This window comes from Delphinapterus leucas, chromosome 2 (assembly GCF_059928025.1).
Source record: "Delphinapterus leucas isolate spDelLeu-1000000601 "Yukka" chromosome 2, BTC_Dleu_Yukka2, whole genome shotgun sequence".
Classification (NCBI taxonomy): domain Eukaryota; kingdom Metazoa; phylum Chordata; class Mammalia; order Artiodactyla; family Monodontidae; genus Delphinapterus; species Delphinapterus leucas.
Window position 1 is genome coordinate 114080507 of NC_143130.1, and position 880426 is coordinate 114960932.

The following is an 880426-nucleotide window of genomic DNA, read 5'->3' on the forward strand; positions in this document are numbered from 1 at the left end:
GGACAGGAGTAGGAGGGAGTAGGGGAGCTATTTGTTGCTCCCCTTGCATAGCCTCCAAAAGAAGTACTTTTTTGTAAGGCAGTATATTGACATTAGACTTAAGTCTATAATGATACAGTAAAAGATATTGAAGAAAGATGTGTGAAAGCAAAAGTGGGAAACATAAAAGTGTTTTTACATGTTTGCTCACTTCCTCAACATCTACCAACAGCCCCCTCCCCGGCCCCCTCCCCCCTCCCAACACACACCCACACTCCATTTCTAGGTCAAGTATCATGAGAACCTGACTAGGCTGCTAATTAGACTTTTTGAATGCTTCCTTTTATTTTATTTATTTATTTATTTATTTATTTATTTTCCGGATGCGCAGGCTCAGTGGCCATGGCTCACGGGCCCAGCGGCTCCGCGGCATGTGGGATCTTAAGATCTTAAAAGTTCTTAAGTCTGGATTTACTCAGGCTCCTTGAAATAGTCAGTGGGTATTTATTGAAGATCTTCTTTGTTCATGAAATACTGTAACATTACTTGAATACTGATTGTATTCAAATTCACCTGCACTCTCAGTAAAAAAGGGAATAACAGTTTAAATATGCAAATAACTTGATATTCCATTCAATAAACACTAGCCCTAGGCAATTTATACATTAAGCCTGACCAGTCCTACGAGAAAAATATGTCAATGACTTTAAGGCGCTCTCTATTGCTGAGGAGAAATTAATCTCATTAGACTGACTGATGGCAGGGCTGCTGGGTGATGATAACTTTGTCAACATTTTGGTGGAAGAAACTAAAGAATTCATTAAGGATCCTAAAGAAGGACTGACTTAAAAAAAAAGAGGACAAACATTAAAACAAAACAAAACAAAACCTGCTTATATAGTCATATTTTAAAACTCATATACCTAGGGCTTCCCTGGTGGCACAGTGGTTAAGAATCCGCCTGCCAAGGCAGGGCACATGGGTTCGAGCCCTGGGCAGGGAAGATCCCACATGCTGTGGAGCAACAAAGCCCGTGCGCCACAACTACTGAGTCTGTGCTCTAGAGCCCGCGAGCCACAATTACTGAGCCCACGTGCCACAACTACTGAAGCCACCGCGCCTAGAGCCCGTGCTCCACAACAAGAGAAGCCACCGCATGAGAAGCCCGCGCACCACAATGAAGAGTAGCCTCCGCTTGCTGCAACCAGAGGAAAGCCCGTGCGCAGCAACAAAGACCCAACACAGCCAAAAATAAAATAAATAAAAATTAAAAAAAAATCATGTATCTATCTATTCTATCTATATATACTATATATATTTTTATGATTGGGGAGTTTTTCAAGGGCAATTTGAGTACATTTAACTTTTTTTTTTTTTTGGCTGCACTGTGCAGCTTGCAGGATGTTAGTTCCCCGACCAGGGATTGAACCCTGGCCATGGCAGTGAAAGCTCCCAGTCTTACCTACTGGACCACCAGGGAATTCTCTGAGTACATTTAACTTTTTTTTGTTTTGTTTTGTTTTTGCGGTACGCGGGCCTCTCACTGTTGTGGCCTCTCCCGTTGCGGAGCACAGGCTCCGGATGCGCAGGCTCAGCGGCCATGGCTCACGGGCCCAGCCGCTCTGCGGCATGTGGGGTCCTCCTGGACCGGGGCACGAAGCCGTGTCCCCTGTATCGGCAGGCGGACTCTCAACCACTGCGCCACCAGGGAAGCCCACATTTAACTTTTGCTTGCAGATTAACTTGAGAATTTATTTCCTGTGAAGGATGGAACTTAATGGTGGGAAAGTACCAAGAATTATGAAAAATATATGACATAGTTTCTGCATTCAAGGAACTTGAAACAGCAATATATTTAATGGGGCAGTATTAAAAATGTGGGACATTAAATAATACAGCATATTATGAACGACAAAATGTGTGGTCAAACCATTACTATATAACTGCTGAATGAATTGATGAATGAATGAATGGACACAGATTATTCAAACATTATACATTTATTAAACCTGATTCTTCATCTAGAATATACTCAATTTCTAGCAATCTTCTTTTAAAAGCAATTAAAATTGCAAGAGTAAAACATGCTTATTTTAAAAATTCAGCTGGTTATAAAGCAAAAGTTTCTTCCCATCCCCATTCACCAATCTGACTCCCACAGGTAACATTTTACAGTTTATGTATCCAAATTTTGTATGCCATACACATACACATACTTTAAAAGGATGCTCTCTCTCTCTCTCTCTCTCCTCTCTCTCTCTCTCTATATATATGTAGTCTTTCTGAAGCTGATTTTCAATTGAGTACCTACTGATCTACATCATTATTTTTAGTGCCTGCAGTGTCAGTATATCAGCTACTAAATTATCATAACTTACAGTATTTAATCATTTCCTTATTGGTAAACACGTATGTTATTTTCTACTTTCCACTGTTAAAAACAGTACATCACTTAATAGCTTTACACACCCTTATGTCAGATTATCTATAAAATAAATTCCCAGAAATCTAGTGAATCTTTCAAATTTCAGTTTGATAGAGCCTGAAGATGTTCTGTTATGGCTTGGTTTGAACTGATCAGTTTAGGTCAATCAATGCTTTTAGATGTGAGGATGATCTGGTGGTAACGTCAAGATCAGGGTTAGAGAGGGTTTTTTTGTTTGTTTGTTTTTGCCTAACAACATGTCCTTCCTTTCCTTTCTGTAGACTTTTCGGATCAAGGATACATTGTGTGGTCCTTGGCAAAGGAAAATGACACTGTTGTCCCAAGAATCTCATAGGACAACCACATAGTAATCTTGTAAAATGGTCTGTCAGAGGGGGAAAAAAATTTGTCGCTTTCTAACACTTATCCTCAAAAATGTTATTTGGGACCAGGAACTTTTCCGACCACTCCATTTTCAATCTGTTGCTGGAATAAGGTGATTGGCGCACTTGGCTTTTTGTCTCCCTCAAACAGGGGAAGGAAAGAGGTTAAAAGTCCTAACTGTGCCGCCACAGGTCTCTGAAGACCCAAAGAAACCCCGTACTAAGTATGCGGAGGGTTCGTTTCTTCCTTCCGGCTGTAGCTCGTGTTTAGGCGACGGCGGAGGGGTAAAAACGTCCGGGCTCGGTTAGTGCTTTTTATTCTCTCGTTTCCTGGAAGTGAAGAAAATTCAGCATGTCTCGATCCATTTAAGAAACAAGAGGCTCCTCTCCCGAGCCACCCAGCAGCAACACCAACCCCGCTCCCGCACTTCTCTCTGGACCTAAGTAGGGAGAGAGACAAAAGAAACTGAACGGAAAGAGACCGAGCAGAGAGGAGGACACCGCGGAATAAAAGCGCTGGGGCGCCTCGCCCTTCCCCAACTCCCGCGTCGCCGCGGGCCCCGCCTTTCAGGGGGCGGAGCTGAGCCCTCCTTCCGGGTTGCAGGCGGAAGTGGACGAATTTGAATTGTGTGGGCCGTTGGATGGAGCAGCTCCCGGATGGCGTGTGGCGCGGCGCGAGAAGGGAAAAGTGACACTGCCGCTCTGGAACTTCTGCCCAGCGCGCCTCGGTGAGTGGATGGCGGACGGGAAGGAACTGAGTATTCCAGGGGGAGAAGCGGAACTGTCGGATGGCACAGGGGGTCGGGAGGCGGGACAGTATAGCGGGGGCCTCGGAGTGCCTTTGGGGGTGTCGGGTGGTGGGGCCGGACGTGGGGACTTTGGGAAGTCGGGGCAGACGGTTGGCGCATATATGCCAACCCTATAGAGTACTGAGGATTCAGAAGCCAGACCGCCCCCGAGATTAAACCTTGTTTAATCTCTGACTTTCTGGTAATCGCAGTTCAATATTTCCGCTAATTCGTTTCGAACGCTGAAGCTTCAAAAGTAATTATTGCGAAAGCTTTACCGTAAGCTAAAGAATCTTTCTTTATTAAAGATGGAAGGTTGGGGGCAGGTTTAGAATGAAGAGATGCTCTGTGGGGATCCGAGTTCCTCCTAAGAGGAGTAGTCTGTTACTCTGGACCGCAGGGAATTGACACTCTTTGAAATGCCTGGTGGGGATTTAAACTGAAATCTGAGTATCCTTTGTGTTCAAAACCCGGGTATTTTTCTTTCACGGTTGACATTTTTCAGGTAACGCAAAAATCCGAGACTCTTGCTCATTTAAACTGGACATGTTGTAACAGCGGTGATTAACAGGGGTCTTAGTTTGCTAAAAATAGGGATGAGGTTTAGTTCCACAGACCTGCCTTTTCACCCTTCATTCATTGTCCAGCTGGGTTATTGGGGAGTCATTTTGAAAGTACTCTACTAATGTTTCCAGCATCGGGTTTTCTCTGTTTCGGTTTTTTGTTTTATTTGTTTTTAATGACTAACTACCTCAGATATCAAACTCTAACCTTCTAACAAAGTCATGCTTTCTGGAATAATTTAAATGTGTACCCTACATGTAAACTATAAGTGAGCATTTAAGTGTGTAGAAATTTTATATCTTGCCTTATTGAAAACTGTCAGAGTAATTTTGTTGCTTTATAGGATCAGATATTTTATGCTTCTTTTAAGATTTTAACACCAGGGTATCTTACCATATAAATGTATAAATTTCTTTTAAAAAGTAGGACTTAATAATATTCAGAATAAACGTTCCTTCATCCATGCTGGCTACTCCTACTCTCCCATCCCTGGCAATGAACTTTTGTTTCGTTATTAGCCAGGAAAAATAAATTTAAATATTCGGTAGTTATCGTTAAAATTTAAACATTTTGTGTAGGACTGCAGTAAAGATATAAGCTATACTTTGTTAAGCTTTGCTTATTCAAACCTTAAGGTTCTGTTTATTTCATATAAGCTACCAGCAAATGGTAATTTCCAAAAAAAGTTAGTCTCTACATTTTAATCTGTTCCTTTTCCTTACCTGGACTCTTTTCTTTGGATTTTTGCTCTGTCTACCTAAGTCAGTGAGTTTCAACTTTTATTGTGTACACATTACCTTGAAGGTTTGTCAAGTGCTGATTCCTGTATTTCCAGTCTCAGAGATTCTGATCCCATAGGTCTGGAGGATGGGGTTCTGTAAATTTAACTTGAAGGTTAGAAAACTTGACCAGAATTTTTAAAACACTGACTTGATCTTTCCTAGAGAGGCATTGTAATATGTTGGTTAAGGGCATGAAACTGGACCCAGATTGCTTGCATTTGAATTTCATCTCCACAACTTGGTAGTTGCCTGACCCTGAGGAAGCTGCTTAACCTTTCAGTGCTTCCGATTCCCTCAACTATAGTGGAGATAATAACAATACCTATCTTGTAGGGCTGTTGGGAGAATCAAATGAATCAGTACATATTAAAATGTTAGAATAGTGTGTGACACATAGTAAATGATACATATATCTCCTATTATATTGAGTAACTAAGCATTGTGCAGTATTTACATACATTATCTCATTAATCTTCACAAATAACACTGAGATATGTGCTGGAATTTTCACATAAGAAAACTGAGGCTAAGAGGGGTTCTGTAATTTGTTCTCACACAACTAGTAAAATGTTTGAACTGGGGTCAAAAACTAGATTTAGTTAGAAAATTTATAACTCTTACTGATTGATTGATTGTAATGCTTCCTGCCTCTGTCTGCAATCTCTCCTTCCAAATATTCCTCTATAAAAATCTCTGATGGCTTCCCATTGTCTACCATATATATTTCAAATTTTTTTTTTTTACAAAGCCCTTCTCAGTCTGGTTCCAACCTCTGTTTTTAAGAATCATCTTCATGGGGGCTTCCCTGGTGGTGCAGTGGTTGAGAGTCCGCCTGCCGATGCAGGGGACACGGGTTCGTGTCCCGGTCCGGGAAGATCCCACATGCCGCGGAGCAGCTAGGCCCCTGAGCCATGTCCACTGAGCCTGCGCGTCTGGAGCCTGGGCTCCGCAACGGGAGAGGCCACAGCAGTGAGAGGCCCGCATACCGCAAAAAAAAAAAGAATCATCTTCATAATATTCCACCATTTTTTTTCCAAGCTGTGATGTTCTGTCATACTACCACAGTTCTCCAAATCTATCCTCTATCATGTTTATGCATATTTAGCCATTGACCTTTTTTATTTCTCCTTAAAATTTTATCCAGTGGGTTTCACATACTTTCCTAGACTTCCCCCAGTAGAGTGCTTTTTCCTCAGTGCAGTTTAGTTGTAAACAAAATAGCACTTGACTGAGAGCTCCCATCTTCTTTGTCTCTGTATCTGCAATTCTAGGTGCAGAACAGTAAGTATCCTTACAGTCTGAAACTGTGTGTGTTCAGGGAGTGTAACAGTTTTAACACATTGTATCTCATTAAGTGGAAAAAGTTAAAAATTAAAAGATGACAATATAATTGTGTAGGTTAGTAGAGGGATTTTAGTGATAGCATATAGTTTGTAAATTTCACAACTATGGAAAAATAAGTATTGAAATTGTAGGCTCAGAAGACATGTCATGTGGGAAAAAATTTAGAGCAGTATTTGCTAATATTCACAGAACTCCAAATGCTTTATACATATTTCTCACTTCGCCTTTACAGCCGTTTTATTATTATCCCTATATTAAGGTGAAGAAACTGAAGCACTGAAAGGTTTAGTAACTTTAAAAAAAAAAGCTTTTTTTTTTGTCTGTTTGTTTTTGGGGTTTTTTTGCATTTAATTTCCTGTGCAGGATTTTTTTTTTTATTATAAGAATGATATATGTTAAGTGTAATTTAAGAATTAACTTTATAACAGAGAATTAGCCTCATTTGTCCATGAGTGTTCACTTCTACAGTAATTCAATTCTCTCTCTCTCTCTCTCTCTCTCTCTCTCTCTCTATATATATATATATATATATATATATATTTTTTTTTTTTTTGGCCACATCACACAGCATGTGGGATCTTAGTTCCCTGACCAGGGGTCGAACCCGCAGCCCCTGCAGTGGAAGTATGGAGTCTTAACCACTGGACTGTCAGGGAAGTCCCAACATTAATTCAATTCTAAATTAAGGAAATATTGGGAAATTAAAACTAGAAAAGTTTGCCTTTCCTTTTCAGTTGCAACAATTAAGACGGTTACCTGACCTCCTTGCCCACAACCTTTTCTTTAAAAACCTGTGAACGTTGTAGGCACATCATTCTAAGGACCAGTGGGCAGTGAGTAAGGGGTTGGACTAAGGAGCAGATGATCCTAATATGCTCTCATCCCACATACCTTCTCCAGCCAAAGTAGCACCATGTATTTGAATCAGAGCTGAATCTGATGCAGGCTAAACCATTCACATTGTTTCTTCTTGAATTTGGAATTTTGATACCAAGAAACTATTGGTAACCAAGCTGGAAAGGTCTTTATGTGCTGAGATGACAGCGGAATGATGAAGAAACATGAATAGTGGGCATAGGGAGCCAATATATAGAGAGGGAGGGAGGGAAAACCTATTTCTGGAGGACTAGCTATAAAGTAAGTCAAAATAAACTTATAACTATTGCTTTTCCTTTTTCTTAAGACTATATTTTTATTTTTTAAGACAAAACATATAACTTTTGAATATTTTTTTGTAAACACATTTTACATGAAGCAAAAAAGTTTAGGGCTTCCCTGGTGGCGCAGTGGTTGAAAGTCCGCCTGCTGATGCAGGGGACACAGGTTTGTGCCCCGGTCCAGGAGGACACTGCATGCCACGGAGCGGCTGGGCCCATGAGCCATGGCTGCTGAGCCTGCGCGTCCGGAGCCTGTGCCCCGCAACGGGAGAGGCCACAACAGTGAGAGGCCCGCGTACCGCAAAAAAAAAAAAAAAATAGTGGTGAGAGTGGGCAACCTTGTCTTGTTCCTGATCTTAGTGGAAATGCTTTCAGTTTTTCACCATTGAGGATGATGTTGGCCGTGGGTTTGTCATATATGGCCTTTATCATGTTGAGGAAAGTTCGCTCTATGCCTACTTCCTGGAGGGTTTTTTTCGTAAATGGGTGTTGAATTTTGCTTTCTGTGCATCTATTGAGATGATCATATGGTTTTTCTCCTTCAATTTGTTGATATGGTGTATCACGTTGATTGATTTGCGTATCTTGAAGAATCCTTGCATTCCTGGAATAAACCCCACTTGATCATGGTGTATGATCCTTTTAATGTGCTGTTGGATTCTGTTTGCTAGTATTTTGTTGAGGATTTTTGCATCTATGTTCATCAGTGATATTGGCCTGTAGTTTTCTTTCTTAGTGACATCTTTGTCTGGTTTTGGTATCAGGATGATGGTGGCCTCGTAGAATGAGTTTGGGAGTGTTCCTCCCTCTGCGATATTTTGGAAGAGTTTGAGAAGGATAGGTGTTAGCTCTTCTCTAAATGTTTCATAGAATTCGCCTGTGAAGCCATCTGGTCCTGGGCTTTTGTTTGTTGGAAGATTTTTAATCACAGTTTCAATTTCAGTGCTTATTATTGGTCTGTTCATATATTCTATTTCTTCCTGATTCAGTCTTGGCAGGTTGTGCATTTCTAAGAATTTGTCCATTTCTTCCAGGTTGTCCATTTTATTGCATAGAGTTGCTTGTAGTAATCTCTCATGATCTTTCGTATTTCTGCAGTGTCAGTTGTTACTTCTCCTTTTTCATTTCTAATTCTATTGATTTGAGTCTTCTCCCTCTTTTTCTTGATGAGTCTGGCTAATGGTTTATCAATTTTGTTTATCTTCTCAAAGAACCAGCTTTTAGTTTCCTTGATCTTTGCTATTGTTTCCTTTATTTCTTTTTCATTTATTTCTGATCTGATTTTTATGATTTCTTTCCTTCTGCTAACTTTGGGGTTTTTTTGTTCTTCTTTCTCTAATTGCTTTAGGTGCAAGGTTAGGTTGTTTATTCGAGATGTTTCCTGTTTCTTAAGATAGGATTGTATTGCTATAAACTTCCCTATTAGAACTGCTTTTCCTGCATCCCATAGATTTTGGGTCGTCGTGTCTCCATTGTCATTTGTTTCTAGGTATTTTTTGATTTCCTCTTTGATTTCTTCAGTGATCACTTCGTTATTAAGTAGTGTATTGTTTAGCCTCCATGTGTTTGTAGTTTTTACAGATCTTTTCCTGTAATTGATATCTAGTCTCATAGTGTTGTGGTCAGAAAAGATACTTGAAACAATTTCAATTTTCTTAAATTTACCAAGGCTTGACTTGTGACCCAAGATATGATCTGTCCTGGAGAATGTTCCATGAGCACTTGAGAAGAAAGTGTATTCTGTTGTTTTTGGATGGAATGCCCTATAAATATCAATTAAGTCCATCTTGTGTAATGTATCATTTAAAGCTTGTGTTTCCTTATTTATATGGTATCTTTTGATGAGTGGAAGCTTTTAGTTTTGATGAAGTATAATGCATTACTTTTTCTTTTAGAACTTTTATAGTTTTAGCTTTTACAGTAAGGTCCATGATTCACTTGAAATTAATTTTTATTTATGGTGTAAAGTGTGAATCTCAAGGTTCATTTGTTTTCCATTTGGAGATACATTTTTTCCATCATCATTTGTTGAAAAGACTTTTCTTTCTCTCACTGAATTGCTTTGGTACCTTTGTTAAAAATCAAGTGGCTGGAAAAAGTCTGGGTCTGTTTCTAGGCTCTTTATTTTTGTTCCATTGGTCTATGTAGAATACTGTATATTAGTACACTTTGCAAAACTATATAGAGTACTTATTAGATTGGTACAAATAGGAAAAACCTTTCCCGTTCATGTTTTGATAGCACTGGAGAGCTTTCATATGATCATCCTGTAGTCGGTGATATTTGGAGCCTTTTCAGCATGGTACTTTATATTCCTATGCTACTTTTTTTGTGACATGCGAGATTGTTGTTCACTTTTACTCTCTTCTGTTGTAAAGATGAGAAAGCACTTGTATAGTACAGAGTTTTGAGGCTAGTAAGAAAGAAACTTCAGGTACCTTTCTTTAAATAGCATAGGTGTCTATACATATATTATAAAGGTCTAGACAGAACTTCATTTCACTGTGCAACCAAGAGAGATGCCTTGGGTCCTTGTATCGATAGTTTGAAAGGAAAGAGGAGAAGACAGAGCCCCATAGAAATTGTGATTTCCTTATAAAGCAAAATTAGTCTATAACCGTGTAAGTTACCTATATTTTGGAACTCAATCATTATTCTGAATTACAGTAAACTTAAAAGTAAGCAGTAGTTGCAATTCATCTGCACAGGGGAGAGGGGTTAAGAAATTAGAAGCTGGAGAGATTGGATCTCAAATACAAATCTGTGTTGTTGGGATACTAACTAAATATTATTTATAAGTTAAAATGTTTATGTTTACTCTAGGTGAAGGACTGTTATCGTGTGTTTATGGAAGTTTCTTCAATAGATTTGTGAAACTGCTAGAAATTAGAAAGTGTAGGTCTCTGTTCCTGGTATGTCCTGCAGTCCTGGCTCCTTTCCAATATAAATGCCAGTAGTCATCTTAATCTTTTTGATAACTAAAAAACATTCCCTCCAATTTTAACACTGTCCCCAGAATTTACCACCCTTGTTGAGAATTACTGGTCTTAGATTTGGAAAGGTGAGGAAATTAAGTACTAGAGTAAGAAATGATGCAACGTATTTGTAATCATACACTGCCTAAATCTAATTAAAATGGGTAATTTGAGAATTTTAAAATTAAAATGGCTGATTGTATATTCTTATTTTTCCTAGTAAAATGAATGAAAGTAAAACTGGAGGCTCACAGAATCCCAGTAAGTAACCATATTTAAAATATTTTCAAATTTAATTTAAAATGTTAAGATATTTTACTCTTGCTTTTTTATTACAATAAATCTTTTTAGACTGGTACTCAAACAATAGGAATGAATTTCCTGATATTTTTAGTTCATGTTTCTGTATACTAAAATAAAATGTTGTGTGTATTCATTTCAACAAAAATCTGCTAGAAAAGGATAATTTGCCAAATATTATTTGTATTCTCTATGTGTATTTATCAAGTATGGTTTGTATCTGAATAAAACAGTATTACTTATTTAATAAATATGATTTTTTTTACCTTTTTGTGTGATTTTTTCTTACAAAAGATAAAATGCAGATGAGAACAGTTTAAACAACATATGAAAGTTTAACATGAAAAGGAAAACTTGCCTATTAGCACTCAAAACAGTCTTCTCAAACAGATGTAGACCTTTGCTTTTAGTTGCTTTCATTTATTAGTTATAAACAGCACATATTGATTAGCTACTATGGAAGATGGAAATTTTAAATTGTTACTTTATACTCCTTTGCCACTACTTCTCCCTGATCTACCCTTTATAAAATTTATTTTTTGATTCCCTCTCAAAGTATTACACTTAAAACTCTGTATCTTGACTCTCACTTATAGAGTATCTGATAACTCCATATCATGTTGGATACAGAAATTTGTGCTCTTAAACCTCCTCTACTTTGCTTTCCTGCTTTTACCTACAGACTTCTGTCAACTGTGCTAATAGTTCTGAAGCTTAGTAATTCATGGGCTACCTTCACATATTTGCCAAATGGAAATACTACCTATTACTGTTATTTACTTAATATTTTTCTTAAGATTGACTCAGTTTTTTACTTACATGAATGTGTTCATTTTATTATTGTAACAACCAGTATCATTTGCTGGAGTATAATAGAAGATGGTCTTAATAAATATAATGAAGTCAGAACAATTTTACTGAATTTTAAACATTAAAATTAAACAACAGCAAAGTACAAATAAAAGAAAGGTAACCTACTTATAAAAATGCATGCCTGAAACCTAGTCTGTTCTGTGTCCAAGGGTCTCGGTACTGGGCAAAGGGAGGAGGAGAACAGATGGAAAGCACAGGTCCACAGCATATAGCAGATGCAGCTCCATCCAGCATTCACCTTAAGGACTCCTCTTACATAATCTCAGCTAATTCCTTGTATTCCTCTTCCTCTTGATAGCTGCATGCACACTTACAACTGAAAGTATAGGCACTGGGGATGAAGAAGTTAAGGCAGGAGCTGCTGGTGTAAGAGGTCCAATAAACAAATGGCAATTTGCTGCAATTAATGTGGTCAGGTACTCTGTATGGGGGAGGAAAGGGATCCGAAACCTTTCAAAAGATTGAGGGAAGGGCCTTTCAGTTACTGCTTATTAAGCTGGAGTGAGGGAGGACAAATATGGGGGGATGTTTCACAATACTAAGTATTAGCTCATGCTGTTTCTTTCCAGTCCTGCAATCTATTTTCTGAGTAGCCTATTAACAGATACAGTATATTTTCAACACATAACATCCATTCTTGATTACATGTATTAGTCAAGGTAAATATGATTAGCTGCTGTAATAGGTAAACCCTGAAGTTTTAATGGTTAATACAGTAAACGTTTATTACTTGGTCAAGTTACAGTTCAACGTGGATTGGTTAGGGGAGATTGGACAGATAAGGGAGTTTCTGCTCCATGCAGTCACTTAGATTCATGTTCATTTCATCTTGTATTGGTTTGCCGCCTTGAGATGCTCAGTCTTTGCAGCTAGTGATTTTCTTATTGTTTTATTAGTATGGTATTAGAAATTTGCTGAACAGGTAAATATCATAAGATAGAAAGGATTGGTAATTATAGTACTAACATTCAGTTCTATCTGTGTGCCATACCCTTTTAATTATATTGCTGTATACTCTCTCATTTAATCCTCATTAAGGCATAGTTTGAGGTAGGTGCTGTTGTTGTCCTTATTTTTTTTTTTGCGGTACGTGGGCCTCTCACTGTTGTGGCCTCTCCCATTGTGGAGCACAGGCCCTGGACATGCAGGCTCAGCGGCCATGGCTCACGGGCCCAGCCATTCCGCGGCATGTGGGTTCTTCCCGGACCGGGGCACGAACCCGTGTCCCCTGCATCGGCAGGCGGACTCTCAACCACTGCGCCACCAGGGAAGCCCCGTATTATTTTTAAGATGAGGAACTGGAACGATAAAGTGTTTACGTGACTTGTTCAAGGTTACACAGCAAGAGTGTGGAGCCGAGTCTTAACTCAGATCTCCCTGACTCTACAATTTGCCTTAAAAAAATTTTTTTTATTATTGTGGTAAAATACATATAACATATCAATAGAATTCATCATCTTAACTATTTTGAAGGGTACAATTTGATGGCACTTCATACATTCACAGTGTTGTGCAACCGTTACCACTATCTAGTTCCAAAACATTATCATCCCCCCAAAAGAAAACTCTGTCCATTAGGCAATCACTTCTCATTTCCCCTGTCCTCAACCCGTGGAGACTACCAGCCTGCTTTTCGTCTGTCTCTGTGGATTTACCTATTTTGGATAATGCAATCTGTTGTATAAATGGGATCATATAATATGTGACCTTTTGTACTTGTATTCTTTGATTTAGCATAATGTTTCTAGGCTCATCCGTGTTGTAGCATGTATCGGTATTTCATTGCTTTTTATAGCTGAAAGATACTCCATTGTATGGATATGGTATATTTTGTTTACCCATTCATCCATCCATTGATGGAAATTTGATTTGTTTTCCTTTTTGGCTATTGTGAACAGTGCTACTGTGAACATCAGTGTACAAGTATTTGAACATCTGTTTTTAATTCTTTGGTATTATATATACTCAGGAATGGAATTGTTATATCACATGGTAACTGTGTTTAACTTTTTGAGGAACTGCTGACTATTTTCCAAAGTGGCCGTACCATTTTACATTTCAGCTAGCAGTATATGAGGGTTCTGATTTCACCAGCTCCTTGCCAGCATTTGTTATTATCTGACATTTTTATTGTAGCCATCTTAGTGGGTGTGAAATGGTATCTCATTGTGGGATTTGCATTTCCCTGATGACTGATGATATTAAGCATCTTTTAATGTGCTTATTGGCTATTTTATATCTTCTTTGGAGAAATGTTTATTGAGATCCTTTGTCCTGTTTTAAAATTGAGTTGTGTGTTTATTGTTGGGTTGTAATACTTATATATTCTGGAAACTAGACCCTTAAAAGGTATATGATTTCCAAGTATATTTAACCATTCTGTAGATTGTCTTTTCACTTTGTTGATAGTGTTCTTTGATGCACAAAAATTTTAAACTTTGATGAAGTCCAATTTATCTATTATTACTTTTGCTTTTGGTGTCATGTGATATCTGAAAAACCATTCCCAAACCAGGGTTTTGAAGATTTACCCCTGCATTTTCTTCTAAGAAAGAGTTTTATAGCTTCGGCTCTTATGTTTAAGTCTTTGATCTATTTTGAATTAATTTTTGTATAATTTTTGTATGAGATAGGGATTTAATTTATTATCTTGCATGTGGCTATCCAATTGTCCCAGCCCCATTTGTTAAAGAGACTATTCTTTCCACATGGAATGATCTTGGAATACTTGTTCAAAATTAATTGACCATAGATGTATGGTCATTCTGGATTCTTTTCCATTGATCTATATGTCTAGCTGTATGTCATTACCACACTTTTGATTTCTGTAGCTTTGTTATAAGTTTTGAGTCTTCTCTCTTTGTCTAGCTGAAGGTTTGCCAGTTTTGTTGACCTTTTCAAAGAACCAACTTTGTTTATATTTATTCTATTGTTTTCCTATTCTCTATGTCATTTATCTCTATTCTAATCTCTATTATTTCCTTTCTTCTGCTAGTTTTGGGTTTAGTTTGTTCTTTTTCTGGTTCTTTAAGGTTAAAATAAAGTCATTGATTTGGGATCTTTCCTTTTTCATATAGGCTTGCTATATGAGTCTACAAGCCTAAAGATCAGCCAGAGGTGAAAGCTTGGAGTTTCTAGGGTCATTTCTGAGTATGCATCCAGTCCTAGGCATGTGGTGTCCTTCTAGATTCCCTGATATATTTGGGAGCTTTTCAAAGCCCTTATTTTCCCATGTATCTTCCTTTTCCAGACTCTTCTTTCCTAGCCTTTTTGGTCTGTGACCTGCTTACCCTGTCTGTTATCCTTTGCTTCAAGCTGCTGCCTCTAGTATATTTGTCTTAAATGTTTTTGACAGTCAGACTCCAGCCCTGAGAAATTTCTGAGGCAGGTGAAACAAGGGCAGGCATCTGAGCCGGTCCCTTGGGGAGCCACCATACAGGTCAGAACACACAATCACATTTCTTTGACAAGGTCCATATTACCTCCTCTTAGACAATCCACACCAGGAACATGGGCCTAAGGAACAATACACATTGAACATGGGCCTAAGGCCATTGCCCAGCTGGAGAGTGGGGGATGGTTGGCAGGTAAGTTAAAATGCCACAAATCTCTCATCAAATTTTGGCAGCTTGTTTCTTTATGAAGCATTCTTCTGATTATTTTAAGTTTTTAAATCAGATTTCAGATTTTCTGAAAAGTTGATTCTGATGGTTTTGGCAGCATAACCAAATGCACAACCAGCATTTGGCAGGTTTTATTGCTTTAGAGAGATGGAGTTTCAGAGTTTCCTAATCTGTTGTTTTCAATGAGTTGCCATTTTAACAACACACTGGGATTCATCATTAAAGATTAATGAAAAAATGTAAAGTCACATTATTGTTTTAGAAGTACGTATTGGAAGTTTTAATTTACTGATAACAATATAAAGTGATTTGCTCTCTCAAAAAGACTTGAACACATCAATTGAGAGAAGCACCAATTCCATAGGGGTTTTTTTTGTTTTTGTTTAAAATTTTTTTATATCTATTACTTTTTTCACTGTTAGCTTGTGTTTTCTGTCGAAAAAATGATGACTGTCCTATTAAATATGGAGAAAAGAAAACTAATGAGAAATGGAATCTCACTGTACATTACTATTGTTTGGTGAGTATAATTTTTAATTAAATCCTAGCAATCTGATATTCTTCTAAAGAAGAGAATTCGATCCTGATGGCTGGTTTCTGAGAAATGGATAAGTCATTTAACTTTTCTGGATCTCCTTTTGCTTATATGTAAAAATAAGATTTTTCATTTATCAAATTCTAAGATTCTGAAATTACTTGGTACGTAGAAATACCTGTCATCATTACCTGCTTATTTTTGTCTAACCCTTTAGGGCCTCAGTGGAAAAAAGGAGAAAATGGTTAGGTCTCTAAGGGAGTTGTTCATTTTAGTACTTTGTTTTCATTGTTGCTAGTGATAAGTCTCAGAAAAGACTTGTTTGAAGGTTTAAGAAGTAAAATTAAAAGTATTTTATTTCACAGAGAACCTGGAAAGAAAAGTTCTGACTAAAGGTAATAAATATTTGTGTAAAAGGAAATAGGTTAATTTATGTGTCACTCAGAAGAAAGAAAAAATGATGTCATATTGAGAATTAGTCTCTCATTTGTTCCGCATTCCCTCCACCAACTTCTCACCTCACTGAATCTGCCTTAAGATATTAGTGGCACCATCACTGCCTTAGCATGCTAAGGTTGCATGAGCACATGCAGCATTTCTTGGCACTTGTATTAGTTATATATTGCTGCTTAACTATTTATCCTGAAATTTAGCAGCTTAAGCAACATTTATTATCTCAAATGGTTTCTTTTTTTTAATTAATTTTTATTGGAGTATAGTTGATTTACAATGTTGTGTTAGTTTCTGCTGTACAGCAAAGTGAATCAGTTATACAGTGAATACATATATTCACTCTTTTTTAGATTCTTTTCCCATATAGGTCATTACAGATTATTGAGTAGAGTTCTCTGTGCTATGTGGTAGGTTCTTATTATCTATTTTATATATAGTAGTGTGTATGTGTCAATCCCAATCTCCCAATTTATCGCTCCCTCCCCCCCACTTCCCCCTTGGTAACCATAAGTTTGTTTTCTACATCTGTGACTATTTCTGTTCTCAAATGGTTTCTGAAGGATAGGAATCTGGTATTGGGTGAGCTGGGTGGTTCTGGCTCAGGGTCTCTCATGAGGATGCAATTGAGATGTCAGCCATGGTTCAGTCATCTGAAAGCTTGACTGGGCTGGAGTATCCATCTCCAATGGCTCACTCACGTGGCTTTTGGCCTCAGTTCCTCCTAACTGTTGGCAGAAGGTCTCAGTTCCGTACTTCCTGGGCTATAGGGCTGCTCACAGCATGACATCTGCCTTCTCCCAGAGGAAGTGATGAAAGAGAGAGACAGAGGGATAGATATACATCAAGATGGAACCATATGACCTAGTTTTTACAGTCACATACCACTGTTTTGCTTTATTCTGTTAGAGGTGAGTCATTAATCCTAACCCACACTTAAGGGGAAGGAATTAGTTCCCACCACTTTAAGGAAGGAATATCAACAAATTTGAGGACATATTTTTATACCCACAACAGCATCCATGTTAAAACTCTTTAGATGCTTCCTTGAGAAATCATCTAACATAAATTCTTGGTGTTTCTCTAAAATTTGTAGACTGGTCTAGGAACCTACCTACTTTGTACCAAGATTTAAGGGACCATGAAGTTGACATTCCAAACATATTTGTAAGTTAGAGCCTTATAGTTTGCATCACAAAAGAAAACCTTTTCATTTTTCTAAAGAGTGTATTTTACTTTTTATGTAGTAGAGTTAGGACAACTATTTTATTAGTCAGTGGGTTATTTTTTCATAATTCTTAAGTAACATATATCACTTTTGGGTTTTTTTAAGGATATATTATACTGATTAAAATAAAACTGATCACAAATCTGAAGTATGTTGGAGTTATTTAATATGCTTAAGTTGGTCATATCAAAATTTCCCTTATATTCTTTCTTATTTTATTAATGAGTATAGTAATCCTGAAACATACTGACCCTAGGCTCAACACTTAAAAGATTCTATTTCATTGTGAACACGAAAGTATAGTAATGTTATAAATGGTAATGGAATGTTAGAGCTGAAAGAGACTTGGAAACAACCTAGTCTATTGTTTTTATTTTTGTGTTTAATGTCAGAAACATTAAATTACTTGCCTAGGCTTTCAGAAAGTTGGACACAGAGCCTGGTTTGCAAAGTCAGGATTTCTTATTCACAGTCTCATGCTTTTTCTTGATTCATGTTCCTTTAACATGTTTAAATTGAAGTTAAAACAGATTTTTTAAATTCATTTGCGTTAACTGCAATTCAGTAGATTCCCTATAAATATGCCTTCTATGATTCAGAATCCAGTGAGATTTAAAGTTAACCTAAAATATCACTGATAATTATCTCCATAGTATTCATTATTATTACATATACGCCTTTAAGTATTTGCCACTTTTTTTTCCCCTAAAGCTTGATTATAAGTGTTTTTTGTTGTTTTTCTTCCTTTCTTTTTCTGTTATTTTCTGTAATACTTTTTAGAAACCAGTTTGGTTACATGAACTGTTAATATACAGTGTCTTCCAAATCAAAGAATGTGAGTAGCCTCTTACTTTGACCATGAAAAATAACTATTATAGGTAAGAGATTCTTAAAATTTGAATTGTTTTATGCCCATTTTTTATTGGAATATTATAGGTATATATTTTTTATTCCAAACTAGTTTCTTAGAGTTTATTTTCTAATTGAGAATATATTCATAGTTGATGTCAAGTGGAATTTGGCAGAGGGGTAAAGAAGAAGAAGGAGTTTATGGTTTTCTAATAGAAGATATCAGGAAAGAAGTGACTAGGGCTTCAAAACTGGTAAGTAAATTATTTTACTCATTACACCTAATACCATAAATATTGTCAATACTAAGGAAGTCTATTCTATCACTTTCTCTACTAGAAATCTGTAAGATATTGTTTTTATGTTCCAATGCTTATTTTTGTCAAATACAGTAAATTTTAGAAGAACATTTTGCTAAACCAACCCTGGATAAGATATGTGACAATACTGATTTCACTTCCTTATCCTCTTCCGACTTACCCATCATTTCATCCACTCTTACCGTCAGAATTATGACCATACTTCCACTCAGCTGTTCTTCAGACCTTCAATCCTGAGGCAACCCAACTATTGACTTTTCATTCTTATACCTCATTTGTTGGGTTGGAATGAAAGATTGACATGGAAATTACACAACTATACAGACTAATAATTTATGATCTCCACATCTCTTGTGGCTCTTCTGTGACATGGTGTTCTTGTGTTCCATGCCTTTTGTTCTCCAAGATAGATATTCTAAACCTTAACTCCTTATTCATTCAGTTATAATTTGTGAATCTTTTGTGTGATAGCTTACTATATTATGTGCAATGAACAGACTGTAGGTCTCCATGTGGCCTGAGTAGAAATAATGAGAGTTAAGAGAATGAGAAGATTGGAAGTACAGGGGTTTCTAGAGAGTGTGATAATGGAATTGATGATTTCCATGGTGGAGCAGTTTGGGGTGATGAGAAGATTCTTCATTACACTGGAGTGGTGATGAAGTGCATTGACACATTTTAGTTGAGGAAGTCAAAGAAAGGTTGTCCCATCAGTGCAGAAGTCATTTAGAATGACAGCAAGAATTAAAATACAGAGAAAGGTGCCAAAGCCTGGAGGTGGAGAACTGACCAGGAAATTATTAGATGGCAGAGAGTAGATGTCATTAGGTTCAAAGGACCATATCTTTTTAAGTCTGATAGAGTAGTGGCCTACAATCTGCCACACAGAACTAAAATAATGTTCTGCTTGTCCTCCTTCCTGCCTCTATCCATATCCCACTCCCACTCCTTGCCAAGTCTGGAAATTAAGGAGGCTGGAAAAATAAGCAGCTTCATTCAAGAGATTCTATAAGGGAAGCATGCAGAGACCTTTCTTTTAGTTGAGACAAAGAAATGGAAGCAATTATTTTTAAAGATGTTGAAGATGCAGAGGAGTTAACGGTAAAATAGAGGTTCTAAGGCACAAGGGAAAACCTTGGGAAAAGGTTAACAGTGGCATTTATCTAAGGGCCATGTGGGAGTATTAGTATCAAAATTTCTCAATCTTATGGTGATAGTGAACTTGTCATGAAACATGACCTGTATAGGTCCCCTTGCAGTTTGGAAATGTTTTCTTAAGACATCTGTAACCTCTCTGAGTATATTGTGAACCTTTGAGAATATCTCGATACTGAAGAGGTGTCTCTATTTGTGACCTTACAGTAGAATTCCATACGTCAGTTTACAGGGAGAGCCTCAGGTTGGCAAAGTATACAACCTGGTGTTGTTTGACGGGTCAGCAGTATAATCTCTCCATCAGTGGCCATTATAGTTGTCATCTCAAGGGTTCCAAGATGTTTTAGGTACTGTTCTGTATTTTACTAATGATTGATTCATCTAATAGTCTTCCTGTTTATATACCACCGTTATATTTAAGTTAGTGGCAGTGGTATTGTATTTGTTTGCTAGGGCTGCTGTAATAGATTACCACAAACTGGGTTGCTTGAAACAGAAATTTATTCTCTCACAATTCTGGAGACTGAACGTTCCAAATCAAGCTGTTAAAGGGATTGATTCTTTCTGGAAGCTCTGAGGGATAATCTGTTCCATGCTTCTCTTCGATCTTCTGATGCCTGCTTGGCAACCTTTGGCATTCCTTGGTTTGTGGCAGCATAACTCCAATCTCTGCTTCCATCTTCATGTGGCCTCCCCCTGTGTGTGTCTCTTAAATCTCCCTCTCCTTTTACTTATAAGGACACCAGCCTTTTGATTGAGGGACCACTCTAAATCCAAGATGAACTCATCTTGAAATCTTTAGCTTTCAAGATACTTGTAAGCTAAAGATAGCTTTGTAGATACTTGTAAATCAAGTATCTACAAAGACCTTGTTTCCAAATAAGGTCACATTCAAAGGTACCAGGAATTAGGACTTGAACATATCTTTTGAGGGAATCACTACTTAACCTACTGTGGGTATCTAACACTTTTTCATTTGGTTAGGATAGAGTGATCCTAGCCAATATTTTACAGATTGGTTTTTAGTATTGTTTTGCTGTTGTCCTTAATAAATATTTCCTAACTATGTGTTTTCTATTGAAATTTGAATGGCACTTCCATGTATAACCATTATGCTTACAAACCCTTCAGTTTAAAATATTTTAGCAGATACGAAGGAAATGAAGCTTCTCTGGTTAGAGGTGTTTCCTTTACCAGAAATTGTTATGGGAGTGAGTCTTTAGTCCCTTTAGATTGTTTCTGGGTAGAACAGGTTTCTTCAGGAAATTTCTTTAATATACTATCTTCACAGCTGTTGTATGATGAAAATAATTTTCAGACTCTCCACAAAGAATATTCATTTATACCTCGGTCTTATCTATAGTACTCAAGTTTTGTATGTGTTATAACTCCTATTTTTATACTTTCTTTTAGAAATGCTGTATTTGCAAGAAAACCGGTGCTTCAATTGGATGTGTCACGCCCCGATGTAAACGAAGTTATCATTTCCCATGCGGACTTCAGAGAGAATGTATTTTCCAGTTCACTGGCAATTTTGCGTGAGTTAATTAACTGTTGAATATGAAAGAAAATGGAAAATGGATATGGATCTCCCAATTATATAATTCCTTTGTCAAATTTCTTTTCAAAGCTGCATTGAGGTTATATGTATACTTTAGATATGTGTGTGTGGGTGTGTGTACATATATATATATAATTTCTCTCCCCTTCCTTTATGATCATTTCTATTTGCAGAGTCTGGAGAATTGCAATATCTGTAATGGACTTAATGATTAATATTCACCTCTAGCTTTCAGCTCTAGAATATAATATGGAACTGTTAATATACTCATATTCAGTGAAAATTTCCAGCTTACATAATTCTAGATTTTATGTCATTCTTTAGATTTAATAGTTTACTTTTTTTTCACAGGGACATATGTGTTTCTCATTGAGTAAAGTGAAGGCATGTAAATTTGGTGGAGTCCAAAAAATAAACATTATGCCCTGGGATGCCCCTAAAAATATTTGCTTCTTGACTTTAGCTCTAAACATCAAGATTTTATGAATTTTGGTATCATGAGTGATTTATTTCTTTTAGTCTTTGTGCTCTTGACCACTTTAATGGATTGTTATATGAGAATTGCAGTTTAGAAAATACAAATGGAAATACATTTAGTGGGTTAAGAATAAGTTATTATTTGCATTTTATTTGTTATATTATTAATATATTATTTTTAAGTTTAAGTTCCTTCCTTTGAATTTGTGCAAGGTTGAGTACAATGGTGTGTATATTCTGTTGCTAACAGTGTTACGTAGGATTCTCAACATAATATTAGTTACTGAAATTCTGTGAAGTAAATCTCACCAGCAAAAGGTTCACATTTTGAAAATTCAGCTCTCCTTAGTTATAGATTATGAGACTGATTTATAGTGCCGTTGTTCCAGTCTGTTGTAGGTTAATTACGAGAGAGACGAACGAATTTTCTCATATAAATATGAATTGTAAAGCTAGTCTAGTTGTGTTGTATAATTTATTAGATGTTTTAAAATAATATACGTTTTTAGGTCATTTTGTTGGAACCATCGACCTGTTCAGATAATTACATCTAATAATTATAGAGACTCCTTACCATGCACCATTTGCTTGGAATTTATTGAGCCTATTCCAACTTACAGCATATTACGAAGTCCTTGTTGTAAGAATGCTTGGTTCCATAGAGACTGTTTACAGGTAAGATGTTTTGTCAGCTTTTTCTGGTATAAAATTTGTTGCTTGCTGATTTGAATTTTAAATTAGAAAAAATTGATGTGTATTTTAGCTCTTACTACTTGTAACTTTTTAAAACAGCTTTATTGAATCAAATTTTACATATAAAATTCACCCTATTGAAGTGTACAATTAATGTTTGTTTGTTTTATTTTTTTGCGGTACGCGGGCCTCTCACTTCTGTGGCCTCTCCCGCCGCGGAGCAACAGGCTCCGGACGCGGAGGCTCAGCGGCCAATGGCCCACGGGCGCAGCCGCTCCGCAGCACGCGGGACCCTCCCGGACCGGGGCACAAACCTGTGTCCCCTGCATTGGCAGGCGGACTCCCAACCACTGCTGCGCCACCAGGGAAGCCCTACAATTAATGTTTTAATAAAAGTTTACATACTACCTTTTAATGTATATTTACACTTTTAAAATTTTGTTGTTTTTACCCAAGGATTTTGTTTGTATTTCACAATGAATAATACACAGATTTTAAATTCCCAAGTTCATTTATATATTTAAGCTTAGAAAACCAAGATATGTGAAATAATTAACTGTAAGCTAATTTAATGTTAAGAGGTCTATTTTTTTTAGCTGTAGTAAACACTTTATCATAACTTTTTGACAGTAAACTGGTTACTATCTAATGAATTGATATTAATATTAGTTCTTTGAGAGCCACCTTGTATGTCAAACCTGACGACAAGTTTTCAAGTAAATGAAATATCATAAAACACACATTAAACAATTTAGTTTCTTCAATTCAGAAGATAATTTAAAATTTAAAAAAAATCCCAGTTATTAATAATGTCCAATATATAGTATAAATGTGTGAAAGTGCCAATTGTTAGACAGTTATAGTTGATAGAATGCCAAGTGACACAGGGTTTACTTAAGTTTATACTGTTTTTTAAAGCTTGGCTTTTATTTTTGTTTAGTAAAATGAAATGTTATTATTGTTTACAAATTAACTACAAAAGTTCTCTTTTTTAAGTTAGGAGATGTAAATCCTCTTATATTTCAACAAAATCTTAAAAGTACTAACAGTAGTCAAAATAGTAAAGCTTGATTACTTCCTGTTTTTTTTCGTATGAGCCTTGAACTCTTATTCTTAGTATTAGTTAGTTATTATTAGTTATCAGTTAAAAGTGGCAGGATGGAGCCTGTTTTGTTGGGTAAATATTAGAAATCCTGTTCATTCTTACAAAGAAGTGTTTGTAAAGGGATCTAGAGAGTGCAGTTCATAAACATCATGAAGTGCTATCTTTACCTATTGAGGAAGAAGTTCACATTATGTGAGAATCTTTAAAAGGTAATTTATCTTAATTCAGGGTTTGTATTTGAATGAATTGAATGTAATTGCTGCCAAATGTATCATCTTGTTAACTTTGTATAATTTGTAATAGTATGTTATTTTTCAGGACAAATAAGATTTGCCTCATTATGCATTAATAATGAAACAGACAGAGGTTCTCAAATTTGACCTAGTATTCATAGGACTTTTTGTGAACTCTGAAAATACCAAGTTTCTAATTCTGTCATTAAAAACTAGAAGTAGTACTACTAACAAAAATGTAGGTCTACTTTATGCAGATATAAGGTCATGGCCCCATGGACACCTGTCTGTGATATAAATATTAACAAGCAAGCAATTATTACTTGGTTAGAGCACACCAGGACAGAGCTCATTCTTGAGTCATGTTCCTTAAAGGAACTCCAGTGGCTTTTCCACTCTGATACAAGTCTTAACTGAAATAGTAAATGGAGTCTACCCTGTTTAGGTAGCTATAATAATACCCAAATAGTTTTTTTTTAATCTCTGAACTCCATTAATATAAAAGAGTTGAAGGAAGAACAAACCTATGCAGTAGGATGAGAATTGTATGTGATTAAGCAAATTTCATTTGTGACCACTACAAATGCTATATACATTGGGATTTTGTGAGGAGAGACTATAGATTAATATCAAAGAAATTGACTTTTCACTCTGTATGCAGAGAATTGTCACTATTCTTGTTCAGTTTGGATTTCTCACATCATTGCTGTGGTCTTGTTGGTATCTTCCATATGTCCTATGCTGTTTTTCTTTTCTCCATTCTAGACAGTTCCTTGTATCATATCCTATACTTAGTAAGATCTTGGTATCTGTGTACAATTGCTCAAAGATCCTTTAGGTTCAACAGAGATTTCATTAACTTGTTGCTTCCCTCTCACATGTTGTGTGTGTGCTACCTGCTAGTTGTTTGAACCTGGATTCCTCTTTGTCCACTTCTTTCTTCACCATCCACAAATCATTCTCCAAGTCTGTCAGATCTGCTTAATATTTTTGGTGTATCTTTTTTTGTTGCTACCCTCTACCTTAAACCCTTTGTGATTTCACTTCAGACACTTTTTTTTTTTTAACTAGACTTTTGCCGGAGGCCACTAACTCCTGCATGCCTTATTCTCTGTCAATTCTTCACACTACTGACTTTGATTTACCTGTCTATTTTAATTACTTAGTTCAGTATGATCAGCATGTAATTTCTAAGTATATTATTATTATTTCCCCAATCACATGTACTCTTTTGCCACTGAGACTTGATATATGCTATTCCCTCTCCTTGTATTGTCTTTTGTCCTATTTTCCTGGCAAACGCCTACTTCTTTCATACTTAACTTTGACCGTACCATCCCTGTGACATTTTTGTCAGGCTCTTACATAAACTTCAGTACTTCTTCCTTTCTCTTCCGTATATACTTTTTATTTGTTTGTTTAGTTATTTTTAAATAAATTTATTTATTTATTTTTGGCTGCGTTGGGTCTTCATTGCTGCGCACGGGCTTTCTCTGGTTGCAGTGCGCAGGGCCTACTCTTCTTTGCAGTGCGCGGGCTTCTCATTGTGGTGGCTTCTCTTGTTGCAGAGCATGGGCTCTAGGCACGCAGGCTTCTGTAGTTGTGGCACACGGGCTCAGTAGTTGTGACTCGTGGGCTCTAGAGCACAGGCTCAGTAGTTGTGGCACACGGGCTTAGTTCTGCGGCATGTGGGATCTTCCCGGACCAGGGCTCGAACCCGTGTCCCCTGCATTGGCAGGCGGATTCTTAACCCCTGCGCCACCAGGGAAGTCCTAAAAGTATTTTTTAAAAAGTATCTATGGAAGAGAGGGAAGATCCCACATGCCGCGGAGCAACTAAGCCCATGTGCCACAACTACTCAAGCCCACACGCCTAGAGCCCATGCTCCACAACGAAGAGTAGCCCCCACTCACTGTAACTAGAGAAAGCCTGCGTGCAGCAGCGAAGACCCAACGCAGCCATAAATAAATAAATGTATTAAAAAATAATAATACTTTTATAGTATATGCCTACTCACAAGAATTCCTTGAAATAGGATCTAAGTCATTTTATGTTTCTATTTTTGGTACTAGCATAGTGTTTGGCGCCTATATAGTAGGGATTAAATATTTATTAAATGAGTGTGTGCTACTAGCTTTTTAAACTGGTGATTGGCTACGCTTTCTCTCTCTTTCTGCTGCTTCTGTATTTTTATTTGCTGAAGCAGTGAGAATAGGTTTTATGCTTCTCCCCCTTAGGAAGAAAACTTACAGAAATTGAGTTAAAAACAGAACCAACGATGCTTTATATGTAACATTTATTTAAACATCCTTCCTAGACGAAGTAACTGAAGATGTTTACTGTTTTATTCACAGAGAGTGATGGACAACACAATATTTGGGAACAGAAATGACATTAGATACAAAGGGTTGAGAAACACATATTGGTGATAGATGTTAAAGAACAGTCAATTCATTAGCTTTATTTTTTTTCCCATTGGGAGAAATATTCCCAAGTTTTAGCTGTAGGGTAACTTAGTTTATCAAAGTTCATGAACCACAAACATAAAAAATAAGTTTCCATAATATATATGTGAAAAGTAGCACACATGTTCTATTAGCTATCTTATTCATAACCTGATAACCTGTTAAATTATTAATCATATATTTTCTATTTTCCACTATAGGTTCAAGCAATAAATGCAGGAGTGTTTTTCTTTAGGTGCACAATATGCAATAATAGTGATATATTTCAGAAAGAGATGTTGAGAATGGGAATTCATATTCCTGAAAAGTGAGTAACGTTTAGCCTTTTGATGAAAAGAGGTTTTAAATATAGGATTTAATAACAATGGAAATAATCATTGATGTCTGATTAATTACTCATGGACAAGCAGCCATTTCAGAGAAATGTAAAACCGTCCCCACCACCTTTCCTCCTCCTCCCCAGATTGCTAGTTCTTGAGAACCAGGTACTGACTTAGATGTCTCATTAGTTGTTTATAGTCTCTTAATAATTGTACACCTCACTTGTGTACAATATTGATTGGTTGCTTGATACACAAGTATAATAGGCTTCAAAATGGTATGTATAAATTATTTGAGAGAATCAAGTTGTGGTTTAAAATGTATAAGAAGAATTTTCTTAATACTTAAAGGTGAGAGGAATCCAGAAATATGGTACTAAACTTGAAATTCAAAAAATTGGAAGTGAAATATTAGGAAAAATGTAAGTTTCAGAAAATTTCTACTTAATTTTTCATTTAGCATTTGAAATTCACTGTGAGACTAATTAACTGTAGGATAAAATGACACTAAGGGATTTATATCTTGAAGTGAATGATTAATCGTAAAAAGAACAAGTTCCATCCTTGTTCCTAAGTTTGTGACGAGTTTATAGTTTTAGATTCATTTTCAATCCTTTTATGTAACATTTTAGGCGAAAGTATATTTTATATCTTGCTTCATTTACAGAGATGCATCTTGGGAATTAGAGGAAAATGCTTATCAAGAGCTTCTGCAGCACTATGAGCATTGTGATGTCCGAAGATGTCGTTGCAAAGAAGGGCGAGACTATAATGTGCCTGACAGGTATATGGGGAAGTTCAGTTGTGCTTAGGGTCCTTTTTTTTTTTTGCGATACGCGGGCCTCTCACCGTCGTGGCCTCTCCCACTGCGGAGCACAGGCTCAGCGGCCATGGCTCACAGGCCCAGCCGCTCCGCGGCATGTGGGATCCTCCCGGACCGGGGCACGAACCCGCCTCCCCTGCATCGGCAGGCGGACTCTCAACCACTGCGCCACCAGGGAAGTCCCAGTGTCCTTTTTTTTTTTTAACATCTTTATTGGAGTATAATTGCTTTACAATGGTGCGTTATTTTCTGCTTTATAACAAAGTGAATCAGTTATACATATACGTATGTTCCCATATCTCTTCCCTCTTGTGTCTCCCTCTCTCCCACCCTCCCTATCCCACCCCTCTAGGTGGTCACAAAGCACTGAGCTGATCTCTCTGTGCTATGTGGCTGCTTCCCACTAGCTATCTAGCTTCCCACTAGCTATTTTACGTTTGGTAGTGTGTATATGTCCATGCCACTCTCTCACTTTGTCACAGCTTACCCTTCCACCTCCCCATATCCTCAAGTCCATTCTCTAGTAGGTCTGTGTCTTTATTCCCATCTTACCCCTAGGTTCTTCATGACATTTTCTTTTTTTCTTAGATTCCATATATATGTGTTAGCATATGGTATTTGTCTTTCTCTTTCTGACTTACTTCACTCTGTATGACAGACTCTAGGTCTATCCACCTCATTACAAATAGCTCAATTTCGTTTCTTTTTATGGATGAGTAATATTCCATTGTATATATGTGCCACATCTTCTTTATCCATTCATCCGATGATGGACACTTAGGTTGCATCCATCTCCTGGCTATTGTAAATAGAGCTGCAATGAACATTTTGGTACATGATTCTTTTTGAACTATGGTTTTCTCAGGGTATATGCCCAGTAGTGGGATTGCTGGGTCATATGGTAATTCTATTTGTAGTTTTTTAAGGAACCTCCATACTGTTCTCCATAGTGGCTGTACCAATTCACATTACCAGCAGTGCAAGAGTGTTCCCTTTTCTCCACACCCTCTCCAGCATTTATTGTTTCTAGATTTTTGTTTTGTTTTGTTTTCTTGGTACACGGGCCTCTCACTGTTGTGGCCTCTCCCATTGCAGAGCACAGGCTCGGGACACACAGGCTCAGCGGCCATGGCTCACGGGCCCAGCCGCTCCACAGCATGTGGGATCTTCCCGGACCGGGGCACGAACCCGCATCCCCTGCATTGGCAGGTGGACTCTCAACCATTGTGCCACCAGGGAAGCCCTGTTTCTAGATGTTTTGATGATGGCCATTCTGACTGGTGTGAGATGATATCTCACTGTAGTTTTGATTTGCATTTCTCTAGTGATTAATGATGTTGAGCATTCTTTATGTGTTTGTTGGCAATCTGTATATCTTCTTTGGAGAAATGTCTTTGTAGGTCTTCTGCGCATTTTTGGATTGGGTTGTTTGTTTTTTTGTTATTGAGCTGCATGAGCTGCTTGTAAATTTTGGAGATTAATTGTTTGTCAGTTGCTTCATTTGCAAATATTTTCTCCCATTCCGAGGGTTGTCTTTTGTTCTTGTTTATGGTTTCCTTTGCTGTGCAAAAGCTTTTAAGGTTCATTAGGTCCCATTTGTTTATTTTTGTTTTTATTTCCATTTCTTTAGGAGGTGGGTCAAAAAGGATCTTGCTGTGATTTATGTCATAGAGTGTTCTGCCTGTGTTTTCCTCTAAGAGTTTGATAGCTTCTGGCCTTACATTTAGGTCTTTAATCCATTTTGAGCTTATTTTTGTGTATGGTGTTAGGGAGTGTTCAAATCTCGTACTTTTACATGTACCTGTCCAGTTTTCCCAGCACCACTTATTGAAGAGGCTGTCCTTTCTCCACTGTACATTCCTGCCTCCTTTATCAAAGATAAGGTGACCATATGTGCGTGGGTTTATCTCTGGGCTTTCTATCCTGTTCCATTGATCTTTCTGTTTTTGTGCCAGTACCATACTGTCTTGATTACTATAGCTTTGTAGTATAGTCTGAAGTCAGGGAGCCTGATTCCTCCAGCTCCGTTTTTCGTTCTCAAGATTGCTTTGGCTATTCGGGGTCTTTTGTGTTTTCATACAAATTGTGAAATTTTTTGTTCTAGTTCTGTGAAAAATACCAGTGGTTGTTTAACAGGGATTGCATTGAATCTGTAGATTGCTTTGCGGAGTAGAGTCATTTTCACAATGTTGATTCTTCCAATCCAAGAACGTAGTATATCTCTCCATCTATTTGTATCATCTTTAATTTCTTTCATCAGGGTCTTATAATTTTCTGCATACATGTCTTTCGTCTCCTTAGGTAGGTTTATTCCTAGATATTTTATTCTTTTTGTTGCAGTGGTAAATAGGAGTTTTTTCTTGATTTCACTTTCAGATTTTTCATCATTAGTATATAAGAATGCCATAGATTTCTGTGCATTAATTTTGTATCCTGCTACTTGACCAAATTCATTGATTAGCTCTAGTAGTTTTCTGGTAGCATCTTTAGGATTCTCTATGTATAGTATCATGTCATCTGCAAACAGTGACAGCTTTACTTCTTCTTTTCTGAGTTGGATTCCTTTTTTCTCCTTTTCTTCTCTGATTTCTGTGGCTAAAACTTCCAAAACTATGTTGAATAAGAGTGGTGAGAGTGGGCAGCCTTGTCTTGTTCCTGATCTTAGTGGAAATGGTTTCAGTTTTTCACTATTGAGGACGATGTTGGCTGTGGGTTTGTCATATATGGCCTTTATTATGTTGAGGAAAGTTCCCTCTATGCCTACTTTCTGCAGGGTTTTTATCATAAATGGGTGTTGAATTTTGTTGAAAGCTTTCTCTGCATCTATTGAGATGATCATATGGTTTTTCTTCTTCAATTTGTTAATATGGTTTATCACATTGATTGTTTTGCGTATATTGAAGAATCCTTGCGTTCCTGGAATAAACCCCACTTGATCATGGTGTATGAATCGTTTAATGTGCTGTTGGATTCTGTCTGCTAGTATTTTGATGAGGATTTTTGCATCTATGTTCATCAGTGATATTGGCCTGTAGTTTTCTTTCTTAGTGACATCTTTGTCTGGTTTTGGTATCAGGGTGATGGTGGCCTTATAGAATGAGTCTGGGAGTGTTCCTCCTGGTGGCCTTATAGAATGAGTCTGGGAGTGTTCCTCCCTCTGCTATATTTTGGAAGAGTTTGAGAAGGATAGGTGTTAGCTCTTCTCTAAATGTTTCATAGAATTCGCCTGTGAAGCCATCTGGTCCCGGGCTTTTGTTTGTTGGAAGATTTTTAATCACAGTTTCAATTTCAGTGCTTGTGATTGGTCTGTTAATATTTTCTATTTCTTCCTGATTTAGTTTTGGCAGTTTGTGCATTTCTAAGAATTTGTCCATTTCTTCCAGGTTGTCCGTTTTATTGGCATAGAGTTGCTTGTAGTAATCTCTCATGATCTTTTGTATTTCTACTAGTGCCCTTCAGCTTGAGAAAGTAGGTTTTCTAGTTAGTGAAATGTACTTTTGCTCTTAGGATGTTTGAAATTTTAACTTGAGATGAGGTATATTTATTAAATGCATATTTACATCTGTGTACAGAAATTATTGCACTTGGCATAATTGTTACTTTTGTGGTGTGTTTTCATGAGGCTCTGTTTTCTAGAGCTCTACTGTGGTAGCCAGTAACCACAGGTGGCTATTGAGCACTTGAAATGTGGCTATTCCAAATTGAGAGGTGTCGTAAGTGTAAAATACACACCGAAGACTCATATGTATCTTAGTTTACTAGGACTGCCATAACAAAATACCACAAACCAGGTGGCTTAAGCAACAGAAATTTTTCTTCTCAGAAACCTAGAGGCCAGACGTCCAAGATAAAGGCATTGGCAGGTTTGATTTCTCTTGAAGCCTCTCTCCTTGGCTTGCACATGGCTCCCTTCCAGCTGTGTCCTTCTGTCTGTGCCTTAATCTTTTTTTCTTATTAGGATACCAGTCATATTGGATTAGGACCCACGCATATGGCCTCAGTTTATCTTAATTATCGCTTTAAAGGCCCTATCTCCAACTACAGTCACCTTGTGAGGTACTGGGTGTTAGGTCTTCAACATATGAATTCTGGACGTGACAGAATTCAGCCCATAACAGTAAGAAAAGACCTTAAAATATCTTGTTAATAATTTTTTAAATTGATTACCTGCCAAACAAAATGACTGTGTTTTGGAAATACTCAAATTTATTTCACCTGTTCCTTTTACCTTTTTAAATCTGGTTACTAGGAAAGTTTAAATTACATATATGATTTACATTATATTTCTATTGGATGACACTGTTCTAGAGGTTAAGAAACTAGGTTAATCTATCAGTGTTTGTTTTGGATCACTATAAGGAGGATTTGGCATTTGAAATTTATTGATTACTCTTTTGTAATATCCGTAGATGTTGACTATAATGTTAACAATCGTTTTTTGCCTTCTCTGTACACTATACTGTATGGGGTATTAGAAATCAAGAGTATCTTTATTTTTTAAGATGCAGGATAAAAAGTAACAAATCTAATTTTGTTGAAATTTTGATAAATTTTTATCCCTGTTATGTGGTCTTAATTAATATGACAAACTGAAACTTAAAGTGCAGAGCAGAATATTGGGAGCCTTATCTCTTATGGAAAGTGATTTGGCTAGGTGAGCTACTACTTATTTTGGAAGACTCAGCTGAAGTCTTGCAAGCTTTGGAAAGTTTCCCCTAAGAAGTTCTTACTATTCCTGATTCCCTGTTCTGGCTGGATTTTCTCTTCATTGTGCTTGTTACAATAGAGTTGACAATATTTAAATTTGTCTTTGCCATTAGACTAAAGATTCATTAAGGGTGGAGGTCTCATTGAAGATGTCAAGTAATGTGTATTCTTGCCTAAGTTACTTGATCTGGTGACCCTGATTATTCATCTGTAAATACTAATAATACCCTGCTCAAGGGTTGTGCTGAGGTAGAGATGAAATTAATGTATATAAAGTGCTTTGTAGACAGTAAAGCACTTTACAGTTCTAAGAAGCAATATATTCATTAATAATGATATTTTCTAAATTCATTTTAGGCTATTTTGATTAACTAATATACATATTCCTTGTATACCTCTGGTCACCTAATCATTTGCTACCAAACTCCCTTTTCTTTCTGGCAGCTACTTTGCCTTTTCTCCTAGGACACAGAGTCCTGCTATCTGAATGCTTTCTTTGCAGTCTCACTCCCTCTCATCCTAGTGATAGGAAGGTAATTTGCTGAAAGGCAGCATGGTGGAGTGGTTAGGAGCATGGGTCTGAAGCCAGGTAAACTGGATTGGAAGCCTCACTCTGAGACTTACTAACAGTGTGAACTTGTTTGGGCAAGCAATTTACCCGTCTATGCTTTGATTTCCTCTTCTTCAAAATGGAGGTAACTGGTTTTTCCAACCTTCTGAAATTTTTCCAACCTTCTGAAACTTTACATGTAAAGAGTGAGAACTGGGCCTGGTGTATAAGCACTCGTTAGCTGTCATCTTTCTTCCTCTTCATCATCAGTTGGCAGAACTATCTGGGGAAGAGAGGGAGACACAGAGAGGACATACCCCTACACACCCATGTCCACACAGAGGGAGATTCGCCCACACCTACAAGAGGTGAAGTTACGCAGCTAAGTCTCTTATCACCCACATATCCACACACTCAGGGGGTGTATCCATTCTGTACAGACGGACGTATTCATAACCAAACAAAGAGGAGGCTGCACGCTATAACCCACCCCCGTACAGAAAATGTGAATGCTGACTGGCACATGTCACACAAGACAGTGGGGAAACATTGGGAGTGGGGGATTGAGGGGAAAAGATGAGAGAGAAAATAAATGCGGATCAGGTAGTAAGTCTGGATCCTGTTGAGCTGCACAGTACTTGGGGTGTCTGAGCAAGCTTATTATAGGAAATAATTCCTCACCTTGAATGGGCAAGATAGTATTTTAGGTAAGATAATGTATTTACTGAATGCTTCTTCCACATCAGACATACTTTGGGTATATGTGCATGTACATGCTGATATTTAGTTTAGTATTTTAAGATAGAGAATATTTAAAGAAGGAAGTTACAAACATAATAAATGAAATGGGGGGAAAAAACAACTTTAGGAAAAAGTAATGCAGTATCAAAGCAGATAATTTATTTTCCTTCCTTGGGTAAAAGGGTTGGCTGTGTGTGTGAGGTGGACAGTGAGGTGTGCAGTGGTGCTGATGGTCGGAATTAGACTAAGTTAATACCACATGGAAATAATCTGCTTCTCTTTATGTCCTCAGCAAATGGGAAATAAAGCGCTGTCAGTGTTGTGGTTCTCGCGGAACACATCTAGCCTGTTCCTCACTACAATCATGGGAAGAAAATTGGGAATGTTTGGAATGTAGAGGTATTCTTTACAATTCAGGTAATATTTTGTGATTTTGAATAAGGATGTTTTTACTTAAATGCATATTATTCAAAAGTTTCTACCTGTATTCCTATTATACTAACATTGGGTTTTAAATCTGTAGGCGATTTCCAAAAAGCCAAAAAACACACATTACCCAACACTAATGTGGGAATAACTGATTGTTTGTTGGAGGAATCTTCACCTAAATTACCCAGACAGTCTCCTGGAGCCCAGCGTGAAGACCTGCTGAGGTGTGTATTTTGAATTGGAGAAAAATATAAAACTCTGTTTTGAGAAAATTAGAACAGGAAGTAGCTATATACATTTAGAGTATTAGCTGTTCTCAGAGTAGTTTGGAAGGGTATTTTTCAAACTGCAGTCCCTAATTTGATGTAGAAAGAGGATCCTTGGACATTGCCCCTAACAGGATTATTTTGAGTACATTAATTCCAATTACAGATGGAGAAACTGAGGCAGGGAACAATTGAGTTAGTCCAGGTCTTGTTAGGGCACTGGTTGCCTGGCCTCATGCTCAGAGGTTCTGACTCTGTTTATCTGCTGCGGGGCTTAAGAAGCTGCGTTTCTAACAAGTTTCCAGGTGCGGCAGCTGCTGCTGTTGCTGGTCTGGGGCCACACTTTGAGAATTAATAGTGTAAACTGAAAAGTACTATTTAAAGGAGTGTGAATTCTGCTTAAAATATGTAATCTCTTAAAAATATAGTTCTCTCATACAGTGAGCAGAGATTACATTTGCTCTATCTTTAAAGGATCTAGTGAACATGAAATAAGATGCAGTTAAAAGCAGAAACTAACACACCATTGTAAAGCAATTATACTCCAATAAAGATGTTAGAAAAAAAAAAAAAAGATGCAGTTAAGCAAGTATGTCCAGGGAGGTAAGAGTTTGAGCTTTTGACTCTTATACCTAAATCCAGTGAATTGTATAACATTAGGTGATTTTAATTTGGTAAAACATTGGGTAGAGGGAATCAAGAATTTAGAACCAAGGTTATCAAATAACTTTTTGGTTCCACTGGCGGCCATTGTTTGCTTTTGGGTGGGAGTTGGGGAAGAACTTCTTTCTATTCTTTTTTTATTTGGCTGTGTAACTGCTGTGACACGTAAAGTACTTTAGAGTACTTACCTCTATGTTTAAATTCATGTTTTATAGGCAAGGCAGCAAATTTAGAAGAGATATTTCAACTCTAATAATAGAGCTAGGATTCCAAATTAAAAAAAAAGCTAAAAGATTATTTATCAACAAAGCCAATATCTGGAATAGTGCCTTAGATGGATTCAGAAATCAAAACTTTAATCCTTCATATACAATTGAAATAGCATATGTTAATGAAAATGATCATTTTGGAAAAGAGCAGCCTGGATCAAAGCAAGAATTCCTAAGTCTCTTAATGCAGCAACTTGAGAACTCACCATTGTTTGAAGGGTCCTTGTCAAAGAACTTGTCTCTCAATTCTCAAGGTAACTATTTTCTTTATTATTGTACATACTGAATATACCATGTATTAAGAAAGAGATAGCAGGTTAGAATTGATACTCAATACCTGTCAAAATGTATAATCACTTTGTTACTAAAATACTGATAGAATCACAGAAAAGGGGGGAAGTGATGTTTTTTAAAATAAATTTTGTAGTGAAACATTTTTTATTTTAGAATATCCTTAATTTCTTTATAGCAAAATCCTCCTTAAAGTGATTCTATAATTAAGTATAACCTCTTAAAAATGTACTTAATTTTAATTCATTTGAATAGAGTGGCCAAATGGGATGAATGAGTTTTTGAGCTCTTCTTGTTCATATATTTGAAATTTGCAGTTGGCATGTTTCTTCACAACCTAGGATTTTTATAACATAATTTTTTGGTTCACATATAACAGATTTTTAGCACACTTTTGCTTTCAAGAGTTTTTTTTTTATTTAACAGAATTATATATATGACACTTTTCTGTCTTTACTTCTGGTAAGGAATTAATGTGATTAAAACAGGCATCTCAAAACACTGGTTAATTCTAGCATTCTTTTTTTAGGAGCTTTTATAACCGCTTTTGCTGTAATAGGAATTTGAGAGAGAGTGAGAAGACATATCATCCCATTTGACTTCCTTCTATGTTTTCTTTAGAACTTCCTCACCATTGCCTGAAGTATCATTGAAATAATTGAGAAACTACCAAGGATCATTAGTACTACTATGTATAGTACACACAGTTTAATTCTAAACTCCCTTTAAAAAAAAACAAAAACGCTCCAAGTAATCAGTATGTTATTAATTCGTGGCAGTTTTGGTACAGTGGAGAGAGTACATGGAATTTAAGTCACAAAATCTGAGTTCAGTTTGTACACATCTACTTCAGTAGCTTTATTTCCCTAGATTAATTGCATAGCCCCTCTGGATCTCAATTTCTTCATCTGTAAGATGTGACTACTAATATGTGGTATATAAGGTTATTGTTGAGGAGATTTTATTATTATTTCAGGTATTGTTAATGTTACTTATTAATAAATTACTTTTAATTTTTAGGAAAAATAAAGGAAAATTTACATGATATCTTTTTGAGTTATCGAAGTAGCTAAAACATTTTTAATGACACATTGAAAAATATTGTGACGATATGGTAAGATAGCATATAGTGTTGAGAGTTAATTTGTACCATTTTGTATATCAACAACCTTAAAATTGTTCATATCCTTTGAACCACTAATACTGTATGTAGGAATCTATCCTAATAATCAAAGATATATAAACAAGAATGTGTCAATAGATGTTGACTGTAACATTGTGTCTCATGTAGTTGAAACTGGGCTAGCCAGTAATAAGGGGGTGGTTTACATTGCAGCACATCTGTAAATTAGTTTGAATGCATTCATTAACTGTATATTTGAATAATTTCAAGTAATATTTTAAAAATTTACAATACAGTAAGTGGAAAAAGACAGAAGTCAAGCTATTTATGTATATGTTTATATGCACATGAGACATATTATAAATACACCAAAGTGTGTACACTGGTTATTATGGTGGTAGGATTATAGGTGATTTTATAAAAAGACTTTCTGTATTTACATATTTTTCTATAATAGATTGTTACTTTGAATTCAGAAAAAAAATTTGTAAAATTGTATATTTTGGTTGAAATTTATATTTTATACATTATTATACCTTCTGTGAATTAGGTTATTTTACATTCGTCTAAAGCTTGGATTTTTTAATTTTTAATTTATTATATATGTATTAATTACATATGATGGTTATATAATAATAAAAGAGGTGTATTTGATATATTTTATCTGTATTTACAGCTCTGAAAGAGAATCTTTACTATGAAGCTGGCAAAATGCTTGCCATTTCTTTGGTTCATGGTGGTCCTTCACCTGGTTTCTTTTCTAAAACCTTATTTAACTGCCTTGTTTATGGACCAGAAAGTACCCAACCAATTTTAGACGATGTCTCAGACTTTGATGTGGCACAGATTATAATCAGGGTAAGAAATGTACCTGTTTGTTCAGATGTAGACTATGTTCTAGGTGTATTTGAATATAAATGATGGATCTGCAATAGAATAATACTCTTTGTGGAGTAGTTAAGGGGTGTCATTATTTTTGTTTACCAACAAAGTTAACAACCATTTAAGAGACAGATGTAAAGGGCAGGCAGCTAGAGATCAAAGTGCCATGTTTAATGTTGATAAAACCAGTTGGATAATGTGACTTAGATCTGTGGTCAGAATGGCTTGCTAACACTCCTCAGAACTAGATGGATTTATCTGCCCTGCCAGGGACAACATAAGGCAGGTTCTTTGTTGCATGCTCAAGAGCAGATGAAAGTGCACTTTCCTGTCGTCAGGTGGAGCTGAAGAAAGGATGGTTACCAGCAGAAAATTTATCCTTCCTCCTACAGGGAGATATGAGTGATGGGTGGAGAGAAAGACCAGGCTGAATTTCTTCTCTTTGGAAACAGTTGGGGAGACTCAGTGTTCCTCCCCTCAAAATAGTTACCATGGGCTTCCCTGGTGGCGCAGTGGTTGAGAGTCCGCCTGCTAATGCAGGGGACACGGGATCGTGCCCCGGGTCCGGGAAGATCCCACATGCCGCGGAGCGGCTGGGCCCGTGAGCTGTGGCCGCTGAGCCTGCGCGTCCGGAGCCTGTGCTCCGCAACGGGAGAGGCCACAACAGTGAGAGGCCCGCGTACCGCAAAAAAAAAAAAAATAGTTACCATTTATTAAGCCCTGTACTACACATGTTATCTGTACAAACTCAGTTTACTTATCATAAGTAACATTGCCCAAGTGTTACTGATTTAGAAAGTAATGAAACAGTTGAGACAATGAAATCCAATTCAACTTTTCCTCCCTTAACTTGTCCCATACTTAAGCCTACTCTATCCATTGTCTCAGTTAATAGGCAGTATAGTTTAATGGTTAAAAACAAATGCTCAGAAGTCAGATTTTAGTTTGAAATAACTGATATAAGCTATGTGACCTTGGGCATGTTGGGTTAATCTTGTTAAGCTTCAAGTTTCTAAACCAGAAAGTAAGAAACCTGGAAATGTGTATTTTGCCCAAGACTCCTCATTCTAAAATGGTATTTTAAACTGACCCTTTAACCCTTCAGTTTATTTTTTCTTTTCTCCTCTTTACGAGAAAAAATGTACTTTAACTTCATTGTTTCCACTTCCTCTTTCCTACTCATTTAACTTACAGTCAGACTTCTGTTCCCACCACTACTCTTCTGAGTTAGCTAGTTCATTGCTGATATGCAGGGATCTAAATCTCCACATGCAAAGGCCTTTTCTAATTCCTCATCTCCTCTGACTTCTGCAACCACCACTGTATTTGAATTCATCTCTATTGTTTTCTTTAATATCTACTCCCTCCTACTTTTGACTATTACTGTCTTTTTTAATGCTTCTTCTTCCTACCCCTAAAACTTAGGTAATTTTCAGTGTTGTCTTAACAGTCCTCCTATACTATTTGGAAAGAGTCTCCTCATCTATAACCTTTCTGATGATTTCCAGACCTGTATTTTTGAGCCCCTAGAGGTTTATATCCAGATAAGATCTGGGTCTTCCTACCAAATTGAGCACAGCATGTTTAGGACAGAAATAATTTTTTTCCCAGAATTTGGTTTTTTGCCTGATTTTCCTTTTCTTTTCAAGAGATTTCTTATTTCCAAGTTATTCTGGAGACAGGGTTGTTTTCATTCTTCCATACTCCATTTATCAGTTTGTGTCAAGTCATATGTCTCTAACAGTGGCCTTTCCTTCTTATTTCTAGTATGTTTACTATACCAAACTCAGGTTATATCTAAGTTTAAACAATTAAGATATTATTCTAATCATCTTCTTCAGGATGATTCTTTCACAAGTACAGGTTTGACCACATTGCTTTCTTCCTCAGGAATCCTAATGGATTCTCATTGCCTATTGAATGGAGTTCGAGTTCTTCATTAGGGCACTTGGAGCTCTCCTCATGGCTTTACTAACTCCAGTTTTTGTACTCCTAGCCAGTGTTCCTTCACTGATTTAGTCAACAGATATATATATATCTACAAGGTGCTATGTACCCCATATGGTTTTTTGTTTGTTTTTATTATTTATTTGGTTCTCCCAGGTCTTAGTTGTGGCAGGTGGGCTCCTTAGTTGCAGCTGGTGGGCTCCTTAGTTGTGGCATGTGAACTCTTAGTTGCGACACGCATGTGGGATCTAGTTCCCTGACCAGGGATCGAACCCGGACCCCCTGCACTGGGAACGCGGAATCTTAACTACTGTGCCACCAGGGAAGTCCCTGTATCCCATACTGTTTTATCACTGAAGATAAAGTAGTGAACCAAACAAAGCCCCTGCCTTCTTGGAATTTACATATTAGAGGAACGACAAGATAAATAAATATATAATATACTGTCATGTAGTAAAATATATTATAAAAATAGAACAGAATAAGAGGAAGGATATCTTTTCCAAGATAATGCTTGGGGTATAGTAAGTTAAAGCATAGGCTAAGCTTCTGTAACAAAGAGACCCAAAAGACAATGGCTCAAAAAAGGCAGATATTTATTTTTTTCTAAAATCTAGATTTTAGAGTAGGAGTTGGCAAACTATAGCTGTAGGCCAAGTCTTGCCTGCTGCCTTTTTAAAGTTGTATTGGAACACAAACACACCCATTTGTTACGTGTCTGTGACTGCTTTTACACTACAGTGGTGGAGTTTAGTAGTTGTGACAAGCACCGTATGGCCCACAAAGCATAAAATGCTATCTGGCCTTTACAGAAATGGCTCCTGTTTTAAGGTACAATTGTGATACACCAAGTCACCCAGAGAATTGGATTCCTTCCTCTTGTTGTGTAATCATTTAGGATATTGTCTTCATAGCTGAAGCTTGCTGTACAGGGAGAAAGTGGAAGTAGAGTGCAGGGAAATTTGACACATTTTCACTCATGTCCCATTGGACAGCCCTTAGTCACATAAGGCCACACTAGCTTTAAGGTAAGTTTGGCTATATGCCCAGCTAAAACTTAGGGTGATGGGTTTGGAAGGATGAGAACATATATGCAACTATTAGAGTGTGAAGGTAGTTTGAACAGGGTAGTCAGGAAAAACTTCTGAGGTCACAGGAGAGATCTGAAATAAATGAGGGAATCATGTAAATACCTGGAAGAAGAGTTTTTTGGAAGAAAGAAATAGCAAGGAGATTTTCCATTCAAATGGACTTTGCCTCCTAATTTTATCTTTCTCCCTCTGTAACTTTGTTCAAGAGCTAACCTATGTGAAAGTGTCTGGCACATAAATGGTTAAGTATATCTTTGTTTATGTTGTTCCCTCAAATACTCTTGAGTGTATCCATTTTTTAAAATCTCAGCTATTCTTTCTTTCATGAAATCTCTGCAGGTCTTCTTTCTTGCCTCTCTAGTGCTATGTAACTGTTCTATACCAGTTACCACCTTTTATGGAAGTAATTTCCTATATTAAAGTGGCATTATAGTCTAGATTTCTTGAAACCTAGGTTTTGGCAGAAATATACAGTATTTATTAAACTGGATTATCAGACATTTATTCTAGGAAAATAATTCTTAGTATACTTTCACTTCACCCAGGTGTACTCAAGAACTGAGTATAAAGTAATGTGTCATTTGAAATGTAAATATCTTTCACAAGTAAATGAGTGAACTGGGTGTATTTTCTTCTTCATTACAGATAAATACTGCAGCAACTGTGGCTGACTTAAACTCTTTAATAAATGAATATTATAACTACCTAGAGCTTATTGGATGCCTAAGACTTATAACATCATTAAGTGATAAATATATGTTGGCAAAAGACATACTTGTTTATCATGTAATTAAGAGAGTCCAAGCACCTTTTGAAAGGTAAGTTGTTCATATGTTAAGGATTCTCTCAAATTACATGTTTAAAGTGGTTAATTGTCTTACAATGTGAGATATATTTGATAAAATGTAAATGCTATTTTAAACTAATGCTTTAAGACTAACCTCTTAAGGATGAATACTGTTCTTAACATTCTACACAGAATTGCTTAAATGTATACTGTTTAGGTAGGAAAAGTAATCGTTATCTCAATTTATAATTAATTTTTCTAAATAAAAATTATTTTTATGTTCTCACATGCTGCTGTTCTTTTAATAGTGGGAAACCTAAAATATATATGAAAGTAGGCAGAGTGATACACCATGTAATCACCACCCAGATCTAACAGTTATCAACCAACCAGTGGCCAGTCTCGTTTAGCTAGCCTTCCCTTGTTACTGACTCCAGTTTTATTTTCAAGCAAATTAAAAAATTTCAGTATCATTAATCTATGTATTTAATGTATTCAAAACTGTTATAGTTGGTTATCCTTACTGAAGTTCAGATTGTCTCATCTTTAACCAGTATAAACCTCTTTATGTTGTTTCTTCTGAGTTCTTTTGATGTTGACCCTTAATGGTCTTTGATAGCCTTCTTGCTATATGGTATGACAAGGTGTTTCATGCTCCTTTTGTACATTCTGGCCTAATGAGCTTTGTTTCTTTGAATGGGAAATGGTATTTCAAATCCACAATCTGGATGCTAGGGATGCTTGTTTTTGCCACGTTGGTCATAGTTTCTAGGCCTTTTCAGTGGACTAAAAGAAGAAATATAGGGGTTTTTTGTTGGTTTTTTTTTATTTTTTTAAGATAAAATACATCATAGGTTTCTACTGATACTTCAGATTCACTACTACAAGATTTTTGACTTTTTCTTTGTCCCATGTTCATAATCCCAGTTCTCAAAGACATTGATGAATTAGAGTATGAGTAATTCCTTGATTTAATCCACATTTCGTAAATTATAGTCACAGAATGATAATGCCAACATTATCATCAGTAACATAACATTATTGAAAATAGGTTAAACTTGTTTTTCTATTTCTTTTTGTTCTAGGGCTATGCAGTCAAATTACTGTGTTTTAAAGTCATTTGGCATAGTTATTTTCTTTGTTGTTATATTACTAACTGGGTATACATTTTATTTTCATTTTTTATCTTATTTTTTCTTTTTATTGACTTTTATTAAAGTTTGATTTTATTTTAAAATTATATAAAATGTTTGCATGATTCCAAAGTCAAATCTATGATGACAGTACATTGAAAGGACTCAGCTCTGTCATACAAATTATATTAAGATAAGGATAGCTTTCATCCTTATCACACCTACCTTCCATCCCCTATGAAGTAATTATTTTAGTGGCTTTTACTGTTTATCCTTCCATTATTTTTTTTAACTGATAGCAGATAAATATATGAGTATATGTGTGTGTGTATATTCATTTCTTTTATTAGATAAATAGTAACATACTATCCACCCTTTTTCCTCCTCATTTTTTACTTGACAGTATATGGTCCTCATTCCTTTTTTAGAGCTCTACAGAACTTAAGCACTCTTCCAAATTAAAATTTAATATGACATCATAAGCTTAAACAGTTGTAAAGGATATAATTTCCAATATATATATTTTTTTTTAATTTATTTATTTATTTTTGGCTGCATTGGGTCCTCATTGCTGCACGCGGGCTTTCTCTGGCTGTGGCAAACGGGGGCTACTCTTCATTGCAGTGTGCGGGCCTGTCATTGCGGTGGCTTCTCTTGTTGTGGAGCATGGGCTCTAGGCTCGCGGGCCTCAGCAGTTGCTGCTCACAGGCTCAGCAGTTGTAGCTCGCAGGCTCTAGAACACAGGCTCAGCAGTTGTAGCACACAGGCCCAGCTACTCCACAGCAATGTGGGATCTTCCCAGACCAGGGCTCGAACCCATGTCCCCTGCATTGGCAGGTGGACTCTTAACCACTGAGCCACCAGGGAAGCACTCCAATGTATTTTTAATACTGTAATTAAAGTAACACTGTTACATAACTGTTTAAAATGTATCCAAGTGTCTCTGACTATAAGACTCTTACATAGCAAAATTTTCTTACAGTTAAGAATTACCATTCATAATTATGATTAATACATAGAATAATCCAAATATATTATAAATTTTGATACAGTTATTTAAAAACTTATTTGAAATGTATCTCTTAATGACATAGATGTACAAAATATTTTTTTCCCAAGGAATTCATATGTCTACAGATGGATTTTTTCTCATTGCTAAGTTAGATAATTCATTGCTGTTTGTTTATTTTGTGTGTGTGTGTGTGTGTTTATAGGTATGAGTAGTCTAGTTGTCAGGAAAGGCTTCCCTATCTGTATAAGTGGTGTTTAAATTAAACCCTGATTTATAAATAGGAGTTAGGCAGATCAAGATGAAGAGGGCAAGAGAAAAGAAGCTGAAGACTGATCCCTCCTTTTATGTGAAAGATAAATCATATAACAAAAAACAATATTTTAAAGCTCAAGAGTCCTGTAGATGTCAGAAATAACAAGGAAATCAAAAGCCATAGTACCTCTTTATTCCTGCCCTGCAACTAGGTTCATCATGGGGTAGGAGGGCGAAGCTGGGGGGAAGTGAGAGTAGCATCCACATATATACACTACCGAATGTAAAGTAGTTGGCTGGTGGGAAGCTGCAGCATAGTACAGGGAGATTAGCTCAGTGCTTTGTGATGACCTAGAGGGGTGGGATAGGGAGGGTGGGAGGGAGGCTCAAGAGGGAGGGGATATGGGGACATGTATATGCATATGGCTGATTCATTTTGTTGTGCAACAGAAACTAACATAGTATTGTGAAGTAATTATGCTCCCGTAAAGATCTATTAAAAACAAAAAAGCCATGGTACCCTAAATGTCATATGAAATCAGAACCCTCAGTTTGCCCCAAACTTGGGTTTGGCATTCTGAATGGACCCCAATCTGAACCAAAGACATTAACAAAGTAATTGGTCTTAGGATTCGTAGTACTTACAGAGTGCCAGGCAAAAGCAAATACGTAACAGTGTTTAGGGAAATTTCTACAGCCTGAGCCTGATGGGAATGCTAAAGTTACATTGCTAAAGAAGAGGAGGTTCCAATAAAAGACAAAACACAACCATCCTAAACAGCAAGTATTGGGAATAGCACATCAAGGATTTAAATAACAGGACAAACTGAGACATAAAAAGTTATTACAGTGATTTAAAAGAAAAAAAAAAAACCAAACATAAAATGTGAAATGAATCAAATAGTGCTTCTAAGTTGAAAAATGATCATAGACTTCCAGTTGTGGATAACGTGGAATAGACACTCTTCTCTCTATTCTTCCTGATAAGCACACTTAAAAACCCTGAACAGTGTTTATAAAACAAACTTAAGAAGACTTTTGAAAGGTAGAGAGATGAAAGCAGACCAGCTGGGGATCTCAGCAAGGACACAGCTGAGAGAAGTCTAGACATTCTTATTTGAAGGAAAACTAAACGATTTGTCACCAGCAGACCTACCCTAAAAGAATGCCTATGGGAATTTTTTGAAATAGAAAGCAAATTATTAAAGGTGGAATCTTGTAACATCAGGAAGGAAGAAAGAATAATGAAAAGAATAAAAGCATGTCTCCTCTTGTGTCTACTAAATTATGTTTGATGGCTGAGGCAAAAATGATAACATTCTCTAATGTGGTTCACAATGTATATAAAAGAAATACTTAGGAAATTATAAACAGCAAAAGGCAAAGGGACATGAAGGGAAGTAATGTTTCTATACTTGAACTGATAAAATGTTGGCAGCAGTAAATTATTACATTTTTTAAAAATCTGCACATAGAAATACACTCAAAACACTATAGATAAAAATGGAATCCAAAAAAATAATCAAGCAACCAACAGAAAAACAAGGAAAACGAAACAGAAACAAAAATGATCATGGAAATGAAACTTGGTGGTTGTTAAATGCTAGGCCATTGAAGAGAAAAAGAGAGAAAAGGACTGAAACAAGAAATGTCATGAAAGTTAGAATAAGAGCACCCACACATATATTTGACAAAAGAGACGGAGGCTGGGCAATATTATAGAAAATGCTGCTTGAGAAGTTCTTCAGGTTCACAGGGCTTAACATGCTGAAGTGTAGTGTACTTTGTGATGAAATTGTGTTCTGAGCAAAAAGACATTATTGTAAAAATGAGCATCAATTATATTGGACGCCTTTTTTTCAGTGACATCAACGTTGAAAACAGACAGCCAAGATAGTAACTTCACAGAGCTAGTTACGTTATCATTCAAGAGAGAGGAGGAAATAAAGACATTTTGAGACAGGTTTACTTCTTTCCTGGAGAGATTAATAAAATACCTACTTAAGGAAGAAAGAAATTGAACCCAGAAGGAAAAAGTAAGATACAAGCACCAGGAGTAAGCAAAGAAATGAAAAGACCTGAATAAATAAAAACAAGCATTGGCCATTTAAAAGACAACTAAATTTTGGTAAGAAATGGTTAAAATAATTAAAATACTAGCTAAAGGTTCATCTGTAAGAAGAGAATGGATATTGTATTTATTGTTTTAAGGAACTTGTATTCTTGAGGTAGTAGTGGGGAAGCATTAATTACCTTAAGATTGTTAAGCCAAGTATATATATTTTAAGGGAAAACTCTAAAATAACAGGAATAGAGTGTGTAACTTCCAAACCAGTTTGATGGGGCTGGGGGTAGAAATAAAGAAAACATATTTAATCATATAGTGAACAGAAAAAGAGGGATGAAAACAAGCAAGGGAAAACACATGCTCAAAGAAAACATAAGATAGAAAACATATAGGTAATTATATTACATGTAAATAGCTTAGATTCATATTTAAAAAACAGAGGATCTTAAATTGCATTGCAAATAAATGATTTTAAAGCAAAAAAAGAGAGAAATTCTAATAATCTTTTTAAAAAGCCTTGTCCTTAAATGACCCTAATAGTGTTAAAAAGAACAAATTCTTTAGGATTCAGCAGTCTTGAATATATTTGTATCTAGCAACATGGCCTCAAAATTTACTAACAATTCTGAGGACTGTTTATAAAAGGAAGCAAGGCAGGTAGAACATCAAAAAAAAAAAAATCTTGCTTTAGTGCACTCCACTAATAGATTAAAAGAGAAAAATCAAACAACCTTCATACAGTTATACATGCAAAAAAAGCAATTGCTGCATTTAAACATTTATACATAATTTTAAGCTAACAATTTGAAATATCCTTATAAAGATTAGTTAGTAAAGATTCAGCAAACATTATCCTTAATGAAGTGTGATAGACGTTCCTCTTAAGGCCATGACAAGCCTGAGATACATATAATTACCCCCTTCATTTCTACAATATGCTGGAGGTCCTAGTAGAGCAACAAGACTAAATGAATAAGTGAATGTTATTAATTATTCGAAGAATTAAAATTATCATTGGTAGTCTAGATGACTGTCCAACTAAAATAATCTTAGAACTGCTTCTGTAAAGAGTGTAGCAAGGTTACAAGAGGTAAAGGACACTAACAGGGAGGTGTACACGTGAGAAGGAATGGTAACGAAAGAAATTTGTTAATTTTAGAGTAACTAAACACTGATTGTACACAAAATTAATGTTTACTTTGGGGATTTATGATACAAGGTGGAACAAAATGTTTAAGTAGCATAGGAAGAGAGAGCTACCAGAGTTGCAAGTGTTCTAAGGTCTTTGTATTGTTCAGGAAGAGGGTAAATACCTGATTCACTTTAGATTTCAAATATGCCGATTAAAATTTTGAGGTAAGCATTTAAAAAATAAGAATTAGTATAACTTTTTAAATAGAAGGTAAATTGGAATTTTGTTTTAAAAATACAAAAATCGGCAGGAAGGAATAAAAAATTTTTTTGTAATTCAGTACAGTTGCCCAAAATAAAGTGACAGAACTAGTTTCCTAAATGTAGTAATAACTATTACTATATAACAATTAGAAAAAATTACTCTCAAAAAAGCAAATTGCAGAAAAATAAGCATACAGTATGGTACCATTATTGGAAAGTTTCAAAACAAGCAAACCAATACTAGTTATTTTTTAGGGATACATATATAGTGAAACTAAAATGAAATGCAGGCTATAGTAAAAATTTCAGAATAGGTAAATAGCAGTTTCAGATAGTTTTCTTTGTAAAAGGAGAGAAGGGAAACTGATGAATGGGCAGATTTAGTTGAGTGAATAGAATATTTTCTTAAAAATAATCTGAGCAAACATAAAATGTTAATGTCTTTCAAAATCAAGTTACAGTCATGGTTTTCTGTTATTTCCTGGATTTTTATATAAGCTTGAAATATTTCATTTTAATTAAAAGTAAAATTATAAAGGTGAATTTAAGTTTGGCTGAAATTTGCTTCAAAGGTAGGTGTAAGGTGAAAGTTAAAAGCAAGCAAAAAAGGCAGCAATTGTATTGTGGAGGACCTTAAAAGCCATGTTAAGGAGTTTGGACTTTATTTCATGTGCAGAGTGTGTATTATTAGTTTCCTATGGCAGTTGTAAAAAATTATCACAAACTGAGTGGCTCAAAACAAAAGAAATTTATTCTCCCATATTTTTGGAGGCTAGAAGTCCAAAGTCTCAGTGTTGGCAGGGCTTCATTCTTTCTGGGAATTTAGGAAGAGAATCCATTCTTTGCTTCTTTTAGCTTCTGGTGGCTTGTGGTTGCATAACTCCAATCTCTGAATCTATATCACATGGCCTTTTCCTCTCTATCTTTTATAAAGACAGTTGTCATTGGACTTAGGGTGAGCCCAGATAACCTAGGTAGAATGATTTCAAGATCGTTAACTTAATTACATCTGCCTGGACCCTTTTTCCAACTAAGATCACATTCACAGGTTCCAGGGAATAGGATGTGGACATATCTTTTGGGGGCCTCCATCCAACATACCTAAGGATGAATGACAGTATGGGGGTTTACATGGAAAATCAACTTGGAAGCTTACATACCTGGTACAACAGTTCCACTGGTATATGGAGAAATGAGCAGATAAAAGGGATTTCAAAAAAGGAAATTCATGGGATTTGTAATTAGGAGTGGCAGAGGGAAGAGTTAAGAATGACTTTCAGATTTAGCTATACTAATAGGGTGAATAATGGAGGCATTTGTTGTCACTTACGGTTCTGATTTTGGTAGTAAGATAATTAACTTTCTTTTGGACTTAATAGGTTTGGGTGCTTGGAATATGTGGTACCCAGCAGTCTGTTGGGTATATATTCTGGGCTGGAAATAACAGATTTTATAGTTAATGAACATAAACCTGCTTAAATAAAGCCATGGGATATGGTAAGAAAAAAGAGAAATTTGCCTTGTTACAGATCCATGAGGGACAAACAGTAGCATTTAAGGCAAAGCAAAGAAAGAATAAGCTTTGTAAGAGACTCGGAAGGTTTGGCCAGAGATATAAGGGGAAACCAGGAGACTGATCCCATACATCATTCATGCACTTAGGGCAGTTATTCCTGAGATGTAGAAAGGAGTGGAGGGAAAGTGAATAGGAAATTAAGAAAAGGAGACAGTAAATGTAGGTAAGTCTTTCACATAGGTTGTCTCAAAGGAAAGCAGATGGGATTGAGTGAATTTTTTCCCTTATTCAAAGATGGGAAAGATAAGCATATTTTTGTGCTCTTGAGGAAGAGCTAATAGAAGGGAAGATGAGTCAGTGTAGCAGGGTACCTGAGGACGTGGATAGGGAATCCAGAGCCACAGTTAGGGTTAGTCAGTCTGGTAGGCAAAAATGGTATCTTCTTCATTCTTTGCTTATTAGTGAGAATGTGCATTTTTAAAAATTCATTTGTTACTTGTATTTTCTTAATGATGCATTCATATTTTGTATTTCCTATTGAGTTCTTTTAGAAAATGATTTGTATTTTTGTTATATTAGAGAAATTAGTGTTCTATCATGTATCAATATTTTCCCACTTTGTTTTGTATTTGTTAATTTCTTTTTAGCAATACATAAGTTTACAATTTTTATGTGGCTCAAGTTTATGCTTCTTTTTCTTTGCAGTCTTTCATTTTATACTAACTAGCTTTGAAGCGTAAAATTTTAGATATCTACTTTTTTCCTTTTAATAAAAAATTGTTAGCTTAATTTTAAAACTATTCCATAAAGCCAAATAATGTAGGCATGGAAAATATTCATTTTATATTAATACATTTGCTTGTTATTGATTTGAAAATACCATATCACATAAAGTGTATCCATATTTTTCTTTGTTTTTCCTCACCTTTTTTTTCCCACATCTTTTTTTTTTCTGTCTTTTTCACACATATATGTGATAGTAAATTAGCTAGAAATGTTCATTCCAAACACATGTGTATGAATGTTGGCTCATTGTTTTTCTTCTCTTAAGTTTTAAACAGGGTCTGAGAACTCTTGGTGTTTTGGAGAAAATTCAGACTTATCCAGAAGCATTTTGTAACATCTTCTGTCATAAACCTGAGAATCTTTCCACAAAAATTCTTAGTGATCTTTTTACAGTACACACATTATCTGACGTACAGGCTTTGGGGTTTTGGAACAGTTACTTACAGGCTATTGAGGGTATGTAGATGTTTTATTTTTATTTAACTGTCATAGAAATTTTGTTTTGGGATATTTATTTCTTGGAGTTTTTGCTTTTTATAGTAAGACTTTAATCTAACTATTTACAAAACTTGTTTCAAAACAAGTTTATATGACTGAGTTGAAAGTGATAGGAAAGGTTACATAGTAAAGTTATATTTTTTGGTTGTTTTCCTCTAGGTAATTTGAAGTGAGAGGCATTCTTCCTAGAAAACTTTAAATATACGGGTGATTGCCACAGCACAGGATAGTCTCAAAGCTAGTCACTTACTTCACCTTTTTAAATTTTAAGTTAAATTGAATTATTCCTCATCCATTGGTCAGAGCATGGTAATGATATTTATCATTGAGCCTTAACAGTGTAAATTCATTCTGTTTAATATGGTGTAAAACAATTTAACTTTTAGTTGAAAATTTTTTAGCTAGGTTGTTTGGATGTTTTATACCATCTTAGTTTTTCCTTTGTTGAAATAGTTTATCAAATAGCAATGGTCTAGAATTGGTTTAAAATTGTTTGTAGGATCATATCCCCGAAAGATGGAGTTTCAAAACCTACTGAACCTCTTGGACTATATGATAATTTTATATTAAGGAAGACATTTAAATATACAGTGAGTAGGTCAACCAAATTATTGTATGAGTCCTACTTTGAAATTCAAATAAACATGTATTCAATATACCATTTTCCTATTACTACACTTAGTGATTTAGTTTTCCTCTTATGCATCTCTGTTAATGTGGGTGTCTCTGCTTTTCAACATGTCTAGTCTAGTTGGGGAAGAGTCTATGATGGTAGCAATATATAACATGGATTTTTTTTTCTTTTTTTCCTTTTTTGGTATTCTTTTCAGATGGTAAATCTACAGTAACAATGGAAGACATTCTTATTTTTGCTACTGGTTGCAGTTCCATTCCACCTGCTGGATTTAAACCCACTCCATCAATTGAGTGCCTTCATATGGATTTTCCTGTTGGAAACAAGTGTAATAACTGCTTAGCTCTTCCTATCACCAGTACCTATAAAGAATTTCAAGAAAATATGGACTTTGCCATAAAAAACACTCTAAGATTAGAAAAGGAAGAAAATTCTCACTTCATTGGACATTAACTGTTTTGAACAAAGAGATGCTTCTTTAAAAGCTGCTGTTGATACTTTTTGTTTCAGAAATCTGTCCATCATCACTTTTGAGCAAACTTGGCCCAATAAAATATATGATATGAACATAAAGGAATATTTTGGCCACTTAAGCTAAAAAGTTTTTTTGTTAAGGTGTACCAAAGTTGATACTTTTCTATTTTCTTAATATACATGCTTCATAAACCTCAATATAAATACTTTTAGAATGGCTGTACAGACTTTCTTCAACTATAGTAGCATGCTATATATAATAAGAAAACTTGTACTCACTGTTTTTGTAAATTGGGATTAGCTATAGGATGCCACAGTGATTTTTCTAGTTTTATGCAATTTTCAAATTATTACTTATTTTATTTTAAAGCATTAAATAGGAAAGCTAAATGATAAATCTTCTTATATAAATCAAAGTCATATTTTGGGGTATGTGTTATATGTATCCTTTTCTAGGATGGCACTAAATTAGTTAAAAATGTTTTTAGATTATTAAGTTATGTTAAAATAGATCCACACTGCAATTAGATTATGCCTAAAGGGAAGTATTATATTAAAAAGCAGAATTGCACAAATATTCTAGAATCTATGGACATTCCATAGTCTTAAAACACTTCTGAGGTGGATTAAAATACAGTTGAAAATCCCTAAGTAAGTGTCTTCTTTAAAGCCTTTGGCTTTAATCATAGGATTTTTTTTTTTTCCTGTATCCCACGTGTGGTATTAGACCACATTATGTCTGATCCACATTTTAGGTTATCTGAATAGAATGATCTCTGTGGATTGCCATTTGGTAGGTTTGGCTATGTGACAGTTATTTATTATCAAGATGGTTGTATGAAAGGTAAGCTGGCACCATTGCATTATATAGTTATCTTCTTTGCTTTTGAAAGGTACCTGTTATACAAACAATGTAGAAATGTGTAAGAAAGAATTACAAATAGAATGAAAAACCCACTCTAATCTCAACCATGCAGAATTAACTGTTATCCTTCTATAAACTCTTCCATTTCCTTTTTTAAACTTTATTAATGCTACTAAAAGTCAAAGAATACCTAGAAGTAACAAGAGATTATGTAATAAACATTTGAAGATACCTAATCCCATAGTTGTGTCACCATATTTGTACTCTTGCAAAAGAAGAAACTGGAAAAGTCTAATGTTCCTAATCTGTTATCAAATATAAATGGGTTTTTCACCAGAATAAATCATATGAGAGGTAAAATGCTTGGTTTTAAGCACATTTTTCTTGCTACATAAAGCAGGTATCAGCCATATTCTCATCCTTTCCAAGAAGCATCCTTAAATTATTGATATTTTTAAAGACAAATGACAGGATTGGTTTGATACTGGTAATAAATCTGTTATTAATACCAAAGGAAAACTAAAACATGATCCTAGTAAAATTTTGTTACATTTTCTAACAGACCCAGCAAATTAACGTTTAACTTTAACATGAAGGTTTTAAAACATTAAACAAGGCATTTCTTTGTCTTGTGTTGAATTCTGTTAAATTTTCAAAAGTAATTAAAGGAGCAATTATCAAAAAAGAGGTTTAACCTCACCATACAGCTTTTATTCCAAATGTGTTGATAAACTGGATATTTTATTTCTTAACCTACCTAGTTTTTATAAAATTTTAAAAGCCATTAAACCAATACAAACCAGAAAACCTAATTAAAGCTATTTTCTGGTTATTTGTAGTTTGAATTCATTTAATTACAGTGGTAATTAAAGCTGTTAAAGCTCACATGCTTTTTGGGTGGGGAGGGCTGGTGGGGAGGCAGTGTGCTTGGGTTAGCTACAATTAAAAACAGTGTTTCAATTCTTTTATGTGTAGACAGGGCCTTAGGGATAAAGTGATGTAAATAACTTAGTATATTCACTTTTTAAAGTGAAGTATAAATATTCATATTGCAAAATATTTTCTGGCTTTAAGGATGTTCCATCAGTATGATTTTAGATTAATCTTTACAGTCAAGATATGTCAGAGAAACCTGACATAGGTTATTTTCTGCATTGTTACTATGTCAAATGGTTGGTATTATGTTTGTTCTTTTTCTGTTCATTGTTATAGCCAATGCATAGTTCCTACTGACATTGATTTTAAAAAGGAATTATGCTATAAACCTTTATAAATGTGTATATGTATTTCTTAAATATTTCAATCGTCTAAATGCCATATATTTCAAGTTTGTTTTCTGTTACTCTCATTATCAAGAAAAAGCATAAATTCGCCTTGTATGCATCTACTGTTAATGGTCTTAGGTTAGTTTTATATTCATTTTTTTTTAATAATTTTAAATTTTTTGGTGAGAACTTCATCTGAAGGCATTTATACAATTCTCTACTATTCTTGTACTTAGTCATTTTACTATTTTAGTATTTAAGGTAAAGATTCTTTAAAATATCAGAAACTAGCTCATGACTTTATACTTTGTAATATTTAATTTCCATATTATAAATTAGTCATTATTTGGGTGAAGTAAAAAGCTTTCATTTGATTACTAACTTGAGAATTTACTTTGGCTTCTGCTTTATTCCAAACTTCTTATAATTTTTTCCCCTAATTATATGGAAGCTCTTGGAACTTTTGTACTCAATGCTAAATGTGCAGTAAAGGAGAGTGTAATATAATAGGTAAGTTTTCTCCGTGACTTTGCCTTTTACATTCAGTCATTATAAGAAAATGATTAGAACAAGATTCTATTTATAAGTGTGTAATTCTTATATATAGTGCTTATCACAGCTTTGTTGCTAATTTTACAATAAGCTATTAAACTAGTTTTATGCTCTGCGTGATGCAATGTAAAGCATAAAAACACATTGATGGATTACTTGAATGTGTATTACATATAGTTTAGGAAAATTTGCATTGCTTTGAAGAAATCCTATTTTAAAGTTCTCATTTTGACTGTTATCTTTTAAAATTGCCAAACATATTCCAATATCTACTGTATGCCAGGTATTATGTTAGGTGATAGTTTATGTCGGCCTAGTTTCCCTTTTTTTAAAGACTTCAGATGCAACAAAAAAAATGACACTTAAAATGAAGTTTTCTAAATAAATGTGTTTCTGCTACTAAATGTGAAGTGCTTATATAAACTAAATCAAGTAACTTGTTAGGATTTAACAAGGTTAAGATTATGACAATACTGTGTAGATAATAGATCCTTTCCCCATTTGAGAGATCCTGCAAGCAATTATCGGCTGACAGGTAGGAACCTCTCTTGAATGAGCTGTTCTGAGGTATTCTCTGTTAAAACTATCTATCCCCTAATGTAAAATAATAGTTTGCCAGAATAATTATATTATTTTAGCCCAACATCTGGATAGGTAGAGTCAGTTAAACCGCTAAAAAAGTTAGGTTAACTAACACTCTAACAGCCATAGTTTAATTCTTTCCTTATTCTAAAGACACATTACAAATACCTTACTCAGTCTTAGCATTACAGGGACTGTTTGTTTACTGCCACTGTTCTGTGGGACATATATTTCCTATACATTTGTTTGCCCACACTGTGTGCACTCCTTGGTCAGGACAGTTTTTATCATTTCAAATGTATATACTGTACACAAATGTTAAACATGCCTTAGTGTTCTATGTCATATGAGTCATATATTTTGGGAGGTCTATGCTGGAGCTCTGAAATGGTTAGGTAGATTTGCATTTGAAAGTAGAAGTAAACAAATGAACAAGATTGGGCTCTCAGATGTTGACAGTGGGAAAGCCTGTTTATTTTATATTCCATGAAGACAAAAAATTAAGTAGAACTTTCCCATAGGGCAGGAACTGTCATTTCTGTTTAATTTCAACACACCTAGTTCATTGGTGATTCCAGTTTTCTTTTTTTTATTCCACATATAGGAAGCAGTAAAAAGTCAGCTATAAGATGAGTATGGTCTGAGGATCTAATATATAACGTGACTGTAGTTAACTGTACTGTATAATTGAAATATGCTAAGAGAGTAGAACTCAAAAGTTTTCACCAAAAAATAAAAAAATATATATATATATGTGAGATGATAGATGTGGTAAATAACTAAGTGGGGGGAATTCTTTCACAATGTATACATATATATCATATCATCACAATGTACGTTTCAGATATGTTGCCAAATTTATCAATTATACCCTCAAAAAAGGTGAAAAAAATTTACACAAGGAAAAAAAATGTAGGTCCAGTTCTAGGGTGTTCCCTAATGGCATTAAGAATGAGATAACCTGTCAGGTTTCATAAAAATAAACTTTTGTGTTTTGTTTAAAAAATTTACTCTTTATGTAATCGTTGGGGTAACTTAATTTCTCATAAATTCGAAAAGTTAAGTTTTCAAACCAGTTTTTGAGGCACAGGGTCTCTCATTTCAGAATTTGGTGAAGCTTCAGAATGAACATATTCAATAACTAACGCAATATCCTAAGTGAACTCTGTTGACCATACGGGAAATGAGTTGTGTCCATTTTTGACATCCAGTAAAAAAAAATCTATGGATTAAATTAGAAATCATTAATATTGGATACATTTTGTCATATGGCTTTAAGTGTACATTAAGACACCTGCACTATCCACTTACACCCCCTGCCAAAGTAATGTTTTGTGATTTTGCAGTTACTAAAAGGAGGAAAATACGAACTGCCATTTTGCGCCTTCCTGGCTTCTGTGTCCATGTAGGCAAAACAACCCCATGCAGCTAGACCATTTTGCCTAACAGATGAGATTAAGAAACCTGCCTGATTAGAGCAATGCTCCGAAGCTGCCTGTTTCCCAGAAAAGGAGCAAACGGAGACCCCTCCTGCTGCACTGGGGAAACAGAAAAGGGAGCTAGCATTGAAGTGCCAATTTTGTTCCAGGAGCTTCATTTACTTTAGTCCTGTGATCCTTAAGCTCCTAGATTATTATCACCACAAGAGATCTGTAGACGACCAAACTAACAGTTCAGTATTTAGGTTCTTAGCACTACAACACGCTCCTGCCCTAAAGAGCTCACTTTAAAGCAGCTACCCTTTGAGAAGCTGTGGCTTGATTAGACAGGATAAAAATTCCTACTATTACGCCGCTGGAAAGTAAACACTGCCAGGTGTTCGGGTATTATTCCCACGTTGGGTCTCTTAAGTTTTGTGGAGAGAGCTGAGAGAATGGGAGGGTCACCCTGGAAGAGGCGGGGTTCGGCTTTCTATGGTCCCGCCCCTCCGATCTTTGCTTCCGGGGCGGTCGGGGCGGCCACGTCATGATCGGGCTCCGCTCTCCAGCCGGGCAGTGTATGGTGGGAGCCAAGATGGCGGCGGCCGCAGCAGCCAGTATTCGAGAGAGACAAACAGGTACCGGCTTATTCCCTTCTCTTCCCTGCGGTTTTGTGCTTGCCGTGAGGACATATTCCTCTTCTTGTCGCCCTCACTCGGTCGCGGTGCGTGCAGTTCGGAGACGGACCTCCAATAGCTTAATCCCGTTCTCAGACCATCGAGAGCCCTTCCCCTTTTGAGTTTTTAGGGAAGAGATGCCATTAGCTTGAGAACTCGGCTCTCAGATGTGCCGGAGAAGGGGCTTCAGGGGTGAGCGGGTTGCTGCGGTCCTGCTCTTGTCTCTTTCCTACTGGGCCTCAAAAGGCCATGGCGACTAGATCTGGCACCTGGCATTTCCAGCCCTTGCCACTTACGAGGTCTTCGGGTTTGTTTCTGCGCGTGGTTAAGTTCTCTCCCATTTTAATGTTGAGAGTTTCATTTTCCGGCACTTACACCACAGTTACAAATTTAGATGCTCTTTTCAGAGCAGATTACATTCTGCCATTTCTCTCCTGTGGACCAGTCTTTGGGGGTACCTGAAGAGAAACGCCTTGTGATAAAGATTTCCGTCTTCAGCATGCAGGAATGGGATATAAGAATGGCAAAACGAATGAATTATACCTTTCCCATTTTAATTATTTGGCAAATTAGTGTTTTTAAACTACGCCTTATTAGTTTCATGTTTAACAGAGTATGGTTATATAGCTTCCATTTATACCGTGAAGTATGGTTTTAAAAAATACATATTCTTTCCCTTGAGCTTTGATATTTTTTCCACCTTAGATAATTTTAGTTTTGCCTTATTTTTTGGAAACTTCTGATGGCAATTGGTTTATACCTGTTAGCTAATTGTCTTGAAAGTTGGCATACTGTTAATTCTGAGAAGCTAATAGAGATAAGCCATTAAGAATTTGCATATTTGGAAGTTCTGTCTCTTTTAATTATGTTCTTTTGCATATAAATCGGAATAGGAATATAACTGGTTATAATTAATATGAACTACAGAAAGGATTTTGGCTGTACTTGATTCTTTCCTTTGCAATTCAAAGAAAAATTAATGATAGACTTCAATCTACTAACGACACAGTGCATAATGAGTTGTGTTCTGCATTTCCCCAATAGATAATGTAGTGTAAGCTATCAGATGAAGTCAGGTGTAACTTAAAAATATGAAAGTCCAAATAAAATTTGGGAAATAACTGCCATTCATTTTATCTGTGTAAGCAAATAGAAGCCCCACTTGTCTTTGCAGTATGGTTCTGACAGCTTAATGAACCTCAATGAATTAGGTCATACTACATATTAAAATAAAAAATAACATGTTAAGGGAGACTCTGTACCAATACAAAGGAGCTTTCTGAAAAATGAAATTTGGATGGTAATTTTTATATGCAGAAACTTTGTAGAACGTTAAAGTCTAGTAGTATAATATGGATTTCTGCAGAAATAAACTGCATTGTAGCAAGATTTCACATCATTACTCCATAGGTTATGCCAGGTTTATCAAATTAGTACTCCAGTTGAGTTCTGTCTTTGAGAGAAAGGTAAACTATGTGCTATAGTAGGACAAGTAAACATTTCCCTGATGCCTATTGAGAATGTTTTGGGAAATAAATCACAATTGAGTCTTAGGCCATGTACTTTATTAACAAATCCATTGTGTCAGAATCCCTGTTAACAAGTTAGCCAAGGCTCAGAAATGGGGAAATTCACCAAGATGGAGCTGAGAAGGCAAACGTGGGAATATCTGCTGATATGGGCTTCTTTCAGTTAGCGAAGCTCTGGAGAGCACCATGTACCTGGAACTCATATGCACCACAGGCTGTGATTCTTCCTAGGTGTCCTCTGTGAACTATTGTAACATCTGTGAGCTTCTGAAGTAGGTCTAAATTATGGGCGATGTGTATATATATATATATTTTTTTTTTTTTTTTTTGCGGTACGCAGGCCTCTCACTGTTGTGGCCTCTCCCGTTGCGGAGCACAGGCTCTGGATGCGCAGGCTCAGCGGCCATGGCTCACGGGCCCAGCCGCTCCGCGGAATGTGGGATCTTCCCGGACCCAGGCACAAATCCGTATCCCCTGCATCGGCAGGCGGACTCTCAACCACTGCGCCACCAGGGAAGCCCTGGGCGATGTATATAATTGGCTGGACATTAGGTACTAACATTTTACCAACAAATCACCTCCGTATCTCTATGCATATATAAATATATTACTGATGTGCAATCTCTTATTATTTTAATCTGCTTCAAGAAATAAGCATTTAATAGAAGTTTTTCTAGTGAGTGAATATGCTGTAAATTGATACGCAGGTGATTTGAGTATTATAATCTTCTCTGGTAGGTGTTTATCTTGTAGATTATTCTGTATTACTTAATAAAACCTAATCCAAATGCTTTTTAAAAATCAACCAAGGGGGCTTCCCTGGTGGCGCAGTGGTTGCTAGTCCGCCTGCCAATGCAGGGGACACGGGTTCGTGCCCCGGTCCGGGAGGATCACACATGCCGCGGAGCGGCTGGGCCCGTGAGCCATGGCCACTGAGCCTGCGCGTCCGGAGCCTGTGCTCCGCAACGGGAGAGACCACAGCAGTGAGAGGCCCGCATAACGCAAAAAAAAAAAAATCAACCAAGTAGCTTTTTGGATTACCAATCATTTAAACATTTAATCAGATAACTACTACCCTCCCTTGAATATTTGGCCATCTCAACTTCACATAAAAGTGTATCAAGATTTTTATTTCCCTTAGAAAATATTTCTGAGTCTTCTGTAACACATGAACAGATGAGCAGTAAAAACCACAAAATACTATAAGACGTAGAGCGTAACTGCTATGATTATAGAATTGTATATTTTTTAAGCAGGAGTTATCAGTTACGTACCACATCTATAGGAAAGTCTCACTAGTGAATCTGACAGGATAATTGGCCGTAGAATGCACTCCAGGATAACTAAAAAATAGATCTGCTGTATTTAGGTTTTAAACCATTTAAATATGAGCCAATTAAATATATCATAGAGGATTTTTGTTTTTAGAAAAACTTATCTTAATCTATGCTTTCAGCCACACAGTAGATAGACAACAGCACCAGTTATCTATTGAGGCCACTGCAAGGTCGTGATTGACAATTTCTTTTTCCATCTATATAAAACGTAGTGTGGTATCATCAGGAGACATGGAAAAGGCTTCTTCCTGAACATTTTTCACATTTTAATCTGGGCAAAGATGCTTAAATTAGAAAATCTCCCAGACAATATCCCTTTAGTTGTTGATGAAACCGTCTTACAAAGTCTGACCCTACTTCTACATATGCATTAATATTGATTAATCAGTTTTACTAGAGTGATTTGTGCATTTTGTTTTGAGGTAATAAGTGTGGTGGAAAAGTGAAATCCTAAAAACATTGATAATATTTAATAAGACTGTTTTCATTTCCAGTGGCTTTGAAACGTATGTTGAATTTTAATGTGCCTCATATTAAAAACAGCACTGGAGAACCAGTATGGAAGGTAAGAGACTTTAAGTTAATGGGGATTATTTTCTTTCTCTCGGCCCTTATTGGTGGTGATTGGAGGGAATTTCTTGTTAATACTGAACAGTAGCACATTTTAGTTGTAATGCCTGAATATTTTACTTTTACTTAGCATGGCTTATTAATGTGAATCTTTTTTTTTTAAACTGAAGTATAGTTGATGTACAATATTGTGTTCGTTTCAGGTGTACAGCAAAGTGATTCAGTTATACATATAGAATTTTTTCAGATTGTTTTCCATTATAGGTTATTACAAGATATTGAATGTATTTCCATACGTTATATAGTAAATGCTTGTTGTGTATCTATTTTACATACAGTAGTTTGTTAATCTGTACTCCTGATTTATCCCTCACCCCCTTCCCTTTCCCATTTGGTAACCATAAGTTTGTTTCCTATGTCTGTGAGTCTGTTTCTATTTTTTATATAGATTCATTTCTATTATTTTTTAGATTCCACATATAAGTGATATAATATTTGTCTTTCTCTCTCTGACTTACTTAACTTAGTGTGATATTCTCTAGATCCATCCATCTTGCTGCAAATAGCAATATTTCATTCTTTTTTATGACTGACTAATATTCCATTGTATATATATACCACATCCTCTTTTTTTTCCCCAGTATTGGGAAAAATTTTATTTTATTTTTGAATTTAATTTTATTTATTTGTTTTTTATATAGCAGGTTCTTATTAGTTCTCTGTTTTATACATATTAGTGTATATATGTCAATCCCAATCTTCCAATTCATCCCACCACCACGACCACCCCCCTCCCCACCCCGCTCTCCCCCCTTGGTGTCCATACATTGGTTCTCTACATCTGTGTCTCTATTTCTGCCTTGCAAACCGGTTCATCGGTGCCATTTTTCTAGATTCCATATATATGCATTAATATACGGTATTTGTCTTTCCCTTTCTGTCTTGCTTCACTCCCTGTGACACTCTCTAGGTCCATCCATGTCTCTACAAATGACCCAATTTCGTTCCTTTTTATGGCTGAGTAATATTCCATTGTATATATGTACCACATCTGCTTTATCCATTCGTCTGTCGATGGGCATTTAGGTTGCTTCCATGACCTGGGTGTTGTAAATAGTGCTGCAATGAACATTGGGGTACATGACTCTTTTTGAATTATGGTTTTCTCTGGGTATATGCCCAGTAGTGGGATTGCTGGGTCATATGGTAATTCTGCTTTTAGTTTTTTAAGGCTGTCCTCCATAGGGGCTGTATCAGTTTACATTCCCACCAACAGTGCAAGAGGGTTCCCTTTTCTCCACACCGTCTCCAGCATTTGTTGTTTGTAGATTTTCTGATGATGCCCTTTGTAACGGGTGTGAGGTGATAACTCGTTGTAGTTTTGATTTGCATTTCTCTAATAATTAGTGATGTTGCACAGCTTTTCATGTGCCTGTGGCCATTTGTATGTCTTCTTTGGAGAATTGTCTATTTAGGTCTTCTGCCCATTTTTTGATTGGGTTGTTTGTTTGTTTTTTATATTGAGCTGCATGAGCTGTTTATATAGTTTGGAGATTAATCCTTTGTCCATTGATTTGTTTACAAATATTTTCTCCCATTCTGAGGGCTGTCTTTTTGTCTTACTTATAGTTTCCTTTGCTGTGCAAAAGCTTTTAAGTTTCATTAGGTCCCATTTGTTTATTTTTGTTTTTATTTCCATTACTCTAGGAGGTGGGTCAAAAGGATCTTGCTGTGATTTATGTCAGAGAGTGTTCTTCGTATGTTTTCCTCTAAGAGTTTTATGGTGTCCAGTCTTACACTTAGGTCTTTAATCCATTTTGAGTTTATTTTTGTATATGGTGTTAGGGAATGTTCTAATTTCATTTTACATGAAGCTGTCCAGTTTTCCCAGCACCACTTATTGAAGAGACTGTCTTTTCTCCACTGTATATTCTTGCCTCTTTTATCACAGCTTAATTGACCATAGGTGCATGGGTTTATTTCTGGGCTTTCTGTCCTGTTCCATTGATCTATATTTCTGTTTTTTGTGCCAGTACCATACTGTCTTGATGACTGTAGCTTTGTGGTATAGTCTGAAGTCAGGGACCCTGATTCCTCCAGCTATGTTTTTTCCCCTCAAGTCTGCATTGGCTATTCAGGGTCTTTTGTGTCTCCATACAAATTTTAACACTTTTTGTTCTAGTTCTTTAAAAAATGCCATTGGTAATTTGATAGGGATTGCATTGAATCTGTAGACTGCTTTGGGTAGTATAGTCTTTTTCACAATGTTGATTCTTCCAGTCCAAGAACATGGTATATCTGTCCATCTGTTTGTGTCATCTTTGATTTCTTTCATCAGTGTCTTATAGTTTTCTGAGTACAGGTCTTTTACCTCCTTAAGGTTTATTCCTAGGTATTTTATTCTTTTTGTTACAGTGGTGAATGGGATCTTTTCCTTAATTTCTATTTCTGTTCTTTTGTTGTTAGTGTATAGAAATGCAAGAGATTTCTGTACATTAATTTTGTATCCTGCAACTTTACCAGATTCATTGATTAGCTCTATTAGTTTTCTGGTGGCATCTTTAGGATTATCTATGTGTAGTGTCATGTCATCTGCAAACAGTGACAGTTTTACTTTTGCTTTTCCAATTTGTATTCCTTTTAATTCTTTTTCTTCTCTGATTGCCATGGCTAGGACTTCCAAAACTATGTTGAATAATGGTGGCAAGAGTGGACATCCTTGTCTATTTCCTGATCTTAGAGGAAATGCTTTCAGTTTTTCATCATTGAGAATGATATTTGCTGTGGGTTTGTCACATATGGCTTCTATTATGTTGAGGTAGCTTCCCTCTGTGCCCACTTTCTGGAGAGTTTTTATCAGAAATGGGTGTTGTTTTTTGTCACAAGCTTTTTCTGCATCTATTGAGAAGACCACATGGTTTTTATTCTTCAATTTGTTAATATGGTGTATCACATTGATTGATTTGCATATGTTGAAGAATCCTTGCATCCCTGGGCTAAATCCTATTTGATCATGGTGTGTGATCCTTTTAATGTGTTGTTGGATTTTGTTTGCTAGTATTTTGTTGAGGATTTTTGCGTCTATATTCATCACTGATATTGGTCTGTAATTTTCTCTTTTTGTGGTATCTTTGTCTGGTTTTGCTATCAGGGTGATGATGACCTCATAGAATGAGTTTCGTAGTGTTCCTTCCTCTGCAGTTTTTTGAAGAGTTTGAGAAGGATAGGTGTTAGCTCTTCTCTAAATGTTTGATAGAATTCCCCTGTGAAGCCATCTGGTCCTGGACTTTTTGTTGGAAGATTTTAAATCACAGTTTCAATTTCATTACTTGTGATTGGTCTGTTCATGTTTTCTATTTCTTCCTGCTTCAGTCTTGGAAGGTTACCTTTCTAAGAATTGGGCCATTTCTTTCAGGTTGTCCATTATATTGGCATAGAGTTCCTTGTAGTAGTCTCCTACGATGCTTTGTATTTCTGCGGTGTCCATTGTAATTTCTCCCTTTTCATTTCTAATTTTATTGATTTGAGTCCTCTCTCTCTTTTTCTTGATGAGTTTGGCTAAAGATTTATCAATTTTGTTTATCTTCTCAAAGAACCAGCTTTTAATTTTATTGATCTTTGATATTGTTTTCTTTGTTTCTATTCCATTTATTTCTGCTTTGATCTTTATGATTTCTTTCCTTCTACTAACTTTGAGTTTTGTTTGTTTTTCTTTCTATAGTTCCTTTAGGTGTAAGGTTAGATTGTTTATTTGAGATTTTTCTTGTTTCTTGAGGTAGGATTGTATTGCTATAAACTTCCCTCTTAGAACTGCTCTTGCTACTTCCCATAGGTTTTGGATCGTCATGTTTTTGCTGTCATTTGTCTCTAGGTATTTCTTGATTTCCTCTTTGATTTCTTCAGTGATATCTTGGTTATTTAGTAATGTATTGTTTAGCCTCCATGTGTTTTTGATTTTTACAGGGTTTTTTTTTCCCCTGTAATTCATTTCTAATCTCATAGCGTTGTGGTCAGAAAAGATGCTTGATATGATTTCAATTTTCTTAAATTTACCAAGGCTTGATTTGTGAACCAAGATGTGATCTATCCTGGAGAATGTTCCATGTGCACTTGAGAAGAAAGTGCAGTCTGCTGTTTTCTGATGGAATGTCCTACAGATATCAATTAAGTCTATGTGGTCTATTGTGTTATTTAAAGCTTTGTGTTTCCTTATTAATTTTCTGTCTGGATGATCTGTTCATTGGTGTAAGTGAGGTATTGAAGTCCCCCACTATTATTGTGTTACTGTTGATTTCCTCTTGTATAGCTGTTAGCATTTGCCTTATGTATTGAGGTGCTCCTATGTTGGGTGCATATGTATTTCTAATTGTTATCTCTTCTTGATCCCTTGATCATTATGTAGTATCCTTCCTTGTCTCTTGTAACATTTTTTTTTTTTTTTTTTTTTTTTTTTTTTACGGTACGCGGGCCTCTCACTGTTGTTGCCTCTCCCGTTGCGGAGCACAGGCTCCGGACACGCAGGCTCAGCGGCCATGGCTCACGGGCCCAGCCGCTCCGCGGCATGTGGGATCTTCCGGGACCGGGGCACGAACCTGTGTCCCTGCATCGGCAGGCGGACTCTGAACCACTGCCCCACTAGGGAAGCCCCAACATTCTCTATTTTAAAGTCTATTTTGTCTGATATGAGTATTGCTACTCTAGCTTTCTTTTGATCTCCATTTGTATGGGATATCGTTTTCCATCCCCTCACTTTCAGTCTATATGTGTCCCTAGGTCTGAAGTGGGTCTCTTGTAGATAGCATACATATGGGTCTTGTTTTTGTATCCATTCAGCAAACCTGTGTCTTTTGGCTCGAATATTTAATCCATTCACATTTAAGGTAATTATCGATACATATGTTCCTATTACTCTTTTCTTAATTGTTTTGGGTTATTTTGTAGGTCCTTTTCTTCTCTTGTGTTTCCCACTCAGAGAAGTTCCTTTAGCATTTGTTGTAGAGCTGGTTTTGTGGTGCTGAATTCTTGTAGGTTTTGCTTGTCTGTAGAGCTTTTTTTTTTTTTTTAACATCTTTATTGGGATATAATTGCTTTACAATGGTGTGTTAGTTTCTGCTTTATAACAAAGTGAATCAGTTATACATATACATATGTTCCCATATCTCTTCCCTCTTGCATCTCCCTCCCTCCCACCCTCCCTATCCCACCCCTCCAGGCGGTCACAAAGCACCGAGCCAATATCCCTGTGCCATGCGGCTGCTTCCCACTAGCTATCTACCTTACGTTTGTTAGTGTATATATGTCCATGCCTCTCTCTCGCCCTGTCACAGCTTCCCTGGTGGCGCAGTGGTTGGGAGTCCGCCTGCCGATGCAGGGGACGTGGGTTTGAGCCCCGGTCCGGGAGGATCCCACATGCCGCGGGGCGGCTGGGCCCATGAGCGATGGCCGCTGTAGAGCTTTTGATTTCTCCTTCGAATCTGAATGAGATCCTTGCTGGGTTGAGTAATCTTGGTTGTAGGTTCTTCCCTTTCATCACTTTAAATATATCGTGCCACTCCCTTCTGGCTTGTAGAATTTCTGCTAAGAAATCAGCTGTTAACCTTATGGGAGTTCCCTTGTATGTTATTTGTCGTTTTTCCCTTGTTGCTTTCAATAATTTTTCTTTGCCTTTAATTTTTGCCAATTTGATTACTATGTGTCTCAGCATGTTTCTTCTTGGGTTTGTCCTGCCTGGGACTCTCTGTGCTTCCTGGACTTGGGTGGCTATTTCCTTTCCCATGTTAGGGAATGTTTTTGACTATAATCTCTTCAAATATTTTCTCGGGTCCTTTCTTTCTCTCTTCTCCTTCTGGAACCCCTATAATGTGAATGTTGTTGTGTTCAGTGTTGTCCCAGAGGTCTCTTATGCTGTCTTCATTTCTTTTCATTCGTTTTCTTAATTTTGTTCTGTGGCTGTGAATTCCACCATTCTTTCAGGTCACTTATCCATTCTTCTGCCTCAGTTATTCTGCTTGATTCCTTCTAGTGTATTTTTCATTTCAATTATCATATTGTTCATCTCTGTTTGTTCTTTAATTCTTCTAGGTCTTTGTTAAACATTTTTTGCATCATCTTGATCTTTGCCTCCATTCTTTTTCCGAGGTCCTAGATCATCTTCACTATCATTCTGAATTCTTTTTCTGGCAGGTTGCCTATCTCCACTTCATTTATTGTTTTTCTGGGGTTTTATCTTGTTCCTTCATCTGGTACATAGCCCTCTGCCTTTTCATTTTGTCTGTCTTTCTGTGAATGTGGTTTTTGTTCCACAGGCTGCAGGATTGTAGTTCTTCTTGTTTCTCCTCATACCACATCCTCTTAAACCAGTCATCTGTTCATGGGCACTTGGGTTTTTTCCACATCTTGGCTATTGTAAATAGTGCTGCTATGAACATTGGGGTACATATATCTTTTCAAATTAGAGTTTTCATCTTTTCCAGATATACACCCAGGAGTGGGAATCCTGGATCATATTGTAGCCCTATTTTTAGTTTTTTAAGGAACCTCTGTACTGTTTTCCATAGTGGCTGTACCAGTTTACATTACCACCAGCAGTGTAAGAGGGTTCCGTTTTCTCCACACTCTGCAGCATTTATTTGTCGACTTTATGATGATAGGCATTCTGACCAATGTGAGGTGATACATCATTGTAGTTTTGATATGCATTTCTCTAATGATTAGTGGTGTTGAGCATCTTTTCATGTGCCTGTTTGCCATCTGTATGTCTTCTTTGGAGAGATGTCTATTTAGATCTTTTGCCCATTTTTTGATTGAGTTGTTGGTGTTTTTGATATTGAGTTGTATAAGCTGTTAGTATATTTTGGATATTAACCCATTGGTCGCATTATTTGCAAATATTTTCTCTCATAACATTTTTCACAGAACTAATAATCCTAAAATTTATATGGAACCACAAAAGACCCAGAATTGCCAAAGCAATCCTGAGAAGAAAGAACAGAGCTGGAGGTGTAACCCTCCCAGACTTCAGACAATACTACAAAGTTACAGTAATCTAACAGCATGGTATTGGCACAAAAACAGACAAATAGATCAATGGATCAGAATAGAGAGCCCAGAAAGAGACCCACACACCTACGGTCAATTAATCTGTGACAAAGAAGGCAAGAACATACAATGGAGAAAAGACAGTGTCTTCAACAAGTGATGGACAGGTACATGTAAATCAGTGAAATTATAACATTCCCTCATACCATATACAAAAATAAGTTCAAAATGGTTTAAAGACCTAAATGTAAGACATGACACCATAAAACTCCTAGAAGAGAATATAAGCAAAACATTCTCTGACATAAATCATAGCAGTATTTTCTTATCAATCTCCCAAGGCAAAGGAAATTAAAAAATTACCAAATGGGACCTAATCAAACTTAAAAGCTTTTGCACAGCCAAGGAAACCATCAACAAAATGAAAAGACAACCTGCAGAATGGGAGAAAATATGAATCCTCTTTGATAAATATTTTATGGAATGACACAGGCAGTGATAATAATATTTATCTAGAGAATTCAGCTGATTTCTTAGGTGGGGCCTCACTGATAGGTCTTCACTCCAGTTGAAGTTTTGTTCCTTAGCTTTACAAATCCAGAATTTTGATCTTGCAAGCTTTCTTAAGGTTACTCAGACTTAGGGATACTGGTCCATTTTAACCAACTAATGAGAGAGTGATCTGTAACCCAGAATGCCATTTCATTAATTTATGATATATAAAACTGTCAGTAAAAATGTTAATTGGACCAGAAAGCAATCTATAATCTTTTTCCTTTGAGAAATGCTGGAGAATCTTTTAAAATTCCTATTCTTTGAGCTCCTTCATTCTAAACCTCATGCTCACTGTTTCTTTTTCTTCAAAGAGATTATAATACAGTTGATTAGGTCTAAACTTGTTAGATTATAGTCAGTTTATACTTCTCTCTTTGTAAGAATCAAGAACAGACCAACTTGGTTACAGTTTGGGATGTTTTGAAAACTCTCATGAGTCCTGGTAAGTCCTTTGGGTTAACTCTAAAGGTGATTAAAGTCATCTGAAAAATGATTTATAATTTAAGCTTTAGTGTGTCCCCTCATTTTCCTCTTCCTTCCTGTTTACTTGTAGTCATCTTCTTATTGCCCTTTGCATAAGCTATACTTGTTTATTCTTTCTAGTGCCTATGTTCAGCATTTGAATTAAATAACTTGAGGATTTCTGGGGTGTAGATTTGTGTCAGATTCTTTCCCTACCCATCACTTCTCTATCACAAGATTAATAATACAGATATTTTGAGATGTAAGGAAGGAAGATTTTTGAAGGATATAACATCCAGCCTTTTGTAACTGGAGCAGGAAGATTTTTAGCTTTTCTAAAGGAAATGCTGGCATTCAAACAAACCATGTTTTTGTATGACAGCATGTTTCATCCTCTCATTAGCAATTTCTTACTCCATTAAGAATTATTGATGTAGTAGTGGAAAACACCTATTAGTTGAAGTGTCTCTTTTATTTGCCTTAACTCTAAAACTAATTCTGAGTTAGAAGACCCAGTTGGAATACTTACTACTCATCAGAGGTGTCAGTTTTAACTTTCACAATGTGAGGAAATGCATGAGATACTTAAATTACTAAATTTTCTTTACAGTCTTGGAACTTGTTAAGCATTAGTTTTGAGAGTGACTAATTTTTACTTCTCTTTTTAGAAAGGATATATGTGAATGGGATAGGGGAGTGTAAGTGAGTCTGCTGTATGTTCCAAGTCCTTTATTATAACCTGGGATAGGGGAGTGTAAGTGAGTCTGCTGTATGTTCCAAGTCCTTTATTATAACCTAAGATGAAGATTTTATAGTCTCTGGTATGTTTTTTAACTTAGAAAAAGTATTTTATAAGAAAAAATTTATGTAATAATTTATTTTAGCCCAAGTAATAATGCTTTTAAGAATGGATTACTAGATGAATGGACATTTTGGTAAATAATTATGGAAAATATTAAATTGAGGTAAGTATAAGAATTCAGTATATTAAAATAAAATGTACTTGAACATTATCTTAATATTGGGTTCTCTGTTGACTGTTCACTGATAATAATGTTTAAACAAACGCATGACTTTTGTTTTGCTTCTGCTAGGTGCTCATTTATGACAGATTTGGCCAAGATATCATCTCTCCTCTGCTATCTGTGAAGGAGCTGAGAGACATGGGAATCACTCTGCATCTGTGAGTTTTAACGTGTTTCTAGTAATGGCATCTGTTTTCAAATACATTGTTTTCTTTTGTTTTAATCAATTTATTTGTATCTTATTTATTTTTGGCTGCATTGGGTCTTTGTTGCTGCGCACAGGCTTTCTCTAGTTCTGGCAAGCGGGGGCTACTCTTTGTTGCAGTGCACGGGCTTCTCACTGCGTTGGCTTCTCTTGTTGCGAAGCACAGGCTCTAGGTGCGTGGCTTTCAGTAGTTGTGGCGCATGGACTCTAGAGCGCAGGCTCAGTAGTTGTGACGCACGGGCTTAGTTGCTCTGAGGCATGTGGGATCTTCCCGGACCAGGGCTCGAACCCATGTCCCCTGCATTGGCAGGCGGATTCTTAAGTATTACGCCACCAGGGAAGTCCCTCAAATACATTTTAAAAAATGTCTTTAGCCACCCTGAAATCAAATTACTAAGGGACATTTATCAAGAAAATAGTATTAGGTTATAGTACTTGCATATAGAGAACATTTTTTCCGTTATCTTGTTTTATTCAACCCTTTATTTCTGAAGTTAAAAATAATCCTCAGTCTTAGAATTTAAAATTTCATAATTTAAATTTTCTCTTTTGTGTCTTTTCCTACAGACTGGTTTACTCTCTTATGTAAAGAAAAAGAACTGGTTGTTTCAAGGTCTCTTTCAGCTCTGAAAATTTTTTATTTCTTTAATTCAAATACACTTTTTAAAAAGAGGAATATCTAAATTAGTATATCATTAATATGAAAAATTTAAGTAAGTAGGAAGTAATGACTTAATCACCATAGGGAGCTATCTATGTTGTCTTCTTAACTACTAAATTTATTTGATTATATTCCTTATGATATGTCTGATGAATAAAACAAATTGCATTACTTTGTAGACTTGGCCTAATAGAACAATAGAACATTTAAAGAGGGGCTGTATACATGAATAGCTACTAATACTTTTATGTACTGAAGGAGTCCAGTTTTACAGTGTTCTAACTTAGTTGCATGTTGTTCTTTGATGATGTTATAATCAGTTTTCATTCTGTGATATTTTAATATATTGAATTATAGTGTGCTCTTTTATTGGGAATGTGGTTTTAGATTTCCAGTGAGTAGCGTATTAGAATCTTGTTAAACTCTTAAATTTTATATTGAATATTTGTTTTAAATTAATAGAATATTGCATTAATTCTAAAATATACTTTTTAATTTAGTATTTCTGAAATTAAGGTCTATCTCCTTAATAATGCCATGACATAGTTTAATTGGCAGCATCTTCTGCCTGTTTTAATAATATGTTTTAAAATTGATAGCACCTTAGGTTTGATGAAACGTGGTATTTGGCAGGTTCTTCCTCTCGTTTTTGTGTCAGACTTAATCTACACATTTGTTGGTGGTGACATGTTAATGCTTATGACCTAAACTGGAGTTACCCTTGATGCCATCCTTGAAAATGATGGTTTATTATAAGCATTGGTTACTATTGCTACCTTACTCTTTAACTCCTTTATTTTATTTTACTAATAAAAAGACTAAAGTTTGTAGAGTTCGAGTGATTGTCCCATGATTGTACAGGTAATTAATAACAGAGTCGTGGCCAGATTGCTTGACCACTGTTTCTGGGCTGTTTGTCTACTGAACCATAGTGGCTCAGAAACAGTGACTAATAAAAGTGAGGCCTCAGTACTTCCTTAAGGAGTGACAAGATATTCTGCCAGTTTGAGAGTTGTGCATTCTTGCTGCCCACCTGTTGCTATTGCCATCAGAGCATGAAAGGATTACACAGCTATTCTGGTAAATTCCTATGCACCTTGCCTCTGACTATTCTTCCTTTTTTGCTGGAGAATACTTCATCAGTTACTTTATATTCTGCAAGCTGGTTTAGGCTGATTTGTAGGAAACAATAATTACAGGTTTCCAGAACATGAAATGGTGGTTGTAGCCCTTTAGGTAGTTGGACAGCCAGTGTAAGAAGACAACAAACAATGGCTGCCAGCACATTATAATCCTTCTGGTGTTAGCAGCAGCCAAACAGAGGGAAAAAAGTTATCAAATGCAGACTCACTGGCAGCATGTGCCTCTTTGACTCTCTCCTTTATAAGGATGACTGAAATAATTGTATGTATAGAAGGATGTATGTAGATTGTTTATGGAATATTGCGTATAGAAGGATGACTAGAATGTTGTAGAAATAGAACATTTCTCATATTTCCTGATATAAGCATGGTGAAATCTTACAATGGAGCATAAAGATATTTTCTCAGTTGATATTGGGATATTTGAATGAATATACTTTCTGAATTGTAAAAGAGAAAACTATCAAGTGGTACAATCAATAAGATGCTTAGCTGATCCCTTATGCGTTCTCTTATGAAGCAACAGGTAGAACAATATAGATGGTCTTAAAGTTTTAAGGAAGCATTCATATACCTTTCATTTAAAAAATATATTTTATTTTATTTATGGTTAAATATTTTCATTGTTTCTAAAGATAGTTCCAGCTTTCTGTTTTCCCTCTCAGAGAACTGTACTTTCCTCCCACTTACCTCCCCCCACCATATTTCTATGAAAAATGGGAATAAAATTGATTTTGAATGTGCTTTAGTTCTCATTCAAGGAGAATATTGGTAGAAGAGACTGACCATAAGAGGTATGAGAAATAAGGTGATTGGAGTAGAGGAAATGAAGACTGAGATTAGGATCTTACTAATAAATAATATTAACATTGATATAAGGAGAAAGCTGGTTAAATAATTAATTGTAGCAAGAACTTTTAGAGTACTGGTCACTGTCCTTGAACTGGTGAACTAGTTTGAGAAATACTGTAAAATTTTAGCTATCTTTTTAGATAAGTGACTAAGAAAAAAGTGAGTTTTATATACTTTATGTGTCCTAGGCTTTTGCACTCTGATCGAGATCCTATTCCAGATGTTCCTGCAGTGTACTTCGTAATGCCAACTGAAGAAAATATTGACAGAATGTGTCAGGTAATATGAGTTCTTATTTTCCTTATTCTTGAAGGTGGAAACAGATTTTTTTTCAAAAAAAAAAATCTTAGATGTCCAGTGTGAAAAATCAGAAATTTTCTTAACCCAATTTCCCACTTCGATTTTTGAGACTATCTTTGAATTTTAAATAGACTGAAAGATTTAAAATTTTTTGGCTGAGGAAGTATTATTTTGATTGAGACTGAGTCTGGCTTTAAAAAACAGAAAACCTAATAACTATATGAGCTTTTAAAAATAAAGTTTTATTTTTCTAAGATAATAGAAAGTCTGAATAGGAAGTCCAGCTTGGTATAGCAGCTCTTTAAAGTAATCAAAGATCCAAGCCCCCTCTGTCTTTTTGAGCTGTCATCTTTAGTTTGTTGTTGTTCACTGTCTTGCTCCTTGCTTCACGGATGCAAGATGGCAGCTGCAACTTTAGACATCACAATATATGTTCAGGGTAAGAAGAAGGGAGAAATTAACTATGCCAGCCCTGACTGTTGATTTTGGTCAGGAAAGCTAAGCTTTCCCAGAAGCTCCCAGAAGACTTTCATTTATGTCTCACTGGATAGAATTAGCGTCAGGGGAGGCCACAAAAGTTAATATTTAGATGAGTGTATTGTCACCCCCAAATAAAATCTGTATTCTTTTAGCAAGGAAGAAGGGGAAAATAGATATTGGATAGGTAGCTAACGGTGTCTGCTGTTAAGTCACAAGCATCTTTACTTGTTATTGACCGTTGAATCAAATTACTTTGTTTGTTAGTGAAGGTCACATATTTTGTGTCCTATAGAGCTAATAACGCCCAGCTTTCTCTTTTACCCTGCATAAACCCAACAACTATGCCATTTTTAAAAGAAGTACGATTTACCAATCCCTTCTTCTTTCCTTGTTTTAAAACATCTTTATTGACATATAATTTACATACCGTACAATTTACCCAAAGTGTACAAAGTATGCAATTCATTGGTTTTTAATATATTCGCACAAGTGTGCAACCATCACCATAATGAATTAAAGAGCATTTTCATCACCTTTACTATTACATCCCCAACCCCTGAACCCCCATCCCTAAGGTACTATTTGTTTCTGTATATTTGCCTGTTCAGCATATTGCATATGAATGGAATCATATACATGGTCTGTTGTATCTGGCTTCTTTTTCTTAGTATAATGTTTTCAAAATTCATCCATACTGTAGATGCTATCAGTACTTCTTTGCTTTTTATTGCTGAATAATATTCCATTGTATGGATATACCAAATTTTGTTTATCCATTTATCATTTGGGTTGTTTCCACCTTTTGGCTGTTGTACGTAATGCTACTATAAACATTTGTGTACAAATTTCTGTGTAGGCATATGTTTTCATTTCTCCTGTGTCCATGAACACCTAGGAATGGAATTGCTACATGAAATGATAACACCATGGTTAACCTTTTGAGGAATTGCCAGACTATTTTCCGAGGTGGTTGCATCATTTTGTATTCCCTCCAGCAGCGTTTGAGTGTTCCAGTTCCTCCAGATCCTTGCCAATACTTCTTATTATCTGACATTTTGATTGTAGTCATCCTACTGGGTGTAAAATGGTATCTCGCTGTGGTTTTGATTTGCATTTCCCTGATGACTAATGACATTAAGCATCTTTTCATGTGTTTATTGGCAGTTTGTATCTTTGGAGAAATGTCAGTTCAGATCCCTTGTCCAGTTTTAAATTGGGTTGTCTTTTTATTGTTGTTAGAGTACTTTATATATTTTGAATACTGGACCTTTATCAAGTATATTATTTGCAGATGTTTTCTCCCATCCTGTGGGTTATCTTTTCACTTTCTTAATAGTATCCTGTGGAGCACAAAAATTTTTAATTTTGGTTTTAAACTTAATTTCATTTTTTCTTTAGTTGCCTGTGCTTTTGGTGTCATATTTAAGAAACCATTGCCAGCTCATAATTGCTACTGAACTTGTGGTATTGAAAATACAACTAAATGTGTATTTCTTAGAAAAAGAAACCATTGCTAAATCTCTGTTTTATTTGAAGATTTTTATAGTTTGGGGGCTTGTATTTAGGCATTTGATACTTTTTGAATTAATTTTTATATGTGCTATAAGGTAGGTATCCAACTTCATTCTTTTGCATGTGGCTATCCAGTTCTCCCAGCATCCTTTTTTTTTTTTTTTTTTTGATGCTGGGGGTAGGAGTTTGTTAATTAATTTATTTATTTTTGCTGTGTTGGGTCTTCGTTCCTGTGCGAGGGCTTTCTCTAGTTGTGGCAAGCGAGGACCGCTCTTCATCGCAGTATACGGGCCACTCTTCATCACGGTGCACAGGCCTCTCACTATCGCGGCCTCTCTTGTTGTGGAGCACAGGCTCCAGACGTGCAGGCTCAGTAGTTGTGGCTCACAGGCCTAGTTGCTCCGCGGCATGTGGGATCCTCCCAGACCAAGGCTCGAACCCATCTCCCCTGCATTAGCAGGCAGACTCTCAACCACTGTGCCACCAGGGAAGCCCCTCCCAGCATCCTTTTTTGAAGAGACTGTTCTTTCCCCAATGAACAGTCTTGGCAGCCTTGTCAGAAATTAATTAAGAATAGATAAATTGGTTTATTTCTGGACTGTCAGTTCTTTTCCATTGATTTCTGTGTCTGTCCTTATGCCAGTACCACCCTGTCTTGCTTTGTGGCAAGTTTTTTATTTTTTTGTTTTTGTTTTTTTTAGTGTGAGAGAAAACAGATGGAAATAGAAAATCAGAGGTTAAGAAATAACCCTATACTCTTAAACTTGAATTGGAAATAATATCAGTATGAACTCATGATATATTATCTCCTTAAAAAAAAAAAAAAAAGGATTTCCTTACTCTGCCCACTGCAAAAGCATAGAAACAGTGACCAACCCATTAGCAGTGCACATGCTAGCACATAGACTGCTGTTGACCTGAGACAAAAACACTGCCAAATATTTCTCCAGCAAAGATGGGTTTATTCAGTATTAGCAGAGAATTGCAATTTGGGGTCTGCAACCATGCCAAACCACATGCAAGTCTCGGCATGGCAAAGGAAGGAGAACACTTATATAGAGAGGAAAAGGACTTGTCAAAGCACCTGGCCAGTAAGATGGGTACTTCAGAGTTCTAGAGGAGTTCCCCAGGTAAGGATAACCTTTTCTAGAAAGACTTTAGCCACAAAAGAGGTAGTCTGTCTTCAAGGAAAGTCATCAGCCCAGTGTGAAAATATACAGACCATAACTAAAACAAAGAGCTCATGGCTTTGCATTGGCTGAGTCCTTGCCAGGCAAGGAGTCTTTCTTCTTCCTGTTAGGTTCTGTCATCAGAGGGTATGAGAGCTCACCCTTCTGGTCTCCCAGCTCTGTTGAGATTTTTGTTTATTAATGTATTACATTTTCCTTTTTTTAAATTAAATTTAATTTATGTTTTATACAGCAGATTCTTATTAGCTATGTATTTTATACATATTAGTTTATATATGTCAATCCCAATCTCCCAATTCATCCCACCAGCACCACCCCCCACCCCACCCCCACTTGCCCCGCTTGGTGTCCAAAAGTTCTCTACATCTGTGTCTCTTACTTCTGCCTTGCAAACCGAATCATCTGTACCATTTTTCTAGATTCCACATACATGTGTTAATGTACGATATTTGTTTTTCTCTTTCTGGCTTACTTCACTCTATATGATGGTCTATAGGTCCATCCAAGTCTCTACAAATGACCCAATTTCGTTCCTTTTTATGGCTGAGTAATATTCCGTTGTATATATGTACCACATCTGCTTTATCCATTCGTCTGTCAGTGGCCATTTAGGTTGCTGCCATGACCTGGGTATTGTAAAAAGTGCTGCAGTGAACATTGGGGTGCATGTGTCTTTTTGAATTATGGTTTTATCTGAGTATATGCCCAATAGTGGGATTGCTGGGTCATATGGTAATTCTGTTTTTAGTTTTTTAAGGCTGTTCTCTATAGGGGCTGTATCAGTTTACATTCCCGCCAACAGTGCAAGAGGGTTCCCTTTTCTCCACACCCTCTCCAGCATTTGTTGTTTGTAGATTTTCTGATGATGCCCTTTGTAACGGGTGTGAGGTGATACCTCATTGTAGTTTTGATTTGCACTTCTCTAATAATTAGTGATGTTGCACAGCTTTTCATGTGCCTGTGGCCATTTGTATGTCTTCTTTGGAGAATTGTCTATTTAGGTCTTCTGCCCATTTTTGGATTGGGTTGTTTGTTTTTTTCATATTGAGCTGCATGAGCTGTTTATATATTTCAGAGATAATCCTTTGTCCATTGATTTGTTTGCAAATATTTTCTCCCATTCTGAGGGCTGTCTTTTTGTCTTATTTGTAGTTTCCTTTGCTGTGCAAAAGCTTTTAAGTTTCATTAGGTCCCATTTGTTTATTTTTGTTTTTATTTCTATTACTCTAGGAGGTGGGTCAAAAAAGATCTTGCTCTGATTTATGTCAGAGAGCGTTCTTCCTATGTTTTCCTCTGAGAGTTTTAGAGTGTCCAGTCTTAATTTAGGTCTTTAATCCAGTTTGAGTTTATTTTTCTGTATCGTGTTAGGGAGTGTTCTAATTTCATTCTTTTACATGTAGCTGTCCAGTTTTCCCAGCACCACTTATTGAAGAGACTGTCTTTTCTCCACTGTATATTCTTGCCTCTTTTATCACAGCTTAATTGACCATAGGTGTGTGGATTTATCTCTGGGCTTTCTATCCTGTTCCATTGATCTATATTTCTGTTTTTTGTGCCAGTACTATACTGTCTTGATGACTGTAGCTATGTGGTATAGTCTGAAGTCAGGGACCCTGATTCCTCCAGCTATGTTTTTTTCCCTCATGATTGCTTTGGCTATTCAGGGTCTTTTGTGTCTCCATACAAATTTTAACATTTTTTGTTCTAGTTCTGTAAAACATGCCATTGGTAATTTGATAGGGATTACATTGAATCTGTAGATTGCTTTGGGTAATATAGTCATTTTCACAATGTTGATTCTTCCAATCCAAGAACATGGTATATCTGTCCATCTGTTTGTGTCATCTTTGATTTCTTTCATCAGTGTCCTATAGTTTTCTGAGTACAGGTCTTTTAGGTAGGTTTATTCCTAGATATTTTATTCTTCTTGTTACAGTGGTGAATGGGATTGTTTGCTTAATTTCTCTTTCTGATCTTTCGTTGTTAGTGTATAGCAATGCAAGAGATTTCTGTGCATTAATTTTGTATCCTGCAACTTTACCAAATTCGCTGATTAACTCTAGTAGTTTTCTGGTGGCATTTTTAGGATTATCTATGTGTAGTGTCATGTCATCTGCAAACAGTGACAGTTTTACTTCTTCTTTTCCCATTTGTATTCCTTTTATTTCTTTTTCTTCTCTGATTGCCATGGCTAGGACTTCCAAAACTATGTTGAGTAATGGTGGTGAGAGTGGACATCCTTGTCTATTTCCTGATCTTAGAGGAAATGCTTTCAGTTTTTCACCATTGAGAATGATGTTTGCTGTGGGTTTGTTGTATATGGCCTTTATTATGTTGAGGTAGGTTCCCTCTGTGCTCACTTTCTGGAGAGTTTTTATCATAAATGGGTGTTGTTTTTTGTCACAAGCTTTTTCTGCATCTATTGAGAAGACCACATGGTTTTTATTCTTCAGTTTGTTAATATGGTGTATCACGTTGATTGATTTGCGTATGTTGAATCCTTGCATCCCTGGGCTAAATCCCACTTGATCATGGTGTGTGATCCTTTTAATGTGTTGTTGGATTCTGTTTGCTAGTATTTTGTTGAGGATTTTTGCGTCTATATTCATCACTGATATTGGTCTGTAATTTTCTTTTTTTGTGGTATCTTTGTCTGGTTTTGATATCAGGGTGATGATGGCCTTGTAGAATGAGTTTGGGAGTGTTCCTTCCTCTGCAATTTTTTGGAAGAGTTTGAGAAGGATAGGTGTTAGCTCTTCTCTAAATGTTTGATAGAATTCACCTGTGAAGCCATCTGGTCCTGGACTTTAGTTTGTTGGAAGATTTTTAATCACAGTTTCAATTTCATTACTTGTGATTGGACTGTTCATGTTTTCTGTTTCTTCCTGGTTCAGTCTTGCAAGCTTATACCTTTCTAAGAATTTGTCCATTTCTTCCAGGTTGTCCATTTTATTGTAATAGAGTTCCTTGTAGTAGTCTCTTATGATGTTTTATATTTCTCCGGTGTCTGTTGTAACTTCTCCCTTTTCATTTCTAATTTTATTGATATGAGTGCTCTCCCTCTTTTTCTTGATGACTGGCTAAAGGTTATCAATTTTGTTTATCTTCTCAAAGAACCAGCTTTTAGTTTTATTGATCTTTGCTATTGTTTTCCTTGTTTCTATTCCATTTATATCTGCTTTAATCTTTATGATTTCTTTCCTTCTACTAACTTTGGGTTTTGTTTGTTCTTCTTTCTCTAGTTCCTTTAGGTGTAAGGTTAGATTGTTTATTTGAGATTTTTCTTGTTTCTTGAGGTAGGATTGTATTGCTATAAACTTCCCTCTTAGAACTGCTCTTGCTACATCCCATAGGTTTTGGATCGTCATGTTTTCATTGTCATTTTTCTCTAGGTATTTTTGATTTCCTCTTTGATTTCTTTAGTGATCTCTTGGTTTTTTAGTAATGTACTGTTTAGCCTACATGTGTTTCTGATTTTTATGTGGTTTTTTCCCCTGTAATTTATTTCTAATCTCATAGCGTTGTGGTCAGAAAAGATGCTTGATATGATTTCAATTTTCTTAAATTTACTGAAGCTTGATTTGTGACCCAAGATGTGATCTACCCTGGAGAATGTTCCGTTCGCACTTGAGAAGAAAGTGTAATCTGCTGTTTTTGGATGGAATGTCCTATAAATATCAATAAATCTGTCTGGTCTATTATATCATTTAAAGCTTGTGTTTCCTTGTTAATTTTCTGTCTGGGTGATCTGTTCATTGGTGTAAGTGAGGTGTTAAAGTCCCTCACTATTATTCTGTTACTGTTGATTTCCTCTTTTATAGCTGTTAGCAGTTGCCTTATGTATTGAGGTGCTCCTATGTTGGGTGCATATGTATTTCTAATTGTTATTTCTTCTTGATCCCTTGATCATTATGTAGTATCCTTCCTTGTCTCTTGTAACATTCTCTATTTTAAAGCTATTTTGTCTGATATGAGTATTGCTACTCCAGCTTTCTTTTGATTTCCATTTGCATGGAATATCTTTTTCAGTCCCCTCACTTTCACTCTGTATGTGTCGATAGGTCTGAAGTGGGTCTCTTGTACATAGCATATATATGGGTCTTGTTTTTGATTCCATTCAGTGAGCCTGTGTCTTTTTGGTTGGAGCATTTAATCTATTCACATTTAAGGTAATTATCGCTACGTATGTTCCTTTTACCATTTTCTTAATTGTTTTGAGGTTGTTTTTGTAAGTCCTTTTCTTCTCTTGTGTTTCCCACTCAGAGAAGTTCCTTTAGCATTTGTTGTAGAGCTGTTTTGTGGTGCTGAATTCTCTTACGTTTTGCTTGTCTGTAAAGCTTTTGATTTCTTCATCGAATCTGAATGCAATCCTTGCCAGGTAGAGTAATCTTGGTTGTAGGTTCTTCCCTTTCATCAGTTTAAGTATATCATGCCACTCCCTTCTGGCTTGTAGAGTTTCTGCTGAGAAATCAGCTGTTAACCTTATGGGAGTTCCCTTGTATGTTATTTGTCGTTTTTCCCTTTTTGTTTTCAATAATTTTTCTTTGCCTTTCATTTTTGTCAATTTCATTAATACGTGTCTCAGCGTTTATCCTGCCTGGGACTCACTGCGCTTGGGTTTATCCTGCCTGGGACTCTCTGTGCTTCTTGGACTTGGGTGGCTATTTCCTTTCCCATGTTAGGGAAGTTTTTGACTATAATCTCTTCAAATATTTTCTCAGGTCGTTTCTCTCTTTTCCTACTGGGACCCCTATAATGCGAATGTTGTTGCATTTAATATTGTTCCAGAGGTCTCTTAGGCTGTCTTCATTTCTTTTCATTCTTTTTTCTTAATTGTATTCCGTGGCAGCGAATTCCACCATTCTGTCCTCCAGGTCACTTATCCGTTCTTCTGCCTCAGTTATTCTGCTATTGATTCCTTCTAGTGTAGTTTTCATTTCAGTTACTGTATTGTTCATCTCTGTTTGTTCTTTAATTCTTCTAAGTCTTTGTTAAACATTTCTTGCATCTTCTCGATCTTTGCCTCCATTTTTTTCCGAGGTCCTAGATCTTCTTCACTATCATTATTCTGAATTCTTTTTCTGGAAGGTTGCCTATCTCCACTTCATTTATTGTTTTTCTGGGGTTTTATCTTGTTCCTTCATCTGGTACATAGTGCTCTGCCTTTTCATCTTGTCTGTCTTTCTGTGAAAGCGGTTTTTGTTCCACAGGCTGCAGGATTGTAGTTCTTGCTTCTGCTGTCTGCCCTCTGGTGGATGTCGCCATCTAAGAGGCTTGTGTGAGTTTCCTGATGGGAGGGACTGGTGGTGGGTAGAGCTGGCTGTTGCTCTGGTGGGCAGAGCTCAGTAAAACTTTAATCCACTTGACTGCAGATGGGTGGGGCTGGGTTCCCTCCCTGTTGGTTTTTTGGCCTGATGCAACCCAAAACTGGAGCTCACCTGGGCTCTTTGGTGGGGCTAATGTTGGACTCTGGGAGGGCTCATGCCAAGGAGTACTTCCCAGAACTTCTGCCAGTGTCCTTGTCCCCATGGTGAGCCACAGCCACCGCCCGCCTTTGCAGGAGACCCTCCAACACTAGCAGGTAGGTCTGGTTCAGTCTCCTATGGGGTCACTGCTCCTTCCCCTGGGTCCCAGTGCGCACACTACTTTGTGTGTGCCCTCCAAGAGTGGAGTCTCTGTTTCCCCCAGTCCTGTCGAAGTCCTGCAATCAAATCCCACTAGCCTTCAAAGTCTGATTCTCTAGGAATTGCTCCTCCCGTTGCCAGACCCCCAGGTTGGGAACCTGACATGGGGCTCAGAACCTTCACTCCAGTGGGTGGACTTCTGTGGTATAAGTGTTCTCCAGTCTCTGAGTCACCCACCCAGCAGGTATGGGATTTGATTTTACTGTGATTGTGCCCTTCCTACTGTTCCATTGTGGCTTCTCTTTTGTCTTTGGATGTGGGGTATCTTTTTTGGTGAGTTCCAGTGTCTTCCTATTGATGATTGTCAGCCATCTTAACAATATTAAATTTTCTGATCCGTGAGCATGGGATATCTTTCTATTTATTTCAGTCTTTTAATAATATTTTGTACTGTGCAGAATGTAAGTTTTACACTTCTTTTGCTAAATTTATTCCTTTGTTTCTTTTTAATGCTATTGTGAATGGAATCGTTTTCTTAATTTCATTTTTAGGGTTACTCATTGCAAGTGTGTAGATACCCAGTTGACTTTTATGTATTGATCTTACATCCTGCAACATTGCTCAACTTCTTTTGAAATGTCTCCCACATTCTTTGATCACTTCCTTACTTTTTTCCATAATAAGATATTCCAGTCTCATCTTGTACTTTCTCTGTCCAAGCCCAAGATTCAGCCATTTGTCTAAGGAGCCCTGGTTGCTTTTTGTGGAGAATGGTGTTTAGAAATCAGTGTCTGAGCATTAGGTACTCATTGTTGCTAGGATGTCACAGTTCTTGGGTCCTCTGAATGGACAGAACTAAGAAATACATGTATATCAATATTTATACCAATATTTAATGCTATAAATCTTCCTGCTTATCTCTCTATTTAGACAAAGATAGATAACCTCTGAAATTGTTTCAATTCAGAAATATAGGATTCATTCTAGCTTTTCCTTCTCCCTTTACAAATTTATAATTTCTTTCGCTGACAGTGAGAAACATGGCTCCCAACATCCTCAACATAATTACTTATTTATCAATTCTCAATTCCTTAACCAATCTCCCAGTCTTTGTTGAAACAATGCTCTGCTCAGCCACCTTCCTCACACAGGCTCCAGACCCTCAGTTTTTCACATTTCAGCATTTTTGAAATCATATGTATTTTAAAATTGATGGTGTGTTATAGAATTTTATTGGCAGCATTCATTCTTCCTTAGTGCTACATAAAATAGCAGTGCCTGTTATAATGACATCATCTTAGATTTGAAGAAATATGCTTATTTAGATATCTATTTGCCTAGAGTCTAAGAAGCTAAGTAAATTTGGTTTAAGAATTAACATAAGTTTAAATGACACTGTTTTTGGGTGATTGAGAAGGAATAGTTCTAGAATTTGTCATTTGAATTATAACATGTCTGTTTACACTGAAGGAAATATATGTTGTATCATCACATGACTACAAACAGTATAAGGCAGTGTCTGCCCAATATAGTAAGCATTTAAGCTATATAAGAGAGCCACTTCTGGATTTTTTTTTTAACATCTTTATTGGAGTATACTTACTTTACAATGGTGTGTTAGTTTCTGCTTTATAACAAAATGAATCAGTTATACATATACATATGTTCCCATATCTCTTCCCTCTTGCGTCTCCCTCCCTCCCACCCTCCCTATCGCACCCCTCTAGGTGGTCACAAAGCACCGAGCTGATCTCCCTGTGCCATGCGGCTGCTTCCCACTAGCTATCTATTTTACGTTTGGTAGTGTATATATGTCCATGACACTCTCTCACTTTGTCACAGCTTACCCTTCCTCCTCCCCATATCCTCAAGTCCATTCTCTAGTAGGTCTGTGTCTTTATTCCCGTCTTACCCCTAGGTTCTTCATGACCTTTTTTTTTTTCCCTTAGATTCCATATATATGTGTTAGCATACAGTATTTGTTTTTCTTTCTGACTTACTTCACTCTGTATGGCAGACTCTAGGTCCATCCACCTCACTACAAATAACTCAATTTCATTTCTTTTTTATGGGTGAGTAATATTCCATTGTATATATGTGTCACATCTTCTTTATCCATTCATCCAATGATGGACACTTAGGTTGCTTCCATGTCCTGGCTATTGCAAATAGAGCTGCAGTGAACACTGTGGTACATGACTCTTTTTGAATTATGGTTTTCTCAGGGTATATGCGCAGTAGTGGGATTGCTGGGTCGTATGGTAGTTCTATTTGTAGTTTTTTAAGGAACCTCCATACTATTTTCCATAGTGGCTGTATCAATTTACATTCCCACCAGCACTGCAAGAGTGTTCGCTTTTCTCCAAAGCATCTCCAGCATTTATTGTTTGTAGATTATTTGATGATGGCCATTCTGACCGGTGAGATGATATCTCATTGTAGTTTTGATTTGCATTTCTCTAATGATTAATGATGTTGAGCATTCTTTCATGTGTTTGTTGGCAATCTGTATATCTTCTTTGGAGAAATGTCTATGTAGGTCTTCTGCCCATTTTTGGATTGGGTTGTTTGTTCTTTTTGTTATTCAGCTGCATGAGCTGCTTGTAAATTTTGGAGATTAATTGTTTGTCACTTGCTTCGTTTGAAAATATTTTCTCCCATTCTGAGTGTTGTCTTTTGGCTTGTTCATGGTTTCCTTTGCTGTGCAAAAGCTTTTAAGGTTCATTAGGTCCCATTTGTTTAGTTTTGGTTTTATTTCCATTTCTCTAGGAGGTGGGTCAAAAAGGATCTTGCTGTGATTTGTGTCATAGAGTGTTCTGCCTATGTTTTCCTCTAAGAGTTTGATAGTTTCTGACCTTACATTTAGGTCTTTAATCCATTTTGAGCTTATTTTTGTGTATGGTGTTAGGGAGTGTTCTAATCACATACTTTTACGTGTACCTGTCCAGTTTTCCCAGCACCACTTATTGAAGAGGCTGTCTTTTCTCCACTGTATATTCTTGCCTCCTTTATCAAAGATAAGGTGACCATATGTGTGTGGGTTTACCTCTGAGCTTTCTATCCTGTTCCATTGATCTATATTTCTCTTTTTGTGCCAGTACCATACTGTCTTAATTACTGTAGCTTTGTAGTATAGTCTGAAGTCAGGGAGCTGGATTCCTCCAGCTCCATTTTTCTTTCTCAAGATTGCTTTGGCTATTTGGGTTCTTTTTTGTTTCCATACAAATTGTGAAATTTTTTGTTCTAGTTCTGTGAAAACTGCCAGTGGTAGTTTGATAGGGATTGCATTGAATCTGTAGATTGCTTTGGGTAGTAGAGTCATTTACACAATGTTAATTCTTCCAATCCAAGAACATGGTATATCTCTCCATCTATTTGTATCATCTTTAATTTCTTTCATCAGGGTCTTATAATTTTCTGCATACAGATCTTTTGTCTCCTTAGGTAGGTTTATTCCTAGATATTTTATTCTTTTTGTTCAATGGTAAATGGGAGTGCTTTCTTAATTTCATTTTCAGATTTTTCATCATTAGTGTATAGGAATGCCAGAGATTTCTGTGCAATAATTTTGTATCCTGCTACTTTACCAAATTCATTGATTATCTCTAGTATTTTTCTGGTAGCATCTTTGGGATTCTCTATGTATAGTATCATGTCATCTGCAAACAGTGACAGCTTTACTTCTTCCTTTCCGACTTGGTTTCCTTTTATTTCTTTTTCTTCTCTGATTGCTATAGCTAAAACTTCCAAAACTATGTTGAATAATAGTGGTGACAGTGGGCAACCTTGTCTTGTTCCTGATCGTAGTGGAAATGGTTTCAGTTTTTCACCATTGAGGACGATGTTGGCTGTGGGTTTGTCATATATGGCCTTTATTATGTTGAGGAAAGTTCCCTCTATGCCTACTTTCTGCAGGGTTTTTATCATAAATGGGTGTTGAATTTTGTCAAAAGCTTTCTCTGCGTCTATTGAGATGATCATATGGTTTTTCTCCTTCAGTTTGTTAATATGGTATATCACGTTGATTGATTTGCGTATATTGAAGAATCCTTGCATTCCTCGGATAAACCCCACTTGATCATGATGTATGATCCTTTTAATGTGCTGTTGGATTCTGTTTGCTAGTATTTTGTTGAGGATTTTTGCATCTATGTTCATCAGTGATATTGGCCTGTAGTTTTCTTTCTTAGTGACATCTTTGATTTTCATATCAGGGTAATGGTGGCCTCATAGAATGAGTTTGGGAGTGTTCCTCCCTCTGCTATATTTTGGAAGAGTTTGAGAAGGATAGGTGTTAGCTCTTCTCTAAATATTTCATAGAATTCACCTGTGAAGCCGTGTGGTCCTGGGCTTTTGTTTGCTGGAAGATTTTTAATCACAGTCTCAATTTCAATGCTTGTGATTGGTCTGTTCATATTTTCTATTTCTTCCTGGTTCAGTCTTGGCAGGTTGTGCATTTCTAAGAATTTGTCCATTTCTTCCAAGTTGTCCATTTTATTGCCATAGATTTGCTTGTAGTAATCTCTCATGATCTTTTGTATTTCTGCAGTGTCTGTTGTTACTCTCCTTTTTAATTTCTAATTCTATTGATTTGAGCCTTGTCCCTTTTTTGCTTGTTGAGTCTGGCTAATGGTTTATCAATTTTGTTTATCTTCTCAAAGAACCAGCTTTTAGTTTTATTGATCTTTGCTATCGTTTCCTTCATTTCTTTCTGATCTGAATTTTATGATTTGTTTCCTTCTGCTAACTTTGGGGTTTTTTTGTTCTTCTTTCTCTAATTGCTTTAGGTGCAAGGTTAGGTTGTTTATTTGAGATGTTTCCTGTTTCTTAAGGTAGGATTGTATTGCTATAAACTTCCCTCTTAGAACTACTTTTCCTGCATCCTGCAGGCATGGGTCGTCATGCCTCCATTGTCATTTGTTTCTAGGTATGTGTTTGTTTGTTTGTTTGTTTGCAGTATGCGGGCCTCTCACTGTTGTGGCCTCTCTCGTTGCGGAGCACAGGCTCTGGACTTACAGGCTTAATGACCATGGCTCACGGGCCCAGCCCATCCGCAGCATGTGGGATCTTCCCAGAACAGGGCACGAATCCGTGTCCCTGCATCGGCAGGCGGACTCTCAGCCACTGTGCTACCAGGGATGCCCTGTTTCTAGGTATTTTTTGATTTCCTTTTTGATTTCTTCAGTGATCAATTCATTATTAAGTAGTGTATTGTTTAGCCTCCATGTTTTTGTATTTTTTACAGATCTTTTCCTGTAATTGATATCTAGTCTCATAGCATTGTGGTGGAAAAGATACTTGATACAATTTCAATTTTCTTAAATTTATCAAGGCTTGATTTGTGACCCAAGATATGATCTATCCTGGAGAATGTTCCATGAGCACTTGAGAAAAATGTGTATTGTGTTGTTTTTGGATGGCATGTCCTATAAATGTCAATTAAGTTCATCTTGTTTAATGTATCATTTAAAGCTTGTGTTTCCTTATTTATTTACATTTTGGATGATCTCTCCATTGGTGAAAGAGGGGTGTTAAAAGTCCCCTACTATGAATATGTTACTGTTGATTTCCCCTTTTATGGCTGTTAGTATTTGCCTTATGTGTTGAGGTGTTCCTATGTTGGGTGCATAAATATTTACAATTGTTATATCTTCTTTGATCGATCCCTTGATCATTATGTAGTGTCCTTCTTTGTCTCTTGTAATAGTCTTTATTTTAAAGTCTATTTTGTCTGGTATGAGAATTACTACTCCCGCTTTCTTTTGATTTCCATTTCCTTGGAGTATCTTTTTCGGTCCCCTCACTTTCAGTCTGTGTGTGTCCCTACGTCTGAAGTGGGTCTCTTGTAGACAGCATATATATGGGTCTTGTTTTTGTATCCATTCAGCCAGTCTGTGTCTTTTGATGGGAGCATTTTATCCATTTACATTTAAGGTAATTATTGATATGTATGTTCCTATTACTATTTTCTTAATTGTTTTGGGTTTGTTATTGTAGGTCTTTTCCTTCTCTTGTGTTTCTTGCGTAGAGAAGTTCCTTTAGCATTTGTTGTAAAGCTGGTTTGGAGATGCTGAGCTCTCTCAGCTTTTGATTGTCTGTAAAGATTTTAATTTCTCCATCAAATCTGAATGAGATCCTTGCTGGGTAGAGTAATCTTGGTTGTAGGTTTTTTTCCTTCATCACTTTAAATATGTCCTGCCACTCCCTTCTGGCTTGCAGAGTTTCTGCTGATAGATCAGCTGTTAACCTTATGGGTATTCCCTTGTGTGTTGTTATTTTTCCCTTGCTGCTTTTAATATGTTTTCTTTGTATTTTATTTTTGACCCTTTGATTAATATGTGTCTTGGCGTGTTTCTCCTTGGATTTATCCTGTATGGGACTCTCTGTGCTTCCTGGACTTGATTAACTATTTCCTTTCCCATATTAGGGAAGGTTTCAACTATAATCTCTTCAAATATTTTCTCAGTCCCTTTCTTTTTCTGTTCTTCTTCTGGGACCCCTATAATTCGAATGTTGGTGCGTTTAATGTTGTCCCAGAGGTCTCTGAGACTGTCCTCAGTTCTTTTCATTCTTTTTTCGTTATTCTGCTCTGCAGTAGTTATTTCCACTATTTTATCTTCCAGGTCACTTATCCGTTCTTCTGCCTCAGTTATTCTGCTATTGATCCCTTCTAGAGTATTTTTAATTGCATTTATTGTGTTGTTCATCGTTGCTTGTTTCCTCTTTAGTTCTTCTAGGTCCTTGTTAAATGTTTTTTGCATTTTCTCTTTTCTATTTCCAAGATTTTGGATCATCTTTACTATCATTATTCTGAATTCTTTTTCAGGTAGACTGCCTATTTCCTCTTCATTTGTTAGGTCTGGTGGGTTTTTATCTTGCTCCTTCATGTGCTGTGTGTTTTTCTGTCTTCTCATTTTGCTTACTGTGTTTGGGGTCTCCTTTTTGCAGGCTGCAGGTTCGTAGTTCCCGTTGTTTTTGGTGTCTGTCCCCAGTGTCTAAAGTTGGTTCAGTGGGTTGTGTAGGCTTCCTGGTGGACGGGACTAGTGCCTGTGTTTTGGTGGATGAGGCTGGATCTTGTCTTTCTGATGGGCAGGTCCATGTCTGGTGGTGTGTTTTGGGGTGTCTGTGACCTTATTATGATTTTAGGCAGCCTGTCTGCTAATGGGTGGGGTTGTGTTCCTGTCTTTCTAGTTGTTTGGCATAGGGTGTCCAGCACTGTAGCTTGCTGGTCATTGAGTGAAGCTGGGTGTTGGTGTTGAGATGGAGATCTCTGGGAGATTTTTGCCATTTGATATTATGTGGAGCTGGGAGGTCTCTTGTGGACCAGTGTCCTGAAGTTGGCTCTCCCACCTCAGAGGCACAGCACTGACTCCTGGCTGCAGCACCAAAAGCCTTTCATCCACACAGCTCAGAACAAGAGGGAGAAAAAGTAGAAAGGAAGGAAGGAAGGAAGGAAGGACAGAGGTAAGATAAAGTAAGATAAAATAAAGTTATTAAAATAAAAAATAATTATTAAGAAAAAATTTTTCCTTTTAAGTAAAAAAACAAAACAAAAAACAACAAGAAGGACGGATAGAACCCTAGGACAAATGGTGAAAGCAAAGCTATACAGACAAAATCTCACACAGACACATACACACTTAGAAAAAGAGGAAAAGGGGAAAAAATAATATATCTTGCTCTCAAAGTCCACTGCCTCAATTTGGGATGATTCGTTGTCTATTCAGGCATTCCACAGATGCAGGGTGCATCAAGTTGATTGTGGAGATTTAATCCGCTGCTTCTGAGGCTGCTGGGAGAAATTTCCCTTTCTCTTCTTTGTTCGCACAGCTCCCGGGGTTCAAATTTGGATTTGGCCCTGCCTCTGTGTGTAGGTCACCGGAGGGCGTCTGTTGTTAGCTGAGACAGGACGGGGTCAAAGGAGCCACTGATTCAGGGGCTCTGGCTCACTGAGGCCGGTGGGAGGGAGGGGCACGGTGTGCGGGGCGAACCTGCGGCGGCAGAGGCCAGCGTGACGTTGCAGCAGCCTGGGGTGCGCTGTGTGTTCTCCCAAGGAAGTTGTCCCTGGATCCCGGGGCCCTGGCAGTGGCGGGCTGCACAGGCTCCTGGGAGGGGAGGTGTGGATAGTGACCTGTGCTCGCACACAGGCTTCTTGGTGGCGGCAGCAGCGGCCTTAGCGTCTCATGCCCATCTCTGGGGTCCACGCTGATAGCCGCAGCTGGCTCCCGTCTCTGGAACTCCTTTAAGCGGCTCTCTTAATCCCCTCTCCTCGTGCACCAGGAAACAAAGAGGGAAGAAAATGTATCTTGCCTCCTCGGCAGGTCCCGACTTTTTCCCCGGACTCCCTCCTGCTAGCCGTGGTGCACTAACCCCTTCAGGCTGTGTTCACGCCGCCAGTCCTCTCCCAGTCCTCTCCCTGCGATCCCACCAAAGCCGAGCCTTAGCTCCCAGCCCCGCCCACCCCGGCGGGTGAGCAGACAAGCCTCTCGGGCTGGTGAGTGCTGGTTGGCACCGATCCTCTATGCGGGAATCTCCCCGCTTTGCCTTCCGCTCCCCTGTTGCTGTGCACACCTCCGCGGTTCCGAAGCTCCCCCCTCCGCCTCCTGCAGTCTCCGCCCGCGAAGGGGCTTCCTAGTGTGTGGAAACCTTTCCTTCTTCACAGCTCTCTCCCACTGGTGCAGGTCCTGCCCCTATTCCTTTGTCTCTGTTTATTCTTTTTTCTTTTGCCCTATCCAGGTACGTGGGGAGTTTCTTGCCTTTTGGGAGGTCTGAGGTCTTCTGCCAGTGTTCAGTGGTTGTTCTGTAGGAGTTGTTCCACGTGTAGATGTATTTCTGATGTATCTGTGGGGAGGAAGGTGATCTCCGCGTCTTACTCTTCCACCATCTTTCCCCTCTCCTGGATTTTTTTAAGAAGTATGCTAATATACAAGTATGCTAATTCAAAGCAGTTTTGTACACTACTGTAATTAATAGGGTTTTATTGATAATATAATTATAGTATCATAACTTTAATTATTAAAATACATGTCAGTTATATCTGGTAACCAAGTAACCAGTACCTCTTCATAACTTTATTCTCCTGGGATACTTTTTTTGTATCATTTGTATAACCTGTCTTTTAAATATGCATATTATCCTCTAAAACCTTGCTCTTATAGCATCTAAAAGATTTGCATTGGTCATTATCCTTTATACTATCCTATAAGAATGAAGTATTCATTGTATTCATAGGATCTTCGAAATCAACTCTATGAATCATATTATTTAAATTTTATTTCTGCTATTTCAAGAAGTAAACTGGAAGATATTGCAAATGCAGCATTAGCAGCTAGTGCAGTAACACAAGTAGCCAAGGTAAGAGGTTTTGGTTGGCTGATAACATTTTGTTAAATGTAAAATTTAGTAATATTCTGAAACCTATAAATAGACATTGGTGTCTAATTTACAAAGGACTGGAACAACCTAAGAAATATTTAGACCCAGTACTTCTAGAAAGAGTTCTGATAGTGTAAATTATCTTCAACTTGGACTAGGCAAAATAAACCAAACTAAAGGAACTTATTACTCAGTTAATTTGAAAGACAAAAATAAGAAGCTGAATCTATTTTTGTTTTGGGCTGGGATTTGTATAATTTTTTTAGCTCAGCTTAGAAATAGTTTGACAGTTGTATTGTCATAAATTATACCCAGAATATTTTGACATTGTTTTATCAGTGACCACTATAGTCACCATACTATCTTCAGGTATTTTTTTAGTTAGGAGAGAGTATCCAAGGGGGCTATATTGCATATTATAAGAAAGAAGGCCAGCAACTCTATATCATAGTCACTTTTAGTCATGTTTGGCTTAATTATAAATAAATCTATAAAATATATTCTTGGTTGTAGCCCTGTTTTGCCCTTTGTTTCTTGAATTTGGACAAGATATAACTGAAAATTCTACAGAATGATATAGGGCGAATAAAAGACTAAACAACCATGCATTTAATTCCCATTCTTTCATACTAATAGATTTTTCATTCTTAGATTTAGATAGTCCACTACTACTTCTGATTAGTTTTTAAGGCTTATGTCTTATTCTTTCTCTTCCAAAATTTATCATTAGTTTTACATGAAATAATGTGAACAGTTTTCAATTTAACTACATTTAACATATCTCAGATAGTTTTCTTCATTTTTCTCCTGTTTTACACTTCTAAAGAACTAGTGTAACTTTTCCCCACCTATAAATATAGTTCACAGTGTAAAAACAGTTACTATGACTTTCTTAGAGAAGTATGATTAAAATGAATATAAAAATTAAAATTGTGGTTTTTCTTCATATTTGATATCCATTCCCATCCCAACCACAATTTGTTTTAAAATTTTATATCTTCTTAAATTTTGTTTTCTGAAACTGTTACTCTCCTTGATAATTTATTGCCCAGAGTCTTGTTTTTTTTTATTGCTTTTTAATGTTACTTTCTCATTCTTGTCCAATTTGGCAATCTACATGCTACATGGTATAATTTTTAGTTATTGAATATAATTATAATTTTATTCATTTTATCATTAGTAGATTAAATCAAACTAAAAGTGCATTCAATATTGTAAAATTGATTTGAAAACCTTTTCTTTTGTTTCTAGGTTTTCGATCAGTATCTCAATTTTATTACTTTGGAAGATGATATGTTTGTATTATGTAATCAAAATAAGGAGCTTGTTTCATATCGTGGTATGTAAAAATAGGAATTTTATAATTCATTGTTAACAAAATGAACAGTGTACTGTAGAAAAACAATAGTAAACATGTTTAGTGCACTCCAGAACCAGCTTTGTTTACAGCCCATAAAGAAAACAAGTCTCAGAGACTTGAGTTCTGTCACATGTAGACAACACTTACTAAATCTGTTTTGTAAGCTCAGTGAAGGACCAATTATCTGACCTTTTAGTTACCCCACAGCAACTTGCACGAGTGGTTCACTCATGGTGTGTAAGACAGTATTTTAGTAGTAAGATTCAGTTAATCTTTTAGTACTTTGATCCTTGGACAAGAACAAGTTTACTTTGCTTCTCTGTGCTTTAGTTTCCAAATCTGTAAAACGGGAATAATAGTACTATCTACCTCAGAGTTTTTAATGGGAGTTAAATGCATTCGTGTATGTAAAATGCTTGGAAAAGTTACTGGCATATCCTAAGCACTCAGAAAAGGTTGGTTAATGTTGCTATTTGTCAAGATCAGACAACAACAAAGAGTCAGCGGCTACTAATGTCCTATTATGGAATGAAGTATTGATATAAGTACCATTCTCAAATATAGGTTGTTAGACACCCTTGATTCTTACACCCTGTTCATGCAGTGGTAGGTTTGAGTATTGGTATTTGATCAAATGCTATCTAACCACCTCTGAAGTTTGTATTCCCAGCTTTGATAAACTGACCATTCCTTGGATGTAGATTAAACTTAACAGACGCACACGCATACACACAGTTAACAGACACACATGCATACACACACACACATGCACACAGGCACATGGACACCCACACCGTGTTTTATTGTCTATGCTGATTCTTTTTCTTTGTAAAAACACTTAACATGAGATCTACTCTCTTAACATTTTTAAGTATATAATACAGTATTGTTAATTTAGGTACAATGTTGTATGGCAGATCTCTAGAACTTATTCATCTTGCCTAACTGAAACTTTGTGCCCATTGATTAGTTATGTCAAATATTTTAAAGAGAATTGCAGACTACAAAAGATGTGATTAGCCAATTCATAGAAATAATTATTAATTTGATACCTAAGGATTGAGATGTTTGGGGATGACTAGAGTTTCAGAGGTTCTAAAGTAGGGGCCTCCCATGGGGGCATTTGGAAATGTGTAAGGACATTTTTGATTGTCACAATTAGCACTAGCATTTAGTGAGCAGGGACTAGGGATGCTAAATCTTCTGCAGTGTGTAAACCATACTCACACAGAAAATCGTTCTGCTCAAAATACTAGTGGTATTCTATCATAACACACTGGACCAGGTGGTAAGCTCCCAAGAGAAGAGAGCATGAATCTTTTGGTTTCACTGAGCTCCATAGTATGCCTTCTTGCTGAAATTAAGCAACATCTCTAAATGGGTGTAAGTATTTGCTGAATTGCCCGTGTAAGAGATTTTTGACAGTACTGTAGTTATTTACAGAAGTCTGTTTACATTTAATTGACCTTTAACTTAATTAGCTACCTAAGTTACATGTTTAAAACCTAGTTTCCCTTAAGCCTTTAAGCTAAACTTGTAAATTTTGTTTATAAGTCTGTTTATTTGAAAACAAGCACCTTTACTTTTTCTTTGATTAACTCAGATTGAACTGACTAAATTATAATCAGTCTCATTTAACAAACTTAGTCAACAAACTTAGTTTGTTAAATTTCCTTAAACAGTTTAAGTTGCGTTTATAAGTTCAGCCTATTCATTTTTTAATTATTTGTTTTTTAATTGATGTATAGTCAATGTACAATATTATATAAGCTACAGGTGTATAATATAGTGATTCACAATTTTTAAAGGTTATATTCCATTTATAGTTATTATAAAATATTGGCTGTATTCCCTATGCTGTACAATGTATTCTTGTAGCTTATTTTATACATAATAATTTGCACCTCTTAATCCCTACCCCTAGGTTGTCCCCCCTTCCCTCTCCCCACTGGTAACCACTTATCTGTTATCTATAGCTGTGAGTCTGCTTCTTTTCTGTTACATTCACTAGTTTGTTGCATTTTTTAGATTCCACTTATAAGTGATACCATGCAGTATTTGTCTTTCTGACTTGTTTCACTTAACATAATACTCTGCAAGTCCATCCATGTTGCTGCAAACAGCAAAATTTCATGATTTTTTATGGCTGAGTAGTTTTAAGTACTTCAAATACCAGACCAGGCAACTTTATAAATCTAACAAAAAAAATCTGCCCAAATATTTAAATAATTATTAAAAATAATTAAATTTATAGGGAGTCTAAATTCATTAAACATTCAAGTGTTTATAAATTTGTTTTCTTATATCTCTCAACTTAAAAATCACAAGTCAGAAATTAATAATTATTGAATTAAAAGTATAAATTTAATTTATTAATTTTAAAGTATAATCACATGCTTAATCACCCAGATTCTCAATAGTATAATTATAGTATAATAATAGTAGTAGATTGCCCTATACATATTTTAAAATATAAGCTCATTTACTCCTCAGAATAACTTAATGAAGTAGGAATTAATATTATTTTTGTTTTCTAGATGAAAAAACTGAGGCACAGATACTAAGTAACTTGATAAGGAAATGGCAAAACTGGGTTACTAAATCCAGGCACTCACTCCAGAGTTAGTGCTCTTAATTATTATGTAATTATGTGGCAAATCCTCTCAAACATTACAAGTGCTTTAATTAATAATCTTAAACAGATTATTCAAAACATAAATCAACCATATTGATACCATGGATTCAATTTTTATCACCTGTTTTCCACGGATTGGGAATTTATCCAATAAAGGACACAGACTTGTCACCTTAGTTAGACTTAGGCTAATGTCTCAGACAAACCAAGTTGTTGTTGAAAGCGAGTGGAAGTTAGTGATGGACAGTGTTTTGACTGTTGAGGTCAGTTGTTTCAGAGGTGTGGGACTGAAGGGTATGGACCTGAAGGGTGGAGGCTTCATATAGATTTTACCTGAACCAGTGATTGGCAGAATGAGCTGAGTATTTCACTGGATTGGTATCCCCTGAATTTACATAATTCACGTTGTATCCTTATGCCATTTCTGTCATCTGATTTGGATAGATGGCAGTCTGCAATACTGAATAGCAGCATGTTTCCTCATCCAGATTATGGTTAAAGTCTTTGTTATTTTTATGTTCTCTGCATGTACCATACTTTCTTTGAACACTTTGTTGTATCCAGTTGGATTCTGATTTCCTCTTATGCTGATCACAAGTTGTATTGAATTTTATATTTGTTTTCACATTCAAGATGCTGGGAAATTAAACGTATTATATAGATAATATTTTAGTCCAGCCAGTCTTTTAACAAACAGTTACTGAGCATCTACTTGTCAGACACTGAGCCTAGGTACTCTGAGAGATAGGAAGATGCATAAGGCAAGGTCTTTGTCAAGAAAAGTCTTCACAGCAATGTTTCTTAAAGTGTAGCCCCAACAACCTGTTTTTCAAATGTGGAAGCCATCGCGTAGTAGAGCAGCCAGGATAGCAAAGTCACTGGTTGTCAACCTAGTGAGTAGGCTTGCCACCTCTCCATTTATTCTTCCCTCCTGGCTAGGGACCATTATTACTCTTACCTTTTAAAAACATTTGACATGTTGGTTCTTAAACTTCCAAGAAAGAAATGGGACAGAAAAGAAAAAAATGTGTAGCCCCAAGTATCACCTGAGGTGTTTGTCAGAATTGCAGATTACCTAGAATTATCCCAAATCTATTGAATTGAATCCCTGAGGGAAAGGGCTAATAGTCTTTCATTTTTAATAGCTTCCAGAGAAACTTCTTTCTCTTCTCTCCTATTCTTAGAATGAGTCTTATGTCCAATGGAGTTTGAGAACCACTTAAGTACAGTCTAGTAGATCAGAAAAGAAATTTATATGATTTGTTATAATACAAAGAAAATGTATGTGATGTTGGTCTTGCCGTAATTGATTTATTGATACATTGTCCTTTTCTGGCAGTATTTGGATAGTAAGATCAGTAGTTTCTTGAGGCCATTTAATGTTTGTGAATAAAATTATGGAAGTCGGTATTTCCTATTTGCTCTGGCAAAAATTTTGTATAATTTATGTGGTGGGTTTTTTCATATTATTACTGCTCTAATATTGATACTACTCATTACTACTACTGATATTGGGGTGGTATTTTTTTTGAAGTATAATTTTTGTGGATACTTGTTCACTTAAAATTTAAAGCATAAAAAATTTTGCTTCTTTAACTATTACAAGTATTATCAAACTGAATATTGATAGGTGTTGAGTAATAATTTGAATAAAAATAAGGGATAAATTTTGGTCACTTTCTTCTCCTTTATCTTTGTCATTTTAGCCATTAACAGACCAGATATCACAGACACAGAAATGGAAACTGTTATGGACACTATTGTTGACAGCCTCTTTTGCTTTTTTGTTACACTGGGTAAGTTTTCAAACCTTTGTTTATTTCTTGAAAGTAAGTTATTTAACAGCTCATTTTAACTTATTACACTGCAATATGATCCTTTATTATCTATCTGGATCTCTACAATCCCTCTCTCCAGAGTTGAGATAAAATATACATTCTGTACTATATAAAACCACAATTCTTCTAATAATTTGATGAAGTTAGCATTTAGCAGCTCTCTTGAGTTGTCACCTTAGATGTCTTTGGTAATTGTAACTTCCTAATATATTGTTTGAATGTTTGCTGGTGGCTTCACCTATGTGCCTGCTAATTTTCTTTTAATATTTCATTTTGAAAAATTTCAAATGCACTTCTAATTAGAGAGATATATGCCTGGTAAGTATTAAGGCAAACTCCCAAGGCTCCAGAAAACAGTAACTTTACGTAAAACACTTATCCAACATACTCTCAAAATTTTAAACATTTCTTTGGAGTATCTAAATTTACTTACAGCTACATTGTGTTTAATGTCTAATGTATGATTTTATTCGTTACTATTAATAATGGGTATGTTTAGAAATCCTCTAATGGCGATTTTAATTTTGCAGACACTGAAAACTTTTCAGTTAAAATGATCCTCACACTACATTAATAAAATTTCTCTCTTTTTCACAAATGAGAAAATTGAGAGATACATGCATAGTTTAGGATATAGACAAAAGCTTGAGGAGAATTTGCATACAGATTTTGCGGGTCCCTCCTTTCAGGGATTTTTCCCTTTAATTTCCAGCCCTGAACTCCAGGCTTTGATTTCCCAGCTCAGTGAGTCTTCTGCTTTCTGCTTGAGCTCTTTCTCCTCTGTGCCATGCAAACTGGAAAGTACCCTCAAGAGGAAAGCTGGTTAAAAGTATCTCTCACTGTTCAAGTATTTCTCTTCTTTCAAGAGTTTTACCCTCCTCCACTTTCTGCTTGCTTTCGATTGCTCTCAGTACCTTCAAATGTAGTTGTTGTTGGGTCTTTTTTTGTTTGTTTGTTTGTTAAAGAATGCACATGTATACCACTTTTAGTCATTAAACGGACATAATTAATCTTTCTATTTTTGCACACAGTCTCCAGAATTTTGCTGAATGCTAGAGTTATTGTGGACATTAAGGTTATTTTTGCTTGATGATAACTATATTTTCAAGGTTAAGGTAGATTGAAAAAGAAGTGTACAGACCACTGAAGTGTTAGAGCCACTTTTATTATGTAGAGTATCAGAAAGTGATTTTTCTTAAAGGAAAAGTTGAAATTACTGCCAACCTGACATAGAAAGATATCAATAATAAATTAAGTGGAAAAAAAGCAAATTTAAGGATGGTATGCAAAATATCCTATTTTTGTTTTTTATGCATTCCACACACACACTTATTTAGACTATATGTAGAATATAACCTGGAAACATTCATATCTAATTCTTAATGGGGTTATTTTGGGATGCTTGAATCAAGAGGATTAACTTTGTACATTTCTAATATTATTTGGATTTTCTTAGGACAGACATGTATAGCTTGCCATCAGAAGAAAACAAAGTTTTAAAAAATGTACTAATATTTCACGTTTTTACTTTTACAAGTGACTGAGCATGCTTTGTATAGAATCTAAAATGTAAGAATTTCAGCATATAAGTATTACAATGTTCTTTGTTTTATGAGATTTTCAGTGCAGTTTAATTTTTTTTTCTCATTTTAGGATTTCAGCCTTCAATAAAACTTCGAATAATAGAGAGAAATTAAGAAGTCTAAAATGAGTTGATTTGATAATAAACTGAGGCCAACTTTTAGGAGCATTTTACATTGTGCAAAGAATGTGTTTTCTATTGATACTATCTTTTAAATTAGTCAAAGTGCTGATTTAGTCAGTCCATTGAAAAAATATGGTCACACTGATTGACCCACACAATATAAAAATCATGTTTTTCTGACTCCCTTCATGTTGTCTTTATAAATGGTAAGGTCTATTTCTGAACCTTGCTTTTATTTTCAAGATTATAAATCCTTTTATGTTTGTAGCCTGAAATTGTATATATCTATTATATGTTATTATTTGAGGCTGATGTATTTTATAAGTATCCATTTTAATTATTAAGAGCTGAAATCATTGCTAACATCTGTTGTTAAAATAGGTGCTGTCCCTATAATCAGATGTTCAAGAGGAACAGCAGCAGAAATGGTAGCAGTGGTGAGTTCATGCAAATATCCATTGGGGATAAATAACGTGTCAGTTGTTTTCCCTAAATACCTCAAGTATTTTTGTTAATATTAAGTATGTATACAGTTGTTATGGGTTATATATTAAGTGCCAAAGGCAAATATTTTTATTTTATAACATTGGGATTACACCAAAAATAAAAAGTAATCATTGTGATCATGTGATGGAGTAAAATGATTTATTCCAATGTGAATGTGCTATTCCAGCCCTGTTTCTTTTTTACTCAAATAAATATTCCTCATTTAGCTTTGTCTCTCTAAGTAGTATTTTACACTTATTTGATTCCTCAAATCATTTAATATTTAACTTCATTTAGCAAACATTTATTAACAATTATAATCATTTTTAACATGATGAAGTGTATTTTGCTTTCCCATAATACTGGAGTAGAACATTCTGTGTAAAATGAGCATTCAAGAATTTGCTTTAAAGATTAAAAAATAAGATATTAGAGAAATTACAGAGTTACTGAAAAGAAGGTAAATGGTATGGAAAGATGGAGGAAGATACACTAACATTTTTGAGTTTTAGTAGCCCAAATGAGTCATTGACAGATAGAGGGCTAGTTTCTTTCACATATTCCATTTCTATTCTGGAGCCTCTTGCAACCACCACTATTGAGATAGCTTCCTCGGTGCAGCAAGTTATGCTTTGGGAGAGAGTGTGGGTTATTACTGCAAAACGTTTCCTATACCTAAAGTAAAAATAGTCCAAAAAAAGTGATTATTAGTGAAATCAGGTCTGAGTCACAATAGAAAAAGCATTGGTCTTTTCAAGTCCAAGTTAGGATAATATTGAATAGTAAAGAAGCTAAAATGTGAGAATTGCTGTTTTGTAAAGGAATTCTAAATTTCTTAGTTCCAAAATTAAGAATACAATGTGTATTACCCTATGCAAAGTTGTCTGAAACTGTTCTTCAAGAGTTAATGTAGCACAGGGAACTCTACTCAATATTCTGTGATAACCTATATAAGAAAAGAATCTAAAAAAAGATGAATATATGTATATGTATAACTGAATCATTTTGCTGTACACCTGAAACTAACACAGCATTGTAAATCAACTATGCTTCAATAAAATTAAATATTTTTTTAAAAAGAGTTAATGTAAAATTTCATTTTTCAGAAACTAGATAAGAAACTTCGGGAAAATCTGAGAGATGCAAGAAACAGTCTTTTTACAGGTGACACCCTTGGAGCTGGCCAGTTCAGGTATTATGTTAGTTAATACACCTTATATGCTTGAAAATGAAACATTTGTAGAGTTTTTTGGGTTGTTTTTCCTTGTCTGATAGAATACCCTTATACTGGAAAGTCTAGATCAGGGTTTTGATTCAAATCGTTCTTAAAAATACAAATGGAATATTTTATTTAATTTACCTTCTTTTGTTAGAATTTTTTGTTTTTCATTTTTATCATCTGTAGGATAAATTTTTCTGTTTATACGGCTTTTTTTTTTTTTTTTTTTGCGGTACGCGGGCCTCTCACTGTTGTGGCCTCTCCCGTTGCGGAGCACAGGCTCTGGACGCGCAGGCTCAGCAGCCATGGCTCATGGGCCTAGCCGCTCCACGGCATGTGGGATCTTCCCGGACCGAGGCACGAACCCGTGTCCTCTGCATCAGCAGGCGGACTCTCAACCACTGCGCCACCAGGGAAGCCCTGTTTATACGGCTTTTGCAGTAAGAAGCCACTTCCTTTTAATTATCATTAAGCCTCTTGGTAATGAAAAAAAGTAAGTTGAATAACTTGTGATGCCTATGTCTATTTCTACCTGTCTATTAACTGGTTTCCATTTTTACATTAAAATACCGGCAAAGTATTTTTGTCTTTTTTACCATGTCTAATATAAATAGATAATGCCAAAGTTACTGACTGCTCAATTATTATTGAATAGAAATTTTTTTAAAAAAACTGTCCATTATAGTGTATTTAACTTTTCTTTATTAAAAATAATGGACAGGGCTTCCCTGGTGGTGCAGTGGTTGAGAGTCCACCTGCCGATGCAGGGGACGCGGGTTCATGCCCCGGTCCGGGAAGATCCCACATGCCACGGAGTGGCTGGGCCCGTGAGCCATGGCCGCTGAGCCTGCGTGTCCAGAGCCTGTGCTCCACAATGGGAGAGGCCACAACAGTGAGAGGCCCGCGTACCACACACACACACACACACACACACACACACAAAAATAATAATGATAATAATGGATAGTATTGGGGTGAGGAAGTAAAGAAACCCACACCAATGGCTGAAAATTATTTCAAGGGGAATAGACAGTATTTTGGAAAATTAATTATTATCCGTAGTTTTAGGTGAATTAATAAATAAAGCCTGTGAAAATAAACTGATACTCAGTATAACTGCCTTCCAGGAATTATACTCTTATGGTAGACTTCATTTTAAGTCAGTTTGATGGCTCTTACAGTTTTATATACTATTCCTATAATTTGCAGTTGATACTAACATTGTGTTTCAATTGTTTGTTCAACTGTTTCACCTCCCATGTTACTTTAAACTGTTTTGCAATTTCATCGCTGGTCTAAATATTCTTCTAAATAATGATATTTCTTATTAAGTAGAGCAGAGATATCAAATTCTCATCTGATTTTCTTTTCAACAGAAGCAACCACTATGTCATACCTTACTGAACAGTTCCTTTTTTATTGTGCTCTTGTATAGGCCTTAGAAACCAATATAAAGGCACTGTTTTATTTAGATAAATTTTTTTTAGTGTATTCACATGATCATAATATAGTTGTCTTACTTTTAGTTTGTTGTATGCATTTCTAAATTATTTGAATTAGGGGTCAGCAGCCTTGTCAGACTATTTATTGTTAAATGTATTTGAATCCAATTGTAGGCTAATGATTCTCAACGAGAATTTGGTAATGTCTAGAGACATGTCAGTTGTCACAACTGGGTAGTTGCTACTGGAATCTAATGGGGTGCATTATGGGATGCTGCTACACATCCTACACTTCACAGGACAACTTCCCATAATAAGAACTTATCCAGCCACAGATGTCAGTAGTGCTGAGTTAAGAAACCCTGCCGTAGGCTATCCTCCCTACCTTCCACCTAGCTGTGGAATAATGAACGATGGTAGAAGGTGGTAAGCGTGCCACTCCTACCTTTTTATCGCCAAGTCTTATAATTAATGCAGTTGGGAGTTCACTGTCTTACACCCAGTAGGGTGTAATGAGTTACTGAAATTGTCAGAGGTCTTTCAGGAGAAAATACATATAGTAAATAAAATCAGGTAGCAATGCCTATTGAAAATTGACGTGTACTCTTGATACAGTAGTGCCTCTAAAGTGAAATCTCTATGCCTTCTGGAGACACGTGGTAACCAGATGACTTTGTGCCTCAATTTGCTTTAAATGTAGTTTATTTCATATCTAAATGATAGTGATGGAGTTAAACAATATATGACATGTCTGGTAAGTGAGTAATTATATAATTAGTTACTGTTGTAGTATAATGTTTTGGTTTCATATATTATAATGGGATAGGGTTTTGTGAGCCTCTTCTCTTGAGTCTGCTTTTTTGAATTTGTGTTTTCAGGAAAAAATTGGAATTTGTAATTTATGAAACGATTGAACATTTGTATAAATTTGTAAGATCCTACTCTCTGTAATTGTTCTCCCTGAACCTGACAATGGGTTTTCTTTTTTTCCTTTTATTCAAAAATGTAAAATATAAATCTGAGCAAAAGCAACTTATTCTTACTTTGATAACTATGAAAATTATTCTGTAGGGCTTCCCTGGTGGCGCAGTGGTTGAGAGTCTGCCTGCTGATGCAGGGGACACGGGTTCGTGCCCCGGTCCGGGAAGATCCCACATGCCGTGGAGCGGCTAGGCCTGTGAGCCATGGCCGCTGAGCCTGCGCGTCTGGAGCCTGTGCTCCGCAAGAGGAGAGGCCATACCAGTGAGAGGCCCACATACCGCTAAAAAAAAAAAAAAAAAAAAAAATATTATTCTGTAGAAGTATTTGTATAGATTTTTTCCTTTAAGAAAGTTCCCTAAGTAAGACTTATAATCTAGCCTCATACACAGGCTCTAGGTAGTACAAAGCATTGCTTTACTTGATTGTACTAGAAAATATTTTAGAAAGCAAAGTATTATGGAATGTCAATATTAGTATACTTACTGTTCATATGAAAATGACATATACTGAAAGTAGTAGAAGAATGTAGATGTATACACAGGTATTAAGAGTTACATAACTTTTTTTTAAATATATTTACAGCTTCCAAAGGCCTTTATTAGTCCTTGTTGACAGAAACATAGATTTGGCAACTCCTTTACACCATACTTGGACATATCAAGCCTTGGTGCATGATGTACTGGTAAGAGGCTAAATATACCACTTTTTGCTAAAATGTAGTAACATTCAATGGTCTTAATTTAAAATTAACATCATGGCTACAGAAATGCAGATGAGAAGGATGGAGCTGTGAAATAGAAACAAAAAAGGTGATGGAATTTGGTATCACTAGATGTGGATGCTGGAGAATAGTGAAGCCTTGAGGTTTAAAGTTCCAAATTTATGGTCTTTAAATTACAGGATAAATCAGTAGTATTGTTGGAATGATGGGGAACAAAAGAATGGAGGAAAATGAGTGGCTGGTTTTTTTTTAATTTTTCATACTGAGTAAGTAAATAAATTTGTTCTCCTTGGGGAGAAAAGATGTAATTTCTCCTTTTTTTCCTGGGAATCTGTTAAGCCTCATTTTATGGTAAAAATAAATAGTATTTTTTATATTACATCATATGTTTTTTGAAGTAATTCCACATAGGTAATTTCATGCTTAAAACTAAAATCTGTTTTATCCATGCATATATTGATCTACTAAACATTGTAAATAGCATGTGATATACACAGATAAATAAAAACAGCCCCAATCTTCAAAGGCAATGGAAAGAAAAGATGTATACAAATAATTTCTATAAGACACTATGTAAAAGGGCCAGAATAGTCCCCATTTGTAAGATAGAAAAATTGAGACACAGAAGTTAAAGGATATGAACCTAAATTACTGGCTTTGCCAAGACCAGCACTCTAATTTACTAAATCTTAGCCCAAGCCTCTAGGGATTATAGTATATAATAGCATCATTATTGCAAAGATTGCCTGAAATGTCATACAGAAAGGAAATGAAAGACATGCAATAGATGGTTTTGGTTTAATGGTTTATTTCTTTAAAACACAGACTCTAACTGTAAAGTATCTTTTAATAAATCAGATTTTAGGATTACTGATGGAAATTGGCAGTTCTGCACACTTCTCTATCCGAGAGCCCTCTGTGATTCTGGACTCGAAGTTAAGTGTCAATGATAGTAGTCAACTCTGATTCAGTAGAGAGAGTGAGAAGAATCAAAGGGACACTGGAGAGTGAGAAGAATCAAAGGGACAATGGATCCAACCCTGAGTAACAGAACATGGAAAGTAGTTTTCATAGGTCAGTAGAGGCTGAAGAACCACTATTGGAGTGCCTACTCTTTGACAGAACATTCTAGACCCTGGTTTTAGCAATAAATAAAGCAAGTGAAAATATTCCTTTCTTCCTGTATCTTACATTCTAGTAGGAGAGACAGGCAATAAATAAAATAAAATATGTAATATTTCATAAGGTGAAAAATACTCTGGAGAAAAGTAAAGTAAGTAATGGTGAACAGGATTGCAGTTTTAAAATAGGGAAGACCTCACTGAAAAAGAGACATTTGAGAAAGATCTAATGGAGAGAACGTAGTGAATTATGTAGCTATTTGGGAGAATAGCATTCCAGGCAGAAGGATGCCTGATATGTTTAAAAGATGGCAAGGCAGCCAAAGTGGCCAGAGCAAGTAAGGCAGGGAAAAGTAGCAGGAGATGAAGTTAAATAGAACACGGGATGCAATGTAGCATAGGACATTAAAGGCCACTGTAAGGATTTTGATTTTTAATTTGAGGGAAGCAGAGAGCCTCACATAGTTTTGAGTAAAGGAATGACATCTGATACACATTTTAAGAGTATCATCCTAGCTACTATATTGAAAAAGACTCTTTGGGGGCATAGGAAGAGTCAAGGAGACCAGTTAGGAGTTGCAGTTATCTTAGCAAGAGATGATGGTGTTTTACACCAGGATGGAAATGGTGAGGGTTGTGATAATCTGTTGAATGTAGGGTATAGGATTGACTGATGAATTGGATGTGAGATGTAAGAGAGAGGAGCCAAAGATGACTCCAAAGTTTTGGCCTTTGCAAATGGACGGATGTTCTTTATTGAGATGGGAAAGACGTGGGAGAAGCAGTTTTCGGGGGAAAACCAGAGGTTGAGTTTTGGACATGTTAAATGTGAGATGCCCATTAAGATATTCAAGCATATAGATATCATTAGATAGTTAGATATATGAGCCTGGAGTTAAGGAGAAACATCTAGTCTAGAGAAGTAAATTTAGAAGTAGTTCATATATAGATGGTATTTAAAGCCAAGAGGTAAGATGAGATCACCAAGAGAGTGAGTATAGATAGAAGAGAGAAGAGGTCTGAGAACTGATCTCTGAGGAATTTCACCATTTAGATATTGAGGTAGTGAGTAGGAATGAACAATATAATATAGGAAGTAGCAGCCAGTGAGGTATGAGAACTAGATCTGTGTTGTTTTGGAAGCCAGTGAATTAAATGTTTCAAACAGGAGGCAGTAATTAACTTGTACAAATGCTGAGGACTAAGAAGTCACCATTGCATGTGGCAGTGTCACGGTTATTAGTGAATTTCGTAAGAGTGGCTTCTGATCACTCTGATACCAAAACCAGACAAAGATGTCACAAAGAAAGAAAACTACAGGCCAATATCACTGATGAACATAGAAGCAAAAATCCTCAACAAAATACTAGCAAACAGAATCCAACTGCACATTAAAAGGATCATACACCATGATCAAGTGGGGTTTATCCCAGGAATGCAAGGATTCTTCGATATACACAAATCAATCTACGGGATACACCATATTAACAAATTGAAAGAGAAAAATCATATTATCATCTCAATAGATGCAGAGAATGCTTTCGACAAAATTCAACACCTATTTATGATAAATACCCTCCAGAAAGTAGGCATAGAGGGAACTTTCCTCAACATAATAAAGGCCATATATGACAAACCCACAGCAAACATCGTCCTCAGTGGTGAAAAACTGAAACCAATTCCACTAAGATGAGGAACAAGCCAAGGTTGCCCACTCTCACCACTATTATTCAACATAGTTTTGGAAGTTTTAGCCATAGCAATCAGAGAAGAAAAAGAAATAAAAGGAATCCAAATTGGAAAAGAAGAAGTAAAGCTGTCACTATTTGCAAATGACATGATACTATACATAGAGAATCCTAAAGATGCTACCAGAAAACTGCTAGAGCTAATCAGTGAATTTGGTAAAGTAGCAGGATACAAAATTAATGCACAGAAATCTCTTGCATTCCTACACACTAATGATGAAAAATCTGAAAGTGAAATTAAGAAAACACTCCCCCCAAAAAAAAAACACACAAAGAAAACACTCCCATGTACCGTTGCAACAAAAAGAATAAAATATCTAGGAATAAACCCCCCTAAGGTGACAAAAGACCTGTATGCAGAAAATTATAAGACACTGATGAAAGAAATTAAAGATGATACAAATAGATAGAGAGATATACCATGTTCTTGGGTTGGAAGAATCAACATTGTGAAAATGACTCTACTCCCCAAAGCAATCTACAGATTCAATGCAATCCCTGTCAAACTACCACTGGCAATTTTCACAGAACTAGAACAAAAAATTTCACAATTTGTATGGAAACACAAAAGACCCCGAATAGCCAAAGCAATCTTGAGAACGAAAAATGGAGCTGGAGGAATCAGGCTCCCTGACTTCAGATTATACTACAAAGCTACAATAATCAAGAGAGTATGGTACTGGCACAAAAACAGAAATATAGATCAATGGAACAGGATAGAAAGCCCAGAGATAAACCCACGCACATATGGTCACCTTATCTTTGATAAAGGAGGCAAGAATATACAGTGGAGAAAAGACAGCCTCTTCAATAAGTGGTGCTGGGAAAACTGGACAGCTACATGTAAAAGAATGAAATTAGAACCGTCCCTAACACCATACACAAAAATAAACTCAAAATGGATTAAAAACCTAAATGTAAGACCAGGCACCATCAAACTCTTAGAGGAAAACATAGGCAGAACACTCTATGACATAAATCACAGCAAGATCCTTTTTGACCCACGTCCTAGAGAAATGGAAATAAAAACCAAAATAAATGGGACCTAATGAAACTTTAAAGCTTTTGCACAGTAAAGGAAACCATAAACAAGCCGAAAAGACAGCCCTCAGAATGGGAGAAAATATTTGCAAATGAAGCAACTGACAAAGGATTAATTTCCAAAACATACAAGCAACTCATGCAGCTCAATATCAAAAAAACAAACAACCCAATCCAAAAATGGGCAGAAGACCTAAATAGACATTTCTCCAAAGAAGATATACGGATTGCCAGCAAACACATGAAAGAATGCTCAAAATCATTAATCATTAGAGAAATGCAAATCAAAACTACAATGAGATATCATCTCACACCGGTCAGAATGGCCATCATGAAAAAATCTACAAACAATAAATGCTGGAGAGGGTGTGGAGGAAAGGGAACCCTCTTGCACTGTTTGTGGGAATGTAAATTGATACAGCCACTATGGAGAACAGTTGGAGGTTCCTTAAAAAACTAAATATGGAACTACCATAGGACCCAGCAATCCCACTATTGGGCATATACCCTGAGAAAACCGTAATTCAGAAAGAGTCATGTACCAAAATGTTCATTGCAGCTCTATTACAATAGCCAGGACATGGAAGCAGCCTAAGTGTCCATCAGCAGATGAATGGATAAAGAAGATGTGGCATATATATATATAATGGAATATTACTCAGCCATAAAAAGGAACAAAACTGAGTTATTTGTAGTGAGGTGGATGGACCTAGAGACTGTCATACAGAGTAAGTCAGAAAGACAAAAACAAATACCATATGCTAACACATATATATATGGAATCTAAAAAAAAAAAAAAAGGGTCAGAAGAACCTAGGGGCAAGACGGGAATAAAGATGCAGACCTACTAGAGAATAGACTAGAGGATATGGGGAGGAGGAAGGGTAAGCTGTGACAAAGTGAGAGAGTGGCGTGACCATATATTCACTTCCAAACGTAAAATAGATAGCTAGTGGGAAGCAGCCGCATAGCACAGGGAGATCAGCTCGGTGCTTTGTGACCACCTAGAGGGGTGGGATAGGGAGGGTGGGAGGGAGATGTAAGAGGGAAGAGATGTGGGGACATATGTATATGTATAACTGATTCACTTTGTTATAAAGCAGAAACTGACACACCATTGTAAAGCAATTATACTCTACTAAAGATGTTAATAAATAAATAAATAAAAGAGTCATGTACCAAAATGTTTGTTGCAGCTCTCTTTACCATAGCTAGGACATGGAAGCAACCTAAGTGTCCATCAACATATGAATGGGTAAAGAAGATGTGGCACATATATGCAATGGAATATTACTCAGTAGAAAAAGGAACGAAACTGAGTTATTTGTTGTGAGGTGGATGGACCTAGAGACTGTCATACAGAGTGAAGTAAGTCAGAAAAAGAAAAACAAATACCATATACTAGCACATATATATGGAATCTAAAAAAAAAAAGAAAGAAAACGGTCAGAAGAACCGAGGGGCAGTATGGGAATAAAGATGCAGACCTACTAGAGAATGGACTTGAGGATATGGGGAGGGGGAAGGGTAAGCTGGGACAAAGTGAGACAGTGGCATGGACATATATACACTACCAAACGTAAAATAGATAGCTAGTGGGAAGCAGCCGCATAGCACAGGGAGATCAGCTCCGTGCTTTGTGACCACCTGGAGGGGTGGGATAGGGAGAGTGGGAGAGAGGGAGATGCAACAGGGAAGAGATATGGGGGCATATGTATATGTATAATTGATTCACTTTGTTATAAAGCAGAAACTGACACACCATTGTAAAGCAATTGTACTCTAATAAAGATAAATATTATAAATATTTTATAATATAAAATATATTAAAAATATAAATATATATTTTATAATTATAAAAATATATTATAAATATATTATATTATAAATATAAATAAAAAAGTGGCTTCTGTAGTGTAGGGGTTAAACACTGAAGTAGGTATAAGATAGATTGGAAGAAGTGGCATAGGTGAGAGAATATAGACAAACCTTGAAAGAGTTTTGCTGTATAGGAGAGCTGAGAAAAGGGGTGACTGCTGGAAGGGGATGTGAAATCAAAAAAAGATTTTTAAATGAGAAAAAGTACAGCATGTTTGTGTATTCCCTATTGGGGAATGATCAAAAGAGAAGAGTTGGTTGTGGAGATAAGAGTGTCCTGCAGGTCTGTATGAGGCATTAGTGACCAGGATGACTACAGACCAGGATTTCTCAACCTTGGCATTATTGACATTTTGGGCCTGATAATTCTTTGCTGTAGGGAGCTGTCCTGTGTATTGTAGGATGTTTAGCAGCATCCCTGACCTCTACTCTCTAGATACCAGTAGCAATCCTTAGTTCTGGACAACCAAAATGTCTTCATTGCCAAATATTCCCATGGGGTAGAGAGGGGTAAAATTGTCTCTGATTAAGAATTACGGTTATAGGCTGATGATGGGAGTTTCAAAGCTGGAGTTGTTTTAGGGAAGAGGACAAGTGAAGAGTCTGGGAGTAACAAGGAAGACACCTAGCCCAATCCTGGGTCCAGTGGTTTGAGATGTGTGTAAAAAAAAAAAAAAAAAAGAGGTTGTGGTCTGAGAAGGCTACAGGAGATAGCCAGTTGGTGTTCAACTAGAGCAAGAAAGTGTTCAGTGGAAGTTGAGAGTAGATGTTCAGAATAGGAGATTTTGCTGAGTACGAGTTCCAGAGGGTAGGCAGAATGGTTTCAGGAGTCCAGTAAGAAAGAGAGATGGAATCTGAAAAGGGGTGGCATGATGAGTTAGTTTTGATAGTCTCAAATTAGATTTGGTTGGTGGGTCCCTGCCTGTTGGGTGGGAGCAAGGGTCTTAGTAAGAGCGTACAGATCAGGGGTCACCTCTTCACTCCTGCCAGTGGTGTGTGGAGGCCATATAGCGCATCGAGATACCGGGATCCTTTCTAATTCCTAAACTTGAAGGGTTCCTAGAGGAAATTAAAGTACATGATGCTTTGAGTGCAGGCGATAAGATGTGTGTACAGGTAATTGCAATGTAAAGGAATATGCTGAGTCCCCATTGTCAGAAGAGAAATTGGGAAACACAAGTTATGGCAGACATTCCCCAAAACTAGACAAGGCTAATACTGATTTTGAGGTTTTTACTATTGCAGAGTGAAATGAGAATAATAAGTAATATGAAATGAGTTTTTACAACTGACCTTGCATCCTTGTGAGATATACTAATTTTTATTTTCTACTATTTGAAGTTAAAATATTATTTTAAAAATACAAGACAGTAAAAGTATATGGTAGGGGTTTGGGGGGCTTTGTTCTAATCATCTTCACTTCCCAGAATAAAAAGTTGGAAACCATGTGTTTCCAAGGAATTCAATTCAACAAATATTTATTAAGTGCCTCCTCTGCACCAGACACTGCTGGTCACTGGGATACAAGGTAAACAAAGGAGACATGATCCCTGCTTGCATGGAGGTTACAATAGTGGATTCCTGTGGACATTTGGGTTATTGTTGTTTTTATTTTTTGTTATAAATAATAGAGCAATGCACATCTCTAGTTAACTTTCTTTCTTAGGCGAGGTTCTCAGATTCCGTATTACCCTTTAAGCCGTCTTTTCTCAGTAACATTATTATTAAAATATTTACGTCTTGTGAAAATAGTCTCTGAGAAAATTGGTTATAACAACCTATACAGCTTATATTGAGTTAATCCTGTTCATTAATTTTAATACACTTTCTAGATGTGAAAAAACTACAACTGAGATATCATAACCAACTGTAAGCAAGCCATTTTTTGTTGATTGTTAAAACTGCAGCTTTTGAGGTTTCTTCCGAGCTTTCAAAATTCTTAATAGTTATACCCTCCACCTCCACAAGATGGAGTAAAAGTTGTAGATGGGAGTTTCAAGTTTAACTTGAAATTGGAGCTTGCTTTTTGTATTAAATATCTTTGCCTGAAAATCCAGAACATTGATAATATTTATATATCAGGCCCTGGAAACTGCTGTGAAAATTCACACAGCCTCTCTGTGTGTCAGAAAGGTGATTGTTGTCCTTTAACATGGCAGATACACTCTTCTGATGAAAAACTTTGCAGTGTCCCTTTCCTTTTCTCAGGATATAAGAAGCAAAATTAGTAATTAGAAAGTCATGATTCCTTTTTGTCGTGTCTTGGCTGCAGGGGCTGTAGATTTGATTGTTCAACTGCAATGAGTAGTTTTAGGCAAAGGGTGGACATTATTTCATTGCCGTGTCTTGTCCTTTAGTTGGCCTTTGTTTTTTGAATCTTAGGTGCCCTTGTTTGTGCCTTTGGCCCTCTGCTACTGACTCTCATTATTTAAAATATTAAATCAGAATTTGTACTAATTACATAAGGACTTTAGTAAAGTTTATTTTGTTCTTGCCACTCAAGAAGAGAAAAGGAGGTCATTTCCAAGTTAATATATACTTTTAAAAGGTTATTAGAAAAACATTTTAGAAGAACTCGTTTTCTTAAAGATATATGACATTTCTGCATTTGTTTGATTGTATCTTTGTGGGGTACAATTTGACATTATTTCTCTTTTTCCAGTATTTCCTGTAAACTGATAGATCTAGAGACTTAATTAGATTTGGCGCAATTCCTTGCCAAAATAAAAGTTACTTTTACTTTGCTTGGCTTTTTTTCTCATGTGAATATAAATCTTAGCTCTGCATAAATAGGTGTTAACCTATATTACCCAAATGTAACTTTGTTAATATTAGCTCTGTCTGCCTCCCCTGGTCTGCTTTAACTCATGGAAGGCAAACAAGACTGCTGAAGACTTACCCATGTTTTCCCAGTGGGATTTACTTATATCTGGTGATTTGGCACACCGTTGTCCAGTTTTCTAAGTCAGGAAAGTGTGAATATCAGTGGAAATAGATTAGACTTTACCATGTGAAAACTAATTCTGTTGTCTTCTATACCCATGTCTTCAGTTCCTTTAACATGATTGAGTACAGCACAGAATGTTCTGATTTCCCAATTTTCAAAACTGAAATTACTTTTCCTTATTTGCCTGGCTATTAGTGCAAACAAGGGGAATGTTTCTTGCCGCTATTATGTTATTTCTGAAAACTCTTAACATCTTTGATTCCTTTATCATTTTGTGTTTTAAGTATTCCATCAATACTTAGGTATTAGCATGCTGTCCTATTTTTAGAGCAGTAATTTTGCTAACAAGTTACTTGTGTTTTGAATGAGCTGTGTGTCATCACCACGGAAATAGTACTTCACTAGAAATTCTAGTTAATAAAGCTTAACTATTTAAAAATGTTTCTTTTATTCAGTATCTTTGTTTTGTTAGATAACTTTTAAAAACAAAGGTTCTTCTCAGATGTAGCTGTTAACACCTGTTTATTGTACTTTCTTCCTATATGGATGATTTGCTGTGCCAAGGTGAGGTTAAGGTATGGGATGGGAAAAGGGATTAAATAGGGTTATGTTATGTTATGTTTATCCTATGATAATATAAGGAGCCCATAGGAAAGACATAATACTAACAGGTTGAAATACAATATAGTACACTCTTCTTTGTCAAGAGGCTTGTTATTCTACTGGCAGTTAGACATCTATATATTTTGCACTCTTTTTTTTTATGTCATGGGGGAAAATGACAAGGAAGTAAGCTATTGTAAAGGATTTATTTGAGAAAGTTACAGGGTATGGTCTAAGGATCCAATCTCAGTATTAATGACCTTTTCCTGTCAAGAGGAAATTAAATTATATTCAGTACATTTAATTTGCTAAGACCTAGAAGTTTAATCATTAAGAACTTATATCTTTGAATGAAGATGATTGTATCACAGTCATGCTAGATAATTTCTCCATATAATTTCTTTTGCTCATCATTCATTTGCTTATTGATAGCCATATTTTATCTCTAGCTCACTATTCTTCAGAGTAGAGTTGAACCATAAAATACTGCTATTACATAAAGGAACCCACAAGTCTAATGCAAGAAGGAGGGAGAAAGAATAGAAAAGATAGCTCACTTTTGTTTTTTTGTATGTTTGTTTTTTGAGAAAGGGCAAAAAAATCAAGCCTCACGTGAGTAAAATTATGTCTACGCAGAAAAGCTTAGCAGTTATTAGTATGACTGGCTCTTAGCATTTATTTGAAAGGGAGTGCTATTATTATTGTAGCTTCTGTTGTAATTTTTTTTTTAATGCAATCCATCAAGTAACAGGTCAGACTGTTAAGACTCTCTAAGAGTTTAAAAATTACATTTAAGGTTATGTTTGTTACCGGAAACAATTAAGCATCAAGAGACGTGGTCAAATAAATGTAGCCAAATATTTGTCTACTATGTAGACATGATAAAAATGAGGTAGATATGCATATTCAAATACAGGAAGAGCTCAAAATATTGATACTTTATTAAATGAGAAGAGTAAAGTAAAAAGTATGTATAATGTAATCCCATTCTTTAAAATTTAAAGGATATGTTTGCTGACATATACAAAAATATTTTTGTAGAAGGATACACAAGAACCTAAACATGGTTTTATGGGCTTTTTGAAATTGTAATCATATGTATCTACTACTAAATTAAAATACATAAACAATTAAAGGTACCTTTATGTAACGAAACATTGGAAGGAGGTCTTTTAGTTTCAGATCTGTATTTTGTCCTTGGAAATAGTAGAAAAGGCAGTAAGAATCTGTGTTATATTTCTTATTGTAGGCAATGTTCTTAAATTCAGAAAACTGTTATTTAAAACAGAATTACTTTTTCCTAGGATTTCCACTTGAACAGAGTTAATTTGGAAGAGTCTTCAGGAGTGGAGAATTCCCCAGCTGGTGCTAGACCAAAGAGAAAAAACAAGAAGTCTTATGATTTAACTCCAGTTGATAAATTTTGGCAGAAACATAAAGGAAGGTAAATAAGAAAAACAATAAGTAAAAGATTCACCCCCTAAAAAGATATGCAGATGTCATATGACTTAATGGGTTTATAAAAAAAAAAATCAAAACAGGTCACAGTGGTTCATCTACACCATGAATAAGAACTGTAATTAAATAGTCTATGGAGCTCTGTCTTTATTGTTTAATTTCCTAGTTCTTATGTTGCTTTTGTTGTTTTGTGGGAGCCACTTCCCTTTTCAATAAGTTCACACCATATGATTTTATAGATTTTACAGATAGTCTTTCTGAATTTCATTTCTATCCCCATTGACCCTCTGCAGCACCATTTCTACCTTTCATTAAAATTGGTTTTTGTGATAGGAAAACATGAAGGTGTGATTTTCCTTTTTTGTTCCATGTTTGCCTTCATACAAACCCAATTTTAGATATCTGTGGAGAAAATACCTAAGCCTGAAAACAAGATTTATTCAAAGTACATTAGAAATAATAGGTGAAAAAATTTTAACAATTTGCCATGCTATTATAGGTAGATATGCAGATCCCATGTGTTGCTATGACCCCTTAAAGTTGAGGTACTTCATGAGCTTAGTAACTGCTATAAAAGTTGTCTAGTGGTCATTATGGCTAGAGGAATCATTCTAAAAAACAAACAAAAAAATCATTCCTCTGAGAGAAAAAGAATGTTGCTCATCAACAATTATGGAAATACAATGTTATTTATTATAATCTAGACTATTTCAACAGTTACTGTATCTATCTGTCTATATATATATATGTATATCTCCCTGATATGGCTGTTCTTTTTGGTCTCATTTATGTTTAAAGAGAAGTAGGATATAGACTTGGTTCAATACAATTGGTTTTTTTGTATGCTTTATCTTTTTTTATTTATAACCTTTTTTTTTAAACACTGGAAAATCACATTGCTATAACAAAGAATTGTAGTTTCTCTGCAATGAAAAGTCACTATCTTTCTCTCTCTGACTAATGCAATTTTGGGTACTGTTATAATTTATTTTAAATTATTTTCTTCTCTTTGGAATGCTATATATAGTCTACATTTCCTTTTAGAATGGTAAAGTATAAGAATTTACATTATTTATAGAGGATGCAGGATATTTTAAAGTTAATTTTAAATTTCACATTCCCTAATAGAAAAACAAAAGCTTAAGAAAACAATTTCTTTATTCATATATGGAAATTTTGAATATTTTCTTTAGACCATATGTTTAGGAACAACTTAAGAGGTCAGTTGAATAGTAAGAACTTTAATTTTTTGTTTGTTAGGTAGGAATAGCCCTCACTCTGAATGTCATGCTACAGTAGCAATGTGGGCACAGATGCTGGGAGACAGCATAGAGTTAAACAAGCTACTTAAATCTCTCTGAGCTTCATTTTCCTCATCAGTGAAATGTGGGATGATACTTCTACCTATTGTCCTATTTCAGGTTGTTGTGAAGATTGACATAATGTAAAGTAACTTGCCCCAAATCATCCAGCTTTCATTGGTAAAACTAGGTATAAAAACCAGTTCTGGCAGATTCTAAAGTCCCTGGTCTTAGCTGTCAGTAGTGTATATGTACCCCACCAAGACTGTGGTCAGAATTAAATGAGACAATAGAGACAGATTCTTAGCATAGTGTTTGTCATACAGTCAGCACTCAATAAATACAAGCAGTTATTATCGTCTGTTAGTCCTGAGACCTAAAGACACTAGAGATTTTAAGGATCATTTAGTTCAACCAGCACATTTTACCTGCTCACTGCTGTTTTCTGACAACATAGACTCTGCTGGACCTCTGTTAGGGCCTGCAGTTGTCATGTAAAACTGGACTGTGTTTCTCAAAATCCTTTCAGGAGCTTTTTCATTTCTGTGCTGATCATTAGTGAAGTGTTATCAAGTGTCAGCGTGGAGGAAGGGGGACATGACCATTTTTTTCTTAAAGGAGAAAAAGCTGGCCTCCCCTAAGGCTGTAGATGAAAAATACTCATGTTATAGCACAGGGAGATCAGCTCGGTGCTTTGTGACCACCTAGAGGGGTGGGATAGGGAGGGTGGGAGGGAGATGCAAGAGGAAGGGGATATGGGGATATATGTATACATATAGCTGATTCACTTTGTTATGCAGCAGAAACCAACACAACATTGTAAAGCAACTATACTCCAGTAAAAATTAATAAAAACGAAACAAACAAAAACTGGGCCCATGTTCTATTTTTACCAGTGGTGGTCTAGATATTGAATTTACAGAATTAAAAGATTTTTTTCACAGTTACAGTTTTTTTCACAGCATGTAATATTTTTTAGTACATCTTTGTAGTTACATGGACCCTTTGACACTATATGTTAATTTGCCTGGTAATATTTGATTGATGTTTGATATACTGTGGTTTCTCTTACTTTGTTTTTCAGTCACTTAAATATCTTTTTATTTTTTCTAACAGTGTATAGGTGAAAGAAAATGATACAGTTAATGAAAAGAATAGAAATAAAATTTAAATTTGTTTATATATATAAGTATTACACATTTTAAAGAAATAGTATTTACAATGTAAATAGATATCACAAGGATATATAGTAGTATTTATCCTAAATGTTTTCTGCCTGTGTTATATATAATATACATTCAAATCTAAATGAATACATTTGAAATAATAATAAATCCTCATTGTATATATTTCAAAATTCACACAAAAATCAATCTTCTAATCTCATACTTATAGTTCCTCTTGTGCAATACTGTTTCAGTCCATTCCCAGAAGTTGCAGAATCAGTTCAGCAAGAACTAGAGTCTTACAGAGCACAGGAAGATGAGGTTAAACGACTTAAAAGCATTATGGTAAGATTCTGTTTACTTTCTTGGAAATATAGGGAAGCAGAAGGACATCTGGAGGGGGAAAGAGGTTAACTTTTTTTCCTTACAAAAATTCAAGGCCATTCATTGCTTTAATAACAAAAAAATATATTCCCAACTTACATAAAAGATCTTTTTTAAAAAGAAATCTAAGTTCTAAGGAGAAGAGTGGACTCTTTAAAAAAAATAATATGAATTTATGATTTGAAAAAATATATAATGTGAGTATATTTTAGAGATATATGTTCCAGTGCTGCTCATTTTACTATATTTTTGATCTAGCTTCAAATTTCAGCTGTACTGTTCATTACTGTGTGACCTGTGGCAAGTCTCTGGGCCTACTTCTCTTTTCTTTTTTCTTTTTTTTAATAAATTTATTTATTTTTGGCTGTGCATGGGCTTTCTCTAGTTACGGCGAGCAGGGACTACTCTGTTGCGGTGCACGGGCTTCTCATTGTGGTGGCTTCTCTTGTTATGGAACACGGGCTCTAGGTGCATGGGCTTCAGTAGTCATGGCACGTGGGTTCAGTAGTTGTGGCTCGCGGGCTCTAGAGCACAGGCTCAGTAGTTGTGGCGCATGGGCTTAGTTGCTCCACGGCATGTGGGATCTTCCTGGACCAGGGCTCGAACCTGTGTCCCCTGCATAGGCAGGTGGATTCTTAACCACTGTGCCACCAGGGAAGTCTCTGGGCCTATTTCTTTATCTGAAAATGCCAGCTGGTCCTTTTTTTAGTCATCCAACCATTCATTAGATTGGTGGTGACTAGAACTTTTCTATAACTGTCAAAAATGCAGATGCTTGCTCCTTAGAAGGGAAGAATTATTATCCTGGGTGACCAGAATCTTACTGTTTATCAGTGATCTTAGGAATATATTGATTTTCATGCTTGGGCTTGGGATTTCTGAGTAGTTACTGGGATCTTTTTTTCCTTCCAGGGACTAGAAGGGGAAGATGAAGGAGCCATAAGTATGCTCTCTGACAATACTGCTAAGTTAACATCAGCCGTTAGGTAAGTAGGCAGTTTATCCTCTTTGAAATCTTTCTGTTGATAAGAATTTATTTTGGAGGTTAAAAAATTGATTAATATTTTTCATGATAGGAAATAATAGTAATAGCATATACCTTTAGACTAAAGAACTAAATTGTGTTTTTAATATGTTCAAGCTGATTTAAGTTCCCTCCTTTTCATATAGCAGATCATTTGTTCCTTTTACTAGTTAGAATTGTATAATGGGGGTAATTTTGCCACCGAGATAGTATCGCTGATAAAGTAAGGTGAGTTATTGTTAATTTTATCATTGCTGCTATTACTTTATTAGCTAAAGTTTAAGCAGTATCTTTTTCATACTTTAAATGCCATCAAGGAGAGAGAGTTTCGTGTTTTAGAAATTTCACATTAATCTGATTTTATTCTAAACCTCCAAATTTTGGAATCAGAAAGTTAAATGGTAGAATAATGATATTTGGGAGGCAGGTTATTTTAAAATAAGAAGCATTTCAACTGTATTAAAGTGGTAAATACTGTATGTGTTCAAGCCTAGAGATTAAGTTCAGTTGATAGTTTAACATGTAATTTTGTCCGTTTTACTGTTCCAAGTATCCTCAGAGGAAGCAACCAGGTGTGTGTTTTATTAAAATTTATGTCATTTCCTTAGAGAATTTAATGGTTAATTTTCAATTTTTTGATACTTGTAGTTCTTTGCCAGAACTCCTTGAAAAAAAAAGACTTATTGATCTCCATACAAATGTTGCCACTGCTGTTTTAGAACATATAAAGGTAAATTTAGCTTTTCCTTCCCCACAATATAGCTACTATTTTTGTAGGGTTTTAGACTTTGCAAGATTCTTTCATATTCATTATCTTGTTGAGCCCTCACTGTAATGTTAAGAGATATAATTATTGAAGGCAGCATTATTACCTTCATTTTTGCAAGTGAGGAAACCCATCCAGGAAGATTAGTGATTTGTCCAAGGTTACATGTTCAGTAAGGAGAAGTTAGCATCTGTGATATTTTTATTACGTTTTATTGTATTACTTTGTTAATAGTAGACCTGTATCTAAACATCAGTAATACAGATTTAGACATCCCTTTTACTGTAGTACTATCTAAAATATCTATTCATTATGTAACTTGGTTCTGAACTTTTTAGTTTTAGATTAGTCTGTTAGCATTATTGCTTCTTACTGTTACCTGCTATACTGTGATTTTGAAACAAATGTATTGGATATTCTGTATGTTGTTATCATAGTTCTTTTTTCTCATTACTTCATTCATGGTAACTCTGTATCAGCTGGACTTAATCCATTCTTCAGTATTCTACTGTCATTTATTCTCTGGACATGGAACTGAATTCCAGTGACAGATTGATGATATACTAGAATGTGGCTATTACTGACCCCTACTTTCCATTTGAGATGATACATTTGAAAAAGCAATGTAAAAAAGCTGAATATGCTTGCTTCCTGTCCAAAGTATTGAAAACAACTTGGATTTATGGAAAAGGGGATTAAACATTTTTCTTTCTTAATGATTTAAAAAGCATTAGAAAGGAGCTAATATAGATAGATAATGGACATTGTACAGCATAGAATTTAAACCTGCATAATTTCTGTTAAGCTGACAACCCGATTTTTTTTTCCCCCACATCTTGATAGTGATGCTTGCTATTTTCATGTACCTACAGGAATAGAAACATAATTGAGCAGTCTATAGATGATTTCTGCTGCTGATATTTTCACTTCCATATGTTGCATCTCTGTAAAGTGGGAAAATGCTGATCAAATTTTTTAACCTGAGATCATTGTCTCCTGTGGAGATAATATATATAACCAGTAAAATGCAACAAAGAGCTATATTGAGAATTTACTTCACTAGGAAAGTAAAGGCTTTGCTTACAAGGCTAAATATGAAGACTGTGAATCTAATATAAAAAGTTAAACAAAAATGTATTGCATTAAAACAAAATATAGGTTCTGCTTTACATCTACTGAACTATAATTATGTAATCAAGATCTTATGATCCATTAAACAAATGTTTCTTGATTACATGCTGTTTATGACAGTTGTTAATAGCCCTGTATGTACCTTGAGATTTAAACTGTTCCGTGGATTTTTTTGACATATAGTTTTTTCATTAATTTTTATCATTATTAAATGTTTATTAATACTTATATTTTACTTTCTGACTTCAGTTCTCACAGTTGTAAAACCAGGAAAGTGCCAAGCTTAGCTTCTACTTCCAGACTGAATTGTGTAACCCAAAGTAACTAATTATCATACCAATGGAAAGTGCAGTTTCATCTTATTCATAAAACTTTACAAACAGTATCCTGCCACAAATTTATATGAATATACTCTAGGTCAGAGACTAGAGCTTATGGTTTGAGAAAATTCTGGTTAAAGTAATTTACTTACTCAATTATATTAAGTGGCTCTGTAGGTGTTGTGCTGGGCCCTAGAGATTCTGTAATAAACAGGACAGACAAGTTCTTTGTTCTCTTGGAGCTAATATAGTAGTGACAACAAACAAAGTAAGCAAATTAGAAAACGGGATAATGTCAGGCATTTAGGTGATATGAAAACACCAAATTAGGGTGATGTGATATGATAGACACTGGCTCAGAGGGCTGTTCTAGAGTAAGTGAAATCACCATCAAAGGAAATCACCTTTGATAAGGTGATGTTTTAATTGAGACCCGAATCACACGAAGGAGCCAGTTAGTGAAAATTTCAGAGCCACGTATTCCAGGCAGAGTGACTAATATGTGCTGCAAAGGCCTTAAGGCAGGAACAAATTGTTTTGGAGGACCTAGAAGAAGTCTAATGTACTTATAGTGAGGAGAGAAAGAGTGATAGACTATGGGGTCAAGAGAAATAGGGATTTAAGTATGATGAGGTTAATGCCATGATCTGATTTATGTTTTAACAAGAGAATGGTCTGAGCTGTGTGAGGGATGGGTGAGTTCTGGAAGTAAGTGGAGAACTGGAAGATGGCTAGTATACGTGACTAGGTGAAAAATGGTGTTTTTTAAGGCAAAATTTGCCCACGAAGTTCTTTATGATGCTTATTTATAATTGTATATGAGTTTTTGAGAATCACTTTGTCCTAATAGATGCCGTCTGTCTGAGATACTTTAATAAGCCACCATGCCTGACCCAAAAATTCTCCTTTAAGACCTGGTTGCTTGGCTCTCTTTATAAAGGAACTTGTTTCTTCCAGGGCTGCTAATTGTCTGGCAGAGCATCTTATGCTAAGAAACTAATTTGTCATTCAGGGTGTTAAATACTTGTATATAAAATCTACATATTTTGGAATAATTTTTGTGCTGTAACTCAAGGAAGACACCATATTCCTAGTAGGATCTGATATAAAGAAACTATAAAGGACATTATATATAAGGTCATTCACTTGCAGAGGGAAAATAATGTCATGTATAGAACACAATATTCCTGATTGGATCATTCTAGGAAACCCAATTAATAGTAGAAGTTTTTAAATCATAGATAAAGGAGCATATTTATTTTAACTATTTACATATAAATTATAGTTGTATTTAATAAGCCACATACTCTGAGTTATTCTGATATAAGAAATTCTGTTAGGGCTTCCCTGGTGGCGCAGTGGTTAGGAATCCGCCTGCCAATGCAGGGGACACAGGTTCGAGCCCTGGTCCGGGAAGATCCCACATGCCGTGGAGCAACTAAACCCGTGCGCCACAACTACTGACCCTGCTCTCTAGAGCCCGCAAGCCACAGCTACTGAGCCCGCGTGCCTAGATCCCGTGCTCTGCAACAAGGGAAGCCACCCAATGAGAAGCCTGTGCACCACAACGAAGAGTAGCCCCTACTCACTGCAACTGCAGAAAAGCCCGCGGGCAGCAACAAAAGACCCAATGCAGCCAAAAATTAAATAAATAAATAAATAATAAAAAAGAAATTTTATTAGTATAGAAAAATTGGGATGTCTTCTGTGAAGAGTCCTGTTTTAATGTTAACCATCTTTCTTAAGTTATTCTCCCTTGTCAAAACTAGCACGTAGGGGCTTCCCTGGTGGCGCAGTGGTTGAGAGTCCGCCTGCCGATGCAGGGGACACGGGTTCGTGCCCCGGTCCGGGAAGATCCCACGTGCCGCAGAGCGGCTGGGCCCGTGAGCCATGGCCGCTGAGCCTGCGCGTCCGGAGCCTGTGCTCCGCAACGGGAGAGGCCACAACAGTGAGAGGCCCGCGTACCGCAAAAAAAAAAAAACTAGCACGTAAATGCTATTGTTTCCATTTTTTCTCATTACTTCTAGTTATAACATTTTTTCTTACAGTTTTTCATAATTATTAAATTTCCAGTTTTAAAATATTTACTTTTAAGTGGCATGTTTATTTGTGCCATTATTATGTTACACCATCTGCCCCTGGCTATATAATGTTAATAATAATTAAAGAAGTATTTTTCTCCATTATCTCTTTTTTTTATTTTTAATTTTTATTGGAGTATAGTTGCTTAACAACGTTGTGTTAGTTTCTTGCTGTACAGCAAAGTGAATCAGTCGTATGTATACATATATCCCCTCTTTTTTGGTTTTCCTTCCCATTTAGGTCACTACAGAGCACTGAGTAAAGTTCCCTGTGCTATACAGTATGTTCTCATTAGTTATCTATTTTATACATAGTATCAATAGTGTATATATGTCAATCCCAATCTCCCAATTCATCCCACTCCCCCATCATCTCTTACTCTTTTCATTAGAATTTGTTGACCACCTCTTTGTAAACATTTATTCACCTGAGTAGTTATTAGTTATTATTAGCAAGAATATTATGACTTTTAATGCAGAGATCTCAGAACACTTCTCTTCGTATTTGTCTTTATTGCAATTTTGCATATTCTTTTGGGGTGTTTAGATTATAGCTGCTTCTTACATTTCTTTAGATTGTTTTCTGAAGCAGAATACTAGAAGAGAAGTCCTGGCAGTTATCCAGTAGTTGATGTTTCAGTGGAAAGATAGAAGGAGCACAGCAGTTTGCAACAAGTTTGGCAAATATTATCATGTAAATGTATTGATGTTCTAAGGATTTTAGTGGCTTGGGTAGTTAACGTTGGTCTAATAGATTAAATTGTTGAATCCTCACTTATTTAAAGTAAACCTTATCTTTTGAAACCTTTAGCAATTTTTTCATTTCTAATACAAATAAGCTTTTCCCCCACTTGCTGGTTGTTACAGAATGGATTCTGAGATTACTTAAATAATTTGTAGACAAATTTTAATTTATTTTAATTATTGTTGTCTCACCTGCATAATCACACTGAATTAATTACTCTCTAGCGTCAGAAACCTAAGAAAAGGAAAAGTTAGCTAGCTGTAAGTCATAGTAGATGAGAGAGAGAAATGGCCTTATATGCTCTTTCCCCTAATGCTCTTACATCTGAATGCTCCTTCCTGAGGCAGCCGGCAAAGAATTAGCTATTAATAAGCTGTTGTGGATCAAGGCTTCATTGGTGCTGAATATTAATTTTTGTTCTTCTTGTGGAGAAAGTTAAGAGGTACTGAATTAGATCTAAAGACATCATCTGGTCAAGCAAACATGTACTGCCTTAGGTCTACACTCTGAACAAGGTTTAGCCCTTGCTAGCGATGCTAGCTTTTAACTGGAGCCCCTCCTTCAGGGGACTAATTTTTCTTTGGTTCAACTTCACTATCTTTCTTAGGGGAAAATAAGCTTTCAAAATAAAGTAGAAACTGAACTGATCTTCACTAGTCAACACATCAAATTAGCTGATACCCTTTATTCCCTTGGTAAAACAGTGGTTGCTGGCCACATTATTGACATGCTGACATTTGACAGCTAGTATGTTTGCAAGTTGAATTTTTTGCTTACCAAAGAGTTACTTGTATTTGATTCCAATCTGTTTATGTCAATGGTATGAGTAGGAAAAGAGGATTGTTTCTATAAAACTAAGTTACATGCCTTAGACTCAATGAAGATGGTGATTTAATTATTGCTTAATTTAGTAGCAGGTAAAAAAAAACACAAAAACTGTAAGACATTAGAAAATCTTGAAAAACACTAAACTTGCTTTGTAAATGTTTATAATTTTTTTTATTTCACTTCAAAGAAACAAACTAGAAGTTGTAGGTTAGGTGATCCCTTATAGGTATGCATTATGCAAGAAAGAAAAAAATTTCAGTCAGTGAACCTCGGTACTCAAGGGAAAGGTCTTGGATCTACGTCAAGATTGACAGACAATTATACATTTTAGACCTTAAGTTAAAAGGTAGTGCTTAAAATGTTTATATACAACACAAGTCCTTTTTTATTCTTTACATTAACTGACTTTGATTAACTGATCACTACTCTCCTGATCACAGTAGGGAAGAAATTTTACTGTACTATAAATCAGAACATTTCTCTGGCTGGATTTTGACTGATCTCTTTTAAATGATCTCTTGTCCAGTACACATACCAAGTGAATGTTCATATGACCTTGGTGTCTTTTCTTCAAGGCAGGGAATAATATATCTTGTAGCAGGAAGTCCCCAATGGACATACTGTCACTATCTTCTACCTCTTTTCATCCCAATTATGATTAGTCACTATAAGAACTTAAAGTTTTCTTTACTCCAGGTATGACCAAAGACAGCTCTTGAATGAGTGAAATATCCTTCAGTTTCTTACTCACTATGAATTTCTGGAGGCTACTTCCACATCCTCAAAAAACATAGTGTGAAATTACCTTTTCCTAGCTTTTTGCTCTCACTTTTCTGCCATGTTTTCATGAAGATGAAGCATTGTCATTTAGCAAGACTCAGTTTAATAGATTCATAAATGTTAAATTCATAGAAATAAAGACTTCTCAAAACTCAATAAAGGGGGCTTCCCTGGTGGCACAGTGGTTGAGAGTCCACCTGCCGATGCAGGGGACATGGGTTCGTGCCCCGGTCCCGGAAGATCCCACATGCCGCGGAGCGGCTGGGCCCGTGAGCCATGGCCGCTGAGCCTGCGCATCCAGAGCCTGTGCTCCGCAACGGGAGGGGCCAGAACAGTGAGATGCCCGCGTACCGCAAAAAAAAAAAAAAAAAACTCAATAAAGGGAAAATGAACAACCCAATTTTTAAAAGGGTAAAAGATTTGAACAAAGATTTGACTAAAAAAGACACACGGGTGACAAATAAGTTCAGTGTCAACAATCATTAGAAAAATACAACTAAAACCATAGTGAGATACCTCTATACATCTATTAAAATGTCTAAAATTTAAAATATTGATCCTGCCAACCTTTGGCAAGGATGCAGAAGAACTAGAACTCTCATATATTGCTGGTAGGAATGTAAAATGGTACACCCACTTTGGAAAACAGTATCTCTGTTCCTTAAAATGTTAAACACAAACCCATTATATACTCCAGCCATTCTAGTCCTAGGTGTTTACTGAAGATAAATGAAAGCATATACGTTTATTGTACATGAATATTTATAGCAGCTCTTTGTCATAGCCCAAAACTGGAAACAATCCAAATGTCTATCAACAGGTGAATTGAATGAACAAATTATGGTATATCTATACAATGGAATATTCTACAATTAAAAGGAAGGTACTATTAATACATACAGTATGTATTGTTGGATGAATCTCATAGTAATTGCACTGAGTGAAAGATGAATAGATGAATCTCAGAGTAATTACACTGAGTGAAAGAAGCCACACACACAAAAAAAGTACATAATCTAATTGCATTTACATAAAATTCATAAAAATGCAAGCTAATCTATAGTGACAGAAAGCAGGACATAGAGAAGGGTGTTGGAGGGCCAAAAGGAAAGAAGTACATTGAGAAAATTTCCTTGGGTGATGAATGATATGTTCAGTGTTTGGATTGTGTTCATGGTTTCATGGGTATACACATATGTTAAAACTTAACAAATTCTGTGTATTGTATGTCATTATACATCAATAAAAGTGAAAAATTCAAACAAGGCTTAGTGTTCATCTATTTCAGGTCATTTACAGATAAGAAAACAGATTTTAATTAAGTCATTGAGAAAGCCAAAGACTAATTTTGGTAATGTGGATTTTTGGCATTGTGTTTTAAGTGACATAGAATATTAAGAAACAGAATATGCTACGTAATTTGTGAGTGGGTAAACCCAGGAGTTTTTTACAGACTTTTCCCTTATAGGAATATGCAGTAGGTTAAATGCAGAGGGTAGAAGCAAAATTGAGATGAACAGTCAAATGTTTAAAATAAAAGGAGAGGACAGATGCATTCCTTACTTTTTAAAATAGATTTCTCACATTTTATTTATTTATTTATACCTTGACTTGCTCTACAGAATTTGAGGTCACTTACAATGACAACACATAGACTAGCAGACTAGCACCAGGGATATACAAATCAAAGTAGAAAGTAAAAAATCAAACATAGCCCTTATAATTCCTCAGTCCTGTAGCACCCACTTTCCAAAGTCCTTCACGAACCTCCTGTGGAACTAGGATTTTCAAGATAGAAGGAACCGTGGGACAGAGTTTTTAGTAGATTCCACAAATTAGTGAGGTTTCTTCCTTGGTGAAATAAGGTTAAAAATAAAATTTACTGTATCCCCCTCTTGGAAATTCATAATGCAGTATAATATACACATTTTATTTTTTAAAATTTATTTATTTATTTATTTTTGGCTGCATTGGGTCTTCGTTGCTGCACGCGAGCTTTCTCTAGTTGCAGCGAGCGGGGACTACTCTTCGTTGCATAGCATGGGCTTCTTATTGTGGTGGCTTCTCTTGTTGCGCAGCATGGGCTCTAGACGCACGGACTTCAGTAGTTGTGGCTCACGGGCTCTAGAGCACAGGCTCAGTAGTTATGGCACACGGGCTTAGTTGCTCCACGGCGCGTAGGATCTTCCCAGACCAGGGCTCAAGCCCATGTCCCCTGCATTGGCAGGTGGATTCTTAACCACTGCGCCACCAGGGAAGCCCAATATATGCATTTTAAAAACTTATTTAGCCAATATTTCTCAAACTCCATTGACTTTGGAACACCTCTAGCGATTATTTCTTACAACCAGCTCTGAGAACTAGCATTCTGCAGAACATGTTTTGTGAAATATTCTTCATTTAGTCAGTGGAGGAAATAAGAAAAGAAAAGGTTAAATGTTCCCTAGTTAATGGCAGAGTTGGAACTCAAACCTGGAACTTTTTGTATTTTGTCTTGTTATCTCTTTACCATACCATTTATCATTGTTACTCAGTTTCAGTCCGGTTCAGTTTATCAAGTAAAGTCAAGAAATGTTTCATTTAAAGAAATGCCTTAAAGAATTTTGCATTCTTTTACCTGACTCCTTCTGATACTGCCATTTTTGCTTTCTTTTCTCTATATTTATTGATCACCTACAATGTACAGTTCTGTAGATGGTTCTTATTTTAATCGAGTGAAAATATTTACACCCTGATTGTTATGTGAGTACTAGAGTACCTTTAAAAAACATGTATTTTAAGATACTATGTAAATGAACGTGTTTTTACTACAGTGCCTTATAGAGTGCTTTACACTTTACAGATATTTTATTATCAAACGTAGCATCCTCAGATCATGATTGTTGGCTGAAAAATATGAACATATGATGTATTTTTTTCCTTTTAAAGAGAACAAACTTCTTTTGTGCCCTTGTATATCAGATAATTTAACATAATAGATATGTTCTCTCATTCTACAGAGGAAAAGGAATCTCAGAGGTACTGAGTACATGACTTGAGACCAACTGCCAGAGCCTGAACTTGAACTTTGGCTTTTGACTTTTAAATCCCGTACTCTGTCTACCCTGCTGTAATTCCTTAAAACATAATCACCAAAAGTGTAATGAGAATGGTTTTGCTCTTTTATAATCCCTTTAGAGTAACCATGGGTTCAAAGTAATGTAAACAAGCAAAAATTAGAAGTAGGGAACCCCAGTTGTCTTATTAAAATATTTGACCATTCAGTGTGTTTATTCATTCATTTTAAAAATACTCAGTTGGCCTAGTCTTTTATGTCCATGAATGCTTAAATAGGAAATGAAAATTTAGTGAACTTTTAAATTGTTTCATAAAACAAATATACTTTTTAAAATAATGGATTTGTTTTAAAGGTCAGTTATGTTGAAATACCAATAAATACCTCAAGAAAAATTCCATGCTAGGGTTACTTCTTGACTAGTAGCGAACATGAATACATGCAAATATATGTATGTATTATATACTTTGTGTATTCGTTGTCAATGTTAGACTACACTCCTAAAGCTATCTTTTTTTTGAAGCACATGCAAAATCATATCTCTGTTGTTTTCCTTTGGTTTGAGTTATTTTATATAATATCTATGGAGAAGTAAAAGTGAAAGGTGTTATTATTCAAAGCTACACAAATCTTCCCAAGGTATTGCAAACACTCTTTATTAAATGTGCCCCTTTCTTTTGTTTTACATTAGATGCATGTCTTTTTTGGCTTTAGTTTTTTTTTAATTAATAGACTATTTTTTTAGAGCAGTTTTATGTTTGCAGGAAAATGAGTGAAAAGTACAGAGGATTTCCATGTATCTTCTTACCCACCTGTCCCCAGTTTCCCGTGTTATTAATCTCTTGCATTAATGTGGTACATTTGTTACAATTGATAAGCCAATATTAATACATTATTAACACCAACTAAAGTCTGTAGTTACATTAGGGTTCACTCTTTGTGTTGTACATTCTGTGGGTTTTGACAAATGTATAATGACATGTATCCATCATTACAATATCATACTGTTCAACTGCTCTAAAATCCCCTGTGCTCCACCTATGTATCCGTTCTTCCCTCCCCCCAAATCCCTGACAACCACTGATTTTTTACTGTCTCCACAGTATTGTTTTCCAGAATATCAGATAGTTGGAATCATACAGTATGTAACTTTTTCAGAGTAGTTTCTTTTATTTAGTAAAATGCATTTAAGACCCTTCTGTGTCTTTTCATGACTTAATAGCTCATTTCTTTTTATTGCTAATTAATATTCCATTGTCTGGATGTACCATAGTTTATTCATTCATTCAGTTATTGAAGGACATCTTGGTTGCTCCCAACTCTTGGCATTTTTGAATAAAGCTGCTATAAACATCCATGTGATGGTTTTGGGGTGGACATAAATTTTCAGCTCCTTCCGGTAAATATCTAAGAGCATGATTGCTGGATCATATGGCCAGAGTATGTTTAGAATTGTAAAAAACTGCCAACTGCCAAACTGTCTTCCAAGGTGGCTGTACCATTTTGCATTCCCATCAGCAGTGAATGAGAGTTCCTGTTGCTTCATATCTTCACCAGCATCTGGTGTTGCCAGTGTTGGATTTTAGTCATTCTGATAGGTATGTAGTGTGTCTTTTTTTTATATATGATGTCCTGTTTTTTGTACATACTTTATTTTTATTGAAGTATAGTTGATTTATATACAATGTCGTTTTAGTTCCATGTGTACAGCACAGTGATTCAGTTATATACACACTATTTTTCAGATTCTTTTTCCTTATAGGTTATTACATGTACATACTTTTATTATTTATTTTATTTTATTTATTTATTTATTTTATTTTTGGCCGCTCTGCAGCAGCATGCGGGATCTTAGTTCCCCAACCAGGGATCGAACCCACGCCCCCTGCATTGGAAGGGTGGGGTCTTAACCACTGGACTGCCAGGGAAGTCCCAAGTGTGTCTTATTTTAATTTGCATTTTTCTGATGTCATACAGTGTGAAGCATCTTTTCATACACTTACTTGCCATCTGCCTATCTTCTTTCGTGAAACGTCTGTTCAGGTCTTTGGCCCATTTTTAAATTGTATTTTGTTTTCTTAGTGCTGAATTTTAAGAGTTCTTTGTATTTGTTGGGGGGGCGATTAGAATCCCTTAATGGATGTGTCTTTGCAATTATCTTATCCCAGTCTATGGCTTGTCTTCTCATTCTCTTGGTAATATCTTTCACAGAACAGAGGCCTCTAATTTTAATCAAGTCCACCTTTTTAATTATTTCTTTCATGGATCATGCCTTTGGTGTTCTATCTAAAAAGTCATCACTATACCCAGGTCATCTAAATTTTCTCCTGGTATCTTGTAGGAGTTTTAGTTTTGAATTTACATTTAGGTCTGTGATCCATTTTGAGTCAATTTTTCTGAAAGGTGTTGGGTATGTCATATTCTTTTTGCATGTGGATGTCCAGTTGTTCCTTCACCATTTGTTGAAAAGACTTTCCTCCTCCATTGAATTGCATTTGCGCTTCTGTCAAAGATTAGTCAACTGTATTTGTGTGAGTCTGTTTCTGTACTATCATTGATATATTTGTCTGGGTTTTTTTCGCAAACACCACACTGTCTTAATTATTGCAGCTTTTAAGTTAAGTATTGAAATCAGGTGTTGTCAGTCCTCCATCCTTTTTTTTCTCCTCCTTCAATAATGTGTTGACTATTCTGGGTCTTTCCTGTCTCCATATAAACCTTAGAATGAGTTTGCCAATATCCACCAAATAACCTGCTGAGATTTTGACTGGAATTGTGTTGAATCTATAGATCAAGTGGGAAGAACTGACATCTTGACAATAATGAGTCTTCCTATTCATAAATAAGAACTATCTCTTCATTTATTTTTTGAGTACTAATGAAAATGGTATTTCCTTTAATTTCAAAGTTCAATTGTCCATTGCTAGTATATTGGAAACTGGTTGACTTTTGTATATTAACCCTGTGTCCTACAATCTTGCTATAATCACTTATTAGTTCCAGGAGATTTTTTGGTGTTTCTTTGGGATTTTCTACATAGACAGTAGTGTCATCTGCAAACAAAGACAGCTTTATTCTTCCTTCCCAATCTGTATGCTTTTTATTTCCTTTTTTTGTTTATTGCATTAGCTAGGACTTCTAGTACAAGGTTGAGTAGGAGTGTGAGAGGGAACATCTTTACCTTGTTCCTGATCTTAGCAAGAAAACATCTAGTTCGTTTGCATTCTATTTTCTGAAAGAGATTGTAGAGATTTGGAATGATTTCTTTCTTAAATATTTGGTAGAATTCACTAGTAACTCACCTAGACCTGATGCTTTCTATTTTGGAAAGCTATTCATTAGTGATCAATTTCTTTAATAATATAGGCCTATTCATTCCATAAGTGAGTTTTGATAGATTGTGTCTTTCAAGGAATTGGTTCATTTCATCTAGGTTATCAAATTTATGGGCACAGAGTTGTTTAAAATGTTTTTATTATCCTTTTAATGTCATGGGATCAGTAATGATGGCCCCTCTTTCATTTCTGATACTATTTATGTCTTCTCTTCTTTATTCTTAGTTAACCTGGCTAGAAGTTTTACCAATTTGATTGATCATTTCAAAGAACCAGCTTTTGGTTCCAGTGATTTTTCTCTAGTGATTTCTTGTTTTTAATTTCATTGATTTCTGCTCTGATTTTTATCATTTCTTTTCTTCTGTTTACTTGGATTTAATTTGCTGTTCTTTTCCTGGGTATATCTTTTGAGAGTTCAACACATTAGTGAGATAAAACTAAATGCTTCTGAGAGTTATGATAAGATAAGACATAATAGTTTACAGGTGCCATATAAACCTCTGTTTTCTCCAGAAATATTATAGATAAAGCACATTTTGTATTTCATTATAATAAGGTTGCTAATATTAGTATTTTAATATTTGTCATCTATAAAGATCATTTCATATACATTTAAAATTTCTTATTACATAGATCATTTTTGTTAGAATTTAAATATTTTTAGTAGGAGTCAATATATAAGATAAATTTATAGATTAAATAAACTTGTTTTCTTATTCTAAAACAGATTTAAGTCAGCTTCCACGAATAGCACATACAGCAAAAATCTTGAAATAGAAACTCACAATAGTTTCTATATAGTTATAATTGTAATTCTCAAATTTGGCTTTGAATTTTCTGGCAACCACAGTAAAGAGATACGATTAAATTCTTGAAAAATTTCTCAGAAAGAATTTGTTTTTTATTCTAAGCAAAGTGTTCCTTAGTGTTATGTTACAAAAGACATTGTTCATATTGGCCATTATCTAGAGTAAATTCAGTGATGTAACAATGCAATATTTTAATATCAGTTACTGTCATGGATTTTACATGGCAACTTAATGAACGTTAAGGGCATAATATTAAAATATAATTCATTGAGGGCAGTTTTATGAGTGACCAATGTAATAAAGTCTAAGTTTATACCATTCTAGTGTTTTTTTTCTTACACTAAGAATAGAATTTTTAGTATCTAAAGTGGAAATATTTTGCATTCTTTAAATAATATAATAATATCACTTTTTTAAATTGGCTGGATTTAGATAGCAGAGAAGTTGAGGTTACACCTTCTGATTTGGGCCCGGAATGCTAGAAAGTCAGTGTTCTTGGTAGAGAGAAAAATGCATGTATTTGGAAATGAGATAACTAACTAGTAAGGTTGACAACCTGTTGTAGAAATTGAAGATCCTAATCAATTCCTCACCTTGACAGTATACTGTCCCATCTCTGCACAGAAGTGAGGTAGAAGTATAATGATGAATTTTATTCAAGATTTCTAAGTCACTGTGGCATATGAGCAAATGCTCCAGAATAAATATTTTCAGCCAGCTGTGCTATAGAACACCTTAAATATTTTCATGGAACATCCAGTTTTAGTGCAACATAATTTTTCACATTAGCAAACCCATATAAACCCACTGGCATGAAATGCAGCAAAAAATACACCTAAATAACTAAAAATATATTAACATGCTATTGTGTTATATTATGAAAGGCAATTGAGTTTTAGAGAATTCCAGTCATCTTGTGGGGCACAAGCCATAAAATAATGAACAAATAGCTTAGTATAATCTAGACTTTATACTCTAGTGACATACAGACCACAGACTATTATATACAGCCTACAGAGGCCACTCACCTGGAGGAAGAATTATCCAAAACAGCCTTGAATGATGATAGGAACTGCACATTTAAAAAAGAAAGTAAAAACAAGAAAAGGCTAGAGTATAAAGGATCTTCAACTTAAGATTAGGTTATATCCTAAAAGTATAGTTCTAAGTTCATTTTAGCTTAAGGATATACTTTCCTATAGACATTAACATGGCAGATAGGTCCCTGTCCTACAAACCCTATTTAATTCATAATCTGGAATGTTTCAAATGTTGTGTTGCAGCAAAGAAGGGTTTACCATCCCCTCTCTCTCCTGTAAGAAGTACTGGTAGAAGAATATTGGGATTCTTAGTAGTGAAAGGAAGTAATAACTGTCTAATCCCTTCTTGTCTTTACTTTTACTGCTGACTAGGGAATAGAATTGGGGCTTGGAGAAGAAGGAAGGCCAAGAAATACCACTCTAGTCTTTGTCATCACCTCAGTCTATGACTGAGGCTGTAGCTAGCAGTGAATAGGGAGTCCCAGGATGGTGGTGCCTGTAGCTAGGATAAACAGAGGAATGGTAAAAGAGAAGGAAAAAAATCCCCCACAGTTGTAGGAAGGAAAAAGGAATTCCTTTCATGTCCTGTATGGGTCATCAATAAATCTTCCTACGTAATGGGTTCTCAAAAGGCAAGAAATGCATACTACTTACACATCCGGAATGACTTGAGGGTTTTTAGAAGTGTCCCTTCTTTTGTTCTTTTTAAACCCAGTAGACTATTGGCTGTCACCAGTCAAAAAATGCCATACCCACAGACATATATATAACACTTTACACTTTATTTCAAATTAACAAAATTATAAACAGTTACAGGTAAATGACAATTCAGTAATTTAGTTGGATAATATATATAAAATGCATATATATGTGGTTAATTTGATGTGAATGTTGACACAGTGCACTGAGAAATGAAAAATATCACGCTGATTGTCCACTGATAACTCTGAAATTGGGAGAAAAACACTAGAATTTTTTTTTTTAATCAGATTCTTCTCTTAGCTCTTCTAAAGAGATTTTTAGGAAATTCATAGCTCTCAGTTTATATTCACTAGATATAATTTGTATTCCATATATAGTCCTTTATTTTTCTGTAATATTCCCTCTCGATAATTTATTCTTGATATTTATTGAAGCTACCAAAAATCTGTTTATTATCTTGACCTTGTTATTTTGTTTTATAATTTTAATTTGTCTATTTTCCCTGTAACTCTTGTTATCCAATTTTTGTCCTCTGAATCCATATTGTAGAAGAATAATCAATCTTTGGGACAGAAGTTGTTTCTCTTAGTATTTTCCCTTATTTCAAGAAAGTGAAAAAGGACCGACCTATAGATATTATGTCTCTGGACAAAGTAACCTTTTACCACATATATGTAAATTATGTGTATTACCAAAAAAAACCCAAATATATACTAATTGACACATATACTTTCTTCCATAAAGCATATACAAAGGAAGCAATAAGTTGTTCTTGAGGAAAATGTAATTTTCCCTACTCTTTATCTGTGGTGTACATTGGAGTCTGACCTGGATTTGAATCTCAACTCTCTACTACTTCCACTCTGGTAACCTTGAATAAATTTATGTTTCTTTGTGTCTGTTTCTTCGTCTTTAAAACGGGACTAATAATTCCTAGCTCATAGTGTTATCTGGAGAATTAAATGAGATAGTCTAAGTTTGTAGTTTTTAAACACTGTTCTCTGGTACCCTAGAGCTCAATAGAGACATTTAATGGGTCACTTGTATCTTTATGTTTAGGGTTCTGCAGAAGATTTGGTTTGAGAAAGAGGGTCCTAAGGTTCTCTGTTTAAAAACATTTGAGGGCTTCCCTGGTGGCACGGTGGTTGAGAGTCTGCCTGCCGATGCAGGGGACACAGGTTCGTGCCCCGGTCCGGGAAGATCCCACATGCCGTGGAGCGACTAGGCCGGTGAGCCATGGCCGCTGAGCCTGCGCGTCCGGAGCCTGTGTTCCACAACAGGAGAGGCCACAAAAGTGAGAGGCCCGCGTACCGCAAAAAAAAAAAAAAATGTTTGAAAGCCATAGCTGTAAGTAAAGTGCCTTGCATATAATAGATACTGAACAGATACTAGTTCTTTCATGCAGGTTAGAAAATCTCCACTCCTTTCTCTCCCACATGAGGCTCCCTTCCAATCAGTATATTGAAATGCTATGTTGTTTTTCCTTAACTCCTTTATTGAGATATAATTCACATACCATACAATTCACCTATTTAAAGTGTACAGTGGTTTTTAGTATATTCACAGAGTTATGCAACCATAATCACAATGCAATTTTAAACATTATCATCACCTTCAAAAGAAACTCTACCCATTAGCAGTCGAATTAACTTGTTTTTGAATTCTTTCCATTGTTAATTAGAAGTTAAACTAGGGGTAAGTTAACACATCAAGAAGAGCAAAATGAATCTAATGTCTGTACCTCCATAAGTCAGTGAACCATGTTTTCTTCATTGATTTATGTTAGGTACAGACATTAGATTCCATTATGGCATTTAGCCTACTTAATTTTATGTATTAAGTCACTAAAGACTTGATTCTTTACATTTTTCACTTCTAGAAGTTCATTTATCTACTTTTATAACTTTTAAAGATGACTACTTGATCTGTATATGTCCTGCTCTTAGCTTAGACATTCAACAAATATTTTATCAAGTACTTGTTATGAGCCAGGTGCTGTGTTAGGCTCCTAGGGTTAAACAATTAATTAGACACACTTTAAGGAGTTCACAGTTTTAGAAGGGTAACAGGTAAACCAAAGACAGTAATGTGGTGTGATTATTATTATGGAGAAGTGTACAAAGTGCTGTCAGTACACACTTAAGGGATTAATAAATTCTCCCAGTGAAGAAGATTGGGGGAGAGGCAGGAACGGGAAAGAGCAGAGACTGAAGAGTTACAGAGACGCTGCAAAGAGGCTGGACCTTGAAAAATGAGTAGAATTCACTGGGGAGGTGATGGAGGAGAAATACATTCTAAAAAAGCCAAGAGTATATAACCCAAGCCTAATCCTTGAGGATTAAAAGCATACATTACGTTTAATGAAAGTCAGTGAGTTAATTGATGTGACTAGAGGGAACTGAACCTAGTGAATAGTGATAAAACAGAAAAGTTGGCTGGAGCAGATTGTGAGGGCCCGAAAGTCAGCCTAACACCTTATTTTATCACTTTCCCCCTTCCATTCCTAGCTTTACTCTACAGATAATTAGCCTTTCCCAATCTAATATTTATGTTAACATAGTTCCTACTACTATTATCCTAGTTCCCCAGGAGTTATCTTTGACTTTTTTCACTAGCTTCCTTCCCATATACATTCTCATGTTAATTATTAAGTATCTGTCTCTTCCTTTCCATTCACACAGTCACCACCATTTTCTCTTTCCTAGGATCTCCTTTCTATTTTGTTCATTTTTGATATTACATTTTTCCATTCCTAGGACTTTACCTCTCATCTACTTTGTTATTCAAAGTAGCTTTATACAGTAGTTAAAATGGTTCCTGTATCAGGGAATCTGAAGAATATGAAGAGCCATTTATAAAAAGGAAAACTCTGACAGAGTTTATTAACTCTTACCTAGACTTCACTAATAAGGAAGTTCTCCATGTACTGGTTATATTGAGTGAAAACAAGGGACAGAAGAGTATAGTATATTACCTTTTGTGGCAGAAAGCAGAGGGATCTTAGGGTATAGATACTATTTGCATAGAGAAAGTGAAAAACTATAGGAGAAATAAAGAATATCCAAAGAAGCAGGTGGAAATTGGGTGGAAAAGGACAGGAGTGAAGACAAGTCTCAATGTATTTACCTTTTCATGTTGTTTGGATTTTCAAATGGAATATTTCATCTGTTTAAAGCTCTGGCCTTGTATGCCACTGCAGGGGAGTGGGATTGAGGGACTCTGGTTGATTGCCTGTTGCCTCATATATGAAATCACTCCTGAGTCTGCCACTCAGATCTGTCCACTCTGATTATGCCTTGGTATGATCCCTTTAACTGAAATGAACTCTGTCTATCCATGTCCCCAAATCACTTTCAAAACAATTCAAAACTCATCGCTTCCTTCTCCACAATTGGTTAATTATTTCATTCTATCATCTGAACTTAATATATTTATTTATATTCTATATTTACATTTTGGTTCTTTGTTGGTATCTCATAAGTATTCTCATTTATTTCATGAATGGTTTCTACTTAGATTGGTAATACCTTCAGTAGTAAAACATGTTCTTTTCTCTCTTGTCTTATTTGAAGCATAATTTAATAGATACTCGGTAATTTTTATTTACCTCGGATTATCCTAACATGTTAATTTCATTTGGATAATTTTAATCAACGAATTTTAAATTAGAAAAGCTGCCATACAGAAAAACTAAGTTTGACTACTTTTCCATTATCTAAACTTCAAAGTATTAAGTAGGAAAATATTTTATTTAAAAACCATTGAAAATAATTAGGGTAACTTTCCAGTTAAGATGAAAATATCTGAATTTACTCACTAAAAAAGTAAACATAACACGACCACTTGACATTAATTTGCATGGAATACAGTGTTATTTGTATGCTAGTTACTAATTAATACAATAATTGAGATTTGTGTGATTTTTTTTGTCTTTGCTAATATATGACATGCAGAGTTAATTCTGAATTTATAAGTAAAATATGATAAATATAATAGTCAATCTATCATTTTTTTATATTAACAATGTCAAAAGTAAGAAACTTTAAATTCTACTAGGAGATGAACATTTGTTTTTCAAATTGATCATAGAAACTTGTAAGCTGAGAGTCCTTTAGTATGTTTTTATTACTTGATGTATTCTAATCAGACACTTATTTTGAAACAGGCAAGAAAATTGGATGTATATTTTGAATATGAAGAAAAAATAATGAGCAAAACTACTCTGGATAAATCGCTTCTAGATATAATATCAGACCCTGATGGTATGTACCATGAATTTGAGGTTAATGTAAGTTTTACTTCTGATGAATCCAGCATTTTCAATTTGAGTAAAATCTGAATAGAATCATTGTTTTTCTCACAAGCTTTGCTATTAATGAAATAATTAAATGAGCTATTTCCTGTTGAGAAATTTGTAGCATAGCAGTTACTAAGGTAGAAAAATGATTTACATTTTATTTTATTGAACTTTTCTTTGATGGTATGTAAGTGCTTTTTTGGGGGGAAGGAGGTATTTAAGCACTTTTTATATTCATTTGTTTAAAGTGATACATTTAAAGCTCAATTTCTGCTGGCTCCAGGAAGATTTGAAGGTAAAGTATTCAAAGCCAGCATCTCTAAGTGATGCAGTTTCTAATTACTTTGGTTTCACCCTAAAGAGTTTCCTAAAACGATGTATCTAAAACTGAGTTTTGTTTTAAATATTTACGGAATTCACTTTTTTTAAAACACCTTTATTGGAGTATAATTGCTTTACAATGGTGTGTTAGTTTCTGCTTTATAACAAAATGAATCAGCTATACATATACATATATCCCCGTATCTCCTCCCCCTTGCGTCTCCCTCCCACCCTCCCTATCCCACCCCTCTAGGTGGTCACAAGCACCCAGCTGATCTCCCTGTGCTATGCGGCTGCTTCCCAATAACTATCTACTTTACATTGGTTAGTATACATAAGTCCATGCCACTCTCTCACTTTCTCCCAGCTTACCCTTCCCCCACCCCGTGTCCTCAAGTCCATTCTCTACGTCTGCGTCTTTATTCCTGTCCTGCCTCTAGGTTCTTCAGAACCTTTTTTTTTTTTAGATTCCATATATATGTGTTAGCATACAGTATTTATTTTTCTCTTTCTAACTTACTTCACTCTGTATGACAGTCTCTAGGTCCCTCCACCTCACTACAGATAACTCAGTTTCATTTCTTTTTATGGCTAATATTCCGTTGTGTATATGTGCCACATCTTCTTTATCCATTCATCTGTTTATGGACACTTAGGTTGCTTCCACATCCTGGCTATTGTAAATAGAGCTGCAATGAACATGGTGGTACATGACTTTTTTTTTTTTTTCATATATGGCCTTTATTATGTTGAGGTAGTTTCCCTCTATGCCCACTTTCTGGAGAGTTTTTATCATAAATGGGTGTTGAATTTTGTCAAAAGCTTTTTCTGCATCTATTGAGATGATCATATGGTTTTTCATCCTCAATTTGTTAATATGGTGTATCACATTGATGATTTGCATATATTGAAGAATCTTTGCATCCCTGGGATAAATCCCACTTGATCATGTTGTATGATCCTTTTAATGTGTTGTTGGATTCTGTTTGCTAGTATTTGGTTGAGGATTTTTGCATCTGTATTCATCAGTGATATTGGTCTGTAATTTTCTTTTTTTGTAGTATCTTTGTCTGGTTTTGGTATTAGGGTGATGGTGGCCTTGTAGAATGAGTTTGGGAGTATTCCTTCCTCTGCAATTTTTTGGAAGAGTTTGAGAAGGATGGGTGTTAGCTCTTCTCTAAATGTTTGATAGAATTCACCTGTGAAGCCATCTGGTCCTGGGCTTTTGTTTCTTGGATGATTTCTTGCATCTTCTCGATCTTTGCCTCCATTCTTTTTCTGAGGTCCTGGATCATCTTCACTGTCATTATTCTGAATTCTTTTCCTGGAAGATTGCCTATCTCCATTTCATTTAGTTGTTTTTCTGGTGTTTTATCTTGTTCCTTCATCTGGTACATAGCCCTCTGCCTTTTCATCTTGCCTATCTTTCTGTGAATGTGGTTTTTGTTCCACAGGCTGCAAAATTGTAGTTCTTCTTGCTTCTGCTGTCTGCCCTCTGGTGGATGAGGATATATAAGAGGCTTGTCCATGACTCTTTTTGAATTATGGTTTTCCCAGGGTATGTGTCCAGTAGTGGGATTGCTGGGTCGTATAGTAGTTCTGTTTTTAGTTTTTTAAGGAACCACCATACTGTTCTCCATAGTGGCTGTATCAATTTACATTCCCACCAACAGTGCAAGAGGGTTCCCTTTTTTCCACACCCTCTCCAGCATTTATTGTTTGTAGATTTTTTGATGATGGCCATTCTGACTGGTGTGAGGTGATACCTCATTGTAGTTTTGACTTTCATTTCTCTAATGATTAGTAATGTTAAGCAGCCTTTCATGTGTTTGTTGGCTATCTGTATACCTTCTTTGGAGAAATGTCTATATAGGTCTTCTGCCCATTTTTGGATTGGGTTGTTTGTGTTTTTGATACTGACCTGCTTGTAAATTTTGGAGATTAATCGTTTGTCAGTTGCTTCAATTGCAAATATTTTCTCCCATTCTGAGGGTTGTCTTTTGGTCTTGTTTATGGTTTCCTTTGCTGTGCAAAAGGTTTTAAGGTTCATTAGGTCCCATTTGGGTTTTTTTTGTTTTCATTTCCATTCCTCTAGGAGGTGGGTCAAAAAAGATCTTGCTGTGATTTATCTAATAGAGCGTTCTGCCTATGTTTTTTTCTCTAGGAGTTTTATAGTACCTGGTCTTACATTTAGGGTTTTAATCCATTTTAAGTTTATTTTTGTGTATGGTGTTAGGGAGTGTTCTAATTTCATTTTTTTACATGTAGCTGTCCAGGTTTCCCAGCACCACTTATTGAAGACGCTGTCTTTTCTCCATTGTATATTCTTGCCTCCTTTATCAAAAATAAGGTGACCAGGGCTTCCCTGGTGGCACAGTGGTTGAGAGTCTGCCTGCCGATGCAGGGGACACGGGTTCGTGCCCCGGTCCGGGAAGATCCCACATGCCGCGGAGCGGCTAGGCCCATGAGCCATGGCCGCTGAGCCTGTGCATCTGGAGCCTGTGCTCCGCAACGGGAGAGGCCACAACAGTGAGATGCCCGCGTACCACAAAAAAAAAAAAGAAACAAAGAAGGTGACCATAGGAGCGTGGGTTTATCTCTGTGCTTTCTATCCTGTTCCGCTGATCTATATTTCTCTTTTTGTGCCAGTACCATATTGTCTTGATTACTGTACCTTTGTATTGTAGTCTGAAGTCTGGGAGCCTGATTACTCCAGCTCTGTTTTTCTTTCTCAAGGTTGCTTTGGCTATTCAGGGTCTTTTGTGTTTCCAAACAAATTGTGCAACTTTTTGTTGTAGTTCTGTGAAAAATGCCATTGGTAGTTTAATAGGGATTGCATTGAATCTGTAGATTGCTGTGGGTAGTACACTCATTTTCACAATGTTGATTCTTCCAATCCAAGAACATGGTATATCTTTCTCTCTGTTTGTATCATCTTTAATTTCTTTCATCAGTGTCTCATAGTTTTCTGCATACAGGTCTTTTGTCTCCTTAAGTAGGTTTATTCCTGGATGTTTTATTCTTTTTGTTGCAATGGTAAATGAAAGTGTTTCCTTAATTTCTCTTTCAGATGTTTCATCACTAGTGTGTAGGAATGCAAGAGATTTCTGTGCATTAATTTTGTATCCTGCTACTTTACCAAATTCATTGGTGAGCTCTAGTAGTTTTTTGGTAGCATCTTTAGGATTCTCTATGTATAGTATCATGTCATCTGTAACCAGTGACAGCTTTACTTCTTTTCCGATTTGGATTCCTTTTATTTCTTTTTCTTCTCTGATTGCCATGGCTAAAACTTCCAAAACTATGTTGAATAATAGTGGTGAGAGTGGACAACCTTGTCTTGTTCCTGATCTTAGAGGAAATGGTTTCAATTTTTCATCATTGCGAACGATGTTTGCTGTGGGTTTGTCATATATGGCCTTTATTATGTTGAGGTAAGTTCCCTCTATGCCTACTACCTGGAGGGTTTTTATCATAAATGGGTGTTGAATTTTGTTGAAAGCTTTTTCTGCATCTATTGAGATGATCATATGGTTTTTATTCTTCAATTTGTTATTATGGTATATCACATTGATTGATTTGCATATATTGAAGAATCTTTGCATTCCTGGAATAAACCCCACTTGATCATGGTATATGATCCTGTTAATGTGCTGTTGGATTCTGTTTGCTAGTATTTTGTTGAGGATTTTTGCATCTATGTTCATCAGTGATATTGGCCTGTATTTTTCTTTCTTTGTGACATCTTTGTCTGGTTTTGGTATCAGCATTATGGTGGCCTTGTAGAGTGAGTTTGGGAGTGTTCCTCCCTCTGCTATATTTTGGAAGAGTTTGAGAAGGATAGGTGTTAGCTCTTCTCTAAATGTTTGATAGAATTTGCCTGTGAATCCATCTGGTCCTGGGCTTTTGTTTTTTGGAAGATATTTAATCACAGTCTCAATTTCAGTGCTTGTGATTGGTCTGTTTACATTTTCTACTTCTTCGTGGTTCAGTCTCGGAAGGTTGTGCTTTTCTAAGAATTTGTCCATTTTTCCACGTTGTTCATTTTATTGGCATAGAGTTGCTTGTAGTAATCTCTTGTGATCCTTTGTATTTCTGCAATGTCAGTTATAACCTCTCCTTTTTCATTTCTAACTGTACTGATATGAGTTCTCTCCCTTTTTTTCTTGATGAGTCTGACTAATGGTTTGTCAACTTTATCTTCTCAAAGAACCAGCTTTTAGTTTTATTGATCTTTGGTATCGTTTCCTTCATTTCTTTTTCATTTATTTCTGATCTCATCTTTATGATTTCTTTCCTTCTGCTAACTTTGGGGGTTTTTTTGTTCTTCTTTCTCTAATTGCTTTAGGTGTAAGGTTAGGTTGTTTATTTGAGATGTTTCTTGTTTCTGGAGGTAGGATTGTATTGCTATAAACTTCCCTCTTAGAACTGCTTTTGCTGCATCCCATAGATTTTGGATCATTGTGTTTTCATTGTCATTTGTTTCTAGGTATTTTTTGATTTCCTCTTTGATTTCTTCAGCGACCTCTTGGTTATTTACTAATGTATTGTTTAGCCTGATGTGTTTATGTTTTTTACAGTTTTTTTCCTGTAATTGATATCTAGTCTCATAGCATTGTGGTCGGAAAAGATACTTGAGACAATTTCAGTTTTCTTAAATTTACCAAGCCTTGATTTGTGACCCAAGATATGATCTATCCTGGAGAATGTTCCATGAGCACTAGAGAAGAAAGTGTATTGTGTTGTTTTTCTGGATGGAATGTCCTATAAATATCAATGAAGTCCATTTTGTTTAATATATCACTTAAAGCTTGTGTTTCCTTATTTATTTTCATTTTGGATGATCTGTCCATTGGAGAAAGTGGGGTGTTAAAGTCCCCTACTGTGATTGTGTTACTGTTGATTTCCCCTTTTATGGCTATTAGCATTTGCCTTAGGTATTGAGGTTCTCCTATGTTGGGTGCATAAATATTTCCAATTCTTATACCTTCTTCTTGGATTGATCCCTTGATCATTATATAGTGTCCTTCTTTGTCTCTTCTAATAGTCTTTATTTTAAAGTCTATTTTGTCTGATATGAGAATTGCTACTCCAGCTTTCTTTTGATTTCCATTTGCATGGAATATCTTTTTCCATCCCCTCACTTTCAGTCTGTATGTGTCCCTAGGTCTGAAGTGGGTCTCTTGTAGACAGCATATATATGGGTCTTGTTTTTGTATCCATTCTGCCAGTTGTATCTTTTGGTTGGAGCATTTAATCTATTTACATTTAAGGTAGTTATCAATATTTATGTTCCTATTACCATTTTCTTAATAGTTTTTGGTTTGTTATTGTAGGTCTTTTCCTTCTCTTATGTTTCCTGCCTAGAGAAGTTCCTTTAGCATTTGTTGTACAGCTGGTTTGGTGGTGCAGAATTCTCTTATCTTTTGCTTGTCTGTAAAGGTTTTAATTTCTCCGTCGAACCTGAATGAGATCCTTGCTTGGTAGAGTAATCTTGGTTGTAGGTTTTTCCCATTCTTTGCTTTAAATATGTCCTGCCACTCCCTTCTGCCTTGCAGAGTTTCTGCTGAAAATTCAGCTGTTAACCTTATGGGGATTCCCTTGTATGTTATTTGTTGCTTTTCCCTTGCTGCTTTTAATATTTTTTCTTTGTACTTAATTTTTGATAGTTTGACTAATATGTGTCTTAGCCTGTTTCTCCTTGGGTTTATCCTGTATGGGACTCTCTGTGCTTCCTGGACTTCATTGACTATTTACTTTCCCATATTAGGGAAGTTTTCAACTATAATCTCTTCAAATATTTTCTCAGTCCCTTTGTTTTTCTTTTCTTCTTCTGGGACCCCTATAATTCAAATGTTGGTGCATTTAATATTGTCCCAGAGGTCTCTGAGAGTGTCCTCAATTCTTTTCATTCTTTTTTCTTTATTCTGTTTTACAATAGTTATTTCCACTATTTTGTCTTCCAGGTCACTTATCTGTTCTTCTGCCTCAGTTATTCTGCTATTGATTCCTTCTAGAGAATTTTTAATTGTATTTGTTGTGTTGTTTATCTTGTTTGTTTGCGCTTTAGTTTTTCCAGGTCCTTGTTAAACATTTCTTGTAATTTCTCCATTCTATTTCTGAGATTTTGGATCATCTTTACAGTCATTATTCTGAATTCTTTTTCATGTAGACTGCCTATTTCCTCTTCATTTGTTTGGTGTGGTGGGTTTTTACCTTGCTCCTTCATGTGCTGTGTGTTTCTCTGTCTTCTCATTTTGCTTAACTTACTGTGTTTGGGGTCTCCTTTTCGCAGGCTGTAGGTTCGTAGTTCCCGTTGTTTTTGGTGTCTGCCCTCAGTGTCTAAAGTTGGTTCAGTGGGTTGTGTAGCTTTCCTGGTGGAGCGGACTAGTGCCTGTGTTCTGGTGGATGAAGCTGGATCTTGTCTTTCTAGTCAGCAGGACCACGTCCGGTGATGTGTTTTGGGGTATCTGTGACCTTATTATGATTTTAGGCAGCCTCTCTGCTAATGGATGGGGTTGTGTTCCTGTCTTGCTAGTTGTTTGGCACAGGGTGTCCAGCACTGTAGCTTGCTGGTCGTTGAGTGGAGCTGGGTCTTTGTGTTGAGATGGAGATCTCTGGGAGAGCTTTCGCCGTTTGATATTACATGGAGCTGAGAGGTCTCTGGTGGACCAGTGTCCTGAACTCAGCTCTCCCACCTCACAGGCACAGGCCTGACACCCCACCAGAGCACCAAGCACACGGCATGTGGCAGGCAAAGTAATGGTCCTCCAAAGACACGGACATCCACATCCCTGGAACTGCCTGGCTGGTGTGCAGCCATGGGGACCTGGAGCTGCCGGAGGGACAGGGCGGTGGCCTGAGGTGCACAGGGTGACCTAGTGTCCTCGGGGTCAGAGCCAGGCCATCTGCACCACCCGCACTGCCCAGCACACCAGGGATTCCGCCTGGGCTTGACAGGTGTCTGCACCCCAGATTCATGTCTGAGGCCCCTGGGAATTCACTTTTAGAGAAACTCTGTAGACAATCCCTTTATATTTATCTAAATATATGTTTGTTAGATTTTCTTAAAACAAGATATAACTATTTGTACTTAGAAAATATAACCTAATCATTGTTTTCAATCATAATGATCATAAGATCTTCACAGGATTTTAGCCACTAAAATTCTCTAAACTTTACAGGCTTAATAATTTCAGAAGAGTTTTCAATTCAAATCTCAGCTCTTTTGAAAAATGAACAAAAAGCATATAAGCTCTTTAGCTTATATTTTACATACAAGCTCTTCGAGTAAATAGTAGTGTTTTTTGAGTTATAGTTTTGGTGTGACTTTTAGATTTTATATCACGTTGGAAAGTAAGTTTAAAATTTTTTTTACTTGTTTGTAATTAAAGGGTTCTATTCATAAAAGCTTCTGAGAAGGCATAGTATTTCTCACACTTTTAAAAAGTTAGATTTGTGGGGAGAACATAACATTTTGAAGATATGTGTACTTTACAATTAAAAATATGAAAGATACATCTAAGTCCATCACTTCAGAGCTATTCCTTGTTATTTACAATAAGTTTTGAGTAAAGTTGAAGCAATTAAGTGTGTTGATTAAAAAAAGCAATGAGAACCTTTCTTTTTCCTTTCCCTTACTTTCTCAAACCATTTATTATTAAAGACATTAAGTAGAGCAGAGCAAGGTAGGCATTCATGCAAAGTAGCAGTGTAGTACCACTTCAGCCCAGAACAAGATGTCAGAACCTGAGCAGGATGAGAAGGGCATCCACATATCCGGTAGAGGGAGGGTTGGTAATCCAGCATGAAGTGTCAAAGTCCAAGTGAAGTGAGTGGAGTGTCCACATGTAGGAACAGTTATAAGGGTATAAGACTCCTATCAGATTAAGGGGGGTGACCCTGCATAGGACAAACCAAACATTGGCTCAGGTGGGGTGAGAATCATAGCCAGGCATGTGGGTGGGTCCATTGTAGAGAATCAGAGCCCAAGTGGAGGAGATAATGTCCATGCAGGCAAGGGGACAGTGGCAGAGATAAGATATTTGTTACATACAGGGGACTGGATAAATAAGTAAATATATCGGGTAATAAAAAGGGAGCCAGGTTTCCCACTGTCAGAAATGGAAGTTATAACTATGGAAATGAAGAAAACTACAATGAACCGTAGTAATATTGGATTGGAATTGGAGGTACTGATGTAGACTTGGTGTTTTTGTTAAATACTTGCCAAATAGAGAAATAAATATAGATATGCGTGTGTGTGTGTGTGTGTACACATATATATGTATTCCCTAACTCTGCCAACTGAGCAGGGCTAGGAGCCACAGCTCCCCAGTAGTAAAAATTTTAGCCTTATATATTCCACTTTCCACTAGGACTCATTGGAGTATGGTTGATTCCAGGGAGAGAAAGTACAAAATGAGCCTGAAACATTTTCTTGGGTCAGAAAGCAAGAAAAATACTTAAAACATGATGGAACATGTCCAGAGGACCCAGACGTCAGCTTGAAGAGGCTATGCTCTCTGCTGCGGATATTAAAAGCACCAGCAGGAACCCACAGGCCCCTAAAACTCTGAGGGAGGAGAACCTGTCTCTCGTATCTTAGGAGCCATTGTTCCAAGAGCCTACAGCAAGCCCCGTTCCTCTTTTTCTTTTTGTCCTCTAACTGCTTCGTCATAATTGCAGGAAATACACAATGGAGCAGGGTACCTAAAGCCAAAGCTTTCTGGCTGGAGCACTAAAAAGGGAAGAAACTGGAAAGTACCAGGGAGATTGCAGAAGGAAGGAGCTCAGGAAGGCAACCCCATAAAGTTGTTTATGAATTCCTGGGCTCACCTCTGAGTTGTACGTGCATGAATCTGATCCTAAACAGCATTCCAAACACTGAGAGGTGAAGGACTAGATGACCTCCAAGTTCGCGTACTGGCTGCTGGGCAGTGGGACAGATCCCAGTAGCACTGCAAACATTTTAAAAATAGAATCCATGATGGAAACGGCTCACAGAGGCTGGTAGGAGCTTTGGCCTGAACCCGTCAAGGCTAATTACCTGCTAAAACAAAAATATCAGCTTTCTCCTAGTATTTAAACAAAACCCTGAATCCAGTAACCTACTTCAGTATATCTAAAATACAATATTTATTTGTAAGCATGAGAATGTTGGAGAACCTGTCATTGATCTTTATTACCAGTCTTTGTCCTATTTAGGGAGTAAGGATAATTTGAAGATAGAAAATCAATGGGTTATCAGTCAATATGTTTTGAAAAAATTATTCTTGTTTTTATTCTATAATAAAGTATAACAATTCTGAGTTCTTACGTATTGGGACACACTTTGAAGTGAGAGTACATATTGGTATTTGTTGAAAAGTGAAACTGAGTTACCCATGACCCAGTACTGAGGGGAAAATAAAAGGATTCTCTGGACAGTCTCGGGCTTTGGATAATAGAAGTAGTAGCTCAAAGGATGCACTGCAAGCAAGAAATTTCTCTGAAATCTTTTGTTTTGTGTTAAAATTTCAGGCAGATATAATCTGCATAATACAATGGTGTTTATTATACTATAGACATATCGTTTTTCCAAATCTTCATAGACCCTTCAGAAAGGGGAGAAATGTATATTTAGTGGCTCCAATTTCAAAAGTATGACCTTAGGCTCAGTTAGATGATTTTAGCCAGCAGGTTTTCATAACCCAGTACCTAACGGGACCATGCAACTGGTTTCCCAGGATAGTCCCATTTATATACCAGTTGTCCTTACATACTTATTACTAGCATCCCCCTTTACATCTCAAAAGTGTACTGTTTCAGAATTGTATGATTATCCTACCTATACCTTTTTGAGTTTAGATCTGAAACATAAATCACAACACTATAGACAGTTTGGAAGATAGAATAGAGGTGCTTCCATAGCTTATCCCTGTAATCCCATAGTATTTAATCTTTTTCCATATCTGTGTTTTACATGGTTGTAATTTAGTGCCTATAACGTTAAATGATTTGAATCAAGAACCTTAGTTTGTCTTGTCACATTTATGTATGCCTTGAGATTATAGTGTTGACTATAATACATAACAACCAGAATTATGAAAGTCTTTTTTTCCTTATCTATTTCCCCTTTGTAGCAGGAACTCCAGAAGATAAAATGAGGCTGTTTCTTATCTATTACATAAGTGCACAGCAAGCACCTTCTGAGGTATGTCCTCTGTATTCAGTTATTGGGAGGAAGGGAGAATACTCGCTTGTTTCAGAAAATAGAAGTAAAAATCACTGTAACCAAGTAATTACTTCATTCCTTCCTTTAAAAGAAAAACAATTTTGTAAGGCTAGTTCTATTTACCGCTGAATATTATAGCAGTATTTATTGTCACCAAGAGAACTATTTACTCATGAAATATCTCACCACTTTTAAGTTGTTAGAATATGAACTGAATTCATGACCAAAATTCTTATTTCTGGAAAATAACTATTCTAAACTAAGTTAACCAAGTTTGCTCTGCCTTTTGAAAGATTGATCTTATCATTTCTCATGATGTGATGATCCTAGAAGTTCCATTTCTTTGAGCTATAGCCACTAATACTTATTTTCCTTACAAGGAATTTCGCTTTAACCTAAAGTAAAAGTTTGGTAATATTTTGCTGTTGTTTTAAAACTAATGTCGAGGGACTTCCCTGGTGGTGTAGTGGTTAAGAATCCGCCTGCCAGTGCAGGGGGATATGGGTTTGATTCCTGGCCCAGGAAGATCCCACGTGCTGCAGAGCAACTAAGCCCGTGCGCCACAACTACTGAGCCTACGCTCTAGAGCCTGCGAGCCACAACTACTGAGCCCTCAACTACTGAAGCCCGTGTGCCTATAGCCTGTGCTTCACAACAAGAGAAGCCACCACAGTGAGAAGCGCCCGCACCGCAATGAAGAGTAGCCCCCCTCACCACAACTAGAGAAAGCCCACGTGCAGCAACGAAGACCCAACACAGCCAAAAATAAACAAACAAATTAAAAAACAAAAACAAAAAAACTAATGTCCATTATAGAATATAGAGAAGTCACTTGGAGGAAAATATCTAAATTTCCAAAAGTTATATAAATATTGTATCAATAATTTCCTAAGATTAAACTTCAGATTCACATCTATCATTTGATCCATATAAAAATAAAGTTGAGAGACTGTATTGCAGTAAAAAAGCTACTTTTTATATCAGAATAAATTTCTAAGAATGATTGGAAAATCTATCTTCCTTTCTAGATTTTTTTCTCACTGGAAGAGTAGATTGTGGGATATTTTGTTGTTTTCTTTTTCTGTAATAAGCCATCAATTGCTTTTGAGGAAAAAAATTTTTTTAAGTATGTAGAGGTAATACTGTGAAGGAAAACAGTGATTTTGCTATCAGTCTTGTTGCTGGGTTAGAGACCTGTTAACTCTTTCTAATGTTAACTTCGTATAATTTTACTGGATGAGCAACTAGCATAAGGAACTTGGGAATGACACCTAGAATGATATGGCTGTTGTAAACTCCTTTCCTTTGCTGGTAGCAATTATTTTTCTAATGTCGGTAGATTGTAAGGCTTCTTTTTGTTTGGCATGTTAAAGCAGCAAAGTAAACCCAATATTTGCTTTAGATCAATTCTGCTTTATCCTAAGAATACATTTCTTGACTTTTAATTCAGTAAGGAAGTTCAGTAGTCCCCCCTTATCCAAGGGAGATATGTTCCAGGACCCCCAGTGGATGCCTGAAACCATGGAGAGTACCAAACTTTCCCCCCCCCACTACCATATATACTGTTTTTTTCTATACATACATACATACATACCTATGATAAAGTTTAATTTATAAATTAGGCACAGTAAGAGATTAACAACAACTAATAATAAATTAGAATAATTATAACAATATGCTATAATAAAAGTTATGTGAATGTGGACTCTCTCTCTCTCAAAATATATTGTACTGTAGTCATCCTTCCTATGATGATGATGTGAGCTCATAAAATGCCTGCATGATGAGATGAAGTGAGGTGAATGACACAGGCATGGTGATGTAGCATTAGGCTACTGTTGACCTTCTGACTGAAGGAGAATCATCTACTTCAGATGATCCTGTGTCATCAAGCCATGATGGTGTCGATTGTTAGATGTCAGGAGCAGATGATGTCAATGGTTGGGGCAGGACTGATCAGGAAAGCACAAGTTTTCATCACACTACTCAAAACGGCACACAATATGAATTGTTTATTTCTGGGAATTTCCATTTAGTATTTTCAGACCTCAGTTGACCACAGCAGCTGAAACCATGGAAAGCAAAACTGCTGAAGGGAGGGGATTACTGTATAGTTTTCTTTCTAGAAACATCTCTGTCATTAATGGGGGTGTTCCTTTAAGGGATTCTAATAGCCTATTTATATTTTCTTAGGAATATATGATTTTAAAACTTAATGCAGTTTCCCTTCATTTGACCACATTATTTTATTTCATTTATTTTTGGTAAGAATTATGTCTTTTCATAAGTTTAAGTGGTCATTAAGTGGCTTGACACAAATTTTGACTACTGATGTAATAGCCCCCAAAATGCAAAGTAGTGAACATCTCTGATTTGATGGTGAGCTTAAAAGTTTCTTTCTTTTAAATTTTTATAATGGAGTCACTGTGATGATAGGCTCCCGTGATATATCCGAATTCAACTAGACTTTACTCATCAGGAAATAAAAAAAGAAAAAGAAAGAAAACTACTTAAAAAGTGTAGGACACCTGCTGTTCAGTTAATAAATTTGGACCTCTGCAGTGAATATGAGATGGGATAACCTGAATCTGCAGGTCCCCTAAGTCAACGTCATTCCCCTCATGTTTCCAGTTTTGGAATATTCTTGATCAAGCCAGATCTTTCATTTAATGCTTATCCTAAGGACAAGCAATCTGTGTCAACAGTGGAGGAAAAACTGTGTTAGGCTTACTGAGGGATGACAAAATACTGTACTTTATAGGTGATTTGGGAGCCTATCAAAGGTAATTTTCATTATACGTGATTTTTATCTCATGCTCATTTGGGTACTCCCTTAAGATACCACGCCACTCTACTTAGGTGCTCATGCCTTTAGTCTAACTTTCTGATTAATCCAATGATAACAAACAAAATGGTCTCTTTCATGAAAGTAAAAGTTTTTGTCATATGATTCTTTTCTTATTTCAGGCTGATTTGGAGCAATACAAAAAAGCTTTAACTGATGCTGGATGCAACCTTAATCCCTTACAATATATCAAACAGTGGAAGTAAGTTTTATTTTATTCTTCAGTTCTTACCATTTAAGAGAGTACAATGGAAGTTGAGTTCCCAAGAAAATGGGAATGTTACTAAGAAAACTGAACAGTGCCTTGGTATTTTTTTTTATTCAATGGCATAAATATTTCCTTATCTCCCCCACCCTTTCCACAACTTTATATAAAATAGTGATGCCTTTCTTTCCTAGACATATTTTTTCCTATATTTTCTTCAAAGATGTGAGATGAGAAAGTCAAAGACTGAAATGTTGTGGGTCAAATGTCTCAAAAACATTTTTTAAATGTTTTAATTTCACTAATAATCAGAGAAATGCAGATTAATATAATGCAGAGATTTCGAAAATATTGTGCCAAGGATCCAGGAAAATTAACTGATGCATTTATACTCTACTATTAGAAATATAAATTGTCAAAATTTTGCTGGCTGGTATAAAAAGTTTTTTAAAAGAATAGCTTTGACCTAGCACTTCTCTTAAGAATTAATCTCGAAGAAGAAATTGGAGTTGTAAAATCTTAGAAGCGATTGTAATAATCGAATTTTGAAAATCAACCTGAATGTCAAGGATTGAAATTATGTCATTTCCACAGGAATGCAACTGAGTCATTAAAAATCATGTTGTGGACGACTTACCCTAATGACCATTGAGAAATGGCCATGTTATGTTACAAAGTGAAGTATAGTTTACTATTCAATGATTTGTTTGATAAATAACTTCCTTTGTCTCAGTGACTAGGGACTCTTCTAGACATTAAGAATACAATAGTGGAGGGCTTCCCTGGTGGCGCAGTGGTTGAGAGTCCGCCTGCCAATGCAGGGGACACTGGTTCGTGCCCCAGTCCGGGAAGATGCCGTGGAGCGGCTGCGCCCGTGAGCCATGGCCACTGAGCCTGCGCGTCTGGAGCCTGTTGCTCTGCAACAGGAGAGGCCACAACAGTGAGAGGCCTGCGTACCGCAAAAAAAAAAAAAAAAAAGAACACAATAGTGGAGCTTCTCTGGCGTCGCAGTGGTTAAGAATCCGCCTGCCAATGCATGGGACACGGGTTCGAGCCCTGGCCCGGGAAGATCCCACATGCTGCGGAGCAACTAAACCCATGCGCCACAACTACTGAGCCTGTGCCCTAGAGCTCACGTGCCACAACTACTGAGCCCATGTGCCACAACTACTGAAGCCCGTGTGCCTAGAGCCCGTGCTCTGCAACAAGAGAAGCCACTGCAATGAGCAGCCCGTGCCCCGCAACAAAGAGTATCCCCTGCTCGCCACAACCAGAGAAAGCCCATGCACAGCAACAAAGACCCAACACAGCCAAAAATAAAAATAAATAAAATTTATTTTTAAAAGAATACAATAGTAAACATGCTATGGAAGGCTCCTACTTTCACTGAATTTACATTTGTGTTGAGGGAACAATAAGTCAATAAGCAAACAAATGAACAGAGTTCTGTTAAACCATATTCACCATATTAAGTGATATAAAGAAAATAAAACTAAGTGATAAGATCTTAATTTGTTGAGGTATTAGCTAAATTTGTTGAGGAGATCAGGGTAAGCCTCTGGGTAGGTAACACTTGAGCCAAAACTTAGATGACATTTTTTACATTACGATCCCTATTATCTAACCATTTATCCATCCATTTGTGTGTGTGTGTGTGTATGGACATACACATATATACATATAAGTGCATAGCTAAAATTCTGTTCACTTAAATGCTAATAGTGGGTAACTCTGAGTAGTAGAATTTCTTTCCTTTTGGGTTCTTTATTTCCAAATTTTCTACAACAGTATCTTCAGATTATTTCTTAAAATAATTTTTTTTTAAGACTAGAGGATGGAATATGCTTCTGATCTCAAGTGTATCAAAAAAAGATGCATAGAAGAGAAATATACCAAGTTGTTAACAGCTATATCGCTGAGTTATGATTGCATTTTATTATCTATATTTCTGTTTGGTTTTTTTCCAATTTGCTTTTATTTCACTGTTTTCTTTTTTTTGGAATTTTATTTTTTATACAGCAGGTCCTTATTAGTTATCTATTTTTTACATATTAGTATATATATGTCAATCCCAATCTCCCAATTCATCCCACCACCACCACAACCCCCCACCACTTTCCCCCTTTGGTGTCCATACGTTTGTTCTTTACATCTGTGTCTCTGTTTCTACCCTGCAAACCAGTTCATCTGTACCATTTTTCTAGGTTCCATATATGCGTTAATACATGATATTTGTTTTTCTCTTTCTGACTTCACTCTGTATGACAGTCTCTAGATCCCTCCACGTCTCTGCAAATAACTCAATTTCGTTCCTTTTTATGGCTGAGTAATATTACATTGTATATATGAACCACATCTTTATCCATTCGTCTGTCAGTGGACATGTAGGTTGCTTCCATGACCTGGCTATTGTAAATAGTGCTGCAGTGAACATTGGGGTGCATGTGTCTTTTTGAATTATGGTTTTATCTGGGTATATGCCCAGTAGTGGGATTGCTGGGCCATATGGTAATTCTATTTTTATTATTTTTATTTATTTATTTTTGCTTTTTTTTTTCTTTTTGCGGTACGTGGGCCTGTCACTGTTGTGGCCTCTCCTGTTGCGGAGCACAGGCTCCGGACGCGCAGGCTCAGCGGCCATGGCTCACACTCCTAGCCACTCCGCGGCATGTGGGATCTTCCTGGACCAGGGCACGAACCTGTGTCCCCTGCATTGGCAGGCAGACTCTCAACCACTGCGCCACCAGGGAAGCCCCTATTTTTAGTTTTTTAAAGAACCTCCATACTGTTCTCCATAGTGGCTGTATCAATTTACATTCCCACCAACAGTGCAGGAGGGCTCCCTTTTCTCCACACCCTCTCCAGCATTTATTGTTTGTAGACTTTTTGATGATGGCCATTCTAAATGGTGTGAGGTGATACCTCATTGTAGTTTTGATTTGCATTTCTCTAATAGTGATGTTGACCAGCTTTTCATGTGCTTCTGGCAATCTCTATGTCTTCTCTGGAGAAATGTCTGTTTAGGTCTTATGCCCATTTTTTGATTGGGTTGTTTGTTTTTTTTAATATTGAGCTGCATGAGCTGTTTATATATTTTAGAGATTAATCCATTGTCTGTTGATTCTTTTGCAAATATTTTCTCCCATTCTGAGGGTTGTCTTTTCGTCTTGTTTGTAGTTTCCTTTGCTTTGCAAAAGCTTTTAAGTTTCATTAGGTCCCATTTTTTTATTTTTGTTTTTATTTCCATTACTCTAGGAGGTGGATCTGAAAAGATCTTGCTGTGATTTATGTCACAGAGTGTTCTTCTTCTTCCTATGTTTTCCTCTAAGAGTTTTATAGTGTCCGGTCTTACATTTAGGTCTCTAATCATTTTGAGTTTATTTTTGTGTATGGTGTTAGGGAGTGTTCTAATTTCATTATTTTACATGTAGCTGTCCATTTTTCCCAGCACCACTTATTGAAGAGACTGTCTTTTCTACATTGTATATCCTTGCCTCCTTTGTCATAGATTAGTTGACCATAGGTGCATGGGTTTACCTCTGTTTTTGTGCCAGTACCATATTGTCTTGATTACTGTAGCTTTGTAGTATAGTCTGAAGTCAGGGAGTCGGATTTCTCCAGCTCCGTTTTTTTCCCTCAGGACTGCTTTGGCTATTTGGGGTCTTTTGTGTCTCCATACAAATTTTAAGATTTTTTGTTCTAGTTCTGTAAAAAATGCCACTGGTAATTTGATAGGGACTGCTTTGAATCTGTAGATTGCTTTAGGTAGTATAGTCATTTTCACAGTATTGATTATTCTAATCCAAGAACATGGTATATCTCCATCTGATTGTGTCATCTTTCATTTCTTTCATCAGTGTCTTATGGTCTTCTGAGTACAGGTCTTTTACCTCCTTAGGTAGGTTTATTCCTAGGTATTTTATTCTTTTTGTTGCAGTGGTGAATGGGATTGTTTCCTTATTTCTCTTTATGATCTTTCGTTGTTAGTGCATAGGAATGCAAGAGATTTCTGTGCATTAATTTTGTATCCTGCAACTTTACCAGATTCATTGATTAGCTCCCATAGTTTTCTTGTGCCATCTTTAGGATTCTCTATGTATAGTATCATGTCATCTGCAAACAGTGACAGTTTTACTTCTTCTTTTCCAATTTATATTCCTTTTATTTCTTTTTCTTCTTTGATTGCCATGGCTAAAACTTCCTAAATTATGTTGAATAATAGTGGTGAGAGTGGGCACCCTTGTCTTGTTCCTGATCTTAGAGGAAATGCTTTCAGTTTCTCACCATTGAGAATGATGTTGGCTGTGGGTTTGTCATATATGGCTTTTATTATGTTGAGGTAGATTCCCTCTATGTCCACTTTCTGGAGTGTTTTTATCATAAATCAGTGTTGAATTTTGTCAAAAGCTTTTCTGCATCTCTTGAGATCATATGGTTTTCCTCCTTCAATTTGTTAATATGTTGTATCACATTGATTGATTTGCATATATTGAAGAATCCTTGCATCCTTGGAATAAATCCCACTTGACCATGGTGTATGATCCTTTTAATGTGTTGTTGGATTCTGTTTGCTAGTATTTTGTTGAGGATTTTTGTGTCTATATTCATCAGTGATATAGGTCTGTAATTTTCTTTTTTGTAGTATCTTTGTCTGGTTTTGGTATCAGGTTGATGGTGGCCTCATAGAATGAGTTTGGGAGTGTTCCCTCCTCTGCAATTTTTGGAAAGTTTGAGAAGGATGGGTGTTAGCTCTTCTCTGAATGTTTGATAGAATTCCCTGTGAAGCCATCTGGTCCTGGACTTTCGTTTGTTGGAAGATTTTTAATCACAGTTTCAATTTCATAACTTGTGATTGGTCTGTTCATATTTTCTGTTTCTTCCTGGCTCAGTCTTGGAAGGTTATACCTTTCTAAGAATTTGTCCATTTCTTCCAGGTTGTCCATTTTATTGTAATAGAGTTGCTTGTAGTAGTCTCTTATGATGCTTTGTATTTCTGCAGTGTCCATTGTAACTTCTCCTTTTTCATTTCTAATTTTATTGATTTGAGTCCTCTCCCTCTTTTTCTTGATGAGTGGCTAAAGGTTTATCAATTTTGTTTATCTTCTCAAAGAACCAGCTTTTAGTTTTCTTGATTTTTGCTCTTGTTTTCTTTGTTTCTATTTATTTCTGCTTTGATCTTTATGATTTCTTTCCTTCTACTAACTTTGGGTTTTGTTTGTTCTTTCTCTAGTTCCTTTAAGTATAAGGTTAGATTATGTATTTGAGATTTTTCTTGTTTTTTGAGGTAGGCTTGTATTGCTATAAACTTCCCTCTTAGAACTGCTTTTGTTGCAGCCCATAGGTTTTTCATCATCGTGTTTTTGTTGTAATTTGTCTCTAGGTATTTTTTGATTTCCTTTTTGATATCTTCAGTGATCTCCTGGTTATTTAATAGCATACTGTTTAGCCTCCATGTGTTTGTGTTTTTTATGGTTTTTTCCCTGTAATTGATTTCTAATCTCATAGCATTGTGGTCAGAAAAGATGCTTTATATTATTTCAATTTTCTTATATTTACCGAGGCTTGATTTGTGACCCAAGAGGTTATCTGTCTTGTCGAATGTTCCATGTGCCCTTGAGAAGAAAGTGTAATCTGCTGTTTTTGGATGGAATGTTCTATAAATATCAATTAAATCTATGTGGTCTATTGTGTCATTTAAAGCTTGTGTTTCCTTATTAATTTTCTGTCTGGATGATCTGTCCATTGGTGTAAGTGAGCTATTAAAGTCCCCCAATATTATTGTGTTACTATCAGTTTCCTCTTTTATAGCTGTCAGCAGTTGTCTTATGTATTGAGGTGCTCCTGTGTTGGGTGCATATATATTTATAATTGTTATATCTTCTTCTTGGATTGATCCCTTGATCACTATGTAGTGTCCTTCTTTGCTTCTTGTAATAGTCTTTATTTTAAAGTCTGTTTTATCTGATATGAGAATTGCTACTCCAGCTTTCTTTTGATTTCCATTTGCATAGAATATCTTTTTCTATCCCCTCACTTTCAGTCTGTTATGTGTCCCTAGGTCTGAAGTGGGTCTCTTGTAGATACCATATATATGGGTCTTGTTTTTGTATCCATTCAGCAAGCCTGTGTCTTTTGGTTGGAGCATTTAATCCATTCACGTTTAAGGTAATTATCAATATGTATGTTCCTATTACCATTTTCTTAATTTTAATGGGTTTGTTTTTGTAGGTTCTTTTCTTCTCTTGTGTTTCCCACTTAGAGAAGTTCCTTCAGCATTTGTTATAGAGCTGGTTTGGTGGTGCAGAATTCTCTTACCTTTTGCTTGTCTGTAAAGCTTTTGATTTCTCCGTTGAATCTGAATGAGATCCTTGCTGGGTAGAGTAATCTTGGTTGTAGGTTCTTCTCTTTCATCACTTTAAATATATCATGCTACTCCCTTCTTGCTTGTAGAGTTTCTGCTGAGAAATCAGCTCTTAACCGTATGGGAGTTCCCTTGTATGTTATTTGTCATTTTTCCCTTGTTGCTTTCAATAATTTTTCTTTGTCTTTAATTTTTGTCAATTTGATTACTGTGTGTCTCGGCATGTTTCTCCTTGGGTTTATCCTGTATGGGACTCTCTGCGCTTCCTGGACTTGGGTGGCTATTTCCTTTCCCATGTTACGGAAGTTTTTGACTATAATCTCTTCAAATATTTTCTCGGGTCCTTTCTCTCTTCTTCTCCTTCTGGGACCCCTATAATATGAAAGTTGTTACGTTTAATGTTGTATCAGAGGTCTCTTAGGCTGTCTTCATTTCTTTTCATTCTTTTTTCTTTATTCTGTTCCACAGCAGTGAATTCCACCATTCTGTCTTCCAGGTCACTTATCCGTTCTTCTGCCTCAGTTATTCTGCTATTGATTCCTTCTAGTGTATTTTTCATTTCAGTTATTGTGTTGTTCATCTCTGTTTGTTTTTTAATTCTTCTAGGTCTTTGTTCTTTAATTCTTCTAGGTCTTTGTTAAACATTTCTTGCATCTTCTTGATCTTTGCCTCCATTCTTTTCCTGAGGTCCTGGATCATCTTCACTATCATTATTCTGAATTTTTTTTCCGGAAGGTTGCCTATCTCCACTTCATTTAGTTGTTTTTCTGGGGTTTTATCTTGTTCTTTCATCTGGTACATTGTCCTCTGTGTTTTCATTTTGTCTGTCTTTCTGTGAATGTGGTTTTCATTCCACAGGCTGCAGAATTGTAGTTCTTCTTGCTTCTGCTGTCTGCCCTCTTCACTGTGTTCTTATGATAAGAAAAAAGTAGACAACAAACCTTAGTTTAACAAAAGAAACCGAAAACTGTCTTTTCTAATTTTTATAACATATACACTTAAATATTTGGCTGTGTCGTATATGTCATTGTGTTTTACATTATGACTTATGTGGAACTCCCTAATCAAATATTTGGTGTTAAAAGAGGAAAGGCAGTCTTGGGCATCATTTTACATGGTTACAAAGTATTCAATATATAATTTCTAATTTGTAACATTCTTTCTAATTATAAGGGTTATATCAGTTTATTGAAGAAAATTTTAGGAAACTCAGAAAGGTATAAGGAAAGTAAAAATTTACCTGTAGTCTCCCCATTCAGAGTCTACCATAAACCGTATTGTTTATCCTTCTATATGCATATTACATATTTATATTTTTAATCAGGAAATCATTGTTATAGATGCAGTTTGTATTCTAGAGTTCCAATTACTTTCATTATGCCAGTTTTTCATCGTCTTAAATACAGCTGACCCTAGAACTACTTGGGGGTTAGGGACGCCAACCCTCTGCACAGTTACAAATTGAAGTATTACTTTACAGTGGGCTGGCCCTCTGTATCCCTGGTTCCACATCCATGGATTCAACCAACCACAGATCATGTAGTACTGTAGTATTTATTGATACAAATATGAGTATAAGTGGACCTGCATAGTTCAAACCCATGTTGCTCAAGGTTCCAGCTGTAGTCTCCAATGGTAGTACTTAGTGTTTCCATGATATTCAGCCATATAAATGTAATATTCTTTATTTAACCCTTTATTACTTAGAGATAGTTAGATACATATTATTTATATTTAGATATTGCTATTTCTGGTGAAAAATAAATTTTTGTTAAAGACAGAAATTCCAGCCTACTGCTGAAAACAGCTGATTCAAATTCTCCTTTCAGAACAAAATTGTGATTTTTGTGTTTGGGATTTCTCTAATGGTATCAGCAAATTTTGTCCAGGTTGAAATAGAATATTTAAGCATTTCATCTTCCACATCTTAGTGATTCCCATTCTTTTTTTACTCTCATAATGTTTTCTTGTATTTAGGTAGGGTTTTTTTTCCATTTACAAAAGCATTTGAAATGATAAGGAATTATAAAAGAATATTGATTCACATAAAAATGTTTATGGCATGCTATTATTAAAATGTTATAGAACAGTATGTACTATATGATACTAATTTTGTTTTTAAAGTATATATGTTGTGTATGCATATGTTCAAAGATTAGAAGAATATATGCCGAAATCCTAACAGTGGTTACTTCTTAGTGGTAGGGTTCTTCTGGGAGCATTCTGTTTTCTGGATTCTCTACAGTGAACATATTCCCAGAAGGAAAATATTTTTTAAAACATAGCTAAGTGCCATATTTTTGCAGAGCCATCAAGAATTCTATAGTTTAGTTAAAGACATTCTAGACATTCATTTAGAAAGATTTGAAAATAAATGACTATATGCAATTCAGTATAAAAGTGTATATGTAACTAAAAGGAAATATCATTGAGTAGTAGCATTAGAATAGTGTTAATGAAGAAAGTGGTGGTTTTGAGCTGAATCTTAAAAGGAAATGTACAGTTTTTTATTGGAGAAGACAGTGAGTTTATACCCTCAAAGGACAGCATCCCAAAGACATGTGTCTGGGAATGAGAGAGTAAAGAATGTGGAGAATAGTAAAGAGACTAAACTTAATCAGTATGTGATTGTTCTTTTAAAACAGAAAGTCTCTGTTTCATGTTAATGATCAGATATTTAAAAAAGAAAAGAGAAATCCTGAAGTTTGGGGAACTAAAGCATTTGTGTTTTTTAAAGAATTTCACTGTTTTAGTACCAGTTGCTCTCTACTTGAACATTATTTTTCATGGTTACAAATTATATAGTCAATGTTTATATAATTGTTTCAGTGTTAATTTTACTGAAACACTGTATTAGTTGAAAAATTTCTTTTCAGAAACTGCATAGTAAAACTTATGGTTAGTCAGTAGATATTTTAATGCCATGATACTAAATGTTAGCTCAAATAATCAGTGTTTAAATACAACTTTCTTATGTCATAGGGCTTTTGCCAAGATGGCTTCAGCTCCTACCAGCTATGGCAACACTACCACTAAACCAATGGGGTAAGTATTTTTAATAATTCTGATTGAATAAGTCTAGTACTCCAGACCATAATTGGACTTTTGTGCCTTAAAAACACAGTGTGACACTTTGGATACAGAAAGTTTTCATTGTGATACAGAAGAAATGTCAGCATGCCTTTAGCTTCCATACGTAGTTTAAATTCTGTATTTTACCTGGTATGGCTTTGTATGCTTCCTTGTTCTTAAAACATTATGTTTGGGCTTCCCTGGTGGCGCAGTGGTTGAGAGTCTGCCTGCCGATGCAGGGGACATTGGTTCATGCCCCGGTCCGGGAAGGTCCCACATGCCGCGGAGCGGCTAGGCCCGTGAGCCATGGCCGCTGAGCCTGCGTGTCCGGAGCCTGTGCTCCGCAACGGGAGAGGCCACAACAGTGAGAGGCCCACGTACCGCAAAAAAAAAAAAAAAAATTATGTTTTTCATTTTCAGAAGATACATGAAGTTTAAAAACTGTTTTTATATCAATGTTGATAATATAGACTTGAAGCTAGACACTCAAGACCTAGCTTCAAGATGGAACCAGGCATACTGCTAAATGATAGAGAGGAAATCCTCAGGGCTGGGTATGACTTCTGACTTCAGAAAATCCTGTACAGTATGTGTGGTTTTCAGAGGAGCTGAACAAAGTGATTCTAACTGCTCTTTTCCATACCATACTAGCTTCAAATTCTTAGCTTATTTTTTGGAGCTTAGAACAAAAGCATGAAACTGGAGGAAAACCGGTTTACCTACCCCGAGCTGCCAGTTTTAATGAAACAGTTTCCAAAAAGTAAAAGTACTTGGCCTAAGGCAGGGCCTTGTAAGCGCTTGGCAAAATGAATCCATCTGGCCTCACCTTCAGACAGTGCTGTGCAGGTGAGCCCACTAACTCCCTGAGAGTTACCTGGTACCTGGGAATTGCCTCAGAACTGTCCACTCCAACAGAGATTACTTTCTTTTGTTTTTGTTAAAGAAATGATTTCCATCCTGTCCATCTCTTCATTTCAGAGGGGAGTAGGACAAGATAGGAAAAATGAAAATATATTTGGAAAATTACTCTCATGCATTTAATGAAACAGACTTTCCAGTTCTTTGTCTTAAGATTTGTCTTAAGATTCTTGCTGAATCTTAAAAGCCTATTAGATTTCTTATGGATTTTGTAGTTGAGGATTTTAATAAAATGTGTTATAAGAAAACCTTGGATGATTTGAAGGCTTTCCCTAGCCTTCTTTTTTTTTAATTAATTTTTATTGGAATATAGTGCTTTACAATGTGTTAGTTTCTGCTGTGTAGCAAAGTGAATCAACTATACATATATCCTCTCTTTTTTGGATCTCCTTCCAATTTAGATCACCACAGAGCATTGAGTAGAGTTCCCTGTGCTAAACAGTAGGTTCTCTTTAGTTATCTCCCTAGCCTTCTAATATCAAAATGCAAGATTACCATTCTGTCCCACAAAGCATCCTTTGATTCCATGTGAGAGACTTTTTGAACCACAAATATAAAACCAATATGGCAAGTCATTTGTGTTATTTTTGTTGTTAAAAACTCAGACACTAAACAGTCTTCTGAGTTGAGGTAGAATTCATCAAGTATGTTGTGCTTCACATTTTTATATGATAGGTTTTGTGTATGAGGGGAGAAAGTATACAATTGCAGGATTAGGTCTAGCAGCTATGATATAGAGAACACAGTAACTTTTGACCTATTCGTAATACTTATAGACATATATGTTTTGAATATGTCAGTGTGTTTTGAACTCCTAAAGTGAGTCATCTGAATTACTATCTTTTTTTAATTGAAGTATCGTTGATTTACAATGCTGTGTTAATTTTTTCTGTACAGCAAAGTGATTCAGTTATACATACATACACATTTTTTAATATTCTAGATTACTGCCTTTAATTTATTGTTTTAACATTAAGACAATCAGGAAAGCAAGGAATTCTCTTCAGTTAATAATTTGCTTAAATACTATAGCTAAGGCTTAGCAATTAAAATGTTTATATTGAGGGCAGCTCTCAATTTTTATATTTTATTAATATCGACTAGTCAGAAAGTTTTATTACTATTTTATTGTTAAATAAAATTGTGGCAGTGATGTCCATGGAAGCAGAAATTCTCAGGTCACTTCTGTTCAGGTCACTTCTGTTTAGTAAAAACAAAGGTGGTAGGCACAGAGAGCATCAGCATATATTGTGTAATCAGACAAGTATTTTGTCTGTAACTGGAGAGATAATTTGTACTTAGTGCAGTCCTCTTCTTTTGCACCTAGTCTCTTATCACGAGTCATGAATACAGGATCACAATTTGTGATGGAAGGAGTGAAGAACCTGGTATTGAAACAGCAAGTAAGTACAATTGTTAGAAAACACACTGGTAACTTTTGAATATAAATGTTGGCAGGTTGATTGCTCAGAAAGAGCAGCTTCTACATATATTCAAGTACAAATATTAGGAATAAAATAAAATCAAGGGGTCCTTTACTGGTATATTTAAGGATGTGAGGGTGTTTTACAGGTATAGTTCACAACTCTGTAATTTTATGCTTTTTTTTTTTTTAATTTGCTAATTGGACTTTACTGACATTTTGATTTCCTTTAACTATTATCAGGTCTGTGAAAGTATATTAATTGAAAATAAATGAACTTAACCTTAGAATAATGAACTGTTACAAAAATGCATATCATTTAAGTTTTAACATATATTAGAGAATATTAATAAACTAATAGCCTTAATAGTTTAAAAGCCTGTGTAAATTAAAATAAAAATATTTTAAGTAGAATATATGTTTTGAAATAATGTAACTATAGCTTGATTTCATACTTCATTTTGGAATAACAGTCTTAGTTTTAAACATAAGACTTTTTTTAATGACTTTTGTATTTTTGTTGTTTTCCTGTTATTCTTATATATCGATATTTCTGCTTCAGAGTCATCATTAATTGATTTGGTTTCAAACTGGACTTGTTTTTAACTTTTTGTTATGGAAATTTTCAAATACACGTTAGTATGTCAAATACTCCTGAGCCCTTCACCAAGCTTCAATACTTAACATCGTGCCATTCTTGCTTCATCTTCCCCACTTATATTTTTTTATTTGATTTATTTTTAACTGGGATATTTTAAGGCAAATCTGAGATATAATATTTCACACATAAATACTACAGTTTGTAGTGAGAAGGATTTTAAAGGCCAAATTAAGAAAAGAAACAGAGTTAATTATCTGTTATTCAGATCTGAATATTAAGTGTTTACTTACTTGTTTTCAGAATAAACTAGATCTTTTGTTTCTCTGAACTTCTTCCACACTTTTTATCTTTCTTATGATGTTTACCTGTGGTATTTTGTATTAACATTATTTATATTTTACTTCTTTTTTTTCCAGTTTTATTGAGATACAATTGATATATATTGTTTTACTTATTGATGGCAAAGAATTTTTTCCCCCATCTTTGAATTTTCCATAGCAGTTTGCAGAAAGTAGGTATTCAATTTTTGTTTGAATAAGTGAATAAGATTTTATTGTAAAAAAACATGTAGTGTTAATAAAGAACAGTGAAAAATCCTAATTTGCTGTCTTTAACTAAAAGGCTGATTACTTCCTAACTTTCCTTCAGAGAGATTCCAGATTGCTTTATTTCCTAAGTACTTGGGAAGACTTTTTAGCTTCATTATCACTCTTAGGAATTATTTTCAGTCCTTCCCATTCTGTCTCTCTTCTGGTAAGAGGCTACTACTAAATACTTAATCCTCTTTTTTACTGGTTCACAGTACTTCCCTGAGTCAGTTTATCTTTACTCTCTTAGACTACTGAAGGTGAAGAGACATAAAAATAGGAGGTTGGGCACATTAGTGACCAACATACTGTACTTACAGTTTAACCTAGCATCTGTTAAAGAAAAAATTACTCATGACACTCATTAAAGTACAGTAAGGCAGACTTTATTGAAGGGGACCATTGAGAAAGATGTTGGGACCATCACAATGGAGTTTTGAAGTCTGGGAGAGAGATTGGGCTTAAGTACAAATACAAAAGTGGGAATTTATAGCCAAGGAGCAGGGTGTAGGGAATCAGTGGTTGGAAAATTACCAAGAGGAAATATCAGGGATAAAGGGGGATCCTGGCTAAACCAACCTAACAGGATTCTTGCTGAAGGCAGGCTAGTGTGATTAGACATCACCTGGGAGGTGGTAGAAGATGAGGAACCCGATGAGATACCGAGGGTGGTTAGATACCGAGGATGGAGGTGCTGGCTATAAACTGACTTTAGCAGGATTCTTTCTAAAATTGGACAATGCAGAGATGGACACAGAAGTCCACAGGTCGAGGCCCAGTTGAAAAAGTTCAAAGAGCCTGAGTAGAATCTCGTCTAGTAGAGAATCTTTGTCATAGCACTCTATTGATTATCAACTATGGACAAGATGATTTCATATGTGAGACAAAGGGGGAACCATCAGTTTCTAAGACTACGTCTGCCTTTTGCTAGATAGACTGGCTATTGTATAACTACGTATAGTTAAATTTAGTTTTAAGGAAAAGTACATATTTTACTTAACATGTCACTGTTAGAAGGAAATCCCAGTAGTAAGATTCCCTAAACAAAGGAATCCTTGTCACAAATAACTGATAGCATTGAGCAATTACAGGCTTTAATCTTTATTTATTTATGACTGCGTTGGGTCTCCGTTGCTGCGTGCAGGCTTTCTCTAGTTGTGGCGAGCGGGGGCTACTCTTCGTTGTGGTGCGCGGGCTCCTCATTGCGGTGACTTCTCTTTGTTGCAGAGCACAGGCTCTAGGCACACGGGCTTCAGTAGTCGTGGCACGTGGGCTCAGTAGTTGTGGCACACAGGCCCTAGAGCACAGGCCCAGTAGTTGTGGCGCATGGACTTAGTTGCTCCACGGCATGTGGGATCTTCCTGGACCAGAGCTCGAACCCATGTCCCCTGCATTAGCAGGCGGATTCTTAACCACTGTGCCACCAGGGAAGTCCTTGTAATCTTTTAAATGATCAAATTTACTTTTTGAACTTATTACCTTAGCGTCACATGATATACATCCCCAAATGATGCCTGTAAGAAGGGTCTAAAGTGATCGACTTAAATATTTTACTGTGCTAACACAACAGTATGTTTTATTTAAAGTTAAGTTTATAAAATATAAAAACAGATTATCCTCTGTGACCTCAAATCCTTTTGCTTTTCTTAACATTGCAAATAACATACTGCTTTGATATAGGCAGTTTCTCACTTACAGAAGTAAAATTTGAAATGACTGGTGGTTACCTCTTTCTATATCACATTTCTATCACCACTGCTAAGAGAGCCAGGCCAGTTTTTTAAATAGATGTTAATAAGACTTTTTAGGAAATATTTATTGATTTGGGGGACACTGGTTATTGATTGGGGGATAGTGGTTCATTATATATTGTGAAGTAAAAATAAAAGTCATTATAAAACAGTAAATTCAATATGGTCTTTTTGTTTTTGTTTAAAAAAAGAAAAAAATAGAAGATACTCAAGGATATATAACTAGGTTTTAAATGTTAGTTTTTCTAGGTGGGAGTGTTCACCTCTGATTAATTCCATATGATAAATTATTAGACTTCAATTATGGAATCAAAAGAATGAACATTTCTAATTGTTCTTAGTAAATGTTACCAAATTGCTGTCCAGAAAAGTTGTACCAATTTGCAGTGATTTACAGCACCTGTTTCTCTATATCCCGCCCAGACTTGGACCTGTGTGCATGTGTATGTGTGTAATCTTTGTAAATTTAATACTTTTAAAAAGTCTCTTGTTCTAGAAATATTTAAACTCATAGAAAGCCATTTTTAAAGTTACACAGTCCTAACGTTCTAAAATTTAGAGGAACTGCTACAGGTAGATATAGGGCAGGTTGGGAACTGAAAAAAATGTCAGAGAAGAGACTGGAAAAGATGAATTCTTTGTTTCACACTTGTAAAATTCTGTTTAATTCATGCCTCTTAAGTCTCTAAGTATTTGTTTCGATTTTTTATCTGAATAAACATTTTAAGCTATAAAAACATTAGATAGAATAAGATGTCTTGTCATGTCCAGTTTTCTAGGTCACTTATAAGAGCCTTTTATACTTTTTTGTTTCTTGGGCAGCATAAGTTTTATGTATCACAAGTATTAGCTATCACATAAAACCGTTTGAATGATATTCGCAGATTTGAAATATACTTATGTGAGGATAATTGTACAAGAACGTGATGATGAATAATGTAGTACTGTGTTGCATATTTCACTTTCTTTGGCTTGTTTGCTTAAATAATCACTCTTTTAAAAATGAATTAACAACAAATAAATTGCAAGCAGTGGAATTCAGTAGATTAAAAAAGACTTAAAAGATATATCACCTAATTGCAATGTATAGCCCTTATTAACATTATAATTTGAACAGTGAAACTGTAAGAAATAAATTTATGGAGCAGGAAAATTTTGATACTGACTAGATATTGAGCTGTATTAAAAATATTTGCTGATTATTTTAGGTGCGATAGTAGTGTTATAGGGGTTTTTTTTTCTTTTAGGAGTTCTTATATTGTGGAGATATATATACTGAAATATTTATTGCTAAAATGATTTGATACTGGGAACTTGTTTTAAAACAGCCTAGGGAGTGGGGAGTGAGAGTATAGATAAAATAAGAATTTGCCATGAGTTGATAATTGTTGAAACTGAATGATGGAAATTGATGTGTTTTATTGGGTCCAGGTAATCCTGTTTCTTGATTTTATTGCCATTAATATGCTATGGTTTTGGGAAAAAATACCACTTTATATATTTTATTCTTTCCTCATCTGTAAGATGTGGATGTTGGATTCACTCTGTAGATCCCTTCTGATTTATAATTTTTAAATTTTGGAAATAGATGATCCATCCTATTCCCCTTCCTCCTATCTACTTCACTGACAACTTTCCAATATCCGCATACTCCATCTTATTCTTTACTTGGCTAATACAGTCTTCCAGATAAGTGTTCTCTTCAAGAAGGTACACATACTGCTTTTCATTCTTCAGGACTTTGATAATCAAGACAGCAGCGACTCTTGTCCCAACTTCACTGCCTAGTTCATCGTCAGAGTATCATCCCAAATCCAAGGCTACCCGGGGTGGGGCAGGGGCGGCGGGGGGCGGGGGGGAGTTGGAAATAGTCACCATAGACCAGATGGCAATATAGGGCAACAAGTGGCTAATCCTAGGAGAATTAGAGGGGAAAAATGTTTTTAACTGTTTTGGATATAGGGCTGTATTATGTTTTTTAGATTGTCTGTTTTTTAATTTCTTTGCATATTTTATTTTAATTTTGTTTTTAAGCAATTATGCCATCAGAGACAAAAATTAACATTGTTTTTATTTAAACTTTTCCAGTGACTAAAATCATAAAACGTGACTATGGTCATAAAACTATTAAGGATTTTTAGAAATTAATTTCTCACTGTATTTTTTTTCTCCCAGTAATATTTCTAGTTCATATATTTGAAATTTGAACATCTTGGAAATAGTGATCCTTAATTTAGGATATTCACATGTATGGGATTCTGTCTCTCAAATCTAAATAGATATAGAGGCTTTCTACTAATAAAAATTTAGTTAGTAACCTAGACAATAATATTTTTCATTTTATTTCTGAAACAGTTTCTAAAAACAATGAAATATATGCTTGGGAATTTTTAAAATAATGGGCTTTCATTTGATTAAATTTCATTTATACCTCTGTTATTGAGGTACACAATTTTTTTGTGTCTTTAAAGATGAGTGAACAGACCGTTTGTTGAGCGAAGAAAATTGTATGGTTTTGTTCTGCTGTTTTCTCTCTGTTAGCTGCCACAGTTCAGTTTTTTCAATTAGTAGAACTTAGTTATCTTAGATATTATCAATATAAAATTCATTTTAAAATGATTAACTTAAGTCTTCATATAGGCCAGATAGAGCATTAGTTGATGACAGAGCTCTCAGAAGTTGTTTCCTGAAGTACTCTTTCTTAGGCCTTTAAAGACATTATGTATTTCCTTTATCATTCTCTACACTGCAAGTTTTCCTTAATGTGTGACAGTGTGTGAATTATTGTGTGGTGTGGCAGTGGTAGATGACTCTTTTGGTGTTATCTGTTTGTAAAGACCAAACAAAAACATAAAGAATCGTCTCTGGGCTCTTAAACTTCTGAACTGTACTGCTAGAAAGAAATTTTTCTTGTGTTATTTAATGACCTATTCACTAGCAGGCTTATCTTCAGATACAGCAGAGATATGAAATGCCAAGTAAAATTTAACTGTACCTTTTAGAAAAATCTTACTTTTATACTAAATGAAATATTCAAATTTCCAGTTATTTTCACAAATACAATAAAAGTAATATGACTCATATGGCTTTATCAATTATATAAAATCTTTTCTGAACTTTTCTCCATTGCACATATCTAATACCATAGTACAATTCAGAGAGCTAAACGGAGAATTCAAAGTAAATAGAGGGGCTTCCCTGGTGGCGCAGTGGTTTAGAGTCCGCCTGCTGATGCAGGGGATACGGGTTCGTGCCCCGGTCCGGAAAGATCCCACATGCCGCGGAGCGGCTAGGCCCGTGAGCCATGGCCGCTGAGCCTGCGCGTCCGGAGCCTGTGCTCCGCAACGGGAGAGGCCACAACAGTGAGAGGGCCGCGTACCGCAAAAAAAAAAAAAACGTAAATAGAGAAATGGATATAAAATTAATTTTAGTAAAATGTTATAATTTATAATGTTGCCTTGCTCCAGAATTCTTTTTATTGTTCCTGTTATGTTGCAAAGTACTTCATCTTTTGTTGGTGTTACTTAGAACAAATTTGTAACTGTAGTATTTTCTTTTGAAAGCATTTTTATAGATTTAAATCTGTACCCAGTTATTCTTTAGAGAAAGTTATGGTTTAGACTTACATTCTTAAGTGAACAAACTCAAGTTTATTTGAAACAAAACTTAAAAGGTAAAATTTTGAGCTCTCTTTTTCAAATTCTAAATAGAATTCAGGAAGTACATTCAGTCAGCTTGAACATTTGGTGCTTGTGTTTATATTAAGAAGTTCCTGGCCAACAAAAATATCAGAGAATAATGAAATAGCTTTAATTTTACTTGCCTAAGATTATCTTGAAAGATTTTTACTTGCCAATCTAAAGAAAGGAAAAGGAAAAAGAAATGCGTATTTTCTGCCTGGGCAAAGCAGCATTTTCCTTAGTGATGGTCCATTTTAGTAACAATAAAATGTTTTATGACCTACAGAAAGTAAAACTTGTAAAATAGTAATGTGTTATCTACAGTTATTTAAATAATGAGATTTAATGTTGCCTCTGTTGTATGAAATCTCTAAGATACAAAACTATTCTTTCCAGAATATTCTGTACAGTTCACAAAGGAAATATCAGTTCAAAGTGGGCAGAATACCATCCCAGTAGGAAGGTACTTTGAATAGGCATAATAATCACTTAGTAAATTTTCTGTACCCAATGTGTTGTTATGTTCAAAATAATGGTTAAAATGGTCAGATTGAAACATAGCAATAGTATTTCATATCCCCATGCATGTAAGCATGTCAAGGGGCAATCTTCTGTCAACACCAGTGTTATACATTTTATGTTCAAAGTGGAATGTGTTTTGTAAGAAGATAATATAGTATGTCATTGAAAATTTGGAATTTATCCCAGGCAAAATTAAAGCGGTCAATAAAGTTGTGTGTGCATCCATTTCCCCATTTTTTCAAAGAACACAAGTATCTTATTGGCTAGAAGAATATACATTAAAAATGAAAAAACTCTGTTAGGTCATTTAATCTCATATATTTCTGCAAACTTAAAGTACTATTTTTTAAATAAACAAATCTGCAGAAAGGAAATGAAAAAAAGGGGGTGGGGATTCTTACTCAATTAAAAGCTTACAATTACGGGTGTTAAAAAGCAGACATCCAACAAAGTAAAAAGCCCAAATATGTATTTGTACTAAAACCTGGATACACCTACACATTTTTAAAAATTACGTTTTTTCTATGGAACCTTGAATAATGCCAAGGGTATTTACAACTATGACACCATTCACAGAATACTTAATCTTAGAATGTGTTTAATTGAAAGGTAAGCATACTGAACTATAGAATGATTAGGTTGTTTTGCTACTAGAGAAGAATTTTGGTTTGTTATTTCTTCTGATATTTAACAAAATACTCACTGATCTCTTCCACAGAATCTACCTGTTACTCGTATTTTAGACAATCTCATGGAGATGAAGTCAAACCCTGTGAGTAACATATAACACTGTACTTGTAAGTTCTTGAACATACCAGACTATATACAAAAAGTGATAAACTCAGAGTTTGTTGTGGGCTTAATCACAGCAGACTACATGCTGGAAAGGAAAGAGTCCATGTTCTCAAACAGCCTTTTTTAACCATTATCACAGATAAATGGGAATTGGTTTCTCAGCTGCTACATCACTCTGGCCAGCTTTCATCCAAAGTAAATGTAGATTATATCCTATATATGTCCTAAGGAGCAAGTTTCTATAAATAAAAAAGAACTAGTGAGCATCAGTTGGTGTACTATAAAGAGTACCAGGTCAGTTTAATTTTATGAAATTAAATTAGGAGAGGAGTGCATAGTAAAAATTTTAAGCGCATGTATTCAGATGGCACCAAGTTCTTTGGGGCTGAAAGGTAAATTGAGAGAGAAATTGATGAAGAGATAAATGGGTAAATAAATATGAGCATTTACTTAAAGAATGGGTTTTCAAGCTATCTGTTTATAATTCAAGAAAGGAATGTAAAAATCATCACAATCTGTTTCATAAAAGAGCCCATCCTGTTACTGTGGCAACTAGAAATAGAGTGGTTATCTGGAATAGAGAAAAGCCGCATGATCAAAACCCTCATTTGGGCTGATCTGGATCACTATAGACTTGGCATCAAGACTTAGGATACCAGGCTGAGAGAGAGAGTGAGAACAGAATCTTCAGTTAAATATGTCATTATTTTGTAATTGTTAAAACATTATTATAACATTAAAGGAAATTAACAAAAACAAATTTAAAAATCTGTCCATGTGAAAACAAAGATATAGTGTTATAAAAAAGCCCAAAAAGGGGCAATTACAGTTATGAAAGGAATGAGAGAATTGTCTATAATGATAAGCTAAAAAGGATTGGATTCTTCTATCTGGGAATCAATATAGAGAAAGTGGTATACAATGTAGTAAAAATAGATTTATTACTACATCCTAGAATATATGAAGAAGGAATGCTTCTTGAAAAGCCTGAGAGAAGTATGATTTATGATTAATTGTCTTATAGACTACTACTTCATAATAGGCAGTAAATTTCTGGAAGATATTATCCCAAACAATAGTAAAGATTAAAAATATAAACAAATGCAAAACTTTAGACACCATATCCACAAGGGGTTAGGCAAGTTCAGGATATTTTGTTGCTGTCCCTAATCTCGAAGTCGAGATGATGGATAAGGACAATAATAATGATAATAGCTAACATTTATTGTGCATTTCTTTAGCCAGGAACCAGTCAAAACATTTTTCATATAGCTCATTTAATCCTCATTCGAACCTTCTAAGAAAAATACTATTTTTTTAAATTATTCTCATTTTATAGACGAAGAAACTGTGGCACAATTAACTTGCCCAAGGACACACAGCTAATAAATGGCAGAGCTGAACAGGCCACATTTTTCACCACTGTGCTATATTGATTAGGGCAAGAGCCATGCCCTTCGTAGAATCATAGAACTTTAGAGTTTAATGAAACTGTAGAATCTTAACTGTGAAGGAGAGGAAACCAAGAGATATTGTGACGTTTCCCAAGGCACACTATTTTTAATAACAGAATTGGAACCAAAAACCCACTACTTCTGAATTCCTGCCTACTACTCATTCCAACATATACACACCTTCCACATATCTGTCATAGACATACAGATGGCTAAATTATGGGTCTTATTCAGATGTTTCTCCAAGTTCTGTAAGTTCATTTATCAGTTCTATTGACTTTGACTTTATAACTGAAGGCACATTACTACAGATATTTTTTAATTAATTAGAAAAAGTAAAATTTTTCAGCTTTGAAAGCATTTTTTCATCCATCTGCTGGATGAGACAGATGCCTGCTCCCTCTCTTATCCCTGTCTTTTTCCCATATTGACAAATTGATTTGGAGGCTTTGAAGAGATTAACAAAGTGTACTAAGTTAGACCTGACTAGTCATCTTGAATATATCGTATCTCAAAGGCTTTAAAATGCTATAAACTAATTCTAGATGAATTCTTATCACTAACGTTTATTAAGTGTTCTTTGATTTGTCTTGATTGGATATAATGAAAGAAAGGGATTAGGCAAGATATCAGGTAAATTTCATCTTCCCTTGTACATCTGGCTAGTAGTAGTTTCCTAGAGCAAAGTGTTGAAGGATTATGGCACTGCCTTTGGGTTCAGGGAGAGTTCTGTGATTGATTAGCATCGTCCACCATTGAATGCAGGACTAGGTAGTGGCAACAATGCATGGTTTGTCATTGATCACGTTTGGGTAGGTTCATCCAGAAAAGAACCAGATAACATTTCAGAAAAGAATGAGTTCCTTTGGCTGATTGTACCATGGAGGGCAAAGTAGGCAGAGATTAGGAAGTGACTACATTATAAACAGTAAAGCAGTACTTTCCAGCTCCTTTAATATCAAGAAGCTAGTTTCCAATATAGTATGGAGGTCAGCAACCCCTTATCCACAACTTCTGAACTCCAAAGAGTTCTGAAAACTAAGAGATTTTATATAACTCATTTGGTGACAAAACCTAACCTTAACTCAAGTTGAGGTTCTTCGTACTTTTGATTTATCCTACTTTATGTTAATATTCATCTATTTAGCTCCAGAAATATTAACGTGTTAGATGATGGGGTGCTGCCCTCTAGGAATATTATATTATATATAGTTTATGCATATTATCTATATGCAATTTTTTAAATTCAAAATTCCAAAATACATCTAACTGCAGAGGTTTCAATTATGAGAGATTGTGAACCTGTTTTAGGTATTCTGGACATTCAGTAAAATCATAGACATATAATAATAATATAATAAATTCTAAAAGCAAGAATAAGTACATTAGGTTATAAAACAGGTATATTATTTTTCTTACTTTTTTTTGAAGTATAGTTGATTTTACAGTGTTGTGTTAGTTTCAGGTATACAGCAAAGTGATTCAGTTATATATATATATTCTTTTTCAGATTCTTTTCCCTTATAGATTATTGCAGAATATTGAATATAGTTCCCTGTGCTATACAGTAGGTCCTTGTTAGTTATCTATTTTATATATAGTAGTATTCTTTTGTTAATCCTAAACTCCTAATTTATCCCTCTGCCCCTTCCCCCCCTTGGTAACCATAAATTTGTTTTCTATGTCAAAACAGGTGTATTTTTGAGAAGCAATACGCATAGTGGTTAAGAACTGGGGCATTGAAACTAGACTACCTGGGTTCAAATCCTAGAGTTCCCACACTTACTTGTCATGTGACTTTAGGAAAGTTAAAATAACTTCTCTATACCCCAACTTGCCCATCTGAAAAATAGGGATAATAATAACTACCTCATAGGTGATAGGGGATTATGTAATTTTACTTAGAACAACGTTTAACACATAGTAATTGCTCGGTAAATGTTGATGGTGGTTACCCACTCTACCAAATTAATAGATTCATTAGTAGATTCATCAGGTATTCTTAAAATAAGCCAAACTTGAACTTTCTAAAGAAAAATTCCATAGTCATGGTAAAGTTCTCTTTTTTTTTTTAATAGGAAACTGATGACTATAGATATTTTGATCCCAAAATGCTGCGGGGCAATGACAGGTAAGCAGCTCTTGTCTTGTATAATTTGTTGTAGGTTTCCCCACCCCCACCAAGAACGGAAATAACTTTACTGATTTTTTGTTATAAATCAGTAACTGCTTATTATTAAAAATTCAAACTATATAGAAAACTGGTAAGTAAACAGTATGTATAATCTCTTTACCCAGAAGTAATCACTGGTAATTACACCTGACACTTTGATGCTTTTCCTTCCAAGTGTAACATGCAAAAAAATACATTTAGATGTTTGTTGTTTTTAATGAAATGATGAGGGTATTACATACTGTGTGTGGGTGAAGAGAATTTGGATAATCTGTGTGTTTTTAAATGAATATTCTTATTGACCAAATGAAAAGATGGGAGCTTTATGTTGGATACCAGTTGTTGGCTTTTTATTTAACTGGTCCATAAAATCTAAGCCCCTGGGAATCATTGCTGTGAATACTTCCTTATAGCAATGAAACATTCTGCAAATAATTTATATACTTTATGACAAACATGGTATGGTAAGGTATTTGTTAACTTTATTTTGGATATTATTTTTTAAGATTTAATCCATGGTGGTATGAAGAATAGCCTACAAGATACAGAAAAAGAATAGGCAGAATTAGGAGGGAAAAACCTTCCTGGAGGGATGGTCTTTAGCACCAAAACTTGGGTGAAGCTTCTTTATTGCCTATACCCTATGTTTGGGATCTTTAGAACTTTGTCTTTGCTCTATCCCAAGTTTTCACATCTTTGTAGGTAGTCAGAACAGATAATCTAGTCACTAGAAAGTTGATTATTAGATTGTTTTGGTAACCTAAAAGATTCTTTTTTGTGAACTTATCAGAAGCACTACCAAAGTTACAAAAGAAGCTGCTGGTAGCAACTGCAGCTGGCAAGAAAGAATTTGACAAAGAATAAATTATAGAAGGGAGAGAATGAGGAGTGACAACTAATGGGTATGGGGCTTCTTTGGCGGGTGATTAAAATGTTCTGAAATTAGACAGTGGTGATGGTTGTACAACTCTGCAAATATTCTAAAAACCAGATTGTACACTTTAAAATGGTGGATTTGCAACTCTTGATGTTCTCGAGCTTACAATTTTTCCTTCCTTGTATTTGCATCAGTAGATATATTTTGCATTTTAGAAACTTCTGAGAAATTCTTTTAATCTTCCCTATAGTTTATGCATGATAATGAGGAGGAATATTAGCATTGATAAGACAGTGAAACACAGTTTCATTTTTTAATAGACTCAGCCTTCTCTTGAGCTGTCTCATCACAATTAGATCTTGGTTTTTAATAACTAGTAATGCTGTGCTATTTAAGTCTTACTTCTCCTCATCTCATGTCTACTCTTAGAGGAACTTAAAGCACTCTAGAAGGAAGTTTGTGAGGCATTTCTGTCAGGGCAGCTACTGGCTCCTTCTATGGAATATTGACACAGGCCACAGAAATGAGGAAAAGATGGAACTGTGGAATCAGCCTGTGAATAATTGAGAGGTTATAATAGCTCTCTCCCCTTGGTTGAGATTTTCAAAAATGGCTTGTGAGGAAAACCTAAGTTATCTTTGTAAAGCCTATTTTAGCACTCAAAACAAATATATATTTGACTCACAAAAGCTTTGAAAATTGTGTTTATTAAAAGATCTCTTTGACACCAAGAAAGTATTTTTGAAATATGTTACAAATATATAAATATGTAATTAATATATAAGTATTAAAAAGCTATAGCAAAATACACATCCCTTCTTCCATCCCCTCTTTGCTTCCTAAATTGTTATCCTTCCCATACATGTGTTTGCATAGTTTTTTCACAAATGTAGATACCCACAAACTGTAATCTGTTGAGTATGGTAAAAATTTTACATAATTTACCGCTAAAGTATATATTTTATTAATTCACCTTATACCCAGATTTCCACTCCTCGTGGGAACTGTTGCTCAGTCTTTCCTTTTCCCTCTCAGTCTTCTCCTAGAATTTTATTTTGAAGTCAACAAGTTGTCCCATTCCCTTTTAGACACTGAGATATGTACTTCATCTAGCTGTTCCTCTGAATCCCACTTCACTGCCTGGCTCAAAGAAGGTGAAGGAAGAAGAATTGTAAATACATAGCTAATAGTGCGTGCGTGTGTCTGTGTGTTTCCCATGCCTATTTTATCCTTAAGTGAAGCTTTGGGTGAAATTTTCGTGTGTGTTTTTTGTTGTTCTTACAGCTCAGTTCCAAGGAACAAAAATCCATTTCAAGAGGTAAGTTCATATAAAAATCCTCTGTCCCTGAAATGGAAGGATGAAAGGTAACCAAGCAGTCTTGAAGAATATCTTTGTCCTAAACATAGCTTTATGATGGTTACTGTATGGCAGTCTTGATAAATCCAATTCCATGTACTTAAGATTCTTTATAAATGACAAATTCAAAAATAACTTTTGGAAAAAGCCCTTTGGATTTATTTGGTATTGTTTAATTGAAGGATGAAGTTTATTTTCTTCAGAATTGTTTCTGAAAAATCTCCACTTCATTTTACTACTCAATAGAAATTAGAAATTTATAAATTTATAGACTTTTCTAAGAAATAAATTTCTTTATAATTGAAGTAGCATCAGGCACTTAGGTAAAAAAAATACTAGCTAGCAAGGGATCACATCCTAAGTTGTGGAATGGGCTCCAGACTAAACCTCATGTTTGAGAGTTAAAATACTGTTTTAACTATTTCTTTTAACTTACCTATTTTTTTTCTGTTTGCATTTTTAGGCAATTGTTTTTGTGGTGGGAGGAGGCAACTACATTGAATATCAAAATCTTATTGACTACATAAAGGTACATTTGACCTTTATATTCTTTTATCATTTGAGGTTTCACAGTTGTTCCATGTCTTTAACATACTAACATTCTCTGGTGGCTCCCCTGATTCTTACATAACCCCTTTTCTAGAGGTAGTTTAAAAATCCAGCAGATAGGGAAAAATGCCCATATGTTCATTGTTTTCCTGTCACATTTCTGGCCTAAAATTTTACTTGATTTGGAAAATAATGTACCTTATTGATGTAATGTACTTTGCAGCTATCTTATTTTGACTTTAAATGTTTAGATACCTCAAATAAGCCCCTGTTCTAAAAATGTCTCCCTTGGTGAGATGATTTACTGAACCCCATTTACCTGAATAACAAGCACTTTTCTCTCATCTTATTGACCTAAGTCAGCAACATACTTCAAACAAACCTGGAATGTCTGCTTTTTCAGCAAACAGGTTCTTTAGAGGTAGGACGTTAGAAGTGGTGTGCTCTTCAAAACTGACAGCAGCAGGGAGTGACAGACAACTAAGCAAAAGAATATGAAGGGAAGGGTATAACTTGAAGAGCAAAAACACCATTTAAAAGGTAGAGGCAACAGAACTAGTGATTGTTGCAATGACATTTTGTAATCTTCATTTAATTCACTTAATATTGAATAATGATTATTCCTTATGTCCTGTATTACATAAGACTTCAATAAAGGTAGAGGTTTTGGTACAGCAGGAGAAAAAAATACATAGGCAGATGTCACAGAGCTTCAAAACCACCAGGTACCTCCAAGGATCCTAGCTCAGTTGCACATAACATGCTTCAGAATGTGAACCACCACTAAGATCTATACCTTGGTCTCAGGGGAGCATCCATCTTATACTAGGAGAGGTCTTTTATACCCCTCTCTGTTCATATAGCCAGAATCAGGCTGCATGACTAGGCTCAAAGGCAAAAACCAAGGGAACATAACAGAAACCAGGTGTAAACCATCAATCTGTACAATTTTTAAACAGTGCTGACAAACTAGTGCAAGTTGTCCCTTGGTCTATCTGTGAACCTTGGGCAGGACTATATTAATCTATTCCATTCGGATTTGGCCAAGGGTCAACAACATGATTGGTTCCAGGTGTGTTCCCAAGGATAAACACAGGGTTACAACAGACCAGCTGAAATTAATCCTGTACTTATACCCCATCCTTGGTTAAGCTTTCTTAATTACATTTGTCAGCATTCTTTCTGCTTTTTTCTTTTACATTATAGGACAGAAAAACAGGAAGGATAAAAACCAAAATACTAACAAATACTAACCATTTGTTATACCTGAAATGCAGGTATAACTTTAAAGAAACATTGCAGTTTACCAGATATTCCAGTGCAAACTTGTTTTTAATCATGTATAGGCCTCACAACTCTTACCTCTCTCCACCACAGAAATTTTAATTTTGTGAAATGTATTAATAAGTTGAATCAATGTAACAATTAATTGTTTATTAACTAAGTCTAGTTCTTTCTTTGATCAATCACCTCCATCAGAACAACATCAGGGTTATCAGTGGTAGATATGTAAGCCCACCAAGTTATTCTTTACTTGGTTTCAGGTTACAAAATATTTTTTTTACCTTGATTATTACCCTCCACCCACCAAAACATGGTGTATAGGTAGTAGGGCACATGATACTGTGACTCATCAGGCATGTAACAGGTATTTTATGTCCCTGTATCCAGCCACCTTTCATAACAGATCATCACTCAGGTTCATATTTACACAATGGTCTTTGGCTCTTTTGTTGAACAGATTCTTTTGTACGCCTTTGAGCAGCACCAATATCCTAATTTTGCCTCCCAAAAGGGGTCCTCTGGAATATACAAAACCTGTAAAATGAGAATACGTAAAACAAAAGGAAGCATTAGAATTATTCTAGGTGTTTATCCCCTAGATGTTATTGGCATCATCAAAACATAGCACGTGAATAAGCCCAGATTAAATCCTTCATAAACCTTCCAGAACCCATCTTGGACCTTCAGCTTCAAATAAAGGAGGCTATTTCTGCAGGTGTTATGGGCATCTATAAATATAGGTAAGAGTATTATTCTCTTGCTCTCAGCCTCTTGCAAGGTACCAAGATAATATTAGCTTTTTTTTTTCTTTTTTTGGTATTATTTACTTATTGGTTACATTCCTGAGAATCAAGACTTCTCCATCGTCCATGTGTCATTAATTCTTACCCAGAATTTGGCCCTTGGTTTAGAAGACGATCAGATTCAGCAAGACGCCTGATCCATAGAGCTGGCAACAGTATGAGATTGGCCAGTACTTTCCCCTTTCTTCATTCCCAGTCATAGGAGGCAGGTTGGATAAGTGTGAGCTTATAGGACTGTGTTATCCACTGGTTAGTACAGATGCAGAAACTATTAATCCCAGTTTACACAGATGAAAAGAAGAAACATCACATTCCATCATTCCTCAGACAGATTTAGAGGTATTGTCTTGATGTCTTGTTTGCAGTTAATCCTTTCTTCAGACCTTATAAATGTGATTCATGTCCCTGTACTACAGGATCAGGCAGAGACAAAGAAACATTTTTAGAAATGCAGGAGAAATTTTTAGTGGTTTCTGTGTTACTACCCCACTTCCTCCCTCCCCTGTTTCTCCTACAGTATCTCAACAGCCTCTTCGCTGTTGATTCCCCCTTTAATTAAATGCCTGTTATGTTTTAACACACATTCTGTCATGCAAGCCACTCTTTCTGTCTCTTATTAGAAAGAGATGTGCCTAATTTAGAAAGTAGATGTTTCAAGTTTCAGTTTTCAGTCAGTCCACTACTTTGTGTTTGGTAAGGTATATGATGTCGGTCTATTGTGTATGCTTCTTAGCATGCTGTTGAACTGCACCTGCAGCAAAATGGGTTTCTTTGTCAAGTGATGTATATAAAGGAAGTCCAAATTGAAACAGTTTCTGCTGTGATGTTAAAGGTGTTAAAGGTATTTGCTTTAGTCACCAGGTGTATAAGTCCAAATCCAAAATGAGTGTCTATTCTGGGTAAAACCTATTGCTGTCCACCTGGAACCATAGGTAATAGGCCAGTGTAATTCTATGTAAACATGTATTTGGAATTGCTGGGTCATAATAACTGTGTTTAACCATGTGAGGAACTGCCAGATTGTTTCCAAAAATAATGTAAAATGCACCATTTTACATTCCCACCAGCAGTGTATGAGGGTTCTGATTTCTCCACATCACTGCCAGGACTTATCTGACTTTTTTTTGTGGTACGCGGGCCTCTCACTGCTGCGGCCTCTCCCGTTGCGGAGCACAGGCTCCGGACGCGCAGGCTCAGCGGCCATGGCTCACGGGCCCGGCTGCTCCACGGCATGTGGGATCTTCCCGGACTAGGGCACGAACCCGTGTCCCCTGCATCGGCAGGCAGACTCCCAACCACTGCGCCACCAGGGAAGCCCTATCTGACTTTTTGATTTTGGCTGTACTAGTGGGTGTGAAGTGGTGTCTCATTGTGGTTTTGATTGCATTTCCATGATGACTTAAATGATGTCAAGCATCTTTTCATGTGCTTATTGGCCATTTATATATCTTCTTTGGAGAAATGTTTATTGAGATCCTTTGCCCATTTTTAATTGGGTTATTTTGCCTTTTTACTACTGACTTGTAAGAGTTCTTTATATAATCTAGATACAAGTCCCTTATCTTGATATATGATTGCAAATATTTTCTCCCATTCTTTGATCTTTTCACCTTCTACCTGGTGTCCTTTAAAGTACAAACCTTCATTTTTTTCTTTTGTTGCGTGTGCTTTTGGTGTCATATGTAAGAATTCTTTGTCAAAGCCAAGGTCATGAAAATTTACTCCTGTGTTTTCTTCTATAGGTTTTATAGTTTTTGCTCTTACATTTAGGTCTTTGATCCATTTTGAGTTAATTTTTGTATATAGAAAAAAGTCCAGTTCATTCTTTTACATATGGCTATCCAGGTTGTCCTAGCACCATTTATTGAAAAGACTATTTTTCCCCGCTGAGTGGTCTTGTAATAGAGGGAGGCAGTATGCAGCCCTTAGCACGAAGCCTTTGCTGGGTGCCGTTACTGGGCAACCCATTACCAGGCAACAGTTACTGAGAGACCACTAACTAGAGCCGGGGTTAGGAGGTCCCGCTCAGTCATTGGTCGGCAGAGTGGTGGTCAGGCGGAGCGAGGTAAGAGGCGGATCCTGGCCTCCTCCCTGGGGCCCTCCAGCTCACCTAGCCTCAGGCCAGAGGATGAGCTGGAGGGCCCCAGGGAACAGGCTGGGGGCTGTGTCCTGCAGGGCTCTAGAGCCCTCGCCAAGGCCATCCACTGGCCAGGTACAGGCCTTGAGGTGGCAGTGAACCTCTCCCCCATCCCTACCTCCATGACCTGATGGCGGTGGCAGTCTGCATGGGACACAGTCTGTGGGACCTGGCCCCTGCCATATGGGCGGCCTGAGGAGCCTGAGGGCCAGTTGAGTCCTGGGTGCCTGGCTCCCTCAGTGATGACAGCTGGGCAGGGTCTGGGGACCTGGCCCTGAGGGAGCCACCAACTGAGATCTGCCTCCTCTTAGCCAGGACCTGGACCTTGGAAGGTGAAAGTTGTGCCTTGGGACCTTGCCCTTTCTTGTCAGAACAGAGAATAACATTTGTTTGGTGGAGATTTACAGGAACATGGTTACCTAACCATGACCTGACCTCAAGAACAAAGGATCTGACACCAAGAAGTTTGCAACAACTAACCAAGCCCTCCCTCACTTCTCCTATAAAAAGGTCTTTGCTGAAAGCTTTCAGGGAGTTTGGGGTTTTAAAGGCATGAGCCACCCATCTCCTTGCATGGCCCTGCAATAAACCTTTCTCTGTTCCAAACTTCGACGTTTTGGTATTGTTTGGCCTCACTGTGCGTCAGGCACATGGACTTGTGGTTTGGTAACAGTCTTGGCAGGCTTGTTGAAAATCAGTTGACCATACATGTATGGGTTTATTTCTGGACTCTCAACTCTATCCCATTGATCCATAGGTCTGTCCTTGAGCCGGTACTACACTGTAGTGAGTTTTGAAATCAGGATATATGAGTCTTCCTACTTTATCCTTTTTCAAGATTTTGGATTTTCTGGGTTCCTTGCAATTCCGTATGAATTTGAGGATCAGCTGTTAATGGCAGTTGGATTCTGATAGGGATTGCGTTGAATCTGTAGATAAGATGAAAATACTCCCCCAAACTTAACACTATTAAGTCTTCTAATCCACGACGTGGAATGTTTTTCCATTTATTTAGATCTTTTTCTTTCAACATTTTTTGGTTCCTTTGCAGTTTGTTGTTATTTTCAGAGTTTAAGCTTTGTATTTCTTTGAGGTTTACTCCTATGTATTTTTTTATGCTATTATGGATGGAATTGTTTTCATTTCATTTTTGCAACTGTATAGAAATCTGATTGTTATATATTGATCTTGTGTCCGGCAACCCTATTGAACTCATTTATTAGTTCTGATGGTTTGGGTTTTTTTTTGGATTTTTAGGATTTTCTATATACAAGATCATGTTATCTCTGAAAAGAATTAGTTTAACTTCTTCCTTAACCTATCTGGAATGTTTTTCTTGCCTAACTACCCTGGCTAGAACCTCCAGTACAATATTTAAGAGTCTGGAGCAGACCTCTTTATCTTCTTCCTGATCTTAGGGACAAAGCATCCAATCTTTCACCATTAAGTTTGCTGTTACCTATGGGTTTTTCATACAGCCATTAATGTTTAGTAGCTGCTAAGCCATGTAGTTTAATTATCCTGAGAATTCTTTGTTTTTTAATCCCGTTTGGTCTTACTGTTTCCTTTGTTCTGAGTCATCTTCATCTTCATCTTCTTCCTGTCATTCAGCCCCATTCAGGGGAAACTGAGCTAGTAGGTCTATGACAGCCTCCCTCATGACATCGGAAACCCATGTTAGTGCAACCTTGTAGTATGAAACGAAACTTACGGCTTATGCCTACAAGAGACTTGTAATTGAGAATGTATCTAACATGGCACTTGATTTATACCAGTTCACAAAACAACGGGCGAGTGCCATTTTTGTTGGGAAGGCAAAGAAAATACTGTAATGATTCTAGGTGATTTATTTAGTAATGATGTTAGTCTAACTTACAATGTAACTGCTATTTGGTATAACACTGATGTATTTGATAAAAATTAAATGGATTGATTTTTAACAAGACATTTGATAATACTGATATCAATGACCAAATGTATTGGGAATTTTACTTAAAGCCACCACAAGTTGTTCTTCTGATGGAAGGTGATTGGCTAGAGAATTAACTAGATTTAGTTAATAATTAATTGTCACATTGAATCAAGGTATTAGTACATTAGTTCAATTTTTAATGGAAGGAAGAAATATCAAATTTGTGCATAATTAAGAATAAATTTACACTGAAATATTACTAAACTGAGGTGTTAAAAATTAAAGCTATACTTACTGGATGATCAAAAGATTAGAATTTTTGTGTTTATCTTTGTTTTTGTATTCTATAAATGCTATAAAAGATGAAAAATGATGACAAATAATTAGAATTAAGCAAGCTTGTCAAGGGTGGAGAGGGAATGTACTTATATAAGCACAAGATTAATCTCAACTAGTTAATATACCCTGTGCTAATGTTAGGCCAACCCTGAATGAAATGTATTAACTAGTGTTTAAAATAGGCCTGTGCTAGGGTCCAAGATAGACTAGGGGGCAACTTGCACTAGCTTGTCAACATTCTTTAATGGAAAATGTAAAGATTGATTTGCACCTGGTTTCTGTCATGTTTTCTTGTTTCTGCTGTTAAGCCTATTCACGCAGCCTGATTCTGGCTATGTGATCAGAGAGGTATAAAAAACCCTTCCTTGGACAAGACTGGGGCTCCACTGAGACCAGGGTATCTCCACTGTATCTTGGTGGTTCACAGCTGAAAATGAAATGTGTCATATTACTGAGATGGGGTCCTGGGAGCTGTGCCTAGAAGTTTTGGACCCCTCTAATGTTTCCCTATGTACTGTGACCTCTACCCTTTTGTGAGTATAACCCCAAGAATCCCAATTATATGACCCTATTTTATGGCTGCACATACCGTCTCATTTTGAAGAAAAGGAGAGTGAGGTGTGACTCTCGTTTTACTTGTTCTCAGAGAAGGTCAGCTATAACATTTATTCAGCCAGCGATGTTATTCGGCTCATACATCACAGAGAAATGTCCTTATCTTGTATTACAAAGCTGTAATTCTTTTTGTTCCTGATTAATTAATCATATTTGCTTTGTTGTGCAATAAACTTTTTACTTTACAAAAAAAATCTTACAAATTTACATTCAAGTTCACAATACATGTAAGAATTTCAGCATTAAGAACCTACCAAAATTCTCTAGTCAAAAAGTTTGACTGCTTGTAATTGGGTTCCAACATTCTGTCAAAATTCAGAATGAAATTCATAGAGTTACAGAATGGAATAGGGTATATTAAGACATAAATACTGTATTATCACAAATAAGTCTGAAATGACAGTCCATGCTACTCACACCATATCCTACTTTCAGCGTAACAAAACTTGAAGAATGTTTTCTTCAAGTAGTTACAGATCTTACATTGGAAGAATGTTGGCCTAAGATTTTATAAATAATTGTGGCTCTCATGAAATGTGTCAGTAATCACATTCCTTCTATTTTCAGTGTAAATGGCACTAGAAGTGTACCTACCACCTATATTTTGAAGAAAAAAAAAAACTATGCCCATCTCACTCCTTTATTCCATGTAATTTTAGGATAGACATGTGTACACTAAAATCCAATACTCCCCCCCAAAAAATTAAAACTTTTAAGAATAACCAAAAGTCTTATTAGGTTTAACCCCTCTTCTTGGGAATATTGAAAATATTACTTGTTACTTGTATCTGAGTTCTGTATCTGATTTTTTTCAGGGGAAACAAGGCAAGCACATCTTATATGGCTGCAGTGAACTTTTTAATGCTACACAGTTCATAAAACAGGTAAAGTGTACTTTTTAGTTTGTTTCTGCTAACATACCCTAAGTTGCTGTTGATATTTTTCAGAAGAGAGCAAGATAATCATGTTCATCTGAACCAGCTGAAACTAAAAGCCATAGAGCTAAAAGAATGTAAGGTTGTACCATGGACAACTATAAAGGAAACTCTTATAAGTAACATTATTTCCATTATCCCAAATCTATGAAAAGGTAAATTTAATTCAGAAAATTTTTAATTGGAGTAGTGTTACTCACTTAGGCTAAATTCATTTCAGCATTTCCTTGACATACTGTCCACATTTCTGACTTTGCCGAGCTGAGAAATTAAGTAACCTTATTAAGGGGTTGTATGTGCTCAGTTGATACAGCAGAATTACATTCACCTTGAAAGTTAATGACAGCAGTAGCTGAGGTGTACAGAATCTTTACATTCTTTTACTATTGTTTCCATGACTGTTCTCAGTAATTACATTAACTTCAACTTTTTAAAGCTTAAACTACCTGAGAGGCTCAATAGGCTGACCAATAATATCCATTCACCCTTACCTTGGCTGCCATAAAAATCATAACTGTACCCTGTGCTCGTTTCCAGCAACTCTTCCTAGCATCTTTTTCTAGCACAAGTTTCTTACCCACATTATATGGTTCTTGTATTTTTAACCTTAATGAGGTGGCCCAGTGGTATTGTGAGAATTTCAGACATACAGAAAAACTGAAGAGAATTTGCACTGAACACGTGCATACTCTCCATTAACATTTTATTGTACTTGCTTTATAAGATACCTGTCCATCTTTCCATTCTTCATTCTATTCCTTGCTCCACCTGTATTAATTTCAAAGTAAATTGTAGCTATCAGTACACTTCCCCCTTAATACTTCATTGCCAATATCATTAACTAGATTTCATTATTTGTTTAGTTTGTTGTTGTTGTTGTTTTACCTTTGGAGATAAAATTTACAGTAGTGAAATACACGTATCTTAAGTGTACATTCCTAACTTTGTCAGATGTTTCGTTCACCTGAGTATAACCCAAACCCCTATCAAGATACAGAACCATTACACCACAGAGTTCCTTTATGGCCTTTGCCAGTCAATCCTTGCTCCTAGTCAAAGCCTGCTCCCAAAACACTGTCTTGATGTTTTTCCACCATAGATTAGTCTTGTCTATTTTAGAACATCATGTAAATGGAATTTTTCTTCGTTAGATTAACTAGAAGATTCTCAATTTTATTAATTCTTTTAATGAAGCAGATGATGTTAATGCTAATTTTCTCTATTTGTTTTCTTTTTTTTAACCCTTGAATTTTATTTTATTTTTTTTGAATTTTATTTTTTTTTTACACTGGAGGTTCTTATTATCAATTTTATACTCTATTTGTTTTCTGTTCCTTGGTTTCTACTTTTTATTGTTTCCTTTGTGTTGATTACTTTGGGTTTACATTGTTCTTCTTTTACTAGCTTCTGATATTGGATAATCATTAAGTCATTAACTTTAGCTTTTCTTTTCTAAAATAAACATTGAAAATCATAAAATTTAAACTCTTGCCAAACACTGCTTTAGCCACATTCTACAAATGTTGATGTTATGTTTTTATTACCATTGTTGGAAATATTTTTAATTTACCTGGTAGTTTATTCTTTAGCCCATGTATAGAGATCTATTGTTGTTTCAAGTATTTGTGGGTTTCTAGATATCTCACTCTTACTGATTTCTAATTTAATTCCCTTTTTGTCATAGAACATTCTATACATAAGTTCATTATTTCAGAATTTATTTAAATTCCTTTTCTGGCCCAACATATGATCTATCTTGTTAAGCACTCCATATGCACCTAAAAAAGAACATGCATTATGCAGAAGTTGAAGGAAGGGTTCTATAAACATTAATTTGGTCAAGGTAGTTGATAGCATTACTTAGATCCTCTGTGTCTTTATTTTTATTTTTTTTGGTCTAGTTCTATCAGGTATTGAAAGATTGGTTTTAAAATCTCTGACTGTGATTGTGGAATTGTCTCTTCCTTTAGTTCTGTCAATTTCTGCTTTTTGTGTTTTTAAGTTCTGTTATTAGGTACATAAAGACTAATTATTGTATATTCCTGATGAATGGATTCTTTTATATGCAGTATTCCTCTGCATATCTGGTAATGCTCTTTGTCTTGAGGTCTGCTTTATCTGACATTAATATAACCACCCTAGCATTCTTACACTTAGTTTGCATCTTATAACTTTTCCGTCTGTTTACTTTCAACTTGTCTATGCATTTATATTTAAAGCATATATCTTGTAGGTAGAATATAAGTGGATCTTGTGTTGTTTTTTTTAAAACCATTATACAGTCTCTTTTAATTGGAGTCTATTGGTCTATTAACATCTAATGTAATTATTAATATGATTAGATTTAGGTCTAGCACTTTACTGTTTCCTCTGTTCCTCTTTCCTACCTTCCTTTGTATTATTTGAACACTTTTTAGAATTCCACTTTAATTCATCCACAGATTTTTTTTTTAGCTATATCTCTGCATTACAAATTTAGGGTTGCTCTGTTATGCCACTTGCGTTAAATGTAGAAACCTTGCAACCATACATACCCTCAACACTTATGCTGTGATTGTCATATTTTACATCTACATACATCATTAACCTCACAAGACAGTGGACAGTGTTACCATTTGTGCTTCAGTCATGTTTATAACAAAGACATAAATCTTTGCATTTATATGGATATAAATTCCAGTGCTCTTCATCCCTACTTATAGCTTCTTTTTTCTTTTTTTTTTGGCTGCATTGGGTCTGCATTGCTGCATGTGGGCTTTCTCTAGTTGCTGCGAGTGGGGTCTACTCATTGTTGCGATGCACGGAAATTCTCATTGCAGTGGCTTCTCTTGTTGCGGAACACGGGTTCTAGGTGCGTGGGCTTCAGTAGTTCTGGCACGCAGGATCTAGTGCACAGGCTCAGTAGTTGTGGTGCACGGGCTTAGTTGCTCCGCAGCATGTAGGATGTTCCTGGACCAGGGCTTGAACCTGTGTCCCCTATATTGGCAGGCAGATTCTTAACCACTGTGCCACCAGGGAAGTCCCCCTACTTATAGATTTTAATTTCCATCTGTTGACTGAAAAACTGTTAGCATTCACTGTAGCTCTGGTATGCTAGCAGTGAGTTCTCTTAATTTTTTATTAGATGAAAATGTCTTTATTTCACCTTTATTCTTAAATAATTTTATATATATATATATACACACACACACACACACACACATCTGTACATATGTACATATATATAAATATTTTTTCTAGATACAAAGTTCTGGTAGACAGTTTTTCAGCACTTTAAAGATGTCAGTCCACTGTCTTCTGTGTTTCATTGTTTCTTATAGGAAGTCAGCAGCCATTCAGATCAGTGTAAATTTTTTTTTAACATCTTTATTGGAGTATAATTGCTTTATAACAAAGTGAATCAGTTATAATATACCTACATCCCAGTATCTCTTCCCTCTTGCATGTCCCTCTCTCCCACCCCTCTAGGTGGTCACAAAGCACCTAGCTGATCTCCCTGTGCTATGAGGCTGCTTCCCACTAGCTATCTATTTTACGTTTGGTAGTGTATATATGTCCATGCCACTCTCTCACTTTGTCACAGCTTACCCTTCCCCCTCCCCATATCCTCAAGTCCGTTCTCTAGTAGGTCCGTGTCTTTATTCCAATCTTGCCCCTAGGTTCTTCATGACCTTTTTTTTTAGATTCCATATATATGTGTTAGCATACAGTATTTGTTTTTCTCTTTCTGACTTACTTCACTCTGTATGACAGTCTCTAGGTCCATCCACCTCACTACAAATAACTCAATTTCGTTTCTTTTTATGGCTGAATAATATTCCATTGTATGTATGTGCCACATCTTTATCCATTCATCTGTTGATGGACACTTAGGTTGCTTCCATGTCCTGGCTATTGTAAATAGAGCTGCAGTGAACATTTTGGTACATGACTCTTTTTGAAGAGTTTTCTCAGGGTCAGATCAGTGTAAATTTATATGTAATGCGTAATCTCTCTCTGCTGCTTTCAAGATTTTATCATTATCTTTGGTTTTCAGCAATTTAATTATAATGTATCTATGCATGACTTCTGTGTATCTTGCTTGGGGATCACTGAGCTTCCTGAGTCTATAAATTTATACCTTCACCAAATTTAGGGAATTTTCAGCTGTTAGTTCTTCAAGAATTTTTATGCCCACTTTTGTCTCTCCTTTTGGGACTCCATTTACATTTATGTTTAATTGTTTATAGTCTCCCACAAATCCCTGAGGATTCTGTTTAACGTCTATAAGTTGCTCTGTCTTCAGATTCAATAAGTCTTTCTTCTGCTATCTCCATTCTGCTGTTTGATATATTTACCAGTTCTTTAATTTTCACTTGGATTTTTTTAAAATGTAGTTTATATTTTTATGTTGAGATTTCCTTTTTTCATTCATTGTGAGCCTATTTTTCATTATTTCATTGAGGATATTGTCCTAGCTGCTTTTAAAACGTGGTCTACTATGGGCCCACCCTTGGGGTCCAGTGGTTAAGACACTGCACTTCCAATGCAAGGGGCACAGGTTCGATCCCTGGTCAGGGAAGTAGGATCCCATATGCCATGCAGCATGGCCAAAAAAAACTCCTGGTCTATTAATTACTACACATGGATCATCTCACTGTTGGTTTCCATTGTCTTTCCCCCTAGAGAATGGCTCCATTTTCCTGTTTCTTCATATATTTACTAATTTTAGATTGTATCCTTTACATTTTGAATGTTGTATTTTGGAAACTGAATTCTATTTCTCTGAAGAGTGTTGGTCAGACCCAAAGTTCAAACTCTGTCTCTTGGGCAGCAGTTCAAATCTCACCTGTTTGTTAGTCTGTACAGTCTGTTGCCCCCAAACTCTTTCCTCTGGTTTTTCAGTCCAGAAAGACTGCAGGTTTTCTGTCAGTTTTAGCTGCCAGTATAGCACCAACTGTGGCCTGCCTTCAGGCTAAGAGCCACAGAACCAGAGAACTCAGTCCGGGCTATTCCCTCCTTCCAAGTGTTGATTCTGTTCCAGAAGCCACCTGCTTTCAGTTGCTCCCCATTGCCTACAGGTAGTTGGTTTTTGTATTTGTTTAAAGTTTATAGTTTCTGTCTCTCTGTCATAGACTTGGTGCAATAGTTTACCCAGCCTTCCAGAATTGAAAGCCTTTTCCCTTCCTTTTAATGATCTTTAGAAATATATTAAATATATTTCTAATTTCTTTTAGAAATAAAATATATAGAAAAGTGAACTGTCAGCAGTAAAGTCACACATTATGTTGTTTTTCTTTACATTTTCATAGTGAATTAATATTAATTTTTTTTTCTCAGATTTTTGTTTTCCATTACTTGAATTTACTCCTATATAATGCTTACACATCTTTTTGCCATGACAGTTTTTAAATATCTACGAATCTTAAACATTTGAGTTAGTGGTGAATATTGAATGAAAATGTATTATTCTAGAAATGCAGTGCATGAAATAGAAAGCCTGGATTTTACCATGATAAAAGTGTGCATTTAAGGTGTTTACAAATATAATTCAAGCCCAAGTTTCTTTTGTGATTAAAAACAGTAATATTTATGATTTTATGTTTTGTTTTAGCTGTCACAACTTGGACAAAAATAACACAGAAGAACCTTAACATGAGAATCTGTTTAGAATTTGGATAAACGTAAAAAGTCAAAAGAGCCAGATGTTTCCTTTCTTCATATCAATGTCCTAACAGTGAAACTTAGAGTTATTTGTTAATTTTTAAGGAAATTCTATACTTAATATAATGTGTACTGATTAAAACAATAAAGCATTTCAGAAATAAATTTTAACATTGTACATTATCTTTCCTGTTATGTTTGACAAATGAGAAAGAAAGTACTTTGGAAGGAAGGAAAGCTCTGTCTGAATATAATGTTAAAATATTAATATAATAACCAATATATTATGATTGAAGCTAGTAAAAGTTTAAGAATGTAATATACAAGTGTTATTTCATTGGTTAATGAATCTCCTACATCTCCTAAATTGTATGCATTTTAATTGTAAAATTACCTTCCCATGGTTTGTTTCCCATGTTGCCTCTAGACTTTATAGCCACTTTAATGTCTCTTCTCTGTCTGGCACAGCTACGTACATTTTATCACATAAAATCCCTCCTTTATATAATGTCAAAAGTCAAACATTAACAACATCTGGAACAGGCAAATACAAAACATTTATCCTGTAAAGTTCTAAATAATATGTAAAAGTAAGTGTTAAATTTGATTCTAACCTTCCTATCTGCCTGGCACGCAGCACTAAAAAGGAATGTTGATCAGTCATATATCTCAAGGCAGTCATAAGATAAAAGCAAACCAATCGCTCCAGAGAAAAGAACTGTTCCTATTATAAAGGCCAGGGAGCTTTTCCTTCTAATGAGCCTCATCAAGAGAAATCTGTAGTGTTACAGACAACATCCTGATAATAGATAAAACAACAGATTAATTAACAGAACTGCTTCTTTCCACACCCCCACCTACCATGAGTCAATGCTATCGTACCAAAGCACAGGTCAAGAAAAATAATTCTAGGTGGCTAGTGGTTGGCTAATGTGACTTATTCCTGGGATGAAATTTAAAGCATGTTTGGACTGCTATAACAAATTACCATAGGCTGGGTGGCTTATACAACAAAATACTTCTCACAGTTCTGGATGCTGGGAATTCTAAGATCAAGGTACCAGCAGATCCACTGTCTGGTGAGAACCTTCTTCCTGATTTGCAGACAGCCATGTGTCCTCACATGGTGGAGAGTACAGAGCAAGCTCTGGTCCCTCCATCCCCTTTTAAAGGCACTAATCCCATTGTGGGGACTCCACCCCATGACCTCATCCAAACCCAGTTACCTCCCAAAGACCCTACCTCCAAATACCATTACATTGGGGAAAAGACAGTCTCTTCAATATATGGTGCTGGGAAAACTGGACAGCTACATGTAAAAGAATGAAATTAGAAGATTCTTTAACACCATACACAAAAACAAACTCAAAATGGATTAAAGACCTAAATGTAAGACCAGACACCATAAAACTCTTAGAGGAAAACAGAGGCACAACACTATATGACAAATCACAGCAAGATCTTTTTTGACCCACCTCCTAGAGTAATGGAAATAAAAAATAAATGAATGGGACCTAATGAAACTTAAAAGCTTTTGCAAAGGAAACCATAAACAAGACGAAAAGACAACCCTCAGAATGGGAGAAAATATTTGCAAATGAAGCAACTGACAAAGAATTAATCTCCAAAATATACAAGCAGCTCATGCAGCTCAATATCAAAAAAAAAAAAACAACCCAATCCAAAAATGGGTGGAAGACCTAAATAGACAGTTCTCCAAAGAAGACATAAAGATTGCCAACAAACACATGAAAAGATGCTCAGCATCACTAATCATTAGAGAAATGCAAATCAAAAGTACAATGAGGGATCCCTCACACTGGTCAGAATGGCCATCATCAAAACATCTACAAACAATAAATGCTGGAGAGGGTGTGGAGAAAATGGAGCCCTCTTGCACTGTTGGTGGGAATGTAAATTGATACAGCCACTATGGAGAACAGTATGAAGGTTCCTTAAAAATCTAAAAATACAACTACCATATGACCCAGCAATCCTACTACTGGGCATATACCCTGAGAAAAACATAATTCAAAAAGAGTCATGTACCACAATGTTCATTGCAGCACTATTTACAATAGCCAGGACATGGAAGCAACCTAGATGTCCCTTGACAGATGAATGGATAAAGAAGAAGTGGGGCTTCCCTGGTGGCACAGCAGTTGAGAGTCCGCCTGTCGATGCAGGGGACACAGATTCGTGCCCCGGACCGGGAGGATCCCACATGCCGCGGAGCGGCTGGGCCCATGAGCCATGGCCGCTGAGCCTGTGCGTCCGGAGCCTGTGCTCCGCAACGGGAGAGGCCACAACAGTGAGAGGCCTGCATACCGCAAAAAAAAATAAGTGGCACATATATACAATGGAATATTACTCATCCATAAAAAGGAACGAAATTGATTTATTTGTAATGAGGTGGATGGACCTACAGTCTGTCACACAGAGTGAAGTAAGAAAGAAAAAAACAAATACTGTATGCTAACACACATATATGGAATCTAAAAAAATGGTACTGATGAACCTAGTGGCAGGGCAGGAATAAAAACACAGACGTAGAGAAGGGGCTTGAGGACATGGGGAAGGGGAAGCTGGGACAAAGTGAGAGAGTAGCATTGACATATATAATATGTCAAATATAATACGGATGGCTAGTGGGAAGCTGTTGCATAGCACAGGGAGATCAGCTCGACGCTTTGTGACCACCTAGAGGGGTGGGATAGGGAGGGTGGGAGGGAGGCTCAAGAGAGGGGATATGGGGATATATGTATACATATAGCTGATTCATTTTGTTGTGTGGCAGAAACTAACACAACATTGTAAAGCAATTATACTCCCATAAAGATTAAAAAAACTAAACAACAAAAAAACGTAATCCGCTGTTTGAAGCAAATATAAAACAGTATATTAAAAAAAACCAAAAAAGCAAAAAGATACATGCACCCCTGTGTTCATAGTAGCACTAGTCACAATAGCCAAAACATGGAAACAACCTAAATGTCCATCAACTGATGAATGGATAAAGAAGATGTGGTACATATACAAAATGGCCATTAAAAAAGAATGAAATAATGCTATTTGCAGCAACATGGATGCAGCTAGGGATTATCATACTAAGTGAAATAAGTCAGAAAGAGAAAGACAAATACCATACGATATCACTTATATGTGGAATCTAAAATATGGCACAATGAACCTATCTACAAAACAGAAACAGACTCACAGACAGAGAACAGAATTGTGGTTGCCAAGGGGGAGTGGGGGAGGGAGAGGGATGGACTGGGAGTTTGGGGTTGGTAGATGCAAGCTATTACATTTAGAATGGGTAAACAGCAAGGTCCTACTGTATAGCACAGGGAACTATATTCAATATCCTGTGATAAACCATAATGGAAACGAATATAAAAATATATAAGTATGTGTATAACTGAGTCACTTTGCTGTACAGCAGAGATTACCACAACACTGTAAATCAACTCTACTTCAGTTTTTAAAATTGAAGAAAAAAATGAGTTAGGAAAATAGTCTTGTCAATGAATGTAAAATAATTTCTTTCAAGCTTGCCTTAAATTCATATAAAATATTCTGATACAGAAACCTTTTTGTGGGACTATAAAGGTTTTGGGCCTTTTAAAGAAATCTCTGGGGAAACTTTGGCCTTTCTCAAACTATCCAAGCTTAGTCCCATCTGTCCTGGTTTGCATTACCTAGCATGGTCATCCACAATATTGCCAGGGTCACAGTTGCTGGTATCTTGGGCTAGGGAGCCCAGCAAGTCTGAACCAGCAAGGCCAGAGCTTGACTGATTCAGAAACCAGTTTCATTTGTCTCCACAAGGGTTATTCTCTTCAGAGGAATTGATTCCTGCCCCGAGAAAGCTCAGATGAGAGGCAAAGATCAATAGGAAAGGGAACTGCTCTGCCAGGTGATTTACAAAAGTTGCATGCATCAATTAATCCTCACAACAGCACTGTCAAGTAGGTGGTACAGCTCCAATTTTATAGATGGAAACAAAACTCAGAGGGTTAAATACCCTGCTCAAAGTCATGGCTGGTACATGGTGGAGCCAAAGACAGCATGCACACCTCTCTGCTCCAAGTCCCACTGCTGAAAATCTCCTGGCTGAGGAAGCAGGAAGCTTGGAGTGTTGCCTAGCCACTCCTCACCGATCAATCTGAGTCAGTCACTTTACCCCTCTTTTTCCTCCTGTGCATAATGAGTGGTACAGAGCAGGGGCATCTAACATGGGGCCCTCCAGGCAATGCAGCTCACCTGAACCAGCCAGCTCAGGATGTTCAACAAAACAAACACCTTACCAATGAGCTCACACACAGGAACCGGCAGGCTCAGCCGCCTGTCTGAAAGAATTTGAGTAGTTTGGCATAAACATGGGAAAGGTCAGATGGGGCTCTACAATGAAAGGGAAAGGCAAAATTATAAAGGACTGAGAGGAAATTCAAGTCAAGACGGAAGTTTGCCCTGAAACGGAAGCTTCTGTTTCCTCACCATTGGGTACTTTTGTGCTGTGACAAACTGCAAGACAGACCCCATCGCAGTGTGATCTAAACTGTGAATTTTCAACTCATGCTCTTAAAATTCACAATTTTTAGGTAATATTCAAAAGAAGGTGAATAGAAGTTGTGTGAAGACTTTTAAACTTACTTAAATAGACCCAGATCATCGCACCATAGACATTTGGAGAATTTTTTTCACGATTTTTTAAGATAGCAAGGCACAGAGCAACCTGACTCCAGGGGCTGATGAAACTGTACCGAGGTGACATGTGACTAAAGAAAACTGGAAACTGAATTTCTGATTTGTTATAGTGACCACATCAAAATAGACATAGACTTAGCAGAGAGAACTAGGGACTATTCAACTTCACTTTGTTGAATTGCCCTGGGTTCAACAGAATCATAAATCTCAAAAGTTTATATCCAGCGTTATTTACAATAGCCAAGACAAGGAAGCAACCCAAGTGTCCATCAACAGGCGAATGGACAAAGAAGATGTGGTACATATATACAACAGAATATTACTCAGCCATAAAAAAGGATGGAATTTTGCCATTTGCAGCAACAGGGATGGACTTGAAGGTTATTATGCTAAGTGAAATAAGTCAGACAGAGCAAGACAATACAGTATGATATCACTTATATGTGGAATCTAAAAATAAACTAGTGAATATAACAAAAAAGTCACAGACTCACAGATATAGAGAACAAACCAGTGGTTACCAGTGGGGAGAGTGAAGGGGAGAGGGGCAATATAGAGGTAGGGGATTAAGAGGTACAAACTATTAAACTATTATGCATAAAATAAGCTACATGGATATATTTTACAATGCAGGGAATATAGCAAATATTTTATAATAACTATAATGGAGTATAACCTTTAGAAATTGTGAATCACTATACTGTACACGTGTAACATATAATATTATACATCAACTATACTTCAATTTTAAAAAGTTTATATCCAAAGAAGTTTCTGGATGTTGATGAGTGTGTACCAGGCTTTAAATGTTTGTAGCTGCTTTTATCATGGAAACCTCAGGATGATTCTAAATTATCAATCATCAACCCCATCAATGTGGCTCAGTTTCAAGAGGAACAGCAGATTTTGCTAAAAGCAAGCTCTATGTATGAAGATGACACAGTATCCTAAGAATCCAGAGACAGCTACATCAACTCCAGGACTCTCCTGAAGGACCATGGCTAAGTGGCTGTAATAACATGTTGACTTTTCTGCCAGTATCCTTTTCCCTGATTTTTGTCACCCCAATCTTTTCTTCCTCTTCTTTCACCATGTGACTCAGGTGGAGCTGACACCATTCCTGACAAGTAAATGGTTAAGGGATAGATAAGTAAACAAATCCAGCCAAGGAGAGGCAATTAGATTCCTGCTGAGACAAAGCAGGGCCACTCTCTTTTCTGCTGGACTTAAACAGGAGGGCCTTAAATATGAGGTTGTCGATATTGCCACAAGATGCATGAGAATGAAACCAATGCAGAGCCCAGAGATGTCCTAATGACATCATTTGAACCTGCTGGGTTCAAATCTGAGTGTTGGAGCCAGAGGCAGACACAGTAAAATGCAACGGATGATTGCAACATCCTTTGAAAGCCAAAGAAATGTAAACCAGACAAAACATAAGAAACAGTGATTTTTCAGACAATGGATGTCGGGAAGCACAGGACAGGGATCCCTAAGAGAAGAAAACAAACAAGATGAGCCCTACAATTGCACCAGCTTACTTCCTGGAGAGACTTTTTTCAGGGTGCAGCACAGGCAGAGCTGGTCCAGAGGAGACAGAGTTGGACATCTGGGAAGGTTGAGGCAGCTTGAGGTCTTAGGGTAGAATAATGGAAAGAAGAAAGCTACACAGGTAGAGAGTTCTAGAGGTCTTCAGAGGGTCAGATGAATACTGATCAGTACCTGTGTGTGAAGAAACTACCCAAGGTAGGGAAAGAACTACCTAAAAGAGTTATACAGGGAGCAGGAACAATTGTCTTTGCTCATGTGGGGTCAGAAATAGTATCTGGTCAACCAATTACCTCATAAATCATGCAGGGATTGGCAAAGTACTCAAAAGGGTTTTGCCTCAGTAGCGGGGAAAGTTAGCCTGACTAAATGCTATTGTGGTCCCATCTAACAAACCTTAAAAGCAAAATTCAAAAGGATTGTTTCTAAGGAACTTAACCTTGTGCAAAAAAGCTCAAGAATAGAGAAATACAAACATATCTAAGCCACCAACAAGATAAAAGTTACAGCATCTAATAAATCATACTAATGTTCTCTTAGGTCAGTCTACCAAAGCAATAGAAATAAAAGCAAAAATAAATAAATGGGACCTAATCAAACTTAGAAGCTTTTGCACAGCAAAGGAAAGCATAAAAAAAATGAAAAGAACCTACGGACCGGGAGAAAATATTTGCAAATGATGTGACCAATAAGGAGTTAATTTCCAAAATATACCAACACCTCATACAACTCAACAACAAAAAACAAACAACCCAATCAAAAATGGGCAGAAGACCTAAATAGACATTTCTCCAAAGAAGACATACAGATGGCCAACAGGAATATGAAAAGATGCTCAACATCACTAATTATTAATGAAAATCAAAACTACAGTGAGGTATCACCTAACACCTGTCAGAATGGCCATTATTAAAGAGTCTAAAAATAAATGCTGGAGAGGGTGAGGAGAAAAGGGAACCCTCCTACATTGTTGGTGAGAATGTAAATTGGTGCAGACACTATGGAGAACAGTATGGAGGTTCCTCAAAAAACTAAAAATAGAGTTGCCATGTGATCCAGCAATCCCACTCCTTGGTATATATCTGAAGAACACTCTAACTTGAAAAGATACATGCACCCCAATGTTCATAGCAGCACTATTACAATAGCCAAGACATGGAAACAACCTAAATGTCCATCGACAGATGAATGGATAAAGAAGATGTGGTGCATATACACAATGGCTTACTACTCAGCCATAAAAAAGAAATAATGCCATTTGCAGCAACATGGATGAATCTAGAGATTATCATACCAAGCAAAGTAAGCCAGACAGAGAAAGACAAATATCATATGATATCATTTATATGTGGAATCTAAAATATGACACAAATGAACTTATCTACGAAACAGACTCACAGACATAGAAGAACAGACTTGCCAAGAGGGAGGGGAGTGGGGAAAGGTTGGATTGGGCGTTTGGGACTAGCAGATGCAAGCTACTGCATATAGAATAGATAAACAACAAGATCCTATTGTATAGCATGGGGAACTATATTCAATATCCTGTAATAAACCATAATGGAAAAGAATATGAAAAAGAATATATATATATATATATATATATATAACTGAATCACTTTGCTGTACACCAGAAACTAACACAACACTGTAAATCAACTATACTTCAATAAAAAATAATTAGTATCTAAAATCCAATCAAAACTTATCAGATAAGATTATAGGACAGTAAAGCACACAATGAAGAGAAAAATTCTCAATAGAAACCTATCCAGAAATGCCAGCGCTGACAGAATTAATAGACAAAGACATTAAAACAATTATTATACTACATTCCATATATTCAAGAAGGTAGAAGAAAGTTTAAGCATTTTCAAGTAGCGATGTAGAGGATATTTTTTTAAAAGACCCCAATTGAACTTAATAGAAATAAAAAATTCAATGTCTCGATTAAAAATTTGCTAGATATATTTGTAGAATAATCATATTCATAAATTGAACTTAAAGCTTAAGAAGACCTGGGCTTTTTCAGTTTGGGGTTTAATAAACCAAAAGTCAACTTTTTAAACAAAAGTGTTTTCTATGACCAAAAACTTACGGTGACAGCCTTAAGACATACCTGAAGCTCTTTTATGCCAATTACCTGAGTCAATAAATTCACTTTTTGGCTTAAGACAGTTTGAGAGGACTTGCTGCCATTTGCAAAACAAAACGAAAAACAAACAAACAAGTCATGAAATAGTTGCCAAATTCTGGAAATTATATCAGTCTAACTGATTCTGGGAAAACACATTCTCTTTCACAGAACTGCTAAAACCAATGCTGACACCTACTATCAACAGAAACGTGGATGTGGATTCAGAATTGAGATGTGTCTGCAGAATACAAGCCATAAATCAAGAACTCCCTAGTCTGTTAGATATAAGAATTCTCATTGATTTTCTTTTTTTTTTTCTCTCATTGATTTTCATATTTGACCAGTTACTTACACTAGGCCTAAAACTATGAACCTTTGTGAGAATAAAATTGATTAAACTGTTTATGGACTACTTTCTGTTTGTGCTGCTAAAATGTTTTTAAATGTTAATTCTGTGAGTCATTTTTTACATTATGCAGTTTACACATAAACAAATTTCTGATCATGTATCCTCTACTTAAAAAACAACTTGGATTAGACAATTCTCAAGTGCCCTACCATAATTAATGTTCTAAGATTACAACCAGACTTACAGAAAACTGATTTATAAACCTGTATTCCAATTTATTGATAAGTTAACACACTAAAAATCAGCAGTGGTCAATTGCATGGGTCATACCTTATGAGAGGCAGAAGACCAAAGAAGAGGAAATTAACAGCTTTAAACTTCTGTTATCAGACAAGGACTTTCTTAGGTGTTTTAAATATTAGCTCATTTAATCCTCATAAAACCCCTAAGAAAATAGGTAATACCATTCCTGCTTTGCAGATGAGGAAATATAAGTTCAGAATTCAGCCACCATACAAGGTTGCTCAGTTAGTAAGTGGTGGAATTTGTACTGCTCAGATCTGAGTCTAGAGCCTTTTCTTTTGAAATGAGGAATTAGAGGATATTAGGAAAATTAGGATATTAGAAATTAGAGGACATAGAGGTTAGAGATACTTCTACGAAGTTATTTCAGCCTGATGACTTGTCTAAGTATAGTTGTCCCTCGGTATCCATGGGGATGGGTTCCAGGACCCCCATAGATACCAAAATCCATGAATCCTTAAGTCCCTTATATAAAATGGTATAGTATCTGCATATAACCTAAGCACATGCTCCTCTATACTTTAAATCATCTCTAGATTACTTATAATACCTTATACCATGTAAGCGCTATGTAAATAGTTGCCAGTTTGCAGCAAATTCAAGTTTTGCTTTCTAGAACTTTCTGGAATTTTTTTAAAAAATACTTTTGATCCACAGCTGGTTGAATTCACAGATGCAGAACCAGAGGATATGGAGGGCCAAATGCATATGTTTGCTTAATAACCAGGACTGACTAGCAGAGGCTGGTACTTACAGTAAATGTTTGATGGGAGGTTAGATGATAGATGAATGAAAATTCTAGCCACAAACCCTCATTCACTGACTCTGTTTCAGAAATCCAGTGTGGCCATGTGCCCTCATTCATTCATTCAAGTAAACAAACATTTATTAAAAGCCTCTTATGTGTAAAATACTCTGGGGATGCTAGAGTTACAAAGTCAAAAAGACACAATTATAACTTCCCTCATTTCCCAAAAGATTGGAGACAGTATCTTGACTTCTTCTAGCCAGTGTATAAGGAGTTACACCATTTTCAGAAATGAAGTTTCTAAATCATAGTGCAGGGTGGTAGGTTGTAAGAAAACCCTTGAGCAATAAGCTAGTTCTTGCTGGGTTCAATTAGACCTGGTACAGGCAACCCTTAGCACGTGAATGGTCCTCAGCTCTAACTACTTCCTTCAGATAGTTGCCTTTCTGTCCTTGAAAGAGAAAGTCCTTTCCAGTATCTTTCCTAGATGTTGGTGCTTTTTCAGGGCAAGCTGAAAACATATCTTCATTAAATAAATGAGAACACATCCACACCGTGGAACCCTGTGCAGCTGCAAAAAGTAATAAAGAAACTCTTGCTGTACTATTATGGGATAGTCTACAAGACTACAGATATATCGTTAAGTTAAAAAAAAAAAAGATGCAGAACACTGCATATAGTATAATATTCTATGTGTAAAAAAAGAGAAAAGAAAGTATGTATACTTATTATATGTCTATAGAGTAGCTCAGGAAGGATACACAAGAAATTGGTAAGTGTTTGCTTCCTGGAAAGGGTGCCTGAGGTACAGGTATGTGAGGGAGGCCTAGAGCTTTTCATTGCCTACCTTTTATATATTTTGAATTTAGTACCATATGTGCATTATGTATTTCATTAAAATTGAGTGGGGGGAGAGACCCTTTGTGGTATACCAGGAGACAATAGATTGTTTCAGCTCACAAAATCTAATCGCAAATCTGATAGGATCTCTTAAGTTCCCATTTTACTTTCTCTCTCCATAGCATTTAACATTGTTGTCTACTCCCTTTTTAAAATTCTCCTTCTTTAGCCTCTATGACTTAAAAGTACCATTTGATTTGCCGTCTGTTCCTGTCATTCCTGAGATTCAGACACCTTGGATAAGAATCAAGGGAAGAAAGTATCATTGGCTTTGTCATAGAATACTTTGTATAGGAACAGCTGGCTTTACCACATCTTGCCATTTGTGAAAAATCAAGAACAGCTATGCAACACTACACAGGTTGATATTAACATCTATATTAAAAAATACTAATCTACAAATGAGCACCGGAGCCAGACTGCCTGAATTCAACCCCAGCCTTATCTCCTCTTACCTGTGTGGCCCCAGGCAAGCTCCTTAATTTCTGAAAGCTTCAACCTCCTCACCTCTACAAAGGGGAAATAATTTTACAATGTCATAAAATTGTTGTGCAGATTAAATGACATAATCCATGAAAGTGCTAGTTACAAGGTCTGAAGCTCGGTCCGTGTCAGCTATGACTAAGTCCCACGATGTAAGTTTCTCGAGGGCAGGACTCTGTGATCCACTCGGGACAGCTAACTGGTCCAGCAGAGACCTTTCCTGCCACAAGGTGCTATGAACCTGCCACAAGAACCCAGGAGCCACGCCCTCAACACTGCAACCTTTGGGCTCCACGTGGCTACATCAGGGACGTGCCCGAGACCTTCCTAAAGACTCTGGTGTCACTCTGTTGTTCAAGAAGCCTGCTGTGGCCAAGACACAAGCTCTCGGGCATAGGAGCAAGATTATATAGACAGCAAAGCAAATTTCTCTGCCCCATTCTACACTTCTCTCAGCTACTAAAAGTTGGTGTCAAAGGTGCAGCCCTCCTCTGTGTACACAATCCTATTCCTCCAGTCAGGAAGGCAAGACCCTCACCAGCCTCTCTGTAGGCATCTGTTCAAATATCTCCTCTTGGAGAACCACAAAATGTCCCAAGTTGTCCCCCATGCTGTAGTAACAGGAAGGAAAGGAAATAAATCAACCAATCTTCTCATTCCTCAGATGTCATCTGTGATTTGCTCTGCCTCTTTCCTGGCACTGTGTCTAACGGTGACACCAACATGACACCAAGAGGCTGCTCCTGCATCTCAACAAAGACCAGGATTCAGCCTCACGATCCCCGGCATTCAGACGCCCTGAATTCAGAGAAATGTTTGATGGCCCAAGACCCTGATGCTGACATCAGAATCCAGCCCTGGAAACAATCCTTTGGCTCCAGAGTGCTTGGTACTCAGGTTTCTAATAAACTGCTTGTGTTTAGAAGGAAAGCTGTCCAAAGGCGAGAGTGAAAGAGACCAGTTTGATTTTGAAGTTGGTAAAAATAAGGATAATAGTTTACAAAATGTAGAAATAAGCTCCCACTTCAAGGAGACCTTTGTCCGCTTTAGGCAAACGCCCTTCTCAGCTGATGTGTTCTTTCCTTCTTCCACCTCCTCACAAACCCCACCTTTCATATCAATAGGGAACTCCAAGGTTGATAGATTTAGCCCAAATATATCCAGAAAATAGATGCCCAAGGATAAGAAAAATTAAAGAAGGTTTTCCCAACTGCTTTTAAATATTCCAATTTAATTTACCTTCTAACTCCCATGTCCCTGTGCATGCTTACTAAGGAGCCAGAGCATTGTATCATCTGACCTCATGCTATGTCCTCATCTCTGCCCATGGGGACTGGATGTCTTGTTTTCAAAAATTATAATGAAATTATTTCATTTTAACAGAAGGAAAAAGAGAGGATGGGTAATAAGTGAATAGAGAGCATTGGGGTTTGGGAACCATTGCCTTATTCTCTCAAATGAAAACTTCTGGCACTGTAAGGCAGAAGAAGCTCAGGATTGAAGGTGCCTCCAAGTGGCCCAGTCTAACTGTTCAAATTCCCTCTATTACACCTGCACCAACATGGCCCCCACCCAGCCCAGCAGTCCTTCAGGGTCAGGGCTGTACCTTCTTTCTGAGGCAACCAGACACATCCTTGGACAGCTGAGCCAGACTATAGAAAAGCTCAGGAAATTCCACCTTCACACATGCACGAGCAGGTCAAACTTCCGACACCATGCTTCTTTTCATCACCTGATTATAAAGGTACCAACCTGTCTTGAAGGAAATGCTTATCAACAGCCATCAGAGAGCAGGCAATCTGAGAACTGCTGGTGCACACATAAGCAGAAGTCTTCTTAAAGAGAGAAGCCTCACTAATTCTCCAAAAGTCTTCACTTTCAAAGCCATCCTAGATCCTGACACAGTGTTTATGAGTCCCACTTACTAAAAGCCTCTCTTCTGAAGAGTAACACGGGTATACCCAAAGAATAGCATCCACCATATTCATATAATAAATAGGTCTGCTGGCATCCTCCCAGATGAAAGGCATTCACCACGAGGAGGCAAACACTAGGAAGGCTTTGTCAGCACAGTAAAACTCAGGCATCAGATTGAAGCCAACCTTCCTTTTGCCTGTCTTTTGTTTTCTGTGGTGCACCATGTACCTAAAGAAATGGGCCTTGTGAGGGGCTTCCCTGGTGGCACAGTGGTTGAGAGTCTGCCTGCCGATGCAGGGGACACGGGTTCGTGCCCCGGTTCAGGAAGATCCCACATGCTGCGGAGTGGCTGGGCCCGTGAGCCGTGGCCGCTGAGCCTGTGTGTCTGGAGCCTGTGCTCCACAACAGGAGAGGCCACAACAGTGAGAGGCCCACATACCGCAAAAAAAAAAAAAAGAAATGGGCCTTTTGGTCATCAGCAGGCAAAGACCACAGGAGGCTCAGCATTTCACTCACTTTCAGTTTCAGTGGAGATGTTCAGTGGTGTATAAAGGAGAAAAGAAAGAGGAAAATCCAAATACCCTGGAAAAGTTCTGCCTATTCTAAACTCTAAGGTTTCTGTCACAAGAAATTATATCAGCTAGATACACATACACACACAAAATAAATGATGAAGATCTTTCACTTAATTCCTCCTTAACAAATTTATGCCTCATATAAGAGTTGCTAAAGTAATAAAAGCTTAATATAGACCACCTACAAAGCCATGAAATACACCAATGGACAGATCATTGAGACAGAAAATAAATCAGGAAATACAGGCCTTAAATGACACATTAGAACAGATGGACTTAATTGACACTTATAGAACATTCCATCCAAAAGCAGCAGAATACACTTTCTTCTCAATCACACACAGAACATTCTCCAGGATAGATCACATCTTGGGCCACAGATTAAGCCTTAGTAAATTTTTTAAAAACCTGAAATCATATTAAGCATCTTTTCCAATGACAACGCTATGAGATTAGAAATAATTTACAGGGAAAAAACCACAAACACTTGGAAGCTAAACAATATGTTACTAAGCAACAAATGGATCACTGAATAAATCAAAGAGGAAATTAAAAAACGCCTAGAAACAAATGAAAATGAAAGCATAATGATCCAAAACCTATGGGATGCAGCAAAAGCAGTTCTAAGAGGGAAGTTTCTAGCAATACAATCTTACCTCAGGAAACAAGAAAAATCTCAAATAAACAACCTAACCTTACACCTAAAGCAACTAGAGAAAGAAGAACAAACAAAACCCAGAGGTAGTAGAAGGAAATAAATCATAAAGTTCAAAGCAGAAATAAGTAGAGATGAAGAAAACAATAGAAAAAATCCATGAAATTAAAAGCTAGTTCTTTGAAAAGATAAACAAAGTTGATGAACCTTTAGCCAGACTGATCAGGAAAAAAAGGGAGACGGCTCAAACCTGTAAAATTAGAAAAGAAAAAGGAGAAGTTACAACTGACACCACAGAAATACAGAGGATCATAAGAGATTACTGCAAGCAACTATACGCCAATAAAATGGACAACCTAGAAGAAATGGACAAATACGTAGAAAGGTACAACCTTCCAAGAATGAACCAGGAAGAAACAGAAAATATGAACAGACCAACCATTTGAAGCTGTGATTTTAAAAATTCCAACAGGAGAAAGACCTTCAAGATGGCAGAGGAGTAAGACATGGAGATCACCTTCCTCCCCACAAATACATCAGAAATACATCTACATGTGGAACAACTCCTACAGAACACCTACTGAAGGCTGGCAGAAGACCTCAGACCTCCCAAAAGGAAAGAAACTCCCCACGTACCTGGGTAGGGCAAAAGAAAAAACAGGAACAAAAGAATAGGGACAGGACCTGCACCTCGGGGAGGGAGCTGTGAAGGAGGAAAAGTTTCCACACACTAAGAAGCCCCTTCACTGGTGGAGATGGCAGGTGGGCGGGGGGGAAGCTTCAGAGCAATGGAGGAGAGCACAGCAACAGGGGTGCAGAGGGCAAAGCAGAGAGATTCCCACACAGAGGATCACTGCCGACAAGCACTCACTAGCCTGAGAGGCTTGTCTTCTCACCCTCTGAGGTGGGGCGGGGCTGGGAGCTGAGGCTTCGGAGGTCAGATCCCAGGGAGAAGACTGGGGTTGGCTGCGTGAAAACAGCCTGAAGGGGGCTAGTGTGCCAGCAGTAGCTAGCAGGGAGGGAGTCCGGGAAAAAACCTGGACCTGCCTAAGAGGCAAGACACCATTGTTTCAGGGTGCGTGGGGAGAGGGCATTCAGAGCACCGCCTAAACAAGCTCTACAGACGGGTGTGAGCCACAGCTATCAGCGCGGACACCAGAGACAGGCATGAAATGCTAAGGCTGCTGCTGCAGCCACCAAGAAGCCTTTGTGCAACCACAGGTCACTTTCCACAACTCCCCTCCCAGGATCCTGTACAGCCTGCCACTGCCAGGGTCCCGTGCTCCAGGGACAACTTCCCTGGAAGAACACATGGCGTGCCTCAGGCTATTGCAACATCATGCTGGCCTCTGCCACCGCAGGCTCGCCCCGCATTCCCTCCCTCCCCACGGCCTGAGTGAGCCAGAGCCACCTAATCAGCTGCTACTTTAACCCCGTCCTGTTTGAGCGAAGAACAGACACTCTAAGGCTACCTACATGCAGAGGCGGGTCTAAATCCAAAGGTGAACCCCAGGAGCTGTGCGAACAAAGAAGAGGAAGGGAAATCTCACCCAGGAGCAGCAGGTGAAATCTCCAGAATTGACTTGATGTACCCTGCATCTCTGAAATACCTGAATAGACAACAAGTCATCCCAAAATTGAGATGGTGGACTTTGGGAGCACCTATAAACTTGGGATTTTCTTTCTGCATCTAATTTGTTTCTGGTTTTATGTTTATCTTAGTTTAGTATTTAGAGTTTATTCATTGGTAGATTTGTTTATTGATTTGGTTGATCTCTTTTTTTTTAATATATAGATATGTATGTTTTTTTCTTTTTTTGAGTGTGTATGTGTATGCTTCTTTGTGAGAGTTTGTCTGTATATCTTTACTTTTACCATTTGTCCTAGGGTTCTGTCCATTTTGTTTTGTTTGTAGTATACTTTTTAGCACTTGTTATCATTGGTGGATTTGTTTTTTGGCTTGGTTGCTCTCCTCTTTCCTTCTTTTATTACTTTTTAATTTTTTTATTTTTAATAATTATTTTTTTATTTTAATAACTTTCTTTTCTTTCTTTCTTTCTTTCTTTCTTTCTATCTTTCTTTCTATCTTTCTTTCTTTCTTCCTGCCTTCCTGCCTTCCTGCCTTCCTTCCTTCCTTCCGTCCTTCATTCCTTCCTTTCTTTCTTTCCTTCTATCCTTCTTTCTTTCCTTCTCCCTTTTCTTCTTAGCCATGTGGCTGACAGGGTCTTGGTGACCTGGCTGCGTGTCAGGCCTGTGCTCTGAGGTGGGAGAGCCAAGTTCAAGACCTTGGTCCACAAGACACCTCCTGGCTCCACATAATATCAAATGGCAAAAGCTTTCCCAGAGATCTCCATTTCAATGCTAAGACCCAGCTCCACTCAACAACCAGCAAGCTACAGTGCTGGACACCCTATGCCAAACAACTAGCAAGACAGGAACACAATGCCACCCATTAGCAGAGAGGCTGCCCAAAATCATAATAAGGTCACAGACACACCAAAACATACCACCAGACACGGTCCTGCCCACCAGAAAGACAAGATCCAGCCTCATCTACCAAAACAGAGGCACCAGTCCCCTCCAACAGGAAGCCTACACAACCCACTGAAAAAACCTTAGCCACTGGGAGGAGACACCAAAAACAATGGGAACTACTAACCTGCAGCCTGGGAAAAGGAGACCCCAAACACAGTAAGTTAAGCAAAATGAGAAGACAGAGAAACACACAGCAGATGAAGAATGCAAAAACCCACCAGACCAACAAAGAAGAGGAGATATGCAGTCTACCTGAAAAAGAATTCAGAGTAATGATAGTAAAGATGATCCAAAATCGTGGAAATACAATGGAGAAAATAAAAGAAATGTTTAACAAGGACCTAGAAGAACTAAAGACCAAACAAACAATGATAAACAACACAATAAATGAAATTTAAAATTCTCTAGAACAAATCAATAGCAGAATAACTGAGACAGAGGAACGGATAAGCGACCTGGAAAATAAAACAGTGGAAATAACTATCACAGAGCAGAATAAAGAAAAAAGAATGAAAAGAATTGAGGACAGTCTCAGAGACCTCTGGGACAACATTAAATGCACCAACATTCAAATTATAGGGGTCTCAGAAGAAGAAGAGAAAAAGGACTGAGAAAATGTTTGAAGAGATTATAGTTGAAAACTTCCCTAATATTGGAAAGGAAATAGTCAATCAAGTCCAGGAAGAACAGAGAGTCCGATACAGGATAAATCCAAGGAGAAACATGCCAAGACACATATTAATCAAGCTACCAAAAATTAAATACAAAGAAAAAATATTCAAAGCAACAAGGGAAAAACAACAAATAACATACAAGGGAATCCCCATAAGGTTAACAGCAGATCTTTCAGCAGGAACTCTGCAAGTCAGAAGGGAGTAGCAGCACATATTTAAAGTGATGAAAGGGAAGAACCTAAAGCCAAGATTACTCTACCCAGCAAGGGTTTCATTCAGATTCAACGGATAAATTAAAAGTGTTACAGGCAAGCAAAAGCTAAGAGATTTCAGCACCACGAAACCAGCTTTACAACAAATGCTAAAGGAATATCGCTAGGCAGGAAACACAAGAGAAGGAAAAGACCTACAATAACAAACCCCAAACAATTAAGAAAATGGTAACAGAAACATACATATCGATAACTACCTTAAATGTAAATGGATTAAATGCTCCCACCAAAAGACATAGACTGGCTGAATGGATACAAAAACAAGACCTGTATATCTGCATCTAAAAGAGACCCACTTCAGACGTAGGGACACATACAGACTGAAAGTGAGGGGATGAAAAAAGATATTCCAGCAAATAGAAATAAGCTGGAGTACCAATTCTTATATCAAAGTAGACTTTAAAATAAAGACTATTACAAGAGACAAAGATGGAGACTACATAATGATGAAGGGATCAATCCAAAAAGAAGATATAACAATTGTAAATATTTATGCACCCAACATAGGAGCACCTCAATACATAAGGCAAATGCTAATAGCCATAAATGGGGAAATCGACAGTAACACAATCATAGCGGGGAAAATTAACACCCCACTTTCACCAATGAAAGATCATCCAAAATGAAAATAAAAATGGAGACACAAGCTTTAAATGATACATTAAAAAAGATGGACTTAGTTGATATTTATAGGACATTCCATCCAAACACAACAGAATACACTTTCTTCTCAAGTGCTAATGGAACATTCTCAAGGATGGATCATATCCTGGGTCAAAAATCAGGCCTTGGTAAATTTAAGAAAATTGAAATTGTATCAAGTATCTTTTCTGACCACAACGCAATGAGACTAGTTATCAATTACAGGAAAAAATCTGTAAAAAATAGAAACACATGGAGGCTAAACAATACACTACTTAATAACAAAGAGATCATTGAATAAACCAAAGAGGAAAACACAAAATACCTAGAAGAAAGTGACAATGAACACAAGACAATCCAAAACGTATGGGATGCAGCAAAAGTAGTTCTAAGAGGGAAGTTTATAGCAGTAAAATCCTACCTCAAGAAACATCTCAAATAAACAACGTAACCTTACACCTAAAGCAATGAGAAAGAACAAATAAACCCCAAAGTTAGCAGAAGGACAGAAATCAAAAAGATCAGATCAGAAATAAATGAAAAAGAAATAAAGGGAACAATAGAAAAGATCAATAAAACTAAAAGCTGGCTCTTTGAGAAGATAAACAAAACTGATAAACCATTAACCAGACTCATCAAGAAAAAAAGGGAGAAGACTCAAATCAATAGAATTAGAAATGAAAAAGGAGAAGTAACAAATGACACTGCAGAGATACAAAGGATCATGAGAGATTACTACAAGCAACTGTATGCCAATAAAATAGACAACCTGGAAGAAATGGATAAATTCTTAGAAAAGCACAAACTTCAGAGACTGAACCAGGAAGAAACAGAAAATATAAACAGACCAATCACAAGCACTGAAATTGAGACTATGATTAAAAATCTTCAACAAACAAAAGCCCAGGACCACACGGCTTCACAGGTGAATTCTATGAAATATTTAGAGAAGAGCTAACACCTATCCTTCTCAAACTCTTCCAAAATATAGCAGAGTGAGGAACACTCCCAAAGTCATTCTATGAGGCCACCATCACCCTGATACCAAAATCAGAAAAAGATGGCACACAGAAAGAAAATTAGAGGCCAATATCACTGATGAACATAGATGCAAAAATCCTCAACAAAATACTGGCAAACAGAATCCAACAACACATTAAAAGGATTATACGTTATGATCAAGTGGGGTTTATTCCAGGAATGCAAGGATTCTTCAATATAGGCAAATCAATCAACGTGATACACCATATTAACAAATTGAAGAAGAAAAACCAAATGATCATCTCAATAGATGCAGAAAAAGCTTTTGACAAAATTCAACACCCATTTATATAAAAACCCTCCAGAAAGTAGGAATAGAAGGAACTTACGTCAACATAATAAAGGCCATATATGACAAACCCACAGCCAACATCATCCTCAATGGTGAAAAACTGAAACCATTTCCTCTAAGATAAGGAACAAGACAAGGTTGTCCACTCTCACCACTATTATTCAAAATAGCTTTGGAAGTTTTAGCCAGAGCAATCACAGAAGAAAAAGAAATAAAAAGAATCCAAATTGGAAAAGAGGAAGTAAAGTTGTCACTGTTTGCAGATAACATGATACTATACATAGAGAATCCTAAATACGCTACCAGAAAACTACTAGAGCTAATCAAGGAATTTGGAAAAGTAGCAATATACAAAATTAAGGCACAGAAATCTCTTGAATTCCTATACGGTAATGATGAAAAATCTGAAAGAGAAATTATGGAAACACTCCCATTTACCATTGCAACAAAAAGAATACCTAGGAATAAACCTATCTAAGGAGACAAAAGACCTGCATGTAGAAAACTATGAGACACTGATGAAAGAAATTAAAGATGATACAAACAGATGGAGATATATACCATGTTCTTGGATTGGAAGAATTAACATTGTGAAAATGACTATACTACCCAAAGCAATCTACAGATTCACTGCAATACCTGTCAAACTACCAATGGCATTTTCACAGAACTGGAACAAAAAATTATTCAATTTGTATGGAAACACAAAAGACCCCAAATAGCCAAAGCAATCTTGAGAAAGAAAAACAGAGCTGAAGGAATCAGACCCCCCCCCAGACTATACTACAAAGCTACAGTAATCAAGACAGTATGGTACTGGCACAAAAACAGAAATATAGATCAATGGAACAAGAAAGCCCAGATATAAAACCACACACATATGGTCACCTTATTTTTGATAAAGGAGGCAAGAATATACAATGGAGAAAAGACAGCCTCTTCAATAAGTAGTGCTGGGATAACAGGATAGTTATATGTAAAAGAATGAAATTGGAACACTCCTTAACACCATACACAAAAATAAACTCAAAATGGATTAACGACCTAAATGAAAGGCCAGACATGATAAAACTCTTAGAGGAAAACATAGGCAGAACATTCTATGACATAAATCATAGCATGATCCTTTTTGACCCACCTCCTAGAGAAATGGAAATAAAAACAAAAATAAACATATGGGACCTAATGAAACTTAAAAGCTTTTGCACAGCAAGGAAACCATAGACAAGATGAAAAGACAAACCACAGAATGGGAGAAAATATTTGCAAATGAAGCAACTGACAAATGATTAATCTCCAAAATTTGTATGCCACTCATGCAGTTCAATATCAAAAAAACAAACAACCCAATCCAAAAATGGGCAGAAGTCCTAAATAAACGTTTCTCCAAAGAACATATACAGACTGCCAACAAACACAAGAAACGATGCTCAACATCACTAATCATTAGAGAAATGCAAATCAAAACTACAATGAGGTATCACCTCACACCAGTAAGAATGGCCATCATGAAAAAATCTACAAACAGGGCTTCCCTGGTGGCACAGTGGTTGGGAGTCTGCCTGCTGATTCAGGGGATGCAGGTTCGTGCCCTGATCCGGGAGGATCCCACGTGCTGCGGAGTGGCTGGGCCCATGGGCCATGGCCACTGAGCCTGCGCGTCTGGAGCCTGTGCTCCACAACAGGAGAGGCCACAGCAGTGGGAGGCCCGTGTACCGCAAAAAAAAAAAAAAAAAAAAATCTACAAACAATTAATGCTGGAGAGGCTTTGGAGAAAAGGGAACCCTCCTGAACTGTTGGTAGGAATGTAAATTGAGACAGCCACTATGGAGAACAGTACGGAGGTTCCTTAAAAAACTAAAAATACAACTACCATATGACCCAGCAATCGCACTGCTAGGCATATGCCCTGAGAAAGCCATAATTCAAAAAGTGTAATGTTCCACAATGTTCATTGCAGCTCTATTTACAATAGTCAGGATATGGAAGCAACCTAAGTGCCCATCAACAGATGAATGGATAAAGATGTGGCACATATACACAATGGAATATTACTCAGCCATAAAAAGCAACGAAATTGAGTTATTTGTAGTGAGGTGGATGGACCTAGAGTCTGTCATACAGAGTGAAGTAAGTCAAGAAGAGAAAAACAAATACCGTATGCTAACACATATGTATGGGATCTTAAAGAAAAAAAAAAAAGGTTCTGAAGAACCTAGGGGCAGGACAGGAATAAAGCCGCAGATATACAGAATAGACTTTAGGACACTGGGATGGGGAAGGGTAAGCTGGGATGAAGTGAGAGAGTGGCATGGACATATACATACTACCAAATGTAAAATAGATAGCTAGTGGGAAGCAGCCACATAGCACAAGGAGATCAGGTCGTTGCTTTGTGACCACCTAGAGGGGTGGGATAAGGAGGGTGGCAGGGAGACGTAAGAGGGTGGAGATATGGGGATACATGTATATGTATAGCTGATTCAGTTTGTTATAAAGCAGAAACTAACACACCACTGTAAAGCAATTATACTGCAATAAAGATGTTAAAAAAAATAAATGAATAAGTAAAAACTTCCAAGAAACAAAAGTCTAGGATCAGATGGATTCACATGCGAATTCTAACAAATATCAAGAGAAGAGTTAACACCTATCCTTCTGAAACTATTTCAAAAAATTTCAGAGAAAGGAATACTCCCAAGCTCATTCCTCAAGGCCACGATCATCCTGATACCAAAACCAGAAAAAAGATACCACAGAAAAAAGAAAAGCACAGGCCAAAATCACTGATGAACACAGACGCAAAACTCCTCAACGGAATACTAGCAAACTGAATCCAACACATTAAAAGGATCATACACCATGATCAAGTGGGATTTATCTAAGGGATGCAAGGATTCTTTAATATAAGCAAATCAATCAACATAATATACCATATTAACAAACTGAAGAATAAAAACCATATGATAACCTCAATAGATGCAGAAAAATATTTTGACAAAATTCAACACCCATTTATGATAAAAACTCTCCAGAAAGTGGGTAGAGGGAACATACCTCAACATAATAAAGGCCATATATGACAAACCCACAGCTAACATCATTCTTTATGGTGAAAAACTTAAAGCATTTCCTCTAAGATCAGGAACAAGACAAGGATCTCCACTCTCACCACTATTATTCAAAATAGTTTTGGAAGTCCTAGCCACAGCAATCAGAGAAGAAAAAGAAATTAAAGGAATACGAACTAGAAAAGAGAAGTAAAACTGTCACTGTTTGCAGATGACATGATACTATACATAGAGAATCCTAAAGATGCTACCAGAAAACTGCTAGAGCTAAGTAATCAATTTGGTAAAGTTGCAGGATACAAAATTAATACACAGAAATCTCTTGAATTCCTATCCACTAAGAAAAGATCAGAAGGAGAAATTAAGGAAACAATCCCATTTACCATCGCATCAATAAGAATAAAATACCTAGGAACAAACCTTCCTAAGGAGGCAAAAGACCTGTACTCAGAAAACCATAAGATGCTGATGAAAGAAATCAAAGATGACACAAACAGATGGAGAGATATATCATATTCTTAGACTGAAAGAATCAAGATTGTGAAAATGACTATACTACCCAAAGCAATCTACAGATTCAATGCAATCCCTATCAAATTACCAATGGCATTTTTCACAGAACTAGAACAAAAAATTTCACAGTTCGTATGGAAACACAAAAAGACCCTGAAGAGCCAAAGCAATCTTGAGAAAGAAAAACGGAGCAGGAGGAATCAGGCTTCCTGACTTCAGACTATGCTACAAAGCTACAGTCATCAAAGCAGTGTGGTACTGGCACAAAAAGAGAAATATGGATCTATGGAACAGGACAGAAAGTCCAGAGATTACACCCAAGCACCTATGGTCAGCTAATCTATGACAAAGAGGCAATAATATACAATGGATTAAAGACAGTCTCTTCAAAATAAGTGGTGCTGGGAAAAGTGGACAGCTACATGTAAAAGAATGAAATTAGAACACTCCTTGACCCCATACAAAAATAAACTCAAAATGAATTAAAGACCTAAATATAAGGCCACATACAATAAAACTCTTAGAGGAAACCATAAGCAGAACACTCTTTGATATAAATCACAGCAATAACTTTTTTGATCCTCCTACTAGAGTTATGAAAACAAAAACAAAAATAAACAAATCAAACTTAAAAACTCTTGCACAGCAAAGGAAACCATAAACAAAACGAAAAGATAACACACAGACTGGGAGAAAATATTTGCAAACAAAGCAACCAACAGGGGGATTAATCTCCAAAATATACAAACACCTCATGCAGCTCAATATCAAAAAAACAAACAATCCAATCAAAAAATGGGCAGAAGACCTAATGTTTAAATAGACATTTCTCCAAAGAAGACATACAGAGGGCCAGAAAGTACATGAAAAACTGCTCAACATCACTAATTATTAGAGAAATGCAAATGAAAACTATAATCAGGTGTCACCACACAAAAACCAGTCAGAATGGCCATCATCAAAAAATCTACAAAGAATAAATGCTGGTGAAAGTGTGGAGAAAAGGAACCCTCCTACATTGTTGGTGGGAATGTAAGTTGGTACAATTATAGAGAAGAGTATGGAGGTTCCTTAAACAACTAAATATAGGAGATCTAGGGAAGATGGCGGAAGAGTAAGACGCGGAGATCACCTTCCTCCCCACAGATACATCAGAAATACATCTACATGTGGAACAACTCCTACAGAACACCTACTGAACGCTGGCAGAAGACCGCAGACCTCCCAAAAGGTAAGAAACTCCCCCACGTACCTGGGTAGGGCAAAAGAAAAAACAGAGACAAAAGATTACGGACGGGACCTGCACCAGTGGGAGGGAGCTGTGAAGGAGGAAAGGTTTCCACACACTAGAAGCCCCTTCACGGGCGGACACTGTGGGTGGTGGACGGGAAACCTTTGGAGCCGCGGAGGAGAGCACAGCAACAGGGGTGCAGACGGCAAAGCGGAAAGATTTCCGCAAAGAGGATTGGTGCCGACCAGCACTCACCAGCCCGAGAGGCTTGTCTGCTCACCCGCCGGGGCAGGCGGGGCTGGGAGCTGAGGCTCCGCCTTCAGTCCGGGAAAAAGGCTGGACCTGCTGAAGAGGCAAGAGACTTTTTCTTCCCTCTTTGTTTCCTGGTGCGTGAGGAGACGGGATTAAGAGCTCTGCTTAAGGGAGCTCCAGAGACCAGTGTGAGCCGCGGCTAACAGCGCGGACCCCAGAGATGGTCATGAGACGCTAAGGCTGCTGCTGCCGCCACCAAGAAGCCTGTGTGCGAGCACACGTCACTCTCCACACCTTGCTCTGGGGAGCCTGTGCAGCCCGCCACTGCCAGGGTCCCGGGATCCAGGGACAACTTCCCCGGGAGAATGCACGGCGCGCCTCAGGCTGGTGCAACGTCATGCAGGCCTCTGCCGCCGCAGGCTCACCCCGCATCCGTGCCCCTCCCTCCCAACGGCCTGAGTGAGCCGGAGCCCCCGAATCAGCGGCTCCTTTAACCCCATCCTGTCTGAGCAAAGAACAGACGCCCTCCGGGTGAACTACACGCAGAGGCGGGGCCAAATCCAAAGCTGAGCCCCAGGAGCTGTGCAAACAAAGAAGAGAAAGGGAAATCTCTCCCAGCAGCCTCAGAAGCAGCGGATTAAATCTCCACAAACAACTTGATGTACCCTGCATCTGTGGAATACCTGGATAGACAACAAATCATCCCAAATTGAGGAGGTGGACTTTGAGAGCAAGATTTATTATTTTTTCCCCTTTTCCTCTTTTTGTGAGTGCCTATGTGTATGCTTCTGTGTGAGATTTTGTCTGTATAGCTTTGCTTTCACCATTTGTCCTAGGGTTCTATCTGCCCGTTTTTTGTTTTGTTTTTTTTTTTACTTTTTAAAAAAAAATTTTTCTTAATAATAATTTTTTTATTTTAATAACTTTATTTTACTTTATTTTATTTCCTTTTATTCTCTCTTTATTTCCTTCCTTCCTTCTTTCTTTCTTTCTTTCTACTTTTTCTCCCTTTTATTCTGAGCTTTTTGGATGAAAGGCTCTTGGTGCTGCAGCCAGGAGTCAGTGCTGTGCCTCTGAGGTGGGAGAGCCAACTTCAGGACACTGGTCCACAAGAGACCTCCCAGCTCCACATAGTATCAAATGGCAGAAACCTTCCAGAGATCCCCATCTCAACACCAGCACCCACCTTCACTCAACGACCAGCAAGCTACAGTGCTGGACACCCTATGCCAAACAACTAGCAAGACAGGAACACAACCCCACCCACTAGCAGAGAAGCTGCCTAAAATCATAATAAGTCCACAGACATCCCAAAACACACCACCAGACGTGGACCTGCCCATCAGACAGACAAGATCCAGCCTCATCCACCAGAACACAGGCACTAGTCCCCTCCACCAGGAAGCCTACACAACCCACTGAAACAACTTTAGACACTGGGGACAGACACCAAAAACAACGGGAATTACGAACCTGCAGCCTGCAAAAAGGAGACCCCAAACACAGTAAGATAAGCAATATGAGAAGACAGAAAAACACACAGCAGATGAAGGAGCAAGATAAAAACCCACCAGACGTAACAAATGAAGAGGAAATAGGCAGTCTATCTGAAAAAGAATTCAGAATAATGACAGTAAAGATGATCCATAATCTTGGCAACAGAATAGAGAAAATGCAAGAAACATTTAACAAGGACCTAGAAGAACTAAAGATGAAACAAACAACGATGAACAACACAATAAATGCAATTAAAAATACTCTAGAAGGGATCAATAGCAGAATAACTGAGGCAGAAGAAAGGATACGTGACCTGGAAGATAATATAGTGGAAATAACTACTGCAGAGCAGAATAAAGAAAAAAGAGTGAAAAGAACTGAGGACAGTCTCAGAGACCTCAAGGACAACATTAAACACAGCAACATTCGAATTATAGGGGTTCCAGAAGAAGAAGACAAAAAGAAAGGGACTGAGAAAATATTTGAAGAGATTATAGTTGAAAACTTCCCTAATATGGGAAAGGAAATAGTTAAGTCCAGGAAGCACAGAGAGTCCCATACAGGATAAATCCAAGGAGGAACAAGCCAAGACACATATTAATCTAACTATCAAAAATTAAATACAAAGAAAACATATTAAAAGCAGCAAGGGAAAAACAACAAATAACACACAAGGGAATCCCCATAAGGTTAACAGCTGATCTTTCAGCAGAAACTCTGCAAGCCAGAAGGGACTGGCAGGACATATTAAAAGTCATGAAGGAGAAAAACCTACAGCCAAGATTACTCTACTCAGCAAGGATCTCATTCAGATTTGATGGAGATATTAAAACCTTTACAGACAAGCAAAAGCTGAGAGAGTTCAGCACCACCAAACCAGCTTTACAACAAATGCTAAAGGAACTTCTCTAGGCAAGAAACACAAGAGAAGGAAAAGACCTATAATAACAAACCCAAAACAATTAAGAAAATGGGAATAGGAACATACATATCGATAATTACCTTAAATGTAAATGGATTAAATGCTCCCACCAAAAGACACAGACTGGCTGAATGGATACAAAAACAAGACCCATATATATGCTATCTACAAGAGACCCACTTCAGACCTAGAGACACATACAGACTGAAAGTGAGGGGATGGAAAAATATATTCCATGCAAATGGAAACCAAAAGAAAGCTGGAGTAGCAATTCTCATATCAGACAAAATAGACTTTAAAATAAAGACTATTAGAAGAAACAAAGAAGGACACTACATAATGATCAAGGGATTGATCCAAGAAGAAGATATAAGTATTGTAAATATTTATGTACCTAACATAGGAGCACCTCAATACATAAGGCAAATACTAACAGCCATAAAAGGGGAAATTGACAGTAACACATTCATAGTAGGGGACTTTAACACCCCACTTTCACCAATGGACAGATCATCCAAAATGAAAATAAATAAGGAAACACAAGCTTTAAATGATACATTAAACAAGATGGACTTAATTGATATTTATAGGACATTCCATCCAAGAACAACAGAATACACATTTTTCTCAAGTGCTCATGGAACATTCTCCAGGATAGATCATATCTTGGGTCACAAATCAAGCCTTGGTAAATTTAAGAAAATTGAAATCGTATCAAGTATCTTTTCCGACCACAATGCTATATGAGACTAGATATCAATTACAGGAAAAGATCTGTAAAAATTACAAACACATGGAGGCTGAATAATACACTACTTAATAACGAAGTGGTCACTGAAGAAATCAAACAGGAAATAAAAAAATACCTAGAAACAAATGAAAATGGAGACACGACGACCCAAAACCTATGGGATGCAGCAAAAGCAGTTCTAAGAGAGAAGTTTATAGCAATAAAATCCTACCTTAAGAAACAGGAAACATCTCGAATAAACAACCTAACCTTGCACCTAAAGCAATTAGAGAAAGAAGAACAAAAAAACCCCAAAGTTAGAAGAAGGAAAGAAATCATAAAGATCATATCAGAAATAAATGAAAAAGAAATGAAGGAAACCATAGCAAAGTTCAATAAAACTAAAAGCTGGTTGTTTGAGAAGATAAACAAAATTGATAAACCATTAGCCAGACTCATCAAGAAAAAAAGGGAGAATACTCAAATTAACAGAATTAGAAATGAAAAAGGAGAAGTGACAACTGACAGGGTAGAAATACAAAGGATCATGAGAGATTACTACAAGCAACTATATGCCAATAAAATGGACAACCTGGAAGAAATGGACAAATTCGTAGAAATGCACAACCTGCCAAGACTGAATCAGGAAGAAACAGAATATATGAACAGACCAATCACAAGCACTGAAATTGAAACTGTGATTAAAAATCTTCCAACAAACAAAAGCCCAGGACCAGATGGCTTCACAGGCAAATTCTATCAAACATTTAGAGAAGAGCTAACACCTATCCTTCTCAACTCTTTCAAGATATAGCAGAGGGAGGAACACTCCCAAACTCATTCTACAAGGCCACCATCACCCCGATACGAAAACCAGACAAGGATGTCACAAAGAAAGAAAACTACAGGCCAATATCACTGATGAACATAGATGCAAAAATCCTCAACAAAATACTAGCAAACAGAATCCTACAGCACATTAAAAGGATCATACACCATGATCAAGTGGGGTTTATTCCAGGAATGCAAGGATTCTTCAATATACGCAAATCAATCAACGTGATACACCATATCAACAAATTGAAGGAGAAAAACCATATGATCATCTCAATAGATGCACAGAAAGCAAAATTCAACACCCATTTATGAAAAAACCCTCCAGGAAGTAGGCATAGAGCGAACTTTCCTCAACATGATAAAGGCCATATATGACAAACCCACGGCCAACATCATCCTCAATGGTGAAAAACTGAAAGCATTTCCACTAAGATCAGGAACAAGACAAGGTTGCCCACTCTCACCACTATTTTTTTTTTTTTTTTTGCGGTACGCGGGCCTCTCACTGTTGTGGCCTCTCCCGTTGCGGGGCACAGGCTCCGGACGCGCAGGCTCAGCAGCCATGGCTCACGGGCCCAGCCGCTCCGTGGCATGCAGTGTCCTCCCGGACCGGGGCACAAACCTGTGTCCCCTGCATCGGCAGGCAGACTCTCAAGCACTGCGCCACCAGGGAAGCCCTCACCACTCTTGTTCAACATAGTTTTGTAAGTTTTAGCCACAGCAATCAGAGAAGAAAAGGAAATAAAAGGAATCCAAATCAGAAAAGAAGAAGTAAAGCTGTCACTGTTTGCAGATAACATGATACTATACATAGAGAATCCTAAAGTTGCTACCAGAAAACTACTAGAGCTAATCAATGAAACTGGTAAAGTAGCAGGATACAAAATTAATGCACAGAAATCTCTGACATTCCTATACACTAATGATGAAAAATCTGAAAGTGAAATCAAGAAAACACTCCCATTTACCATTGCAACAAAAAGAATAAAATATCTAGGAATAAACCTACCTAAGGAGACAAAAGACCTGTATGCAGAAAACTATGAGACACTGATGAAAGAAATTAAAGATGATACAAATACATGGAGAGATATACCGTGTTCTTGGATTGCAAGAATCAACATTGTGAAAATGACTGTACTACCCAAAGCAATCTACAGATTCAATGCAATCCCTATCAAACTACCAATGGCATTTTTCACAGAACTAGAACAAAGAATTTCACAATGTGTATGGAAACACAAAAGACCCCGAATAGGCCAAAGCAATCTTGAGAACGAAAAACGGAGCTGGAGGAATCAGGCTCCCTGACTTCAGACTATACTACAAAGCTATAGTAATCAAGACAGTATGGTACTGGCACTAAAACAGAAATATAGATCAATGGAACAGGAGAGAGAGCCCAGAGACAAACCCAGGCACATACTGTCACCTTATTTTTGATAAAGGAGGCAGGAATTTACAGTGGAGAAAGGACAGCCTCTTCAATAAGTGGTGCTGGGAAAACTGGACTGGTACATGTAAAAGTATGAGATTAGATCACTCTCTAACACCATACACAAAAATAAGCTCAAAATGGATTAAAGGCCTAAATATAAGGCCAGAAACTATCAAACTCTTAGAGGAAAACATAGGCAGAACACTCTATGATATAAATCACAGCAAGATCCTTTTTGACCCACCTCCTACAGAAATGGAAATAAAAACAAAAATAAACAAATGGGACCTAATGAAACTTCAAAGCTTTTGCACAGCAAAGGAAACATAAACAAGACCAAAAGACACCCCTCAGAATGGGAGAAAATATTTGCAAATAAAGCAACTGATAAAGGATTAATCTCCAAAATTCACAAGCAGCTAATGCAGCTCAATAACATAAAAACAAACAACCCAATCCAAAAATGGCCAGAAGACCTAAATAGACATTTCTCCAAAGAAGATATACAGATTGCCAACAAACACATGAAAGAATGCTCAACATCAGTAATCATTAGAGAAATGCAAATCAAAACTACAATGAGATATCATCTCACACCATTCAGAATGGCCATCATCAAAAAATCTAGAAACAATAAATGCTGGAGAGGGTGTGGAGAAAGGGGAACACTCTTGCACTGCTGGTGGGAATGTGAATTGGTACAGCCCCTATGGACAACAGTATGGAGGTTCCTTAAAAAACTACAAATAGAACTACCATATGACCCAGCAATCCCATTACTGGGCATATACCCTGAGAAAACCCTAATTCAAAAAGAGTCATGTACCAAAATGTTCATTGCAGCTCTATTTACAATAGTCAGGAGATGGAAACAACCTAAGTGTCCATCATATAATTAATGGATATAGGAGATGTGGCACATATATGCAATGGAATATTACTCAGCCATAAAAAGAAATGAAATTGAGCTATTTGTAATGAGGTGAATGGACCTAGAGTCTGTCATACAGAGTGAAGTAAGTCAGAAAGAGAAAGACAAATACCGTATGGTAACACATATATATATGGAATTTAAGAAAAAAAATGTCATGAAGAACCTAGGGGCAAGACAGAAATAAAGACACAGACCTACTAGACAATGGACTTGAGGTTATGGGGAGGGGGAAGGGTAAGCTGTGACAAAGTGAGAGAGTGGCATGGACATATATACACTACCAAATGTAAAATAGATAGCTAGTGGGAAGCAGCCTCATAGCACAGGGAGATCAGCTCCATGCTTTGTGACCACCTAGAGGGGTGGGATAGGAAGGGTGGGAGGGAGGGAGACACAAGAGGGAAGAGATGTGGGAACATATGTATATGTATAACTGATTCACTTTGTTGTAAAGCAGAAACTAACACACCATTGTAAAGCAATTATACTCCAATAAAGATAAAAAAAAACTAAATATAGAACGTACCATATGATCTAGCAATCCCACCCCTAGGCATATATCCAAAGAAAACTGTAATTTGAATACATACACACACCCCCAATGTTCATGGCAGCACTATTAACAATAGCCAAAACATGGAAGCAACCTAAATGTCCATCGAGAGACAAATGAATAAAGAAAATGTGGTACATATATACAGTGGAATTAGCCATAAAAAAGAACAAAATAATGCCATTTGCAGCAACATGAAATGGACCTAGAGATTATCATACTAAGTGAAGTAAGTCAGACAAAGACATATATGATATCGCTTACATGCGGGATCTAATTTTTAAAATGATACAAATGAACTTATTTACAAAACAGAAACAGACTCATAGATCTTGAAATCAAACTTATGGTTACCAAAGGGGAAACATGGGGGGAAATGATAAATTAGGAGTTTGTGATTAACATATACACACTACCATATATAAAAAAGATAACAAATATGGACCTACTGTATAGCACAGGGAACTCTACTCAATATTCTGTAGTAACCTATATGGGAAAAGAATCAGAAAAAGAATGGATATATATCGATAGCTGATTCACTTTGTTGTACACTTGAAACTAAAACAACATTGTAAATCAGCTATACTCCAATAAAAGTGTTAAAAGTTAAAAATTAAAAAAAAAAAGCCATGAAAATACCAAGTATGATGAGGAGCCAGCAGGAGTGGCAGTATTTCAAAGAAAAACTGATTACATGTAGATGTGTGTGCATGTAACCATTTATGTGTGTGTGTGTATATATATACACACACATATATATATATAGTGTGTGTGTGTATTCTTGAGATATATATACACACACACACAAACCAGATATCATGATGGCATGATGGTTAATTTTGTGTCAACCACGGGGTGTCCAGATTAAACATTATTTCTGGGTATGTCTCTGAGGGTGTTTTTTTTTGTTTGTTTTGTTTTGTTTTTTTGTGGTACGCGGGCCTCTCACTGTTGTGGCCTCTCCCGTTGCGGAGCACAGGCTCCGGACACGCAGGCTCAGCGGCCATGGCTCACGGGCCCAGCTGCTCAGCGGCATATGGGATCTTCCCGGACCGGGGCACGAACCCGTGTCCCCTGCATCAGCAGGCAGACTCTCAACAACTGCGCCACCAGGGAACCCCTCTGAGGGTGTTTCTTGATGAGATTAGCATTTGAATCTGTGGGATCAGTAAAGTAGATTGCCCTCCCCAGTGTGGGTGGGCAGTGGTATTGATTCTGTTTCCTGTTCCCTGTTTCCCTGGATAACTATAATATAGGTAGATGATGGATGGATGGATGGATAGATACATAGACAAACAAACAGACAGAAAGAAAGATATAAACAGAGAGCAATACTTACAAAGCAGGCCTGAGGCATCATGAAAAATAATGATTGTAACAACCACTGACTAAGCATCTCCCATGTGCCGGGAACTGGCCAAGCATTTTACATATGTGCCCTGGGGTTGCAGCTGGGCAGGAGACGATTTAAAGTCGCTGGCTGTGAAGTTAAAGCATCACCATTCAAGAGTTTTTCTGGGTGCACAACACAGCCAAAGACTCTTTGCTGGTATGGAGCACCTCACTGGTTTTCCCTGAGCCACATAAGAGAAAAATGAATCCCTGTCCATTACTTGAATTGTGACATGGGTAATGAAGAAGAGTGAGAGCCAAGAGAAGTAACTTGAGGAAGGAAATCACCATTAAATGAGGAAGAAATATCGGGAAAACAGCCCTCTGGGGACTATCTGGGGGTCCTTGAAAGGAAGGATCCTGGAGTAAAAATAAACTATGCCACTAAAGCCCAACCCATGCTGTTGGAAGTGCCCCATTCCAAGGAGGTGAGGTGGGTGATAAAAGCCGCTACCACTATGGGTCCTGCCATCTCCCAACTAGAACTGGACAAAAGGGGGGAAAGGTATTTTCCTTCTGGTTGGAGATAAGGAGTTCAGTGGGAAGATGGTCAGGTGGCTAGAAGAAAGACCCTAAAAAACTATCATGTCAAAAGAATTACAGATTCATAGGAAGTAGCCTAGACACAGTGGATGACCACCTCAGGCCCACTGGGGACTCCCAAACGGCACAAGAACAGCCAGACAAGGGTCTGCCCAGGTGACATTAGAGGCATTGAGCAGCAGACCGTATGTTTTACACTATGCTGGGGAGCCTGTAACATTCAAAACACATACTTTCTCTCCTCTGGCCTTACTACAACTCCATGAGACAGGTACTCATATACCCACTTTACAAGTGAGAAAAACTGAGGCATAGAGAAGTTTTCTAGCATCACAGGTATAGAAAGGCAAGTCACAGTGCTGAGATTAGAAGCCAAGACTATGATTCCAAAGACTCTGCCCTTCACCTCACTTTGCTGCCCATCCTCTTAGCAGCATTCGGATTATCTGGGTGAAGGCCCAGACGTGTGTAGGGAGACAAGTGATATATTAGTGTGAATTCTGTGCTATCATAGCTTATTTATGAATAGCAGGGTCTGACATCCTGGCCATCCCTGACCGCTGGTATGTGATCTACTTCACCCTACCCTGGGCATGAGATGGCTAGATGCCTTCCAGTCACAGTGAAGTGGCTCCAGCAAGAACCTTGAGCACCTAACTCTTGTTTGGCTCTTTCTGAGGGAGACCACGATATTTACAGGCCCTGCTACCCTACACACGTTCTACAGCACACGACCTACCACCCTGGCCATCGGTGATCAGACTGGAGTGGCCTCAACCTATAAGCTGGCGTGGAGAAATCTCAGCCCGAGAAGAGAATCCCATACTGGACGGTGGCTGAATCAAACGATCTTCTCTCTTAAGAGGTTTGCAGAAGAAGAAGCAGTTGGTAGCAGGCACAAAAGCAGAAAGACATTCAGAGGCAGTCAGAACAAAGAGCACTAGAGTGACTGAACCCGGGTGACGGCGGGCAGCTAGCTAATCTCATGAAGTCCTGATGCTGAAGGGAAAAGAAAAGACCCTGCCACTAGAGTCACGGGCATCCTGATTGACCTTCTGGTGACTGAACTATTTTCCAGACTCAAAAGGCCCAGCTGCAGGACGGTTTCTGGGTGTCCATGGGCCTGGCAATGTGACTACAACCTGGGTCTATGTGAATCCTTGGGGAGAAGCCATCCAGTCTTTGAGTTAGTCTGAGTGAGTCTCCAATCATGCAGCTAGCAACCATCAAAAGAATTATACTGTTAAAACAACAATCAACCAGTGTCACTTTATATTTCAATAAAAATATTTTGGGAATGGTCACTTCTTCCAATATAACCTCAAGACTCAGCAGTGGCAAAGCCAGACACAGACAATAGCTGCAGACAGCATGATTTATGGGGAGCGCACCTGGCTTTGCTTTTCCATGCTGTTTTCGCCTTGTTAGTATTCCTGGTCCTCTTCCTAAATTAGCCCCCATATCTCCATCAACTTATCCACACTCATGACCTTGTTCTCTATCTGACAATAAGATTCTGACACTCCTGGGAGTTGGGTAGCAAAAAAACACTGAAAAAAAAAAACCTATTACATTAGCCGGAGTCTTCTACTGCCATCTCCTTCTTAAGAACTTTGCCCTGTCTTTGTTGGTTTTTGTCTACTTCCTTGGGCCAGTCAACAACCAAAGGCAACAGTGTTCTGGCCTCCTTTCAGGCACTGCAGAACACGACATGCTAGTCAAGGTTTACCACTAATGTGTTTATTTTCTTCTGAATTTTAACAAACATGACTGCTGTCCTACCTTCAAGGCACACAGCTGTCCTCAACCAAGAATCACATTGTGCTTTTCTCATGCCTGGGACTTTGGATAGCTATGGGGCTAGGAAAATCTCAGTGAACCCCTTGGCCTGGACTCTGATTTATTGCTGTTATTAGGAAGGCCCAAAAATATTTAGACTTTACTTTGAAGAAAATAATGTTTCTTCAGGTGTGAGAGATCGTTAATGTACTATTTCTAAGTCTCTTTCCACCATACCAGATCTTGACAATGCCTATTATAGAATCTAAGTGGTAAAAGTTTGCAGTATACTAACTTTACCTACTCATTACACTGTAAGTTGTTACCACACTGAGTCTCTCTAGTATAGAGACAAAGTTTAATTCAACTCAGTCTCCCAGTCTCCCCCACCCCAGCATGATGCCTGATACATGAAATGATGGAATGATGGAGGGAGAGAGAAAGGAAAGAAGAGAGAAAGCTGAATGAATGAGTGAATTTCAGGACCATACAACAAAACTGTAAATTTCATACTATACAATCTCCTGAACACATCCATCACCAGGTGAAAAGGTGATAAAGCACAAACTGTCTATCTTAGTCCTGACTTTTCCTGACCCCCCACAGTCTTCTTTCAGGTCAAATTAACCTTTGAAATATGCAAATTTTGTGATGTGAAAAAATAGACTAAATCATCAAAGTCCTCAGCCTCTAAGAAGGACCAGAACTGCCCTGTTTATGTCTATAACAATGGGGCTATTCTCTTCATGTTTTTAAGGAAATGTTTGGAAATGTCACTGAGCTGTGTAGCCTTACTGGGTGTCCTCCTAAGTGCCCTCCACTAAGAGTTATTCTAGAACAGGGCTATGCTAGCTGTAATAAGCACATGAATTACTTTTAAGCTAAAATTTAAATGTTAAATTATGTAGCTGAAACTTCAAAAAAAGAGTGACTCTTACTAGCCAAACAAACTATTTTAAGAATTGGCAACATCTTTATCTAGTTTTTCCAATGTGGTTGAAAATTTGTACATACTGCACTTTCAACTATTTCACTGAAGTTCAAAATCAACATTATTAACATGTAAAATAAAAGCTAATTTTTGAGAAGACTTCCACCGAAGTCAGATGTCTCTGAACTGGGTTTCCAGCAGCATTGACCTTGGTGAGATGAACAATGAGAACGGTATCCCTGACAGCTCATATAGCAGGATGACATTATGTAGGTAAAGTCATCTCTAAGTTGGCAGAAGGTCAATACAATTTACACTGCGAAGGATACCAATTCCTCACAAGTGAAGTTTCACCGTCATAGAGTTGATATTCTAGACAGAGAACACAGAAAATAAACAACAAATTGGATAAATTACCTATTATGTTAAAAGATTATAAATTCTACTGGAAAAAGAAAAAGTGCTGCAAGGTTGGGGGTGGGAAATGTGTTGGAGAGAGTAGTATTAAGTAGTCCAGGGCTGGCTTTGTTAAAAAGGTCAGAGTTAACCAAAGACTTGAAGGAGATGAAGCTTTGAAGAAATGCTGTGAGATTTTTTCATAAAAGGAGTCTCACCACCATGACCCAGACATCCAGGATAAACTGGTCCTCAGGATTCCAATAGAGACGCTGGGGGTGAAGACAAGAAAACAGGCGAACAATCCTAGCATCCCTCTGCTCTTCATCAGGGTAAGATGCTGGCCCTGGTTCCCAGTCATGCACATCAGAGTTGTTAGTGATCTGGGACACAAGCAGGTGTTCTAATGACAAAGCCCCTTCTCTTCCCACTGCTCCCGGCTGCCTCTGTAGTAATTATGGGTCCCTAGCATCGTCTTCCATGGATAATTGTCAGAGAAGCTTTATCCTAGGTCCATTCTTATTAAATAAATTTGTATATCCATGCTTGAGATACAGTAATGGCAATGAAGATTGATATCCGGTCATATTTACATATTCACGAAACTGAATTTTGAGCTGAGAATTTTACCACTGAGCAGACTTAAACCACACCCACAATTGATAATGCTTATTAGACTGAGTGATCACCCAGCTCTCTGTCTTGTCAGTTGGGCTGCTGTATAACAAATTACCACAGACTGGGTGGCTTAAGTAACAAACACTTATTTCTCACAGTTCTGGAGGCTGGGAAGCCCAAGATCAAAGTGCCAGCTGATCCAATGTCCAACAAGGGGCTGCTTCCTAATTTGCCAATGGCCGTTTTCTCATTGTACCCTCACACAGTGAAGAGCAGAGGCAGGAAGCAAGCTCTCTCAAGTCTCTTCTTCAAAGGACACTGATGCCATCCGTGAAGGCTCCACCCTCGTGACCTAATTATCTCCCTAAGGCCCCACCTTTGAATACCATTGCATAGGGGATTAGGATTTCAACATATGAATTCTGAGGAAACACAAACATTCAGTGCATGGCACTATACAAAAAATCATTTATAACAATGTTGTAAACTTAGATTAACAGTAAATCTATAAATGTCTATACACTTTGGATTTCATTATAGTACACAGCATTCAGATGTTGTTTACCCTTTCAAATTTAAAAAACCCTCTATAATGTTCTCCTTTCTCTTTGGGTCTTCATCAGGGCTTCCAGGGATCTGGTTAACCTTGGCCCAAACCCCAGTGCCTTAGGCTAAAATAGCCAAAAGCCTTCCACTTCTTTCTAGGTGTTCTTGTAGTTTACTTCCTCTCACTGTTTCCACGTTCCCTCATCTGTCCTGGCTGCCCTCTCCAACGCATGTGTGTTCAGAGCCTAGTCCCTACATTGTGTGTGTGTGTGTGTGTGTGTGTGTGTGTGTGTGTTAAAATACAAAACAAAATTTACCATTTTAAAGTGTTCAATTGCGTGATATTAAGTACATTCTCAACGTTGTACAACTTTCACCACTATCTAGTTCCAGAACTTTCTCATTATCCCAAACAGAAACTCCATAACCATTAAGCAGTCAATCCATATTACATACTAGCAACCAGTAGTAATCTGCTTTCTATCCCTATGAATTTGCCTGGTCTGGTTATCTCATATAAATGGTATGATACAACATGTGGCCTTTTGTGTCTGGCTTCTTGCACTTAGCATAGTGTTTTCATGGTTTATCCATGTTGTAGCCTGTAACAGTACTTCATTCCTTTCAATGGCTAAATAATATTCCATTGTATGGATGTACCACATTTTATTTGTCCATTCATCCATTGATGGACATTTGGGTTACTTCCAACATTCTTGTAAAAGTTTTTTAGTTGAATACCTGTTTTCAATTCTTTCCTACATTAATTTTGTTTCTTTTTTAAAGCCTCTCATTCCAAGAATGATATGAAGTTGGTAACTTTACTGATGACATGGGACATCATGAGGAGGAGTCATGAGGTGTCACATTACAAACAAGCTGCTTCCCACCATCTCTCTGGCTCCAGATCCTTGGTCTCCTGCAGGGGCCATGGACAAATCTCCCATCTTTTCACTCAGATTTGTTCTCTTCTCAGTGAGGTTCCATGAGGTCTCATTTTTTTTTAACCCAAGAAAGTTTGTCAAGGAAGTTCTTCTAAACAAAACATCCCTCTTGCTGAAAGGAATTCTGCTGAATATAATTTCTTTCTCTTGTTACATAAAGACCTTTGCAGAACTGGCATAGGGCAATAAACTGATAAACACAAGAAGGCAGAAATCACACAACCTTCATGGAGTTCCTATGCTGAGGGAAAGGATTTCTGCACTAATTTCTGCCCCTCAGGTAACCCATTAGTTAATTGTGCACTAATAGTCAATAAAATTGGGACTTAAATCAAGAAAACCATCTTTGGGGAATCTGACATAACAGTATAAAGCTCCCAAACAAAGCAGTGGGATAGTCTAGCTGTTTGATTTGGGCCTAGGTCCTCGACGCATTTCACAGTTAGCCTCCATCCTCTCCTTGTCTTTCTTTACAGAACACCAAGAGATAGGACAAGATCACCAGAAAATCTAGGATCTAGCTAGAATTAAAATGGAAGAGTTACTCAGCTTGACACTGCTACTGCGATGGAAATGGTCCAACAATTGTACATTCAACTACAGACAATCTGAACAGTGGCTACAGTAGCAAGAAACAGAAGAGAGCAACTTTCTTATTGAGTTTAATGTAACAAACTTGCTGATGCTATTATATGCCAGACACTGTATGAAGCACTAGGAGTACACTAATGAATCAGATTTGGCCCATCCCTCAAAGGATTCCCATTTAGTAGACAAAGAAAGACATCCAAACAAACAATTATAAGGTTATGTGATACTAGACTGAACAAAAGTTAATGGAGAAGGTAGAGAAGTAGAGGGAAGATGGAAGAACAAACACATGACAGCACATGAGAGGACTGTTAATTACTGAGTCCACCTCTTCCATTTCCTTTGTTGTAGCCCTATTTCAACCCCTCATGACTTTCATCTGACCTTCTGAATTTATTTGCTAACTGGCCTTGTAGTCTCCTAGACTCTCCTCCCTACTGACTACTCTCCACTCTGTCACCAGGCTTACTCATATAAAATTCAAATCTGATAATAATGATCACTCACTAAGCACTTTTAGGGGTCAGGAGTTGTGTTAAGCATTTTACATATATTATTTTATTCCATCCTTATCTAACAAATGAGGAAACTGAATGACAGTTTGCTCAAGATCACCTAGCAAGTAAAGTTAGTGATAAGGTAAGTGGTAGAGATGGCATTCAAAATCAGTTGTGTCTGAACCCTTTTCATTTGACCTTAACTACTGCCATACGTTGTCTTTTCTATCAGCCAAAATCCTTTGTTGCATAAAACTGATTTAAATAGAAAAGGGGTTTATTAAAAGAATATTAAGTGTAGTTCTGCCTCCACTTTAGATGTAGAAAATCACAAGACACCATAACAATATAGAAAACTGAATAATGTAGTGTAAAAATTTTTACCTTTGGTGAGCCTATCAGATCAAAAGTGCCTGCTAAAAGCTACAGGTAGAAGACATACACTGAGAAAAGCCCTCCAGCATTCTGAGCCACTGACAAAGCATAAGGTAACAGCAGCCAATCACCAGAGGAATTTGAAGTCTGTGGTACACTGAATGTAACCATAGAAACAACAAAATTCAAGCCCATCTAAACTACTGACTAGACTGACTCAACCCTCCACAGCAATGGCCTGGCAGAATAAAAATTATACCTGATTCTGATTTACCTAACTATCTGCTGTTCTATATACAGTGTCCAGCATCCAGGGATAATTACAAGTATTACCAAAAGCAAGAAAACATAAGCCATTTTCAAGACACATAACAATAAACAGAACCAGACCCATAAGCCAGATCCAGTATACCAGATATTGAAACTACTGGAAAGGAATTTTAAAGTTGCTATAAGTAATGTGTTAAAAGATCCAGTGGAACAGGTAAACAATATGCATAACAGATGTAGAATTTCAGCCAATAGATGGAAATTAATTTTTAAAAGTCAAATGGAAATTCTGGAAAAAAAAAACCCTTTAATGGGTTTATCAGTAGACTACACACAACAGAGGAAAGAACTAGTGAACTTGAAAATAGGTAAATAGGAATTATGCAACCTGAAGCACGAGGAGAAAAACGAGTAAGGGGGAAAAAGAGCATCTAAGATATTGTGGAATAATATCAAATAAGAGTAATTGAAGATGCAAAAATAGAAGACATAAAGAATGGGGCAGAAGGAATATTTGAAGAGATTATGGCCATATATTTTCCAAAATTAACAAGCCACAGAACCAAGGAGCTCATAATAAATTTAAAACACACACACACTCAAGCATAGACACACATACCTAAACACATCAGAATCAAACTGCTAGAAATCAACATTAAAGAAAAAAGCTAGATAGCATCCAGAAAAATAAGAAACATTACATAATAAGAAAGAAAGATAAGATATACAGCAAGCTCTTGTCAGAAAATATGAAAGCCAGAAGACAACAGAAGTGACAATGTGTTTTTGTACTAAAAAACAAAAAAAGTCAACCAAGAATTTTGCACCCAGCAATAATCTTTCAAAAGTAATAATTAAATAAAGACTTTTTCAGACAAACAAAAACAGAGAATTCATTGCTAGCACTGCTGTACTACAATAATGTTCTCTAGGCAGAAAGATTGAAACTAGATGAAAATTTGGATTTATACAAAGAACTGAAGAGTCCTGAAGATGGTAAAAAATGGATGTAAATTTTTTAAAGTTTCTTCCTTAGTTTTAAACTTTTTAAAAGATTATTGACTGTCTAAAGCATAAATAGTAACTATATATTTGGGGGTTAATAACATACATAGAAGCAACAAGTGAAACAGTAGCACAAAAGATGGAAGAAAAGAAATGAAAGTACACGATTATAAGATATTATTTGAAGGTTAAGTGTGAAAAGTTAAAGATGTATATTGTGATCCCAAGAGTAAATCTTTTAAAAAATACAGATAACTAATGAGCCAATAGTAGAGACAAATAGAATTATTTTTAAAAACCCAATAATTTTGAAAGAACACAGGAAAAGAATAAAAACAAAGAAAAGATGGGACAAGTGGAAAATCACTAGCAAGATGGTAGATGTAAATCCAACCACATAAATGATTACATAAAATGTACATGGTCTAACATAATTAAGAGGTAGAGATTGTAAGATTGAAAGAAAAAAGCCATTGAAAAGGATGTTGCTTTAAATATAAAGACATAGATACATTGAAACTAAAAATATGGGAAAAGATATACTATAATATGCAAGCACTACTAAAAAGGGAGCTAGAGTAACTATATTAATGTCCAACAAAGTAGACTTTACAGAAAAGAATATTTCCAGAGGTAAAGAGAAATATTACCTACAGATAATGGAGTCAATTAATCAAGAAGACATAGCAATCTTAAATGTCTTTGTAGCTAATAACAGAACCTTCAAAATATATGAGGGACAATTGATATAACTAAAAGGAAAAATAAATTCTCAACTATATTTAAAGACTTCAACACACTTCTCTTAGTACTTGATAGAAGAAGCTGCCGAATAAACATTTTTCAAGTGAACATTCATCAGGATGGACCATATTTGGGGCCATAAAACAACTTTCAACAAATATAAAAGCACTGAATCACACAAAGTATGTCCTCTGAACATGTTGGAATTAGATGAGAAATCAATAATAGAAAGATCCCTGAAGATTTAGAAACTAAACAACCCACTCTTAGATAACCCTTGAACCGAAGAAGGAATCAGAAATTAGTAAATATTTTGAATGGAATAAAAATGAAAATACAGTGTATCAAAATTTGTTGAATGCAGCTAGAACAGTACCTGGAGGGAAATTTATAGCATTAAATGCTTATATTAGAAAAAAAAAAAAGAAACGTCTTAAATCAATAATCTAAGTTTCTATATTAAAAAACTAAGAAGAGTAGGTTATCAAAATAAGCTGAAGGAGCAAATGATAAAGAGCAGAAAGCAAAGAAAAAAGTGAAAATTAATAGAAGAAAATCATAAAACTAAAAGCTAGTTCTTTGAAAAGTTCAATAAAATGTACAAACCTTTAGCCAGACTAATCAAGAAAAAAGAAGGAAGATACAAATTATCAATATTAGGAATTAAAGAAGAAACATCACTAGAGAGCTTACAGATATTGAAAGGATAATAAGGAAGAATTTGAATCAAGGCAAATAAATTTGATAACAGATAAAATGGATGACATATAATTTATTTGAAAGTTCACTTTTTAAAAAGATAACATGAATAACCCTATATTTATTAAGCCTAGGGCTCTAGGACTGGAGCCCTAGTTTTAAAACTTCCCTCAAAGAAAAATTCATGCCCAGATGAGTTCATTGATGAATTGTACCAAACTTTTAAGGAAGAAATAATATCAATTATACACAGCCTCTTCCTAATTCATCCTATGAGGTCAGCATTGCCTTGATACCAAAACCAGAAAAAGACATTACAAGAAAAGAAAACTAACTATGAAAATTCCTTCCCAAACTATAAGCAAATTGAATCCAGCAGAAAAAAGAAATAATATTACATCAGGACCAAGTAGGGTCAATGCAAAGTTCGTTCAGCATTTGAACCAGCTTTTGAAAAACATCAATTGTAATTCACCATATTAACAGAAAGAGAAAAATTCCAATGATGATCTCAATAAATGCAGAAAAAACATTTGGCAACATTCAACATTCATTCATGATAAAAGCTATCAGCAAACTAGTATAACTGGCATTTCTGAAACTGGTAAAGAACACATATGAAAACTTACAGTTATCATCATACTTAGTGGTGAGAAACCAAATGCTTTCCCTTTAAAAGTAAGTCTGCTCCATAAAATAGATAGACAGCAAGGACCTACTCTGTAACACAGGGAACTGTATTCAATATCTTGTAATAACTATAATGGAAAAGAATCTGAAAAATATATATATATACATAAATGAATCACTTTGCTGTACGCCTGAAACTGACACAGCATTGTAAATCAACTACACTTCAAATACTCACACACACATATGCACACACACACACAGAAATTAGGTCTTCTCCCCATCAGCAACTCTCATAAGTCTCATGTGTACCATTCTCCACTCAAAGGAGGGCCACTAAGCCCACATCTTGGGGGAAAACAAATCAGGCTAGATGGCATTGGAGCATCCTCTTGTCAGAAAGCCATAAGGCTTTAAACACCAGCCATGCTAATAGGACAAAGCAACCAACCTCACTCTGTAGCATCAATAATTATATGATAATTATTTTATTATTGTTATTGTCATTGTTATTGGATGAGTTGAATCTGTGAAAGACCATGAGTTGATGATGACAATCCAAAAAGGAAAGTTCTAAATAGAAAAAGAGTGCAAAAAATGTAGCTGTAACACACAATAACAATGACTGTAATAGGATAGGTTTAACGTTTTATTTTGATACATAATGTTAACACACATGGGTACTTTGCTTTTTTATTAAGTAGACATCTGTTTATAAAGTATATGTACTTACTTGTCGCCACCTGGGTAAGGAAAACAACTCACAGACCTGTGAGTAATCAAATAGTCCCAGACAATGGAACTGTGGGCTGCTCACATACAATAACCAAGGAGAAGGTGAGGACGACAGCACGTTCTGAGAACTAATTAGCCAACTCTCCTAGAGTCCTGCTAACTCCACAGACTCAATTCCTCCTCGTCTAGGAAGTGAAGCCTTCAGGTGACTGAATAAATGTAACAAAATAATATATGGGTGGGAATACATGAATTGTCAAAACTGCAAAAGTCCCCATCAATGTATCAAACAGGACAACAGGTTATATACTGCTGCCCAAGTGAGAATGAAAGCCCATGATTTTGAGGAAAGACATCAGGTTGCAAAAAATTAAAACCCATGAGACATTTAGGTTGCTTCCGTGACCTGGCTATTGTAAATAGTGCTGCAATGAACACTGGGGTGCATGTGTCTTTTTGAATTATGGTTTTCTCAGGGTTTATGCCCAGTAGTGGGATTGCTGGGTTGTATGGTAGTTCTATTTTTAGTTTTTTAAGGAACCACCATACTATTCTCCATAGTGGCTAAATGTCCATCGACAGATGAATGGATAAAGAAGATGTGGTACATATATACAATGGAATATTACTCAGCCATAAAAAGGAACGAAACTGGGTCATTTGTAGAGACGTGGATGGACCTAGAGAGTGTCATACAGAGTGAAGTAAGTCAGAAAGAGAAAAACAAATATCGTATATTAACACATATGTGTTGGAATCTAGAATAATGGTATAGATGATCTTATTTGCAAAGCAGAAATAGAGACACAGACGTAGAGAACAAACGTATGGACACCAAGGGGGGAAAGCGGGGGTGGCAGGGGTGGGATGAATTGGGAGATTGGGAATGACATATATACATTATTGATACTATGTGTAAAATAGATAACTAATGAGAACCTGTTGTATAGCACAGGGAACTCTACTCAATGGTCTGCAGTGACCTAAATGGGAAGGAAATCCAAAAAAAGAGGGGATATATGTATACATATAGCTGATTCACTTCGCTGTACAGCAGAAACTAACAACATTGTAAAGCAACTATACGCCCCCCCCCCAAAAAAAACCTATGAGAAACCTATGACTTAAGGAGTCTTACAGACATAACAGAAAGGAAGCTCAGCTGGTGATCCGTGGCCTGGTGACAGTCCCCTTGGACCACCAAAGCAAGTTTTGAGTCCTGACCAAGAATCAATTGATCAAACACCCAGTTCCAATAACCTCAGCTGGACTAAGATGACATTTCTTTTTCTTTTCAGTCTGATCAGATTTTTGAAAGCCCAGAAAAGATTAAAAATAATACTACAGAAAGCCTAGGAGGATACCAAAATAAATAAAGCAATGATCCAAGGAAGCAGAGGGCAGGAGGCTCCAGATTTTGTGGGGACTGACGTTTTTACAATGTGCCTTCTTTTTCTTAAATAGGGTCACACAAAGTAAGGTATAAAAGTAAATATACCTTACTTATAAAAGTAAGGTATAAAAGTATAAAACTAAATATGCATCTAGACAAAAGAAGGAACCTTGTAAGAAGCTGTACAAGTGAAGAAGCTGTACAAGAAGCTGTACAAGCTTCACGAAAATGAAGTCTGCTCTCACTGATTCCATTCAACAGCCTTCCAAAAGAGGTCTTAGCCAGAGGAACAAGGAAATAAAAATCATACAGATTACAAAGGAGCAGATATAACTATCTTTATTTACAGTTGACAAGATTATCTTCACAGAGAATCCTAAAGAATCTATTAAAAAAAAAAGAGCTATAAGAATCGATAGGTGAGTGTACCAAGGTTGCAGGATACAAAATCAATTGCAAAAATCAGGGACATCCCTGGTGGCCCAGTGGTTAAGACTCCGTGCTCCCAATGCAGGGGCCCAGGTTCGATCCCTGGTCAGGGAACTAGATCCCACATTCATGCTGCAACCAAGAGTTTGCATGCCACAACTAAGGAGCCCTCGAGCCACAACTAAGGAGCCTGCCTGCTGCAACTAAGACCTGGTGCAACCAAATAAATAATTAAATATTTTTAAAAATTCAATCGTATATACTAGCCATGAACCACTGGAAACTGAAATTTAAAAACTATAACATTTACAAGTATGTTATAAAACATAAAAAATGAAAACTATCATGAGACATCACTACATACCTACTAAATGATTAAAATTAATATAACTGACAATATCGAAGGTCATAGAGGATGCAGAGCAACTGGGAATACAAAATGATGTAACCACTCTGGAAAACAATTTGGCAGTTTCTTTTAAAGTTTAACATATACTTACTATATAACCCAGTGATTTCATTCCTAGGTATTTATCTAAGAAAAATAAAAACATATGTCTACACAAGGACTTGTACATTGAACATTCACAGCAGTTTGTATATAATAGGCAGAAACTGGAAAGAAACCAAATTTCCATCAACTGGTGAATGGATAAACCAATTATGATATGATCAAATATTATTCAACAATAAAGACGAATGAATTGTTACACACAACATGGATGAATCTCAAAAGCATTATACTAAGTGAAAAAAAAAGTCAGACACAAAAACCTCATATTGTATGATCCATTTATATGAGGGTTTGGAAAAGGCAAAACTCCTAGGACAAAGAGATCAGATTAGGGGCTGGGAACAGGGAGAGAGGACTGACTATAAAGGGGCATAAAGGAAATTTCTGGGGTGATGGGAATAGTCTGTATTATGATATAGGTTACACATCTGAATACACTTGGTAAAACTCACTGAATTATAAACTCTAAAAGGGTATATCTTATTGTCAGTGAGTTATACCTCAATAGACATGACATGGAAGGAAGAAAGGAAAGAAAGAAGGAAGGAAAGAAGGGGAAAGAATGAAGAGGAAAGGAAAGAAAGAAAACTGGATTGGCTAGTTCACAGGATCTCTTGGAAAGTTGGAGAAACCAGCTTTGTAGGCTATGTAGCCAGCAGTCATGTCCAAAATCATGCTGGGGTGACAGTGAGGTAATGACATCATTGCTCATACTGGGCAGAGACACTACAGCTTCCACCACTACCCCAAAACAGCGGACACTAGGCCCTGACCCTCAGGTGCTTGCCCCCTGTTGCCTCTAGGAATGAATGCTCTATCTCCAGAAATGGATTTTTCTTGGTGTCCCTGCTTCTTCATGTCACGATTTAGGTCTGGAGGGGAGACATCTGACTGGCAGAGCCTAGGTCATATGCCCACTCCTCAAGTGCATGTGAGACTGGGAGAGAGAGTACACAACACTTTCAGCTTCTGCAGAGACGCAGACTCTGCACCGCAAGGTGGGGAACTCCTCTAACACAGGAAGCAGGTTCCCTACTGTCTCTCCAGCATAATTCTGGACGAGAGAAAAATGTGCACTATGCCTCCCACATCATGACACTGATGAAGAATTTTAGATGAATGCCCAGTGCCTGACCCTGATCTGTCTTCCTAACTTCAGCATCCTCTCGCCCCACCACCTGACTGGCTCTAATCACTTAGGAATTGTCACTGCCCCTTGCAGGTTGTTCATTTTCATGGACTTGGCTATGCTCTAAATGTCCTCCTCCCCCATCTCCATCTAAGGAGCTCCTACTCATTTATCAAAACCCACTTCAGGTAAGCCTTACCCAAATCTATGGGCAACACGAACCAGGCCTTTTCTATATTCTGCTCTACGATAGAATTTAGCAGGTACGAAATTAATAGATGCTTGGTAGATGAGAACTGTCCTTCTCCAAAATAAAAGAAGAGAAAGACGTACTTTTAAAATAAAATAAAATAACTAACATTTAAAGCTCTACTCATAGAGTCAAAAGTAATAACAACATTTTTTATGTTTTCCAGAAATTCTGAACCAACAGATGACCTTTGGCCCAGTATCCTTATTCCTCACCCTGTCCTGAAAGATTCTCCCTTAACAAATGAGTAAAGTTAAGACATATCTGCAAACTCTCCCTAAGCCAAGAAACACAGAGCAATGAAACACCCTCAGATCCCAAAGAGGCCCAAGACCAGGTCCAGTCTAAGCCTGAAGCCAAGATGAAAACATGGTATACAGCTGACATTTGCTGTGAAATGCTTCTCACTGACAACTAGCAAAGTCAACAATTTGATTGCAGATCCTAAATTACTCTTGCAAAACAAACAAACAAATGAAATATAGCTAATAGATACAGCTGACCTGAAACAGAAATAACTGCCTTAGTCACTTCTGTCCCCACTAACTGACCAGGCGACCAGCGTGAAGGAGGGTAGTCCCAGGGCACAGCATTCTGGGGATGGCGCCCACTGGAAGCCCATGAATGCCTGCAGGGGAGGCTAGATCCCACAGCCTCCCATATTTCACATCCCCTGGCTGTCACTGGTCTTGTGCTAGGTGAGAAGTCACTGACCCATCAACTCCATTTCACCTGGACCTCAAGTCAGCTTTGTGCTCATCTCTCTGTTTGGACATTCTTCCCTCTACAAAGATCCCTTCACAGCAATTTATTCTGACTTCCTTGTTTAAGATGGCAGCACGCCCTTTGCTCTCTTTCATCTTTGCTTTTCCCTCTACAGTAGCCTTCCGAGCACATAAGGGTTTTGAATCTCTTATTTGTGCATTTTTACATTTTCAATTCCATTGTTAAGGCTGCATGAAGTCTATTATGAAGTCCCTCCCTCCCCCAACACATTTGTTAATTTCAAAAACTGACAGGCTGCTAGCAGAAGCTGATGGCCAAGGAGCGGTAAGAAAAGGGGAATCTGAAAGAAAAATGTGTTCGGCCTAGGTTAAATGAGTCACAGTGGGCATCCAGAGCTGCTGCAGCCACCCTGCCACACCTTGTCCCACTTCAACAAAGATCACCCCTACTTGTCCACCTCGTGGGACCTGAGAACAGCTCCCAGGGGCAAGAGAGGCCATCCCACTTACCCAGCTCCCAACAACCATTCCTAAGGACTTTCAGAGTAGAACATTTTAAAAAAAAATTTTTTCCACAAGGGAGAGAGTCTGAAATCATTAGCAAAGGAAAATCCCAAGAGATCGCATAGCTTTCCCAAACAAACTCTCTAGACTTGGGAACACGTACTGTACCCATTTTGTACGTAGAGAGAAAAACGTTTTATAACCTGACAAAAAAGTTACATAAACAACACTATCCCCTTTGTTGGTTTCTTTTTTTAAAAGGATTGTTTTGAAAATAGATAATTTTACTGATCCAGGAGCCAAGAATTGTTGTTCTGTCTTGAGCTGTTGGATGCCCCTTCTGGCAGGACTGTTTGTTTGCCTAAGATTATGCGTGCTTGCTGGGGACATAAAAATGAGCTCCTCCAAGCGCTCGGGATTGGACAGAGCTGCACCTGCGTGGAGCTTGGTGCATGATGGCCCCGGCTCTCAAGGAGCACCAGCTTGCTCTCACCCACTCAACTTAGGATTTCCTCAAATCAAAGCTTTTTCTTATTGAGGCTACAGATGTGGATGAGAGTGCAGGGTTGAGGCTATCTTTACATGCAGGCTGACCAGGTAAATGATACTCAGAAAAGGAACATACAGCCTGACAGTGTCCAGAGCAAGCAGGCAAAGGGCAAGAAAAGAGAAAAGGTCAACTGCCAGGTAAAACACATCAAAATAGAGCTAATTATCTTGAGGCTAGTATTTCTGGTAAAAGGACATACCAAGAAAAGAAATGAAGAAAGCTCCAAGAGAACATTAGCTGTAAACAAGTACACTGCACAGAAATCTGGTTCCATCCCTGCTCAATCTCAAATGAGATGTTTCAGATGAACCTGAGGAAATAGTTACGGAATCCCCGCTGCTCTAAAGTATGGTTGCTCTTTTGCAAAATAATAGGGTACAACCTAGCGGGAAGGAAACGAACAGTACATAATGCTTATGCTTCGTGTATGTAAATCTGCTTGAAATAGAAGTACAGAAACTTCTCCTACAAATGGCTGCTCCTCAATCTAAAAACACAGAACGAGTGACTCTAAGAAAGAGGACCAAAGCTAAACTTCCTTGCAATGAGAATGCATCCCATGGATGCACTCTGTGAGGCAGATATCTGAAAAAAAATTTCTTCTGCTACAATCACAAACCTCTGTGGTTTGAGTTTTCTCCTCTTTAATTATGTCCACTCAGAATAGTAATTTTGACATTAAATGTTCTTCCTCAAGAAAATGATGAAAAACAAGTCTTTGAGAAGTTATACGTGGTGTGTAATGCCACACAATGTTTTTAAACCCACAATGTCAATGTTCAGTTTTTCCATGCAATACCACCTCAAAAATATCCAAGTCCTTTCCTTAAATATCGAAGCTTCTCAGGGTGGAAACTCATTCACTGCCCTGATCCCAGTACCAACCACAGAGCCTGACTCATAGTGGCGCTCAAGAAATATTAGTTGAATTATCATTAACATGAACAAACGTACACAAAGTTACAACTATCTACTTCCAGTTTCTGGACAATGCCTTTCCTGCAAATGCTGTCAGCAGAGTAATGTTTTGAGCAGAGGGGAATGTTTTTAAATTGGCACATCAATATTTAAAGGAGTGGAGGGTCTATACTTGTTGATTTACAAAAACACATTGATTTTATTCATTTTGAGCTGAGAATCAACTTGGGAACATGAGAGGAGGTAGAAATGTGGGCATGTTGATTCTTGAGAGACCCTGCCAGTCAGTGACTGCTGTACCTCAACACAAGTGCATTCTTTGCTATTTTTCTTGGAAAATGATGAGAGAGGGCAGTGAGCGTGTCTTATCAGCTTCCAGGTGTAGGCAGTCCGCCCAGCCGCTTCAAACAGGGAAGGAGGGATGGGGAGGGACAGCCAGTAATGGAACCCAGGATGCGCCTGCTGGGGCAAGAGCCTTTTCAGATACAATCCCCGATTATTCCCATGTCACCTGGACTTCCCACTGTTTCCTTTGATTTTTAAAATATCCCAAGCAACACACATAAGGGAAGCTTTTGTTTACATTAGAGAGGAAATAACTGAAAACAAACAACTAGGCTGCACTATTTCTCACTCTTTCAAACCTGTTAACCCTTGTGATGGTAATGATTGAAACAAAAGAAAGAAAAAAGAAAAGAAAAACAATCATCCTCCAGTTGAAAGCAGACATGCCTTCTATGAGGATTTGATCATTAGGCAGTGATTAAAGTCTATTTTACACTGATCTGAAATCATCTACCTCTCCCTTCTTCCCTAGTGTCCAGGATGAACATTTCTTCCTGTGTCCCTTTCACGTGTAGTAAATTTGCTGGGGAAGGATGGCACGTTTCTGACTCTTCCCTGTCCTCTTAGTTTTTGGTCCTTATGTCTTCCATAGTTGCCACTGAAGCACTGGCTTTTCCCTAGGGACTCCTCTTCTGAACGTATTATTTTTCTGACACCTTTTAAGTGGCTGTGCCCTTTCACACTGAGAGAAAGCTGTTCTGCAGCCCTCCTCTCCAACAGTTTCAAAACCTATAAAAACCTTCTGAAAACAACAATATTTTCCTTGATATGTCAACAAAGTCTAGCAGTGACACACATATGGTACTGAATTTTGAGCTGATGATTCCCATGTGTGAGTTACTACTGAATTTTACTCTCCTGAGTTCTCAGAGGTATTTTGCTATTTTCTGCAGTGTTGAGATGAGTAGCCCTCTTCCAATCTCAGTTAAATTCTCAGAAGGCACTGGAAGTCATGTTCCTTTCCTCTCTAAAATCCCTGGAAAAAGTCTCCTTAATTAGTTTCTCAATATCAGTTGTTGAAAAACATTCTGTAGCTCCGGACTACAAAATAGTTGGGGAATGTGATATTTGCTACATAACAGGTAGAAGAAAATGGCAAGGAACAGTATCAAGGCTTTCTGGAAATTTTTAATACAATTTGCAGGACAAGACTTTGAGAGCTACTAATTAAATTTGTTCATTTGTTCACACATATTTTGAGTGCATATTCATTGTCATACATTGTGCTAGGAGCTGGGGAACAGCTTCTGTGATTCATCTGCCAACATAAAAATCTTCCCCAGCATTATCTGATTGCACGTGTGAAATTCAGAGTGCTCTGACTTCATCAACCCAACAATATTGTGGTGTAATAGATTTTATTTAATCAACAATATGCCATCTCCTTTGGGAGTACAAGTTTGCACATTTCCAGACACCGGGGAAACAGCTTTCTCCTTAAGCTACTGAGATTGTCAAGATACTCTGAAACTGCCCTGTTGTGTTGACTGTATACAGACTAGAATACAAACAACTGACCCAGGCCCATTTGGAGCATCAGCTTGGTAACAAGGACTGAAGTCTAAGACCAACAAGGGACATGTAGCACCCAGCTCAGGAAAGGGCTCTGCCAGCAATACTTTCTGGTAACACAGAGCTTCACAGTGCCAATAAACTCTGCCACACAGGCAGTATACTGTCCAAAATACATGGGTCATCCAAAAAATATGAAGTCAAATTAAGAAGATCAGAATTCCCTTTGAAAGGCCAGCAGACAGCATGGCACCAGCATGACATCAAGCTCCAGACCAACATCAACTTCTATAAAATCAGTGGTAGCATCTAACCTCTTCTGGTACAGGGCAAAACTTGGACCTACCACAGATGCCACATCTGACTTCTCCAGCAGTTCCACTAGTGTCACCTTTCAGCACCCTGAATATTAAATACGAGGACAGATCCAGATTCACTTAAATCCTGGGATGTGATTGGTCTACCAAAATTAAAGCCATATTTATTGCAGTATACGCCCACAGAATGGACAGCAACAACACCAAATCATTCCAGCATAACCTTTGGGAGGTTAGTGGCTTCTGGATGGTGGTTACAGAGGTGATACACACACACACACACACACACACACGTGCAATTTCTAGCTAGCACAACATCAATTTCACATTAGTATCTTAGAAAGAGAAGCAGAAAGTTCGGGTTGGGTTTCTAGGTAGATTATTTTGGGGCGGGGAGGGCGGGCGAATCTTAATCTCTTGCTCTACTAAACACCTCCCAGCTCTTCTCCTCTGCTCCTCACTGAAACAGCTAATGAGTGAAAGCTAATACTGCGCCCAACAACAGAATTGTCAGATCATGAGGACAAAAACATAACAGCATATCTCTGCTCTTTGACTTTTTTCCCTTGAGGAATCTGAAAAATAGTCACTCACTTACCTAGAACAGAGTAAGAACTCCTCTCCAAGTTTCCAGGTCTTCACCCAAAGGCCCTTCTGCTAGATAAGGGCAAAGGAGAGAGTTTTAAAACTAAGCCAGCTGAACTACTTAACTGATGAGGCATTCCCAGTAAGGCCTGCAACCTATAACATTTAGTTGTAGGTTACAAACTAGGAAATTAAGGGCTCTAATCTCTGTGCTATCTGCGGGTAAAAGAAAGCACACTAATTAGACATCATGCCTGATTGTATTCAGGTGCTCCATTTAGAATCATAGTCCTTAATCAAAAAGTGAGGCGGTTCGTTTTTAAAAAATCATTCCAACAGAGTGAAGTTCAGTATAGAAAAGAGATGGGAAAAATGGAAAAACAAGTTCACAAGCATGGTGTGTTTAGCTTGTATTGAATTCATAATTTTGAAAAACCGGTGTATGACATTTCACTGCATAAATCCCAAAATGATAGCAATGTTAATATGTAAATGAAAAAGTCCCAAGGAAAGGGTGAGCTGTAAATTCCATTAGAATTCATCTAGTTCATCCACCCCAACTTTATAGATGAAAAGAACAGAAGCCATGTCTATGGATTAGTAAAACCATGGGCAATGCAGGCTGTAGTCAAGCAAACACAGCAACCCTAATCCTGCACAAAATCTGAGGACCTCTGAGACAGCCTCCCCACGACACTGGCTCTGCCATCTTTCCAAAACTACGTCTGGTTAGTGGAAGACTTGAAGATGGTCCAGAGAAGAGAACAAAAGTTCCTGGAAGAATAGAAAAAGGAGACACAAAGAAAGATGAGAAACAAGTGGAAGTAGAGCAAAGAATGCTGTGGAGGATGACATTGCTGGGTAATGGTTTCTCTGATATCCCCACAGGGTAAAGATAGGTCTCGCTTTGCATGTAAGGAAGTTTTTAACCATCTGAACTATTTTTAAATATTTACTTCGGCAGCATTAAGTACATTCACATTGTTGTGCTACCGTAACTGCATCCAAAGAACTCTTTTCATCTCGCGAAATTGAAACTCTTTATCCATTAAACACTGATTCCCCGTTGCCCCCTCCCCCCAGGCCCTGGCAACCACCATTCTACTTTCTGCCCTACCAGTTTGACTACCCTAGGTACCTCACTGAAGTAGAATTATACAGTATTTGTCCTCTGTAACTGGTTTATTTCACTTAGCATAATGTCCTCAAGCTAAAGGATTTTTTTGGTGGGGGGGTACGCAGGCCTCTCACTATTGGGGCCTCTCCCGTTGCAGAGCACCGGCTCTGGTCGCCAAGGCTCAGCGGCTATGGCTCACGGGCTCAGCAGCTCCGCGGCATATGGGATCTTCCTGGACCGGGGCACGAACCAGCGTCCCCTGCATCGGCAGGCGGACTCTCAACCACTGCGCCACCAGGGGAAACAGCTTTGTCTTTAAGCTACTGAGATTGTCAAGATACTCTGAAACTGCTTGGTGTCCAGGATGAAAAATCCAGGGAAGCCCCGATTATTTTTAAGAAGGCATTTAACAAGTATTAGTTGAGGGTGCTGACCAGCTGTTTTCCATTTTCCCTAAGAACAAAGAAAACAAGAGAAAATGAGTTTAAATGGCAAGGGTAGAAAAAGCTGTCAGATGCTGGAATATAAACTCATTTAAAAAAAAGACTATGCTTTTTCTTTAGCACTTACAGAAGTGCTGTAAACAATGAATTAACATATTTAATTTGACTTATTTCCTTACGATAAGATCTCTTAAAATTATTAAATTAATTCAACAAGCCCTAATTGAGCCTCTGATTGTAATGGTGTGGAAAGTACTAAAGAAATAGAACATATTGTCCTTTTCCTTGAAAAACATACAATTTATTCCAGGAAACAGTATAACTTTCTTCTAGTTCTTACGGTACTTACCATCTCTGCCATAAGCTAGGAATGGCAAATAGCTTTCAATTTAAGCACCAACTCATCAACTGTTAGAGACTGCCAAAAACACTGAGATGAATTATGTGCCCAAGACTGGGTCACAGAAAAGACACTGTAATTAGTTATTGTTGTTTGTTGTGGGTCAAGAAGGGACAAGCAAGGGTAAAAGTGTCATATTCTGGCCATTCCTCTCAAAACCCTTGTAATTTGTTATGCATTCTTGATTGCTTAACACCCATCAATATTTGTTTCATGTTTGTCTCTCCAGCTAAAATGAGCTTCACAATAGCCATTGGTACTGTAGCTTCTATTGGGTTAGCCAAAAAGTGCCTTCTGTTTTTAAGTAAAAACAAAAGACACATTTTTCATTTTTACCGAGAACTTTATTGAACAACATATTCACCCTTTTTCCCACTACGTTCTGCCATTTTTCAGGCAACTTCATAATTCCATCTTCCCGAAACTGTTCCAGTTGCCTTTTACAGTATTCCTGGGAATTGAACTTTTTCCATTAAGAGAATTTTGTAAAGACTGAAATAAATGGAAATCTGAAGGTGCAATATCCGGTGAATATAGCAGATGAATCAGAACTTCCCAGCCAAGCTATAACAGTTTTTGCTTTGTCATCAAAGAAACATGCGGTCTTGCGTTACCCTGATGGAAGATTTTGTGTTTTCTGCTGACTACTTCTGGATGCTTTTCGTCGAGTGGTGCTTTCAGGTGTTCTAATTGGGAGCAGTACTTGTTGGAATTAATCATTTGGTTTTCGGGAAGGAGCTCATAATAGAGGACTACCTTCCAATCCCACCATATACACAACATCACGTTCTTTGGATGAAGACTGGACTTTGGCGTGGTTGCTGGTGGTTCATTTCGCTTGCCCCATGATCTCTTCCATTCCACATTATTGTATAGTATCCACTTTTCATCACCCGTCACAATTTGTTTTAAAAACAGAACATTTTCGTTACATTTAAGTAGAGAATTGCAGGCAGAAATACAGCCAAGAAGGTTTTTTTCCCTTAACTTATGTGGAACCCAAACATCAAAGTGATGAACATAACCAAGCTGGTGCAGATGATTTTCAACGCTTGATTTGGATATTTTGAGTACGTCGGCTATCTCCCGCATGGTATAACATTGATTGTTCTCAATTACTGTCTCAATTTGATTGCTATCAACTTCAGCTGGTCTACCCCACCTTGGAGCAATGTCCAGCGAGAAATCTCCAGCACAAAACTTCGCAAACCACTTTTGACACGTTTGATCAGTCCCAGCGCTTTCTCCATACACTGCACAAATCCTTTTTTGCGTTTCAGTTGCATTTTTACCTTTCTTGAAATAATAAAGCATAATATGCTGAAAATGTTGCTTTTTTCTTCCATCTTCAATATTTAAATGGCTACACAAAAATTCACCAATTTTGATAAGTTCTTTTTTAAATGCACACTGATGTGACAGCTGTCACAATACAATCTAACAAAATTGTTTCGAATGAAGTTAAAGACAACTAAGGGCTACTAAAGCCATCTTACAGAAAGAAACGAATGAACATTTTGGCCAACCCAATACATATTCAGTATGCCCACAAAATAGCACAGTACTAGGAACTATCCAAACACACAACAATGTGACAAGAAATAGTTAGGGAGAGGGCTTCTGGGAAGATGGCAGAATAGGAAGAACCAGGAATCTCTCTCCCCACCTAGACAGCAATTGCACCAGCAGAATCTTGTCTGATGTAACCATTTTGGAATCCTGGAGCACGCTGAAGTTCTGCAACCTCCAGGGGAAGACTTGGATGGAAAATTGTGGTCCATTTCAGTCCATTGCAGCTCACACCACAGTAGCAGCTACCTATCTCCCATCTTCAGCCATGTGTCAGGCACTTGTGCATGTGTGCCTGGAGCAGGATGCACACAGCGTACAGGAGTTAGGGTGGGCAAAAAGACCCTGTCCTCCAAATACCAGTGACCTGTGCTCTGCTTGATTGCTGACTGCTGATTGGGCAAACGAAAAGGTGGGCAGCCATTGTTGTTGCACCTCCCCCCCATTATTGCAAACCCCTCTCCTTGTGGCTAAAGTGATTCCCACGGGATTTAAAAGGCTGGTGCCCATCCCCTTATCTCTGTCATCTTTCTTTTTTAATCCTTTTAGGAACCAGGTATTAGCAAACTAGGATATTCACGAATAACTGTATGTATGGGGGAAATTAGACAGTGACTACATGTGCCCAGGGAAAGTCTCACAAAAGAGAGAGAAAAGGGCTGAGAGAATATTTGGGGAAAAAAAGTGGCTGTAAACTTACCAAATTTGATGGAATATGTGAATATAAGTATCCAAGAATCTCAATGAAATCCAAGTAAAATGGACTTGAAAAGACCCATACCAAGGCACATTATAATCAAACTTTTGAAAGACAAGAATCTTGAAAGCAGCAAGAGAGAAACACTCATCACAGTCAAGGGATCTTTAGTAAGATTATAAGCAGATTTCTCATCAGAAACTTTGGAAGCCAGAAGACAGTGGGTCGATATATTCTAAGTGCTCAAAGAAAAAAATTAATCAAGAATCCTGTCTTTTGAGGACACAGGGAGGGGGAAGGGTAAGCTGGGACGAAGTGAGAGAGTGGCATGGACATATATACACTACCAAATGTAAAATAGATAGCTAGTGGGAAGCAGCCGCATAGCACAGGGAGATCAGCTCAGTGTTTTGTGACCACCTAGAGGGGTGGGATAGGAAGGGTGGGAGGGAGGGAGACACAAGAGGGAAGAGATGTGGGAACATATGTATATGTATAGCTGATTCACTTTGTTATAAAGCAGAAACTAACACACCATTGTAAAGCAATTATACTCCAATAAAGATGTTAAAAAAAAAAAAAAGAATCCTATGTCTGGCAAAATGGTCCTCCAAAAGTGAGGGAGAAATTAAGACATTCCTCTGTAAACAAATGCTGAGGGAGCTCATGACCACTAGACCTGCCCTGAAAGATATGCTCAAGGGAGTCCTGTAGGAGGAAATGAAAGGACACTAGACAGTAACCCAAAACCACATGAAGAAATGCAATCTCAATAAAGGTAAATACATGGGCAATTATAAAAGCTGGGATTATTGTAACAACTTATTAAACTCTGTCTTTTCTACACAGTTTAAGAAGCTGATACATTTTAAAAAAATTTTGTCTAAAAGCTAGTATTATTTTAACTTTGGTTTATAATTCCACATTTTTGCTTTCTACATATTTTAAGAGACTAATGCATTTAAAAGAATTATTAGGGACTTCCCTGGTGGTCCAGTGGTAAAGAATCTGCCTTACAATGCAGGGGACGCAGGTTCGATCCCTGGTCAGGGAACTAAGATCGCACATGCCACAGGGCAAATAAGCCCGCGTGTCACAACTAGAGCCCACGTGCCGCAAACCACAGAGCCCACACACTCTGGAGCCTGCACACCACAACTAGAGAAGAGAAAACCCGAACACCACAGCTAGAGAGAAGGCCGCACACCACAATGAAGAGCCCGTGCTCCACAACGAAAGATCCCACATGCCTCAACAAAGATCCCACATGCCGCAACTAAGACCCAATGCAGCCAAAAATAGATTAAATAAATAAATCATAAATCCTTAAAATAAAATAAAAGAATTATTAGTTTGTGTTTTAGGGCACACAATGTATAAAGATGAAACTTGTGACATCAACAACTGAAAGGTGTGGGGATAGAGCTATAAAGGAGCAGATTTTTTGTATGTTATTTTAGTGAAACTGGTATAAATTCAAATTACAGTGTTATAAATTTAGGATGTTAAATGTAACCCCCATGGTAACTACAAAATAAAAATGATAGAATATACACAAAAATAAATGAGAAAGGAATTTAAACATTTCATTACCAAAAATATCAACTAAACACAAAAGGAGACAGTAATATAGGAAATGAGGGACAAAAAAGCTCTAGGCATACAGAAAACAAATGGAAAAATGACAAAAGTAAGTTCTTTCTTAACAAGAATTACTTTGAATATAAGTGGGTTAAACTCTTCAATCAAAAGACAGAGATCGTCAGAATGGATAAAAATACATACTCCAACTATACGCTGTCTACAAGAGACTCACTTGAGATCAAAATATGCGAATACACTGAAAGTGAAAGAATGGAAAAAGATATTCCATGTATATAGTAACCAAAAGAGAGCAGGGGTGGCTGTACTAATATCAGACAAAATAGACTTTAAATCTAAAAAGTTTCCAAGAGACAAAGGACATTATATATTAATAAAAAGTTTAATACTGCAAGAAGATATAACAATTATAAACACTTATCCACCCAATGACAGGCCAAATGGGATTTATTACAGGAATGTAAGGATGGTTTGACATATGAAAATTGATCAATGTAATATACCACGTTAACCACATTATCATCTCAATTGATGCAAAAAAGCTTTTGACAAAATTCAACATCCTTTCATGATAAAAACACTTAACAGATTAGGAACAGAAGAAAACCACTGCAACATAATAAAAGCCAGATATGGAAGACCCACAACAAACATTATACTCAATGGTGAAAGACTGAAGGCTTTTCCGCTAAGGTCAGGAACAAGACAAGGATGCCCACTTTCAGTTCTATTAAACATGGCACTGGAAGTTCTAGCCAGAGCCACTAGGCAAGAAAAACAGATAGAAGGAATCCAAATTGGAAAGAAAGAAGTAGAATTATCTCTGTTCACAGATAATATAATCTTATATCCAAAAAACCCTGATGACTATACACACACACACACACACACACACACACACACTGTTAAAACCAATAAAAAAATTCAGCAAAGTAGCAGGATACAAAGTCAACACACAAAAATCAGTTGCATTTCTACACACTAACAATGAACAATCTGAAAAGGAAGTTATAAAAACAATTCCAGTTAGAATAACATCAAAAAGAATAAAATACTTAGGAATTAACTAAAGAGGTGAAACACATGAAAATTATAAAACATTGCTAAAAGAAATTAGAGAAGACATAAATAGATGGAAACACATCTCATATTCATGGACTGAAAGACTTGAAATTGTTAAGATGTTAATACTACCCAATGCAATCTACAGACTGAAAGCAATCCCTGCCAAATCCCATGAAGTTTTTTTCAGAGATAGAGAAACCCAACCTAAAATTCATATGGAATCTCAAGGGACCCTGAATAACCAAAATTACTTTGAAAAAGAAGAACAAAGCTGATGACTCACACTTCCTGATTTCAAAACTTACCATAAAGCTATAGTAATCAAAACAGTGTGGTACTGGCATAATGCCAAACATACAGACCAATGGAATAGAACAAAGAGCCCAGAAGTAAATCCTCACAAATACGGTCAAATGATTTTTGACAAGGGTGCCAAGACCATTCAATGGGGAAAGGACATTCCTTTCAATAAATGGTCCTGGGAAGACTGGGTATCTACATGCAAGAGAATGAAGTTGGACTGTTAACCTAACACCATATTCATAAATTAAAATGGATTAAAGACCTATATGCAAGAACTAAAATTATAAGACTCTTAGAAGAAAACATAGGGAAAAACTTCACGACATTGGATTTGGCAGTGTTTCTTGGAAATGACACAAAAGGCAGAGGCAACAACAACAAAAAATAGACAAATTGGGGGCTTCCCTGGTGGAGCAGTGGTTGAGAGTCCGCCTGCCGATGCGGAGGACGCGGGTTCGTGCCCCAGTCTGGGAGGATCCCACATGCCGCAGAGCGGCTGGGCCCGTGAGCCATGGCTGCTAAGCCTGCGTGTCCAGAGCCTGTGCTCCGCAGCAGGAGAGGCCACAACAGTGAGAGGCCCGCATACCGCAAAAAAAAAAAAAAAAAAAGACAAATTGGACTTCATGAAAAATTTTAAATGTTGTGCCCAAAAGACACTATCAACAGAATAAAAAGGCAACTCACCTTTTTGGGAGAAAATGTTAGCAAACACCTCATAAAGGATTAATATTCTGAATATACAGTGAACTCCTAAAACTCAACAACAAAACCTGATTCAAAAATGGGCAAAAGACTTGAATAGACATTTCTCCAAAGAATATATACAAATGGCTAATAAGAACATGAAAAGATGCTCAATATCATTAATCATCAGGGAAATGTAAATCAAAACTACAATGAGATATCATCTCATACCCATTATTATGGCTACTATCAGAACAACAGAAAATAACAAGCACTGGCAAGAATGTAGAGAAACTGAACCCTTGTACACTGTTGATGGGAATGTATAAATGGTACAACTGCTGTGGAAAACAGTATGGCATTTCCTCAAAATATTAAAAATAGAAATACCATAGACCAGCAATTCAACTTCTGGATATATACCCAAAAGAATTGAAATCAGGCTCTTGAAGAGATATTTGTACACCCATGTCTGTAGCACAATTATTCATAGTAGCTAAAATGTGAAAGCAACGCAAGTGTCCCTAAAGCAAACTGTGGTATGTATATATTGAAATATTATCCAGACTTAAAAAGGAAGGAAATTCTGACATATGCTACAACATGAATGAACCTTGAGGACATTATGCTAAATGCAATAAGCCAATCACAAAAAGACAAATACTGTAATGATTCCATTTATATGAGATACTTAGAGTAGTCAAAATCATAGAGACAGAAAGTAGAATGGTGGTTGCCACAGGATGGGAGGAGGTGGGGAATAGGGAGTTATCATTTAATGTTTATAGAGTTTCTGTTTCATAAGATGAAAAGAGCTATGGAGATGGATGGTAGTGATGTTGCACAGCATTATGAATGTATTTAATACCACTAAACTGTATCTTTAAAATGATTATGATGGTACATTTTAAGTTATGTGTATTTTACCAAAACTTTTAAAAAACTAGAAGAAAAAAGAAACAGCTACCAGGTCAACTACCTTGTCCATTACTCATCCCTTTACCTGCTCTCTGGATCCCATCCTCATCTCCATCCTCTTGGTCCTTGCTCCATTAATATTCTTTCTCTTTCCTTTATCTTCATCCTTTTCTTCTCCATCTTCTCTTTCTTCATAGCACATGAACATGCTTCATCTCTTCCATAAGTGAAAAACAACTACCATTCCTAGGCCTATGTGCTCCCAATTTCTGGACTATTTTTTCTCTTGTCCTTCACAGTGAAACAGAGAAAAACTGGTCAGAAAAGGCTACCTCATCTCCCAGTCCTCTTTGGAGCCTTGCAGTCTGGGCCTTACATCATGGAGCCCCCTGAAAACATTTTTTGCACTCATCACCAGTTACCTATTAATGTCCAGATTCAATGCACTCTTTTCAGCTCTTGTAAAATTGCCTCTCTGGAATATCAGATGCCCTTAATCTCTCCATCCTTCTTAGAGTTATTTCACTCTTGATTTTGGTTATGACATCTCCCTGGTTATTTCTCTTCCCTCTCTGGCTGTTCCTTCTAACCACAATTTTAAATGGCTGTGTCCCCATGGGTCAGTACCTCTTCTTTTCTCACCACACAAACTCTGAGTAATCTCTCAACAACCACAGTTTATATCTGATTACCCAACTGCCTCCCGCATAAGCCAACTGAATAACCCATGCACTTTTATTTCAACACATCCAAAATTAAACTCTTTGTCTTTCTTCCCATTGTCCTCCCTCCACACACCCTATTTCCCATCATCTTTTTAAAAATAAATTTATTTATTATTTTATTTATTTATTTTGGCTGTGTTGGGTCTTTGTTGTTGTGTGTGGGCTTCTAATTGTGGTGGCTTCTCTTGTTGCAGAGCACAGGCTATAGGTGCGCGGTCTTCGGTAGTTGTGGTGTGTGGGCTCAGTAGTTGTGGCATGCAGCCTCTAGAGCACAGGCTCAGTAGTTATGGCAGCCTGTGGGATCTTCCCAGACCAGGGCTCGAACCCGTGTCCCCTGCATTAGCAGATGGATTCTTAACCACTGCGCCACCAGAGAAGCCCTATTTCCTATCATCTTGATGATTAGTACCTTCATCCATACAGCTGTCCAAGCCAGAAAACAGAGTCATCCAAATTTCTCCCTGTTCTTTTATTCTCCCATCTAGTCACTCTACCATTGTTAATTCTTCCTCCTTGATATTTTTCATATATATTTTCTTCTCTGCATTCCCACTGTCAGTGTCCTAGCTCAGGCCTTCATCATCTCTCACCTGGACAACAGCAACTAACCTATAACTGGTGTTCTTGCCTCCATTCTGGTTCCATCGTGCCACCTTTACAGCAAACATCCTAGCCCACAAATCTGTTCATATTGCTCCCTTGCTCAAAACTCTTTAATGGCTCCTTACTACCTATTATCCTTTGAATCTCAATGCCAAGATGAAATCCTCTCTATTAGCTAGGACTCTTTAAGCAAAAAGAAATGCATCTTTTCTTTTTCAATTAATTAATTAATTTATTTTTGGCTGCATTGGGTCTTCGTTGCTGCACGCGGGCTTTCTCTAGTTGTGGTGAGTCAGGGCTACTCTTCATTGTGGTGCTCAGGCTTCTCACAGTGGTGGCTTCTCTTGTTGTGGAGTGCGGGCTCTAGGCGCGCAGGCTTCAGTAGTTGTGGCATGCGCGCTCAGTAGTTGTGGTGCACGAGGTTAGTTGCTCCATGGCGTGTGGGATCTTCCCAGACCAGGGATTGAACCCGTGTCCCCTGCATTGGCAGGCAGATTCTTAACCACTGCGCCACCAGGGAAGTCCCAAGAAATGCATCTTGACTGGCTTAAGCTCAAGGGGAATTTACTGGGCTATGTAGCTTGGAAGTATACTAGAGAAGATCACAAATGTGATTCAGCAATTCCTCAAAACCATGCCCCAGCCTAGTCTCTCAACCCAAAAGGTTATTCACTTAATGCTTCTGCTTTACTCTAAATTTTGATTCAGTTAATGTCCTTAAAGAGTATTGTTTTAAAATTTATTTTATATATTTATTTTTGGCTGCGTTGGGTCTTCGTTGCTGCACGCAGGCTTTCTCTAGTTGTGGCGAGTGGGGGCTACTCTTTGTTGTGGTGCGTGGGCTTCTCACTACGGTGGCTTCTCTTGTTGTGGAGCACGGGCTGTAGGCATGCGGGCTTCCGTAGCTGTGGCACGTGGGCTCTAGAGCACAGGTTCAGTAGTTGTGGCACATGGGCTTAGTTGCTCTGCGGCATGTGGGATCTTCCCGGACCAGGGCTCGAATCCATGTCCCTTGCATTGGCAGGTGGATTCTTAACCACTGCACCACCAGGGAAGCCCTTAAAGAGTAGTTTTAAAGACAACAGCTGTAGTAATCTAGTTATAGTAATGAGGCGTAAAAGAGTTTTCTCCTAGTTAGCTGTCCTATTATGTGTATCAATAACTAGTATCATCTTATGGACTCTTTCTCTGTAATGGAAATAAGAGAAGCACATGAAAGAGTTTAAGCTGATCAAAAATAACTGGTGAAATTAATGGAATAAGTAAATAAATATTTCTGTGATACCAGACTTAAAAAAAAACAAAAAACAGAAGCAGTCAATAATGAAAATAATTGTTCCTAAAGGTGACTCTGAAATTCTCTCTGATCTAGTTTTAAATACCTCAAAGACACTGTCTTAGCAATAACAAGATAAAATTTTAAAAGGAAAGAGACAGGGAATTCCCTGGAGGTCTAGTGGTTAGGACTCCATGCTCTCACTGCTGAGGGCCCAGGTTCAATCCCTGGTAAACTAAAAATCCCATAAGCTACAGGCCATGGACAAAGAAACAAAAAACAAACAAAGAAACAAACAAAAAAAACCAACAGCAAAAAAAAAAAAAAGAGGAAAGAGACATTATTAGAATGCAATCACATCCATTTGTTTATGTATTATCTATGGCTGCCTTTGCTCCACAACTGCAGGGCTCAGTAACTAAAACAGAAACTCTGATTCACAAAGTTATAAATATTTACTATCTGACTTTTTATAGAAAAATCTTTCTGATCCCTGCCTACACAAATAGACGTAGAAATTTCTTTATTTACTAGTGACCATGAGGAGGGGCTTTGGATCTATGATTCAAGATTTCTACAGTAATACATTGCACTTATTGTATCAAATCAAGTCATGAATTTCTATGGAGTCTCTTACTGAGATACCAACTCCTCTCTTCGTCTTTTTATTTTTTTGTAATTTTGGGCAGGGTGTGAGTGATGTAATATGTAGTGACATGTGATCAATATGTGTATTAGATCAGAAACAATGACCTAGAACACAAATTAATGAGACTACAGGGGCTGAAGGAAATGAGTAAATCCACTTGCCTTCACTGTTCATGTCTGTTTCAGGAAGACCTTGAAGGTTCAGGCAAATGCACTCCAAAAGCCACATGCCAATAGGCCATTTGCAGATTGTTTCCTATCTTTAAATCTCCCAGATCCTGTCTGTACTTCATTGGGGTTAAAGAAGTATTGGTTCATGCTCAACATCATTAGCCATCAGGAAATTCAAATCAAAACTACAGAGAGATACTATTTCACACCCACAAGCCTGGCTATACTAAAAAAGACAGGTAATAACAAATGTTGGGAATGTTGTGGAGAAACTGGAAGCCTCATGTGCGGCTGGTGGAATTGTAAAATGGTGCAGCTACTTTGGAAAATAGTTTGGCAGTTTCTCAAAAGGTTAAATATAGAGTTACTGTATGACCTAGCAATTCCACTCTTAGGTATATACCCAAGAGAAGTGAAAACATATGTCCACACAAAAACTTTTAAATGAATGTTAATAGTGGCATCATTCATAAAAGTCAAAAAATGGAAACAATCCAAATGCCCACTAACTGGACAAACAATGGAAAAATAAAATCTGCTTTATCTGTGCAATGGGGTATTATTCAGTTATAAAACAGAATGAAGTAGTGAAACATGCTATACCATGGATGAAATCTGAAATATTATGTTAAGCAAAAGAAATGACAGACTCTCTCCCGGACCAAACTTTAGTGAGGCTCCTCTAAGCCTTTCCTTGATTAGGCCTCATCTTAGGGCCTTGTCCTTAGACCCGCATAACCCAGTTTTAGACAGAGTCCTGCTAAGTCATTTTAGCAAGAATTCCCACCCTCAGTATATGACCACCTTCAATATCTGATCAAATTCCTCATTCCCCACCAACCCTCATGTGATATTTGGTCACCCTGGTCTGCCTTCAGGCAGTGCTGCTAGTTCAGTTGAGTAGGAAATTTCCCTACATTTGATGGCTCCACTTAGTAATTTTCCATCCACCAATTCTCCCCACCACCACCACGGCCTTCTCCTTAGCTATAAATCCCCACTGTCCATGCTGTCTTCAGAATTCAGCCCAGTTCTATACTGAGGCCTCTTTCCCCCTATTGCAATAGTTATTGAATAAAAGCTATTTTTACCACTTCAACTACTGTCTCTGGTTTCCTTTAAGAGAAGCCAATCACAAAAGATCATATATTGTATGATCCACTTATATGAAATATCCAAAATAGGTGAATTTAGAGAGATGTAAAGTCGATTGGTTATTGCCTAGGGATAGGGGACTTGGTGGGGGAGAGTCTACTAATGGGTACAGAGTACTAATGGGTACAGGGGGGGTGATGAAAATGTTCTAAAATTGATTGTGGTGATGGTTGCTCAACTCTGAGTGTATATTAAAAACCACTGAACTGTACACTTTAAAATGGATGAATTACATATTATGTGAATCATATTTTAATAAAGCTGTTTAAAAAAGAGCATTGGTTATATTCTTTGGATTATGAAAAAAGAGGGAAATTCAAGTACTTTACGAGCAAGATTTTTAGGATTTTAAAAAATTTAAATAGGACAATATATTACATGCACATTGTGGTTCCAAAAAATACTAAGTAGTGTAAATAATATATTCTATAGATTATAACAGTTTACAAAGTATTTTCAGATCTTTATCTGATTGTGACAACTAGTAATTACTTCCATTCTAGAGCATGTACTATGGACTAGGCAATATGCTAGGTGCTTTGCTACATTTATCTTTTTTTTAAAAAAATTTATTTATTTATTTATTTTTGGCTGCACTGGGTCTTCGTTGCTGGGCGAGGGCTTTCTCTAGTTGCGGTGGGCAGGGGCTACTCTTCATTGTGGTGCGGGGTCTTCTCATTGTGGTGGCTTCTCTTGTTGCAGAGCATGGGCTCTAGGCACACGGGCTTCAGTAGTTGTGGCATGCAAGCTCAGTAGTTGTGGCTCACGGGCTTAGTTGATCCGCGGCATGTGGGATCTTCCCTGACCAGGGATCAAACCCGTGTCCCCTGCATTGGCAGGCGGATTCTCAACCACTGCGCCACCAGGGAAGTCCTGCTACATTATCTTTTACAACAGCCTTGTGCCCCAAATTAGAAATGATTATTCCTACTTTACAAGTGAGGTAACAGGTAAAAAAAGGGTAAGTTGCTCACTCATAACTAATAAGTTGTAGAGCTCAAGCTTAATACAACTTCCCGTCTCTAAATCCTATGCTGTATTCTCTGAATCAATATTTTTAGAGGTATAGGGGAAAAATATGTTGATACCAAAATGCAAGAAAAGCATCTAAGCTCCATCTATTTACTAAAACTAGAAAAGAGATCACACTTAGTATAGGCTCTGGCATAAAATAAGCATTCAATAAATATCAGTCATCAGTATTATTATTATTCTCCAATTTAGTGACCTTTTTGCCTCATTTAGGCAAAAGGTCTTTCTGAACTTTTTGCAGGTTTTGGTACTAGTGATTTCCTCCTTCTTCCTAAAACTTTATCTTCCCTGGGGTTTCATGACACCACAATTTCCTTTTTTTTTTTTACCCTTCTGACAGCTCTTCAGTTTTTTAGATATGACATCAAATGCATGCTCCATTAAGAAAAAATAATAAACTGGACTTTATCAAAATTAGAAACATTTGTTCTCCAAAAGGTACCATTAAGAAAATGAAAAGGTTGAGAAAAAATGTTTGCAAATCCTATATCTCATAAAGGAGGTATAACCAGCATGTGTGTGTGTTTATATATGCATGTGTGTGTGTATATATATTTATAATTCAATAAGAAGACAAACAACCCAATTAACAAATGGGCAAATGATTTGAAATGACACTTCACCAGAGAGGACACATGAATAGCTAATAAGTAAAGATGTTCAACATTATTTGTCACTAGGAAAATGCAAATTAAAATGACAGTAAAATACCATTACTCACTCATTAGAATGGCTGTTAAAGAAGACAATAACAATTGTTAGAAGGATGTGGAGAATGCCCCTACATTGCTGGTAGGGATGTAAATTGGTACAGCAGCTTTGGAAAGCATTCAGCAGTTTCTTAGAAAGTTAATTATAAACTTACCATATAATCCAGAGATTCCACTCCTTTCTATCTACCCCAGAGAAACAAAATCATAAGTCCACACAAAGACTTTTATGTAAATGATCATAGCAGCTTATTCAGAGTACCCCCAAACTGGAAATAATCCCAATTTCTATCACTATTTACTAGACAAACACAATGTGGTATACAACAGAATACCATTCAGCAACATAAAAGAGCAAATTACTGATATAGATAGATAGATATAGCTATCTGCAACAACATGAATGAGCTTCAAAAATATGCTGAGTGAAAGAAGCTAGACAGGGACTTCTCTGGTGGCACAGTGGTTAAGAATCCACCTGCCAATGCAGGGGACACGGGTTTGATCCCTGGTTCGGGAAGATCCCACATGCCGCGGAGCAATGAAGCCCGTGTGCCAGAACTACTAAGCCTGCGCTCTACAGCCTGCAAGCCACAACTACTGAAGCCCACGAGCCTAGAGCCCATGCTCCGCAACAAGAGAAGCCACTGCAATGAGAAGCCCGTGCACCGTAACGAAGAGCAGCCCCCGCTCGCCGCAACTAGAGAAAGCCCATGCGTAGCAACGAAGACCCAACGCAGCCAAAAATAAATAAAATTTTTTTTAAAAAAAGAAAGAAGCTAGACACAAAAGACCACATATTTCATTTATATGATTCCATTTATATGAAATTTCTAGAAAAGGCAAAAATAGAGACAGGACACAGATGAGTGGCTGCCTGGAGCCGGAGACAGGAGTGGAGACTGACTCAAATGAGCAGGAAGGTACTTCTCGAGATGATGGACAGGCTCTGAAACTGGGATATACTGATGGTTTCACAGCTGCATAAACTTACTAACCACCATCAAACTGTACATTTACAATGGATGAATTTTATGGTATGTAAATTAGACCTCAATAAAGCTGTTAAATAATTTTTTAAAAGAAGTTAGAATTTTTTACTCTTACATGAACATTATAATTACGGAACTACTTTAAGGACTAAAGTGACCAGAAGACTCCATTACCTGAAAACAACTAGAAAAGACAGAGAATTATCTGTGATTTCATCCAAAGGGCAGGGAAGAACTAGCCCTACAGAAAGTATAACTATAGTTCAGAATGAGGGGAAAAAGGGAATGGAGCAGAAGGAATATTTGAAGAGATAATGGCTGAGAAATTTCCAAAACCAACAGAAGATTCAGGACCTGCAACCAACTCCAAAATACATCTAGTAAACTTCTGAGAAGCAAAGGCAAAAAGAAAATCCTCTTAAAATCAGCCAGAGATATAACTTTTTAAAAGGTGAGGCATTATTATTTAAAAATGTAAATATCTGCTATTTCTAGGGAGAAAGATGGGGGGATACAATGCGGAAAGGTGGCACAGGAACTTTGTAACCACAGTGTTCAATTTCTTCATCTGAATGGCTATTACGTGAGTTGTTGCCTTATAATTACTCATTAAGCTGTACATGCATATTGTGTACTTTTCTGTATATACTTTTTATTGTGCAATAAAAGGAGAAAAATTAAGTAATGCCTTTGTAAATACATTTTGTAAGAATTGGTTTTTTTCCTTGGAGACTGATGACAAAGAGTACTATCTGGGGAAATGTTTTTCATGTTGGTGGTTTCATTAGCATCATCACAGTGTTATTTTGACCTGCACAAGCTTTTTCCCGGAACTTAGAAATGTCCACTTTTTGTAGATCACAGCAATGAAGAATTTGACCAAAGACAGTATTTTCAAAATCAAGAGAACAGTTGATGAAAAAAATGACTACCAAATATAACTTCAGAACCAATAGAAACATACGTTATCAACAAAGGATAGTATTTTGTGGTGAGTGGGTGGGCAATTTTTTATCTTTTTTGGCACTGAAATCTGTTAATTTCAGTGTCTGCCTAAGAGCTATTTATTCTTTAAAATCAAAACAGATTTTAATGCATAATACATTTTTGCTGTTGTTACTTGTTGTTTTGTTGTTGTTGTTACTCTTATTTTTTCTTTGTTAAACCAGCAGAAAAGCATTTTTGTATAATAAAACTTCAGGTTCCCCATGTAAACATTCCATTTGAGTTTTGCTGCAGTGGATTACAGGATAGTTAGTGCCTTTTTATTTTTATTTTATCTCTGAATCTGATCTGTCCCCACGCTAGCCCCAGTCCTTGAGGTCGGCCCATTTCTGAGTTTGTCAAGTTCCTGCAGCTTTAGTGATAAAGTCATGCTTCCGATATTCAGTTTTGGTTGGGGCAGGCAGACAGAAGGTAGAAAATGATAATATTTCAGGAGCTACTTCACAGAATTATTAGGGTTGTCTTTACATCACAACAAAGGTGATTAGACCTAGAGAATTATCAGACCCCTGGATTCCTTTTGGGAACTGAATATACCTTGAAATGTCAAGGAATAAAGAATCCATGGTTTTTCTCCTAGCCATGTGTGGAAATTCAACAACAATTTAATGGAGCAAATTATTATTACTTCCACAATCTCACTCTTTCCTCAACGAAAATAGTTGCTTTCATCAGGAAGAATATTCCACAAGCATCCTCACCACTTAATTTTAATTTGCCTTCATTATGTGTATAAGGATTACTAAACTTCCTGAAATGTCCTCTTTGGTACTCTGAGGAAAGATGTTTTATAAACAAAAGTTGGTTTTAAAAACAATAACACACCAGACTTACTGGGAGTGTGAGTTAGAGGAGACACCATAAATGTTGTTCCAATGGTTCCCAAATGCAAGTTCTCAGATTGTGCCTCAGTTGGAGTCTGACTTTGTGCCACTTCACATTAAAACCATCCTTTACCCTATGATTATGACCTTCTAAATTTATGTTAAAAGGTTTTTTCCTTTTATGAAAATGAGGTTGATCAGAGATTGTGGTGTTTTTATTTTATTTTATTTATTTATTTATTTATTTTTGGCTGCATTGGTTCTTCACTGCTGCACGCAGGCTTTCTTTAGTTGCAGCAAGCGGGGGCTGCTCTTCGTTGCGGTGCACGGGCTTCTCATTGAGGTGGCTTCTCTTGTTGCAGAGCACAGGCTCTAGGTGCGTGGGCTTCAGTAGTTGTGGCTCGTGGGCTCTAGAGCACAGGCTCAGTAGTTGTGGTTCACTGGCTTAGCTGCTCTGCGGCATGTGCGATCTTCCTGGACCAGGGCTCGAAACCATGTCCCCTACGTTGGCAGGCGGATTCTTAACCACCGTGCCACGGGGGAAGTCCTGAGACATTGTGTTTTTAAATGGTCTTATTTTGTTCCCTAAATATTTTTTGAAATATTATTGGTCTGTGAAATCTAAAAGTCTGGGAACCACACTTTTTAGAAGATCTCTTCTTAATCCTAAGGCTTTTTCACTGAATCACAGAATATTATGACCATCCAGTGCCAGTTGTCATTCTCTTTAACCAACACTATTATATTTGATGTATTCAATCACCCCCTTCTTCCTAAGACTCCCCTCAATGAACAGGCTTCAGTGGCACCCACACCCAAAAAACAAAAAAACAAAAAACAAAAAATCAACAGTTTTTCTCCTCTGATTGCTCCTCTATTGCTTTCCTTGTTGGCAGTTCTATTTCACCAAATGAAAAATTATAAGTGTGAACATTCTTAAAGACACTTTCTCCCCCTTCCCGCCTCCTTTCTCCCTCTCTCTCCCTCTTTCCTTTCCTCCCTCCCTCTTTCTCTCTCATTACATTGTAATAGGAATGCTTACCATGAAATCTACCCTCTTAACACATATTAAAGCACACAATGTCGGCTCTTCTCTTTATTTCTACTCATTCCTTCTGGGAACTGCTGTCTTCAGACCTTCATCACCACCTCCATGCTGATGACTTTCAACACTTTAGACTGGCGAGCTTAAACCACCGGAGTTCCAACAGTCTACAAGCCATTTGCACCAACAACTTTCCATCTTCCACAATGAACTCATTTTGTTCTCCATCAAACTAGCTTAACCTCACAAATTTCCAGTTTCCATCAAGTATTTTACTGGCAACCAAAACCTCATTGTTCTTTTATCCCTCCTTCTCTTTCATCTTCTAAATCCAATCACTCCTCAAGTCCATTTTTCAAAATTTCAACAGAAACTTTGGAGGAAAAAAGACATAGATTTGATTGTAGACTCTGACTTAATAGTTATGAAAACTTTGGACAAATTACTTACTGTTATAGACTGAATGTTTGTGTCCACCCCCCCCCCAACCAAATTCATGTATTGAAGCCCTAACACCTAATGTGATGGTATTTGGATATGGGGCCTTTGGGAGGTAATTAAGGTTAGATAAGTTCATGAGAGCAGGGCCCTCATGATGGGATTAGTGCCCTTATAAGAAGAGACACCGGAGAGCCACTTGCCCTCTCTCTCCCTGTGAGCACACAGTGAGATGCTGGCCACCTACCAGCCAAGAGGAGTCCTCAGAATAAAACATACCTCACCAGCACCTTGATCATGGATTTCCCAGCCTCCAGAATCATAAGAAGTAATTTTCTATTGTTTAAGCTGTCCAGTCTATGGTATTTTGTATGGTTGCCCAAGCCAACTAAAACATGTACCTCCTCTGGGCCTTTGTAAATTGTGACTACCCTGCTGGAAAATATTAGTTCCTTCTTTTCTCCATCCCCATTACTACCAACTCACCTGAGGCCCTCATCTGCTAACTGCTAGACTAGCCGAGGTTCCTAGTCTTCCCTGTTCTACCTCTACCCTGCATGCCACAATCACATTAGTAGTCAAAGAAATCAAATCAACATGTCATTCCAATTCCTCAGAGCTCTGAATGGTTCCCCACTTAACTACTGGATAAAGTTGAAATTCCTAGATCTGGCGTTAAAGTATTTCAGAGTACCTTTAATGCTATCTATTCAATTTTTCTCTCCAAGAAACACTTCTACAGGATGGTTTTCACTAATCCCTTTCAAACCTACCTTTCTCGGTCTAGAAGGTACTTAACCTCCCTTCTGTCTACCAAGATTCACTCTTCAAGTTACCCCTACTCCAGTAGGTCTTCTCTAGCTTCTCCAGAAACTCTGACTTCTAGACTTCTACTCCTCATTTTGATACCTTCCATGGCTCAACTGCATTATGTAAGGATGTGTTACCATGTCACCTAAGAAAGCAGACTTCTGGGGAGCAAGACCTCTCTTACATGACTTCTCTATAATCCTCAACACCCAGCACAATGACACACACACAGTCAATTCTTAAGAAATACTACTGAATTAATGTGATACACCATCACTTGATATAGAAACAGCTCATGTTCCTTTTGTTTTTGTTTTTAGTTACAAAATGTTTCAAATATATAGCAAACTCTAGAGAATAACAATAAGCACCCCGATTTTTAGATTGTCATGTTTGCTTCCAAAATTTTAAGGCAATAATACTTTGCAGATGCTGCTGAGGTCTTTTGTGCCTCTCCCTGATGCCATTTCCAACCTCTTTCCCTGAAGGTATTCATTTAGATATGTGTCTTTACCATTAACGTTTTAATACTTTGACTACTCATATATCTGGCCATAGATGCTACTTTCTGTGTTTTTAAAATTTATGTAAGGGACTCTAGTCACACTGGGTCCTGAGATGAAGACAATGACAACAGAGCCTCTAGCAAACTCTCAATGGGCATGCAGTCATAACAGGCCATCCTGAGTGAAACAAAGGTGAGGAGAGGACTTGTAGGAGGTGAGGGCAGAAAGCATCAGTATGCTGCTGTTTTGAAAACCCATCAAAAAGGATAAAAGAACAGAAGAAAGAAGACCAGGAGGCTACTGCAATAACACTGCTGTGTGGCTGACAGGCTTGTGGTACTCTGGCCAGGTGTCAGGTCAGAACTTCTGAGGTGGGAGAGCCGAGTTTAGGACAATGGTCCACGGGAGACCTCCTGGCCCCATGTAATATCAATCAGCGAGAGCTCTTCCAGAGATCTCCATCTCAAGGCTAAGACCCAGATCCACTCAATGACCAGCAAGCTCCAGTGCTGGACATCCTATGCCAAACAACTAGGAAGACCAGAACACAACTCCACCCATTAGCAAGGAGGCTGCATAAAATCATACTAAATTCACAGGTACCCCAAAACACAACACTGCTCATGGTCCTGCCCACAAGAAAGACAAGATCCAGCCTCATCAACCAGAACACAGGCACCAGTCCCCTCCACCAGGAAGCCTACACAACCCACTGAACCAACCTTAGCCACTGGGGGCAGACACCAAAAATAACAGAAACTACAAACCTACAGCCTGTGAAAAGGAAACCTCAAACACAGCAATTTAAGCAAATCAGAAGACAGAGAAACACACAGCAGATGAAGGAGCAAGGTAAAAACCCACCAGACCAAACAAATGAAGAGGAGATAGGCAGTCTACCTAAAAAAGAATTCAGAATAATGATAGTAAAGATGACCAAAATCTTGGAAATAGAATGGAGAAAATACAAGAAACATTTAAGGGCTTCCCTGGTGGCGCAGTGGTTGAGAGTCTGCCTGCCAATGCAGGGGACACGGGTTCATGCCCCGGTCCGGAAAGATCCCACATGCCGTGGAGCAGCTAGGCCCGTGAGCCATGGCCTCTGAGCCTGTGCGTCCGGAGCCTGTGCTCTGCAACGGGAGAGGCCACAACAGTGAGAGGCCCGCATACAGCAAAAAAAAAAAAAAAAGAATTGAGGACAGTCTCAGAGACCTCTGGGACAATATTAAATGCACCAATATTCGAATTATAGGGGTCCCAGAGGAAGAAGAGAAAAAGTAAGGGACTGAGAAAATATTTGAAGAGATTATAGTTGAAAACTTCCCGAATATGGAAAAGGGAATAGTCAATCAAGTCCAGGAAATGCAGAGAGTCCCATACAAGATAAATCCAAGGAGAAACACGCCAAGACACATATTAATCAAACTACCAAAAATAAAATACAAAGAAAAAATATTAAAAGAGGCAAGGGAAAAACAACAAATAACATACAAGGGAATTCCCATAAGGTTAAGAGCTGACCTTTCAGCAGAAACTCTGCAAGCCAAAAGGGAACTGCAGGACATATTTAAAGTGATGAAAGGGAAATACCTACAACCAAGATTACTCTATCCAGCAAGGACCTCATTCAGCTTCGACAGAGAAATTAAAACCTTTACAGGCAAGCAAAAGCTAAGAGAATTCAGCACCACCAAACCAGCTTTACAACAAAGGCTAAAGGAATTTCTCTAGGCAGGAAACACAAGATAAGGAAAAGAACTACAATAACAAACCCAAAACAATTAAGAAAATGATAATAGGAACATACATATCAATAATTACCTTAAATTTAAAAGCATTAAATGCTCCAACCAAAAGACATAGACTGGCTGAATGGACACAAAACAACACCGTATATACGCTGTCTACAAGAGACCTACTACAGACCTAGGAACACAGCCACACTGAAAGTGAGGGGATGGAAAAAGATATTCCATGCAAATGAAAATCAAAAGAAAGCTGGAGTAGCAATTCTCATATCAGACAAAATACACTTTAAAATAAAGACTATTACAAGAGACAAAGAAGGACACTACAAAATGATCAAGAGATCAATCCAAGAAGAAGATATAACAATTGTAAATATTTATGCACCCAACATAGAAGCACTTCAATACATAGGGCAAATGCTAACAGCCATAAAAGGGGAAATCAACAGTAACACAATCATAGTAGGGGACTTTAACACCCCACTGTCACCAATGGAAGATCATCCAAAATGTAAATAAATAAGGAAACACATGCTTTAAATGATACATTAAATAAGATAGACTTAATTGATATTTATAGGACATTCCATCCCAAAACAACATAATAGACTTTCTTCTCAAGTACTCATGCAACATTCTCCAGGATAGATCATATCTTGGGTCACAAATCAAGCCCTGGTAAATTTTAGAAAATTGAAATCGTGTCAAGTCTCTTTTCCGACCACAACGTTGTGAGACTAGATATCAATTACAGGAAAAAAAATCTGTAAAAATTACAAACACATGGAGGTTAAACAATACATTACTTAATAACCAAGTGATCACTGAAGAAATCAAAGAGGAAATCAAAAAATACCTAGAAACAAATGACAGTGAAAACACGATGACCCAAAACCTATGGGATGCAGCAAAAGCAGTTCTAAAAGGGAAGTTTATAGCAATACAATCCTACCTGAAGGAACAAGAAACATGTCAAATAAACAACCTAACCTTACACATAAAGCAATTAGAGAAAGAAGAACAAAAAAAACCCAAAGTTAGCAGAAGGACAGAAATCATAAAGATCAGATTAGAAAAAAATGAAAAAGAAATGAAGGAAACAATAGCAAAGATCAATAAAACTAAAAGCTGGTTCTTTGAGAAGATAAACAAAATTTATAAACCATTAGCCAAACTCATCAAGAAAAAAAGGGAGAAGACACACATCAATAGAATTAGAAATGAAAAGGGAGAAATAAAAACTGACCCTGCAGAAATACAAAGGATCATGAGAGATTACTACAAGCAACTCTATGCCAATAAAATGGACAACCTGGAAGAAATGGACAAATTCTTAGAAAAGCACAACCTTCCAAGACTGAGCCAGGAAGAGACAGATAATATAAACAGACCAATCACAAGCACGGAAATTGAAACTGTGACTAAAAGTCTTCCAACAAACAAAAGCCCAGGACCAAACGGATTCACAGGCGAATTTTACCAAACATTTAGAGAAGAGCTAACACCTATCCTTCTCAAACTCTTCCAAAATATAGCAGAGGGAGGAACACTCCCAAACTCATTCTACGAGGCCACCATCACCCTGATACCAAAACCAGACAAAGATGTCACAAAGAAAGAAAACTACAGGCCAAAATCACTGATGAATATAGATGCAAAAATCCTCAACAAAATACTAGCCTACAGAACCCATCAGCACATTAAAAGGATCATACACCATGATCAAGTAGGGTTTATCCCAGGAATGCAAGGATTCTTCAATATATGCAAATCAATCAATGTGATACACCATATTAACAAACTGAAAAAGCAAAACCATATGATCATCACAATAGATGCAGAAAAAGCTTTTGACAAAATTCAACACCCATTTTTGATAAAAACCCTCCAGAAAGTAGGCACAAAGAGGACTTAGCTCAACATGACAAAGGCCATATAAGACAAACCCGCAACCAACATCATTCTCAATGGTGAAAAACTGAAACCATTCTCTAAGATCAGGAACAAGACAAGGTTGCCCACTCTCACCACTATAATGCAACATAATTTTGGAAGTTTTAGCCACAGCAGTCAGAGAAGAAAAGGAAATAAAAGGAATCCAAATCGGAAAAGAAGAAGTAAAGCTTCTGTTTTGCAGATGACATGATACTATACATAAAGAATCCTAAAGATGCTACCAGAAAACTACGGGAGCTAATCAATGAATTTGGTAAAGTAGCAGGATACAAAATTAATGCACAGAAATCTCTGGCATTCCTATAGACTAGTGATGAAGAATCTGAAAGGGAAATTAAGGAAACATTCCCATTTACCACTGCAACAAAAAGAATAAAATATCTAGGAATAAACCTACCTAAGGAGACAAAAGACCTGTATGTGGAAAACTATAAGACACTGATGAAAGAAATTAAAGATGATACAAACAGATGGAGAGATATACCATGTTCTTGGATTGGAAGAATCAACATTGTGAAAATGACTATACTACCCAAAGCAATCTACAGATTCACTGCAATCCCTATCAAACTACCAATGGCATTTTTCACAAAACTAGAACAAAAATTTCACAATTTATATGGAAACACAAAAGACCCCCAATAAGCAAAGCAATCTTGAGAAAGAAAAACAGAGCTGGAGGAATCAGGCTCCCAGACTTCAGACTATATTACAAAGGTACAGTAATAAAGACATTATGGTACTGGCACAAAAACATATTTATAGATCAATGGAACAGGATAGAAAGCCCAGGGATAAACCCATGCATATATGGTCACCTTATCTTTGATAAAGGATGCAAGAATATACAACGGAGAAAAGACAGCCTCTTCAGTAAGTGGTGCTGGGAAAACTGGACAGCTACATGTAAAAGAGGAAATTAGAACACTTCCTAACAACATACACAAAAATAAACTCAAAATGGCTTAAAGACCTAAATGTAAGGCCAGACACTATCAAACTCTTAGAGGAACACATAGGCAGAACACTCTATGACATAAATCACAGCAGGATCTTTTTTGATCCACCTCCTAGAGAAATGGAAATAAAAACAAAAATAAAGTAATGAAACTTAAAATCTTTTGCACAGCAAAGGAAACCATAAACAAGACCAAAAGACAACCCTCAGAATGGGAGAAAATATTTGCAAATGAAGCAACTGACAAAGGATTAATCTCCAAAATTTACAAGCAGCTCATGTAGCTCAATATCATAAAAGAAAACAACCCAATCCAAAAATGGGCCAAAGACCTAAATAGACATTTCTCCAAAGAACATATACAGATTGCCAACAAACTCATGAAAGGATGCTCAACATCACTAATCATTAGAGAAATGCAAATCAAAAGTACAATGAGGTATCATCTCACACCAGTAAGAATGGCCATCATCAAAACATCTACAAACAATAAATGCTGGAGAGGGTGTGGAGAAAAGGAACCCTCTTGCACTGTTGGTGGGAATGTCAATTGATACAGCCACTATGGAGAACAGTTTGGAGGTTCCTTAAAAAACTAAAAGTAGAAATCCCATACAACCCAGCAATCCCATTACTGGGCATATACCCTGAGAAAACCATAATTCAAAAAGAGTCATGTACCACAATGTTCATTGCAGCTCTATTTACAATAGCCAGGACATGGAAGCAACCTAAGTGTCCATCAACAGATGAATGGATAAAGAAGATGTGGCACATATATACAAGGATTATTACTCAGCCAAAAAAGAAATGAAATTGATTTATTTGTAGTGAGGTGATGGACCTAGAGTCTATCACACAGAGTGACGTAAGTCAGAAAGAGAAAAACAAATACCATATCCTAACACATATTTATGGAATCTAAAAAAAAAGAAATGGTTCTGAAGAACCCAGGGGCAGGACAGGAATAAAGTTGCAGACATAGAGAATGGACTTGAGGACATGGGGAGGGGGGAGGGTAAGCTGGGACGAAGTGAGAGAGTGGCATGGGCATATATACACTACCAAATGTAAAATAGATAGCTAGTGGGAAGCATCCACGTAGCACTGGGAAATCAGCTCGGTGCTTTGTGACCACCTAGAGGGGTGGGTTAGGGAGGGTGGGAGGGAGACGCAAGAGGGAGGAGTTATGGGGATATATGTATATATGCAGCTGATACACTTTGTTGTAAATCAGAAACTAATACACCATTGTAAAGCAATTATACTCCAATAAAGATGTTATAAAAAGAAAAAAGATTGCTTTGGTGTTTGGGGTCTTTTGTGTCTCCATACAAATTTTAAGATTTTTTTGTTCTGGTTCTGTGAAGAATGCCATTGGTGGTTTGATGGGGCTTGTGTTGAATCTGTAGATTGCTTTGGGTAGTATGTAAAAAAAATAAGGTACTTGACTGTTGATTCCAAAAATAAAAAATTTATGTAAGTATTGGACTTTCCTAGTGGTGCACAGGTTAAGAATCTGCCTTCCAGTGCAGGCGACATGGGTTCGAGCCCTGGTCCAGGAAGGTCCCACATGCCACGGAGCAACTACTGAGCCTGCACTCTAGAGCCTGCAAGCCCGTGCTGCAACTACTGAATCCCGTTCGCCTAGGGCCCGTGCTCCACAACAAGAGAAGCCACCGCAATGAGAAGCCCACGCACTGCAACGAAGAGAAGCCCGCACACCGCAACGAAGAGTAGACCCCACTCGCTGCAACTAGAGAAAGCCCGTGCACAGCAGCAAAGACCCAATGCAGCCAAAAATAAAATATAAATAAATAAATTTATTTTTAAAATTTATGTGTTTATACCATATTTATCCATCTATAAATTGTTCTTTTCAACTCATTATTAGATTTTGAGATTTATTTCCAATGATAAATTGAGATCTAATTTAGTCATTTTACTGCTCCATAATGCTGCATTGTATGATTGTACCATAATGTGTTTATCTATTCCCATACTGCAGAACTTTTAAGTTGTTTCCAATTGTTTGCTGTCACAGGCAATACTGCAATGAACATTCTCGAGAATGTGAGGCAGCCTACTTCCAAAGTAACTAAACTCACACATAGAATCTAACTCCTCAACAATGGTTCACATGTGTGTTCTCGAAGTTTTAAACTTTCAAATATTCTAATCAGGCCCTTGGGCTATTAATATTCTACTGCTGACACAGCACAAACACCAGGACCCAGTCTCCCAGTCTCAGTATAGCTGCTTATTCCTTTTCCTTGACTTTCACTAAACTCTAAATATTAGTAATTACTATATCCCTCATTATCAATACACTACAGCTAATATCCACCAACGATGTAAAAATGAGTACACTATGTCTCAGTAAACATTTCTCTTCCCAGCCCAAAGCTTTTTAATGTCTGATCAGCCATCACTGAATAAATATTTATTGAACTCAGTAGTGTCAGGCATCGTTCTAGGCACTGAGAATCACATGGTGAAGCAGAAACTGTTCCCACAGAGCTTGAATTCCGATAGGAAAAGACAGGCAATAAATAAAGAAGTAAGTGAACATAAACTATATCAGATAGGGACAAATGCTGATTAAAAACTTAAATTGTGATATGATAGAATATAATTAGAAAGGGGTTCTTAAATGTTCTCATCACAGAAAACAATTGATAATTATGTGATGTGATGGAAGTGTTAGCTAATGCTAGTGGGATAATCATTTTGCAATATGTAAGTGTATCGAATCAACACATTGTATAACTTAAGCTTACATAAGGTATATGTCAATTACATCTCAATAAAGCTGGAAAAATAAATAATTTTTTAATTTGTAAAAATAAATAAAAAAAAATTTTAAAGACTGGCTGTTCTAATACAGATGGCCAACAGGCACTTGAAAAGATGCTCAACACTGCTAATTATTAGAGAAATGCAAATCAAAACCACAATAAGGTATCATCTCACACTGGTCAGAATTGCTATCATCAAAATATCTACAAATAATAAATGCTGGAGAAGGTATGGAGAGAAAGGAACCCTCCCACACTGTTGCTGGGAATGTAAATTGGTGCAGCCACTATGGAGAACAGTATGAAGGTTCTTTAAAAAACTAAAAATAGAATTACCATATGATCCAGCAATCCCACTCCTGGGCATATATCCAGAAAAGATGAAAACTCTTAACTCGAAAAGATACATGCACCCCAATGTTCATAGCAGCACTATTCAAATAGCCAAGATGTGGAAGCAACCTAAATGTCCATCAACAGATGGATGGATAAAGAAGATGTGGGGCATATATATACAATGGAATATTACTCGACCATAAAAAAAGAATGAAATAATGCCATTTGCAAGCAACATGGATGGACCTAGAGAATATCATACTAAGTGAAGTAAGTCAGAGAAAGACAAGTATCATATGATATCACTTATATGTGGAATCTAAAAAAATGATACAAATGAACTTATTTACAAAACAGAAACAGACTCACAGACATAGAAAATAAACTTATGGTTATCAAAGGGGGAAGGTGAGGGATAAATTAGGAATTTGGGATTAACAGGTATACACTATTATGTATAAAACAGATAAGCAACGACTACTACAGCACAGGGAACTATATTCAACATCTTGTAATAACCTATAATGGAAAAGAATCTGAAAAAGAATATAAATATATATATATACATATATATTTACACATAGATACATACATATATCTGAATCACTTTGCTGTACACCTGAAACACTGTAAATCAATTCTACTTCAATTTTTTTTAAAAAATGGAAAAAAAAAAGAAGCCTGCTGTTCTCGACCAGTGGTGTGTAATAGAACTTTCTGCAATGATGGAACAGTTCAACAGCTGCACCATCCAATATGGTAGCCACAAATGGGGCTAGTCCTTCTGAAGAACTAAATTTTTATTTAAATTATTTACTGAATTTTAGGACTTCCCTGGTGACACAGTGGTTAAGAATCTGCCTGCCAATGCAGGGGACACGGGTTCAATCTCTGGTCCGGGAAGATCCTACATGCCACGGAGCAACTAAGCCCGTGTGCTCTAGAGCCCACAAGCTACAACTACTGAGCCCATGTGCCGCAACTACTGAAGCCAGGCACCTAGAGCCTGTGCTCTGCAGCAAGAGAACCACCGCAATAAGCCCGTGCACTGCAGCAAAGAGTAGCCTCCGCTCGCTACAACTAGAGAAAGCCCTCATGCAGCAACGAAGACCCAACGTAGCCATAAATAAATAAATAAAATAATTTACTGAATTTTAATATACACTTAAATGTAAATAGCTACATGTGGCTAGTGTCTACTGAAACTGGATAGGGTCGCTTGCCTAGGGTCGCAATACTAGTAAGTGACGAGGTGAAATTTGAACCCAAGGAATCTGGCATCAGACTATATATTCCTAACCACTACATCATATTGCCTCTACTGGGACATTAGCTGAAAGGAGAGATCCTAAGAGGTTTTGCTTTTTTGTTAGTTTGATAATAGAGCCTGTTTTTACTCTGATGGAAATTAGTCAGTGGAAAGTGAAAACTTCATGAAGTAGATGAGAGAGAATGCAAAAGGAAACATCTTGAAAAGATGAAAGGGGATGAGATCCAGAACACAAGGAAGGAGCTGGCCTTCGATAGGAACAGTGAGTTTTGTTCTTAGTAACAACCAAGAACAGGTGGTGGGAGGGGAGCAGAAACTGGGACTGATGCGGTAGGTAGATTTGGAGATAGGATAATAAGAGAGTTTCTCCTTGTTGCTCTGACCTCAATCAAGTGAGGCAAGATTATCTTCTGAGAGTGAAAAGGGAAAGGAACAGGGAGAAACAGGTTTGACAAGAGAGGGAGAGGTATGATAGAGGTAATTTCGGAGAAAGGTTAAGTGTAGAGGAATGTTAAATAGTATTGAGGGCTTATTTGAAATCTGTCGTCATGAATTTTAAATGAAACCACTCAGTGTAGTTATTTGGTTTTCTCCAGCAATTATAGCTGAAGAAATTGGGTACAGGCACAGAGAAAGCAATTATGTGGTAGCAGTAAAAAGAAGGGAGAGAGGGACAAGGGAATTAAAGGTATTTGCAAGGGAGTGAGTAAACATGAAATCCAAGTTGGGTGAGGAAGGAAATGAGGACATGAGAGTGAATGACAGTGAAAATGCAGTAATGTCTGTAATTGCAATCAAAACATGAATGAGGAGTTGTTTGCTTTCTTTTATTTTTATGGAACCCGACAGGCTGCTTCTAAAATTTGTATGAAAGCACAAAGGGTCAAGGAGGTCTAGGACAGTCCTGAAAACCACGTTGGGGGACTTGCCATAGTAGATATTAGGACTTATTTTTAAGATATATAACTAAAGCATATGGTATTGATCACAGAGGCCAATGTAGTATTGGTCACAGCTAATAGGATAGAGAGCTCAAGAATATATGGAAACCTGGGTTAAGGCAGAGCTGACCTTGTACATAATGTTGAATGAGGCTGGTAAAGCAGGTTATCCATATTAAATACATGAAAATTGATCCTTAATTCACACCATGCTTATGAATTGATGTCAATATGAAATCAAAACTATGCAACTTTTCAAAGAAAATAAGAAATATATGTGTGATTTCAGGGTAAAGAAGAATTTCTTTAAAAAGAAACAAAAAAGCACAACCACAAAAGAAGGAACTGATAAGTTTGATATATTAAAATTAATAACTTCAGTTCAAACGATATGATAAAGAAAGTAAAAAGACAAGCCACAAACTAGGAAAAGGTATTTTTAACACAGAATCCAGGATTATAATCCAGAAAATATAAAGAATTTCTACCAATCCATTGGAATCAATCCATTTAAGGAAAATAAGCAAAAGACATAAATAGGCGTTTCACAGAATAAGAAATATGAATTACCTATAGAAACATAGAAAAGATACTCAAATTCATTAATATTTATGGTAATCAGAGAAATGAAAATTAAAACCACAATGAAATATCACTTTATACCTTTAGATCATCTTTGGACCCCGAAACTTCTATGAGGGTGCAGGCTGAGAAAACTACTTCATTGCAAACATGAACCATTTCTTATAGAAAAGGAAGGATGACTCAGAGTTCAGAACCAAGAACCACGGAGAATCATTGTCAGGGAGCAGGATGGACCCATTTAAAGGAACAGGTGGTTTTCAGAATTAGACCAGTGACTACCATGTCCTTTTGCCAGGAGTGTTAATTTATGGTATAGCTATCCTATCCTGTATCACCACAGTATCTTGGGTGTGCAGAGGGCAGATAACACTTGTCTCTTTGGCTCAAGGTCTTCATGTTAACAGAAACCATACTCAAGGTGTGGTACCCAAAGAATTGTATCTGTACCTGATTAGACGAGCAGATCCTAGACTCTGATGCAATGCTGAAATAAAAGGAAGTTTTGGGGATCCTGGGAGAGAATGACTGTAATTTTGCATGTGGGAGGGATGTGAATTGTGGCAAGGGAGACAATGGAAGAAAGTCAAAGATGGCACCATCAATTCCTTCCCTACTCACACATGCATGCTGTTCCTCGACTCAGAAGGTGGAATCTAATTCCCCTCCTTTTGAATCTGGGCTGGCTTTAATGATTTGCCTTGACCAATAGAATACAGTGAAAATGAAGTTCTAGGACATCCATGGATGGGTGATAAAAAGCCTCAGCTTCTGCCTTAGAACATGTGCTTTAAGTTCATTCCTCTTAGAGCCCTGAGCCACCATGTAAAAAGTCCAGGCTACTCTTCTGAAAAAGAGGTGTGTGGAGCAGCACTGAGGTTACCAGACGTGTGACTATCCAGCCCAGTCAAGCCTGCAGGAGACTTCAGTCCCAGTCACTAACTGACTACAACTGCATGTGAGATCCCCAAGAGAGAACCAGCCAGCTGAGCACAGTCAACTCTCAGAACCGTGGAGAAGGTTGTTATTTAAGCCACCACACTTTAGGATATTTGTTACATGGTGATAGATAACCAGACAACATGGTTTTGAGCCCACTTATCATCTTCACCCTCATATATACATGTTCTAATTTTTTTCACCTAAGTCAAGGCTGTTATGGAAATCTTTTCCTTTATAATCTTGCCTGTTTTCCAAAGAGGGTGTATCCTGTCACTCTAGAGGGTTCCTTGTTTTGACAAATGCCATGATGGATTTGGGTATATAAACTTGGAGGGAGGAGCTAGAAGTAGAAAGAAGGCTCAAGTTGAACAGCTCTGCTTTATAAAGGAATTCAAAATGCCTAGGGAAAATCGAGGACAGAAGAAAAACAAGAGCCAGGAATGCTAGGCAAAGTATCATAAAAAGTACAGAGAAATAACTCTCAGTGGTGACACTGCAGCAAAGAGACAATAAAACTCAGAAAATTCTGATGGAAGGAATAAGTTGTTAACTTTGGAGTATAAAATATAAAAACCTCTTCCCTGACTTATGAATCTTCAGTAAAATCCACAATGCTCACTTTCTGATGTGAGTGGACTCCTTATCAACAGCATGTAAGCATGATGGAACAGAAGAATGATGGGGCAGTCAATATCTGGGTTATATTTTAGAAAAATGTTGACTACAACAAGTATTTAATCCTGTAACCTGGCATTAAAGAAGTCTCCCAAACTAAAATTGATCCATTAATAAACATTTTGAGATAAAGTTGTTCAATAATTTTGAGTCATTAAACTTACTCCTATCTAGCCTCTCTCCATTTTATTTCAAAGAATATCACAGGATCCAGTTAAACGTCTTCATGAAATCCACATGCTATATATATAAATGCCACTCCTCTTAACTGCCAGTTCATTAACCTTGTCAAAAAAAGTAGATTCATCTGACATCATATGTTCTTAGAATCATGCATCTTCCCTATGTGCTAAAAAAATCCATCCTTTTAATTCATCATTCTACAGTCTTGACAGGAATTGACATTAAGCCAACCAGTAATTGCCTCTTTGAAGGTGTTCATTGCTGCCTGAAACCTGGAGTGCTTATTAATCCAGCCATGTTTGGGAGAGAATCTTCCCTGAAACAGGGTAACGCTGGACTTTCTCTGATGACTGTGGTATATCCCTGTGTATTGTACCAATGGTAACATGTACAGATATGTGGCATGAACCTGAACCTTAGAGATGTTGCCTCCCCTCAACTTATTGTCTACATCTACAGATCCCAAATCTTGGTTCTGTATGCATAAAGCAGTATCTTAAAATAAATGCTCCTGGGAAACATCTAACTCTGAAGTTTCTAATCAGAGGTTTTGATAGCTCCAGTGTCAAAGGCTAGCTACCTGCTAGTAGCTTAGCCTTGCAAAGTTTTAAGAAAATCACAGTGATCCGTCAGCAATTTTTGTTTAAGAATAGAGAAATGAAAAGCTAAAATGACAAGGACTGAGAATTTGTTAGTAGAGCAGTAGGGTATAAATTCAAATGTGCCTTTGAGAAAGAAGGGGTGCTGACTAAAGTTGCTGACCTAAGAGAAAGAATTTGACTCTGAAATAAAGCTGGAAAGGCAGAATTGGGGCGAGTATCTGGACATGATGTCTGGACATGATGACAGATTTAGAAATTCAAATGAAAACTGAATAAAGGAGTAAAAGAAAAGCTGGCATTAAAGCTAGGAATGTCCCTGCATGTCTGGAACTTCCTTCCTGTCAATACACAGACCCTGGTGATCCTTTCCCTTACATCTCTTATTACTTTCTGAAGATAAACTATTTCAAACAGTTTGGCTCTGTGAGTGGTAAGATGAATAAACAAGCTTTTCAGCTTTAACAAAGGTATAGATAGAGACTGTGGGAAGTAAATCACCACTTTAAAAAATGAAGATACTTCCATATGTGTAAAAAGACATCGTGCTCTAAAGGGGGTGCTCTGTAACCCTAGAATGACGGAATATGTTTCAGGTGCTGATCAGCCACCACAGAATGGCTCATTTATGCCTATTCCCAGCTTCCCCCACTTCTCGCCTACATCTTCTATAAAAGAGGATGCATAGGTCAGAGAATATCTTTCCAACTCTCCCTTGCAGCAAGTGTGTGTGGGTGTGTGCACACACCCACTATACACTAAAACCTAGAACATTCTTTGGTATTTAAGTTGTTGAACAAAGTACAACAGATGAAATAGATTCTTACTGTTCACTCTAATGCACTCAACAAGAACTCATTAATTTGTTTTTAAAACATTACTACATGGGCTTCCCTGGTGGCGCAGTGGTTGAAAGTCCGCCTGCTGATGCAGGGGACGCAGGTTCGTGCCCCGGTCCGGGAAGATCCCACAAGCCGCAGAGCGGCTGGGCCCATGAGCCGTGGCCGCTGAGCCTGCGCGTCCGGAGCCTGTGCTCCGCAACGGGAGAGGCCACAACAGTGAGAGGCCCGCGTATCGAAAAAACAAAAAAAATTACTACATGCCAGATACTATGATAGATGGTGGAGCTAGAATGATGAGCAAGACAAAGTCCCAGCCCCAAGGAGCTCATAGTTTATTCTGAAAAATAAAAAGAGTTGTGAATATGAGGATAAAGGCAATAAGAGGGGTGAATTACAGAGTTCTGCGCTGGAAAGGAGAAGGAAAGCTTCACAAAGATGGTGACTGGTAAGCTGACTCTTAAGAAAGGAATTAAAGTTCACCAGATAGACAAGAGAGGGTATGGCTTTGGGAAAAACCACGGTCAAGCTGAATTTGCTCAAGGAGTGAAATAATTTTCAGTCTTTCCTATTTACTGATTTTTACAGACCAGACCAATATTCCCCAGTAACTGATCACCCATTTCCCACATTACTGCTGCAGTTACTCTCATCTAAAGAAACTCGTATTTATCTCTTTCCCCAAAGATATTGCTGCGGTTTGGTCTTCACATATTAAGACAACCTTTGGGATAACTGTCATTGACCTCAGGTTCCTTTACTCAGGCATGGTACAAGTCACTAACAGAAAAATCATTGCCTAATGAAGAATAAATGTAGAAATGTTCTATCATTCCTTTTCTATTCCATAGGCTCTGAAAAATTCTATAACCAGCCTGGAGCTATATTTAGACAACCATAATACATCCCACACAGAAAAGATAAAATTCCAATCGATCAAAATGACATTTCCCCATAATGGAAATAAAATGCAAACAGGCTAAGTACCCAACAATTTGGTTTAGTAAATTATGGTGCATCAACATGACAGAAAATTATTCAGCCTCCAAAAATGATAATTAAAATGATTATGTGTGGTATGTGGGAAAGAAAATGCAAAATAGCTTATACACATGATTGCATTAAAATGCCTCTGCTTGTGAAATATTACTTGGAAATAACATGAAAAAAATTAAAATCAGTAATTGCAGTGGGGATTGCAGTTTCTGGCATATGTTTCTTTTCAAATTTTTCTTTAATGCTATCAATGGGTCATCTTTTAATTTTTTAAAGTTTGGTGTTTTTAAAGAGTGCTCTGAGTGTGGCTGCTGAATTCAAGTCCGCCATCTTCTTTGTTCCTCATACTTTGTTACAGTTAACACAGCCTAAGACCACAAGAGCTGTTTCATGCCACTCTCATTGAACTTAATGACAGCAACAAAAACTCTTATCTTACACTTTGTGATCAAAAAATTTTAATATAGAAACTTTCCTTTAACTTCACTAAATTTTTCTTTGCTAGAATAGAGCCATCAATTCTTCTTTTTCTTTTTTTTACGTAATAAAGTTTTATTTTTCAAAATGTACAGCTGGAGGGACCTGTTCATGCATCCTCACCAGTAGCTGGGGCATCTCCACCCTTGGTGTTTCTAGTGTAAGTTACGTGAGCTCTGTGCTTTGAAACCAGCTTAATAAGTCCTTTACTAAGGAGCTTCTGAAAGGCTGCCCTAGCCAGAGAACTGCTAATCTTCAGTCTCTCAGAGATGACAGTGAGGCTATGAGCTTATAGTTGGAAACTTGCTTACAGAGTTTGTCATATATCTTTTTGTCAAACAAGACTAGGTTATTGAGCTTGTCCCAAACTGTCTTTGGACCACTTCTTCTTTTTGGCCTTGCCCCCAGATTTGTTCACCAGATCTTTGTTTTTCTTGGCCGACTTTCTGGCATCTTTCTTCTCATCATCCTTGGGCAGCATAGCAAAGTTCAGAGAGCAGCTGCTACCATTCAGCCTCACTACAATGTTGGACAAAAAGCCCATCATTTCTATCTGTTGACATATTTTTAGCTATCGGAGAAAGAATAATGTAATAATTAAGAGTATGGGCAGTCTTCTTTCTTCTGGTTGCATTATCTTGGACAAGTTACTTAGCCTCTCTGTACTTCACTTTCTTGTCAGTAAAATAAGATGACAATAATTGTGATAATATTACCAACTGAATATTGAATTCTAATTTTGATAATTCTTGGAGTTGTCATAAAGATCCAATGAGATGATCCAATGAGATGATCCATGCCAAGCGTGGCCTATGTGCTCAATCACCGGTAGCTATTTATTGTCCTTACACTTGACTCATAGTGGGGTACGACTCTTCCTGACACCATTTATGCAGTTCTGGGCCACTCTCTAATCTTCTCTTGGCATATGTCCTTCTTTTTCATCTTTTATTCATATCTTTTTAAAATATGAGTTTAGGACTTCCCTGGTGGCGCAGTGGTTAAGAATCTGCCTGCCAATGCAGGGGACACGAGTTCAATCCCTGGTCCGGGAAGATCCTACACGCCACAGGGTAACTAAGCCCACAAGCCACAACTACTGAGCCCACGTGCCACAACTACTGAAGCCCACGCACCTAGAGCCTGTGCTCTGCAACAAGAGAAGCCACCACAATGAGAAGCCCATGCACAGCAACTAGAGTAGCCCCCACTCACCACAACTAGAGAAAGCCCACACACAGCAACAAAGACCCAACGCAGCCAAAAAATAAAATAAAACCTGAGTTTACCAGAGAGCTTTCTAGAAATGATACTTTCTTCTTTTCCTTGTTTTTTATCTGGATCATTTGTGACTACAATGTCAGAATTATATTATGTAAAGAATCCTGTTCCAGGGACTTCTCTGGTGGCTCAGTAGTTAAGAACCTCCCTGCCAATGCAGGGGACACGGTTCGAGCCCTGGTCTGGGAAGATCCCACATGTGCGGAGCAACTAAGCCCATGCACCACAACTACTGAGCCTGTACTCTAGAGTCCATGAGTCACAACTACTGAGACCACGTGCCACAACTACTGAAGCCCACACGCCTAGGGCCCATGCTCTGCAACAAGAGAAGCCACCACAATGAAAAGCCCGTGCACCGCAACAAAGAGTAGCCCCCACTCGCCGCAACTACAGAAAGCCTGTGCACAGCAGTGGAGATCCAATACAGCCAAAAAATTAATTAATTAATTTTAAAAAAAGAAAAAAATTTTTTTCAATTGCTTTAAGAATCCTGTCCTGCTTGAACCATATTTTCTTTGAAGAGTTTCATGTCACAGAATCATGCCCATCTTTTGTATGAGCTTTTCCAAACCTGTATTCCTACATACTCAGGTTCGTATGGGATGATTCTGGCCTTCATACTCTTTGGCTTTCCTTAATTGAGGTGAAACCATGCAGCTTTTTATTCTTCTAAAAAAAAAAAAAAAAAAAAAAGACACACATGGTATACAAAGGAGTGAAAAAATAAAAAGCAAGTCACTCTCTCTTCTCCCAGAGGCAAACATTATTATGTGTTTTTTGTATTCTTTGGAAATACTCTATGCATTTTCATGCACATTTATATTTGCATACATATACATATGGGTACATATCACGTTTTGAACCCCAACTGGATCAGGCCATACACACTGCCCTACAAGTCACTTTTTACTCAGCAATATACCTTGGAGATTGTTTCATATCAGCACAAATAACACTTCATTTTTGTTTACAGCTGTGTAATTTCCATTGTATGGATGAATCCTAATTTTTTCACCAGCCCCATATTGATGTTCATTTGGGATATTTCTATTCTTATGTTATTACAAACATTCTGGAATAAATGTCTTTCACCTATTACATATATATTTTATATAGTATATAAATAACCATACTGCATAAATAATTTTGTGTTCTTCCTTTTCCACATATCATACATTTTGGAAGTTTTAGAAAGTTATTTTCAGTTTTTCTGTTATAGATACAGCAAAATGACTATCATCCTTAATAATTCAGATGTCATGAGAAATGTCATTTTGATCAATTGTGATTCTAACCTTTGAGGATACAGGATATATTAGAATTGTCCAAACAAAGCTTCTGGCAGATTACAGAACTCTTCAAAACCAAAGAAATAAGAAAAAAATTGATATAAACATTTCTTCTCCTTGGCAAACTCTTCTGTCAGAGACAAATAAGTTCCACACTTAGAGTTGTCAGACAAAGAAACTTAAGGTCACTATCTCTATTACAGCAAATGTGCAAGTAATATTTGTTAGAGTCCTGGAAATTTAAAAGCTGATTCAAAGAGTACATGCATTCATTGAAAAGTAGTCAAATTGTGCCCCAAACAGGCTGTACAAAGTACCTGACTTCCTCAAGTTTCTCATTACCCTGTTCATTACCAAAAAATTTTATCTTACAGTCAAAATTTGACCAAGAGCATCAAGTTTTCTATTTGTATCCTTAACATTCTGAGAGGTAAGTCAAGAATTGTCCTCTGCACTGCTTTTAGCCAAACAGGTCTTTGGGAAAAGTGCAGTTCCATCAGTATCCTTCTCACCAACATTCTCTAAGAATTGACTGTCAGATCCTGGATGGCCACCAGTGAACAAATGGAAGACCTGGGGATTTAAAATAACAGTGGTCCTGACTGTCGAGTGTCATTAGTTCATTCTTCTAATGGTGAATCAGCTTAACCACTTGGATCTGATTTGTTTACTGTCTCTAGGCTGTAATGTAGTTAATAAAAATGAAAAGTGAATTTCCAGATATATTACCAGCTTAGCTACTCTTTAATGCCTTAAGATACAGACAGGGAGCTTCTAGGGCAGAAAATCAAAGACTTCTTTGGCTCTTTCTGGACTCCAGATCTTAAATTCTGTAGCACTTCAGAGATGATTGCTGCTGCTGACAGAACTTATCACAAACCAGAGGAGCATTGCTCAGTGTAAAGAGTCTCACTTTTCCTCTTTAAGTGTACAGTGTCACTGCACTGAATCATCCTGCACACAGAACCATGTCTCTCATGTGAGAGACTATACAATTCATTCATTAATTCAACAAAAAAGTATAAGTATACTCTCTCTCAGACTCTGTCCCAGGTTCGGAGATAGTGATACGAACAAAACAGACAAAAATTACTACCCTCCTGGAGCTCACATTCTCGTGAGGTGGAGTAAGTCAATAAACAGAATAAGTAAAATATAAAATATACTGGATGGGGCTTCCCTGTTGGCGCAGTGGTTGGGGGTCCGCCTGCCGATGCAGGGGACACGGGTTCGTGCCCCGGGCCGAGAGGATCCCACATGCCGCGGAGCGGCTGGGCCCGTGAGCCATGGCTGCTGAGCCTGCGCGCGTCCAGAGCCTGTGCTCCGCAGCGGGAGAGGCCACAACAGTGAGAGGCCCGCATACCGCAAAAAAAAAAAAAAAAAAAGAGGAGTGGAGAAACAGCAGTAAACAGACATGGTGAGCATTTCTTGTATCTAATGGTAGAACTAAGAATAAAACAAAGGTAGGGACAGGGTCATAAGAACAGTATGTGAACATTATATGTTCTGACAAAGTAGAAAGAATGCAACTTCCAAAAAAGGGAAGTAGACGAGAGAAATGGGAATAGTAAAATAAGATCATTGAGTATTATAGAGGGACTAGGTAGGAGTCAAGGGACATCATTTAAAAGTGACAGACCAGCTAGTAAAAAGTAAGAAAAGGGGGATTAAGGGCACTCTTAAGGGATAAATACAAAGATAACCACAGAATAACAATACAAATCTTCCTAAATACCAAAAGAAAAATATATAAAAGCAAAGAAGACACACTACATAGTGAAACACAATGAATATAATTGTATCCAGTAATTATAACACAAAATAATATGACAAAGTTGAGACAAAACATATATATCATAAAATACAGATATCAATTATAATATATCAGATATACATTTCAATATTAATAAATCATATCAATAAATTTTAATGGGCTTAGCTTGCCCATTAAAAGAAAAAGAATTTTAAATTGGCTCACAAATCAAAACTCAACTCTGTGCTGTATACAAGAGACACTACTAAAACACGATCATTCAAAAAGGCTAAAACAAAGGAATAGGCAAAAATATATTAGGCAAATGGAAACCGTAAGAAAGTGGGCGTTGCCATCTTGATATCAAAGTAAAATTCAGGCTAATAGGCATTAAGTAAGACAAATGATGACACTTTATGATGCTAAAAGCCACAGTTCACAAAGAGATATAATAGTTATGAATACTCTTACCACCCCACTTACATCTAACATCCCCCATGTCTCATGAGCACAGAATTCCAGGGGACTCCATGTGTGGGAGTTTGGTGAGACTCAGAACGAGGACAAGGTAAGCATGTTTTGTCCACAGCTAAGTGGGGGCACTGATAGCCCTAAAAGGCCATGCTTTCTGTTTGAACCAGAACTTACTTCAAACACAGAAAGAAGGAAATGGCATTCAAAGAAACAAGAAGGACCTAGGAAATCTATCATATCCTTTTTTATTTGTGTTACTTCCTTGCATTAGCCAACCACTTAAACTGAAAGTGGCGGAAAGGGAAAATAGAGCAATCCATGTTTTTGCTTTTGCTTTCACTCTTACTCATCAGTAAGCCAAAAGGAAAGAGTGTTGGTAGGGACCTCTCTGGTGGCGCAGTGGTTAAGAATCCGCCTGCCAATGCAGGGGACACCCGTTCGAGCCCTGGTCCAGGACTATCCCACATGCCTTAGAGCAACTAAGCCCGTGCACCACAACTACTGAAGCCCGCGTGCCTAGAGCCCACGCTCTGCAACAAGAGAAGCCACCGCAATGAGAAGCCCGCACACCGCAACAAAGAGTAGCCCCTGCTCACCGCAACCAGAGAAAGCCCGCATGCAGCAACGAAGACCAAACGCGTCCAAAAGTAAATAAAAATTTTTAAAGAAAGAAAAAAAGAGTGTTGGTAAAATGTGAGCATATTGAGAAGCAAAATAAAAATAGTTGTGTTCATTGTGTGCAATGTTTCCAATATTCTGTAAGAATGAAACATATATCCATATGAGCTATAAAGTACGAATTGTGTAATGTCAGGTGATTCCACATATGTGTTATATGCTCTTATATTTGTATTTTAAACTGACATTGCACTATATAAAGATGAACAGGAAATTTTATGCTAATAAAATTAAATTAAAATTTTTTCTTTAGAATGGTATTAAATAGTAAATTAAAATTAACAAGAAAGGAAGAGTTTTAGTAACTATATAGTGGAGAAACCACAGAATGCCCTAACCAGGTGATCAAAATTAACATCACCAATTAGAGGCAGGCAAATGTGATACCATGAGGAGGATGCAGCATTACTTATGTAGTATTCCAACTGGAAATAAATAAACTGAGTCTAATCATGAGGAAAAAACAGACAAACCTAAGTGAAGAATATTTGTTAAAATAATTTGCCTGTTTTCTTCAAAACTGTCAATGTCATGAAAGACAAAGAAAGGCTGAGGAACTGTGCCATGAAGGACATTAAAAAGACATGACACACACAAAAAAAGACATGACAACTAAATGCATTATGTCATCCTAGACTGGATTCTGTACATAAGGGGTGGGGTGGGGTGAGGTGGGGTGGAAATTTGCTATATAAAGGACACTATGGAACAATTGATAAAATTGGGATACAGACTGATAAAAAATATTGTATCAATGCTAAATTTCCTGAATTTGGTAACTGTACTGTAGCTATACAGTAGCTACACACTGGTATGTTAAGATTGACATACGTATTTATTTCATCTGCTATATATATATATATATATATATATAGAGAGAGAGAGAGAGAGAGAGAGAGAGAGAGAGGGAGATTGAGAGAATGAGACTGCAAATGTGGCAAAAGGTAAAAAATTGGTAAATTTGGATAAAGGTCTCGGGTACTATATATATATATATATATATATATATATATATATATATATATATATATATATATACTCTGTACTATTCTTGAAACTTTGAACTATTTCAAAATAAAAGCTTATTATTATCAGATCATACCTGCTCCCCTCTCATACCCTTCTAATGGTTTTCTACCACATTTTAAGGTGAATGCAAAACCTTTACCCTGATCCTTGTGATCCTTGTGATCTAATTGCCCTGCCTCTATTTTCCACCTCTATTTTCCACCATCTCCCCCAGGTCACTGGGATTCAGTTCCACTAGTCTTCCTGCTATTCTTCACCTACACAAGTTCCAACTTACGGTCTTCGTAGCAGCTGCTCCTTCCCTATAACACCTTGCCCTGCTCTTCACAAGGCTGACTCCTTTGTCTTATTCAAGCATCAGTTCACCCATGTCCTTTTCTAAACAAATATAAAGTGCCTGACCCCCAACCCAACCACTTTCCATCGCTTCCCTCTATTTTATTTTTATTATGATATTTATCACTACCCCGTGTCTCATGTTTTTGTTTGATCATTGTCTGTTCTGCTAAAATGTAAACTCCATGAGACCTTATTTGTCTATTCTTCACTGTATTTCCAGCGCCTGGAACAGTGGAACACAATGGACATATTATAAAGTGTTTGCTGAATGAACAGATGTTGCAATAAACATCCTTGTATATATGTATTTGTGTATGCTCTAGTGTAAATTTTGAGAAGTGAGATTCTTGGATCAAGGCACGTGTGTGAATTTTAAATTGCCGACGTCCCTCCAAAATTACCACACCAATTTATCTTACCCCAACAACCCCTGAGATGGTCTAATATTATTCACTTTTTTATATTTTCAATATGGTTACAAGGGTATTCAGCTAATAATAATTCACTATGTTATATATTTGTTTCATGCAACTTTCTGTATCTGTGTTATATATTACAATAAAAACAGCTTTAAAATATTTCAATATTATAGTAATAGAGAATTTGCTTGTAGAAATTCAGCAAGTAAAAGCCAGAGTGATTATTGGATACGAAAGGTATCCACTGTTATTCTTACATAAGTGAATTATTTTTTTGATCATGCCAAGGAAAGGGTTGGATGGTTGAGGACCAGAAAATATGTGAGGTATCCTAAAATTGCTTATATTTAATCCTAAACCAGCAAGATCTTAATGTACACTTTCTAATAAAAGCTTTAAAGGAAACTCTTTCTTTCTTTCTTATGGATCTTAGGACTTTGTAATAACTCTTTCTGAAATAAAAAAAGTAAGAGTATATTTATTGGCAAATTAAAAATGCTTAATTTCTAAGGACTAAAGCACTATAACTTTGTTACAATGCCTTCAATAATATTAACAACTCAACAATATTACAACATAATTTTAAGAACCCTAAATATCAGTGAGGCTAAAACTCAGAAGAAGATATACTGACTTCAAGTGAAGGACAAAATGAGAATCTCAATACTTTGGGGTCTAATTACTCTTAAACGAGACAAAGAACATCTGTTTTCTTCCACAAGGGTAGTGAAGCTTGCCCTTCTTTTTGTTTTGTTTGCTTTAGGTTCTGTATTTGATTAATTTCATGGCCACAAATGATATATTTGCAAAAAAATTACAGTGGATATTTGAACTCAACAGTCTCTCTTTAATTTTTTGCAGTTCTTATAAAATCTTCAAAAAGAAAGCAATAACCTTTTGTATAAAAAAATAAATAAAATTAAATTTAAAAAAAGTTTTAATGTTTATATATAAAAAAAAGAAAGCAATAATTAGAGTGGCACCCCTATGAATGCCCAGTGAAATGAAAACTAAAACTTTTGCTAGAGGGAGACCCATGAGGGAAGCAAATTTAACTCAACCAAGACTTAGGCTGCAGGATTCAGTTCTAAAAGTCGGTCAGATCTGAGCCACAGAACCCACTGGTTCCATTCCAGAAGCACAAATCAGGAATTCAGGGATCACTTATCAGCACCATTTCTCAGTTTGCTGGCAGTACCAGAATTCTAATAAATTAGTTCAAAAGTTCTTTGAACAAGTTCTTCAGGTAATATATCTGAATGGTTCCCTCCCACAGCTGCTAACAATTGCTGATCATGCAAACAACCCAAGTCCATTGAAAAAATATTTTTCCTTTATATATTTATATGTATACAAACACATAAACATGTCATGTATAATGATTTAGGAAAGTTGTGCTTCTGTTGTTATAAACTATCAATTTTATTTATTGAGGGTTTACTATGTACCATGTTCTATATTGAGGTCTTTACATACTTCCTACTTAATCCACAGAAACTCTGCTAAGTAAGAATTATTTTCCCCCATTTTACAGTCAAGATATTGATGCTAAGAGAAAAATATGACTTGCTCAAGGTCACATGGATAATAATCAGTGGCTCTAGATTCCTTACCCACTACTCCAGGTTAGCTGTTTCCCCCTCATTGAAGTAAACCTGAACAAATATAAAGAAGCTGTCAGGCCAGCAGAAAATGGCAGGGAAATACTGCATACTTTCCCTTACAGCCATACTCTCATGGCCTAAAAAGGCCACATTCAGGTTCGTAATGGGGAGAGGTACTTCCACCATGATACTCTCTCCCATAAACCACACATGCTCAACCTTGACCAGTGTGAACTAGGGCTGTGAGTCTCATAGAAAAGAGCAGATATCAAAAACCAATGAAGATACCTGTCTATTTTGGAAAAGTGCTCCAAGAGATTCTGATACCCTGGGCCCTGACCTAAAGTTGAGAATTGTTGCACAAGGAATGTTAGAAGAGTTTAGAGAATTTCTTCCACCTATTTTCTGCATTTATCTCCTAAATAGGCAGTTGAGTATTGGCTCATGTGCTGCAAACGCTTGGGTCCAAACTCTATTTTATCTGGCTGAAATTCCCAAAACTGCATAGTTTATGCTTAGCATTATTTCTTAGTTTCAGAGCCAATTCAGTTTTGTTCTTTTTACTTCTTTTTGAACATCTGTTCCATTATAAGCTTATTTTTTAAGCTTATTTTTAATGCCATCACTTTTCCATTGAAGTATATATATGCACATATGTACATACACATCTATACATAATTCTTGACATATTCAAAACAATATAAATAATGTATATGTAAACTTTAAGCAAAATAAGATAAAGGTCACCCTGTATGACTGACAATCTAAAAATACAGAACATTGTCAAAAACTTATACCTACTTATGTGCCCTCCCCTTTTGGTGGAGTGTGCCCTCTCCTTATAAGCAGAGGCTCACAGAATATACCTGGCAATGTTTTCTGATGTCCATGCTAGTGAGTTCTGTTCCTTGTTTTTACTTCCTTTAGCCATTTCATTCAGCTTTGGGTCCTTTGTGTATTCATTATTGACTTATGGATTCAGTCTGTAAATGTGTTAGTAAGTAAGATTGACCTGTAACTTCCTCTGTCATATTGAAATTTGGCTGAATTTGTTACCAAGGGAATAGGGGCCTCATAGAATAAGTTTTCTATTCTCTGAAATAAGTTGTGCAAGTTTACTCCTTGAAAATTTGGTAGAACTCACCTATAAAACAATCTGGGTCTGGAGTTTTCTTCATGGGAAAATATTAACTGCTAGTTGAATTTTTTTAATAGTTTTAGAACTATTTGGGCTTTCTAATCTTTTTGAAACAGTTTGTTTCTAGGATCTGTGGAAGAGGTTAATTCTGGAAAACTTAAAGCTTACATCTCTTTAAATATTACCTAACCACTCTCAGTCTAATTAGGACTCCAGTTAGATATATATTAGATTTCCTCATACATCTACTTATTTTCATACTTTCCAGTTCCTTTTCTCCCTCTGTTGTGGTGATTATGGCTGTACCAAATCTGCTGTTAAATCCATTTGTTGAGTTTTAAAGTTTTAAACAATCGTATTTTCCATTTCCAGAAATTCCCTTTTATTTTCAAGCCTACATATTCATTCCTGACAGTCTTTTGTTGCTTACTTATTTTTTCAACTGCTTACATTATTTCTTTAAACATTTTTAACACAGCTGCCCTATATTCTATAAGTGACAATTCTGACAACTTAAGTCTTTGGGGGGAGGGGTCTAAATCTGTTCATTTTTTCTGCTGATTCTCATTCATAATGGCTTACCTTCCAATGTGCAGAGTGACCTTTGATTGCGAATGATTGCTTAACCTGCAAACTGAATTGCTGAAGATTTCCTCCAGAGACAATTGCTTCTGCTTCTGCAGTTGCTCATGTTGGATATCCCAGGCTCAAATTCCTCACCTGCTCACCAGGCCAAGGCCCAATATCTTGGTAGCACTGTGGCTACTGACATCTGCCTCATGCTTTCATTGTCCCCTGATCTACTGGTTGCTGTATTTGTGGAAGGACGGTCCTTGGAAACTTCTACTACTTCTTAGGAGACCAGAGATGCCTCAAAGAGTGTGTCCTTGAGAGCCACACTACCAGAAGCAGAAATCTGACTGTGATGGTTTACACGGTGTTAACTCAGTTAAGCTGGAACTCTGTTACCCCCCAAATCGTCTCCTTCTGTGGTTGTGGGTTTGAGTTCACCAAGAGGAATTTATATGAGATTTACAAAGCAGAGTGAAGCAATGGCCATTACTCTCTGAAAGTTGTTGTAGTCAGACATGCTGACAGAAATACACAAAGGTGCCCTGCAGGATGGAGCTTGTACTTGCTCTCCCCTGTTCCATGTCCAGTTTTTCTTCCCATTACTCACCCTGTTGACTCACAGCAGCCCCACACCTACGACCAGAAAGGTAAGTAGTGTCAAACAGCTTCCCACAGACCTGCCCATGAGGCCCCAAATCACTGGACGTGCTTGGCTCCTCTGGTGCCTGACTGGTGACCCCTTCTCCAACCATCACTCCCCTCCCAGACCTACACTTCCCCAGCCCCTTGTCAACTGTGCAAGATTTAATTCTGATAAAAATCCTTTAACCCATAGCATGCATAATGTCTCTTCTCTTCAGACTGAATGCTGCCTAATATACCCCCATGGCTTTTAAATTTAGCTTAATCGATTATTTGGGGGGAAAAAAAAAAGGCCAGAATGTCTATTTGAAGCTCTCATTCAACCAAAAAACCTTTACTGTGCCCCAGCTATATGCCAGGCACTGTCCCAGTCTCTGAGGACATTAAAAACTTGCTTTCAGGGCTTCCCTGGTGGCGCAGTGGTTGAGAGTCTACCTGCCGATGCAGGGGACACGGGTTCGTGCCCCGGTCCGGGAAGATCCCACATGCCGCGGAGCGGCTGGGCACATGAGCCATGGCCGCTGAGCCTGCGCGTCCAGAGCCTGTGCTCCGCAACGGCAGAGGCCACAACAGTGAGAGGCCCGCGTACCAAAAAAAAAAAAAAAAAAACTTGCTTTCAGAGAAAGACAAATACATAAGAAACACTATGTTCTGAAGTAAAGTAAATGATAGAACTCTGCACAGACTCAGAAGAGGGGCAGCCAATCCAGCTGGGTTTGTCAGAGAAGACTTTCAAATGAAGTAACCCTTGAATGGAGTCTTGAAATAAGTTCCTCAAGCTTGAGAAACATAAGGCCTCTTCTTTAAGAGTGTTTGGTCTGTTTGTGAGCTGTGTATTGACAATTCTTCACCACTTTTCCCTATCCTAACTCGAAATATCCTGGGCAGCAGCAGTCTGTGCTATATTTAGTTAGTGATTTAGTTTTTTCAAAACAATATCATTTGTCATATAAAATTAAAGTTGTTAATTTTAAACTAACTGGTTTTATAGATCTTCATATTCAATTTGTAAATATGTTTTGGTTTTATAAGACTAATGAAATAAATTTATACCTAATTTATGTATATACATATTTAAGTAACATAATCATATAATTAATTCAAGTCAGCACTAGATGCTGTAAGAATTTTATTTTCTTTAGGAGAAGTCTCTGTGTTGCTCAGGCTTAAGAAACATGAGGAATCATCCTTAAGTACTTCCTCCCCTTCACCATCCTAACCCTCCTCCCCCAAGAGACAAACAGTCACCAAGTCATGATGATTTGACATCATGAACCTTTCTTCTTCCCCTCTCCATCTTTATTACCTCTACATTTTCTGAGTCCCTGCAGTGGTTTAGCATCACAAGATCTACAGCATCAGATGCAAGCTCCTTCACATGGGGTCGCTGCACTGTGTTCTGATCTTCACTTGGTACAAGTGTCTCATTATATATCAACCTGCCACTGTTTTTTCTCATATATGTATGACAGTTTATCATAAATGCATGACTCCAACACAACCATCATAAGTACAGATGCATATGTGAGCACTGAAATATGACAGCAGAACTTAATTATAAGGTGATCAGCCTGATGACCTAGAATACATTTATATAACATTTTTAAAAATTATCATCAAAATCAAAAACAAAAACCTTTTAAATTCTCACAGATAACTCATGAACAATACCCTCCGCCCTGTTAAGTAAGGCCCATGCAATACATGGCACAGTACCTCTCAACTCAGGCTATACCCATGAATAAGGGATCCTCAGTTAAAAGTTTAAAAGTTTTGATAGCCAATAATAGTGCCTACTAAGGCAATTATTAGACATGATTTAACCCCAAAATAAGAGAAATAACTCAAGAAACTGTATAGGGTAAAAAATAATTATTTAAACAGGGTGAGATGTTGCATCAATTTTACAGAGTCTTGACAATAATTACAAGGGGTTCCAATAACTCAGACAAAGCATTCAAATGTTCTACTTTTTCCTACTCTCTTCAAATGACCAGAGCACATAGCTTGTGCCTACCTACCTCTCCCATCTAATCCCCCTCCCTCCTCACTCATGTACTAGAGCTGGACAAGTTCTTCCCTTCATCATGACAACTAACCTGCCTTTTCTTTTGCTTAGAAAACTGTTATACCCACTCTACCTGGCTGGCTCTTTCTCATCATCCAACCACCTGTTATTTAAACAGAAGGAAACTCAAGGATTTTCTTCTATTCATTACTGAAAAGCATCCCACTATATCAGGCCTGTTATGCCAAGCAAATAAAATACGGTCTCACCTCTGGGAAAACATTAAACTCACCAACATTCAAATTATAGGGGTCCAAGAAGAAGAAGAGAAAAAGAAAGGGACTGAGAAAATATTTGAAGAGATTATAGTTGAAAACTTCCCTAATACGGGAAAGGAAACAGTTAATCAAGTCCAGGAAGCACAGAAAGTCCCACACAGGGTAAATCCACGGAGAAACACGCCAAGACACATATTAATCAAACTATCAAAAACTAAATACAAAGAAAACATATTAAAAGCAGCAAGGGAAAAACAACAAATAACACACAAGGGAATCCCCATAAGCTTAACAGCCGATCTTTCAGAAGAAATTCTGCAAGCCAGAAGGGAGTGGCAGGACATATTTAAAGTGATGAAGGAGAAAAACCTACAACCAAGATTACTCTACCCAGCAAGGATCTCATTCAGATTTGATGGAGAAATTAAAACCTTTACAGACAAGCAAAAGCTGAGAGACTTCAGCACCATGAAACCAGCTTTACAACAAATGCTAAAGGAACTGCTCCAGGAAGGAAACACAAGAGAAGGAAAAGACCTACAATAACAAACCCAAAACAGTTAAGAAAATGGTAACAGGAACATACATATCCATAATTACCTTAAATGTAAATGGATTAAATGCTCCAACCAAAAGACATAGACTGGCTGAATGGATACAAAAACAAGACCCGTATATACACTGTCTACAACAGACCCACTTCAAACCTAGGGACACAAACAGACTGAAAGTGAGGGGATGGAAAAAGATATTCCATGCAAATGGAAATCAAAAGAAAGCTGGAGTAGCAATTCTCATATCAGAAAAAATAGACTTTAAAATAAAGACTATTAAAAGAGACAAAGAAGGACACTACATAATGATCAAGGGATCAATCCAAGAAGAAGATATAACAATTGTAAATATTTATGCACCCAACATAGAAGAACTTCAATACATAGGGCAAATGCTAACAGCCATAAAAGGGGAAATAGACAGTAACACAATCACAGTAGGGAACTTTAACACCCCACTTTCACCAATGGACAGATCATCCAAAATGAAAATAAATAAGGAAACACAAGCTTTAAATGACACATTAAACAAGATGGACTTAATTGATATTTATAGGACATTCAATCCAAAAACAACAGAATACACTTTCTTCTCAAGTGCACATGGAACATTCTCCAGGATTGATCATATCTTGGGTCACAAATCAAGTCTTGGTAAATAAAGAAAACTGAAATCATATCAAGTATCTTTTCTGAACCACAACGCTATGAGACTAGATATCAATTACAGGAAAAAAACTGTAAAAAACACAAACACATGGAGGGTAAAGAATACACTACTTAATAACCAAGAGCTCACTGAAGAAATCAAACAATACTTAGAAACAAATGACAATGAAAACACAGCGACCTAAAACTTATGGGATGCAGCAAAAGCAGTTCTAAGAGGGAAGTTTATAGCAATACAATCCTATCTTAAGAAACAAGAAACATCTCAAAGAAACAACCTAACCTTACACTTAAAGCAACTAGAGAAAGAAGAACAAAAACACCCCAAAGTTAGCAGAAGAAAAGAAACCATAAAGACCAGATCAGAAATAAATAAAAAAGAAATGAAGGAAATGATAGCAAAGATCAATAAAACTAAAAGCTGGTTCTTTGAGAAGATAAACAAAATTGATAAACCATTAGCCAGATGCATCAAGCAAAAAAGGGAGAAGACTCAAATCAATAGAATTAGAAATGAAAAAGGAGAAGTAACAACTGACAGGGTAGAAATACAAAGGATCATGAGAGATTACTACAAGCAACTCTATGCCAATAAAATGGACAACCTGGAAGAAATGGACAAATTCTTAGAAATGCACAACCTGCCAAGACTGAATCAGGAAGAAATAGAAAATATGAACAGACCAATCACAAGCATTGAGATTGAAACTGTGATTAAAAATCTTCTAACAAACAAAAGCCCAGGACCAGATGGATTCACAGGCGAATTCTATCAAACATTTAGAGAAGAGCTAACACCTATCCTTCTCAAACTCTTCCAAAATATAGCAGAGGGAGGAATACTCCCAAACTCATTCTACGAGGCCACCATCACCCTGATACCAAAACCAGACAAAGATGTCACAAAGAAAGAAAACTACAGGCCAATATCACTGATGAACATAAATGCAAAAATACGCAACAAAATACTAGCAAACAGAATCCATCAGCACATTAAAAGGATCAAACACCATGATCAAATGGGGTTTATCCCAGGAATGCAAGGATTCTTCAATATATGCAAAGCAATCAATGTGATATACCATATTAACAAACTGAAGGAGAAAAATCATATGATCATCTCAGTCGATGCAGAAAAAGCTTTCAGCAAAATTCAACACCCATATATGATAAAAACCCTGCAGAAGGTAGGCATAGAGGGAACTTTCCTCAACATAATAAAGGCCATATATGACAATCCCACAGCCAACATCGTCCTCAATGGTGAAAAACTGAAACCATTTCACTAAGATCAGGAACAAGACAAGGTTGTCCACTCTCACCAGTATTATTCAATAAGGTTTGGAAGTTTTAGCCACAGCAATCAGAGAAGAAAAAGAAATAAAAGGAATCCAATTCGGAAAAGAAGAAGGAAAGCTGTCACTGCTTGCAGATGACATGATACTGTACATAGAGAATCCTAAAGATGCTACCAGAAAACTACTAAAGCTAATCAATGAATTTGGTAAAGTAGCAGGATACAAAATTAATGGACAGAAATCTCTAGCATTCCTAATGATAAAATATCTGAAAGTGAAATTAAGAAAACACTTCCATTTACCATTGCAACAAAAGAATAAAATATCTAGGAATAAACCTACCTAAGGAGACAAAAGACCTGTATGCAGAAACTATAAGACACTATTGAAAGAAATTAAAGATCATACAAATAGATGGAGAGATATACCATGTTCTTGGATTGGAATAATCAACATTGTGAATATGACTCTCTCCCCAAAGCAATCTACAGATTCACTGCAATCCCTATCAAACTACCACTGGCATTTTTCACAGAACTAGAACAAAAATTTCCCAATTTTTATGGAAAAACAAAAGACGTCAAATAGCCAAAGCAATCTTGGGAAAGAAAAATGGAGCTGGAGGAATCAGGCTCCCTGACTTCAGACTATACTACAAAGCTACAGTAATCAAGACAGTATGGTACTGGCACAAAAACAGAAATATAGATCAATGGAACAGTATAGAAAGCACAGAGATAAACCCATGCACATATGGTCACCTTATCTTTGATAAAGGAAGCAAGAATATACAGTGGAGAAAAGACAGCCTCTTAAATAAGTGGTGCTGGGAAAACAGGACAGGTACAGGTAAAAGTATGAAATTAGAACACTCCTTAACACCATACATAAAAATAAACTCAAAATGGATTAAAGACCTAAATGTAAGGCCAAACACTTCAAACTCTTAGAGGAAAACATAGGCAGAACACTCTATGACATAAATCACAGCAAGATCCTTTCTGACCCACCTCCTAGAGAAATGGAAATAAAAACAAAAATAAACAAATGGGACTTAATGAAACTTAAAACCTTTTGCACAGCAAAGGAAACCATAAACAAGATAAAAAGACAACCTTCAGAATGGGACAAAATATTTGCAAATGAAGCAACTGACAAAGGATTAATCTCCAAAATTTACAAGCAGCTCATGCAGCTCAATACCAAAAAAAAAAAAAACACCCCAATGCAAAAATGGGCAGAAGATCTAAATAGGCATTTCTCCAAAGAACATATTCAGATTGCCAACAAACACATGAAAGAATGCTCAACATCATTAATCATTAGAGAAATGCAAATCAAAACTACAATGAGATATCATCTCACACCAGTAAGAATGGCCATCATCAAAAAATCTACAAACTATAAATGCTGGAGAGGGTGTGGAGAAAAGGGAACCCTCTTGCACTGTTGGTGGGAATGTAAATTGATACAGCCACTATGGAAAATAGTATGGAGGTTCCTTAAAAAACTAAAAATAGAACTACCATATGACCCAGCAATCCCACTACTGGGCATATACCCTGAGAAAGCCATAATTCAAAAAGAGTCATGTACCACAATGTTCATTGCAGCTCTCTTTACAATAGCCAGGACATGGAAGCAACCTAAGTGTCCATCATCAGATGAATGGATAAAGAAGGTGTGGCACATATATACAATGGAATATTACTCAGCCATAAGAAGAAATGAAATTGAGTTATTTGTAGTGAGGTGGATGGACCTAGAGTCTGTCATACAGAGTGAAGTGAGTCAGAAAGAGAAAAACAAATACCGTATGCTAACACATATAAATGGAATCTAAGAAAAAAAAACAAAGGTCATGAAGAAACTAGGGGCAAGACGGCAATAAAGACACAGACCTACTAGAGAATGGACTTGAGGGGCGGGGGAAGGGTAAGCCGTGACGAAGTGAGAGAGTGGCATGGACATATATACACTACCAAATGTAAAACAGATAGCTAGTGGGAAGCAGCCGCACAGCACAGGGAGATCAACGTGGTGCTTTGTGACCACCTAGAGGGGTGGGATAGGGGCGATGGGAGGGAGGTGCAAGAGCAAAGAGATTTGAAGATATATGTATATATATAACTGATTCACTTTGTTAAAAAGCAGAAACTAACACACCATTGTAAAGCAATTATACTCCAATAAAGATGTTAAATAAATAAATAAAAATTTTAAATAAATAAAATACGGTCTCAAATATTATTCAGTCATAAAAATTGAAATCTTGCCATATGCAGCAACATGGAAGGACCTTGAGGGCATTATGCTAAGTGCAGTAAGGCAGAGAAAAATATCATTTGATCTCACTTGTATGTGGAACCTAAAAAACAAAAAAATCAAAAAACCAAAGTCATAGATACAGAGGTGGGGGTTTGGGGGTAGAGAAAATGGGTGAAGGGGGTCAAACGGCACAAACTTCCACTTATAAACTAAGTAAATTGTTATTGTTACAACTATATTCAATATCCTGTGATAAACCATAATGGGAAAGAATGTGAAAAAGAATATATATATATGTATAACTGAATCGCTTTGCTGCATAGCAGAAATTAACACAACATTGTAAATCAACTATATTTCAATAAAGTATAAAAAAATTTAACGGTATATATTGTCTTTTTTGATATAATTCTATTGCATACTTAATGGACTACAGTATAAACATAACTTTTATATGCACTAGGAAACCAAAAAATTGGCGTGACTTGCTTTATTGTGATATTCACTTTACTTGAGGGGCGTGGAACTGAACAAGCAATATCTCTGGATATGCCTGTATGAGGTCTCACCTCACCAGTTTTAACAGTGGTTGAGATTTGGGGATCCAGTCTGTAGGATTAGTCAAAAGTTGTCTGAGTGTGATGATATATTCAAGTCTAACATCTCAGACCCTGGCAACTCCAGGTCTTTCTGGGACACTGACAAATTCCAAGGTATAGTAGATATCATATGGTCAACATAGGCTCCTAAAATTCTTCCATTGGAACGTTCCTAGGTTCTGGTAGCTTATGAACTGATAAGAGTTCCTGTAACTTTCAGTATTGTAAAGACTAGGGGCTAATCTCAGGGACCAATTAAGAAATCCAATTAGAAGACTGGGACTGATATCTATGAAACTTATATCTAAAGCAGTGTTTCTCAAAATGTGATCCCCAGTGGCATCAGCATCATCTGAGAACTTGTTAGAAATGCAAATTACAGGGTGCTGCCCTCCACACAATGAATCAGAAATTACAGGGGTGAGGCCCCAAAATCTGTATTTAACAAGAGTTCCAGGTAATTCAGATGCACAATAAGGTTTAAGAACCACTGATCCAAAGGCATCCTAAAAAGACATTGTCTTTTATGAAGAAGGAGCATAGTAGTAAACAACCTGATAGACCGCACATCTAAAAATTCCAAGAATGTGGCATACTGATGGAAAAAGTAATCATTAGATCCTTCTTTGTTTGTTTTCTAAGAATTGGGCGCCAGGAACACACGGAACCACTTAGTTCTCTGGTCTAAGTAGCTGGCCAGAATCTGGGTCCAGATCTGGACAGAAGACAGGGGTATTAAGAAGGTCAGAGAAGCGACCACCAACAAAAGTTCCAGAACGGCATCAGATTTTAATATTTTATGGTAGAACTGGCCAATCTCATGCTCCACCCCATACCGTGGCACATTGAAAACATATCCGTCTGCTTTAAGCACATTCTTATCCTGCCTGTAAGATTTTTTTTGCTCCCCAAATAAGGTACACATTTAAAAAGATGTCATTAAAGTTTATGGATCTGTGTATTTTGTAAATGCACGGCCATGAACTGCATTCACAGCTGTGGCCTTCCCCCTGATAGAACATATTAAGCTGCCAGTAATGCATTCTCTGTGAGAGCCAAGGGGGAAAGCCTCCTTTCGTCCCTCTTTATGTAGTGACTTCCACAAGTTCTCAGACTCCAGCAGCACAGGAAATCTGTTCCCTTGGAATTTTGTCAATAAAAATAGGAAACAGAAAACTACAGACAAAAATCAAGAAATTACATCCTCCAAGATAATCGTCATTACTAATCAAAAGAGAATGGGTGATGCACACGGCAGAGAAATACAGAACTTACAGTCAAACACACCTGAGGCCCCCATTTCAGAACCCTTAGGCTTAGCTACAAGAAAAGTCCCCTTCTAGGCTAATTCCAAAGAGTCATGAAGAATTGGATTCTACAGCTTTGGGCAACTGACGGGGAAATATCGAAAAGGCAGTGAAATTCACCACTTCTTTCCATAACCCTCTTCCACCTCCACGTAAACCTTCTTTGCCACCCACATTCAGTCAGTCAAATAACTACCTTTGCAATGTCTCACCCATCACCTTGACCCAAATGTCTAAGGCTGTGTAAAAACAGCATTGTCAGATTTCATAAACGTGCAATGATGACTCACGCTGAAGAGAGACATTCTGTCACAAGGGAAACAGAGCTTGTCAAAGGAACTCATATTAAAATTGGGTAGGTCTCAAATTATAGGTTAGAGTGCTTTATTTTTAGAGATAAGTTTTATATTTTGTACTGTTTCTCAAAAACTAAATTTTAATAAATGGTGCTTCATTTTTAAAACCAGGACTAGTATTTTACTATTATGAATCATTTGAATTTTGTATTTGTCAATAATTAAGACAGTTTCTATTTTTAAAGAATTTTAGTATTTAGACTCTATTCTGCTTACTCTTGAAATTAAATAGCAATTAATTTTTGGCCCCATAAAAACCTGCATTCTTTTGTCATGTGTGAATACACCAATTTATATGTCTTTTACCTTCAAATACCAGTCATTTAACAGTTGGTTAAACATGCTGCCTTCAGTAAAGTCATTCTCAACACTGTTTAAATAATATATCTTTGAATCATCTACTTCTAGGAGTCAAGTTCCCAAGTTTTCTTTGAACGTTCCTCTCCCTACATCTTTTCTCTTTTTTCTCCTTCTGTTTCTCCCTGATAATAAAAGGTCTAAGGAAAATAACCTAAGGGTGAAAATGTTTACAGGGTGTGATTCAAAGAATTTCCATCTGGGACTCGTGCTTGAAGAAAAGTGTGAGACTTGGGACTTTCACTAATTTTGTTTTCTCCCTTGCCAGGTGTGGAAGTCCCCTTGGTGCTCTCCTCTTTATCATTTTGCTGGTGGTGGTCACAGTGCTGTGTGGCAACTTCTGGGCTGCCCCAGGAGGAAAATGATCAGCTCCTGAGAACAGGCAGGAACAGCATGGCCTCACAGTCCTGCCAGGAAAGGCAGACAGCAACCCAGCCCGCCTTAGCTCTCTCCTGTCTCTCCAAATTATACCCTCAGATGACGTTAAGAGGGAAGGAGTAAAGCCCCTTGGGTAGAAGTTTTTCCACTAAGACCTAATAAGGGGAAGGCCTCTCAGCAGTGAGGTACCCTAGCCTAGAGAGGGGGTAGGCCGGGTAGGCAGGGGGAACTGCCAGCCTCCAGCATTTTAAGTAACTGGTAGTTTTCCATGAGATAACATGAGGCGCTTCCCAAAGCGACCTAGCAGTTTTAGCCCGTTATGCCAGAAAAGTAACAGATTACAATTCCTTGGTATAAAAGGAAATCAGCACAACTTTCTGGGAAGGAAAGATTCCTTTATAGAGAAAAGAGAGGAAGCTACAAAGACAATAAGAAAGAAAACAGACCTAGGAGGAAAAGTTCAGGAGGCTTGGAAGGAAACTATAAAACTTAGAACTTCAAAAGAATAGAAAACTGTATGCAAGGTGTAAGTATGACTAAAAAGAGAAGGCTAAAAAAAAATGAATGACTGTGTTTAAGTCTTTGAAAACTATTTTACAATTCACTCAAGAAAGTAAGAAGGCATAGGGTAAAGAATGAAAGTCTTCGAGGGTTATACAGGGAAAAGACAGTACAGGTTGATAAACAGTACAGGTTGATAAACATCAAAATGAGTTATTGAGCAGTTGTGGATTTTAATTACTTAGAGAAGTATAAAAAGTGAATTTTAAAAATCTTTATCATATAGCACCTACTACTTGTCTAACCATAACTTTATGGTTATCTGTCCTGACTACTTTGTAGGACTGTTACAGGTACCAAATAAGATAGTAACAGTTGGACCAGACTGGGAAAAAGCTCTCCGGTTCTTTCCATTCAGTCAGTCTTGTTGAATGACTATTGCCCACTCTCACCTATATTATAAATGGCATCTAGTTTAACCCTCACAATACTCCTGTGAGGTTAGTAGGAGACACAACGGTGTTCTATTTTACCCTAAGGCCCGTGAAAGCCAGGGATGTAGTTCTAGGTCACAGAGGTAGCCACTAAGATGGTGTGAAGAATAAACTGCCTGTAACAGCATTTTCAAAAGATATTAGTGCTGGTTCCCACTTCAGAAAATTCACTCACAATATGCTTTGTTACAACCAGGGTGGGGAAGGGAAGAAACAGAAGAACTCTTTAATCTAGTTCGTTTACTCGGAAGAACAAGTATATCCTGTGACATCTTCCTAACGTTTGCAAATCTGGGGCATCTGTTGTGTTTGGGAACAGCTCGCCCAAGTGTTTTCATATAACTACTCTCAACCAACAGTGCTGATAAACTAAGGCATACTGTGTTGTATTGATTTACACTGAAACAAAAAGCTGCCTTTTCACCATGACAGATAACTGAAATATTTTTTGAATAAATATTTTTGGTTTGTTAAGTCACAGTCAGCTTTCATATTATGCATCAAAACAGATAGTCTTTCCTGAGTTTAAAAAAAAATCACAGATATTTTGTAATAAAACATTAAGCAAACATGAACCTGTATCTCTGCAGGGCCAACTTAAGACCAAGTTTTGATGACTGACTCTAAATTCGTCTGTTATCATCAATAAAGGTAATGTCAAAGAGGCAACTGAAATTCCTTACATAAGAGTTAACGCTAGATTATTCAGCTTTTGATTATCCAGGTTGTAAGAAACTTCCACCTAAGATAATGGGAGAGGACAAAGAAAACCAATGTTAAATACCCGTTCAGGGTACTTCCCTGGTGGTCCAGTGGGTAAGATCTGTGCTCCCAATGCAGGGGGTCCAGGTTCGATCCCTGGTCAGGGAACTAGATCCCACATGCATGCCGCAACTAAGAGTTCACATGCCGCAACTAAGTCTGCATGTCACAACTAAAAATCCTGCGTGCTACAACTAAGACCCAGTGCAGCCAAAATAAATAAATTAATAATAACTAAATAAATATATTTAAAATAATACCCATTCAGGTAGGCAGTATCGATAGCTCTGAATAAAAATGCCAGAAGAGAACAGAAAGCAGATAGTGGAGAGAAAGGAACAGACACTGCTGTGGGCCAGGCAGATTCGCTTAATCTGCTTTAGTTTACACGATAGATAATTTTACCCTTACTTTAGTGCAATGGAAATGGATTCACAACGAAATGAAGTGACATATCCAAAATCATAAATAAGAGTAGAAGCCAAGGGCTTCCCTGGTGGCGCAGTGGTTGAAAGTCCGCCTGCCGATGCAGGGGACACGGGTTCGTGCCCCGGTCCGGGAAGATCCCACATGCCGCGGAGCGGCTGGGCCCGTGCGCCATGGCCGCTGAGCCTGCGCGTCCGGAGCCTGTGCTCTGCAACGGGAGAGGCCACAACAGTGAGAGGCCCGCATACCGCAAAAAAAAAAAAGAGTAGAAGCCAAGATTTGAATGCAGATATCTCAAGATTCCAGAGCTCAAATGACCAGAGCACATGAGCTTGTGCCTACCTACCTCTCCCAGCTAATCCCCTTCCCTCCTGCTCATGTACTCCAGCCTCAGTTACTCCAGCTGGACAAGTTCTTCCCTTCATCATGACAACTAACCTGCCTGTTCTTCTGCTTAGAAAACTTATTCCCACTCTACCTAGCTGGCTCTTTCTCATCTTTCAGTTCTCATTTATTACTTCCTCAGAAAGTGGTGTCCTAACCCAAAATATGATCCCCCAATATATGTCTTCAGAGCACCCAAGTCTTTTCCATTTCATCCGTCATGATTTGTAATTACACATTTAATTGTGTTTCCTCTTTCCCCACTAAAGTACAAGCGTCAGCAGTGCAGAGATCCTATCTGTTTGCTCTTTACTCTCTATCCAGTGCCCAACACACACAATGTATATAACAAATATTTTTGAATGAATGAGAACGTGAGATACAGGATTTTTCTAAAGTTGGCCATTATCTAAAATGCCCCTAATTCTAGTCTATCTAATAAGGTTAAGTTAGCCAAGAGCATTTAGAATTTATGGTGATAGAGGACTTCTCAGGCCATTACTGGTGTGCCACAATGGGATATTAGCAATGAGAAAAGACACTATCAAAAGCTCACTGATCAAAATACACACGAGAAAGCCATGGAAAACACCTCCTGGCCCTGCAGCCCTCACCATGCTGGGAAATCAGCATTGTCCTGGGGATTGATGGTCACTTCCTTGACCAAGAGGCCATGTTTTCCTCATTAGTAACACAGTCATCATAGCGTGGCTGATCTGGGTTCCCAAAAGACAGTCTGATTAAACCATGTGCCTAGTCTCATTGCCAACTCTTCAACATTAATTACTGAAAACTAATCCACACTTACGGCTTTCATGTTTTATACTTAAAGGCACAAGTCTGGTCTTCCAATGATGTTCCTGATTTTTGTTCTAGGCTTCAGTTACAACAAAATTTGCTTAGGTAACTTCCTGTGATTGAAAAGCTAATGCATTCTAGTTAAGCAAAGACTGAACAGCAAAGCAAAATACTTCAGTTTTCATTCAGTTCTGTTACTACCTAACTATGTACACTTGGAGGCCAAATAGTTTTAACCCCTGTAATTTAATTATCTTAATTTTCCTATCTGTAAAATTATAATCATCACTCTGACAGACCTATAGCTAGTCTGAGTACTTGTAAGATTCTCAGAGACATCTGGGTGACTGACCTTTGCTCTAATTCTGAAGCTCCTCTAAGATCAGAAAAGATCCTAGACCAGACTGTGCTAGCCTTGGGGGAATGAATATGTTAACAGAGGGTGTGGTGCTCACTCCAGCAGCACATATATAATACTAAAATTGGAAATACACAGGGGACTTCCCGGGTAGCACAGTGGTTGAGAATCTGCCTGCCAATGCAGGGGACACGGGTTCGATCCCTGGTCCGGGAAGATCCCACATGCCATGGAGCAACTAAGCCCGTGCACCACAACTACTGAGCCTGTGCTCTAGAGCCCGCAAGCCACAACTACTGAGCCCACATGCCACAATTACTGAAGCCTAGAGCCCGTGCTCCACAACAAGAGAAGCCACCACAATGAGAAGCCCACACACCACAACAAAGAGTAGCCCCTGCTCGCTGTAACTAGAGAAAGCCTGTGCACAGCAATGAAGACCCAATGCAGCCAACAAATAAATTTTTTTTAAAAAAAGGAAATATACAGAGAAGATTAGAAGATTCTTATCAAAGGAATGAGCATATGAAGCCTTTACCCTGATGGTTACCTAGACCACAATTATTTGGATTTGGGGGAAAAATCAATTTTTAAACTTTGAATTTCTTAAGCAAACTTCTTTTGTACCTTTCTTACTTATAATATCCCTCCCTGGACATTCTGTATTACAAATATTTGTGATGCTAAGAAGTGAAGCTCATTTTATGTGATCATCATGCATTGTAATCTACTTTTGGTAGTTAAGAATATTAAACCCTCATTTAAATGTCATGCGCACACACACACACATCCTTGTGTGTCATTCTTGGTCCCTGGGCAAGGATGACCCACAAATTTGTGAAGCATTTTGTATTTTTAAAACTAGGGAAAAAAAGAGTGTGTGTTGATGCTTGTGTATACTATATTATACCAGTCTCTATGGCATATTGTATAACACCAAGGTGGATGATCTGATCATAAAGATCCAGCTAGGCTTGGGGTGGGGGAGGATGGGTCTGTCCATTGCTCAGATTACACTTCGCAGTGTAATCCTCACTCAGATTTAATCATATACAATGATGCTGAAGCCCTCTTTGGGAGACCCAGAGGCTTATACATTGTGTCTGTCATTGGAGAACATTGTTGACATCTCTACTGTGTATCCTGATAGCACTTTCTTCCATCAGTATCCTTTAGATAAAAACACCTTGACTCATTTCCCAGGTAGTATTTGTGTCTGGCCTCTACCTCATTCAGAACCTACTGTAGATACTTGTCAACGTGGTGGTAGCATCGGTTCAAATGTGCTTTAGAAAAATAAAAAGTATTTCACAAATTTGGGTGATTATTGCCAGCTGCCTACAAAGCTGAATTTTTTGAGCTCTAATTTCTTTTCTGTAAGAAATAGATGCAATATGGTATTTGCAATAGGCTCCAATTCAGACTCTACTGCTGCTTATAGGCTTTGTATCTTTAGAGAGATCACAGGTTCTCCCAGAACCTATCTTCACCTGAAAAGTAGAAATTCCATAACAGCAGTACCTGTCTCATAAGGTTGTTGTGAGTGCAAATGTTAATGTGGGAAGTACCTAGTGTTATGTCAGCACACTGAAGGTGCTAATATTTGAATCTGAAATCAGAAATCCAAAATTTGAAAGAAGTAAATGAATTATGGGGATTTACTTGCACCTGTAACTGGAAGGTCTATAGGAAATGTCAGCAACAGGCATTGTTCACGTAAGGTCCAGCTCAGCCTCTCCCACGGGCTGGCTTCCCCCACTGTTGCAAGATGCCTGCCAACAGCTACCAGGGCAACACGCTTTCTCCTTCACATCCAGGGAAGAGAGAACGTGACTTCTTACAATGAACAACAGTCCTCAGCTTTGGAGACCCTTGAACTAGCCCTGTGACCAGGTCAGTGCCATGCCCTGGTGTGTAGGACTGAGGAGGTTGAGTGGAGAGGTGTTAACACAACGGGGAAAGGTGAAATGAATGCCACAAAGACAACCAGAATGTAGACTACAGTAACACAATAAATGCTTAGTGGTTGACAATGTATTCCGAAGTGTTTTGTTTTTAAGGAAATAAAGTACCTATGAAGAAATGTTGAATTCTGAGCTTTCTAGGATCCTAATAAGCCCAGATGGCAGGCAGTAGGAGTGGGCAAGGCGCTGGCAGGGCCTCTGAAATGCCCAACAGAAATCCCAGGATGTAACCCTCCAATTCCTACAAATCTGAAATCAACTGGAGAAACAGAAGAAAAACTTCCCAATGCTGGGAAAGTTTTAAACAATGAAAGTTCCTCTCCGTGCTTTCCCACAGGAAATCCGCAAACACTCCATCAGTACCACTGGAAAGGCAGAAACCCTGACACAAATGTGGTCTCTACTTAGAAAGAAAGTTAAAGCCCCAGAACCAACCTTTTAAGATGATTTCCTTTTCCCTAAATAAAGCATTTGATTGGGCTTTGGGGTTTATTTGACTGTAGGTATTGAAGTCCACTCAAGGTATTTAAGCAAAAAAGGGAATTTACTGGATGAAAACCAAGTATTTCCCAGCCAGGAATTAAAGCTGGCCTCAAAAGGGACTGGATTCACTCGGCCAGGAAGTGAATGTCCAATTGCTTTAGTCTTCTCGCTGTCACAACCAGCTTTCCTGGGTCAACCTGTCTGTGGGTCAGCCCTGGTTTTATGTAGTCCTTGTTCAAGAACCACTACTACAATGCTGGATAGTTCCTGTAAGCCAATGTCAAATTTCTGGGAGAAAGCCCACAGTACACCTAGGGTCAGATGTCTGTCCTTGGCCTATCAGCTATGGCTGGGGAGGGCATGGACACCAGGTTAGGTCTGCTGTACACACGGGAGAGGCTGTATCAGCAGACTCTGAGAAGGGGAGTGAGCCAGAGAGTCAAAATGACTGATGGGCTCGACATGTCAGCCCTTTCCTCCTCTATCACAGTACAGTCAGCATTACATGGTTTCATAAAAACATCAGAGAAATAGAAACCAGTAGAGGAACATGCACTAAGTCTAGGTAGCTAATCTCTCAGCATGGCCCCATTCTACCATTTTATGTATCTTTTATATAGCACAATTTCTTAGTGCTGCATTTTTCTTACCTGCCAAGTACAGATACTCATACTTGTCCTTGTAATTCGTAGGACTGGAGAAAGGATAAAGAAATAATAGATGTGAAAGTACTTTAAAACATTAAAATGATGTTATTTACACTCTGCACACTATAAAGCATCTCCTCCGAATTCTAACTGAAACCCCACTGTTTCCATGGAAATACTTATGAGTTCAAGGATCATTCGTCAAAACAGCCCTTTTGGGTTAGTTCTCCTAGGTGGACACAGGTCTTACGTCTACCACATAACTGTGCGGCACAGTGTTTTACAAGTTTCCTAATTTGTAAAATGTTTCCTAATTTGTAAAATGAGGGAATTAAACTAGGAACTCTCTAATGCCTCAGTTCCATCAATCTATGCTTCCAAATGGTGCACCAGAGTCTTAAAGAGCTACTGTACCTAGAAAAACAGTTATTCCTCAAAGGGAAGATGAAAGTAAACACAATATTTCTCACATTTTTCACTTCCATATTATCAGCATTCTGAGTACACTTAAAGTCTGAGTCTTATTTAATATCTGAGGCAACATGTTTTCCTCTCTGAGGGGATTGGGTCCATCTTCTTCATGCCCACTACAATGAGGGAGGCAAAAGTGGCAACACAAAAACAAATTTTTAAAATAAAAATTAAGCCAACATTACTACCAAATGACTGAAAGAAAGAAGTCAATGAAAAAAATTAAAACACAAACAAGCAAATGCCAAACAGAAAAATTCCAGCCTGTCAAATGTAGTAATGTGTGATTAACACACCACAGTTGAATTATTTAAATTCAGTCACCTTCAAGTCCAAGCAAACAAACATCACTGAGTACAGAAATCGTCATCCCAATTATGCCACAATCCAAAACAAATTTTTAAACAGAGGGAAAAACTTGGTGCCCCAAAGAGCAAATAGGAACAGTAGATAAATTTCTTTAGCCTTTGTAGGAATAAGTTAGGCTAACAAATGTCCCTTTAATCTTAAACAGCTTCTGCAAAAGGGATTCAAATTTACCAGAATAATCTAAAGCAGCCCTTCCCAATCCATTCCTGAGCCCTAATTAACGTAAAGCATCCATCTAGGTAATGAACTGATTTCTCTCCTTTGCATCTAGACAGGAACTTGCTATATACCATCCATCCTCAAGAGAATTGAGAAAACAGTCAAATCATTTTCTGAAACCCCAATTCAGAGAGCTGATTTAACAGACTTAATACTCAGCACTCCTTACACTTCACCTTTTTACAGTAGTTTGTGGTTCTCATAAGCCACAGAAATGTGCCATGCTAGCATAAGTGGAGTAGGTATCTGCTTCTATCAATTTATTAAAGTCTTATGGATCTCCTTTAAGCTTAATATTACACACAGATATACAGCTTTATACGTCACATAGTTTTTTCTGGGTTTTTGTTTATCTGTTCACAACTTGTTCAAAACTAGTTGACTTCCATCATGACTGAGATAATGATTGCACCAATCAAAAAACAATCATGAATTGTATATTTAGAGTATAATTATTCTGAAATTGCTTTCAGGTACTGTGAGATAAATCAAATTAATAATGCAAGTAGTGCCACTGAGAGTTGAGATTTTTCTTTTTTTAATTAATTAATTTATTTATTTATTTTGGGCTGTGTTGGGTCTTCATTTCTATGCGAGGGCTTTATCTAGTTGTGGCAAGTGGGGGCCACTCTTCATCGCAGTGTGCGGGCCTCTCACTATGGAGAATTGAGAGTTTTAATTGAAGTATAGTTGATTTACAATATGAGTTTCAGGTGTACAGCATAGTGATTCAGTATTTTTACAGATTATACTCCATTAAAAGTTATTACAAGATAATGGCTATAATTCCCTGTGCTATACAATATATCCTTATTGCTTATCTTTTATTTTTCAATTTTTAAAAATTTTATTACATTTTGGCCATGCCACGTGGCATGTGGGATCTTAGTTCCCTGACCAGGGATTGAACCCGCACACCCTGTGGTGGAAGGGTGAAGTCTTAACCACTGGACTGTCAGGGAAGTCCCTGCTTATCTATTTTATACAGTAGCTGGAATAAAAACACGCTAGAAAGAATGAATAGCAGACAAAGTGATACAGAAGAACACATAAGTGATCTGGAAGATAGAATAATGGGAATCACCCAATCAGAACAGCAAAAAGAAAAACAAATTTTTAGAAATGAAAGCAATCTAAGAGATCTCTGGAATAACATTAAGTTGTTCCAACATTCGCATTATAGGGGTTCCAGAAGGAGAAGAAATAGAGAAAGGGATTGAAACTGTATTTGAAGAAATTATGGCTGAAAACTTCCAAACCTGAAGAAGGGAACAGATATTCAGGAAGCACAGAGGGTCCCAAACAAGATGAACCCAAAGAGACCCACACCCAGACATATCATAATTAAAACGGCAAAATTTAAAGATAGAGAGAGATTTCTAAAGGCAGCAAGAGAAGAACAAAGACTCTTATATAAGGGAATCCTCATAAGGTTATAGGCTGATATCTCTGGAGAATTGAGATTTTTAAGTATGTTTGAAAAATAACAAAGAAGTAAAAATGAATGAGTTTAAGTAAACACCCTATGGTCCTGAGTTGGAATTGGAAGTACCCACATGAAACCATGGGTACTTGGTTTACCAAGTAGTTTAGAAAGAAAAGAATACTTATCCCTATCTCTGTCCACTAAAAAAGGCCTAGAAACGATGACCAACTCAGTATCAATGAGCATGCTTAGCACCTAGATTATAATCTCTAAATACCATTTCCCATTAAAATGAACCAGAGTTCCTTGGTGAACTAGTTAATTCCACGTCTTGGGCAGGAAATTTTCATGATGAGCCTGGAACATATTGTCATACAAGAGAGGAAGGAAGCTATCAAAGACTACTAGAGTCAATGTCAAAAGGACTCAGAAGCAAACTAGAAAAGGTGTCACAGATCAAAAATGTACCAATTTGAGCATGAATGAGGATAATAACTATAATACAACAGACTGAAACACATTAAATATGCTAAAATCCATGAGTTCTTAATCACACTTAAACAAAAAAGACAAGAACAAACAAACTCGGTCACCTTTAGAAGGTGTACGGAAACCAACCAATGTTTAAAAAAAACCTTATTACAGGGACTTCCCTGGTGGCACAGTGGATAAGATTCTGTGCTCCCAATGCAGGGGGCCCGGGTTTGATATCTGATCAGGTAACTAGATCCCACATGCATGCTACAACTAAGAGTCTGCATGCCACAACCTAGGTGCTCAGGTGCCAAAACGAAGGAGCCAGTGAGACACAACTAAGGAGGCTGCCTTCTGCAACAAAGGAGCAGGCAGGCCTCAACTAAAGAGCCTGCCTCTGGGGGAAGAGCTGGCAGCCCCTACTAGTTTGTCAGCCTGACAGGAACTGGAACAGCCCCCAATTTCATTTAAAACTTAAGCAAATAGTCCAGTTTGTGCATGTGGCTTTCAACCCAACTTATGTAACTTCTGAGTTATTTGTTGTTGTTTGGTATAGAACAACAACACATTATTTGGTTGTTGTTTGGTATTTGTTGTTGTTTGGTATAGAACCACTATTATTTGGTTCTTTCAACATTCCCCTAAACCTGCTTCTGTTTCCTTGATACATGATAATTATATGATTGTAACATAGATGATCAGGTCTTTGTTATTATTAAAAATATTTTTCATCAGTGAAAAGAGAAAGAAAAGAGCCTGCCTGCCACAACTAAGACCAAGCGCAACCAAATAAATAAATAAATATTTTTTAAAAAATTTATTAAAATAGGGTTTCCCATGGGCTTCCCTGGGGGCGCAGTGGTTGGGAGTCCACCTGCCGATGCGGGGGACACGGGTTTGTGCCCCGGTCCAGGAAGATCCCACATGCCACGGAGCGGCTGGGCCCATGAGCCATGGCTGCTAAGCCTGCGTGTCCAGAGCCTGTGCTCTGCAACGGGAGAGGTCACAGCAGTGAGAGGCCCGCGTATCGCAAAAAAAATAAAAATAATAGGGCTTCCCTGGTGACACAGTGGTTAAGAATCCATCTGCCAATGCAGGAGACATGGGTTCGAGCCCTGGTCTGGGAAGATCCCACATGCCGCGGAGCAGCAAAGCCCGTGTGCCACAACTACTGAGCCTGTGCTCTATAGCCCATGTGCCACAACTACTGAGCCCGTGTGCCACAACTACTGAAGCCCGCATGCCTAGAGCCCACGCACAACAAAGAGTTGCCCTTGCTCGCTACAACTACAGAAAGCCCACATGCAGCAATGAAGACCCAACACAGCCAAAAACAAATATATAAACAAATAAAATTTTTTAAAAATTATTAAAGTAAAACACACATAACATAAAATGCTCCCATTTTACCCATGGCATTAAGTACATTCACATTATTAAGCAACCATCACCACTATCGATTTCCAGAACTTTCTCATCTTCCCAAATTGAAACTCTATACCCATTAAACACTAACTCCCCTTTTCTCCTGCTCCCCAGTCTCTGTCAGTCTATTATTTTAAATTGGCAAATAAAGTGTAAAAATGAAGCACTTAGGGCTTCCCTGGTGGCGCAGTGGTTGAGGGTCTGCCTGCTGACGCAGGGGACACGAGTCGTGCCCCGGTCCAGGAAGATCCCACATGCCGCGGAGCGGCTGGGCCTGTGAGCCATGGCCACTGAGCCTGTGTGTCCGGAGCCTGTGCTCCGCAACAGGGGAGGCCACAACAGTGAGAGGCCCGCGTACCACAAAAAAAAAAAAAAAAAAAATGAAGCATTTAGTGCAGAGAGTCCCATACAGGATAAATCCAAGGAGAAACATGCCAAGACACATATTAATCAAACTATCAAAAATTAAATACAAAGAAAAAATATTTAAAGCAGCAAGGGAAAAACAACAAATAACACACAAGGGAATCCCCATAAGGTTAACAGCTGAACTTTCAGCAGAAACTCTGCAAACCAGAAGGGAGTGGCAGAACATATTTAAAATGATAAAAGGGAAAAACCTACAACCAAGATTACTCTACCCAGCAAGGATCTCATCCAGATTCGACGGAGAAATTAAAACCTTTACAAACAAGCAAAAGCTAAGAGAATTCAGCACCACGAACCCAGCTTTACAACAAATACTAAAGGAACTTCTCTAGGCAGGAAACACAAGAGAAGGAAAGTCCTACAATAACAAACCCAAAACAATTAAGAAAATGGTAATAGGAACATACATATCCATAATTACCTTAAATGTAAATGGATTAAATGCTCCAACCAAAAGACATAGACTGGCTGAATAGATACAAAAACAAGACCTGTATATATGCTGTCTACAAGAGACCCACTTCAGACCTAGGGACACATACAAACTGAAAGTGAGGGAATGGAAAAAGATATTCCATGCAAATGGAAATCAAAAGAAAGCTGGAGTAGCAATACTCATATCAGACAAAAGAGATGTTAAAATAAAGACTATTACAAGAGACAAAGAAGGACTCTATATAATGATCAAGGGATAAATCCAAGAAGATATAACAATTGTAAATATTTATGCACCCAACATGGGAGCACCTCAATACATAAGGCAAATGCTAACAGCCATAAAAGGGGAAATAGTAACACAATCATAGTAGGGGACTTCAACACCCCACTTTCTCCAATAGACAGATCATCTAAAATGAAAATAAATAAGGAAACACAAGCTTTAAATGATACATTAAACAAAATGGAATTCATTGCTATTTATAGGACATTTCATCCAAAAACAACAGAATACACTTTCTTCTCAAGTGCTCATGAAACATTCTCCAGGATAGATCATATCTTGGGTCACATATCAAGGCTTGGTAAATTTAAGAAAACTGAAATCGTATCAAGTACCTTTTCCGACCACAATGCTATGAGACTAGATATCAATTACAGGAAAAAAATGTGTAAAAAATACAAACACATGGAGGATAAACAATACACTACTTAATAACCAAGAGATCATTGAAGAAACCAAAGAGGAAATCAAAAAATATTTAGAAACAAATGACAATGAAAACACAACAATCCAAAACCTAGGGGATGCAGCAAAAGCAGTTCTAAGAGGGAAGTTAATGGCAATACAATCCTACCTCAAGTAACAAGAAAAATCTCAAATAAACAACCTAACCCTACACCTAAAGCAATTAGAGAAAGAAAAACAAATAAACTACAAAGGAAAGAAATCATAAAGATCAAAATAGAAATAAATGAAAAAGAAATGAAGGAAACGATAGCAATGATCAATAAAACTAAAAGTTGGTTCTTTGAGAAGATAAACAAAATTCATAAACCATTAGCCAAACTCATCAAGAAAAAAGGGAGAAGACTCAAATCAACAGAATTAGAAATGAAAATGGAGAAGTAACAACTGACAGTACAGAAATACAAAGGATCATGAGAGATTGCTACAAGCAACTATATGCCAGTAAAATGGACAACCTGGAAGAAATGGACAAATTCTTAGAAAAGCACAACCTTCCAAGACTGAACCAGGAAGAAAAAGGAAATATAAACAGACCAATTACAAGCACTGAAATTGAGAATGTGATTAAAAATCTTCGAACAAACAAAAGCCCAGGACCAGATGGATTCACAGGCGAATTCTATCAAACATTTAGAGAAGAGCTAACACCTATCCTTCTCAAACTCTTCCAAAATATAGCAGAGGGAGGAATACTCCCAAACTCATTCTACGAGGCCACCATCACCCTGATACCAAAACCAGACAAAGATGTCACTAAGAAAGAAAACTACAGGCCAATATCACTGATGAACATAGATGCAAAAATCCTCAACAAAATACTAGCAAACAGAATCCAACAGCACATTACAATGATCATACACCATGATCAAGTGGGGTTAATCCAGGAATGCAAAGGATTCTTCAATATACACAAATCAATCATGTGATACACCATATTAACAAATTAAAGGAGAAAAACCATATGATCAACTCAATAGATGCAGAGAAAGCTTTCAAAAAATTCAACACCCGTGTCTGATAAAAACCCTGCAGAAAGTAGGCATAGAGGGAATTCCTCAACACAATAAACACCATATATGACAAACCCACAGCCAACATCGTCCTCAATGGTGAAAAACTGAAACCATTTCCACTAAGATCAGGAACAAGACAAGGTTGCCCACTCTCACCACCCTTATTTAACATAGCTTTGGAAGTTTTAGCCACAGCAATCAGAGAAGAAAAGGAAATAAAAGGAATCCAAATCGGAAAAGAAGAAGTAAAGCTGTCACTGTTTGCAGGTGACATGATACTATACATAGAGAATCCTAAAGATGCTACCAGAAAACTACTAGAGCTAATCAATGAATTTGGTAAAGTAGCAGGATACAAAATTAATACACAGAAATCTCTGGTATTCCTATACACTAATGATGAAAAATCTGAAAGTGAAATTAAGAAAACTCTCCCATTTACCATTGCAACAAAAATAATAAAATATCTAGGAATAAACCTACCTAAGGAGACAAAAGATCTGTATGCAGAAAATTATAAGACACTGATGAAAGAAATTAAAGATGATACAAATACATGGAGCGATATACCATGTTCTTGGATTGGAAGAATCAACGTAGTGAAAATGACTCTACTACCCAAAGCAATCTACAGATTCACTGCAATACCTATCAAACTACCACTGGCATTTTTCACAGAATTAGAACAAAAAATTTCACAATTTGTATGGAAACACAAAACACCCTGAATAGCCAAAGCAATATTGAGAAAGAAAAACGGAGGTGGAGGAATCAGGCTCCCTGACTTCAGACTATACTACAAAACTGCAGTAATCAAGACAGCATGGTACTGGCACAAAAACAGAAATATAAATCAATGGAAGAGGATAGAAAACCCAGAGATAAACCCACGCACATATGGTCACCTTATCTTTGATAAAGGAGGCAGGAATATACAGTGGAGAAAAGACAGCCTCTTAAATAAGTGGTGCTGGGAAAACTGGACAGGCACATGTAAAAGTATGAGATCAGAACACTCCCTAATACCATACACAAAAATAAGCTCAAAATGGATTAAAGACCTAAATGGAAGGCCAGAAACTATCAAACTCTTAGAAGAAAACATAGGCAGAGCACTCTATGACATAAATCACAGCAAGATCCTTTCTGACCCATCTCCTAGAGAAATGGAAATAAAATAAAAATAAACAAATGGGACCTAATGAAACTTCAAAGCTTTTGCACAGCAAAGGAAACCATAAACAAGACAAAAAGACAACCCTCAGAATGGGAAAAAATATTTGCAAATGAAGCAACTGACAAAGGATTAATCTCCAAAATTTACAAGCAGCTCATGCAGCTGAATAACAGAAAAAAAACAACCCAATCCAAAAATGGGCAGAAGACCTAAATAGACATTTCTCCAGAGAAGATATACAGATTGCCCACAAACACATGAAAGGATGCTCATCACTAATCATTAGAGAAATGCAAATCAAAACTACAATGAGGTATCACCTCACACCAGTCAGAATGGCCATCATCAAAAAATCTAGATACAATAAATGCTGGAAAGGGTGTGGAGAAAAGGGAACCCTCTTGCACTGTTGGTGGGAATGTCAATTGATACAGCCCTATGGAGAACAGTATGGAGGTTCCTTAAAAAAGTAAAAATAGAACTACCATACGACCCAGCAATCCCACTACTGGGCATATACCCTAAGAAAACCATAATTCATAAAAAGACATGTGCCACAATGTTCATTGCAGCACTATTTACAATAGCCAGGATATGGAAGCAACCTAAGTGTCCATTGACAGATGAATGGATGAAGAAGATGTGGCATATATATGCAATGGAATATTACTCAGCCATAAAAAGAAACAAAATTGGGTTATTTATAGTGAGGTGGATGGACCTGGAGTGAAATGAGTCAGAAAGAGAAAAACAAATACCATATGCTATATGGAATCTAAAAAAAAAAAAAAAAAAAGTGGTTCTGAAGAACCTAGGGGGAGGACAGGAATAAAGACACAGACATAGAGAATGGACTTGAGGACACAGGGAGGGGGAAGGGTAAGCTGGGATGAAGTGAGAGAGTGGCATGGACTTATATATACTACCAAATGTAAAATAGATAGCTAGTGGGAAGTAGCAGCATAGCACATGGTGATCAGCTCGTTGCTTTGTGACCACCTAGAGGGGTGGGATAGGGAGGGTGGGAGGGAGATGCAAGAGAGAGGAGATATGGGGATAAATGTATATGTATAGCTGATTCACTCTGTTTTAAAGCAGAAACTAACATACCATTGTAAAGCAATTGTACTCCAATAAAGATGTTTAAAAAGGCATTTATCTTGCCTTTCCCATAAGATCTGTATGTCGGGATAAAAAAGAGAGGATTCTCGTTTTAGAAGTACTCCACATTATAAATGAAGAAGGAATGCTAAAATTAAGAATATCACCACTTTGTAAGGTCCAATAAATTAATGGATCAAGACAATGCTTACCAATGGCTGATAACATCACAAAAGGAAACATTGTATCTCTGATGCTTTAAAGTACAAACTGCCTGTCCTACAGAATATAAATGATTCTCTTACCCACTTGACGACTGTTTATTAAATATGAGCAATGAAGTCCCAAGAGATTTTATTTGTTATTTTTGAAAGAGTCCTATGGTTGGATAAGTTTGGCAGTCATTGACTTAAATAAATTTAATCTGATTCATTTGGAGGGGAAAAAAAGTACAAAGTGCCATCTATAAAGTATTACACATACATACAGCAACAAGAACAACAACAAAATTACCTGATTTGATCAAGCCTCTATAGCTAATTCCCAAATTTATAAGAAATACAGGGGACAGAAGAACATGCTTAATGACACCATGGAGATGCAATCAGCAAAATACAAACCATGAGGAAAGCTACAGAAAATTATCTGAATTTTTCAATAAAACGCAAACAGATAAAGAAAGAAAATTTTAAAAGAAAGATGGAGAACCTAAATATCAAAAGAGACTTAAGAGACGCATCAAATAATTATAATGTACAAACCTTATTTTTATCTTCATTCAGCAAATGATCCATTTAAATATAAAATTTGTAAGAAAACTGAAGCAATATAAACCCTAAGTGGCTAATTATTAAAGAATTATTAATTTTTAAGGTATGATAATACTAATATTGTTATATTTAAAAAGAGAGTTCTTACAGAAAGATCTTTAGAAATTCAAGATTATAATGTCTGAGATTTCTTCAAAATAATCAGGGGTAAGGACATGGAAAAAACAAAACAGGGTCATAAACTGATCATTGTTCAAACTGGTTAATAGATGGATTCACTGTAATATTTTATCTACTTTTTGCATATGTTTGAAAATTTTCATAACAATTTTTTTAAGGAAGAAAACTAAAACCCCAAATGCAACTCTTGGGCCTAATGCATAATAATTTGAATTAGTTATAGTCATGTAACAGCTTTTATTACAATAAAAATCTATTGATCTTAAATAACTCAATCTAAAAACAGCTGAAGGGACTTCCCTGGTGGTGTAGTGGTTAAGAATCTGCCTGCCAATGCAGGGGACACGGGTTCAATCTCTGGTCTGGGAAGATCCCATATGCCATGGAGCAACAAGCCATGTGCCACAACTACTGAAGCCGGCACGCCTAGAGCCCGTGCTCTGCAACAAGAGAAGCCACTGCAATGAGAAGCCCGCGCACCGCATGGAAGAGTAGCCCCCACTCGCCGCAACTAGAGAAAGCCCGCGCGCAGAAACAAAGCCCCAACGCAGCCAAAAATAAAAAATAAATAAATTTATAAAAAAAAATTATTTGACTTGATTAATAGTATGAGCCGAACCTGTTGTGTTGTGTTTGGAATGCATAATAATATTTTCTAATTATTTTGTTATGCTAACCTACCAGTTATGCATTTCTCTGAGGATGTACTAATTTTATAGCAGATTTCAAGGGCCACACATTCCAGGAAGATGTTACCAGGCACTTCCATTAAAGGATTTATTTCTTCCTTTTCCATATTCTTATAGTCCTTGTCATTTCCCTCACTTTCTGGCATTTATTCAAACCTTTCCATGTGGCTTTATTTGGCTATTATGAGGGAAAAGACAGTATAATCTGGTGGTTAAAGGCATGGGCTTTAGAGACCCCAATTTGGCTCTGCTTTCTACCTGTGTGGCTTGGGACATGTCTTCTAATAAATCTGGGCATTAGTATCTTCATTTATGAAATTAGGATGATTTCCACCTCCCAGGTGTGTTACAAAGATTCTATGATAACACGTATAAAGAGCTTGTTACAGTGTCAGGATCACTATTATTTTAGCATTTTGATTATACCTTTGCTGAGAACCAAATCTGCAACTTTCTGGCCCAAATCTCACAGTGAGAAAGAAGAATAAGCCATCAGCAGAAAATTCCCAGGACTGGAAGCTATGGACCATGCTTTACACTGTTGACTGAGCATCTAGTCTGTACTCCAAAGCATCGTGCAAGTCATTGGGAACATAGAGGAGCACATGGAATGGTCTCCGCCTTCAAGGAGCTTACAGCCTTTTGGAGAAGTGCCATATATAAAAAACAAACAGTATAGAAATAAACAGGGGAGAAGAGACAAATCTTCCTTGCAGGAGAATTCCCAATAATTTATGTAAGCTACTCTGGCCTCAAGGAGGTTGAATTTAACTCCCTACTGCTTAAGTGTGGGCTACACATAGTGACATCCTTCCAAAGAGGACAACATGGAAAGGGGGAACAAAAGAGCAACTTTACAGTAGAGAAACCTGACAAACACTCCTCAGCCAGGTGACCAAGGTCAACATCAACAGTAATGTCATGTTGATAGTAGGTGCCCTTGATGTGATGTGTTACATTACCTCTGTGGTCCTCCTTCCCAAAACACATAACCCCAGTCTAATGATGAGAAAAACATCAGACAAATCCCAACTGGGGGACACTGTACAAAATACCTGACTAGCACTCTTCAAAACTGTCAAGGTGGGCTTCCCTGGTGGTGCAGTGGTTAAGAATCCGCCTGCCAACGCAGGGGACACGGGTTTGAGCTCTGGTCTGGGAAGATGCCACATGCTGTGAAGCAACTAAGCCCATGTGCCACAACTACTGAGCCTGTGCTCTAGAGCCTGCATGCCACAACTACTGAGCCCACGTGCCACAACTACTGAAGCCCGCATGCCTAGAGCCTGTGCTCTGCAACAAGAGAAGACACTGCAATGAGAGGCCCGTTCACCGCAATGAAGAGTAGCCCCCGCTTGCCACAGCTAGAGAAAGCCCGTGCGCAGCAACCAAGACCCAATGCAGCCAAAAATAAATTAATTAAATAAATAATTTTTTTTTAAAACTGTCAAGGTCATCAAAATAAGGAACATTTGAGAAAGTGTCACAGTGCAGAGGAGTCTAAGAAGACATGCTGACTAAATGTTATGCAGTATCCTGGATAGGATCCTGGAAGAGAAAAAGGGTATTAGGTAAACACTAAGGAAATCTGCGGAAAATATGGACTTTAGTTAATGTGTCAGTATTGGGACTTCCCTGGTGGTGCAGTGGCTAAGAATCCGCCTGCCAGTGCAGGGGACACAGGTTTGATCCCTGGTCTGCGAAGATCCCACATGCCATGGAGCAACTAAGCCTGTGCGTCACAACTACTGAACTCACATGCCTCAACTACTGAAGCCTGCATGCCTAGAGCCCCTGCCCCGCAACGAGAGCAGCCACCGCAATGAGAAGCCCGTGCACTGCAACGAAGACCCAATGCAGCCAAAAATAAATAAATAAATAAATTTATTTTAAAAAATGTGTCAGTATTGGTTCATGAATTGTGACAACTGTGCCATACTAACGTAAGATGTTAACAGGGGAAACTGGATGTAGGGTATATGGGAACTCTACTATCTTATCGATGTTTCTATAAACCTAAAGCTGTTCAAAAGTTAACTTTTTTGCTCCGGACGCACAGGCTCAGCGGCCATGGCTCACGGGCCCAGCTGTTCCGCGGCATGTGGGATCTTCCCGGACCGGGGCACGAACCCGCGTCCGCTGCATCGGAAAGCAGACTCTCAACCACTGCGCCACCAGGGAAGTCCCAAAAGTTAACTTTTTAAAAAACAATATAGCAAATGACAAGACAATGGGATTGACTCATTCATTTAACAAATATTTCTTGAGTACCTATTATGTGCTAGACACTTCACTGGGGACTAGAGGTGCAGTGATGAACACGAGAGAAAGATCCTTCACCTTCAGGAGCTTGCATGGGACGTGTGCTGGGCCTATACAATGAATTTATGTTCCCTGTCACAGCTTTCCTCGCTTAGGAAGGCATTCCGGTGGCATTCCGGTGGCAATGTGACCTCCGTTATTTCTTGGTAACAAAGGGGCAAACATGATCCAGGCCACGGTTTAGCAGTGAGAGGTGAATAGCAAGAGACCTTCCATAAGAAGGGATGAGTGCTGGGAGGTAGTTGGCACAGCCAGTGTTTCCTAAGGTTTCCAAACCCCAGAAACAGCACAGCCCTTGAAGGCTATATGTGCCCAGGGAGCAACTGCCCAGCCACAGAATTCAGCCAGTCAGAGGTCCCTTCCAATCACTTGGTCTAGTCTCCTTGACTTTATAGGAAAGGCAACTAAGGCCCAAAAAAAGGAAGTGATTGCTCGTGGTCATAAGCCTATCTCTGAGTCAACTTTTTAATATTCACTCCTCAGAGGCTGTGAACATTTATTCTATTGCTAGAAATCATCAAAAACTGAAAGGCTAGATGTACATACTCACTTTATCACATGTGAACAATGGAAAGGAATTGAGCAGGAAAAATGGATACAAAATAAACATCAATGTGGGTCAAATAACATAGGTGATAGGAGTTTACAAACTGATTATGCTCTATAACTAATCATAGAGACTTATGGGATACTGCAGGACAAACATACACTTCCTAAAAGGGAACAAACTCACTTTAAGATCACCATAACCAAAATAAAATCAAATCACTATGCATTGCATTAGCTAAGTAACAGTTTGCAGGGGAGGTTAAAGGTATAGGGCATGGGACAGGACTGATATTCCTTTAAAAAATAAAAACAAAATACCAACAACAAAAACATAAAAACTTCTGGGTAACACCAGATTCATACTTAGATAAAAACAGAAGAGAGGGGATCCATAAACTAGAGGTTATCTACATAGACAATGAGCCAAGTCCACTCAGAGAACCCGACTATTCTTGAGAATCTCTTTTCAGCCTCATCCTAAAGCTTGAAGATGCCACCTAGGGTATCAGTTTGAGAGGCAGCCCACTCCCTTCCCAATGCCAGCCCATTCTGCACAAAGTTAGAAATGTGATCAGACACTACACTCAGGGAAAATTGCTTTTGAAAATGAGTTTACAATCTTTCTGTTAAGGATCGTTTTCAAAGAGCCATCAGGCCAGAAGATGCTTCCATGTTTTAACAGGGGAATGCAGTAGGCACTGGAATTTTAATGAAAAGGTGGAATTTTAATGAAAAGATAATGAAAGAAGAATGAAAAATTAGAATTATTCGTTTAACCTCTAACATTGACCTAAGTATTAGGCCCTCTGGGCAATACATTAGAATCACCTGGAGAGCTTTAAAAAATTCTAACGCCCTGGCCCTGACCCAGACCAATTACATTAGAATCTCTGGGGTGGGACTCAGGATTCAGTACTTTTTTTTTTTTTTTTTTTTTGTGGTACGCGGGCCTCTCACTGTTGTGGCCTCTCCCGTTGTGGAGCACAGGCTCCGGAGCGCAGGCTCAGCGGCCATGGCTTACGGGCCCAGCCGCTCCACGGCATGTGGGGATCTTCCTGGACCGGGGCACGAACCCGTGTCCCCTGCATCGGCAGGCGGACTCTCAACCACTGCACCAACAGGATTCAGTACTTTTTAAAGCTCCCCAGGTGATTCCATTGTGCAGCCCAGTTAGGAATCCACCACTCTACAGAGAGTTAGTCTAAAATTTGAATATCAAATACTCTTATATAAAGCAGGATAAACTAACTAGGCATCCTAGAAGTACAATACCCTGAAATGTTATCCAGTTGAATACAAAACTATAATTTTAACAATTTGTCTTTTTAAGTCAATCGTACCCAGATTTATTTGACTTTCCGTCTCTTCTTCAGATGTTTCCACAGCAGAAGCAACTACCACTTAAGTTCAGATATTTTTTTTCTCAATATGCTTATGGTGAGCCTGAGATACAAACTAAGTGAGAATGAGAAATCTCATCCCCACTCCACATGGTTAGTCTTTCAAACTAGAAAAATAAAGACTAACTTTTCTTAAATGTTTCAAAACAAAATAATTGAACTGTATCTTTGGGTAAACAACCAATGAAACTCAGTGAGGTATTTCCTTTATTTTTTAATAGTCACAGACTCAGGGTCAACGATGGAAATAGCTGCATAGTTCTGACTCTGCTAAATGGCTCGGTGAAATTACATCACAGGAGGGCTGAGCCTTGTGGGAGTTCTGAAGAGCAGCACCTTTTAGCCATTTGGGTTGAGCTGTGGAGTGCTAGCCTTTTTCCTGCAGGTGAACTCTCCCTAATTATATAGCATCACTACAATTTGCCCAGCCTAATTGGAGGAGGTTATCCAAACCTGACTGAGGACACGCAGCAAGCAATAATGATAAAGACAGCTTTAACGGTCCTGAAGGCCTAACATTTCTCCCAAGGAAAATATCAGGGGTGGTGGCTACATTGCTGGGTTTCTAAGAAAAGGGCAACTCTCTCTACCATGAGAGGGATTAAATCTTTAAGGCAGCCATGAAAATAAGAATCGAAAACCTCCTGGTCGACAAATGTTATTCAGTCTCTTTCTCTCCAAAAGACATTCAGATAGTAAAGGGAATGAAATCAACACGGCCGGACCGCCCCTCCGCAGTTGCCTGGTGCAATACTGACTCATTCCAGATTGAAAGGATAGTTGTAAAACCACTACCATATTTGGCTTCCAGGTGGTGGTGGTATGTTTCCTTCCTAACATAAAACGTATAGGAATACTATTCAGCAATAAAAAGGAAGGAAGAACTCATTCATGTTACAACATGAATGAAACTTAAAAACATTATGCTCAGTAAAAGAAGCCACATATTGTATCATTCCATTTATATGAAATATCCATAAAAAACAAATCTTTAGAGACGGAATTACGTTGGTGTTGCCTAGGGCTGAGGGCGGGAAAAGGGATTGGCTGCTAATGGCCAGAAGGGATCCTTTTGGGGGTGCTGGAAGTGTCCTAAAATTGGATTGTGGTGATGGCTGCGTAACTCTGTATACTTACTAAAAATCGTGGAAATCACTGAAAAGGGATGGATTTTACGGTATATAAATTATTGGTTATTCTTTAGACCTAACTAAAATCCTATTCTTTGGACTAAATAAAACTTTTAAAAAACGAAATCGTGCCCCCTCTCCTGCGTCTGGGGGTGGTTCCTCAGCTGCCTTGCAGGTCCTGTGTCACTTTACACTCCACGTGAAGTCTGCTTTCTCCCGTTTCCTCATGTGAAAATTTACCAGGATGAGAGAGAAAGAGAGGGGTGGAAGAGCATATTACCACATCTGAGATCTGTGCAATCCCAACAGACACCAGGTCTGGGAGTTTGGAAAGGCAGTCATAAATCCTTCCTGATCTAGAAAAGAAGAAAAGGCAAATGTAAAGAAGGGTCCGGGCCACCTCCCAAGCGTGGCCCTACCCATGACAGTAAATGGAGCCCCCGGGGAAAATCCGACCGTGGCAGAAACAAAGTCGGAAGGCTGGATCCCTAAAATCCGAAGAAAAACCAGTCCGCTGATGGGGTTTCTAACAAATACAGGGCATGCGTTTATCCAACCCAGGTTGGCGTGACTTCAGAAGTACGAACTTTGTTTCAACGGGAGCACAGATTTGGGAAGTTTGTTCTGAGGCCGCGTGTACCTGGTAGCTCTCCGGGGCCCCGCGTTCCCGGCGCCGCAGCTCCCGCCGCGGGGACGGTGCGCGGGGAACCACCACTCCCCAGCCCGGGTGAGGCCGGCTCCCTCGGGCAGCCACGCCCGGTCGCCGCACGTCGGGCAACCTCCCCGCGCGCTCCCGCCGCCGCCCTACACTCGTCCTGGCTCCCCTGACGCCGGGGCCGGCGAGGTCCCCGGCCCTCCCCCGGGCTTTCGCGTCTCCCCCGGGGACGGACACGGCATCCAGGTGGCCGAGTCCCGCGCCGCGGGGGTGGCGCCTCGGCGCGGCCTCACCCCGGGACGGAGAGGGGGTGAGGGCGGAGCTGGACGGCCGCCGCCCGGTCCCGGGGGACCAGCTCCCAGCCCCCTCTCCGCGCGCGCCCCCCGCACAGTGCTCATGCGCGCGGCCCAGCCTTTATAGCGGCCGTGGGAGCCGCGCTTTCCGCACTCGGGCGCAGCCGGGCAGATTCGACTCAGGTGCAGAGTCCCCGGCGTCCGGCGCGGGCGTGCGGGTCCCTGACGCCTGCCTGTTCGTGCCTCCGCTTTGTCGCTCCCAGCTTGTCTGTCTGTCTTCAGGGTGCACCCTCCTCCTGGTCCGGGGTTGCACCTCGACTCTGGGTTTGGCTTGATTTGCAGCCGGAGCGTCGCCTCCAGACTGAGAGTGGCACGAGCTCCCGGGCAGCGGCCTCTTCGGTCTCCTCTCCTCGGCCGCCCCTGGGTTTCCAAGGGGTGCGGGATCCCTGAGGGGGCGGGGGGCGGGCGCGGTGTGGTGGGGACGTAGGGGTCTCCGTTCTCGGGGAGCCTCCCTTGCATTCTCCCTCCCTCCCAGGTCCGAGCAGCCCCTAGGCTACCATGTCTGCAGCCTGGATCCCGGTTCTCTGCCTTGGTGGGTACGCGCCCCTCGCCGCCCTCTTCCCCTCGCACCAAGCAAGGTGGAGGTGGAGGCTGGAACCAGCCCTCGAGCTGTCCTCTCTTCGCAGGTGTCTGTCTGCTGCTGCTGCTTCCAGAGACCGCGGGCAGCGAGGGAGCCGGTGAGTTGCGGGTTCCCGGGTCCGGGAGCAGGGCTCTGTCCGGGGGTTGCGAGGGGCTGCGGGCCAGCGCGTAGGAACGCACTCAGATGGAGCCCCTGGGCCTTGGCCGGGGGCTGGAGCTATAAGGGTGCGAAGGTTGGAACTGGCGCACCCCATTCATACCTACAGCCCATCTACTCCGGCTTACCCATTTCTCCCTGGGGAAGGGGATCCTGGGGTCCGATGGGGACGTTCTTCACAAGGTGCGGAGAAGGAAGCCTCCCCCCATCCACACCCACAACCCCGGAGCTTCCTCTCCCCCCAGCAAGCCGAGCAGCGGCAGCAGAAGTGGGGGGTGTTCGTTGAGCCCCACTGAGGAGCGCCGTAGTCCCGGGTGTTCCGCGGAGTTTGGGGTCAGGGAGAGGCCTTCAGACTGTAAGAGAGACAGAGAGAGACTTCGGGAGTGAAAGAGAGGCTTACGTCGTTGTCCCATCTTGTTTGACCCCCTCGCTGTGTTTCCAGGAATGACCCCTTTAAAAAAATAAAAATAAAAATGCAGCATTTACGGGTCCATTTCATATTCGAGAGAGTCTAAAAGGAGTGTGTTCCACACGTAGAAGTCCGAGTAAGGGTGTGTGGTTCGGTGTGTTTTATACAACATAAAAATCAAACTCTTTTTCAAAATCTATCCTTTATTTTTCTTGAAAGGAGAAAGGAAGGTAAGTATTGCAAAGGGCTGTATTCAGTGCCCCCTCACACAAACACACACTAAAGTCAGTGTTGGCAGCTAAAGGCAGAGCCTCTGGTGCCTCGAAAATGGGAGGAAAATTAAGGCTGTTTGCTAACAGGTATGAAGCTCATAGGTATGAGGCTACTGTTCTTGGTAAGGATTTTAGCTTGCCCAGCAATCTAGAGTGTTTCAGAGCTAAGGAATCAGCATTGTACCTTTCATGGCGTCCTGCCTTCCTTTCCATGGAGGTGTACAGTCCAGGGCTGGGCACAGAGGGCTCTTAGAAGAGGGTCCTTGCAAGAGGCAGGCTTCTCAGTGGGGCAGTATGACCAGACAGCACTACTGTCTTGGAAAAAGAAAAAAAAATTTTTTTAATGATTAACATCTGTTTCAAAAACGTTTGGAAAACATCTGTTTCAAAAAGGTTTGGATAACCACAATTTCCAGTGTTTGGAAAATGGTATTTAAAACCATTATCCTCAATTTAATAGTCACAGTAAATTGATGAATTAATATGTTGTATTAAGTTATCTTGTTACATGTTGCCAAGGGCTTGTCTGTAACATCTTTTGTAGTAAAAGCTATGATTATTAGTCAGGTTGACCATGTAAAACTTGAGAGTATTAACAGTGCTTTCTAAAACTGCATTCACTGCCTGATATATCTCTCTGGACAGATCTGGAGTGGAAATAAGCAGGTTCAATTCAGATTAAAATGCTCCATTCTGAATGGACTAACTTCTCTGTTTCCTGTCCTGCAGGAGTTACAGAATTTTCCTTGGGCTGTGTGACCTTGGGCAAAATAACCCCATGGCTTTAATTACTTCAGCTGAAAAATGAATGATTGAGCTAAATGACGTTCTGTAAAGTGAAGCACCTTTTTACTGGTTTGCTTAAATTAAAATATAATTTTAATGCGCTGCATTTGAAGAAAACTGATATAAATGGCCCTCAGAAGCAACGGATGACTTAGATTTGTGCATGTTTCTATAAAAATGTTCCTCAGAGGTTCAACCCAGATTTAAGATCTTCACCTCAGGCAACTATGTACACAGTTGTAATCAGAGTTGAGGTTCTTATATTTCTAGAATGAATTTAATAAATGGTCAGTGACTAATGTTATTTTCTAATTCTGATATATTTCCAATTATGTATCTCCAAACTGATAAGAACTAAAATTCTCCCATTAGACTTTACAGTGTCTGAGAACTAGATTAAATTGGAAAACTGACTTTTGGCTTGCTAAAATCTGGAATGGTGTGGAACAGTACCTACATCAATATTCTTAACAAGAAGTGTAGAAATTAGGGAAGTAAACTTTCAATCTCATATTCTAGTTCCCCCACCACCACTTCCCTAAATGTCCTAAGAATGGTTTTTGCTTCTCTCCTTTCTCTTCAGTTCCCATCGCTATCACATGCTTTACCAGAGGCCTGGACATCAGGAAAGAAAAAGCAGATGTGCTCTGTCCAGGGGGTTGCCCTCTGGAGGAATTCTCCGTGTTTGGGAACATAGTATATGCTTCTGTATCAAGCATATGTGGTGCCGCCATCCACAGGTAAGCTCCAACATGCCAAGGGGAGAGAAATGCAAGTGTGATTATTTCCCTTTCTCTTTAGCCATCTGGACACCCCCTCCCACCTTTTCTTTCTTTTGGTACCAATTTTGGCCATAGAAGATGGATACATTTTTAAGGTTTTCCTGGATATCCTTGAGTCACCAACTACATAAGGGAAGCTTTCTGACTAAAGGCAAATTGCATTATTTCTGGATAGCTAGAGTCCTGTGATTCTAAAAACATTCCTAATCATGTACTATATTACTGAGTTTTTACTGAATGACAGCCATTATTTTAACTTCCACGACGACTCTACAGCTGTACAAGGTAGGTACAATTTTACCCCATTTTACAGATGAGGAAACTGAATTCAGAGAGTTGTCAAGTATCTTGCCCAAGGCCACCACTGTTAGCAAGAGCCAGAGCTGGGGCTGAAAGCCCAGGTCTGCCTCCAGAGCCCATATTCATCACCACTCTTCTGTCCTGTGAGAGAATGGCCAGTATGACACTTTTTTAAAAAAAAAATGAAGTTCAAGGACATGTAGTTAGGGTATTTTAGAAGACTGTTTGGCACTCTTAACTCTGATCCTCTGAGCTGTAGGGAACAGGAAACTGCAAGTGTGTCCTTATTAACACTTAAGAAGTTTCACAGCACAAAACCATTTCCCTAGGTGGATTCTGTACCTGGGTAAGCAAGTTTTTAAAAAGGTTGACAGCATCCTTAGATGGCTTCCCTGCTGAACTATTTTCTTGATTAATCAGAATAATAGGTGCAGTATGGCAATATAAGTCAGTCAAATGCCCCTGAAAAAGTGTGCATAGAGTCTCAGCTGTTATTCTTGTGTTGCAGGGGGGTAATCAGCAACTCAGGGGGACCCGTAAGAATCTATAGCCTACCAGGTCGAGAAAACTATTCCTCAGTAGTTGCCAATGGCATCCAGTCTCAGACGCTTTCCAGATGGTCTGCTTCTTTCACAGTGACAAGTAGGTACAATTAAAGTGTTCTTACTTTTGTGTAAATATTGTCTCCCCAACCCCCCAAAAAGTCTTCTGCTTTTCTCAGCTCAACCTCTTTGACTCTGATGGAAAAACTTGTGATCAAGACTGGAAGGGTCAACTGTGAGTTAGAGTCAGGGGATCCGAAGGGTTAAGGACACACTCAAGCCAAACTTGGGTAAATGGGAGGAAAATTATCTTGCTGTCAGAAGATGGCAATAGAAAATTGAATTGCCTGCAATCAGAATGCCCTGACATTTACCAAATAACCCTAACTCAAAAAAACGGGTGAATGAATGTGAACTCATTTTATGGTGATCTTTTAAAAATACGATACAATAGATGAGAATCCATTTTGGTTCTTTGAAACTAGCATGCAGCAATTACTCTTGCAATTGCCATCACTCTATTACATTTATCATCCTATAGAACCCTAAATTAGATTCATTATGCTTTGATGGTAAGGAAGGAAGAGGAAAAAATAGTCTTCTCTTTATTTTAACAGAAGGCAAAAGTGGTACCCAGGAAGCCACAGGACAAGCAGTGTCCACAGCACGTCCAGCAATAGGTATGAAATATGGAACCTATCTCCTAGTTGCCTGGCACAGCATTAGGAAGTTATAAATAAGTGTTATTGATAAAAGCTTTCCTTTTTTAAAATATTGAAACACAAAGCAAATACCTTTACTGGTATATTGTATAGGGAAACTTTCAATTTTATATTTCAAATTACTTATTCTTCTTTTATTTTCATTGATAAACTCTACTGCTAGACATTCTCTTGAAGTCCTACCATTTCTCCCTGATTTGATAAACTATGCCTAGAAACTGGTCTAAGTAAAAGTACCATGAACTTCTAGTTCCATTTGTCATATGAATAAAAGAAATGAGTGTGTGTCTATTTGAGAAATAGCCAGGGATCTCCCTTTCTAAGACTGGCAATTTTAAAGTCAAAGAAATGAAGAACATTAGAATCTAACTCTGAGTTTCCAATCCTACCTCAACTGTGGGTTTGGGATATCAAAGTCCTGGATTGGAGGCATATTAAATATGTAGGTCTACTACAGTCCTGACTTGTTTTTTTGTTGGGGCATTGCTTTCCTTGTCCAGAAAATCATGAGGAAATTATTTTTTTTAAAAAGTATTTTCAAGAATGACGCTCCTTATCATGAGCTTTTCCCTTGTGGGTCTCTTTCTATGGAACTGTCTTCCTTTTGCTAATGCCAGGTGCTTTTTTTTGTTTCAGGTAAACGACTAAAGAAAACACCGGAGAAGAAAACTGGCAATAAGGGTAAGAGTCCGGATATCCATTTGGGAATATAACATTTTCTCTCTCTCCCTCCCTTCTCTTGAAACTACTAATGGAAAGACTTGTTTGGGTGTTCACAGACTGTAAAGCAGACATTGCATTTCTGATCGATGGAAGTTTTAATATCGGGCAACGCCGATTTAATCTACAGAAGAATTTTGTTGGGAAAGTGGCTCTAATGTTAGGAATTGGAACAGAAGGACCACACGTGGGCCTTGTTCAAGCCAGGTACCAACCTTGTTAAAATGGGAGGAGACTTGAATGATGTCTTGAATGATGAAAAATGATCAGTCCTTTTAGTGGGTACATACATTTCAGTTCAATATAAACAAATTGAGGTGTGGACAGTCTGGATTCCCAAATTATGAAGTCAGAATTTAAGACTGCCTGAGCAGACTGGGTAGGTATAAGTGCTTCCTTTTTGGAATAAAAGGATTTAGAGAATTATATGCTATCTATTTGAGGACCAGAAGGTAGGCTAAAAGTCTTGTTGCTCATACAGATTACTTCTGCACATCTGCTCTGCTCAATTCCTAATTTCTCTTCCCTGAAGGAGGAAGCAGTGATGTTTATTTCTCCTATTTGGTCATTATTCTTTTTAGCTCTTTCCATATTCCCTTGATTGGAAATCTGAAGCTTAACCTTTTATTTATTGTATAGTAGTGTTTATTCATGTCTTTTAGGATTATCATATGCTCATTAGAGAAAGCTTGAAAAACATATAAAACACAAAGAAAAAAAATTTCCCAAATATACCCCTCTGAGATAATCAATGTAAAATGTTGTATTTCCTTTCAGTATTTTAAGAAAATATTTGATGGTACATATGTGTGTATTTCTTTTTCAAAAGCTCAGATTATATCAAAAGCTCAGATTATATCAAAATACTGATGCTCACAATACTGAGCATTGTGAGCTCAGTATCACAAATATTCTTCAAAAAATGATGTTTTGTAATGTTCCTTAGCATGATTTATTTAACCATTCTATTGTTTTTTTCACAATTACACTGTGCATCCTTATGTCATCCTTGTGCCATCTCTGATAAATTCATTTGGCTAGATTCCCAGAAGTGAGATTGGGTCAAAGGGTTCTGACATTTTTTTTTGTGTGTGTGTGTGTCACGCGGGCCTCTCACTGTTGTGGCCTCTCCCGTTGCGGAGCACAGGCTCCGGACGCACAGGCTCAGCGGCCATGGCTCACGGACCTAGCCACTCCGCGGCATGTGGGATCCTCCCGGTCCAGGGCACGAACCCGTGTCCTCTGCATCGGCAGGCGGACTCTCAACCACTGCGCCACCAGGGAAGCCCGGGTTCTGACATTTTTAAGGCTTCTGAAATAAACAGTTAAATTGCTTTCTAGAAAGTTGATTCAGTTTAAACTACTATCAGCTGTGTGTAAGGGTGTCACAAGTAGGATTACAAATATTTATATTTCTATTGTTCTTATCTTGTTTTTTACAATTGGTTCTTAGAATTTTTTTTTGGTGTAAGAATCATTAACTTTGTTGATTTATACATAATTTAACCATTGTCCCATATCTTAAAAAAATGAGCTTCTTATTCCATTCATTTGTGATATCAATTTATAACTTTAGACAAATGTTTCTTTGATCCATATGTTAATTCTAACATCTTTTCTACAATGCTTTGATTATTGTAGCTTTATTGTATATTTTAACATCTCATAAGGCAAATTCCCCTCAATATTTTTCTTCTAATATTTTTTCTTTGCTGTTTTTACCTAACTCTTTTTCAAGAGGAAAGCTACACTACTTTGTAGATGCATACAAAGACTAGCTTCTTTATAAACTTCCTGATTTATGATTTTTCTATTTTAGGAAGAACATTAGAATAGATAAACTATGTCAAGAGTTTATATTTAAGTAGAATAAGAGAATGTCTCATTAAGGATGCAAAAATAAGACTAAATCTCATAAATAATAATTTGGATAGTTGAAAAGTGACCATAAAAATGAAAAGGTTATCGACTCATGAAAACTGATTTTGTGACCCAACCATTACACCAAGTATACAGAAATCATGCCACCAGGTATGCAGAAATACAATGAGTGCTATTTCCTTCAGAAATCTTGACTTAGTGGCAATTGATAATGCTAAGATCTTAAAATTTTGCACTGATGAAATTTTGACTTATCTAAAAGTTTTAAACACAAAAATTGTGCTTTAACTGTTTTCACTCAACATGGTCTCTAATGAACACAGAGTAAGTTATAAAAGCTGAAATTCTTTTACTATTAAATATGAAAAATCCCAAATCTATTAAAATATACATAATTGTAAGATTAGCAAATGTCAATATCATTTATCATAAGAAAAATTCAATATTATAATACTTTATAATTTGTTTCCTTGTAAGTTTTCTCATTTTAAAAATGTTGGCCTTGGTGTCACTGAAATTGCCTCTTCTGACCAGAGACCTGGGTTAATAGACCCAGACTATTCAGGGCTTCCAAGGTCCCCCACTGAAGCAGACCTAGACTCACCCCCAGCTATGTTCCAACTATCTGGTGCCCATCTCTGCAGATTTCCATTAAGCCCAGTGCCCTGAGCCACCCGGTTTCAGGTGCTTCATATAGTTTAGAAGCCAGACAAACCTGAATTTAAAATGTGGTTATGTTTTGTTGGGTAAATTACCTAGGTGTTCTGGGCCTCCATTTATGTAATAGGGATAATAATTCCTACCTTGTACAGTTATGATGAAATGAGATTATACATGTAGTATGTATTTAGCATATTACCCAGAATACAATAAACCCTCAAGGTAGCAGTTGTTTTTGTTACATATTTTGAAAGAACCCTAAAAATTCAAGTAAGGATGCAATATACCCTAGTTGGCTGTATGCTGTGGAATTAAGAAACTTAGGTATTGTCCAATTTAAAGACTTTTTTTAAGGTATATAATATTGCTTGTTTGTTTTACATTTCCAATTCTCCCTGGATAACATTTTTTCCCTTTTTTGCCTAGTGAACATCCCAAAATAGAATTTTACTTGAAAAACTTTACATCAGCCAAAGATGTTTTGTTTGCCATAAAGGAAGTAGGTTTCAGAGGGGGTAATACCAATACAGGTAAGTAGACTTCGGCATCTGGGATGTAACACAGAGAGGGTTATGAATGATCAGACTTGTAAGACAGTATTATGCTATTTTATATAAGCAGAAGTGAAACTCTTCTTCCTGGCACTGATCTTGGTTAGGTCTGCACTTGATATCTGAGATATTTAATTTATAATGGAAAATGTACCAAAGGGTTTATTGGTATTGCTCATTTTAAAAAATATAAGACGTTGTGACTTATAATCCTCAGGTAGGGCAGATGTCACTTTAGAGAAGTACCGGTTTAGAATATTTAAAAGAAGCAAAGATCAACAGACTCATCTAATGAATGCAGATGTGACAGAAAGAACTAAAATAGAATGCTGGACCTTCTGAGGGGAGACTTCTTGTTCTGAGCCTGTAGAGGTACTCGTCAGTCACTAAGGGGCTAGATAGAGAGCACAAGTACAGAGGTGGGAGTCAGGTTTATGTTTCTGACTGGTGATTGATGTAAGGAAAGGAAATGTAACGCTCTGGGAGGTAGGTGATGGAAGAAATGTGGGTTGTGAAGACAAAAAATAGGCATGATGGATAATTAAACTTTCCCATCTGATGCACGTGTTAAAGAACTGAGTTCTATATAAGTTAAATTCTTAAACTTGGAGGCATCAAGTTTGTACAGGGAAATAGAAGTGTCATTTTAAGCAGTGGTGCCATTCCAGTTTGCTTCTTTTTCAAACCTAGGAAAAGCCTTGAAGCACACCGCCCAGAAATTCTTCACAGCAGACACTGGAGCGAGAAAAGGGATTCCCAAAGTGGTGGTGGTATTCATTGATGGCTGGCCTTCTGATGACATTGAGGAAGCAGGCATTGTGGCCAGAGAGTTTGGTGTCAATGTATTTATAGTTTCTGTGGCTAAGCCTATCCCTGAGGAACTGGGAATGGTTCAGGATGTTGCATTTGTTGACAAGGTATGGAGTTGAGAGTGTCTTCTGTTATAGTAGTGATTCAGTTTGGGACCTCTAGGCGTAGTGCTGACTGGACCATATCTGGATTAACTTTGAAGATTCAAGATTTAAAGTTTTCATAATTTTAAAGAAACAACTTTTGATTCCTTTGGTTATTTTTTATGTGTCTCTCCCATTAGGCTGTCTGTCGGAGTAATGGCTTCTTCTCTTACTACATGCCCAATTGGTTTGGCACCACAAAATACGTAAAACCTCTGGTACAGAAGCTCTGCACTCATGAGCAAATGGTGTGCAGCAAGACCTGTTATAACTCAGTGAACATTGCCTTTCTAATTGATGGCTCCAGTAGTGTTGGAGAAAGTAATTTCCGCCTCATTCTTGAATTTGTTTCCAACATAGCTAAGATTTTTGAAATCTCAGACATTGGTGCCAAGATAGCTGCCGTACAGTTCACCTACGATCAGCGCACAGAATTCAGTTTCACTGACTATAGCACCAAAGAGAATGTCCTAGCCGTTATCAGAAGCATCCGCTATATGAGTGGTGGGACAGCTACTGGTGATGCCATTTCCTTTACTGTTAGAAATGTGTTTGGTCCCATGAGGGACAGCCCCAACAAGAACTTCCTGGTAATTGTCACAGATGGGCAGTCCTATGATGATGTTCGAGGGCCTGCTGCTGCTGCACATGATGCAGGTAAGGTCCTTGTCCTTTGTCTGGGAAGGGAACTGGGGAGAGGTTCAGTGAATTTTAGGAGTAAATATAAACTTAAGTGTTTGTTTGATTGAACAAACATCTACAGGATGGCAGTCATTGTTCTAAGAGTTTTACCCAGTATTAACTGATTTAATTGTCAAAGCAGCCCTACTAAATCTTATTCTACAGATAAGGAAACAAACTTTCCCAAATCACACACCTAGTAAGTGGTAAGGCCAGTATTAAAATCCAGGCAGGGATCTCCCTGGTAGGCCAGTGGTTAAGGCTCTGTACTTCCACTGCAGGGAGTGTGGGTTCGATCCCTGGTCGGGGAGCTAAGATCCCCCATGCTGTGTGATGTGGCCAAAAAAGTAAAAAAATAAATGTTTTGTAATCCTCTAAAAAAACCCAAAACAAAACCCAGGTAAGTGTGGCTGAATCCTTACCTAACCACTGCATTTTGGGGAGAATTGCCATGAGAGCTATGTCATATGTCAAGGAAATGTTACAGGTGTTCATGTTTGGCTCAAACTTGGAATATATAACCCCTCAATTACAGTTTATCATAACTTACTATGAATCTGCTATTTGATAATTTATCCTTTTTTTTAGTAGTTTTCAGTCTGCCATGAGTTTTCTAAGATCACCAATTAAGACTTTAACCCTATTCCACTTATATTTCCTTTTCAGTGTCTTTTATCCCCCTTGAGATAATGAAACACTTATAAAAGGGTATAAAAAGGTTCTTTCTCTTACACCAACCTTAATATTACCTTTGGTAAAGGCCACTAGTTCCTGAAGACATTAGCATGTGTGTTGCTGAGATCAACAGGCCAAGAAAAAGCTGAGGTTCCCTTTCCTGGGATAAAAACGGAGTGATTGGGAGTTCAATTATATATATATATACACATATATATATATGTATATATATAAATATATATATAAAATATATTTATTTATATATAAATAAATATATATATATATATATTTTTTTTGCGGTACGTGGGCCTCTCACTGCTGTGGCCTCTCCCATGGCGGAGCACAGGCTCCAGACGCACAGGCTCAGCGGCCATGGCCCACGGGCCCAGCCGCTCCGTGGCATGTGGGATGCTCCCGGACCGGGGCACGAACCCGTGTCCTCTGCATCGGCAGGTGGACTCCCAACCACTGCGCCACCAGGGAAGCCCCCAATAATATTTAAAAAAACAAAAATGCTAACTTGGGAGGGGGAGAATAAAGAGCCTTACATTTTTCTATACTCCTCTGTACTTCCTTTTCCCTATTTAATTCCTAATGACTTTTGCTTTTATACATTTATTAGCACCTCTGCTAGTGCACTTGTGTACTTTTATAGGTATTGATGGAATACTGTTTTTATTAAGTAGAATAGAGAATGGATACCTGCAATTTAAGCTATATATACAATGGCTTATTTTTATACATCTGTCTTAATGTATTCTTCAACTAACTTATGTTGAAGACCTTTTTGCTATCATACTCCTTAAAAGTGTAGCTTACTGAACTTGTGGTTAACAGGATTGGATTCAGGCTACATAAAGTGAACTAAATAAATTCAAATATATTCTCCCTATGTGATTAATTGAACTTCAGGAGGTTGGGCCGCACTATTTTCATGAAAGTTATCCTTTAGTGATAGCAAAGTGAAAGTTAGCAAAAGCCAGAAGATAGGATAGGTGTTCAGGGCTAGGGCACAGCTGTTTTGGTTTTTTAACTGTAATTATATACTAGGCCTGAGCTTGACAATCTGAGCTTGAATGTAGAATTAAAAGTGAAGAAAACTGAAGGGGAGAAATTTTTTTGACTTCTTTCGCCAGGGAGAGGGGAGGATTAGCTGGTGATGATAAATCAGTAATTGTTTCAATTACTGTTTTACATCATCGAAACCTGCTTTATTTATGTCTTAAGTATTCACAACTCTGTTATACCACTAGAAGGGTGATGAAGCTTTGGATAGAAGGGAGTAACTATTTCAGAAACTCTCAAAATTTTATGCGGGATTTCCTCCAGTACATAGATGGTAGTCTACACTTCATAGACATTTTTTGGCGGGTTTTGTTACTTTGGCTGCGCCGTGCAGCATGCAGGATCTTAGTTCCCCAACCAGAAATCAAACCCGTGCCCCCTACAGTGGAAGCATGGAGTCTTAACCACTGGACTGCCAGGCAAGTCCCTGGCTGTTTTCATCAGAAAACTTTTGCTTTGGGATTAAAGACTGTCAATTTTTTTTTTAAAAATAACTTTATTTTTGGCCACATTGGGTCTTCACTGCTGTTTGCGGGCTTTGTTTAGTTGCTGCGAGTGGGGTCTACTCTATGCTAGAGTGCGTGGGCTTCTCATTGCAGTGGCTTCTCTTGTTGCGGAGCATGGGCTCTAGGCACGTGGGCCTCAGCAGTTGTGGCTCGCGGGCTCTAGAGCACAGGCTGAGTAGTTGTGGCACACAGGCTTAGTTGCTCCGGGGCATGTGGGATCTTCCCGGATCAGGGCTTGAACCAGTGCTCCCTGCATTGGCAGGCAGATTCCTAACTACTGCGCCACCAGAGAAGTCCCTGTCAATTTCTTACTATTGGCCAGTTTGCTAATGCAACACATACTGAAATGGGAGAAACAATTATCACTCACAGAGGACTTGTCACCGTTCCCCAGACAAGGCAAGAGCCTTAGAAAACTTTCATCATTTATATATCCCATCTTCTGTGTCATTCTTTCTTGCTCTATTATACTGGCTATGACTCCAGTATAACAATTAATTGTGATGATAGCAGGTTGTCCTTCCTCATGCCAAACTCTGAGTAGTTTTCACCATTTCGCTAAGTATGTTTGCTGTAGGGTTTGTTCTTGTCTTTAGATACCAGGTTAAGAAAGCTTCCTTCTCTTTCTAGCTTACTGTGTACTATCATGAATGGATGTTAAACTTTATCAAATTATTTTTTTCTTTCAGCGATCATATGACTTATCTCTGTTAAGGTGGTAAACTGCACTGATGGCAAAACCTGTGGTTTTGACCCAACTGTTTAGCCATTCTCATCACGATTACTGCTAAAACCAGCCCAACAATTTGGTACAGGGGATTTAGTTCTTCAGGCATTACAAGGCAGTTTTGTCTGCAACTATGTACTAATGTGTGAAAAATATATACACGTAATTTTATACATAAGCTGGAACTTGGTTTTAATTGACTTAAAAATACTTCTATTGTAGGTATCACCATCTTCTCTGTTGGTGTGGCTTGGGCACCTCTGGATGACCTGAAAGATATGGCCTCTAAACCAAAGGAGTCGCATGTTTTCTTCACAAGAGAGTTCACAGGATTAGAACCAATTGTTTCTGATGTCATCAGAGGCATCTGTAGAGATTTCTTAGAATCCCAGCAATAATGGTGACATTTTGACAACTGAAAGAAAAAGTGCAAGGGGATGTATAAGTTGTTTTTAGTAATACTGAAATACTATATAGCATACTAAGATCAGACACAAAACTATTATACTAAAGATGGCAAAAATGTAAGCAAGTAAGCATTCATTTAAAGCTGCCTTCTAATTACAGTTCAGACTCCATTGTTCAAAACACTCTGCTGAGGCTTCATAATCACGAACCTTAGAAACTCAGGAAAGAGGAGATACCGTAGATTATAATTTTAAGAGTTCTATTTTAACATGCATATTAAATGTATAGATATGCAAATTCTATAGTTCAATAAAAGCAGCTGATATTTAGACCAAAAGCAACATTCCTTCTCTAATTCTGTATTACACATATAAGGAAAATGAGAAACAAACAGAAAACAGCTCAACTTAGTTCAAATATATATTGACCCAAGTAGATGTTGTCTTAAAGCCAGTCAACAATCTGGTTTTAAGATCTTACTTAACATACTAAATTTACTTAACATACTAAAAGTTATAATTACAGACGAAATGGAAGCTATTTAGGTATCAAGCCTCTTTTGTAGTGTACTTTCATAATAACAACAAATATCACACTGAACAAGACTGAAGAATTGCCTGGCATTTTTCTATTTATAGCTTTAATTTTATACGTGTATTGATGTATTTGGCTTATACTCTAAAAGTCAACCATGTATTGAAAAAAATATTAAGTTGGTAAATTTTTACTTACACTTATAAACACTTAGCTTTAAAGAAAAGCACACCTTTCAAAGAGGAGAACTGCAGGAAAGAATATTCTACTTTGACTATTTAAGCAATAAAACTGCTAGTGACTATTATTCTAAGGTCCCTTACTTATTATTCCAAGTGTCTCCCCCTAGGGCATGGTAAAAATTCTATTGACACATTAACCACTTCGTGTGGAAAGACCGAGTTTTTTTCTTAAAATCATGCAATAAGATTAAATATATTTATTTTCTGTTCCAATTACTTATTGAATGCCTACTGTTTTAGGCATTATGCACAGCCAGTACCAGGTTAAACAGTTGATTACTTGGTTCAACAAAGTTGTTTTGTAATTAATAGTGTTTTTACTTAAACATCCTTGTGAAGTTGGTTCCTAAGAAAAGTGATCAAAACTCCCTTTATGTAACTATCATTACCTCACCAAGAACTCTCCTCTCCGACGGAAGTGCTGTCATATCTTATCCTGCCCGTCTTCTCTAAGGACAGGATCTATCGTCTCATTCATCTGCACACTCTATTTCCCATCACACATACACTGATCCTATCTGAAATGGTTTACAACCAGTTGACCTGAAAAAGGTGTTAACTGGTTGGAAAATTTATACTCCAACAAATCTTTTAACAATTTTACAGCTTGTGTAAAAGCTTACGTATCAGAGAGCAGAACCGAAATTGCCTTTGACACTACATAAAAATTTGACCAAAGAGAACATGGGAAGTCATGACTCCCCTGACCGCCACTGCCCCCACCATTTACAAAGCTACAAATATGACCGATTCATGTAACGAGGAGAATTTTAACAACACAAACGGGTTTAACATGTTTTTTTCCCAATAAATAGACAACTTTCAGCTGAGAATACCACTCCTTAAAAAATTAAATGAAAACCCAGCCTCTAGTCATTAGCTCTTTAAAAAATTTTATAAAGAACAAAGTTTTGAGGTAACCAGGGAAGCTAATATTTTGACTTAAAGAGCAGCAAGAGAGTAGAAGTGAACACTTTATATTTAAGTTACTGTTAATTATTTTTTAAAACTAAACATAATCAAGATAGAGTTAACAGCTAAAAATAGAGTAAAAGGATTTTTTAAAAGATATAATTCAACTTTGCAAGCATGCCTAAATTTGTTATGCTAGCCTATTTATAAGCCTTAATGCATTAAATGAGATGTTGGTCTTCAGTGGATAACTTACTTTGAAATATGGAAAAAGTACATGAATAAATATGAAAAGAGCAGAATATGATTAAATATTGGGAAAGTCGACATATTAAAAAGTTTGTATATAAAAATACTCAAACTTTATGTATAAAGCACCATTTAATAGTCAAATGAATCTTCATAATTTCCCATTAAGTCACAAATGGAAGCACACAAATAAGATATTCTTTTTGCATCCTTTTAGTCTCTTCCAAATGTTTAATATTGTAGAGAAAATACAGCCAAAGTAGATAAAAATAAACATATATACTATTTTTATTCATTTCAGTTTTAATACATTTCAAAAAAGATGAATGTTTATGCATTGCAATGATGACAATCACATTTCAGTTCAACAGTAATGCATTGGCTTGGAACAGCTGCCAGAAACAATACTAGCTTTGGAAAGCTTGTTCCTAAATTATTTAAAAAAAAAAAAAAAGAGGGAAGAGAAAAATGCCTCTTTAATTTGTTCATTAAGTTGAATGTTCAATTCAGAAAACCAAAAAAACAATACTTTAAGAAAATTTCTGAAAACTTTTAGTGTTTCACCAGCAATGACTAAAATTGACATTTATGGTAGGTGACAGAATTTCTCAATGTACATACAATGTAATTTTCTTTTTTTTTGAAGTAGGCATTCAAATAGAATTTTGTCACGTTAAGTTTTCTAATGTTACCTTCTAATTGCATTTGCAATTCCCTTCAAAGAAAAAGGATTATTACCTTGTTGAAGGAAAAGTTTGAAGATATTAATACTTAACATTTATGAGGATAACTTTTAATTAATGAACAATGCAATGTTTATTCTCTGCTGAACTTTTCCGTGGGAAACAGGTTTGGCTAGATAGGAAAGACAACACTATTAATTGAAATTCAGATTTAATAAAGTAATAGGGTATCTTAAGGAAATGATTTAAAACTGCATATCTGCTGGTTTTGTTTTTTGGTTATTTTGAATTATCTAACTTACTTCAATAGAAGATTTTTAAATCCCCAAATTGGGTGAAATACTTAGAAAGGCATTCTTAACAGTATTAACTGTTCTAATCTTATTAGAGTATCAATAAACAGTATAAAGTTTAAAAGAACAGCATAAAAATGAAGGACTCACTGAGAAATCATCTCCATTTCCTACTTTAATGGAGAGTAAAGTATTGCACTTTATTATTCAACACAAAATAATGTAGCCAACAGTAACATACAGGTACACAATTTAATATTTATTATATGCATTTTATATACATTATTTTTCAACAGCTGTACGTTCGCTATGTGGTACAATCTTAAAAATTTGCTGATTCATAGTTTGTAAAACAAAAACCTTACAAAACTCATCAAAACTCGCAAACTGATCAGAAAAGTTTTTTGGAAGACTAGAAAAAATACTTTATTGTCTTAATCATGCATTACACAAACAAAATCTTTAGTTACACCATAAAATTAAGCACATCTGAAAAAATAAAACAGGGATAACTAGTCCAAACACAGCAGATTTCCGTATCCTGATTCAACTATTTTTGTATCCTATTTGTAATGCAAATAAAATTTTACTCCAAATATTTTAAAACAAGATAGTTTTCTCTGGAATCATGGTAAACCAAGATATGTAACTGGGGGGAGTCACCTTGGTTTGTAACTTAAACTATAAAATACTCCATTTTTAGTCTATTTTAGACTATTCAAAGAGTTCCAAAATAGATATACAGGTTCCTTTAGCACATTAATAAAAGGATATAAAGACCAACAAAAAGTGAAATAAATAATAGGCTATTAGCAAGATGGATAATCCTTGATAAATAAACTTGTAAATACAGTAAGATGTACAAAATATCACATAGTGATAGGATGCCAAGATTAGTTTTTTTTTTCTTTTTTAAGAGTTCATTTGGAGTACTAAACCCCACCGTTTCATTTTAATACACTTAATAGTCCTTGGTTTAAGAAGACAGTTATGTGATGTTGAAGGTGATTTAGCATCTTTATGGAAAGACTTAGCTGAGCTGTACTACGCAAAAGAAGGAAAGAGTGTGCTTACACGGCAGCGGGTCAGTGAGATCTCTGTGTTTCAGGGTTGTATAATGCAGAAAAACTTCAATACAATCTTGAGCACTGTTGTGACAGGCTAAATATATAAAAAGACTTATAAAAACTAGAATTTTATCCAAACATTTTGTGCAACTAATGCTAAAATATTTTAAGTTAAATTTTCTTTTTTATTTTTTTTAAAGCAAAATAAGTTTAAAAGGGTATCTGTGGCATTCAACTGATAAACAGAAGATCACTAAGAGATGAAAAAAAGCTACTCTTGGAGCTCACTTCCCCCCAACAAGAGCACCACATTCCTAACCCTAAGGCAGCACACAGAGTCCAAAATAAAAGTCTTTTTGTAAGATCAGACTCCACACTGGCTTAAAGATACCTAAAAGACAGACATACGCTCAGTTCATATCCAGTACAGGCCACAAATAATGGAGTCCTTTTTTTGTCCCACGAAATACAGTAATTACAATTAAATTAATGAGCCTGATGTTAAGATGTGATTTCCACCAATTTATGCCTGCCCCAAATATAGCCTTCATCAGGCAGATCACATGTAGTGTCATATCAGTAATATTTTTGATGGCAGTGATGCAGACCCTCTGTGTCCAAGCGAATCTGTTGTTATGATGAGTTTTTGTTGATTCACACAAATACTTTGGCAAGGGCATCAGCACCCGCACTAGCAATATATGCTTTTGATGGATGGAAAGCAACATCATAAATTGATTCATCTAATTTTTTCCTATGTGCTGTTATTTCTTGCACACATGTCTTGCTGTCCAAATTCCACAATCTAATAGAACAGTCATGGCCTGTAAAAGAATAAATGAAAAATGTTACTGAGTAACAGTTCTATTATAAAATTTGTGGGCAGTACAGGAAGTTCAGACTTACTTCCAGACATCAAGTAGATTCCATTAGGATCTACTGCTAGACTTGTAACAGCATCCAAATGGGCTACCATAGAATGGATCATTTTACCTAAATAAAACATAACAGAGAAGATTAAGTTTTTAAATAGTTACTAACTTGAGCGATCAGAAACCAAAATATAATACCGACATAAAATTTCACCACAGCAATATTTTTTATTGTGATAAAATACATTTAACACAAAATTTACCATTTTAAACATTTAAGAGGGTACAATTCAGTGGCTTTTAGAACATTCATAATAATGTGCAAATCACCATTATCTAGTTCAGAACATTTTCATCTCTGCAAAAGGAAACCCTGTACCCACTAAGCAGTCACTCCCCATTCCTCCCCAAGTCCCTGGTAACCACTAATCTGCTTTCTCTATGGACTGGCCTATTCTGAATGCTTCATACAAACGAAATCATACAATAACACATGGCATTTTGTGTCTGCCTTCTGTCACTTAGTATAATGTTTTCAAGGTACATCCACTATAATAATATTCTAAAGACAATTTTGATTCTAATGCAGAAGTTTCCCAGCAACTCCTAAAGACATCTGTGTGATATGAATCTGACAGTATATGATAGTGAAAAACATAATGACTATAGGGTTGCATCAAAAGCTTAAGATCGGGCTTCCCTGGTGGCGCAGTGATTGAGAGTCCACCTGCTGATGCAGGGGACACGGGTTCGTGCCCTGGTCTGGGAGGATCCCACATGCCGCGGAGCGGCTGGGCCCGTGAGCCATGGCCGCTGAGCCTGTGCGTCCGGAGCCTGTGCTCCGCAACGGGAGAGGCCACAGCAGTGAGAGGACCGCATACCACAAAAAAAAAAGCTTAAGATCATGTAAAGGGGAATTAAAATGAAAATAGAATCCTTCTCATTCAGAGATGTAAAAATTATTGTATATACAGGGTTAATGATAAATAAATCACCAGGGAATATATTCCTCTCTAAAGATTCTAGTAGCAACATTTATCTTCTGAAATGTCAATCATTTAATACATTAGAAACAAGAAAGGGGAGAAGGGTGGGAGTACATCATAGAAATTAGTCTGGATTTCCCCAGATAGTAGCAAAAGCACTATTCTGGAAAACATAATTTAGTGAATATCTTCATTAAGATTTGGCAAGCAAATGGATTCAACAGTGAATTGAAATTAAAAAACAAGTTGTGAATACAAAGTTGCGTTGCACAAATACAAGGGCATCAGCCTCTGCATTGGCAATACATGTTCTGATGGTTGGAAAGCAAAATCATAAATTGATTCATCCAAGAAAGGAATAAAACAGCAAGTACCACTAACTTAAAAAATTTTCTCCCCTTTCATTCAGCAATGAGTATTTATTACTCAAATGCCTGGGCTGCTCCTAATGAGAGATGGAGGTCTTTCTCCAGAATTCTATTTACAGTCATTTGCCATGCTCCTTGTCCCCTGATGACATTCCACACTGAGACTTGAAATAGATCTACTTTTGTTATGTGCCATGGGGCTATAGCCCTTAACCTGAATACAAAACCACAACATAATCAAATGTGCAAAAAGTTACTCTGAAAAACATAAGTCTGCCATTTTCTGGCAATACTAAACAATTATCAATTAAGGACAAAATAAGTCTCCTGTCATTTCAACCACATTTGTCTGTTTTTCATCAATACTAAGATTAACAGAGTAATTTTAACGATTTTTCTCTACTATCCTGAGAAACAGAAAAATCATTCAACATACTATTAGTCCAACATAATTCACCTATCAGTTCTAGAATCCATTCCTCTGAATGGTCCTATTAAAAAAAAAAACCCAGAGTATGAAATGGCTGGCCTCAAAACATTAGGGGGTTAACTACTACGCATCATCAGCTTCCCTTAAAATATCAGCTCTGTGATGGTGACTCTTAATTCATAGATCTCGTTCTGATTTCTCTCCTGAGAATGATCCTACATCTCCTATATTTAACATGTCTTAAACCAAAGAATTCTTTCAACCAAATAGCAGATCTACCCATTTCTTTAAGGGTGCTATAATTTTCCAAGTTTAACTTCAGCTTTCCTGCCTGTGCACTAAACTAACCCTCAATATGATATGTAAAGTCAGTTTAGAATCAACCTTCCTCTACAGAGTCACGAAGTCACTTCAGAATGTGAGTGACCTTCAGATTGGACCATTTACAGAGAGGTGCAATGCTGAACCAAGCTGGATGCTGGGTTTCTACTAGTGACCACAGAAGTCACAAAGCTTCTGACCCCTCCTAACAACTAGGACCCCTCCTTCAGCAGCATATACATGCAGCTTCTCACATTTAACCAAATTTACCTTTGCCCCATGGCTCTGCTACCACCCTTCTTCCCCCACCAAGATTAATTCTTTCTTCCTATAACTGAGGAAACAGAGGACACATGCAGTCACCAGTTCTCTCTTCCCCGGCACCTTAAGCTCTTTGACTTAAGATAATCTTATTATTTGGGATAATCTATGAAATGGAGAAGAAACAGACTAATAAAAAAAAAAATAGTGGACTCTGGAAGCAAACTGCATGGGGGTTTGAATCCCAAACCTGTAATTTTCTCTGTTTTGTAACACTGAACAAATAACTTCTTTTGATCCTTTATTTCAACTATAAAATGAAGATAATAGTGCTATATCTACCTTACGGAGCTATTAGAAGAGCAAACATGTTAGTATATGTAAATCAAATAGAACAGTGTTTCACTTACAGAAAGCAATATACCACTTGTCTGTAAGATTTAAGAGGACAAGATATTTTATTTTTGTTCACCAAGCATGGAGAAGTGTGCTGAGGATATGGCAGATACTCATAATAAACTTTGCTGAATGAATGAGTCCATAAGCAATTCAGACCCTCTTCCTCCAAGTCCTCCACATCCCTCACTTGTACTACACCTTCTCCCAGATTCACCCACTAGCCAAGTCTCTTGAGCACAGCACATATGCAATTCCTATTTGTCCCCCTACCAAAATTTTAAAAATCATGAGCCCTGAAGATCTCTCTGGAACAAACAGTACAAATTGAAAGTTTTAAATTCTCTAAAGTCAAGGGTCTACCATATAGTGTGACTTGAATACTCTTTCTAAACCAATATTGCAAACCCCTGCTCAAATATTCAAGTGGTTTTCATAGTGCATAGTGTAAACAAAGATCCATTATTCTTAGCCTGGCTCTGAAAAGTTCACCTCAATAGTTTCTGCTTTCCTTTTCCAAACTTATGTCTCTGGTTTTGCCTATAAGAAACTTCTGTTCCAGCCCAAGTTCCCACTGCTGTGCCTCTACTCAAAATATGCCCTTATATGGAATTTCCTATTTTCTTCACTTAAAAACAAACAAACAAACACCTTACCATTCTTTCAAGGAAACACTCAAACCGTCACTCTATGAAGACTCCTTTATCCTACTGCATTACGCATGAGTGTGTGCATGTATGAGCGTGTGCACACCCACACACACTATTTTCCCCAGACAATAAGCCCTCAGAAAGCAGAAACAACATCTTATACATGATAGTAGCCAGTGCAGTGTGAAATACTAAATATACTTTTATTGTTAAAATCAATACTTACTGAGTCCATTCATACTATCAATTTCTATGTTTCAGATAAAAAAAAATTCAAGGGCTTCCCTGGTGGCACAGTGGTTAAGAATCCGCCTGCCAATGCAGGGGACATGGGTTTGAGCCCTGGTCCGGGAAGATCCCATGTGCCACGGAGCAACTAAGCCCGTGCGCCACAACTACTGAGCCTGCGCTCTAGAGTCCACGAGCCACAACTGCTGAACCTGTGTGCCACAACTACTGAAGCCTGTGTGCCCTAGAGCCCGTGCTCTGCAACAACAGAAGCCACCGCGATGAGAAGCCCACACACCACAACAAAGAGTAGCCCCCGCTCGCCGCAACTAGAGAAAGCCCGCGCAGCAACAAAGACCCAACGCAGCAATAAATAAATAAATTTATTTTAAAAAAAATTTCAAGAAATTTACTATTAATTTGATAGAATAATACCCTATTATTAACAACTTAGCTAACCATCAACACCAGTTATCGGGATATCCTAGTTTATCACATTTAAATAAATTACCACTTTTCAAAGAAGACTTTAAAACAATACATCTCAACTCAATTTACAGTTTAATTTAACTCAAGTGTTGTATGTGTGTGTATCTGTGTGTATGAGAGACAGAAAACGAGAGAGAGATTTTCCATTGTTTAGAGCCTGTTGCTTCAATTATCTTCACATTACAAATAAGGTACTAGCTGGTTAACACCAAGAATTAATTGGTAGAATTTGTAAACAATTTAAAAGGCTATAGGCTCCTTATTTCTGATTTCTGCCACTAAAACAGCTCTAGAGACTCACTTTTTGCTTTTAATATAACTACTAAAATTCCTGAACCTCCCCTTACAAATATAAATCTTCAATAATTAATGAAAGGAATCTTTTTAGAAATACAGTAAAGGAAATTATCTCTTTGCTCTTGCAGCAGTGGAAGATGTTTAGGCTTCATAAAAATGTTTCAAGAATTGATTTGATAAGGTGTTAACTGAGAACATTCACATGAATATGAATCTTCTTTCCTGTGCAATATATAGACCTGTGAATATCCATTCTCTTCTCAACTTGTCCTACTGAGTTAAAAGGAATCTGTCCATGAAGTGTTATTTGAGCAAAGATATTTATGTAAGACTGTAAAGACTAAAAATTATGACCATGTCCTATACAACCTTCAAAGAGAAATCTGTAGTTCTAATTTGCTGTCTTGCTTGATAATTTGTTGTCCTGCAAAAATGTTGCAATTAACATTTAAGTTTCTTATTTGAAGTCCTTCAATATCCCTCTAATCATTTTAGCTCCTCAAAGAAGCCTCTCTTAGCTATCAGACTTTTCCTGAAAGAGAGCAAACAGTACTTTATGTAGTATTCTAGGTAATGACAGATGAGACAGAAGCCCTTAAACAAACAATTCTATGGCCAAATTAAAATTTGATTTGACTTCTATATAATTGGTATGTTTTCCTTACAACAAGAAATAGAGGAGGGCTTCCCTGGTGGCGCAGTGGTTGAGAGTCTGCCTGCCAATGCAGGGGACACGGGTTCGTGCCCCGGTCCGGGAAGATCCCACATGCCGTGGAGCGGCTGGGTCTGTGAGCCTGCGCGTCCGGAGCCTGTGCTCCGCAACGGGAGAGGCCACAACAGTGAGAGGCCCGCGTACCCCCAAAAAATAAATAAATAAATTGATTAATTAAAAAAAAAAAAAAGAAATAGAGGAAAGATGACAATAAACAATTGACACTGTATCATCATTTCATCCACTGAGAAATAATTTTAAGGACATATCTGAAATGCCAAATACTAGAAAGAGATCTTTTCTGCTATACTAATTCACAACAGAATATAAAGAAAAAAAATTCAAATGAAAGGGTTTATAACTGTCATGAAATGAAGAAATCATAAGAGGTAAGCAAGGTATTATATATACTTAAGGATAAAAATTAACATATTATAAGTGTGCTACATTAAGTAAAGCAAAAATTTGAGTTAAATCAGTTTAACTTGGCAATTTTGAAGCCAAGAAGTCAGTATCTTATATAGAAAATAAGATAACCTACTTACCCGTTTTATTGTCAAAAAATTTGATGTGTCTATCTTCATGAGCAGTTATTGTAACAGGAAGTGTGGGATGACTTACTACTCTGTTAATGTGATTACTGGATTGTAAACCTGAAAAGTAAAGAAGAATAATACACCAAAATTCAAACCATCAATGTAATGTGAAATCTAAAAAAAGTACAAACAAGACAATATAAAATAAAAACAGGTTCACAGACACAGAAAAGAAATAGGTGGTTACCAGAGGGGAGGGGAGGGAGTGGCAGGGGAAGAGGTGAAGGGGATTATGAGGTACAAACCTCCAGTTATAAAATAAATAAGCCATGGTGATGTAATATACAGCATAAGGAATATGGTCGATAATATTTCAATAAATTTGTACGAGGAAAGATGGTTATTAGATTTATTGTGGTGATCATTTCATAATGTATGCAAATGTCAAATAATATGTAGTACACCTGACTTAATACTGTCCGTCAACTATATTTCAATTAAATAAAAAAAACAAATACTTCAATCAGAAGTTAAATGATGGCCTTTTTAGTCTTACCAAAAAATAAGAATCACTAACAACTAAAGCTTTTATACATAAAACAAAAAGTCTAAGAAATAGGACTAGAGCTCTAGAGAGATACAATTCCTTACAATATGTGTAAGCTAGCATGCCCTATAATATGAATGGATAGTACTAGGCTCAAGTTTAGAAAAAAGTTAGAAGTATTTTATTATTTTATTCATTGTTTTTTTTGCGGTACGCGGGCCTCTCACTGTTGTGGCCTCTGCCGCTGCAGAGAACAGGCTCCGGACGCGCAGGCTCAGCGGCCATGGCTCATGGGCCCAGCCGCTCCGCGGCATGTGGGATCTTCCCGGACTGGGGCACGAACCAGTGTCCCCTGCATTGGCAGGCGGATTCTCAACCACTGCGCCACCAGGGAAGCCCCAAAGTTTGAAGTATTTTAATTTAGACTGTCAATATAGGTGGTTTAGAATTTTTAAAAGACCCACAAATCATTGCTTTTAATAAATAGCCCATAAAAGAACTGGAGGCAATTAATAAAGAAAAAATTCATAAGTGATAATTAGATGTTTGCAAGAACCACCCACATCCCACCCACACTGACAAAAAAACAGAGAACTGGAATTAATGTTCTTAGGAATGAGACCTTTTCTTTACTACCAAGTTCTTAATTTTTGATTAGATTAGTGATGAGGAAGAAAAGAGAGAGATCAAAACAAATGGGAAGGGACTTTCCTGGTGGTCCAGTGGTTAAGAATCCGCCTCCCAATGCAGGGGACATGGGTTCGATCCCTGGTCAGGGAACTAAGATCCCACATGCCGTGAGGCAACTAAGCCTGCGCGCTGCAAGGAAGAGCCTGTGCGCTGCAATGAAAGATCCCACGTGCCGCAACTAAGACCCGAGGCAGCCAAATAGATAAATTATTTTAAAAAAAAGGGAAAATATTGTCAACATTTATTAGACTAAGTAAATCAATCATTCTACATGTATACAAGAACTCTTAACTGAACTTAAACACATTGAAAAAAATAATCTATGTAAGAGGAAGAAGGGGAGTTGGGTTGAAAAGACACTTTGGGTATAATGTGGTTTGAGATTTGACCATGGAACCATTTAAATGTTTTCTATAATTATAAAATGACTTTTAAAAGAGCAGTCATGAAAAATCAAACAAATGAAACTTAACCATAAAATTAAATGAACTTAACCATATATCCAATCGGCAGTATAAGCACAAAGAAATGAACTACTTCAAGTGACTTTTAAAAGCACAGTAATTAGACTGTCCAACACTAGTAGACTATACCCTATTATCAGTAATGATACTGTTGGTGGTGGTGCTATTATTATTCTGAGATGACTGTATCTGTACTGTGAGATAAATCAAACAAGAAATTATGATGATTTTGCTGAGAACCAAGAGTTTCAACATTGTTAAAATGAGATAAAGATATGAAATCAATGAGATAAAGATATGAAATCAATGAGATAAATCTGAATTAGAATTGGAAGTATTTGTATAAATTTATCAGTCTTTTTCTTTATTAAAAATGTACTTCTAGCTCTGTCCACTGAAAAAGTCTAAACCAATGACCAACTCAAGAGACATGAAAGCCATGGGGACTGACTCAATAGCACAGCACCTATCTTGTAATCTCTAAATGCCATTTTCCACTAAAAGAAACCATGTGAGAAATGGCTGATTTCAGATCTAGGGTGCAAAGTGAACAAGATGAACCTAGAACACCTTGTCATCTCAGAAGGCAAGAAAACCATCAACAACTAACAGGGTCATGTCAAAAGGAGGACTCAGAAGCCAAGCTGAATAAGCTCCCACTGGCCAAAGACGAAATAATCGGAGTAGCAATAAAGATAATACCTGCAACAGACTGAAATACATAAAATACATTTATATCCAAGAAAGATTATAATGATAATAAAACCAAACAATACCCAAAAGACTCACTGGTCACCTTTGGAGGATGCTAGGGAAGTACCTCATCATTTTAAAGCAATCATTTATCTTACTTTTCCTTTATAACTACTAACTCCAGGTAACCAAATTACTGATGAGAGGTGTTCCTTTTTATAGAAGCATTCTAGCTAATAATGGAGAAGAAATGACAGAATTAGAAAATAATTTTTCAGCAGGTAATGAATTAATGGACCCAAGCAATGAATGGAAACATAAGAAAAAGATAAACCAGACAATATTTACTTCTGAAAAAAATTCACAGATTACTATGAAACAATCTTGCGAAAAACACTTATAAACTTTAAAATGAAGACAAATAAAAACATTGAACCTGAATTTGAATAAGCCTCTAGATCCACAAACAATTTCCAGGAAATAAAATGAATAGAGGAGCGCATTAAATGATACCACAAGGACGTAACTGGCAAAATCCAAACTATGGGAAACTATAGGACAAACTACCTAATTTCTTCAATTAAAAAATGCAAGGGAAATAAAAGAGATGGAGGGGGAACCTACAGATGAAAAGAGACCTGAGAGACTTACCAACCAATCACAATGCATGGGCCTTATTTGGATCCCTATTTGAATAAACTGTAAAATACATACCACATCCTATACTTACAACCTTGGCCATTTACACATAATTAATGGAGCTGGATGATGAGTTCATTTGGTTCATTATATTTTCTCTACTTTCACATGTATTTTCATTAAAAACTTAATTATTTCACTTGCTTTCTTTTACCTTTACATTGCTCTACTCACTTCTCTGTCCCCACATATTCACCCAAGCTTTTAAGCATAATTTGAGGAAACAGCAGAAATAATAAGTATACAGTGAAAGTAATTATTTTTCCATCCTAAATACAGTCAAAATATAAAAATTGAAAGGTTACCCTCTATTGTGAAATAATCCTTTTAAAGGTTCCAACCTTACCAGAAAACTTACCAGAATCTATCTGTGATGAAAGCATCACCAATGACTGTGATGTTTCTAAATCATAAATTACTGTACTACCAGTGTTGAAAGAGGTCACCATATGAGCTGGATCACAGCCTATAAAGTCAACCGATGTAGGTATTCCATGCTCTGAAAGGAGCACAAAGAGACACAGTGTAAACACAATAATTTAGAAATCTCTGGTTTTCTAGTAAGAAAAAGGAATTTGAATATTCTTGAAATAATGTTAATAATGAAAAAGAAAGCAATTATGTTAGGATGGTAAGATATAATGAGTAACTTTTCCTCAATTATTAGGAGTTTTTATAACATTGTAAGAAAAATATAGCTAGAAGGCTCTTAAAGTAAGAGTAGATATATACAAAAGTTATTGTTCTCCTATGCATTTTCTTCTGAGAGAGAAAAAAAACCCTAGGTTAGTTTACTGGCCCACTTGCAATTTTATTTCTTCCTGTAAAATGATAAAATAGCATTCTCACATCATTGTCTTGGGAGACTGTTCACCTGTCTGAGACTGGTAAGCCTTATCAAATAGCTAATACAAGTCAAATTTTTGGATCTGTGAAAATGAAGGTTTGGACTCTGGAATGCACTGATGCAGTACTATCCTAAAGTGTCCCAAGCAGCAATTTTGCTCTTTAACATATTAAATTCAACTGTCCAGATCAATGCACAACTACGTGAAATCTGGAGTAAGCAATTAATTACCTGGATGAAGCAAGAAACAAATTATCTAAATGAATTTTCACCTCAAAAGCTTATTTAGGCAATTCAAAATTAGTAGAATCACTAAGGTATCTAGAGACCCAACAAAATTAAGCATAAATGTTCATCTAAAATGTTTTAAAACAAAAAATTATTTTTCATAAAAATAAAAGGTATGATTTAAAAAAATTACTTGTGTAACTCAGTTTGCACTTCCCAGTTAAGGGTACTATTTCAATGATTATGGCTAGACTTCTCAACCAGTGTGCTCATATGTGGTTTATAGGTATGCTTGAGACTGTGATCCCTTCAATCTTTGTAAGCAGCCACTTGGATGGAGCTGGTGGAGGGCCTCCTGCTGTTCCTGTAAGTAGCCTCGTTTGTCTACTCTACTGTCACATACAAATAATTCTATTCTTCACATAGGACATGTCCTGAAAAAGGTCAAAAAAAGCACTGAGCTACAGGATATACTTGCAAAGCACCTTTCTTATTTATAAAAAAAATGACTAGGAATAAAAAGAATTATCACAGCTTTATAAATTTTTTTCAATTATCTCTTTAAGCAGTCAGGAAATAGTAAATCAACTACTTTGTCTTTTTTATCTTCCAAATTTTTAAAAAATTAGCTTTTTTCAAAGAGGCAAAATTTACTCACCCTTGTCTCCATTGTAAGTGCAAACACATGGCAATTTTTCTTGTGGATTCCATAATCTAACAGTGCCATCTGCTGAACATGACAGTAATTGATTTTTTATGCCACTATAAGCAAGACCCCAGACAGCATCTGTATGAGCAACTAAAGTGCCAGCTAGAACATTTGGCTCTGTAACAAAAGAAACAAACAAAAGTTAGCTGAAAGAAGTTTTAAAAAAATGCTTTTGTATATAAAGATAACTTACTACATAATTAAGTATAAAGACTACACATACGGTCATAATAAGATAAACCAAAGTACACATAGCCATCTCTATGTTGTGGAGTTATGGGTTATTTTAATTTCCCTTTCCAATAGTTTCCTATATTTTTGCAATTTTCTAAAAGGAACACACACTTAAAAAAACCAAAAACAGCATTATGGAGATGTAACTCCCATGCCATAGAAACCACCAATTTAAAGTGTCAGTTAAATGGTTTTTAGTATATTCAACAAGTTGTGCAATCATCACATCAACATTAGGACACCTTCATTGCTTGTTAGCTATTTCCCCCCAATCTTCCTCTCTGCCTTTCTGCAGCCCTAGGCAACCATTATTCTACTTTGCTTCTATAAATTTGCCTATTCTGGACATTTTACACAAATAGCTTTTTGTGACTTCTTTCACTTAGCGTAATGTTTTCAAGGTTCATCCACGTTGTAGCATGTATCAATGCTTCATTTCCTTTTATTGCCAAATAATATTCCAGTGTATGGATATACTACATTTTACTTATCCACATCTGATGGACAATGGGGGCTAATAACATTGAACATCATTTGTCCTACAATCCTGTTTCTCTACTAAATTCCCACTTTCCACAGATATTTCTCATCATCTCTGCAATACTCACAGTTCGTAACCTCCCTTACTCATGAATGATTCTCTCTCATACTTCACTGGGGAAATACAGCGTTGAAATAGAAACTTTTCCCCTACCTTTCTGTCACCCAACCTATAAATCTACTTGTATCTAAAACCATCTTCTCTGTGTTTCCAGATACAACTAAGGAATTATCCTCCTTCCCTCAAAAGGCTAATTCCACCAGGTATTCTGGATTCCATTCAACACACTAACTTGCTTTCATGTTTAGTTTTTCTACTACACAGATTATCCTCCTCCCTGGGATCATTACCACAGCAAACGAATATGCTCCAAAATCTCTCAACCTAATAAACAAACCTTACACCACCCTTCCACCAAATAATAGAAAACCATATTGAGTAAATGTGCTTTCTTACCTCCCATTTACTCTCTAAATCACTCCAATACCATCACCACACCAAAACAACCCTTGCTAAAATCACCAATGACAAAAGTCTATTCTATCAAATTTAATAACATTTCCCTTCCTTCCTTCCTCCTTTCCCTCCTTCCCTTCTCATCACAGTGACTTTTCATCCATAGAGTGTACCTTGAAAGGTCATCCAGAGGTCTCTTTACCTTTTGGTCTTAGCCCCAACATCCAACCTCTGTCTGGCCCAAACCTGGACATCTATTTGTTACTTATAAAAAAGAACCTTCCTATCCTTATATCATTAGACCTCTAAGCAACATTTGAAAGTGCATACCATTTCTTCTCAAAATGGTATGCTTGCATGATTCCACATTTTCCTGGACACCCTCCTACCTCACAGGCCATGCCTTCTTAGTTTTTTTGGTTGGCTCTCTTGCTCTAGCCACCCCACCTGCCATGTCAGAGCTCCTCAGGATTTTGCCTTCTCTTCCTACTCTATACAACACATTCTCCCTATGTAATGCCACCCATTCTCATCTTGGCACTGATGGTACCTACTTGATATTGCCATCTCTTAACATGCATAAAAACCCAAACTCAGCATCCTTTATCTTCTCACACCTGTTCTGTTCCCATTCAATATGCTACCATCGTACACTCAGTTGCTCATGTCAAAAATGCAGGTGTGGTAATGAAAAAGTTCTGAATTAGATAGTGGTAATGACTGCACAACCCTGTGAATATGGTAAAAACTACTGAACTGTGCACTTCAAAAGGGTGAATCTTATCATATGTGAATTATACTCCAATAAAGCTGTTAAAAAATAAACAAGAGTCACTCATCCATCACTATATCCACTCAACCCAATTTATCAACAGATTCTGTCTGTTCTACCCTATCTCCCCAGTATGTCTTAAACCTATTTCTCTCCAACTGCTCTACTACCCACTCTAATCTTGGCAACATCATCTCTCACCTAGTCTACCAGATCACTATGTTACAACTTTACAACTTCACATTGGTATTCCTTTCTCCACTCTTCCCACCCCCAATCTATTCTCCTTGCAACAGCCAGAGTTATCTTTTTAAACCCTACATTTCCAACTTGCTTCCTGGCTTAAAACTCTTTACTAAAAGTTAACTTTTGCTCTTCAGATTTTGGCTTGAATGTGATTATTTTAGACTATATCTAAAGAAGACTTTGGCTGTTACTCTCTCTCATAGTACTGTATCTTCATACCACTTACCACAATTTGTAACTATCCATCCCCTTGTTTGTGTTTAAAGTCTAATTTTTTCTATCAGACTAATTCTTATTTGATGTATGCTTGACATCTGGCAAATTTAGGCACCAAGTGTGTGTTAAATAAAAAGACCAAAGAGCTCTTAAATTCTTTTTTGAAAAAATATTAACTTATTTATTTGGCTGTGCTGGTTGCGGCACACAGGATCTTCGTTGCAGCGAGTGGGATCTTTAGTTGTGGCATGTGAACTCTTAGTTGTGGCATGTGGGATCTAGTTCCCTGACCAGGGATCAAACCCAGGCCCCCAGCACTGGGAGTGCAGAGTCTTCAACACTGGACCACCAGGGAAGTCCTTTAAATTCTTTTTAAATGAACCAACCATTAAGTAGACAACTATTTAACCATTCTCATACTAATAAACGTTCATTTTGTTTTAATTTTTTAAAATTACAAACAATGCCCTTGTAAATATATTTGAATACATGTGCAGGTATTTGTTAGCCAGATTCTAAAAGTGGCATTTGGGAATAAAAGTTTTTTTTTTTAATTAAGAATTTTTTGTCCCTCAAGTTGACAGATTTATATTCCCTTATGTCCCTAATTTGTTTCTGTCGTCTCCCACTAAATATTTTTTGAACTACATAAAGTACTTAAGTTTTAAAAATTATTCCCTATATTAAATTTTATTCTCCTTTCTGTAACTAGTACTGAAATTAATGTTTGAATTAATACAGTTTTTAATTTTTGAACACCATAGAGGAAGTACCAACTTGCAGGCTAAAATATTCATGGCATGATATTTTTTAATTTTTCTCTTTAATAAAAGCACATTACTAGTAAATGGAAGGACTAAATGAAGAGACTAATACATATTTAAATAATCTTATAATATTTGAGGTGATTATTTTTGTCAGCCCCATTCACTTTAAAAAAGACATCTTGAAGGCTTCCCTGGTGGCGCAGTGGTTGAGAGTCCGCCTGCCGATGCAGGGGATACGGGTTTGTGCCCCGGTCCGGGAAGATCCCACATGCCGCAGAGCGGCTGGGCCTGTGAGCCATGGCCGCTGAGCCTGCGAGTCTGGAGCCTGTGCTCCACAACGGGAGAGGCCACAACAGTGAGAGGCCCGCATACCACAAAAAAAAAAAAGACATCTTGAGACTTTTACTTACCATATGTATCGTATGGATCCACATTAGGACTAGGCATATTCCACCACTGGATAGTTGCATCAATACCACCACTAAAACACTGTTCTCCATTAGAACTAATAGCTAATGATAGAACAGGACCACTATTATAGGAAAAGAGGAAAGAAATTACTTATAAAGCCTAAGAAGAAACTCATATCTGCATCCCCCCAACCTCTCTCTAAATTTACGTGGTATCTAAAACTGTTTAGGTAAACATGTACATTTGAACAGTACTGATTATATTCTCACTAATACAATTATTAATCAAATGAAATATTGTTCAGTATGTCTTTCCTAACATAAAACAAACATTATGAGAAAATTATAAGGTTTTACAATTGATAAATAATAGTTAACAATAACTATGGTTGTTAATTAAGTCCTAATTCAATAAAACTTACATGTGGGCCCTAAATGTGTAGATAGGCTCTACATCTAAAGAGGCACTCCTAAAAGAAGGGGAAAAAAAGGGTGGGGGGGGGGAGAAGATAAATAATGGTAAATCATTGGTTGATATACAAGGGTCATTAGGAAAGATCAAATGAGTACATAAAAGATATGGGACCATAAAGAATAATAATTATTTACAATTAGCAAATCTGGAAGGAAAAAGAATAGGCTAACATTAAAATACTTGCTTTTTGGCAGGAACTGTTTTTTGCAAGTTCCATAGTTTCAGAGTATGGTCCTCAGAGGCAGTAACCAGCACAGGTTCTACAGGATGAAAAGTTAATGCCCGTACTCCATCAAAATGGCTACGTAGTGTATACTTGGGATTCCATGTCTTTCGAAAGGCATCTTTATTGGCAGGCAACTAAAAAGAAAGAGTGCAATATTTAGTGGTAAAAGTAGTTAACTGATAGGCATGTGGAATTTTTGTTTGTTTTGGAGTGTTTAAAATATATATTCAAAACTGCTTTGCTAAAATAAAATGTCCAGCGGAAATTTAGTATACCTTAAAAACTTTATAACAAATCTTTATCATTTAATAAGAACTAAGAAGAATAATTTCATTAGCTTTCAAATACTTAGATCAAATGAGTCCCTTAATCTGTTTTACCTAATCATCAGGGTAAACCCAAAGTCCTATTAAACATCAAATGAGAACAAAAACAAAACAAAACAACTACCATGCTGCAATACTTCACATGAAAACAATAAAAATTATATAAATTACTACTAAAAATCCAAGGGTACAACATTAACAATACAGCTGTCATTTAGAAAATCAGCATGTGATATTTTTCAAGGCAGCAAGTTAAAGTACTTTCCAAAAGTCTGAACTAAAGACACTTTATTGATATTGATAAGAGGTTAATCTTTTTACCTTCATTTCTCCATCTGTAAAGACAGGCTGTGAAACCACTTCTAAAGTAGTCAAAAGTTTATTGGAATTTAGTTGCTTATATACTTTAAAAGTATTAATGAGAATAATCCAGCCCACCAAGGCTGATGTCTCTAAAAAAGCATGCTAACGTAAGTATAAAATGTAGAAAAAAGGACTTTGTTATGAAAGGAAAAAAATTAATTTGCTGAAAAACTGCAAATTCACTAATACAAAATCTAAGCAAGTATATAGTTAACTCTCGATTGAGTGTTTATTGTCTATAAAAAATTTAACCCAAGACTAGTTTCACCTCTAACATTGTCCTTCCCACGTCCTCTCCATCCTCTCCCCATCCCTCAAATTAAGGACTAAATATTCAGGAAATGACAAACTAACTCTAACATTATCCTTTAAAAAAAAAGTTCAACAATAAAACGTGCTTTTTAAGAATTATCCTGAAGGCAAATAAGTGATTCGGGTTACCTATTTTTCTCTTAACAGCAAAATATGGCTTAATTTGAGTAGGTAATTGAGAGTTGACTACTCAGGTAGATATTTATCAACCAATATTTTAAGGTAATCAATCACCCCAAACTCCTAACTAATCCACCACAATGCCTAAGAAAAAATTTAAACACCACAAAGAAAGTAGTTATAAGAAAAAAACTACATGTCACTTCAAATAAACACAATGTCACACTTAAACTTATCTTTTCCATGCACCTTGACATTAATTCTGTTTTATAAGTGTTTCCAAAAAACAAGGAGCCTTCTATTAAATCATTAAAAAATTAAAAATAAAACTGCACTTACATCATAACTATAGTCTGCATCATTTGTTACCGTCAAGTCTGCAAGGTCTCCAAGGCCCAGTACACTTAACAAAACATCATCAGAACCCATAATAAATGACTTGCCTCCTCCAGATGGAAACGTTATTGGTTCAGCTATAAAGAACAAAACCGCTTCTTAAATGCTGAAAAATCATACAGTACAAGACAATATTGTGGGGGAAATGTAAGCACTTAACAGTTACAATATTCAGTAATATAATTAATTTTTTTCCCACTTCCCTCATTTCTTCCACTCAAAAAATCCTATTACTGTGTAGTAATAAACAAGTGTTTATTTTGCAACTGAACATAATTTCCCACAAATCAAATGTGCACTAGATATATTATTTCAGGGTGGGAGGTGGGGCACAAAAGCTTTGTCTATTTACATCACTTATCACTTTGGTACAACTATAATTATAGTATTTTTAAAACATAATAGGTTGTTGCTAAGTCCTTTTGCTTTCTATCATATTTGCTTGAAAGTGCTAGGTATTCTAGTCCCTGGTAAAAAGTAATATAAGTATTCACATGTAAATAGTTTCCAGTCTGCAATACAGTGTATCAGCTTACTGAAGTGAAGCCTTAAATTGCTCAGATTTCTTCAGTAACAGCAATGGTCTAGGAAAAGGGCAGTTCTACCATCACTGTCCGTTTTCTTTCCCCAAAAGGTTAATGTATGTGATCTTCAGAATGGCTTCCAGCTTTCAAACTTTGACTATATTTTTTTATTTTAACTTCCCTTTTATTTACCATCATACTTCTAAAATAAAATAACTAATCTATACTGACTATGGATAGCACTTTAAACTTCTGATACTTGGACCGATTCAAATCAAACACTGCCATAATTAGAATAACTACACTACTATAAAATTTGCTATTACAGTTATAGTATGAGCAATAATTCTCCGTATCATTTCAAACATGCTTTAAAAGCAAAATTTTAATCTTAAAATACAAGGGGAAAGTACATAAATCATTGTAATACAAAACAACTCAACATATCAATACATATTAAAATCCATGAGCAAATTTAAAAGGGAAACATAAAAATTCAAGCTATTTATCAATTTTGAAAAATTCCTATAAAAGATGATGATATAAATTTAATACACTACAGGAAACATAACAGATGCCATAAAACTTGTCAGTCATCAGTAATACTACTGAAAATATTCTGAGAAGATACAAGTCAACTTCTCCTATATATATACTATGGCAAAAGTAAAATTCATCCTTACTTAGAATATCTTATTATTTATTAAAGTAATCTGTAATATCAAAGTAAGCTATATAATTTGATTCAAATAGGGTCCTGAATGACATTTCTAAAATGAAGCTGTGTGTCAGCAACTGATATAGGGTAAATCAGAAAGAAAATACACATAGGGATAGTAGTATTTAATTAATTTTATAATGACTATACCTACTGAATCTAAATAATCTATAGCACTGATCCTTCCTATCACTATCTAGTATGCAGTTATTGGTAATACCAGAGCAGCTGAGAATTATAAAATCAATAGTTTAAAATTATGTTTAAGAACAATTATATAAAATTCATTAGGTATTACTTTCTCAAAGCATTTTTAGCCAGTACAAGGACATGTTTTTCTTTTAAGCTCAGAATTTGTTTCTAAGACAAGTTAGAACAAAATGCCACAATTCCCCCCACTCACAATTATACAAACACTCAATAACAGAACTTTTGATAAATGCCCAATAAAGTATTGGTAACTTTAACATGGTAACTAATTATTCTGCATTATTACATATTCTTTTTGCAGAGATATTTCTTATCAGTTACTGGCCAATTTAAGAGCATGTGAAGGGAAGTGTCTAAGCAATATTAGCTAGTTTTATTAGAGTTTTTAGATTAATTGTATTAAATAAAAAGTATACCAATTTCTAATTAATCACATAACTACAGTTCTCTATCTCTATACACATATATCCATTTATATATAGCAAGCTATCCTGCTCACTCAGCATTTACTACATATACATCTCGGTGAAAAAAATCTTTTAAGCTGTATTTCTCCTTTCCACAATCACCCATTACTGTGGCATATAGCAATCAAAATAAATACTCAATTTATCTGTCCTTGTTTCTTTGCAGAGGGAATTAATTTCTATTCTATAAATTCATTTTATTAATGTTAACATAATTACCTATAGCACATGATTACATAAGCATAAAAATGTTATTAGCAATTCAAAGAAAAATTATTAAAAGGAGTTTTTAATGATATAAATTATGATACCTTTTATTAGATAGCCTAAAAGATTTCATCAAGCAATTTAAGAAAACTATTATCATATTAGCATTTCCCTTTACGGAAATCTTAGGGTCCATAAAACGAGGTCTTACAACAAGGTCCTTTGTGTACTTTTTAAATTAATCCTCCTTTTTTATGGACACTAATGACCAAGGAAACCTGTAGCTCATATATCAAACTCTTCCTATCTCCTTCAATTTTATCAAATCTAAAGAACACAGCTCAGTAACTGATTCCATCCATGCCAGCGGCAACATGGTATACCTTAAGTCTTAACTAAAAATTGTCTGAAATGTTGTAATGTGTATAAGTTTCTCTCCTTGAAAACAGATATTTTTTTCTTTATACAATGAGGTATGACACGGCCTTCAATAGGAATGCATAAAGTTGGAGATGGCCACAGAAAATAAGAGATTATGAACTCTAATGTTCCCTTCTTAGCTCTAAGTCAAAGCTGAACTTGAATCTTTTTTAGTAACAAATTCTAATAATATTTACCCTTTAAAAACTGTAATAAGGTTATGCTTATCTTCCCACCCCCTAGACCTTCCACTATTAATAGTCAGATCACTGAGTTACATCTTTTTCTTTAAAAAGCACAATTAGACACAAACATACATACAAGTTCTAAATTGGTTTTTGTGTAGCATGAGTCTTGACTGTTTTTTTCTATAGGTCATTGGTTTGAAACATTTAAAAGGGTCCCTAATTCCTACTAATACGGCCTTGCCTTAAGCTGTAAAATCTGCAGTTTATGTACAGTGTTAACTACAAAAATTTTAGCAAGCTTTCCTATGCACTGTTTGGTAAACCATTACTAAATGCATAAAGTGAAGAATAATGGAGCTGGTATATGCATTTTAGAAAATACTTCCTAAAGTAAAACAGGAAAATAGCTTAACAGTGGGAAAGAGATCTAGGAAAAATCAATAGACTTTTACTTTTCCTGTTGCTTTTCATGCTTTAATATGTTTTGTTTTGGTTTTATTATTTTAGTGATTTTCTTTATCCTTCCTCAAATATCCCTAGATTATGATGAGTGGTAAATGCATGCAGAGATGATTGACTGTAAAGGAAAAATGAAAAATTATTTAACTTTAAGGAAAATATACTAGTAGAGAACCCTTAGAAGAGAATAAGATGTATTCAAAATTTTTTGACTGGGCTATCAAATTACCTTACAGAGCAAAAGCAGAAACATCAATGAAATTCAATCTATATGCCAAATTATTAGATAATGGACTATCCTTTATATATATGTATTATATATCACAATAAACCTTTGGTAAGAATTCAGTCTCATTACTTAGAATTATAACTATCTAGACCTAGATTTATCAATTACTCAAGTACATCTACATATCTTCAGCTAAAATCAATTATGGAAAAAAATGCCTAAATAGTATTTTCATTTCCTGTACATTTCTAATTTAGGCAAATTTTAGAAAATTCATTACAAGTAGTATATACCTGGCACCAAGTTAAAGAATAATGCTGTTGCCTTATTCTAAAATGATTAAATCAGGCAACTGTTTTATATATATATACATACATATATAGAGAGAGAAATAATACATGTAAAGTTCCAAGCACAATCTCTGGCACTTAGTTGTCTCCTAATCAGTGACAGTTATTATTAGTTACTAAATGTAAGCAACATGACAAAATGACTAAATAGTTCTTTTCCATATGTACTATTTCAAGTCTACTATTTCTCTGCTACTAGATCTGTAAGCTAAAGTCACAGTTCAGAAAGGTACTTTGAAATGATATATGAAACAACTCCACCTGACGTCAAAAACAAACAAAAAAATTATAAAGACACAGAAGCCAAAAATTTCAAAATCCCTTAGGACAATTACACCAAGAGCTTGCCCAACACCTTCTCTGAAGATCATATAAACTGATCATTTTAAAACAGCAGCAAGTTTATAATATTAAGGAGATGTGATTTGGAATTAATGTCTTCTGCAATGTAAATAAACATGACAGCTAAATTTTGTACCTTCCTCTGCTCTTGCACCTTCATGATCAGTTCTAGTAGAGGCTGACCTAGACTGATTTATGAATCCTGAAGGGATGAGGGGCAGCTCATCATCTCCCAGATCAGCTATCATGTCATAGAGTTTTGTCCTGTTGACCCCTGTAAATTAATGTCAGCAGCAGAGGTTCATGTAACAGCTACCGCTTGACTTGCTAGCAGCCTTAAAAACCTACTTACTAACAAAATAGGCTATTTTTAAGAAGTTCCAGTTATAAAAATCTCTAATAATCAAAGATGTCTTCAATTTTCCATACCAACCCCCCCAATAATTTAAATATTTAAGATATTCACTATTTCTGTGGAGATACATATATACATAAAATTGAGTCTTCTGTCACACAACCAAAGTTCTAAGCTCACAGACACAGAAGGTACCATTAAAACAAAAAATTTTGGTGTTTAAGTTACCATTTAACAGTGTAAAGAATAAAACATGAGTTTTTCCAACTTAATCCATTATTTTAAAACATTAACAAAGAAATTAGTACAAATGATTTTTATGAGGGTGCAACAAACAATTAACTTTCCCTGTGTTTATGTGGATATTTTCCTGCCATATTCACACAAATATGTCATTAACAAATCAACTCCAATTTTCCTCAAAATGTTTTTTCACTTTTCCCAAATTTGAAAAACCTGATTTACCCATGAGCTCTCTTAGTTTCTCATCATAGTATAAAAAGTCAACATTGTCATAGGCCATAAGTTTAAGGAGAGAATTTCAGCTGTTGCATGGATAATTCAGGCCCAAATATGCAAAACTCAGTAGCATCTACAGTACTGTGGGATCTCTTTAAAACTGTGAAATTCAGAAATGACAGGAGAATCATTTCTCTTATGTATTTTGAAAGAAAATAGTTTTAAGAATGTCAGAAAAAATAATTTGAAAAGACAAAAGAAAATGCTTTATAGTCAATATAAAGTGAAAACAATTAAAATAGGCAAATCCAAGGCCACACTTTATGACCTTATTTACTAATGTCAACATTAATGGACTAATTAGACTACATAATTATTAAATTTCACTATGGCTATGAGAATATTAGTAATTCTATAGGAACTATCATTCATTTATGTATCCCTAACAGAATGCCAGATAGTGAGATTATAAGGCTTAATGGAAATAGGTGGAATCTTATACATTTATTAACTCTATTTCACAGTAAACCCTAGCTTCTTAGAAATGCTTGAGGAACTCTACTGTATGCAAAATGTCAAGTAGTCTGAATTTCCTAAAGTAATTATAATGGAGAAAACTCAGTTATTATCTGAGGATTTTCCCCGACAATGAAGGGACTGTAAACAAATTCTCTAATAAATGAAAAACTGCCAACTGGAAGTCTAACCATCGGTGAAATTCAACATGAAAGAAGATGAATGTTACCCTTTCTCACAAAATAGCTCTCCTTTATAACTTTCCCACTTATGAGTACCAACATCATTGACTTGATTTCTGTTCTTAAAATTCTGCAACCACATCTTTTTTCTTTCTTTCTTTCTTTTTTTTTAATTTATATTTTTGGCTGTGTTGGGTCTTCATTGCCGCTCGTGGGCTTTCTCTAGTTGTGGCGAGCAGGGGCTACTCTTCGTTGCAGTGTGCGAGCTTCTCATTGTGGTGGCTTCTCTTGATGCAGAGCATGGGCTCTAAGCAAGTGGGCTTCAGCAGTTGTGGCACGCGGGCTCCGTAATTGTGGCTCGCGGGCTCCATAATGCAGGGAAGCCCTGCACCCATACCTTAAGAATTCCTTTTCAACTTATGAGGAGAGGGGAGAGATCTGTTTTTAAATAGAATCCTCCTTTAAAGTATTCTTCAGGGACTTCCCTGGTGGCACAGTGGTTAAGAATCCGCCTGCCGACGCAGGGGACACAGGTTCGATCCCTGGTCCAGGAAGATCCCACATGCTGCAGAGCAACTAAGCCTGCACGTCACAACTACTGAAGCCTGCGCACCCTAGAGCCCGCAAGCCACAACTACTGAGCCCACGCGTCGCAACTACTAAAACCCGTGCACTCTAGAACCCGTGTGCCACAACTACTGAGCCTGTGTGCCTAGAGCCTGTGCTCTGCAGCAAGAGAAGCCACCGCAACGAGAAGCCCGTGCACTGCAACAAAGAGTAGCCCCTGCTCGCCGCAACTAGAGAAAGCCCACGCACAGCAACGAAGACCCAATGCAGTCAAAAGTAAATTTAAAAAATTAAATAAAACATATTATTAAAAAAATATTCTTCAGATTAATCTCTTTCTTGCTATTGACTTTATCCTAGTCAAAGCTTGCATTCTTATGAATTACTGCAGAAGGTTCCTAATTGGTTTTCCTCTCTCCCAGCTCCATTTGTCTTTAATCAAATTTGAATACTACAGCTAGATTAGTTTTCCAAAATTATCACATTTATCATATCATTCCTTACTCTGAAACCACAAACAGCACTTCAGCACTCTTTGAATCAAAGCTAACTAAAGTCTTGTACTTAACCCTATATGTCCTTCATATGCGCTGATCCTATTTTCCTAACCAATCTCATCTTTCAGTGCTCCACAATACAAATCTCCCTAATTTTCAAATCAGAGCAGTTTCCCTATAGTATCAATATTCACCAAGGTTCTTTCTACCATATTTTGTCATATCTGTCCTTACCTATCCCTTAGAAAGGGTGAGAATACTTCCTGCACATACTTCCATCTCCTCTGTGAGCCTTTGTTGATCTTTCTCTGCTCACTCTTATCATACTTATGTATACCATAAATTTGACTTTATTAGATATTACTTATAAATAATTTCATCATATGATAGCTAAATATAATAAAGACAAGAAAAAGTTTTATCATTACAGGTAAGTCATATCTTCCTGAACACATGGACTGGGAAATATGGAAGAAAAGGAAAGCAGGAGACAACATGAAAGTTAATTCATGTTCAAACTGAGGATCCCAAATTATATAATTATTACTTTTTTTGGCTTGCATACTATAGCCAAACATTAGTTTCTGTTTGGCACAGTGGCAAGTTTAGGAAAGATAGGAATGTCCCTGCTTTAATTCTAGTTTCTCAAAAACTGCTAAAAGATGAAAGCAGATTTCTTAACCAGATGTAACAGTCCTATCTAGCAGCTACTTTGTAGAACATCTTTCAACTAACTACATTTAATGCTCTTTCATTCTCTTTCTAAATCTATCCTGTATTCTAAATACAGTAATTGTAATGAAATGCAATTTCAAATAAAAAATTTGAAGTGTGATTAGCAATAATGAGAAAATTGTAATCATATTAGTGTAATAGAATGTTATACATAATATTATAAAAATATTCAAGGGCATAACTGAAGACTCATTAGGTATTAATTAAACAAAAGTTGATTCTCAATTATTACTCTAATCTATAGAAGAAATACTCTTTCTAATTGTAACACCAAGAAAAACTGTCCTTTTACCACTATGAATAATAAAACAACCCATCTATCTCTTAACCACGACCATCAAGTCTATACAAATGCACAGTCAAAAAAAAAAAAGCACAATCATCTAAACAGATTCTAGGAAAACGAAAAACAGTATGCCATGTGTAAGCCAAACTATGGACTGACAACTGCTGTTAGTGTTTTTAAATTCACTCACAAACATACACACTCATGACATGAAATCTATCTTTCCATGACTCTATTAAGTAAAACAGTAATTTTTTTTTTTTAACTGAATCTACTGTTTTCCCTTTCTCAATCTACTGTTCTCCCTTTGTTAATCAGCCTTATATTCTGAAGTGAAACCAAATGTTTAGCAGGCAATCTGGAAAAGATAAGTTTATTTTAGAATAAGGTTTAGTTATGTCATGTTTGCTTGATCTGTTGTATTTTCTATCATCTTAATTAAAAGAAAGCTTTGACGTGACAAATGTCATCTTAAAAAAAATGACATCATAATATTAAGGAAAAAATAGTTTAGCTGCAAAGTGATTCTGCAGTTTAAAAATGTGTCCTGACTGAAAGAGCATCAAAATACTTTCTCCCCCTTGTCAAAATACCTAAATTATTTTCTTGGGGGAGAAAAAAAAGAGAAAGAAACCTGAGTTGAAGAGTGGTCTGTTTTAGAAGTGTGAAATTGAAGCCAGAAATATAAAACAACTGCGTTTCTTAGCTGAAAATAATATCCCTTAACTATGAAACAACTGTTCGTCTTTGATTTGATGCAAGAGAATAGTGAACAGTTTTATGGACTCTCTCCAAAACAGAAGCAGGTTAATCATCACAGTCATTTTATAGTATGTGCCAAGGTGCTTTTATAGGCTTACTGAAAGTTATTGCTACAAAATATAATTTCACCTTAAATGTTCTAAAATGCCTAATATATAGATGATTGGACTTAAGTCACAATTTACAAAAATATTATATTCCCTCTTGATAGTCTGTCATCCTGAATCTGGAATAGCAAACGACAAATACTAATATGAAACTTTTTTTAAAAAAGGAAAACTAGAAAATGATCCAGGGATGCTCATTTATATGTGAATCTTTGAAACACAAATCTTTTGAAGAAAGGACACGAAATAATCTAATCTTCTTTATAAGCCTCAATTTTATAAGTATAAAACAGCATAGCGATAACAATAAGCAAGAATAAGACTATCTATTAAAGGAAAACATATTACAATCCACAATTTAAACCTTCTATGTTGAAAAACCAAAACAAATACCAAAGTCTTAAAAGATTTTTACTCTCCTCCTTCATATTCTAAATACAGGTTCTAAATTTCAGATGCTTTACCCTTACTTCAGTTGCTATACACAGTGTGATTTTTGTTATTGATTTACATGTTTTTACTGAGACATAAAATACTGCAAAAAAGGAGACCATAGAAAGCTAGAAAAATCCTATCAAACCAAGATTTTGACAAAAGATTAATTCAGAACCCCCCCTCACTCCCTTTCCCAATTACAGAAAGCTTAGAAATTATTTAAAGATAACAGAAAACAGAGTTTTAGATTAGATAATAGTATTATATCACTTAATTCCCTGATTTTCATCATTGTACTGTGGTCATATAGGAGAATGTGTTTGTGCTCAAGTAACATGCGCTAAGGTATCTAAGGAGCAACATGTCTACTACTTACTCAGTTTTCTGAACTGTTCAAAATAATAAAGGTACATATTTAAAGAGAGAAGGGATAAAGCAAATGTAGTAAAATGTTAACATTTAAAGAAACTGTGAAAGTGCATGGAATTCTTTACCCTATTCTTGCAACTTTTCCTTAAGTCTGAAGTTATGTCAAAATAAAAAGTTACAAGGAAAAGGAAGCTTAACCCTTCTGAAGCTTAAGATCAAAATAACTGTATCAAGTCTCTTTAGTTTCATGGTGTTGACTCTTAGAAATACTAATAGAAAAAGTAAGAAAAAGAAAAAGAAAAAGAAAATTAATACTGAATTGTATCTACAGTCCAAGGCAAGGATGTCACTTTTATTTTCTTTTGCCTTAGGTGGGAAAAAAGAAGGGTGAAATGGAGTGAACAAACTGGAAGATAGATAAACATTAGCTTCCTGCCTCTTGATTTTAGAAGTCTTTCCATTTTTAATAGTCAAATCATGGTTGAGTCTTTACAAAGTTAAACAGTTGGCATTCTCACCACTTTTTTTCCCATTTAAAAAAAAAAGGCATTTAGATTGGATTATATCTGATTTCATATGGTAAAGTTAGCAAATAATTTTCTTCCCTTTAACAAGCTGGAAAAAACTCTGTAGAAACTTAGTGCTATGATCCAACAGGTGTGATTCATTCACATTTTGGAATAAAGAAAAAAAAGAAAAGGCTAAAGTTTATGAATTATTCTAACTTATACAAAGCCACATCTGCAAAAATATCAGAAGAAAACCCAACAAAAATAGATAGTAAGAATGCTAAGGAAATTCATGAATTATCTTTTCATGTAAAATTGTATCTTAGCATTAACATGATGTTCTACCTGGATTAAGACCTAAGTTTATTATCCATCAATTAAAAAAAAAATTTATTTCCATGGCAGGGATTCAGAGCCAACATTTTCAAGGTGAACTCTATATTAAAGGGCAAAAAGTTTTTATTTAACTAATTCACAAAGGAAGTATAAAGAGAAACATAATTTATTATTTCCTAATTATTCACTCCTGAGACAGTGTTGGAAACCTCATCTTTATATCTACATACATGGGTAAACTTAAAAGCACTGGTGTTTATAAAAACAGTAAAAATGAGAAACAATCTGAAGGATTAACTAATGGAGGCTAGGTTAAATTCACAAAATGCAATACTATATAACCACTAAATTATATTTAGATGACTATGAAAATTACGAAAAAATGAGTTAAAAACAATATGATATTCTTGTTGGAAATTGTTAAAGGAGGTTTATGTATAAAGACATTTAGAAAAAGTTGGAAGAATATATGCCAAATATTAATATCTGAGTTGTAGGACTGAAGGTGATTTTTACTTCTTTGTGTCTCTACATACTACTTGTATTGTTTGAATCATAAGCATGTTCTATTTTTATGGCTATATATAGTTTTTTTTTTTTTTGAGAAAACAGATACAAAATCAAAATTAAAGGGGACTGGTTGAATAACACAGTACACATTTTGGTAATAAAATCGTTTTGAGACATGAGAACCTCAAGGCATGGCTGTGAGGTCTCCAGATCCTGATTTAATCACAGTAGTTCCCTTTCACCCATTTCACATATTAGGTTCTGCAATATTCTGCTTGACAACAGGGTAGCTTGGTATAAAGAAATTGGAAAACGTTATACAGTGGAATATTTATTGACATGAAATGGTATTATTGACATGAAATGGTATAACTGTTAGCTAAGTAGGCAAATAACAAAACTGCATATTATGATCCTACTAAAGAAAATTAATTAAATTAAAATTTTATGGGGATTTTAGACTTTAGTTTCAGTTCATCTGTTTCTAATAGTTAATTAAACAGGTATTTTTTTCAATAAAAAACATTTTTTAGAAAAATGTAAAACCTACAACTAAAAAACCTTAAGTTGACTTATATCTTCTTTCTAAACCTCAAAAAGGTACAGGCATATCTTGGATATACTGAGGGTTCAGTTCCAGACCACTGCAATAAAGCAAATATCACAATAAAGCGAGTCACATGAATTTTCTGGTTTCCTGGTGCATATAAAAGTTATGTGTACACTATACTGTACTGTATTAAGTGTGCACAGAATTATGTCTCTAAAAAATGTACATACTTTAATTTAAAATACTCTTGCTAAAAAAAATACAGGGTTGCCACAAATCTTCAATTTGTTACAAAGAAAAAAAATGTGTATAGATCTAAACACATTCTATCAGGGAAAAAATGGGGTATCTATATTTTAAATTAAAAGCAATACTACCTAGCATTTTCTAAAGAAATCTTCAGCAGGTAAGTCAGTTTATGAATAACATACAGAAAATAAGTAATCTAATATTCAAATAAACTATTTCTTTAAAAAAAAAGATCTAAACCCTAAAATTCTAATGTCATTGTGTCTATATTAAAATGGCCAATCATGCAAAAGTACTTTTATACTCAACATGCATTAATTATATAGGTAAGTGATGTTAGAGCTGAACACAGTTCCTGCCCAGCATTAAACATTTTTAAATATGGTAAGCAGTTCAACATAAAATATGAAACTTCTTAGAGAACAGTTTATCTTTTTATTCACATGCAATAACATAAATAAGCATAAGGTTATAAAAGTGCACAACACATAAAATCCCCCAAATTCCTTATTTACCTCCACAATAAATTAAACCATTCAAAAACTGCTTCACTGAAGAAAACTTACACCCTTTTCCACTGCAACTGCCATTTCATAAATTATTTGTCACCAAAGAAAGGAATATGAAAGAATGCCTATATGGTTTTTGCCATTGAAGTCTACTGTTTTCTCCTACACACAGTCAAAAAATTTAGACTGGCAAGATTCAATGGCCAGTTCAAAATAAAGTTCCCCAAAACTAAACTTCAGTTTCTCCATTTAATACTCATAGCTCTGAAGATGATTTTCATGCGACTGTTCTTAAGCTTGATTCACAAAATGGAAATGAATTACTTTGTTGAGATGTGCTGTAGCTAAATTATACTTTTACAATACATTCATTGGTCAGGATATTAACAGTGAAAAATACACTGAGGTACCCAAAGACACTCAGCGATTGACCAAACAAACCCTACTGCCACCACTACCCTCTCCTCTGGCCTTACTCCATCAGAGTAGCCAAGAAAATACTACCTAGGAGAGCTTTTTTTTTTTTTGCTACTGTTGTTGTCTGTGGTTGGATTAAGGCCAGAAAGCACAAACTATGGAAAGGGCTTTCCTATTCACTGTATTTTGGAATTCTGAAACTAAGAAATGTAACCTGGACATGAGCTGGTTATAGCAGTAATACCCTATGTATCAACATAGAAATTTATACTTTCTTCCTTTTGAACAGATTTCTATTATTTTTCATCACAAGGCCAATATTCCTTACAGTTTGGTAACTTTTTAAAGCTTAAAATACAGACAAAAACCCTGAAATTCTTCCTTCATCCTTATCCACATATTTAAAATGATTTCCCACTTGATCAATAACATAACCTAAATTACATTCAAATAAATTTCAATTATACAACAGACAAAGTTTAAAGTTAGTTGCCCCCTTTATAAAACAAAAAGAAGTAGACAAAAAAATCAGAAGTGAAGAATTTTTTTTTCTCAAAGATTGGTATACAAAAATTATAATAGAATCTGCACTTACTCTTTACCCCTTTCTTCCCCTTTCGTTCCTTCTTGTACTGTTCCTTCAGTTTACTTATTAGTCCCTGGTCTACATCCCAAACCTCAGTAGTTGGGGAGAGGTCATCTTTATCTACATGCAGCATATTATTAAAAGAAAAAAAATCAGCAGTTGGCAATGCAAGCTGTTGGCAGTAAACTGTTATAGCTTTATATAATCATAATAAAAATGTACTAATAGCATATATTCAAAGTACTTTAAAGGTGCAGTCTCAGTTTTGGTATTCACAACTCAAACTCTAAAAGCTCATCTAGTAAGTTTCTAAACATTTAATACCACTAACAAAAGTTAAATGGTGCTTCATTTCTATGAATCACAAATTTGAATGTTATTATTCTTTCAATAACTGATATTCTTACAATGGACTGACATTAGAAATCTAATGTTATACAAAAATAGATCACTGCATCTTTATAAAAATGTTAATAAAAAATTATTCAGCCAGCATCATAAAAGCAAATGAATGAATTACATGCGAACTACTCATAAAAGTGCAAGCTAGAAAGGTCAGTGCCATTTTATTGATGAAAATATTCATGCACCTTCTGTCACATTGATTCTGCATGCACAAAATAACTGTACTAATGGAGAGGCATTCTAGTCCAATATAATACATACATATATTCCAAACTACAATGTTTCGAATAATCCATACAAAGCATTCAGAGAATCCCACCTCTGCCCCCACCCCACCCAAACAGTTCAACATCTCATTACCTTCTTCCATTGGTCTACAACTAAGATTAGCAAAAAAAAAAACAAAAAAACAAAACTCAAATTCCACTGAAGAACTTTTTAAGAGTTGATACTTTTAGGGTAAGATAAAAGCAGTGAAAAGTATGGAGAAGTGAAAACATACATTGCTGTAAATCTGCTAAGGATGATACTTTAGCTATTTTAGCTGAATAAACAAATCCGTATTTGTTTTAAGTAAATACTTGTGCCTAGAATAAATTTACCCTATAGTAAACTAAAGGAAAAACAGCATTAAAAAGAAGCAGAATAAAAATATGTCTATTTGAATTATTTTAGGCATTAAAGGCTTTTCCATCCTTTAAGTTTTAAACTTACTGTTTAAGTTGAAAGCTGTTATTAGGAAGTTTAACATTTTGTTAAAGAACAACTAAGAGTTTATTTAACCCTGTTATTAAATAAAAATTATACCAAAACACATAGGCTAAGTCAATCAAGAAGACTGACATAAGAGGAAGATTTTAGAGAAAACATACTTTAAAAATTTTTGTTAACTCATTATATTCTGGCTTACAAGCCTTATAAACTCCCTAGGACTCACTGATTGCATCTATACAGTGGACATAAAAAAAGCCTTTTTTCCTTATAGATAGTTGTATGTAAGTAAACATAAAAAATTCTCATATTTAAATGGTACACAGGGAAATTCCCTGGCAGTCCATTGGTGAGGATTTGGCGCTTTCACTGCCGGGGCCCGGGTTCAATCCCTGGTTGAAGAACCACGATCCCGCAAGCCAAAGATACACAGAAATTCAATTTACTGTACCTTGAGCTTTTCCTACTATAATTGTCATCACTTTCTCCCTTATGGTACTATGATCTTAGGTAGTCAGTATGTAAAAAGCTAAATCCACAAATTTGCTAACTTGAATTACCTGAAACTAGGTTGTTCAAGCCTGAAATTTACACGATTATTTGTCAAATCTGCAAACTGTAATACTGTTTGTAATACAGCTGTAATAATGATTTAAATAGAAAATCCACTTTTCATGTACTCTAATCATGAAAACAATGCTATATCAGGAATCCGTTCTGTCACTTTATCAAATACTCTAAGAAAAAATGTGATCTAAAGAATCGCTTGTACTCAATAAAGCTTACAATTCTTATTTTTAAAAGTGACAAATGGACACATTTTGAGCAAACTTTGTTAAACCTCATAGAAACAACAACAAAAAATTTAAGTGGTATATACTTTACACTGGAAGTTAGATAAAACAGTAAAGTTTAATATGTTTTTTAAAAGACCTTTGTAGAAAAATAAATCTGCGAATAGCTCTAACTGGAGTAGCAAAGGGTAGTGAAGTGAAAAAGCAAAGGGAATAAAAAAGGATAAGCTTAAGAAAAATACAAATACTACTTGCAAGGTAAACTCAAATCTAGAAAACAAAGGTAAACTTAAGTCAGTGCAAAGAAAAGGTTGGTGAATGCATATGTGCACAAACATCCTGAAACTTGCCTGGTAGGTAACAGCTGATTTGATATTACTTATAAGAAATAGTTAAGAGCAAAATGGAAGAAGCAGCATAATCTTCTACATATTAATTCTGTTTTTAAAAAATCTAGGGGGAAAAAAAATACCAAGAAATGAGGTTGAATCAGTTGCGGGAACTTTCTTGTTTAAAAGAAAACACAAATATGCACCAAAAAAAATGACCCCTGACAACTCAAAACCACAAAGGCCTAAAATTTTGTTATGGTGATTCTAACTACCAAAGCAAAGGAATTATACAAATCTACTTAATATAGCATAAATTGGTAACTAACTTTATGCAAATATTCAGTACTTTATTCATTATATTTAAATACAAACATTTGGTATTTTGTAGTCCTATATATTCTACAGACCACAGTTTCAAAGTGTAGGAGACAATAACTAAACAACCTTAAAATGCCTAGTCTCCATGAGAGAAATACCGAAATTAGAAATGCTCACAATATTTCTGATTATGCCAAGAAGTAAAAACTACTAAAATTAAACCCAGACTACCTAATGTAGATGACAGAAGAAGAAAAAGATTTAAAAGCTTTCTAAAAGCAGTGGTTTCATAGGATAAAAGGATTCAAAATTAGGTACCCGAGTAGACTGCTAGTATACAAAATAAAAAATAACATAGATTATCCAATGTGGGTGAATACTGGGATGTTTCATTATGACAGACTATTTACTTTAAAAAACAACAACAACAACTGTGTCCTTTACCCAGTAATTTATCTGAAAAGCATCACCTTCCCATTTGTAAGTAAATTCAAATTTTAAGTAAATGAATTAAATAAATATAAAGGGGTATTTGTATATCCAGCCTCTTTGTTTTGAAAAAAACTGAGTATGACACCTGTTGAGTAAAAATGATAAATTCAAAATCACTGCATAGATCCTTTGATAATTTTCATTTCTTAAGGAAAGAAACTACTTGAACCATTTTGTTCTTAACAGAGTCCTTTCCTTCTCAAGAACTTAAAATGCTTTAAAGGTGTTTTAGACTTGTCCAGAAGGAAGAGACTTTGTCGGTTACTTCCAATTACACAAGAAGATTCAGGTCACTCTCAAATATTAACAGTAAAGGTAAATAAAGTATCGACACTTGTCATTCACACTAATTAGGTCCTCTCTTGAAACTCTGCTCTACAGCCAGAAGTCTCTGGACAGAAGGACAATCAACTGCACATAGTATAGTACTTTGATTATAGAAATAATGCCATTTTATACAAATTACATTCCTGAAATTTTTATGTATTCTTCTGATGGACAGTTAAACTTCCAGCAATTTTAGGTAAAGAAAATAGGAATGGATATGTGCCAAGATTTAGCTATACAGATGTTTGAAAACTGCTTTTGATCGTTTTTTTCTTTAATAAAAATAATCTAAATGTACAACAGTACAGCAGAGTTAAAGAAATAGTGGAACATACTCCATCAAGAATACTATGCAGTTATTGAAAATGATGTTGCAGAAGAATAATATATTAAGTGGAAACTGTGGTTTATATATCAGCACGCAGCAAAATCCTTGTTAAATAAAGATATAAATATTAACCATGATTCTCTCTATATAGCAGTGTTACAGGTGATTTTTAATTTTCTTCTTCACATGTATCTGTGGGTTCTAAACCTCCTAAAAAACACAGGAATTATAAAATAATTATGTATTTATACAATTTAAATATATTTATATAATTATTTTAAAATCCAGAAAAAAATAAACAGTATTTTAGAAACTTTCAGAAAAAAATAAGGTATTTCCAACTTTGAATGGGTTGCACAGAGAAGTTAGAAGAAAACATACTTTTACTTTTCTGGAGCAAGGTTAATTCTTGCTCTTGAGCAAAGCTAATTCTTAAGAAGGGAAAATTTCTATAACATAGCTATTTTCAAATAGTAAGTACAAAAATGTATATTCGAAGTCTAGAAAGTAATTGTGGAATTTTTTAATACTTTCAATTAGTATGTCTCCTCTTTCCCCTTAGAAGACAGAAGTAAAGATCTGAAAACAATGCTTGAGAATCATAAACAATGAGAAAGCTGATAACAAAATTCAGATCTTTTAAATACTCAATTTGTATCAGGATAGTCAATAAACATTATCTCTTAGGTCTTGTCTCTCCTGCTGTTAGCAATATTCAGCTTCAATATATAAGTGAGGCATTTTTAAAAACTCCAAGTGTGTTTCCTTATTACCAAAGTAGTTTATAAAAATCTAGTGATAATTCCCCTTGCTAGTAACTAAGCAACTTTGGTATTCATGTGAAATATGCATTAAGGTACTTAGTAACCTTCTCCAATAAAGCTCTGTAAACACAATTTGAGTTCTCCCTACCAGGTAACGTGTTGATATTAAATGATGATTAAATGAACATTTTTAATAGGAATAACATACTGGACCTCAACTATTATCTTAAAATACTTTGTACACTTTTATTTTACTTTCTAATGGGTTTTTAAACCCTGTATAAATAGAACTGTTTTATCCCTTTTAGTTATGGCTGGATTATTATTAGCAGTATCACTTCCAAAGGCTAGGCTCTAATGCATTTGTACACTGAATATTACATGTAATGAAGTTTAATACTTCAATAAATCTTGCTCAATATAGAGCTATAATTCAAGATTAGTACCTTTATTACTTCCTAGCAATAAATCAGATAATACCATACAGGAATACTGAAAAGAGTTATCTTCTTGAAACCCAGGTTCATTACCAAATTAAATCATAGGAATGTTTAAAACTACATACATGCTTTAAAAAAAAATCTGCTAAGAAGAAAGGAATTGGATCTTTAAACTGACTAAATATTTCAACTTTAAATCAAGACAAATTTCAAAAAATCAAAATCCACCAAAAGCCATATATTAAAGTTTAGTCACCAAATCTAAATAAATTGGTGCAAAATACTCTGAAATTATTCAATACCACTCTTCTCCTTGCTCTCAGTTTAACTGCCACCATACATTCAGATATACACATTCCACATATTATATTTAATAAAATACAACTTTAAGGGCTAGATGATTTCCCACCCCCATTTCTTTATCACCTTACCCCATTCTGTGCCATCCCCTGAACTCCGTGCCTCTCCAGCTCCTTCACCATCCTCAGCAGACACTAAAAAATCAAATTCTTTCAGTGCTTCCTCAGTATCAGGATCATCGGTTAGGTCAGCAGCTAAACCTTCATTACCTATCTGTAAATGGAACATAAGCCAAGAATTACCTTTATGCTAAATTGTGAAGGAGTCCTTTATGTTTTCACACAATTATCTTTACATTTGCACTCCCATTTTTAGATTAGATACAAAATTTTAGATTTTCCACATAGTTCACCAATCCCAAATTATACCCTAGATAAATGGTTGTCAACAGTGCTGTGTGAACACTGTTATAAAATGTGATGCAAGCAATGTGGTAATAAGAATGGTTAAAATCTTAATCTTCAGGTATGATGATTCTTACAAAGAACTTCTCTAATTACAATAGATTCACAGGTACCAAAAGACCCATGCACTAACTTACATTCTAACATGTTGTGTTGAATTGACCTCATTCACTGAGAACTGCACAGGCAGTCCGTAACATATAAGGATATGGCATAGTTAATAAGGACATTAATGCAAGTCAACAGCTGTGGTATTTATAGTAGTGCTTCCCAGAACAAAAAAATAGGGAAGGATCAAAATCTCTATTCACCTATGCTCCACATATGAGTGTGTTACACATATGAAATTTGGCAGAAAGGTTGAAAACTGCTTTTATAGACTGGAAGCTTCTGAGAAACACTGGCATTTTTCCCATATTACTGTAAAATCCCAAAGAACCACAACAGAACCCATCCACTTTTTTTAAAAAAAACATACTTGAAATACTGTACACTATTATGACAATTCACACATAGATCATTTAATCTACTTTTGCTCTTATAGCTAACCCGCATCAACACTAAAATACATAAACCTGTTTCTTAGGTTATGAGCAAAAGCAAATTTTTATTAATCCTTAACAAACAATGAGTGTTGACACGTACATTTACAATTCTTAGTTTACTCCCTCACCCAGGGTGGGAGTACCACCCCACTTCAGTTACAATTTACCACTTGTTTACTGTACAGGAAGAGAGAGACTTCAGCAGTGATTCTTAATTGTGACAGGAGTGGAAAGGATGTAACTTTTTAAAAAAAGTTTCAAATCACTGGACTAGTCCTATAAAAACAGACCCTTTCTTGCCATTTATAATACAGCAAATAATTTGTACTATGTGTAGGTAATTCAATAAGAACTGACTATATAAAACTTCCAAGTGACATAATAAATGATCAATCACTCCCAATGTAACAAAAGACATCTTGAAATTTTCTATTCCAAATACATGACTACATATATTTTAGCTAATAAGAATAGAAAATTGAATTCTTACTTTGTGTTTATTTATCCGATGTTTGTCTTTTCCTTCTGGGATGCCTTCAATCATGTCATTTTCCTCTTCTTCGTCGCTGTCATCAGCATTTTCTAAGAAATTGAATGTCTCAAGAACATCACCAGAAGGCCTGTAAGAGAGGAAAAATGATGAACCAAAATATTCCAATGATTAATTCTAATATTTCTTGCTGTCTCCTATTTTAAAATAGTACTTGAAGGTAGTAGAGAGATTAAAATGAAAACTTACTTATAATGTATTATCTAAATATTCTACACAAAAATGTTTGAAAGATCATTTATGTTCTACAGTTAAAGTATCTATCAATAAAAGCAGTTGTTAAGTTTCTACAATGAAAATACTTTAAGTAATTGCTGCATCAAAATAAAAAACCCTATAGTATTAGGCACTCAAATGTGCTATTATTTCTCAAAATAAAGCCATCATGAGCAAGCAACTTAAACTCAGCATTTCTTATAGCTCTACAACCTCTTACAGCTTGGTGCAAATGTTTACGACTAAAACTGAACTTTATCGGGATGCTCAGATTTAAAGTTATGGTAAATCAGATATAGAACATTCCAATCCATTTTACAGATTTCCTTACCTAGAAAACAGGATTATTAATATACTAAAGAAATACTTTCAGGACTTAACCTGGTGGTCCAGCAGTTAAGACTCGGTGGTCCCAATGCAGGGGGCCCGGGTTTGATCCCTGGCCAGGAAACTATTAGATCCCGCATGCCACAACTAACAGCTTGCGTGCCACAAGTAAAAGATTCCACATGCCACAACTAAGACCCGGCGCAGCCAAATAAATAAATACTTAAGGGGGAAAAAGAAAAACTACTTAAAAAAAAAAACTTTGAAGTGTTTCAGAACCACTCATATAATAGGTAACAGTGATAATCTATTTTTATCTACTTACGAAGTCATTTTAAAACTATAATCTGAATTCCTCCTCTATGTACAAAAAAGGTTTTCAAAGAGTTGTTTAAATGTCTAAAAACAGAGGCTGCAACAGAACGGTGAAAGCTTCAGCTGAACACAGACTCTCACAATGAAAGTCTCAACTCTTCCACTGACTTAGCTGCCTGAATTTGGTCAAGTCACTTAAACCTTTTGGCCTCAACTTCTTTACCTGTAAACTGGGGGGGTTAAACTAGATGACCTCAAATATCCTTACTAATACGAACAGTACATGGTAACAAAAAGAATAATAGTCTAAAAGTTAGGGTTTTTTCCCTCCCTGGTTGGTTCTTAGTCCAAATTAAGGATATAATACAATTCAGACTATTTTTTTAAACATCTTTATTGGAGTATAATTGCTTTACAATGGTGTGTTAGTTTCTGCTTTATAACAAAGTGAATCAGCTATACATAGACATATATCCCCATATCTCCTCCCTCTTGCATCTCCCTCCCACCCTCCCTATCCCACCCCTCTAGGTGGTCACAAAGCACCGAGCTGATCTCCCTGTGCTATGCAGCTGCTTCCCACTAGCTATCTATTTTACATTTGGTAGTGTATATATATATGTCCATGCCACTCTCACTTCATCCCAGACATAGGGTTTTAATAGGTCTATTATACTCTGCCAATCCAGCACATGGTTCAAGGACCTGTATCAACACTGAATGTAGAAAGAGATGTGTTTTTCAAGTGCAAATTAGTAAGAACAAACAAAAAACTACGACAATAACAAAACACATACTTTTCAGTTCAACATTAGTAATATGTCTCGATATCTGGGGATTAAATGAAAGGCAAAGAAAATATTTGACAAAATTGGCACTTCAATGACAGAAAAATAAAAAATTTAAGACATGAGAGTTTTGTTTTGAACTCTGATAAAGTATTATTGTTCCTTGGCTAGAAGTGAGAACTCTATCCAAGAAGTGAGAACTCACGTTTCAGGTTTTAAAAACTGTATTTGATCACAACAATACACGTACAAGGCTTAAAAGTCAAACAGCACAATCAATAAAAGAAAGAACAGATGAATCAGACTTCCCAAAATTAAAAACTTTTGCTCTTTGAAAGATACTATAGAGAATTTAAAGAAAAGTCTACAGATTGGGACAAAATATTTGCAAGTCACACATTTAATGAACGACTATATAAAGAACACTTCAATCTCAACAATAACAAATAAAACGATGAAAAAATGGGGAAATTATTCAAACAGATCCTGTATCAAAAGATATGTGGATGGCATACACGGATGCTCAACATTAGTCTTTAGCAAAATGGAAATTAAAGCAACCATGGACTGTGAAGGGTCTGAGACTTTGCCCTACTTGCAAGCTACCATGCTGTTTCTCTTGAGATGTTTTCTTTTTAGCATTCACGATGATGGCCTTTGTATGGATTTTTTAAAATTAACTTTATAGTGTAACTGGGAGAAATCCTTTCAATGTGGAAACAAACATCCTTGGAAACACATTCTATAAATATATTCCAGAATTTTTTTAAATTACTCTTTAAAAAATTTTTTCAACACCAGTTTACCTGTTCTCTCTTTTTGAAACTCCTATTCAGATGTTGTCCCTCTTAGACTGATCTTTAGATTTTCCTCTCTTTTCAGTCTTACTTTTTTTCCCCTTTTCTCTTTTCTGGGAGAGTCTTTTATCTCCCAAGTCTTACATGAAAATTATTTAAATCACACTTTTAAATTTCTATTAGCTCTTTTCTGATCTCTTACTGAACCTTATACAATAACATATTACTGTTTTATACATGTATTATCTTCTCTCAGTCCTCTCAGAAGAGTAATTATAGTTTTGAAAGTCTTCTGCTCCCTCTTTTCTCTGAGTTCCTTTTTTATGTTTGGTTCCTTTGGTCTCCAATTTTCATATTAAAGTCTTTCCTTAACTGTTAATATTTAACAGTGAGGCACAGAAAAACTAATTGGATATATTGTGTACATGGGTGAGGCTTGTCAAAGTAGCTAGCTTCACTTCTGTATAACAACAGGGCAGAATCCCAGCCATTTCACTGGCAGATCCCAACTGTCAGATCATAAGGTCTTCTCTATTAATGTGATCATATTCCTGCCTGAAAGGGATTTAAGACCAGCTGCCAACATACCTGAAGCCAAGTAGAAGGAAACAGGGAATCTCACCGCTCAGCTAGAGATTTTCAGATAATCCTCCTGTTTTCAGTATAGTAGCCCACCCTACAATTGCTTGTTTTCTTAAGAAATCAGAAATCACTGGAATTCACCAGAAAATATACCACCATTCTTTGGGATAGGGGAGGGGTGTTCAAGCGGCTACACAGGATTAAAGAGGGGGTTTAAGATTCTAACTGCCTCTTACATAAACCTGAAACTAATTCTCTATTAATAACCCCCTCTAAACCTGACTCCAGATGTACCTGATACCTCTAACTCCTTAGCTTTTGGAACTTTACTGGCATTTTGGGACTTGAATTGGCTTGTTCCTTTTCTTCTTTCCAGCTTCCAAAATTATTAAGTTCTCCCTATCTAATGGACAGTATATCCTCTCATTCTTTCTATATATTCAATTTTTTGTCCTTATGTGTCAATCAGTGTGTCTTAAAATGTCTTTAACTGATATTTTAACAGAGGTTCCAGAAGGCACACAAGTAAATCTGCCTTTAATCCACATGCTTAAGTGGACATCTACATCTATGGAATTTTATAATAATTTTTTTCTTTGCCAACTATTTCCTATCTTTTCTCATTCAATAAAAAGCAATCAACAGAATTTTTAAAATTATATATCCAGATGAAGGGAAAACAGAATGAAGTCAAGAGTAAGGTTCGTAAGTAAAAGGGTAAAAAAGAGTCAGTGTTTTCTAGAGATAAGGGAAACCCACAAATATGGCAAGATTCCAAACAGTCAGAGTAAAAAGAAAGAGAGCAACTACTGGAGGTTCAAAGGTAAATCAGACCAATCACTAAGAAGCAGCACAGCTTTTCAGTTACAAGATCTATGAGAACTCTCTCCCCCAATGAATCCTTATAAGGTGGAGGCTGTGTGATATGATACACTATACACCCACAACATCCCCCTACAATAAACCAAAGAATAAACCAAGAAAGACAACAGTGACATTTACTCAGTAGAATCTAGTAAATATTACTCTTGATTGGGTCACATTTCAACTGGATAAGCAATATTTCATCATAGCTAACACTTATTATGTACCAAGCATTGTTCCAAATGCCTTACATTAATTCATTTCTTCTTCACATCAACCCCATCATTACCATTTTACAAATGAGGAAACTGAGGCACAGGAAGGTAAAGTACCCTGCCCAAAGTCACAGCTAGTAAGCAGCAAAGTCCAGATTCAAACCCAGTCTGTCTTCAGAGTTCCCATTCTAAACCATTAAGCATACTGTCTCTAATAATATGATCTACAATTTACCATTCTTCTACTGTTGAACATGTAGACTGCTTCAAATTTTTATTGTTATAAATGAGAATACGATAAACATCATTTTGTTGACACCTCTATCAACATGTTAGGTCATTTTCGTATTTCTTAGGAATTTTCAAAGGCCCTGATCATAGCTGAACCATACACACCTACATTAGTACAGACTCGCAATATACAGCTATATTCATTAAGAAGGAAATCACATTGATTAAAAACAATTATTACCTAAATGTCTGTGGACGGATAAATGGATAAAGAAAATGTGGTAAATACATTCAATAATTATTCAGCCGTTAAAAAAGAAGGAAATCTTGTCATATGCTATGACACTGATGAACCTTGGGACATTATGTTAAGTGAAATAAGCCAGTCACACAAGGACAAATACTGTATTAATTCCACTTATATAAAGTATTCATATTTATATAAATATATATAAAGTATTTAAAGTAGTCACTTGTAGAAACAGAAACTCAAATGGTGTTTGCCAGGGGCTGGGGGAAGGAGGAAATAGGGAGTTGCTATTCAATGGGTATGGCGTTTCAGTCATGAAAGATGAAAATGTTCTAGAGAAGTGCTCTACAATATTGTGCTTACAGTTAACAACACTGCACCGTACACTTAAAATTTATTAAGACAGATCTCATGTTATGTGTTTTTTACCACAACAGAAAAAAAAAAACTATTAAACTCTTAATCTTGCAAAGGGAAGAAGCTTTACAAGGAGAAGATACAGTCTGTTGTGGATTTTTAATTCAGATTCAGGTGTGATATAGTAAACTGTGTTCTTCTAAAGTAGTTATAAATCCTAAGAACTACTTAGCCTGGTTAGCTGACAAGTTTAGTTTAAAATAACATAGTAATATCCTTGCTTTTTCTCTAAAGCTATGAAAGCTCTATGATTCCTGAAATCCAGAGTAAAGAAAACAAGGGCTCTGTTAGATGTCAAATTGTTTTTATTAAAGAGACCTTATTTCTCAGAAATAAAACCCGTAAACTAAAGGCTTATGTTAACTTGAAAGTCTTTAAATAACTGCATGATGTCATAAAATGTATCTAAGGTATGAAACAATGCTAGTTTATAAACCGTACATATTATTAACTTCTTAAGCTCTACCCAAACTAATGAATTCATTTTGGTTTTTTCCACTCTCTTTTCTTTGTCGTTCCAACCTATGTAATTCAATGTAATATCTAATGGTAAAAAATGAAAAGAAAGTTCCATCTGCTTGACAGCTTGCATTTATCAAATCTGTACTATAATCAAAAGTGTATTTGGTAGACAGAAAACAAGTGTTAATGAGGATGTAGAGAAATTAGAATTCTTATACATTTCTGATGGTAATGTAAAATAGTCCAGCCACTTTGGAAATGAGTTTGGAAATTCCTCAAAAAGGTAAACACAGAGTTACTGTATGACATAGCAATTCCACTCCTAGGTATAAACCCAAGAGACTTGAAAACATATGTCCACACCTGTGGACCAATGTTCAAAGTAGCATTATTCATTATTCCAAAATGTGGAACCAATCAACATGCCCATCAATTGGATAAGGAATGGATAAACAAAATGTGGTATATCCATAGAAAAGAATATTATTTGGCAGTAAGAAGAAATGAATTACTGACATATGCTATAACATGGATGAATCTTAAAAATATTACACTAAGTAAAAGAAGCTACTCACAGAATAACCATTTACATAAAATATCTAGAATAGGCACATCTATAGATACAGAAAGTATATTAATGGTTGCCTAGGGTTGGTGAGTGGGAGGAATATGGGAAAGAATGGGGAGTGGCAGCTAATGAGTACGACGTTTCTTTATGGAGTAATGAAAATTTTCAAAACTTAGATTGTGGTGACGGCTGAACAACTCTGTGACTATCTTAAAAACTATTAAACTCATATACTTCAAGTGGGTGCACTTTATGGTATGTGAACTCTATCAATAAAGACATTAAAATTTTAAAGTATATCTGGTAGCTTTCTGAGTCCAAACACAATGCAAAGCCTTGTTTCTTAACACTAGTGTCTAAACAACCATTACTATTCCAATTATATAGTAGTATAATTTATTGAAAATACTCTAACAAAAATTTAAAAATCAAGACATTAAAATAACTCTGAACTACATGAAATCACCCTCTAATTTTAATTTTGCACCTATTTCAGAACTACAGTCATTCTCTTCGCATCAAAACTTAAGATAAATAAATCTTAAAAAAAAATTTATTTATTTATTTGGCTACACCGGGTCTTAGTTGCGGCACGCGGGATCTTTGTTGCCGCGTGCGAGATCTTCGTTGTGGCATGTGGGATCTAGTTCCTTGACCAGGGATAGAACCCAGGCCCCCTGCATTGGAAGCATGAAGTCTTAACCACTGGACCACCAGGGAAGTCCCAAGATAAATAAATTTAATATATATTTTTAATAAATTAATTTTATTTTTGGCTGCGTTGGGTCTTCATTGCTGCATGCGGGCTTTCTCTAGTTGTGGCGAGCGGGGGCTACTCTTCGTTACGGTGCGTGGGCTTCTCATTGCGGTGCCTTCTCTTGTTGCGGAGCATGGGATCTAGGCATGTGGGCTTCAGTAGTTGTGGCACAGGGGCTCAGTAGTTGTGGCATACGGGCTTAGCTGCTCTGCGGCATGTGGGGTCTTCCCAGACCAGGGCTCGAACCCGGGTCCCCTGCACTGGGAAGCGGATTCTTAACCACCGTGCCACCAGGGAAGCCCCAAGACAAATAAATTTAAAAAGCACCTAAATAAAAAGTTTCTTTGTCCATGGTACCATTTGCAGGGCGGGGAGGAATCTTTAAATCTGAACTCTACATGCTTCGATAACTGTTAACAGCAATAACAAGAAGCTAAAGAAATTCACAATACCTGCTATATAAACAATGTTAACCTATAAGTATAGGTCATACCTTTTGATTTCTTGTCCTTTTTGCTTAGGAGATTCACCTCCATTCAGGATCTGTTCTAAATTCTTTGTCTCTACTGATCCATTTGGTTCTGAATTAGATAGTCCAAGTAATGATCTTACCCGCTGAGACCGTACATCTAATATTGTATCTGTGTAACCTACTTCCTGAAGATATCTATAAGAGAAAATTAAAAATATTAAATCCCACATATTGTTAATACATGCAATCTTGTCAAATCAAAATCACATCAAAGAATTTTAGAAAAATCCATAATCCTATAAAATTTACTCTTCCTTTGTCTCAATAACTTTCTTCTCTCTAGTTCCAGTTCTACAAAAAAAAAAAAAAAAAGGCCGATTACAAACCATAGTTTAATTTAAAAAGCATATAGATGGCTAACACTAATTAAGGGCCAATTATCCTGAAGCCTAAAAAGACCTAGAGCGTTAAAAAAGTTTTAGGAGTTGATGATATATATTACTTAAAAAAAAAAAAATTCCAGAAAGTGGTAAAGGATGAACAGAAATAAACCTCAGAACAATGACATGCTACGTTTAAACCCTGGCTCTTAGCCAGAGGTTGATGGCTAGATTAGCTCTCCTTCTAGGATCTAAGGTCTTATAGCAGTCCTACAGTCCCGCGGTTTTCAAACTTTCCTTGTTATCTAAACCAGGGTACCTAACAGAGGATCTAGGATGAGACTGAAAAAGAAGAAAGGGACTGAATCATGACATAAGTATAGATAATGGGTCATGAACGGCTTTGTGTGACAAATTTTAAAATTTCTTCCTAAAGTATTTGACAGGCTAAGGGAAGATGTTAAAAAGAAGCCTTTTTTGTTTCTTTTTATATGTTGCTGACAAAATAATAGAGGATTTTTAAGTGAAAGCTAAAGACAGGGAGACTGGTTAGGACACTAACACAGCAAGAATTAAAACTAGAGAAGAGGAGAAATGTGAGAAAAATAAAATATCTTAGTGACTTGGTACACAAGTAAATATGGCAGTAGAATAAAAGAAGATATAAGAATTTTGGAAATTTTTCAGGTTTCTAGCTGGGATGGTTGCATGGTGGTTCTACTGAATAAAATGAAGAATAAAGGGTCAGAATATGGTTTAGAGGATACCTATCAAATAATCAAGTAGTATCTATGAAAGTGGTAACATTTATTAGGCACAATGGTAAGAAGGTCAAAAGCTCAGAAGGGACTGGACTGGGTGTACAGATTTGGGAGTCATTAGTGTTTGGAGATATTTGAAGCCATGGATTTAAATGAAGTTACCCAGAGAAAAAGCATAAGTAAAAACAAAACCTGGGGACACAAACATCTAAAGGGCTGGAAGAATAAGAAACTCAAAGGAAAATTAAGAAAGAACTTGAGAAATGAGGGTAAAAAAAGCAGAGAGTAGTTTCATGAAAGTAAGAAAAACAGAGTTTCAAAAAGAAATGAAGAGTTAATGTCAAATATTTCCAAAAGATCAATATGAACAAAAAGGTTCTCATAAATGTTTGTGATAGAAGCTTCAGGGGAATATCAAAATGGAAAACAAACTAGACAGTTGAGAAATGAATAAGGAAGACTATGGAGATAAACTACTGTTACAGAAAAATGAGAAGAGACACAATATAAAGCCAGGCAATGGGATTAGGCATTTATGAGAGAAATACTGTGCAACTGATTTCTCTATAGCCGTCATACTCTTCTAAAAAACGCGATCCTCTTTTGAGGAAAAAAAACTCCCACCACACTCTAGCCATGTGGTCTAAAAGAACTGTCAAGATCTTAAACAATCCAGGTAAAAATAACTGACTCGTGAGCAGTTATTTGATCAAGTCAAGACAAATCCAATCCTCAGAAATTATTCTGACTAAAGTAAGGGATCCCCTGCCACCTGGAGAAAAGTGGTTTTCAGTAGAAAATAAAACTGATACACAGAGGAGTAGAACACCAGAGAATAAGAACATATCCTGGGTGTTTCCAGTCCCTGAGAAATCTTCAGTGATACACTAGCCCTTAAGTTTCTAACACTCAGTTAATCAGCACTTCCCTCAACTCTGCTAGCTATCCCAGCATCCTTCCAGACAGTAATCTGTTTTTGAAGTTTGTTTGAGTTTTAGTCACTAACTGTCCAGATTGATAAATACTTCTTTGAATGGAACATTAGAAACTGAGATGATGAATATGAGGTTTAAATACATTTTCAGAAAGGAAAGCAAAAAGACAGTTCTCACCTGATAGCCTTCATGCTTTCAGTGAAGTAGAGCTTGAGGTGCTCTAATGAGAGTAAGGGAGAATGGGCTGAGATGTGGTAAAAGTTCAGAATATCCACTGAGGGCAATGGGAGCAGATGACCAGGGATATGGAAAAAGGCTCTATGCAATGTTTGGACAGGAAACCGTGAATGTGTAATGGCATTCACACAATTCTGTGATTTTTCTCTAAGAATTAATTAGAAACAGAAGCAATAAACAGTAAGACTCATTAGGGCTGGGATACTGCAGGTAGGTATAGTAAAATGATTGGTGGTGGGGGTAAGGAGTGGGCATCAGGAAAGTTAAGGGTACCAGCAAAAGGGTAAAGGATCATGGGGTCTAAGTGGAAGCTAGGGAAACAAAAAGAAACAACAAAAAAACCCCACCGCCAAAAAAAAAAAAAATTAAACCAACAATAGGTAAAGGAGGTAAGGGAAATGAAACAGTCAAGGATCTAAAGATCAAAGTAAGGTCAGAGGACAAATAACATGGGAACTGGAGTAAGAAAAGTGGAATATGATCAAGGAATATTCCAGAGGTAGGGCAGTTCTAGGTTATAACAAGATCAAGGGTCTGACCACACTTCACTGGGTTACTGAAGTGATGGTAAAGATGGTAAAGATGGTAAAGAGTTGAGAAAGTTGAATTACCTAACATTTCAGTAGTACGCAAGTACCAAAGTTTTCAAAATACAAGGGAAAAGAACGAATAGATAAGACAATAATATTTGCCACGTAAGTACTTCTAATACGGCAAAGAATTCAAACATCAAAAAGGTTCCTCGAAAAAAAATGCTTCCTCAAAGATTCAAGTAGAAGCAGGATTTAGCAAGCCACTTCTGAAAAGTTTCTGATTACCAGTTAAGTTGCTTCTCTAAGCCAGTCACAATCTCACTTAAAACCAAATATGTAAATTTTCCAGTGATGGAAATGAGAATGTCTATAAGTATGAACTCCCTATTTTTGTTCTGGTCTTCAAGACATCTAGTCTTTATGACATCCTACTCCACAAATAAGAAAAAAACATCATTCTGAGAAATGTTTAGAGAAACATTCAGAGGAAACAAAACTTTAAAAAGATCCAAGCATCTAACAAAACAAAAAAGAAGCAATATGAAAACTATACACATTGTCCCATTATCATTAAATAATTTTCACTTGCAAAGTGACTGAATAGAAGCACTTTCATACCTAGATCCTTAAAGAAAGGTGAAAATGAACCATTACTCACTGTCTTAACAGCTGTCTGCCCTGCTTCCACGTTAACTGGCTATTCTGAGGTGCTGTGAGAGCCTCTGTGTCTTTGGTTTCTTCTAAAATTAACAGTAACAACAACAACAACAAAAACAAGACAAGTTTCATACACGTTATTTCAACTCCTGATAATACTGCCAAAGTTTTCTTAGAGATAAAGTCCCACAAGAATATACCAAAATATTTTATAAAGGCTAGAAGAAAATTAACTTTTATTGAGTGCTTACTGTGGGTCACTCATTTAAAGTGTGTTTATCCTGACAGTCCAAACACTTAGGCACCACCCTCCTTGTTTTATTACAAGTGATTTAAAAATCAAAAGCCCAGGCTTTGAAATGAAATTTTATTGAAATCAATTTTTTAAACTACCAGAATTCTGCTGTTGAATGCTTTTGAAATTAAAAAGTGATATTTACTATTTATATAAACTTTTCAAAATCAACATTGTTTAGAAATTAGATATATTTTTATAAAACTAATGAATAACTTAGAGTCTGTATCAGTAGACTCTAAGGCTACATACAAGACTCTATACAGTCGATTTCATTTTTAGAACTAAAAGTTAGACCAGAAAACAGTTTTTACTATATGTAAAAAGTCATATTTTATTCTCCGGTAACAAAGTGTATGCATTAAAAAAGAGTTTAATAAACAGTATAACTTCAGATGAGTTAAGCTCTCAACTAGTATATCCACAGTGATATTTAAAACTATTCATTGGCACTAATGATACAGAAATATTTTCCTGCAATTTCCCATTATAAAAATTATGATAAAGCAAAGAATATAGGGCCATAGAAGACAAGCCCTCACATTGAATGTTGAGAACTCTTACCATGGCTTACAGTCATTAGGCTCCTAGACTCCTCAGAGTCACATGAACAAACAGTTATTGGTAGCAATTCAAATATTCTCTGCAGGTATTACTTCTCTAACCTTAACAATCCGTTATTAATATCTTCTCATTCTTCCCCTGCACGTAGAAACATCTATAATTTCCAGAAATAATTATCTCATTCTAATAGCCCACATTTTTTATTTATGACTTTTTCTATTTATACCATTTTGCCTATTTTTAAATCACATATAACACATAATTAACTGGCCAAAAAAATACATTTAAAAAAAAGAAATACAAATTGCCCCAAATCCTATCACCAACAGTGTTAGTACTTGAGATTTTATCATTCCATATTTTCCATCTGAAAATAACATCAGCTTCTCCCCTCCTTAAATTAAAAAAAAAAAAGTCGAAGTGTGTGTACTGCACTACAAGCTGCTTTCAATACTTAATGTATCTTGAACATTCTATGGCAATAAATATAGATTAACATCATATAAAATAATTATATAATCTACAGAAGGTATATACCTATTTAATTTAACCAGTTCCCTAATGTTGAAATGTTTCCATTTTTCACTATTATAAATAATGTTGGTAAAAATATTCTTGAAGTACATCCTAAGCGTACAGCTCAATGAATTTTTTAACACACCCATGTAACCAGTAGCTAGATGAAGAAATAAAATGTCATCAGCACCCCTAAAAACTTTCATCGTGCCCTTTCCCAAGTCTAACTAGATATTCCTAAAAGAATATTAACACTACCCTGATTTCTAAACACTAGGTTAATTTTTGAATTTGATATATATGAAATCATTTCTATCAATTTTCAGTTTTATGTGATCCACATAAAATTTAGTTATAGCTTATTCACTTTTGGTTATAGCTTAGTCTAGTTATAGTTTATTCACTTTTTTTTTTGCTAAACAGCATTTCCTTACACTAAAATATCACAATATATTTGTCTATTCTATTGGTGAAGAACATGTGAATTGCTTCCAGTTTTTTGCTATTAAAAGTAATGATACTATGAACATTCTTATACAAGCCTTGTGATGAACATTTTAAGGAGTGGAATTACTGGGCCACGGGGCACGCTATGTTCCCTTTAGCAATACAGTTATCCCACGCTTTTCGAAAGCTCTCTTTAGGCCACCTCGCTTTTATGAAAGACCAACATTTAGTACCTGTTTTCGCTAGCCTAACTGAAAAAATTCAGAGGGAATTTTCACTCTTTATGAAAAAAGGCGAAAAGAAAAAATAGCCTTCAGCATTTGTTTTGCAGTGAACTGTTACAGTGGCAGCACACACCCCCAAGCAGCGAGAGAGGCACCACCAAGCTCCGTAACAAGCCCATAGCTTTGAACTGTGTCTATTATCATCTGTGCTTTATCTTGATCTATTTTGTGCATCATTATCAAGATGTGTCCAAAGGTAAATTGCATCTTTGTTTTATGTCATTTTGGCTTATGAACAGGAATGCTCTACTTTGGGATACTGGGGGAAACTTGTACTGACAAATCACTTTCAGAGCAGTTTTATCAAACTAGAATTCCAACACCAGAAGGTGTGCAAATCCTGGTTGATCCACATCCTCAGCAACACATGACATTTTCTCTTTTTCATTTTCACATGAAATGTGAAATGTGGTAGGTGTCTAATTGTACTGTGCTGTGGTTTTAAGTTGTATTTAAGTTGTATTTCCTCAAATAAGTTGTATAAGCTAATACATTTGAGCATCGTTTCGTATGTTTGTTGGCCATTTGGATATCCTCTTTTATTGGTGGCTTTTCAAGTCTTTTACCCATATGTCTACTGTTGTAGATTTTTTCCCTTAAATGTAGGGAAATAGGAGCTGTTTACAGATTTGGATACACCCCCTTTTATAGAGTTAAGTTTAGGATATATATACTGGTATTACTAAGACAAGGGTATAAAAACACACATACCTTGTACTTCTTTCGTAACAGTATTTCGTACGTTTTCTCCTTTTTACATTTTGATTTATTTTAAGTATATAAAAGGCAACACTGATTCATTTAATGTTTATTTCTTTCTATACTTTGATGTAAATAATTTTATCTCATTGTTTGCATGGTGTATTTTTGCCCATTCCTTTGTTTGTTTTCCACTAAACATCCTGAGTAGTTTTTCTACATCAGTAAAAATAATCTACTTTATTATTATTGTTTCCTATAAATAAAATACTTGGTTGTTATTTTATTCTTCAATTTAAGGAAGTTTTAATAGTTAAGTTTATATAGCTAAAAACAGACTTGTTTTTCTCTCATTTCAGTTGGGGGCAGGAGAGATTACGTGCTAATGATTTTCCTTTATACCAACTTGTACCAAGACCAGTTAGCCAATTCCGACTCTAGTTCCAGGAACAGTGGGGCTGTTCCTCACATTTATACAGACCAAGTTAGGGGGACAGTCCTCAAGTTATACTAAGTGGGGAATTCCCTGGTGGTCCAGTGGTTAGGACTCAGCGCTTTCACTGTTGTAGCCTGGGTTCAATACCTGGTCTGGGAACTAAGATCCTGCAAGCCATGCGGAGTGGCCAAAAAAAAAAAAAGTGATTATTTTCTGAATATTCTAGCCATATTAGAAAAAAAATGAGTTAAAGAAAAGCTATGAAGACATCAGGTTTTCTCTATGGTGAAACCACTGTACTTTCTCTAACTATAATGGGACTGCTGCAGTAAACATGGCCCAAAATATACAGGCCTTCCATCTTTTTATCATTTATTATAGCTTTTCCAAGGAGGAGACCATAATATTGTCCCCTGGCATCTGAGTCTTCGTAACCACTTAAAAGCTAGATCAAAGGAAACCTATGCCACTCCTATCTTGGTCTCTTAATTTTATATATGACAACTAGGAAGATATGGTTGTGGTGCTAAAATTGGTAAGTGGAGAAGACCTAAGAATAAATCAACTGCAGGTTATACATATAGGGTGTTTCTGCCAAGTTTTAAGTACTTAATGTTAAACCAAAACCAATTAGCTAAATTTTAAAAATTTACTGTAACATTTAACTTAAAAAAAAAATCCCTATTTGTTTTATTTTCCCTACCATGTATGCTTTGACTTTATTAGGAATGGAAACAACTATACAAGGAGAAGAAAAATTGTATATCAAAATAGACACATTTTTTTCCTTATCTTAGTAACCAGCAGCCAAGAACAGTATAGTATTCAATTTGCCTGCACCATCAAACTGTGTATATAAATGGGTTCTACATATACCTCAGAAATAGAAAATTGCAGTAATATTCCCAAATATTATATAACATAAATCAAAATATTCTTTCCTTATTAAACTTTTAGATTACTCAAATTGTAATCATATGGAACCCTAAATTAACACTAAACTGTTATAGCCTTTTCCTATATCCAGCCCTCTCTTCCTGCATAACTGTTCATCAGATACTACTCTCACACTCACTACTTTAGTAAACAGCAAGGCCAATTGGAGATAATGTTTTCCTTCTCTTATCCTTATCTGGCTGCCTCCGTAGTTTCCAAATTCAAATTTGCAATTTCTTTATGAGTTAATCACAGCTTCTCTAGAAAAAAAAATAACTTTTTAATAATACAAAATTAAGCTTATATAGACTTGGATAAGAATTGCCTACAGGTGGTACAAAGAGTTACTCATTACCTTCCACTTCTAATGACAACCAAAAACACACCCAGTTTTACACAGGTTTCAAAACAAGAAAAATAAGAGAACCTCGGGATTATGTAGATGACACTATTGATACTACTTTTATTTATTATTTTTCCCCAAATTCTAGACAGTATTATAATAGGCAACCATCTAACTAACTGATGCTTTCAAAGCAAAATGGGGGTAAAGAGAACATGTTTGTTACATAAAAATGAGCTTAAACCAGTTTTTCTTGCATGGGGTGTGTGGGGGGTGGGGGTGGGGCGGGGAGATTAACAGAAGAATCAAGTTTACCTGATTCAAAGGTTGGCATTTTCAAATCACCTTGGTTCAGTTCTGTGCCGTATTTTAATTTGTGATATTTTGCCCTGAAAATTTAATAATAAATTGTTGAAAGAAAAACAATTTTTTTTCCTTTTCTACGTAGGCAAGTAACTAACTACTGGTATATATTTCTCCAATGACAAATAAAGCATAATATGAATGTCTGTTTCTTTAAACTTTACTTGCAAAAGAAGTTGGAGAAAAACAATATACTGGATGTAAAAGAAAAAAAATAAGATAAATTGCCCAACTAAAATATACACCCAAGTAAAGATAAATTTTTCCTAATCTGTAAAACAGAAAAAACTTGGACTCTATAATAAAAGATATTATTTCAATTTAAAGATTTTAATCTTTTTTTCTTTTCCTATATAAGAATCAAATCAAAATATCGTCCTGTATTTTGGGCAAATCTTTGTATCTTTCAAAAGGCGTTAAATACACTGTATAATAATACATAAAAAGAATAATATTGTTCTACTTTATTTTATTCATATAAGAAAATGAGGGACACATACCTTTCTTGTTTTAATGCATATTCTAACATCTTTATTCTTCTTACTAAATCCTTCTTCAAGTTTTCTTGACCTTTTCTTTCTCCTTGCAAAAATGCTATCCGGGCCTAAAAATACAAAAAGTTCATTTATTTTCATTTTTTTCTTAACTATACATAGGAAATTGAAAAAAGGAAAACAATAAATGTAAAATTCTGCCCTTTTATTCATGACAGCAAGATTTAAAATTCATAGAAGCAGTTGATCAAACTTTCTTTGTTAGATAATACAATCACTTTAAAATAAAGATAACTATAAATTAGCTATTTGCTTATAATCCTTTTTGTCTCTAATATTAAGTTTTACATACTTTTGAAAGGAAATTTTATATGTAAAAATTGCACCTAATTCCTAACAAACAAGTCACAAAGAACTAAAAAATATTATATTCACAAGTAGATAAATATTTTTCCTCAAATTAGATATTGCTTGTTTAAAAAACAGTAATATTCCCTCAAAAGCATTTCTTTCATGAAATACTTAAAAATTTATAATCTTTTCCATTCTATCCACCACACTCCAAATTGTTTTATCTCTTGAAACAATTATCCAGAGTATTGCAAATAGTTTAAGTTAAGCCACTTTATGTTCAATGACCGCATTACTTTCTGTTGTCATTTTCTACAGTGAGAGAATTTTTTTTTCCTTTTAATTGCCTTATTTTCTCAGAGAGACAATTCTCCATCTTTTTCTGGCCCTTCCCAGCATGTCAGCCTCCTTTATACACCCCACACTAAAGAGTAATGTTTAAGGAGGCTGGCATCTACATGGGGATATTTGCTGTTATGAACATATTTACAATAAAATTAACTTTCATGCTCTTGCCGAGATGACCAATAGGTGTATTTGCCCATTAAGAGAAAGTAAGCTACTTTGTAAGCTAAATTATGGTTAATTTTTTTAAAATTTCAGTGAACATGGAATCAGAACAAATGAATTCATCTGAATAATTTAACACATTAAGTTTGGAAAAATTAAATGAAATCATTCACAACTCCGTAAGACCTGAGAAATTATACACAACTATATAACACTTAGTCTACATACAAATTTCAAAACAAAAATAAAGATCTAGGAGCAATGGTAAAGATTCAGAACCTAATAATAGTCTAGATCCTAAAGAGAAAAGTAGCACTTCTGACTCTCTTAAGCTGTGGAGCAAAGGTAGAATATATCAGTTTCATTACACAACTTCAAGAAATTCTGATTGAGGGTTTTCTCCTGTATTGGCTTTAAAAAAAAACAAACATGAATCACATACTGTAGAACCCTTATGTGACTCTAATTTCCAGATCTCATAAGTATTTTACAATTAGCAACAGAAAAAAATGAAAGAAGCTCATTTTATTTTGCTTCTTAAGAAGTAGTGCACTTCCCTGCTGGTCCAGTGGTTAAGACTCTGCGCACCCAATGCAGGGGGCCCAGGTTCCATCCCTGGTCAGGGAACTAGATCCCGCATGCGTGCCACAGCTAAAAAAAAAAAAAAAAAAAAAAAAAAAAAAGATCCCACATGCCACAGCAAGATCTTGTACACAACAACAAAGATCCCACATGCCACAACTAAGACCCAGCACAGCCAAATAAATAAATAATTAATTTAAAAAAAAGTAGTAGCAGTAACTGGTAATTTTTTGGTTGAGAAAGATACTGCAAACTAAGTGCAAGTCATACTGTCCTCTAAGGAATTAAAAAAAGACTACAATACTTCCTATTAGAATCTTATACTGTTGTGAGAATTCATTTTCACTTCTTCCTTTGGCATTTTGGTATTAAAAGTCATCCATACCTAGAGAATCCAGTAAATTAAACAAAGAAGCACAAATCCTGTAAAATAGCAAGAACCCCAAAGCAACTTCTGAACAGGAGCTGAAGTGAGGTTAACTCACAAAGACACAAGACAAGGAAATGGTAAGAATTCATTAAAATGAAACTTAAAAGGACATAGTCTAACATAAAATACTGGAGAGGAGAGTAAAAAGCAGATAACAACAGAGAAGTCATGACTACTGGAACTGATCTTATGACCTGTACAGACTGAAAAGGTAAAGATTATGTCTGATAGTGATAATAAGGACCAATAAAATAACAGATTTGGCATTTAGTAAAGGATCATGGACAGTGGACTTTTCGATTGCTTTTACAGGTCATAATGCACCATGAACAGCATCATCTTTGCAAATAAACACTTTAAAAAGTAACCACAAAAACCATATTTACAAAGACAAAATAAAGAAAAGGATGGATAAATTCACTATAATTAAAAAGCTTCTGTTCAAGATAAAGTAGGAATTGGCAACCTACCTGTTTTTGGACAGCCACAGAGTGAAAAATGGTTTTAAAAAAAACAATAAACAAAATTAGAATAGGCAACACAGACCCAATGTGACCTGCAAAGCCTAGTATATACTATTAAGGTTTGCAAGCCTTCTATATTAATATTAGACAAAATAGACTTTATATGAAAAAAGGTCATAAGAGACAAAGGACATTATATACTAATAAAAGGTTTAATACAGCAAAAAACAAAAAACAGTTATAAATATTTACATACCTAATGAGACCATCAAAATATATGACACAAAAATTGACAGAATTAAAGGAAGAAATAGTTCAATAATAACAGCTGGAGACTTCGATATCCCACTCTCAATAACACATAGAAGAACCAGACCGAAAATAAGGAAACAGAGGACTTGAACAACTCAATAAACCAGCTAGATCTAACAGACATATATGGAACACTCTATCCAACAACAACAGAATACACATTCTTCTCAAATACACAAGAGATATTCTCAAAGACAGACCACACGTTAGGACACAAATCAACTCTAATCAATTTTAAAACTTAAATATCATTTAAAAAAATCTCCTGTGATCACAATGGATGAAGTTAGAAATTAGTAACAAAAAAAACTTGAAAAAGCCACAAATTTGTGGATATTAAACAACACCCTCTTGAACAACTAATAAAACAAAAAAATCATAAGGAAAATTTAAAAATACTTAGAGAGGAATGAAAATGAAAACACAGCTTACCAAAACTTATGGGACACAGCAAAAGCAGTGCTAAATGAATAATTTATAGCTATAAAGGCTTACATTAAAAAGCAAGAAAGAGGGGGTTTCCCTGGTGGCGCAGTGGTTGAGTCAGCCTGTCGATGCAAGGGACATGGGTTCGTGCCCCGGTCCAGGAAGATCCCACATGCCATGGAGCAGCTGGGCCTGTGAGCCATGGCCGCTGAGCCTGCGCGTCCTGAGCCTGTGCTCCACAACGGGAGAGGCCACAACAGTGAGAGGCCCACGTACCAGGGGGAAAAAAAAAAAAAGCCAAGAAAGAACTCAAATCAACAACCTAACTTTACAACTTAAGGAATTTCAGAAAAAGAACAAACTAAATCTAAAGCTAGCAGAAGGAAAAAAATAATAAAGATTAAAGCATAGAAATAAAATAGAGCAGAGAAAAACAACAGAAAAAAAATCAACAAAATCAAAACTTGGTTCTTCAAAAAGATCAACAAAATTGACAAACCGTTACCTGGATTGACTAAGAAAAAAAGACACAAATAACTAAACTCAGAAATGAAAGTGGGGATGTTGCAACCAATTCTACAGAAATAAAAAGGATTATAAGAGTACTACAAACAATTGTACACCAACAAATTGGATAACCTAGAAACACAAAATCCACCAAGACTGAATAATGAAAAAAACAGAAAATCTGAAAAGGTCTATAACTAGTAAAGAGATTGAATTAGTAATCAAGAATCTCCCAACAAACAAAACCTTTAGACTGATTGCTTTATTAGTGAATTCTACCAAACATTTAAAGAATTAACACCAATCTTTCCAAAACACTTCCAAAAATTTAAGAGGGACATTCCTTAACTCAATGAGTCCAGCACTGTACCAAGAGCCAAAGCTAGATAAAGGTACTGCAAGAAAACCAGTATCTCTTATAAACACTGATGCAAAAACTCTCAACAAAATACTAGTAAATCAAATTCAGTAGCATATTACAAAGATTACAAATCATGACCAAGTGAGATTTATTCCTGCAATGCAAGGATGGCTCAACATAAGAAAACCAATTAATATAATATACTACATTAACAGAATAAAAAACACATGACCATTTCAACTGATGCAGAAAAAGATTTTGACAAAACTGAACACCTCTTTCTTGATTAAAAAACCTCAACAAACTAAGAATAAAAGGAAACTCTCATGACATAATAAAAGCCATTTATGAGAAAAAACAACAAACGTCATACTCAATGGTTAAAGACTGAAAGCCTTCTCTCAAAAATCAGAACAAGGACGCCTGCTTCTAACACTCATGTTCAGCATAGTACTAGAAGTCATAGGCAGAGCAATGAGGCAAGAAAAATGAAAGGAATCTAAGTTAGAAAGGAAGAAGTAAAATTATCTCTGTTCACAGATGATATGATGTTATATGTAGTAAACCCAAACAATTCCATAAAAGTCTGTTACAACTACAAATTCAGCAAAATACCAGGACACAGTCAATACACAAAAATCAATAGCATTTCCATACACTATCAGTGAACAATCATGAAAGGAAATTATGAAAACAATTCCATTTACAAAAGCATCAAAAAGAACAAAATACTTAATTAACATAATATTTAAATAAGGAGGTGACAGACTGGTACAATGAAAATCAAAAAATATTGCTGAATGAAATTAAAGACAGGGGGACTTCCCTCGTGGTCCAGTTGTTAAGACTCTGGGCTCCCAATGCAGGGGGCCTGGGTTCGATTCCTGGTTAGGGAACTAGATCCTGCATGCCGCAACTAAAGATCCCACATGCCCCAACTAAAGATCCCACATGCTGCAACTGAACATCTCACATGCCGTAACTAAAGATCCTGCACACGGCAAGGAAGAGTCTGTATGCGGCAACTAAGACCTGGAGCAGCCAAATAAATAAAATAAATAAATAAATATTTAAAAAAAGAAAGATAAGAAATTAAAGACAGAAATAAGTATAAACACATTCCATGTTCATGGACTGGAAGACATACTATTATTAAAATATCAATACTACCCAAGTGATCTACAGATTCAGTGCAATCCCTATCAAAACCCCAGTGACATATTTTTTCCCCTTTCTTTCTCTTTTTTTTTGGCCACATTGTGCCCCTGGCAGTGGAAGCATGGAGTCCTAACCACTGTACCACCAGGGAATTCCCCCCAGTGACATTTCTTAGAGAAATAGAAATACACACTCTTCTCAAAGTCACATGGAACATTCACCAAGACAGGCCACATTGTGGACCAGAAAACACACTTTCAGCAAATATAAAGAATTAGAAATCATACAAACATGCTCTCCACTCTGACAGCTTTTTAAATTGGCTTTAAATTCACATTTAATGTAGGAAAAGTAGCGCTTATGGGGAAATTTACACCAGTCAATGTATATATTAGAAAAGATCTAAAATCAACAATTTAGCTTCCAACTTAGGCAAACAGAGAAAGAATAGCATTATAAACCTACAGCAAGCAGAATAATAAAATTAGAGCAGAAACCAATAAAGCTGAAAATATACCAATAATCAATGAAATAAGATTCTTTGAAAAGACCGATAAAATTGATTAACTTCTTAGTCAAGCTAACCAAGAAAAGAGAGAAAAAACAAATTAATACCAGAAATGAAATGAAAGAAAGATCATCACTACTGATCCCAAGGACACTGAACATATAATAAAGGAATATTATGAACTCTATGCCCACAAACTTGATAATTTACATGAAATGGAACAATTTCTTGAAAGACAATCTACCAAAATCACACAGGCGAAAGAGATCATGTGAATAGGACTGTATCTATTGATATTAAAGAAATTAAACCAATAGTTAATAACTTTCTATATCAGAAGGAACCAGGCCCAGATGGGTTCAATGGTGAATTCTACCAAACATTTAGGGAAGAAATGATACCAATTCTCTATAATTATTCTAAGCAATAGAAGCAGAGGGTACACTTGCTAACTCATTCAATAAAGCCAGCATTACCCTACTATCAAAACCAGACAGATGTCTCAAGAAAGGAAAACTACTGATCAATTATCTCTCATGAACATGAACACAGATGCAAAAACCCTCAACAAAATATTATCAGATTGAATCCAACAATATATACAAAGAATTACGTAACGAGTGGGATTTATTTCAGGTATGTAAGGCTGGTTTAACATTTGAAAATCTATTTATGTAATCTATCATTAACTGGCTAAACAGGTTAAAGAAGAAAAACCATGTGACCATATTAATAAATGCAGAAAAAGCATCCAATAAAATCAAACACTGATTCATGACAAAAACTCTCAGCAAGCTAAGAATAGAGGGGAACTTCTGCAGTTGATAAGATCATCTACCAAAAACCTACAGCTCAATATCCTATTCAATGGTGAGAAACTAGATGCTTTGCCTCCTAAGACAGGGAACAAGGAAAGGCTATCCCCTCTCACCACTCTTATTTAACATCATACACAAAATCCTAGCCAATGCAGTAGACAAGAAAAGAACATTTTAATTGGAACCATAAAAAGAAGATTAGCGTGGCCCTTGAGCAAGGAGGATATGCAAATTCATGAAGTATTCCATGTTTTTAAAAAAGAAAATTTTAAAGTACACACATTGAGAAGGAAAAAATAAGACTCTGCAGATGACATGACTGTCTACGAAGAAAATTCTAAAGAATTACCAAAACCTCCTGGATCCAATAAGTGATTATATGAAGGTTAGAGGATAAAAAGGTAAGACAAAAATTAACTGCCTTCCTATATATACTAGCAATGAATAACTGGAATTTGAAAACTGAAACTGAAAACACAATGCTCCTTGGTATCTATCTAAATTAGCTGAAAACCTGTGTCTACACAAAAATATGAACATGAACGTCTGTAGCTGCTTTATTCATAACTGCCAAAACTTGGAATCAACCAAGATACCCTTCAATGGGTAAATGGGTAAATGGATAAACACTGGTACATCCATACAGGGAATATTATGCATCAGTAAAGAGAAATGAGCTATCAAGCCAAGAAAAGACATGGAGGAACCTTAAATGCATATTCCTAAGTGAAAGAAGCCAGTCTAAAAGCCGACACACTGTATAATTCCAACTATATGACATTCCACACAAGGCAAAACTAGAGAGACAGCAAAAAGAGCAGTAGTTGCCAAGCATTTGGGGGTAAGGAGAAAGATGAACAGGTGAAGCACAGGAAACTTTTAGGAACGGTGAAACTGTTTTACGTGGTACTATAATGGTAGATCCAGGACATTATGCAACTGTCAACACCCATAAGCCAGTACAACACAGAATGAACTTTAATCTGTGGACAAACATTAATAATAATAATGTATGAGAACTGGTTAATTGTAGCAAATGTACCACACTATTGCAAGATATTAATAACAAAGGGAAACTGGAGGGGAGGCAGGCAGCAGTGCCACACCACATATGGGAGCTCTGTCCTATCTGCTCAATTTTTCTGTGAATCTAAAATTGTTCAAAACAAAGTGTTCGTTAACAAGCATTGGTGAGGATGTGGAGAAACTGGGACTCTTGTGCACAGTTGGTGGAATTATAATGATGCAACCATAATGTAAAACAGTATGGAGGTTGCTCAAAAAATTAAAAATGGAACTAACATATAATCTAGCAATTCCACTTCTAGGTATATATCCAAAAAAATTGAGAGCATGGTCTCAAAAAGATATTGCACACCCATAATTCACAGCCAGCCTCTTCACTACAGCCAAGACGTGAAAGCAACACCACTGTCCATCAACTGATGAACGGATAAACAAAATGTGGTATATACAAAGAAATATTATTCAGCCTTAAAAAGGTAGGAAAACCTGTCACATGCTACATGAATGAACCTTTAGGACATGCTATGTCAAATGAGGAAGTCACAAAAAGACTACATAATTCCACTTTTATGAGGTATCTAAAGTAGTCAAGTTGAAAGAAACAGAGTGTAGAGGGGAATTCCCTGGCGGTCCAGTGGTTAGGACCCTGTGCTTTCACTGCCAAGAGCGCTGGTTGGATCCCTGGTTGTGGAAGTAAGATCCTGCAAGCTACGTGGCAGGAAAAAAAAAAAAAATAGAATGTTAGTTACAAGGTGGGGAGGAAGGAGGAAAGAGAAATTGTTGTTTAATGGGTTTAATGTTTCAGATTTGCAAGGTGAAAAAATTCTGGAGATCTGCTTCACAACAGTGTGAATACACTTGACTAAACTGTACACTTAAAAACAGGTAAGATGATAAATATTATATTTTTAGCACAAATTTTAAAAAGTATTTTTTAAATGTCTTTCTTTGAAAAGGCAAACCAGATAGAAGAAATTTGCAAAACATATACCTGAGAATGGGCTCATATATATAATTCCTGAGAAGGGCTCATATATATAATTCCTATCTGCTCCCCCAAAAGGTATACAACTTAAAAAAAAACAAACAAAAAGCAGCCTGATAGAAATATTGTAAAAAGACTGACAATACCAGGTCACAAGATACCAAAATGTCCAATCAAGATATGAAATAGCTCTCAACCTCATTAGTATTCAGAGAAATACAAATTAAAAATACAATAAACACAACACCAGGTTGGCTAAAAATTTTTTAATCTGATAATACTATTTGTTGAGGAAGATGTGAATCAACAGAAACTCTCATAAATGACTTATGGGACCATAAAATGGTATAGCCTCTTTGGAAAGTTTTGTATTATCTATTAAAGTTGAAGATATAAATACATTAAAACCATATATTCCTAGCTACATACCCAACAGAAATGCATGTATGTATGTGCCTACTAGGAGACATGTAAAATATTCCCACAACCATTTTTTATAACAGCCAAAAACTGCAAACAATCTAAACAACCATCAGATCAGAAAACAGACAAATTGTCGTATGTTAGCACAATGAAATACTACCAAGTAAAGTAAATGAACAAACTAAGGTTCCGAACAACAAAGATGAACCAATATAACATTGAGGAAAAGAGCAAGACACAAGAGACAACATCCTATACGATCCACTGATATATATAAACTTCACTATCAGGCAAAACTAAACTAATACATTTAAGCAATGAACACTTAGATAGTAACATACTAAAAAAAAAAAAAAAAGCAAGGAAATGATTACACAGAAAGTCAGGATAGTGGTTACCCCTACGAGGGAAGGAGGCAGTGGTGATTTGGAAGGGGCAAGTTTTAAGGCTTCTAGGGTGCTGGCAGTACTCTATTTTTTGACCTCTCCAAGAGTGATATCATGGTTGTCCTCTTTATAATAAACTGCTAACCTGTGCAATTATATTTCACACACTTCTGTAAGTTATATTTCACAATTTTTAAAAATTTAAAAAATTAATCTCACTCTTAAGAGTTAGATTTAAGAAGTATATTTTTATTATGAAGATAATATCAAAGACCTAGGTCCTTTAGTTAAGAAGAGAAAAAGGTTCAAGAATGGAATATGTAGTAAGTTCAATAAAGGATAAACTTTTTAAAGAACCATAAATTTTCATTTTTTATTTGCCAGAATCAACTAATTTTAATGTTTTTAATTATTTGACTTCAAAAGTATAAAACTGAGTAGATAACTAACTTGAAATTCATTACTACATACACAGTGTAAGACAGAAATGAGCTTTTTTATAAATTTGTTTCCATATCCAATCTCAGTTAATTCAGAGTAACAAAACTTTATTGTTAAGACAACTTTTCTTCCTCTGAATATAGATAAAGGTACCCATTAGGGCTATATTTTATCATCTGAGTTATTCAACAATCAGTAGGTGATTATCACATGAAAATCTAAAAAAATTACTTGACACTGACAGCAGAACAACTTTTTTAACTGCAAGACCACTAGAGGTCACCAGTGCAAAACATCCAACATTGATTCAGCTAATACTATCAACCTAAAGTATTTCACAATTACTGTAGTTTCCAATATTTCTAAATAAGAACATTTTGCTTAAAACAAATAAATTACTTAACAAAATGTTTTATTGTAAGATTCTTCTTACTTTAAACAAAATTTAAACTGAATGCAAACACTGGATATAGGTGATTTTTATCTATTTTAAAACAGTCTTCAGAGCTTATTTTAAAAACATATATTCAGAAATGACAACATCATTAAGGAGCAAACTAACATGCAAGGAATTTAAAAAGATAGTGTTAAATACTTCAGATTTGGAAGCAAATTAAAGACAAAATCAGGCTATAGCAACTACTAATAAATTCATATTATTACTATTTAAAATAGTAGGCTCTCAACAAATGTTAGGAACCTCTCCCCTTACGGATAAACTCAAATTATACAGGTGACTCTATTCTAAGCACTTAAATATTTTGGGCTAAGCAAGTTCAGCTGTAAATAATTTAAGGTATAAATACAGAGTCAGCTGACCCATGGAATTTTATTTGAAATGTAAAATACAAGAAAAATCATAACATATAGAGGTTTCAAAAGCTGGCTAATTATCAGAAATAACCAAGGAGGTTAGATTTTACACACACAAACACACACCTTCATAATTCAGTGTGTTGAGGAACTGGAACTGCACAGAAAATTTTGTATAACCATCTGGTAACACAAGCAGTCAGTTCCCCACTTAAGGTACACTCAAAAAGTATACTGCTGGGACTTCCCTGGTGGCAGTGGTTAAGAATCCGCCTGCCAATGCAGGGGACACGGGTTCAATCCCTGGTCCAGGAAGATCTCACATGCCGCAGAGTAACTAAGCCCGTGTGCCACAACTACTGAGCTTGCGCTCTAGAGCCAGTGCTCCACAAGAGAAGCCACTGCAATGAGAAGCCTGCACCACAATGAAGAGTAGCCTCCGCTTGCCACAACTAGAGAAAGCCCCTGTGCAGCAACGAAGACCCAACGCAGCCATGAATAAATAAATAATTTATTGCCAAGAATAAGCCTGAAAATCAGTCTATCTGGGAGACTTGTTGTTGCCAGGTAGCCAGCTGCTTAGATATAAAATTATATCTAAGTAGGTTTAACTTCTGATGTGGTATTAACATATAAATAACAGGAGCTACTGGCCACTACACACACATCTCTTTTTCCTGCTAAAAATCTAAATCTAATAGAATCTAACAATTCTATTGTCATGTAATACTCTAGCTAAAGAGCCTAGCGCCTCCTGCTAGGAAGCTAGGGCTTGAGCTGTCTCATTTGTTACTATTATAAAAGAAAAAATTTAATAATTACAAGAGATCTTGAAACTATAAGGTTGCAGCTGGCAGGTGCCAGCAGACACTGCTTTGAGAACAGCTGGTGCCATCCCTGAGTCCAACACAGTTCAGAAAATGCAAGTTCCCAGCTAAACAGAAATGTGTCTAAAATCATGTCCATAATGGCCACCAAGTTCCTACCTTGGATGCCTGAACCAGTTACTCAGTTTTGATTTCTAAATGCATTTTTCCCCCCTTAATGGTTAAAGGAGATGTACAACATATGTCTGACAGGCCACAAAACAGGCTATTCTACTTTAAGTTAAATCATGATGTATAAGGCAGAAAGATTTCCCCATACCTCAATGTGGGAAAATTTCTTCTATCATTTCCCCTTTTGTTTGCAAATCTTTCCATAGATCAAAATATTTGTTCCTAGATGCTAGGATGGTTGTTGCTTCCTCTGGGTCCATCACGTCCTTTGGTGCTAGGCCTAACTCTGTGTGTGTGTGTGTGTGTGTGTGTGTGTGCGTGCATGTATTTACCTAGTTATCCACACTGGATGAAAACTAATCAGACATAGTGAACAAGCTCAGACCTATGATAATAGAGAAGCATTTTGTAGTCTATACATTTTATCAATTATACCAAATTGTAACACAAACACTGTACATGCGCTTTTAGCAGTGGACTTAAAGCAAGCAGCAATACATGTTATGAGTAGTTATACTCTGTGACAACTTCACTAGAAAATTTTCTTTTCATCCTAAACACTGGGGCCACCAGTATGGTGTGAAGTAAAACAATAACTTTCAGTGTTGATAGGGAGACAAATATTTGGTAATCAATTCAATTGAATTAGTAGGATAGGTCTTACAGGCCTGGTCTGGATTCCTGGATCAGCTGCTTACCACTGCTGTCATCTTCTTCTCATCCTGATGTGGGTGTCACTTGGGGTCAACAGTCCTTTCTATAGCCCAGCCCACTGCAGAGGCCTAATTTCTTAAGTGGGAAGTATGAATTAAAGAGTCAATGTCCTTCAGTTTCGTTGTGCATTAGCCAACTAAGAGTAATTAATAAGGATCCTTTTCTCTAGATTGGAGACAGTCCTTTAAACTATGCCTTTCCCAGTATGCATAATCTCCTGGTTGTACATCACGGGGTATTTGATCTTCATCCAAAGATAGCTTGTTGCGATAAGCTTTAGAAACAAAGTTAAGAGTGTCCTTTTAATAATTCAACTAAACTTTACAATTATGTGACTTAACAAAGAGCTAACTGTGAAGTGGGTCTAAGGTGGTAAAAACAGACCTCAATTAACAAAACTAGAATATCCACTGAAACAATCTTTTTCTCCCTAAAATTGCCTTCATTTCTACCAAATATAGCCAAATTAAGACTAATTTAATCACAAAATAAGTCTGATTAACTGGTCACAGAGGCACTAACAGGCCATCCAGGAACTTTTCATAAGGAATCTCAGATTGAATTCTTTAAAAGCCTCTCAAGGCCAGGAAAGCCACATCAAAGGCTTGCCACAGATTCTGCCTGTGATATCTATAGATCTGAGTGAATTCCTCTCTTCCAGAGGTCTCCAAAATATCTTGAGGTTCCTGCACCTGCCAGGAGGTGTTCTTCCTTATTCACCTGTTAAGGCTGCTGGGAACCTAAGAGTTTTCAATTTCTGGAGGAATCAGATATAGAGAAAAGATAAATGTTTCAATTCTGCTTACAAAGGTATAATTTACCAAATTTTTCTAAGTTAGAGCTGAAGGAGACAGGTTCCCTTATATCTGGAGAACACAAATTAAAAGCCAGTAACATTTCAAAAAAAAACCCCATAAAAATTATATAACTATATTAACCAATTCACTCAGTCCTGTGTAATATTTTATCTTAGTCTTTTGTTAATGGTTTTATGAAGCCATCAGGTTTTCCATTAGAATTCTTTAATTTTTTTTTTACCCAGTTCAGCAGTATGATTTGAAATTTATCAGAAACCTATACTTGTCAAAAAGTTCTTTCTATGAAACTTCTTGAAGGTGAAGCATTTGTGCAGAAGCATCAGAGTAAAACTCTACAAATGACAAAAGACTTTAAAAGGTATGGTTAAAGATCTGATTACAATGCAATTCACAAAGAAACCTGGTTATTGTTGTGACCTGCAACATTTTAAGATAATAACTAGAATTATGACTGATAATATTATACCAAGACACATCCAAATTTTAGAAATTTTACATTATTTTTGGAACACTTACATTTATGACATTTACCCATAATAACCTAAGGTTTATCACCACTCATTTGACAATGTTTCCCATGTAACTTAACATATCAAGTAATCCCAACTAATTAGTCTAATATCTCTCTGAGGTGCTTCAGGGGCCCTATGGAGCGTCCCAAAGTTAGTGAGAAATCAGGAGAGCAACAATCAGAATTTGATCTTTGGGAAGTTTGCTAAAAACATCAATAAGGCTTCAAAAAACAGTCAAATAGGATTAAAGGTCACTATGAAATAATACTCACTTAACCAGAAGGGAAAATCCAATTAAAGTGGCATTCCACTCAAAACCAGATTACCAAGTCCTATGCCTTCCCCCTCCCCACAGAAGGAAATTTCCAATTAAGGCAACCCCATAGGAAAGGATACCCTGGTGTCATCACACGGAGGTTCTCTCAATTACCAGAGATGACTTACAGACCAGGACCAGAGCCTTGTTTCCTTCACCACAGAAGCACCATGGACAGTGACGCCTGGTCGACAGCAAGAGGCTGCCCTTAAAACAAAGGTGTTCAGGAAGCTGCTGGACAGGATCTGAGAGCTGCCACCAGCCAGGGGCTGATGTGCCACAGGCAAGATGCCCACTCTGGATGACAGTCCATTTGTGGTTTCCAAAACTGTTACTGAACCAAACTTGGGTCCAGTCACCCAACACACAGCAAAGCTAATCTACTGACACTGGGTTGTGGTGAAGTAAAGCACAGCATTTATTGGGGCACCAAGCAAAGAGAACGGGCATCTTGTCATCAAAAGACCCAAACTCCTTTATGGCTTTCAGGAAAGGGTTTTTTTAAAGGCAACATTAGAGGTAAGGGTGGCAGCGGGCCTGATTAGCTCATGAACATTCTTCTGACTGGCCAAACCCAAAGTCAGACATCAATAACTTTGCCTTAGTAAAGAATTCTTAACATAACTTAGGCTCCAGGTGGCATAAGAAAACTATGAATTGGCAAGCAGGATGAAAACTATTTGTCAGCCCAAACAAACTTCATACTAAGAAAACTGGATTACTAAACCAAATCAATTTTCTTTGTTTTACCACCGATTAGACAAATGCCACTAGAATATAAGCTGTATTAAAGTATGACTATTTGTCTTTTGTTCACTGATATATTCCTATTATCAAGAACATTGCCTGGAATATGTAAAAACTCAATAAATATTTGTTGCTAAATAAATGAAATCATAATTACAGTTTCTCAGTTTACTTAACTGTAAAATATGGGAGTGACCATATATATATATATATATACAATCTCTTCCTGAGTCTCAAATCTCTAAATACGTAATTCATCTATGGTAGGTGATATTTCTTTAAAGAAAATGTAAAGTTTTTCACATGCATAAAGGAAAAATTTACTTTGGTTAAGTAACTGTGTTTGTGACTTGGTAATTTTTAAATCTAGTCTATGTTAATTCAGTATATTAATGATCAAAAATTAAGAAAATATTTAAGACATTTAAGAAACTAAGCATGAATAAGCTGAAATAATCCTAAATTTAGGAGTCTTATGTATCTATGTCCACATTTGTTGCTACAGTACTAAATCCAATCAACGTACAGTTTTTTAACCTAAAATTTTATATTTTCAAGGAAAAAAGTCCTGAACACAATCCCTAATATATACTTAACTAACCTTAAGAATGTCAACTAAGAAAACAATTTTCTTTTGGAAATCCCCTTTAACAGCTCAAGTAAGACACTATTACTCAATAAAAGTTTCCACAAAATAGGATGTCTCTGATGTGGCCCAAAGCTACCACAGTTGTTGGTCTAAGAAGATACCTTGGGCTTTAGTTCTCTGGAATTCTGTGGAATACCCTGGGTTAAATTTAGTTCATTTTCCCACAAGGAAAGCTTATAAAAGGGTTAAATTTACTCTTCTTCCTGAAAAATCCTTGGTAAGAATTAAAACTTAGTTGTTAATAAGTCAGCTATCTTTTTAAAAGAAAGGTGCCTTTTAAATCTGTAGGGGAAAAATTATTCATGTAACTTACTAGCTCATTAAAACCACTCATATATTTAACAAAACGTAGTGCACTGCTCATGCAATTTTGTTTTTTTTTTTTTTTTGCAATATGCGGGCCTCTCACCGCTGTGGCCTCTCCCACTGCGGAGCACAGGCTCCGGACGCACAGGCCCAGGGGCCACGGCCCACGGGCCCAGCCGCTCCGCGGCATGTGGGATCCTCCCGGACCAGGGCACGAATCTGCGTCCCCTGCATCGGCAGGCGGATTCTCAACCACTGCTCCACCAGGGAAGCCCTGCTCATGCAATTTTGGCACTAGGAATTCTAATAGCTTAATTTGTTGCACATCTTTAAAACTAATGGAAAAGTAATGATATGAATATATGACAGGTATATAGAAAGTCCTAGAATGTGCATGGCTTGCCATGGTTACATACCTCGAAGTGCAATTCTCTTCTGATCCCAAATAAACCCATCTTTGCTAAAGAAGTAACCGTCTATTTGTTTTTTTAAACAAACTCAGGTTCTGCTGCTCACCGCTCAAAAAGCCAATACTCAACAGGGTGTTGGTTGGAAAGGAAAAGTTCCTTTATTCAGTAGTCCGGCAACCTGGGGAGAAGGTGGACTCGTATCCAAAAACCAACTCTGAAGATTCTGCTTGACCATGAAAGTTTTTAAAAGGAGAACCATTTTGAGAGGGGGTCAGAGTCTCTGTTGTCTTCCACTCTGTGCAGACTTTCTTCTGATTGGTTGGTGGTGAGGTAATAGGGCAGTGTTCCAGGAATCTTGTGCTCAGCCTGAAGTTACCATCCTCCACCTGGGTGGGGGCCTTAGTTCCTACAGAAGAACTCAAAGGTATTGTTATATATATTCCTTGAGGAAGAACCAGGACCCTGCATTATTGTTCTTGACTGCTGTTCCTTTGTTTCTGCATTCCCTCCCTTCTCTGATAAGCAACTGCTTGAATCTGCCCTTTGGATGGAATTCAGGGAAGGTCAAGGAGGCTGACCACAGTATAATCAGCTGCTTCAGGGTCAAGTTAGCAATACATAGTCCTAGGCTCTATTTTCATCAGCCTTTGACCAGATACGATCACATCATTTAGCCCTGTTAAATTAAACAAGGAAGCCATTAGAATGAGTTGGTTTTAATGCCTTAGGAGCCTACATAGCCAAACCAAAACCTAAGCCTGTAATGCCTAAAGGTTAATAAATCAAACCTAGGACTTCCCTGGTGGTCCAGTGGTTAAGATTCCGTGCTTCTAGGACTTCCCTGGTGGCGCAGTGGTTAAGAATCCGCCTGCCACTGCAGGGGACACAGGTTCGAGCCCTGGCCTGGGAAGATCCCACATGCCACGGAGCAACTAAGCCTGTGTGCCAGAACTACTGAGCCTGAGCTCGAGAGTCCGCGAGCCACAACTACTGAGCCCGCGTGCTTCAACAATTACTGAAGCCTGCGCTCTGCAACAAGAGAAGTCACTGCAATGAGAGGTCCGCGCACCACAGCGGAGTGGACCCCGCTCACTGCAACTAGAGAAAGCCCGTGTGGAGCAACAAAGACCCAATGCAGCCAAAAATCAATCAATCAATTTATTAAAAAAAAAAAAGATTCCGGGCTTCCACTGCTGGGGGCGAGGGTTCCATCCCTGGTCGGGAAGTTCCACATGCCACACAGTACAGCCCAATAATAATAATATTAGTAGTAACAATAGTAATAATAATAAATCAAACCTAAGGACAACCATATGAACAGTCAACTAGGCTTTCCCAAATAAAGGAACTACTACCTAGGCTAATAACTTATTTGCTTTACTTTCACCTCCTCTCTATAAGTCTTCCCCTGGCTCCTGTCCAGAGTGCTCCTATGACTTCTGGTTTGTTTCTCTTCCATTTGAATAGACATTTGCTCAAATAAACTCTTAAAATTTTTTTTTTTTTTTTTTTTGCGGTACGCGGGCCTCTCACTGTTGTGGCCTCTCCCGTTACGGATGCACAGGCTCAGCGGCCATGGCTCACGGGCCCAGCCGCTCCACGGCATGTGGGATCTTCCTGGACCGGAGCACGAACCCGTGTCCCCTGCATGGGCAGGCGGACCCTCAACCACTGCACCACCAGGGAAGCCCAAACTCTTAAAATTTTTATGTGCCACAGTTTATCTTTTACCAGGCTGTAGTTCTCACTACTAAAAGGTGATGTAGAGTAGGACAAAGCAAGAGGAAAGGAAACCTCACTCTCCTCCATTAGATTTTAAGCTGCCTGAACAAAAGAACTTGTGTTCTATTTTGTATTATTACCCAGTGTGCCCTACACATATTAGAAATCTATCGAAGTAATACTGGTACTGGTGTTCACTGCCACAATTGTTTACTGAGTGCCCCCTATGGCTCTAGGGATACAACGATGCACTAGACCAATACAATCCCTACTCTCAGAGCTTATAGTGTACCGTGAGAGAGACAGTACATTCGTTCCTTCAGTATCCCTCAGGGGATCGGTTCCAGGTCCCTTATATAAAATAACATAGTATTTGCATATAACCTACATACACTGTCCTTTATACTCTAAGTCATCTGTAGATTACTTATAATACCTAATACCATGAAAATGCTATGTAAATAGTTGTAAATACAATGTAAATGCTATATAAATAGTTTCCAGCATATGCAAATTCAAGTTTTGCTTTTTGGAACTAACTGGAAACTTTTTTTCTGAACATTTTCCATGTGCGGTTGGTTGAATGCATGGATACAGAACCTGAGGACGTGGAGGGCCGACATTAAATAGACTAGGCATGTGCAATGCAGCTTAATGAATATTATGATAATGGAAATTCACCACATAGGAGGCCTTTGTACTTGCAAGCTCAAAGATAATTTCCCAGAGCAAATGACAGCTAAACTTTAGACTGAAAAGGAGCAGAAGAGAGTTCAAACAGGAGAGGAAGTATTCCACATAGAGAGAACTGCATGTGTGAAGGCCTGGAGGGGAAAGAGGATACACTAACTTTACAAGTTTAGAGAAACAAAGTATAACTGGAACATGTATGTCTGGGAGAACTGGGGGGTGGGGGGGAGGAGAAGAGGAAAAAGGAGGAGAGATACAAGGGAAATAAAGCTGAAAGGTTAGCAGAAGCCATATTGTGAAAGGCCTTATTCAAAAATACCACTAAAAAGCTGTATTTGAATATATCAATACATATAACATAATGTATAGACACTAAAAAATTTTATGAAGACCTCTTCTGGATACTCCCTGACAAAACAGTGGAGATAATACATAGTACAGGGAAAGCTCAATAACAACAAATAACCCAATTAAAAAATGAGCAAAGGATGTGAATAGATACTTCTCCAAAGGCGATACAAAACAGCCAATAAGCACATGAAAAGATGATCAACACCACTAATCACTAAGGAAATGGAAATCAAAACCACAGTGAGATATCAACTCACATATATTAGGATGATGGCTATTCAAAAAACAGAAAATAATAAGTGGTGACAATGACACAGAGAAACTGAAACCCTTGTGCACTGTTTGTGGGACTGTAAAAGGGTGCAGGTGTGGGAAAGAGTACACCAGTTCCTTAAAAAATTAAAAACAGAATTATCATGATCCAGCAATTTCACTTCTAGGTATACATCCAAAAGAATTGAAAGAAGGTTCTCACAGAGAGATCTGTGCACCCATATTCACAGCAGCACTATTCACAACAGTCGAAAAGGGGAAGCAACCCAAGTGTCCATCACGGATGGATAAACAAACTGTGGTATATAAATACAATGGAATATTATTCATCCTTAAAAAGGAAGGAAATTCTGATGCTTGGATATACCTTGAGGACACTATAGTATATGAAATAAGCCAGTCACAAAGAGACAAGTAATGTAGGATTCCACCTACAGGAGGTATCTAGAGTAGTCAAATTCACAGAAAAAGAAAGTAGAATAGTGGTGGCCAGGGGCTTGAGGAAGGGTAACTGGGTTGTTGTTTAATGCATACAGAGTTTCAGTTTTACAACATGAAACAGTTCTGGAGATTGGCTCAACAACAATGTGAATACACTTAACACCACTGAACCGTATACTTAGAAAAATGATAAATTTTATGTTATAGGCTTCTAACACACACACACACGCACGCACACACACACGTTCCTTGTATCCAATACCTACCTTTCCAAAGAGAATCAATGCATGATTGTCTTGTTTCACCTCCTCACCTGAAGTATAGTTGATTTACAATGTTTCAGGAATACAGCAAAGTGATTCACTTTATTTATGTGTATATATATATGCATATATATCATACACTTTTCAGATTCTTTTCCATTATAGGTTATAAGAAGATACTGAACACAGTTTCCTGTGCTACACAGTTGGCCCTTGTTTATTTTATATATATATTTATATTATATATATATATATATACACGCACACGTGTGTGTGTGTGTGTGTGTGTGTGTACCTTAATCCCAAATTCCCAAGTTATCCCTTCGCCCTCCACCTTTCCCCTTTGGTAACCACAAGTTTGTTTTCAGTGACGCCACTGGTATGTTTTAAAGCAATTCTCAGATATCTTATTTCACCCAAAAATACTCCACTATATTTTGCTAACAAATATTTAGTTTACAGGGAAAAAATGCCATTACCACACCTAACAAAATTAAATAATATTAATATTTTTATTATATTTGTTATGGTGATCTGTAATCAGTGATCTTTGACGTTACTACTACCACTGCTGAAGGCTCAGATGATGGTTAGCATTTTTTAGCAGTAAAGTATTTTTAAAATAAAAAAAAGTCTACAGATAATAAATGCTGGAGAGGGTGTGGAGAAACGGGAACCCTCATACACTGTTGGTGGGAATGTAAATTGGTGCAGCCACTATGGAGAACAGTATGGAGGTTCCTCAGAAAACTAAAAATACTGAATAGAATTACCATATGATCCAGCAATCCCACTCCTGTTAATACATCTGGAAAAGACAAAAACTCTGATACATGCACTCCAAAGTTTACAGCAGCATTATTAACAATAACCAAGTGCTCATCACCAGAAAACTGGTTTAAGAAGATGTGGGGTGTGTGTGTGTGTGTGTGTGTGTGTATACACACATAATGGAATATTACAAATATACATATATATTCCATTTGTAACAACATGGATGAATCTAGAGAATATCATACTAAGTGAAGTCAGAGAAAGACAAGTTATATGATATCACTTATTGTGGAATCTAAAAAATGATACAAATGAACTTATTTACAAAACAGAAACAGACTCACAGACATGGAAAACAAACTTATGGTTATCAAAAGGGGAAGGGGGGGTATAAATTAGGAGTTTGGGATTAACAGATACACACTACTATATATAAAACAAATAAACAAGGACCCACTGTATAGCACAGGGAACTATATTCAATGTCTTGTAATAACCTATAATGGAAAAGAATCTGAAAAAGAATATACATGTATGTATGTGTGTTTATAGATTTAAAACAATCTTTTTGCTGTAACCTGACACTAACAACATGGTAAATCAACTATACCTCAAAAAAATATATACACATATCTTTATAAGGTTTTTTTGTCAAATCAGGTCCACATGTTACATTTGGTTATGTCTCTTAAGGGTGGAGAATATTAATACCATGGAAAATTGTTTTTAAGTGAAAAAAGGAACACAGGAATAGAAAATACAATGTTGAGATTGGTTCAGGGTGGCAGGGTAGAAGGACGTGCACTCTCTCTTGCGAGAGCACTGGAACCACAACTAACTGCTGAGCAGTCATCGACAGGAAGACACTGGAACTCACCAAAAAAGATATCCCACATCCAAAGACAAAGGAGAAGCCGCAATGAGATGGTAGGAGGGGGGCAATCACAATAAAATCACATCCCATAACTGGTGGGCGACTCACAAACCGGAAAACAATTATACCACAGAAGTCCACACACTGGAGTGAAGGTTCCATTAGCCCAACCAAAGAGCCCACATAGGCTCCAGTGTTGGGTTGCCTCAGGCCAAACAACCAACAGGGAGGGAACCCAGCCCCACCCATCAGCAGTCAAGCAGATTAAAGTTTTACTGAGCTCTTCCCACCAGAGCAACACCCAGCTCTACCCACCACCAGTCCCTCCCATCAGGAAACTTAAACAAGCCTCTTAGATAGCCTCATCCACCAGAGGGCAGACAGCAGAAGCAAAAAGAACTACACTCCTGGGCTTCCCTGGTGGCGCAGTGGTTGAGAGTCCACCTGCCGATGCAGGGGAAACGAGTTTGTGCCCTGGTCTGGGAAGATACCACATGCCACGGAGCGGCTGGGCCCATGAGCCATGGCTGCTGAGCCTGTGCGTCCGGAGCATGTGCTCCGCAACAGGAGAGGCCACAACAGTGAGAGGCCCGTGTATTGCCAAAACAAAAAAACAAAAAACAAAAAAAACACTACAATCCTGCAGCCTGCGGAACAAAAACCACATACACAGAAAGATAGATAGACAAGATGAAAAGGCAGAGGGCTATGTACCAGATGAAGGAACAAGATAAAACCCCAGAAAAACAACTAAATAAAGTGGAGATAGGCAACCTTCCAGAAAAAGAATTCAGAATAATGATAGTGAAGATGATCCAGGACCTCGGAAAAAGAATGGAGGCAAAGATCGAGAAGATGCAAGAAATGTTTAACAAAGACCTAGACGAATTAAAGAACAAGCAAACAGAGATGAACAATACAATAATTGAAATAAAAACTACACGAAAAGGAATCAATTGCAGAATAATTGAGGCAGAAGAACAGATAAGTAACCTGGAAGACAGAATGGTGGAATTCACTGCTGCAGAACAGAATAAAGAAAAAAGAATGAAAAGAAGTGAAGACAGCCTAAGAGACCTCTGGGACAACATTAAACGCAACAACATTCGCATTATAGGGGTCCCAGAAGGAGGAGAGAGAGAAAGGACCTGAGAAAATATTTGAAGAGATTATAGTCGAAAACTTCCCAAACACGGGAAAGGAAATAGCCACCCAAGTCCAGGAATCACAGCAAGTCCCATACAGGATAAACCCAAGGAGAAACACGCCAGGACACACAGTAATCAAATTGGCAAAAATTAAAGACAAAGAAAAATTATTGAAAGCAACAAGGGAAAAACGACAAATAACATACAAGGGAACTCCCATAAGGTTAACAGCTGACTTCTCAGCAGAAACTCTACAAGCCAGAAGGGAGTGGCATGACATACTTAAAGTGATGAAAGGGAAGAACCTACAACCAAGAGTACTCTACCTGGCAAGGATCTCATTCAGATTTGATGCAGAAATCAAAAGCTTTAGAGACAAGCAAAAGCTAAGAGAATTCAGCACCACCAAACCACCTCTACAACAAATGCTAAAGGAACTTCTCTAAGTGGGAAACACAAGAGAAAAAAAGGACCTGCAAAAACAAACCCAAAACGATTAAGAAAATGGTAAAAGGAACATACATATCGATAATTACCTTAGACGTGAATGGATTAAAAGCTCCAACCAAAGGACACAGGCTTGCTGAATGGGTACAAAAACAAGACCCATCTATATGCTGTCTACAAGAGACCCACTACAGACCTAGGGACACATACAGACTGAAAGTGAGGGGATGGAAAAATGATATTCCATGCAAATGGAAATCAAAAGAAAGCTGGAGTAGCAATACTCATATCAGAAAAAATAGACTTTAAAATAAAGAATGTTACAAGAGACAAGGAAGGACACTACATAATGATCAAGGGATCAATCCAAGAAGATATAACAAATATAAACATATATGCACCCAACATAGGAGCACCTCAATACATAAAGCAACTGCTAACAACTCTAAAAGAGGAAATGGACAGTAACACAATAAATAGTGGGGGACTTTAACACCTCACTTACACCAATGGACAGATCATCCAAAATGAAAATAAATAAGGAAACAGAAGCTTTAAATGACACAACAGACCAGATAGATTTAATTGATATTTATAGAACATTCCATCCAAAAACAGCAGATTACACTTTCTTCTCAAGTGCGCACAGAACGTTCTCCAGGATAGATCACATCCTGGGTCACAAATCAAGCCTCAGTAAATTTAAGAAAATTGAAATCATATCAAGCATCTTTTCTGACCACAACGCTACGAGACTAGAAATCAATTACAGGGAAAAAAACGTAAAAAACACAAACACACGGAGGCTAAATGTTACTAAATAACCAAGAGATCACTGAAGAAATCAAAGAGGAAATCAAAAGATACCTAGAGACAAATGACAATGAAAACAAGACGATCCATAACCTATGGGATGCAGCAAAAGCAGTTCTAAGAGGGAAGTTTATAGCTATACAAGCCTACCTCAAGTAACAAGAAAAATCTCAAGTAAACAATCTAACCTTACACCTAAAGGAACTAGAGAAAGAAGAACAAACAAAACCCAAAGTTAGCAGAAGGAAAGAAATCATAAAGATCAGAGCAGAAATAAATGAAATAGAAACAATGAAAATAGCAGAGATCAATAAAACTAAAAGCTGGTTCTCTTAGAATATAAACAAAATTGATAAACCTTTAGCCAGACTCATCAAGAGGAGGGAGGACTCAAATCAATAAAATTAAAAATGAAAAAGGAGAAGTTAAAACAGACACTGCAGAAACACAAAGCATCCTAAGAGACTACTACAAGCAACTCTATGCCATTAAAATGGAAAACCTGGAAGAAATGGACAAATTCTTAGAAAGGTATAACGTCCCAAGACTGAACCAGGAAGAAATAGAAAATATGAGCAGACCGATCACAAGTAATGAAACTGAGACTGTGAGATGCAGAAAAAGTTGTTGACAAAATTCAACAACCATTTATGATAAAAACTCTCCAGAAAGTAGGCACAGAGGGAACCTACCTCAACATAATAAAGGCCATATACAACAAACCCACAGCAAACACCATTCTCAACGGTGAAAAACTGAAAGCATTTCCTCTAAGATCAGAAACAAGACAAGGATGTCCACACTCACCACTATTATTCAACATAGTTTTGGAAGTCCTAGCCATGGCAATCAGAGAAGAAAAAGAAATAAAAGGAATAAAAATTGGAAAAGAAGTAGTAAAACTGTCACTGTTTGCAGATGACATGATACTATACATAGAGAATCCTAAAGATGCCACTAGAAAACTACTAGAGCTGATCAATGAATTTGGTAAAGTTGCACGATACAAAATTAACGCACAGAAATCTCTTGCATTCCTATACACTAACAACGAAAGATCAGAAAGAGAAATTAAGGAAACAATCCCATTCACCACTGCAACAAAAAGAATAAAATACCTAGGAATAAACCTACCTAAGGAGATAAAAGACCTGCACTCAGAAAACTATAAGACACTGATGAGAGAAATCAAAGATGACACAAACAGATGAAGATATATACCATGTTCTTGGATTAGAAGAATCAATACTGTGAAAATGACTATACTACCCAAAGCAATCTACAGATTCAGTGCAATCCCTATCAAATTACCAGTGGCATTTTTTACAGAACTAGAACAAAAAATCTTAAAATTTGTATGGAGACAGAGAAGACCCCAAACAGACAAAGCAGTCTTGAGTGAAAAAAATGGATTTGGAGAAATCAGACTCCCTGACTTCAGGCTACTACAAAGCTACAGTAATCAAGACAATATGGTACTGGCACAAAAACAGAAACATAGATCAATGGAACAGACAGAAAGCCCAAAGATAAACCCACACACGTACGGTCAACTAATCTATGACAAAGGAGGCAAGGATATACAATGGAGAAAAGACAGTCTCTTCAATAAGTGGTGCTGGGGAAACTAGACAGCTACATGTAAAAGAATGAAATTATCCCTAACACCATACACAAAAATAAACTCAAAATGGATTAGAGAACTAAATATAAGAGTGGACAATATAAAACTCTTACAGGAAAATATAGGAAGAACACTCTTTGACATAAATCACAGCAAGATCTTTTTTGATCCACCTCCTAGTTTAATGGAAATAAAAACAAAAATAAACAAATGGGATCTAATGAAACTTAAAAGCTTTTGCACAGCAAAGGGAACTACAAACAAGACGAAAAGACAACCCTCAGAATGGGAAAAAATATTTGTAAACAAATCAACGGACAAAGGATTAATCTCCAAAATATATAAACAGCTCATGCAGCTCCATATTAAAAAAACAAACAACCCAATCCAAAAATGGGCAGAAGACCTAAACAGACATTTCTCAAAAGATATATAGATGGCCAAGAAGCACATGAAAAGCTGCTCAACATCACTAATTATTAGAGAAATGCAAGTCAAAACTACAATGAGGTATCAACCTCACACCAGTTAGAAAGGGCATCATCAGAAAATCTACAAACAACAAGCGCTGGAGAGGATGTGGAGAAAAGGGAACTCTCTTGCACTGTTGGTGGGAATGTAAATTGATACAGCCACTATGGAGAACGGTATGGAGGTTCCTTAAAAAACTAAAAATAGAATTACCATATGACCCAGCAATCCCACTACTGGGCATATACCCAGAGAAAACCATAATTCAAAACGACACATGCACCCCAATGTTCACTGCAGCACTATTTACAATAGCCAGGTCATGGAAGCAACCTAAATGCCCATCGACAGATGAATGGATAAAGAAGATGTGGTACGTATACAGAATGGAATATTACTCAGCCATGAAAAGGAATGAAATTGGCTCATTTGCAGAGACGTGGGTGGATCTAGAGACTGTCATACAGAGAGAAGTCAGAAAGAGAAAAACAAATATCGTATATTAACGCATGTATGTAGAATCTAGAAAAATGGTACAGATGAGCTGGTTTGCAGGGTAGAAATAGAGATACAGATGTCAAGAACAAACGTATGGACACCAAGGGGGTAAAGTGGTGGGGTGTTGGGGGGGTGGGATGAATTGGGAAATTGGGATTGACATATATACACTAATATGTATAAAACGGATAACTAATAAGAACCTGCTATATAAAAAATAAATTAAATAAAACTCAAAAATTCAAAAAAAAGGTAAAAATAAAACCATTGCTTAAAAAAAAGAGAAAATACAATATTGAGTGGAAAAAAAATCTGGACATTTACCGTAAAATTAGTTAAAATGTAAAAACAGACGAAATAATCTGTGATGTAGAAGTCAGAATAGTAGATACTTCTAGGGGTTGGCGGGAGAGAATAAGTGAAAATGAGGTGGACACATATAGGGCACTGGCAATATTATCTTGATTTGAGTGGTATTTACATTGGTGTATAATTTGTAAAAATTCATCAAGTTATATACTTAAAATTGGAGTACTTCACTAAGTGGATGTTATACTTCAATTTGCAAGTTCAGGCAAAAATACATTAAAAGTATCACTCACACATACATACGCGAATGCCAAAATACTAATAATGGCTATCTCTGGGTGGTGAGATAAGCAATTTTCATTTTCTTTTCTAGGCTTTTCTATAGTCCCCCCAATTAAAAGAAAAATACTTTAAAATGAAGAATGTTGCTATTGAAAATTCCCTGGCCGTCCAGTGGTTAGGACTCGGCGCTTTCACTGCAGTGGCCTGGGTTCAATCCCTTTCTGAGAATTCAGATCCTGTAAGCCACAGCATGGCCAAAAAAAAAAGAATGTTGCTATCAATTTTACCATCCCCTCTAAACATTCATTAATCTTCTCTCTTCTCACACTGATAAAAATATGCATAATTTTTTCTTCCACACAATTTGTCCTCCTGCTGGATTTCAGGTTTTGAACAGCCCTGTTACTAGTTAAGTGAGTATTAAAATCCAACTTTTGACCCCTGGCTAAAGAAATATAGACCTTGTATTTACACTCTGCATAATATATAGTTGTCTAAGTGCAATGCACTTGTGTAAGCATGGGAGATACATGCGTACACACACACACACACACACACACACACCCCTTATTCTCAATTCAGCAGCCAGTGCACTCCTCCCCACAAAAAGCCAGACACATCACTTATGCTCAAAATTCTGCCATGGCTACCCATCTTACCCAGAATAAAAGCCCAAATCCTTATGATGGCCAACAAAGTCCTAATTGTCTGGTCCTTTTTACATCTCAGGTATCCTTTCCCACCACTCTTCCCCCGTGGACTTCACTCCACCTTAACCACATGGGTCATCTTGCTAGTTTCTGAACCCATCAAGCACGCACCTATTTGCCTTGGGGACTTTTCCACTAACAGCAATGCCAGTGAGTTCTTCCTTCACACAAATTAACTCCATTACTCAAACTTTGCTCAAATGTCCTCTTCTCAGTGACACCTATCCTAACTATCCTTTTAAAAATTACAAACTGTTCCACATCCCCATATACTCTTTTTTTTAAATTTTATTTATTTATTTTTGGCTGCATTGGGTCTTTGTTGCTGCGCGTGGGCTTTCTCTAGTTGCAGTGAGTAGGGGCTATTCTTCTTTGCGGTGCACAGGCTTCTCATTGTGGTGGCTTCTCTTGCTGCGGAGCACGGGCTCCAGGCGCGTGGGCTTCAGTAGTTGTGGCGCACGGGCTTAGTTGCTCCGTGGCTTGTGGGATCTTCCCGCACCAGGGCTCAAACCCGTGTTCCCTGCATTGGCAGGGGATCCTTAACCACTGCGCCACCAGGGAAGCCCTCCCCATATACTCTTAATTGCCCTAACCCTCCTCTACTTTTTTCTCTTACCACAACGCTTAATCACTTTCTAACAAAAATTTCTTCTTTATCTATTCATACAGTTTCTCAACAATTTATTTACATGTTATTGCTTGCTTCCTCCCACCCTCAGACCCCACAAGAATCTAAGTTTCATGAGAGCAGGAATATTTGATTGTTTAGTTCATGGTTATATCCCAAGCATTTAGAACAGTGTGTGGCAACTAGCAGGCCAGGAAGAAAGGGCGGGGGGGGGGGCAGGTGGAGGGGTGAGGAAGGAAGGAAAGAAAAAAAAGTCCAGTGGAAAGTTTAATGACATACATATAGATGAAAATTAGAAGGAAAATGGTGGTGACAAACGATATCTTATTAATATTATAAATTAAAATTAGTGAAATATCTCAAAAGTACTCACTCAATAAAACTTCTATACTCAGCTGAACTCATCACAATTATTTTCATACACATTTATATTCCCCTATTATATAATAATGTGAGTAAACTACAAGTTGTGCCTGACCCCAAAACAGGTATTTATCTACAATTAGATTTATTGAGTAGATCTTACCAGGTAGATCATGACTAGTCCATCATAAATACTTAAACTCTACTAAATCGCAATCTGCCAAAATTTCAACTTACAAATTAGCAGGTTTTTCATTACAAGATTCACTACAGAATTTTTTTCAAGAGTTAGAACATTCAAAAGAATTCAATATAGCATGAGAAATAGAGTGAATCTTTGAAGACTGAAATTATCATAACTTCCTCCCACGAGTCAATGGCATCAAACCCTTTATTCAGAAGAAACCTAATTCCTATTATTATAATTTATAATATTTTTCTTCTACACAAGAAAATCTCCCCTTTCCTCCTTCCTTGCCTACACACACACATATATTAATATGACTGCACATTCATTAAAACTTTCATAAAGTTTAAGTATGTACTTTTAGGTAGCCCAACATCAACTTAGAACTCTGAAGAAAGACATTCTCAAACTTCAATAATATACAGACCCCTTAAAAAGGAGAAACGTTCCTGCAGTTTCCAGTTATTTACAAAAGTTGTAATCCTAACGTTATTTAAACCTATGCAAACACAAACTTTTTAAAAATTAATTTTTATCACATTATAGTTGATAAACATAAACCTTTAAGTAAACTCTTTATGCATACAGATCTTACATAAATACGGAAAGTCAGATAAACCAAAAACCAAATACAAAACTTCTAAATAAAATTCAATTTAACACACTTAAAAAAATGGCATGGTTTTGCTGAATAAATCTCTACTCACAACACAAAAATGGCACTAACTGAACCACCATAAGCTTCCTTTAAGATTGGAATGCCTGTACTACTAAATGGTAATAAGGCAGGTAAATTCTTCTCAGTTTCACATTATTATGAAACATTAATTCCTGATGCTAAAAAAGCATTTGGTCTTCAGTTAACTCAAAAGCATCTTATTCATTAAGACTAGTACTTCTATTCTTTTCCTTAATATTAGTCCCTAACAATCAAAACAGTAACACTTGGCACCACCAAAAACTAACACATATTCTAACCCCAGCATCAAGTGAAAGTATTCAATTATGACTCAGGTGATCCAGAACATGTTTAAGATAATCAACCATTGAAAATAAAACACTAAATTTTAAAATTGTAGAGCACTTTCAGACCTCATTTGATAATCATATGTTCACTGTATGATCCTGCCAGCAAATAGTGAAGAGTTTCCATTATCTGATAACCCATAGTCATCAGGAAGAAGTTTCCAAAGATAACTGTGGAATCATCTTCCAGAAAGGTTAAAAATAAATCAGATTCATCTGTCCAAAATGATTTCAGGACTGATGAAAATGATATACTCCAAAAGTTGGCTTTATTATTATTGCTGTTGTCATCACTGAAGCATCTGCATACTGTTTACCATGGTTCCCAGGAGCAACAAAATGACTTTAAAAGCCATAAAAAAAACTCTTGCTCAGTTTCAGAACCCTAATACTCTTTTCTTAGAAATTATTGTAAGAAACTAAGATAAGGAATACTGATAAAAGGATACTAGTCGGGAGTTTGGAGACCTACATTCAAATCCTTACTTGTCACTAACTAGCTTTATAACCCCTTAGCTCACTCATTCTCAGCTTACTCATTTGTCAAATAAGAGGGCTGAATTAGATGTCTTCTTAAGATCTGCTAGTTGTAAATTTCAACCACTAAGATTAGCATTTCAGAATTCTATGATGACACTTCTGATATTAAAATGATACAAATCAAAACTAAAATAGCTCAGTTTTTCAAAAATGACTTAGGAAAAAATTGTCCATCTTATTATGAGTAAAAATATATATAGTTCTTAAAAGAATTCTATTTTACAGCTTTCTCATGAGAAAAAACTTATTCATTAAAGTTACAATTTAAAAAAATTTTAGAAGAAAATTATAATTAGAAGAACTCACATAAAGCTATGTAGCAGACACTGATGTGCTATCCAGACCTCCCTTCAGAAATGAAGGATTTATTGTCCAGCTGCTGTCAAACAGCCTTCACCTGTCAGGCCTTTTCAGGAATTGCCTCAGCTAAAGACAGCTGCATGCCCTAGCAGCCTTCATGGAGGGACTGATCAAAACAGGCGTATAAGGGCCCAGCACCCTGTCACAATTTTGGACAACTCCACAGGTTATCCCGGCTTCAGAGTTTCTCAAGGGGGCAACAGTGGCTTTTGTTGATAATACATTACAGCCCAATTTACCCCTTCTGCTTCCTTTCCATTCCTTCTACAGATGTTGATCCTAAGAACATTTCTGCATGCTCATCATAGTTAGCCTACCCAGGGACCCAACTTGCAGCCACTGGTGTTGAGAATGGTCCAAGAAAATAGGCTCTAAAATGAAGTTTTGGAGTTGGATCACCATCCACGTAGCCAGGCAGCTGGCAAAGGACACTATCACTGGTGATGATAGAACAGAAACCGAGCACAAACTGGCAGTGCAACGGCTAAAAGTTCCATTGTTGGTAAACTGGGTAGTTATCCAGTGGAAGAGAATGCAGATGTTGGCAAACTTTTTTTTTTTTTTTTTACAGGACCAGATAGTATTTCATATTCTGCTTTGATGTTTTTGTTTTACAACTCTTTAAAAATAGGGCATGACAAAAACAGGCAGACACAAGAGTGGGTTTGGCCAGCAAGCCATAGTTTGCCGAACCCTGAACTTTAAAGATGCAGTGTATCAGATATTTGAGAAATATAAGGAAAACAGTAATTATAAAGACCATGAAACTGGGTTGCTGTTGCTTTAAAAGCAACTGACTCTTCGGAAAAATATAACAAGAGTTTAAAATGAGTGATAGGGAATTAAAAACTAAATGTGAAAAAGCCAGAAGTTTCTTTGGTAGCATAAAATCTTTAAAAGCAGGAGGCCACAAAAGGCTAAGGGCCAAGACTTAATTGTAAGAGTGGCAGGGCTCCAAAGAAAGTTAAAGTCTCAATCTAGATAAGTCTGCTATGCCAAGGTTAAGGCCTGCATAGAAGAGAACACATTGGAACCCTGAAAAAATGGGATGGAGAGATGGGTTGATTAACCTGAAAATTCTCAATCCCCAGTCTCCTTGAGCCCTCTGAGCTTGGAGAAGGAATCCACACATCCTTATTAAGTGCAACTGTTATTCTCATCGGCAAGAATTACCAAGTAAAGACCTCTGAAATTCTCTCCTTCATAAAATCAGTGAGAACACTGGCAAAAGCTGGGAGAATCAACTTTTTCAGAACTCTGAAAATTACAAAGAATTGAAGCAATCTGGGGAATGTTTATTCACCAAATAATGGCTGAATCTTGGTAACAACAGCAAGCTTTGTGGTGTTTAATTTACCCTATTTCCATTCTACCCCTTCCTACTTCTGTGAAAACCAACAGCCTGCAGTCATAGTGAATGTCAACAGCCACTGGGCGGGGGAGCAGAACAGGATTGGATCTTCTTAAAAGTCCCACTCCCAGAGAACTGTCATTATTTGACATGTCTGGTAGTTCCTTGGAAGACTCTACTACTACCAAAGTTGTCTTTATGTGGCCTGACTCTGAACTCATCCAGAGCAAACAGCCTTCTTTCTGGTCAAAAACAGTCAGAAGCAACTGTCAAACACTGCAGCTGCCTGAGATTATGGACAATATTTGGGGCAAACAAAAGCATAATTAAAAAGAAAAGCTGGGCGATGAGATGTCCATGGGGGCTTTGGAAAGCTCCAATATATTCCTGGGAATCCACACTCACACATAACCTGTGTACATTCTCAGGAAAGACCTGAGAAAGCCCTAAACTCTCACCTCTGGCTAACCTTTAGGCTCTGCACAAGCAAGAAAAGAAAGCTAAGACAGAGTTGTAAATTGCCTAGCTGAGTGTTGAAGGCATGTCTCAACATACACATAGAGCCCCTTAGCAAAGACTGGAAGATTTACATGTTTCAGGCATCCAAGGAAACCTATGTCTACTCATTACTTTAACCACTAAGCTAACTGAGCAGAGACTTTAGTGACCACATAAAACAACAGAAAAACAGAGTTTACAGTATTAGTACCAAAAAAGTCACATAAATAAATAAAGATAATCAATCTTGGGGAGAGGAGAAAATCTGATTTGTACAGTTGCTACATTATTTAAAAATGTCCAGTTGGCAAAAAATTAAAAGCATGCAAAGAAAGAGAAAGTACAGTCTAAACACACACACACACACACACACACACACACACACACACACACACAAAGGTGGTGGGCTCATGCGGCAATATCCCTGAGGAAGCCCAGATATTGAACTTACTAGACCAAGACTTTAAATCGGTTAATTTAAGTTTGTTAAAACAACTAAAGCAGGATATGAGAGCAATGTCTCACCCAAATTGACAATCTCAAGAGACAAAAATTATTTTCTAAAAAAGATCAAATAGAAATTATAGATTTGAATAATATAGTAATAAAATAAAAAATTCAATAGAGGGGCTCAATAGTAGATATGAACAGGCAGAAGAAAGAATCAGCAAACTTGAAAATAAGTCAACTGAGATCAGCCAGTCTCAGGAAGAATAAAGAATGAAAAAAAATAAATGATCAGAGACTCAGAAATCTGTGGGACACCATTAAGCACACCAACATACACATAATGAAGAGGAGACAGAGAAAAGGATAGAATATTTGAAGAAATTAAGGCCAAAAATTTCCTAAATTTGAAAAACACATTAATCTACACATCCAAGAGGCTCAAAAAACTTCAGGAGGATAAACTCAAAGGCATCCCACACCGACACACATTAACTGTTGAAAGCTACGAAAAAGAGAAAAAAGCGACTCATCAAAAATAAAGGATCCTTTCAAGATCAACAGCTGATTTCTCATCTGAAACCATGGAGGCAATGGGATGATATGCTCAAAGTGGTGTGGAAAAAAAAGACTGTCAACCAGTAATTCCATATCCAACAAGACTATCCTTCAGAATTGCAGGAGACATTCCTGATCAACAAAACTGAGTAAGCTGTTACTAGTAGACTTGCCCTAAAAGAAATACTAAGAGGAGCACTTCAGCTGAAATGAAATAACACTAAACAGTAATTCAAATCCATATGAAAAATACAGAGCACCAGTACAAGTAACTTCATAGGTAACTATTAAAAACAGTATACATGTATTTGTTTTTCTCTTTTTTTCCTCCTATCTTATTTAAAACACAAAAACATCAAGCAATAATTAGAAAGATGGTTGATAAGTATACAATGGATAAAGATGTAACTTGCAGGATAACAACACAAAGAAGGGGGAAGGGAATGGAGCTTTATAGGAAAAAAGTTTTTATATACCATTGTAATTGAATTGGTATTCAAACTAGATAAAATAGTAATGACAACCCCCAGAACCATGACTAAGAAAATAACAACAAAAACACAGTAAAAGGGGACTTCCCTGGTGGTCCAGTGGTAAAGAATGTGCCTTGCAATGCAGAGGACATGGGTTGGATCCCTGGTCAGGGAACCAAGATCCCACATTCCAGGGGGCAACTAAGCCCGTGAGCCACAACTACTGAGCTGGCGCACCTCAACTAGAGCCCAAGTGCCGCAAACCACAGAACCAACATGCTCTGGAACCCATGTGCCACAACTACAGAGCCCACATGCCCTGGAACCTGCAAGCCACAACTAGAGAAAAGAAAACCCACACGCCACAATGAGAGAAGCCCGCGCACCGCAATGAAAGATCCTGCATGTCTCAACGAAGATCCCATGTGCCACAACTAAGACCCAACGCAGCCAAAATTTAAAAAATAAATAAATCTTTAAAAAAACTACAGTAAAAGAACAAGGAAATTAAAATGGTACGTTAAAAGATATCTGTTTAATGCAAAAGAAGGCAGTTAAGAAGGGAGAAACAAAGGTATCTAATCTCAGCAGTGACATCTTCCCCAAGGAACCTTTGAAATAGTAATCTGTTACACACAGATCCACTCCTTATCACTCTTCTCTCTGCTTTACTTTCCTCTATAGCACTTATCCTCATCTGACAAGCCTTTCTTTCACTTATCCCCTTTCCTCTATAGCACTTATCCCTATCTGACAAACAAAATTTTCTTCCTAGACCCACTAGAATTTAACCTTAACGAGGGCAGTTTTACTTTATTTATAGCTTTATCCTCAGTGCCTCAAACACACCTACTGAGTGCTCAATAAACACCCAACAAATGAACAACCAGTAGAGATAAGCCTTATACGAAATGTCTCCCATTTTAAGAGTGGTCCAAGAAAAACAATATATGTCTACATGTACAATTTGTAGATTTAGTAGCAGGAATATAAAGAACTCCCCATCTGATGGGTTTGCTATTTTCTCTGTTAAGTAGGAGGTAAAGACATCCTGCTGAGTCAGAGGGGGAGGTGGTGGTGTTGAAGATTTACAGAGAGTACCTAGCCCTGCACATTTCTGTTGAAATTAGTATCTAAATCAAATTCTGATATTATTGGACACTGTTGCCTTAAATCAGCAGTCATGTGATTTCATGTAAAACTGTATACCAAAATTTCATGCATTCTTATAACTTAAAACAGAAAGTGCTCACACTTTAGAAGGATCAGTAAAAAGAAATGAATGTGTAGAACTCAGTTTGAAAAGAGTGCCACACTAGATGAAGAGTCTATAAAATATATCAATTTTTTTCCACTGAGAAGATATTTATTAAACACAAATTTATATCAAGATTAACTTTTTTCAGGGCTTCCCTGGTGGCGCAGTGGTTGAGAGTCCGCCTGCCGATGCAGGGGACACGGGTTCATGCCCTGGTCCGGGAAGATCCCACATGCCGCGGAGTGGCTGGGCCCGTGAGCCATGGCCGCTGCTGAGCCTGCGCTCCGCAACGGGAGAGGCCACAACAGTGAGAGGCCCGCATACCGCAAAAACAAAACAAAACAAAAACAAACAAACAAACAAAAAAACAGATTAACTTTTTCAACCAGCTTTTAAGTGGACCTTTTCTTTGTTAAAAAAACGAATGGTATGAAACTATATGTTAAAGATGTTTCCACGATACCTTACATTTATATAGCGCATTAGTTTTCAAAGTGCTTTCACATGCCATCTCATTTAATCCTCACAACACCCCTGTGAGGTAGGTACAGCAGGTACTATCATCCTCATATCAGGATGAGGAAACTGAGGCAGAGAGAGGTTAAGTGACTCGCCCAAGATCACACAGCTGGTAAGTGGCAGAGCCAGAACAAGAAATCAAGTTTTCTGACTCCTCATCCAGTACTCTTTCCACTATGACTACTGCCCCCAATTATGAATAATGTACTGCATATCAAACTTGAAAGGTTATTGAAGTTCATTTCAGTGATATCTTAACAGTAAAGTTAAATGAGAAATACGAAAACAGTAGGTCTGATGGTTTTACTTGACATAATAAAACTGGTGCAAAACCACTTTTGTCTAATTACTTATAACCTTTTGGTCCAAATACATAAAATATGCAATATTTACAGCATTTTCCTTTTTTTTTGTAAATACAATGCTTTAAAATACATTATAAAGCACCTTAGTTAAAACAGTCTACAAGTAAAAGTACAGAAGAAGTAGGAAAATCCTACCCATACCACAGCTCACTAACGGAGTTATAATATGGACTCACCAATACCTCAGTTTATACCTTTACAAATAATGGATTGAGAAACAAATACTAAACTTATTTTTCTGATATTCATGTGTGGAAGCCTTAACCAAAACTTCAGGCAATGTCAACATTCTTTGAAGTGTTTCCCCAATCTTAGATATTGGAGAGACAGGAATGAGAAATACTGCTTTGATTCTTTTTACAGTATTAATAATGGTTTAAATTGATTTTTAACACTAATAATCTTTTAAAGAAAATTAAAATGACCTACATAAATAAGGGCAGTTCCAACTACAGCAGAAACATTCTTAGCAAACTTGATCAAACATTTCAATAAATTTCATGGGACGTGATTCACAAAAACAAAGTACACACTGCCAAACAGTTAGTAACACTATCCAGTAGTGGTGTATAATGCAAACCTCCAGATGAAGGTGGAAGTAGCAAATGGATTCATCTTCATTCATGGTTAGTTGAAAAAAATGCTTTATCAAAAACAGTATCAGAACTTTTTCTGAAACTGTATTTCAGTATTTAGCCTTCAATTAGACCTGCTATGTGTTTATTTTAGGTGATGTGTAGGTTGTGTCCAGACAGGAGGTTGTAACTCCCACCAAAATTTAACCAGGAAAAAAAAAAAAGGCTGAAACTTAAACTTCCTAGACCACTGACATATCAGCTAGAATCTACTTCCTTGACATCATTGTCTGTATTCTAACTCGGTTTAATACAAACTGTCTTATATACCCATCAGCAATCCAAGTTGTGGAGCTGAGAACTAAGGTGAAGACGGTCAAAGTTGTAGTTCAAGAATCTAACTGCCACACCTTGTACTCAGTTCGATTTAGGGTAAATCTTTTCATAGAAAAAGTTCTGTGCAAGGATGTAGAGGTCTCCATCTTTTTTTTGTACAGCATGGGCTCTGATGAATTGGAACTGCTCTAGTGCCAACTCATAGAACTCATTCTCCATTTTCCAAATGTCAGACTGCTGTAGTTTTGCAATGGTTTGTTTAGTAGGGAGTTTCTTCTCTGTGGTTTTCCTAAGGTGAGATTTCTTTCCTGTATGATAGCGTTCTGTAGCACCCCTGAAGAACCAGGGCGAAGCTGCCTCCAATAACGTGATAAAATCTTCAAGCTCTTCGGTAACTCCCACCAGAAACTATTCATTAACTAGGTTATATTTGGCTTGATCCATAGCCCACCTGCTTCCTACATTCCAAAATTCTGAGCTGTGGCCACAGAAGAATGGGATTTGAAGCCAGAGCTTCTATGGAGCACAGTCTGAGCTCCCCTCAGCTACACATTCATCAAAGGTCTTTTTGTCCCCTTGTTTTTGTCTTCTTAACCCCAGTCTATAACCGTCTCCAAATCTCAGAAAGAGTAAGAAACTAGCCTCTCAATATCCTGTATGACATTAATGTAAATTGGCTTCTTCTTCACACCAAATTTTGCAAAATCCAAATAAGAAAGGTGCCTATGATAAAACCCTGGTTTCATCTCTTTCCAGGAAGTTATATTCTTTACAAAGCACACCTGATCTTGCAGTGACATTACTGGATTATTGTTGGTAGTGTTGATGTGAAGAACATGGTATTTATTCTTTACACATAGATCATAAGCAATATTGGTAAAAGAGGTGCTTGCAGTTTTGGGGACTCTGTTATAAATGACCACCATGTCCTCTTCTTCATCTAAAGCTGCATCTTGCCAAGGGCTATCCATCGTATGTTGCTGCTCAATCTCTCGAACTTCATGTCTTGCAATAGCCCTTTCTAGCTTCAACTGGGACTCCTCCAGTTTCTGGATCTGGTTCTCCAAGAAAAGCATTGCCACTGCAAAGGCCACCATCATCAGCAGCTGCAACCTGGACGGCATCATCTTGAGGAGCCCCGGGAAACCTGCTGCTGGCAATCAAGACATACCGCAGGGGGCGGGGATAGGGGCCCAAGAGGCAAGCGAGATGCCGGGAGGAGCCCACCGAGCCAGGTGAAAGGCAAGGAGAGCGCGAGAGCAAGAGGACCACCGCAGCGACCCCCCTTCTCGCCTCCCCAGTCCCCCGCCCCCAGGCGCCAGCACCTACACCGCCAGTACTGCTTCTCCTCGGTCGAGGAGGCCTACGCCACGGCCACCCCCACAAAAGCCCGCGCAGCAAACACAGCGCAAAGCGGCTGCCCGGCTCTCGCCTCCCTCTACCGCCTCAGTCCCCGACCCCCGCGCCCGCCTGCCTGCCCGCCGCCCTCTCTTCCTTCCTTCCCTCCCTCCCTCCCTCCTTTGCTCACGGCCGCGCTCTGCTCTCCTCCACCAGCGCTTCGGCTGCAGCTGCACCGCCCTTGGCCCCTGGATATATCAATTTTATTAACAAGTAAAAAATTGATCTTATATCAATAGAAGTGAAAGCAGAGTCTTGAAGAGGTATCTGTACACCCATGTTTTAGCAGGATTATTCACAATAGCTAAAAAGTGGAAGCAACCCAACTGTCCATCAGCTGACAAACGGGTAAGCAAACTGTGGTAATGCATATAATGGAATATTATTCACCCTTAAAAAGGGAGGAAATTTTGACACACGCTGCAACATGGATGAACTTTGAGGACATAATGGTAAATAAAATAAACCAGTCGCAAAAAGACAAATACTGAATTATTTCACTTACATGAGGTACCCAGAGTAATCAAATTCACAGAGACATAAAGTAGAACGATGCTTACCAGGGACTAATGGGACAGGGGATAGTTATTGTTTAATATGTATAGAATTTCAGTTTTATAGCATGAAAAGAGTTTTGGAGATGGACTGTGGTGATGGTTGCACAATATGAATGTACTTAATACCACTAAAGTGTATACTTAAAAATAATTAAGATGGGGCTTCCCTGGTGGTGCAGTGGTTGACAGTCCACCTGCTGATGCAGGAGACACGGGTTCGTGCCCCGGTCCGGGAAGATCCCACATGCCGCAGAGCGGCTGGGCCCGTGAGCCATGGCCGCTGAGCCTGCGCGTCCAGAACCTGTGCTCTGCAACGGGAGAGGCCACAACAGTGAGAGGCCCGCATACCACAATTAAAAAAAAAAAAATTAAGATGGTAAATTTTGTTGTGTATTTTACCACAATAAAAAACTGGGGTGGGGGTGGGGGGAAGGGACTTCCCTGGTGGCACAATGGTTAAGTCTCTGAGCTCCCAATGCAGGGGGCCCGGGTTCAATCCCTGGTCAGGGAACTAGATCCCACATGCATGCCACAACTAAGAGTTCACATGCCACAACCAAGGAGCTGGTGAGCCACAACTAAGACGTGGCACAACCAAATAAATTAAAAAAAAAAACTGGGGGGTAAAGTCAGTTATTTTAATATGTATTAAAGGGCAGTATAAATGACATACTGTTACTTTTAAAAGAAAAAAAACTTTTTTCTTTAGAGACTGAATTTAAATAAAAAGAAATTTATACCAGATGCCATATATTTGTTTATACCAGACAGCACAACAGAAGCTAAAGGTCTGACATACCATTGGCTTAGAGAAGGGGACTTCAAAAAAAAAACTGAACCTGGTTTACAAAAACTAGTATTTAAGGACACCAGAAACAGTGAAAACAACAGCACAGAACTAAAGGACACTACAAACCAGAAAGATACAGTATGGCTACAGGAATAACTAAAGAAAAGTCAAGGAGCTAAAATTTATGTAAGGCTGGTAAACTGGAAATAAGAATCTAGGGAGAAAGTGACTACAAATGGAAGACATAAGAAATAAGAAATTCTGGAAAGAACTAACAAGACTTGAAGAAAACTACAGTCCAAAAAGTTCAGCAGAGACAGAATATTATCCTGCAGGTAGCCTCTAAACAAAATGCAACACAAGAATAGTAAATTATTTCTATATAGATATAATTTGAAAAAATGACAATGATGGACATTTGAGACTGAAAGAAGTCTATACAAGAACTCAGGGAATAATAACTGAGAGAACCAATTACAAACAGTTAAAGATTTAAGAAAACAAGCCTGTGGAAAGGCTAAAGATTAAAATTCCAGTCAATGACTTTTAAAAACTAATATTAGGAAGAAGGCCATTCTGGAAAAAATGGAATGAAAATGAGTTTTAAGAAAAGCGGCAAAAAGGGTCACAGCTACCATCCAGCCTTACAGTACTTTACTTTTTTTTCTTTCTTCTTTTTTTTTTTTTTTTTGCGGTATGCGGGCCTCACACTGTTGTGGCCTCTCCCGTTGCAGAGCACAGGCTCCGGACGCACAGGCTCAGCGGCCATGGCTCACGGGCCCAGCTGCTCCGCGGCATGTGGGATCTTCCCAGACCACGGCACGAACCCGTGTCCTCTGCATCGGCAGGTGGACTCTCAACCACTGCGCCAGCAGGGAAGCCCCAGTACTTTACTTTTAAATACAGACAGTCAGTGGTCACCAATATGTTAGGACAGCATGAGGTAAGAAAGGGAAGCAAAAGAAAAACAAGAAATTCAGAGAAAACTGACAATTAAGGGAAAGAAAACTTCAACAACAAATATATATATTAAATAAAAACAATACCATTCTTTTTAAAAATTCAAATAAGAAAATACATTTACAAATTCAAGATAACAGGATTGAAAAATATAGTTGAAGAAAGTATCTCAGAAAACAGACCAAAAAGAGAAAATCAGGAAACAGAAGAAAAATTTTAAATCAGTAGGTCCATCATCAACTGAACAAAAAAGTGCCCTAAGGACTCGGGACTACAATAACCCTTCTCAAAAGATTAGTACTGCCTCTCCCAAGGGGGTGTTTGGAAATGTCTGGGGACATTTTTAGTTGTCCCCAAAACTAGTGGGTTATTCTGGCATTTAGTGCTGGGAGCCAGGGTGCTCAAAGCCCCATAAGCACAATACAGTCAAACACAAAAATGGTACTACCTAAATGCCCACAGTGCCCTCTACTGAGAAATAATGGATTACGGAGAAAAAGAATTCTCTCAATGCCTGATACGATATGCATTTTCATAAAACTTAACATCACCAGTATAAACAAAAGATACCTAGAAAAAAATTCAAATCACATAAAAAAATAATAAAGGATCAAGAAACTGAACAGCGGGCTTCGGGCTTCCCTGGTGGCGCAGTAGTTAAGAATCCACCTGCCAATGCAGGGGACACGGGTTAGAGCCCTGGTCCGGGAAGATCTCACATGCTGTGGAGCAACTAAGCCCGTGTGCCACAGCTACTGAGCCTGCGCTCTAGAGCCCACATGCCACAACTACTGAGCCTGCGCTCTAGAGCCCACGTGCCACAACTACTGAAGCCTGCGCGCCTAGAGCCCATGCTCGGCAACAAGAGAAACCACTGCAATGAGAAGCCTGTGCACCACAACGAAGAGTAGCCCCTGCTTGCCACAACTAGAGAAAGCCCACGCAGAGCAACGAAGACCCAATGCAGCCAAAAATAAATAAATTTATATAATCAAACTCTTCAAAAGCAACACTGAAAGTTCAAAGAGAAATGTCTTTGAAATGCTGATGGAAACTTATCTCCAGCCAAACTACCAATCAAGTGTGAAAATAAAATACAGATTTTTTAAAAAAAGATACAAGTCCCTAAAATTTACCTCCTATGCAACTTTTCTCAAGAAACAACCAGATAACATATTTCAGCCAAACGAAGGCCTAAATATGCCAGGGCAGGAGGCAGAAAGGGAGCCAGTGGGAAAAGAAAGGAGGTGGGGTGGGGGTGCAGGGGATTCCCTTTTTGAAAAGAGTACAGAAGTTACAGAATAATAACTCTACAACAAGTCTTAAGAACAAGTCTAGATCAGAGCAAGGAGAATGACAGTTCTGAAGTCAAGTTCTCCCCACTCCAATCCCTCCATACAAGAGGCAGAACCAACAACAGATGCGATGTGAGTTTGAAAACCCCGACAGATTTTTAACACCTTTTGGAAAAACAGTAATAGATACATAGAAAAATAAACAAATAAAAAATGGAGGCAAGTAACTCCAAGAAAAACAAAATGTTGTGCAGAAAAGGAACAGTATTCACAGTATACTTTTTGACTCACAAATTATATTATACATAAATTATTATACTTGACTCAGAAAAATATTATATACATGGTCACAATAACGTAAAAGCTAATGATTTAACTAACTTTATTACCTATACTGAAATATGGTATGGAGATGTAAGAGGTGTGATAAACCGTCACAGCATATATAGGGTAAGGTACTATATCCATGGTTTCAGGCATCCACTGGGGGGTCTGGAATGTATCCCCTGCAGATAAAGGGAGACTACTGTACAGAAAAAGTTCTGAAAAGATATACACCCAAAATGCAGTGCTATTCCTAGAAGATTAAGATTACCAAAAAGGCACTACTTTACTTTTGACATTTCTGTAGCTTAATATTCATACATTACTTTAACAATAACTAAGAATTAAAAGTAACGTAAAGGGCTTCACTGGTGGCGCAGTGGTTAAGAATCTGCCTGCCAACGCAGGGGACATGGGTTCGAGCCCTGGTCTGGGAAGATCCCACATGCCACGGAACAACTAAGCCAGTGTGCCACAACTACTGAGCCCATGTGCCACAACTACTGAAGCCTGTGTGCCTAGAGCCCGTGCTCCGCAACGAGAAGTCACCGCAATGAGAAGCCTACTCGTAGCAATGAAGACCCAACACTGCAATAAATTTAAAAAGTTAAAAAAAAACACTAATGTAAAAATTTACAAAATAAATAAAAGCAACTAAATCCAACCGCAAAAAAATTTAAAACATCAAAAAATCTTCATGAGTAAAACACGGTATTTGTAAGTTTTTAAAGAAATCAATTAAAAAAGAAAATGGGGAAAAGATAAACTCATTAAAAATACTAAGTTCAACTTGCTGTTTTATGATAAAGTATTTTTCAACGGTGTCTGCTCATCTGTGTCTCCCTCTCTTATATATATGTACATAAAGAAACACTCCAAGGGGCTTCCCTGGTGGCACAGTGGTTAAGAATCCGCCTGCCAATGCAAGGGACACGGCTTTGAGCCCTGATCCAGGAAGATCCCACATGGCATGGAGCAACTAAGCCCACGCACCACAACTACTGAGCTTGCGCTCTAGAGCCCACAAGCCACACCTACTGAAGCCCGCAGGCCTAGAGACCATGCTCTGCAACAAGAGAAGCCACCGCAATGAGAAGCCCACGCACTGCAACGAAGAGTAGCCCTCACTTGCTGCAACTAGAGAAAGCCGCATGCAGCAACAAAGACCCAATGCAGCCATAAATAAAACAATAAAACAAAATAAACACTCCATTTCTGAAATATCCATTTCAGTAAAAGAAAATACCTACTTTATGTTTGCTGGGCCTTTTATTTTTTTTTAATAGGGAAAATAGAAAGGTTGCCAATAATCCCATCACCCAAAAATCACAAAGGTATTTTAAAACATTTGTACTGGGTTGTTCAATATAATTTTTAACATAGCTGATTTAGCACATAATATGCAACTCTGCTTTTTAGTTTATCATAAGCATTGCCTAGTCATCAAATATTCTTCATAAAAATCATTCATTACTATTTGAGGGGAAGAAGTAACCTCCACCCCCATGCATTAATCCCAAGCACAGGTTCATTTTAACTGCAGTTGTGATCTCTCTTATACTCTATTTCCCACAAGGGGGAGACAGGACTAAGGTATTTTGAATACCTTATAACAAAAACCAGAAAGCTTGGTTTCATTCCAATATCAAATGAGGGGATAAGGGAAGAGAAGTCATTTACTACTGGTGTTATCTCTATCTTGTGGGCTTTTTTCCGTATGGTACTACAAAAATTACAATTCAGTTTCTCATATCTAACAGCTTAATTGAACATCCTCAGCAACTTCACTCATTTAATAAATATTTAGCAAACACCTATTATGTGCCAGACCCTTTACTGTCACACTGGGTATACATTAATTTTTACAAAAAGACAGGTCCCTCCTCTCAAAGAGCTTACAATCAATCTTAAAAGCGTGCATGGGGGGGGTAGACAATTTTTAAAATTACAAGTTACATTAAATATTAAGAAGAAAATGGGGCTTCCCTGGTGGCGCAGTGATTGAGAGTCCACCTGCCGATGCAGGGGACGCGGGTTCGTGCCCTGGTCCGGGAGGATCCCACATGCCGTGGAGCGGCTGGGCCCGTGAGCCATGGCTGCTGAGCCTGCGCGCCCGGAGCCTGTGCTCCGCAACGGGAGAGGCCACAACAGTGAGAGGCCCGCGTACCGCAAAAAAAAAAAAAGAAGAAGGAAATGACCAGGGTGCAGTGATATACGCAAAGTATAAAGATTCATAATTATATACTTTCTAGAGTCTCGACCCCACCCCCACCCTCTCTTATGACATATAAGCTTATGGAAGTCTGGTCCACTTTTTTTTTTTTTTTTTTTGGCCGCTCCGGGCAGCATGTGGGATCTTAGCTCCCCAACCAGGGAACGAACCCGCGTCCCCTGCATTGGAAGCATGGAGTCTTAACCACTGGGCTGCCAGGGAAGTTCCTGGTCCACTTTTTAAAGCTCTGGGAAAAAGCAAAAACACAAATGTTAGTTTAGGCCACTCTGAAATAGTTTTATTATCTGAGACAACTGTTGGTGGCATATTATCACACCCATCCACTGTTTCTCTATCACTGCCTTTATTCCTCTTCCCATCCACCCCACCCCCCTTTTTTTCTATTTCATCTTTTTCTTTGTTTTGTCTTTCTCACTCCTTTGTTCCTCAAGATTTCAGTAACAGACTTACAGCTTAAATGAAACTGGTTAACTAATGGCTTTCACAGCTAAAACATTTGTGACCCCTAATTCAGACTTGAGTGCAAGCCATGAAATAAAAAAAATTACGGATTTGTATAATGCTTTGTTAACTGCTAATATTATAATCCTACAAAACAAAAAAGCAATATAATAGTTTATTTTTGGCAGAAGGCTGGTTGGTTGCTCACACATTTAAGAACGCAGTTACAAATGTTTTCTGAAACTTTAACACAACCATTCAGCAATAGTGGAGTGATTAAATCAACTATGGCATGTACACAAAGTAGAATACTACTACTATGCAGCTGTTATAAAAGTGAGAATGTTCTCTACTAACAGACTAAGAATAATCTCCAAAAAATGTTAAATGAAAAAGCAAAGTGAAAAACAGGTATATAGTTTACAAACTGTTGTATCAGAAAGGAAAGAAAATCAACATACATATTTGCTTACATCTATTTGCATAAAGAAACACTGGAGGGATACATATAGTACTACTAATAAAAGTGGTTACTAATGTAGGACACTAAGGATAGACAGGCTCATGGTAAGTACAAGATTTAATTTTGAACCATGCATTAACTATTCAAAAAATAAAATTAAGAGTCTGAAAATGTTTTAATTAGAATTTTTAAACTTTTTTACAAAATCTATCTAAACATGATCCAAAATTTCAATACACATTTATAATTACTTCACTTATATATAGCCTTTTAAATCTTTTGACACTGACCCTATTCATTTGTTTACAATTCTTTACCACCGAGGTGGTCCCAATGAACACCAGGTACCAGTATTACCTTAAGATGGCATAAGGTATCAGACAAAAGCAACTCGGCAGCACGCGGCTTCACTACCTATTTACTGTTTTATGTTGAACAATTTATTTAAACTCTTGCCCATGTTTCCTTCTCTCTAAAATGGAAATACTTGTTATCTATGATTTAGGGATGGTATACAAATTAGAATGATTCCAAACATACAGAAACCACTCATTAAATGTTAACAGGTACTATTATTAATAGTTCTTTCTATGGACATGTAATGCTTTCATCTATGTAATCAAACACCACAGGGTGTTTCAACTGAATCCAACAAAAATTCGCAGCATATTCAAAACCAGCAAGTTCCTGTTAACAAGTAGCTTTAATTTACTGGAAAGCAGAAAATGAAAATAAAAAAGTGCAACGATGTAATCATACACAGTGCAAGCCATTGTGAGTGCAGAGAAGAGGTGATATATTGCTCAAGTTTAACATATCAATAGGAGGAATTACAATGTTAAAGGGAAAGGGGATGGAGAGCTGGATGACACCAAATCGTTAAGAGACTTTGATCATGCAGGTTCCCAAACCTGGTTGATTATCAGAATCACCAGCTATACATTTTAAAAACACAGATCCTACCTCAAACTACTGAATCACAATGACCAGGGATAGAATGTGGGAATCTGGATTATTAAAGATCCCAGGTGATTATGATTATTTACTAGGTTTTGGAACCACCACAGATCTCACCCTCTTACAGTTAGAGACTTTACAAGTATCTCCAGATAAAATAAATTTAATCATTGCCTTTGGTAGCTTCACTGGAAGGACAGCTAAAGGCAAGCTGATATTATAATTACTCATTCCTTTAAGTCATTAAAGTACTTTTTAAGGTAAATATATATGTTTTAAGTAATAATATGACTGCCATTTACCGAACAATTACTCATAAATGACTGGAAACAAGGCCCAACACCATTCCATCCCAAAGCAAAGTAAATGTCAAGAGGGAGGTGATACAGAGAATTTAATTTTAAAAAGGGCAAAAGCTCTGAACAGAACCTCACCAAAGAAGACATACAGATGGCAAATAAGGTGCTCAACACTGTTATGTCATTAGGGAATAGCAAATTAAAACGATATATCACTACACACCTATTAGAATGGCTAAAATCCAAAACACTGACATGAAATGCTGACAAAATGTAGAGCAACAAGAACTCTCAATCACCACTGGTGGGAATGCAAAAAAGGTACACAGCCACTCTGGAAAACTGTTTGGCAGTTTTTTAAAAAATTAAACATACTCTCATCATACAATCCAGTATTCAAACTCCTAAATTACTTGAAAACATACATCCACACAAGAACCTGCACATCGACATTTACTCATAATTGCCAAAACTTGGAAGCACTGAAGATGTCCTTCAACAGGTGAGCGGACAAATAAACTGTGGTACATATGTACAATGGAATATTATTCAGCACTAAAAAGATCAAACAAGCCACAAAAAGACATTTAAGGAGGAACCTTAAATGAACACTACCAAGTCAAAGAAGCCGTCTGAAAAAGCTATGCACGGTATGATACCAATTACGTGACATTTTGGAAAAAGCAGAACTATGGAAGACAGTAAAAAGAGCACTAGTTGGGACTTCCCTGGTGGTCCAGTGGCTGAGGTTCCGTGCTTCCACTGCAGGGGGCGCGGGTTCAATCCCTGATTGGGGAACTGGGATCCCACATGCCATGCAGCGCAGCCAAAAACAAACAAAAAAGCAAAAACAAAACAAAAAAGCAAAGCAACAAAAAAAAGAGCAGTAGCTGCCATGGGTTTGGGTGAGGGAGGAAGGAACAGGTGGAGCATACGGGATATTTAGGGCCATGAAAGCATTATTTACTATAAAGGTGGATGCATGTCATTATATATTTGTCAAATCCCAAAGAATATACTAGACAGAGAGTGAACCCTAATGTAAACCACGGACTTTGGTTGATAATAATGGGTCAGTGTTGGTTCATTAATTGTAACAAATGTACCACAGTAGTGGAGCTATTGATGTTGGGGGAGATTTTGATGGGGGAGGAGTTATGTGGGAACTGTCTGTACTTTCAGCTAAATTTTGCTATAAACCTAAACCTGCTCTAAAAAATAAAGTCTATTACAGAGAAAACACAACTTGGAAAAAAAATTCAAAGGAAAGGTATTTTGTAAAAAAAAAATTTTAGTAATATATTTCAAAGTTGACAAAAAAGTAACGGTGGCCCTGGAACCCTCCTGTATTGCTGGTGGGAAAGTAAAATGGTGTAGTCACTTTGGAAAACACTTCAGCAGGTTCCTCAAAAAGTTGAACATGACCTGGCAATTCCATTCCTATGTATATACCTAGGATAATTGAAAACATATGTTCACACAAAAACTTGTGCAGAAATGTTAATAACAGCATTTTTCATAATAGTCAAAAAGTAGAAACACCCAAATATCCACCAACTGATAGACAAAATGTAGTATATCCATACAACAGAATATTATTCGGCCATAGTAAGGAATAAAGTACCGTTACATGCTACACATGGATGGACCTTGAAAACATCACCTTAAGTGAAAAAAGCCATTCACAAAAAGCCACATATTGTATGATTCCGTTTATATGAAATGTTCAGAATATTCTTGATATTCTATGATAGAAAGACTATTCTTTCTATCATAGAGACAGAAATTAGTGATTGCCAAGGAAAAGGGGGAATTGGGACTAAATACTAACAGGTTAAACTGGGTTCATTTGTAGGTGATGAAAATGTTTCCAGATTAGACAGCGATGATGATGATACAACACAGTAATATACTAAAAACCAGAGAAATGTACAGTCAACCTTCTGTATCCACAAGGTTCTACATCCATAGATTTAACCAACTGTGCATCAAATACAGGCAGGAAAAAAAAATTCCAGAAAGTTCCAAAAACCAAAACTTAAATTTGCAACTGCAGGCAACTATTTACATTGTATTTACAACTATTTACGTTGTATTAGGTATTATAAGTAATCTAGAGAAGATTTAAAGTATACGGAATAAAGTGCATGGTTCATACACAAATACTAAACCATTTTATATTAGGGACTTCAGATCCAGGGATAGAGGGGAGAGGGGGGTGGGGGAGTCCTGGAACCAATCACTTCACAGATACTGAGGGATGACTGTACACTTTACCGGGGTGAATTTTATGTTACGTGAATTATATCTCAATTTCTGAAGTTTTTTAAAAACTAAGGGTGGCCCTAATGGATGAATGTTCCTAAACACTAACATCAACAGCTGCTAACATCAGGAAAGACAACGAACTGTTTTGTGCCTTCTGATGGAAGACCTCATCACCACCTGTGAAGTAGTCTCGTCCCCCACTACCACCCCAAAAAAGAAAATAAACCAATATGTAGCAAGACCCTGTATCCAACTAACCAAGTTACAGGGAAAACAAACAGGACAACAGATAAACTGTATCTGATAAACTGTATCAGAGATGCACTGAGCAAAACACAGACTCTGGGAACCTTTATAGGACCAAAGATCTGATTTCTTCAACAAAAAATGGCAAAGAAAAGGAAAGAAAGATGGAGGGGGTTCCAATAGCAATGTGTTATTTAGATCCTGATTCAAACAAACTCTTCAAAGATAACTGAGAAAACTGGAAATTCAAACAGCGTATATTTGATAATATCAATAAATTAAGGAATTATTCATTTTCTTAATTTGGTATGCAACTACAACTGTTGTCTTTTTAAAGTCCTTATCTTTTAGATATATACTGAAATATTCATGGATGAAATTGTATGTTTCTGGGATTAGCTTCAAAATAATTTGGGACAGGGAAGGAGTGGACAGAAGTATAAGTAAAATAAGATTGGTCATGAGTTGTTACTGAGTGATAAGTGACAAGTTTATGGGAGGTCACAGATCGCTATATTATTCTTTAATATGTTTAAAACTCTCCATAATAAAAATTAAAGGGTATATGTAATACAATCATATAATACATCCTTTACAATATGAAGGATAAACTCTTAAGAGAGGAGCATGTATGGAGGGAAACCGTTAAGATTCCTCCAGAGAAATCAGGCAGAAGGAACACCCTGAACTAAAACAGTTGTAGTAAAGAAATTTAAAGCACAGATTAAATCAGTGTTACTTCCTTAGGTCAGTGGTTAGGCTTCAAGTATATCTGAAGTCAAAAAATTGTTTTTTAACTAGAAAAGGCTCCAGAGTTTTTATGCAAAGAAGACTATATTTCCAAAAAATTAATAATCACGGAATTAAAATATATTTTAGGATACTGAGGCTATCTATATTAGATAGCCCACTGAAACACTGAAGTCCAGCTCACACTTCCAACAAAGTTCTTTCCTTCTTTAATGCTGTTCCTTTTCACTGAAAAACCTATGGTTAGGTAGTCACACTTCAGATCTCAAAGTATACTTATCCTCCTAAGGGTTTCACAAAAATTAAATGCGTTAAGATATGTATTAACAACTTAAAATAATTCTTGGCATATAGGAACTACTCAATAATTGCTTAGCTATTTACCTGAAAGCTCACCATCTACACAGGTTTTCCATCACCATTTATTTTCTCAGCATCCTGTTAATTTCTGATAAGGTCCTTGCTTCATATATCATTATATACCCAGTATGTAGCACAAAATAACACTGAAATATGTTCACTGAATAATCATACTAGAATCAATAAGACCCAAAGACTCAACATTTTGAGAAGGACCCATTGATTTCTTTGGCATCTGCCAATGGGAAGGATGATGATAAACATTAGCAATAACAGGGGGACTTCCCTGGTAGCACAGTGGTTAAGAATCCGCCTGCCAACGTAGGGGACATGGGTTAAAGCCTGGTCTGGGAAGATCCCACGTGCTGCGGAGCAGCTAAGCCCGTGGGCCACAACTACTGAACCTGTGCTCTAGAGCCCACAAACTACAACTGCTGAGCCCGCGTGCCACAACTACTGAAGCCTGCACGCCTAGAGCCCGTGCTCCACCACGAGAAGCCACTGCAGTGAGAAGCCTGCGCACTGCATCAAAGAGTAGCCCCTGCTCGCCTCAACTAGAGAAAGCCTGCATGCAGCAACGAAGACCCAATGCAGCCAAAAATAAATAAAATAAATTTATTAAAAAAAAATAACAGGGAATAAAGGAGAATAAACAAGTTAAGTGCCTTTTGTGGGGGAAAGAGGCAGGCATTTGAGATGAACTGAATAATGGATATATTGAATTTGAAGTAGAAAATTTAAACAGGAAGTTAGAAATACGTCTGAGACATCTGAAAGTCAAAAATACAGTAGTGACTAAGAACATGGTCTTTAGAGTCAGTCTGCCTAGGTTTAAATCCCAGCTCTGCTACTCCTAGTTATAGGATCTTAGATCTTAGGCAGATTACTTAACCTCTGGGCCCCAATAATCTATAGTGTCAAAAAACAAAACAAATAACAAAAAAAAACCCACCACCAACCAAAGAAACCAATTGTGCTCACCTCATTGGGTTTTTTTAGGATTAAAGGACTAAATACTGAAGCATCGGAATAACAGCAAAAAACAAAAACAAAAAACACAGTATATTTCGAAATTTACAGTGAAAACAAAAAGAACCAGAACCCCAAGTAACGATAACTGAGACCAAAGGAGAGGAAATATATGAAAAGTGATAAGTGGACCAAAGGGAAAATAAGAAATTACAGAATATAGGCCAAAAAAAGGATTTTGAGGAAGAAACTGTCAAAAGCAGAAAGTGTTGGTTAAGTGCATATAACCTGTAAGAAGGCCTCAAGATTTGGCAATTTGAAGGTCAATCACCAACAGAAAGAAGTGTTCTACAAAGTGTTTAGATAGGTATAAGGAGAGAGAGCAAAAAAAGACTACACAGCAGGATTAAGGGGTAAATGGAGAAAAGAAATCTAGATTAGGGGTCCCTAGACTTTCTGTTTCCAAGGACTTCAAAAAAGAAACAGGGAGAATATGACATAAGATTGTGAACTCTTAATTCTATCAAATAAAAATTTTTTTACTCTACTGCCACCACCATTTGAAAACGGAAAACTGCATAACAGCAAGTCTTTATAAAGGCTAAAACTCTCGGAATAAAAGGAACACCTTTATGAAAAATCTCTATACTGTTCTTATTTTTTATAATTTCATAGTAGATTTATAAAAATCTTGTAATAGAAAAGGAACACGGATTTGCAAATCATTATTCTAGACTACCCTAAGAAAACCCTGGCAATAACAGATTAAAAGGGAAACAATTACCTCCCCCCATTAAAAATGAAGAAATCAAGTTATGTCTGAGAGAAACATCTCCTATTAACTTAAGATCTTTAGATGGCAATATCTGTCACGTTATGACAAATCTGTATGCCAGAGTATGCAAACACAAACACTAATTAAAAGTTTACACTTGGGCTTCCCTGGTGGCGCAGTGGTTGAGAGTCCGCCTGCCGATGCAGGGGACACGGGTTCGTGCCCCGGTCAAGGAAGATCCCACATGCCGCAGAGCGGCTAGACCCGTGAGCCATGGCTGCTGAGCCGGCTTGTCCAGAGCCTGTGCTCTGCAACGCGAGAGGCCACAGCAGGGAGAGGCCCGCGTACCGCAAAAAAAAAAAAAAAAAAAAAAGAAGTTTACAGTTGCTGGAGAATTAGTAGTTTTAGAATACAAACTCCAGGACTACATTTTCTATGTATTACCTATACCATATTTTTATAGTTGGCACACAAGCATTTTGTATATACCATAAGTGCATTTATTACACACTAACTACAGAAAAAAATATAAGGACATATTTGCAATATATATAAACTAGACCTGGCATGCCATGGGGGCTCAATAAAACTTTTTTGAAATGTACTGAAGTGGTGTATGCCACATAATGAATTACAAGTCCGATTCCATTTCTACAAAAAATACCAAAACAACACAATGGTTTCAAGAGTGGTAATAAGACCAAACAAAGCCTTTGGATTCAGATAAACCTGGGTTCAAATCTCAGCTGCAATACTTTATAGCTGGCAAAGTTATTTAAACTGTTTGTGTTTCCTCATCTGTAAAACAGAAATGATACCTACCTCATAAGGTTGTAGTGCTGATGAAATGGCAGTTATAATTTCTATTTAATGTGACTGCCAAAATCTCACAAGCAGTCCAGTCCATTTTTTCCCCAAGTCCTAGACCAAATCAATCCAAATCTCTGGAGGATGAGACAAAGGCCTGCATACTTTTTATAGTTTTACAAGTGATTACCACTAGCACTCTCTTCTAGAAATCACTGTCCTAGAGCCTTATTAACAAAGCTTTACCTAAGTCCCAGGTAAAGAAACATCACAAAGATGAAAGAGCGTTAAGACATCCTTTGGTTTAGTTCCAATCTTCTAAGAAAGACCTTTACCCAAAATTCCTTTTACAGGGAAGAGAACCATAATGCAAACTTCCAGTTTAAAATCCTTTCCAAAGCCAGGAAATTTAATTCCACACTGAAATTTTATATCAAAATGAGGTATACCTTAGCCTCGTTGTATTCATTATTGAATAGTTTAAATACTGAATACTTTAAATAATGTATAGATGAACAGTGTACCCAAGGATGTATACCATAACGATATGCAACTTCTCTTATTTCTGTTATCTTTCTTAAAATTAAGTTTAAGTTTACAATTTAAATCCATTCACGCTTCACTTAAACTTTCCCAATAAATTTTTTATTCAACACATACATTTTAAAATGTGCATCTCACAAGCATTCTTACTAAAGACTGAAGCCGTGTAAAGCAAATTCAGCATTCCAGAAGCAAACCTGAAATCCTAATAACTAAGTAGCCCAATAAAACATTTTAGAGAAATATACAGAGCAAAAATACACAATCATGAACATTTTATTCCAAAAGAATCAGTGTGAAATAATAAAAATTCCTGGAAAAAAATTAAGAGTCTAGAAACACTGCAGAACTTCAAAAAAAAAAAAAAAGCAAACAAAAAAAGTTTAGAATGGCTATATCAGAACTAATATGCCAACTGTAGATAAACTGAAAGCAAGCAAGCAAAATGAATCTTCCTTAAAAGACTTCGGTCAAGAAGAGAATTAGAAGGGAAAAGCAAGGGCTAGGGTAGACAATATAGATAGACCTCACTGTTGTATAAATTTTTTACTAATTTAGACACAAGACGTTTTTCAGCTACTTACACCAGTGAAACTTATGAATGACTAATGCAATTGCTAACTTTAAAAGTGTTTACATTCAAGCTTTTCTATAACAGTACAAAGGTTATAAACACTGTATCAGGGACTGGTGAAATATTATTTAGTGAGCCCAAGCCTCAATGCATTAGTAAATGCACTTTTTAAAAATAAATGCCTCACACCAAATATTAAGTTTGCACATGGTGTAGTAAAAGTTGTACATCAATAGAACTCTATACATCCCAGATATTTTAAAGCAGACTACACACACAAAAAAAACAATTTTGACTTTAGCTTTTTAAATGTTATATTTTTAAGAGCCCAATAGTATATCAAAGCACTAAAACACTGAATTCACTAACAGGTGTTAATTTATAATTAACTTTCTCAAGACTTGGTAAAGTGTCAAAATATACGTTTCTTACTTTTCAAAAGTTTAACTTTCCCAACTTTGTAGAGACAAATAAAAGTCGACTGGTTCAAAATCAAACTGAAGATATACATATTTGTTTGAGGACACCCTTTTTAAGCTAATCCAATCTTCCTTCTTTCAACACTGCATTTCCTTAACCATTCACCCCAGGAATATATGACATGTATGTCAGCGAACAATACTACTTACATTCTAAATATATACCAGTCTGAAGAACAGGTGCAACACTATTTAGATGCATGCCTTTTTTCTTCTAAGCCTAAATTTGCCTTAGAAAGTGATTTTAAAACACAAACACCCAAAAGAGTTGAACAATACTTTAAAAAAGATGTAGTCCTTCTGAAATACAAGACATAAGTCCTTAAAACACCAACAATCTTCCAAAAGTTAGGTAAACCAACCTATCAAAGTTTCACCTTAAGACTGAGTCCGGCTCAATTATGAAGGATCCTGAGGATATTTAACTTTGCTTCCCCTGCGTGAGTTGGTAACGTGAGACAAGTACGCTTTACTCCAAGTTAATATTAAATCTTCATAAAGACGGCACAGATATTCTGGTTTGGCTTTTTATGTGTAAAGAAGGGGATGGAGGACGGCGAAGGGTATTCTAAAAAGAAAAATTCAGTACAGAGAAGCGTTGATGAGTCAGTCACTAAGAACTCAAAGGGAATCTAAGTGAATAAGGCAGCATCCCAGGTAAGAAGGTACTTAAAGTTGGCGGTAAGAAATGAAAACTTTACAGGTCAGCCGCAAGCCATTGTGCTCGGTAGCAGCCCTGGAAAGAAGCGTGGCTGTCAAGGAGTAAGGGTTATGAACTCCGGGGGAGGGGAGCAGACATGCCAAATCGGAAAAGGGGGGTGATCCGGGTAAAGGTGGTAAAATGCCCGTCCCAATCCCTCTTCTCCGGTTCTCCATCTCAAGAGGCACAAACAAGAGCAAGCTCAGTGCCCGACAGCCCCTCGCCGGACTCTCTCCCACAGAGAGGAACTCGGCCCCAAGCCCCGGAGACCCGCGCAGGCCGCCTCCGGAGGAGCCCCCGCAGACGCCATACTAAAAGCCAAAATGGCTGCCCGAAGGAAGCCCGCACCGCGCAGCTAGTGAGGGCTGGGTAACAAGCTTCTGCGGGAAGGGGGGAGGGGGGCTAGAGGAAGAGCCGTCGCCAGGACCATCACCCCCCCGAGCCGCACAGGTAGGTTTCTCTCGGCCTCCCAAGGCCTCGAGCTCCGACTGAGGAGAGTCCCAGCCCCACCCCCCCCCACTCCCCGGCCGGGAACCCCGCCGCCGCAGCCGTCCCGCACACCGACCCCAGCGAGGTACCTGCAGTTCGGCCCGCTCCACCTCCCAGTGCGCCCGCTCCATCTCGAACCGAGCCCACTCGTGCTGGATGTAGTGCAGGATCCCTGGGATAGTGTACTGTTGCGGCCGGGACAGCTCTGGGCCTGCCGCGGGACCCGCTCCCTCGGCGGCCGGAGCACCCCCACCGCCCGCCGCTCCATTCCCCCCGGGCGAAAGGCTCATGTTCCCCCCAGGTCCCTGCTGCTGCCGTGGAGGGGCCGCCATCCCGGGGCCGCCACCACCACCTCCGGCGAGCTCGTCCATTGTGTGTGGGGCCCCGGCCGGGGCGCAGGGCGAGACGCCGACCGCTGGGGGAAGGGCCGGGGAGGGTGGCCCCGCGCTAGCGGCGGGGCGGAGGCCGGCTGGGAGAGGGGCGGGGAGGGGGTTGTTGCTGAATGCCTGCCGTAGGTCAGAGCAGGGAGCTGCCGGCCGCCGCCATTACAGTCCCTCCTCCATCTGCCAGTTTCACTCACTCACTTTAGGGGAAGGGGGGGCCGCGGCGGGAGGGGGAAGGGGGGGCAGGGTTGGGAAGGAGAGAGACGTAGGGCCGCCGCTCCCGCGCAGCATGCCGGGTAGAGAACGCCACTGCCGCCGCTCGCCTACTAGCCAAATAGAGTCCGGCCTCACCCTACGCAGGCGTACTGAGGACGCAGTCGGCTTGCCGTTAGAGGCGGGGAAGGAGATTCGGCCCCGCCCCTAGGCCCGCCCGCAGGCTCGCTGCGGGATTCTGGCGGTGGAGTCCGGACGGTGGGCCGTCGAATCCAATCTTTGGAAGAGAGTCGGTCTCTGCTTTCCCAGGAATCCGTATCCCTCTCTCAGTCAGTGCCCAGCGCCGTTCCCTACCCAAAGGTCTCAGCGGCGCGCCTGCCTTTGGAGCTGGGTTTTAACCTGGTTGGTCGCTCTGGCCGGCCGATCCCGGATTCCTGACGTTTCTTTTGCATTCCTTGCGTGTTTTCAGGCAGTCCCAGAGGGTCGGGCCTTTTTCTCTGCCTGTCACTCTCTCTTTCTCTGGTTTCCTAGCACCAGGCAGCTCCCGGGGCTTTGGGGACGTTCTCTTTCGGCAAAGAGCCCAGATCTTCCCGGACGTGGAGACTGATTCTCTGTCTCTGGGCTTTGCTCCCAATTTTGTGCTCCCTGTCGCGCGTCGCAACTTGTACCGCTTTGCCTCCCTTCTTTCCTATTCTGGGGTGGGTTGTGTTTGGGGAGTTTGACAGGGGAACAGTAGCGATTGTCTTCATTTTTTGGGGGGAGAAGAGAAGATGAAAATCTTTAGATCTTGATAGTGGGCAGAGGGAGAAAAAAACTGGAGGGGACTGGTTAAACTAACAATTTGATATTTTAGAAGTGAATGAGCTCACAAATATTGTCATTCATAGCAGAATCTTTTGATGGAAATAGAAAATAAGAGCATTGTGAAGACAATTTAAAACCCTAGATGAACGGCTAAAAATGTTTTCCTGGGTTGTTTTAGTGAATGTAATATACACATAAAAGACAAGGTTAATCTTTTAAGTACCGTAGTGTGTGTGTTTATGTGCTTAGGTTGCACGGAAACATCCTTAATGAACTAGTAAGTTTCTAAAAGTTAATGTAGCTAATAACCATTTGGTCAAAAAATAGGACAAAAATGATATTTAACAACAATAAGGAAAAAAGATTCATTAATTACAGCTATGCAGGAAAATCGCATATAACATTTATTGCATTCAAATTTTTCGCTTCTCTACTACCAATAAAATTTTCACTATGGAATATACACGACCACTCGGTGTAATTTCCAAGAGATAAAGTAGTACATCTTATTTTATCATGTCTGCTTTACTGTTATTATAGTTTAACGGAGAGTGCATTGGACTTGTTACCCATGCTGCCATGTTTTATTTATGTATGAAATGATGTCTGAGGTCGCAGAATTATTAAGAACTATTTCTCCATTTCATAGCAACCAACATACAACCTGCTCATTCAATCTTGTTCATTTGCGAGGGGCCTCAGAGCATGTAAAAAGTTCAAAAATACTGTCCTGCCTCAAGACCCATATACATCAAGAAAAATTTGTGAGAGGGTGTGACTGATCTCCCTTACATTGGCATCAAAAGAAGAGGAGCATACCCACTAATATTTCCTGCTGGTATGTCAAGTTCAAGTAAAGGCTGGATTTATAATCCTTTTTCCTCCCCACTCACCTTCAAAAAAAACCAAACTCTGCTCTTCTATTACCTATCATATTAAGTGGCACCACATTCAACCTGAGGCCTGGCAGTCATTCTAGGACCTTTCCTTCACTTGGTCCCCTCATCCAATCCCTTTCTCAGTAATATATTTTATATTTATTCCATATCTTCATACATGTCTTAATTTAAACCTTCCCACCTTTACTGTTCCCCCGCCTTCCACTACCACTGATGCCTGAGTGATCTTCAAAAGTCAGATCTGATCCTATCATTCCCTGCTTAAAATATATTAATGATCACCAGACTTACAATAAAGCCCAAATTTTGGCATAGTATATAAAAGTCCTTATTGCCTAATTTACCATCACACCATCATGGTATCCCATTCTCTCCAGCTAATCTGCAGCACCATTTTGGGTTCCTCCAATGTGTAATGCTGTTTCATTCCACAAGAATTTAATACATGCTGTATCCAACTGGCTTTGCTTCCCTTCTTCCTTCAAAACTCATCTCAAGTATTTCTTCCTCCAAGAAGCTTTCCAGATCCGTGAATTATTTAGTATAGTATACTAATAGTATCCCATGCTTAACTCCTAATACTTATTACATTGTATTTAAATTGTCTATATATGTACTCCTCGGTGACACTCATACTAAACACTATGAAAGCAAGACAGTCACATAACAGGTACTGCAAATATTTGCTTCACTTATTTACATTTTTTTTTTTTTAATTTCTGGATTGGCTACTATTTTTCAGATGCTCTGTTAGTCGCTGGTGAACCACTGTGAATCAAACAGATATAATCTCTGCCTTCACAGACTTTCCAGTCTAGTTTTAGGCAAATTACTTAGCACCAAGCACCCTTACTTCCTCAAAGTCTTATCCAGATCTGTCTCTTACACTCCCTGTTTGAAGAATTCCAGTTGAACATGTCTGGATTCACTTTGTCCATGGTTTTATAAATGTCAACAGTGCAATCCTAAACCATATTCTTCCCAGATCATAGTCATTTATCTGCAGGATTGTAGCCTCCTAGAGGGGCAGGACCTATGCCCCTCTTGTTGAAAACTGTACCCCCAGTGCCTGGGACAGTGAAATCCCCAATAAATGTTTGATGAATAACTTAAATTCATACTAGACTAATATGGATATTTTTCCTTCACCTCAGTCTTTTTTTTTTTACCAGTTTTTGCTACCATTGTACCAATTATCTCTTGAGGTTCAATGACCAGAACTGTCATGAGCACTAATAGTAAAAGACACCAAAATTTTCTCCTCTATTGGGAGATTATTTTTTACAGTATTGATGTTGTGCTTTGTGTACATGACTCCAAGGACAGTCTGCAGTGAGCTCCTAGAATCTTGTTCTCTGTAGGTAATGAGCTTTCCCAGGCTCACATACAACTCACCTAACTGGAATTCCCTTCCTAAACTGTGACTGAGTCATTTCCTCTTTTCAGCATCAACCTTTGAAACTTCTTGTTTGTTCTGTCCTTTCATCAATCTTGTTCATTTCTCCTCCACTCCCATTGATTCTCTCAGTTTCAATGCCTGCCTATTTATATCTTTAATCAGTTTAGAATTTTAAGGGTTTTTTTTTCCCCATTAGCTAATCTTAGACACCTGTGTTTTTATTCTACCTGACCAAAAAGAGACTTGTCACATTTCATGTGCATATATTATATCAACAAAAGTATGTTAAGGAATTCTAGTTTTTTAAATACATCAGAGTGGTTAACACTCAGATGCCTTCTTCCCAGTTATTGCAATACCTGATGTACAAAGTGTTTTGACCCTGACTTTGAGAACTATGTGAATTCCTTACCAGACATCATATTATTTCATTGGTACATACTTCTCTAGGCATCTTTAACAGATTTTTTCTTTAACATACCACTATACCATTATCACACCTATAAAATTAATGGTAATTCCATTGTACAGTCATCCTACTAACAAAGAGCTCAGACTGGTTCATAATCACTGATCTAGTCATCTTTTTCCATCATCTGAAAAGACTGTGACAAGTATTCTTATCTCTATGAAGAGAGAAAGCTGAGATAAGAGTTCTGGGTAACTTCCGCAGCCCTTAGTAGAATAGGAAGTATTCCTACTCTTACATCAGTGAGTATACATGTTTATTTGGAAACAAGAAATAAAGTCTCCCTTTACAATTCTGCCTCCTTCTGTCCTGTCAATGGATTTAATATTACTACCTCTGGCTCCCAAATCATTTGCACTTTTGAAATCATGTTTTAGGTAGTTTCAGGGTGATTCAGTCACTTGGGGAAACTACATAGGGTTTACATTTATAAATATAGAAAACAAATGAATATTAGAGCCCAGAGAAATATCTTTGAGAAGAGTTGGCATGTGTTCAAAAACCAAACGAGCAAAGTGTATAATGGAGATGGAACAGAAAAGGAGGCAGCTTTGACCTGCACTGTGGTTTAACCAGCATAATAAGATCAGGTATCTACTTTTCATTAAAGCAGTTGCTTGTGGCTAAGAAAAGTATAGAAATATGTGCAGGATACCTGAACTATTCAAATAGTATATTGTGTGGAAAAGAAAAGGAATAGGACCTTCACAGATTACAGAAAAATAGGCACCAAGACCTTCAGGAAACTGTGCATGCTATATAAAATTCTAGTCCAAGTTCATTCCTGAATTGTCTCCTGGGTAATATGATTCAGAAAGCAATAGGCTGTGATAATACTGTATAATAGCTAACTCATAGAGATGTCAAAATTGAAAGGGAAAGAAGAAAAAAGGATTGCCTGGAGCCAAGTCCCTCCTGAACATTGGGTAAAAGTGAACAACCAGCTCTGTAAACATGAGAACCAAATGACTGGAAAATGTGACTGAATGGGAAATTGCCAAAAGTTTCCTAGGTAATAATTTAACAATCTTGGAAATGTGGTTTGTCTCCTGTTGGGGCAGCAGGGGAATGTTCAGAAGAATGGTACCAGACATGGACATCTTGCCTGGAAAATCTCTGCTAAAGACAGTGTTTCCTTTGGAAAATGTTTTAAATTTGGCAAAAATTCACAAAACCTTATTTTTTTATGATAACATTTTTAAAGATGGTAACCTTTAGTTTTGTCTATTAATAGACCAACCTAAAGTACCTGACAATTACCCTACAAAAAAAGATTAAAGAATTATTTAGAGCATTTAAAAATAACTCCTATTGCTCCTTTTGTATTATAGCTTTCAATATAGTAATCGGATGTTGTAAATCATGTTGTGCTTAAGACTTTTTATTTTTGGCCGCACAGCATGTGGTATCTCAGTTCCCCGACCAGGGATTGAACCCATGCCCCCTGCAGTAGAAGCTCCAAGTCTTAACCAGTGGACCACCAGGGAAGTCCCTAGACATTTTTATTTAACTTTTTATTTTGGATTTCAGTCATTCAAAAGTAGGAAAAAAAAGTCTAATGAATTGCCATTTTCAACAGTTATCAAGATTTTGCCATTCTTATTTCATCTATTCCCCATTTTTTCTGTGTGAGGAATTTTTTTTTACTATTAAAAAAGTTTAACAAGAAAGTTTAATATGAAGATGTACACTGCTCAATTTTTTATATGATAGTAAAACAGGCCCTTTGGAGATGGGACATGAGGAAGCAATTGATATCTTTGATGAACACAACCTTTGTTTATACTCATTCCAAGGCTTCTAACATGATGATACTATTTTCCCTTATACTGCCATTCCAGTATTGTTCTGTCACCCACCAATTGCTGTCTCTGCACATTCATCTATTGAAAGATTCATAAAGGAATCAAATCCCCAAAGATTCCTTGGACATGTCCACCACCATTTGATTTCAGTGATAACTTCCTGTCCATACATGTTTCAACTCAGGAGGGTGAGCCTTGCTTATGGCGTCTACTCAACAAGCTCAAAGATACCTTGAAATGGAATTCGTGGCCTTCCTCACACTTCCATGGCCGGCCCTCAGAATAATTTAAAGTAAATCCCAGACATCATATTATTTCATTGGTATATACTTCTCTAGGTATCTAACAGATTAGGACCTTTTTATTTTCAACATACCACAATACCATTATCACACCAATAAAATTAGTGGTAATTCCATTATACAGTATAATCCCTAGTCCATTGTCAATTTCCCCCAATTATCTAAAAAAATTTTTTTTTAAGAGTTGGTGATTTCAAATCAGGATCCAAACAAAATCTATATATTTCCTTTATTTGCTGTATCTTTAGGTCTTTTTTTATTTGTCTCCCCCCTCACCCCCACATCGTCATGCCATTTATTTGTTGAAGAGGTGAGGTTATTTATCCTGCAGAATTTCCCACATTTGGCTGGTTGCATTTTTATTGTATTATTTAGCATATTCCTTTCTCCTCCGTATTGTCTGTAAACTAGGAGTTAGATCTAGAGGCTAGGTTTGATTCAGGTTTTAATTTTTTTTGGTAAAAATATTTCTACATTGGGGATGCAATGTACTTTCTATTGCATCACACCAGGCAGCACATATGTCTAGTTGTCTCAGTTTTAGTACTGTAATGTACTAAACTTGATCAGCCTGATCTAGCTATTGTCAGCCTTAGCTAGCTAGCTAGCTGTCTTTTAACACACATATCATGCTCTACTCTCAACAGTTTCTGCTCAGCGCGGAGTCTGTCTTTGTATTAAAGAGCTTCCACTGGATGTTGCCTAGCCTTCGGGGTCCTGATTGGGACCTTTCCTTGCACTCATTGGCAAAAGAGATCCTCCCAGATCTCCTCCCAGTTCTCAGTGTGGTACTTAGATTCTCTCCTGAGGTTCCCATGTCAAGGGGCGGGGGAGGGGGGGGCGGTGCCCTTCCTTTGGATGATGACTTGGTGATTTCTGGGTTCCTTGGCTCTTTTGACCCTTACCCGACCACATTTTCAAATCTCCACTTCTGCTGGCACAGGTGTGGTTCCCCCTTTCTAGGTGCTAAGGGTAGTTAGTGTTCTGGAGTTCCAGGGGATGTTTTTCCCTTGGTTTTTGGTAAAGATGTTACTGTATAGTTTTTTCTTTTTTTCCATCCTCGTGGCTCTCACTGTTTTTTGTAAGGGAATCCCGGGAACTTCCAAAACTGCTCTGCTACTAACACCACTCCCTTGCTTCTCTGCACTCTTGGCGTTTTAAGGTTTAAATTGCCTGCTAGTTAACCTAAATTTATTTATTAGAGCACTGCTATTGAAATAACTTATTTGATCACTGCTAAAATAATTGTGACATTTTTGCTATTCAGAGATGTGAGATATAAGTGAGTGTAAATTTAAATATGAATAATATCCTCTGGGAACAGTTGGGCAGGCTCTTGTCTGACAACTTTACTCTCCTATTTACATTTTCAGCCAGGAGCTGTAACATGTTGCTGTACTTTACTGTGAAATTCAGTAAAGCAAAAAGTGCTCCTGGGCAAAGGGCAGCCAAGCAGTCCACCTGAAAGGCTCTGTGTTTACCCTGACACCTGATCGGAACAAGAATGCTACTAAATTCAGATACGTGTCTGAAAACTTGCCTTGGACAGCGTTTGCTGGGTATGTTTTATCTGTTGGAAGTAGAAAGGGAGATTAGCTGAACTCACTAAGAGAGCGAGTCAGACATAAGAATTTTGGAAGTTTAGGTCTGATTACAAATGTTAAACACACTGTAATAAATGCAGTAGTATGAGCTTTTCTGTCCTAAAGTTTCACATTATCTGATTAAGCCACTTCTTGGGCTTTAGGCTCCCTGTTGAGATCAACTGAAAGCAAATAGTCTGTTAGAATTGCACCTTTTGTGATACACTCTGGAGTCAAGATTAAACCTGCCAAAATATGCACATATAGCCATTAGCCAGTGAAAGCTTTTGAATAGAGGGTACAAACTGGGTAGACCTAGATTTACGCTAGTGAATGGAGAGTGAAATTGTACGTCCATGGTCACATTACAGCCGTCACTGAATTACTGGAGTCTTGAGGTAAACTTGGAGGTAAAGAGCAGTGGGTGAGAGCACAGACACTGGAGCCTGGCTAACATGATTGAGTCCTTCCTCTGCCTTTTTACTTGGTGACCTTTGGCAAGTGACTAAGTTTTCATATCTGTGGAGATAAAAACAGTCTCTAACTCATAAAGCCATTATGGGGATTGAAAGAGTAGGTAAAGCGTTTGAAACAGCAGCGCCTGGCTGTTTGGTAAGCACTGTGTGTTTTCTATTGTTATTATCTCTCTTCAAGAGTTGTTTTGTTGGGTTATTAGGACATCTTATCACAAAGGCTGAATAATGCCTCTCAGGTTACAGCAGCGGATTCTTTCATGACCACCATCAAATATCAGGAGCGTTAATTACTCATTTGAATTAGAGTCAGTTGTGGCCATGTAACTAACAAAAAAGATAGATCCTGTTGGTTGAGTAAACTGCTCCTCAAATTAAGGTTTAATACAGTAATTTTTGTGTTTCACTGTTTCTTTTAAAGCAATGATCTGCAAAATGGAGCCATAATTTTCTAAGTGATCTCTTCAGGACTGAAAAATGTTAATGTAGCTTTTAATACTGCTTCATTTTAACTCAAGACACACTTCATTTAATTAGGAAGATCTTAAATAATAATTTCAATATATAACTGTAGTTTTACAGTTTTCTTTTTTTTTAACATCTTTATTGGAGTATAATTATAATTGCTTTACAGTATTGTGTTAGTTTCTGCTGTATAACAAAGTGAATCAGCTATATGCATAAAGCATATCCCCATATCCCCTCCATCTTGCATCTCCCTCCCACCTTCCTTATCCCACCCCTCTACGTGGTTGCAAAGGATCAAGCTGATTTCCATGTGCTATGCAGCTGCTTCCCACTAGCTATCTGTTTTACATTTGGTAGTGTATATATGTCAGTGCTACTCTCTCACTTCGTCCTAGCTTCCCCTTCCCCCTCCCCATCTCCTCAAGTCCATTCTCTACGTCTACGTTTTTATTCCTGTCCTGCCCCTAGGTTCATCAGAACCATTTTTTTTTTTTAGATTCCATATATATGTGTTAGCATATTGTATTTGTTTTTCTCTTTCTGACTTACTTCACTCTGTATGACAGACTCTAGGTCCATCCACCTCACTACAAATAACTGTTTTGTTTCTTTTTATGGCTGAGTAATATTCCATTGTATATATGTGCTACATATTCTTTCTCCATTCATCTGTCAGTGGACACTTAGGTTGCTTCCATGTCCTGGCTATTGTAAATAGTGCTGCAATGAACATTGTGGTACATGACTCTTTTTGAATTATGGTTTTCTCAGGGTATATGCCCAGTAGTGGGATTGCTGGGTCATCTGGTAGTTCTATTTTTAGTTTTCTAAGGAACCTCCACACTGTTCTCCATAGTGGCTGTATCAATTTACATTCCCACCAACAGGGCAAGAAGGTTCCCTTTTCTCCACACCCTCTCCAGCATTTATCGTTTGTAGACTTTTTGATGATGACCATTCTGACTGGTGTGAGATGATACCTCATTGTAGTTTTGATATGCATTTCTCTAATAATTAGTGACGTTGAGCATCCTTTGATGTGTTTGCTGGCAATCTGTATATGTTCTTTGGAGAAATGTCTGTTTAGGTCTTTTGCCCATTTTTGGATTGTGTTGTTTGTTTTTTTGATATTGAGCTGCATGAGCTGCTTGTATATTTTGGAGATTAATCCTTTGTCAGTTGCTTCCTTTGCAAATATTTTCTCCCATTCTGAGGGTTGTCTTTTCATCTTGTTTATGGTTTCCTATGCTGTGCAAAAGCTTTTAAGTTTCATTAGGTCCCATTTGTTTAGTTTTGTTTTTATTTCCATTTCTCTAGGAGGTGGGTCAAAAAGGATCTTGCTGTGATTTATGTCATAGAGTATTCTGCCTATGGTTTTCTCTAAGAGTTTTATGGTGTCTGGCCTTACATTTAGGTCTTCAATCCATTTTGAGTTTACTTCTGTGTATGGTGTTAGGGAATGTTCTAATTTCATTCTTTTACATGTAGCTGTCCAGTTTTCCCAGCACCACTTATTGAAGAGGCTGTCTTTTCTCCATTGTATACGCTTGCCTCCTCTATCAAAGATAAGGTGACCATATGTGTGTGGGTTTATCTCTGGGCCTTCTATCCTGTTCCATTGATCTATATTTCTGATTTTTTGCCAGTACCATACTGTCTTGATTACTGTAGCTTTGTAGTATAGTCTGAAGTCTGGGAGCCTGATTCCTCCAGCTCTGTTTTTCTTTCTCAAGATTGCTTTGGTTATTTGGGGTCTTTTGTGTTTCCATACAAATTGTGAAATTTTTTGTTCTAGTTCTGTGAAAAATGCCATTGGCGTTTGATAGGGATTGCACAGAATCTGTAGATTGCTTTGGGTAGTATAGTCATTTTCACAATGTTTGTTCTTCCAATCCAAGAGCATGATATATCACTCCATCTGTTTGTATCATCTTTAATTTATTTCATCAGTGTCTTACAGTTTTCTGCATACAGGTCTTTGTCTCCTTAGGTAGGTTTATTCCTAGGTATTTTACTCTTTTTGTTTCAGTGGTAAATGGCAGTGTTTCCTTAATTTCTTTTTCAGATTTTTCATCATTAGTGTATAGGAATGCAAGAGATTTCTGTGTGTTAATTTTGTATCCTCCTACTCTACCAAATTCATTAATTAGCTCTAGGAGTTTTCTGGTAGCATCTTTAGGATTCTCTATGTATAGTATCATGTCATCTGCAAACAGTGACAGTTTTATTTCTTCTTTTCCGATTTGTATTCCTTTTATTTCTTTTTCTTCTCTGATTGCTGTGGCTAAAACTTCCAAATCTATGTTGAATAATAGTGGTGAGAGTGGGCAACCTTGTCTTGTTCCTGATCTTAGTGGAAATGGTTTCAGTTTTTCACCATTGAGAATGATGTTGGCTGTGGGTTTGTCATATATGGCCTTTATTATGTTGAGGCAGGTTCCCTCTATGCCTACTTTCTGGAGAGTTTTTATCATAAATGGATGTTGATTTTGTCAAAAGCTTTTTCTGCATCTATTGAGACTATCATATGGTTTTTATCCTTCAATTTGTTAATATGCTGTATCACATTGATTGATTTGCATATACTGAAGAATCCTTGCATTCCTGGGGTAAACCCCACTTGATCATGGTGTATGATCCTTTTAATGTGCTGTTGGATTCTGTTTGCTAGTATTTTGTTGAGGATTTTTGCATCTATGTTCATCAGAGATATTGGCCTGCAGTTTTCTTTTTTGTGACATCTTTGCCTGGTCTTGGTATCAGAGTGATTGTGGCTTCATAGAATGAGTTTGGGAGTGTTCCTCCCTCTGCTATATTTTGGAAGAGATTGAAAAGGATAGGTGTTAGCTCTTCTGTAAATGTGTGATAGAATTCTCCTGTGAAACCTCCTGGCCCTGGGCTTTTGTTTGTTGGAAGTTCTTTTTTTTTTTTTTGTGGTACGTGGGCCTCTCACTCTTGTGGCCTCTCCTGTTGCAGAGCACAGGCTCCGGACGCGCAGGCTCAGCAGCCATGGCTAATGGGCCCAGCAGCTCCGTGGCATGTGGGATCTTCCCAGACTGGGGCACGAACCTGTGTCCCCTGCATCGGCAGGTGGACTCTCAACCACTGTGCCACCAGGGAAGCCCCTGTTGGAAGATTTTTAATCACAGTTTCAATTTCAGTGCTTGTGATTGGTCTTGTTTATATTTTGTTTCTTCCTGGTTCCGTCTTGGAAGGTTGTGCTTTTCTCAGAATTTGTTCATTTCTTCTGGGTTGTCCATTTTATTGGCATAGAGTTGCTTGTAGTAATCTCTCATGATCCTTTGTATTTCTGCAGTGTCAGTTGTTACTTCTCCTTTTTCATTTATAGTTCTATTGACTTGAGTCTTCTCCCTTTTTTTCTTGATGAGTTTGGCTGATGGTTTATCAATTTTGTTTATCTTCTCAAAGAACCAGCTTTTAGTTTTATAGATCTTTGCTGTTGTTTCCTTCATTTCTTTTTCATTGATTTCTGATCTGATTTTTATTATTTCTTTTCTCCTGCTAACTTTGGGGTTTTTTTGTTCTCCTTTCTCTAATTGCTTTAGGTGTAAGTTTAGGTTGTTTATTTGAGGTTTTTCTTGTTTCTTGAGGTAGGATTGTATTGCTATAAACTTCCCTCTTAGAACTGCTTTTGCTGCATCCCATTGGTTTTGGGTTGTCATCTTTTCATTGTCATTTGTTTCTAGGTATTTTTTGATTTCCTCTTTGATCTCTTCAGTGATCTCTTGGTTATTAAGTAGTGTATTGCTTAGCCTTTATGTGTTTGTATTTTTTAGTTCTTTTCCTGTAATTGATATCTAGTCCCATAGCGTTATGGTTAGAAGAGATACTTGATACGATTTCAATTTTCTTAAATTTACCAAGGCTTGATTTGTGACCTAAGATATGGTCTATCCTGAAGAATGTTCCATGAGCACGTGAGAAGAAAGTGTATTCTGTTTTTGGATGGAATGTCCTGTAAATATCAATTAAGTCCATCTTGTTTAATGTGTCATTTAAAGTTTTTGTTTCCTTATTTATTTTCATTTTGGATGATCTGTCCACTGGTGAAAGTGGGGTGTTAAAGTCCCTAGTATTATTGTATTACTGTCAGTTTCCCCTTTTATGGCTCTTAGCATTTGCCTTATATACTGAGATGCTCCTATGTTGGGTGCATAAATATTTATGATTGTTATATCTTCTTCTTGAATTTCTCCCTTGATCCTTATGTAGTGTCCTTCATTTTCTCTTGTAACAAATAGTCTTTATTTTAAAGTCTATTTTGTCTGATATGAGAATTGCTACTCCAGCTTTCTTTTGATTTCCATCTGCATGGAATATCTTTTTCCATCCCCTCATTTTCAGTCTGTATGTGTCCCTTGGTCTGAAGTGGGTCTCTTGTAGACAGCATATATACGGGTCTTGTTTTTGTATCTATTCAGCCAGTCTGTGTCTTTTAGTTGGAGCATTTAATCCATTTACATTTAAGGTAATTATCGATATGTATGTTCCTATTACCATTTTCTTAATTTTTGGGGGTTTGTTTTTGTAGGTCTTTTCCTTCTCTTGTGTTTCCTGCCTAGAGAAGTTACTTTAGCGTTTGTTGTAAAGCTGGTTTGGTGGTGCTGAATTCTTTTAACTTTTGCTTATCTGTAAAGGTTTTAATTTCTCCATCGAATCTAAATGAGATCCTTGCTGGGTAGAGTAATCTTGGTTGTAGGCTTTTCCCTTTCATCAGTTTAAATATGTCCTGCCACTCCCTTCTGTCTTGCAGAATTTCTGCTGAAAGATCAGCTGTTAACCTTATGGAGACTCCCTTGTATGTTATTTGTTGCTTTTCCCTTGTGGCTTTTAATATTTTTTCTTTGTATTTAATTTTTGATAGTTTGATTAATATGTGTCTTGGTGTGTTTCTCCTTGGGTTTATCCTGTATGGGACTCTCTGTGCTTCCTGGACTTGATTGACTATTTCCTTTCCCATGTTAGGGAAGTTTTCAAGTATAATCTCTTCAAATATTTTCTCAGACCCTTTCTTTTTCTCTTTTTCTTCTGGGACCTCTATAATTGGAATGTTGGTGCATTTACTGTTGCCCCAGAGGTCTCTGAGACTGTCCTCAATTCTTCTCATTCTTTTTTCTTCCTTCTGCTCCCTGGCAGTTATTGCCACCATTTTATCTTCCAGCTCACTTATCCATTCTTCTGCCTCAGTTACTCTGTTATTGATTCCTTCTAGGGTCTTTTCAGTTTCAATAATTGTGTTGTTCATCACTGTTTGTTTGCTCTGTAGTTCTTCTAGATCCTTGTTACACGTTTCTTGTATTTTCTCCATTCTGTGTCCAAGATTTTGGATCTTTAGTATCAGTACTCTGAGTTATTTTTCAGGTAGGTTGCCTATCTCGTCTTCATTTATTTGGTCTTGTAGGTTTTTACCTTGCTCCTTTATCTGTAACATTTTTTTTTGTCGTTTTTTTTTATGGGTGGTGCTGTTTTCCTGTCTCACTGGTTGTTTGGCCTGAGATGAGGACCTATGGGAGTCATCACTCCGATTGATATTCCCTGGGGTTTGAGGTTCTCTATTAGTCCAGCAGTTTGGACTTGGAGTTCCTACCACAGGAGCTTGGGCCCGACCTCCAGCCTGGGAACCACGATCCTGCAAGCCTTGTGGCACAGCAAAAAAAAAAAAAAAAAGGGAAGGAAGAAAGAAAGAAAGGAGCAGTACAATATCAAAGAATTTAAACAAAATAAAATTAGAAAGATAAAAATATATTAGGAAAAATAAAATATTGTTGAAACAACTGCAACAAGGTAAAATACAACCACAACAGAAAAAGAAAAAAATTAAAGGAGGGTTGGGAACAAGCCAAAAGGAGAGAAGAATAACAAAGTATAAAGAATAAAATAAAACTAGAAAAATAAAAGATTTATTATGAAAAATAAAAATATAAAAGAATGAACAACAATGAATCAACAAGATAAAACAGAACCACAATCTAAAAGAGGAAAAAGAAAAGAAAAAATAAAAAAAGCCTTGGCTATGGGGACGGAGTTTAGGCAGGGGGTGGAACTTAGGCAGGGGTGGGGTTTAGGGTGGGGTGGGACCTAGGCAGGCGGGGGTGGTGACGTTTGAGCGTGGGGTGTGGCCTAGGCAGGTTATGTTCAAGCGTGGGGCAGGGCCTCTGCTTAGGACCTGCACAGAAAGGGAGAGGCAGATGTCAAAACAAGGGCCTCTGGAGTGTGGAATTCTGGAGTTTGGAGGCAGTGCCCTGGGTGGAGGTGTAGGGGCGGGGCTTGGGCTCTGCACGGCAGGAGGGAGGCTCCAAGGGCACAGGATTAGGCCCCGGAGCCCAACAGGGTTCCTGGAGCCTAAGTGGACCGGGAAAGCGTTGGCAGTGTTCTCTTCCGTTCCTTTTCACCCTTCCCACACTGTCTGCCCCAGGGTCACCCTGGTTGCTGCTGGACCCGTAACCATAGATGGGTTCCACTGTGTGTAGGAACTCCTCCCCTCCCGCAGCCCCCCCTCAGGGGGGCCAGTCCCATAGGTCTGGACTTTACTTGTGCTCCTCCTTCCCACCCTCCCACTCCCTCAGGACCTGCGCAGCTGGAGGGTGCCTAGGTGGGCAGAGGATCAGGCCTGGGATACCAGCAGGTTCCTGGGGGCCCAAGTGGGCAGGGAAACCTGGCCACTCTCCCTTTTGATACTCTGCCCTCCCAGTGGTTCCCCAATTTCCCCTTGGGATGTGGGATCCCTTCCCCTCCCCCAGCTGCCCTTCAGGGGTGCCAGTCCCATCCCGACAACACTTCTCCTCCCCCTCACTCCCCCCACAGCCCTCATCCTACCTGGTTGCTGGGGGTTCCTCCCATCCTCTTAGGTGTCTGTGGTCCCTCACCGGTGCCTGGTAGATGCCCTAGTTGTGAGGAGATGCAAATTCCGCGTCCTCCTAGTACACCATCTTGATTCCACCCCCCTGTAGTAGTATTTTCTTACACATTTTTTTGGAAAAATTCCACATGTTTACTAATTTTTTCCCCCAGGTAATGTGAACACTAAAGTAAAAGACCGTATAATGTTGAAACAAGTTAATTGTCGGTAAACTATGGAGTGATGGTTTTATAGAAACATTTTCCATAATTTGGGTATTGCATTTTAATTTATAGTCAACTTTTTTATAGACTTTATACTTCTATAGACTTTTTTTGGCCACGTGGCATGTGGGATCTTAGTTCCCCAACCAGGGATCAAACCCGTGTCGCCTGCAGTGGAAGCGCAGAGTCTTAACCACTGGACCACTAGGGAAGTCTATAGACTTTTGTATAAAGTGAGATACTCTGAATCCCAGTTGGGGTTTGTTTGTTTGTTTCTTCTTTGTTTGACATAAAACTATAGGAGCCATTAGCAAATCAAATTTTAATTCTCAATTCCTTTAGTTTGATTTGAATTTAAAAATCTGTAACATTGTATTTGACCCTGTAAGAGTGCTTACAGGCTTATCACTTGAGTCCTAGTGCAAAGCTATTTATTAGAAGATCACTACTCTTTGGAAGAGGGAAAAAATATGAGAATAATCTATCTCCGTAGTCTTTCACAGTTTTCACTGGAAATCAGATGTCCAACAAGAATTGACAAAATCTAATTTAAGAAATACAGAGTTGAGACTTCCCTGGTGTTCCAGTGGGTAAGACTATGCACTCCCAGTGCAGAGGGCCTGGATTCAATCCCTGGTTGGGGAGCTAGGTCCTGCATGCATGCCACAACTAAGAGTTTGCACGCCACAACTAAGAAGCCCACGTGCCACAACTAAAAGATCCTTTGTGCCACTGTAACTAAGACTCAGCACAGCCAAAATAAATAAATAAATAAATAAAATATTAAAGAAAAAAAGAAATACAGGGTTAAATTTATCAAAATCCAAAACATTTTGTTTGAAGTATTTTCAATCTGAGAGGCAACTTGATACTCCATTTTATAGGAAAGGGAAGTAATACATAGTAATCCTACTTCTCTGCTGGAGTTCTTTCTTATTGACACATTGTAACATCACAATAGCAAGTCCTGGGAGGAGCCCATCCATAAGACCCCTAGATCTCTTGGTCCCTGCTTCCTCTTCTCTAAAATTAAGATATTAGATGTCTTTGTTAATCCAAAATTTTGATGAAGAGTTTTAGTCGCTAAGCACAAATATTTAATTTGTATGGCTAAGTAACCAAACAATTTGGAATAAGGTTTACCACCAGAAGTGTTTCTTCACTAATGGCCCATGCCCATGTTTTGTCAAAGTAAACATTTAGTTCCCCTTTTTAATGTTATTTTAAATTTCAAAATAAGTTACCCTTGACATTAAAACCAAAAAGAATACAATTTTAGAAGAAAAATTTTTATTTTTATTTTTGAAGATACCTGTCATTATCTCCATTGTGTGTAGTAAAGGGAAGTTTGAGTCCGGTTACTTACCTGAAAGCAGCTTTTCTATTCTAAGAGTGGAAGGTAAGATAACAACAATAAGAACAGACTCTATGAACTCCAGCCTTTAAGATTTTGTAGCTTTAAACTGCACAGCTCCAACCACCACCAGATCTGATAGTGAGCACCTCTTTGGCAAATGACTAATGGACAGTCTATTCTCAATCCGTCCATCCCCCACTCCACACACACATAAATGACTAACGAATAAAAATAAAACAAGTACTTTTGGACAGACAATGTAATGGTCTATTTATAGTATATAAACTCCTCATCCTGAGTTTTTGAAATATGGTTTTTCTCCCCTGCTTCAATCATACTGCTGTAAAGACCTTAAGAATTCCTCAGTTCACCCCCCCGACCCAGCGCCCTATTGAAGATAGAAAGTCTGATACTTGAACATCTCCAAAAATACAACATCCATCCGTTTTGGTAAAACTTCCAGCTTGTCTCTGCTATTATTATGTATGTGTTTGTGTTTTTGTTTTTTTAAAGCACATTCTCTGCATTCAAAGACCTTATTCATTTTTTTATTATTATTAATTAATTAATTTATTTTTGCTGTGTTGGGTCTTCGATTCTGTGCGAGGGCTTTCTCTAGTTGTGGCAAGTGGGGGCTACTCTTCATCGTGGTGCGTGGGCCTCTCTCTATCGCGGCCTCTCTTGTTGGGGAGCACAGGCTCCAGACGCGCAGACTCAGTACTTGTGGCTCACGGGCCTAGTTGCTCTGCGGCATGTGGGATCCTCCCAGACAGGGCTCGAACCCGTGTCCCCTGCATTAGCAGGCAGATTCTCAACCACTGCGCCACCAGGGAAGCCCTATGTATGTGTTTTAAAGGGGTGTGAAATGGTATCTTGTGGTTTTAATTCGCATTTTCCTACGGATTAATGATGTTGGTGTACAAATAACCATTCTTATTTGGATATATATATATATATATTTTTTTTTTCTTTTTTAAAGGCTTAATTTTTATTTTTTTGGCTGCATTGGGTCTTTGTTGCTGCGTGCAGGCTTTCTCTAGTTGTGGCGAGCTGGGCCTACTTTTCGTTGCAGTGTGCAGGCTTCTCATTGTGGTGGCTTCTCTTGTTGCAGAGCACGGGCTCTAGCCACATGAGCTTCAGTAGTTGTGGCTTGTGGGCTCTACAGCGCAGGCTCAGTAGTTGTGGCACACGGGCTTAGTTGCTCTGCAGCATGTGGGATCTTCCCAGTCCAGGGATCGAACCCGTGTCCCCTGCATTGGCAGGCAGATACTTATCCACTGCACCACCAGGGAACTCCCTTGGATTTATATTGTATATCTTAAACCAGAATTTGATGAGACTTTTCTTTCTGTTTTTTTGGCTGCACTTCATGGCACTCGGGATCTTAGTTCCCCAACCAGGGATCGAACCTCTTCCCCCTGCAGTGGAAGTGCAGAGTCTAAACCATTGGGCCACCAGGGAAGTCCTGATGAGACTTTTTGATCAATTTACCAAAATGACTTTAGATCAAGATCTGAGGATCACATGAAGCATTAGAAAATTTTCAGATATACTGCTAGAAAAATGGTAGACCAGACTATTAAGGTTTATTCTCAAAGCACTTTCATAATTTTTCTGCAAAACTGTTAGCTTCAGGATTCCTGCAAATCCTAATTTGTTTGGAATTTAACATTTTTAAATGTTTTAATTATCTTAAAACTATTTAAGTAAAATAGCACACATTCAAAACTAAGCAAATGTGGTTGAAATATTTCTTGAGTGACCCAGGGATTTAACAGAAAGTAAAAGTCTCAGCTGAGGCTACTAAAAAAATGTATTCTGAATCATAAAGGAGAGATTTAGAGAGAGGGGGAGAGATAGGGAGCAGGGAGGAAAATGGATGGAAAGAAAAGCACGTGGTAATGGGTTTCTTGAAGTCAAATTTCAGTAGTCTTAGAACTGCAGTAGAAAGAATCCATTGGGAAGAATGTGCAAACTACACTGGGGAAGAGGATGAGGAGGGAAAAGGGGGACTCTTTTGAGTGCTTTGCATTTCCTTCACCTCTTTTTGTCCTGACAGAAAGTCTGTGAAGTAGCTGTCTTTATTCCCAGTTGACAGATGAGAAAACTGAATTATCTCAGAATTCCAGTAAATTTTGAAGCAAAGAAACAAACTGTTTTAGTGTATAAAAAAAGAGTGTATAACATATTACAAACTCTGAGGGAGGTGGTCCAAATTAGATGAAAATCTGCTAATGACCAGTATTATTTCCTCTCACTCAAGGATGGAGAAATTCAGAAATAGCTAAATAACTTCAAGGCCTACGGAATGAATCAACATGCTGTGGCAAATAGAATCTAGCACTTGCTAGTTCCATGTTTCCTGAGTTAGGCCATATTGATTAGATGCTCTCAGCACATCCTTTTTTTTTTTTTTTTTTAGAAATTTTATTTTATTTTTTATTTTTTTAGGCTTTGTAGGGTCTTCATTGCTGTGCTCAGGCTTTCTCTAGTTGCTGTGAGGGGTAGCTACTCTTTGTTGCAGGCTTCTCATTGCGGTGGCTTCTCTTGTTGTGGAGCACGGGCTCTAGGTGCGCAGGCTTCAGTAGTTGCAGCACAAGGGTTCAGTAGTTGTGGCTCTCGGGCTCTAGAGCACAAGCTCAGTAGTTGTGGCACACAGGCTTAGTTGCTTCGCGGCATGTGGGATCTTCCTAGACCAGGGATCAAACCCGTGTCCCCTGAATTGGCAGGTGGATTCTTAACCAACTGCATCACTAGGGAAGTCCAGCACATCCATTTTGAAAAAGAGTACGTTTTACAGAAGTATGGCATTTAGAAATGCCACAGTAAATGAAACAATAGCTTCATTATTAAAGTAAACATTTATTTTTCAGTTGGCTAATTTTGTAAAATTATATAATGCAGCTCAACATTTTTTTTTATAAATTTATTTTTATTTATTTTTGGCTGTGTTGGGTCTTTGTTGCTGCATGCGAGCTTTCTCTAGTTGTGGCGAGCAGGGGCTACTCTTAATTGTAGTGTGTGGGCTTCTCATTGCGGTGGCTTCTCTTGTTGAGGAACATGGACTCTAGAGCACAGGCTCAGTAGTTGTGGCACACGGGCTTAGTTGCTCCACAGCACGTGAGATCTTCCTGGACCAGGGCTTGGACCCATGTCCCCTGCATTGGCAGGTGGATTCTTAACCACTGCGCCGCCAGGGTAGCCCAGCTCAACATTTTTTAAACAAACTTTTTTGTGTGTAACACAAAAAGTAAGACATCTCTTAAAACTTGGGAAAGAAAGCAAAGTAAGGATAGAGAATAAAAATTGCCCCTAATCCTACCATCCAGATTTAAGCAAAATACATTTTGGTATAATTCCTTCCTTTTATGCTTATTATAGTAGCTCTGAACTTTATATAATATACATGTACATGTACTATTTTAGTAACTTTACGAAGTTGTGCAAATATTACCATGCTAATAAATCCAGTGTTTGCAGATTTTCATCATCCTAAAAAGAAACCCATCCCCGTTTTCCCCCAGACCTTTCTCTCCTGGCCCTAGGTAACTACTAATATGCTTTCTGTCTCGATAGATTAGCCTTTTCTGGGCATTTCGTATTAATAGAATTGTGCAATAGTATTTTGCATCTGGCTTCTTTCACTTAACAATGTTTTAAAGGTTCATCCATTTTGTAGCATGTGACAGTGTTTTCTTCTCATTTGCTGTTGAATAGTTTTCCCTTGTCGGTAGATACACCCCATTTATTTTAATCCATTCATTAGCTGGTGGACATTTGGTTTGTTTCTACTTTTTGTCTATTAAGAGTAATGCTTTTACGAACATTCATGTACAAATTATTTTTGTGGACATATGTTTTCATTTCTCTTGGGTATATATTTAGAAGTAGAATCTCTGGATAATATGGTAAGTTCATCTTTATCTTTTTAAGAAACTGCCAAATTGTTTTCCAAAGTGGCTGTATCATTTATGCATGATACAAAATTAATATACAGAAATCCGTTGCATTTCTATAAACTAACAATGAACTATCAGAAGGAGACATTAAGGAAACGATCCCATTTATCATCACATCAAAATTCCCTGGCAGTCCAGTGGTTAGGACTCCGTGTTTTCACTGCTGAGGGTGCGGGTTCGATCCCTGGTCGGGGAACTAAGATCCTACAAGCCATGTGGCACGGCCAAAAAAAAAAAAAGAAGACCCAGTTCTTATCACATCAAAAAGAATAAAATACCTAGGAATAAACCTACCTAAGAGGTAAAAGACCTGTACTTGGAAAACTATCAGACACTGATGAATGAAATTGAAGATGACACAAATAGATATAAAGATATACTGTATTCTTAGATTGGAAGAAGCAATATTGTTAAAATGACCATGCTACCCAAGGCAATCTACAGATTCAGTGCTATCCCTATAAAAATACCAGTGGGCTCGCCACAACTAGAGAAAGCCCATGCACAGCAACGAAGACCCAACGCAGCCAAAAAAAAAGAAAGAAATTAAAATAATAATAATTTTTTTTAATACCAATGGTATTTTTCACAGAACTAGAACAAATAATTTAAAAATTTGTATGGAAATACCAAAGACCCTGAATTGCCAAAACAATCTTGTGAAAGAAGAACAGAGCGGGAGGAATCACACTTCCTGACTTCAGACTATATTATAAAACTACAGTAATCAGAACAATATGGTACTAGCACAAAAACAGACATAGAGATCAATGGACCAAAATATACATCCCAGAAATAAATCCATGCATTTATGGTCAATTAATCTATGACAAACCAGGCAAGAATGTACAATGGAGAAAAGACAGTCTCCTCAATAAGTGGTGCTGGGAAAACTGGACAACTACATGTAAAAGAATGAATTAGAACAGGGGTCCCCAACCCCTGGGCCATGGACCCGAACCAGCCCACGGCCTGTTAGGAACCAGGCCGCACAGCAGGAGGTGAGTGGCAGGCGAGCAAATGAAGCTTCATCTGCCACTCCCCATCTCTCGCATGACTGCCTGAACCACCATGTCTCTGCCCCCTGCCCCATCTGTGGAAAAATTGACTTCCATGAAACCAGTCCCTGGTGCCAAAAAGGTTGGGGACTGCTGAATTAGAACATTGTCTAACACCATATACAAAAATAAACCCCAAATGGATTAAAGACCTAAATCTGAGACCAGAAACCATAAAACTCTTGGAGGAAAACATAAGCAGAATGCTCTTTGACATAAATTGTAGCAATATTGTTTGGAATCTGTTTTCTAAAACAAAGAAAATAGAAGCAAAAATTAACAAATGAGACCTAATTAGACTTAAAAATTTTGCACAGCAAAAGAAACGAAAAGACTACCCACAGAATGGGAGAAAATATTTGCAAATGATATGACTGATAAGAGGTTAATATCCAAAATATATAAACAGCTCATACAACTCAATAAAAAAAATACACAACCCAATTAAAAAATGCACTGAAGATCTGAAAAGACATTTTTCCATGGAAGACATACAGATGGCCAACAGGAACAAGAAAAAGATGCTCAACGTTGCTAATTGTCAGAGACATGCAACTCAAAACCACAATGAGGGCTTCCCTGGTGGCGCAGTGGTTGCGAGTCCACCTGCCGATGCAGGGGACACGGGTTCATGCCCCGGTCTGGGAAAATCCCACATGCTGCGGAGCAGCCAGGCCTGTGAGCCATGGCCGCTGAGCCCGCACGTCCGGAGCCTGTGCTCCACACGGGAGAGGCCACAACAGTGAGAGGCCCGCGTACCAAGGGAAAAAAAAAAAAAAAACCACAATGAGATATCACTTCACACTTGTCAGAATGGCTATCATCAAAAAAAGCACGAATAACAAATGTTGGCAAGGATGTGGAGAAAAGGGAATTCTCATACACTGTTGGTGAGAATGTAAACTGGTGCAGTCCCTGTGGAAAACAGTATGGAGGGTTCTCAAAAAATGAAATATAAAACTACCATATGACTCAGCAATTCCACTCCTAGGTGTATATCTGAAAGAAATAAAAACACTAATTAGAAAAGATACATGCACCCCAATGTTCATAGCAGCATTATTTATGATTGCCAAGATATGGAAACAACCTAAGTGTCTATCAACAGATGAATGGATAAAGAAGATGTGGTATATGTATATGCAATGGAATATTACTGAACTATTAAAAAAAATGAAACTCTGCCATTTGCGGCAACGTGGATGGACCTAGAGGTTATTATGCTAAGTGAAATAAGTCAGGCAGAGAAAGACAAATACTCTGTTATCACTTATATGTGGAATTGAAAAAATACAACAAACTAGTGAGTATAACAAAAAAGAAACAGACTTACAGATATAGTTACCAGTGGGGAGAGGGAAGTGGGGCAGGGCAATATAAGGGTAGGGGATTCAGAAGTACAAACTAGTATGTATAAAATAAGGTACAAGGATATATTGTACAACACAGGAAATATAGCCAATGTTTTATGACTATAAATGGAGTATAACCTTTAAAAATTGTGAATCACTATACTGTACACCTGTAACATATAATATTGTATATCAACTATACTTCAACTAAAAAAAAAAGTGACTGTAACATTTACATTTCCACCAGTACCATATAAGGGTTCCTGGCCAGTATGTGTTATTTTCTGCATTTTTTGTTATAGCTATTCAAGTGGGTGTGAAGTGGTATCTTGTTATAGTTTTAATTTGCATTTTCCTAAGGTTTAATGATGTTGAACATCTTTTCATGTGCTTATTAGCCATTCATATATCCTGTTTGTTCAAATGTATTTTCAGATCCATTGTTCTTTTTTCTATTGAAGTATAGTTGATTTACAGTGTTTCAGGTGTACAGCGATGTTTCTGGTGTGTGTTTGTGTGTATTCTTTTTTTTAAATTTATTTATTTTTGGCTCCGTTGGGTCTTAGTTGTGGCATGTGGGATCTTTCGTTGTGGTGCACGGACTTCTGTCTAGTTGTGGCTTGTGGGCTCAGTAGTTGCAGCTCACGGGCTTAGTTGCCCCGAGGCATCTGGGATCTTAGTTCCCTGACCAGGGATGGAACAGGGATCGAATCTGCATTGCAAGACGGATTCTTAACCACTGGACCACCAGGGAAGTCCCTATATATATTCTTTTTCAGATTCTTTTCCATTATAGGTTATTACAAGATATTGAATATAATTCCCTGTGTTATACAGTAGGTCCTCTTTGTTTATTTTTTAATTGTGATGCATGTCTTCCTATTAAAAGTCTTTTATATATTCTAGATACAAGTCCTTTATCAGATATATGATTTGCAAATAATTTCTCCCAGTCTGTGCCTTTTCATTTTCTTAATGGTATCTTTTAAAGTATAAGTTTTTCAATCTGATAAAATCCAGTTCGTCAAATTTTTTTTTTCTGTTATGGATTATGCATTTGGTCTTAAATCTGTTTCTTCTAAAAGTTTTATAGTTTTACCTCTTACAGTTAGGTCTATGATCTATTTTGAGTTAATTTTTGTATATGGTGTGACATAAGGGTCTAAATGCATTGTTGTAATTTCTTGAGGTGAAGTGAAATATTCTTGTCAGCTACTGGTAAATCCTTGGCAAAAGAATGATTCTCTGCTTCTTGGAAATGTCACTGTATTCCAATATATGTACAACTTTGAGAGAGACTACCTGGGGCCATGAGGGATGGGGCTGCCACCCAAGCCAGCCAAATCAACTGGATGAACCTGAGGATCTGTGGGTGACATGTCAAGCCAGATTGCCCTCTTATCCAGCACAGTAGGGATTAAGATTCATGAACAAATGAAAGAAATTACCTGTAATGCCTGTGTTTCTGTTTACTCTCTTACTTTACTATCTTGTACCTAGTGAGCACTCAGTTGGTGTTACTTGATATGATTTCATAAGCAGAAAGGCAGACTTCATGACCTTGTACGTGTGTACTTTAATGAGTCTTTAACACTTTGATGCACTGAGTATGGTCCCTGCCCCAGACATACTGAATCAGATTCTGTATTTTAATATGTTCCCCAAATGATTTATGTGCTCATTAAGTTTGATGAGCACTGGTCTAGAGTAGAGCAAATGACAGCCTGCAGATGAAATCCAGTTGCTGATTATTTTTATAAGTAAAGTTTTATTGGAACACAGTTATACCCATTTCTTTACATATTATTTACATCATGTGTGGCTACTTTCATCCTGCAGTGGCAGACTGATTGAGTAGTTGTGAAAGGGGCCACATGGCCCTCAAAGCCTAAAATATTACCTGGCCCTTTTCAGAAAAAGCTTGCCAACCCATGGGCTAAGGAAAAGGAGGGAAGGTTCCCAAATGATGATATGTGGTAGAAAGATGAATGGGACATCAAGATGTTATCTAGGTCAGAATAGAGCCTGACAGACTGGCAGACTAAGCCATTTATACAACATACACATTTATGCACATACACACACCTTACCTATTAAAATTAGCGTGTCTCAGGACTTCCCTGGCGGTCCAGTGGTTAAGACTCCGAGCTCCCAATGCTGAGGGGCACGGGTTCGATCTGGTTAGGGAACTTAGATCCCGCATGCTGCACGGCGCAGCATAAGTAAATAAATAAATAAGTAGATAAATAAATAAAATTAGCATGTCTCTTAGCTAAAAGAAAATAGGAAAGACAAGTATAATCAGTGAGAATGTTAATAAAAATGAACCTCATACCTAAACATCTATATTATACTGATAAAAATTAAGATATTTAAGCAATAGAACCAAATATAACTAAATATACACACCAGCAAACAAGCCCTCTTCACTTTGATAGAAATACTTGTAGGTCTCTTTTTTATTTTAGTCAACTTTTTATTTGGAATTATTTTATGTTATTTTACTGATTTATTTTTGGCCACACCACGAGGCTTGCAGGATCTCGGTTTCCCGACCAGGGATTGAACCCAGGCCATGGCATTGAAAGCCTGGAATCCTAACCACTAGGCCACCAGGGAACTCCCCATATTTGGAATAATTTTAGATTTATAAAAACGTTGCAAAGACAGTACAGAGAATTTCTGTATACCCTCACCTATCTCCCCTAATGTTATCTTCTCGCATTACCATGGTACATTTGTCAAATCTAAAAAAACAACTTGGGTAGCATTATTATTAACCAAACTTAGACTATTCACCAGTTTTTCATTAATATCCTTTTCTGTTCTGTGAGCCCCTGCAGGATACCACACTGCATGTAGTCATTATTATCTCCTTAAATCTTCTCTGACCCGTGATAGGTTCTCATGCTTTCCTTGTTTTTCACGTTTCAGGGAGTACAGGTCAGATTTTTTTTTTTTTTTTTTTTCTTTTTTTTTGCGGTACGCGGGCCTCTCACTGTTGTGGCCTCTCCCGTTGCGGAGCACAGGCTCCGGACGCGCAGGCTCAGCGGCCATGGCTCACGGGCCTAGCGGCTCCGCGGCATGTGGGATCTTCCCAGACGGGGGCACGAACCCGTGTCCTCTGCATCGGCAGGCGGACTCTCAACCACTGCGCCACCAGGGAAGCCTCAGATATTTTTTAGAATATCCTTTAATGTGGGTTTGTGTAATGTATTTTCTCATGATTAGAATGGAATTATGGGTTTGGGGAAGAATACCACAGAGGTGAAGTACTCTTCTCATCATGTCGTATGGTGGCAGGGGTGGAACATGACATCGTGATGATTTAGCCTTCATCACTTGACTAAGGTGGTGTGTGCCAGGTTTTCTACTGTAAAGTTACTATTTTCCATTCCCATCTTCTGTTCTTTGGAAGTGAGCCACTAGGTTCAGCTAACCCTCAGATGGAAGGGGAGAATTAATCTCTACCTCCTGGAGGAGACAGTATCAGCATATATGTTTGATACTCTTCTGTCCCATTTATTTATTCCATCATGTATTTAAATCAGTATGTACTCATGTGTACTTATTTTATACTTTGGGTTATAATCCAGAACTATGTTATTTGTTGTTCACATCTTTCTAGCTTTGGCTGTTAGGAGCTCTTCCAGATTGTCTCGTCTCTCAGTCTCTTTTTAAAAGCTTTATTGTGATATAATTCACATACCATAAAAACCACCCATTTAAAGTATACAATTCAATGGCTTTTATATATTCACATATTTGTGCAGCCATCACCACAACCCCACATTTCTTAGACCTCACCCTCCAAACCCCCTCTCCTGGCCCTTTACCTACTTTCTGTGTCTACAGATTTGCCTATTCTGAGCATTTCATATACATGGAATCATATAACATGTCATCCTTGTGACTAGCTTCTTTCACTTTAGTAGTTTTTTCAAGGTTCATCTGTTTGGTCTCTTTTTCTTTTTGTCCTTTTGTTGTTTGTTTTATTTCTTGTTTTTGCATGATTTCTGTCTGGTCTTTTTAATCTTTATCTATACAGATGTTCCTTCTACATAATCAATATGGGTATAAATTTGGTGTTCTGATTTTGTGATTTAACATTATATTATCTACATTTTCCCATTCTCATAGTCTGCATATTTATTTTAATGGTTAAAAGACATCAAGTTGGTGTTCATTTAACTTGGCTCTCAGTTTGTAGTATCTGGGCTTGTTTTATTTTTCACTACTGTAAATGATGTTGCTGTAAATGTTTTCATGCATATGGATTTTTAATTATACCTTAGGATAGATTCCCAAGACTGAACTGCTTGAGTTGAAAAGTAGAATCACTTTCATGATTCTTTTTGTTACATTCTACCAGGTTTCATTATAGAAAATTTGTAACAAATTAAGGAATTGCTAATAACATATACATATCTGTTTCCTTATATAGCTTTATCAGCATATTTTTCTAATTTTTAGGTGCGTTTTTTTAAAATCGAATTTTATTTATTTCTTTATACAGCAGGTTCTTATTAGTCATCAATTTTATACACATCAGTGTATACATGTCAATCCCAATCTCCCAATTCATCACACCACCCCACTTACCACCACTTTCCCCCCTTGGTGTGCATACGTTTGTTCTCTACATCAGTGTCTCAATTTCTGTCCTGCAAACCAGTTCATCTGTACCATTTTTCTGGGTTCCACATATATGCGTTAATATACGATATTTGTTTTTCTCTTTCTGACTTACTTCACTCTGTATGACAATCTCTAGATCCATCCACGTCTCTACAAATGACCCAATTTCGTTACTTTTTATGGCTGAGTAATATTCCATTGTATATATGTACCACATCTTCTTTATCCATTCATCTGTCGATGGGCATTTAGGTTGCTTCCATGACCTGGCTATTGTAAATAGTGCTGCAATGTACATTGGGGTGCATGTGTCTTTTTGAATTATGGTTTTCTCTGGATATATACCCAGTAGTGGGATTGCTGGGTAATATGGTAATTCTATTTTTAGTTTTTTAAGGAACCTCCATACTGTTCTCCATAGTGGCTGTATCAATTTACATTCCCACCAACAGCACAAGAGGGTTCCCTTTTCTCCACACCCTCTCCAGCACTTGTTGCTTGTAGATTTTCTGATGATGCCCATTCTAACTGGTGTGAGGTGATACCTCATTGTAGTTTTGATTTGCATTTCTCTAATAATTAGTGACGTCGAGCAGCTTTTCATGTGCTTCTTGGCCATCTGTATGTCTTCTTTGGAGAAATGCCTACTTAGGTCTTCTGCCCATTTTTAGATTGGGTTGTTTGTTTCTTTAATATTGAACTGCATGAGCTGTTTATATATTTTGGAGATTAATCCTTTGTCTCTTGATTTGTTTGCAAATATTTTTTCCCATTTTGAGGGTTGTCTTTTCATCTTGTTTATGGTTTCCTTTGCTGTGCAAAAGCTTTTCAGTTTCATTAGGTCCCATTTGTTTATTTTTGTTTTTATTTCCATTAAGCTAGGAGGTGGATCAAAAAAGATCTTGCTGTGATTTATGTCAAAGAGTGTTCTTCCTGTGCTTTCCTCTAAGAGTTTTATAGTGTCCAGTCTTACATTTAGGTCTCTAATCCATTTTGAGTTTATTTTTGTGTATGGTGTTAGGGAGTGTTCTAATTTCATTCTTTTACATGTAGCTGTCCAGTTTCCCCAGCACCACTTATTGAAGAGACTGTCTTTTTTCCATTGTATATCCTTGCCTCCTTTGTCATAGATTAGTTGACCATAGATGCGTGGGTTTATCTCTGGGCTTTCTGTCTTGTTCCACTGATCTGTGTTTCTGTTTTTGTGCCACTACCATATTGTCTTGATTACTGTAGTTTTGTAGTATAGTCTGAAGTCAGTGAGGCTGATTCCTCCAGCTCCGTTTTTTTCCCTCAAGACTGCTTTGTCTATTCGGGGTCTTTTGTGTCTCCATACAAATTTTAAGATTTTTTGTTCTAGTTCTGTAAAAAGTGCCATTGGTAATTTGATAGGGATTGCATTGAATCTGTAGATTGCCTTGGGTAGTATAGTCATTTTCACAGTATTGATTCTTTCAATCCAAGAACATGGTATATCTCTCCATCTGTTGGTATCATCTTTAATTTCTTTCATCAGTGTCTTATAGTTTTCTGCATACAGGTCTTTTGTCTACCTACATAGGTTTATTCCTAGGTATTTTATTCTTTTTGTTGGAATGGGAAATGGGAGTGTTTCCTTAATTTCGCTTTCAGATTTTTCATGCTTAATGTATAGGAATGCAAGAGATTTCTGTGCATTAAGTTTGTATCCTGAAACTTTACCAAACTCATTGATTAGCTCTAGTAGTTTTCTGGTGGCATCTTTAGGATTCTCTATGTATAGTATCATGTCATCCGCACCAGTGACAGTTTTACTACTTCTTTTCCAATTTGTCTTCCTTTTATTTCTTTTTCTTCTCTGATTGTCGTGGCTAGGACTTCCAAAACTATGTTGAATAATAGTGGTGAGAGTAGGCATCCTTGTCTTGTTCCTGATCTTAGAGGAAATGCTTTCAGTTTTTCACCATTGAGAATGTTGGCTGTGGGTTTGTCGTATATGGCCTTTATTTTGTTGAGGTAGGTTCCCTTTATGCCCACTTTCTGGAGAGTTTTTATCATAAATCAATGTTGAATTTTGTCAAAAGCTTTTTCTGCATCTATTGAGATGATCATATGTTTTTTTTCCTTCAGTTTGTTAACATGGTGTATCACATTGATTGATTTGCGTATATTGAAGAATCCTTGCATCCCTGGGGTAAATCCTACTTGATCATGGTGTATGATCCTTTTAATGTGTTGTTGGATTCTGTTTGCTAGTATTTTGTTGAGGATTTTTGCATCTATATCCATCAGTGATATTGGTCTGTAATTTTCTTTTTTAGTAGTATCTTTGTCTGCTTTTGGTATCAGGGTGATGGTGGCCGCGTAGAATGAGTTTGGGAGTGTTCCTTCCTCTGCAAGTTTTTGGAAGAGATTGAGAAGGATGGGTGTTAGCTCTTCTCTAAATGTTTGATAGAAATCACCTGTGAAGCCATCTGGTCCTGGACTTTTGTTTGTTGGAAGATTTTTAATCACAGTTTCAATTTCATTACTTGTGATTGGTCTGTTCATATTTTCTATTAATTCCTGGTTCAGTCTTGGGAGGTTATACCTTTCTAAGAATTTGTCCATTTCTTCCAGGTTGTCCATTTTAATAGCATAGGGTTGCTTGTAGTAGCCTCTTAGGATGCTTTGTATTTCTGCGGTGTCTGTTGTAACTTCTCCTTTTTCATTTCTAATTTTATTGATTTGAGTCCTTTCCCTCTTTTTCTTGATGGGTCTGGCTAATGGTTTATCAATTTTGTTTATCTTCTCAGAGAACGAGCTTTTAGTTTTATTGATCTTTGCTATTGTTTTCTTTGTTTCTATTTCATTTATTTCTGCTCAGATCTTTATGATTTCTTTCCTTCTGCCAGCTTTGGGGTTTGTTTGTTCTTCTTTTCCTAGCTCCTTTAGGTGTAAGTTTAGATTGTTTATTTGAGATTTTTCTTGTTTCTTGAGGTAGGCTTGTATAGCTATAAACTTCCCTCTTAGAACTGCTTTTGCTGCATCCCATAGGTTTTGGATTGTCGTGTTTTCATTGTCATTTATCTGTAGGTATTTTTTGATTTCCTCTTTGATTTCTTCAGTGATCTCTTGGTTATTTAATACCATATTGTTTAGCCTCCTGTGTTTGTGTTTTTTACGTTTTTTCCCCTGTAATTGATTTCTAATCTCATAGCATTGTGGTCAGGAAAGATGCTTGATATGATTTCAATTTTCTTAAATTTACTGAGGCTTGATTTGTGACCGAAGATGTGATCTACCCTGGAGAATGTTCCGTGCGCACTTGAGAAGAAAGTGTAATCTGCTGTTTTTGGATGGAATGTCCTATAAATATCAATAAATCTATCTGGTCTATTATATCATTTAAAGCTTGTGTTTCCTTGTTAATTTTCTGTTTGGATGATCTGTTCATTGGTGTAAGTGAGGTGTTAAAAGTCCCCCACTATTATTGTGTCACTGTCGATTTCCTCCTTTATAGCTGTTAGCAGTTGCCTTATGTATTGAGGTGCTCCTATGTTGGGTGCATATATATTTATAATTGTTATGTCTTCTTCTTGGATTGATCCCTTGATCATTATGTAGTGTCCTTCCTTGTCTCTTGTAACATTCTTCATTTTAAAGTCTATTTTATCTGATGTGAGTATTGCTACTCCAATGTTGTTTTGATTTCCATTTGCATGGAATATCTTTTTCCATCCCCTCACTTTCAGTCTGTATGTGTCCCTAGGTCTGTTGTGGGTCTCTTGTAGACAGCATATATATGGGTCTTGTTTTTGTATCCATTCAGCAATCCTTTGTCTTTTGGTTGGAGCATTTAATCCATTCATGTTTAAGGTAATTATTGAGATGTATGTTCCTATTACCATTTTCTTAATCGTTTTGGGTTTGTTTTTGCAGGTCCTTTTTTTCTCTTGTGTTTCCCACTTAGAGAAGTTCCTTTAGCATTTGTTGTAGAGGTGGTTTGGTGGTGCTGAATTCTCTTAGCTTTTGCTTGTCTCTAAAGCTTTTGATTTCTCCATCAAATCTGAATGAGATCCTTGCCAGGTAGAGTACTCTTGGTTGTAGGTTCTTCCCTTTCATCACTTTAAGTATATCATGCCACTCCCTTCTGGCTTGTAGAGTTTCTGCTGAGAAATCAGCTGTTAACCTTATGGGAGTTCCCTTGTATGTTATTTGTCATTTTTCCCTTGTTGCTTTCAATAATTTTTCTTTGTCTTTAATTTTTGCCAGTTTGATTACTATGTGTCTCGGCGTGTTTCTTCTTGGGTTTATCCTGTATGGGACTCTCTGTGCTTGCTGGACTTGGGTAGCTATTTCCTTTCCCATGTTAGGGAAGTTTTCAACTATAATCTCTTCAAATATTTTCTCGGGTCCTTTCTCTCTCTCTTCTCTTTCTGGGACCCCTATAATGCGAATGTTCTTTTGTTTAACGTTGCCCCAGAGGCCTCTTAGGCTGTCTTCATTTCTTTTCATTCTTTTTTCTTTATTCTGTTCTGCAGCAGTGAATTCCACCATTCTGTCTTCCAGGTCACTTATCCATTCTTCTGCCTCAGTTATTCTGCTATTGATTCCTTCTAGTGTATTTTTCATTTCAATTATTGTATTGTTCATCTCTGTTTGTTTGTTCTTTAAGTCTTTTAGGTCTTGGTTAAACATTTCTTGCACTTTCTTGATCTTTGCCTCCATTCATGATCCAAGCTCCTGGATCATCTTCACTATCATTATTGTGAATTCCTTTTCTAGAAGGTTGCCTATCTGCACTTCATTTAGTTGTTTTTCTGGGGTTTTATCTTGTTCCTTCATCTGGTATATAGCCTTCTGCCTTTTTATCTTGTCTATCTTTCTGTGAATGTGGTTTTTGTTCCACAGGCTGCAGGATTGTAGTTCTTCTTGCTTCTGCTCTGTAATTTTTTAAATAAATTTTTAAATTTTATTTATTTTTGGCTGCATTGTGTCTTCGTTGCTGTGCACGGGCTTTCTCTAGTTGTGGCGAGCGGGGGCTTCTCTTCATTGCAGTGCACAGGCTTCTCATTGCAGTGGCTTCTCTCTTTGCGGAACACCGGCTCTACGCACGCGGGCTTCAGTAGCTGTTGGACGCGGGCTCACTAGTTGTGACTCACAGGTTCTAGGACGCAGGCTCAGTAGTTGTGGCACATGTCTTAGTTGCTCTGCGGCATGTGGGAATTTCCCAGACCAGGGATCAAACCTGTGTTCCCTGCATTGGCAGGTGGATTCTTACCCACTGGGCCACCATGTTAAGTCCCTCTAATTTAATACACATAAAGGGAGGAAATGAAAGAAGTCAGTGTGCTAAACATTTTACAAAAACTGTATTATTTCTTCATTTAATCTTTGCCACCAGTTTGTAAGTTAGATATTATATAATATTATATAGTGCAAGGGCTGGGTGCCAAAGCCCCTTGGAGTTATAGCCAAAGGGCAGATACCAAAGATCAAGTTGTGGAAGATCAAGATCAAGAGTGTAGAACTCCAAACCATTTCATTAAGCACCAAGACCCGAGCCAGAATGGGAGCCAAGGTACTGGACCAATGGGACAAAGACCCAGGAAAGCCTGAGCTAGATTGTTTCAGCAGGATGTCCTTTTGATGAATTCAAAAATACATCCCTTTAGTGTCCTTTTGTAGAATCCAACCGGGGTCTTGTGAGTGGACCAGGTTCATTTAATGGTACTGGAAGAGAATAGACACTACACTGCCTCTTGACATTTTGGAGTTCATTGATCACATTTATGTTTAAAAAATAGAGTTGCTACACATGCATGAATATTTACATGTAAATGTATAGAAAAGGTCTAGAAGGATATGCACTAAACATATTGAAAAACATTGGTTCAGTCTTTGGTAAGATGAACAGGATTTGCAGCAGGAGTTGGGATACCAGGGTATTTTATATGATTTTTTTGCTTGAATACTTTTGTTATTTTTATTTAAGGAAAATTTATTGCTAAACAGAAAAAGCTTTCATTCATTCAACAATTTTATTTATTTATTTTTTAATATATTTTGGCTGTGCTGCACGGCATACAGGATCTTAATTCCCTGCCCAGGGATCAAACCTGTGCCCCCTGCAGTGGAAGTTCAGAGTCTTAACCACTGGACCATCAGCAAAGTCCCTCAACAAACATTTATTGGATGTTCACTATATACTAGGCACAATGCAAATATCTGAAGTAAGATATAGACCCTACCCACAAGTTCATTGTCTGGTATAGTCTTTTTCAAATTTTGGGTCACAGTCCTTTAGCAGATTCTGAAATTAAAAATCATTGGGTCATATTGGATTATAACTCAAAGTGTAAAATAAAATATCCATGGGTCAGTACTGATGTAAATAAATGGTTGAATAAATAAATAAATAGGTAGAATAGATCTCCTGTGCAGTAGAATTTCAAATAATTTTATGTAGATACTCCCACCTCAAGGAGATCAAACTAAAATCTCTACCCCTTAAACGTGGGCTGTACATAATGAATTCCTTCCAACGAGTACAATATGGAAAGGGCAGGGGATGGGGTTAGGGAATAACTTTACAGTAAAGAAACCTGACAGAAACTACCTCAGCCAGGTGACCAAGGTAACATCAATAGTGATAGGTCATGTTGGTAGTATGTGCCCTTGATAGGATGTGATGAAAATGGCACTTGACCTCTGTTGTTTTCCTCCCCAAAACCCATATAGCCAGTCTAATCATGAGAAAAACATCAGACAACTCTCAATAGAAGGACATTTTATAAAATACCTGATCAGTGTTCTTTAAAACTGTCAAGGTCATCAAAAACAAGGAAAGTGTAAGAAACTGTCAAAGCCAAGTGCATTCCAAGGAGATGTGAAGATTAAATATAATATGGGATCCTATAACTGGAAAAGGACATTCAGTAAAATGTAAGGAAATCTGAATAAAGTATAGACTTCAGGTAATAATAATGTATCAATTCATTAATTGTAACATATGTACCATAATAACTAAGATGTTGATAATAGGGGAAACTGGGTGTGGAGTATATGAGAACACTCTATACTGTCCTTGCAATTTTTTCTGTAAATCTAAAACTATTCTAAAAAATAAAATCTATGGAATTAAAAAAAATGTAGCAGTGGGCCACAACTAGCATTTTTCCTCAATATTTTGTTGTGACGATTTTCAAATATACTACAAAGCTGAAAAGAATTTCACAGTGAATTCCCATATACTCACCACCTAAATTCTACCATTAATCTTTTACTATATAGTCATCCGTCCCTCAGTATCCATGGGGGATTGGTTCTAGAGTTCCCACACATACCCAAATCGGTGCATGTTCAAGTTCCTTATGTAAAATGGCTTAGTGTTTGCATATATAATACCTACGCATATCCTTCCATATACTTTAAAATAACTTAAGCTAGAAATAACTCTAAATTACTTATAATATCTAATACAATGTAAATGCTATGTAAATAGTCGCCAGTGCACGGCATATTCAAGTTTTGCTTTTAGGAACATATTGGAATTTTTTTTCCCAAATATGTTCAGTCCATGGTTGGTTGAATCTGTGGATATGGAACCCACAGATCTAGAGGGCCAACTGTACTTACTTTATCATATATCTAACCATCTATCCATCTGTCTACCCATCCATTAATTTATCTTAGTTTTTTTGGTGCATTTCAAGGTAAATTATAAGGAGTTCCCTGGTGGCCTAGTGGTTAGGTTTCCGGGCTTTCTCTGCCTTGGCCCGGGTTTGATCCCTGGTTGGGGAACTGAGATCCTGCAAGCCAGGCAGCACAGCCCGCCCCCCCCCAAAAAAAAGTAAATTGTAGACATCAGTACATTTCCCCCCAATACTTCAGCATGTATATCATCAACCAGAGTATTAGTTTCTTTTTATATAAAATTTACATTTGGTGAGTTTTGAAAAATCCATACATCTGTGTAATCCAAACCCCTCACAACTGCATTTTTTATAAAATGAAAGGTCATAGAAGATACTGGAGTACAATACACAAAGTATGGGCGAGTATTGTTTTATGAACTTCCATTCAGATATGTATGTACCTGTATACTGGGTCACAATGTAAAATATATCACAGCGTAAAATATATCACAGTAAAACAGTGAAAATCACTGGTCTGGTTGGGGAGCTCAGAATGTAATCAAATAGTGATTATTTAGGGTGACAGGTTTTGTAAGATACAGTGATGGGTTCAAAGAAAAGATAGCCAACTTTTTGTGGTTAGAAAGAGGGATTGGGATAGGCAGGAAAGGCTTGTCTGAGGAAGAGGTGATATACTATCGTAATGACATTGGCCAACACTTACATAGCACTCACTTCATGCCAACTGCCAAACACTGTTCTAAGAATGTTACATATACTAACTACTCCTCACAATCTAGAAGGTCAGTACTAATATTATTCCCATTGTACCTCAGACTGAGTACAGGAAGATTAAGTAATTTTCCCAGTATCACAAGGCTAATAAGTAGTAGAGCCAAACAGTCAAGCTCTACCTAGTTCATGCTTTTGACTATTATACCTTACGAGTAGTATACAGTTTTTGGTGGAAATTGGCTTTGTAACTTGGGGGATTTTATTTCAGTCATTTTCATGGGGCAAAAACAAAGTTTTTGTCTGATATTCCCTGAGTGTGTGTGTGTGTGTGTGTATGTGTATGTGTGTGTGTGTGAGTTTTACAATATTATGGTTCTGGGGTACATAGAAAGCATTTAGAGCTAGAAAGGATGTTAGCCATCATCAAATAACATTTTCATTTCCAGAAACTTCCTACTCTACTGTTTTCGTGCAGTGAATTGTTTGGTATTTTCCATTCATTGTGCAGCAGCATTAGAAAAGATAATGTTGAGTTGATCATTCCCAAAGATACCTGAAGTTGATGCTTCTTAAGCTTAAATGGACTTAATGACACTAATACACTGAGTGAGACAGAGGCAATGTGATAAAGACAGCATTATGAGTCAAGAGACCAGAATTCAGGACTTCACTCTGCATCTCAGATTACCAGTTTTCCCATCTACAAAATGGAGTGCACATCAGAGATGACAGATACAAGGTGCATATGTTGCCACACCCTGCTTCCTAACCCACAACTGACATTACTAATTATTCATGACATCGTCTTGCTCTGAACCTGAAAACAGCTTCAGAATCCTTCCCAACACAGTGCTCAATGCAGTTAGTACAGTTAATCAAAGTTGGCCAAGTTGAAATCTATTTGTCATCTTTGGGTATGACAACCTATAAAGATTCTTCCAGTTCTAACTCCCAGAAATACACCATCAGAAGTATGAAAACTGTGCCCAATTCAATACTTACTTTAGTCTTTCCAGTCTGTCTTTTCTCTAAGCATTAAGTTTACATCACGTAGAGGACTGGGACGCTGATCTGTTTATATTCTACTGTGAATCTACCCACCTCCCTAGTCTTGGCCTTTAGGCATCCTAGCGCCCTTTGTGTAATGTCTTCTCCAGTAAAGTTTCTTTTTTATTCTTCCTTGATTTTTCACACACATTCACACAAGTTCTTGGGTGTGGAATCTCCTAACTTCTTGGCAATCAAGACATCTTTCCCAGCCCGTGTGTTGTTGAATGCAAAGAGTATATTAACAGAGGAAGTTCATATCTGCTCGCCGACCACTCCCAGCACTTGTCTAAGCATATTCCTTCTTACTGCCCTACCTCAGTTTCATAATTATTTGATCTCCCTCCTCCCTGGTAATTAGTAACCAGGATAGGTGCTTATGTCATTCATCTTCAGTTCTCAAACATGTACCTGTCTCTGAGTCTCCACATTGTATATTTTGGTGTTGTATATTTTATAATAGAAATACTTTACAGTTTTGCTTGTCCGCTTTATTACCACTGTGTAATCCTACAGTTGTAAATCGTGTAATTGTTTATGAGCGTGCAAAAAAAAATACTGTATTCAAGTCTTTAGATGCCTTCAGCTACCATTTTCAAGACTTGTGTCCTAATGAGTATCAGTTCAGCACGTCCTTGTTTGTCATCCTTGCTCTTGAAGTCAGTGGGAAGGAATGCTGTGCTTGTAAGGTGGAAACCAATTTGATCCCTTGGTGTAGCATCTCAGTGGGATCATTTTACATCTCATTTTACCACTTAATGCAACCAGGGCATTTAAAGGCAATGGTTTGGCCATGAGTACCTTTGAGACAATATTTTCTTTTACCTGGCAGTTGGAGTCCAGGGTATAGGATTGTCATTTCTAACTTTCATAGATGGTTTTAAAATAACTTTGCTGAAAGGGAATAAAGGAAAGGATGGTAATCTTAATTTATTAGTCATCTGCCATAATTTTTACTGGCAGTAATTTGTAAGGAGGATAAAAGCAGGACTTAACACCAAATGACTAAATAACACAGAGTATGTTGCAATGCCACCTACAGTAGTGAGTTTATCTTCCTGGAAAAGGGAGTGAATGACCACAGGCCTCCCCCTGTGGCACAGCTGTCAAATCCCCGGCTGAGCTGGTCTAGATGACATCCTGTTCTGCACACCGAATGAACACAGCAGCCCCAGGCTTTGCCAGACTGGATCTGCCTCTAACCAGCTCTTAATGTTTGGAATTGTTATGAGATAACCGCCTGTCTGATAGGGTTTAGGAAATAAAAGATGAGCTAGGAAGGCAAAAAATAATATAAAAATATTATCTCATCATCTGTTGCAACTATTCTGTAAAATTATTCCAAGTTTTAAAATTTCGCTTAAGAACTATTGTTAACCTTGGTCTTTTGCACTGATTTTCAAAGATATTACAAAATGTGAATATGATATTGTAAGATTGGCCTGAGAGAGCTCTGATGCTCATGAGGAAAGAATTGGCCATTGGTCAATATTGTGCGCTTTTGCATTGATTATTTCAAAAACTATATTAAGTATAAGAATAACAAACATGGGATTCAATACAGCTGAGTTTGAAATAAACCCACAAGCATGAATGAGGAGTAGGGGTGTCATGGATCTGTGCATGCGCTTAGCCTCTGACCTGCATCTCACCCCTGACATACAGTAATCCAGGTATGCTGGGTGCCTTAACATCTGTAAAATGCAGTTTTCTTATCCTTAAAATGGGGATAACAGAAGTCCCTGCCTCAGAAAATTGTGAGAACTGAATAATGTATGTAAATTGCTCAGTACAGAACCTTATAGGACTTGTTACGGGGCCTTGTACGAGGACTTCGACAAATAGTTGATGTTACTACTGCTTTCAACACTAAGGAAAGAAGAGCTTCACTACACATCCTGTCTCCATTGTCCATAGAATAAATTTCATATTCCTTAACATAACTTCTAAAGCCAATTTTATCTTATGTGAGCAGCTCAATTTCCTGTGACCATTCTTCTTGCCCCCTGACCTGCAACCAAAGTGAACTTCCCAAAGCTTTCATACCCCTATTTTCTGTGCCTCAGAGTCTCTCCCTCTGGGTCATTCTTCAAGATCTTGCTTAAATGCCCCTTGTCTGGGAAGCCATTCCCAACTTTCCCATGATGCTCCTTGTCCCTCCCTTTTGTGCACCACAGAAGTATACCTGTCCCAGTTATAACTCATCACCCTGTACTGCTGTTACTTGTTTACCTATCCAGTACCTTTGCTAGGTGTCATGATCTGAAGATCAGAAATCATTACTTCTTCATCCATATTCTCCTTCTGGTGCTTGACACATAGTTGGCGCCCAACAAGATTGATGAAACAATTGAATGAATATGAGTAGAACTACTGTAGATACTCAAAAATGTTTTGGAGGATAACTAAGGAAAATTTATCTTTAGTTATTTATTAAAGTCTCATTTAGTTCACAGGAGTGAAGACCAATGTTATCAGAAGACGTTTTACTTCTGGTTCATCTACAGAACACATTTAATATGATTCTTGAGAAATTTGATCTTGCCTTTCTGTTGTTCTTTTATTCTTCAGGTTCTGGTTACAGCTACCCCTCGCCATAACTTTTGAACTATATTTGGAAAAATACTGGCCAGAAAAAAAAATGATAAAATTTTTCCTTATGGTGAATAAACAAGGGCAGACCCGACTTTCTAAGTACTATGAACATGTGGAGATTAATAAGCGTACGCTTCTGGAAACAGAAGTCATAAAGAGCTGTCTCTCTCGATCCAATGAACAAGTAAGTTTCTGATTCTCTTTGATCTCTGCATTCAACTCAGCAGTGGCAGATTTATTATTACTGAGTCGCAGGGGCCATCGTTTTCTTCGAACTACATTCTTTCAATAGCTATTAGGGAAAATTAACAAATGAAGTGAAATGAAGACTGCCGCATAGCTCTCTTTACATCCCCTTAAGGAAAATAAAAGCAAAGAAAATCAGGAAAAGTCTTGGGTTCATATTTAGGTCAGCATATTTGTCTTATTGCACTATGGAAGTGGCAGCTCAAATTTAAGCCTGCTAATAGACATACCTTTTTTTTTTATTCATATGAATTCAGCCCTTGGAACTCTTAGGAGTGCCTGTAGCAGACGGCTTTCTTTAAGCCAAAAGATGAAGGTCAGATGACCAGTATAGAGGGGAACAGTCAAGACCCACTTTGTGCCGGAGGATAATAGCATGATTCTCATGTGGAGTGCAGTTTTTTTCTGCTTATCATTTTTATAAATTTACCACCAAGGTAATACTGGAAAAAGTAATTTAAAAACAAAACAAATTTGATTTGTACTTGTCTTATTATATAGATGGGAGAAACGGAAGTTAAAAAATTCATATGAAACAACAAATCTATCCATTCTGCCAAAATTGAGGTTAAATTAAATCGTTAAAATAATAGTAAACAGGAATTGTAAAAACTGAGTCTACTTTTACAAAGGACTTTAGTTGGAGAATTACTTAGTCTAGGCCCTAAACTTGGAATCCTTGGAAATCACTGAGCAAACTAATACAAATTCAGAAGGCTTATTTAAATCACCCATTAATTTTGCTAGTTCTCTTTTTCACTGCATATGTAGAAAGGCTGCTCTTGGGAACCACTGGTAAGTCATAAAATATTAAGCTACATCAGTGCTCACAAGTTACGCATTAGAACTGTGTTTCCCTTGGCTTCTAAATTGATTTTCCAGTCAGAACATCTCAGAGTCCTCTTTGAATTACTACTTTGGACTGCCATGGCACACACTGCTTTATGTAGTTGTCAAAAGAAAACAAAAACTATTAAAGGACTGTGTTAATAGCCACATACTTTAAGTAAAGGTAAACAAACTGCAGAAGTATTTCTGTTTGAATCTTTCTACATAGGCACTCTACAATTTCATAGTTTTCACTGATAGGTTACCCTCTGAAATATATGCTTTGAAATGAACATACCATTAGATATTTTTGAAGCATTCTAAATTATCTTAGATTTTAAAGGGAACCCACTGGGCTTTTAGCATAATCAGGTACCAAAGTAACACAATCTCAGCTTCATTTTTATTTTATCCACAAAGGTGCTTGGATACCTTTTTTTTGAATGTCAGAAACTCCTGAGAGTCTTTGAAAAATGTTCCTCAGTTCTTTCAAATAGATTTTGTTTCCTTGAAAGATCTGACTGAACAGAAATAATACTGGCTCTACAATGAACCAAAAGCTGCAGAATGGTCCTGGACTTAATACTTTTATCCTAATGTCTAATAAAAGCCTCAAACTCCTCCATTATATAGATCGTTGAATGGCTTTCCCGTGGAAGAAATGCCATAATCAAAACTTGCAGCTTCGGAAATTCCTTGGTGGTCTAGTGTTTAGGACTCTGTGCTTTCACTGCCAGGGATGTGGGTTCGATCCCTGGTTAGGGAGCTAAGATCCCACAAGCTGTGTAGCATGGCCAAAAAAACCCAAACCAAAACAAAACAAAACAAAACAACTTGCAGCTTCATTCCCAGGTACATCTGAACACCATAGAGCAACATATTCCAGTGCAAAAAGTCATGCCGTTCTTGCTCAGTCACATTTGGTCAAGCGCACCCAAAAATCCAAAGGAAGGGCAACACTGTACCTTCAGCCTGCTGTCCAATTCCTGTCCACCCAGTGCCTTCCTCTCCCCCTTTGTACAATGGCTTTAGGAGAGAGATGAATGGGAAGGGAGTTGTTTCCTCCACTAGTCAGTAATGGTAAGCTAGTTATTAATTCCTATAAAGCAATATTTACAATGGGAGATTTTTGTCTAGTGTCTGCCACACAAAAGCCATCTTTAAATAATTTATAAAAAGAGCCTACATTGATTCTTCTCAAAAAGAAATCAAGATTTTTTCTTTTTTGCATGTGTGTATGCTCTGTATATTTGGCTCTTGAATGACTATCAGATAGTACAAACGGAATCTCTAATTGCTTCCAAAAGAGCCCAGGGGAGATGGAAAGAAGAAAATCTTCTGTATCAGGTTGGCTTATTTTCACTTTTGGAGGCAGTCTAAAATGCTGATTATTTAGTAGCCTTTTCTTTGCTGGCTGAGTTCCACACAGAGCCAAGCAAAGGAATAAGAAGAAGTACAGGTGGGAACCCATGTGAACACTCAGACATTTTTCCAAGACCACTTCTCCACCTCCCACTAGAGATGCTTCCAAGCATTCCCCTGAGTACTGTGAGGAGGCGGCCAGCAAAGACTGTGTCACATCTTAATGTTGAATATTTCTAGGAATGTGTTGACAGATACTCAAATCAGAACCTAGAAATTATGCATGCCATTTTGAAGAAATCCCTGTCAGCCTCAGGAATTAATGTCTAATTGTGTTTTGTCTAGTGCTCTTTCATTGAATATAAGGATTTTAAGCTGATATATCGGCAGTATGCAGCTCTCTTCATTGTGGTCGGAGTTAATGACACTGAGGTAAGATAATAGAAGAGCTTATGGAAAATACAAGAAAATTAGGAATAACGGTCTGATTTTTTTTAAAAAATAAATTTATTTATTTAATTTTGGCTGCATTGGGTCTTCACTGACACGTGCTGGCTTTTCTCTAGTTGCAGTGAGCGGGGGCTACTCTTTGTTGTGGTGCATGGGCTTCTCATTGCAGTGGCTTCTCTTGTTGCGGAGCATGGGCTCTAGGCGCGCGGGCTTCAGTAGTTGTGGCACGTGGGCTCAGTAGTTGTGGCTCGCAGGCCCTAGAGCGCAGTCTTAGTAGTTGTGGCTCACGGACCTAGTTGCTCCGTGGCATGTGGGATCTTCCCAGACCAGAGCTCAAACCCGTGTCCCCTGCATCAGCAGGCGGATTCTCGACCACTACGCCACCAGGGAAGCCCAACAGTCTGATTTTGATTCCTCCTTAAATTGACATTTTCTTCCCTACTTACCTCCATAACAATTATCTTGACTCTTGAAGGATATTGGTTTTTATCAAGGCTGGGGAAACTGTGTGGAAGAGATAAACCTAGGATATTTTTTGGATTAGATGAGCAATTTGTGGAGAAGCACAAAACCACAGAATGCCTTCCTCGACCCTAAGTAATACCAGTTTCCTGCCCTCATTCTGTGTGGCACAGTGGGGTAGCTTAGCCAAGGGTAGAGGCCAAACAACTGTGGCATTAAACATAGGCTGACATTTCAGAAGGCAGAGCAAACTGTAAATATGATTGTGTTGTAATTACATCTCATCAGATATAGTTCACCTTTTCAGAAATGGTCAGTCCCACATCAATAGCACCTTTGGCCATGGAATCCCTGAAAGGGTATTTAAGATCTAAAATACTTTGAAAACTCAGTTGATTGTTCTCTTATCCATGAACCAAACTTTGAGATGGTTTCCCCATCTTCACAGATGGAAAAGTGATGACATGAAGACCCTGGGGGAAAGCAAAACAAAAAAAGAACCTGGCTTCAGCCAGTTGGTGATGAAGTCAGGGAGTAAACCTCAAAACTCTATAATCACCAGACACAATCTGGTTTCCATTCAGCTAGATTCATCATGGACTTTTCAAAAAATCTTAGAGGTTAAGGTTTTCTACATTTCCCCTATTGATAAGCTTCTTTTAAAGAAATAAGTCCTAGAATTATTCTGAATATTTGTCAATAGGAAGCTGCTTTGCTCACATTATCTGTTTACCAAATGCTCTAAAACCTGGTTGACGACTGGGCAGCTCCATGTCTGATTTCCCCAATAGGTCATATTAAAACTAACTGCACCCGGGAATTCCCTGGTGGCACAGTGGTTAAGAATCCACTTGCCAATGTAGGGGACACGGGTTCGAGCTCTGGTCCGGGAAGATCCCACATGCCACGGAGCAACTAAGCCCGAGTGCCACAACTACTGAGCCTGCACTTTAGAGCCCGTGAGCCACAACTACTGAGCCCGCATGCCACAACTACTGAAGCCCATGCACCTAGAGCCTGTGCTCCGGAACAAGAGAAGCCACCGCAATAAGAAGCCTGCGCACCACAATGAAGAGTAGCCCCCGTTCGCCGCAATACAGAAAGCCCGCACACAGCAACAAAGACCCAATGCAGCCAAAAAATAAATGTTTTTTTAATAAATAAATAAAAATAAAACTAACTGTACCCTTCCTTTTTTATTTCAGAATGAGATGGCAATTTATGAATTCATCCATAACTTCGTGGAAGTTTTAGATGACTACTTCAGCCGAGTGGTAAGTCTAATGACTAAAAAATGGTTTTCGTCCTTAGCTCAATTTCCCAGAAATGGGTCTATGTCAAAAATATGTGTTAATGGGCCTCACCGGTGGCGCAGTGTTTAAGAATCCACCTGCCAATGCAGGGGACACGGGTTCGAGCCCTGGGCCAGGAAGATCCCACATGCCACGGAGCAAAGCCCGTGCACCACAACTACTGAGCCCACGTGCCACAGCTACTGAAGCCCGCACGCCTAGAGCCCGTGCTCCACAGCAAGAGAAGCCACCGCAATTAGGAGCCCCCGCTCACCACAACTGGAGAAAATCCACGCGCAGCAACAAAGACCCAACACAGCCAAAAATAAATAAATAAATAAATTTATATATTAAAAAAAAATGTGTTAATATAGAGCTTTAATGTGTAAAACTTAAAAATCAAATGACGTCAAATTTTCATTACCTTTCCTTCTAGCTCATCCAACGTGTTAGAAACCTACGTGTGTCTTAGATCTTTATAAAGAACCAGTTCTATAAGACCAAGAACCTCTTGTGTCTTTCTCTCAATTAAGATATTTTGCTATTGAACTTCCTCTCTCTTTTCTTCTTTCTTCTGCTTCCCCTCCTAGGACACCAGGACCCTTTTAGTTTAAGAATCATTTCCATCCAAACCCTTGCTTTGAGGATCAAAACCAAGTCCCCTTAAGGAATACATGAGTTCCTTTCCAGCAGTCCTTTAACAGTTGTACTGAAATGTAATTTAATAACATACAAAAGTGTATAGTTTTTAGTATGTACCCAGAGTTGTGTAACCATCACCACAATCAAGTTTAAAATATTTCATCACCCCAGAAAGAAACACCATACCATTTAGCATTTCTCTCCCAATTATCCCCTCCACCTGCTCCAAGCACTAGGCAATCTTCAGTCTACTTTCTGTCTCTATAGGTTTGCCTGTTATAGACATTTTATATAAACAGAATTATATAAAGTACAATAAAATATGGTCTTTTGTGACTGGCTTTTTAAATTTAGCATGTTTTCTAGGTTATGCTGATCACGTTGTAACATATATCAGTACTTCTTTTTTTATATAAATTTATTTATTTATTTATGGCTGCATTTGGTCTTTGTTGCCATGCACGGGCTTTCTCTAGTTGTGGTGAGCGGGGGCTACTCTTTGTTGTGGTGCGCAGACTTCTCATTGCGGTGGTTTCTCTTGTTGTGGAGCCACAACTCTTCGTTGTGGAGCACGGGCTCTAGGTGCACGGGTTTCAGTCCGGCAGGCGGACTCTCAACCACTGCGCCACCAGGGAAGCCCTGGCAGACTTCTTTACAGGGCAATCGACTAGCCTGTTTTCATTGCCTTAGTGCAGTTTGTTCTTAGAGTGTGGTTCCTGGACCAGCAGCATAATTATTACCTGGGAACTTGTTAGAAGTATAAACTCTTGGCCTACCCCAGACTACTGAATCAGAAACTCTGGGTTGAGGCACAGCAAACTGTGTTTTAACAAGCCTTCCAAGTGATTCTGATGCATGCTTAAGTTTGAGAACCACTGCCTTAATGCATGAGGCTTGCTGTCAGCTATTTCCTAATTCAGCGGTTGGAGCTGGGCAGCTGCCTAGTGGCCTGCGACATGGTAGTGCCTCTAGCTAGGAAGGGATTGGTGCCCTCCAAAGCTGAAAGAGCAAGAGGTCTGGCCATTCCAGAGACTGGCCTTGCAGGGACAGGGGGCATTGGGTCTGGTTTTAAAATCCATCTTCTTGGGCTTCCCTGGTAGCGTGGTGGTTGAGAGTCCGCCTGCTAATGCAGGGGACACGGGTTCGTGCCCCGGTCTGGGAGGATCCCACATGCCCTGGAGCACCTAGGCCCGTGAGCCACGGCCACTGAGCCTGCACGTCTGGAGCCTATGCTCCGCAATGGGAGAGGCCACAACAGTGAGAGGCCCGTGTAATGCAAAAAAAAAAAAAAAAAAAAAAAAAAAATCCACCTTCTTATTGATTGCTTGGGGAGAGCACTATAGACCAAAACTTTCTGTCCAATAGAACTTTCTGCAGTGATAGAAATGTTCTCTATCTGTGCCATCCAATGTGGTAGGTGCTAAGCCACATGTACCTCTTGAATATTTGAAATGTGATTAGTGTAAATGAGGAATTGAAATTATAATTTTATTTAATTTTAATTGATTTAAATCACCACGCAAGGCAGGTGGTTACCATACGGACAGCATAGCTGTAGTTCCGGCTTATCTCCTGATGACCACTTTCTTAGACAGACTGGTTGCAAGTCAGGGTCTGTGATTCAGAGCTGGCCATGGTTAGTCACTTTAAGGGAACACCTATCAAGAAGAATATAATTTCCCAAAATAGCAATGTTTTAAACCTGGGAGAATAAAGCGTGGGTACAGGCACTATCATTGCTAAGGTTTTAAAAATTATTATATTCGGTAACTAAGAATAAATAGCAGGTTGCTGAATTTTAGCTGTTATTCTAGGGAGAGAGTCAGTGACCACATAAACCACAGAAGTAAAGATTAGAATTTAATTTAAGCCAGGTGATTATACAGGACTTGGAGAGTACTAAGGGATGACCCGGTTTAGGCTGACAGTAGCAAAAAGAAGAAAAAGAGGAGAGAGAAGAGAACCCTGGGAAGGAAAATAGAATCTGTCCCACTCATGGAGAATGCCTTGTCATCTAAGATTTATTTTTAGGTTTGTGAGTTTTAAACAGTTTTTCTGGGGCTATTTTTAATCTTAGAGTTTCCAAATCTTAAATTTGGAGATCAATCTCATGCTGTCTGGGCTGAAAGAAGCATCTTAACATCACGTTTCAAAACAGAAAGCCAGCCCAGTTAGCTTCAAAAGAGGCAGTTTTGCAAGAGATGAGGGCTTTTGCTGTTGAGGAAGTGGGATCAGAGTTGTCAGTGCTGCACTTGACAAACCTTAAGTCCTTTCAAAGATGAATTTAGCGCTTTCATCTTTTCTCCATCTATGACTTTTTCAGGACATAAATTTGTTCATTAAAAAAAATTAAAAATACATACGAGCAAAAAGAAAGGGTAGATCATCAGTGAGCATGCCGTTTATTGATACATACTGTTAGGTACATTGCCTTTTAGGCTTTATGTATCTGTATCTAACTATATCTATATCTATCTACATATATACAGGGGATAATCCTGTATATACCATTTTATGACTAGCTTTTTTATTTTTATTTATTTTTGGCTGTGTTGGGTCTTTGTTGCTATGCACGGGCTTTCTCTAGCTGCGGTGAGCAGGGGCTACTCTTTGTTGCGGTGCATGGGCTTCTCATTGCGGTGGCTTTTCTTGTTGTGGAGCACGGGCTCTAGGTGCGTGGGCTTCAGTAGCTGTGGCTCATGGGCTCTAGAGTGCAGCCTCAGTAGTTGTGGCGCACGGGCCTAGTTGCTCCGCAGCATGTGGAATCCTCCCGGACCAGGGCTCAAACCCGTGTCCCCTGCATTGGCAGGCAGATTCTTACCCACTGCGCCACCAGGGAAGCCCCAGACTAGCTTTTTTATTTAACAGTATGTCGGGACTTATGTACCTATGTCATCATTTGTGGATTTGCTATAATTTATTTAAGTAGTCCCCCCTTGATAGACACTTAGCTTGTTTTCAGCAATTTGCTACTATAAATAACATTACCCTGAATATGCTGTCACACATCATTGTGCCGTTATTTAACTGTTCCCTTAGGAGAGACTTCTAGCAGTAAAACTGATGGATTCAAACTGTGTGCACATTATTACGATTTTGTATATACCTATCAAATTACCTATGATCTGTAAAGGTTGAATTATTTTATTCCCTCTACACTCTAAAGGTGAATTGTTCTAGCCTATAAAAGTTCTCTAAACTGCAGCCTATTTTGTTTTTTTAAATCACTGTCCCAAACTCAGGGCCTTCCCGCACTCAGGCTTCTCCCTACAGAGCAGCCTCTCCCACCTGCTTTCAGGCTGGCAACCAGAGCAGGCGCTGTCTCTGCTAAGTGCATTGTGTCCCAGTGTCTCCTTCTCATCCTCGGACTCTTTTCTCTTTTCCAGAGTGAACTAGATGTATCCTTTTTCAGTGCTGTGAACCAAGTTTTCCATAGTACTTGGCAAAGAACAGGCTAGTCTTGATCAGGTGAGTGCCATGGGGCAGGAAACCAATTCAGCCAAGTCCAGAATCCAGAAGGCTCATCATCAGCCGCCCTGACAAGACAGCGGAGGCACAGGCGCTTTGCAGGACCCTCCACCCTTTTCCACAAAGACGATCCTTGTACTCTTCAGACAGGGCAATGCTATGGTGTAGTTAATGATCACTCTCATATATTAATTTAACTTGTGCATATGGAATAGACTTTTGCAGAATTTAAATAACACAGCCAGAAAGTCCTTGGGCCTCCTGGAGAGAATGGATTTCCATAGCTCTAGGTATAAATCTCCAGAAATTCCCCACATGATCAGAAGAAGGCCTTCAGGGATGATAAACTGGAAGGTTAAAGACATTGCCTGGCTTGTATTCATCTCCTTTTATAGCAGAGGAAGCTCTCCTTTTCTTCTCTTCTCCTTTTTAAATCAAAGTATCCAAGGGCCCCAAGAACAAGCATGATTTACTTAGAATGTTGCAGGCCTGCGGATTTGGGCAGGAGCCCACTGGGCTTTGTGTCAGTGCTCTGGAGGCAAGTTGTCTTTTAAGTTAATCTTTACTTCGGAAATCTGCTTACCACTTGAACGCAATAAATAGGTGTCCTTTGAGAAAACATCAGGCTTGAATCTGAAATAGTAACATTAATTATAACAAATATATATTAATTATAACATGTTTGTGTGTACACACACACACACACACACACACACATACACACATACACACACACATACACATTAGATACCTATGCCCAGAAACAGTATGCCAGTATATTCTGGGGAAATGGCCATTTACCTTTTACTATTGATAGAAAATGTCATGTTGATAAACTTGATTTGCAGGCTGTATTTGAAGCCTCTTTAAATCAGTTGGGGAAATCTGAGTGCCCTCTAGTGGTGAGTGACCTAAATCTGTGGTCCTTTTGACCTAGGAGACCCAAGACCAGGCTGTATATTAGGGTGTATTTTTATTCAGCATGTCACATTCCATTTTAACTAAGTCCTTTAAAGCAATTCAAAATAAATCTCTTCCTCCTTGTACAGGGTAATAAGAAAAATGACTTTTGATTTAAGAAGTCATCAGGAAGACAGCAAAAGCTAATAGACACTTTACTGGGAATATAGATACCCAAGTTTTGCTTTCATTGCTGCTACCAACTGTCTGTGTGTATCAGACAAGACACATAACCCCCTCATCTCAGAATGACAGAATTAAACTAGAAGAGCCTTAACACCCTCTCAGCCTTAATGTTTGATGTTGCCATGACTAGGTAACTGAGCTATCTTACACCTAGAACAGGATGGGAAAGTCTTATAAGTCTAGATATTCAGAGAAGTAAAGTGAATCAGATATAGTAGGATGCGTATTATAGTTGGACTCAGTGTGTTGATGTGTCTTATATACTGACTAGGTGTTTATTAAAAGTAGAGATGGGTTTGTCTTTGTATCCCTCTAGTGTATGGCATAAGTCCATGTAATGAACTCCAGCGTTCTTGTTTGAATTTAATTTTCACACCAAAGCACACAATTTTCATCCTTACCCTGCATTTTACTTAGTTTCATTTTTGCCTTCTCTTCCTCTCTGATCAACTTATATATTCCTGTTCTTGGGAAATACTTAGGCACATCCACCTGACAGATTAGGAAGTTTGCATAATTTAGAGAAGGGAACTAAATCTCTCCAGACCTGGAAGTGTATGTCTGTGCTCAAGCTGTAAATTCATGTGGCCCTCCCATGGTCTAAAAGTGCAGCAGGGGGCAGGGCAGGCAGGGCATGGGGCACCTCTCTTCTATTGAGATTCTGAAAGAGTTTCTACCCTCAGCCATCTGAAAAAAGTCAAATTACGACTCTATTCTGTCTCATACATAGTTTTTTTTTTTTTGGCCGGGCTGCGCAGCTTGCAGGATCTTAGTTCCCCGACCAGGGATTGAACCCAGGCCCCGGCAATGGAAGCTCGGAGTCCTAACCACTGGACCTCCAGGGAATTCCCCACAGTTCTGTTTAACTGTCACGTTGAAGAAGTCCAGGGAAAACTTTACACATCAGTTTCTTAACAGTAAGACAAGGGAGCCTTTTAGAGGTGTGGCCTCACAGACAGACCGCATCACCACCCTGGTAGCATGTAACCAGGAACCTGCCAGAGCAGCTAACGTTGTGCCAGGGAAGCTTCCTTAGGCCTTGAAAGGTTGGACCAGCAGCTGATATAATTGCAACTTGGAACCGGTTCTCCCAACACTCAAGAGCACATAACCTTTGTGTTTGCTCAGATTAAGGAAGCCTTCCACGTTCGTCTGCTTGGAACAGACACGATTTAAGGCTCAGTCTTGTTGCAGCAACAGGAAGGTGGGAGTCCAAACCTTATGGAACTCCCAAGAAGCCCTTTACTCGCAGTCTTTCTCCAGAGACTTTACCGCCCTGAAGCCTTTTAAGAAGGGAGCAGTTTTCCAGAGCCTGTAGGGTTAGACATTGGGAAATTAAATGCATTGTTTACATTTTTCCCTAGTATGGGCTTGTTCTACTTCTAAGAAGACTAACGTCACAGAGCAAGGCAGATGGGTTATTAAAAAGAAATGACATAAGCTCAGGAAATCAGGACAGAAATTCTGGTTTGTTGAAAACCCTTCTACTAAGTGGAAACTCTCTGTTGCAGAGTAGTCTCAAGTGGGGCAGCCTGTACCCCGGGGACTAAGCACATCAGGACCTAAACCGTTCACGTGCGCTGAAGCAGCCCTGATACCCTCTTTACATTCCACTCCACCCGCAGGGCTGAAATGTTGCCTGAGGACTTCTGTCGGGAAAGTTTGCCCTTCCTCATACTTTGGTAGACTTATTTAAGACTTCAAATTCCACGAATTAAGATAGTTTTTAGGAACCAACGGATGAGCTTCTCAACATGTGCTCAGCTCCAGAGCCCCAGGTTTGCCGAATTCTCCAGACAATTCATAATTCAAAGGAGCAATCGAATCCCCTTCTGCTAAATAGTCAGAGGATGGCACCCATGAACAGCGCTGTGTAGAAGTCCAATTCCTCCCCAGTTCAGTGCACACCTAATGTGTGTGAAGGCACCAAAACCCTTGACACCCCTTTTGGTATTTGGTGGCCTTAAAAAGGCTTAAAGACTTGATTAATTTTGGCTAGAATGGAATGCAGCAGTACTGTCTTCAGACCCAGACAACCAGGGTCCCCTTCCTGGGCCCTGTGCTTTAGAGGACCCTACTCTAGCTCTCCTTCAGCAGCACCCCTCTCCATGGAGTAAGGATGCTTACCCAGAGCCGGCAGGGCCCCCCATCCACTCCTTGACCACCCTCCAGCACCTGGGTCCCCAGAATTTAGCGGGTACCTGGTCATCCCAGTGCCTGCTGCCAGGGCCTATGTAGGTCTCTTTACCACCCCAGGACTGGAGGCAGGAATAATAGAGAGGCTGGGATGGTAAGGGGGGTATTCCACATGCATGCCTGGGAGGAAAAGCCAGGAACAAGCTGGGGTTCCTATTTATATTCTTGTGCCCCCTCCCTGACAAATATAGGATAGCTCTAGAATCCAGAATGTTTTCTTCATTCAAAAATATCTTTAAAAAAAATCTTTAGAACACTCATGTTTTTACTTTGTAAGTCCTTAAAGTCCAAAAGCTTGAGCAATTAATTCTAGAGCCTAAAAGCTCATATGCGTGATGTGAAACATGCTCTCTTTACTGAAGTTGAGGGTGGGCGAGTAGGAAGGGCCTCCATCCTCTTGCACTCTCTATGACTCAGCTAGTTATCTACCAGGGTGTGCCCTGGAAGACTAAAAGCACCCAGCCAACAGTAAGAGCACCGCTAAGATTTGCAGTCAGGCCCTGATCAGGCCCCAGGCCCAGTAGGGGGACGTCTATCTGTCGTTCCTAAAATCCCAAACACCTTTAGAGGTCCAGAAACTAGAACAGGGCTTCTCCAAATAGGAGATAATTTCAGCCTGACTTAGTGAGAAATCACAAAAGTAACTGTTCCACTAGGGGCTATGGAAATACTGACAAGAGGACCAAAGATATTCTCTAGGGAAACCATCCAACACTGAAGTGGCAGCTTCTAGAGGAACTGAAATTTTCTCGATGCTCTCTCAGAAAGTTAAAATAATTAATTGTTATTACAAAAGGATTTCTTTTGAGGTATGGTGGAGCATGTGACTACATCAGGAATAGCTTGATCATATCAGAAAGGAGTAAACTAGCTTTCCTCTCCCTGAAGGTTACTTTTGGAGTCATAGGGTTTGACTGCTTTGGAGTTGGAAGAAAACTACACAATCATCAAGTTAAAATCTCACTTTTTAGACAAAGAGGCTGAGGCTCAGAGACCGATACCAGTTCTGTTCCAGAGTAGCTCTATGGATTGATTGTTCCAAACTACAGAGCTACTTTGGCACAGAGCTGGTACTGGTCTCCAGGTTTCCAGAGCCTTTGATCCTAGGGCTTTAAGATTAAATTTGACACACTTTTTGAAAATTCATAATCATCTGGAGTAGATTGTAGCAAATTAGTCTCTAAGAAAACATTTATAAAGTGCCTGGCACCATGCTGTCTTGGTGTTTCCTGAATTAGGGAAGAAGTTTTAGAGAAACCCTGGTCTTCGGTTGGAGGAGTCATAAATAATGAAAAATTTTGAAGCGAATACCTGAATGTCTTGATAAGAGCATGCTTTCCAAAAGTGACGTTCATGTCAGAGATTTCTAAACATCTTTTCCTTTTGAAAATATGTCCATTGAAGCAGGGCTGCAAGAGAAGAGAGCAGGCCCCTGGGCCCAAGGGAATGTGTGCAGCTGGTCCAGTCTTTGGGAAGGGCAGGCAAGGAGGGGTAAGGGGACCACAGCCCTCTCCAGCATGAGAGTTCTAGTCAAGTCATGAGTGATGAGTCTCAGAATTATGAACAGTCTCCAAGGGAGTCAGCCATTCACCTGGGAAAGGGATGTGAAAGTTCCAGATTAAACAGTTCTGCCTTCCAGGCCATTTTGGCCCTCCCTAGCCTTAGCCATCTCTCTATATCCTTCAAGTGTGTTTCTGAGTCCTTTAGGTGCCATATTCATCCCCTGCTATTCCTCCTATCCCTCCCTCCAGGTCCCTCTGCCTTACCCCCACTCCTCCTGTTCTATGCTTCTGGGTTGTTTTACTCAGGAATAGTGGCAGCAAGCTATGAGAAGCAACAGAGAATCTGGGGAAAAAAACAAGAGAATGACAGGCTCATTGACCCCAGTGCTGACTGGTATTTGTGTAATTTTACATAAACCTATATAAACTTAAAAAAATTACACTGGGATGTCTTTGTTGCTCTCAGAATATGAATGGATCTTTCAGGAAAACCTACTTAACAACAACAATAAAAAAACACTCCTTGGGGCTTCCCTGGTGGCGCAGTGGTTGAGAATCTGCCTGCCAATGCAGGGGACACGGGTTCGAGCCCTGGTCTGGGAAGATCCCACATGCCGTGGAGCAACTAGGCCCGTGAGCCACAACTACTGAGCCTGCGCGTCTGGAGCCTGTGCTCCGCAACAAGAGAGGCCGCCAGAGTGAAGAGGCCCATGCACCGCGATGAAGAGTGGCCCCCGTTCGCCGCAACTGCAGAAAGCCCTCGCACAGAAACGAAGACCCAACACAGCCAAAAATAAATATAAAAATAAATGAATAAATAAAAGATTACTATTAATAAAAACAAAAAAAAAACCCCACTCCTTTTCAGTGACCTAATTAACTAAAGGCCATACTAAGCCTAAAAGTGAACACAAGACTATTACAAGGAGAGTATATCCAGAACTATGCAGAATCTTCATGATAATCTTCCATACAGTAGCATGTGATTTTCGGTGGGAAATGTGAACACATTGGCCCTTTGCAACTTATGTAATTCCGTGGGCAATTGAGTTAAAGTATAAAAAAAAGAGAACACGTTTTTTTCCCCACTGTACTTAAAGAACTTTTTTTTTTTCTTTCTCTTTCTTTCTCTCTCTCTCTCTCGCTACGTTGGGTCTTCGTTGCTGTGTGCGAGCTTTCTCTGGTTGGGGTGAGCGGGGGCTACTCTTCGTTGCGGAGCGCAGGTTCTAGGCACATAGGCTTCAGTAGTTGTGGCTGTCGGGCTCTAGAGTACAGGCTCAGTAGTTGTGGCGCATGGGCTTAGATGCTTATGGCGTGTGGGATCTTCCCCGGCCAGGGATCGAACCTGTCCTGTGTCCCCTGCATTGGCAGGTGGATTCTTAACTACTGCACCACCAGGGAAGTCCGAGCTAGGATCTTAAAAAAAAAACAAAACAAAACAAAACAAAAGAAAAGAAATCAAATAAGAAGACAAGGGATCTGAGGCCAAAATCTAGAATTAGAAAGTTTAGTTTCTAGGCTGGGCTCTTCCTTGGAATTGCTTTTGAGGTCCCATTAGAATGTATGCTGCTCAGTTTTCTCTCATTAAAGAACTAGACCACCACAGTGGTGTTAAAATACCATGATGAAAAAGTGCTTTATGATCCAGAGATCAAAATTCCAATGTATGAACCAGAAACATTTCAATCACTCTAATTAAAAAATTGATTTCAAGTGGCACTAATATTACTGAGGTCCTACTCTATTCAGCTCCAATCCACATTACATAGAAATTCAGAAAGGCTCTAGGTTTCCGGGTTGGGAGAAAGTGGGGCTTTATGACTCTGTTCTTTAAGAGGCTCTTTCTAGTTCATATCAGCTCCAACCTTAGGGTGCCCATAAAGGTAAACAAGTTTCCTCAAGGATCTTTAAGTCAGTTGAATTCAGTAAAACCTAAGGTTGGACCCTCTTAAACTAGTCATTCTCAGCTCATCACCTTAATAGACCAACAGCTTGTGCCGTTCTTGCTTCCTCCTATTCCAAATGTCAGGGCTAAAGTGTGTTTGCCTCTGCTTATTGCCACGGGACTTGGCATATAGGGCATTTTTTGGTCCCTGCTCACCTGGCTTGTAGCCCAAATGCCATTACTCTTGGCTTTTCCAGTGTGCACAAGTAACTCATTAACCAAATCAAGATGTGAACAACAGCTGGATTCTTATTTTCAAGGAGCCACATGATTCCAAGGGGAAATCAGTTTTCAGGCTTTTGCCTCACATTGGATTTGGTCTGTGGTTTCCCTTTACAGTGCCAGAAAGTTGCATGATTATTAGAGGTTTCAGCCAGATACTCAGATAGACAGGCAGTCACATGCCCACAGTACCAAATGCCCTCACTGAGCAATTCATGTTTCCAGGATGTTGGGAAATTCAGGCTTGCTGAAGGACCTTGTCCTTGCATTGTGAGGATGTCAGTGGTTGATATGATTCAGCAGTAAATTCTAATCTGAATTGCAAAACATTGAGCTAGTTGTTCAAGGGGACATCTGAATTGCTGACCATATTCTTGCCAAAGATGGAGCAGTCTTCAGAGCAGCTTGATCCCTGCATCGATTCAAATAGAATAGATTAAAATGAGATCTCCTTCTACCTCAGAATCACCCTGGATGGGTTGACATTTTCAAAGGCACTAGGCTTTAAACAACAAGGTCCTATTGTATAGCACAGAGAACTATATTCAATATCCTATGATAAACCATAATGGAAAAGAATATTTTAAAATAGAATGTATATATATGTGTGTAACTGAATCACTTTGCTGCAATTCCCACAACACTGTAAATCAACTATACTTAAAACAAAAAACCTTGACACCCAAAAAAAAAAAAAAAAAAAGGCACTAGGCTTTCATTGCCCTTAGTGAATACAACAGGGGGATTCTACAGGGCATTTTTTTCATGCAGTCACCTGTGCTTCCCAGCTCTGCCTTCCTTTATACCTGGCTGTCATTCCTACCTTGTTCTGGCTTCTGGGTCTAGTGAAGAGGATTAAGTCAAGCGCCTAATATTCCAGTCCCAATTTGGCCATGGACAAAGCAATCATCCATCTAATTGGAAGATATTATTAATAGGTATAACAGAGTAAAGCTTTTTTTTTTTCTGGGTCACTTTAGGACAGTCCCCATGGGCTCCTGAAAAAGTTTATTCTGCTGGAGAACTATTTGCACAGAGCTTAATGAGGTATTAACACAGAGCCTAATAGAAACTTAAAAGTCATTCACAGGATTGTCTCATTCTCTATAGATGTACTTTACTAAGCAAATACAATAGACTGGAACGTCTGGAATTATTGGGAAGAAAAATCAGGTGGTAATGGCTCATTTTACAAAGAGTCACTAATTATGAACTCCCATAGTGCATTTAATCACTCACTTGTTGAATGAAGTTTGTCTATTTGAAACAATCTGTCAGCTGTTTTTTGTTTTGTTCTGTTTTTTTCTAAACAGACCAGGATTGTGCTCTTTAGTGATGGAAACTTTAGTAAAGCATAGAATTTAGAAACGTTCAACCATTATCATCTTCACTCTCAAGAGTTTCTCTCTTCCAGAACAGGTCAGTTCTCTCTTCCAGTTCAATTTCACAAAAGAAAAGTTAGGTACTCAAATGAAGGGACTACTGGAGGAAGGACTTGGCTCTAATTAGCTAGACATCATAGTCTAACAGTGTTTTCTTCTTCTCCCATGCCCTGTACTAACTTTCCAATAAGAACGTCAGTAATCTAAAGTGGCTCCATAATTCTCAAATGAGTATTTTTAGAATGCTCCATTTATAAGAGGTACTCTCTTGAAAATCGGAATTTTTATCTCCTTGGGAATTAAGTCAGCATTGCCTTTTCTTCATTCATTTCTCCTCGTGGTTATTTTTTTCTTTTAGCCTGTCTGACACAAAAGATGCTCAAGGTGCAGTATTGTAAAGGCATTTGTTTTGGGGTGGAGGTTTGAGGGTGGAGGGAGGATGTATACTCAGCCGCCTCAGGCCTCTCCCGGGAAGTCTGGAAGCAGAGCAGTTAAGCCCAAACTTTCGGTTTAAATTCCAGCTCTGACAACTACTAGCCATGTGACTGTAGGCAATGGCTTTGAGCCTGTTTGTTCCTGTGTAAAATGAGGATAATGTTAGCATGTACATCACCGAGTCGTAGAGAAGACTGAAATAATACATGTAAAATACTCAACACAATGCCTGGAACATAATGAGTATTCAATAAGTCATGGCTATTCCTGTTGTTATTATTGTCTGGGAAGACATTGTTCTTGAGGTCAGGTCACACTCTTACCAAAATTTACTTGCTTTGTTCTCCAGCTCTTAGTAGAGATTCCGTCTCACTCTGGCTAAAAGGTATAGCTGTTCCATTTCTGTGTCTATTGTCCAGTTAGTTAGCCTAGCCAAGGTGAAATTAGGTATATATGTGTATATGAAGGTAATAATTTCTAATATAAATACCAATTTTAATTTCAGGAATTCTGTTAAAAAAAAACAAAACCTTCATGCTTAGACTAATTTACACTGGAAAAATTCCAGGCAAAGTCATAAGTTATTATTTACTGAATGTTAACATTTTTATAACTAATTTCCTTAATATGACCCTAGATAATGTTTAATTTGGATAAAGTACACATCATTTTGGATGAGATGGTGTTAAATGGCTGCATTGTGGAAACGAATCGGGCAAGAATTCTTGCCCCTCTACTAATTCTTGATAAGATGTCAGACAGCTGAAAACAGAAAGGCTCTGCCAGACAACATCGACTTACAGGAAATGAGGACACCATGGAATACCTCTCAACATCACTAGCCCAAAAGATTCTGGAAGACCAAACACTGCAAAATGGGCTGTCCTTCCAAAAACATTTAAAATAGGTGTTTCCCACAGTTCCTAAACGGAAAACAAAACTGTATTTTAAAACATGATGCACAAAGAAAATTTTTCTCTAAACGGAGAGACAAGTTTTATTTCCTGAACATAAGCTTTTTTTTCTCACTTGTTTAGATTTTGTGGAGTCCTGAGGGAAACTCTTTTGGTCTCTGCCTCCCTTTGCAAAGGGATAAATTCAGGAACAGCATCATGGGGTGGGAAGAAAATGTGGCACCTCTCTATTGGCCAATAAACTTTTAAAATTGACTTGAACATGCAGAGCACTTTGAATAATACTGTTTTCTGAATGCTATCTTTTTCTTTAAAAAGTCAAAATGTGTGTACCTAATGAAAATTGCAGAATCAAATATTCTTTGCCAGTTTCTAAAAGCCTGATATCCATTTTATGGGTACTTGGCAATTACAAAGACATCATGTAATTAACTCTATAGAGAATGTTACTACCTAATAATAAATCGCTAAGACAACCATTATAGCTATCCTATATGCCATATTGTAAAGAGTTAGTCTTATTAGTAAACTTATTTGTAAATGAAATTTAGTTCGAAGCTTAAAAATAGAATGCAAGAGAATATCTCTGTTCAGGTTGCCATGAAATGACTCCGTCTTCCCCTCCCTTTTATTCCTTCAACCCCTTCTCCTGGAATGTGTTGAAGCAAAGAAAACTGCTAAGTCACTATAGAAGAGCAATGCTCTGATCCTCCCAAACCTTTCTGTATATATGCTTTTGCTTCGTAACAGCAGGAGATACAGAGCTGTCTTAAGTAAAAGCATGTTCATGTTAGCGTAGGAGGGCAAGTACATTGGAGGACACAAATATAGTCTTGATACGTGAAGACATTGTGCCATCCTATGGAATTCCAAGAGTTCTTTCACCTACAACACTCTGTCCTCCAAAAGAGGACGTAAATGGGCATTCTAGGCAGTAATTCATTCAGTACTGTTTGATTTCTCTCCCTGTCTCGTGTGTGTGTGTGTGTGTATAGGAGGGATTTTGTTTAAATTCTCTATGTGTTTCTAAAACTTCACTTACATATTTCAAAGTTTGCATCTACCAGGCAACCAATCAATAATGGACTCCAAAAGCAAACCTTAGTTGTTTTGGACTCATTCAGGAAGGCAGAGGAAAGGCTTCTGACCTGCCAGAACAGTGAATGGTATGCATTAAGTAGCCAAGGTCTGGGGAAAGCCCAGTCTAGATCAAAGTGCTTTGGAGGTCTTTCTGAGACATAATTAGTTGGGAAACACTGGCCTAGTTGGTAGGCACTTAATCAGTAGCACATTCGGGTAACTGCTGAAACTGGTACACCAGAAGTAACTAGGGAGTGAATAAAATTAATTTTGGGGTCACACCAAAATAGCATTCAAATAACATCTTGGCACAGATTTTAGTACCTTGAGAGAATAACGATTAAAAAAAATACTAGGTAGATACCACTGGAAAAAATACTCCAGAGGCTAGTGTATGTGAAGACCCAAGTAGATGTCTCACAGTACTTGACTTATACACGAAGTGAACTCTAATGTGACTGTTGTGTGACAGGCTGTGTCATCATCTCACTTCAGGTTTATTGCTGAACTGTGACTACCAGCTTTACGTGATTTTCAGACTCATGAAATTTATGTCTCAGACTGGTCAGCTTTACCTTGTTCTTGGACTTTTAGTTCTACAGGAAGATTCCTGACATTTCAGAGTTACTCACTGTATAAGACTCATCGACTTTACCTGCTGTAGCAACATGCTAGACCAGGATTCAGCAAACCTTTTCTGCAAAGGACCAGACAGTAAATATTCTAGGCTTCGTGGCCCATATGGTCTTTGCTGTAACTACTCAGTTCTGCCACTGTAGTGCAAAAAAGAGCCACAGATAATACATAAATAAGTCAGCATGGCTGTGTTCTAATAAAACTTTATTTCTTTATGGATACAAATCAGAATTTCATAAAATTTTCACATAAGATATTATTATTCTTTTTTATTTTTTTCAACCACTTAAAAATTTAAAAACCATGTTTAGTTCATGGGCCATACAAATGCAAACGGCAGGCCACAGTTTGCTGACCCCTGTGCTAGAATAGTCTTGGTAAAAGCTGGCTACTGACAGACATTTTAGAGACTTAAATAATACACATAAACTGGATAGTAATTCTACTGCTAGTGTAAAGTTCTAGTCATGCATCCATGTATTGAGACAATCACCACCACTGTTTTCTGGATTAAAGCATAGGTCATACGTTTAAATATTGCTATTATGTTTTATTTTAACTTTTATTCTCGCGGAGAACTGTGAAGCTAACAATAAGGTAAAGTAAATGCTGCCTCTGATTACATAGTCACAACATTCTCATGCAGAGAACAGAAACACTACTCAAATGATTGACTGCAATGGGAGAAGTCTCTTCTAATGTAGAAAGGGAACGTACCTTTTAAACAGGTAAATTGTGGGCAATTCCAAAAAATGCTTTTCACGCCTATAAAAGCCATTTGGCTAAATCAGACCTAGTGACATTTCTTTTACCTAGATGCATAGATATGATAAGTCACAGGAAAATGGAAATATAGCCCCTTTTCAAAACCAGGAAATAGCATTATCCCAGTGGTTTCTTTTCACACTAACACAACATTCAAAAATCATTCTTGGATCTTAGACTTACACGTCGCTGAAGATACAATGGTAAGTAGCACATTTGGTGTTTAAAAAATTAACACAAATAACTTGGCTATTTTTACCTGAAGAATACTTTAAAGACAGAACACAAGAGTTGGATCACAAGCATGTGAACATATATTTCTCCTAGCTTTCCAGTTTCAGTAAGTGTATTTACACAGAAAAATACATTTCTTCACGTAGTAATTTCAAAAAACTATATATCTCAATGATTCAAAATGAAAAGTATACAGTTAAGCTCTTAGGTCTGATGGCTGCAGTGAAACAGTCACATGACACAGTTTTGTACGCTGCAAACATTTTAATGATTATTGTTGAGAATACATTTTGGAAATTTTTTTACTTCAAACTGCAACAAGTTAAATAAATGTTTATAATATACAAAGAAAATACAACCAAAAGTAAAACTTGCTTTAAGTGTGCCTTGCACCTAAACCAGTGTTTTCTCCCCCCCCTTAATATATCTTTATTTTTGAACTGCACAAACACACTTAAGAATTTGAACTTTATAGTATGGCATTTAGGAAATAAAAATATACTCCCCACCTCAAAGAAATAAAAAGGCTGTGCATGATTATATGCCAAACAAAAGAGAGAACACTAGATATACTCTGATAGTGCAGGCATCATTAAAAAGGAAAAGAAAAAGCTTGAGATGCTCATTAACTCTCTCTGTTTTAAGGAAGCAGGATTTTTGACCAAGTAGCTTAAAAGCCAGCAAAACAGGCATCAGTGATGGCAACTGTAGTGTATGAAGTATGAAATGACAAACTTTACACAAATACACTTAGAAATTTACCAATGAACACTGAAGATCTGAGAAGCTGCTCTTTGGAACAGTCAAGTAGGACCACCTAATTCCAGTCACATGAGCCCTTGTAGCAACACAAAGTGTTCTGTGCTATATACTTGCTGGCTGGATAGTTAAAGGATTTGTTTTGTCATTAGCAGCTAACGAACTCATTCCATGTGTTCTTAAAGCCTTAATGGTGGAAAAAAGGCAAGTGTCATTAGCATGGAGGATCATATACTTCTCTGCACACAAACACAAGAGGCTTCACTAGAATTTTAAGTCTCTGATGTCTCCCATTGCACTTCAAAGCTCAGTTGAGATGAAAGCCTTTCTCCATTGTAGCAGCTAGCAGGCGCTCTCTCATGATCTCCTCCGAAGAGTATTCCGGCAACTTCAGATAATGTACACATGTATTCACTGATGGGTAGCTTGCATCAGTAGCATCAACCTACAGAAATAGAAGTGAAAATAACAGAAGACCATGACTTTAAATATGTATTTCTTTCAATCCTTAAGTATCTTAATTCCATGTAGATTCCCCAGTAGCTAGAGTTTGTACCTTGCGTACAACTGTGAGCCTAGGATGCAAGTTAGCCAGTCCACCTGGGGGTAGAGTTGAACAACCAGTGGTAAACTGCAGGAATGCCTTCCTCTCATCTGAAGACATGCCACATAAAACCCTCACAAACCTAAGGAAACCTGGGCTAAAAGAAGAAAAATAAAGTTATGTTGATTTGATAGCTGATTTAAATGAAAAATACTACCATTACTGTATAAGCCAGCAATAACCCTAAAAACGAATATCCGCATGTTGGAAGAACAACACTGTCTAGAGACTCTTGGGTAAGTATGAAATAAGCTGATACAAACTACTTGAAAAATACCCTTCAAAGACTGATACAGACAGACTAAAACACTGATGGAGTATAGGAATCAAATATGCAACAAAGGCAGCAAATCAGAAAAGCTCAAGATGCACATGCATAATTCACCCAAATATGGCTAAACTAGCAACAGGGATCTGAAATAATACATTTTTGTTACAGTGAAATAAAGTATCACTATATGCTACAACATGGATGAATTTCATAATTATAATATTAAATAAAAGAAACCAGACCTTAGAGAATACATACTGCATGATTTCATTTACTAAAGTTCAAAAAGCAAGCAAAATTAATCAATGGGAATAGTGATTTAATGACTAGAAAAGAATAAGATGGGGATGGGGACTTCTAGAGTTGTTTCTTGTTCTGGGTACCAATTATACAGGTGTGTCCATTTTGTGAAAATTCTCCAGGATGTATGTGCAATTTGTGTACTTCTCTGTTATGCTTCAATAAAAACTTTACTTAAAAAAAAAAGCTATATATACAATGTCATTTAAGTTTAAAATAATAATACTTTCTCATTTACATCACTTTGAAAACTTTAAAAAAAATACAGGGCTTACTTACAGTCTTAAAAAATGTCAGTGGTATGAAAGAAAAAACATCCGAGGAACTGTTGATTAAAACCATATCACAACTAAATACAATTTCCTGACGGGGGAGAATGGGAGTGAAGTGAGTGCTACTAAAGACATCGCTGGAATCATCAACAAAGCTGGAATGTAGACTACAGGTTAGCTAATAGTATGGAATCACAAATTTGCTAACTAGTATGGCTACGTGGGAGTACGGCCATATTCTGAGGAATGCACACTAATGTATTACAGAGTAAAGGTACAAGATATATGCAACGTATCCTCAAATGGTTCAGAAAGTGTGTGTGTGTGTGTGTGTGTGTGTGTGTGTAAAGAGATAATGTAAAAGAAATACAGCAAAACGTTAAGTACTGGTGATTCTGGTAAAGGATATATAGGAATTCTTAACTATTCTTCAACTTTTCTATAAGATTGAAATTATTTGAAAATAAAGCTTAATATAAAAGCAATAAAGCCTAAGGGTTTACAAATGACGCCATTTTAAAAATGATGAACAGTTAAAACACAGTGAGAAAAGGAATGTTAAAACATCAGCCAAGATGACTTTTTGTGTGAACTCAGCCTTATCAGTGAATATACATCTTGGTAACGGTGAGACTTAACTCCTTTCTCATTTTATGCATATAATTCACTGAGTCATTTAGAGAACCCGCCATTTGATTTTGGGACATAAACAATCTGTTGATCTTAGAAAATAACCAACACATACCTATCACGTGTATAACCCAACTTAGGTTCAGTATAATTAATAATATCCTCTGCTGCCCAGGATGGCGACTGATTTCCACAAAGAATCATTTGGACTTCTTCATGGCTGAAGGAACTTAATTTCTCCATTGGAAAAACTTTATTAAACCCATCTACATTACACACACAGCAAAAAAACAAAAACAAAACACACAACTCAGTTTCTAAGTTATAATTTCAAAATAACAAATTTCAAATCAAGATACTCAACTAAATGGATAGAAAGAAGATAAATATTAATAAATATTTGAAAAAGCAAATATAAATGAAAATAGCTTGAAATAAAAACTGTGCTAGGGTTTTTTTTTTTTTTTTTTTTTTTTTTGTGGTACGAGAGCCTCTCACTGTTGTGGCCTCTCCCGTTGCGGAGCACAGGCTCTGGACGCGCAGGCTCAGCGGTCATGGCTCACAGGCCCAGCCGCTCTGCAGCATGTGGGATCTTCCTGGACCAGGGCACGAACCCGTGTCCCCTGCATCAGCAGGCAGACTCTCAACCACTGTGCCACCAGGGAAGCCCTGTGCTAGGGTTTTAAGTACAGAAATTTTTGCTTATTATCACAAATGTAGACAGGGAGAGAATATTCAGACACTATGGTCAGCAGCCAAATTCTAATAATTTCCCAATCAGTTCTTATGTCATACAAGCCAGCCAAGGCTATGTTCTCATTTTTAAAAATAGTAAGTGATAAACAGTCCAATGTTTTTTGCGTCAATCTTTACTTGAAGAATTTAGCTTCTAACATAGTCTAACTCATCTTGATCGTGTAATATTGAAAGTATGCAACAATATTATATCCACTTGCAAATGAAAAAATAGAAGCCAAAAGTGGGTCCCTCATTACTCAGGAGGACCAAGCTGAGGGTATGCTACAGCTTGAAAATGTTCCAACCTGTTCTGAGTACTCTGCAGGACCTAACAAAAAACTAGACGGCAAATCTAGAGATTACTAGCAATTTTTGAGCATAGCAGTACCTTAATTTCAGCTGTCTCAAAGTAAAAGGAGAGGGATTCAACTAAAGAACCTTAAAAATTACCTCTAAAGGCTTCCATCTGTTTCTGAATACCCATATGCATACAAAAGTCAAACATCAAATCCACATATTCTTCTGCATTATCCATTGTTACCATCTGCAAAGGAAAATTTGTCAACGTAATTGTTAATATCTAGGAATACTTCAGTAGCGCCTAGTACAACTGGCCTCATTAAGAGGAATTTTCTGGACTTACAAATATATCAAAAGCAAAATTTGTACCTCATCTTCACCACTTGGCTTCAGATCCACAGCTGTAAAACCATATATTCTTGAGGAAGGGCAAAACTGGAAATTTAAACTGGGAGGACAGAAAAGGATTAGATTAACATTCAGCTACCACTGGTGTTTAATTTTTAAAACACTGCCGCCAAAACCATGAGCACCTCCCCCAACAATAACAAAATCACTATACCAGCTTAGATATTAAGTATGGGGCCTTTTAAGATGCAAAACCGTGTGCCCAAAAACTATTTGGCCAACTGTTTACCAAACCTGGCTTTGCAGGCATTTCATGAAACATCACCTTTCATGTTTTACTTCCTCCTTAGGCACAAAATTAATCAACTATGGATTTTTGTAATGAATTATGGTAGCAACATGTTTACAAGTTTTTTTTGTTTTTTGCAAAAGAAACTATTTTTTTTTACTAAAGTTGTTCATGCTCTGTTTTTACCCCTGCCTCAAGTCAAACCTTGAACATATGAACAACTTATCAAACACAACTTCTCAATGTTATCATCAAAGAAAGAAGGAAGGAAGGAAAAAAAAGACAGCAAAGCCTCGTAGTCAATCCAAAATCACAGTTTAAAATACCAAGGGTATAATAATTACATGTATATAAATTAATAGAATTTTATCAAAAGATCTACAGCATCTGAGTTAGTTAATGCAGCCACTGGGGATAAGGCTTACATACAAAGCAAACTATTCTGAGGTTTTTCAAGTAGGCTATATATATCAATTACCTAATGAATTTGTCAAAATATTATTGGCTTTGGACTGTTTACACAAGATATATATAGTTATCACATTTGATAAATCAGATAATCTTTCAGACGTCTGACGATTAATAAACTATATTCTGGTATTCTGAGTGCTCTCTTTATAATATTAACAAATCAAAGGATCAAATCAAAAATCGATATTTCCTAAAGCATCTTATTGTTAACAGACTGTATATTCATATATTGCAAATCAGTGAAGACAAAGGAACAAAAGCTTTAGAATTTATTCATCCATTAGGTTGAAGAGTATATATATATATATATATATATATATATACACATATATATATACACATAAAGCTTACCCTAAATCCTCTATGCTAAGTGGAGGCCCAGAACCTGATGGATTCTTCAGCACTAGTTCTTGTAATTTTGTGTTCTTCTCATCTTCAGAAAGACCTTTGTTGCTTAAAATCTGGCGCCTCTTGATAGCAAGGTCTTTAATTTCTTTTAAAAATCTGGCTCTGTGTGGGTTTACTAGTTCAAAGTCTTCCCAAGTTAAAATTCCATTAAACCAAGCTGGGGGTTTTGGTTTGGGGGGATCTAGAATAAATTCTGATTTTGAATCCTCTTCAAAGCTTCCTACTGAGAGTGAATCATGACCTTCTTCTGTAGAGGCTTCAGACTGACTTTCAGTACAGTGTAAGTCTCTATCACCTCGTGACTCATAAATCAGTTTACTCATATTGCTTTTAATGTCACCCATACACATAAGTTTAAAGAAAGGTTTAGAAATAGGTAAATCCACAAGTCTATTGTCTTGAATGCATTTGGCCAGGAAAATTCCAAGGAAATGAAAGAGTTTTGTGATCCTTTCAAGCTCATCACTATCTTGTGGAAATGGAGCTGTAAATAGTCCACATGATCTCTGAACATAGTATCCAGGAGGTTTCAATCCACCTCCAAGATCGACCTAAATTTTTAGAGGGAGAAATGCAAAAAAAAAAATGAAAAGATCCATAAACATTAAACATCTTAATTCAGCTATCTAAAAGTATCTATAAACACATTTTATTAAATAGGTTTTATAGACTAAATTTTACCCTTTAAAAGCATTTTAATAGTATCAGGATTATTCAATAATAAAAGTAGAGTCAGAAAACCTGGCTTACATTCTGGAAGCATAACTGATTTTTAACTTTCTAAAAGCAGAATCGCAAATCAAATCACAAAATGGGAAAGTATATCTTACATGACGAGATTCATCATCTGGAAAGTTATCATCACAAAGCCAAGCTCCCAAATCAGTTCTCTGGAATTCTGCTGCCACCAGAGCATAAAATTCTAATGTGGGCCCCAAGCCAGTTCCTTCTTCTCCTAAAAATTCAACCTAAACATGAACAAATAAATTATGGGGGAAAGTAAGCTTAAAAAATTTTTTTAATGATCCCATTCTTGCCAAAATCCAGTCCTACTGTAATATACTTTTTTTTATAGTAGCAGTATAATATAAGCCACACAGAAGTTTTTATTCCAGTTTTTCTAAAGAGAAATTTGATTTGTTGTACACTATTCCATATTTAGACACTGTGGTGAGCATTGTCCATACATCAACTTACTTCTCGCAACAAACCTACAAAATAAATTATCATGTCCTTTTCATACCAAAGGAAACCAAATTTCAGATAAAGAGGTTATATATCATTTGCTTGAGGAAATGATGGTATACAGATTTATGTGTGTGTGCATGCGCACGCGTGTCTATGTGACACCAAAACCTAAACTCCTCCACTTATTTCTGACTTTAGGCAATCACTTTAAAGGTGTTTTATCCATACTCCATATATTCCAAAAATTATTTGAGGCAGCTTACAAAAACACACAGTGCATGTTAAAAAAAAATAATAATAATAATTGAGAAATATCTGTGTTAGAGGACTATATGGGTAAGAAGAATAAGATGAAGGCACAGAAAATTCTTTTTTTGGGGGGTGGGGTGGGGGTGAACTGGCAGCACGCGGATCTTAGTTCCCCGGACAGGGATTGAACCTGTGATCCCTGCAGTGGAAGCACGGGGTCCTAACCACTGGGCTGCCAGGGAAGTCCCAGGCACAGAAATTTTAAAGTGAAAACCATAAGCCTTATAAATTTTCTAGAGATGTATTGTATTTATCATAATCAGTCTGTGATCCAAAAATAAACAAACCAGGTGGCTGACATCTGTGACAGGAGAGGTATTTCTTTCCTTGTCTCTCATATATAAGGAATAATATGTATATAGGATATAATCAACAATGCCCACAATAACATTTCTGCAGTAAATATACTGAATTTCTTACCGCCATTTGCTACAACATCTCTCAATATCTTCATGAGTGAAGATATTCTTTGCTGCTCATTAAGCCACGAGACCCTGACCCCTGAGGAGGTAAGCTGACATCCTCTTATGAAAGATGCTCTGCCAGAGGAGAAGGCCTTTGCACAGAGGGCAGAGAAATCCATCTACACTTCTATCTAATGCAGTTTTTTATGTGGTGGAAGACACAGACTGGTTCTCTAATTGTCAGTCCTGCACACTAAAAGAAATTATATAGAGGTACCTCAAGAACTGATTTCCGATCTGCATGTATTTGCATGACATTCTCAGCCCACTCCATCAGTGATTCACCACGTGGAACTTTCACTCTTTCATGCTTGAGACGACCAACACGAAACTCTCCAGGATCATCTCGCCTTACACTACTTGTGGTCCTTGTTCTTTCCACAGTGGCCTCACGTCGGTTTTGTAACCACACTATTGCTCTGAAATAGAAAAATACCTATGTAGCTGTAGCATACAGCAACAGCTGAATGTACTACTAAACCAGCAACAAAATTCAAAGATTTAAGAATTTCTAAAAATAGTATTTTATCAGATGATCAAATATACTAATCTTATTTCCTTAAACAAATTGAGAAAATACTGAGTCTATATTTTCCCTTTTTACTTTAGCAATTAACAGATCAAAATAAAGGTCTGCGGTCCAACCCCACACAACACATAAAAATATAGACAAACTCATAATACATAAAATATAAACATTTCCTAAATCAGAGAATGTAAAAAATGGTTAAGCTATCTTTATTACTGTGATACAAATTGAAAGCCAACACAGAAACAGTGTTGTAATTTTGAAACATTTTCTTTTTAACAATGCAGAGTTAACCCATCTAGGATGGGAGAAAGAATCTTGAATTAAGAGTAAGAAGATGAAAGATCTACTCTCATGTGTGCTACAATGTTTTTGGTACTCTCAGGCCAATCAGCTATGTACTTTGAGAATCAGTTTCCTCATCTATAAAATAAAAATCAGGGAGTTACCTAGTGGTCTAGTGGTTAGGATTCGGGGCTTTCATTGTCATGGCCCGCGTTCAATACCTGGTCAGGGAACTTAAGATCCTGCAAGCTGTGTGGTGCAGCCAAATTTTTTTTTAAAAATTGAACAAAAAAAAAAACCCCAAAAAACAAAAAAAACAAACCCACACATATAAAATAAAAGTCATAACCAATGCCATTAATCACAGCGGGCCTATAGTGCTATGTGTGCAAATGCTTGGTAAATGATATGAAATGGTCCAACAATGTAACTAAGGGCAACAGGCAGCTCCATTTAAATTATAACTTTTCTACATCTACTTTGAAAGTACTCTGGGTATTCAATCACTCAACAAATATTTACCAAGCACCTACAACGTGCTATACACTGCAGCTAGAGCAGTGAACAAAACTGCCAGAAATTCCTGCCCTCATGAAACTTTCATCTAGTGAAGGAGACAGAAACACAAAAAGAAGTAAAATGGTATATTAGATGGTAGTAAGAGAAAAATAATGGCCAGAAGATATATTTTAATGTTATCAAAGCTATTTGCAAGCATTAAATTTTGTATTCTTGGGAATTTCAGCAACTAATAATTTATGTAAGCCACTTAAATACTGTACAATAAATGCTAGCTAATGGAAAACACAGTACTTCAATCCACACTGTTTCAAGAGAGCTTATATCCAACTGGAAATCAAAAAATGTTTAAATGTTGACAACTCTTTTTTTGGCCATACCTCACAGCTTGCGGGATCTTCGTTCCCCCACCAGGAATTGAACCCACGCCCTTGGCAATGAAAGTATGGGGTCTAAACCACTGGACCACCAGGGAATTCCCAAATGTCGACAACTCTTTACGAGAAAACAATATATTCCCTTCATCAATCTTGATATAAAGTATATATGTACATTTTGAGCTTATATAAAACATTTAAAAACACATTTATTCTAAAAATGTAAAATGATACACCTCCTACCTTGATGCACCAAATGCTGTACATGTGAAATACAGCTGTCTAGTTTCAAATGGTATTAGAAAAGGACACTTGCTGGTTAACTGTTCACACCAGTCTGGCAGAGCCCCACTTGCCAGTGCCAATGGCTCCTGCAAATTAACAAATAACAATGTCTTAAAGCAATTATGAAAAAAGACAAAAAGGAGTCAGTTCTCAACAGGAGAGATGGCGTGAGGTAGAAAAGGAAGGAGAGGCAATACATTCAAAGTCCAACAGATTGAAGAGTTCAAATATCTGGTTTTATTACCTCAATCTGCTGCAAAATTTTTGTTGTGATTTTTTTGCTAGTGAATTCATCCGGTGGAAAAGTAAACTGAGGCTGCTCATCACCTTCTGTAAAAGTAATAAAATTAATAAAAATATAAACTGACTTGCTTTTAAAAATGCCACAGAAACGAAACAAGGCTTCTTACACACCTTCTTGGGATATTCTTGAATAAGGGTCACTTGCAACTATATACAGAATACGCAGAAGCTGAAGGACATCTTCTACTCCACAAGAATTCTGTCCATTGCCTGCTTTGGCCTGAGGTTGTTCTTTTGTCAAATTAAGAATATCACTACTTTGAAGAGTAGAAATGGCCCCCTGGTTTAACCCAGACTTTGTTCCATGCTCACAAAAATCCTAAAGAAACAATTAGGAAAACTAGCCATTAATCATTTTCAAGAAAAGCAATATATCATCCTATTAGTATTAACGTGAAAAGGCTGGAATTCTTCAAAGAATTGCCTTCTTTTAAAATAAAAACAGTATCACCCAAGTCAAAGCTTAACGAAGCTTTGTTCTAAACCAAGAAAATTCTCAAAATATAACCACTAAAAGCCACAGTTAAAACTATGTATTTAGATCCAATGCCACAAACCATATTTGAAATTTTAGCATTGTCATATTAACAATGTTAATTCAACTTCTTTTTTTTAGTATGTCCCAATGAACTGCTTTTCCTCAAGAATATTTAAAAAGCTGCAAAGCACAAACCCACTCCCAATCAAAATAGTGTTTTGATGCCAATATATACCTTATATGCAGCTATGAGCTGAGAACAATTTCTGTTTTTCCTAATACTTTTATTAGTGCCAGTTAATTTCCAGTGGCGCAGGAAAGCGGCGTCTGCATTCTTTTGCAGGTAGGTTATCAAGTCATTCTTTGGTAATTCATCAGTGCCAAGATACTGTTCCACATGCTCTATAGACCAACAACCCTACAATAGGAAAAACGAAATGTTGCCCTTTCCTGATTATAAAGTTTATGCTACTTCACATGCATTACATAAGGTAGCTTTAAGATCATGCATTTAACCTAATCTAAAGAATCCCATGTTGGGCTTCCCTGGTGGCGCAGTGGTTGAGAGTCTGCCTGCCGATGCAGGGGACACGGGTTCGTGCCCCGGTCCGGGAAGATCCCACATGCCGCCGAGCGGCTGGGCCTGTGAGCCATGGCCGTTCAGCCTGCGCGTCCGGAGCCTGTGCTCCACAACGGGAGAGGCCACAACAGTGAGAAGCCCGCGTACCGCAAAAAAAAAAAAAAAAAAAAATCCCACGTTGCTGATTTCTCCCTTAATTGTTCAATTGAAACACAGCGTTAGTTTTTCTTTTACTAAGTAGCCAAGAGCAAGACTCATTTCCTAAAAATAACTTACCATTTTTCCATTTTCCTTTTCTTTGTCAGAATCTTTCATTTCTCTGTACATAATTCTAAATATGAAGATATTATTCAAGTTAATTCATAAATCAAATGATTTGTGGTTATTTCTAATAAGCCTTCAATTCTTTAAAAACATGTATGAATGAGGACATTCATTAGCTATATGCTTACATGAAATACTGAACTCAGGAAGAATTTATAAGAAAAAATATTAATTTGTTAAACATAGGGAATAGCAGAAATCATATTCCTGAAAAAGAGTTATGGTTTATAAATCGAGCATTATTAAGAAGAAAGCATATATCAAACCTAGAACTTTTAAAGATATAAAGTAATACGCCATATCTTATAACTTTCATACATTGTTGTAAAAATAAAATAAGATGTGTTTGCATCTGTGTCTAGATGGAAAGAAGGATAAGAATAACAAGGACCAAGAGGCGGTTGAGATCAAATTTAATATTCCAATAAAAACTGAAGGACGAGAATGCCATGAAGACCTTCTGTTCTATCTCAGAAAAACCTAGATTACTTTATTGGACATTATCTAAGATTATCAGTGACGTTAAGAGAATATCGGAAAAATAAACTAAGAAAAGTGAAGTTACATAGCATGACTATGATATAATTATTTATAATATTAAATTATATTAAATTATTTATATTATTAAATAACAAATATTATTATAGGTAATACTTACTGAGCACCCTCTACATCTCATACAGTACTGAATCTACTTTACATATATTAATTCATTGATTCCTCACAACCACTCTCATTTTACAGATTAGAAAACGAGGTACTAAAATGTTAAATAAATTTGCCCAAGGTCATTGATATTATTTAGTGAATGAATAAATGAATGAACAAAGAGAGGTAGGTTTAACTCACAGACCCCAAAGCAAATAACAGAAAACATTTACTACTTCATACACAATCCCAGTCAAAGAGTTCAACAATTATTACATAAGGAGCTAGTCTAGATTATTTCTAAAGTTCCTCCCAGTTGTAAGCTTTAACCTTTCTCCATCAGGAGTCAGAAATGCTCTTATCTATTCCTGTAAACCAAGAGAACTAAATCTTTTCTGTTCCTATAATACAAAATATAGAAAATATTTCTTGGCTCATACACTATGAAAATATCTACTTAAAACTTTAAATTAAAATCTCTTACGTGTATGTTGGCTCCCAAATACGCCTAAGTTTATCTGATTTCACATTGCCGTTACACGACAACTGAAGCAATTTCTGTACATAGTAAAAGATGGTTGATCTGAAATTAGTGAGTGGTAATTCAACTTCACGAGTTGTTCCAAGACCTGTTACTTTCAAAGTGAGGGCTAATCGAGGTGACGGAGTACATTCAACTTCTTCCAAGAGCTCTGAATGAGGTGTTCCTAAAAATATGGAAGATATGAAAAACAATTACACTAAAATAAGCAGTCCAGAAAGAGCACTGCGCCAAGAGACAGGTTACATGAAATCTAAACGTTTCTGCCATGTATCAGCTACTTAAGCTTCTCCTGGGGACTTCCCTGGTGGCAGAGTGGTTAAGAATCCACCTGCCAATGCAGGGGACACGGGTTCGAGTCCTGGTCCCTGGTCAGGGAAGATCCCACAGGCTGTGGAGCAACTAAGCCCATGCGCCACAACTGCTGAGCCTGAGCTCTAGAGCCTGCAAGCCACAACTACTGAAGCCTACGTGCCTAGAGCCCGTGCTCCACAACAAGAGAAGCCACCACAACTAGAAGCCCACACATGCGCCCCGGCTCGCCGCAACTAGAGAAAGCCCCTGCGCAGCAACGAAGACTCAATGCAGCCCAAAATAAATAAATAAATACATTTATTTATATATTAAAAAAAACCCTATAGCTAGTGTCAATCTTATAAAAAAAAAAAAAAGATTCTCCTGGCCTCAATATTTTTGTTTTTTTAAAATGAGAAGAATACAGTTAGGTTAAAGACAGTGTACTAGAGAAGAATTTATACATATGATAAGAATCTCTAGTTTTTATTAGGGTACACATGAGAATTGTATATTTCAGAACATTTTATTTTTATGAATGAGAAAACTAAAATTATTAATAATACTACATACAGAGAAAACCACATACTCAGTTAAAGACTTATCAACCTTTTGCTTGCATTGAATGAGTCTGTTATGAGGTAAACACACACATACACACACAAATACAATTAGTTTCATACGTATTTAGTGATGTACTCTCTTTTTTTTAATGTCAGGAATATTTTCCTCATATCATGATATAGTTTTATAAAGTATTGTTTTATACACTGCATGACATCCCATTGTACTTTAACTGAACGATATCCGTTATATAATGAAGGTCATTTCCAATTTTTAAAGAATACCTCTGTAGTCATCTGAGTGCAGAGCCAATACTTCTATAGTACCAATATGTAGTAGTAAAAATATGAAATATGTTGCTAAAGAACTCTATCGAAAATCTGTACCTATTTATACTCCCTAGAATAGGTTTTCTTTTTTTTTTTTGCAGTACGCGGGCCTCTCACTGTTGTGGCCTCTCCTGTTGCGGAGCACAGGCTCCGGACACGCAGGCTCAGCGGCCATGGCTCACTGGCCCAGCCGCTCTGCGGCATGTGGGATCTTCCTGGACTGGGGCACGAACCCGCGTCCCCTGCATCGGTAGGCGGACTCTCAACCACTGCACCACCAGGGAAGCCCTAGGTTTTCCTTTTTGAAGGGACCTTGGAACATCTTGATTCATACTCATTCTCACCATCATACTACATCACATACCCCACATTATACTATAAACTGTACTTATGTTCATATTTAACATAGGTATCTTTTTATCAAGTAATAAGTACATTCCACAGTAACATTTAAGTCTTCTTGAAGGATAATATACTGATTACAATAGCTGACATTTATTGAGACACACATCAGGTACCATGCTAGACACTTTACATATCTCACCTCATTTAAACCTTGTAACTACCTTATCAAACAAGGACTTTATTTTCCCCATATAAGAGATGAGGAAATCCAGGCATACACAGATTAGGGGATTTGCCCAGTGTATTAGTTTCCTATTGCTGCTATAACAAATTACCACAACTGAGTGGTTTAAAACAACACAAATATATTATCTTATAATTCTAGAGGCCTCTAAAATGGGTTGGGCAAGGCTTTGTTCCTTTTGGAGGCTCTAGGGAAGGATCCATTTCCTTGCCTTTTCTAGCATCCAGAGTCTTCCCATGTTCCTTGACTCATGGCCCCTCATCACTGTGATTGCTGCTTTCTGTTGTCAAATCTCCTCTGACTCTGACCCTCCTGTTTCTCTCTTATGAGGGCACTGGTGATTACATTGGGCTCACCCAGAAAAACAGGATAATTTCTCCATCTCAAGATTCTTAATCACATCTACAAAGTCTCTTTTCTCACGTTAAGGTGACATATTCACAGATTCTAGAGGTTAGGACCTACATATCTTTGGGAGGGGGCCATTAGTGTGCCTACCACACCCAAAATAGAGTTGTAAGAGATGGAGCTGGCACTCAGGCTGACTGACTCTGGAGGCCATAACTAAAACCACTATATAGCTTTTCAAAGTAAAAGCTGCATGGGAGTAATGCTTAGCAATTTTGATCCAGTAGAAAACAGAATACAAATTATCTACCTTTAAATGAGTCCTTGCTTTAAAGTTTATACAAATGTAAAACACAGTGTGTTTTTAAAACACTATAATTTTATAGCCAAGACATGGAAGCAACCTAAATGTCTATGGACAGATGAATGGATAAAGATGTGGTGTGTATATATACACAATGGAATACTACTCAGCCATAAAAAAGAATGAAATAACGCCATTTGCAGCAACATGGACAGACCTAGAGATTATCATACTAAGTGAAGTAAGTCTGACAGAGAAAGACAAATACTGTATATCAGTTATAATGTGGAATCTAAAATGTGTTACAAATGAACTTATTTATGAAATAGACACAGACTCACAAATACAGAAAACAAACTTATGGTTACCAAAGAGGAAAGGTGGTGGGGGAGGGATAAATTAGGAGTTTGGGATTAACAGATACAAACTACTACATATAAAATATAAACAACAAGGTCCTACTGTATAGCACAGGGAACTATATTCAATATCCTGTAATAAACCATAATGGAAAGAATATGGAAAAGAATACGTATATGTATAACTGGATCACAGTGCTGTAAACCAGAAACTAACACAACATTGTAAATCAACTATACTTCAATGAAAAGTAAAATAAAATACTGTAATTTGCTCCTTTTAAAAAAGTCTGTATTTTTTTTTAAGGATGCATGGCTGATATATAGTTTCTCCTGAAACCTTTTACTTATAACCTGCATATACAAGTAGTACCTTACTTTTTAAAACTATACAGTACTGGGCTTCCCTGGTGGCGCAGTGGTTGAGAGTCTGCCTGCCGATGCAGGGGACGCGGGTTCGTGCCGCGGAGCGGCTGGGCCCGTGAGCCATGGCCGCTGGGCCTGCGCGTCCGGAGCCTGTGCTCTGCAGTGGGAAAGGCCACGGCGGTGAGAGGCCCACGTACCGCAAAAACAAAAACAAACAAAAAAAACTATACAGTACTACTTTACTTGGTACCTATTAAAATTAAATCACAAAAACTAAAATATAGTATACCTGGGGGTGGAATTTCTAGATCAGTTGTCTGCTGGACATTAGTACGACCAGGTCTAGGATCAAAAGCAGGAACCAAAGCTGAAAACTGCCGCTTTAGTACATAATCATCATCCCATGTTCTCCGGCGTCCCCCTTTAGTTTCATACTCTTCTTCTTCCTATTAAAATAAAATTCCACGTACAAACATTAAAAGGTAAAACCCTTCATTATTGCTAAAGTGATATGCTATCTATAAAATAAGGTATATGTCAAACACTTCTCTCTATAGGTATTACATGTTCTTATTCAACCATATTTCTTAAGCACAATATAAGCCAAACATGTAGATACATAAATTTCTTACTGATTTAAGTTTATGAAAAGTAAGTCGCTGTATGGTTAAAATTTCAAGAGTCACACATCTGGTAATAAAGCTAAATGAAAAGTCAAAAAAAGATAAGTAGCTTTAGTGATGGTTACACAAATTTATACATGTGATAAAATGACAAAGAACCATACACACACATTGGACCAATGCCAGCTTCCTGGTTTTGATACTGTACTCTAATTATGTAAGATGTAACCACTGGAAGAAACTGGACAAAGGGCACACAGGACCCTTCGATCTTTGCAACTTCCTGTGAATGTATAATTATTTATAAATAGGCTGTTTTTTTAAAAAAAGTGTAAACTGTATTACATACTGAATTACATACAAAACAGATACAGTGCTTGGAAGTTGCTTTAAATTACTATGGGGCAAATAGTTCAGACAAGTTCGACAAAGTGTTGATCTGTCAAATGATGGGTTCTTGGGGATTCATTGCACTATTCTTTCTACTTCTAGCATGTTTGAAAAATTCCATAATAAAAGTTTTTTTAAGGAACATTTTCTCCTCTCCTTCACTTTTTGTATCAACAAAAAAGAGATCAATGAATTGTAAATATTGTAAATGTCTGATGTAATAATTTTTAAATAATAATTATCTATATACTTAAATGTACACATATAGACCCCCCCATATTTTGAACACTTAATTGAAATTAACCTTTATAACAAATCAAACTGACATTTGACAGCTCTGGAACCAGAATGTCTGGGTTTTTATCCTGGATCCAAAACTTCTATGTGTGATCTTTAGTAATCATGAGGCAGGAGATACATGGGCTCCAGGCTAGGCATTTAAAACTGGTCTCCTGTTTACATTTCTTGGGACGAGAAAAAGACGGGCTTCAGGCTGGACACTTACAACTAGCCTCCTGTTTGCAATTCCTGAGACAGGAGATAGGTGGGCTTCAAGGTTAGATATTTAAAACCAGCCTCCTGTTTGTAATTCAAAACAGAAATAACAATAGAAACAGGGTAAATATCCAGGCTTTGTCTCCTGAGGACACTCTAAGATAACAGTCACAGCAGGGACAAGAGAGGGGCTAATCCCTGTTTGAGTAAAGATCAAGAGGTCACATATTTCCCATCCTTGGGGCGAGGGAGACACTGCACATGCGCAGAAAGGCTCCTTGGGGGTCAAAAAGGAGGCGGCACCACCCCATAATATGTGATGCCAAGGCCCCCCATAGGCCTCTGGGCTGGAATCCATCTTGGAAAAAAGTAGCGCACACATGTTGGAGAGGGCCCTAGGGCAGGGCAGGTGTGGAAACAGAAACCAGGTAATTGGCTAAGGATAAACAAAGACCCGGAAGAACTGTCCTATATTAACCGCCTCTTTACTACTTTAAAGAGGGGGGACTTTAGGGGGGACGCCCACACCCTTTCTCTCCAGGTGTGAATCTCTGCCTTGCTTCTGTCTTAATTAAACAAACTGTTTCTCTGTGTTCTCTCCCACTTGTCTGCTGTGTCTCTAATAATAAACTTTGTACCTGTTTTTACAGTTTTTGCCTCCTTAAGAAATGCATTTTTCAGCGGGGGCAAGAGCCAGGGAAAATTTGCTTCTAGCTTCTAATCCCTGCTGGTCTGGTGGCTAGGATTCCTGGTTTTCATCCAGGCTACCCAGGTTCAATTCCTGGGCAGGGAACTAACACCTTGCTTCAAGCCACGGCTCACTGCTGCCTCTCCAAGGTCAATCACTTCACCTGAAAATTGGGTTTTCAGGTGAAAACCCAAAGGGTTGTTGAAAGGACCGAATTAGTTAATATACATAAACAGTGCCTAGCACCTAATTAATGATAAATGTTAGTTAATAGACTAATACTTCTATTACTCTACTATGAAAACTTAGAAAATAGCTATTAACCATTTTAGTATATGTTTAGTGCCACCCAAAGGCCAAGATAAGCAGGTTTCAAGTAAGAAATTCCTGTATGCATTATGGTAGAGCAATCATGGACTCTATCTGGAATATGGAACCCAAGCAGTTGGGCAAGTTTCTTTTTGTTAACTCTATTTAGTAGCTCCTGCCCTCACCCTGCCCCTGCTGTATATTTTTCTAGGCATTTTAGTTTGTGCTTTACTGTGAAAAGGGAAAAAAATACACTGTAGAGAAGGTAAACATGAAGATATTACCTGCTCCCCAATAGGTCGGCTCCCCGCTCCAGATGGGACCTGTGGTAGCTGTGAGGTGACAGCATGGTGTGTTACATCAGAGCGGGAGCCAGCTCGACGCTGCAGGGATGGACGTCTCAGAATCTGATACAGAAAATGTAAAGAGACATGTCTAATTATCTGACCCATATATATCTCTATTCAGCCTTGACCTGAACTATAAACCTATATTACCAAAACTGTCATTAGAAAACTTCATATTCATTAGCCATGTACATAAAAGTTACAAAGTGAATGTTTTAAATTCATCATGCATCATATACTAACCTTCACAAGAAATGTGCTAATATTCTATATGTTTTCTAAGCAAGATATACTAAAAGCATTTTTTGGAGTTCTCCACCCCATTATAACTCAACTTATGAAAAAACATGTTTTAATCTAGTAACATTTTATAAAGGGAAATAAAAATTATACAAGAAGTTAAAATAAAAGGCATTTTCAGGCAATAGTTCAGTTTGAAGACAATCACAGTTATCAAACACTAAGATTTCTGGATCATACTGCCTAAGCTTGGGTCCTACTTTTCTACTTAACTCTAAATAATAAGGGCAAATTATGTTTTCTATGTCTCTGTCTCATAGGTTCTGTGTAAGGACTGATGAGATAACATGCAGATACTGCTTACAAAACAGTAGGTACCAAAAATTTCTAAGTATAACTATTGTGGAAGAACCATGAAAATTATATTCTTTAGGATTAGTGCAGTTCTTCACACTTTAAAACCTGTGAAAACATCAGATGTGATGTAGTGTTTTTCAACTATGACCGATTTATTTTCTTTCAAAAAATGTCATAAATGCTCAGATTAAAAGTGCTTTTCTTAATTAACCACATTTTTCATACTGGTGCCATATCGCTTGCTTCAAAGTTTAACCAGGACTTTGCTTTTCCTCTCCTCATTTCAGTTATTAACATCCTGTCTTAGTTGAGAGAATGGGGGACTCTCTCTACCATAACCTCCTCGTATTCTTGGTCCTCCTGATTGTCGTCTTCATTTTCATCATCTTCCTCATCTGGCTCCGGCAAGTCCTCATCATCATCTAGCTCAGCTAGCAGAGTACTGGCACGGCAGCTATCAAGGAAATCTAGAAAACAAAGCCAACGATCTTCCTCTTAACAGAATTAACAAAGCATAACAAAGTAACTTTGCGTATTGATTTTTCTTTTTTTTTTTTTTTTTTTTGCGGTATGCAGGCCTCTCACTGTTGTGGCCTCTCCCATTGAGGAGCACAGGTTCTGGACGCGCAGGCTCAGCGGCCATGGCTCACGGGCCCAGCCGCTCCGCGGCATGTGGGATCTTCCCGGACCGGAGCACGAACCCGTGTCCCCTGCATCAGCAGGCGGACTCTCAACCACTGCGCCACCGGGGAAGCCCCGCGTATTGATTTTATAATACAGAGGTAAAATTCCAAAGGGACAAGTATAAAGGCCACATCTAGTACTGACACTCTTCTACCACCACACATAAAGGATGAGTAACAATGGTAAATAGTCACAAGCATGGCAGAAAACAACATGGGATAAAGGATGGTCATAAACTAAGTCTGTATCTACAAAATCATTTTTAAAAAGGTCAACAATATGGGGTATGTTAAAAAATAAAAACAATCCTATCATTATTCTCTGCACAAGTCACAGGAAACATAAAACGGTGGAAAGTGAACACTGGAATCATTCGCTCTGTCAACAATTATCTGTTGAGTACCTACTATGTGCCACGAATTCCGTTAGCCACCAGGTATATGCAGTTGTAAACAAACTAAACAGGGTCTGAGCCCCCATGGAGTTTACAGGGCAGAGAGGCATTTAAAGGTAAACAAATGAATACATAAATATAAACTGTTAAAGATCTTACAAGGGAAAAGAACAGAATTAAGTCGATCAGAGAGACCTGAGTTTGTTTATGTGACTGGGGAGATACTTAATGATAATGACTACTTAAAGATAATGTCTATTTACTATGGAATAATGTTAGGTACCATTTTTCATATTATGCAAATTATCTAGCACATAAAAAAGTTCAATAAACTTGAATCCCTTTTGTCTCCCTTCTTCTTAGGATCTCTTCCCTTCACCCTTCGGTAAAGAGAAGGTCAAATTTACATTGCCCCACATCAATGAAGATGCTGAGAAACTGTTCCCCACAGGAACTGAAAACAAAAAGAGGAATAATGGGTCTAAAACAAGGTAAGTTTTTACTGGATCTGGAATTAAAAAAACTTCTATGGATAAGAAGACAGTATGGTAGGATATACTCTATATTCCAAAAGAACATCCAGAAAACAATTTATAATTATTTAGTAGAAACTTGCATTTGTAAATTTCTGAACCAAATCTAATTTTTTAAGTCTAATAATTATATAGGACTAAAAATTCAATGCCTTTTACTGTGACTTGCCATTGCTTATAAGACATATTCTGATTCCAGAATATTCACAGCTAAATTGGCAACATTTTTTCCTTAGTGACATAAGATAATCATAATTAATGGCATCTTAAATTTGACAAAATATATTACCCCTAACATACGTAAAGTGCCATCCTGCAATTTAGGTAGTGGTTCTCATGAACATGATGTGGTAGTATACAAAATAAATCAATTCTACTTTTTGGTTTATTTTTAAAGGAAAAAAAATATGTATGTATATATAAATTCCACCTCCTATATGTTACAATTCACTGAAGTCAGAGGTTTAACTCATCTTCCCTTTTTTTTATCAGAGTATAAGAATATTATATATACATATATTTTCAAAAAACTCCTTATTTTATACATTTGACCATATTACAGAATCAAATCATGTCCCTCAAAGTTTGCATATATAGAAATTATTTTATAAGGCAGATGTTACTCTGATCCTTCATATAGCAGCACTCAAAGAGTCCTCCAGTTTTAGAAATGTAGAAAAGGAAATTTTAACCACCAAAGAATAATTTTTAAAAGGCAACCAGCAGCCCTAACTCTTCAATATTCTTTCCCACTAGCATACCCACAACTTTCTTAACCTTCACATGATTTAGAACTAAAGCTGAAAGTTAACATATTAACAGGGAGAAGCAGAAGGCCTCCATGAGCAAAACGAAAGTAGAAAAGTTTATTCAGTGAATTTACAATACTTTGGTGTAACAATCATCGTGATTTTACCATATACATATTTAATAGCTAAAGTAGAAACAGAGAGATGTAATACTTTTCCTAAAACCATAGAACATCAGATGCAATTCCTGGCTTGGAATAGGAGAGGCCAGTCTCAGAAAAGAAGAGGAAAACATATTAAAATGATGTATACATAAAATAGTACTTAAAATATATCTTCACATAAATTTTCTTTTATTTTAAATTAACAAAAGTAATTTTGAAAAAAGAACAGGTGATCAAGGATGTATGATAAAAGGTATTCTAAAACAATAGGAATTTACCCTAAGGAAATACACAAAAATACAATTCAAGGGTGCTCATTCATAACAGTGTTGATGGTAATGAAAAGCTGTAGCTTAAATATCCAAAATGGGGGATTTATTAAATAACGATCATACAAACAGAGGAATATTTGGCAGCCATTTCATATGCTGTAGAAACTCATCAAATATGAAAATATTTCACAATGTACTGAGTGAAAAGAGCTTTCTGCAAAGGACAGAATCCCTTTTTGTTTAAAAAAACAAAAACAAAAAGAACATATATATCAAATGATATGTATTAAATGACAACAGTGGTTGTCTCTGGAAGGTATGAACTAGATGATTTTATCTGCTTCTATATTTCCTTTCTATAAAAAGTTTTACTTTTCTAATAAGATAAAATAAGATGATCAAAAACATATATTTTAATTGAATCAAATGGTTTTATCACTGACTACATACCATGGAAGCTATAATAATGTATAAAACCCCTAAGCAAAAATTAATTCATCTGAAAAAAATTCAAATGTTACCTAAATAAAGAATAATTTCCAAAAGACTTTGGTAATAGTTGTGATATTGTGATTTACAATAAAATAAATTTGGTCTTCACCTGTGTTCTAGGCACTGAGTTCCTAAAACTCTTGGAATTTCCTAAGAGATAAGAGCAATAGAGGTGTCTTTTGTTATTCATAACCAGAGTTGGTTTGATGAGACTTTTAAAAAGCCCTAAGGTGATCTAAGGATGGAACTGGTTGTTAGTGGAACCAACCACAAGTAGAGGGTTGGAACTTTCATCCCACCCCTTAGACCTCTGAGGAGAGGAGCTGGAGGTTGAGTCACCAATGGCCAATAATTTAATTAATGGTGCCTAAATCATGAAGCCTCAAAAAAAACCCCAAAAGGCTGGGGTTCAGAAAGCTTCCAGGTTGGTGGGCATGAACACACTGACAGACCAGGAGGGTCCCTAAACTCCATGGGGACAGAAGTTCCTGTGCTTGGGACCTTTCCAGACTTCACCCTATGCATCTCTTCCACCTGGCTGTTCTGAGTTATATCTCTCTTTTTTTTTTTTTTTTGGCCGAACCACGCGGCTTGTGGGATCTTCGTTCCCCAACCAGGGATCGAACCCTGGGCCTCAGCAGTGGAAGCACGGAGTCCTAACCACTGGACTGCCAGGGAATTCCCTATATATCCTTTTTATAATTAACCAGTAACCCAGTAAATAAAATGTTTTCCTGAGTCCTGTGAGCCACTCTAGCAAATTAATCCAACCCAAGGATGGAATCATGGAAACTTCCAATTTATAGCCAGTCAGTCAGAAGCACAGATGACAATCTGGACTTGTGATTAGTGTTGTGGAACTAAGACTTTAACCTGCGGGATCTGACCCTATCTCCAGGTAGGTAGGTAGTGTCAGAATTGAGTTAAATTTTAAGACATTGAGCTGATGTGGGAAAAGTTCACACACATCTGGTGCTAATGACATGCCAGAAGTGAAGCATTCCATGAGTATTAAAAGTACAGGAGACACACAGGAGTGTTTTTCCTCTTACATTACAACGTACAGGAACTATCAATTTACAAAGCTTATTAATCTATCACACTCTTTCTTCTCTGATAAAGGTATCAAATATCTCTGTTATTATGGTTCTTCTAATAAAACTTCACTAGTGACAAAAGGCAAAAAAAGGATGACAGACAAAAAGTTCCTAGACGTCTACTTACAATCAGATAATTTCTTAACAGTCCTGCATATCACTGTGAGTTTTTTCATCATATATGAAGCTGCCACGTTTGTAAGAAGAGAGAATTATCCTTTTCTAATCAAAGGTTAAAAATAACCAAGGAGAAAAATGTAATAAAAGCGTCGCTATACAAATATCTAAATATTGTAAACTATAACTTACCATATAAGGAATATTCTGCTTCCTGACCTGTGTCACTCTCACTGGAGGTGGATGTGAGGCTGGTGGTCAAGGTATTACTTAATGACTGACCAACTGATAAAGCTGTTGTTGCTGTAGCTACATTGCTGCTGCTAGTGACACTGGATGTTGACATAGTCACTGTTGATGTAGTACCAGGTGTGGTCAAATTAGGGAAACTCTGAGCACCCATAAGAGGAGAAGCTAAAGATAAAAATGAAGCAAATTAGTACAAAAAGGGAGGATTATATAAACCTTAGAAAAACTATGTTGTATATTTAGGAAAAAGAATGAGGTCATGAAACACCAATTATTAAAAGGCTGAAAAGCAACAACTTTGGGAACCCAACTGAAATCCAACTAAAAATTCTTATTTTTATAGCATTATTATTTTTCAAAATGTTAAGCCTAGCTTTTTAAATAAGTGCAACAGGCAATGAAATAACTCCCAATGTTATTTTCCAAGGGAATTACTTTGACCCACTGGTAGCTTTAATTAGAATTAAAAACTTTCAGAAGCTAGTATCAATTCAGGACCTAAGTAAAAGCTATGCCAATATTACGCTCTGATTTCAATTGACTTTGATGATATTTAATAGTCATCTATTTCCTCTTGCAACCGTACTTAACAATTTATCACAGAAGAGTGAAAAACAGAAGTGTGTTATTATTTAGAATAAGAGGTTCTTTATCACACCTGATCAGAATTCTTAAAATATCACAGTTCTATAGAACTTAACCTCATATTCCTGAAGTGCTAAATTTGACACAGTTGTATCTAACATGGTTAATGATCTAGTTAAAGACTGAAGCCAGAATCCACTTGAACAGATCCTACTTTGCATCCCTCCGAGTGGAAAAAGCATTGGGTTCCATAAGGAAAAGCTCACTTACTTGCTGTGCTCATCACATTCCTCCCCAAAGTATTAGTGTTGTTATCACTGCTGCTTCGGCTTAGATTCATGTTGTTCGTGGCATTAGTCCGTGCTATGTTTGCCACTCTCCTTACAAAACTCTCCAAGCTAGATGTTTCTCTTGAGGACAGGTTAGGAACACTTGCACTAGAGCTCATAGGGGCCCCAGCAGCTAACAAAGAACTCACTGATAGTCTGTTACTTGCTGAAGAGCTAAGGGGCCGTTGTGAAGCTGCTTCTTTATTAGTTAACTCAGATACTGAACTAACATCAGGAGAACTAACACTAACAATTCCCATGGATATTGCACCAGACTCCCCAGGAGCACGAACAGAACTATCAGGGCCTAACTTTCTTTCAGCATTTTCACTTCCCATTTCCGTTGTTAAGGTGCTGGTACTTGCACTGGAAGATGACCCTACTTCTGTTTGAGGGACGTTTTCAGCAGATGAAAGAACAACAATTGGTTCATGGACATCAGCTCCTGAAACTATACTGTGTTCCATTACAATTTCTGATCTCCGTTCCGTTTTGGTCGAACCCAAGCTGATGTCGCTGCTACTGGCCACGCTACACACAGAACTGCTGCTTCCTTTTCTACTTGAGGAGCCTGCAGCAGCAGATGTCTTGTCTGGACAGTTGTTTTTCACCAAGCTGCTCCATGATTGCGTTGTGCCTGAAACAGTGGATGAAACAGGTTTGGGTGATGCCACTGTATCAGGGTCGTACCCTGGTGCAAGCTTGAGGTCAAATTTTCCTTCTGCGCCCATACGGTAAGAGTTTGAGCCACCAGCATCCCAGGTGACATCAATCCAGCCTGGAAAGGGACAGGAGTTTGTGAGACCCAGCAGAAAGCAGATAGGAGCGTGTCAGACAGTAGCTCCACAATATGGGATCAGCTTTTCATCAGTGCTGTACTTCTCTGAATTTCTAGTCATCTAAGGTCTGCTAACTAAAATTAAATCCTTCCTTCTATTTCTCTTATTTCTGAACTGTTTGTTCTGGTGGTGCTTAATGTAAGGGTCATGTTTACATCTATTGGGGTATCTTTTAAGGGGAAGAACTGTTAAAAATTGTAAAAAGACTGATAAAAATGGTAAAATGTTACAACTTCAGCAAGTATAGATGAAATCTAAGTAAAAGCTTTTTCAGTTGCTAAATATGATTATGTGGTCAAATGTTATTTATAGAAAAAAGTGCTAGCTTAACCATTAATTTCTAAGTTTGGGCTAAATCCTATAATTGACAGACAAAATATTCATATATCACTGTAGAAATTCTAGGTCACTATAGTTCAAATAACACTAAGTTAGCATTTCGGTTGTGTTCTCAAAGTTCAGTGGTTATTTGGTTCTCTTATGATTAAGTTTAATAAATTTGAATAAGCGCAGAAAATTCTAAAACCAAAATTTTAAAAGTATGCTAGGCTCTTTTATTAGATAGAACCTATATGATAAAGCTAATAACGTGAAAAGAACTAACGAGAATAACAATATTAAATCTATGTTTACTTATGCTTGGAAAATGATACTTATTCTTTTTTAAAAATGGTAATTAACTTCCAAAAACAAAACAAATTGCCTATTAGAAAGAAAATTAATAGAAATTTTACAATCTTATTTTAGTGCTATAAGCTAACTACTTCAGAGGAAAAAAAACACATAAAAATATTTATTTTTGTGAAGTGCTAAGTCTTTATAAAGTTTAAATAAAAGTACTTTACCCATACACACACATACTCCCGTGCATGCGCACACGCACGCACACACATGCCCAGTTCATATAAGTTTACGATGAGGCTCAGAGGGGTTTAAATAATACTGAATTACCTGTGGGCATTATCTGCATACAAGTTGTTTGAGAGGAAACTGACTGCCCCAAATCTACATAATCTAGTTTAGATGACATTTCAATTGCCTCAATTTATTCTGTATGCTGAAATAACCTCTGAAGAACCAACATTTAACTATCTCTTCTGCAACATGGAAAAGCGTGAGAAAAGGAAAAGTTCAAAAACATATCCCAATCCCAAATAAAAATTACATTTGTATTGTATTAACTGGTCCCAAAATATACTGATAACTTATTTCATAGTACTTATCAAAATCTGTAACTGTAAATTTATCTGTTTTACCCAGAAAGCAGGGGGTCATACTTTTTTGTTGACCATTGTGTATCTGAAGTCTAACGAAGTACCTTTACATAGTAGGCACTCATATTTGTGGAATAAATTAAAAAATGGGTATTCCTACCAACACAAAGATTCTTTAGAAAGGAAAGAGATTTAATTGATATAGCACAGAAAAATAACTCAAAACTGTAAACCATTCATATTATGCTTGAGAATGCGTTTAAACTGATCACTCAGAAAGGGTACATACACACTATCCATAAGTGTAAAGATACAAAACTCTGAACTCCTCTTATACTCAAAAGATAGAATTAGTAATAACTAGCCATTATTAGAAATGGTTAGCTTAAGTATTTGAAAGCTAAGAACCCTCTAAGGCATAAGGGTTTTAAGGTATGACTTCATTACATTTGTCAAATCAGTAAAATAAGCCTTTCTTACATGCTAAATTCTGAAATTAAGATTCCAGTTGCTTCACTGGACTCCCGCCCAAGAAAAATACGCTGTATTCACATATCTCTAACTAGCTCACACACTTAAAAGTCAAATAATTTAGGGGGAATAGACTGTTAACTAAGTATCATTAAGATGCCTAAAAACAAGAATATTGGAAATTTCTGAGTTGAATGGGACTATTATTATTTAGCTATTATTTTTTTTAATGAATTTTGGCAGCTACGTACATGCTCACTCACTATAAACCTGCTATCATGACAGTGATCTGCAATTAGGGTATGACTATACAGAAATGCATTTAGTAATGTAATTTAAGAAACAGAATCTTAAGCGTAATAAAACCAAAAATAGTTTAAGTAAATAAATGCCTTTATCACATAGTTAAGATATCAAATGTTAGTCATTCTCCTAAGCATTGTCACTTTTATTATGTCTCTTTCAATATTTGGTCTAAGTTGAGAATATAAACATTTTACTCTTCTTTTTTTTTTAATGCTAGGCAAAATTCATAAGAACCCACTACTGGTTAGGCAAATTATCCACTAATAAGTGAGTCTTTTAAGTTATAAAAAAAAAACTAGCCACTATAGTTGCTTCTGAGAGTTAAAAGCAATTTAAGTGGGTATGGACTTCCGTAAAATCTACAGATCAAAAGTTAAAAATGAACTGGATTTTAAACAATAACCCTTACCCCAAGGAAAAACTGGTAGACTGTGAAACACTGTGAAATATCTTATAGTTAACTAATAAATGAAAAGTCTACAATTTTTGTTCTATGCTTTACTGAAAAGTATTTAACTATAAATGTTAATGCTTTTTCTTCTATGCGACTCATAATTGAACAAAAAATTCTGCCCTGATTCTTGTCAAGCCAACAAGATAAAGAAAAGCATAAGAAATTAAGATAAAAATCAATGGAAACTTATGAATAATAAACTAAAAAAAACACAAAAACAGCAGAAAATGTGTCTTTAGGGTATTCACCTTATACTAGCTTATTAATTACTTCAAAATATTAGCAATAAGTTTTGAGTCAAAACCTAAGAATTAAAAATTCTTCCTATTTCTAAATAAATGATTTTTCCCATTTTTAACATAAAACCAATAAATCAGTTCTACTTAGTCCTGGAACATTTAGTCAATTTATAAATTACCCCAAAGTAACAAAAGAAAAATATTTTGTTATTTAAACACTCGATTTCTACACTACAAATGTTAAGCACCTACTCACCATTATGCAGTTCTCCTGTGACGGTGCCTTCTCCCTGTGGGCTGCCATCCTGATCCCGCCATTTCCAGTCAAGGCCTCTGATCACACGAGCCCCTGGAACCATGTACTTCAGTACCTGGGAGCGTACTAGACGTCTCTGTCTTCTAAGGTTAGCTTCTGCTTCCTTAGCTGCTTTTCCTGTAAGGTAGAAGTTAGAGAAATATAAACAAAGTCGCTTTTTATAAATATAATTGTTTTAGTAAGTTAGAAAAACCTACTCTCATCTCTTTACCTAGCTGATCTTCACATACTCCATTTACAGTGCCATAAAGTTCAAATCCAGATAGTGAGAGATAATGGGTTTGGCCACTAGCATTCTTCCCCATCTGTTTAATTCTCACATGTCGCCACCCTTGTTTCTCATCCTTCGGTGGATCAAGAGGCCAGGTGGCTGTTGACCTGTGAATGTGTTAGGGAAAATATTATGTAATGTTTTAAACATATGAAAAAGATGTTTAAGGTGGTGAAGATCTTGTTACATAATAGAAAACTATATGAAAAGTAAACTAACTTTCATGTTCAGTCAACAGTTTGTTACACAAGAATCAAAATCAAAGGAGAAAAATAGCAGTAAAGAAAATAAATTTAAAATGAAATGTGTAAATGTATATTATTAATTTGACTCATAACACTAAATGACTTATGAATAATAAAATACAAAGAAACAAGACCAGAAATTTTATGAATAACAATGTTTTTATGATGAAAAACATTTTGAAATTTTTGCAAAATTTAAATGATATACTAAAATATTAACTTTAAAGCTTGAAAATATTACCTATTAATCACGTTAAGAAGCTCCTTCCATACTACATCACATACAGAAAAGTAATTTAACTCTACACTCTACTCCTCAAAATGTGACACAATGTACAATTAAACTTTATTAGAACTAAATTTTTTAGAAATATAATGCTGACTTTTTGTCCTTAAAAAAAAAATATATGATCAATATATAAAATTTAGGAAAACAGATACATAAAATAAGAAAAATCAATAGTCACTGTTAATTTGTCAAATATTCACATATACTATGTGAATAAATGGAGAATTTAGTAAAAGTTAACTCCATTTTTTTTGGTTTTTATCAGTGTGCTATATATACACACATACAGCTATATGTATATCAACTTCTTTTTAAATAAGTAAGCTCAGCTTCTACTAATGTTTAAAGCATTTGATGGTTTTGACAAAGTCAGTATTTCAAAATTTTAATACTTAAATTACAGTATCAAGTGATATTTTTAGAAAGAAAATCTTGTTTCAGTATCTTACAAAAAAGAGAGCTCTAGGAGGATACAGTTATAAAAATAAACAAAGCTCTTTACTGAGTTTTCCAATTTACAAAGACTCCTCAACTAACCCTGGTTCATTGAGACTGCAGTCATCAACATGGGTATACAAAGAAGTCCAGTTCTGTCCATCTTTGGATACCTGGAAAACCCAATTTCTCAGTGCAGACCTTCCATAACCACGAGCATGACGAAGTGTATATGCTGATGGTACCACCCACAGACCCAGATCTATGGCAAACCAGGCATTCTTATCGTCATTGCTATGACAATTTAAAGCTGAATTGTCACGGCTTAATATGTCTTCTAAGCGGCCATAAGGTAGATTTCTTCCTTCTGATGATGTTACTACTACAAGTCCATAAGCAGCTGGATTAACCCATTCATATGCAGTTCTACACAAAAACAAAGAAAATACTCTTAAGCAGTGTTAACAGTTAACACTATTAAAATAACTGCATTTGCTCAGACTAGCTTTTATCCACATAAAATTATATTAATTAAGAAAAATTCTACATTTAACAATTAAGGTATTTTTTTTCTTCATAAAAAGTAATTTGGATGGTCTTAAATTTAACCTAAAAGACAAAATTCCTAAAACTGCAGGATACTCAGAGTGGTTAATTTTATTCTACTACCTAGAATTCTTTTTCAAGGTGAATGTTTTCAACCTATATTAAATAATGACTTACTTGGCATTTGTCCCAATCCAGTAAACGATTCCATTTTCATCAAAATCATGCTGGTGCCGAAATATAAAATTTTGGCCTTCTCTTAATTTTCGAACAAAAACAAATGAAGATCGGTCAAAATCATACCACTGCTTTGCTACCTAACCAAAGAAAATATGGAAGACACCTTAATTATGATATTTTGAAATGCAGTGCACATTTGGTTCCTATCCCTTTAATGTGAATTATTTTATAATCAATATTCATTTAAGAATATTTGAAAAAGAAAAAAAACCCAGAAAATTCCATAATCATAGCACCCCACTATTAATATCAGAGAGTATTTCTTTAGTCTATTATTTCAATAGATAGAATAAAACAAAGTCTTGATCAAACTTTACAAAAACATTTTTCTCCTATCCGTCTGTATATATTATGATAGCTATATAATATTCAAATTAATGGAAGTAATTACCAACTTGATATTCCTTTATTTGATTAGCATTAAGGTTTTGTTCACTATTTGAGTATTAAAAATAACTATAATAGACATCTTTATGAAGAAACCATTTAGAGTGTATAAAGATTATTTTCTAAAATGGAATTACTAGGTCAAACTCTATTACTGTAACTCTGGAAAAATACTTCCCAAACCACTTTTCTAAAGGCCTAAACCACAGCAAAGAATGCTTATTTCACCATTCCCTTGCCAGAAACTCACCATTTTTAAGAGATACTGTTCTAGAGATTCAACTGTAGCTAAGGGCTCCATCTTCAACATCCTGCCGGTCCTGTCTATCAATGCAGTTTCACCAGGTGCACGTTCCAACCGAAATCTTAATCTTCTTGTAAGTATCTACACAGAAATGATCAAAATGCTTCAGAAAATATTCTGCTTTTTTCTTAGAATTTTGAAAATGAAAAATGTTACATAACACAGCAATTGAGATTTATAAAGTATAACCATAAAGGAAGGATCAATGTCTGTTTTCTATTAAATGTTTTTTTTTTTAAAGAGGTCCACTGAATAATATTTTCAAGAAAGAAACAAAGAAATTTACTTAGAATTTCTAAACAACTTCAAACATACATGGTTTAAATAAAATTATTCTGAAACACTTAACAGAAATATTACAACCCCTAACTGATAACTTGCAATTTTCCAAGTAAGTTATAAAAAGTAGCTAATTAACTTACGCTTTTAAAGCTAGAATATATTAAATAATCTATGGCTAATAAACTTAAAAAAATACAAGATAGCTTCCAATCCAATATGCTTTAGTAAATAAAACAAGTATGTGCTTCATTTCTGTATAAATCTTAACTAATTCCTATAGACACATAATTAAATATTTACATGTACATTTGGAAAGCATTTCAGACTGCAAAATTACCAGGGGGCACATTCCCAGCCTTCCTATCTTTGTATCTTGCACAGTCTCCTAAAATGAGATACGTATAATAAAAGATGTTGGTGCTCCTAGGACTGTAAAAGTATAAGCAGGGGAATTTCTAGTCTTTGAGACCTATTTCTACCTCATTCATCTATCAAGGATAAAACCTTTAAAAGGACAGACCAAAAAATCCCCTTGTTCCTCTATATTATTCTATCTGAAGTAAAGCACAAAGTAGACCTCTACATCTTGTTTAATATATACATCATGTCAGATATACTAATTATACTGTAACTCTATGAACAAGCTTTCTAGTCTGGGAGTCTAGTTGGCTTTGGTAACACTACTGGGTTCTTGGAGGTATGGTAAGTTTTTTGCCTTGAGCAGGCACTGTTATTGCAAATAGTTTTAGTCACTTATTAAAGGCCATATTTAAAAGAAACTATTTGATACAGTGGAATGCAGGATAGATCAAATAAAGGCAAGATTCAAGGCCAAAGAACATGCTAGAAAATACCAAAGTAACCTACAAAAGATGTGATAAAGATCTGTTTTGGAATATTAGCAGTAAGAATTATTTGTTTTGTCTGTTAATATCTGGATACTAGATGCTAACAAAAGAATAATTTAATGAATTAATAAGAATGTCAACCAAGTGACATTCAGGAAGAAAACAGGATTTTTATAAAACCATGTGATAATGACAGATTTCAAAAATCAATAGAAATAGCTAAGGAAGGCCATCTGGTTCTAAACATGACATATAGAAAGCAAGAAAAAAAACCTGTGCCTAAAATATTTTCACATTTTCTCATATGTTGAGATACACTCAGAGACGAAGGGACTTAACTCATAATTCTAGAACAGAAGGACTCTCTTTACTGCTTTCCCACTGATAAGGTGTCTTTCGCCAAATATGACCTACCAAATATGATTTAAAATCTAAAATAAACATTAAAATACCAATACATTCAAGAGTCATTAAAAAGAACAATCAAATGTCATTAAAGGTTAAAGATTAAGCACAATCGTTCTTTAATAAAATATAAAAGTTTTTTGGTTTTGTTTTTTAAAAGAAAACTATCTAAGCCTGCTCCTAAATGCATTCAGCAATAACAGCAGCTGCATTTTCCATGGTTACCTGGAGGTTATAAGTGGATCCTGGTGTATCATACAAATGGAGAGGTAGACGTTCAATAGATTCTAGTACAGCTATTAACTTTCGGATTAATGCAACAGCTGGTCGACTAGGGAAAAAAATAATCGTTAAGAGCTTTTATATAAGTTCATGCTAAAGTTCATAAAGAAACTGTAATAACCAACCTCATACAGACCCCCTACTTTCTTTATTAATCAAAGAGAAGATTAATTTTGTATTAGCTACATGAGTAAGCAAAAATAATCTTATAACTCAATTTCTTCACTTAATAAAATATTTCATTTTTCTTATGAAATGTTCATCAACTGCATTCAAAGTAATGTATAATTTGGGCTTCTCTGGTGGCGCAGTGGTTGGGAGTCCGCCTGCCGATGCAGGGGATGCGGGTTTGTGCCCCGGTCTGGGAAGATCCCACATGCCGCAGAGCGGCTGGGCCCGTGAGCCATGGCCGCTGGGCCTGCGCGTCCAGAGCCTGTGCTCCGCAACGGGAGAGGCCACAGCACAGCAGTGAGAGGCCCGCGTACCGCAAAAAAAAAAAAAAAAAAAAAAAGTAATGTATAATTTAACATGTAATTTATTTTTTAAAGTTTAAACAATTTTATTATATAATATCTGATACATATAAAAGAATATATAAAGCAGCAAAGTTTTGAAAATGACAGTATTGTTGGCAAGGCAACACTGGTATAATATTTCTGGAAAACAACATGACAATTTATACTAAAAACCTTTAAAACATCATCAATAACTCAGTAATACAATTTAAAGGAATTTATGTAAAAAGATGTTTCCACCAAGACACTTACATTTTAGTATTAGTAATAATTTGCAAACAGCCAATATGTTTAATAGACTATTTCAATAAATTATTATATATCCATATAATGTAATATGCACTCATTTAAAATGGTATTTAAAATTAATGGAATTAATTGAATTTCGCTTATTATTTTAAAAATTCAATCACATTCAAAAGTAATAAAATAGTAAAATGCACCTTCAGCAACTCATGACCCAGCTTCAACAATTACCTACTAATAGCCAATTGATTTCTATCTATATCCCCACCCATTTCTCTCCTTCCTGTGTATTTCAAAGAAAATGCCAGGGGACTTCCCTAGTGGCGCAGTGGTTAAGAATGTGCCTGCCAACGCAGGGTTCAAGTCCTGGTCTGGGAAGATACCACGTGCCACGGAGCAACTAAGCCTGTGCTCCACATCTACTGAGCCCGTGCTCTAGAGCCCATGAGCCACAACTACTGAAGCCCATGTACCTAGAGCCCACGCTCCACAACAAGAGAAGCCACTGCAATGAGAAGCCCGTGCACCACAACGAAGAGTAGCCCCCGCTCACTGCAACTACAGAAAGCCCACAGGCAGCAACAAAGACCCAGCGCAGCCAAAAATAAAAATAAATAAATAAATTTATAAAAAATTTTAAAAAAAAGAAAATGCCAAATAACATATCATTTCACCCAGAAATACTGAGTATGTACCCCTACAAAAGGATTCTTAAAAAATAAAATATCATTGCCACACCTAAAAGGTAATGAACAATTACTACTTAATATCAACAAATATTTAATCAGTGTTCAAATTTCCACTTGTATCTTAAAGATTATCTAATTTAAAATGAGGTCAGTTGCATTCACAGCAGACATGTAATCTTCCTTTTATTCCATTAGATTAAAAAATACTTTAAAAATCTTTCCTTTTTTATTTATTTATAATATAAGCTACTTTTGTACTGAATAAAAAAGTTCCTACTTTGTGTATAAACACTATACTAGGCTCTATTTTAAAGGAAATCTATCAACTTGCAAACACTGCAAACATCAAATTAAAAGAAATTTGGGGATTTACCTTTCATCATCTTCATTTTCACTAAAGGCTGTTTTAAAAACATTTATTCTCTCTACCAGTTGACTACAATCTTGCTTCATATCTAAATCCATGCTCTAAAAAAAAAAAAGGAAAAAAAAAGTTTTAGGGCTGTTACTGAAATTTATCGAAACACATTCTGCAAGATGAATATTTATATATTACAAAATTATCAATACAAGTGAAATCATTATTTTCTTTCAATTAAAATTCTTTTCATTATATGACTAGTAGATCATGGCTAATATCTTCAGTGTTCATAATGAAGTGGCAATTATACTCCTTTTCTCAAAGTGTAGTGGTATGCAAGGTAATTTCAGATTATTTATGAACATTTTGCATTTTAACAGTACTATTTACATTAATTAGTATTAGAAAAAATATGACTGGTATATCAAAACAATGATTTAATAGATACTACTAAGTGATGCTATATCAATATAATTTTAATAAATGAGAATAAATACAAATGGTAAAAATAATGAAGGAAACACGAGACACTGCAGTTAAAGTACAATGATTAAGAGCAAGATATTAAAATGGCAAACAGAACTAAAATGGGGAGAAAACCTTCACTTTTCATAATTTATTCTGTTAGAATTTGTTAAAATATAAGTGTGTGTGGGGGTGTATATATATATACACACTTTTCATTAAAATAAAGGAAAAAATTTTATCACAATAAAGAGATAGTAACGCAGTCTAAATTGAAGAGAAATATAAGGTTATTAGCAATTACTTGTCAAATATTCACATAAACTTCCTAAATTGCCAATGCTCATAAATTAATTTTATGCAAATATTTTAGGTATTTAAAAAGGCCTATAGACTAACTCCATTTTATGTTATGAGGGAATCACAGCAGTGAATAATGTTATATCTTAGGCTACTACAAGCAAGTGTTTTGTTCAAACAAATCTTGAACAAATTATAATCAGGTAACCAAAAAAATCTAAATAAACTCAATTATTTAATTCAACTGGCTCAAACTAATCATAAAACTTGAAAGGCTGGAAAAATTATAAATGTTAACATTTACTACTGTTTTTAATACATCTTGACAAAAACAAAGTAAATCTCGCTCTGTCAAAGTGTAGTTAAAAATATTTTTTTTAACTATATACCTCATTCTGTACTACTTCATAAACTTACATTATTTAAAACAGTAAGAAGCGCTTGCACCAAGCCACTACTGCACATTTCATATGGTGAAATTGTGTTTTCATCCTTCAAAAGTACAATTAGATTTTCTAAAGCTGTCTTCATTAAATCTCTCCAAGTGTTCTCACTCTCAATACACTAAAAGAAACAAAAACTTTTTAAAAGACAATCGAAAAAACAAACAGGTCTTAACATACTTAATTTATCAGAGCATCAATTACCATGAAAATAAATTAGATACTAAATTAGATTAAGAAATTCAAATTATTAATGCAAATTATCTCTACCAGGCCTGGTAAACTCTTTTGTAAAGGGCCGACTATAAATATTTTAGGCTTCACAGGCCACATCACATATCTTGGTCACACCTATTTAAGTCTGCCATTGTGGCCACTAAAGCAGTCACGGACAATATGTAAATAAATGAGCATGGCTGTGAGCAATAAAACTACTATGGACACTGACTTTACACATGCATATAATTTTCAGGTATCATGAAATATTATTCTTACTTTTGATTTGTGTTCAACCATTTAGAAATGTAAAAACCCTTCTTACCTCACAAAACCATACAAAATTTAGCCCATGGGTGATCATTTTCTGATCCCCTAATCAAATACCCAGAATATAAAATTTTATCACAATAAAGAGATAGTAATGCAGGAAAAAAGGAAACCAAGATCACTGTGTGTCATAAAATCTAGAGGCTAACATACTTGTCTATTTGTATGAAGTTCCCAAGATGACTCTAACTGAGTTGCTATGTTTCTGAGTGTTACCACTACTCCACGAGGCATGCTTTCAACAGCTTTAAAGTGGTCATCATATAAATCTCGAGCCATAGTTCGTACCTACCAAAATAAAAATAGTAAATGTGAATCTTTACTACAATTAATAATTTTACCAAATCTTCCTTTTAAATATATACATGCAACCTTTAGAATTAAGATGTTTGTGCCAGTATCAAGTTCCAAAAAATGTTACTACTTCTATTCATATACATCAAGAAGTTCCCATGGTTGAAAAACTACTCTAGCAGATTTTAGCAATGTCAAATCGAAGATCTTATAATTTTAAGTTTTAAACTTTGTATTCATATACCAAATAGGAGCTTATTTCATTTAAATCAAATTAAACCTATAAAAAGGTCACTTCGCTCTTTTTAATAAAAGTAACCTGTTTTATGGTGAACCAATTAGAAAATACAAATAAGCAAAAAAAAAGAAAGAAAGAAAGAAAGAAAATTAAGCCATCTATAATTCCATCAACTGAAGTTGAACCTTTTAACACTCTGGGGTGTACTTTAGGTTATTATGTCTTTTTTCTATTTATTCACACAAAATATATATGATGCTCATGTATTTATATATTTCATCAAGAGAAAGAATGACTGTATTATCAGTTTGGGTACTAATTACCTCTCATTTAAGTTAAATTAATGTTATTTGAGAGAGAAACCCACACATGTCCAAGGCTTGGGTCTGATGAAAGTTAGTACGTAACATTCTTTAAAATATATGCTTAAATAATGTAAATTTAAGATTTATGTGATTTCATTTAAATCATAAGCATAGCTCTAATGTAACAAAAAATTTCACTCCCTAAATGAATTAATAGTACCTTCCCATTCTATTTTAGTATGCCTTTCAGAATTAAAAGATAAGTTCTGGATATCAGACAACACTGAAGAAAATATTCCTTTATAAACAATATTAAGAAATAAAAACAGGTTAAAACTAATAGTTAAAATTATTTTTACCTAAAATTACTATATGTTGATATATACTACTTTAATATGCAAAATAGCCACATGATCACTGATTTACTACTGATTTCAAGGATCTGAATCCATAATCATATTTTTTTAAGAAAATGAAACTACAGGACTGAGACTATATCCTCCTTGATTTACTTTTCTTTTGTACTGTAAAAGTTCAGTTCCCTGGGAGTTAATCTAGATTTGTTGGTTAATACACCACCAGTTATTCCAAAAAACTCCTGAGAAAGCTGACCGGTAGCTTTATAAAGAATTACAGCTGAGCCTCATTATTTGAGAATTTAATATTTGTGAAATCAACTAGTCACTAAAATTCATTTGTAATCCACAAATCAATACTTGCAGCACTTTTCACAGTCATTTTTCGGCAAGCACAGTGCAGCAAAAACTTTAAAAATGTGGGCTTCCCTGGTGGCGCAGTGGTTGGGAGTCTGCCTGCCGATGCAGGGGACACAGGTTCGTGCCCCGGTCCGGGAAGATCCCACATGCCGCGGAGCGGCTGGGCCCGTGAGCCATGGCCGCTGGGCCTGCGCATCCGGAGCCTGTGCTCCGCAACAGGAGAGGCCACAACAGTGAGAGGTCCGCGCACCAAAAAAAAAAAAAAAAAAAAAAAAAAACTTTAAAAATGTGACCAGAGCCTCACAGGAACCTAAACCTGTATTTCTCCAAGAAACAATGGTTCAGTATTCATGGCAGCTTTATAGAACATAACTATCATGAAAATGAAAACTGTATTTAGTTCAAATTCCTTTTACCATCTAATGGCTACCCTCAATTGAGATATTTCTTCCTCAAATGCCCTTAAGATATCCTGAATTGGAAAAAAACCTCTGGCTTCACACTCTTTTTTGAAAAAGACAGAAGCAATCATGGAATAATATATATAGCTATAGAGGTAATATACATTTATAAATTAAAGAAAGCAAGAAAGAGAGAGAGAGAGAGAAAGAGAAAGCAAGCAAGCAAGCAAGCAAGCAATTTTCTTTCCTAGGTCTAGCATGTGGAAATGTGGAATATCTTTGGGATAGCCTAGCAAATTTACAACTGGAAATGAAGACATGAATGAATATATATAATATATATAACATATATATATTATATAATACAGTGCTCCAAATAAAACCCCTCATGGCTATTCCTATGGCCAAAGCCACACAAGTACCCCCCTATCCCAATCACCCAAAAGCATTCTTCACATACTATATGAAAAAACTATATCATTATTTTAGGTAAAATAAAAATGTGTCATCAGAAGATACTGAATCTAACTATGAGATTTTATTTTCTCTTTTAAAAATTAAAAAATTCAAGAACAATTGATATAATAAAGATGGACATATAATGGCTTGGGACTTCCCTGGTGGTCCAGTGGTTAACACTCTGCCCTCCCAATGCAGGGGGCCCGGGTTCGAACCCTGGTCAGGAAACTAGATCCCACATGCTGCGACTAAGAGTTCGCCTGCCACAACTAACAGTTCGCATGCCACAACTAAGAGTTCCCATGCCTCATCTAAAGAGCACACATGCTGCAACTGAGGATCCTGCATGCTGCAACTGAAGATCCAGCATGCCACAACCAAGAACTCGCATACAGCAATGAAGATCCCGAGTGCCACAACTAAGACCTGGCAGAGCCGAATGAATGAATGAATAAATAAATAAATACTTTTTTTAAAAAAGAAATATAATATAGAGACATGGATGTAGGAAACAAACGTATGGACACCAAGGGGGGTGGAAAGTGGGGTGGGGTGGGGTAGGATGAACTGGGAGATTGGGACTGACATATGTACACTAATATGTATAAAACATAACTAATAAACTGCTGTATAGCACAGGGAACTTTACTTTGCTTCACTGTACAGTGGAAACTAACATAACATTGGAAAACAACTATACCCCAATTTAAACAAAAAAAAGAAAGAGAGAAATATAATGGCTTTATTTTTGAAAAAACCAATGCATAATAAATGGATAGAATTTAAAAATTAGTAATATGAGTCAATAACATATTTGCTCCTGGAGTCAGTAACATATTTGCTCCTGTATCTTTTTGAAACAGTGGTTTCATCTGAGATGGCCATTAAACTAAGCATCAAATTATCTGAATCTAGAACCAGGAATTCAAATTGATTCATCACGAAGTATTAAATCAAGACTGTAAATTATAATAATGCATTTTCAATCCCACTACATCACTAAAATTACTATCATTAATCATAATTAAAGCATGAGTTTAAAGTTTCTGTGACATTAATAACTCACATAGTTTTAAAATAATTTAAATTTTATACTTTGTCTCAATTTTGTTTCTATTTTAATGTTGATGTTTACTTATAGTATAAAAACTGTAAGTTTTTTTATACTTAAAATATAAAAACTATAAGTGTTTACTTATAGTATAAAAACTATAAGTAAATGTATACATATTGTGGAAAATAAGATAATAAGCACAGAAAGAGGAAAACTAAAAATACATTAGATTAGGGTAGCTTATGTTACATGGCTCAATTTTTTAAATGCCTACAATCTACCCCTGAAGCCTTGCTACATCAGTATAAAAGACAAAAAACAAAGCAAATCCCATAAATAATACCTTTTGCTTAGTTTTTTCTAACTTAGATTTTAGTTTTCTGCCTCTTTTGCCAGTCCAGCCAGTCACAAATTCTGAACCTTAAAAAAAAAAAAAAAGTTATTTCACAGAACATATTTTATTACAATTTAACATATTCATTTATTCTTATCTGTTAGACTGACATACCTACATACTTACCCAGAGAAGTTTCTGCAGTAAATGAATGCTTGGTTCCTCTATTAGATTCAAACACAAAACCAGGTAAATCTTCTTTCAATATCGTTGCTTGCTGGCCATCTGAGTTATGAATAGCAATTTCTCCTTCTTTCAAACATGTTAGTGACCAATTCCCTACAGTGAGTTTAGTGGGTCCTGGTGCTGAGAGTATAGGTTGACTTGAAGTAGATGGCTTTACTTGGCCTCGAGCTCTTTGTAACTTCTCTAAGAATTCACTTCTGCTTTCTATAAAGACAAAATGTTTGTTTTAAAACTTCATTCCTTTCAAATATTCCATTTTTTTAAGGAAACTACCTATTGAAATATCAATTTTATTAAAAAACTTTCATCAAAGTTTTGTTCTGATATACTCTCACTGGTTTGATATTATTTAGGTTCAAGCATTAAAACAATCCTACAGCCATAATTTTTTTAAAGTAGAAGGCTTTTGGGAAAAGATATAATTTGAGACAGCATCACACATGTGCAATTCATCATTACGTGATAAGAGGCACCTTTACCTAAAGGATGGAGACAGTAAAAGTAGATATTGATACAATGCTATTCCTTGTCTCATACAATAAAAAAGTATGAAATGCTTTCATGGTACAATCATTTTTCTCTGTTAATATTAAAGAAACGGCCATATGATCAACAAGGACGTGCTACTGCTATGACAATGGTGGCAAAAATATGAGCAGAAAAACAAATTATCAAAATTACAGAAACTAGTAAAACATTTTAACAGAAACAAAATATTACCTGAACTATCCGATCCACCTTCAGGACTACCACTTGAATACATGGTGGCAAGTTTTCCATCCAAGATAAATCTAAACCATCCATTACTGCCATTAGATAGTTCCAAGGCTGCTGCATCACTCCATATATATAAACAGTCCCTTCCCCTAATGATGGACCAGTCTCTCCAATGATATGGCTTACCCTGCTGCAATTCTTTAGCATCTTCCTGTGGTTCATCTTCCTAAATGTGTAAAATTATTCAATGAAACATGGGAAATAACTTATATTCCAAATATTCATAAGTACTTAAAAAAACATGACCATGAATCAAATTCAGAATTAAAACATCCTGAATATAATATCCATCTGCCTGTATTTTAATACATATTCTGATTCAACTAATTACCTATAATCTTAAAAGTCCATCCTAAAAAAAAGTCAAGAAATTCACATAATAACCAAAGTTATAATATTTCCAGGTATAAAGGTAAAGAAGACAAATGGATTAGGTTTACACACAATTAGCTAATTATCTAGGACTTGATAAACTCACCCTATCTCTGGGCCTAACAGATTATTTGTAAAAAATGAATGTTTACACCAGATCAATGGTATCCAAACCTAGGGTGCAAAAGAATCACCAGAAATGTGTTTTAACAATATAATTTATAAGTTCCCACCCTTAGCCAAGTGAATCAAATATACTGGATTATTCCTATAATCATCAAAATGTTAGCTATAGCGTGTTTAAAAGAAAAATAACTTGTAAACACTGTTTGCCTACCCCGGCATCCAAAAAATTTTTATTCTGTTGACAACATTTAATATTAAGAATATTCATCATTAACATATATGATCTTGGCATGTGTGTGCATGCATGCGTGTATGGGTAAAGTACTTTTAAACTTTATGAAGACTTATTATACTTAAAATTGTTTTAAATGTATCTTTTACATGCTTCTTCCCTGAAGTAGTACTTAGCTTATAACACTAAAATTGGATTATAAATTTCCCTAAACATAGTACTTGTGCTCCAGGCCATGATAGATTAATAAGGACCAAGACTTGCCTATCCACTGTCAACAACTAAAAAAAACAGACAAAATACATGAAAAAGTGTTTTCAAATACTGGATAACAAGCAACACAGGACTGCATGATCTCCCAGAAAACAGAAACAAATAAGGTAAGCCCCTTAGGCTCAGACAGAGTTTCTGGCTAAGGTCTTAAGAAGAAGGAACATAGAGGCCAGCACTGTAAGTTGAGGAAATGGAGATCTGTGTTTGAAGAGTTTAAGGCAAATGGAATATGTGGTGGATGAGTTCAGGATCAGGGAGTCAAGCACAAAAGGCCTCTAGAAATGTGCAAAGTGGTCACCAGGACATCTCTACTGAGTACCAGCCCATCTGTGTACCGGTGATGTTCCATAAGGCAGGGCAAAGAATGACTTGAAAATGGTAAGGTGAACAATTCAGAGGTCACACAGGGTGGTCAGACATTTGCATTCCTAACAGCCAGAGTGGAAAATCATCATACCAACAGTTCAAAATTTTTCCAAATGTGATGTAACTGTAAGCCCACAGACCAAAAAATATTAAATAATCCCGAGCAGGGGCAGAAAACCCACATGTGCATGCACACACACAAACCAAACAGCTAAGCACATCAAAGTCAAATCGCTAAAAACAAGTTATAAAGTCTTAAAAACAGCCAGAGGAAGAAAACGTCTCAGTAGAGACTATGCACATCAGGTGACAATGAAATATCTCTTCAAGTGCTGGAAAATGATCAGCCAAGAGTCCCTGTAGGAACTGAAAATGTCCATTGAAAATGAAGGCCAAGGGACTTCACGGGTGGTGCGGTGGCGAAGAATCCACCTGCCAGTGCTGGGGACATGGGTTCGAACCTTGGTCCAGGAAGATCCCACGTGCCACAGAGCAACTAAGCCCGTGCACCACAACTACTGAGCCTGTGCTCTAGAGCCTGCGAGCCACAACTAGTGAAGCCTGCGTGCCTAGAGCCCGTGCTCCTCAACAAGAGAAGCCACCGCAATGAGAAACCCGTGCATGGCAACAAAGAGTAGCTGCCACTCACTGCAACTAGAGAATGCCCGCATGCAGCAAGAAGACCCAACACAGCATAAATAAATAAATAAATTTATTTATAAAATAGAAAAAAAAAATGAAGGCCAAAATCAGTCCACTGGTTAGGACTTCATGCTTCCACTGCAGGGGGTAGGGGTTCAATCTATGGTCAGAGAACCAAGATCCCACAAGCCATGTAGCGCAGTCAAAAAACAAACAAAAGAAGAAGATATTTTCAAAGAATAAAGATAAATCTCAAAGAATTTTCTGGCTTGTCTTCTCATTTCCAGATAATGTATTTTGGGGACTTCCCTGGTGGTCCAGTGGCTAAGATTCCACTCCGAATGCCGGGGGCCCGGGTTCGATCCCTGATCAGGGAACTAGATCCCACGTGCCGCAACTAAAAGTTCACATGCTGCAACTAAAAGATCCTGCATGTCTCAACTAAAGACCCTGCATGCTACAATGAAGATCCCGTGTGCTGCAACTAAGACCCCGTGCAGCCAAATAAATAAATAAATATATTAAAAAATAATAATGTAGTGTGAAGAACAAAGGTTTAATTTTAATGAAAACAATTTATTTTTTTTGTTCTTTTATAATCTTTTAATGTCCTATCTAAGAAATCTCTGTCAAGCTCAAGGTCACTAAGATTTTCTTCTTTTTCCTCTAAGAAGCCTTACAGTTTTAGCGCATCCATTTCAGTTCATGATTTCTTTTTTTGTTAAAAGGGGTAAGATTTCATATTTCTGCATGTTATCCACTTGTTCAAGCATCATTTTTAAAGAGACCATCCTTTTGTGACTGAATTATCTTAGCACTTTCTTTGAACAACTGACCATATATGTGTGGGTCATTAATCTATTTTTACACCACTACCACACTTTCTTGCTTACTATAGATTTATAATAAGACTTGAAATCTGCTGGTGTATGTCCTTCAACTTTGTTCATTTTCAAGGATGCTTTGGCTATTGTAGGTTCCTATCATTTTCATATAAATGTTTGCTTGTTAACTTCTACAAAGACCGCTGGATCTGTAACCTATTTCTTGAATGAAAGAATTCCAGGGGGATGAACCCAGATATCACTTCTTGTTTTGTTTTTTGTTAAATCTCCAGTAATTTAGGAAACACACATATACACTAAACCACTCAGGATTCTACAATTACAATCCATACTCTACCATTCTCTCAAAACTGTTAATACTCAGCCACTAATATGTAGGAAGCATTCACTAAATGGTAGGACTAAGTCATTGCTGTCAATTGGTAGAGACAAATAAGGCATATTTTTAAATTTGCAATCTAAGGCAAGAATTATCGATAGGTACTGAAACTAGTGGATAAAGGTTTAAAGAGAAACAGCGTATTTGCACAGTCTCAAATTATCTCCCCACAAATTACTTATTAATTACAAAAGGGAAAAAGTATCTTTACAGGGCTTCCCTGGTGGCTCAGTGGTTGAGAGTCCGCCTGCCGATGCAGGGCACACGGGTTCGTGCCCCGGTCCGGGAGGGTCCCCCATGCCGTGGAGCGGCTGGGCCTGTGAGCCATGGCCACTGGGCCTGCGCGTCCGGAGCCTGTGCTCCGCAACGGGAGGCGCCACAGCAGTGAGAGGCCCGTGTACCGCAAAAAAAAAATAAAAATCTTTACAATAGAGACACCTGGTAGAAACAAACACAACCAACTGATCCAAGTTAACGTCAACAGCAAGAGCGCAAACAGACATCATGTGCCTCTAAAAAGGCACATTTTACACATGAGAAGGCCATAACATCACCTCTATAGTCTTTCTGCTTAAAAACACACAACCTGAATCTAGTTATGAAGAAACATGGCACAAACACAACGTGAGGGTCATTGTCCAAATTAAGTGGTCTGTCCTCTTCAAAAAAATGCCAAGGCTATGAAAGAAAAAGAAAGGCTGAGAAATGGAACAACATGACAACGAAATGTACTGTGCTCCTAGACTGGATTCTGGCGGGGGGGTAGCGTGGGCCGTAGGAGGGCATTGCTATTAGGGCAATGGCAAATTTGAATACAGTCTCTGGGTTAGATAACATTTTCTATAAATATTAAATTTCCTGATTTTAATAACTATACTAGGATTCTATAAGACAATGTCCTGGTTTTTTGGTGAAGATTTTAGGTATAAAAAGGGGCACTGACTTCCCTGGCGATCCAGTGGTTAAGACTCCGTGCTTCCACTGCAGAGGGCACGGGTTCAATCCCTATTTAGGGAAGTTCCACATGCCACGAGGTGCGGCCAAAACAAAACAAAAATAAATAAATAAATTTACAAAAAGGGGCACTATTATCCAGCTTCTCTCAAATTATATATTTTATTATTATCATCATTATTATTATTATTTTGGCCATACCACGCGGCTTATGGGATCTTAGTTCCCCGACCAGGGATCGAACCCGGGCGCTTGGCAGTGAAAGCTCGGAGTCCCAACCCTTGGACCGCCAGGAAATTCCCTCAAAAAATATATTTTAAATGTGCGTGCACACGTGTGTCTTTGTAAGTAACAAAGCAAATGGAGCAAAATGTCAATAATTAGTGATTTTGGATAGAGGATATTCTGATATTCTTTATTTGCAACTTTTCTTCAAGTTTTAAATTTTACCAATGATGTATTTTAAAAGAAAAGTGACCAAATTTTAAAAAATTATAATACTACTCCATACTGCCATTATTTTGTCAAAACCCATTGTAACTGGAACTACATTTCCTCAAAAGAAACCCTATTCCTGATAGATACCATTGCAATTAAGACCACTCACTTTTTCTGGTTTTGATTCCTCTTCATTCTCATCATCAGAGGAAGGACCTGCCAAAGTTGACACTTTGCTAATTACACCAAGTCTGGCTAGCTGATCCAAAAAAATATCACCACCTTTATCTACTAAGTCCCTTATGATTTGCAAAGCCAGCAAGTGGCCATCATCATCGTCCTGGGGGGAAAAAAAAGGAAATTAAGGGAAAATGATAAAAATAAGTTTAGCTGCGTGGAGTAGACAAATGCAATCATTTGTACAGACAAAATGATTTAATAAAATTAGGACACAAGTTAAATTATTTTACTGACTACTATCTAATGGGAATTAAAGCTACAGGAATTTCAATAAAGATAATAAACTGACCTCTTGATCAAGAACTGTTGCAGTGATTTCCACTAGTACTGTAGGCAAATTGTGACCAACATCAGAATCACAAACTTCTTTCAAGAGTGCTTCAGAGCAAAAATGAATCATTTTTCGAATCAGAGCAAGACTTGCTTTCCTTGAAAAGTAAAAAAAGAATTTTAGTTAGCCATGGTGAGAAGCTAAAATAAAACAAAATGCAACACTAATGAAAACCAAAATATCCAATTTAAGCTTTAAATACTCTGCTAAAATATACACTGAATAAAAGAATACAATTAATAAGAACCTACTGAATAGCACAGGGAATTCTATTCAATACTCTGTAATGACCTATATGGGAACAGAATAAAAAAAAAATGGGTATATGTGTATCTACAACTGACTCACTTTGCTGTACAGCAGAAACTAACACAACATTGTAAATCAACTATACTCCAATAAAAAAAATTTTTTTTAAAGAATACAAAAAACTAAGACAATACTAGCACTAGGTTTATGTTCACTTTTTGAGGGAATTTCATCTTTCTACTATTAATATATTGAGCTCATTAAAAAAATTATTTTTGTAATTTTCTTACATGTGCTATTTTATATTAACCAGCATGACTGTTAACATGCCATGATAATTTTAGAAAATCAAAAGTAACACAATTACTATTAAATGGCATCTATAACCCCAAATATAAAACTCTTAACTTAAAACCTGATGGTTTATATGGAACTTATATTTCAAATTAAGCATTTTTGTCCTTTGTCAAATTTAAAACATGTTCATTATAATATTCTCATATAAATGAGATCCTAGTAATCCCATGCCCTTAAATATTCCCATTGTTAACAACTTGGCATGACTCCTTTCCCTTTTATTAGCCACTGCTTTACTTAGAACACAGAAGATACTCAATGTCACACAAACTAACCTCAATTTTATAAGCGATTTGTTCTTTTAAAATAAAATACACAAATATCCACACATTTAAATTATAATACACTGGTCTATTACATAAAAGTCAATAATGCTTTTAACACATGTTTTCTGAGCATCTAACAATAGTCTGTGTGCCAAGCTGTAGATATCATTGCCCTTGAGGTGAGTTCTCCACAGGAAGGATGGAGAGGCAAAAATCACTATCGAAATCCAAGAGAGGTATCTGACAGCTGTATTCCTACAGAATGTGGTCTTGATGTATTTCATAACTCTCTCTAGGTGAATTTCATGTATTCTTTAATTTTAAAACATGTTTTATTACAAATTCAAGTACATTAGAGAAAATAGTAGGCAGATGGAGGGCAAACTGCCCTAACAGGATTAGTTCCTTCCAGTGTTTGTTAACGGCAATTTATATTTGGTTGCAAAATCAGTATTTATGTATAATAATAATTTTATATCATGATTTACTTGAATTAAAATAGCATAAGAATGTTTCTATGTTGTCTACCTACCTATCTGGCTATCTGTCACTACCATGCTGAGTCATAATAAGCCAGGAACACCTGTATATATTTTAAAAACTTTACACCTCATTTAATCCATCCACCAAACCCACTATTAAGTAGGTTTTATTAGCTCAGTTTTACAGATGAAAAAACATGAGACAAAAAAAGGTAATTCTACTAAGGTCACAGGGCTAATAAATTAGAGCCTCAACTCAAACTCATCTCTTAACCAGTACACTATGCATAATATTCATAACATAAAATTTTCCTGCTTATCACTATTATATAAATCATAAGCATTCAGCTTACTGGCTTTTCTATTATAAATAGCATTATTTTTGGTGAACAGTTTTATTTCTTCAGTAGAGGGATTCTTGGATCCAAGAGTCTAAATATTTTCGTACGTACTGAATGTGCATCAATACTGAATCTATACTCAGCAAACTGATTTTTTAAAAAATCTGTTAAGTGACAACATGGATGGACCTCAAGGGCATTATGCTAAGTGGATAAGCCAGAGAAAGACAAATACTGCCTTATATCACTTAAATGAGAATCTAAAAAAAAAAGAAAGTCAAACTTATAGAAACAGTAGAAAAGTGGCTGCCAGTGGCTGGGGATGGGGGAATTAAGGAGAGGTTGGTAAAAGGGTACAAACTTTCAGCTATAAAATGAATAAGGTTTGAGCATTTAATATAAAAAATGGTGACTATAGTTGATAAAACTGTATTGTATAATTAAAATTTGCTAAGACTAAATGTTCTCTCTCAAACACACATGTATGCACATACACAAAGATAAATACGTGAAGTGATGGATATGCTGATTAACTAAATGAGGGGAATCCTTTCACAATGTATACACATATCAAATCACTAAGATGTACATTTTAAAAATCTTACAATTTTATACGTCAATTATGCCTCAGTAAAGCTAGGGGACAAAAGGACTATTAATAGCTTAAATTATCAGTAGATATGGATGTACTAATTCATTATGATTTTTGTAAAAAAAAAAAAGTTTCTTAAATGTCTAATGGGTGAAAAGGACATGAAATTTTACTTTTAAATGTTTTGTTTTTTTACTAGTAAGGGGATACATTTTTCCCTGTTGTCTTCTTTTTCATCTTGAGCACTGTACCATAATGTCATTGGCTAATTTATTTAAATTGGCATTTATACTTTGACCAAAAACTTGTATGTGTTCTCTGCATAATAAAGGTATATGCCTTGGTCATACTTGCTAACAAATACCAATTTGTTGGAAGATTTATCTGGATTACAAGTTTATATTTCTGTCACTTTCATGGTTACGGCTAATACTGTTGCTGATATGCAGTTTTGTTTTTTTACACAGAATAAATTTTAAATGACAGACAGGACTAACACAAACAAGTTTTAAAAGTCATTCTTCCTACCAAGTTCTGATAAACATTTGAGAATATTTTCTTTTTGTTTTCCTAAGGTTTTATTTTTTCATTTATTTTAAATAAATTTAGAATTTATTTAAATACACAATGTAAAGGACTAAGCTGATTTTTAATCAAACCACAAAGCAAATATTCTAATACCATTTAATATATTACGTTAATATATTATAAAATATTAATACATTATATAATTTACCACTATAATACATTCAATTTCTTTTTTTTTTTGCGGTACGCGGGCCTCTCACCGCTGCGGCCCCTCCCGTTGCGGAGCACAGGCTCCAAACGCGCAGGCCCAGCGGCCATGGCCCACAGGACCAGCCGCTCCGCGGCATGTGGGATCCTCCCGGACCGGGGCACGAACCCGCGTCCCCTGCATCGGCAGGCGGACTCCCAACCACTGCGCCACCAGGGAAACCCTACATTCAATTTCTAAACACAACTGATTGTTTGGAGGGCTAGTCTACTCCAATGATTTATAAACTCTTGGGCTAGTTATCATAAAGATTTAATTACTGAAAGTTTACACTAGCTATTATTCAGGTTTTTCTTTAATAATCTCACCTATTTATTCTTCCAGAAGAACTTTAAGATCTGTCAAGTTCTAAAGCAAATTCTATAGTTATTTTCTTTCAAACTGCATTCTATAAATTAACTTTGGAAGAATTTATATCTTTAGATTATTTAATATTCTCATCCTAGAACAATTTCCCCCTTTATCCAACCATGTCTACTTTCCTCTCAATCAAACTGTGATTTAAAAAATAAATAAACAAATGGATCCTCAAGGATTTCTGCTGCTGAAAAGTTTACTCAATCTTTGTCCCACTATTAACACGAACTCCAAAGATGTATATTTACCACACCTCTTCAAAATTCTAAGTAGCCTTTCTTCAAAAGCAAAATGTGAAGTCCTCAGTCTAATATTACAGATACATATATCAAATCATTACGTTATACACTTTAATACAATGTTACACGTCAATTATATCTCAATAAAACTGGGAAGAAATATCTCACAGAGAAAATAATCAGGTTTTTACAAAATGCTCCACCAGTGAAACTGCTATCCTCTGTTCTGAAGGCTTCATTGATCTGTTGTCTGCCTTTATTTCCTGAACAGACAATGCACACAGGCCAATAATGATAGATAATAGCTAAAGTTGATATATTCCTTATATACAGATCCTCCTTTAACTGCCTGATTAGAGTATACACGCTTACTCTTACCAAATTTTAAACTGAAATGGTAAAAAATTAGGTTGTAACCTATTCCAGATTGTTTTTAATAATGACAAGTATATATATTTTTAATGAATCATCTTGGGAGATGGGGGAATGAATGAAATATGTGAGGAGACTAAGAGGTACAAAACTTCCAGTTACAAAATAAATGAGTCACAGGGGTGAAATGTACAGAATGGGGAATATAGTCAATAGCAGTGTAAACATTTTGTATGGTGACAAATGGTAACTAGAATTATCATGGTTATCATTTTGTGATGTACAGAAATACTGCATTACTATGTTGTGCACCTTGAACTAACATAGTGTTGTAAGTGAATTATACTTCGGAAAAAAAAAAGGAAGAATGGAGGGAGGGAGGGAGGGAAGGAAGGAAGGAAGGAAGGGAGGAAGGAAGGGAGGAAGGAAGGGAGGAAGGAAGGGAGGGAAGAAAGAAAAGAAAAAAATGAATGATTCAGAAGTGGAAATGGATGAACTGCAAGAAAGAATCTTACCAAACAAAAAAAATATTACCAGATAAAAAGCAAATTAAGAAGAATCATACAATATGATACGATTTATATAAATCTTTAACTTGTAAAATACTATGCATCATTTACAGATAAATTTATATATTTGCTATATATTCTTATAATATATTACAAAAATAAAGGAAGCAAGGGAAAATATTAACATATTAATAACATAAAATATTAACCCCCCAAAACCCAATTGTCAAGAAAAAAATTTATGAGAAAATTGGGAACAATGAATGCTGATTTGATGTTTGATAATATTTAAGAACTATTATAATTATTTTAGGTGTAATAACGGTATTGAAATTATGTTAAAAAACAAAAAAGAATCCCTTTTTTTTAAAGAATCCCTTTTTAATGATGAAAAATTATTTTTTTATTTAAGTACAGTTTATTTACATATAGTATTATAGTAGTTTCAGGTATACAACATAGTGATTAAATATTTTTATAGATTATACTTCATTTAAAGTTACTATAAAATATTGGCTAGGGCTTCCCTGGTGGCACAGTGGTTGAGAGTCTGCCTGCCCATGCAGGGGACATGGGTTCATGCCCCAGTCCGGGAGGATCCCACATGCCGCGGAGCGGCTGGGCCCGTGAGCCATGGCCTCTGAGCCTGCGCGTCCGGAGCCTGTGCTCCGCAACAGGAGAGGCCACAACAGTGAGAGGCCTGCGTAACACAAAAAAACACAAACAAAAACAACAAAAATATTGGCTATATTGCCTGTGCTAAACAAAAGAACACTTATTTTTTATGGATGCATATAGAAAAATTATGGATAAAACTATTTGAGTCTTGGATTTCCTCAAAATAGTACAGTTGGGGAGGTATAAATGAAATAAGACTGAGATATTTGTTAAAACTTATTGAAGTTATGTGATAGGGTTCATTATATGATTATCTCGACGTTTTAATACATTTTAACTTATCTATGATAAAACATTTTTTAATAAACTATCTTTTTACAAATACCTCTAAAATATTAGGCACTATGCTAAATACCACACATACTTAATTTTAATTTTCACACCTAAAGAGAATTAAGTATAATTATCCCATCCTAGAGATGAATTAAGATCAAGAAGTTAACTATCTTGTCCATGGCTATCTGTCTACAAAGTGGCAACACCGACTTTTGGACTGACTTTGAGCTGACTCCAGAGTCTGAGCTCTGAACCAAGATATAAGATATGTGCTATCTTATTCACCACAATTAAATTTGTCAGCTATTATCTGGACAAATTTAGCATCAAATATGCTATAACTAAAATTGTGTTTAGACGATCTTCAAATATTTAAAAGAATGATAAAAAAATAACTACCCATTAAGGGAACTCTGTTACATGGTGACATACTTTATAATTTCCTGATGGCCTTATAATGAAGCAATTCTAACTCCAAATATAACTTAAGGTTTTTTAATTCGCATGACACCTAGTCCTCTAAAATTTTCAGGCCAAATTATCTGTTCAAAATTGAACTTGCTCATTTCTAAAAATGAATCAAATCTTTTGTTAAACAAACAAACAAAAAGTGGCCCCACTAACACCTACCCTTCTGTAGCTATTTGGGGAAGAATAAAAACCAAGTTCCTAGGTGTTCACAGTGAATTGACTGGCACTTTCATCCTATTTAAAGTAAACTACTTTCACTTTAATGTCAACTCATAATACTGGTATTTAAGGCACTTGAATCCTACAAAACTCCATGTTCTAAAGACCTCCTGAACTTAAAATGACCAAAATCAAATTCTCAATCACTCAGCCAAAATTTTAGCAGTCATTCTTTACCCCTTCCTTTCCTTCATCCCTCCAATCTAATTGGTGGTCATCAACCCTTACACAGGGTTGGCCAAAAAGTACATTCGGGTTTTTCCATAGCATCTCGTGGAAAAACCCAAACGAACTTTTTGGCCAACCCAATACAACCCATCTCCCAACCTCTTCAATCTGTTCCCACCAATCCAGTCTTCCAGCAACTGTCTAAAGTTCACATCGATAATTAACCCGTAAGTAGTCTGTTTTCATTCTTGCCCTCCTCCAGTACTTTGCTCCACCAGACTGCCAAAGTGATCTTTATAAATCACAAATCTGACTGTGACAAATTTCCTCACAAGTCTTTAATGATCCTTCTTGAACTGCGGGGTAAAGTCCACACTCACTATCTAGACCAGAAAGGCCTTCACAGGTCATAAAAAGCTCTTGTCTACCTTTTTGACAGTATTCCCTGAGCTATACAAACATATCCCATATCCCACTGATACCAAAATACTTGCAGCTGCAAACAAAACACACTCATTCAATCATTCAGTGTATCTACTGAAGATCTACTAAATATCAAGCCCTATTCTATACCTCCTTGTCTTTGTAGGTATAGGGCAGGACATAAGGCCATCTCTCATGGAGCTTTAGAGGGGAGACAGACAATAAAACAAACAAAAACTCAAAGAAGAGCAAGATTTCAGACAGTGTAAACTCTGTGAAGACAGTACAACATCATGATTGATATGAAAAGTATCCTAGGGGTAAATTTAAATTAGGTGGATAAATGTCAATGGACATAAGCATTTGAACTGAGACCTGAATGATATGACGTAACCAACCATTCAAAAGTCCTGGGAATAGAAAGCTTCCAATAAAGGGAAGTAAGTGCAAAAACTCCACGGTAAGAATGTACATAGAATGTTCCAAAAACAGAAAGAAGGCTAGCATACTGTAAGTGTAATGGGCTAGGTGTTATATAGTACTAAATGAGGTCAGAGACCTGGGTGGGACTTATACAAGACCTTCCAAGCCTGAGTGTTAAGCAGTTAGGTTTGGGGTTTCCCTGGTGGTGCAGTGGTTGAGAGTCCGCCTGCCAATGCAGGGGAACGGGTTCGTGCCCCGATCCGGGAGGATCCCACATGCCGCGGAGCGGCTGGGCCCTTGAGCCATGGCTGCTGAGCCTGCGCGTCCGGAGCCTGTGCTCCGCAACGGGAGAGGCCACGCCCGCGTACGGGGGGGGGGGGGGGGGGAGTTAGATTTTAGTTAAGGCCAATTAGAAACTACTGGAAGTTAGGTTTTAGTTAAGGCCAATTAGAAACTACTGGAGGGTTTAAGTCAGAAGATGATGTGATATAATTATGATTTAAAAAATAATTCAGGGGACCTCCCTAGTGGCAAGGTGCTTAAGAATCTGCCTGCTGATACAGGGGACACGGGCTCAAGCCCTGGTCCGGGAATATCCCACATGCCACGGAGCAATTAAGCCCATGCCACAACTACTGAGCCTGCGCTCTAGAGCCCACGAGCCACAACTACTGAGCCCGCATGCCACAACTACTGAAGCCCCCGTACCTAGAGCCCGTGCTCTGCAACAAAGGAAGCCACCACAGTGAGAAGCCCATGCACCACAACGAAGAGTAGCCCCCACTTGCCACAACTAGAGAAAGCCTGCGTGCAGCAGCAAAGACCCAGTGCAGCCAAAGTAAATTAATTAATTAAAAAAAAAAAAAAAAAAGGGACTTCCCTCGTGGCGCAGTGGTTAAGAATCCACCTGCCAATGCAGGGGACGCAGGTTTGATCCCTGGTCCGGGAAGATCCCACATGCCGTGGAGCAACTAAGCCCATGTGCCACAACTACTGAGCCTGCTTTGTACAGCCTGAGAGCCACAAGTACTGAGCTCGCATGCCACAACTGCCGAGGCCCACACGCCTAGACCCCGTGCTCCACAAAAAGAGAAGCCACCATAATGAGAAGCCCACGCACTGCAACGAAGAGTAGCCCCCACTCGCCGTAACTAGAGAAAGCCTGCATGCAGCAACAAAGACCCAACACAGCCAAAAATAAATAAATAAATAAATAAATTTATTTAAAAAAAAAAAAGAAAAACTAATTCAGCATAACATGTAGGAACAGATTGTAGAGGGACAAGATAGAAGACGAGTAGAAAGACTACTTTAGAGGCAACTATAGTAGCCAAACTACAGACTATTGCACCTTGAACCAGAGTATTAGCAACAGATGGATAGAAATGGCAGACTCTGGACACACTATAGAGGGAGAGACACCAGGACCTGCACCAGGATGAATTAACTCATACCTCCATGCCTTTGCACACACTGTTGCACAATGATCCTTCTAAATTCATCTGCCTAGAAAACTTCCAAATATCCTTTAAACCCCAATTTAAATCTCATTTCTGCATAAAAATCTCCAATTTGCCCAGCCAATTAGTTGTTAAACCATCTATATCCCTAGGGAATATATGTCTAATCTGCTACTTGCCACTCTGTATTGTTACTCACTTCTTCCTCACCAGCTTGCAAGGGCACATAAACAGGGCCAAGTCTTAATTCTTTGGGAACTCCTCCAGTGGGCAGCTTACACTGACTCTATCAAAAAGGCCTCCATAAAGCTCAATAAATGTTTGTTGTACTTATAAAAATTTCTCTAGAATTGATATTCAGAGAGCTACAAAAACTGTTAGTCTAGTTTTCTTAATTTTCTAAACTTCTCTTAAGTCAGATCATCAGAAGGAAACATTTACCTCTCCAATCTAATTTTTATTCTTACCATACCTTTTCAATATTAAAATAAACCTCACACATCCTTCTGGAAAAGTGAGATAAATAAAGGTATATAATTAGCGTATTTTAACTAGTAAATACAAATAGTACAGAAAACTACCTTATAGAAGGCAGCATAGTCTGCTGAAATGTTTGTGCAAATACTGGCAGTAACCTTTTCAAGTATATGGGTGCCATTTCTGGATCTCCTTTTGGCTCATTACATTCTTCTTCATCTTTGTTTGTATCTTTCTTTTTCTTATCATCTCCTTTATTAACTGGACACATCCAATCACCTACAGACAAATATTGTTCAATAAAATACTTTGCTGGAAAATTTTTCTTTCAATGAAAAAACATTGAAATGTACTATAAAATCAACTATAATTACCCTAATTAACAACAGTCAAACAAATTAGGATGTTGTATCTATCAAAGGCATTTGTAAAACTACTAAAGAACATTAGTACCTCCAAGAAGCTGAATCACAACTTAAGGAGATAATTTTGGATACTTCACTTGATTCCATAAAATATTTCACAGAGACTCTGCATTCATCTACTCTGTGAAAATTTAAAAATTTGGTCAAACTACTCTGTCTATGCAATAACCAACTATTCTTTATGACATTCACACCCCCTTAAACTTGTGATTTGGCCTTTTTGGAATCATGCAGCCACAGTCTCAAAGAACACAGAATAGTACACTGTTAAATGTTTATCAAATATAAGTTTGTGTGTGTGTATGTGTGTGTGTGTATGTAATTATTTGACTTCACAGAAATGATTTCTTTATATAATGTTAACATGTCCACAGAAAGCTACTTCTATGGAAGTGAAGCTGAAAAGTAATAGCAGATGGCTTAAAAGGAAAGATATTATCACTCACCTGGAGACTGAAGAATAGCTACTACTTCACTATGGCCCCTTTCCCGAGCTTTATCTAATGGAGTTTTCCCATCTTCATCTCTCAGATCGGGATTTGCACCATGCCGTAAGAGAGTCTAGAAAAGAAAAGCATTTAATGTGGATATAATAATTAACACCTTATTTCTTCAATATCCAGTTCTGCAACCTTTAGATTGCACTGACATACTTCAGACTGCAGACTTACAGAATTAATCAAGCAGGTACCAATTCAAATCTCTGCCTTTGCATACAACACCTTAAAAGTGGTTTATTTATATCTTGAAAAAATTATAGATTAATGTCACTTGGTTATTTATTAACATCTCAAATTAAGTACGTTCACATCTGAACCTGTCAACTGCTCCAGTCAATTTCCTTACTTTAACAGAGGTACTAATATTCAGTTTGTGGTGTGGTAGTCATCTTCATCATTTCGTGTATACTGCCAATTACCAAGTTAAATTGATTCTTCTAGAATGAGCTACCAAATTTAGGTCTTAAATACTAATTCGCACTGTTCACCATTTTTTTTTTTTGGCCACACTGTGTGGCACGTGGGATCTTAGTTCCCCAACCAGGGATCAAACCTGTGCTCCCTGCAATGGAAGCCTGGAATCTTAACCACTGGACTGCCAGGGAAGTTCACCAATTTTTAATGGACACTGGACTCTCTCTCCAGCAGACTGTAAGCTGTTTTGAACAGAGAACACATCTCACATTTTTCCTATCAGCCTCAGAGCTGCAGCTTTTTGAATTTCGTTATCACACAAATAAGTGAGTACATACATTCATCAGAAAAGTATGCAGTACTGGCTAAAAATTCCAAACTGCTGGAGTTTGAATCAGAATAACTCAGTATTTCATCAAATCTAGGATGCCACAGATACTTATAATCTGATATAATCTGACAGAGATTATAATTAAGTACTACTAAGAGAGAAAAAACAATGCCAATTAATTTTGCAACAATGCTTTCCTATTGCTTGGATTTTTTTTAGCTTATTGAAAGAACTTTTATAAACTCAGATTTTTTTTCATGTATTACTTGGACAAACATAAATTTAAAAAATAAATGAAATATAATAAGATATTTCTGTAACTTCACATTCTGAGCACAATTGTTCATAATTTCTTTTTGATCCGAAGTCACCAATATTTGTGTTTCTACACACAATGCCGTCATCTGTGCCATAAAGAGTTTAGTGACACAGCATTACTGAGCGTGCTCTTCTATCAGAAAGGATTTTTCACTCAAGTTACTAAAATCCATTTCACAATTTGTATTGAATTGACAGGTAATAATAACTATGCTGCAATTTCTATCTGGCCAATAGCAATTATAAGACTTTCCTCGTTAAAAGATGTTAAAATGTGTATGAGGGTGGGTGGGTAATATCTTAGAATCAATTAAGAAACAGGAGAACCTGTGAAGAATGATAAAACATGTTAAATGCTTAAGACCCTGGCTGGCACAAAATAAGTGCTTGGTGAGCACTATTATATCATTATTAGTAATGGCAGCTATAGCTCACTGCAGGCTGATGTATAATCAAGATGGGTTAAGGTTAGATACAATTCATTTGGCTCCTTCTCCCACTCAGCTACCCATAACTGCAAAACAGTAAGGGTTTGAAAAAAAAATTGCCTTAATAAAAATTTTTACCACCCTTAGGAACATCATTCTCCAAAAATTAACCAATTCAAACTGACAGAATTCGAGCTTGAAGAGACCACCTAGAAAGCTAAGTTGTTAACAAAAATCTTCTTACAGTGTAAAGACAATACTAGCGATACTGTGACAATAGTAGCAGCTACCATTTAAGCATCTACATACAATGTGCCAGCTACTATACTAAGTGCTTTTCATGTATTTTTTCCTAATTATCACAATAAGCATGCTAGCAGGGACTTTCCTGGTAGTCCAATGGTTTAGACTCTGTGCTTCCACTGCAGGGGGCACAGGTTCATCCCCTGTGGAAACTAAGATACCAAATGCTGTGCAGCGCAGTCAACAATAAATAAATAAAATACTAGGAGTGTATATACATTTTATTAATAAAACTGTAAGTCAAGCTTAAGAAACTGGTCCAAGGCCAGACAGCCTTTTTTGTTAATGAGTTGAGACTTGAATCCAGGTGTGCCTGACTTCTTAGCAAATATGAAAAATTCCTTCACAATATGAAGATTCTTGAGACCTATATCATACGTTTGGTTCAACCCTTATCATTTGACCTTTCTGGACCTCAATTTCTCCTAACTGTACAAAAAAAACTCTATAGTAACAATGCATGGAGATTCCTCAAAAAATTAAAAATAGAACTACCAGGGACTTCCCTGGTGGTCCAGTGGTTACGAATCTGCCTTCCAATGCAGGGGACGCGGGTTTGATCTCTGGTTGGGGAACTAAGATCCCACATGCCGCAGGACAACTAAGCCCGTGTACCGCAACTACTGAGCCCACATGCTGCAAGTACAGAGCTCATGCGTTATGGAGCCCACACTCCACAACTAGAAAGAATCTGCACCCCGTGGTGAAAGACCCTACATGCCGCAACTAAGACCCAATGCAGCCAAATAAATAAATATTAAAAAAAAAAAAACAAACTACCATATGACCCAGCAATTCCACTCCTGGATATTTATCCAAAGAAAATGAAAACACTAATTGGAAAAGATATGTGTACTCCTATATTCACTGCAGCATTATTTACAACAGCCAAGATATAAAAGCAACCTAAATGCCCAATGATAGAGGAATGGATAAAGAACATGTGGTGTATATATATACACAAGGAAATATCACTCAGCCATAAAAGAGAATGAAATCTTGCCATTTGCGACAACACGCATGGACCTAGAGGGTATTACGCTAAATGAAATAAGTCGAACAGAGAAAGACAAATACTGTATGATTTCATTTATATGAAGAATCTAAAAGACAAAACAAAGGAACAAACATAACAAAACGGAAATAGGAAAAAAAAAAGAACTCTCCAAAGTCCTTTGCTAATCTAAGAGTCAAAGATATCATGTTCTTCGGCAAATAAAATATTTGCTATATTGATAAACAGAAATAAGAGAAACATGTATAAAGTTATTCATTACCAAGAGTAAGAAATCGGGAAAAAAACAAGTTTTCAGCAATAGATGACTGGCTGAATAAACCTGCAGTACATTCACACATGCTAAGTATACAGATGTACAAAAACTCTCTATATACTAATAGGGAGAAGTCTCAATGTGTATTATTAAATGAAAAATGTGTATTATTAGATAAAAAAGCAAAGTATAAATCAGTGTATGTTACATTTTGTATAAGGAGAAAATAAGCATACATATTTATTCTTGCTTGCATCTGTATTAAGAAACAATGAAAAGATAAACAAAAAAAACAATCAAAAACACTTACCTGTAGTGGGGATAGGGAAACGGAGCAAATGGAGATAGCATGGCTTATCAGAATAAAAGTTTTCATTTCATTCTAATTTCAGAACCATGTAAATGTTAAATATTAAATTAATAACTTAAAAACCTGGATTTTACCTTTGCTACTTGAGGTCTTCCAAAACATGCAGCATAATGTAATGATGATGACCTCTGACCTCTATTAACATCAGCACCTCTTTCACAAAGAAATTCTACCTGTAAAATGATGGAGAATCATCAAGTTGCCTTATTAATATTGCTATCTTTGATTTAAAACATTAGCTTTTATTTATTAGCTTACCATTTCCTGAGTTCCAAAAGCAGAGGCCCAGTTTAATAGAGTCTGACCCACATCATCCATAAAATTTACTTCAAAGGCTGGAAATTTGAAGGAAAAAAATAAATCTTTTTAAAAGTCAACAAATAATAATGAACTTTTCTAAAGTGGGAACCATTTAAAGATTGTTATTAATAATCACTAAATACACAGCCAATTTTAAACATTCAGGTCGACTATAAAGTAGTAAATAATCAGCAAATGTAAATTCTGCTAAGAAAAAGTATTCTAAAATTTTTATTAAAAATAAACATAAAATAAGAAACAAAAAAACAAACACACAATAAAACTAGAGTATTAGTTTCCTCACACCATAACTGAGGAAAAGAAACTAAACCACATTGATAATCAAAAGAAAACAAAAGTCTGATGACACAGAAGCATTTTTCACCAACTTATATTTGCTGATCACCTCATGAAGCAGTGTAAAAAAAATTTACTATATATAGTGATAACTCACTTGTGTCAGTTTCCATTAATCTTGAGAAAACAACAGCCCTAAATTCAATCTCCACTTAACCTTAGAATTGGTATGAACTCCTGGCAATAGACAGGTTAATTTCATTTACTTATTCAACAAGCATTTACTCAGATCTTACCATGCACCAGGCTGATAATTTATATACATGGGGAGAGGAGAGGATATAGAATACGTTGGCCATTCTATTTTCTGGCACAACTGCTAAAAATTAAAAAAAAAAAATTAAAAATCTAGAAACTAGAAGTTGCCTATATAATTCCTTATCTCACAGTTTTCTTTTTATATTTTAAAAAATATTTTCCAACCTCCTGTGTCAATTGCATCTATGAGTGCATCGGTATCTTTACTTCGAATACAGTCTATAAGCTGCCGATGTGAGCGTTCCCCAGAGCTATCCAATCTTCGTAGTCCTGGGATTCTGCCTGTGGATCCAGCACTAGACTTTGGCAAAGCCTTTCGTCCTTCAAATAATAGCACCAAGAGAAGGTCAACCAAACGCATGGTATCAAGCACACATCTTTCATCACCCTGCAATGCGCTTTCAATTGAATCTGGAAGTTCTGACCTCAGGAGATCCTAAAAAGAGAATGGGAGAAAAAAAAGTTTTAGCATACCTGCACTACACCAAAATACTTCTTTTGAAAGATTAAGTAAGATTCAAAAACACTCTTACGTGCGTTACTACTGGAGAGCCTCTGCAAAGTGTTGAGAGCAGACTTACAATTGTAGACACCTGGTTACTCAATTTGGAATCTGCAGCTGTGGAAGGTGCTCCTGTGGTGCTGCGACCTGGTTTGCAAGCTGACGATGGCCCTGATACAGTACCACCAGCAGCAGCCATTCTAGACAATAGCTCCTCAGTTAATCCGTGCTTGGCTAATGGAGCTGGGTCAACACCACGACGGGTAAATCGGTCAGCTAGTGATGCAAAACATCGCAGAGCTCCATCTGAAACCTAATGATGTAAAGAATATACATATGGATAAAATTCACTTAAAAAGGACCAGTACTGTTTATTTCAATACTGAGACTATTAAGAAAGGCAATTGTAGCAAAGCATACAATCTGTCTAGGTTTGAATCCTGGCTCCACATTCTGATAACTGTATAACCTAAAGATGTTACTTAACTGTTCAAGGCGTCAGTTCCCTTATCTGTAAAATGGGAATAGTAACAGTACTTATAATTCATTGTCTGAGCTCAAATGAAATGACATATGTAAAGAACCTAGAGGAACAGTAAAAGCTCAACAAATATTTACTATTATTATGTACAACTTTGCCAAGATAATCGATGGACAACAACTGAAAATAATTAACATCTAAATGGTAAAAAAGCATTAAAAGTCAAGTTTTATTTTCTAAAGATGCTAATATAACAAGTTTACACATATAAAATTTTAAATATTGTTATTTTACTTTAACGAAAACTACCCTTTTAAGCCAACAAAATTGTGCTGAGCCAACAAATTACACTGGGTATAAGTGCAGCTTTAAAAATTATATACTTCTAAAACGTTTAAATTTTAAGAATAAACACATAACACTTTTATAAATTAAAACATATCACTGCCAAAACAAAAAGAGATTATCATAGAGATCTAAGATAAAAGAAAGAGAAGATGAAAATTATCTCTAGCTCATCAAGCAAAAAATTCAAATTGCACTAAGGTTGAACCTTAAACAACACAGGTTTGAACTGCATGGGCCCACTTACATGTGGATTTTTTTCCCCACTAAATTCACACTACAGAACTACATGATCCACAGCTGGTTGAATCCACAGCTGCAGAACCCCAGATACGGATGGCCGACTGTAAAGTTATGTGCAGATTTCCAACCGTGCGGAGGGTCGGCACCCCTCACCCTCACCCTGTTCAAGAGTCCACTGGATATCGTAGTTATACCTAGTGGACGCTATAAAATCACGTTTTGAAAAGAAAGTACACAAGAGCGATGTAGTTACCTGATGATCTTCATGTTTTAATAAACTAGACAGAGATTCTACACAAATTTCTAAAGAAGAATCTTGAGGTTCCATTTTGCCACAGAGTCTTGATACCACAGCCATGGCAGAGTGCAAGGTATCTTTATGAACCAGGTGTCCACTGTCACGAATGAAGGTAAGCACACAATTCAAACCACCAGCCTCGAAGACTGCACCTGACTCACGAGTGCATATCAGTTCTAACACCTACAAGAGTAAAACAAAATTCACAAAAGAATATAGTAAGTCCAATTTTAATTTTCGAGAATGACAGAAAACACAATACACCCTCCAAATTGATTAGGAGCCACATCTTAAAAAGGGCAGGGTCTGAGAAAGGCGGGGCAGAAGCTGTGTCTGGCTGTGAAGATGGCAAGAAGTAGTCCCTGAAGCAGCCCAAGAAGGTGGCCAAGGAAGATAAGGCATTCAAGCAGAAACAGAAAGAGCTGCAGAAGAAACTCAAGGAGCTAAAAGCAAAGGCCATGGGGAAGGGCCCCCTGGCCACAGGTGGAATTAAGAAATCTGGCAAAAAACTGTTCCTTGTGCCTGAGGCAATGGTGATCCTTAATTTCATTCTCGTTTAACCATCTGGATTCCCTGCCATAACATGCTGCTACCTACAGCTAGAATGAAGTGTTGACTTGGAGCCTGTTGTACCTTTAAGAATAAACTTTTCAGGACTTCCCTGGTGATGCGGTGGTTAAGACTCTGCACTCCCAATGCAGGGGGCCCGGGTTCGATCCCTGGTCAGGGAACTAGATCCCACATGCATGCTGCAACTAAGAGTTCGCATGCCACAACTAAGGAACCAGTGAGCCACAACTAAGCAGCCCGCCTGCTGAAACTAAGACCTGGCGCAAACAAATAAAAATAAATAAATAAATATTAAAAAACAAGAAAAGAATAAACTTTTGTTAAAAAAAAAGTGAAGCAAAACAGAAGAAATTAATTTTAACATATTTTATTTAGCCCAATATATCCAAGGTGTCATTATTTCAACATGTAATCAATATAAAAATTATTGGTATTTTTGTGTAGTAAGTCTTCAAAATCCCATGTATATTTTATACTTATAACACACCTTAATTTGGGGTAGCCACATCTGAAGTGTTCAGTAGTCACATATAGCTACCATATTGGACAGCATAGGTTTAGGCGGTGAAACCTGCATGACAAGCTGAGAACTACAAGTAATTTAGCAAAAGTTTATAAAGGTCCTAGACATTAAAAAAAAAAAATTCAATAAACGCCAGCTATTACATTATTCATCATCCTCACACTTACTCTATGAATATTAAGACATTAAAAATCACTTTTAATTTCTAAATTATATTGATGTTTAATGCATTCAGGTAGAACTAAAGAGTTAACAGGGTCCACAGGTCTTACAGGCATACCAGAAATTTAGACTTTATTCTTTAAGCAAGAAAAATGTTTAAGCGGGAAATAATATGATCAGATTTCCAGGTAATATCTGTGGGAAGCAGGGTACAGGGAGAGTGTAGAGGCAAATGCAAAAATTCAAGCATTAATATTCATGAAAGAATGAGGGCTTAACTAAGGCAATAACAGCAGGGACAAACAGAAGGAAATAAACCAGAAAAGCACTTGATCATTAATTACACGTGTGGAGTAGAAAAAAGGAAGTAAAAGATAAAGCACAGGTTTCTGTCTTGAGTGACTGGCTACAAGTTGATGTCACTTATCAAGAGAGGAGTTTATCTGTAACCAAAGACAATGAATTCAAACATCCAGTTGAATATATCCAACAGGCCTTTGAATATGGAGTCTAGAACTCAAGAGAGAGGTCAGTTCTAGAGATAAAGATGGGAAGGGCATATACACATATATATATATATATATATATATTTTTTTTTTTTTTTTGCGGTACGTGGGCCTCTCACTGTTGTGGCGTATCCCGTTGCAGAGCACAGGCTCTGGACGCGCAGGCCCAGCGGCCACGGCTCACGGGCCCAGCCACTCCGCGGCACATGGGATCTTCCCGGACCGGGGCACGAACCCGTGTCCCCTGCATCGGCAGGTGGACTCTCAACCACTGCGCCACCAGGGAAGCCCATGAAGGGCATATATTTATATATGAATGGTATTGATGCTCACAGATGAGATTGTCTAGGCAAAGTTTATACAGATTTAAGAAACTAAAAACAGGACCTTAGGAAATACTACCATTGAAGAATGAATTAAATAAGAATAATCTGCAAAGGAAACAGAGAAAGGGAGAGTAGGGTGTTAACAGACAAGAAAGAGTTTGAAAATATAGGTCAGTGAATAAATGCAATGGAGTAAAACCCCAGTCCTGGAAGAAAAATGAAGTGATGTGATGTGATCAAGAGAATAAGAGGGGGGAAAGCTCTGAACAGAAAAATGAATACCTCTTCCTCTGAGGCCATAGACAGAAATAAATCTATAAACACAGAATCAGAAAGTCAAGATATTAACACCTACAAAAACAACTCTCAAAGCATGGGGAAGACATTTTCAGGGGTCCTTGAAATTATAACTTTTTTTATAATAATACTATAACAGTTAATTGTCTTTTTCTTTCCTATTCTCTCAGGAACGTAAGGCAGCATTTTCTAAAAGTTATATGAAGTGTGATATAGCAACAGGCTGAATGCAGAAGCACATATTAGGATTTAGCTGTCTTCTATTAAACCACAGATTTCAAATGAGACTTAACAATGTTACTCTTCTCACTAATTTTCTCTTTGTTCAGGACACAGTGATTTTCATTAAAAATGTAATGTATGTTAACACATAATGAGTTTGTTATTTTATGATAAATGAATACTTTTAAATTCTCAGTTTTAATACCTAATATGGTAAATATAAATAGAACCTTCATAAACAAAGGCTCTTTGCGGGTCCTCAATAATTTAAGACTTGTAAAGGGATCCTGAGACAAGAAGTTTGAAAACTGGTGACCTCGAGAAGCAAGAATCATAAAAAGAATGAAACAGGAATCAAAAAAGAGAATCAGGGCTTCCCTGGTGGTGCAGTGGTTGAGAGTCCACCTGCCGATGCAGGGGACACGGGTTCGTGCCCTGGTCCAGGAAGATCCCACATGCCACGGAGCGGCTGGGCCCGTGAGCCATGGCCGCTGAGCCTGCGCGTCCGGAGCCTGTGCTCCGCAACGGGAGAGGCCACAACAGTGAGAGGCCCACGTACCAAAAAAAAAAAAGAGAATCACATAAAATCTAAATGTGTTCACCAAGTACTTCCAATAAACTACTCACCAGTACTGATGCTTTTAGAGTAACATAAAGTTTATAATTAGTCCCATCAGGAATAAAACAAAACCGCTAACTCTTAACAGGAGTATAGCAAAACAATTAAATTCATGGGCCCTACTAGAACCAGACTTCCTGATCTTCAAATTCCTAATCTTTGAATCTTGGCTCTCTGCCACTAACTACTTGCATCATCCCAAGCAAGTTACTTAATCTTGGTATGCTTAAATTTTTTTCACCTATAAAACAGAAGTGATGATATTAGCGGCACCTACCTCATACAGAGTTGTCATGAAGATTAAATGAGAGTTAATACATGTAAAGTGTTTAGAATAATGCCTGGCATTGGTGGTCAGTGTTAGTTGTCATGGTTCCTGTTGTTACTGCATGCATACAAAATCATTTTGGATAAGAACAGAAATAGCCTATCTCAAAGTGTTAGTGGCTACCAGAAACCAAAGAGCACTGAGACAACACAAATAACCTATCTCAAAGTGTTAGTGGCTACCAGAAACCAAAGAGCACTGAGGCAACACAAATAACCTATCTCAAAGTGTTAGTGGCTACCAGAAACCAAAGAGCACTGAGGCAACACAGAAAAGCATTATCAGTGACCTACAAGTTTCCTTCAAAGATAAGATTTCTTTTCCCAAGCCATATGGGATCTCCTTTGGTACATGAGGACTGTGACTTCCATTGTTTTCAACCACGGAAAGAATTTTTTTTTTTTTTTCAAAATACATTTTTTACTAAGTGATCTTCAAATGGGCCAATAAATAATTAAGACTTACCTTTACACATTGTTCAGCTAAGTCTCTGCTTGTCCTGTTGTTAAGTTCGACTACAACCAAACGATTGCAAAGTGCTTTTATAGCTCCATCTACCCCAACAATCCTTCGGGTGCATTCCGCAGATACGTCCAGGTAGTATGTTATGGCACGGGCTGTCACCTCTAGCACATTGTCTGGAGCACTTTCGTCAAGAAAAATTTTGCAGAGGGCTGGTAAGAAAGTGCGAGGAGGACATCTGTAGTGAAAGAAATCATATTTCACCTAGGATTACTAAATTCTTAACATCAAAAAGTCACCAAAGTAACAGATAATAAAAACTATATCATGATACATCATGCTCGATACTGCTTCTGCATATATATTAGGTAATACTTCTCATATTGCTTTTGCTTCCATAATAATAATCACAGGCTAATTTCATCATTGCTGAAAATATAAAGTTGTAAACAGTTTAAAGTAGAATTAACATGAAACCATGTTCAAAAAAAATTGCTATTCAATACTAAGCTCAGCTCAAACATCAACTCTGTAAAACCTTCCCTAACCTCCCCAAATAGTGAGGTGGTATTTTCACATGTTCCTAAAGCCTCGTAAAAACAGTTCCCACATTGTTTAATGTATCATTTTATTTCCTTACTTACATTAAGAGTTCCTGAATGCCAGGGACATTGTTCAATTCATGTTGTATGGGAACAAATGCTGATTTGGGGTTTAACAGACCAGAGTAATACATAGAACAACAGCTATGTAGCATTTCTGGTCCTGATTTGTAAAGTAAAGATAGTATCTAAACAATATCTACTTTACATGGATGTTATGAAGATTAAATGAAATTATATACATTAAACACTTAGCTCAGTACCTTGGCGCCATATTCAACTAATTAACGTTAGCTCCCTTTCCCTCCTATGAATAGCTAATACCTGCTATATAAACCTGCATGACAGTTTTATCAAAAGAACATTTTGCATTTTTTAATCAATATTTTATCAACACTTAAATTATAAAAGAGCATAATTTAATTTAGTAGAGATCTCAGTTATATGTCATCAAATACTTTAACTTATCTGCACAGACTAAACTTCAAATGAGCTACAGATAACACAAAAGGCACTACAGTCATCCCTCAGTGTTCAAGGAGGAAAGATTTCAGGGCCCCCTGTGGATACCAAAATCTGTGGATGCTCAAGTTCCTTATATTAAATGGTACAGATACAGAGGATACGTGGAGGGATACAGAGGGCTTGCTGGACTCTCAACGTTTCGGTGGAATTATTTTTCCTCCAATTTTTAGTGTGCACATATCTTCAGTAGCTTTTAAAAAATATCTGTAATGTGTGAACGTCAAAGTAACTCTAACCTTTATTATCTGCTTGAATGATGTTCACTTAAGGGGTCCAGCGGCAGGAATATTATCAAAGATTTTAGAAGACCTCTTGCATTCAGTGACTGACCAGTCACTGATTAAACACAGGTGGTTTTTATTAGCCAGCATCACTGGCAACCTAGGTCACATAGTCACTATAAATTTTCTGAGGAGGAAATGCTTTAAGATTGGGTTATGGAGATAGTCTGATAGTTCTCAGGTAAGATCAGAAGACTGACGAGCATATCAGAATCTTAAAGCATTTTTGCTGCTCTCTACATTGGCAATATGTTAGTAAACCAAAGAGATAAGATTGTAAAAGTGTTAATACTACTGAGGAAAAACACACTCTTAAAAATAACGTTTTTTGCCTTAGAAAACAGTAGCTTTTGAAAAAAGAACAAAATTTTGAAGTTGACAGTCCTCACATCAAAAGACAAGAATGGATCTACCATATGATTTATATTAAAAATAAGAAAATATCCATCTATCTTATACAGTACAAAAACTGGACATCAAAACACAAAATCTAAGAGAAATGTTCAGTATAACTATCTATAATTCATGGGGAAATGTGGTATCTGCTTATTTGGGGAATAACTATGATCCCTGCTGTGTTCCCTAAAATGTGATGAATCTCCTGAACAAGTATGGCTAAGGGGCCAATGAAAAAAAAAAAAAAAAAACCACAAAGAAAGAAGTTCTAAACATAGGATCTCAGCTGTTAACTGTGATCAATTTTATTTCTAAGAGAAAAATAAAAATATCCTGCATACATATTTTAAAAGAGCTTATTTTATGTCAGGTATAATGAAAACCTGCTTTGTGAACTTTTTAAAGGTATGCTACAAAACATCTGTTGTAACTTTTGGCTATTAGACAGGAAAAAATTTTTGTTTTTCTAGCTCTTGAGTTACTTTTAAAACCATGAGAAGGTATTTTAGGCATATTCACTTAATTTTTCAACTTAGAACCAAAGCAATTTACAAAAATCTCAACAATACAAATTAACTATAAATTGAGCAAAAAAAGTAGAGAAAAACACATCAATAGTAATTAATGAATTCTGAAAAGTACAGAATAATTGAAAGAACTATAGTTATATTACTTGAAAGTTCATATTGCAACTAAAACAAATTACTAACAAGTGTTGTTGCTTAACATACTCTGCTGGATAACCTGCTTTAAGACAGTCACTGTGATATAAACATTTATAAGACCATAAAACTGTCTTTTCACTTGTTGGTTAGTAACAATTTCCTAGAATCATTTTCAAAGAAACCCTGTGTTGATAGATACTTCAACTGGGCCTTTAAATTCAACTTGAGCTTCATGGCTATTCAGGAAGCACTTGCCTATCTTCTAGGAACAAGACCCTCGCGTTCCTTGCCCTTCGTCCTGGACTACAACCACAGCCACAACTTCCCCAGGTCTGTATCCATGTCAACAGAGATTAACTAAGAAACTAATTTACATAATCAAGAAAACTCATTATAAATCTGTGATCACCAATATTAAATAAACACAATGCCCAATAATTCTGCTACATTTCTTCCAGTGTCTGCAATGAGTATCTCACACCTTTTCTTCAATTTTCTCTTGGCTTAATGACTCCCTTAGTTTTCCATTCTAGCCTCAGTCCTAAACTCCCTTCTCTTCTCTATCTCATCTCATCTATTCCCTTTGTTCATACACCATAGCTATAAATCTCATCCACATACCATGAAAACTCCCAAAATGTTATCTCTACCCCAGACCAACTAAATCACTATCACTATCTCCATTTAGAATTATCACAGGCATCCTAAAATGAGCATATTCAAAACAAATGTGCCTCCACCTCCAAACCACTGCCTTTGTAAATATCACAACAATCCAGAAACCCAGAAACCTGAGAATCATCCTCAGTTTCCCCCCCCCATTTTCCTCACATTACACATCCAATCCATTAGTTAAATCCCACCAATTTTCCCTCTAAAATATATCGTAAGTCTGTCCACTTCTCTCCACATCTTTTACAAACGTAATCTAAGCTAACTTCAAACTCTTGTCTGAACTACTGAAATAGCCACTTAGACATTCACATTAAGAGACAGGTTTAGCACTAGTGTTGAGGAAAGTATTTCTAGAGGGAGAAGATCAGTCTGGAATAAGGTGTAAGAGCATGAGCAACATAAAGAGGGCGTCTATGAAGGGGAATGCCCCAGTAATGGGCAACTGACACAGACAAGGGAAGTGATCAAATTAATAAATATATTGAGGATAATGGGAGCCAGATATCTCACTGGACTGGAGTTGGAAACACAGAAAAGAGAAAACTAGAATGAACCCTGTGGTGTTAGATTGGAACTGGGGGTACTGGTATGAACTCATGGTTTTCAACAGACTGATAGAAAGATAAAGATACATAAAGATGCTAATGTGTGTGCTGATCCCTCTGCCTAAAATGCTTTTCCCCCAACTCTTCCCATGGCCGGTTTTTTGTCATCCTTCTGTCAGCCTAAATGTTACCTCCTCAGCTTCAGGCTTATCTTTACTAACTACTCAAAACAGGACTCCTGTTTTTTGTCTTAATTTACTTTGACAATTTATATTTATATTTCATTTTTTGTTGTCCACTGTAACTCTCTCCTAAAAATCTGTAAGCTCCTCAGGAACAGAGATGTATTTCACACAGCACCCAACAGGGTTCTCTGCGTATGGGAAGATACTCAAGTTTTATTTGTTGAATGAATGATACCAAGAAAAAGTAAGAACTTTTTTGCTTATGGAAAGAGAAACCAAACAAAAAAGAATTCCATCAGCTCCCCTACTGATCTGCCTCTCCACCCCCATGCCCAACCCCTCACTAATATGTCTCCACCCCTCTACACACATGCCTTCATCCTAGACCAACCCCCATTAGGTCTCCTTCCCCTGCCCCACACCTTCCCACAACACAAAAAAGTGCATCCACTTTTATCTCTCATTTCTCATAGAAAGCAAAACACCAAATCTAGACTCTAGTCTAAACTGCTCTCTTGAAGCCCAGAATTACAGACCCAACTGCCTCCTTTACTCATCTGTCATACCTAGAGATGTTTCATGAACCATCAAACACAACCTGCCAAAACTAAACAAAGTTTCCCTACCAAAAACCATACTATTTATTCTCTAACCTGCCATCCAACCACTCAAGTAAAAATCATAAAATTCTTCCAAACTCCTGTTTCTAAAATACAAAAATCAACACCTAATCTTGATGGTTCTACCTCCTAAATCTGTTTAATATCTTAATTAAATTCCAACTAGAATCTCTCACTAGACTTTCCAGATCTTCGTGGCCTTGAACAGGTCCCCTCTGCAAGAAACATTTAGCCCCTTCTCCTCTTTTTCACTTGTATTCCTTTTTCAAGGAAACTTTTAAAATTAAATGTAAAAAATGTTAGGAACACTCAGGTCAGAGAGTACCTTCTCTTGGAAGCCTGCCTTAGACAAACCTCACCACGCATTCTCAGTTATGTTCCTCTTGGGTGGTTTCAGAACATTCAGTGAAACCCATCTATCAGAAGCATCTGTCAAACTATATTTTCCCATTTATCTGTCTCATCCATGAAAACATGAGCTACTTGATAGCAAGGTCTGTACCTTATCTATCTCTGTTCTCCTACAACCAAGTCCAGTACTTGTTATCTAGTGGACACTCAAATATTTGATAAATGAATACATGAAAATAATCCCAGTTTCAAAAAATTCAGTTTAGTAGAGAGACATATAATTTAAGTAAGTAAAAATAAATATAATAAGTGCTGTAATAAAAACCTGAAAGAAGGAGTTTCATTAAAAGTTTTTTTGGGGGGGAGCTTAATATCCAAAATATATAAACAGCTCATACAACTCAACATCCAAATAAAAACCAACCTGACTGGGACTTCCCTGGTGGCACAGTGGTTAAGGATGTGCCTGCTAATGCAGGGGACATGGATTCGACCCTGATTGGGGAAGATCCCACATGCCTCGGAGCAACTAAGCCCGAGTGCCACAACTACTGAGCCTGTGCTTTAGAGCCAGAAAGCCACAACTAATGAAGCCTGCATGCTGCAACTACTGAAGACTGCACGCCTAGAGCACGTGCTCCACAGCAAGAGAAGCCCCTGCTCGCTGCAATTAGAGAAAGCCCATGGGCAGCAATGAAGACACGACGCAGCCAAAACTAATAAAAAATAAAAAAAAAAAACAAAAAAATCCAACCTGATTAAAAATATGGGCAGAAGACCTGAATAGACATTTTTCCAAAGAGGACATGTAGATGGTCAACAGGCACATGACAAGACGCTCAACATCATTAATCATCAGAGAAATGCTAGTCAACAACAATGAGATACCACCTCACACCTGTCAGAATGGCTATCATCAAAAAGAACACAAATAACAAATGTTGATGAGGATGTGGAGAAAAGGGGACCCTTGAACATTGTTGGTAGGAATGTAAATTGGTGCAGTCACTGTGGAAAACAGTATAAAGGTTTCTCAAAAATCTAAAAATAGAACTACCATGTAACCCAGCAATTTCCACACCTGGGTATATATGCAAAACAAAAACAAAAAAAGTAATTTGAAAAGATACATGTGGCCCAATGTTCACAGCAGCATTATTTACAACTGCCAAGATATAGAAGCAACTGAAGTGTCCATCAAGAGAAGAAAGGATAAAGAACATGTAATACACACACACACACACACACACACAATGGAATACTACTCACCATAAGAAAAGAATGAAATTTTGCCATTTGTAATAAAATGGATGGACTTGCAGGGTATTATGCTAAGTGAAATAAGTCAGAGAAACACAAATACTGTATTATACCACTTATACGTGGAATCTAAAAAATAAAACTAGTAAATCTAACAAAAAAGAAAGAGACTCACAGATATAGAGAACAAATTAGTAGTTACCAGTTGGGAGAAGGAAGGGGGAAGGGGCAAGATAGGGATAGGGGATTAAGAGGTACAAACTATGATGTGTAACATAAATAAGCTACAAGGCTATACTGTACAGCACAGGGAATATAGCCAATATTTTATAGTAACTATAAATTGAGTGTAACCTTTAAAATTGTGAATCCCTATGTTGTACACTTATAAATTTTGTAATATTGCACATCAACTATACTTCAATTAAAAAAAAAAGGTGTGAGACGGAAAGCTCAGCTCAGGGGATTTGGGGAAAGGAAGACCTCACAAAAGAAGGAAGAAGTTTGAGTTAAATCAAGGTATTCTCTGCCTTGAAGAGTTATTGCAAGAACTTGGGATAAAGTATATAAAATATAGTGTTTAGCACATAAAAGATGCTCCATAAACCATAGGGTAGAAGTCTGCCAAGCAGACAAGCTCCTGTCTTCTAAGTAAGGAGAAGAGTATATGCAAAGGATGGAGGCTTGAAGAATTATATACTGTGGCAGATTGTATTTTCTAACGATATCCACATTATTTCCCATCCCACATATCCATAAATTCTTTTTTACAAGGTGACTTTGATATTCTTTCTACTGAGAGGGTTTACGTTTCCAGGCAGGTTTATGATTACAGTGAAAGTTACCACTTTGTGACTTCTGACATAAACTCAATTCTACTGGATTCTCTTAGGACTCTTGCTCTTAGAACACAACCACCATGCTGTAAGGAAGCTCAATTAGCCACATGGCAAGGCCAGTAGATGTTCTAACAAATGCAACTAAAAGCCAGTATTCAAGTGCATGTGAGAGAACAAGTCATCAGATGATTCCAGTGCCTGGTCATCAAGCTTTTGTTATTTACAAGTAGGATCACACTACAAATACCATCCTATAACTTGCTCGTTTCTTTAATCAATATGTTGTGACCACCTTCCCACATTAATATGAATAGGTCTAGTTCAATCTTTCTAATGTCTACATAATAGCCAATATAATGAATAGCCATACACTGTTAACCATTTAGATGGTTTCCAGTTTTTTTACTACTTGAAGCAGTCCTGCAGTGAACAATATTGGGAGTATATCTTTGCACATCTGTACCAGTATTTATGAAGGAAAGATTTTGAGTATTTCTTTTCTTTCTTTCTTTCTTTATTTAAATTTAATTTATTTGGCTGCATTGGGTCTTCACTGCTATGTGTGGGCTTTCTCTAGTTGCGGCGAGTGGGGGCTACTCTTTGTTGCAGTGTGCAGGCTTCTCATTTTGGTGGCTTCTCTTTGTTGCGGAGCAGGGGCTCTAGGCACGCAGGCTTCAGTAGTTGTGGCATGCGGGCTCAATAGTTGTGATTCGCGGGCTCTAGAGCACAAGCTCAGTAGTTGTGGCAAACAGGCTTAGTTGCTCTGCAGCATGCGGGATCTTCCCGGAGCAGGGCTTGAACCCATGTCCCCTGCATTGGCAGGCGGATCCTTAACCACTGCACCACCAGGGAAGTCCCTTCAGAAGTATTTCTGTGAGTACATTTTTTGGTTTGACAGATATTATCGAACTGACTTCTAAAGAGGCTATACCACTGTATACTCCCATCAGAAGCATTTTAGAGTACCTATTACCCCACTCCTAGGCCACTAAAAATGATATTACCTTTACATTTGTGCTAAATTGATAAATATTTTTTTTAAACTTTATTTCATAAAATTTGGCTGGCTATGAGAGAATTTAATAAACTTTAAAAATGAAACACAGAATATTCAAACCTCCACCAAGAAAACAAAAATAATCTAAAGATGTATACATATACATATACATAGACAAATACTTCAGGATATACAAAATCTCTGATTAGAACAGCAAAAGTCATAAATAACTCCCCCCCAAATTCAACACTCACATTTTATTTCTGTATTTCCAATACAGACTTTATTTCTGTATGAACATGTACTTAAGGCAGATACAAAATAAATTAATTAAACTACCAAACTGGGAATATATTAACATTATTTTAAAATTTCCATTCTGGGGGACTTCCCTGCTGGAACAGTGGTTGAGAGTCTGCCTGGCAATGCAGAGGACACGGGTTTGAGCCCTGGTCCAGGAAGATCCCACACGCTGCAGAGCAGATAAGCCCGTGTACCACAACTACTGAGCCTGCACTCAGAGCCCACGAGCCACAACTACTGAAGCCCGCGTGCCTAGAGCCCATGCTCCACAACAAGAGAAGCCACTGCAATGAGAAGCCCGGGCGCTGCAACGAAGAGTAGCCCCCACTCACTGCAACTAGAGAAAGCTCGCATGCAGCAACAAAGACCCAACGCAGCCAAAAATAAATAAAATAAATAAACTTATAAAATTTCCATTCCGATTTCTCTTAAAAGATAAAAATCAGGGGCTTCCCTGGTGGTGCAGTGGTTAAGAACCTGCCTGCCAATGCAGGGGACATGGGTTGGAGCCCTGGTCCGGGAAGATCCCACATACCGCGGAGCAACTAAGCCCGTGCGCCACAACTACTGAGCCTGCATTCTAGAGCCAATAAGCCACAACCACTGAAGCCCACGCACCTAGAGCCCGTGCTCCGCAACAAGAAGCCACCGCCATGAGAAGCCTGCACACCAAAAGAAGAGCAGCCCCCGCTCAACGCAACTAAAGAACGCCCACGTGCAGCAATGACGACCCAACGCAGCCAAAAATAAATAAATACATACATAAATAAATTTATTAAAAAAAATTCACTAACCTACTCCTTCAATCCTCCAGGGAATAAAAACTTGTAACATTATCTTCAATTAGATTCTCCTGCAATCAACTGTAAAGTTCAAAACAATCAAAAACCACAAGGTCTGCTACCAATAGCAGTTCCACTTTGAAATTACTCATGAGAAGGTAATTATATATGAACATATTTTGTCAGGCTTCTAAAAACAATTAAATATTATTAATCCAAACAGATAAGCAAACTTTGGTTTCCTCTTACATGTAATTTTGAAGTCAGCAGTACAAAAAAACATACCATCAGGCAAAAATGCATGTACAAAGATGCTCATTGTTGCATAACCTATATATCTAATAACAAGGGTATAATTAAGCATATGACACATCCGTATGGCAGATTATGCAGGTTTTTAAAAGCTGTTTACTAAGAACTAATGATACAAATACATAAAGAAAAGGGGGACTTCCCTGGTGGTGCAGTAGTTAAGAATCACCTGCCAATGCTGGGGACACAGGTTTGAGCCCTGGTCCGGGAAGATTCCACATGCCGTGGAGCAACTAAGCCCATGTGACACAACTACTGAGCCCGCGTGATACCACTACTGAAGCCCACACGCCTAGAGCCCGTGCTCTGCAACAAGAGAAGCCACTGCAATGAGAAGCCCGTGCACCACAGCAAAGAGTAGTCCCGCTTGCCACAACTAGAGAAAGCCCACACACAGCAATGAAGACCCAACACAGCCGAAAATAAATAAAGAAAGAAAGAAAAAGGGAAAAATATATCCATTTTGGTGTTTATCACATAAAAATATGCAAAGAAACTAGAGCAAAAAGTTAAAATGGCTTATTTCTAGATGGTGCAATTATAATTTTCATTCTCTAGATTTCTGACTTTTCTAAATTTCTGAAACAAACCTATTTCATAACTCCCCAAAATAAACTTAAAATCTGTTAACCGAAGTAAGCTAGACAACAGCAGATGGATTGGGGAAGGAAGTCAAAACATAATGACCCATGTTGGAAATGAGTTACAAGGGCATTTTTCCTTTCCTCCTTTCTTTTCCAGCTTTGATCCCTGGACAGGCCAACTCCCGAAAGCACGTAGCAGGGGGGTACAAAAGAACTCTGAGAGGACCAAGAAAAGGGGCCTCTGTGAGCCAGAGGGTATGAAGAGAAATTCCTGGGGTATCTTCCTCCCAGTCTGGCCTCAAGGCCAGACCCAGGTGAAAGCCCCTAACAAAACTCTGAGTGATACATGCACAGTGCAGTAGAGGTGGCACAAGCATCTAAGGCCCTGGGAGAACTGGGAACTAAGAAAAGGAGCCCCTATAGCCAAAAGAGCATGAAAGGAATCATGCTATTTTGTTTTCTGTCTTTTCTCTTACTACTTTCACACTGAGGGCAGTCCCAGTCCCAGAAAGTATATGACAGCACAAGGGGGTTGAAGAATGGGTGGGGAGTGGGGGAAATGTGGTTAAAACTTCAAGAGATCCCCAGTTTTCTAGCTAGAACACTAGTAAAAAGGGTTCCTGGTAGCTGAAAGATGTGGGGGAAATCTCAGAGAAAAAGGAGCTAGAAAAATGATCCCTGACACAAGTTCTGAGCCCACCTCTGAATATATGGAAGACAAAGATAAAAAACAATAGCAAACACTTTGACAACTGCACTATGACATAATCCACCACCCAAGTCCCAGACTAAACTGAGTGACACATGCACAAAGTAGACCCAAACACCATAACAAAGGCTTTGAAACCACTGACATTGGAACCACCACCCACAGAGAGCAAGACAGAGCTTGCAGTCTAAATTTAACCAGGTTGACTGCATGCAAAAGAAAACAACAAAATCAACATTCTCCAGAGGGTTTTTATAAAACCCAGAGTCTCACAATATAATATTCCAAATGTCTTGGATAAAATCCAAAACAACCTGAAACACACAAAAAATCAATACAATATGATCTATCCAATTCAAGAAAGAAGACAGTCAACACATATAAGCCTGAGACAACCTAGTTGTTAAAATTATCAGAGAGGACTCTAAATCAGCTATTATAACTATACTCCACGAACATTCCTGAATGTGAACATTCTTGAAATGATTGGAAACAGAAGTCTTCAACAGAAAAATACAAAGTATGAAAGGAATCAACTGAAAATTTTAGAAATGAAAAAACAGTTTGTGGGGAAAAGAATACTTCACTGGATGGGCTCAAGAGCAGAATGAAGATGACAGATAAAGAGTTTGTGAATCTGAAAACAGATCGACAAAAATTATTCAGTCTGAAGAACACAGGGAAAAAAACTGGGGGGAAAAAGGGGAACAGATTCTTAGGGATCTGAGGGAGCATATCAAAAAGTAACATTTGTGCCACTGGAGTCCCAGAATGAGAAAAAAATTGGTATAGAATACAGATTTGAAGGAACTTTCTGTATTTGGTGAAAGACATACAGATTTAAGAAGCTCATTAAACCTGAAATAAGACAAATTCAAAGACAACCATGTACAGACAAATCACAATCAAACTGCAAAAAATCAAAGGTAGAGAAAAAAAGATCTTGAAAGCAGAAAGAAGAAAAACAACACAAAGAAACAAAGATTAGAATGAATGCAGATTTCTCATCAGAAACCATAAAAGCCAGAAGATAGTGGAACAACATCTTTAAAATGCTGAAAAGAACTGGCACTACACAATTCTATATCCAGCAAAAATATCTTCACAGCATGAAAGTAAAATACATTCTCAGATGAAGGAAAACTAAGAGAACTCACCACCAAAAGACTTCTCCTAAAAGAAATGCTAAAGAAAGTTCTTCAAGATGAAAGGAAATGACAACAGGGAGATACATGGAACTTCAGGAATGAAGGAAGAACAACAGAAATGATAAATATCTGGGTAAATATAATAGATTATTTTCCCCCTATTAAACTGCTGAAAGCAAAAATTACAACATTGTCTCTTGAGGTTTTCAACATATGTAGACAATACATATGACAACTGTAACACAGGGATAAAGGAATCTACATAGTTGTAAGCCTTCATCATTTCATTTTAAATGGTTAAACGTTAACTCTGAGTTAACTGCAATCCCTAAAGCAACCACTAAAAAATACAAAGAGACAAAGTCAAAAAAAACTATAGGTAAATTAAAATAGAATGCTACAAAAATATTCAAGTAATTCAAAAGGCAGGAAAGAAAAAACAAAGACACAAAAAAAGAAACAGAACAACAAAAAAGCCAAATAAAATGTTAGACACATATGTAAACATACCAAAAACTACATTAAATGTAAGTGGTCTAAACTCACCAATTAGAAACAAAGATTGTCAGGCTGGATTAAAAAACACAAGCCAACTGCATACTGTCCACAAGAAACTCACACTACAGACGGGTTAAAACAAAGAAGTGGAAAAAGATATAGCAAACAAACACTATCAAAAGAAAAGCTGGGGGCTTCCCTGGTGGCGCAGTGGTTGAGAGTCCACCTGCCGATGCAGGGGACACGGGTTCGTGCCCTGGTCTGGGAAGATCCCGCATGCCACAGAGCAGCTAGGCCCATGAGCCATGGCTGCTGAGCCTGCGTGTCTGGAACCTGTGCTCCACAACGGGAGAGGCCACAACAGTGAGAGGCCCGCATACCGCAAAAAAAAAAGAAAAAAGAAAAGCTGGGGTAGCTATATTTATGTCAAAGTACACTTCAGAACAAGGAAAATTATCAGATATAAATAGGGACATTACGTAACGATAGAAGGGTCACTTTAACAAGAAAACTTAACAATCTTAAGACATCTAACAGGGCTTCAAAATACATGAAGCAAAAATGGAGAGAAATGAAGCTAAATAGATAAATCGATAACTATACTTGAAGACTTCAACACGCCTCCCTCAGTAACCTATAAAACAGACGGAAAATCAACAAGGATATAGACTGAACAACACTGTCAATCAACTTGACCTAATTTGACACTTGTAGAACATTCTACCCAACAACAGAAGAATATATATTCTTCTCAAGTACATATGGTCCATTTACCAAAAATAGACCATACTGTGGGCCATAAAAAAACCTTAATAAATCTAAAATAACTGAAATAATATTAAGTGTGTCCTCTGACCACAATAATAACACAAAAATATCTGGGAAATCCCCAAATATTTGAAAATTAAGCAACATACTTCTATATAACCCAAGGGTAAAAAAGAAAGTTTCAATGAAAATTTTAAAATATTTTGAACCAAGTGAAAATGAATATAGAACATCAATGAAAACATAAAAGAAAAATTTATAGTATTAAATTTATATTAGAAAGGGTCTCAAATCTCAAATCTCTTCTAGCTTCTACCTAAGAAACTAGAAAAAAAGAGCAAATTAAACCCCAAATCAACCCAGAAGGGAATAATAAAGAGCAGAAATCAATGAAACTTAAAACAGAAAAATAGAAAAAAGGAATGAAACTAAAAGCCGATTCTTTGAAAAAATTAATAAAATTGATAAATCTCTAGCCAGATTGACCAAAATATAAAAATTACCAATATCAGGATGAAAAAGAGAATTATCATTTACAGACAGTTCTGGGTGTACTCTGATGTTTTTGCAAAAATGTTCCTATAAAAGCGTTTCATCTTCAAGGAATTCATGGAAAAGACTCTGACAAGTACAGGTTTCTGGTAACTGACTATACTGCTGAACTGAATGAATAAGCATTTTCAGAACTCTAATGGAAAACTGATGAATTCATAAAAGTGCTAACAAAAGATCAAGATAAAAAAAATTAATTACATGGGACTGAGTGAACTGATGAGGATGATTATAATTTTTGTGGCTTTCTGTTTGAATAAAAGAAAAAAAAATCCCACAAGGACTCAGAGGCAAAAAATATACAAATCAATTTTCACTGCAAAGTAAAGGAGTTGTTACAGTGGAGGATTACTGGACTGAATGTCAATATTATGACATAGTATGAGTGTGTTTTGTGTTTGGTAATTGCAATCACTGTTGCTTTTGTTGTGGTCATCCATTTACAATGCTTGTTGTCAGTTTATTTAGCTCTTGTAAAGATAAAACACAGTGTGTGTGTGTGTGTGTGAAAAAAAAGAAAAAGAGAATTATCACTGCAGACCATATAAACATTCAAAGGATAAAAAAGCATACTACAAACAACATTATGCCCATAAATTTTAATTTACATTAAATAGACCAATTCCTTGAAAGACATACTACAATTCACTCAAGAAAAATTAAGTAACTTGAGCAGTCCTCTATCACAGAAATTGAATTTAGTACAAACTTTCAAACACAGACTTCCCTGGTAGCACAGTGGTTAAGAATCCACCTGCCAATGCAGGGGACACAGGTTCGATTCCTCGTCCTGGAAGATCCCACATGCTGCGGAGCAACTAAGCCCGTGTGCCACAACTACTGAGCCTGCGCTCTAGAGCCTGTGAGCCACAACTACTGAGCCCGCATGCCACAATTACTGAAGCCCATGCGCCTAGAGCCCATGCTCTGCAACAGGAGAAGCCACCGCAACGAGAAGCCCGTGTACCGCCACGAACAGTGGCCCCCACTCGCTGCAACTAGAGAAAGCCCGCACGTGGCAATGAAGACCCAGTGCAGCCAAAAATAAATTTTTTAAATAAATAAATTAATTTTAAAAAATCCCCTCAAACACATCAATTTATTCTCTTACGGATTGTGCTTTTGGTGTTTATTTAAGAATATCTGCTTAACCTGGGGTCACAAAGGATTTCTCTTATGTTTTCTTCTAGAGGTTTTATAGCTTTAGGTTTTATGTTTAGGTCTATGATTCCTTTTGAACTTATTTTTGTATATGGTGTGGGGTATAGGTAAAGGTTAATTTTTTTCTTTTTTGCATATAGATACCAAGTTGTTCCAGCAGCATAAAAAAATATCCTTTTTCCACTTAACTGTCATTGCACCTTTGTTGAAATAAGTTGTCTAGGTATGAGTCTATTTCTGAACTCTCTATTCTATTTCATTGATCCATTTACCTTTATACCAATACTATACTGTTTTGACTACTGCAGCTGCATAGTAAGAACTGAAATACAGTAGTATTAGTCCTCCAACCTTATACTTCATGTTTTGGCTAGCTAGGTCCTTTGCATTTTCAAATGAATTTTGCAATCAGTTCATCGGTTTCTACATCTTGTCAGATTTATCTGTAAGAACTTCAGAAGAAATAAAAACTCAAATTTACACAGAAATCCGTATGCTAATGTTTATAGCAACTTTGGTTATAATCACCAAAACTAGAAAAACCCAAATGTCTTTCAAGAGGTGAATGGATAAACCATCTGTGGTACATCCATAAAATGAAATACTACTTAGCAATTACTGTTATACACATATAGATGACTCTCAAATGTAATATACTACAAGAAAACTCAAAAGGCTACACACTGTATATATCATTCCATTTATATGACATTCTGGAAAAGTCAAAACTATAGCAACAGAGAAAAGACCACTGGTTGCCAGGCACTGGGGTTGGGGGAGGGTTTAACTTCAAAGGGAGAACTCTAGAGAATTTTGGGGAATGATGGAACTGTTCTTAATTTTAGTTGTGGCGGTAGTTACACAACTGTATCCGTTTGCCAAAATCCAAATGTAATTTAAATTTAAGACAAAATTAAATAGCATACATATAATAATCACAGTCCTCCCTGAATAGTGCTAAAAGAACAAATCTATGGCACAAATAGATGCATCACAATTAAAGGATTATTAAAACTTTTAAACTTGCTAAATATTTACCTCTTACATCATAGGTAGAAATTATTTTTACATATTAAACCCAGTACTATACTATAATGCCAATTTATAGACCCAAAGGTGTCCTAATTAGGAAACTTTAAGATCACTCAATCTCTACAGAACTGTCAGATCAGTCAACCACACAAATGAGATTTAGTAGAATGTTCAGATGAATCCAATTTAAGCAATAGTTTCCAAAATGCTACCTGCAATGATGAAAGAATCTTTCCCTAATGGAAACAGAGATAAGTAACTTAAAACAAGAGCAAAAAAAGTTTCATGAGGTTACAAAGAGAAAGAATTTCTCTTAGGAACTGTAATCGTTTCTATACTATTACTACCATATGCTTTTTCCAGACTATATGACTTGGACCAAGATTTCAGAAGATTTACAATATAAAGAAATTTAACTTCTTTTAGATAAAGGAAGTTATCTATCGTGGTGATATTTTACTGAATATAGTCACTAAATTGAGCACTTCATTTACTAAAAAAAGAAAAACACTAAAAATTTTAACTGTAAAAGATTAATAAATTTTGTTTCTTGAAGATAATAAATAACATCTTTTGATCCATTTTATCTTTTATTCCATTCTTGCCCCTGCCCCCAGCCTTGACTCTGTACTGCTTAACTTACAATAACTCTTGGCATACAGTTAAAAATTACAGCCTTCCCTCTCAAAGAAAAAGGAGTAAGTCAAATTCCAATATGTAGACTTGTTTTTCTCCAATTAAAATACACACACAAAACTGACAATTCGTTCAACAAATATTTATTGGTTGAATGCCTTTTGTTTTGTTCATTTGTTTTTGGGTTTTTTGGCCACACTCTGCGGCATGTGGGATCTTAGTTCTCCAACCAGGGATCGAACCTACCGTGTCCCTTGCAGTGGAAGCGTGGAGTCTTAACTACTCGACCACCAGGGAGGCCCCTTACTGAATGCCTTTTGGTGCCAAGCACTGTGCTAAGTGTTGGGGGTAGGATACAAAGATGAGAATAACAGTGCTGGGCTCTGAGGAATTAAAAGATCTAATGACACGGTCAACAAGTACTATGCAAAGTATACATATATATTGCTGTAAACTAGAAGAGTGTTTTGTTTTTTACATTTTTAAGGTGACAGACACTTTGAAAACAAAATGAAAGCTCACTGAAGCTCATTATCTATGAGCCCCCTAGAGCACTGACAGAGCATGCTTCTCATCTTCCAGCACTTCTCTCTACTGTCCACTGAAAAGCACATATACAGCTGCTCTGTTTACAGAAATTCACTTATCTAACTTTTCAGGATTATATGTGTTTGATACAATGAGCATTCTCTGTGCAGGGAAGGCTCGGCTGCAGGACTGATAAAAAAAAGTAATTTCACTTCCCTATGACTCTGCCACTGGGTAGAAGAAAATATGGAAAAGGCAGGTACATTAATGCAAGTGGGTAGAAAAAACATCAATACATATCGATGCGATCACTGTTTCTCCTTTAGAGAAGAACACGATGCCCTTCCTCCAGGAGACTCCTCAACCAGTTTGACTCCAAAAGTACTTTCTATAAGCATTTTAAGGACTATGGAAAACAGGCACAATATAAAGAATTTCTTCAATATCTGGATATTAGCTACTGTACAACAGCAATATGTTAGCAATGGAAAAACAAAAGTAATAGTATGTATGCATGAGATGCAGCAGAGGTATTTGAAGGCATTTAAATTTTATTCACTAGGTATAGAACACAAAAGATTTTGTAAAGAGGAATAATACAGTCAAATCAGTATTTTTAGACTATAGTCAATTATACCTCAATAAAGCTGGGGGAAAAAAGACCATAAAAATATTTTAAGACTGGAACTCTGCGCATAGTTAGCTTATAGGCAGGGATATCTGCTATGAAGCTACAAGCACTGCATGAACATAATCATCTCCCCATACCAATCCTAGATATTACCATTGTTTTCAATCTCCTACTTCAGGGAGAAAACAGACGTCATCAGACAGAAATCCCTTCAACTTTTTACCATCAAACCTAAAACATCGGGCTTCCCTGGTGGCGCAGTGGTCGAGAGTCTGCCTGCCAATGCAGAGGACACGGGTTCGTGCCCCGGTCCGGGAAGATCCCACATGCCGCGGAGCGGCTGGGCCCGTGAGCCATGGCCGCTGAGCCTGTGCGTCTGGAGCCTGTGCTCCGCAACGGGAGAGGCCACCACAGTGAGAGGCCTGCGTACCACAAAAAAACAAACAAACAAACAAACAAAAACCTAAAACATCTTCCTCTTTCCTGTGTTACAACAAGGAACACACTACCTTAAATCTATCTCTCCACCAGTGGACCAAAGCTTTAATACTCAAGGTGAGATTTTCCAACCAACAACTTCAGCATTATCTGAGAGCATACTAGGAATGCAGAGTATCAGGCACCACACCATACCAACTGAATCAGAATCTGCAATGTTAACAAGATCCCCACGTGATTCGCATTATGCACATTACTCCCAGTTTCTCAGAATCCTTATACTATGAATTATCCACTCTCTCTCCTAACTTTTTTTTTCTCTACTAACTCTCTGACCTCTAAAAGAAAAAGCCCCACACTCCCATTCCAATACAACTTCTCAAAAATTTTTCCATACTCCCTGTCTCCATTTCTTTCTTCAACTCATTCAAATCTGGCTCAAATCTGGCCCTCAAGCCACTCCACTCAGCTCTCATTAAGATCAATGATCTTGGGACTTCCCTGGTGGCACAGTGGTTAAGAATCCACTTGCCGATGCAGGGGACACAGGTTCAAGCCCTGGTCCGGGAAGATCCCACATGCCGCGGTGCAACTAAGCCCGTACACCACAACTACTGAGTCTGCACTCTAGAGCCTGTGCTCCGCAACAAGAGAAGCCACCGCAATGAGAAGCCCGCACACTGCAACAAAGAGTGGCCCCCGCTCACCGCAACTAGAGAAAGCCTGCGCGCAGCAATGAAGACCCAACGCAGCCAAAAATAAATAAATTTATTAAAAAGAAAAAAGATCAATGATCTTGGAAATGTTGCTAAATCCAAAGGACACCTTTTAGTCTTCACCCTACTTGACTTCTCACGAGTATGCAACATAATTGTTCTTTCTCTTCTTTAATCCCTCTCTTCCCTGCGTTGACGTGCACTAATGATGCAAAAGCAATGGTGGATAAAACTGCTGGTGCTTTAGCATGAATCAAGGCAGCGGCACTAAACTGTACCACTAGTAATGGTATGGTATTCTTCACTGCCAAGCTCTAGCATGGGGGGAAAAATTATTTATTTTACTAAACCTCAACCCTTGAATACATATCTTTTTAATATCCTACTTAAGGAAATGGAAAGTAAGCATAAAGCACTTCTGCACAGGAAGAGTACTTGTACAACTGTTGGAGAGCTGAACTAGCCACTTTTTTTCATGCAACATCATTTTTACTTGAAAGAACTTCAAGCAAATTGTGGTTATTCAGACTTGGATATCTGGCAAACATTTTCTCAAAAATTAACCAAGTAAGCCTTTCACTTCAAGGAAAAACAACTGACAGTATTTGTTGCCAATGATAACATTCAAGCTTTCAAGCAAAAATCACAACTTGTACCTGCCACCAGGAGCTTGACAGAGCTTCTCAATATTTAAAGACCTTTCTGATGAGATTAGTAGTCGCAATAACAAATGTGAGTTTGTGATACTGTAGGATGACATATGGCAACATTAGGAATATCTGTATAACTCAGTAGACCAATACTTTTCACATGACCAGTGCATGATCTTTCAAACTTAAACATGGGTTTAAAAAAACCCACTCAGGGACCTCCCTGGTAGTCCAGTGGCTAAGGCTCCGTGCTCCCAATGCAGGGGGCCTGGGTTCAATCCCTGGTCAGGGAACTAGATCCCACATGCCGCAACTAAAGATCCTGCGTGCCACAACTAAGACCTGGCACAGCCAAAAGAATAAATATTTTTTAAAAAACCAACCCATTCAAAGTACCAGAGAGACCAACAGATTTTAATGTACAAGAGTATGACAAGTTCACTGATATTTCAGAACCCACATTATAACTAACCCTTCAGAAACTATCACTTGCCTATACACTACTATGCATAAAATAGATAGCTAATGAGAAACTACTGTAGAGCACAGGGAACTCTACTCAATGCTCTGTGGTGACCCAAATGGGAAGGAAATCCAAAAAGGAGTGGACGTATAGCTGACTCACTCTGCTGTACAGCAGAAACTAACACAACATTGTAAAGCAACTATACTCCAATAAAAATTAATTAAAAAAAAAAAGAAACTACACTCCCCCCCTCAGTTTCGTATGATATCAAAGATGAATATCCATAATTACACACAAAAAATCATTACAACATTCCTCCCTTTTCCAGCTACATCTATGGGGGGGATGAGTTTTTTTTTCATATATTTCAGTCAAAACAACATAATGCAACACAATAAATGCAAAGCAGATATGAGAATCTAGCCACAACCACACTCATGATCTCAGCCCCTCAAAACATGGGAGTTCCTTGGCAGTCCAGTGGTTAGGACTTGGCGCTTTCACTTCAGGGGCCCAGGTTCAATCCCTGGTTGGGGAACTAAGATCCCAGAAGCCATGAGGCATGGCCAAAAAAACCCAAAAAACAAAAACATGGTCCTCTTCCAGTGTTCTCTCTCACTGAACGGCATCATCATCCATTGTAACCTGAATCATCCATGGTACCTCCATGCAATGAAGAGTAGCCCCCGCTCGCCGCAACCTGAGAAAGCCCATGCACAGCAACGAAGACCCGACGCAGTCAAAAATAAATAAATTTATAAAGTAAAAAATTTTTTAAATAAATTAAAATTTCCTTTAAAATTGTTTCAATATAATAACACTTCTAAAAAATGCCATTACAAACACCTCTACTATATGTTACTACTTAATGGAAGACATGATAGTTGATTTGACTGGTAGGTATGACTTTTTAAAATACCAAAAATAATTCTCAGGTCAATGAAAACCCTCTAATGAAATCTATGAATGTTCAAAAACCTATTTCACTTTTCTATGAATCTGACCAAAACAAGCGTTAACAGAGCAGCAAAATAAATATTATGTTCTCAAAGTTTGCCAATAACAATAACTACTTGAAATAAAGGAGTCACTAACAGACTGTGATTTGGGAACTTTGTTCATAAGGATTTTTATCATAATAGTACTGTCTCAATGGGATTTACAACTAAGAATTATTAACTATTTATTAATTCATCTTCATTAATCATTCAAAAATGAAGATGATTAAAAATGCTTTGTCAATTTAGTAATTCAGCCTTTATTCTCACCTCAAAGAAATTAAGATAATTATACCAAATTTTATGTCAACATCTCAAACATTTTCTACTAATTACTTCAAAACGGCATTAGAACAAATATAGAAGCATCTGAGTTTTCATTTACTTATCACCGGAATTCAAAATTGTAAATATAAATGTAAAATAAACAATGAAAACCAAACGTGTTCAGCATTCAGAAGAACAGTTAATCTAACTGGGTAAGTATCACATAAGAGGAAAAACATGGCATTAATGGCCAGTCTAGTACTGATTCCTTTGCATTTTTGCACAAATTCTACACAACCTCTGAATAAAACTGCTTAAACGCTCCAAACATCAGAGTCTGTTTCTATTATTCCGGAAAGTATGCTATATGGTTAACATCCAATTTATACCCTCTCCAAACTGAAATTTACAAAGCAATGATTTGCTTAACAAAGTACAGGGAATTCCCTGAAGGTCCAGTGGTTAGGACTCAGCACTTTCACTGCAGTAGCCTGGGTTCAGTCCCTGGGGGGGATCTAAGATCCCACAAGCCATGTCGCACTGCCCCCCCCCACCCAAAAAAAAGGTACAGTGTCCTAAGACTTAACACCAATGAAGAAAGGGCAATTGGGAACAAATGTTCATTATCATCTGCATTTTCATGTCAATTTAAGCCAATTACTTGATACAGAAATAGCCACCTTTAAAGAAGTATTTGTATTCTCCCAGCTCATAACATGTTTTGAAATTGAATCAATCAAGCTATGGGTTAAAATCAGTATTCCCTAATTCCTATTCATCCAATAAACATGCATTTGTGTCATCACAATTATCATTACTAGAGTTAGTTCACCTACCAATTTTTATTTCTCAGGAAAGTGTAAATGGAAAACTGCAAGAACTTTTTAAAAGATAGTTTTAAAACTCACTAAACAAAATTCTACACAAACTGAAATCAGCAAATGGTTGAAAACATGTTATGTAGATGTCCCTACAGCAACCCCAAAGGAAGATGATGAAGGGATGTACTTACGTTTCAAAACAACGATCCACGTTGTCAGACATCAAAAGCAGCATGCATAGCTGTTCAAGGGCTATTAGTTGCATGTCCCTTTCATCTCCCTGTCCCATCTGTAGCCATTCCAGCAATGTATCTGGATCCACGTCTGCCATGTTGTTTTTAAAAGCTTCTTTGCTCAAATTTAAAAAGTAAAGGCAAAAAGTCCTCTAAATGTCCAGGACTGATCAGCGTGGGTTTAAAATTTTTTTCTTTTACATCGGCTAGAGCCAAATTTTTGTGGTGTCCTCCTAGGAATTAGAAAAGACTCATAAGTATGTTTCAATAGCGCGCTTAATGCAGTTTTTCAACTTTCCTTATTCCTCGGGTTTAACTTCATACATTGTACTAAATAAAAACCAGTTTTGCACAAGAGTATAAGCTGATTAGGTTGCTGCTTAACTGGAAACCAGAGACGTCTTTGTCAAAGACAATCAAACAAGCTTCGGATCCCACTACTGCTTATCACTAACGTCTGCGCCAAAAAGCAAACAACACCTTACTAAAAAGGTTCTTTTTTTTTTTTTTTCCAGCAAACTTCTTTCCCCTTCCTCCACCCAAAACTGATCTTCTGATAAGGGTTAGATTTAGTATTTTAAGGAGACTAAGCACTTTGATCCAATTCCCCCCCCAATTAAGTTTCTACTTTAAAATTACCTCCAATTTCATAAATTCTACTGACTTCTCAATTTATTTACTGCTCTTCTTAAGATGTCCAAATACAAATGATAATTAGATACAAGATCTATCTATGAATAAAGACTTGGGAATTTTGGCAGTCTTGACAACTGTTCTTAAAAGTTTAAAAAGAGATGCTAAAAGTAAGTGCAATGGACTAACACGTTACGGATCAGAACATAGGCCAGTCTACGGTCCTCCTTCCCCAGCCCCACAGAATGGGGCAGTTAGTTAAAAACAACAACGACAGCAGCAACAACATCGGAGAAGCAGCCCCAATAAGCATTACAAAAGCTCGTAAGCGCCCTGACGGAAGGACAGCTTTGGGTCCCACGTAACCCAGCTGCAGGTGTATAAATCCAGCGGCAGGTCCCGCTGGGCACCCAAAGGCGGCGATCTGCAGGGATGACCCAACACTCCGGGCCCAGCCGACTCCGCACCGGGCGGCGCAGGCACCGCGCTCTGGTTTTCCGGCACCAAACCCGGCTAAGTTAGGTACCTGTGTCGAGGAGGAGGGGAAGTTTGGGAGGAGGAGCAGCAAGCCTCTCTGCCTGAGAGGAGGCCGCCGGGGCGGGCAGGGCGATGGGTCTCCCGGGAGCGGCGCCCGTTAACTCCGAGGCCCGGCGGGACGTCCCTGGCCCCGCCGGGCGGCGAACCCTTCTCAAGGACAAGGGGGGCCAGCCATGAGCTCCAGCTCGGAGAAGCCGGGTCCCTACGCGGGCAGGGCCGGAGGAGAGGAACAAAGGGGCTAAGCGGGTGAGTCGGCGGCAGCCCCGCCGACCTCACCAGGGTCCGGGGTCTCGCTCCCGGCCCGCGGCCGTGCATCCCAGATGCCTGCACCACGCCTGGCCTTTCCGACCGCCCAAGGCGCTCCCGCCTCCCCTTCCCTCAAGCTCTTACCCGGGCCTGTCGTCCCAAACCGCCCCGGTCCAGCTCCAAGCAGGCCGCGGGCAGAGCAAGGCCCGGCCGCGGCCCTCGAGTTCCCAGGAAGCTGCAGGCCGCGCAGGTCGAGCCGGGCAGGCGGCACAGGAAAAGCCGCGTCTCGTCCCTCCCCTTCCTCCGCCAGGACCTGGTGACAGGGAAGCGAGAGGTTCCCCAGACCGGCGGCCGCCAGCTCACGTCCCGTCTTCGGCACGCGTCTCCTCAGGCCCTGCTGCAGCTGCTCAGAGCCCCGCGTGGTGCTGCCGGCGGCGGCGGCTGGGGGATGCAGCGTCCATCGCGATCCGGGAGGGGGATGGGTGGAGGGTCGGGTGAGAGCCGGGCGGGGAAACTGCGGAGGGCAACCGTGCGCGGCGGAGGCGGAGCAAATATGCTTTCCCCGCTCGACCCTGCCGGCCGCCACGTGGGGCGCTGCGGAGACCAGTCGGCCCACAGCGCTGGGGCGCCTAGCCGGGGCGCCGGGCGACCGGACGCGTCGTCGCCGCTACCGGGGCCTCGGACTCCTTCGGCCTCGTCGGCTGTCGCTTTTCTGTCGTACGCCCTGCGCCTTCACGCTTTGCTGTCAATCCGAGCGCACTCCCAGCACCCTGCGCACACGGGTGCACGCACGCTCAGCGTGTTTTGCACGGTGTGTACACATTTGACGTGCTCCAGCTGAAGGCCCCGACGCCGCCCGTCAAAGCTGCGGCCCAGGCGACCTTCGCCACGAGCTTCCCCTCCTCTCGGCTGGTCATCCCTCCTCGCGCACGGAAGTGCGTCGGGGGAAGAAAAGCGCCTCCATTCGGTAGGCAAACCGCCCGGCAGTTCACCAGAAAGGAAAACTTTCACCACCACCCTGGGAGGTAAATATTGTCGAGTATCCTCTCCATTGTACAGATGAGAGAGAGCACTGCGGCTCCCAAAAGCGTGAATCAGGCCCAGTGGCGTCCCCAGTAGAAGCAGCTCCTCGAGTGTGCTTTTGAGTTCTTTCTCTGCCTTGTAGTCTCCAATATGTCCATTATTATTACCTTCAAACGTTTTATTTCACACGCGTTGAAAACAAAATATGCCTGCTTATGGGACGGGCTTGGAGACATTTAGGATGTAATTAATTGGAAATGTGAATATAGCTTTTTTTTAAATCAAGAAATGAATCCATTGGTTTGTGAGATAAGTAAACCCATGCCCCGTACACCCACTGTACTATCACTTTTTCATATTTTAAACGAAAATGAGTCTTACATGATAGTATTTGAGTCGTGTTCCTTTAAGCAATCAGAGAAGCTGCTACATATGCTTGAAGAACTAGTATTTTGGAAATTACAGATTTGCACCTCAGATATCTATAGGTACATGTCCCATTGTAGCAGGTAAGTGTTCCCAGGTCTCCTGTTAATAGGTCAAATTAAGAGAAAAGAGTGGAGGATTCCACTATCTTGTCCCAAGTACAGCACATGAGAATAATTATTTGTGAGCTATGAATGTGACTTGGAGCTGCCAGGAAAATCTTCAAGGAGGAAGTGGCATTCCTTTTGGACTTGAAGAATGGGTAGAATGTGAACACTTCAAGGGAGGAGTAAGAATACAGGCAAAGCCTGATCTGTTCTGAAACAAAGGAAAGAGGACCTGTGCCCCAAGCAAAAACCAGCATTAAGCAATGATATAGAAGATAGGAGCTAAAGTAAGCGGGGACTTAAATGTGTGGGATGCAGAATTTAGGCTGAGGAAGCTAACAAGTTCTGGACTAGAACATTGACTGGAAAAATTATAAAAGTCTTACAAAGATGTATAGGGCAAGAGTGTCCAGAATGGCTAAAAGGAGCTACCTAGACAAGGAGATTAACTGGGAGATTGCTAAAATCCTACAGTAGTGGAGAGAGAAAGGGCCTAGCTTTTGGCAATAAGAATGGAGAAGAAATCTTTAAAATACTTTTTTAAAAAATAGTTCAGAATTTAAATAATTATATAAAGGTATAGTTTCCTTTATTCCCTCACCATCTCTATTTATACCACCCACTTCCTACCTGGAAAATTAATGGCTGTAGTATACTTTAAAGAAACCTTACCCAAAAATGCTGACCTTTTTTGTGATTTTATTATTGAATCATTTTTTAATTGAAATGAGATCCCGGAAAAAGAGCATTAAAGGAAAGGAATAAAGCCCTGCAGAAAACAGGAGACCCAGATGAAGGCAACTGACCGTGCTTGAATATATGTCCCAAGAAACCAGGATATATTTACATGTTAATATTTCACCTTGATGTCAAAATCTAAGAATAATGAACTTTAAGAATTGCTATGTGCCAGGCAGTGTAAGGTACAGTGAGTAAGTCACAGACCTCATCTTCAATAAACTATAAAAGTCTAGAGGAAGGTAGATGTATTCACATCCACTGTGTCTGGCTCCATGATCATACTTATTACATAATATTGTCAGGTACACTGGGACCATCAAGGAGGTAATGATATCTTGGAAGGCTTCAAAAATAATGTGTGAACCATGTTTGGAGCTGGCCAAACATTACGAAGACCACGTGGAGAGGCATAGCGATGTGGAGAGGACTCCTCTTGGGGGAGGAGAGGGAACAGGCTGCCTTTTGGTATAGGCCCCACTTTCATGAAGGATCTTCAGTATATACACAGCTGGAACCGTTCAACAAGATCAAAAAGGAAGATGTTCATTCAAATTTAAACTCTTATCCCACTGATTGGCGTTACAATGAAGTAATTTTTAAAATAAATCTTATGAATAACACAATTATATGACACTAAGTTTTTTATGTATCGAAAGCATTGTTAGCTGTAAACATTTCAAATACACTACAAAAAATGTCTGGGCATTTCTTGAACTTTTAACTGGAAATGGGGATGTCTGTGGCTTTCCTCAATTTCTGAGAGGCTCTGAATATGAAAGAATGTAATCAGTCATTTTGGAAGAGTAGGAAATTAATTTGGCTGGAACCTAGGGTGGAGGTAGTGGCTGGAAGAGAACATTGAGGTTAATTGGAATCAATTAGCTAAGGGTCTTGTGCTAAGGAGTCTGAACATTGGGTGAACAGTGTTGTTCTTTGGGTGATGGGGAGCTTTTGGACATTTTAAACAAAGGAGTGCTGTAATGCAAACCAGGTTTTAGGATGATTAAACACCTTAAAGTTAAAATTGATTTCTATGAAGCTTTACAGTTAGCAAGAGACTTTTACATATATTATTATTTAATCCTCATATATAATTTTATTATATATATAAAAATGATCTAACAGCGTAGGTATTATTATTATTTTTTTTTTTTGGTATTATCTTTATATAAGAGGAAAAGCTCAGAGAAGTTAGGTGACTTGCTGAGGGTTTCATAGCTCCTCAGGGACCGGTCTCATTCTGAAACTCAGGCCTTCAACTCTTCGGGCCCTTAAGAGTCTGAAGGAATGTTAAAGATAACCTACTCTGTCTTCCCTCTTACTGAAAAAAAAAATGTAGTAATTTGTCTGTGCCATCCCTGACTTGTTATCCAGCCTTTTCTATGATATTTCCAGTGTTGGGAAATGATTATTTCATGAGGCAATGCATTTTACCCTGATCTATTAGCTCCAATTATTAAAAAGTGGTGTGGTAGAAGCTGGCCGACCAATATCTGAAACCCTGTTCCCATTTTACTACCTGGGTGAACTTGGATAAATTATTTGATCCCTCCAAACCTCAGTTTCCTCATATGTAAAAAAGGATGACAACAGCTACATAATTAGATGAACATTAGAAGAGTTGAAGGAGATTGCGTGTGCAAAGAACCTAGACCAGTAATTTTCAACCTTAGCTGCACATTAGAGTCACTTGGGGCACTTTTTTTTTTAATAGACTATTTTTTTAGAGCAGTTTAGGTTCGCAGTAAAGTTGAGCCGAAAATACAGAGAATTCCCATACACCTCCTGCCCCTATACATGCACAACTGTCAAAATCCCCCACAGGATAGTACATTTGTTACAATTAACGAACCTAGGTTGACACATCATTATCACTCAAAGTCCATAGTTCACATTAGAGTTCACTTTTGGTGTTGTATAGTCTATGGATTTTGACAAATATATCATCACACATATCCATCATTATAGAATAGTTTCATAGGCCTAAAAATCACCTGTGCTCTATGTATTCATCCCATTCACCCCTAGCTCCTAGCAACCACTAATCTTTTTACCTTGTCTGTTATTTTACCTTATCCAGAATGTTATATAGTTGAAATCATATAGTATATAGCCTTTTCATGTCGGTTTCTTTCACTTAGTAATATGCATTTAATGTTCTTTCATGTCTTTTCATGGCTTAATAGCTCATTTCTTTTTAGGGCTGAATAATATTCTGTTGTCCGGATGTACCAAAGTTTATCCATCTACCTACTGAAGGACATCTTGGATGCTTCCAAGTTTTGGCAATAAAAATAAGCTTCTGTAAACATCCAGGTGCAAATTTTTACATGGACATAAGTTTTCAACTCATTTGGATGAATTCTAAGGACCGTAATTTCTGGATTGTATGGTAAGAATATGTTGGTTTGTTTTTTTTCCTTCCAGTTTTACTGAGATATAATTGACATACCGCACTGTATAAGCTTAAGATGTATACAACATAATTATTTGACTCACATATGTCATGAAATGATTATCACAGTAGGTTTAGTGATCATCCATCATCTCATATAGATACCACATTAAAGAAATAGATTAAAAAATTATTTTTTCCTTGTGATGAGAACTTTTAGGATTTACTCTGTTAACAACTTTCATTTGTAACGTTCAGCAGTGTTAATTATTGTTATCATGTCATAAATGACATCCCTAGTACATATTTTTCTTGTAACTGGAAGTTTGTACCTTTTGACTACCTTCATCTAATTCTCCCTCCCTCCCACAAGAATATGTTTACTTTTTATTTTATTTATGTATTTATTTATTTTTCGGTACGCGGGCCCCTCACTGTTGTGGCCTCTCCCATTGCGGAGCACAGGCTCCGGACGCGCAGGCTCAGCGGCCATGGCTCACGGGACTAGCTGCTCCGCGGCATGTGGGATCTTCCCAGACTGGGGCATGAACCCATGTCCCCTGCATCGGCAGGCGGACTCTCAACCACTGCGCCACCAGGGAAGCCCAAGAATGTGTTTACTTTTGTAAGAAACTGCCAAACTGTCTTCCAAAGTAGCTATACCATTTTGCATTTCTTTCTTTTTTTTTTTGCTGAGCTGCATAGCTTGTGGGATCTTAGTTCCCTGACCAGGGATCAAGAGCGCCAAGTCCTAACCACTGGACCTCCAGGGAATTCCCCCGCATTTTGATTTCCATAAGCAGTGAATGAGAGTTCCTGTTGCCCAACATTCTCGTCAGCATTTGCTATTGTCAGTGTTTTGGATTTTGCCCATTCTAATAGGTGTGTAGTGGTATCATATTATTGTTTTAATTTTCAATTCCCTAATGGCATGTGATGTGGAGCATCTTTTCATATACTTATTTGCTACCTGTATATCTTCTTTGATGAGGTGTCTGTTCAGATCTGTTGCCCATTTTTTAAGCATATTGTTCATTTTCTTGTTGAACTGTAAGTGTTCTTTGTATATTCTGATAGTAGTCTTTATCAGATGTGTCTTTGTGAAAGTTTTCTTCACCTGGGGAACTTTTAAAATGTCAGACGATCAGGTCATATCTCACACCCCTTTAGTCAGGGTCTCTGAAGGTAGGATCCGGACATCAGTATTTTTTTAAAAATATTTATTTATTTATTTATTTTGGCTGCACTGGGTCTTAGTTGCGGCTTGTGGGATCTTTGTTGCAGCATGCAGACATATTAGTTACGGCATGTATGCAGGATCTAGTTCCCTCACCAGGAATCAAACCCAGGCCCCCTGCATTGGGAGCACGGAGTCTTATCCACTGGACCACCAAGGAAGTCCTCAGACATCAGTATTTTTTAAAGTCATTCTAATGTGTAGCCAAGGCTGAGAACCACTGACCTAAGTCAATACAATAATAATAATATTTAAATATAATTATGACACTATCATTATTATTATTGCTGCTAGATTTTCTTAGGCGCTTATCATGTCCTAACACTCTTCTAAATATATTACAAGTATTAATTTATTATGGACATTAGCTACTTTGATGTACTATGTTGCCTTGGCCTCTCTGAGTTTTGTTTTCCTAATCTCTAAGCCTAAGATAATAATAGAAACTAACCCCTCATAGAATAAATATATAAACAAGATAATGCATGTAAATGCCTACCACTCAAAAGTGCCAGCTATTAATATTAATTACATTATTAGTTGTGCTCTCTAATATGGCATGCTAGGTTTGCTCCCTCTTCCATGGGACAGGTCACCACAATTAAAGACAGCAGTCATGATTCCACATCCTTTTTTCTCCAGGCAAAGTAAGCCTAGTTCCTTCAACAGCTTTACCCTCCTTGGTCATGGTCCAGTTTCTCCTGAAATTCTTTAACTTATTCCTAAGTCTAAAACTGTGCTTTAAAGGTGGTCAGACCAGGACAGAGGAGTAGTCTTCTGTTGAATTGGGTTGGGAGGGTGGTAGTCACATCACTCTTTTGGCTCATACAGAGTCTGCAGTAAACTAAAGCCCTTACTTCTTGCTACCTGAACTGCCAAGCCAGCTTTTCTTCAGTCTTTTAATTTAGCGGTTAATATTTTTGTCTTTAATGTTTAGACTTATTAAATTTCGCCTTGTTGATTCTGCATCAGTGCTGCATCCTGTGGCAATCTCTTTGAATCCCATTTGGGTAATGAAATGTATCAGCCATCCTTCCAAATTCTTTGTTAGTAGTTGATTAGATAAAGGTGCGACAGAACTTGGCCAAACAAAGGCACTGGTGTGTCACAAACCTTTCACCAAGCAGTTTTTTATGCATAAAGTAACATTCTCTTGATGTAGTTGTTCAGGTAACTATGACTTTACCTAACAGTATTTATCACCTGACCCACTTACATCCTTCTTAGCAATAAGAATTTTAACATACTTTTTTTTAAAAAAGTGACAATACTAAGAAAATGAAAACCAAAATTGAGTCTTGTAGTACAGAATGAACATATTTGTATCCAAGATTTTAAAGGAAATGTTGTCAACTGCCTTCTTGAAATCCACTTATTTCAACTATGACATCCCAATAATAACATTTGGGGAAGTTGGGTAAAGGATATATATAGGAAGTCTTTTTATTTTTTTTTTGCAATTATTTTTTTGCAAAAATTTTTTTTTAAATTTTTTCAATTTGTTTCAAAATTGAAAGTTAAAAAAATAAGATAGTAAGTTTAGCTTGAGATGACTAATTCTTAGTATTGCTGTCTTCTAGGAATCATTCTTCTTTTCTAAAGATTTCAAAAATGATATATTTATAAATATATTCTAAAATTTTGACAATTTTTTACAAGATTCACTCTATCCATCATATGTCCCTTGGTAATGAAGACAGAAAATAATAGTTGTAAAAGTTGTGTGTTATGTTCCTAGTTAGTTGTTCTTTCTCCAAGGCTAAAAAAAAAAGGTTGTTACTCTTCATTAGCATGCTCAGGTGCGTAATAAGTACTTTATAACTTAGTTAAAGGAAAAGTACGATCTGATTTATGAAAATTCATTCAATAGAAGACTTTCAAGAACCTAAGTTCTGTAAAGAAGTCTATTTTCTGGGACTTCCCTGGTGGCGCAGTGGTTAAGAATCCTCCTGCCACTGCATGGAACATGGGTTCGATCCCTAGTCCAGGAAGATCCCATATGCCTCAGAGTGATTAAGCGCTTGAGCCACAACTACTGAGCCTGTACTCTAGAGCCCACATACCACAACTGCTGAGCCTGTGCGCCACAACTACTGAAACCCACGTTCCTAGAGCTCATGCTCTGCAACAAGAGAAGCCACTGCAATAAGAAGCCCGTGCAGTGCAACGAAGAGTAGCCCCCGCTCACCACAACTAGAGAAAGCCCACACACAGCAACGAATACACAAAACAGCCAAAAAAAATTAATTAATTTTTTAAAAAAGAATTATAGGGGGCTTCCCTGGTGGCGCAGTGGTTGGGAGTCCGCCTGCCGATGCAGGGGACGCAGGTTTGTGCCCTGGTCCGGGAGGATCCCATGTGCCGCAGAGCGGCTGAGCCCGTGAGCCATGGCCGCTGAGCCTGCGCGTCCGGAGCCTGTGCTCCGCGACGGGAGAGGCCACAACAGTGAGAGGCCCGCGTACCCAAAAAAAAAAGGAAAAAAATAAATAATAAAATAAATAAATAAAAAATGAATTATATTTTCTTATTAGATATTTTAAAAAGTGTATTGGGGAAAAACATATAATTGTATAAATTTGAAGTTTCTCCTATATATTTGCTATTAAGGGATTATTGTTAATTGTTTTTAATGTGTGATAATGATATAATGGTTATATTACCAAAAAAAAAAAAAGGGTCCTTATTGCTTAGAGAAGCATACTAAAATATTTACAGATAAAATGATATGATGACTAGGATTTGCTACAAAATAGTTTGAGGGGATAGTGGGTAGAGTACAGATGAAACATAATTGTCCATGCACTGGGGATAACTATTGAATCTGGGTAATAAGTACATGGGGGTTCATTATACTAGTGTCTGTAGTTTTGTGTGTATTTGAAAAAATGATTTTTTAAAAATATATGGGAGGTCCAAGAGGATAAAGGAAGCAATACTGACATTTTGAGATAATCTTATGGAAATGTTTCTTAATTTTAAGTTACAGCATCATTTAACATTTTATCTATGGAGAGAGCGCTATAGTTATTTACTTAAGCTTTTTAAAACTCAATATAGTTCAAGTAAGTTTATTCTTATGTTTTTGTTATATAATAAATTAAAGAGGTAACATTATAGGGGATAATGAAAGGAACAGATATTTTTAAAATTAACTTACAAACACTTATACAGAGCTTACTATGTGTAGGCACCCTTTTAAGTGCTTTGTAATTACTAACTCATTTAATCCTCCTCACAACCCTACAAGGGAGATAATGTTATTTTCTCCATTTTACAGATGGGGAAATGAAGGCCTATAAAAGTTAAGTAATCTGTAAGATCACACAGCTGGTAAACAACAAAGGTGGATTTTGAATCCAGAAAGCCTGGCTGCAGAAGCTCTCTCTCTCTCACTGGGCCAAATGAACCCCCCAACACACACACACCATGATAAAAAGAAATACACCTTGAGGCATTAAGCATATAGAAATTATAGCACGAGTGCAGAAAAATAAATACACCAGGATATTTACTGCAGTATTTTTATACTTACTGAATATTGGAAACTGCCTACATGTCCCATCAATAGCAAAGTGAACAAATCTGCACAGATTCATTTAACCTGTGCAGATGTTTAAAAGGAGATTGACTTAGAAAAATGAAAGATATTTAAAATTAGAATAGAAAGTTACAGAATCATAAACATTAAGATCCCATTTTAAAATTCTATATATAATATGAATAAACATAATGGAAGAGGGACTTCTCTGGTGGTCCACTGGTTAAGAATCTGCAGGGGGCCAAGGTTTTGATTCCTGGCTGGGGAACTAAGATCTGCCATGCTGCGCAGTGCGACCTAAATGAATGAATGAATGATACCTCAAACTATTAAATGGTTTCCTCTGAAAAGTGAATCAGAAAAAAGGGAATAAGGGAGAGCACTTCGATTTTTATTTTATATTTCTTTTTAGTGTTTGAATTTCTTTTACAATCACTTTTGCAATTAAAAACATTTTTTTAATGTAATACATATATACAGTGTAAAATTTGGGAAGTCCAATAGAATAAAAAGAAAAAACAATAATAATCACCTACCACCTTGAGGTCATTATTATTAACATTTTGATAACATTTCCATGACCTTTTTTCCTATATAGAAATATATACATACACAAAATCATACACATTATATATTGTGATCATATTAAATAATATGAAATTAATGACAGTAAACAAGTCTTAAGCCCTTTTCTTGTACTTCTTACATCACCAGAGTCCAAAATTCATCTATCCAACACCATCGCAGCTCATGTGTTATTCAAGGAGTCCTTTTTATCCTTTTTATCAGCTAACTAAAGAAGCCTGAGGGCCAGACTTTGATTATCTGAGCTAAGAAAACTAGCTGCTTTCCTTCAGCCTTAAGGATTAAACTTATACTTTCAGGGATCAGTGTGTCTGCCATAGCAGATGAGTTAAAAAGGTGAGCAGTTATTCAAGTAAAGCTCCTTAGCAGAAAAATCCATCTAGGTCATTCAAAACCAAAATTACTTTCCTCGAGGTCATTTGCCAAAGCTTATCTGAATCCTTGTCTAAAACACCTTGGAAGGTAAATCAGAATTTAATATAAACTTGGAGCCCAGGAAATATGTTTGATTTACTAGGTAAATGCCAATGGCTTGATAATACCTGCAGACTGTATATATGTATTATTAATGTGAGAATGTGCATATGCTGAGGTAATCTAGAGATTAAGGCAGGCAGCTTCTTGACCAAGGAAATTAACCACCAAGCTTTCATGGAAATGATATCTCTACTAGTTTTTCTTTGAAAATCATCATTAGATGATTTCAAGATTTTTTTATTGTTCACTTTCTTTAGTTTTATATTCAATTTTCTGATGTGTGCATGATATATATCATATATACACATATGTATATATTTAAATATATAAACTTTGTATATACACATGTGTGTACATTAAATATGTGTATATATATACTTTTAATAGTAGCTTTATGGAAATATAATTCATATACAATTAATGCTTTCAAAGTGTACAGTTCAGTGGTTTTTATAACAGTCCCAAGGCCTTTTATTTTTTTTTATACCTTTCATGCCGTGAATTCATAGGGAATGGGTTTCAGCAGTTCAGGCTCCTTTCCATTGGTTTTTACAAAGTTTGCTTCTCTGGGTGAAATAGGCTGGTGCTTTAGTTGAATCCAAGTACCACTGTTTTTGGCTTCCTTCTTTTTCTGATTATTTTCCTTCACATGTTTCAGGAAGCTATCTTGGCTCTTAAGAATGTTTAATACATTCAGTATATACGTTAATTCTCTTGGCAAGATTCTTGCCCTTAACTCGTTTGTTTACAAAAATGCCAACAGCATGCTGGGTAATATAGTAGACTCTTCCAGTTTTGCCTTGGTAACATTTGTGGGGCATTCCTCTTTGAATAGTGCCCATTCCCTTGAGGTTTACAATATCACCTTCTTTGTAGGTTTGCATGTATGTGGCCAAAGGAACTACAACATGTTTTCGAAAAGGCCTAGAGAACATATAGAAGGTGCTTCTCTTCTTTCCATTTGTGTTCGTCATTTTGGTGAATGACTGGAAGATGGCAGTTCCAGCCAAAAGTGTCTTTTTTAATAATAGCCATCCTAGTGAGTGTGAAGTAGTATCTCATTGTGATTTTTATGTGCATTTTCCTAATGACTAATGTTGTTGAGCATTTTTTATGTGCTTATTGGCTCTTCATATGCCTTCTTTGGAAAAAAAATCTGTTCAGATTCTTCATGCATTTTAAGATTGGGTTATTCGCTTTTTCATTGTTGAGTTATGAGTTCTTTAAATGTTCTGGATATAAGTCCCTTGTCAGAGATATAATTTGCAAATATAGTCTCCAATCCTGTGTGTTGCCTTTTCAGTTTCTTTTATGTTTTTGGCTGCGTTGGGTCTTCATTGCTGCGTGTGGGCTTTCCCTAGTTGCAGCGAGCAGAGGCTACTCTTCGTTTCTGTGCGCAGGCTTCTCATTGCGGTGGCTTCTCCTGTCGCGGAGCAGGGGGTCGAGGCACATGGGTTTCAGTAGTTGTGGCTCTTGGGCCCAGTAGTTGTACCGAACCCATGTCCCTTGCATTGGCAGGCAGATTCTTAACCACTGCGCCACCAGGGAAGTCCCACCTTTTCAGTTATTTTATTTTTTTTGCGGTACGCGGGCCTCTCACCGTTGGGGCCCCTCCCGCCGCGGAGCACAGGCTCCTGACGCGCAGGCCCAGCGGCCATGGCTCACGGGCCCAGCCGCTCCACGGCACGCGGGATCCTCCCGGACCGGGGCACAAACCCGTGTCCCCTACATCAGCAGGTGGACTCCCAACCACTGCGCCACCAGGGAAGCCCGATTTTTTTATTATTATTAATTTATTTATTTTTGGTTGCATTGGGTCTTCGTTGCTGCGCGCGGGCTTTCTCTAGTTGTGTCAAGTGGGGGCTACTCTTCATTGCGGTGCACAGGCTTCTCATTGCAGGGTCTTCTGTTGTTGTGGAGCACGGGCTCTAGGCACGTGGGCTTCAGTAGTTGTGGGGCGTGGTCTCAGTAGTTGTGGCTCTCGGGCTCCAGAGAACAGGCTCAGCAGTTGTGGTGCACAGGCTGAGTTGCTCTGCGGCATATGGGATCTTCCTGGACCAGGGCTCAAACCCATGTCCCCTGCATTGGCAGGCGGATTCTTAACCACTACCCCACCAGGGAAGTCCCTCAGTTTCTGGATGGTGTTTTGTGAAGTACAAAAGTTTAAAATTTTTATGAAGTCCAATTTATCTATTTTTTTCTTTTGTCACGTGTGCTTTCAGAATCTAAGAAACCATTGCTTAATTCAAGATCGTGGATATTTACATTTATGTTTTCTTCTAAAAGTTTTATAATTTAAGCTCTTACATTTAGGTTTATGATTTATTCTAAATTAATTTTTGTATATGTTGTGAGGTGGGAGTCCAACTTTATTCTTATTTGCACATGAATATCCAATTGTCTCAGCACTATTTGTTGAAAAGACTTATTTCCCCATGACTCACCTTGGCACCTTTGTTGAAAATCAACTTACCATGAGTGTAAAGGTTTATCTGGACTCTCAATTATGTTTCATTGATCTGAATTTCTGTCCTTATTCCAGCACCACCCTGAGTTGCTTACTGTAGCTTTGTAGTTTTGAAATCATGAAGTGTGAAGTCTTCAATGTTGTTCTTTTTCAAGATCATTTTGGCTATTCTGGGTTGTTTGCATTTCCATATGAATTTTAAGGTCAGCTTGTCAATTGTAAAAAAAAAAAAAAAAAAAAAAAAGAAGCTCTGAATTTTTTTTTTGAGATTGGTGTCTGACTTTTATTTTATTTTATTTTTTTTATTTATTTATTTTTTTGTGGTACATGGGCCTCTCACTGCTATGGCCTCTCCCGCTGCGGAGCACAGGCTCCGGATGCACAGGCCCAGCGGCCATGGCTCACGGGCCCAGCCACTCCGCGGCACGTGGTATCCTCCCAGACTGGGGCACGAACCCGTGTCCCCCGCATCGGCAGGCGGACTCCCAACCACTGCACCACCAGGGAAGCCCCTGACTTTTATTTTTTAAATTTTTATTGGGGTATAGTTGATTTACAATGTTGTATTAGTTTCTCCTGTACAGCAAAGTAAATCATTTATACATATACATATATCCACTTTTTAAAATGTTTTTTTAGGTATTTATTTATCTTTATTATTTTTTTTATTGTTTTTTGGCCGCGTTGGGTGGTTGTTGCTGTGCATGGGCTTTCTATAGTTGCGGCAAGTGGGAGCTGCTCTGCGTTGCACTGCGCGGGCCTCTCATTGCGGTGGCTTCCCTTGTTGCGGAGCACGGGCTGTAGGTGCGGGCTCCAGTAGTGGGGCACGCTGTGGCACGGAGGCTCAGTAGTTGTGGCTTGCGGGCTCTAGAGCACAGGCTCAGTAGTTGTGGCGCACGGGCTTAGTTGCTCCGCGGCATGTGGGATCTTCCCGGACCAGAGATCAAACCCGTGCCACCTGCATTGGTAGGCGGATTCTTAAACCACTGCACCACCAGGGAAGTCCCTTATGTTTACTTTTTTAAAATATTTATTTATTTGCCTGCTCTGGGACTTAGTTGTGGCATGCAGGATCATTTAGTTGCAGCATGTGGGCTCTTAGTTGTGGCATGTGGGATCTAGTTCCCTGACCAGGGATCAAACCCAGGCCCCCTGCATTGGGAGCTCGAAGTCGTAACCACTGGACCACCAGGGAAGTCCCTATCCACTCTTTTTTAGATTCTTTTCCCATATAGATCATTACAGAATATTGAGTAGAGTTCCCTGTGCTATTCAGTAGGTCCTTATTAGTTATCTACTTTATATATAGTAGTGTGTATATGTCAATCCCAGTCTCCCAATTTATCCCTCCCTGCTTTTCTCCCCTGGTAGCCATAAGTTTGTCTTCTACATCTGTGACTCTATTTCTGTGTTATAAATAAGTTCGTTTGTATCATTTTTTTAGATTCCACATGTAAGCAATATCATATGATACTTGTCTTTCTGTCTGACTTACTTCACTTAGTATGATAATCTCTAGGTCCATCCATGTTGCTTCAAATGGCATTTTTTTTTATGTCTAAGTAATATTCCATTGTGTATATGTACCACATCTTCTTTATCCACTCATCTGTCGATGGACGTTTAGGTTGCTTCCATGTCTAAACAAGCTCTGATGGGAATTCCCCGGTGGTCCAGTGGTTAGGACTTGGAGCTTCCACTGCAGGGGGCCCGGGTTCAATCCCTGGTTGGGGAACTAAGATCCCAGAAGCAGCGTGGTGCAGCCAAAAAAATATAAAATTTAAAAGTAAACAAGCTCTGATTTTGATAGAGATTACATTGAGTATGTACATCAGTTTGGGAAGTATTGCCATTTTAATAATGTTTCCCATTTTATAAATATGAGATATCTTCCATTTGTTTAGTTCATCTTTAATCTTTCAGTAATATTTTATAGTTTTCAGTGTACATGTTTTGTACTTATTTTAAGTCATGGAGATGTTTCCATGTATACTTGAGAAGAATGTGCATTCTGTTTTAGTTGGGTGAATGTCCCTTAGGTCTAGTTGGTTTATAATATTGTTCAAGTCTTCTCTTTCCTTACTGATCATCTGTTTGGCTGTTCTAGTCATCACTGAAAGTGGAGTAGTGAAGTCACTAATTATTATTGTTGAACTATCTATGTCTCCCTTCAGTTTTATTAGTTTTTACTTCATGTATTTTGGGACTTTGTTGTTAGGTGCATATATATTTATAGTTATGTCTTCCCAACAGACTGATCCATTTATCATTATAATATATCCTTCTTTGCCTCTAGTAACAATTTTTGTCTTAAACTCTACTTTTTCTTGGGCCATGTGGCTTGTGGGATCTTAGTTCCCCAATCAGGGATCGAACCCGAGCGCTCGGCAATGGAAGTGCAGAGTCCTAACCACTAGACTGTTAGGGAATTCCCTTAAAATCTATTTTGTCTGGTATTAGTATAGCCACTCCAGCTCTCTTTTGAGTACTGTTCTGTATGGTGTATATACTTTTGCATTCTTTTCCTTTCAGCTTGTGTTTTTGAATCCAGTTTGTCTTTTATAAACAGCATATAGTTGAATCATTTTTTTATCCATTCTGCAGATTTATGCCTTTTGATTGAAGTGTTTAGTCTGTTTACAATTAAGGTAATTATTGATAACATAGTTCTTACATCTGCCATTTTGTTATTTGTTTTCTGTGTGTTTTATGTCTATTTTATTCCTCCATTACTGCTTTCTTTTTTGTTAAGTAGTTATTTTTTGGTATATCATTTCAATTCCTTTATTGTTTCTTTGTTCCTTATTGTTTCTTATTGTTCCTTTTATTGTTTCTGAGTTCTTTTCTTAGTGGTTATGCTAAGGATTAGAGTTAACATCTTTTTTTTAAAAAGATTTGTTTATTATTATTTTTTATTTTTTGTGGGGGGCGCATCAGGTCTTAGTTGCGACATGCAGGATCTTCATTGAGGCATGCGGGATCTTCATTGAGGCACATGGGCTTCTCTCTAGTTGTGGTACGCAGGCTCCAGGGAGTGTAGGCTCTGTAGTTGTGGCGTGCCAGTTCCAGATCGTGTGGGCTCTGTAGTTTGCGGCACGTGGGCTCCCTAACTTAGGCACGCGAGCTCAGTAGTTGTGGCGTGTGCGCTTATTTGCCCTGCAGCATGTGGGATCTTAGTCGCCTGACCAGGGATCGAACCCACGTCCCTTGCATTGTAAGGCAGATTCTTTACCACTGGGCCACCAGGGAAGTCCCTAGAGTTAACGAATTAATTTTAAAATAACCAAGTTTGGATTAATACCAACTGAATTTCAATAGTATACAAAAATTTTATTCCATATAGCTTTATTTCCTCCCTTCTCCAAGTGCTATTATTGACATACAGTTACAACTTTGTATATCATATACCCATCAACTCAGTTTTATAATCGTTGCTTTATGCAGTTGTTTCTTAAATAAGTTGCAAGAATAAAAGAGTTACAAACAAAAATACATTCATACTATCTTTTATGTTTACCTATGTATTTACCTTTACCATTGCTCTGTACATCATGTATTGGCTTATTTTAGGCTCTTATTAAAATTTTTCAAAATATTCAGTTACATCTGCTGTTTCCCTCAGTTGTTTTCCCCTCTCAATAGTTTTTACACTGTAATTATCTAAAGTAATGTGGTTTAGTGGAAAGACTGAGTTTTGAATCAAGAGTCTTGTCACCTACTAATGGCTTTCAGTCCATTGACTGATTTTCTAATCCAGATTAAGCCATTTAGTCACTATCCGGGCTTCCATTTCCGTAACTCAGAAGTGGAAAGAGTAGCATTTGGCCGTATTTGACTGCTGACTTTAAATGTACCACTCTACCAAGTATAGGTCCTACCACAGATGAGAGAAGTTCTCTTGTAATTCTAGTCTAGCAGCTAACGTACAGAAAGAAGGTCAAAACCTTTATAACATTATAGGCTAGTATCCAACAAGAGAGAGAAAATGACTGAGAATAAATAAAAAATTATGAAAACTGCTTCAGATGATCTGTTGTTATTTGCAATATGCTTTGTAAAAACAAAAATCCTTCAACTTGCAAATTGCTTATATTTCTATGAAGAAAATATAAATAAAATAATAATCTTATGAATACTCCCCAGTATTGTAAATACCTATTCCTTAGCTAAATTCATTTTAAAAATCCAGTCATAGCCCAGCATAGGAATCAGGAAAACTTGAGTCAGCCAGCTATTTGAAGTGAGTTTGGGGGGAAAAAAAAAGTATATCTGAATCTTAAGAGTATATTTAATATGTTTTCTTAGTCTCCTGTTTCCTGAGGTCTACTCTTCCTATCAGTTTTTTGTTTTATTTGTTTTTAGGGAAGAAAATAATCATATTCACCTTGGAAGTAAGCCAGGGCCAGAATCACCATCATTTAGAGTATAACCCATAAAATCTATTCTGGTCATTTTCTTTGCCCCCACTCAAAAAATAGCAAAAATGAGGTTGAAAATAATTCCTTAGGGGCCACAGGTGAAATTCTTCCTCATAGACATTTAATTTTGGATTGAATTTTTAGCAGGGATACCAATTACACCTAGAACAATAAGGTAGTTCTTGGTGATTCATCAAGCAGAAGGTGTTTTGGCCTTTTGCTCCTGTTGGAAACAAGTCCAAGCTGGAAACACCTTCTACACTCAGGTTTTGTCAGTTGATGAGGTTCTGACCATGGTAATTTCTGAATATTAATGAAAGAACAAGTCAAAGTAGATGATCTGGTTAGTGTTTCCTAGTATTATTCAGACCCATTATACAAAGATACTTATTCTAAGGAACTTCCTTTGTCCTTCTTAGTCTTGAGGAAATGTGACTAGATTGACTGGAGTGTAATCTTGCTAACCATTGCATAACTTTCCATATGATTCTACCTTGTCAAAGGGAAGCTAGCCTTTGCCTTACTCTATTACACTATTTAAAAGCATACTCTTTGTAACCAAATAAAAAAGAAATATATTTTGCTATTCTTTCACACTCAAAAGAAGGTGTAGGTGGATATCCGTGTTTTTTTAGCTAAAGAACCCCATGTCCTTTCATTAGTGGTCTGGAATCTTGTTAGCAAACGAAATTTGCACGTGGCCTTTGTATTAGCGTTACTGTCACACTGTGTAGGTATGGGAGATAGAAGACTCTAAACATAACCAATCTAGCTTCAGTAAATGGACCGAACTGTGTGTGCTGCATATTCCCACAGACTTAACGATCTGTGTAAGATAATATTTATTCTCAGAACAAATCACAATTGAAACCCTTATTCTCCTCTCATTTGGAGTTTTTTTTTCCCTCTCTTTCCCCCTAACCTGAGAACGGCTGCAGGGTTTTTTAAGAGGAGCTTGCAGTCTCAAGAAAAAAAGCACAGAAACGTCTCTTCATAGTGGTTTCTTCAGTCAAATACATTCTGTATTGTAACATTGATAAAATTATGACAGAATTTTAAATAATACGGCAATTGCTTTTCCCCATTTGACTTATTTTAGTCACTGATATAATGTTCCTGCTTCAGAGATTTACTTCTTATCGATGGATTAATAGAAACATATGAAAAGTATTGATTTGTTTACCTGTTCAGGTTCTTAAATTCTAAATCTTAAAAATAAGTTTATTTGTAGCTATAACTCGTAAGTGTCCAGCTTTTCATTTCTTTCAGAAATAAGGCAGAAGGTGGTTAATATCCTCATCTGCTTCTCATTGGTCCTCATAGGTTCACCCCTGCTCCCTTCTCTCATGTTACACAACATTAGGGAGGCTGGAACATAATGTCCGCATCTTTCTAAAGGCAGTGGGTGATATTTACACACTTAAGCTGCTGGCACTGACAGGGTGACTGGAGTCAAATGTAAACCATGGCATTTATCATTCCCAGTCAAATGTATTGTGCAATGAGTAGCAATGGGCACTGTGTGAAAGGTTGCCTAATAAGCCACCCTAGTCTTAGGATTAGTCAGCATCTTGCTGTGAGGTGTGTGTGACCAAGATACTGGAGGTTGTTGGAGATGGAAAGGCAGGCTGGCCAATGATAGGAAAAAGGAGGGGCAGCTCAACTCTTGGCAAACAATTGAATCTTGGCACAGTGCATTTGTTTTCTGAGGTGCAGAGGCTGAGAGGCTGCTGAGAAACATCTGAGGGAAAGATGTCGTTCTCTGAGTTTTTATTGTTTTTCATGAAAACTTTCCCCTGTGTAAAATCTTAGAAGCCAGTGTAATTTCTGGTCATGTTAATTTATAGTGGAACCAAAAAATGCTTTTTGGGGAAATCTTTTTTTTTTTTTTTGTAATAGAAAGTTTAATTATTAAAAACAAACATGATCACACTAAGATAATTAGAAAAAGCAAGGGGGAAAACGCTCATAATCCCTTTTACTAAAAATAATCATGATATCATAGTAGCATACATTTTTATTCTTTGAACTGTTTTACAGAGTTGTAATCATCCAGTTAAAAGATTTTGTCACATGATTTTTGGTAACTTAGCATAAGCTTTTTTTTCCCCACAGTGCTACATAGCCATGTTTAAAATAACTGAATAATATTCCATTCAGCGTATGGATGAACCAGTGTTCACTTTAACCATTCCAATAGGCTGCTTCCATTTTATGCTGTTGTTACTGATATTATAAATAACACTGAAATGACTATAATTTAAAATACAGCTTTTTTTAGTATTTTTTAATTTAAGGTGATTTATATCAAATACAAAATTTATATAAAGCATATATGAACAGCTTAAAGGTTAATAATAAAATGAACCGCTGAGTATCCACTTCCAACTTAAGAAATAAAATATTGCCTGTAACTTAGAAGCCCACCTGTATGCTTCTCTTTGGTTGCATCCTGTTTTCTTTCTCTCCTACAAAAATAACCACTAGGCCAAATGTTTTGTTTATGACATATTTTTTTTATATTTTAGATTTTTTCTTAGATTATTTCTAAGAGAATTTAATAATTAATGTAAATGGGGTTACATGTTTATCAGGGCTAGTTTCTGATGTTGGTAGAGCATTGGCTTACATTTCTCCTTCAGAAATTGTCAGGCTTGACACACCCCAGTAGTCAAGGCAGGCCCACAGACCAAAGAAAAATTTGCCTCCTAAGGAGGTGCACCCTGTGACAGCTCCCTGCAGTATGAAGATATTATGGATTAGGACTGAGAACCTTTATCGTAGAGAGAGATGATTCTGGTTTACTTACATAAAGGTTACCCTCCCTCCTCCCAGTCCTTTCTCCATTCCCAGTTATTTTGGTTTTAATATATCATTTGTATGTTGTTATTTTAATCACTCATTCATTTAAAGCAGTCAGTTCTTTTTTTTCTTTTTTTTTTTTGCGGACGCGGGCCTCTCACTGCTGTGGCCTCTCCCGTTGCGGAGCACAGGCTCCGGACGCGCAGGCTCAGCGGCTATGGCTCACGGGCCCAGCCGCTCTGCGGCACGTGGGATCTTCCCGGACCGGGGCATGAACCTGTGTCCCCTGCATCGGCAGGCGGACTCTCAACCACTGCGCCACCAGGGAAGCCCCAGTCAGTTCTTTTTGTTCAACGTATTGGTGTCTGTCTTCTGGAATAAATGCCAACATATTTATGTTCAACTTTACCTAACCCCAAGCAATCAGATTGGTCAGATTGATCTTCTCAGTTTTGAAAATGGAGAAACTAAAAAATTTGAAAATAATTGGCCAATAATAGAACCAATAAGTATGGTTAGCTTTTAGGTCAATAGGAAAAATCCCAGACTAGTGTTACTGATCACCTGCATCAGAATCAATTAAGATATTTAGTAAATTCAGAGATTCCTGGATTCACTTGAGACCTACCAAATCATAATCTCTAGATTTAGAGTCCAGAAATCTATAGTTTATTAAGCACCCCAGATGACTTTTCAGTACCCCAAAATTGAGAAGTACTACCCTAGATCAGGAGCTGCAACCAAAGAAAAGTGCTTTAGTAAATATTCCCATATTCTCTAGTGTGTTTCTATTTGTTTAGCACTGAGATGTGGGGTTGGGTGACCACATAGCAGTCCTTTCTGTAGGAACCCATTGTGATGTATTTTGCTGGATGAGAGTGGAAAAACCCAGTTCTTTACTCCACTACTATTAGAAATTTTAATATGAGAGAAAGAAGTCTAGGAATCACCTTAATTATTTATAGCAAGTTAGCAGTAGATTTTCATTGACCATGGCCAAGAGCAAGAGTGAGATATAGGAGGGAAGCAAGTGAAGGCATTTTGCCTGAAGCAAAGACAAGGGTTCAGTTATAGTTTGTGCAGAGCACACTCTGTTTTCTTCTCAGTATTGAGTACTGCTCCTGTCTGTGACCTTGATACTCAAAACTGTTTTGCATGTAACCATTGTTGTGCATAGCACTGGTTCTACAATAATCTTTGAAGCAGAAATCTTTATGGTTTCACCAAGTCTGGAGGCACTTATAAAGAAGAGAAGTGGGGCTTCCCTGGTGGCGCAGTGGTTGAGAGTCCGCCTGCCGATGCAGGGGACACAGGTTCGTGCCCCGGTCCGGGAAGATCCCACATGCCGCGGAGCGGCTGGGCCCGTGAGCCATGGCCGCTGAGCCTGTGCGTCCGGAGCCTGTGCCCTGCAACGGGAGAGGCCACAGCAATGAGGCCCACGTACCGCCAAAAAAAAAAAAAAAAAAAAACCGGAAGAGAAGTGGGGGAAAATAAGTTGTTGAAAGCAAAAACTAAAAGACAAGAGTTGGAGAAATGATATAAAGGTAGATATAGAAAGTTAAGCAGAATCAGGAAAGAAGTATCACAAGGAATATGGGAAACACTGCCCATTCTTCAAATTCACCCTCAATGTAGCTTGAGATACTGCTAAGCAAAACCCTTCTGAGAATTAAACCTGAGAACCTAGTTAATAAACATTTGCTGTCTGGAACAGTGAAGGAATTCCCTTTAGCTGAAAATCAATTGCTCTATGAAAATGATCATTACTAAAATACTTACTGCTGAAACTACATGATATTTGACAGAGTTTCTCTGCCTTCTTTCATCTCATTTTTCTATCTATGCTGTCATAAATTTGCCATATTTAAGAACCCAGCAATGATAATAGGAATATTACACATTTCAATATTTAATATGTTCAGACTCTCTTAAAATTTGAACATAATATTTAACCCAGAGAAAATGAAGTAGAGATGAGCTAATTGGTGCAATGTCAAATATGCTGCAAATATACTAAGAATGTTCAATTGTAGAAATAAGAATAATAGTAACAATATGAATAAGGGGGAAGAACCAAATAGTAAACTATATGCATATCTTGCATTTTATGAGGGTTATTAAAATAACACCTTAAATCAGAATATCATATTCAAGATATCTTTTTAATGTTTATTTGTGTGCTTGATGATCTGCACTTTGGTTTAAGTTCTGTCTCTAGAATACAGAAATGTAACAGATTGATCTCAGTAATATTTATGGAGAGTAACTATGAGGACATGATAATATAATGATAAGTAATAATTTAGGAGTTAAGGAATTTCAGACCAATAACCAAAACATCATACTGATCTATGAAACACCAGATAAAGTTGGGATAAAGCAAGATTTCCCACGTTATTTAACCTTATAATGGGAATTCTAGATGTGGTTCAAAAACAGAAATTATATGAATACTTAGAAGAAATGATAGATGAATATGAATCTGTTGCCAGGTTGGAGTTTTCCTAAACAAAACAAACAAAAAGCCGACAAAGAACAATAATGGCAAATGAATGAAAATAATAACTTTGACTACATAAAAACGTAAACAAAATATTGAAGAATAACAAAATAAGAAATCAAAGTGACCTACAAATGTGAAAAAAATGTTTAAATCCACTAGTAATTAAAGAAATTCAAATAAAAACAATAAGATATTATTGTTCTACCATCAAATTGCTTGAGATTTAGAATGATAAAAATATTCAGCACTGGGTAAGCACAATGAAATGCAAACTTTTTTTTCTTTTTGGCTGCACCACATGCGGAATCTTAGTTCCCCCACCAGGGATCGAACCCACACCCCCTTTAGTGAAAACGTGGAGTCTTAACCACTGGACTGCCAGGGCAGTCCCGAAATGTGAACTTTTGAACATCATTTGTGGGAATGCCCTCTTTGATGAGCAATTTGTTTTAAAACCCTTACAAATATACATACCCTTTGATTCAGTCATCCTTCCACTGGCATTTATTCTAAGGAAAAAATATAAGGGCATCAGTAAAGATGAACAGGAATGTTCAGAACAGCTTTTTATACAATATTGAAAAATTGAAACAACCAAAATCAAGAGAACGACTAAGTATGTTATAGTTAATTCATAGGATACAATAATACTAAATGAGCATCAAAAATCATGTTTTGCTCACTAATGATATAAGTGAAAGCACTAAAAATAGATAAATTCTGATTCCAATTTTTAAAAGTTTATACATATTTGTAGAAAAAGAATGGACGATATATACTAATATATTCATGATTGTTTTCTCCATGTGTTGAGATTCTGAGTTATTTTTACTTTATTTTATGCTTTTCTAAATTTCCTACAACAAACACATATAATTTTAAAAGCAAAAAATTTTAAGTTAAAGAACAATAAGAATTAACCCTCTTCATGAAGAGAATGGCATTCAAATCCTTTCCTAAATCTTTTGCCTCTGACTCACAAGGAAATCTTGCTTCTAAGCAGATCCTGATCAATATGAAAATAGGAACTGTTTTAGATATTTAAAATTTTCCTGAGAGAAGAAACAGAAGATAATACAATGAGTAGCTTTTTCACCTGAAAGAAATTTTATTCCATGCTAGACTACACACACAGACACACACACAGACACACACAGACACACACACACACTCGTATGCCTAGATCCTTCTGAACTCCAGATAGCACTTGAACCACAGAGAATAGTAGAGGTTGTGGAATACACAAACCGTAAACTTCCTTAAGGATCTTCCTAATACTAATTCTAATTCTGAAGCTGGCACCTCTCCTCAACACTTGAATTTTGGTGAAATGCTATGGACAAAGCAAACTTCTCTGTTAATGATAAACTCATGGAATTATTATTATTTTTTAATTGAAGTATAGTTGACATACAGTATTAGTTTCATGTATACAATATAGTGGTTTGACATTTATATACATTACAAAATGATCTCCACAATAACTTGTAGGGGAGCAAAATTTGCCACCCCAAATTGTGTTTCTTTGACATGAGGATTCATTTAGGCCGATTTTTTTTTTAATTTTTTTAAAAAAATTATTTATTTTATTTAATTTTTGGCTGCACTGGGTCTTTGTTGCTGCACGCGGGCTTTTATCTAGTTGCGGCAGCAGGGGCTACTTATTCATTGCGATGCACGGGCTTCTCATTGCAGAGCATGGATTCTAGGGGCGTGGCCTTCAATATTTGTGGCACGCAGCCTCAGTAGTTGTGGCACGCGGGCTCTAGAGTGCAGGCTCTAGAGCGCAGGCTCAGTAGTTGTGGCACATGGGCTTAGTTGCTCTGTGGCATGTGGGATCTTCCCAGACCAGGGCTCAAACCCGTGTCCCCTGCATTGGCAGGCGGATTCTTAACCACTGTGCCACCAAGGAAGCCCTAGGCAGTTTATTTTTAAGGCTGAAAAGTCTCATGAAGAACCTTTGACCTTCCCCCTAACTGCCTAAAAGAATGGATAGAGGGAGAACCTGTTGCAGGAAGGGAGCTATTACCTAAGACAGCTACAGTATGAACTAGGTGTGTGGACAGGGAGAAACCTAGCAAAGTCTGTTTGTTAAATCTCCTCTCTGTCCCATTGTCTCAGCATGGCCTAGCAAACATTTGTTTACCAAACACTTCCTTTTCCATCTCCATGTCAGTTATCTCCCTCCCCTTTGAGGTCCCAAATCACTGCCCCCAGCATCCTCTTTTGTCTTTAGCTGAGGATGGTATTTAAGGTGAGGGATTTGGCCATTTTGGTGAGTTACTCAGTTCTCCTAGGTCTCTCCCATTTATACATTTTATTAAACTTTTGTTTGATTTTCTCCTGCTAATCGATCTCATGTCAATTTAATTCTTTGACCAGCCAAAAGAACCTAGAAGGATAGAGGAAAATTTTTTCCTCCCAGACAAAGTTTAGTACCACCTGACACCATATGAAGTTATGGAATTATTATCAAAGATCTAACCAGGATGTATTAGACTCTTAGTGATAAAGAAGTAGGAGGTGTAGAGGAGGAAAAACTTCTTGACCCTCATAAGGTCCCCGGCTGGGCCTGAGTATTAAACTGACAAAGACAGATTAGCAGGAGAAAAGCATACACATTTATTTTATGTAAGTTTTCATCGCATGGGAGCCTTCATAAGGAAATGAAGACCTGAAGAAACAGTTAAGCCTGAGAGTTTTTATACTAGGTTTGATAAAGCGAGGAATGTCATGGAAAACTATGATAGGCTAAAAGGATATGAGCTCAGGGTAGTGAACTGGAGAAAGCCTAGCAAGGCCTATTCATCTGGATTCTTCTTGGTGTCCCTGCATCTTCAGAGATAAGGATGCTTCTTTCCTCTGAGTATAGGGAGGGCTTCTTTCACATGAGGGTCTTATCACCTGCTTCAGGGGTAAGCGGGGAGGTCAGATAGTCCTTCCTGCACTTGCCATTTCTAAAATTCCTTCTTAAAATATTCAGTATGCCGAAGAAGTGTATTTTGGGGTAGTGTGTTCTGAACCCTGTGAGAGGAATGTAGAAGGCCGTCTGGTGTCTTGATTTTCACCTGTGCCAATACATATCCAAGTTTTCTCTGGTCTCTAGTGAGAATGTCTGAGTAAGATTCACAACTCTCATTTTTGAGGGGAAATCTCTTCTGAGATTATATCCAACCTACTATTTTTTAGTTTTACCATATCTCTTCTTTTAGGAAAGTATGGTGATATAGTAAGTGATATGTTGGCTTTTTTTTAAAGCTCTTATATGTCTAAATAAAAAGTTGGCAACCCTGTGCCTATTTTCTCCTACCACCTCCAATATTTCTTTGGAAATCTGAAACCAGATTCAGTAAGTTCCTTGTAAGCCTCTTCGGGTCAACTTCTACTTTTCAACTTACCATAGGAAAACAGCAGCTGGGCTTTTCAGCCTTAATTGATCATTGAGTCCACCACTATAATAAAAGAGAAAATCAGAAATCACTGTCACTTCTGGATGTCTGGTTAAAAGAAGCCAGAACCAGAGACTGGTTCAATCATTATAAACAGATTTTATTCAAGAACTATTGCAATAGGGGAAGAGAGACTTCGGTATAGAACTGGGCCCAGTTCCAAATACAGTGTGATCAAGTGAGGATTTATAGCCAAGGAAGAGTGTGAGAGTCAGTGGATGGCAAATCACTAAGAGGAAACATCAGGGGTAAGGAGGGATTCTGGCTAAACTGACTTAATAGGATTCTTGCTAAAAGTGGGTGATGCAAAGACAGACATGGAAATCCAAAGGTTAAGGCCTAGTCGACAAGAGTATTCAGAGGACCCTGACTAAAGTTTGGTCAAGGAGAGAGTCTTTGTCAGTCTCTCAATAAGAAGAACGAAGATGCTACAAGGGAATGATGGCCTGGTAATAAGAAATTACTTCAGAACAATATCTGTCCACCTTTCCACTGGCACCCCTCCATACAAAAGTAAATTAATTTCAAAATATACTCAGCACAAAGATAGAAATGCCTCCAGATTAGCATAAAATAGCCAACCTCTTATAAAAAATTCTTATGTGTATGTATATCATTATTTCTAGTTTGTCTATCTGGTTCTCTAGCCTTGGGTTCAATTCCTCATTCTGCCACTTAAAACCTGCATGGTCAGTTAATCTCTCTGAGCCTATTTCCTCATATATAAAATGGGAATAATTAGTTTGGCATTTTTTATCTCACACTATACTTGTGAATGTAAGATAAGAAAGAGTAGATAGAAACTCTGTAAATTGTAAAGTGCAATGTGAATGTGTGTTATAATTTTAAAAACGTAGACAAAATGCATTTTTTTCTCACAGCAGACCATCTTTTATAATTAGAATACTTATTAAAATTTCAGTGAAATCTTAAACCATCTTTGAGTTCAGTGGTAAAATTAGGTAATAACCTTCTAGGACCAATGGCCACTCCAACAGATTTGGAAAATAATGTGATTATCTTCAGAAATATCCTCCTTTAAAGTGTTCTGCATCACATAGCCTTGTTTAGGCCAACCATGGGAAATTGCACTTTTTAGTAAGTCAAAATGGTAGAAAATCAGCTATTCCATATGAATCAACCTGTACTAATATATCAATATGTACAGGCAAAATTCAAAAAGAACCCAAGACCTGCTAGGAGTCTCAGGGGCTTCTCATAAAGATCTCAAGTGTCCCTCCATGACTGTACAATGCTCAGATTTCTAGGAGCTGGATAAATATTGCCATTTTTATCTTATAAATGAAAAAAAACAAGATACAGATTTGTATTTCTATCACATAATCAAGTTAGCACAAGACTCATTTTGATAACTTCTGCTTCCTGTTCGGGCCTTCTTGCACAGCATGGTTGGTCAGTAAAAGTTTGTTGAATGGACTTAACCACTCTTCTCAGAGTTGCAGAACTGCATGTCCAATTGCATGCTATTGTGAAGGTTCTGCTGGTTCTTTAAACTTATTATCATATGTCCAACCAGTTCCTTCTCCAGTCTTTTCTCAAACCAGGATATAAGCCTGAAATTCAGCTCTCTCTATTTTTCAAGTTTCCACCTCAAATCATCAGTCAAGTTCAATCCATTCTACCAATTCAGTGTCTTTCCCATTCATTGGGTCTCTCATTGCTTAGTTCAAGTCCTTTGCAAGTTTGCTTGAGCAATTGCAGGCTTCAAACTGCTCTTCCTGTCTCCAGGATTGATTTCTAACGTTCTGCCTAAAGGATCATGCTTTGTTTGTTACCGAGTCCAAGCTCGCTCTGCTTGCCGTACGACAGGCCAATAAATGGGGAGATGAGTGTTGAGGCAAGGAATTGCGACTTTATTCGGAAAGCCGGCAGACCAAGAAGATGGCAGACTAGTGTCCCCAAAAAACCATCTTATTGGGGTCTGGATGCCAGTTTCTTTTATAGAACAGAGAGTGGGAGGAGGTGAGGAAGTAAAGTAAAAAGTCCGTTTATCTTGCGAAATATCTCCTTGCTTGGCCGAATTGAGGAGGGGATGTGTTAATTTCTTCTTTTCTGCAGCCATTCACAGGTGGACAGGGTCAGAATGTCTCTCTGTGAGCTGAACAAAGGCACTGTAGTTTAACAGGCAGAGGAGCAGGGTTCCCTGTGGCAGGCCATTATGTATGATTATAATAACAAAAGCAACAAAAAGCAAAGGTTAAAGTCAAAGAAACAGATCCAACATGGAGTCAGATTTTGCCCTTCACTGTTACATGTTCACTTTATGTCTCCTGTAGCATCCAAAATAGGATTTCAGTAAATGTTTGTTGAATGAATGGCTGGGATTAAGAATCAGGAGATGCAGAAAGGGTCATATATTTGTGGAAGTTCTTTTATATGTATGCTACTATACATCAGTTCATTTAATCTTTACAACAACTCTTGATGCAGACACAAGATTTACTTTCTATTTAAAAAATTTTTATTGGATTAACATTGCTTTATAACAACAAGATGTATTAATCTTGTGTGTGCATTCTTCCCTCTTTGATCTTTAGAGAGAATTTTGTCCTTCCCACTTTAGTTTCTTCCCTCTCCTCCACTTCTAGGAAGAATTTTCTCCCTTCTACTCTGGTTCTTTGGGCTTTTTTTGTTTTTGTTTTCTTTTTTGACAACTAATAATTTAAAAATAGATATTACTTAAAAGAGTGAAGATTGGGAATTACCTGGCAGTCCAGTGGTTAGGATTCTGCGCTCTCACTGCCGAGGGCTGGGGTTCAATCCCTGTTCGGGGAACTAAGATCCCACAAGCCATGTGGCACAGCCAAGAAAAAAAAGAGTGAAGACTGAGAGGGATTCTAATTTAATTTATTCTGGGAAAAAATCTAAAGGGGAAAAATATCAAGTTGCTGGTAATCCTTTTCTTGAGTCACTGAGCATTCAAGTTAAACTGACATGACTTTGGCTCCAGATCTATGGGGGTTGAGGCATTTTTAAGATCCATCTTTGGAGAAAAATTAACTTTACAAAGGCTCTGCCGAATTTCAGATGATGTGAAGGTCCTTAGGTTTTTGTGATTCAAGTTTAAGAGAATGGAGAGGGGGAGTCTGCATAGGTCCAGGCTGGGGGGAAGCAGGGTAGGATGCTGGCTTGCGGCAGGGTGAAGGGGCAGGGTTCCTTTGTTATGGAGAATGCAGTCCAAGGGCAAATTGGAGAGAATTTGAAATTGAAAATAATATTCATAATAAAGAGCTAAGGGGGTGGGGGAGAAAGAAGGTACAAATAAAACACTAGCCAAGCTGACTAGGGATGAGGAGGGATTTGTGGAGGTTTGGAGAATGGGCTTTGGAGCAGCTTTGGGAGAATGAGAAAGAAGAAAAAGGAGAGTTTTAAGTATTGCTGTGGGTGACAAATTGGATCTTTTAAAAAGGATGTTCTTTGAGAAAAGCAAGTAAAAAGATGGGAATTCCTCTTGAAAGAGTTTTGGCTACTAGGCCTTGTTTCTTTCAGTATGAAATTGAGCCATGTGGAATCCACATTGAACAGAAAACTAGGGCTTGGAGAGCCAACCTTTTACTAACATCACACAAACAGTAAAGGGCTAAGTCAGAATTTGAATTTTTATTTTTTTTAATTAATTAATTTACTTATTTAAATTTATTTATGTATTTATTTTTGGCTGAGTTGGGTCTTCGTTGCTGCACATCGGCTTTGTCTAGCTGTTTGTCTTTGTCTTTGGCAAGCGCGGGCTACTCTTCATTGCAGTGTGCCGGCTTCTCATTGTGGTGGCTTCCCTTGTTGAGCACGGGCTCTACGCGTGTGGGCTTCAGTAGTTGTGGCATGTGGGCTCAGTAGTTGTGGCTCTCGGGCTCTAGAGCACAGGCTCAGTAGTTGTGGCACACGGGTTTACTTTCTCTGCAGCATGTAGGATCTTCCCGGACCAGGGCTCGAACCCATGTCCCCTGCCTTGGCAGGTGGATTCTTAACCACTGCTCCACCAGGGAAGTCCCTAAGTCAGAATTTGAACCCAGTCCTCTCCAGTTTCAAGGTCTGTCAGTTTTTCATTCTCACATGCTACCTGTGGTTCAGAAATCTGTTGAATCACATTTCTACAAATTCCATTGAAATTGTGATAGGAAGCATTATTCCTCATTTATGAGCTTTCTACCCGAGAATCTTTTTGTTTCAGGGATGGTGGGAGGTCAGTTAGTGAATCCTTTCCTTGCCATGCTTTCTGGTTTTCGTTTATAATTTCTAGTTCAGTCTTTCTGCTTAAGAACATCCCCTGATTTAAAAGACCTTCAGAGATACACCTGAAAGTAACACAACATTGTAAGTTAATTATACTTCAATAAAGTAAAAATTAAAAAAATATATATATATATGTAAAAGACCTTCAGAGAGATAATAATTTCAAAACCTAAACTCTCCCCAGGGATAAAAGAGGAAACATCTCTGCAAGTGTGACCTATTTACAAGCATCACAGGCTCCCACTCTGTCTGGGGAGGTGACAGTATTTTGAATCATAAGGAAATGGAAAGATCTGAATTTAAAAGACTCTAGGATACATTGTCTCAAGAGTTTGGAAATACAAGAGTCATTGGCATATAATACCATTAGAAACATGGACAAGATGAAATAATCATAACTGTGATGAAGATGATGATGGTGATACCAGCCATATTGAGTGCTGCTTGGAGCAGGCACTATGCAAATTGCTTTACATGTGTGCAAGATAATATTTTGAGATATTAACTTTTCTTTCTCTTTTCCCCCATCCTAACCAGGCAGTTAGTTCTTTTCCTCAGAGGAGGTATCAACACAGATAATAAAAGTGGCCTAGAAGTTTCTCTGTCTTTTGCTCACCTTGAGTCTTTAGAAGAACTTGGAGAGTTTATGAAGGTAAAAGGGAGAAGTAGATTTGTAAGAATAGCTAGAACAGTGGTTCTCAAACTTCTTGATTTCAGGACCTCTTTATGTTCTTAAATATTATTGAAAACCAAAAAGTGCTTTTGTTTACATGTTACTTTCAGATAATTTGTGGATATTCTTTTAGGGTATGTTAAAGAGAAAACCACAGGCCCCAAATGGTGTCACTTATGCTGAAGCCCTAGACTAAATACCTGATGTAATAGTAGTTTTGACCTTACCCAGGAATGTAATCTTAATCTGCCAGTCTGGAATTTTCTAGTCAGCACCAGTGAGGTAATCAGTCACATGGGCCCTCTCTATATCACCCTCCTCCCCTGAGAAAGGAAGAACAGGTAATCTGCATGGTAGACCCTCATCCTTCCCCTAGAAGAAGGTGACCTGGCCTGAAACAATCCTTTCTTTTCCTTTGTTAATAGCTTCCTTGCCCCACCCTCCTTCTGCCTTTAAAAACCTTACATTTTGTTCAACCCATCAGAGTGCCCTTCTGCTTTCTAGGTGGGATGCCCTCCAATTCATGAATTGTTGAGTAAAGCCAATTAGATCTTCAAACTTACACAGCTGAATTTTTTTTTTTTTTAAACAGGTACTATACTAAAACGCAACAAGTGGTAATTTATAGTCTAGTTGCAGTGTGGAATCTGAAACCACATAAATGAACTTTTTGTCTGTCGTTACATTAAAATCCATTCATCTGTGTTGAACTTAGAATGGATCCTCTACCCTTGCATGAATTTGCTGGCCATTCAGAAAAACATTGGCTCACTGAGTGAGTTATGCAGATCTTCCAAATGTTAACATCTTTCACTATATAATATTAAAAGATGACATTGGTTGTCACCATTGATCTCATCAGAAAAGTTAACACATCAGGAAGCTGTACAGGTTTTCCAAAAAGCTATATTTTATCATTGGCAACAAATGTCACTTGCTTATTTCTTTATTTTTAACTAGCAGGCTCACTTTGTTCCTTTGGTAGAAAATACCAGCCTAAAGCCCAGGGGCAAATAAGATGGCTGTCTGTTAGTAGTTCTTTTAATTAAAAAGAAAAAAGGCGGCTAGTTTAGCTCACAGCCCAATTCCTCTAGTGCTTTGTGGCAGAAGTGCAATGTAGCAGAAGGACATTCTGTGTATTTCCCATTTCACCACACAGTCATATTAAAAACATGTGTATACAAGGGTCAAGATTTAATAAAAATAATACTTTTTACTGCTTCATCAAGGGCATTCTTAAGTGAAACTGTTTTGTTCTTTACTGCAAGTGTGTGGTAGAAGAGAATACAACTGTTACTATAGTTTGGTACTGCTGGGGAGGAAAAACTTTTCCTGTACCCTTTTAGATTCTGTGCTTGAGAGTCTTCAGAGTAAACTGACAAACAACAAGTTAGCAAAAGAAAAGACAAATTTTTATTCAAGTAAGGATACGCTGGAGTTCACAGAAAATGTGACTCAAAGAGGTGGAATTTGTATGGAATTAGAATTTGGGACATATATAACACCTTACTAAGGGAAAGAGAAACGCCCTTAAACGAAAACAGTTGACTTCTTAATAAGGGTCTGGGGAGAAAGGGCACTGAGGGGAAAACAAATGATCTTTTGGAAAGATGAATGGGCTCTTAGGAGAAAGTCTGTGTAGAGGTAGGTGTGGCGACTTATCATCTACAGGGATAATAGTTGCTCCAAGGCAAGGGATTTATGACAATTGAGTTCTTTTCTTTTGTTTCTTTTAATAAATTTATTTATTTATTTGTTTTTATTTTTGGCCGTGTTGGGTCTTCATTGCTGCGCACGGGCTTTTCTCTAGTTGCGGCAAGCGGGGGCTACTCTTTGTTGCGGTGCGTGGGCTTGTCATTGCGGTGGCTTCTCTTGTTACGGAGCACAGACTCTAGGTGCTTGGGCTTCAGTACTTGTGGCATGCGGGCTCAGTAGTTGTGGCTCGGGGGCTTAATTACTCTGCGGCATGTGGGATCTTCCCGGCCAGGGCTCAAACCCATATCTCCTGCATTGTCAGGCAGATTCTTAACCACTGCGCCGCCAGGGAAGTCCCAATTCATCAGTATTTTAAATGATAAACTTTGTGTTCGTGCAAGAAAATTCAGCAGTAAAGAATGGTATGACGTGATTTCCTGGTCCCAGTCCTTACTCACCATTAATAGTTTCTTATATGTCCTTCTGGAAAATGTCCATGCTTATAAAACCAAATACATGCACACACACACACATGCTTCAACAAATAAAACAACTTGTATACAAATAAATATATATGATCTGTTAATAAAATCATAAATAAGAGCATAATATGCATTCTATTCTGCAACTTTTTTTTAACAATTAAGTGTTTGTTGGGCATTTTCACACAACAGTACAATTGATTCGCTACATTTAAAAAATTAGTTTCATATTATTGCAATATTTATGTTAGTATGCTTTAATCATAGCCTTAGCAACCGACATTTATGTTGCTCATATATATTTTTAAAAATAGGTATTACTTAAAAAAAATAGGTATCACTTAATTGGCCTCCAATATGTTGCACCAATTTACACTCCTACCAATGGCATATGTGCGTGCCTGGTACTCAGCACCCCTATTGTCACTGAGGATTATCAAACCTTTAAAAAATAGATTTAAAAATTTATCTAAGTCTGTCTTTTGCAGTAGAAATGTATATGCATTGGAAATGCATGAAGTCAGCACATTTACCTGAGTAGACAAATTGTAGAGTCCCACATCAGTGTAAGAGTAAGGTAGTGGGGAGTCATTAATTTGTTTCTCTGGTTTATTTTCCTAAGATTTGGGACTTAGAAAGCATTTTCTCATACAGTGCTCCAAATGGTGAGTGGGTTCACAGGCTAGATGGGGATGTTATACTATAGAAGGTACTAGGCCTCTAATTCCAGCTTCCAGGGTACTTGTAGTTAATATCCCCAAAATGTAAGGCTGTGCTGGTAGTTTGAGACTCTTAATCACTGTTTAACCATGTTTTTTTTTATTTTGTTTCGTTTGAAATACATTCAGACATCCAATTTGGGAGGTCAGAAACACACTTCCCCTCTATTGTAGTTATATGGCGCGTACCCACCACCTCACCTCTCCTACCTTCCTCATACTGGGAGACAAGTCTTCCCCGGAGTTTTGGATCTCGGCAGGCGGACATGCCATCTTACACACTACCCTCGACTGAACGTGAAAACAACCTGAGAAACACAGACTATTCAATGGGAGAAGGGAGAAGAGGAGTGAAGGAGGTAGATAAAAATCCCCCTTGGCTATGGAGAAAAGGCCGAGGGTTTCAGTTCCCTTGTTTGAGGCAAAGATGGCACAGAGCCCCAGGAATAGGCTTAAAATAGTGATCCTGGCAGGGCATACAAGACTTCTGAGATTGATCAGAAAAGCTTCCAGCTTATGAGATCTCCAGTGTCTTTTTTCAGCCAGCAACTGGAATAGCAGGGTAAGTCATTTTTCTAATTTCTTGATATACTTCTTATCAACAAATAGTTTTTTCAGACTTCTTGGGTGAGAAAGCAGAGGGGAAGGAACCTGTTTCCTGGAAATAGCTCTGCCATATTTCACCAGAAATACCTCATAGCCTCATTGGTTGTATTTCTTAAGGCTCTGATGAAGTTCTATGTTCTCAGAAAGAGGGGACAAGTAAATACAAGTCCACTTCAACGTTCTGAATTCCTGGGTGCAGAAAGTATAGTATGTATACTCTCATCTCTATACGCATCACAGTATTTGTTACTGGCACTGAGAAACAGCATTCGGTGAGCCCAGAAACACTTGGATTTTGTACAACTTTTTTTTTTTTTAATGAATCCTTATCTTAAAATGTCTGTCAACTTTCTTTAACTTTTTAATTTTTTATTGTCTCTTTTAATCTTTTAAAAATTGAGGAATAATTGACTATCAACTAGTTTTTTTTAATAAATTAATTTTATTTATTTATTTTTGGCTGCATTGGGTCTTTGTAGCTGTGTGGTCTTTCTCTAGTTGGCGGCAAGCGGGGGCTACTCTTTGTTGCCGTGCGTGGTCTTCTCATTGCGGTGGCTTCTCTTGTTGAAGAGCATGTGCTCTAGGCACGCAGGCTTCAGTAGTTGTGTCCCACAGGCTCTAGAGTGCACACTCAGTAGTTGTGGCACACGGGCTTAGTTGCTCCATGGCATGTGGGATCTTCCCGAACCAGGGATAGAACCTGTGTCCCCTACATTGGCAGACAGATTCTTAACCACTGCCACCAGGGAAGCCCTCAACTAGTTTTTAAAATTTAAAATCACAACTTCTGGTAGCAGGTTTAAAGAAACTAATTAAAGCTAAGTATTAAAGAAATTCAGATGGCCATCAAATATTTGCCCTCCAAAAAGAATGCCAGCCCTAACTGATTTCATTAATGAGTTCTACCAAATCTTCAAAGCATACTTAATATCTATCTCATGCAAACTGTTCTAGAAAATAGAAAAGTTCAGAAATGGCCAGTTCATTTTGAAGGCCAAAGTCTTTTTTTCATTTGTTCATTCATTCATTTATTTATATTCAGTTTTTTAAAATTGAGGTATAGTTGACATATAACATTGTATAGTTTTATATAATAGGTGTTGTACACCTGTTAGTTTCAGGTGTAGAACATAGTGATTTGATATTTGTATATATTGTGGAATGATCACCACAATAATTCTAGCTAATAACTGTCACCATATATAGTTGCAAAAAAATATTTTTTTTCTTGTGATAGGGACTTTTCCAGAGGCCAAAAGTCTTGATTCAAAAACTAGATAATGGACTTCTCCGGTGGCGCAGTGGTTAAGAATCTGCCTACCAATGCAGGGGACACGGGTTCTATCCCTGGTCCGGGAAGATTCCACATGCCTTGGAGCAACTAAGCCTGTGCACCACAACTACTGGGTCTGAGCTCTAGAGCCCGCGTGTCACAACTACTGAAGCCCGCGCACCTAGAGCCCGTGCTCCGCAACAAGAGAAGCCACCGCAGTGAGAAGCCTACGCATCGCAATGAAGAGTAGCCCCTGCTCGCCACAACTAGAGAAAGCCCACACGCAGCAACAAAGACCCAATGCAGCCAAAAATAAATTAAAAATAAATAAATTTATTTAAAAATAAGGACAATACATGAAAATTATTGACCCCAAACACTTATGAATGTAAGTGCAAAAAAAAAAATCTAAAGTATTAGCTAAACAAATCCAAAAACAGTATTTAAAAAATCATACATCAAAATCTAGTAGTTTATTCTAGTAAAGCCATACTGGTTCAAAAGTGGAAAATCTACCAGTGTAATTTACTACATTAAGAACCTAAAGTAGAAAAATCATTATCTAAATTGAGAAGAAAACACTGGATAAGTCTTAGTGCCTATTTATGATTTTTTTAAAAAGCAAGAACTCTGAGACTTCCCTGGTGGCTCAGTGGTTAAGAATCTACCTGCCAATGCAGGGTACACGGGTGTGAGCCCTGATCCGGGAAGATCCCACATGCCGCAGAGCAACTAAGCCCATGCGCCACAACTATGGAGCCCGCGTGCCACAACTACTGAAGCCTGTGCGCTTAGAGCCCATGCTCCGCAACAAGAGAAGCCACCCCAATGAGAAGCCCCGCGCACCGCAATGAAGAGTAGTCCCCATTCGCTGCAACTAGAGAAAGCCTGCAGGCAGCAATGAAGACTCAACGCAGTGAAAACAAATTAATTAATTAATTAATTAATTTAAAAAAAAGCAAGAACTCTTAGCAGAGTTGGAGTATAGAGCTTTCTTAATTTGATAAAGATTTTATACCAATTTCAGACATGTCTTAAAGATTGAAAACAAATCCTTGTTAATTTACCACAGTGCTTGTAGGGGAGGAAAAATAGTTTTTCCTCTATCCGTCTGAGTTCTTAGCTGAGACCCCTGAAATAAAAGGCAGATTAACAAAACAGAAGAAAAACAGAAGTTTATCAACACGTATACCTCATGGATACATGGAAGATACCCAGGGAAAAATAAGTAATCACTGAGGTGTCTTAGAATTCAGGATTAAATACCAGTTTAATAGGGAAAGAGGATGGGAGATGTAGGCATCTTAGGGATGAGTAAATGATTTTTAGGAAAGGCGAATGGGCCTTTAGAAAAATAATTGTGAGTGACAGTTTGTCTGGGTGTGGTTTCAATTTCTAGTCTCCTCTCCTGTGATAAGAGTCAATCTTCCCTGGTTGATTAAATTCGCAGGGTGGGGATTTATGACAACCGGGTTTCTTTTTGGAGGATCTGTCTTTAGGCAGATAAGGAGAGTTCAATGAAAGCCTCCCCCTGCATTTGCTGCTTTTCAAATGCTAACAGCTCAAAATAACCAATGTACCAAAATGGCACATTTTGGAGTGGCATGTTCTGAACTCCTACAGTCATATTTTGGGGTGGCATTATTCTCCTACCCATCATGCTATAAGGAAGAGAAAAGTTGTATTGGTTTATTTTATCAGATGTCACATACAGGTTCTGTGAAGATGATTTGTAGAGTGTTGAAAACAGAAAAACAGAAAAAATTGTTGTGGACTTTTGTCATTTTTTTTGGTTGTCCAGTTTCCAACTCTTCTTCCTTTATGGGAGAAATCCTTTATTGTTTATAATCATGGACATGAGATGCAATGCTCTGCTTCCCACAGTGGAACCTTATGTGGGAACATCTTCCTCTTTCTTGAACTGTAGCCCTTCTGCAGCCAGTGTGAGATATGATCTTGGCTTAGCCAATGAGATGCTCCTACCTGGACCCTACTCTAGCCAGATGGCCTATGATGGTTCGATTGTGCTAGCTGTGGCAGTGATCAATGGGGGCCATGTCCAGCAGCTTCCTACTGCTTGGTCTTCCAGAGCTGTCTTGACTCCTGCATGTCTTCTAAGTTTGGTGTTCCTTTCCCATTGACTCATTGAACCCATGAGAGCCTTCAGTAAATTCTCATTTTTCTTTTCATTTAAAGTTTTATGTATATGCAACTAAGAACCTTGACTGATACACCTTTCTTTCTGTCACCTAGAAGCAATTCAGTTAATGTTTTATTCTATTTCTTTCCATATTTTTGCTTTGCATTTTTTATATAATTACGATCAAGCTCTCTACTTTTTTTTTTTTTTTAAGAACAATAAACACCTTTATTACATGGACTAAGATAGGAAGGAGGAGGACTCATTTGCCTTTCTGGGCCTTGATTTTCCTTAGATAGAGCTCCAGCTCCTTGCCCTCCAGCACATAGCCATCTGCTTGGCCACACTGGCCTGGTCTAAAAGTGATGCATGCAAGAAGCTTGCCCTGCTGGAACTGCGCCTCTAGAAGACTGCTGATTTGAGCATTCTTTTTCCTTTCATCATATTTCTTCTGAATTTTCTTTGTTTTTTGTTTAAAATGTCTTAGACATACAAATGGCCAACAAACACATGAAAAGAGGGCTTCCCTGGTGGCACAGTGGTTGAGAGTCTGCCTGCCGATGCAGGGGACACGGGTTCGTGCCCTGGTCCAGGAAGATCCCACATGCCGTGCAGCGGCTGGGCCCGTGAGCCATGGCCGCTGAGCCTGCGCGTCCAGAGCCTGTGCTCCACAACGGGAGAGGCCACAACAGTGAGAGGCCTGCATACCGCAAAAAAAAAAAAAAAAAAAAAAAACCACATGAAAAGATGCTCAGCGTCACTAATTGTTAAAGAAATGCAAATCAAAACTACAGTGAGGTATCCCTTCACACCCATCAGAATCGCACCGTTAAAAAATCCCCAGACAATAAATGCTGGAGAGGGTGTGGAGAAAAGGAACGCTCTTGTACTGCTGGTGAGAATGTAAATTGATACAGCCACTGTGGGGAACAGTATGGAGGTTCCTTAAAAATCTAAAAATAGAACTACCATATGACCCAGCAATCCCACTACTGGGCATATACCCAGAGAAAACAGTAATTCAAAAAATGCACACACCCCAATGTTCATAGAGCACTATTTACAATAGCCATGACATGGAAGCAACCTAAATGTCCATCAGCAGTGGAATGGATAAAGAAGATGTGGTACATATATACAATGGAATATTACTCAGCCATAAAAAGGAATGAAATTGGGTCATTTGTAGAGATGTGGATGAATCTAGAGACTGTCATACAGAGTGAAGTAAGTCAGAAAGAAAAACAAATATCATATATTAATGCGTATATGTGGAACCTAGAAAAATGGTACAGGTGAACTGGTTTGCAGGGCAGAAATTGAGACACAGATGTAGAGAACAAACGTATGGACACCAAACGGGAAGCGGCGGGTGGGGGGTGGTGGTGTGATGAATTGGGAGATTGGGATTGACATATATACACTAATATGTATAAAATGGATAAGTAATAAGAACCTGCTGTATAAAAAAATAAAATAAAATTCAAAAGAAAAGAAAAAAAGAAAGAAATTCCTTCCCAGGTAGGATTTAAAGAAGTTAAAAGCTCTCCTCAGCTCCATAGATGAGAGGTTAACAAACCCAAAGGCCAGGGGACAGGGCAGGTGGCCCAGTCTTGCCAATTATGAGAACTTTGGCCACCTGCCAGGGTGGACAAAGCAAACCAGCACATATCTTTTAATTTCCTCACAGTCTATTAAGTAACATATAATAGATACTCTTCAACTGAAAGAATTTAAAGTCACATGCCTAGAGCCTTCTTATTTAGCCAGTCTCTCCCATGTTGACCTCTTATCACCAAAAATATCTCCTGTAGCTATTCATGCTATTAGATCCCTTTACTGCTGTTGTGGGTATTTGTAAACAGGAATTCTCATTTGAGTCATGATGAGTCTCCAGATAATTAACTCATGAACTTGTGGCTAAAAGTTTCCTTTGTTAATAGCCTTAGATTCTACTAAAATAGAGCTAACAGAAAGGGGTGAGAAGTAAATTTGGCTGGGGGAAATACTACTATTTGGCACATACTTCTTAAACCAGTTTAACTTCATTTTACTGTATTTTTGATTGGCCAAGGGTGGGTAAGAGACTTTACATAACTGCTATCTTAATTTGTTGAGTTAGAGAAGTTCCTTGATTTGTTTCTAAGTTCCTTAAATAGCTTGTATTAATCTAGCTCTTTTGACTTTCTCCATGTACGTTCATCCTATCACCACTCAATAAGTATTTGGGGCTTGTGTTTTGGATCCAGCTGTTTAAGAAGAATGACTGAAAAGGAAATTAGGCCATAATTCTAGAAGGTGAGGTTGAAATTGTTGTTAATCTTAAGCATAAAGACAAAATGAAATCAGGCACCCAGAAAAATGAGCAAGGTGATTATGAAATTTGCTTTTAAATTAAATATAAATCTACAGCAAGCTGCATCTCTTTTCAGAGTCAACTCAGGGTCAACCTCTGTAGTCCTTTGCAGTGTGGTAAATCCACTCAAGACCTTGAGTTCAGCTGTCTTCCCTATCGATTCAAGTTAAGCTAAGATCCTTTTTTTGTTGCTGTTTTTTTTTTTTTTTTGGCCGTGCCACCTGGCATGCGGATTCTTAGTTCCCCGACCAGGGATCAGACCCGTGCCCCCTGCAGTGGAAGTACAGAGTCTTAACCACTGAACCACCAGGGAAGACCCTAGGATCCTTTTCTTGAAACTCATGAAAATAGGACAACAGATTCAGTTGTCGACATTAGCAGTGGCAGTCACTCGCTCTGTTGCTGTTGGGTTTTTTTGGTTTGTTTGTTTTTTTTGTGTTAAAAAAAATGTTTTTTAAGCTTTTATTAGAAAGTTGATTTCATATGCTCTCCTGCTGGAGTAAGTCTATATCTGAGGATGCTAAAAGCCTTGCTGCCAAGCCAGTTTTGAATGTAGTTTAAACTGGGAAAGGAACCTTCATTGGGATGGTGGCCAAGAAGCTAGTCAGTTGTAGATACCGCTTAAAAGGTCATTGGCTCACTTGCAAAAATGCTGGCAGCCTCAACATTTGCTACAAATTCCTCTCATTAATCCGTTGTTTTTGAATTTCTTTCCCACTGAGAAACCTAAGAATGTCTCTTGCCTGAGTGTACCATTCTCAGCTGATCTGCTTCCCTGAGATGTTAGGAATGATGCCCTGCAGCATCCCCCGTGAGTCACAGCTCAGGAGGCAGGAAGCCTTACAAGTTCTTTGCATACAGCCACTACCCTGTCTCTCTGTGACTCAGTCCACACTCTCAAAAGGTCATAGACAACATGCCTTGAGAAGCACCTGAGGCTTTGACCCAGAACTGTCAGAACCAGAAAGGGTCTCAGACAGCCTGTCCAAGAGGGGAACTAACCATCCTGGCTCACCTGGTACTGAGTTTCCTGGGACACAGAACTTTCAGTGCTGAGCCTGGGAATTCTAGACAAATAGGGATAGTTGGTCACACTATGCTCAACTATTTAGCAGAGAAGAAACTGAGGCCAGGAGGCTGACCTGCCCACATTAACAAAATTAGAATCCAGATCCATTGGTGCTAAGAGTTCAGTGCTCTTTCTATACTGGTACTTCCTTATATGCGCATAGTGCATTGCACACTATAGGTGCTTAAGTTTCTACTGTGGTTGTTTTATGAGTTCAAGGGAAGTGCTTTTCACAGATATGATCATTTCTAATTAGCAGTGATCTCACTCAAGGTCATCATTAGTCAATGGTCTCTAATTCTGGACTCTGAACAGAATAGAGTTAATGAAGGGGAGGGAAATGTAATGAACAATAATAGAAGTGGTGAAGAAAACAGAAGGATTGGGCTTCCCTGGTGGTGCAGTGGTTAAGAATCCGCCTGCCAATGCAGCCCTGGTCCGGGAAGATCCCACATGCCGCAGGGCAGCTAAACCCGTGCGCCACAACTACTGAGCCTGCGCTCTACAGCCTGAGAGGCACAACTACTGAAGCCCGCGTGCCTAGAGCCCGTGCTCTACAACAAAGAGAAGCCACCGCAACGAGAAGCCCGTGCACCACAATGAAGAGCAGCCCCCACTCGCTGCAGCTAGAGAAAGCCCACGTGCAGCAACAAAGACCCAACGCAGCCAAAAATAAATAAATGAAAGAAAGAAAGAAAACAGAAGGATTGTGCAAAGATGGAGAGACCTATGTGTACAGGTTGGCTGAGCAACACTGCAGCAGGGGACACGTAGAAATACAATATGGGGTATAAACACCAAAGAGAAGGGTACATTATTTCCCTGTCCTCAAAGAGTGTGGTAATGACTATGTAATGAAAATTATATCACTGATGTTCATGGTTATATGTTTTCCAAGAACTTCGAAAGAACCTAACTCCCAGCAGTATTTGTCCTTCTAGGTCTGAGATCTGCCCTGTTTTTCTTACCAGTTTTCTCCCCTGGATACTGAGTTTTCAATAAAGTAGCATAAATTACTAGAGATCATTAGTCTGTTATACCTAGATCTTTATGATCTCTTATCTAAACACTGCTGTATCCCATTCAATGCTATAGTCTTCTCACCTGCAAGAGGAACTGGTGGTATCTGTATGAGGGAACAGAAAAAGCATTAGGAATGTGACTGGCTGATGATTAAGTCTAGAGAAATGACTGTTGGAAACAAGGGTCCAGGAACATTATTTATTGTGGCCATCTTCAGCAATTCATTTTGTGGGGTAGTGCTAGGCACTTGAATTCTTTTATCTGGGATGGAACTCAAGGAAGTGGCACATGGAAAGGGAGCAGCATAGACAAAATGGAAGTGACTAAGGTGTTTTGACACCCATTAAGATGGGTGTTAACTCTCAAAATGGAAGCCAGATAACTACTTTTCTATTCCACCACACCTTTTCCTGCTGGTGACCAGAGACAGAGTTATCTTTTCTTCTGACTAATCCCTAAAAACACAGGTGAAGAGAGGCATAGCTGACCTACTTTGTAAATACTTATTGTAGTGTTAATCAGCAAATTTACTGCAGGCAGAGGTCAAGTGACCTCACAGCCATCCTGCTTTAGGCTGAAAGCCACAGGGGGAGCTGACCTTAGTTAGGGTAGTGCTGCTCCAAAAATGGACTTGTGACCACCCATCAGAAGCAAGATGCAAAACAAGCGTTGTTTAAAAATGCAAATTATTAGGCCATACCCCAGACATTCTGAATCTGATTTTCTTTTTCTTTTAAAATAAACTTTACAATTTAGAATAGTTTTTATTTTTTAATTTTTTTTAAATTTACTTATTTTATTTTTGGCTGCCTTGGGTCTTTGTTGCTGCATGTGGGTTTTCTCTAGTTGCAGCGAGCGGGGGCTGCTTTTTGTTGCAGTGTACAGGCTTCTCATTGAAGTGGCTTCTCTTGTTGCAGAGCCTGGGCTGTAGGCACGCGGGCTTCAGTAGTTTTGGCGCGTGGGCTCAGTAGTTGTGGCTAACGGGCTGTAGAGCGCAGGCTTAGTAGTTGTGGCGCACGGGCTTAGCTGCCCCGCGGCATGTGGGATCTTCCCGGACCAGGGTTTGAACCCGTGTCCCCAGCATTGGTGGGCGGATTCTTAAGCACTGTGCCACCAGGGAAGCCCTAGAATAGTTTTAGATTTACAGAAAATTTGTGAAGGTAGTACAGAGTTGCCATATACCTAAACACTCGGTTTTGCCTGTTATTAACATATTACGTTAATATGGTACCTTTCAACTAGTGAACCAATATTGATGCTTTATTATTAACTAAAGTTCATACTGTATTCAGACAGCCTTAGTTTTTACCTAACGTCCCATTTCTGTTGCAGGATCCCATCCAGAATATGATACATTTTCGTCTCCTTAGGCCCTCCTTGGTTGTGATAGTTTTTCAGACTTTCCTTGTTTTTGATGACCTTGATGGTTTTGGAAAGTACTGGCCACGTGTTTCGTAGAATACTCTTCAATTTGGATTTGTCCGATGTTTTTCTCATTAGACTGGGGTTATGGGTTTTTGGAAAGAAGACCACAGAGGTAAAGTGCCATTCTCATCATATCATATCAAGGGGACATACTATCAACATGACTTATAATTGTTGATGTTAATCTTGATCACCTGACTGAGGTAGTGTTTTAAGTTTTCTCCAATGTAAAGTTATTCTTTTTTCCTCCCCCCTTTTTCTAATATTCTAAATTTATTTATTTTAATTATTACTTTTTGTCTGTGCTGGGTCTTCATTGCTGCATGTGGGCTTTTCTCTAGTTGTGGCGAGTGGGGTCTTCGTTGCAGTGCGCAGGCTTCTCATTGCCGTGGCTTCTCTTGTTGCGGAGCACGGGCTCTAGGTGCGCGGGCTCAGTAGTTGTGGTGCACGGGCTTCTCATTGCAGTGGCTTCTCTTGTCGCAGAGCATGGGCTCTAGGCATGTGGGCTTCAGTAGTTGTGGCACGTGGGCTCAGTAGTTGTGGCACGTGGGCTCAGTAGTTGTGGCACACGGGCTTAGTTGCTCTGCGGCATGTGGGATCTTCCTGGACCAGGACTCGAACCTGTGTCTCCTGCACTGGCAGGCGGATTCTTAACCACCGCACCACCAGGGAAGTCCTCCCCCTTTTTTTGAAAGGAAATTACTATGTGCAACCCTCACTTGAGGGGTGGGGAGTTAGGTTTCACATAAAATTATTTGGAATTCTTCTACATGGGAGATTTGTCTATTTTCCACCATTTATTTATTCAATAATTTATATTAGGATAGACTCATGGACATTTATTTTATACTTTTATATGTCCCCATTGTTGAATTTTTTTATTTTTAATTTTGTTATTAAAACCACTGCCCCACCAGGGAAGCCCACTAACTCCTTTTTTAAAACTTCAGATATAAATCGGTGTGAGTTCTCTAGGGCTGCCATTACAAAGTACCACAATCTCGTTTTAAACAGCAGAAACTTATTCTCTCATAGTTCTGAAAGCTAAAACCCCAAATCAAGGTGTTGACAGGTCATGTTCCCTCCAAAGCCTCTAGGGGAGGATCTTGCTCCCCCAGCTTCTGGTAGGCCAAAGCCTTTCTGGGCTGTGGCAGCATAATTTCAGTCTCTGCCGCCATCTTCACATGTCTGTCTTCCCTCTGTGTCTGTGTGTCTCCTTGTCTTCCAATGGCATTCTCCTCTTCTTACAAGGACACTAGTCAAATTGGATTAAGGTCCCACCCTACTCCAATATGACTTCACTGTAACTATTTATTTACATTTGTAATGACCCTATTTTCAAATAAGGTCACATTCTGAGGTACCAGGGCTTAAGACATCTATTTGGGAGACATAATTCAACCCATAACAAATTCACATACCACAGAATTCATCCTTTTAAAGTGTTCTTTTCTGTGGTTTTTACTATATTCACATGGTTATGCAACCAACACCACTATCTAATTCCAGAACCTTTTCCACATTCCAAAAAGAAACCCCATAGCCATTAGCAGTCACCTTCCCCTCCAATCTTCCTCAGCTCCTGACAACCAGTAATTTACTTTGTTTATATGGATTTGCCTATTCATAAATATTTCATATCAATGGACATTTCATTAAATGGAACCATATAACAAGAGGCATTTTATGTCTAGCTTATTTCACTTAGCATACTGTCTTTAAGGTTCATCCACATTGTATCATGTATCAGTACTTCATTCCTTTTATGGCTGAATAATATTCCATTGAATGGATATACCAATTTTGTTTATATATTCATGAGTTGATGGACACTTGGGTTGTTCCCACTTTTTGGCTATTATCAATAATTCTGCTGTGAATATTCATGTACAAGTTTTTGCATGACTGTTTTTAATTCTTTCATACCTAGGAGTGGAATTGCTGGATCATATTGTTAATTATGTTTAATTTTTTGAGAAACTGTCAAACTGTTTCCAAAGCAACTGCACTAAATTCTCAGCAGCAGTATAAGAAAGTTCTAATTTCTACACGTCCTCCCCAACACTCGTTATTGTCTTTTTGATCACAGCCATCCTAGTGATCAAGTGAGGTGGTATCTCATTGTGGTTTTGCATTTCCCTCATGAATGAGGATACTGAGCATCTTTTCATGTGTGTATTAGCCATTTGTATGTCTTCTTTGGAGAAATGTCTGTTTTAACTCTGCCCATTTTAAAATTGAGTGTCTTTTCATTGTTGAGTTTTGAGAGTTCTTTACATATGCTGGATATTCTCTCTCTCTCTCTCTATATATATATATTTAGCTATGATCTGCAAATTTTTTTCTCCCATTCTGTGGGTTGTCTTTTCACTTTCTTATAATGTTGTTGTTTTAATATTTATTTATTTTGGCTGCATCAGGTTTTAGTTGCGGCATGCAGGATCTTCACTGCAGCATGCAGACTTCTTAGTTGTGGCGTGCATGCGGGATCTAGTTCCCCAACCAGGGATCGAACCCAGGGCCCCTGCATTGGGAACGCAGAGTCTTACCCACTGGACCATCAGGGAAGTCCCGTCTTTTCACTTTCTTGATGGTGTCCTTTGAAGCACAAAAGTTCTTAATTTTGATGAAGTCCAGTTTATCTTTGGACTTCAAAGATAAAGCCACTTGTGCTTTAGGTGTCATATGTAAGATAAATGGTTTAGGTATATGTTTGCCCAGAAACAGACAGTAGGTGATTTCTGGAAGTTCCAGTACTATGTTAAGCATATAAATCAAACAACTAAAGGAACATTTTCATATTGTAGAAAATGATACAAAAATTTTTATACAAAATTGAGAACTCAGAATGGTCACATTATTACTGAAAAGAGAAAGCATTTGCAATGAAAACTATAGCAAATGGCAGAGTCACAATACAGCTGACTGGGGAATAGGAAGTACATGTTCTAACCATTTCTCATCTGATATTGACTCAAAAGAGTGTGTTGACTGCTGAAACAAAAGCATTTCCATAATTTAGCAAATCTGTTTTTACGAAGCTTTTGTGTTTAAACGAAGGCCTAGATGATGTGTTTCTAGTACCTGACACTACTAGGGAGGAAAAGGTAGGAGAAAACAAGTCACCCTGGCAATTCAGGGAGCAGTGAGCACTCTTCCAGCATTTGATTGCAAACTACAAGGCCCAAAGCTTTGTTAAGATTAGAAACAAATAACTAACAGAGAAATGTTGGGACTTATAGGCTCGTTGTTCACCAGAGAGCATCAGTTTTGGTTGCATATGAATGTTTTGTTTTTTTTTTTCTGAGGACACTTGTACTAGCCCAATAACAACACTAACTAACAAAACTGCTTTTGCTGTGTCACTGGCATACTTTAAATTGCTTTAAAAAAAAATCTCACTTGTTTTGTTCTTTCTTGGAATGTTTTATGTTATAAAGCAGTCCACACTGCTGATAGGTGTGTGTATATGCATATGTGTGTGTGTGTGTATATATATATATATATATATATATATATATATATATATATATAGTGTGTGTGTCTAAAGTTTTTTTGCATCTAGATTTTTTTTCAGAGAAAAGTATTAAATTTTGATCCCATTAAGCAAAGCATTGTCAACATTAGTTTTTCATTGGTAGAAATGACCTCTTAAATTTTCTTAATAGAATCCTTTAAAAAAATAAGTATTTTCTGAAATATTTTGTCAGAGAACGATATGTGGATATGTGCTAAGAATGCCTATTAAGTAATTAGAATTTTCTCCAAGTAGTCAGTGGAATCATTTTATAATGTCCTAAGTAGAACAGCCAGGAGTCCTGAGCAAATAGAAAGGCAATTAAAGGAAGCTAGCTCCTTTGAATTTACAGAACCTAGGATTGTATTTGTGGTCTGTACTGGATACATTCCAGCTCTACATCACAACACAAAATTTCCCATTTCCTCAAAGCTAAAAGCCGAGGCATCAGCTAAGTAGATTGATAAACAGGAAAGTCAAGATAGGCACAGTTCATTAAACTGTCAGCCAGCAGTTGAATAACCATATTTCTGATAAACTGAGGTCTTGCAAGGGTTAACAAGTTATTTGTAAAGAGGAAAGTACATTCAATTGATGGAGAAAATGCAATATATGTAATTACCTTGATTCTACAATTATGTTAACAGGACTCTGAAAGATACATATAGGCAGACTACTGAAGCTTTAAGACTGTTAGCATAATATAATCATTAAACGGCCAGAAATGATTCAACATTTTAACTATAGTTTTTGGGTAGTATAGACTTTATTTCATATATTGTTAGTTTTGTATTAACATTATCATAGTTTATTAGCTTGAGGATTGAAATTTCTTCCCTCAAAATGTAAACTAATATTGTAATAAAAAGACAAAGCGAATTCTTCTCTTCAAAATTAACGTTACAAAAGACTCTTAGGTTATACATTTATTCCGTCAAGTATGTATTATTCTCTAAGCCTGTACCATATGATATTCCTTCCAGGAAGTCCATCTCAGAAGCGTCAGTTTTCTTCCCTGGGTTCCCAAAGCACTATCCTTGTATCTCTTTTATAGCACTTATTTGTATCTTTTAAAGTGCCTTAATGTTCCTTTTAGGTGGGCAGTGAAGTTTGATTTATAGAAGTAGAAATTTTGCTTCGGATGCTCTATTTATAGAAATCTGGTCTTTCTGATGTTACTTTATAAGTTTTTCCATGATAAGCTTTTAAATAGTGGGTTAAATAAAATGAGACTCAACTAGTAGTTTGGGCTGTATTTCTTCCCTCAGAAAAACATAAAGCTCAAGCAAACATTATGTATACCACTTTGTTTCATCCAAGTTGCTCATCAACACATTAAATTTGTAAAGAATTACCAAGTTAAAGTGCAACTGCTTTATAACAACTGGAGACTTGTTAAAATAAAACAGATGTAAAGAATTTTTGATGTGTTTTTCAGTCTTAACTATTCACCTTTAAACAAATCAGAACTTATATCAACAACTAATCATGTAATCATTATTCCCATTGAAATTGTAGACGTCACAAATTTTTCCCACTTTTTCCTGTTGTATTAGCCAGAAAACTTTTGGTGGCAATTTGGAGAAATATTAAATGAAAATATCTTCAACTAGGAGTGAAGAAAGCTCTGGAAGGAATGTGGAACAGTGAAAGAAGAGAAAAGCTTTACCTTGATAGAATCAGGACCACCAACGGACCTTTTCTGTCTCTAGCTTGGAACCTGGGATCAGAAAGGTGGGTTCAAGTCTCAGCCGTTAAGCCTTAATTTCTGTATCAGTAAGGGTATCTTTACTAATTCAATATTGTATTAAACAAGATGATACATTAAAAAAAGCCTATAGAATTGTGCCCAACTCAAAGTTCCTAATTCCATGACACTGGACATATTTTTTCGCAACTATTGATATTCATATAGCACCTTTAAATCCAAACAATTCGGGATACCAGGTCACTAAATGAGGAGCAGAAATCTTAATGTTTAAGAACAAACTAAATGAAATAAAAAACAATACAAAAGAAACAAAAAAATTAAAAAACTATATCCTGAGAATATCCCAGTCCAGCATTTGCCTTGGCAAAGGAATAAATTTCTCAGCTCAAATTCATCCTACACCAGTACAGTTCAACAGTTTTTTAAGTGTCTAGTTGATGCCACACAGGCAGTTACAGAAGACAAAATTTCTCCCTTTAAGACACAGTCTAAAAGGGAGTATTAAAATGCAATGTGATGTTCAGTGCATAGAATAATATATAAAGTACTGCAGGAACACAGATGAAGAAGCAGTTACATTTGCTTGGTTTGAGAGGAGGGTAAGAAGCGTTAAGGAGTTATCAAGGGGAAGTGACATTTAAACCAGGCCTAAAAGGACTGGGAGTCAGCCAGATAGAACAAGGGAGAGAAGGGCATTCAGGTGAAGGAAACAATAATGAGTATACAGTCAAATTCATAGAGATAATTAGAAAGACAAAGAATGCAAACCATTTTAAAGAATGTTCCAAAGAAAGGGCTCCCCTCAGAAAACAGGCTAAGTTTCAGAGAAAATATTATTTGCTCCACAGAAATGATTTTCTGCACTCTGTGAGACTAACCAGTCATCTTTTGTGAGTAAAATAATTTCAAATACAAGAATGATAAAGAAAATTAGCTTTATTTATGTAAATTAGAAAAACTGATTGTAGTGTTAGAATTTGTCAAATGCTTTCATTCTGAACGATTTACAAGTGTATTTATATACAAACATAATAAAATAGAGTACCATCACATTGCTTTCTCTTGACTCCAAGTGTCTCTCCATTCTGAACATGCCCCTCTCACTTCGGGTTTTAATTTTTAACAGGGAAATGCTTTGTTCTGACACAGTGCTTGATTCACACAGTATAACACTGAAGTGGAAGGAGAGTCAATGACCATCAATAATTAAAAATTATCCTTCAACCAATATGACTTTATCATTAGATTTTTTCTATATTAAAATATGTTTCATGTTAAAAAAAACATACTTGTATTCACTGAGGATCTAAATTTGTTGTACTAAATTTGACATTTATATAAACCCATAGTTAATTTAAATATAGATATGAATCTATATTAAACTCATTGGTATGAATGTTTGCCATAAATGAAAATGATGAAAATTATTAGGAACAGAGGTAAAAGAAAATCCATGTGAGAAATTGAAGTGGAAATGCCCTATTCTATTTAAAATGACTAAAATTTCAATTTTCTGAACTCAATACAAATAAAACCAATAGATGGTAAAAAGCCATGATATTTATAGACGCCAAATCTTAAGTCACACTGTAGGGCATTAAATAATTTGTACTATTACATATTTTAGATAATTCTAAACCAAGTTTCCTAAATAGCTTGCCAATCATTTACGTTGTTTGAGAAATCCAAGAAAGTCTAATACAATTATTGAATAAGGCCGAATTTTAAACTGGCAATCGAGATACAACATAAATGCAGATAATGTATATTAGAGTCAGATTTATATATGTCATAGTACTATGTGTGTATGGACTATTAGAAGAAATAAATTTTGTTTTTAAAGCAGTGGTTGGTTTTCTAAGTTTAGTTCTTTAGCACTTTATTGAAATTCCTGGCAAGAATTCTGACAGAGCTCTGTGATTTTATTATATGAAAGAAGGAAAAAAAGAAACCCACAAAAAATGTTAAGTTTGCTGTGACTTTTCAAAGCAATTTAAGTTAAAACAAACAGCCTCCAAGTGCACTTGTGTCTAAAATGCCACTTTTGCCCCCAAAGTGAAAGAAATGATCAAGTATTGTGTTAAGGTGCTTACTATTCAAAAAAAACATCAGAGGAAGTTGGTCTTTAATTGGATGCTTGAATTCTTTCCAGAGTTCTTAGTATGTTTAGATGTTGGTATCTTGAGTTTGACACTTTCTTGATTGCCCTTTATAGCAGTTTCAAGGCGGGCTTTCAAGGCTGGGGAGGAAGCCATTACACTTTTAAAAACTGATGAATACTGAGGCCCAATCTGCATGAGATTTTGCAAAGCAAAGTCATGTAGATTTCTCATTATGGAAGTTGCTGATCCCAGAGCATTCTCATCCAAAAGGAAGGAAATGAGGATGGGCAGAAGACAGGCCACCAGCTGAGAGCCTGGAAAGTAAACAAATGATGTAAGCCCCAGGTTCAGGGATGTAAATGTTTCTTATACACTTGATCTGGACATATTTCCCCCACTTGAAGGGAAGCAGTTCTTCCAATCTCTTCTCCCAAATTAATACAAAACAGTATCAATACTGTTGATTGATTAACATCAACACCTGCCTTTCCACGAGTGTGAAAATATAATGCTAAGTGACTAATGGGATGTTTTACATTTTAAATAACATTAAATTTCTGATTTTGGACAGATTCTGATTTAGTATGCATTTAGTGCTAGCACTTACGATGCTGTTCCTCAGCAATGGCTACCAGTGCTTCCAAGACCTTTATGCCTTCTTGAAAGATCTGAAGCTCAGTAGTGTCTTCAGGTTTTCTTTTGTCTATTTCCTGCAGTTTTTCCACGATAGAGGATACTAAAGAGTAAATGTACGGGTAGGAAACAGCTGGATTCGGATACTGAAAAATGGAAAGTAGGAGCTGATAGGTCTTGATTTGTACCTGATCAGAAAAAAGACAAAAATAGTGTAAACTGTAAATATAAATTTACATTTATATTAAAATGTAAGTTTTAATGTAAATTTTTAAAGTAAATTAAAAAATGTAAATGAAAAAAATTTAAAGCCTCCCCTCCCACACTTAAATTTATTTTATTTCTAATTTATCTTTAATTTTGGAAGTCCAAGCACTAACAGGCATTCAAACTTGCATGCTAACAGTGGTTGTGACAGCTTGGAGTGGGAATAAAGTGGTTAATTTTTCTTCTTTTGACTAGTTTCCATTTTCCCCCTCATTTGTCTCTCTATAACGTAAAAAATCAAACAAACACACAAACTCGAAAAATATTTTGGAGATTTTGGAAAATGTTTTAGATGAAAATCACATATATTTGATGCTATGAAGGTTTTAAGGAACCATGTCTGGACCATATTAATTATGTGTCATCACATACTGGAGGCACCACTTTGAGACTGCTACATAAAGCTCCTGTTAGGCTAGAGGAAACAAACAGGACAGGAGAACAGAAGGAGATGACTATACAGCAAATATATAAACCATCCTTTATTCATTTGAATGATTATTTTTTTTTCTGAGAGAAAATCTGGTTACTAAATTTTAGGAGTCTATTTGTGATCATGTGCTACAAACTTATTTTGTACCACATAACAGCGTAGGAAATTAATTTAGCAAATAAAAGGGCCAGAAAGGAATGGGATTAATTTGTATATGCTGCTTTTGAAATAGGTCCCATTATTTTACAGTCATATACTGAAGGCACATGCTAGAGTCTTCCTTTCCTTTTTTTTTTGAAAGGAAATCCACTGAAGTTCTAGGGATATATCAATTTTAAGATGCCCCTATTTCAAATTTAGGTTTGTTTTTTTTTTTAATTTTTTAAAAAACATTTTCTTTATCTTTCTCCAACTAACTACATTCCATCCTCAGGGCCAAAAAACAAGACCATTATTATTTGACTTTGTCAACCCAAGAACATGAATTAATCCAAACCTAAAAATAAATTTCAGTCTGGTACTTTCTGTTGGAATCAACAAAATCATAAGGAAAAGTTTTGCAAAAGCCTAAACATGTTCCTATTACAAACATCTATCTTCTAAACACACTTACCATAGGATCTTTTATCTCAAGAGTAGCCTTAAATTTCTCAATACAGCGCTTCTGAAGGCATGGGATCGTAGTTACTTCTGGACTGGTAGACAAAGTAAATACTGTGATAGCAGTAAGCAGACTGACTTCATCAAGTTCTTGGTGTGTTCCAGCTACTAAAAAGAAATAATCTATGAGAAACAGATCCCAACACTGTCATATTTACTGTTATATACAGCTGTGAAGCTGTCTCTAGTTTGGTAGTAATTTCTTTTGTGTACCTAAGGATTACAGACAGTAATACGGACTGACTGACTAAGAATCCTGGCAAATGCTGTAGCTTTAAAATATGCATTTTAAGTAATTCTAGAGTCAAGAATTACCAAAGAAATTACAGTCTTCATAAGTAAAGACATCAGTAAATACTTATATACATTTACTAGGAATATGCATTAACTAGTTATGTGACCTTGGATATTTAACCCCATCTTCGGTTTTCTCATCTGTAAAATGAAAGTAACAGTACTTAAATTTATAAGGTTATGAGGATTAAATGAGTTAATCCTCGCAAAGCATTCAGAATAGCATGTTGCACATAATGCTCAATATAAATTAGCTGTTATATTATTATTTTTATTGTGGAGAAATACAGAAATGCTTGGACAGTTGTTTTTTCTTTGTTAAGTTTAAAGTATTCATATTTTGATAATACACGTGTCAAGCGAAAATAACTTAGCACTTTGTTTGCTACATATACCATTTCTTAACAGTACAGAAAAATTTGAAAATATCTGTGTGTGCCACAATCATTTAAAGGAATTTTCTACTGGATGTAATTTACTTCATTTCCCAAAGTCATACTCTCATTAAATAATTTTAATGAACCTCTTGTGGAAAATCAATGTTATTTGAAAAGGAAAAGGTGTGGCAAATTCAACTCATTAAATTGTGTAAGAATGGATTACTACTTATGAAAAAAATTACATATATATGTAGAAGGTTTGGTAACATTCACTCATCAAATACTTAAGAAACATTTTCTATGTGCCAGCACTCTTTTTGGCACTGAGAATACAATTTACAGAGAAGATACAGAATATACCAAGAAGTAAATAAAGGATTTCAGCTAGTCACAAGGTCTATGAATATAAAAAATATATTAAGAGATAATAGAAAGCAACCCAGGAGTTGCTACATTGGGCAGTCAGAGAAAGGTTTAGGAAATTAGTGTTTGAGCTGACACCTGAGACACAGCAGCAATGAAAGCAAAATACTATGGATGGGTAGGATTTAGTTTATAAAAATAATTTTAATAATTTTAAGGTAAAATAGGTACATGGTTAACATTTAAATTATGACAGTATTATTATAAGCACTTTATATTTAATCCCCATTAGCATCGTGAGGTAGGTACACTTATTTCCCCCATTTTATGGATGAGAAACTGAGGAACGGAAATTCAGTCATTTGCCCAAATCACACAGTTAGTAAGGCATTCAGTTTGATTCCAGAAAGCATACTGTTAACCATGATGCCATAGTGCTTCACATACAGCCAAGTTATTCTTAGTCATTTATAGCAACTTGAAACTACAATAGCTAGTCTGTTTAGTAAAAATGTCTTTTTATTCTCCGTAAGATAAAGTTCTCCTGGGTTCCTCTTCCCATTTCTTCTAAAATTCCCTTATTCTCCCAGCCCTGCCCAAATTCCATTATACCCATTCTCTTTTACCTACAATAGATGCAAGGTTCGCTTAGCATTAAGCCCCATGGAGAGGCCTATGTGGTAAGGAACTGAGGCCTCCTGCTAACTAACAGCCAGTGAGAGACTGAGGCCTCTTACCAACAGCCATGAGCGAGTCCCCTTGGAAATGGGGTCTTTAGCTGTGACCCCGGTCAACATCTTAACGGTAACCTCAAGAGAGACCCCAAGACAGAACCACCCAGCTATGCTGCTCCCCAATTCCTGACCCTCAAAAACTGTCAGGTAACAAATGTTTGTTGTTTGAAGTTACTAAGTTTTGGAGCAATTTATTATGTAGCAAATGTTTTCCCTACAGCTCCTTCCTTAATTCTTCTCAGTAGCTAGTCCAAATCCTCAGTGTCCTAACCTCATTCTCTGACAGACAACAGAAAACCATCTGTGTGTGTGTGTGTGTGTGTGTGTGTGTGTGTGATGAAAGAGGCAAGCTCATCGTAACTCAACCTAACAACTTACACCTATTACTTTCCATCCTTACCTCCTTTCCTCCCTCACACTGGCAGATTCATCCTTCTAAATGTGCTGTGAATTTTTTTCTTTTCTGCCTAGAAAAGGGATGCTGCTTCCCTCCCTAATAGTTCCAACTCCAACCCAATTTCCACCTTTTTTTCCCCATAAGCATGAACTCATATTAGAGCCTCATCTAAAAAATAAAATAAAATAAAATAAAATTCCTTGACCCTGTATCTTCCTTCAGCTTTCTCGTCTCCCTGTCGAGAGGAGCCTGTACTTGATCCTTCCCCTCCCTTACTCCTCTCTTGTACCTCAACACTGTGAGCATGATCTCCACAGCGTATTTTACACTGCTGACCACTCTCAAGTCATTAAAACTCTCTTTTCTTTGGCTTCTGTTTCTGCATTATATTCGGAATCTCCTCCCATCTTGTTGCATAAACCCAAGTTAGGTGATTTCAACCATCCCACTGACAACTCCCAAACGCATGCAGTCTAAAACCATCTCTAGCCAGACTTTCTTGAAGCCCAGACCGCTTCATATTTCATTCCACTTGATTATCCTGTAAGCATTTCAAAAAAAACTCACTATCTTCCCCTGAAAACCCTCACTTTGGTATTTCTGTTAAGGGCACCATGAACACCCAACTCACCTTACCCCTTTCAACTCCTAAACCAAACTATCAGTAAATTCTGTTAATACTTGCTAAACATTTTAGTTTTCATTATTTCATTCCTTGTTATCCTTACTGCTACTACCTTGTCTCCAACAGTCTTGCTTTTTTCTCTATACTGCTGCCAGAGTGAGTCTTTAGAAATGCAAATCCCATCACTTTACTCCAGTTTTAAGAACACATGCCTATTGAAGGCAGCCCAAATTACCAATCATGCCAAACCTTCCATCATCTGGCCCCACTTACCATCCAACTTCCATCTCTACTAATCACCGTTCACCACCCTCTTACTCTTTCCCCTCAAACCCACATTCTCTCGTTGCTCTACTTGCCGTCCCCAAATGTACCATGCTATTTAGGTCTGCTGGTCTTAGATCAAAATGTTGCACGAGAATCCTTTTCTATGATGTCCATGTGGAGAATGGAGAATGCTTTCTAATCCTTTAAGAAACTGACTGTTTTGAGAAGACTCTTGTGGTAGCTACAGAGGTGTAGCACTGAGCTCCCCTTCGTGAGGGCAGGTGCTGCCCAGCTGTGAGGCATGAGGTCAGCTGTTAGTTCCTCAGGGTTGGCCTCAGCCCCCGAGTTTGCTTGACTGAGATCACAGTCTTCAGGGGGCAGCCACATCTGAGGGAGTGTAGACACTGTTGTCCTATGGGAAGCACTGACAGGCAATATTCAGAGCCGCCCAGCAGGCATGCTGAGCTTTGCTGGATGCTGGTACTGCAGCTTGGCTTCTTTAGCCCAAGATTGCTTTCCCCATTCCCTTCACAGGCGTTGTTCCTTAATAAGCCTCTTGCTCCCCAAACTCCATCTCAGCATGAGCGTCCAGAGAACCCTACTGTGACACTCTGCCTGATTCACTCAAACAGAGCTGACTACTCTAACTTTTGCCAGTTGGTCTTTTTTTTTAAGTTTTTTTTTGATGTGGACCAATTTTAAAGTCTTTATTGAATTTGTTACAATATTGCTTCTGTATTATGTTTTGGTTTTTTGGCCACGAGTCATGTGGGATCTTAGCTTCCCGACTAGAGATCCAACCCATACCCCCTGCATTGGAAAGCGAAGTCTTAACCACTGGACCACCAGGGAAGTCCCTATCTCCTTTTTTTAATACTAGAAAGGCAGTGATAAATAAGACATTACTGTTGCCTTCAAGGAGCTCCTATGGTATTAATCATACCTTATGGCACTAGCCTCCCCTAGACTCCCAACTTTGGGCACAAAGTACGTGGTCAATAAATGCTGAATTCAACTGAAACCTTTTTACCATACAAAACAGAATATGGTGAATTGTGATACTGATAAACAGAACAAAGAAGGCAGGGATAGGGACTTCCCTGGTGGTCCAGTGGTTAAGAATCCACCTCCCATGCAGGGGATGTGGGTTCGATCCCTGGTCGGGGAACTAAGATCCCACATGCCGCGGGGCAACTAAGCCTGTGCGCTGTAGAGCCCATGAGCCACGACTAGACAGCCCTGCACGCTGCAACTACTGAGTCCATGTGCTCTGGAGCCTGTGCACCACAATTAGAGGGAAACCCACACGCCGCAACAAAAGATCCCATGTGCCACAACTAAGACCTGATGCAGCCAAATATTTTTTTTAAAAAAGGAGATAATTTATAATATGTCTAAACACTTTTTACAATTACCATGACATAATGTTGAAAATAAGACCTACTCAACAATAACAAAGGGAAAAACTAAGTTTAATGGATATTGAACATAATACTAGCGATCATTTATAGATATATGCCAGGTAAAAAGCGAGATGCTTTTCGCATGTTATGTTATTGCTCTAACAGTCTCCTGCAACACAATCTCCTTATTTTGTTAATGAGAAAACTAAGGCTCAGAGAAGTTGGATAACTTGTCTAGTCACTTAGCTAGTAGGTCCTGGAGGGACAGATCAGTCCTGTATTATATTTATAATGTATACCTTATGCAGTTTTCAGTACATTGTGCATATTAAAAAAGTTCTGTCAGCTAGACATGGATGATACTGTATTTTAAAATCAACATACTATTACATTTGAAGGTCTCTCACTGTCAACATACAGGCTGCCAGTCATTTAATTGCATTAACGTTAAAGATACTAAAATGAGGGGGCTTCCCTGGTGGCGCAGTGGTTGAGAGTCCGCCTGCCGATGCAGGGGACACGGGTTCGTGCCCCGGTCTCGGAAGATCCCACATGCTGCGGGGCAGCTGGACCCGTGAGCCATGGCCGCTGGGCCTGCGCATCCGGAGCCTGTGCTGCGCAACGGGAGAGGCCACAACAGTGAGAGGCCCGTGTACCGCAAAAAAAAAAAAAAAAAAAAAAAGATACTAAAATGAGACCATAGATATTTTCTGTCTATGATACATATCCTCTAAACAAGTATGTAGTGAACTGTGGTCTCCTTTAGGTGAGACTGCCAAACATGATCAAGTAAATAGCTTATTCTCAAAAAACTGTCCCTCTTGCTTTTTAAAACAAACTGAACAACTGCTTCCAAAGAGCCTAAATTACCTGGATCCCAGCAGTCAAGAACTGTTGTTAAAGCACTACGGAGAAGGTCAGTCCAAGCAGTATGGCTCTTTTCTGCTCGGGCCATGGGAGAAGATAATATTCCTTTCAGAGCCTGCAGGGAAGCTGCAACTGTTGAAGATAGCTGGCCCCCAGGTAACTTCACAGCAGTCTCTCTGAGGACTCCAATTGTGAGGTACAGTATAGTAGGGAGGATTGAGATGCTTCCTGTAATGTTTTTAAAAAACACTATTTCAGTCTATATACAGTTCCTCAAAGGAAATCACCAAATGAGTTAGATAATGTCAAAGATTTCTAGCGTTTGAGATTATTCTCCATTAGGGATTATAACTGTTAAGATAATTTAAATAACTTTAAGATTTTAAAGGGTGGATTAAATTTTGGTTATAATTGGAGATGTTATTTAAAGTATATCACAGTACCATTATCCATTGCTGTGTTATTTTGTTTTATTTGGTAGTTGACAAACATTGAATTTATTTTTACTTTTTAGTGTGGTAAAATATATGGAACAAAAAATTTACCATTTTAATCATTATTAATAGTTCAGTGGCATTAAGTACATTCACAATGTGGTATAACCACTATCACTATCCATTTGGATTTTATATTAAACCCTTTTGAAGCAATTTGTAGTGAATCACTCAGTACAAAATATTAAAGTTTCCATGGCCACTAAGTAGTTAAAAAGTCACTTTGTTTAAAGTGAAAGAGAAGAGACTAAAGCTAAAGTAGTCAATCAATTTTCCCAGAGGCTATCAATAAAACTCATATCGTATATTTTTGCCCCCAATCCTCTGCTAGTCACTTTTTCTGCTACTATTGGTATAAGACAGTGTGTGAGAACAAGGAATACAGGTTTAAAAGTCAAACTGAAGCTTAAAGTCATGTTAAAAATAGGACAGAATGTAAGTTGGTCAAGACACATTTAAGCAGAAATATGCTTACCAATTAAGAAGTATCTATTAAATACTGAGTCCCTATTATGTACTAGAGGATACAAAATTTCACTGGAAACAAGACATATGTCTGTATATATATTTATCTTCTCTTTCTATAATAATCAATTACATATACCTCTATATGACACATTAAAAACTACATATCTACATATGGAAGCTACACACACACACAAAACAAACAAACAAACAAAAAAGAAAAAGAAAAACAAAACAAAACTCAATATGAGCCAGAGTTTTTAGGGAAGCCTTCACAGATGAGGTAGGGCTGGAGCTGAACTTGAAAGGAAGGCAAAATTTTACAAAGGAGAGAAGGGGTGGGGTCATTTCGGATCAAGTAACACCATCGACAATAGTACAGAACAGGGATATGCATGAAGCCTCCTGGGTTTAAGGTTCACACAGAAGGAATCAGGAAGCAGTTGTACTCTGCAGAGCCTTAAACACTATATTAAAAGCATGGACTTGATTCAAAACAGAACTGGATATGATGAGAAGCTTCTGTTGTCACTGAGGCAGGGAAAGTCCATTAGATACTGTATACCAAAAAATGCCCAAGAGCTAGTAATTGCCATCGATGGGTTTACAATATTCTCAACCATGGAAGAGACTATGTAGAGTACATGCTGTCTCTGTATTTACTTTCACCCTTTTAGTAAAACATTACTAGAATGTAATGTTAACCTCAGAGGATTAAAGACCATATGCAAAGCTTTGGGGGTCAGCATTTGTGTAATGAGGAAAAGATAAGCAACCATTACCTCCATTATCTATCAAAACCATTTCTCTCCTTCCAGGTCAAGTAAAGCAAATCAAACACCACAACATACCTTCAGGAGAGCACACTGCAGGAAGTTCAGAGAGGATAACTAAGGCAGCGGAAACCAACCTACTTCCATCTTCTGACAGCATCTGTGGCTTTGTAGCTGTTACTCCTGGGCCACCTGTCAATTTAGGATTTAGCTCTGGGAGCTGTCTAACTAGAATGCATACACACAATTCCAGTGTTGCAAAGACCAAAGATTTCCCAGGCACAAGTCCTCCTGTGTCCTTGCCCTCTCCAAATTCTGGCAAGGTTTCCTTTTCAGCAGCCCCATCATCAACTAAAAGACAAAAAGAACAATGTTGAATAAATGCTTCAGGTTTGTTTTGCTTCTGGTAGATGGCAGTTTAGTTCATTTCTGTTGTAGGTAACACATTTAAATGGGTGAAGTCTTGGGTCTTAAAGAATGAAAGAGAAAGTTATGGAGGTAAAAGTAGTTGTCTTTATGTGGACTTCTTATTGCAATGGATCAAAAGAAATCCTCGGTGACCTTCTCAGCCTTAAAATCTTGTCTGGTTAACTCCTTGCTGTTAAGGTGTGAACCTGATAGCTAGAGCTCCAGCACTGACCTTACCACCTTAATGTTGGTAGTGGCTGGGCAGAAAGATAGGAACTGAGGTCCCTGATGTCTTTAAGAAGCTGCCATCTCAGCCCAGGACTGCCAACTTCTGGACTTCTTTTAGATGAGAGAATAAGTCCTCATGTTTTAAATCTACTGTTATATTGGATTTTCTGTTATAGGTAGTCAAATGTAATCTTAAGTGATAAACTCACCAATACCAAATTTGACTTGTAAATGAACAATTTAATCACTTTGCAAAACTTAAGTTATTAAAGAATTGTCAGTAGTTCTTTCCATGTACATTGGTAAACACTTAAAAGTAAGTACTCAATCAGTTATAAAGAATTTTTTTTCCTTCCAGGGCTGTTAAAATTCTAATTTTCCCAAGGAATAGTAGTTTAGCTACTGACAACATCCAAGCTAACATGTAGAGGCGCATGAGAGGATTTGAAGCCATACCTAGAGATTTGTACTATACACAACAGATTCTCAGAACGACATAGACACATAAGCAATACTTTAAAAAATAATGATGCCGTGTGATTAATATGGCATTATAGGAACATTCACCTTCTGCACTTCGTCTTTTCTCCTTCACATGTTCTTGAGCTGCACAGATAATCTGCCTTACCACTTCAAGAGAAGCCAGCTGAATGGAAGGTGATTCTCGGGTCAAAATTACTCGATGTAGTACATTCAACAACTCGATACCCAAGTCCTATCACAGAAAACAGGTGAGACTATATGGAAAATTACATACTTAAAAAAAAAATACCAATGTTAAATGCCATGACAAAATTCAGAGAAAGAAACAATGGTCCATAAAAAATAAAGGTGTTAGGGCAATAAAGTTATGTAACACTTGCTCCACTTTAAACCAACTCCAGGTTGGTTTTTGTCCAATCTTGTGGGAGATGGCACTATGACAAAAGATCATTTTCACACAGGTCCTAAAGTGGGGAAACAAACGAGATTTCTAAAACAAGATGAAAAATGTGGCTAAAAGTATATAAGGACTGCCATGTAGATTCCTAGATTTATATTAAGGTTTTCTAGTACTAATAAAGAATGATGGTGAAGTATGACATTAAAAGTGGTAAGTTATTAAGCACAGAATGAATATCTCTCTAAAGAATAAAATACACTGGACAAATACTATTTCATTTTCCCCTTTTCTATTGGTTACTCTGGTGGCTTTCTTTAATCTTTGAAAATAATAGTAAAACTGTCATTATGATACTTTTTTTTTTTTTAAAGATGTTGGGGGTAGGAGTTTATTAATTAATTAATTTATTTTTGCTGTGTTGGGTCTTCGTTTCTGTGCGAGGGCTTTCTCTAGTTGTGGCAAGCGGGGCCACTCTTCATCGCGGTGTGCGAGCCTCTCACTATCGCGGCCTCTCCCGTTGCAGAGCACAGGCTCCAGACGCGCAGGCTCAGTAGTTGTGGCTCACGGGCCCAGTCGCTCCGTGGCATGTGGGATCCTCCCAGACCAGGGCTCGAACCCGCGTCCCCTGCATTAGCAGGAAGACTGCCAACCACTGCGCCACCAGGGAAGCCCCTATGATACTTGTTTTAACATACAGAATAAACAAGCAGAAAAAGTTTAAAATTTATTCAAGTACAATCCAAGTCAGGCAGGAGCCTGATTAATACTTTAAACCTAATAAATGATGGTAGTAATAAGTTAAATAACTGTCTGTATAGAAAAGAAATCATACCATCCACTTTTCTTAACATCCAAGAGTCAATTTAATATACAATTCAATATACTGGTAGTACCTGATGCTAAAGGTGCCTGCCCAATACAGAGCTGCTCTTGGAAAAGCAGTTAAAGGAAGTGCCATTCTTTGTACAGTGATTTTTTTTTTTTTAACATCTCTATTGGAGTATAATTGCTTTACAATGGTGTGTTAGTTTCTGCTGTATCACAAAGTGAATCAGTTGTGTACAGTGATCTTTTAACCATGGTCACAACTGGGTCTGATATTAGTGTCTGACTCCACCTAGAGACTAGCCAGTCGTCTCTTAAAAAGACTTGGATAGAGAACTCAGCCAAGAGGAATACTACGTAAATGACAATAACTATGTGAACCAAAAAGAAACTCAGGGAAATGGGGTATAAGATACAGGTATATACGAAGAGCAGGGTGCACTGAAGCGGAAAGAGACAAAGACAGTATGATATAGAACCTTCCCATCACTGCAGAAAGTTCACATGAAGAGCTGCTACACGGAGTGGTTGACTGGTGGCAGCAGAAATAAGTGCGACAGAAGCAGAGACAGAAAGTGGCAGAAAGAGGCATGACTGCTTCTGGGTCAGCATAGTTGCTGATGCCATTTCAGTTCTGAGGCCTAGCTGTGCAGTTTTTTAGTTTCCTTTTTACTTCTCCGTGTTTACTCCCTATTCACTGTAGTAACCTGGACATGTTTCTGTTCCTGTTCCTTGACATGTACAGAAGCCAAACAAAAAACAAGAAATCACCTGATCACTGCCAATTTTAGATCTGGGCCAAGGAACATCTAGAAGGGCCTGTAACGCATGTAAACAAGCAGTAATGCTTTCCATGGTTGCATCTGAACGTAAGGAACACAGAAATTCCACACTGATTCCTGTAGAAAGCAGAAAAAGAGAATGAGGCTTGAGATTCTTAGTTTATGAAGTTAAATAATTTTGTATTTTGATAAGATATACAAATGAACTTAGCAAAAAGGTAATGCAAATAAACCACAATGAATTTAAGACTAAACAATTAAGTGATAAGGCAATCTCTTAATAGTTTGTTTTTATCAACATGTCACAAATAATAATCTCCATTAGGCTTGCACACTACTGCAAAAATTACAATAAAATTGCACCAGAGAATTTAACATGTAGAGTTTCATAACTTTATTTTGACTAAAACTTATTGATTACCATGTATCAGGCGTTGCACTTTAAGTATATCATTTCACTCTCACACTATCTGAGAAAGTAGGTACTATTATTACCACTCCTTTTTTTTTTTTTTTAGTGGTACGCCGGCCTCTCACTGTTGTGGCCTCTCCCGTTGCGGAGCACAGGCTCCAGACGCACAGGCTCAGCGGCATGTGGGATCTTCCCGGACCGGGGCACGAACCCGTGTCCCCTGCATCGGCAGGCGGACTCTCAACCACTGCGCCACCAGGGAAGCCCTATTACCACTCCTTTTAAGCACACAGAGCTTAAATAGTTTGCTAAAGGTCCATTACAATGGGGCACACCAAGAATTTGAACTGAGGTAATTGTACTGCACAGCTTATGCCCTGCCAATCTTCATTATATAAAAGTTCATTTTTATCTTTTAAAATCTTTTTATTTAAAAGAAATATTTATTTGGCTGCCCTGGGTCTTCATTGCCTCATGCAGGATCTTCGTTGCAGCATGCAAACTCTTAGTTGCGGCACGTGGGACCTAGTTCCCTGACCGAAGTAGGGACCGGACCCGGGCCCCCTGCATTGGGAGCACCCCCTTGCATTGGGAGCGTGGAGTCTTAGCCACTGGACCACCAGGGAAGTCCTAAAAGTTTGTTTTTAGAAAGCTCTCATCTCAAGGCAAGCAAAAACAAAATTTTAACATACCCAAGGATATAAGAAATCCGGTCATGTTTGGCCTGGTAAGGAATAACAGAAGCTCTATGAACCATAAACCTTACTTAATCACTTGCCTTTATAACTCTCACATGTCACTTAATAACTTATTTATAGGTAATGATCTAATAACTTGTTTCCTCAGAACAAGGTAAGTATGAAAAATATTTATTCTAGAAACTCACTGTACCTAGAAAGATACTTCACTTTAAAAATAAAGTTCCAGGGCTTCCGTGGTGGCGCAGTGGTTGAGAGTCCACCTGCCGATGCAGGGGACACGGGTTTGTGCCCCGATCCGGGAAGATCCCACATGCCGCAGAGCAGCTAGGCCTGTGAGCCATGGCTGTTGAGCCTGCGCGTCCGGAGCCTCTGCTCCGCAACGGGAGAGGCCACAATAGTGAGAGGCCCGTGTACCACAAAAAAAAAAAAAAAAAAAAAAAAACCATGTGGAAAGAACTAGGTTTCTTTTGCAAATTTTACATACATTCAACTCGATGCTAAAACCAGCCTGTAATGGCATTCTAGACTTAATATAATGAAATTTGCAATTTTATAAGATGTATACAAGCTTACTCACTTGTATACATCAAGGCTATCACTAATGCCTAATGAAGAATGAAGTAATAGCCACCAAGAGCTGATAGGCAGGGGGCACAATTCAAGAAAAACTCTGTAGGGTCAGAAGCTAGTAAGGTCTTTTACTGACCTAAAATAAGATGGAATCTCTCAGTGTAGACATCCTCAGGGGACTTTACTGGAGCCCCAGATGATGACCCCTGACACATGGAAGTTGGTGTTACAGGCCTTGAGAGATTAGGTGCTCCCTCATCTGGGTCAGCAACAACAAAGCCTGTGCTTGTAAGCCACAGTGCTGTAGCATGGAGAATAAACGCCCAGGAGTTGTAATAATGCGATTTTGCGTTTTCACTAGTCTCTGCTGTGTAGAAAGCACCGCCTACAAAAAAGGGAAAGCAAACAGTGTCAGGAGGAATAAACGAACGGATTAGCTCACACTACATTTTCCCTTTTATCTGTTACAAGATGTAGACCATTTCCATCATCCCAAAATTTCCTTTGTGACCCTTTCCAGTCAGTCCCCTACACCTCAAGGCAACTACTTTTTTTTTTTTAATTTATCCATTTATTTTATTATTATTATTTTTTGGCTGTGTTGGGTCTTTGTTGCTGCGCAGGGTTTCTCTAGTTGCGGCGAGCTTGGGCTACTCTTCATTGCAGTGTGTGGGCTTCTCGTTGCTGTGGATTCTCTTGCTGCAGAGCACGGGCTCTAGGCACACGGACTTCAGTAGTTGTGGCACGAGGGCTCAGCAGTTGTGGCTCGTGGGTTCTAGAGCACAGGCTCAGTAGTTGTGGCGCACAGGCTTATTAGCTGCTCCTCAGCATGTGGGATCTTCCCGGACCAGGGCTCAAACACGTGTCCCCTGCACTGGCAGGCAGATTCTTAACCACTGTGCCACCAGAGAAGCCCGGCAACTACTTTTTGACTTTTATCACCACAGACGTTTTGCCTGTGCTTGGACTTCACAGAAATGGAAAAATATCCAGTATGCACTTGTTTGTGACTGAGGTTTTTTTTTTTTAAATAAATTTATTTATTTTATTTATTTATTTTTGGCTGCGTTGGGTCTTCATTGCTGTGCACAGGCTTTCTCTAGTTGCGGTGAGTGGGGGCTACTCTTCATTGCAGTGCGTGGCCTTCTCACTGCGGTGGCTTCTCTTGCTGCGGAGCATGGGCTCTAGGCACACGGGCTCAGTAGTTGTGGCACATGGGCTTAGTTGCTCTGCGGCACGTGGGATCTTCCCGGACCAGGGCTCGAACCTGTACCCCCTGCATTAGTGGATTCTTAACCACTGTACCACCAGGGAAACCCCTTTTTTTGATGTTGGCCATTTTAAGTTTTTTTTCGGGACTTCCCTGGTGGTGTGGTGGTTAAGAATCCACCTGCCAATGCAGGGGACACGGGTTCGAGCCCTGGTCCAGGAAGATCCCACATGCCGTGGAGCAACTAAGCCCGAGCGCCACAACTACTGAGCCTGTTTGCCACAACTACTGAAGCCTGCACGCCTAGAGCCCGTGCTCCAAAACAAGAGAAGCCATTGCAATGAGAAACCCACACACCGCAAGGAAGAGTAGCCCCCGCTCGCCGCAACTAGACAAAGCCCGCACGCAGCAACTAAGACGCAACACAGCCAAATAAATAAATAAAAATAAATAAGTTTAAAAAAAGTTTTTATTGAATTTGTTACAATACTGCTTCTGTATCATGTTTCAGGTTTTTTTGGCTACTATGCATGTGGGATCTTAGCTCCCCAACCAGGGATCAAACCTGCACCCCCTGCATTGGAAGGCGAAGTCTTAACCACTGGATCACCAGGGGAAGTCCCTGTGACTAAGTTTTTGTTTAACAATGTTTTCAGAGATTCATCCATGCTGCTACATTATCAATATTTTGTTATCAATGATTTTATTTCTCCTGAGCATACAACTGTTGGGTCACAGGGCTGATGTATCCTTACAACTTTATAAGAAATTTGCAGGCTAATTCTTAACTTTTTATTTTATTATTATTTTTTTTTGCGGTACGCGGGCCTCTCACTGTTGTGGCCTCTCCCGTTGTGGAGCACAGGCTCCGGACACACAGGCTCAGCGGCCATGGCTCAGGGGCCTAGCCGCTCAGCGGCATGTGGGATCTTCCTGGACCGGGGCACGAACCTGTGTCCCCTGCATTGGCAGGCGGACTCTCAACCAGTGCGCCACCAGGGAAGCCCCACTTTTTATTTTTAATCACAAAATATTTTAAAACAAATATGTGATGTGTATATGCATGTTTAGAAGGTGAAAGATTTATAGGATCTGAAGAGAAACCAGAGTATGTGTATGCATGTATAAAACAGATACCTATTTACCTATCTCCAAGATTAACATTTTGTCTTTCTTAAATCTCTTTCTTAAAAAACAAACAAAAATCTCCTAAAACTTTGTACACCACTAATTCTTGCCCCTCCTTTTGTAACCACTTTCCTCAAGTCACTGTGAATCACTCTCATTATGGTCTTACACTTTCACTCTAGACGTTTGTATTCATAAATAATAGATGCTGTTATTTCTTGTGTGAGTTTCCTTAAAAGCCTCATACTGTGTGTATCCTTTTTAAACTTGCTTCCCCCCAACACTACGTTTTAATGATTTATGTGTCATTAACATGTGCTGATAAATTATGTCAATAAATCAGTTTATTTCCATTTTGTTTCCATTTTTAATGCTATTGAAAGGTACAAAGTACAATAAACACTCCACATATCTCTTTGTGTATAATTCCAATTAAAATTCTAACAGAACTTGATAGGCTGACCCTAAAATTCATAGCAAAGAGTAAAAAAAAATAATAGCCATTTTGGAATAACATGAAAATTAAAAGCAGCTACCAAATATCCAATCCATAAAATGCAATATTAATAACTGACTATAAAATTAGATCCCTAAGGGAATCTAAAAAAGAGTAGATATATGTATATGTATAACTGATTCACTTTGCTGTACAGCAGAAACTAACACAATATTGTAAAGCAACTATACTCCAATAAAAATTAATTTAAAAAATTTTAAAAATTAAAAAATAAAATTTGACCCCTATCCTCATTCCACACACATAATATAAATTCTAGCTGGACTAAAGCCCAAAATGTAAAAAGCAAAACTGTAAAGCTTATATTTCTTTATGACCTTAAGTTACAAAGAAGTATCAGGCACTATACAAAAACCATAAACAACTGATTATATTACTTTTAAAAAGATAAAAGAGCAAACTACAGGCTGAGAGAAGATACCTGCAAGATATGGAATCACAAAGGAATAGTATTAAACATATGTAAAGGATTAATAAGTCAGTAAGAAAATGTCAAATAGTAGAAAATGGGCAAAGATTATGACTAGGTGATTTATGGAAAAAGAAACTTAAACGTCCCATAAACCAATGAAAAAAGATTCCCAATCTAGGAAATAAACCAATGAAACTCTTTCATACTCATCAGATTGACAAAAATTATTAACAATGATAACATATAATGATGGGAAGATGTAGAAAAACAGAAGCATGTTGCTGTTTGTAATGTATGTTGTTTGTATGCAATGTATGTTGCACATACATTGTTGTAACCACTTTGGAGAGCGATTTGGCAGTGTCTTGTGAGGTAAGACGAGCCTGCCTTATGACTTAGAGATTCAACTTCAGGGTCTCCACCCTGAAGCAACTCTCCCGTGCTTATTCTATGAATGAAAATTATTCTGGGAAAATGTTTCAGATGAACATTACCTGCTAACGGAGAAATTTTGAAAATACATGTTATTGACTGTCATTCTAGGGATTATGTAAATATTTTCCCCCCTTACCTTCAACAGGAAGCTGGGAAGCAAATTCTGAAGGCAAAGTTAGGAGAGCAAAATCCTGAAGCGCAGCAAGCCAGAGCCTACTTAATGTGCCAAGATCTGCGTGGACTAAGTCAAGCAGCCCGTCTGATGAAATCGACCCGTTTCCGACACTCTCTTCTGAACAGGTAGTCTTCAAAGGTTGCTTGTGGTTTTTATGTCTTTCTACAGCAATTATGTAGACCTGTATAAAGGTTACTTTATAAATAGGAAAATCTCGTACCCACTGAAAAGGTGTTACAATATCTTTATCTTGCTGAAGAGGCAGACTTACCTTGAGCCTGCCTCCTGGACTTAAAATGCATTGTGATACCAAGAAGGTATACATATGTAACCACACACACAAAACTAGGGTAGAAAGATCCAAAAGCATTATCTTCAGTGAGATATATTAGGGATAATAAACATTTGACAAATATGCTGCCACCTTGCAGTTTACAACCATGACAGCTATAATTAAATGATCATGGCACTCTTTTTTACTAAGCCTAGACATGGCCTTGTAATCCATTTCAAAATATGGCTACAGGCAGCCATCTCTGAATTGAAATAAGCTGAATATCTTCTTTCAATGTTACCACTAAATTACTATAAAAAGTTTAACTATATAGATTTAACATGGACTACAGAATGTTAAAGTATTCAACATTGTACATAATGTGTACTATCTCTTTATCCATAACTCCAAAATCCAAAAAGCTCTGAAAAATCTAAGTTTGTGGGTAAATCAATCTGGTGGCAAAACACAAAAATTTTATGTGAAGCTATTTATACAGTGTGAATATTCAAACATTTCACACAGATATATTTAAGTGTTTGATTACAGATTCTATGGTATTGTCCCAGACATCCTAGATGAATACATGAAATATGCATCCAAATTTTAAATCCCAAATATATCTGGCTCCAAGGATTTCAGATAATTATGGACCTCAATTACATGGAACTTGTTGGCTAGTCATTACTTTCACTAAGGAGAGAATAGGAGAAAGTAATGGCTTAAGCAAGAGTATAGAGTTTCAAATTATTACAAAGAACACTATATAAGCATAGAGTAATTTATAAAATAGGTTACAGAAATTACAGAATCTCTGTTTGCTCTATTAAAAGCATATGTTTAAAGCATTTAGAGTTGACTGTTAAAGATCATTAGATCCAACTTATTAAATCGAGGCAGCACTACTTCCTGAGATTTGTCAACACTAAATAATGACAAAAATAGACACTTTACAATCTTCTGATTTTAATTAGCCCCAGTGAAGGAAACCCTTTCTTATATGTTGATTAATTCTCTCAGTTGCAATCTGAGACTATATACTTCATTAAAGTGATATATGAACCAAGACTGGCCAAGTCTGGTAACTGCTGAAGCTGGATGACGGGTATATATGAGTTCACTGTACTATTCTGTGTAAACATTTCCATCGTAAATTTAAAAATTATATAGCTTTCTTCCTGATTAGAAAAGTAAATAAAGAACAGTTAAGCACTTCCCTCTAAGATTTCTCTAATCTTAGGAAATAAACCAACTTAATATTCAAGTGACTTTATGAAAGAGCACTAAAAAATATTAACATATGTATTATAGAGTTGATAGAATATATGAGCAAACCCACATTTCCAATAATTCAGGTTTCAATAAAAGTTGATTTCCATTGGCTATTATTAATTTCTCTCATGACTGCCCCTGCTTAAAGCAGCAGATAACAGACAACAGAGGGCACTTTAGAATCCTTGGCCAAAATATCAATTAGCATATAAATACATCTCATGTTGAAAGTCTTCTGTCAACCTTAAACATAGACTTATTTGTGTTTTAAATAGCTAACTTCAGTTTATGGCCTAAGATGTTCATTAACAACTTCCAAAATTCTAGAAGTACTAACCTCTGCCCAGGCTTTTAGCACAGCTAAGATCTCCATGGTAGAAGCACTTTCATTATATAAGTGACTTAGAGCTTCTTTTCCAACCTGAATTTTTGTTAATGATGCAACAAGCAACTGATGAACTCTTCGGAGATCATTAAGGTCACTTACAACTCCACTTGCTATCCAGGCACTGCAAACCTAGTTTTTTAAGAAAATCAAAGGTTATATTTAAAAATTATAAACACCCCCTTTGTGAGTTCAGCAAAACTCACCCATATCTCAGGAATCTGGTCATTGAAATCATCTTGCTATCAAGAAACCCCAAGGGATACTGGTGATAATGATAGTCAAAGCCAGCATTTCAAAAGGGAATGAAGTCTTAAGGTTGAAGAAAGGAAACTGTGCTAATAAGTATATAAATCAGAGTTTCAGATGTTATTAACACAGTGAAATTAAGCCATGAAAGGCATCACTTTCATAAATGTTTGGATTAACATCTGAATTATATCTCCAATCTTGACTATTTCATCTTATTATTACTTTAAAAACAGCGATTAATTGCATGGTTAATTATTTTATCTTTCTTGAAAGATAAATTACCTACCATTTAAACCTCAATGAAGATTTTGATTCTTTTGAAGATATTTTTAATTTTGAAAACAAAACATCATTAATAATTCTCCAATTCAAAAAGTTTACTCAATTGTCAGAGGTTATCTATAAAGGTTTTCCTGGGTCTCACCATATTTCTCTTTTACTAAAGAAAATTTATTTTTCTTTTCTATCTATTTAGTTTGCATCTCATTTCACAAAAGATTTCGAGTGGCTTACAGTGAGAGCACATATAATAAAACGATGATAAATTAGACTCGGGACAACAGTTAACACACTTCCATGAATATCTGAAGGCTCTCAAACATTTCCTAAACACAAATGAATTTAGAAATTTGAAAATACTGAGTAAAATTATAATTAAGTTAATTCACATCAGTTCTGCTCTTAATTATTTCAGGCCATTCAGGTCTGGATATTGAATGTCTGACAACCACACCAAGAAAAGCAACTATTTAAAACTGTATATTATATGGCTCTCAGCTATATGAAGAAAAGCTCAACCTCACTTGAAATACAAATCTAAACTATCCTGAGATACCCTTTTTACTCCATCATATACACAAAAATCTAAGTTTGACAACTCACAATGCTGCTGAGACTTTGGGGAAACAGGCACTTACATACAGTGCTGGTAGGAGTTTAAACTGGTAGACTCCTGTAATATGCTCTTTAACCCAGCAATTCAATTTTAGGGAATTTATCTCACAGATATGCTTAGACCCAGTGAAATGACCTATGCAGAAAGAAGGTCATTCACTGCAGCAGTATCCATAATAGCAAAAGACGAAAAAACCCATACTTCCATCACTAAGGAGCTGGTGACATACCCATATATTGGATTACCACGCAGTTATGAGAAAGAAAAAGTTCTCTAAACTTAAAAAGTAAAGGAAAAGGGGCAACTGAGATTAATGGTTAGACAACTATAACATAGAACCTTGGTATCAAATACTAACTGGAGAGCTGCTACCTAAAGGAAGGATTTTTCTTAAAATTTATCTTTTTAACCATTTACCTGACATGCTTTGGCAGTGACATCAGGTGGCGTCTCTGAGGTGAAGGCTGGTCTAAGTGCCGCTCCTACCTGGCAAGACATTACAGGCTCATTCAAGCATCACAAAGTAAGATAGCGAACTTTTTCTCATTTTAATGTTATTTTAAAATTAGTTTTTTTTAAAATTAGTTATTTATAATATGCATTATGAACACCTTTTGTTTTTGCCTGCCCAGCATATCTTCTCGTTTTTAGCTAAGTGCATCCAAGCTTTCCTTTGGGGAACTTTCTCTCTCCACAACTGTCAGCCCGTGTTGTTGCTATGGAGTTGTGAGCACTGTCTGGCTCCAGGGACCCACCCTGGGATAATGAAAGCTCTCCTGAGGACATTTGCTAGGAGTACTAGGAAAGAAGCGCTCTCTTTAAAAGACTCTGGATGCTAAGAGAGCCATCTTGATACCACTTGGAGAGGGCAAACTTGAGAATAAAGCCAGCGCAGAAGAAAGCAGAGCCAACTACGGTTCCTGAAAACAATTTTCCTTTTCTCCTTAAGTGAGTGGTAATTTTATTTCTATCATTTGCAATTTTAAGAGCATTAAAAATATAACAGGGGCTTCCCTGGCAGCACAGTGGTTGAGAATCTGCCTGCCAATGCAGGGGACATGGGTTCGAGCCCTGGTCTGGGAGGATCCCACATGCTGCAGAGCAACTGGGCCCGTGAGTCACAACTACTGAGCCTGTAAAGCTGGAGCCTGTGCTCCTCAACAAGAGAGGCCACGATGGTGAGAGGCCCGTGCACCGCGATGAAGAGTGGCCCCCACTTGCCGCAACTAGAGAAAGCCCTCGCACAGAAACAAAGACCCAACACAGCCAAAAATAAACATACAAATAAATTAATTAATAAATATATATATATATATAACAGAGCTCCCTTTAAGTAAGTTGAATTATAATATTTTAGTCTAATGTGATTAGTTGTATCTAACTCCTGTCCCTTCCTTTTGCTCTTTCCCTAAACACACATCGGCATTACCTGCTGGGAAGATGTGATGGAGCCTGCTAACCAACTGGTGAACTGCTCTGGATTCCCTAACTGCCAGCCATCAGAAGCTGCCTTTGAATCATGAGAGGTATCCTTGGATGAATGCTACTGAAGGATTACATGTGATGTGTGTGATATAATATGTGATGATTTTGTTATCTTCCTTGTTCCTCCTAGGCTGCTCAATGCACCAGTCAAAAAAACACCAGTTAAAAAGCTTACAGAGGGCTTCCCTGGTGGTGCAGTGGTTGAGAGTCCGCCTGCCGATGCAGGGGACACGGGTTCGTGCCCCGGTCCGGGAAGATCCCACATGCCGTGGAGCAACTAAGCCTGTGCGTCACAACTACTGAGCCTGTGCTCTAGAGCCCATGCGCCACAACTAATGAAGCCTGTGCATTCTAGGGCCAGCGTGCTGCAACTACTGAAGCCCGCGTGCCTAGAGCCTGTGCTCCGCAACAAGAGAAGCCACTGCAATGAGAAGCCTGTGCACTGCAACAAAGAGTAGCGCCCGCTCGCAACAACCAGAGAAAGCCCGTGCACAGCAATGAAGACCCAACGCAGCCAAAAATAAATAAAATTAAAAAAAAAAAAAGAACAATGCCTATCCCACAGGGTTATTGTTAAAGATTAACTTAGTAAATGAATGTTGATTTTTTTAAAAAGCCCTTTATTCCCCCAAAATTACCAAAAAGGTTTTAATTATGAAAATTAACCTTTAGTGTTATAAAAGACCTATTTTATGTATTATTTTGCTTTTACATGAAGATTTCTTCTTTAAACATATACTGATTATACTGGTGATATATTAGCAGAGATACATACTCATTTACGTATTAAAAGGTGACATGCCAATTAGTTTCACAGACTTTTAATAATAATAAAATTCTCTAGTAGAAAGAGCTTACATTGGCTTGATACTGTTCCAGAATCACATGACCTGGAAACTCTGGTTCTGGAATAGTTGCAAATCGCCGAATAACAACTAACAGTGTTTCAAGGCCAGAAAGACGGAGCTGATCACTGTGATCTGTGGCAGCCATAAAAGCCATGCGAATTAAGTCAGCAAGATGTAGCACCAAAAAGTCATCTGCAATATTAAAAAAAATATTAAGAAAAAGAATACGCTGGAACTAAGATTTATGTTAAGTGATAATTTTTCCTCCTTTTAATTTCATAACCTAGACTTTCTTTTAAGTACTTTTGATTTGATTCACATTTTACTGTTTGTTAAATACAGACTTTAAAGCTGGCTTTACTGCACCTGTGCAAATACTCACATACAAACAACTATCCCAAAGCAAGTAATTATGCAGCTATTCAAAAACAAAGGCAGAATTAGCATCCTTTAAAAGAGTACTAATAGTACCTTCAATAAAAATTTTGTCCAGACTTTCTGACAAAAGTACATTAGAAGGTACTTAGGAGACTGGGTTTTGATGAATTAGGCGGTAATTTAATCATCCTCTTTACATCAAGTTGAGGCTAAAAGACAATGTCCCTTTAAAAAAAGTTTTATGTGGTTCTTTATATGGACTACATTACCTTACTCTTTTGCATGTCCTGCCACACACACAAGTGATAGGAGCATAAAAGTATTTCTAGCTGTGAAATTATAAATGATAATTCTTTTCATGCCTACAACATATTCTTTGGTATAATAATTCTACTGGGGAGAGACATAAGACAATCATTTAACACTGTTCCAACAATAAAATGTTTACAGGTACAACTAACCTTTACCTAAAAAATATGTGAGACTAATTCAAAGAAGTATACTAGTTATAGGTCACACTGAAGAAACCAACTCATCTTAGTAAGTGCCAATTACAGTTTTAATTGGGAGCACAGGAGTCAGTAAGCACCTATATCAGAATAGTGCTCATCACAAATAAGAGACTCAATAAATGCTTACTTGAAAAACAATTAAAATAGAAATACCTAATTCATACTCTCAGACTGACCATAACATCTTGCCTTATGATTCTTTTGTCAGGTAAAGAATATTTCCAAGGCACTGAGAAATAAGCATTGAGTCTTTGAACATATGTGCTTAAGTGATTTTAAAAAATTAGACATTAAACCATAACCCACATGCATTTAGGTAAAAATAATAAAACTGAACAATAAAAGGTCGAAATGGTCTTAAACTCGGTTTACTTTACATTGAGATACATACATTGAGATACATTGAGATTACATATCTTCTAGGTAATATCCTTGAAACCAAAATAATCTATGAGCAAAACTGCTCTAAGTTACAATTCAGAAAATAAAATTTAGAAAATAAAATTTGGCAACTAGCTAATGTACATACTACTTTCCAAGAACATGACTATTCTCTATAAACTTAATATATCACATATGTCCACTAAAGAAAAGTGAATGTGAATTTAAGAAGTTTAATCATTAAAAATGTATTTGAACATTAAAAATATACTATAGGCAGACAGCATTTCAATGTATATCATTTGGTCTTTTCATTATTATGCCACTTACTTCTTGAATCCCTTTTTTTCATTTCTTGTGCTAAAGCGATGTCAAAATGTGCACTGTGTGCATGCTCACACTGGTTAATTATCCTGCAGACACATTCAGCAGCAAAGACTCTTGTAGCCCATCGCGGATTGGTAAAAGGATGAGGTCTGCCATCATTTCTGATGGTCAGAACTGAAGCATCATCCCCTTTATCTCCTTCCTCTTCTTGCATTGTATCCACACAAGTTACAGTTGTAAAATCTTTTATCAAGGGAGAATACACATAATCACAATCAGTTGGAAGATATATTTATAAAGGGACACAATGACTTCAAGTACAGACTAGAATTACTGTTGATCAAAATGACTACTAATAACAGTGGTATCTAAAGAAATGCTAAAAAAACTATTCTTAAAAAATGACAAAGTTGTTAAATTATATTTAAAGTGAAAACTGAACATGATACTAAAATAATTATCAATCCCCTGTATGTAGATGGATATACTTAAGGAAGCTCAGAATTCCCTAGTAGGGAGTGTGGTGGATAGAACTAGAGATGTTGTTTTAACACTGGGGCCTTGAATGAATTTAAGAAGGTTCCTGAACCCACTGAAAATGTCCAAAAATGTTTTTTTCAGTACAGACCCATTGCTGTAATTACAGTCTCAAATTGTCCTGATGGCCAGAGCCATTAAGTAGTAAATTATTTCCCCTTAATATTATACTAGCTGCTAACTTATTAACTGTTTAACTCAACTTAAATTGGAACTTATGCTATAAAACAAACCAACTTGTTTTTCTTAAATTATCTTGTACGTCAACATTTTTTGAGTGTGATACAATAGATAGCAATGATGTTACAAATAAAGTTAAGGCGAACTCCTGTCTTAAAACTGAGAAGTAAAGACTGAAATGTGGGTTTTCCTAATAAGAAGGGATAGAGGCAAACTACAAAGGATAAAGAATAAATGGTGAAATAAAATTGAGCTATTAAAAATTTTTAAAAAGATAGTTAAGATACCAGAAAAGTATAATCAACCTATCTATGCACATATATTTTTTTCTTTTAAAGAAGTCCTTCTAGGTTCTTAAGTAGTGTGGATAGAGGAGAACATTGAAGAAGGAAACATGTAGAGCATAATGGTTGAAAGAGCAGGTATAAATCACTGGAAGAGTACCAAGAAGAACAGAGGCAGACAGAGAAGAATATTTTAAAAAATGCCAGAAATTTTATGGTACCTTTCTTCCTTTCACATAACTCAGAGACCAAAGCTACATTAAATTATAAGGCTTAAGTAACTGAGTTGAGAGCTACTGAAATATTATGAAAAATTAAGATTTTAAAGTCATGTAGGCTAAGGTTTGAATACATCTGTGTGTGTCTTTGGGAAAATTACTTAACCTTTCCAAGTCTTGTTTTCTCTCGTGTAAAATGGAATAATACTGCCTACTCATAGGATGGTTAAAGGATTAAATCATATAAAATATGTACAATACCTGGAACAGAATTGGTTTCTATCCTCTTTCTTCCTCATTCATTTTCTTAGTCCAGGATATAAATTTTAAAGACTCTAACACACTTTCTCACTAATAACACTATTAATATATTTTAAATTAACATTATTAAGAGTAGGGAAACTGGCTTGCTCAAAATGTCATAACTCTTGGTGAGTTTTCTACTAAGTTGATTTGACGCAACACCTCAAATATTTCTCATATGTATGAAAATAAATGATGGGGGTGCTGTAAGTTAGGTCATCCCTTTTATAGCATAAAATAACAATTCTAATTTTTAGTTTGTTTTTCACAGGAAACTCATATAAGACAATTATAAAAAAAAAAAAAGTAGGCTTTTAAGTGTTGGACTGGAATCTCCATTAAAAAAAACAAGCAATTATAACCCAAATATCCAGATTGATAAATTGTCACTAGCAAACAATTTTATATAATGCTCTTACTTTTAATTTTATTATGTTGGCTGGTAATCACCAATACTTACCAGCTGATGCAGCAAGTACATCTTTACAAAGCTTTAACCAAAAGGAGAGTTTATCCACTGCCATAGATGTGAGCATATGGTTTAATGTCTCTTTGATATCATGGCATAATCTCCCATCTGTCTCTTTGTCAAGTAAGGTCAATAAGGCCCCTTCAAGGCCCACTTCTCTGATGTTAGCATCTGACAAGAAGAAAATCGATGATCTAAGTAATACAGAAAACAAAACTGCCATATGAGAAGCACACACATTCAGTAGTTATTAAAATATTACATGCAAATATATTCTAAAGAACTAGTCCAAATATTGCACCTCAACCTACTGAGGTCTATTTTAGTTCACAATTCAAGTTTGGTAATTATTCACAACACTGCAAAGTTATTTTCTATGCAATGTCATTGAAAGATAAATCTTTATTAAGAGTTAACTAATATGTTTTCCTTAAATTAGGTAAACATTTAAACCCAATTAGCATTCAATACTTATAAAAATTTATATGATGTTTCTTGGTATGATTATTTTATCTTTTCTTTAAAGTTAATTCAAATAAATAATCATAATTAAGTTTTACTTATTCTGGTACAAAAGCTTTACATTTATTAACATGAGACTAAAACTCAGACAGAAAACAACTATTGTATGGAGAACAGTGTTTAATTACTGCAACTAAACTACAGTGGATCTGAAGAAGACTACTGAATTAATATAAATTACTACACAATATTCTCACTGCAAAGTAATAAATCATCTCAAAAAAGAAATAAAAACCTTGATCTAGTGTCTATTTCCTCTAATTCTGAAAATGTCAAAAGAACATATACATTTTCTCTTGAAGATTTAACTCATTTGGCAATTATGAAAGCATTTAGTTATAAAGATTATGCTACTATTTTAAAAGAGGAGTTATCTTTTAAAGATCAGAAGGAGGAGGTAGGAATGTTTCTGATTAGGAGTCAGAACAGCCCAATGTAATGTGTGAGTCATGACTGGATCATAAATTTGGATGGGGGTGAGAGGGGTAGGAAAGAGTTTATAAAGGACTTTTTTTTTTTTATAATGGGAAATTTGTGTGAGGACTGTACATTCTATGAAGCTACTAAATTAATGTTGATTTTACTAGGTATGGAAATAACATGTGGTCATGTAGGAGAATGTCCTTGAAAAATGCAAATAAGTATTTAGGGGTGAACCATCATGATGCCTGCAACCTGCTTTCAGATGGTTTGGCACGAGGTTTGTGTGTGTGTGTATATATACTGAGAGATATATAAAATGAGTATCATAAAGGTAGTAGGTGAATCTATGTGTTCACTGCACATTTCTTTCAACTTTTCCATGGGTTTGAGAAAGTACAAAACTTTTAAAAAGGAATTATGTAATGAGTTCTTTACTATAAATTTTTCTCTAATTTTATTTTTGGCTGTGTTGGGTCTTCATTGCTGAGCATGGGCTTTCTCTAGTTGCAGTGGCTTCTCTTGCTGCGGAGCACGGGCTCTCTGCATGCGGGCCTCAGTAACTGTGGCACGCGGGCTCAGTAGTTGTGGCTTTCAGGCTCTAGAGCGCAGGCTCAGTAGTTGTGGCTCATGGGCTTAGCTGCTCTGCAGCATGTGGGATCTTCCTGGACCGGGGCAGACGGGTTCTTAACCACTGCGCCACCAGGGAAGCCCCTTTACTATAATTTTAATCACACAGCTAATTCAATAATTATGTACCAGTACAGTTACATAATAAAATCCTAAAGCAACAAATACAGATAATTCCAGTGGTGAATATAAGTTAAAGGTCACTTTGGGGAGAATACCACACATTAACCATGTTCTGCAACCTGTCTGATGACTACTATAACAGTTCAGCAATGCTGATAAACTCAAGTCAGAGCAAAGGTTTTAATATAATAATAAAACTAATTTAAAGAGCACAGCATGACAGTAAAATATATTATAGATCTGAGAGCTTTAGATATTGGAAAGCTTTATGAAGTCTGAGACCTAGAAGTGTGACAGCACTTGGGAAACTATATACTTTTAAAGTGTAAGATATTATCATTACTATTTTTATAGGCTGTTTGAATTTATATGCATGTTTGAGTTATTCACATAATTTTAAAATGAAGAGACATACTTAAAACAAATCTTACTGGCCAAGAAATCCTTTAATTCAGCTCTAAAATATAAAAAGGGTATAAAAATCCTTTAACTTGAAGCAGATTCATCTATGAGAAATTTTATTGAATGAGATTTAGGGGGAAGAAAGGCGTATATGATAAAATGACTTCAGCGCTAAATCCAGTTTCAATCCATTATTGTGAAAAAACTCGTTTGAAACCAATGGCTCTCAAACTTCAGTACCATTATCATTATTGTAGAAAAATAAGTAAGAGATTGCTGGGCTCTACTGCCAGATTTCTGGCTTAGCAGATTTGGGATGGGGCCCAATAATCTGCATTTCTAACAAGTTCCAAGGTGAGGTGGATGTCGCTGCTGTAGGGGGCCTAAGATTGAGAACCATTATCTAAACCAGTAACATCACTGGGTGGAATGATAATCACTGTTAGCAATTATCACTTGTAGCAGGTTTAAGACATTATATACTAACTTTTAAATTTTGTTTTAAAAACTCATGTTTATATGGAAGATTTAAGATTAAAACAGTCATCTGAGCTGGACATAATACTGATAAAAAGAATTACCTGGAGTCAACTCTTCTCTGCTATCCTTAGCAAGCATAACAGCGTGTTCTGAAACTTCAGCTGCTTCTCTCTGAACAAGCTGACGTAAACAAGCCAGTACTGCTCGTCTCAGTAACAAATAGGGACTACAAAGATTCACCTGAAAAACACCATTTGGGAAGTAAAAGAGCTGAAATTCTTGGTGGCATTCAATACATCTAACAGATATTCACTGGGCCCCTCCTGATTGTGTCCAGCCCAGTGATGGGCTGGACACAATTTACTAAATACACAGAAACTTCAACTATCCTAGCACATATTTTTTATTATACAACTTAGAAACAGCTTAAGGAGTAATACATGTACTTATTAGGCAATATTCATAAACAAATCCAAGCAAAAGCCTCCTGACAATGTTAGAAGACATAAAATTTATATGAGTAAAACAGTTTTGGGAGACAAAAGAGATACAATTGAGAAATAATTTATTTGCAGCTTATATATATGTGCTCATGGAACTATATTATGAATCTCTAAGTAGAAGTTTATACAAATCCATATAAGCACTGTAGCATACTGGTTAAAATGGAGGCTCTGGAGTCAAACTGTCTCAGTTTGAGTCCTAGATCCACGACTTACTAGCTGTGTGACCTTGGGCAAGTTATTTAACCTCTCTGTGTCTCAGTTTCCTCATTTGTTATATGGAGATAACACTACCCCCATCTCACAGGGCTGTTGTGAAGTCAACACAAAGAAACATGCAAAAGTGCTTAGCACAGTACCTGGCAAATAGTAAGCACTCGATAAATGTTAGTTATTATTAATGCAGCGTCTATCAGTAGTAGTTTATTCAGATGCCATACATAGTAAGTAAATGCATTTTCAAATAAAGGCAGAAAGAGTCTTACTCAGAAAACATATTCACCAAAAATGCTCTCTAGAAACAACATTATAGATAGCAAATTTTATACATGTATATCTACTTATATATGAATATACATATATGTACATAGATATGTAAGTGTCTTAGCAATAGAGAATATTTCTGCTCAGAATGATAGGCTCAATACATATTTTTACTGAGAAGTATTTAAACCATGTAAATCTCAATAGGTTGTGTCTACCTAGGGTAAATGATACAATTGGTGATATACCTTAAATGAGCAATTAAAACAAGTCAAAGGTTTCTGGATACCAATTCTTAATGATTTCATAAGTAGAATAAAGCCTAGAGATTTTGAAATTTATTTTGTCCTAACTATGAAAATAAAGACCAGTTTGGTGTGGCTTATGACAATAAATGTCTTATAATAGTGATTTTTCTGAGCAAAATTTTAGAAATAATGGCATAATTCATATATGTGCCTTTAGATCTGGTTTATGTGTCAAAGACAGGACTGAAGTAGGTGAGTCTGCTGAAAAGAGCAGAGGCAAAATTCTGAGGAAAAGAGTACGTAGTGGCAGCTGGTTTGTGATATATGATACATGCAAAGAGAGCTAAATCCTTAATTTTATCAGAAGATAAAAGGCAAGAAAAGTTTGTGAATATATTAGCAGTGAAACATACAGATGAGAACTGCTTTATAAATATGTTCTATTATACCCTCAAGCTATATCATGAACTCAAAAGTGGAAAGACAGGAATGCCATTCACAAAGTCTCAAGGTCATGTCATTCTAGTCATGTTTAAGAACTCTGCTGTTAGAAACTAGTATACAGGATAACAGAGAAGTTAAAATGTAAACGATTAGGTTAATTCATGCCCAAGATTACGGCTATATTTAACAACAATGACAAAAAAGCACTCTATTAAGACAATTTTAAAGAAAAGTTAATAAATCTACTAGTTACTTTAACTGGAGTTTTACAAGCATATAATACAAGGCAGGTGCAGCGTTTATTCAGGCTGGTCAAACAATCTTTTAGAAAAAGCATGCTCAAAAGTACTCTTTACTTGTTTGGTAGAAAAAATATTAAAAGGCCGTCACACAAAGCAAAATGGGACGCTTAATATTTCCATGTCATTCTCCAGCATTTATATTGGGAAGAGGAATAGAGTGGATTAAGGCAAACAAATCAAGCAAGCAAAATACAGAAATTAAATCAAACTGTAATTACAATTCCTTTCTGAAATGAATACATTAAATCAAAATGATGCAAAATTAAGTGCAAGGAGTCAGTGCACCAGCTGGAGAAGGTTAGGGAGGATTTGTTTACATGGGTATTAAATAAACACCATGTAACATGCTATACACACTGGACTTTGCATTAATGGTTAGCTTAAACAAAGAGATGCAGAGGAAAACAAGAACATCTACAACCAAAAAAAAAAAAAAAACACAACACAAAGAAACAGCACTGCAAACCTCAAAAAAAGTTAGGAATCGAGGGTCAGGGACCTACCAACACAGAATTATCCAACAAGATCTCCTGCACAAAAACAAATGACAGACTGGTCATGACAAAACCAAAAGATAAATACTAGGATGACTTTGACAACAGTCAGCTAAGCATTAAAATGTAAATGTTAATAGAGCTATCATTCAAACTGGCTTAGCTTCAGCTTTAAAAAAGATGCCATAAATACTTCATTTTCCAACTTAAAATATGAGTTGAGGTAAGATTTTAAAAACAGCTCAAGATGTAAAGATATAAAAAATACAATAATTTCAAAATGCACATTTGTGTAATTAGGTTTTCCTTTGGAATCTTTCATTAAGCCTCAGTAACATAACCAGAACAAGTAGACATGAGTGTGAAAGGAGTGATCTGGATTACATTCACATGAACAGGTGTCCAGCAAGGGACCAAGTTAATGGTTTACCTCATCACAAGTTAATTATAGATTTCTTATTCTTGGAAGCCAAGTTTTAAAACTGTGAGTAGTCAGAATTGCAAGTGTAGCTAACGCCAAGTTCAGAATGGAAATTAAATAGCATGCAGTTAGAAGAAAACCCTTTGCAGTAAGATTCCTTCCTAATGATTAAATGCATTCTGAATACTCAGGGAGTTTCAGTTAATATGAAAACACTTCATGCTAAAAAATTAAGTTCTATGTAGAAAAGAAACCTGATCATAAAGTTGTTAATAGGAAAGCAAAAGCAATTTTTTAAAATAAATTTATTTATTTTATTTATTTATTTATTGCTGCGTTGGGTCTTGGTTGCTGCCCGCAGCCTTCCTCTAGTTGTTGCAAGTGGGGGCTACTCTTCCCTGTGGTGCGCGGGCTTCTCATTGTGATGGCTTCTCTTGTTGCGGAGCACAGGCTCTAGGTGCGCGGGCTTCAGTAGTTGTGGCACAAGGGCTCAATGGTTGTGGCTTCCGGGCTCTAGAGCACAGGCTCAGTAGTTGTAGCACACGGGCCTAGTTGCTCCACGGCATGTGGGATCTTCCAGGACCAGAGCTTAAACCCATGTCCCCTGCATTGGCAGGTGGATTGTCAACCACTGTGCCACCAGGGAAGCCCCAATCTTCTTACTACAGGGCATACTTTAAAATACAATAATAAATTTAGAATAAAAGCTTTACTAATCAAAATATTAAGATACAAAATTAACACAAGTTTTGATAACACAAAATTGCTAGTGATAGCAATTTTTTTTTTTTGCGGTATGCGGGCCTCTCACTGTCGTGGTCTCTCCCGTTGCGGAGCACAGGCTCCGGACACGCAGCCTCAGCGGCCATGGCTCACGGGCCCAGCCGCTCCATGGCATGTGGGATCTTCCCGGACCGGGGCACGAACCCGTGTCCCCTGCATTGGCAGGCGGACTCTCAACCACTGTGCCACCAGGGAAGCCCGTGATAGCAATTTTTGAATTTAATTTCTGTATAAGAAAATCCATTTTATAGCTTAAGTATTATGAGTAACATGAATAAGACCTGTAATTGTTACTTCTGATTTTCTCAGTTGCTCTGAATGTACCTTAAAAAAAAGATCTGAGAACAGTCTCTGTTCTTCTTTGTATGTAACCTTCTCAGTCTGGTAAAAGAAAAGAGTACCGAATTTGATCAGATCTAATTCACAATGAATTAGTAGTTATTCTTGCTTTTTATTTCTCAATAAACTTTACTTAATAAATGAATTCATGTATCAGTTAAAGAAGAAATTTTAAAAGGGTATTAATGGAAATTTTCTACTATGGTTCAAGAAGAAAAAATGGCAGTATTGTTTTTATTTATTTAGGCTATGTTGTGTCTTCGTTGCTATGCACGGGCTTTCTCTCTAGTTGTGGTGAGCGGGGGCTACTCTTCATCGCAGTGCATGAGCTTCTCATTGCAGTGGCTTCTCATTGCAGCGCACGGGCTCTAGGCGTGTGGGCTTCAGTAGTTGTGGCTTCCAGGCTCTAGAGCGCAGGCTCAGTAGTTGTGACGCACTGGCTTAGCTGCTCCGTGGCATGTGGGATCTTCCCGGACCAGGGCTCGAACCCGTGTCCCCTGCATTGGCAGGCGGATTCTTAACCAGTGCGCCACCAGGGAAGTCCCAGTGTTGTTATATTTAAATGGAGAGTAGAAAGTTAGATCGACTTGCAAAGTAGTGAGTATTTTTCAGTAATTGGTATTGGCAATTGTTCTTCAAATATAAAGAGCAATATTCCTGGGGAAAAGTTGCTGAATGATAAAGGTAAAATTCTTTTCCAGTAAGTGCTGTTTTCTCTAATACATGTTTAACCCAAACAGAAACCAAAGTTTCTATCAGAAATGTTAGTTACGTCCTCTCTTTAAGAGTCTTACATAATTATGACTATGAAAATCAATATGGAGATAAATACAATTCTATATTTAAGTTACATGTTAAGAAAATAAAAACAATTACAATTTACTGAGTGGTTATTAAGTGCCGAGGACAAGTGCATTTATAGACGGCATCTTGTGTAATCCTCGTGTTTTACAGACACGATAACTGAGGCTGAAGGAGGTTATGGGACGTCCCTAAGGCCACATAGCTAGGAGGGAGCAGAGCTAAGAGGGTCCATAACTACAAAGTCAATATGAAATAATGAAACGAGGACTGGACAAGGAGTTCAGAAACCTGGATTCTAGGCTTAGAGCTACTATTCCCTAGGTATGTTACCTTGGGCAAAATATTTCACTTTCTGGTCTTCAGTTTATATTTTTATTGAGAAGGTTGGTTTTACTGATTTTTGAGGTTCTTTCAAGGCCTGAAATGCATATTTTGTCTTAAGCTTGAAAATGAAAGGTCTGTCTAAAGTAATGATTCTCAACTGTCATGTTACTAAGGGGAGTGTGCTGTGAACATTACAGGGGCAGAAAAAGTAGAAAAGCAAAGGTGTCAAGTTTTTTGATTTTGTTTTTTTTTTAATTTTATTTATTTAATTTTGGCTGCATTGGGTGTTCGTTGCTGCGTGCGGGCTTTCTCTAGTTGCGGCGAGTGGGGGCTACTCTTCGTTGCGGTGCATGGGCTTCTCATGGCAGTGGCTTTTCTTATTGCAGACCACAGGCTCTAGGTGCATGGGCTTCAGTAGTTGTGGCACATGGGCTCAGTAGTTATGGCTCGCAGGCTCTAGAGCGCAGGCTCAGTAGTTGTGGTGCATGGGCTTAGTTGCTCTGTGGCATGTGGGAATCTTCCCGGACCAGGGCTCGAACCCGTGTCCCCTGCATTGGCAGGCGGATTCTTAACCACTGTGCCACCAGGGAAGTCCCCAGTGTCAAGTTTTAACTCCAAGTGTAACTCAACTTTTTCAGGCAAGTCCAGATAGAAACTGGTGATGCTCAAGGTAAATCTTAAAAACCACTAATGATTATGAACCATCTCATCAGAACTTTTTTACTGATCACCTTCACCTTTCTATATTCATTAGACACACTATTAGAACCCAGATATTGATGCATATGCTGGTAGAATATTAAGGAAAAATATTATTTGCCCATCTGGGATGAAAAGAACTTTATATGTAATAATTTGGGAAAGAGGAAGAAGAAGAAGTAGGAAAAAATAGATGTTACCACATAAATATTTCCAGGTCCTATAGCATTATATACTACCTGTGATATTAGCACTCAGTATGTCTTTACTGATTAACGAATCAATATTCCAAATACTAAGTTCAACATTAACGGAAAAAAAATGAATCAATATATGAGAGGTTTAAGATATGATTATATGAAGTTGCCCCCCACCACCCAAAAAAGACCAGAACTGAGGGAAAATAGCTATTGTACAGTCTAGAGAATAATTAAATTTAAATTTCCAATAATAGAAACTAAGAACATATACAATTTTATACTCACACAGAGGCAGCTGACCAGGCTAGACAAGTTGACATGTCGTGGAGCAAACATGTGAAGCTGCTGAAGGCATGAGATGGCCTGAGCTTGGACAAGGCAGTCTGGGTTATCTTGCATCACTGCACAACCCAACAGACAGGAAGTCCTTAGGGTAGAAACGGAAGTACTGTTACCTAAAATGAAAGCAGAAAACTTTTAACAATTGGTCTATAAAATCATTACCCTTTAAACATATATTGCTGGGCTTAAAATTTCTTTTTTTCCCCCATCTTAAACTTAAGGTTCTGTGAAGTAAATTTCTCCTACAAAAGCAGGGATAATCCAGGTTATAGATTTTTAGATTATGTTAGTTAGTTTCAGTCTGAAAGATTTATGGTAACACAAATGATTAGGCAAAGAAGAACCTAAGACTATCTGCAGTTTACATCAAATTTTCATGAAAAGTAGAATTAGAAAGTGCTAATAAACTTCACCCTGCTTGTATTAGTTGAGAGTTGCTTTCATATATTAAAATCATGTACTTTGCATCTGAATAGATCAGAATAACTGAGTTTTGGGGCTCTGTCATTTATATCTTAAAAGAGATAGAGTTCTTTAAACTATTCCATTTCATGTCTGTCATTTTACTGGTTAAGGAAAGCATTTTTAGGACATATCTAATCTTTCTAAATATGGTACTCCTTATCTTTTCAAGGTAAGAAAAATAAGACTAGCATTTATTTTAACAAAATATACGGAGCACCTACTATGCGCCAATCACAAGGGTTTTTCACATTTTCTCTTATTTGATAGAAGAGGAAACTAAAGCTTAGAGACATGAGGATTTCCCCAAAGTCACCCAATTAAGTAATGGTGAAGCTTAGATTAAGTTTCTATGTTTTTTCTATCATGTCGTCATCCAGGAGTCAAAGTCTTCCCAAGACTGTTCTCAACATTCTGCCCATATATCTGAAAAGAGCATTCCGCTAAACTTCACTTTATTGAGAAACGTTTGAGTCAATAATAGGAACTGAATTCATTTTTACGCGTATATTTTTATGTAAAACATCACAAAAGCAGCTATGCATACCTTGTAGTTCTGGACCCAGTGTAGTAATAAGGGCATTCAAACAGCGACCAAGGCTTTGGTGAACTTCAGCATGAGTAGGAGGCACATTTAACAACAACATAATAATAAGAGACAGGGTTGGTTCTGCATGTGTGTAATAGAGTGGGCCAGCAGAATCAATTATCAATGAGAGAGAATGCAGTGCCCAGGTCTGTGAAGACAGAGAAAAACAATTTAAAATGTTATAGCAGCATTAAGAAACATAAAACACAATGAGTTTTTCTTTTGTTGAAGCAAGTGATAATGTAATAGCACAGTAAAGTATTTGTGTGTTATTACTAACTTGGAGAGAGAAATGGAGAACTTCAGGAGTTTTAAGAAAATTTTTCTCTTTAAATATCCAGTAAAAAACAATCGAGAGACAAATGCCTAATTTAGAATGGCATATGTGCATATATCTCAGCACTAAGAATTCCATACAGTGTTTGGTTCTTTAGCTAAAAGCTTGAACTAAATCTGGTTTGTTGAGAACTGTTTAATGTTTAATCTATATAGAAAATGAAAATTCAAGTTTTTAAAAGATTCAACAATATCTACAACTACATGCAACAATTACAGACAAATCTCTTGAACACAGTGTTGAAGAAAGCCAGACATAAAAAAGTACATACCATATTATTCCATTGATATAAAGTATAAAAGCAGGCAAAACTAATACATGCTGTTGGAAATTAGGATAGTGGTTATCCTTGGTGGGACAGGTAGTAACTAGAAGAGAACATGAGGAGAGTGTTTGGGGTATTGATATTGCTCTGTTTCTTGATCTAGGTGCTGGTTACATGGTGTATTCAGTTCCTACACTTTATTCACAGAGATGCACACTTCTAACAGGTGCAGTGTTATAAGTATATAAAAATAAATATATTTATAAATATAAATATTATAAATATTTATATTTATAAAACAAATATACATGTTATATATAAATATGTATTTATATATTAAACAAAATGCCTTTGAGCCAAATCTTGCCTGCCACCTATTTTTAGAAATAAAGTTTTGTCGAAACACAGTCATGCTCATCTGTTTACATATTATTTATGGCTGCTTTCCTGCTATAATGGCAGAATTGAGCAGTTGACAGAGACTGTATAACATGTAAGGCCTAAATAATTTACTACCTGGCCCTTTATAAAATAAGTTTGGCAACTCTGGTTCAAACAAGACTGGCCATACACTGATAACCACTGAAGCTAGATGATGGGTGTAAGAGGTTCCTTATAGCATGTTCTCTACTTTTATGTATGCTTGAACTTTTTATAACAAGAAGTATCTGAAGAGTCCTCCTTTTTGGAAATCAACTGAGAAACTTTTACCCCTCTTATCAATAGATGTATACGAAAAGCTTACAGTACTTTAAATGCTACAAAAATGAACTCCCATTAGGTGAGAGATAGCAGCAGTCAAGAAGAGTCAGATTTGATGACACTGGATGCCATGGAAAGAACAATTTAAATTAATCAACAAAAGATAGTCAATATAAAAGGATGTGTGTTCAGAACAGACTTCTTGAAGGGGAAAAGGAGAAATATAATAAACAGAAGCAAAAAGTACTGTACTAAAGGAATGAAGAAGAAAGAATGGAACACCTTATAAATCAACTCAAGTAACAGATGATGTGAAAAAAAGAAAACTATTAGTAATATGGTAACTCAAGAATGAAAGCCGTGTTGGATGTTGAAGTTTAACAGGAAGGTGGTTAAACTGGATGTTGGAATACTAAAAAATGTGGATTATCAGAAAGGAATAGAAACAGAGGAGAGCAATAGGAAAAACATTAAGTGCAGATACGAGAATGACATGTGTGGGAGGAAAGTAGGAAGATCAGCTTAGGAGAAGACCAGTACTTTGGGTTAATAACAGAGAAAGTTTCTGGATCAGTTGATGGGACTTCAATGAGAAGTTGATTTAAGAAGCAATATGCAGGTCTTCCCTGGTGGCGCAGTGGCTGAGAGTCCGCCTGCCGATGCAGGGGACACGGGTTCGTGACCCGGTCTGGGAGGATCCCACATGCCGCGGAGCGGCTAGACCCGTGAGCCATGGCCGCTGAGCCTGCGTGTCCAGAGCCTGTGCTCCGCAACGGGAGAGGCCCACATACCAAAAAAAAAAAAAAAAAGAAGCAATATGCAGTTTCCCCAGCTTTTCATTAAGGAAGTGGCAAGATGAAAATCTTTCAGGAAAACATTTTTGGCTTCACATCTAGGGAGAGTTGAAAAGAAAAGAACTTAAACATAAAGTGACCAGGTAGGAGACTACTGTAGTAATTAGGGACACACAGGGGGGACAGAGATACAATAAGGGGATTAAAAAAGCAGGAAGAGTAACAATCATTCAAGATGTGATTAAGATATCAGGAGAATGATGATTGACAGAAATGGGTAAGATATGTATAATAATATGGTAAAGTGGTTAAGAACATGAGTTCAGAGTCCATGACTTATGTTCTTCACCTGACTCCACGATATATTAGTTTTTTAGCTGTGAGCAAGTACTTAGCTTCTATAAGCCACAGTTTTCTTTCTGTATAATGGGAATATACATACTAGATTACTGTAAGGATTAAATATGTTCATATGTTTAGAAGAATGTAATACAATGCATGGTACCTGTTAAGCTCTACAAAACAGTAGACGTTATTTTAAGATGGAAGGGAGATCCATTTTCAGAAAATGATATTGAATTTGACTTTAGACAATGCGTATGAAGTAAAGATACTGAATTTGAATTTTAAAAATCCATCGAGGTTAACAATGGCTTTGATTTTATTATGGAGCAAGAATTATTTTATAAATTAGTAATGGTCAATAAAAACATAATCTGCATTATCTACAAATCAAGAATTTCAAGGAAGGTATCACATGAAGTACTTACCTGCACATCAGGAGAAGTGCTGTCCTGAGATAAAGTGTAAAGGATTCCAACACAAGAATTCAAATGTTGAGAAGAACTTATTCCTCCCAAGTACCTATGTAGGGATCCCAAAGCCAATGAGTGTCCTGTTCTGGTAACTGCGTCCCTTGCTGATTTCAGTCTGTGATTATGGAAACAAAAGGAAATGACAATTACTGAAACAAAACCAATGCATGCATGCTGTCACTTAGGCAAACTTGCTGTATGAAGAGTTGCAAAATTCAGAAATATATTTACCGTTAACTGATAAAAAAATTCTGAAATAACCTGAAAGGTATCTTTAAAAGAAAAAATTTTAAATAAAAATGTCTTTACCATTATTAACAATTATTTAAATATAAGCAATTTCAATGTCTCTCAGAAATACACACACACTAAATTCATATGGCAGGCATTATTACTTTATCATTAAGTTATACTTTAAAAACTCTCATTGCTGAGATACTCTAATTCCATATAAAGAGAGTTCCAACTCAAGAACTTTGATTTAAAAATTAAATATAGTAAGAGAACTCATTATTTATTAGGAGTTTTCTTATGAATTGTATACTAGTTTAAGCGCTTTATATTTGGTCCTTTAATCTGCTCAACAATCTTGAGATTCACACTACTGATATTATCAGTTCCTTTTAACAGATGAGGAAATCAAAGTGACTTAGTCATTTTAGCCAAAGTGACTCTTACAAAGTAACCAACTATTAAATGGAAGAGTTGGGATTTGAACCGAGTTAGTAATCTGACATCAGACGTTGAGCTCATAACCAAATCAAGATACACATATTCAATAGACTAGAAGGTGAAAGCGCTGCCTGCATTACTACCACCACTAATGATACAGCTTTATATATATATAACTAATATAACCATGAACTTTATTTGCAGTTGTTTTATTTTTTCATACTACTTTCATGTTTATTATCTCATTTACCTTAATATTCTTAGTAAGCAGGGTAGCATTAATAACCTTCTATATGAAATAGAGGAAAACTGGTTGAGAGGATTAAGTAACATGCTCATGGTTACAAAGCTGGTAGAAACAAAAATATAGTTTATGTTTCCTGACCTGCAGCCTTCTCTCTTTCCATTAGGTTGTTCTTACTACCTATCATCTATATTTAACATGATAAAACTCCATAAGCTTCTTACTCCCAGAGTCCACTGATGGCCTATTACATAACTCATATAGATAGTGATCTTTCTCATATTAAAAACTAAAGCCAAACAACTAGTAATAGTTTTATGTTCCAAAACAAGCAGGCCAAGGCGGGGTGGGGGCGAGTTCTCCTTTATTTTAAAGTATATTTCTCAATTTTTTAAAGTTAATTATCAGAATGAAGTTTCATAAGTTCCAACAAACCAACAAGCCACACCCAGTTTTGACACATAGTCCATGAGTATTAAGTAAGAAATTCACTTACTTGTCAAAGCTAACTTGAGCTAATACAGCAGTAAAAGCTCCATCATCAACCACTTGGGCTAATCTAGCCCATGCCTCTGCAGCTGCACATCTCAAGAGGGGGCTGGGACTTTCTAAGGCTCCCATCACCAATGCGAGGACAGGTCTTCTCATTTCTTCTGGACCCAAATGTCCCTTAGAGCCAGCCACATACTGAAATATGTAAAAAACAATCCAAACTTGCAACTCTAGTAAATTCTCTTATCCAGTTTGGAATGTATATTCTGGTTAACCAAATATGTTCATATTTGGTGATTACTCCTTTAAAAAAAAATCAGAATACCAAAATCCACAGTAAACATACATCATTTTTCTCATGAAGTACTTTAGAATTTTAAACCTCCAGGCAAACAATATGGTAATCAATTATCACTGTAGTATGTGTTCAGAAGAACATTAATAGGGATTTCCATAAAATAAATGATCAATGAAGCCTATTATATTTTACTTAGAAACCATCAGCCATAAATGCAACAATGAGCCAGATTTGGTCCATAGGCCATAGTCTGACAATCCCAGATCTGGGATATTAGGGTTGGTAGGTTAAAGCATGGTTCTAAGCCAAGATTATAAGTTTGATTTCTGACTAACAAGTTTTATATGGAGAAAAAATAAAAGGGGAGGGACTTCCCTGGCGGTCCAGTAGTTAAGACTCTGTTCTTCCAATGCAGGGAGCACGGGTTCGATCCCTGGTAAGGGAACTGAGATCCCACATGCCATGCAGTGTGGCCAAAAAAAAAAAAAAAAAAAAAGGTAAAAGGGGAATTACAAATCCTGAAACATTAAGAGAAATCGGGAGGGAAAAACCAGCCCTTTAAAAACACCTTCCCCAACCTACTTAGTTGGCCATACATTAGGGGAAAAAAATAATAAAGCAAACGTGAATTTTTAAAAAACAGAATTACCTTCAAGAAACTAGAAACTGAAGAAACAACATGTAACTGAACTACTTGTTGACGAGCTCCTTTTGTATGCTTTATACTGTCCAAAAGCTGTTCCAGTATGAGAAGCCTAAAATCAGAAACAAGATTTAAAGATAAAGTAAGTCAAAGGACAGTACTGAGTATCCACTACAAATTTGTTTTGTTGCATTTTGTTGGAACTACTAAAATGACATAAACTGTTGTCAAACACACTGAAGCATTTTAGGAAATGAAAATATATCACAACCAATGCAAAAATATTTTGATTTTGTGTCATTATGACCGTGGGGGAGAAGCATTATTTTGTGAAGAAATAACAACAAATGTATCACTTAATACAGATTTACCCAGGCAAATTCAGCTATTTCAGCAACTATTTTCTAAACAAATATTTTGAAAGTCACTTGCGTCAACATTTTTGCTCTTAATAACAGGACATACTGGATTCAAATACATTCCTTCATTTTAAAGGTAGCACTGACTTCAGATAATGAGAAGCAGCACAGCCTTTCGAACCCCAACCATACCTTAAACATGTACTTGGGATCATACTATATATAACACAGTTTTTACACTTGCTTTTCTCACTTAACATTACCTCTTTAGCACTTTTCAAATCATTTTTATTCTTTGATAATTTTCAGGAAGCCAAATTTTACTACACACATACTACAATTTATTCAACCATTCTCCTACTGGTGGACAGCAAACTTCTTATTTTCACAATTCTAACTATGATGAATATATGCACATTACTTTTGGTGTGGGGTTGAATGTGTCCATGGGTTTTAATGTAGCTTCCATAAATTGTTTTCCATGTCCTTTTTTAAAATCCATTTGTTGAGATTAAAAATATGTAACCATGAAATAAATCACCCCATTTTTTCCCACCAATTTCTCTTTAGAAACATTGCTTCAGAGCTCTGAACTTCCTTTCCCCCCCCTTCTCTCCCTTTAAATCAGGAAAACTGAAATAATTTTTAAGAATACTTCTTCCATTATGAACTATCTTGATGGTAGGCATAGACCTTATAATTGATCTCCATCTCTCTAGTATCTGGGTTTGTCATGTAGTCAGCAGTCAAATGTGCTTGTTGAACAATATAAAGGACAGCTGCACCCAGTGAGTGAAAACAGGGCATGACTGGCTGAAGATAGCACATGGGTATACTTTTACTCAACTCTAACGTACTTGCAATAGTATCTCTGAGCCTGTAACTAAACCTCTATCACTCTGGTGAGGCCACAAGACCCAAATACAGTTTTGTTCCAAATGACAATTCTGTTATCAAAACAGAATAGATATGGGTATTGTGCTTTAAAAAACCCAGCTGTGGAAGAAGTTAAGTCAGAAAAAAGGGAAGGTGTGAAGTTAACATGTGTATGACTTGAGGAAAGCAATATACATAAAATCAACTCAGAGAATATAATAAACATGGTGGATCACTAAAAATTTGGGGAAAACCCACGGTAACTCTAAGTAGTCTATTTAGTTAAATATTTATTTCCTTATTTCAAGGTTAATTCTGTTCATCATAATAAACCTGAAAAACTCAGAAAAACACAGGAAAGAAAAATAAAATTCACCCATAATCCCACCATCTGGAAAGAGCCACTATTAACATTTGGCATCTTTGTTTTAGTCTCTCACCGGTCCCGTTTCCACCCCAGGTATATGGATATCATTTTTAGAAAACTGGGATCACAGTGTATACACTTTATTAGTAACTCTTTTTCATTTCCCTAAACATTAATCCCATCTTATTAATTACTGCATTGAAATAATTTTTTTTCTCTTTTTTCTCTTGGCCTCCTGTGATATTTCTTTTTTATTTTAATTGAAGTATAGTTGATGTACAATATTATATGTTACAGGTGTACAATATAGTGATTCACAATTTTTAAAGGTTATACTTAATTTATAGTTATCTAAAAATATTGGCTATATTCCCTGAGTTGTACAGTATATCCGTGTAGCTTATTTTTTACGTAATGGTTGGTACCTTTAATTCCCTCCCCCTATATTGCCCCTCCCCCTTCCCTCTCCCCACAGGTAACCACTAGAGGGTTCTCTGTATCTGTGAGTCTGCTTTTTTGTTATATTCACTAGTTCATTGTATTTTTAGATTCCACATGTACTGAAATACTTTTAAATAGCTATTAGTATTATATAATCTGGCAATACAATACCTTATTTACCCAGTTCCCTAGTTTGGGACATTTAGGCCATTTCTAATTTTTATTATAAATAACATGATTAATGTATCATATAAAAGTTTTTTCTGCCTATTTTCCAAGATTATATTTAAGTCATTATGTTTCAAGAATACATTTATGCCCAAATTGCCTGCAGGAAGAAAAATTAAGGATAACCATATGGTTATTAGCCTTATGAATTTAAAACCTAAAACATCATTATTAGATCACATCCTAGTCACCTGCTATAATGGAACTGTGTCATGTTGAAAGTAGTAAAAATACTTAAGGTTAGAGCTTGAGAATTTTGTTACATTATAACAAAACCTGACCTGTACTATTTTCTTGCCCACATTCATGGGCCAAAGATTGTAAATGAGACTACAAGAGCCCAAAATATTTTTCTCCACCCTTTACCCCCAAATTCTGACAGAGATCACAACAAAACATTCTGAATCTTCAGGAAGATGGAGATGACCAGTTTTCAGTAATACTGAATTGGTATTCCTAAGTAGTATCAATTATAACATATAATTATTAGTTCAGAATGAAATTAGATATTAAAAGTTTTGAGTCTGGATGAAATAAAAACACATAGGTAACCGAGTAAACAGCAAAGACATAAAATTTGAAAATGCTGATTTACCTTACTTATATTTTCAGAGAGGGTGTATAATGGTGAAAATTTTCACTACTGAGAATTATAACTATCCTTTCCCTCTCTCTTCATCAACTCACAATCTACATTATTTTATAGCATTTTTAGTAGTGGTTCTTAAACCTGGCTGTACACCAGAATCACCTAAGGAGTTTTTAAAAATTTCAGTGCCCAATGTAGTATGCATACCATTACTATTAAGTCAGAATCTACGTTTTAAAAAGTTGTCCCAATGATTGCAATGTACAGTCAAGGGTGAAACAATCTTCAGGTGAATTAAGTAATTCATTCTTTGCAACTAGGTGCAAAATATATTGAAAAGTAACCATAAACAACACATACACAAGATCAGTAATAACTTCTTCTCTGTGTAAAATATCTTGATATTCCAGAACTTTAAACATTTTAGTGCTTTAAAATTATCGATGCGAAGTTCTCTTACTTTTAGAATCCTATAGTCAAAATAAAGATAATTAGGGACTTCCCTGGTGGCACAGTGTTAAGAATCCGCCTGCCAATGCAGGGGACACGGGTCTGAGCCCTGGTCCGGGAAGATCCCACATGCTGCAGAGCAACTAAGCCCGTGCGCCACAACTACTGAGCCTGCGCTCTAGAGCCTGAAAGCCACAACTACCGAGCCCGTGTACCACAACTACCAAGCCTGCACTCTAGAGCCCGCGAGCCACAACTACTGAGCCTGTGTGCCGCAACTACTGAAGCCGGCATGCCTAGAGCCTGTGCTCTGCAACAAGAGGAGCCACCAAAATGAGAAGCCCGCGCACCACAACGAAAGGTAAGCCCTGCTCATCGCAACTAGAGAAAGCTCACGTGCAGAACGAAGACCCGATGCAGCCAAAAACAAATAAATAAATAAATTTAATAAAAAATAAAGATAATCAACTGATTTAAAGACAGTTTAATTTCTAAGTACATAAATAAAATATGAAAAACCTATTTCTAAATCTTAGGACAACGTCATGTTAACTACAAGAGTTTCTTTTAAACTGTTTAAACACGAAGATAACCACGATAACAAAATGCTTTAAAATATTCACTTGTTGTTGAATACAGGTACTTTGATTAAGATATTTCTTCTCTAGAAATGCAAATCTATGGCCCAAAGAAGAAAGGTCTGCCATTTTAAACAAGTATCATACCTAGGATAACAGGAAATTAGAAACTTAACTTTCCTATCTATGTTTCTCTGTGGTGCTCTAAGGGCACCCACTGGAGACTGCTGATAGTTGCTGAATCTGGGATCCTGCCAGACAACTTCCTTTAAAATTCTCCAAACCACTGCCTACTATTTTTATTCAGTTAGAATCCAAACAGAATGTTTTGCTTTCACCAGGTATCAACTTTTTTATTAAAACAAACAAAACCTCTCCTCCCTTGAATATTCATTCTATATATTATTTTCATCCAGGTGGAATAAAAAGAAATTTGGCACGTTTTAAAGTTTATTAAACTTTAAACAACAGAAATAAGAAACTATTTCCTTGAGACTGTAATTAGGCAATATATCTGGGAGAAATAAAAAAAAAAAGAAAACCAAAAAAACCCCCCACGTTCTTTAGGAGAGTAATAAAATCAATTTGTTAAAAGGAAAGCTTCTAAGAAGTATACTTTTCTTTTTCACTTCTTATCTGAGACCTACCAAAAAGAGTTTAGTGGAGTCATTTAAAAACATGCTTAATTTAAATCTTTTGCCCACAAGGCTACCCCTGTTCCATCTACTGTAGTTACTGCTGTATTAATCCAAATTATTTTAAACTGTATGCACTAGATAATAGTACAGTTACAGACTAGTACAAATCTCATCCTCTCCATCAATTCTTCTTTGAAAATTCCAGTTCACTGTGATTCTCCTCTCATCTTTTAGTGCTATAGCATTCATTTATAATTTAGTCATATATTGTCTTAAAGTACAACCCAAACTTTATAGTTACAGTATACACAGTGAACTATAGGCTACAAATTTCAAATCATCTCTTGAAATTAATCTCAAAATATATATGTAACATATAATACTGAGTAAATACTATCAATACTATCATTTTAAATGAAGATATGAAGCTATTAAAAATCAACATAAATGTTATTCATTTTTCTGTCCACTGAAAGTAAACTATCCAAAAGCCTGTTTCAGAAATGTGTTGCTGACAAGACTCAAATATTTTTTGAGAGTCTTCATCAGAGACCAAGGTAACCTCCTTACCTAATTGGTATTCTCTGGAAGACAACAGATAAAATGATATAAAAGCTATGAGCTAGTCAAATGCGTGTTGCTTGTCTAGCATGAAAGAGACAGAGAATGAATGGGAATGAATGAGGATAGTTAATAATTTACAAACTGTTAACCAGCACAGCCCATGGGAGAGATTCACTTCCCACATAGTGTCTCAGATAGAAATTTCCTGGATACTAGCTATCAGAAGTGTTTTTTGATCCCCAAGAAAGTTATTATCCTGTTATTAAGAAACTCATTCTCAATGAGAAATCAATAGAAGCTTTTTTTTTTCCTTAATTTTATTTATTTTTGGCTGTGTTGGGTCTTCGTTGCTGCACGCGGGCTTTCTCTAGTTGTGGCGAGCAGGGGCTACTCTTCATTGTGGTGAGTGGGCTTCTCATTGCGGTGGCTTCTCTTGCTGCAGAGCACGGGCTCTCGGTGTGCAGGCTTCAGTAGTTGCAGCACGCAGGTTCAGTAGTTGTGGTGCACGGGCTTAGTTGCTCCGTGGCACATGGGATCTTCCCAGACCAGGGATTGAACCCGTGTCCCCTGCATTGGCAGGCGGATTCTTAACCACTGAGCCACCATGGAAGTCCCAGAAGCCTTTGATTTTTAAAAACCAAAGTTCATTTTGAGTGAAGTGAATCCACCAAATTGAAGACTAATCTGTTTTAATCTAATTTTTGAAATCTACTAAAATGAAGACTAATCCCTGGATCTATGATGGCTTGATAAGGCCTCCAAGGTAAGAAAGCCCATGAGACCTTGTGTAAGCAGAAAACCAGTGTTTTACTTTGTAACAATAGCTCATAAATCACTGTTCTTGTGACACTGAGTTTTTCATTTGTATTTTCAGCTAGATGAGAAGCTAATGTGGGAAAAGCATTGCATCCACAATAGTGCCTAGCAGTTTTCAGTTTAATCTCATCATTGACTTAATTACTTATTAAATATTAGCCAGGTGAATGAACAAGAGCCTTTAATCTTACCTTCACCTGTCATCTATAAGAAATCTTTGATATTAATGAGAACTTCTGACAACATCATTCTTACCCACCGGTTCTCTATTATGCATTCATTGAACCAATTACCAATCCTGAAATGTTATTTCAGGATAAGTGAACTACTGAAGATGGTTTACCTTTGAGCTTCTCCCACATGAGCACATACAACTCCAAAGAGCTTGACTGCAGAGCTAATAACTGATAGTGTTGGAGGTAAGGGCTTAGGCACCGAATCTCCCTCTACATCTTTCTCGTAAATAGAATAAGGGTCATATTCGAGACTTCCACAAGCAATACCATTACCAAGCAGGAGCTAAAAGAAAAAAAAATTACATATAAGGTTTTAAAACCACTGTTCAGGACTTCCCTGGAGGTCCAGTGGTTGGGACTCTATACTCCCACTGCAGGGGGCACGGGTTTGATCCCTGGTCGGGGAACTAGGATCCCACATGCCACAAGGCGTGCCCAAAAATAAAAATAAAACCACTGTTTACAGATTGAATCAACCCAAAGAGTTATTGAAAAATGACCATACCTGTTCTTCAATAAATCTATGGTCAGTATCTTGTAGCAAAGGACTTAATATTAGAAGATCATCCTGATGACAGAGGCGTGGAAGTAAAAATGTGGATGCTGCCACCTGTATATCAGGGGCAGTCAAGTCAGCAGCCAGCTCTCTGAGGACAGCACAAAGGTATCCTGTTGAATCAAAGAAAAAGGGCAATTAGCAACTTAGTAATAGCAGTTAACTGGTCCAAGAATGGGGTTAAAAAAGCCCAGGCTGAACTTTAATCTACATATCAGCTAACTTTAATCTATCACAGCCAAAGCTAATATATCTCCTCCTTGAGGATGTCCTACCGATGAATGGCTCAACCATGTGTTGTTGGTCACAAGGATAAGAACAGATATCTCAAAGTATGTGTGTATGTATACTGTGTGATACTGAATAAATACTACACCCATTTTATTTAAATGACATAAAGCATAAAAACAGAATGAAAAAAGAGGAATAGATACAAAGGCAGAAAAAGAAGGCATAATAGTATGACACCCTAACACCCCACCACCCCAGCGTATGACTGTCACTCATCCTCATCAGCCGGATTAACCTCATTCACCTATACTCCCAATCCACTGTCTCACCACTCCCCATATTATTTTGAAGCAATCCCTGGAAAGCATATCATTTCATCTATAAATATTTCATCGTGTATCACTAGACTTGACATTTTAAACAATCTCATTATCACAATTTCGTGTTTTAAAAATCACTAAACAGGGACTTCCCTAGGGGTCCACAGTGCTTAAGACTCCGCACTCCCAATGCAGGGGGCCTGGGTTCGATCCCTGGTCAGGAAACTAGATCCCACATCCCACAACTAAGAGCCCACATGCTGCGACAAAGATCCCACATGCCGCAATGAAGACCCTGTGCAGCCAAATACATACAATGAATTAAATAAATAAATAAAAATCACTAAACATCAAATACACATTCAGTGCTCAAATTGTCAATTGCTTCATTAATGCCTGTTTTTGTTTGCTTTTTATGTTTGAATCCAGACCTAAGTGAAGTATACATGTTGTAGCTACCTGATATATCTTAAGTCTCTTTCAATCTCAAGTTCTCCCCTCAACTTTTATTGCCTGTAATTTATTTGAAGAAATAAGATTATTTGTTCTATAGAAGTTTTTATAGATTATAGCGCCCCCAAGGTAATTTAATTTGTTCCTTTAATGTCTGCACTTTTTTGTAAATTGGAACCTGGATCTAGGGAGGATTCATCTTTTTTTTTGGTTTGTTTGTAGTTTGGGTGCCAACCTAGCTCATAGGCGGCACTGAGATTTTCCTTGAGACATGAGACAACGTATGGCTGTCTCTTTTATATATACGGTTGGAAAAACTGGTCCAATTATCACACTGACCTAAGTTACCATTTCAAAGATATTTATCCTACTTTCTGATGGATTCGCAATAGAAAATTTTATCCACCTAGAGCATAAATGACTTTTGCTAGCTTGTAACTTAAGTACTTTAGGAAAGTGTAAAAATCATCTTGGAGAAACATTCACTTTTGGTTTTAAGCAACACCACCAGAATGAAATGAAGACTTGACTGAGTCTACTTATTAGAAGTGACAGGATGAGTTAGGAAGGGCTCACCTCCCATTATTTTCTGTATTATTAGTAGTGGTAAGAGTAGTAACAACAAATATTTATTGAGGATGTAATATGTGTCAGTAAATGTCCTAAAAGCTTTACATATAGTTTTCATAACCACCTCAAGAGGTCCAGTTAGTACTGTTATTTTATTAGGTAAGGAAACAGGAACAGAGAGTCTGTTAATTGCCCAAGGTCACACAGCAGTTACATGGCAGTGTTTGACTGAAACACAGGCAGTCCAGGCTTCAGAACTTAAGCTTTTAACTATCATGCTCATTCATACATTCAAACTGTGTTTAATATAATATACAAAGATGTTATTATATATAATCCTCCCTTCAAGAAGATAGAAGAGTTTCCCTGGTGGCGCAGTGGTTAAGAATCCACCTGCCAATGCAGGGGACATGGGTTTGATCCCTGGCCCGGGAAGATCCCACATGCCACGGAGCAACTAAGCCCATGCGCCACAACTACTGAGCCTGCGCTCTAGAGCCCACGTGCCACAACTACTGAAGCCTGTGCTTAGTAGTTCAGGCCTAGAGCCTGTGCTCTGCAACAAGAGAAGCCACCAAAATGAGAAGCCTGAGCACCACAACAAAGAGTAGCCCCTGCTCGCTGCAACTAGAGAAAGCCCGCGCACAGCAACAAAGACCCAGCCAAAAATAAAAACAAACAAATAAATAAATTCATATATATAAAAAAAGAAGATATAAGATACTGGACACACACATGTTAACTATAAAATGAAGGTAGGAAGTACTAAGTTTCATAGAGGATGAAAAGAGAACTGCTGAGGTTAGAGAAAGGAGAGGTTACACAGGAATTGGGGACAGCAGACAGGGATAATAAAAACTTAATGAAGCAGACGAGAGTTGCTTAAAGGAATGTCTGTTAGTTTAATTACCAGTATATGATAATCAGAAAAATAATTTTGTTGGTAGTACAATACGCAAGGTATGTTTGGTACTACAGCTAAATGTGACAACAGTGGTAAATCTCCATTTCTCATTTAAAGTGACTGCTGGCCTAACTGTCCCTGAACAAAGTACTCAAAGATGATTCAATTTTAAAATGCAATTATGCCTTTGTTGTAGAAATACATCACTTTCTGATGCTAATGAGGAGCAATTTTCAGTGTAGAGAAAATTAAAATACTTGAAAGGAGATCCATAACAAAACTAAGATAGGAAATAAAAATTAAGAACCCAATTTTCTTTTTTTTTTTTGAGGTACGTGGGCCTCTCACTGTTATGGCCTCTCCCGTTGTGGAGCAACAGGCTCTGGACGCGCAGGCTCAGCGGCCATGGCTCACGGGCCCAGCCGCTCCACGGCATGTGGGATCTTCCCGGACCGGGGCACGAACTCGTGTCCCCTGCATCAGCAGGCGGACCCTCAACCACTGCGCCACCAGGGAAGCCCTAGATTTTCTTTTTTCAACAAGTTAGTTCATAGTAATTCCTGACTTCATTTCCCAGTGAACACTCTGGAACTGATTTTAAATCTATACACTAGTATATTAATTATTCCTTTAAGACTTCTGATTGCATTCCCAAACTCCAATTCTGAGAAAATAGTACAAGACTTTGTTTTTCTCTTTAAGTCCTTCAAGGGCAGACTTATATTATCATTTATCAGAAGATACACTGTGGATTTTAAGTTGATCTCCTAATATTCCTATATGTTTAATGAAGACTTCAAAAAATCAATTTTTTCGTCTGTTGTTTGAGACAGACCTATCCCTAAGCTTTGTCTATTTATTCTCTACTAGGTTACTTATAAATGGATTGGCAGCACAGCATGAAACAGATCTATGTTATCTTGATTCTACTATTTACTGGATACATAAACTTGAGTTGGTTTTTGTAACCTCTTTGTGCCTTTATCTGTCAAGTGAGGAAAATGTAACTAGCTCACTGTATTATCCTAAGATAAATGGGGTAATATAAACAATTTCTAGTACACCACCTGGCATATAGAAATGACTCTTGATACAGTTTCTGAGAAAGGGCAATGTACAATGTATCCACTTTTTTTCCAGAGAAGTAAATACAAAATTCTTATTTTATATCAAATATTTTGCTAGGTACATTTGTGAACCAGGAAGAGAGGTGGTAGGAATAATATCACTCACATAATGATAAAGGCCAAGACAGAAGTTATAAGTTAGTATCAATATTTTGAACTACTGTGGTATATATTATATTGCATTTATTTGCAGAATAAAGATATAAAACAATAAAAGCAGTATTTTTACAAGAAATAGATTTGAAGAAACATTGACTTAATATGGTTGGTTGAAAATGATAAAAATTAAAAAAAAAATAGATGCTCCCATTAGAGACAACTTTCAGCTTTCACCTCTTAAAACAAGCATCTTAAGTTATTCAGTAGTAGTAGCAATGTATTTTCTTAAAACTGTATTTTAAATTTACAAGAAAAGTTTTAGAACTAATTGTAAAATAGGGGCAAGTTTATTTTACCAAATGCAGTATTCTAGTATTCCAAAGCCATCCTGGGCCTAATAAAAGCAAAACCTACATTATAAACTTAATAAAATCAATTATACCTTGGTATACTGTTCAAAATTAAACTATCTGGGCAGAGTTAAGAATGGAATAGTGGAAGGAAACGTATACAACAGATAACCACTCTAGAAGGAAACTAGGAGTGGCCGAATTTCTAATAGATTTGAATTATATATTCTGCAGAAAGCCCTGGAGTAGAATCAAGACCAATCTTTGTGACTCATTCTCTCCCACACAGTGAAACTAGGGACTTTTTCTCAGAAGAGAGAACACCGCAAGAAATGGAGAAGTAGTTTTTTTTTTTTTATGTATTTTATTTACTACAAAATCGTGAACACATGGGTTAAGACTGAACTCCCTAAACCTCCTAGAAACAAAGCACTAAATAACTGCCATATAATTTATTTGTTCAGGTATTACTTTCCAGGCACTGTGTTAGCCACAAACAGTAAAACACTTTGGTGTAAGGCACATACCTTCATAGGTCTCAGGAGGTAATAAAATCAACAATTCATAAAGCCTCTGTCTATAAACTACTGATGGTGTTTTCAAAGGACTTCCGTATGTTTTTAGTATTGAAGAAAGCCTTAAAGTAAAAGAAAAAACACATCTTAAGTGTGTACGTTATACAACAACGTATAAATATTCAACATGTTGACATATAAAGTAGCTATATATAATTAGTGAACATTAGCGCTGCTTTTATTATTTTTTATAATGTGTGACTTTAAGTTAAAAGAGGAATTATAAGCATCACACATGAAAACTATTTTGCTATCTTTTCTACACACTTCATAAAACTATATATTCAGCTAAGATTTCTAAGGCTGTATCTTATCTAGAAGCTGCAACTCTTACTAAACTCCAAAATTTACAACACTGCATTTGTGAAAAATAAAATCTATTACATAGAAAAGGAACAGGCCAAAGAAACAAACAAATTGAAGACACAAATACCTAGAGAAAAATCCAAGTGTCTGTTAGAAACTTGATCTGGAATGTGATCACCAAATAAAAATGAATCATCAAAATACACAAAATCATAAAACAAATTCTCTTTTAATAAAGCACAAGCTAAGCCAATGTTTCCCTAAAAGTTCCAGTCATGAAATCTCTTAACACTTCCCGTCTTCACTCTCTTCTTTCATGTTCATGTACTTTTCTTTAATCTTCTATTCATTCTCACTACTGGTATTAAGACATCATTTTACTGATATTCATTCAACTAACAAATATTTATTAAAGGATTACTACTCTTTGCCAAGGTACCATGTTATCAACTGGTGTACAGTTTTCATCCCCTGTAGCAATACACAAATTCAATGGAATTACTTTTGTTGTGCCACTGGAATAAATCCACTATGCTGTCATGGAATGAGGTTTCCAGGTACTCTAAGAAATTCTGGCAATGTTTATTCATTTGTATTTTCTAGAAAAATACCGCTTGCTTTTACTCGTTTCTAGATGAAAAGAAGAGGTATCTTTGACTTGTCATTTTATTAAAAAAGAAAAAGTTGGTTCCATTTTTTATCTTTCAGGTTAGGAAACAACATTTATAAAACCTGGGTAGAAGGTTTTTAGTTATGAAAGTTAAGAATAAATCCACTGTAATTTTGTACTTCTCTAAAACAAGATTGGAAGAATTACAGCTGACATATGAAAACTATTTAAATCATATGGACAAGACATTAAGAAATTACAAATTATATCCTTAAAAATCCTGCAACATTCATTTAGTTTAAATACAACAGAATTTAGTTCAGCGGGTTGTTTGCATGCGTGTGTTTAAAGAAAATAAGATGTATACAACAAAATTAGAACTCAGGAAAGCATTCCTAGGAGTTTCTCCTTCTATAAGTAGGGCAGATTAGAGTCTCTGAAGGGCCTTCCTCTATAAATACACTTAGATCCTGGATAAAAGATAATTAGCATTGCTAGACTTGAAGAAAGGGACTTTTCCAAGGCTTAACTCCCACCCCACCAAACAAACAAACATAAAATGCATGAAACAAAACATGAGCTAAAATCAGAGTGGGAACACCAATACCAATACCAACAAAAGAACTTCAATTGAGCTTGTGCCCCTGGCAAGGTAGTGTTGATAAATGGGATCTCCTGAAGGTAGGTTAAATGGTCCCAGGTCCTGGCAGAGGCAAAGGCCTATTGAATTAAACCCAGCTGAAGAGAAAATTAGTGAACTGGAAGAGACAGCAGAATAAATCACCCAGAAAACAGCAGAAAGAAAAGGAAAAAATATATATATTAGAAAAAGATTAGGAGACATGGAAGACAATACAAAAAGACTGAAAATTTGTTTAATCACAGTTCCGGAAGGAAAGTTTAACAAGAACGGAAAACAGGCAATATTTAAAGAGATAACAGCCACTTTTCCAGAACTCCTGAAAGACATGAATCCAACAAAATATACAGCAAATTGGATAAAGAAATTCACAAACTGCCAGTTTAAAGCAGAAATTGTGAGATTCAATTTTTAAGAACTCCAATTACATGCAGTTTATGATACACCTAAAAACACAGTGACGTGGAAAAAGACATACCACACATATGATACTGTAAACATTAGACTTTAATCAAAAAGTATTACTAAGGACGAAGAGAGTTATTGTATAATGATAAAAGATTCAACTCATCGGGAAGATATAATTACTTTCTCAAAATATGAAAAAAGAAACATAAAACTTTGGAGAAAAACTGATAAACCCAATATCACAGTGGAGGAGTTTAACACATCACTCTCAATTATTGATAGGTTAAACAGAGAAAAGGTTAGTGAAAATAGACGGAACAATGTGACTAAAAGAACATTTGTATAGAGCAAGTCTCAACAAATTTAAAAGGACAAGTAACATACAGATCATATTCACTAAGTACAATGCAATTACGTTAACAATCAGTAACAAAACTGCAAGCTAAAAACTGTTGCATACATTCAGAAACTTAAAAACATACTTCTGAACAACTTCAAAGAAATTATAATGAAATTTTAAAACACATAAAATGGAAAAAATAGAAATAATAATTTCAATCCTTGTAGAATTCAGCAACTGGATCCTTACAGGGAAAATTATGGCCTTAGCTTATATTAAAAGAATTAAAAGAAATTCAGTGAGCTAAGCATTCAAATTAAGCTGTCAGAAGAAGAACAAGAATTTAAGAAAATGGGAATAATAACAAGCAATAATTAATGAAATAGAAAACAAGTTCAAGTTTCGTTCACAATGGCAGAGTAGAAGGACGTGCGCGCACTCCCTCTTGTGAGAGCACCGGAATCACATCAGGACCCAGGGGGAAGGAGGAGTGACCCCATAGGAGACTGAACCAGACCTACCTGCTAGCGTTGGAGGGTCTCCGCAGAGGCAGGGGGTGGCTGTGGCTCACTGAGGGGACAAGGACACTGGCAGCAGAAGTTCTGGGAAGTACTCCTTGGCATGAGGCCTCCCAGAGTCTGCCATAAGCCCTAGCAAAGAGCATGTAGCCTCCAGTGCTCGGTCACCTCAGGCCAAACAACCAACAGGGAGGGAACGCAGTCCCACCCATCAGCAGACAAGCGGATTAAAGTTTTACTGAGCTCTACCCACCACCAGTTCCTCCGATCAGGAAGCTTGCACAAGCCTCTTAGATAGCCTCATCCACCAGAGGGCAGAGAGCAAAAGGAAGAACTACAATCCTGCAGCCTGTGGGATGAAAACCACATTCACAGAAAGACAGACAAAATGAAAAGGCAGAGGACTATGTACCAGATGAAGGAACAAGATAAAACCCCAGAAATACAAATAAATGACATGGAGACAGGCAACCTTCCAGAAAAAGAATTCAGAATAATGATAGTGAAGATGATCCAGGACCTCGGAAAAAGAATGGAGGCAAAGATCAAGAAGATGCAAGAAAGGTTTAACAAAGACCTAGAAGAATTAAAGAACAAACACCTAGAAGAATTAAAGAACAAACAAGCAAAGATAAACAATACAATAAATGAAATGAAAAATACACAAGAAGAAATCAATAGCAGAATAACTGAGGCAGAAGAAAGGATAAGTGACCTGGAAGACAGAATGGTGGAATTCACTGCCATGGAACAGAATAAAGAAAAAAGAATGACAAGAAATGAAGACAGGCTAAGAGACCTCTGGGACAAGATTAAAAACACCAACATTCACATTATAGGGGTCCCAGAAGAAGAAGACAGAGAGACAGGACCCGAGAAAATATTTGAAGAGATAAAACTTCCCCAACATGGGAAAGGAAATAGCCACCCAAGGCCAGGAAGCACAGAGAGTCCCATACAGGACAAACCCAAGGAGAAACATGCCGAAACACATAGTAATCAAATTGACAAAAATTAAAGACAAAGAAAAATTACTGAAAGCAACAAGGGAAAAATGACAAATAACATACAAGGGAACTCCCATAAGGTTAACAGCTGATTTATCAGCAGAAACTCTACAAGCCAGAAGGGAGTGGCACGGTATATTAAATGTGATATAAGGGAAGAACCTACAACCAAGATTACTCTACCCGGCATGGATCTCATTCAGATTAAACAGAGAAATCAAAAGGTTTACAGACAAGCAAAAGCTAAGAGAATTCAGCACCACCAAACCAGCTCTACAACAAATGCTAAAGGAACTTCTCTAAGTGGGAAACACAAGAGAAGAAAAGGACCTACAAAAACAAACCCAAAACAATTAAGAAAATGGTAATAGGAGCATACATATCAGTAATTACCTTAAATATGAATGGATTAAATGCACCAACCAAAAGACATAGGCTTGCTGAATGGATACAAAAACAAGAGCCATATATGCTGTATACAAGAGACCCACTTCACACCTAGGGACACATACAGGCTGAAAGTGAGAGGACTGAAAAAGATATTCCATGCAAATGGAAATCAAATGAAAGCTGGAGTAGCAATATTCATATCAGATAAAATAGGCTTTAAAATAATGTTACAAGAGACAAGGAAGGACACTACATAATGATCAAGCGATCAATTTAAGAAGAGGACATAACAATTATAAATATATATGCACCCAGGGGCTTCCCTGGCGGTTCAGTGGTTAAGAACCTTCCTGCCAATGCAGGGGACATGGGTTTGAGCCCTGGTCTGGGAAGATCGCACATGCCACGGAGCAACTAAGCCAGTGTGCCACAACTACTGAGCCTGCGCTCTAGAGCCCGTGAGCCACAACTACTGAAGCCCACGTGCTTAGAGCCCATGCTCCGCAACAAGAGAAGCCACTGTAATGAGAAGTCCGCACACCACAATGAAGAGTAGCCCCTGCTCGCCGCAACTAAAGCCTGTGCGCAGCTATAAAGACCCAATGCAGCCAAAAATAAAAGAAATTAATTAAAAATAAGTAAATAAATAAATAAATATGCACCCAACACAGGAGCACATCACTACATAAGGCAAATGATAACAGCTATAAAACAGGAAATCAACAGTAACACAATAGTAGTGGGGGATGTTAACACCTCACTTACACCAATAGACAGATCATCCAGACATAAAATTAATAAGAAACACAACCTTTAAATGACACAACAGACCAGACAGATTTAACTAACATTTATAGGACATTCCATCTGAAAATAGCAGATTACACTTTCTTCTCAAGTGCACATGGAACATTCTTCAGGACAGATCAAATGCTGGGTCACAAATCAAGCCTCAGTAAATTTAAGAAAATTGAAATCATATCAAGTATCCTTTCCAACCACAATGCTATGAGATTAGAAATAAATTACAGGGGAAAAAAACCATAAAACACAAACACATGAAGGCTAAACAATATGTTACTAAATAACCAAGAGATCACTGATGAAATCAAAGAGGAAATCAAAAAATACCTAGAGACAAAAGACAACGAAAACATGATGATCCAAAACTTACATGATACAGCAAAAGCAGTTCTAAGAGGGAATTTTATAGCAGTACAATCCTACCTCAAGCAACAAGATAAATCTCAAATAACAATCTAACCTTACACCTAAAGGAACTAGAGAAAGAACAAACAAAACCCTAAGTTAGTAGAAGGGAAGAAATCATAAAGATCAGAGCAGAAATAAATGAAATACAAAGAAAACAACAGCAAAGATCAACAAAACTAAAAGTTGGTTTTTTGAGAAGATAAACAAAATTGATAAACCTTTAGCCAGACTCATCAAGAAAAAGAAGGAGAAGATTCAAATCAACAGAATTAGAAATGAAAAAGGAGAAGTTACAACAGACACTGCAGAAATACAAAGCATCCTAAGAGACTACTACAAGCAACTCTTTGCCAATAAAATGGACAACCTGGAAGAAATGGATAAATTCACAGAAAGGTATAACCTTCCAAGACTGAACCAGGAAGAAATAGAAAATATGAACAGACCAATCACAAGGAATGAAGTTGAAACTGTGATTAAAAATCATCCAACAAACAAAAGTCCAGGACCAGATGGTTTCACAGGTGAATTCTATCAAACATTTAGAGAAAATCTCACATCCATCCTTCTCAAACTCTTCCAAAAAATTGTAGAGGAGGGAACACTCCTTAAGTCATTCTATGAGGCCACCATCACCCTGATACCCAAACCAGACAGAAATACTACAAAAAAAGAAAATTACAGACCAATATCACTGATGAATATAGATGCAAAAATACTCAATAAAATACTAGCAAACAGAATCCAACAACACATTAAAAGGATCATACACCATGATCAAGCGGGATTTATGCTGGGATGCAAGGATTCTTCAATATATGCAAATCAATCAATGCGATACACCATATTAACAAATTGAAGAATAAAAACCATACAATCATCTCAATAGATGTAGAAAAAGCTTCTGACAAAATTCAACAGCCATTTATGGTAAAAAACTCTCCAGAAAGTGGGCAGAGGGAACCTACCTCAACACAATAATGGCCTTATATGACAAACCCAAAGCGAACATTGTTTTCAATGGTGAAAAAATGAAAGCATTTCCTCTAAGATCAGGAACAAGACAAAGATGTTCACTCTCACCACTATTAGAAGTTTTAGCCATGGCAATCAGAGAAGAAAAAGAAATAAAAGGAATCCAAATTGGAAAAGAAGAAATAAAACTGTCAGTGTTTGCAGATGACATGATACTATACATAGAAAATCCTAAAGATGCCACCAGAAAACTACTAGAGCTAGTCAATTAATTTGGTAACGTAACAGGATGCAAAACTGATGCACAGAAACCTCTTGCATTCCTATACACTAATAACAGAAAATCAGAAAGAGAAATCAAGGAAACACTCCCATTTACAACTGCAACAAAAAGAATAAAATACCTAGGAATAAACCTACCTAAAGAGGCAGAAGACCTGTAGGCGGAAAACTGTAAGACACTGATGAAAGAAATCGAAGATGATACAAACAGATGGAGAGATATACCATGTTTGTGGACTGGAAGAATCAATACTGCGAAAATGACTATACTACCCAAAGCAATCTACAGATTCAATGCAATCTTTATCATATTACCAATGGCATGTTTTACAGAACTAGAACATAAAATCTGTATGGAGACACAAAAGATCCCAAATAGCCAAAGCAAATTTGAGGGAGAAAAACAGAGCTGGAGGAATGAGACTCACTGACTTCAGACTATACTACAAAGCTACAGAAATCAAGACAATATGGTGTTGGCACAAAAACAGAAATATAGATCATTGGAACAGGACAGAAAGCCCAGAGATAAACCAATGCACCTATGGTCAACTAATCTATGACAAAGGAGGCAAGAATATATAATGGAGAAAAGACAGTCTCTTCAATAAGTGGTGCTGGGAAAACTGGACAGCTACATGTAAAAGAATGAAATTAGAACACTCCCTAACACCACACACAAAAATAAACTCAAAATGGATTGAAGACCTAAATGTGAGACCGGACACTATAAAACTCTTAGAGGAAAACATAGGAAGAATACTCTTTGACATAAATCACAGCAAGATCTTTTTTGACCCACTGTCTAGAATAATGGAAATAAAAACAAAAATAAACAAATGGGACCTAATTAAATTTAAAAGCTTTTGCACAGCAAAGGAAACTATAAACAAGAGGAAAAGACAACCCTTAGAATGGGAGAAAATATTTGCAAACGAAACAACAAAGGATTAACCTCCAAAATATATAAAAGCTCATGCAGCTCAATATGAAAAAAACAAACAACCCAATCAAAAAATGGGTAGAAAACCGAAGTGGACATTTCTCCAAAGAAGACATACAGATGGCCAAGAGGCACATCACTAATTATTAGAGAAATGCAAATCAAAACTACAATGAGTTATCACCTCGCACCAGTCAGAATGGCCATCATCAAAAAACCTACAAACAATAAATGCTGGAGACGATGTGGAGAAAAGGGAACCCTCTTGTACCATTGGTGGGAATGTAAATTGATATAGCCACTATGGAGAACAGTATGGAGGTTCCTTAAAAAACTAAAAATAGAATTACCATATGACCCAGAAATCCTACTACTGGGCATATACCCAGAGAAAACCATAATTCAAAAAGACACATGCAGCCCAGTGTTCATTGCAGCACTATTTCCAATAGCCAGGTCATGGAGCAACCTAAATGCCCATTAACAGATGAATGGATAAAGAAGATGTGGTATATATATACAATGGAATATCAGCCATAAAAAGGAAAGAAATTGGGTCATTTATAGAGACGTGGATGGACCTAGAGACTGTCATGCAGAGTGAAGCAAGTCAGAAAGAGAAAAACAAATATCGTATATTAACGCATGTATGTAGAATCTAGAAAAATGGTACAGATGAACCGGTTTGCAAGGCAGAAATAGAGACACAGATGTAGAGAACAAATATATCGGCAAAAGGGTGGAAAGCCGGGGGTGGGGGGTGTTGGTGGGATGAATTGGGAGATTGGGATTGACATATATACAGTAATATATATAAAATGGATGACTAATAAAACCTGCTGTATAAAAAAATTAAATTAAAAAAAAACAAGTTCAACATAAGCAAAGTTATTCTTTGTACAGGTTAATAAAACAGTTAAACCTCTCATGAGATGGATCAGGAAAAACAAAAGAGAAGGCATACTGAAAACTAATCAGGAATGGATGAAGGGACATTATAGATATAGCAGAGATTAAGACGATAAGAGAACATTAAGAAAAATTTCATGCCAAAAAATGTGAAGATGAAGATGCAACGGCAAAATTCCTGGAAAAAATCTAACAGACAAGCAAAACAAACCCGCAAACCAGACCTCAAATAGTTAAAGCAATTAAGGAAATGAAATATGTAGTTAAAAAAAAATTTCCCACAAAGAAAACAGCCGGTCCAGACTGTTTTACAGACAGGCGGTTTCATGTGACACATTATTCCAATCTCCTAAAAGCTCCTCCACAGAACTTGATGAAACATTCACCTACCTCACTCCATGAGGCTAGTATAACTGATGAAAATCTGAGGAGGGCATCCAAGAAAGAAAATTATAGGGCAGCCTCACTGATGAATGTATGTGGAGAAATCCAAACATAAGCAAACCAAATCCAGAAGTTTACAAAAAAAGGTAATTAGTTCCAAGCTCAGTTTATCCCAAGAATGCAACCAAGTAAAAAATTAGTCAATAAAATTTTTTACATTAAAGTTTCAGATTAAACCACTTTATAAAACATCAAAACTCATTCACGATAAAAAGCAAACCAAACAAACAAAAAACCAAACCAAAACAAAATGTGGATAACTATGAAGAGGATACTTTCTTAATCTGATAAAGAGCATCTACTAAAAAGCCTGTATCAAGCATCATTCTTATTCGTGAAACATGAGAAACATTCCCTTTAACAAGCCACTTCTCTTCAGTTTTAAATGGTAGTCATCTAGTTAGCACGTTAAGAGGAGAGAGAGAATACAAATGAATATATGAGTAAATATCATAAAGGGAGAAATCCTAAAGAATCTACAAACAAATGCTTGATATAGGAAAATTTAGCAAGGTGGCTGGATATAAGATCAATTACATTTTTTAATACAATAGCAATAAAGACATTATACACACACACACACACTCCCACATACTTATTTAATAACTGCAAAGAAAAATATGAAGTATCTAGCTAGGAATAGATTTTTTAAAGACATTAAGACTTTTACATAGAAAAAATTTTAAACTTTGTAAACAACCTCAACAACATGTTTATGGGTATTATAGAAATAACAATTATCTTCAAGTTTATCTATAGATTCAATTTAACTCTAATTAAAACTTCAACAAGAGACAATCAATTGCCAAAAAGGGCCAAATTATGCCTAAAGATGAATAAGGCCAAAAACTTTATTCTAACAGACACTAAAATTTATTATAAAGACAATGTGGTATGGGCACAGAAATGGGCAAACACACAAATGGAACACAACAGAGAGCACAGAAACAGACCATGTCTCTATGGCAATATAATACACAACAAAGGTGAATGGCAGTCACCAGAGAGAGGAAGCTTGGATTTCTTTAGTAAAGTATGGGACAATTTGTTATCCATATTAAAAAAGAAAATGAAATTGGAACCCTACCTCACTACAAACATAAAAATAAATTCCAGATAGATTAATGACTTAAATGTGAAGGACAAAAACCTTAAACATTTTAGAGAGAAATAAAAGAAAGTATCTTTATAACCCTGGAGAAAGATTTTTTAAATCAAAAGACAGAAAGTACTAAGCAAGAAGTAAAAGACTGATAAATTTGACATTTAAATTAAGAATGTCTGTGGGGCCTGGGTTCAGTCCCTGGTTGGAAAACTAAGATCCTGCAAGCTGTGTGGCACAGCCAAAAAAAAAAAAAGCATGTCTATTAATCAAAACACAATGTTACTTAAAAATAGGTAAAGATATGCATGAATTGGGATTTCACAGAAGGGGAAATAGTGAGGAACAATAAACATATAGAATGGCACTTAAAGCATCAGATATATAAGGTAAGATCATAACAAGATACCAATTTACACCTACTGCATTAACCAGAGTTAATGTCTGAGTAAGTGTTGGTGAAGAAGTGGACTGAAGGGTACTCCCATATACTATTGATATATATATGCAAAAATTTTGGAAAATAGTTTGGATATTTCATTGACAGGAGGGTAAACTGCTGTACATTCACATAATTAAATATTATACAGCAACCAAAAAGAATGAACAAGCTGACACATAGAGGAAGTTTAGAAATATCATGTTGAGTAAAACAAGCAAGTCTCAGAAACACTATGATACCATTTGCCTGATCAAAACCAAACAAAACTAAACAAGGCACTGTTTAGGGAAACATGTATATGTGATACACTTTTTAAAATGCAAGAGAATTACAACTTTAAAATTCAGGGTAGTGATAACCTCTAAACTAAGGCAGAAAGAATGGTAGTAGAGAGGAGCACACATATAACTTCAATAGTATCAGTGTTCTTGTCCAGGGATAGCTAAATCCGGCCCATTGCCTGTTTTTGTAAATAAAGTTTTACTGGAACACATTCATTCATTTACAGATTAGCTATGATTGCTTTTAAGCTACAGCAGAATTGAGTAGGTACAAAAGAGACTGTCCGGGCCAAAAAGCCTAAAATATTTACTCTCTGGCCCTTTACAGCAAACCTTCATTAACCTCTGTGCTAGTTGTGCTGAATTCACAGGTTTTCACTTTATTATGACACTTCATAAGCCATAATCTTAACTGTATTTTTCTGTATACATAAAATGTCATATCATTAAATACTTGTTGGAAAGACTTTCTCTAAACTGTACATTTTATTAACTGGGAAATTATAAGTGACCAGGACATAAATTGGATTTTTTTAAAAATGTAAGTCAAATGTATGAAAATATAAACAACAAAAACCTGAAACTGTTAACAAGTATCTGGTTCTTAAGAACACAGAATAGCACTAACAAACCAATCAAACGCATACCTGAAAAGGTTAACAGGCTTAATATTTAATTTCTTGGTTAAATCTGACTGTATGGAAGATACATTATCCACCAAATAACTTTCCTTCCCTTTTAATATGTACTTTTCTTTCAAGATCCTAGCCTAAAAAAAAAAAAAAAAAAAAAATCACATAACTAAATGTTTGCCTTCCTCTGCAAATGGAAAATCATTCACCAATCACAGAAACCTGGCATTATTAAGGTACTTAATAAGATACTACATAACTAGAGGGTAACTGATTGCTATTAAAAATTTTTATCAAGTCTAAATAGCAGATCCTTACAGAGTTAGCAAATCCACAGCGCAAGGAAGTGGTGGAAGAAGATGCTGAATTACTTCCTCAGTAAGGAGATCACCACAGTGGGAAACAAAGCTCTTGATAGCTGAAAAATACAACAGACTTTTACTTAGCAGAGTGTAATGAACCATGAAGAAAGCATTCAATTATGGTAAGGCATTTGTATTTTTGTTAGAGGAATAAAGAAATGTGCTAAAGTCAAAAAAATTCTTGAAACTCTAGTAAAATAAAAGGAAACTAGTGTCTTCTACCTCCAATCAAACTAAAAAAACCAAACCAAAACAACAACAAAAAAAACCCCAAACTTCCTAGAATTACTAAAAGAGACCAACAACCAAATTAACAAAATGTTGCTTTCCTGGGATTTTACTCAGCCCTTGAGCTCAGAAGTAGCAGCTTAGACCCTCAAGTTTGCCAGTTCTACACTAGTTCTAAAGAACCAAGGCTGACTTTTAAGTCAGCATGTTAGGTTTTATAGATGTTACCTGAAACACACAAGTTTTTATAAGGAGTTATTTCATATGTAGAATAAAGTGAATATTTAAAAGTTAGATTCAGTTTCAAGGAAGCACTGATTTTGGTTTTGTTTGTTTATTCATTGCATTTTTACTCCTAAAAATGATGGTTTTTAAGAAAACGTGCTTCAAAAAAAAATATTAGTGCTTCCATGTCTTTTCAGGGAACCCACAGCTCCTTAAGCTCAAATTTTCATGGTGGATGCTATTTTTTTAATGGTCTGTGTGTTGTAAAAGGGTATAACTTTCACATATAAAAAACTAAATGGAAACCATACTTAGTTAATGCTAATTAAATTCAACCCTAGATGAATGAATACCTACGTAACACAAAACAATCTTAACATTTCTCAACTGATCGCATTATAATAAAACATGCATCCTAAGGATAAGGACATGTAAATTTGGTTTATTACATCATACTTGTTATAATCACCAACTAATCAATTATGTTCAATAAAAAAAATCCCCAGAAGCAGATTTTTCCCAACTTAAATAAAACATACAAGTATATGTAAAGTTAAAGGATGGAAAAAGCCAGAGGAAAAGGAGAGAAAAGACTAAACTCAACCTACCACAGAGAGCACCAGCTCGTCCTTCCAAGGTTACCTGCCATGTAAATGAATCTCCTCGGCTCTTTTCTGTTCCTAGATCTTTCGGAGACACTGGGAAGACACACTTCCACAACAGCAGAACTCGAGCAAGGTGATGATTGACAAACGCAGGACCTGTAATTTATTCAACTTGTCACTTGTAAAGGAACCCAAAGTGGTTATTCTTTAAAACCCTTCCCTCTTAAAGTAAACATATTTTAATCTTCTACTGCTGGATTACTTTGTCCCTCTAGTTCCAATGAATGTACTACTGATCAATGACTATCTGAAGGTACTAGAGTACAGAGAGGAAAAACAAGGAACTAACAGTAAAGTCTGGGCTCTGGTGTCCTCTCTCCTACTACTGCTGTGACCTCTTTTGAACCTCAATTTCTTTTAACCGTAAAATGAAGCCAGAACTACCTGCACTGCTTATCTCCAAAGGTTTGTCCAGATCCAAACAACAGAGTGTACTTTAAAGTAGCCTGAAAAACTAATGTGCTACATAAACGCCAGGTACTACTGTTTGTAAGAAATAACATTGTATCCTGAAAGTAATTCTAACTTTTGATAGCAACTTTGTTCCAGGCCAAAAATCAGATGTGATACGTCTAAATGGAACTTTTTTTTTTTAATATTTCAAAGCAACATTTAAGAACTGAATACACAAACCCAGTAATGAAAGGCAATGTACTGTACAATGATAGCTTTTTATAGTTGTCCTTTGGTACCTGTGGGGGATAGGTTCTAGGACCAGCCCCCCTCCCCCGGCCAGATACCAAAATCTAAGGATACTTAAGTCCCTTATATAAAGTGGCATAGTACAATCTGTCCTCTATATCCGTGGATTTGGAACCCACGGATACAGACAGCTAACTGTAAGTATTTGATAGCATGCAGCATTATCAGTTAAGAAAACAGAACTACGACATATAAAAACCTAAACGCACAGCTTCTGTCCCCACGTAATATTCTTTAAAATTCTGGGGTTACCTTAAAATTCTCCTGTAAGTACTCCCTACTTCTTATTTCCATGTTCTGCTGACTGCATGCTTTTCTTCTGCAGTATGGCAGCACAGCATAGAACTGTACTGGGCTCTGAGGGAGACCACCTAGGTTAGCATCCCGGCTCCAACCACTTACTAGCTATTTCAACTTGGATAAGTCACTTAATCTTTTTGTGCCTCAATTTCCTACCTATAAGTGGGGATAACAACAGTATGTACCTCATGTGACAGTTTCTGAGGCTTATATGAGTTTATATAGAACAGTGCTCCACCCATGATAAGCATTTATATATCTGACATTAATCTTTTTGTGCCTCAATTTCCTACCTATAAGTGGGGATAACAACAGTATGTACCTCATGTGACAGTTTCTGAGGCTTATATGAGTTTATATAGAACAGTGCTCCACCCATGATAAGCATTTATATATCTGACATTATGTAGTTATCATTCAAAACTTGTCTTATTTGCATATGAAGAGGTGAGAGCATAATGGCAAAATGAAAGGGCAACAGCAAGCCAATCATTATTTTTTTTAAGCATGCAATTTAGTACATTAACAAAATAATTTCTTCATTTTTCTCCTGACTTGCTTTTTAGGAAGAGGCCCTAGGCTAATCCCTACAGCAAAATAAATCTAATTCACTCCTTGCTCACTACTTTCTTTGATGAAGTAGTACTAAAAACATCCCATAGAATTGGGATAAAATAAGGAAATTGGAGTAAGGCAATTAAGAGTAAGTGACTGTAAGAGGTTTCACATGCACACACAGGCATACTCATATAATGGGCTGTGGAAATAGAAAAAATTCTGAACGCAAAATTTAGTCAGATACCAAAAAACAAAGTAAGGATGAAGTCACTGGGAATACCCACAGTTGACAAAAGTTCCATATATATTTGCCATTGTACCCTTAAGATACCTCTCTAACTCAGGAGTGAACAGTGTAGCATCACGTCCCAGAGAGGTAACAAGATAATTTATTTCAGAAACATATGTAAACTAAGTTACTAAAAATGTTTGTAGTAATTACAAAGTTAAAAAAATAAACAAGAGTAAGTTCATTCACACCAAGAATAATGTTGGATCTAACAAAAACCAAACACACATTGTAGATACCTGCAAGTGAATCTAAGGTGTTGTATGTGGCATCAGATAAATTGGGAAGTATAGCAAAAAGGGATTAAAAATGTTGGAGTTCACATTTGAGGAGTGGACTTAAATGTGGTCTATATGAGTTTACATTAGCTCAGAACAGTGAATTTTTTAAAAATAATAATAAAAATTGTAAACGGTGAAGGAAATGCTGAAAATGCAAAACAGGTGTTAAAACTGCCAGGCAAAAATTAATAAAGCACTCAGACCGTCATCTAAATTCCATTTCCCACAAAATATAATCAGAGCTCCTTGGAGAACTGACTGGTTGCAAGCTGAGGCAGAAATTATTATTTTTTTTAAAATACATATACATAACTTTAATCACAGTTAAATATATACAACTATGCCAATCTCCTAGGTGCCTTCTGACCCGGGTCCTCTCTGATCCACTCCCCCTAACATCCCACTCCTTGGAAATAAGTCATTTCTAGAATTTTGTATCTAACTGCCCCTCATGCTAAGGCAGAAATTATGATGTAAAAGCTGGGACATCTTGTCATGCCAAAAATAAAGATGTTATCAAAGAACACTAGTTTCATATGAACCAACTACTAGGGGCTCCCAATGACTAAAGATGAAACAATTTGAAGATCAAACAATAATGACTGCAATGTTGTTGGTGGGAATGTAAATTGATACAGCCACTATGGAGAACAGTATGGAGGGTCCTCAAAAACTAAACATAGAACTACCATACAACCCAGCAATCCCACTACTGGGCATATACCCTGAGAAAACCATAATTCAAAAAGACACATGCAGCCCAGTGATTATTGCAGCCCTATTTACAATGGCCAGGACATGGAAACAACCTAAGTGTCCATCGACAGATGAATGGATAAAGAAGATGTGGCACTTATACACAATGGAATATTACTCAGCCATAAAAAGAAATGAAATTGAGTTATTTGTAGTGAGGTGGATGGATCTAGATTCTGTCATACAGAGTGAAGTTAAGCCAGAAAGAGAAAGTATGCTAACACAGGGGCAGGACAGGAATAAAGATGCAGACATAGAGAATGGACTTGAGGACACAGGGAGGGGGAAGGGTAAGCTGGGATGAAGTGAGAGAGTAGTACTGACATATATACACTACCAAATGTGAAACAGATAGCTAGTGGGAAGCAGCCGGATAGCACAGGGAGATCAGCTCTGTGCTTTGTGACCACCTAGAGGGGTGGGATAGGGAGGGTGGGAGGGAGACACAAGAGGGAGGGGATATGGGGATATATGTATATGTACAGCTGATTCACTTCGTTATACAGCAAAAACTAACATAACATTGTAAAGCAATTATACTCCAATAAAGATGTCAAAAAAAAATGACTGCATTCAACTGAAACATATAAAAATCTATGAGTTTATAAAGATATCTAAAAGCAAAACCTCACTGATACCCTTTGAAAATTACTAGCAACCCGTAACACATTCTAAAAATTGATAATAAAGTGAAAGAATCATGCATTAAGAAAAAAAAGCCCAAGAAAACAGCGAATTAAATAAAACATCAACTTAATTTTTATTCCTTTTTGCTTTGTTGAATATGAATGTGCATTAAAACATGATGTACTAATCTCTTTTATAAAGGAGAAAGGATCTCTTGTACTCTTCTTCCAATGGGATTACCCTGTTTTGAAAGCTTTTGTTCATTAAAATATTGCCATTTATTAAGTACTTTATCTTCCCCTTTAATTAACCAAGAATATCAATACAGCAGGCATGAAACACCTAGCCAAAAGCAAATAAAATCTTGACCACATTATTCCCATCACATTGTGAAATCATGATCTATGCCAGGGGCCAACAAACATTTTCTATTAAGGCCCATGCAATAAACATTTTTGGCTTTGAAAGCCATACTGTCTCTATTGCAATTACTCAATTCTGCCACTGCAGTGCCTAAAGGCTATACACAATATGTAAACAAATAATTATAGTTGTACTCTAATAAAAAGTTTATTTATGCACACTGAAAACTGACTTTCATATATTTCTCATGTATCACAAAATATCCTTTTTGTTTTTAAACCATTAAAAACATAAAAACCATTCTTAGCTCACAGGCTGTATAAAACAGGTGGCAAGCCAGATTTGGCCCATAGGTTGAACTCAGATCTAGTCCAATAAATCTCTTTAATCATCTCAAAAACATTAAAGTGGCTCTTCATTTATGATTGTTTATTTTAATTAAGCTCCTTTTAGATCAAATTACTTCAGAGGTGTCAAAATGATTTATTGGTCAAATCCATCTAGTTTCATATCCTAGCAGCAAACCACACAACTATACAAAGAAACTTAAAAGTATAGCTTTTATAAAGTAATAAAATAGAGTTTTAAAGTTACAGGATGTACATATAATAGTCATGATCATAAAATAATTACACTAATAAATAACAATTTAAATTTAATAAATATAATTTAAACATGCCTTATCCCTGTCAATGTAACTACCTTATTATTTTTCTTTTTTTGCAGTATGCGGGCCTCTCACTGTTGTGGCCTCTCCCATTGAGGAGCACAGGCTCCGGACGCGCAGGCTCAGCAGCCATGGCTCACGGGCCCAGATGCTCTGCGGCATGTGGGATCGTCCCAGACCGGGGCACGAACCCGTGTCCCCTGCATCGGCAGGTGGACTCTCAACCACTGCGCCACCAGGGAAGCCCGTAACTACCTTATTAGTGTCACCAAATTCTCAGAACAATTACAGAATTGGATTCATGGGCTATCGCATGTTCTCTTGCCTATCCTTATATTGTAGAAAATTTTTTTTCTGAAGATAGATGGGAATGATTTTGGGAAAAGCCAGACTCATTCAGAGTTTAGCGTGAAAGTTGATCAAATTGGCTTATCCTACTTAAGGTTCATAAATTGGTCTTGAAGAGAATTTCAAATAAAGACATCTAAAAACATTCTAAGGACTGGAGTAAATAAGTATATGGCTTCCTAAGGTGACTGCTAGGAGAAAAACGTTTATGTGCATATTTAAATTCTGGTATATATTAAGTTACTCTTGTCAAATCATACATTAGAATATTTATGCTCAGAAAACACCAAGCAGTCTGTAGTTATGTAAACCCTCCACAAGACTTACCTAAGGTCATCAGGGCAGCAATCAACAACCATCCAGCTTGTGTGCGCTGAGCTGAAAGGCGACTGTTTTGAGCAGCAGAACATAGCAAATCCTCTGCTAATGTCATAATAATCTATTGATGTATAGAAGAGCAAGGTAAAAAAAAAAAAAAAGTATATCAGTTTATAGGTTACTGGACAAATGACAGCAACTAATTATAACAATCTCTTGAAAAATTAACTCTTACACATAATAAATGTCCATGATAAAAGACTGTCATTCACATAGACTATACCATAGGACAATGTCGTACGTGAAACTAAAAAAAGTAACTTTTCAAGGATAAATTATAGGTTGTATAATAGGTATACAATAGGTATATTAGGTTGTACACAGCAACCCTATAATTCTTTGTGGAGTATATGTGACAACATTGTACAACCGTTCAAGTTTCGCTATATAAAATTTGAACTTACTTTTAGTTTTAAGCCACCATTTTCACAGATCTGTAATTACCAGAGGAAGTTTCATTACAGGACTCTCTCCTTTTAAAATTCTGCACACTACTTTGATGCCTGAGTGGCTGATAATAGTCTTTCCCGAGGCAATATACTATATAACCACAGTTAAACGTACTCACTAATCGCACAATGAAGTAGCTTCACAGTAAAGGGGGATTAATTAAAATGTTATATTTTAAAAGTCTAAGAAATAGTTCTAAAACAACACAGAGGAAAAACTAGATATTTCATCTTTATGGATAATGCATGCTTATAGAGTGCAAATGCCGACAGGCATCTAACATGTCTAAGAAAACATCTCTGTAACCAATCACCTCTAGAAGAGCAGCAAATATTGTGAGTTGGCACATACCTTTTCTAAAGAGGAAGGCTAGCATATTTTTAAACAACCAACCAACTTACTACTAACTTAGGACTGCTTGCAGCCTCTACTTGTCCCCCACCCTTTAAAAAGGGTGGGGACAAAACAAACCAAGCCTGTCTGCCTAAATTAATAAGATCTGAGGACATTAAATTTAATTAATACACGCAATGGCAATTCTTTGATTAGCAAGATGTGATGTGTTAGTTTAGAATATAACTAAAATAATAAATTTAACTGAATAACATCACCTCCTGAAGTTGCTGATCACCTTATCCCAAAGGCATTGGCAATATTCAAGATAATTTAAGAATTTTTGAAGTAACGGTGTATTTGTCTGCAAAGCCTAAACTGCAGAGAGTATACCATAATATTCATTAATAATGACGTGGAGGGACAAGAAAATGGAAAGGAACCATGGTGATTTTTTAAAAATTTCTTATGTGTGTGAGGCCCAGATTATGAGGGCTTTTCACTGTCAAACAATATTCTCTGACAACTGACAATTCCTATTCAAAAAGAAACAAAATTCCCACACCACGCTTTGCCTATTTTGTGTTTTTTATACGTATATATTTGTGTGTGTGTGTGTTTTATATTTGATTAACAAAATTTCTTTAGTCCTCTTTACAATTCTTTGTACATTAAAACTGGGTTATTTACTTTCTAGGTTCTGTATCGTTTATCTTTCTGAAAGTGCTACACTCAAAAGCCATTATTTTTCAGTAGCAAAGCAATTTGTCATCATTATGAGCTCCTGGTGTTTTATATATTTACTATGTTTCTATCCATTGTTATCATTATTTTTTTGGATGCACACATTATCCCCTTTGGTCGGGGGAGAGTCTAAAGTTATCTCCTGCATCCTTTTAAAATGAACACAGTCTCTGATGACTTCCCTGCTTTCCAGTACGACAAGATATTCCAGGCTTATACTGTACATTTCCTGTCCCAGATCTAGAACCAGCCATTCCTCCAAGGGGCCCTAATTCCTTTTCGGTTGGAAATGGTATTTAGGGCCATAATCTGGGCACTAGGGGTGTTTCCTGCTACTGGGTTGCCATTGCTTTTATGTCTGGACACTGTGAAAGGAAATTAAACACTCATACTAATATTTTCAATTTAAATTTAACATATGGGCCTTTTACTTAATTTTCTTGATTCTACAACGGTAGCTTTTTTTTTTTTTAATGGAAAATCTTGGCTCCTAAGAACATTCATTATCTACTTCATCTTACCAGGTATGTAAACTAATTCCAGAATAATACCACCAAGAATACCACTAACTACAAAATTATTAAATGAAGTTTAAGATTTCTTTTGAAGCTCTATTTGTCCTTTACAATGCAATTTTAAAATGTACTTCTATGGCAGAGCTGAATGTATGGAGAAAAAAAAAAGCCTTCAGGAACAAAATCTGTTACTAACTGGAGATATTTCTAACAAAAAGCAGAGAAAGCAACTCCTCTTTAAGTGTAGATACAAAATTTTTAACCATCCCTTGGTTTTTCACAGTAATTACTTTGATGATACTTAACACTTAAGTAGTAGTATAGCTGACAGCTCAGAAATTTGTCCTGCATGGTTCTTTACTGGGTGATACACAAGAAGACAATGATGTTTTTAAGAAAAACTTGAAATGTCACTATCATATGCGAAGAATGAAATCATTACCTTGCCCTTTCCGTGAGGAATTCCTAAAGGACAATGTTTCACTGCTCCCAGCAGAGCTGCCACTGCAAAACTAAAGCCAGTCACTGCTTCAGGTGAAGACTTAAGCACAGTAAGCCTTTCAAGGCAACGGTCTAAGAGAGGTGTTAGGTAGGAAGGTAGTGCCACAGCAATGCAGTGTAGACACCAGGCAGCTGCTAGTCGAACAGAAATGCTAGGATGAAGAGTAACTGAAATGACATTGTCAAGGACGCCTAGAAGGACAGAATAAACAAATGATGACTCAGCTACACAGATAAAACTCAGTCATCAAACAGTCAAAAGAGTAAGCAACCACATAGATATGAAATATATTATTTTTATCAAAAGCCAAATCAGAATTTAAAATATTAAGTGATACACAATTATAAATAATTTTTTTGTACCCAAGAGTTACTTCTACCAATATATCTCATGAAAATTGGCTTAAATTAAGTCAGGAGACAAAGGAAATTTTTATTTCCTAAATAAGCCAATGTTCTGCTTACTTTATCTTGAGGTCATTAATTTGGTACTAGGAATTAAAAATTACCAATATAAAAAAAATTATCAATAAATAACAAAAACATCTTGAGAAGAAATGTCACATCTTGCTTCATCCTCCTTTTCCTTTAAATCCTTTCTGGCACATTTCTCTACATAATCAGTATTCTCCCTATGTACCATATTTCTCTTAACCTGAGAACAAAATGTTGAAGAAAATCAAGGCTTCACTAGATCCCCAGTGGGTTACTAAGCCACTATGCAGACAGTGAAGTGCCACTACCAGTAAGAAAAAAAAGTCTACATTTGCTATAATTCAACATATACCTTCATCAAAACATGTTAACAGTTCATGTCAACTGCTACTTAAACAATATATGCCCTAGGATAAATAGGTTACAAACCGAATATAATGTAAGCTTCAGTCAGCAGGAATTGTGTAGCACAAAGGACAAAAGCCATTAAAGATGATTTTAAAAAGTAATTAAGTAAGCCAGTCACAAAAGGCCACATGCTGTATGGATTCCATTTATATTAAATCTTGTCCAGAATAGACAAATTCATAGAGACGGAAAAGAGATTAGTGGTTATCAGGGCCGGGGGGAGGGGAAATGACTGCTAGTGGGTGTAGGACTTCTTGGGGTGAAGAAAACATTCTGCAATTAGATAGTGGTAGAGTTTGCACAACTCTGTGAGTATACCAAAACCACTGAATTGTATACTTTAAAAGGGTGAACTTTATGGTATGTGAATTATCTCTCAAAGTGATTAAATAATTTTCAAAGAGAGAAAGAAAAGAGAATGCCTGAAAAGACCTTTAAGGAAGTAAATTACTTGTACCATACAGAAACTAATACTTTCACTGCAGATGAGAGATACGAGTTCAGGTTTACTTCTCCATTTTTGTGTTATCTTAAATATCTCCAGACAGGGGGTTGGAGATAGAGTGGCCTAGAGAACCATCTTTAGTTACAAAAGCAAAAGAAAAAAAAACAAAAACAAAAAAACAAACCTTTAAAAATCTTGATTATATATATTTCATAAAACAACTCTAATAAATCTATAGTGGAATCTATAATAAATGAGCTATATGAGGGAGCTTTTCTTCCTTGGAGAAAAGTTGTCTAAAGTAAAAGTAAAAACAAAGTATTCATACTAGTCACAAACAACAGATACCTGCACTTGAATCCTGTAGCAAAGGTGCAGCTGTGGTGCCGAGACTGTGTATGAGATTTCCAAGTTCTTGTAAAGCACATACCAACATATGCTGGCTGGCTGCTACATCTGCGGAGCCAAGCCGGGTTTCCAGATTACCGTCACTCATTACAGCATCTGATAGAAGTATAAGAATTAACTAGACATCACTGTTTTATTAAAATTTATTACAGAGGGTAGGTACTAGGAGCAGAAACATATGAAGGTAAAAATTAATACCTCCGCTTGATATATGTGAAACCCTTGACACAGTAACTAAAATACTAAAATGGGGACTTGCATCTATAGAGAAAGAATTAAACTAATATAACCAATTTAGTTCAAGCAACCTGATCAGAGATGCCTTATTACTCTTTTAGCAAGTGGCACTGAAAGGGAGAACTCCAATTTTATCAATACTCAAGATAAGCAGAGTAGACTTAGGACAGTACAAGAACTGAGATGAACTAATTGTTTCAAAGACAATGTATCTTAACTTCTATAGGAAAATTATGAATTCTGAGGAACTACTATCCACCAGCCTTTAAGATCAGTACATATATATAAAATAGTTCTTATCAAGGTAGATAATTTATGTCTCATCTATATATAGACTGCTTTACTCTGAAACAACTGACCTGTATTATAAAAGTGTTTTTTGGGTATTAATATAATTATATACCAGTCCAGCTTTTCCAAAAGGACAATCCCTTTAGCACTGTTAAAACAGACTCTCTTAGAAGATCCATACCCATAACTTTCTTTAACTTCCAGATAGCCTGGCAAATATCCTTGGCAGCAGCAATTTGAGCCTTTTCTCCAAGAAGGCCTCCAACAGTAGCTCGAAGGATAAATGAAACACAACGGCGACTGCAGACAGCGTCAATCTGAGTTTGGGTGGCCTTAGGGTGTGACTGTGAAACCAGGCTTAGGGTATGAGAAAGAAAGGCAGCAAAATTTTTCTCTAGCCATGCTCCTCCTAGTGTTGAAACAAACACCACGTAAGCCTAAAAAAGAAAAGAGTTTTATCTTCAAAATGAAATAATTTCAATTCTATATTAATGTTTTCACTTCCATGAAATATGCAGAATTTATTAACATTTCTTTTTAGTCTTTCCTCATTTATATAGCCACCTTAGTTATATAAATGTAGTACTGTTTTTCTGTTTGTTAAGCCAAAATTGAAGTATGCAGTCTTTCAACTGAGGTTTCATTTATGCTGCCTGCTTCATTTTGGTCAGACTACAAAGTTTCAGGATAGCCAGCATAGCTAGCTAATAAGTAAAATGTGCCTGTGACTTCTCCAAACAAAGCATTCAAACTCTTTAACATTCTGTGTTGGTTTTTTTTTCCTTCAATTTTTTGGCCACACGCTGAGCAGCATGTGGGATCTTAGTTCCCCAAACAGAGATCGAACCCATGCCCCCTACAGTGGAAGCCCGGAGTCTTAACCACTGGACCACCAGGGAAGTCCCTAAGGTCTTTAACATTCTGAACAAGAAAACCCAAATCAAACATATGAACACAGTGTAAGAATGAACTATGGTCTAATACCATAACTCTAAGGGAATTCAGTTCTAGAAACCAGAAAAGAAAGTTTATGGTTGACGAATCACTGCTCTTTATTTTCATGAATGTTAATGGTTTGGCTTGCTCCAGCGATACAGACAGTAGTTTTCTTATGTAATCTGTTTTCTTAAAATACACAGTTTACAATTATACTGGGATGTCTTATATTTTCATGAAATCTAATATCATACAGTATAAAATAAAGAGGATATATATGTGAATTTAAAAAAAAACATGTTTGCTTTGAACCATAATGGCATTTAGAAAACAAGATAGTTCAAGGAAAGAATGCAAAGACCTCTATATTGCCTTATTCTAAGACCCTCTTCCCAAGGTTTAGCTTTTTAAGTTTTGTTTAGGACCAAGAATTTAAGCACTTAGGTAGATTACATGCTGTAATCTTTATTTTGAAGTAGAAACCATATAAAACAGAAATATAATATTGCCCATGCCAAATATTATGTACCTAAAAGCTTAAATCAGAACTGTATAAGCACACACAAACACAATGGAAAACATGTTAAACCGCAAGACACATGGAAGCCCAAGGCCTAGAAACAAACAAAAAAATGTTGTTTATGTTTCAAAGGAAATAAACAATAGTCTCCCATCATTACAAACTGAAAACACATTGTGGGTAATAGCCTATTTAGTTGGCTTTGTATAAATAAGGTTCTCTTGTAATCTAGTTTTTTATAAAGCGTCTTGGCCTCACCCCATCTATTTATAAACATGAGACCATAAGTGATGACCTTGTACAGTATCACTTCCACCTGGAGTCAGATACTAAAACTTTCACTATAGGCCAGTGAGAATTACATTTAGATACTGATTTGTGATTCTAACCTGAGTAACTCCAACTCGGACATCCCTACTGACTGAACTGGTTCCTTTCAGCATATCTCCACTGGCTCGAAGAAATCCTGAACTCCCACGTAGAAACCCTGTTCCTAGTAATTCCAGAACTTCCTCCAGAGATACTCTGCGAACGCTTTGACGTGAGGCTGCTATAACAAAGAACAAAACAAAACATGTGATTCTATTTTACAGACTAAATTTTAATGCATGATCTTGGTTTGCATGATCTTGAACAGTATGTTAACAGAAACAAAAATAAACTAAAAATCCAAACAAAAGGCAAAATTTACAGGACATTACGCACACTAAAACATAAAGTCACACGACGGTTCAGAGGTCAAATCATAATGGACTCTGATGTATCATGTCAATGACATCTTAGAGTCCATGCCACTTTGAGATTATGACCTACTGCTCTCTTGTCCTCAAGTTAAACAAGGGAAAACATAAATAAACGGCCCTAGTTCTCCATGAGTGAGAATGCTATACAAAACTTTGAAAATTCTTTTGAAATACTAAAAAGGCCAAAATCACAATTTTATCTTTCTAAATGCTCTACAACTCTTAATGAAACTTACATAAAGTAACCACCATGGCCTGTTTTCTAAAAATTCTCAACTGCAAGTACAACTTTTGTTACATCCTCAGTCTCTGAAGAAAGCAAAGCTAAATATTACTAAAACTGCCCAGTCAACCCTTAGGCTGCAATAATTAAGAGCTCAGTTAAGCAGAATGTTTTAAATTTGTCTTCAGTTTGACATAGCTGAGTTTCTCCCTGTGAATATCTAGGGAATAACATCTCCTTTAAAAAAAGAACCCGTTTTCGCCCTTTCATTCTTCTGAAAAATGTTGGTCACAAGCTCTGATCCTCATTATTGACTTAAGTCATAAATAGTGGAAAAATAAACTTCTGTTAATCCAAGTCATGAACAAAAAATATACTCCTCAGCCTGAAGATGAAACAGATAAAAATCTATATTGGCACGTGGAAGAGGAACATAAGTGAATAGTACAAAATCCATGCTCTTGCGGATCATAAATTCTAAAAAGGAGAGACAACAATAAACATAACAAAGGACTAAGTAAAATAAACTCGTATGTACCCTTCACCTAGACTCCATGTCTTCCTTATCACTTTCTCATTTTTGAAGAGTACATATATGGCTAGTTGTAGTTATAGAAAAGCCCTCAATTTGAGTTTTTCCTCAAGAGAACTACATTAAGTAATACTGTAAGTCTTCTTAATGCATAACATCAAAAAGAAATGTCAGGCTTGGTGTCAATCTGTCCCTACATTAGCGATATTATCTTTGAACACCTGAATAAGGTGTCTTCCAGTCTTGTCCACTGTAAAATATTTTTCCATTTGTAATCACTATGCCACCTCTGTGGTGATACTTTTTTTTAAAAATAAATTTATTTATTTATTTTTGGCTGCGTTGGGTCTTCATTGCTGCGTGTGGGCTTTCTCTAGTTGTGGTGAGCGGGAGCTTACTCTTCCTTGTGGTGCGTGGGCTTCTCATTGCGGTAGCTTCTCTTGTTGTGGAACACGGGCTCTAGGTGCGTGGGCTCAGTAGTTGTGGCTTGTGGGCTCTAGAGCGCAGGCTCAGTAGTTGTAGTGCACGGGCTTAGTTGCTCCACGGCATGTGGGATCTTCCCGGACCAGGGCTCGAACCCGGGTCCCCTGCATTGGCAGGCGGATTCTTAACCACTGCGCCACCAGGGAAGCCCTCCTTTTTTCTTTAACAGGTTATAATCCATTTCTATCATTATTAATTTTAATACTATGCTGGATTTGACCAGCTTTTCTTCAGAAAGCTGGCCAGTGGAAGCTCCTCATTTTCTGGCACAAGACGCTCCAGGTTCATCCTCAGACTTTCCTTGCCCCGACCCCATGAGATGAGATGGGGAAAAGCACATGTTTTTATAGGGAATAATCCAAGAGAAGGAAAAGTTGATGTAGGAGAGGGGAGACTTCCTAGAGCTATGTCCTCGAGCAGGTGAGAGGATGAGCTCTAATACATATTGAACGTATGGCTTTAATAGAAGACGAGATAATTCATCTTAGTAACAGTGGAGAAGTCAGAGTATATGGGTATAGATGCTGGAAGGTGGTAGATTTAGTAGGGAAGCCTATGGAAGATAGGCCGTCAAATGAAAGTAACATGGGAGAAGATAAAGGTATAAAACAGTCAATTAGGAAAGTGGGACAGTGAATGGACGAGGGACATATAGTACGGCTTGAGGTTCATGGTCAAGAAGTAACTTTAAAGGATTCCATAAATCCTTGGCAACTTATGCCAATGTTAGGAAAATGTCATACTCAATCCCTGCTTTTTAAATGCCTTGGTAAAATATACCATTTATTAGAAGTCTGCTGATTTTACTAGGAAAATCATTTCAGTTCTGTACCTCATAATCTTCGAATATTGTGGCTGACTGTACAAACCTCCATTGTATTTCTTTTCCAAATTATTAAGCACTGTGTTGCTAACTATTAGTCTCCTACTTTAAAAAAATCTACTATGACATCTAGATCACTTTTTAGTTGTATGAAAGTAACTTAATTATAACACAAGCCTAGAACTTACAGATGCAAGATGACAGAATTCCTAACAAAAGATTAGGCCAAAGATTTTTTAGTGTGGGTGAAGCTGGTTCTTCACTTTGCTTAGTCTGATTGCAAAAATGCTGTTATTAGTTTAGTGCTACTCTAGGAGGATATACATTTAAATATTATTCACATTTGTTAGGCAATTCTGTATTTTGCTTGTTTTTACTGCAACTGTGTACTAGTGCTAATGATACATTTATGGAAATGAGCAATTCACATTTTCAAGAGGGTTTGATTAAACATGTCTTCTTCTAATTTCGATCTCTTAGATGGCTTAAGATTTAACCTTTTAAATGCCCTGAACAACTCTGAATTACAAGATTAGAAGAACCAAAACCTAAAAAAAAAATTTATTATGAATTTTAAACTTGTGGGTCTCAACTGGAGAATGAAGGGACTATATAGTTGCTAATGCTTCCTGGGTGATTCTGATATGCTGTACCCACTGTCCTCTCTCAGCTCTGGTTGAGAAACACTGGCTTAGAAGAAACCAGAACACTTCTTAATGTCACAATAAACAAGTTCTAGAGCAATGATTCTAAAACTTTAATGTGCATACAAAGTATCTGGGAATCTTGTTAAAATGAGAATTTGATTTAGTAAGTTAGGTGGCACCTGGGTTTCTGCACTTCTTAAGAGCTCCCAGGTGATGCTCGTACTCTCGGCTTGCAGATATTGAGGAGCAATGCTCTACAGAACAATCACATTTTCATTAGCGTGAGGCTGTTATTCTTTGGAGACAGAATAATAAAGCAAGTTTTTAATTATTCACCGATGTTTTATATACACTGTAGATTAAACTCAGGCAAACCCTTTTGTTTTCAAAAATACTCCATCCTTGCTCACTGCCTAGGAGTGTATAAATAGGGAATAAACACAAACACAAATTGTGCAAATACAGTAAACTTCAAGTATCTGCTGTTTGGAATTATTTACGTCATTGCTCCCTTACACCATCTAGAAGATGGCAGGCCAAATGTATGTAATCAGATGCACGCTGCTTAAAAAACAAATTCTCGAGGATTAGATCATATCTCTTATTGGACAACACTCCACAATTCACTTAAAAAAAAAAAAAAAGCCATGGTGTAGAGGAAGACAATGACTGAATAAAGCACATTTATTTAAGAGTTCTTTTAATTTTTTCCTCAAACTTTCACTGAATTGTTTTAAAATGAAATCTTAGGACTTATAGACATGTTTCCAAACTAAAATTTATATGATATTCTGCCTCTTTTCAAAAGTAATAATGGGTAGCAGTAATGCTACATATGTTTGTTTAAATCAACTGGGAAAAAATTATGGAAGACATTATGAAAATAATTACATGAATTTACCTGCTCCTGGATGTTTAGAAATTATAGCTTTGGCCAACACTGTGCCTAGTAGCTTTGAAACTGAAATCCGCACATCATAATTGGAGCCTTCAAAGGATTTAAAACATAGTGTGGCCACACTGTCCAGGTCTGTACTCCACATAAAGACGGCCTCATTCTGAAGTTCAAGGAGACACTGTTCAATCGGGAAAAAAAGAAATTAATGAAAAACAAAATATAAATGTCAGGTTCAGATCTACATAAGTTGCAGAACCTATCAAGATCTAGCAAAAATAATACACAAATCCAAAGTCTCTAAATAATGATTGTAGGGACAACAAGTGAATACTACTAAAAAGTCATAAAAATTATACTATACAAAGCAACGTGTCCACAAAGGGTAGGAGAAAGACCCATTTCTAATTCAGTGGGCTATGAAAAATGTCTGTAGAACCTATCTGTTGGCTATAAGCAATTGTGAGAATAATTCCAACATAAACACTTTACTATCTAACCAACTATGTTAAGAAAGCATGATAAAAACAAAACCAAATCATTTTCAAACAACATAAACCGTACATGTAAATTTTACACAATTATAGAGAGGAAGCACAGTGGAATGGAAGGAATACTTAGAGTCTGGTAACTTGAACTCCCCACTTCCAACAATGTGCTGCTAACCACTTTAAGAACCCTGGGAAATTCATATAATTCTCAGGGCCTCAGTCTCCTCATATGTTAAAATGAGATAGTCCTATCTGAATACCAAGGTTGCAGCTCTAAGATCATGTAGCTGTTTCTAGTGTTTTCACTGGAATAAACTGATTTAGTTGTCTTTATATTAATTTTTAGAAATTCTACTCATTAGACTATTTTACCTTTGCAGCAGCACAACGAACGGCCATGGATCTATCTGTTAAGCAGGATCTAGCAGCTTTATAAACATCCCTGTGGCAAGGTGTAGCAGCAGCTCCCAGTCCACTCAATATGTTTTGCAGACTCAGCATGATCTCATATCGACCTTGTGACTATCAAAGAGGAAAAAATTTAAAGAACAGGAAAAAAAATTCGCTGTGAAGAACAGTATTAAGCATTGAAATTTATCTGAGAAATACTCAGATTTTTGTACACACTAACCAACCTATTCTGACATCAAGACACATGAATAATTGCTATTTCTTAGTGTTTACTATTTTAAAAGTGTTACTTGTATATATTACACTTCAACATAATATGAATTTTATAGGGTTGATGTGCAGATTAAATGAAATTATATGGGAAGCACCAGGCATAAGACTTGCATGTTGTCAAGCACTCAATAAATGGTTGCTATAAATGAGGTAACATGGTAAGAGTGCATGGTCTGCCACCTACTAGCTATATGTCCTTGGGCAAATCTGTTTCTTTAGCTTAAAGATAAAAGTTAAATGATTGTTGTGAGGATCAAATGAGTTACTACATGTGAAGTGCTTAGAACAGTGCCTGACACACAGTAAATGCTCAGTTGAGTTCATAGCTATTGATATTTTACCATTTATTGGTTCAAGTATTTTAACTCAGAGGTTAAAAGTCTGGGTTTACATTTTAAAAGACCTGGGTTTGAATCTTGGCTCTGAACCTTAGTAGCTGTGTGACTTTAAGTTGTTCTTACTTATTTCTTCATCTATAAAATGAGGATAAGGGACCTCCCCAGCGGTCCAGTGGCTAAGACTCTGTGCTCCCACTGAAGGGGGCATGAGTTTGATGCCTGATCGGGGAACCAAGATCTCACATACTGCACAGCGTGGCCAAAAAAAAGAAATGAAAAAATGAAACGAGGATAAGATGAACCCCACTGTGCCAGTGTGAGAAGTAAACAAGCCCCTGTGGGGAAATCATTCACCACAGTGCCTGGACTTAGTAAACACTCAAGAAATAGTAGCTGCTTATATTATGATGTTTTACTAAATGTTCCAAATGCTTTCTATGTCTCAGGAAGTTAAGGCCACTATAGGTAAGTTAAATTTGGAGAAAGATCAAGTATCATTTTCATAGTAATGTTATTAATTTATTTTTGTTCAAAGGAGCATGATAGTAATTATAGGTAGACATTAACAAAATGAGTCCTAACGGGAAACTTCTTAACTTTCTTTTACGCCAATTTCAAATGCTATTTATCACTACTGGTGTGTATCAAAGATGGAAATCCCTTTTGACATCTCCAAAACGTTGTGGTATCAACTAAATCATAAAGGTAAAAGTGGAGGAGCAATAAAGTACTTAGCAATAACTTTAAATTTTCTTTTTTTAAAAAAATATTAATTTATTTGGTTGCACCAGGTCTTCGCTGTGGCAGGCAGGCTCCTTAGTTGTGACCTGCGAACTCTTAGTTGCAGCATGCATGTGGGATCTAGTTCCCTGACCAGGGATCGAATCCAGGCCCCCTGCATTGGGAGCATGGAATTTTATCCACTGTGCCACCAGGAAGTCCCTAACTTAAAATTTTCTGAAACCTATAGAGTAATCCTCTGTTAATCATGAGGCCTAAAAAGTATAGCTTAATCAATGGAGTTAAGAGAAAAAAAGTTTAAAGTGGCGATACCTCAGTAAATAAAAGATCTTACAGACACATCCTTTTAAATAAAACCAGATTTATGGATGTTAACGGTCTCTCCTCGTGGTTTGCTGTTAATCTCAACATAACTGAGAATTTTCCAGCCTTCCTGCCATTACTGGCACCTAGTTTCATATCATTGCGGGTGGGAAAGATACTTCATGCGATTTCAGTCTTCTTAAACTTGCCCAGACTTGTTTGGGACCTAATATGTGATCTACCCTGGTGAATGCTCTGTGCCCTAGAAGAAGTATGTTTTGCTGCTGTGGGGTGGAATGATCAGGTTACGTCCATTAGGTCCCACTGGTCTAATGTGTAGTTCACTCCAAGGTTTGCATGTTGATTTCTGTCTGGGTGATCTGTCCATTGATGAAAGGGGGGATAACTGCAGTCCCCACTATGACTGTACTGCTGTGTATTTCTCTCTTTAGGTCTGCCAATATTTGCTTTATAATTTAGATGCTCTGAGGGGTGTATAAATATTTACATTGTTATAACCTTTTTTTTTTTTTTTTTTTGTGGTACGCGGGCCTCTCACTGCTGTGGCCTCTCCCGCCGCAGAGCACAGGCTCCGGACGCGCAGGCTCAGTGGCCATGGCTCACGGGCCCAGCTGCTCCGCGGCACGTGGGATCCTCCCAGCCGGGGCACAAACCCGTGTCCCCTGCATCGGCAGGTGGACTCTCAACCACTGCGCCACCAGGGAAGCCCCTGTTATAACTATTCTAGTGATTATTGTAGCCATCATGCTACACATCCCTAATAGGTTACATTCTAATTAAACCTACTATTTACCACTTCATAGTGGCAAGACCCTTAAAACAGTACAATTCCATATACCCTCTCATATGCTTTATGTTGCTGTTTTTATATATTCTAATTCTATATATGTTAAAACCCACAATGCCTTCCATTTCTTTGTCTTCATCATGAGCTTTCTCTTACATAAATAAAGAATTAATGTATAGCCTATACCTGTGTCCACATGTTACCATTTATGGTGCTCAGTATCATTTTGTAAATCTGTTCACCTTCAGCATCAGGGTGCCTTCAGAGCAGAAAGATTTCCTTTTCCTTTCACCACTAAAAGACCTGCCACTGATAAATTATCTCAACTTCTATCCATCTTAAAATATCTGAATTTTCTCAGATTTTTCAAACATATTGTGCAAAGTTTTTTATGTTATAAAATGGTAATAAACTCTTATAAAAACTACAAAAAAAAATCTCTCCTCCTAAATTATCTTCTTCAATCTTTGTGTAAACTATTGATGCTCAGAAGTGATCTGCTGAGTTGATTCTCTCACCAGTTTTATGTTATGGACTTCACTTCTCCTTAAAATTCTTGAATCAGTTACATTCTTCTTGAAATTTGGCAGATTTTATTATTTATTTTATTTATTTATTTTTGCGGTACGTGGGCCTCTCACTGTTGTGGCCTCTCCCGTTGCGGAGCACAGGCTCTGGACTCACAGGCTCAGCGGCCATGGCTCACGGGCCCAGCCGCTCCGCGGCACGTGGGATCCTCCCGGACCGGGGCACGAACCTGTGTCCCCTGCATCGGCAGGTGGACTCTCAACCACTGCTCCACCAAGGAAGCCCAAATTTGGCAGATTTTACATTTGAATTTTCCCATGTTTTATCTTGATACAGTTAAAAAGAAATGTGTGTGACAGGTCAGCATTTTTATAAATTGTTTCAGGGCTGTTTTCTAGACTTTTTCCAAGCAAGGTAAGAACAGGTACTGGTGTGATTTTTTTATATTTAAAGGTGCTAAGTTATCCTTAAATATAAGGTACCACAGACTTAAAATTTTTGATATACAAACATACAAATGCTTTAATTTCAAAACTTGTTAAACTATAGTGGGCAAGAAATTACAGTATATCTTGGAAGTCCAATAAAGAGACAGTTACAAAAACAAAGGGTGTTTCACAATGGTAAATGATGCCAACAAATCAATGAGGCTAAGGCTGACAATATATATCCTGGCCACTGAAAGGTTATCCTGACCCTAGTCATGCTTATGTCCTCCACACTCTTTCCTACCCTGATTTTATTCCTTACACCCTTCTGATGCTGGTACAATACTAATCCATCCATCAGGTATATGGTAGTTACCAACTACGTATCTGGATCCTTGGTGACAAGCACTTGCTCTGGCACTAGTAAGTAGTATCAGATGGAAAAGGTGATGCAAGAAGAGGGAGCAGGGATGGGTCTGCCAGAGAAACACCTTAGTTTGTGCCCATTTGAATTTATCTGAATACACAAAAATTTATTGCACTATTGCTTTTCTAATAAAGATTCAATATACAAAGTACATATGTGCACTACCTAGAAATGTCATTTATGGATATATTTACATACATACTATGTATGCTTGTCATAGGTAAAGCTCTTTTATTGACTCAAGAAACCATAAAGTCTGTATTTACCTCTGCACTCTTCATAGCTTTAAGAATATTGCCCACTGTATCAGTAAAGGTGTTACCCAGTATTCTACCCAACTTCTTATACAAGGAACCCAAACACACCACAGCGGCGCTGGAACGACATTTAAATTAGAAATTAGTCATGAATGAAAAAACAGGAATAAAAGGATCTTAGCACATGTAAAGATGACTACTTAATTTTACCTTTTAAAGGATAAAATTTCCCAGAATCTATTCCACTGTTAAATCCTAGGGAATGACACTTAGGTGAGTATCAAATAATTACATTTTCAATACAAGAATTTAAAAAAGATATATCTTCAACTAATCTAAATCTCAGCCCAAAGATTCCATCCCCTCAAATTTTTTACAAAATAATTTTTAATAGAACTGAGCTTCATATATCAGATAATCAAAGATGGTCTTAAAGATAAAGAACAATGTTCTCATCAAGTCTGAAAACTTTATGGGAAAATACATTCTACTATAAGCTAAAAATTAAATAAACAAAAATTTCTATAACATTAGTACTATGCAACCATACATGGCAAATTGCCTTCTCTAAAAAACAGGTGATAAAATGAACTGAGTCCTACGGAGAAAGAAACTCAGTTGTTCTTTTAGGATCTTAGAAGAGTATTTTCCTATATATTTACTATTAATTTTCACTACTAAGCATTAATAAACTAAAAGAACATACCAAACGTGAAGAATTTAAAATACTTGTGCCTTAAACATTCAACTGCTAAAAATAAATTTTATTTATTTTTATATATTTATTTATTTGGCTGCACCGGGTCTTAGTTTTAGCACGTGGGATCTTCGTTGCAGTGTGAGGGATCTGGCTCCCTGACCAGAGATCGAACCCAGGCCGCCTGCATTGGCAGCATGGAGTCTTAACCACTGGACCACCAGGGAAGTCCCTCAACTGCTAAAATTTTTATCAGACAGTTTTGATCCCAAAATCTAAGCTTCAAATGTCTAAAGCATTTTTTTTTCTTTTTTTTTTTTTCTGTACGCGGGCCTCTCACTGCCGTGTCCTCTCCCGTTGCAGAGCACAGGCTCTGGACGCGCAGGCCCAGCAGCCATGGCCCACGGGCCCAGCCGCTCCGCGGCATGTGGGATCCTCCCAGACCAGGGCACGAACCCGCGTCCCCTGCAGGCGGACTCCCGACCACTGCGCCACTAGGGAAGCCCTAAAGCATTTTTTAAAAGAACTGTTTCTCAGTCCATGGGAAAATGTTAGATCTTTCTGAAAGTTAGATTCTTTAAAAAATGGGTAAAACAATTTGTATTCAGTTTCCTAATAATTATCAAGTAGTTTGGGTTCTTTTTTTTTTTTTTTAATATATATATTTTTATTTGACTGCATTGGGTCTTCGTTGCTGCGCATGGGCTTTCTCTAGTTGTGGCAAGCAGGGGCTACCCTGTTTGCAGTCCGTGGGCTTCTCACTGAGGTGGCTTCTCTTATTGTAGAGCACGGGCTCTAGGCGTGCAGGCTTCAGTAGTTGCAGCATGCAGGCTCAGCAGTTGTGGCACGGGGGCCCTAGAGCACGCAGGCTTCAGTAGCTGTGGCGTGTGGGCTCAGTAGTTGTGGTGCATGGGCTTAGTTGCTCCGCGGCATGTGGGATCTTCCAGGACCAGGGATTGAACCCATGTCCCCTGCACTGGCAGGTGGATCCTTAACCACTGCGTCACCAGAGAAGTCCAGGGGTTCTTTTTTTTAAAGACTTATTTTACTGAAGTACAGATGATAAACAATGCTGTGTTAATTTCTACTGTAGAGCAAAGTTTGGGTTCTTTATAAAAATGATACAACAAAGAAGAACTCTTTTATGTTCAGTTTTAACATAACTTACAGTTTGGTGGGAAGATAACTTGGAGAATCATCTTTGCTTCGAATAAGTTCATTACATTTATCGATTGTCTCATAAACAGAGAATGTATCTCCAATACTATAAAGAATGGCTAGATTCTTAGCAAGGAGTTTGCGAGTAGGAGGCCCTGGGGAGCTGTTCAACAAAGATAGGAGCTGTTCCACAAGAGTTTTCTGTTTCTCCCTTACATCACTCTAGAAAGGAAGGTAACAAAGATAATTCAAGTCAACATAATTACACATAATCCTCTAATATGATTTTTCTTTCATATAATTAAGAACTAACTAAAAGCCTCTAGAAAAATTATTTTGATTAAATAGTACAAATAAGTTGGTGGCATGGCTATTACACCTCATTAACAGGTAGTTTGTTGCCCTGCTGATATATCCAAAAAATAAATTCTGAACTACAGTATACTGGAGTCTTTGTGAACAAAGACAAGGGCTCTATTTTTTCTATGTCCTTCTTCTTAGGTTTGAAAGGTAGAGCAAATTTATATCTTAACTAGAGCTTCTTAGTTCTTAAGCCTCTGCCCAATATATATCTGCATCAATAAGCAGCAACCTAAAACCTATCACCAGAGCTGATCTTGTAATGGTTACCTGTTTTACTCAGATCATTTCTAAGTTCTGAAAAAGGAGTACAGAATATCATCACAGTGGTAATGGTATTCAGGTGCTCCCTGAGGCCTAAACCTCCACCATAAAATATTTGTTAATTTAGTGTATGGATTTTTGTCATTTGTTAAATTCTAAATGTCTCCATGAGTAGTGTCTTTGCACCATTTCTGCATTACATAGGGTGCTGTCATTCTGTAGAATATCTTTATTTTTAGGAGATGTATGCAAAAGTATTAGAAGTAAAGTAGCAACTCACATGGCTCTGTAAATCAGTTAAACATGGCAAAATGTTAACAACTGCTGAATGTCGGTAAAGGGTATGAGTGATTAGTCTTCACTTTCTGGTAGCCATTTCATAAACTTTTAAAAGGGAATATGTTTACTCAAAGGCTCCTCAATTCTTACTCCCCTTAAAGAGTTCACACTTTTTTTTAAAGTGAAACTCCCATCACATTATTTAGCGCTATACTGCACCAGGATGTCATGCATGTGGAGTGACACAAGGTACAGAAGACAATGATAATGAAATCTAACACAATGTGCTCTGTAGTTAGTTTTTAATATATTTGAAAGTCATACTACAAATACTGGCTAATTTGTTCCTGCTCTTTTGAACAGAAGAAACCTATTTCAATATAAAGTCTTACTAAGGGCTAACCTTCAAAAGCTAATTTAGGCTATACTGGACAGAACTAGAATATCAAATCAAAGGAACTTAAACATTATCTGGCAAGTAAAAAAAACCTCAAAAAACAGTTTTTGCAATTTTACTCACCCTGCTGGTTGCTAGCAAGAGCTTCTCCAAATATCTCAACCAATCAAAAATAAACTCTGCCTTCTGAACGTCACCCAGTTGATTGTATGCTTCTTCATTCAGCAGTAAGCTATGAGCTAATTCCATTCCTTGCAGAAAATTCTCCTAGCTGGTCACGATTCTTCTCATTAAACTTCAGTCAATATACCTAAGGAAAAAAACCTACAATAGAGGAAAATAATATTTTAAAAGGAGGGTGAAAAGGAACACAATCACAATACTGGAAATCTTCCACAGAAAAGCACAAAGAATAAATGGAGACATCTTTTGTAACAGCTCTAGGGTGAAACTGGGAAAATCCCAATAGTAAACCCTAGTTAACACTGACACAAAACCCCTTTTTTAGAGAGCAGAAAGGAAAACAGAGTAGGATTATTGACATTCACATGCAAAAAGTTGCTAAACAGAAGAGACGTTCCATTAAAATTTTGAAAATTTTAAGGTTAGACTACTCAAGATTTTCAATTTTCTCTGTAGCATAAGCACCTTTTTACTAAAATGGGTCATGGGTACATATTAACAAATGACCAAATATCCAGACCTCCTGCTAAAATTCTATAGTAAAGCTTGATGTCTCCCTGGATCTTTGCCTCCATAAATAACCTGTCATTTACCTGGAGGTTCAAGCCAGGAGCAGAGGGACTTATTCCTATTAAAACCTGTTCTCCCAATCTAACAAAGACACTGCCTGAGGCTAGGCGTTTTGGGAAAGAGTCCCATCCCAACAAGTATAGATAGTCTCCTTATCGCTGAGAGCCTTGCTGTGAAAGCAAACTCATGTTTCTGAAGGCACTTGGATGGATGTTGTCCAGGGATCATAGCAATAAAGATCATGTCTGCTCTGACCCAGATCCAATGTAGCCTTCACTTCTGTTGCAGGAAATAATCAACATAAGACAGAGGAGGTTTTGTTTTGTTTCAGATTCATGATCATCTCCTGGGTACACTCTAGTTCCTGTGTTGCTTATATACAACACATAAGCATGTGTGCACAATACACACACACATACACAAATCCATAAGATGGCATTTGTGGTTATGGAATTTTTTATTTCTAGGTGCATGCTCAAGTATATGGCAGTAAAACACCATGATGTCTGTAACTCATTTTCAAATGGTTAAGTACATCAATCAATTAGCCATATAATATGGCAAAATGTTAACAGTTGAATGTTGGTAGTGGGTATGTGAGTAATCATTTTACTGTTCTTCAATTTTTCTGTATTTTTTAAAAGATCACAATAAAAAGTTGGAAAAATTATTTAAGAAGAGAAATTTTTTAAAAAACATAAGTTGGCTTTAAAAAAAATCATTACTACTACTTACAGGAGTAACAGCTATCATCAAGAACATTAAATGACAGAGACAGTACCATATACATATAAGATGGATACTCCTATTCACTGATGTATCAAAAATAAATTTGATACCTTATAAATAAAACTCCAAGCTGAACAGAAACAGGTAATTGGAACTGCACTGAAATACAGACAGAATGCTACAGGTAATTAAACTAAACCATATAAAATACAGAGCTCATATTCCCCTAAATAAATCTCAATCTTTTGTAGAGAAGCCAGCAAGATGTATTAGAAAATCAGATGGGAGAGACATGGGAAGGCTTTTCTTTCCTTTATTTTTTTCTCCAAGAAAGTTTATGGGTATAAAATTACCTAGAGTATCACATCATCATTATTGTTAAATAAGTAAAAGAGCCCCTCTAAAAGACAGTAGTCGCAAACTGGTACACTGTTGGCTAAATTTGGCCTGCAATGTACGTACTAGGGAAAAAAATTAGTTACTAACATTTAAACACAAGATTTTACACAAAAATCTGGGTCCATATCCCATACAGCAATGAACGACGGAATCTAAGAGGGGCAGGGACTCTCCATCAGGCACAGTCGCCAGCTAGACTGCCTCATTCATTTACATTATTTGCCAACTTCTATGGGTATTCAAGTTTTCAACCCCTACTCTTTACCTTACTTTCGTCCTCTGGCTTGGGTTAATATCCTATATTTTCACTATGACGCTGCCCCAGAGGCCAAAAGACAGCTTTGATCACCACTGTCTTCTCAAACCTATGTACTGCTTTTAGCCATCTAGGTTGTCCCTCCCTAATTAGTCCTGCCCACACGCCCAGTGCCACCCATGACCTAGCACCAACTGCCCTCAAAACAAAACAGAAGTGCACATTAGATTATTTTCATAAACGTCAATTTTGAGGAACAAGAACAATATAAACAACCATGCTAACAAATTTACTTTTATAAAGATAACGTGAATTTTAGCTTCTTGTTTAAAAAACCCTCCTTTGGGCTTCCCTGGTGGCACAGTGGTTGAGAGTCCGCCTGCTGATGCAGGGGACACGGGTTCATGCCCTGGTCTGGGAAGATCTCACATGCCGCGGAGTGGCTGGGCCCGTGAGCCATGGCCGCTGAGCCTGCGCGTCCGGAGCCTGTGCTCCGCAACGGGAGAGGCCACAACAGTGAGAGGCCCACATACCGCAAAAAAAATAATAAAAAACCCTCCTTTACTTTCTTAAATTATCGAAGTGAACTGACCAAAATACATACAATTAAGGATAAAGTTAATAAATGTTACAGAAATAATTTCCAGAAGAAAGCTACTAAGTGTACCGAAGGTGAAAAGCAAGTTTGCACTCAGTATCTATGACTGTGAGAGGAAAAAAAAACCTGAGTATCATAGAGAAAACTTCTTATAACCACCAGGGCAACTCAAAATCTCAAGAATCAAATTACCCTTTTTAGAGGTCATTAGGACTGCTCAAGAGACATTTTTTTCCTTAGGCAGCAGCAATATTGTGGTGTAAAATGATCTATCAAGAAGCAAAATAGCTAACACAATGCAATAATAAATAATTCAGTAAAAGGTTGAGATCATAAGCAGGGCATAAAGTTATCTACAATGCCCTCAATACATTCCTCATATAAATCACTCCTAAAAGAAGCAGGCAATTCACATTGGTAATCCCACATCTAAACCCCCAAATCTAAAATGCACCTGCAATCTCCACATACCTACCATCAGTGAGAGAAGCAAATGCATTTTGCAAATAACAGATGCTCCTGCTCTAACCTACAGTTTCACTTTAGGATGATGAATACAAACGAAGTCAATCTACCGTTATGTTTTAATCTAACCACGACCCTATGGCTATATATACCTGAAGTATGCTTATTTTTCTAGTTTTTCTCTTATTTTCCATTTTTATCTTTGTTGAGATTACAAAGTGATTAGTTTATTAAAAGTGAGCATATATATCAATATATTTTTCAAGGTACAGTTATGCTACTTGAAAAAAAGATTCCATCAAACTGTTGTGTGCCAACTGTAATGCCAGCCATTATTTTTGACAGAAACTAATTATTTATTGATCACTCATTATAGTCCAGGCACTACTCCAAGCGCTTTACATTTTCTTGAATAATTAATTCGCAAAACTGTCCTTGGGTAGCTATTTTTATTAGCACTATTTTAAGATGAGGACATTGAGGCACAGAGAAGTTGAGTAGCTTTCCTAAGGTCACACAGAACCTGGTCATACACTTCAGCAATCTGACTCTAGATATATGTGCTTTAACCACAAGATACTATGCTGCTACCCTTTTATCCAATCAAGCCTGTCAAACACCTTGAAGCCAGGCATTTTATTTATTCATTCATTCATTTTTATTGAAATATAGTTGATGTGCAATATTATGTTAGTTTCAAGTGTACTACATAATGATTTGACATTTGCAAACATGAAATGATCACCATATCTGTATAGGGTTTACAGAACTATTTTGGGAATACATGCTGAAGTTTATGCAGGGGGGAATAAGTCTCCCTAATCTTTCTGGTCATTTTAGTTTTTTTAAATGATTTATTATGTCATTTTGAAGAGAGAAAAGAGAAAAAAAATCACATACATGCAAAGAAAACATCAAACACAAAATAAGATAGGTTTGTCGAATTGGTTTGTTGTTTTTTTCTTTCCAGAGCATTAAAAGACAATTTACAAAATGAATAAGCCACTCAGCAGTAAATGGAACTAATTCCAGAATGTATCAAGCAGTTAAAGTTTCGGAATCTTTCTCATGCTTAAATTTAAATTGCTTTTCTTTGACTCTCAACTCACGTCTCTAAAAGACATCACAACAGCTTCAACTCAGCCTCCAGTCTTTAGCTTCTCAGTTTTGTCCAAAAAGCATACAGTAAAACAAACAAACAAAAACCTCTCAAGAATCTCCCATACTTCAGGTACATACATAAATCTTTTTAAAATCTATTCCTTTCAAAAAACAAAACAAAACCCCAAAACAGTAATTAGCTTGTTGGGGAAGAAGGAAACTTTCCTCTACCCTTTTAGGTTTTTCTGGATGGTCTAAGATTAAATTGACATGAGACAGATTAACAGGAGAAAAATTTAATTCTGGACATACAGGAACCCCATACACAAGAGGGTCAAAGACCCCAGATACATGAAATGTTGAAAGACAGAAAGGTAAAATAAGGTATTATGCCATTCTAAGCTAAGGAATGGGACAGTGGCCTGGGGCTTCGAAGGGCAGGAAGAGTCATTCACAGGAGGATTAAGAAGAGTATATGTTTGGTAACTAGATGTTTGCTCTGACATAGAGATGGGTCTACTTAGATTAAAATTACCGCCAGCAATAATTCTTTTCTGGGAAAAATCCCAAATTTAAATTCTTCTAAGTAGTTATGGGAGGGGCAGTATTTTCTCTTGAACCCACAGCATCTCGACTGCCTTTAGTCCAAAACAATCCTCATGCAAAAGTGACACACTTCGGGCAACTCGTTCTGAATCCCAAGATTTAATCTAGAAAGAAGATGGATCATTCTTTACTGACCTATTATTCCCTATGACCTGTGATTCAGGATTTGCAAAATTATAGGTTACAAAATAGGAACTCACAAGTTACACAGAGCATTAGATCATAATTAAGATGTTGCCTAAGGAAGGTTGCCCTTGGTAGAAAGAAAATGAGGTCTTTCTGTTACTGTACTTTAAATATCCCTAGGCACAGTCTTAAAGTTGGTTTGCTGACACACTGTATTTCACTGGTTGTAGGGTAAAATGAATATTGAAGGAAATCACTTATAATTCTAGAGTTAACAGTTTCATCTCAATGATTTTAAAATCCTGTCTGTATTCCATTTTTGAATCTGAAATACCTTGCTTCTTCCTACAATAAACTATTTCAAAATTCACCTTAAAAAAAAGCCTTCTTTCAGGAAGCCTTTCATGATTATACTGTCTTCTCTTGGTATAGCACTTTTTCCATTTATTATAGTTATGCTTCATAAAATGTTTGGCTTCTCTAGCCATCATTTAAATTGTGAGATGCTCCTGGAATTTTTCCAAATCATGATTCAAAAATGTTAACAATGATTATTAGAGTAGTAGCATTATGGGTAATGCTATCTTCTCTAGTCTCCAAATTTTTAATGATTTAAAAACTTTTAAAATGAAACCCTTAGAAACCAATAAATAAACTAAACTTCCGTTAGATTCCTAACTTTTATAATCCATAATACCATTTGTTAGCATCATCTTCGTAACATCACAAGTGGGAAGGACAAATGTACTGCCTGCTCTAGTTCACGGCAATGCCTTTCACTTTCCAAACAGATTCCCAAATCACAAATTGACAACAGTAGCTATTACTCACTGAGCCAGGAACTTTTAGGTGCTTAATTTATATCACCTCTAATCATCACAAGGAAGAAAGCAAGGAAGGCATTACTCATCCCCATTTTATGGAAGAAGAAACTTACATGCCAATAAACAGTAGAGCTGAAAATGAACCCAGGTCTCTTTGGCAACAAAGCTCATTCTCCTTCCTCAATGCTAGGAGGTCCTTCCACAGGGGGAAAAAAGGAAAAACAGCATTTTTCATTAAGATGTAAGAAACAAAAAGTGTGGAATAAACAGGGCATGGCGGGGGGTGGGGGGTGGGGAGGCATTACTTTATATTTGGGCTCATTCTCTCCCTATTTCCCCCTACACCTTTTAGTAAATCACAAAATAGGTTTCACCTCCCAAGTCCTCCAAGGATAAGGGTCAAACAATTAAAAAGGCAGCATTGGGAAAACAGCAAAAGGAACAATACAGATGAGGTTGGTAAACTTAAAATTACAAGCTAAACATGTCAAAACAGTAGACTTATAACAATGCAGACTAGTGGTTCTCAACTCCGGCTTCTTTTTTTTTTTAATTAAAAAAATGTTTTTTAACATCTTTATTGGAGTATAATTGCTTTACAATGGTGTGTTAGTTTCTGCTTTATAACAAAGTGAATCAGTTATACATATACATATATCCCTATATGTCCTCCCTCTTGCATCTCCCTCCCACCCTCCCTATCCCACCCCTCTAGGTGGTCACAAAGCACTGAGCTGATCTCCCTGTGCTATGTGGCTGCTTCCCACCAGCTATCTATGTTACATTTGGTAGTGTATATATGTCCATGCCACTCTCACTTCGTCCCAGCTTACCCTTCCCCCTCCCCATGTCCTCAAGTCCATTCTCTATGTCTGCGTCTTTATTCCTGTTCTGCCCCTAGGTTCTTCAGAACCTTTTTTTTTTTTCATTTCTTTTTATGGCTGAGTAATATTCCATTGTGTATATGTGCCACATCTTTATCCATTCATCTGTCAATGGATACTTAAGTTGCTTCCATGTCCTGGCTATTGTAAAGCGAGCTGCAATGAAATTGTGGTACATGAGTCGTTTTGAGTTATGGTTTTCTCAGGGTATGTGCCCAGTAGTGGTATTGCTGGGTCATATGGCAGTTCTATTTTTAGTTTTTTAAGGAACCTCCATATTGTTCTCCATAGTGGCTATATCAATTTACAGTCCCACCAACAGTGCAGGAGGGCTCCCTTTTCTCCACACCCTCTCCAGCATTTATTGTTTGTAGATTTTTTTATGATGGCCTCTGGCTGCTTTTAAAATATACTGAAGTTGAGCCTAAACCAACTTAATCAGAATCTCTGGAGGCTGGGGTGCTGTGACAAATGGATTTTTCATTTAATCCTCACATCACCATTATAAAATGGTGACCAGGGGTAGGCTGCAGCTCCACTCACCACCAAAGTCATCCCTCTGCTGGCCAATCACCCCTGATTTTCCAGGAGGAAAATTACGTACAAGTTTTGGAGCAATGGCTTGTAAGAAGCCCACAGCCTGTTTCCTTCTGACTTTGAGTTCATTTTGTTGTCCTTGGAAAAGGCTGTTTTTCTTTAACTAAAAATAACCGAAACGCTTAAAAAAAAAAACAAAAAAACTAGCACTATTAATTTATAAGTAAAGAATGCTGAGACCAGATAATATAGATAATTTTAATAGCTGATTAGTGTCCCTTACTCTCCTATAATTCATCTATTAAATTGGGTAAGAAAAATTTAACTTGATTATTTTTAGATAAGCCCATAGCAACTGAAACTGCTTTAGAAAATAGCAGGAATAGGACAATGAAATTCAAATCTATGATATTAGTATTTGACATGAATTTAGTCTTTCTAGTTCTCTGTAATAGCCCTAAAAATAAATTAGTTAACCATTAGTTAATACTTTAAAATGTGAAGTGTATAATACTGATTTAAGCTCAGTAAGAATTTGATTTAGTTGAGTGATTCAATGTACTTTATACGTACTTTAAAACTAAATATTATAAATATAAAAATTTCATAGCCAATACTGAGATTTTAGAAAAGCTGATAGATTCATAGTGACAGTACAAACAGATTCCACTCTTCTGGAAAATATAAAGAAGCCACAGAAATATCAAAACCATTTGTCAAAAGCATCAGCTTTTGAAAATTCATGCCAGAGAAAGAAAAAGGAAAATATCACAAGCATAAGTGTTGATTACAGCACTATGAAAAGTGAAAACTGGAAACCTGAAAGTCCAACATTAGAGAAATGGTTAAGTTTGACATTTTCAAAGAGTATTAGGCTCTTATTAAAAATTATAATTATGGAAACTATAAGTACATAAATCTTAAATGTCGAGGGCGTGCCATAGGTAAAGCAGTGTTTCCTAACGAGTGTTTTGTAGAACAATAGTGCCAAAGAATGAGGAAATGAGGATTAGTGTTGTGTGTAAGGGAGCAGAATCCAAATCCAAATCCAAATCATTTGGGGAAATGCCAAGCTGGCAGTTTTCCTTCCTACAGAGGGTCCTCACACATGTAATATGGTAATGTGCACTACGTACTGCCAGGAGGGCGTGTGTGTGTGTGTGTACACACACATACAATATATATTGGGTGGGCAAAAAAGTGCCTTCAGTTTTTTAAGTAAAAATAAAAGACACACTTTTCATTTTCACCAAGAACTTCATTGAAAAACGTATTCACCCTTTTGTTCCACTATCTTCTGCCATCTTTCAGGCAACTTCATAATTCCATCTTCTCAAAACTTTTTATCTTTTTGAGAAAAGAACTGTTCCAGGTGCATTTTACAGTCTTCCAGGGAACTGAAATTTTTTCCAATAAGAGAATTTTGCAAAGCCCGAAATCAATGGAAAGCCGAAAGTGCAATATCTGGTGAATACAGCAGATGAATCAGAACTTCCCAGCCAAGCTGTAACAGTTTTTGCCTGGTCATCAAAGAAACATGCGGTCTTGCGTTATCCTGATGGAAGATGATGCGTTTTCTGTTGACTAACTCTGAATGCTTTCTGTTGAGTGCCGCTTTCAGTTGGTCTAATTGGGAGCAGTACTTGTTAGAATTAATCGTTTAGTTTTACAGAAGCAGCTCATAATAGAGCACTCCCTTCCAATCCCACCATATACATATCACCTTCTTTGGATGAAGACCAGCCATTGGTGTGGTTGGTAGTGGTTCACTTTGCTTGCCCCATGATCTCTTCTGTTCCACATTGTTGTACAGTATCCACTTTTCACCTCCCATCACAATTTGTTTTAAAAACGGAACGTTTTCATTACATTTCAGCAGAGAATCGCATGTGGAAATACGGTCAAGAAGGTTTTTTTGGCTTAAATTATGTGGAACCCAAACATAAAGTGATTCACATAACCAAGATGGTGCAAATGATTTTCAACACTTGATTTGGATATTTTGAGTATGTCGGCTATCTCCCACCTCGTATAAGGTTGATGGTTCTCAATTAATGTCTCGATTTGATCGCTAGCAACTTCAACTGGTCTACCCGTCTGTGGAGCATCACCCAGCAAGAAATCTCCAGCATGAAACTTCACAAACCACTTTTGACATGTTCGATCAGTCACAGCGCCTTCTCCATACATTGCACAAATCTTTTTTTGTGTTTCAGTTGTGTTTTTACCTTTCTTGAAATAATAAAGCATAATATGCCAAAAATGTTGTTTTTCTTCCATCTTCAATATTAAAATGGCTACACAAAAATTCACCAATTTTGATGTATTTTATTATTTTTTATTTTTTTAATAGATCTTTATTGGAGTATAATTGCTTCACAATACCGTGTTAGTTTCTGTTGTACAACAAAGTGAATCAGCCATATGCATACATACGTCCCCATATCCCCTCCCTCTTGAGCCTCCCTCTGATCCTCCATATCCCACCCCTCTAGGTCATCAGAAAGCAGCCAGCTAATCTCCCTGTTCTATGCTGCTGCTTCCCACTAGCTAACTATTTTACATTCGGTGGTTTATGTATGTCGATGCTACTCTCACTTCGCCCCAGCTTCCCCCTCCCACCCGTGTCCTCAAGTCCGTTCTCTATGTCTTCATCTTTATTCCTGGCCTGCAACTCAGTTCATCAGTACCATTTTTTTAAGATTCCACATATATGCATTGGCATACGGTATTTGCTTTTCTCTTTCTGACTTACTTCACTCTGTATAACAGACTCTAGGTCCATCCACCTCACTACAAATAGCTCAATTGCGTTTCTTTTTATGGCTGAGTAATATTCCATTGTATATATATGCCACATCTTCTTTATCTATTCATCCGTCAGTGGACATTTAGGTTGCTTCCATGTCCTGGCTATTGTAAATAGTGCTGCAATGAACATTGCGGTACATGACTCTTTTTGAATTACGGTTTTCTCAGGATACATGCCCAGTAGTGGGATTGCTGGGTCATGTGGTAGTTCTAAGTGGTTGTATCAATTTACATTCCTACCAACAGTGCAGGAGGGTTCCCTTTTCACCACACCCTTTCCAGCGTTTACTGTTTCTGTATTTTTTGATAATGGCCATTTTGACCAGTGTGAGGTGATACCTCATTGTAGTTCTGATTTGCATTTCTCTAATAATTAGTGATGCTGAGCATCTTTTCATGTGCCTCTTGGCCGTGTGTATGTCTTCCTTGGCGAAATGTCTATTTAGGTCTTCCACCCATTTTTTAACTGGATTGTTTGTTTTTTTGATATTGAGCTCCATAAACTGTTTGTATATTTTGGAGATTAATCCCTTGTTGTTTCATTTGCAAATATTTTCTCCCATTCTGAGGGTTGTCTTTTTGTCTTGTTTATGGTTTCCTTTGCTGTGCAGAAGCTTTTAATTAAGTCCCATTTGTTTTTGTTTTTATTTCCGTTACTCTAGGAAGTGGGTCAAAAAAGATCTTGCTGTGGTTTATGTCAAAGAGTGTTTTTTCTATGTTTCCTCTTAGAGTTTTATAGTGTTTGGTCTTACATTTAAGTCTTTAATCCATTTGGAGTTTACTTTTGTGTATGGTGTTAGGTAGTGTTCTAATTTCATTCTTTTACATGTAGCTGTCTGGTTTTCCCAGCACCACTTATTGAAGAGGCTGTCTTTTCTCCATTGTGTGTTCTTGCCTCCTTTGTTGTAAATTAGGTACCCATGTGTGTGTGGGTTTATCCCTGGGTATTCTATCCTGTACCGCTGATCTATATTTCTGTTTCTGTGCCCATACCATACTGTCTTGATTACTGTAGCTTTTTGGTATAGTTTGAAGTCACAGAGCCTAATTCCCCCAACACCATTTTTCTTTCTCAAGATTGCTTTGGCTATTCGGGGTCTTTTGTGTTTCCATACGAACTGTAAAATTTTTTGTTCTAATTCTGTGAAGAATGCCATTGGTAGTTTGATGGGGATTGCACTGAATCTGCAGATCACTTTGGGTAGTATAGTCATCTTCACAATATTGATTCTTCCAATCCAAGAACATGGTATATTTCTCCAAAGATGACTTAAGTCATCTTTGATTCCTTTCATCAGTGTTTTATAGTTTTCTGAGTACAAGTCTTTCGCCTCCTTAGGCAAGTTTACTCCTCAGTATTTTATTCTTTTTGTTGCAATGGTAAATGGGAGTGTTTCCTTAATTTCTCTTTTTGATTTTTCGTTGTTGGTGTATAGGAATGCCAGAGATTTCTGTGCATTAATTTTGCATCCTGCAACCTTACCAAATTCACTGGTTAGTTCTAGTAGTTTTCTGGCGGTATCTTTAGGATTTTCAAGTATAGTATCATGTCATCTGCAAACAGTGACAGTTTTACTCTTTTGCAATCTGGATTCCTGATAAGTCTTTTTTTAAATGCATGCAGATATGACAGCTGTCACATGTAATCTAACAATATTGTTTCAAATGAAGTTAAAGACAACTAAGTGCTACTAGAGCCATCTTACAGAAAAAACGGAATGAACCTTTTGGCCCACCCAATATATATATGGCACTTGATGTTTCTCAACATCTTTTAAGTATGAACCTTTGCCCCACCTTTACCTTTTTCTTGTTTTGCCCAGCTGGGAACCCTGTGAACTCAGTGTTCTATAGTACACAATCTTTAAATACTAATCATTAAAGACTACTGTAAGTCAAAAAATTTAAAATTCCCTTTCGCTTATACTGTGATAGGATTTTTTAAGAAGTAGAAGAATACGTAACAAGTCAATGTCACACTTCTGCTTAAAAGTAGCCATTTCTGGGACTTCCCTGGTGGTGCAGTGGTGAAGAATCCACCTGCCAACACAGGGGACACGGGTTTGAGCCTTGGTCCGGGAAGATCCCACATGCTGCAGAGCAACTAAGCCTATGCGCCACAACTACTAAGCCTGCGCTCTAGAGCCTACACGCCAAAACTACTGACGCCTGTGTGCCTAGAGCCCATGCTCTGCAACAAGAGAAGCCACTGCAATGAGAAGCCCGCACACCGCAACGAAGAGTAGGCCCCGCTCGCCGCAACTAGAGAAAGCCCACACGCAGCAACGAAGACCCAACGCAGCCAAAAATAAATAAATAAATAAAATTTAAAAAATAATCAATTTATTTAAAAAGTAGCCATTTCTGATTAATATTTTGGATCAAATTATCTAACATTCAGAATTCTAAATATAAACAGAATCTTTTCTACTCCTGGAATATGAGTAAAGAAAAAAATAGTTTTAATTAACCTAGTATATTAAAGATTTATCAGTTCACATAAAAATCTGTGTTATTCATACTTTTAACAAGCTAAAAATGGCTTATTGCACCATAAATTTTAAAATTTCATTTTTGGATTCTGAATACAATTCCCATAAAATCAACTTAATCCATGTTTCTTAAGTCATATGACAAAAATCTAACTTGCACCATGCCCCAGGCACAGCACTAATACCTTGTTTTACTATATAATGAAAATACATTCAGTGTACCAAGATTCAAACAATATTTCCTGCAAACTTGATAGAAATGGCAAGAATGCTGCTTCTCACCACTGCATAATACAAGTCAATAGGAAAGGCAGATACGCTCAACTCCAAAAACTGATGGGGAGCACATCCTATAGGGCAGAGAAGCTAGGATGGAATAGGAAAGAAACAGGAGTTATACAGAAATTTATAAGTTGGGGTAAAAAAGGGCCAGAAGTAGGGATGCAATTTCCTTTGCCTTCCTTTCTTGTTTTTCCAAAGTGCTGCAGATTACCATTAGGGACAAGAAGAATGGCAGAAGCTGGATTCGATGAAGGAGATTGCCAATAGGGGCCCCATTTGATGTCCAGCCCTGGGAATTCTCCTTGCAGATTACAAAAGAGAAAACCTTGAAGGGTAAAAGGAAGTATGGGTGGAGGGGTAGGGGAACTGAGCAGCAGGAACCAACTCTAAAAAGGAAATGATGGAAAAGGAACTAACATTTCTTGAGGATTTACTTACTAGAAACTTTTAATTCACTATCTCATTTAATCTTCAGAACACTGACACTCAGATATTATCATCCTCATTTTGCAGACGAGGATAATGAGTTAAGCAATTTATCCAAGATGAAGATGCTATTTAAGTGGAAGAAAGATTAACGCCTACATCTGTCTAGTTTCAATGCCCATGTTCCTTCAACTACTTTCTACATTCTCTTTATATAGTCTCTAATCACTGCTATTACTGACAGTTACTGCCATGCCCACCGAAGCATCTAATCTTTATAACTTTGTTCTTTCTTATCACTTCACTCTCCTCTTAGGTCTCCAACACTTTTAGGCTTTTTGATAAAGTGTGAGGTCTACTAGAGACATCAACTTCCAGAGGGCCCTTTCCATCTAGACAGTAAATCAATAAGTACTAACAGTGTTAGGTTAGTCTTTGGCTATTCTTGACAATTTTTATCACTCTTCATTCCACAAACCAACTCTTCCACCTCCCCCTGGGAAGAAAGATTTCACTTTGGAATTCCAGAAGGCAAATTTTAAAAGAGAAATTTTACTCTAATATCTCCTACCACACTCAATTTGAAAGTCACTATCTAAGCAATCTCACTACTTGGTACCTAATTATGAATCCAGTAACAAGAAGTAAAATAAAAAACAAAAAAAGTTAAAAAAAAAGAAGATAAACAGCAATTGTTTCAAAGATCATGAACTTTACTGACGTAAGTTTCTTGTCTCTCAACGCCAGTTTATCCTTAGTTTAGTTTAGACATGACTAATAATCCAGTTATCTGGATTCTAGTTAGGGTGGAGTAGAGCACCATATTAAAAGTGAAGAAGCAAACTCATTGAGAGCAGGAAGAAGTCAGAGCAGGCAGGTATCAGTGATGGAAGTGACCAAAATACTATTTAATACAGATATTTTAAAAAGCAGGCAATATGGGGATACTTAGTTCAAGAGCGAAGTGCACAAGATGCCATTATTCCCCCAGCTCATCAGAGGCCAGGAATCCTTGCTCAATTTTCCAAAATATCACTGTTTTTGCTGCTCATGAAATCTGCCACCTAGGACTTCCTAGTCAGCCATTAGAGTCCACCTGCTATAGAATCCCCTCCTTTTCCCCCTTCTAACTATTCATGGCTCTTGCACGCTGGTTAGCATTCACAGGTTCACCCTTAATGCACACTATGGTCTGACATCTTGGCTTTTCCTCACGGTTCCCACTTCTAATTTACAACATATCTTATGAAATGCCTAGTCTATAATTTAGCTACAGCTCTGACTCTCTTGGAGCCCTACCTGAGGGTTCTTGTTTTTTAGCAGACACTGTTTCCTACTCCCTGCCAGATGCCTAAGTAGGCTCTTAACATTGCAAGTGCAGCTCCCTGGAACAACTCCATTATTCCTCTGCTTTCTGGCTGCCACCATCATGGCCCACCGAAGTAATACACTGAACATACCATCTATTACCTCTAACCCCTAGTTGCTCTGGGGCAGCACTCCATAATCAAACTCACTGATATTTCTGCAGCAAAATATAAACATTCACATAAAGGTGGGATAAATAATGAAAATAAATAGCTTCATATCAGCTCAGGTGATGTTTTGCTGCCAAATGAATTAAGAAAAAAGCCTTTTGGACTCTGTAAGTTTACAGGATTTTATACCTGTATATAATTTTCTTATCTTTTTTTTTTTGCTTTGCAGATTTCCTCCCAAAATATCTTTAAAAAATTTTTGTGCATTTCAATGGGTAATTTCAATTTTCTGATAATTTTACTTACATAAAAAATGTAATGAACAAATGAGGTATTATTATGAATATATATACAAAAACATGCATATATTCAACATACAGAAATCCACAAGCACAAGAGAAAAGGATATAGACAGATGCCGTTGTATATCCATAGAGAAGCATAATCTAGAATATAAGTACAAAGAAGTACATATATAAAATATTTTATTTAGTGAAGTTAGAACCATACCACGGTTTTAAGGTTAGCAAAAGTATATACTCTGCTTTAAATATTTAAATATCACCTCATACAAGTTTTCCTTCTTTCCTGTCACATAATTAGCTCTAATTTCTTAGGCAGGTAACACTAACATAATACTTTAATATGGCTATATGATGCTTCTTTTCTAGAAATAATTATCTTTTAAGTTGTTACTACTAAAAGAAAATCCCTAACATGATTCAGGATACATGTTCCAGTTTCAATCTGTTGGGTATCTGTTTGGAGGGTTCCAATTTCCAATTTGGGTCTTGCTGTATATATACGTTTGACTTCATGCTCACAGTTACACTGTCAATAATTTTCTGTCTGATCTTTTAATCAATGTCACTAGATTCATGGTAAAAAAAAAAGTCTGAGTAAAAATAACTTACTGTTACTTGTGAAAAACACAAATATTAAAAAGAGACTTTACTAAATGAAAAAAAATTCCACATCAGATCTAAATTAAAACTAAAATTATAAAGTTGTTAGAAAACATGTAAAAATTCTTCCCTTTCTCTAGCCTTCCAAAAGGCTAGAATTGCTGAAATTAAAAATTATTAGGTAAATATAACAGAAAAGGCATGACCTTTTTCCATCATTACACATCTAGGATGTGGAAGCATTTATGGGATCCAGTAGTTCACCTAACATAATGAAAAAGATGAAGAATTAAAACTGAACTTAACCTACTTCCTCCCACAAAAGATATAGTGATTAAGAGTTTACAGAGTTCTAGTCCAGGGTCAGCAATTTTTTCCTGTGAAGGACCAGAGAGTAAATACTTTAGGCTGTGTGGACCACACAGTGTCTATCACAACTACTCATAAACAATACATAAACGGCCATAAATAGATGTGTGGTTATGTTCCAGTACAACATTATCTATAAAAACTGGCAGCAGGCTGGGTTTGACCCACAGCCTGTCAATTGCTGACCCCTAGTGTAATCCAAAGAATTTAACACTACAACTAGACAAAGGATTCAATTAAATTATATAAACAAGTCTCTACTAATTCCTTAGGCCTCAGTTAATTCATTTCTTAAATGAAGTTTAGTAACAGTTTCTGCAGTCTCCTTAAAATGCAGAAATGCTTTTATGTGAGAGGACTAAGGTCCCACGAAGGGGCTGTTCAAACCCATCAACTATACTATGGATAATTAATGAAACACAAGAGTCAATAAAGCCTTTTTAAAAAAATGCCGATGTCATTAAACTGGTTAATCAGGATTTAGAATAAAAGAATTTTAGAATATGAAGGGACCTAAACAAATCCAGATTTTAATCTTTTATTTTATTCAAAAGATAATTAAGAAAAGCTCATAAAGGTTATCAACTCTCTCAATCCCCTTCTTGAAATAAAGCTGAATGGAAGAAAGGAAGATACGTTTATTGCTTAAAGACGAAAGTTTTTAAATTTTTTCCTTAGAGAACGTATTATTAGTGCAATTTTTAAAAATTTTAAGGTACTTTGGATTATGTATTTTCTGTTCTTAAGTCAGATACAATGATAAACAAAAAGAAGAGAAAAGTTAACAAAGATCCATAAACAGCAGTGGAGGAGCTTAAGCTAAAATGCAGGTCTCCCATCAGTTTAGGAATCTTCCAGTACTATAACTATCTATATAAAACAGCTGTACTTTTTCCAACTGTCACTATTCTTGTTATAAACTCTGCCTGCTTACCCATTTCATTAAAGGGGAAAAAAATCTATGGTATTAAAATGTAAGACAAATCTCGACTTCAATGCTGATCTAAAACCACTTTCTCAAAGACATACTTTCTAAAATGTTTGAAAACGAAACTGGGCAATTCTTTCCCCATCCACCTAATCCCAGCTCCAAGCACACTTTTTCCTTACACTATAATCTCGCCAGAGTATTTTCTCTGACAAAGTTCTGAACCCTACTTATGGGCCCCTTTTTTCCCTTTTAACGTCTTCTCTAGGCTGTCAACTTCCTTAAGGGCACTGAGCCTGCACATAAAAGATGCTGAGTGTTTGTTGAATAAATGACTGCACATAAAAACAGTGTATAACTATGACCTTTAATAAAGGAGCGCAAATCATCTGACACCTATTCTCTGACTTGACAGTTACAAAAATCATCTTACCTTGCCGGAGGTATACATTACTGTGACTAGTAAATACCATAAAGCGCTTCACAAAGTTTCCAAAGACTTTATAATCCTTTGAAATGACACTGTGCTGGCCGAAAGTAGGGTAAGAAGAAATGCTTCCTCGTACTAAGCAAATGCTACCCCGGCAAAGGCTTGCTTTCCTTGCGAGAAGGCACTATCCATAATCCACTCCACTGCTCCCGGAAACGCGCCTCCAAGGTTGCGCGCGGGCGTTCGGAGAACCTCTCCCGAAGCTCGGGTTGGGGCCCCGCTCCCGGCCAACCCCCGGCGCGGCGGGCGCCGCCAGGGCGGGTCCGGGGAGTGGCGCGCCGGCGAAGCGGGCTCCAACCTTCCGACCTTCCCCGCAAGCCTGGGGGCTCCCGCCGGCGGCCAGAGTCCACGCCTACCTGTTGTGCACGGGGGAAACCAGACTTTCCCGGAGCCCAAGAGGAAGGACGGAGTGCACGGCTACTCTGCCATCCCCGCGCCGCACTTCAGCCCCTCCTCGGCGGGCTCCGGCCCCTTCGGCCAGATCACCTAATCCCTCGTCCCGTTCCTGCTCCCGGGGTCCCAGCTTTCTCCACCGCTTCGCTGCCGCGACCACCCCGGGGAGCTTCAACCCGCTCAACTTACAGTGCAGGCCCCGGTGTGTGGTTCTTCCCAGCCAGCAGGCAGCACGGACACCGCCCCCTCGCGCCGGGAGCTGCCTCCACTGCGGGGATTCCCGACTGCTCGCCCCCGGGGTCCCCCACGACCACGACTCAGCGACCGTCCCAGCCTCGCCAAGTTATCGGATCCACAGCGCTGGGACTCACAGGCGGTAGCGACGGCGGGAGGGGCGCGCGCGGGGCGGGACTGAAAGCTCGGAGCCTGGAGTGCGGCGGGAGCCAGCGATTGGGAACGCGCCCCGCACCGCGCCGAGGCCCCGCCAGCCGGCCGCCGAGCTATCGAGCGCCCACACTGGCAGGCATGACTGCTCCACCTCCGAAAGAGCGATGGCGGAGACTGCGGCCTAGATTGAGGCCAGGGCAGCGTCTTAGCAGTCTGGAGAGCTTGGCCACACCCATTTTTGTTTGTTTTCGACGCTACCCAGAATCCTTGGGGCATCTGAAGTCTAAGACACAACTGGAGCCTGTAGAAATTCAGGCAGGGAATGCCGTGGGTGTAGGTGGTGGAATGCTAGACTGGGAAGGGGCCTTAGAGAGCCTTGTGTCCTACAGCCCGAAACTCTGGGGCCTGACGTAAAGTAGCTTGCCCAAGGTCACACACCCAGTCACTGGCGGAACTGGGATTAACAACCTCTTGGCCCCAAGTCAAGTGCATTTTTCTAGTATACTCAGCATTTTGAACGTAATTTTTCAATTTTGATTTTGAAACAAGCACAAGCTTACAGAAATGTTGCTAGTACAGAAAACACTTTTCTTTCCTGAACCATTTGTGATCTAAGTTGCTAACACAATGCCACATTGTCCCTAAATACTTTAGTGTGTAGTTCTACTAATAAGCACCTCTATTACATAATCACAATATAACTATCAAAATCAAAATATTTATGTGATACATTATGTTTTGCCAGTTGTCCCAATAGTGCTCTTTATGATGAAAGGATTCAGTTCAGGATCAAGCACTGTACTTACTTGTCATGTATCTTTAGTCACCTTCAATCTGGAACACTTCCTTGGTCTTTCTTTGACTTTCATATCCTTGATACTTGTGAAGATTCCTGGCCAATTATTCTACAGAATGGCCTTCACTTTGCATCTGTCTGATGCTTACTCATGATTAGATTCAGGGTAGATGTCTTTGACAGGACTCTCAGAGAAGTGATGCTCTGTTCTTCTCATTGCATCCTGTGAGGTGGCACATGATTTTAATGTCTCATTACGGGTGTGTATTTCAATAAGGTAGTGTCTGCCAGGCTTCTCCAGTAGTTACTTTTTTCCTTTTTGTAATTAGGAAGTATTTTGTGGGGGAAATTCTTTGAAACTATGTACATTTTTTTGTTTCTCATCAAACTTTCAATTAATTTATTTCTATCAGTATGAATTCAGAGTTTCCTATTTTATTAAATGTGTTATAATTTATCATTGTTTATTTTGGAGTTCAAATTGTCCCAACTTTGGTCAGTGGGATTCACCCATTCATGCTGGCTTCTGTGTCTTTGTGTGTTTTAAATCCTTTCATAATGTATTATTGTAAAACATTTTTTAAATACAGAAAATTGGAAAAAGTTTTATATAACATATATCTCACCATCCATATTATTCATTAACATTTTACTATTCTGTGCCCTTTTGACACACCTCCATCATTCTTTGAGTAATCCTTTACTTTCTGGCACCTGGATGCAGCCATTTATCCAGGAGTGTTGGTTCCTTTTAGTGGAGAATGGTATTTAGTTAGTTAGTTTGTTTATTGATTTATTTATTTATGTTTGGCTGCATCGGGTCTTCGTTGCTGCGCACAGGCTTTCTCTAGTTGTGGCGAGCGGGGGCTAATCTTCATTGCAGTGCACGGGCTTCTCATTGTGGTGGCTTCTCTTGTTGCGGAGCACAGGCTCTAGGCGCGCAGGCTTCAGTAGTTGTGGCACACGGGGTCAGTAGTTGTGGCTCGCAGGCTCTAGAGCGCAGGCTCAGTAGTTGTGGTGCATGGGCTTTGTTGCTCTGCAGCACGTGGGATCTTCCTGGACCAGGGCTCGAACCCATGTCCCCTGAATTGTCAGGCTAATTCTTAACCACTGAGCCACCAGGGACGTCCCCAAGAATGGAATTTAGAAGCACGAGGCATGCTCACTGCTACTGAGGTATCACTGCTCAGGCTGTCTTAGGGTTTGTAGCTAAGGAATATTTGTACATTCATACACATATACAGTGCATCTATATATGTATACTCACACATTACACATTTATAGCTAGATTTCTTTATTTAACTATGTATGTTGAAAAACCACATGTTCACAGTAATACCTCCAATCCAGCATCACACAGTTTATTCTAGTTTCCTCCCTTTCACATTTGTAACTCCTTTCTCCTACAGAAAGAATGCTGGATCCTATTATCTTTGAGATATTTACTTGTTTGAACACCTCTCCTATATTTAAGCAACCACCCATTGCTGCCATCTCTCCCTTTGGAGGATGCTGCCCTTATCCCACTAAGGTTCTGAAACCCCAAAATCCCTCTCCACCTTGCTCAGGCTCCATCCCTTGCCAAGCATCGCTCTAGGCACCCTCCTTATCCCACAAGTGTGTGTGTGTGTGTGTGTGTGTGTGTGTGTGTAGGGTACTGTAAACTACGCTGAGAAAGATACAAAGATATTCTAGATCCTGAAGGAGAGAGCAAATGCTGTGAAGTCCAGTTGGGAGGCTCATGAAAGGTTTAAAGAAAGAGATGGCATTTAAAATGGGCTTTGAAGAATGCATAAGAATGGATGAGTAGGATATACTCTGTAAGATACTGAAATAGCTCTGGAAAATAATTTGAGCGCAAAATTATTTATTCTTGGCCAAAGCAGAGAAAGTGATTCATTTTGACTGAGTATGTGATACAAGAATAACAACACTAGAATTTTAGAGCTGGAAGGGATATTATGTATCATTGAGTCCAACCATTAATTTTACAAGGGATTCAAAGATGAAAGTCATTTGAGCCCAAGTGACTAAGCGAATTAAATTAGGAGGAGGAAATAATAAGTTTAATTGTAAACACATCACATTTGAAGTGACAGTAGAGCATCCAAGGAGAAATGGAGGACTACAGCTTAGAAGAGGGTTCAGAACAAAAGCACTAGATTCAGAATGTTTCTACATGGAGTGAACAGCTAATACAAGGAAAGAGAAAAAATAAAGAGAGAAAACGACAAGGACAGAACTCTGAGGAACAACCAGTTTAATTTTAACCAGGTGGAAATGTTTCACCTCTCAACTACTATTATACTTTGTTCAATCTCAAATTGAGATTTTAAGTCACAATAAAGAAGAAGCTGTATTATAATTAATGAAAAGAACACAGCTTTCAAATCTGGAGACTTGTGTTCAAATCCTAATTCCACCACTTAGTAGGCTTGACCTAGAGAAAACTTCATATCTCAGTTTCCTCACTTTATTTTTTTTAAGTTTTTTAAAATTTATTTTATTAGTATTTTATTTATTTTTATTTTTGGCTGTGTTGGGTCTTCGTTGCTGTGCACAGGCTTTCTCTAGTTTTGGCGAGTGGGGGTTACTCTTTGTTGTGGTGCGCGGGCTTCTCACTGCGGTGGCTTCTCTTGTTGCAGAGCACGGTCTCTAGGCACGCGGGCTTCAGTAGTTGTGGGTCGCGGGCTCTAGAGCGCAGGCTCAGTAGTTGTGGTGCATGGGCTTAGCTGCTCCGCGGCATGTGGGATCTTAGTTGCTCCAGAGCAGGGCTCGAACCCGTGTCCCCTGCATTGGCAGGCAAATTCAACCACTGGGCCACCAGGGAAGCCCAGTTTCCCCACTTTAAAATGAGAATAATATCTCCCTCTCTGAGGTGTGCTGAAGATTCAAAATATAATCAAAATAACTGGCATGTTGTCCATTGTGAAATGATAGCCAGCATTATTAGGCACTTACCTTATCTCTCTACTCCCAACTTACTTCAGCTTTTGTCAATACACTTGGTGTCACTGTTGGGCACACAGAAGGCACTCATCAGATATCTGTTGAAGGAATGGAGTATTTTACATACTTTATATTTATCCTATAATGCACCATACTACATATTCTTGGCTTTCTATAAAGGAATAATTTTCCCCACCAATAAATGAAGCAATCTTAGAAGTCGAATTGTTGGTAATTAATGGTGTATGGAAAAATGATGAAGTAAACCAGTAGTTACCCATTTGACTGGCTATGTGATATCTCACTTTAAGTTACTGTTCAAACCCATCTGATACAACTCTAGGTTCCAACCACTATACATTTGGGAAACTGAAAATGATAGATTCTCTTTAAGATTCCTTTTACCCCTGAGATTATAAAATTCTATGATACTAGAACAGTATTACCCAAACAATGGGACTCTCGTATACCCATGTAGCTCTATGGTCTTGCTCTAGATTGCACTCCTCAAGATGTTAACAGTTGTTCCTTTAAAAAGGCATTCTTAAATAAATTTGAGAAACACTATATGTTAACATTTTATAGCCGTTTCTTAAAGAGTCATTAGGCATATTAGTAGGCTGCATTTCAAGCGGTGTTTCCCAAGCTTATTTGACAATGGAATATAATATCTTAAAAAAAAAAAAAAAGGAATGCACACTAATATCTTTTAGAACTAGTGTTCCTGGGAGCAGACTTTGCTCAATGTTGATGAAGCCATCGAGGAGACTGGAGTGTACATGTGGAAAGCTCATGTCACAAAACTCATGGGCTGGGTACAGCTTCCACTCTGTCGATTTCAGTGTGATCTTAAGCCTGAAATGACACTGACAGCCCTCACTCCAACAAAAGATCTGCTGGCCTTTTGTGATACAGCTTTCTACTTTTTGGTCTATCAAGCATTATTTGTCAATGTACTGCTGAGCTTGCTGTAGTATATGACAGCTTTTAACACTAAATTTCCATTAAGAACTTTTGGCCACGGGCAGGATTTTCTTCAGTAGGCAAACTACCTCTATAAAAATTCAGAAGTACTTACAACATAGCACAGACCTTGATGCATAAGGGTAAGTAAGTAGTAGTAGTAGACAATCTAACCTGGAAAGAAGCAGTTAAATTCAGGGCTGGTGCTTCTAAGGAGGAATACTGAGCAAAGGTAGATCTGTAACTACATATTTGATGATACTTTACACAAGAATCGACTGCAATTATGTTCATACTTGACTAGGACCCCTAACATCCCTTCCAACTTCTCATTCTCTGATCAGATTAAGAAATACAGTGTTTTACATGTGCATAAACTTTATGATTTTGTTCCAAAGTTGCTGTCATGTATTTTATAAGCAAATCAATTAACGTCTTTGGGCCTCAATTTCCTCCTCTGGAACATGAGCATGTTGTACTAGAGCATCGCTAAGATCTCAGTTTTAAAATTCAAAGACTCTATTGTTATTCTTACAAAAATCCCTTCAGGGTAAATAGAATAGTTATTATTTGAAAGAAATAGAAACCAAATCCCAAAATAGGTAAGTAGTTTGTCCATGTTTGGAACAAAATTCCAGAAGTAAGATTTTAAAACCAGGCCTTCTGAACCCTTCTCTGATATCTTTTCCATAGTATCATAGTACCACATATATTAAAAACTGTATAAAATATGTTAAATACCTTTAAAAGTCTTTCTTTTTTAGGTATGTGGTCACATATTTATTTTTAAATATTATTATTAACATCAACTTGAAAACACAATCTTTTTTTAAACTCAGGGAAACAAAGACATAATCCTACTACCTCCATGAAATTATTTTCATTTATTTGGTTTTTTAACTGTTACTCATATGTCAAGCAAAGTCCTATGCATATGGCACATCAAATTTGTATTCATACTAATTTTATTACCATTGGCCATATAAACATCAGTTCCTGGGTACGACATTGCTAACACTCAATCACATGGACCTGAGGGCTGGGGGAAAAACTGCTGTCTCCTGCCTGTAGGGACGAGTAATTGGCAAGGAGTGAAGAGGACCTAAAATGGTTCTGTAGTTTGCTATGATACCGCTCTTCCTTCATATCTGCCTTTAAAATCTCATGGCTAGGCACTTACCTGGTGGTCCAGTGGTTAGAACTCTGCGTTTTTGTTTGTTTCTTTCTTTTTTAAATATTTATTTGGTTGCGCTGGGTCTTCATTGCAGCAGGCAGGCTCCTTAGTTGCAGCATGTGGGCTCCTTAGTTGTGACATGCGAACTCTTAGCTGTGGCATGCATGTGGAATCTAGTTCCCTGACCAGGGATCAAACCCAGGTCCCCTGCATTGGGAGCACGGAGTCTTGACCACTGCGCCACCAGGGAAGTCCCTGGACTCTGCGCTTTCACTGCTGAGGGCGCAGGTTCAATCCCTGGTTGGGGAAGTGAGATCCCACAAGCTGCAAGGGCGCGGCCATAAATAAATAAATAAATAAATAAAATCTCATGGTTAGAATCATTCCTCTGGCTTTCGTAAAAGAAAGACAAGGAAAGAGACTTTAGGAAGTCAATGTTGAATGCTATAACCAGAGATGGGAGAAAAAATCCTGGAGATCTCCTCTGACTCCTTTTTTAATATAGTTTTCACCTTGGAAGACAGGGCAAATTGTGACCCTGAAGAAGTGAACAACAGGACAGGAAGGTTTCGGTGGTAAGGGGGAGTAATGGGCAGCAACAAACTTACCGTGGCCAGGGAGAGAAGGCTCTGGATGATGGGATCCAAAGCTGACTCCAGGAAGGGGGAAGGAGGTGTCTGTGGGGAATCAATAAAAGTGGGGCTGAGAGGAATGAGAAGACTTCTTGGTCAGCTTGTCAATTTTTCCCTGCCAGGAAGTTCCTGATGGGAACCACAGGAAACACCATCATAAGCCAAATGAATCATGGAGTTTATCAAGGTGAAGGAGCAAAATTCAATGACATTAGTGGCTCAGTTCTAAACATGAGCCAAAACCTAAGGAATGGGATAGGTCAAGCCAGAGCTAGGACTGAAGAAGCATATTACACAAACACTTAATTTCAGCTGCAAGCTCTTTAGGCAAGTACACTGTTTACCTGTAGACAGGCAATTTAAGAGAATAATTTAGTGCTTTAATTTAGGAATGTTTCATCCTTTATAAGTAGCATATAAGATATCCCACCAAAACCTTATTCACCAATTGCAGACATTTGAATGTAAAAACTTATGATGGATGATCGTCCACTCAAAAATTAAATGCCTTTGAATAATAACCACATGAGATAATGTGATGATTCAAATAATTTGTTGTAAAATTCATAATAAGATTATTTGTCTAGCTCAAGAAATTGAATTTACCCAGTAAAAGGGAAGAACTCTAACTGGTTGATAAATAGTATTCTTGCTGAATTATCATACATGAGGAAAAACTATATACAATATTATAAAAAATACTTATTGAAATTCTTATCAGTTACTGTGTTTATGAAGACAGATCTATTATAACTTCTTTGGGACACAATATTCTTGAAGGAAATTCTAATAAAAATTAGTTTATATGGCAAACTTCTTGTTTAGCTATAAACTTAGAATAGAGAACCTTATCTAGATGTGAATATTTAACTGACCACTATGAACAATAGCTAGAAATTAAATTAACCATATAATATAGTTAAGATAATCAGTGGAGCCAGAGTCACAGATCAGAAAGAAAAAGAAAAATGTTAATAATATGGAATAGAATTACATACTCTCGAACTCAATTTGTTAACTTACAGGCGTTCACAGACCAGAGCACAAATCCATTTATAGACCATACTTGCTCATCTTAATAATATTTTATTGACTTACACCTTTTCTCCTTTTGTCTGCTTCCTCTCCCTCATGCTCCCTGAGATCAAAATTAAAAAAAAAAAACTTTGTCTTAAGTATTATGATAAAATATTGTTTTTAAAAAGCCAAATATAAAATCCCTTTATAACTGAACAGTGCTAAAATATCAGTGTTTTATAAACAAAGATTATAAGGGAATAAATAAAAATGAAATAATGATATTTGAGCAATGAGCATACAGGCTTTTTAATCTTTTCATTATCTGTAATTGTGTTTATTACTTTTACCAAAAAAAAAAAAAAGCATTTTTTAAAGATTTCTTTTTGCAATTTCCAGGTGTAATTTTCCCCCTTTGGAAAGGTACTTGATACATAGTAGTTGCTCAACGTAAATTTGATGAATAACTATGCAAAATGGCAACTACAACTGCTGGCAGATCTTCTTTAGAGAAGCCAAATGCTAACACTGGCTATGGTGAAGTAAGGGTAAAATAAGTGAGTATTTACTCATCCACCTGCCCAGGGGCTTCTAATTAACTATCCCTGAGACTGTTATTAGTAGGGTGCCCATATAATTTATTGTCTACTGGGACACTTTTATTTTGTGGTACGCGGGCCTGTCACTGCTGTGGCCTCTCCCGTTGTGGAGTACAGGCTCCGGACGCGCAGGCTCAGCGGCCATGGCTCACGGGCCCAGCTGCTCCGCGGCATGTGGGATCCTCCTGGACCGGGGCACGAACCCGTGTCCCCTGCATCGGCAGGCGGACTCTCAACCACTGCGCCACCAGGGAAGCCCTGGGACACTTTTGAGAGTCAAAGGGGAGCTATTTATGAATATGCCAGGTTCCTAGATATGACACCTAAAGCACAAGCAACCAAAGAAATAAATAGATTGGACTTCATCAAATTTAAAACTTTTGTTATTCAAAGGACATTATCAAGAAAATAAAAAGACGGCTCATAAAATGGGAGGAAATATTTGCAATCATTTACTGATAAGGGTCAAGTATCTAGAACATATAAAGAACTTTTATAATTAACAATAAAAAGACAAATAACCCAATTAAAAAATGGGCAAATAATTTGAATGGACATCTCTCCAGAGAAGATACACAAAAGGAGAATGAGCACATGAAAATATGTTCAACATTGGTCATTAGGGAAATGCAAATCAAAACTATGACATACCACTTCACAGGTACTAGGATGGCTAAAATTTTTTAAAATGGAAAATAACAGGTGTTGGTGATAAAGTGGAAGAATTGGAACCACCATACACTACCAGTAGGAACGTAAAATGATGCAGCTGCTTTGGAAAACAGTTTGGCAGTTTTTCAAAAAGTTAAACATAAAGTCACCATATGATCCAGCAATTCACTCCTGGTATATGTTCAAGACAATTGAAAACATACATCCACACAAAAAAATTGTACTCGAATGTTTACAGCAGCATTATTCATAATTCATAAAAGCCAAAAAAGGAAACAATGCAAATGTCTACCGATTAGATAAATGTATAAACAAATGCAGTATATCTATGCAATGGAATATTATTTAGTCATAAAAAGGAATGAAGTTTTGATACATGCTACAAAGGACATGGGATGAACCTTGAAAACATTATGCTGAATGAAAGAAGGTGTACGCAAAAGGCCAAATATTGCAAGATTCCATTTACATGTACTGTCCAGAATAGGCAAATCCATACAGATCAAAGTCAATTTGTGGTTTATAGAATCTGGGGGTAAAGTGGAAATGTGGAGTGACTTTAATGAGTATAAAACTTCTTTTTAGAGTGAGGAAAATGTTCTGGAATTAGATAATGGTGATGTACAACCTTATTGCAATATTGTACAATACAACAATATTGCACCGCCATGTGAATATACTAAAAACCATTCAATTAGACACTTTAAAGTGGTAAATTTTATGGCATGTGAATTATATATCAATAAATAAACAAACAAGTAAGAAAGCTGGACCAATGTGGGGAAGTGGAACTGAATTATGGTCATTGTAGATCAGGCAATCAATGTATTTCCAGTCCTGAAAGATAAACAGGTGGAGAAAGTCGGGGTGGGAGAAGGTGCCTAGATGCTTTTCCTCAGAACAAAATGTTTAAACCTGAAATCTAAAACTTAAAGCAGAGCCTGCACTAATATTAGATATTACTTCCATATAATCTCCATTTCTCTTCATCTCTCCTAAACAATATGAAGCCAAAATTTAGTGTTTTCATTTCCTTTATGTCACCATCTTTTACTTTATCTCTTCTAAACAATATATAGGCATACTTAGTGTTTTGGTTGTATTAACATCCCTTCTCTCTCTCTCTCAACTTCTTTTGCTTCATCTCCGACAAACAATAGTCAGCCAAAAATTAACATTATAATTCCATTCACATTTCTTCTCTCACCTCCCTGCAATCTTCAGTATTTCTGTGTCCTGTCTCCCTCATATAAGTCTCTAGTCACTTTTTCTTTCCTCTGCTCTCTCTTTCCTACATAACTCAGCTTGCTCTTTCTCCCACTAATCTCACTTTATCTTCTAAAATACCATCCTGAAAAATAAATAAATAAAATACCATCCTGTTGCTAATAAACTTTCCTATATTGTTAACCTTTCCCTAACAATCTTTTGATCTTTTTGCTATGATGGAAACCCGACTCCCTCCTGACCATGAAGGTCCCTTTAAGTGAAGATTATTCCTATTTCGAGACCAGGAAATGGAGCTGACATTTCTCTGGCTCTCTCGTGGTTTTCAGAATATAGTTCTTTGTTCCTCTTCTGACATCCCCTTGATACATCACTCTTTCCCCATCCACATCTCTGCCTTTTGCCGACCTTCATATCACACTTCCACAGTGATTAAAAAATTTGGGCTCAGGGTCATGGGTATTTCCTGCTCTTCTGAGTCATACCATTCTGGGTTACCTTTCTTGTCCAAATGGGGTACTAGCTTTTAAATTCCTTGACATCCACCACTGCAGCTACACGTTCCCATGGCCTCATTCTAGATTTTGTTGTCACTCATAATAGCTCTACCTCAGAGATCTCATACTACGACCAGTCTCTAATCTTTCCACGTCCCCTATTCCCTCTTAAAATTCTCCTTCTAACTTCTGAAAAGCACTAGTCTTCTCGACCTCTTCCCTCATCTGGTCTGTAAACTCCTAGTTGATTTTACTCTTTTTTTCCCTTTCCTTATCCAGTTTGGTTTATGAGGTCAGTTGTTTCAACCATTTTCTTACTAACATTCCCAATTCCTTCCACTCCATGACCTTAACACACTGCATCTCCTCTGCTAATCCCTGAATGTGAATCAACCCAACCATTTGCTTTTTCCGATCTGCTCTTGGAATGCCAAGAAAATTGTGTAACTGTGTTTTCTAATTTGTTGCATTATTTATGATTTCTAGCCTCAGCTAGTTGGCTCACTTACCCATTTCCTAAAGTGGCTACGTCAAACATTCACTACTGTCCTCCAGCCACTACGCCAAGCCATCTTCCTCTCTCCCAGATGATCACATCTTATGTTTTACAGCTAAAGTAGAGGTCATGATGTCTGAATTCCACTAGAGCTCTCCTCATCCTATACTCAGCAGTCTTTTCCTCTTATCTCAGAGATACCCAAAGTTTTCCAGTTTTCCAAAAGCACTCCTCCGTCTACGCTTTCTGTATATTTTGTTCCATAATTTTACTCCATAAACCTCTCTTCTTTCTTCAATTTCTCTCTCTACTTCCTCTTCCTCTAAAAACATGCTCAGATTTTTTGCATCTTAAAAAAAACCTTAATACTGCCTTCCCACAAAACTACAACTCTTCAATTTCCTTCATACTCAACTTCCTGAAAGAGTCATCTACATTTACTATATTTTCTTAGTCCCATTCAATCCTCAAGACATTTGGCTTACATAATTCCAAGGAACCTGTTCATAGTGACCTCTTAATTGTCAATCCAAATGGCTTATAAAAAGTTCTATCCTATTTGACTTCTCTACTTGATTGGCTATTGTTCACCACGACCTAAATAGAAATTCTTCCTTCTCTTGGATTTCATGTCAGCATTCTCTTAGACTTTTTCTGCTTCTTCTCGTCCCACTCTTTGTTAGCTAGCCTCTTGATGGCATCTCTTAATCTGCCTATTTCTTAAATAACTAGCTTCTTACTGTTTCTGTCTTGACATCTTTTCTACACACTCTCTTAGACAACGGCATCCACTTTGGTGACTTTTTAAAAAGTGTATAGTTCAATAGTTTAAGTATACTCACATTGTTGTAACTCTACATACACTGTTGTATCTCTAGAACTTTTTCATTTTGCACAACTGAAACTCTATGCCATTAAACAACAACTCTCCTTATGCAACAACAATTTACCCTGCCTCCAGCCCCTGGCACCCACAATCCTACTTTCTGTTTGTATGACTCTGACTACTTTAGATACCTCATATAAGTAGAATCATACAGAAGTTTTCTTTTCGTGGCTGGCTTGTTTCACTTAGCATAATGTCCTCAAGGTTTATCCATTTTGCAGCATGTAATAGAATTTCCTTTCTTTTTTTAAATAAATTTCTTTTATTTATTTATATTTTTGGCTGCGTTGGCTCTTCGTTGCTGCAAGCGGGCTCTCTCTAGTTGTGGTAAGCGGGGGCTACTCTTCGCTGTGGTGCATGGGCTTCTCATTGCAGTGACTTCTTTTGCTGCGGAGCACGGGCTCAAGGCACGTGGGCTTCAGTAGTTGTGGCACGCGGACTCAGTAGTTGTAGCTCATGGGCTCTAGAGTGCAGGCTCAGTAGTTGTGGCACACGGGCTTGGTTGCTCCATGGTATGTGGGATCTTCCCGGACCAGGGCTCGAAACTGTGTCCCCTGCATCGGCAGGTGGATTCCTAACCACTGTGCCACCAGGGAAGTCCAAGAATTTCCTTTCTTTTTAAGGCTGAATAATATTTCACTGTGTGTGTATACCACATTTTGTTTATTCATTCATTCTTCAATGGATGTTTAGGCTGCTTCCACCTCTGGCTACTGCGAATAATGCTGCTATGAACAAGGGTGTGCAAATCTCTGTTGGAGACCCTGATTTCAGTTCTTTTGGATATATACCTAGAAGCGGGATTGCTAGATCATATGGTAGTAGTATTTTTAATTTTTGAGGAACCACAACTATTAACCTTCGTGACTTTAACTACCATGTATGCGTAGCTAACTTCCAAATCTACATTGGATGCCCCAATCTCTCTGTCTCCTGAAATATATAAAGATATGAACCTACAAAGGAGGGAAATATGTTTATCTTTGTGTCCACTATGTATCCCAGTACTGGTATACAATTGCTTCTAAACAGATTCTTATTTAAAAGACTATGACTTTTGGGGGCTTCCCTGGTGGCGCAGTGGTTAAGAATCCGCCTGCCAATGCAGGGGACACAGGTTCGAGCTCTGGTCCGAGAAGATCCCACATACCACGGAGCAACTAAGCCCATGCACCACAACTACTGAGTCTAAGCTCTAGAGCCCCCATGCCATAACTAATGAAGCCCACGCGCCTAGAGTCCGTGCTCCGCAACAAGAGAAGCCACCAGAATGAGAAGACCGCACACCACAATGAAGAGTAGCCCCCACTCACCACAACTAGAGAAAGCCCGTGTGCAGCAATGAAGACCCAAAAGCAGCCAAAAATAAATAAAATAAATAAATAAATTAAAAAAAGAAAGACTATGCCTTTTGAATTCTGAGTGTGTCTAACAAAGAAATTCTAGGCGGGCTAAAGTCCATTATTTTTTCTACTGACTATTGTGTAATTCAGGATGAATTACTATTGTAAGCTTAATGGTAGGCACCTTGCAATGTACTTATTGCTTCTTATAATGCTTACTACTGCTTTGCACATACTAGGTCATAAGTGCTTGGTTAATTAAATAATCTCAAATATAAATCAAACTGAGAGTACCAGTGGCCCACTATTGAAATGCTTGCATAATTTCTTTTCCCTATTTCTAAATGAAAATATCAAGGAAAAAGAGAGGAGAGAATACAGGAATTAATATGTCATTACTCTACTCCTACACATATTTTAGGATAAACACAAATATGTGAGCTATGTACTAGATAAACTTTATTCTGATCTTATGACCTCAGTAAATAAGAATCTATCTATCAACAAAATGTTTGGAAAAGTTTAACACATAGCAAATCTACAACACCACCAAAAAGGAAAAGATTAAAAAAAAATCATTTTGGAGCATATGGACACTCATCATTATCACTTATGAGATAACAGCAAGAACACTGAGTAACATTTAAAATAATATTCTGAAATTATCTTGAAATTAAAATTAGGCCCAGATTTATAATGGAAAAAAAAAAAAACACAAAAAACACTACCCAACACCAAGGTGACTGAGGGCACAAAATTTAATCATTGCTTAAGACAATCAGACACTTTTCTCTTTCACTGGTAAATATAGCTTTAAAACTTGCAGTAACTTCTGCCAACTCAGAACCCTGAGAAAATAAGTCACTTTTTTTATAGGGAGGAGAAGAAGAAGAAAAGGGTATTACCAACAATGTAAAAGGAATGCAGAGTGGTAACGGCTATGAACACTGGAATCACCACGGAAACACAGAACTGTGAAATGGCAAAGGGCTGAGTGAAATGCCTGAAGCCCATTCTATGGTCCAGCTTTTAAAAACCAAATGAAAACTCATAAGACGTAAGAAGAATTTAGTTATTTTGATGAGTAACACACTTTTCTTTTCAGTTCATCTGATTAAAGTTTAACCAACTCCTGATTTACAAAATTCAGTTTTCAGAGTTCCACAAAATGGTAGAGCTGAGAGGAATTTCAGAATTTGTCAAGTGCAATCTCCTCCCTTATGATGAGTCGTAATGGGATTGAGTTACCCTAGGCTAGTGTAACACACACAGTCCATGGGAAAGCCAAGACTTCAACAGAAGCCTCTTGACTCTTAGTTCAGAGATATCACCACAAAGATTATACAATTAGTTCTCAGATGCTAGTCTGTGTAAGAGTCACAGGTGGGGGAAAGTGACTTAAAATGCAGTTTCCAGGCCTTTTCTCAGAAATTCTGATTCAGTAAGTCCAAGGTGAGACATAGGAATTTGCATTTTTGACAAGTTTTCCTAGTAATTCTGATTAGGGAGATTCTCAGACCATACTTTGGTAAACTATTAGAAAGTTCAGCAAATCATGGGTCATTTAGAAATAGGCTCTTTTCTAGTCCCAGGTGCAGACTTCCAGGGATAGTTAACTAACCTAACTGGAAAGGTGGAAAAGTTATTTCTCCCATGGGTCACCATTTGGGACCTTTAAAGACAAAGGCACACGGAGTAGAGAGGCTTTCCTATAATGTAAGTATAGTAAATCTGGGCATATCAGTGAAATGCAGCAGGCTCACACACAACCTTGGCCTCGGACTTCCCTGGTGGCACAGTGGCTAAGAATCCACCTGCCAATGCAGGGGACAAGGGTTCAAGCCCTGGTCCGGGAAGATCCCACATGCTGCGGAGCAACTAAGCCCATGCGCCACAACTACTGAGCCTGTGCTCCACAACAAGGGAAGCCACCACAATGAGAAGCCTGCCCACCACAACGAAGAGTAGGCCCTGCTCACCACAACCAGAGAAAGCCTGTGTGGAGGAACAAAGACCCAACGCAGCCAAAAATAAATTAATTAATTAAAAAAGAAACGAAACAAAAAGCCTGGGCCTCTGAGAGGAGAAGCTAACCAGCAGAGGCAAAAGGGGAGAAAAGAAGCGGAATAAATTTAAAACCCTTGGCAAACAAAATAACCTCTTCTTGGAATGGACAGATGGATAGATAGGTAGTAAAGCAAATATAGCAAGGTGCCTATTGTAGAATCTAGGTGGTGGATATGTGGGTGTTAACTATGCAATAATTTCAACTTCTCTGTATGTTTGGACCCACTTCCCCAATTCTTGAAACCTTAACTCCAAGACACTGGTGTTTCCACTTCTCCCACTTTTTCCACCTACCTGTCTGACATTTCTTTCCTTTGTCAATTTTCCTCTTCCTTCTGTTACTATAAATTTGGTTGGACCTCAAATCCTTTGCTGTTCTCTACATCAACTCTCGTAGATCTCATCTTCAAAATTATATTGAAACGCCAGTGCTTCCCTAACTAGATGAAATCTCTTCCGTCTCCAAATTTCCATAGTACTGTTTTTACCTCTCTTTTGGCACCTCTAGTTTCTCTGTGTTCCAGTTAACTATCTTAACACACCAGTTATTTTGTAATCTCGAGGAAACTGCCTTTTCATTTTTAGTGTGCCTCTTATACTTACTTGAGTAGGCTCTCAGTAATATTGGATGATTAAATCTCGTCTATTTCTAGGGTTTCAACTATCACTGTTATAAACAAGACTCTCACATCTATACTCTCTCTGCCCTGAGTAACAAATCTGGTAGACGTTTCTACTTTAGGTGCCTCAAACTCAATGTATTAAAATCTGAATTCATCTTCCTCAGTAACCCATACATGAAATCTTAAGAGTGATTTTTGATTCCTCCCTTTAGCTCCACCACAGCTAATCAGCTGTCCTGAAGTGTATTTTTCTTCAAAACACCTTTCAATATCTCCAATTACGTTTATTTCCATCTTCACAGCCACTACTACAAGTGAGACCAAATCACAGCCACTACTATAAGTGAGACCAAATCCCTTTATGTCTGCACTACTCAAAAAAATAAAAATAAAAACAAAAATCTGTCTTCCTGTCACAAAATTTCCTTCTCTCTGTAATCCTTATGTACCACTGTCAGGTCTCTCCTCTTAAAAAGTCTTCATTATGTCATTATTCTCTCTAAAAGCCTTCAATGGCACCTTATTATCTATCAGTCCAGAAAGTTTGAAGTGCCCTCCCCCACACCTCGTGCCTATAAACATGCTACCCATTCTACAAGGGATGGCTCAAGTTGCCATGCCTGTTTTAACACAGGGATTCACCACTCTAGCCAGAAGTATCTTCTCCCTCTGCTGCTATTCTATAGCTCAGAGATAGCATTGTCCAGATATCACTGATCACACAGTACCTAGTTCATTTCTGTGTCTATCATGTCCCCTACTAGATGGTAAATTCCTTGGGGTTAAGCATCATATCTTGAACAATTTGTATTTCACACAGCTCCCAGCTCCACTGCTGACCTGCAGATTCTGAGGATCATAACTTTCAAGTGGAGAGCAACTATCCATGACGCAGTATTAAGAAAATGTTAGAACATTTTCAACACCTGGCTTAAAAAAGGCAAGTATGCATATGATGAAAAGAAATCAAAGCCATGAAGACTACCTGAATGCAATCAGGATATAAAATAATTCAGGCACTGAGAAAATGAAACTGTGATGATCATATCTACTCATTAAAGAAACTTACCTTGGGGCTGCAAAGTAAATTAAAAGAATGCCTGGAGTAGAAAGTGTGTCTTAGCTTATTTATGTTAGTATAAAGCTAAGTAAACAATATCTCAAAGTCGGAGTCAAGGATGGCATTTTTGCTAGTCTAGTCAGACGTGCCTTAAAAAGACTCCATATCTCCCCCTCAAAAAAAAAAATGTCCACAATTACTTTCCCAACCCCAACTGTTTATAATAGTATTAGCTAATGGTTCCCAGATACTGTTTACATACGGTGTGGTGCATTCTCTACATAAATTTTTCTTTTCACATTCAGAAAAAAAGCTGATGTAATAGGTGAAATTTTATTAAGCTTCTTAAGAGAAAAATGCTAGCTAACACAGTGCAAAAAATTCGTTCATATGGAAAAGTCCAGTAAAAAGAAGTAGGATAAAATTTATCATGAAGTTGGCTATTTGTGATGCATTCCACAGAACTGCTTTATTTTGTAATTAAATATAGAAGGGTCTTAAAGCTTGTATCAAAATTAATATTTATGAATAAAGACTTTTATATTTGATTCACAGAAAGTTTATTTTAAAAAGGACTCAAATACAGGTTTTCTTAAATGAAATTTGTTTTTTTTTTCCTTCTGTGTTTTAAGAATGTCTTGCTTCTTGTAATCTTTCTTAGGTACATAAATACAGTTATACTATATTAGAAAGATAATATAGAGTAAGCCTTAAGAAAATGTAAAGTGATCACCCTTTTTGAAATAAACAAAATCCACCTGAGTAAATTGAAGATATAATTGACTCTATTAGGAAATTCACGAATCAGGCAACATCCCATCTAGCAACCTTTCAGGTGCTGTGAGGGGTTGTACAAAATGGAAGGATTTTATAGGAAGAAGGGTGGGGCAAAGTAGCTATTAGCAAAAGAAAAGAAGGACTGTTTTTAGGCCAGAACATCTTTGTAGGGGGAAAGGGTGAAGGGAAAGGCAAGGGTTTTATTATATAGATGGCTTCTTCTTCTGGAGGCTGGAGAGAGCCCACATGGCAGATTACCTAATTGGTGCTGACCAAAAAATTCCAGACTGGTTAAGACTACATTTCTGAGGGAACCCTCCTACACTGTTGGTAGGAATGTAAGTTGGTACAGCCACTATGGAAAACAGTATGGAGGTTACTCAGAAAACTAAAAATAGAATTACCATATGATTCAGCAATTCCACTCCTGGGCATATATCCAGACAAAACTCTAAGCCAAAAAGATACATGCACCCCTATGTTCATAGCACCACTATTCACAATAGCCAAGACATGGAAAAAACCTAAATGTCCATTGACAGATGAATGGATAAAGAAGATGTGGTACATTTATACAATGGAATACTACTCAGCCATAATAAAGAATGAAATAATACCATTTATAGCAACATGGATGCAACTAGAGATTATTATACTAAGTGAAGTAAGTCAGAAAAACAAATACCATATGACATCACTTATATGTGGAATCTAAAATATGACACAAATGAACCTATCTATGAAACAAAAACAGACTCATGGACATAGAGAACAGTCTTGTAGTTGCCAAGGGGGAAGGGGTTGGGGGAGGGATGGAGTAGGAGGTCGGAATTAGCAGATGTAAGCTATTATATACAGAATGGATAAACAACAAGGTCCTACTGTATAGCACAGAGAATTATACTCAATATCCTATGATAAACCATAATGGAAAAAAATATATATAACTGAATCACTTTGCTGTACAGCAGAAATTAACTGCTACAATTGTGCTACAGTTTCACAACATTGTAAGTCAACTATACTTCAGTAAAAAGAAAACAACACTACATTTCTGGTGAAGGTTAAAACTGCAATTAGGTTAGATCTTAAATCTAGGTTTGGTATCATGGGCTTTAGCACAAGTGACACCATTTTGGGCCTGTGGCTTTTCTCTTTAACACACTGATGTAATAAACTAACAAAGTAGAAATAGCAATGCCCACATTTATGTTGAATCTCAAAAATCTGTTTTAGTTTGTCTTTTAACTTTTCTGGTGTTATCTATTGTATTAAAGGGGTAGCAGTATTAAACTTGCTTCCTGCACATTCCAACCTCTTTATTTCTTAATGACAAAGAAATCTATGTGTGAAATACTGGTAAAACCGAACCAAAATCAAGAGTATTTTAGCCACTGACGAATCTCCATGTTAATTCAGGTAACATTTACTGTGAATTATTGAGCATGGACAACACGGTGCTATGGAAGTACTGTGGAGATTTAAAGAAAAATTATACTATACTCTGTGTGCTCACTGTCATATTGTCTCTGCCCAATATTGTTTATATTCTTGTAGTTAGGACATATAAGCATAAAAAAAAAAGGTGAAGTACTCAATCTCATAAGACACATTACAAGTGTCAAGAGTGGGACAACCATAATGCCCAGGCGGGTAGAGGCAGGAGAAATTACTGTGGGGTCAGCAGAGATTGACTTGAGCTAGATATTGAATGATGGATTTAGAGGAGAGCAGAAGACAACTCTGCTTGTCTTCTGAAGAAGAGTGAGCGTGATCTAGGAAGGGTGTAAAAAGAGCTATCCTGGAGAATTTCTACTGGGGAGTAGAGGGAGAAAAGGTTAGAAAGTCAAGATGGAGCCAGATTATGAAACTGTAATATCAGCTTTAGAAGTCTGGGCTTCATTCGAATAACAGTGGTTCTGAGATTCCAGTATATACAAGAATCACCTGGGGGAGATAGGTGACTAGATAAATTTTAACTCCTGAGATTCTAATTCAATAGATTTGGGATGGTCCCAGAAAATTGCATTTGGTAAAAAGTCTCCCCAGGTGATTCCTGTACAGGTGGTCCAGTGGCATACTTTGAGACACTCTACCTGAAGACAAAAAATTAAGAATCTTTTCCTAATTGTAGTAACTCTTGCAAATTTTATGCCAATTTTCCATAAGCTTGAAAACACCTAACTGCTAGGCCCAGAGGTCTCTCCTCAGTCTTTGTGTTGCCCCATTTTTCTTCAGTATTTGGCACTGACTGTTTACACCTTGAAAACTATCTTGTTAACAATACATTTTCTGGTTCTCTCTGCCTCTTTGATCTCTATACTATCCTCTGGCCTCTCATATGTTGCCTTTTCTTTATGTTTTCTCAGGATTCTGACTTTGGTCCTCTACATTTCTTCCTTCATTTCATTCACTCCTAACGAGTAAGGAGAACCTTCATGCCAACCTCAGAAGTTTAGACTTTGTCCTGTAGATAAAAAATAGTTATAAAAGTTTCTAAACAGTGGAATATCATACAGAAAGGAATTTTCTAGAAACATTACCTTGGAGATGGTCTGCAAAAAAGGATTAGATGTAGGAGAAATAGGAGGAAGGGAGAATAATTAGACTATCAAAATAAACAGACATTTAAAGTCATCATCAAAGTGTGGCTTCAGAATGAAAATGTTAGTTTTCTAATAGTTCTTCCCTTTCAGAAAGTAGTCTTACTTCAATAAATTAATAGATAAAGCACTTCTAGAAATACTAGTTTCACTATCATGTGAGTTTTTAAGAAATAACTATAATGTAACAAATCAGGTCCTCTGCAATGTTAATCATAGATAATAAAAGTTTGACATGTCATCATTCTAACACCAATGTGAGTTATCCTCCAAAACAAGTGGCATAGGATTCTATAGTATTTGATCCTTATATCTGATAAGCTTAGGTCTTTCATTATGGAGTCAATAAATCATTATACAGATATTATTCATAAATGTCAATGCCTTCTTTTGACTTGAATGAAGAAATGTAAAAGTGTTTGATTTACCTAGTATGAGTATATTCAAGATAAATTCATACTCATTAGTAGTCCATGTCTTATACACAGTATTTTATATAATTGAATCCATGAAGTTTGCCAAATGGACAGATAAAATAGTATTTAGGAATGATATTCTAAGTGCAGTAATTCAGACAGAGAAAGACAAATATCATATATCACTTATGTTATCTAAAAAAAATGATACAAATGAACTTATTTACAAAACAGAAACAGACTCACATAGAAAACAAATTTATGGTTACCAAAGGGGAAAGGGAAGGGAGGGACAAATTAGGAATTTGAGATTAATAGATACACACTACTATATATAAAATACACAAACAACAAGGTCCTACTGTACAGCACAGGAAACTATACTCAATATTTTGTAATAACCTATAAAGGGAAAAGAATCTGAAAAAGTATACATATATATATATATATATATATATATATATATATATACTGAATCACTTTGCTGTACACCTGAAACTAACACAACATTGTAAATCAACTATACTTCCATTAAAAGAAAGAAATGATACTCTAATTTAAACATTCTAGAATCTTTGAAAAACAGAGGCAGAAGGCACCAAAATTAGGTGTAACCCTACCGCCACCTAATTTAGTACATAAAACAATTTATTGGCTATTTTTTCTCAAGTGATCCACACTGGGAGATGCTAAGCCTTTATGAAGATCAATTTTAACTCTCACTACAAGAAAAGTCAGGGGGATAGAAATTATTGCTCCCTAATGTGTGATCTTGGGAAAATTATTTAAGCATTTTCTTACTTTCCACAGCATTATTGTCATTATATACTGTGAAGATAAAATTAGGTATCTGTTGAATGTTCTTTGAGCATCTTGGGCCAGGAGAGCTACAGAAAGCCAAGGTGTAGTTATTTTCCTATCTACTATTTCTCTTGCCTTTTTCCTCTTGTTCTAGCCTCCTTGGAAATGAAACAAACTTGGCTGTCATCTTCTGTTTAATAACTCTTCATGTAGTTGAAATTTCTATTCTCCACAAGTACCACAATCAAATTTCTTCTTAAGGAGAATTGCCTGAACTATAAAATAGCAATCTAGGGCTGTGAGTCAGCATTTCACCCACACACATCAAAATGATTTAAAATAGGTAACACATAATCTTTTTGAAAGACATATAAACCTCCTTGGAGAAGGTCTGAGAAAATTGGAGTTTGAAAGTTTATGAATAGTTTATTACATTTCAATAAGTGTATTGTGAATCAATAAAGCAAAAGTTAAGGACAAATGACCTCACTACCAAGTCAGTTATTGATCCTTAAGTTCCAAAATAGAATAGTACAGGAAGGATATAGAGAAAATAGGACTTTTTGTGGTAACGGAAACTTTAAGTATCTTAGGAACATAAACCTAAAGAAATTATGACACAAAGAATTTTCAACAGCTACTTAAGATGTTTCTTCAAGTCATTGTTTTCATCTTTTTGATAACTAGAAACACTATTTCATTTTCACTCTTTAAAATATTAAATCAAGTCAAATGAGTTTGTAAAAAATGAACATTACCTTTTATTGATTCATTTATTCTTTCAATTTCTTGTATATCTTCCTCTCTTGGCTTTGAAAAGTCTACCTTATTAGATGTTTATCTTATGTGACTGTCTTAGCTTGGGCTGTTAGAACAAAATACCATAGACTTATGGTGGCTTAAACAACAGAAACTTATTTTCTTACAGCTCTGGAGGCTAGAAGTTCAAGATCAGGGTGCCAGCACGGTTTCTGGTAAGGGTTATCTTCCTGGCTTGTAAATGGCTCCCTTCTCACTGCATTCTCACATGGTGGGCAGAGAAAGGGTGAGCAAGTTCTCTGGTGTTTCTTCTTATGAGGACACTAATCCCATCATAAGGGCCCCACTCTCATGCTCTATCAACCCTGATTACCTTCCAAAGGCCTCATGTGCAAATACCATCACATTGGAGGACTTCAACATATGAATTTTGGGGTGGGGGCAGGACACAAAAATACACTAATAGAAAAAATGATACTGGCTCCAAATCATTAAGTCGATAAAATGGAAATGAACAAGTCAACTTGTTTTCAAATCATTCCAGTAGAAAGCTTCCCTTTTTATTCCTTTTATTCCTTTTATAGCAATCTAAACCAACAAGAAAGGAACTTCCTAAAAAAATTTATGAACATTAATTTAATGAAACAGTAACTTTTAAAAACCAAAGACAGAAAATGCAACACACATTGTTTTGGTAAAAAACTGAGAAACAGAATATTAAGCCATTAATATATTAAATAAAAACAACTTTTAGTCCCCCATACCTTATTGTTATATCAACTAAAGATTCTTAAAATAATTTAAAGCACTTGGATGTCCTTGGAAAATAATATTAAAATGTACAATAACATTTCTGTATTATATTTTTATAGATATTATTAGAAGGAATAGTAAATTGCATATTCTTTCATTCAAAATATGGAAATCTGAAATACTAAAACCAAATTGACAAAATTATAATCGTAACACAAATAGTGACTTTTACTACATATTACATACATTTGAGGGTATAAGAAACATATTTTTCTTGATTGCACAAAATGCTTAATTGCAAAATGCTTAAATACAGCTCTCTAAAAACATTTCCATGTTCTTATCAATGACCATAAAGCGAATACAAGGCATTTTTCAAAATTCTGAGTGTGAGTTTAGGGGAAAGCAGGATGGAAGGTGACTGAGATCCAGAGTTTAGGTGATGTGGCGAGGTCATCCAAGTAGCAGGCTGCAGAGGTATGGATGGGACCCAGGATTTTCTTGTCTAAAAATGCTGCAGATTAGCGTACTCAAGCAGAAGGGGAAGAGAATCTAATTACAACTGTAGAAACTTTTAATTTTTCAAAACTCAATTAGGTGTGTGTATGGTCCATTGGTGTCGAGCTTTAACACCTGCCTGTTGCCGTAAGTGCCATGTTCCACCACAACCCCAGCTTCAGCACACTTGCTGTTAGCAGCTAATTCTTTTTTACAGAGAGTCACAAATTGGGAATAAAGTTCTAACCCCTCTTCTTTTCCAGAGTTAGAGTGATACTGCATGCTTCTTCCTTTTACTCTCCCCCCAAGGGTGGCTTGAGGGATGATAAGAATGTTGCCAGGTAGATCCAATACAGAGACACGCTTGCCATTTTCTGTTTCACTTAATTTCACATTTAACAGTGTATTAACTGGGTAGGGAAGAAAGGAGAACATTTTGAGGTAGAAAACAAACATGAAGAAAACCAACGATCTTCTAGTCAGCAAACCTCATGTTTAATATCCAGTTTGTCAGCTCATGCTTTTAACCCAAAGTTTCTATTTAGATTTTAAAAGCTGCTTCAGTAAGCTAAATGATCTAAGCATGAAAAACAAGGAAAATTTCATGCAGAAAATGGCATGATGTTTTAAATCTGACTTGGCAGTTAGGATCTCCTAACAATAAGATAATCCAGAAAGGACTAAAGAATTAACTGTATACTGGAACTTCAAGATATTGTTGCCCTGGGGGATACATGAAAAGATTTTGCCTTTTTGTTCCTTTTTATATTTCAAAACAAATCCCACTGGAAAAAAAACATGACAGATCCTCCACACACTTATTCTACTTTATAACAAAGAACATTAAATAAAAACCTTAGTGCATTTATTATTTTAAACTTAGTTGCCTAGAATTCTAAGCTGAGTCAAAGGTTCCAGGTTCAATCCTGTTATAAACTAGTTGATTTTGCAGTTTTATAACCTCAAAGACATTATTAACAAAGACTAATTATTTTACAAACATCACCAGTGTGAGAAGGATAAATGTGAAAGCAAGAATCATCAGAAATTCACTGTCAACTGGGAAAGTAAATCCAAAGGTATAGAGTTACTGGCATTATCTTCATATACATACAGGAAAATATTGTATTATTATTTTTATGGCACTTATGCAAGTATACTCATAGCTAATAAGAAGTGTCAAAATAACCATAAATATCCATGTGTAGCTAAAAAATCTAAACTTAGAAAATCTTTACATTTCAACATTAGCCATTTTCAAAACAATAAGCAAAAGAAATGTCTAATATAAACACCCTTAGGGTCTTCCTACCTCTGTAAAGGGTATAAATAACTTCTACTTGTAAAGAATAGTCCTGAGAGGACACAAACAGTAAAAGAACTATTGAAACCTCACACTCCTGTGTGAATAATCAGGCTTGAAAAGGTATGCTTTCTGGTGGGGTAGTCAATGGTTTCAACTATTAGAGAGCCTGTAGTAAATATTAGCAAGGATTCAGTACAGTGGCCCCACTCTACAAATCAAGGAATTAACCTGGTGAAAACCTGCTAAGGTGAACACCCAAATGAATTCCTAAGCTCTGCATTAAGCACTATCAGTTTTCATTTAACTAATGCCTATTTTAAAATACCTCTAGGGACTTCCCTGGTGGCGCAGCGCTTAAGAATCCGCCTGCCAATGCAAGGGACGTGGGTTCAATCCCTGGTCTGGGAAGATCCCACATGCCGCAGAGCAACTAAGCCTGAGCGCCACAACTACTGAGCCTCTGCTCTAGAGCCTGCGAATCACAACTACTGAGCCCACGTGTTGCAACTACTGAAGCCCACACGCCTAGAACATCTGCAACAAGAGAAGCCACTGCAGCGAGAAGCCTGCGCACCGCAACGAAGAGTAGCCTCCGCTCGCCACAATTAGAGAAAGCCCGCGCGTAGCAATGAAGACCCAACACAACCAAAAATAAATAAATAACTCTAATTTTCTCTATTACAAATAGGACTTTGCTATACAGCCTGCAGTCCTATTGATTGCTTCTAAGAAAACTATAATTCTCTGGAGCATTTCATTCCATGTAAATCACTATCCAGCTATCCAGGCCTCAGGCTAGTGACAGACTAAGGAGGCAGTTTTGAAATAACAGGCCAGAGAGGTAAGTATAATTTATTATACTTCCACACACTTCCCTCTACTGGATCTGAGAATTCAATTAATGCTGTTGGTATACAAATATCAGTATGTAGAAGTAAATATAATACAAATGTCAGTAAGTAGAATTAAAATGAGACAATGAATTAATAGCATCTTGGAAACTCAAAGATTCTAAGACAGGTTGTCGATCAAATATCTCTAATGATGTATATGGGAAGTTAAGTTTTGACAGGGCCCTGGATCTCTGTCCAATTATACTGAAGATGAATTGAGGAAGATTCTGCACATCTATACATTAGCCATGCTATTTCAGACTTTATGGATATAACTGGCTGTTATGTTCCCAAGGGCTACATGATTTGATTGGAAAGATCTGAATCCATGTAATAAGTATGAGGTCGGGTTTAAGAGAATCCCATCACACTGGCTTACTTTGCCTACTGGAACAGAAGAAAGTACAAGCTACTACTATCAATAATAGATGGACTTATTTTGCTTACAACTCACACCAGTAGAATGTGATTCTTAGAGTCACAGCTCTTTACTGAGAATCATGATATATAAAAGCTTTGTGTTAGACTACCCACTAGAAGAGTTAAAGTGGACTTCCTCAGTGTTTTTATTTGGCCACAATTTGGCCAAAAATGCTCTTCCTGTTTTTGAAGATTTCTACTATATAGCTTTCATGGTCAAGAAAGCTTTAATTCAAGGCAAAAACAGACAGAATGTCCAATATCCAAGCATTAAGTCCTGGCAATAACCCTCTGTAACAGGAGACCTCATTTCATTTTCTCTTTAAACCCTTTAAAGCTCCCTATTATCCTTCAGGTTCAAATTTCATTTTTTTTTTACATCTTTATTGGAGTATAATTGCTTTAAAATCATGTGTTAGTTTCTGCTTTATAACAAAGTGAATCAGTTATACATATACATATGTTCCCATATCTCTTCCCTCTTGCGTCTCCCTCCCTCCCACCCTCCCTATTCCATCCCTCTAGGTGGTCACAAAGCACCGAGCTGATCTCCCTGTGCTATGCGGCTGCTTTCCACTACCTATTTATTTTACGTTTGGTAGTGTATATATGTCCATGCCACTCTCTCGCTTTGTCACAGCTTACCCTTCCCCCTCCTCATTTCCTCAAGTCCATTCTCTAGTAGGTCAAATTATTACAGTTACTTGCTTTCCATCCTCACCTACTGCAGTCCCTTCTCAAGTCTAGTTTTCATCCTCTGACAAAGTTGTTAAACATGTTTGATGTCTCAGCATAAAATCCCCTCTAGAAGCTTTAGCCCTTTGTCCAAGCTGTTCCTCACTGGGCTATTTACGCTTGAGTTCCACTACTTAAAGCTCTTCTAGGTTAACTTCCGCCTGCTTCAACTACCAATCTATATAATTTATATTTATTAATCCAACTAATGGGTACTGCCTTTACTAATGGAGAGAATATACCCTGTCCCCAACCTTAGGGACAGCTTGACTATTTCAGGCTTCTTTTTTTGTACATAATTATTCTATCAAATACTGTCTTGAGATAGTATATAATTTGATTTGGTATATCTGAACCTACGTAATTATCACAAGGAATGTGCAGTGATATAGAATATCGAGGACACTGGAAAGCTGCAGACAGGTACATTATTGTTCAGAGATGCCCGAACGCTGACTCTTTCTCTGCCCGCAGAGGAGGTGTGGCTGTGATGACACTGAGCTTGGTTTAATAATCATCTTTATACACATTTCCTACAAAGAAGTGCATAAATGGTTAATGTAAATTCTTTTATAATAATGATATAAGCCTGATCTTCACATATTTGATGGGAACCACATGTTGTACATACAGTGTCACCTCTATGCCCCTGTTAGGGACTCTGAGAGATAAGGAGACTATATTAAGAAATGCAGCATCTATTTCTCTCTATGTGGCCACCCTGCTTCCAACAAGTTTCTGTATCCTTGGCTGAATCTCAGTGTGTTGTCTGTGTGTGTGTGTGTGTGTACACTCTTCTAAACCAATCTATAAACGATCTGAAATGCTGCAGATATTTTAAAAGAATTCTACCACATTTGCTTACATTAAGCTTTGGAAAAGGCAAACAGCTAAAGTCAACAACAGTACACAGAGTTAAGTCATTTATAACTTACATACCAGTACAATTTAAGATTGTGCTTTTTTCCCCTTCTGATTCATCTATCTATTGCTAGTCACTCTCACTCTTAAAAAAGAAACATCAAACACATACCCATTTTGGGAAGAAGCTCTTTATCAGCTCCCTTGAAAAAGCACAGGTAGATCACTAATCCTCTCTGGACCTATGAGAAACCACAATAAATTCAGATTAGAAAGAAGCTTCTATATACAGAGGTAAATGAATAAAATTTCACAACCTTTATAGATAAAAGGTTAAATGCAAAAGAAGAGGAATAACTTTTGATAATAGATTTAATTTCTTAAATATGTGAGAAAATAAAATCTTTTTCAATATTCAGTCACCTCAGTAATCATTTTTCAAAAATTAAGTTTAAAATACAGCCAAGAGCAGTAAAGACCCCAAGTTATACCTTCAAACATTTACTTCTTTTTTTTTTTTAATTAATTAATTTACTTTTGGCTGCATTGGGTCTTCGTTGCTGCATGTGGGCTTTCTCCAGTTGCAGTGAGTGGGAGCTACTCTTAGTTGCGGTGTGTGGGCTTCTCATTGCGGTGGCTTCTTGTTGTGTAGCACGGGCTCTAGGCGTGTGGGCTGCAGTAGTTGTGGCACGTGGGCTCAACAGTTGTGGCTCACAGGCTCTAGAGAGCAGGCTCAGTACTTGTGGCACACGGGCTTAGTTGCTCCGTGGCATGTGGGATCTTCCCAGACCGGGGCTCAAACCTGTGTCCCCTGCATTGGCAGGCGGATTCTTAACCACTGCGTCACCAGGGAAGTCCCCAAACATGTACTTCTGATCAAAATCATTAGTACTATGAACTAGCCTCTTCCTAAGTATGGCTGACAGACTTATAAATATGTAGTTTGCAGGGGCCCATTTATTCAACACCAAATGAATTCACATTATATCAGATATGGCTGATGTATAAACAACACTGTAACTGATATGTTTTTTGACATCATCATTCTTTGTTCCTCCTAATCCATTTACTTATAGATAATGAAAATAAGGGTCTGATTCTACTTCAATAAACTCCAAGAAACTGCTGTCCAATTATTTTTTGTTATTTTTGTTAATACATTAAATACACAGTGATTAAACCTTGGAAACTGCATTCATATTAAGTTCTACATCAAGAGGTTTTCTGTTATCAGGAATGTAAGCTTATTTATTTTATATAATGACTTGGATAGTTCTTTATTAGCTCTTGTAGGATAGAGACTATACAGAAAAGAGACAGTTGACAAATGACTTTGATTTTGCTGCAGAGTGAATCATTAAATTTTTTATTTTGTAGATTAACCTTCTGAGTCCAACAGCTATTACAAAGATTGAGTTAATATCTGTAAAGTGCTTAGAACAGTGCCTGGTTCATAGTAAGAGCGATACAAGTGTGTATTAAGTGACTATGTAAAAAGAAATTTAAGGACTGAAACACAATATATTTTACGTCTTAACTCCCAAAGCACTTTACAGACTGTTTTGTACATGATAGGGACTCTGTTGGTTGCATTTAAGTTCTACTGTATATTACAGGCTCTATGTGTTATCTAAATACTCTTGTAAATAAACATAAATGCAGCTCTGCATTCACACCTGATTTACCTGGATAAGAAGTAACCTTTTATAAGAGTAATTGTGCTCTTGAACAAACAAGTGCCTCCAGGGCACACCCATAAGTAAGGAGGTGGCAGGTTGAATAATACAGATATCTGCACCACTGTCACAGCTCTCTACACTGGGATTGTTTCAGCACAGGCCAAAATTTCTCAAGCATACTCGTATTTGGACACATGCAATGTCAGAATTAAGTAATTGCAGGAATGAACACCTGTTGGGACTTCTCTGGTGGCCCAGTGGTTAAGACTCCACCCTTCCATTGCAGGGGTTAGATCCCTGGTCAGGGAACTAAGATCCCACATGCAGCATGGCTTGGCCAAAAACAAACAAACAAACAAAAAAACACTAGTTCTTTCCTTCTACTCACCACACTACCTCTTCATTAAGGTATTTTCTTTTAGTTTATTCCAAAAATAGCTCTTAAGTTGTGATCTACAAATTCCCCTCCTCAAGGCAGAATCACCCTCCTTGTAGCTTCTTTTGGTATAAATAGAACATTTCAAATATATAGGAAAGTACACATAATTCTCACTGTAGGTTAAAAATGTTCACCTTCCAGGGAGAAAAACATTAGCCTGTGACAGCAAACGTCTAAATGAATGAAACCAAGAACACGCAAAGTAACCTTCAAATCAAAAAGTAAACTTAAAAACAATTAAAAATGTTTTTTTTTTAAATTAGAACTTTTAGTAATAGAATAGCTGATGCTTGAGAAAGAGGAAAGAATTTACTCTCTAATTACTCGTCAGCTCTCCATACTAATTTAGCCATGTGTGGGAGTGGAAGAGAAAGCTTTAAAATAGCTTTTAAAGTTAATAAACACACTGATAGTTTGGAAGGCTGCAATAAACTATCCGTGATTTTGCACAAGGAGATGTGACATGAAGAATATAAAAGGATAAAGAAGCATGGAAGAAATCTAAATGATTAACAGTTTGGGATTTATAGTCCCATGAAGCAAGTATAAAAATAGGCAATTCTTTGGACAGTATGGCAAAAATAATAAAATCTCAAAATAGGGAAGAGAAATTTTTAAGAGACCATAACAAAAGAAATAAGAAATGAATTTTTGAGAAAGAAAAAGGGAGGGCAAAAATATAGGACTGTTTATGCTTATAAATATTTCCAAATTACAAGGGAGTAACAAATAGTGATTTAAGAATAGTCACCCACATATAGTTCATGGGTAGTATTTAAAATAATAACTAGGATTGTGTTAAGGAGTGCTAGATTTGAGACGGAATTCAGCAGATGAATGAATGAAATACTCCTACATTAAAGTTTCTGAGTACCTCCACCAGTTTTACTTATTATTATTACACATTTTTTTCCTTCATTTCAACTTACTCCAAAAAATAAGTCGGGGGCCTTAAAGAAAATTTTGTTTTTGCATGGAATTTTGCATATGGGCAGGCTCTTTTAAAAAGGAAAATATTCAAGCAGAAGGATATCATATTGGTGTAAACGTTTTAAATTCTCTGGAGGAAATGTGTTTGATAACAATGCAACATTATTATAAAAGTAGTCATCTTTGTTCCTGGTGGGAAATAAGTCAAGTTTTTAAAAGTTTCTTGAAAAAAGAACTGCTTCATGGGCAATCTCACGACTGTGCTAACACCTAGCTGCAGTCAACCTAAGAGGGAATTCGACGGGATCCGGAGCACAAGTCAAAACAGATCTTGAACGCGTGCAACAAATCTAACCTAGAAGCTCGAACCAGATCAGGACAACTCACCAGCAGCCCGAGCATTGCGCAGGGCGTGGCAAGGCTTTTTGCTCTTTTGAAGCAAGAGGTCTGAGCTACTAGGCCTAAAGTCCACAGAGCTCAGGTAGGCAAACGGTGAGGGGAAGCTCCCAATTCCCGGGGTGCCAAGCAGGGGACACCCTCTTCCTCTCGGAAAATAAGTCCGAGGGAGAAAGGGCCAGGGCCGGTGGTGCAGGACTGAGGAGAGAAGCGACCACAGCTAGGCACTGAGGGCAGCGTTGGGCGGACCGGCCGGGAGTCCCGCCCCGCCCACTGCACGTGCCACACGCCACGCGACCGGCTCGGAGGGAGACGCGAGGGCACAAATCGCCTAGACAGTGCGGTGAGAACCGCCCCTGCGCGCCACAGGATAACCGGAGCTGCGGAGCCGACGTTACCTCCACCCACTGGGCCGCGGCGTCCCCTTCGGCGGGGCGTACTTGCAGCCGGGCGTGCAGGCACTGCTGCAGGAGGGCCCGGGCCTGAGGTGGCCGGCCACTTTCAGCCATGGCTCAGGCCCGCGCGGATATCCCCCAGGTTCCAGCCACGCGCCACAAAGGCCCGCCCCCGGCGCTCAGGGAGCATTGGACGGGGCGCGACGCGGCGGAGGTACGTGCTGGTCGCCCGTGGCCCCGCCTCCAGAAGGGCGGGGCCTCTGACTGGCTCTTCGGTGGCCCGGATGTGCGGTCTTAAAAGACTTGTATGTACTAACCCTTACCCCAACCTACATGCAATTCGGTAGAAGGCGCTCAGTGTATGCTTTTAAGCGAGTGAAAAGACCCAGTGGTTCTCTTCCCAACATACCTTTTTTTTTTTGCGGTACGCGGACCTCTCACTATTATGGCCTCTCCCGTTGCGGAGCACAGTCTCCGGACGCGCAGGCTCCGGACGCGCATGCTCAGCGGCTATGGCTCACGGGCATGTGGGATCTCCCCGGACCGGGGCACGAGCCCGTGTCCCCTGCATCGGCAGGCGGACTCTCAACCACTGCGCCACCAGGGAAGCCCCTAGCATACCTTTTAAAGAGACATTTTTCAGCTCAGAAAGCTTAAGTTTACAGACGTTGAAAATTTTTAAATCTGCTAAGTCCATATTATGCCCATTGTGAAGACAGGTAAATAGAATGAGTCAATTGAATCACAAAACAAGCGGAGGTGGAACTGAAAGCTATAAATCTTTCAAAAAAATCTCCTTACCCCAAATAATAAAACAACGCTTCCTCCTCTATCAAGAATGCTATAAATCATTCTGTTCTCGCAGTTGTGGAAAGGTATTGGTAGGCTATGTGAATACATATTTGGAGATCAATCTTTTAGAGAATATCCTTGCTAAAAATATTCTTATCCAAGAAAGTGTTTGATTTTAATAAATTTTTAAACATGCTACTAATTCAAAAATAAAATGACATAGTCGGATGCACATAATGATACTGAATTCTGTGGTGTTTCCTGTAAGTACATATTAGAGTGTAAATGAAATTAAACAAGGGCTTGATTTTCTTTCCCACATAATGTATTCCTTGAACCTGCGTCAGATTAGCATTATTTTTCTATGGGCTTGGAGGGTTTAGATGAAGAATAATAGTGTTACCCTGACTGCGTTACCCAGGTCATTGATTTGGGCTCAGTTGGCACAATATGCCTATACATCCTGGTCTCTGTTTCAGAAGATGACATCACTGACAGTGTTGCTATCCATATAAAGTAGTGTAGCTGAAGAAAATAATCTATGTGTAATGAACAGTCCTTTCTACACAGAATTGAAGCTGCCTGTTTGCTGGTTATCTTGCAGGCTGCCTTTCACTTTTTGTAAAAACAGAAAGCAAAATCTCACATTATCTCTGATTGAGGGATTGCAGAGGTTCCTACATTTGTTGACATTTGTCTGCAGAGCACAGACAAATTGCCTTGTCTGCACCTTTATGTCTCTTTTCTCTTTCACTCCCAGACTCAAGTTTTACAGGCTTGAATGAACTTTGACATAGAGGGCCCATAGCCTTCACCCAGAATAAGAGAGGACTTCATGTCCGTTTGTATATGGGTGTAGGAGATAGGGAACTCTCTTGAAAATAGTCTGTGGTTCCCAGAAATTTTTCCACAGTGAAGGGACGTTAGCAAATTGAGAAATCCTTCCTGTGAGTAGATGGAGTCTGGTTGGTAATGGTTAGCCTCTCAAAAAACACCAATTACTTTAAATCTTCCTGTTAAGTGAGGATCTTATTCTTTCTTTCTACCTGCAGAGGGCAGTAGAGAGTAGGCACTAAAGAGAAAGTATTTACTTTCTGTATTTTATTTATTTTTTTGAACATCTAGTTTCATTCCACAAAGAATTTAAGAAGGTCAACCATACCTGCAATAAAATAGTGAAATGTGAATAAAAATAAAGCATAAGGAGTAAAGAAAATGGAATTATGTCAGTTGGAATGTGGAAAATTGAAAACAAATAGACAAGACAGTGGTTCTTGACTGGAGTGCTGAGATCATAACGTAGCAAAGTTTTCACAGATATACAACTTCAATTTTTGTTATAAAACAGTTATGTTCATCACATGTAATGTTGACGTGGAGCATGTTGTACAATTTCCTTCAAGTTAGATGTAAGAGGCAAAGCACAACATTAAGTTGGCTCTAGAGGAAGAAGATTCACTGGAACATAAGAGATCACTGTCTGGGCAAGAATAGTTCTCAAACAGCTACAGTGCTGAAAGGAGACCATGCAGCTAGTGCATTAGTTATGAAAGCATTCTAGGCCCTCTGAGACGGTATAATAATTTAGAGTTATTTTAAGTTGTTTAATTCATTCAAGTTGGCTGCCCCAAATTTTAACAGAGAACCACTTCTGAAAGATCCTTTACAGCTGATAGTAAGCTTCCTGATTGTAAAGAGGAAAAGAAAGAAAAATGAACTGTTTCGTAATCTGTTTCATAGACTAAGAAATCTGTTTCTTGGACTAAGCAGAGCTTTACATAAGATTTAGCTCTAGAATGAACCTCTTGCCCGAGGCTTTACTTGGAGGTATGTTAATCAGTAGATATGCAACAGGAAGAGATAGAGGTTTCATTTCAGGGAAGGCTTGGAAGAAATCTAGCCCCCTACCTCAAAGCTTAGAGAGGTTTTTCTTTTTGTTTTTTTTTTTCCTCAGTGCCTAGGGAGGTGATCAGTTTCTGAGAAATTAGTTCATACTAACTAAATTGCACATGAATTGGGATAGAACCAGAATACTAATTTATTCATTTGTAGTAAGAAATATTGCTGTGACATGGAGTGGAAATTCTCACATAAGGCATGATCAACACATTTTCCCTTGTGCAAGCAGGGTATACTAGATTATATTCAGAAGTCTCTTTACCAATTTACTATGAGAGATAGTCACTCTTCTACCAGGGTATCTGAAACAGGTGTGAAAGACCCAGGTGAATTCGGGCTTCAAGACACATGGCGCACCTGGTGGCCTCTGAGACAGTGGTGGCAGGGCCCGCGGCTCTGGCCTGGGGCGCCCAGGCTGCGAGGGGAGCTGCCGCCGCCTCGGGCCCATGGGGTCCCCTTCCCCCAAGGCCGCTGAGAGGCAGCTGGCCGGGGAGCTCATCCCTCCGTGGGTGAGCGAGCTGTCCCGGGCCGTGTGGACCAACAGCCTGTGCCTGGCGCACGGCGGCGGCAAGATCCTGCCCAACAGCCCGGTGCTCAACACGTACCTGGTCAAGAGCCACCACCAGCAGGATGGCATAGAGAATCCAACAATAGGAAGAGATTTGAAAACTGTCCTGAGGTTCTGCTGTTGTCCGATGGAAGGATGCCCGAGAGGCCCTGACAGACCAAGTTCTCAATTTTCTCTCAGAAAACAGCACTTTATGAAAATGCATGCGGAAAAGCAGCACAAACATAGTTAAGTGCAGCAACTCGTATGGCACTGAGTAGGACTTGAAAAGACATCCAGAGGATTGTAGCAATACCTTCCAGTGCACATGTGGCTGTCCCTATGCCAGAAGGACTGCATTTACAGTCCCACATCTACCGAACTGGCCGTGCGATCCCTGCAGAACACAGGGATCCATCTAGTAAGAAAAGGAAAATGGAAAAGTGCCTGCACAACCAGAAGTTGTCCAGTAAGACCAGTAAATCACTGAGCAACCAATCAACCCCAACACCAGATGCTCAAGAGCTAGAAACTTCAGAAATAAAGCTAATAGCTTCTTTTGAAGACTCTTGCAGCTCTAATGCCAGAAAGCAGACTCTTCCAACACGTCCAAGGTATCCTCAGAAGTTGCTTTTACCAAAGCCTGAAGTGCCTGTCTTTGTGCCTACAGCAGACTCCTCAGCCCAGCCTGTAGTGTTGGGTGTCGATCATCAGGGCTCTGTCCCCCCGGTTCTGTGCACTTACTGCCCTTGTCCATAGGAACCCTGATCCTCGGCCTAGATTCAGAGGCTTGCTCTCTCAAGGAGAGCCTCCGTCTTTCAAAAATTGTAAATCCCGTTGCTGTTGAGCCAATTAGCACAGGTGTTCAAGTGAACTTGGGTAAAAGTCCATCTAACTCTTTACAAGAACTAGGGAACACATGTCAAGAAAACAGCATTTCTTCAATCAATGCACAGGCAGACCTGTCTTACACCACACAACACTTTTTACTGTCTGCACAGTGGGCTAGCCCTGATTCCTCTGTATCACCTTGTTCGTAAACTGATTTGACATTTGGTTCTCAAGTTCCCCTTCCCATTAGTGTTCATACTCAAAATTTTTGCCCAGCTCTAAGGTAATCTCATCTATAGCTGCTCAGACTGATGTATTTATAGATCCCAGTTTCCCGTCAGGTGGGATCTCTTTTGAGAGAAACTCAGACCAGTGGAATGCGAAGTCCAACAGATGATCGAGTACAGATAGACCAAGCTGTAATGTGTGGAGACATTTTTGAGAGTGTTCATTCATCATATGATGTTTCTACAGACAAATTATAAGCAGCAGCTTAGTAGCAGAGACTGTAACTCATGGTTTGTTACCTCAGAACCACCCTAAAACTTTAAATCAAGATATGGAGAAATCTGAACCAATCATGAACTTCATTCAGCACACAGAATAGTACACTTTCTTCACAGAACATGACAGATAATCGGACCTGAACCAGGGATTTATTAAGTGATCTGGAAAACATCTTGTCAAGTAATCTGCCTGGTCAGACACTGGACAATTGTAGTCTTCGTCTGACACAAGTAATGGACCTGACACCCAGCTCCCATCTGGCCCAACCCAGAATCCTGCAGTTGATTTTGATATTGAAGAGTTCTTTTTGGCCTCAAACATCCAGACTCAAACTGAAAAGAGTGAACTTAGCCCCATAACCACTGAGCCAGTCTTGGAATCGCTGGACATGGAGACCCAAACTGACTTCTTACTTGCAGACACCTCTGCCCAGTCCTACAGTCGTAGAGGAAATTCTAACTTCTTAGGCCTTGCAATGTTTGACACGCAGACACAGAGGGACTTGAACTTCTTTTTAGACAGTAGCCCTCATCTGCCTCTGGGAAGTATTCTGAAACACTCCAGCTTTTCCATGAGTATTGATTCATCTGACACAGAGACCCAAACTGAAAGAATCTCCGCTGCTAAACACCTACCTGCTCTAGAAAGCAAAGTTCAGTTAAGCAGTGCAGAAACACAGACCATGAATTCTGGCTTTGAAACTTTAGGGCGCTTATTCTTCAACAGCAATAAAACTCAGACAGCAATGGATGACTTTCTTCTGGCGGATTTGGCCTGGAACACAATGGAAACTCAATTCAGCTCTGTTGGAACCCAGTTGTGTGCACAACTACACCCAGTCTCCAACTTCTGAAAGTGGAGTTCACATGGGGGATGGCATTTACGGTTCCCTTCTGGATTTAGAAGATGGAGAATGGGGACAACAGTATTAACTCTACTGAATGTAGTTGATGATACAGTTACTTCGATTCTTTGAGGTTCTTTGCCTTTTGCACTTATAAGCATGAAATTTGTGTAAAAATGTATGAGTGTATTATAAAGTGTAAGATGTTGATCTAAAAAAGTGATTGTTTTTTGTGTTGCCTACATTTGCCCTTTCAGTGTAGACGTCCCTTCTTTAAAAAAAAAAATGTATTTCACACCTTTAAAACCCATCTAGCGGGGGACTTCCCTGGTGGTCCAGTGGGTAAGACGCAGTGCTCCCAATGCAGGGGACCTGGGTTCAATCCCTGGTCAGGGAACTAGACCCTACATGCATGCCGCAACTAAAACATCCCACGTGCCACAACAAAGATCCCATGTGCCACAAAGAAAATCCCCAAGTGCAGCAACTAAGACCCAGCACAACGTAAAAAAAAAACCCATCTAGCCATTTAGCTGAATCAAGCTCACCAGGACTAGTGTACAAACTTTTCAAATTTTTGAAACATTTTAGTTGACATATGACTTACTTAAATTGCACCTAAAATACTTTTGCCAGTGCTTGTTAGAAATTCCTGTTTCCTAATAATGTCTAAAGAAGTCTGATGCTGCACCATCAGATTTAAACACCATCAGCTTCATCTGCTTTGACATCTTACTCTTTCCTTATTTGAAGACACAAAGGAAAACTACAGCTGTCTTTAGCTTTTTTTTTTTTTTTGCAGTACGCGGGCCTCTCACTGTTGTGGCCTCTCTCGTTGCGGAGCACAGGCTCCGGACGCGCATGCTCAGTGGCCATGGCTCACGGTCCCAGCCGCTCCGTGGCATGTGGGATCCTCCCGGACCGGGGCACGAACCCGTGTCCCCTGCATCGGCAGGCTGACTCTCAACCACTGCGCCACCAGGGAAGCCCCTGTCTTTAGCTTTTGAGACAATTTTCATATGGTCAATGCCATCCCTCCTCTACATGAACTCTTACTGATACCAGCGTTTAAGTGTATAGTACTTTCCTCACAAGACGTGTTTCTGTAAAATTCTTGCTTAAAGAAGTAGCAGCAAGCACTTAGTGTGAATAGCGATCGTTTCAGTCTAAGTGACAGTAAGTCGCCCCAACTATGGAAACGCTGGGCTGTGGAATCATGCCTATTAGCTCATACTGGAGTGTGTCCTATGAGCGTCCCCCCTACTCCCTACAAAAGGCCAGGACGGTGCTCCAGAGCTGCTCCTCAAAGAGCACCCACCAGCTGAGTCCAAGTTTTGTCACTCTAATTGTTAAAAAAAATAAAGTAAGGAGAAAAGGAAATTCCCCACTAAATTTCAATACTATGCATAAGCTTGATAGGGCAAGAGTGCAATAAACAACTATTTTAAAGTGAATCTTCTTTTCATCCACCTCTCATTTTTTCCTTGAATGAGGAAACACATTGGTCCAACAAGGATAGTAACTGTGCCTTGAGGATAGCAATTATAGAATAGATCCATCTAAGATATGGTGTTCTGCATTTTGTTGCTTTGTTTAGAGAGGATAATACCAGTCTTCAATCGAAGTAAGGTGATGACTGATTGCTTCAGTATTCAAGAACATCTATGTTTTGAGATGGGTCTGTGGTCAAGTATGCTTTTGAGGTTTTCTGTATTTAGGAGATCCTGAGTTCTTGATTGCTGGCCAAATTTCAAGCAAGTAAAAATCAGTGCAGTCTGTAAATTTCTCTAAGTTTACCCAAAAAAATTCTCTGTTCCTTCTGTGGCACATGCTTATGCTGCTGAAGGCTAAATCCTCAAAATAAAACCTAAGGGGGAGACTAATAATTCATTAAAGTATAATAAATCAGTGGTTTGCTACTAATTGCTATCCCGTAGAAGAATTGTTGGTAGTGGATAAATAATATATCCTAGGCAGATGAACTCAACCTAGTAGATAAAAGTTTGCTTTGGTCACAGTTGCCTATGAATATGGCAAAACAAACATAAAGCCTTAACTTAGAATTTCATTATGTTTTAGAGTCATCACTGCCTTAATGTTCAAACATCTATTTAAGTTCTCCTAGTAAGGAGAAATGCATGTTTGATTATGCCTTTTGTAAATATATACACGGTGATCTATGGCTTTAAAAAATTTTTGTGTTTCTGTGACAATGTTAATCCAGCCAATTGAGTTATTTACAGAAAATTGAGGATGCAGTAGTTCTTCATGTACAAGTAAGAACTGTTTCCCCCCAAGAACCTTAGCTACCTGAATTGTTCTAAGGTTATTTGTAAGAGCTGAAACTCAGCGATTGAAGAGAAGTGAGAATTCTAAAAAAAAAAAAAAGACACTTGGGGCTTCCCTAGTGGTCCAGTGGTTAAGACTCCACCTTCCACTGCAAGGGGCGTGGGTTCGATCTTTGGTCAGGGAAGTTCCACATGCTGGAAGGTGTGGCCAAAAACAAAAAAAAGACACTTGGCACATGCACTAAGACTGTGAGGAAAAAGGAAACATACATATTTAAATAAGAGTCTGAAATAAAAACTCCAAGGGCAAATGCTCCAACCATAAGCATATATTTGATATTTTGTCATGGAGCCTCTTCTTACATAGGCAGAAACTGATGCCATGGTGTTAATCATGGGCTTAATCAATCATGGGCTGTTGAAGCCCCTCCAATACAAAAATATGAGGCCAGGGAAAATGATAGTGCCCACCTAAGAGCTGAGTCCCTTCTTAACACAAATAGTTTGTACAACCAGGTAGGAAATGGAATTGAGTTTGGAACTTGATATTGACTGTTCTTTTGTTCAACTTGCTTTTTAAAATTCTTATTTTATTACTGTACCATTTGCTGGTGTGTTGCCTAGGTAACGTAACATAGCAAGTGCTTTTAACTGTAAGGCAATGATGCATATCTTTGGCAATCTGTAGGGTTTCCCCAGGGCAGGCTGATCAATTATGTTGATGTTTGGGTTATTTTTCAGTTCATAATGTTGTGATAACTTGGCAAAGCATTGCATAACCTTCTGAATATTTGTATACTTCTGTTAGCTGTTTTGTCAAGTCAGGCCAGCCTGTTGTAAGGGCTTTTTAAAATAATTTTGACACCTGCATCCTTTGTAGAAAAAAATTGTGAAAGATTTTGAAATGGGCAAAAGAGATTTCTAGATATCTTTTTAACAGAATGCTGGAACCTCTGGGATTTACCTGGTCCTATAGGGCTATACAGGGTTTGTCTTTGACTAGACTATCTTACAACTCTGTAGAGATAGAAGCTAACTCTTTGAACACTGATACTGTCTATAAAAATGTAAAATTTGATTATTACTCTGTGGGTATTGACCGGTTTTGCCAATTTTGCATCCATTTGTAAATTCATTTCAGCATTCCTTACCTGACTAAAAGTATATAGCACCTTGAGTAGTTCTCTCTCTCTCTCTCTAATAAACTTTAAGCTTTAGAATAGATGTAGATTTACAGAAAAGTTGCAAAGATACCAGAGCATTCCCATATACCCCTCACCCAGTTTCTTCTGTTATTAACATCTCAAATTACTATGGTATTTTTGCCACAACTAAGAATCCAGCACTGGTATATTAATTAAACTCCATACTTTATTCAGATTTATTAGGTTTTCTCTAAATCCTTTTTCTGTGTCCCATCCAGGATACCACATTACATTTAGCTGACAAGATTCCTTAGCTCATGACAGTTTCTCACACTTTCCTTGTTTTCGATGACCTTGACAGTTTTGGGTAGTACTGGTCAGGTATATTGTAGGATGCCCCTCTATTGGGATTTGATGTTTTTCTCATGATTAGAGCAGGGTTATGGGTTTTTGAGGATGACCATAGAGATGAAGTGACCTTCTGATTACATCATATCAATGGTACATTCTGTCAACAGGTCTTATTGATGGTGATGTTGACCTTAATTACCTGACTAGGGTAGTGTGTTTGCCAAGTTTCTCCACTGTAAACTTACACACAGACCCACTTCCATGATTTAGTCTTTGGAAGCAGATCACTAAACACAGCCCATACTCAAGGGGTAGGGAGTTACGATCTGCCTCCTTGGCTAGGGAGTATCTGCATAAATTATTTGGAATTCTTTATTTGAGGAGATTTGAGTTCTACTTTGAACTGGCTGTAATATATTACTGGTTTCTTCCTTGCTGAGTTAAGTGTGAATGAAATAAAAATCTTTGACACATGTTGATTTTATGTTTGTATGAGAATTGTGATTTTATTCTTTTTAAAAAATTATTCTCATATCGTTCTACCAAGAAATGTGGGAATTATTTTTTATATAGTTCTTTGAAATCCATGGATAAGTGCCATAAACAAATACATTATTTGGAAAAGAAGATATTGAAGATTATTTATAGTCAGAGAAAAAATAAGTTATTTTATCACACTGACTGTATCAGTCAGGGTCCTATCATCAAATAACACACTCTAAATAGGATAACCTGGGAAAGTTTTATTGACAAAGGCACTATTTACAAAGGTGTGGGTGTAGGGGCACCACAGTGGGTAGTGTAGTAACAGCTGAGATGTTACTGTTCCCTTGGGCATGGTAACAGGTGAGATGTTACCATTCCCTTGGCCTGAAGAGAGAAAAGGAGAGAGTCTGGAATCCAGGGGTAGAGACTTACATAGACCCTTAAGAGAAGGAATGAACCTTCTGCTAAGAAGCACAGCCAAATTTAGGTGACCCTTTAGGAAGGGAGCTAGGGAAATAAATACCTGACTGCATTTTCTACCTTCCTTCCATTTTCTGCCAGAGCTCCCCATTGCAAAAAACAGCCAATAGCTAGGAAGCCTGGGGACCTGTTGATGTCCCAGCCTCCAGGGCAGAAAGCAGGGTGGAGAATGCTTGAGTGTAGATCAGGAAGGCCAGCAAAAGATATCTGGCACGCTGACTGAAGAGGTTGTAAAGGCCACATTGAGGTCTCTTTTGTCATGTTTTTGTGGGAAGGTAACAGCAGAGAAGACAAAGAGAGACATAGCTGCTGTTAACATTTTTAGCGGAACTATTTAACTTCTCCAAGAGTTTACAGAGGTGAAGTTTGACTTAGTGAGTTATCAGTGTAAGGTGAGTCAAGGTCCTTGACCCCTCCCCACCTTTTTTTCCAGCCATTGGGAATATGGCAAGACATCAGAGGAGAATGGTTGCTGCGATCCTAGCCTTGGTGAAAATGTCTCCTATGCAGCCCAGCTTGCATGGCAGGAAGGTGTCTACGAAAAATTCATCAGTCGATCTAAGACAGAAATTGAAAATTTTATTTGAGCCAAATTCAAGGATTGTAATCCAGGAAGAGCATCTCAGAAAGCTCTGAGAACTGTTCCACCCATTAGAAGTCAAGGCACAGTTATATAAGTTTTTCGAAACAGAAAGCTGTACATTAAATGATGCATTATTGACAGTTTATACAATCCAGATCTAAGCATCATCTAGTGGCCCCTTACAAGATGGAGAAAGAATGTCACCTTTTAAGGAGTTGTCTTGTTGATGCTAGGAGAGTGTTGCTTTTTACGGTTGAGCAGGTATTTCTGCAGGTGGGGGAGGTTTGGTTGATACATAATGCAGATACACAATGGACAGTAGCAGAGGAGAGAGGAGGTCAAAGGGCAAAGAAATTTTTTTTTTTTTTTCGGTACGCAGGCCTCTCACTGCTGTGGCCTCTCCTGTTGCGGAGCACAGGCTCCGGACGCGCAGGCTCAGCGGCCATGGCTCACGGGCCCAGCAGCTCCGCGGCATGTGGGATCTTCCCGGGCCGGGGCACGAACCTGTGTTCCCTGCATCGGCAGGCGGACTCTCAACCACTGTGCCACCAGGGAAGCCCGCAAAGAAAAAAATTTTTATGTTTAAATTTTTATTATCTTGTCATAAAATATGAATTTTATTTCACAAAGGGATGGAGCCACTGCCTTCAAGGGCTCTTGCAGACTTAACTAAGAGGCACGTTAGAGGGAGCCACTATGGCCCTAAGCCCTTAGAGCTCTCTTTGTACTGTGGGGGAAGAAAATTGGAATCAGATTTGACTTAATACAGAAAAAATAATGAACGATTTTTATTGTCTTTGAGTGTTGTAACTAAGTAAAGCTCATACTGACTCCAGCAGGAAGTAAATAAATAATAGAATTTCAATAATGAATTGTTCATATACATCTAATTCTTCAGTTGCATTTGCTTGAGATAAAAAAGGGAAAGCAGTATTTATCAGATGGCAGCCCCCTGATTGTTTGCTCCTTTTGGCAAGTGAAGCAAAAGAAATACTGCAGATTCTCAGCATGCGTGAGGAAGGACAATCTAAAGATCCCCACAAATAGAGAAAATTCCAACTTCAGAATTAATTAATAACTGCATTCACATATTTATCCAATTGTTTATTAACGTTTATTTATCATGCCAAACACCAAGCTAGGTGTTGGAAATATATGAGGAATAAGATGCTGTTCTTCTTCTCAGGGGGCTCAGAATTTAGGGAAGAGACAAGGAAAACAATTTAATTAGAAAACGATTTCTCTTTCCACCATTGTGTTCTTTCCCTCCCAATGTTGTTGAATGAAGCCAAGTCCATGTGCCTGATGCACAGTGAGGCCAAACAAATGGAAACTTCAGAGTGTGGAGCAGAGAAAGATTTATTTCAAAGCCAAGCAGGGAGAACAGGAAGCTCACGCTAAAAACCCCCAAAACTGCCAGATGGTTTTCAGGGAAGAGTTTTTAAAGGCAACACTGGGGGGGGAGGGGGAGGGAGAGGCTACAGGGTGTGTGACTTTCTACTGATTGGTTGGTGGTGAGGTGATAGGGTGGTGCTCCAGGAATCTCAATCATCAATCTTCTTGTTCTAACCAGTCTGCAGTCTCAGCATGTAGTCACCATCCTCCATGTGGGTGGGAGTCTTAGTTCCTGCAGGACAACTCAAAGATATGCATCGGATTCTTATACATATCCCTTGAGGAGTAACTAGGACTCTGTTATGTGGCTGAACCATTGTTTCTTGACTACTTTCCTGCATTCACTCACTTCCCTAATTAGTAACTGTTTGAATCTGCTCTTTGGAACTCAGGGAAAGCCTAGGAGACTAAAACTTTTTCTACAAAAAAAGAAATAGGGGTGCGGGTGCTGAGGGGATTTTGTATCTGGGAGGACCTTGCAGGGTCCTGCTGGGTTTCACCAGTAAAAGAAGGACAGGACTTGGAAGGGGAGCCACCTGCTGGAAAGCCTGAACTAAACTGGGGTGACTGGGCTTAACTGCAGGGAAGATATGGTCTGCAGTTTAAACAATTTGGCATAAACCGGATTTTCAGGGCCATACCACATCTAGGCAATTTTTTTTTTTTTTTGGCAAATTTCTTTTTAGTCACCAACTCTCTCTTCGGAATAACTCTCCGTCTCCTTTCTCTTTTATAGCAATTCCCTATATGTATTATGCTGCCTTTAGCATCTCCAAAATTTGCTCCAGGCTTGACCTACAACTCAGAAGATTCCCTTCCTCTAGGCCACAATCAAAAATCTAATATTCTAAGTACTGTGTTTAGTTGCGCTCTGCTGGTGTGAAGCTGATTAAAGTAATTCCCATTAACTTGTGAATGAAACATAACCTTCTTAAAAGGTATATTTGCATTTTAATAGCAGTCCCTTCACACAAATTCATCTCTAATTGGTGGAATGTGTGAGAGTTCCTTTCTGTGGGAAGAAGAAGGAGGGGGAATAACGCCTTAATTTTCTAAGTTTAAGAGAGTTGCTACTCTTAAAGCCTCTGGATTCTCGCCTCCCTGTCACGTCTCAGCACAATGCAGTTTTGCTTCTCTTTCTGAAGCTAATCACTCCGGAAAGCTTTTTTAGGTTAAAGTGAATGGACCCCGTCATCTTTTGAATAACATTTCTATTTGGGGAAATTCCCACATTCTGAGTATCCTTTTCCCTTCCATGTAGAAATCGGAATGCAGCTCCCTAGCCTCCTTTGCAGCTAGGATGCAGGCATGCCAATTAGATAGCTGAATGCAAGATTAAGCTGGGAAGTGAAAAATGTGAATAAACAGGCTCTGCATGGGACCTCCATTTTCCTGACTTCGGAGTTGGTAGGGCTTTCAGGCACAGGAGGTTCAAGATCGGATGCAGAAGTGGCATTGGTGGCAGTAGCAGTTGCAGTAAAACTAAGTTGCTCGTATTTGGGGACCAATGACAGCAGCAGCAGTAATTGGTACCATTGACTGATATAGACAGATTCCTGACCTGGATAGTTTTATGGCCTGTGTCAGGCGTCAGGCACTGTCCCTGGAAGCTTAGCCTTGAACGTTTCTCCAGACATCCCAATAATTTTGTGAACTATTTAATATCCTCTTATAAACCAGTTTTGGGTTAAACCAGCCAGAATGAAATCTACTGTTCGCATTCAAGAACACTAACTGATACAAGTCTCCTCAATTTCCCCCTCTCCCTTGAACCCTCAACCAACAGAGTTTATAGGACAAGACTTTCCACTTTTCTCCATTCCCCTCTTCTACTTTCTTTGTTCAGGCCCCATTATCTGTTACCCGGATTACTGCAACTTTGTCCCATTTGATCACTCACCTCTAGTTTGACTTGTCAGATTGGTCTTTCTAAAATGAAAATCTAGGGACTTCCTGGTGCCGTAGTGGTTAAGAATCCACCTGCCAATGCAGGGGACATGGGTTCGAGCCCTGGTCATGGAAGATCCCACATGCCACGGAGCAACTATGCCCGTGCGCCACAACTACTGAGCCCACATGCCACAACTACTGAAGCCCGTGTACCTAGAGCCCGTGCTGCGCAACGAGAAGCCACTGCAGTGAGAAGCCCATGCACCGCAACAAAGAGTAGCCCCCGCTCACTGCAACTAGAGAAAAGCCCTTGTGCAGCAACGAAGACCCAATGCAGCCAAAAATCAATCAATCAATACATTTATTAAAAAAAAATAAAATGCAAACCTAATTCTACCACTCTTTGGCTAAAGACCCATCAGTGGCTCCCTATTGCCCTCGTGATAAAGTCTAGCATCAAGTCCAAACTCCTTAGCAGGGGCTTTTGGGATCTAGGCCTTGTTGACCTTTCCAGCTCATCTTGGCCATGCCTGCTTCTCACATCTATTCTCCAATCATACTCTTGCTCTGGATCAGCAGCAATGGATCCCCTAGGATCCTATTGGAAATGTGGAATCTCGGCCTCCTGCAGATTTCCTGCATTAGAATCAGCATTGCAGCAAGATCACTAGGTGATGCTTATGAGTATTCAAGTTTGGGTAGTGCTGCTTTATAGCACTGTGCTCATTTCCTCTGGGGCTTTTACACATTCTGCTTCCTCTGTCTTATTGTCCTTCTCCTGCTTTAGATGTTTAACACTGTTCTGCAGCACTCAACAGGGAAAACTTCTCTGACTGGTGAAACCTGCGTTGGAGGCTTTTGTCTGTTACTCCAAACATGGCACTTACTCCTTTGTACTGTAATGACCTTTTTACTCCTTTTTCTTTCCCATTAAACATTGGTCTTCTATTCTGGTTGTATTTTACAGTCAAACTGAGAACCTAAAACAAAAAGAAAATACAGATTCCTGGGTCCTGCCCCTAGAGATTTTGGTTTTAACTGGTTTGAGTAAGGCCTAGACACTGGTAATTTGAAAAAGTGTCCCAGATAATTATAATGTGGAGCCAATTCAGAACCACCACACTAGGCTTTAAGCTCTGTGAAGACAGGGATTCTGTCTTATTCACTGTTGTATTCTCAGAGCCTACCACAGTACCAGATACATAAACCATACTTGTGAATAATTGTTGCCCCTAGTTTCTCAGGCAATATGGAATCAGCTTTGTGTTGCAAATACCAACCTACCTTATACCAAACCCCTCTCATATATGTCAGCAGCTGGGCAGCCCATTCATCTCACTAAACCAAGGAGCCATTTCTTTCTTTCTTTCTTCCCTTCTTCCCTTCTTTCTTTCTTTCCTTCTTTCTTTCTTTCTCTTTTTCTTTCTTTCTTTTCTTTCTTTCTTTCTTTCTTTCTTTCTTTCTTTCTTTCTTTCCTTTCCTTCCTTCCTTCCTCCTCCCTCCCACCCTCCTCCCTCCTTCCTTCCTTCCTTCCTTTTGTTTTCTTTTAAAATTTTAATACAGTTTCTTATTTATTTCTTTATTTGAAGTATAGTTAACTTACAATGTTGTGTAAGTTTAAACTATACTGCAAAGTGATTCAATTTTATATATATATCAAGGTGCCACTTCTTTTTTTTAACATCTTTATGGGAGTATAATTGCTTTACAATGGTGTGTTAGTTTCTGCTGTATAACAAAGTGAATCAGCTATACATATACATATATCCCTATATGTCTTCACTTCTACATCTCCCTCCCTCCCACCCTCCCTATCACACCCCTCTAAGTGGTCACAAAGTACCCAGCTGATCTCCCTGTGCTATGTGGCTGCTTCCCACTAGCTATCGGTTTTACATTTGGTAGTGTATACAAGTCCATGCCACGCCCTCACTTTATCCCAGCTTACCCTTCCCCCTCCCAGTATCCTCAAGTCCATTCTCTACGTCTACGTATTTATTCCTGTCCTGCACCTAGGCTCTTCAGAACCTTTTTTTTTTTAGATTCCATATATATGTGTTAGCATACAATATTTATTTTTCTCTTTCTCACCTACTTCACTTTGTATGACAGACTCTACAACCATCCACCTCACTACAAATAACTCAATTTCGTTTCTTTTATGGCTGAGTAATATTCCATTCTATATATGTGCCACATCTTTATCCACTCATCTGTTGATGGACACTTAGGTTGCTTCCATGTCCTGGCAATTGTAAACAGAGCTGCAATGAACATTGTGGTACATGACTCTTTTTGAATTATGGTTTTCTCAGGGTATATGCCCAGTGGTGGGATTGCTCGGTTGTAAGGTAGTACTATTTTTAGTTTTTTAAGAAACCTCCATACTGTTCTCCATAGTGGTTGTATCAATTTACCTTCCCACCAGCAGTGCAAGAGGGTTCCCTTTTTTCCACACCCTCTCCAGCATTTGTTGTTTCTAGATTTTTTGATGATGGCCATTCTGACTCGTGTGAGGTGAAATCTCATTGTAGTTTTGATTTGCATTTCTCTAATGATTAATAATGTTGAACATTCTTTCTTGTGTTTTTTGGCAATCTGTATATCTTCTTTGAAGAAATGTCTATTTAGGTCTTCTGCCCATTTTTGGATTGTGTTGTTCGTTTTTTTTTTATATTGAGCTGCATGGGCTGCTTGTAAAATTTGGAGATTAGTCCTTTGTCAGTTGCTTCATTTGCAAATATTTTCTCCCATTCTGAGGGTTGTCTTTTCTTCTTGTTTATGGTTTCCTTTGCTGTGCAAAAGCTTTGAAGTTTCATTAGCTCCCATTTATTTTTGTTTTTATTTCCATTTCTCTAGGAGGTGGGTCAAAAAGGGTCTTGCTGTGATTTATGTCATAGAGTGTTCTGCCTATGTTTTCCTCCAAGAGTTTGATAGCGTCTGGCCTTACTTTAGGTCTTTAATCCATTTTGAGTTTACTTTTGTGTATGGTGTTAGGGAGTGTTCTAATTTCATTCTTTAATATGTAGCTATCCAGTCTTCCCAGCACCACTTATTGAAGAGGCTGTCTTTTCTCCATTGTATATTCTTGCCTCCTTTATCAAAATTAAGGTGACCATATGTGCATGCGTTTATCTCTGGGCTTTCTATCCTGTTCCACTAATCTATATTTCTGTTTTTGTGCCAGTACCATACTGTCTTGATTACTGTAGCTTTGTAGTATAGTCTGAAGTCAGGGAGCCTGATTCCTCCAACTCCATTTTTCTTTCTAAAGATTGCTTTGGCTATTTGGGGACTTTTGTGTTTCCATACAAATTGTGAAATTTTTTGTTCTGGTTCTGTGAAAAATGCCAGTGGTAGTTTGATAGGGATGCAATTGAATCTGTAGATTGCTTTGGAGAGTATAGTCATTTTCACAATGTTGATTCTTCCAATCCAAGAACATGGTATATCTCTCCATCTATTTGTATCATCTTTAATTTCTTTCATCAGTGTCTTATAATTTTCTGCATACAGGTCTTTTGTCTCCTTAGGTAGGTTTATTCCTAGGTATTTTATTCTTTTTGTTGCAGTGGTAAGTGGGGGTGATTCCTTAATTTCACTTTCAGATTTTTCATCATTAGTGTATAGGAAGGCAACAGATTTCTGTGCATTAATTTTGTATCCTGCTACTTTACCAAATTCATTGATTAGCTCTAGTAGTTTTCGGTAGCATCTTTAGGATTCTCTATGTATAGCATCATGTCATCTGCAAACAGTGACAGTTTTACTTCTTCTTTTCCGATTTGGATTCCTTTTATTTCTTTTTCTTCTCTGACTGCTGTGGCTAAAACTTCCAAAACTATGTTGAATAATAGTGGTGAGAGTGGGCAACCTTGTCTTATTCCTGAGCTTAGTGGAAATGGTTTCAGTTTTTCACCACTGAGGACGACGTTGGCTGTGGGTTTGTCATATATGGCCTTATTATGTTGAGGTAAATTCCCTTTATGCCTACTTTCTGGAGGGTTTTTATCATAGATGGGTGTCGAATTTTGTCAAAACCTTTTTCTGCATCTATTGAGATGATCATATGGTTTTACGCCTTCGATTTGTTAATATGGTGTATCACATTGATTGATTTCCGTATATTGAAGAATCCTTGCATTCCTGGAATAAACCCCACTTGATCATGGTGTATGATCCTTTTAATGTGCTGTAGGATTCTGTTTGTTAGTATTTTGTTGAGGATTTTTACATCTATGTTCATCAGTGATATTGGCCTGTAGTTTTCTTTCTTTGTGACATCCTTGTCTGGTTTTGGTATCAAGGTGATGGTGGCCTTGTAGAATGAGTTTGGGAGTGTTCCTCCCTTTGCTATATTTTGGAAGAGTTTGAGAAGGATAGGTTTGACAGAATTCGCCTGTGAAGCCATCTGGTCCTGGGCTTTTGTTTGTTGGAAGATTTTTAATCACAGTTTCAATTTCAGTGCTTGTGATTGGTCTGTTCATATTTTCTATTTCTTCCTGGTTCAGTCTTGGCAGGTTGTGCATTTCTAAGAATTTGTCCATTTCTTCCAGGTTGTTCATTTTATTAGCATAGAGTTGCTTGTAGTAGTCTCTCATGATCTTTTTTTTTTTTTTTTTTTTGCGTTACATGTGCCTCTCACTGTTGTGGCCTCTCCCGTTGTGGAGCACAGGCTCCTGATGCGCAGGCTCAGCGGCCATGGCTCACAGGCGCAGCCACTCTGTGGTATGTGGGATCTTCCCAGACTGGGGCACGAACCCGTGTCCCCTGCATCAGCAGGCGGACTCTCAACCACTGTGCCACCAGGGACGCCCTCTCATGATCTTTTGTATTTCTGCTGTGTCAGTTGTTACTTCTCCTTTTTCATTTCTAATTCTATTGATTTGAGTCTTCTCCCTTTTTTCCTTGATGAGTCTGGCTAATGGTTTATCAATTTTGTTTTTCTTCTCAAAGAACCAACTTTTAGTTTTATTGATCTTTGCTATCGTTTCCTTCATTTCTTTTTCATTTATTTCTGATCTCATCTTTATGATTTCTTTCCTTCTGCTAACTTTGGGGTTTTTTTGTTCTTCTTTCTCTAATTGCTTTAGGTGCAAGGTTAGGTTGTTTATTCGAGACGTTTCCTGTTTCTTAAGATAAGATTGTATTGCTATAAACTTCCCTCTTAGAACTGCTTTTGCTGCATCCCATAGTTTTTGGGTCATCATGTCTCCATTATCATTTGTTTCTAGGTATTGTTTCATTTCCTATTTGATTTCTGCAGTGATCACTTCGTTATTAAGTAGTGTATTGTTTAGCCTCCATGTGTTTGTATTTCTTACAGATCTTTTCCTGTAATTGATATCTAGTCTCATAGCGTTGTGGTCGGAAAAGATACTTGATACAATTTCAATTTTCTTAAATTTACCAAGGCTTGATTTGTGACCCAAGATATGATCTAGCCTGGAGAATGTTCCATGAGCACTAGAGAAAAATGTGCATTCCGTTGTTTTTGGATGGAATGTCCTTTAAATATCAATTAAGTCCATCATGTTTAATATATCATTTATTTTTATTTATTTTTTTAAACAGTTACTTATTTTTTAAAATTTATTTATTTATTTTTGGCTGTGTTGGGTGTTCATTTCTGTGTGAGGGCTTTCTCTAGTTATGGCAAGCGGGGGCCACACTTCATCACGGTGCGCGGGCCTCTCACTATCGTGGCCTCTCTTGTTGCGGAGCACAGGCTCCAGACGCGCAGACTCAGTAGTTGTGGCTCATGGGATTAGTTGCTCCGCGGCATGTGGGTTCCTCCCAGACCAGGACTCGAACTCGTGTCCCCTGCATTAACAGGCAGTTTCTCAACCACTACGCCACCAGGGAAGACCTAATGTATCATTTAATGCTTGTGTTTCCTTATTTATTTTCATTTTGGATGATCTGTCCGTTGGTGAAAGTGGGGTGTTAAAGTCCCCTACTATGAATGTGTTACTGTTGATTTCCCCTTTTATGGCTTAGTATTTGCCTTATGTATTGAGGTGCTCCCATGTCGGGTGCATAAATATTTACAATTGTTATATCTTCTTCTTGGATCGATCCCTTGATCATTATGTAGTGTCCTTCTTTGTCTCTTCTAATAGTCTTTATTTTAAAGTCTACTTTGTCTGATATGAGAATTGCTACTCCAGCTTTCTTTCGGTTTCCATTTGTATAGAATATCTTTTTCCTTTCCCTTACTTTCAGTCTGTATGTGTCTCTAGGTCTGAAGTGGTTCTCTTGTAGACAGTATATATATGGGTCTTGTTTTTGTATCCATTCAGCCAGTCTGTGTCTTTTGGTGGGAGCATTTAGTCCATTTATATTTAAGGTAATTATCGATATGTATGTTCCTATTCCCATTTTCTTAATTGTTTTGGGTTTGTTATTATAGGTCTTTTCCTTCTCTTGTGTTTCTTGCCTAGAGAAGTTCCTTTAGTATTTGTTGTAAAGCTGGTTTTGTGGTGCTGAACTCTCACAGCTTTTGCTTGTCTGTAAAGGTTTTAATTTCTCCATCAAATCTGAATGAGATCCTTGCTGGGTAGAGTAATCTTGGTTGCAGGTTTTTCTCCCTCACCACTTTAAATATGTCCTGCCACTCCCTTCTGGCTTGCAGAGTTTCTGCTGAAAGATCAGTGGTTAACCTTATGGGGAGTCCCTTGTGTGTTATTTGTTGTTTTTCCCTTGCTGCTTTTAATATGTTTTCTTTATGTTTAATTTTTGACAGTTTGATTAATATGTGTCTTGGTGTATTTCTCCTTGGATTTATCCTGTATGGGACTCTCTGTGCTTCCTGGACTTGATTAACTATTTCCTTTCCCATATTAGGGAAGTTTTCAACTATAATCTCATCAAATATTTTCTCAGTCCCTTTCTTTTTCTCTTCTTCTTCTGGGACCCCTATAATTCGAATGATGGTGCATTTAATGTTGTCCCAGGGGTCTCTGAGACTGTCCTCAGTTCTTTTCATTCTTTTTTCCTTATTCTGCTCTGCAGTAGTTATTTCCACTATTTTATCTTCCAGGTCACTTATCTGTTCTTCTGCCTTAGTTATTCTGCTATTGATCCCATCTAGAGTATTTTTCATTTCATTTATTGTGTTGTTCATTGCTGCTTGTTTCATCTTTAGTTCTTCTAGGTCCTTGTTAAATGTTTCTTGTATTTTGTCTATTCTATTTCCAATATTTTGGATCACCTTTACTATCATTACTCTGAATTCTTTTTCAGGTAAACTGCTTATTTCCGCTTCATTTGTTAGGTCTGGTGGATTTTTATCTTGGTCCTTCAACTGCTGTTTTTCTGTCTTCTCATTTTGCTTGTCTTACTGTGTTTGGGATCTCCTTTTTGCAGGCTGCAGGTTCATAGTTCCCGTTGTTTTTGGTGTCTGTCCCCAGTGGCTAAAGTTGGTTCAGTGGGTTGTGTAGGCTTCCTGGTGGAGGGGACTAGTGCCTGTGTTCTGGTGGATGAGGCTGGATCTTCTCTTTCTGGTGGGCAAGTTCACATCTGTTGGTGTGTTTTGGGGTGTCTGTGGACTTATTATGATTTTAGGCAGCCTCTCTGCTAATGGGTGGGGTTGTGTTCCTGTCTTGCTAGTTGTGTGGCATAGGGTGTCCAGCACTGTAGCTTGCTGGTCGTTGAGTGGAGCTGGGTCTTGGCGTTGAGATGGAGATCTCTGGGAGATTTTCGCTGTTTGATATTACATTGAGCTGGGAGGTCTCTGGTGGACCAGTGTCCTGAACTTGTCTCTCCCACCTCAGAGGCACAGGCCTGATGCCCAGTCAGAGCACCAAGACCCTGTCATCCACGCAGAAAAAGAGAGAAAGGGAAAAAATATATATTTATCGTTGCTCCCAATGTCCACCGCCTCAATTTGGGATGTTTCGTTGTCTATTCAGGTATTCCACAGAAGCAGGGTATATCAAGTAGACTGTGAAGATTTAATCCGCTGCTCCTGAGGCTGCTGAGAGAGATTTCCCTTTCTCTTCTTTGTTCGCAGAGCTCCTGGGGTTTAGCTTTGGATTTGGCCCTGCCTCTGCGTGTAGGTCGCCGGAGGGCGTCTGTTCTTTGCTCAGACAGGATGGGGTTAAAGTTGCAGCTGATTTGGGGGCCCTGGCTCACTCAGCCCGGGGGGGGAGGGAGGGGTATGGAGTGTGGGGCGAGCCTGCGGCGGCAGAGGCTGTCCTGATGTTGCAGCAGCCTGAGGCGCTCTGTGTGTTCTCCCGGGGAAGTTGTCCCTGGATCCCGGGACCCTGGCAGTGGCGGGCTGCACAGGCTCTCCGGAAGGGGCGTGTGGAAAGTGACCTGTGGTCGCACACAGGATTCTTGGTGGCGGCAGCAGCAGCCTTAGCGTCTCATGCCAGTCTCTGGGGTCCGCGCTTTTAGCCGCGGCTCACGCCTGTCTCTGGAGCTCCTTTAAGCAGCGCTCTTAATCCCTTCTCCCCGTGCACCAGGAAACAAAGAGGGAAGAAAAAGTCTCTTGCCTCTTCGGCAGCTCCAGACCTTTTCCTGGACTCCCTCCCGGCTAGCTGTGGCTCACTATCCCCTTCAAGCTGTGTTCACGCCGCCAACCCCAGTCCTCTCCCTGCGCTCCGACCGAAGCCCAAGCCTCAGCTCCCAACCCCCGCCCGTTCCGGCGGGTGAACAGACAAGCCTCTCGGGCTGGTGAGTGCCGGTCGGCACCGATCCTCTGTGTGGGAATCTCTCCGCTTTGCCCTCCGCACCCCTGTTGCTCTGCGGCGCCGAAGCTTCTCCCCTCCGCTCGCGAAGGGGCTTCCTAGTGTGTGGAAACCTTTCCTCATTCACAGCTCCCTCCCACTGGTGCAGGTCCTGTCCCTATTCTTTTGTCTCTGTTTTTTCTTTTTTCTTTTGCCCTACCCAGGTTCGTGGGGAGTTTCTTGACTTTTGGGAGGTCTGAGGTCTTCTGCCAGCGTTCAGTAGGTGTTCGGTAGGCATTGTTCCACATGTAGATGTATTTCTGATGTATTTGTGGGGAGGAAGGTGATCTCCACGTTTCACTCTTCTGCCATCTTGAAGCTCCTCCAGGAGCCATTTCTTAAGGAAAGAACATAAGCTAGCGTTTGAAACCTATCTCTAATCATCCCTGTATTCTGTTCTTGAGCCAGTTTGAGGCAAATATAATGAAGCAGGTTCATATAATTTGATGCTAATAGGCACACTGTTTTAATACACTTTCTCCACAATTTCCACAAAGGAAAGCCACTAATTCTTTGTTTATAAACCTCTTGGGTTTGGAGAATTCACAGTAGTGAGGATGTTGATGAGATCAACACAACCATAACAAGCAGGTTTTCTAAAAGTTGACCATAGTTTTAAGGGAAATTAAAAAATACATTTGGGGAGAATTTTCTCAAGTTTACACCTACTTTTTAAAATTGAAGTGACTTCTTAAAAAACCGTCCTCATAATATCTTATACTTATGTAGTGTTTTATATTTTAGAAGTAATTTCATATACATAATCTCATTCCGAGCTGTCCCATATTATAGATGAGGAAGGTAAGGCCCAGAAAATGTGGATAACCTGCCCCAAATAAAACACCAAGCTAGAGGCAAAGCCAGACCACCACCCAAATCTCCTGGTTACAAGTTCAATGCTTTTTCTTTTTTTACATTGTATGTGGATCCTGACATTTTCTAGGAACTTCTGTTTGATTTCTGCCGTCAATATAGTGAATTCTGATGAAATAAACGGGCTATGTATATTTGGGCTGGAAGCCCTGCCTCACAGCCTCCTAACAGTGACCTCAGGCAGTGGGTAGGGTGATTAAGAGCATGGTTTGATTCTAGCACCAGACTGCCTGGACTTGCAATACTGGCTCTTCCACTTGCTTACTGTGTGGCCTTGGACAAGTGCTTCAGTTTCACAGCCTGTAAAAGAGTGATAACAATGTGACCTACTTCATAGAATTGCTGTGGGATTAAGTGAGTTACTATTTGTAAAGCATTTTGAACCATGCCTGGGCACAAGGTAAGTGTGATGTAAATCTTTTTAAAATAAAAATCTGGTTCAATCCTATTATTTTATACCCAAAGTCCTTTTTCAAATCACATATTGTTATGACCCATATTCAATTTTCATTAAGTATATTTTACTGGATATCACTTACATGTAGTACTATAGAAAAGAAATAGTGTGATTGGTAAGCTTCTCTCTGTCCTTGAGGAGTTTACAGTCTGTAGAGAGATGGAACAAAGTACATAAAAGAGGCCGGAAAGAGCACTTCCTTGTTTGTTACTGTAGCAAATATGAGGAGGGAGACCAAAGGCTCTGTGGCTGTTAGGTTTCCAAAGTAGTATTCTTGTTTCAAAGAATCATTATGTTCCATCCAATGACTTGCTTTCTTAAGTCCTGCATCATAAACTCCAGTGGGCTTGGCAGGCCCTGGGAGAGTGTGTGGAGGGAAGGAGCAGCAGCCCCTTCTTGCTGAAGGGCCACACAGAGCCACAGCCTGGTCTTCCATCCTACTTCTCCGTCTCTGGGACACTATTCAAGCCACCAAAACTTGAAATAGGGGCCAACAATGAAACTGTTCACCTACCCAAAATATTTTGTCCCTTATATTCAAAGTGCGAGAGGCCAAGCCTCTAGTTGCCCAAGAAAGCAGTGATGCCAAGTCAATTAGCAGAATTTCTAGGGCATAGAACTATTATTACTTTCCCACTATGAAAAGTTAGTAATGAAAATTAATTTCCCTTCCTCTCTGTAACCCTTTGTAATTAATATCATCCTTTTGGGGGATTTCTGAGGAGGATGTACGCCTGTGGCTTTGAATTGTCTGTGCAAAGCTAGCTGAAATATTTAGGGACTGAGTTTGCATTGTGGCCTAAGTATCTGCCTTCTGTATTAGTTGAACTAGATAGAACTATCTATTGATTGATATGTATTGACCAGATAGAACTAACTAAATATATAAAAGGTAATAGGTCACTGATACTATGTGGTCCTATATAACTTAGGTGCCGGAATATTTTTCAAAAACTTGATGCAAAACTTGAAAAGCAGGGAAACAAAGTTAATTTTGTTATTGCTGTTTTAGAATTAAATGTACTGTGACATTATCAGGCAGGCTCACAAACATTTATAATTGTGTTAGTCCCATATTTCTGTGACAGCTTAATCCATAAATATTAAAAAGACATTTAAAGTATCTTTATACTTAAAACATTAAAGTATAAATTCTTTATTCTTTAACATGGAGATGACAAGATGAGTGCCTTGTCATCTCCACATTAAATTTTGTTCCTACCAATTAAATAATTTAGGTGCTATCTGAATAAAGACCTTGGTCTAAATGTCTATTTGGTAGAAAATTCCGTGACAGAAAATTCAGATTGATGGGTTCTATTGGTATTCAGAAAATGATATTCCTATAGCCTCAAAAATCAAAGGTTAAGAATCACATTTGCATCAGTTCACACCAACTAGGATGGCTATAATTGAAAAAAAGGAAAATAATAGGTGCTGGTGAGGGTATGGAGAAACTAGAACTTTTGTACATTGCTGATGAGAATGCAACATGGTACAGCTGTTGTGGAAAAAAGTGGCAATTCCTCAAAAACTTAAACATAGAATTGCCACATGACCCAGCAATTCAAAATAATTGAAAATAAAGACTCAAACAGACACTTGTACACCAGTGTTCATGGTAGCATTATTCACAATAGCCAAAAGGTGGAAACAGCTCAGATGTCTCTCAACAGAAGAATGGATAAACAAAATGTGGTATATACATATAACAGAATATTATTTAGCCATAAAAAGAATGAAGTTCTGATACATGTTACAACATGGATGAATCTTGAAAACATTATGCTACGTTAAATAAGCCAGACACAAAAGGAGAAATATTGTATGATTCCACTTATATGGAATATCTTGAATAGCAAATTCATAGAGATAGAAAGCAGATTGGAGGATATGAGGAGCTAGGGGAAAGGGCAGGGGGTAGGGGCGTGAAAGAGGAGTTATTGCTTAATGCGTAGAGTTTCTCTTTTGGGTGATAAAAAATTTTGGAAATGGATAGTGGTGATGGTTGCAAAATATTGTGAATTTAGGTCATGCCACTAAAATGTGCAATGAAAAATGGTGTTATATGTTATATATATTTTACCACAACGAAAGTAAAAAAAAAAAATCACATTTGCAACATTACCCATCACATTTTACAGCCCTTATAATATTCATAGATCTAACTATAATACAGCCCATGTGTCTCTCTAATATAGGGACTATATTATACAAGAGTTGAGGGTCTGTCTCTGGTGATATCATTGACTAAGAATCCATTCTTTTCTCTGGGATCCAGAATTTAAATATCGGCTTCTGAATTTAGGTTTTGTGTCCTTTCTCCCGAAGAATCTTCACTGAATGTTGACTCAAAAAGAGCAAGAACAGACTTCTTGAAAACTTTTCTGAAGTTCTCCCCAGTAAATAGGTAGAGTGTGGGAGAAAAGACAGCATTGAAAGAAGTAGTTACCACTGTGAGTATCAGACTCAACTGGAAAAGTAGTGATCTGTTCTTAGTGAGAATTAAACCTTGGTATACATGGTAGGGCATCCAACACACAAAGAAAGAGATAACGGCAGTCATCATGACTTTGAAGGGCTTGTTGGATTTGAAGAGGCTCCTCTCTTTCATCTTTTTGGCTACTCTTTCATAACAAAAGGTGATGATGAGGAAAGGCAGAAGGAAGCCCAGCAAGAAGCGGCTGCTGAAGCAGGCTACATGAATCCATTTTCCTAATGTTTGCATCTTTTTGCCTTCCCAGTTGGTAAACACAGCATAGTTATTCTGGCAGGTCACTCTTCCTTTATGGTCATCATGTGCCTCCCTGAAAACCACATAGGGCATGCTGAGGGCAGTGGCGAGTATCCAGACTCCCAAGATGATACTGGAAACCCAATGTGGGGTTCGGTGCAGCTGTGACCACACCGGGTGAAGAGTGAGAAGATAACGATCAATGCTGATGGCTGAGAGGAAGAAAACAGAGGCAAACATCCCTGCAGACAAAATGCTATTGAAGACCTTGCATGTGGCCATTCCAAAGCTCCAGTGATTTTCCTGAAGGTAGGAGATGGCCAGAAATGGCAAAAATAATGTTGAAATAAAATAAGAGAGAATGAGATGAAAATATAAGAGAGTATTAACAGTCTTTTTCATTTTGAATTTTAGCACCCATAGGTAGAAACCGTTGGTGATAGTGCCAATTATAAATGACGTGAAAAAAAGAAGTGCAACAATCACTTTTGAGGCAGGTGTTGGAATGTGAATGCTGTTTCTTATTAAAGTAGAGACATTGAGCAGGTAATCATTAGAGTTGATCACATCCATAATTGGAATGAGAAACTGAAAATAACAACAAAAAAGAAGCAAAAGAAATGGTTAAATATAGAAATTAAAATAGTAATTTTTGCATATTCATAGTCAAAATGACAATATTTTTAAATGACAAACAATATGTTTACAACAATACAAATCAGATATTTTTCTTTTATTTTGTGTGAGGAATTAAGATCAGATTAATTTGGGCATCAAAAATAGAAATACTACAGATGCAATGAAATTAATGTGAAATAGAAATAAGTTTGGAATATTCTCACTTCGTTAAGTAATTAATTTAGGCATCTAAAAATATCCTATTTAGGGAATTCTCTGGCAATCCAGTGGTTAGGACTACATGCTTCCAATGCATGGGGCATGAGTTTTATCCCAGGTCGGGTAATTAAGATCCCTTGTGGGGCTTCCCTGGTGGTGCAGTGGTTGAGAGTCCACCTGCCGATGCAGGGGGCACGGGTAAAAAAGATCCCGTGTGCCACCTTGGCTCAGCCAAAAAAACACCCCAAAACTTCTATTTAGACATTAACCAGAAGTCTGACCCTTCTTGATGGGCACAGATTCTTGAATAAGTCAGTGAAGAATCAGTTTTACTTGACTAAGACTTGGTCAGGGCAATGTTAATAACGAAATTGAATAACAAAGATGACAACAATGGCTGCAAGTTAGTAATCATAGGGAGCTATAATTAGATTTCTCCCATGAGCTAATTATATATAGTAAATGCTATTACCTAGTATCCTAACACTCAGCACATAACAGTAAGAACTGATATTCATACAGGAGCCCTTCGGCACCGTAAGATTGTGAAGTACCTTCAAAATCATCAATGAAAGAGGAAAGTGTATGGTAGAATATAGCAGTAGTTCTTTCTTACTTGGGGAGGGGAAAGACAGAGAGGAGTCAAGGAACTGATATTTATCCAGTACTTGTTGTATGCAGGAAACTTCATATAAAAATAATTTCTTTTTTTCCATACAAAGGCAAATGCTTAAACAGAGGAGAAAGTGAGGCTTATAGGGGTTAAATTCATATTCAACATCTCCCACCATACCTCCACTGTGGCAGGTGGGGAACCCAATAAATGTTTTATGTTACTTCTTTGAAAACTGGTAATTCATGTGTAGTGTATTTTGATAACGCTCCATGAAATGGAGTATTTGATTATCCAAAATATCCCATTTCTTGAATAACTGCTCCTATAGTATTGAAAATATAAATGTGAGAATATTTTGGAAAATAGCTATGATAACAGTCACATCAACAAACTGTTTTTTGATAAATTGGATAAAGCAATGGAAAGTACTAACGATTTTTTTCACTAATCAAAAACATCCTAAGAATATACAGAGAGAAGAAATAAAATAATTGCTATTGAAACCATAACTACCTTAATTCTGCTGGCTAAGGGAGTTGCAAAAATTTCCCCCGAAGTAGAAAAATGGTTCTCTTCAGGAAGATATCTTGGTAGTCTATTTGGGAATAAAAAGTGAAGTTTTGGGACATGGAATGGATAGGCAATGATGAGTGAAAGAGTGGGAGCCCAAGGAAGAGGCTGGGTGAAGGTCCTGGGACCATGAGAAGAGGGGGAGGAGGGAGGATGGTCTTCAGAGAGGGGCCCCAGGAAAACACAGCAGGAGGCTAGGAGGCTTGCAGAGGAGGAAGGGTCAATGAGATATTGAGAAGCAGAGATGACACAGGGGATTTAAAATAAGGAATGTCTAATATTTAATTTGAATCCATTTGTTATGGTTTGACATGGTGTAATGTCTCCCTTAACCTCATTAATCACAACTTCTTGTGTTGATGGTTGCTCTGGGGAATGGAAAGAAAAGAGCTTGTGTTCCCTATTCGGGAAGGAGTAGGATGGAGAGAAGAGGCCAGTAGCAGGAGGTGAGATGTTAATGAGATGATATGGTGGAAACTGTATAGACATTGGGGCTTGAGTAGACAAGGAGAAACAAGATCCCACGGAGGATTTCTGATACTGTGTGTGTATGGCCTGTGTGTGTCTATTTGTGTATGTGTGTGTGTGTGTGTGTCTGTAGTCTGTCCATATATCTGTGGTGCATTTGTGTGTATGTATGTGCATATATGGTGTGTGTCTCTGTGGCGTGTGTGTATCTCTAGTGTGTGTATAAATTCATGGGGTGTGTGTGGAGCTGTGTGTGTGTGTATCTGTGATCTGTGCAAGTGTGGTGTATTTGTGTGTGGTCTCTGTGGTATCTGCGGTCTCTGTGTATCTATCTGTGCAGTGTGTATACGTGTAGTGTTTGTATGTCTGGGTGTGTGTGTGTATGTGTGTGGTCTCTCTGTGTATGTGCATACGAGAAACTGAATTATAGGGAAGATTTTATTAAAAATTGTGTGGCTGAGCTCTGTATAGAAGGGCATCTGAAAGTAATGCAGGATTTGAGCAAAAGCAACACTGGTAGTCGTTCTGAAGAGCATATAAAGTTTCCTAAGAACTTTGATTTATTGCACATGACCAGGAGATTTCTTCATCCTTAAACATCTTTTAAAACGGTTTTGAAGTACTTGCTTATAAATTAGTGGGGCAGAACTGGGGCTCTGGCATCCCACAGAAGTGGGTTTCGATCCTACCTCTACCACTTAAACAGCTCTGTGATTTTGGACTCTTTAACTCTGAGCCCCTTTCACCTTGTAAACCCCGGTGACTTTTTATGAGGACTAAGTGAGATAATGTATATGAACCACTTAGCTCCCTTCATGGCACATATTAGGCATTCGGGAACTTTTTACCCCTTAGTTTGCTCAACTTGTTTTGGTTTTATTTGGCCGCATTGGGTGGCATGCGGGATCTTAGTTTGCCCGACCAGGGATCGAAGCCTCGAAGCCACACCCCCTGCGGTGAAATCGTGGATTCTTAACCATTGGACCGCCAGGGAAGTCCCCTCGATTTGTTATATTAAGGCTAGCAAGAGCCTCATTTTGCCCTTTTAATGTCATATTTCTTTCCTTCCCAAAGCCCCCTACTGAATTCTAGAGTACCACCAGGGATTTCTGAAAAAATCTAAATGTTCATCTACAGGGGCAGAGGCTGTCAGATTTAGAGTTATTTTGAAACCTTGCTATAGTGACAGCTTTGGCACAAGTGGCTTTCAGGAAGACCCCGCCTGGGCCTGGGGACGTCGAGCTACCATGGGGAAGGGAACCACAGGACCTCGGGAAACTGATCTGGAGAAAGCCTAGAGAATCTATGCAGATGATAGCTGTAGGATAAAGCTGCTTGCTCAGGAATCTTACCTTGGAGTTATATCTTCATGCCAGACGGTCTTGGGAAGGCCGGAGAGACTCCATGTCAGCAATCTCCTCTCCAGGGACAGAGGCAAAAGTCAGTGACACTTTGCCTTCATCTCACCTGCCTTTCTTCTTGCTGATGCTACTCCCCAGCCTCGAGCCTACTATTTAAATATTCAGTGACTTCTTGTTGTTTCCCTGTTCCTTTTTCTGCGGAATGTGTGTTGTAGAGGCGTAGGTAGAGAGATGAGTACTTCTTCAAATGATTTCTCCATTTCAAGGAAAGATTACAAAAATTCCATAAACAAAGTTATTCTATTTAAGTTATTCTGTTTAAGTGCTGTTACTCCATAACAAAGCTTGTTTCCAGTGTTAAAACACTGATTAAAAATTACCTTCTCATATTTGGTCATCCCACCAGGCACCCACTCTGCCTCGATTCTGGCATGTTTGTTAGCATATGGATGCATGGTGTTGGGTACATAGGGAGGTAGTAAATATCAAGCATGGAAAAAATAAAATTTGGAAATGAACTACCTAATCCTGCTGGAGAGAAAATGATCAGAAAGGAAAACTCAAATATCGAGTTTCACAGTGAAATGGAATGTATGATAACAGGCCCCAAACTAATCTCATTTAGTTTGGGAAGATGAAGACTGACGGGCAGAATGATCTGCATTTGTGCAGTTGTTGAGAATGGCTGGAAAGAGCACAGAATTGGTTACCATATCCTAGAAGACAATCGCATTATAAGAAAATCCTACAACACAGGTAATACATTTATGAATTGACTGAGCCCTACATTTTCTATTTTCCTCTCTCTAATCCACCTCTGAAATTTTTAGGATCAGCCTCTGTGCTGACCTCCGTGTCCTGATTTCTTTCCTGCTTGCTTTCCTCTTCATCTCTGCACCACCAGTGGAGAAAATACATCAAAACTGCTGTGTGGCTCAGCAGTGAAGCTCAGGAATCTGTTATTTAGGTTAGACTTAGAATTTTAAAGCTTTCATTGCTACTGTAGCTTTTAAAAAATAGGCTTAAATTTTAGTTTGTAATTCATTTGGGGCTATGACCTTCAACCTAAGAACTGATCTTCTTTGCTTCAAGTTAAGGATAAGTTTTCAAACTTGCTACTGCCTTTTAAAAGCAATTTCTTGCCAGGTTTTCATACCCTTTGAGCTAATTCACAGACTTGGAACAACCTGAGATATTATTTGATCCAAACCCACTAATTTTGAAGATGAGCAAAGTGACACTTAGAGAGGTTAAGCGATTCACAGTAGGTTTTCACCAAGAAAAGAACCAAGGGCTCCTTCAGCCGCCCTGTACTATTTCATTGGTGCAAAAAGGAATTTGGATCAGGTTCTTCTTCCTCCCTCCTCCCCCTTATATTTCCAAACTCTACAACTAGTAAATTTTGTAAATAACAAATATATTTTGGACTAGTGTTTAATTCCCTACCCCCACCCTCCACCAAAATATGCACAAGGGCTAGTACCACAATTAGATAGCCTAAAATTTTGTTCTTCCATTACTCCCCTCAGAAATACTCTCACTAGTGAGTATTTTTATCTAATAGGTAATTAAACCAATGGTATTAACTCTGTTGAGAAAGACGTAGACTGTTTGAGGAAGGAGCTTCTCTTCTATGGCTTTGGTGATATGACTCCATTCATTGTACTTTTCATATTTCAAAATAAGTCCAGTGGTTTCAAGAGAAGAATTCATGGAAATGGAAACTGTTTTATGTGGTTTGGATGTGATCACAGTATGAAACAGATAGAAATGCAGAAGCAGATAGAGTTGCAAAATCAAATGCTTGAAAGTCTAGGAACTCACAGATGCATGTCATTTTAGAGCTAGAGGGGACCGAGGAGTTAACTTCATCTAATTCCTGGTGCTATAGGTGAAGAGACTAAGACCCATCGAGATTTCTGAGAACTTGTCCTAGATTCCATTATTAGTTAATAAAAGATTTGGGGCAGAATTAATGTACACTAAAAATACTAATGAACTGCTTATAGGCACTATATTGATTGCACAAAACAGTATAGGATAGAAAACAAAACTATAGATATAAATTCTACCTCTTTTACTTACCATATATATAACATCTCTAAGTCTCAGTTTCCTCATTTGTGAATGTAAAAAAAGAAAGAAAACACCACTCCTGTGTATTCTTTTGAGGATTAATAATTATTACTAAATATTATTAAGAATTATTAATTATAATTATTTGATACTATAAGTAAGGACTTAGTGCCTGGCACATGGTAGGTATTAAATACATGATAGTTAGTATTAATATGTAAGCTGTATCAGAGAATACTAGCAAGCCCAGTGGGCTGGAGCAAATCTCCAGGCAGTGCAATTCAAGAAACATTTATTGAGTATTTATTTATTTAAAATTTTTTTATATCTTTATTGGAGTATAATTGCTTTACAATGTTGCATTAGTTTCTGTTGTACAACAAAGTGAATGAGCTATAAGTATACATATATCCCCATATTCCCTCCCTCTTGAGCCTCCCTCCCATCCTCCCTATCCCACCCGTCTAGGTCATCACAAAGCATTGAGCTGATCTCCCTATACTACGCAGCACCTTCCCACTAGCCATCCATTTTACATTTGTTAGTGTATATACGTCAATGCTACTCTCTCACTTCATCCCAGCTTCCCCGTCCCCCAAGTGTCCTCAAGCCTGTTCTCTATATGTGCATGTATATTCCTTCCTGGCCACTAGGTTCATCAGTACTGTTTTTTTAGATTCCATATATGTGCTTTAGCATATGGTATTTACTTTTCTCTTTCTGACTTACTTCACTCTGTATGACAGTCTTTAGGTCCATCCACCTCACTACAAATACCTCAATTTCATTTCATTTTATGGCTGAGTAATACTCCATTGTATATATGTGCCACATCTTCTTTATCCATTCATCTGTTGATGGACATTTAGGTTGCTTCCATGTCCTGGCAACTGTAAATAGTGCTGCAATGAACATTGGTTTATGACTCTTTCTGAATTGTGTTTTTCTCAGGGTATATGCCCAGGAGTGGGATGGCTGGGTCATATGGTAGTTCTGTTTTTAGTTTTTTAAGCCACATCCATACTGTTCTCCATAGTAGCTGTATCAATTTACATTCCTACCAACAGTGCAAGAGGGTTCCCTTTTCTCCACACCCTCTCCAGCACTTACTGTTTGTAGATTTTTTTATGATGGCCATTCTGACTGGCATGAGGTGATACCTCACTGTGGTTTTGATTTGTATTTCTCTAATGATTAGTGATGTTGAGCATCTTTTCATGTGTTTGTTGGATATCTGTATATCTTCTTTGGAGAAATGTCTATTTAGGTCTTCTGCCCATTTTTGGATTGGGTTGTTTGGTTTTTTTGATATTGAGCTGCTTGTATATTTTGGAGATTAATCCTTTGTCAGTTGCTTCGTTTGCAAATATTTTCTTCCATTCTGAGTGTTGTCTTTTCGTCTCGTTTATGGTTTCCTTTGCTATGCAAAAGCTTTTAAGTTTCATTAGCTCCCATTTGTTTATTTTTATTTCCATTTCTCTAGGAGGTGGGTCAAAAAGGATCTTGCTGTGATTTATGTCAAAGAGTGTTCTGCCTATGTTTTCCTCTAAGAATTTTATACTGTCTGGCCTTACATTTAGGCCTTTAATCCATTTTGAGTTTATTTTTGTGTATGGTGTTAGGGAGTGTTCTAATTTCATTCTTTTACATGTAGCTGTCCAGTTTTCCCAGCACCACTTATTGAAGAGGCTGTCTTTTCTCCATTGTATATTCTTGACTCCTTTGTCAAAGATAAGGTGACCATATATGTGTGGATTTACCTCTGGACTTTCTATCCTGTTCCATTGATCTATATTTCTGTTTTTGTGCCAGTACCATACTGTATTGATTACTGTAGCTTTGTAGTATATTCTGAAGTCAGGGAGCCTGATTCCTCCAGCTTCGTTTTTCTTTCTCAAGATTGCTTTGGCTATTTGGGGTCTTTTGTGTTTCCGTACAAATTGTGAAATTTTGTGTTATAATTCTGTGAAAAATGCCATTGGTAGTTTGATAGGGGTTGCATTGAATCTGTAGATTGCTTTGGGTAGTATAGTCATTTTCACAATGGATTCTTCCAGTCCAAGAACATGGTCTATCTTTCCATGTTTGTATCATCTTTGATTTTTTTCATCAGTGTCTTATAGCTTTCTGCATACAGGTCTTTTGTCTCCTAGGTATTTTATTCTTTTTGTTGCAATGGTAAATGGGAATGTTTCCTTAATTTCTCTTTCAGAGTTTTCATCGTTAGTGTACAGGAATGCAAGAGATTTCTGTGCATCAATTTTGCACCCTGCTACTTTACCAAATTAATTGATTAGCTCTAGTAGTTTCCTGGTGGCATCTTTAGGATTCTCTATGTATAGTATCATGTCATCTGCAAACAGTGACAGTTTTACTTCTTCTTTTCCAATTTGGATTCCTTTTAGTTCTTTTTCTTCTTTGATTTCCGTGGCTAAAACTTCCTAACTTATCTGGAATAATAGTGGTGAGAGTGGGCACCCTTGTCTTGTTTCTGATCTTAGAGGAAATGCTTTCAGTTTTTCACCATTAAGAATGATGTTAGGGGCTTCCCTGGTGGCGCAGTGGTTGAGAGTCCGCCTGCCGATGCAGGGGACACGGGTTCGTGCCCTGGTCTGGGAAGATCCCACATGCGGTGGAGTGGCTGGGCCCGTGACCCATGGCCGTTGAGCCTGCACGTCCGGAGCCTGTGCTCCGCAACGGGAGAGGCCACAACAGTGAGAGGCCCACGTACCGCAAAAAAAAAAAAAAAAAAAAAGAACGATGTCGGCTGTGGGTTTGTCATATATGGCTTTTATTATGTTGAGGTAGGTTCCCTCTATGCCCACTTTCTGGAGAGTTTTTATCATAAATGGGTGTTGAATTTTCTCAAAAGCTTTTTCTGCACCTGTTGAGATGATCATATGGTTTTTATCCTTCAGTTTGTTAATATGGTATATCACATTGACTGATTTGTGCATATTGAAGAATGCTTGCATCTCTGGGATAAATCCCACTTGATCATGGTGTATGATCCTTTTAATGTGCTGTTGGATTCTGTTTGCTGGTATTTTGTGGAGGATTTTTGTTCATCTATGTTCATCAGTGTTATCAGCCTGTAGTTTTCTTTCTTTGTGACATCTTTGTCTGGTTTTGGTGTCAGGGTGATGGTGGCCCTGTAGAATGAGTTTGGGAGTGTTCCTCCCTCTGCTACATTTTGGAAGAGTTTGAGAAGGATGGGTAGTAGCTCTTCTCTAAATGTTTGATAGAATTCATCTGTGAAGCCATCTGGTCCTGGGCTTTTGGTTGTTGGAAGAGTTTTAATCACAGTTTCAGTATCAGAGCTTGTGATTGGTCTGTTCATAATTTGTATTTCTTCCTAGTTCAGTCTTGGAAGGTTGTGTTTTTCTGAGAGTTTGTCCATTTCTTCCAGATTATCCATTTTATTGGCATATAGATGCTTGTAGTAGTCTCTCATGATCCCTTGTATTTCTGCTGTGTCAGTTGTTACTTCTCCTTTTTCATTTCTAATTCTGTTGATTTGAGTCTTCTCCCTTTTTTCTTGATTAGTCTGGTTGATGGTTTATTAATTTTGTTTATCTTCTCAAAGAACCACCTTTTTGCTTTATTGATCTTTGCTATTGTTCCATTGTTGCCTTCATTTCTTTTTCATTTATTTCTGATCTAATGTTTATGATTTCTTTCCTTCTGCTAGCTTTGGGTTTTTGTTTTGTTGTTGTTGTTCTTTCTCTAATTGCTTTAGGTGTAAGGTTAGGTTGTTTATATATTTGAGATTTTTCTTGTTTCTTGAGGTAGGATTGTATTGCTATAAACATCCCTCTTAGAACTGTTTTTGCTGCATCCCATACATTTTGGGTCATCATGTTTTCATTGTCATTTTTTTCTAGATATTTTTTGGTTTCCTCTTTGATTTCTTTGGTGATCTCTTGGCTATTTAGTAGTGTATTGTTTAGCCTCCATGTTTCTATTTTTTACAGTTTTTTTCCTGTAATTGATATCTAGTCTCATAGCATTGTGGTTGGAAAAAATACTAGATATGATTTCAATTTTCTTTAATTTACTGAGGCTTGATATTTGACCTAAGACATGATCTATCCTGGAGAATGTTCCATGTGCACATGAGAAGAAAGTGTATTCTGTTGTTTTTGGATGGAATGTCCTATAAATATCAATTAAATCCATCTGGTCTAATGTGTTATTTAAAGCTTGTGTTTCCTTATTTATTTTCTGTTTGGATGATCGGTCTATTGGTGAAAGTGGGGTGTTAAAGTCACCTACTATTATTGTGTTACTGTTGATTTCCCCTTTTATGGGTGGTATCATTTGCCTTATCTATTGTGCTCCTATGTTGGGTGCATAGATATTTAAAATTGCTATATCTTCTTGGATTGATCCTTTGATCATTTTATAGTGCCCTTTCTTGTCTCTTGTAATAGTCTTTATTTTAAAGTCTATTTTGTCTGATATGAGTATTGTTCCTCCAGCTTTCTTTTGATTTCCATTTGCATGGAATATCTTTATCCATCCCCACACTTTCAGTCTGGATGTGTCCCTAGGTCTAGATATTCATTTATCTAATATTTACCAAGCACTGTTCTTGTCACTGGGGATATAGAATAAATGAGAAGAGCTTTGTTCTCATGGAGCTTACATTCTAGTTGGGAGAGATGTACAATAAACCAATAATTAAAGAAATATCAGCTAGCACCTAAAGTACTATGCAGAGTATTAAAACATGGAAATGTGGTGAGTAACTAAGTGTCTAGTCAAGTGGGGCTGTTGGGAAAGACCTTTCCATAGGTGACATTTAATGGGATTGGAATGACCTAGAGGAGACAACTGTGCAGTGATTAAGAGAAGAGCATTATGCTGTACCTAACTCATTTCTTGTTCCATGTCTGTTTCCTCCTATTGACCCTTTTCTACTTTCTACGTGCTCTTGCTCTCCAAATTGGGTCTCCCCATTTATTAGAATCTTTGGCTCATGACCTTTCAACTTCATGCCACGATTTATGGCTTGGATTCTCCTCCTTGGCTGGGTCCTTGTTGTGATAGCATTCCTGGAAACAGGAATTCATCTTTATTCAGGAGACTGTCTCCTGGGTTCTGTCTGCTCACGGCCTTATTGGATAAGATCCACCACATCAGGCTCCAGATCCTCCCCATGTTTGAGAATTGCAGGTAGGATGTACCTGGAGGAGAGGCAGAAAGTGAGGCTGGGAAGTTGGTCTACGTTTTGATTATGAAAGGACTTGGATTCAGGCTCAGCCTTGGGGGAGAAAGGTTTGGGCTTTGGAGTACAGGTGGAGAGATGGGCTTTTGACAGGATGATAGAGTCAAGGGCTTGGATAGATTTGTTTCTCTGCAAACTCAGACTCAACGTAGTCTGCTGAAAGTGAACAGAGGAAGGGTGATGGAAAATAATGAAAATTTAGAATTTCCTATGGAAGTAATAAGAGACACACAAAAAATTATTGAGCTATGTTAAGGGTCTATTTGAGATTAGGGATCATTTATTTGTGGGTTCCCCCTGGGAACGGGGAAAAATACCTCACTGTGCAAAAGTAAAATTATGAGCTACTTACTCCTACATTTACTTCCAGCCTGGGTGTAGAAGAAGCAGATTGTCAAAATATTCTTGGCTGATGGTTTCCGTACTAATACTACCAGGAGAGGAGGCCAGCAGGGTTGAGAATGCTGATAAGAAAGTAGCAGAAGTGATATTTCTAGGGTTTTAAGTAGAATAGGAAAACCACCATGAGTTTGACAGAGGGAGAGTGAGGGTGGAGTTGAGGGACTGGAGGTCTGGTGTAGGCATAGTAGTGTTTATATGAGTATAGGAGACTGTGGTTGAAGTGGGATATTGGAATTTTTAATGTTCAAGGTGTGGCAGTTCTGTTTGATGGTAAAATCTCTAGAGTGCGGCAGAGGAACACAGGTAGTAAAGCAGTCGTTGGAATCAACATCCAGAAACTTCAAATTAAGGTATTGGATGGTCTTTATCCTAAGAGCATTGGAAATCACTGAAAGGTTTTAGGTAAGAAGTGATATGGTTATGGTGGTAGTTAAAAAAGATAGCCTGGGGCTTCCCAGGTGGCGCAGTGGTTAAGAATCCACCTGCCAATTCAGGGGACACGGGTTCGAGCCCTGGTCTGGGAAGATCCCACATGCCATGGAGCAGCTAAGCCCGTGAGCCACAACTACTGAGCCTGTGAGGCACAACTACTGAGCCTGCGAGGCACAACTACTGAGCCCGCGAGGCACAACTACTGAGCCTGCATGCCACAACTACTGAGCTTGCGTGCCACAACTACTGAAGCCTGTGCCTAGAGCCCGTGCTCCACAACAATGAGAAGCCCGGGCACCACAATGAAGAGTAGCCCCCACTCACCCCAACTAGAGAAGGCCTGCATGCAGCAACGAAGACCCAATGCAGCCAAAAAAAAAAAAAAAGATAGCCTGGCTTTTGAGGTGGAGAATGGATTGCTGAAATGTGACAGTGACAGTGGGAAGACCAATTATTTCAGTTTGGGTTCAGCCAGAAGTAGACTTAGAGCAAGTAGTTTTTTTTCTGAAATGATCTCAGGAAGCCCTGGTAAGGGGTGGGGAAGGGAGATAGAGATGGGCAGAAGCAAATGAAGGGTGAAGTACTAAACAAGATACAACTGTGGGTAATTAACGCTTAATTCCACTGAGGAACTCTGGGAAACGGTGTAGAACACATACCCCTGGGTTACCTCACCCAAGGGACAAGGAGCTTACCTCACCCAAGGGACAAGGAGCTTGGGTATTTATACACGAATTCCTGTCAATTTTTGGTTTATGGATGCTCCCAGAGGGTGTTAATTTCTTGGTACTTCCTTTTTCACACATATGAGAAGCGTGGGACCCTTTGGCCAGAGAAAGTTTTGAGGTTAAAAGAAAGTAGATCCTGGAAGAGGAAGTTTGGCTAGCAAGGACTGACACGGTAATAACAAGTAGTTGTGGGTTGGCATCAAAGAGGACCTGCTAAATCTGTTCAAAAGACTATTATGTTAGTCCAGGCAAGAGACAAAGGCAGCTTGGACCAAGTAGTGGTGATGAAGATGGGGGAAAGTGAAAGGATTTAGTAGGTGCATATATACTTATGTGCACATGAGTTTCATGCTTTCCATTTTGTTAACCATATTTGTAAAGATTTTACGTTTCTGATCCCCTTTTAAGGTAAACTGTAAGCTAAAGATATCCCAAGAAGACAGGAATGAAGTCTGACACTCTTACTCCTGATTCAGGTTACTAACTACTGAAAGGCGAAAACTCTAAGGCAGTGCTGTCCAATAGAAATATTACGCAAGTCCCATTAAAAATTTTCCAGAGCCACATTTAAAAAGTAAAAAGCAATAGGTAGAATTTGTTTTAATGATGTATTTCATTTAACTCGATATGTTCAAATATTATAGTTTCAACATGTAATCAATACAAAATTATTGATGAAGTAATTACATCCTTTTTTGGGGCACTAAGTCTTTAAAATCTGATGTGTATTTTACACTTAAAACACATTTTAATTTGAACTATCCACACTTCAAACAAGTGCTCGATAGCTGCCATATTGGACAGCGCAGATCTAGGACTTAGTTTATTTAAGAAATGTGTTCTTTTACAATGTGTGATAAATAATAATATTATAAATAAATAGTAGAAGGAAAATATTTTGCATTTAAGTATTGAATGTTAAAACTAAAATGGACTAGGCAATATTAATATGGTTTCTGACCCTCCTCCACTCTTATTATTTTGAGATTTCCAAGTTAAGTGAGAGATATAATTTTTAAACTTAGTATAGGTTTCTACTAATGAGAACTAGACAACTTTCTTAACTTTTTTGATCATAAAATAGCTAGTAAGGGTGGCTTCCTGAAGATAAATATTTCTTACTGTTTGCTATTTGGACAGGAAATCCTCTTTAAGTTTTTGATATCAAAATCAGTCTTTTTATGGCTCATTTTACTTTCATGTCTCTTAGGCAGTATCCTAGTGCCCTCTCTTCCTTTCCTTATTTCAAAAACACAATTATCAGAAGGTAATATAAGACTGGAATTCAGAGTTCCTTGTCTTATGAATCATGTTTCTTTTCTTTCTCCATCATCATGATGGAAATGAGAAATTTTTATTGCTCAGTAAGTGAAATAAGGACAATATAAAATGGTTGTTGACTGAGATTATGAGCTAATAATATCAAAGGTCCAGAGATACTTAGAGGAATGTAATTAAATACTTTATACTTATAAAACTGCATCTTTTAAGATATTCTTATGAAAGCCATAGTCAAATGTGGCTTACTTATGTTTTTCTCTGAATTTGTGCATACAGACAGTATAAAAACTAAGGCAACTCAGGCCTACGGAGTCATCATTAGCTATAGCCAATTTGGAGGTAAAGAGTTTACTACTGCCTACCAGAACCTTATTTTCATGAGGCCTTTAGGGAGTGTAGGGTAGATTTCTTTACATATAAATAAAGCATTCCTCTGAGGAGCCTGGGCCACTGCTTAAAGGGTAATCCCAAAAAATAATCTAACAAAAGAGTAGAAAAAGCTTTGGAGCTTTGGCTTCAGATGTACTTGAATTCAAATCTTATACTTTTTTTTTTTTTATAAGATACAGCCTCAGTCCTATCACTTAGATTCTCTACGTTTCAGATGTCCCCTATTTATCTTTTTTTTTTTTTTTTGGCTGCATCAGGCCTTAGTTGCAGTAAGCAGGATCTTTGTTGCGGCATGCAGGATCTTTCGTGGCAGCAAGTGGGCTCTTCGTTTGGCACGTGGGCTTCTCTACTTGCCCTGCATGGGGCTCCAGAGCATGCGGGCTAAGTAGTTGCAGCACGCAGGCTTAGTTGCCCTGCGGCATGTGAGATCTTAGTTCCCCAGCCAGGGATCGAACCCCTGTCCCCAGCATTGGAAGGTGGATTCTTAACCACTGGACCACCAGGGAAGTCCCTCAGATATCCCCTATTCATTTTAAAGAATTTTAAAAAAAGTTTATAGCTCACTAGTTTTTTAAAAAAATTTTGTTTATTTAATTTTTTGGCTGCATTGGGTCTTCGTTGCTGTGTACGGGCTTTTCTCTAGTTGCAGCGAGCAGGGGCTACTCGCATTGTGGTGCACGGCCTTCTCATTCTGGTGGCTTCTCTCATTGTGGAGCATGGGCTCCGAGTACGCGGGCTTTAGTAGTTGCAGCATGTGGGCTCTGTAGTTGTGGCTTGTGGGCTTAGTTGCTCCGCAGCATGTGGGATCTTCCCAGACCAGGGATCGAACCCATGTCCCCTGCATTGGCAGGCAGATTCTTAACCACTGCACCACCCTGGAAGTCCTAGTTTTTGCTTTTGATGGTGGTATATACATCTAAATATGTATTACATTTCTATAATAAAGGGACGCACTATACATCCTGTTTGGTAACTTTTTCCATTTAATAATATGTTATAAATGTCTTTCATCTCAACAAGCTAATATGTTAATAAAGATATATCTACATAATCATTTTAATAGCTATGTAATTGTCCCTTGCAGGCTATTTTGAGGATTATAGTGTGAGATAAAATATGTGACCATAACAAGCATTTAGCAATTTAAAAACAACTAGACTATAAATGGAACTGAATTTCAGATTTCATACAAACAGCCTGCAGGCTGACATTTTCCCACCTATCTTTGCTAGCCAGCCACCATCATGCAGGCAGTCTCTGGCTGCCTTCAAGCAAGACCTCCACATGCAATTGCCTCTTACATCAGGACCAGGAACCCTGTGTCTCAGACATCCCTGGAGGCACCAGAACGAAGGTGGCGCAAGAACCTGCATAGAAGTTGTAGGTCACAATGACTTTGATGGACGATCATGGAATATTGAGGCTCTAGAGAGAGAAAATGTATATTATACTGGTTCAGGACCCGGAAGGACAGGAGACTCCCAGAGGAAAGAAACACTTAAAGGATAGCTTCTCAGAGCAGGAAGTTCACTTTCATTTCTATGAAGTTCTTCATTTCTAGCACCCTAGCAGTGTTTATTCTCTTCCTTATGGAACAAAATTCAGCTAGTGACCTCCCACTTCAGCGAGATTATCAGAACATGAGGAATACTCCAGATTCCTATTTGAAAATATGTGTTCCTCCTACTACATTTCTAGGTTTAAAATACTCCCTTTAACATTCCAAGAATTATTTTTGTAAACAATCTTGGCTGCAGTTCAAAATACTGTATGTAGCATTTGGTAGACTAGTTCATAGTCCCTCTCTGAATACCAGTTGACAGAAGCACTATCAGATGGTCTGGGATAGAGACAGATCCTAGGTCATATCCTAAGTCACTTGGAGCAGGGTCTAAGAGAGGAACTTTGAGGTCTCTGTTGTTGGCCATTCCTCCTTCAGACTACACTTCTTGAGAAGGACACTCTGAGCTGTGGGTGCTGGTGTACAGCCCGCTGGGAGGAGGGCTGCATATTTGGCATCTTATGGTGCTGTCCCAATGGCTTATCCAACTAAGTCAATTGAGGTCTCAGTTCTTCAACAGAGGAAGCTATAAATATTGAAAGAGAGCATTGGTCATATGGTCAACTATATTGCTATGTATCAAGTAGTATGGTGGCACTGTAGATAGAGAAGTAAACAAGACAAGAGTGGTTCAGCTATTGGGGAGCTTCTGAATTAGTGGGGAACACAGGACATATGAGGCAAATAGTGACAACTGTGTTTAGTGATGTAAAGGGAAAACTGACCTAGACCGGGAGTCAGGGAGATTTCCTTGAGGGAGTGACATTTGAGCTGAGACTTGAAGTTAGGTGGGTAATGAGAGTGGGGAACTAACGTTTCCAGCAAAGGAAACAACTTGTGAGAAGGCCCCAGGTATGACCGAGGAATTCAGTAAGGCTAGAGGGCAGAGAGCTTGGGAGAAGGATGGGGCAGAAGATGTGCATAGGACCAGATCATGTAGGGCTTTACAGGCCATGTTAATTGTACTGAATTTTATTTGAAGGATGATGGAAAGGGGCAAGATACCACATGTATTAATTTGCTAGGGCTTCCATAACAAAATACCACAGACTGGGTGTCTTAAACAACAGAAATTAATAGGCTCCCAGTTCTAGAGGCTGGAAGTCCAAGATGAAGATGCTGGTAGGGTTGGTTTCCTCTGAGGCCTCTTTCTTTAGCTTACGGGTGGCTCCACTCTTGCCATCTCCTCAAATGGTCAATTCTTTGTGTGTGTGCCCCTAGTGTTTCTTTGTGTGCCCAAATTTTCTCTTTTTATGAGGACACCAGTCAGTTTAAATTAGGGCCTGCCATAATGGTCTCCTTTTAACTTGATTGCCTCTTTTTTTGGCATTTAGGAATTTCTTTTAAAAATCGAGATATAATCGACATATAACATTATATTAGTTTCAGGTGTAAACGTAATGATTCAATATTTTTATATATTGCAAAATGATCACCACAAGTCTAGTTAATATCCTTTAATTACCTCTTTAAAGTCCCTGTCTCAAATGCAGTCACATCCTAAGGTACTGGGGGGTTAGGATTCCAACATATGAATTTGGGGTACACAATTCAGCTCATAATACCATTTATGTGCCTGTTGTGTAGAGAATGGATTGGAGAGGGGCAATAGTGGAGACTCTACTGTGAGAAATGATACTGACCTGCCAGGATGTGTGTTGTGAAGATAGAACAAAGGCAGTGGGTTTGAGAAGCATTTTGATGGAGGATTGATAGAATCTGAGGGTAAGGGAGAGGGAGGAGTCAAAGATGACCCCTGAATTTCTGGTTCTCCATCTGGCTGGGTGGTGATGCAGTTTATTTAGTAAAAGAAGAATGGAAAAAGAGAATGATGGTTTGTGGGGAAGATGATGGTTTCTGTTTTGCTCATGTGGAATTTGAGGTGCCTGTTACACATCAAGTGCATATGATGAGCAGATTGCTTGCTGGAGAGGAAATCACCCTCCATAACAGACAGAGCTGATTGCCATATAGATCAACCTCTGTAAGAGACAAAGTTGCGTTAAAACCACACAACTCGGGCTTCCTTGGTGGCGCAGTGGTTGAGAATCTGCCTGCTAATGCAGGGGCCACGGGTTCGAGCCCTGGTCTGGGAGGATCCCACATGCCGCGGAGCAACTAGGCCCGTGAGCCACAACTACTGAGCCTGCGCGACTGGAGCCTGTGCTCCGCAACAAGAGAGGCCACGATAGTGAGAGGTCCGTGCATAGTGATGACGAGTGGCCCCCCGCTTGCCACAACTAGAGAAAGCCCTCGCACAGAAACGAAGACCCAACACAGCAAAAATAAATAAATAGATTAATAAACTCCTACCCCCAACATCTTCTTTAAAAAACAAAACAAAACAAAAAACCCAAAAAACTGCACAACTCAAATGGGATTCGAACCCAGCCAAAATTCAGATTGGGCATTGAACCCACAGGCTGGGACTCAAACCTGCTGTCTTTCAATTGAGATCACACACCTGATCTCAGGACTTAATGAAGCTCAGGTTCTTTATGTTTCAGTGCAGAAGGAATTCAGCAGGAGGCAAAGTGATAGGTAAGAAGCAGCTTTATTGAGATACACATTCCACAGACAGAATGCGGTCAGTCTCAAAAGGCAAGAGCTGACCCCAAATATGGGGTGGTTAGTTTTTGTGGGCTGTGTAATTTCATAGGCTGAGTGGGAGGATTATTCCAACTATTTTGGGGAAGGGGTGGGGATTACCAGGAATTGGGCCACTGCCCACTTTTTGACCATTTATGGTCAGCCTTGGAATTGTCATGGCACCTGTGGGTGTGTATTTAGCATATGCTAATGTATTACAATGAGCACATAATAAGGCTCGATGTCTACTGGAAGTCGAACCTTCAGCCACCTTGGGCCTAGTCAGTTCTAACCAGTTTATATCATATTCACAACGGCTATGTCATTCTTTAAGGGTTGTGTCTTGCTTCCTTTCCTCCTGTTTCACTATCACCTGGTCCTTGTATTTTACTTTTTTAGGGAAAAAAAATTGTAGCCCTTTTCAAAAATGTGTTTTTGGCATCCTTAGAAATTCTTTCTCAAAATTTGCTAGGCTAGGGTTCAGTAGCTTTTTATAGTTAACATTACAGAATATTTCTTTAACAATTTTCCATAGTCAGCTTGACTCGTGACTTAATAAGCCTAAAGGAATTGCCTAATGTTATTAACCTCTTTTTGAGGATAAAACAACTCTTTTCATTTCCTTCCTTCATGCCAAAGCTTGGTAAAGGATGAAGTCTTGCACTAAAAGGGAAGTGTGTAAAACTCTGAGGAGATGGTAGAACAGAAGGCCTTTTCGTGGCAGCACAAAGTCCCAGGCAGTTCAGTCATGTGTGGATTGGTGGTCCCTCAGTGGGAGCAAGGGTGTTAATGGTAGCTGGGGAGCATAAAGGCAGTGTCAGGAGGCACAGTGTGCTGTGGCACCAGGGTCACGGTCAGCGGTGTCCTTAGAATGAAGGCTGAGCCCTGGGGCAGCTGGAGACAGGCTGGAGCTAGGTCAGAGGTCAGGAAAGAGCTGGGTCACTCCTGGTAAAAGAGGTTCTTGTTGAGTGCCTGCCCCACGTTACCTAAAGGGCCATGGAGGAGATGCCAGCTTACTAAAAGGGTCTTTGGTCCTTGAGTTATCTTAGAAGAGATAACTTTAGCCTAAAGCAAATAAATCTGCATGACTCACCATATCCTTCTTAGTAAAATGACTGCTACAATTTGCTTTATGTTTTTAATAAATTAAATAATTAATATTTTTAATAAAGTAGAGATCATTAGACTGACCAAATGCTCCAATTTTCCTGGAACAATTACAGTTTATACCTGTTGTTCCACATTATTAATAGTGTCTTCTCCAGTCTCAAAAGTGTCCTGATTTTTATGACAAGTTATCTGGTAACTCTATTTTTAATAAAATGATCTTTTCTTAAACAGGAGTACTATTTTGTGAATCTTGGTAGAGCAGGCCAATTACTATATCATAATATTTGACAGTATTCCTTTTAAGATGATTCACTATGTGCTACTTTTAATAAATACATTTTAAAAAATTAAAAGTTTTTCCATTCAGAAGTACTTGACCATAGTTTCACCTCTGAAATCAGAATTTATTACACACACATACATTCCTTCTTTATCTCATTCACATTTGACCATCTTATTATTTCACAAAAGTATCATGGAATTGTTTTTTTAAATAAATTTATTTATTTCATTTATTTTATTTTTGGCTGTGTTGGGTCTTTGTTGCTGCACGCGGGCTTTCTCTAGTCTTGGTGAGCAGGGGCTACTCTTCGTTGCAGTGCGCGCACTTCTCATTGTGGTGGCTTCTCTTGTTGTGGAGCACGGGCTCTAGGCACGCGGACTTCAGTAGTTGTGGCATGCGGGCTCAGTAGTTGTGGCATGCGGGCTCAGTATTTGTGGCTCGCGGGCTCTAGAGCACAGGCTCAGTAGTTGTGGCACACGGGCTCAGTTGCTCCTCAGCATGTGGGATCTTCCTGGACTAGGGCTCAAACACGTGTTCCCTGCATTGGCAGGCAGATTCTTAACCACTGTGCCACCAGGGAAGCCCAGTATCATGGAATTTTAAAATTTATTTCTAATTAAACAAGTTTTTCATAATGTTTTATAAGTAAGAAATTAGAGGTTGAAAGAGGAAACATTACATATGTCAAGGAGCCAATGGATATTAAGTGGGGGTGGAGGAAGAAGGTTTATCCTATTAAGGAAACATTAAAAAAATTAAAATTATCTAGTAATTTACTTATTACTCAAATATATCAGATAATTTGGTATGAAAACAAAATTATTTCTGGACCTAATTTCTGGAATAGGAATTTAATTATACAGAATGTCTAAAAATTATTAGTATAAAATAGAAATAGAAGTTATTCAGAAAATAAGTATAAAGAATATTTATGTGTGGTGTCTAAGGAAGCTGTATCCCAAATGAACCTCTTCTCAGATTATGAAATGTAGTTTTGAATACATTTCACATTTACTTACACCAAAATTGAATGTTCACCCCTACCTTTTGCCCACGTTTAAGATCACCCGTCTGGTTTTCCATTTCAATGAATGTTATTGACCACTAGAGGGAGAAACAAGAAAGCCTTTGAAAATTTTGACAAATCTGAGAGATTAGTTAAATACCAGTAGTAAAATGTACTAATTGTAGTGAAATCCGAATTCAAGGAAGGCACTCACAGATACAGTTGTTGCTGGAGATCTTTCGATTCTATGGGATCCTGCAGAAATAATGTAACAGAAAGATGATGTGACTTCTCTCGCACATTCCATGGTTGACCAGCTAGATTATAGTTTTGTTCAACTTATGCCTTTACCCAAAGAGCAAGTGCAATAACTAAACATATTTAATAAGGATGAATAATGAAAGGATTAACTGCTTCAGACTTCAAGCGTGGGAAAAGTGGCAGTAAAGGAAAAATACTACTATAATCAAAACAATTCCCCAATACTTTGCATTAAATGAATTTGACAATTAATACTTAAAATTATATTTAAATATATAGAACATAGTTGTTATAAAGTGACTGAAGTTTCTAACCAGCTAAAGGTGTGTTTTTCCTAGACTACTCAATACATGGATTGATCAAGAGACAATTTCTTGAACTCTATTACTTTGTTGGAAAATTGTCTTTGAATTATTTGTTAACCAAGAAATTCCTGACTCTTTTAGTTGTAAGGAAAATTATAAAATGCATTAGTTCAACAAATAAATGTTGAACAACTATTCAGTGTTAGATATTCAGGAGATTCAAGACTGAATCGGACATGAATTCTTTTCTCAAGAAATTTATCGTCTAAAAAAGCCTATTCATAAAAATCTGTAAAACAAGGTAGATGTGGAACATGCCATTAGAGAAGCAGAGTCAGGGCACTGTGGGTGTTGAGAAGGAAAAGTTACTTCTAGTTTGATGTGTGTGTGGGGAGTGGTCGGGGTAGAGGGTGTGAAGGCAGGAGGAATCAGAGAAGGCTTCATGAAAGATGTGACATTTGAGCAGGGCCTAAAGATACTCAGGATTTAGAAATGAGGCAATGACAGGAGAAGCATTTAGGTGGAGGGAGCAGAGTGAGCAAAGGCATGGAGGTAAAGTCCTGCTGGGCAAATGAAAAATGTATAAACACACAAACAGAAAACAGAAAAGCATAGGTGATCTAAAAACACATAAATTAGTCTAACGTGTGAAATATATTTGGATTAGCCTATAACTGTTTGTGATGGTTAATTTTATGTCAACTTGACTGAGCCATGGGGTGCCCAGATATTTGGTCAAACATGATTCTGGGTGTTTCTGTGAGGTGTTGGATGAGATTTAACTGATTTAACAGTTAGAACAGTAGACTGAATAAAGAAGATTGCTCTCCGTAATGTGTGTGGGCCTCATCCAATCAGTTGAAGGCCTATCACATAAGGCTGACTCTCCCCTGGCAAGAGAGGATTCTCTTGCCTAATGGCCTTCGGACTTGAATGCGGACATCAGCTCTGCAGATTTTGGACCTGCCAGCCTCCATTCTTGCATGAGGCAATTTCTTATGTCTCTTTCTTTCTCTATAAATATATCCTATTGATTCTGTTTCTCTGGAGAACTTGGATTAATACACTGTTAATACTGTTTAAAAATAAGCATCTAATAATCTGCCAGCAATATCTATTTGGTACCATTTTGATCTCAGTGTTATGCTGAACAATGGGGAACACTAGAATGGTATCAACTGACAGAGAATATATCTAATATATCTGAGAGCTACTTCAAAGAATAGATAGATATGCTGATAAAACTGATTTCAAAATAAATGTTCTAATTATTAATTTATTATTAAAGTAAAGGAAAAAATTAAAATTGTAACTCAGAGGAAAGAAGAAAAATAAATTATAACCCTAACAGTTTAATATAACCACTGTTAACATTTTGGTATATTTTCTTTCAGTAATTTTTCCCTTTGCAATTAAAAAAAAATAAATTTATTTATTTATTTTTGGCTGTGTTGGGTGTTTGTTGCTGTGTGCAGGCTTTCTCTAGTTGCACTGAGAGGGGGCTACTCTTCATTGCAGTGCGCAGGCTTCTTATTGTGGTGGCTTCTCTTGTTGCGGAGCTCGGGCTCTAGAGCTCAGGCTCAGTAGTTGTGGTGCACAGGCTTAGTTGCTCCACGGCGTGGGATCTTCCTGGACCAGGGCTCGAACCCACGTCCCCTGCACTGGCAGCGGATTCTTAACCATTGCAGCACCATGGAAGTCCCTCCTTTGCAATTTTTAATGTACATAAAACTTTAGTGTACATAAAATCATGTAGTCAATTTTTTTACTTATTATATCCTAAACATTTCCCCATATTGTTTCAGTCTTAAGAACTAAAACTTTTGTTGCCTGTACAATATACAATCTGCAAACTTACTATAATTTTCATAATTATTTCCTTATTTTTGGATATTATAGTTGTTATACAGATTTTTTCTCTATTTTTAAGATCATCAATATAAATATCTTTATAATTATAGCTTTTCATATTCTGAATTATTTCAGACTAAATTCCCAGAAGCAGTACATTAGATCACAGGTATGAATACTTTTATAGTTAGTCTAAATTGCTTTCCAGGGACTTCCCTGGTGGTCCAGTGGTAAAGAATTTTTATTACAATGCAGAGGATGCGGGTTCAATCCCTGGTCAGGGAACTAAGATCCCACATGCTGCACCGCAACTACTGAGCTCACGCACCTCAACTAGACAGCCTGCGTGCCACAAACTATAGAGCCCATGCACCCTGGAGCCTGTGCACCTCAACTAGAGAAGAGAAAACCCACACGCCACAGCTAGAGAGAAGCCTGTGTGCTGCAATGAAAAATCCCCCATGCCTCAACGAAGATCCAGTGTGCCACAACTAAGACCTGACGCAGCCAAATAAAATAAATAAATAAGAAACAATAAACTTCTTAATAAAAAAGATTGCTTTCCACAAATGCTGTACCAACTTATAAGGCCACCGAAATAAAACCTACTCAATATTCATTCTCATCTTTGTTAATAAAAGACTTTCTTTGATAGAGATGTGAGTTGTTATAAAAACCTCACTTCCTCAGACTCTCTTGCAGCTGGGTATGTCTTTAGGACTGTGTTCTGGTTTATGAAGGTAGCTGGGTTGAGCTTTTAGAAACAATTTTGTTTCACTAATTAAAAGGAACCAGCTGGCACACACCTTTCCCTTTTTCCCTTCCTTTCTCCTTGACTGTAAGTAGGGCAGCCTTCTTGCAACTTTGAGGATGATGGCTACAAGTTAAGATGGTAGAACAGGAAGCTAGAAGCAGCTGGTGATTTTCTTGAACATCTGTACCAGCTCTGGACTCTTTCCTCTGGAATTCTTGTTACAAGAATAAACTAATCCATATTTAGTTAAGAAACTGTAGTCATATTTCTGTTGCATGAGACCAAAAGAAAATCTAATAGTAATGCATAGCAATTACATGTGCATAATTATTTCTCCTAATAGTGGATATTGTCACTAAAATTGGAGAGGCACTATATTGGTGATCTTAATTGCAAATCAAAATTCCTAACCTAAACTAGTTTAAACAAAAAAAGGGAATTTACTTGTTCATGTACTGGAGAAAATGTAGGCATTGAACTAACTTTGGGCTTTACTAAGTGGCATCAATGATACCATTAGGTCAGACCTCTTTTTCCCTTCTCCTTTTCTCTCTCTCTTACACTATCTCCCCTTTATTTTCCTCTACTTGTTGGCCCCTTCTCTCCTACAGAAAATGGACTTCTTCCACACAACTGGAGAAGCTGGCCAATAAGCAACTCCAGGCTTATGTTGGTCCAAAGTCAGTGAAAAGTGTGGAATGAGAGAACTTCCCACTTTTGTTCAAATATCAGTCCTGGGGAAGGACTCTGATTCATCAGGCCTGTGTCATGTGCTCATCCAAGGGGGAGGCAGACAGGACAATTGTGTTTGTCAATCCCTCCAAGATCACTGGAATAAGGAAGGGGAAATTACTCAAAGAAAAAGTTGAGTGTTGACACCGTAACATGGTAGAAAGTCTAAAACAATCTGTCATCAGCAACCATCTTTTACTAATAAAATGATCTTTATTATTATTTTAGTTTGCTTTTCTTTGAAGTTGAATATTTTTTCTGTGTATAAATTTTATTTCCTTTTTTCAAAATTCCCTCTTTTAAAGATGTTGACATTTCATTGACAACCAACCAGAATAAGTTTATACTTGACAAATCAGTTGAATATTCTCTTTATTTTGAACATAATGCCGATTTTGTGCTTGTAATCTAATATTCTGTATCTGGATATGCCATCCTCAAAGAATAGGAAATACATATTCTTTATAATGTTTATGTAGACATATTCTAAAGGTCCTAAATCTAGTGAGAAGAGTGGCAATTGGGCTAGACATAAATTTAATCAGTAGGTGTACATGAGTCATGTAGTATATTTAGTATGGAGAGGTTAAACATATAGTAGATTCCCTTTCTGGGAGCTTACTGAATTGATTTTAATATATTACTTTGTGAGAATGCTTCTTTAGCTATTGCATTGGCATATTGACATTATGGGTTGTTTCCCCAAACTGAATTATTCAAAATGAGATTTAAAAGCCCATTCAGGATTTAGGCTTTAGATTAAGGCCTAAGAAAGTAAAGCAAAAAAAAAGTGGCCTAGAGGATCTTCTGGTAAACTATAAATATTTTATTACTTTTTTATTTACTAAATATTCATTTGGTGTTTATGGCAATTGTTTCATATATTTCTATGGTCCACATGAGATCTTATGATTTTGGAGAGCAGGGTCAGTGGCTGCAGATTCTCCAGTTCTTTACTTCCAGGCTTTGATGTAAGGGTAGCCCTAGTGTATCCCATGAGGCAAAGGAGTGAGAAACTAAGTCATCACAGCTTAGCCCACATAATCCCACCAAGCTGAATTTAAATGCCCTTCAAAGAGGGAAGATTGAGACATAAAAACAAGTGATGTATTGATTGTACAATGTACCCAGTATACTAAATCAACTTGATTCCCCTCTTTCTTGACAAAAAAGGGCTGGCAATAGAAATGAAAGAAAGTCTTTTCTCTGCCCTCCAGATCTGCTGCTATGTCTGGCTGCTCCAGACCAGCTGCCACCTGTAGTCAAGTACCCTGACATGCTGTTTGTCCTGAGAAAGAGCTTTGTTATCTCTTAGAGTATAAAAGAAATAACAGGTTGGGACTTCTCTGGCGGTCCAGTGGTTAAGACTCTGCGCTTCCACTGCAGGAGGCGCCGGTTCAATCCCTGGTTGGGGAACTAAGATCCCGCATGCTGCACAGTGCAGCCAAGAAAAAAAGAAATAACAGGTTAAAATACTTGAGACATACCAGTCTGTCCACAAAAATTAATTACATCTGGATTTACACAATAAAGGCTTGTTCAGGGAAGGTTGCAAAATTGCCATTCATTTAGGCATCTGCATTTTGTATGGAGCCCAGAGCAAATGACATTTCGCTTCTAGCAGATACCTGGGTCCTAGTTAGGGCTACATGCAGATTAAAGCCTCCTGATAGCCATGCAGTTTCATGCTTCTGTACCTTGTTTGTGTTTTGTCTCACCTGACTGGAAATCTGTATTTTGTCCTTTGGGAGTTAGCTTGAGCTTATGTTCCCTTATAAGTGTTTTTTGACCACATCCATTCTGATGTGAGCTAGGTGCCCCTTGTCTATACTCACAGAATATCTTGTTAATAATTATATAATAGAGCTCTAATATAATTGCTTTTCTTACCAGCCTGCTCCACTGTAATTTCAGGGCAGGCTGCAACTATGTTTTATTCATCTTTGAAATACTATGGCCTAGCAAAATACCTGGCCCAGTGGGCACTCAGGAAGTACTTGTTGAAAGGATGAAAATAGTTGAAGTTTATCCTCCGGGTTCCCTCATCTCCCTTCTTGTTTCCCTTCTTCTCTTTTGTGCTGCCACACCCTGCCTCACCCAATCTCACCATTTTTTCGTCTTCATCCATCCTCTTCCTGACCCGCTAATGGCTCCAGTTGCCAGATCCCATTTGGTTTTGGAAATAAGTTTACTTATGTCATAAATTACAAGCCACTGGAGAGTGGGAAAAGTGTTGATCATTCATTCAAAAGTGTTGAATCCTTCAATAATTAGCACAGTAATTAGTTTTTCACACATTAGGTGTTTACGTTTATATTTTAAAATGTATTGCTTTCATCCGCTTATAAAAGCAATACATATTTATTGTAGAGAATTTTTTAAAATATAGCATATCATTAATAATAAAAGCCACTTACCCATCACCTATAGATAAGTGCCATTAATATTTTGGTACATTGCTACATATAACAGTTCTTTCCTATGCATTTATACTCTTTTACTGTTTGCAAAATTGAGATCGCACTGTATAAACTCTTTTTATCCTGATTTTTCCGTTTACTGTTATATCATGAGCATTCTATCATGGCATTAAGTATTCTTTTAAAATGTCACTTATTTAATACTTTTCTTATTTCTGGACATTCAGATCCAGTTTTTCTTTGTATAAACAAGTCTGTGATGAAATATCTGTGTATAAATCTTTACATTTCCAATTATTTCCTTAAGATAAATTCCTAGAAGAATTATTTGATCACTCTGTGTCAACATTTTAAGGTCTTTTGATACTTTTGATACAAACTTCTAGAAGTGTTATATCACTGTATCATTTATTTGCTTACTTAACAAATATTTATCAAGCCTTTACTATGTGCTTGGCACTATGTAGGGCTGGGATTATAATGGAGAAAAATGTACTCAAGGTTGTTGACCTGAAGCTCCTAGGGAGAGACAGGTAACCAACAAATAAATGAAAAAAGATAAAAGAATAATATATTGTTAGTAGTGCTCTGAGGAGAGCTCTGATAGAGTGGGGCCCTGTTTTGGTTTGAGTGGTCAGGGAAGGCTTTTCTTAGAGATCACATTTAATTTGAAAACCTGAAGGACTGAAAATGCACCAGCCATGGAGGTAGAGGGAAGGGTTTGTTGGGAAGAGTAGAATGGCAAAAAATGAGATTGAGAGAGGTAGGTAGAGGCCAAAGGACCAAAACATGGTTCTCTGTTAGGTGGTAGGGAGTTATTAAAACAAACAAATCATGACAATGAATTTATAGGTATCAGCAAATCAATGCTTTATCACTTTTACTGAACATGTGCATTTTAACAGAAGTCTCCCAGAGATAATATTCTTAACTCAAAAGAATGCTCCCATGGGTGGAATTTGGGACACCATGGTAGGTGAGCATTTCATTGCGTCTCAGATCACACTTTATATAGGGTGGCCTACATTTCCCACGTCAGAGAGTTCTTTCTCAGGTTGTGTTCTTTTCCATCAATGCCCAGGAGTCTGCACAGGTATACTGGCCAAATACAGCAGCTCTGCATAGACCATGGCTCATCTCTCCTCTTCAACTCAGATTAATAAAAGCTGTCCAGTCATGACTTTCTTGGATTGATTGTATATCTCCATGGCAATGGAATTAGGTAAGATAAAAAGTATTTAATTTCAATATATTTGCCACATTTACATTTTCTCTCTACATAGATAATATATATTAGATTTTATATATAAATATATTAGATAATCTATTATTATATGATAATTATATATTACATACAGTTGATATATTAAATATATAGATAATTTATAGAGAGATAATATATATTGGATAATAAGAATAATCTTTTGTATAGAGAATTAAGAATGAATTAATGCTCTAAAAGTTTTCTACTTATATCTGAGATAGATATTGAGATTCAACAACAGGAGTTGTTTCAATTTCTAAATTCTTGGCTTTAATTAGTTTGTTTTTATATTAGGAGTCAGGCTTTGTATTCAGCTTTCAGATTTATCTTTAAGTATTGTGCATAGATGTTTACTAAGCATTTTCAGATTTATACATATTTATAAATGAAAAGCTTACTTATTTATTCTTTTTGTGTCTGGATTTTATTTATTTCTTACTCATCAAAAAGAAAATGATCATTTATTAGAATTCAGATTTTTTTTTTTTTTTTTGTGGTACGCGGGCCTCTCACTGTTGTGGCCTCTCCCGTTGCGGAGCACAGGCTGCGGACGCGCAGGCTCAGCAGCCATGGCTCACAGGCCCAGCGGCTCCGCGGCATGTGGGATCTTCCCGGACCGGGGCACGAACCCGTGTCCCTTGCATCAGCAGGTGGACTCTCAACCACTGCGCCACCAGGGAAGCCCAGAATTCAGACTTTTTAAAGACCATTCCAAAATCAAACATGATTACAGTGAGGAAAGCATTTTTTCAATTCTTTGTCTAAAAAAGCAGGTCTATACAATACTATTCAGAGTGTTCACTTTGACCAGATATATTATTATAAGCAATCAAAACAAAATTGTCTTGCATAAAATCAATGAAATCAACAAATATTTAATGAGTGTCTATAGTGTACCAGGACCTGAGTAGTCACTGTGAGGGCAAGGGAGAAGTATACAGTAGTGTGTAATCCTTGCCCTGTAGGAGGCAACAGGGGAAATTGCCTAACAGGGGAAATAAAACGTAAGGGTGTGGGAGAAGGGACCTAGGACACTGACATGTATGGACCACCTACTGTGTCCTAGGAATTGTGCTAGGTGCTTCCATATAAATTTTCTCATGCATAGCTGAGCTCAGTATCATCCCCCAAATTCTTTAGTATTCTCTTTCTTACTCTCCACCCATCATACAGCCTTCAGGTCATTCTCAGTCCCGACCTCCCTTCCTCACCTCCCACATCCAGTCATCACTAAATCCTGTTCCTGGATCCTTCCAATGGCCTTCTGACTGGTTTCATTGCCTCTGTTCTCTTCTCTTATTAGCCTATCCTCTTTCCACGTTGTGGACACATTTGCTCTAAAATGCAAATATGATTAGATTAATTACAACTCTTTTGGGATGCAAGTAACAGAATCTATCTAATATAACCTAAGCAAGGGGGGTAATTTATTATTATGATTGCAGCAGTGATTCTTGGGGCCCAAGGGCAGGATGCAGCTCAGTTAGATGAACAGAATGGACCATGACTGTAGTCCTTTCTTTTTAACTCTTGTCTTTGCTTCTATATATCTACTTCATTTCTTACTACAGATCAGCTCTTAATTCTTTCTGGTCTACATGGCAGAAAAGGACAGCTAGACTGAGCATGGACTATCTCAGTTTCCATTCTAAATTCCTCAGGGAAAGAGCTCATTCAGCCAGCTTGGGTCAGGTGTCACCCTTGGATCAATCACCAATGGCAATCAGGGTTACCTTGTAAGGACACGGTAATTGTAACCATGTTGTTGGAAGGGAGAAGCAGTTCTCAGAAAAAGGTTTACTAAGCAGATAAATCAAGAGATGTTTCTTGGAGAGGCTGAGCATTTGTGTTGACTAGACTACAGCAGTCCCCAACCTTTTTGGCACCAGGGACTGGTTTAGTGGAAGACAATTTTTCTGCGAACAGGGTGGGGAGCGGTGGGGGGAGGGATGGTTCAGGCGGTAATGTGAGCAATGGGGAGCGATGGGGAGCGGCAGATGAAGCTTCCCTCGGCCGCCACTCACCTCCTGCTGTGCGGCCCAGTTCCTAACAGGCCGCGGATGGGTACCGGGGCTTGGCACCCCTGGACTAGAGCATAGGATTGAGTTAGGGGTAAAAAGAAATAAGGTTGCAAAGATGATAGTTTGGGCCAAATTTTCAAGACCCTTTATGTGAAGCTAAAAAATTTGAACTTTATCCTATAGGCATTAGGGTGTTATTGCAGTTTTTTATTTATTTAAAAAAATTTTTTTAAACAACGCAACTATTATTCCTATTTTTTATAAGTTTATTTATTTATTTTTGGCTGTGTTGGGTCTTTGTTGCTGCGTGGGCTTTCTCTAGTTGTGGTGAGCGAGGGCTACTCTTTGTTGCAGTGCGTGGGCTTCTCATTGTGGTGGCTTCTCTTGTTGTGGAGCATGGGCTCTAGGCACTCGGGCTTCAGTAGTTGTGGCTCGTGGGCTTCGTTGCTCCATGGCATGTGGGATCCTCCTGGGCCAGGGCTCGAGCCCGTGTCCCCTGCATTGACAGGCCGATTCTTAACCACTGCACCACCAGGGAAGTCCCTATTGCAGTTTTTAAAAATGGAGTGACATGATGAAGCAGTATTTAGGATAATTAATCTACAAGTAGATTAGTGGATTAGAATTGGGAGAAACTGGAGCAGAGCCCACTTAGGAAGGCGCTGCAGGAGTCAGATATGATGAAAAGGGCATTGGAAGAATGTGAGTCGATAGTTGAGAAGACACAGATTACTTGAACATAGGGGTGAGTTTTAGTTTTTTTAATCTTTGTGAAACTTTTGATTACTATACTGCTATGGAACACAACCAATAAAAACCCAGGCCACATATTTCATAGTTCATAGGGCTGAACTGTGTAGTTCTGACAACTCTATCATGTTTCTGGCAGTTTCAAAATTTCTTTCCTCTGGGAGATAAGGGTCAGGTTTTTTTATCCCTCTCTCTCACCATCCCCGCCCCAGCCTATCGTGTATTGGGAGGATATTACTAGAAATAAAAATGAAGCTGTAAAACTCTGGGGGCTAGTAGTGCAGAGAGGTAGGGAAAGTGGGAAAGAAAAAATGAACTGTTTTCAAAATTGGAGTTCCTATAAGAAGGAAAAAGCTAATATCATTAACTAAGAGTACTGGACAGTGAGTCATTTTTAAAGAATTTCTATCAGGTCTCCATAGCACTTTCTGTGTAGAGTTTATTTTAACATCTATCACATTGCATTATGGTTATCTGTCCATGTGGCCACTTCCATACTGGCTGTCAGCTTCCTGAAGGCAGACACTCTTGCTATGAATGTTTACATCCATGGTGCTTGACATAGCACTTGACTTACCTAGAAACCCAACAAATGTTGAGTCTACCCTCTTCAACTGCAGGTTTTTAAGGGTAGGGTCTGTGCTTCTTCATATACCCTATAAAGCACTTGAAAGGTGTAACTGAACATAAATTACTAACACATGAACTACCAACCTGATTCTTTTGAAATTTTATGATAAGAATTGGGACCAAAAGGGTACAAGAGAAGAACAAGAGGGCTAGGGTTGGGTGAAAAGTGTTCTAGGGGCTTGTTCAAAAAGAAGCAAGGAACTACATGGGATGCGTGAGGACGTGAGAGAGAATACAGGGGACTTTAAGAGGTGTTGAAGTGAATTGTGAGTTCTCTTCTTGGTATTTGAACAGCACAAGTAAAGGACTTGCCTTTTTGAAGGAGTTTTTGAACTCCTTTTTGGTTTTGGATTGTGTTCTTTTGATGACACCGTTCTGGGATAGGCTACCTAGGTCACAGCTACCTAAGTTTTGTATTTATTTAGTTTAATCTGTGAAAGAAAGGAGAGGAAAAAAGAGAGCTAGAGAGAAAAGACAATGAGGTCTAGAGGAAGGAAGGAATGAAGAGGCACATTAATGTCAGATTTCATAAAGGAGATCTGTGAATGTAAACCACGTACCTTGATTTCCATTTTGAAACCACTAGAGTTCATCTGAATTATATATTAATTTTATCTGAAATTAGTGACATTTCCACTCATATAAGGGTCTGAGGGAGCTTCAGTGAGAATTAAAAGCATTAGGAGAAAATTTTTGGCATTAAGAAATTCAGCTGATCTTTTATTATAAATGAAATAAACACTGAATAGTGTTAAAGAAAGGAAGTATTTAATGTCTTATTAAAGAAAGGAAGTATTTAATGTCTTAAAAATACTTCAGTTATTAGCTTTCAAAGTAAGTTATTTTGTAGTAGAGACCAAAACTCTTTTTCTTTCCCAGGGAAATGTCCTTCTTAAAATCCAGTATTTTTATATAGGAGCATCATTCTTGGGATCAATAAAAATATTTTTTTCCTCAATGACATATTTAGATATTGAGATAATGTAGTATATTATATTGGGCTATACCCTGAGGAATTTTAAAATGGAACATAAAAAACATTCAAAGGTCAGTAAAAATTAAATGAATTTCAGGAATGAATTAGTTTTTAGCATCGTGTATAACTACTACTGTTATGTAATATAATCCTGAATGAATAAATTGTAAGTGTGCATGAATAAGCTAGAAACGTATCTTTAGGTTTCTTGAGGCTTTTTCACATTTAAAAAATCAGGCTATTGATTACAGAATCAAAGAATTTTAAAACAGAAAGGGACATTGGAGATGATCTCGTTCAACCCTCTCATTTTCTAGATGATTAAAATGTACTATTTAGATAGCAGCAAATTATAAAGCCTTCAACAAAGGTTCTCTATTCAGACAACTACTCTGGCCTAACCATTCCTTCACCAAAAAAGAACAAAAGCGACAACATAGAAGAATCTCTGGCATTCATAACATCCCTTCCTGCTGAGCTAACAAAACTTTGAACCAGCAAGGCAGTTGTCTGTTTAAATTGAGCTTGCTTCTATGTTGTAAGGGTGGATATAAAGACACTAGGTAACAACACTTGAGCAGTCGTGGAGGCTACAAAAGAATCATTCTTATCCTCATGAAATAAACGCTTGTTACCAGGTGGTTCTAGAGGGACTGCTTTTAGTGGAACCATCGTTGTCAGATTAATTTGGATGTGGCAAGATCTATAGCAGAACAGGCTGGTGTGTCCCACTGACTCATCTATACACATAGAAATAAGATGCATGCTTCTCTCATGAAATAAACGAGTGAAGACAGTTTTATGAGCAAAGTAGCCTTCAAATACCTGCTAAGGCATTACTTCCTCATTCCCTAACCCCGTCACTGGAATTAGTCAAGCACAATTGCAATTATTCATTTACATGTCTTTCTCGAATACTAGAAATAAATTCCTTGAGGGTAGGAACAGTCTTATTCCTTTTTGTATATCAAACACCTAGCATGTAGCAGAATATTACATAAATTTTTTGTAATTGAATGTTACGTTGTTATTTATTGGTCTTGCAGAGCCTCAGCATCTACATTTGGATGAGGATATTTGAAGCAAATTTTAAAACAGTAATAATAATGAGATTAACATTTTAAAAGTGCCTTTAGTGGTCAAGGTTTTTTGAAAAATACAAAGTTGAATATGACATGGACTCTCCTTCAGAGGGTCTCATAAGATAGGGAAGTATATTAGTGTGCTAGGGCTGCCATAACAAAATCCCACAGACAGGTGGCTTAAACAACAGAATACTTATTTTCTCACAGTTCTGTAGGCTATAAGTCTAAGATCAAGGTGTAACAGGCTTGGTTTCTTCTGAGACCTCTCTCCTTGCCTTGCAGATGATGGCCTTCTTCTTGTGTCCTCACATGGTCTTTCTTCTGTGTGTGCTCCTCTCTTTGTGTGTCCTGTCCAAATTTTCTCTTCTTATAAGGACACCAGTCAGGTTGGATTAGGACCCACCCTAATGGCCTCATTTCAACTTAATCACACTTTAAAGGCCCTATCTCTAAATACAGTCACATTCTGAGGTACTGGGAGATAGGGCTTCAACATATGAATTTTGGGGAGACACAGTTCAGCTCACAACAGGAAGAAAAAGACAACAAATTGTTTTAACATCAGTCGACTCTGATGAGAGGGATCTGGGAAGACATCCTGGAGGAAGGAGACTCTGACGGGATGTCAGCAAGTAGAATGGAAGTCAGAGTACCATTGATAATTAGACAGGACAATCTCCTCTTATTGACTATGGAGTGACTTGGTGAGGGATGAGAAATTTAGTTAAACTGGTCGATCCTTTCTCAAACACAGTTGGTGTTCCAACAGTCGGATTCTGATTCTCCTTAATACATTCCATCATCCTTTTAAGTTGACCACCTGCTTGGCAGAGTTGAACTATAATATTGACGGATCAGGCAGAGTGTTCTTCCCCCCCAGTTTTATTGAGATATTATTGACATACAGCATGTAGAAGTAGGCAGAGTTTTTGTCTTTAAATCCAGTAAGCCCAACTGGTACCCATTATTAGAAACAAATCTGGTAAACTGTGCGTTACAAATAAATGGCTCAGAACAGCCACCTTTGCAGTAGAAATCTGAGATGGAAGTTTGAGTCTTGAGTGGCATCTGGAATAATCAAGACATTCTCTTGAAGCTGTTTTACAAAAATCAATATGGATTTTTGAATATATTATTTGGAAAGCCATTGTCTAACTGGGTGAGCATGAACTACACTTATTTACACCTTTTAAGAAAAAATATCCTCCATGAATATACAGTGCAGCAGTTTATTAGCACCAGCTTTGCAATTAGACTCTCCTGGTTCGAGTCCTGATTCTGCCAGCTCCTCTCCTATGTTACTTAATCTCAGGCAAATGGCTTGTTGTAAGTCTCAGTTTCCTTTGTTGTCTGTAAAATAGTGATTCATGCCTTACTTATTTTTGTGTTCTCTAGCAAGATACTTAACCATTTGACAACTCACTCATCTGTGGAATAAAAACTGTAGTAATAGCTACAGTACCTGGCATGTAGTAGGCATTCAGTAGATGTTAATCATCATTAGTATGGCACCGGGTTAGCTGTGCTTAACAAACATTTGTTAAGTAACTGAATGACGCTAATCCCAAGTAGTAAGAAACTGATAGTGTTCTATAACTATGCATTCATCCAAAATTGTATGGTGAAGGACCACTGGTAGGGAACAGTGGCTTTTGCTAATAATGTGCTAGCAAAGACTTGGAAATAAGTTTCTGATGACTTCCTAAAATGTGTGCCGTGGAACTCCTTTTCCAGTAAGTAAAGGTTGCTTTCTGAGGGGGAAAAAAATCCCTGGAGAAATCCAATAGCTCCAGGAGGCCATAAAATTCTTGCTTTATTTTGACTTGGCACAGAATGAAGGGCACATACCTTGTTCTGAGCTGAAGAAGGTGCAGTGAAGTTTTTATTTCATGTTTCTCTTTTGTCTTTGGTGTGTATGAGGGTCTACTGGTGCCCACCCAACATCCCTTCCCCCTTCTTCCTTGCCAGCAGAGTCCTGATTTTGTTTTGGTATCTACTCCTCATCCTCTTGACACAGGTAAATCCTGACTGGTCTGAGTCAATTATAACAATCCCCTCCCACACCCACACAAAGTCTGATTTAGGCAGGAGCATGAGACATAATTCTGACCAATGAGGAATGAGGGGAAATCTGCAACCTGGGAAAGGTTTCCTTACTCTTAAAAAGAGGCACACAGGATGAAGCACCCTCTTTTTCTGCTGCACATTGCCATGTCGGGTTGGAAGGTTTGGAATTGTGGTAACCATCTTACAAGCTAGCTATCAAAATATAAACACATTTTCTCCTTAGAATCAATGAGATTCAATCTATGGCAGAATCTTAAGCATAGGTGTGAAATGACTTCTTTTTTGTCTCATGTGAAGTTGTTGTTATCTGGTGATTACAGTCTAGAGTTTTAGACTTTTGTCCAGTGTATTCAAATATACTGAAAAATTTTAGAGGTAAGAAATATATATAGTGTTGCTTACTTTAAATCTATCACTTTTTATTCTTATTTCCAGAAATACCCTCAATCAACCGCTTACTTTTTAAATAGCTTTATTGAGACGTAATTCACATACTGTACAGTTTACCAATTTAAACTATAGAATTCAATGGTTTTTAGTATATTCACAGGGTAATGCGTCCATCACCACAGTCAATTTTAGAACATTTTCATTACCCCAGAAGAAACCTCATAACCATTAGCAGTCATTCCCAATTTCTATCCAAACCTCCCAACCTTAGGCAACCACTAACTTACTTTCCATTTCTATGAGTTTATTCAAAATTTCATTCTTTTTTATGGCTGAGTAGTAATTCATTATATGTATGTATGTATATACGTGTGTGTGTGTGTGTGTGTACCACATCTTCTTTACCCATTCATCTGTTGATGGACATTTAGGTTGCTTCCATATCTTGCCTATTGTAAATAATGCTGCTATGAACATTGGGGTGTATGCATCTTTTTGAATTAGTGCTTTTGTTTTCTTCAGATGTATACCCAGGAGTGGAATTGCTGGGTCATATGGTAGTTCTATTTTTAGTTTTTTGAGGAACTGCCATGCTGTTTTCCACAGTGGCTGCACCAATTTACATTCCCACCAGCAGCGTACAAGGGTTCCCTTTTCTCCACATCTTGGCCAACTTTTATTATTGAATATTTGTGGTCTTTTTGATGATAACCATTCTGACAGGTGTGAGGTGATATGACATTGTGGTTTTGATTTGCGTTTGTCTGATGATTATCATTTTGGGGTTGTTTATTGCTAGTGTGGAGGAATACAACTGATTTTTGTATCCTGCAATCTTATGTTTTGTTTTATCAGCTCTAGCAGTTCTTAGTAGATTCATTAGGATTTCCTATGTATGAGATCATATCATCTGCAAATAGAGATAGTTTTGCTTTTTACTTTCCAATCTGGATGATTTTTCGTTTACTTGGCTACTTGCCCTGGCTAGAACCTCCAGGACAATGTTGAGTAGAACTGGTGGGAGTGGACATCTTTGTCTTTCTCTTGGTCTTAGGGAAAAAGCGTTCTGTCTTTCACTATTAAGTAAGATGCTAGCTCTGGGTTTTTCATAGATGCCCTTCATCAGGGTGCCTTGGAAGAGTGGAAGAGTAGCGACAGAAAGGAAGAAATGGAAAAATAGATGTTGGTGGGTCTCACATTGAAGGTCTTGGGCCTTACCTTTTGGACAAAGCCCCAAAGAGAGGGTATACCCCATGACTATTTTTTTTTTTTTTTTTGCATTATGCGGGCCTCTCACTGTTGTGGCCTCTCCCATTGCAGAGCACAGGCTCCGGACGCGCAGGCTCAGCGGCCATGGCTCACGGACCTAGCCGCTCCGCGGCATGTGGGATCTTCCTGGACTGGGGCACGAACCCGTGTTCCCTGCATCAGCAGGCGGACTCTCAACCACTGCGCCACCAGGGAAGCCCCCCCATGACTATTTGAGACAGACAAGAATAGAGCCTATGCCATGCTCCATACAGGCAGAATTAGGGTTTGAGATAGAAACTAATTTAAGTTGTAGGAAAATAAAGTTATATTTCTTGCTCAGTGAAATTGTGAAGTGACTCATAGTCACTGTATTATTATTAATCAAAAAGTAGCTTTTATATAGGATCTTTTTCACTCATAACTAGTAATGAGCATATACAATAAATAATTTCAAGTAATGTACTTTTTTTGTATGCCAGTCCTGTTCAATATGAATCAGTCCAGTGTCTTAGTGAATAAAGTTTTAAAAAGCTGGAACATTTTTAGGAATTAGCATTGATTTGTTAGGGAGTCTCTTGTGGATAAAGCAGGCTATCTTTAATTGATTTGGAGTCGGAGAATAATACTGTTATAGAAAAGACAATCCCCTTTTACACAGAAATCAATGACGTTTTAGCATGTAAAAGCTGTTGGAATGCTGACTGAAGATTTGAATTTTGAAACATTCTCTTTTACACATTCAAAGGAAACATGTATTCATCTGTATAAAATTTAAATTTATACTTTCTTATTCGTAGGACTGTTATGTAATCAGAAGCAGTATTTCATGCAAAATGTGGACACACATTATGATTTTCCTTGCAAGATAATTACTATACTGCATTTTAACGAAAGGGAAAATTCATCTAAGTTCTAGAATTTGGCACTAGAATTCAAAATAAAAAAATACTTGAAATACTCTTTTTTTCCCACTCTTTTCAAATATTTTCTCAATTTAAGAAGCCTACATTATCATATCCATTTGAGTGCTTACTTCATTTCTCCTTCTTGAAAAGTTAGAAGAGCATTGATATTGTGTGTTGTTCTTTATCCTGGATGCACATTAGAATTAACTGGGTTTGCTGTTATTTTATTTTATTTTATTTGTTTTTTGCTGTGTTGGGTCTTCGTTGCTGCACATGGGCTTTCTCTAGTTGCAGGGAGCAGGGGCTACTCTTAGTTGTGGTGCACGGGCTTCTCATTGCTGTGGCTTCTCTTATTGTGGAGCACGGGCTCTAGGTGTGCAGGTTTCAGTAGTTGTGTCGTGCGGGCTCCGTAGTTGTGGCTCGCGGGCTCTAGAGCACAGGCTCAGTAATTGTGGTGCATGAGCTTAGTTGCTCCGTGGCATGTGAGATCTTCCTGGACCAGGGCTTGAACCCGTGTCCCCTGCATTGGCAGGTGGATTCTTAACCACTGCGCCACCAGGGAAGACCCTAACTGGGTTTGCTTTCAAAAAGTAACAACACCTGGACATCCCTGGGAGTGAGGGTTTGTCACTGGTATTCATTAAAAGCTCCCCAGTGATTTTAATGTACAGCCTGGGTTGAGCCTTGCTTTAAATGATCACCAAAACTGGTGAATTTTATGGTATGTAAATTATACCGCAATAAAATTGTTTAAAACGATGATTACCAGCAGGTATCTAAAACTTCACCAAAATAAAGTGTCATACCCATATGAGTATCAGGTGCCAACAGTACCAGTTTACCTAGGACTGGCCCCACACGTGGGACTTTTGGTGCTAAACCTGGGAGAATCTGAGCACACTGGAAGAGCTGGTCACTCTATAATATGGAAGAGATGGCCTTCCTGGATGAGGAGGGCCTCTTCCCCTCCTTAGCTCAGGTTATTTGAGGAGAGACGGAGAAGGGCTAGTTTCTTGCTGTTCTAGGAGACACGTGTTGTTGCCACTTCTCTACCACACACCCACTCATTATCATCTTCTTTTCTGGCTTCAAACCCCACCATCTCATTGAAATTACCCTCTTAAAGATGACCAATGACTTCTTTGTCTCTGAATCCAATGCTCATTCCTCCCTTCTTCCTTGCTTTCTGTGGCATAGTGTCATCTGCTTTTCCTATCTCTCTTCAAACTATTCCCATTTCCTTTGCTGGCTTCATTTCTTCTTGTTCGTCTCCTAGAACCATTTTTCATGGTTCTGTTTTTGGCTCTCTTTTCTTGCCTATACATGCTCATGATTCCACCTGTTCTTTTCTGCATATATTCTTTGTTGTCAGTAGCTGTTATTATGACGGGCCACCCATTCCCCCTCAATACCCATGGCCTTGTTGAGGTAACAGTAGAGATGGATCTGGCTTGTAGAATCTTAGAAAACTTCATTGTTTTCATGATGAGTCCTGACATTGTGGGGGCCAGGGGTGTGATGTGACATCTAAGACAGATTCACAGGAATTAACTTTGACAAAGGTTTGTATTTCCTGCCTCAATAAACTGCAAACCCCACGAGGTACTATTATATCCTTAGCATTTAGCGAAGTGCCTGACACATAGTAGGTGCTAAAAAATAGAGTAACGCATTTTTTTTTTTGGCGGTACGTGGGCCTCTCACTGTTGTGGCCTCTCCCGTTGCAGAGCACAGGCTCCGGACGCGCAGCGTCCATGGCTCAGGGGCCCAGCCGCTCCGCGGCACGTGGGATCTTCCCGGACCGGGGCACGAACCCGTGTCCCCTGCATCGGCAGGCGGACTCTCAACCACTGCGCCACCAGGGGGACTGCACCACCAGGGAAGCCCCCTGAGTAACACATCTTAAACATCAACACATTTTCATTCACTTCTCAGTTCAGCCTCTCACATCATAAGTCATAAGACATAAGTCACGTGCCAAAATGAGTAGAAGGGGGTGGGAAGAACATGATTGTAGGTTAAGATGTTTTTCCTAAGTGTTTTCTTGAGTCCTCTCAGGATATTATGACATATAGCTTCCACCCGTGAGCCCTGGAAAAGTTCCTGGATGGTTCTAAATACTTTAGAGATGAAGCTATTGCCATTCTAATTCCTGTCAAACTTCAAGATTCCATAAATCATAACAATAGTATCTAAGTGTATCCTAGTTCCGAAAGAACTATGTATTATTCTAAGTAAAAAGGAATGCAGGGAAGAGTCTGTAAGGTGCCTAGAAGGAAGAGACTCAAAGGGGAGCAGATTGACATCATGTTTCTACTCCTGTCTGAGAAGATGGTGGACAGATCACCAGGCAGAAGGATTACTGTTCCGTTCAGATGTCCCTCTGTGAGGTTAAGGAGTGCATGAGGCTATCACAGCTTTGACATTGTTCAGCTAATTCTCCTAGCTCTGATTCTGTGATGAGCAAAAGGAGTCAGATATTCTAGCTACCTACGTACACTTTTCTAAATAAAGTGAGCCCCGTACAGTTGAGCTGAAAGTGGTTTGTCATTTTAAAATTAAAATTCTGACCTTACATCAGTCTGTTTTTTAGCATGCGTTAGTTGTCCCAAACCCAGTCAGCTTTGGAGACACTGACAAAATAGAATTTCTTTCGATCTGCAAAACTAGAGCTCACACTGGGGAATGCAGTAGCTAAATCAAAAAGATATTACCCTGTGAACAGTAAGCTGACCCCTTAGATCATGTTCTGGCTCTCCTGTTTCTAACTCCAAAATCTCTATTTCACTTCTCTAGCTCTAACTTCTCTTGAGTTTTAGTTGTCTGGGCATCTCCATCTGGATATCACAGGTCCATCTCAAACTCATCACTAAATGCAAATTAATCATCTCAAACTCCCAGTTCCACATTTCTGCTTTGGATTTCTTCCTAGGACCTCTAGCCTCCATAGCGCTTACTTGTTTTATCCGCTGTCTGTCTTCCTCTACCAGAATGTAACCTCCATGAGGGTAAGAACTTCTGTAAATTTTGCTCACTGCTGTTTCCCCATTGCCTACAATATTGCTTGGTGTGTGGTGGGTATTCAATGGATATTTGTGAAATCAATATTTACCCAGACTTGCTCCTGTCCTGGACTAATGCCATCACTGGTTTTCATAGCACTCTGATTTTCCAGTTTATCCAGGCTCACATCCTTGTAGCTCGTTTTTAACTCTTCCCTATCCTCCTCCTATACCCACTTTAATAAACAACTGCTTACAATGTTGTTTCCAAATATCTTTTAGGGTAATGTCATCCTTTCTATTCTCATTACCACTGTTATAAATTAGGTACTTGAAAACTCTAACTGGGACTATGAAATAGAAGCTACTAAGTATCAAGTTCTCTAGGTTTTTGTTACTTTAATTAATCCTACCTATCACTGCCAGATCAATCTTACTTGGAGCTCAGCTCTCATTATGTCACTCCCTTACTTAAGGCTCAATACTGTTTAAATACAGAATACTCAGTCTGGCATTTGGAAGTGCTGTGATATGACCCCAACCTTTCACTTCAGTTTATCTCCCACTTTTCCTTTACAGATTCCTTATGGTATAAACACACTAGACCACTTGTTCTTTGACTACTCCTTGAACTTTCCTACTTCTGTACCTTTCTCCATATAGTACCTTCTTCAGGAATGTTCATTACCAAGTATTTCTTGTGGTATTTGCTTTTGTGCAGATAAATAATATCCATATACTACAATCTTTTGATTCATCAGTTTTGAAAACTGACTTATTATGGTAGATGAGGATTTAGCTCTTTCACACAATCACATTTCACCTCTGTGCCAGATGTCTCCTGTTTGTCCCTCCAGTTCCACCATCCAGCCACTCTCTGTCCCAAGAATCTCACCTGTATGGATCACATCTGTGGCTCCCATACTGTCTGGCTTCTTGTTGGGTTTGGTCAGTGGGGAGCAGATAGGAAGTCTGAGGAAGGGAAGTGAGAGAGGCTAACCCTAACTTTACCCTAACTCCCTCCCAGTGACAAAGGTCATTGTTTCATACAAAGGGGCCTTACAACTTTCTTCTTTTGGGTTTTGGCCACTATTCCCTTCCTTCCTCCTTTGGGCCTAGGGGGTCCAATACTGTGATTCTCTTACATACTACCCAATCTTTGTAAATAATCCCTTTGTAAACACACTCTTTTGGTTCATCCTAATTTGAGGGTACCATCTACTTCCTGTTGGGATCTGACTGACAGCTATACTCTCCTTCTATCCTCCCAATTTAGTTATATTAAAATTTTTGGTTAATTCAAAATTTGTTTAAAATAATATATTACAAATATCATAGTGTTTCCTAAGTGTATTTTCTTTCTGGCACAGTCTTTTATTTTTCCACAAGTTGGTTAATATTTCATTTTTTTATTTTAGGTTTTTAAAAAATTTTTGCTAATTCTTTCTAGGAAGATGGTTGAACACATTAGGCACTCTATAAATTCTATTTCTTCCTGGAAACCTCCTTCTTGGACCCTACCCTCTTTCTGTTTAATCATGTTTAGGAATTGTCTAGGCTGGCTATCAATACCTCTAGAATCCTATTACTTTCTTGGTTTACTCTTTGTTTTGCTGACGCACATACTCTAGTAGTGTCCTAAGAAATGATAGATGGGAAGTGAACTTCTTGAAGCCTTGAATATCTAAAAAGAGTCTTCGATAATTTAGTTGGGTACAGAATACTAGCTTGAAAATGGCTTTTATCTCAGAGTTTTGAAATGCTTTATTTTCTTCTAATTTCTTTAGTTTCTGTTGAGAAGTGTAGTGTCCTTCTAATTTCCTAACTTCTGAATATACCTTTAAGAAGTGTTTAGAAGGGCTTCCCTGGTGGCGCAGTGGTTGAGGGTCCGCCTGCCGATTCAGGGGACACGGGTTCGTGCCCTGGTCCGGTAAGATGCCACATGCCGCGGAGCGAGCCATGGCCGCTGAGCTTGCGCGTCCGGAGCCTGTGCTCCGCAACGGGAGAGGCCACAACAGTGAAAGGTCCGTGTACCGCAAAAAAAAAAAAAAAAACAGAAGTGTTTAGAAGATGTGTCATTGTATTGGCCTTTTGATGTTTTCACTGTGGTTGGCCTTTGATATATCCTTTCAGTCTGGAAATCTGTATCCTTCAGTTCTTGACATTTTCCTTGCATTATTATAGAAGACACTCTTAGTTTCCTGGTCAACAGACATTCTCCTGATATTCCTTGCTAACAGAATTCTGATATTATCCAAACAGCAATGTGCCCAGTCCCAGAGCACAAATACATAATGAATGTTAAAGCTAGACATGGTAATCCCATTCCCATTTGCCAGATATTTTGTTTTTTCCAGTTTAACTTTGTAACTAATGGTGGCCATGTAATGCTTTTCTGGTTAGTGAAATAAAAGAAGTCTGCTGGGGGAAGGAGAGTTTCAGGGGATGGTTTTATTTTCTGATATGAGTCAGATGCATGGAAAGAGTTCATTGTGTCGTCTCTTTTTCCCTGCTTTGGATGTACTTGTGAAAGGGCATGTTGTCACTTTAAAATTGTGATAGCCATCTTGCTATGTAGCGGAGACAAACTTAAGGACAAAATGCCAAAATACTGAGATACGGCAGAGTTGATTGAGTCAAAGCCCCAAACGTGGAACAGCCTACCTCCGGACCTCATGTTATATGAGATAATTAAACACTTTTATTATTTTTGCTGTTTTTGCTTGGCTATTTTGTCAACTGCAACCAAATGACTTCTAACTGAAGCATAGTTCGTTGATAAAATTTTCCCCTTAATTTTCTCTATTCCCCTTTTGGAACTCCTAATACTTGGGGCTCTTAGATTAATTTTCTTGCCTCTTTCTCCCTTTTTTCCCCCCATCCTTTTCTCACTGTTCTAATATTCTGGGAAATTTCCTCAGTTTTAACTTTCAACCATTCTACTGAATTGTTTATTTCGGCTCTCCAATTTCTAATTTCCGAGATCTCTTCTTTGATAGTTCTTAAGAAATACATCTTGTTTTCATGGATGTAACGTTCTATTTTAAATCTGAGACTGTTAATTATTGTTCTGAAAAGTTTTCTTCTGCTACATGCATTGTCTCTATTTCTTCTGAGTTACTCTTTTCTGGTTTTTTTTTTTTTAAGGTTGGAGGCTTTCTTCAATTGTCAGGTGATATAAAGCTGTCTTTTTATTTTTGCAAAATGTCCTAGAAAGTTGATTGGAAGCTTTATGTATGTGAGTGGACTACTTTGTAGGGTGGTTAGGTAGCAAGTAAGTTCTTTTTTTTTTTTTTTTTGAATCCCCAAAAGAGCAGCATCTGTAGATATTTTCTTTTAGGATTTTAATTTCTCCAAAAAATAATCCTCAAAGAGGTATATGGATACCTGCAAGCATTCTAGAAGCAGGGATAGTGGTGGTAAAAGTGATTATGGGTCCCACAGTTAGACTTTTGCTTAATCCTTCTCAGTGATATGCTGGCACATAATAGCAACTAGCTCTCTGAAAGAAGAAAAAGCCCTGATTTGTAACAACCCAACATCTGTGGTATAAATATTCCTACCATGTCCAATTTCAGGCTATTAACATGATGTCACTGAATGCAGAGCTGGGAAGACATGCACAGTAGTTCATCATTATATAGTATTTCTGTCATGCAGATACAATAGATATAAATAATCTCAAGAGTATAAATAGTAAAATGTAGGGAAAATAATTAGGAAGTTAGAGCCTTTGAGTATATATTATGTCTGTTTTTGATACAATTTATTTAGTTGTAAGCTTATATAATTTAACTTTTTTTCATGGCTGTGTTTAACAATTGGCTTACAAAATTCCTGAAAATTTAGCAGTTCCTATGAGCTAGTACAAATTAACTCTTGTACAAATTAACTCTGGAGCATTGCTGCTGTTTCCAGCCCCAGTCCATCACCCTTCACTGTGTCTGGTCTTTCTGACTCTGGAGTCTATTGTTGATTTTCTTCTGACAAAATAGTTCTGGTATTCTGCAAGGGGGTGGTGGAGGATAAAGAGTGATGGCCTAAGCGAGTAAACCTAGGGATCTTCAGCTTGTTGTGCAGACTTTCAACAAATTCCTATATTTTCATTTTCATACCTAACTCTTGCTTTCCATGGTAACTGATGCCACAAAGTCTTAAGCTCTCTTTGGCTCTGCCAGTACAATAAGCTTCTCTGCAGGCACTTAACAGCAGTACCTCTGCCCTCCTAGGTCCATTGCTTCTGTTCCATCTGCTTTCTGTCTTCCAAGACTTTGACCTCACTTGTTGGTTATTATCTTCTCTCCCATTTTCTTTGTTCTTGTGGGTTTATAAATTTTATATTTCCTTTTACCATTAGTGAGAGCAAATAAATGTGTTCAGCTACATATGCTTAACTGGAAAGGTAGCTCAATAAGTACTGCATTTAAAAATTGTTGAATTGACTTAAGATTCCTGGATGCTTGTAGTAGCAACTAAACTCTGTCAGTTAACAGCAACTTATCACTAACCACTGATTTATTTAGTGTAGTATTGTGTTCTAGGCCCTTAGATATCCATTTTGATTTTTCCTCTACATGTTTTTTTTAAATAAAATTTTTATTTTAGAATAATTTTAGGTTTACAGAAAGTTGTGAAGATTGTACGGAATGTTTTCACATACCCCACATTCACTTTTCCTTATTATAAATATCTTACCTTAATATGTTACACTGGTCACAATTAATGAACCAATATTGATACATCATTATTAATTAACGTCCATACTTTATTCAGGTCTCTTAAGTATTTTACCTACTGTCCTTTTTCTGTTCCAGGATCCTATCTAGGCTACTACATTAAATTTAATCATCATGTCTCCTTAGGGTCCTCTTGGCTGTGACAGTTTCTCACACTTTCCTTGCTTTTGATGACCTTGACAATTTTGAGGAGTGCTGATTAGGTATTTTACAGAATGTCCCTCAACTGGGATTTCTCTGTTTTGCTCATGATTAGACTGGGGTTGTGAGTTTTGGGGAGGAAGACCACAGAGATACAATGCCATTTTCATCGCATCATATCAAGGGTACTGCAATATTGCAACATAATTCTGATGCCAACCACCTGGAGTTAGCACAGACTCCAGATTAAGGGCACAGTCAACAAGACTGTCCATGCTTCAGATGCCAGTTTGGGGTTTCCCTGCCCACCTGCACTTCTGATCAAACGGCTACAAATTCAGGTGTTCCCACAAACCCCTGAATTAGCAGTTTTGCTAATTCACTGAAACAACTCACATAACTCAGGAAAGAGGTATGTTTATGATTACAGCTTTATTATAAAGGATACAAATCAGGACTAGCCAAGTGAAGAGACACATAGGGAGCAGTTTGGGAGGATCTCCAACACAGAGTTTCCATGCTCTCTCCCCATGGAATCAGGGTGCATCACCCACCTGGCACATCAATGTGCTCACCAACCAGGAAGCTCTTCTGAGCTTTGGTGTCCTGCATTTATATTGAGATTTCATTACATAGGCATGAGTGACTGAATCATTGACCATGTGATTGAACTCAGTCTCCAGTATACTTCCCCTCCATGGATGGGGTCAGGCTGGGCTGATATCACCTGGCTCAAAGCCCCAACCCTCTAATCACATAGTTGGTCTCTCTGGCCTGACCAGCTTCCATCCTAAGTTATTAGCATAAACTCAGATATGGTCCAAGGGACTCATGAATAACAAAGATACCCCTATCACGTGGGAAATTCCAAGGATTTAGAGTCTCCTTCCGAGGAACCAGGGATAAAGGGCCGTCAAGTTCTTTATTATATAACAGGTACATACGATCAACATGACCTTTCTCTGTTGATGTTGACTTGATCACCTGGCTGAGGTAGTGTTTGTCAGGTTTTGTTACTGTCAATTTTCTCTCCCTCCACCTTTTTTATACTGTACTCTTTTACTGGAGAATAGCATTATTTACATTCTTTTTAAATCATTTTCTTTTATTCCTGACTCCTTGTTTGTACTTTATTTTTGGAAATAATATTACTAGTCAGTGCTCATCCCCATTTTGATTTGAGTTTTTTTTTTTTTTGGCCGCACTGTGGGGTCTTAGTTCCCTGAGCAGGGATGGAACTCCTGTCCCCTGAAATGGAAGCATGGAGTCTTAACCACTGGACCGCCAGGGAAGTCCCCCCATTTTGAGTTGGGTGGGATTACCAAAATCTAGAAACTCTAAATCAGAACCTGCACAGAAGATAAAAGCACAGGAGATAAAAACAGAGCTTTAAGTAAAAATTGCAGTTGCAAAGATCCTGAGTGTTTCTTTTTTGATAACACTCAGAATCCTTGAAGGGATGGAATTATCTCATATGAGATAGAGAAGTGCAGCTCAGAGAACTGTACGATGAAGCTGTGGAAAAGAGCAAGAGAAAATATGATTTTGACATTATATTTTTGTCTTAATTTTTATTTTGGAGATTTAATACTGGAATTCTGTGTTTGGAAGGCCTGGGGTAGCTTTTTTTTTCTCACCAACATTTTATTATAAAAAATTCAAACATATAGCAAAGTTGAAAGAATTTTAGAGTGAAATAATTCTACAGTGAAACCTATTCATACCACCTAGGTTTACTATTAACTTTTTACTCTACTTGTTCTGTCACATAGCCATCTGTTCATCTGTCTATCCATCTATTAGCCCATCTAATTTTTTTGATGCATTTTAAAGTTAATAGCAGGTAACAGTATTCTTCTCCCTAAATACTTCATTCAGTATGTGAACCAATAACTAGAGTTCAGTACAGTTTTTAAAATGTGAAATTTACACGTAATGAAATGTGCAAATCTTAAGTGTATATTCACTGACTTTTACACATAGGTATGGGTAGTCCAAACCACTATGACATATGGGACATTACCATCCCTCCAGAAAATTTCCCTCATGCCCCTTTCCAAATAATCTCTGCCCTCACCTCCTCTGAAATCACTGTTCTAATTTTTTCTCCACCATGGATTATTTTTGCCTGTTCTAGAATTTGATATAAATGGAATCATAGAGTATGTGCTCTCATGTGTAAGATTTCTTTCATTAGCATACTGTTTTTTAGATTTATTTATGTTGTTTCATGTCTGTTCCTTTTCATTGCTTGTTATTTATAAATATACAATTTAAAAATCCATTCTTCTATTTGTGTACATCTGGGCTACTTTCAATTTGGAGCTATTATGAATAAAGCTGTTATGAACACTTGCATTCAAGTCTTCGAGGGAAATATGTTTTCATTTTATGCCTAGGAGTGGAACTGCTGGGTCATAGGATAGTTATATACTTAGGTCTTCTAATGCCAGACTATTTTCCAAAGTGGTTATGCCATTTTAAATTCCCACCAATAACATAAGAAAGTTTCAGTTACCCCACAACCTTGTCAATATTTGGTTTTGTCATTCCTTTAAATTTTAACCATTCTAGTGGTGTGTTGTAACTGATATACCATTGTAATTTTAATTTGAATTTCCCTGTTGACTAATAATGTTGAGTACTTTTTTCACGTACTTACTGGCTATTAATGTATCTTCACATTTTTTTTTTAATTTAAAATTTTTTTAATTTTTTGGCTGTGTTGGGTCTTTGTTGCTGCGCACGGGCTTTCTCTAGTTGCAGCAAGCAGGGGCTACTCTTCGTTGCAGTGCATGGGCTTCTCATTGTGGTGGCTTCTCTTGTCGTGGAGCATAGGCTCTAGGCACGCAAGCTTCAGTAGCTGTGGCACATGGGCTTAGTTGCTCCGTGGCATGTGGGATCTTCCTGGAGCAGGGATCGAACCTGTGTCCCCTGCGTTGGTAGGCGGATTCTTAACCACTGCGCCACCAGGGAAGTCCCTATCTTCACTTTTATGAAACATATTTTCAAACATTTTATCTATTTTTCAGTTGAGTTGTCTTTTTATTGTGAATCGTGGGTTGTTTTTTTTTTTAACGTTATAGATCAGTTCTGTCGCATAGAATTTTCTGCATAGTCCAATATATTTATTGTGAAATGTGGCTACTGCAAATGTGGAAGTGTATTTTTTTTTTTTTTTTTTTGTGGTACGCGGGCCTCTCACTGTTGTGGCCTCTCCCGTTGCGGAGCACAGGCTCCGGAGGCGCAGGCCCAGCGGCCATGGCTCACGGGCCCAGCTGCTCTGCGGCATGTGGGATCTTCCCGGACCGGGGCACGAACCTGTGTCCCCTGCATCGGCAGGCAGACTCTCAACCACTGTGCCACCAGGGAAGCCCGAGGAAGTGTATTTTTAATTGTATTTAATTTTAATTAGTTTAGATTGAAATAGCTACATTGGCTAATGACTAGCATATTGGACAGTGCTGTTCTAAAAACTAGTCCTTATCAGATACATGCTTTGTGATTATCTTCTCCCAATCTGTGGCTTGCCTATTCATTTTCTTTTTTTTTTGTCTGCGTTGGGTCTCTGTTGCTGCGCGCGGGCTTTCTCTAGTTGTGGCGAGCGGGGGCCACTCTTCGTTGCGGTGTGCGGGCCTCTCACCACGGTGGCTTCTCCCGCTGCAGGGCACAGGCTCTAGGCGCCTGGGCTCAGTAGTTGTGGCCCGCTGGCTCCAGAGCGCAGGCTCAGTAGTTGTGGTGCACGGGCTTAGTTGCTCTGCGGCATGTGGGATCTTCTCGGACCAGGGCTCGAACCCGTGTCCCCTGTGTTGGCAGGCGGATTCTTAACCACTGCACCACCAGGGAAGTCCCTATTCATTTTCTTAATGGTATCTTTTGATGAGGAGAAGTTTTAAATTTTGATCAAGCTTAATTTTTCAATTTTTTCTTTAATGGTTATTGTGTTCTATGACCCATCTAAGAAACTTTTGACTACTCCTAAGACACGACTTTTATGTTTGGATTTATGATCCACCTTGATGGTGTTTGGTGGGAGTCAGGGTTATTTGAGTACCATTGTTAAAAAGACTTTCCTGATTGGATGCTTTGGCACCTTTCTGAAAAACAGAAAACTATAAGTGTGGATCTATTTCTGCTCTCTCTTTCATTGATTTATTTACTGAGCGTCATGCCCTTACTACACTGTTTCGATTACTATAGTTTTAAGTCTTAAAGTCAGACTTCCTTCAATTTTGTTCTTTTTCAAGATTGTCTTGAGTATTTTAGGTCCTTTGAATTTCCATATAAATTTTAGAGTCAGCTTGGTCATTGTTGGGATTATGACTGGGATTTTTGTTAAATCTATAGATCTTAGATATGATGAAAGAAATGTTTGATATTTTTAATCTGAGATTTTTAGGAATGGATGTCTCTATAGGTTGATGTATTTTAATACTTTGTCAAGAAGGAAAACAGGGTCTTCTATGATCCAGGCCAGAAGAGATCCTATAAGTCTTTGTTTCTTCCATTTTGTATTGTTTATTCAGAGGGACTTTGAACAATAATTTCCTAGGCAGTACCTGGGGATAGAGTTGCAGACTCTATGGACCATGAAAAGTCAAGAATCTAGATTCCAAAAGACAGAACAGAAACCATTTCCAAGGTGAACTAAGGATGCTAAATGTGAAAAATCCATGTATTATTCTGTGACTTATGTCCTATTTAAGGAAGGCAATAAACTGTGTGATTTTTTCTTCTATGTAGCATCTTTAAACTATTTTTTTCTTTCTTTTTTTTTTTTTTTTGCGGTACGTGAGCCTCTCACTGTTCTGGCCTCTCCCGTTGCGGAGCACAGGCTCCGGATGTGCAGGCTCCGCGGCATGTGGGATCTTCCTGGACTGGGGCACGAACCCGTTACCCCTGCATCGGCAGGTGGACTCTCAACCACTGCGCCACCAGGGAAGCCCCATCTCTAAACTATTTTGCCTTGGTTTTTCTCAACATTATTTTAGGAAATGTGAAGCTTTACAACTTTGTTCTCTTCAATTCTTATTTTAATTCAATATGAGCTTGGAAGATAAATCTACAGATTATTTAATTTAATCTCTTCATGTTGTATACGAAGTAATAGTTAAATGATTTATTCAAGATTACTTAGCTAGTTAGTAGCAGAGTTCTGCAATATTCCAGGCTTTCCAACCTCTCTACTCCACTGATATTTCCACTATGATTTGCAGTCATAATAGCTAACCAGTGAGTAATTCCTGAGCCCCTATAATGTGCCTAGCATTGGGCTATTTATAGATGATATAAATTATCATTATGATATAGCTCTGATCCTCAAATACCATAGAGTTCTGTGTAAGACAAGAAACAATTAGAAAACAGTAAAAGGCAATGTATAATAATGTTCCAAGTTGGATCAAATTTTGGATAAAATGCTATAAATGCATATAGAATTAATACTGTGACTCATTTTAAATAAATCTGGCTGTGTTAGAGCAATATAGAACTGTAATTGAAAGCAGGTTGTACAAGAGAGATCTGCAACAGGCTAGCTGTATAAAATGAATGAAGTCAAATTGCACCTTAAATTCATGCTCTGTTAAATAAAATGTTAACAGTTGTTAAGAAGGTGAAGATTAATGCTTGATGAAATTATTAGAGAAGGCTTTATGGAAGAATTAGGGTTTGAGACATAATTTCAAGGATTGATGGAATTATAAAGGGCGAAGGGGATTATAAACTATTATAATTGGGATACAAACACTATTTTAATGAAAATTTGAATACATTATAAATTAAAATGTAATTTTAATGCAGTTCAAGAGAAGGCCATTAAATATCTTTATGGGTTTCTGAAATAAGTTACTTTTAACTAAAGCTAGTGAAGCCTAAATTTATATGAGAAGGTTAAAGGTGGAAAATGCCTACTGAATTAAGCAGTTGAGTAGAAATTTACGTTTTTTCCTGCAGAGGTGGTGCTATTTTGCCTAGGTGCTTCTTCTATGACAGCTGGTCCAAATGGAATATTGTTTTTTCAACAATATTCCTTAAAGGTAATGAGAGACCTGTATTTCCATCTTGCTTTCAACAATTTGCCCTAAAAAAAAATAAACTAACATCTCTGACTCCGTATTTCCTTATCTAGAAATGGGATTAATAATAACTTCACTGCCAACCTCATGGCAGTTGTGAAACCTGAGCAGGATAATGTGTGTAAAAATGCTTTCTGTATAAGATTCTTTCTTATATATAAGAATCTTTCAATATAAGATTCAGTAAGTAGTAAGAATTTTACAGATTATGGTCTAATGGAGATTCTATGAAGATATTTTTAGAGATAAATACTGCAGAATTCTCTGCAGCATTGACTTGGATTGTTTTCAAAGATTCTAATAAGCACTATGTATTATATTTTTCCTGGGGTGTAGATAACTATATATGTGTGCAGTATGATTAGTTGAATGCTTCATATGTACTGAATCATCTTTCATAAACTGGGCTGATTTACAACTATGCAGTTAGCTGTTATTTAGAGTGTCATTGGAAAATTGTTTGTGTTACTTTTTATTTATACATTATATACAAAAAATTGTTTTCTTCATATCTGTATCCACTCTGTAATGACCTAGATAAGAAAATAATCTGAAAAAGAGTGGATATATGTATATGTATAACTGATTCACTTTGCTAAACAGCAGACACTAACACAACATTATAAATGAACTATATTCCAATAGAAATTAATTTAAAAAAATAAAAAATCCACACACATACAAAAAGAAGTAAGTTCAGTTGTTACTAAGAAAAACAGATCTTGGTTTGTGATGTAAAGAGAGTCTTCAGTTCACTGCCTCCGTGTCCCTATTCTCTAGCATCTGATACTATAATCTTATTTTATGGGGTTTAATAATTAATATTATAAAAATTAATAAATTATCAGTGCTCAAATAACATTTAACTCTTGACAAATGTTCAAAATACACAAAGGACTTGATTTCTTAATAAAATATGCATATTTTTTCATATGGCAAAAAAGAATTGCCCTTTTATGTCAATTATATTTCAATTAAAAAAAAAAAAAGAGAGGGACTTCCCTGGTGGTGCAGTGGTTAAGAATCTGCCTGCCAATGCAGGGGACACGGGTTTGAGCCCTGGTCTGGGAAGATCCCACATGCCACGGAGCAACTAAGCCCCTGCGCAACTAAGCCCCTGCGCCACAAGTACTGAGCCTGCGCTCTAGAGCCTGCAAGCCACAACTACTGAAGCCTGCACACCTAAAGCCCGAGCTCTGCAACAAGAGAAGCCACTGCAATGAGAAGCCCGTGCACCACAATGAAGAGTGGCCCCACCTTGATGCAACTAGAGAAAGCCCGCATGCAGCAACGAAGGCCCAACACAGACAAAAAAAATAAATAAAAAGATAATTGCCTATAAGAAATCATACATTGACTATATTCGTATTTTTTTAAAAAATATTTCAATCTTTTCTTTGTGGATTACACATTTTTTAAAAATTTATTTTGCTTATTTATTTGGCTGTGTCGGGTCTTTAGTTGCAGCGTGAGGGGTCTTTGTTGAGGTGTCTGGGATCTTCCGTTGATGCACGGGCTTCTCTCTAGTTGTGGTATGTGTGTTTTTCCTCTCTCTAGTTGTGGCGTGCGGGCTCCCGAGTGCATGGACTCTGTAGTTTGCGGCATGTGGACTCTCTCATTGAGGCGTGTGAGCTCAGTAGTTGTGGCGGGTGGGCTTAGCTGCCCCAAGGCATGTGGGATCTTAGTTCCCCAACCAGGGATCAAACCTGCATCCCCTGCACTGGGAGGTGGATTCTTTACCACTGGACTACCAGGGAAGACCCCTTGACTATATTCTTATTGAAGTCTGGGTTACTGAGTAGTATTAGTTATCTATTGCTGTGTAACCAATTACCATGAACTTGGTGCCTTAAAACAACACATTTATTATCTCACAGTTTCTGTGGGTCAGAATGTAACAGAATCCATTGCTTCGTGATCTCTCACAAGGCTGCAATCAAGGGGTCAGCCAGGGCTTGAGTCTCATTTGAAAGCTCAACTGGTAAGGATCAATTTCCAGTCTCACGTGGTTGCTGGCAGAATTCAGGTCCCTGCAGGCTGTTTTCCTGAGAACCTCAGTTCTTTGCTGGCTGTCAGCTGTTCCTTTCCACGTGGCCTTCTCCATAGGCAGTTTACAACATGGCACCTTGCTTCGTCAGAGCCAGCCAGGAGGTCTCCTAGAAAGCTAGAAGTTACAGTCTTATGTAATGTAATCACAGAAGTGACATCCTATCACCTTTGTTGTATTCTATTGGTTAGAACAAATTATGTGTCCTGCTCACACTCAAGGGGAGGGGATTACACAAGGGTGTGAATGCCAAGAGACAAGGATCATTTTGGCTATCTTAGAGTCTGTTGGAAAAGAACTGATTAATTTGACATATGACATAAGCTACAAAGAGAGACGCCCACTAAGAAATTGTACTCAATTAATTCTATAATCCAGAAAGAATTGGTGGGAATGGCTTAATAGAATTTTCCAGTTAGCAATACAGTATCACAAACAAATAAAGGTAAACTACTAAGCACATTACTTTTTCTTTACTATTCTGCTCTTTCTCCAGTGCTGTCAGCTGTGAAATGAGATAGCCTACATCAGACCCTGGAAAAGTGCTAAAGAGTTGTACTTCAGAAAAATGTTAGAGGAAAATACAATCATATATATATATATATATGTTTTAGCAGTAAATGGTATATTTCAGCAGCAAATGGTGTTGATTTTGTTATATTGATAAATGATATCTATTAAAAATGGCATTTTCAACAGCACGTTGAATGTTAGTGTGTTGAATGCCAGCATGTTACCCCACAAAAATAGCTCGAGTTAAATAAAATAGTAATTCTTGGATGATTAGAAATTCACAAAAGAGATTCAGTGTGGCATTAATGTAATAAGGTTGTTGACTTTGAGTACCTGACAAAACTTCACCAGGTAATTAAAAGAGCTCTTTGTATTCTTAACAAGTCAAAACAGCAGCTATTAAACAATTTAGAACAATTATGCACAAAATGAACATTTTCTGTGTAAAAACATTTTTATCTGTTTTGAAGACTAGCAAAGACTGGAAAGCCTAAGATGGGAGAGATTAGTAATTATCACTTCAGTGTTTGGATTGTTGAGTTATAGTTAGTGGATGGCCTCTACGACTGAGAATAAGTTCCTTAGCCTGAATGGGTGGTCAGGAAAATCTTATTTTGTTTTTATTTTTAAGCTGCAGAAGAAGATACCATGGAAAATGGACCCAAATACTGCCTGTAAGGTTGGTTGGTATGAACTGGAGCATTTCCAACAGCTTAAGAGTTGTGTGGAAGGCTGAAGACAAAGATACACTTCATAGTTTTAAGTTTGCCCGTCTGTCTTAGAGCACATTGATATTGTAACCCTTAATGTCGGTATTTCTGCTCTATTGCTCTAAATCAGACTATATTTTGAGACATTAGAGTGATTTGGTAGGAGTTCTTCACTTACATAAAAGGATTGAATAAATTTTGTGCCTGCAAAAATTTATTATGACATATCATGTATAATATCTATGGTTAATAAATCCTAAATAGAAAAGGTCAATGAATGAATTGACGAGATTTGGTTCTACAATGCCAAGTAGACTAAGATATTATGTAAGCCACATGATTATAGAGGACATTCTCACATTGTGGTCGCAGCTTAAAACAGACAAAAATCTACATTATCTCCTTTTTCCTGAGGAAAATAGAACTTCACATTAGCTGAAGTGTAGGTTTGGTATCTTGATGGGGCTCTGCTTTGTCATTGTCCTTGGAATGTTCTCTAAAGTACACAGGAAAATTCTCTTCTGAGTACAGAATGAAGTAATGTTTTAGCAAAGTCTTGTAGAAACTTATGTCTTCTCATCTCTAGTATGCAATTGAAGGGTAGGAAGGACACGGCTGAAAAAATATAGGTTTGGTACTTGGAGAAAATGAAATAAAAAAGCAAAAGCCTGGGAATACTAAGGCCCTGGTTATAACACATATTTGCCTGAGGTGACAAATACTTTTCCTAAATTCTGATAGTGTGGCTTCCATTTCAGGATAGGATCTTCTTTGAAGCTTTAAGCATTAAAAAGAGACTATATTCAGTTATAACATGAGCCCTTGACCTTTGTCCAAGGATTCAGTTCAATCTTATAAATCAGAAATTCAAATGTCAAATCACCCATGATTTATCCTGCTTTGGATACTGGCATTTAGAAACCCATCCTGTCTCATTCTAGAGGTGGAGTTTTAGTCATTTGGAGGCGTATTCCCAGGTGCCCATTCAGTCTAAGAACATACAGATATCTCCCCCTCTTTTACAAAGTTCACTTTATGCCACTTTGGTTTTATGAAGGACCTATATAAGTACCTATTTTCACTAAATGAAAGAAATCTGAAGAGGATTTTTGTTTTTATGAAAAAAGGTGAAAAGTGAAAATAGCATTCAGCATTTATTTTACAGTGAGTGGATATGGAGGCAGTGCCTCCCTGAGCAGCGAGAGTGGCATCCCAAGCTCCTTCTCCGGGAACTACACTCAGCGTCAGGCTACCATAGCTTGGAACTGTGTCTGTGAACATCTGTGCTTTATCTTGATTTATTTTGTGCATCTGTTAGTAAGATGTGTCCTAAGATGATTGCTTCTTTGCCTTACACCATTTCAGCTTACAAAAGGTTTCATAGGAACTCTCTGTACGTACATTTGCTTTGTGTAATTAAAAAAAATAAGAATGAGGAGCTTCTTTTTTTTTTTTTTTTTTTTGCAGTACACGGGCCTCTCACTGTTGTGGCCTCTCCCGTTGCGGAGCACAGGCTCCGGACACGCAGGCTCAGCGGCCATGGCTCGCGGGCCCAGCCGCTCTGCGGCATGTGGGAACTTCCCGGACCGGGGCATGAACCCGTGTCCACTGTATCGGCAGGTGGACTTTCAACCACTGCACCACCAGGGAAGCCCAAAGAGCTTCTTTGACAGGACTACTTTATGTGAGCTGAGGTACTGAAAGGCCAGCAAAGCCTTCAATATGGGAAAATCCACAAACTTTCTAGACCAGGTTTCCTACAGAGAGACTGGCTCATTGGGAAGCTATTCTCCTAAGCAGAATTACTCTATATTTTAATGTGAAATTTGTATTAGATGAAGATAAAGCCAGTTTCATGCTTAGTCATGAATAGACAGATTTGGAAACAAATCACACCATGGGGCAAAGTAGGGTCAATGAATGGGGTTGTCATTTAGACAAGTCCATAGATGGGGTGGGGTTTTCTTTTCAGGGAGCCCTTTGAACAGGATGAGAGGTTCAGTTGGGGACAGTCACCTTAAACTGAAGGAACTAGCACTAGTTTTCGAGCTTTATTTAGAATATTCAACAGTGACTGGAAACTGTCCACAATACCTTATTCTTCCTTAGTGAGTTGAGCAAAGGAATGAAACACTGAGGCAGTCCTGAGGCTTATGGGCAGGGAATAAGGCAGGCTCCTCATTTGTGGGTATCTGAACTTTCAATGAGTCCTTGGTCACCTGAGAATATAAATATATACATACATATATGTATATATATATGGATATATATGTATTTTAGGGAGGGTAATCTAGCAGATACAAATACTTCCTTTCTAGAAAACAGTATAAGATATTACCCCACACATAGGAGACATACAAAACAATCCTCTTTGTTTTGATCAGTATTTGTAAAATTCTCTCAGGGTGGTAGAAACTTAATCTTGATAAGTACAAATTCCACCATAGATACCAGGGTTGTGTCTATGTAGTGTCCAGATGTCCACATGGTGATGTGAATTTAATCCTCAAGGTCGTTATCTATCCATACCAGCATCCATTGTGATGCCACACGCTTAACCATGAAGCTTGTTGCCAAGTCTTGACCATTTTCTTGACATTAAGCTCTCTTTAA

At 37.4% G+C, this 880426-nt stretch overlaps 10 protein-coding genes and 7 pseudogenes across 66 annotated transcripts; 8 read left to right on the top strand and 9 right to left on the bottom strand.

The window, feature by feature from the left end:
• Window positions 1-3390: 3390 nt before the first annotated feature.
• G2E3 (G2/M-phase specific E3 ubiquitin protein ligase) lies at window positions 3391-54943 on the top strand. 6 transcript variants are annotated; one of them, XM_022553497.2, is made up of 15 exons: window positions 3391-3515; window positions 10618-10658; window positions 15616-15713; window positions 18408-18509; window positions 21144-21268; window positions 22389-22443; window positions 26465-26571; window positions 27252-27368; window positions 33698-33822; window positions 33929-34058; window positions 34979-35286; window positions 37123-37304; window positions 41012-41184; window positions 49581-49771; window positions 50644-54943. In XM_022553497.2, exons 1-15 carry the CDS (start codon window positions 3445-3447, stop codon window positions 50898-50900), a joined length of 2082 nt encoding a protein of 693 aa, XP_022409205.1. In that variant the 5' UTR covers window positions 3391-3444; the 3' UTR covers window positions 50901-54943. The 6 variants fall into 6 exon arrangements, 4 of the variants coding, with proteins under 4 accessions (XP_022409205.1, XP_022409203.1, XP_022409208.1 ...); XR_002641938.2 differs by lacking the exon at window positions 49581-49771 and adding an exon at window positions 45414-45678 and having other exon boundaries at window positions 3392-3515; window positions 22278-22443; window positions 50644-50755; XR_002641937.2 differs by lacking the exon at window positions 50644-54943 and adding an exon at window positions 45414-45678 and having other exon boundaries at window positions 3392-3515; window positions 22278-22443; window positions 49581-49690.
• A 1183-nt stretch (window positions 54944-56126) lies between these two features.
• Window positions 56127-190951, top strand: SCFD1 (sec1 family domain containing 1). Of its 12 annotated transcripts, none has more exons than XR_016392151.1 (25): window positions 56127-56241; window positions 59641-59711; window positions 68866-68954; window positions 71845-71935; window positions 89994-90116; window positions 91389-91476; window positions 95839-95928; window positions 98057-98112; window positions 99268-99353; window positions 102386-102485; window positions 113167-113306; window positions 116042-116132; window positions 117084-117157; window positions 117844-117925; window positions 136953-137049; window positions 147530-147600; window positions 150589-150668; window positions 160015-160077; window positions 162350-162425; window positions 170305-170358; window positions 173914-173966; window positions 176170-176203; window positions 176706-176771; window positions 184697-184971; window positions 190410-190951. XR_016392151.1 is itself a non-coding variant. In XM_089907543.1 (25 exons), the coding sequence occupies exons 1-25, from the start codon at window positions 56151-56153 to the stop codon at window positions 190431-190433; spliced, it is 1959 nt and encodes a 652-aa protein (XP_089763669.1). In that variant the 5' UTR covers window positions 56127-56150; the 3' UTR covers window positions 190434-190949. The 12 variants fall into 12 exon arrangements, 6 of the variants coding, with proteins under 6 accessions (XP_089763669.1, XP_089763672.1, XP_089763670.1 ...); XM_089907543.1 differs by having other exon boundaries at window positions 184697-184765; window positions 190410-190949; XM_089907545.1 differs by lacking the exon at window positions 56127-56241 and adding an exon at window positions 66632-66921 and having other exon boundaries at window positions 59654-59711; window positions 184697-184765; window positions 190410-190949.
• Window positions 190952-278554: 87603 nt separating this feature from the next.
• LOC149750258 (small ribosomal subunit protein eS25 pseudogene) lies at window positions 278555-280831 on the bottom strand (annotated as a pseudogene).
• A 44159-nt stretch (window positions 280832-324990) lies between these two features.
• COCH (cochlin) lies at window positions 324991-340124 on the top strand. The gene is given in 15 exon segments (XM_022553562.2): window positions 324991-325078; window positions 325320-325425; window positions 325427-325592; window positions 325595-325700; window positions 326053-326109; window positions 326204-326254; window positions 328364-328520; window positions 329371-329504; window positions 330022-330084; window positions 330763-330807; window positions 330906-331053; window positions 333814-333917; window positions 334629-334855; window positions 335032-335548; window positions 338768-340124. Coding segments are annotated over 15 exon segments (2145 nt in total). The 3' UTR covers window positions 338944-340124.
• Window positions 340125-342104: 1980 nt separating this feature from the next.
• STRN3 (striatin 3) lies at window positions 342105-452717 on the bottom strand. Of its 17 annotated transcripts, none has more exons than XM_089907565.1 (19): window positions 452089-452713; window positions 396184-396287; window positions 395636-395709; window positions 390802-390880; window positions 387607-387648; window positions 387319-387492; window positions 379977-380106; window positions 378609-378750; window positions 373276-373386; window positions 364467-364604; window positions 360160-360293; window positions 358658-358833; window positions 358421-358468; window positions 357999-358120; window positions 354306-354473; window positions 352931-353071; window positions 349489-349596; window positions 343840-343926; window positions 342105-343757 (listed from the first exon to the last, which is right to left on the bottom strand). In XM_089907565.1, exons 1-19 carry the CDS (start codon window positions 452368-452370, stop codon window positions 343588-343590), a joined length of 2430 nt encoding a protein of 809 aa, XP_089763691.1. In that variant the 5' UTR covers window positions 452371-452713; the 3' UTR covers window positions 342105-343587. The 17 variants fall into 17 exon arrangements, 14 of the variants coding, with proteins under 14 accessions (XP_089763691.1, XP_089763689.1, XP_089763693.1 ...); XM_089907563.1 differs by having other exon boundaries at window positions 390802-390883; window positions 452089-452645; XM_089907567.1 differs by lacking the exon at window positions 349489-349596 and having other exon boundaries at window positions 390802-390883; window positions 452089-452715.
• LOC115803674 (U6 spliceosomal RNA) lies at window positions 402772-402859 on the top strand (annotated as a pseudogene).
• LOC149750259 (heparan sulfate 2-O-sulfotransferase 1 pseudogene) lies at window positions 414775-452036 on the bottom strand (annotated as a pseudogene).
• Window positions 451403-511193, top strand: AP4S1 (adaptor related protein complex 4 subunit sigma 1). 10 transcript variants are annotated; one of them, XM_022553565.3, is made up of 8 exons: window positions 451412-451960; window positions 454049-454237; window positions 459647-459832; window positions 492196-492403; window positions 495001-495087; window positions 496773-496841; window positions 500888-500899; window positions 510435-511193. In XM_022553565.3, the coding sequence occupies exons 4-8, from the start codon at window positions 492266-492268 to the stop codon at window positions 510561-510563; spliced, it is 435 nt and encodes a 144-aa protein (XP_022409273.1). In that variant the 5' UTR covers window positions 451412-451960; window positions 454049-454237; window positions 459647-459832; window positions 492196-492265; the 3' UTR covers window positions 510564-511193. The 10 variants fall into 10 exon arrangements, with proteins under 10 accessions (XP_089763706.1, XP_022409276.1, XP_022409275.1 ...); XM_022553564.3 differs by lacking the exon at window positions 459647-459832; XM_022553566.3 differs by lacking the exon at window positions 454049-454237.
• On the bottom strand, window positions 456515-458795 carry LOC149750260 (small nuclear ribonucleoprotein G pseudogene; annotated as a pseudogene).
• Window positions 501661-604081, bottom strand: HECTD1 (HECT domain E3 ubiquitin protein ligase 1). 12 transcript variants are annotated; one of them, XR_016392157.1, is made up of 44 exons: window positions 603922-604081; window positions 602320-602594; window positions 580191-580425; window positions 576128-576355; window positions 574837-575118; window positions 574469-574739; window positions 573647-573723; window positions 573463-573561; window positions 569900-570014; window positions 569133-569307; window positions 559832-559970; window positions 559472-559642; window positions 554619-554841; window positions 553839-554102; window positions 553662-553738; window positions 550005-550139; window positions 549280-549426; window positions 548110-548204; window positions 546230-546335; window positions 544416-544550; window positions 543716-543855; window positions 543095-543418; window positions 541964-542130; window positions 541693-541869; window positions 537855-538691; window positions 536943-537164; window positions 532582-532715; window positions 531589-531711; window positions 529089-529245; window positions 525590-525812; window positions 524410-524464; window positions 523789-523971; window positions 523187-523394; window positions 523017-523102; window positions 522731-522858; window positions 520995-521196; window positions 519647-519784; window positions 518760-519367; window positions 517670-517748; window positions 517451-517544; window positions 516378-516528; window positions 514742-514886; window positions 507915-514630; window positions 501661-505902 (listed from the first exon to the last, which is right to left on the bottom strand). XR_016392157.1 is itself a non-coding variant. In XM_089907553.1 (43 exons), exons 2-43 carry the CDS (start codon window positions 602457-602459, stop codon window positions 514493-514495), a joined length of 7686 nt encoding a protein of 2561 aa, XP_089763679.1. In that variant the 5' UTR covers window positions 602460-602594; window positions 603922-604081; the 3' UTR covers window positions 513484-514492. The 12 variants fall into 12 exon arrangements, 11 of the variants coding, with proteins under 11 accessions (XP_089763679.1, XP_022409259.1, XP_022409258.1 ...); XM_089907553.1 differs by lacking the exon at window positions 501661-505902 and having other exon boundaries at window positions 513484-514630; window positions 532588-532715; window positions 537855-538550; XM_022553551.3 differs by lacking the exon at window positions 501661-505902 and having other exon boundaries at window positions 513484-514630; window positions 537855-538550.
• LOC111164111 (translation machinery-associated protein 7 pseudogene) lies at window positions 576475-577485 on the top strand (annotated as a pseudogene).
• LOC111164158 (uncharacterized) lies at window positions 603604-737880 on the top strand. Its single transcript, XM_089906261.1, has 12 exons — window positions 603604-603697; window positions 603783-604802; window positions 608276-608466; window positions 637895-638327; window positions 647565-647860; window positions 652731-652908; window positions 662302-665409; window positions 667687-667932; window positions 672699-672853; window positions 676241-676329; window positions 676439-677332; window positions 677422-737880. Exons 1-2 carry the CDS (start codon window positions 603604-603606, stop codon window positions 604616-604618), a joined length of 930 nt encoding a protein of 309 aa, XP_089762387.1. The 3' UTR covers window positions 604619-604802; window positions 608276-608466; window positions 637895-638327; window positions 647565-647860; window positions 652731-652908; window positions 662302-665409; window positions 667687-667932; window positions 672699-672853; window positions 676241-676329; window positions 676439-677332; window positions 677422-737880.
• Window positions 614593-615566, bottom strand: LOC111164154 (large ribosomal subunit protein eL21 pseudogene; annotated as a pseudogene).
• HEATR5A (HEAT repeat containing 5A) lies at window positions 653804-765881 on the bottom strand. 5 transcript variants are annotated; one of them, XM_022553555.3, is made up of 37 exons: window positions 763292-765878; window positions 751221-751303; window positions 745374-745574; window positions 743961-744172; window positions 742105-742213; window positions 737954-738103; window positions 737097-737271; window positions 733134-733294; window positions 731470-731725; window positions 730701-730856; window positions 729006-729256; window positions 726471-726582; window positions 721196-721348; window positions 720091-720190; window positions 708284-708393; window positions 703652-703815; window positions 703254-703429; window positions 697011-697116; window positions 696068-696258; window positions 694611-694770; window positions 691701-691890; window positions 690635-690804; window positions 684407-684545; window positions 681720-681899; window positions 679741-679980; window positions 678150-678331; window positions 676224-676292; window positions 674612-674791; window positions 672690-672909; window positions 668988-669236; window positions 667158-667285; window positions 665246-665393; window positions 664121-664393; window positions 662314-662538; window positions 656934-657088; window positions 655595-655808; window positions 653804-655301 (listed from the first exon to the last, which is right to left on the bottom strand). In XM_022553555.3, exons 3-37 carry the CDS (start codon window positions 745497-745499, stop codon window positions 654994-654996), a joined length of 6138 nt encoding a protein of 2045 aa, XP_022409263.2. In that variant the 5' UTR covers window positions 745500-745574; window positions 751221-751303; window positions 763292-765878; the 3' UTR covers window positions 653804-654993. The 5 variants fall into 5 exon arrangements, with proteins under 5 accessions (XP_022409263.2, XP_089763687.1, XP_089763686.1 ...); XM_089907561.1 differs by lacking the exon at window positions 751221-751303 and having other exon boundaries at window positions 656934-657085; window positions 763292-765881; XM_089907560.1 differs by lacking the exon at window positions 751221-751303 and having other exon boundaries at window positions 733134-733291; window positions 763292-765879.
• Window positions 765882-771203: 5322 nt separating this feature from the next.
• On the bottom strand, window positions 771204-795395 carry DTD2 (D-aminoacyl-tRNA deacylase 2). The gene is made up of 3 exons (XM_022553632.3): window positions 795155-795395; window positions 791485-791554; window positions 771204-787507 (listed from the first exon to the last, which is right to left on the bottom strand). The coding sequence occupies exons 1-3, from the start codon at window positions 795263-795265 to the stop codon at window positions 787182-787184; spliced, it is 507 nt and encodes a 168-aa protein (XP_022409340.1). The 5' UTR covers window positions 795266-795395; the 3' UTR covers window positions 771204-787181.
• On the top strand, window positions 793800-801229 carry LOC149750261 (ATM interactor pseudogene; annotated as a pseudogene).
• Window positions 801230-820719: 19490 nt separating this feature from the next.
• GPR33 (G protein-coupled receptor 33) lies at window positions 820720-822570 on the bottom strand. Its single transcript, XM_022553629.3, has one exon. It carries the CDS (start codon window positions 822556-822558, stop codon window positions 821536-821538), a length of 1023 nt encoding a protein of 340 aa, XP_022409337.3. The 5' UTR covers window positions 822559-822570; the 3' UTR covers window positions 820720-821535.
• Window positions 822571-880426: the final 57856 nt, after the last annotated feature.

What these genes read in the sequence shown, in the direction of transcription:
- G2E3 (XM_022553495.2), top strand. Translation starts at nt 3,445, where the DNA reads ATGGCGTGTGGCGCGGCGCGAGAAGGGAAAAGTGACACTGCCGCTCTG. An exon ending in TGGAGGCTCACAGAATCCCA is followed by an intron (nt 10,659 to 15,615) that starts GTAAGTAACCAT and finishes TTTCACTGTTAG; the next exon opens with CTTGTGTTTTCTGTCGAAAA. An exon ending in TTACTTACAGGCTATTGAGG is followed by an intron (nt 49,772 to 50,643) that starts GTATGTAGATGT and finishes TATTCTTTTCAG; the next exon opens with ATGGTAAATCTACAGTAACA.
- DTD2 (XM_022553632.3), bottom strand. Translation starts at nt 795,265, where the DNA reads ATGGCTGAAAGTGGCCGGCCACCTCAGGCCCGGGCCCTCCTGCAGCAG. An exon ending in CCGCGGCCCAGTGGGTGGAG is followed by an intron (nt 791,555 to 795,154) that starts GTAACGTCGGCT and finishes GGTTTCTCATAG; the next exon opens with GTCCAGAGAGGATTAGTGAT. An exon ending in AGAGCTTCTTCCCAAAATGG is followed by an intron (nt 787,508 to 791,484) that starts GTATGTGTTTGA and finishes TTCCCTACCCAG; the next exon opens with TTAATACACTGTTAAATGTG.
- HEATR5A (XM_089907559.1), bottom strand. Translation starts at nt 745,499, where the DNA reads ATGGAATTAGCTCATAGCTTACTGCTGAATGAAGAAGCATACAATCAA. An exon ending in CAGTTTCTAGTTTCTTGAAG is followed by an intron (nt 696,259 to 697,010) that starts GTAATTCTGTTT and finishes TACATATTTCAG; the next exon opens with TATGTGGCTGGCTCTAAGGG. An exon ending in GCACTTCTCCTGATGTGCAG is followed by an intron (nt 691,891 to 694,610) that starts GTAAGTACTTCA and finishes CTGTCTTCACAG; the next exon opens with ACCTGGGCACTGCATTCTCT.
- HECTD1 (XM_089907551.1), bottom strand. Translation starts at nt 602,459, where the DNA reads ATGGCAGACGTGGATCCAGATACATTGCTGGAATGGCTACAGATGGGA. An exon ending in TGGATTGGGACAAATGCCAA is followed by an intron (nt 543,419 to 543,715) that starts GTAAGTCATTAT and finishes GTTTTTGTGTAG; the next exon opens with AACTGCATATGAATGGGTTA. An exon ending in CAGATGATGAATCTCGTCAT is followed by an intron (nt 519,368 to 519,646) that starts GTAAGATATACT and finishes CTAAAAATTTAG; the next exon opens with GTCGATCTTGGAGGTGGATT.
- LOC111164158 (XM_089906261.1), top strand. Translation starts at nt 603,604, where the DNA reads ATGGGTCTCCCGGGAGCGGCGCCCGTTAACTCCGAGGCCCGGCGGGAC. An exon ending in CCTTCTCAAGGACAAGGGGG is followed by an intron (nt 603,698 to 603,782) that starts GCCAGCCATGAG and finishes TAAGCGGGTGAG; the next exon opens with TCGGCGGCAGCCCCGCCGAC.
- SCFD1 (XM_089907543.1), top strand. Translation starts at nt 56,151, where the DNA reads ATGATCGGGCTCCGCTCTCCAGCCGGGCAGTGTATGGTGGGAGCCAAG. An exon ending in CAATATATCAAACAGTGGAA is followed by an intron (nt 150,669 to 160,014) that starts GTAAGTTTTATT and finishes CTTATGTCATAG; the next exon opens with GGCTTTTGCCAAGATGGCTT. An exon ending in ATCTTATTGACTACATAAAG is followed by an intron (nt 176,772 to 184,696) that starts GTACATTTGACC and finishes GATTTTTTTCAG; the next exon opens with GGGAAACAAGGCAAGCACAT.
- STRN3 (XM_089907563.1), bottom strand. Translation starts at nt 452,370, where the DNA reads ATGGACGAGCTCGCCGGAGGTGGTGGTGGCGGCCCCGGGATGGCGGCC. An exon ending in AATGCCAACCTTTGAATCAG is followed by an intron (nt 390,884 to 395,635) that starts GTAAACTTGATT and finishes TGTTAATTTTAG; the next exon opens with AAGAAACCAAAGACACAGAG. An exon ending in ATTTTTTGACAATAAAACGG is followed by an intron (nt 343,927 to 349,488) that starts GTAAGTAGGTTA and finishes TGTTTTATTTAG; the next exon opens with GTAAAATGATCCATTCTATG.
- AP4S1 (XM_022553565.3), top strand. Translation starts at nt 492,266, where the DNA reads ATGATAAAATTTTTCCTTATGGTGAATAAACAAGGGCAGACCCGACTT. An exon ending in TCTCTCGATCCAATGAACAA is followed by an intron (nt 492,404 to 495,000) that starts GTAAGTTTCTGA and finishes TGTTTTGTCTAG; the next exon opens with TGCTCTTTCATTGAATATAA. An exon ending in TCGGAGTTAATGACACTGAG is followed by an intron (nt 495,088 to 496,772) that starts GTAAGATAATAG and finishes TTTTTATTTCAG; the next exon opens with AATGAGATGGCAATTTATGA.
- GPR33 (XM_022553629.3), bottom strand. Translation starts at nt 822,558, where the DNA reads ATGGATGTGATCAACTCTAATGATTACCTGCTCAATGTCTCTACTTTA.